Genomic DNA, 1,047,500 nt, shown 5'->3' on the forward strand with positions numbered 1-1,047,500 from the left:
AATTACTCTCTGAATGTTGTTTTATCGTACTGTGATTTGCCAGGGTACTAAAATAAATTTTAAAATCTTAACAAAGGAGAAATCACAAACTACCAACATTTACATTATTTATATCATATAAGAATTTTTTTGCTCTCAACAGAACTGCTTCGGAATATTTCCGGCATCAGATTCGACCTTAAGGGAGGTAAGAGATCTATTTATTTTTAAATCAAGCTTGATTTCACACTTCTTCGGGTCTTTCTCATTAATATTTTGAAAAAGAAATTTTAGGCTTGTTAGGGAAACAAAATTTAATTACATAAATGTTTCAAATCATTTATAATGTTTCTGTGTTTCTTTAAGGCTGCTGCAAACATCGGAACCTCCTTCGACCAAAGACTTCACCTCTGCAAAGTGCTGAAGGGCTTCCAGGTCCGTGCCATCACAATAAACCGAGTGATTGCGTACATGACCTCTGATGAATACACTAAATGAATCGTCACTGAGCTCCAGAACAATACTCAAGAGGCTCCAGAAAGAAATTACAGAAACTACGGTGACAGTCAGTTAATGTTGCTGTGACAGAAAACACTTCAATATACTTTAAAGTTTCATAAATTACTTAACTCATATCTTAAAATTGACGACTTATATTTAACTGTGTTTACTGACTTGAAAATGATATTTATTTATTTATTTTATTCTGGACTATTTATTTTCAAATGTTGAACATGTTGTTATTTATTTGATTCTAAGAATCATTGAATAAATATTTTTTCCTGCATACTACCTGCTGGTTTACACTTTTTTTGTTCACTGATTAATTTATTTATTTTTTTCACTTTAAATATGTTACAACAAGATAACTGCTTTAACTCTTTATAAGAATCTAAAGACATGGTTAGTTTACGGTCAAGCTTGAAAACAATAAAAAGCATTTGTGGACTATAAGAAAAAAATATTCCTTAATACATTTTAAACAACAAAAAAATGTAGATTGCACATTGATGGATTTTGTTTTGTTTCTTTGTTTTTGCCACAGAGCAATCACAATGCTCTATGTTTCCTATAAACATGTAGCAAACTAAACCCACCATGAAGAACATTTACAAAGAGACCACAGTATAGTGTTTGTTCATGCTTCATTTGGAAATCCCCAAGTTAAGATAATGACAGTCAGGTGACTATTATTGTCATGATAAAATAGTGATAATAAAATGCCAATAAAACGTGGTCTGATATCAAGAAGGAAAGTCAATCAGTATCTGTCCAAGGGGTTAAATTAAACTTAAAAACTGGATTATGACACTTCATTATGGTGCCATTACAGTCAATGTAATAAGAAATGCATCAAATAGTTAATCTGTTAAGACCAAGATTTACAGAAAGAATCATTATTGTAATTGTTATTTAGTATTATTGAATAACCATGAACTAAAACATGTTCTGATTTTAACACTATATCCACAAGCAGGTAATTAAATAATAATAAATAAATCCAATCTTCCATATCTGTGAGACGCACATGTGTGTGAACTTCAGTGATTAGCCATTAATTTAAAGGTGAAATTAGAGTCAGGTGCTTTCAGTCAGCAGGGTGCGAGTCAGCTATGAGTCAGCAGCCTGTGTTTACTAAAAAAACATTCAGAAAAAAAGTCTAATCTTCCCAACATGTGTTTGTGGAAGTGTTTTACGATAAAAACAAACAAGATTTCAGAGTTGTTGATAAGTATGGACACAACCAATCCACAATCGGACAGATTTCCTACTGCAAATGGAGGAAAGCACCTATTCCGGGGTTGGGAGGTCACAGTGGGTAACCTTTAAGCAGCTAAAACCCCCTCACACATTCATCTTCATGAACACAGTGTTACCTGTGGAGAAAGAAGAACACTGCATTTCAGAAGAGGAAACGTCACTCATCTGTGAAGCTATATAGTAGTGACATCATGCTTTGGGCTCGTTTTTGTAGCTGTACTTTGATGAATAAATTTTAAATTATAGCAATAAAAAAGAAGGTGCGGGTCATGCAGCAAGACTGCAACCAAGTCTTCAGCTTGATCCAACTGAAATGTGGAATGAGCTGAAGTCAGCAGTTAACATGAAGAAATCAACAAGTGTCCTGAAAATGCATTGTATGGATTGAAATTGGTTAGAAGTACTCCAAGACAGTGTGCAGGACTGATCAAGAGCTGACTGACCAGGAAGTGTAAGGCTGCACTTACTGCTACACAAGGCTGTACACCAGACACTTCACATGTTGCCACTTAAATATATGTAATGTTCAATCTGTTTTTGTCTCTTTTATTTAATTTTGTTCCCTTTTTTTACTTTTAGGACTTTATTTTTGATGTTTTGTGTCATATTTATACAGAAAAGTCCACACAAAATTATTAACAATGAAATACCGAGATAAGCTTGTTTTATTTCTCATTATAATTGCAGGTTTTAGTCATATCCAGGCTGTGACGACATTCAGGATACAGCACTTCCATGTAACACGATATATACTGGGTGTTTCCTAAATGATGTCATAGATTATGCAGGGTTCTGGGTGTGTGCAGTAGCGCATTGATTTCTCACAATATCAACTACTGTATTCGTTATTTACAAAGGAAAAAAAATCCGAACATGCCACACTTTCAGTTTCGATATTGAATTTAGTGTAGGTTGCTTAGACATGCTTGTGCAACAGACAAACAGGATACTCTAAAAAACCATCGTCATCGTACTTGTGAGCGTGTAAAACGCTGTTGATGTTTTCTTGACTCGAACACAAACTTAATTGATTTAATCAGGTCAATGCCCTAAAGTGCCACCTGAAAGTTACACAGGTTAATTGTGGGAACGATGGTTTGAAAGCAGAGGTAAGGCGAACTGTTTATTCATAAAACCGAACTGAAAATGAAATATAACTTTGTTTCCGTCCGCATCCCTTCCCTGTTCGTTTGAATTGTCACAGCTGACATTTGTGGCTTATGAGGCTGAGAAAAGAGGTGCGACATTTTTGCCACAGAAACATGTGAGGTAGACAAAAAAAAACATTTAAAAAGGGGAAAAAAGGATCACAATCAGGCACAGAAGATAGAATGAGATGGAGGTCCAAATACATGTGATAACATGATAGGAAAGAAAGCACCACACAAGCAGAAAATACCTTGTTAATTCATTTAATACTATGTAAATGTATGTAGTTTCATCAGTATAGACTTAAAAGTGTTTATGATGGGGCAACCTGAATGTAGACTAAGGGGGAAAACCCAGGTTAAAGAAGCCCCACCTGCTTCCCCTTCTAGTTTATAAATGTAATTTTTTTTTTTTTAGTTGGCAGGTTCAGTTGGAATTAAATCAGACTATTTTTTATTTACTTTAGGTAGTTATTAAGTAATGTCATTTCACGAACATCCCAGTAGAGCTGACGTAATAAATTGGTACTAAAATCGTGAGGCTCAAGACAAACTTCAGTGCAAAAACAGTCACTTCTAAACAGAGGAATGAAGTCATCATTACATCATCCAATCCCTGTCGACAAACTGACTTTAAGCTGTTTTAGTGCCACCTGGTGGAAAATATATAGCTACAATAGCATTTATATTTTCTAAACGACCACACAATCGAAATGAATAAAATTATGCCGAAAACAAGGTTTTCACTTGTTGCACTTTAGTTAAACTTGTTGTTTAGCAAAAAATCACTTTTGTGTCGTCACGTTTCAAGTAACGGGCACGCATGCTCAGTGAAACGGTTATAATCAGTCAAACCAGGTGTGTTGGAGAGCAATCACTTACAGCGGTGGTGCTTTTTCTTTCAGAGGCTGTGTTGTCGGGGGACTTATCACTCCTTCCAAAAATCTGACTAAAGCATGGACTGTTACCTGCACGGCCTCGTTTCTTGGTGCTTTATCATTTTGTATTCCGTTTGCGCATTGGCACAAAGCAGCCGGTTAGTTCACAGCAGCGAGTCAAGCGTGGCAAACTCCTTGAGCCAGGGTGGGACATATGGCCGCATCCAGCCTCAGTTTGGTGCGGTAAAACAGAAACCGAGCACGGAGCACCGGGAGCGCCCTCGTCCGGTCACGGTAAATTGCCAACCGGATGCCATGGAGGTCGTGGTGCAGGCTGACATGTTTGACACAGGCCTACAGGTGGACGGCGGACATCTGAGACTCGGCTCAGTTTCCGCGGGTGAGGAGAGAGTATGCGGAGCAGTCCCATCGGGAGAGGCGGAGTTCACCATCCGGGCCCAGCTGGTGGATTGTGGAACAAAGCTCTCAGTAAGCACTGCTAGTTCTCTGGAGCGTGGCTCAGTCACTGCTGTGTTCTGGTCAAAAGTTTCTCCTTTTACAAAACAAAATGAAGTGTGAGTTGCAGACTAAAATGTTAACATTTTCTTTCAGTCCACAAAAGAGAAGCTTATCTATGCCAATGTGCTCGTCTACTCACCTGAGCCCTCATCTGATGGTTTGCTTAGGCTGGGTGGAGCTGCTATTCCAGTTGAATGTCATTACAAAAAGTATGCCTATGCACATGAACAGAAGTTTGCAGTGTGCTGTGGCAATCTGTGTGTCTGTGTGAAATCTGTCTGTTTCCAGGAAGTATTCTGTAGGTGGCATTTCCCTGCATCCCACCTGGGTTCCACTTGTTGCAACAGCTTCAGCAGAAGACCAGATAGACTTTCATCTGCTTCTCATGACCGGTATTACAAGGATGACAGCCATGAAACATTGTTCTGCTGTTGCTAAGAGTCATACTTAACGTCATCACACAAAGATTCATCTTTAAAATGCCATCACAGGTTTTAGGAATATTCATTAGAGGCTTACAAGTACTTTTATTTTTTTAATTGTTGCCATCTTGCAGATGATTGGACGTTTCAGAGGGGGTCTTATACATATTTCCTTGGTGACTCGGTTCATTTTGAAGTCTCTGCTGTTATTGGTAACCACATGCCCCTGCGAGTGTACATTGACCATTGTGTTGGCACAGCAACTCCTGATGCAGACGTAGCATTAAGATATGATTTTGTTGAGCATGGGTGAGTTCTACTACTAAATCTTTAATTCTCAATAAAGAGGCCTATATTTCCATATAGTAAAACTCATATCATGTCATAGGCTTTCATTTTTAAATTGTCTTTATTTTTTTTACATAACAGATGTCTTACTGATGCTTACCTGACAAACTCCAGCTCGCGTTTTCTGCCAAGAACTGAGGAACACAAGCTCAGATTCCAGCTAGAAGCCTTCATTTTTTACCAATCACCCAGCAACCAGGTTGACAGTAAATAATGGCTTTCCACAGTACATATGTTCAATATGAGACCTGTGTTTTACTGTAATATACAGTTGGACCCATAATTTGTCAAATCAAACATGCTATTTTTGTAGTTTTGCTTCTTTACAACACCACAGTGGATTTTTAAATCAATGTGCCATTGAAAGCTTTCGACTCTAATTCAAGGGTTTCACCCAAATTTTTGCATTGTTGTTTAAGAATAACAATAATTTTATATGTAGTTGCACACTTGGCCAACAGGCAGTGCTCTCTCTTTGTTTTTATGAAAAATGGAGACATCATATCTGAAGCTGATTTAAATTGTTGAGTTTGTATTTGATCTTTTCACTAGACGTTTAAATATAAGGGCCAAAGAAATGTCTGTGCATATGAAGGTAGCCATCATTGGGCCATGTCTTTGGACAGATGAAACAAAGAAACTATTCTTATCTTGTGCATATATGGGAGAAGGACAAAAATGGGTTCAGTCAAATGCTGCAAAACCGATCAGTGCTTCACAGTGGAAATGGGATAATGACCTAAAGCATACTGTAGAAGCTACTCAAGAGTTTCTCAGAGCAAAGAAGTGGGATGGCTGTTCTGCAGTGGTGTCCTTAGTGACTTAATCTCAACTGTCTTTGGCCAAATTATGTCCCTAACTCTTGTCTCATTCACAGGTTTATATAACCTGCCATGTGAAGGCTGTTCCAGCCACAATGACTGCCACCTCACAAAACCGGGCCTGCTCTTTAACTGAGAACAGGTACCAAAATCATGTCATTTTTATGTGCAGCAATGGTCAGTTGCCCATTTGTGCTACCATGTTATCAGAAAATAAGTCATGATGGACAAAATCAAAACGATGTCTCTAAAATCACTAAAATCTAAAAGTACAATATATTTAGTTTGTTATATCAGATTTCACAGATGGGTAATTTTATTTTACACATGTAAAATTTCACATTATCCAGGTGGCGTTCAGTCGACGGGAATGATGAGGCATGTAGGAGCTGTAATATTGCCCACCAGGTTGAAACTCAGTCCACCCAACCTCCTAAAACTACTATGAATGCCAAAGCAGGGCCCACCTTGTCTTCACTGGAAGGTTTAGTCCAGAACAGTCCCAAACATCATCCAGCAACTTATGTCCGTTTCCGTCCAAGATTACACCAGCGCAGGCACACAAAACATGAGCAATCCTCTGCTAAATTAATGAAGGGAGGAACAGACTATGTAGCACGTGAGTACAATCTTAAATCAGTGGGTTTCTGCTATTAAACACCTTTTCATTAAAATTGGATTGCTGTTGAACTTGTATTTCAGAGATTTAATAATTAAACCTTGAGTGGAGCTCAAAGAAACCTGAGTGAGACACTGTGATCTGTAATTTATTTTTATTTTTTCCCTGTTTTTACAGGGAGCCTCCAGCTGGGACCCTTAACTGTGCTGCCATTCAGTCACCTCATCACAAGTTTAGCAGACCCAAAAACAGTAGTTTCAAACAAGACCACCTGAGACTCGGGAGGCTTTACTGGAGAGTGAGGGTTAAAATAAAGATTTCTCTGCTGACTTTACAAACATGTTGTGGATGCTGTACACAAACCCCATGAATGTAGCTCATCCTGTGCACTAGAACACAATCAGGCCCGTTACATTTTTCAAATAAAGTTTTGTCTCAACTTCTCCAGCCATTTAAGTGTGCTGCTTGCCGTCAGTTTCTTTAAATTATGTATTTTGTACCTCAAATAACTCTTTGCTATAGACAACAAACATGAACAAATCCACAACATCCTGTAATTTTCAGTCTGAACTTGATATGGAGCTAGCAAATAATTTAATTAGCATCGGGTTTTTAAGCACTCAAGCTCATTAGCCCCGAGCAACAGAAGTGGATGTCAAAATGATGCATTACTTGTGTACTTGAACGCAAACAATGCATCCTTTTGCCAGCTGTAAAGATTCATCTAACATGCCAACCATTATCAATTAAGAAGATATGCAGACATGCTATTAGAGAGCGCTTCCTTCCATTACTACCCTCAGCCTACTCATGTAACCACATTATTGTCACAATGAGGGGTATTTGATGCAATATAAAATCCTGGCTTTTCAGATATATCCAGTAACGCATTAGTCACAGCTCCCTGGAGAGATGGATTACTGAAACTGTTGCATCTTTGTCTTCTAACTTTTTATTCATAAAAGAGCAGCTTTACACTTTATCAGTAAATATGTTTAATAAACATTAGAAAGTGTCACTTCTGTGCTTTTGTGTAGCAGCCTTTTAGGGTTTTAGCAAACACCTTCCAAGAGCAGCACTTCCCTAGTAGCACTTATTTCATCATGTACGGATCATCTTAAATGGACGTCCGCTGAACATTGCGGCCTTTTAAGGGGGTGGCCTGGCTTGACCCCTTGATGTACGCGAAGTGGTATTAATATTGCAAATGGAATTTTTTTTTGCGCTCGTGCCAAGTGGAGCATTTATGCTCTTTGGATTTTGTGGTGTCAGCATCTCGGACAGCGCCCCTTGTTGTTGTCCTCGGTGGGCGTGATGAGCGCTGTCCGCGGTGCTGAAACAGTCTGCACGGGCCACTTTGTTTTCAGCGTCCCCTCCCATCTCCGTGATTAATTGCCATTCTTCAGCCTTTCTGACACGACTTGTCGATTTCCCGGGCGCCTGTTTACTTGCATATCAGATGAACAAGCCACTATATGTATGCTGTTTACGAGTTGCTGTACCAATAAACCTGCTAAGTGCATAACAAATCAGGAGCGCACTGAAGTAGCACTTAGGAGTTCAGTGCCACTGCTTTATTAGCATATTCATGCGTTGCAGGGGTTACAGATGCAGTCCAGATCTCTGCCTGATCGTTTTCAGTCGGGGAATGCTTACAGTTTATCGTCTGCCGATTGGTACTGTTAATACGTAGACTTAAGATTGTTGATTACCCACCCTGGTCCGTCGTTTTATCCATGCTCTGGGGATGCGGTGAGTGGATAATGCTCTGCGTCAGTGTTTCAGTCCGGGCATTTGCGTCGTCTCGCCTGCATCCTGTTTCAGGGCTTTAGCTGTTGTCTCTCACTGGGTTGTTTTATCCCGTTGAACACATCGGCGATGTTTTCCCTCAGAAACCAACTGCTGGCGTTGTTCACTACTTGCCTTTTTGTTCACACGGTTGTTGATTGCAGCCGGAGATGCGGAGACGTCCTTTGCAGAAATGATCAGATATGCTGCACGCAGGGAAACAACACCTCTGTTGTCACCTGTTGCCCGGAGTTGGTGAACTATACGTACTACAGCATCGCCATGGTCACCCGAAAACTTTCTGGAATACTTATTCTGCTGCTTCTCTTCGCGTTGGGATACTTTGTCCAGAGGGTGCTGTGTTCAAGATCAAGGCAGGACATCCCACCTCAAAATGGACAGCCAGCGGCCACCACATCGCAAGAAATGCTTATGGAGAGCTGTACACCGGACAGCTCGGCGGATCCAGCTGCCGCTGCGCATTTGCCAACATACGATGAATGCAAACATCTGCCGACATATGAGGAGACGGTTCGGGACGGAAAGAGATCGACGACCGGAATCCTGTGACGGACAAGCTACAAGGCGCGAACACGTAGCACTATAGATTCAAGTATTCGATATTCGAGATATTTGTCACTATAGTGCGCATTTTTGGAGAAGAACGCACAAAATATCGCCAGGTGAATTTCCATACAACATGAACTGTATGCCTCTGGAAAATGTTTTCATCCAATTCCTCCATTTCTTCCAAAAAAAGTGTGTCCAAGTGAGTGTTCAGGTTTAGCTTAATTTTCTGCTAAATACTCTCAGCACTGAGGCTCGATTTATTATCATATCGCATCTAATGCTTCATAGATTCGATGTGATATGATATAACAAAGATAAAGAAAACAAAAAACAAGTATCTGCTCTTTAATCAGCCAGACTCTAATACAGTCTATGAATACAGTCAGCATTTACCACATTTAGATTGTTTTTGCAGACTAGCCATTTAGAAAGCGAAAAGCTAATCAGTGGATTATCAGCATCTATCATTTCTTACATAAGTGAAGTGAAACACTAGCCAAAGGAGACTGTTTACAGCCGAGAGTCAGCGCAACGCAACTAAATCATCCAAACCTATTTGCACTTGTCTTTGTTGCGCTTTTCCCCTGGGTTGACGATGCTGTCAGTGAGATACACGACTGTGAGATAACAGAATTGCGTTTAATAATTAAAAGGAGATACGGATATGCAGTTTCTAAACGCACACCTAATAAACAGCTTACCTGTTTATATGATTAGTGCATGTCTCCGTGGGCGTAAGAATCATAGAAATGTAACCAAAACATGGCATTTCTTTAAATACGATTTATTGTTGATATAAAGGAATTAAAGCAGAAGGTAGTGTCAGAGCTCATTCGTCATATTGTCAAATAACACATTGCTTATAAATAAATGTTAATGTTTGGTGTTTGTTCTGAGGTAGTGCACTGTATCCTTGATATTGTCTTTCACTGCACCGGGCTCTGACGGAAGTTTGACCACTTGGACCACTCGTTTAAAGGCCTCCTCAACTCCAAATCCCGTCGACGCAGAGCATGGCTGAACGAAACAATCCCGCTCCTGGCAGATCTTTCTCATATTGAATCTGTCCTTCATTTCAGTGACATTCAGCGCGCCGTCGACGTCCTGTTTGTTGGCGAGAAGAATCAGCGGACGGCCCCGGAGCTCATCATTTCTCAGAGTTCTTTCCAGCTCCCTTTGCGCCTCGTTCAGGCGCTCCTGGTCGGCACTGTCCACAACGAACACGATAGCTCCAGCGTTCTGGTAGAAATTCGGCCAGTGGTCGCGCATGTTCCCTTGACCGCCGACATCCCAGATGGTTATAGCTATTTTTCTCCTGTTCTTTCTGGCCTCGAGCATTTCCACGTTGAAGCCGATGGTAGGGACGGTGCTGACACTAGTGTTGTGCTTCAGTTTGTAGAGGAGAGTCGATTTTCCAGCGTTGTCCAGACCCAGAAGAAGAACTTGCACTTGAGGTTTGGAAACCCATAATCCCATGGTGAAGTGCAGATACAAAGGCTGTTAACTGACGCGGGACAGTCACATCCTCCGCACTGTGCCCGTCTGACGCGGTGTTTGCTTAGTGCGTTTACCGAGGTTTAATGGATAAGCCATTAGTTCCCTGCTAAGGCACTGTGTTCCGATAAGGCGTCACACCAGAGGGCAAAGTTTCCCGTTCCCCAGTTACACTTTTATTGGTCATGTATTCCATCACTTTATGTTTGTTATCCGAAGATATCAGGCTGACTAATGTGCATTCGTAAAAGTGTCAAAAGCGCACTGAGAACAAAACCGGGTACTCAAACACTTAAATATTAAAAACTAAATAATAGCCAATTGCACCAAACCAGTTAAAGTTAAAAAGGACCGTAGTGGAAGGTGCCTTAGTGACTGGGATGCCTCAAACTGTTACAACATTTCGAAATTTGAATGACATGTCCAATCACGGAATTAAATAAGTGATACGTAAATTAATAAATAAATAAATAAAACGTCGAAGCTCTTCCTGTTTGCATACACACAGTTATTGTATTCGAACAAATTTCTACACGGGCTTGTCAGCCATGTTAAATATGAGATGGATGTTTCAACGCTGACATGCACATTAAAAAAATCAACTCAGATTCCAGTGCTTCTAGAAAACCAGAAGCAGCCAAACATCATAAACTTGAGGTCACGTCACGCACAACTTGCTTTTACCCCTTGTGGACATTCCGTCCTAAATCAAGGTCACTCCATCACATCCAAAATGCCATCGTTATTTTAAAATATTGTATTTTAATACTCGTGTATGTTGTATAGCACATACACGCGTAATTATAAACAGAAATAAAAGTCAAATAATTTTTAAAAAAGGAAAGTGGACAAAATCAATAATGGTTGGTCAGCCATTGGTAGGGTGCAGGTTTCACCATGACACCATCGACCAAAGCATTACAGCCAGGCCCCTTCCCTTTGTTTACTCTGCTTCACATCATTCAGAATAATAGAGCACCCAAAGACATAGACTCGGTGGCTAATCACCTCCCCTCACCATCCCCCTCTCAGTCTAACACTGAACATGTAAACAGAATAAAGAAACATCCGTTCATCTCAATGATCCGTCCAGCCAAATCCTCGGTAAGGAGAAGGTCGATTGAATCCACCTCACTGCATTGCGGGCGGGCACAGTGGAGGCTCACCTCACAGCAGGAAGATAAATCAACAACATCTGCTACTCTGTAAGATGCTCAACTGATTCCACTGATTAAATCATTTGTATTTCAGTTTTTTGTATCAAGATCTGGACCATTTCTCCTCCGGCTTCACCCACACCCCGCCGGTTGGGTTATCCATCACGTACACCAGTCCTCCGGTGTCACGGCTACGCAGGGGCCAAGAGTCGAGTTCTGATTTCTGCCTTGTCCGGGGGGAAGAGTGAAGACAGGCCGACTGATTGGTCACCCTCTTCTGAAAGCGGACAACTGAGCCTGGGGTAGAGCATGTGTCCGCTTTCTGGCACATGTCCGCTGCGCCATCGCTCTGAAAAATCGCACGGGCTTCAATGGAAGATTTGGAGCCATGCTGTCCCATGTTGTTTGGAACTTCGAGAAGATTCCTAAAAACGATCTAAGGGGTTTTTTTTAAGCCAGAAGTGGTGTATTTCTGCTTGTTAGTGAATCTCACGTGTCTTCCACGCGCACTGATCTCTCGTATAGCATGCCAAATTTAAATAAACAGCGGCAAAGCGTTCCCGTAAAGCCGATGAGTGACGCTGTTGATTTTTATAGTTATTAGACCACACTGGTCTTAGGAATTTGGATGAAGTCGTGTGGAGGCTATTCTGAGTTTGGCCACCTGGTGCAGAGTGTCACTGAACTTGACATCGCTGAGCTTCAAGGCTGAAGACTGCGGTGTTGAGTTACCTTGCAGACGGCAGCTCTGAGAGTGAGAGAGCTATTTGTGGTCTGGGAGAAGCATCCCAGAAACGCTCGGGTCACGTGTTTTCCCTCAATCTTAGTGTGACCTCACCCTCCTAGCCTTTGTGACTGTTGTTAGCTAGATTCTTTAAAAGAAATGTCTTGAGGTAAACATATGAGAAGCTGTTTGCATCTCCCCAAAATCTATATTTGCAACGGAAGGCACTTAAGACTGGAGTGCTCCAGTGGAGCTCTCCAACAGACCTGGCAGCAGGTGATGTGCATTGCATTTAATATATGATAAAATGTGGAAAGAATAAACACATCCAAATTGATCATACCTGTCATGAGATGATGGAGATGAAAACGGTTGATATATTTCAGAGGAAAGAGTTTAATGCTTACAACTTTCTCACGTTAAAATCACGGGTATTTGTTTTATTGTAAACTTCTGCTCATGTACAGAAGGACAAAACTGAAAATACATCATACTGGTTTGGCAATCTGCCTGAGACATCCAAAAAACATAACAATAAATAAGGCATTGGGTAAACTGTTAAAATAAAAGAAAGAAAACAAAAGGAACAAAACTCCCCTCTCTCGACTGATGAAGTCATGATACACAGTGGTAAAAGGTGAATTTAAAACAGCAGTAAATCAAGCACGGTTTACGGTAACTTTCCTTGACAGACTGCGTCATTGACACCAGTTGTATTGCTTCGGGAGCATATCGTATTTCTAATCACAAGCATTCTGGCTGCAGCTGTACAGTTCGTGATGCGACATCGTTTAGTCTTTCAGTCTTTCGTGGTCGAGGTGTGTCCGTTGCACCTCATCGCTTCGTGTGCTTCGCAGGTCGAAGACAGCCACCAGTGTCCGTTGCTGCACGCCGTTAGGTCATTCGTTCGTGAACATGGTTAAGCTGAAGCACATGCCCTGATACAGACAGTGTAAGTCCACTTGAATGGAACAGTTTGCGTTTCCTCCGTAGCCTCGCAAACAGGTGAGTGTCGGGCTCGACGTAGAGTGAAACCCGCTTGCGTTGCTGAGGGTAAACAGTGTTTACGTTTGCTGATATGTAAGAATTTACCATTCCAAAAAATAAACATCTGAAAAGTGCATTTTTTTTAGAACCATATGTATTTCTGTGGAAGTTACATGTATAAGCCACAACATTTAAACCACTGACAAGTGGAGCAAGTAACCTTGATGACATCTCACCCACTTAAACACTGCTGCAGACCAAGAATGGCCTCTCCCAGCAAGGCAACGCACTTTCAACCACTATATAAAACTGCCTACAAATAACTCCAGGGACCCCAAAATCGAGAGCCAACTGGGCATCAGATTAGAGCCACCACCGTGAAACCCACATGAGCCAAAGCATCCAGTGCCAACATCCCTGTCCCACACACCAACCTCTCAGAATTCCAGTGAATACACTCTGATGGATCAGAGGTGTTTGGCAAGGAGGATCCACACAATATTCGATAGGTGGTTATAAGATTGTGGCTCATGTGGTGTATGTGTGTGTTGTAGTTAAAGTCACATTCCACACACAAATTTCACTTTTGAGTATCACACACCTTCTACAGACTTGATAAATTTCTTTCAAAATGTTACGTTTCAGCCTTTATAGTCACTCGGTTAGGGTAATGTTGATTAAGGATTCTTCAGAGGTGAAGAAAATAACACCAGGTTTCCCAGGTGTGGATTGAAACAAGCCCCAGACTAAAAGCAAAATTAAATAAAGATCAACAGTGATTAAAGTTTATGGTTTAGGATCAGGCTTAATCCATGTCTGGGAACGAGATGTAAATGTTCAAATAGCTGAAGAAACATCTGAGTCCACTCTATTGGAGATCTTGAAGGATAAGAACCAGAACGGATTTTTTGTTGTTGTCAATTTTAATGCAATGAAACAACTGACCCTCAACATTAAAACACATTTTGAAAAAAATATGGACATTCAGATCATCTTTATGCCTATTCTAAGTTGATTAAATTGATGTGCAATATTAAAAAAAGGCTTATTTAGCATTTATTTGGTCAATGAATTATCAGATACTCCAAAATTGACTTCAGGCATCACTTTAAAAAAAGATATTTCATTTAAAGATGTTTAAAATGTGTGTCACCTAAAACGAAAATTTTCAGCTCAATAAGCCACGAGCCCTTGTCACTGCTTACCTTCTACCCCCTTCTCTTTATGTGACTGCTTAGTTTTAAAATCTGCTGTACTGAGCATGAATTTTAAATAAATGCAAAAACAATAAATCTCCCAAAGCTTTTACCGTCACTCCTCAAGCCACAAAATAGGTGCTTAATACTCAAAAGTCATATGTGTGTATTGTCATCAGAAATTAAGTAGAGGTATGGATCCACTGGAGTCTTCTTACATTTGAGAAATTATTATTCCTGTTGGAAAGTCTAACAAATGCATACAATCAGAGAATCATCAAAATGCAGCAAGCCGGGTGGTGTTTTTGCAGATGGACAGTAATTGTTGTGCAGGCACTGGTTGAAGCCTTCTCTGAAGAAGCCTCCAGTGGACCTGTACCATTCGTGTGCGTGTGCATGTACAGTAAACAGCAGTGATGTCATCACAGTCTAATGTGTGCTGGTTAAAAGACCCCACCCCCCTCCCCTGTGTCTGGTAGTCTTGGTACTGTACTTCAATATTTTAATCAATTCCTCATCCGTTTAGCAGATGGCTGTGAACTGTATTGAATTTAAATGCCCCTTTTCTCCATCAGGTCAAATTAAATTGAGCTTCATTTTCTCATATCATTGCATGTGTGTGTGTACATTTCTCTGTATGTGTGTGCATTAGTTAAAAGCCCAGTCGAAATCTATACTTCTCCCAGTCCTTCCGTGATGATGTACTTACTGATACATCCAGAAGATGGGAGGAAAAATATACTGATCATGACGCAAGCTTTAAACTCGACCCTCACCTACTCTCCTGCCTTGCTGTTCCCCCCTGCTCCACTTTTAAACTTCACTACCATGACGGTGATGTTATCAGGGCAGCCACGATAGAAAGACTGTAGGACGATGCTCTTGGCACCAAAGTGAGGCTCGTCCAGGCGCTCGCGGACAAAGCGCACTGCCTCCTCGTTACTGAAGGCATCCCACAGGCCATCAGAGGCCAGGATCATGAACTCTGGCTGCAGTTTGTCCAGGTCAAAGGTCATTATGTCGGGGTCGGGAATGACTACGTTAAGGTTCTTTAGTGGGTAATCCCCGAGGGAGCGGGACATAGCGAGGATTCCCTGGACTCTCCACGATCCATTAAAACTGATGAAGCCTCCTAAAAGTAAAAAGAGTAAAAATTCTAATTTAAAGTTTAAGAAATAAGTTTAATCACAACCTATTTCTAACACTGCATTAAATTTAACTCAGTGATTTCCCAGAACAGACCAACAGATGGCGACAAAGGACCCCATAGCAACAGCAGGTACACAATGCCTAAGCTTTACATTACACTCTTATACTCATTATTTACCTGCCCTCTTGATTCTCTTGCGCTCTTTAAGCTGATACGGCTTGTGGTCATGTGATAGGGCGACAGCATTCCCATCTTTGTCACACAACACACCACGCGAGTCTCCAACGTTGGCCACTGTGAGCTCTCTATCTGACAGCAGCGCCATCAGACATGTCGTTCCTGTGTGGGAAATTCAAAGAGAAGACAAAAACAAAAATCCAAACACTAATCATTAGTGATTTTTGTACTGTAACCAGCTACAAGTTAAAAAAAAAACATCTTTGTGATCTTATATTATCCTTTAACTTTTTTATTTTAATCACACCACAAAATATAACAAATCATTTTTATGCCAGATTAACAGTAATACTTAAAACTAGATTTTGTTTTGTTTATGCTGGCTTTTGAGAACGTAACTCATGACTTCAGATAGCTCCAAATATTTGATTAGGCAAATTTTTTTATTCCAGCTGCCCCTACTGATGCAAAACTCAAGGGATTTGTTTTGCTGCTTCACAAACCTGTGCACCACTACACTACAGCAATGCACACAGTCGATATGTTTCAAGTATGGGTGTTTTTTGTTGTTGTTGTTTTTAAGATTTATTTTTTGTATTTTCCCTATATTGTACAATGTAGAGGGGTGGACAGAAAAGCAGGAAGAGGATGGGGGGATGACTTGCAGCAAACGCCACTCATCCCAGTGAGCTATAGCAGCACCTTTCCTGTAATGAATTTATTTTCACACTACCACAGAGGGCTTTCAGAGGATAAAACTTAAATTACACCTTAAAGAATATGCTCGATGACATGTATGAATGTGAGCTTTAAAATAAATAAATAAAACATAAATAAAACAGAGTTTTCCATAATAAAGTTGCTAACCTGTGAGTCAATACTAGATCAAGCTCAATTATTAAAATTAATTTTATAGAGACACCATTGTGCCAGTGGCCAGTCATTAACTGTATCTTCACTATCCTGAGGAGATGATGTGGCAGACTGTCACCAAAAAAAAAAAAAACATCAATGATGAAAAATAATAGTAGGTCAAAAATATGAGGAAACTGTTTCAAATGCCACCAACCGATCAATCTGAACTGTTTCTCTGAAACATCAGCGTAAATCTGGATCAGCATAGTGTTACACAACCATCTCACTCTTCTAATTCAGCCAGCGTTTCGAGTGGGCTGTAGAAGGACTCGGTCAGAGACGTAAATGTCAGGTGGGAGTACGGAGATGAGAGGGTATAAGACAGGAAATTGTGAGGATTTTCTTTCATAGGTGAGGTTCTGCAATGCAACCGAGTCCCTTAAGAGGAGAGAGCGTGAAAATGAGAGTACTCGAAAGCATCGTTCTTAACATGCCAACTTTCACGCAAACAGCCAGCTTTATTTTAAAGTGCACTAAAGGAATACTCTTGACACTTCTTGGCAAAAGTGCTTGCACAGTGTGTTTACAAGACATGTGAGACGTGCTTCCTCTATTTGTCTCATGTGGCAATTTTAGTTTCAAAGTTTCCCCCACACACACACTGACCACATATCTTTTTTTTCCCCATTTCCTTCCACCCTCCTCCTCCTCCTCCTCCTCCTCCTTCTGACCTGCTTCATCGTGGTTTGCAGAGAGCTTGTCCAGCATGTCACGATCCACAGCCAGGATGCGCTGCTCGAGAATGCTGGCGTACGAGAGAGCGCTCTCTCTTTTCTCTCTCTCAAAGGCCTGCAGCTGCTGCTTCAGGGACTCGGGCAGGTGGGCCTTCACATAGTCAGCTGCAGCCTAAGACGTCAGAAGGGGAAGAAGGGAGGCACAGAGAGGATTAGACACAGGACAGTGCCTGTGATCATAACAAATAAGTAGAAAGAAATAGCAAACAGATGTTTCCTTAAACTGGTGCTGCCCAAAACAGAGCCAAAAATAAACAAATACTGAAAAGTGGTCAGCAGTCAAACTCTTTTTATTTAATGCCTGCTAGATTTGTATATTGGATATACTGTTTATAAATGTAATGTTGATTTCTGGTGACTTTTCATATAACTTTTGGTGCCGTAATATATGGATAGATTTCATCGTGTTGAATAAATACAATGTTCCCCAGCTTTGAAAGACAGAATAAATAAGGTTATGATTCAGATTATTTTTTATGTCTCGCCAGGCAACACAACTTTAATTTAGAGGAGTGCTTTAACACCAGGTGTTCAGAGCTGAATTATTGAGCAACCTCCTCCTCTTCCAGCCCACTCCTCCACCTCCTCCCTTCACATATCTGCTTCCACCCTCGTTTTCTCCGCCAAGATTTCCATTATGCTAATGCTGTCAAATCAAATCTAAAAACGGGAGCATTTTACACCATCTTGATGTCCCTGCATTCATATTTCAGATTCACAGCTCCTACGAAACGAGGACACTTTGTGCCCTTCAGTCCACGCGCTTTCATTTTGCTCCCTTCTGACGTGATGCAGTAATAAAAAATAATACTCGGGTTTATCAGGTTTATCCATGAGCGCAGTTGACATTTGAACCGTGATATTGCTCAAAATATTTACCATGAAGTATATGGAATGTCTAATTATGTCTAATTATCAGGAGGGACAAATCAAGTCCCTGTCTGCTTCCTGTGCTCAATGATCTATTTAATGGAGGAGAAGCACTGAGGGAGGCTGGATCAGGGAAAGAGCTTCAAGTGTAAATTTCCATTTGCAGTAAATAGCAGGAAATGCCAGACTGAGTGCAGTTACAAACCTCACGAAGGGCTCCAATATTTTACAGCCTTTACATTTAATCAGCTAATGTAAAATATCATCTAAGCCCCATTTAAAGTGAAAATACAGATTATGGATCTTGATTTCTTATTAACTGTGCTGTTTTATTAAATTCTACTTCTTCCCAGAGCCAGCATGCAGGATTGAATTTTAGTTTGTACAGCAAAGTAACGTGAAAGCCCGTTTAAGGTGTAAACTAGTCAAAGCAAATAGTCTCTTCCCCTGTAAGGCAAGTTAAAAATGAAGCAGCAGCTTGTGCTGACTTTTATATTTCAAGGCCACAATTTGTGCCTTGATAGAAAATAAAAACTGCAGAGAAAAAACACAGAATGTTTGAGGAATGTTGCGCATATTTTCAGAGCCAGGACACCCTGCACTCAGAGACGGCCTGTTCTATCTGCCCATATTTGGCTTGGCAGTATGGCTTCTTTCAATATTGGTGATGTGTGAGGGTTTGTGTGTGCTTCCAAATGCACGAAAGTGCAAAAAAAAAGAAAGATCAGCAGCAAACAAATGTCACTTCCTACAGTTTGTGCCTGCATATCATTAGCATTGAGGGTCCCACGTAGTTTGTTTTTACCAGAGCCTAGTTTTTATACTGGGAATTGTGGTTACTGTGTTTGCATGTTACAGCATGTGTTCTGTGCACTGATGCTAATGACCCTAAAGCAGCTGAGGTCGATGTCAAAGCAACCCAATACAAGTCCAAAGCCTTTGTGACTACTGATAAAAAGAAGGGGGGCAAACCTGAGTAAAACACATATAAACAAACCAGACAGAGCAACACAAATCTGACTTGTGAACTACAGAAAATAAAGGGAGCAAAGAAAAACAGTAGACACTGAGTGTGAAAAGGAGAAAGAGGGTGCAAGATCGGGAATTAGAGGAAAGAAAAATATTTGTTTACACAGTGGAAAGAGACAGAAAGGCTAAACACAGTCTGTTTGTTTACCTCCCTGTGACTGAACACATCCGGACGCCAACAGTTACAGCATTTCTGGGAGCTAACAAACTAATGCCTGTTTCCTTAAGACAGAAAATTAATTGCCTGTGTCTAATGAATCCCTTAAGATGTGCTTAAAAGAGAGGATAGACTGGATGTAATCACTAACTCTTCTGATTTACTGTTTCAGACAGTTTTAAGCAAAAATCCCAGTTTCACTGTTTCAAGTCAAATGTGAACTACGGTTTGTTTTCTTGGCCTGTTAATGATACTAAACTGGATATTTAAAAGCTCTGAAGCGAAATAAGTTAGATTAAGAAATGAAAAAACATTTTCACAACTCCTTAATTTTCAAAATAAAAATAAAAACTGATATATTTATTAAGAAAACAGTAACACTTTATAATACGTCTTAGCCCATATTTCCTCAGATTTAATGTGGAATTTGAATGAAATTTGTTCTGAAATTAGGGTGCAATTTTATTAGGTACACCAGAATAAAGGGCTAAAACTCAAGTTTTGCTTTATACGTATGCAATTTAAACTTTTTGATATGTTTTATGGTGACCCCAATGAAAGCAAGAAGCTGAAACATGAACATTAAAGCTGTTCTTAACACTACAAGTGCTGCTCGAGCTTATTTCTCATAGGGCAAGGTTAAATACTCCATAATAGGACCCAAGACCATAAAAAAGGTGCAGTTACAACATTAGACAGGAGGTTAAACCACTCTTTAACACAGCCCACACACCTTAAAGTAGAATCTATTTATTATTATTCAAGATGGGGAGTTTAAGGTACTCCACAATACAACTGCCACCTCTAAAAGTAAATTATACTTATGATGTCAGAAAGGGGTTTAGGCCACTCTACAATACAGCCCATGGCCCTAAAGGTGGGGCATATTTACATTGTAAAACTGTAAGATTAAGCTACTTCATAAAATGGCCCACAAGTACATGTAAAGTACTTCAACTTACTCACTAACCTAAAAGTACTTACAGTAGAATTGCTACCCTTTTAATCACATGTAGGTTTCTTATAAGTATTTGCAGGTAAATAAAAATTCACCCAAATTTCATCCAGTTTCAAAAATAAATGTAAAGTTTCAAGTTAAATCTGGAGGAATTACAAGCCAAGTCATGGACTGTATCATAAAGTGCAACAGATAATACATGTGGAAAATATTCCAAATTAGAAATAAGATTTATGACTCAGGCTCGTTCCTATTTGCTCTACGGGAACAGCAGACCATTTTTATTGAGCATATACTGCATTTAGGGACAAAACTTCCTTTTTTCCATACTTTTATAGCTGCATGGCACTCTTATTCTTAGACGTTATCACTGAGTGAAATATGCAACAATATGTCCTGTACTGGGAGCTCTGACAGTGGTGATGGTGTGACAGATGGCGCAGGACATTTGCTCTTCAGGCAATCCTGAGAAACAACTGACCCTTGATAACACGGGGACTGGAGCACACACACACGCACATACACACACATACTACAAACCATTGTTCTTACACACACACACACACACACACACACACACACACAAAGCCCTTTGTGATGAAATCCAAGTCACCTTCCTGATTGGCAGTGGTGGAGGTGTTCAAACAAGGGAATACAATGCCGGAGTGGGGAGGGGGAGCTCTCTACCACCCTTGTGGAAAGTTTGTAACCTTAACTTTTGTTATTTCAAACCCTGATTGGTAGCAAATTAACCCACTCAACAAGGCTAAATTAAGAATTTATTTTAATATATATAAATGTAGCAGCATTAAATAAAACTGCACTCTAAGATACATCACGTTCTCTTTACCTGCCAAATTCACTGTGCTGCTAAAAAATAAAATAAAATAAAAGGGGCCCTCGTAACCTCTTGCTTCCAGCTTACCTCGCCACCATGACCATCAAATATCCCGAATATGGACGGGTGGCTCTTGTTGGTGATGTCGGTGAGCACCTCGAAGCGATCCTCCATGTGGTCTCTCCTCCCTTGTATGGAGTACACGGCTACGTTGTTATTCTTGAACTCCCAGGTTTTGGAGAACTCTGCATCCAGGACACTGAGGCCTCCCAGCCGGTCATTCTGCATCATCTCCGCCACTTTCCCCTTCACCATCTTCACCGCATCCCGGCTGGACTTGACGATGGTTTTGACTTCGTCCGTGTGGAAGAAATAACTCCACAGCGCCAGGCTTATGCATAACAGAAACAATGTCTCCGGCCTGAGGAGAAAATAACGCATGATCCGACCCAAAAGAGACAAGAGCGTCATTGTGTCTCCTATCATCACACGCAACCAAACTGCGGTCTGTCTCTCCCCCCGTCTGCACAATTCACTCCATCCGCTCAGCGGAACTATGAAGAAATCGATTAACTACCACTGTGTCAGAAAAAGACAAGATTTAAGCATTTGTTCGGAGCTCGGTCTGCCTGCTCCGAGCGCATTTACGCACTGTGCACAGCTTGGCTGCCAGACACCCGGCCGAAAACGGAGGACAAAAGAGAGGAGGCCACCCTCATTGGTTCAACACAACGTCTTGGTCCTATCCCCGGCTCTCTAAACAGCTGCAAGAGGATTCTCCGAGTTCAGCCGATCTCCCACAACCCATTGTAAAACGACGGATTTTCTGGGTTAGACCCACCACGCTGACAGACATAGGAGTCACCAGGGGGACGAAGTGACTGCAATATGTCCTTCTTTTTCACCGCTGACCCCGTTCCTACTGTCAGATATGTGCCGATTCAGTCTCCGCATCAACAACACATTTCACATACACACACACACATACACCTTCCTACTTAAGAACTGTCAAACCACCAACAGGGAGCGCGAACAATATCGGAAATCCGAATGTGTGTTTAACGAAGCAAAATAGTAGAAGAGGCAGGAGCTGCGAGCAATGCGGCCAAATCAGGTGCTTTATGTTGAAAGACCAGCGGAAACGGTTTATTCACAGCGAGAAACTTCACGTCCACTCGTTCCTCAAATGCAGTCGGCACTGACGAGACTGCGCAGCCGCAAACTCAGGCCATGCGCAAGCAGAACGCTGGACAAATGGTGGTGACTGCGGAATCGGATGATGAGGTCATCTAGTGTAACACATCACAGTCATAATCTAGATAGCGGCATTTTCACTTCGTATGACTTAAAATACTGTGTGATGATGTGATGTTTTATGGGGCTGCTGACTGTTATGGAGAACATTTAACGAGGCCCAAAATAAAAATGCAGCAGAATAGAAAACAGACATAAATTAGTCCCAATACTCACGCAACAGTATTTAAAAGTAGATAAAATTATGTGGTCGTTTCAAAACAGGCAGCTTTTGGCCCTAAACTAATGGGAGGCGATGTCTTTATGTTTTACAGCAGTGGTTGAAAAATGCCACCTCCTGGTGGCAGTTTAAGGTATAACATTCACTGCTAATTCTATAATTTACATTCTTGGAGTCAAATGATGGAGGGGGGGGGGGGGGCCCTAAAAGTTGTAAAGGGACAATTCCAGGCAGAGAAATCATACCAATTAAAAGCTTTAAATTTGGATTAATCACTCAATTAGACCTATTGGCACCGAATGTCAGTCCAGATCTTGTGTTATTTGCATACCTAATCCTTTCCCCCCTATTTCCTCTCCTTAAGAATGCCTTCTTGACAACTACCACTGAGACTATTTCTGATCAGGCTTTGATGAACAGTAGATGGATCAATTGCAGGGCCCGATGCATGTCTCAGATCAGCATTTTAACAGACTCTTGTTTAAAGTTTTTATCCCTCAAGGTTGTACAGAACGTATAGATAATAAAGCAGGATATGCTCAGTGGCGGCGGGAGCTCAGGAAGACCTCCGCTCAGTCTGACACCATCAAGTGCCTTTATTCTTTATCTTGGTTATATTTCTTCAGCAAACGGGCCTTCATCTGGGTGAAAACACGGTCCATGAACACACTGAATCTCTGCTCCTTAAGGGGTCTTCGACATGTGGTGTTCCAGAAGTAGAAAACTTCCACTCAGGGTGAGAGTGGAAAATTCCACCAGTAAATCTTCAACAATAGGAGGAGTCCTCAGTAACCTGGCAGATGCAAGAGCTCAAATTCAATCCAAGTCAGACAAAAGAAAAGACAACAGTGAAATCAACTAATGATAACATATATGCATCTTCAAAGGGACAATTTTTAGTGGCCTGTATTTTACAAATCCAAAAAGGTTCATTTTGGTTAAGACTTCTTTGTCTAGTACCTCTCCGTACTGAAAGAATAATGTGGTTAATTCAAGCCCCTTATAGTGTAGAAGGATTATTGTTATGAAAGTCCAGGTAGTGCTTAGCCATGGGGTAAATAATGTTACCTGTGCGTATGGCATATTCGTGTTCTGCTAACAATTAAGGAGTTGTGAAAATGTTTTTTCATTTCTTAATCTAACTTATTTCGCTTCAGAGCTTTTAAATATCAACAAATGTCACACTTTGTACTACATTTAAGCAACGATTGCAATGAGCTTTAGGTTAAATACAACAATTCTTTGAGAATAAACTTATATAATTTCCATATGAAAGTGCCTTGAAGTTTTTGGATATCTTAGTGTACATGTATTCCTTCCAAAGACCATCTAAAATGGGAGTGTTCTGAGTTCAGGAAGCCTTCCTTCTTAAAACAATTTGAAATATGTTAGGCCTTCAAACTGTGTTGTCTTTGGCATTTTGTGTAGATTCAACTAAATAAATGGGAACACATTATGTGTTTTTGTGACAGGCTGCTGGTAACAAACTTTTATTATATAGACACACAACACCGGCTCATCCCTTAAGTTAAGTGCCTTTCTTATGCTTGAGCGATTCAAAGGTCAGTGTAAGGTGGCTAAAATAGTAGAGTTCAAGGACTCCACTGTAAATTAGTGTAAAAGCAGCCAATGCCAAAAGAAAAAGTTTGAAAAACCTTCAGAAAGCTGAGAGAATTATTGCTCAAGATCATTTTAAAACATTACGAGAAAGTCTGGCTGCTTGGAAGCAATTTTTTTTCTTTTCAGATTAAGGAGCATGCTTAATCAGACCTAACCCCCGAGTTGTGCTTTTGTTTCAATCTTACAGCAAATTATTTCATATAAAATATATTTCAGTCATAAAATTTGCCAGGATGTCTACTAATGACCTCCTCCTTTTTATTTATTCATTTAATTTATTATTTTACTTTACTGGGAAAGTCCTCACTGATCAACTATTTCTAAATATCCAAATCTCTCATGAGTTCATTTCAGAAACTGAAATGACATCCAGCACAACTTTCGAGAGATGTGAAGCTCGGTTCACTGGTGCCAGGTTTCTGTGAGGTGTACTTGATTTACTGGGTTTACTTTTAGATCAAGGAGATGACTAGTTAGATTACTGGTGCCTGTTTTAGGACACTGATCCTTGTCCCACTGTATCTGGTGATCTGTTTGCTTTGAGGTGCTGCCAAATGGTGTAGTGAGTTGACAACTCTCACTTGGTACTGCACTTGGTAACTCTCATATGAAACGGTATTCATTACCAACAACGTGTATGTTTTTGTGTATAAACAGTCAGTGTATGCAGGCATGTTCTTTGACTGTGTATCTGTCTTTGTAACTTTATATTGTCTCCTGTTTCTGTACAAAGCAAGCATGTGTGTGAGCAACACCTAGGCAGGTTGCACACTCCTGGGCCCTGGATTCATATCCAATATCACAAAGACATAAACTCTTGCCTTGTACAACAATCTGCTTTAGTTCGCATCCCTCAGGAGTCATGTAATCTGTTGCTGCCAGCCCACCTGCCACCCAATAACCCCAGAGTTTTCTGTCCCTTGTTCTGTCATTGGCTTAGAGGCACATAAGCTGGAGAACCAGGGCAATAAAAGGAAGGAAGAAAAACTGCACCGACCACTTGTTCTGAGGGACGGAGTGAAGAATCAAGTGTCATCAACAGGTAAGATGCCCTCTGTGCTATTTGTCTGTGATGCAAGATAAATGATCAGCGCTTCACCCGTTTTGCCTGAATTCTTCCATTAGATTATTGTGCCCAGCCGTCAATATGCCACCCCTTCGGGCTGTTGTGCTGACCACTCTCTGCATGGCCCTCATGGCCATGCTGGCAGCTGGTGCCAGAACCACACGCTGGCCCAAACCCCAGAGCACCAAGAAGCCACCTCGAGCTGGCGCCAGCGGTGATGGAGGTGGACGATTTGGACGAACCACGACAACGACCCCATCCCCTACAAGCAGCCTGAACACTGAAGAAACAACTGACATTATGATGGATGCATATTCCCTGCCCTCTACAGATAGCACGACATACTCCATTGACACATACCCCACTGAATTTCACACTGATGCTATAGTGCCCCCTGGGAACATCCTTTCAAACTTTACCCTTGACTACAACGAATGCTTCTTCAACTTCTGTGAGTGCTGTCCACCAGAAAAAGGTCCCGTAGGGCCTATGGGAGAAAGAGGGCCAACGGGGCCACCAGGTGAGAAGGGCATTCCAGGTGAGACGGATTTTAACTTTTTTTATTGTAAGGGAAATTACAGTTTAAGTCAAAGATTTTATTCTTTTTACTCGCGTGTGTTGTCAGGGTTGCCAGGAGAGAAGGGAGAAACAGGGCCCAGAGGACCTCCCGGACCAGCAGGATTACCTGGAGCCAATGGACTAAATGGCGACATAGGTACAACGAGGCTTGACAGCAGGAGAGTTCTTGAATGTCTAAGGGTTTCTCTCTCTGTGTCTCTCTCTCCTTTTGTGCGAAACGCTGTTTTGTATAAGTACTTTTTGGATGTCATTTTCTACGCTTTATTTATCAAAACTGCTGCAGGTGAAAAAGGTGATCCAGGACCTGCAGGTCTACCTGGTACCCCTGGTATGCCAGGAAAACCTGGAGAAAAGGGTGTGTAGTTTCCTGTAAGAACCTGGCTACACATGTGCAAAAGTCATGATTTATAGTTATTGTTTCTCAAAGTGCATTGAGGTACATAATAACATATTTTCATTCAAACCTTTCTTCCTAAATAAACATAAACCCTCCACACACAGGTGATCCAGGCCCCAAAGGAGAGAAAGGTGAACGTGGCTTCCCTGGTCTAAAAGGGGACCCAGGAGAAAGAGGAGAGCCTGGCCTGAATGGGACTAAAGGCATCCCTGGCCCAGAGGGGCTGATGGGGCCCCCAGGGATTCCTGGGTCAAAGGGTCAGAAAGGTGAACAAGGGCAGCCGAGTGAGTGTTTGCCAGGTGAGAAAGGAGAGAAAGGTGATCATGGACCCCCAGGTCTAAGAGGTGAGATGGGCCCCCCAGGACTGAATGGAGCTGACGGTGCACAGGGAGAACGGGGGGAGCCAGGGCCTCCAGGAGGGAAGGGTGATACTGGACCCAGAGGCCTCCCAGGTGGGAGGGGACTGGCAGGGTTGAGGGGAGAGAAGGGGCCTAAAGGTCCTCGTGGGCCTCGGGGTCCCAAAGGACCTCCGGGTCAGAGTGCCGTTCAGGTTCGATCTGCCTTCAGTGTAGGTTTGTTCCCCAGCCGCTCCTTCCCTCCGCCGGGCCTGCCTGTGAAGTTTGATAAGGTGTTTTACAATGGGGAAGGACACTGGGACCCGGCACTCAATAAGTTCAACGTCACATACCCCGGGGTCTACCTATTCAGCTATCACATCACTGTGCGCAACCGGCCTGTGCGTGCAGCCCTGGTGGTTAATGGAATGCGGAAGCTACGGACAAGAGACTCTCTGTATGGCCAAGACATCGATCAGGCATCTAATCTCGCGCTGTTGCAGTTGAACGAAGGTGACCAGGTGTGGCTGGAGACACTGAGAGACTGGAATGGAGTTTACTCCAGCAGTGAAGATGACAGCACGTTCTCTGGCTTCTTACTTTACCCAGACATAAAGACCAAACCTACTGAGCTGACAAACCTCTGAATGCATCCTTGACTGAGCTCTGATTTGAGCCTCTCGCAGACTCTGCAACTTTCAGCCTTTTGCACTGCTCTGTCATTTTAATGTGATTCAGCTAAGCACTGCTGCTCAGTATCTGCTAGCTCCCATGCTAATCAAACCAAATGCTTTACTTGCCTTGCTGTACCTGGAGACGGGTGAGGCCCAATTAATCTTCTGTATGCAACATTTCAGCTCTTTGTAACACTGCATTAAAATTGACTCTGCTTGAAACTGATGACCCTTGGGTTGTATTTACACAGAAACAGCTTATACACTCATTTAAAAGCTATTTGCCATTGCAAAGAGAAGGGAAAAGCTCAACGCCAGTGAACCATTTGTATTACTTGGACATAATTTAAATAAATGACGTATTGCATTTGTTTCCCACTAGAGGGCGCAAGGTGTTCAATTTTTGGACAGAAGTTCTGGAGATTAATACACAAAGACAGTAGGCTAGAAAAACATAATGGTCCCACAAATATTTCAGGTAAAGATTGAAAGTGATACCTCTGTCGTGATGTTATTGAAAAAACTGCACACTACGGCAACGATATACGACAAGGAGAAAAAGGCAAGTCCGGATGATTCACTGGAACGCAGAAAGTAATATGATTTAAAAACCACATTATATATACATGTATGTACACATATATAATTGATATTACACCCCCATAACGTCATACACCTTAGTCCTGAGCAGAGATGATAACCCTCTGCAGTAGATCAAGCTGCACCATAAATTATACTCTAATGCTCCCACACTGCACAATGAAAAATAGAATAGAATAGACTTTTACAAATACTATATCTCATTAGACGTTAAAGAGTCAGGACCTCTCACCAGATTATAGCCGATAATAACTCACTTACTTTTATACAGCAGCAATTCATTCTGAAGATAAATTACATTCAGTACATTCGGTATACACTCAGCCACACCGAGATGCTCTGAGACTTTTTATGTTGTGACGTGTTCGTTAAATGTAGGAGGCAGGGGAGCTGCATTAGCTGGTTTTAAAGCTTTTCTTTATGCAAGGTTGTAATTAGGCACAGTCACATATTTTCTAAGCACATATGATACACTTACACATACAACAAAATGTATAAGCAAGATGAAGTTTTAGATACTAATAATGTAACTTGTGCAACAATTTTTACAGAAATGTATCCTCAGATTAGTGATCAGTGTATCTAAGTATCAACATTTCATTGGGAGTGAAACAAATAAATGAGATTTAAATCATTTTAATTTATAAAAACTATTAAATAAATATATTCTTCAGGGCTTTCTCCCACTTGGAGTCTTAAATAACAACAAAGCTTTAAAATTGGACATATACCTGAGAAGTGTATTTTCACTCTTCAGTGCAATTTAATAAAAAAAGTACTTCGTGTGTGTATTCATTTACAAATCTGCATAACACTTTGATTTACTCTGGAGAACATGCGTTGCCTGAGGGGGATTTATATTTCAGGTTGTACACTCAACCAAGACTGCTGCCTGTAGGAAGATAAACAGTTACTATAATCAAAAACACTGTATCATAGCAGACACAGAGGATTTCTATTTACACTGATGTCCGAATTTTAAGGCAGCATTTTTTTTGCTCTGGTGTCTTTCATGAAAAGATTTAGGAGGCAGGTAATGTTTTTCTTTTTCAGGTCTATCATCCACACTGCAATTTAAATACAACTGTAAATACAATTGTGAAAACTTTGAAAAGAATTATGTAGTATTTATGTAGCTGATCACCAGTGATTATTCAAATAACATTTAAATACAAAAAACATTTAAATTGTTCAGACAAAGTTAGAATTTTCAACACCAAAACTTTCCCCGCTCTTTTTTTTTTAAATTTTCTTTTAATTTCATCCTGATCAAACACCACCAGACTTGGTTAGCAATCAAGAAACATTAATGTTTGGTCAAAATGAAGAACCTTAGAATTACTAAGAACTTTAGACCTAGTTTGGAAATCTCCTTATCCTTACCAGAGTGACATTTGAAGAACTCGAGTTAAACTGACATGTTTTTTTCTTTCTACCTAATTATAACGGTGAATTAAAGAGTAAATGACAGCTTTATAATAAGGAGTCACTGATGCTGATGCTATCAAACTTGATAAAAATAGTCTCCAGTGCAACTCCATCAAATTGGATGTGACAGAAATGAAGTACAAACAATAGCTGCTTTCGTTTAAGTAGTATTAGGCGTGCTCAGCAACAGCCTGTTCCCTGTATAGGAACCTTCAGATAGGAAGTGGTGAAGGTAGAAATATCTCTCAACTGGAAAAGTTTTATTGATTGGAAGATTGACTGGAATATTATGAATTAATTTACTTTTATGAGGAATATTGAAGGGAAACCTGTTAAAGAGGAAAGCCCAGAATAACATCTCCATCTACTGGTGAAGGATGTATATTTCTGTCAAAGTTCCACCTTATTCATGCTGCTGTTCATGTTGATGGTGGTGTGTGTGCGTTTGTTAAATGTTATTTTGCTTGTTTGTTTATAGGCCTATCTGCGGATATGTGTGCATAAGTGTGCGTGTGTGTGTGTGTGTGTTTGCATTTATGTATTTTCCTACTACTCTGTGTGAAAATATAAATAACTACCTTGGCGGTGTGTGCAGTGTAATCTGCTCCCAACAGGCTGGATTCCCACTGTGAGAAAGACAGTATATTGTTCCTGCAGCACTACAGATAACAACTCATTAGCATACTGAATCATTTGGCAGCAAGAGCCACTCTGCCACCCATCTGCACTGAGCTGATAAACACACACACACACACCAGCTCTCTCTCTCACACACACACACACACACACAGATCCATGCAGTGGGCATACGCATACACACAACGCTGCTCTCACAAACACACACACACCCGCAACAATCTTCCTCTCATTCGCTCTCTTTCAATCCCTGTACACTCCCTGTATCCCTCTCATTTGTGAGTCTGTGTCTTTTTGGAGAGTTAGGAACACTGGAGCAGGTAAATGTTTGGCAGGCACTAACCCAGAGAACCCCTCCGCAGAGTCCCAGCACAGCCAGAGCACAGCACGGGAGAGGTCTCCAAACACCTGGATGTCTCTGATGCTCTCTGGAAGCAATTATAGCTTTCAGAAATGTCTAAGTGCTGATTCTGTTGTAGCAGTGGTGGCACAGTCCTCTGTGAAAACTTATGGGATATAGGGAAGAATCCTTGAAAAAAAAGTGCTTAACCTACACCTACAAAGCTAATTTTTTTTATTAATGAACACAGGCTGGGGAGCATAACTTCAATAAGTAAAGAATTTATGGGCGGTGGAGTCTTGATCAGTGTGGCTGTTTCACAGTGTGTACAGACACAGCAGCAGACAAACGAATGCAGTGGAGGTTGTCAAAACCACTTTCACAATGGCAGGATATCCTGAAGGTCACCGAGCCATGTTAACCTCCACAGGAAGTTGTCACTTGGTGGGAGGAAGAGAGGATTCCAGCATTCATTGGAGGAGTTTCTCTGAGGAGGGCTGGCTTTAGCTATAAACCAAGCAGATATGGTGGGAAACAGCTGCGAGGAATGTCATTATAGGAATTAATCACTGAGATTATGCAACTCTTAAATATGGTGTAAAATTTGGAAAATATTTCACATAGTATGAGAAGGGCCACAAGACTACCGTATGAACTCAGCTGACTTGAAATGCACTGCAGTCGACCCACAGCGTGTTTGAGTGAGATCAAATATACAAGACTTTCCCTCTGTTTGTTTTATTCATTTTTTTAATATAAAATTCATCAATTTAACATTGGATATATTTATAGATACAGCTATAATACAACAAATATGTCATTACCAAACGTACAATGTCCCTTTACTGCAATTCATAAAATACCATAGTTACCAAAGGTACCAATATAGGCTACTAGGTCCTGCTGAAAAAGCAACAACAGTGAGCAATACATAAGTGTCTTTGTCAGAAAACTGCTGGTGTTCTTATGATATTAACACTGTGTGGTGATGGTGTGCATGTGTCTGTTTGCACGTGTGTGCGATCCAGATATTAGTCACGTTGCGGGGCCCTAAATCTGTTTATACACTCAGATTATTGGCATTTCCTTTCCTTAAGAGAACAAAAGGCACATCTCCATTAAGTGCATCATTAACTTCTAAAATGAAGACAAGTTTCAAAGGAGAGTCAGGGTTAAGGTTGGAGAAGCTGGAACTGCTGTTAAGGTTAGAATCGGCTTCCCGGATGGCTGTCACGATCTGAGACCGCTTCAGTATACGACTGCTGTGCTTAGAAGAATTTGCAATATCATTAGTTTTGCAAGATGTTTAAATTTGACATGACAATAATAGTAATGTCATATTAATTCATCTTTAATTCTGATTATTGTGTTTTTGTTTCCTTTTTCTTCAATGAATTGCACTCAAAATACTAGCGGAGAGAATCTGAAACCACATCTGTACAAAAGTGTACAAAATAAGAACAATTACATAAAGCAGTATCGTATGCGTATCAACAGTAAGCTATCAGTGGTCAACACCAAGATGTGGTGACACAGCCCGTCTCCGGGAAATCAGTGTAAGTCATTTTCATATACTCTTAAGTCATGGATGTGCAACTTTGTGCGTGTGTGTGTGTGCGCGTGTGTTTTAATGTGTCGTCTGTACATGTAAGTGTAGAATATGGCAATGAAGGGATTTATTTGTGTACCTTACTAAACTACAACTGATTTACAGTTAAAAAAAAAAAACCCCAAACAAACAAAACAAAACACTGCAACATTCATATAAAAAAGGACTGCATGAGTCATGTCGTGATTTCATTTGACCCACACTTTGTACACTGCATGTCTTGTACCTCCACAGCAATTTCAAATAGATATATTCATTCCAGGCAGTGTGATTGTTTTCTGCTGTCTGCTGACACATTTGGTGACATTTTCTCATCACCAAAGTGTAACAGAAGTCAATTGTACCACAATTGATGTACTTATATGTTCAGTCGCTTGCTTTACTTCTTTTTTCTTTCCTTTTTTTTTTTTAGTTCATCTAATTTCTCCTCCTTCTTGTCATCCTGTCTCCTAAAAGACAATTTTGCTAGTAAACCCACTGACAAACACACTATGGTACATCTTAATCCACATGACTTGAATTTGAGTCACTATTATTACATTGTGCAGTGGAAATATATATGCTATTTACAATGCATACGAATCGCATGGGTACAATTAGGGTCCACTCAGTGTTTTTATGGCCTCAGAGTGAGGCAAATTTTCCTTTGTGTCTTTAAATTAAAACACCGAACTTGTCGAGGATAAATCTCCTGGTGTGCTTGTTACTTTCGGCGCCGTGCAAGCAAGGTGGATCAATTCCAGTGGCATCATATTGTAATTAATAGTGTCATCAGTGAAACATTGATCCTCTGAATAAAACGCTTGTCGTTTGAGTGACGATTGCCTGATTATTATTAGTTTTTGTTTCTTTGCTCTTTCTTTCATATATTGGGGTGTTTTCTATTGTGTAAGGATATCCAGTCTTTGGCGCTTTCAAAGCACTGAAATCCGCAGGTCTATCAAAGACATGAGACATGCAGAATTTACAAGTCTTAAATTCATCAAACTGTTCAGCGTGGAGACGAGAACACGCTCGTCGTCCATTTTGGACAGCACTATCTCAATATGCGGAGCTTAATTCTCCTTTCTACACTGATGACTCAAAAATTACAGGGTCTGAGTGTGTCCGCCTCGTTTTTCTTTTTTTAGTTCCTCCATTTCACTCTCAGGTGCTGTGTTGTTGTTTGTTGGCGTCAGCATCATCGGCGACTGGAGTTATCTAACGGGCGTCCATTGCGCCTCAGATCCCTAGTAGCTAGATGAAGTGGGGGTCCGCGAGATGTTGCTAGAGTCCTTGGAGCTGGAGGCGAGTCCTGGTCCTCCATGAAGCTTTCAGGACTGCCTTCAGCATCGCCATCAGGTAGGCTTCCGCAGCTGGAGCCTGGCGACATTGTCTCCAAAAGATCATCCCTGGCTAAGCCCACTACTGTGTCCTGGTGCGGTTCACCCTGAGGGCCCCCCTCGTGGGCGGCAACCCCAACCAACAGCCCTGTGTCCCCATCAGTTGTGCTGCCAACATTCCTCCCACCATCCTGATCCTCGAGGAGGTTGGAGAGGAAACTGATGTACTTCATAGCGAGCCGCAGTATCTCGTTTTTACTCAGCTTCTTGTCGGGAGGGTGGGTGGGAATGAGTTTACGAAGCTCTGCAAATGCCCCATTTACATTCTGCTGCCGCCAACGTTCACGACTGTTTGTGAAGATGCGACGTACAATCTTTGGCTGGCCAGCTAGCAGAATGGAAAGAAGGAGAAAAAGACAAGAAAAGGGGAGAGTAATGAGACAAGGCACCAACACATTTGCAAAAAAACCAATGAAATGCAGAGCTGAAGCAGAAAATATGGTTTGTAAAACAATAAATCAACAGAAGCGCAAAAGTAAGAGTGGGAGAAGAAGCAGCAGGAGATGCACAACATTTATTTGCAAGAAAGTACAGGATGAAAATAACAAACTTCAACAAATTCTAAAGCAGTAACTTTTAAAATTGTCCTCCGTATATGGCCACAGATTTTTTTTAGCTGATGGATCAGATGTGTGCCATATGTGATACAAGTGAAATGGTTGGTGTGGCATGCCAATCTCCTTAAAGGTTGTCAGGGAGCATGTGTGCTCCCTATTTGACATTCTAAATATTTTTTATTTAGTTAGTCATAGTAAAATGCTTCACTGCAGGTAGTCACATCCTCTCACCCTTCAACAATGGTGTCTTCTAAGCTATTGTTGCCCTTGGAACACACCCAGTCTATCTTAATCCTTCAGCCCACTCTGCAGTAAAACCTTGGCATGGAGGCAGGAGCACCCCCATCCTCCACCCCTGTACATGGCAGTGAGTGGGCAGCAGTGGAAAGGATGTTTCAAATGAAATAAACCCCAAATCCGCCTGAAAAGGGTTTACTTTAATGGCATGCAGGTACATGTATTTGACATTCAGATTAGCATTTATTTAGCCCCGTGAATTATGATGCATTTATTCTTCATGGGTGAAGCCCTTTCTGAATTTTCCTTTGGCAAGGCATCTTCTGCGAGACTCAGATTAGGGACGGTATAGCTCCATGTCAGTGAATGAATGACAATGGTGATGGAGAAGGGACGTTTGGGGGGGGGACTAAACTGGCAGAAGGAGGACACGGCAGAAGTGCATCTTACCATACTTATAAAGATCTAAAATGCGCCTACCCTCGTCGAGTTCAACCTCATAAGGCGCCGGGCGGCGCTTTACCCTGTTGCTGGGGTACATGCTGTACTGCTCCGACTCTCCTCCGAGACTATGTCAACAGAAAGGAGACAAAAGGTGCACAGGTACATTAGGTCACATGAATTCCACTGTACACAGTTTCCTTCATTGCTTCTAAAAGATCTTAATGCTCTCCACTCATTGCAGCAGGACACACACACACACAAACACACACACATCTGTCACATATGCACATGCTCAATAATGTAAACATAACGTAACCTCAGTAATACAAAAAGCATCTTGTCCCCTATCCTTTTACAGAAAGGCATAATTGTGTCTAATAACCATCAAACTTTCTATGTGCATTCATGAAACTGTATGTTTTTTGTTTTGATTCCCCCCCCCCTTCCTTCAGCCTTTACCTGTTGATGGCGGCGAGAGGCTGTGCCAGGTTGTAGAGCATCGCCCGCGCTGGGACAGGGAACGCGTTTGGGCTCAGTTGGACCATTCGAGCGTCGTCTCGTTGCGGCGGCGGCAGCGGCAGCGGTGGAGGTCTGCGAAGTTCCGTGATCGGCACCAAATGGCTCTCAGTCCTCTGTTGCACCGCTTTTATAGCGTCCCTCCTGGAGAGCTCGATCACCGGCACTTCCCTTTTCAGGTCAAGGGCGTTGTGAGAGGCAGTTTCCTTGGCAACGCCGTTGATGATGATGCTGATGCTGGTCCCGTTGTTCGAGTTCTGCAGAGGAACGTCATCCGTCTCCTCAACCCCCTTGAAGCTCCCTCCCCTCTCCTCCTCCTCCTCATCCTCCTCTTCTTCCTCCTCCCCCTCCTCTCTCCTCGGCTCCCCGTCCTCCTTGCATCCGTTCTGTCTGGAGATGATGGCGGAGTCCTCCTGTTTATTAGGACCGGACCCTGCATCGGGACTTTCGGGACAAAGCTCCTGTTGCCGCTTTTCCATCATTTTTATGCCGTCACCACTCGCTAGAGTCCACTACGTCCTAAATGAGATTTCCCTCGATTAATCCATAGTTCAGTGCATCGTTTGTGGCAAAATGTCAGATATAACCACGCATTTGCTGTCCACGCAAGCCTAAAGAAAATTAACAATAAAACATCATCACCGAGCTATTATCCTGGCTCGTATCCTTATTCAAAGTACTGTTCTTAAACTGTAAATGATATGAATACTGTAAAGCTTAAATTAGCAAATTGAATGAGCAATTAGATGACCCCCCCCCCCCCCCCCCCCCTCAGGTGACACATTTTATTCGACATTTTTCAAACTGAATAAGAAAAGGCCAAAGATTTTCCTGCGATATTGTTCCATGACAAAGAAATAACTCGGCACTCTATGACCATCACATTCAAACATCTCGCAGTTTTCCAGGATCAAACCATTATTTCTCAAACTATCCAAGGTGAGAGTGTTTTCAAGCTAAATAGAAACACGATGAATTCTTTTCAGGGCTCACTGGATTTTATTTTGTTTGAAATTTCCACGGTTGATTATTTTGTCACCATTTAATTTACAGCTGCAGGTGTAACCCGTTATTGTATTTATTTTATTAGGAGTCTTGTCTGCTCCTGTTTGTTTTATTGCTATTATGAAGCTCTTATCAAACGCTTGCATGGCCTTCACTGCTACAGTTAAGGCGTTACGCCTATATCTTACAGGGACGTTAGATGTCCGCGTTAATTATAAGATCGGAAATTAGAAGCATCATTTTCGCTACTGTTAAATGTAAAACTATCGTGGAGGAAAGCTGTGGATGCGAGGACTAAAAGGAAGGTTGATAATGACCACTATTCGTCGAAGTTAAAAAAATAAGAAAAATAAAAATCCACCTTTCTGCTTTTCCTTCCTCCCCTTGCAAATGAAAAATAATAGTCCAAAAAATGCTCGAACGTGATCGTTTTCACGCGCAAAGAATTAATAGCAGGTTGTCTAATTTTTTTTTTGTTTTATCGAGGGTAAGGCCATATTAGTGCTGGTGTTAACACCGAAAATCAGGAGTTCCCCACAATGACCAGTTTCAGGTGTTTCAGACGTAACTCATTTGATAAATTTCCTGGAAATGTTTTTCCTTTTAAACGAACGGCAGACGGAGAATTAAAAAAGAAAACGCACCATAATTTCTGGGAATTCTCCAGCAGGCCTCGCATCCGTTATTTCATGCCGTAGACTCCAACCATCCGATCGGACAATAGCAGAAAATATAGGCTAAAAATGTCGCTCATTACAGCAATAAAACCAAGACGAACGCGCTCAAATTACCGCGTACAGAGCGAAAAATGCGCTGGTTTAAATGAAGAGATGTGTTTTGGGGGGGACTTACCGTTCCAGCCGTGTTGTTGATGTTACTGTGTAAGTGGAGCCATTTTGTGAGTGGGTCATCCATGTCTGAGGTTTTTCTTTTTTTTTTCTCTCTCTACCAGTTGTGGAGTAGTGTGTGTATGTGTGTGCGTGTGCATATGTGTGTATGCGTATGTGTGTAGCTGAGTTATTCCTCGCCGCATCCAGTGCGCTCCCTCAGTATGGGGAGCGGAACACAGGCCGCAATGTGGCCGAGTGAGATAAGCGCACGGCAGCGGCCTCTTCATTCCCGATAAGCCCCTAAACCCATTATTTATGAAATGATTCATTATTATTTGGCTGTCGTGGGCTATATAGTCTTGTGGAGGGCAAAGCATTTAAAAAAAAAAAAAGCAAACAGGCACATCGCAACGGCCTGTATCAACGTGAGGTGGTGTAGTGTAGCCTGAGCTACAGTTGAGGTGTTTTAATTTTAATTTTTTAATTTTTTACGCAATAAACAAAAGCTCAGGTTAAGCTTTTGACCTATTTATATTTTCAACAAAGGTTTTTTTTTCCCGCTAAGCTCATTTATCCTGCAATAAGATAACTGATAATAACAGAGGGCCCTCTACCTTTTTTCTTTTTGTATTATTTATATTATTTTATTTTTTTGTTCAGTTTATTCTGCCCATTAATCCATATCCATTTCTGCGCCCCGAGGATGAATGCGCCACTGATACAATGGGCTGGTAAAAATGAGGTGGTCTAATCATTTTGACACTATTAATTGATATTTCTTTATCGATAAACACGTTCATAATAAAATGTGCTTTGTGTGTGTGTGTGTGTGTGTGTGTGTGTGTGTGTGTGTGTGTGTGTGTGTGTGTGTGTGTGTGTGTGTCATTGGAAATGTTGGGGATGGGGCCGGCGGTTCCCCCGGGTCCGTGGGGAGTCGTGGCTCGGGGAGATAAAAGCGGATCGGCTTCTGGTCACATCAGATAAACGAGCAGAGCATCAACGGTGACATGCTATCAGAGTACATTCAGTAGAGCATAAATGGTGGCAGGTACATCCTAATAACGGATTTTTAACACATTTCAAAACACTTTGCGAAAGTAGAAAATAAGCGCATTTAACCAAATGAGCAGGATGATTGAAGCTATAGATAGATAGATAGATAGATAGATAGATAGATAGATAGATAGATAGATAGATAGATAGATAGATAGATAGATAGATAGATAGATAGATAGATAGATAGATAGATAGATAGATAGATAGCGTTTCCATGGTGAATTAATGATTTAAAGATCGAACTCCACACTGAGTCACGACCCTATAGCAGGTCTGTTGAAGCAGAAGTCACGACCGTGATCCTACATCCTGTTCTGTGCCTGAAACAATTCCCTTTCATGTGCTTATTTTCATAATCTTCCGCTGAAACGTCACTCTTCTGCGTAAAAATGCGACAAACAGTCATTAATCGAGAAACTAAATTAATGCACGTGACTGGAAACTTTAAATAAAACATATAATACGCCATAACAGAGTAAGCATTTCTAAGTGTGCGATTTAGTTGTGGAATGAATGTGAATGATTAATTAATTTGTTAAATTAAAGGATAAACATTTCGACAAAATAAATCTCTATATTATTTTATTTAGAAGCAAAACGGCACCCGGTTCATAAAAGAGTACTTGATACAACACAAGCAAAATGAAGAGACCATACAGAGCCCCAGGGAAATATGATGCCCTGAAGAAAAAAACAAACAAACCCAAAATGAGATAATTTTTTTTTCTTTCTTTACACACCAGCTCAAGGGTCTATTGATCAAGCATGTGCCACACCCCTACAGATAATCAATTATTTGACCAATAAATAAATAAATAAATAAATAAGCAACAGTACTTAAAAATATATATCTGTATACAATTTCAAATAAGTGACAAAATACAAATCCAATCACTAACCATTTGAGATCTCGTGCTCTGTGTGACATAAAGAGCAAAATGAATCACAAGAAAAATTCACGACAACTAAAAAAGAAGAAGAAAATAAATCATTTTACAAATTGAAATTGCATTAGGTTTGAATTTTTCTTAACTTTCAAATACATTAAACTTTTCTAACTTGCCTACTCTGTGTACGGTTGGATTTGTATGTAATGTGCTTTAGTTTCTATTGCAATCCTTTGTGATGTCACATAATTAAACGTTGATTTGCACTATGAGAAAAGAAGCCCTCACCCTGTTTTTCCATCTACGCATTTGCAAGTGTGCTGCACTGACTACAGCACGTCTACCATTTGTTGCAGTCAGTCCGCAGTGTTTGTAGCAGTCAGTTACTCTGCGTGTCTCCAGGAGAAGTGGCTGTGTGCCATGCCTGTCCTGTCAATCAGCGCTGATTGCGTCGGGCGGGCATGATTCGAAGGGAAGCAGTGCTTTCCCTGGTCATGAGGCGCGTCACCTGGTCTAAAGTGAGTCCGGCCACTGCTTCTCCATTCACCTGCAGAATTTCGTCACCGATGCCAAGGAGGCCTACGTACGGGCCTTCTCCGCTGCCATCACCCACTTTTTCAACATATACACCTGCACAAAGGAGAAAAAAGAGAAGAGAAGAAAGATGAATAGAAAGAAATGAGTTAGAAGTAAATGTGTCTTTGGGTTCATAGAATTTCTACTCTTTTTATTATTACAAAAAATGAAATTGAAAATGTAAAAACATACCTGTGTCTGGTCGACCTTTGCCCCTTGAAATAACAAAACCATAAGGACCGTTTGGGGGTTTGATGAGCTCCAGGAGGATACTCCCATCAGGGAAAGCCTGAGTGGCCCGGCCCACCGGACGTGCGATTCTAGAGGGAAGTACATCTTCAACGCTCAAGGCCCTGTGAAGCTCAAGCTGAGGGCTGTCAGGGCTGAGGAAGCAGAAATTCATTATTTCAATAAGAGTGTGAGAATTTATATAAGTCATCTTCATCACTCAGTTCTTCTGCTTGGTTTTGTTTGCCACAGTCACCTACCTGAGTGCCAGGCCGTATGGTATTTGCACCTCCCCAAGTATGGTTGAACGCTCTGTTCTTCTCTCTAAACTCTGCACAGAGGAGGCTTTACGCAGCTGGGCCAGTGGCAGCACCTAGTGGCAAATGAATGGCACTGTAATAAACTGATTTTATTTCTTTTCACCAAACCAGCTTCCAGAACCATAATATTTTGCCTTTATTACACCTATAAAAATATGGTCTGCTTGGCAGCACACACACACATACAAAAAAAGGATTAATTCCACTAGTGTATTCCTGAAACTGCAGAGAAGGCAGCAGACCTGTACAAAGTAGAAACTTTGGCTGGTCCACTGTTGAAATGAACTTTGTACAGGTATGTGAGGAAAATGACATTACTTTTTACCTTCTGCCTGTATGAGGTTAAATTTGTATACATTTATTGTGGCCAATCATGATGTTAAAAACATGAGATATAGGAGCGCAGCAGTCAACAACACAACAAAACATTTAGACCTCTTGCTCACCGTATTCAGCGTCTGCAGGGAGGGTGTCCTCTGTATGCGGATAGTGGGCTGCGGTCTCCGTGTTGGGCTTGGTGATGCTGAGCTCGCCCGGGGGGCAGTGGGTATACTGAGCTGTTCCATACTACTGGAGCGACCTCCTTTCACAAGCCTACCGACACTGTTCAGGCCAATGGAGGAAAAGAAGCGACGTAGGAAGAGCTTTGGACGCCCATCCAGCTTTCTGTAAAAAGAAAATTGTGATTTTTCTTTTAAATTAGACCTTAGCACAGACTTTAAATATATTGATCTAGACACTGTTGCATCACAGTGTGAACTACACACACACTGAGAATTGTTATTATGGACTGAGATTATTTTTAAGAGCTGTGAAAACAATTTTATAAGTGTCTTCCTTCTGTAAAGGATCGTAATGACTACAGCTATATACTGTATTACCAAAAGAGGGCAGGATTGCTCTGGTATTGAAAGAAGCTTTCTAACAACAAGAACAACAGCCTGTCTGCTGAATAGGGTTTTAATCTACTAACTGCTGCACAACAGTGTTGGTGGGGGCAAGGGATTTATTGTCTAAGCTATGGCAAGAACATTGTTATCTTGGCTTACCTAGACCCATCACAGTTTTCCTCCCACAGGGCCTCAGCTTTCAGATGTTCAGCCCTCAATAGCTCTGCTCTGAGGTCCTCAGCCCGAGACATACCCAGGCCACGTATTGCACGGCACTCTGAACCAGAACCAGAATCCCCACTTAAGCCTACAAAAGGAAAAGAGTACATAATTAAATGTCAGTATTATCCTGATCTTTGCTGAAAGTAAACTTCTAACTGCTCTTTTCCACACTACAACATTTATCTATTAGTGCACACAAGTAAAGTTTATAGGTAGCTACAGTTCACTTCAGAAACACAACCAAAAAGGCTTCTTTATACTTCCACTTGTCTGCAGTTCAGACAGACATATTGTACTTTTTCATCAACATTTATTAGGTAGTCAGAGTAACATTTACTTTGTAGCTCATGCCTTTTTCATTTCCTTCTCATTACTTTATTAAGGCTTCATTATAAAGTTAAATATCCCTAAGAATAGAAATTACTCAGAGTTAGTTTCTTGCTTAGTTGCAACATAGGACCATGACTACATTTAAAACATTAATGATAAACGAATAGTATGTGTAATCGTATAATGCTGCTTTATGTACATTACTGTTGCCACTCACCTGCACCATCTGGAGTGGCATCCCAGAGTTCAGAGGCTGGCAGGTCTGTGGCTAGTCTGGCTGGGGAGTACCTCAGAGTAGAGGGTCTGATGCAGGACACTGGGCTGCTACTAGCAGGCACCCCTGGGGTTAAAGATGCTGGAGACTCCCTCCTTGTGTCTGGAGAATCCAGCAGAGATTGAGCTCCACCCTCTCCTCCCTGATTTGAGGTCATCTGGAACTGAACCGTGGACTGACCAGCAGCAGAGCGATTTCTTGAGCTTGACTTGAGAGCTGACTTGATAGGCAATGCAGGGGTTGGTGACTCCCTTAGTCCACCAGATGCTTCAAGCAAAGGTGGCTCCAGAGAAATGGGGCTATCAGGTGCAAATGAAACAGCTCTGCTCAGGTTGACTCTGTTACGTGGATTTGAGTTACGCCGCTGAGCCCACGACGGGCCATAAGGGCCATGACCAGACTCTAACCGACTTTCTCCTTTCCTGCTCCTTCTCCTAAGTTTCCCAAACCCTGATGACTTCCATCCTGTACTAATTTCTCTATTTTCGCCCAAAACATAAGCGCCGGCGAAGGTGACAGTAAGAGGAGCTTTAGGACGAGTGCTTGCCTCCGCTTTGTTTGGTGACACCCAGCGAGGAGCCACTTTTCCTCTTGGGTCCTCAGGGTTACCAGGCTGCTGAGGCTCAGCGTGCTTTGGATCTGGTGGCGATGAAACTGGCTGAGGTTCTCTCACCACAGAACCACATGATTCACATTTCTTCACCAGCACTATTATCTCTTTAACCACTGTTGTAGTTTCACCAACAGCAGGCTCATCCTCTTGCTTCTGTGTAGGAGGCATAGAAACACTTCTGTGGTTTCTGTTCCTCTCTGAACCGCTGCTGCTGGAATCTATATTGCTGTCTTTACTCTTGAACCTGGGTGTCCCGGGCCTGCCACGCTGTCTCACTCTGTCCAAGTAGCGAGACTCTGCTTCTTTTTCTGATTCATCCTCAAAGCGTACACGGGTGGGTGAGCAACCGTACCTTCTGCTTCGACCTACTTGGTCGCTGGGTGAAGTGTCTCTCTGACTGGGGACAAGGAGGGGACCAGATGAGACTTGAGCTGGGAGCTCTTCTTTGGTTTGAACAGCTTTTTGTGCTGTTGTTGGACTGGGAGATTCAACTTGCTGTTTCCTCCTGTAAAAAATGACAGAGGTGTGGGTATTGGAGACAAGTTTAAAGCTCCAGATACTTTGTCGACTTCTCCATTTTTATGTTATTAGTTTATCAAAGTCAAATGTGAAAAATGTAGGAAAGCTGAATCCATCATCTCGGTATCAGATGGTAGCAAACATACGACTCAATAACATGTGCACCACTGGGCACATAATATCAAAATATAAGGTGCTAAAATGACATTTACATAAACTGTAATAAGACATACTGTATGTGTTACAACTTTGTCTGTCTCAGGCACCAATGACCAGGTTAGTGAAGCAGTCAGGAATGTAGGGTATATTGCAAATTCTCCTAATCCTAATTTAAGTGAAAACTTCCTGCTGATTTAAAGGGATTTCTGAAACAAAACTACACAAAGTACACACTATTACATAAAAAGAATAAAAGCAAACATTTTCAAAACATTGTCAGCTTTGCTTATGTAATTACAAAGCAAAAGTCAAGTTCTAAAGCTTTAACTTGTTTTCGGTTATGCAACATTAGCTTTGCAGGAAAGGGGCAAGTGCAAAAGAAGGATAGACAAAGCACAGAAGAAGTGTTGGGAGGGAGACGTAAGGATGGGAGCAAAGTGATAAACAAACATAAGAAGTGCATAAACAGGGAAAAAAGAAGAAGCAGACACGCTCAAAGTGGGACTTTCACAGTCTCTAACCTCAATCCCACAAGCTCACACAGGCCTTTTAAGTTAACTTACACGGTGGATCTTTGATCAGAATGGGAGCGTCTGCTGGGGCGATCGGCTTTGATGTGATTGGAGCGAGCCTTGAGTCTTGCTCGCTCCAGAAGAAGCTTGGCCTGCTCGTGTCTTGGGCTTAGAGGTAGTTCATCGCTGATTACAAGAAGTGACCTGAGGAGCAATGGGAAGAGAGACAGAGAGTGGAAATTAGTACCGAACAGCAGGGAAATGGATAGAGTTTAACTCGCTAATGAGACAATCTGCCAGCATCTGTCTGAGAATGCTGGATTTTTGATAAAGTGTTCAAATTTTCAAAGCTTATTCTGTGCTGACACATATCCAGAGACATCATATTTCCCCAAAGATTGACTTAACATGGAGCCCAGCAAGCTGCGTCTTCCTAAGCTGTCTTATGTAATATCAGATAAAAAGACTGGGGCGTGGCTCTAGTGGTCAGCAGCAAAGGGGAATGTCATCCATCCATTTATCCATTCATCCATCCATCTTTATGCCCAGCAGCTAAGCTGCTCTGCATTGTGCTTCATCGTCTGTACTTCTCTTTATCCCCTGGCCCAGTGATAAAGATAGCATGATACACCAGCCACGTGGATTATCTTTGTAATCTTTGTAAGTGTGATTCATTCTCTCCTGTGTGACAAGATGAGAACATATTGTCTTTCACCAGATTACAGTTTGTTGTGTCACCACAGTATTCAAACACCAGAAAAAAGAAATCAACAAAGTTGGATCCTGTCTTTAAATATCATATGTAACTCTTTATTCTACAGTTTATAACCATGTTCAAAATAACAACCTTTACTAAAAGGATGGCTTCCAAAATTGTGCAACTGGTGAAAAAAGATAACAGTGTGCCAGGTCGACAAGTGTCGAGCGAGTATCAAACATTACACATATTTGATACTCGCTCAGTATCGCCAGTGCACTGCTTTTGACAATACTCGACATCATCTCTTCCCTGTGATTAAACCTGATTATCAAAGTGTTTGTTTGGATTGTGCACCACGCATAGTTGCCTCATTGGGTAGATTTTCTCAAGTGCAGCTGTAAAAGTGAAATTTATGAGGAGAGGATATAAATAGTCCAAAGAGATTATCTGTCACTACCCTTGCCAGGAACTACATTGCTCACCTTAAATAGGGTTCAAGTTCCTGGGCCAGAATGGCTGAGTCTGAGGCGTCCAAAACAGGATGGGCACCTGCAACTGGTATAAAAAAGGAAAAAGATATGAGCATATATAAAAGTGCAGTCAAAATTTCTTCCAGATGAAAGAAGGATTTCTTGTCTTTGTCTCTTCCTTCACCCAGACATAATGTGCTACAGCGCATTAAATTATTGTTTAATGTTCCATTTTTTTAGGACTTGCCTTGCGGCAAACACAACTGCAGAGAGAGCAGTCAGCCATGACGTGACCAACAAGGACATTTGGGTATCAAAGAAATTGGGACTTGCTATGATCAAAAGGATTTTCATAAACCTTATAACATTAGGTTCAGATTACACTCAGTGGCAGTCTCGGAGGTCATCCCTAACTCATCTTTAATCTCGGACAAAAAACCCCCCAAAACAAAACAAAACACACACACGCACACATACACACACACACATACACAGATTATGTAACTGCTGAAGGATAAAAGCAGATTTCCCAGAGACAAGAGGGCAAAATCATCTCATCATCACGAACTTGCACCTGCATCTCCCGTACTGGGCATTGAAACTGAGATCTGTGCAATACCACATGATCATTGCATGGGAAAAAATATCATCTGTCATCCTACAGACATACAAAGACATCCATTAGCGCGCCGGCAGAGATAAAAAAGACAGGGACACTTCCCCCACTGCTCTATTAATAGTAACACCCGTATGCACATCTGCACATCTGACATCTGTTCAGCACTGGGAACCAGCCAGGTTACATTCTGCGTTTCAATACAACATTGTAGGTAGGCAGACTACAGCTGAATGGGGCACTTTAAATGGCTGCAACAGATGGAAATCATTCTAAGCAGACAATGTGCATAAATTATTGACAATTTTCCAGCTTTAGAAGGTTGTTAGGGGGAAAAAATCAAATGCAAAATTTAACCTTTTCTGTCCTCATCCAAAATGCTAACACGCCACAGGAGCTGATCCAGCTCATAACATTTGACTACACTTCATGAGGAAGCTAAAGTAATAGAGAAAAAAATATGACTAAGTCACAGCCTTTTATTGAAACTATATCAAGTATTGTTGTCATAAATATAGCAGCATGTGTTTTGTTGTCTTTTTTTAAATAAAGGCACGCTACTAAAAATGCTATTATTGTATAGCATAATAATACTGCAAAAGTAAAGTTATGTATTTCATGCCATGGCCAGGAGTTTCAAAACACTCTACAGCTTATTTATCAGTAAAGCATTACTAAACCCCTTCTCAGATGGCTCCATGCATTACTTTTTCGCTTTCTCTATTATTTTCCTTAATAGACCTACCGTTATAATCCACTCTGTACGTCGTTTCTTCATAATAGCCAGTGATTTCTCCTTCTTGCAGTTCTCTCACTTCCCTGTAGTGTTGTTGTCTTTCCCTTAACTTTGCATAGGCCCTCTCCTTCACCCTCAGTTTATCATCAGCGCAAAGGATTCCACTTTGTGAAGACATGCTCTCCGAGCTGTCTGAACTGCACAGTCCTTTATTGGGATCAGTCACATCTGTCTCCCTCTGCTCATACTTGTCCAGGTACCACTCCACACTACCAGAGTTTTGGATTTCAGAAGACACATCATAGTCATTCTCCAGACCTCCCACATCATTCTTGTTGCCTGCTTCAGCCAGTTTAGGCTTTCTCTGAGGCTCTGCTACTGCCTCTGTCCGAGTGTAGTCCTTTAGTGGTAATGTGGGGGGTGTATTGTGAGGGTCAACCCCATTGAGAAGCAACGTTTCTGGGCGTGCTACTCTCCAGAAGCCCTTTGGAGGGGCCCAGTGTCTTGCTGAAGGAGAAGAAGTGGAGGAAGTAAAGGACGATGCTGTAGAAGCAGAGATGTTGGAGGAGAGCACAGGTGGTGGTGGAAGAGGAGGAGGGGAAGCGGATGGGCCATCCTTGCTAGTGCTTGGGTTGTCAGACGGAAGACTCTCCAGACTGGTGCCCTCTCCAAGCCCACAAGGCTGACCCGTTGGATGACTGACCTGTCCATCATTCTTTTCTGACTGCTCCTCTTCCACTTCCTCCCCCTGCTGTACAATTTGTGCTTCAGCGGGAGGACTGTGGATCTCCAGCCTGACTTGTACCTCTACCTCCTCCTCTTCATCACTGCTGCTTAAGTCCTTTGCACCACCTGATCGCCAGGAGGGAGCAGGCAGAAACAGCTGGCCTTTCACTTTGGGTCTCTGTCTAAGGAGGACTTCAGATGAAATGTGCCCCGCTGGGTTGCTCACCAACACCTCCGTGTCAAATCTTCCTCTGTCTTTCTCCCTGTCTCTTCCCCTTGTTCTTCTCTGCGTGATCGACTTCACCTTGGTCTGCAGGGCGTGGACAGCTGAACTTTGAGCAGGGGGAGGAAGAGAAGCATTCAAAGTGGTGGTGGGTGCTGGGAAAACAGGCTCAGGAACAGGACCTGTAATGAGTCCCCAGTTTATGGGAAGCCCAGTGGGCAAAGGGGAACCGGATTTTGATTGGATATTATCAGCAGCTTTCTCTTCCTCCATTGGCTAGTCATGTACAAGAAATTCCAAAGAGATTCTGAAAATAAAGAACAAGAAAGATAAAAACCTTTCCTATTCAGGGTATTCTACATCTCTGTTACCAGATACTTTTTTCCTGTGTGCCGGGTAAGGAGATATGTAATGTGGACTCTGTCACGTTGCCTTATCCAGTGATTACTTTGCAGGGCACAGGATAATCCTTTGGAATCAGAATAAGCAACTGCTGCCTGCAACTGAGACCCTACAGGGAATAAGCAGTATTATATGTTTATGTTTGGTTGTATATATCAGAAATAATCAACCATGTTTTTCCCTGTTTGCCATTCATTAATAGAAAAACTGGAGGAAAAATCAGCTAAAGTATTTAAAATTCATTATTTACCCATAAGAAATACGCACAACAGCAGTTTTCTACAGGCTACTGTTGGTAATTATGTAAACCGCCTCCATAAAAGCAATTTTAACTCATTATTATCATTAACAAAGTAGCTTCTCATCACATTAAGAGACAGGCTGGTTTCGCTATTAGAAGGCTAACAAACATTTTTTAATGTACCTGCACTTTTGCTGAACACGGCGTACTTTGACATGCAATCCCAGCGTCGATGGTCACGAGAAAGTTGCCATAAATTCTTGGGCAACCGCACAAATTAAAGTTGCCCTCCATAATAAAAAGCTGCGCCAAGCGTGCAGTTATTGCAGCGCGCATCCTCGCTTCACCAACAGGCGAGACGAGCGACGTCCCCGTGGATGAAATAACAATGATAATAACAAGATTTCCAAACGTTTCTCCAGATTTTGAGGTTATGTTTTCACTCTCCCTCTTTCTCTGTCGCTCTACGTAGCTCCGAGCGGTGTCAGGCGCGTCAGCGGTCTCTCAATCGTGCCTGGTCTGATAATCCCCTCAGAAATCAGTGGGATTAAACAAAAATGGAATAAAAAAAATGCCTGCTTTAATTTCGCTCTTGCCTCATGAGTGGAGCTCGAGTAGAGCTCTGTGTTGCGCAAGTGCACACACACCGATTCCCTCCCCGCTGTAAAAAAAAAAAAAAAAAAGAAAAAAGAAAAAAGAAAAAAAAAGAATAAACCAATGAAAAAGAGAAAACATTTCTAGTAAAATGGCTTGGTGACCTCTCGCCCAAATGAGATATCCCAGACACTTTTCACTCTTTATTTCGGTGGCTCTGGTTGCAAGGAAGTGGGGTAGGCTCTGCTGCGTTTTAGGGAGCACGGGTCTAATTTTGTCTCGAAAAACAAAAGTCAGCTGATTCTTATTTGTCAATACAGCTCCCTCCCTCCATCTTAATCTGTCCGAGCTCCCCCCTTCTCTTCGTTTGTCTAATACAGATACACAAAAATTTTAACATATATGCACCCGTGCAAACTGAACAGTTTAACTGTGAAAATGTTCCCAGATGTGATCTTCTCAGCACCTGCCCAGTTTTGGTATTTTGTGTGTGCGGCTCAATTTCAACAGAGGGCGCCATTTGCCCACAATCCAAACGCGCACACGCAAAAAAGAAAAAAAACGCGCGTGCACGCACACATCTTTTCCAGCTAGCTGTAACCGGCTAGCCAGTCTGTTGTCGAGTTGACACCCTCTCCCTTACCTTGGCAGCAGTTAAGCTGCACAGTCGACATGGCAAGAAAATATCGCAGCAATTTCCTTAAAAAAGATGAAAAACTTCCAAGTCTTTTGGAATAAGTGAGTAGCATCGACAATAACAATTTATCTGCTCGGTGAAAAACCCAAAGTAGTAGTTGCATGTTTAGTTTTAGGCACATTAGTGACGCATAGAGATTGTTAGCGAGCTAGCTAAGGAGCTAAGCGCTAAGAGAGTGGAGAGAGTAACATTTGTTCATTAGCATGTTAGCCCTCTGTGCTCATTCCGACGACAAGAGCCGTTGAGTTATGTGCCCCTCAAAACAAGAGTAAAGCACAAACCTGGTCAGTTCTTAAGAACTTTATGGTATTGAGTTGTTGTCACTGTGTCTGGTGAATATAAAGACATTTTGGGACAGTTTTGTTGCTTTGAAGTTATGGGCGCTAGCGTTACATAATCTGACTTGTTGTCTCTTAGATCTCGTTTCCTTGAACAGCGCCTCCTCGAAGGATAATTAATATCATTAAAACTGTAACGTATGAACAACTGTGACTATATTCAGAGCAATAACTGTGTGACAGTCGGTTAGCGATAGGTTTCAGGTCGTTAAGTAACTGTTTGCTGATCAAACGACGTTTACCCATAGCTAAGCTAGGAAACTAGCCACCCATAGCTTCCGATGCTAAAACTAAGCTAACGTTACCTAGAGTTAGCTAGCTATAAAAGCGTCTCGTATCACTCGTAAGATTAGTGGGTGCATAACGAAACATCGAGATGGTCACAGCAAGGATAACAAACTGTGCAACAGCGCAATTGTTGGTACAATATTATCGAGCGCTATCCCCAGACTCTAGCTTTATATCAAGTTAGAGGGACTTGTGTGGTTAGCCTATCCTATACCCTTTGTCCATAGTCATAGCGATAACCAGCTCTTTTTTTTTTTTTTTTTTTTTTTTAACTAGGCCACGCCGCAGTTGTTTTGGTCCATCTCAACCATTTGTTTCATTCGGACTTTACAAATATGTGTTGTGTCACCTCTGATTTGCCGTTACATTGTTTTGTTGGGCTTGAACAACGTAATTGACAGGAAGAGGCATATTTTCAGTGCGGTTAGTTGTTCCACGGGAAACCTGCTTTATAACCACACTGCCTAGAATGCATTTCTCAGCTGCAAATGCACTCATGCACAGTGTAGCCATGTTTTATAGTGTACTTCTACAATGTTTTGATGAAAAACTAATAACATTATGACACGTTTTATAAAAAAAAAAAAAAAACAACAACAACGAGAGTTTATGAATGCGGGAACAACTATAATTCCGTTTCTCTTTCTGCTTTACAGTATTCATCACGAGATGTGATCCACAATCCACAATGTGTGAGGACATTTAAGAACGATTGAGTTCGGAAGAAAAAAAAATTGATTCCAGTGGAATCTTTCATTATATATATATAAAATTATTATATATTTTCCACTGTGTTTAAGCTCACATACATTTATACACACCCATCCCATCAACATATAACCATGCCAGTGCAAGCACCACAATGGACAGAGTTCCTGCTGTGCCCGATCTGCACACAGACATTTGAGGAAACTGTTCGCAGGCCCATCAGCTTAGGCTGTGGACATACAGTCTGCAAGATGTGCCTGAACAAGTTGCACCGAAAGGCCTGTCCCTTTGACCAGACAGCCATCAGCACAGACATCGAGCAGTTACCTGTCAACACAGCTTTGTTGCAGCTGGTGGGAGGCCAGGTAAGAAGTTTGTTTTTGCGTGTTTGTCATAAATTGCTAAACAAATATACAGAGATCTGACTTTATACCGTCTGTGCTGAGATTTTGTTGACGCTATCTTGTGGTTAAGAATACTAGCTCATGGGTATGTTTTTGTTTTTTTTGTTTGTTTGTTTTTTCAGTAGTGAAACATTTTTAGACACCAATCCTGGTTTTAAAGGATGACGTTTTCTGTAATTACTTTGGATTGTATTCGTGTCACACATGGGTTACTACATGGTGTACATACTTTTGGGATTTCTTTCTGAGTCACCCTGCAGTCATTGAGCAATGACTTGAATTATGCTGCTTTACTGAGTGCTAGCGCATTCACTAAAGCCGTATTTCTCAGAGGGAGTGTTATACCAACAGGGTGAGGCACAGCTAATGGTGTCTGGCTTTGTTGGCCAGGTTTCTAAGTTAAGACTGCAATAATGGATAACGTCACTGCATCACTTGTAATGCTGAGATGTGTCTTCTCTAGTCATCATGACTGGTATAGCGTGTCCCTTAAACACATCTTGGTTGTATTGTGCCAATAGGTAGGGCTTCCTTAAACGTTCCCTATATATATATATATATATATATATATATATATATATTTATTTATTTATTTATATTATGTGTGTGTGTGTGTGTATATGTAATGTAAAATTTGCTTGGTGGAAAAATATAACTAACCCTACCACACGTGGTGTGCCACACACATGTATTTGGGCAGACTGAGTGATAATAATGGTGGCAGACATTATTAAGTAGCACTCAGCTTTGTTATGACCTTTCTCAGAATTGGCCTTAATGTGCTGACGTTAGCCTTTGTGAGCTTTGCTTGTGGAAGATTGCAGCAACAGATTTTGCTAACATTAACGAGAGCATCTCAGCATATTAATATTTCAATACATGCTGTTAGTATATAGTTAAGTGAAACTCTGTGGACAAATGAAAATGCCTGGTCTGGGGGTCTTTGACAATCTTCAGCTGATTACTTAAACATTCTAATACCAGTGATTAGTGAGAATCCACATAATTTGAAATTAAATGTAATATATTTTAAGTAGGGATTATTTTAATTGTTGTACAAAATGAGTTGTAACGCGTTAAATTGGCCCTCAGTCCAAATTGTTTCTTACCGTAAGAATAACCATACACAAAAATGTTGCAAAAAATGACTACCGGTACTTAAGCCACCAACATACACATCAATTTTTTTAATTAATTAATTAATTTTTTAAATATGCTTGACAGCTCACTGTCATTTATTTTTCCAAAGTTATGATTTGTTTCAGTAAGTAATGTTTGCTTTTGATACTTATTAGATGTTGGAAATTCAGGCTAGTTTAATGTATTTCATTATGCAACTTCACATTATCAGTAAGAATACATAGTTCACTTTGTCTTCCAATACACATAAAGAGGCATTTACAATTAATTTGTGCATTCAGCTTTGTTGAGCTTTTTAGCTGCTACATTACACAGTGAAATGAAAGTGATGGTGATGGCGGTTCCACTAACTCTGCTACAGCTTTGTTGGGACAAAATTGTACTGAAACCTATTCATCTGTTGCTACTGATTTTCTAAATTCCTCCCTTGCATTCTGCTTCAGGTTCCCAAGGCTCAGCCAGTTGCTTTGATAACAAGTCCAGAGGACTCACAACATTATGAGGAGGCCAGGCAGTGTGTGGAGGAGCTGGCCCTCTACCTTAAACCCCTCAGCAACACCCGAGGTACTGGACCTTGCTGGAACTATTTAGCTCTGTGGTTTGCTCTTTCTTTTGTTTAAGTGAACAGACCTGGGACCTTTCAAATATGGAGGTTGATTTTCGGTATGAAAGACCACTTAACAATTTTCTTGTTCTCAGAGGGTGGATAGATTGGGAGGTAACTGTTAATGGGTGTAGACTTCCCTTTCAAAAAATAGCATAAGAGTGTTTGCTTTCTTTGTGTTAATCTCATGCTGGATACCAAAAACTGTCTGGCAAACAAAAACTATATAGGCACTGACAGTTTGAACAGCACCAGCATATATCATAGCTCATGAAGCTGGAGGTGTCTTTGAGTGAGAATGCTCTTAATAAGACATAACTAGATTGTCGAAGTCACCCTATATATAAAAACAGCTAAATACAGTCCTACTGTGTATCATAACTGATTTAGTGCAAGTGTCATTTGTATACCTCTTGATTTTTCATTCAAAAGTGTAATACATTTTAATATTGTATAGTATTCTGTAGAGGTGGGAATCACCATACATCCCACGATACGATATTATCACAATACTTAACTCACGATACAATATTATTGCAATTTTTTAAAATATTTTGCGATATTCAGATTCTGTACATAAAGGTTAACTTTATCAATATTCATTTTATCTAATATCTCAGTCTCGCACTCAGTCTTTCTCTCATTTCAGTCAGTTTTATTGTTGACAAAGTGAACGGTTTGTATTACAGTCTAGTCCAACTTAACTGAATGCAACCATCTGGTACAATTATAGCTATTCTGAACTATGCAATTTATGAAAACTATGCAGCCCCTTCAGCAACTGAAGAATTTGAAAGTAAATTAAAACAAAATATAATTTTACATTAAATAAAAAAGTTTTAAACTTAATTAAAATAAAACATGTCTTAAATTAAAATAAGTAAACTGACATGTTTATTGCTGCCAAAAAAGGTTAAACACATTTGGACAGTGAAAGAATGTCAGGATTCTTGCTCAGAAAAAGGAGCTGATCAACATGCTCTGAAGTCAGGGCATGTTCCAGTCCACAAAAACTTTTTTTGTAACAAAATATCGATTTCTGCTGTCCCTGTATCGATACATTATTAGCAAACAAAATATCACGATACTACACAGTATCGATTTTTCCCCCCACCCCTAGTATTCTGTATTTATATGTAATGCAATACATTGCAATTGTAAAGTCACAATGCCAAGAACGAGCAGACAGTATTACCTCAGGACCAAGATTACCTATACTAATGTTTTGTCCCTACTTTTGAAATGCCTTCAAAACCTTACCTGTCTTTTACGGCAGTAATTCTAGTTCTGTTAACATATTGCATTGAGGTTTGTTAACACTTTGGACAATAAGTGTTATCAAGTTTTATGCTTGATAAACAAAAGCAATAATCAAGCAACATTTCTGTACATGTATTTAGTAATGGTTGTATTACTGTAGTTTCTTGAGTACGATATTACTATACTAGATCACTATTTTTTTTAATATATATGTATATGGAAATATCTGAATTGCATTTAAGGTGCAAGGTTTAAGTAGCAAAACAGATTATAAGCTATTAAGTCTGAAAACAAATTACAGTATTTGCACTGCTTATTGAAATATTCAATATCAATATAATGAGTTGTATCTGCAAGTTGTTTCAGTGCAGAATATTGTGCATGATGCTGCCCTCAAGATTGTTGAGTCATAAATGTATTTAAGGAGCCTCAGTGCAACGGTAACAGATGGGACATCCTGATTTCTTGGGATGGAGCAGAAATGTTCATTTAGCGTCTTGTTTGGATGTACATTGGATCAAAATTCTTGAAAAAAGGAAGAAAAAAAATTTCTTCATTCCCACTAACAGTATTTGACTTAAGTTGCATGTAAATGCATCCAGTTTGTCAATGTGTGTCACTCTGATCTTTGCTGCAGAGTGGTGCATGTTTGATGGATGAAACAAGAATGAACTAATTTCTGAGTTTTTAATGTAGTTTTTCTTTATAGTTACATTAATATACTTTGTCCAGACTGTTAGGATAGCCAAACCTTGTTTTCTGGTGACATCAAAGAGCATTGCCTTTTCAACAATGGCTGCTGGCGTCTGATAATTTAAACATTGATACTGGTACTGAACTAAAGTATCTTAGCAGTACATCTTTTATTGCATTCTTTTTTTCCTCTCCTTGCCAGGTGTAGGGCTGAGCAGCACCGCTCAGAGCATGCTGAGTCGACCCATGCAGAGGAAACTGGTTACTCTGGTCCACTGCCAGCTGGTGGAAGAAGAAGGCCGTGTTAGAGCCATGAGAGCGGCTCGCTCTCTGGGCGAGCGAACTGTCACTGAGCTCATCTTGCAGCACCAGAATCCACAGCAGCTCTCGTCCAACTTGTGGGCTGCTGTCCGTGCACGAGGATGCCAGTTTCTCGGCCCAGGTAGATAGTTTTTCTTTACCCACAAAGTGAAATTTCCCTGAAAACAGTCAATTTATTCTCAGTAAAGACTAATTTGGAATGTGATGACTACTGAGTGTTACTCATCGATTCTGTGTTTGTTTTTCCTTTCTCAGCCATGCAGGAAGAAGCCCTAAAGTTGGTCCTCCTTGCTCTTGAGGATGGCTCTGCTTTGTCAAGAAAGGTGCTGGTTCTATTTGTAGTCCAGAGGCTTGAGCCACGGTTCCCTCAGGCTTCCAAAACTAGCATAGGCCACGTTGTGCAGCTTCTCTACAGGGCCTCCTGTTTCAAGGTATTAATCTGGCTGAAAACCAGAAGAAATTTATTTTATTATTTTGATATTTTTTATAAATGTTATTTAATATTTGTTTTGCTAAATATAGGTGCAACCCTTTCTGTGCAGAATTTTCTGTTGTATGTATGTAAGAATTTCTTTCAGAAAATAAAGGTAACTAGCTCATTTTGTGGCTTTCTACTAGGTTACCAAACGTGATGAAGATTCATCCCTAATGCAGCTGAAAGAGGAGTTTCGTACTTACGAGGCTCTGCGACGGGAGCACGACTCTCAAATTGTTCAGATTGCTATGGAGGGTGGATTGCGGATTGCTCCTGACCAGTGGTCTTCTCTTTTGTATGGGGATCAGTCTCACAAGTCACACATGCAGTCTATTATAGATAAGGTGTGTACTGGAAGTAAATCTATTTCAGTTTGTCGTTTTCACATACTGTACACATTTCAAAGAATCATTTAAAAAAAAAAAGTATTAGCTCTGTTGGTCATAACATGTTCTTACATATGAAAGCTGAAGTACCAAAGCATTAACTATTTATTTTTATTTATTTTTTTGTTATGTGTATAGCTGCAGACCCCAGCATCTTTTGCTCAGAGTGTCCAGGAGCTGACAATTGCGCTGCAAAGGACTGGAGACCCAGCCAACCTCAACAGGCTGCGGCCCCATCTGGAACTTTTGGCCAACATTGATCCCAGTCCTGGTGAGAAACACACCCGCTATTGCGAGGACAAGTTGGTACATGCAGTGTCAGATGCAAATCCAAACTATGGCTCTTGTGTTTTCCCAACCCTCTCTCAGAAATCTTTGTTATTGGCCAAGTTTTGTTTTTTTCAGGAATCAAGTTAAAGTTCGGGTTACTTGAGTGATTTATTTATTTATTTATTTATTTATTACACATAAGTAGCTTAATTCTGGAGTCATAAGTCACCCATCCTCACATGCACACTCTCAACAGACAACAAATAAGCATAGTGCAAAATACTGAAAACATGCCACAGTGTGTCTTGGCTGATATGTTTCTACATGGATCAAAGTTATTTGCCCTTCCCTTTACTTATCCATATTTTTTTCTTCCCATAATTCTAGTAGAATTGATTTCATCATTCATGTCTGGGAATCTTGCCACTGAACTGTTCTGTCATTTCTTGAATGTCATTAATTCTTTGCATATTTAGGTAAAACCTGACAGTAAACTTTGACAGTGATATACCTCCTTTTATATTGAGAATGTGCTTTCTGCACCAAGAAGTCAATTGTATATTTTATTCCTTTTTGAACTACTTGGCTTTTGGTATCGCTGAGGTCACCATGCATTCCTTTTTTTGAAGCAAATAACACAATAGTAAAGTTTGTCACTGGTTATGTCTTTCTCATAGGTCTGTATTATCTATTCGGCCAGAAAGTTGCCTCTTTTTGTATATAATAAGACTTTATTCTATTGTGGAAAGCTCCACTGAACAGTTACCAAATGCATATTCAGCCCTTGGAATCAGCTACTGCAGGCTATCGCAAAGCTTGGTCATAAAGCTGGTTATTAAGCAATTGTCCAGTTACTGTTGAGCCTGTAAAAACGGAGCAACCCTGTTAAAAAAAAAATCAAATGTTGTAATAAATTGTCCTGAATTGACCTTGAATTCAAGCTGAAAGTCTACACCTCAGTAACCAAATTCCTAAAACTATGCTAACGACCAAATACTCCCATCAGTATGTTGGATTTGTCCTGTGTAGTGTGACTTCTACTATGTGGCTCAAAGCACACATCTGTCTCAGCTGATAGAGAACAGCCAATTTAAAATGTATTAATCCTTTTTTCCTGTATTATTTATTGTTTGTCTAGATGCTCCTCCTCCTACATGGGAGCAACTTGAGAAGGGGTTGGTAGCAGTGAAAACAGTGGTACATGGCCTGGTGGACTTTATCCAGAACCACAGCAAGAAAGGAGCCGATCCTCAACAGGTTAGTGTTTCTATTAAACTGCAAATAATGCTTGGAAAAAACAAAGCCAGGCTTTTAAACGGTCTAATAATGTTTCAAAGGCTTGTAGGAGATTTAGTCATGGTGGTCCAAGACATTGTTATGACACTTGATTTTTGAATTTTCCGTAATTTGTAGCAAACCCAAATTTTTCAGGATTGTAAATACAGATTTTTTTAATAAATAACTATATGAATAAATAAAAATGATTTTTGTAACGTTTCATCTTGTTGGATATAACATTTGTTTGCATCTGTTATTCGATGCAATTTTCTTAAATGGAGTTTTTACTTTTTGATCATATGCAAAAAAATCTTTTTTTAAGCCTCCTCAGCACAGCAAATACAAGACTTACATGTGCCGTGACATGAAGCAGAAGGGAGGCTGTCCTCGTGGAGCCAGCTGCACCTTTGCACACTCTCAGGAAGAACTAGAGAAGTGAGTCTTAACAACAACTTGTCAACGTAGTGTGTGTGTGTGTGTGTGTGTGTGTGTGTGTGTGTGTGTGTGTGTGTGTGTGTGTGTGTGTGTGTGTGAGAGAGAGTGCGAGAGAGAGAGGGGTTTTTTTTTGTGTGTGTGTGTGTGTGGGGGGGGGGGTAAGCTAGTTTCTGTTCCTCAATTCAGTCACTATTACCACAGTGGTTTTTATACACTCTCAATTTTTCAGAAATATATGTGTATGTTGTTGTTTTTTTTAATATCTAAAAAGAATATGATATCATAATTTTTATTATATTTTATAATACCTACCTATTTACTTATTTATTTACCTATTTTAAGGTATCGTAAGATGAACAAGCGTCTGGCAGCTCGCCTCCCTGGCTCAGGAGGACTCTTGTCAGATGATCCTCTCGATGTAGCAGTGACCCGAAAGCCTTCACCCTTGGCCAATGGGACTGGTGGACCCTCTTTGCCCACGCTTATTGCTCGTGGCACCGACCCAGTCTCATATGAACTGCCGCGTAAATCTGTTAAGATGGACGGAGGGAGTCCCAGTGCCCCAGGATCACCTCCTGATGTGTGAGTATAGTATGCAGAAGCCAGAGAGTTAGCATCTTCATCAAAGCCACGGGTTTTCTTATCCCTAGGTCACAGAATGAGGTTATTCAGTGAAATTATTTGCTCTGTTAAACAGAACAACACAAGATACATCAGATGTTGGAAAAATATTTAACAATGTGGGTTTATTCTTGTAGCCTGGACACTGTGCCCAAACATGGCATGACTCTGCCACCTCATGCCCTAGCCCACCCCAGGATTTCAGCAGATAACCTGTCAGTGGTTCCCAGAGGATCACCAGTGTACCCCCAGCAACAGCTCGCTGAGATGTACGGTGACACTCGTCCACCACCTTCTGCCTCTCAGTATGAGCCCCAACCATATTCTGCAGGTAGGCATAATGTATGCGTATGACTGAAATTGTAGCATTATTTTTATTATTATTATTTTAATTTATACTTAGAAGTAAATTGGAAGATTTTTTTTTTTTTTTTTTAAATACTGTGACATTTTGTTTTCCAGGTTACCCCTACCAGCAGCCACCACAGTATGTTCCAAGAGATTACATCCGTAACCCTCCTCCGCATAGTGAGTCAGGACCCCCTTACCCGGATCCTTACCCTGGTTATGGCCCTCCAGAACGAACCTACCCGGCCCCTCACTCTGGTCAACAATTCTCCTACCCTCATCCTTCACACTATGACAGAGGTCGCCATATGTCCTACAGTGGTCCGCCACCTCCCCCTCAGCCTTACCCATCTCAAAGGGAAGGCTTGGTCAGAATGAGTCCAGCACCTCTAGATGTGCCCCCACCATCAACAGGGCATTCCAACTCTGTTTACCACCCAGAGCCCAGTAGCCGGGATAGATATGCAGCAGATGGCTACTATCCACCAGGTGCTCAACCTATGAATATGAGGCCCTATGTGAGGGTGAGTATGTTTTTAGATATGCTTTGTGCTCATTTCTCTTGGTGTGGATATGGGGGGGAGAGAAAACTGTCAGCAGTTCAGCAGTCATTATTTGTGTGTGCATCTCATAGGGGCCATCATGTGGTGGTCCTCAAGCCAGCCTGGACTATCTGCATCGACGCCGGCAGGAGCTGTTATCCCAGCTGGAGGAAAGGAAGGTCATTTCGCCTCCACCTTTTGCTGCTTCACCCACTCTTACACATCCCTTCCCCAACGACTACCCTCCTGATGTTAGTACCCAGGAGATTTAATATACATCTGCTGTTTATGTCAGCCATTGTAATATTTAGCCTCTTATTTCAGGCTTAAAAGCCTAAAATAATCCTGAATGTAGTTGGTGAAGTAAAGCTTGAGTTAACTGTGAATATGGGTAAGTTTTAATAACTGCATGTGTTGTGTCTGCAGTATGACGAGGATAACTCCAAAGCAATTCCAAAATGCAGACTAGCCAACTATACGGGGCAATACTCTCCCTGGTCTTGTGAAACTATTGGCTCATACATTGGCACAAAAGATCCCAAACCCAAAGATGTTATGGTTCCTCCTCCTGTGGAGATGATGGTAAGCCTCAAGTGACAAACGAACTTTGTGCTGATTTCTTGGGTTTTTCATATAATAATAACCTTTCCTCTCTTTATCCTTTTCTCTCCTTTTATCAGAATGTGGATGCTAAAGGCCTGAGAGAACCGTCGTTGGAGGCCCCTCGGAAGGGCACAGAAGTAAAGGATGATGACCCCATTATTCCATTTGGTACCCTGCCCACTGTGTCGCGCTTTGGGGCCATCTCTCGCACCTCAAAGACAGGCTATCAGACCACTGGACCTGTACAGGCCATGGCCTCCACTCCCCAGAACCCAAATTCTAAACACATGGCCATGCCAGGTAAGAGCCCACATGGACCGCAGTCTTATTGCTTTACTGACACTGGTAATTAAATGCAGCATATTGTTTCTATTGCTTTGTCTAGAGCAATACACACACAAGAAGAAGAAAAAGAACTTAGCTCTTTAATTCAGTGACTCATTGAACCTCCTTGTGCAACAGCTTTTAGCAGCTACAGCATTTCCTGTAGGCCATTCCATAGCGCAAATTATCTTTGTTGAATTACTTGTGTGCTTTTGGTCACCAGGCGCTTAGACAGCAAAGAAACGCCAAACTATCAATACTCCCTAGAGCAGGGCGATTTGACTAAAAATATTTATCATGATATACATTTGAAAATTTGCGATAACGATATAACTGACGATATAATTGACACTAGACAAAATACTTTACAACTCTTCAAATTTATTAGTGCATTTCCAGTGGAAATTGGCTGACAAATCCTCAGCATAACCATGTATAATATCCACAAAACTTAAAAAGAGGTTATACACACACAATACCATATTATGTTGAAGCACCGTACATATCACTCGGCGAGGCTCCAGCCTACGGTAGCCGTAATGCTCCGACAATCCATCAAGCGGTGCGGCTTCGTAGCTTAGCAAAGTCGTACTGAAACATTTGACAGATTTTTGAGCGCTGTGTACCACATAAAATCGTTTCGAGGTCAGTAAACACAACCAGAATTCATACATAAGGCACACGGGATTATAAGGGGCACTGCCGATTTTCAGAAAAATCAAAGGATTGATTTTAAGTGTGCCGTATTTTCCAAAAAACACAGTACCGGTAATAACGACAGCCCGCTAGCATGCTCTACCGAAACTAGTGCTTTGTTGCGTATCTGACAGATGAAAGCCAAACCAGTTCCACACCACTGAAGTTGCAGCATTTTTACAAACCAATTCTGGTTCATCCGTTTCATTTAACGATCCACTTTCGCTCTTCTCATTCTGCGTCGCTGCCATGTCCATATGTAAACAAAGGCACTGCGCATGCGCGTTTTACCCATATTCTATTGCGATATTTCATTTTCCTATCGTTGCCCAACATTACACCGGTATTACCATGAACGGTATGATATAGCCCAGCCCTACTCCCTCCACCATGCATCATATGGAAATACACTAATTTTCGAGGGTGGTGTAGCTTAGTATCTATTCGTAGAACGTTTTACCAGAAGTGGCACATCCTGTTTTTTGGTTTTTTTGCTTTTTTTAAGGCAGTAGGATCTTTCCATTTCTACATTTAATCACTTTTTTCTTTTCTTTTTTCTTTTCTTTTTTTAAATCAAGTTCTAGATATTTCTGCAAGTCATTTTGCTGCATTTTGGGTACTTTTTCACTACTTTCAAGATTGCTCATTGTGCTCTTGGTGTGAGGTTTTTTTGTGTGTGTTTTTTGCAGGACACCCACTCATATGAAGAGTAGAAACAGTCCTGAATTCTTCTTCCGTTTGTAGAAAACATGCCCGTTGCAAACTGAACAGCATTTTATTTAGAAACACTTCTGTAGCCCTTCTGTAGTAATTCTTATAAAGTGCTTTGAAAGCTGTCATGCTCACGTCACAATGCACATCAAGCAATTGTTTTTAAGAAGAGCGGCCTTGTCAGATCAGCTCCGGCTATATTTATAGGAAGCATCACCTGTACAAGCATACTTCTAATCTGATTTTGTCAATTGTGATACACAAAGTAGTTTTTGAAGAAGGTTTATTCATTTATTTTTGTCCCCCCACACACAGGATTATAAGATAAGACAACTTTTATTAGTCCCAGAGATGGGAAATTCACATTGTTGGAGCTGCAAACAAGTGTAGTATTCAACACACGGGAATACTCAGAGCATAGTCATTTCACATAATTGTAGTGTTTCATAATTGCAATTGTTAAGAACATAGTTCTGTTATACAATTTACCATTTTCCCTTCAGCAGAATACACATATGGAAGCCATGGAGGATGGGGTGGAACTTCATACCCCACCCACCAGAATGCCTCCTCCTCTCAGGGACATTTTAGTGAGCGGTAAGTCCTATATTTGTTTAATCTGTTTGTTATTCTTGTGGTTGTGTTTTGTTTTTTTGTTTTTTTATATATAGTCAGTAGATCATCATGTGAATTGTGTATTTGCCAAATATCAGAAATGCCTTTGTTAAAGATTGTGAAGCAGTTATTTTTTTGCTGTTGTAGTCTACCCATGGCAGCCTCAGACAGAGAGCAGTTAAAGATTGAGCTACAGCAGGTGAACCAGCAGATCAGCCAACAGACACAGATGCACAGCATGGAGGTTTGTACAATCTGTTACTAAGGAGTATCTATAAATGTCTAGAAAGACCCATATCGTTTTGATCAATTTTTACACCACAAGAGGTGTGAGGTGCTCAATATTATTGATTTCTTGATTACCTGTTTATGGCTCGACTCTCCTTTTTAGATTAAAAATTGATGTGGCGAGAAATACAAACTGTTTACCTGGTGTCTAGTTACTATCAACATATATTCAACACTGAAATATGTGTAATGAATAAAATGAATGTCCCATTTTAAACCATTGTTTTCCTGACTATTGCTAAAGACTTCCAGATTGCACATTCACCCTCCTACTCCTTACTTCCTGTCTTTCTGCTACAGGCTGCCAGTAATTCTTTACTCCTGCAGAGGGAGGCCAGTGCATTGGCTACTCACCCTGGCCAGGGCCAGGCAGCAGTAGCCTCACAACAGCAACAACCCAAGTGGCCATCAGGGGGAGCAAGTGCAACAGCTGTCTCCAGTGAACAGCTTAGCCTGGAGCTTCACCAGGTTGAGAAAGAGATCGGCAAAAGGACCCGTGAGATGGCTATGGTAGGAGTGGTGGCAAGTTGTTGAACACTAACGAGGGATGTAACAGTTTAACCATGGATTTTGAGAGAATTTGGGATTAGTGTGGATGTGGTTAAAACGTCTTGATGGGTGGGTTTTTGGCAAATTGACATCTAGATCTTTATGAGCTGTGTGTGATGAAATATTTTATTGGGGGTTATATCCATTTCCAAACCAGGAAAACCAGGTGGTCCATGATGTTCAGCAGTACAAGATGAAACCTGCTGAGAATGGACAGCCAGAGCATAAGACTCCACTGGAAGAAATCTCCTTGGCGCTTGCGTGAGTATGAACATGCTTAAATATACTGCGTCCCCCTGAATATGAATATTTTATATTATTTCCATTCATGTCTTGTTCTGCTTTGTCTGTTTTCTCTTTTCTTCATACAGTGAGGTGTCAAATGGCTCCAGCGGTCTGCCGGAAAGTGCAGTGGGCGGGTCCATGCTGTCACTGACGAATAAAGCATCTGCATTGAGCTTATGTTCAGATCCAGGTGTCACTGGTTCAGAGATGCAGAAGAATGGTGTTGTCCATTCCTGCTCTTAGGAAGTACACATTTACACACATTCAAAAGCATGCACAGGCACACATACACCCATTCTATTTAGAAGATGAGCAGTATCTGCCGTGATGAATTTTCTTTCTTTTTGTTCTGTGAATGAGCTTTTTTTTTTTTATGACTTTCCTTGCCTGGAAACCAGGGCATATGATAACATTTCTTGTGTGTGTTGTTTTTTTTTTTGTTTGTTTGTTTTTTTGTACTGGGTTTAGATTAACAAGGCTCACAGTAGATTCAGGAAGAGAAAATGGTGGTGACGTTGACAGTGTCATTACAACTTTATTTAAAAAGTATATGCATATTCAACCTCAACGGTAAAATTATAGCAGAGTATTTGATCCTCCTGAAGAAAGAATGTTGGGTTAGTTGAACGGTTAGGTAAATAGGAGCACCTTGTAACATCGCATACACTCTGAATAAATTCTGTACGATCTGGTTTATGATTGACGATGGCAGAAATGTCACTCTTGGTACTCACCCCCCAAAATCGTAAGAAAAAAACAAAAAAAAGAGGTTGCCCAGATCTGGATGTCTGAGAAGGGAAAAGCACTTCAATATTCCACCTGGATTCAGCTGAAATGGGCATGCAGGGTGTTTTTAAAAATGCAGTGTTACACCACATGCACTTCCGCACCTGCCATGAGAAGTATGACTTTTATTTTTGCATTTTATGAACACGTGTCTGTTTCATATTTGAAAGCAGTTTATAATATATTTAATTGGAGCATTCTGTTTTAAAGATTGCATTAAGTCTTTGATAATGAGCTTTCCGTGTTTTCTATAAGGGAACCTACTAAGTGCTTCTCTTGATTAATTTTTATTTTTTGTTTTTTATGTGACCCTGATGTGATTTGGTTGCCTTTCACCAATGCTCCTGACTGTCTGCTGCATTCAGTTCAGTCAAAATTGTTGTGAGCTTGTGCATGCAGGTTACCAGACGGAGATGGTGCACTTTTTTGTATCAGGAGTCACTTGAATGACTGTGAAGTTGACCTTAAAACATCAAGGCAAATAAGGGATTTCCCTCCTCAGAGATTCTCATCTGGCCACACAAAAGGCCTCCCCATTGGGATATCTTGTCATTTGTTCTCCTAACTTCTATGAAGTTGCCTTCCCTTGTGTATGTTTTGTTAAAATTTGTCTTACTTTTTTCTTGCTTTACATTGTTACGATTTTGGGCGATGATGCTTACCCTGTGAAGGTTTTTATCCAGCTTAGTTGAAGACACACTCTCCTCTCCGTCATGAAATGGCTATAATTGGCAGTGAGTCCAGAAAGGTTGCTGTTGTAGCGTTCTTGGCTGCATTAGTACATTTGAAATCATGTTTACAGCTGAAGAAAGCAGTGTTATTTACTGAGGAGTGGCTGGAAACCTTCAGGAACGGCTGTGCTTCGATCAGATTAATAAATTCATTCACCTCGCATTGAGTGTATTTGAGTGTCTTTGCTGACTGGTGCAATATACAGCTCACTTCGTCACATTTTTTTTTTTTTTTTTTGTTCACAACCTGCTGTCATCATCACCATCATTAGAACCATTATTGCTCTTTCTCCATCATATAAATTGTTTACTGCTGATGCTCAATAGAGAGCTCGTTGCCTTTTTGTAAACAGTTAGCATGATTGGCAAAAGTTTTACTGCTCTGCTGACAACGGGTGAGTTCTTGTTCTTGAACGGTTAAAGCATGGAGGAGACTCCGTGGGTCGAGTTGTTTTAGTTTAACATAAAACCTTTTCTTTCACATGAGGAATGCTGAGAAACTGGCACATTGTTGACACCGGATGAGTCAACTATTTTAAGGCACAAATGTTTTTGTGCTGTGCAACATCCTCATCTTGGCTGTTCAATGGGTATCTTTTCCAGTTTGTCAGCACCACGACAGCAAAAGTTGTGGATTTTCTTTCTTTCTTTTTTTTTTTTTAAAAAGTTTTCCAACCACACTTAAAGCCTCTGGCTGCTCCTTGCTACATTTATTGTTTAGGTACACAGCTCACTTATACATATGAGTATGTATCCATACATTAATATACTAAAGCACTATTAACGTGCCACCTCTTATCCTACTCGCTCAGCATTTATATTAAATGATCTCTACTTAGAATCAGCAAAATGTTTTTGTTTTTTGTTTTTTTAAAATTTGTTTTCGGTCCACTGGTTGCCAACACAGACTTTATCCTTTCCCAGACGAAGGACTTCTGTGTGAATTGATGTGTGTTCACTTAAATCTTTTGTGTTCAAACAAAGATTAGACTATGCTTCCGAAGAAGACAAAATTCATAACTTTTGGAAAATTTATGGAAATGTTTTGTGTGTGTGCTAGATTGTATTGTAGATGTATCCTGGATAAGTTGTTTATTGTTGTTCTCCCCCTTCATTGTGCTGTACCGAGTGATAGAGTTGAGGTGTTAGGAAAGTTTTGGGGTTTAGCCCACCATTGCCCCCAAGAGAATTAGCAAGAAGTCTTTGATGAAAGGTTAGCCTCAAGTCTTCATCTAGCGCGCTCTTTTTTTCTTTTTTTTAGGAGTTAATTAACACTGAATTGGCATGATGGACTCAGACCTTGGTCCCACCACCCAAAAAATGCAATGATACAATAATCTAAATCTGTCAAGATTTGATTAGCTTTTTTGTTTGTTTGTTTTTAAAGAATGTTGACTTGGCTTTTTGTAGATTTTCTTTTTTTTCTTGGCATTAGTTGAGTGAATTTATTGACATGCAAGTCTTAGTCAACACCTGACCTGATGTGTGCAGCTTTATGAGCACTTGGTGACATTCACATTTTGTTTTTGTGTCTGTCTGTGCGTGTGTGTGTGTGTGTGTGTGTTTTCTAATTTTTATTTGGGGGTTTTTTGGCGGGGGGGGGGGGGGGAGTTTTTTGTTTTTGTTTGTTTGTTTGTTTTTTACAACTATTCGCAAGAAATAGGGCCATCAGCTTAATTTAAAAAAAAAAACAACAACAACAGGGAACTGAGTTAATCGGTAATTGGCTAAAGATTTAATGGTGTTAATTCAGTATTTTGTTTCTAACAGAAGTTGATGAAATTTCCCACAGTGCTGATCCTGCCAAACGGGTCACTGCAGGTCTGAATGAGCCGAAATGACTTTAGCTTTGCAAAAACTGGCATACCGTGATATATGGGGTGTTTTATACAGCGAATAGCAAAGACGTTAATTTCAATATTCGGTGTGTTTTTTGTTTCTGAGTGGAACCGCTGCCTATACCCCATATTTGCATAACCAGTTAAACCCCTCCTCTACCACCCTTGACCACTGAACTCTGTTACTGCTGTTTGAGGCTCACATTTTATTCCCGGACTTTCTGGGGAAATTCGCAAATGGCTTTTTTATATAATTACTCCCGTGTAAAATATCTCTTAAATTAAGGTACAGGTTTGATTTCAGCAAGAAAAATTTTTTTTATATGTATATTATACTCCATTAAGGAATGTCTAGAATTATCTTCCTCCAATGTGGATGTAGCCATTATTACGCCATTTTATGACTTTGTAAGAGAATTCACTGTGTGAAAATTGGTTTGCATTTTTGTATAATACAATCTGCTTTTTTTTTTTCTTTTCTTTTTTTGATATGAGAGGGAGGTCAAACTGGAAGTTTGAAGAGGAAAACAAGAACCTGTGAAATTGAGAAAACAAAATGTAACTTATGTACAACAGTGATTCTAAGCTGAGGGAGAAAGAATAAATGATATTGCTAACTCAATGATTTTGTCATTGTTTTATTTTGTGAAATGGTTCAGTATTTTTCAAGATGTGAATGCTGGGAGTGGACTCATAGGTGTGGTCTTCAGCACAGATTCCTCGTGGTAGCCATGTCTGTTCAACCTGTATACTGTGGTCTTGAGCAGTGTTTTCTGAAGATCTTTGAGATTTGTTCTTTGGAAGTTGTCTGCTTCTTTTTTCCCCATATCATTTTCAGTCCAGTCCTTGTATGTGATCTTTGTACCTGAAAGGAATTGTTTTGTTTTTGGGGGGGGTTGAGCCACACTGAGGCCACATCATCATTCAAGCATTGAAAACGTGCCTGCTTCAAGAGATGAAACTGTGTTGTGACTACATGTAAGCCAACCTGGCAGAGAACCAATTTTAAACATTTAGGCTCTTTGTTGCCAGCCGCCTGGTAGAAAAACACATTTTGTTTTCTTTCCTTTGGCATTTTTTTGTAGATTAAACTAAAGGTAACAGTATGACAAACATAAAATAGTATTTTTGGATTAGCAACATGACTCCCAAAGAACTGTTAGTTGAAAGCTTGGGTTCTTTTTGCATGGTGTGCAGTGTGTCCTTAAGAAATTTGAGGATACTGGACATGTGAAGCACAAAAGAAGATCATTAACATCATGTCTTTTAAAAAGACAGACCTGAGAGATATCTGGCCTTAATGTTAATTAAAGCTTCATCAAAAATGGTCTCAGTAGGAAGGGACACGGGGAGAAAAGACTGAGGTATGCCAAATTACACAAGAACTAGACTGAAAATCAGTGGTGACAGGTCTTGAGTCATTAATCCAAATTTGAAATATTTGGTTTAAATACTCATGTACAGATGATGTCAGAAGAGAGGTGCAACACTGTATGTGTATACCCATCTGTAAAACACAGTGGAGGCTCTGTGATGCCTGGGTCTTCATTTCAGCCATGTCAAAATTGATGGAATTATGAGTACAGATAAATGCTGTCAGATTTTGATCCACAGTGCAACACCATTTGGAAAGCATCTGATTGGCAGCAGCTTCGGTTTTTTTTTTTTTTTAAATATCACAATGATACCAAACACACTTATCAATCATGGGTTGGACTGAACTTCAACATTAGTGATGTAGTGTGAGATCACTTTGACAGAAAATGGACAAAAAGTAGCCAACATCCAAAGAAGAGCTTTGAATGTCCTGAATTTAATTTAATTCTGTTCAGTTTATTTATATAGCACCAACAGACTGGGATAGCTCAGTGGGTAGAGTGGTCGGGGGTTCAAATTCACTGAACGACAACCCTGAGGTACCCCTGAGCAAGGTACCGTCCCTATATCCTTCCTGGGCGCTAGATTGGTGGCTGCCCACTGCTTCACTGAGTAAATGGGTTAAATGTAGAGAGGAATTTCCCCACAGAAATCAATAAAGCATACATTATTATTATTATAAACACAGCAACAGTTGCTTCATTGTGTTTTGTATGGTATATAAGACTACACAGAAAACAGGAGAACAAAAAAAAACAAAAAACAGATGACCTATGAGCAGGGACCTTGGTGACAGTGGGATGGAAAAACTCCATTTTAACAGGAAGAAACCTCTTGCCGAACCAAGCTCAGGGGGAACAGCGACTAGTTTGGGATGAGGTGATGAAGATAGGACAAAAATGCGCTGTGAAAGATCCACAGATTAACAATAATAAAGAGTGTTCAGGCTGTGCTGAGGAATAAAGGTGGACATGAGAATCCACCTCATACTAAATTATGTAAAATATCAAAATTGAATTTAACGTGATAACATGATAAGGTTTAGTGAAGTTGAACGTTACCAGAGCCAGTGTAGCCAGCAAATTATTTGCTAAACCCTGATAGCTTGTGTTATATAAAGTTACAGTTACAGCTGACTTTCATGCCTCCCAAACCTGGTTAAGCTTTGGGGCCGTTTTGTTTTTCTTTTGTCTCATGACTTACTTGTAAATGATACATGTTGCTTAAGGTATTTTGATAATCACGTACAGATTTTACAGGTGAAGTAAACTAAAGATTTCATTTGCGGAATAAGAGAAGAGGACTAATAAAAGGTCACAGCCTTGAGTTTACATAGTTGTTTTATATACTGCAACCATGGATACGATACCAAGGTCCTCTCGTCTTAGAAACCACTTGATCCCTCCCCTTAATTTGAATGTGAAAAAAAATAATTTGTAGATTTTATTCAAGATCAAGTCAAGCTCACAATCACAACCACATTTCTGGAAAGGCAAAGATACCATTATCTGCGTTTACAACACCTTTCTTACCACACACACACACACACACACATATATATATATATAAAACACCCAGCACGCCCCTGCGGGCGGTTTATCCTTCAAGCTCGGGTCCTCTACCAGAGGCCTGGGAGCTTGAGGGTCCTGCGCAGTATCTTAGCTGTTCCCAGGACTGCGCTCTTCTGGACAGAGATCTCCGATGTTATTCCTGGGATCTGCTGGAGCCACTCGCCTAGCTTGGGAGTCACCGCACCTAGTGCTCCGATTACCACGGGGACCACCGTTACCTTCACCCTCCACATCCTCTCGAGCTCTTCTCTGAGTCCTTGGTATTTCTCCAGCTTCTCGTGTTCCATATATATATATATATATATATATATAACAAAAAAAATCAACATTTCTATAAAGTAAGGCACTTGGAATGGTTTTGTCCTTCGTGTGTGTTTGTCTACACATTATCTGAAGATGTAGCTCAATAAACTTTGACATTACAGTCAAGTCTATTTCCAGGAAAACTGCCAGAAAGAAAAATAATTAACCAAGAACATATTCAAATCAATTCCTCACTCAGCCATCACCAGTTCATGGACAAACATACCCTCCATCTTCCCACTTATTCCACATTTGTTGGATCCCAAGTAACATGTCTTCCATCATGCAAGCTTCCTAAAGCAGCCATGTCCTCGTCCTCCAGCTGGAATCCAAACACCTGTTTGTGTGTGTGAGAGAGAGGACGATAAGATACGGTGGCCCCTAGAGACAAAGCATGTACAAACTCCAAAACACGTACAAATTCCAAATAGCACGCACAAACTGCAAAACACGTACAAAATCCAAAACACATGCAAACTCCTAAACACGTACAAACTCCAAAACACGTACAAACTGCAAAACATGTACAAAATCCAAAACACTTAGAAAACACGTGCAAACTCCAAAACACACGCAAACTCCAAATCACAACGGAAGTGCTCCAGGACGCTAGGGGCAGTGTTGAGCTCGATTTGCAAAATAAACGGCAAGTTTGTTGCAAACACATGGGCTGTATGGGACGGTCTAGTCTCGGTCGTGCTTCCCAGGTTGCCTAGCAACCATGATACTAACCGCTGGAAACGTGTCATACAACTTTGTTTGACAGAAATGAAGGAGAACATATTTTGTTCATTTGTTTGTTTGTTTGTTTCTACAAGAGCTTTGTGTGATTTGATAAGTATCTGAGGCTGAGACCACAGGACTGTAAAACATGATTTTTGGGCTTCATTTCTGTACTGAACAGTCATTTAAGATTCGTTAGTAAATAACAATTAGCTAATGTTGTTCATGAGACTAAAGTCATATCACTTTAGTAGTGTAAATATAATATGGCCAATATTATAGTTATTATATTAATCATTATTAGCTATTACAGCAGTGAACACGAACTCTGTGTCAAATACTGAGCTTCAGTACAGTTTCAAGTTGCAGTTATTTATATGTCTTATCACCTTAAATCTTCACTCAAGACAAGTATCTTTGACAGTGCACATATAGGTGTATCATATATAAGAGACAAATGTTGTTCCTTCCCAGTCCCAGTGCACTTGTTAGCATGTTTTTGTTCGTGCAACTGGTCCGTTGGGTTATTGTCTCCCCAGAAACATTTCTGTTGTGTCTTGTGTGCTTTTGCAGCGTTTTTCTTTTTGCAGCGTTTTTCTTTTTGCAGCATTTTTCTTTTTGCAAGTGGTTTTCTTTTTGCAAGTGTTTTTCTTTTTGCAGCATTTTTCTTTTTGCAGCGCTTTTCTTTTTGCAGGTGTTTTTCTTTTTGCAGCATTTTTCTTTTTGCAAGTGTTTTCTGAAGTTGCAGTCCGTTTGGCCTCTCAGGGCCACCGTAATAAGAAGAGGAAAAGGATCATATGAAAAACGAAAATGCCTGTGGCATTAAAAGTGAGATTGGCTTCTCTCAGTTGTGATGATAAACTGCAGAAGTTATCTGTCTTCTGACTGGAAAGATGGACACATTATGCCATTATTTAAACTATTTAACTTGTCAAGATCTCTTTACATTTACTAAACCTCAGTTAAGCCAGATGCATAAGTTTATTATGATGACCTCTAGTGGAAGCTACCAAACAAGGCACATCATTGTGTAGAAGTCTTGAGCCACCTCCTTTTTAAAAAAATCTGTATATTTTCTTAGAAAAATGTTAATAATTCCATACATTTTCAATTTGTAATTCATCACTAAATCCATCAGTTTTAACAAGATGAAGAAGAAGAACACAACTGACTGAAATGCAGGTGCAAACAATGACAGAGCCTCCACCGTGTTTTTAAGATGGCTGTACACAATCAGTGTCATACCTCTCTCCTGACCTTTGCATAAACTGACAATTATTTGAACCAAAACTTTCAGATTTGGATTCATCACTCCATTCATTGCTACTGATTTTAAGTCCAGTTCTTGTGTAATGTGGCATACCACTTGTTTTCCTCCCTTAAGAATGACTTCTTAACAGCCAGCCTTCCACTGAGACCATTTCTGACGAAGCTTTAGTGAACAGTAGATGAACCAGATGCATCTCTCAGGTTCTGTCAGGTCTTTGCTTTTTTCCTGTTTCTTAAGATACTTTTCTTCTGCTGCAGAAGAACTTCTTTTGTCCTCCATTTGTCGTGTTTCCTTAAAATTTTTAGGACACAGTGCGGCAAGTTTTCCACTAATAGCTCTTTCTGAATCACCCTGTTGTAGTACAATTTTTACATCTGTCAACTGTGTTTGGTGTTTTCCATAGATTAGACTAAAGAAATTGGAACAGACAGGCTGCTAGTAACAAAGTGTGTAAAGATATAATTTAAAATTGGTTCTTCACCAAGTTTTCTCTGTATTTCAATGTGTAGAGACAGCACTGATTCACCCCTCGAGTTTGCTGCCTTTTTTGTGCTTGAATGATTTATTCCTCTGAAAATGGTCAGGTACAAGGACTGGACTAAAAATGGGTGTAAAAAGAGCCAGTGCCCAAAAGAAAACTCTGATACCAACTTTAGAAAGCTGGCTCCTTAAAGGCAAAATATAAAGAAATTAAGGGTGGTTCAAGACCTTTGCACGGTGTAACTGGGTTTAGATGAAGACATGATTTTGACTGTCTTGTCAAACTTAGGCTACAGCTAAGCTTTATTTGAAAAAATGTTCGATCACAACATGAACTTTTATTTTGGTTTTTCATTTTGTAGACTTTTTTAAAGGGTTCAAGAAAGTATGGAATGATCTTTAAACTCACTTCACAGTTTTCTTGTATCCTCTTCTTTTTGGTCGATTTTGGTATTGTCACAACTCCGTTCTTAGAAACACAAAATTGAAAATATTCAAGAATATTTAGAATTTCAGTAGACACAATATTTTCACACCAGGGATGGAAATCATGTGATGAGCGTGACAACCTGAATACTCCAGCGGATGCAGATCTGAGCTGGCGTGCGTCTGTGCTTTTCCGCTATCTGGAGAACAGTGGGATTGTTGAAGACTTGACCCTTGGCCAGAGGACTATACCCTTCAAACACAATTCCCTCCTGACGACAGTACTGAATCAGGTGATTTGGCTGCTGGAAAGGATGGTACTCAACCTGATCAGTTAAAACAGCATATAAAACAATAAAGTCAATGAGCTGAAGGAAGTTTTATGGCATAAAGAAAGTCAACCTGAGTATCTTTGCACAGATTCTAGCTTAAATAAATGCTAAATGGATAAAACTACCTGGTTAACATGTGGTATCACAGTACAGTCTTCTTTCAGCTGTTCCAGGTGGTGGACCAGAAAATTGCTGACCCCAATAGCACGGCACACACCTATATTAGCAAACAGAGATATGTATGCTTTGTGAAATAAACTCTTTTACTACTATTAAGTGATATGTATTATCATCACTACTTCAGTGATTATCCAGCTGTAAAACTGAAGCTAGTCTTTTAATTAAATTATGAACATAATTCCCAAGGATAAAATTAATATAGTATAAATAAATAATTGCATTGTATGGTAATTCTGATAATCTCTCTAAGTTAATACCATGCATTTAGCATTTATAAATATAAATATAAATGCAAATATAAATACAGGCCATTTACCTTCCTTATAAAGTTCTTCCAAAGCTCTCCAGGTCTCAGCTCTCATCTCCCTGTTGGAACCACCAGGTGTCTTTGACTCTGGCCAGTGCATCAGGTACAGATCTTTAAAAACAACAGGGGTTAGAGGTCATGATGTAACAAAAGACAGCAAACTGCATTCGGTGTGGTGAACATGGATTAATTCAACTACATCACGAGCCATCACAGGTTTATTCAAGACGTTTGTCCTGCAGTGACATCCCAGAAAACTGTTTAGCTGTTAACTGTTTTTAACTTTATCAATCAGACGGCATACCAAAATACTCGACCCCCATTTCCAAGCAGGAGTCCAGACAGGCCTTTTTTGCAGCTGTATATCCGTAGTCGCCGGGCCACAGTTTATTCGTGAGCCACAGATCACTTCGTGGAAGCCCACTTTCTCTGACAGCTTTGCCCAATTCGGCCTCGCAGCCATAACGCTTTGCTGTGTCAATGTGGCAGATGCCACATTCAGTGAGGGCATACATAACTGCATCGTGGGAGTAACCACCATTATGTGATGTGCCTGGCAAAGAGAAAAACACACAACATTTATACATTAAAAAAAACCCCAATGGTAATTATTATAATATAGACTTTATATTTCCCACAGTGGGGAAATTCACGTGTTACAGCAGCACTAGAAGACATTTTAATGATAGTGTTATGTAGTTTAATTCAAACTTGACGGCGTATTAGCGCTGACATAAATATACAGTGTATTCATAAAAGGTATAAATACATACAAAATATTCACATATCCTGGATTAAAGGATACTGAAAAACCCGTTTGTGTACGCAACTATTTATTAGTAGTATCAACTGTATTGGAGGAATTAGACCAAACGTTTGCCTGTGGATAAACTGACGAACAGTAACACTACATATTTTTTTCTTGAATTAAAACTTGATAGGTGTCAGTTTTACTTGTGGATTTACTTCCCTATTGCATTACTTAAAAGTTTTTAAGCCAACCGATTCAGTTAACAATCACTGTGTCCTAGGATTGCATAATGCTTCATTCAGGTTTGTGCTAGCTGATTTAAAAACAGTGACTGCCAGAGTAAAACACACCCAAACCAAGCACGGGGATCTGCAGACCATTGGAAAGTGGTACTGTAGGACAGTTCAGGACCGACGCCAACGGCATGTTCACTTCACCAGAGCTGAGCAATCTGGAAAAACGTTTTTGTTTTGTTGTTAACTTTTCTTGCTTTAACGAGGAAAGTCATTCCTCGTTAACATATGTTATTCTCCAAAAAAGAATACTATTAATACACTCTTTTTTCATTAACAGTGCATTAGATTAACTTACCTTTGTTGTAACCACTAGGTAGACTGGTTTTGAAAATTTTTCATTTAGTTGATTCTCCCTTTCTCTCTCGACCAACTATTATTAACATATTTGTAGAGGCGAAGATATGCCCCTGAATTAAAAATCAAGCCGCTGAACAAACATGGCGACAGTTCATTAGAAAGTCGGAATACGCGAGTGAAAATATATTTACGAGGTTGTAACGTAGAAAATGTATTTATAATGAGTAAGAACAAAATATTCATTTAACAAGAAATTTTCTCTATAATAAAATAGCTGCGTGGCTGTTGAGTACCATAAATTACGGCGGGTGTTAAATAGGAACCGCTCTTAACTTGTACACTCTTTGGACAAAGTCAGCCAACATGGCGACCGTTTGAAAGAAAGGGGTTGAATGTTTGGTAGTGCCAACAAAAATGAGGTGAGTTCTCCTTTCTAGAAAGAAAAATAGAATATGTTAAAATGTAACAGGCTAGATATGTTACGAGACAGCCGACTAAACCGTTGTGTTCAAAACAAACGCTGGGCTAAAATCACGTTAAAGTTAGCTAAAATCAGTGCAACTACAACTACTTGCACAAGCTAAGTTGTCATTTCGGATACCCAAGATGGCTTAATTGATTTGCATGTTTAGTTATGGATGCCATATAATCCTAACATTTATCACAGGCCATAGATTAACTAATTTCTGCTTAGAATACAACAAATCAGTCATAGAAACTGCATATATTGATTTTTTTCTCTTTTAAACTGGAGCTGAGATGGAAATATTAATAAATACTGCAAATCTGTGTGCAGGCTGCCCCGTTGTTGCTTTGGGCTCCGACGAACCTATTTGTTTTGGGCAATTCTGCTGATCCTCCTGGTTGGTGTAGTCTTGACAGCTCTGCTGCCACCTGCTGAGGACCAAAGAGGTGTTGCTGTCTTGGAGGTGCTACGAAGGGCAACCCCGCAAAAGCAGAATCCCGCACAGGTTCACCACGCTGACAGCTCGGAGGAGAAGAAGTTTACCATCATCATCCAGACTTACAACCGCACAGACGTTTTGCTCAAACTCCTAAACCATTACCAGGGAGTACCTCATCTTCAGAGAATTATCATAGTATGGAACAACATTGGAGAGCAGACACCTGCAAAGCTGTGGAGCTCCTTGGGGCCTCATCCGGTCCAGGTAGTCTTCAAGGAGCAGACCAGCAACCGAATGCGCAACAGGCTACAACCATTCCCTGAAATTGATACTGATGGTCAGTACATCTGTCAGCTTGCACCGTATGTATTATTTGTTATATTTAAATACATTTTAGTCAGTGAACAGTAGTATTTTTGTTCTGCTCCTGTAGCTGTTCTGATGCTGGATGATGACACTCTCATCAGTGTACCTGACATCAGTTTTGCTTTTTCTGTCTGGAAGGTAATGAGTATCATAAACTTGAAAAATTTAACTGCAGATTTTAGCCGGCAAACCCTGAGTTGTTTTACTGTTGGGTTCCACAGCAATTTCCAGACCAGATTGTTGGATTTGTACCGAGGAAACATGTCTCAACGGCAGCAGGAGTGTACAGCTATGGCAGCTTTGAGCTGCAGGATCCAGAAACAGCAGGAGGTGACGTGTAGGTTGTTTGTTTTTGGTTTTTTTGTCCACATACCCTGCATGTTATTTGGGCCTGTACTACGAAGCATGCTCGACATACCCAGAATGTTTGTTGCTTATGTGGCTTCACTTATTTTTACATCAGTGTACATCAGTATACTTCTGTGTTTAATTTTAAACATATCAGTGAGAGAATAACAATCATATCTTAGTATAAAGAATAATGATCATAGCATTTCTATAAGGATTCACAGATGTCAGAAAATTCGTGCAGGGAGATTGCCAAAGCTTTTGGAATGGATGTGAGGTAATGTGCAAAGACGGGACATATGTTTGCCTCTGGAACAAAAACCAGCCACAACAAATAGTGGGGAACCATGTGGGAAAGAAAAGTCCCAGAATTTTATTTGTATTGTTGTTGGCACAGCATATAAAACACTGGGACATGACCACAAGGTAATTAACGAATGATGCGCCAAGGACAAGCATGACTGCTGGCAGTAACGTCAACCACTCATATGGGTTGCATCAAAAATCCACAGCAGAAGTCTAAATCAGCGTTAAGCTGTCACAAGAAAGTGGTTATAAACTTAATAGGTCCACTCTAGGGTTACCAGTCTGTCATGTGTTCATGTGAGCATGAACACATGAAAGAGGCAACTTCTGACCAATCACAGACGTGGGCAGATCTAACAGATCTGAGCGGCCTGATTTTAGAAAGGAAGTTAAAACTGTGTCAGACCAGGCAATGTTAAGCTGTGTACAGTACAGGCTCAGAGCAACACGTGTTGCCAAAACAGTAGCGTGAGATTACAAGTGTACGATTTAAATAGGCTTTATGAATGGAAAAGCACTATTATATTTATAAAGCCTAAGCTGAAGCCAGGAGGAAAATCTGGCAAAAATGCCATCTGTGCGAGTTAACAGACTTCTCAGTATCCTTAAGACTCAGGATAATCTGTTATATCAATGTTTAAATGTGCAGAAAACAATTTTAACTTTATCTTTTCAGCTGAAACTGTGCTGGTGGTGTTTAATGGCTTGAGTGCAAGTTAAGAAAATATATACAAATAGAAATTAAAGACAGGCATAGCATGCTTGCAAATTTGATATCCAGTGTATATCCACATTATAAAGGCGTGGAAGACAATACAATCATTTTAGAAATAGAAATAAAGTTGCTCCTTTAGACGCTAGCTGTCCGTGGACATGTCCGACATGTGTTCCAGGAATGGTGGCACCATTTCCCAGAGAAACGATTGGTCAGTAGATGGTGAGTTTGTACTTGTTGACTTTAAATTGAACATGAGAAAATTCAAGGCTTATTCAGGTAACTTTGGCATAAACCCTGGTTTATGAAGAGGGTTAATTTCTTAGGGGGTAGTTTACCTTGAGAATTTGTGCTGCAGACCTAACCAGTTGTGGAACAGGTTATATTTGAGATCAAGAGATAAAACGTCACTTCCTACTGCCCAATTCACTAGCGGGGACTACATTCTCATTTTAGGTTTGACAGCATTCCTAGTAAATAATGGCAGATGGCTTGAGGATGAATTGAGGCTGCAGTTTGGGGAAGGCCTCAGGGGGGATTGGCGATGGCTCCCAGGCTGGGAAGATCCTCATGTACTAATGAGAAGTGAATGAATTGTAAAAAAAGGGAAGGGAGGGTGGGGCACAAAGATGAGAATGAACAGCTTGTAGTGCTCGGGAGGGTCATATATTGATGGATTACTGGAAGGGATGTGTATGGAGGTGTGGTACCACTCCTGAAATTTAGATAAATTCTCTCCACTTAGCTTTCTGGAAAATGGTGTTAACATTGCTGTAAAATCCCCCGAGCCACTCTGAGCAGATAGTAAGAGGGTCTAATGTTTTTCATGAGTCTCTAAAGTCTTCTTTCCATGATGAGTAATAAATATAGATTCTTAGACACAACTAAACAGCAGCTGTTTTTCTTTCAACCTGCATTATAAATTTCAACAGCAGCGAATCACCATCGTATTGCTGAAAATGCAGAGTTAACCCTGAATTTGCATTGCTGCGCCACTAATCCTGCTTCATAGTACAGGCCTCTGGCTAGGTGTACTTTGTTTTTTAAGCTTCCATCTCCCTGCATTCCCTGCAGATACTCCATGGTGTTAATTGGTGCTGCCTTCTTCCACCGCCGCTATTTGCAGCTCTTTCAGGACCAGCCTCAAGCAGTGCATGCTTTAGTGGATGAAACGCAGAACTGTGACGATATTGCCATGAACTTTGCCGTAGCTCTGTATTTAAGAAAACAATCAAAGTTGGGTAAAATGAACAGAGCCTCTGGGGTCTTTATCAAACCCGTGGACCTCCGCAACCTAGAAAAGGAGGCCAGCAGTGGATACCAGGGGATGTGGCATCGTCCCGAACACCTTCTCCAGAGGTCCTACTGCCTGAACAGGTTGACACAGATCTATGGCTTTATGCCTCTTTCCTTCTCCAACCTGATGGTCTCCCAGTTTGGCTTCCCCAGTTATGCAAACCACAAAAGCAGGGGCTGAGGAAGTGCTGTATTACTGATTGCTCTGGATAAAAAGTAGACGATATAGTGTTCTGGTAAGTCTGTTTGATTAACATCATGTGACAGGGTGGAGGATAAGTTTGAATTATCAGTGAGTGAGTGAGTGAGAGAGAGAGAGAACGAACGAACTGTGCCTGGAAACTAAAAAATGAAAACTTTAATCTCATTGTACCTCTTTGATTTTTAGCCTACTCTTTTGAGTTTTAGGATTCTGAGCAGTTTTCTCATTCACAGCCCGACAGTGATGGACGCCTGATTTTTGGACAGCGAGGATTGTTAGAAGAATTTGCTGCACATGCCCTTGTCTGATGAGACATCCATATTTGATAAGCTAATCTGTATTGTTTACCAGGAACTGCCTTAAAGTTACCTTGAAGCCAAAAAAGTGTCAGTCTTTGATCTATTTTGACAACTTAACCTGCTTTATTAGTAACAGATTTAGACTGTCTTAAGCTGTAGGTATGCTGTAGTTGTATTTAACCAAAAAAACTTTCCACCAACGTATCTGAATAAAAAGGAATTGTGAAAAGCATTTAACAGTGACTCTTTATGTCCAGGACAGGAATGTGATTTGATAAATAAAATGTTTTCTCAGGGCATGAAATCATTATTATAATGGTGAAAATAATTTATTCCCTGTTGAATTTGTAAATTTGCTCACTCACAAAGAAATGAACCGTTTCTAATTTTCTATGGCAGTGGTATTTTAATGGAGAAAGACAGAATATCAACCAGAAAACCAGAAAAAAAAACCCATCAAATTCAGCAGGGGGTGAAATACTTCCCCCACTGTATGAGTCCAGGTAGTAATCTGGAGATGTCGGCATCTGAAGAATTAACTGAGTGTGTTTTGGCACCATGAGTCGTGGTATCTTTGTTCCAAATTCTCATATGTGCCAACTATAGATTAAACGCTTCCAATAAAACTTATATTGTCATGAATAGTTTTGTCACAGCTTTAATTTTAAACATATTGCCCTGCTGTGAGGAAAGTATTTCTAACCAAAATAGTTAAACTGCAGGTTTTTGGGTTTTTTTTAAAAAAGTGCCTTGGCCACTTTTTACTGTAATAGAGGGCACTGATAAAGAGATTTGTTACCAAATGAATTATTTACATTAGTAGGTATACGTGGGAGTGCCCATTTATCTAAAATCATTGGATATGCTTATTTGTTCTATTTTTCTCTCAATGTAAAGCTAGTAGTTTGAATGAGAGTGTTAACAGAGGAAAAGGATCAGACAATAAAATTCTTTGTTTTCTAATGTGGAAATTTTGGTCTGATGGCTAATGCAGTTTTCCAGAACAACATGGACACAAAAACATGGATAAAAAGGTTTTTAGCTTTGGATTACTAACACCTGTTTTCCACCAGTAATGTGCCTAGTCTGGTGCTGGTCGATGGCCATATTTTGGCAAGTGTCAGAACTTAATTTTTGCATACTATATCAGACGTTAGTGTCACACAGGGCCGAATCTGAATGCTACATTTGGAAATTAGTGGTAAATTACTTGCAGTAATATTCCCATTGCTTCTGAAATCACTGAATCCAAGTGTTGGGAGACTCATTTTTGTGGTGCCACCATTCTTTGTTGGTGTAAATGTGTAGAACCAGTTTGAGATTTGGCAAAGCATTGGTGGAAAATGGCTAAATGAGGTAGCAGAGTTACAGATTACCGGTAGCATAACAAGTGCTTAAAGTCTACAAAGTAAACATCTCGACTGCAACGCTAGACATGAAGTTTCACCTGCTTTTAAATTTCAAGTTTGCAAGGCATTAAATCAGCAAATGCTCTTTACTAACTTTGGATGTGAAAACTAGATTTATTTATTAATAACAGTCCACTCCATGTCATTGGATAAAAGTGTCCTTGCATATTCGTTTGGATGGGTTCCAGTTCTTTCACAAAGAATTTCAGGGACTTATGATGTTGGTCCACCACCACCACCCCCGGGTCCACGTCCAGGCCTGGAACCTCGGCTGCCTGGTGAACGAATGTCATGCCACAACTTCACAAGGGGCTCCCTCTTCCTCCAGATGAGTTTATGACCATATGCCACATACCACCTGTATGAAGAGATGCATGGCACGGTAAAATGTGGAGAAAGCAGAACAAGATGCTCCCATTAGGCCACATTAAGACATTAAAGGATTTAGACTGATCAAAGCAGTGCAGAATCATTGGATTCTTTTTTCATGACTGAGTTCAAAAGCACAAAGCCTTCAAAACAACATTTTAATAATATTAGATATGTTCCACAGGCTTTAAGCCGTATTTGTGACTACACCTGCAACTGTCACATAACCACAATTTTCACACTTGGGCCATGTTATGAGAGCAGGATATTAAAACTGGGAAAAAAATCTGTCTGCTTATGTAAGTCTAAGAAAACAGTTAAACCCTCCAGAAAAAGTAAGTAATCAGATTTGGGATTAAGACAGTTTCATATGCCTTGAAACTGTATTTCATATTGTTAACATGGACAGACTTTGAGGAAAGGGTAAAAATAAGACCTGACTCACACTCCAAAGAGGGCTCCGCCAAGGTGAGCTGCATGGTCAAACAGCCGCCATCCCAACAGAAGTCCTGCTGTGTCAATGGCAACTAGCGCTTTCAGAGCCTAAATATAAACAAAGGCAAAGCTGCATTCAGTGCGCTGGCATGCATACTTCCACAGTCACTCATACATGTACCTTTTTATTTGGTCCATGCACACTCACATCTCTTCCTGCAGCAAAAGCGGGAAGGAAGACAAAAAGCAACTCAAGCAACCACTCGTTATATCCGAGGTAGACAGAAGAACATCTCTGAATGCACATGTCCAACCTTAAAGAAGATGGGCCACAGCAACAGAACCCCACAGTGGGTGCCACTCCTGTCAACTAAGAACTGAGGCTACAATTCCCATGGGACAACCAAAGATTGGAAAAACAACATCATTTAGACACAACAGCCTGCCTGTGTATTGCTGCTGATCATGTTCATATGTTTATGACTACAGTGTGCAGGTCTTCTGATGGCTGCTTCCAGCGGGATAACACACCATGTCACAAAGGTCAGATCATCTCGAACTAGTTTCTTGAACATGACAATGAGCTGACTGTAGTCACCGTGTTGAATCAGTGCCATGAAAAACTGGGGCATTTCTGAAGGCAATATGGATTCCAATCGAGCACTTGTAAGGTGTACTTCATAAAGTGTATGTAGGAAATATGAAGTGTGCAGCACTTACTGTTCCTGCTGTGAAAGTGACCATGGGAAGGAAGATTATGCCAAGCTTGGCCTCTGGCATCTTAGAGCAGATAGCAGCGAGCACTGCCATGACGGCGCCGGACTGTAGATCAAAACAGTTACTATCACAGCTGTCCATCATTTGAGTTGAGCTTTAAAATGGATTTTAGCAAATATCTTACCGCCCCTAATGATGGATAGAGACGCCCGGTGGCTGCCTTACATGTGTAACTGACCATAGTGGAAACCACACCTGAAAATCAAACATTTGGTAGCCTTTCTTACTTCCTGTTACCTATATTCTCAATAATCAGCCATGCATAGTACTGAAAGGCCCTAAACGTTTGAGTGTCCCAAAACTAAAATAAGGTTTTTGTGCTGTAGTAAATGATGGATGGAATAACAGCGAGTTCCCTTTCAGTCGATTCACTCGGTACAACACATAAGTATGGGATATCACGCCCTCGCGTGTCCTGGCTGAAGAAACCTTTATTCACGCCTTTACGGCAGATGACGTGTGATGACACGCGCAAGGCCCCGCCCGCACATATAGCCGCTGCCATCACCGTCATCCCTCAGTTCTTACGCTCTTCACCTCGCTGAGAACACCTCTGCTGAGTTGGGCTAGCTAGCTACTGCTAGTTAGCTCCGTTGTCTGCCAACTTGAACCTAGCTTAACTGCCCCTGTTGGTGTTAGCCTCCACCGCCCAGCTGGTGCGTAGGCTGCCCGCGGAGCGCTATTTTCAAGTTTTTCTTGTGCAGCGTTTCGCTTTGCGTTTTGGGAATGGACTCCAAACCGAAGCGAGCAAAGCAGAAATCTTCTGTTCGCCCCTGTCCTCAGGGATGTGGTTTCTCTTTGCACGACAGCGACCAGCACGATGCCTGCCCTGTCTGCCTGGGGATCGTCCACGCTAGGAGAGCGTTGACGGAGCCCGAAGCTTGTGCGTTTTGTCGCCAGCTCCGACGCTCGACCCTGGAAAGACGGGTGACGTTTGTGGAAAGAGTGCTGGGACGCTCGGCTGTCGCACGGCATGACCCTCTTCTTTCCGAGTCTGGAGCCCCGGCTTCGTCCGAGTCCGAAGACGAAAATTTTCAGGTCGATGTCCCCGCGATTAGCTGGGCTGACCACATGGAATACGTTGACGGGTTAGCCGATGACGGACCGGAACCATGCAGGAGCGCTGACGGGCTTCAGCCTGGGTTGAAGCCCGCCAGCGCTCCCCAGGAAGACGATGACGTGCTGGACATCGGCCTGGACATCCATGGTTTGTCGGAGGATGAGCAGGAGAGCTCATTGTCGACCCAATATGCCGCCGCTGCTGCGCCGGTCGGCCACGATGACACCTCTCTTTTCTCCCTGTTTCGCCGTGCCGCTGAGAAGCTGCAGGTGGACTGGCCCTCTCCTCCACCAGCTCGGAAGCCGTCGCGGTTTGCGGGTTTTTTCCTTCCACCGGAGCCCGCAACGGCCAAAAACTGCCTCCCCATGTTCCCAGACTTTCTCTGCGAGCTAACAGCGTCATGGGACAAACCTCTGTCTACCCGCGTCACTGTGCCCGGCTATGGACAGTACATGGAATTGGACGGCGCCGAGGGAGCTGGTTTAGCTAACCCACCCCCTATGGAGCCGTCTCTGGCTGCTTATCTGGCCCCGTCCCATAACCATGGTGTCGGTGGCCCCGCAACTCTGCCGTCCAAGCACTGCAGATTCTCGGCCTCGCAGCTGGAGAAGATTTATCGGGCTCAGGCCGGCACCGCTCGAGCCATGAGCTCCGTCACCATGCTCCAGACGTACCAAGCAATGTGCCTGGCGGAGCTTGGATCGCTGGTTCCGGAGGACAGCCCGCTGTCACCTCTTCTTAACGAGGTTAGAGTCACCACGGATTACATCCTCCGTGCGTCTCGCTGTGCAGCGCTCTCCCTGGGCAGAGGGATGGCTTCGACAGTGGTGGCGCAGAGGCACCTGTGGCTGACCCTCTCCGACGTCCCTGATAGAGACAGAGCTGTGTATCTGGACGCACCAGTGTCTGCGGCTGGGTTATTCGGACATTCACTTGAAGCCATTCAGGCTAGATTCGATCTGAGGAAGAAGCAGACGGAAGCTCTGCGCGACATCATCCCCAGACGCCAGCCCAAGCCCACTGCTAGCTCTCACAGGCCCGCCGCTCCTCTGACAGCTGGCAAGAGACCGGCGCCCACTGCTGGAGTGGGAGGGCCGCCGGCGAGAGCACGTACTCCGGCCCGAGCTCCACGCCAGTCGGCCTGGGGCAAAAGCCCTCCCCCGGGCCCCCGACGGGACCTGACGCCCAGGAGGAAGAAGCCTCAGCCCTCCTAGCTGTGATTGCGAGTGGGGAAGGGATCCGGCAGCAGGGAGACGCTGCTCTTACCCCTCTGTTGCCGCACAAGAGGTGCCGCTTAAGTTCTGTTCAGGTTGTCAGCCCCAGAAGGCGCTGCACTTCCCTATCGCGGTCTCCCAAGCACATAACCCCTGCACACGGTTCAGATGTGTTGAATGTTCAAGCGACCACATCGAGTGTTCCCGCTGTTTTTCATTGTTATGCCCCGGAAAAGGTGCACCCAACAAAATGTACAAATGTACATGTTCCCATGTTGCAATCAATAAAGAGTGTGGTTTACTCTCAAACAATCTCAAATGCTCAACCTGCAGGCGAAATGAGCCAGGTCAGGCAGGGGATGCAGTCCCCTGCAGACACACTGGGGGGCGACGGCGCCCCGCCGTCAGTGCTGCAGGCCAGCCGGCTGGCTGCTCACTTCCCTCAGTGGCGCGCTTGCGCCCCCTCTCCGTGGGTGCTGCAAACCGTTGCCATGGGTTACCGGTTGCAGTTCCGGGTCAAGCCGCCTCGTTTCCAAAGAGTCGTGAACACGATTGTCAACCCCGAGGCAGCCTTGGTACTCAGAGAGGAAATACAGGCGCTATTACAGAAGAGAGCAATACGGGTGGTCCCCGCTTCGGAGACGGACAAAGGTTGGTACAGCCGTTATTTTGTCATTCCGAAGAAAGGGGGAGGGCTTCGTCCCATCCTCGACCTGCGAGTCTTGAACACGTACCTGCGAACGTACAGGTTCAAGATGCTAACACTCAGACAGCTCCTGAGTGCAGTCGGCCCGGGAGATTGGTTTGCGACAATCGATCTAACAGATGCTTATTTTCATGTCGCTATACACCCGAAACACAGGCAGTTTCTGAGGTTTGCATTCGAGGGCGTAGCCTACGAATACCTAGTGCTGCCGTTCGGGCTGTCGCTCGCTCCCCGCACCTTTACGAAATGTGCCGAGGCAGCGCTAGCGCCCCTCAGGAAGAGGGGCATCCGCATCTTGGCCTACCTGGACGACTGGGCTCTCGTGGCTTGCTCCAGAGAACAGGCGGAGACGCAGCTGTCGCGGGTTCTGTCACACATTCAGACACTGGGGTTCTCTGTGAACTTTCAGAAGAGCTCGCTAATCCCAGGTCAACAGATCGCTTTTCTCGGTCTGGAAATATGCTCTCTTTCCAGCCGCGCACGGTTGTCAGAGCACAGAGTGGCCGCGTTTCATCGCTGCCTCGCTCAATTTCAGCTGGGACGCAGACTGCGTTTCCAGACGATATTGCGCTTGTTGGGCATGATGGCATCTATGATCGCCGTAGTGCCGCTTGGGCTGTTGAAAATGAGAGCGTTTCAACGCTGGACTCTCTCTCACCGTTTGTGTGCTTCGCGTCACCTCCGGAGGAGGCTGCCGGTAACTGCGTCTTGCATGCTAGCTCTCCGTCCTTGGAGGGAGCCCGGGCTACTGCACCAGGGCTCTCGGATTGGGAGGGTGTTGTTTCGCAAGGTGGTGTCCACAGATGCTTCCCTAAGTGGGTGGGGAGCGCTGTGCGAGGGTGCGTCAGTGAGAGGGATCTGGTCCGCGGCTCAGCGCCAGCTGCACATCAACCACTTAGAGCTGTTAGCAGTGTTCTTAGCTCTAAAGCGTTTCCGTCCAGTCCTGCAGGGCCAGCATGTCTTAGTCAGGACGGACAATTCAACAGTGGTGTCTTATATAAACAGGCAGGGAGGAACACGCTCTCTTCCCCTGTTGCAGCTGTCTCGCTCTCTGCTGTTATGGTGCAGTGTTCATTTTCTGACTCTAAGAGCCACCCATGTCCCGGGCCACCTGAACCTGGGGCCGGACCTTCTCTCCAGGGGGGGTCCTCTGGTGAGAGAATGGAGGTTACACCCTTCAATAGTGGCTCAGATTTGGGATCTATTTGGCGAGGCGCAAATAGATCTTTTTGCTTCCAGGGTGAATGCTCACTGCCCCCTGTACTTCTCCATAATCGACCACGATGCACCCTTGGGCTTGGACGCGCTAGCGCACCAATGGCCAGACGTGCTCCTGTATGCATTTCCCCCAGTGGAAATGATATCTCCAATTCTGGAGAGGGTGCGTCGGCATTCCCTCTCTCTGATCCTGGTGGCCCCTTGGTGGCCCGCGAAGTCGTGGTATGCAGAAATAATCAGCCTGCTTGCAGCAAGTCCTTGGCAGCTTCCTCTCCGCAGGGATCTCCTCTCTCAGGCGGGGGGGGGGAAGTGTTTCATCCGCGCCCGGATCTGTGGCACCTTCATGCTTACCTGCTGAGAGGTTAAACTTGGTTGCTAAGGGTCTGCCACCTAGTGTGGTAGCGACGATTCAGAGCGCCAGGGCCTCGTCTACTAGAGGCTTGTACGCTTACAAATGGCGAGCCTTCGAGCGATGGTGCCAGGACCGCCACACTCTCCCATTTCAGTGCTCTATTGTGGATGTTTTGACATTCCTGCAGGAGCTGTTGGATAAAGGCCTTTCGTTTTCGACGATCAAGGTTTATTTAGCGGCTATATCTGCTTGTCATATCGGTTTTGACGGGGTGACACCAGGTGCGCATCCCCTCGCCGTCCGTTTTCTGAAAGGGGTTCGCCGGCTGAGGCCCGTGCTTAAGTCCAGTGTCCCTGCTTGGGACTTGTCTTTGGTGCTGGAGGCCCTTTGTGGCCCTCCGTTTGAACCCGTTGAGTCGGTAGATATGAAACTTCTTTCGTATAAGACCGCATTACTTCTCGCTTTGGCCTCGGCGAAGCGAGTGGGGGACCTTCATGCGCTGTCTGTGCATCCTGCCTGCACACAGTTTTCTCCTGATGGCCGCAAGGTCGTATTGCGTCCGAATGCCGCCTATCTTCCCAAGGTCATGCCTGCATCTTATAGTTCAATGGAGTTTGAGTTGTTGAGCTTTTGCTCCCCTCCTTTTGAATCTGAGGAGCAGAGGAGGGTGCATTCTCTTTGTCCGGTGCGTGCGCTACGCACCTACATTGAGCACACTCGGGATGTGCGTTTGTGTGACCAGTTGTTTGTCTGCTTCGCTAATCCGAATAGAGGTAGAGCTCTGTCCAGACAGAGGCTGTCCCACTGGATTGTAGAAGCTATCTCGCTGGCATACAGCACCGGAGGTTTTGCGTTGCCCCACGGGGTGGGAGCTCATTCCACCAGGGGGATGGCGACCTCATGGGCTCTTTTTAGAGGGGTGCCTGTGGCTGATATTTGTGCAGCGGCTAATTGGGCGTCGCCGCACACTTTTGTGCGGTTTTATCGGTTGGACGTTACAGCCCCTTCGGTGGCTCATGCTGTCCTTTCTGCTGGGTCTACCACTCACTGAGGATGTGGTGGTCCCGTTCCGGTTCGGTGGCTGCTCTGCGGTGCGTGTATATAGGTCCCATACTTATGTGTTGTACCGAGTGAATCGACTGAAAGGGAACGGTTAGTTATGTCTATAACTTCTGTTCCCTGAAGGAGAGGAACGAGGTACAACACAGGGTGGCCCCACTGAGCAGTTGGCTCGGTGAAGAGCGGCTATCGAACTGAGGGATGACGGTGATGGCAGCGGCTATATGTGCGGGCGGGGCCTTGCGCGTGTCATCACACGTCATCTGCCGTAAAGGCGTGAATAAAGGTTTCTTCAGCCAGGACACGCGAGGGCGTGATATCCCATACTTATGTGTTGTACCTCGTTCCTCTCCTTCAGGGAACAGAAGTTATAGACATAACTAACCGTTTCAGTCAAACATGAAGCAAAGAGATCATTAAACTATCCACCCTGGATTAAACACTAATGTTAAAAATATTCAAGTATTGTGTTTAGATTTAATAAATGTTATCAGACTCCAGTTGTGTGCTTTATTTGACTCACCAGCAGACAGGTAAACTGCAAGAAATTGCTCTTTCCCCAAAAGAGAGACGATCCCTGAGGAGAATATCCATAGGACATACATGTTGGCCACCATGTGGATGATGGAGTAGTGACTGAAGGAGGACAGAGCCATGGGAAGGCAGCGTGTTTCTGGAAGAGGAAGAGGAGAGGGGAAAAAAAATGCACACACTGCAAACACAAAAGAGGACATGACCGTGTAGCACAGGTGAACTCACTGGAAGCTGGGTTGGACGTGAAGTACTTAAGCATACTTCTTTGCATTGAAGGGATTCGCCAACAGCAGAGGACGGCGGCATTTAGTGCGATAATACCTAGAAAAAAATTAATAAATAAAGGTGCCAACTATGAAGAAATGCAAAGAGATAAATAAAAAAACAAAAAAAACCCCAGACACATAGGGTTGGGTATCGTCACTGATTTCTAGAATCAATTCGATTCCCATTCACAAGCGCAAGGTCCCGAATCGATTCGATCCATGATTCGATTCCATTTGATTCGGGGAAATTTTGCCTCAGACAGTCAGAAATATTATAATTCTGATCACTAATCAGTACATATCCATATTTTATATCTGTAAAAAGAAACCTTACACTTGTGAGACTTTATCAAAGGTGTGAGCATCACAGCAGATGCCTTTGTGTCAAAGTAACAGAGGATAAAACACAGACAAACATGAAGGCGATTTTCCTGGCCTGACTTTTTATAGCAGATAACCTTAAAAATATTCTGCGGTAGAACAAAAACTGAAGAAAACTATGAATCAACATGAACATTACCTGATGCTGCTGAAGTGAAGCAGAGCAAAGTTACAGAGGTTTCTATTAGAGATACAGTTAAGCATTTTGCAATTTTGCATAATTTAAAAAGTTTAAATTTCTTCAGTATTGAACAGCAAAAATGCGGCTTTCTTGTCGGAAGTCATTTAAGTAGAAAAGAAAAAAACAACACAGCGGCTGACAGCACTGTTTACAATGGTAGACTGGTAGGTAATAAGCAAGTGAATGGGAAACTGTTCTTGAAGTACACGGAGAGAGAGAGCTGTGCAAGTGTGATTTTATTGTGGTGGAGGCAAAACAGCAAATAAGGGGGACTTCATGATGATGTTTATGTGAAGCGTAGTTTGGATCTTCTTTTCGCGACTGGTTCAATCAACTTTGGTTGGAGAGACACAAAACCTGCAGCTTCAGAATCTAGCGCAATAAAAGATTTAAACACAGAGCGCGGACCAGACACATCAAAATGAGTGAGCTGTCGGCTCTCAGCCCCGACAGCATGTCCGTGTACGTCCCGTTGGGCGAGAAAGCGTCGGGTCCGCGCTCTGTTTACGTCTTTGTGCAGAATCCGTGTGCCTGCTCTCATTTACTGTTTTAGCTGTTTGGTGGTTATCAAAATTTTGTGAGATTTATCCTGAGATTCTGGCATTTTGGGCAAAATGCATTTATATTTAAAAATCGATTCAGGATTTTAATGAATCGATATCACGCTATTCAAGCTAGAATCGATTTTAAAATCGGAAAATCGATAATCAAAACCGCACACACACTGCAAAGATGTTGACTGTGTAAAATAATACCTGTCACAGTCTTCTGTCCCTCTGTGAGGCTGTTCCAGAAGTCATCCACCATGGACACCAGGAGAATGAGCTGTCGCTGGAAGCTGGACAGCTGGTTCCACCAGTTGTGCCAGTATGCCATGTCCTGGGTGCCCTGGGAACATGTGAAAGGTTCACAGAGTCTCTGTGAGCAGCTTGTAAATCAAACCAGTAATGCGATCTGCAAGCAAAGGAGATGTGCAATAATGTGGATCATCAAAGTGCTCACCTGCATGCCTTTTTCTGAATTCTCTTCATCTTTTGCAGTCTGAAGTCTTGACTTTAGACTCTCATATTGGAGAATGGCCGCCGCACCAAAGGAGCAGCCTGTAAACTGAAATGGAGTCAGAAAACAGCCAGAAGCACTTTACTGTCCACAAACAACAGTGTACCATGCATCCATTTCATCACTACACAGCAGTAGAAAACTGGGGGGACCTACCCCTACTGTGAACATCAGCGGTGTGAAAAGTGTAGGCCTGGGGACTCTAGGAGGAGGCTGGGGCACCGGGGTGCCAGCCTCAGTGGCTGAGGTGTTTGTTTCCTGCGTGGCATTCTTTTTCTTTATGTCTGGCCTTTTGGCCTCCCGACGAAATCCACACCTCTGCTGGTTGTAGGGGTTAAGACTGCCAGGAGAAAGAGGCAGCTTTTAAAGCAGGCAGTTGTTGAAATATACACAAAAAAGTATAAAATCAATGTTCATTTAGGGGAAGAACATAAAAGTCCTGCTTTGAAAACTAATTTTACTTTTTTGTTGTTGTTGTAAAATTACAGCTACTGCTGGTTGTAGAGTTACAAAAAAATGAATGCATCCGTAATAAAAGCTAATAATACTGAGAACAATTCAAGCACCCACAATGTATGAATCTACACGGGTAGCATGCCTCACAGTGGCTCCATAACTACTTCTTGTTAGTATCAGTATCAATAATAAAAGCACGACATGCTGTTTAAGGCACTCAATTCATTTACTGAAAAACAGAAAGACTACAGTAACTCGTTTACGCTTCGATATCGCAGGTTACGGATGAAACATGAAGCTGTCTTCAGCTTTGTGGATCTCCCTGCAATGACAGTCGGAACAGTTAGGTAAGCACGGGCTGCGGCTGGTGGAGAAGTAAACACACACATCCTGTCAGTGTTACGCCTGTGCAGACAGACGCTGCGACCACAGCGACCTTGTGTTTGCTCACCTGGAGCTTCGTGGAGTGGTGTTCTGGGATCTCACGAACTCTGTTTTGGCCCATTTTATCGCGTATCCTCTCCACGCCATGATTGTGTTGACCTTCCGCTTCAAGCCCGTCCCACCACCACACTGTAGCTGATGCTGCGTTCACGGACTCATGTAAAAGCCAGCATTTGTAACTTGGTTGTATAATTCTGCATCTACAGGCAGCTCTTGCGCTGTGTCTGACTATATACATTCGGTTCACAGTATCTATTTAACTTAAATTGGTTATCTTATATTTAGTTGTGGCGTTAGTATTGTCAGTTTGATTTTTATTGGGTGGACACAGAGTTGCACAACACCAAAGGGTCAAAATCCTTGCATGCTTATAAATACAATAGAAGGTTATTTTTGCCATAATCGTTCAGCTGTGCAACAGTAAATACTCCACAGGCCTCTGTTAGCGTCTCTTTTGTTTGGTATAATCAGCTCCCTCTAGTGGCGCATTGACGAACAGATTTGTCAGAACAAAAGCGCTTTCAACAGTGGTTAAATTGTTACACGTGTAGCAACTATTCAGTTTTTGTTTGTTTGTTTGTGATGGGATGTGCTACAATATCCGCAAATTTAAAAATTTAACAGTAAAACATTTTTTTTTTACTCCAGTGTGAGTATCTTAGACTTCTGGATGCCTATCCACAGCGCTGATTTTTTACCAGTAAAATATAGTGCTTCATCAAAATATAATTTATAGTTTGTGGTAGTTGTACTTTCCGTCTTTTGTGTTTATTTAACTACATTTCAGGGCAATAATATTCACTGTACTATCTTTACAGCTGACTCCAGTGTCTGACAAATACAGCAAGGATCTGTAGGTGACATGAAAATGTCACGACCTGCGGGGTCGGCAATCTCTCTCCCCCTCCCCTGTTTTGCCGGGGCGGAACTCATGGCGGGTTCACGCCCTCGGCCCACGCCCTCCCAGATCATGCACACCTGGGCCTCATCAGACCAGCTGGTATATCAGAAGGAGGAGATCAGCTGTTCAACGCTGGATTGTTGTGAAGACTCCTGTCAGTACACGTCGAGCCCTAGTTTCCCCACACTTCCGCCTCAGAAAGTAACATTTGTCTCTCTGTTCTAGATTCCCCGGACTCGTCCCCGTGTTTCCCCGTGTGGAGCGTGTAAGAGGTGGCTGGTCACTAGCGGAGAGAGGTTGGCGTGAGCGTGTGTGTGATCCCCTTGTTTTCCCTGGAGCCCTGGAACCCGTCCTCGCACATCTTGTATATAGCACTGTCCTCGCACTGCCTGTAAATACACTTGGTGAAGATTTTTGTGAATAAACTGTCTCTGTTACAACACACTCCGGAGTCCTGCGAGTGGATCCTCAGAGCAACCCGTGACAGAAAATGAGGGAACTGCAGAAAAGCCACTAATTTCCAGGGGGGTTATGACCCCCCCAATAATCAGACCCAACCAATATAACCCCCCCGATAAAATTAGGAATTATCTTGCATAAATAGGCTGTTGATTTTCTTTATTCATTTCAGTTATTACCAGCAAAATAGTTGCATGTTTAATCATCTGGGAATTTACCCAGATTTATTTATTTATTTAGACAGAGATCTTGACTCCCTCAATGTTCAGCACAAAGTTACACCGATGTATGCACTCACTCAGCAGTATTGAATTCGATTTTATTTATAAAGTATCAAATCACAACAACCGTTACCTCAAGGCACTTTATATTGTGAGGTAAAAACCCTACAATAATACAGGGAAACACTAACAATCAGACAACGCCCTGTGAGCAAACGCTTTGGCAAAGGTGGGAAGGAAAAACTCTCTTTTAACAGGAAGAAACCTCTGGCAGAACCAGGCTCAGGAAGGGGCAGCCTCGTGATGCAACCGCTTGGGGGTGAAGAGAGGAAGACACGCTGTGGAAGACAGCCAGAGATTAATAATAACTCATAATTAAATGTGGAGAGGTGTATAAACACATGGAGAGTGAAAAGAGTTGAGCGCGAGGGGCCTGGAAGCTGAAGGTTCTGCCTCCCATTCTACTGTTAATACTCTAGGAACCACAAGTAAGTGCTCTGCTGTGGTGATACAGCACTATAAGGTCATTAAAATAAGATGGGGCCTGATTATACGAAGCCTTTTATGTGATGGGAAGGGTTTTAATTTAGATTATGGATTTAACAGGGAGCCAATGAAGAGAAGCCGGTATAGGAGAAATATGCTCTCTCTTTCTTCTCCCTGTCAGTACTCTCGTGGCAGCATTTTGGATCAACTAAATGCTTTCAACAGTATTGATGAACAAGATGAAGAGAACTGTATTGGAGCAGTTACTACACATTGACCTCACAACTTTAGGTTGCCACCAATGACATGCTGAAGAGCCATTGTGCATTTCATCTTCAACAAAAGAAGCCAAGATGAAGTTGGATCAGAATTAATGGGAAGAGAAAAGTATAGCGAAGGAGAGAGACATTATTTCTCAAACGCCGTGGAGGCAATGTACGGTAATTGCTGCTGGTGTTCAGTGTTCGTGTGACTGCTGATAGAAGCAGGAGGATGAATTCTGTGGATGTGTACAGGTTTCTGCTCAGATTCAGACAAATGTTGCATTGGATGATGCTTCACATTGCAAATAGATAATGACCCAAAGCATACTGCAAAAGCAACCTAAGAGTTTCTCGAGGCAAAGATATGGGATGGATATTGTTCAATGGCCAAGTTAGTGCCCAACAGAGTGTGCTTTTGAGTTACTGCAGACAAAACTAATGTTGTAAAGGCTCACCTTTCAGCACATTCACTTCACCAGATGCACCTTGTTTCTTTTCCTCACCTTTGATTGGGTGTGGTGCTTGGCCTTAATTGCACTCACCTGTCACTCGTTATATAAGGACTGCACTCACCTATCCCTCACTCTTTCTTCACTCCCACATGGGGCGGCAGCTGAGAGATAGCAGTCCATGTGTGTCTTTCTTTCCTTTACCTGTTATTCAATAAAATGACAAAACCTGCAAATGATTGATGACTGCTTATTCTCATTCTAATCGGATGAGCCCATGATGATGACTACGTAAACCCTGAACCTTCCTTCCTCCAAAACATGGTCCTCCGAGCCGGAGTAGCGTTAGCGTCATGGATACACAGCAGCCATTGACTGAAGATTTGAGACGTTCCGGTCGTGAAAGGCGACCTACTGCCCACCTGCAGCAGTATGACGTTCAGTATCCTGGAAGTAGAAGTCCTAGATGTGATACAGAGAGTCAAACAGAATACCAGCACAGTGACAAAGACACACATGGGCTGCAAGATCCTGTCAGAGAGTCAGAAAGACAACCAGAGACATCACCCTGCTCCTTTACCCACCAATCAAGATGAGGTGATGAGGGAACTCCTGATGACAATGAGGGAGATTAGGCAATTCATGATTCAGTTATCTCCTCCCCATTCTCGCAGTTCCTCCAGATCTTCAATTCACACTGTCTCATCTGATGAAAGCAAATCCTCTGTTTGCGGTTTGCAAGCCATTCCCCAAACACATCAGCAACATGAGCAGTTCCCAGTGATTGATCTAGCAACATGTCAATCACCCTCTCAGCCCCCCCAGGTTAGCTGTCACTCTGGTGCAGTTCTGGCTGCTAGCCCTCCTTTCCCTAATTCAACAATATTAGATGCTGCAGTTCCTTCAAGTGGTTTGCCTAGACCACTAAATTGTGGCTCCCATGTCGATCGCCTACTTGAAAAGTTGCCCGCAGAGCATTCCAGTCGCTTCAAACGGCACATTTACAGGGAACAAGGAGATATGATGTATGACTTACCTTTGTTCTCATCCTGGTTGCAAATGGAATGCAAGTGTCAACCAAGAAAGGACAGTCCTGTTTCATCCTTTAACCAGCCACGACCTGCCCATAAGTACACCTCTCCACTCAAAACAATATTACATGGGACAAATGCATTCGATCCTGTACAGGCAGCACAACCCATCATAATGACTAAGGCAAGATTTGCATATTGCTGCTCACCTGAACACCACATTAGCAAGTGCCCTGAGTTCATTAACAAGACAAAGGATGAGAAAATAAACTGGATAAAGAGAAACAAACGGTGTTGGCATTGTGCTAGAACTCATCAGGCTGCGAAGTGTGATCTGAGGAAAGCATGTGCCACCTGCATGAAAAGACATCTACAGATCCTATGTGAGGTGAATCAGAGACCTAGAACTGGAACTAATCCTGTAGTGAGGACACTGTACTTTGATAGACCTAGCAATTGTCCTAGTGTACTATTAAAGGTTGTAAAAGTGCTCTTGCGTAATGGCAAAAGAACCCTAGAAACATATGCAATACTTGATGATGGTTCCCAACGTACCATGCTTCTGACATCTGCAGCTAAGCATCTCCACCTAACTGGGGAAGCTGAAAAATTATCACTCAGAACTGTCCATCAAGAAGTTGAAACTATTCAAGGTTCTTGTGTAAGTTTCCAGATTTCTCCCATCGCACATCCAGCGAAAACTTACACAATTAATAATGCCTTCGCTACAAGTCACTTAGCACTTTCAGACCACACCTACCCCGTATCCTCTCTTCAACGGAGATACAAGCATCTTCAAGGTATCCCATTAACCTTTATTAACAAAGCAGCTCCACTACTGCTCATAGGCTCTGATCATACCCACCTTATTACGCCTATTGCACCAGTTAGACATGGACCATTTGGATCTCCTGCAGCAGTCAAAACCCGCTTAGGATGGACACTCCAAGGTCCAATCACAGACTTCCAACCCCAGAGCAGTTCCACGCATGCCCAATGTTTGTTCACATCTTCCAGTTCAGGTTCAGGAGAACCGCTCCAGCACATCCTTGTGTCCGCTGATGGCTCTGAATTCATTCAGCCACCTCATACTCTACCATCAGCAGTACCCATGTCGTCACCGGCAGTGCCACTATCACCAGTTCCACCGCCTGTGGCTGCCATTCCGCCAGTGGTCAGGGCGCTGCCTGCTCCTGCATCACCTGGTCCTGCCTCTGCCAAGCCCCGTACATTGCCCCCAGCACCTGCAAAACTGCCCAACGGTCTACAGGTCTGGGCCTGCCGCTGCATCCCACGCGGTTGGCATTTGGACCTGCTTTGCCGCCACCGCTGGCTACATGGTCGGCCCCCTGAACTGTCTAGCCTGCATTGTCGACCTCTAGGTCGACCCCCTGAACCTATATTAGACCTGTAGCATGTCTGATTCCTCTGCCCCCGCTTTATGAAAAAGAGCATCTCTAATCCTTTGAACATATTTCTCAGTAGAAATATGGGGGCAGCTGTTGTAAAGGCTCACCTTTCAGCACATTCACTTCACCAGATGCACCTTGTTTCTTTTCCTCACCTTTGATTGGGTGTGGCTTGGCCTTAATTGCACTCACCTGTCACTCGTTATATAAGGACTGCACTCACCTATCCCTCACTCTTTCTTCACTCCCACATGGGGCGGCAGCTGAGAGATAGCAGTCCATGTGTGTCTTTCTTTCCTTTACCCGTTATTCAATAAAACGACAAAACCTGCAAATGATTGATGACTGCTTATTCTCATTCTAATCGGATGAGCTCATGATGATGACTACTTAAACCCTGAACCTTCCTTCCTCCAAAACAACTAAAGACAAAAAGACTCACAAACAAGCAGCAACTGAACATCTCGAGGGAGGAAGCAGTCTTTGCTGATGTCCATGGGTTCTAGACTTCAGGCAGTCACTGACAGCAAAGGATTTTTATCCAAGTACTAAAATGTATCCTTATATTTAAAATGACCTTACTTTATCCAGTTGCTTTTGAGCCCCTGAAAACACTGGACTGTGTATAAAAGTGGATGTATTTTCCCAATAATTAATACATTACTTCTGTTAAACCCCTTAAATTAAAGCTGAAAGTCTGCACCTTAACCACAACTTGATTGTCTGAATTAAAATGCACTGTGGTGACAGGTAAAATTAAAAAAGCTGTGTCACTGTCCAAAACATTATGGACCTAACAGTCTTTCAAAATCCTATCGTGTATTGAACTAATTAAGAGAATGGGGGACAATGACTCTATGAATTTGTCTTTTTATTTAACATTTTCAGAGCCTGCTTAAAGAATTTCCCTAATGATTGCTACAGCTATTAACATGTTAGGCTTTCACATGAGCAAAACATTGAATGAAAGACTTCCTTACCGCTTCCTTTCCAAAAAAATCCAATTTCTTCCAATTAAATTATAAATACACAAAAGTTTGCCTTCATGAAAACAAGAAACACTGTAAAACGTGGACAGTAACTGAGCAATATTGATGACATTAGGTAATGCTATTGGCATCTGGACAAGTTCCACAAACTTCTCCCAGGCCAGCCACTGACTCCAGAAATAGGTGAAGAAGGGAGAATTTTGCAGCGGGAAGGCTGCACTGCAGTGTCTGCAGAGGAGAGCTCTCCTCCGATGCAATATCTGCACTTGCTGGGCTGTTATAGCTCTACACAATACTGCACAGAGAAAGCCAGAGAAAGAGTTAAAAGGTAGGACTGATGGGGCACACAAGCGATTCATCTTAAGTGAAGCAGACAATGCATCTCCTGGGTACATTATAATACAATCTGACTTCTGCGAGAAAATTATATAGTCATACAGAGGGAACAGGGTGTGTAGGTGTTTCAGGACAAAGATATTGTGTACAAAGGCAGGGACAGCAGCATGCCTTTGCCACTGTATGGGGCAAGGACACACTGCCAAGTTAGATGATATCCTATGGGTGCAGGTCTGGGGCAGGGGAGGACACAGAGATACACAAGAGAGGAGTTAGGGGAGGAGAGATGAAGAAAGGAGAGGAAGGAAGGGATAGGAGACAGGCAGAGAGACCGGATGGGAGAGGTAAGAGAGTAGACAAAAAAGGAGGGTGAAAAGCATGAATATTTCAGGCGTCAAAGAGTAAACTTAAAGCTGTTGCTCATTTGGTTTTTCATTAAAGAGATGAACACACATACAAAGCTCTCTCTGAATCTGTAGAAGACTTTAGGTGTCTTTCTGATCAATGCAGTCCATTTCCCCCCCAGCAGAGGTGTTCTCTTTCAGGTCCTCTCATTGATTTGCTGTGAACTGACGCCCGCCAGGATTCACCTGTGTCGGCAGCAGGGCAGCCAGTCCCCGGCACATGTGACAGGAAGCATAACGTCTGAAATCAGAGCAACTTTTCATTCACGTATGACGGCCTCTCGTGCCACTGTAACTGTGACCACATGGAGAAAATATTAAAGCCAATCTGACATTCAACCTCCCGGCTTTGCACTGTGATTTGGAGCTACAGGCGGAGGCATGACGCGGAACGTCATTTGGCCTTCAGGTTTCTATTACAGCTCAAAGGCTAGAAACATCTTATACCAGCAGCTCATTCTTTTTATACCATCATAGGAAACTCTAGCTGTTGTCATAGCGTCCCATCAGAGTGCTGACAGGGCCCTTTCCAAGACACTGATCAATGGACCAGTTAGATGATACCACACTAGTTGTTTTCTGTTTTTTTTCACTGCATACATTTTGAGACTCAGTGCAGGATTGTGGTATTCTTCTCGTTCGGTTGATAGACAGAATCATGCTGTGTGAATTGAAGACTTGGGATTTCAGTGCTAATGTTGGTTTTGCACAAAATAACAGAGGACAGCAACAAAACACAACAACATCAACCTTCCAGTACTCCTACTGATTAATAGGAATACAACAAATCTGTTTGTGTGTGTGTTTCCTTTTTATTTCACAAGGGATAGAAAAAAACACTCATCACAGAACAAGAGCGGCACTTGAATAAAGGTGAAAGCAGCGTACTCTTACTCACAGACTGTGCCTTTGTGCACATATCTGTCCTGGCAGTTCATGATGACGTGATTTCATTACACAACACTAGTTTACACTGAAACAGCTCACTCTGAATGCACAGCCTTTGTGTTCACTGTTCTGTGTATCTATCATAATTCTGCTGCAGTATAATCAAATAACAGGCACAATAAAGCGTCAAATGCTCAGGACACAGTTATTGATCTGATTCATTCATTAAATATTAATGTCTCTCAGCAAAAATATCATATACCTTTGCAACAAGTAATACAACATGTACATTACGTGGTCAGCAACTGTGGGAGGGAGGGGCTCTTAATTTTGCAGAGATCCGTTCAAAATATGAAAGAGAATTGAATTTATGGGGTACATTTGCCCTCAAATGGTCCCAATAAATAAATATATAAAAACCGAAACAAAACCCTGAAATATTCAGCTGCAGTGAAAATATTCCTGCATAATTTCCATTTTTCTTTTGCAGAAAGGTATAAAAAATTGATATGTATATAAAACAATCTCCCTAAAAACAGTAAAAAACAGAAAGAAAAAAGGGGGGAAGCCTGGTTGCTATGTCGATTGCTTTGGAGTTGAGGACAGATGAACAGACGAGAAGGCAGAACTCATCCTCTCGCAATGAAACAGTTCATTCATTATAACCATTTCTCTGCTGCATGCCAAATCATTTCTGCATCAAGGCACAATGCACACTCTGCATCTCCTCCTGAAAAGTCCCGCCCCCTCCCTCACTCACTCTTTACCTGAGCCACCAGTCCACCTTACTCAGAAACTCTCAGAAGCACCAATGTGTGAGCTCACTCGAGAGCTCTGCACTCGGTGTGTCTCCGGCCAAGTAGGGGTCCTAGAAGGATCTCATTTGGGGGGGAAAAGAAAAAAAAATACAGTTGAAAATAATATTAGGCTTACTTGAAACAACCAACTTGCCTCCCTCTTCTCAGCTGTCCTGACGGAAGAAGAGAGCGCGCACGCGGCGAACGCATAGTCCGCATCGGCAGTATCCAACTTCGGCACCACAAGAGGACATGGGTGACAAAAACGCCGGTAAGAAACTTCCACGTGCTTCTTTATGAATAATTTACTAGCACATTTTGCTTGGGTAGTTGTTCAGACGCAGTGTTTAATGGATTTGACTATTTAAGCACGGACTGCGCAACGTCAGAAAAAGCCAAACAAAAACTCTAAAAAAAAGGAAAAAAAATACACTTTTTGAATATGGGCACGAATTTGACCCAGTGGATGCGCAAGATATCCTGCACACGCCATAACCAACCACACATCCTCACCACATGGTTCAGTGCTGCAGGGCGATGCTGCTACTGCTGCTGTATCCAGACTCTCTCGCTCAGTCTACTGCCTCTTATAGTTTTGTCACCCCAAGCATACACTCTGCAACCCCAGTGTGCACCCTAAACTCCCCAGCACTGGTCATAATTTAACATTATAAGGACTGCAAATCACATATGCAGTGCACATATACATTTATAGAACCAGTGTAAATATTACATTAGGCTTTGGTTGTTTTCAAGCAGGCTGCTGCGCATGGTAAAAGGTTTGGTCTCCCTTCTCCTATAGCGTCTTTACTCTGTCAGTGCTGTCAGCTGATTTAGACAAAAACTGCTGCCTCTCCACTTTTTTTTTTGCGGTGAAACGACTGCTCTGCTGTTCTCCGTGCAGCGGCGGCAGTGTTCCCTGAACGATTAGCATGCGTGTTGTTGACAAAGCTTTTCAACTTTACCAGTAATGGGTAGAGAGGCTGCAGTTTACACCTGCTGGATGCTGAGTCTGCTCCCTGAAAAGCTAGATGTCCTTAAAGGCGTTTCACTCTAAACAGTGATGTGCTTCATTGTCTTTATGTTGTGGAGGTTTTTTTTTTTTTTAGTTTTTTTTAAGACACATGGGGGTTAAAGCACAAAGGGGGGTGTTCCCTGTGTAAAATATATTTGGATTAGGGACAGAGTGCCCTTGTTTAAGTAGGGTAACCTTCAGGCAGGGTCACATTGGCCTGTTTCGCTCAGAGTTGTTCCAAAGCAAAGTGTGGTAACATAGCAAAAAAGCCTATAAAAGTAGTGGGGAAAAGCAGGTTTCATGCCAAGTGCACAGTTTAGATTCCACTTACATCATTTGGAGCACGGATATTAAACTAATCTTACATCGTGGGCCACAAACAGCCTACTTTGTTTTTAAGTTGGCCAAAACGGTAAAAATCAATATAAGAAAACGAAGTGTGAGGTTCTTTTACTTGGCAAAGATATGCTGCTGTAATTATTGAAAGAAATCTGTCAGCACAAGTCTTTGGGCTTACATTTTTAAAATAAATGAAAGATAGTGAAAGTTATTTGTTAACTTGCAGAAAATGTCCTATTTTATTTCTTTATTTTACTGGTGACACACCGTAAAAAATATTTATTTTTTGTAGTAGATACAGGAAATACAGGCTTGTTTCTCTCATGTAATGGTTTATCTAGCACTTGATTACACTGGTGTATTATGAATGTCTGTAAAATCTATTATATTTAATGTTTAAAGACAAAAATTTATATTCTCCCTCATATTTTCCAAAGCTGTCCAGTGGGTCGAACTAGAGTCTTTGCTAGACCGATTCTGGTATAAACCTTTTTCAACCCACTCTGGGATCTCTAGTGTTTATCACCTAACGAAGCAGTTACAACCACCACCAACCTCTCAATTGAAGTTTTTCCTGTGCATATGTACTAAATCTGTGGAAGTGTAGTTTGAACTGTCACTGTTTTCAGATGCATCACCTCTCATCACTGGTTTATTACTAAATTAAGTGATTGCATTGTTTGGTTGTAGTTTTTTATGCTGACATGTGTTGGATGCTATTGTCGTTTCTCTCTGTGCATGGCATGGGTTGATTCCCTGAAGTGTGATCTCATATAAAGTAGAACATCAGCTCACGGTTCCTCAACTTAAGTATGGTGCTTGTATAAAAATGTTGTTTTATGCTGATGATTGCGTTTACATGGATGCTTTGGTGGGTGTTAATTTGCTGTAGATGTGACCAAAACAATCAACGCAAAGCTGAAAACAATAGGCGGCTTTGAGTGATTGCCACCCACATGCCTGTAATTAAATAAAGAAATAATAATGAATAAATACAAAAATCTCAGTTATCTCTGTGCAATCTGCCACAAGTGTGTTGTTGTTGTCCTACGGTCAAATTGAGCCGCTAACCTCAAGTTTGCACACTTGTCATTCAGCAGAAAGGTGTTTGGCAGCATTACTTGTTGCAACCATAAACAGTTTTGAAACAGTGTTGATTTAAAAAGCACTGTTTCTTTAAGCTTTGCAGAATACTAGAATTTCAGCAAACAGTAATAACCATCAGCAGTGACTCTGGGGTTTTGTGCATTTAAATATCTTCTCAAATCTGTGACTGTTTATCTTTGTATAGGTTATTTTAACTGCCCATTAATAAATATTGTTGTAATATTTAACTATAGAGATGGCAATAGATTTCCACACAGAAATGATTTATTGGCATCTGTAGTTTCTGCAAAAGTTTTGTCTGGTAGAATAAAGTTATTGTGTTGCTGTCAAAGCAGCTTACAAAAACAACATATATGCTATTATTATTTACCCTCAGCCAAAGATGTACGATATTACACTATATTATGCATCACTGCTGACTATTTATATGATATTTTAAAAGCAAGTAAAAGCCTTAATTTCTACTTCAAAATGAAAATTAAATACAGATAGACCGAGTTTGATTTGAAGCGTCCATTACATTTCCAAATAACTAAAGCACATATGATGCACTGGAAGTAAAATTTGAATTTCAGTTAATACAGAACTGGCAACATTAGCTTTATTTATGGCATATGAATTTTAAGGAAAGTCAAGAACTTCACTATTTGTGATGGAAGGTTTTTGATTGTTCTCTTCGTTTAGATGAGTGTTAGCACTGCTAATAAGGCTAGCCTTCTAGTAGTAGTACTAGTTGTAACTGTGCTTTTGTACCAAGCAGACTTGCAAACTACTTTATCAGTTTATATAGGCCTATAAAATGATACATGCAATAAGCTCAAGGTGGTGTGTCCTGTGTCATAGTGCCACACCACAGTTTTCTGTTTCTGAGGATGCTTAGTGGCCTAATTGTGCATGGCTGACATATCTACTCACAGTTGATGGCATATTTTGTATTGCACTAAAGTAAAAACTAGATTGTTGGAATGCTAGTGAAAATGTTGAATGTGTACAAAAGAGAATGTGATTTTTACTAAACAGGCTAAAATATTTAATATCACTGGTCACAACTTAATTCTGATAAGACAACCATTTAAAATTGTCAAATGAAGACCCAGGTGTTTGATGCCTTAACATGACCTTTGTGGACCAAGTATTAAATAACTAAGTGGATTTTTCATATGTTTTGAAATGTTTTTCTCATCCATCATCCATCATGCCCCGCTGTGGGCAGCTTTGCTGCAAACACTTATAAACAACTGAGTCATCCTTGCAGTAATTTTAAACAGGGATTTATTTGTTGCACTAAACTCTGTACTTAAATGTAATATAGACACCTCTTGCTCATATTCAGATGTAAAGGGGTTTAAGCCTTTGGTTAATGTATTTACTAATTTATTTTTTAATGTCTTTGTTCTGTTATAATCAATGGTCATTCAATGCTAGGCCCTGTCTTTATTAAAGGATTCATATTTTTTAATAGAAATAAAGATGATCTAAAGCTGTAAAGCCCATGTGATTTGGTTATTACTAAGCTAAACCCAACTAAGATGCTAAATATCTCAAAAACTTATGAAGTAACACACACAGATGCATTCTTGTGCTCATTTTCACCACTGCAGTGATATCTGCAGAAATTTGTTAAGTGGTTCGGTGGAAGACTTCATCCAGTGGTTTCAGGGAAGGAGTGTTATGGCCACAGCTAGACATGCTGTGATGTCTGCCTCCATGGGTGTGTCCTACCACCTGTCCTGCCATAGGTACTGCCCTTCTGCACAGCTGTACTTAAGGCCAGAGTGAGGAGCGCTGCAGTGTCAGAGATCCTCTTTGGTTTGCCACGTGTGAGCTGTGTGTTCTGGATATTTACTCCTATGTTGTGGAGAGGAGCATGTTTTTGGTAGTTTACACTTTTTAACTTATGCTTTTGTTTAGTGACCAGTGTCTGTGCTGTGCTGTTTGTTTCTTTCCTTGCCATCAGCTTGCCATCTCTTTCAGTTTGATTATTTAACTTTTTTTTGCCTCCATGTCTTCTTCAACCAGGACACTTTTTTTGCACATCTCCTGGGCTTTTTAGGGGAGAAACGAGGAGAAACAAGCTCTGTTGTTTTATAAGAATCCTACTAAAGCAAACACTTCAACATGTGTTGTAGGACAATCCAGTTTATGTGGATTTTTTAAGTTTGTAAGGCTCGACTCTATCTTTGAGCTCTCCAGTCAGTGCCTGGGTTGGATTGGGAACAAGTGAAATGTAAACAATGTACACATTTTCTCTTTTTGAAGCTTTAAAATTAAACTGAAAGGTCTGTAAACAACAGGTCTTATGATAATGACAGTTTTACTGCTGTCAGATTGATGATCAGGTGATTTAAACAAGTAAAGCAAACATCAAAACTGACAGCAAATTTCAGGGTGTGAAGTATCAAAAACTTTGAACATATTTACATTAATGCCAATAAATGAATGGAATGATAACCAACTAAGCATAGCCGTAGCAGGGAACTGACTGTAAATAAACATATCAGAATTCCATAAAACCATAGCATTTATGAGATATTTATTAGAGCTTATCATACAAATCTCATGCCGTGTCAGAAGCATGGTGCTATAACTCTTGTGTCATATTAACGAAATGGAATAGATCAGTGCTTATTTACTTTGTGAGTAATAATCAGGCACACTAAGTCCTCCCATCATTAAGTGACTGTCATTGTGATTGTTTTGTCCATTTTTAAATAAAATTGATGCTAATAAATGAAAATGTTCCACAATTTTGTCCCTGGGACAAACACATTAAAACTAAAACTACATTTTTAATTAGCATAATTAATAATAGATTTTGTTTGGATGCTAAAGTGTTGCCTCAACTACAGTGCGTTTTTGTCACTTCACGTTCCCTCTGCGCTATAGCCCCCGTTTCATCTCTATTCCTCCCCTCATACCTTCTTTGGCTCTTTAGCAACTAGCGATTGACTCTGCAGTGGTACAGTATAGTGAAAGCTGAGTGTACAGTACAGCACCATCACCAAGTCTGTAACTCTGGGTCTGATGCCAGCTCCCTGCACCCTCTACCCATTCTCTCTTTATTCCTCTCTGACCTTTCCTTATTTGCATGTGGATGCTGTTGTTGAGGCATTTTGCTGACCTATAACGTCCTGTTATGTTCATTGTGTAGATCTTACATAGCGAGGGAATGTTCCCATGGTAGCTGTAATCATATATCTCATTGTCCTTGTGGTGCAATGTCACATGAGCACAAGAATTAGGTTTTGAAATATAGTAAAATGTTGCAGTATATACTGTAAAGTACTTTTTAGCAGTGTGCTGAATGAGACGGCAGAGATTGGCATAGTGTTTGTTTGGCTGACTGGTGACTTGGAAAAATAAAATAAAACCCAGCATCCTCTTTAATTTGTTTTGTCTTGTGCAAATCTAGTGTTAATGTTTTAGCAATTTGAGTATCTATAGGCAACTCTCTTCTACTTGGATATGCTCGCTTTAATTTTAATGGTTTATGCTATGGCACCACCTGGTGTTGAAAATGGCACATAGCGCTCTAGTCATCATGGGTCAAAATGCGTAATGAGATCGTGAACCTTCTCGTTTGGATAGTGAGTCATAACTGAAAACACATTTTAAGGTCATTAGAGCTTGAAGTGCACACGGTGAGTGTCATCTGGAGATATAGTGTGATATAAAATATATGCAAAGGCTTTTTATAGAGTCACAACTCCACTGTCCAGTATTGCAAGTACCTAATTCAGTTCGGGACCGCATTTACGCCACACTGTGATGTTCCAACAAATCCTCATCCTGGAATTGACTTTCCCTGATTTAGCAGCTGACTTTTCACTTTCACGCATTAACAAAAGACGCAGTGGGACTCCGAGATCTTCCACGCAAAGTGCTGTAGCGAAACCAAACTGGTTACTTCTATTGTTCTTGCTCTCGTTGTTTCTGCACACTGTTCCTGTTGCATTCAGGAGAAAGATTTACACTTTTCACAAAGTCATGATCAGCTTAAAGCGTATATGCTGATCTATATCAAATCCATATATGGAATTTAGCGAAATAACAAACGCACTGCTGCCGCACTTGGAAGGACACTTCGGTGGCCATTGTTGGGGTGGCTGTAGCTCAGGCAGGTCATCTACTGATCGCAAGGTTGGTGGTTTGATTCCCGGCTTCCCCTAGTCCCTAGCAAGATACTAACCCCAAATTGCTCTACGGTGTATAAATGTGTGTGAATGTTAGCTAGAAAGCACTTAGAAAAATGTGCTTGTGCTAATGGGTGTGAATGCGCTTTGAGTGCTCAGAAGAGTAGAAAGGCGCTATATACGAACCAGTCATTTACCGTTACTCACTCTTTCATAAGCAGTGACTGAGCCATAAACTTTCTGCTACTCTCACGCATCGCAAAACATCATTGACTTCAAAGCGATGGCCTGCAGCTGACGTTGTCCGCTTCTTCCCGGTGATTTGTGAAAACGTAGAAGGGGGTAAAAAAAAGAAAGAGGAAAACTACTGGCTCTCGGAGTCCAACATCTGTGCGGCCAAAGCTTCGGATCGTGCAGCCTTTGTCGCTTTTTAGCTGTCAGCTCCGCATTACCTCACTCGTGGCCTGCCACTTACCCCTGCAGTTTAACTTTGGCGTGCGCTCTCTCTCTCTTTCTCTCTTTCAATCTTCACTCTCTCTCTCCCCCTTCCCATCTCCTTTTCTGCTATTACGTCCGCTGCTGGTAAAGACGCGGAGGCAGGAGGAGGAGGGGGGTGTACAATTAAGAGCACATTGTAACGTCCTTGCGTTGCCTGCTGTGGCGGAAGAGGAGTGTGCCGTGAACGCGAATGACCGTCGGTGGACAAGAAGAGGAAAGACAGAGAGAGTTAGAGGGTTAGAGAGAGCGAGAGAGGGGGGAATCACTCAAGATGCCTCGTTTTAGCGTAATTTGTCCTGCAGACTGTGCCCTTCCGGCGTTTTGAGGGGCTGCTGTGAGAGCCAGTAGAGAAAGGCTGGCTGGCTGGCTACGCTATGCTGCCTGACCCTGCTGTGTTGTGATAGCGTTGTCCGATTGTTTGGATTGAGGAAGGCTCCCATCAACCCAAATCAATGAGGATTCTGAGGCCATTCCTTCAGAAAGGAGCGCATATGCTGCAGTGTTTCTGTGGACAACGATCGAAGTCGACCACAATCACCAACGGTGAGAGACATAGCATTATAGCTGTCTTTGCTTTGCATGCTTTCTCTCTTGAGTGATAAAAGAAAAGGGGAAAGGGAAAGGAAAGGGGGGATTTATAGAGAAGGGGAGGAGGGGATGAGTGGTTTTATTAAACACCAGAGTGTGTGTGAGTAACATCTTCCGAGTCTGCAGTGGAGGGAGGCTCTCCTTGTGCTCCTCGCGTCTGTCCTGAGTTTTCTGTGCAGTCTTCGGCCGTCGCGGATAGCTGCTGGCAGTCAGCTGTAAGTCGCACTACTCTGGAGAGGAGAGGGGTCCTGATACTGTACAAGCCCGTGCTATATTTGTTTCTAGTGGTGCAACTGAAGCGGGCCAAAAATGGATAATGCAGGGATCAAGTCATTAAAGTTCAGGGGCCTGGAGAAGCAGCGCTCCTTCAGGGCCCCAAACGACCAGCACCACGGATAGCGCCACAACAGAAAGGCTCCTGTTCCAGTCAGAGTTTTTTTTCTTTCTTTTTTTTGTATATGCCAAGCCACATTGATTGATTGGTTGGTTGGTTGATTGCATTTTGTACAATTAGATACAGTACAAACTCAGTTTAAAACTACTCAACTCCCTCTGCGCTTCACTGGTACATGTTTTTTGGTATGAGGTTAGGCCTAATTAAATTAAATTCGAAGACCCCTCTGAAAGTCCCCAAAAGTACCACTGTAGCTTTAACTACTTTAATAGATATGTATACAGCTTTTTTTTTTTTTAACGAAACCTATGCAGCTTAGAATTTGTATATATAAAAAAGACCACTTGAGGATACAAAACTGCAATGACATGCATAAGCACACACACAAGCCCACACACAGCCACCACTTATCAGTCTTTGGCAACAAGCCTAAGATCCCTGCCATGTCCTCTAGTCATGTCTCAGGCAATTCACTGCAATGCTGCTGTTGTTCATTCATAACACAGATCTACTGTCTCCATAGGCGTGGAGAATTCCCCAGTATTGCCAGTGAAAACCAGAAGTTTTTTTTTGTTACTGGGAAACAAATGCAACACCTCCTCTTGTCACTTGCAGTACGTAGGCTCTCAGCTGGAGCAGTTTGGAAATTCAGGGCAGACAATTAGAAACTCCATTAAGCACAGTTGATTCCTCTGAGGTAGTTGGACCAAAAGCAGCATGCACCCTGGGATCTGTAGGACTCGGATATGAAGCACTATCAGTCCTTATTCTGCATCTGTGCTCACTGTTAGATGAACCCTTTGACCTCAATCAAAACTTTATGAGTCAGCACATGGGTGTTGAAATGACACCCATGTGCTGCGAAGCATGACTGTGTGGATTGAGTTAAGGATCGTTATAAGATCAAATTGCTTCAGATAAATAGTTTGTTTAAACCTTGGACTTTTTCAATCATTTTGAAGGTTAATGTTTGATTTTCTGTATTTATATTATTATGGTGGTATGGCTCAGACAGTTTCATTTCCAATTACAGCTAAAATATAAGGGAAGTATGAGTTTTGAGTGATGCTGCCATGCTGGCAGCATTTTTTCCCCATTTTTCTCTCTGATAACTTCAGAATAACTCAAAAACATTGTCCATAGAAAGTGAAACAAAGCCATTTAATTGATTTAACTTTCTATACAAAGTTGCCAAAGTCTGCATTTTGCATGGCAATCTCATTGCATCATTCTCTCCTACAGTCTGAACAGTATAAGATCATGGAAGCAACAAGGAGCAGGAAGTGAAGTATTAAACACTTCATTTTTTAGGCGCAAAATTCACCCCGTAGGGACTTCTGGTGAACTATGTGTGTGTGAGCAGGCTTAAATGTTTGCACCTGCTTTCCTTTGTAGTATCAGATTTGCACCTGGCTTTTGTGGTGTTAAAGTTTTCCCTCTTTGTCTCCAGTCTTGGAAGTGTGCTGCTTAGGGCTATGGTGTGAACAAAACAAACACACTCGGGTGTTGTAAACTACTGCAAACTACTGCATTAAATATGAACGGTTTATAATGTCCCATAATAATGTCGCAGCAGCCGATATATTGAAATAGGAGCAGTGGGTAAAATATATCAGTAAGGGTTCCACGGCACAGTAGAAGGACGCCAGATGTCAGGAGCACCTAGAGCCCCAGTATTGTGGTTAATGTGTGGCAGGTACAGGATACTGTGTGGTGGGTGTCATACTAGCAACGCTAACAGACCCAGCAGCACTTTATATTTGCCACTTGGTCAGTTTTCAGTAACTGATGAATATAACATCAGGTTTAGGTTAAAGTTCTTTTTCTAATGTCAGTATATAATGTTTTGTAACATTAGGTTTAACACTCATAGCAAATGCCGATGTATATATATAATTTGAACTTGAACTGCTAAGGTCACAGAGGATTGTGACCTCCTGAATGCAGCAGTAATGGTAGAGGACGTACAAGAACACGATTGGCTAAAGAGCTGACACACACACACATACAGAGATTCCTTCGTGTATTAGTTTCCAAGGCAGACGTCACGGTCAGTGGAAAGTTTATTAAAAGATTCAAGATGAATTTTAATCTTCGGCACAGTGTTGCACAACAAAATTGCAAATCAATCAAAAACACTAAATAAATACAATGAAAAACATTCTAGGTTTGAATCCACTGCTTTGTTTTTTTGTGTTGACTTTGCATGGTTGCCCATGTGCCTTTATGGATTCTCTCTCGCCTCCTAAACAGTCCAAATACATGCTTGTTGATGAACTGGAGGTTCTAAATTGGACATATGCGTGAATGTGAGTGGTTGCCTGACTCTGTGTGTTAGCTTAACACCATCATCTTACTGTAATGTCTAGCTCCATGTGCAACAGGCTCTGCTGACCAACAGCTTAGAAACAGGAAACCCTCTTAAACTTAGTGCTGCATTTCCTTTCCTCCCCAGCAATATACACACCATGTTTGCAGTCAACTGGATGATGATTTGACTAGAAATGTGAACACACACACACGCGGACAAACGCACATCACACATACAGACATGACTCGATTTATCGGAGCGAGATGCAGGAATCTAGACTTTGTCTCATATTTTGCTGCACTAGATGTGATTAAAATTAGAATCTGATTGTTTTGTTCAGCCGTACGACTCGGGCTTTTATCTCCTTTTCATGTTGATTCATGTTGTTTATGTAGTAGAAGTTTTTAAGCAGCATTTTGAGTCACAGAATGTCTCATATTCTCTCACGTTTCTACTCTGCGCTTCTCGAGGAGCTGGCATGACATTACGCTATGACAACCAGTTCTAGCTATTGTGAGTCAACAGATCTGTGAGGTATCTCAAGGACACAGAGAAGTGACAAACTTCAGAGATAGGAAACAGTGAAAGTAGTTTCTCTCCAAAGTGGTTGTGGTTCATTTATTCTCCACAAGGGGGCAGCAGATATACAAAAAATGTTTCTCTGAACAAGCTGCACCTCTGGCAAGGCCAGAGACTCTGGCTGTGGTTTATTTCTGTTCACTGAATTGATTCATCACAGTTAAATTTGTACATTTAATGAGAAAGTCTCACATAAAACATCTTTTTAAAAGATAAATGCTCCAAATGCATCCTCAGCATACTTGCTTCCATTTTTGCCCTTAATGTTCATATTATTTAACCAAGAAAAAAAAAGAAGAACATTTGACAATAATAACAAACTCACACAGTCTCTGTAACCATGACAGCCAATCTTCAGAGTCAAAATCACTTGAAATGTCAATTTAAATTATTACTCTGTACTATCTGCAGTGTGTTTCATAACAGCAGTGTTTCACTGATTTTGGATGTATCGTTTCTGGAGTGAAGGGAACATTAATTGTCTCTGGTAGACGGAGGAAGCCAAACAGATCCTCATTAGGGAATACTTTATCTTTCCCCGACAAAGACGTATGTCCATGTCTGTGGTGCGCACGAGCTCCCTCCCATTTCTGAGAAAACTCACTTTGTACTCGGAACCACAAGCTCTGTTTTTTCTTTCTTAGAAGCGCGCAGTATATCACATCCAAAGTGATGAATGTTGTATTGAGACTATTATTATTATTTTTTTATACTGCAGTGTCAAATTAATATCTATCACTCACTGGCAACTCAATAGGAATACAAAAGGTTTTTGATTTAGAATCTGATTGAATCCAAGCCTCGGTTCCTAACTTTCTTTCCTTGCCTATCTTAGTATGTAAGATTTTATCTGCCCTCCATCTCCCTTTCTCTCTCTATCAGTCTTTTCTCTCTCTCTCTCTCTCGCAGATACTTTAGAAAAATGCAAATGACTGACGCGGGTATCAGCACTTCACATTCACATTCCTTCATCCATTTTATCCAAATCTTACATAAAAGGGACAGACAATAGCCAGCAAAAGAAAATCTACTCCGTCTTTCGCTCGGTCTCTCCTCTTTCCTCGTCTTGCTGTCTCTACAGATTCAGTTTGGTGAGAGAATGTCAAACCAAGTCCTAGAAAAAGCCTCTAAATGTTTCATGCCCTTTCATCACGGGGATGCTGCTAAAGACACGTGTGTTTTTCCTAACACAGAATGCATCTGTGCTGTGCTGTGTTGTGTTCTCCTTAGCCATGCAACAAAAGGAATGAAACCAGAGGCACATAAACATGATGTCCATCATGCCTGCAGGTTATTCTGGCTGGTGCGTTTTACATTGATTTACCTTTACTGCTACAGTGATCCTCGTCCTCTTAATTGTGCTGAAGACAGCCGCAGAGAAGCAATCAATTGGTTTGCAATTGTTCCTAGTCAGATGGAAACACAGAATAGGCCTACAGGGTGCTCTCACGATGCTTTCACACGAACTGAGGGGCCAAGATGTGTTTGAAGGCAGTTCAAAGCTTTAGTGTCACAGTGTTATTTGTTGATTGTTGTCATTTGTGTTCATTGGGGCTGTACTTTCACTTCCATCACATGAATCCATCTGTTGTGTCACTGTGTGGATCTTGAGTTTTGCCTGAATGTGTGTGTTTCCCGCTCATACTCTGCGTGTTGGACCCTGTTGCGGTTGATCCTTTAAGCCAGACTTAACATGCTCTTTGCGTGGCCACTGTTTTCTTTACAAAATAAAATGTGTGCTCCTATCTCTTTGATAGGCCTATAAGCTGTGAGGGCAAGAATGCCGTGTAGTATAAGCCAAAGCTGATTAAGAATCAACTTTGCATGCAGTTTGCAGTTTCATGCAGCCTTCTCGCATTTTCAAACTGCTTTGCAACTTCGGATTTGAAGTGTAATTAAAAGAGACAGTTGTGAGATGAGTCGCCCCAGTTTGAACGCGCACATAATCCAAAAGGACGCACGTGCACGCGCATCCATTTCTCAAAGGGAAGAAGAAGAAAAAACACCCAGCCCCTCCCCCCTTTTAAGTTTACATTTTGCAATACAAATTCCAATATTCGCAAATTTTCGAGATTGGGATCATTCATTTGTCCCGTGCAACTCCTGGGAATTACTAATACTAACCTCAATCACGTATGATTGCGTTAAAAGAGTTGGAGAGGGAGACAAGGGGTGAGAGAAACAGAGAGGGAGATCGAGAGAGAGGGAGGGAGAGAGGGAGGCAGGGAGAGAGAGAGAGAAGCTGTGGACCGCCACCATTCACTCGCACATACACACACAGTATTCATTCGGGACTCGCTGGAAATAATGCTTAGGTCACTTTATTATTTGTGCGCTACAATGAAAAGCACTCCGGCGTGTGTTCGCCTCAACTAATTGTTGCTTTTCAGACGGGAATCACTGCCTGCAGGCTTAAATTACATCTCTGCAGCATCCTTGCAGAGTAGCCTCTGCTCGCCGATTCCATTTTTTCCCCGACTGCATTTAAGCGGTGCCATCGACGGAACCGGAGACTGGTTCACATACACGGGCTCCTACACCGCATCCTGGACCGGCAGCGGACTTCTCTTTGAGCATGGAGTAAAAAGATCATTACGGAAAGAAAAAGTTAGTAGTCTTCTCCACGCACGAGCAGTGCCCCTGGGTTTGGGTTTAATGCTTATCGAAAGGCGTCAGGAACCCAGAGGGTAGGCTGGTGTGCGGATGAGGAAAACGATGTCGTGCTCGTCAGCCGCGGCGCTGTTCACCTGGAATACCTGAAGCGCTCTCGTCTATGGCACGCAGCAGCATCAACTTAGAAACACTGTTGCATGTTTTCATGTCTGATATCTGGGTCCTTGTGGCCTAACCCTTAGATATTTTATATAAGATCGGTTGCTGTTGATTGAAAAGCCCGAGTGTCGAAGCAAAACGCGCAGCAGCTGATCATATTTATAGATATATATCTAAATATACTCTACTGTCCCCACAAGAGGATGCTGCCCGAAGCGCAATGATACCCTGGACTCGAAGGATTTTCGTGATCAGTATGACATTTAGTTAAAAAAAAAAAAACAACCCAACAAACTCGTGGACCTAAGGACAGAATCAACGTTCTTATTTTTATTTCCGCCACACGCCAATTACCTACAGTGAGATCCGACATCTGCCGAAGTAGACTTTCCGTTTTCAGACTCGGTTCGGGGAGATGGCCGCGATCGCCAGCTCCCTGATCCGGCAGAAACGCCAGGCGAGGGAATCCAACAGCGACCGGGTCTCGACTTCGAAACGTCGCCCCAGTCCCAGCAAAGACCCCCGCTCTCTCTGCGAGAGGCATTTCTTGGGGGTCTTCAGCAAAGTCCGTTTCTGCAGCGGCAAGAAAAGACCCGTTCGGCGGCGACCAGGTCAGTGCCGTAGATTTTTTTTTGTTCTTGTTGCTTTTTTCTTTAAACTGATGTGTGTTACGTCTGTGTATGGAAGCGGTTTCCCCCAACCTCCCCCCACCACCACCACCACGCGCCACCCCGCCCCTCTTTGAAGCAGCAGAGGCATTATACTGCAGTCAAGGGCTTCAATCTGAACCGGAGGAGAAGGTAGATTTTCTCCGCGGTGCGAAAAAGAAAGAAAAAAGAATCCACCTGTTCCATGAGGTCTTCTTGTTGTCTGTCTATCCCACCGCAACCCTCCCCCACATACCGAGCGGTACCGGCCAGAATGCACGGTGGATGATCTACATGCCGTGACGTTACCGGTTTATGCATCCTGATAGTGCTCTGATCAGAATAATAAATTAACCCCTGAGCAAAAAATTCTTCCCCAGCCAAAGCTCGAGCGGGATTTGACTCAAAAGCATTACAATAAATCTAAGCCTCTGATTTTTTTATTTCCCCCCACACATAATAATCCCCAGCCCGACCCCCCAATTACACAATTACACAATTGCAACTTGAATAGCTATATGGAAGAAAAAGAAGAAACCTGCTTTAAAATGGCCCAAATTCAATATTAATGCAGGTTGGGGGTAAGGAGCGGAGATAAGTTGCACTGCAGTGCACCAAGGCTCTTTTCAGATTAAATGTTTTAATGGTAAATGTTTATTGCTTATTGCAGAGAGGGAGCTTTACTGCAGTGAAGGGAGGTATAGCTTTAGTGATTAAGAGCTGCCCTGGCTGTATTGATATACAAAGACTCAGGTACTACTACAATTCACGTAAATTCACGTAACCTTCTCTCTATCTCTCTCTTTTTTTTAAACAATTCGAAATGTTTCTGTCCTGGTGCACAGATAACAAGCCAAGAGTGCAAGTCACCTCCCCCTCCTCACTATCCAGATAGTTCTGGTTTGTGATGAGCGACAGTAAGATCCATTCAGTGTCCCAACAGACAGATGAGGAGTGAGACAGACGGGCAGTCAGGCATCAATATTTAAGGCAGAAAGGGAGAAAAATGGAGACAGTCACCCAGCCAGCCAGACAGCCAGCTTTAAAACCCTGTAGTCTTGCAGCTTCCACAGACAATCCAACCTCAGTGTCAAAACTGCAGCAAATTACTTGATTAAAAACATAACCATTCAGCCAAAGCAGTCAGTCCTCCAAACACTAACGGGCAGGTAGGTAACTCCTTCCACATGGCCAGTCACAAAGCAGACAGACAGACAGGGAGGCAGACGGATGCTGTATGTCCTCTAATTGATTATCCATATATTTCCACTGATGTGTTGCCATATATTTGCTTATAAACAACCGATACACTGGAGAATTTATGAATTCTGCCTGTTTAAAAGCCTGTTGTTTTTCCTTCTATTCCCCCACCCCCACCCCCCCACCTCGTAAGATGCACCCTCGAAACCTCCACAGGTGTCCCATAAGGGCTGCAGGCTAGGTCAGTAGCTCAGCCTCCATCCGTGTGTGCTGTGTTTCTTTTCGTCTCCACCCCATCTCGCGCCCATGTCGACTTCCCCCTCGGCCAGGGAGGGGTGGGGAGGGACAGAGAGGGAGGGAGGGTGGGAGGGACCTGGGGCTTCAACACCTGTCTGACAGCCGGCGACCCTCTCCCTTGCTGACTTTCTTCTTCTCCCCCCCTTCATCTCTCCTTCCTGTGTGGCTTTCTTGGACTTTTAAAGCTTCATTTCTGACCTGTTTCTAGCTAAAACTCTCCTATAGCCAGCCGTCTGTTGCTCCTCTGTCTCCTCTCCCTGCCTCTTCTCATTTCGTTTCTGCCCCATTCTCTTTGTCAGTCAGTGTCGGATCAGTCTCTATCCTCGCTCCCCGTCTTGTGTCTGTACTACTGTGTAAATGTTCTAGAGGGTTTTTTTTCTTTTAATTGTAGTGTATATTGGTGTATATGGATATGATGTGTTCCTCCCTGTGAAGCGTTATAGAGCAGGTGATCATTCACCATTTCATGGTCATGACGCCATTTGTCAACGTACCTAAATGTTTTTGTCCTTCTGTATTGGTATGAAGTAAATCTGTTGATGTTCTAGTGGCCCGTGCACTCACAGGGTGGCCTTAAGCTTGTTGCAGCTGAAAGACGCACAAACACACGTTGGAAACACTGGAGTTTATCTGGAAGTCTGTTCATGCCTACACACACACACACACACACACACACACACACACACACACACACACACACACACACACACACACACACACACACACACACACATGCTGATTCTGTAAATGATTGATGATTGAAGCGATGAGGCGTTGGCAGTTGCTCAGGCCTGTGCTGAGGCCTTAATTCATGGAAGTGTCTTTATCACATGTGATTTACTGATGTGGCCACTCCCAAGTGCTTACACACACACAAGCATATGCTACATTCTCTACATTACCCTCCCATGATGGATGATGAAGGGCCTGTCCCAGGAATTGATGCCGCTAACCCACAGGTAGGTGAGATGGGGAAGTGACAGTTAGGATGATGTACAGAGGAACTCACACTCGCTGGGGAGTCCTTCTTCGAGCCCTCTCCTCTACATTTTGTCTTCTGAAAAATAAACATAACTAGAGTTTATGCAACAGTAATTATTGCAGTGATCAGCTTTCAAGTAAGTACCTTAACATCTGTCAGTGCTTTTTGAAGTCTGATCAAAAACCATCCTTCTGTCCTGATAGCAAGCTTGAAAAAACGTTTCTTCTGCCAATTCATTTGGGACTTTTTGGGCCTGGTTGGACTAAAATGAATTGCACGTCCTCCAAGAATTTGTATGACCTTGGTGAACAGTCAAGCTTCTTTATTCCAGTCACATACACTATTTATCAGAATGTTTGTGCCTGCAAAGCAAGGATTTCATTAAATGAATGTTTATTTAGGTGCACAAAGAGAAACTAAGTGCCAATTCAATTGTGACAAAACGCATAATTTGTTCCTTTTGTGAGACAGACTGAACTGAGGATTAGTCATCTTTAGTATCTATTTGTTTTTCCCAGACTTTACACAAAACAGCGCATTACTGTGCCGCTGTAGAGTAGTATTACTCACGATGAGCCTCAAGAAAACCATGAATGTATATATACTCATTGCATGATCATATCTTTTATTTTACCTGCTTTAAAAATAGTTTTATTTTATTCTTAATCATCAGGATATAATGATGTCATCTGACTTGGACTTCCTGCTTTTGCACAAAATCAAACAAGAGAAGCATGTTTTTTTTCTCAGATAAAAACTGCTTTCCACACATCAGCTTTTACTCAGCATTGCCTGAAGCTGAGAGGCTTTTTTTTGCCCTCAGCTAATCCTCGCTTCCACCTGCTCCACCTGAAGAGAGGAGCATTTTGAGCAGCACTTTGGCCACGCGCCAGAAGTCATACCCTCCAAAGTTGGAGGTCGAAACAGGGTTATCTTACTGGGAAACAAAAAAAATTAAATAAAATGAAACCTCCTCCAGAACTTCCTTTCTGTTTCCTTTCAGGAAATAAATAATAAGGAAATCATTTGGAGCGCAGCATAGAAACATGCCTGTTCAAAAGATTGATTTCATAAAAAATGTCAGTCATATTATTTCTAAAATGCATGGTTGCTTCATACCAAAGAAAGTACTGGCATGTCAGTGTGCATTAAATGTGATTTTAAAAGGCTGTTGAAAGGTAAACCACTGTGGTTTACTTATTATTGGTTTTCTGTTAACGTGTTGTCCTTGTAAAGGTTTTCCTGTCAAACAGCTACTTAACCTTTTATGGGCTCATGTGCTGCATCAGGTGATTCACAGCAAATTGACCTTTATAGTGTTATTGATATTAGTGATGCAATATATATATTATTGAAATTGTTAAATGTGTAGTGCTTTTTGTGGGCAATTGTGGAAGCTGGATTGTGCCACAGGAATAATAAGAGTTCCTTTAAAATGGCTTATCACAATTGAATAGATACACAAGTCATAAAGTGAACAGTGAACCATCGTTAACCTTTTAGAGACTTTAAATACGACAAAAGAAATGAACTGTAAATGTTTTTAAGTAGAGTAAGTCTATAATTGTTCTGCTGATACGCTCCATCCTCCACAGCCAGCTTTTAATTAATCATGCACTACATTTTATGATCGTGAAACACTTCTTTTGGATGATTTTTTTTCTGAGTGTTAGCTGAAAGCGGAGGTATCAGCTAAATTGTGCTTTTTTCTCACCATTATGAGACTGTTGTTCTGACATATTCTTGGTGGGGACGGGGCTGGGGCCGACGGGTGTGTGTGTGTGTGTGTGTGTGCGTGCGTGTTACGTGTGTGTGCACGTTCCAGAGCCACAGCTGAAAGGCATCGTGACACGACTGTTCAGCCAGCAGGGCTTCTACCTGCAGATGCAGCCGGATGGAACCATCGACGGCAGCAAGGACGAGAACAGCGACAACAGTGAGTGGAGCATTTTGGAAGCCACAGCTTCCAGCGTAAAACATTTAATGGCCACGAGTCGGTTATATAATAGATTGCTGCCTTTATACGCTTTAGCATTTTTAATTCTTATATAACTCGTGCTATTTGGGTGACCTAAAGCACTCTAAAATTAATTTATGACACCCTCGCTAAATTGGATTATCTTGATTGAAAAACAGATTTTAAAGGCAAGAAATACCCCAGAGCCAAATGCTCTCTTTTCTGCATATGATTATGTAATAATATGCACATAAATGTGCCAAAATCTGCTCAAATGTTTTATGTACTCCAAGCCTGTTTTCTCAAAAATGATGTAGTCTCTAAATATCATATTTATCTGGTAACTATAATTAATTTGCTATAGTAAAAACAATTCTGGTATCCCCACCAGGTCCCTACTAGGTAAACCATTTCTACTGTGTACACTTCATGATTGAAAGTGTCACATTGTTTTGATTGATACGGCTCCAAAGCACGTGTGACCATCACATCAAAATTTCCTTCCTGGAAAAAGCCATTGCTAGAAGTGGTTGTAGGCCCATAGCTTCACTCCATGCCACAAGAACCTCCCCTGCAATATTTCACTGCAATCGACTTTCCATAGTGAACTACCAGTGAATAAATAGTCTCTGGGGTATACCCCATCCACCTCCACAAGAACAGAAAGGAGTGCAAAATCAGCCGTGTCTGTAGAGAGTCTCTTATATTAAAACTTGCAGCTTTTTGTTAAGAGTTTCCTATAAAGGATCAAGGAATAGACAGCACATATGTCAGGGGGGAACAACTGTCAAAGCTATAATGATGACACTCCCAGTCTGGAGTGAGGCCAATACAGGAAACCAACCGTGACTTTTCTTCTTCTTCTCCTGCCTTACTTACAGAAAACCGCAGCCACAGCTGCTGGACCAGGGCAGTTATGTGCTGAAATGAATGCTTCACTCCTCCATTGTTGTTGCTGTATATTTTAAGAGGAGATAGATCTTTAATGAGAACCACTTAGGGCATAAAGTGAGGGTCTTCAGGACAAAACGGATTACTGCATAAGGGGGATGGGAAGGAAAGTGAGAAACATTCACATATAATGCATTTCATGTGTTTAGCTTGAGCAAACAGCTGGTTTTTTTTGTTGTTTCTTTTGAAGGTTTCCATTGTGTCTAAAGGTTTTAGCTGGTTGAGGGTTTAGCTGCATGTGAGGATTTCCCCACCTTTAGGTAATCCTCTAGTTAAGCAGTCCCCCTGGCCCAGGGATGGAAGAATGCAGTGAATAATTCAGCCACAGCAAACTAAAAATACCACCTTCTCCGTTTGTACCCAATGAATAATTCTCTATATTAGATGCCTCAAGCATACAGACTGTCTAAAGTAAGACACACAGAGGGAAGAGGCGAGCAGGAGGTGCCACTAGAGGAATTCAAAGTGTAGAATAGAGGAGAAGATGGAGACAGTAAGAGGAAGAGAAAGGGGAAGAATAATCGCTGTCAGAAAAAGAGAAAGGAGATTTTGTATTCAGGTCTTGCACTGAGCCATTGATCTCTTAGCTGGATTATTAGAATAATAGATTATCCTCCACCCTTCAACTACGACATCCTCTGACCCGCCTCATCCACAGCTTTAGCTGATAGAATACAGCAATTTATTTTCAGGGGGTGCTTCAGTGGAACCGATGGTAGTGAGGAGCATGATGGCGCCTGAATAATAGTAGTGACCTGTACCCAGAGTGCACTTGGTTTCCATTTTCATTTTTATCAATTGCTTCATTTCAGTGCGGAACGGGAAGCGGTGAAACAAGGACACCGCTGAACAGGAAACAGTTTTAGTGACAAAAAGGAGGAAAATGATGATGAAAAATGAGAAAATAATGGAATTTCTTCTTTAATCATGCCTCTCTCATTTTTAAATAGCTCGATTTTATTATGGGTTTGGCAAATTGTGCAAAGTGCTCGACTGAGTCACAAAGTTGCTGCCTTCAGGCTCAATATACAGTTACAAGTATGGAAAATTGCTTTAGTGGTAAGCATGACTGGCTGGAAGATGTACGCTTAACTAACAGCGAGGGCTTAGGAACACCGTTCCATTAATTACCATCCATGTTCAAATTTGAACAGTTATTAATTTGATTGTCATCAGTTGATCGCCTGCAGTAATTATCTGCACACTCTGAAGCCCTAGAAAGATACTGCTGGTTATGAGACACCTGCGGTTTCAGGCACTCACGCTTCATCTATCTCTGATGCTCCGGGTTTGATGGATGGAATAAGGATAGACTTCCTTATTACCTGAAGACCCATACGCTAATTTCAAGTGCTTTCAGTTTCCAGCTGGAGTGTGGAAAAAAAAATAAGCTCTATATAATTGCAAATGTGACAGTGTATACCTGGATTTCTCTCTGGATTTGGAGATATGCCCTTGGCATTTGAAATTTGGCTAAGTTTCTTTCTGAAACTTTTCCTGCAGGGTTTATTTCCTGCTGTGCTAGTATTCCTCACATGAAATTCACTTGCCTGAGTCTAGCCGCTGCAGGATTTTTTGTAGTCGATTACTGCTCTTCTGGAAGACTTGGCATTTTGAGGATTTTCCTTTATTGAGTTGTTTGAACCTATTTTGTCTGGCCCTTTGACGATAACAGATCCCTGGAGAATCGCTTAACTCTTCCAGCGCCAGCCCGGCCTCTCTTTTTTCAGTGAGAGATAGGATTGAGGTGATTAAGGAGGAAGAATCAGTGTGAGAATAGTCATCAGGTAGTTATGGAATCAATCAAATGCTGGTGCTGGCATTTAGATGATAACTGAATGACAGCTTCTGTCAGCTCTCAAATTTTTTGGCAGGCAAATGAGAGCAGGGATTGTGGATCGTAATTATAACATAATAGTGTAGTAGTGGGCCATATTTTATGTCTCTTTTCCTCCCACTATTCAAGCAAGGCCGAACTGTTGATGGTGCCTCTGACAGACACTGCCAGACATCGACGAGACAAACGCAGCAGCGGCTAATGGAAAGAGGAGTGAGGGAGCATACAGAGGAGGTAAAGAAATGACGGAATAAGAAGCAGGGAACAGATGGAAAAATAGCTGAGAAGTCTTAGAAAATCAAACTGAAGGGGCTGAAGTACCCATTCTGTCTGGCCTCAAGGGTATATGTCCCTGCATAGCGGCCGGCAGGTATCACGCGCACCACTGGCCCCGAGGTCAGGTTTAAACCATTGGCAGCACGTCGATATTTATTGAGTGAAATAGAATCTGTTCAGAGGACAGACCTGTGTTGGCCCGATGCCTTTTTTTCCCCCTGCCAGCCTTTTCTGGTAGTCCCCATTGACACTTGCAGAACAATCACTCCAACATCACGGGGAGTTCACAGTACGCAAAGCACGCCCTCACCAAACCAACGCCCTTGATGGTTCAGTCCGCTCAGGAGATTCAGTAGCATTTGCCTGCAGCAGTTTAGTGATTGATGGGGTCTTAAATCAAAACACAATTTCGGTTGTTTGCTATCACAGATCTATGTCTACGCTGTTTTATTGACGCTCGTCTCACTGCTTTAAAGATTATGCTGCATACTTTCAGGTATGGATCAGCGTTCAGTAATCACTGAGTCAGAAGCAGGTTTTCAGATTGCAGTGGAATATGATCAAAATGAACGCTGATGACTTAAAACCTGAACATTTGTGCCTGGACATACTAGCTGCACTCATAGTAAGCCTCATTTCTACCGGTATGGCAGCTTATCAATTCCTTTCTGACTGGCAGTGCCAGTTACAATTTCTCATATTGGAGCTGCTGCAAACAGAGTCACATATGTGTGTATAAATAGTACATAGTTGCTTTCATTTTGCAAAATCTAAGCCATCCAGGAGACTTGAATTCAACTAGATGTACAAAGAATCACAGGATGCTTTGTGATTCTTTGTGCAGTTACCTCAGCTAGATGTCATTAAAAAAGTTTTGGATTCCTGCTGTTATGCGTCACTGTGCATCAGAGTTCCCTTTGTCTATGTCCTGCACTGTTCACTTTACCGCTGACAGACAGCCAAAGAACAGAGATCAGAGGGTGTTGTGTCTACAAGAGTTAAGTGAAAACTCAATTGTCCTATTCTGTCCTTTGTGTCTGATGTCTCTCTTTCGTCTCTGCCTCTTTGTAACTGTTTCTCCTCCACTCTGTCTGCTCTGCAGCCCTGTTTAATCTTATTCCCGTGGGTCTGAGAGTGGTGGCCATCCAGGGGGTGAAGAGTGGCTTTTACATTGCCATGAATGGCGAGGGCATGCTCTACAGCTCGGTAAGACGCGACTCCTCGCTCCAGTCACGCCGCCATGTCGCGCATGTTTGAGCGGTGCCAGCATGCGTATTTCTTCATTAACACGTGTTGTGTTTTGTTCTGTTTGTTGTCTGTTTTAATATCCCATTGCTGCAAAGGCTCAGCCCTGCCAATCCCTTTCATCTCTGCTAAATTTAAGAGCTCTTCAGATGTGCCTTTGTGTTGCTGTGCAGCACTTATCTCTCTCAACCCCTCCCCATCCTTTGTTGCACCTCACATGCTTTGCATTTAATTTGATATTAAGTTCAGTGCTCAGTGAAGTGCTCTCAGTTTGTTTTGTATGAGAAAAAAAGTGTAGCGTAATCTTAACATATTAACAGAAAGACTCTGGGGTAAACGTTACAAACGTAAATGTGTAGAATATATGCACCGGGAGTTGGGGGGTCTCCAGCCAAAAGATGTGGCTGCTGCATTGAAGATCAAGACATGCATGTCTTAGGAAAATGAGCTGCAGAGGGAGCGTGTTTGTAAGACAGCGAGAAAGAACTGCAATACATATCCCAGTTGGGATGGTTATATAACCTCTAGTCTTAGCAGAGGATAGTGCTACTGAAGAAAGAAGCTGATGGGAGGGCTGCATCACTCCCAAACCTCTGCTGAGGGACTTGGTGATTGCTGTGTGATTGCCAGACAGCCATGATAAATGACTGGCGAGAGCTGGAATTCACAGACTGCCCATCAAACTTTTTCTCTCTTAAAATACTCATAAAATACTTGAAGGACACAGTGAAGCCTGTGTCTGCTAACTTGCAGCTTACATTTATTGATAAGGGCGCCGCTTTACTGTTAGGGTGACAAGGGGAAAAGTTTGAGTTGAGAAGATGAATGGTGGACGCGATGTCTTTTTTTTGGTTGTTTGTTTTTTTTAAATGTGCTCTTGAATAACTGAAAAATTAGCTCAATTTACCATCGTTATTTCAGAATGACAAGCAGTTTTTACTCAGTACAACTTGAACACAACTCAGTGCCTAGACAGATGTATGAGGCACTCACAAGTTCAGAGAAGGACATACAGTAAATGCGCATGGTTTTATGACTCACCCAGTAGACAGATTCATTCATAACCAAAGGCTCATAAACAAGTGCACATCTCTCAGTCCTACTGTGAAGCTTATAATAATTCTCCTCCCACCTATCTATGTCTAATTAAAGTTTAATCCTGCCCAGACAGCAATCTTTTAATTTATCAAATTGACTCAAGTTGGGGATGCTGAATGACCCCCACACAAACCCGCTCTTTATAAAATCATCATTTGTGTCAGAGTACTTTATTATTATTAATTACAAACCATTTAGTACTTCAGTGTCAAGAGGCAGCTTTTGGTGTAACAAACATTTGTCTTTACTTATCATCATTTTATCCACATTTTTTTCAGATGCAGAATCAACTCTTTGAGCCTTCTAAAACAGCTAGAGTAATTTTTAATTAGAGGTTAGGATGTTTCTGCTGTAGCAGTCGAAGGACCGTTTTAATCAAAGCCACAAACTAAATGAATTTTCTAGCCATGTGGAAGGGGTCCGGTTCCTCAGATGTGAAGCATGGACGATTAGCATTGGTTATTTCCTTACCAATGCCTATAAGCCTATAAGCCTTGGAGGGGCTCATAAAAAGATTAAATTAACATGCAAACTACGTAAAAGCAAATATAGCCTCTGTTGTTTACCAGTACAGGTTATGTATGCGGATAAATAATAAAGCGTTGCAGGAATGGCATTATGGGGAGCATTTCTGTTCTTTATTCATGCATTTATGAGAGCTTTCTTGGTGCAACCACGGCCATAAAGTAAGTCCTTCATTCATTCCTCATTCTTAGTCACATTTACTTTTATTATTATTTGTCTGGGTCTTCATTGTTTTTCCGAGCCATCCTCGCTTATTCACTCTTGCTCCCGTCCTCCTGTCCTCTCTAAGATGAGCCTTCCATTTTACTATTTTGACTCCACCAACTATAAAGTTTGTCACTGCTTGTTTTGTCGTCTTGTTTTGCCTTCCTTACATCTGAGAGCAGAGATACATAGCTCTCTCCCGTGCCCCCCCCCCCCTTGGGAGATAATTACTGAGGGATATCCTCCTACTTCTCTAACACTGCCTCCCTTTTACTTTTTTCCTTCCTGCTTCTTTGTGCTGTCTTGTTAGTGAGAGAACGCGACAACCCTTTCTTCTGTTGTTGTTTGAGATGCTTCTGAGAAATTGCACTGCACCCTTGAGGACCTTTTCTGTCAGTCTTTTATCTGGGTGTCAGGTATCATTTTTTTTAGTACTATCACTGCTGATCAGTTAAGTCGTTACATATATGCTGCCTGGTTTTTCTTGCTTGCAGAGCTTGCTGATGAGGATTGGAAGCTGATGTAGCTGAGGGTGAGCTGGGTGATGGTGCTTATGTGGAGTGTTTAGTGATAAAGTGCGTGGGGGCTGAACATCTACAATGAAGAGTTCCCTTCCATTATTTATAACACTCAATATGACCTACTTTGCTGCACAACAGTAACCACTGCTACCGTCTACAGTATCTATCTATCTAAATATGTTAATTTATGTTGCAAAAAAATTGTAAATCGCACACTGTTTTGTTTTTAGATAAATGGCTCAATAGAAAATTGACGAAGGTTTGGTAGTTTGTCATTCTACTTGATTACTTTATGAGCTAAACTGGTGCTTCTGTGTGTGCAAACAATGTAGCTGCTCATGGTGTTGAATCTATGCTAATGCCATGTACAGCCACCTCCCCCCCCCCCTTCCCCCCAAAGGTAAAAAAAAGTAGGTGCGATTTAATTGCAGACAATCAAACACATCATCTGTGGAGAAAATTGAGAAAAGACAAAAAATAACACCTTGCTTCAAAGTGACTGACTCCAGAGTCAGACAGAGGGAAAAAAGATAAGCATGGAGGGAGGGAAAATGAGAAAAAAGTGAGAAAGAGAGTTTTCAGTTTAAGTAACGTCTAGACGATCCCAGACCTAAATCTCTCCAAGAATAATAATAAGCTCCCCGGGAGTTCCATGGCAGCGCTGGGATTGTCACAGGGCCCAGATCTCTCAGATACACCAGTGTCTCAAGCCCATGTTTAAATTGAGGTCCTCGCCGTATCCTCCACATCTTTATCCAAATTCAAAAGATGTCTGTCGGCAGCTGCTCCTCAAAGCAGAGCCAGAGAGTTGCCTCCCTCCTGTGATGGAGCCAGCAGCTGATTTAGATTCAGGATGCATTCAGCTCAGTTCTTTTGGCAACCCAGTTTGGCAATCCATTACATCTTGTTCTCATTCTTCGAGTTTCATTTTACATTCCATACATTGGCACTCACACCTTTCATAAGCCCCAAACACACACGTTACCTCACACTTATCTGGACAGAGGTGCAGAACCACCAGAGGTGGTGATGGGTATGAGGTTGTTTTGCTGGTTTTGCAGCTGGTATTAAAGTTAAGATAACCCGAAATCTAGATAAACATGATGTGAGTAACACTATCATGTCCAAAAAATCAAGGATGATGTGAAAATAGCAGCATTGGTCTTTAAAGTTCTCTGTGGAGTTTTTGAAGACTTCAGCGATAGAGGGGTTTTTATTTCTTTATTTTTCTATGATTTTCTATAAGAAGGTCACAATTTAGTTATTTTGAGGTAACACACAAGCGCACATTTAAAAACTTTTCAAAGGTTGTTGGCTGTCTTTTGCTCAATTCTCTGTCAAGGTGATCCCACATTGCTTCAGGAATGTTGAAGTCCAGCTTCCGGGCCTCCTTCTATTCATTTTTACTGTATTGGCAGTGTGTTTGGAATCATTGTTTAAAACTAAAGCAGTTTCCAATCAGATTCTTTTCAGATGGTGTTGCATTGTCGGTCAAAATTTGACAGTTCTTTTCTGTGTTTATAATTCCACCAATTTTAACAAGCACCACCCAAAACCACAGATCACAGATTGGCTGTAGACAATCACTGGTGTTTTGACCTTCTCCATGCATATTGATGCCGATTTGGTATACCTTAGCCTTTTGTTACTGTTTTTTGTGAGAAGCTTCTTGACAGCCACCTTTCCATCGAGACCACCTCTGATGAGACTTTGACAAACAGTAGATGGATCAACTGACAGGCCAGATGCATCTCAATTCCTGTGTCAGGTCTTTCATGGATTTCCCCCCAATTTTTTAAGGACATGACATTCATTGTTCAAGACTGCTTTAAAAAAGTTGCTAGGAAGTCTGGCTCCTTGGAAGCAAAATATAGCGAAATGAGTGGTAATTCAATGCTGTAGTGCTACATTTATACCTTGTGCAAAGCAGGAATTGCAAACTCAAAAGGGTATTGGTGCGTTATTGTCCTTTCAAAAATCAGTTTGATGTTTGTTTCTGTCAAAACAGATGATAAGCTTTTATATTAAAAAAAGAAAAAAAATGTTGTGAAAAAATGCAGAAACAGCCAAAATATTTGCATTCAGTTAGCAGTTTTGCTGTGTTTATTCACAGCGTCTCAGGTGAAGCTTTTTTTTTTTTATCAATCCGTAGGTCCAAACTGAGGTCCAACTAAAGGTGCAATGTAAGCACATGTCCAGTTTTGCTAACAAGTCTTCTGGTTTTGTCCATGAGATTGCTATGGAATATAAATAAGCATCCTTTCAATTACTTTAATATCAGCTTGCAGAGCCTGTTAGCTCTTTTTAAAAAACTTGTTTCAGTGCAGTAACAACTTCAATTAATTATGAGCTCCTGGCAGAGGAAGTGACAGGGCAAACTTGTTGTCCATATATTTGGGGCATTGAGAATGTGTGTTGATGTGTATTTTTGTGCTTTTTCTTTGTCCCTGCGGTTCTGTGGTTTATGTCCATTAATAAAATCTCATTAATCACAATAGAGTCTGACCCCATCTCTTCACCTCGCATTTCTACTCAGTCATCCGTGAACAAGGTTCTCTGTTAGAGACTTCAAAGTCACTTACATTTCACCCCAGTCATTCCCAAACTGCATCCAGGGTGCTTTCTAAACCGCTCCAGCTTTTCATGGACAGCACAGGGCATTGTTGCCGTGGAGAATGTGGAGGGAATTTTATAATGTGTCAGCAAAGCAAGTGGCTAATGGTGAATGGTAGGTTAGTACTTGGGTGCGTATGTATGTGGGTGTGTGTGTGTGCTCTTGGCCTAATTTGAGCACCAAACAGATGAAGTAGCGATGAAGCCTTCTGCTGTGTAATGTATCACTGTCTGCCCCCCACCCACTCAAACACATACATTCACACATAAACACACACAGAGCCAGACAGGCACAACGTGACCCCAGTGCCCTGACAGCGAGCCAGATCTTTGCCGTTTGACAGCGTTTCAGCAGGCATTCAGATACACTCTGCCGCCAGAGCTTGTCCTCTCTCCTGCTGACCAGTGAGACGTTTCCACACTGTCGACCATGTGACCTCCACTTTCCCTCAGTCCCTTACTCAGCCTGCAATGCACTGAGGTCATACACACTGGGACTCATTACTCTCAACTGCGGCGTGCCATCCAAAAAGAGACCACACACACACACACTCTTTAAACTGTACTGAATATGACATAAACTAATTTAAAGCTACAGATTTTATTTATTTATTTATTTATTTTTTGCATGAAGAATCAGCCAAATGACTGTGTGTAATATACAGGTGCTGCTTAAAATGACTAACCAACAAAGCTCTACACAGATTTTTAGCACTCTTTAAATCCATACCACCTGCTGAAAAGATACCCAGATGACGTTAACAACTAGCTGATAAACACAGTTTGGACTGCACAGTAAAGATGCCAGATGCTTTCCTCGGGAGCTGGTAAAGCAAAACAGAACTAAAAAGTAAAGCAGCTATAAAACTTACATTAAACATGTGGTCAGAAACAGCTTTAAATTATTCCTGATTTGTATCAATTACTTCATAAAGGACATTTACACATGCATTAATCTCCCGAAGACGTAGAGTATAAGTATAACTGCTGTTTGTCAAAGCCTTACCCTTATCCTAACCTTAAAGCATGTCACTAACCATAAAATGCATTGATTTATGTTATGGGGACTTTCTTTTTGTCCCCACAAGGAAGACACGTCCCTATAACGTGATGGTATAAACAGATTTAGGTCCCCTCTACATGAGTAATACCTGGACTACACACACACTGTCACCTCCAGCAGGGAGCAGAATTGGGCTGTCACTCAAACAGACAACCTTAAAAGGGCACAGAACCTTGCAGGAGACATTAATAAATGAAATATAGCAGTGACACAAAAACACACCCATAGTACAAAGTCTGGCTTAGCTGAGATCTGAGATGGCCCAACATCTACCAAACCAGCTGTTCTGCCTGCATTTTTTTTTTTTTGGCACACACACGACTTCCCTGCCCTTCAAATTGACTGGCATTAGATTTTAATTTAGTCTCGAAGAGGACATTGTTGTGAACAGGGACAAGGACTGAGGGGTTGGCAGCCTCCTTGTCAGCACACATTAATCAGCACATGTGTGGTGATAAGTAAAGATTTTGTGCAGAAAAAGCAAATTTGTGCATTTTCCAGCCTTTCTAACACGATTGCCAAAGGTGACAAATGACTGTGCATCTTTACTGTACATCTGGAATGGGTTACAGAGTCAAGAGCATTGTTTCCTGTCTTGCACTGTCATGGCAATAATCTGGCATCGCACGCAGGCATGGCAGTGTATCCAGTATCTGGTTCTTTCCAGTTTTCCAGTCATTACTGTGAGTCCCCTTGCCTCTCTCCTTGACTTACTTTGATAATGAAACCAAGAGATAGAAATCTTCCATTGTCACATTATTCTAATAAGACTATCGTTCTCATTAGTCTCCTGTGTGTGTGTGTGTGTGTGTGTGTGTTACTGGATGTTTACCGACCTTGGCAACTTTCACATACTGGTCATGAGTTCTTTTTTTATTTTGCTGCTTTCAGCTTTCATGTGGGTGAAAATGTATTTTCTGTTTGCATTGACAAATATCTATAACATTTTTACCTTCCTGCACTCAATCTTTTTGCAGGAGGTGTTCACCCCAGAGTGTAAGTTCAAGGAGTCAGTTTTTGAGAACTACTATGTGATCTACTCGTCCACTGTGTACCGACAGCAGGAGTCAGGTCGGGCCTGGTTCCTTGGTCTCACCAAGGAGGGACAAGTAATGAAGGGCAACCGGGTCAAGAAGACTAAGCCCTCATCGCACTTTGTTCCCAGGCCAATTGAAGGTATCATAAAACTTGTAGAAGCACATTTTTGGTACAGCTTTAATGTTATTTCTTTTTGATTTCATTTTTTTTTGTAATGCATGCACTTCCCATCACGTACACTAGTATTATCGTGCAACACTGGTGGTTAAAGCAGCGATCCACCAGCTCTAATTAGCCTTTGAAACCAGATAATGTCTTATCTGGCTTTGGAGGACCTTCATTACCAGCTGGAACTGTTCGGTTTGTTAATACGTTGGCATTAAGGAGGAGGGAGAAACTGATGAAACATAGTATAGGTGCATCATGGGAAATGAAAAAATCAATGTTCTTTTTTTAAACTTAGCAAATCCTTTTGACACACCTAAAGGTAAAATATATTGACATCCGCTGTTTTAGCTCAAACAATCCTTGGTATTCTTCAAGCTTTATGAGGGAGCAAAATGAAATCATTTGCATTGCATTCCCATTCTCCAAACCTGGCTTCTAAAGGGATTTATCATTTTGAGCATTTATTTTGCTCTTGCTTTGTTATTTGTCAGCAAGATTAACTATCTCATTTTCGATGAAGCTTAGTAGAGCAGTGTACGGGCAAAGGGGGAATCCTTAAAATTTTGTTGCACATTCAGGCACAGTTTCTCACAAGTGTGAAGCAGGACTTTGGACTTGGCAAGTGATTCACTTTCAGTGCCCCAGTAGTTTACATATCTTTTGTGGGAGCTTTGTTAAAATATCACATAGATATTGTTGTAATAACTTGTCAAGCAATGTGATAAAAAAGTGCAGACATGGCCTAATTCCCCTGTCTTCTCCCTCTCAGCCTGGTATAATTGTCCCAGCCTCACACCTGACCTTGTCTCTGTCTGCACATCCATCTCTTCAATCTACTCTCTACTGTCCCCATTCTCCTCTCCTCTCCGCTCCTCTCCGCTCCTCTTGTTTCCATCCCTTTCCTTGGCTTTCCATCTTTTCCACAGTTTGTATGTACAGGGAGCCATCACTGCATGAGATAGAGGACAAGCACCGCTCCAGGAAGAGCTCAGGGACTCCCACCATGAATGGAGGGAAAGCTGTCAATCAGGACTCCACATAGCATCTGAGGGAGGGGCTTCCAGCAGGGGGGAGAGGCCTCATCCTGAATGAAGGGAAGGGGCCAAAGGAAACTTCACCCGTCCCTCCCAATGTATGCACCACCATGGCCCGTGACAAACAGAGGGGTTTATGATGACAACGAGGAGCTATTACTGTACACCCAAGACAACGAAAACAAAAACTGATGTCTTGCCTGTGAAAACCTTTTAGATGAATTAATATGAAAAAGACTATATATTTAAATATATATATATATATATATATATGGAGAAGTCATTTTCAATCAGGACTTGACCAACCATTTTATGCAAAAAAGTATAAAAAAGCTGTGATAAACAAAGAAATGGTGGTCTCCCTTCACATAAATACAAGTATCTGTCATTTTCGATTTATGCTGTGAAAAACAAGCTTTAATACATGTTCACTTTTCATACATTGATTTTTTTTCTACATGCTATTGCATTCTCATATGCTTTATTGTGTTGTTGTCAATAATAACTATACCATCTTCATTATAATCGTCATTACTAATCTGTTGCTCGATCATCTTATTTACTAGCTTTTTGTTTTTGAGACAAAATACTTTTTTTAATTACCCTTATGTGTTTTTTTTCTCTCACAGTTTGATCTTGAATGCACTGTCACACCACTTGCACTGGTGTGAGGGTAAGACTAAATATATTGATAGTTCTCTTTGCTGGACTTCAATGGAAACAGAGTGCTTAGGGTGGGATGTAATTTACTCAGGTGTGTATTGTAAGTTAGACTAATGTGACTATAGGACACAAACTTCCATATGTTGCCCTGCTGTGGCAGGACGGGACCGATACAAGCAATATAACAGAGTGCAGTCTAGTATGTCTCTAAATAAAAAAACAAAAACAATAAAACACTGACAACACATCTCCACGGTTGGTGTATTTGTCAGTAGAAAAGACAAAGAAAGTTGTATGAGGCATTAAAAGTTGGAAATGAGTGAAAACCTGTTTTGATACAGTTTCTGTATTATCTCATCACTTAAAAATGAGCATTAGGTTATAAACAAAGAGATGTCCAAACTTGTCAAAAATGACAAAGAATAATATTCTCTCCAAAAGCTGAGAGGATGGCAATGACCAACATCAGCACTACGAGCCATGGCCAAAAACGGTCACTTCGCATTTGCACCTCGAGAACCACAGACCCCTTTTTCTGCTGTTAGCTATAACAACAACTCAAAATATAACTATGTAACAGTAGTCGTGCTTTTGAACTATATGGACTAAACATGAAATAACCTTTGATTAAAGACTTCTGCAGTTTTTCTACGCAGAAAGAAAAGAAGTGGCAATTTTTTTGGCAAGCCCGGCCGTGAAGGGTTGTGTTGACTAATTTCCAGAAAGTTCTACTATTTCTATTATTCTCTTGTGAAATGACCAGAGACTTTTTCAACACTGGTGGACAGGGTGCCTGACTGTTTAATAAATCACTGACCTAACATGTTGAAAATTTGTTCAAAAATTGTAAGGTCACAATCATTCAAACTTTGCCATCACAATGGAAGCTAAATGTTTCATTGAGGAACCAGTACATATGGATTTGGCCAGATTCGAGGAGGATGTCTTACTGTCTCAGTGGGATTTTCTGAAATGGTAACGCACGCCATCTCTATTCCCACTGGTTTTGTGACCAATGAAATGAGCCACTTGCTGCATTGTGGAGGAAAGTCTCTCTCTTTCATAAATCAACAGATTGACAGGGCTGTATAAACGAGTTGAGTTGACTGGGACACCACATACGCTGTGTACGCTGCTGAGCTTATTTCTAAACCCCAATTAGTTTGTCTAACTCAGGAAGTCCTACAGTTGTGCAGTGAATGGGCCAGACGTAGAGGCTGGATGTCCACTGTCCAGCACTAGTTGCACAAAGACTGGCACCAATGTGGTGTTTGGATTGGGGTTAATAGTGTTATTTCTTTTTTACTATTATTAAAGATGACGTACAGCTAAGCCTAGCCAAGTTAGGAAAGCTGAAAAGGGGAAACGGTTAAGATCAAGCATGACCATCGCATGACTGTAGAAGTTGATGTAAGTTTGGTTTAAGTTTGAGGCGGGATCCAAGAGGAATGTCTTTAGATTTTTGGGAGCATATGTCCAAAATGTTTTATGCAATAGTTTGATCAGTATTTTAGCGAGAGCTCATACATCTCTCCTACATCTGGTTAGAAACCGGTTGCTAATTTGGTGATATGTACAGTAAATAGCACACATTCAGCTGCACGCAGCAAACTACAGTGGCATAGGCATCATTATGGATCTAGGAAAGTCTTCCATCTTGGACCCGGGTCCGCAGCTGATGCAAGTTACCTGTAAGAGCTAACAGTAGATTAGTTCAACTTCCACAGTACCTACTGAATAACAGTGATACATACAGTATATTAGACATGACACTGAAAGTCAGCAGGCAAGACCAGCATACAAGTATCTTTATACAGAGGTTTATACTGGTGCATATGACACATGTGTGGACTTAAAGCAATGCATGAAGTTAAGTGTACTGAAGGTCAACTCTTGACAGATGAATGAAAGGATCTGAGACAGGAATGAATACATGGAGTCAAAAAAAGCTAATGTGAGAAAGCAGTAAAGCAAAGCACTTTTTTGTGGGTTTCTTGATGTGTGAAAGGGGTTAATAAAGGCTTTGATTGTATGAGATAATAACTATTATTTTAATATTTTTATGTTTGCAGATGATTCACTGCATTGGAACATGCTCATATATGCATTATGAATTCTGAGATGACAAAAAATATGCATTGATTATATAAAAAACAGAATGAAGTTAGTGATTGTTTAAGAATAAAGACTACGTTATCAAAAACTCTCAGCTATACAGTGACTGATTCATTGAATGTGTTGTTGATCATGACTGAATTATCTTTTTTTTAAACTTATGTCACTCTTTGTAACAGGAACATAATTAGGATAATAAGCAGACAAAACTGAATCGATCAATGTGTCATTTTTTATTTAATGGGATTCACATTCAATTCAAATCAGTTTCCTCTATCGTTCACAGAAGTGATTTATGCTCTACCTAGCCTCTAAATCCGATATGTCATTTTGGGATGGCGCTCTTTCGCCCTTAATTCTCACGTTGTCATGGAAACAGACCTTCCATGTCTGCAAGGAGAATGAGGAGGAGGAGGATGAAGGCTCCCCTGACTTTCAGGACGTGGCTTGTATTCTCTCCTGCATGATGGCTGCAGCACAAGACTACAGGGTATGGGGGGGTATTTTGTTCTCTTCTATTTTGGTTTTTCCTTCACTTACAGTACACAGCTGAGAAGAGTGCAGGCATGCAACCTCAGGGACAATATGTACCAAAAATGACATGGAAAAAGATGAGAAGCAACAAAAAGAGAGAAGGAAGTTGAGGGAAAGACATGCTGCATTATTCTGTTTTTTGCATTTAAGAAATCCACTTTTGCAAATATGAAATCTCATAGACTTCTAGTTGTAATTTTTTAATGCACCACTGTTGCAGCTTTACTTCAGAGTTTTCTTAATTTCAAAGAAAGCCAATGCAGTAATTTAAAAAGTCTCTGTGAGGCTGTGCTTAGGTACAGTAGTACATAAAGTTAATGCTGATGCAAATATTAGGTTCCTAATGGCAACGTACTGATGCTTAGGGCTTTTTCCTGCTATCCATCCATTTGCTTCCGCTTATCCTTTTCAGGATCGCAGCTATCCCAGCTGTCATAGGGCAAGAGGCGGGGCACACCCTGGACAGGTCACCAGTCTAACACACAGGGACAGACAACCATTCGCACTCACATTCACATATGGGCAATTTCGATTTTAAATGTTTTCAATTAACCTATCCCCACAAAGTGCATGTCTTTGGACTGTGGGAGGAAGCCGGAGTACCTGGGGAGAACCCACGCAAACACAGGGAGAACATGCAAATTCCACACAGAAAGACACTGCTGGTGGAATCAAACTCAGGTCCAGTGCTAACCACTGTGCCACCGTGCTGCCTTTTTCCTGCTAGTATGTGTTAAATAGTACCAACCAATTAATGTACCAAAAATGCAACTTTAAAGTTATAATTTTGACTAAATGGGGAGTAGATCTCTAAACAGAATTACATGTTAAGACCATACCTCATGGGGGCACTAGAGAAAAAGTCTGGGGATCTTCAAAGTTTGAAGTTTGACAACAAAAACAACAGAAAAAGCCAGCTGGTGGAGGGCGTAGTCAGAATAAATGGCTGACATTCTCACAATCATATAGTGTGAGAAACAAATTTGTTGTCAAAAGTGTTTTGGAACAAAATATAATTTTATTGCTAATGACCTGGCTATCCCCTCCCCCAAAAATAAGCTTTATATTGTAACGTAAAGACCCTACAATAATAGAGAGAAACGTCAATAGTCACACATTTCATGGCAAGAGATACGACATCCTCATAGCAGTACATACTGTACCTTTGTAATCAATGTTCACAAAGAGTAGAAACAAGTCAAGGTCAGCTACTTAGACATCTGTGGGTGTTAGCAGTCTAAACAGAGTCATCTGTTTGGATACACATAGGACAGCCAAGAGCTGTAAACAGCTCGAAGGCCATTCTACCCATCTCTGTTAAAACTGACCTCTGCCATGTGTTCTCCCACCCTATCTCCTTTCTTGTGTGGGCGAGGCCACCTTCACACATATCCTACAGAACAGACTAGGAACTTTGCAGCTTCAAAACAAAAATTACAAGTGACTCAGTATTGTATTAATATCAGTTTTGACCCTTTTTTAAAATAAATCTAGCGACCCCCAAATATTATTTTGGAGGTTAAGCCTCACATTGTGATTTTCTCACATGAAATATGCCTAAATCAATATAACCTTGCTTTCAAAGGCACATTACATAGCCATGGAGCATTTTAGCCACAATATTTTAGTGTCTGCCCAAAGGGGTAAAAGAAAACTGTGAGGTTAAGTTTCACTTGGGAGCTTTTCTTACTAGATTCATTGAGGTGGAAAGTTTTTTTTTCTTTGTTTTTTATTTTTTGTTTGTTTGTTTGTTTGGTTTTTGCTTTGTTTTATTATTTTCTTCAAGCCCTGTGTACAGGAGCTGCATACAAAAAGATATTTTGTGAAAAGGGTTGGCGTAATAAGCAAATGCTTAAGCCAATACCTTTTGATTAGCCTTGTCTCATGCTTTCTTTCTTTATGGTAGATTTTTGTTCTGTTTTCACTGTTTTTTTTTTGTTGTTTTTTTTTCACTGTTTTCACTGAGATTTGAATTTGAATGCTAATCAATAAAATCAAATAAAAAAAAAAAAGAATGTGTTAGTAAATACTGGCATAATAGCAGGAGTAATACCTCTAAAAGTAATACCACAGCAGACAAGTGAGGAACAACAAGAAAGGAGAACCGTGGAAGAAAAGCACAGACATTACCTGCAGTGGAGAGCCAACACTCTCATTCCACAGTGAAATAAATGATATAAAAAAAGATCATAAAATTGTCTAAAGCTCTGTGAAACACCAGTGCAGGGCAATGTTGAAACTTTTATACACAGCTGTGAAAAAGCGCTTGATGTTAGCATGCTAACATTTGCGCAGTAACAATGCTAATATGCTAGTTAGCTGATATATTGTGTTTGTCAGATTAGCACGCTCATGTTTGCTAGAACTAAAGCCAAAGGACAACCAAGCAGGCTGGAGTTTTGTGAAATGGTGACAGCTGATAAGACGTTATTAGAACTGGGCTACCGATTCATGCTAAAAATCTATTTTTACTTGGGTAGCAATAAGGGATGACATTAGCAGGACTCACTCTTTCTTCTGGAAAGCATCCAAGATGGTTGCTTCGGGGCAGGATAAAACAGCACTCCGGCTTGTTTTGGCTATTTATCTAGATTGGATGGCTGCTACACACTAAAAGGATAAATGAATAACAAAAGCAAACTCAAAACAAGAAAAAAAAACCCCCAAAACTAAACAAAAGCACGAACACACGATACTGGATACTGGATAATGTATGAGGACTAGGGTGTGCCTAAAGGTATCTATAGATTATGAACACATTTCAATAACAAAATAAAAACTCAAAGAAAACTAAAAAAACTCAAAGTCTTGCATATATCTGGATTTTTAAAAAAAAGGACAAATAAGATGCCTAGAATGTTTTTTAGAAAATTAACAAAGATTTGAGAATAAACAAACAAACAAAAAATCATACACATGGCGCTGTCAAGAGCTGATGACAAGAGCTGGTTCTCTAGTTTGTAAAAATATACTCTATTTGGTCAAATGCAGCAGAAGCTTGGTCATTATGTTTTTTGACATTCGTGTGGTCGTGAATCATAAATTTGTACACTATGGTCTAACTGTCAGTGCATTACAAAGTGTTACAGGCATTAAAGCCTTACAAAGTAAGGCATTACCCTGCGGAACAGTGATACTGCTTTTTTGATAAGTGGCAAACTTGACATTACTTTTTTTTTATTTCACAGAAGGACAAGAGTGAGATGATAAAGTAGAAACTGCATCCAGGACAGAAGCAACAGCTTTATACTGCTAAGATAACTAAGACTCTTTGCAAGCATCTGCACAGAGAGCATGCTAACACAAAACTAGCCAAAACCCAGAGTGAGGTTAAAGCTGAGTGCATGCTGACCCCACCCCAGCAGCCAGACTCAATAAGCAACAAAAGTGTCTTTTCTTTTTTATTTTACCTTCGCTTTTGTGTTCATAAGTAAAAAGTAAAAGAAAGATTGTATAAGTATTTCATAGAGTAAGGTGAAAATAATGTAGCAAGTAGTGTATCAAGTAGTGTAACAAATTAATTAATGCACTACTTAAAAAAAAAAAAAGTAATAAGTAATGTGTAATACATACATTTTCTTGAAAAATGACCCCAACACTGGTGAGGACCTCTACTGTAATGCGATCTGAAGTAGAAGACTTACCCTCACACTTACCCTAACTCTTAACCATTTTCCACTCACTTTAAAGCCTTACTTGACAGATTTTTAACATAGGTTGCACTGTCATCATGGCGATGAGAAAACGGAGATCCACCGTGTAGACATACATGTAATGACAACCAGTTACAGCGAGATGATCTTCAGCATCATAGCAGACAAATCGTTTTATTGGTGGAGCTTCAGACGTTTTCACAACATTTCAAACTATTCAAAATTCCACAATTTACATTTGATGTGTAATTAGGTTCTGCTCACAACTGTTGTTTGGACTTTGTACATTGCCGTAAAACTAAGCATCAAATAAGGAACTCGGCTAGTTTTGCACTGTTTTTCTTTTGCAAACTGAAAGCATTGCTGTTTCATCTGTGTGTACCTGCTTTTGTCCTGTTGTTTTGATATGTGCCTATGCCTCTGGGACAGGAAACTCCTAGTCAGAAGTGGGATGTTCAGCTCTGCTCATTAAAAATAATTACTCTGTGTTCAATTAAAGCTCAGTGATGCTCCTTTGATCCAGCCAGCTCAGTATGTTTTATCCAATTGTCTGATATGAACATTTGAATGAAAGGAGCCCTGATGGTTAAAAAGACTGAATTCAACTCTTCAGGTCTCTACTTCTGCACCTTGTTAGGCAGTCCACTTTAACAAGATGATTAAAAAGAGATTTAAAGTCACTTTAACTTTACTTTTCCACGTCTCACTGTTTCTGGGATGCTCTGCTTTTGGCTTCTCAGTATGCTGGATGAAGACCAGAGGGATTACCACAGGCAGGCATGCTCATAAAAGGCAGAATACACATAAAAGTTCATGCACATTGTACACATACTCCTACACGCATTATAAATTCACTCACCCAGCTGCCCACCCACAGCTGCCCACGTATCTTTTTTTTTTTTTTGCTCTCTCGCATACTCTTACTTGACTACTTTAAAAAAAAACTTTACTGAAGGAGCTCTGCCGCATGAGCATGTTAATGTGCTGACAGTGGATCCTGTTACAGAGGAGAGCTGTTCTGCTGAATCCCAATTGCCCGGGGACAGAAAGGATACCAAGCCAAGCTTTGACTGCAGTTATGCTTCAACGCTGTTATTTTAATAATTTTCTCTCTCATCCCTATGCTCATCCACTTTGCACTCTAGCTTCCTCTTTTCCTCTGCTTTCTCACTTTCTTAAGCTCTATTCCCTGTCTACCCCTCTATCCTGTTTGATAAGTTTCCTCAATCAGGCCTTCCTTCTCAGAACGCTGCATCGATTCTCTTTATCTCTTTTCTCTTTGTGTTCCCTATGCAGTATTTACCTGTTTGTGATTTATGAGTTCAGGTAATTCTCATCAAGTAGGCTCCACTTTACAACCCTAATTCTATAAAAGCGTAAAACCGTAAATAAGAACTGAATCCCTCACTAATCTTCATTTTTATTGACAGTAGAAGATCAAAAAACATGAAAAAATGTACCATTTCATGCAAATATACTAGGTGATTTTGAATTTTGGTAAAATTTTGCTAACAAGTGGGGACATGGTCATGTTTGCCCTGCTGTATAGCTGCATAACAGTCACATACTTTGTCACACATTTCATTTCACCATGTGCCAAATGTTTTCAGTTAGTGAAATGTCTGGACTGTAGGAAGGACAATGCGCATCTCGAATCTTCTATTATGAAGCCATGCTGTTGTAATGGATGCAGTATGCGGTTTCAACTTGTCTTGGTGAAACATGCAAAGCATTCCCTAAAAAACAACCTTATCTGGGTGGGAGCATATGTTCCTATAAACCTGTATATAGCTTTCAGCACTGATGGTGCCATTCCAGATGTGCAAGCTGCCAATTTCTTAGTCACTGGTGCACCTCTGTCCCATCACAGATGCAGGCTTTTAAACTGAGAGCTGAAAACAAGCTGGATGAACCCTCTCCTCTTTAGTCAGGGGGACACGGTGTTCATATTTTCAGAAAATAATTTGAAATGTAAATTTTTTTGACCACAGAACAGTTTTTCATTGAGCCTCAGTCCATTTTAAATGAGTTTTGTTCACAGAGAGCTTTAACCAGCATTTGTGGATAACACAGTAAACTGTTTTCACTCTAGTCCCTTATGCACAGTGATTTATCCAAATTCTCTGAAGATTTTGATGGTATTATGCACTGTAAATGATGAGATATTCAAAGTCGTTGCAATTTCACATTCAAATTATGCACTACTTAAGAGAAAAGTACTGGTATACGTCAATGGTGACAATGGTGTTAAAGTGGTAGGAAATAGAAGATGAATGGGTGTCTGGTTTATTGCTTTGCTGGACTACCATGAATATCACTGGGAAACATCAAATGTGGTGCTGACCTTTATTACATTCTGAATTTTAATGACTCTAACAATGAGAAGAACAGCCTCTTCTGCTTGAGTGGAAACAATGTTGCAGAAAAGAGGACATATAGCACATGCATAATCAATCAAAACACTACAAGTCTACAGGTCGGTGGTGCAGCATCATTGAGGAAGCTTGCCCAGTTTTCCAGTTGTCTTCAGAGCTCATTTAGATGCCTCTTTCCACAGTCAGAACAAACAGGGCTTTGGAGCAGCACTCACACCTCGACTGCTCATTTACTGATCATTAAATATTCAGTGCCAGACTGTCTGTGGTACATTAAACAGTACAGGTATAAAGGATCAAGGTCAATCATTTCTAAAGCACGAATGAGAGGCTGAAGTGTCCACATCTCAAAAATAGCCGAGGCATTTACTGCATTACAGTGTGCACAGGTTACCTCGAATAATGAAATTAATTCTACCACAAGGAAGACTGTGTAACTCTCGTACACCAGCCACTGTGGCCACAGTTGAAATTTATGTGATAAGTATAACTTCAGCTTGAAGGAGAAGAGTCAAAATGTCAGCAATGTGACTCAGTAATGCTTGTCACAGCAATACCATTTCAAAGGGTTTATTTAGCTGTTTGACAAAATGACTTAAGTAAAACTGTTGCATGAAATGCCTGAAGTAATAAACGTAGCCACCCATATAGTCTCACTTAAAAGTCACTGATGTTTGCAGGGTACTAACAAGCCAGTGCTAGATTCATTCAGCTGTATATAGACTGCAAATATATAATGAAATACCACAGTAGTGTTACACAATATTACAACTGATCTTAGCCTCATTAAGCATGCCCTGATTCATCTGTTTTAATATGTCTTGCACTTGACTGAGATGGTAATTAGCAGGACACCCAGGATTTCCAGAAGAAAACTCACAAATCAAGCCTGTTATAGCCTGTTTCTTACTTGATTTCTGTGGAACGAAACATTTTGAAATGGTCCAAACTATTGTTGATCACCTAGGTTAAGGGAGAGAAAATATTAAATCTAAATTTAAACAAAAGTATGATCTTTAATCCAATCTAATTTCATGGAGGTAAAAACTAGCACTTTTAACATACCAGAAGAAAACAACTGTTGGACACTTATAAGCTCAAGCTGTCTTTAATGAGATTTCTGCTCTATTTAACTGTATTGCATCTGAAGATGTGTTTGTCATGGGTTATAATGATTTTGCACTGGCACATGATTCAAATTTACAGCTGTATTGTGTGGATAGAAAATGTAAGGATGTCTTCTAAGTAAAGTCATCACTCACAGGATTATCCCATCTATCTTCTTTGCAAGTATACAGTCCAAACTGGAATACTCTTTGCAACCTAAATCTGTTATACGTTTGCGTAACTATTCTCCCATCAAGATCTAACCTTTTAAAATATGGGCAGATGTCTTTTTAGCCTATGTGAGTTGCGCAGAGAAAAGTGCAAGGATGTGTCCTTCTAAAATGGGCGATAACCTTGAAGTGCATCAACCTTTCAACAAGTCGCAATCCTAACCCAATTATAGAGGTGTAAAAGCTTGATATAGCTGGCTAAACAATTAGAAAGTGCACTGTCAGAAGCAGAATAATCCTGTTAAGAAGGCTACAGAGCAGCACAAGCGTTTCTATCCTCACTGACAACTGTCTGTACCAGAAGATTTGTATAATTCAAGGTGGCATTCAAGGAGTTCTGCATAATATATTAGGAGTTTCAGATGTTTTGAAACCTTTAAGCTCAGATTTGGTTCCAAAATATCCACAAATATGTAACATATTTGTTTTGTTTTGTTTTAATCAAATATTTGCTTTACATAAAAGGTCACAGCTCTTCTTTGTCTCTTACTTGTGCTGGCTGGGTTTCTTATGCAACCACCATATTTATTTATGACTCTCAGCAATCAATATCTTGGAATATATGTGTGCCAGAAAAACCACAGGATTTTGAATACAGTAGCATTTAGGGGAATCGCTGATCTGTTTCGTATCCAGATTTTGGAACTTTTAATTATGGTGATAGATATGCGTGAGTGAGCTTGAATGACTGCTCCTTTGGGGACATCGCTGTAGTGATAATTTTCAGTGAATAGCTCAGAGAAGAAAGATGTTATTAACACATTTAGTACGATTTTGCACGAGGCCTCTCTTATAACTGTCAACTACTTCTTATTTCATTTGTATTTTATCCTAATATTAGCTCATTCAAGTTGCAATTTTAAATATTGAGAATAGCAAAAAATATTTGACAATACTTCGATACTTCAGTTCAAGATCTAAATGTCTGATTTCACTTATATCTTTTTCTGAAGACACCAGTTTGATTTCTCTTCTGCCTCCCAACAGTATATTTATAAATGGATGTGAGTCATAATGCTTAATCTCTCCATGCACCATTCAACGTGTTGGTATTCAAAGAATTGCTTTGAGGAGTTACTGTTCAAATAACTCCATATTTGTGTGTATGAATAAACAAATTGAAAACTCCAGATTTACAGCATACATACTACAGCTGGTTATTGTGACTTTGTTTGTTTGCAGTTATTTATTTACTGACAGGATCTTCAGAAATGATCTGAAATATTTCACACACACACACGCACACAAGAAAGTGATATAGAGATATAACATTTGTATATCTCTATGGGAAAAAAATATCTGTTGTCATTAAAAATACTGCATATTCAAATGACTTGAGCAGGTTTTACTATGTTTTTACAACTGTAAGTAATACCACATTTTCAACAAGCCACAACATCCTGAACATATTGTTTTTTCCTTGTCCCGCCGGCTAAGTTTTGGTTTGGGCACTTTGTCACGTGTTTTTTTTAAATCAGGAGATTACAGCCAATCAGAGTCAATTTTTCAAACAGCTCAACAAATAGCAGGAAAACAAACAAACCGTTTCTTTGCAGTGTAAATCTGAATCTGTTTGCTAGCTGAATGTAAAGTTGGTGTATTTTCCAGGACAAAAAAAGCCTTAACGTAATAACTTCACACAGAAATGGACGTAGCAAAAACCAATTTAATTTAAACATGTCATGTACTCTTTTACATGTGTGTGTTCTATGACAGTCCTAGGCAGTTTATTGTAGTGTACTGCAGACTAGGGCTGGGCGATATATCGAGTTTTTTAAAAATATCGATATATTTTCATACGAGATATAAGATGTGACAATATCGTTTATATCGATATAGTCTATGTTACGTTATAATTATACTTGTGGAGCCGCAGGTTTGCCTCTCTTTCGTCCACTTTTGTCTCTACGCAACGTTACTCGGCCTCGCCTCTCCTGCACTGAACACAACTCCCCCTCCCCCATAGCTTCACCTGCAGGCAATGACAAGATGAAAGCGGAAAATCTCCGTTAGCGAGTTACCGTGCGTGGGGCTGGATGGCGTCAACGTGTTAGCGAGCTAACCGCGCTAACGAGCTAACCACGCTAACGACATGCAGCCCAGAGGGGCTGCACGGCCTAAAATCCTTTCCTTTTCTCAAAAATCGACAGTGCACCTTATGTATGAATTCTGGTTGTGCTTACTGACCGCGAACCGATTTTATGTGGTACACAGCGCTCAGCAATCTGTCAAAAAATGTTTTAATATGACTTTGCTAAGCTACGGAGCTGCACCGCTTGATGGATTGTCGGAGAATTACGGCTACAGAGGAGGAGCCTCGCGGAGTGATACGTACAGTGTGTGTATAAGGACCACAAATGGCACCCGTTCAGAGACGTGGAGCAGCTGTGAAATCTGTCTCTTTGTTATTATGCTCAGCGTCTTTTAGTTTACATTTTGACTGCACAATTGTGAGCTTTTTGTTATGCACAAAAACAACATTGTTTTCTTTTATTTATGGACCATGATTATTTAATATATGCTGATAATTTATTTTTGAGTAATATCTACGCTGTATGTAAATAAAAGTGCCCGTGTGACATCTGGGACACAGTGTGACTAAGAACTCTCTTTTTGTTCTTAACTTATGGCTTTAAAAAGAAAAATCGAGATATATATCTTATATCGCCATCCAGCTAAAAAATATCGAGATATGAATTTTGGGTCATATCGCCCAGCCCTACTGCAGACTAAACTGGTTAATCTGCAGTACCGTGGTACGGTTGACATTAAAGGACTATGTTAGGCTGGTGCACAGCAGGCTGTGGTGTCCAGGGTCACTTATAAGTTATATCAAGGGTATATTTAATTGAAGCTGAGGATGCTTCACCTATTATACCAGATTTATATTATCTACAGGTTGGGAAACAACAATGACAGCTCAGTAAACCTCAGATTTCAGGCTTGGGTGATCACAGACTATGAGCATTAAAAATACAAATGATTATACAACTTACTGCAAAGTAATTCTTTGACAAATCATAGGGCCCTCCACCAGACAAATCTTAGTTTAGCCTCTGCTTATAAGCCCAATATGAACATAATGAAGTGAGAAACAGACTATTTATCTCTTCACCTTGACCCTTCACCTTGATGCCCTGGTTTTCTGCAGACTCGGCAGCGGCTGATGATGCTTTCTAGGAAAGGTCCCTTCACTGTCTGAGGTATGGGTTTACTGTAGGAGAACAACATACAGAGACAATAATAATTACAGATAACTTAACAAATTAAATTTGATACAAGTTGCCAAATCACAAGACAGCACTGTTCTGAGTTGGGAAGCCTCTAAACAGCATTGGACAAAAGAGTAATGAAAGATGAACGATTCCTTGAATATTTAACTGAAAACTACAGAACTATGTCTCCTTAAACAGAGAAGTGAACAGTTCACCCGAACATGTTGTTGGGGTCGAGGGAGGCCAGCCAGTAGCTATAGGAATCAGGATAGTAGTTACACGTCCCCCTGCCATGACACTCTATAAAGGGCACTTGGCGGAAATTTTCCAGACATGAGCCAGGAGAAATCAGGGGCTGCGAGGATCCCTCTGCTCCAGCACCTGTTTGCTGTAACAGACAGTAAGAACAGAATCACTTAGAGAAACAAGATCTCTGAATTCAAATTTTAAAAATAGTAAAAATGAACAAAACACTGATTTCTTTACCATGATGAAAGAGTACCCAGTCCACAGTGATTCCCAACCTCTAGGACATTCTGGTATGAGAGTCCTCTGACTGTGGATGGCTATGACATTGGAGGTGGTTTCACACACTGAGCACCTAAACAGGTATCCATATTATTTTATTCCACACAAGGTTAGAGGGTAGATATAGGTGGCAATTTTAGTTAATGGTAATCACACTAAATACACAATCTTATCCCACCTGCTAATGTAGGATTTCAGCATTTCTCCTGATATGGAAACCATGTTCATAGGCATGGGAGTTTCAGTGGACAACCAGTATGAATAGTCATTACGAGAAGCATAGCGGCAGGCATTTTCAGTGTCACAGAACAGAAAAGGCATTGTAGAGAAACGAGGCAGACAGCTCCCCGTGGTGCCTGAGAGACAGTTTAAAACACTGGTAAATATGCAGATTTTATTTATTTTTTAATGATGCAAAGATGCATCTTATATATGCACATACAACTTCTGGGTGTGGTGTTTTCCATGCTCTTACCAAGGTCCTGCCCATGAGCTCTTTTATATCCATTGATAAAGAGGAAAGAGTAACCACTGTAGATGAAGCTAGTGCCATGAGGACATTCAGGGGGGTGGATGCTCTGACTGTGCCTGACTATCAGGAAACTGTCAGCATAACTTGGACCGGTTCTGCCGGGCAAACCTGCAGGACCCTTATGACCTGGAGTTCCAGGTCTGCCATTGGGACCTGCAGATTGAAGAACATAATATGCAATGAAATAATATCACGTGGGCAGTTTTGTTCAAGGATATTTTTGGAAACTGTTGGGGGATGTTCTATAGTCACTACTACCTGCCACTAATGCACTGAGGACCTGTTTTAATGTGCACTGGCAGATAACTTCATTCAGAGGGCATTATTATTTTTTCCTTATTTTTTCTTTTTTCTTATTCACACAATGTAATGCACAACTGTGAAGCAGGAGCGCTGCCAATACCTGAACTTTTATTGTTTTTCAGGTGTGATGTGTCCAGCTATTTGAAAGGCAATTCCAATCATTTGAACACATTTAACACTTCACATTCTACTGAAATACTTGGAAAATGACGTTTTCAAGTGTTTTTTATATTCTAATGTGTAATTGGAATATACACAAAAACACATTTTAACCCAAACATTTTGCCACATGTACACACGTATTTTTGTAAATGGAGATTTTCCATTTTTGTTTAAAAAAAAAATCCTATCCATATGTAAACGCAAAAAACAAAGTCAAATGCTGTCAAGCACGTGCCAGAGCAACAGGTGGCAATATAATCCTAACTGCATAGAAGTCTTGGCCAATCAGAAGTCTAGAAGCCTGGGAGGAAAAGAGTAAATAAAGATGAATGGCGCATAAAAGCAGTCTTTCTAAATGGTCGGATAATAACTGCAGATAGTAAGATTAACAGCAACAGTATTTTGTCTATATCTGCCATTGTAGAGATTCATCTCATGTAAACAATAACATGGCGCACAGCGTGGCGTCAAAAAAGGCGCACACCTTTGATGTTGCACGACTAAATCTCAATTTTCCTTGTCCACATGTATACGCAAAAACTGGAGTTTTCAAAAATCTCCACCATAGTGATCCAAAACACTGTTTATGTGTGGATGAAAGGTCAAAACGCATAGAAAAAGCTGTGTTTTCAGAAATACCCGTATACGTGTGGACGTAGTCTTAAACACACCTGGCAGCCCTGCTCTTCCTTTATCTCCTTTGTAGCCTGTAAATCCAGGCAGACCAGGTGGGCTGAAACCCTGCATTCCTTTGATACCATGCTGGCCTGGAAAAGAAGTGTTCAATAGCAAAATTTATAATTCGAATATCACATATTACACAGGGAAAGGTAATACATGCAACAAGGATTAACTCTAAAAGTATTAACCTGGTGGGCCTGGAGGTCCTGGTGGACCAGTTCTTCCTGGAGGTCCGCATGTGCCACGGGCACCAGGAGAGCCTTGAGCTCCTGGTTCATGTATTACTTTTCTAAATGTTGCCTCACCTTTACGCCCTTTAGGTACACAGAAGGAGCAATTAGAAAGCTATTCCCCAGATATATGTAATGCTTAGCTTATCAAGTATTGACTCACCTGGTGGTCCAGGAATACCTTGGACCCCTGGCTGACCAGGAGGGCCAGGGATGTACCCAGGCTCTCCAATTTTACCTAAAGAAAAAAAAATTAATGGGATTATCTCTTTGTATTGCTGCATGGATTCCAGCATGATGATGATGTGCATTTCAAATGTATTGTGAGAAACTTGCTGAAGACTTTGTTACTCTTCAACATAGATTACCAGCAGGTCCTGGGAATCCTGGAAGACCTGGGTCACCTCTTACCCCTGGGCCTCCAGGTCTGCCTATTGCACCCTGAGGGGGCAAATGGAAATAGAAAGATCAGACTCTAATTATTGCAGTTAAAGTTTGAAGACCTGCCATTCTATACAAAACATTAGTTTTAGTACGGTGTGAAGAATGCTACAGAAAGGCTTGATGAAAGATTACCTCAACTGTAAAATACATCTTTTGCTATGAACTCTCCATTTTAATCAAAAACTCATGTCTACTTTCTCTAGGCATTTGTCAGAGGTAAATTACTGTAAAAACGTACAGGTGGTCCTTGTGGGCCTGGATCTCCTGGTTCCCCTAGATTACCCTGGCTTCCTGGAAGACCTGGGTCCCCTCTGTCTCCTTTTAACCCAGGCACTGCTGTACCTGGAGGACCAGGTGGGCCAGGGTAGCCTACATTGAGATTAGAAAGGCACTGATTATGGAGATAAAAGTAATTGAGGATGAGTGGCCTAGTGAAATAGGCATGCAAGAACTTCCATACAGTGACCAAATTACACAAACTGAAATCATCATCTGGACCTACAACTTATCGAGTAGATTCTAACCTTTCCTCCCAGGATATCCAGGTTCGCCAGGGTCTCCTCTATACCCAGGAAGACATGCGCCTTCTCTTCCAGGTGACCCTCTTGGGCCAAGGATGCCTTGTGGACCTGGAATTCCTTTGTCTCCTGTTAGTCCATGAATCCCTGTAACAGACAACCCAGGGAGGCCAGGATTTCCAGGAGGACCTACAGAGTGGAAAGAACAATTAGTCTAAATCAGTAAGGAATTATTTTAGTAGTGATGCATAATTTAATGTAATGGAACAGGCCTTTAGTATATTTTATTGTTTGATATTACATATAAATACATCAACTGATGAGTGCTTTGTTTGTTGCTATATGTATCGCTCATTATTTAACTTCCAGCATGCGGATTATACTGTAAGTACATCAGGTCTCTGGGTGTGGTTGAATGTATTCAGTGTTTTTCCAAGATTATCTAAAATAAGAAAGAAAAGAAAAGAAAAAAACCAAACAAATCCCAAAACGAAACACTGGACCCTCGCCCTCCTGCATAACCCCCACTCCCCAGCTCCTTTAGAGGGTAATGTGACTGGTATGTGACTCACCTGGCTGACCAGGGTCACCACGCTTCCCAGGACTCCCTTCTATCAAGACTGCAGAAGAGCGATATAAGAACAGATGAATTTGCCTGCGCCATTCAGGGGTACCATTAGCTATGAAAGAGATAGCTATTCTACAGGCCTTTTTAATTTTAGACAAAAGAAAAAAACATACATAAATACATAATTACATAGGATTATACATGACCTCAAAGAACCATACAAACATTTTTTATGCAGTATTTGGCTTACTAGTCTCTCCTTTCTGCCCGGGTGGGCCAGGAATCCCATCCAAGCCCTGGCTGCCTTTCGGACCTGGAAGTCCTCTATTTCCTGTTGGACCCACATTACCTGAGGCAAACACGTTTTAAAAAGTACACTCGATTAAACTTAAAGTATAAATAAAAAGCGAAAGTACTATTTGATCATTTCGAATTGATCCTGGAATGAGACAATGGGTTGCACTTCAAAAATATGTGGTGAAAAAAGTTTCTTCATATAGTTGCAATTAAAAGGACTTTGCCTTGTGGTCCATTAGGTCCGCGTTGCCCTTTGCTACCTGGAGGGCCATCTGACCCTTCTGGCCCTTGAGACCCTGAGGGACCTGAGACAGAAGGAGTGAACAGAGAGAGTTGGGTAGAGAGGTAGAGTGTTAAAGCTGTCTAATATTTTTATCAGTTGTACAAACCATTTAGTCCAGTAGGTCCTGGGTCTCCCTTGAGTCCAAAAATTCCTGGTAAACCCTCTGTTCCTGCAATTCCAGGTTGTCCTTTTTGACCCTTCATCAAATTAGTATTAGTCAATCCCGGTTCACCCTGAGGACACGAAGGAAATAATGAAAGAGGGATAAAGAACCTATTGATGAACACATTTGTTTCAAATAATATACACATTTGTATTTATTTACTGGAATCTTCTCTACTGCATCAGTGACATTTAAATTCTACCTTTTGGCCTGCTGGTCCAGGTGGCCCATATCCATTGTACTTTGGTTCCCCAGTAGCTCCTTTGAAACCAGTTTTACCCTGATCACCATCTCGCCCTGGTTTTCCCAGTATTCCTCGATCTCCTTTTATTCCCTTTGGCCCTGGCAGAATTAAATCACTAGTAACACTTTCTAATAACTATACTACCATCATATTTATAATAATGACGTTAACAAATAATTCAAATCAAATGTTATACTATTATTGAGATGTCTCTTAGAGCTCAAGGTTCTAATTCACAATAGTTTAAGGTGCATGCAGTAATATTCTAAAGCACAATGATTCACTTCTTATTGTTAGTGTCAACATTCGATTCACAATCTGAAGGGGGCCCTAAACTGTAAAAAAAAAAAAAAAATCAGTAAAAATACAATGCATTGTTCTGTATAGATGTGAACGGATTTTCTGTATTCATTATCCGCAGATGTGTTTCCGTACTTCTTAATTACTATTAATTACTATTACTATTAATGTACTATTAGTACATATTAAAGCTTATACATTTTTTGTTTTGTTTTTTTATTAAAATATGTTAAAACATTTTTAATTTGTTAAAATATTAAAAAAGTTTTTTTTTTTAAGCTTACATGTTTTTATTGAGAAATAATTGTTAATTTATTTGCTAAGTGATGTCTGCTGTGACCAGATGCTAACAGTTGCCTGTCTCAATACGAGTACTTGTGCATACCCGGGTTCTTGTGGACTCGTGATAAGTCATCAGTCAGAGAACAAGTACCAATTCAAAAGCTGTATCTCAAAACCTAGGCTGCATTTTTCGGAGGACCTGGCCTTTGCGATCTACGTGGGCCGGGTCCTTCGAAAACTGAGAAGGCTGGAAGTGAGCAGCTGTGAAATGGGACGGTCTAGCCTTCAGATTTGCGTCACCGCTGTCTCGGTGGAGTTTGATAAACTCAGCCGTCTGCTCCTTGCTATCTAAAATATAACAGTACACTGGAGTAAATTCTCGACCATCTCACACTTGTGTTTAATCAGTTTTCTGTTTGACGTTTATTCAGCTGGGTGAAAACCCCAGAGGAAAAGTTTTATCTAATCTAATCTAATCTAATGTCTTTAATCTCAGCCAAACCGATTTACTCAGGAACAAATAAAACACTGAAACAGCCAAACAATACAATTTTTTAAGTTACCTAAGTGACTTATATATCATGTTTAACCTGAGTAGCGGGGGGTTTAAAAAACAATGTGCCGGGAGTCCGCTGTTCTCGCCGGAAATTATGTGGGTTACAGCTGCTCCAAGACAGTAACAGTAACAGACTAATTAAACAATAAAATATGTTACAGATTTTACAAATTTAAGAAATAGCACTAGTATATACAAATCACTCAATTATAAATATCAAGAGTTAAAAGAGGTGATTATAAATAAATATCAAGAACATTGACAAGGATATTACAGAGTAGAAAAGAGTGTGTGCAAAAAAGATGTAACAATATTATTATCATTATTATTATTATTGTAACGGGCATGCAACTTGGAAGATGCTTGTAGTTTTCTCACTACATAAAAACTGCACACTGAAAAGGTCATTTATTAATCTTTTTTTATTAAAAGGATTTTAAAACATGAAGTTTTGTACATGTTAAATTTTTAAGTTTAAGGTTTTATTTTTTTCAGTAGTAGAAATCGTACAATAACAATACAATGGAGTTCTGAAAACACAATACAATAAATTATTCTGCACAGTGATCACTGAGCATTCATGAGCATGATAACCAAAATATTCTTAATTTTTCTTTATTTAACTTCAGCTTGAAGTAAAATGCAGTACTTACCTGGAGGCCCCCTCAGCCCTGCATCTCCTGGAGCTCCGGGATGTCCTTTAAACCCTGGTGATGTTAATAATCCATCCAACCCTGGATCACCTGGTGAGCCTGGGGACATACAGGCACACAGCATAAATACAGTTTGGCAGATTTACAAACGGAAATAATAACTAGTCACTGTGAATGTTTAGCTTATTTCAGACCTCTTGGTCCAGGATCCCCTGGTGCTCCCACTTTTCCTCTCCACCCTTTTGATCCATTCCTGCCAGGATCTCCACTTGGACCAGCCAGACCAGGGTTACCTTGTGCAATACAGTTAGTGTTAAAATATTATTACCATGTCCTACTCAATGCCCTGTCCTAATATAATGTGGATCATTTGTAAAAATAAATAAATAAAAAATAAATAAATTAATAAATAAAAAATCTCAGAAACATTAAAGACTGTAAAAGGACATTTTTTGAACAAGACTTTACTGGAAAGTGTACCTGGTGGACCAGGGTCCCCTGAGTTCGCAGTATAATTTTGTGGTGATGGAGCTCCTGGGGCACCTTTGGGACCTTGGTCTCCATTCATACCTGGGGGGCCTGGAGGACCTCTAGGCCCATCTGGGCCAGAGTCACCTGCAAATAGCCAAGGTAGCTCTAACTTCATCAGTTTTATATAAATCAGTTTTTCATAAATTACTGTCACAGAGGCAAAAACTATTATACTGTTTCAGATCTGACATGTTTGTGTATATTATATGCATTGTGTTTGTGTGCACGCGCACGTGTGTTTGTGTTGCATTTGTGTTTACCTCTTTGACCAGGTGGACCTACAATTCCAGGCAACCCATCTGGTCCATATCCTGATGGCAATCCATCTGGTCCAGGGTCTCCTCTGGGTCCTAACAAAAGTGAAGTTGAATATTTTGATAAAAATCAATACATTGTAAAAACTCATAAAGTAATTTTGGTATTTTCAACATCACATTAAGTACTCACATACATGAAAAACCCAGATTTTTTAACTATTCCATATTGATGAATTTAAATATGAATGGTCTATCAGATAAGGAATACTGTACCTGGTTGACCAGGTAGGCCATTTTGTCCTTTGATTCCTTTTTGTCCATGATGTCCTTGTGAACCTGGTCTTGATGGCCCAGGGAACCCAGGTTCACCAGCAGGGCCAGGAAGACCAAACCCAGGCAAACCTTGATTTCCCTTCTCACCAGGAAAGCCATTAAGTCCTAAAAAGAAAAAAGAAAAAAAAAAAAAAAAAAAAAAAAATATATATATATATATATATATATATATATATACACACACATACAGCTAAGATACTGCGCAGGACCCTCAAGCTCCCAGGCCTCTGGTAGAGGACCCGAGCTTGAAGGATAAACCGCCCGCAGGGCGTGCTGGGTGTTTTTTTTTTTTGTTTTATATATGTGTGTGTGTGTGCGTGTGTGTGTGTGTGTGTGTGTGTGTGTATAAAGGTGAGGAGCAAAGGAAATTTAATATATAAAAATATTAGTGCTGTCAGCGTTAATCTCGTTAAAATGACGTTAACGCCATAACTGCACTAATTTTATATCCAGATTGGTATTACTAAGCTTTTACCTGTTTTTTTATCTGTCTGTAATGTTCTTTCAGGGCTAACACCAAATACACCACACAAGTCTAGCATAGACTAACCTTGAGGTCCTTCAGAACCACTTGGTCCTGGTTCTCCACTTGGCCCAGGCAAGCCTTTACATGATTCTTTGCTACCAGGTAGCCCTGGAAGCCCTTCAGAACCCTTTACTCCTGCACAAATCAATAACACAATCAATGTAGCAAACAGATCAATATTGTTGCAAGTTTGTGCTTTATTATGTGCTTATGAAGAGTACAGTTTTGATTTTAGTCAATAGTCAGTTTAGTCATCAGTACCCTTTTCTCCTGGAAAACCAGGACTGCCAGTTAGCCCTGGATATCCAGGTAAGCCAGGATTCCCAGGATCACCTGCAGGCCCGGGATCTCCATCTTCACCTGGAAGCCCTGGGAAGCCTGGAGGCCCAGAGTGTCCAAGGTTGCTATCACCCTGTTATTAGAAAAATAGAGGACATAATGTATATGTTAGCATTCACTACTTAATCTGCTTCCAGAATTATATTGCAAGGTATAATGTTTGGTAGTGTTTGGTAATGTTCCAAGCCTTTGATTATGAAAAAAAGAATGCTGCATTTTCTCATTTCTTTGTCATTCCCTGATCTCCCTTCACAAAGAACTGACATAACATGAAGGAAGCAATCATTTGATTGGCCAGTTTTTAAAATCAAATACCTAGACAATAATGTAAAAAATAATTTTTATTTATTTATTTTTTGCTTTTATGCCTTCCTGTAAAGACCAGTAAAGTGCAATAGAGTGTTTGCTATATGAAGATGTATGTTGTATCAACTTTGTTTCTAACCTTTGGTCCTGGAGGACCAGGAGGGCCTTCTTGGCCTGGCTGACCTGGGGAACCTCTACCTGGAGGGCCTGGGACACCTGGTTGGCCCTTGTCACCTGAAAAATACATACTTATCAGTAAACACATAAATCATCTATGTGACTAGTCCTCATTTCCTTTTGAGACAATCAAAGTAATCTCATATCTAGGAAATATTTTATGTGTTTGCAAATATGCAAATGTTTTCTGCATAAATTCACAGAACCTACCTTTCTGTCCTTGTTTCCCTGGCATTCCAAGAAATGACAACGGGCCACGTTCTCCTTTCTGGCCTGGTATACCTGGTGGTCCTAGATGACCTGGAGCCCCTGGATGACCTGACATTTGTTTTGGTGATATAAAATATGTTTCTCTTCTGCCATTGTTTTCCATCCATCCAATTATTCATCCACCTATTGAGTTATGCATCCATACAGCATATCCACATGCAGTACTTACCTGGGCTTCCAGGTGAACCTGGCCAACCCTTCAATCCAGGTGGGCCAGGAAGTCCTTTACTGTATATGACTCCAGGTTCCCCCTTTTCTCCTGCAATAAAGGAGAGATGTATGTTAGTATTTTACTATATTTAAGTTTTTATTAAATTTTACATTAATCAGTATATAATATAACCTGGAATTCCTGGCTGCCCTGGAAAGCCAGATACCCCATTATCTCCTTTCATTCCTGGAGGCCCAGCAGGTCCATAACCCACTGGCCCAGAGTAGCCGTCTGGTCCTGGTCTGCCTAAAGGGCCTGGTGGGCCTTGGACTCCACGGTCTCCCGTTTCACCAGAGAAGAAATACTATAGAGTGGCAGAATACTTGTTCTAGCTATGACTAAAAAAAAAATTTGTTTTGCTCCTGTACATGTTAAAACCTCTGAAGCATCAAATGTGACACCTGAGATGTGGAATTGCAGAAGGCAAAAAATGTCATGTAAAACTCAGATTTGTCAGCAATTTCTCACCGGATCCCCTGGAAGCCCTGGATTGCCTTTGCGACCTGGCAATCCTGGAAGTCCAGGTAAACCCGGATCCCCAGGCCTCCCAAGCTGTCCCTGGTCCCCTTTTTCTCCCTTTGGCCCAGGAGCACCAAAGGAATACGACTCTCCCTTCTCTCCTTTTCGACCTGGAAAACCTGCTTCACCAATTGGACCCTTTGGAAAAGAATTAATATTAAGTGTTTACATAGGTAAAGAAAAACAAACTTACAACAAAGCAAAAATTTCAAGACATGTTTTCTTACAGGTCTTCCTGGTAAGCCTTTAGGTCCTGGGAAACCAGGATCACCTTTATCACCTCGAGGCTGATTGAAGCCTGAGCGGCAGAAATAGTGCACATTCTAGTTTTAAATCTTATTTGCTTTCCATCACTACCAGTAAAAGTGCATTTGAATGCACCAACTCAGATAGAATAAAATTCATCTGTTATGCAGTGCTTGTTACCAGGCGGGCCAGTTTCACCCTGGGGACCTGGAGGTCCTGGGAATCCTGATCCAGTACACTCATAACAGGGATCCCCCTTTTGTCCTGTACAAAGAAACAAACATTTTTTAAAATCTCAATTATTGCACAATATTATTTTATATATGAGATTCAAAGGCCTTGATGACAACTGCACACAACACAGTAGTCTGCTAGTAAAAATAAGTCATAACAAGTTTGAAATAAATAATAAATACTAACTACAATGGTTTAAAAAATTAAAAAAGAAGGCTTTAAAAACAATCCAACCTTTCATTCCAAACACCCCATCGTATCCCATGAGTCCAGGCAATCCATTCACTCCTTTAATTCCTGGCAGACCCTTGGTAACTCTGTTAGCTACAAACGACAACAAACTTAGTGTCCTAATTACACTTTCAAAACATTTCCTCTAAATATCTGTATAATTATTGCAGTAGTATGTCATTAATATCCTTCACTATAGTCATTTAGCCTATATCTAAGAGTTTAAAAATCCATATCCACTCTGTTCAATGACTATCAGTGGTCCACAACATACATGCTACAATTCTATAAATAAAAAGCTAAACTTTCAAAGTTATTTGTTTATTTATTTGTTTTGTTAAGCATGATAGATATTGAACATTTAATTAGTTGTTGTTTTGTCTCTTCCACAGCATGTCTTTGTCCTGTCTTCATCCACTCACCCCCAACCGATTGTGACATGACATCTTGCAGTAGGTTTATTGTTAGCATTTGAAGTTATAGTATTTGGAGGATTTAGGGGAGAACATTTTTGCATACTTCTGTCTTCAGGGATTCCAGGTGGGCCCTGATCTCCAGGAGGTCCTTGGTCACCAGGCTCTCCATCTGGACCCGGAGGTCCGATATAATCAGCCCCAGGCTCCCCAGAATCACCTTTTAGGCCTGGAAGGCCATTGGGACCACGTAGGCCAGGCACATCAATACCTAATCCTGTGCAGGGTAAAGTGAGAGGCCATGAGCAAGCTTTACAAAATAAGCTTAACATGTGGATGAAGGTACAAAGGATGTTATTCTCTTTCAAATTCTTTCTTCACACCTGGAGGTCCTCGTGGTCCAGGAAAGCCCACAATACCTGAGAAAAGAATAGCCACATGTGTTATTATTGTATGGGCAAGTCAGCTACAATAAAGCAAGGTTTTTTTTCATCGGCTCATGACTGGTGCAGGCTTTGACTTTAGGATTTGCTATTCTGTTGTATATCTTCTTCATTAGTTTGTATACTATAGAGTATTATGCACCCCGAGGCCCAGGAAGTCCAGGTGGGCCCTGATGACCAGGATCTCCCTTGTATCCTTTGATTGGCTCAGTCACATATGTCTGTAAACAAAATTGTATTGGACGTTTTAGAACAACAGGAAGTGATGGATTCAAATAAAATCCACAGAAATTCATTCTGTATCCATAACAAAGACTAATGTAGCATTTTTCTGACCATATAAGGACTGTAAAGTAGAAAACTGTCATAAACTCACATCTCCACTTGGGCCAGGCAGACCCCTATTTCCCTTTTCACCCTATTTAGAGGATACAAACAAAGTGTCATGCAAAATATTATTAGCCCTTCAAGAGATTTTTCTTTGGTACTATACCACCTTTACTGATTTGATTTAGTACTTTAATGTATAAATGCACATTTTAAAGAATTTAAAGAATCTGAATAATTAGTAAGAAGAAAGGACAACTGACCGGCACTCCTGGCACTCCTGGATATCCTGGATCCCCTCTGGGGCCAGGTCTTCCCTAAACAGAAATATGTTGTATTCAACAGTTGTATTGTTGTATTCAATATATATATTCAATATCTATCTATCTATCTATCTATCTATCTATCTATCTATCTATCTATCTATCTATCTATCTATCTATCTATCTATCTATCTATCTATCTATCTATCTATCTATCTATCTATCTATCTATCTATCTATCTATCTATCTATCGATCGTACTGTTTTTAAGCATAACAAAACAGTACCACAAATCCATGTGGTCCAGGATCACCATCCTTGCCTGGCTTACCCTGTAAGGACAAATAAGGATAAGCATGAAGATTCATATAAGGTTGAGTTTTTCAGGATGAAGTACATGTTTTTATTTATCTTCTCATAGATTTTTTACTTAGGTCTCAAAAATACAGTTTTTAGACTGTAAAATGCCAAATGTTTGTGATCTTCATGTAAATCTTCATGTTCCTCAAAAAATCGTTTGCCCTCTGCCACCTCTGGAGGGCGACCCCTTGCACCCCGCCCACAACTTGTTTGACCTGCTGACCTGTGATTGGCGCCTCAGGTTAATCAGGTCCCACACCTCCAGACTCACTAACAGCTTCTTTCTGTAGGGCTTTCAGACTTTTAACAAACACTATCCCCCCACACCCCATCCCTTCCTACCCACCTCACCAATCATGGCCTGAGTAACCCGCATCACTCAGGCCACTCACATATGGACTCTATACTCAGAACAAATCCTTTTGCACTGCTTCCAAGCACTTTGCCCTCCAATGTGTGCCTTTCTCTTGTTTTGTATATATTCCTCTCGACTGTCTTTTGTTTGCTATTTATTCCTGAAGTCTTTACTATTTATATATTTTTCACCCTGCACAGTTGCCGTGGAGCACCCATAATTTCATTGTACAATGATAATAAAGAGCTAGTCTATTCTAAAATAAAAATAGGTAAAATAGGCCTTCAAATAAATATATAAAAATAAAAAAATTTCAAACAGAAATTGAATTCAAATTAAAAATTCTTATTCAAAGACACATATGTGGTCTTTGAAGCAGTGACTTCTAATATATATGAAATGAGAATGTGACCATATCAGGGTTGGAGCTTTTTGAGGACCCTTTTAAGCAATGCTGTGCCCCCCTCAGTCTGAAGACACACTAAAAATATGTAGAATGATCAGTTTCTTTGATTTAGAGACGCTGCTGTTGTCCCTGAACTGGGATGGCCTAAACAGAGAGCTTCAATGGGCTAATAATAAAACTATGCAACATAATTATGTTTGTTGTTGGTTGCTGCTGTCTTAGCAAAAATAATTTTGATGAAGTGATTACTATAATGTAGATAACCAATGACAGTCTTTTCTCTCGTCTTAAATGGCAAATCGCATTGAGTTTGATGTTGCATCACTGCCCTCTGCTGCTCATCCTCTTTTTCGTGCTATTCATACTGGTGCGGGTAACCCTTTGGTGCAAAGGGAAGGAATGAAAAAATAGGGGGATGTGTGAGAATTGTGGAATATCAGGCACAATAAATTGATTAACCAAATGCCATATGTTTGTACACAGTCAAATGGAAAAACTGAGTGGTAATGGGATGCTGTGTCTTACCTCTGGACCTGGTAATCCTCTGCCTCCTTTTGCGCCTTTACTATATTGTCCATAACCAGGTTCTCCCTGGAAACAGATTAAAATAAGGACAAGAATCAGAAAGTTTCTTTAAAATTAGTGAATGTATTCAGTCGTCTTGAATTTTAATTCTGTACTTACCGTTGAACCTTTGCAGCCCTTTTCTCCTATATCTCCCTTGTTTCCTTTTAACCCCTAAATAAGAATGAAAAAATAAAAACAACTGAAGTTATGTTCTGATAATTTCAATGACAATATTTCTGTATTAGAGTGGCAGGATGTGGAAAGAGCAGTTCAGGGACCAAATGTTTAGAATTGTATTTTTAAATTGTATTTATAAATATTATATCTGTATTTACTATGCTTCATTTGCTTTTAATTTTGCCTCATCCTTTTTGTAAGTTTGCTAGTTAATCATTTTAGAAAGGAATTGGAAATCTCATCTCTTTGGTCCCAAACACGGCAGCATGTTTTGACTACTTACCCAGTTGCTTTGAAATGCTTTGGGCAAAACAGTTCTGGTAATGCGCCTGTGATTTTTTCTCATAGTGTCACTATTCACACATTGGAAACATATGCCCTTCAAGATTATTTTTAAGTAATTTTTTTTCTTTGCCTTCTTTCATCTCTTCCCATTAGTAAACAAATGTTGTTTTTTTTGTTCTGTCGATTGAAATTAGCAGGTTAGTGCAGGTTACTGTTCAATCAGCCACTGCAAAAGTAGGAAAATATGCAGCCCAGTCACCGAAGAGTGAACAGTGTGACGTGAGAAATCCTTGGGTCATGTTCCAAAACTAGAAAGGCAATGATGATTTTGTCGAAGAGTATTACATGAAATTGTTCCTGTACCTCTAACACGAGACCCCCTGAGACAAGCTCCGTGATCCGACCTTTTGGTCCAGGTGGACCTGGTGGGCCTTGTCTCCCCTACAACATAAAAATTAAAATTACCCTCACTGAAAAAAACAAGACATAATATACACAACTGTCGGCATGAATTATGATACAATGCTGCCACAATAATAGTGAAAAAGAAACTACCTTAGGTCCTTGAGGTCCTGGGGCACCACTAATACCTTCCTGACCCTAAAATAAAAGTTTTGTTTTTCATAAACCAGAAAATTTTATTCATATTTGCTTTTATCAGGCAGTTCACGTGAATAGTTTTAGGGTGTGAATAACTCAAGACTCACAGCAGCTGTGGTTTTACTTTTTTGACAGACTCATTATCACAATACAAGCTTTCAAACCTGTACACACATACGCAAATTTAATTCTAACAGCATTACCTTTGGTCCTGGAGGCCCTCGACGTCCAGGAAAGCCCTGTTCATAAAGAACTTACACACTTAAGGTTAAACATCACACAAAAACATGTCATCCACAAAAATCTCAGAAAAAGCTTTGCTTACAACAGAGCCCCTTGGTCCAGGTTCACCAGGTTGTCCTTTGTATCCAGGTAAACCTGGATCTCCCTAAAATTCAAGGAAACTTTGCTTTCAATATAAAATAAACATAACTGTTCAAAAATAAATATATGTGTGTCTGACTGACAGGATTTATTTATTAAGAGAGCAGTCTAAAATGTTACCGGCTGTCCATCCCTCCCAGGTGGTCCACGGGGCCCTGGTTGTGAACTGCCTTGTATCCAAGATTCACCCTATGAAAATGACGCTTCAAAAATGTAATAATACTTTATAGTTGCAGTTAATAAATCTTGTTAGTAACTGGCATCTGTAGACTTTGACTGTCACTTTTAAAAGGTTTTTATCAACCTTGGTAATGTGTTGTGTACCCTAACCCAGACATAACCGCACATATTTCGAACTGGTTAAAAGTCAGTGCTTCCTCTGAAATCCCTCAACTCAGAATTTGTGTCAGAGCTTTGAGAATCCCCCTTTTTCCCCTGATGGCATGGATGCATGCTTTTTGCTCAGCCACCATCAAAGGAAATGTGATTTGAAGACTGGTAAATGTTGAATATCACAACACAGGAACACATATAGGGGTACACATATACATACATTGTATTTTCTGAAGCTTTTAGAGGGTCAGTTCTTTTAAACACTAGAATCACATTTTCTAGCATTCTTGTGCATTCAAATAAACATGAACAGTTCCCAGTAGTTCTTGCCCAAACAATTAGCTTTCTAATTGTAATATTTACATTGGTAAGGATAACTTTAACTAGCTAAGCTTCTTGAATGACAGCCATTGCTGAGCAATTCTGCAGACACATCTTTCACTGGTACAAAAAGAATTTAGCACAAGGCCATGAAGCAGCTTATCATTACCTTAGGTCCAGGCTGACCCGGTGGACCCTGTGGATGAAAAACAAATATTCAAACATTTATTTATCAATTGTTCATTTGGGTAATTTTAAATGATGATGCAATGAAATATGATACCAGAGTCACTGAGAAGTGTAGCAACACAGAATAAAAAAAATGTTTTGTTTTGTTCTTACTGGCAGTCCATCAAGACCAGAGGTCCCATGTATACTGGGAGGTCCGTCTTCCCCCTTTTGGAAAGTAATGCGTTGAGAACATGCAGTGAAATTACAAACTCTTTAACCTATAATACATTTAAAAATGTGCTCTTTCAAATTAGAAGCCCCAATCCTAACCCTGAAAAAAGTTCAAAGCATTATAGGTCCACAGCTAATATGCAATATTTTCATACATCTGTTCCATTGCAGCCTGGGGCTCCCGGTGGGCCCGGAGGCCCCTGTAAGCCTGGGACACCCTATATAAAACACAACAGCCATGTATGAGGATCTGCAGGAATATGCATGTCTGTGATTCATACATTAGACTTGTATACACAACAAGACAACTCACTGGTAAGCCATGACTCCCAGCAAACCCCTCTTTGCCTTCGAGTCCCTGTAATGACAGAAGCAAAAATAGCTTTCATTTTTAACATACATGTAGGTGTTACTGACTGAAAGACAAACAGACATTTTTTTTTTTTACCGGATCGCCTTTTGGTCCTGCTGGTCCATCATGCCCAGTGTTTCCCTGTCATAGTAGGCAAACTTTTAATTAATCCCTATGGCATGGTATAGCAACACATACAGTCATGTAAAAAAAGAAAAGTTTCATTCGACTATGAAGTACAAGCACACCCTTACTGACTCCATAGTATTTATCAGGGTAAGTACACAAGTGCTGCTAAATCAAATTAACTTAAATTAAAACTTAAAAATTAAATTAACAAAAAGCACCTCTAAAAAGCAGCGATTCTGCAGTTTGCTGGTCTGGAGCATTTAAGTGCATATTAACACAGTGCTCCAACTGAATTTACCCCCGAATCCCACTGCACAGTGCTCAGAGAACATTTCTATGTGCAAACCTCAGTGAGCTAAAGCAACATGTTAGTTGGTGAGTAGGCCAAAATTCCTTCAAAGCAATGTGAGCAACTGATGAAGTCACACTGAAAATGATTTCTTCTTTCTTCAGGCTGTTAAATCATGTGGTGTCCTTGGTTACTTCGTTATTTATTTACTGAATTTCCCGGAGGAACCTACCCGAGGTTATACTACACCATTTCATGTTGATTTTTCCTTTCATTTAACAAGTTCAATTAAAAATGTGTAGGCATATAAGAAATTTTGAATTATATATCACATATAATAATATAAGATCTAATTTAGATTGACACTACAAACTGTGTTAATATGAGAAAACTTAATGAGAGTTTAAGTTTTACCTTTAGTCCCATCAGGCCAGTGGGACCATCTGGTCCAGGACGTCCTGGTGGCCCAGGGGAACCTGGATTTGCTGGAAATCCTTTGTCTCCCTGTGTGTGTAAATGTATGAATGAAAAGTAATAGGACACAGAAAGAAAGGACATAAGGTGGCAACCAGTAAACAAACAGCAGCTTCATTGGTATTGTCACTTTATAAGTAAATACATAGATGCTGTTTTGTGAATGCTTATGAAAATATTGCCAACTATAACTGGTATTGGTACATTTATCAGCTGTATGTGGTTAAAATGAGAGAAATTGCTATATTTATAACTGCAACAAACCTAGTGTGTAAACACACTGAAATATTTATCCATATCCTTCGTAAAGGATATATTTAGCCATACATCCATTTTCTTTTGTTTATTGATAAAACTGTACAGTCTACATAACAGTAAAAATGAAAACAATTTACTTTATCATTACATTTAGGGGGTAATGAATGACTAGAGAATTTTATATTTCTATGACGAATGTGTCTATTTGCATATATTCTAAGATGTGTTTCATAATTAAATTATTTGTTACTTTGAAAAATTATTTAATTAGTGGGGTGTACACCGTAGTCACGGGAAGTACAAATCTTGCTTTGAGAAAAAAAAAAGAATGAAAGTTTTGTGAAAAGAAGAAATAAGTAGCTGTAAACTGCAGGAGGATGAACTGAGTCTTTGACACAGACAGTGAATTAGACACTTACCCTGCTGCCTTTCACTCCATCACAGCGGCACCTTGATCTTCCGTTGCACACACACTAGAAGAAAGTTTACATTTTTTAATTTCTAATGCACAAAATAAAAAAAGCAAAATAGAATAAAAACAATTGTGTTTTTGACAAATTGTCAAATATTTGTAATGTAATGCTGCTTCCTCAAAGTCAGTTGTCCTACTGACTGTAAAGTATTTTCATTTTGCATATACTGCATTTAAAAAAAAAAAAAGCATAAATAGGTGATTTCTCAATTTTTTCACCGTAGCTTTGGTGTAAAATCTTTTTCCTTTTTTGTTGATTTTTGTTTTGATTTTGCAGGCTACAGGTCCTCAAGGCAGTTTTTAATCATACTTTTTTTTTGCTAGTATAGTGAGGGATATTCCTTGTACTTGGGGCAAATTTGTGGAGGATTACCACTTTTAAAGCAATTTGCCTTAATAACATCTCTGTGATGGGTTTGTAGCTTAAACCTATTCGCTGGAACGTTCAAGACAATTTAACTACACAGCAAAGCAAGACACGAGTAGGCAAAGTTCTTGATGTTTCTCGCAGGGGAGAGAAGTGGACAAACGCCGTTCCTTCGCTTGACCCCAGTTGCTCTTGTCCGCTCCCCCGTAACACTGCTCTTTTATTGAGGTTACATAGGTTCATTAACATATGACGTCTACATACACACAAAGAGTACCTTGCCTGTGCGTTGTGTAAGTATGTGTGTGTGTGCGTGACTTCCCTAAACCTGCTGGTCTGGAAGTCCAGCAGTTCATCTAAACAAAAGGCACGTAGACTAAAACAGACATAGATACGTTTATCCTACCACAAAACAATAAGAGAAGGTACGACCGTGTGAATGCCAGAACACTCTGGGAGGCACACAGAGTCTCCACAGACTACTAAAGATCAAACCTCTACCAACATGACATTGATTATAAAACTCTAAGCAGATATGAGTAGATATTTCTAAGCATAAATGACAATCCACTATATAAACTTGACACTCTGCTGTGTTAATACCCTCCTGAGTCTCTATTGAACACGGTGGCCTTTAATTAGAAAGCTGCACACATATTTGCTTGTCAGCAGTGAAAAAGGTTTAGTGAAGCTAACAGACTTTAAAAAGTGGGGTAATAAAGTATAGAAAAAGAGTAATCTGCACAGTGTTGTTTGTAGTCTAAATATTAGGACACCCTTGAGACAAAAGCAGCTTAGCAAGAACAGCTACAATGATAAAACCGTTATACCTAATTACTGGAAATTTATTACATTGGTCATTAAGCTATAATTAATTCAGTTTTTCAGCTTTTTTTTTCTTTTGCACATGAAACAACATCAAACTTTTCCATGACCTACCATAAAAAGGCCCACCAACATAGCACACTGAAGAGTGCTGTACACATTACCTAATGGAGTGCATCAGCAAACAGGCTGAAAAAAAAGCATCACATTTCTTTGGAAGATGTTTAAAAAATGGTTTCAGGATGCTTTTTTCCAGTAAACAGTCATTAAGGTCCTCACAGAGTTACCAAAAAGAGAAAAAGAGAGTCCTATACGGCATTACTATTTAAGAAGTTACTGATCTACAGCTTTGAGAAAAATATTCAATGTCATTCTTGAACCTATATTTTTTTAGAGGAAAAGAAAAACACTGTATTTAGATACAGAATTGAGTTGTTATGTGGTTTTCTCTCGAGCAATGTCGATTAATAAGTCAGTACAGCTCAACAACAAGCCCAGTCCATGCAGGGTGACATGAAGGAAAGCAACACAATTTTTTTTAATCCAGAGTCAGCCACAAAAGAGACCATGTCCCATGTGTTTATATTTTAAAAAAGACAGTCAGTGCAGTGATGGATTATCAGTGCGTGCAAAGCTTAATTTAAAACAGTCAATAAAACTAATAAGGAGAAATAAGAAGGATCTTACCTTTTTTCCATCAGTCATCACCAGCATTGCAGCCAACAAGATTATTGGAGTTATGAATATTGGAGTTCCCATGGCTTTTCTTTCTGCATTTACATCAGTAGTTTGGGAATAACCACAGGCACTCCAGGGGGGATAGGTGTCTCCTTGAGTGCTCTCCTCTGTAACCAGCTTTCAAATTTCACTCATCTACCGCAGTGCTTTGGGTGATGTTACGTGACGGCAGTCCTCAATCAAGGTTTCCCCATCTGACTTTATGACTTTAGACAGTACAGCCCGGAGAAGTTGTTTAACTTGACCTTGAATAGAGAGGCGGTCTGAATTTTCTGTTGTGTTTATTCCCAGTCAAAACGCTTCTTCTCATCTCACTCTCGCTGGTCCCTGCAGCGGATGTTTCTCACTTTGGTTTTTTACTGGCATGAGGACAGGAGATAAGATGGAATCTCAAGTTAGGGATTAAGCTACTTGGCTAGAGCTAAATGAACTTCATGAAAATCATTTTGGGCTCTGAATTTGGGTGAGTAGCAAATACTTGTTGTGCATAGTGGAACTAGTCTTTTAAAAATCCTTAATCAGTTGCATGCTCCCACTTTTTAAATGTCATAACTGCATGTTCTGTATCTTCTACCTTATCTCTCACTTTCATACAAAGTGCCCTTTGCCTAACAGGTGTTTTTGCTGTTTCATTCTTTTGTTTTAATCCACAGGTGGCAGCACTGAGGCCAGCAAGCAGCTGTGAAGTGGACTTGAGAGATGAAATCCTCGGTTACTCCTGCGACTTTGTTTGCTCTTTGGTACGTCTCACTCCAATATTTTTAATAACTACAATATTTTTGCAGAACTCAATATGAGGCACATGTTAGCTTTTTGGTAAGAGTATTCAGATAATAATGCAAATTTTTATGACTGAATCAAAAAAATAGTCCTTAACCCTTGCTATCTTTAGATTCCACTCAGACCTCTTTGACTGAACGTAAGCTATGACACTCACATTAATAACTCTGTAAGTGTGTTTACCTGAAGACAGGCATTCTTCTGGCCTGTTTATTCAAATATGCAAACATCTGTATGCTTGTATACTAGAAGTAAAAAGAAGATCTGCTCTGAGGCAGGCACAGAGGCACATACTTTCACTTTCAAATACTAAGTGGACACCAAGGTGATAACAGTGAGTGGGAAAGATTTGCTCAGAACATATCAGACTAATAGATCAAACTCCATACAAGGGTCTCTCTCTTGGTCATTTACAGTTGTGTAATAGCATCCAGTAGGTGCTCAAAAAGAAAAGCGCTAACCTTTTAACACTCTTGTTTTCACAGGTGGATGCTTTCCCTCATCTTCTTTGTGCAGCAGCTCAAGGCAGTAAGAATTATTTTATAGACATTTATATTCATACTTAACATAACTATTATACATAGCATATCTACTCCGAGTTCTAGTACTATATTGCGAATAAATTATACATTGAGTAATGAATAGTAATGAATTTTAATTTAAGAAAATCACATTTCATTAATTTTTGTTGCCACATTTTTAAACATGTTAATTTTACTTTAAATATATTAGCATTAGCTTTAGATAGCTATCCCCATCCATTGCAGAGCTTAGTCCAACTACAGTGGCTCAGGTTTGAATGAATTCTTTCATGTAATTTGCTAAACACACTTGAATTACATTTTCCTTAATGCAGCCGGTGCTACTGCTACTGTTAGAGCAGCCAGGACTGTAGTTTTATGTTCCGTTTATCAGTGTAACATAAGCATAGCCCCGACTCTGCTGTTCAGTGAACTCAACATGTTATTGCTTATCACAATCTGTATGTCGCTATGCAAACAAACATACCAAACAGATAGACTCTTAAGTTAGGATTTGCTAAGTATTTCCCAGGGGAATCTCACTGCACCTGGAAGACTGTTCAGCTCCTTATCTGTTGATGTTGTTTATCCCTGGTACTTTATGTTAAGCCGCATACTATGGGCTTTTGCACACAAATACTTCAAAATGCTAAACTGGACGTGACAAATGTATTGGTTGAGTTCCTGTTTTGCCTATTTTTTGTCTATACACAGTATGTTTATAGTAGCTACTTAGAGAATACATCATAATAAAATAGAGAAAATGCAAATGATAAATATATATATATATATATATATATATATATATATATATATATATATATATATATATATATATAAACAAATTTAAAATAAACAAATAAACTGATCAACTTCCAAGTATCACAATATTTTTCTGAACCAGGCAGCCAAGCTGAGCATTGGGCTTTCCTATACTTTTAACTCACTGACCAAAGTCAAAGCCTTTTATTTTAATTAATAATCATGGCTCAACTATTGTAGCAAGCAGAACAGGGCAGGTGGTTTTGTTGCCAAAAAAGTGTGCGAGTGGTAAAAAGACCATGTTGTTATCCAATAGTTTGTGTTTAATACTAAAAAATTACTAATAATAACTTTCACATTTGATATTCTCAAATGTCTCACTTTGTGTTTTCTTGCACAAAGAATTTAACTTTAATATTCACAGAGTTTTAATACTTAGCATTATTCACATATGACACCATTGGCAAGCAAACAGTTATAGCTGTGGTCAGAAGTTTACATATACTCATCATGGACATACATGGATGTCATTTTAATGATTTCTTTCACATTGCGCAAAGTGGATGGAACAATGAAACAAGAGGACTACTACTTGAAATGAATTTGAACACAAATAGGTCGTCCAACAAGAAAATGATCCTAGACATATCGAAAGGCTAACAAAAAGCTTCTAGAACCAGCTCTTTATCCTCTTGATGATATTCGAGTGTGCGTAGGTGTTTGCCAAACCACTCTACACATGTCTACATGTGTTTTGAAGACTTGGAGAAGGTATTCGACAATGCTCCTTGAGTAGCGCCCACTGTGGGGGGTGCTGCGGGAGTATTAGCTGTCTGGCTTGTTGCTATAGACCGTTCAATCCCTGTACAACTGCAACAGGAGCATGGTTCAGATTGCTGACAATGTTAGACTTATTTCTGGTGGGTGTTGGACTCTGCCAAAGCTGCCCTTTGTCACCGATTCTGTTCATAATTTTACTGGACAGAAATTCTAAGAGTAGACAGGTGATGGAAAACTTTAACTTTGGTGGTGTTTGTTGGCTAGAGGTGGCAGGGGCAGGGATAGCTCAGTAGGTAGCATGGTTGCCCCATGATTAGAAGGTCGGGGGTTCGAATCCACTCAACGGGAACCTGAGGGTCCCTTTTGCACTAGAGCAGTTTACACCTAAGTGTAACGTGGTGAGAATGACAGTTACCACCTCCACTTCAGAGGCTGGATGGAGCCTTAATGCTCAGTCTGTGCCAGGAAACCAGCCATTTTAAATGGACTCCACCAATTCTTCCATGAAGCGTGGTGAAATATTTGGACAGAATTATGGTAGAAACTTGTTGATGGCTATGAAAAGTGTCATGTCAAGGTATAACTCACCAAAGGACATTTATACCAAATATTAAATGGGGTATGTGTATATACAGGGAGTGCAGAATTATTAGGCAAGTTGTATTTTTGAGGAATAATTTTATTATTGAACAACAACCATGTTCTCAATGAACCCAAAAAAGTCATTAATATCAAAGCTGAATGTTTTTGGAAGTAGTTTTTAGTTTGTTTTTAGTTTTAGCTATTTTAGGGGGATATCTGTGTGTGCAGGTGACTATTACTGTGCATAATTATTAGGCAACTTAACAAAAAACAAATATATACCCATTTCAATTATTTATTTTTACCAGTGAAACCAATATAACATCTTCACATTCACAAATATACATTTCTGACATTCAAAAACAAAACAAAAACAAATCAGCGACCAATATAGCCACCTTTCTTTGCAAGGACACTCAAAAGCCTGCCATCCATGGATTCTGTCAGTGTTTTGATCTGTTCACCATCAACACTGCGTGCAGCAGCAACCACAGCCTCCCAGACACTGTTCAGAGAGGTGTACTGTTTTCCCTCCTTGTAAATCTCACATTTGATGATGGACCACAGGTTCTCAATGGGGTTCAGATCAGGTGAACAAGGTGGCCATGTCATTAGTTTTTCTTCTTTTATACCCTTTCTTGCCAGCCACGCTGTGGAGTACTTGGACGCGTGTGATGGAGCATTGTCCTGCATGAAAATCATGTTTTTCTTGAAGGATGCAGATTTCTTCCTGTACCACTGCTTGAAGAAGGTGTCTTCCAGAAACTGGCAGTAGGACTGGGAGTTGAGCTTGACTCCATCCTCAACCCGAAAAGGCCCCACAAGCTCATCTTTGATGATACCAGCCCAAACCAGTACTCCACCTCCACCTTGCTGGCGTCTGAGTCGGAGTGGAGCTCTCTGCCCATTACCAATCCAGCCACGGGCCCATCCATCTGGCCCATCAAGACTCACTCTCATTTCATCAGTCCATAAAACCTTAGAAAAACCAGTCTTGAGATATTTCTTGGCCCAGTCTTGACGTTTCAGCTTGTGTGTCTTGTTCAGTGGTGGTCGTCTTTCAGCCTTTCTTACCTTGGCCATGTCTCTGAGTATTGCACCCCTTGTGCTTTTGGGCACTCCAGTGATGTTGCAGCTCTGAAATATGGCCAAACTGGTGGCAAGTGGCATCTTGGCAGCTGCACGCTTGACTTTTCTCAGTTCATGGGCAGTTATTTTGCGCCTTGGTTTTTCCACACGCTTCTTGCGACTCTGTTGACTATTTTGAACGAAACGCTTGATTGTTCGATGATCACGCTTCAGAAGCTTTGCAATTTTGAGACTGCTGCATCCCTCTGCAAGATATCTCACTATTTTTGACTTTTCTGAGCCTGTCAAGTCCTTCTTTTGACCCATTTTGCCAAAGGAAAGAAAGTTGCCTAATAATTATGCACACCTGATATAGGGTGTTGATGTCATTAGACCACACCCCTTCTCATTACAGAGATGCACATCACCTAATATGCTTAATTGGTAGTAGGCTTTCGAGCCTATACAGCTTGGAGTAAGACAACATGCATGAAGAGGATGATGTGGACAAAATACTCATTTGCCTAATAATTCTGCACTCCCTGTAATTGACTCTCTCTATATAATTCTGACCCTGTGTTAGTTAGACAAAATCCAAAATACATTAAATATTATGCATGTAATATTTATTTAAGACACAGCTCAAAACACATCTGTTTAAACTGGCTTATTCGCTTTAATGCTGATTTTATCTGTTGTCACGCTCTGTTTTGTAATTTTGACTTATTTTATGTATTTTATGACTATTGTTCCTTTTATTAATTGTGTTTTTTGTAAGGTGACCTTGGGTTTCTGAAAGGCGCCCTCAAATAAAATGTATTATTATTATTATTATTATTATTATTATTATTATTATTATTATACTACTTGTTTAAATATTTTCTGTAGCAATAGAAAAATTCCAGCGTTTTCTATTCCCACAAAGTGCATTTGGTTATTACACTGAACCCCACTGTCCTATTAAAAGTATAACTGACCGTTGCACTTCATTTTCTGAAAGTTGGGGCGCATCCCATGAAGTTTAGATCTAAAGCAGACAGGTTAATCAACAGATGTGCAGAAGGGTCTCACTAATTTTCACCAGTGTAAATATTTAGTGGCCTTAGAGAAAACATTACTAATGTTTTCAACACAGATATTTCTGCGGTGCAACACTCCCAGAAGACACACACACACTGATGTTTGAACTCAGTACAGGTTTTCAGTAGAATGTCAAGACAAAATAATTCTTATCAAGGTCATGTCTATTTAGCCATCAGTGTGAGAACACTGATATGTGCAAAGCTTTCTAATCTGCACTGTTCAGTCTCTATAGGAAACTATATTTTTTCTCAAGACTGAGAATCAGCAAATATAATCAGCCTGCTGTTCTCTTCTAATGCTTACGAGCACCTGTGTTTTGTTTGTTTTACTTTTCTTTTTTCAGGGAAACACTGAAGGCCCGTGTCAAGGTAGAGACTGCTCTGTATGTCGGTGTCTTCCTGCCAAAGGTGCACGGGTATGGACTGTTTCTCTTCACAACGTTATGAAATGGAACAGAAACTTAACTTGGTTTTTAAACTGAAAGGGTTTTTGTCTTCATTAGTCTGTCAGGACTGTTATGCAGGATGCTTTACTGTTGGGGTGGATTTAGCAAATCATTAGTTTCTCTAATAATAATAATAATAATAATAATAATGATGATGATGATGATGATGATGATGATGATGATGATTATATCTCTAGAACAGGCAAAAAAGAAAACAGTTGAGTGAAACTTAATTAAGTCACACAGAGATCTGCATTGTTGTTATTCTAAATACAAGCCATGAATATCTTCACTGGAAAAAGTGTTATTTTAACAGTGTTTTTGCTTTGTAGGGCGCTCCTGGTAGACTAGGCCAGGAAGGTCCACGGGGACTAATGGGACTGCAGGGACGTGAAGGGCTTCCTGGAGAGAAAGGCAGGAAGGGAGCAGCTGGATCACATGGCCCAGAGGGGCCTAAAGGAAGTCAAGTTAGTGTTCATTTCCATGTTGGTGTGAATATATATATATATATATATATATACATATATATATATATATATGGGTTCAAAATAATGCCAAAAATGTTAAATGATGAATTTCCTCTTTATTTTTTGAGACTAAGGATGAATGAATAGCTATTGCAATAAATGTCTTTATATTACAGGGAAAGACTGGTGCTCCTGGTTTTCCTGGTAGAAGTGGTTTACCAGTAAGTAAACTACTGTTTTTTATAGATTTAATTCCAAATGTCAAAAAATAAACATCTCATACTGACAGCAATAACTAATTTCATGTGAGTAGGCAAGTGTCTTTTTACCCTCAGGGTACCCTGGCTTCCTCTTTTGGTACAGAAGAAATGCTTGTTAGGTTAACTTGTGATTCTAAATTGGCTGTAAGGGTGAATGTGAGCTATACAGAGGACACACTCTGGACCTGGTCATCACCCATGGGCTGTCCACCAGCGTGTCCTCTGTTGTTGACTTGGCTGTCTCTGACCACTACTGTGTGTTTTTTAACATCACCGGTTTTATTCAGCGGAAGACCTCAGTGCGAACTGTGAGGAGGCGCTATCTAACCTCTGAAGTGGCTGCAAATTTTACCAGGGTTTTAGTCAAATGCCCCCCTGTGATTTTACCTGCACCCTGCGATTTGATTTTTAGTTATTTTAACAGCAAACTGAAGAAAAGCCTTGACTCCGTTGCTCCACTCACCACCAAAAAGATTAACGTAAAACATGCATCACCCTGGAGAAACGAAGAAGTCAAAAAACTCAAAAGAAATTGCAGGGCAGCAGAAAGGAGATGGAGGAAAAATAAAAATAATATCAACCATCAAATATTTTCCGAACAACTTAAAATGTACAATAATACATTAAGGAAGTCAAGAAATTCATACTTCGCCAAAATAATCAGTATTAACAAAAATAATCCCAAGGTCCTCTTTTCCACCATAGATCATTTATTTAACCCTGATTTTAAAAGCTCCAAAAGAACCCCCACAGACTCGCTCTGTGAGCAGTTTGCAGACCACTTCAGGGGAAAGATCAGCGCCATCAGATCTGATATTTTATCTAATCGCGATATGATTGTGAACACATCTGAGGGCTCGATTGTACCTGAGGAGACACTGGACAGCTTTGTCCTGGTTAATGCTGAGAACTTTCAGAAGGTTTTCTCCACAGTGAGACCCACCACATGTCTTTTAGATCCAATTCCTTCTTCACTCTTTAAAACACTTTATGGATTTTTTGAGGCTGAGCTTTTATACATGATGAATTGCTCTCTTCAGTTGGGTGTCTTCCCTGCTGCCTTTAAAACGGCGGTGGTGAGGCCCCTTCTGAAGAAGAGCAATTTGAATTGTAATGATTTTAATAACTACAGACCTGTATCCAACTTACCATTTTTAAGTAAAGTCTTAGAAAAACTTGTTTTTACTCAGATTACTGATTTTCTCAATGATAGACAGATCCTGGAGATATTCCAGTCTGGATTTAGGGTGAACCACAGCACAGAGACGGCTCTCCTAAAGGTTTTAAATGATCTTAGATGTAACTGGGACGCCCAAAAGCTCTCAGTCCTGGTGCTACTGGATCTAAGCGCAGCCTTTGATACAGTAGACCACGCTATTCTTTTAAACAGACTAAAACACATGGTGGGCCTCTCTGGTGCTGTACACAACTGGTTCACTTCCTATCTCTCTGACAGATCTTTTATGGTGAGTATGGATACATGCTCCTCTAAGATCCATAAAATGACATGTGGTGTGCCTCAAGGGTCGGTTCTAGGCCCTGTACTTTTTAATTTGTATATGTTGCCTCTCGGCAGTGTCATCAGGAGGCATGGAGTGAACTTCCACAGTTACGCTGATGACACGCAGCTGTACATCTCCGTGTCTCCTGATGACACCAGACCAATGGATGCCCTTTTTAACTGTATCTTGGATATAAGATCTTGGATGGCAGAAAACTTTTTACAGCTTAACCAGGACAAGACTGAAGTTTTAATTGTCGGTCCTGAGGCTCAGAGAGAGAAACTCTTGTCTAAATTAGAGGCATTTTCACTATGTCCTTCGCTACAAGTGAAAAACCTGGGTGTTATTTTTGACTCTGAGCTTGGTTTTATCCCACATGTTAAACATGTAACCAAAATTGGATTTTATCATCTAAAAAATATAGCCAGAGTCCGCCCTATTCTCTCTCGGGCCAACACGGAGATGCTGATGCATGCTTTTATTACCAGTCGCATTGATTACTGTAATGCCCTGCTCTCTGGTCTTCCTAAGAAGAATATTTCAACTTTACAACTCTTGCAAAACTCGGCAGCTCGTGTGCTGACGAAGACCAGAGGGCGGGCCCACATTACACCGGTTTTAGAATCGCTGCACTGGCTCCCCGTGTGTTTCAGGATCGATTTTAAAGTTCTTTTATTGGTTTTTAAATGTCTTAATGGTCTTGGGCCTTCTTATCTCTCAGATCTGCTTTTACCATATGAACCCTCGTGGACCCTGAGGTCCTCTGGTACTGGCCTTTTAATTGTCCCTAAAGTCAGGACACATACTCACGGAGAGGCAGCTTTTCAGTGGTATGGTCCTCGTCTGTGGAACAGCCTGCCGGAGGAGCTCAGTGCTGCAGAGAACGTACATGTTTTTAAGAACAGGCTCAAGACCCACCTTTTTAATTTAGCTTTTACTTAGCGTTTATTTATTTTTTATGCTTATTTATTCTATCCTGTTACTCTATTATTAATTTAGGATTTACCGAATATTTTTTGATTTTATTCTTATTCATTTTTTAATCTTCTTACTCTATTTATATTTATATTGTATCCTGTTCTTATTTATTTTATCATTTTACCCTGTATATATCGTATTGCGTCATATCTCCAGTGTTTCCTCGGAGGGCGCTCTCTGCACCGGGGCTGTTATTGACCGTGGCTGCTGGGTCTCTGGGGTCCTCTCAGCCTGGTTGGGGGGCTCCTTGGCCTCCCTCCTGCTGTGTGCCCAGCCCGGAGGCTGCGGTCTGTGACCGGCTCCCGGTGCAGACGGCTCTCTGTTATAATGTTTCCTCACTTGGCTCATGCGAGCCCAGCCCAATTTTTACTCTTTAAGTGTGCACGTGTGTGTATGTGTGTGTGGGTGGGGGTGGGGGGATATATGTGTATTGAGAGTGTGGGGAGTGAGTTGGAGGGTGGGGTGGGCTGCTTTTAACTATGTAAAGCACTTTGTGCTACATTTTTTCTGTATGAAAAGTGCTTTATAAATAAAGATTGATTGATTGATTGATGTAGCTGGCCTCTCTCCCGATAACAGCTGGAATAGGCTCCAGCTCTCCTCGACACTGAATTGAATTGGCAGCTGACAAAATGGATAGATGGACTTCTCTTATGTGCTGATCATTTATTTTTCTACAGTGTCAAAGAAGTAATCAATATCAGGCAGTCTGTCAGTGAAAATATGGTGTCCGCAGTTGTGTAACTGCCCAATTCTTGCAGTTAAAATATTGGAGGCTCATGTGTTATGCCCTCTAGTGGACAAATATAATACACACTGCTGGTGCCAGTGTGGTTCTCTTCACTACAACTTGAAGCTGTATCTTCAGTATGCTGGTTTACTTAGTCATCCACCACTATATAATTATAGTTATAGTGGCCTTTAGATATCACTGCTGTAAAGGATATGTACATATCATTTTAAATTAACAAGGAAGACAACAACTGTCATTTCCAACACTCTGTGTTTGTACGTGACCACAACTGTGCTATTTTTCTCAGGGTCACCCCGGAGCAGGTGGTGAGCCTGGGTTGCCAGGATTAGATGGTTGTAACGGGACACAAGGTAGGCCGGGAATCCCCGGTTTGCCTGGTTTGGATGGCCTCCATGGCTCACCGGTAAGTAGAGATGGACCGATCCGATATTACGTATCGGTATCGGTCCGATACTGACCTAAATTACTGGATCGGATATCGGAGAAAAATAAAAAATGTAATCCGATCCATTAAATATCACGAAAGCACCTCACAAAACTTGCAACACGCCGTAACTCGCCTCAGAACGTTAGCAGTCGGAGCAGTATGCATCACGTGATAGAGCGGCTGTGGCATGCGGGACCTGTCGGTGGTCTGGATAGCATTTGGAGCTTCGCTAGCAACCTGGCATTTCATCTCCGACAAAGTTATCCCCGAGAGAAGTAAAGCAAGTGTGTAAGTCCATCTCTGAATGTTTGTAAAGCATTCCCACGTTAAGCTTAACAAGCGACTGCCTCTCGCTCTCCGGCTGCTACTTCAATCGTGAAACTGCTTAAATGATCAGCTGATCGGCTTTTCTGTCGCGAGTCCGTGTCTCTTGTTTGTTTTTGGCCCACTTTGCACCAGAAAGAGGAAACCAGCGGCTGAACAACAGCAGCACATTTAAGCTTGATCAGCTGTTGTTAGAATTTATTTATTATTACTTTCTACACCAGGATCTTTTTCTACAGCTGACGTAACTGTGCAGGGGCGGATCTAGCAAAGTTTAGCCAGGGGGGCCGATAGGGCATGAACAGGGAAAAGGGGGCACAAAGACATACTTTTCTTTCTTATTCTCATTTAAAATGTCGAGCTTTTAATAAATAATTATCTGACACCCAAAGTTTTAATTTGATGTAAAATGAATAGAAGTCAATTACTGTATATAGTGACTATTAAGTCTAATATATACCCTAGTAAGCTATAGTACTTTTTACTTTGGGAAGGTACCATCTGTGCAGTCTGCAATTTTGTTGAAGAAAGATGTTGAATCTATTTAATATTTCTTGAAAAATAATTGATTTCTGTGCATTTTTTTTCACACTGCATCAAATTAAGGTTGATTACGTCGATTAAGCATCATGAGGTGGAGCGTGAGGGGTGGTTCCCTATTTTTTATTTATTTCTTTTTGTTGTTGCTGGGAGTTGGAACCCTATTAGTTAGGTTGCTTAATATTTACGCTAAGTACTCTTTAAAATACCAGAATAGGGAGGATGGTGTAGGTCTAAGTTTATTAGATTGATCAGTATTGCTGAACTATGAAATATTTTTTTTGTATACAGGTATAACAGAATAGCTTTAGTGTAGTTGTTGTTTTAAACTTGAGTATGAACTTGCAGACTTGCAAAATGCAGCAAGATATTTTAAAAAACAGTTTTGTTGATTAAAAAACACTATATCGGATTCATATCGGTATCGGCAGATATCCAAATTTATGATATCGGTATCGGTATCGGACTTAAAAAAGTGGTATCGTGCCATCTCTACCGGTAAGTAGAATACTCATGTTTTAAATTATTCATTCAATGGCGAGACCTTCAGATGTTCCACCATCCTCTTTGAAGACATTTCATTAGTGGTTTAAAAAAAGAGTTACATTACTCATAGTGGACATGTTTTAGGTATCTCTACACTCAACTACCTTTCAGTACAATACAAGTGGTAGGATGATACTTAAACAGAACAATATCTATCAATGACACATATGCAGAATCTTGTTGCTGCTTCTTCTTCTTTTCTTCTTGCTTCTTTTTAAACTGCCTAAAAGACCCTTTGTGGCAGTTTCCTTTGTAAAAATGGTGACCATTGTAACAATATTAAATATATCATGAGCTTTAACTGTGTTTTTGTCAGGGATTACCTGGGCCTAAAGGAGATAAAGGAGAAGCTTCATATTTAGATGCACTTCCGGGAGTTCCTGTAAGTTCTCCTACAGTTAACACCCCTCTTTGTGTGCATTCCAGAATCATTTGTAATATATATGTACCCTGTCTGTAAAAATGCTATCCTCTTTTTCTGTCTTTTCTATTTTAATTTGCAGGGTGAGCGTGGGCGAGATGGACAGCCTGGCCCTCCTGTATGTTTTTTTAAATTTGAACAATTGAACAATTCTCTGCGAAACACTTTCAAAAATTAAAGCAGGCAATAAATATCTTAAAACTTTCTCTCCGTATTGTGCTCTTCATACCAACTGCTACCCGAACACTGCATTTTTAACATGACTGCATGGTTTCCTAAAACAGGGAAGACACGGATTTATTGGTCCTAAAGGTTACAGTGGTCCCCCTGGCCCTCCTGGCCCTCAGGTAATAAATGCATAAAAATAGATAAATATTTATGCATCTTTTATTTCAGTATCATATATCACTGAGTGTCACTTGTGCATCTGTGTGCATTTAGGGTTTAGAGGGAGCTGCAGGCGTGAGAGGACAAACAGTGAGTCATAAGCTTCACAGTATTTGACAGTGCTTGTTGAAAACTATTATACGGAGATACACATATGCAAAGCCAACACTTACTACACTTTTGGTTATTGGGCAGGGTGATGCTGGAAGATCACTGACAGGTGACGCAGGTGATGAGGTAAGAAACCTTTTTGGTAATCATGAATTATCTATCATTAGCCACGTTTTTTGGAATGTGAATTTGGTTTCACTAGCCACCAGTGTTGGTCAAGTTACTTGGAAAAAGTAATCGGTAACTAATTACTGATTATTTCCCGAAAAATGTAATCCCATTACTTTACTGATTATCCATCCATTCGCTTCCGCTTATCCTTTCCAGGGTCACGGGGGGCGCTGGAGCCTATCCCAGCTGTCACAGGGCGAGAGGCGGGGTACACCCTGGGCAGGTCGCCAGTCTGTCGCAGGGCTAACACATAGAGACACAGACAACCATTCGCACTCACATTCACTCACAGATTCACACCTATGGGCAATTTAGATTGACCAATTAACCTATCCCCCCTAACTGCATATTTTTGGACTGTGAGAGGAAGCCGGAGTACCCGGGGAGAACCCACGCAAACATGGGAGAACATGCAAACTCCACATAGAAAGACCCTGGCCTGCTGGTGGAATTGAACTCAGGACCTTCTTGCTGTGTGGCAACAGTGCTAACCACCTTTACTGATTACTTATTTTGAAAAGTAATTAGTAACTTAGTTACTTTTAAAAACATGATTTATCTCCTAAATAGGTAATAAAGCAATAGCTCTTTCAGCCCAATTCTACTTTTTCTGCATAATCCATCATATAAAATGTAATCAAATGAAAAAGTCTCTTTTTAAAACTTGTTTTATTAGTTTTAATCTTTTAACTTTATGCATCAAGCAAACATTAAATTATATGCCACATTCTCTGACTGGAAGAAATTTGTTTAACATTTAAACCTATTTTCTGCATATTCCAGCATATAAAATAAAACAGTTTTCTGTGTTTACGCTCACTCTTTCATGTAAAACACAGCAGAAAATAAATAAAATCAAAGACTCAGCGGTCCGGTTGCTCTATTTTCACCTGTATAGCAGGAGTGGGGCAGGCGGAGGTTTGCCCTGGTGCAGGTGTGCCGCAGCGGTCAGTGGAAGGATACGGCAGTTTCTCTGTGAATTTCACATTCCAGCGGCAGCATATTTGGTGCTTGCTCAGATGTTTAGGGTTTTTTTTCGATGTAAAAAGAAGTTTTCTTCCCATGCAGTGAACAGCGAATGCTAATGTTTTTGTCACTTTTTACGGAATCAAACTCAAAGTAAGGTCAGTACTTCCAGGCTTTAAACGCTGCACTCGTTACATTATCCATTGTTGATCTGCACACAGCTGTTGCCAGAATGTCTCACTCGCTTACGTCATTGTCATGAGACACTCCCCCCCAAAAAATCAAGGTTTTAGTAATGCAGTGTGCTTATGGGAAAGTAACAGTAATCTAATTGCCTTTTTTGCAATAGCAATCCCTTACTTTACTCGAAAAAAGTAATCGGATTAACGGGTTACTGCCCATCTCTGCTAGCCACACCCAGACACGATTGCTGCCAGACCTGCTGAATAAAGAAATTACTTAAACCTGCCTGATGAAGTGAAGTAGGCTAAAAGGTCTAAAAAAAAAAACCCCAAGAAATTCAAGAACAACTAAGAAACAAAGTCAAACCCAGCAATCATATGACCCTCTATGAGCAAGCACTTTGGCGACAGTGGGAAGTACAAACTCCCTTTTAACGGGAAGAAACCTCCGGCAAAACCAGGCTCAGGGAGGGGCGACCATCTGCTGCAACCCGTTGGGGTGAGAGAAGGAAGGCAGGATAAAAGACATGCTGTGGAAGAGAGCCAGAGATTAACCTGTACAGTGGTGAACCTTCCCAGGAGTGGACAGGGTACCACAATTACTCCATGAGTGAATCAATGACTCATCCAGGAGATCACAAACAACTGCAGAACAGCATCTAAAGACCTGCAGGCTTCACTTGCTGAGACATGGCCAAAAATGGTGGTGATGGTGTGATGGTGTGGGTCTTCTTTGCTGCTTATGAACCTTTGTTTACTTCCCGTAACTGATGTAACCACGAATTCTACCAGATAATCCTGAAGGAGAATGTCCAGCCATAGTTTGTGCCCTAAAGGTCAAGCATGGTCAGGTTATGCAACAGGACAATTAAATACAGCAAAACACCACTATGAATGGTTCAATAAAAAAACACAACATGTAGGGCTTTTGGTATGACTTTGAACAATCCATTCATGCTCAAAAACCCTCCAATGTTGCTGAATCAAATCAATTTGGCAAATGAGAATGGGCCAAAATTTCTCCACATTGATGTGAAAGACTCATTACCAGTTATTGTGAACACTTGGTTGTATTTCTTCCTGCCAAGGCTGGCACGGTCAAGTATTTGGCAATATATATTCTCCTTTTATAAATGATGCGAAAAACTAAGAAATCAGGAAAAGGGAAAATGCTTTTTCATGATGCTGTATATTTTGATGTATATGGACAGTCAAATGCCTCAAAAATGTCATGTTACAGGGCGAACAGGGCCCGCCTGGCCCACCAGGACCAGAAGAAGTTGTAGAATATCCTCCACAATTTCTTTCACCAAAAGGAGGCAAGGTGAAGCCTTTTTTTTTTCTTAAAGCATTTGATTTTTAACTTCTTCATATTTTTTATGCAGATGCAACAATATTAATCCATGTTTTTGATCATTTCGTGTCTACCCATCCATATAGCTTTTTATTTTAATTTACAAGTTGCAGTTCAAACTCTACTCTTCCATCTGGATTTTTGTTTTATAATTTCATCTTTTTTTTTGGTCTTTCTCCCAGGGTGACAAAGGTTTTCCTGGCCCATGTGGACTAAAGGGCTTAAAGGTGGGTTTTGATATGCCTGTGTACCTAGAAGTCATGTGTCAGAGGAAAAACAAATAACTCAATTATTGTTTTTTCCTATCCAGGGTGGTAGTGGTGACTACTACCCTCATGAATTGAAGGGAGAGCAAGGAGTCCTCGGATTTGTCGGATTTCGGGTAAATGATTTAAATGACACTGGACAATACACTTAGACAAAGACAAGTGAATATACATAAAAACGTTTTCAGCTCCTTCTTTCCATCTGTAGGGTCCTCCAGGATTACCTGGCAGGGAGGGACTAGCAGGACCTGAGGTGCAGCTTACATATGATGTTATTATGTCTTACTATACTTTGGCATTCTTTCATATTAAATACATTAATACATTTTCAGGGTTCTCGAGGACAGAGGGGACTTCCAGGCATCAGTGGAAGAACTGGACTAAAGGTGACTTTTGTTTATACATCAGTGAAATCAGTATTACAATTTTAAGAAAAACAGAATGCCACTGGGAGAAAAAGTTAAAAGGCTTGGTTTGATATAGATATAGACACTGTTGTTGGTTCTTCAGGAGACACGTGGTTAGCATATTTGCTATACATTTAGAGAAGGACTGTAAATGAATTACTGACATCTGGTGGTTACTTAGTGGAAAGGGTTGCTAACTGTAAAACTCCAATGAAATTCCTTGGTCCGTCTTCTCACCTGTAGAAAAAATGCGCATCGGTGCCATTTCTTTTCCTAACCATTCTTTCCATCTTACACAGGGTTACCCAGGAGATCCAGGTCTCCCTGGTGATACAGTCCTTCTTAATGGAAGTCATGTGAGAGGTGAGACCACAGCTCCATCTGTACTCTTATTACTACATTTTTCCCCGTTTTTGTTTACATGTAAAATGTAACAATATATTAGTTTCATAAATAAAAAAAATTCTGTCACTCTGCTGGGTGGAGCACTCAAGTTTTGCGAATGTGATAACTCAACAACAAAGTGATGTAGGAATTTTTTAGTTGATAGCATAGGTGCATCTGCTAGGAGGGTGAGGGGTAGCACAGGCAGCTACCAATATTTTGATAGTTTGCAACAGCTGCTATTCTGCTATTCTTTTATTTATCACTGTCAAAATACAGATTTAAATAAAGTGGTTCACTGGAGCTGTACAGTGTGATATTTACACTTACACACTGGGGGAATACTGGTGGTTGTGAAAGGGCTTCTTTCAGCTTGTTTTCAGCTTGAATTATGTCAGTCACAACTACACTACACTGTGACTATATATTTACTAAAATAATAAAATAACACAGCAATATATGTAGAGTATCACTTTAAATAAACACCTTTAAGTCACTGTTTTGCTTGTAGATTTATGGTTCAAATACAAATAGGTCCATAAATCCAACACCGGAGGCACTGACTTTAAAACAGATGGTTAAGATGGAATTAAAGTTCGTACTTTTATTCAAGGGATTTGACAAATAAATTAGCATTAACCATTTTCATATATATAGTTCTCCATCTTCAGATGCTCAAAGGTAATTGGACAAGTTAATGATATTTTAAATACTTGAGCCTTTCTGAAAAGGAAATGACTTGGAATGAACTCAAAGTCTGTTTTCTGCGTCCTTGATCACAAAGTAATCAGTAAACAGGCCTCACCTGGCCATGAAACTGCATGTCTCCAATTACTTCTGAGCCCATGAACATGTCTAAATGCAAATCTGCATTTTCCTCACATCTGGACTTAAAATCCAACATGGTGATGTACAAAATTGCAACTTAGTTTGTAGTCCGATTCACCTTAATGTATAGTAAAACAATAATTACTTTATGACTTTATGTTTCAGGTGCTAAAGGTGACCGTGGATTTCCAGGACAACCTGGACTCCAGGGGGACACTGGGTCCATGGGCATTCCTGGGCCCTCTGGCCCACCAGGGTTATCAGGTCAGACTTCAGACTTTGCTTCCTTTCTTTGATGGCGAAGCCTTGTGTATTTTGATTTAGTACTTGTGCCGTATATATCACTCGTAATAATTATGATAATTCTTGCAACCTGACAGTTGTTAAAATACTCTGTTGCTGTGGAAATTACTATGTCAGTAATCAAAGATTCTCTCTGCTACTGATGGTCTGTGTTTTCACAGTTAGAAAACTGATCCTACATCATTTTAAATTTTACATTTTCATCTCACACCCTTATAGAGGGCCAGGGTTTGCCTGGTCCACGAGGGCCCCCTGGTCCTAAAGGCTACAAAGGAGAGCCGGGAAAGTATGATTACTATTCCATTGCCGTACCCAAGGGAGCTAAAGGACTCCCGGGACCTAAAGGGGCCACAGGCCCTCCAGGCCCCCCAGGTATGCTCTCTCTGCTCTTCGTATATAATACACAGGACAAGACTTTCATATGTGCAGAAGTTAATCTCACTGATGTATTTATTTTATTACTTGGATTGTCATCACTTTTTATATGTGATCACTTTAATGATGACTTAACTTCTGGTTTGTATGTCTCTGTACGTGCCTTATTGGATTGGATTAGGCTGTGGAGGTAATTTTTTTTAAATTATATTTTATCTAAAATATTAAAACATTTTTTAAATTTAATATAATTTTTAATTTATGAATAACTTATTTTCAACTAATCTCAAAGACTACTACTGTGAGCGCGGTGACCCTGGGGACCCTGGTGATCCTGGACCCAGTGGATCTACTGGAAACAAAGGGCTCAAGGGAATTAAAGGTGAACTGTGGCTGTTTGTTTGCATTAATCATATAAGCCAAGACTCTGTTCTTCTTTGTGAATACTGATGTTGAATTCACAAGCAACATGTAGTGGAAGACGAGCGTCAGTGATTCATTTCTCAATATAAACATCTGTGTGAGTCTGTATAAGCAGGTCTGGGGACTAAATTTAAATTCAACCAAATGTTGTTATTTTTGTCTTCTATAGGTTGTCCAGGGATTTGTGAATGTATCTCTGGCAGGGGGAGCCCAGGGTCTCATGGTCCACCTGGTTATCCAGGCCCGCCAGGATTACCTGGACATCAAGGACCAAGAGGGGACCCAGGTCTGAAAGGAAATGAGGGTTCTCAAGGACCACAAGTAAGAACAGTGGGACTAAAACTGCATGTGCAAATAAATGTCTTTTGTGTTATTTTTGTTATTCCCACAATTATGTGTGCTTGCAGGGCTTTCAAGGATTTTCTGGTTTAAAGGGACAAAAAGGAGAAAAGGGTGATGCTTTTGCAGTAGGCGTAAAAGGTGAGCGCCTCTCAAAAATTTAAATTGGTTCAGTTACGATGGCAACCACTGCACATTGGATTAGGTAAAGACTGTTTAATAGTACTATACCTTTAAATTAGATACAGACTGTATTTGTTTTTCTGGAGTGTTTAAAGCCAAATCTCTATTGGTTGCTTTTGTTACTTGAAGGTGCCAAGGGTGACATAGGTGACCCAGGATATGGTGGTCCTCATGGAGGAACAGGTGGGCCAGGACAGGATGGACGAGATGGCATTGTGGGAGAACCCGGGCCACCAGTGAGTCTATATATTAAAGTCCAGTATTGTGCATCATGTGACAAATCTTTTAAAGGTCTCTGCTCAAAGACACTGCATATGTAAAAATGATCCACTTTGATACTCTTTTCTACACTTTTGATCATGTTGTGTTTTTTCAGGGCGATGGTTATACAGGATTACCTGGTCCTAAAGGTTACCCAGGTCTTCCTGGACCTAAAGGATTTCCTGGACAAGCAGGTCCCCCGGGTGATGGTTTACAAGGCCCCAAGGGAGAACAAGGACCTAACGGAAATCAGGGACTTACTGGCATACCAGGAATTCCTGGACGACCAGGACCTCCAGGTCAGGTTTCTCACGATTTGTCATTAAGAAAAGTGTCATGGGATTTAAAAACAAACAAACAAACAAACCACAAAAAGCTGTATTTGAATACAGGAGAAACACAGAGATGCTGTCCTGAAGGTGAGATTGGTCCCCCTGGTCCAAAGGGTGAGCCAGGTTCACCAGGTAAGTCTTGCAGGTGCTAATTATTTATTTAAAAATGTTCACATGTTTCATCTGGAACACTAAATTTAATCAGAAATCTAGATTTAAAAAAATGTCATTAATAAATTGTTTAGTGCTTTCTATTTATAAAGCTTGTTACTTCATTATTTTCAAAGTTACACAGAATGGACCCTACAGTTACTACTACAAGTGATTTGTTTTGTTTTATTTTTTTTGGCCTCTTATAGGGATTCCAGGTCAGCCAGGGAGCAATGGTCCTCTCGGAGAGCCAGGATACCCAGGCACTAAGGGCATGAAGGGAGATGATGGTGGAGTTCAGGGGACTGGACCACCAGGTAATGGCTGTAAAAACAGAGCATTTGTTGAAGCTTGTGGACCATCAGTTATTCATATAGTAGGGACTATTCCTTAAATCTATTAATTCTAAAAAAATAAATAAAAAAAAATAGTTTTTTTTTATGCTTATAAATCTTTCTTAATTATAAAAGGACCTCCAGGTTTAATTGGTGAACCAGGTGAACCAGGTTCCAGGGGAATTAGTCTAGAAGGCCTTCCTGGCCTTCCCGGTTTTCCTGGACCACCAGGTAGGAAAGGGCCTCCAGGAGATGTCCTCCCAACCAGGCCAGGTGCAACTGGCATACCTGGCCCTCCTGGGAGTATAGGCTATAAAGGACTCCGTGGAATTCCTGGAAACCCAGGAATACCAGGTAAGATTAACTTAATCTGAACTCAAACAAATCTCTAACAAATGGGATTCATGGCCTGTATTACAATAATATTCAAAAGAACAGAACAAAAACAATGTGCTTTGCATTAGTTCTGTACATTTAGATTAGTTGACTGTTGGTCTTTTGCAATTACAGGCCCACAAGGCCAACCTGGACAACCAGGCTATAAAGGAGAGCCAGGGGTCGATGGTGACCCCGGAGTCCCTGGACCAATAGGCCCACCGTGCTCACAGTGCGAACTCATCGGCCTACCCGGACCCTCAGGACCTCCAGGAAATCCTGGAGTGAGGGGAATACCAGGTGAGCAAACTGCAGCTATACCCCAAATCATGGATAGTCACGTCTTTTTATTCATATCTACCTTATCTTCCACAGCTTTACAAATACAAGTACAATTTAAAACTTTACATTTGTTTACACTGAGTACTTCAATTTTCATATCAACATGAATATCCCACACTATTGTCACGATAAATAGTATATTTGTTTTGTTTTTAGCATATAAACAGTTTGCAAAAACTTATTTAGTAAAAGTAGAAACGTAAAGCAAAATACAGGACAATGCAAAATTGCTTTGCATCTGTTTAGTTTCACCAGAAAAGAAGTTGGATGAAGTACAAATCCCATTTCTGCTCCATATGTTAATAATGATTATTTATCTAGTTTCCTTATTGATATAAATTTCAATAACAACAAAAAATATAAATACAAAATATATTCTCTGTGTGATATAAAACTGATCATATATTTTATATCGACACGTCAAAGACAAATAGCTGCAGTTTGTGGACTGTAATATATAAAGAAACATGGAGTAACACTAATTTTAATACTTGTTTCATCTTTTAATTTTCAGATGTTCATAAGTTGCTAATCTAACAACACTGACCTCTGGTGGCCAGTATGTCCATACATAAGGAGGAACAGTCAATCAACTTCTGTGTCAATATATGAGTATATTCATGCTCATTTATCCATGTCATCTAACCATATATTTTGTCACTGAATTTTATGACGTTGAATAGGAAACACTGGGCAGATAGGTCTGAGAGGCGATATTGGTCCACCTGGACATGGATGGAAAGGATCAAAAGGTGTTCAGGGTCCTCCTGGTTTACCAGGACCAGCTGGACCAACAGGCTCCACTGGCCTCCCAGGAGATCCTGGAACCGATGGGTGGCCAGGACAGAAAGGTCAGCCGATGGTATCTTATTGGATAATTATTTAAAACCTTATAAGCATTTTATAAAATTCAACAAGTAATTCCATTCAGTTTCCAAAATCCAGTTTGTTTAACTTAATAGCCCATCACTTATACATTCAACAGCTAGCTGGTAAGCAGCATGCTTAATTAAATCTGTGAACCTCAGTGTGCTGATTAAAGCAAGGTTTTCTGTTCAATTTCTACAGGTGAAAGGGGGTATCCTGGCAGGGCTGGAGCCAGAGTTTTTCCAGGTCGCCCTGGACCTCCTGGACCGAGAGGTAAACAGGGTGAAAGGGGCCTTAATGGCCGCCCAGGTTCCCCAGGGTATCCAGGACCAGATGGTAATAAAGGTAAGTCTGTAAATGTGTCGTGTCTCTCTTATTTTCCTAACCTAAACTTGTGGGTATCTTAGCCTTTTGTTCTTTATTTATAATAATATTTATTATTATTATTATTATTATTATTATTATTAAATATTTGATCAAAAAGCTGAATATTATTATTATTATTATTATTAGTTGAAACAATCAAATATATTGAACTATGTACCTGTACTATTCAAACTCTAGACAAGTCTACGACAAGCAAAACACACGTATTCTTACGAGTGAAGATCCTCTAAAGGAATTTGGTTTGCAGGAAATTTTTCTGTTTAGTAAATTTAAAAATGCAGCCATTAGAAATAAATATTAAATATAGCACAGTTTCCTGTTGGAGCCTTGACCAGGTTGTATTGTACCATTTCTGACAAATGGTGGAAATATCTGACTGTATGTAAAGGAAAACACAGAAATCAGGCACTAGGCAAACTTTTAAGATGGAGTGGAGTGTAATAATGGGAAGCTGTCTTCTCTGTTGGGTTCAAATAATTATGCTCAACTTTTTTTACTTACTATTATTGTTGTTTTATTAGTCTGGAGAAGCTTGATTTCTCTTCTGTTTTTTTGTTTTCTGAGATTCAAATGTGATGGTCAGAGGTTTGTGAGTTGAGAGTTATGGCTAATATCAAAATACCTATTATTGTATGTTTAATCTACTCTGATGTGCTTGTGGCTCCTGTTCACAACAATGATCAAATAATTTAATTCACTTTTATCTATATAGTGCCAAATCACAACAGTAGTTGCCTCAAGGTCCTTTTTATTGTAAGGTAAAGACACTTGGAAGTACCAAATGTAGTCTTTTTCTTTAAGTTATTTTCTCTCACTTCTTGTGTACTTTATGGAAGAAAATGGCAAGCATTTCATTTCTGTTGTCTATTCAGGTTTACGGGGAGACCCTGGAGATCCAGGAGTGACAAGTCCAGTGAATATAAGGAAAGGTCCACTGGGTCATCCAGGAAGGATGGGGCTACCTGGCGCGCCTGGACTTCAAGGTAATGGAGTTTTAATTTAACCTGCATAAGTCTTTAGAAAACAGCTTTATTCTTCTTTGGTAGAAAGACTGTATAGATGGACAGTGATAGACGGTGCAAAACTAAACAATTAGCAATTTGTGATGTAATTTATAGGTCCAAAGGGCACATGGGGAATGCCAGGTGACTCTGGACCTGATGGATGGCCTGGTCCACCAGGAATTAAGGGTATCCCTGGAGTTCCAGGCAGGTCAGGAAGAGCAGGACCTCATGGAGACCCTGGGAATAAAGGTTTCATTGGTCCCAGAGGATATCCTGGGAATGATGGAGATCGGGTACTCAAGTCAATTCAATTTAATTTATGTAGCGTCAAATCATAGCAGTGACCTCTAGGCATTTTGTACAGTAAGGTAGAGACCCTGCACCAATACTGTGAAGTTATTGTCTGCATATTTTGATCACAGCAGTGTAAATATATATATGTATGTATTAGTGCTGCCAATAGATTCAAAAAATTAACTCAATCTCACAATTTTCTGTAATTAATTGCGATTAATTGCAATTACTTGATCAATAGCCTGGTTGCAATTACAAGTTTGTAACAGACATTTATGCAATATAATGAATATAATGAAGTAAATGCAGAATAAACACAAAGAATGTATGCTTAAATTTAAAGAGAATTTGAATAGTTTTCTTCAATCTTTTAACACAGGCTCTCTCCTGTGAAATACAACTTTAAAAAATTACTAATAGGTAAGTATACGCTAATATATAATATATTAGTGTATACTTACACTAATGTATATTATTATAATATAATACTATATTCTAGTATTATAGCACTGATGTATAGCGAGAGAGAGAGAGCCTTCATCAGGAACTCGATGGGGATGTGGCGGACAACACTAGAGGCCAAAGCCAATAGCAGAAGTCACCGTCAAGTGCGGGATCTACCAAGGAGATGCTCTGTCCCCACTGCTGTTCTGCATAGGCCTGGACCCCCTCAGTGAGATGACTGGCTACGCATACTGACTACGGAATGGAGCAGCTGTCAGCCACCTCCTGTACCATTGGCTGGACAAAGCTGGACTGAAAGACAGCATAGAGGCACTAATCATGGCAGCACAGGAACAAGCTCTGAGCACAAGATCCAAAGAGGCTGGGGTCTATCACACCAGGCAAGACCCCAGTTGCAGTCTTTGTAAAGATGCCCCTGAGACAATCCAGCACATAACAGCAAGGTGCGAGATGCTAGCTGGCAGGGCATACATGGAACGCCATTATCAAGTGGCCGGCATAGTGTACAGAAACATCTGTGCTTAGTATGGCGAGTGGCTCCAGCAGATCTCAGGAACAACATCGGAGATCTCTGTCCAGAAGAGCGCAGTCCTAGGAACGGCTAAGATACTGCGAAGGACCCTCAAGCTCCCAGGCCTCTGGTAGAGGACCCGAGCTTGAAGGATTTAAATATTGTGCGTTTTTAAGTGGAATTATTCAGACTTACAAATGCTGGTGTTAAATTATTGGATTGTATTGATGTATGTTATAGGGAGATCCAGGGCTTGTGGGATATTCAGGTATTCCAGGGAGACAAGGCTTTCCTGGTGCCAAGGGTAATTATGCATTTTTTATTAAAACATACTAAATAGCTGATTTAATTTAGCTACAAACAGTGGGAATTTTATGTAGAAACCTCGGTAAAAAACGCAGAATCAGTGCAATAAAATAAAAAAAAAAGATTTAAGTACATTGTCACTGCAAATATGGTCAAGAATGTAGCCCAGTCTCTCAGTACAGTCTCATTTTGTTATGTATTTATTCAGTTATCCAAATCTCTTCCAGGTGATCCAGGACCATCTTATGGACAACCAGGTCCACCTGGACCCAGAGGCATCCCAGGAGAGAATGGCTTCAGTGGTAAATTAAAGTTATTTTTCAAGCCCCCCCGCCAAAAAAACAATTTATACCAAATCTTAAAAAAACAAAACAAAAAACTTATCCTACAAGATATATGGTAGTTTCATTGGCTAAATAAAGTTTGCATACAAAACCAGAAAAAGCTGATAATTTCTTTAGCACCTCGAGGGATACCAGGAGACCCAGGTGATCTGGGACCCAGAGGAAACCCAGGACGACCAGGACCATCAGGCATTCCAGGAGAACGAGGAATACAAGGAAGACCAGGTGATCCCTATAGGTTTGATTTTAGAACTTTCTGGATGTACTTCAGCAGCACAATTAATAAACTGATGTTTCCAATGTTTACCTTATTCATAGTTTGATTCAGGAGAAAAATAAATTTCCCCTTGTCGTTAGCTTTTTTTTCTCCATCATTAAAGGGAAGAAATAATTCTGTGCAAGTAACCATTTCAATTTTGTTCTCACATAAAATATTGTAAATATGTAATGTGTCAGCCAGAAACTGGATTCAGTTGTATAAAATCTTTGAGTGTATTTAATTTAAAATAATTTAATCTGGATTTAAATTTAGCTCCTTTAACATTAATTTAATCTACAATAATAATCAGTTTCTGCAATTTAACACTTGATTTTATTCCCTCAATTAACATTGATTTGTTTCCTATATATGAATGCTTGTTTGAGCTCTTTTGTGTATACCTATGTATACGTACAGGTTCCCCTGGACCCCGTGGTCCACAAGGCCATCCAGGTCTTCCAGGTTTTCCCGGTGATGAAGGAAGTGTGGAACTACCAGGCCCCCCTGGCCGATATGGGCCCCCAGGTACAAACATAATTGTCTCAATCCAAGAGTTTAGATGTGTTCATATTGTTTAATAATGAAGTAAAACATTAAAAGGGTTATGAACATTATGAACAGATTTGCTTTCTTCATTTATTTGTTTGATCATATAGCATAATATATCATATAATAATTAATTATATGTAATAATAGAATACAAGATGGAAAAAAAACTGAAACAAGAAGCATGATTTTGCAATCATAGGACCAAACAAGACAGTTTACACATCATCACACTGTGCTTGTTATGTTAGGGCCCCCTGGACCACCAGGTCTAGATGGACTGTATGGGCTTACAGGTCCAAAAGGGATGAAGGGGGCAAGTGGTAAGAGAGCATTATATAATATTATTTCTTTTCTATGTCTTTTAGGACTGTAGGAATTTTGTCGCCGTTGGGTGCCAGTCGTATAGCACATTATTTATTGTTACAATTAGTAATAATATGTGTAGTTGCTAATTTTTAAATTGTTTTTCTTGATACACAATCAAATGTGAGCACATTACAATGTGATGCTATGTTTTATATGTACTCACTTATAATACAGGCATAGATATCCCTGGCCCTCGAGGACCAGATGGTTTTCCAGGAGTCAAAGGGGCCAGGGGCTACCAAGGACCTCCAGGAACTACTATTCCTGGGACTAAAGGCCAAAGGGGCCCACCAGGGAATCCAGGTATCATGACTTTTATTTGTAACAGTTCTGTCTGCACTAGATACAATTTTGTGTCAGGTTGTGCCAGGAAGAGCATCTGGCACAAAAACTGTCAAATCAAACATGCAGAGCGACTATGCTACTATGGTGACCCCTATTGAATAAGGGAGCAACTGAAAGTAACTTTTTATGTTGCTAAGGGTAGATTGTTTTTTCTTTTAGGCCTCCCAGGACTCCCAGGTGAACCTGGTTACCCTGGTATAATCTGCCAAACACCTTTGCAGGGACCTGCTGGAGGTCAAGGATTTGAAGGACCTACAGGACCCCCAGGTATGTGTATGCTGGGTCATATTTAATTTACTTTTCTCTACTTTATTTCATTCTTATTAAACCCCCTCCTGGGGTAAAAGGGAAAATATACAATGAACAAACAAAGCAGAGGGTTATTCAATACACATCATCACTATCACAAAAGGAGAAATAAGTAAATGCAACTGTCAACAAATGACCCTTTTGAATTGGATGGTGCTTTGTGCCTATGTAACTGTGTGTATGTTTGCCACTAAATATATTTATACATATTTCAAATTTTTAATTTTTTTAGGTCCTCCTGGAGAACCTGGGATACCAGGCTCCAGCCTTTTGTTCAAAGGAGACCCAGGACCAACTGGCCCCCACGGCTTACCAGGTGTTCGAGGAAGAAGGGGCCTACCAGGACCACCTGGACTTTCTATCCACCAAGGCCCTAGAGGACCTAAAGGTACAAACAAAACAATGGTCAATAGACATCATCAGTAACTTACAGTGCAGCTATCCAACTGATTATACTCCAAATGTTACCACACTTTGACAGGTGAGCAAGGTCCTGTTGGTCTAATGGGCCTACCTGGACCCAAAGGTCAGCTAGGTGCCCCTGGGCCCCAGGGCCCCAGCGGAGAAATTGGCCACCCTGGAAATAAGGGTAAGTTGTACTGTAGACAAGAAACTAAAATATAGAAGACTTCACAGTTCAAAGCAAAATAAATTGATTTTTTTTAAAAGTTGTAATTGTTCCTATAGTAGATGTACTAATCAATTTTTTTTTCTAGGTGTCAAAGGTGCTCTTGGTGACTCTGTCAGTATATTAACAGCTACTGCTCCCCCTGGACCTCCAGGTCCTCCTGGTAGCCCGGGATGTGTAGGATTCCAAGGTGTCATGGGTTCCCCTGGTATTCCAGGTCGTAAAGGTAAACCTAATGTAGTCTTTGGACAGTTATAAGTGTATATTTCGTTTCTGTCTGTCCAACTTGAGTATTGTACATGTCTTCATCCACTCTTTATTTCTTTATATTTTACAAGGAAATATGAAATAGGTGTGAAAGTACAGTCCAAGAGGAAAAACCATAGTTTGATTTGTCTTAGGTAAACTTCTTATTTCTTCAAATTAGATTTCTAATTTCTAATTCCTTGAAATCTTCAGGAATAGTTTTCCAGGCTTCTTAAAGGACAGTCAAAGGTCTTATTTTGTTCTTTTTTTTTGTTCTCTGTCAAGATTATATTGAGGTCCAGGCTCTGAGGAGTCCAGTCCATGACTGATAGTGTTCAATTATGTGTTTTTATAAGCAGGTATGCCTATACAACAGATGCTTTTCAGAGGGTATTGTAAAACTCTGATGGTGCTTCTCTGTGTTCATAGTTCCGTTTATGCAGCCCCAAACCACGAGAGAGCCTGTTTCAGGGCCTCTGTCAGGTCTTTACTGTATTTTTTTAATTTCTTAAGGATATGAGTTGTATAAAGCGCTTTGAGTGCTCGGATAGATTAGAAAAGCGCTGTATAAGAACCAGTCCATTTACCATTACTTTCAAATACTCTTCATCTGATGTAGTGTTTTTAGCCCTGCCAGTTCCTCCTTTGTCCTCTACTTTTCTACTTACCTCAAATTTTTTTAAGGCATACTGCACATCATGTTGAGATATGACAGTTTTTGGCTACAAGTTCGTTGGGATTCACCTTGTTGGTGTTAAAATATATCCCCAGTTAAATTGTGTTATCTTTGGCATTTCTCATAGATTCAGATAATGAAATTGTAACAAATAGCATGATTTTGTAACAGGTTGCTAGTAACATAGTGTTTTAAAATTACAATTGAAATTTGGGTCTTTGGTTCTAAGTTGTCTGCTATGTGTTGACAAGTCTGCTATGTGTTTGAAGCATTTTTATGCTTTAATGTTTTATAGGTCAGTGTAAAGCGGCTTAACAGCCAAACAAAAAAATCCATACTCCTGTATACATGGCTGTATTTACTCATTTGCTTTTATCTGCATGTTTCAGGGGAGAAGGGTCCGGTGGGGTCTGTGGGCCTTCCTGGTATAACAGGTCCTCCTGGTCGTAATGGTCCAGCTGGAGATCCAGGAGATGTTGGTTTGCCTGGATTTCCTGGACCTCAAGGTAAATATTCATATTTTCTAGATAGCTCACTAAATTAGTGTGGAAATTTCCTGATAAAATTTGGAAATTCACTCTGGTGTACTAATATGAATAATATAGCTCTGATATGCTTTTTTTTGATCCTCACTTTGATGCTTTCTTCACCTAATACACACGCTCTTTGTTCAACCACAACAACTTCAAGGTATCCCAGGTCCTCCTGGTGACCAGGGTCAGCCAAGCTACAGGAGGATATTGAATGCTGGATTTCTGTTAGTTATACATAGTCAATCAGTTGAGGTCCCACAGTGCCCAGCAGATACCACTCAGCTTTGGGTGGGACACAGTCTCATTTACCTGGAGGCACAAGAAAAGGCTCAAACACAAGATCTGGGTAAGCATCCGCATAAAATGGTCATTTTGCTGATTTCTTGAAATGTATTCATCCCTGGTATATAGAAATTTGAAGAAAAATTTAAAAACCCTTCCTTGTCTATATTTTATAACATCTATTTTTGTTTTTTTCAATCTGTTTTCCTTGCAGGCCAGCCTGGCTCCTGCCTCCCTGTTTTCTCCACCATGCCGTTCTCCTATTGTAACCAAGCTGCCTGTTCTTATTCTAGTCGCAATGACAAATCCTATTGGCTCTCCACAACTGCTCCCATACCCATGATGCCGCTATTTGGCCAGGATATTGTGTCCCATATCAGCCGTTGTGTGGTGTGTGAGACCATTTCACCTGTGGTGACTTTTCACAGCCAGAATCATACATTCCCTTCATGCCCACCTGGATGGAGGAGTTTGTGGGTGGGATACTCTTTCCTCTTGGTAAGTACATTAAAAAAATGTTAAAGTGTTTCAAAGGAAAACTTCTGTTAACTCCCCTCACTGTGTACCTGCTGGCTTGCTGTCTTTAGCACACAGGATCAGGAAATAATGGTGGTGGCCAGTCACTGGCTTCTACTGGTAGCTGCCTTAAGGATTTCCGAACTCATCCCTTCATTGAGTGCCAAGGGGCACGGGGTTCCTGTCACTACTTTGCCAATCTCTATAGTTATTGGCTGACTACTGTAAGCCCAGCAGAGCAGTTCATAACCGCAAGTCCTGGCACCATCAAAGCAAGCGACCAACAGCGACACAGGACCAGCCAGTGTAATGTCTGCCACAGAGAAGGATAAGCATTGTGGCATTTTACCTAAGATTATGATTTTTTTTTTTTACCCAATTACCCAAACCTTACTCATACCACTCAGGGTTAAAGATGAATTTGATTATGTTCGTTGATAATAAAAATGTATTAAAATAAATGTTTTGCACACCTCAACATTTAACATTATTTTCACTTAGGTACCATTTATAGTTCTAAAAAAGCTCCTTATGTTCTATAATTGTGCTATAATCTGTCAGACTAGCACTGTAATCCTCTCTGAAATGACCTTTTCTTGTGTTTATTATTATTTTATTGTGTTTAAGTTGTTTTTCATTTTGTCATTTTAAAATAAGACTTTAATTTGACACGTCATGTAAAAAACTAAATAAATAAATACAATTTTAAGAAAAAGAAGCATTTTGACAGGATGCACATTTTCCATAGCAGGTTTCAAGTCCATATTTATTTATTTCTCTCAACAGAACCCAAGTGACAATCAGAATACAGTACTTTATTCCTCAAACATGTTTATTCCTTTTTTTTTTTTTTATTTATTACGCAAAACAAGAGAACACTCAGTGCAATAAGACAGAGGACTGACGGTGCGGTGCTCTCTCTACCTTTTCACAGTGCACGTTTATACACACAAAAAGATTGTACATCATCATCATTGTTACATTTCCAACCTTCACCCACCAACATCATGAGGGCAAAGTGAATGTCTTAAGACAATCATTTTTTTAAACTAGCAACTTGCATACAGTGTAGCCAGGTACACACACTCATAAACACACACACACACGCACACACACGCGCACAGCTCTCTCCCTCACACGCATACTGGTACCAACAAAGGTTTCTGATTCGTTGATTCTCATAGAGAGGGGCTACTGCACTTGCACTTTAGGGGCTGTTGTTAAACCCATACTATTTTGGCAATGTTGACATTGCCTTTTAATGTGCAAAAGAGAACCAACTGAATTCATGCAAATAAAAGGTTGAGGTAGAGGGAGAGAGCAGGGGGAGATGAATGTGTATGCAACCAGCCTGATTTAATGTGACGGAAGATGAGAGTTAGTGCAGTTCACTTATTTTTTTGTAGCCTGACAGAATTGCAGGCCCTTGTGCAACCCCTCCCCGTCATTTTTGACAGCTTAAAGCTGTTGTCATGTGATAGGTCCTTCAATAATTTGATCTCTAAAATGGTTGCCAGCCATTGAATTGGATTGGAAACATTGTCAGAGACACCCAAATATAGATGAGTGTATGTCACACACCCAGCCATTCTCCTGAGGCTTTACCTTTCAGCCAATAAATGAAAACTTACATGGCACAACTCACTATTCCTTACAATTTCAAAAAATATATATAAGCATAAACTTGAAAGTTACTTCTTAAGCAAGTGCATATGGCTATTATAATCTGCAGTGAAATTAAGAAATCTAAAAGCTCAGGTGTTGATTGTACGGGCTGGTCGTTGGCGTCAAGTATTTACACTGTCACGGTGCTTTGCAGTGTGCATGGCAATGTAAAGATGCTGGTACTCGCCAGCTATTGCCACTAATCCCATTTTAAATAACCAAGCATCCAAAGTGCAACCACACCCATATCTCGCTTTTACAGGCTTTGGCTGGTCTTGGAAAATGATCCTGTTTATAATGTATGTTCTAATTTGCTACCTCCCCACCCCGCCCTCATAGTGTATTTTAGAATACAGCAAAAAACATTACACACTATCTCTGTCCTCTACAAATGCCAACAGGCTTTCCTGCGAAACAGCTTTAAAAGGCTTTGACGTAGTGACCACACAGTTTCTCACTGTTAAATACAAACTGAAGCACAAGTAGTATCCTGTTTCTGTTCTAGGACCAGCTGTTGTACATTCTAGAACATCCTGGACCAGGCATGGACAGACCTGGAATCTAAAGCACGGCGACGTAAACTCCTCAACTTACAATACAACAGTGAAAATGTAAAGTATATATAGACAGAATTAAATAGTCCATTCATTTTAGTGCTTTTAAGCACAAACAAAAAAAAGCGCTTGGCATAAGAAAATTATGCAACTACAGTACAAGTATCGATAGATTATGTTTTGAAATGTAAAATAACCTGAACAAAAATAACATAAAAACAAATATTAGATTGCATCTACATCTACTATACATAATTTAAGTTTCCTTTTGATCCCCATCATCTCATTTAGAAAATATCTATTCATCATCAAATATCTACTCTACTAATACAGGAGTCCAGTCACAGGAAATAGAAAAATATCAAATATCACCAGTGATGATAAGAAACATGACAACCTGAACAAGCAGAAATATTGCTGTGGTAACCACCATTGTCCTTTGACATCAGTGAGCATCATCCCTCTTGTCCTCTCAGCGGCCGCCCTGAAGCCTATGATGTTTTAGGGAGGAGAGGGAGTGGTTAACTGTGGGTTATGTGTTCGAAATGCCTTGTAAATGTCAGATGGCGGTATCCCAGAATACCGTTGTCTGGGTGGGGTATGGAGGAGGACGGATCTTCTTGGTCCCGCCGTTTTTTCCCCAGCTTGGAAGGACAGATGTATTTTCCTGCTTGCACTGACTTCGTTCCTGGTGCCTGTCCTCATTCCTGTCTGGCAGAGGAGGAGGAGGCCTCTCCAGAGATCTCTGCAAGTGCGGATGCTGTCTGGAACGGATTTCCATGCATAGGGTGCGTTTCCTCTCGATTTGCTCTAGCATAGTGGTGTCTCCACATATCCATGGCATCTGGGGCATCTGAGCAACACATTTAACATACCACGTGAAATAAATACAAATTAACTCTTTCTAGAATTTCTTTTTGATGTCATTCACAATTGACTAAGTGATCATATAACACAAAAAATGAATTCAGGGGCGGATGGGTGTGGTTTTTGATTTGATTTGGTGTAACCCAGCATCTCACCAGTACTGATCATTTTTAATGGAGAGAATGGTAAACCCATTTATGTGTTCCCGGCTTTAGGTAATAAAAGAAAAAAAATAGAAAAATGATTTTGACAAAAATCATGTTCACCAAATTGCTGTGCTAGGAGCACCCTTACTCATGAACTTCACCCTACACTATGACTTAATAAATCAGTTTTAAAAAAATACAATTGATATATCTGGCAGAAGATGAAGAGTTAAACACAATGTAGATCTCTCTGAAAGTTCTGAAACCTGCTGTGGATTTCTCTTCACTGTCTTTGCAAACAATTTACTTTTTTTTTTTTTAAATAAATCTTCAGTTGTAACCACTATGTTTTAATAAACTGAAGATTTTTCACATTACTAATGAAAAATGCCTAATTAATCAGTGTTATTAATTAGTGTTTTGTTAAATAGTTAACTAGTCAATCAATTGAATAGTCAGTTAATTTAAATTGTTGAGATAAAAGAGTTAGATTTCGAATCCCCACACCAGTTTGACCAACTAGAACAAAATATCTTTAAACAGTCCAAACTGTTCCATACCAGACTAAGAAATAAGTTTTCAGGACCTATAAGAAACTGACACTTCAGGTAAAGAGACAGACAAGACAAAACAAAACAAAAGAAAGAATAAACCAGATATGCATACCTGACTTTGATGTGTCTCTGTTGCCCTCCTTTGTGGAGTTCCCACTGGGGAAGGATTAGCAGGTTTAGACGGTGAGCGGGCATACTTAGATGCTGCTTTCAGATCTACAAAGGAATAAAAAATCACATTTAGTAGTATGCCATTTGAATAGTTATATGCATTGTCTAATGCCGCCTTAAAATTTAGGTCCTAACACTCACCATTTCCTGTTCCCATAGTCATCGGAGGGCTACCTGATGACCTTCCGTGATGAGTGGGTGTTGTTGTTGATGAATGCTGTCCTGATATTGTGCTGCCATTCCTCTCTTGTGCTTTTGACTGGTCTGTGTTGTAATTTGCTCTGTTATCTCGTCGGGGGGTGCCATCTGATCTGTATCCTCGCTCCTTATTATCACACCTGTATTCCATTGATGAAGGGCTCTTGGTGCTCTTGATGTCAAAATGATGATGCTCTGAGCCATTCAAACTTCTGTCTTTGCTGTCCCGCCTCACTTCAAGGCCAGTTCTGCTCAGATCTTTGCTGTCCTGCCTGGATAAAGGAGGAGGAGGAAGATCTCCACTATTGTGGCAGCTTCGATCTCTCCCCTCATACCTGGATTCGGAGTTGGAACCAACTCTGTCCCTGCTGTTGCTGCTTCTGGATGCTTCTTGTCGGGGAAGGATCTCTGGTGGCTGATCTATTCTACCTTCATATTTGTGCTCCGTGTCATTCCTTTCTCTCTCTTTGCTCTCCTGTTGGGGTAACAAATCGGGACGATGGTCTTTGCTATCATGCCTGTATTCTGGTCCGGTTCTAACCCTGTCTTTGCTCTCTTGTCGGGAAAGAAGCTCAGGGGGCCTATCTCTGCTTTCGTGCTTTGAGTCCACACCATTTCTGGCTCGCTCTTTGCTATCCTGTCGGGGTAAGAGTTCAGGTGGCTGATCCAGTCTCTCTCTGCTTTCATGTCTGTAGTCTACAGGATGTCTTGCCCTTTCCTTGCTGTCTTGCCTTGGCAACAGCTCAGGTGGCTGATCAAGCAGTCTGTCTCTGTCTTTGCTCTCCTGTCTCAGCAAAGACTCCATTCCATGTCCCCCACTTCGATCTTTACTGTCTCTCCTTGGTAATAGGTCACCATTGCTAATCCCTCTGTCCTTGGAGTCTTTTCTTATCAAAGGGATTGTTTCTATGGAGCTGCTGCCCCTATCTTTGGAGTCCCGCCTCACAGGGATGGGCTCTGCATTGCTGCAGGCCTGGTCCCTGCTATCCCTGCGAACCAGCTGTGCATCTACATTGCTACAAGTACGGTCTTTACTATTTCGTCTGTGGGGCAGAGGCTCTGCATTGCTGCTTCCTCTCTCTTTGTCTTTTTCTCTGTCTTTGTCTCTGTCTTTTCTATGTGAAGACTCTTTACTGTGACGCTCCTTGGATTCACGCTTGGACTCCTTGCTGTGACTGTGACGTTCCTTGCCTTCTCGCTTTGACTCACTGTGAGACTTACTTTTGGACTCAGCTGCCAAAGAAAGGGGGGGTAAAAATAAAAAACACATAATTAGGCAAATCAATAGACATTCAGTTTTTGATGTACCTATCAAAATAAACTGGATAAAAAAAACACACAAAATAAATAAATAAATAATTAAACAGTGGGACAAACTGTGATTATCATCAGAATCTGACTTGTTACTGCAATGCAAACAATTATCCACTAGGTGTCCCTTACTACCCATTTAAGAAGCTGTGGTAGGAGTTGTAAACCTCTGGAGTTGAAACAAAATGATTGAATGCCATATATATATACAGTGGTGTGAAAATTGTTTGCCACCTTCCTGATTTCCTATTATTTTAACATTTGTCACACTTAAACGTTTCAGATCACCAAACAAATTTAAATATTAGACAAAGATAACACAAGCAAAGTTTTTAAATGAAGATGTTTATTATTTAGGGGAGAAAAATCCAAACCTACATGCCCCTGCTTGATAAAAAAAAGATTGCCCCTCCCTGTTATAAGATAAATTAACTGTTGTGTATCACATCTTTGGAAAGATGAGCTCAATTTCTCTAGCCAGTTTCTCTAGGCCTGATTACTACTGTGCCTGTTCTCAATCAAGAAATCGCTTGCATAAAACCTGCCTGACAAAGTGGAGTAGACCAAAACATCCTCAAAAGTCAGACATCATGCTGCGGTCCAAGGAAATTCAGGAACAAATAAAAGACAATGTAACTGACTTAGGGTCAGTGTTCATGAATCCACCATAAGAAAGAGACTGGGTAAAAATGCCCTGCATGGCAGAGTTCTATGACAAAAGCAACTGCTGAGCAAAAGGAACATAAAGGCTGCTCTCAGTTTTGCCAGAAAACATCTTAATGAACCCCAAGTCTTTTGGGAAAATACTCTGTGGATCCACAAAACAAAAGTTGAACTTTTTGCAAGGTGTATATCTTATTACATCTGGCAGATAGCCTGTCCACTTATGAATGGCTTAAGAAAAACAAAATGAAAACTTTGGAGTGGCCTAGTCAAAGTCCTGAAACCTGAATCCAATTGAGATGCTATGGCATGACCCTAAAAAGGTGGTTCATGCTCCCAAACCCTCCAGTGTGGCTGAATTATAACAATTCTGGAAAAATGAGTGGGCTAAAATTCCTCTGCAGCGCTTTAAAAGACTCATTGCCAGCTATCACAAATACTTGATTGTAGGTTTAGGGGAAAATCACTTTTTCAAGCAGGGCCATGTAGGTTTTTGACCTCTTAAAAATAAATAACTTCATTTAGAAACTTCATTTTATCATTTTTTTTTTGATGATCTTAAACATTTAAAAAACTTTATCCCACCACTGTATGGAGATATCTATCTATCTATCTATCTATCTATCTATCTATCTATCTATCTATCTATCTATCTATCTATCTATCTATAGATAGATAGATAGATAGATAGATAGATAGATAGATAGATATACATATGCATCACTGGCCTGAGCCTGTCTCTGGATGGTTTCCGTACAAGCTGTAACCTACAATACATTGTGGAAGCATCCCCTGTCATGCCTGCATGCGTCATATGTGTAGTTTTATGCTGATGTGTGTATTGGGGGGGGGGGGGAGTAAAAGAGAGCAAGTGTGGTGATTAACCAGTTGGTAAGTGGGTCAGGGTAGCTGTTGCTGCCCCTGTTGCCTTAGAAAGGGAAAGAACAAAATGATCCTCCATTCCTTCATAACCTTCATGTTCACAACACACAACATATGTGACATTTGCACCAACTAAACCAAAAATCTCACTGATGAGAAATCAAAGGGTAATCCTCGCACCTAAATGCAGTCTCTAACTAAAAGCAGCAGCTAATAATAATAATAATAATGACAATCTCTGGAAAAAGCAAAAAATGTATACCAGTTTGGTACATGCATGAACATGTATATCTCATTACAGTCAAAATGGCAAGAAATCATAAATTCTCTCAGCGTCCACCGTCCCCATCTGCACAGCTGCTCCTGCTGCCCGATTGGCTTACATATGTGTGTGATGATTGGACAGAAAAGGGAATCTGAAATCCTGTGATCAGGTGTAGAATAGAGTTCAGAGGCATAACATCTCTATCAGGAGCATGCATTGTAGTCTGACGTGCCCTGAGCTGTGATTGGCTGCATTACCCACGGGGAGGGAATCTGCAAATAAGAAACAGGGATTTCTCCTCCTTCCACTGTTGCTATGTTGTAGTTGCTAAGAGCACTGAGTAAGGATGGATGTGTGGATTCTTTGTAGTTTTTTGTTTTTTTTCATGATTTATGATGTACGCATAAATGCTGTGTTTAGTGGTATTTACATTAAAGAAAACTGTTAAGCTGTTAAATTGTTGTTAAATTCTTTCAGATTGTGAAACTCAGGTATGAGGAGAGTTATGTGAAGTTGAGGGTTAAACAGCATGTCATCTTCACTGTATATGATTACATACTCCATCTGACTTTGTTACTGACTCCAGTAAAGTATGACACGCCTCTACAAAATGAATCTAAGCAGAAAAATAAAGGTTGCAATATGCTTGAGAATGAGAAGGCCAATTTGTGACTGACTGATAATGCTGCTGGCACCAGACTCAGAAATAGATCCTGCTTTTATATCTTTCTTCTTTCGTAAATCAATTTGTGCAGCAAGGGGTTTGTTTTCCTACCCGACCGCACATATTTTGGCACCGTCTTCCTGAGTGTGCCATAATATCTGTATTTAAATGTTGATGTTTACATATTTAAAAGTAATGCTGCCTGATGGCCTAATGCCATGGGTTGGTTTGAGAGACCTACGGCCCGCTTTAGTCTTTAATCCTCTCAGATTAAATCATACGATCTGTATCAGACTTGGCTTGGCAGGTCTAGATTAAACAAACGCAAACTGCAAAGTGCCCTGCAAACATCATGCTGTGAAAGCGATGCATTAAATGCACAAACTCGTGATTTTGCAGGATCAAACTTGTTAACCCTAAATGTGGACTGATTAAGGAATTAAAAAGTGTTTATTTATGTTTGCTGCCAGGTTTACTGTCGCTAAATCTCTTTACACTAACACAGTGCACACTGCCCAGTGACACACTTCTGTGTTACCTCTGCTCTTCAGTTTGTTATCCTACTTTCTAGTGCTGCTTTCTAACTAAATCTGTCATTCTCATGAAACAAATGTGTGTACAGTAGACAGGGCGGAAAAGCTGTTTAATGGGCATGTGTTTGCAACAAGGATGTAGATTTGGCATGGACGGAAGGGACGTGTCCCCACCAATATCCAGCGATTATTGAATTGTCCCCACCAATAATTTGATCTCTTTGAGTAAAGAAAAACAAACCCGATAGTAAGAAAAAAAAACGATCTGTCAACGTCTCATTCACCCAGCGGTGCAGAAAGAGTTAAATTACGTTCTCTACTGGAGTCCTACCTCATGTGACAAATATGGCCAATGTGATTGGCTGTGCTTTTCAGGGAGTTTTCAAAACTAACTACACAACAGGCAGCACATTCTCTCAGTCTCAGAGCAGCATTTCTAATTTTGATTGAAACTGTCAGAGAAAACGGCAGCCTCGAGCAAGCCAGGATATTAGTTTACAGAGGCTGTTAAAATTATATGTCTAACGTTAAAATGTTGGTGACACAATAATTTCATCCTAATGGCACTGACATATTCATAGGGTTAATTTTTGAGACAAAATATCATGAATAGTCATGATTTTGCAAATATTCCACCTTGTAGTGCAGTTTGCACAAATTGTTTTAAAAATGCACTCACCCTACAACCATCACTGATGAGTCAAGATCTGCACAAATTGACAGAAGCACTGAAGCAGCTGCACATTTTATTCTTATTGTCATGTATGTCCTATTTGTCAGGTGACAGAAGAACCAACACAAAGCTCACAGAGCAATGGTGATACAAGATCAAAGGTGAAATTGGATCATGACTTGATGGTTCATTACTGTATTTGAAGCACATGTGTGACTGCATGTATTTGGAATGTCTCACTTTTATTTATCAGGTGACAGAGGCAGCTCTGCCATGTTGTCGCTCGGACAGAGGTGAAGAGGCGAGGTCACAGGTGACTGACTGATGATTTGGTGCTATAGATTAACGAGAGAAGAAGGCATGTGTTTGGCTGCTTCACATAGTGGACATTGAGTTATTGTGTGGGGCACCAGTAGTGCATGTGTGTTGCTGTAACAGTAGTTCATGTTTAGAATAAAACATCCCAGCTCACTGATTTGATCGGGGCAATAGTGCCTAAAATGTTGCATCATTTTGCTGAGAGATCTTTTACTTTGTGGTAATCTGAAATGAGTAGTTTTATGGACAAAACCCACCAGGTCATTCAGTGTTCCCTTAGTGCTAATGTATAAGAGATGTTGGTGTACTATAACTGAAGTAATGTTGTTAAGTCCTTAAAGTCATATTCTTTTATTGTCATGACTGTATTTGAAGCTATTTTTATTTTTGTATGATACCTGATTTATATGGAATATGGCTGAAGTAAACTAAAGCCTAAAATACTTTAGTCATTTGCTTAATAGTAATTTAACATTATACAATTCACATATAAAACTATGAATTGTAATTTTAAATGGTTTAAAAGCATGTAGAATAACATATGTAGGCAAGTATATTTCTCCTTTTTTTTAATCAAGAAGCAAAGACGAAAAGGAAAAAAAAGAAACAGGGCAGAGTTCGGTGGTTGAATCATCCGTCCCCACCAATGCCAAATCCAAATCTACGCCCTTGGTTTGCAAACTATCTACACTCATATGGAAACCAGAAAGTTTGCAATACTTTGAATTAGTATCTTTTTGTAACTACATTTCATAATCACAAGACTTACTTTCTCCTGGCTCCTTGGATTTTCTTCCACTGGAATTTTTCTTTAGCATATTCCTGCCTGTCGTAAACAGGTTGGTTAGTTCATCCAGAGGGCTGGTGGGTGTCCTTGAGCGGCCTGTTGATACATTTTGCATAGACCCATGAAGTCGTCCGACACCATCTTGAGGTGGCGAGCCTTTTCCATGCGGTGTAGCAGAAGCACTTCGGGGCAGACCCCCAGGGAATGGCATCGGAGCATCAAAGGGAGGTGTACGCATGAGGCTGAGAGGGGTGAGACAGCGACCCATGCTGACTGGCGACGGACAAGCAGAGTGGCTACGCTGATAGGAAGATGATGATGAGGATTTATAAAGGGTACAGGGCAGAGGAGGCGCAGAGGAGCGTCCAGAGACAGTGAGAGTTGGGGTGGCTGTGAGCTCCCTACGGATGTGTGCGGAGGAGGGTGGCTCGGTGGAAGAGGTGGGAGATTTGCTGTATGACTGGTTCTCCAGCATGGGCAATTTGGCTACATCTAAAGGGGTGAGGGGAGACTCATCTGAGTTAGGCGAGCACTGGGCAGGCGCTGGTGGGAACACCAACAGTGGAGGTCGATGAGTGAGTAAATTGGGGAAGGGTGCAGGAATGTCACACAGTGGAATGTTTCGAGGTGTGGAGCAGCGGCTGAGAGGCTCAGGTTCATAGGGTGCCGGGGTAGGGCACGCAGAACGACATCCTACAGGGTCGGTGCGGTACTCCATGTCATCCAGAGCTGGGTACTTCATCTCCTCGTACACAGACTCATCTGGCTCCTCATCCTCACTCTTCAAGGGTTCTCGCATTCCAACATCAATCCCACCCATCTCTATATAGACAGGTTCGTCTTCACAGTCATCAGTAGGGCTGTCATCACTTTGAGGAGGTGATGGGTTGCATTCGTTAGGGGAAGTGACATGGTGGAGGGGTTTGGAGGGGCAAACCCCACTGCCTCCATGGCTCTTAATGTAGGACTCATCAAAGGAAACACTCAGTTGTGTGTTGGGGTTCCTCTTGGGTTTGGGTGGTGGCACCCTCCTGCAGTCCTCACTGCATCCCTGAACTGCTCAAAAGGAGAGAGAAAAAAAGTCTAAGATCTAATTTGTTGAGGTATGAGTCAAATAATTATTGAGTCATATATAATAGATTACTGAATTGGGTGAAATTCAAGTTTTTATAATCTATTTGTCATTAACTATTAATGTGGGTCAGTTGTAGGTCTATATGTGCTACTCAGCGCAATATCTTGAGTCAGATATGTGGGAATAGTTGAGGCATATACATGTTTCTAGGTCACATATATGGCAGCATGCGAGTATACTATCTGGGTCACACACACTGTTGAGCTTCTTTCTGATAGTGGTGACGTAGCTTTGCAATGCGAATCTCTTTAGATGTGGTGCGGAGAGGCATTTATACAGCTAGTACTGTAAAATACACTGCGGTACCACTACAGTAGCTTACAGAGAGTAGCCATAGCTCTATGCTCCCAACTTGCTCTGAGTCTATTTCTAGGTCAAATACTGAGATGTTTGGATAGATGTGTCCCTCACACTGGCAGGTAGTGGGAGATGAATGTGGTTAAGAGCTGGAGTATGTCTAAAATTTTTAAAACTGCAAATTTTATACCTTAAATAATTCATGTGGCAGATGGCCGAGACACACTCCTAGTTCCAGTAACTGTATGACTCACCACCCTTACTCCATGCATACAGGCGCACAAACACACACTAAAGATGCCGACACCTTAAGAGAGAGGAATTAGGACTGATATGTACAGTTCATAGTTTAGGTTGTTTTTGTTTTGTTTTTCTATTTTTTTTTTTACCTTTTTTTTTTGCAAAAAATTGGATACAGTGTATTGCACGTTTATAAAAATGTCTCTTGTTTATAATATTATTTGAGAAAAAAATGAATTCAATGTTAGGTTTATTATCCAGTGCGAGAACCAAAAGTAAAGACTACAAATTAAAACAAAACATCCAATTTTGTTCTGCTTTTTGCATGCTATACATTTAGTCACGATCATATATATAAACTAATTTGAACAGAGGATGCTTGGGTCTTTTGGGCTGGTGTTCTCTCCTAATTAACACTTGCTAATAATGTGCTAATACAAGATTTGGTTAAGCCCAAATGTGTTTTGGCATGTGCTTCTTTGGACTATGATACTGAGATTCCTGCATATGCTCCTCTCCTGTCTTTGTGTGGGCATGCATGTGTATATATGTGCGGGCAGTAATGGGCACATAATGGTGCTCCTCTTCCTCGTTTCCACAGCAGCAAATTACATTACTACACTAGCAGGTTTCCATGGTTAATGCTGAGATCTGTTTCAGCATGGATGATGAATCCACCCCTTCAAAACATCGCTCTCCTTTCTCTTCTCCTCTCTCCACTGCTCCCTCTACCCCACCTCCCCCTTGCAGCGGATGTGTTTACCCGCAGCACCCTCCCCCCTCCCGCTCCTCCTGGGGAAAACGAATCTAGGTCAATCGCTCCTCCTGAATGAATTCTACTCTGACAAGCTCCTCCCCTTACCACTAAAGCGCCAGCTACAGAGCACGCAACCCTCCCCTCAGCCAGGGACACCCCCACACTCTCAATTTGATTGGCTCAGAAGCCTTAGTTTTCAGCATCTCTGGAACCTCATTGGCCCAAGCTGCTCAGTAATGCTGGGATTGGCTGGGCTGCAGGGGGTCTTGTTTCTGTGAGATGGTTGCCGTGGTGCCCAGGAAGATCTGTGCGCACATAGTGATCCCCACCAATCTGAGCCAGGCAGGGTGACTCCCTAAACATCACGTTGGCAGCAAAGCTTCCAAACTGGAATGGAGTCAATGCTCCCTGCAAACTCTAAATCTTTTTGTTATTAATGCAACCTGAAAACTCTATCAGTTTAACTTTGCAAAATGCATGTATTGTGATTTTTTCCCCCCCCTGAGACAGTACTGTGCAGCTTGCATTTGTTGCAAGAAAAATTGTCTTGGGATAATAATGTTCAGTTAAATTACTCTAAACTGGTCTTACATTGACACAAGGCATATTTGAAGAGGAGTTTTAAGCAAGGTTAGAACTGTCAAAGCAGTTGATGCACGGAAACAGCTTAAATTACTAACAATGTGGCAATAACCTTCTATAAGCAGCACTATTATTACTCTGCTGAGCTGAAACCTACTATGCTGAGCAAGAGATGGAGTTTGTATATAGAGCAACACCTGATGATTACATGCACAAGGATAAATAATCTCAACGTGCTCCAAAGATCTTATCATACACACACACAATCACATGCATTATAAGTGACTACTTCCATCTCTGTCTCTACATGGTAGTAACCACATGCAACCTGATTTATCTGTTGGGAAGCAGAAATATGCAAACTACCATTTGCTAATTTGATAACAAGAGAAAAAAAGGACTGTGAGAATGAAAACTCAAACAAAGCTACAACCTATCCCAAACTTCTTAATTTTTCTTTGGTATTATAATGGTATTCTCAGTTTATATGGCCTGTTCATTTTGCGGTATGTTATTAAATGCATGCTAGAGTAGGTCAGCCCTCACGAAATGGAAAACCATGACCATCAGAACATATTGCAGCACAGATGTCTTTAAATATTCATTTATTATTATACATGTGCTTCAGGCTGTCATGTTTGCAATGTTGTTTAGCATAGCCAAAATATGGATATATATGATATATAATACTTTAATCACAGTTCAATCCCATATTGTATTTACACCCTTCATCTTATATCAGTTTACACCTATGGTAGGTCAGTGAAAAGCATACACTGAATAGTTAAATTTCATGTCATTGTGAGAGAAGCAATGTTGAAGAGGTCCCTGCAGTTCAGCTATATATAGTGCATCAGTCTTGTGTGAAGTGCCACCACCACTCACCGTCACATCGCTCCCCGCGGCAGGTGGACATGGGACTATGGTCCACTGCCTCAGACGACATGCTCAGCTTGGTGGCTGGGTCTCTCCTGGGCTTAGGCGGGGGCTGCTTCCTAGAAGTTGGACTTCCCACTTCCTCCTCTCCTCCACCCCCAGTGTTCCCACCACCGACCGAGTGAAGGGACTGGGAGCGTACTGAGAAGCCCTGCCCACAGGCGATAGGGTGCAGGTGGGGCACGGGCATGCGTTCCTGGGGGTCTGGCATGGTATTTAAGCCCATACGCAAGTGCTTGCCCTCAGTTGCTATCTCCTCACCTGATCTGAAACAGCGAAAGAGGAAGGACAAAGAGAAGGGTTAAGAGATCAGAATGAATAAATGTGGAATGCAAAGAATAAAAAAGATAAAGACACAGAAATACAGACATTCCACAATCCAACACATTACAATAAAACGTCTTTCATTTGATCGTATGCGCACGTAGGTATGTGCATTTCATTGTGTGCAGGTGGTCAAAATGACAAGAGCACTAAGTTAACAATAACAGATGTGTTAGTGCCATTGACAGGATGGCTTCTTTCAGGGCAAAGCATTGATTTGAGTTTAACCCTGGATATGACTGATAACCCTCACACAAGCACACACAATCAATCCCTTTAAACGGATGATTGGGCTGAATGGAGTGTTAATGATGTCTGAGTGTTGTGCAATAATGGCGTGAAGGGAAGTGTGTGCTTGAGTGTAAATGGGTGAGTAAATGAGTTCAAGCTCTGACTGTGTTTTAGCATCATATTAAAGAGACAGCAGAACTAAACTTCATTTCAGAGATTCATCTATTTGAAAAATCTCACATTTGCATCTGTGACATTGTCAACCATGCATGTTGGTATGGATGTATGTGGGGGTGACCTCTCAGCCTGTTACTTTACTGACTATGACTCCCTCTCTGGCCAGCTGCTGAACAGAAGGTGCTCAGTGGGTTGGGTTCATTGGTCAGGGGCTTAACTTTGCCTAGCAACAGGGTACCCATAGAAACCAGACACAAAACCAGCTGCCACTGCACAACAATAATAAAGCACACGTGCACACCATAAGCACATGATAACCGCAGCAGGGTTTGTTTTAATAGTATACTGCTGATATAAGTTTAAAAAAGGGACCTGCAGAAACATGTAGAGGCACAGAATGAACAAACCCAGAAGTTAAAAATCACAAGTTTATGTAAATAACTATAATATATATATATATATGGAAAAAAAAACATCAGTGAAGAAATTATAAATTCTTTATCAACAAGATTCAGCCACAGGTGTTTTGGGCATGCATCTGCTGTGACGTGCACTTTTATATACATTGGTTGGTAGTGTGGGGGTGGCTGGGTGTGACTGGAGTACTGGTGCCTGGGTTATTTATAGGATATTTGCCCAGTGATTGGCTAGAGGACAGACCACAGGTGCAGCAGGCGCAGTTGGGGTTGATTTGTTTTTGAGCAGCTCTGGTTGTCTCACTGTGACACCATGGGATGGCAAAACAAGGCACCCCCCCAAACAAACAAACAAACAAACAAACAACCCCCCCCCCCCAAAAAAACAAACAAAAACAAAAACAAAAAAACAAACACTTACTAAATGACATACTGAGAAATAAGGAAGGAAAAACTTCTGTTTGTGTCTGCATGCACGTGTGCACAAAGGGCAGGGCAGTCATTGGGAATTTGCATGCATATGCAAACATAAGTAAATGCGTGTGCATCTGTGTGTGTGTGCGTGTGTGTGCATGAACGTTGGATAAGGGTCGTTTTGAAGACTCTTAGAGATTTAAATGGATTTGTATGTCTGTGACTGTGTGGATAACTTTTTTCCCTCTGATGAAATACAATAAAAGAAAACCAGAGTGAGAGTGTGCTAGGCAGGAAGGCCCGCCTCACTCAAACCAAACGTGCTGATTTGATTGGCCTATGGCTGCTCCAGCTGTTACCAGGCAGAACCCAACTCCTGCAACTGAGCTCACACTTAATCTCTCTTTAACATTTTTCCCCCCATTTTCCCCCCAACTCTAAAACACACTTGTTCTAACAAGCTCTTTTTTCCTTTACACGATCACACTGTCAGTTTGCTCTTTCCAACCCTTTCTCGTAAATAATAATAATATAAATAATAATATATTCCCTTTTCCAGTTGTTCATGCCCATGCACGCATAGTACGCAGGATGCACACACAAATTCTTACACTCTCATAGTCTTTCACTTACTGTAAAAAAATGGGTCGTCTCATTGACCTACTTATAGGTCTCATAAAAAATCCAACTATTTTTTGTCTCTTTCTCCAGTGACTGTGAATTAATGTTTTAGGTTTGGCAACACCTAAAAGAAAGTGAACAGCAGATGACACTTTCCTCAGGTGTCACCCTGTCCCATTCACCAAAGTTACAGTACAGGACTGCATAACAATGAGGACATTGAGATCTTGCTGGTAAGTTAAAAATAGAGGCAAAGAAAGATTTCTGAATTTTCTCTAAAAATGCCACTTTGTTTTTCTAATGCCAGCAGTGTAAAGTTGAGCTTTGATCATGCAAGTGACGTGCCATTTGCATATCCAGTCATACTGGGAGCCAAAAAAAGAGACAGAGCTCTTTGGAGATGCATGGACCATTGAGAGAAGCATGACAGGGATCAAAGTGTTCCTGGATAAATAGGTTAAAAAGCCACATCTGGTCAGATATAAATGCTCAACTCCCCAAAAGCACCTTAATTATTTGATGAGCTGCTAAAATTGCCATCAGCTGCTAAAATACTTTGAGCCAGAAAGACTTAAAGCAAGTAAAATTATTTTTAGAATGTTTGAGAACACTGGAAAGCATAAATTACAAGTACCCAGTGTACACTCATGCTTCTTTCCGTCCTATATTACGACAAACTTTAGATTAAATTAATAGATTAGACATCATTCTAAGACCTAATAAAAAATCATATTACTCAGTATGATGCCTGATGGATATAGTTTCTTTTTATGCCATGATTGTAAAGATCTGCTCTCTGTTTTTGTGGATTGCAAATGTCCATGTTGTCACCAACAACTTTCAAAATCCCTCCAAATACCCTGGTATCATCTCCTGATAATCTAACACCCAGTGGTTCTCTAACACCCAGCAAGCAGGATTTTTCCACGCGCTAGGCACATGTTTACAGCGTGTGCCTTTTATTTAGTGAAGTTACAGTTTCACCATGCTCAGTGGCACTGCTCTAAAAAACAGTGCAGTCAGACATGCGAGTGTTCATAAAGCTGGTTAGAACCCTCCTCTCACACACACCCAGACACACACATTTCCATGTTTCCAGATGGTTTTTAAATAAAGGTGTTTCGAAACACTTACATCATCAGCCTAATTCCCACCCTCACTTCCTAACTTCCTGGGTGTTTTACTGTCCTGGCCCACCTCATTCCTTCTTAATTGTAAAAGCTTGCCATCTCAAAAATAGAGCAGTGATGACCTCCATACAAGGACAAGTCCCAAATAAGTCTAAAAGTGAAAAATTAATTATCCTCCATAGATCACAGAGTGCACTGATCCACACTTGTAAACTCCATAACATAGCAAATTAACAAACCCTCTGGCTACTTGTCCCAATTTCCTCATCCTTAAGCACGGGATACCCAAAGGCAAAGTGGTTTGGGCTCATACCACACGGGTCCAAATGCCCTTGAGCATCAAGTCCCCTGTTTCAATATCCAGCTGGCTGGACCATTTGTTGCATGTCACCCCCCCCCCCCCCCCCTCTCTTTTCCCATATTCCCTGCTTTAAATGTATTCAAAACATACTATTGAGGTTTTCATATTTGCAAGCACTTTTTTTCATCCTACCTCCTTATGGCTTCCTCCTGTTTTCTCTTCTTCTCGTTTTTTTCCTTCAGGAATATCTTGTTTCTCTCATTCCTGGCGTGGTCCAAGTTCTGAGCTACCAGGCCGTTGTAGGCTCTCAGGCCATTCTCTTCAACATATTGGAAAAAGCTGAGAGTTTCCTCCTCTTTGGAGCTCATCATTCTTCAAGTATTTCCACTGCATTCTGGGGGGCATATAAGACATATCAGTCATAATTATTCTTCGAGAAGGGTCACAAAATACAAGAGTGGGCCAGTCATGAGAAAAGCTGGATTTCACAGGCCACACGTTAGTGCCACATGTTGAGTATATGTGACATTGCTGTTGATTTTGAATATGTCTGAATGTTGCTGTAGAGTAGGTGGTGGGCCTTGCATCATGTCTGGATCCAGAAGAGTATTTTCCCTGGAGGTTTGCAACATCCTTTTCTACCGTTCACTCTGCACACAGATGCACACACGCACACACAAAAAAACACACGCACATGCAAACATATACAAAAGCTCATGTGCACATGGAAAGAGCTAAGACTCACTATTTAGCAACAATTACTCATAACCTTCTGCTTCAGTGTGGAACAGTAGCGGCTGCTAATTTTCTCAGTTGTGTTTGCACATTTTCTGGCTGAAATTACTGGCTTTAACCAAGCGAGTGTGTGAATGAGACTGAAAAAGGGCTTTCATCTTCTGCAGTCATAATATAGCCTGGACTCGGAAAGCATAAAACTCCTGGAAGCAATCAGATCAGCACAAATGAAACAAAACTATGAAGCATGCTGTTACATTTATAAATATCATCAATCTTGTCTCTTAAATCCTCAAATACTCTCTTCTCGAGTCCTGCCTCTTGAGTCGGTGATAACATTAATGTTCTTAATGAAAAAAGTGAGAAGAAGCCTTCTCTGTGAAATGTCGACACTTGTGCAGTTACTCAGTGATTCACTCCTAGACGGTAATTAGTTTATAAAAGCAATCGTTTGCAGCCACTTAAAGTCGAGGCACAGAACGAAGCAGATAATGATGCGATTCAGTCTGCATGTATGTTCACTTGGCTGAAAACAAGTGCAACCGCATGTAACGCAGTACATACAATGTGCAACGGCCAAATGTGAATTTCGAGAGGGCAGTGGTGGAAGAGGAGAAGACAGAGCATGCTTTTATGTAGGTCAGTGTTTTCAGATCAACCTAAGACTCATGCTTGTTTACGTGTGAGACAAGCACTGAGTGTGAGCTCGCGTGGGGAGGGGGAGGGAGCTTGTGATATCTTGATATATGTTTGCATGTGCATGTGTGTGTGTGTAGAGAGGCAAGGGGAGCAAGGGGGGTCTTGGAGGGCAGCCAAATGGAGATTGCATGGCCAACTCAGAGGCTAGCCATTGTCTGGCCATCCCTCAGCATCCATGATGCATCTCAAAACTGTTTTGCATAGGCTTTTACAGGCAAGATGAGAGGACTGATAAGAGCCAAAACACAGGATCTCAAGAGCAAAGTTCAAACTAGGGCAAGGATGCCTGGTGTCAAGTGGTGCAGAGATGTTTTCTCCTGATAATCAGGTTTTATCACTAATGCACAGGCACAGTGTAACACCTACAGCTGCACAAATACCAATTTTTTTTCAAATCACAGTTTCTGAGGGAAAACGAAGCACACCAGTTAGAGGTACGGCAATGGGAAGGCACAGTTCAAACAGTGTTTGAGCTGAATTAAGCCTGCCTGCCTAATCCCTGTAAGCCTGCAGCAGCACTCTGCACTGGAATCAACTTGTTTATCACAGTGTTTTTACCAACCAAACCTTTCTCACTGGATTGTCCTCCCTCAACTCAATGATACAAAAAGCTATTATTAATTTTTCATCTCCATAAAACCTGTCAGTTCAGTGAACATTTTCATTCTCTTTTTTTTAAGCAAAGCTTGTTTTGCTCAGTGCCTTGCTCAGTGACATGATGCATTCTCTCTCTTTTCTGTCTTGCCCCTTATACCTCCATTTGCCCTAGTTGACATTGGGTGCAACAGTTGGAACACAGAGGTGCACTTTGCTTTAAATGATAGTGGCACACCATTTCTGTTTCTAAGCAACCATGTCACAGGAGAAGGCCAGCATGGATATTCTAGAGACACACTGTCAAGAAAGATTGCAAGGGCAAGAATCTGGTGACAACATGCATGGGTACTTGCGTATGCATATACACACACGCACACACACAGACACACACAATCATTCTAGGACCAAGTTAAAGCTAATGTTTACTTGATGCAACACTTGGCATGTCTTTACACTTGATTTATTTTTATAGGCACTTGAGAAGGGTGCACAGTAGCATTAGACAAGCAGGCATTTTTTGTCAGTGCTTTGTGGGTTTGTAGGTCAGTGCTGTGAATAAAAAAAAAGTTCTGATGCATACTTACAATAGGGTTGTGTCCTTACTGGTTTGTGGACCAATGTGAGGTCTGTCTTCCCCTGACAAGTCCACTGTACACTAATGAACTCTGAGCTATGCTGCAGCACCAGTGCACTATTCCACTTAAAGCCACATAGACTTCCATCCATTGTATGGTCCAACTGACTGGCCAGCTAGAAAGACTGCCTGTGACCCAGGATAAGGCTGGTGCCAGAAGGGAGCCGGGCCATTGGGTACCCGGCCCAGTGCTCCCTTCCCTGGGCAAAAAAGGGAGACGCGTCCGCTCCAATCCAGATATTTCCACAGTTCAAGCCAGATGTCAGCTTCACTTCTTCAAACATCTGCACATGCTAAAGATGGAAGGAAGATGCAGCATAGCAGCTGACCGCACCCGCATACATCTCGCAAATGCACACTAACACACTCACACGCTCTGACATGAAGCTCCCACTTGCAGTTACAGACCAGGCACTCAAAGTCTTTCTAATTTCCAGAATGTCTTTCCTTCTGCTTTAACATGTCAAAGTGCTGCCCGGGTAAAAGGAATCCTTATCCACAGTGCCCTCAAGGTTCAGACCGAGGTAGAGCAAAGTGATGTGCATTTCCAGGTAAGGCATTCCCTGCCAGCTCCCTCCGTCCCGCTTAGACAGATAGGTCTGCACGCTCACACTGTGCTTAAGCAGATGACACTGGGCTTCCCAACTATAGATCACAACAAGAAGAACACGCCCACTGCCTACTGTAGCCACCTTCCACTAGAGCGTCATCCTCTGTCCCTCTTCTTTTTTTTCTCTTGTGTGCTTTTCAACTCATCTTCAAAAGCACTCATACCCCAGCCTCTTTTTGCAGTTAGTCATTTTTATGCTCTCGTCCTGTGTGCCTCGCCTGCCTTCCCTTAGCAACTGGGCTGTAACTGAATCGTGTTTTTCTGCTTTCAGCACCACGGAGAGCTCTCTCTGTCAGGGGGCGAAGGCGGGGGGTGGAGGGTTGAGTGGGTGGGCACATTCAAAGGGGGCCAAGTGGAAAGAAGGGAGGAGGGATGGAGGGGGGGCCTGAGTGGGAGGAGTCACCAGGTTGCCAGGGTGTGACCTCATTAGACACAACCTCCTCTCCCCCTGGCAACCGATGCGATTCCCCTCCCTGCTACCCCCTTCCTCCCTCCCTCTCTCTCTCACAGCTCGTAAACAACACCAGGACATACACACACACATATAAAAAAAAAACCACTTGCGGTGTTGCTGTGTTGCTTTCAAGTTCATTCATTACATGTACAGTAGTCAAAACAAAGAGTAATAAATGCACGCAGGCAAGAAACAAAAAAAAAGAGAGAAAACAACAATACTTTTCCCTTTCTAATGCGCACACACATTGACCTGCTGATGCAAATTTAAAATATGTTTTGCATAGAAGAACAAAACAAGCAATGCAGTGCAGAGACTTGTTCCCAGTGGCCACAAAAGATGAACGGGATGAAAACAAGGACAGAGTTGAGCCCGAGTTGCATGTTTGTTGGTGGGTGGAGGTGGGGGGTGCTGCTACTGTGACTGTTGTGCACCCCCGCTTGACTGTCTGGGGGATAAGTATTGGTTTCAGTAGCGCTGTCAGTTGTTTCAGTGGTGAGAAAGCCTGGTCTATGGTGCATGAATCAGGGGTTAAGGGAGGGTGAGCTGTTCGAGTTGGTGGGTAGGTTTATGGTGGGGGGGGGGGGGGGGCTGGGTTTGCTTGGATGGATTAACACCATCGACACAAAAGGATTAGCGAGCAGAGATCTGTTGTTTTCGTCAAACCTTCCCTCCATTTCTCTTAACCCCACCACCACCACAAGCTTGGCCAGGTTGTGTTTTATATTTTGTTGGGGGTATAAAAAAAGGGGGGTTGGAGGCAACAAAATGATTTTTTCACAAACATGTGATGGTCAGGTTAGGGAGGAAGGGAAGGCTTAAAAAAAGGCCAGCAATGGAACTAGTGAGTCCACCACGCTGTGCTGTGCTGACCTGCATTTGATTATCAAATTAGGCATTTGTTTTTAAGTTAATACAGGAAAAGAAAATCAGGGCAAAAAGCACTCACTTAAAACACACTTTTAGATAAATCATGCTGCATGTCCCAAATAGACAACTGCTATGCCCTCGCTTAGATAAAAATCAGCTGTCGAAAGGTAGACACCCCTTTTTCCTGACTATTGAGAGGGATGTGGTCGACTGATCATGCACAAAGCAAGTCGCTCTATCCAGCATACGCACACATAAACATGCACATATACAAAAAGGTCACTCTGACCTTAGTGCATGGTTTTTGTGTACTTCTCAAAAGAAGTATTTAGATCCTATCGGAGCTCAATGAACACAGACTGTATGGAAATCTCAGGGGTGAATGGGTTAAACTAATTTTTCCACCACGTGCGCAGGAGTACTTTGTTTTGTGAACAGTGGAGGACACTCCCTCTGGGACAGAATGGAGGGTGAAATAGGATACAATTCCTCTAACTTTTCAGTACACGCACGCTTACAGACACACAATGACTTGCATAAAAATGCATTAAGAATGCCTAAATAGATGCTTAAAAGCAAGTTTTACTGAATTGAAATGAAGTAAGGTGGTTAGATTGTGATAATGAATATATCATTTTTGCACTGTGGAAATAAAGAACACAATTTAAAGCTTTTGGTGTGGTTATGCTGATGTCTAGATTCCATAATCATTTCTCTTAATTTAATTTAATCGTCTCTTAACACCTTATTTTTTTCAATCATTGCAAGACTAAATATAAGGTTACATTTGCATGAGCTTAAAGTTGCTTAGGTTCAGTGGCAGTTGTTGTATGCTAAATTTTGAGGGGGAAAAAAGCTAATTAAACGAAAACAGAATTTTAAATGTGACAATAACAAAGTCAATAAATATTTCCAGTGGACACGATGCATTTTTACCCCTATTTAGTGAACAATAGATGTCCTTTGTTTGTTGTTGTTGTCAATTTAGCGCTTAGACTACATCCTCCTCATTTAGTATCAAGCCAATAAAATGCACTCAGTCATTCAGATTCAAGTCACTTGTAAAGTATATAACCTTGCCAGTTCATGTGTGTAGTGAGACATTAATGACTGTACAAACAGAGACCAATGTGCCCTGCAGCAGATGCCTGGTACTCAGTTCAATCATGCTTGTAATGATGTTGCATTGATTCAGTGCTGTAACAGGCTAATGAAGAGTCTATAAAAACCATTATGCCAATCAATTAAATGTCACTGAGGAGACAGAATCATTTCAATTCTTTCCCGTGATTTATTAGGTGCTGTTTCTTGCTATCTAAAACTAGAAAATGATTTCTACTTCTCAACAGTGCGTGAGGCGGTATTCATATGCCTAAAAGGGCCTGTGATGCTTTGTGGCATTCTCTGTATTCTGTCCGCTCTGGAAGTGCCATGAAGGTGATGCTGAAGAAGGCACTGGCAAGACAGATAGTGAGACAGCGGCACTAAAGATGTCAGACTCCCATTAAAGATGCAGCATGGCTTACTTCCATTCCTCACATCTCTAAGAGAGAAATAGAGCATAAGCTTCATGCTCTGACCAGCAATCTGCAGACATCTGACCACTCCCAAATGGAGGAGAAGCAGAAAATAACAGAGTAAATGTCAGTGTTTCATATAGTCTTAAAGACTTGCATGTCTTATACTATGATTTAATAGTGTGAACTTGATTCTTACTTAATTATTATAATAAACTTGCATTTGAGGAAAAAGGAAAAGAGGCGACTTCCATAAGTAAAAGTGTTTTTTTATATACAGTGGGGCAAAAAAGTATTTAGTCAGCCACCGATTGTGCAAGTTCCCCCACCTAAAATGATGACAGAGGTCAGTAATTTGCACCAGAGGTACACTTCAACTGTGAGAGACAGAATGTGAAAAAAAAACCCATGAATCCACATGGTAGGATTTGTAAAGAATTTATTCGTAAATCAGGGTGGAAAATAAGTATTTGGTCAATAACAAAAATACAACTCAATACTTTGCAACATAACCTTTGTTGGCAATAACAGAGGTCAAACGTTTACTATAGGTCTTTACCAGGTTTGCACACACAGTAGCTGGTATTTTGGCCCATTTCTCCATGCAGATCTTCTCGAGAGCAGTGATGTTTTGGGGCTGTCGCCAAGCAACACGGACTTTCAACTCCCGCCACAGATTTTCTATGGGGTTGAGGTCTGGAGACTGGCTAGGCCACTCCAGGACTTTCAAATGCTTCTTACGGAGCCACTCCTTTGTTGCCCGGGCGGTGTGTTTTGGATCATTGTCATGTTGGAAGACCCAGCCTCGTTTCATCTTCAAAGTTCCCACTGATGGAAGGAGGTTTTGACTCAAAATCTCACGATACATGGCCCCATTCATTCTGTCCTTAACACGGATCAGTCGTCCTGTCCCCTTGGCAGAAAAACAGCCCCATAGCATGATGTTTCCACCCCCATGCTTCACAGTAGGTATGGTGTTCTTGGGATGCAACTCAGTATTCTTCTTCCTCCAAACACGACGAGTTGAGTTTATACCAAAAAGTTCTACTTTGGTTTCATCTGACCACATGACATTCTCCCAATCCTCTGCTGTATCATCCATGTGCTCTCTGGCAAACTTCAGACGGGCCTGGACATGCACTGGCTTCAGCAGCGGAACACGTCTGGCACTGCGGGATTTGATTACCTGCCGTTGTAGTGTGTTACTGATGGTGACCTTTGTTACTTTGGTCCCAGCTCTCTGCAGGTCATTCACCAGGTCCCCCCGTGTGGTTCTGGGATCTTTGCTCACCGTTCTCATGATCATTTTGACCCCACGGGATGAGATCTTGCGTGGAGCCCCAGATCGAGGGAGATTATCAGTGGTCTTGTATGTCTTCCATTTTCTGATGATTGCTCCCACAGTTGATTTTTTCACACCAAGCTGCTTGCCTATTGTAGATTCACTCTTCCCAGTCTGGTGCAGGTCTACAATACTTTTCCTGGTGTCCTTCGAAAGCTCTTTGGTCTTGGCCATGGCGGAGTTTGGAGTCTGACTGTTTGAGGCTGTGGACAGGTGTCTTTTATACAGATGATGAGTTCAAACAGGTGCCATTCATACAGGTAACGAGTGGGGGACAGAAAAGCTTCTTACAGAAGACGTTACAGGTCTGTGAGAGCCAGAGATCTTCCTTGTTTGAGGTGACCAAATACTTATTTTCCACCCTGATTTACGAATAAATTCTTTACAAATCCTACCATGTGAATTCATGGATTTTTTTTTCACATTCGGTCTCTCACAGTTGAAGTGTACCTCTGGTGCAAATTACTGACCTCTGTCATCATTTTAAGTGGGGGAACTTGCACAATCGGTGGCTGACTAAATACTTTTTTGCCCCACTGTAAATGTTTTAACCTAATTGTTTATTATAGGAGTAGAAATTATATATATATATTTTTTTACATACGGCCTTGATCCATATGTGCATACAATAATATACACCTCTTCCCATCTCCAAACTCAATATAGTTAGAAATGTTAAAAAGCTTTTTAGTTTGAAAGTTGTTGTTTTTTTTTGTTTTGTTTTTAAAAGTCTTCATCAACCTTCTTAACACTAACACAACAATTATCTGCACTTCCTCTCTCTGGAGATGTCAAGCTGAGGCATGTCTCTAACGACCACCCTCCGCACTTCCCGCTGTTCCACCAAGACAGAGAGGTGAAAATAAGAGACTGAAGACTGTAATCTCTCAAACAGGCGGTTGAGGGCTCCAATCTTGGGGGTTTAGCCCCCTGTAAGCCCCTTAAATCCCCAGTTTAGAGGGCCAGGACTGATGGGCTAAAGCCCCCACAGACGGTGTACTAGCTGCTGGTCTCAGACACAGCATGAGGACAAATGACAAACATAATTGCTGCAGCTTCCTGGTCGTTTCACATAAGTCATAAGACAGAACTGAGTTCAACGGGATCAGATACATCAGTTTTTAACACGACATGATTTGGTTGAGGTTTGGTTTCTAGTTACGGTGCACTGTACATACTAGAACATATTGTTCTTCTGTAATCACCAGCTGATGTTATTTATCATGTCTGTCTCATCCTAAAATGACTGTGAGAATACCAGAGGTGACAGATGACTCACTGCTCACAGCTGTGTTAGAATACAGGAGATTATTTCAGTTCAGATGTTTGTTTGTTTTTTGAAAACACACGATCGAAAATTAAAAAAAAAAAAGAACAAAACATGGTATTCTCGTGCCTCCAGTTGAGCTTTTTGTTATACTGTGATACATGTTTGTAGAGAAAACCTGCGGGTAAATGGGGACTGAATGTCATCTGAAAGAGGACAAGTTAGGTGACTGGCGCCATCTGCTGTAAAAATAGCAGAAACTCATTATTTCTTACCTTTTCCCAACAACCTTTGCACTCTGCATATCTTTGTCTATCTGTGTGTAAACATCAGTGGCCAAATGTGTGTGCGTGCGTGTGTGAGTGCATAGGTGGGGAAATATTCATCTCTCACCTTTCTTGTTGTTCAGCGTTCATTACGCTAGCTTAGCAACACCTGTGTAGAGTAGTGTATGGTCCAAGCCCTAGTTTGCTTATAATCATAGCAGTCATAGCTGTCAATTTTTGTAAATAATGGCAGATTTTCAAGCCCCCCAAATCTTCTACCTCGCTTGTTTTATTGTAAGACTGCGCTACCTGCTAGCATCCTTGCAAAAACACAGCTAGTCGTGTTTATTAGCTAGCTTGAACAGGTGTTTGAGCAGTTTAGTAGCATTAATTCTGAGACTCAGCTGATTTTTGGGGGTATTTTTTTTTTGTCTGTGTTAAACTTTCACAAGCTTTATACATAAGGGGCGCAGGAGTATATAACTACCTGGTGAGAAACTTCATAATTCATCTTCTTGTGAACATACTTTTGCACAATTAAGAAAATATGCCATTACCTCCACCAAAGAATTTCAGAATGCAGAATTTTAATGTTATCTCCAGTAGTTGTCTCAAATTACCCCAGGTTACTTTGAGCAATACTCATACATCTGAGAACAAAGACAGACCCAAAACTGCTAAACTTGTTTATAAAATGTAATGTTTTTCATACCAGCAACTGCCTTTCACTTCAAGCAATTTCTTAGTGACAGATTATTTTCTTGTAGACATGGATCTGATTTTAATATTATTACTGCTATTATTACTTGTAGTAGTATTGTTAGTATGTTTATTGACCATGTACATAATCCATATTGAGACCTGAAGCAAATACCTTTGAGCTGGAGAGTATGGCCAAGACATACAGCTACAGCTTCCAGTTAAAAAATGTATTTATGTAGGAAGGTAGGGCATTCTAGTAATGTGTATTTGTGTTACTAGACTCTACAACGCTACTGGGGGCAGAACATGACCTCTGAATCAATAATTCTCCAGTATTTCCCTAACAGTATACCTAATTGCCAAGCAGTCTTTTGCTCTACTTTACATAGCAATGAGCCAGTGCTGTTAGTATCTATAAACTAGACAGGAAGGGTATGGTACCAGGACCATATGCTATATAGTCTGAATCTTCTCATTACTAGGGTTCATATAACTCCCCTACACAGTTGTTTAGTTCAGAACAAGTGAACTGGACTGAAGTGCAATCTTATTGTGGAACTCAGAATCGTACCTTTATTCAGGCCAACATTCAGATAACAATAAAATGATAAATAAATACAATTACTGATCAGTCTATTAGGTACCCCTTGCTGGAACCAGGTTGGACCCCTTTTTGCTTTTAGAGCTGGCTTAATTATTCATGGCGTAGATTCATCAAGGTGCTGGAAATGAAAAAGTGTAACTAATAAAGCGGCAGGGGTAAAAAAAAAAGAAAAGAAAAAAAAAGCCCCAAAACATCAATAAACTGAGGGAAAAAACAAGGGAATTCTCTGTTTATATACAACATTATCTATGCTGACATGGTGTGGTCAGATCTTACAAAAAAAGTAAAGTATAAAGTCACAAATATAATTTTAGGTATTGACCTAAAACATACCATCATTTAAAGAGCTGACATTCTGTTGATGTGCACTTGTTAAAACATTTTTTAATATACTATTGGGAATTTTTTTTGTGAGTGAGCTGTTATTGATGCTCAGAAACCATAGTGACCAAATTCTTTACAGGTGCTCCCATTGAACTGTTTCTGAGGTGTCATAGTCATCACCCCCTGCGCTGCACGCCATTTGCTTTTCTTACATCAAGCTTTGAAGATGGTTTCATTGGGTGACATTTACACTGTGACTATATGCAGTCATCGGAAAAAGTAAGTACATCCCCTCTTTGGTCAAGAAAACAATGGATTCAACTCCCTAAGAAGATTTTCTTTTCAATCATTTGTGCCACAAAAATATTAGCAGATGTAATTATTACAGAAAAGTTTTCAGATTAAAATGAACTCCTTGCAGCTTTACCCTTCTTCATAATTGCTCACTACAGCAGTTGTATGATTTTTTGCACATTTTTACACAACCCTAATCCAATGTGTCTCCTGCCAGGTTTAAATCAGGGAGCTTTTGTCTTTTAGGCCGATGTGTAAACCAATACATGTCCCCACACAGTCGCATGTTAAAATATATGCAATAAAAAAGTAGCTCTAACAAGCACTTCATATTGCATTGTTTTCATTCCATCTAATTTTAATTTGCTATTTATTAATAATCGACATCTTTTGTAACAGTTTTTTTTGGAACACTTGATGCCACCACCACATCTACTAAACATTTCGCCAGAAGATGGCGCCAATGTAAATTAAACAAGTAAAGCTCTATCCCAGCGCTCCTTAATGCAGGTAGAATCTACTGGGAGCCAGTTGTGATACTTTCAAATTGAACAGAATGTCTGGTCATCTTTAACCCCACATTCATTTAATTTTCTGTGTGTCTTAAAGATATTATGCTGGTGAGAGGTCCATTTAGCCTAAATATTACCCTAAGTCTAGTGTGCTAGAGCACTGATAGCAAGTGGCATCTTAAATATTTTACTATTAAGGATTTAGAATGTCATAAGGGATAGAGACGCTTCGATCTGCTGTAGCAGTGTTGAAGTGAGTTTAAGTAAGGGCACTTAGCTGAAGTAAAATGCAAGGGAGGGGAAAGTGCGCAAGGCTTTGGAAATAGGCATGCAGGCAGTAGACCAATGCAAAGTGTTAAGCGCGGGACAGAGAGGGTTTAGCCCACACCACTCTTCCTCTGTCCAGGAGAAGACCCCGAATCTCTGCTGTGAGGCGGTCACACTCACCAATAATGTGAAAACCAGACGGAGAAGTTTGTCAGATGTTTAAACTAATCGTCGCTTCATTAGACACACGTACCGTCTTTTTTTCTTCTTCTTCCCAACCTTGTCACACAGTTTACAGTCAGGTTACAGTACGCTATCCACGAGGATACCTGGTGTGAGATGCGGCAATGTCGCGAGGAATATGCCCACGCGTAAACTCTGTCGGATGCTTTTGGATTTTCTCGCTGCTCACGTTTGCGGTGAAAGTGATCGACGTGGACACGTACAGCTGTTATGAAGTGAGGACCGCTTTCCAGCAGGTCGGGCCGCTGAACCGGGTACCGGAGACACCTGTCACAGGTGAGCGAGTGGGTTTGGCACCCATGGCGTGGAGCACTTTGGCTAAAGCGCACTATGTGCGTCTGATAGCTTTCCAGAAGCATTTTAGTCTTAAAACGAGTGAAGTCATAACACTAAAGCAAACGCCATACTTAAAAGGTGTAGATGATGTCATGTTAAATCAGCCCAGGATTTGACTTTAATTTAAAAAATAAATAAATAAAAGTCCTTTAATGAATGGGCTCCTGATATCGATTACATTGCTCTTGCGAATGTGGATCACTGTGAATGGCCTTATAAGAGTTAAAAGTTCACTGAGGTGAAAGAAGATATTGCATCTATCTTGTTTTTACCATATTGGTCATATTAGATGGAGAATTTTGAAATAGTTTCGACCAGAGCATGTGTATATAATAATACGATGGATTGCGTGTCCACTTTCCTAGGATGATTTCTGTTCTAAACAGTGTAACATACCGACAAATCTGACATGATCTTAAAGTGAGTGAAGTCTGTCTGAACATGTTTGTCTGTTCTTTCAAGTCAAATATGTCTGTCATCTTGCATTCTTGCGTTTGTGTTTTCTTTATAAATCATATCTCTCAGCTATTATGTACACATTTAAGCTATTCATATATGTGTGAGTCTTGTCTGATATTAATTGGTCTAATATTATAAAATTTGCAGGTTCACGTGCCATCCAGCTGAGACAGGGTTTGTGAGCTACAACAGATCGAGTGTGACGCAAATAGTATCATATGATGAGGACAGTGAAAATAGTGATTGATTTGAAATCTCCTGGTTTCTTTGCAATTATTAAAGATTGACTCACACAAACTTAGAGCGTTTTATATGAATAATTTCTCTACATAGCTACAGCAGTGCTTGGAAACTGTTTTAAAAGCCTTAAAGGTTTTGGGGTCTGTGCTTTCCTCCTGCACACCGAAAAAGAATAATAGAAAAACAAAAAGAGTTAATTTATGAGGATAAACATCAGTTCAATCTTTTCTTGGAGACGTTTATAAACCAGTTTAGACATTAGTCCTGCTGTGGTAATTTTGCTTTTTTGGTAGTAATACTGTGATATGTTGTCACTATTAAATAAGGATGGTGTCAGTTTTAAGATGGAGCAAATTAGTGGCCAGTGACTATATGCAGTCACTGGCCACTATATTAGTTACACTTTGCCTTCACAATGCCTTAATTATGCATAACACAGATTCAGCAAGTTGCTGAAACGTTCCTCAGGGATTTTTAAAATTGGTTTAATGCTGATATGATAGCATCACACAGTTGCGACCCATCCATGATGAGAATTTCCTGTTGTGCCACAGCTCAAAGGTGCTCTAAGGGCTGAGATCTGGTAACTGTGGAGGCCATTTGAGTGCAGTGAACTCACTGGCATGCTCCAGAAACCAGGTTGAGGTGATCTCAGCTTTGTGACATGTTGCATTTTACTATTAGACCCACATCATTACACCAACACCAGCCTAATATAAGGCAGATTTGATTTGACCAATTCTGACAGACTTCTATTTTTTAATTTTGGTGGGCGTGGGTGAATTATAGGCTCAGTTTTCTTTACTTAGCTGGCAGGAGTGGCACCTGGTGTGATCTTCTGCTTCTGTGCTATGCTTTCAGATATGCTCTTCTCTTTATCTTGGTTGTAAACAGTGGTTATTTGAGTTGCCATTGCCTTCCTATCATTTTGAAGAAGTAGGGCCATTCTAATCCAGATAGCTGCCACACACTGGATCCTTTCTCCTTTTCAGACCTTTCTCTGTAAACCCCAGAGATGGTTGTGTGGGAAAATCCCAGTAGATCAGCAATTTCTGAAATACTCACTCCAACCCATCTGGCACCAACAGCCATGCCACGTTCAAGTCACTTAAATCACCTTTCTTTCTCCTTTCTGATGCTCAGTTTGTCTTGACCATGCTTAAATACACAGAGTTGCAGAAGAATGTGGCTGCTAAATGCATATATTTTAATTCAACAAAGCAATCTCCTATGTTTAACAGTCATCAGTATGTCCTTTTCACCCTATTCTACTCTTTTTGTGTGTGTGTGTGTTATGTTATTGGTACTGTTATTATTACTAAAACATTTGATGTATGTCTGCTGCATGAGGCATTTTTATCTTGTCACTGCAAAAATCAGTTACCGGTATGTTATTTGACCAGAGGTGATCATTATTTGGCATTCAATGTCTGTATATTGCTGCAGGCCAGAATGCTCAGTGCAGTAGTCACATGCAGGTTGGTGGCAGCTTAAGTATCAACCAGTTAGAGTCTGCATGCTGTAACTGGGAGAAGTGCAACTGATAGCTGAGTGGTAAACATACCAAGAGGTGCATCCAAACCACTCGATATGTTTGTTTAGTAGGGTGTCACTATTAGCAACAGAGAATATTCCTTTGCAAGCAGTAGTTAGCGCTTAATGACAACGAAAGGACCTTCCAAGCACGTCAGCAGTCTGAGACAAGACTTCTGTCACAAACTTTTGCACGCTCAGCTTCTCAAAGAAGCTACATAAATATCTCATTCTGCCACCTGAGAATAAAAGATGTTACACAGAGCGATGCGATGGTATGAAATGGTCTTTCTTCTTAACTGTAACAGTTTTAATTTTGCAGAATGAGGCAGTTGTAACTCCTTAGTCTGGACCATAAGTTAATAAAACATTGCTTTAGTTTCACTGTTGCATTTTGGGCTTACAGCTTGTTTTTCTTTTCTTTTTTTCTTTGAGTGGGTGTTTTGGGTTAGATGCAGTCTTGTCTTCAAAGTGCTCACCAATGGATGGGGTTGTCAGAGTGTAAGATCTGGTGTATATGTGTGTATGTGTACACAATTATGCTACTCTGCTTCAGTTCTCAGATGAAACGCCAACAAAAGCAACGCTTGAAATTTGAAGTGGCAAGACTTCAGTGCTTTTCACAGTCTGATATTTGCTTTAGGATACAGTGCTGCATTTCATGTGTGGTGAACTGATTTCTCACAAAGTGGCAGGAGTGTGGCAGCCAGAGGTCCGTCCAATTGAATGATCCCGTTTCAGATAGATGTACTTTACAGTAGAGATGTTTTCTGCAGATTTGTTTAGTCTGTATTTCTTGTTTTCAAGGACAGCACAAGTGAATTAAGTTGTGGCGTAAGAAGGACTCATATTCTTTAATTATGAAATTAAAACTGCATTGATGAAGCAATAATTCTGTGTAAAACCCAAGTGAGTAATATAAGATGTAAGGACTGGCTGAATTAATTGAGGAGACTTTAAAAGAACTTTGATGTTTTCAAATTTATATTAACACCAATATGATGTTTCATTACCAAACAATTTGCTTTTTAGACAATATTTATTCCCCTGGCTACAATTTATAGTGTAAGGAGAGACTGTCTCAATGCTGGATTCATCATCAAAGGAACTTTGATAATCAGTGACATGAAGTTGCTTATCCTCTGATTTATGGCCTCTTAGGTGCAGTGGTGGAGAGCCAAACACTCCATACTGTGATTACTACGGCATGCTGATATAACCCTTTTGGAGATAGATCATTTGGAAAGTAGACAGCAAGAAGTGCTGCTCGCAGACACATAACTTGATGAATTGGGTTCCTGGATAAATTCTTTAGATATGATCAAAGTATTTTACAGCTCAGTTAAAACCTTTTAAGCAAGCTATTTGATCAGGATTGTATGCGCACCACACTCACGTTTCCCTCCCATTTTCGTATCGCCACGCTAATTCACTGAGTCATTAACAACTGTTTTAGAGAGAAAGAGAAAGTGTCTTGTGTGTTTAATGCAAAAGGGGTGAGGCCGTGTTAATAGAAAGGCGAACGGGAACTCAGTGTGTTATCACATGTCGCCACATCCTTAACCGTTTACAGTGTTAAAGGCTTTGGCAAGCTCTCAAAGTGCACCACAGTCTTTGATTGGCTCTGGCTATGTTGATTACTTTTTTAACTTGGCTTCTCTTACTGAAGCTGTGCACACATGGAGCACACCTACTCCATACAGACTTTATTGAGCACTAGTCCATTTTCTGTCTGGCAGTTTCTCAACCATTTTTTCCCCCAAGTTGGAATGAAAATCAAACAAATAACAACATAAAAAACCCAAAATCTCCAGTTTCTTAAAACTGAGGATGTAAAATCGTAAAAATAAAATAAAAATCTTGCATGGTCTTTGATCTCTTTACTTAGATACTCCAGCCAGTGCTGTCCAGACTGAAGGTGAGATTACCCTGTCTGAGTAGGTTTTCCCATCTTATTGGATTTCAGTCTGACCCAGTCTTGTGTTTCAGATGATTGTGGTCTACGTTACCCTCCTGGCTCACTTATGTGGTGGGAGAAAATGTGATTTTATGATGTCATTTTATCTACCTCTCAAATATAACCATGTACAGTACTGTGCAAAGTCTCAAGCCACCTCACATTTCTTTATATTTTCCTAGGAAAATGGAAAATAAGTAGAGTGATTTATTAAAACATGTTAGGACATGCATGGAAATATAGTATATAAGGCAACAAGAAAGTTTTTGCAATTGCAACAAGCTTGAATATCAGTATTTAGTATGTATCAACTACTTGATTATGATCAACAGAAAAATAAACAAGCATGCCCATCTGATATTATGCTGCTTCATCAGGTTGCATCTGTTTGCCTGCCAGCCTAACATCTCTCTTTCTGCTCTGTCTGTGCCCTTTAGTGTGGTTTTAGACTCTTTAGACTCTCACTGTAGGCTGTTCCAGATTGGGGTATGGGAAAGTTAAACATTTCATTTGAGTTTCAAAGTAGTCCAAAAATGCAGGTATGTGGCAGAGACCCTTTTGAAATGTGTTTGGGTTCAACATGGCCTATCCAAAGCATCACAAATCTGTATAGAGCAAATATCCTGAAAGTTCAGTGGATCTTTGGATTTCAAAGGGAACTAACTTCCTGAGGCAGGAGAAGGGTAACTGCATTAATTACTCACTTTCTCACTTTCTAACAAAGTTATTCTTGTTCTCAGAAAAATATTAGAAAAAAAAACAGCAGTATCAGGAAACCACAAACCACCTGCTCATTAGTGCATACCAAATCCAAACAACATTTCCATACCATACTGAGGCGATGTGAGCTACCTATGAATAAATTAGTACCAGAGTTGGTGCAACATATCTTCTTCTTCTAAGCATTATACTGTAGAAAACTCAAATGTGATACTTTAGTACTACATAGGCGTGGCATGTGAACAGTGGTAAACAGCAGTAGAGTTTCTTCACTCAGATGTTTTGGCTTGTTCAATGAAGGGTGCTGAGATGTTGCTGAAGGGATCATGGCTAACAAATCAAGACCCCTGAGCCATGTCATTAATGGTAAATTACCCCAGAGGTATTTGTCATCTGAGGACAATTAAGGGGATTAGAAATCAAAGTTGACGTCTAGAGGGGTGTGTTAAAGTTCAGCCAGGCAGAATGAGCAGTATGTAGATTAGGCACTAATTACAGAGCTCAGTATAATGGCCAATTGGATTGCGTGTAGAATCACATAAAAAATACATACCTTCAACTTGTAGACCGTGTACAAAGAAAATCTTGCTGTATTTCTGCACCGCAGTATTCTCTGCATGTTTCTTATATAACATTCTGATTGCCTGGAAAGGCTGGTATGAGAGTTTATCAGTTCTTGTAGATTTTCAAGATATACTAAATATGCAGTTAATCAATGAATTAATTCATTTTTGGGTGGAGTGGAGGTAGTAGAGTGGTGTATAGTTTGGAGAGGCTGGCACTAATAAAAAGACAGGAAGCTAAGCTGGAATGGGCAGAGTGCTTTATTGAAACATGTGCAAACATATGTGGAAATACAGTATATAAGGCAAAAAAAAAAAACCCAGAGTCGCCAGGTAGGAGGTTCATGGAAGTCAAACATGCAGAGGTTGACAGAGGAAGATGATAGGGATAGGGTGAGGTGGAGGCAGATGCGCTGTGAAAGAAGTTTTTCCAGCACCCTTGCAATGTGTTTTTGATGGTACAAAGAAAATCATCAGTACATAAGTATTCATTATTCATTCATTCATTAATAAAAAATGTATTTGTACTTACAAGGGCATAGCAGTTGAAAAGGGATCACTGGTAAGTAATCAAGAATTGGAGTCACTGATTTGCAAAAGTTTGTGTAAGGAATTTAAAAAAGTAGCACTTAATTAGACAGAAACAGCATCATGAAGATGAACAAAGATTGCAAACTCATAACAAGGTTACAAAAAATTAACAATTACATAATGAAGGGTCAGTACTGAGTGACCACCACGATACTTGTGTAAAGCTGCGAGCCGTGGCTGAGATTGCAGAGACAATTGCTGTTTTATATCATAGAGGAAAAGAGAAACAAAATCTGGACACTTACTTATTTCCCAGCAATAAAATAAATAATAAAATAAAACGGCTGTAAATCCTACAAAGTTTTTGCTTGAGTTTGTTAAGCTCAAATTTGGGTTATCTGATTCAAAATGCACTGTGACGACGTAGAGCCAAATGACAAAAAAATTATATATAGATGTGATTTTATGCAGGAATGCCTTAAAGGCAACAGCGTTGACACTGTGCAACATATGAATCCTTCCACCTGAAGGTTTGAGGCATGATTGGGAAACTGCTGTTAAGTCAACATCCTCAAGCACTTTGACAGAGCTGGGTAGTTTGCCAAGTATAATGGGGGAAATTTGCTATTGTTGCTATCAACTGTTGCTTTTTCCGAATGTGTCCTTTTGTTTTTTGACTTTGCAGAAGTTTTCATTCATGTTGTAACTGAGCAGCCTTTTAAGACCCATGCTACATTCAAGTGACTTAATGTTAACCAGTCACGCAGCAATGAAAGACAGAAATAGGATGGGTTTTAAAGATTTGTATGTTGGCTATACTGCAATTACAAAGGCATTATGGTTAAAACATTTTCACAAAGATGAAAATTGATACATACAGTACAATATGTCCTGTATTGTAGACTTCAGTGAGTCGTGGGCCTGCGTTCACAGGTTCCATACTTCTCCTTCATGTAGAAAGCACCAAATAAATATTCAAAAAGATAAAAAAGAACAAATTCAGGAGTTGTTTGCTACGACAGGGGGGGAAAGCAGTGGCATGGGCTGATTGCAGGAAATGGCTCAGTATATTTGGTACACAGTCAGCCTGTCCTGTCTGCTGCGGTGGCTTTAAGAGTCAAAGTTTTCCTGAGTATCACTTACTCCACACAGTTACGCTCAGTGGACGAAGAAGCCAGGCTGAATTCCACTATGAGTCCCTGGATATTACTTTCATATCACAGATAACACGCAAACACAAAAGAGAGAAGGAGCCAGCCAGTGAATTGAGCAGGGTCAGGGACAGAAGCGGAGAGAGGACATGCACCACATATAGGGAAATCTTAGCCTAAAAATGGAGCAAAAACAATACTTTGTCCTTTCAGAAATCTTTAAAGAAAAACTTGATGTATTTTTAATGTCAAATAAGCATAAATTAAGCTTAATTCAAGTATTTCCCAGAGTAATAAATGACACTAAAATTGTTATTGGATGTTTTATTACAGGATCAAACGCTACAAATGTTTGTGAAGCACTTCTAAAACTAACAGTTTGAGCTTTTTTTTGCATGTCATTTGTTCTATAACTCAACTGTTTGTCCACGCTAAAGAGGTCCGAACTGGGTGGAGATTTTAAAATCTATACAGTGACTGACCTATTTAATCCAAAGTGTATGAAATGAACAAACGAGTTAACTCTAAGCACATGCTTGCTCTGCTTCTTAAAGGTTGTTTACTGTAGTAGTTGCTGGATGGTTCTTAACTTTTTCATTCTCAGAAAGTTCATGACTTTTGTGCAGTGGAGGATGTCAGCTTTAAGTCAATCATTGTTGGAAGATGGGATGTGTATGTTTAAATTACCCCTCTGCAAACAAATAAATGTTAGATCAATTTGGGTCTGTTTACCCAATTTGAGCTTTATATGAGCGTTTTGATTTGATTTGGGCTTTTAAAGTGATTAGAATCTCAATATTAGGCTCCATGTAATAATAGCCAGGGCCAATACAGAAGGGCTGGACTGCTACAGAGATAGAGATAATGAGCTGTAAGGGGCAGGACAGCCAGTTATGACTTCACTCATCTGGCTCTGAGATGGGAACAAATGGAGCCTCACTGGGTAATTAAGAGACACCCAGGCCTCACAAGGATATGCCAGGCAAATGGGGATGAGGGAGGGAGGGAGGAGAAGGGAAAGAGGGATTCAGAATGAAACCCTATTGTGTTTCATGGTGGGATTTGGACAGTGAGGCACTGGTCTTGTGGTCTGCCCTTAGGCCATGCTTTAGGCTCTGGTTACAACACCTGCCTCCAGCCACTCCTGTTCAGCCCTTCCCCCAGTAAAATGAGTTATCATACCAGACTTATACATTATGAAAATGGAAAATGAGCATGTGCATTTGTGCAAATAAATGTGGGAAAGGGCCGTTTCAGTGACATTGTAATTGTATTTATAAAGTATTAAAAGCACTGGTGAGAAGTAGGTAACACTGGTAGAGTACTACTGTACAAATTTCTAGTTGAACTAAACTATGTGCTTGTAATTAAATTGTAATTAAACTGTTCTTTTTTTATTGTATTAGCTGATGAACTGGAGTATTGTGATTAACAGGAGGTTTTTTTATAGATGTGATTCCCCACCGTTGTTGCTTGTATTTGTGTTTGTGCTTGTGTGTAAACCTTTGTGTGTTTGCATTGCACCAGTGTACATCCTGATATGACCGATGTGCTCAGTCACATCAAATTGAGACAACAATATATTTACCAGGAAAATATTATGGCTGGAAACATGGATGATGACTTTCACTTCCTGTCCTCTGGCTCTTCTGTCTGTTAACGTTATAGCTTGTCTAAATTTGGATTGACCAAAAAAAGAGAACAGCAAATAAACTAAACCTGCTTTTTTACTTTCTTAGATGCAGATCTGTTGTTTTGTAAGCACCAAGGCCCATCCTGCTGCACCCGGAAGATGGAGGAGAGCTACCAGTTTGCTGTAAAACGGGAAACTCTCCATAACATTCAGGCCTACACCCATGAGATTAAGCATGTGATCGCTTTCCATGTCGATGCCTTCCAGGGTAAGTTCATATACAATGGGGGTCAAGCTAGGGCTGAATTGACCTGAAACTGTTTTTTATGTATAGTATAATTATTCAGCGTGTTGGTAAGTTGTTATGCTTCACCTACGTATGACATACCTGCAGCACACTGTACCTGCCACTGCATGGGACTGATAGCCCAGAGAGGCTGGCTTCTGCAAAGAATCAAGCTAGAAAACCCAGCGTTTGTTGACCTGTAACTGAACTTTATTTCCTCTACTAGAATCCAGATTAAACAATAAAATAAGCAAATATCTAAGTTTATTTGCTTGTTTCCAGGCAAGAATATTTATTTGTAAGTTTTCACTCAGATTCCCAGGACCTTGGTAACTGGCGTGCAGGCAAGTGTAACTGAGGAAATGGGCATGGTCCCACTTCTTCTCTGGGTTTGGCAGCAACAGAAATATGAAGCAGGATCACTGAGGGTAGACGGGAAAAGAGAGTATGGAGGTCTTTTTCTTAGCCTCTAGTGTTTTGTGGAAGATGGTCTGCTTCAGAACGGTCCAGTCCTGCTCCTGGGACAGTAAAACAATGACTGCAGTCCTTGGAAAAATAAATTATAGTAGTTTTGAAGTAGGGTGTAACAATCCTTGAAAGTAATAGTTCTTTTTGCTTTTGTTCTTTATTTATTTATATAATTTTTGTTTGTGATGCCTCTTTGATATAAAAAATCTTTGCTGTAGATAAAAGCCTATCTTGGAAGTTAAAGGTCTTTGTGCTACACACAACTAAATCAAGCAGTGCACCAGCTTCCCAAGTTTGCCCTCCCTCCTCCACTAATTGCAGTGTCATTTAAATAAAAAAAACAAATCTAAAACAGACCAGGTTTTTCCTCCAGTACAATGCCACTCGGTAGGAAACATGCCTCGGATGTTTTAGTGCTACAGGAATTTTAGTACCATGCAATTAGTTTTATATGGCCACAAACTGCTTTGATGCAGCATTGGCCAGATTTTTGATACAAAGGAAGCAAGAAACACTGCTGGTCTTGGTGTCTAATATGAAATAATGGAGTAATAACAGGTAAGGGAATGGTCCTGTACATCGATGCCATGGAAATTACTGCTCACGTTTAACTCATGTATGTCATCTGGAAAGTGTATACTCATCCCCATAATGTTTCTTGAACTAAAATGAAAGCTATGTGAAATTCCACTGCTTGAACACAAAGCATTTTTATAAGTGTTTAAACGTTTCTAGAGATAAGCTCCTCTTACAGCATGCTCATAAACCAATTAAGTGAAATAGCTGTGTTTGTCCTTTTCAGGGTTATTATTATTCCTCCCTCCTTACCTCATGTCTGAGCCTTCCTCGTGAATGAAGATCAGGTGTTCAACATATCCTGAAAAGGCCAAGATGGAAAATAACAATGGAATAACAATAGAAACTGGATGGTGCCGAAAATGATGATGTCACTAGGCTTTAATTTTCAAGGCCTTCTAAGGACAGTCTCTGAGCTGTCTGAGAGCCTGTAGTGGAATGTGAAGTAGCCGGTGCCTCATATACTGAAGTAACAAGAATATGAATTTGTCTGATAACATTGGTGCTGTTATTTAAACTCTAAATGATAGGAAATTGTCTGTGGATCACCTTTTCCTCCTATTTCTTTTTGTTTGCTCTCAGCTTATATTCAGGTGTGTGCAGCAAATCTCACGACGGGTGCAGTGTCTGAGTGTTTTTTTACACTGTTGTTCATATTATTTGAACTCAAAGCTCTCATGCTGATTGGTAAGGTTAGCCAAAAGGATATGCACACTGGAAGTTACATGGGGGTGTGTGAGGAGTGTGTCTGCATGTATATGTGCTTTCGTTGGACATCGTTTGTTTTGACAGCCTTAAATTTCCTACTGTGCTTTGTCTTATGTGGGAGTTGCCATGTCATGAGTATGACCCCCTAAATGCAGACCACATGTGCGCTTGTGTTCCTGTAATAATGTGAATAAACAGGTTTGCCTGCTAGCTTCAAAATCTTGAAAATATACAATTAACCTTAGCTATAGTCCTTCCACCTCATCATACCAGTAAAACCCACAGCCCTAAAACCCACAGCCAGGTTATTAATTTTCAGGCATCAGCCCCTCTCTTCCTTATCATTCATTCTTCCTAACATTAAACCTCCCACAGGATCCTCACAGATACACCTAGGTCAGCTCACTACTCTCCCTCTCTCAACCATAGCACAAACAGTCATAGTCTAATCCATGTCATAGCTGATAAGGAATGGTCATTGGGCACTGATGGTTGGTAGGTGTGAACCACAGAGCCCGCTCTAAGCTCGGTCAGCTTAAAATTGCCATCAAGGGCTTTCGGCTGTCACCCTGCCATAGCCAATCAGATCTGGCGTGATCTCGCTTGGAAACTTTTCTGTGGCCTAATGTTTTCTTGCTTGTTGTAAAAGGATTCTTACTAGGATTTTAGTAGATTCTTGTTCAGGGAACTCTTGTTTGCAAGCTGTTGAAAAGGAAAATGAATTTCATGTGTTTGTTTGTCTGTGTGTGTGGTGTCTGCGTGTGTGTGAGAGTGTGAACGACAGGTGGGAATGATGAGCAAGAGAGTAGGTATCTGGGTATATAGTCACGAGGCTGGGATGGCAGATGTCAGGAAAATGCTGACACTTTTGATCACTAGTGACACCGATATGAGAGGGGGGGGGGCCTGACTCACAGCTAAAGGCCATTAATGTTTGTGTAATATAGAAATTTTGAACATGTGTATATTACATGTGCAGGATATTGTGTGTCTGTGTGTGAGCATATACATATGCACCAAAGACATGTAAGCATGTACAATATTTACCACCTTCACTAGACACTGTGGCCACCTTGAGGCTCAAGTTGTCCTCACAAGACTTGACAAATACTTTTTCAGAGAAATGTACTCTCTTGGCTTAAATATCATACAAAGTGAGTGCACTACATTTGAAACTTTGCAGTACGTGCCCTTTGAGGACAAGGAGTTAATTTGAGAAAGAGTGACAGGGACTGAAAACCACGCCATATAAAGAACGATTACTTTTCTCACTGAGGTGGCATAATTAGCTGATCCTTGTTTCATCATCCAGGAACTCTCCAGACGCCTGGCAGGCTATGCGTGTGCTTCTGTGTGCATGTGTGTGCGCGTGTATTTCAGCACATGAATTTCAGACCCAATGTGATCGAAAACCACAATCGAAGACTTGAAGATACTTGAAGGCCTCGGCTTTTAAAGGCATAATGCAGAATAAGAAGACGAACTAATGGGGGGAATAGATAATGGGAATGCACAATAATAAGTGAGTCACTGTGAGATTGTTTGTCTTCCCAGGTGGCTTAGTTCTGCCTACAGTAATTGTCCCCCTGCCTTTTGGGAATTTACAGCTCTTCTAATTGCCTTTTTAGACAGTAGTTTCCATGTTAGTTGCTCTTTGCACTCACAACCCCATGCCTCTCATTTCCTCTCTCTCAGCACTGACAGGCAAACAAGAATACCTAGCCTGAAGCGTTTTAGTTTAATTAAAAAGTTTGCTTAATGCTTTCTTTATTTTAACTGTCAGAATCATCCTGGGTGGCCCACACAACGCAGCCTTTGTTGAGCCAACAGGTTCATTTATTGCATGTATTTGATTTGATTTATTGCTTTTGCATATGATTGGAAGAGTGAGTCACTTGACTGCTACATCCTGTTTTCAAGCATCGTTTATCCATCAGATTCAGGTCCCTCTATCTTTATTGCAATCTCTGGATTTGTCTGCAATGTCTTTCACTAATTTTATCCCGTCCTCTCTCACATCATCATTTTTGTTCTCTCACTTCACGTCTGCGTGTATATTTCTCTGCAGATGTTTTAAACGACAGGGTTATTGCTCTAGAGGCTGACGTTTGGACACAGAATGACATTGCTCGGCGCTATGAGCTCATGCTCAAATTAGGGAGGATATCCGGAATCGGTCCCTACATGTCTCATTTAGTCTACAGGGTGGAGGGAGACTGTGTTTATAGACTTAACATTGGAGCAAATGCACTGTGTCTTTCGAAGTGCGTGTGTACTAAGCGTGTTTCTATTGCAATGCCTTTCTAGTCTCCTGAGTAAACATGACACATGAGGACAGGATGCAAGAAGGATGCTTTCAGAGTTTGGAGAACTCGGCCTCACTGGGGAAAAGTGGGAAATAACAAAAGGAAAAGAGGGAGGAGCAAGGGCGAAGCTCAACGTGCCATAAAGTCTTGAAGTTGGGCTCAAATCTGTCCTAATTACCTCTGCTTTTCATTTGCCCTTCTCACCTCATGAATGTGTGAGAACCCAGAGAGCAGGGACTGGGGCCTTGAAAGTGAGCAGAGAGAAATAAGATGAAGGGAGGGCTTGTTGCTAAAGGAAGGAGCACAGTGAAGTGTGCACAGGTGTGTTTGAATGTGCTTCTGTCAGGTGTCTACCTGTGGGAGAATGCATGCTTTTAATGCATATGTATACCTTTAAAACCACTGAGTGAACAGGCTTTTTCTCTGTAGAGTCACTACGTGCTGCTACCCTCTTGACAACTTTCCTTTTTTATCGTCCCGGGTGTCTCTCTCTCCTTCTCTCTCGCTTTCTGTGAACCGTGCTTTGTCAGCATTGGTTGCTTAACAAGAGCATGCTGGGCCCAAGTGGGCAGCGTGCCAGTATCTTGAACTTGCTGGCTGGCATGTGTGCTGCAGAGCGCTCTCATGTCTTAAAGATAACATGGCTGCCAACAGTGCACTCTGCAAAATAGAACCATAACCATAAACACATCTCTGTTCTCCGCTGTCATATTTAATCCAAAAGTCTTCTTTTGTTTTTCTTCATTAGCCACCATCTTCCTCAGCAAGCACGCATGCATCACAATATTAGATTGAATGCCTAAGCAAATACCATAGCGGTCTAGATATCTGTCCAGCCTTGTGCCAAGTTCTATTGCAATGATTAGAAGGAACCTTGGATAAATATCCAATTTTTTCCCCTTCTCACAAATTATTTTCTGAGGCTGCTTAATAAATACTGTTTCCTACATTCCTGTTAGAAATAGTTGTGAGGCTATTGGTAAGACTAAGAGCACAATACGCATCACACTCAGGAAATTACTTGATAATAAGACAAAGTCATATTTCCCAGTGCTTGTTACCAGTCCAAGACAGTTTGGCTTTTCTGGAACAGATTCTGTCTGGCTGATAGGATTCATACTCTGCTGCTGATAGGTTCAGCCTGGCTTTTTCTTATGTTATTTTCTTATGTCTCACTCAGCTGCACTCATGCTTCACTGGCTGATGTGTGTGTGTGTGTGTGTGTGTGTGTGTGTGTGTGTGTGTGTGTGTGTGTGTGTGTGAGAGAGAGAGAGAGAGAGATGTAGTTTTTTTCAGACATGGGATAACTCACATTGCTGAGGCATAGGTCACTTCTATGTTACGTTTCACATGACTTCATTCAGACATAATCAAAGTGACAGAGTGGACCGTACTGTGGCATCTGATGCTGTGAGGGTCAAGGTTGTCAAGAAAAGAAGAGACATCCTGCTTAGGATTTTCTGAAGACCTTAGTCTGAGACGTCAAGATTCATGCTCAGAGTCTGAGACCCACGAGTTACCTTCCACATTGCCATCTGTGTAGCCTGCTTGCTTTTTCATAAATGCTGTCTTCATAAACTCTCTTCACATTAATGCATACCCCCTCTCTTTTCAAGTCACTGTCCGTCTCAGCCAAAAGCCTCCAGAGTTCCTAAGAAACTGTTGAGCTATTGAGGAATTTTGGGTGTGGGGTCATAATCTTGCACGACCCCACATGTCTACACTAAAAACAATATTTATGCCCAAAATGTGTACTTTAAGTAATTTGATTGTAAATTTTCCATGTAATTTTGCAACATTAATACAGTACAATATGTTAAATTTAATGGGATAGGTTAAATGAAATGTGCGGGATTAGTATATATTCAGTGTATACTCAGCATATTTCACTCAATGATTAATTATTTGAATAAATAGACCTTTGATTTTATATATTTCAGCTACATTTTATCGAGAATTATTGCTTCATGTTTATAACGGCCAAGAATCATTTTTTGAATGCATCTGTTAATCCAACTGCTTGTACAGTGATTGCTAAATGTTTCTAGATCTGACCTAGTAAGGTTGCTTACACAAAGCTTAGATGTAGATGTGAGTACATGTGTCCTTACACAGCAGCTGTCAGTCAAAATGTTTTTGAGAAAATGCCTAATAACCAGAACCCTTACCACAGCGGTTTAATATCTCTGAGGACGAGGAGATATTTTTGAGGGAGATTAATAATGTGGATTCGACCATAATAAGGTCATGCTGAGGCACATAAGGGGATATTGGTGAGCTTGGGGGAATGGCGTGTTGTACTTTGCAAATTGGCCAGACTTCCTGTGAAGGAGAGCTGTTTTCAGCCAGTACCTGTGGGAGAATGTATGCTTTTAATGCATAAGTGGATCAACATTGTGATCAGCATATGCCTCTGTAGTATGACTCACATGTTTGCTTCAGCCAAAATTTGGTTGGACTTAGCTGTCTTTCTCTTGTGCCTCTTTTCCAGCTGGGTGTGGGAATGATTTAGCAGATCACTTCCACATTCAAGTCAAGTCATTTTGCTCATTACACCCTGTCATAGACACTCTGCTTCTTCTGTTTCCTTTTTGCCTCTGTGGCTTCTTTGTACCATTAACAAGTCCCCACAGTGGGATTTAGTCACAAATTCCCAGGTCATTCATCCATTGTATTAGGGGAGGAGTTGCAGTAAATGATGAAAATGGTCTTCTGACTCTCTCCAGCTGTGTCCTCTTTATATGATCAGTGATAGATTGTATCTGCTGCATTGTAAGCCAAGATGAACACAGGTTTAAGCCTTTAAGTCAAGCACAGTGCAGTCTATCATTGGTAAACTGTCACCACTTTGGGTTTTGGGATTGTGATGGGAATTTGCCCTTTAACATGAAATTTCCCACTCGTGGGACTAATAAAGGTATCTTATCTTATCTTAAGAAATATTGTTTTGCGTAGGTCTTGATTATTTAGTATCATCCTTTTGTTTATTGTAGTCAGAAAATACAAGCATTTTATTTTGTTTTCATAGCGTACTGGACTTAGACATTTATACAGACCAGTTTTGGCCCCTAATTTAAACAATACGCTTGCACCTTCCTGTATGCCTGATTTATGATAAAGCTGATAAATGAAAACAGAGGCCACACCTGCTTAGAAAAGTGGAAAATTCTTTATTAGAGTCCCTTTCATCTTGGATTTGTTTAACACCTCAGTCCGTTTAAGGGTCTGTTTCATGTTAATCATATGTTAGCCTAAATGTTTCCTTTCATTTTTTTATGAATATCTGGAGTCCAGTCTCTTTCCCTGGCTGTCTCTAGTTTAGTCTTCATCAGTTTCCACTTAAGTAATGGTTTATTACCTGGACATATTTAAAATTTGTCGCAAACTACAGAGAGTCATGCATTTAGTTAGGTTTAGCTAGGCACTTTTGTTCAATTTACCTGTGTATGTAAAAAGGCATCGCCGGCTAATTTGAGGTTGCACCGGACCTATATTCTTTTGCAAATGGAATCATTTCACTACTTAATTTTTGGCAATAAAACATTAAGTTCCATAATATTGTAAGTGCAATACGGTTATGCAAATTTTTGATTGTCAATGCAAACTGTTTCTGTGTATTGTGATTGCTCAAGGCATACTGCCAAGTAGGGCAGGGCAATATGGCCAAAAATACTCATCATGATATATATTTGAAAATTTGCGATAACGATATAACTGACAATATATTTGACGCAGGACAAATTACTTTACAACTCCACAACTTTATTAGTGCAAAAAAAAAAACCCATCAATGTATTTTCACTTAAACAAGCAGCTGTTTTTTTTATGTGCATTAAAGTTATATAAAAATGTAACAGTGCGAATGCAAATTCCTTGCTGACAGTTTAATCAAAAGGCATTTCCAGTGGAAATTGGCCAACATATCCTCAGCATAACCATGTATAATATCCACAAAACTTAAAAAGACCTTATACACAAACAATACGGTAATATTATGTTGAAGCACCGTAGGTATTACGAGGCTCCTGACTACGGTAGCTGCAATGCTCTGACAATCCATCAAGCGGTGCGGGTTCATAGCTTAGCAAAGTCGTACTAAAACAATTTTTGACAGATTTTTAAGCGCCGTGTGCGACATAAAATCGGTTCGGTAATAACGGTAATAACGGTAATAACGGTAATAACGGTAATAACGACAGCCCACTTGCATGCTCTACCAAAAAATGTGCTTTGGTGTGTATCTGCCAAACCAGTTCCACACCACTGAAGTTGCAGCATTTTTACAAACTTGAACCAAAATTAGCATATGTCAGAGGTTCCCAAAGTGTGGGGCCTGCCCCCTGGGTGCGGCCATTGTGGTGGGGGGGGGGGGGGGGGGTGAAAAGAAAAAACAAAGTGACACTTGGACACTGCTAACACAATGGACATGTTTTTAACACAACCTGACACAAACGCAAAGCAGGAGATAAAGCATGGCCAAATATGTTTCCAAACCAACTTTCTTCCAAGCCAAAGACTAGAAAATATGGTGAAGCATATCTTCCCTTTGGCTTCACCTGCACAAGTGCCAAGGTAGGTCTCCCCTGCAGAACTGGTTTTCCCTGTGTCAGGAGCACGCGCTGGGCTCTCCAAATCACAGACAAACAGTATCAAACATTCTTGATTTTTAGTTCACAAACACTTCTTGTAATGACTAACTACTCCTGACAGTTTGGAGATGTTAGCTCTTTATACAGTAAAGTTACTGTACTGTTTTTGAACCCATTTTGTACAGAGAGGCATTTTTTTGAAAAATGTATTGATAGCAATGTTGAATATTATTACACAGGAAAAAAACAACTACACATAAAATAATTACACCTTTCTAAATGGAGGGACAGTAACTGCGTGTGTATATGTAAGCGTGTAAAACCTGAAGATAGTCAGATTAACAGTAACAGTATTTTGTCTCTATCTGCCATTCTGTAATTCATCTCTTGTACCTTTGACGTTGCATGACAAACTCTGTATTCCTCGTCCACAAGTAAACGCAAAAAAAAAAAGATTTTTCTTGTAAAATAAGGGGGGGGGGGCGCCTAGCAAAAAAAGTTTGGGAACCACTGGCATACGCCATGGAATTTTGTTTGAGTCACCACTAAATACAAAGTGAAGACTTTGAAAAAGCACCGGAGGTTTGGCAAAAACTGCACATAGAGCAGGTTTTTGCTAGTGAACTACAATAAACAGAGAATTTTAATCTTTTAGAGTTAAAGGCAATAATTTGGTGGCATGAATCCTGGGAAAGAAAAATCAGTCTTTCTATTGAATATTTGCGTATATGACCATCCCTACACCTTCTGCACTCATGCAGCCCCCTATCAGCATCCCAACCACTGTGTTCCCTAGCCTTTTCATTTCCTTTCACATCTTTAGAAAGTTTCACAATCTGAAACTTTTGTATGAACTAATGTTCTTACTGCATGGAGCAATGCTACATTTTTCACAATCTAAGCCAGAGTTAGAAAAAGTATGTCACTCGCTGGTCCTTCTCTTTTCTTTCGTCATACAGTTACTCAGAATGGATGCTGTCTAATCACTTTTCCCATGGTGTTGACTGGGTAAAATATATTTTGTTGCTATGGTCACACTTCTAGTAACACTTGCTGCATTTAGATGCGCATACTTGTAATCTATATACCAATAAACTAAAGAGAAAATGGGACATGACTAAACTCCTATGGCCCTCTTAATGATAAGTACCAGAGGTTCTGTCCATCAATCTGTCAACAGTGTCTACCAGTGCTGACTGTCTACATTTCCCCTTTATGGTATTAGCCACTTTAGCAACCACCCCACCACTCTCCCCTCACCCCCTTCACCCACAGCTCCTGAGCTCTGTCTCCTCTGTCCCTGTCGTTCTCTCATCTGCTCATCTGCTCATTTCCCTGCAGTCGATCATGTTTCCCCTCTTTTGCCAAAGCAGAAAGCATTGCCCCCCCTCCGCCACCATTCAGTCTCCATGTTCAGTCTGCCTCCCTGCCACATTATAGGGCAGTGCACTGTGGACACTGCAGGATATGAATTTTTCATTTTTTAAATTTTTCTTTCCTTACCTATTGACACAGCAGGGTTGCCATTTAGATTCCCGGAATGCTTACAGTGAAATATAAAGCCCCCACACCCCTCCCTCATTATTCCAAACGTTCACCTCCTGATAGGACAAGACAGGCAAATTGGGACTTGGAGCCAAAGGTCAGCTACATTATGTGCACATACATTTTGATTGTATATGGGCTTTCAAAGAGGTTTTTCAACTCAAAGTGTTCTTGGCAAGGGGCAGTTTTCCGATTCTTTTAGGTCAAACTTATGTGAGCAGCATGTTTGCGCCTGGTGTCTGACAGATGAGTCATGCTACCACTTTAGATTTTAGATGTATGATTTCGCTGCACAAGTATGATGAATCAACAGATTAATTCAAAGACTTATTAATAGTTTATTACCATTAAACGGGGAGATTGTGTGACACTGCAGCTCTTCCATGTAACCTAAGATGACCAGCAGTGCGTGGGCGATGATGGACCTATATACAGTATTTCTGCTAATTAAAACAAGAATATGTAATCTACACATATGTCACTATGTCACATAACTGTGTGGTGACCTGTCTGAAACCCAAGCGTGTAGGATTAAAATGCTTTGCCTGAGAACATGGTTGGTCAGGTTCAGTCAGGACTGATTGCCAAGATAGGAATGACCCACAACTCCATGGTATGAGAACAGTGTCTCCGGTCTCATTATCACGGTATTACCACATCTCCAAGCACACGGAAGCACACACACATCTACAGGGTCACATATAGATGCTTGAAAATAGACATACATAGAAGCAAATATGTAGATTCTCTCTGCTTGTGCTCGCGCAAAAATTGAAATCAGTGTCATCTGTGATACCCTGTATCTCAGGTTTTCATAATGGGATTTGGATGTAAAGTCCAATAATGGTTGTAGGGTTACAAAGTTTTTTATGCACACACACACGCAAGAACTTGAGCCCTCAAGTGCATCATGCAACACTTGTTTTTATTACTGTTTATCCACCAGCTATCCCACAGTAATTAATTTGAATTGAATTATAATTATATAGCGCCACATCACAACAGCACTCACCTCAAGTCGCTTTATATAAGGTACAGACACTATAATAATACAAAGCAAACCCAACAATCAAAGCACTTGGTGACAATGGAAAAACTCCATTTTAGGAGGAAGAAACCTCTGGCAGAAACTCAATTTGCCAGGATAACAGAACAAAGTTAGATTGCAATGCAACACCTCTACAAGCATGCCACTTCCATTATTAGATATACCCTCAGGGGACAAAATACATTTTTTGGAGTATTTTTACCTAATGCAAACATATATAATTCCATCCAGCCATTGTTTTGTCCACTTGCCCAATTTAGGCACACCCGGGGGCTGGAATCTATCCCAGCTTTTAGGTTGGGAGTTGGGTTAAACCTTGAACTTAATATGTTTCCTTTTATTCTGTTTCTCTCCTGTTTATAACTGAACTGGACGTAGTATTTGTGTAGCAGATTTGGTGGAATTTTGCCTGTTATTTTACGAATTCATAATTTTCAAGAGGATACTATCAGCGGTGCAGCAACCTGAGTTTCAGTGATGTGAAGTGAACAGGCAAAAGAACTGTTAGTGAAGTGAGCACTTATGAATTAAACTATTTCAAACAGAAGGCAAACATTTGAAATGCTACCTTAACGAGCAACAGATAGTTGCTCGAACAGTTATTTATTAGAGAGTCACCCAAGGTATTCAGATGTATCCTGGAATGTCCACCAGCAACCCATTGTCTATAATCTATAAACCAATGGATGAAAGAAAGTCTGGAATTTTCAAAGACTGCTCACAGAGTCTTTAAATAATTAACAATAGCCTCTATAATGCAACAGCAGTCAATCTACTGGTCAGACAGAATAATTAACCTTTAATAATTAACATATGCACATCTTGTGCATGCGTGCATTGTGATTTAGACTGAGGAATCCATCCATACAGTAACAACTGTGTAGCAAAAGCAAGTTGTGACAAAACCATAGTGCTGTGCTTATTTTTGACTTGGTGATTGTGGCAGTTTCATGGTGACACTTTAGCTTTAATTGAGACAGTTAAACAAAGGGTTGGCGTGCAGAATGTAAAGTGGAAATAACCTCCTATGACTTAAATCCAGTATTTTAGAGAATGACCTTGGCATAGCATTTGGATGTGGTGCAATACCTTATTATAGAGTCATAAATACATTCTCAGTTTAAGCCACTGTAGGGCAAAGGCGTCTTCCTCATTGCCGCTGGCTGCTATTTTACACATTTAATACATTGTTTATTCCAAACGGAGAAGATGTCAGATTGCACCACACGGCCACAGACAAACAAGGTCTGTTCATTTGTTTCCATAGAGTTAGCGTGACAATTATGTGTTTTGAATTTCAGTGTTTTAGGACTTCCTAGCAAATTAAAGATAATTGCCTCGTAAAAAAATATCCTCCAAAATAATCCAGTAAGGCTTCATTTCCCAACAGGATCACAGATGGGAGGCTGTGACATAGTAATGATAGCCACCCACGAGTGTGTGTCTGAACTGAGTGTGGTCAAATCCAGAATTAGGTACAGTGGTTAGACAGAACAATCAAACCCCACTGAGTTCCACGCAATGCTAGTTGTGGCTTAAAAAGTGGCCTGTTTTTTGTTCTTAGTATATTTCCCAGAACTGGAAAATGCAGAGAAGCCCACAACAGTCATGCTTGACTTATCACAGAATGAGAATCTAGATCTGTCTAACCATAGGAGACAACTTTTTCGAAAATCACAGATGAATAAAAATTTAAAAATGAGTCATGGGATCCAGTTCACACTGTATATGAAAAATCAAATGCTTGTGGAGTATGGTATAAGGCAGCTTATGCCTAAACCAGACTGTGCCTGGTCATCACTGTACCTTTCTATGGAGGCAGGTTCCTTCATGGTTCTTGCTGTTAGTGCATTAGGTCTTTTGTGGCTTCTGTTATATAAACTTCCTTTATACAAGTCTGCAGCCCTTCTCTTATCTGGTATATGCTGAGTGACAAGATGGAAGATTTGCATCTTAGTAATGAGTAGGTGAACAGTAACGTTTGAAGGTTAAATTACAGCTTATACTGAAGTTGCATTCTAGGTATAACTTATAAATTGTACCTTCAATTATGTATTGTGAATCTACAATACTCCCTGGGAGCTTATGTTTATATGACTCGCCTCCAGATTTTTGTGGCTGCATGAATATATGTGTGGGTTGTTCTACCAAGTTAATCGAGCAAAAGGCAATGATAGGTTATAACTATAACCTCTGCCCCCAGAAGGATAAGAATGAGGTAAAACACTGTGTTCCCTGCCTCGTAGCTTTGCTTAAAATCTGAACTGCTGGAATGTTTGAATAATTTAAACCGCACCTCACTGCAAGCTGTCACCCAGAGAGGTTTGAGTAGAATCATAACATAACATAGCAGTCATAACTTATCACTTATTGTTTGTCACGGGGAGTGTGGAAAGGAAGAAAGGTGGGTTTTTGTTCCAATTCTATATATTCGGACATGGACACGTTTGAAGTAAGAGCCGCAGAGAGACAGGGAAGTCCAATGAGCCCAGGGGCCAAATGAATCCAGATGTCAGAGCATGTTCATAAGGTGGAGTCGGGTTGTACGGTAGTTGTTTTTCCTTGTTTAAAAGTTCAGTCGTTTCTTTATTCCATTTTTCCTGGCAGTTTCCCACTCTCTTCCCTTTTTCTTCTTTCGTGTTCTTTCTCCGTGTCACTCTCTTGGCAAATATGAAAAGCTCTTTTAACAAGTATGGAATGCCTTAAGGATTCAGTGATCCTGTCATAAACCCACTGAATGATTTGCATCCACTTATGGGGCTGCTGAGAGCTAGAAGACATTTTTTGTTCACCTCTTGTCTTGAGAAAACTTCTGTTTTCTTATGTAGAAAAGACGCTCTGTCTCACAGAGAGAAAGATTAAACCACGGTATTTCGGAGCATGATAATGTTATAATAACACTATGTAATGCCGTGTAATCTAAACCCGTGGTTGCATCTTGTGGTATAAATGTCCTGCGGCCATTAAGCATTGCGGCCTTGACTGGCAGGCAAGCAGGCAGACCTCACATTGATAACAACTTTGTAGACCAGGACCGGAGGCTTAGAAGACAGTGAAATGGCACTAAAACGCTGTCTTTACAACTTCTTTGGCAGTCTTGCGATTTTTTTCTTTGCCCACTCCCTCTCTTGGCTTCCTATTTTTCTTCTCTTCTACATCTCTTTTTAGCAGGACCTCTTTGAAGGCTTTTCTGACAGCTTTCAGCAAGCAATCCGGCTATAACTTGTCACCCTTTAGCTTTCCAGTCATATTACCTAACAGAGGATTTTTTTCCCCATGTCTCTCGCCCTTAGTTCAATCACACATTCTTTTGTTTTCTAGGCCAATTTTATAGGCAGCAACGTTAAATGTTAGCGGGAGCAGCCCCGATCACAGTGATGTTGTTATCGGGTGTGTTACAAATGAGTTGTGCTTTTTACTGGCTTGTGGGGAGTCCCAGTGTGTCACAGACGGCGGTCATATTAGTGCAGCTGTTGAGGAGGACATGGCTGTTGTTATCCTTCTGTCTGTGAGATGGGAGGGGCTGGACACACACCCACACATACACACACGCACACACACACACACACACACACACACACATAGATTTGCTTTGGTGAATGAAGTCTGATGAATCAACATCCTTGTTAAGTTTATTCCAGTTTATTAACATTATTCCGGATGTTTATCAATAAATAAATAAATAAAATTAAAAGTCCAAAATGCCTCATTAATTCTTCATCTGTTATTCGTCTGTTTTCGGTCCCACATACAGTACTGAACAGGTACTGGAGACTAATGTTCTTTTCAGTGACTACTGTACATGTATATGTGTTTGTACCTACATACACGTGTGTGCATGGTTGTTGGAGTGAGAATATGTGCGTCGGCCCCCTCTTTCTCTTTTCTCAGTGTCTGTACAGTTGCTACTGTGCCTTCATGTTTGGTCATGCTTTCAAGGTGACATCACACACCAAGAGAGGAGGGTTGAGTCCGCGACATACAGACAGAAACCCACAGGAACCCACACACTTAAATGGAAAAAAAAATATATGGAAAGATGGTGGAAGTAAGATCATGGGCGCAGTGTAGAGTTTTGAGTCATGTAGGTGAAATAGGTTGAATAACCTTCAGATTTCAGATTGCAATATGAAATAATTAATGTTAACATTTTTTAAAGTTGCATTCAATGGGAAATCATATCAATTAGCAGAGAAAAAGTTCAACATTTTAGTAAAATGAAAAGAAAGAAAATTAATTTGGTTGCAGCTCAGCCGTAGACCTGCTAATTTGTATTACAGTTTTTTACAGACGCTAGGACACATTTCTCAATACTTAGGTCACTTTTGCAAAACTCTTCACACAATCCTCCTAACTGACCGTCAGCTTGGCAAAGCAGTTCATTTCACATTCAAAATGCACTACAACTACCAAAACACTTCATTCAGGTCTCAAATAAACTCATTCTTCCAGAACACTAGCAAAGGTTGACAGCCGACAAACACACTTTGTCACCCACAAAACAATGACCTAAAAAACACTAACAACATGTAGCATTACACAGTGTTTCCTTGTGTAAAACAAGGACCCATCTCTGTTTATAATTTCAATATATGTTACTGGAATGAATCAGACATCATGCAGAATTCGTTAATATTTGTTTATGTATTTTTATTTTTTTGCACTAAGTAATCCCAAAATACAAGAATTTGTATACACACCATCCACTGATACACATACAATAGTAATGCTAATCTACTCGGTCTTCCCTATTTGGCCACAGGTTCTCATCCACATCACATCTTATGTCATCTAGAGCAATACACCTAGGAAAGAATCTTCTGGCTGCCAGAATTGAAGGAGTTGAAAAATTGAAGCAGTAACACCTGTGTAGATGTTCATCTACAATGAGGATCAGCTGTGGCTGGTTAAACTGCATTTTTAGATTTAAAATATGTTTCAATAAAATATTGCTGTTGGATTTTGCTGTCTTTTTAAGTTTTGCATTATGTTATTGTTTTGGCCATAAGTTTAACAGTTTTGAAAACAGTATGTAAGCACATGCAAAATGTCCTGTACGTACAAAGATTTTTGGCAGTTGTTGTGTCTGAGTGAGGAGATAATTCATGAAATTTGAGAGATGTAGTCATTGAATGCATTTTGTGCCAAAACAATGATAACTGGTCCTCAGTTTAGCCCACATAGACTTCTGTTGTGCTCACTGTGTGAGGAGTTTTGCAAACGTGACCTAAGTATTGAGAAATGTGTCCTAGCGTCTGTAAAAAACTGTAAGTATGTACTTAATAACGTAGCAGATTACAATGGTCAGCATATTATTAAATCTTTATTTCTCTCTCTGTAGAAAAGCAGAGGCATCTTTTCTAAGACATGCATACTTTGCGAATATTTTCCATAACTTTATCCAACTGCAATTCTCACCTCAACTTGATAAACATAAACCAAGCCTAACTGTTTAGTTTCCAGGGTTTTGATATGTGTTTGCAGTTGAAATGCCTTATGCAATTCCTGGTGAGCTTGTAGATCATGTAATTTAAGATTTATTGATGATAGTAATGAAATGTTATTTACTTTCCCTCTGTCTTATTTCTGTGTCTCTCTTCTTTCAGACATGTTCCAGTCCCTATTATCCTTCTCTCAAGGCCACCTGAGTTCGCTGTTGGAGGGAAGCTTCCCATCTCTGTCCCAGCAAGCACTACCCCATGTAAATCAGCTTTTTTCCTCCCTCTCCCTCTACCTCCGTGGAGGTAATGTCTCTGTGGAGGGAGAAGTCCACCATTTTTTTAACAACCTCTTCCCACTTGCATACACGCGCCTTATAAATCCAGGCGTTGAAGGCAGCATAATGGTGGGCAGTAAAATGGGTGACTGTCTCCGTATGATCCGGCCAGATATCAACCCGTTTGGTAATCACGCTGTCGTCATGGCCCAGAAGCTGGCTGGGGCTTTGGGGGTTGGGCGGCAACTCGGTCTGGCCCTGGAAGAAGGTCTGGAGGTCATGAACGCAACCGAATATGCCAGACTGAGCAAGGAGTGCGTAAAGTCCCTGGTGAAGATGATGTACTGCTCCCACTGCAGAGGTCTGACGTTGATCAAGCCCTGTGGGGGCTACTGTCTGAATGTAATGCGAGGCTGCTTGGCTTGCGTGTCAGAATTGGATCAGCCTTGGAGGAGATACACTAGGTTGGTGGAGAAACTTACCCATGCCATGGCCGAGCAGCACAGTTTGGAACTGGCCATGCTGGGCGTCAGAGGGCACGTTAATGACGCCTTGCTTTATACAGAGCTTCATGGTCCACTCATTACTGCCACGGTGAGTACACACTGGTGAAACATCGATCATAGGTTTTAATGCACAAGAAAAGGCCTCCAAAACTTTTCTTCTTTTTGTTTGTTTGTTTAATATCTTTGTTTTATACATGTACCTTGGCAAAGTTTAATATATTGATTGGAAAGCTTTTGCAGCTTGCTTGTCAGTTATGACTTATTTTTTTCCAGCAGTGCAACAAAGAACCCTACACACTACATTAATGTTTCTGCTACGTTGAAACTTTTCAGAGAAAAATAATGTTTATACTGAAAAGAACTTTAGCCCCCACCAAGTTAACTGAGGCTAGAGGAATAATTTTTCAAAATGGTAAGGCAGCTAAAAATCTCCATTGTTTACATTCTGACTGTGGAAATATTGCTCATTGACTATGGTGAACCTGAGACAAAAAGTGGATAAAGCGTATGCAAGTGAGTGCACTTGCATGCTATAAATGCTACCATATGGTTTAAGCAATATGTGTGCACAAGTTAATATTGTCAACAGCATATACAGAGTTTTATAAACTGCTGCCAGAGAAACCTGAAGCTAAACCTGTTCTTTTATGACAGCAAGCATTACAGTTAAGCTGTACCTAGTTAGGCAACTTAGCAAGTAGTACAGAGGTTATAATACATATTGAGTAGTCTTCTTTGATTATTGGTTTCAGACAAAATAGCTTTTGAATCAGGCCATTATTATCACAAGTTCAAAGCACCAGATTGTAATTGCCTAGCAACATCTGTGTAAATAATTTTTCTTTGCCTAAACTTCAAATAATATTTATCTAGAAGGTAAGAAAAACATATTTCATACTTGTAGCAATTCTGGTGACAAATGGCCAGCAGCATATTAAGTAAGTAACTTATGTGCTTCAACATGTGAAACCAGCAGTGTGGCTCTTTAGTTGTGGAGGAATACTACAAAACATAAATGGATCCATATTAATGCATAGACAGTTATAACCTGCACAGATGCTTATAACTTTCTCTGTTTGTGTGTAACAGAGGAGAGTTAGGTGCCAGGCTTAAAGACTGACCTAATAAAAATATGCGGGGAGAGAGACCAAGCTTGTATTTCATGTGCGCGTACGTGTGCCTGCTTGGTATTCATAGGGTGGCAGGCAAGCCCAGAGCAGGGGACTCAGCAGCATGAGGACAAGTGGTACAGAATTGAAAGAGTTCCAGCTAGGCCATACAATCTACACCTAGTAAGCTGACAAAAAAAGGATCTGGATACTAGTGGCTTTCATATGTTTGAGTAAACACTCACCAAGGTTGGAGCATAAACATGAGCACCCATGTGTAAAAAATCATCACACACGCACCCGCACACTAAAAGGCCTACGAGTTCTACGAAATACCCATCGAACCCACTAAAAAATGTTAAACTGTGGTACAAGTGCAAAAATGTGCTTAACTAAAGTCGAGTTGAAAAAAACGAACTCTGCTTCTTTTTTGCCCAGTCAGAGTATTATATGGAGTTGTTATTAAAGGAATTATTCTGACTGTGCGGTTTAATTCTGGGATGCTGTCCCAAGCCATTTGTGGTTGCGCTTTCATTTACTCTGTTAGCTGCAGACTACATGGTCTCCAATATACGTTGCCATACAACACATTGTACATACAAACTCACACAAACGCATACACAGAGGATTGCCCAAGGATGACATTTTTAGCCCAACCTAGCAACCTAGGTCTAACACATTCCTGCTTTTATTGATATAGAGCCTAACTGTGGGTGGGTTGAAGGGAAGTGATTATAGATTTTGGTAGATCCTAGAGTTGGATTATGAGAAGTAGACACCATTAGGGAAAATATGAACAAATATGCAGTAAAACAGTTACTCTTATTGATGCAAAGAGCAGCACCAATGTTCAGTGAGGCTTTCTCAGAATACAGCTGTGTTTAATTCATCTTAAAGTTTCTCCAGATTCAGCTGTGCTTCTGAGGCCATTTGTTGAGATCATTACAAAAATGATATGGCTCATTTGACCTACAGGGAAACCTTATATCTTCATGTGTGGTTATGATGGCCAGACTAGGATAACTCTTAACACATAAAAGCATGTTTTTTTTCTCACACATTCATTCAGTGACTCAGTTGCTTACTAAGCTCTTTATGGTATGTATATGAGAAAATAGCAACAGTGGTCCATATTAGAACAGTTTATATGCAGGTCTACCTTATCCGCTTGTTGGTTTTACCACACCTTCTCATTACGGTCTTACGGAGGAATGATAATAGCAGACTGGGCCTTTAGATAATGGAAACAAGGGCTCGTGGGTTGATTGGAAGCTTTCCATTTACCATCGCGGCACCTCAGTAGACTGCAGAAGTTTACATAGCAAGCACTTTTTCTTTTACACTTGGCAACAATAAAATTAAGGATTATCATTGGTTTGAAAATACAACCTCACTTTCAAAAGTTGGGATAGTAGGCAGAATATAAATAAAACTGAATTTATCGAGTTGCAAATGATTTGAAGCCTATATTTCATTGTAAATAGAACAAAGACTAAGAACTGAATGCTGCAACTGAGAAATTGGACTGTTTTCTAAATTAAAAAGTATGCTAATTACAAATTTGATTGCAACTAAAACACACATGGATCCATCCTACAACTACTTAGGTTAATTGTCAACAAGTAGTAACACAAATGATCAAACCAAAGAGGCTGAGTGTTTTAGAAGTAAAGATGAAGAGGGATTCACCCAGCTGTAAAAGGTTGTCTCATCAAATAGTTAAGCTATTTAAAAATAATCTTTATGTCTTTTTAGTTAGCTTTAAAAATGTTTTATATGATAGTTTTATTATAGTATTGTTAAAATAGAGAATCGAGATAAATCTTCAGGCAGTGCTGCATTAAAAATAGACACAGTTCTGGGGTGGATGTGGCTTCACTGGTTTAGGAATACATGTGAAAAAGGTCAGTAAATTTATTGTGTTGCTGCATCCACAAATGCAATTTAAAACTATTATGCAAAGATAAAGTCAGATATAAAGAAGATCCACAAAATCCACCATCTTATCTGGGTTTGTGCTCATTTAATTTGGAGTTAGGCAAAGTGGAGAACTGTTGTTCTTAAAAGTTAAATGGAATATCTGGTCTAAAGACATTGTTCTGTATCAGTGTGTGGTTCAAAAGACAGCGTCTTAGGTACTTTATAGTGCACGTGGCATGGGTAACCCACACATCTGTGAAAGTTCCACTTGCTGAAAAAATGTAAACAGGTTTAGGAGCACCATGTGCTGTCGTTCAGATGTCTTACTTATTTTAGCAGGACAGTAGCAAACTACATTCTGCACATGTTGCAACAGCACATGGTTCTGTGACCAAGAGAGTACAAAGATCAAACCCTTTTTAATAGTAATACACGAAGGAACTGAAATCTTTAGTTCCCAAACAATTAGAAAGGTGATTAAAAAGGAGGTGATGCCAAAAAATATGTTTACTTTATATGTAAAATATGTACTTTCAGACCATTTTCATCATTTGTTTCAGATATGCTGATGAAAACAGTTCAGAAGGTCTTTTTTTTAATCATCTTATATGACACACATGCTCAGGCTTTTATATATACTTTCTGTATCTGATATTTCAGACTGTTAGCTTAATGTTTGCTGCCAAATAATGCAGATGGCAAATCTATATGCTTAAACCATCTTTCTAAATTGCGTGTGCCTTTGGCACGCCTCTAAACATCAGGCGGAGTGACTGACTTAGTCAGCAGTCCATTAGCTAATGATGGTTGATGCAGCCCATCTTATCCTCAGTCGCCCTCACACATTTCTGCCACTCTCAACTTCTCTCACTGTAATACTGTATGCTGATCATGTGCAGCCACACCACAACAAATATACAAACAAACAAGAAATATAAAAACAAACAAATGAATAAATAAATGTTGTTATAACAGCCATAAATGTGATTGAGAGTGGAATGCCTTTGCCTCTGAACACAAAGCAGTTGCACTCAGTTTAATATCTTTCTCTAGTAATCTTTACTTTGGAGTGATGGATTGACAGAATCATATTGTTTCAGAAGGCACACCATCTTGGATCAATCTAGTGGAATCTAGTGTGTGGTTTTTCTTCAGAGCTCGTGGTCGGCTACTGGATGGATTGTTTGTACAGACAGAAAACAGGCAACAAAAAGAAACTTTATCAGTATAATAAATGAAAGAATGTTTCCAGCACTTTGGTATATTGATCATAGTCTGTAAGCTTCTCCAATCAAAGTCCAGATTTGTGTAATAAACTTCAATAGTGCCATCCAATGTAATAAAATCATGTTTGTTTATTTATTTATTTTTTTTGTCTATTACATAGTAAATCAGAATACCTCATCAAGTCATATTACCTCTCATATTGATCCAAAAAAAGTCGGATTCCTGATGAGACTTTTTGTTCTTTACAACACACAAATTCCTGATACCTTCTCATGGCTTAAGCCAAAAGTTAGACGTCTCTCCTAATTAAATAAACATAAACACATTTTCTGACGCTGAATGCACAAAAATCACACTTCAGTGATTCTTATTTATAGTGCTTCCTGAATCCTGTATTTTGAACTAGCTACCATAATAATATCAGGCAGCAGCTGCTGCAATGTTAACACAAGTGCCTGCTGCATCTGTGTTATGATTTTCATGGTAAACGCTGGCCCATTAGAAGCCTTCATGAACACATGGGCTCCCAGTTTCTCTTTAGATGCTTATTTTCTCTCCCTGTGGCCGTATGTTCCACAATATATTGTAGAGACAGACAAGATGAACTCACTTGACTTTCCCAGTCTCTTTCTCTTGCTTTCTTTTCTTTTTCTCTATATATAACACTACTTGAATCCACTGAGACGTCTTGGCACATTCGGTATCTGTAATTCTCAGAAATGTATTTACAGTTTTGCATAAACGTTGTCAACAAACTCCACAGTAACACCCATATTCACAAGAAAAAAAAAAAAAAAAAAAAACAAGAGGCTCTCATTTTTAGATCATCTGCGAGTGATTTAATCAGGGTAAACAAGCCTCAGTGTGGAGAGAGGAACTCAGTGTGCTCCTTACAGACTGCAATCTGAAGGACTTTTTCCTGTGATATACGAGTGACTGCAACTCTCTTTAATTAGCACTGACATCGTTTGGACAACGGAAAAAGGAGAGAGGGGAGGACAGCTCAACAGAGACTGAGAAAGAATAGACAAAATGATTTAGACAAAATGAATGGAGCCCCACAAAGACTGCAATGAAGAACTGTTAGAGAGGCAAAGGGCACACAGGGGAGACGTGTAACAGTGTAAATTGTCTACACTCTTTTAGTCAGGGTTGTCGGAGATCTTCCTGTATGAGTGGGAGGATTGCTATAGAAAGAAAAGTAGGTTGTTCAACATTTTGTTTTTAGCTACTACACATAATCATACTCACTTCAGTTAAATTCAGTTTTATTTGTATACTGAAAAAAAAACATCACAAACTGCTAAAGATGCCAGAAAAGTCAACCAAACAGAGCATTCACTATGAGCAGCACTTGGCAATGGTGGAAAAGAAGATCTCCTTTTAACAGGAAGAGACCGCTGACAAACCCAGACTCAGGGAGGTGTGGCTATCTGCGGCGAATGGTCGGTTAAAAAGTTAATGACGTGCCATATAAAGATGTGGGGATTGAAAAGAGGTGAGCGGAGGACAAATACTCAGTGCATCATGGGAAGTCCTCCAGCAGCCTACACCTATAGCGGCATAAAGCCAGTTACACACTGGAAACAATTTGCTGTGAGAGACCACAGAAAGATATGCGGGAGTGGAAAAAACTCTCTTTAACTTCAAGGTTAGAAACTGAAGGTACTGCCAATGAAAGTGCAGAACACCGTTTATTGATATATGACCAGGTAATAAATATATTATAAGGTCACAACAGTAACCAGAGCCTGGGATGTCTGCAAGCAAGCTTCAAATCACTTCCTGTGTATACGTGGCTTAATGTTTCATGGTCAGCTTTTACACAATGTTTTTACATAGAGGTGCTTTATTAAGCTCACACAATTAATATGGAAAAGAAAACCCACTAAAATTAAAACCAATTTAAAAATAAAAGAAATGGTGCTAATAAATAATATTTAAACTTAAATTCAGCTTAAATATGTTGTAAACAAACTATAAATGCTGCTTTCTGTTTATCATTCAAAACTTGGTAGCTTACCATCATAAGCAGATCTAATCACAATATTTAACCCTGACCAGCAAAGAGCTCATCTTGAGGTATGCAGATGTATATAATTTGTACATTCCAGTTTATGGAAACAACACATTATTTACAAAGCAATCTCCTTCATCCACAAAAGAAACCATAGATAATCATTGTGGATAATCAGCTTTTGACATACATGCCTTGACCCAGCTATGCTGCTGTTATTATTAACAACAACAAGAATAGAAAGCTTTTATTAACAAGGGGTCACAACAGGGGTAGGGGGTAGCTCCACACAACCCAAAAGGGAATTGTATCTCTTTCCTGGACTGAACCTGGGCTCTTGTAATAATAATAATAACAATAATAATAATAATAATGCAATATTTATCAATCTGTATAGACTGTCTGATGTCACAGTAACACCTTATAGCCTAGATCTGTGTCAGTGTGTGGTTAACCATATAACACAGCCTGGCAGTGCTGCTGAGGGAAGAGAGAGGCTTTCTTATTCCCCTAACCCACCCACATGTTCCCAGAGGGGTCAGGGTTTGAACTGGCAAGTATCCAGTTGCAACCCTGCTTCATTAACCACGAGGCCTCTGCCACAGTACCGCTAGTCTGGCAAAATAAAGACAAAGTCCGTATTATACATACATGTTTATGTGTTATTTTTGGATAATGTTATATTGTTATTACAGACTTTCACACATTGTGCCCAGTGTTGTTCCTCACCAAGTCATTTCGGGGGAGAACAAAAGATACCTTAGAGTCTATGTATTTCTTCTGTTTTTACATTAACGTTTAATCAGCAAAAAAAGAAATGTAAACACTTGTGCGCACATAATGAGCCTTCCTTTTCTGTTTTCATGTGTGTAGCAATTAGCGGTGCAGTTTTTTTTTTCTTCTACATAGTTACCATGCTGCTCAACGGCACAAATTCTTTGCGGTCTCTTTGGGGAAAACATAATAAATATAATATACAGCCATGTTACCAATATTTTAACCAGTGGCTGGTTGCTTTCCCACTGTTATGATAGGACTGTACTACTGTGAGTATTTTCTTTTTTGTTTTCCTTTAGTCTGAAACCACAGTGAATCAAGTCAATTAATTTAACAACTTCTTTACTTTTGATCTTGCAAGTGCTTTTTCCAGCCTGGTAGCTTGTTACATAATGCTCATTGAAACATTCATATGAAATTAAATTAAATTCTTGTTCCAAAGGCAATGTCTCTTCTCCTACTACACGTTGGTGTGCCATTTCTAAACTTCAATGAAAGGATTGGATGATGGTTTGATCCTATGAGCAGTTTTTAATGATATCACCAAAAACGAAAGAAATTTGAAGTTTAAGTTCCTTGCTATAATCACTGAAGTGGAAGTTTCCTTATTTGTTTTCATATATATTCTGTTACAATGTTGGATAAACACGTCAAAGGTAGCTAATATTTCAGTATTGAAAACTTCTATACCTCAAAAAGTCAGGCTTCAGGCTGCACTAAATGCTTAGGATCAGGCAGTTCATTACTTTTATATAAGTATTATAAAACAGAGGGAATATTCTTGATCTCACACAGGATGCTTTGATTACGAATACAAACTTCCAAATTCCCAATCAAAAGACAGGCACTCACAAGAAATTTGGCTTTCAGGGAGAATTGCTGAAATAGCTTAGTTTCGGATAGTTGATGAACAAAAGGCTGCACTAAGGCCCAGTGTAAGATAAACAAGGATTAATCAGAACTGTGATGTCAAAGTATTCCAGTAGAGGCCAAGAGTGTGCATAATGGAGATTAGTGTACATGATAGTTTATAATTCTGTCAGATGGTTCAAAAGTGGACATTGTTTGATCTTAGGTCAGGAACTGATGATATAATCCAATCTTGGCTCCTTTTTTAAAATTTCTTTATTTTTATTTTTTTCAATTCTCTCATCTACCATCAGAGCCATGAAAAGGAAATATTTTATATGAAGTTCTGAGCTCACCTAGAAAGGGCATTTAACTGACGATGACTTTGGCGCCGCTTACAAATATGGTATGATTCCTAGAGAAACAGTTGGTAGCATTAGGCAATGACATGTGATTGTTTATATGCACATTTAGCACATACCCCATCGGAAGAAGAGGGTCTTCACTGAACAGACAAGCTAATGCTCATCTCACAATGTGTTGTGCTTGGGGTCAGGGGGGCTGAGAAAGTTCTCCAGGCTTTACTGGATAATCCCTTGATAAATAAACTGGGAGGAAAGACCACCACTGCTATCTGTAAGCTAATACTCCCCTAGAGAAGTGATGGCAATGGGCTTGGCTAGCTTGGAAGCGATTATCTTGCTGTTCTCTGTTTTTCACTCTCTTACTTTAGGAAGATATTTAAGTAATGCACAGTTCTTCATAAAGTTGGAACAACATAGAAAACATGAAAATAGATCATATCTTAGACCTTTGTGAGATTTAAAAAAAAATAAAATAAATTTATCCACTTTGGAAAGGGGTTATGTGCAACTGTGTTGATATGCAAAACTGTAAATCCACACCTGTAAAACATACTGTACACATGCAGTGTAGTTGTAAAAACACTAATCCACCCTCCCTGCAGCAGTAGAAATCAAATTTCACTGGGTAGCTCAAATGCACATAGAATACATGCCTTGTATTTCCCTAAAGTCTTCCACGTGGAGAAGATCCATCCCATCAATCTGCCCCCTCCATCAGTCTCTGTCCTCAGGCAATCATATAAGGAATGCTCTGTAAAATAGCTGAAATTGTGAAGGTATAACAAGGGCAAGCAGGTGGTCACACACACATACACACTCAAAACCAAAAACTCACGCTGGGCCCAAATGGGATTTCCATTCTCACGCCATCATCAGGTCATGAGATAATTGATTTATGGCCGTGTTTTAGCTCATGTCATTATTCAGCCTGTCATCTGATTGGCTTTCAGGATTATGTGGTTATCAGAGCCAATCTATAAGAGCATGTCTGTATTTCTCAAGAGTATCCTTAAGAGGATCCTGTTTATTTTTCCTGACAGTCACTTTGTGTTCAGTTTACACTGTATGTTTAGTTAGGCATAAAAATGATTTGTGTTAGTGTTATTGTTTTGAAATGTAGGTCTTTCTTTTGGACCTCTTCAAAAAGTATAACATTTGAACCTCTTCTCTGTGGTTTGGTAATGCAAAAAAAATGGGGTAATGCAAACAAAACTGAGAGTGACCCCCTCTTGATGTTCATATTTTACTCAGATGTTTACATTTTTGTCTGAAAGAATAGCGCAATGTTGAGAAACGCAGATGAGAAATGGCACTTTGAAAAGTTCACAATGACAGGATTACACCCTATCTTAATTTCTCACCACTGCAGAGTTGTGATAACCTGTAGCACTGCCCTCATTTGTCACACACTGAACTTTATTTAGCACATTTGGTCTCATGCGATTAAAGAAAAAAACTTTTGAGAGAGTTTCCTAATAGAAGTATTAATAAAAAAATGTCCTGTTAATAAGTTTCAGCTCATTTATATATATATGTATATATATATATATATATATATATATATATATATATATATATATATATATATATATATATATATATATGCAGTGTATTTTCTGAGGTCCTGAGCAGTCAGAAAGGCCCCTTTTGTCTCTTTTTTATCACTCACTTTGTGCTTATTATTTCTGTTATGGCGACTCCTTCATGGTATGTAGTGGTTTTTTCCCCTGTATTATTATTATTTTTACCCAGAATAGTTTTCTTCCTAGCCAGTCATAACAAGGTTACATTAACCTAACAAAAAATTCAAATAATAAAAATGAGCATTAAACATCCAACTAATGCATCATAACTACATTATTTTCTTAAGCAAAACCTGTAACTTTTTTACAGACTATTCTGCTCCACCATTTGCTTACATGGCTGTTGCAAAGGCTTGCCAGCTTCCCCAGTTTCGCACACAGACACACACACACTTCCATATGCACAGTGCAGTAGACCTCCCAAACTCTACAGTCTGGACATGATGTCATAAGATTTTATGTTGTAATGAATCTCTGGAATTGGATTTATAGATTATTATTCCTTTATTCATTTCTGTATTTATTTTGCTAAATGAGAAAGAGGCACATTGTTTAATTCAGCAGGAGCTGTTGCATTGGCCAAGTAACTGTCGTGACATTTATAACAGTAGTAATTCCTAGAATTAACTGTGTTTTTGGTCAGAGCAATCAAATAATCTCATTTGTCAGGCTTTATTTTGAAATGTTCAAATCTGTGTTCTAATACATTTCTAAACACACTGTGAGCGTGTGCACACGAGATGAACAATGACTGTCCACAGAAGCATTGCTGCGCATGCAAACAGCATTTAGCTCAGAGTGCTGACAGGCTACATGGTCAAAACAGTTGCTATGGTCTATCTTTTCTCACCGCCGCAATGTAGTGCATGTGTGTGTCGTGTTTGCATGCATATGTGCGGCCATTCTCTTGTGTGGTTGAGGCCGTCCACATGTGAGCGTGTTTTATGGGTCCAAAGGGAGTTAAGGTTAATGCAGTAAAACCACCTTCCGCGTGCCCAGCGTATGCCTTAAAAGAGGATTTGACACGAGAATGCAGTAAAGAAATAAACTATGGATAAAGTAGAAGGTTTTTAGTGAAAAAGAAAAAAAAAATCAGATACTTATTGGGATGTCATTGTTGAGTCCTCTGCTACTGATGGGCCTATTGCATGGTTGGTATGTGAAAGCTTTCATTTAAACAGCACATGAGCTGACACATCTGCCTCACTGTGGAGGGAAAAGAATATTTTTAGTGCAACTGCGAGACACATTTTGTTACTGTTAACATATTTCAGCTGCTTCAAAACTAATCCAAACTCTTCCCAGCATGTGGACACACCCCTCCAAGCAAAAATTTAAACACACATGTCGCCAGGATGGATTTGCTTCTCTAAGATTCTAAAGTCTAAATCTTCTTTACTGTAAATTCAAATTACCTTGTTTACCAAGAATGAGGTGGTCACTGACTCTCTTCCGCTGTTTCTTACTGTAAGGCTAAATATTACGTAGTCCTTTTTGGATGTCCTTACACGGTAGAGTGACTCATCTTTCTAGTCAAAGCAATATACGCACTGATCACTGTAAGGAATTGTTTAGTTCAGCTTGCACCAACCATTACAGTCGGTCTCTCTGGCTAATTGAGGCTCACTTAATAACGCTGCCTAGAGGCTTTTAAGCCAATGAGATGTCATTGATTTTATCTATCGTTTTTGCGGCACACGCCCCTTTATTCATGACCCTGCTGTCTCCTCCTCTCTGCCGCTGGCTTTAATAGCCCGCTGGGAATACTTGCCAATGTTTCCAAGTCTGCACACATGCATTCACCTCCATGAAGTAGTGGAATAGTCGGCATTTACTGTCAGACCTCCTGGCAGTAACTCACTCATCAAACTGTTTCTTTCATCGCATCCCTCACTTCATGGCCACTCCTTTCCCATGCTCTCCATTACTCTGAACTTGGCTGTTCCATAGTTCTTTTCACCTTTCTTCCCTCTGTTATCATTCACTTTAATATAGCTGTCCTTCATTTAAAGCGGTGATTGTATGAGTGCGATGAAAGGTATTACCTTAATTGCAAGTAAGTTCTCAGAGTTGTATAGGTGTCAGTGGGTGGTTTCGAAGCCTCACTGCTGTTCCTCCCATAGTTTTATAAGATTTCTTTCTTAACAGGTGTTTGTTATCTGTCCTCCCCACAGGTGGACAAGGTGTGTGACCTGTCTACAGGGGAAGCCACACACATGCATCCTACTAGACCTGAGGTCAAAGCCTCGACACTGACCTTATCTTCTCCTTTTCCATCTTCCCCTTCCTCCCATCCTTCATTAGAGGAGTTGCAGGGGCAGTTAGGTCACTTAAAAAGGTAAGGCAAAGCTACAAACATTCAATCCTTTAGTTAGATTCCAAACTTTACTACTGGCTCTTCATTTTTTACAGTCAATGTTTTTTCTTGTTACTTAGCTACACTACTAGATGGAATGTAAACTCCACTTAAATAAAAATTGACTAGGCCTATATGACACGACCTAAGGGGTTGGCCAGTGTCTATTCACAGCTGTCACTTTTTGCTTTCTTCAAATGGCTAGTTGGATACAATTCACAACCACACACTGTAAATGTAGTGCCTGGTCCAGCTTTTTTGAAAGGGGTTTGCACAGTCCATGCCCTCCACCTGGCCCAGTCTGAGGCAACCATCCTGTGCCCACAGCAGCTGGTAGTGAGGTGAAGTGTGGGTAAGATTAATGTTGACGGACCAACAATTTCCTGTTTACCCAGACAGCCATACCACCAACTCTGCACACTAGCCGGCCTCGATTACATAGCAGCACTCACAAAAACACACACACAGACACCCTCTTGCAGTGTTGTCTACCATGAATCACTGCAGTGATGCCAGCCTAGCTGACAGGTCTGGCCTGGCACTAGCACCACCATTCATGGCAACACAATCCAGCTCACTGCTTGCTGCCAACACTGACCAGCGCACATGTGAGTGCTGACCACATCAGAGGCACGGCAGCACCAAGTGCAGTAAAGGGAGACTCGTGTACAGCTGAAAAATATGAAACATGATAGAGTAAAACAACATTTATATTTATTATATATTTAAATCTTTGCACATGTGCATATGTTTGCATGCATTTGTTTACTGACTTGACAAATTCATTCCATTTACTGTCTCAATTTTGATGTGGTGTGGGGAAAAATAGGTTTCGATTTATATGTGGTATACTCAGTGTCTGCATGTGCATGATTAATCACTCTCTTCCAGGGTCAAATGACTGTCTTTTCTCCCTCTTCCCCGTGTTTCCTGTCATGTCACCCTTTTTTTCCCTTTTTTTCTTTCCCTCAATCCCCATTTCACCTCCCTGCATCCTCCTTGCTTGCAACAATCTCACCGGGACTCCAACTCCCATCATTCCCAGTTCATTCCCTCCGAAACATTTCAAGAAAAATAAACAAAATCTGGAAATCCTCTCTAGGTAAGCATGAACCCAAGAGACACACTTTTTTCTTTTAGAAATGGAAGGTGGTACAGTATTGTGCTAGTATAGATTGTTCAGATACTGCTAACAGGTGATTAACTTTGTGTTTTGGGAGATGGGTGCATATTGCATGTCTTACAAACAGCGGTTTTATCAATGGACTCAACACATTACCCTATATGACCCCATGTGTTTTTAAGCCTCTTTCTCACGGGTGGCGGCAATGTGTGTCCGATCAAAATATCATGCCATTGTTTTGTTCATGATGACAGTGTCTTTATTGATAGCATCTGTTAGCATTTCTGGGAAGCTAAGAAATTACCACACAGCATCATTGAGAAAAATGTGCTGATGCAGTGAAGTGGTCACATTCAAAGCCATTCATTTCCTGCCACCATCAGTATCATCACATGGGTGCAGGTCATGCTTTCATGCTTGTTATTAGCAGTGTTGGGAAGGTTACTTTTAAAATGTATTCCACTACAGATTACAGAATACATGACCCAAAATGTATTTTGTAACATATTCCGTTACGTTACTCAATGAGAGTAACGTATTCTGAATACTTTGGATTACTTAATATATTATCATGCTTTTTTACAACTACATGAATGTACTATTGCTGTGTGATTTATTACTATTACTGAAGGTTACTCGCCATAATACCAACTAGATTTTTAAATCTTAATATAAAATGAGTAACAGTAGGTGGACATTAGGTAAGGCTGCACTTTTTGCAGTCATCTCGTATAGAAGATTATTCGGCGCGTATATAAAACAGGTCCACGGCTCCGAACCGTAGTAAAGTGACCTCTGGCTAATGCGTCGGTTCTGTGTCGGGCTCGTAGCCGAAAACTAGCTTTACTTTGTTGTCTGGGTCAACTTTGCTAGTGAGAGACAGAGAGAGGCGTTGAAAGGCTGCTCCAGCGAAACTTATTGTTTCGGGGGAAAACACGAACACAGCGTACAGTCGAGTCTTAATAGGTTACTTAAAACTGGGCTCGTCAGGCACTCTTCTTGGCTGCAGTGGTTATTATTATATTTACATGCTTCCAGCTCCCGTTTCTGCTCGTTGACAGCTCGTACTTTTCCACTTTTTCTCCCTCCCTCGCGCTCACAGACACATAACGGTTATGGCAGTCCATTCTCCCTACAGCACGGACTACACTGCCCATGAGGCTACATTCTTTAGGGCTATGCCTGTAACACTCTGCCTATAGCCTTCATATTAAATAATTTTTAAAAATATTTCTTTACGTCATTATGAGAGGCGAGATTGAGACACAGGCATTTGAGCCTCTTAATGCGTGTTTTGTTTGGGTTTCCACCGGCGTGGAATTACCAAAAATAGAGATGGCATAGCCTAACATATGAAACAGGAGAAGACCGCCGTGTAATCCCTTTACTTCAGCAAAGTAACTGTATTCTGAATGCCACCTTTTTAAACGGTAACTGTAACGGAATACAGTTACTCATATTTTGTATTTTAAGTACGTAACGGCGGTACATGTGTTCCGTTACTACCCAACACTGGTTATTAGTGTCATTGTACGGAAACACAGTGCCTCACCACCAGCTGCCCCAAAAATGTGACCACTAATGGTACAATTGCACGGTGCAATTCTCAATTTTAAACTTTCAATTTTAAGTGTACTGATTGTGAAGAGGAAGATATACGTCTGTATAAAAATTATACTTGTGGTTTTTTCCCCAGGTATTTTTTGAATACCCTAGATCGCTATAAGTCCTTCTTTGGCATGTTACCAGAGCTTCTATGCGAAGTGGCGAATGATGAGTCCACTTGCTGGAGCAGAGATGGAGTGGTGAAAAGGTAAGAGAAATGTGTTGCGTTAGAGATAAGAGCTTTCTTTTTTGCAAAACGACATTGCAGTATTGCATGGATGCAGGCTTGTTGGTGTTATTTCAAACAGAGATGTAATACCTTGCCTGAGATTTGACAGAAAGTGACCTCTGTGTTTAAGTTTGTGCGCTTGTGTGGAATAATGTTATGAGTCAGCGTGGCTGGCTCTCGCTAATCACTGTGGAAATAAGTAAGTCATTAAATCAGTCTCTGCACTGAATAAATGCAGGCAGCACAAATGGTTGGAAGGCGCTCCTTTCCTTTGTGCTGGAGTCATTTTATGAGTTGTTAACTATGCCTTTCTCTCTTTCCAATAGTTTAAGAGATATTTATTTTTTGCTGATTTATAGGTGTGGCCCTAAAACCCCTTTCCTGTTCATGGTTAAGTACTGTGTGTGGTTATGCATTACTCCATCAGCATAAGAAGAACAGACAAATGATACAGATAACTGAGCCAATGCGAGTCTGTAAATGATTCCCCCTGCTGGATCTGATTCTTAAAAGCTGTGAAAGCTTGGTCCACAATTATGACAAGATTATGTGCTGCTTCTACTGTGGTGGCCTTAAACTGGCCCCCCTTGGCATTTCAACTTAGTGCTCTGTTATGGGAGTATTAGCTTTGACAGTGAAAAACAGAGGACCAAATGATGGCTTCCCCCATGAGTGCTTATCAGATCTTTTGGCCCAGATTGAGGTATGCATTATTTTCTAGTACATGGAACATGGACACGAGTACATGGAATAACATCTTGTGCAGGAATAGATGACTCACATTCTAAGAAGAACCTTTTTATTATCCTCGTTGGATAGCAGTATTTTGATAAAACTCTTCATTGAAGTTAGCTGTACTTTCAAATCTTATTTGTTTTTATTTGGATCTCTTCTTCTCTTCTCTTCTCTTCTCTTCTCTTCTCTTCTCTTCTCTTCTCTTCTCTTCTCTTCTCTTCTCTTCTCTTCTCTTCTCTTCTCTTCTCTTCTCTTCTCTAAGAAGCCAAAGTGTGTGCCACATGCTTGTGATCAGATATACACGAGAAAGCAAAAACTGTGCACGCCATCCATAATTCAACTCCTATACAGGGAGTGCAGAATTATTAGGCAAATGAGCATTTTGTCCACATCTTCCTCTTCATGCATGTTGTCTTACTCCAAGCTGTAGGCTCGAAAGCCTACTACCAATTAAGCATATTAGGTGATGTGCATCTCTGTAATGAGAAGGGGTGTGGTCTAATGAAATCAACACCCTATATCAGGTGTGCATAATTATAAGGCAACTTCCTTTCCTTTGGCAAAATGGGTCAAAAGAAGGACTTGACAGGCTCAGAAAAGTCAAAAATAGTGAGATATCTTGCAGAGGGATGCAGCAGTCTCAAAATTGCAAAGCTTCTGAAGCGTGATCATCAACCAATCAAGTGTTTCATTCAAAATAGTCAACAGAGTCGCTAGAAGCGTGTGGAAAAACCAAGGTGCAAAATAACTGCCCATGAACTGAGAAAAGTCAAGCGTGCAGCTGCCAAGATGCCACTTGCCACCAGTTTGGCCATATTTCAGAGCTGCAACATCACTGGAGTGCCCAAAAGCACAAGGTGTGCAATACTCAGAGACATGGCCAAGGTAAGAAAGGCTGAAAGACGACCACCACTGAACAAGACACACAAGCTGAAACGTCAAGACTGGGCCAAGAAATATCTCAAGACTGGTTTTTCTAAGGTTTTATGGACTGATGAAATGAGAGTGAGTCTTGATGGGCCAGATGGATGGGCCCGTGGCTGGATTGGTAATGGGCAGAGAGCTCCAGTCCGACTCAGACGCCAGCAAGGTGGAGGTGGAGTACTGGTTTGGGCTGGTATCATCAAAGATGAGCTTGTGGGGCCTTTTCGGGTTGAGGATGGAGTCAAGCTCAACTCCCAGTCCTACTGCCAGTTTCTGGAAGACACCTTCTTCAAGCAGTGGTACAGGAAGAAGTCTGCATCCTTCAAGAAAAACATGATTTTCATGCAGGACAATGCTCCATCACATGCGTCCAAGTACTCCACAGCGTGGCTGGCAAGAAAGGGTTTAAAAGAAGAAAAACTAATGACATGGCCACCTTGTTCACCTGATCTGAACCCCATTGAGAACCTGTGGTCCATCATCAAATGTGAGATTTACAAGGAGGGAAAACAGTACACCTCTCTGAACAGTGTCTGGGAGGCTGTGGTTGCTGCTGCACGCAATGTTGATGGTGAACAGATCAAAACACTGACAGAATCCATGGATGGCAGGCTTTAGAGTGTCCTTGCAAAGAAAGGTGGCTATATTGGTCGCTGATTTGTTTTTGTTTTGTTTTTGAATGTCAGAAATGTATATTTGTGGATGTGGAGGTGTTATATTGGTTTCACTGGTAAAAATAAATAATTGAAATGGGTATATATTTGTTTTTTGTTAAGTTGCCTAATAATTATGCACAGTAATAGTCACCTGCACACACAGATATCCCCCTAAAATAGCTAAAACTAAAAACAAACTAAAAACTAGAGATGGACCGATCCGATATTACGTATCGGTATCGGTCCGATACTGACCTAAATTACTGGATCGGATATCGGAGAAAAATAAAAAATGTAATCCGATCCATTAAATATCACAAAAGCAGCTCACAAAACTTGCGACACGCCGTAACTCGCCTCAGAACGTTAGCACGTCGGAGCAGTATGCATCACGTGATAGAGCGGCTGTGGCATGCGGGACCTGTGGTGGTCTGGATAGCATGTGGAGCTTCGCTAGCAACCCGGCATTTCATCTCCGACAAAGTTATCCCCGAGAGAAGTAAAGCAAGTGTGTAAGTCCACCTCTGAATGTTTGTAAAGCATTCCTGCATTAAGCTTAACAAGCGACTGCCTCTTCTTGCTGCTACTTCAATCATGAAACTGCTTAACGATCAGCTGATTGGCTTTTCTGTCGCGAGTCCGTGTCTCTAGTTTGCTTTTGGCCCACTTTGCACCAGAAAGAGGAAACCAGCGGATAAACAACAGCAGCACGTTTAAGCTTGATCAGCTGTTGTTAGAATTTATTTAATATTACTTTCTACTCGAGGATCTTTTTCTACGTAGCTGACGCTGGTAACTGTGCTGGGGCGGATCTAGCAAAGTTTAGCCAGGGGGGCCGATAGGGCATTAACAGGGAAAAGGGGGCACAAAGACATACTTTTCTTTCTTATTCTCATTTAAAATGTCTAGCTTTTAATAAATAATTATCTGACACCCAAAGTTTTAATTTGATGCAAAATGAATAGAAGTCCATTACTGTATATAGTGACTATTAAGTCTAATATATATATACTGTATATACCCTAGTAAGCTATAGTACTTTTTCCTTTGGGAAGGTACTATCTGTGCAGTCTGCAATTTTGTTGAAGAAAGATGTTGAATCTATTTAATATTTCTTGAAAAATAATTGATTTCTGTGCATTTTTTTTCACACTGCATCAAATTAAGGTTGATTACGTCGATTAAGCATCATGAGGTGGAGCGTGAGGGGTGGTTCCCTATTTTTTATTTATTTATTTTTGTTGTTGCTGGGAGTTGGAACCCTATTAGTTAGGTTGCTTAATATTTACGCTAAGTACTCTTTAAAATACCAGAATAGGGAGGATGGTGTAGGTTTAAGTTTATTAGATTGATCAGTATTGCTGAACTATGAAATATTTTTTTTTGCATACAGGTATAACAGAATAGCTTTAGTGTAGTTGTTGTTTTAAACTTGAGTATGAACTTATACAAAATGCAGCAAGATATTTAAAAAACAGCTTTGTTGATTAAAAAACACTATATCGGATTCATATCGGTATCGGCAGATATCCAAATTTATGATATCGGTATCGGTATCGGACATAAAAAAGTGGTATCGTGCCATCTCTACTAAAAACTACTTCCAAAAACATTCAGCTTTGATATTAATGAGTTTTTTGGGTTCATTGAGAACATGGTTGTTGTTCAATAATAAAATTATTCCTCAAAAATACAACTTGCCTAATAATTCTGCACTCCCTGTACAAGAGAGTCTAACTAATGTGGTTGTGATCCTTGTTTGTATTTACTGACAGTGTGTGCGTGTCATTTTACTACTACTACTATGAAGACTATAGATTTTTCAGCAACGGTAATGGGTTATAATAGTTTGTTGTCACACACTCCCTGGTGGGTGCCAGGTCTTTCCTTATGGTGTCAAGTGTTCTTGGTTTGAATAAGAAAACAGTACCCTACTGAGACATTTGGCACAACTCATAAACTGTTCAGCTTGGCCAGTGGCTATTCAGCTAGCCTCTTTCACTGTATCTGACGCAGTTGGCATGTATTACAGTGAAAGGAGGGCAGGACAGGGCATGAAAAGGGTTGCCATTTTGGTGCCGTGGTGCCCCCTGTGCCTTGGAGTGCCCCTGATGAGGGAAGCATGGTGTAGTGATCATGGCGAGGGAAGCCTTGGCAGCATAAAGATCCATTGTGAAGTCAGTGGAGAGGGGCACAGCCCTGCTGTGGGGACCCCCAAAGCCCGGAGGGTGAACAAAGACCCTCCTATGAAGCTGCATGGGAAAGGCTTGGACATCACTGCCATTACTTACTGCCACTACTGACCATGCCTGGGAAAGTTGTATGAAAATGGCAATGAAGTAGAGAGAAATGAAGACAGTGAGAAACAAAGAAGAGAAACGATTTGTTTTAAAAATACAAGAAGATGAAAAAAAAGTATTATCCTTTATGGACATGTGCTGTTGTGTTTGTCCACATGATAGTCTTCTTTCCTGTATGGTGGACACAAAGCCACTCGGGGCTCAGCGGGTTTTCCCAGTGGACAGGACACAGATGCAGACACTCTCACATATCAGTCCACATGGGATCCATATGCTAGTCAACTGCAGGGGAGTCATTCATTCAGACACAATCATAATGTGCTCAGGCAACGAGACACACATCTAAATGTGGAAACTCACACACACATACAGACACACTTCCAAGCTATAATACTTCAAAGTACATCAAAGGCATTTGGGATTGAAATTCCCTTCCTCTCTTTATTCAGCAACTGATAACAGAGTGGCAAGCGGGGGGCAAGCAGTTGTACTTAACAACTAAAAATGTGTTTTGGCAAATGTTCAAAATCTCAGAATATTTACACCGACACAGGTGCGAATACTTTGCTTCAACTTTTCCGGAAAAATAAGCTCAATCAAAATGATCACAGTTTTCTTTTTTTATTTACTATTTTTTTAGGTTAGCCACTCACTCGATAGCTATGGTGGTGTTATTACAAAGTGAAATAACTCACTTTAATTACATAATTACAGGTATGCTTAGAGATACTGTGTGCATGTTTTCACACGATGCTTTATTAATTTTCTTCACTTATCTAATTGTAGTTGGGGGGTTTACTATATTTGACACATAAACTGGATATATTTCAAAACATAAGGGAATCATTTGCTCTGTGAGTATGCTTCTACAAATATTTTAAGAAGTTAACCTGACACAAATCTTAGCCACCTAGTGTTGAACTCTTCCAAGCGATTTTTGGTCTGTCTGTTATTTATTATGGCAACCCCTGCCGAACAGCGTGGCTTCTTTAATCTGAAGGAGGCTGAAAGGCACACATGTCTGAAAAAAACAGCTCCAGCTGGTAATTAGACTGTTTCAGAAAAGAGATGGAGATACTTGCATACAATACTTCTGTGAGAAAAACAAACTGTTTCATACTAGCTGTCCCTTCATGGATCCTAGCGTCCTCATGTTAAGGAGGATGCTACCATGCTACACATGTTACCATGGCATCTAAACATGCTAAACATGTTAGCATGACAGCAATGCTAACATGATCCCTTATCCAACTTAGGGTTGCAGGTGTGCTGAAGCCTATTCCAGTTGTCATACGGTAAGAAGTGGGGTACTTCCTGGAAAGTTCCCAGTCTATCACAAGTCTAACACAGAGAAACAATAATTCAGACTCAGCTGCTCCCTTTAGGGGTCGCTACAGCAAATCATCTGTCTCACAATTCAAGGATAAGAGTTCGCATCTATAGTTAGCTAACCTAACAGGCATGTCTTTGGACTTTAGAGAGAACCCACGGAGGTACAGCAAAAACATACAAATACCACACAGAAAAAACCCCAGTCGCCAGCGGGTACAAACCTTAAACTCTCTTCCTGTGAGGCAACAGTGCTAACCATCACACGACCACGTTCCCTGCAGTCAGAAATCATTGTGTTTATTGCATAGCCCACTCTCTCTGCATTGGCCTTTATGAGGAGCAATAATCATTGCAACAGTAACAGTAAATCCCACAAACCCCCATTGGTTTTTTTTTTAAATGCAATATTCATGTATACCTAACTTATTCATATTTATACTATAAGTGCATCCTCATTGCTATGGAATTCTGCAGAGAGAGGTGTAGGTGCTTTTTAGTGTATTATTCTAATTATTATAAAAGTTTTTTAAGAATAGATAATTCTATCACTTATATTATATGACCCAATACAAACGATTCCACTGTATTGGGAGTAGCTCAAGAGATGGTCCACGTACAATACAGCAGTGTGAGTCTTTCTGAATGCCTTGCATTTTTATAAGGTTATGACAATCCATTTGTTTATCATTTTGACATCTGGAATCCATTCTGTTATTGCAGAGAGTAACAGAGAGAGCGCTGCGCTGGGCAAAACGTTCACCCCTCATGCTCTCACTCGTTTTTCTTCACGCCTTCTGGTCCCATCCAGTTATAGCCTTCTCTGTGTCTGTCTCTCGGGTTAGGAGAGTTCAGTTCCAAAAAATGCGAGCGAATTGGATAATGAAAGAGGGAACTATAAATTAATGACCATATGCAGAGGGAAGACATTCCCCGCTTTGTGTGCAGTCTGTGTGCTTCACATATGTGCCTCAAGACCTGTGTTTTGGTGACAAGCAGGACGATAGAAGTTTGTTGTATTTAAAATGTAAAGTTGCAATAATATGATAAAGCAGACATGGTGGAATTGTGAGAGTCATGATTTGTTTGCAGAGAAAAAGTGGAGCATTTTGGAAATTGCCTACATATGTTTACATTTTCTGCCTCTACACCTACCCTTTAACCCTTTGCCATTGTGTGCAACAGCTTCCCTTTTTACTACCTCAATTCCCCTATTCTACTTCCTAAGCTCTTATTCAGCAGCCCCTTCCTTTCCCATAACCCTGGTCTACTTCCTGGGACCTTAGTATGACCCACGCTGCATTGCTTTGACTCTTTTCTCTTTGGGCCTGCGTCTTTGTGGTGTGGGTGTGTATATGTGTGCACACTCGAGAGAAAGAGAAAACAACAGTGATCATATTTCAGTATTTGTGAGGTATTTATACTCTCTGAAGAAATGCTTGGATTCTGAGTTTGGATTCATGGATTTTCTAAAAATGGGGACAAGTTTAGATGTCAGCAGATGTAATTCTGTTGGCATATACAGCTATTTGCCAATGTGGTTCCTGCATGAAAAGTGTTTATGAGTTTCAGTCTCTTCAAGTTTTGGTTTTATGGTGTGCCTTGAGCACACTGTATATTTATAAAGTTTCTTTCCAACTTCTTTCAGTCTTATTCTGATTGTTTTTATAGAGGAGATGCAACTTCTCCCTTAGAGTCAGTCAGTGCACTCGGTTGAGCTAATATAATTAAATTTCCACAATAGATTGGCATGTTTTACTGGAGCAATTCCTACTGGGCGAGGTAGACACTGTGCACTCACTAACCTCAGTGCTTGCCCACTGGCAAGGCATCAAACTCATAGCAGAAGAGAAAGGATGAGAAGGAGAGGATATGTGTGGTGGGGAGAGGGTTAAGGAAGTATGAAAGAGAAAACAGTGGATGGAATGGCAGATGAACTCATGGATAGTTGAGGGGGGAAAGGAAGATATAGGTCAGTGGCAGCAGGAAGCAGCGGCTTAAGGAGAACCCTCTGTCTTTGTGGCTTAATTCACTCTATGAGCCTGTTTGAAGTTTGCACTGTTTCTCTGGTTGGCAGCCAATAGTGGTCAGTGTGTCACTGTCTTCTGTGTGTGTTTGAGAGTACTGTGCATTCAAGAAATTCGGTTCAGTTTGACATTTAAGTGTAAAGAACTAGTGAAGAAAGGACAAAGAAAGCTTAAATCTCCATGATGTCAACACCGCTGCAATATGCAGTTAAATGGACCAAAAGGGGATGCATTTGAAACAAAGTTTTATTGTACGGTATCGGAGTGCCTTGAACGACTTTACAGTTACTCAGTGAAGCTCTTATTTACATTCACTCACTTAGCATACACTCCATGATTATCATGTTACAGTGTCACAACTCTGTGCATATCTATTGTTAAAGAACTTATAATGAGAATTCACTTACTTTTTGCTTTAATATAATAAAATCCAAGGTCACAGCATGTGTCACAGTTATATTTATAGAGTTTTACCACACCAAACAGTTGTTTTGCCATTCAGTGCTACACATGTGCGACTGCGACATGTTGTTATGAAAGGGACATACTGCAGAGAAAACAAAGACAAAACTTTATCTCAAGTAATACAGTCCACAGTAAGAGACAGTTATATCAGAACTACACACTCATATTCTCATGTTCAATGTAAAGTTTGCACTAATCAGCGTTATAGAAAATCTACTCCAGGCAGACATATCATATCTATGTGGCCACATGATGATGGTGGCTATATGGATTTCACAATTTTTGTTGTCTGCTGACAGCACACATACAGTACTGTAGAAAAGTCTTGAGCCAACTTTCATTCTTTCCTCATATTTTGCTTCCAAGGAGCCAGGCGTTCTTGTAATTTTTTAACGTGATCTTGAGCAATAGTTCTTCGTTCTTTCTGAAGTGTTTTTTCTTTCTTTTCTGTCTTTTTATTTTTTTACCCGTGCATTTTCAGATGAATGCTTTTTTCTTCATTTATTAATCCACTTAACACTGACCTATAAATTATTCAAGCGTAAAAGAGACAAATAACTCAAGGAGTGCAATATTGTTGTGTCTGCACATAACAGGCAACTTAACGAAGAATCAATTTTAAATTCGAAATCATTTATCTGTATTTCAGGTTCGAGACCACACCTCATACAGTCCTCTTCCAGTTCTCTGCCTATATATGCCCCCCCTGCACACATCATTCATATTTCTCTGGTTAAATCAGCAATAAATGCCAAAGACAACGCATTGTGACAGGCATGAAATAGTAATTTTACACCAAGAAGGTGAGGAGCTAGAGTATCTGAAAGTTGTGTCTTTAAGAAATAGGCTAAAAATCCAACAAAGACCTATAGTCATGGGTGCACATAAGTGGTCCGCAGGTGTGCATTCACTGTCAAAATAAAAGACGCGCACCAGATAAGAAGTTGCAACGCGCGTTTGTGTACATATAAAAGGCACTGTTTTTGTCCACTAGAGTGGGATTTTCACGGCATATTCTGCACCACATCTCTGTGCGTTCATCATTTGTTTGAAGCCAGCTCACCTCCCGCAGCCACTTTTCCGAGAATACACTTCTTTTGCGGTTCGGACTCCTTCTGACATTTCTTTGGAGGTGGAGGAACACCAAAGCAATTGCTTAAAGGAGCTTGCTTCTTCGACATCTTTAAGAGTTCTAAACAAATGTCTGTCCTCCTCCAGAAAATCGTATGTACACAAACGCGCATTGCAACTTCTTATCTGTGGCGCGTCTTTTATTTTGACAGCAAATGCGCACCTGCGGACCACTCACTCGTTAGAATTGGTCTCAGTGGAAGGGTAGTTGACAAAATGCCATTCATAAAGCAGGAAAAATAAGGAGAAAAGGATCTGAGCTGAAATTCACTGGCAACAGTGAATTGGAGTGATGAATCAAAGTGACCAGTTTTTGGTTTAAATTGTTGTCAATATGGACAGAAGAGGTCAGAAGAGATGTACAACAATGAGTGTCTACAACTTTATGTAAAACAAGGTGGAGGTTCTGTCATGATTTGGGGATACTTTACACAGAAAAGTACTGTCAGATTTTGATCCACCATCAGTACTATCTGGAAAGCATCAGAGTGGCAGCAACTACATTTTTCACCATACAGATGATCTCAAAGGCACCACTAATGAAGTAAAGGCATGCATGGTTAGAGTGGAACTCTATCAGTCATGGATTAACCTCTCTAGAGCCAGGACCTCAACTTTATTGAAGCAGTGTGATATCTATAAAGATAGAGGTCAGAACAAAAGGCAGCCAACATCCTTCAAGTAGCCTGGAGAACAACTCCTGAAGGCTACTTCAAGAAATATCAAGGAAGCTTACTAAGAAAGTTCTGGCTGCTTTGAGTCTAGCTCTGTTATCGCCTTGTATTGTGTATTTTATTTTATATTTGCACGTTTCAATAAATCACTGCAGCTATTTGAAGACATGAGGGGTAGCTTAAGTACTGTAATACATCCAACACACAACTGCATCACACAGTGTGATCAAATTTGACTTTCAGAGCTAAGCACCTCTGTCATAACTATTTATAGAAACACTTTTATCATTTTTCCCAACAGATTCATCAGACCTTGCACATAAAATCCAGACCTGACCTAGGCAAGACATTGATATATATGTACACATATATCTTCCTACTGTATGAGGTAATGTTTACCTGTAGGCCTAAATTTAGGGCATACAGTGAGTATTGGCAACATTCCCTGTAGAGTTTTTGTGTAAATGTGAGTACAAGTTTCAGTTTCCAGTGAGTGTTTTTTACAATCAAAGTGAGAATGTGAGCAAGATGTCTGCTTTGAGTCTAGTTACAAGTTTAAGAGTTATGCCAAGCTTTTACTGAAACCCACTGCAAAGGTATATGAATTTAAAATGAAAAAGAATGACCGGCACGGGAGGAGAGAAGGAAAGCTAACAAAACCAGCTCTGTACAAACAACAAAAGTACAGTCCACTACTGTGGAGGCTGTTGTGTGTGCCTGTGATCTGTGTTCAGTGTGTGTATGTGGTAACCTGAAACCACAGGGAAAACGTTCCTAGAATTCCTGGTGGGTTTGGTGTCATGGCTCGCTCACTGGAACCCCCTGAGTGGTGCTGGGAATGCGGCCTCTCCACGGAAGAGCAACAGAATAAAGGGAAAGTCCCGCCCTATTTTCATACATTCATATACACTTGCTGCCATGTAAATGCATGCACGCACACACACCAATTAAGGAATATATACATGAAATAAAGGTAAAGGAGAACACTTCTGAAAACAAATTCATGAACTATATATTCAAAATATATTTGACTAGTTTCTATGTCTTGACCTAATCAAACCAAACTAGTTCTTGTCCCAATGAGAGATATGGTGAGAGAAAAAAATATGCAGGGTGCTGAAGAAGCTGAATTGTGCTTAAAAGAGGTGAAGAAACAGAACTGTATGCTAAAAACAGGTGAAAAAGCTGAAATTTTGATGAAAGAACAGAGGAGGCTGAAATTTTTTAGGCTACTCATCTCACTGAGCCAAACTGGATCTCAAGTAACTGAAAAAAGGTGAAAAAGCTGAAAATTCTGTTGAAAAGATGTGTACTTTTTGAATTTTTTTCTGAAAAGAGATGAAGAAACAAAAAAATTGGGCTGAAAAGAGGTGAAGAAAAAGAAATTTGTGCAGAATAGAGTTGAAGAGGCTGAAATTTGTGCTGAAAAGAGGTGAAAATGCTGAATGTTCAGCAAAAAAGAGATAAGGAACCTGAAATTTGTGCTGAAAAGAGCAGAAGAGGCTGAAATTGTGCTGAAAAGAGGTGAATCAGCAGAATGTTTTGCTGAAAAGAGGTTAAGAAGCGGAACTTTGTGCTGAAAACAGGTGAATTAGCAGAATTTCTTCGAAAAAAAGAGGTAAAGAAGCTGAAATTTGTGCTGAAATTAGCTGAAGAATCTGGAATTTGTGCTGAAAAGAGGTGAAAACACTGAAAATTTTGCTGAAAAGTGGTGAAGAAGCTGACATTTGCATTGAAAAGAGTTGAAAAGATTTAACTTTTAACTGAAAAAAATGTTGCCATAAGCGGGACTCGAACCCCGCCCTCCTGCTCTGAGAACGGCTGCTCATCTCACTGAGCTAAAACATGAATCAGCCCAGCAGGCAAAACTGATGATGTGGTCCCATTCAGCAAAATGGGCCAAAAAATGGCATGAAAAGCTTAATATCTCAAAAAGTATAAAAGTTATGAGCACCAAAAGATACAGCAGGAATTAGCAGAAGGAGCAGAACAGTTTAAAGTTTGAATGGTGAAAATCGGCTGAAAACTGAGGGAGTAGTTAACCAGCAAAGGTCTGAGCAACTAGAATAATAAGGTAGAAGAATAAAGAGAAACAGGAACTCACAATTATGATTTTGGATCCAAGTGATAAATGAAAACTGGATCTGGTTCATAATATAACTGCCAGATTTGATCAGTGATATAAGGTGTTGACTTGGCTGCTTCACAAATGGCCCCCTGCTGAGGAGAATCAACAGCACTCAGTTTAACAGAGCTCCAGTTAGCTAATTTCTTTTCTTCTGTTAGCCAGAAACAAAAGATTAACACAATCAACCCTTTGGCCATAACTGTTAAATAATAATAGTAGCTTGTAATTCAGGTACTAGGTCAAACGGCATACAATCATAGACTTACAATGTATTTAAGCAAGCGAACCTCAATACAACACTTAATTGATGGGTGTGCTGTGCCTAGGTGAGCTAACAGAGTGCAGTAGGCATCAGATAAGAGTCCAGTAGCTGACTGTATGTGGGGGAGGGACACACAGAGCTCATTTATTAATCCCAGTAACATGTGAAATTATGTGGTTTGACCAATTTCCCTAATGATATGATAACAAAAATTTAAAAAGATAAAAGATAAAAATTAGCATTTTTAGCTCACAGTTGGCCTGCAGTTGTTGGGACTGTTGCCACGCATCAGGAGTTTTGGGTTAAACCTGCTGGCTGGGGCATTCTGTGTGTCCTCGCTGTGCTTCTATTGGTTCTCTCTAGGTACTCAGGCTTCGTATCACAGTGTGAGAACATGCTTGTTAGGTTAACTGGTGTTTCCAAATCAGCAGTAGGTATGGATGTGAGTGTGATTTGTTGTCTGTCCGTGTTAGCCCTGCGATAGACTGTTGACCTGTCCAGGGTGTGCCCTGCCTCTTGCCCAGTAACAGCTCATATATCCTCCAGCTCCCCGTGGCGTTCAGCTTCATCAGTGGTGATGGTGCAGTCGTGCTTCCCTTTAGGTTTTAAAGTGGGGCTAATTTCAGGTTAGGATCTGGCTCAAGGACATGAGTAAAGGTACTATCACACACTGCAACAAGGAGAGAGACAGCACAAGTTTGTAAGAGTAGAAAAAGTAGCTTACTTCACCAAAGACACAAATAACTTAGCATAGAGAGAGCGGAACAAAACAGAACACATGCAGACAAGCCTGGTTGAGAGGAATCTCCCCTGAGAGTGCCAGAGTCAGACTGCAGAAGGATTGAGGTTTCAAAGGCCAATGCAGTGCAGTGCCTCTAGTCACTTCCTGTAAGCTGGAGCACAGCACATAGAACCTTAAAGCCTGAGTGCCTTAGGATTTTCACAGTGCTACTTACTTACTTCATGAAGATTAGAAATGTGCTTTGGCCCAGATAATTAAGTGATTTGCAACACATGCAGCAGTGCTTTTAAAATATCTCCTGTAATGAACTATAAGTCAGAATACAATAACATCTATTTGCATATCTGTGTAAAATCAAGATTTTGACATTACTAAAGTCCCAAAAGACCACCAGCTTGACGAATGATAATGAAATCACAGACACCTAAGAAGATTAATTCCTTATTAAAGCTATTCACATATGCCTGCTCATGACAAACATGATAGCTATGGCTGGGAATTCTGCCAAGAAAGCCATTTTGTCAATGTGTTTGTCAGTGCTACCATCTGCGTGACTTCATTTGGATAACACCTCCCTGAACTTTGCCCTTCTTCTTTTTGCCTGCAGTACAGTCACTCTGTTTTACTTCTTGACTTTTACAAGAGTTTGCACAACATTGTGATATATATATGTTATTCTGGTGTCAGTAAGCTGCACTTAGAGCTGACTCCTTCTATTGGTCAATCGCTATTGATATATGAGTGCTTGTGGGTTATCTATCTGTATATTGATTGCATATAGACACAGTGAATGTACTTTGTGGCCGTCTGTGCATGCTCTGAGTGGGTGTGCATAGGTTCATGACAGACGATGGGTTTGACTCCCATGTGCCCTTTGCGGCAGCAGAGAATCTGAACCACGACCTCCTCCGTCAGCACTCCCACAAATCCCCTCTACTCTGTACGTGGGTATGTCTGCATATGAAGATGTGTTTTTTTTTAATGCCTTGAACATTACCACTTAATGCCCTTTACATATACAGGGAATATGGAGGCCTACAGTACAGTATGTGACATTATCCCTTCCTCTTTTTTTTGTCCTTGTGTCTTATATATTTTGGTCACTGAACCTTTATGTGAACACAAAGCCAGCTTTTACATACATATGAAAAATATAAAATGTGGATTGTGCAGATTCAGCTTACGAGTGGTGGACCCCATGACTGGGTTTTAGTTTACCCTGGAGCTGTCAACCTTAAGCATTAGATCACACCATTCTGACCCGGATTAGACAGACAGACAGACAAACAGGTGGTCGAACCACCCCAGAGGATCATGGTCCACTCCACCCGTCTGTCCTCTGTGGCATAGTTTACCCTCCTGGCTCTGCTCCTGCCTGCCCTTGTCTGCCTTCCAAACACCAACTGCCCCACTAGCTTCCCCCCAGACCTCTGGCCTCAGTTATCCATGCTCTCCTCGGCATGTAGGCATGTGACTGGAAGGAGGGGTTACATTCATCAAATTAGGTCTGGCAACAGTTTCTTTTTTCACACATTCACTCTTCTTTCTTTCTTTCTTTCTTTCTTTCTTTCTTTCTTTCTTTCTTTCTTTCTTTCTTTCTTTCTTTCTTTCTTTCTTTCTTTCTGTATTATATTATGTGCATTTACGCCTGAGTTGGATCCCACTCATGTTTTCAGCTCTCTGTCACTTCCTCTTTTGTTCATCCTTCATCCCATTGTTGCTAATGCACATACATGATATTCTTGAACTGTGACTAGTGACTTATCTACGCGACCATGTGAAATGTGTATTGGGCAATGCTACCACCTACTGGTAGAATAGAATAGAATAGAATAGCTCTTTATTGTCATTGTTACAAAAACAATGGCAGTTTGGCGTGGGGGGGGGGGGGGGGTGCTGTTGCAACTATAATAAATAGTGTTATAATAACTACAGTTTAAAGAGGTAGGAATGTTGGTTGCATTAAAGTATACATAGAAATATGGATTATAAATAAGGTGTAATGGCCATGAGTGTTGGCAGTGCAGTTATCCTCCAATCAGGGTGTCTGCCAATGTCTGCCAGCCTGTGGGTAAAGACTTCTGTTGAGTCTGTTTGTCTTCGTCCTGATGGACCTGTACCATTTACCAGAGGGAAGTGGGGAAAAAAGTGAGTGTCCAGGGTGCGAGGGGTCTTTGATGATGATGTTGGCTTTCTGCTGAAGTCTGCCTTTATAAATGTCTCTGAGGGGGCTTAGTGAGGTGCCAATTGCCCACTCTGCTGCCCTCACCACCCGCTGCAATTTCCTCTTGTCCTCCGCGGTGCAGCAGTTGAACCAGAGTGTGCAGCAGTAAGTCAGAAGACTCTCGATGGTGGAGCGGTAGAAGTTTACTACAGTCTCTGGGGTAACTGGGCCTGATGTAGTTTCCTGAGAAAGTACAGCATTAGTTGTGCTTTCCCTACCTGGTGGAAAATGTTTGTATTAGGCATTTGTACTATAAGTCACTTGGCTTATACTTCTTGTAATAGGTTCTATTGATTCAGAACTTCTATATCCTTCATTAAACTTTAGGATCTTAGTGATTACGGTACTGTGAAAAAGTCTTGAACCACCTTCTTAATATTTTGTTTCCAAGGAGCCAGACTTTCCTGTAATTTCTTTAAAATGGTCTTGGGCAGAGGTTCTCTAGTCTCTAGTCTCTAGATTTGTCAGCATTGGCTCCTTTTTTACTAATTTTTTGTCCAGTCCTGACCAATTGTTTGTTTTGTTCGATAAACCACTTAACAGTGACATGTGAGTCATTCAAACACACACACAAAAAACTAAACTGATGAACCAGTGTTATGTCAACACATAACAGGCAACTTAGCCAAGAAACATTTTAGGCTGCATCATTGTTACAAGCAACCTGTCACAAAAACACATAAATTATGTCCATAAAAAAACAAAATAGGGAAACTCGAGGACAAAAGAATAAGTGACAAGCCTAAAAAATCTGCATTAGATGACCAGTATCTGAAGGTTATGTCTTTATGAGATGGGGAAGAAAAGACCTGGGAGATGCATCCTGCCCATCAGTTGATTGACCTACTGTCTGCCAAACCTTCATTAGTGGTGTCAGTGCCAAGAAACCATTTGTAAAGAAGGAAAACAGGGAGAAAAGGCATGAATATGCCAAATCACACAAGAAATCGACTACAAATCTGTGACAACAGGTCTGATGGAGTGATGAATCCAAATGTGAAACCTAAATCATCATCAGTCTGTACAGAGGAGGTTAGGAGAGAGGTATGACCGTTAGTGTCTATAGCTGGCTGTAAAACACAGCACTGCCACGATTTGGGGCTGTGGTCTTGGGGATCTTAATTTTAATTGTGAAAATGTGCTAAAATTTTGATACACCATGGAATACATCCTGGAAAACATCTGATTGGCAACAGGTTCATTTTTAAGCATGAAAATGATGCCGAGCACACTGCAGTGAAAACATGCCTGGATAGACAAACACACAATGGAGCATCAGTCATGGATTGGCCTCCCCAGAGCCACGACCTCAACGCTACTGAAGCATCTTGACATAGAACAGAACAAACGGCAGTCAAAAACCAACGAAGAGCTTTGGGTGTTCTTCATGAAGCCTGGAGAACTATTCCTTAAGGCTACTTAAAGAAGTGACAAGAAAGCTAGCCCAAGAAAGTTCAAACTGTGTTGAAGAATAAAGGTCATACCAAATATTGACTTTCAATACTCTGTTTTTGTCTTATAAACCACTGCACCTGTTTCCTATCTTCCTAACAAAATTCAAAGCAATGATTGTGATTCAGGACTTTTACACAGTATTGTAATTCTATTGCTTTGAAAACAGTTTGTATTTGTAGTTTGTAAGAAATACAAAGAAAAGTGTATGTGACTTTTCAAATGTGCAAAAAATAGTTTTCTCTGTCAGGAAGTGATGCTTGCCTGCTTGTGATTTTCGTGTGTGGGCATCCTGGACATGACATTCGTGTTCCTCCAATCTAATGGGGCTGCATTATGTTTTCCCAGAAGTCTGTGTGGTCTATTGAGTCAGCCTACAGTATGTCTGTTGGTACATCGAGGCAGGCGACACACTGAGGTGGAGAACAGTTACACCCAGTGACAGACACACTCAGGCCTGGGAATGTCCTCAAAGCAAACCACGGGCCAATTATAGCTGTAATCTATATAATTGCCACCAGAGGCTATTAAAGCTTTAAACTCCATAGCTGTACTGTATGTTTCCATTTGTCTGTCTCTAAAACTAGAGACAGACTTTGACAAATGGCCACCATTTATTTTGTAATTTGTTTAACTTTCATGTAACCAAGAAATGACATAAATTTGTAGTTGTTGAATGAGAACATAGTGGCCCTTCCACTTAGAGGAAAATAAAAACGTCAATTTAAATTTCGTTGCTTTAATGTTAATTATTTGGTTTAGTACAAGTGGAAAATAAATAATAACAAAATCGCATTTTGCAGGTTTCTTTTCTTTTTTGTCATAGAAATTGTATTTTTTTTTTAAAACAATTGAACTTAATGAGAATTTATTGTATGATTTCTTAAAAAGGAGCTTTTGCATATTTTCCTGGAAACATGGTCTCTATAAACAGCTTTAAAAATTATGAATCATAAACTGTTCTGCAAACACAGGCTGTAATAAGCTTATTTGACTTGTGAATTGCATTTAAAAGATTAAATATCGTTTGTTTAAAATTTGTTTGACAGAGACCTGAAAGTCTCTGCTCCACAGCTGGTTCCAGTTATACAAGCACAGAGAAAGAAGTTAGATTTTTTTTATTATTATTATTAAGACTGTAAGACTCATGAATGACAGACTGGAATATAAGCTTCAAAGGAAATTATGCTGATATACGTCAATGGAATAACAGTATCAGTTCTGTCATACCCTCAGCTTATTCTTAAAGCTCAGAATATTGATGCTTCATTGGATGCTGGATGCTTTCAGTACATAATAGTGGCCACATGGGTGCAGTGTGAAAGCATATTCTACCAGACAATCTGCTAAGTCTGAAGATATTACACATGCAGTCCAGCTTCACAAATATACACCATGTATTTCCCCCCCAAATGACAAAGTAGATTAATCACTCATGGGTATATCAGGGTTTGGAGGAGGAAACAAGTTTACAGAGTACATGTTAGATCTGTTTCCTTCACTTATTGAGCAAGAGTGCTTATATTACACTGTGCTACAAGCTGTGATTTGCTAATGTCAGGAATTGCTTACACAGCCATCGGGATGACAGAGATAGAGCGTATGTGGGGGAATATGAGAAAGAAACCAAGACCAAGAGCAGTCAGTTGCTTGGAGTAGGTCAATTACACCAAATTAATTCAGCTCTTTGCAGTTACTGCGATTGTTAGATAAATCGATACATGTTCATTAGCCTGGAGTAGCACTGAAATGAAATATGCTTGGCTGGTTGGAGGATAGTAATGGGCCGATGATGAGCCAAACGAGATAGTGTCTCACCTAGCCCGAAGTAGGAAATAGAAATAAATGGGTAGAATAACCCTAATGACATCAAACACCTCCAAGCTACAAGATAATCACAGTATGTGATTACCAGTACGTATATGCACATTCTAAGTGATTCACAATAGCTTGCCATATCTCATTTCCCCATCTTTCTTTCTACCCTAAAACTGAATTCTATTCCTCTTAGTGTCTTCAGCTCCTTGACTATCCTCGGGATTAGCCTAAAGCTAGATGTTATAGAGGAGTGGTTTCAAACTTTCTGGACCCAAAGTTCAATTTTTGGCTTCCTTCATCTAGACAGTGGAGCAAAGGGAGCTGCCTTTTCAGATGCAGCACTCATTTGAAGTATCTCTTCTTTCTGAAAATATATTTTGGTTATCAAGTATCTCTTTAGCTTGTTTGACAACATATTAGCATTAGCCAACTTGATCCCAAACTGCAATTCCTACCAGTAATCTCAATGTTGGATTAGTTGGGATTTCTTCCATTTAAAAAAATGTTTTTTAGTTTTTTTTAAATAAAAAGAAAAAATCCATCTTGGACCATCTCGGCTATCTCAATGCTAAGAAGCATCCCAGCCTGCCTATATCATAAGATCATGGTCTGCTGTGAGTAGGGTCGACTTTTATCTTTATCCACCCAACAGTCTTGGGTGGATAAAGTCCATATTGACTACAGAAAATATGGAGACAAGACCTGGTGTTCTGGTCACCACAAAAAGCGAGAAAGCAAATCTGACCCAAGTGATTGGGTGTGAAAGCTTCTAACAGAAATATTCAGAGAGTGTTGGCAGCAATTAAGCAAACTGAAAATAGGATTCAGAATAAATACTGATGGGATGCTTAATGTGAGTCAAGAAAGGCCATTTACAGGTGTTCAATAGCATTAAAAAAAGATACAAAAAAAAAACAGTACGAAGAGGAGCATTCGCATGTGCAGTAACACCTTTCATTGCACAGCAGAGGACAGGCTTTTAGTGCACGATTGCCACGAGTAATTTGAGCCATAGGACCTCCAGCCATGTAGCTGTGACAGTGCAGCCACTCAATAAGCTAACTCGGTCTTGGTAAAATCACCCTGGGACCTCTTAAGAAGTGGTAAAGCAGTTGAGCCCTACGTAGTGGTGTGTAATTCCAACCTAACCCACAGCCCTAAACAGCCATAATTCATTGGCTTAAAGTGCCACAAAGCCATGCCACCAGTTCAGCACAGGTGATGTGCCTCCGGTAAACTCCGAAACTTTAAAGAAGGAGAAGGAGAAGGAGAAAAATCTTTCATCTTGGCTGGAATGACCGTGAATGTGTAATGATACCTTCCTTTATTTGACCACTGCTGTGTATTTGGTATAGGTCTGCATATTTGGAAACATGTTGGCCCATGTTACTTTGGATTGATCACTTACAAAGCACAGTTGGTGCAATTTTCAATGGAATCACCCTCTTCTTAAGAAATAGGAACTTTTTATAAATACAAAGAGCATATGACACTGACATTCTGGGACAAGGGATATTCGGTAAAAGCATGTACCCCTTAACAAACCTTTTAACCCTTCTCAGCTGTAGAGTCTTTCACATTACTGGTGCATTCTGTGATCCAGACATGGTCCAGACAAGTCCATGAAAGTGACAAAGGAGGCTACAGTACAACAATAGTTGGCATACATACACACTGTGTGATATAAAATGCATAATGCTAGAGGTTTCTTACTATAGCATAACAGATAAACACAAGTGTGGTCTAGGATGTTATTGCTGTTCAGGCCATATTTTTAGTGAGATGAGCAATTCAGATGTAGTGGGCAACATGTGATGAATAGATGTAAATACCTTGTTAGACTGCCACCCCCAGTTTTACAAAAACAGTCAACAGGATGCTGACTTGAAGCCAATCTGTTCAGATGTCGTCAGATTAATGGAAGATAGCACATGTTCGAAAGAGGCATTAGTAAAAGAACGTCTTCTGACAGAAAACAGCCAAATAGGTTTGCTTCGGGTATAATGGTTAATGGCAGAAGGTGATGTGGCTGTTCGATCATATGCAGATGATTCATCTTAACCAGTACCTTTCTCCACACTTGATCAGCTTCAGCTTCAGAAGAACAACTGCCTTGACTCATGTGACCGAATGAATCAAAGGCTTGAATTAGACTAGGGTGGTTAAACTGGAATCCTCTAACCTTTTGTCTTTCCTGAGGCATACTTGTTGAATCAAGATTGTGATGAAGACTATTTTCACAGTAGTCCAACAAACAAAAAACGGTCAATTTAAGGTGTCGAATATGCAACAAAGCAGCACAAGTATGGGTAGCTGTTTTTTCTGAACTCAATGCTTTTGTCCCACTGAGCTCAACTCACTTTGTTTTCTGCAGCATCATTTATAACAGAATAGAGTGGTATAAGTGTGCTGTATTATTACCCAGCTCTGTGCAAAAAGAGCTGGATTTAAAAATATTTAAATAAATCTTATAAGTATGATAAGCTAAAGTTAGAGAGCCAAGGCTGAGATGGTTTGGACATGTGCGGTGGAGAGGCAGTGGATATATTTGACAAAAGATGTTGAAAATGGAGCTGCCAGGCAGGAGGAAAAAGAGAAAAACCTCAGAGAAGATTCGCGGATGTAGTGAAGGAGAACTTACAGAGGGCTGGTGTAAAAGAAGAGGATGATAGGTATAGGGTGAGATGGAGACAGATGATCTGCTGTGGTGACCCCTCGAAGGAAGCAGTCGAATATCGCGCAGGAGGCATTGGAATATATTCATATGAGTAACAGAGTAGAACTTAACTGAGCTCAGGTTCACATAGCATGTCTGAGGGAGGAGGAGAATCCCAGTACAAGACCCATCCTATTGTCTGTCTTTATTGGGTATTACAGGCAACTAAGGTACAATTGTCATGTTTCCGGATTTTAGTCATATTTCTAATCGAACTGGGGATAACTTTTTCACAGGTTTGTGTATCATTAGGGAAAACTGGAATTTTTTTGTTTTTAAATACCCAACTGATAGTTGGAACAAGGAGGAGGTTGGAGGAGACTGATAAAAAGTAACAGAAGCAAAACAAAAACATCCAAGGCCGCTTGCCCAGGTGTTTCTGAGAACTCCAAGTGACTGGAGCTGCTGATGACATGTTCATGTTGTCACCAGCTGGCTTACAAATGACAGCGACAAGAAAAAGCAAGATTCTGCAGTGTCTGTATTTGCCGGGAGGGAAATGAACAGAAAGAAAAAAAAAAAGATGACTTCAACAAAAGTCTTGTTGTAGACTTGGAGAGATCATTTAAAAACAAAGAATAATAGGTGGGGGTGCATGGTGGATAAGAGTAATCAAGCATTGAATAGAAACCACACTGTTTAAGCTTGTCTGCCCTGCAAACGACCTCTCCTGATTTGCGTGCTGTTTCCCCTTGTGCATTTTCTGATGTCTAGTGCAGTTGTCCTTAGAGTACAGCTGACTACACTAACTACTATGAAGAGATTGGACAAGATATCAACCAAAGAATTTATCAGTGCTTAGTTTTTTAAATGCTTGACGTTTAAAGCATTTATTTTTAGCGTGCGGTTATCTTTGGGAATAACTGTTGGGTTTCAGGGACTGTGGCAAGCCCGAGACTGCCATTTGTATAGGCTCAAATTGCCTTACACGCCATAGATTTTTAGAGCATTTGTATGTGTTTGCTCATGTCTATGTTTATTGCCTATGGATGACCTTATGTGGGTTGGCGAGTAAATGTTTGTCAAGTGGCTCCTGACAAGTTGCCTGTTCATGGGCTTGAGGCTGTTTGCCATACAGTAAATGGCTACTAAGTTCACAGCATGTGAGAACAGTCTGGCCTTTCAGAACAAAACCTCCTGTTCAGAGTATTTCAATATGCCCAAGCCTTGCATGTAAAGTTCACTGGCTACAAGCATCTGCTCAGCGCCCCCTCCCCACACACACACTTGTTTGAAAGGGCATAAGAGAAAGGTCTAGATTTCTTTTTCAGCGGTATGGGTCTAATGTTATGTGAACAGCATATACTGTGCAGACTGATTAAAAACATGTAAAATAAATTAACAACATTTTTACTAATGTCATGGATTTCCAAATTAATAGTGGTCTGCTTGTCTGTGATATAACTGACCACTTACCAGTTTTTACTTTGTGTGACTGTGATTTAAAAAAAATAGATACCAAGATCATGATAGCAAAGCGAACAATAAATGAAGAAGCAATTCATGCCTTCAATTTCGATTTAGCACAACAAGATTGGAGTTCGGTGTATGAAGAGTCAGATGTGGACAAGGCTTATGATAATTTTCTAGATATTTTTACTATGTGGTACAATAAACATTGTCCTGTAAACGAACACATGACAAAGAAAAAAAAGATAAAAAGTCCTTGGCTCACAAAAGGAATTATTAATGCTTGCAAAAAGAAAAACAATCTGTATAAACAGTTTATCAAAGTAAAAACAAAAGAAGTGGAACAAAGATATAAAGCATATAGAAATAAATTGACTGATATTATAAGAACGAGCAAACAACTTTATTATAGAAGAAGATTATATGAAAATAAAAACAATATAAAAGGAACTTGGGATGTGTTAAACAACTTAATTAAACAAGGATCTTCTGGAACATCATATCCTGAATATTTTACTGATGCAAATGGTGAAAATCACAACATGAGTAATATTGTCGATGGGTTCAATAAATTCTTCATAAATGTTGGCCCAGAACTAGCAGCAGACATCCCGTGTCATAAAAATGAAAATATCAGTAATATAAAATCAAATCCCTTTTCACTGTTCCTCTCAGCTACAAATGAGCAAGAAGTAATAAATATCACATTAAAATGTAAAAGTAAGTCTTCAATGGATTATCATGACATAAATATGTCTGTAGTTAAACAGGTTATTCTGAATATTGCTAGTCCCTTAACATATATCTGTAATTTATCATTTCAGTCCGGTTGTTTTCCAAAAAAAATGAAAATTGTGAAAGTAATACCACTATATAAAAGTAATGACAAACACAGTTTTACCAATTATAGGCCTATTTCTCTACTGCCTCAATTCTCAAAAATTCTAGAAAAACTTTTTAATTCAAGATTAGAAAAATTCCTTGAAAAACATCAAATAATAAATGTTGGTCAGTATGGTTTCAGAACGCAAAGAACCACTTCAATGGCGATAATTGAGGCAGTAGAAGAAATTACTGATACACTGGATAAAAATAAATATGCAGTTGGTATTTTTGTTGACCTCAAAAAGGCCTTCGACACAATCAATCACTCAATTTTACTGGATAAATTGGAAAGATATGGTATTCGAGGGAAAGCTGGTAACTGGTTAAAAAGTTACCTAACAGGTCGGGAACAATATGTTAGCATAGGGCATTACCATTCAGAGAAACTTGGTATTACATGTGGTGTTCCCCAAGGGTCAGTGTTGGGACCAAAACTTTTCAATGTATACATAAATGATATTTTTGATGTTTCTCAAGTACTTAAACTCATACTGTTCGCAGATGACACCAACATATTTTTCAGTAGCGATGATTATACTGATCTTGTAATGACTGTAAACAGGGAGCTAAAATTAATAAAAAAATGGATGGACATAAATAAATTATCATTAAATATAAATAAAACTAAAGCAATGTTTTTTGGTAATTTAAAATATAATATAGAATTACCAATTATCATTGAAGGTGTACCAATTGATAATGTGAGTGAAAACAAATTTTTGGGAGTTATAATTGATAACAAAATTTCATGGAAACCCCACGTCAGACACATAAAAACCAAAATTTCTAGAAGCCTCGCAGTTTTGAACAAAGTGAAACAATTCCTTGATAAAGATGCACTTCGTACTCTGTACTGTACCCTGGTTCTTCCATATCTTACATATTGTGTGGAAGTGTGGGGAAATACATATAAAAATACAACTAATCCATTAGTCACAGAAACGAGCACTGCGTATTATTCACAAGGCTGGTTATCTAGATCATACTCACAAATTCTTTCTTCAGGCAAAGTTACTTAAATTCCAGGATCTGGTTAATTACAATACATCCATAATTTTGTATAAAGCTTTTACTAAACTTTTACCGGCAAATTTACAAACTAGATTTGAAATTCGAGAAAAGGTTTATAATGTGAGAGGCTTTGGAGAATTCAAATTACCCAGAACTCGAACAACCCGTAAAGGCTTTTGTGTGTCTGTATGTGGTGTGAAAATCTGGAACAGTCTGAGTTTACAATTGAAACAATGCAAAAATATTCATAGATTTAAATTTCTCTACAAACAGTTGGTCTGGTCACAGTATACTCAATGATGGGTTTTAGTGTGCTCTGTAATGTCTGTCCTCTTACCATTGCTGGTATGGATTCCAAAATAAAAAAATAAAAATAAAGTGTGCGTATGTATGTACATATATGTACTTGTGTGTGTAGATATATATGTATGTATATGTATGTGTGTCTGTTACTTGTAGTTATTACTGCCTGTTACCTGTGGTAATGCAATTTATAATTTATATATTCTGTATTCAGTTATGAAGGCTCTAATTGTTGGTTGCGAGCTGCCGCTTAGATGCTTGTATCTGCCCGGGGCTGTTGATGGGTCTGTATGCAATGATGGGCGTAGCTGCGGGAAGTTTATTGTTTTTTTTTGTTGATGAGTGAGTATAGGGGTGGGATTTAATAAGTTTTCTTCGTCCCACTCCTTTTTCAGGCAAGTTTTGTTTTTTGTTTTGTGTATTTTATGTTCAATATAGGTATTTGTTGTGCCTGAAAATGAATAAATAAATGAAATGAATGAAATGAATTTTGAGAAGATTGTTTGCCACTTATTTCAGTCCAGTTCTTGTGTAATTTGGCATACCTCAGCTTTTCTTCCTGTTTCCCTTCCTTAAAAATGACAGGCTTCTAGACAGCCACCCTTCCCTTGAGACCATTGCAGCTGAAGGACCAGGTGTATCTCTCAGATCCTGTGTCAGATCTTTGTGAAAGTAAGTATCTGAAAGTGCCTTGACTTTCAGATACTCTTCAGCTGCTGTACATGGGTTTTTAAGACATTTTTCCTCCATTTGTCCAGTTTCCTCAGATTTTTCACTGCACCCCATGCTCAGATATCCAAATTTCTGCCTAATGTATTTGAGAATCACCTTCTTTGACATTTTTCATAGATTAATATGTTATTGTTAAGTGACTCGTTTGGTCAGGTACCAGGATTGAACTAAACATGAGGGGGAAAAGAAGCGAGTCTCCAAAGAAAAACTTTTAAATACCTTGGACATTAACTATTTTTTCAATCTGTGATTTAGGAAATTTAAATATATATGGCAATAGTTTTATTTAAACAAAAAAATTATTAAGATTGGATTGTTGACATTTTTTGAATGTTAAGTAGCAAAAATTGCATGATTGTCTTAAAAAAATAACAAACATAAATCATCAAACAGGAGAACTTTAAAAAAAGCAGCTGATATAACCCACTGTGTACTAATCACAGGACTTCCCCATGAGTAACTCAACACATGTTCAATTCCCACAACAGCTGGGGGGTGGGGAAAAGCTTTATTAATCATGCAGAACCGACAATTTGCTGGTTATCTTGATAGCAGTGCCATCATCCCAAGTGCAGTACCCTCTTCAGCTGAAATGGTGCCACCCACAGCCACAAAAATACACACTCTCAGTCATAGTAAACAGCCTCCTCTCCTCTCAGTTATTAATCACTGACATTATTCCCCTCCTCGCCTTGCTCTAATTCAGTCTGATGTTTGTTTCACAGAAATGATTATAGCTAGGGAAATTAACATGCACTAATGTGAGCACTAAAGGGCTTAGTTATATGTCCAGTCTATTTAGTATAGACCAATTAATGAAATAATCACAAACTAGTCACTAATGCTCTGTATTTTTTTAACATTATGTTTTGTAGAAGTAAGTTCACGGTGGATTGTTCTGGAAGGAATTCAGCGTGAAAGCATGGAAATAGAACATTAATAATGCACACAAACAGTATTATTAAGCAGCCCTTTATTTTTTTAATGCAGTCCATGTATGCTAAAATGTTTCTATCATATTTTTTACCTTAAATGTTTGTTTTTGTAATTTTATCAGTGTGTCTTCTTACTACATGAAGCAATATCAAGCTAAAGTGTGCAACAGACCCACTAATGCTTTGGTGTGATAGCAGATTCTGCACTCTTAGTCTATCATGAATTCTGCACCCCAAACAGAGCCTCAGTAGCAGATTCTGCTCCACTGATGCATTGAGAGGAGAGATAGCCAAGTATCACAAATTCACATTTTATCAAAGAAATGCTCCATTTGCCTTACAAAAATAAAGCTTTGCAGCAGTAATTTTGGTATTTAAGTAGCTAAGCATGAGAATATTTATAGCATTTTTCCACATTACAAAAAAGAACAAAGATAGGACTGAGAAAAGAGACTGCTGCAGTTTGTATTGCACTGTATTGATTGTCTACATAGATATTAGTCAAGCCCATTTACCTATAGAAATTCTGGTTTAAATCACTCAAGTACTTACTGGAGTTAAATATTGACATTATCAAAGAGAAGACGTGTGTCTGTTACCTATAGACTTAATTTTGTGTGCATAAAGCCATTTACTTTTTTTTCTTGTCTCCAAAAAACACTTCATTCTAGGTGATCTAAGTGATTGTGTACTGGGTTCCACATTGTTGCTAAATCTGCAATAATGCTTACTGTCACTTTATGTCACTAAAACAGGTCAGAATGCTAAGCACTGAATTTGTTGAGATTTCTACACCAGTTTAAACATACAATCTGTTAATCAGTGCACTGTGCTGCACACTGTTATAATTAGTGAGACATATTGTAGTGAAACTTTACTTCAAAGTAAGCCATGAACTGTGAGAGTCTCTTTTCAGTTTGAAGATTTGTTTCAGTTACAGATTACTAGACCAGACAGATTACTTTGATAATTCTTGAGTGACTGTCTACTCCAGTAAAAACTAATGTTGATTTCAGTACCAGTAATGTGTGCTAAGATTTTTCTCCAGTAGGAGACATATTGTTTAGTCTTTACATCCACACTGAGACTGTTTTAGCTTGCACAGTGTTTGTCTTTTCACAATTGAATAATAGGATCCTGCTGATACAAGGCATGCATCTAATAAACTTCAGGAGAATGTCACAAAGCGTCCTGCTGATGAACATGTACATAAATTAAATAAGATGATTCTAATGAATCAAGAAAAGATCTAGATTATCCATTCATTTGAATGTCTTCATTCCTAATGTCAATCCCAGAGGAGTCCTTGGCAAAAGAAGTAATAAAGCTCCCATCGTTTAAGAAATGATCTACAATCATTTATTTGCCTGGCAAATACAGATGTGTAATCTCTTTTACCAGTGATGCTTTATGTTTATACAGTAGTCTTTTGGGGTCATAAATCATTGAAAACTCTGAAAGATAGAATCTGTAGTTTTTAGTTGTTTTATGTTTCTTTTCATGTGACGAGCAAGAGCAGCCACAAGTGCTCTCAAAAATAAATTAATTAAAACAAAAAGAAGAGTAATTAAGCCCTTTGTGAATGTGTGAATGTTACAAGCTTAGGCAGTTGGGTTTAACAGATAAAATAGAATCAGATTCACCATGGGTCACTTTGCTATCAATCCCTCGCAGTAGCAAAAGGCAATTCAAATTCCAGATCAAATACGCATCCTTGTAATTCAATTAATGCAATATACATGAAAATATCCTTTACCTTGGGTATTCTCAAGATGACCCCCCCCCCCCCCCCATACACCTTAAAAATGAATAATGATTTTTCATGCTTCGCCCCAAAGCCCACGAGCATTCCTTCAGGCTTTGAAAAGAGCAAAACATTTCATTTTGGGGTCAGCATCAGGGAGTACAGGTCACTGCTAGTCTGTGCTTCAGGCAGAGGGAAAGGACGCGAACAGACAAAGCTGCCTTCAAGAGTGCGCATCAATTGTGCATTCACGGGGGAGTGAGTCACTTCCATAGAAAAAGGGCTCTGAGTCAGAAGCCATAAATGTGTAGAAAGAGTTTTCAAATGCTTGGTGAGGTTCTGCATTTGAGGCCACCAGAAGGGCAGAAGAGCTAATTCTAAAAAAGAAGGAGTCATCATTTGGGTGCTGTAGCATTTGTGCTGTACTGTGTGCTCAGTGTTTAATCCCCTGAGTTATAGCGCTCGAGTGAAATTTATTCCAAAACAGTTCACTGTTGCCATTCAGAGCAAACTTATAACATCTGAATTCTGCCTTGAAATTTGCTGCATTAATTGTATGTCTATCGCGTAATCAGTTCTGGGATATCCTGCTGTGTCAGTGGTTACATCCCCTATGTAGTATCAAACAAGCCCTGCAATGAAATGTTCCAGGCCAAATGCACTGCCAGACTCACCATGACACTTCCCTTTTATTAGCATCCAATTTGATGAGCTCATTTCCGCACCAACACTCTTATCACAAGCCAAGCCTGGAGACAGTCAGACCCCTAAGACACAGCCCCCCACTTTAAACCACTGCTTAGAGGGCTGTTTGATTCTTCAATTAATCTCTTGTGTCAGAGGGGAGAAGCTGTAAGTCCAAAAGCTATTGATAGCGTCCATGTTCGGAAGACTGAGAGTTGGCAGCAAATAAGAATTTTCAGTTGTTGTCCAAGCAGTTTGTTTGTGTGTGTGTGTGTGTGTGTGTGTGTGTGTGTGTGTGTGTGTGTGTGTGTGTGTGTGTGTGTGTGTGTGTGTGTGTGTGTGTGTGTGTGTGTGTGTGGCACACAGAAAATCTGGTTGGTAAATATCCTAAAGTAAAATAAGCACTTGAAGGAAGAAAATGAAGCATAAAATCAAATACACAAACAACGAGATGTAAAGTTAATCTGCAATGTCAGAGGATTACACAGGATTTTTTTTTTTTTTTGCATCATTTTGCTGTTTCAGCAAGATGAAGGAGCACCGACCTTATCAAGACACTGCTTATATCACAGGCCAGAGATTTTTTAAGGGTCAGCACTTTTATGATTGCCTCGACTCATATTCACAAGTACAAGTATATGTAAGCACGATGACAAAAGCACTCACATACCCATAAAGACATCCTTACAAACACGCTCGCTTAAACCATCCATAATCACTTTATCAGCCTCGCGCTGCCTGCTGAAGCATCAATTGATTTGTTGCCAGTACATGTCACTCCTCTCCAGTGCCGTTAAATCTCCCAAGTATGGAAGATTAGCATCAATATATAATTCTAAAATTAATTTGGAGGAAAATGAGGGATAAGTGCATCGCATCATTGAAAGTCAATTTGTATATCTCACCCTCACCCGTGAGGTCAACTGCTTACGGTATTGGCCACAATAATACTAGACTAAAATAAGATTAATGACACAAAGAGCGAGCCAGTGCTGGTGGAGGTTACAGGAAATGGGCACACACTGATGTTGTTTTTTGTTGTTTTTGAACGCCTGTGCGAGACACTGCAGTGCTCAGTATCAGCTCCAAATGTTCAGCATTCAAACCATCAAAACTGTAAAACGTTAAATCACCGATTCTTTACGGACAAATTTCCAATCTATTATTAGACATCAAAAACGCTTCCTATTTAATTCAGGTTGGCCGCTAGAAAAGTTTAGCCTCTCTGACATCAGCTCAACAACAGCTCTGAAGAAATTAACAGCTATAGTTCCTGCCAGGCTTCAGGGCCACAGAGCATGCCAGAGTTTAAAAGGCCCAGCATGCATTTGTCTCAATCACAATTTTTACAAGGCAGAGCTCAGCTATCATTAAAATATTTCCTCACACAAGACCATGAAAAGCATCATTAAATGATCTGGATTAGATTTCAGTGTTGATGCAGGAGAGGATGCATAATGGAGCTTTTTAACAATATGTTGTTGACAAATGAGGCAAATTATAAAGACGCTGGAGTCTAACCAGGAGCCTGGCATAGTGTGTGTTTCTGATTGGTTGTAGCGTCCGAGGTATATTTCCATAGTGATAAATCACAGAGTCATATTAAATTGTGCAACTCACAGCAATAACACATTAGCAATATTCTGATATTAACAAATACATTCAGCATTGCATGTTAACAGCATAAAGATGATGTTGGCGACTAAATTGATTCCGGCTTTCTTTTTTGTCACAGTTATACAGGCAGAGTTGTAGGAAATGGTCTGTATGCCCAGAGGAATAACCCAGAGGTCAAAGTTCGCAATGTGGAGTGCACAGTCGCTGAAGCTAAGGAGAGGCTGGAGAACTTCAACACGGTAGGATGGATTTTTCAGTTATCATATGCATAGCTTAATTCTTTTATTAGACCAGCTATCATAAAAACAAGAAAATATTAATAGAAATCTGTCAAAAATGTGTTTACAACTATAAAATGTGTGCTTATTCATTAGTAGAATAACAAACTGAATTCATGTTTTAACACTAAAATGTGAGCCAGCACACTGGACATATTAATAACATTCAACCACTAAACCCATTTTGGTCTGTTCAGTAATGCAAGTAAATAGCTGTAATTCAGAATCTAATAATTTTTTTCTCTTCTTTTTGTCAATTTTTCAGCTTTCTTGTCAAATAGTTGTTTGACAATTTATGAATAACAACAATATTTATATTTTAGCATTAAAACTCAGATTTTGAGTAAAGAGCTTAACTGTGATGGATGCACATGGTCTAATTGTTGTGTTTTGTAATTAATAACAAGAGGAATTAAGAAGATAATAATAATGCTAATAATACAGACTTGATGATTGTTGGTTGTGGACAAATGCAACTCAAAGTCTTATAAGGACTCAAATGCTATGACACATTGTCAAAAGAACTACTGAAATGTCCTTGCCATTTTCTTTTGATCCAAAGACTTGTTTTGAGCTCAGAGGCAGATATCAAAGATAAATGAAAAGGATAGTGTGTGAAAGGGAGACAGTGACAAAAAAGGGAATTACTGTGGAAAGAAAAAAAAAAGAAAGATGAGAGGCAGGAGCAAAAGGTCATGAATGAGTGACAGATAGCATAGATGACACAGGCAGCTTCAAAGTGACACTGTTTGTCATGTAGATGGGGTTTAGGGCTGAAAAGAACCAAGAAGAAAAGGGCCATTTCAGACAGTCCCTAGAGGCCATTTGAGGAGACAAACGGGCCAGGATTTGGTTCCCCTCTGCCCGCCTGCCCTTTTGTTGCCCTGAAAAAATTATGGCCACAGATAGAAAGTGCAGCGATGACTAGAGCTCTATCTCTATATCTCACTTTGCTTTTTCCGTTTGACCACTTTTATACCTGTGTGGTTTCCCATGCTTCCATCTTATGGATTTCCCTTTTTCTCTGTATTAACTGTATTTTTGTTTTAGTCTTATTTGAGTCGATAGTGTCACTCGTTACTCTTTCATCTGTACAGCAGCCACACTATATATCACTCAACCTGTTAACTGGCAGTTCAAGATCATTCCTGTTAGACCACAACATCCCATTGTGCTGGTGGCTGTCAAGTGCCTCGTTGTCATGGAAACTATGCAGAGTTGAGCGGGTGTCCTGTTGACATTTACAGACTTGAAAAGCCTACCTTGCATCTACACTAGGTGCCAGAGCTTGACTGAGCTTTATGTTTGTGCCAGATAAGAGAGAGTATCACAGAGTGTTAGCCTGCATGAAGTGACAGTCAACCAAAGAAAGTCTTGGTCGACTGGAATCGTTACTACTCTCAAACCAATCGATTGGCGGCACTGGGTGGGGGGTGATAAGAGAAGAAACGTTCAGCTTGGTCTCGGTGTAGGTGTGTGCTCCTGCGAGACCGAGGAGCTAGTGAATCTGTGGTTTGGTGTGAATGCTGTTATAAATGAATTATTAGGGCAAACACGGAAATCGACGAGTTCTGATGTATTTGCACTCAAAGCCTTGAGCCTAAACGGGGAAGTTGTTTGAACATAATAACACCGACAAAATGTAAATGTTAATTGAACAGGATACATTCATTTGGGAAAATTAAAAGCTACTAAAACACGCAGGAGGTGACAAGATTGGCTGATCAGTGAGAATTTGGCTGAATAAACAAATATCAACCAAGCTATCAACCAGTCGAACTAGAGATTACAGCACAAGTCATCACATGTGCTCATACCTGTGTGAACAGATTGCTTGCTAAGATGCAGATTTGCAGACATAGGAACACTAAAAAAGAGAAAATAAAACTGTATGTTTTCTGAAATACTGCATATTAACTTTTAAAGTTCATCTATGCCTGACAGCAAAGATGGTCACTATTTAGACAAATACTGTAGGCCAGATAAAAGTGGTTTTGTTCTGAATGTTCTGAACATTTTTGGAACCAGAAGCTTCAATTCATCAATAACCTTTGAGCATACTTTTGCTGGATGCTGGCAAACAGTTGATAAGTAAAGGCACAAAACATGCAACATGCAATTTACCTGAAATACCTGAAAATTAATTTGCTTTTTAAAATCTATCTGCATTCATAAACAAGGACTGGAAAAGGAAGTTTTTCATTGCTCTGAGATTCAGGTGTGCTATTGGAAAGACGCACACTGCTTTGTATACAGTGGGCTGCTGAGGGGGCCTGGGAGCATGGAGCAAACCTATAAATAACCAAAAACCAGCCAGGCATGTGATTGTCATTGTTCTTGGAAGAGCTGCAAGCACATAAAAGTAAAGGTTATCTTACTAAAAGTGCAGGCAAACTATCAATTTTTATCTTTGAATAAATAAATAATGAGTTTGATTGATTTTATGTTAAATCTGATTTCATATTAAACAACAAAAAAATAGTTTGATAGTATAATGTGTGACTGTGACAGTAACAAAAGGTTAAAAAAAAGTCTGCCTGGTTTACTCTCATGGACTAGATGATTCAAAGCATAGCCTGCACAGTGTTGGTCCTCCGTGCATGCTTGTACCCCCACTTTCATCTTTTCAAAAACTCCTTTGAGTTTCAGATGCTCGCAACACTTTTAAGTCCTCACTTCTTCAAACGACTGTTTAGGGTTAAGATTTCGATTGTGTGTCGATGTTAGGAGGATAATTAGGCCGTGCGTTTGTCTTCTTTCATCCTTTGAACTACTGTGGATATTTATTTCATTTTAAATGGAAATTAGATGCTGACAAATAACAAATGCACACCGACTGCTTTTAAATCATATCCATATTTTCTTTTTTTTTTAGCTTAAAAGATATTGCAGGTTTTTCAGAGAAGGTCTAATCTCAGCTTTTTCCAGATTTGAATAACTTCAATTTCCGGGATTAGTGGGCTTAAAGACGTGTATATTTTTACCTACTGAAGAGCAGTTACACTCTGAGCACTGTGGCACTAAGAGGATTGGAAAACTACTCTTGATATATCGCAGACTATGACCCATCATCTAACTATGGCACCCTTCTGTTTAAGCACTCAGATCCCTTTACAAAATGAGTATGTGTGTGAGTTTCACCCACACAACCCTACACATACAGTACACACGGGGATAGAGCTAGAGGACATGCACACAACATTTCCACGTTAAATCAAGGACATAACATCTAGAAATAAAACTAAAATACACACACACACACGGGACAAGGCTAAATCTTGACCTTCTATAAAATAGTCCATTAAATGAGTAGGCCAACTCCCCTGTCCTCCCCTGTGTACCTCCTCTAACTCTCCTCTTTCTCCTTTTCTTTCTTTTTGCCTGTAAAGGTTGCTAATCCGGACAATAAATGCTTCAAAGTAGATTTCTGATTCTTAGCCATCAGTCCAGCTGTTTTTGGGTGGGGATCATTTCACAACGGTCTATCTGTTTCCATGTGATTATTAAGTCCAGATCATTTGTCAGTTTGTCACTTTGCACTTTTGTAAATGAAAAGTCAGCGGCAACATTCAGGGTAGGAAAAAAACCCCAAAACACTCAGACGCTGATTCTCATGCTTTATTTCTATCTTTATTTCACTCAGACTCACGCCTATAAAGGGGCAATAGCATTAACAATTTTGAAAGCGGTTGCAGGATAGAGAGTTGGAAAGCATAAAGATGCAATATAGTGAGGCTGACATGTGATTGATGGGACTGACTGCAGCTTTGCTGTCTTGTTTGGCCAGTGGCCCAGATAGGTTCCACATCAGAGAAGCCACGCTTGTTTTAGACCCACACTGTGCATATCCTCTTTGTGGGTCCAGTCAGTCCATGGCCCTATCAGCTGCTGCACAGACTCAGAGACTCAGAGTTCTATGTGCCTTTGTTAGATAGACTTAATTGTGCTTGCTTTTTAGAAACGGTTAAAATAAACAGATAAACAGCTGATTCTTTAAAGTATATCGGTTTTATAGATATACAGCTCTCAGCGGACTTTCTGACTTCAGTATACATCTCTTTTATGATTTAGCAATGCCTGCAGCAGTGTGAAAGGGTTTGAGCTCTCAAGAGTTAGTGGAGTCCAGGGATGAAGAAAGAGCTCGGGCTGAGCTGGCAGCCTGTCACAGGGAGGGGACAAATTCTTTCCACTTGAAGAAGATGATGGAGTTGGTCTTCACAGGAGCTCTGCTGCTCTTTACTGCTGCTGTGGCAACGATACAGCAACAAGTCTCACTGCCCAGAGCTCTCCGTTCACTTGGCAACCAGACTTCATGAACCCAGACTGTAATTTAAATATAACTTTTTTTTAAATGCCATAATTAGATGCAAAGCTCATAAAAATTCAGTGAACTGTGGATGTTTTTCTTCACTGGGTAATACTGTATTTGCTTGCCTTTTGGGTTATAATTTTAATACAGTGATTCTTGTCCTGTTAAGAAAATATGTGGCTGGTTGTGTTTTTGGGACACGGTTTCAAAAATCCCTTTTCCAAATCCCCCTTTTTAATCTTTTTCAATCTGCTATGGTATGCATTTGTAAAACCATATTAAAGACTGTTTTCTTAAGGTTATCACCAAGATGGATTACAGACTCATGTGGCTTCTCCTTTTTAGTAAATGTTATTGAATCAAGGAGATGCTGGGTTTTTATGTGAAATTATTCACTTTTCCATTTGGGATGATGGGGCATAAAAGTGAAATTGATCATATCGCTGCAAATTGGCACTAAATTCCTGATCTGTTTCAGTTGGGATTCTGAATATCTCATTTCGAGACACACTGATTTAATTTACTTTACATTAGATAAATAAACATATTTTCAAAGGCTTCAGGTAAGAAGAGAAATCTTGAAATAGAAAAAGAAGAGAAATGGATATCTCAGAGAAAAAGTAAGCCACAATCTAATTTAATTTTCCCAGCATATTGGCCTTAGTAAAAGCACAAGTAGTGTAGAAGCTACACTGATTTGACCCAGTAAGTGGGTTGATTATCCTGATAATGTTTGGTATTCATGGTGTGTAAACTGGATTGGTGCCTTGAAGTCAGCTCTTCAAACCTTTTGCTCCTTTATAAGGACATCTGAAGCTGATTTTCATGTCTAAAAAATCTGCTTCCCAGCAGCAAATGAGCACCATTTGCTGTCTTTCGACCCGCACACCTCTCGCAGGAAGCTGTCGGAACATGCACTCAGAAAAATGCTGATGTCACCGAAACTGCCACGCATTTTTCAATAACATCTCCATCACTTAGCTGTTAGAAGTCAAAGTTTGTTCCCGTGCGCATATATTCCACACACGAGCTGTTTCAATCAGTACCTTACAGGAGCAGGGTGTGACAATCCAATGCAGCGATTAGGTAATGGGGGTTACATGAGGGCATGTCCAACAGAGTGTCACTAACAGCGACAAACTCAATCAGCTTGTGCTAGCTTGTAGTGGAGGTGTGGCTCGGCAGTTGTTGAAAAATGTTGAAAACATTGCTCAGAGTTCTAAGAAACTTAGGTGGACTTTTTTTTCCACAAACAGCATCTGTTTTCAGATTTCATACTGATTTAATAAAATGTCATGCAAAATTAGTCCATGTGAACACCTCTGGCTCATTATATTCAAGATTTGGTTCACCAAGACAGATCCTTCTATAGCTTTTCTCTGTGTTTCCCCTATAAATTTGCCCAAATTGTATTTTGCAATTGCATCCAAACATGGTTTTTTCTCTCTTAACATGTGGGGAATATGAAGGCTGCTGTAGACAGACGGAGTAATTTAAATTATAAAAACGAAGCTATGATAAACTATATTATAATGAAACCACTGCTGCCATCAGAAAATAACAATTGCTCTACATACACATGGATAAGGCTCTTTTATAGTTATGAACAGTCTTGTTGACCATAACAGGTATAATTAATATACACAAGCAGCACAGTACAGCTACTGCAGGTATGGATGGCAGAGCACTGCGGCTGTCCAGAGTTTGTTTTGAACCTGTCACTCTTCTTAGGATGCACCGTTTTCATCTTTTCATTCCTATACTTTTAGAAGAAGCTTCTCCCTCGCTCCGTCTCTCTCCCAGCCGCCTTTTCTTTGTCAGGCAGTGTGAGAAATAGAGATAATTGCATCCAGTTCCTCTTTAATTGGGGACATCCACAGACACACAGACATAACGGATATTTAAACACTCATATTTTGTCTCCCAGCTGATGTTTGTTTTTACTTAAAAGCATTGTTGGCCGTAACAGTATGTGAGAAAATGTAGCCAATTTCATTCAACAAGTTGAGAGTACTTATGTTATGCAGACATTCACCGCTGTCAGTTTTTCCTTCAGTATCCTCCAGAATTTCCTTTGCTTTCCTTTTTTTTCTGCCCGCATATGCAGTTTTATCACCACTGCCCTCGATGAGGTGATACTGTTTCAGACAGGGCTGAAAAAGAGCAGATGTGGGCACATGGAGGATAGGACTTGTGATCCTTGTCTGCAAGGTTGCCAATCATACCCTAAATGTATGCATAGCCATATGAAAATGCTTACTGTAACTGTTGCAGTAGGTTTCATCATATGCCAAGTGGTCACATTTCACATTTTTACATTTCATGATTAGATGTCCCATTTATGTCTACATTACAGCAGAATCTATACAGCTCAGTCTTTCTTCTAGACTCCAAGGTGATTGGTTACTCCTGGCAGTACAGATTTTAGCGTGACTAGGAAGCATTAAAAAATGCAGGAATTCAGCCCTTGATTCTCTCAAACCTGCCGCATCATCCTCTAACTAAAGAATGCTTTTGAAAAGAAAGAGAGAGGTGCATTAGTTGGCACTGTGAGAGGGGAACTAGAAAATATTTCATGATTTGGGATTTTATTCAAAGCCTTTTTGGAATACCTGATTTGCCCTTGGATGCCAGGGTAATTTCAAGGTAAGCCTTAAAGGAAAAGGTTTGTATCTTGTATCTGTGCCCTCGCCGTACCCATCAGCTTACACAACTGCAAGTTGTTCAAGCGCCTGTCTGTGCTCCTTTTTAAAAAGAAAAACAACAAAATGTTTCAGTTTTCTTTCCCAGACTTGAAAATCTTTCATTTGTCTTTGTTGTTTCTCGGAAACTGTTGGCATTCAGTATATATAGATGATGGCATTAACGATAATAACTTCTGATTATCATAAAACATTGTAAAGTTAATTGCGCTCGCAAATTATAGCTTGTCAGTCTTCATTTCAGTGAAACTATTGAAAGTTTAAATTGAAATGAAATGTAAATACATATACATGTTCTCAATTCTAATAGGTCGTTCTAACCCAACGGTACACAGACATGTCAGAGAGAGCGACGAGTCATGTTAGAACAAAACCATCTGTCTGCATCTCAAAGGCACAGTAAATCTCTGACTTATCCATAATGTAAAGTCTGCTGCTATTGAGATATTGTTCCCACTTGTCTACTCATTGTACCTCATTGGAGACAGATCAGGAGGATGACCCTTTGAGTCGTTGTTGTTATTTCTCATAAACAGATCAACCTTTGTGTTGTTGAACATATTGTTACGGTTTTCTTTGTTGTTTTCTTTTTGTAGCATATTTTATATTTGAAAAAAACTGACACAGCTTAGCAGGCTGCCTGTGAACAAACGCTCCCTTGATGTGTTGATGGCTTCTGCTCTAAAGCGAGAAGGAAAATTAAATAAATACAAACCATTTTAAGAAAGTGCTTAAGATGCTCATTGAAATCCAGAGCAGAAGCAGTCTTTTTCTATCACATTATACATTCATGTTATTCATATCTGTCTCTAGCTCCACAGACAAATTATAAATTTGCTTCCTCGCTATGTTACAATTGTAAAGGAAGGACTTTAGTTTGACCATTTAGCAATCATGACTTAACAAAAATAACCCAACACCCTGCACTCAGTAGACAGCAACAAACCAACAATTATACTAACCGTGGTTTCCACAGCAACAACACCTTAATTGATTCACTCCCTAATTAACATGCTTTAAGGACAGCTGGGCCAAGCAACACTGTGTCAAACATCCACTCAGTGCCATAGTTATAAGCTTAATATCACGCTGGCATCAAGTGATGGCGAACATTATGCTGCTTAGCAGAGCATTTGGGTGTGAACTGCTGTAATGCACACTGAATTTATTTAGTTGCTTTACATGATAGAAAAATCATAATGGGTTTATCTTATTCAAGAACATTGCTTTCTCTTTTTTCCCAGATTGTCTCAGTTATCAGTCATTAGTCTGTCAGCAAACTGTAATATGAATTAACTCATACTATAAAATATGACAACTGTCAAATATTGTTCACCCTGTTCCCCTCCTATTGTAATTTATTCACACTTGTGAAAATTAAGACATCCAGTTTTACCAATGACTTTCACTTTTACCTGAAATGTACAAGATCTGGTTTATCAGCCTGTACTTAAGTGGTTATAGCTGTATCATCTCATTTTACTCTCTCAGGCCACAGTGAGAAGATGTACTTTCACATTGGTTGAATGTGGTTGAATGTGAAACATGATGGAAGTAATGAGTATACCGATTATCATGTAAAAGTACCAGCTTGAGTCAAAACCATTCTAAATGTCTTTCTCTAGCATCTGCAATCACTAATGTGATAGAAGAAGAAAAAGGAAAAAAGAATACTAATATGTCTGTTTGAATAACTCTGGTACCCAAACAAGCATTTATTTATTATCTTAAGTTAAATTCAGTTCCGTGTAGCTTCCTTGGTTTGTGCTTCAGTTTCTCTGTTTGTCAGTTTGGGGCTTTGACTATCTTGACATCTAGTTTTTGTTTTAAGTAAACCTCTTATGAAACATCTTATTAATTGAAAATTAAACCTTTCTTTGCCATTAGCAAATAAATTAGTTGCCATGAGCGCGATTAATCTGTTTCCTTGCTTTTTTTTCCTGCTAGTTGAGGTTATTAGATTATCCTTATGCATCTTTTTTGGGACCATGAGACTTTTCTTATTGTGCTATCATCAAGTCAAAATATACATTTTAAGACACATACCTTTAACAGTTGAGATTCCTTTATGTTAGTCTGTAAGGGTCTGTGGGAATTTGCAGAATGTAAATTCCATGATAGTCTGTGCAGACACTTTTTTGGACCTACATGGTGAGCCCACTTAACATTGGTTTTTCTTTGTGTTACTTATATGAACAACAAGCTTTTCAGGAAACTTTTTTTTTCCTGAATCCACACACTTGGAACATGTTGCAGACTGACAGCCACCCTTTGTAGAAGCACATTAAGCTTGTTGAAGATAGCATGTTAACGTTTACTGTAGTTTGAAACATCACGTGGGATGAGTGTGTTATCACTGGACCACTAGCATGTCTGATTCTCTGTCTTGTTTCTCTTAAGCTTTGCACTCTAATTCTTATAAATAAACTTGTCTGGTTTTGTGAAATGTTTCTTTTGGGGCACTGAAGGCTTAGGAGAGAACTTGTTCTTCTGTTGTCAGGTGTATGAGTGAGTCACTGGGGTGGTGTCAATAGCAAAGACATCTGTAATCCCACAACACCTGAAGACATGTCGAGAGGTGAATGAGAGGAATGGGGCCAACTCCATGCCTCTCATTCACCTCTCAACATGTCTTCGCTGGTTGTGCCTTCCCTTTAAGGTCAGTTAGTCCCAGGAATGATCTTGTAAACTTTGTAAAGCAGGTTTAACAGTGTATTCACACATGTGTGCAAATGCATCCATCTATAATTTCACATATTCCAAAGTTCTGATATCTATGCCCTTATTTTGAACTTAATGTGCAAAGTACAGTTTTCTTATTGTGTCATGAGAGTTTGTCAGACATGGTGTTATGGAGCAGAGACCACCCTGATGATGATGGACAGCATGAAGGGCCAACAAAGCCAATTAGGTGGCCACACAGCAGGAGGGAAGGATATGGTCCTGATGGGCCAGGCTGATAAAGTCTTATTTCAGCTGTATATAGACTAATACCTAATATAAATTAGAATAATTCACCAAAAGAATTAACAACTGCCACTGTATAATTGGTTTGTTTTCTGCCAAACCTTTCTACATTTCAGAACCTTTCTGCTCTCAGAAAGTGTCCTGAGATTTATACAGGAGTAATGGGATCTTCCACTATGATCCAACAGTCCAACAGATGACAGATTTTTGAAGGATCTGCAGCTTGCAGTATCAAAAAGAAACTTATGTTAAAGTATATCATATGTTATCTATATTAAAAGTTGCTCACAGTGTTTCACATGCAGGATATTGGAATCTTATGCATTAACCATATTTCTGTGCATATGCAGGACACAGAGGAAATGTTTCCAGAATTGGCAGAAATGGAAGACTGGGAAGAGCTGGGCAGTGGGAAAAGGGAGGAGGGCAGCACCACAGAGTGTGATGATGAAGATGGTTGTCAAGCCTCAGGAGACGGTCAAGACAAACACTGTAAGTCACACCTTTCCATGCAAAAACACTCACTATACAAGCACAATTCCACACGAAGTCTGCGTGTTTATTTAGAATATCAATTGCGTTATATAACTAAGGAAGTGCCTGCCTCTGGAGAGACAGTGTGCTTTCTTTTTTTCAGCTAAGTGACCCTGTTATTGTTTTCTAAGAACTGTCACAAACTCTCTCTTTTATTCATCTCCTACCTGGCAAAGGATATTCACCTCAAATCACATTTTCACACTCTGCTGAGGCTCCAGCAAAGGTGGTGGCATATAAGTACCTTATATACCAGACGCCAAATCAAAAAGATGGCTTGCTTACTTACAGACACACTCTATTGGACCTCGTGTTCATTTTAATGAATATTTTATCTCCTGCAGAGATTTTACATTTTTAACACCATATTACCATGGTGTTTTGTTTTTCCCAAGCAATGTAGTGAAAAAAGAGACAACTGCAACCAGTGTTAGTGTCAGCCTTGTTGTACTTTAAAACTGATTTTTTTTTTTTTCAATGCACCTGGTAAATAGACCATTTGGAGATACCATACAGTGAGAGCTAGAAGGAAGTGGACGGGCAATACAAAGAGGGAAAGTAATAAAATCCCAGCTGAGTAAGCTGAGCCTCTTCGGCTCAGACTGCCAGCGTTTCAGCTGCTGATTCAGCAGTCTCTCAATATGTAGCATGTACCATGTTTACTCTGTCCACCACAAACCCAGACAAGCACATGTCGTACATTTGGATGACTGCATGCACATTAAAATATATATTTTAATGACGAGCAATTAAGTACAACACAGACTGAAGTGTATTTACGATTGTGACTATAATTGCAAATTTACATACTGCTTGTCAGTCTTTCTCCGTTTCCTTTCATTACATTTTCACTTACCCCTTAACACTATCACAACATGGCCACACTTTTTTTTAGACACCCAGCAGTTTTTTTGCATGGCCTTTTTCTTCTAGATTGCAGCAGTCAAAGCTTTGTCATTTTAACAGGTTGTTTAAATGACATTTAACTGCTGTTTATTGAAACAAACACAACCCATATTGTTCAGTTCAGCCCTGTAACCTCAAGGTCGACACTGCTAGCAATTTCTTCTCTACCTGTTTTTAAGACAAGACAAAGTAATTCTATTTAACTGAGGTCCTGAAGATTGCACTGAAGGCACAATCCCAAAGTAAGGGAATATTTAATCAGAACAGCGTAATACTGTTTGTACTTAGAAGAAAAGAGGAAAATAAAACAATACGGTACAGTTAAATATCACTGAAAAAGTCCAGTTACACGCAGTTCTGGAAAGATCCTCTCAGCCCAGCTCCTTGTTACAGTGCGGATGAAAAAATCCAGTGTTGGTCAGAGTTCTACCACCAGTATTCCAGATAATCAATGCAAAATGCTGTCTGGGATTTCCTAAACTACCTCCAGTAATTTTTCAAAAAATGACCCATTGTTTACTGTCTTTTAGCTTTATAAGTGTGTTTTCCATCAAATCACACCTTTTGGCAAGGTAATGGGCTATAAAGTAATATTACACATTTGGCCCTTGTATTAGACAAATACAAGAAGACAGAATTAATTAATTAATTGATTGTAAGACAGAATTTTTTGCTTCTCTGAAGTCTAATGCCAAGAGATAGCAAACATTATTAGAGACGCACATCACACCACACAAGGCTGAACTCATTTGTGAGTCTGCTCAACTACTTGGCTGAAGCTGTCTGGTGTATATCAACTATGCTAACGGGCATTCTTTCACATTCTTCGCTTTCAAATTCTCCTAAGAGTTCAGTTTTCTTTAACTGTTACGAAGTTACTTCTTCTTCTTCACTTCTTACTGTGATCTTTGTGAATTAACAAAGTGGGACTGGTAGATACTGCCTTTATGGCGTTTCATATATTGACTAAACATTCATCCGAACATCAACTTTGGCAACCATTAAAGTAATTTCCCAGCTGGGTCAAGATAAAGGACACTGTAGGCATAGATTATTTTATTTCCATCTGTTTTTGCAGTTGTTTGCCACTGTATAACAGTGCCAGAGCTCCCAAGGTCCATGTTAAAAGGGGGCATGACCGCCTACTGTTCTGCTAAGAGAGACTTCATTACGAAGCAAATGAACAGCGCTAATCTGTGGAGAACAGATTCTCAGTCTGTGCCATCGCACAGATGGCACGAAACTGCTGCAAGTCTTACTGAGACGATACAATTCCTGCATATTGAAAATGCAGTTTGTTTAAGATTGCTAATACAGATGTTTCTATGATTTATGACTGTAAAAAAACTAAAGGACTGTACTAGGCAGCTTTTTAAAAAACTGAGCTATAAACTGGTAGTACAATGTTTCTACTTTACACTGTCTGGCTAAAAAGAAAGCATTACAAATAGTCAAGGCAAGATTTGGTAAAGAAAATTTCTTATCAGACATACCATTGTGCAGTGTGATTGCATGATGTAATGCCTGGTTTGATCTTGGCTCAGATCCTGCTCCTCTCGCCTGGAGATTTTCACACAAGTGTACTTTGTGCGCCAGATAAGGAAGGCCTGGTCATGTTCGGACTGCCATAGCCACAGCCATGAACAGGGGAATAAATCTGTGATTCTTTAATGAACCATATTATCCATCGCCCCTGCAGCTATGAGAGCCCCTTGTGTGGTACATTTTGTGGCGTGACTGTGGCTTATTAACTGTATTACCCGAAACACTTGCACTGCTTCTTCCAAAGGAGCTATTCATTTGTAGATAGCTCATTAACGTATTAATCTCTAAAATGCCCACAATTGCACATTAAACCACTATCTCTCCATTAGGAAAATAGACGAGACACCAAATTTCTGTACATCAGAAGCTGGAACAGTGCTTTATTTGTCTGTCCACTAGCATAGTCTGAGTCTGGCAGATTAGGCAGTCGTCTCTTGCTTTCTGTGAAGATCCACACAGAAACAGAGAAAAAGAGAGAAAAGATAGAGTAGAGAAATGTCAAGTTTAAAAGAATGGGATTTTAGTTTATAATGAAGTCTTAAGTTTAAGATTGAACTTGGGGAAGAAAAAAAAACGGGGAAAAAACCCTCCATCCCACTGGTAAATCTGTTGTATTTGACTTCAAATAGAAAAGTTATTATAGCGTTAAAGCTGTTGTTGAGGCAGTCTACCAGGTATTGTGTGAAAAGTCACGAAAACAAAAAGGAGATGAAGGCAGGTTATCCATCTCAGAGGAGTACGAGTAATCGCATGGATAAACATTTCCTGTGATTGAGCCGGAGGGATGTGCAGTGACAAAGTGTGAATCGTACAGCCATGAAAGTAAAATTCTCTTTTGGTAACAAACACCATCTGTCAGGAATGCTGGTGAGCTCATCAGGAAAACAAAAACACCCCCTGGCATTTTTTTCACAAACTTTACAGTTCAGTGGGTAAACGTGTCTAACATGAAGCCATAGGCAGTGATTGTTTCTCTTTGGCGTCCTGTCAAAGAATGTAATTATCAAAATCTGACTAGATTGAAAGTTATAGGAGTCGATTATTGTGCATCTGGTCTATCCTTGCATACCCTTATTTGAGATGTGAGTGTGTCCACAAGTGTGTGCATGAGTGTAAATATGACCCTTAGGTTGTAAATTCTGATAATTAACTTAAATTAGCAGCAGCTAGTTTGGTGGCTTTTTTACTTAAGAAAATAGAGTGCTGCATAGTTAAAAAGGTGTGGCTGTATGGTACAAGAAGGCCTCCATCAACAGGTTTTGAATTTACCTCTAGGGGCAAAATCTGCACTCACGTCTATCAATGCTGGATATTTCACTTTCTCACTTTGCTCACATACTCAAACTCACAGGCAAACACACACTGAATCTGACCTTGGTGAAAGTGTTCAACTTAGCCACATAGTATCAGCACACTAAGGTAATGGGTTTGTTGTTGGTGGTGTATTTTTACCTGAATGTCAAAGGCATAGAAAGAACTTTCCTCCAAAGCCTATAAGGCCAAAAAGGTGTGTAGCAGCTGTTCATTCTGGCAAGGGAGCTACATTTCTGAAATGAATAGCTGGGCAGGATACAGCCAACCTGCACTAGTGTTAGTAAGATTACACTGGATCGACCACAGTCCCGCTACAGCCTGCTGTTGTCCAGGACCCAGCACGCACTTTGCCTTTCTTGTTCAAAAATACAACGAAAGAAGGCGAAAAGGCTAAGGATTAAGGGTGGATTGTTGCAAGTTGGATGATTCAGGGTAATAGCCAAATGTGAAGGAGAGCGGAAAGAAGAAAAGCCTGAAACTAAACGCACTTGAGTGTAAAAGGCGTAAGGCTGTCCGTTTTTACGTTGTAGCGCAGGTAACGGAGAAATAAAAAGATTCAAAGGTGCTTTCAAGTCGAAATCAACATAGAGACCTATGATTCAATCTACCGTGAGAGTAAAGGGTTAGAAGGGTGGACTGGGGATTTGGTGGTTGTATGCACTGGCAAGCTAGATAGAGCCAATCCAACCCTAGATCTTCTCTTTCTAGGTCCTGGGCTGAATGAGGTCCCTTAGGACTGCCGTGCATAGAGAGCTGGCTGGCCTGCAGATGTAGTGGCTGTGTCCCGGTGCGGATATTACCAGTATGACTGCCATTTCCCTCAGCCTTTCATCTGGAGCTCAAGGGGCTGAGAGAGAATTCCGCAGGGCAGAGTAGGGTTGTTGAAGAAGGAACGAGAGGATTAGCAGAATGGTCTGGTTTGCGGATAGATGTAGGAGGAGTGAGTCAAATGTTTTTGGTCAGATATGCAGGGCCATCCATTTGTTGTGTGCGAGACTGCGGATAATGTTGCAAAGTTGTCTAAATACTTCTTTTGCCAATAATTTAGAGAAATGTCAACATAGTTTCTGTTTAGTTAATGACATATGAAATACATCCTTCCTGATCACTTAAACTACAAAGCAAAGTTTTTGTCCTTAAGTTTTATTACAATCGTCACAACTGTCTTCTATTTCCTGCTGTCTCTATTCATCCCTTTTATACCATATTTCACCTTGCCTTTAAGTGGGCTCCTTTTTCTCACTTGCATGACATATTCTACCCTGTGGTTTTATAGCACTTTGAAAGCATATTAGCTTGAAAGGCTCCCTAGGCGCACGGTCATCAGAGGAGAATGGTTCTCATTAGCCAGCATCATCATTTCCTTTCTTAGCAGTATCTGTAAGGCCTTTATGATTGAGCTTTTGCAGCACACCTTTGGGAGCCTGGTCGGGAAACACCAAGAATCTCTGGTGTGGCAACAGGTAATAAACCAAAGGAAATGGTGGGAGTGAGTATGTACAGAAATTAGTGAAAATTAAACCTAGAATTCAGATCATCAGAGGAACACAGGGTGTGCTAGTGATCTAGTGCTTTGATACCACAGCCACATAAAAGCTTTAACAGAACCACAGAAGGAACTCTTATTCTTACAAGACATTCTTACATGCACATGTTTCCAAGCAGTACATGGACTTTAAAAGATGGCTCAGACTCATAAAGTGTTCTTTATTGAAAGCGGTGCAGTGGCTAGAACTTCATGTTTAATGTGTGAAAAAAAACCTGGTACACCACCCTTCCCCCCGAGCCCCAATCTGCTTTAGATTATACTTTTAGGTTGCTGTTGAGACAATATTTGGTAAACCTTAATGAACTTATGGAAATGGGTTGTCAGTGGCCAGCGTTGCTGGTGTGAGTGACCCTCTTGACTGTCTTTCCTTGACCAGAGCTTATTGTTGGCTACTAACACAGAAAATGACATTCCTGCTGTAACACAGCACTGAGCAAACAAAGTCAGACATTCCACTGATATTGAAAAATGCAGTTGAAGGATAAGCAGGGATGAGTGTGATCCTCCTCTGTCTCATCTCAGCCTAGTATACAGGGGGAAATACAACGTAGGTAAGGGGAGAAAGACGGAAAAACATCGGCTGGGATTTTCCCACTGATGACGTGGGAAGGTAATCCTTTGTAATACGTATAAAATGCAAAGTTTTGTTTTAAATGACAATCACAGTATGTTGTTTTGTTTGTTTGTTTTTAGATGGCAAAAAGCATGTTAGCATGGCATGAGTGGTAATGAATTCTGGTAGCAAACAGTCTATTTACTACCTGGAGTGCAAAGTCTGTGTGCAGGCTTTACAGGTAAGCATCAGAGAGACACACGTTGGAAGACAAGTCACTTCATTAGAGCCCAATCCCATTGATCTGTGGTGAGAGCAACAAAGTCCTTCTCCCTTATCCATAAGTAATGTGGCAATAAGAAGTGAACCTGGTGCAGATTGTCAGCCCAGAGGGCCGAGAGAGGGCTGACCTCTGACTGATTGAACTGATTGCAGATTAAAAGGACCAGTGTACTCAGTGCACAGTTCTAAGTGATTTAATTCTAAAACTGCAGTCAGTTACGCAACCAAGAGTTTACATCAAAGTATTTGATTCGCCCACACAAAATCAAACATTTATAACATCACAGCGCAATGTGTTTTTTTCCCCTCTTACCCGCTCAGATATGTGAAAACACTTTGAAGTTGAGAAGGCAAGTATCACTTAAATCACTTTAATTCAGAGGGGGCCCGTCACATGGAGCAACACAAGGCTGCATTCCATTCTGTGCACTTAACTTTTATGTGTGCACCGCTACTTGGTGTCACTAAGCAGATAGTGTCAGTGACAGTTTACACACACTGAAGCAGGCACTGAAGTGCTGAATAAATTAGTCTGGATAATTTCAGAAAGATTGTGGATTACAGCAAATACAATATGAAACATATTTGACAGCCAATATTTTTGATATTGACTAAATAATATAAATAATGATTTCAGTCTATTTATTTGGTTATGGAGAGATTGTTATGTGTAATGCATTCTGTCTAGGCAGCAAGGCAAAGCAGAACGCTTAAATGAAACAAAGTCCTGTTTAATTGCAATAGTAACATCACAAATGTGAAAGCATTAATCTTAAAGGTTTGGTTTATAGTGTTATGAGACTTTTATAAAGAAAATAAAAGACCCATCTCCTTGGCAACAAGACCATCTCCCAGCTTTAAAAGCCAATAAGAATTTTCCCTTGTTGCATCTGTCTTCCTGTGTCAGCGCTAAGGGGAGAATTACAGCATGCTGCTAACACTGATGCTAACTGATCCAAAATGCTAACTTAAAAATCATTTTCTGTTCAAATGTATCCAATATTAAATATGTTTTCTGGGCTTGGTCTGCTATCGGACAGCTATTTTTGACAAGGAACCGAGGCTTTGTAACTAACTTTATTAGTTACATGACGGAAAAACAAGCAACAAAATAATGGAATTTGACCTTTCAGAGCACATACCTGCTACTTTACCACTGCATCGATTAGTTAGTTTGTTTGTGAGTATAACCATAAACAAAAAACCTGCTAAAAACTAGAGCGCACAGCAACACTGTGTTCTTTTAGATTAAGCTAGTGTTTTTCCTGTCCAGTTATTGTCCAGTTATTGTGTACTATGCAAGACAAATAATGGCTCCAGTAAAATATTAAAAAGTACTGTGTGATAGCAAGTGAAGTGATAAAAAAACAACTAAATACAGTCTATAAATAACCAAATAACTCTCCCATGTTTTCCCATCACCTAAACAACAAAAACAAAGCAAAAAAGTGAGACTCTTCAGATCAAAATGTCCCCTCCAGAATAGGAAAGTCTGGTTGTAGCCTAGTGCGGCTAATGTGGCCAAAGTAAGTGTTAGCAGGGGGACAACTATGACTTGTGGAAACTTTAAAACAGCCCATAATGGGTCTTAAAACCTAGGGCATTCCGGGTGGTGTGGTATTTTGGGCTGAAACTTGAAATATACATTGTTGGGGACATGTAAGACTTGTTAATATCACTCAAAAAGTTTTGGATAATTCAACCTTTAAGGCTTCTGTACCAGTAAGTTAAGTCCATGGGGAGAAGTGTGAGGTTAGTAGGTACATGTGAGGGCATTGTTTCCCTGAGTTGTGCCTCATGTTCATTTCATTTTGATGGTTTAAAAAACTAACTAACTAACTAAAAAGAACCCCAAAAACTATCAACATGTGTTGTTTGTCTGTGCGTGTGTGTGTGGCCGTACGTGCGTGTGCATATGCAATTGAAAAAGAGAGAGCAAAAGGATATAAATGGCAGTTTATTTCTGCATCCTTCATGCTTGTCTCTCTACAAGGACAACGTGACACCTGGCAATGTGATGAGGCAGCTGGTGTTTGAGTGCACACAGGTGTGGTGTGTGTTCTGAGTACCCTGGTGTGTGTAGCGATGGGTGTGTGTATTTGTTTGTGAGATTGAGGAGTTGTCTTGGGCATTAAACTTCCCTCATCTTCCACTCCATCTTGAGAATCTGTCACATTGACTGCTGGAGGTCACTGTCCTCCCAGGGCCCCATTTGCCAATTTGTTTCTGTGTATATGTGTTTGTGTGTGTATGTAAAGGGTGTAAATTTTAATCTTGCCAAGGAGCTTAATAGTCTAGTACAGCCAAGAATCACACTGGACAGATTCCACTCCACTGATCCCTGTGCTAGTTGCCAGGCTGCTGTGCCTGTTGCTAGGTTAGCTTTAGGCTAAGACACGTACCCCACTGGTGCCCCAGTATTTTGGCCCTTTTAGCCCCCTGAGTGGCCTGCCAGAGACCTTGTACCAGTCCTGTTGTACAGGTTGCCTGTGAACCAGGGAGGCAGTTCTCAGAGATGTGCATGAATTCACTGTGTTTCTCAGAAAACAGAATAGGGAGATTAGTTTGAATGAGTGAGGAGCCCCTGCCTGACATGCCAGCACATAAAGAGTGATTTGCGGACAACAACAGCACAGAGATGGATGGCCAGTAATGAACTGTGTGAATTCATCCTCCCCTCCTTTTTACTCTCTACCCTTACCTTTCATTGTAAGACAATGTGTGTGTGAAAAGAGATAAGAAAGACTTGTTTAAATTCTTGGAATGGTAAATGTGAGACAAGGAAAATGAGGCCTTAAGAAATTTAACATTTCCCTGTTCTAACAAACAGCGTCGGGATATCCAGGATTTGTAGCTGGTAACAGCAGCATGGCTGGGTTTTTTTTGTGTGTAAAGTTGTGATTGGAAGACAGTGATATGGCTAGTTAATAATGTTGTTTTTCCCCAACCATGAAAACAACAACAACTTTGACTGCAAGTGTAACAGCCATGGAATACATTCAGTGAAGCTGCATCTACAACAATGTAGCGTGCAACCTTAAGAGGTCACTTAAATGGTGTGTGGTCTGGATTTTGTATATTTGAACAAGAAAACGTTTGATCTTCTTAAAGTTAGTGCTTCAAGATTAAGGTGGTATAATTAAACAATACCACAATGGAAATTAGCTGTGACTTTTTTTCTGAACATTTTGAGTGTGGTTATATGCTACATTCCTTCAGTTGCCAGATGTTTAAGTGCAGTCCTGTGTGTATCCATCTTTTTTTAAAGGGGTAAAATGGGATTCAACTAGGTCATTCCCTCCATTTCTTATTTTTTAAGCTATACCTACAGTTGCAGTCAGAAATTTACTTACGCTCATCTTGGGCATGAATGTTATGGTAATTTTAGGCCTTTAATGATTTCTTTGAACTTTTCTTCTTCAAGGGTGGAATAATTGTTTAGCATAAATCTTTAATGACTTTCAAAAACAAGAACTGGGTGCACAAGTTTGTATGCTTTTTAGCTTTTTTTCCTAATCCACACAGGTTCAAAATTATATATACGGGCACAAATATATACAAACATTTACTTAAATCTTTTTATAAGTGGTACTGAAGGTTCTGCAATGTCTTAACATGACAAGGCCAGAGCCTGTTAACTGATCGTGATTGACCACAACTGGTAGTTTCTCTTTGCTAGCATAAAAATGAAACACTCATTGGACTGACCAATATGCAGACCAATGAGGAAGTGCAAGGAACTCAGTGAAGATCTAAGAAGGAGATTTGCATATTTACACAAATTGGGACAGTTCCAGAGTCATAAAGTATTTCTAAGAAAAAAAATGCAGATTCCAAAATCATTAGTTCTGTCAGTTTGTGTGTAAGTACAACTTATTGAGAAGAAGAAGATGAGGGGAAATTTGTAAGAATTTGGTCCGAAACAATCCAGGAACCAAACTAATGCTCAAGCCTTCCACGAACTAGAAACTGCTGGAACTGCTGCTAGTGTCACTTTCCACAGTGAAGCAACTTTTACATTGGCTTGAGAGGGTGCTGACCAAGAAATGCCAAATGCCCTCTGAAGAAAAGTTGTATGGTCAGATGAGACAGAGATTTAGTTGTTAGGCCGCAATAACAAGAGGCATATTTGGTGTAAAGGTGAGGCTTTTAAACCCAGAAGTAGCATCACGCTCTAGACCTGTTTTGCTGTCATTGGTACTGGTACATTGGTACAAAGTGGATGGAACAGTTGTCTTGGAACCTAAAGATCCCACAGTAACAGGGTCTCACAAATAAGTTTGTGTTCCAGTGACGGTGAGAAAAACAACTGTAGTATTTAATTCATCTAGTAATTAGCACTAATTACCAGATACCTCTGTGTCCTTCCCCTTATTTGTTTACGGATGAAGCTTGCTAACCAAACTTGCTAGCCATGACTAATGAGTTAGCACTTCATGGTGTAATTGCAGAGTCCAGAACCAGTTGATGTCACAGTGTCCATCTTTCACACTGTTTATCTGCAACAGAACTTACTTGAAATTAGTGCTATATGAAAAGCATATATAAAAAAATGAACAAAGCAGAACGCAAGTAAGGAAACACTGCACGTAGCAAATATCTGACAACGTTACAAATCCGGCTGGATCTAGTGTGAGTTTTTCCTTCCTATTTATGACAGACTAATGGTAAAAATCATTTTTACTTACAGTAGTTCAGTGTATTATTGAAACAGACAGCTGGCACCCATGCACTAATGCATATTTGGCAACTGCATAAAGATCTTGTCTTACGGTAAATAAGGATTGATCTAGAAAATCGACAGTGTCATTATGTAGAAATACAGGAGCAGCCGAATAAACTGCGCCTCTGTTAGTTTTGATGCATGCTCACAAGTGTTGTATTTAAGCTGGAGTCAAAAACTGATAAAGACAAGGAGTCACCTATGTTAGGGAAACATGAATACAAGGCAGATCCAGAGGCCTTGCCAAACCTAGGCCCATGAGCTTCTTTACAACCTTCACCCCCAACATCCACCTCCAATTAACTGCTATGCAGTTGCCAAAGAGCTGCAAGGTCAAGAAAATGGTTAGCAAGATACTGACCTCAATTCTCCTTCACCACACCCCATCAATGCACTGTAAGTCATAAGTTCACCTTATAAATGTCTTTAGAAATCTACACAGCGGGCAGAGGTGTGAACTGACACCAGGTGTTTTAAAGTTCATGACAAACAGGTCAAAGTCTTCTCATTACTCATGTAAGTTCAGTGTGGGATCAAGTTGCAACGTACAACAGTAGGTTACACTGTAAATAGATTTGCTGTAACGTCATTCTAGGTGGATATTTAGTATGGTGAAATAATAAAATGAACTTTAGCGAGATCTATCAATGTTTGTCGTAGCTATAAAGTCTGTACTCAGTCTAGAAAAGCTGTCTTGTCATCTTGATATCAAGTAGTGTGACAACTTTCTAAGCCCCAATAAACAGTAGCACCATTCCTCGCTGGATTACAGCTCTGCAGCTAGGGTTGAGCCAAGAGTTTTATGCAGACATGCACGCCTCATGATACACACATACAGAGGCAGGCAAAACACAAATGTAGACATAATTTTTCAGGGTTAACTTATTTAATGTGTGTGTGTGTGTTTCTGCAACCCTATATGCTGTCGGTGTGAGTATTCTAGCCAACTGTAGTTTATACATGACACAAAGGAGGAAAAAAGAGAGAGACTAAATCTTATCAGCTGAAGACAGAAAGAGAACTGTTTGACAACAGTCTGGTTCTTCCTTTTGCATACCTATGTTTAAGGATTTAATCTGTGAGACAGCAGCCACTGTGTGCTGGCAAACCAAAAGGAACCAAGAGGAGGCAGGGGAAAGAAGAAAACTAACACGGTTGCCCGGAGAATTATCATGCAATTTTCGGTCGTTCAGAATTTTGATGGCCGAGACATTTGTTATTCTTATTATTCACCTTCCTGCCTTTATTCCTCTATTTCTTTCTTGCTACCCTCCCATCCCTCCTCCCTCTTGGCTAGAGCCTGAGGTCCACCTCTTCTTCGGAGCTTTGGCCTGGGTTGTTAGAAGCAGCTGTTGTTCCTCTTTGGCCAGTGGGAAATAAAGGCTCCTCCAAACACACAAGCTACCCATCTGGAGAGGCATTAGTGGCAGAGGACACTGTGAACTGTTTCTCACACACATAGCCAACACAGAGGTCAATGAGGTTGTTAAACTGTATGTGTAGTTAGGTAACACAGTAACTGCAGTACATATCAGAGTGAAAGTTGGGTGGTCAGTTGTATAAAATGGCACAAACCATTTTCTCTTCATCTCAATGACACAGTTTACCGCATCCCTAAACAGCAAGTTTGAAAGTTACAGCACATTATTTATAGTATTATGGAAGTGTTTACAGGCCCCACAGACCCATGCATCGATATCCAGAAACTGCCCAGACACGAAGGTCTTAGGTTCTGTTTTTTTTTATTTGATTTGATTTTCTCTGTCCCTGTTTGTTGACTATTACAAAAACATCTATAAAATCAAATCCCATTTGTCATATACTGATGAAGAACATATGTCACTGACTGCTGTTGTGATGGGAGAAGTATGTTGATGTGCCATTGCATCGCCTTGAAGTCGCCTGAGGTGATTGATTCCATCTGTCTTGATACAAGTGGCGATGGATATTCATCCTCATACTGAAAAGCTGAACTAAATGTTTTCCTCTTCTAACCCTCTATGTCATCCTTCACTCCCTCCCACTCTGTGTTTTTTTTTTCTATCTTGCTTGTTCTCCCTTCTTTTTCCCCACTGTTCGGGGATTTACACATGACTCAGCTTATGAAGCATGGCTTATCTGTTAACATTGTCTCATTATGACAACAACAACATAACATTCCATTAGTCTTCTGCCCCCCAGTTTTCTGTTTCTTTGTGCCTCAAGTTGTTGAAGGCTTTAAGGAACAAGTACTCTTCTCTTTTTTCTCCCTTTAAATTTCTGCTTATTTTTCTCTCCCATTGTAATTACATTTTTTTTCTCCTGTTGCTATGTAACTTAGGCACTCGTATATTATCATATCGTATTATTGCATAACATTTCCACTCAATGTGATGCCCGTTTTTACTGTATAGTGCTTCTTTTGTTTTATCTAAACTTCTAAAAATGCCATGCGTTATTAATTATATCCATTGTCCGTATTTATTTTGTTTGTTTGTTTTTTTCAGTTTGAAAAATTTTCGGTGCTTCCTCGACATGTTGAGGGGATTTCATAGTTTTTTCTTCGTCTTCTTTCACGTGGGATTGCCTACTTCACCCTATCTCTAGCATCCTGTTCTGTCACACCAATCCTCCCTACTACATCCATGATTCTTTTCTGTGGTGGTCTTCCTCTTTTTCCTCCTGCTTTGCAGCTCCATATTCAATATCTATCCATCTTCTTCCTCTTGTCCAATTCAGGGTTACAGTGGAGCAGGAGCCTATCCCAGCTGTCATATAGTGAGAGACAATGTATACCCTAGACAGGTCACAGATCTATTGCAGACAGATAGCCATTCATACTCACATTGAACTTGCCAATTTAGAATGACCAAATAGCCTAAGCCTGTGAATGTCTTTGGTCTGCCGGAGTCTTGCATGACACTGGCAGAACGTGCAAACTCCACACAGAAAAGCACCATCCTAGTTTCAAAATGTATCAGACAACATCCTGAACACCTCAGCTTCTACTGCAAAACCCCCTCCTCACTATAAAAGGTAATGGAATATGCTCAGGTTGAGTTGCTGTCAAATAAGCTCAGAGCACCACTTAAATACTTTGACAAAAATAGGCCTGGTTACATTATTAGTTTACTGAGTATTGACTCTCCTTTTAAAACTGATTGCATCTAATTTTCTTTGATTTAAATGATCACAGGAGACATTAACTGGTTGGCAGTACTGCAGAATGTGTCATAATTGGTTGTCCTGGCGAGGACTTTCTCCATTAATTAGCCAGTTGGTTAGCCAACAGCAGAGCAGTATTAGTGTTGTGTTGGCTTATTCAAATGCTGTTTTTTTACACCCCCCTGATGAGATGCAGCCCATTTCCACTGAAACAATAACAGCAATCTGATTTGGGATAAATGATGTCTTTGTCTATTGTCTACTGGAACAACAAAAACCATTGGCACACAAAACACTTTTGTCTCAAGAGCCCCGCCTAGCCCTATTTACACAGATACAGTTTAAAGAAACCACTTGGCATTAGGCTTTGCCTCAGTGTGGGGACTCTGATATTGAGCATAATCCCCATCACAACCAGTGCTAGGGCCTCGCCTAAATCAGTTCCAGAAGTAATTGTTAACTTGTTAACTTATATAAAGGGGTTGCTACAAAAATTATTCTATTCACTCTGTTTATTTGTACCATTTTGCTATCCAGCGACACCTTTTTTGGCACATCTCAGTCAAAAGGGGTCAGCTAAACTTCTGGGGTAATCTTGAGTGCAACACCTTCAGGCTTTGGATTGTTTCCAACTTACCAGCTGTGTTATTTGGCAGTATTCTCTCAGGTTCTGTTTTATCTTATGATCTTGTCATCACATGTTATCTTGTCATCTCTTGTTTGCTCGCTAAATGTATGGAGATTTTTGTACGCAGTCTGAGTCTGGCATGACCAAATAACAATCGCTTTCAGTGAAAATGGTGTAAACATATAAATATCTGATTAAACCCAAAGAAATCACTACAGTCTATCCAACACTCTTCTGCTTTATTGCCTCTTACCTGTTTCCAATAGCGGTTTTTGATACGGGCGACACGGGCGGTTGCCCGGGGCGGCACTGTGGTGGGGGGCGGCATCACGGGCATGGGAAAAAAATAAAAATAAAAAATTACTCGTACTCGTGCCGCTCCGACATTATGCCAGCGCATATTGGGAATGGCATAGGCACCGATCGGTTTTCTATCGCCCATTTGCTGGGAGTAAGAGCGCCCTCCGTTTGCGAGATGCGCCTGCTGCTTGCGGCCGTGGCGGCGGGGGATTCTCTGGCTGGCTGGAGCAGCATCTAATAACCAACTTCCAAAATAAAACAAAATTAAAAAAACCAACAAACACAAAAACACCAGACATTATGATACAGACTTATATATGCACCGATGTTTTTTCGAAATTCTATAAAGTGAGCGCGAGAGCCCTCGGTGCGCCTGCTCGCTGCTGAAGCCTGGTTCTGCCGGAGGTTTCTTCCTGTTAAAAGGGAGTTTTTCCCTCCCACTGTCGCCAAAGTGCTTGCTCATAGGGAGTCATATGATTGTTGGGTTTTTCTCTGTATCTATGTAAATATCTAAATAAAATTGAATTGAATTGAAGATTTTTATATCAATGTACAATCCTTAATATTTTTTGTGTGTGTGTGGGGGGGGGGGGGGGGGCAGAGGGAGTGTTCGCCCAGGGAGCCAAACAGGCTAGGACCGCCACTGCCTGTTTCTCTATAAAAATAAACTGATGCCAATGCCAAAGTCAATCCCCCTTAACCTCTGTGCCTGTTTGCTTCTGTTTATGTCGATGGGATGCTGTTGTATTCCTCCCTTAGCGCCCACAGAAGCCTTTCTGGATCACTAAGTGCTGCTAGCAGATAGGGCTGCTCAATTAATCGAATTTTAATCACGATTACGATCTGGGCTTTCAACGATCATTAAAAATGACTGAGCCGATTATTAGCCCCTCCCTCATTTATCCGCGACACCTTAAAGGCCGGTCCGTGAAAATATTGTCGGGCATAAACCGGTCCGTGGCGCAAAAAAGGGTGGAGACCGCTGATTAAGAGGACCCGAGGGAAGCTCAGAAAGCTAAGCAGAAGTTATTTGGAGAGGAGAGTGACTGCCGTTGGTTGAAAAGAGTTTAAAAAAAAAAAACTTCAGTGGTGTTGCACACTACTTTATATTATTTTTTTAAAGTCATTGTTAACCCTTTAAAGCCGGTCAGAGCAGCACGCTCCGTTTTGCGTAACTATTTTTAAATCCCTGTAGAACCTGAACCTTGTAAGCTAGCGCAATAATTTGTTTTGCATATGAAACCGGAGGAGTTGTACTTACATCTGATGCCATCAGCTTGTCCTCGGTCACGGTTTCGTTCCACATATAGCTTTGCAAAAATTGCATAAAAAGCGCTTGCAGGAACAAAAACATAATATTCCAGAAACACGCTTTGCCGTTCCTATCAGCTGTTCGTAACACTTCCCACAGTGAAATGATGCACCTGCTGTTTTCTTTGCAAATTTGCATCATAGGATTGTTTTTTGTTTTTCCTGCAGTATATAAAAATTGCTGTATCTCCAAAATAAAACTATGAAGACACTCAAAATAAATTTCCTGTGGTGGGAAACTATTTTTTGCAACTTTATTGTATTTAAAGTTTTGAGGGATAAACCTCTTAAACTTCTCCAAGTAGAAATATATGTAAACAAAACAAAAGCGATTTTCAATTTTTTTTGTAGTTTATTGCACTTTTTTGCAATTTATGTAATTACTATGCACTTAATGCATACATATTATTAAAATATGGGCTATAACAGTTGTATTGATGTATAGCAACTTGAAATGCTCCCACAAATGGCACTACAGCATGTAAAAAAAATAAATAAAAATAATATAAGCTCTGGTGGACTTGGTTCTATAGTAGGTCTTAAAGGGTTAAATAAATATCGTCAAATAATCGTGATCTCAATTTCAGTGAAAATAATCGTGATTATCATTTTTGCCATAATCGAGCAGCCCTACTAGCAGATAAATCTAGACATCTAATACTTGTAATGACGGTTAATTGGAATGTAACTGAGACTGGGTGTGCACTTGTTGCACTGAGGCTGTTAAGCTCCCAGTAATTCACTGATGTGCTTATTGGGTTGGGTCAGTCAGGGAGGGTGGGTAATTTGGATTTCTCACACACCAACATTTTGTCACCACCCAGAGAGAAGGAGATATGATGGCAGAAGCAGTGCGATGACACTGATAAATTAAAGACAACTGAGATTTCAGTCAGTTTTCATGTCAGCTGGGAATTTTTTGTCTAAATAGATGTAAATTATGTGGGGTGTCTGTTACAAAAAGTGCAATTACTTTCTTATGACTTACTGTCATTATTAGTGTTTCTTATACAGCAAAAACAAATAATGTTGTTGTCAACCTTGTCAAATCAAAATTATCAAATCTTTCAGTTAATTTTCAACTCCTCACAGGCATGTCATGTGCCTGCCTGCTTCAAGTCCTCTACCATAATCCCTGTCCCCAAGAAACCTAGGATCACTGGACTAAATGACTACAGACCCGTGGCTCTGACATCTGTGGTCATGAAGTCTTTTGAGCGCCTGGTTCTCTCCTACCTCAAGACCCTCACGGCCCCCCTCCTGGACCCCCTGCAGTTTGCATACAGAGCCAACAGGTCTGTAGATGACTCCATCAACATGGCCCTACACTTCATCCTGCAGCATCTGGACTCCCCAGGAACCTATGCCAGGATCCTGTTTGTGGACTTCAGCTCTGCCTTCAATACCATCCTTCCAGACCATCTCCGAGGCAAGCTTTCCCAGATGAATGTGCCTGATCCCATCTGCCGGTGGATCACTGACTTCCTGACGGACAGGAAGCAGCACGTGAGGCTGGGAAAGAATGTCTCGGACTCCCGGACCATCAGCACCGGCTCCCCTCAGGGCTGTGTTCTTTCTCCTCTGCTCTTCTCCCTGTACACCAACTGCTGCACCTCCACCCACCAGTCTGTCAAGCTAATCAAGTTTGCAGATGACACCACCGTTATTGGACTCATCTCGGACGGGGATGAGTCTGCCTACAGGAGGGGGGTTGAACGTTTGGTGTCCTGGTGCAGCCACAACAACCTGGTGCTGAATGCCCAGAAGACAGTGGAGATTATTGTGGACTTCAGGAAGCACACAGCTCCACTCCCCCCATCATCCTGACTGACACCCCCATCACCTCTGTGGACTCATTCCGCTTCCTGGGTACCACCATCACCCAGGACCTGAAGTGGGAGCCCACCATCACCTCCGTCATTAAGAAAGCCCAGCAGAGGATGTACTTCCTGAGGCAGCTGAAGAAATTCAACCTGCCAACACGGACGATGATGCAATTCTACACTGCAATCATCGAGTCCATCCTCACCTCCTCCATCACCGTGTGGTACGCTGGAGCCACTATCAGGGACAAACAGAGACTGCAGCGTGTTGTGCGCTCTGCTGAGAAGGTGATTGGCTGCAGACTCCCATCTCTGCAGGACCTGTACACCTCCAGGACACTGGGGCGTGCAGCTCGGATCTCAGCTGACCCTTCTCACCCTGGACACAGTCTGTTTGACCTGCTCCCCTCAGGCAGGAGGCTCCGGTCCATCCGCACCAGAACCTCTCGCCATAAGAACAGTTTCTTCCCCTCTGCTGTTGGACACATGAACAATAACCGTATGACTGTTCCCACCACTAACACATGACCCTAAGCTGTGTTCACTGCATCATTCTATGTTTGGCACTGATCACCACCTGCACTCATGTATATATCATGTATATATCTATCTATCTACTTAGCACTTTTAATTCTTATTCTCATTTTTATTTTCATGTCTATTTAAGCTTAATTTATAACAGTATTTATAACAGTATGTTTGCACTGAAGCACCGCAGCAATTTCCTAATGTTGTAAACCCGCTCAACATTTGGCAATAAAACCCTTTCTGATTCTGATTCTGATTAATAATTAAAATAATTAACTTTCATAGAAAAGGGTTTTTATATTAAATACTTTGGCACATCTCAGTCAAAACGGGTCAGCTAAACTTCTGAGGTAATCTTGAGTGCAAGGTTGAAGGATTGGTAAGTTCTGAATAGCGTAGGTTGGAAGTATTAACCCTTGTACGGTATTAATTACACCAGTATACTGTATGTATTTAAGAGAAGTTATTTTAAACAACATTAAAAAGTGCACTGTAGGTTTCTGGTTAATAGCTTGTATCTTGAGCAGGATTTCCTTGTAGTCCAGCTGTCCTTTTTGAGGTCAACATCCAAAGAAAAACATGACTCCTCTTTGCTCTCTTTGGAGATTTGACATTCTGCACTAACCTGCTGTTGTGCTGCTTGTAAAGTCAGCTGCCTTCTCTAACGAAACCTTTGAATCTTCAGCAGGCCTTTGCATTACCACAGTTGGAAGTTCTGTGGGTAAATCATTAAGATGAGCGCTACAAGCAGGCCTCCGCCTCTGGAAAGAGCACCTCTCTCACAAGTCAAGGATTAAAATGTTCAGTTTTTATTTTATGTGTGTAATTAAAAAAAATACTTTTAGCTATTAAGCAACTTAGCAGCATTATAAATGCACTGGCAAAAAAAAAACTAAATGAAACTAAATAAATAAAAAAGAAAGCATTTTTGAAAGCAAATTATGGGCACTTTGAACTGAAACAGCCACTGCCACTAGTCTTTGAAAGGTATTAGAGTTGAAGTAATGGGAATCTTGACTAAGTGATTATTGAATATAATATACAAACCCAAAGAACATTTAAGCACATATGCCTGAATTCAATGGAGGCTAAACTTGTTATTTCCTGTTTCTCTTTCCCGTTGTCTCTCTCTGTTTTCGTCTCCCACAGTACCCGAACCATCCAGTGCTGGTAAACCATTAGGGAAACATCCTGAAGGTGACAGCCCACAAGAAAACCCCTCTAAGCCCCCCTTAGTGAAGATGATAGGGGGTTCTTCATCTGCCAGCTGGACACAGTGCTGCAGCCTTGCACTGCTTTTTGCTGGACTTTGCCTGCAGTGGATCCTGTTCTGATGCCAGCACAGGCTGCGGATCAACCTTCACCTCTGTCCCTTTAGGAACCTACATGCACAGAAAAACTCATATACATATCACAGATATAATCCTTACTGCTATCCTCAACCTACATAGATACAAAGGAGAACAGGGCAGATGCAGACTGGTGTCCTGCAGCATCACAATTGTGGGTGTTTGGACAAGCTGATATTATGCACGCTTATCTACAAGGCTACGAGGCTGGACGTGTGTATGCAAACATGCACGTCCTTGTTTCACTTAAACAAACACACCTTTGTGATCCAAAATGAAAGGCCATCATTCTGATTTTACTTACAAACACCTGCCAAAAACGCTTTGTTCTTTTTCTGCTGCTGGTGTTTACTTACCCTTTGATGCTAAAAACCTCGTCACAGCACTGCGTCTCATTTGAAAACTCAACTCATTCATATTTGGGGATTAAGGAATGCATTGACTGCTAGATCAATCCCAGGTATGTGGCCTCATACAGCAGATTTGATATTCTCTAATGACTGCGTGCCTTGGCAGTGATAAGAATGTAACAAGTACACAGGTACAGCACAGGCACACATGCATGGCTGAATTGTGCAGATAAACTAGGTGTGTATAGTATGTAAGTGTACATAGGTGGACAGATTTGGTAGAGTTTATGAGGTTCTGATTGGGGAAAAAAAAAAGCTCTTAACTGACTGAGCTGAATAGAGTTTTCGTATTTTTTCTTTTCTTTTTTTTTGTTCTTTTGAGTTAGCTGTGAATGGGCTGTGCTTGTCGCTCAGTACAAAATAAGAAAGGGTGCAAAAAATTTTTAAAAATGCATTATCAAGAATGATGCAGAAATATGCATAATTTTCCTCCTTAAACCTATGACATAAATGGACGGTTTTGGACATTTGAACAAAGTCTGTACATTGTTGATTTTGATCATGTCTATTGTGCATCCATGTTTGTGTATCTACTCATTGAATTACACTTTAATACATGTATAACCTACAGAGCTATCAAAGTCTTTCCCACCATTTCTCATTGGTGACATGACATCAAGGTTTGCCTTTCTATAACCCTAATTTCAGAAATTTGGGACAATTTGTAAACTATAACTGAAAACAGAATGATTTGCTAATCTCATAAACCCTTATTCGATTCACCATAGAACCCAGTAAAATGGTATATATACTTTTCTTTGATGGCAGGAAGATCTCTCAAAAAAGTTGGGACAGGGTCCTGTTTACCACTGTGTAGCAATCACCAATCTGTAAATGTCTAGGAACTGAGGAGGCTGGTTGCAGGACACCAAATGTACAAGCCACCAGTTCCATGCTATCAAAAATGCAGACCTTTGAACTCAGTGCTGATAACAAACCAACACTTTTCCTCTTGAGTCCAGAGGACGTGGCATCCATATTTCCTGAAAAGAATTTTCAATTTTAATTTGTCTGACCAGAACAGTTTTCCATTTCTCCCATTTTAAGTCAAATTAGGCCCAGAAAAAGAAGTGATGTTCCTGGATCACTTCTTTTTGGCTTGATGGAGCTTTAACCTGTATTTGTGTCCACAGACAGTGATTCGTGGAAGTTTTAGTGAGCCCATGCTGTTATTTTTATGTCAGAATCATGTCCGTTATTAATGCAGTGCTGCCTGATGACCTGAAGAGCACAGGAATCCAGCAGTGATTTTTTTTGGCATTTCTCCCTTGCGCACAGAGATTTCTCCAGATTCTCTTTTCCTGATATTACACACTGCGGATGGTATGATATCCAAAGTCTTTACAATTTTATGGTGAAATAGTGAAACTCTGCCACACTGTGATGGTCTTTGTACACTCAATTATGTTACTGACCTCATGCCAATTAACCTACTTAGCTGTGACATTTTCCTTCAGCTATTTTTTAGTAGCAATTACTTATCTAGCCTTTTGTGTCCCAAGATTTTTGACAAATGTTGCTTGCCATCAACTTGAACTTGACCTAATGTTTTTCTGTGTTCTACTGTAAGAAAAATATATCTTTATGAGATATGTTGATTTACAAAAATCCATTAATTTTCATAAATCATAGGATGCTGTTTTTATTTACATTCGACACAGTGTCACAACTTTTTTTTGGAATTGGGGTGGTAAATAATAGGAATTTGAAAACAGGAGCAAACATGACTGCTTTAATTCTAATTTAACAAAATCATTTTTTTTACGGGCAACTTGTGCTTGATTCATTACAGCAGTAGCCTGTGAGCCCATCTTCTTTTGCTTTTGTCATTTTTTTCTTAAAATATACATACAAAAGCAAAAACAAACCGAGAGTCTCAAACTATTGATGAAGTTGAAGTATTGATGTTTCCAAAGGTCATGCATGACAAGAGAGCAAAAGAAAAATGTGTCAAAAAACTCCCAAAACTAAGTAACGTGGCTTGCTCTTTATACATCTTTTCCTTCTTGTGTAGATTGGTTGTATCCACTGGTACTAGCACTGCAGATTACCAGTAAATGAGGATGATGAATGGTCCCTGTTAAGAAGATGCAGTATAAATGCTGACTACGCCATATGTAAAAGCTACACAGACACAGTGTCTAAACTCAATAGGTCTATATTGTGCTGGCATGCCATACATACAATAAAAGTATTGTAGTTAATGGACAGTAAAGATGACCACACCTATGTGGGTTACAACAGTTCAAACGTTTCACATTTTGGGTCAGGTAATCTTATTTGGTTGTTTTCCTACTTGTATGTTCTGTTCCAGGCCAATGTTCTTTGCACTCACTGGTTCCTTACAGTCATATACCCTCGCATGTGTATAAATGTACATATTTTGCATCACGTGTCATTTGTTTTTTGTCTCATTTCGTCTCTTTTGTATGGGAATGATATAGTGTTGTTGAGCTCTATTAAAAGTGCTCTGCTCTTTCGTTTGCTTCTCTAGCCTGTCCTTAAAGAATACCAGTCACGAACAAAGCAGATCTTCCTACTAGAGACTAACACACATTACACATCGACACAGGTGTTTTTATTTAATACTCTTGGGTCATTTCCCCGACTTTCCTGTTGTTGGTCCTATGCACTTTTCAGCATACCTACATCCATCTTCAACCCAATTTGCATTATAAATACAAAGGCCAGTGTGTATGATCAGGAGCTTTATTTTTTTGTATTGCCTCAACTTCTGTTGCCCTGGTTCCTTAAAAACAAATTTTAAACTTGGGGGGTGGTTACAATACTTTAGATACTTTCTGAACCTGTAAAAGGTTGATGTAATTTGTTTTCCAATGGTTTGACCCATATCATCTAGCTATCATCTCGGTGCACCAGCTAGAGCCAGGAGGGCTTAGCTTTTAGGATAAAGTGTGTGTTCATGCTTGCAGCTGGTCAGCAGTGACAAGGATTGAATTATGAGGGCATGGGCAGGGCAAGCTGTCTCAGTCTGACCTTCTCTATTTGCATCTAGGAAGCCTTTTGCTAAACATATCAGTCTGTGTTTGTGCCAGGAATAGAGGCAAAGGCGGTGTGCAGAAGACATGAATAAGTTTGGCACCGTCAGTCATGATGACAGGGAGGACGTCAGCTCACTGCACTCATGTGAGACTGACCTGTTGACCACTCCTGAGGGGGAACTTTGCCTACTCGTCGAGTTTAATTACCCTTAATTTGTCCCTGAAGTCTTGATATCGTTTTTAGTCAAACACAAAGCACGCACAAGGAGTGCAGAAGCCCATGTTTCTTTTGTGCTATGACGCTGAGAGTACGGTAATCGCCAACGAGATAGCGTGAGGCTATGGTTTAAATCAACTGTATGTCAGGCTGAGGCTGTTTTGGGAGTTATTTTAGCATCACTGCATGTAGCCAGAATAATTACATAGTGTCAGAAGGATTTAGAATTGATGGTATAACTGGTCTCCAGTGTAACAATGATCTTTAGTTATTTTAAAAAAATGCAAAATGGCAATGCATCAGGTGACAGCAGCGCTTCAAGCCTTACCGCACCTCCCACTGTTTTAGCCATCAGCCCAGGAACATATAACTAATAGCACTTTCCTTACTAAAGCACACAACGTGCACAAAAATCATCTGTCACGCACACACGCACACACACACCAATGATCTCATTCACACACCCTGTCTCGCAAATGCACACTTCCAACTGCACGCACGCTGTATTTGATCCTTGGAGTCTATTTCATGCTTGTTGCTATAAAACTGAGTGTCTGCTTGGCTGCAGAGGAGAGAGAGGAGGGTGCCCAGTCTGTCTGTGCATAGCGTGCCTTCTCTTTGCCCAAGCTGTAATTGGGATGGATTGTTCCTGCCTGACAAAACCAAAGCCTGCCATTGGATGAACAAAGCCATGAAAGACTCTAAAATATGAGTCTGAAACTAAAATAGAGTTAGTCTGATAATTGCTTGGAACTTTTATTTCACTCCTTTTATTCATTAAGCAGTTTTGATAAAGACTATAGATGATTCATTGCGTATTTACGCACGTTGAAAGAAACAGTGTGGTCACTGAGTGCAACTGAAAGTTCAGGGCAGGGGACCTGAGGTCACAGCTGCTCAGCTGTCTGTCTGGCGGGGCTATTTTAAACTATGGCACACATCAGCGCTTCTGTCTGACTGGCTTTGCCAGAACACACTTAAACATCCTTGCACACACACACTGCACACATGCATGCAGAAATCTTTACTGCATAGTAAAGAGTAGATCTAACACTAATTCACACAATCAGAGACGAAGAACAGTCACGTCACAGACTGCAAACTGAGCTTTAAGATTCGTACCTGCCTTTTCTCCTCAGATGTTCTCTGAATTCAAGCTGATTGTGCAATACTAGGGTGGCAGTGACAGTACCCCCAACCACCACCCCCAGATTGTCTTACCTTTTCAGCAAGGGGATTACAGTGATGAGCAAAGGAAGAAGGAAAGCGCTGGAAATAGCTTTTCAAAAATGGGCAGTTGGGTGAGGCAGAGGAGAAACGAAGGAGGACCTGCGGCTGCCATTAACCACAGCTCTCCTTCTTGACTTTCACTCGTCAATGTATCAATCTCGCTCTCTTCAGAGGTTTGTCAGTGCTTACAACAAAGTAACACATGCCATCGTTGCAGGATGCTGATCTTTCACCCTGCTCCGCAGGCCAATTAGCATTATGATCAGTGAGTTTTTGAGCTGACTAATTGAGTCCAATTAAATCATTTTCAACACAACATTGCATCAAGAAGAGCCTCGGACATGCTGACAGGGATCAAATCTGCAATAGGATATAATGGATTTTTTTTGTTTTGTTTTTGTCTCCAAACCACTGATTGGCCTCACTTGTCAGTTGTGTTTCACATCATGTACAGTTCTGCTGGCAGTGGGCAAGAAGACAGCATTAAATTGTGTATTTTTCTTGACACTGAGCATGACGATGTTGTCATTTTGTGTCCAATAGTGGGAAAATGCTATTGTGAAGTGATAGACAATTTATTTCTGAAACATAAAACAGAATAAAAGCCAGCACGCATTGACAAAGCTTTTGTGCATGTCAAGAGCTGTAAAAGTTTTCAACATTGTACTTATCAGATCACTCCCTCTGCTCAGCCATTCTGTGTATGAAGAGCATCAAATATGAACAGGCATTTAGCTTTGCAATATTTTCCTATCCCATAAGAATCCCAAATTATTCTCTCCGTTATGAAAGAAAAATAGAGACAGACTTGAATCACCACACTTGCAGTGGACAGCTCGCTCTTTTTAAACACTCACTAATAAGACAGTCTGGCGGCCACAGTAGCTTTTGCTACTGTGGCCGCCAGACTGTGGAATTCTCTTCCTCAGAACTTAAGATCTGCAGACTCAGTGATTACTTTTAAAAAACAGCTTAAAACACATCTTTTTAAAATTGCATTTTGTCAACTTTTGACTGTTTTTGTTTTATACCTTGTGAAGCACTTTGTGATCTTTTATCTAGAAATGTGCTATATAAATAAAATTTTACTTACTTACTTACTTACTTAAGACCCACAGGGGAAGAGATTTTTCAGACCTTGCTCCCTGTCACACTTTTTCAGTATCATACAAGGAAAGATGGGAAGAGGCAAAAGAAAGAACTGTGACTAGAGCAAGAGCTGTTGAATCTCATTGCAGCTGGTGTTACAACATTAAGAAAGGCAACAAACAAAAGCAACAAACTGAGCATGCTCTGAAAGCGTCGTGCATTATCATTTGCTGACTTTTTATGCGAATTACAATGCAAATTCTGGGCTTGAGTAAACAAGATGCTGTAACTGCCATGGCATCTTTGTTTAAACCAGTCTTAAAATGCTTTGCTATCTGTAAATGTTTCAACTTTGTGGTTGCATTTTATAGGTTTTGATTTGAAATAAACTCCTTAAAAAACAAATCCTTAATTTTGTTTCTTAACTAAGCATAATGCAAAATGTTTAATTTAATGGAATCTGGTCAAATGAAAGGCAATTGATTGATCTACAGCTAGTTTACACCTAGCCCATTTTCCTTAATGATTCATTATTTGAATAAATAAACATTTTATTTTATATATTTCAGTTGGATTTTACTTAATGATGGTGAATTTATAAATGAAATAAATAATATTAAAATAAAAGCATGGCGGTTTTAAGTTTTTTGTTAATTTTACTCACAATTTAGAGCAGTGGTGCTAGATATAATAGTGCCATTTTAGCAAGCTAACAAAACAAAAGCTGTAGCCTAATTTTAAGGTTGCTTATTGTCTAATCTAGGTTTCAAATCAGTGTTTTTAAGCTGATGTGTAAGGTGAGGGCATGATTAGAATGTAGTGTGCCTTAGTAAGGCGGTGAAGAGAAGCTTGAACATTTGTCAACAGGAAAGTCTGGCCGTTACCAAAACAGTGTAACTTTGTCTTCATGTGACAATGGCCAGCTAGAGAAATGTGGCTCCACCAGCATCAGACCCATTCCAGTTAGATCGCTGGGGTCACCATTGGTGTGCAATGTAAGATCGAGGAGTTTAAGAAGCAGCTGTGTGTGTTAGTATGTGTGTACAAAAGGACGTCTGCCACACATATACGAGGCTGGCCTACAGCTCATGTTGAATTCTCTATAAGGCGTCCTCTGTTTGGCATGCTACAGGCAGCCAGCTTGCTCATGTCCTGGAGATGGATGAGCACCAGTGTGAATGTTCCATTGCTCCCTTGGGTGCCATTCCACCTTTCCAATTCACTATCCCCATCTTTCTGTCCCTGTCAGGGTGGAGGTGAAAATTGTAGCTGACTATTGTATCAGTTTGTTTGGACTTTCCTCATTCATTTGTCTTCTGTATATCTAACGTCAGCGTGTCGTATTATGGTAGAATAGATGTTATGCTTTGTGTGTGCAGGTTAATTTACTTATATGGTGGTTCACATGTGTGTGGCCCAGGACAGGAGCACCATTGATTGGATCTGATTACAGATTCAGAGGTCTCTGTTGCTATGTGACTCTTCAGGAGATGTGAGACAGAAAATCAATGTTGTAGAGCCACTAGGGTTTCACCTTCATACTTATAACATATCCTCTCTTCGCTTCTTCATACCAGATGGAGTTTGGCTTGCATAAGTTTCAGGTTGACTTAACATCCCATGGAACAAAAGAGAGAGACAGCAATTATTGTGCAATTTCAAGTATTTTGTTGGACTGATCGTGAGCAATACTTTCTGTTACTCTGGACTTTCTGAAGATTTTCTTCTTTTTTTCAGCCACTCAACATTGATCTATGAATCATTCAAGCATAAAAACCACGATGAACCAGTGTTTTGTCTACACAAAGCAAAAAGCTTAAAACACATAAATTTATCATGTTAGTGTCGTGGTCTGGGTGGTTTTCCACAGCATCAGCTCCTCCCCACTGGGTGGAGTCTTTGTTGTTCCTCACCTGATGGCAATCGGACCAGCAGTATTTATGACCGGCGCACTCAACTGGTCTTCGCCAGATTATCTGCCAACTTTAGTCAGTTCTCGGCCTCACGTCCATTCCTTGGTGACTCATCAGATGTATTAACCGTATCTCTGTTTTTCTCGTCAGCCGCGAAAACCCACCTACCAAGCTCTCCTGGAAACCAGTTTGCTGCCGCCGGTAATCCCTCTCCGTGTCGGAGCTGCCATTCTTTCCTGCCTGCCTCCCTGCATTGCATGCAGTACCCACCTGGACCTCTCCTGCCTCCCCCCTCCACGCAACCCTCACCTGCAAGTTTGTAAGACAGCTCAGTGTACTATCCTTAGATTCACTCGCAGCTCTCTGTGGAATTCCCCTGACTGCTCTCTCCTCTGTTTCAGTGCCCTGGCCCGCCACAGTTTCCCCTGCCCAGTACCTGCACTCAGTTATCCCTGCCGTCTAGTTATCATCACAGTATCTTCTCTCGCCTCAGACATCTAGTTTATGTTCATTGATTCTAGTCTGCACTTTCTGTTAGCCTTTGAGCATTGTAAAATAAATATCTCTTTTCGTTACACCTCACCCCTGGCCTCCGGTTTTGAATCTGCACTTGAGTCCCTTCCATTTCCACGGGCCACTGCGCCTGACAGTTTCTTTAGTTGAAATTAAAACAATGACAACAATAACACAACACACAAGCATGAAATGATATGTTGACACCATCAAGGTGATTCCTAAAGAGGTGATTCCTCGTCAGAAATGGAAAGGTGGCTGTCAATCGACAAATAAGGAAGAAAAACAGGTAGCTTTTAATCCACTAAACTGGCTTCATTTTTCAGCATGACAATGACCCTCAAACACACTGCCAGTGCAATGTAACACACTATCAGTCATGGATTGGTCTCCCCAGAGCACAGACCTAAACATTATTCAAGTAGTGAGGGATCATCTTGACAGAGAAACAAAAGGCAGTCAACATCCAACAGAGAACTTTGAATGTCCTTCAGAGAAGCTTGGAGAACTATTCCTGAAGAGTACTTAAGGAAATGACAAGGAAGCTTGCCTAAGAGAGTTCAGGATACACTGAAGAACAAAGGTGGTCACATTGAATATTTATTTGTCATTTGTGACCTGAAAATGTAAACTAAACATGTAACAACATTTTTCTCTAAAATATAAAAGTAGCTAAAGAAAAACTGTGCTATAGCTGATTTCTTCACTGATTACCTGTTGAAAAAGTGTTAACTTGAACTGTATGTTTTTACTTAGTTGAGTTTTGATGTCCCAATTGGAGAAAACAGCACTGGGTACATACCAGCTCTGGTCTATACATAACCGCTAAGATGGAAGAAGTTTGCCAAAACCTCCTATTAATCAAACTATTGGAGAGTTTACTTGACGTGTTACTCTCCTTGTCAAACTGTACTTATAGATAGTCTTGCAGTTAGAAGTGACATACATAAAAAGTGCCTCTTTTCCATCAGATGGCCCCAAAGAAATACCGCCCCACTATGGGCACACATGCATCACTGATGGTGACAACATTACATGCTGTGTAGCCATATGTTAGTCACATTTGCTGCTGTAAATGATGAAAAACTCATCAGTGGTGACGCACCCAGCATTTTTCCACTTCTGGAGTGTATACACACATCAATACAGCTTCATTTAAAATCCAACAAAAGAAAGACTGTGTCTCACTTGACAGATTTACAGACTAGATTTGTTTTAGAGTCCAGTTTACATAGCCATAAGGGGGGAACGCTAAGTGAACAATCCATCTAAATGGCAATTCCCCATTAGCAGCTTCACTCTGATCAGTGTGGGCGAGAGAAAAGGCTTAAGACAAACCACGACCAAAGCTCGGGCGCTCTCAAAAGCGTTTTGTTTTAAACAGAGAGAATACTGACAATTTATATTTGTGGTAAGAAAAAGCACTTAATGTCTATTAGTGTACATGTGTCTGTTCATCAAACCCAGGCAACGCTTTATGCATCCCACTTTTCATGCAATCTATCTTTTTATAAACAAATTGGAGAAATGAAGGCAAAGCCATGTGATAAAATGCTTTCATTACAGGGGAGGCCTGAGGAATGTTGAAGGAATGTCAGGATAGAAGTTGTTCTAGTGGGAAATTAATGTAGGACTTCTCATAGGGGGGCTGAGAACCACAGAGATGTGGCCTCCCACAGTTTCCGAGGCCACAGAGGGAGATGCTGCCAATCTGAACAAAGATCTGAAGCAGACTAAAAGATATGCGTGCTTAGCTGACTCTGAGCCTTTTGCATGTATCAAAATTGAAGTTTTGCAGCCAGAATCACTGTTTCAACTTCTGTTATGATATCAAGGTCACTGTAAAAAAAAAAATATTCCCAGGAAAATATTAACCACCAAACTTGCTATTTTGTTTCCTAATACTGCATTTGGTTGAAATCAACACACAAAGAAAAATGTTACTATGTTAGCCACTATGTTAGTTTAGGACAGAAGCAACATAAGATTGGAAAATCTGCGTCATGCTTTTTAGCTTTACACAACATAGAATAGCCTAAATTAGATACATGAAAGGGATCGGAACCAAAAAGGACCAGATGGACTTTTACCAACACACTGGTTAAAAGTATATATCATTACTTGTGTGAGAGTTATTCATAAGAGGTTATCATAAATTTTAGATTTTGTCATCTCTTCACATAAGCTTATGAGTTTTCACAGCAAGAGACAGATGAGAGGAGCAGTTCATTCATTCGAAAAGACATATGAGAAATAGAAAAGGAGAACTGATCGTCTAAAAATAGTGTGCAGGTAATTGAATGAAGTTGGAAGAATGAGGTTACACCACTGCCACATTCGTAGAGTCTGTCATTGTGTATGCATTAGAGATTTTTTTGCCTTTTTTGAATAAAGTCACATATCACTGCAAAATATACTGTCAACAAAAAACAAAATCAAAACTGTGTTCAGTGATCATTATTGAAAGGTATTGAAAGTGGTGTTTCAATTAGACTTCATGGACACCGCTCTGTCCGGTGGTAATTTCTGGGAAAGCATTTTGTGGGTGTACCTAAGATTTTCTCCATGCATGGAAAAGACTGGAATGTGCTCAGATTACTGAGCAGCAACAGTGCCAGGATGCCCACAGAGACATACAAAAGCACAACGCAACACACCACAGGGGACATTTCTCATCCACGACAGTGCCTGTTTGCGAGATTAACCCAAAGAATCAAAGGACCATTTGCCATTTTCACTTAATTCCAATTATTTTTTCCCCGCTCCTGTTCACTGAAAGTTCTCTATTTCTTCTATTTCCTGCACTTTATCCTCACCATTCTGAATGCAAATCCCTCCCTGCCGCTTTCTCCCCTCAGCTCACTTCTCTGTCATTTTCCCTAAGTCATCCATCATCATATTCTCTCCCCTCCTTATCTTGCCTCATAAGCTCACCCACCCCCCTCCACAGTTTCCTTCGCTATTTCTCATTTTTCTCTACAATATAATCTGTCTACCCTTTGCACTAACCATCAACATTTCTCCTTTTTCTGTCATCATCTGTCTTTGGCAACTGTGGAGGGTTCCGTGTTTGGAGATGGGCAAATCTAGGTTTTTCTGGAAGCTGCGTGTGCACAGACAGATGCTGGGTAAATGTGATCAAGGGGACAATAAAGTAGATCAAAAATGGCAATGCAAAATGGCTAGCAAGAAGAAAAAAACAAGCTTTAAAACAACTCAAACTTTTGTTTTTTAAAGTGTTTAAACGTGTAAGGATGTAGGTATGATCGTTTGGACTCGCCACGCTCATACAAGGAAGGAAAAAAATGGCAAAACAGAGAGAAAATGTAAATGAAACTGACTGATGCAAAGAGGCATTGACTGAGAAACAAGAAAGGAGGGAGACAGATCAAGTGAGTGATGCATACACACTTGAGCACTCCAGTGAATGTGCTGAACTCTGGCTAATGGTTGACATAAAAACCCAGAGAGGATGCAGAATCGATGCTATCTGCAAGAGCCCAGGATGAGACTGGTTTTAGGGAGAGGACACAATGATCTCGCTCTAAAGGCCGATTACATCTGTTGAAACAGCACACTTATATTTACATAAAAACCATGCTGAGGCCTTGCCGGGAGCCCTGTACACTGGCCACTGCTGCAGTTCCTTCACTACATCACATTTTGTCAGGGGTGTGTGTTTGTGTGTGTCTGTGTGTGCCTTTTATCAGATCTGGCTTTAAACTGCTCTTTCTGTCTTTAATGTCTTCATAAAACTCTATTAGAGGGTGCAATGAGAGCGCCAGTAACATATGTAAGCTGACTTTCAGCAGAAGGACGATATTGCCTATTTGTGTACATACTTGAAAATATATGGAAATTGCATGCTGTATAAGCGCAATATAACTATGGACACAGTCAGTAATACAATGATGCCATAAGAAATGAATAGGCAATACATAATAAGAGATTTTGCCACTGTTTGCCTCTTGCATCAGCGCCTGCTTTTTCTGTCTCTCAAGCAATGTTTTAACCCCTTTGAGACCCGAGTACACTCACACTGTTGAAATCTAGATGTGGTTTCAAGAACAACTTTCCACTCCTTTAGTTTTCATTTTCAGAAGGTGCCACGCAATGGAGGCATTTCAGTCAATGGGGAATTTCCCAGAAAAGCTGACATTAACATGTGCAGGTTTCACAATTACTTTTCTTATACAAACAATGAAACTAAATTGGAAAACACAGAGGTCTTGCATTTGACAGCAATGAATTCTAGCACGCGCATTTCAGTCCAGTTATTAAGAGGCAGAAAGTAGAACCTTGTACAGTAATCTAAAGGCTGCTGTGGGGAAATAAAATTACAATTTAAGTTTATTCCAAACCATTTTATATAAAATTCCTTTCCTAAATATGAATATTTATACAAGGCAAAGCCATTTTCTTTAATTACTATAAATGAGTCAGTTTCAAAGTGATTTATTACCCAGTGTTTCCCTTCAAATTACAGTTCTGTTTATTGATCTTTTATTAGGCAATGCAGTGGGAGAATGACTTGTTAAAGCCCCAGAGGTGAGCCTAATAATGCTTAGTATCACATTTCAACATGGCTATCCCTAACGAAAAACAAAATGGTCCAACTGTAAATCTGTTGCAATGACAAAGGAGGAGAGGAAGTACTGACAACAGACAGCAACAGCTCTGATAAGATAACCCTTGAGTTGTGGTTCAGGGTTACTGTTGCTGCAACTGGGTGGACAAAAAATGGAATAGTGGGGTCCCAATGAACTCTGTTATGGATCAACTGTCTTAAAAATACAAACTACTGTGATTTCTTCATACTCTTGTAACCTGCAGTAACCTTTTAAATGGGCAATTTACTGATAACTATTAACAGTTTATTACACAGTATATGAACAAAAGTACTACAGGAGCTGCTTGCTGTGGAAATCCACACCATGCAGCTCCTGGTACTCAGTGTTCATGCTGATGTTAAAGTGAAATGAGGCTTGGAACTATGCAGTTACTGAACCAGAAGAGCATTGGCAACGTTTATGCACTACGCGTTTCAGCAGCTGGCAACCCCCCCTTTGTAACTTTATGTGGTCTAAAGTTTTGTGGCTGTGGTTCCTAAATCCTTCCCGTTGCACTTACAGCTGATGGTGGAATGTCTAGAAAGGAAGAAACTTCCCAAACTGTCTTGTTGCCACAATGGATGCCACAATCCTATTAACACACCGTGCTTGAATTCGGTAAGCTTTCTTAGGGTGACTCATTCTTGCACATGTGCTTGCAAAGACAGACTGCACGGCTAGGTGCTTGACTTTATAATCATGTGACAACAAGACCAAAAACACCTGAATTCAAAGATTAAGATATTTGGCCCAATACTTTTCTCTTCATAGTTTATTTATACTATGCTGTGTCTTTTACACGAAAAGACGTTTAATTTGCTGCAATTTTTTTCTGAAGGAAAGCGTAAGAATTTCCCTTTACAACTATCCAGTTTCGAACCAAGCGCGAGGGTTTTTTTCTAGGAAGATTTAGTCTAACATCTATAGTATTTCTGTAGAGATGCTCACCACATAATTACTGCACAAGTAGGCTAAAATGAGTGGCCTCTCACCCCATGCTCTCTTCTTTCTTTGCTACCATTCTGCCTCCCCTCATCTGCTCTCCCCTGTCTCCTCAACTTCCCCCAGCATCCTGCCCTTCATTAGGGGGCCTTTCATGGTCAGAGCCAATAAAACTTCAATGAGAGGCAGCCTGAAGAAAACATGGCTGTTCTGTGGCTTTACTGAGCATTAATTACATAATCTTGATGCCAGACAGTAGAGGGCCAATCAGTTCTCCGACAGCTCTGCCGACCTATGGCCACATGTGGGTCCCAGTCAGACACATAAACTCACATTACACACACCAACCGCCTTTGACACAGACACATATACACATAAAGGTCAGGCATACACAAACCCATATATAATACTGGCTGACATATTATTGCTGACACACTTTGAGCCCACCAGACTTAACCTCTGGCCACATGTGCTTAGCGCTGCCTGCTTTTCCCCTTGGCGCAACAAGAAAAGTGAAGCAACATTATTACACATAATTAGCGAGTGGGTTCGGTCTGCTGTGTGGCACAGAGCTGCACATTCCTGAACTTCTAGCAGACTAACTGCAATGGTGATTTTCCAAAAAAAAAAAAAAAACTCCACACATGAGCAAATATGAGGAAGACACTTGACATTGCAGAGCGAAGGTGTAATTCATGCCCACTCACTTTAGAGCTGCAATAATGGGCAGCGAGCGCAGCCATTTGTCATTTGGTGATATCCGAGATTCTGTCCTTTTTGTTTGGACTCATCCAGTGATGAGGAACAGACTAATTATAGAGTCACATTTCCTAATGGATTCATAAACATAGTCAGTCTACATAAATAGAATGATTTAGAGGCAGGAAATGACTGTGCATGCCATGTGGATCTCTCCCATTCTCTCTCTCTCTCTGCCTTTCAGTTCGGTTTTTCTATCTGTCAGACGATGCCCACTTACTGCACGGACTGCACGGGAGTTTTTTTTTCCATGTGTCGGTGAGATGATTTGCAGAGGCATCTTCTTGTGCAAACAAGCCTTTAAAAAGCATCTCCCACGGGAGTGACACCATTAAATACTGTCTGATTCAGTTTCACGCACTGAAATGACTAATGGGATATTATTTTAAGTAAAGTAACTGCATATGTCTCTTAATTTATGTGACACAATGTAAATCCAGACATCCATATCCTTGACTCAGTTGAAGGCTTTTTGAAAAAGTTGTCTATTGCATTAAAACAACCCCATAATCTTTTTTTTTTAAATTTTTTTAATCTTATGCCCACGTGCGTGGTTATGTGGTAGGTGTGGTATGAGGCTTGCACTCTTCTAACAGCCCTTTCTATTCCTGGCTATCCGAAGGAAGGAAGGAAGGAAGGAAGGAAGGAAGGAAGGAAGGAAGGAAGGAAGGAAGGAAGGAAGGAAGGAAGGAAGGAAGGAAGGAAGGAAGGAAGGAAGGAAAAAAGAAACACTGCCTGCAGTGTTTGAAGTCACTGATCCTATTAAATCTAATGAATAAACTAAAAATGTAGATTATCTTTTCAACTTTTTGTTATTTTGACATCTATGCTACAATAAACCAATAGGACGTGAAGGGTCATTACTTGACATATAATAAAAGCGTGTTTGATGCCCAAAAGGTCACATGAGGCCTAAAAGCAATTTAAAAACATTCTCGGGCTTGTTCATTCTCGGGCTTGATATTAACACGTACAGAAAATGAAGTTAACGAAGGCATTCAGCGGGTGACAGGTAAGCCGGGAACGGCATCAAGGCAGGTAATGACTTGCTGGCGGAGTAATTGCACCTTGAGGAGTGATGTACACAAATGCTCTGCAGACTGGAGGAGACGCTTCTCAGGGCTGACCTGTATTGTGGGTGGGCACCTGGGCGCAGGGGCGGGCCCACAATTCATCTGTGACACCCGGTCGGTGGCTAACAAGCTGTCAGAGGCGTAGAGGACGTTCTTTAACTCAGATCCAGACCACCTTATCGTGCACAGACTACCAGGATGCCTCGGAGGCTTCACAAAGCTAAACAAACCTGTTAAACTGTAAGTTTACTCTGAAACGTGTCCAAAAATAACTAATAGATACAACAGAATGAAACAAAAATTGGAAGAGTATCAAGAAACCTATGCGCTCCCCCTTCTCTCTCTCTCTCTCTCTCTCTCGCTCTCTCTCTCTCGCTCTCTCCCTCGCTCTCCCCTTTCTCCCTCTCTCTCCGCCTCCTTCTCACTCCACAGAGTGGTAGCGCTGGCACAGCATCGTCCAGAAACCCCTGAGCTGCGGTACTTGCCTCTGTACATCTCTTTACACAGCTCGTCACCGGTAGGTATGAATCAACACAACATAGCTGCGTGGTTTTTAACCAGCACGTTGCAATTTTGACTATTTTTTTGTTTCTTTGTTTTTAAAAGCGGCTAACGGGTAACCTGTTTTTTTTTTTTATCTTCCGCCTCTCTCCGAGCAGGTAAGCCAAAAAAGAAAAAAAAAAGAAAAAGAAAAGACAAGAAAATCATTGGATATACGAGAGAAGAGACCCGTTCATTTTGGCAATCTGCGTGAGAAGATTAATTGAGGGGGGGAAAGAAAGCTCCTGCCCTCTTCACAGCGGCCAGCTTTAGAAGTGAGAAGAGACGGGACCTCTGCGCTTGGAGGAATCGCTCCTGTGCCGGCAGCAGTGTGCGGATTGCAGACACAGACTTAGCAGACGCACTGAAGGGGCAGAGGGAAGACAGGAAGGTGGAGGATATTTTACGCACAACAGGGCCAAGCAACCCCAATTTAAAGAAGCCGGGAGTCTGCTACTCCGAGTAGAACTCGGTGTTCGGTCGGATTTGCACTTGACTGAGTCCATAGACACAATTAGACTCTATGTGGTCGGCCGGCATGGATTCCTTCATTATAGCGGCGCTGGCAGTGTGCTCTCTAACGGCACCAGCTTATGGGGAAAAAGGGACGAGCAAAGCCCGGAGTTGTTCTGATATCAAGGTGTTTTACAAAGGAAAGGGGTTCCTTGTGGAAGATGTCCCTCAGTTTGAAATATCAGGTAAGCTTTTGTTCGTGTTGTGCGCACTACACCTCATCTTTACCCCTAAAACTGTAAATGACACGCAAAAACACGTTAATTATACCCGTAAGAGCCACACAGCTGCTTTAAACAGTATCATAATCTCTTTGCAAAATCCCGCTAAGAATGGTAGACTGATTGGGACAAAGTCACCACTAGGCTGTGTATATCCAAGTTGTGTATAAATGACATTGGTTCACAAACTCTTAATTTTGTGCACACAGAGGATCTACAGGAAATTGTAACTCAACGGTGCCTTCATCAAAAAGTTTTTCGGTTTTTTTTCTGGTGTAACTGAAAGCAGAGAAGATATCCATCTTTCATGTCACATGGTAAAGCACAAGAGCTCTGTATGTCTTAAGATGAAACACCGCTTTGAAAAGATAGTATGACAGCCCAGGCAATCTGTCTATTTGATTCCTGATCAAAACTATGAGAAATCATCCCACACTCAGCATTTTGGAAACACAGATATATGATATGTGCTTCACTTTCAGTTTTCCTTCATTAGAGAAACAAAAAAAAGCTGCTAACTCCTAAAGACACTCCCTAATTCTGCCTCTTCTTTAAACTGTGTCATCCTCTTGTGGGGAATTGCCAGCCTATAAATTGCCAGTCACTTGACCATGTGCTGTAACCATGCAAATATGATGCTGCTCACTGTGTCATTCAGGGGCTGATGTAAGGCAGTCACAAGCCCCTTTGCAGTTTAGATGATTGCATGTTTGCCTCCCCTGGAATTCAGTGCAATGCTTTCAAGCATATAACACACACACACACACACACACACACACACACACACACACACACACACACACACACACACACACACACACACACACACACACACACACACACACTTTTCTGCTCTATAGTTACAGTATCACACATGCAAGGACAGGACATCTATGCTCATGGTCCCGTTTTTTATGTAGATTCAAATGGAACATCACTCACTTTTAAACTCTTTTTGAACTTTTTCCATTTCCGCAGACTCTGAATGCAGCAAGTGCCTTTCAAAGAAAAGTAAAAAAAAAAAAAAAAAGTAGATGGCAACACATACAAAGCAATCTACTCAATTTACATTTGGATTTTGCAAAAAGACACCTTTTCCTATCCCAGATTGACATACACTTTTTTCCTCCACTGTCCAATTCCCCGTCCCGAGAGCCAGCAGCAGCAGATAAACTCGCCTCCCCTGTGAAGATTGAGAGGTTGGTCAGCACAGACTGAACAGTTCCGAGACAAGAGTGTCACGCATCTCACACCCTTGACCCTTGCACAAAACTGTGATCTGTTAAGTTCTAACACAACACAGTGTGGATGCAGGAAAAAAAAAAGGGGGGGGGATGTGGTTTAGAAAAGTCAGATATTCTTTTTAAACTCTCTTAGTTTTCTGCTTTATGTTGAGCTCTCTCTGAGAGGCAACAGGATGAGTGTGAATGGGGAGCACGATAACGCAAAGTAGACCCTTTCAAGTGATTACACTCTTAGGTAGGGTAGTTGAAAAGATCAAATTTGACAGTGCTATAGAAAGCAGATGAAACTGTAAAAAAAAAAAATCACTCCATTTATCTTTAGTTAGCAGTAAAGGGCCAAGTGGTAAGTGGACATTTCTCATTTACTTGACAGACACATTGAATAAATCAATTGACGGAATTAACACCAGCCCTGGTTCCTTAGAGATACCCCCTTCTTCTAAATGACTGTAATCCATAATGCTTTAAAGAGGGAATCTGTCTTGTCACGACATTAACTGTATCACTTGTTTCAATCAATGACGTGGAGCTTACTTAAGTTTGGGGTCAATGCCTCCTCAGTGAGAGAGGAGAGGGAGACACAGGAACTGAGGATGAGAAAAAAGACAGATGAGACAATGGGTAGGCTTTGCACATCAGCAATACTTTCCTTGTGTCTCTATATTTTTGTTCTCTAGCATAAAATACACTTCAGGTGCTCAATTGAGGCATTTTAAAAATCGTGTAAAAAAAAAAACCCAAAAAAGAAGGATTTAATTTATTCCTCCAAAATATGAGCCGCCCGAATGCTGCAGTTGATCTCTGACATTTGCAGAGTTTGTTTCCTGCTGTGACACGGGGGTTCGATCAGCGTAAAGTATTGGCTGGGCCTGACTCAAGGTCACATGCTGAGTGACTCAGTTTTGGGAGGAAGAGTTGCATTCCAACTGTGAAAATGATGTCGACTTTCAGTACTTTGAAATCCTTTTTTCATGGCCACTGCACAGTTTATGAAATAATTATTACTCAGGCATGGAAAGCAGTTCGTGCAGTTATGAGCCAAACACTAAATTTCTTTTTTAAGATGTATAAATCTTGAGCATGGAGTGCGGACATCTAAGTAAATCAAATTTGAACAAGATAGACAAGTTCTGAACTAAGTTCATTTCTGTTAATTTGACTTTTTTAAGGCATTAAGTATACATGTGCAGTAAATCTGACCCCATATCACAGGCTCCATCTGATTATCCTCAGTCAGCAGTGAATAAAGGTTCCTAGATGCACATGGATGTGCCTCCTTTAGCATCTTGGATAGTCCCCTACTCTTAAGTAATTTGCCCTGCAGAAAAAGCCACGAGGAGGAGAGCTATTGAGTTAAGGGTGAGCTGTTTGTTATCACTGTGTTGACGTAATGCTTACCGGACCATGGGGGAACTATAATTTGAGCTCCTTAAACAAGTTCACAGGGGCTAAAGTGAGCTGATTGATGCTTTTAAATGAGCATGATGATGCTATTTCGGCTCTGTAGAGTGTAATCAGTTTTGGAAACAGCTTTTTTTTTCATCCATGTTTACCAAAAATGGATGATTGATTTTTATGTCTCCTCGCTGCGCTGCCCCCTCCCTGTCCCACCCCATCATGACAGTCTTGATGACTTATCCTGTTGTCTTTCAGGGGATGACATTCTTCATCTCTCTGTGTTTCTCTCTCATCGGCTCTTAAAGAGAGAGGCGCCAGACACTCTTTGAAAGCAGTTGGCAGCCACCGAGCGTTAGATCCTCAATGTCACATAAGCCTATACAAAGAGACAAGCTGTATGAGACATCTGCAGGAAGGCTGGTAACATTTTGGTATGCCATTGATTTTCCCATGCTGTATTTGTGTTGTTGGTTGCTGGTTGCTACACACTGACTGTGAGTTGCACAGTGCTCTGGAGTGTCATTATAACCAGTGTTTGGCTAATGATACAGTAGGACTGCTATTTACCAAGGCTGCTAGGAACTCTTCTTGACTAAAGACTGGCTTGTGGCTGGAAATATGGACTGGTCTGTATGGCAGCCCACCATGAGAAGTATGAGAATGTTTTGAACTCGACAGCTTCACTTAGAATTTAGGGGGGGAAAGTAGCACTGAAGTTAAAAGCTGGTTACTCCTCTCATCTCTTTGACTAAGGCTAATAATATTAAATTAATAATATTAAAATACTGGCTGCTAAGAGTGTTTGCTTCCCCTTACTCCTCTTTTCAGCCAGAGGTTAAATGTAGAAGAAGTCCATTGCCAGTAAAAAAAAAAAAAAAGCTGGCAAGCCACAGAAAGGCTGCAAAATCAACTCCACAACAGCAAACAAATAGTAAATGGTGAAATTATGGGTGCTAGTATTGCTTACTATCTTGAGCAGCACTATTTTTGTATGGCTATTGCAGAGGCCCATGTTCAAATCTGCTCTGGGGTTTTTATGATAGGACTTTCAATTGTCCTATCATAATAAAGGCTAAAAAGCCTCCCAAAGTAAATGGGTATTTTATTAAAATATAGATTATATTTGGAAAGTTGCAGTAAGACGCTTGTGGTGTCGTATCATTTATGCACCCTCAGCAATGTACTCTCATGCCAGTAAGGATAATAAAAAAAATTATTCCACAGTCTTACAGATTATTTGGACATCATTGTCCCACTGTGTTCTTATTAGCTTACTCTCAAGTGGATGCATTATGTTATTGTAACAGCAAAGAGCTATACTATAATGAAAGTGCGTTTGCAGGAAATGAAGACAAGCTTGGTTAAGCACTTTGCACTATTAAAATATTAGTTTTACATTTTACATTTACTTTTTTTCCCCTTTGTTAGTTTCCTTTGCTGTGAAGTATATAATGAAAGCACACTCGGTAAAAGCAGTCCTAGGGACTCTGTTCTCAGTCTCTATACATATAGCCATCAAAATAATTGCACTGTGATTAGATGTATGGTTAATATTTGTGGAAATAATGCTTTAAATGCAACATCTCAGCTTAAATACACGTGTTGCATAAATGTGACTGCAGGTGGACGTATTCTTGTCACGTCCATGTCCAAGCAGGATTGTCAAAACAAATAAAAAAATCGGTACTCAGACACTGATGGATTCTAAAAAAAAAAAGGCAATCAGATTACATTAGTCATTTGCAAAAGTGCCAATACCAGCAGTGCAGTCTTTAGCATTTCCAGTTTGCACACTTCACAAATGCACATAGGCAGGCCTGTCTCTTCGCTACCAGCTGAAGTAGTTGATGTTCACAACACTGAACAACACTTTATGTGGGAATTCTAGATTAAAGTCAGTAAAGCTCCAGTTTTAACAACACTGAAGTATTGAATAGTTCCCATAAATGTTAACTGAGCTGGTACACGGCTTTAACTGTTAGCTCTTTAACTGTTAGCAGTTACCCCATAGCCACATTAGCCATCTGTTATCATTAAGGTAGTGGCTAGCAGCTAGGGCTAATAATAAAATGGCAATGTTAATGTCGGTGCTAGGCACCAAATGTCTGTTCTGTCTGTCTGTTGATGGCAATTTAACGCTATCACACTGGTCATTTTTTTTCCCTTGGTTCTGACAGTGGTATTAAATAGCTTGTATTGTTCTGGGTATCTGTATTGAGTTTGAAATTCTACTAATATAACAACCTAATGTCTTAAGTTACATGTTTTTTAGGTGTATTTGGCTCATTTTTGCCTTAAGTATCCTTACGTAGTAGAAAAAGAAAAAGAAAAAAAATATAGTTTTTTTCTTAAATTATCTCACTAGGTTGAATTTCGTTACACTTTAACACTAACACATCCAACAGTGCAAGTCTGCAGTGCACAAGTTATGCAAGCATGTAAGCCGGATGGATAAATGATCACACGTGTAGTCCCTTTTCTATAAAGGACTCTTTGTAGATAAAGGGACTCAGCAAACTTAAACATAAATAGAAAATACTGTGTGTGTTGAGATAAGTGTTAGCCCTATCTCTATCCCTTATCCCCACTGATGTGGTGTTCTTATTCTCCTTATGCTGGATAACTAATTGATCACACAGAATTACATATGAATGGAACTCATTAACTGACTCGAAGATAAGAGAGCTGAAGCTTATTTGAAGGTTGATGTCAGCATAAAGCCCCATGCTTCTGTTGGTCTTCCTCTTCAAACAGATTAAAGCAAAAGCAACAGTTGTTTCAGTATCACAGCGTGCAGGCTCATAACTCTGCTGCAGTTTAAAGTCTGTCAATTCCTGCATCTGGGCTCCTGTCTGTGCTTGTTTGTGTGTAGCACAAGAGTGTTTGTGAGCGTGCATTTCTGTGTGTGTGTGTGTGTGTGTGTGTGTGTGTGTGTGCTAGTGTACCAACTGAAAACACCAAAGTTGTTAAATGCTGAAGTCAGTAAGAAGCCTCTTGAAGCATTAAGCCATAATGGGCTGCAGGGAGCATGAAACAGACCACAGCATGTTTGAAGTTAACACACACAGAGAGAGAGAGAGAGATGGACTGCTGACTGACTTGGCCTGCCCTGGTTGGTCTGCTTGGTTTTTCTTGTCCTGCCCCGCCCTCTTAACCAACTGTAAGAAAACGAAATAAATAAATATAACACACAAAAAAATGATAAATTATGACAAGGAAAACGGTTAAAGGAAAACAACCTCTTTTTAAAAAGTCCTTGTGTAATCACTGTTTATTCTCGAAAAGCCTGTTAGAAACATGCAAATGTGCCGGAGGAAAGCATCAACTACTTAATTTGACTCATTTTTTTTGGCAGACTGACCAACCTGCTGTTATTTTTGTTTTCACTTCCTATGACTAATGTCAGAAAATTACAACTATTTCCCACACCTTGTAAAAGGTAAGAAATTGAGGTGGTCTGAGAGACTGGCGGCTGGCTTTTAGAATGTGATGTACTATCTTGACAAGCATCATCTGCTTCCTCTCTGATCTACGTGAGTTTCACTGACAGCCACCACTTCCTCTTCTCTCATCTTGGGCTCCCATTGTCTTATGTTCACTGTCACTTATCAAATCCAAGAGAAGGACTTCACATGTAGAGCCCTCTATGTGAACGCACACACAGAAACAGCAGACACACAGATGACAGCACAGATAACAGGGGGTCTTTGCATCAGGCATGTGTGTGTCTGTGTGTGTGTGTGTGTGTGTGTGGAATCAGGGGCTTGTGTGTTGCTTCCCTCAGAGGGCTGCAGTGTGTCAGTGTATGATTCCTCTTTTGTCTTCAGAGGAATTGGTTGTGTCAAAAGGAGAATTATTCCCTCATCACAGCAAGCTCCTTCAGTGTCTCTAGTTGTGTGTATGTTTCTATGTGTGTGGAAGCGAGTGGGGGATAGTGGAGCAGGGAAAGGGGAAGGTTGGGTGCAGATGTGTGTGCACATGTGTACCCGGTGTCTCCACGAGCCTAGAAGTGAATCTTCGTGGGTGTGCCGTGAATGTGTGCACCGTGCACGGCTCCTAGAGTTTAAAAACTGCTTTCTTTTCATTTTCTGTCCTCATGTGCAAAACTGTGTTTGTGCATGACTGCAGACGTTTGTATTTAGCTTTTTCTTCAGTTACATTAATGTGCATGTGTACCATTGCCATGCTGCTGCGACTCATGTCCCCTCCAGCTGTGCTTTCTTTAGTTTAGGCGAGAATTTGAAGTGTCAAGGATCTTGCTACGGCTGTATGAGAGCGTTCTTTCTGTTACTCCAGCTGCTTCAAAGACAAACCAATGGCTACTGCCGTTTCAATTGAGGTCATGCAGTATGATTTTCTTTCTTGTTTTTGCAATGTGACACACCCTAGAAAACACACATATATTCCGTCTGCAGGTGTGAACCACAGGATATGCTGGGAGATCTTTGTACTTCAGCTAAGACGCTCCTCAGAGGGGAAATCCTATGCCTATACAGCATTACAGCAACAAATTTAGTAGATGCAAATGCATGTATGAAGTTGGAGTATTCATTTGACTGTTTGATTGTGATTACCAATTTATTTGTCTTGATGATACATGTATCTGTTTATTGGGTATTTGGAGCAGATTTCTTCAAAAATAGTGATTTCTAAAGAAAGAAAAATCTTCAGCTTGTATTTTATTTTATATTTTATTGATTGATTTGTTTTCCTGTTGCCTGAGTTTATAAATCTCACAGGCTGTGCATGAATCCCTGAAATAAATAATCAATGAAACCTATGAAAAAATGCCGATTAGAGATTACAACAGCCCAAGATGATGATCAAATTATTGTTTTTTCCTACAGACCATCCCACTCCCCAAGATGTTAGTTTTAAAGCAGAGAAAGAATGCACTTGTGACTATCAGCTAAGTGTTGAGCCATATGACTAGGAAATGCTTTGTATTCCACTGTTTGAAATGATTTGTGTGTGGCAGCTACATTTTCTCACTAATGCTTCTTGTGAAGCTTCGGCACACTCCTAAGCGCTTCCTTCACTTCAGATCCAGTTCTGTATACGCAGTATAATTAAAAGAATCCATGGAAACAGCTGTCAGACTTATATCTACAAACATATAAAAAAAAAGCTGAAATGGGCGTTTAAGAGAGATTGTGCCGGTGAATAAAAAGAGAAAATAAAAAGTTGTTAAAAAAAAAGAAAGAAAGAAAGAAAGAAGTGAATACCTAAAATTTGTCCAATGACATCTGGCATGCACAGTAGAAACTGAATTAATATTGCACACACAGGTATAGCAGCATATCCCACAACTGCACACCCCCTTTTTATTAGCGCACTGAGGAAAACATAGGCGACATCTTTGTGGAATGAAAATGGGCAGAAACATGACTGCAAGTTATTAAACCTTCAGCAAGTACACATGTTTCTGAATCACTGTGTGAGAGACGCAGGCTTCCCAGGTGGTTCTCGAGTCGTGAATATCCTCTTTGTCTTCGTTTTCTCATCCTCTCCCCCGAGGTGTAAACATCACTCTCTGTAATCCCTTCCACGGAGCGTGTTTCCGTACTTTGGATGCAGACACGTTGCCGCATTCTCTTCTGCTCTATCAAATCTCCAGCTCTGACCTTTTAAAAAAAAATTTAATTGGTCATTTGGAGGATTTTTTAGCTGCTATAGGCAAGTGCCTGCACACAATAGCTATTACTGCTTTTTTTGGGTGGGGAATTCATAATTTCCTGAAGATTTTCTCTCAGCGAGATAAACTGTTTCACACTATTTTCTATTACTCTAATTATTTCCTCCCGCTGCATACTTCCTCTTTCCCAAAGTCTTTTCTGGCTTTGAGCTTTTATCGCTCTCATTCTTTCCATATCTGCTCCTGCAGAGGAAGTTGTGAATTCATTTAATTTTCATTGCAAATTTACTGCATGTTTGCAGATGGGCTGCAAAAACATAGCTGGTTTGCTTCTGTTGCTCTTTTGTGATTTTCATGGCTCCATATGGCTCTATGGTTGGCTCTATAGAAAGTCAAGAGCTGCGTTTGAGTTGTCTGTCCTCCAAGCTTTAGTAGAGAGATACATAAACAATATGAGAAGAAGTACAACATGTATTTTCTTAAACATTTCATTTGAATCTTTTACAATATTTTAGAGAGAAACCCAACAATTAAACCAGTTGTGAAAAAAAATAACTTTTTAACATCTCAAAGAGAACCTGGCCTGTGCTTCGACTGGTTGATGAGAGGCGAGTGGAGAGAGAAGAGACGTGTATTTAGAAGCAACAAACAGTAAAAGGTGGACAGTGGGTTGGCCCAGTAATAACAGATTATTAACATGCAGCTTAGCTGGCAAAGGCAGATGGACACATAAGAAAAAATGACTAGAAAGGAGTTATGAAACTATGAGGGAGAGACAATAAGACATATCACATGCAATCCGGTCGTTAAGTGATGACGTGACGAATCCTACTTCCGGGTCTAAAGTAGTCTGCGTTTAATATGGCTTTTGTGTTGTTAACGTGTTTAATGTTTTGTATTTTCTTCTATTTAATCTCAAAAAGCTCCTAAAACAGTCAGTGATCACTTTTGACCTCCCTCGGCTTTTATTACCGCTAATCATTTATTTAAGCTCAGTTTTTAAATCCTTAGGATGTAACTACAGCCCAGCCCATGCAGCAGTATATGAATGACTAACCTGGTATTGTGGATGGATTATCTCAGTTGTTCTCCTGGCTGAAGTTTGGTCCTTTTACAGCATCCTGCCATGCGATTACATTTGTTCCTGACCACCGAGAACACTCACGTTAACTTTTATCGAGTGGAAAGAAAGTTAGCTTGTTTATATTATGCTAATATAGCTGTGTCGCTAGCGGTCACGTAGCACATCATTATATACCAGCTAGCCCAACTTCAGTAACCCTACAAACGTCACTGCTGTTTAGCTTTCTGTCTTCATTTATGTTGGAAGTGATAACAGAGCTGTACGTTTTAATTTGTTTCCAAAACCCCGCAGTCAGGACATGCTATATTGTATTTAGATAGAAGCTAGCAAGCTAACTTCCTGCTAATTTCTAACTCCGTTAAATGTCATAAATTCCATTTTTATGGATGCCTGGATGTTAAACTCAATTGTTACACCTGGTAGAGCAGAACGCTGATCATTTTATTAAAGATGAAAGACTTTAGACAGTTTTTCAACTCTCAGTAATGCCATAGTGATCGTTTGATATATGGACCTGCAGCGGAGTTTAGGCCCAGACACGGCTAGTGACGTCCTTAACGACCGGATAATGGCATATAAATACATAAAGAGCAGAAAAGTAGAGTGTCTCATTTTGAGGTCCTGGTAGTCAAATATATAGAAGTGTAGCATTTATCAAAAGGTCAGTGATATAGGAACTGTCACACATAAGAGGCATGCTGGGAAGATTTCAGCTTGGAAGGATGTATAGATTTTTTACGAGTTATTTCAAATTTTTGTCAATAATGTTGTAGGAGGGACTGCCACTACCATGGGTTCTGCGACACAGATAAAGGTTATTTTCACCACTGTGCAGACACACACACACACAAATGTAAAAAAAAAAAAAGCAAAAAGAAACTGTGTGCTTGCCCTGCATACTGAACTTTAAAAAACTCAAGGAAATTTGTCTTCTTAGCTCAGTGCACAGCACAGCGTCAGCCGTGAAGTCTCACTGTGTGTGCCATCCGGCCCCAGCACGCGACTGCATAAAAGGGAGAAGCTGATTAGCAAAGTCGCAGAGGAGTGCCAATCACACCATAAGGTGCTGCTCCCCACACTACTGTGGCCCAGTGCTCTTCCTGCACCTTAACTAAAAGGCACACCTGCAGTGTAAAATACAGTCAGGTGGTTTTACTTGCACATAAGCAGATATTTTTTTTAAAGCGTGTGTAATTTTTTATTTATTTCCTTTTATTTCTTAAGCAATAGATAAATATATGGTACAATATAGGTTCCTCCTTTTTTTAAAGTAAAAGTGGAAAGTGCCGAGGGTGTCTGTCTGCCCGGCAGAGACTGGGAGCTGGTACTACAGAAGGGGAGAGCCTGATAACTAAAAGGCTCTGCTTCACATTCTACTTTTGGAAACTCGAACAACCACAAGTAAGCCTGAATTCAGAGAGCAAAGTGCTCTGTTGGGATAATATGGTACTAAGAGGTCTTTTTATATGATGGAGCTTGGCCATTAAGGGCTTTGTATGTAAGGAGGAGAATTTTAAAACCTTTTCAGACTGTTACTGGGAGCCACTGAGCAGAACTTAATATGGGAGAAAAATGATCTCTTTTTCTAATTTCTGTCAGTACTCCTGCAGTTGTGTTTTAGATCAGATGGAGGGCTTTTATAGGACTATTGGAACATCCTGATAATAAGGAACCACAGTAGGCTAGTTCAACTTGGAAGTAACAAATGCATAGGCTAGATTTTCAGCATGGCTCTGACAAAGTGTGCTCCTAATGAATAAAGGTCATGCGATGATTTTTTAAAATGAATTAAAGATCTGGCTATGGCTGATTAATGACTTCTTTATAAAAAAAAAGTATTAATGCCATTTCGATTCTTCCTGTAAATCTATTTTCCTACATGCACCATCTTCCTTTGCTCTTAGTTTGAACGTGTTTACAGTGGAAACTTTCAGTTTAGCAGTTTTAACAGACTTTCAAAAACTCCATGATCCCACAGCATGTTTGCTTCTCCATCTGGTACATTTTTGGGACCTCAACTTTCTAATTGCAATAAACTGTAAAGATCACTGGCCTTTCATGGCATTAGTTCTTGCAGCAAACAGGATACTCAAATACGTTCTTCTAAATGTGCACTTCAGTCTTTTGAAGATCTCTGTCATCCAGTTTCTGGTAAAGCAGTTTCTTCCATTTAGAAAAAAAAAAAAAATCCGAGTCCACTCCAACTCTCATCTTCTGTCAGATTTAGTGCTTTCTAAGCACATTCTTCTCTATTTAAATAGTGAGATCTGATTTCATGTGACATCATTTGTCAAGCATTATTTGTGACCAAGAAAGGCCTGAGTAGTTCATGGTGGTTTGCTTATTTGGCTTGACCAGCCCTTGCGATTTAATTTTGGAGGTAGAGTGACTGTCTGAGGATGGAGGAGCAGGAAATGACCGGAGGATTACTAAAACCTTGTGAGAAGAGGGTCGCATAAAAAAAGCTCATAATTACAGGGGGAAAATATGCAATTACTGTCAGTTGTCATCCTGGTTGCTAGTATAAGATTAGTTTTTATTACCCAAAGCTTTACCTCTATGGCTCCCCCTCCCCCCCACACACACACATATCACCACCGCCACCACTTTTCTGACTCACTATTCACTTCTTCCTTAACATGCTCTTTTTTCCCCTTCCCGTCTGTCCACTCCCTTTACCAGCCAATTTTACTAACTCTCGTCAGTTTCTCAGTGTGTCTCCCTTTTCTTTGCCTGTTTATGAGCATCGTAACCTCCAAATAGACATGCCATATGAACCACCTAATTGCTAGTAGTGCTCCTGTATATCTGTCTGCCTAAAAATAAAAGAGTAGGGGAAAGCCAGTTTGGAACACGTGTAAGGAAATACTGATATGTTTTCATGCTATGTTATAGCTGCTTGGCTCTATACAACTTGGCAGCACATGACTGAACAAAATGCTGAAAAAGGGCTTCCTCTACGGTACCCTGTCAACACCCCCTTTTTACTCTTCTCTGCTTGTTTATTGAGGAGGGCAAACAGTGAACAAATGAACTTGCCAATGCCAATGACTTATTTAGCTTTCCCCAGCTTCTCTTCAGCTGTAACACCAAACATTATAGTTGGAATCACTCATTAGTGTTTCATTTGTCTTATTTCCTGTCCTTTGCAGTCTTCATCTCTTCTTCCCACCCTGCAGAGTATTCCTGCATAAATATTTTAAATCTTCCCAGTGAACTCTGTCAACCCTTAGTGCATGCCTGAATCACTGATTATAACATATAAAATGTAAATCCGAGTGTATTTCAATTTGTCCTATCAAAAACTACTCGTCTTGCATTACTTTGTTCTTTTTTTTTAATAAGCACTCATATTAGACAACACATTTTTCTAATTTGTGGCAATAGAAAGTTTTAAAATAGCTTTATTGACATGGCAGAAAGAAAATGCTTTACATATAAAATAACTGTACCATCAGTATAATTCAAGCTAAATCGGACATATTTCTAAATGATGGATGATGGAGCATGAGTACAAAGATAAAAAGTCAACAAAGTAAAGTAAAAAACATGTTAAAGAATGTATTAAAGACAGTTGTTTATGGTGTGTTGTCTTACCTTACGGCAGCATTCTGGACCACCTGAAGTTTGGAAAGGTTGTGTTGAAAGAAACAGGAACACAGCCAGTTTTTAAGCTGACTGGAATGTAATAAAGGCATGGCAGTAGGAGGCAAGGATAGACACAGTCTTTCATCTTACGCTGTTCTCCTCTGCAGCCTGTCTGAAACTCTCAGCTGACTGAAAATATGCAGAACGTGATACAGTGAGTTCGGTATCTTGCAGCAGTGTATTTCAGCTGAAATCCCTGACTCATCAGTGTCGTATTTGACACCTTAAGGGAAGCTCAACTGTCTTGCACCGTTTGTATCCAGTGACATTATTGGTGATTGTAACAGAAAGCTTTGTCAGAGATAGTCTAGCATCTCTGCTCTTCATTTTGTGCCTGAGTGTGCGTATTTAGTCCAGGATCTGGTTTAAACTAAAAGCCTTCTCTTTAAATCTTTCATGCTCCTGCTACCATCCTACTGAGATAAAAAGAGAAGCTGAGAGATGATTCAAAGGGTTTATAAATCATTACTTTTTCACACACGTTCAGTTTCATTATGTCATTCTTTATGTGTGCCTTTTTTGAATTTTAAGTAAGAATCACGTCTTTTATAGCCACTTGATCTTATTATCTGTCTTGTTACAAAGAAAAGTTGCATGCTGTATCATTTTTTCATCTTATAAATGTGTGTTTGTCTTTGTATTTGTCAGCTTTGTGTGTCCTCTAAAAACAATGTTATGAACAGCAACACCATGTAGCTGTGATGCAGCGGTAGTGGCAGCGCTCTGTCATACAGTCTGTCCTTTGCGTGTCCCTATACCATGCACCCTACTTCCCCAGCAAACCCTAGCAGACTCAGTCCCAGCCCTGAGGCCCAGGGCATCACTCAGTCAAATTGAATCACAAATCCTTTTGGGCAGAAGAGGCTGTGGCTCAGGATGAATGGTTTTGGTTTGTCATGTGATGTCTGCTGATGAATGGCCAGGGCCTAGAGGACTGAAAGGGCTGAACCGAGGTAAGTGGGACTTGTGTAGGTCATTTCCCAGGCAGATTTTGGTCATCATATATTCTCCTTCTACATACTGAATTCTTTTGTTCTTCAAAACGAACTTCTATATATCTATAATTACTAGTTATTATAGTAATATATATTTAATAACGCAATTTTAGATTACTTTCCCGTTTAAAACGTAACAAAAGAAAAAGCAATGTTCCTGTTTTTTTACTTTTCTTTGCAATAAAAGAAATACAAAGATAAGTTCTGGTGTTCCATATTGGGATGCTTTCTCAAGAGAGTTGTGCTTTTACTGGAATCAACTCTATTACTGTAAGAAGCCACTTTCTTCTTAAAGCTTCCATTCATTTTTAGGCTCCTAGTGTTTTCCGATATGACTTTAGAAATTAAATTTACCTTTTTTTCACCCCTCAGGCTCTCACTTCCTCTTGTCAGCTTTCCTCGCCTTCTTTTACTCTTTGCTCTCTTCACATCTCTCTTGGTTAGCTTGCCATGATTAAGCACAGCTGTCACACTTATCCAGAAGTCACTCTTTTTTGAATTTTTTACAAATGTGGTCTGCTATCTTTCTCATTCCCTGGCCCTGCTCACTTTGAATGATGTCTAAATGAATGAAAAATGAAAAAAAAAAAGAATTAGTAAATGAATAAATTAAAAAACAGAAACAGAAAAATCAAAGGATACAAAATAACTAAATAACTGTGGGTGGAGCACTGCCTAACTCCTCTGCATTACTCTCTGAGGTAGTGATGTGTAGCCTCGGGTTACTGAGGCGGCTCAGACTATGGGAAACTGGAGTGTGACACTGAGCTGATAGAAACTTAAATTATTTGCCAATGTCTGTGTTTCACCTCAGCTAGCTGGGCAGGCAGTAAACTCACACACACTACCTTGATGCATACAATGTGCCCTTTGCCTTCAGTTTTCCTTTCTGTAAATTCAGGAACCACACTGTATAATTTAATCACTCCATGGCTGATGAATAATAATACAAAACACTCTGCTGACATTAAATGAGTGGTTATCATACTGCTAATTAGCAGCTTTAGACTATAGCAGTATAAATGAGGGATACTTCAGGGTCACCTGATCCAACCTTAACTATAATCTTTATCAAAAAATGGCAGTTTTAACTCTGATCTTAAAAGCAGAGAGGGTTTCTGTCTCCTGAATCCAAACTGGGAGCTGGTTCCAAAGGACAGGAGACTGAGAGCTGAAGGCTCTGCCTCCAATTCTACTTTAAGACACTCTAGGAGCCAAATTTAAGCCTGGAGTCTGAGAGCAACATGCTCTTTTAGATTAATATGCTACTGGGAGGTCTTTAAGATATGACAGAGTATGATTATAAAGACTATATGTGAAGAGAAGGAATTCTGGATTTACAGTAATAGGAAGCCAATTAAGACAAGCTAATATTGGAGACAAGGAGAAATATGATCTCTCGTTAAAGTCCCTGTCAGTACTGGCTGCACTGTTTTTTGATTAACTAAAGGCTTTTTAGAAAACAGTCTGATAAAAATGAATTACAGTAGTCTGTCCTAGAAGCAGGGAATGCATGAACTAATTTTTCACCATCACTCTGAGACAAAATGCTATTCAGTCCTACTTATTTGTGTAAAATTCATGTTGAAGGAAATATCCTGATCAATGATGACTCCAAAAGTCCTCAAAGTGCTACTGTAGGCCAAGGTAATCTGGTTAGACACCATGTTTTTTAACATTTTCAGGGCCAAATGCAGTAACCTTGCCTTTGTCTGAATTTAGAAGTAAGAAATTACAGGTCATCCAGGTTTTTCAGACATGCCTGTAGTTTAATGAATTTGTTATCTGGCTTCATAGATAAATGTAACTGGGTATCATTTATATAGAAATAAAAATGTATGCAGTGTTTTATAATAATATTACTTCAGGGAAATGCACATAATGTAAAAAGTATAGGTCCCAGCACAGAACTCTGTGGAACTCCGTTTCATGTGTGATGATAATTTCCCATTTACATGCACAAAGTCTCTCATTGCATCTGCTCTTTGACAGTGTGACAGTTAAAAGAGCACATAATATGTGCTCTTACATAAAACACAACAGGGTATTATCTGGAAAACAACTAAGATGAAGAACAAAAATGTGTGTATATTACAAAATAATACCCACAATAACTTTTTAGAAAGTAAAATCATCAGCCTTTTTCTCTTAAAGTTTGCATCTCTTCAATTCATGTAATTTGGAATTAGTTATTACTAATTTTTAAAACACCACAGAATGACAAATGGGGCCAAAATCTGTGTTTGTATAGATTATTAATCTACATTCAAACTAAACTGATTGTGTTTAAAAATGCTATATTTCATATTAACCTAAATGACTAAATGATATTTTTGTGCATACTCTGTTGAAAGTTGTCCTTCAGTGATGATAAACCTGCTGCTGCTTCTCTATGTTCATCAAATCAATATTTTAATCAGTCTAAGCTGTGGCACCTGTAATTCTTAATAGCCTTTCCTATCATGCCACAACAGGAAAAACATTTGGATAATTATAACACCATTCAGTCATCACCAATCACAAGTCATTCCAGTATTAGGTTTTATAACTTGGTGTCTAAATTTGGGAGGTTTTTAGTGAGAACGGATCCTTGTCAAGATTTCCTGTTCAAATTTGCTGATGTAGCAAATGATGGATGGAAGAAAGCTTCTGCTCTTCTCTGACTGTTTACTCACAGATTAGATTCCAATCTCTTTCAATTAAGCTCCTTGGGAAACACACTCCTGGTCTCTCAGCATCCCCGTGAATTCTTGCCATCTGAACCCATCTGCCACCCAGTGAAACACATTCACAGCAGCAGGCTCAGATGGCTAACTGCCCCCTTAACTGCTGCAAAGTCTGTCCAAAGAGAAATTATCATTTCACTCTGCAGCACAGTTAATGAAACGCTTGAGGTCGGGAAAGAGGAAGTGGATGGAAGCGATTTGAGCTTGTGCACGTGTCTCTGTTTGTCCTTGTAGAGATCCGTTCAAGGTGTGGCTGTCTTTTTTTGTCTGCAAGATAGCGCTTCATGCTTGTTTAGCAAACAGAGCCTTTTGTTATTTTGGATTTCCAGTGAACCTCTATGCATTTCTGTGGTGTGTTTGTACTCTTGAACTGCATGTGTCTGTGTGGAACATTGTGGAGCAGATATGTGCTTTTATGAGCAGGTCTGTCCTTGTAGTTAAAGCCTTGTGTAGCCCTTGTAAAGGCATTTGTTGAGCAGTCCAGCAGTATTAGGCGATATAGACATCTGCCCTGGCAGTCAAGTGGTGACTACCCCTGTAGACAGCCACCTTAATAACGTTCTGTCAAGTTCGTGTTCCTTTTTCTGAAGTAAAAAGACCTTCTCTTTGGCTTTGACTTTCTCTTTTCTTTCCATCTTTTTCAACCAGTCCATGTCCTTTTTTTTCTTCCTTACCCAAGATTCTCAGTAGGGACCGCTGTCTGTGAGTTCTAACTTCCCTCCTCTTCTGTCTTCCCTCTTTCTAGCCCAGGGCCAGCTTTGATGTTCACTGTCTTTACTCTCTGAAGCGATGCTGCTTTGCTGCAATGGAAACACCCGCTCTCTCTCCCCTCTCTTCTGCTTTTCCTTTTTTGCACTATAGGTGAAAAGAAACCAGCCTTCCATTGTGACAACACTCTCCAGCCAGCTGTTAGATAACTGCTAACTAGGAATCAAGCTGCTGTTCCCCTATTGCCACCAGTTACTTCGCCCTCCTAGTAGAAGATTTTGTATAACTGCTAATTAAACGTTAGCGACACACAGATTCAGGACTTTTCTAACAACTATTGCAGTGTTTTTTTTATTTCTGGGTAATGAGCTCTTACAATTGCACTGTACAAATGATATATTGTTATGAAAATCAGGACATCTACATCAAAGGCTTACACGGACGCACATAACACCTGCTGTATAAATGCACAAAAGTGCACATGCATCAGATCAAAGTGGAGTCCTATGTTTTATGTATGGCTGCGAATTTCTGTAAGGATTTTTTTTCAGTTGCTGGATTATATGTGTACCTTTCTCTCTTCTAATTTAAGGGGGAAAAAATCCCCATAAAGATCAAATGGGGCATGAACTTACATGCCTACTTTGGCGTAGCTCAGCGGTAGCTGACAGATCTGAAGTTAATTAAAGCAGTTTTTGTCCATTGACTGATGCCAGTTCAGTGGGACCTGGGTTGTTAGATGGGCGTGGGCGGAGGGCACAAGCTGGGCCACACAACGACGGGCTTTGTTAGAAGTTGTGATGCAGGAAAAGGCTACAGATGTCAGGCAAGATCTGACTTCACTCAACACATTTATGTCCTGTGGACTTAAGAGCATTCACCTTCTCACAGCTGGATGGGAGGGACAGGTGGTGGCACTCTAATCCGAAAGAGGAATTACATTCCCCGTTAATAATATGGTGGGCGATAATTTGGAGTAAAGTATAGCTTATTATATTACCTCCTTAAACAGTCCTTCTTTCTCAGCCTACTCTGAAATGTTAATCAGTTTATCAATATAAAATGAATTACATTTTCCAACAGCAGCATTTAAGGTTTTAGTCTTGCTTGATGTGTATAAAGCATTTTTGTGCATTTAATACGTTTTTTTCCATGTGTGTGCGTGATTTCATGAAGTTGCAATAAGCTGCAGGGCCATCCTGATAAGAAAGTCAATATATGCGGTTCATAATGTTGAACAATTCCATTAGATTAAAAAATGAAAGTAAAATGTAGTTTTAGTCACAGTCTTCTTATTATTTAACAAAACTGTATATAATATTTTGCCGATAGAAACCAATTATTATGCTTATAGAACAATATTGAAAGAGAAAATGGGTCCCAGAGTATTAATAGCTATGCGCACAGAACTTTAACAGTAATGTTGCCAAATACATGCTAACCCATGTCTGCTTTTCACTGGTGTCAAGACCTCTGATGCATCATGGCAGAAAATCATGAGCTATATAACAGAGAAGGATTTTAATTTCTTTTCTTTCCTCATTCTCTCCTTTCTTCCTGCCAGCATTTCCCTTTCTGTAATTTTTTTTTCTATCTCAGCCTTTTCTCCTCCTCCCTCTCTGGTTGGATGGCTAAACCACCCACCCTTTCAGCAAAAGCCTGTGGCCTGTCTGTCTCCCTGTGGCCTTCTTCCCAAATCTCTCTGCCGCCCTCCTCCTCTGCCTTCATCTCACTCCGGGAGGATAACCATCTACCCTTTCAGCACAATCCAGCTCCTTTTTAATGACTGTTTCCAGTGAAGGAGGACAGTGGACAAGCTTTGTCCCACTCACTGCGATGCATTGGAGCAGCTGAAGGAAAATGAAAATTCTATGACATTTTGAAAGAAAGCAACAATTTGATCTGTTGGTAAAATGTAATAAGATTCCTCTCTGTTTCTCCCTTAAAACATATATGTTAGCTAATATGTGTGCTACTTGCAATTTTCCCATGAAGACTTACAGTACTACAAGTGTTTTGGACAGCACAGACTTCAACCTCTTCTTCTTACATTTCTTCTGCTATATTGGGTTTTTTTTTCCAGGAGTTTATTTCCTAGTTTCTGCTAAAACTATACATGCCCATGTATTACAAGGCACCAACTGATTATTTGAATTGCTTACCCAACATAAGGTTGTTTGAAGGCAGAAGCCTCTCCCACCCTGGATGGGTCATCAGTCTATCACACAGCTAATGCTAAGAAACAAGAAACAAGCATCTGTGTAATGATAGTAGTAAAATCGTCACTTAACCGAGTAGTAAAATTTTTAAGAAAGACCAAAAAAAATGTAAAAATAAAATCCCACATTTTAAAAGCAATCTTTGGGGAAATCTGATGTCTTTAAAACTGATAAAGGAGCAACTTTACCATACCCTAAAGCACAAGCAAGACAGACCTTTAGGTATAGTTGGAAAGAAAACCAAGAAATCAAGGTAAACAACAGAAGCACATCTGAAAATATGACATCAACAGGCACAGAGGCTCATGGAGGAACACAATGAAAGAGTGTATGACAGAGCAAGGGAGTCAAAAAAGAACCGAATGACAGGGGCAGGCAGTCAGAGGAATGCAACAAGCACAGAACTGCTGCACTCCCAAGTTCACGAGTGCAGCTTTGACAAGCATTTAGGTTTTCTTGTTTCATAGATGAAACCATGAAAAGCTCTCTTTCAGGCCTGGACTGAAACGGGGATTAGACAGGGGAGTGACAGATAGAAACATTCCTTTACACATCTTCTACATTTACCTGTCAGAGCAGTACAATGAAGCTGCTCCCATATGGGCGATATGCCAGAATTTTGAATTCTAGAGGCCTAATAGGCAGCATGTGGAAATCTTAACACCATACATGCTCTGTGGCTTTGTTAAGGTGCCTTAAATTCTTCTTTCAACACACTTCTGTGATGTTCATATATCTCCGGTTCTACGTTCTCATGCGCATATGTTTCCCATTTAAAAAATATATACATGTATATTCCAGACTTAGTTTTTAACATCAGAGTTGCAGATTAGTTTTAAATTCTCATGGATGTAATTTCCATTACAGCTATAGGTAGCAGTAATTTTCTGCAGTTCTTACTCATCACGAATGCTTGGATTTTTTTTTTTTTTTAGCAGAACATAAATTCTCTAACTACACATAATCTGCCCACTGCCCCAGTAAGCAGTTAGGGAGCTAATGATTTTTTCACATCATTAAGCTTGTGCCAACACTTAGAGGGTCATTGTGTTACCAGTCAGCCTTGCCCTGTCTTGCTAACAAGTGCTACCCCCATGACAAAGTCAATAGTATTTGCAGATTTTGGCCATTAGCAGAAGAATGTTGCTCCTTTATTTCTTAGTTTGGCAGAGATCAAGTGTCCAAGCCTGAATCAGTTCTTAAGATTTAATTTATTATCAAGGTCTGGACACTGGTAAAACCTCGTCTTTATGTGCAAACGCTGCAGCTAGTGGTCAACATTCAACTTATTTTTATTGAATTTACTGAAATCGCTTAGAGCAATGTTTAATTTAAAGCTATAGAACAAAATCCATTGCGTTGTACTTGGTTACCTCATTTCAAGTACCTTGCTAAAATCTAAATGTAGTATTTGACTCACTGCTGACCACTCTTTCACAGGAAGGTTTAAATCTTAATCTAATTGAGTCTATGTTTGGGTTCTATAAAACAGGCTACTAGTAAACTAGACGGATCTTCAACATCTTTGTGTGCCACTAACATCCTGTAGATCCGATGAGTCAGTTTCCTAAAATCCCCTGTTTTTCCCAACAGGCACAAGCACAGCTGGAATGATTCTTCAGTCATTATGTGTAAATTATCAAGGCCCACGCTGCTTTGCAAAATGCAGGAGATGTGTGACATCACTGATGGTGGCCTACATAGAACAATGACTTGGTGGCCTGGTTCCTGATTGTGGAAAATGGAGTGACATGGTGGTTTGACAGATCGGCTTGTTTGGAGGCGAGGAGGAAAGTAGAAACCACAGGCTTAATAGCCTTGACATTCCCTAAACATCTTCATCTTTGCCTTGGCATTTGGTTGCTTTCCAGTGGTTTGTGTGCTGAATGTGAATCTTTCCCATCAGGCTTTGTTTGTGGTCTGCTTCCTGGCTCCTTTATTTGAAATTCTCTTATCGCTTCTTTCCTGCCATGTGACTTACATGTTTCTGTTTGTTTTCTTTTCAGTCGCTCTGTCTGGTCGTCAGTTAGCCGTGTCTATCCGTCTGTTGTCAAGACAATTTACTGACTCACAGTGACTGAGAGAGGCCTGAAGTGCTAGCCTGTCCTGACCTGACTTCAAAATAGACAGCTTGGCACGCACACCATGCACAGACAACATCGCCAAAACAGGGCTTTCCTTGTACAGCTTTGGTTCACATGTCAAACCCTCTTTCAGATCAGGCTTTTAATATGACTCACTGGTTAATAGATGTATGGGAACTTTATTGAAGCCCAGAGCCATCTTTATACTGTTTCTGAGTGTCAGTTAACAGGAGCACATCAGAATTTAAATCTCTTCTATGAAAATGTCCACATGCTGTGAGTGTATGTGGAAGCGGCTTCACCACACAACCAATACCTGGCGCTCTTTAAACTAGTTAACGTGACATTTTTACCAAACGACAGATGATGATACCCTGATATCTTGATTTATATTGAATGTAGACAAATAACGCAAAAAGATATAGACAGAGATACAACTCCAAGCTAACGACTCTTAGACAATACATGAAACAAGCCAGTGTTTGAGTATCCAGGCAAGTATGGATCTGCTCTTTGGAAGCCCAGATTTGTTGGCCAGATTCCCAGCCAAAGGCAAAGGAAGGAAAGGGAAGAGTGTGTGAGGGAGTCATGGGGCAAGGAGAGAGGGAGAGAGAGATATGTGAGAACCAAAGGGAGGAACTGAGAGGCTTGTTTGTGCTTTGATCTGATGACTGAGGCAGAGAGTGTCAGTCATATTCTTTCCAAGCAGAGATCTATAATAAGATCACGGAATATTTAATGTCTCATTGATGAGTCATTACTGGGGATTAAAGAAGACCTGATTGAGGCTTTGACAACATTTTTTTATTAGGATTTAGAAAATGGTTCGGTGGGAGTCTCAGGGGTGTGTGCTTATAGGGATTAAGCTAATGACTGATGGTTTTTGTAGAGGTCTTTGTATCATAGTAGCGTAAAGAAATGAACTGCATTAAATAAAAAAATAACAATTTAAGAGTTTCATCATATGTTACATTCAGCAATCTGTGTTAGCTTTTCTTCTAGTGTCATTGCTGCAGTATTTCACAGGATCGAAAGGTAGAGTTGATGATTATGCATGGATGGATAAGGAAGGTAAACTTTATTGAGCCCAAAGGGAAAATTGTTCTCTTGCTTTAATCCATCCTAAGCATGTTCAGTATAAGCTGTAGAGGAGGAGACTGTACAAAGTTTGTACATTAGCTGACGGCGATGTCACTGCAATCTACTAATTGTAGGGTTGGTAGTTTGATGCCTGGCTGCTCCTTGGGCAAGATGCTGACTATTGATGTGTTCGCCACAGTGTGAGCCTTAGACAACACTTAGCTGTTGAAAAAAGTGCTTGTGTGAATGTGATTGGAGTGCACAACTAGAGTCATTCTTCTGACAAAGATTTTGATGTGTAAATAGACTCAAAACAAAGGTTATATCAGGGTTTTTGGTTTTCTGTTTGTTTCCCAAACCTTTTGCTGGGGGGGATTTTTTCATTGTTATTATTAAAATCACTAATCACTATTAAAACTTCATAATAAATGATAAAAAAAAAATAATAAAAACATTTTAACATTTTTAAACTTTTCTAGCTCTCACTTTCACACTCCGAAACTTTGTGTCTGACAAATACACATTGTTTCACCTTTCAACAATGACTAGCCGAATAGTACTATATTGTAAGAATGAAAGCTTGTGAATACTAAAGCTGCTTTTCGGGGTTTACCAGATGTCTGTAAAATTTCTAGCCTTTCAAAACAAAAGTTCCAATTAAAATGAACAATACACACCTGTTTCTCTCTCTTTATCTAGTAGTTGTATTGTGGACAACTTGTGCTTTGCTCCAAATACCGCCTCCAAAAAGCTATTTGTAGCTTCTAATGCCTCTTCATATGCTTCATGTGACATTTCAACCAGCAGCAGGTGCACTGGCTCATTTAAAATTTACTTCTAAGCTTAAAGTCAATATCTAACCATCAGCTCTTTTTTCTATTTTCAAGCACTCTTATTGTTTTCAGTGACTCTCTGTTTCCTAATAATCCCTGCTTTCTGTTTTACTTTTGTGCGCTCACCTTTCTTTATTTGCATACAAAATCTTAGCCGCATCATTTACCACCATTCATGTATCTGACTCAGTTCTGGCTGGATATGTTCTAGCTCGTGTTGCTTTGACAGGGCCCAACAACAAAAAGTCAGCCTCTATCTGTCAGCTTCTCTGCCTCTAAGCAGCAAAGGCCAGAGGGGAACTGGCTGCTTTGTTTGTTCTTTCACCATCAAGAGACAGTCCTGCCACAAACAGAAGGCTGCAAGTGTATAGTAGTTAAGCCATGAGCACTCTCTGGCACACATGCACAAATACCTGTGCTCAAGTATGTTCGTGCTCCCCTCTTTTTTGCCCATTTGTTTTGAAGGTCTTTGGAACTTCAAAACAAATGGGCCTCCTTTTCCCTGTTTTTCAGTTATTTTACCTGAAAAAACAGCATATTTACACATTCAAAGGTAATAGCTCTAAAAAATGTAGGTAAAGGAAAAAGGAAAAAACTTTTGTTCACAAAAGCGTACAAATGAAAATAGCTAATTAAAAGAAATATATACTTGGCATAAGTGTTATTTTGCATATGCAATAGTGCAATAATGCAGTGCAGTAGATAAAAAATTTTGATGCTTGAGTGGTGATTTGTGTTTTATGTTTGTGTAAAAGCTGGAAGAGAAAAACAAGTCTAGAAAACAGCACAAACTTTAGTTCTTGTAAAAATCTGTTTCTGTCTGTTTGTCCTGGATCTTATCACATGATCCTTCTTTCCAGACAAACAGATCATAGACTGGGTGTGTTAAGTCTCTGATGACGCTACTAGATTCAGATTTAAGTTCGGGAAGTATGTCCTGGTGATATGATGGGCAAGCTTTACTACGTGGTGCACGTCCTTGCATTCCATGCAGTCTTGGCTCTAGGTGACAACAGTGTTTATGGCACTTCAGTAGAAGTTGATAAAAACCCACTGAGGTAGATTGATCAAGCTCAACTTCCTGAGAAAGTTTGTTGATTTTATTGGATGTTTCAGTGCTTTGTCATCAAGCCTCCCAGAAACCTAATGTTCACATATTTAGCATCCTAATCCAACTGCAGTCATAATAGCTTTTATTTATATAAACAAATGAAATATTGCAGCTGTAAAGATCCAAAGATACTCACCCAAGTAAACCCTGAAATATGTGTGTCTGATTGTTGAACTGCTTGCTCCTTTCTGCCCAGAGGATCAAAGTAGGTGGATAATTGATTGAGAAGCTGTTTCATGGCCAGGGGAGAGATGCTCCCTTCTTTTGTCATGACAAATAAATTGAATGAAAGATCTGGAGTTGATACAAACCTATCGAACCCACATTTAGTAGCTGTTCACTGGAACTCTAAATATAACTAAGTGACCAAGACAGTCCGGTATGCTTTTAAAATGAAGGAATGCGCTGGCCAGCTCAGCAGCATCAAAAAGCATGGAAAACTGTGGAGAGGATAGCTTACGTGCATGATGGCAAAATTCTACTCTCAAGAACGGGAAGGCTTGATTAGAATCTGCTAGAAAGCATCAAAAAGAAATTCTTTGGACAGATGAAATCAACATGAACTTTTACCAGAATGGAAAGAGAACAACATGTACAAGGAAAGAATCAGCCCATGGTCCAAAACATACTGCGCTGTCTGTCAAACGTGGTGAAGGCAATATCATGGGTATGTATGGCTGCCAGCTGAACCAGGTCACTTGTGTTTATTGATGATGTGAATGCTGATAGAAGTAGCAGGATGAATTATCTGTGCAGAGGATAATGACTCGGGCATACTGCAAAACAAACCCAATGTCAGGGTCCTGGGTCTCCTGACCCAGCGTTTCAGTTCTTTGTAATTTTTGTATTATTGTACTTGTGTGAGTTTCTATGGTTTCTAGTTTCGATCCCTTGCCCTTCATGTTTCTCTATGTCCCCTCTGTTCTGTGTAAGTCTGTGTCTGCATGTTTGAGTTCCCCTCTGTGTCTCTCGGTTCTTAGAGTCCTCTGCCTTATGGTTTATGTCTGTGTTTCTTAGTTGCAGTCTCCACTGTGTCAAGTTCGCGTTTCTGTGTGATCCTTCCTGTTTTACTTTGAAGGTCCGTGACTTATGTGAATGTGTCCTGCTTTGCTTGTCTCGTCAGTTCTAATTTCCCCCAGCTGTGCTCTCCTTCTGTGTCTCATTCTCCTCGTTACTTCCCAGTGTATTTAGACCCTGTGTTTCTCTGTGTCAGTGTTGCGTCGTACCCTCAACAAGCTGTGTGTGTGTTTTGCCTCAGTGTTACCAGTGTTTTGTTTCCAGCTCTAGCTCTAGTTCCAGTTCAGTATTCTGCTTCAGTGTTTTAGTCCACCAGCGTTTTTGTTTCTTTGGGTGAGTTTAGTTAGTAAGAGGTTTTCCAGCAATAAAGCTGCGCTTTAAGTTGAACTTCTGTGTCTGAGTCCTGCATTTTGGATCCACCACTCCTGCTTGCCCGCCTGCCACACAGCCAACCATGACACCCAAGAGTTTATCAAGGCAAGGAAACAGGATGTTCTTCAATGGCCAAGTTAGTCACCTGATCTCCACAGAGTGGAGCATGATTATCAGTTACTGAACACAAAGCTTAAGGCAGACACACCTACAAAGAAGCAGCAGTTGAAAGTGACTTCAGGCAGTCAATACAGTATCTATATTTATGATTATTCTAGTTTGGCTGCTTTCTTTTGAGCATCAAGTGCAGCACATTTTTAAACCCACTGTAGATTTGCACTTCAATCACATCTTAACTATTTGACTTAAAATTCACAGTGGTGGTGTATAGAGGTAAATGAAAAAATAAAAAAGGATCATTATCGAAGAACTTATGGACCCAACTGTTGCTTTATTCATCCCAGAAAAAAAATAAAAATAAAGGTAAATCAGAAAAACATAATAAATAGGTAAAAAAGACAGAATGGTATAAAAAAACAAATATCTGAAGAATTTAGAAGCTAATCTGAAATATAAATAAATGCGATAAAGTAAAATAATTGTACATTTAAATAAAAAAAGTTTATAATTACATATTATTTGATTAGTACAATATTTCAAAATGAAAAAAGCCAATGCAGAATTTAAAACTGTTAAGTGTGTGGATACCTGTGTTTAAAAACCCACATAGTCAAACATTTAGAACATTTCAGTCCAGCTCTGCAGTGCTGTGCGCATTTAAACACAGACACAGAAGCATCACTCCCGTTTTATCATCCGCATCATGTGACAAGATGTTCTGCGTGATTTGCGTCAACTGCAGACACTTGCTGTCAAAGACCTATGTTAGATCATCCCCCACACATACACACCCCAAAACAACACACAGTCCTTTATAGACGGAAATGAGGTCAGCTCCCTGTAGTGTAACTGCTGTTTTTTTTACTTTGGGATGGTCTGTGATATATTGTCTCTAAGATATCATGAGCACATTGAAATGATCCAGATAAAATTCCTGAGAATTACATCTTCATTTGATTTCTTCTACTTCTTGTCTCCCTTATTTTTTGTGCAAACACATTTAGTAACTAAGGAAACACACAGATGAGGTCAAGTTATGGCATGTCTGTAACAAGCAGTACTTGGACATTGTGTGTAGGCCGTCTCAGTGTAAGTTCAGTGTGTAAGTTTTTCTTCTTAACTTGAGTAAATTAGGTTGAAAAAATTGAGGGAATGGATGAAGAATGGAGATGATCTTGAGGAAGGCTGCTGAACAGCTAAAGCACCAATTATTGATAGCACATTGCCTGTACGTGCTAAGTGAATGTGACTGGTTGCTCCCCATCATTTAATGCTGCTGGCATTTACACGCTTAGGTTATTCACTGGCTCTGGGATTTGTGTTTTTCACTGTGAATGTGAGAGAGCAACAGAGAGAAAGACAGTGAAAGAAGGACCAGGACAAAGGGACTGCCATCAAGAGTGTTTCTCAGGGCTACATCAACTTAATTGCAAAACCTGTTATAATCCATCATGTTCCTTATAAATCACAGCTAAGAAAACTGAAGCAGGATGTGAATCTTGTAAAGTCTGTCCAAAACAGTGCAGATAAAGAAGGCATGCACTGTAGGGCTTAAAATTCATGTAATGCATTGGTGTTTGGAAAAAACAGAGGTTTGCTTAGTTTATCTCTCATTTTCACCCACTTTCATTTTCTACCACTGTACAACATTGTGCTGCTAGATTGCCAGAGAAGCAGTAATGTCCACACTAAACAGTATCTAGTTTGCTACCATTATACAATTAGCACTTTTTTGACAATAGGACATTATTATCTTTGTCATATTTTTGTCTTGTCCTCTTCTGTATCATTGCACTTCCTGTTCCTTTACCCCGCGTCCTTAGTTCACTTCATTTCTTTTCCACCCTTTGTTAGCACAGCTTAGCCAGAGCAATTTAACTTTAACCCCCACACTCCACGTGATTATAATGTTACGTTATCCATTGAGTCTTTTCTGTCGTCCGTAGCTATGATCAGAGGGTTAAACTTTTCACAGTCAGTTAAAATGACTCTCACTCAAGTCAAGTGAATCCAGGCCTGGGTTGACGGGAGAGAGCAGTAGGAAAAAACAGCATGGAACTTCCATAACCCTAACCTTAGTAGTAATGCTTTCTGTGTGTGGCTGCCACCTTGTCTGGCTCGAGGAAGCTATTTATATAGCTGCTGGTCTCACATTACCAGACTGGTGAATCTAGGGTCTAGGTGAAAGCCTGGGTCGTACTCTATGTGTTAAGTATAGGAGTATGGACAAAGATGGACAAGCAGACTTATTTGACTCACAACAAGTAGGCATGCAGAATGGTACCACCCTGTAATGACCATTTGTCAGGTTGGTATGTGAAATTTCATTGTGTACAGTTGGTGGGTCAGACATTATGTCAACCTCTAGTGCCAAATAGTCCTCTTGTACTTTATCTGTTTAACCTTAATCCACTGTTCAAGCGTGTTTGAGGGGGTGTGCACGCGCCCGTGTGATTCCTGGTGTTCCATGGATGTTTTTCCTCGGCACCGGCGACTTGTTGTCGACACACACACACACACTCGCACTACCGTCGGGATTATGCTGCTAATCTCTCCGATCCCACAGCAAGCGTGCACACCCATGCGCGCGTGCAGATGCGCTGACATTCTGCATTGTGGTCTGAAACGGTATCAGTTATGCAATGTCGGTCATTACTTGGAGCCGTCAGTTATGTCAGTGTGTCGCAGTCATGCTAGTTTGTCAAATGTGCTTTGGCAGAAAAGTAGGGAGATTTAACAACTGCTGCATGTAATGCATCCTGAATTCCGATGATGCATGCATACTTCTCCAAAGTATCAGTGCAGACAGTTTAAGCCTGAAAGAAATAAAGCCAACACTTTTAGGTTCACTGTAAATTCTGCTTTTAGCTCCAGAGCTTTAATCTTTGGATTGTTTAGTTTCGATACATTCACTGATCTGACTTCTCAACATGAATACATATTATGCTCAGACGCTGACTTTACTGCATTTTTGCAAAGTAAGAGCAGAAATGCAGCATTAGGGATTCTATGTCATTCCAGGTATTTTCTTCATCCATCCATCCCTACATCCATCCATTCTCTGCATCTTAGTCTTCCCTTTTTTGGGGGGAAACTGTCTATGCAGAGAAGCCTGAACTACCTCAACTATGTTATTTTCTATGAAAAAAAGATGGGCCTTTTTTAGTACCAGGTGACATTATTTGAAATGGCTTATTCACAGTACAAATAAAATGTTCAAAAACAGGCTCAGCAGGCATCAATGAAAAAAAACTACCTTACATGATTATTTTTTCTACCAGTGTAAAGGACAAAGGAACCAAAGTTTGCATCTGGGGGCATGGCCTAAATCTTCCATGAACATCATGAATTGCCTGAATGTACCATCTGAAAACTGCATACAGTGTCTCAGTCAGCATAACAGCTGCAGCGGTTAGCACATTTTCAACTGGTGGGACAAATATAGCATCAAAACTTGTTGTGTCTGTTTATGTGAAATACACTGCCACAAATGGCTGTGGTGGTGTTTATTTGTATTTGTATTTTTTTTCTCATTAAGATGTTTTTAGTGGCTACGTGCATAAGGAAACAAAGCATCACTGAAAACTGCCTCAGTTATGGTGACCTATCTGAACAAGAACAAAAAATTTGACCTCTGCTCCCCGACTCCCAAACTAGTGGTGTTTTGAATTATTCTTAATTTCCTGTTGGCCTCTCTCTGTGTGTCTCATCATCTCTACAAGCCTTTGACCGTCAGTCTCTCACATGCTTTATCTCAGTGTGCACAACCTTATTCTGCCTTCCAAGACTAGTGTTTAATAGGACCCTTCCCCCCTGGTGAACAATGATAAGCTAATGGGCAGGGAATTGCTCACTATTTAACGGACGTGTCTGTCAAAAGAAAAGGGATTGCTGTGGAGTGAACACCTAGTTTATTTTTAAACAGATAAATTTGGTGGGTGGTGTATGCATGTGAGCCATTTTAAGCAGTGCCAGATTATTGGCTTGCTATGTTTGTACTGATTGGCCTTGCAGAAGGTGGTCAATTATTGCAGAGCACCTACTTTGTAAACTCGCATATGTTTGAAAATACCATTTGAGGGTTTTTTGTTGTTGTTGTTGTTGTTGTTTCTGTTTTTAAGATCTTATAGATGTTTGGTTTAATTTTATCTCAATGCAATAAACAAAGAGTGGTTTTGTGGTAGTAAAACATGTTCTAAATCTAACAATAGGAAACAATCCATTCCAAGGATCGGGTTCCCGAGCACAAACAGAGCAATATGGTGTATGCGGTTAAGTGCCAAGAGGATTGCTGGAAATTAGACACTGGGGAAATCAAACAACCACTGGCTAAGTGGATAGCACCACACTGAACACTCTGCAGTCTATTTACACCTACCGTTCAGTGGCCAATCATTCAGTGATGAGGGTATGCACATCCTCAGCAAGAGGAACACAGAGCAGCATTGTTTTTATTTTGTTGGTTTTATTAAAGAGTTAATAAAATATGGCCCCGTCATTTTCCCTGTTCAGTATAAGTCTTACTTACTGTGTGAACACATGTATTTACTACCTAAATGCATTAATAAATGCAGCATCAGTGAGTGCGTAACAGAAAGTGGATGCTATGATTTCTTTTTTTTAAATAGCCATTTTAAGCATTAGCATTATTTCACCCTTTAGATGTTTTTCCCTCTACATGAGTGGGGCTTCCCACTTGAAAATGGCCCATCCTCCTCTGCTGATTACCTAGTATCCTCTAGCTGTGGGAGTGTGTGTGCATATGTGTGTAGCCTACATGTGAGTGTGTGTATGCGTATGTGTGTGAGTGCTTAAGCGACTTTAAAACGAGAAGAGCCACAACTTCCTGTCAAGTATATATTTCCTTTTGTACTTGGAGAGTGGCTTAGCGTTGCTGGCACCCAAACAAACACACACACTCACACACTCCAGTTTACTGAGTCAAATGGAAGAGAGTGCTTTGTTTGTATTATTAGCTGACTATTAGGTTAGTCAACTGGAAACATAATGCTCTGTTACAGGTGACCTTTCTCGCTGTACAGTAGATGTGTCTCCAGGGCTGTGAGACTTTGACTCGGTGGGTTCCCACTGCGAGTGTTGTGGTTGTTACAGTGAAAATCCTCACAATGTTGTTTACACCACAGCTGGTATCAAAAACAATACTCAAACCATTTGCTGTGATTAATCACGATTAACACTGAAGCTTTAAGCAAGTGAATATTTAAGTGTGAAAACTCAAAATTAATGTCTATATATGTCAATATCTATAAGCGTCTATCTATACAGCTAGATCAAAAGATGCACTTCCAACATAGCTCAGTGAGACCGACTAGAGAGAGATGCACTGCAAGTTAGAACTGAGTGTTATGTGCTGACATTAAACTTCCTGCAGTTCCTCCTCAAGTCTACTTTTTTGTCTGTTTTTCATAACTAGAAGGACATGGGTTCATAGCGCATAAACAACTTTATGCTTTGTCATAATGAAATGCCTGACTCGCAGAGCCCTATAAAGCGCGCCTCCCACTTCTAGACAGCTTTCAAAGTAATTAAACAAATTTAGCTGTGTCACTTGTATTTAAAAAAGTACAATAAATATTTGAAATGAATTCCAAAATGACGTGTTAATTTAGACAGCACTAATTTATACATAAAAAATTGACCCTCTGAAGTGGCTTTAGCTGGAAGCTTCACACCTCCTGCTATATGTGTGTATGTGAGTGTTTTGTGCGTCAGCATCTATTTGTCCACTCTTTTTTTAGTGATGCAGTGGAAGAAAAGTCTGCAGTCTCTTAATACACATGTGCAATAAAGCTGTCCATTAGAAGGTGCTGGTAGATTGCATTCAATTTGACGCACAAAAGAACAGCATACCTTTCCTGTCTGCTGTCTGCCCTTCGGTTTTCTCCTTTCTCTTTGTTAAATTTCATTTCCTATTTCTCGCACAAATCGCGAAGACTTTATCCAGGTCCTCCTATCCTATGGTCCGTGGGTGTGAGTCACATCATTATCAGTGAGAGGGTGCTGAGAGACGGTCAATGTCACCTTCTCTGGTCTGCAGAGCTTGTTCTCCACTTTGGCGTTTGAGGGGGACAATTGCCTTTAATTGCTTCACTTCAGCGCTGGCCTGCATAAGGCACTTAAAAGACAGAGAACTTGGTTGCCACTTAATCAGTGAAATGCAAGGATTCTTGTTATACACACAAACCCACTCCACTGGCTGGAATACACAACTGAGGCTGTGGACAGGCTGGGGGTCCTCAGTGGGCGACTGAAAATACAGCTACAGTAAATGAAGGTGAATCACTTGCTTGTAACTGTTGAGGCAGTGTGCACAGAAATCACTGGCTCTGATGTTGAAATAGATGGCAGAGTCCATCTCATTGATTTCCACGTTCTGCTTATAGAGTTGCCCTGAGCTCAGAGTCTTCTAGATGCATGCTAATGTCAGCTCGAGGGACATTAATCATTAATACAACACCAGTATGTGTTTATTGAATTTGCCTTTGTGCACACCATGTGAAGCTCAGCCATGTGAGCTGACATAATATGCATTTCAAGACGTGTCAGAACCAGCAAAGCTTTGTTTGTCAGACTAAAGCTTAGACAACATATTTAATTCATGTTAATACGAAATACTAAGACGTAGTTATTCATCGGCTTATATTAGACTTGTTATTGGATTCTAGTCTTTCACCGATGGATAGAGCGGATAAAAGATTTTAAAAAAGTGCACATAGTGTCATGCGCATATTATTTTCGTGAAATATATTGTTCTTGTGTTTTGTGTTAGACCTCAGTAGCACAGGCTTAGAAATCACTTAACCTCTGGTTGCTGCTAGTTGCAAAGAGGTTGCTGCACCACACAAACCTACTTGTGATTGCTTTGGTTGCTTGCAGATTGCAGTGGTCACACATAGTTTGCATGAACTAGCGAGTGTTTACTTTTCTGCAAACACTCGCTGTTTACCCTCTGAGCTGTAGTGAAATTTGAAAAATTTAGTAAACCAGGAACAGAGGATGTTCACCTTGAGATTAAATGCTGTGTGTTATAGATGCAACCAACTTATTTCAAATTGCACAACTTTAACGTTGAAGGCAGACCGTTTCAGTTTTCTGGTTTTCACAATTTCACTACCAGTTGGCGAGCAGTTAGCAAGCGATTGCAGACAAGTCCCGCTTCCATGCAAACTGCTGTCGACCATGGCAACCAAAGCAATCACAAGGAGCTTTTCCATACAGCACCTTGTCTTTATCACCAATGAAAAAAATAGCTTTATAACTATTTCACAAATTGTTTTAAGTTGTGTCTCAGTTTGGGTTGATTTTCAGGACTTGTTATTGGTTTTACACATTTTAAGGTTAAGACAAGTTATTAGCTTAGGCTGGTTTAGGTTTGGGTTAAGGTTATCTTTAGGCCAGTAGATATATTTAGTTCTAGTTCTGCACACTGAATGACTGTATGGGATCATGGATCATTATGGGGTCAGTTTAACCAAGCAAGCATTTCCTGATGCAGTGTTGCTATTATTGTGCTGTTTCACTAAAATTTCTTTTGTAAAACACTGATTAAAAGAAATGTAAAAATGTACGTGGACGTGGACGTGGATGTGTGGGGGTGTCAGATGGTTTGTTTTTTTTCAGCAAACACTAAATAGTTTATCCTATTTTCATCAAACGTCACAAAAATTTCATTCGCCTTATGTCTGGATTGAAGGAATTTCCATCTTACATCATTTGTCCTGATTACAGCTGCAGCTTGACTGCAGCTTTAATTGCACTGACAGCCTCCTTGTTTACAGTAAATTCTCGTATATGGCATTTGACTGTGTGTGTGTATGAACGTCACAATGTCTGAAATAGTTTCCACCTACTTCCCTTTTTTTTTCAGAGTTGTGCATTTGTGTGTGCATGCACTTGTCTCCAAATGTAGGCACAGGAATGCGTGTCAGGAGTGCTCATTAAAACTCAATGCCGATTGCCGCTGTACGACTGCCACACAGTTCACCACGTCTTGCCAGGAAATCAAGGGGGCGAATACACGCAGCTCTACCTCCTTGACTGCCAGCAGACCATAAAAAAGGCCATAAAAACAGCCACTGTAGTTAATTTAGTCCTGTCATGTTCATAGCGACTGTAGAGTATTTTAAACAGCGGAAACACAAAAGCTTTTAATCTCAGTTTTGTCATTCAGTGCTGACTCATGGAATCTGCTAATGACATCTTTCTTTTTTTTCTTGACTGTTCTTTGTCACCCCCTTTTATCCCCTTTTGTTCTTTCCTCCACCACCTTCACTTTCTTCTTTTCTGCCTCCACCTGTCCTTTGATAGGCGAGCACCTGCGCATCTGTCCTCAGGGTTACACCTGCTGTACCAGTAACGTGGAGGACAAACTGGCCTCGCAGAGCCGCACCGAAGTGGAGAACGTAATCAAAGATGCCGGGCGCTCCTTACAGATCTCGCTTACCGGACAGTACAAAATCTTCGATGGTGAGCTTTTTGTATTTATGATGCAGAGTATATGTCTGTGTATTTTGTTTTTTTCATTTTAAACATTCACTGACGCAACAGACAAACTGACAAAAAGCGAAGGAGATCAATGATAGTTTATCTCAAAGTCTACAAAGTTTACAAAGATCTGCTGTCATGCTTCAAAAGGAGCAATTTGCAGTTAACTTTAATTAAAACTTTGTTTCCCTTTTGCTTTGATATCAGTAAAACAAAGCACGATTTAATGCAAAGAGTCAGAACCACAAAAAATGAACAAAGTCATTTAAACCTTTGGTGGCTCAGTGGTTTAAAATGCTTCATAGAAACTGACTGAGCCCAAACAAAGGATAAAGACAAACACATTTCACAGTGAGTTGATAGCGTTCTACACTATTTAATGTGTGAAAAATGTTACTTTTTGTACAGCATGCAAATGGTTCAATCAGTTGGAAATCATTAAGTAAAGTGTCATATCATGTTAACTGTTGAACACTCTTGTATACCCCATCAACAGACTAAAATTAAGATACACTACAGTGTAAAACAGCTGCGCCATCCTTCATTTCTTTATATTTTCTTTTCAAGGAGCCATACTTTCTTTTCGTTTTTTGAATAGCAGTTCTCCAGACTGTCTGAAGGCTTTTCAATGTTTTTCTTTTGGCATTCACTCATTTTCAGTCTAGCCTTTGTACATGATAATCATTATCGAAGTAATGGCTTTTTTGTTTGTTTCTTAAGCCACTTAACACTGACCTGTGAATCATTCAGGCATTCAAGGACTTTACTTGCACCCTGTCATAAAAACACATAATTTATTGCCATTTCTTTTGTATGTAATGTTTTTGCACCAACAGGGTGAATCCTAGAGCGCTGAAAAATGTATCTCAGCATTGTCCTTAAAAAAAAAATTGGGAAAAAATTAAAGACCTGACCTGAGAGATACCTGGTCCTTCAGTTGATCCAGTCCAGCCCAGACTTCAACATTATTGAGGCATTGTGGGATCATTTTCAGAGAGAAAAGAGTAAAAGCTGCCAATATACAAAGAAAAGATTTGAATGTCCTTCAAAAAGTCTGGAGAACTAGTCCTGAAGACTACTTAAAGACATTATAAGAACTTGTGCCCAAGAGAGTTCAAACCGAGTTGGAGAACAAAGGTGATTAACCCATAATATTGACTTTCAAATGCATTAAATTCATACAGTCTCTGTATTTCCATTTATATTTGCACATTTCGATAACTCACTGCACCTAGAGGTTTGGAAAGTACTATATAAGATTATTATTATAGTCTCAATCACTAAATCTGCTCTACACCTTGAAAAATGATACAATAAGATCATAATAATATAAAATGTATGAGATTTTAAGTACAATGTTATAAGTCTGAGGGATGGGAAGAGAGAGAGATTAAATGAGTGCATTGGTACACCAAGGCAATTATTTGTGTGTAATGACTTGCTCCAGTTAATAGAAGGGTGTCTCTGTGCTCCACTTCTTCCCCTTGGCCAGACTGTGACAATGGATCTGTCAGCCGAGGCTCTGAGCTTGGCTAGTTAGCCTGACCTTTTCAGATCACAGTGATTAGTGGCTGAGAGACTTTTGTTTACTCTTTTTCTATTGCTCTGTGTCCTTCGTTCTCATGGACCCTCCTTTTCGCTCACGGCGCCGTTGCTGTGAGCCACCCCGCTCCGAAGCAAAAGTACACAAGCACACAGAAAGCAATCCAAGACCTACAAAATTCTCTCCATTTTAGCTCGTCATCCTACAGTTCTTGAACTTTCCCATTCTTCGGGGAGACACTTCATTTAGCACAGCAGAGCCAGTAAACAACACAGTCCACAGACGCACACATTTAAGCAGCACTCAGCTACAGTCTCTAAACATTGTAATGATTTGCATCCAAAAAATTCTAAGATAAACACACACAGACGCACACATCCCGAACATGGTTGGTTGTGTTCTGTCACAATGAGGTCATTTTTGGAGCTTGTTTTGTGTTTGTGTATGCTTGCCAGACATGCTGTTATAAATGTTTGATAGCTGCTGTTGCTTGAGACAGTAAATTAATTAGACTGCTCTGTTTTGTTGATCACAAATGTAAAAACATTTGTACAGCCTCTGTTCCCCACCCACCGGACTCCTTTCAGTTTTGTTTTTCTCTGCCTGTTTTTCGTGTTCCCTTATCTTACCCCAGTGAGCATCATATGGCGATGCAGAGCTGACAGAGGGAGAAGTATATGTGTGTTGGGACCTCGAGGCCTGAAAACCATCTGCTAAAGGCCGTCTTCTCAAAGAGAGCTGAACGATAGACTGGGGTTAATTGGACCATAATGTGTCACACTTGCAACCACATGACCAGCAGTTTGGCAGGATAAAACAATTTTTTCCTAAAGACATCCTGTTGTTAGCCTTTGCTGTTGTGAAGTGGAAAATAAGACACGTTACTTCTATGTCAGACTACAGTTAAACCGCTACTGTTACATTTTCTTTCGCATTGGAGTGTTTTAAAAGTGGGGTGTCTGGATCAAGAGTCCTAAACATGAAGTATTTTTGCAAAGTTAAGGGAGATATGGTCAAACAGATGAGGAGAAGTAGATTTTAGCCATATTTGTTCAGTGACTTGACACGGTACCATGCTTCCAGTCTCTCCACATCTGGCTCTGTTTAGCAGGGTGTGGGCTAGCTTGCACCATGTGGCTAAATGTAGGGTGTTACTCTTCCAGCCCAGAGAAGTTAGGCCTTTTTAGATTCAGGAACTCTGGAAGAAGCACCAACCAAGCCGCAGATTAGAGGACTGCCATATTCACATCAGCTGACTCTGGGTTTGAGAGACTGTACACTGCATATATGCAACTATATGCTTAGATGTGTATGTTTGCAGGTTTGTGATTTATTCTGTGTCACTATGATTGGCTGTAAGGGATTTTTTTATGTAGCATTAAATGAGTAACCAGTGTTGGGAGAAATAAAAAATTAAAGTCAAACAAATACTTGTCAGTGAGAATAGAAATGAGGGCAGAAATGAAGCAACTTGAGGGATAAAAGAGAGAGAAGGAATGCAAAGGCAGAGTGTGTGTGTTGGGGGGGGGGACCAGAAAGAGACAGCAAGATGGGATTACACATGAAAGTGAGAGGGAGAAGGTCAAGAAGAACAAAGAGAGTGATGGCACCAAAGGGAGCTGTGTGTTAGATGGCAGCCAGGTGTGTTTAACAGATGGAAACCTTAAACCTGGCAGGCACTGTTTGGCCTAATAGTGTCATCAGTGACATCTGGATAATTGTGTGCACACACTGTGCATGTGTGTGTGTGTTGTGTTATTGGCTGTATATCTCAAACATACAGCTTAATGCAGGAGTGTACTTTTACTGTATACGAAACTTGTTGGTACAATGTGAGACACACCCTGCCCCTACAACATTCTCTATACAATTACAAAACCCCTGTCATGATCCTGCTGCTTTGCAGACTAGAGCTACTCTAAGACTTGGCTTGTCTGGACCGTGACCTAAGGAGTGTTTCTTTTTTCTTTCTTGCCAAAACTAATAGAACTCCCATAGATCCTTCTATTTAATTTTCACGGTCATCTGATGAATTGTTATCTTATACCACTGTCATATGAGTTGATAGCTTAAGCATGTCTTTAAAGTAGTAAAGGGTGTATTTTCAAACCCATGAATGTGGATAAACTGGCCACGTGTATGAGGTATATAAAAGGTGTAGAATAAAGCAGAATAAAGAATGTCGGGTTAAATGTGGTTTATAATCTCAAACACTTTGAGTGGTCAGTATGACTAAGAAAGTTCTATATAAACCCAAGTATGTGACAAACTAGGGTGCTTTTGGACCACAACCTCATTTACTTTCTTTTACTAGCTCAGGAGGTAGCAGGTCATTTACAAATCAGAAGGCTGGTGGTTTGATTCTTAGCTATTCCAGTCTGCATGCCAAATATTCCTGGGCAAGATAGATAAATGCAAGATGCTAACCTCAAGTTGCTCTCTGATGCATCCATTGGAATATGAATGTGTGTGAATGTTAGATAGAAAGGTTCAGCATAGAAAAAAGTGCTTGTGTGAATGAGTAGTAAAAAAAGGCAAGGTCTATGCAGTGCTTTGAGTGCTCAGGTAGAGTAGAAAGGTCAGACAGGCCTAGAGACCTGCTGGTGATCCCCTGGCAACGTAGGAAAAAATGTGCGTTCCACATCCAGTTGGAGAATATAAGATACAAACATGTCTGCAAAAACTCGTCATTTATTCTCTGAGCTGTGGGGAAACTTGAAAAAGTGCGACACAAAATCAAAATTGAGAACATTTGCCTTCCCATGCAAACTAGTAACAACCGGGGTAACCTGTTAGCAATGTCAAGGGGATTTTCGATGCAGCACCACATACCTCTTTGAGATCAGTTTCACATTAGCTACTACCAGCAACCTCCAGGAACCACTCACAACCTGTCAGGGACCAGTGGTTCTCCAAAGCATGTTCATTCATCTGATCACAAAATCCCTGAATTGTACACTTAAGTTGCAATGTTTTTTTATTTAGTCAGTTCACTTCCACCTTGTACTAAACCACAAAACCTTCTAATTTCCTGCTTTTAGGGTCACCTCTGATGATGTCATGAGAGACAAGGACATCTACTCCCATTGTGGTCCATAATCGGTTCATTTTATCTGCATGCAAATCATGTCAGTGGAGACCTGGAGTAGGCTGGCCTAATTATGCCAAACACATTACTCACCAGGAGCGATGACGCCTAGGAATGATAAAATTTAAAAAAAGGGACAAAAGTGAGAAAGGGAGAGAGGAATGTGCGAGGAAGGATGGTCTTGAGGAATGCAGTGGAAAGTAAATTAAGGGAATAAAAGAGAACAAAATGATAATGAGGATAAGCAATGGTATGGACTTTTGGTGGAAACAACCAAGGGAGAGAGAGAAAAAAAAAAGTCTGAAAAAGAGAACCAGCTGGATAAGGAAGAAACAGCTTTGGGTAAATGGTGCATAATGCCAGCCAGGGAAAATAGGAGGGGAGACAGAGAGAAAGTGGAGTAAAGGCTTTTGCAGAGGGCCTGCTGATAAACGACGTGCATTATGTGATGTGTCGGCTTGTTTAATATAAGAGGCTTTTTAACGGCATCTAAATTCTGACTAAGGGGCTCGCAGTGTTCCTGGAGCACAATGTGTGTGATAAGTGTTGTTATTGATGGAGAGCCAGTCTGATTCATAAACAGTCTAATGGCTCCCAGACTATCATTTGTGCATTCACTGCGCCCAAGACAGCAGTTGTTTGTTTATGCATGTTTTATTTATTTATTTATTTATTATTATTGGTAGTAGTATACATAGGAGAAGGGAAGTAAAAGCACCAGAGTGCATCACTCAGGTGTGTCTTGCTGGTTATTTGGATATTTTTTAGCTAGCAGTCTATCACAGAGCCATATATCTGTTTTTCATTTAGATTCATTTAGTGGAAATTAGGCTATCGGCCAAGGGAAACACATTTTTAGTCTTTTTTCCTCTATAATTTGAAAATAATGTTATCATTTAGAAACACTGTCAGTTGGAGGTCAGGATAGAAGAAAAACCTGGAGCAACTGTATCATTGCACCAGTGTTTAATACCCCAGGAAACTATCTGAATGCTCAGCCATCAACCAACAAAAATTAAAAGCATGACCAATCAATTTATATTTTAATGTAGAGGGCATCAGCAGTAGAAACAGACACAAATATTCCAGTATTAAAATATGTGTTCAGCGATAGCAGATGTACTGAATGTCCTCTGCTTTCTCATTTTATTTTTTTTATTCTATCTCTGCCACCTGATTTCCTCCCTCCTTCTCTCTTGGCATATGCTTCATGGTTTGCTCCCCGTCTCTCTCTTCTCTGCCAAAGAACCATCAGCTAATGTGATTTTTCAGCACTTGTCAAACGGACAAACAGAATCAAGGCTGTCAAATAAGAGCGAAATATACAATTGCTGCCTTGGCAGCACCGTTTTCTTCTTTTATTACCTTTTCATTCCTTCACTGATCTGTCCGATCGGCCCCTGTCAGTACGTGGTGCTCTGCCAAAACACAGCTCATCCTTCACATCCTTGTGTTTGCTATTTACGACCATACACTAGCTATATGGGGGTGAGTGGATGAGCTGCTGTAAGTACAGTATGCACAAATTAAAGTAGATGAGAATTGGAATTCACTTCTACTTTAATTATTTTGCCATTTTGTTTCGATTATAATGTTATTCTGTTGTAAACAATTCTGGGATTGGAAGTATTTGCAGTGTTCAAGCGTGGTCACAAGGGCTTTGAAACATTTTCTGCACATGCCAGGAACTGTTACCTTCCAATTAGAGGAAACAAACGCTTAAGTTTTACTGGAGACTAGAGAGAGAGGAGGTGATAATAGGCACACTGCAAAAGAATTTGCACTTTTAAAATGAGCCTAATCATGAACCTATTTGTAATTTTGTTTTTGTTTGTTTTTATTTTGCTTTTTTCATTCAGTGATATGGTTTCCATGAGATCCAATTTTATTAGACTGTGGTAAATGTTCCCAGGCCCATTAAGCCCATCGTATGAGTGACATAATACTCAGTCAGTTAATACCCTGATGTGAGAAAACCATTTGAGATCAGTCCAAGCTCTAAGAAAGAGTGATTGGCAGCTGGGGTAACATCACTGGTACCTTTCTCTGAATCTTCTGTCAGTGACACAACTTGAGTAGTAGGGAGAGGATTAAAGCCAGACAGACGGTCACGTGAAGAGGGCACATGGAAGGTGAGGCTGTTTGTCTGGTTTAAAGGACTGTATTAAAGCATGAAAGAATACAGGGGGCTGTAGAATAACTGAGCGCAGACATACAAGGTGTTAAAGCGCGTGTGTGTGCGTGCGTGTATGTAATTTAAGGAGGTTACAAAGCATCCAAATAAGAGAAAGTAGGAATAGACTTAAAATAAGCTTCTGACATGTCAAGGTGGCCTAGATGTGAAGCTCAGAGTGATTACAAATGAAATCATTAACTTCCCACTCAGCGCAGGAAGAAAGTCATTAAGACACACATGCTTCGCTTAGCTCACGCGTGCGTGTTAGACAGTTAGAGAGATGAAAGAATGAAAGCAAGAATGTGACGGGTGTAGAGTGTCGCTTTGGTGATGTTAGCGATTTTCTTGATCTGCTGTCACATTAAAGAAAGTTATAGCTGTTAATTATGAAGAAATGCATTAAGTGTGCTTGGTGTTTGCAGCAGACACAATATTATCATGACATCAAATCGCGAAACGCCACAATCAGTAGTAAGTGTGAGCTTCATATTTGAGGTTTTTGAGCTGTAATATGGTTGTTGTTAAACTTGATGTGCACCACATGGTGTATTTGTGGCTAGACCCACTCTGTTGGCCATGAAGTGTTATGTATTGCTCATAGTTATGTACACAGACGGTTTCCTGAGGCTGAGAAACTCCTTTTCGTGTATGTATTGACCTGTCAATCAAATTAGAGTTTGAGTTTATATACCAGGTTGGCTTTTTAGGTTCCCAGCAGATAAATGTTTATTTCTTGCCCGATAAATGTGTAAGTCTTGACAGCAACAGTTATTTTTTAAATAGATTAGGATATTTCTTCTGACTGGCTGCCTCTTGCAAATAGGGCTGCTGTGTTCTCACAGACAGAGCCGTGTGCCTGAGAAGACTGCATTAACGATATCATACACATCGTACGCCAAACACTGTCAGAAACTTGGTGTTTAAAGCGGTCTGAAGGCTGAGCTTCTGGCTTATAGGGATTACTTGTAAATTTGCTGACCTCATTATTTGAATCTTTCTCCATTTTTAACATGAGCATTCGCCATATATGTATAGCTTTACTGTAAACACATGTAATAGCGTGCAGCTGTTTCTGCTGTTATTCGTCCCGTCTGTCCCCTCCACACCCGGTGTGCTGGGATATAGGCAATTAAGCATCCTTTCCCATCAATCTTTCCCCCAGAGAGCAGACACCGGGGGAGAAAGTGTAGAGGTTAAGCTTTGAGGGATGGCGGAGGATTGTGGGTGAGCGTAAAAGAAAGGGCGTATATAGAGAGGGAAGTCATATGACTCCCTATGTCATGGAGATGCAAACCGATGAAGAATGAGAATGAGAAAGGTCATTTTCACACACAATAGCCCAAGCGAGCGAGCGTGCACACACACATGCACAGAGGGTTTGTGTCATACTAATGATGGCTATTACTCACTTGAGTTAAAGGGCAGAGGAGAACTGTACAACACTGTACCATTTACCGAGATCTGCCCTCCACATGTGAGCACTTAAAACATGCCCCAAGCAAAAAACTGTAAACAGAAATGCAGATTGTGCATTGAATGGCGAAAACAACTTCTCCTCAGCAGCTGAACAACATCCTTTGCTATTCTGCTGAAAGCCATTTCATTTAGCCAGACTTATTTACAGTGTGGCTGACAGTACACAGCAGGAATAATTTCTAATAGAGATTAAAAGTAAATCTGCACCTGTCAGAGCAGCTTCCCTTCTGTCTGTCTGACTGCTGCTGTGTACTCTGGATTGTGTGTGTGTGTGTGTGTGTGTGTGTGTGTGTGTGTGTGTGTGTGTGTGTGTGTGTGTGTGTGTGTGTGTGTGTGTGTTCGTGCGGGGGCTGTGATCCTTCACTGTGTACATATGAATGCGCTGTCACTTGGAAGTTGCTTTCTCTGTGTGCTGATTCGATTTATATATATATAAGAATGTGAGTTCTCCTATCATGCATGTAGCTCTGCTGGTATGTGGAGTCTGGTCCAGTGCTGTGTTTGCAGATAGTTTGAGTGACAGGAGGATGGGGAACTGGGGAGCGATGTGTCATGCAGCTGCTGTGTAATAAATACTGGATATACAGCTGCTACATTTCAGAAGCATTTATCTCGCCAAGCATTACAATATAAGAAGTGATTTGCATCACAAAGATGGCATTCGATGTGTTGACATTTTCTCTGTGCTATGAAGTCTGTAGTTATAATTAGAAGCTCGCTAGCAATGTCTTCTGTAACTTGCTGAAGCAGTTTGCACCAACCTTTTCAGCCTTTAATCATCACAGTGTTTTACTCAACCCCCCATTTATCTAAAGTATTATATATTACAAAGTTTAACCTGGCCTACCATTGTTGTCATCAGGGAGTAAGCCCTCAAATTAGATAATTACTTGACTTGCTTGCTTTCTGCCAGTTTTAAGAAATCATCATCAGGGTTTGAGCATGAAGCATACTATAAATAATCTGACCTGCCATTATTCTGGGTTTGAAGCAAGGGGCAACTTCTGGAGCTTAAAAAAGAGGCCAAGGCAGATGTGGCGAAAACTGTAGTGCCTCTGGGACTAGCTGATGAGTTAGCATTAGATCCTTACATCCACGTAAGGTAATTTCTGGCTTGGAAAAAAAATGGCAGAGACTAAAAACACTAATGTTGAAGCTTCAAAACGTGCAGTCCAAAACCACATTTTACACTGTCTTTCATTTCCAGCAGGCAATTAAATGTGGCAGAGAACAAGAATGTGATAATGGTCTCTATTGCGTCAGGGAATGGCGTTTTAGAAACCAAAACAAAGTAGAAAATCAGCTTGATTTAAACAGAAAAATATCCCGGCACGTTCCCAAGATTAAACCACCACCCAAAATAGGAAAATCAAAACTGGAAAAGTATAAGCCTCAGAGTGTTTGCGAGAAGAATGAAAGACAAAAAAAGGGTTTAAAAATGAGCAAATCTCTCACACTTTTATTTCTTTTACCAGAAAGCAGCAAAGACCAGCAGCTATGGAGCAAAGTCAGCTAGGGTTTATTAATGACTGGGAAGGCAGAACAGAGATACAGTATCCAACAAGGCCAGAGCTTGGATAATGCTACACAGATGGGTCAGGATGGACTTAGCATATTAACATGTTATGTAACACCAAGTGCTGTGATTGTCTTACTGTGCCCCGATTGGCTCTGCTCATGTGGGTGTTATAGCTTTGCTACCGTATCACTCGGAACGGTTTTTCCTACAAGGCAGGGTGTGTTTGTATTTTCTTTAAATATGCAAGACAGTGTGGGAGATGGATGTTTGTGAGTGCTGTGATGTTGCTTTTTTTGTTTTGTTTTTTAAATAACTGCATCAGGGGACTAAGCTAACCCCAGGAAAGGGGTCCCATGTGGGGGCTGCAGCATCCCCCTTTTTTGCAGTGCCTCTCGACTGTGGGTGGTTGTTGCCAAAGATAAGACACCTATAATGCAAAATAAATACTGCTGCAGACTACAGTCTCCATCTCCCTAGCACACAGACACTTACCATATCCACAAGGATGTACACACACTCAAATTCACTAAGGTGCCAACCCTATTTGTAACTAAAGTCAACAAAGAAATGCAAATGTTGGCTGGAATGGATGGATGGTTAAGGCACACTGTTGTCGTGTTGAACTTTCTGTTGTCATAATCTTGCAGAAACAGGGCTGAATTTCTGAGTTCATACATAAAATGGATGTAAACTTGTTTATGCCACTGGCCACAGAAAATGTGGGATTTGTGAAAGCAAACTGAAAATGTGCACACCTCTCAACACAAGCCCAAGGATAGCAATGAGCTACCCGTTACACCTGTCTCATCTGATACTCTTGTTTACTCCTGTATATTGCTATCTAAAAGCTTTACGTTAAATCAATCTTAAGCTTAACATTATGTACGTCTATACTACTACGAGTTTTTGCAATGTTTTAGTCTGTAATTATTGGTGAAGCTGTATTAGATTGTATTGTGAAACAATACAACATTAGTGTTGGATATGAATTTGTATGATTTTCTCCAAGTGTGACATCCTGCCTAGTTGACTCTTTCTGTTTATCTGCTTGTGCGCTTGAATGTGTGCATGTGCCCATTAACCATATCTGTAAATCCTCACTTGGAGCAGTATATAACCAAACCCCCAAGCACTGTCAGTTCCCTGACATGCCCTAGAGAGGCATTCTCGCATACTTTAACTTAAGGTTCATTGACAGTGTGAGGCTGTTGGCATGCAGCACAAAGCATTTAAAAAATAAGTGGAATTTTGTGTTGGAATAAGTGACTTTTTTTGCAAAAGAGTACTGTATTGACGCATCTTGTATTGATGGCTCTGACTTATTTTGAAACGGTAACATTAAGGTCTACATGGAGCAGCACATTGCAAAGTAATAAAACACGAGAATACAAATATTTCACATTATAACAGCTGTTTAAATTTTTGTTGTTTTCAGGTCACTTTCTAGATTTGCTGAACCGCTCTGAATTGAACCTACAAGAGACTTTCACTTCAACTTGGGGCTCTCTATACAACAAGAATTCGGATGTTTTCTCCGAGTTATACACAGAATTGAAGAAGTACTACCGAGGAGCCAACATCAACCTGGAAGAAACACTTAATGACTTCTGGATCAGGCTCCTGGAGAAGCTCTTTTTCCAGGCAAACGGGCAATATGTCATAGGTACATTTAGTTCACTTGTTGGACGCACATAACAGCTAAAAGCTTTTCGCTGGCTCTCTGCTACAGTAAAAAAACAAAAAAAATAACTTATTTTATTTGGCTTGGGATTATTTCATGTTCTGTTAACCATATTGGAAACTGGTTTATTACAGTAATACCATGAACCTGGCACACTGCAGCAGCTAGCAGCTCTAGTTTCTTGAGAATTTGCTTTCAACTGTGATTACCCACATCTTTTGTTCACCTGATGACCTGCTTGCTGTCAGAGCTGTTGAATCAAGAAATCGCTTAAGTACAACGTGTCTAACAAAGTGAAGCAGGCTAAAATATATCAAAAGCAACACATGTAACACATCAGGTCTAAAGAAACTGCTAAAAGGTCCGATGCACGTGTAAGATTTTTTTTGAGTAAAAAATAAAATAAATGATTTATTATTTACTTTTAAATCATTTTAGCTTCAGCCTTCAGGGGTTAACCCAAAACCTTGAGAAGTGGTGAGATTTTCTACTTGAAGATTTCGTTTGATGTGTTTGCTGATTACAGGTGAGGACTACCTGGAGTGTGTGTCTAAGCAGATAGACACACTGCGGCCTTTTGGAGACACACCCCGTCAAATGAAGATGAAAGTCACGCGCACGCTTGTGGCTGCACGTTCGTTTGTTCAGGGCCTGGTGACTGCGGGCGAAGCCGTACGCAGAGTATCCCAGGTAAAACTATTTCTTCTCATCTTGCATGATCCTTTAGACTGAGCAGCAGCTCTGTTTTCCTGCCCTCACCTCTGCAGTTCCAGGCCCAATGCATAATTTAAACAGCGAAATCTAGTTTTGTACATAATAACGGGCATCTTAATAAAAATGTACCGACAGCTCTGGTGGAGCTCAGGATTCATCCAGAGAAGCTGAGCTGTCAGCTGTGTGGAAGAACTCGGGGCATCTTCTTTGTCAGAGGCCTGGCTGATATAATGTTAATGAAGTTAAAACCGCTGCCCCTTGTGTGGAAACATGAACATCACGACAGATTTTCAGAAGCATTTATTATTTCTGTGCGGTACAGCGCTGTAGGTATTGATGTAAGGCAAAAAAATGCTGCTGGCAACAAACAAACATCAGCAGCTCTACTAATGTTTCTGCAAAATAACGAGTAGCATTCAGTGACACCCGAACAACATTACTGCGAGATCCAGAAATTAATCGAGCATATTTCAGATCTGCCTGAGTCACATTCACTGTATAATGACAGAGTTATGTAATTGGAGAAAAAAAAAGGGGGGGGGGGGGGGGGGAGTGTGTGTGTGAGTAAATAAACAGAAGAAAAATTAAAAATACTTTTCCACAGGGTTCAGTTTTGATTCTTTTCCCCTCAGATCAGCGTTAGCAGAAGCAAGACACTCTGCGAAGCATGGCCTCGGGCTCAGCTTGCCCCTGCAACTACAGTTAATTCCCTCTCCACGCTGAAAAATGTCTCCCTAGGCTGTGAGGCAGGTTAATTTCCCCCAAGAGAAATGATCCCCTCTTTGTAAAAGGCAAGAGTAAGGTTAAGATGAGAGCGAGACTGAGAAATAATTTCAGGGAGGTGGCCGGTATTGATGCCCCTGTGAAAAATATCTGCTGTCAGACAGTGGGCAAGCAGAGTGGAGAGAGATGAGGTTCAGTGAAAAATGCTTTGAGGAAACAGATCCTGTAAAAAAGTATGAATATTACAGGTATTTCTTTGATAACTTTGTGCTGTGAATGACCACGAAAGGGTAAAGGGCGAGAACTACTGTGCGACACATCTGGATGCAAAGGAAACAAATATATGTGATGCTCTTTCCTGTCACTTTAATGTATGTGATTAGTTTGTGGGCGTTGTCAGACGTACAAAGACCCGGGGTTCTTGAACTAACGTACCACATGCAGAAAAACAATTTGACCTTTTTGCAAGTAGGTGGAGGAGTAAACAACAGAATACATGTGGGGAATGTTGCAATTCCTATTCATGATCCATCAATGCTATTTTAATGAGCATCTTTTTTAGACAAACATATTCATATACAGACTGAACCCCAGCGTTGAAAGGTACTAAAAATGTGCACACACATTTCTCCCGGAGTTACTACGCCTTTTTTAAGGCATGATCCTCGACCACTTTGCCAGTGCTGAAGAGTAGTGAGTGATGAGTTCACTGAACAAGGGTGGCTCGGGGAAAACGAGTAAATAATTAGCGCAGCTTTTAACAAAATTACAGAATGTCATTTCAGCGCTAATGCCAGGGTATTGGAGCTGCTGCGTTCTGAATGAGGTCATGGAGTGCCTTCTGTCCTATTTAGAGTAGAGCACTCTGTAGTGCAAGAATAGTCACGATGGGCACACTTGGTCAGTCTGGTTTTAAAAGAGAATTTTTGGCGTGTTTCAAAAAACACGCAAGGCCAAGTTTCTTCCGAGTCAAGGCCTCTCTGATAGGATTTGACTGGACGAGGTGCAGACATCAGCCAACTGTTCAACTTCACATGTATAATTTGTGCGTTTGTCTGTGTCGCTGTCCTCCCAGCACACAGTCACAGTTGTGCTGTACTTATGCAGATTGGTACAGCACTGCGCTTGATAGGAATAAATTAAAACAGTGAGAAAAATGTGTGTGTGTGTGTGTGTGTGGGGGGGGGGGGCAGATATAGGAAAGCTTTGACAAAATCCAGCTTCCTCTCGTATCCTTATCTTCCTACTCTCTCATTTTTTTGTGTGTGTGTGTGTGTTGTCTTTAAATTCTGCAGCTCTTCTCCTTGTAAATTGTGAATAGTAGTTTCTGTTTGTTTCCCACAACCACACCCTGCTGTGTTCTCTGTCTGTGGCTGTATCTTGTATATAAATTAATTTCAGCTTTCCCCTCCATTCCAATGAAATTCTATTAGCAGTAGATTAATGCATGTGCATTAATGAGGCAGCCTCTCTTTTTAGAAAAAAAAAATGTGCACTGAAACTTGCAAAGAGGTCAGTAACTGAAGGTGTTTACTGTAGGCTGCTGGAGGAGGTATTAAGGCAGGATAAGACAAAATTCCCTCTGTGTATGTGTGTGCCTCCAATCCTTGTAGTCCTCCACAGAAGTTTGTTTTCATAAGAAAGATGAAATGAATTCCCGATAAGCCTTAGCTGTGGTGGCAGGTGATGAAAGAGTATCCTTAAAGGATGCTGTGAATAGAGTAAAGCAGAGAGAGAGAGAGAGAGTGATAATTTTAGAGATGTTTTTATAAGACAGAAAAAAAGGTGTCAGCAGGAAGGTCTGTCTGGCTTTCTGGTTGAGTATTAATTCCTCCCTTGCTTCGCTTTGGGCTGCACCAGTTGTTACGTGTGTCCTTAACTTTTTTTTGCAGACTGTTTTATTCCCTCGGGTAAGGGGAGAGTAGGAAGTAGGCCACGCGAATTGCTCACTCTGGAGGCAAGGAGTCGGGATCAGCTTGTTCTGTAACACAAGGGAGGAGAGGCTGTCCATATATCCTTACTAATTACAGAGGAGAGACAAACAGAAAGAAAGACGGTGTGTCTTCATGGACATTTGCTGTGGGCAATGTACAAACAGGTATGGGAAGCATGCAGTGAGGGTGAAGCGAGGACGACTTAGAGTATGAAAGAGACATTGAGGATCCGCATGTGCGAAAAATATCAAGGAATATATGTCGAACTTTATCAAACCGAGATGGGTTTCTGCACTCCAGTAGGAATAAGATATGGGTTGTATTACTACTTATAATTTGAAAGCTTTTACTTTCCTAAAGCCAGGTGTGCCACAGTTTCCAGGCTGCCAGCCTTGGGAAGTTGTCAACATTAACCTCTAACAAGCAACACAGCAGAACTGCACATTTCACGTCTCTTGTGCAGTGCCAGTGATTCCCAGTATTGACACTGCATGGATGATGTAGGAAACACTCGATTAATCTCTTTTCAGGAGGATTTCATTAACATCTCCCAGTTTTTGTTTTTTTGTTGTTGTTTTTTAAATTCCCCTCAGTTAATCTAATAGCGTTTTAACATCTGTATCTCTCATTTTCAGTTATTCTCCCCAGTCCTCGCTGCACACTCCATTCTTCTCTTTCACCAAAAAAAGCAATTTTCTGACTCATCCCTGGTTAACAAGAACTAGAGTACGGATGGGAGGAAGGGAATAAAGGAGGGCAGGGACGAGGATCTGACTCATGTCTCAAATGACTTGAGATCAGGCCTGGGAACACGGTTATTCTTTTTCTGTGTCACTTCTTTGCTGTCCGTGTGTAACTGAGACCAATTACCAAATTCTATCGATCCCTTTTTACACACAAGTGTTAACTAATTTACAGTGCTTGTTTTATTTTTAATGTGGTTTAAGATTTTATGTAGAGTTGATAAAGTGTCAAAATAAAGTTTTGCAAGTCAAATCTTTGATTAAATTTCAATGATCTTTCTTGATATTATCATTAAAGTAGCTACTGACTACTTATAGTACTAAAATACACACCCATAAATGTTGCTCGGAAGCTGTTTTTAGGAAACAGTGCTATGGACTTCAGAAATCAGTGCTAGCATGAATAAGAACAGTTTCGTTTCCCCTAATATCAACAAGCATCTGTAGAAAAATATCTGAATTATTTTCACACATGAACCCTATTGTTGTCCTATTTTCACTGTATATTTGTTAAAAGCTGGTTTTAACTATGACTTTGCTGTTGGAACTGCAGTTTCCCGGAAAAGCATTAGGCTGGCCCAGATGTCGGCTTAGAGAAGCTTTGTATGCGTAGCTGGACTCGTTCTGTTGCTCTCTCTCTCTCTCTCTCTTTCTCACACACAGACACACACCCAACACTTCCTTAGGTTTTGTATGCATAGCTGTACTCTCTTGTGAACAGAGCTTACTGGTATTAACCCAGTTTCACTTTTCACGCACGAAGGCCTTTTCCTGGGGGAACAGCCTTGTGGGATAGAGGGAAGAGTGCAAGAGACAGGAAGGATAGAGTGAGAGACTGAAAATACTTGTATGAATGTCAGGACCTTTTCATCACATTTGAAACAAAAAGCTAATTCTTGCTAACTAGTTTCCAAGGAAACTGTGATGAAAGAGATCCTGGTGCAAACTAAAAAAAAAGGTCATCATGGGAGGTGACCTCCTACTGCTGCCACTGTCATTGTGTAGCTAAAACAAAATGTACATTTTCACATCTTATTAAAACAGATCATTTTCCATATTCATGTCTTCTGTACAAAAGCAGTTTAACAGTTTAAATAGTCAAACGTGCAAAGTTTTGTCTCTCATGTAAGCTTAACCAAACAGTATTTGACTTGATTTTTTTCTTTTATCAAAGTGGTGCATGTTTATTTATATCTCTGTCTTACCCAGGTGCCAATGAGCCAGGAGTGCATGCGAGCCATAATGAAGATGACTTACTGTCCCCACTGCCGTGGGATGCCGTCTGCTAGACCTTGTCTGAACTACTGCACCAACGTCATGAAGGGCTGTCTGGCCAACCAGGCTGACCTCGACACAGAGTGGAGGCACCTAGCAGGTGGGGCGCACATACACTCCCTCATATGAATCCAGTTTAACCATATGCCCAGCTCAAACGTTCAACCCACACCTGATTCTAATAAAGGGGAGTCACGCTATCAACACACTGAGGCCCTACATATGAAACACTTCGCACTTTCTTCACACTAACTGTGCCTCATGGCTCTTTAGATACAATGATCCAGGTGGCTGACCGTTTAGATGACCCTGCTGGTGTGGAAAGTGTGATCCTCTCCCTTCCCAGTTACATATCAGAAGCTATGAATACCATGATGGAGAATATAGCCAGCATCAACAGCAAGGTCAGAACACACACTGGTACACGCATACAGGTCGAAACGATGTGATCAGCATTTACTGTGCACCTCAAAAAAGACATCAAACGATACTGTGAGCTGAGCCACAGTCTTAAAACCATCATCGACAACTGAAATGAACACTTAAGCTAACTTTCAGGTGGTCCTACTTGTTTCTAGTTTCTGCTAACAATGTAATTACTAATTTGGAAAACTTTTGGAAACATAGATGTGAATTGAAGCATTGTTTGCTTTTTTTATATGGGTGAAAGTCAGTGAAGAAACACTGGTAGCTGACGTTTGGCTTTTTAAAGATCCTTAGCACTTGGTAATGCCGTAAAAATAGTAGTTAGCAATCAAAAGAATCTGAAATCTCTTAAAAAAACACAAACTAATAGAAATTGGTTCCCTCCAAAAGAACATTTGGACTTGAGTTCACATGCTGGGTCACTATGTGACTTCATTGCCCTGCTTTGTATATGCAGTTAACACATTTCCTCCCACTACATTAATGCTGTTATCATGCTCCAGATATTTGATTTCAAATGAAGGCATGTGAGTCATGACAGAGCCTTCAGGCCAAGCAATTACTTAACTTTTTAATGGTGCTTGGGTAACAGTTTTATATGAGCCTTAAAAACAACTGGCAGCACTGAAAAACTGACTGATTAGTTTGGTAAAGGTGGGAAACGGCGTGGACGTTGAGAGGAAAGACAAAGCTTCCTCTGTGCTGGTTAGCTGTTTAAGAGGCTGGCTCCCTTGAGGTTAGCAGTGGAGTGGCGGTCTGCCGCTGACCTGGTCCTGTATGTAATCACACACAGCTTCAGCCTCTGATCTTCATGTAATATGGCGCGCAGAGTTATAGTGTTGGATAGATTATTTCCTATCATACATAATCGACTGATGTCAAAAGCCATATGTTGTGTTACAAGCTTTCCTGACGAATTATGCCAAATGCAGATATTACACTGCGTAGCCTATATGGAAATATATGCCACTGCTCTGTAACTGAGTCAAAGCCAAACTGTTAAGCTGCTTACTCAAACCCTGAAACAAGGAGTTTATCAATTAATTTTTGATGTTGTGTGAGTCATAATAAAATTAATAGCAGCTCAAGATGGGATTTTCTTTTTAATAGTTACAGTGTGTGTGAAGGTTCAAAGTCTTGAGGCTCCTCTAAGCAGGCCAGACTGGATGACAGATTGACTGCAGTTTTTACTGTATTCCCTGAGTAGCATTTATAAAATCCAAAGCCCCTAGGGACGAGTAATACTTTCCGAGTTGTGAATCATTCTGCTAAAGTGATGCTGTCATTGAGTCACGAGGTTATGCACATAAACAAAACAAATTATTATTCTTGGTTTATTTTTACTATTTTTATTTTTTTTAATATTAGATATAGTAAATACATCCCCCCCCCCACACACACACACACACACACAAAAGAATAGAAACCCTCTTTTTGTTAGGACTGTTTCAGCTGTTTATTAACGGCTATGCCATTTATCTTCTCATTCAACATTTCGATTTGCCTTTTCCTCCCCAGCTTTTCCAGACATGTGGCAAACCCAAGGAAGCAGGAACCACCAGCACAGATGATGAAATCATGAAGCGAGGGACGTTTACAGTGGAGGACAGGTTGGAAGCCAGCTCTGACAAAATCGAAAAATTGGTTAGTATGTACCCAACTGAATTGGCACCTTGTTATTGCTCTCTGATGGCCTAATCTGTCCCATTCATAGTGATGTTTTTTAAAGGAAGAGTCATTGGTCATCAAGGCCAATTGAACCACTTTTGCTGTTCAATTTCACCTACGCACAGATAACTATGAAGTGATTAGACGGGAATGAATGCTTGGAAGGATAAATGTGTCAGATGACTGAACACTGCAGTTGGTTATTGAGGGACCCAGAGTGTTTCTTATTGTTGGTGTGTGACAGCATACTGTGACTTTGGGGGGGGGGAAGTATAAATGCTCATGAATGTGCTCTCAACAACTTTGCCTCAGGTGTCTGATGTAAGAATAATACTGGGGGACAATAGGCCATACTGGACTTCTCTCCCAAATCTCATCTGCAGTGACAGAGTGGCCACTGGATTAGGGTCCGAAGACAAGTGTTGGAATGGCAACAACCGTGCCAGGTAGGGAATATGAACCCATGAAGAAATTATTACTTCAACACAGAATTCCAATGTTGTGAAAAAGTTTTCCTTATTCTTTCCTGATTTCTTGTTCTTGTTTTTTTTTTGCATATTTTTACACTTACATGTTTCAGATGATCAAACAAATTTTAATACTGAATAAAATTAAAAATGCTATCCAAAACTACCATTACCACATTCCCTGGAAAACTGAGTTCAATTTCACTAACCACTGTCAGACCTGCTGAATCAAGAAATTACTTATACAGAATCTGTCTGACAAAGTGAAGCAGGCTTAAAGGTCTAAACAATGATTCATCCAGGAGGTCACAGGAGAACAGCATCTAAAGACCTGCAGACCTCACTTGCCTCAGTTAAGGTCAGAGTTCATGATTCAGCAATAAAAAAAGAGCCTGGGCGGAAATGGCAGCCATGGGAGATTCCTAAGGAGAAAACCACTGTTTACCAAAAAGAACAGAAATTCTTGTCTCACATTTACCAAAAAAGATCTTGATTTGCTGCTTCAGGACCTGGATGACGTGCCATAACTGATGGAACCATGAATTCTGCTCTCTACCAGAAAGTCCTGATGGAGAATGTTTGGCCATCAGTTCATACCCTGAAGCTCAAAGAGAATCTGATTATGATGCTTTGGCATGACCTTAAACAGGCCATTCATTCTCAAAAACCCTCCAATGTGGCTCAATTGAGATCATTTTGCAAAGGAGAGGGGGCCAAAATTTCCCCAAAGCTTCTTTCCCTTTTTTGAACAAAATCATCAGTTAAAAACTGCATTTTTATTTTCTTGGGTTATCTCTGTCTAATATTGAAAATTCTTTGATAATCTGAAACATGTAAGTGTGACAAAGATCCAAAAACACTAAGAAATCAGGGAGGGGGGTGAATACTTTCCATGGTGCTATATGCACAGTGTTGTTGTATGCCAGTCGCTCTGTGGTCCTGTTGCATTAGCTTAAAGTATGGCTTTCTTCTTGTTTTGAAACATTTTGTCACAAGAGCTAATTGCGTTACACTCATCTTGAGTCTGCTAAGCTAATGACGACATCTTTAAGGAAAGCGACTCTCCAGAATCCTGGAAAATCCAGAAAACGAATTGCTTGATTGTGCACACTTCCACCTGGTGCTGAGCACGCTGGCTGTTAACTGTTCACAGGTACCTTCCTGAGTTAATGAATGACGGCTTAGCCAGTCAGATCAACAACCCTGAAGTGGAAATTGACATCACCAAACCAGACATGACAATACGCCAACAAATAATGCAGCTGAAGATTATGACTCACCGCCTGAAGAATGCTCTAAATGGCCAGGATGTGGAATTTCAGGACACCAGTGAGTAATCTTTATCATCTCAGCCCACAAGAAACCTCAAATCAGATGACCTACTGATGATTACATTATTGTAACTTCTCTCAAATTAAAGAATAAAAAATAAAGAAACAGACACACCTCACCTGCAACTCACCCTGTCTGTTCTGCCTTCTACTCCTACTATGCTTCCTGTGTAGATTTTTTAACTCTTTTATGCTACTCACTTGGTTTAGACTGAAAATACCCATGATTGCATAAAATATCCTGTTACAACTTACATTTCCTGTACATGAGCTGCAGGTGTCTTGTGTCTTGTTTTCCCTACAACAACTACACTATGCTGAAAGCTTTTTTAGGGCATCTTTGTCCATTGACGATTAATCAAAAACATGTTTTCCAACTAAACCTGTGAAAATCAGGAATGCCTTTTTTGATTATCTGATTTCATTTTTCATACCACGTAATTTAAGTAACTCATGACAATGTTGACTCATAGCCGTATTCTCTTTGCCCCTGAACAGTCAATGCCAATTTTTTACTGGCAGTTAAACTAACACTTTATGTGCACTGTATGGTTAATAGGGTTAGTGACAGCTTTATTCCTGTTGGAAGAGTGAGCTCATGTCCGTACCCTGTGTCTATAGGTGATGACGCCAGCGGCTCAGGAAGCGGGTGCGCGGATGACATGTGTTCCCGGGATACACGCCTTGTTCTCCCCATCACTGACCGACCTGTGGCCATTCCCTACCCTCCAGAAAACGAGAGGGTGAAAGGCTCAGCCATGCAGAACCTTCCCTCCATCAGCATTTACCTGCTTACACTGCTCATTTTGCTGCTCCGGCGATAATTGACGAGGTGGAATCTGCCAACTGGGACTGAGACTGGGGCACCGGGGGTTGGGGAGAGTTGAAAAGGAGAGGGAGGAGAAGTTGGGGGTTAGTTAGCTTGCCAAAACTAAAGAAATCTAAAGAAACAACAACAATAAATCACATGGATGGACTTCCTTTTGGTGTTGGATTGGAGCAAAATGGAAATATGAGTACTCATAAACGTTTTTGGTTTTTTTGTTCTGCTCTCATCTTTTATTCTTCCTATACTATGACACCTTTAGAGCTGGTCTTTTTTTTTTTTTTTTTTTTTTGCATCTTCTAATGTTTTGTTTTTGGTGTTTGGTTTTCTCTGAGGTTATATCTGCTCCTAAAGCGTGTGCGAGACTGTATTGCTAACAGTATGTTGGTGTTGACACCATAGGGAGAGGGAGAGTCGAGCTTTTTGCAGTGGCACCCAGATACTACGTGTCGGTATTCCACTTGTGACCGTGGGAATTGTTTATTTATGATTATATTTGTCCCAAAATGATTTAATCACATTTAGATATTTATAGGAAAAAGAAAAAAAATATCTGCTGACTTTAAAAGGAGAATTATCTGGACAGCATGACCCATCAAACCTCTTAATGCATTAAGCCTCACAGTATCATTACTTGTATGCACTCGCTCACACAGTGAGGTTGAGAGCACTTAGCGTCAGCACTTTTGCCATTTCATCATGTAATCTGTAATAATAGCCGTGATCACAGTCACACTGGCACGATCGCCCGGTGTAGGAGTAACACGGTCTGTCCTCTACTCCATCCATCCACTTATTCCTACACTCCCCATCCCACCCTCCTCCCCCGGCCCCACCGAGATTGTCTCCCTCCCTCCCTCTCTCCAGAACCTGCTGGCAGTGTAGCATCAACTCAACATTCTGGTTTAAGCAAAGCACGTGCTCGGCTGGGACAGGTCTCAGATGGAAGCAGCTTTTCGCTATAGAGTGTGCTACGTGGAAAGGAGGTGTCGCGTTAAGATGACCCCTGTGACAAAGGATTGAATGAAATGATCTTGGAGTCTTGTAGCACAGCAGAAATGCACACAAAAGCAGAGGCTCCGCTGTCCTGCTGCACTTCTTTTAGTATTCCTTTTACATTCACAGGAGAGCAAAAATATAATATGCATAAAATTTTGTGGGTTCCCCGCAATGGCCCAGTGTTCCTGTGATTAGCATCATAATTTCAGTATCATCGATTTTTTTTTTTTCATGACTGATTGCCGCAGTGATCCATATAACAGTAAAAGCCACACCGTGCACGTCTATATTTTTGATTGCTTCTTTGCCATTTTGTAGAAGGGGGAAATAAAAAATTAAAAAAACATGCTTTTAGTTCCCAAAATTTGACAAAAGCAAGATCGTTACCGCTTATTTTTTCATCATCTGTCAGTATCCATGTCCGCCTTTCATTATCTGAAACATTTCTATATCGGTGCCTATTTTTTGCCAACCTCCTCTGCCCTTTTCCCCACTCATCAGTTATAATGACCTTTAAAGCGTTCCTCGTGCTTCTGCGTTGTAGCAAGGCAATATGACAATGACACAGTGCTTCATTATGTGTCAACCTTACTGGGAATGTTATGGGAACACAGTTTAAGGCTTTCTCCCCCCGCCCGATTTGATGCTTGCTAGGGAGAAAACATGTACCACAATTTAGTTCAAAGCAATGCCAGCGTTCTCATTCAGGAGTGCTGCGTGCAGGATGATGGGACGATGCCCGCGTATGTGTTTCGTTTGCGTGTGAATGCGTGTACTTGTCTTTGATTGAAAGCGCAGAAGAGGGATTGACGATAGCGCCTCTTTGAATCGACAGTAGTTCGGATGACACAGAAATGAGATGAACTAAAATGTACTGCACTAACACGGTGTGACAGAGTGCTATTAAACTGACAGTAACAGGAGCTTAATACAACTCGTTTTTCAGAAATTGCATTTTCAAAACTTTCACTGTAATAAATGATCATATGTATTGATGGAATCTTATTTCATGGAACAGCGAGACAGGATGCAGAGGAGTCAAGTGGACATGATTTTTAAAGTACGTCATTACTTCACCTGTGCATTGGGACAATCCTCTATATAATTCATGTTGTGAAAAATCATTTACAGTACATGCACTCCCTGCTGATAATACTCCGAATGCTTTAGGATAGCGTGGGGTGCTGTCAGAGTTTTAGAAGTACATCTGATATATACTTGGTTAGTTTCTGCTCTGAAAAGGGGTTGTTGTTGTTGTTGCCCTATGTGTGACATGACAGGTTATTTTAATGGTAACTTCTTTTTTGATATGCTCTATTAATGAACGATTTGTTGCTGTGTCAATATGTGTGTGCGTGTGTGTCTGTCTGTCTTTCTGTTAGTCCCTGGTTAAGAAATCTGCCTGTGACTGCCTTTGATACTTTGAGATCAGTTTTAAGATTTAAACAGAGAGATGCTATGATGCAAGATGTTGGTGGTGAGGAGAAAAACAACAACTTCAAAAGTACCGTTTAGCAAGCACGCCACATAGGTCCTCTTTTTAAGACTCTCTAGAAAAGATCTGAATATGAATGTGAAGGTGCGCATGCAGCCCTGTAATAATAAAAGGAAGTACTTCAACTGTGATGGTGACATTCCAGTTCAAAGATGATTTACAACTTTAGGCTCACATCTCCAGTTTCAATGACAGCCTCACAATGTCATTAGCTGAAATTTGCACAACCCCTCCCCATGCCCACTCCTTCTTGACCTTTTGATCTCATTAATTTGTTGTTCAAAGCCCCACGCTCCCCTCCCCTTTTATAAAAACCTGCACTTTTATGAGGCCAATAAATGGCATTGTCTGCACAAAGACATCACAAGATGGTTGATCAATATGTGAGTCGACACCTTCCAGAAACAACTATCGATTGGGGGGGTGTGTGTACGTAGATATGGCCCGGCAAGATGTCTCCTGTCTGAGTATGGTGAAACAGTGTAAACATTAAGCCCCCGAGTGTGAGAGGAAGGAGAACAGATTGTCAAGGGCACTGATCTCAAATCAGTGTGTATGCCTCAATCCTGCCTTCGTTCATCACTGTAGGTGGCAATAATGCAAAGCTGATTATCCAGCCGTTAAAAAAAAAAGAGAAGAAAAACGAAACAGATTTACTCCACACTGAGCTGAGACTTGGAGGCACATCTGAAGGGTGCCAGTTTATGAGGACAAAAATACTTTTATTTTTCCTGTTTTACTTTCGTTTCATTGTTATCGACAGAGAGTTTGTTCTTGTGGTGAACACGGAAGCCAGAAAGAGGTTGAAAAATATCTAAAATGTCTCATTTGCTGTTGTACCTGAAATCTTGTGTCAATTATATACATTGTAAGATTTTCAACAGTCTTGTGTCCTGTTTTTCTTTAATGGTTGGTGTGTTCCATCACAGTCATCGCTCAGCTTGAGCTAGGAAAAAAAGTGCTGGGTCTCCCAGTTGATCGAACCATCTACCTAAGTTGTCTTGTCAGAGTGCAGCGGGGCACACTGACACCTGAAAAGAGCCAATGGGCTCTGGTGATGATGTCAGAGGTGACAGCTGCTGTCTAGTGTTGCCACACAGGAAGAACTGTTCAGAGCACACTGAGTGCTTTGTCCTGTTTCTGTGTGTAGACGATAAACAACCAGCTCCCTCAGGATGATTTTAACACATACTTGAGGGTTATCCTATGAGAGTCTGTAAAGCTACCCTTTTTACATACACCAAAGTGCTTATAATAATATACGTACAGAAGGTAACAGCTTAGTGCAGTTGTGCGGTGTCTCCATGTCTTAAGCTCATTAAGTTACAAATTATATATGTGTGAAACTGGAGAAACAGAAGAACTTGCCATCGGGTAGGAGCTGCAATATTTAAGTATTTCTAAAGCACTATCCAGTGTACACTCCCAAGTATGTTGGGAATCATTTCACAAAATTATTAGTACCCTTTGCAGTTTCTTTTCAGTAGACAGAAACATTTATATTGTGATTCAAACACAATCAGTATCTGTCAATCATTCACTCTACTTACAGCGCACAAAAATGCCCAACTATACTTGCACTGTTCTCACTCTTCTGGCTTTCCGTTTGCCCTTCCCTGTACTTTTATGATTGTTAAATATCAGCTTAATGGGACAAGTCTACTCAACTCAATACACGTACCTTTGCCTTCATGAAGCCACAGATGTATGGGCTCGTGTGAGAAAAGCTCAAGTGTTTATATTGTCCTCAAAAACCAAGTACACCCTAACTGCTAAGTGCACTAACAGAATAAGTATCAGCCAGATGCTGCTAAACAAATGCTCTTGTTTTATTGATCATCGGCGAGTGTGAGCACCTCTATAAAAGCTGAAGTCTTGGCAGTTTGCTGGTCTGGAGCATTCAGATGTGTGTTAACACAATTTCAAGCAGGAAAGAAGTAATTGTTGCTGCCCATCGATCTGGGAAGGCTTATAAGGTCATTTCCAAACAATTTAAAATCCATCATTCAACAGTGGGAACGATTGTTTACAAGGGGAAAACATTCAAGACAGTTGCCAGTCTTCCCAGGAGTGGACGTCAGCAAATTCACCCAAAGGTCAGTCCGTGTAATGCTCAGAGAAACTGCAAAAAAACCAGAGAACTACATCTAAGGGTCTACAGGCATCAGTGTGCATGTTAAATGTTAAAGTTCATGACAGTACAATTAGAAAAAGACTAAATAAGTACAGCTTGTTTGGAAGGGTTCCAAGGAGAAAGCCTCTACTATTTAAAAAAAACAGCATGGCATTGCCCAGCGACAAGTTTGGAGAAAGCCAAACACAGCACAAACTATCAGCACAAACACCTCATACCAGCTGTCAAGAACAGTGGTGGAGGGGTGATGATTTGGGCTTGTTTTGCAGCCACAAGACCTGGGCCACCTTGCAGGCGTTGAGTCGACAATGAATTCTTCTGTATGCCAAAGTGTTCTGCAGTCAAATGTGAAGCCAACTAAATTCCTGCACAATAATGTGATAGATAGAAGTCATTAAATAATTACTAAAATGAAATTAAATACTTCAAGTTATTGTTGCTAAATGTGTTTCTACAAGCTACAAGCTACTGAATCATGGGATGAACTTAGTTTTCCACAGGAATCTCTGCAGTCCTGTGGAAAACTCTTTCCCTATGACTGTACTGGTATGTAAAAAAACAAAAAAAAAATGCATGTAACTCACCGAGGAGCCGTGAAAGAAATGCATCTCATGTAGAAGTTACAGCAAATTGGATCTCTATATTATTTTCCCAGCAGCAAGTGCAGTGGGAACAATGCCAAACACATCAAATATGTTCATGTCACGATCTAAAACACGAATGTTTAAAATAACACCATTTGGGAGTCGTTATGTCATTTTCTTAAGTGATTAATCACAATTATTTGAGCTTTAAAAAAACCAAACAAACAAACAAACACATATTTATATGTATGTTTTCATGCCAACAAGTCATAAAATCATTGGAGAGAAACTTTTGTAACTTATAAACCTCGTTATCCAGTCTGGAAGTTTATCCAAAAACACAGGCAGTTTTCTATTTGTTTTTTGGGTTTGTTTTTCCTACATGACCTAAAATGCAATGTCTGGCGAATGTTTTATGGCTTGTTAGTCAGATTTACTCATCTTTTTTCTCGGTTTGATCTCTTTTATGATTTAACTAAAGACGTCCGCTGTCCTACTTTTCCAGTGGGCCTCATACTTGGCTCTCTGAGTTATGTTATTTTTAAATCAGTACTTGTATTTAAGATCAAGGGCTTCCCCTCATCGCCTCTGTCAGACGACTTTATATGAGCTGAGCGAAACTAAATAAAGCTCACAAACACATCAGGCTCAGATTTTACAGTACAGCAGTATATGCTGCCACCAAGTGGAAGAAAGTGTTTATTACTTTTTTTTTTTTTTATTCTTTAAACGGGGTGGAGAGATCCACCGTTCAACAGTGGGAACACTGTTGCACTGTTACACTTTAAATTGTAAGTTATCACCAGAATAAGCGGAACTCTTTAAAACTCTTCCTCTGCAGTTTTATAGTATGAGGAATGAGCTGTAGAGATGAAAAAAGCCATTTCAGCTTTAAGTGAATGACAACCACGTTAGGTCACACTGTATACTCCTTATAGTATGACTCAGTATGAGTCATCCAGCTGAATTTGAGAGCAGCTTCTCCTCAGTTTCAAAATCTGTTCCATCATCCTACCTATTGCCAGCCTGATATCTTTATTTTTCATAACTCAAAATAATGTATCCCCATTTTTAATATCCATCAACTGTTATTCCCCCAAAGACTCTTGTGATATGTTATTGTTTGTAACATTTATGAGTCATTTTTGGACTATCATTGTCATCCATCCATCCAGACATAATGTGTTTGGATAAAACCGATTTGTTTAAAAAAAAAAAAAAAAGTAAACAGTGTTTTATTTCATTGTATCTCAAGCATGAGATATACAGTGGGGCAAAAAAGTATTTAGTCAGCCACCGATTGTGCAAGTTCCCCCACCTAAAATGATGACAGAGGTCAGTAATTTGCACCAGAGGTACACTTCAACTGTGAGAGACAGAATGTGAAAAAAAAATCCATGAATCCACATGGTAGGATTTGTAAAGAATTTATTCGTAAATTAGGGTGGAAAATAAGTATTTGGTCACCTCAAACAAGGAAAATCTCTGGCTCTCACAGACCTGTAACGTCTTCTGTAAGAAGCTTTTCTGTCCCCCACTCGTTACCTGTATGAATGGCACCTGTTTGAACTCATCATCTGTATAAAAGACACCTGTCCACAGCCTCAAACAGTCAGACTCCAAACTCCGCCATGGCCAAGACCAAAGAGCTTTCGAAGGACACCAGGAAAAGTATTGTAGACCTGCACCAGACTGGGAAGAGTGAATCTACAATAGGCAAGCAGCTTGGTGTGAAAAAATCAACTGTGGGAGCAATCATCAGAAAATGGAAGACGTACAAGACCACTGATAATCTCCCTCGATCTGGGGCTCCACGCAAGATCTCATCCCGTGGGGTCAAAATGATCATGAGAACGGTGAGCAAAGATCCCAGAACCACACGGGGGGACCTGGTGAATGACCTGCAGAGAGCTGGGACCAAAGTAACAAAGGTCACCATCAGTAACACACTACAACGGCAGGGAATCAAATCCCGCAGTGCCAGACGTGTTCCGCTGCTGAAGCCAGTGCATGTCCAGGCTCGTCTGAAGTTTGCCAGAGAGCACATGGATGATACAGCAGAGGATTGGGAGAATGTCATGTGGTCAGATGAAACCAAAGTAGAACTTTTTGGTATAAACTCAACTCGTCGTGTTTGGAGGAAGAAGAATACTGAGTTGCATCCCAAGAACACCATACCTACTGTGAAGCATGGGGGTGGAAACATCATGCTATGGGGCTGTTTTTCTGCCAAGGGGACAGGACGACTGATCCGTGTTAATTAAGGACAGAATGAATGGAGCCATGTATCGTGAGATTTTGAGCCAAAACCTCCTTCCAGAACTTTGAAGATGAAACGAGGCTGGGTCTTCCAACATGACAATGATCCAAAACACACCGCCCGGGCAACAAAGGAGTGGCTCCGTAAGAAGCATTTGAAAGTCCTGGAGTGGTCTAGCCAGTCTCCAGACCTCAACCCCATAGAAAATCTGTGGCGGGAGTTGAAAGTCTGTGTTGCTCGGCGACAGCCCCAAAACATCACTGCTCTCGAGAAGATCTGCATGGAGGAATGGGCCAAAATACCAGCTACTGTGTGTGCAAACCTGGTAAAGACCTATAGTAAACGTTTGACCTCTGTTATTGCCAACAAAGGTTATGTTACAAAGTATTGAGTTGTATTTTTGTTATTGACCAAATACTTATTTTCCACCCTGATTTACCAATAAATTCTTTACAAATCCTACCATGTGGATTCATGGATTTTTTTTTACACATTCTGTCTCTCACAGTTGAAGTGTACCTCTGGTGCAAATTACTGACCTCTGTCATCATTTTAGGTGGGGGAACTTGCACAATCGGTGGCTGACTAAATACTTTTTTGCCCCACTGTATCCGCATTTTGTCATCTGCTTGAATGGCCTATGTGACTGATCCTGAAATAAATAGCTGGTTATGTGGAACATCTGTGGCACAATCAGAACTGAGCAATTCAGCTAATATATTAGCTGAATTGCTCAGTTAGAAACAGGATTCCACACATAAAAATTTAGCATCTATACATGTTGTTGTTGTTTCTCTGTTTGCTTTTTGAGATCATGTAATAGCAGAAGGTGAAAGTCCCATTCAATAGTTTTCAAGGCTTTCTGAAGGTCTTTCAGAAAGTTCACTCTTTAGACGTTCTCTTGCTTTTTTTTGAGTCATTTTCAGTTCACTCTTTGTACCTGACCATTTTCAGAACAATAGTCTTTTGTTTGTTAATCCTAATCCCAATCCAAAGAACATACTTTAAAGCCTTATGTAAAAATTTAAAAACAAAATAAATTTCCATGTCTTCATTTAAATCTATGACCCAGTGTTTTGGGGAATCTTGTCCAAATTGTTGAAATTAAGAATACAGAAAAACACCATCAGATTTTAATAGACCATGTAAAACCATCTAGTAAGCATATGACTGGCAACAGCTTTATTTTTTCAGAATGACAGTTATGTTAAGCACACTTCCAGTTGAGCAAAACCATACCTAGGTAGAAAAACACTCAACAGAACATTAGAGCCCAATGTTCAACATTATTGAAGCAGTGTGGGATCACTGAGAGAATGGGGGGGAAAGGCATCCAGAGCTTTGAATGTCCTTCAGTAACCTGGAGAACTATTCCTGAAGACTACTGAAAGCAATGACAAGAAAGCTTGCCTAAAAGAGTCAGACTGTTTTGAGGGATAGAACCTTCAAGATTTTCAAGATCATTAGAATTGTTGAACCCTTTTACTTTACATACTGTATTTCCATCCGTTTCAATAACACTCTACACCCAATTCCCATTTTCCGTGCAAAATATACAGAAATGAGGGGTGACTTGACTTTTGCGCAGTATAGTACTCTTTCAGAATGGATTGTGTTAATGTTTCTCACCAGTAAGGGGCAGTGTTGCCTTATCACATTCAAGTGTTAGCCTGGTTTATTGGTTACTTTTCACAAGGCTTCTGTTCTTAATGACACTCCTCTGAAAGCATTTACAGGAAATCCAAGGCTAGAGCTGTTTCAACAAATCTTGACAGTGCAGCATTGCATGCACACGCGCGCGCGCACACACACACACACACACAAACATGTTTTCTAGAAAGGCATGAAAAATGAAATGATACATTTTCATAACAAATACTCATATTCAAAAACAAACCCACATGCAGAGATCAGTAATACTGGTTTTAATTACGATAAAAATCAAGGGATGTAATGAAATGTAACTGATACTATCAAAATAGCTAAGGGTACTCCAGTGCCGCTCAAGGGGTAAAAGTAAGATACAATACATCAATGGTCTGTATACAGCCAAATGAATACATGCCTAATCTTTAATGTGCATTCCTTCTCTTTCTCTCTCTCCCCTTCACTCACACACACACACACACACACACACACACACACACAGAGGAGTGCACTGAAGTGTCTCAGTAAACAAGCTGTCACACTGATTCTGCTGCTGAGGAAGAAAAATGGAGGAAAGATTGTTAGCAGCACATTAGATTCAGTGCAGATCTTTAGGTCTAAAACAAAAAGCAAAAAAACCAACACGTTTTATGGTAAAATGTGATAGCTGCGTTGCTGTTACAGAACAAAATAGACAAAATACAACACTATTGGTTGTTTTGTTGGGCTAAAGATAAAATACAGATAATTTGCAAAGGACAAAAAATATATATATATATACATAAAAATGTCTTTTTTGGGTCTGTTTTCTATTTTTAAATAACTGATGGGTTGTGTTCTTTCATACTGGACATTGCTGTTGGCTACAGTATTTTGGATTGAATGGATGGAAGTTTATTAAGGTTGTTATTTGTCTGAGGCAAGGGTGGAGTGTATTGCTGTTATCTAACCATAATGAACTGAATCCATGAAGCTGTCTACTGTTTCTTGGCTCTTTCCTGATAAAAAAAAGAAAATAAAATACATTTCATAACCTGGGGGATAAAAACAAGATTGGAACAGAGATCAAGGAAAGGTGCACGTAAAACTGTCTCAGCCATATCCAAAGCACAACAAGGAAAGCCAAACTTTCCATACCACCAGAAGATTGATAGATCAAATGTTATTCAGGGTGAGTTTTAAATCCAACTTCTTTAGTGATATAGAACTTGCTTTATAAAAAATACAAGACTCCAGTATGCAAAAGTTCTGTCCGGAGAGTAAGAGCCTCAGAGAAATCAGAGGAGGAGTGCAGAGGGAAAAAACCCTTCTATTTATTGATGAATTTAAGCTTTACACTTCTGTCAGGTATCAATGTGAGGAGACAGGACAGCAAGTGGTAAAAGGCATTGTGTCAAAGTGGCAAACTTTGTGGTGGAGGTAATATTTAAATTTCAGGCTTTGTCTACTCTAGAACTGCACCAAGCCAACTACAGCCTGACCAATGACAAGTAACCACACATTCTGGTTTTCATCTTCATGGAAAACACTTCATGTGCTACTATAGCAGGATAACAAGCCCAAACAGACCTCAAAGCTTTACAAAAAGATAAGGAACAATAGGAAGGCTGATTAAATCTACAACAATAAACCAAGAAACAGAAGGAAACAGAGACCTAAACCAAAAGAAACATAAAACACCCAGAATAACTTGGGCAGTCACACAGGAACCACATCAGGAAAACAGAGCCAATAGATAGGACCACACAACAAAGAAGTAAAACAAAGTGTGGTCTTAAATACTCACCTCAGGTAACCAAGGGAAGTGGATGCAGAAGGCTAGAGACACAGCTGAAACGAATTAAATGAGACAAGAAAGTAAAAGTGAATACAAGGCACAGGAGACAAATGACTATCAAAGTAAAACAGGAAGTGAGTAACTGAAAGACTACAGAGAACTTGATTCAATCTGTTGAAACAAGAGCTCATAGAAAACAAACTGTAACCAGGAACCAAGAGCATAGCAAACGAGAAAAAATTAAAGAGAGAAAAATATGAAACTAAAGAGAAAATACTAAAAGATCAACACCTGGATCTAAGAAATCATAAAGACTAATTAATATAAGGAAATCAAACCCTGAAACCCTGAACACTAGAGATAAATGTTAAGGAAAAATACAAAGATAATTATAAACATGCTGCACTTTAAAAAAAAAAAAAAAAAAAGGAAAATCTCTGGACCTCCAAAATAAATTTCCTAGTCTTGTATTTTTTTTAATCTTCAGATTTTCCTATTTATTTTACAAGAATGGCTGAGGAATGCTGACTGTATTAAATCTGCTGCATAGCCATCTACCCCAGTAAACATTTATGATCTTTATGCATCTCTGAACATCATAGGATATGTTTGATATTAAATTGAATTAAAGCCAAACCCATATCAATGAGGTCACTATGCAACAAACAGAAATGTTTCTTGGATCTTCAGTCCTGAGCAAACAAAAGCAGAAAGAGTCCGACCTTAAAGTCAGCCATTTGTCTATGTCACTTGCTCACCACATAGAGTAGACACTATTATTAGACTTCCATCTCATTTTGTCAAGAAACCTGTTACTGTTTCAAATACTTCTTACCTCACTGACAGAGAGTTTGTTGAATGTTAAAGATCAGCATGTGCAGCCATCACTAACTGCAGTGCCATATCTTGGTAACTAGGTTGTGCTGTGGCCTCACCATATGGCTCAGCACTGCAGTATATTGTGTTGTGCAGCACCACAGGATGTGTTCTCGGTGCTGCGATATGGCAGTGCTCTACCAACAGGCATGCTGTGTACACAGTGAACAAAGAAAAAAAAAACACACAAATATATAATTAACACGAATGATACAGTGTCTACTCGGTTTTCCAGCAGCTTGAAGCAGTTCCCAGTGACACTTAATGAATCCAGTTGACATTTGACAACCAGTAAGATTTAGCCATAGTCTGTGACCTGAAACAATCCATAATAACTGAGTTGTCATGTTTTTTTTTTTTTTCATGTGGCAGAAATGCCAGCTAAAACTGAATAGGGCAAAACTGGAGTAAAAGATCTGCAAAATGCTAAGGAGTAATGGTGAGAGAGATGGAAATTGAACTCTTAATTGCTTTTCTCACCTGTGCTCAGTGCTTATAACTATATTATACACAACGCTGATTAACAATTAGTTATAGTCAAGAAGTCAATGCTGAGCAGTGCTGTGTGTTCCGAACGTGGGTACAATAATGGTTACAATAGTAATTACTGCTATCGCACACATTTCATATGCAGCACAAGCTTTTGACATTTAGGAATTGTGTGTCTGTGTGCGTGTGTGTGTGTGTGTGTGTGTGTGTGTGTGTGTGTGTGTGTGTGTGTGTGTGTGTGTGTGTGTGAGAGAGAGAGAGAGCGAGAGGGAGAGAGAGCATGCAACAGGTCAATATAACCCTGAACATGACCTAACAGCAATGATTATTGATCTGATGATCCATGCTGGGATGAAAATATTGCTTTCAAAAGGTCAGTGTTAATTTCAGGAGGTCATTGTGTTAATTCTATTGTTTATTTGCATGTGTACTTGATTACATATCTGCTGTGTAGTGTGCATGTCTTAAATAAGGTCATTATCTAAATAATAAATGTGCAACGAATCTGTTGGCAGCTACCGATTTACACTTTCTCTAAGCAAAAACAGCTACAAGGACTGCTGCCATGATATTCTTTCATGGCTTGTGTACCTTCTTGTGAATTGTTTTATTTGTCACTCGTGTCAAAGAGATCACACACAGAGCCGCTGAGACTATGTGTGAACCTGCTTGTGTGAATACAGCCCATGCATACTAAGAAAGCATTTAACATGTGAATGTAGGTGCATCTGTTTTAATTAGAGTTTTGACCTCGTAGTGTGGCACAAACTCTCAAAGTAGCTCTAAAGGAAATGCAAAATCACAACAACAAATCCAAACGGTAAAATTCAATCACAAAATGCAACCCTTGGCTGGCAGAGCAATTAATAAGAAAAGACAATGCAAAATCTCGAAGCAAAACAATTGCACCTTTAATTAAATTGAATCAGTTTCAGATAATGACATTTGTTAGACTTATAGTGATAGAACACTGAGGTTTCTAGTAAAAGGCAAAAATGCCTAAAAGCTCGTCTGTTTTGAATTTTTGGATCCAATTTCCATTTATAGCAGCTATTGGGTATTTAGTATTCTGTAACCAGATTATAATATGAACACGTAAATAGAGTTCAGCTCTAAAAAGCAGTTTTAAAAGTGTTTGGTTGGTAGACAAGAAACTTTTTTCACATGACCAGTTTGTGTTTTACATCTCGCAAGGCTGTTCATTTTTCATTATCATTCATTTTTCATTATATTGTCTTCAATCTGAGCTTGACAAGGACAACCATCCATTTTCCACTGCTAATTCAGGTCATTGGGGCAGTCTAAGCAGATTTACTCAGACTTTTCCTCTCCGGTCACCTTGTCTAACTCTCTTGGTAGGACAGTACGGTATTCCCAAGCCAGCCAAGAAACATGCCATGTTGTTTCCTTTTCAGAGGACATGTCTGAAACATCTCGCACCTCAACTGCTCCATTAGATGTGTAGGAATAGTGGCTCTAGCCCGACCCACTCTAAGCCAGAGGAAGCTCATTTCCAACTTTTGTATCCACAAACTTATTCTTTTGGTCACCACCCACAGCCTGTGGTCACAGATAAGAGCTGGAACGTTCATGCTCAGCTCTCGTATCATCTACAACAGGGTGTCCAACTCCAGTCCTCGAGAGCTACTGTCCTGCAGCTTTTAGAGGCATCCTTAATCCGACACACCTAAATCAAATGAGTGGCTTGTTACCAGGCCTTTGCCAAACTTGGCATGCTGAAGAGAATCCAACCATTTGATTCAGCTGTGTTGGATTAGGGATGCATCAAAAAGCTGCAGGACAGTAGCTCTTGAGGACTGGAGTTGGACACCCCTAATCTACAAGATACAATGCAGCTGCATCAAGTTTTCACTCCACTCCTAGTAATTCCCAGTTTTTGAATAAAATTCCAAAATACTTGAATTCCCCAACCCAAAGGAGGATTCCATTTTTTTCCAGCCAATAACCTTGTTGAAGCTGACTGCCTGATTCAGGTTAATTCAGTTCAATTTTATTTATGCAATAGTGCCAATTTACAGCAACAGTCACCTCAAGGTGTTTAAGATTGTAAAGCAAAGACCCCACAGCATTAGACAGAAAACCCCAACAATCAGATGACCCCCTGGTGGGAAAGAAGAACCCCAGACTATATTCTAGTGCAGTGGTTCTTAACCTTTTTCGGAGGTACCAGTTTCATATATGCATTCACTGAACCCCTCTTTAGTGAAAAATAAAATAAGATTTTATTTTTAATTCAAGCCATACATATGTTTCTTAATGGTGCACAAAATGAGCCGTGCATGTCGCAGCGGAGGCTCTGCCGAACCCCTGAGACCGGCTCACCGAACCCCTAGGGTTCGATCGAACCCAGGTTAACAACCACTGTTCTAGTGTGATCACAACAGCCATGACACCTTTGATTTCTTGGACCAGAACTACCATCCAACTTGTCCTTTGCTTTACCCTTTGTTTTTATGTCAACTAGAACTTCTGCGGTATTGATCCATTTGTTTGTGCATAAGATCATAAAATGGACTGAAGCAATCTTGTCAACACTTTCCTGAGTTTTCAGGCCCTTCTCTCCATGACAACTAGGATAGGCTAGCCCCGACTCGACCCTGAGCTGGATAAGTGGTTAAGAAAACAATGGACTCGTAGGAAGGCAGGAAAGCTAAATCAAAACTAAAATATCTGATGTTTTTTTTAGGACTTACTTCTGAAAGATTGCACTGTAAAGTGCATGAAACAGGAGGTCCATTAACAGCTTATAACACTAGAACCACTGAAAAGATTTCCCATTGGCTGTAAAACCTTATGTGTCATGTTGTTAATAAATGAGGTTTAGGCATCCAAAATACAAGAAAAAAAAATCGTAGCTTGGGGCAAAATTGACTCTTTCACAATATTTCCCCATGTTATGGTGACAAATCCCTCCCCATACGATTTCATGCTGGGAATGGAGAGGTGGTATGAAAGCCAGAACATACAGGAAGAGATACGTTGAATACTAATTTGGGTAACATTGTACTCAAACATAATTTTTTTTATCTTCTTTTTTTTCACACCCTTTGCTCAGTAATTATGGCTCGCACTCCACCCATCTCAATTCCAGCATTTATTTTCCTCTCATCCACACATCTGTTTTGTGACTATAGTGTGTACTGCTGTTCTACTGACGAACTCTTTCAAGAGACAGAGATCAAAACAGGCAACTAAAGTACTGCTGCCGGAGTAGTTCTCCTCACCGCTCCTATTTGTAGCACAAGAGGACAACACATTCAGTCTTTAGGGCCGAGACGAACAAAAGAAAGTGAGAAAATGTCAAAAAATGCTGTTATCTGAGTATAAACCACGTATTTAAAGTAAATTCTCTTTTTTTGTCGTTGAAGTTGTTGTTGTTGGTTTTACAATAATAAGGAAGTTTATTATATAATGAGCTTTTTGTATCAAAGTGTTTGTTGTTTTAATGGAGCATATAATTATTAAACTGAATAATAACCCGTGTCATATTACCTGTTCCAGCATACTGAGGGGGCAACACTTAAGAAGCAGTAAATGATCATCTGACTAAACAAGACCCACCAGCAATGAGTTCATTCACTCCCATCGTCTGTGTTAAAGCCAGACTGAAGTGCTGCTGTCTTGGTATTCAAATGCATCACTGGAGTTTCATTTGTTGGAGAGGTCAGCCTATGACAGGGATCAGTGTATGGCAGACGGAGGGCAGATTGATTTGACCTCTCTTTTTCTGTCTCTCTCCAACACTGGATGTTTATCCCATTTAGTGTGACAGACTCAGGAATGTGTATATATGTGTGTGTGTGTGTGTGTGTGTGTGTGTGTGGTGTGTGTATGTCTGTTCTTTATGCCTAGCCTTACAAAGCACTGGCCCTGACCAAGGCAGACTGAGGTTGATAGATTGTACTCAACTATCTGTCACAGGCCAGGGAAGGGAGAAAAGGACAGGTCAGAGGAGACAGAGGGCTGCATTTTGATAGTGTCCTATTGAGAGAAACGGTTCGACAAAAACAAGTGGGATAGCCTGTCACTGGGAGCTGACATGAAGCGATGAGCTGTCAGTCTAGTTTTGTTTTTCCTCATTAAGAAGTCCTTTTCCTAAATGCGGCATTTGTAGCCAGAAAACTACTTTATGATCCTCTCTGGCTGAGTGCCCCATGATAACATGTTCAGCGATACAAAACACAATCTACCATGTGTCAAATGTTGTTGTTGTCAAGGCGCCTCTTTTGACGGCAGTGGGAAAGGTTGGTGCATAAATTGAAAGGTGTATTACAACAGAAGGGGGCTGAGGCCATACGGTTAATAGGAAAGCTTCTTAAATGCTCCAAGAGAAACAAAGTAGGGGAGTGAATGAAGAACCCCATTAACCTTATCTGTGATTAGAGACCCCTAATCACAAGCAAATGAATGCATCCTAATCACCAAGGCCATCAAGAAAAAAACAATTAATCAGCGAATCATTATCAAGCACGTACATGATTTTGGATGGTACTGGATTTCACATGGGGTTTTTTTTTTGTGTGCTTCTGTGCTTACATGTGTGTGTGTGTGCACACGCGCTTGCATGTGTGTGTGGTTTGGTGTGTTGCAATCAGCCACTCCACATGTGCAGATTTAAGTGTGCATACATATGGAGTTTCTTTTGTCTGTTTTATGCAGCAATTTTTAAAAAAATAGAATTAAGGGCAAAACTATTGACACCGCACTCCAAAAAAAATGAAATTTTCAACCCCAAAATTTGGTTTGCTAATCTGTGGCTTGCACATGTCTCTTGGACTTCCACCAAAAGTGAAAGAGCAGGTGAAACTTGTAATCTAATCACTACTTGTAAAAAGATGAATCTCGGTTTTAATTTATGAATTTATGAATTTATTTATTTCTATGCTTTAATTTTAAAAATCTGTTCTCTCTGAATGTATAAAGCATAACAGGTAAAACTCTCATTAACACATCCTCTTTAACATTGACTCACTGAATCTTGTATAAACACACACACACACACACTTGAAAAATGTGATGATGCTCTTACTCATTTAATGCTGAGTACAATCTCCTCATTGTGTTATTTGGATTAATGGTAACAACGTGCTTGAATCTTGAATAGAACTGATGTGAGCTAATGACTTATGAGTCAATCTACAGCAACACCGTCTTTGCAGCCTCTCCAAGGAGGAGAAACAGATCTCTTGTATCTCTTTCACATTCTCACACGATAGCCTAAATATTTATTATGTCTATCTTGCATGTGCACACTGGTATTGTCGTGTCCATTTGCATTGGTTTGTTTGGTTGTTTCCACTTCTGCAGCCTGTCTGTGTGTCTGTGCTCTTCGTCAGCAAAGTGTAATGAATATCTCTGAAGAGACTGTGTGCTGATAGCAGGGGACAGGTACCATCAGATTTGGCATCATGGGCAGATTAATGAGAGTGCTGTATTTAGATACAGTCCCGTGTCCTTGTCTGACCTACTGCCAGAGAGTCGTTCTACTCAGGAAAAAATAGAAGAATTTATTTATTTATTTAACTTATAAATATATTATATTTTTTACAGTTCTATCTGCAATTACCTCAGGGAAAAACTGTTTGTTTGTATTTTTCAGTACATTTCCAAAGAGACTGAAGTTTGGCAGGGCAGCCTTTAAAAAAATACATCTTTAGGCAAAACTAGCCGCCATCATATATCCCCTACAATGAGCTGATTTTCCATCTCCTCTCTTGAGCTGTGACCCAGAAAGTACAACTGTGCCTGGGACTCGCAGTGGGTCCTGACCCTGTATTTGGAGAACACTGGTCCAAAGCACATCTGTATTCAGCACCAGCGCTGTACTCATATTGTCAATGGCCAGCACACAGTCCCCTGAAGATGGATGAAGCTAAAGTCTGGCCTAATAACCAGTCTATACCCTCAGGGTGGGTGTAGCACTGCACTCCTCTGTCACCTGAGTCCCTGCGCTGTCTCTATATTGACTTAGGCATTTCATTTTCAGGCATTCATATTCATCACCGGACAAACCTTCCCAGCTTCTATTGTGTCTGGGAAACATCTCTCTTTCCTGCCTTTCTTGTTCTGGACCATTATCTTTTCTGTCTGCTTGTCACCTGCTATACCTGCTACTACAAATCTAAATAATGAGTAAGTTTGAGCAAACACTGCTGTCCCCACTTATTTATTTTTTCATCCTAAAAAGTCTTTCTTGTGTATTCCTGGTTCCTTTTGTTCTTTTTAATGTCGTTGTCACTGTACAGAACTAACTAAACACCACTTTTGTTGTTGGTGTTGTTGTTTTTTTCTTTCTGGGAACCGAATGGGAATAAACACATTGGGCTTAGAGTGGAAGACGCTGGCTGAATGTTGACAGATCAAAAACTCAATAAATTTAGGGTCAACTCGCAGAGTGTAGTGCACAAAAAAGATTTAATCGCAGACAACTCCGAGAATACCCCTGTTGGTGCAGGTACCTTTTGATTTGATATGATTCTGGTGTTGGAACAGAGAAATGAAAATAGAACAGGGATGGTGCAATTGTAGGCTTAACCATGCTGAAAAAAATCAGGCCACCGAGAGAATGAGAGGCTCTCTACAATGCGTTTGGGCTCACTATTGGTATTGGGCCGGGGCTCTCAAGCTGAAGTAGGCAAGTACTTGTTCGGCTTTGCGTGGATCATTATCAGAGTGCTGTGTGGGAGAGCGGGTGCACGCGCATCCGTGTTATTCTATGTGCTTGTTTGGCCGTGAGTGTAATGTAAGGGAGGATGTGCTACAGCAGCCGCTCTATTGTTCCTCCCTCCCCTACTCTTCCTTCCTTCCTCATCCCCAGGGTGTGCACGGCAAACAGGGACAGATTTCTCCTGTACTTGGAGATGACCTGTGGAGTCATAGGTGATGATGACTGGCCGGGTGAAAAATAAGGCCAGGTGGCTACGAAAGACTGAAAAACCAGCCAGTACCAGAGCCCGTGCTGCGCTGTGCCATGCCACATCGTAGTGCCACTCCTCACCACACCATTAAAAATGACAAATGCCCTCATCAGCTGCTTCCCCAGGTTAGCAACCGCTGCCTGATGCTCCTGAAGCCTTGCGTCTGCCCCAGTTCATCAGCTGGAGTTTGCCACAATTGGGACAACCATTTATTAAATGTGAGTCACCTTTCATTTTTGTCATTGCAAAGGTTGGGAGCAGAATAAAAAAAGAGATAGAAAGCAGTCAAAACAGCTCAAGTGTTGTTGGATAAATGCCGCACATATTTAAGTGTATTCCGTTATGCTATAACCTTAAGACATATACAGTAATTTTAGAAGCTGTGGACAATAATAAAACCCCCAAGATAAAAGTCATCCTTTATGTCCAGTAAAACGAAAGCAGGTGAAAAGTATCTGGGACAGTGTACTGTGAAGGGACAGCACTGAAGTATTAGGCCAGCCAGTGGCCTGGGGTAAATTCAGACCTATTCAGGCTGCAGATTAACAACTCCATCCCAATTCTTCAGCTCCAGGGACACGGGTAGGGGGACACATCTATCCCAAGACAGGTGTATGGTTCTGGGCTACAGGGCAGCAACTGTCCCTCCCTCCGCTGAAGCGGACCCTGGCCCTCTGTGTCCCTGCAGGGAAAAGCCCATTGTGTGCACCATCTGTTGCCTCACAGACGCACACAAAAGGGGTGACGGGGACAACGGGAGGGAGCTGATGTGCAACGCCTGTTTTATATCATTAGGAGGTACAGCTGAATTTGTCAAAGCTATTAAAGAGCATTTTCAGTGCAAATAGGGCTTGAACCTGTGGGCACAAGTGAAGCTGCCAAGCTATAAAATCAGCTTTATTATTCATTCGCGTATCTGGGAAGTCCACTCAAAGTGATTCAAAATGAAATCAGCTGTGATTTTTAAGAGACTGATGAAATGATACTTTGAACCAAAGGTGGATGGGCTGCAGAGCAAGTGGTTCTCACAGTCAGAGTCAAGCTTTACGGGGTAAGCTCGACTCTAGGTTTGCTTGACTTGTAGGTGCAGCTCTGAGCCGACTGGTGGCGTTATTTCCCTTCACTGTAGCGGATACCGCTTCAAATAGGTCAAGGAAAAGTTTTGTGTTTTGACAATGTGCGGTGGGAGGAGCGCCGGGTTACCGATTGGTTAGTGAGTTTCAGCTACCAGTCGGTGATTGGCCCCGGCCCTCTAATGGGGCTGTGAGCAGGCAATGTCGGGTCTCCCCCACCTACTCCACCTACACCCCCTCCCTGCCTCGCACCCCCTTGCTCGCTACACTTCGCTCCTTCCTCGCACTGATTGTCACACATTGTTTACTACGGCTTGAAATGTGACACACAACAGAGGCTATCTGCTGGAGTACCGCTCTGACAACTGGGATTCTTTTTGACGCGCCCCGTGCGTCTTGGTTATTTGGGGGACAGGCTGTGGAGACTACCCTTCTGCCATGACAGTGGATTTGTTTGCGCTCTTATGCGTGCTGGTCATCACATCCTCTGCGATGGAAGGTAAATAAGAAATTGGGACTAATACTTGCCGTATATGTGGACATGACTCTCTCCGAGGGGCGCTTTGTAATGTGGGGGATGCATGCAAGGTTCTGTGTGAGGCAGCGCTGCGTCCGTGGCATGCAGAGCGATGCCATGCACGTGGGTCGCTGTGGGCATCCAGTTATTTCAGAGCAGCATCCTCCGGCTCCGCTCGTGTAACTCGTACTTGTGAAGAACGAGACGTTGCATGATTAAAATGCGTTCACAGCAGCGTGTGATAGTTTATCAGTGACTGTTTATCTTTATTCTATACATAAGTGCAAGCCAGCAGAAGCCTCCGTTATTATTTATGTTATTTTCTTATATTTCCTTTTCCCCCCTAAGTAGTGTTTTCTCAGGGGGATGCAAGCGCTCGCATTTATTTTCCTTTTTTTTTTTTAAATTAAACTAAATTACTACAACGAAAATCCACCGTGCATTGTTCTGTGGCACTTTGAATTGGCGAGGCAAACTCTATTAGACTGTGTTGATGGGAAGTTTCCCAAGATGCACTTTATGCTGGATTGCATTACGTCTTTTTACAACTGGAAAGCAACTACAAAAAATAGCCTCTCCCTTTCTGTCGACTATGCCCTGATTTTTTTCTTCTCTTCGTGCATCTCCTTTCCTCCTTCTCTATCTGTGTCCGCATCTGCTCCTGTTTCCTTTCTGTACCCTCTCACAGTCATCTGGACAAGCGTTGGTGTCAGTAGAGTGGTAGCCAATATCACCTCAGTTAAACATGTTTTTCATTTCCGCTGTGGGACCCCAGGGACCGGACACTAGGCTGCTGCCTGCGACATTATCTGCTGCACGGATAGCCCAGAGGCATGGTGGATATATAGTGTCTTCTCTCGTGTTATTGTACAGTAGCAGCCTCTTTCTAATATAACATACACTAAAGCACACCGGCTTCCCCTTGGCTGTCTGTATCCACTCCCACAAACAAGTAAATTAAAAGCACAGTTAAAATGTGTTTTCTCACACACAGGTTTTCTCTTTAATCGTTTACAACTCTCCTCCTGGGCTGTCCCCAGCTCTGGCGGTACTCTATAATTTGGCGGTGGCTTTCTTGTTTGTGCTCATCAGATTTCGACACTGATATGGATACCAAGCCCAGGCCCAAATTGCTACCTCTGCAAGAATGGATATTCTGAGGTTCAAATGTTTACCCTGTGTGAAATGACAGCAAGAAATGTAATTTTGGAGAGATGAGTGGAGGATGAGAGGGAGGAAAAAAATTTCCCTGCTTGGAAAGAGGTGTGGGATTTCTGCTTTGAAAAAAAAAAACGGGATGGGACTGAAGCAGATGGGCAGGGAGATGGCCCCTGGGTTACCTCAGTAACAAGGATGAAAGCGATTTCCTTGTTTTTTGATGCTAATTGAAAGGAGGTTGCCCCATGGGAAGGTTAAAATCTTTGCTGATCTGAACTCCAATCTGTTGCTCTTTCATTTTTTTTGTCTGTGTGTGCGAGAGAGAGAAAGCGAGAGGGATTGAGCGGGGGCCATTGATCACATTATCCCTGCCTATCCTGTCACCCTTAATCTGATTAGTCCAAATCTGCTGATAATCACAAAGTGTCAGGGATCTGTTTGTATGCGGCGGGTGTCGGGGTATCCGTGTAACTTTAGAGCCACGACCATATAGAAGGCTGATTGTGATGAATTGAATGGTTTATTTGACCTTACGCATATGGTCGTAGTAAACAACAATTACATCATCGATTCAGACCCTCAAGACCACGTACTGATGAACTGTGGGATGAAAATTATAAGGAAGAAGTACTCCAAGTGTGATTGCATGGGCGGTAGGCTGTGGCTCAGGAGGACGAGTGGCTTGCGTCATCATATCAGGTGGTTGACGGACGGTGGTTCAATTCCTGTAGTGTACCCGATGAATCTGCCGCAGTGTGAATGTGTGAGCGTTAGTTTAAAGCGGGTGAATGAGGGTTGTTGTAAAAAAAGTGCTTTGAGTATTCAAATTGAATACAAAAGTACTATATAAGTACCAGTCTATTTGTCTCGAAGGTGGATTTAAACTCCAGCTGCAGCATAAATACTACACCACACATCAAGGCAAAATATCAACTTACAGAAACACATTCACTGGCGAGCTATTGAAAAGGTGCAGAGAGGCGGTCAGAACCAGAGCAGAAGGTTATAACAGTTAAGTGTGAAGACAGGGCTCTGTATGGTAGCAGTGAAAAAAAGACTTCTCCTTATTATCTTCACTTTTCTTCACAGCTCTCCTCTTTTCCTCATTTGTCTACCCTACTCTGTTGTTCCTAGTTTTCTTCCCTCATCTCCCGGTTCCGCTCTCATCTCTCTCATCGCTTCTTCAGCTCACTGTCTCTCTGGTATGCATGCACTACTTGCCAACAGCAGCAGTAATACTGCTTTGCTTAGAAAGCCACTGCTTATTTATGTTTGCCCTTAAACCAATTAGGCCCAGATAAGCCCGCTCATTTACCGGCCCAGAATGTGGTGGTGGAGAAAGCTGGAGTGGAGCGAAGGGAGGATGAAACAGCAGCGGAAGATAGACAGAGACCGAATGAGATAAAACGATGAGCGAGACAGAAAGAGAGAGGTCAGCGAGTTTCAGAAAAGATACGGTATGCATGTTTTACAAATGAGATGACTGTAAACGAACCGGGCTAAGAAAGTAAACGAGCACCCTGCTATATCAGGGATCTGACATACAGTAGATGTCTGAGCCATGGCGCAGCATTGTAAAACAGCAGTTTTATTCAGTATGAGTATGATAAGAGAATGTTAGTAATGTGCTGTAACCAGTCCCCCAGGATGCTGTGCTAAGTAGCTGCGCTGCACTATGGTGATGCATCATCCTCAAACGATGGAAGAGAATGTATTGTAGACTCCTGAATAAATAGCAATTATGATCGCTTAATCGATAGTTGTAGGTTATGCAGGTCAGCTAAGTTAAGCAGTGGTGGTGTGGTTGATTAGAGGTCAGAGGAGAGAGTATAGAAGCTTACGTTCGTACGCTTGTCTCAGTGTAAGTAACCGCTCTGTTGAAGTGTCCTTGAGCAACACACTGACTCACCTCCAGGGGTACTACACTGTGGATGACCTGTTGCTTCTCCCCATGTTGTGCAGATAATTCAGCAAGCTTTCCTCTGTCGTCTCCCACCCTTTAAACCTTGCATTGAAAACCGAGCTCATACTTTGTGACAGCAGAGTTAAAAATGTAAGTTGTGCGCGCTCACCAGCTGTGCAGAGGAGCCAGCCTGCAAAAAGAATCCTGTTGAGTCTCTAATGGATTTTAATGCAAGATTGCTCTTTTCCTCTGCTCTCTCATTTCATATTATTAGACAAAAATAACAAAGGAATTAAAGCTGAACCGAGGCTCGTGGGTTGATGTGGTAAGTGTAAAAAGACATAAAGCATTATTTGTGTGAGGGGCTGACGTGTGTATTTTAGCCGCAGGCGCTACTGCTGACCTGGGACCACCTGAAGTAGAATTCAATTTCTCCCTTGTTTTTTACAGCCATGTGTGTATTGTGCGTTTGGGTCCCCATGTTGTGAGTATAGCTCTAAAACACATTATAGCTGGCAGGGGCAGCAGACATGGCCTCATCCCATAATAGAGGCTTTATTTTGCCCACAGTGAAAAGACGACTTGTTGTTAAGGTTCGCTTACATAGCTTACTCAGCTTACTGAGCTATGACGACCCCCAGTGCAAACCCCCTACGTGCAGCTTGTGTACCTGCAGTCCTGCAAAAGTGCTTCTTTTCCTGTGAAACTATAACACTTCCAGCGCACGCAGTGCGAGGAACATTCTGTGAAGGGTTTCCCACATTTTCAAAATGTGTTTCACTTCCTCCTCCTCATTCTCTGCGTCTCTGCTTCCTTTCTCACTGTCTTCCCTCAAAGCCCACGTACACGTGACATCCACAGAGAGCACCCCTCAGAGTTCACCTTACCCCAGAGACATCTGAGCCATGGGATGGCCAGATGGTGGATGCAGGTTGGGAGCTTATGCATGTGCACATTTTTTGTGCACAGCCCCCCTCCCCAGTGTGAGAATGAGTTCTGTCAAGGTAGAGCATAGAAAGAGAGAAATAAAGCACTATGCGCTGTATTGCAAGCGTCTCCTCTGCATCCCGGTCCATTTTAATTACTGAAATGGGACTTGCATCGTGGATATCTCATGTTCTTTACGACGCTGTTTTCCAGTGTCGTCCACGCATTTCCGAGCCCAGAGATTTACCGCGGCGATGCTATCAGCAGTGTTAGGTTCCTACCCGTCTTGCTTCGTGCTTGGCCCTTATCTGAGCAGGTGGCCGACTGTGGGACGAGAGCTACGGCCTTATCTGTGCGATCTCGGGGATAAGCAGACCCACTGCATCAGCAACATACGAAACGCATTAGAGCACAGGAGTGAAAGCGGTGACGCTCGTGACACAGTTCAACCTCAAACTGTGTGAGTCATCTGTTTGCTGGTGAAGCCAGATCGCTCAAATGGTGAGCACACAACAGGGAGAGAAGCACGCAGCGCGCTCAGTGATTAGACTTGATGTGCACAAGAGCACAAACTTTGAGAGAACCCTCCAAGCCACACCTAGTATAGGAAAATGGCAATGCAGGTTATTGATTGGCTGCAGTGACCCAGCTTCTCCACCACTCATGGATGGTAGTGTGAAAAATGTGCTTTTTCTAATTCTTTTTTTCAGTCTCAGAGGCTTTTTTTCCTCTCCATTATCACCTGTCCTACAGATTGGGTGACAGTTGTTCAGTCAGCAGGAAAGGGGAGCCTCTTCAATATCTGTTGAGCTGAGAGGTGAGAAGAAAAAGCATTGATCACCGAGTCTTATTTCCCAGTGTTCACGCAGCCTTGCTCCTGAGGCTGTTATACTTAAAGCACCATTTCAACCACCTCTCCTCCATCCCATGGTCCCTTAAGCTTGTCCATTTCAGCTTCTCCTCACCAACTCAGAGTCAACCCAGGACCAAAATGCTTGTTACTGACTTTTTCAGAAGTTCTTCTTGCCTGTTAGATTGTTCTTATGAATTTAATATGAGGGTGCAACCTTTAAGAGCCTGTTAATAGTGCAAAAAAAAAAAAAAAAGACATATGGCACCATGTTTTTATTGCTGATCAAATAAAGTTGTTAAGATAGACCCCTTTCTTTCTATTTCCCAGTAGACTTTAGGAAATATACTTTTTTAGACATAAATAACTGTGTAGTTATATTAAACCTCTGTCTACAGACGAGCACGACGGATACCATTTATCACCTAGCTTCACCTTTCATGTCACCATTTTAGCATTAGCCATAGCAACGCGCCGCTACTTTCACAGTAACACATGGCTAATGTGGCTGTCAGGTAAATGCTAATAGTTAAACAGGTAACGTTGACGTGTGCATCGGCCAGGTTAACATTTCTGATCTCTTTAATCTCACTCTTTGATAATTCGGTATTGTTGAAGTGAGAGCTTCACTGACCTTTTCAAAAAGGGTGAAGTGTGCATCACTGTTGATATTGATCCTGTTAAAAAAAGAATTTTAATATTGATTATGATCAGAGTATTGTTTTTTTATTTTTTTTATTGGCAGCCAAAGTGCAAAGTACAAAAGGCACCATCTCTGGCTGTGGGAGTATTAATTCGGATGGCGTGGGTATTTTAAGTAGAAATATATATTCCAGCATGTTTTGCAATGAAGTGTGCTACTTCCACCTGAATAATTTGCCAGTTATTTCACTCTGTTTTTATTTTACACAGCATTTTAGCCTTCTTAGTTGCATTTTGGCTGTAGATTTGTTTTTTGTGGTTGTAAGCGCAGGGTACACTCCCGTCTGTAAACTCTTATTTCCCAAACCTAACAGCCTTTGAAAAACTGGCTATTTCTCCCTTCTTCTCCCCAGTTTTTTCCCCCCATCTTTCCCCCTTCCCCCCGCAGACGTTTTTGGTTAAAAACAGATGCATTTATAAAGCATTATAGGGAAAGTGAAACATGAGCCTGTCGTCCTGAAGATGTAACAGGCACAGCATTGGCAGAAAGAGAGGAGCGAGACTGTTGGGGTTGTAGGCGTGCAGGCAGAAAGAGCTTCATTTATGATTGTTATAATGAGATCTATTTTTAAGTCTGGCCCAGAATGAATTAATATGACTTTTAAGCCCAAAATCTAAGGCTTAAGGGCGACAAGTAGGAAGGGAGTGGTGCAAGAACACGTAGTGAATCAGTGTTTTTGTGACTTCCAATGCGTGGGAAACTTGAAACGTCTCTTTTAAAGTCTACAATCAAACTGATAAGAATATCAGCTAAGAGTACATGCTTGATAACTACACACTGTGTTTATTCAGCAAATCCCTTGCTGCAGAAGTTTAGATGTGCAATATATGAAGCTGCCACCATGCAGGAATTTTATAAAACTGTGGGACTTTTGCATTTAAAGTGAATTAGCAGCCCAGCGGATGCTGTGTCTCCAGCGCTCAGAGGAATTAAAGGCAGAACGTTAATAGGGCTGAAATTACGGTTGGTGGTGGAAGCTGCTCCACTTCTGATTAAATAAAAGCCGGCTCCTCTACAGGCTGTTTCTCATAGGGACTGACAAGCTCTCACACACACACAAGTACAGTTGTAAATGTGCGAGAGCCTCGCAGCGCACACATACACAACGACATGCATAGCTTTGATGTGTGGAAAGGAAACGAGCAGAGACTGAGAGCTAAGGGCCTGGGCCTGAGGCCTGTCCCATTATTAATGAGTAAGTGCCAGAGCTTCTCCCAGGTTCAGGACATGTGGACATATTTCACTATTCGCCTGCCCTTCTCCTCACCATAAATGTAATCTCTTATTAAACATTGGCTTCGTGGCAAGAGAGTGTCAGAGAAATTGTGCACGAATATTTGTGTGTCTGCATTTGTGTCCCATTAGCAAGAGAAATGAAAGTAGTGGTGGAGAAAAATGAAGTGCCTGCGCAGTGCAAAATGGAATGCCAGCTTCCAAGGGGGACACTGATGGGCCAATAAGTAGCAGTGGTGGGAGGACAGTTTTCACCCTGCATAACACTGAATCTCTCTGCCAGGCAAATTTCAGCCTGCCCTGTGCTGTCCACTTTTCTAGCTGGAGAAGAAAAGAGCATTTCTGGAGGTAATTAACTATTGATTTGAAGCATAGAGGGTAATGGGGAAATGAGCGGACAGTATCTCGATCTACCGGCAGCGGGCTGGCTGGCTAGAGTACAACTAAGGAAACTGACAGGGTGTGAGGAGCATTTCCTAAGTGAAACAAAGCCAAAGGTGGTTTGTTTGGGTGTGGAGTTCTGTTTTCATTTTGGCAGAGAGAAGAAGGAATCAGAAGCCTGTGAATGTCTGTTGATTGCTGCCTTACTTTCTGCGTCACATGCAGCTGTTAAACTGTGGGGTCTTTGATCAGGACGGCATCCTTGACACTTATCTTCATTTGACATCATTTCTGAGAAAAAAACACAGTGACATCATCTGTGGGGTCACAAATCCCTTGACATCACACCTCATCCAGCTAACTTCAAACTTAGGATCACACCTACTTGGATCCAAACCACTGCGGCCAAAAGACTGAAGAGAAACACACACACTGGGATTTCTTCATTTATTAGTGAGATTTTTCTTTCCTTAGCTTGCCATGTTTATGTTTGGTTTGATAGCCAAGTTAATTCGAGTCTATATTGCTGACCTTCCAGGACCAAAGGGACTAATTTAAATGAGACGCATCCCGAGTTCAATTCAAAACCAAACGTCCTCAACTTACACTTTTAACCCTGCAGGAGATGATATATATTTCACAGAGAGTGTTGCTGTGTTCCTTCCTCTGCGCTCTCCTTTGACAGCTCTGTGTGGTATTGTTTTTGTTAGCGGCGAGCTAGAGGACAAGGATTAGGACTCATTTGTGCAAGAGAACAGAGGCGACGAGGGACGAAGAGACAGAGAGGGAGCAAATGATAAGCCTGTATCTGCCTACAATCTTATTTGTGCTAATGAGGAGGCTGGTGGTTCTGGCTGCTAACCCTTAAGCACATCCAGCCTTTAGAGTGCGTATGGCTACATGTCATTTTTATGAGAGTACGTCTCCTTAGCTCTCTATGGGGATTGTGATTTAAAAAAAAATGGAAAAAAAACAACAACTCTGATGTAGAGAGGTTTTATTGTTGCTGTTAGCCAGAGTAGTTTGTGTATTTGCTGTTAGTGCAAGCTTAGTTGTTACAATTGCAGTTGAAATTTCTGAAGAATGTCTTGATTCAGCTAGTTAGCAGACTCAGTAAATCACTCTTTTCCCAAACCTCTATTGGGGCTCAGTGAACGGTATAAATTCATGCCCCTCTTCAATTGTTCTCTTCCTCCTCATTCCCTATTCTTAAGAAGTCTGTCCCTTCCCTGCTTTCTGCATTTAAAGCGGCATGCCTTTGATGTGAGCTTTACACACTGTTAGACACCCACTCAGCAGATTGACACTGATGTCTGGGCGGAGTCGGTCCATTTCTGAGAGCTGGGGAGATGAACTGCCTGAATATACTGTACACATATGGTACACAGTCAGGTAGTTTTAAATAACGTAAAGTGGGATGTGGACGTGAATGAACAGATGTGCTCATTTTTCCACTCCGGCCGTGCTGCACTCAGCTGATGACGTGTCAAGATGATAAATGTTCCTACTAAGCCAAGCTGAATGTAATTGTAGAGCGGTTTTCCTGGTGTTTTACAACTATGTCACACCGATTTTAGAGGAAGCTCAGTTAAAACCAAAAGATACATTCTTGACATTTAAGATGTCGATTGGATATTATTTAAAAAAATAAAAAATTCCACCAAATTCCCTAAACACCCCTCCAGCACAGTGTTAGAGCTTTGCTACAGAACAAGTTCAGTAATGCTGAATGATTTGTAAAGGCCTAATTAGGGAGGATGTGCATGATGTGCATGTGTGTGTTTGTGCTGTACAAATTGTCAGATGTAGTTTGTGTGTCTGTTCTAGGGATCACTTAGTTAAGATCGTGTAATTAAAAAAAGAAAACATACACATACAAACACACCAAAAAACTGTTTTATTCATCAAAACATCCACAAAACAAAAACAACATACTTTTTAAGGCAGATGCAATCATTGACCAAACCCAAGACAGACACACAGTTAGAAAAAACTGAGACTTAACAGTGAAAATTGATGAAGACTGATTAAGGTTATAACATAGTTATGATATAGTCAGTAGGCGTATAAAAGTATTTTCAAGATTTTTCTTTATTATTTTTCTTTTCTTTTTTTTACCTAAGCCAATGTCATTACTATGAAAATGACTTGCGTCACACCTCATTTCTTTAACTTTTGCAAGCAAAATAAGAACTAGGTGGAGTAATTTATTGAAATGTGTGCAAACATCATCATGATTTACATTTCTTAAATACATGACTTTCAGATGTTGTCCATCTGCTGTAGATTGTCTTTGAGGTCTGACAGTCCCTCTTTTGTCCACCACTTGTCCAGTTTAATCTGTTTTTTTAAGGACGCTGCACATATCTCTGCGCGCCATGCAGAGACGTGCCAAGATTTCGACTAATAGCTCTTTGGGAATTGCCTTGTTGTTGCACAAATACTATTTTATGCTTGTCAAACTGTGTTATCGTTGGCATTTTCTATTGATTGAACTAAAGAAATGGGAAGAAATTATGTGTTTTTGTGGCAGGCTGCTGGTAATAAAATGCCTAAAAATACAAGTTAAAATTGGCCTGCCGTGTTTAGACACCATACTTGTTCATCTATTGAGACTGGTGTATTTATTTATTCTTGAATAATTTATAGGTCAGCGTTAAGAGGCTTAACAAACAAAACGTTCCTCTCAAAATGGTCAAGTGCAAGGACTGGACAGAGAAATGAGTGAAAAGGCAGCCAGTTTCCAAAGATAAACCTTGAAAGAGCTTCAGAAAGCTTGCAGAACTATTGCTCAAGGCTGCTTTACAAGTTACAAGAATGCCCCAATCCTTGGAAGCAAACTATAAAGAAATGAGTGGTGGCCCAAGACTTTCCCATACTGGTCCTGTGAATGGTTTAACAAATAGAAAAACAACTTGGAAGACCTGAAAAAGAAAAAAAGAACCTATAAAATGTTATTAATTTATATAGTTCAGCTGTTATCTGACCACTTGTGTTTACTAATCAATAGGTTAAATCCATTTGTGTTATTGTATATACGCTTTTTAAGTCGTGCTTATAACAGCAATTGAAATTATAAATCTAGATCTGTGTCATGACTATATTTTCAGGGTTGGAATAGCAAAAATCTGCAGGTTGGGGAATTGCATAGAGCATGCATACTTCTGTTTTATGTGCGGTGCCTATTCTAACGCCAGCATCATCTCCAATATGATCCATCACACAACTTCATGGTGGAATGGTCAGTTTAAGAAAGTGTGTTAAAAAAACAAAAAAAAACAAATCTAGTTTCATTTTTATGTGTTTGTTGGTGTGTTTGTCAGTACTTGTTAAACAGAAGGAGATTTCGCTTTGTGTGAGAAGAATTTTACCTGCAACTGGTATCGTTTCTTCATTAGAGTACTTGAGTTTGAATGAATCACGTTGCTGAGTTTGTCCCAACTATATATTTCAAGTGGGTATATCATGTTCCAACGTGTCTTAATGACAATATTGACTAAGTAATACTGATTATAAAGCGGATGTCTAGACAAAAAGCAGTTAGCTTAGTAGAGTCATGCAGGGGTGTGTTACAGTGTTACAGTCTCCCAGGCTTTTGTTCTCCTCACGAAAGCTTTAGTCCTTCTTTCCTCAGACAACACTAAACAGGTTAGGGAAAATAGGGAAAGTACTTCCTTTTTTTAAAAAGCAGTGCGTGAGTATCTTAGGCTGTTACGATTTGCAGACTCATGTTCATAGTTCTTCTTTCCACCTGATCAAATCATAGCAAATTTTTTTTGTCTGTGTGTTTGTTGGTGAATATGTGACCGTTGATGACTCATCTCTTTGTAAAGAAAGCCAGGTTTAGTTTGAAAGTTTGAAAAGAAAATGCCTGACCCAAGAAAATGCTTTCATGTCTCAAATAATCCAGCAGCCCACCATTCATTTGGCACTTAAGGAAGCCACTTGATATGTGAACTTGCTTTACCCGAGGTGCAACAGAGAGGCACAGATGTGTATTGCTCTCTTCGCGTGATGGTTATAACTCCTGACAAGGTCACTGTGTGAGTCTTTGAGTGTGTCTTGTGTGCGTATTTGTGCGAGGAAATTCAAGCTTGTGTAAAATGTTTTTCAGACACCTGCCAATGATTGGCCCGAAGTGGACACCTTTTTTCTGTTATTACTGATGGCTGAAAATTTAAAAGGAGCCTGGAGAGTGACTTACATTTCTGCACTTTCTGGTTTTTTGTAATCAATTTGTGGTTCATGCAATGCTCTGTGAATCTCTTTGAACTCTTTGATAAACATCCTTTAGCAGCTTCTAAAAGGAAGAGCATGATGGATGGTCTGACGGACAGATAATGCATCTAAAAAAAAGAAAGAGAGAAAGAAAAAGGGGGGAAAAAAGAAGCAGAAAAGATGACGCGCAAGCAAGAAGCGTCCTTTCTCTTTCTGTTGTCTTGGCTGTACAGATTGATTGTGAATCGTCCAGGATGTATGGCATTGCGATCATATCATGGATCAAAGCATGGGGAGGGAATGACAGATGTCGTAAGCGTCCTTTGTTTATTTGAGAGCTGAGTGGCTGTGTGATGGATTGGCTGTGTTTTTTGGATACTAGGATGATTTGTCATCTCCTGTGTGTCCCTTTGTGTTTGTTTTAAACATTTAAAGGGGCAAACAAAAGGTTTGTCCCCTGCTGAAAAACGTCCTAAAGTTGGACATTTTGCCACCACGCGGGCATTTATAGGTTAAATAGTACAAGCCATTAAAATTATAAGCCCACGGCCGCTTTTAGGGAGTATTTTTTTATTTAATATTACCTTCAATGGGACATTTGTCAAAATTCTAGAACATTATGTGAGTATTCCTGTTAGACTAAATGTGCCTCAAAGAAATGGGGCACCAGTGGTGGTAATTGGGCCATAATTGGGCTGTTGAGGAAGGGGTTAAGTGGGTTTCAGTCAAGGTCATTTCGAGTGGTAGGCTATATGTACCCTAGAATGTCCCCCAAACTCCTGAGCATTGTAGATATGAAATTGTACTGGCAAGCTGAAATCATGCTGTAATTGCTACAGCTACACTGGAGATTTGTAACACACATGGACGTGCGGTTGTACGGTGTGCTCCCATCTCAGGTGGAGAGTAGATCGGGTCATTGATATGGAGGACCATTTCTATGCTAACAGCTCCTGATTGCGCTGCCTTTCACATCGCAGTGACATCAGCACATTGCTAATTGACAGATAATTGCCAATAATCACGACATGGATCTGTGTGAGTTCAATTAGCAGAGCCTGCTGCAGCGTGCCAGCTCTTTTAAGAAAAAAAAAAGAACTGATCATTTGGCTCTTGTTTAGTAGCCTGGAGTAATCAAATTTTTCAAGAACAATTTTGGAAATGGTTGTGCATTGTGGATATGTTTGGGATTTTCACGTTGCAATGTGTACAACAGTGTTTGCTGCTGCCTTCGAGTGAGATAAAAGCCAGGGACTTGTAATGGGATCCTGTCTGTTGGGAAAAGATGGAGGAAATCGCTGGGAGCAGGAATGTGCTTGACTTGTTCGTTTGGGTCAGCGAAGGAAGTACTGGTGTCTGTTTGTGTGTGTGTGCGTTAGAGGGAGTTGTTATTGTCCAAAACTGTATTTGCTCAGCAATAGAAAAACTGAAATGTGATATGAATATCCGCTCCATTCTTCCATGAAAGTACCTGAAAATACCCCTGAAAAGGTCCCATTTAGGCTCGCTCGCAGACAATACAGTACAATGCTCCTGATGACAGGCTAACTGGGGGAGGAAATAGCCCTGCTAGGGCCAACATAATAGCGGAATATTCTGGAAGCCACAGGAGGGATTTATGGAGGCAAATAGTCTTTTCTCTAACATTCAGTGGAACAGTGTGTATGGGTTATGTGTGTGTGTGTGTGTGTGTGTGTGTGTGTGTGTGTGTGACATGCTGACCTTCTTTGCTGTGTGTCCACCACGTTCTGTGATGAAGTGAGATGTGTGAATTGGAGTCTTGCCTAACCTGTCAATCAGATGAAGAGATCATTAGAGGTGTCACACTCAAATCTCTCGTCTCTCTAATCAGCTGTCATACTAACAACCCCAACTTCTCCATGTGCCCGTGGCCGGCTGCCAAATGCAAGTTCATGAGTTGAAGCTGAATACACGGTGGAATTAAAGCCTTGGTTATTTTGCTCATGAATTTTGTTCAAATGGCTCATATATCAAGGTGAACACCCCTTGGTTGTTCTCTCTTCCCACATTGCCAAGGAGATGACTCTATCTTGGGGTCCGCATGTAGCTCATGTTGGATCCCTGTTGCTCTCTAACAGTGAGGGAGTGCAATTAGCGCTGAATTTGCTGAGGGTGGCATGGAACCAGAGACCTGTCACCTCTGCTTCACAGCTCAGTCTTTGAAGACACGTATGCACATGCACACGCATGTGCCTGCATGTGTGCTGCCATGCGTGGGGAAAGGGAGCATAAAATCACGGCACCTGCTTCACAGCAGGTGGTGAGACTGCCTCACCAAGACAATGTGTGTGTGGGAGGAAGGGCAAGATGCAGTGAAAGGCATATTGCATGTGATCAGAGACAGAACAGCATCTAAATGCAGGCAGTTATTTGTAATCAATGTTACCGCAGGTCCCTTTGGGTATGCTAATGTATTCTAAAATGTTAATATATTTCAGTGCCAAACCCCTAAGTTGTATCATCGGAGTGAATGAGCGATGGTGCACACCATGACAATGAGATGGAAATCTGTTTTTGGAATGTCATACAGTATCTTGGGGGAAATGAATTCCTGCATACAGTTATTGAGAAATTGCATTGCACTGTTTCTGACTGGACTCTTCAGGTAGCAACCATTGCAACTTGTTTATTAGAATTATTTGATCCAAGTTTGAAAGTCCCTTTGATGTTTCTGGTGAAGGGCTGATGTGGCACAAAATGGTCAGAAGCTCATTGACGTGGACAGGGAATTTGATAGGGTGGGCTGTAACTGACCCAAGAGACTGGCAATTGGATGTTGTAGCTGTGAAATCTCTCTTGATCATGGAACAGCTGGATATTATGAACATTTGAGAAATAAACCAGAGGAAAAAGAAATCATGTCTATTCCTTTGTCTGTTTCTCTCTCTCGTGATACCTGGTGATTTGTTTGTGTTTTTGCATAATGATCAAAGCTACCAGATGACTTGTTTTCTTTTGACTGACATTAGACTCTTTCGTAGCTAAGATTTACATGTAGTCAATGTCCCAAATCAAAGGTCAATGGCGAAACAAGTGAGAAATGTGGTGAAATCTCTGGTCCAAAGTGGGTGATCCTAACTGAGTGAACAAGAAAAAAACTCAAATGATCTCAAAAATGTACAAATTTTTCACATGTTGACCACTTAAAAGCTTTATAAAAAAATAATCAAACATATATAACCAATTAGTTTTGCACACTGCCTATATTTTTATTATTACTATTATTATAGGGTCCACTTTAAGTAGACATTGTCATTGTTTGTTTTTCGTCTTTCATATTGTTGCTAGTCAGCCAATCAATTCCTCTTGTGCTTCGTCTGCCTGCGTTTCTTTCTCCCATCATCCACACAGTAGACTGCCAGGTTGTGTAACATGTTGGTTGGCTTTGTACTCACAGATGATGACTTTTGACAGTTGCCTACATTTATGTAATTAGCTTTGTGTTGAGTCAAGTGCATGTGTGCACTATGAGTTTTATTTATTTATTTGTTTTTTGCATAAATGTGCCTACATGCGGGTTTGTGTGTGACAATGAGCGCGGATGCTAGTGACAGCTGACTGGGCCCACGCTTCTTAAATTAGCCTTGCTGTCTGGCCCCAAGGGAAGGCATGGATGTTCAGATATGGAGAACGCTTTAAAGCTTCAATTCCTGCTTTCCTTCTCTGTAGAGGATACAGCCATCCGAGTCCCACTTCTGCACCTCAGGATCTGAGTGAACTTATCCCACAAGCAGTAATGACAAAAGGGAATCCGGGCCTGGGCCTAGTGCCAGGATTAATGTTTATCGTGGAAAAGCTCGTGCCGAAGATGCTTGCTGCAAGGAAGAGCAAGAAAAAAATATTTTATTCTTCTCCTTGCAGCTATCGAGTCTCTTGAAGAGTTTGTGCTGTTATTTAAAATATTTGCTTTCTTTATAGTATAGTTATATTGAGCATGAATGTTTACAGCAGAGTCTTGATCTTGGAGTAAAGTATTGGAGAGGTTATTGTCAGAGCTACACGATTTGCAGTAACACAGGTCGGGGACATGCCATCATTAATGAAGTTCTTTTGGGTTAGTGATTTTTAATGGAGCTGAGGTTATAATCACCACCTGAGTAGTAATCTGGAGGTGATCAATGTGGCAGTATAGTTTATTGTTTGGCTCGTGTGTGTGTGTGAGTGACTGGATAGATAAAGGAATAAAAGGGTCCCCGTGTGACTCGGGCTTTATTAAAGAGAAGTTAATGAGTTCCCATGTCTCATTTTTTCCTCCCCTCCCAATTTATTCTCGCCTCCATCTCGTCTTCATCCTATCTTTTTAATATCCCCGTTGTTCATACTGTTGCTCAAAGTGTGTTCATGCTTTTTAGGCACGCTGCCTTGTCCTGGTAAGTAAATTACAAAACTGAGCCACAGCAGCACTGGGAATACAAATATCAACATATCTGGTTACATCCCAATCTGCTGCCCTTTTCTCTTTCTCTTGTGGGCTGCCACGCTCATCTTTTTCTCGTGCACAGAGGAATCTCGCCTCTATCGCTGTCTGCTAGTTGGATTTTCATGCTAATTCAAGTAGATCTAATCTGACTGAGGCTGATCTCAGATGTTGTGCGACGTCCCTGATGTTGACGTGTGTGAGCATGTTTGTTCATTTGCGTTTCTCGTATTATAGCGTTTTATTCTTTTCATGCGCGCATCCTTTGTTCCTTGAAATCGCGTAGCTCTTGCGGCGCTGGTATCAATGATGCTAATAGACTTCTACAGTGCTTTTGTCTCCACTGTTTACCTTGTGGCTTGATACAAAGCGCCCTTGCTGTCTGTCCTAGTCTGTGTTATGTTCGGAGAGGTTAGTCACAGGAGAAAACTCACCGAGTCTGCAGGCAGTAAAAAGTTAGTGATAACAGGTGGCACTTTGTAAAACTCAACTTGGGGGAGGAAGACGAGCCAGCAGAGAAAAGAGGTGAAAGTGAACGAGGTAGACGAGGGCGTAGAAAAACAGAAAGCCGTGTTTGTGCGCTCTCTCCCGAGGCACAGAGTGCAACCAGTGACCTGACATGCCGGCGGAATAGTGTTCTGCTGCCGTAGCATCAATCTGCTTGTCCCTGCTGCAGAGGCAGGAAGGGAACAGCAGCATGAGCACACAATGCTTTGTCGCTGAACACTTTGTACAGTTTCTCCTCTGTCATGGTTGCTGGAGAAATTACACACAGCGAGCAGACATGGCAACAAGCGTGCACAGGCACACAATCACAGAGAAATTGCACCAGCATGATGCTTCCTTATGGAAAAAAAACAACTGTAACATGAGGATAGCAGGTATGGTTTGAAGGAAAACATGCTCTTAATTGCTCTGTTCTTTATGTGTTTTCTCACAATCTCCAGCTTTATCAGTTTGACAGAACAAATGTAGATCTGTGTCTGTGTTTTTGCAGCACAGTGAGATTTTAAACCCGGTATATTTCATGTCATCTGATTCCATTCCAGTTTTATTCTGGAGGCTTCCCCTCTCTCTGTCTCTCTCTCTCCTGCTGACTGTAGCCATCTGGGCTTTTGATCCAGTGGAAATACTCTGACAGGCCTATTTGAGGGGAAGAGAGATGACATTGTGTTGCCGCAAATCCATAGTAGGGACATGCAGGGGGCACTAGCGAAAAGTCTGTCTCGTGGAGTCTGTCTTCAAAAGGCAGAGGGGGATACTATATCCTTTTGGAAGATCTATGCCGTGTGATGTCACTGACATTCTCTCCTATTCGCTGGAACCCTGTTGGACACTGAGAGCTGACACATCTGTGGCACCAAGCCAAATCAACTCTGATTTACACCACACCACCATCTAGAGGGAGGGCCGGCCCAGTCACCCTGTCTTTCCGAAGATGTATGGCGAGGCGTTAGCGCAGCATCAAAAAACAATCACTCACAGAGACACACACATGCATGCGCGGACTCATAATAAAACATGATGAGCGCTTGGAAGTATCTCCACACAAGTTATGGCTGCTAATGTTTCACGTACATAAATTTCCCTTGCGCGCTGACAGAGACATCAGCAGCCGCTGCTGACAGATATTTTGTTAAGACAGAGCCATAATTGCAAATAAAACAAACGTGTTGGCCCGGTGCCCATCTGGAGTCATTGTGATTACATGTTAAAACATTTTGTGAGTGAGCAACATGTTCCCATCCTGTTACCCATCACTCTGCTGTGAGGCCCATAGAATGTGGAAGAGATTAAAATAGTGACGTGTTATGGGGAGGGGAAAGGAAGAGCTAAAGCTGGTTGGCAGGATTTAAGACTGATACGACAAAAGAACTGGGGGCAGTGATTTTGCAAAGAGGATGTGAGGCATTGTTATTGTCAATTGCTGTTATAATGGCAGTATGGGCAGCAGACTAGTTGAGTATATGAGCCACTTGATCATCACATCTTGATAAACCTCCACTTTCCGGGTATTAAAAATAAAGGTGTCTTTGAGTTTGCATTAGAGATGGCACGATACCACTTTTTTATGTCCGATACCGATATCATAAATTTGGATATGTGCCGATACCGATATGAATCCCATATAGTGTTTTTTAATCAATAAAACTGTTTTTTTAATATCTTGCTGCATTTTGTATAAGTTCATACTCAAGTTTAAATAAACAACAACACTAAAGCTATTCTGTTATACCTGTATGTAAAAAAATACACTGCACCCAAAATATTTCATAGTTCAGCAATACTGATCAATCTAATAAACTTAAACCTGCACCATCCTTCCTATTCTGGTATTTTAAAGAGTACTTAGCAGAAATATTAAGCAACCTAACTAATAGGGTTGCAAACTCCCAAAAAAAAAAAAAGGGAACCACCCACACCCTCCACCTCATGATGCTTAATCGACATAATAAACTTTAATTTGATGCAGTGTGGGGAAAAAAATGCACAGAAATAAATTATTTTTCAAGAATAATTAAATAGATTCAACATCTTTCTTCAACAGAATTGCAGACTGCACAGATGGTATCTTCCCAAAGGAAAAAGTACTATAGCTTACTAGGGTATATTAGACTTAACAGTTACTATATACAGTAATGGACTTCTATGCATTTTACATCAGATTAAAACTTTGGGTGTAAGATTCAGATAATTATTTATTAAAAGCTCGACATTTTAAATGAGAATAAGAAAGAAAAGTATGTCTTTTTGCCCCCTTTTCCCTGTTCATGCCCTATTGGTCCCTCCGGCTAAACTTTGCTAGATCCGCCCCTGCACAGTTACCAGCCATCAGCTACGTAGAAAAAGATCCTGGTGTAGAAAGTAATATTAAATAAATTCTAACAACAGATTATCAAGCTTAAATGTGCTGCTGTTGTTCAGCCGCTGGTTTCCTCTTTCTGGTGCAAAGTGGGCCAAAAACAAAGAAGAGACACGGACTCACGACAGAAAAGCTGATCATTGATCAGTTTCAGGATTGAAGTAGCAGCAGGAGAGGGAGGGAGAGAGAAGAGGCAGTCGCTCCATATATCGCTTGTTAAGCTTAACGCGGGAATGCTTTACAAACATTCAGAGATGAACTTACACACTTGCTTTACTTCTCTCTGGGATAACTTCCTTGGAGATGAAATGCTGGTTTGGTAGCGAGGCTACAAATACACACAGCCGCTCTATCACGTGAGCACACTGCTCCAACGTGCTACAGTTATGAGCTGAGTTACGGCGTGTCGCAAGTTTTGTGAGGTGCTTTTTTGATATTTAATGGATCGGATCCTTTTTTTTAAATTTCTCTCCGATATCCGATCCAGTAATTTACGTCAGTATTGGACCGATACCGATACTTAATATTGGATCGGTCCATCTCTAGTTTGCATACTTTCTAAAACTCTGTTCATGATGTTTACGGAGAGAAGTAAATGTGAATCATAGTGCTAAAATAGAATTGATAGTCACTCTAACCCTTGCTAGGAAGAACTAAGACTGTAGCTCAGCATCCCTGTTAGGAAAAGGATGCCGTCATAGGCCTAAAACATGCAAATTGAGTCCCATTATGGTAATTGCAAAGGTTCGGCAAAAGCAGGACCACTTCACTTATTCAAACTTTTTTTCTGCTCCTTTAGGAATCCTTTAAACTTGCACACAGACATATGTGGCCCCATGTAAACATTCTAATTAGTGGTGAAGTTGACAGAGAGGAGGCCTATTTGGCCTAGGCCCTCTGGCTGGGCTTGGCTGTCTGATCTATAAGTTTAAGAGCGTTTCAAAACGAAGGGCGCACGAGGCATTTTGAAACCTGTTGCTTTCACTGTAACAAATCCCTACCTGTGTGGCCGTGTTTGGAAAAACACATAATTTTGTTTGCATATATTTGCGCTTAATTCCATTTTTTTCTTTCCTTTTTTCCATTCTCAGCCTCGCTCTCCTTCTTTCCCGCTCTCTCACACGCAGAGGAAAATTAATTAGGGTTGGCACAGCAGCAGCGGCAGCCTCGTTCTAATAAATCTCTCCATTATCTAAAGTGATTGGTGGACGCTGCAGCTCATTTCCTCTCAGAGTTGAGACCTAAGACCTGATGTTTCCCATTTTTTCCAAGTGCCTCAGCCACCTCGGTGCATGTGTAGCGAGAGAGGTCATCGCGAGAAAAGGAATTAAGGTGCTAATCACAAATTCTTTTGCATAAAAAACACTATGGAGATAATGATATTGCACGGGAGTCTTTAATTATTTTGTTAATGAATAGCCTGCTTAATCTACTCAAATTATTTAGCAGACATTGATTTAAGGCTTGTCCTCCTCCTGACCACCCACTGATATTTAGTGGCCCTTTTGTGCACATCACTTGGTGCCATCACCAACAGCCTCTTGTGTTGTCAGCACTGTATTTGCTTTTGTGAGTGCACCTGCCTGGCAAAAAACATTGTGTGTCTGTGTATATATATATATATATATAAAAAAAAAACACCCAGCACGCCCCTGCGGGCGGTTTATCCTTCAAGCTCGGGTCCTCTACCAGAGGCCTGGGAGCTTGAGGGTCCTGCGCAGTATCTTAGCTGTTCCCAGGACTGCGCTCTTCTGGACAGAGATCTCCGATGTTGTTCCCGGGATCTGCTGGAGCCACTCGCCTAGCTTGGGAGTCACCGCACCTAGTGCTCCGATTACCACGGGGACCACCATTACCTTCACCCTCCACATCCTCTCGAGCTCTTCTCTGAGCCCTTGGTATTTCTCCAGCTTCTCGTGTTCCTTCTTCCTGATATTGCTGTCATTCGGAACCGCTACATCGATCACTACGGCCGTCTTCTTCTGTTTGTCTACCACCACTATGTCCGGTTGGTTAGCCACCACCATTTTGTCCGTCTGTATCTGGAAGTCCCACAGGATCTTAGCTCGGTCATTCTCCACCACCCTTGGGGGCATCTCCCATTTTGACCTCGGGACTTCCAGGTTATACTCGGCACAGATGTTCCTGTACACTATGCCGGCCACTTGGTTATGGCGTTCCATGTATGCCTTGCCTGCTAGCATCTTGCACCCTGCTGTTATGTGCTGGATTGTCTCTGGGGCATCTTTACATAGCCTGCACCTGGGGTCTTGCCTGGTGTGATAGACCCCAGCCTCTATGGATCTTGTACTCAGAGCTTGTTCTTGTGCTGCCATGATTAGTGTCTCTGTGCTGTCTTTCAGTCCAGCTTTGTCCAGCCACTGGTAGGATTTCTGGATATCAGCCACCTCCTCTATCTGCCGGTGGTACATACCGTGCAGGGGCCTGTCCTTCCATGATGGTTCCTCGTCTCCCTCCTCTTTCTTGGGTTTCTGCTGCCTGAGGTATTCACTGAGCACTCGGTCAGTTGGGGCCATCTTCCCAATGTATTCTTGGATGGATATATATATATATGACCCCCTATGCTAAGCAAGCCTACCGCAGACATGAGCGAGACAGATAAATATGAAGGCATGCCGGCTCGGACGTCGCCCGGATCAACAAGGTCCGCGTCAGGTGTTGAGGAACCAGGGCACCCTGACGAAAAGTGGGCTACTGGAACAAGAAGGAGGTGGGCAAGGGACGAAAACAGGGCGTTGTTGGAATGCTACTACGCAAGTAACCCCGGCGGAAGGGGCTACATGAATATCGGAGCACTAGGTGCGGTGACTCCCAAGCTAGGCGAGTGGCTCCAGCAGATCCCGGGAAAAACATCGGAGATCTCTGTCCAGAAGAGCGCAGTCCTGGGAACAGCTAAGATACTGCGCAGGACCCTCAAGCTCCCAGGCCTCTGGTAGAGGACCCGAGCTTGAAGGATAAACCGCCCGCAGGGGCGTGCTGGGTGTTTTTTTTTATATATATATATATATATATATATATATATATATATATATATATATATATATATATATATATATATATATATATATATATATATATTTATTTATTCAGTAACAGCTACCCTAGATTGGTCAGTCAGTGAACTTTTGTGAAACAAACTCAGTGCCATGCCACAGATTGGTGACCCAGATCCTCGTTGGCCTAAACTTGTAAGCCGTTGTGGCAAAGATTAAGAAACCTGCATACGAGAGGAATTTTAAGCGGAAACCATTTCTTCTTCCTGTTCCATGATGACATCACAGGTGTCTGGGGAGCCACTGAAACACCTGTGTCCCATCTCCATGGCAACTGGCTCAAGGCCTTTGGGTGATGGAAGACATAGATGAGGCAGACTTGCACATCCAGGCGTACACATGCACATACTTGCACACAGCTAAATTTTTTTTCTTAAAGAAGGACTTTAAGGCCAAATAAATCACACAACATGAAGTCTAGGGTGAGAGCCTCTGATGAGATATAGAGCCTACAGAAATAGGCCATTGCAGACCCCATTCCTTCTAGCCACGACCAGAGTTAATGGCTTTCAGGTCTCTGGGTGACTCTCTGATTCTTTATGTGATTGCAGGTTTGTCTTTGCTCTACCAGTTCCATTTCTCAACTGCATGGCCACTGTAAAAAGCTGCTTGGTGCTCTGTCCTAATGAACGCTTTCCTGCGTTGTAGACTATTTGAAATGCGACCCCGATTGTACAGTTCAGTTATTTCATTCGTGCGGTTTTTTGAAGAAGAACTCAAACTGAAGAACTGAGAAAAAGATGGAACAAGGAAGGAAAAGGCAGGACAGCATAGTAGACAGAAATAAGGAAAGGAGGGCAGTGACTTTTACAGTAATACTGGCAGAAAGTCAAGTGTGGTTGGTGAAGCAGAACAGCATTGCTTGAGTGGGGTGGGTTGAAATGTGCCTTTCCAAGTGTGCATTTTGACTGGTTCTCAACCCCCGATTCTCTGTTTGAAAGGCTGTAGCTCAGTTTGCTCCAAATGAGAGGCTCAACAACTTTGTGGTATCTCTGTCTGTGGTATCTTTGTGCTATCTATCTAACAGAGCAGCAGAGTAACACACAAAGTCACTAACTAGCCTGTGACTTGCAGTATGACTCAGTGTGCCATGGCAGTCTGGTGGAGGTTGTGATTTTAAATATAGCACAATTCCAAAGTACTTACTGACACCAAACTGGAGCTGAAGTTGTGCACAGCAACTCTAAAGGTGAATCATTGTCATAATGGAAAGATGTAAGTAGGCTGCACTAAATAGGTCACGTGGCTCTGTCAGGAGAACGTTATACCAAGATGTCCAAGTACACACATGGGCATTTGCAACTTAGGTCCGCTAATCACTGGGTTGGCGAGTGAGTACATGACCCCACAGAATGTGCTAGACACTAAACCCCAGGTTATTCCCAATGGCAGGAAGGCAAGTGCTTTCCCATCCATTGGTATGTGTGTGTGTGTGTGCGTGGCTGAGTGTGAACGAGAAACATGGTGTAAAACCTTTTGCAGAATGTAGCTAAAAGAACTATGCAAGATCATTTACCATTTACACGTTCATACAGACCCTACTCATTCACATGCGAATACGGGGTTACCAGTAGCAACGCAGGCCCTGCGGCATCCTCGTGTTTACTGTTTGCCAAGCAGCCAAATATCCAGCACCATTAACCTCATCATTGCGACATAATCAGCTGCGGATGAAGCTGCCACTAAATCGAGGCAGCCTTCAAGGCACAATTATAAATGTTAATTAAATGTTGCTCTGTCTTGCATTGGCTTGACACATGATGCAAAAAACAAAACAAAAAACACAGACAGAAAACTACCATTCGGTCTTAGTCGTCTGAGTAAGTCATTCATCGAGGATTGTAGAACACACACATGCTATAGATCATGAGTAGGCAACCATCTAAGACAGCACCAGATGATTTCACTGAGCTGTGTAATTAGCAACAGTAACTAAGCGTTGTGTTGTAAATCAAACCAGACTTCCTGGCATTATAGTCTATTTGTGTTGTATTTCTAGTTGTAGTTCACTCTTACTTTGGACATGTGGGTCATCTTCATACCCAAATATAGATTTTTTTATTTTGTGTGTGTGTGTGTGTGGGGGGGGACGGGGACATTTTTAGTGGATGTTTTTATGACCTTTGTTCCTTGTGTTGCTCTGTGGCCACACACACTGAAGACTGAAAACATGTGCACCTTTCCTGTTTTGTCATGGTGTGTGTGTCTGCAGATTTAAATGACAGGGTATACCTGTTATTCACAAGCCCCGTGAAAGCACTGAGGTAATCTTAGAAAGAAAAAGGCAGGAGTTGTACTGTGTCAGGCTGGCCGTCCTGTTCTTCTTGTTGAGGGATGGAGCTGTATTATTATTAGCAGATCTTCTAATCCTCTGGCCAGAGCTAGCCTTCGTTGGTATTGTCAGCTTTTATTTCACTTACAGTCACGTAAGGAGCTGTTGTCAACCTGAGTAACACTATCTTTGCTTCACCTGTCTGCTGAGTGCAAAAACACTAATGGTTGGTGAAAATAGCACCAGCACCACTCGAGGGAAAAAAAGAAATGTCTGCACAAACTTGTGGACATCTGTAGCTGAACAAACATGTGAAAGTGACCAGAGAGAGAGAGAGAGTGGTCCACTGTCTTCTTGTGCAGTCCATATCTCAAGCCATCTGCAATGACAACGAATGCAGAGGGATCGGTCCTAAAATAATTGGACAGATTGGACAGTCTAATACCATTTTATTAGATGCTGCCAGTCTTTGCCCATCATCTGTGAAAGACTGCTTGCTTTGCAGTAGAAGTCCCATAAAGGCTCAGCAAGAGTAAAACTGCAGCTTGAGTGTGCGCGTGTGCAATTTTGTAGGTGGTCGGGTTTAGCTGTGCCCACAGATGAAGTAAGCACGATAATGACAGGGGAGAGTGAAAGGAATTAAAAGCTAACTCCATTAAGACTGTGTCAAAGACAAACAGGTCTGTTCTTAACAGGTGTCGCATATCCTTTTTGCAAACTCACAGAAAAAAGAAAAAACAGAGGCAAAGCTGTGGTGGCGTATGTGTGTGTGTGAGGGAGAGAGAGATAAAACAGCGAGAAGGAGGGAGACGGAGAAGACAGAAGATTGTATGTATACAATAAGTGTGTTTGATGGTGTGTGTACTGTTGATGCAGTTACACTATCGAGATTAGCTTCCGTTGTCAAAGGAACAAAAGCCCCCCATAAATCTATAAATTACAGTTTATGATGTAGTTTAAGATTTTGTAAAATGATGGAAATACAAAGGTGCACGTGTGTGCGTGTGTGTGTGTGTGTGCGTGTGTGTGTGTGTGTGTGTGTGTGTGTGGGTGTTGAGCATTGAGTTTAACAGGATCACAGGAAGTATTGAAGGATCATTCACTGTATACTTTTCTATGTTGCAAAGCACTGCATCACCCACACACGTCGGGCACCTACGTGGAATCCCATAGCAGCTCGCGTACATTGCACACATCCTCACAGACGTTTTCTGAGTGTAGGTTAGAGAGGGGGATAAATAGCAAGGGTGCAAAGGGTTTGCGTGCCGTGTGAATACTTTTCCAGCCTTAATCTGCCCATTCCTGTTGGCATGAAAGACAGGGATTAATAGACGAAAGGTGAACATGAAGAAAAGGCAGGACTGAAAAAGAACACAAGCAGAGAGAGAGATACTATTCCCGAACCTCGGCTGGATTCCGAGGCTCCTGCGGTGAATCCAGATGAGCAGTCTTTTGTGTGAAGTTAAATCCGCTTATTGATCAGCAGCAAAACTTCGGAAAGACAGCGTCTCACAGCAGTATCTGCGTGATTAGAATAACTGTAGTGATTGCTGAAATAATTATAAAATTGGTCATGAAAATTTGATTGAAGTGATTTAACATTAAAGGATAAACACTTACTACACAATAAACAGCTACGGTGTAAATATCATGTTGTAAATCAGTTGTCTGACAGTTGGAAAATGAGTCAAAAAACTCAGACATCTCTCATTAAATGTGAGTCTGGAGCTAGCAGCTGTGTAGATTTGTTTAGCATGTAACACCCTGTTGTATGTAGTTATAAGTTAGCTGTATAACACTGTAATTCCTACCCAATACAAATTGGTGCAAATTTTCCATCGGACACACACACACACCGGGACTTATAAGTGAAATTGCCTACTTGTCTCTAATGTAGCATTACGCAATCTGCTCAAATCTAGGAATGTATCTTAAAACGTGAAGCTCTGCTGTACGCCCACAGGAGGGGATCTCCCTCATTGTGAGATCAAAAAAATGTTTTGCATCATGAGAAGACTGTCAAGATAATTATATCCATAGCCATGGTGTTGCTGTTAGCTTATAGTTAGTCTTTTTTTTTAAAATTTTGTAGTAAAAGTAGATCTCCAATTTTGCTCTTAAAAAAGATAATAAAACATATCATAAGCTTCCAAACAAACCTAACTAAAAATAGGGCAATAGACCAGTAAGGTTTACAAACATTTTAATTCTATATGATTGCAATAAAAACTAAAGATATTTATAGTATATTGTGCCTTGTACAGTCTTTTTTGTGCTCTTCACTTTTCAAAATACAACATGAAAACACCACCACGGGTGTCATCAGTGTTGGCTGATTTTGGAGTTGGCTCCTCCAGGATATGCATAACTCGAAGCTTTTAAAGAACAGCGTCTTGCATCAGATGTCACTCAAGATGCCTGTTTAGTTTTTACTTTCTTTTTTAAAATGAGGAAAAAAATATAACCCCTTTCCAGGGGAAAATGGCATCAAATTAGCACTTAGAAATACAAACAGTGACTATGCCGTATTACCCACACATATAGCCATGTATCAACTTTGGCATAGGCGTACGAAAAACTAGAAAGCTGGCATTACTATGACCTTAATGCTGTTTATTGAACTGTTGTTCTGTCAAACCTTACAGATGTTGACATGATATAGGGTCACAGTTAAATACTACTAATCCATCCATCCTTCGTCTGTGCCTCCATGCCTCTATGCATTTTCTGCCTCTTATCTGGATTTAGGTTGTGGGGGCAGCAGTCACCTCCTCCAGCTCTTCCGGTGGGGGTTAAGATGCCCGAATCACCTTAACTGGGTCATTTCGATGACCCAGAGCCATAGCAAGCTCCTCCCGAAAGGCCAAACTCCTTTCCCGTCTCTGAGGCTGACCCCAGCCTTTCTTTGGAGGAAGCTGATTTCCACTGCTTGTATCTATAATCTCATTCTTTTAGTCACTACCCAAAACTCGTGACCATGGGTGAAACATAAATGAGCTTGGCTTTCATGCTCATCTCTCTTTGTCCAGAGTCCAGTTGCTGAAGCAGCTTTGGGTTCATTTTAACACTATAATGCTTAATTATTAAACTAAAAGAGCTTTAAAATACAGGCCAAATATCTAATGGTTAAACCTTTAAATGTGAAGTCCATCAGAGGGGTTAAAATGTTCCATATTGTACTGAAAGTGTAAAATAAATGCTAAAGGTTCTAACTTACACATTACTGAATGCTGTTTTAGCTTGGACATAAAAATGTTAATGTGCATTGACCTGTGGTTCCAACTACAGTCCTAAATGTTAAGAGTTGGTTTCCTCAGGACAAGAGACTAAATAGAAGCTACCGTAAGCAGCCAGTCTCCAGATACCAGCGCATGGGACTATCCTTTGTTAGCTATGTAGCTTTGGCTGACCTTCCACAATGAAATGCTGCAATATAGCATCGTTTTCATGATCTGTGGAATTTATCTAATTAAAGATTGTCCAGGATATAAGCTGATCAGCTTAAATGATTCAAATAACAATGTAAATTTCCTGTAATTTCACACCACATGATTAGCCACTTCACCAGTCTAGTTTGAAACACCCAAAATGTTCTAAAAGTATAACTTTTCTCTTGCTAAGTGAATAATTGGACTGCACTCGATCCACTTGCTCCATTGCCCACGCAGCTATTCCCATCTCAGCAGGCGTACTGAAAAATTCACCCTGAATACTGGGCAGTCATTTGTATTACTACATGAAAGACTGCAAGCTAGTTATCTGAGCGGCCATTGTTAAAAAAAACAAAGCAAAAAAACGAGGGGCGGATGCTTTTAGCTTGCTTTGTGCCCAAGACCTCATCTTTCTATTGGTACAGCGAGGTAGACACAAAAATAACACAAAAGAAAATGTGTTAACAAAGGAGTGAGAGGACCACCATCTGGTACGTTGTGGAAATGAGAGAGACAACACTGATTTTTTGGAATGCCTTTTAACAGTTTGTTAAATATTAATATGAATAGAAAGTCTGTTCTTGTCAGTTACTATACGTGCTGATTTTAGCATCTCAGCATTATATTTAGAAAAGTCTTCGAAGTATAAATAAAGGACCAACTGTGAGCTGTAGCTGCGCCATCATCGAACACTTTAATGAGAGCACGCTTGTATCGGTGTGTGTGCGTGCTTTTGTATGTGAGTGAGAGATGCCGTGCGTGTTTTGTGTTAGCGACTGGAAAGTGAGGGAGTATGTTTGTGCGTTCTTGCACGCGTGAGTGTCTAAACGGTTTCCTTTCCACAACAAAACAAAGTTAATTGCTTCAATTACTGATATTAATTGCAAATTATCCAGCACCGGTTGTCTGTGACTCTCAATTTGGATTCCTATAAATTCATACCTTAACACCGCATTGTGTTTTGTTGTGGTTGTTGTAACTGTTTAATAATGTTTATGCGAAATGCCCATAACTCTCTGTTGAGCGCACGCACAGGGACGCATTCAGTCTCTGGCTTCTGTTGTTAAATTAACACTGAGAGCATTTGCTTTTGTCTCCTCAGTCCACATTTTGCCTTGAATGTATTTAATTTCACTTAATCCACGGTTGAAATGTTGGATATTTGGATGCTTTGTCTTGCCGTCCCTGTCACTTAACCAAACAGCCTAAAAAGATGGATGCTTTGCAGGTCCACCTTGTGTCTGTGCTGACATTCATACAGAGAAAGAAAAGGGAAAAAAAAAAGAAGAAGCAGGAAACACAAGGATTTAAAATGTCAGGTTTTGGAGATTAACACAATTTGACATTGCTGCTGAAACTAGGAATTAATTTCCGCTGCTGTCTTTTGCTGGTATGTGGGCTGATTATTGAGTCAGTCTTGCATGTGTTTGTTTGCCTGTTGGGTCATCTTTGCTGTGAAGTAGGTGTCATGTCTGACAGGTTATTCTTAAGCATGCAGAAGAGTTAGGATTGCGAGGCCAGGCACACCGAAGAAACAACAAGATATATTTGCTTTTTTATTGTGCTAAACAAGCCTAACGGGCCAGATGGGGAACATGAATTTTGCACTTATTTTGGCTTTAGAACACCACTTATTTCTAAGTAGTGTGTTTTGGGTAAGTGGTGTTTATAATCTAGGGAGACACCAGGTAGTGTTACTGCAGGGTAGCACTTAGAAAATGTATGAATACACAGTATCATCTAGCTAATCACCTGAAATGAGCAGATGCAAGGCAGATGTGCATTGCTGCTGGCACAGGTGCTGCATAGTAAAGGCGTCCAAGGTTTATCTTGGAATACCTGATAGCCTTGGTGCAATCTAGCATCCGTCTGTTTTCCAGTCTGCTCTTTCCTTTAGACGGAGAAAGGAATGTGTGTGTCTGTGAGACTGCGAAGGGCAAAAAGAAAAGCGAAACAGTAGGAAGAAAAAAAAAAGAGCATAGTGCAGCCAGAAGAGTTTAATTACTAAGGCATAAGTATTCATGAGCTTGTCTTTTGGGCTTTTTTTCTTCTTTTTCCCACTGGCTCTTTTGTGAACTGAGTATGACTCTCAGCATTGGCTTTGGGCCACTGTGAAACCAAGTGGAGAAGTTTCAGCACAACACCCGAGCTGCATTGCTGGATTTAGACCCATCGCAGGTGGACTCCCCAAAAGCTGTGCTGCCTGGCTCAGAGCGACACCACAGGGGATCTATAAAGGAGACATATGGTAGCTTATGATTAAAAGTGGAAAGTTCCATGCCAGCGAATGAGGGTGTGCTTGTGTGCGTATGTGTGCGCGATTCCCTTTGTACCGTTAGGATCACTAGAACTTTTCCAGCCGTGAAAAAGCCAAAATTTGTGCAAAAACATGGTATCATCTGTTAATCATAGCAAAGTGTGTTAGTTCACCTTATTGCTCTTGTTTTGGCTTAAATCGCAGCTCAGTGGTTATAGTTGAGATTATAGTTGCACATTTTTATCCAAGTGAAGACATGAATATCTTCAGTTGCCTGCTACAGTTTCAAGCAAACAAATAAAGAAGTAGCTTCCCACTTTTTCATTTCACGTTAAATAACAAAATAAAAATATTCAATTGATTCATTTTATTACTTTTACGTTGACCTTCCGGTTCTACTTCTTTGTTTTTCAAGCTGTTCGCTTAAAACTTGTTTTTTTCCCTCTTCCTTATACTAGAGGATCTTTGAGCCTTGAGAGCTACAGTGAGCTTTTTGAGCCAGTAGCTATTGAGATCACTTTGTGACACTTATTTCTAGAGGGCTCCCTTGATGCCTATATTGTGTACAATGTACCACTGACTGGTTAAACTGCATGTAACAAAGCTAACTCCAAGGGGATATTGAGGCATATGAGCATAATTATGCCTCGCGAGTGGCACTACTGTGATTGTGAAAGTCCAAAGGCCAACGGACAATATTTAAAAAAAAGCTGGGTGACAGAGTTGTATTATATTAGGTGCCGAGTGATTCAAACATAAATGCGTGCATTCCCTGCTCTTAAAAGATATTTTGCAAAAAAAAGTTTTGCTGATGCGGTTAGAGTTTTTTAAAGGACACATTTGATGGAATGCACTGGACAAGGCCACCACCCAGAGATTCATTTAATCCTGTTATCCATATCATGGTATTCAAATCTGCCACAACTCTGCATGCCCTTTCTTTGGAAGTGCAGCAACAAAATGTGACATCTTCCAATGTCAGAATCTCTGCAGTTGCTCACGATGTACTGCTGCTCATAAATGGAAAATACATCATCTGTGGCTATATATGACTAAGAGCAATATTGTGGTGATTTTATTGAATAGACTATAAAAGATACCATAACTCAAGAAGCCTGATAAATATAATGTGCTTTGATTTTTCTATATTCTCTGTAATGGGGAGGAGTTATTGGGCACTAGTTTCGTCATAATAAGCAGAACTTTTAATATGCTTTTTGGCTGCATGGCTGCATTTTACATGAATATACAATAAACGCCTACATATATCTGCCTATACCCACAGAGTAGTAGTGTGTGTATATATAAAGATATATTAATGTATTAAAATATAGGCTAGGAAATCAAACGAAACCACGTTTGTTCCTATATGAATAACATGTTAAACAATGTATGTCATGTTTATCTAGTCCGACTAAGGAGTGTAAGGATTACGTGGCCCTGCCGTGAACCAGCAGCGCGCAGCTCTTATCCCTGCCAGGCGTGTGTCTCCGCCTGGGCCTTGAGTTATTGCTGCCGGAGTCTGAGACCCATTCATCAGCGCTTCATTAAAACCCAAATCACTTTTTCACTCCCAGCCTTCCAACTGCCAGGCCGACAAGTCCCACATCCTGCCTGCTCAATTTCTAGGCTGAGCCTGCTGTTACAAGCAGTTCAGCCCCAAACTGCTCTTAGTTGAGAATAAGGTGCTCTAAAGAGTACATTAGCCACTTGGGAACCTCACCGGCTAGAATGTCTTTTCACTGGTTAAGCAGCAGAGCAAAAAGCCTCACCTGTGTGACATGGTAGCGAGTAGAGGGTTGGGGCGGAACGAAAGAGACAAGGGTTGAAAGGAACTCTCAGTGGTCTTTTCCTGTTCTGCTTTTGTTTGGTACTGTCTTGCCATTCTGTGTTATTCAAACCACACAATGAGGTACAAAGCTGCTGGCAGCTGCCCCCTGCTCCATCCCTCTGTTCCCTCAGCTGTATTATAAATCATTTTAACAAGGTTTTGGCAAATTGGAATCAACGCAGGTGAAACTGGAATGTTCACAGACACCTGACCATCCTTCGTTTTCAGGAAATTAGCTGTCCATTGTGCTGTTATTGCTTAGCTAAAGACTGTGCCAGGAAAGGCCAACATTTCCATCAAAACTGTGGCGCAGCACTTCAGGAAGTCTATCATGTTGTTTCTTTGTCGCACGCTTTCTCATTCTTATTGTGTATCACTGCATCTTGCAATCATCTAACTGCTTTGTGAAGTCTCCTTTAGTCTATTAAGTTAAAAGATGTATTTGAAAGTCTAAACCATTCATTTAGTCATCGTTGCAGCACAACAGGTAATCATCTCGCCCTAAGTGAGTGCTGTAAGAGAGAATGTAGACCATCGGAGAGCGTTGTAAGTGTATGCCATTGATTATGGTGAAGGCATTTTGCATTGATTTTTACAGCAAACCAAGAACATCACATCCATTTGATTTTTTAGTTTCATCCACTACTTATTGCTGCTGCTCTACATGAGGGTCACTCTATTAGTTGATCCACAGATCTTAACTAAACTCTTTTACTGCACTTCTGTCCATGCCCAGACCTACAAATATGGGCAGAGAAGAAAACAATTAAAACTGGCTCAGTCACACTAGAGTCAAAATAGGATGGCAACCTCCTCGTGACTAGGAAAAATCAGTGGTTGACTGGTGATTGTATTTATTTATTTTTTTTTTTATATATTTACCAAATGGTTAAAAGTAGTTGTAGTGATCAGCTGTTTGCCCAGAAGTTGAGCATACAACATCTTTAACCTGTGGACAATCAGTTTTGATTGCGTGGTGAGTTTTCCTGGTGGCATGCAACCTGTCTCCAATTAATTCAAAAAGTCCAGCACGTAGTGACTCCAACCACTCTCAGACAAAATTCCAAAGGTTTCCCATATGGAAAAGAAATAGTAAAAACTTATAAAAGACTTGCATAAGATGTGGCCTACTTCATATAGTGAATCATATAGGGCTTATATGATTTACTCATGAAAGTGGCCACTTTCTCATTACTTTCATATATTGTTTTAATAAGGATCCAAAACATACCAGTTTCATTTATATGATTTTTCAAGGGATCTTATATCTGTTTTTACTCTTGTATGCTTTTCATACAAGTTTCACACAAGACAGATACAAACTTTATACGATTTTTATATATATTTTCCATATGGGTTACAAGTATTTGGCGTCTAATTTATAAATGCAAACAGATTGCCAACCTGTTCTTAGTGATTTTGACTCAGTCCGCACCGATGAGTTCAACTTGTCTGCAATCTCTCTATATAATAAGTAGCTTGTGTGAATTTCTGTTTAATTTGAACTTTTGTGTTTGTAGCATGCAACAGATTTGCAGCTTGTGCACCAGTCTTCTGTGACTGCGCATCATATAGCTAACCAACTAGCTAAGAGCTAGACAAGCTCTTTGTTTTAAAAAGCTCCTAAGCAGTTGTTTCTGTTTAAGCTGTGCAGCTCGAGCCCCAGTGGCTGTATTTCTCCTGAACAGGCCCATTACATTCACTGTGACGTGACCTTTTCCTTTAAATAAATGCAACACAGACTACAGGGACACATAAGGAAAAATGTTTAGATATTATGCACTATATGCACTCTGTAAGCTCAAATGCAGTAGTGTAGTAGAAAAAATATAGAAATATGCTAAAATATATACATTAAGTACCTACAACTTAAAATACTTAATTTTATATACCATCTGTGGAAACGACACAGCTAAAATTAGCTTTGCTTTTTTTTTTATAAAGCCGTTTGAAACATTTAATGAAACATTTTCAAAATAACGTATGACTTAAAAATGTTAACTTAATGAATATTATAATTGTCCATTGGGGCATTTAAAAAAAAAATCTGTACCAGTACAAGCCTTAGAACAGAGTTACCAGAATGTTGTTTAGCTTTCTAATTTACTTTCTCAAACAAGCAACACATAAACCATTATTGAGGTAATTTCCTGTCTTGCTATCATGTCTGCCATTGTTTGCCTTTGGAGTCTGAAAGGGCAAGAGTCAAGACTCAGGAAAGCTCACAGGACGCCTGCCATAAGGTGGCCCTGCATTCACTGTATCAAAGTAAGTATTCAATTTTTTTAAGCCATTTCAGGAAGATGTCAGCAAAGCAGTTTTGATTCTAACGTTGCTGTTAGCTACAAGGTTCACAAAGCTAACAGGTTAACAAGCTAACAGCCTAACAAAGCCCTGACACAGGCTTACATTATTAAACTTAAGGAAATGTTTTATTTGAATATGTTTGAATGATTAGTATTATTATTTTTACACAAGGAGAGAGATTATATTGAAATACAATCTTTCAAATTTAGAGTTAGTGAAGAAGTGAGAGCTGATGAAAACCCCAGGAGAAAGTGGCATGAAACGGTTAAAGCAAAGAGAAGCTAGTCTGTATATATATATATACATACATATATATCTGATATATATCTGATATATACATACATATATACGTACATATGAGGTAACAACTACTGTCATAAGACTTTCTGCAGTATTTAATTAAACTGGAGAGATGGTTTGTTAAAAAAAATCATTTTGTGGATTAGTGGATTAGTTTGTGATCACTATCTCTCTTATTCATTTAGGATAGAACTGATGAACCAGATCTGAGATGTTGCGGTGGTCCCCGTTATAATAATCCATGACTGTGACCCAGTTCATTACCAGCCTGTGAAAGTCTGTCATCACTGAAAGTGACATTGTGGACGGTCTCCCAAGAATTACTGATTAACTTCCTGGGAATGGTTTCACTGATTTATGCACTACACTTGCATTATCCCAAGTGACTGATCAACACTGCATTTTTTCAGAAGACTTAACTTGGTTGGGGAGATGGTAAACTGTTGCCAAACTGACAAACTCAAGAGTCTGGATCGCAATGTCAGAGCATAGTATCGTGTGTTTTTACAGCAATTACTGGAAACAAATTTCATATAATTACTGTTTTTAGTGTTAATGTTATAATAAACAATAAATTGTGATCTTTTTTTGCTAACCTGAAAAAGTGACTTGTACTTATTCCTTTTAAGTTATGTCAACTACTTATTTTACTTTTATTGTAGCCAAACGGTAAATGAAGAATGTAGTTAAATCAGTGATGTTCCGATAATCTTTTACTTTTAAATTCATCACCTTAAAAAAACTAAACTGACTCATTGCTCATTATTTTTTATTTTCCTTCCTCTTGCCATGCATTTTATCACCAGCCAAAATACACTCTTGCTGAATCATAGAGAAGACATTTTCAGTGTGTGAGCTGTTCACGGGACAGCTCGCACGCTCGCACTCCTCCACCCTTTCCCACATCCTGAGTGGGGAGGTCAGGTTAAGAGCTGTGTGGGGCAGTAGGTCTGTTTTTCCTCATGGCTGGCATCCTGCCCATGTCAACGGTCCCTTTCTTCAAAAGCTGCTAATGCAGGGCCCAGTGCTGACAGTGTTCTGACAATGAGTTAGTATCTGCCAGCCGTGGCCCCTGTCCGACTGCCGGTCCCTCTGAAAAACAGATCTGTGGCAAGAGCAAAGGTTAATCTAGCAGTGAGGCTCGGCTGGTGGCTGCCTCTACAGCCATGTGTGACTGAGAATAGGCTGAGAGGAATTAACACTGCTGCCTCGGGGAGTGTTGACAGAGGTGTGTGTGTCTCTGTTGCCGCGTGTATGTTTGTGTCTGTTGATGATGGCAAGTAAAGAAAGGCGAGATGACGAGGTTTGAGGAGGAGGGTTTGTGTTCACAATCCATTATCTTCAGGGACGATAAAGGTTGCTTCGTGCCATTTCAAAGATGTAAGACAAATACCAGCAGACCGTATAAATATTGCGGTTAGACTATGCATGCATGCTGTCTCCCTTTTATCTACCTTATCAAACGTTCTGTCAGCTTGCCTGAGATTTTTTTTTTTTTAACACACCTGCATTGTTTTTTCTTACATCCTACTTGTCTGCCGTTGTGTCACAGTTAATAGGCATGGTGAAACCAAAGGGCTCCTGCAGCCTGCTGCTCATTAACAACTCCCATGTTAGTATGTGTATCTGTCTACGCTGTCATTTTATATTGAAATGAAATAGAATTCTAGGGTATCATACTTACATCTGGTCTGCGTTTTTAAAAAAAAAATGGAGAAAAGTTGTAATTATCAACATTTGACTAAGTCTGTAGGGGTCAGCTCAGTTCATGGTGCCTCAAGAGGAGGCCATTTAACAGGACTCCCTGCTATGGTGTCAGCTGACTGTTTGTCATCCAAACAGCTCTGTTATCTAAGTCCTTGTTGCCACATCACCGCTCTGTGATGCCTTTTGGTATGATGCTGATTGTTAGGAGCTTACCACGGTTTAGAACTCATCCTTAGAGAATTAGTTGTACCTCAGATTTGAGCCTTTTTTTTTTTTTCAATTTCACAGTTTCAGATGGAATATATTATTTTAGCGTGACAGTTATATACAAAGAGACTGTAAATAAAATTCCCCACCTTCCAGATTAGCATATTCGTGGAAGCAATAAGTCTCACTTTTGCAGCAGGGGAGATATTGAAGGATTTGTGGCTTAAGAAAACACATGAAAAAATGCCCAGTTATGTGGAATTTTTCTTATTGTGTTTGAGTAAATAAAGTGTAAATTATGAGATAAATAAGGATGCAAAAGATCAAAGTGTGCTAGCGCTGGTTCATCACAGACAATTAGCTGTGTGAAGCACTTCTCTTCTGGAGAGTTTCACTTTGAGTAATGTCTCTTCTGTCATCAACCTGTGTGCGTTTGTTGAAATGTGTTTCTGCATGCCATTTCTTTCTGTGTGGGTATGAATGGATGTGGGTATGTGAATGCGGGATGCCTGAGCACACATCTGTCAAAATACTTTCATATAGCCCTCCTTGTGAGATGGAGCAGACTGGATTGCGTGTTTTCCCACTCACAGTGGGTGTGCATTTCTTTATCTCCTTTGCCTGTCGTGTTGACTGATGGGTAATATGCTAAATGGGGCCTGTGTTTACCTCACCTGTGCCACCGGCAGGCCTCTGTGTGAGCTGGGCTGTGACAGGGAGCACTAATAATGCTTTAAGTCCTCTGTCAAACTTCAATCACATTGACACAAGCTCTTGGTGTGGCACACTGTCCTACAGAGGTGCTGTCACTGGACAGATGTAAGTGAATTTTGTCTCAGTAGTTACATGGCAAATGGTGACTGCGCACTGGGGGTCAGGTAAATGGAGTGTGCAGTCACGGCACGAGTGCAAGTGCACACTTGCGCGAGTGTGTTAATTTGTATTCTCGTGTCTATGTATGCAAATACGCAATATGTGTTTGCATATGTGCATGGGTGTGTGTTTGAGTAGATTTTCAGTTTATATTTGTGTATCTGTTGCGGGGTTAGTGGAGCAGTGAGGCCTTGCAGTGAGTCTCTCTACAGGAGTCTACGTGATTTACGAGCCTGGTGTGAGTGCTTCTCCCATCCTCCTGCATAATGTCCCTATTAGAGACAGCAGACACTGTGGTTCTGTTCATCATTTAGCTCCAGCGACCAGCACACCTGGGGAGAGAGAGAGAAAGAGGGACAGAGAACCAAAAGATAAAGAGAAGAAAAGAAGGAATAAAGGGGAGAAAAAAGGAGATGCACTTTCTTTCAATCAGTTATCACCCTATGCCTTTATAGAACTGCGTCTGAGTACAGCAGAGCATAAACAGGCAAAAAAGGAAATAAAGAATATGATAGGAAAACAGACGGGAAACAAAGAAGTGTTATGACTCATGCTCTATCACATTAAGCCACAGACACTACAGCAGTAGCCGTACATCTTGCCAGACATAGCAGGTTGCTCACCTCACCTCATTCGTCCATCTCCAATGACTGTACTTGATATTTTTTTCTCTGCCCCTGTTCTCCACCTGAGTTTGTTTAGGTCTGTCAGCCTCATTATGTCAAGTGAGCTGCCAGGGGACACGCGGGCTAACAACACTCCTGGGGAGGAGAAAAGAGGAGTACTAGTGTATGGAAACTCTCTGGGAGTCATTCCAGCACCCATCTACATTAATAGCTCCACGACTGCAGATAACAAACACTTTGTGAGATGGTAGTCATATTTGCTCAGCATACACTTAAGCCTTAGCAAAAGCAATGTATGAAATGTGTACTGGCAAACATTTGGAAAATTGCCTTTTAAAGCGGTGTGGTACTGACACCATCACGCAAAGTGTCTTTATCTTATCTTATTCATCCGACTGCTGTATGTGCTGCTGCTTATCACTAAAGGCACGTTGTTCTTTTGTTTTCCGTTATTCATAAGTTGCAGGACACATATACGTGTTGCAGACTTGCTACTACATGATCAGGAGTTAAGCCAGTGCAGTCAAAACCAGGTACATCTGTGTCAGGTATTTTGTTGTCATCATGTTCCTACCAGCCACCAGGACCCATTTAGAATTTGTTGTGTGCCTGTAACACCTTATAAAAGCATCATATCGGTGTAATTTCACAAGAATCTGATCTAATTTATATCCACAAAACTTTCATTATGGGTGATATATTATGCCGTCATCACGTTGCCTAGCAACCACTGTAGTGTCAGAGTGAAATCACAGACCAAACAATACTGTAGGTCGGGAATGTACTAGCTCTAGAAAATTTCAACAATACATTTCAGGCACTAAATGAAGAGAAGCTTTTTTTTTCTGTTATTACACAAATCCAGTGTTGATTATATATCACAACAAACTGCACTGATAATTACTGGGAAAGCATTTAAAAGTAAAATGTTTTAGAGTCAGCTTCACTGCTCTAACCAGTTACTGCTTTCTTTTAGACTTTCTAAAAATGTAGCAGAACTATGATATCATTTATTAATTTAGCAGTAAAATAACTTCATTTTTGAGATAGTAATGTTTGCTGTTGAATAAGAAGCTTAAGTCATCTTGCCTGGAAGAATTTATGATCCACTCATTTGTATGGATGTCAGTGGAAGGTTTTAGTGTTTATTGCTTGAAATGCTTTTCCACCCTATTCAAGATCCACAGGGGAAATAAGTGAATCATCATTATTGTTGGCATAACAGTGGTTGACTTTATATAAAGTGTGTGTGTGTGTGTGTGTGTGTGTGTGTGTGTGTGTGTGTGTCTGAAAGAGAGGGAGAGAGTGAGCGAAAGAGAGCAAAAATATTGAAATACAACCTTAAAAAATCTGTTTCCTTTGGGCCGTGCATTCATTTCTTCAGGGTGACAAGCAACATTTTTGCTTAACGTAATGAAAACATGGGGGGATAGGTTAATTGGATAATCCAAATTACCACTAGGTGTGAATGTGCGAGTGAATGTGAGTGTGAAGGGTTGTCTGTCCCTGTGTGTTAGCCCTGCGACAGACTGGCGACCTGTCCAGGGTGTACCCCGCCTCTCGCCCTATGACAGCTGGGATAGGCTCCAGCGCCCCCCGCGACCCTGAAAAGGATAAGCGGAAGCGAATGGATGGATGGATGGTAATGAAAACATACTCTTTCTACTTCCTCTGAACCAAAGCTTAAAGCTTAAAATCATCAATATATTGCCACTTATGATTAGGGCATTTATTTCCATCTGCCAGGGCCCGATAATTTTAAATGAGTATTCAAAGTAAAATGACACAAGATGGATGGAGTTTATCGCATTTTCTTGACATTTTTGTTTGTACACAAATCAAATAAAATTCCAAATTCTACTTGTATAGACTTTCTCCTCTACACGCAGCATACCCAAAATGTGTAGAATTTCTATGAATTTATCTAAAATACAGTAGGTCTTCAGTAAGTCCTCTTCACTCCAAACACCTGGAAACCACTTTGTGAATTTCCACTACAAGCTGATAACCACATCTGTGCCCTGGACAGACACCTGCATATATTCTGACCCGGTGGCACTGAAGTGGTGAAACAATTTAAAAGCTCGGATCAACATTTACAGCTGTGCAAGCTGTGTGTGCCGCCTGTATTTACATTTGCATGTGGCCATTAGTAAATCTGTGTTTTCGAGTGCGCAAAGTGCACAGTTAGCAAGTTTCTGCTGCTGCCGCCTCTTACGTGTGAAGTAAAGGGAAGTGCTTAAAATGTGTCTGTGGCGAATACATATTTAACGAAGCATCTCGGCTCTTTAGCTGTGCGGTTGCAGCGCAGCGAGCAGAGTGTTGCACTTTGACTCCTGGAGCACAGCAGTAAACGGCCTCATCTGGTGGGAATGCCAAGTAAAGCTCAGCCTGGAAGCTCTTTTTTTTTTTCCCTCTGGCAGGAAGATTTTTAGCTGCGATGGTAACCACAGTCTGTCATGCTACATTCTGAAGATCATCCAATGATCCACCCAATGTTGTCTCTGTTATATTAGCAATCAACAGAAGGCTTGGAAGATCCAAAATGGCGAGATTAAAATATAAAAAAAAAAGAAAATGTTACATTCAGCTAGTGCTGGCATTGCTACTATTGGGACTGCCAGAGGGATGGCTGATGTTTGCACTCCCCACTAGTGTCACTGGACAGCTGTGACATTTGAGGTTGCATTGTGGGCCAAAGCTCAAGCGTCCTGGATTCCAAGTGAGATGAGGTCAGATTCAGCGTGTGCATGTATCTGTGTGTGTTTGTAGTACAAGATCAAAATTACCCACACTCTCCCCGTGGCATAACAGACTGAATGTAATGTGTATGAAATGACATTTTCTCTCCCAGAAGAGCTCAGTGTTTTACTGAGCTGTGGCTTAGCATTCAGAGTGACTCTGCGAAGGAAGAGCGAGATACAAAAAAAATAAATACTTACTTACAACTGATTAAAAAAAAACGAAAACAAAAGAAAAGAATGGGCACATTGATGGTGGACATAAAAACGGCACCATCAAATGGAAGAACATCAAACACATATTTCTCCTGGGAGCTAAGAGAATAACCCTTTTCCTCTTTTTTTTACGTTCTTCCCCACCTCTGGAGGAAAGCAAAGAGGGCACACGCCATTTTCCTCTGCAGTATGAGAGATCTTCAGACAAATATAGGCCTACTCAAAAAAAGGTCTCTCTCACTTTCACTCCCCAAAGGTAAAAATGATCTCTTTTCCTCCCTCTCCCCATCCTTCTCTCTTGTTATAGATTGGAGAATCTCAACCCACCTATGTCAGACTCACGCTGTAAGGTCAAGATCCTCTGCTGAAAGTTTTTCTTTTGTCCTTAGGACTATTTTCTTTCATACACGCCGGCACTGCTGAATCCAAACTCCAGCAAAGCCCTGGAGGAAAAACAAAGCCCATCTCCAAAAATATATAGACGTCCTCAGGCATGCGAGCATATGCTGCAAGAAGGTGGATTTAGTGTTCGCTTTTAATGGAAAGGATTGTGTTTGCTCGGAGGCATTGGATAGGCCACTGGCGTTTTTATGGGGATAAGCAGCAAGGGGGAGAACGAGAGGTGAACTCCACCTGCGGATGTCCACGGTCACCATCGCTAGTGGTTTAGCTCACTCCTGGGATGTATTCACTGCTTATGTATGTGTGTTGTTGGTGTTGAGACTGTGTGTGTATGTGTAGTAGAGCTGCACTAACGAGATCCCCAAAGAACACCTCACTCGCAGTTAAGGGAGTGAGATCACACCACACGATTTCTCTCATTCACACCGTCTTAGCCAGCAACGTCCCCGTGGTGGAGAGCACATGGCTAGGGAATACCAAACTGAGGCATCAATTACCTGCATCTCACTACATCGGTCAAGGGAGAACACAGATAAATTGAATAACCCTTTCCCGGTCGCATGTTGGCATATGTGCTTTCAGGTGATCTAACCCCCCCCCATACACACACTTAGTCACATGGAAAACAATCAGTGATCCATCCCAGTGGCATCCTCTCCCGGCAGGGTACAGTAACCACCGCTTACCGATGAGACTCCTCAGTGTGAAAAAGAAGTGTGTCATATGATTGACTCACTCACACCTCCATATGACTGTTAAATCGTCTTATACGTGCAGTCAGTTCGAGCTTAGTGCTTTTCCCAAGCCCCATGGGCACGGGTGATAATTTGAGTTTTATTGAAATTCAGCTCCAGTGGGTTCAAGGTGGTTGAAGGTCGTTCTTTTACTGCCACAGATGAGATGGAGTGAGAGCACGACATCAAACCCTCAAGGTCCCTTCTCTGTCTGACTCCACGATTTTCTGACTCTTTTCCTCTCTACCCATAGGGGAATTATCGAAGAGTCACAGGTCAATTTTGTGGCACATCCAAACACGGTTAACAACAGGATTTAATAAGATATTGCTAGCTGGTATTTGGCTCCCCCCATTAAACACAGGCTGACAGAGGTGCATGGCCTCATTCGTAAAATTGGGGAGAAACTACCAGTAGCATAAGTGAATATGTACTAACCTAATCTTTAGGAAATAAAGGACTTTCTGTATTGTCTTAATTTGTGCTTCCTTTTAGAAAGCCCTGATATTGTCCCTTTGCTCAGACAGATGGCACCCACAGTTTTAGTTATACAATGGAGGTTTAGCAGTGTCCTGACGGGAGGAGCAGCAGAGCTGTGCTGTTTTGGGTGTTGGGAGAACATTTTAGTGCGTGCATACTTTTTTCAATAGGTTATGCACGAACTTTTTTCAGCTGTTAGCGGGATGCTTGTGCCCACGTTTGGATGAGACGGTCTTGACTGTGTGTGTTTTATTGAATATGAATACTACAAGAACCACAAAGAGACAGAGCGTCTTTGTTTATGCTGGTTGCAAGACACAAACAGTGTGGTTTCCAAGAAATGATCCAACTCCACTGTTCAGCTAAGGTTAGATCAATTTCTAGATAAGATAACACACAGCACTGCCTTATGACATGCTCTCCGTCACAGTGTCTCTCCGAGTATCTCTCTTTTTATGAATAGCGAACGCCTTCCTCCTTCCTCTTGCTCCTTCTCACTCTTGTCTTACTATCCACTTTATTTTTTCCTTCATCTCTGTATCTCACAGTTTCTCTCTGTCCTTCATATTGGTTCTGCATATTACAGGATGGTTATCTCAGTTCAAGTGTATTACAGTGTGGCAGACGAGGACATTCATTTCTATCTCCTGCGTTGCCCTACTAGCCTCTGTGTTGTTATAAAAGGCAACTAGGGGACTCACATTGTATTATCATTCAACCTTTGTAAACAATTGAAGTTTATTAATTCATGCATTTATCTCAGTTTAACAGTTTTACACGTTGTGATTCCTCTATCACAATCCAGATAAATGTATATACATTCATGTGAAAAAGAAACTTTTCACAGGGATCTGTAAAACACCAAGTACAACCTGTGATTGGGTATCTTATAGAAAGATTTTTAGCAGCAATAACATGGAGTAATCCTTTTCATTATGACTTTTTCATTTTTGGAGGAATTTTGTCCCACTCATATTTACTGCATTGCTTCTGTTCCTTTAGGTTTGTGGACATTTTTGTCATTTAAGGTCCCAACACAGCATTTCAATTTAATTGAGGTCTGCACTTTCGTTGCCCATTCCAACGATTTGATTCTTTTCTTTTTCAACTATTCGCTGGTCTGCTTGGGTTCATTGCCCCGTTACATGACCCTATTTGGGACAAACTTTACCTGTTGGACAGATAACCTCACATTTAACTCAACAATACTTTGGCTTTGGAGTTTGTGGTCAACTCAATGCAAGGAGCACAGGTCCTCTGGCTGCAACACGAGCTCAAATAACCCCCGCCTTTATCACCCCACCACTGGTGTAAAGTGTTTGGACTGGTGTATTTGGTTTTCTCCAAATGTGGTGCAGTGCATTATGGCCAGACATCTATACTTTGGTGTCATCTGTCTAAAGGACATTGTTCCAGAAGTACTGTGGTTTGTTCAGGTGTGACGTTGCAAACCTTATCTGTGCTGCCATGTTCAGTTTGGAGAGAAGACACTGTTCTTCAAGCCTTGTGTAAAAAAAAAAAAAAAAAGAGAGAGAGAGAGAGAGAAAGAAAAAAGGCCATACTTGTCAGTCTTTGTACCGTCTAACATGCTTACTGAGGTCTGCAGAGGTCACTAGGTTACTTAGGTCTTGGGTTCTTTGTAAATTTTCCAAGTATTACACTGTGTTGCCTTCAGGTTAATTTGTTAGGATGTCCTGGGAAGGCATTATGTTCACACACCTCAATGTCCATGTTGCTTTTGTAGAAGTTAACCTGGTGAATTCGATTGCTAGAATAGCTTAGATTAGCTGGCAGCTACTTGCCCTGTTAATTGCCATATAAACAGTAAGAGTCTACTTATTTTTTTCTTTCATTTTCACATGACTGTATTCCAGCACATGCAGGACCTCACTAATTGGTAATTCTTACTGTCCTAATTAGAGTGAGGGGGACTGCACTGGGAGTTTCAGTGAATGACATAATTCTGTTCACTCAGCACTTCCTGGTCGACTTGAAAAACACAGATGATTTTACTCACTCTGAATAGCCCATTAGCTATAACTTATAGTGGTAAATGTCAGCCTCACGCAATCCCAGTGTGACCCGGGCATGGTACTTCTCTGTGGCTCATTGTGTCTCTAGGCAGGAGAAGTGATGACAGTAAGCTAGAGCTAACTTCTGACTTTCATGTGAAGGTTAGAAATGTCAAAACTATAGAGTAGACTCATTCTCCTTATGGGAAACTATTAAATTGCAATTTTCTCTGTGCTAGCCCTCCAACATAGAGTTTTGCAGAATTTAATTTTTCCTATTTTCCATTTTGGTACTAGGAAGGAATCTCCTTGTGCAGTTCTTGTGCTGGAAAGTCATTTTCTTTGTGTCCTTGTGACTCACGTAAGCCTTATCAAACTTTTAGTCTAGTGGGACTGACGGAGTAAATTTTATCCAGCTGTGTCAATAAAGTGATCAAATTTCCACTGAAATGCTTTTATTGGAAGCAACGGAGAGTGGGTAGGAGCAGGAGTTGCAAATAGAATAAATGACAGTGAGTGGGTGTGGCTGAGTGATTGGGAAGCCAGCCAAAGCCTTGTTCCACAGCCAGTGAACCATCGGAGAGTAGTCTCCCTCTCTCTAAATGCTGTTTTGTGAGGTGAGGAGCTTGATAAGAGTTGTAATTACCTCATTTTACTGCAGCAAATTGCCAGGTTTCTTAAAAGCAGACAGGCTGGCTGAGGCAATATCAGCAGTAATGAGTATTGTGATGATTGTGGGAGGGCAGTGCTGCTTCCATCTGGATTATTGCTTGGTCACTGCTGCTGGTCTGCTGCTATAGGAAATCTGATCCTGGGCAGTTTTGTGAGGACAAAATGATTTAGGTTTAATCTTGTTATCAGTTATTAGTATTTAAGATTTTTTTCCCTTAATTATTACTTTTAGGCATTAGATAATGCTGTGGATTTCATGTGCTTTTCATTTTTATGAGCTAGAACCCATAATCATGACAAGTAAAATAAAAATAGTTTGACATAATTCATTTTACATGTGAAAAATATAGAATATGTAAAAGTGTAACTAATGTAAAATCATATTATTGAAATTTTTAAGATGCACTTGTACAGATACAAATACAAGCAGAGCTTGTTAGGAAGCTATTTTTTATTTTTAGAATAAGCTCGGGTCATAAGGTTATGCCAGAGAACCCTGAATAAAGCCTAGAGATCATCAGCTCAGTCTTGTCTCCCAGACTGATGCTTATGATGTGTATATTGGTCTTTTTTGGGCGCGTCTCTTCTCCTTCCTATATTGAAAAGGCTTACGCAGGGGCAGGGTTCGAACCCCTCCCCGGTAGCCTGTCATTAACAGGAGGCAGAGCAAAATACAGACAGCTCTGTGGCAGTGTAAAGGTAAACAGAGATGGCTAAAGTGAAGGAGATGAAAGACGGTGTTAAATGGAGAGTGAAGAAAGTTGCAGGTATGAGGGGGATAAATGATGCACTGAGATTAAGGGACGAGAGGAACGAGGGAGAGATGGGTGGATGAAAAGGGAAGAAAAGAGAGAAGAAGGTGGAGGTAAAGAGAAAGCGGAAGGGTGGGTGGGTAGGTGGTGGGGTTATGATGAATTAAAGATGACACTCTCCGGCAGCCTGGTTTCTAAAGATCACTCTGTCTGCTAATGTAATGTTAATGAATGCAAATGATGTGCCTAACCTCTCTCCCCTGACCAAGCGAGGGAAGAGAAAAGAGTGAAAGAAAGGAAAAGAGGGAGAAGAATAGATGAAAAGGTGCAACGTGGGGGCTTGTGTATAAATGTGCTGTTCCTACATTATGCAGGTAGCTGAGTGACAGACTGACCACTAAGATATGATCAGATGCATGAGACTTTGGTGTTGGTATAGCCTTTGTTTGACCATGTACCTGTCTGTATTTGCCAAGCCTGCCTCAGGGGGGGCTGTTGTGTTTTCCTGCTTCAATACCATAACAACTCTATTACAAACCGGTAACAGCGGGGAAAGAATGTGGCTGCTCACCAAGTGCCGCAAGGTTGAATCTTAAATTGAATGCGACACAGCAGCCCAGATGTGCGAGGCCAAGGTAATGTCACCTTCCTGTGATGATAGGATAATTTCATCAGGTTCTTCAGATGCTGTGTGTTTATTAAATTTCTGCTCTTACAAGACATTCTTCTCAACAGCTGCTGCTGAGCACACTTTGCCTTGTGCTGCCCTGTTCATCTTTATCTTCTAGACTCTCTCTCTTTTGTCTTTCATACGTGTCTGCTCTTCTTCCACGGAGCGAAAATTATATTTTCACACAGCCGTCGTGAGTGACTGTTAGCCAGGCGCGCTATTACTAAATCTGTGTGTATGAGTGTGGGCAATCTGTAATTTGTGAGCCTGTTCGTTTAATGGAGTCTGTGGCTCAGAAGATGCAGGACTTGTGTATCCCATCACTCCGCGCTAATGTCTCGGAGGAGGCTGGCAGATTTTTTCTTTTTTTTTCCTTCAGTTTTCAAATTTAGTCACATTGTCATTTCTGTCTTCAGGGGGACATGGAAGTAACACATTTCTTTTGATGCATTTCAGTTGCCTGTTCTGTATCTTCTATTTAAAGTAAAAATCCTTCAGTATGAGTGACAGAGCTTTAGTGTGGCACGGAGTAGAGAAGTCTCACATCTGTGTTTGTATGGATTGTCTTCTTTGTTGAACATGGTGACTCAATCAGATATTGCCTTTTTATATTCTTCTTCCCCCTGAAGCAGTACTGTGCCATAACTGCAGTTTCCAAATCTGCTAAATGGCCTTAACCATGCTGGACGTGAAGCGGTCTTTTCTTTCGAAATCAGGGATGCAGCGGGTAAGTGGTGTCTGTCTGCGTGAGACACTTCCACATGATTTGTTCGGAAAATACTTCACTCTGTCAAAACGTTCTTTTTATATTCATAAGTCCCCTGAGTGGACGGCTGATTAGTTTGGGAGATGCAGCATCTTTCGTTCGTGTTTGTTTGTCACTTTGTTTTCAGCTCTGTATTAAGATGCCAGGCTCAGCAGGCTACCATGGGGTTTCATCATTGTTAAGTGCTCATTCCAATCCCGCTGATTTCTCCACTTGGTTTTTCATCTCCGTCTTTCTGTCTATTTGTCTTCTTTTTTTCTCCCTCTTTTTCATTCTTTATCCGACCATCTTGATTCCATCCCCCCAAGAAAAGATAAACCCCACTTACATAATGTCATCCAAGGGCCTCAGATCTTCTTTCGCTTTGCTGCTACAGTCACAAAGAGAAGACCCTTAAAGCTTTGCATCCTGCATCTGGACGTGATTGTGTCATTGAATTACAAAGTATACCAGCATCCTTGAACAGGAGGACATTGGGGAGTGGGGGGAGGCTAAAGAATAGATGAATGTAAAAGATGGAAAGAGAATGGAAATCCGTGGAGAATGGCCTGCTGTATTGATTGAGGAGCCAGGAAGCTTCAGAGAGGCACTTCGGCACATGTTGTATCGACTAGTGGCCATACAGTCTCAGATTGGCTGCAAAGGAGGGAATTACACAGACATGTTGGCATTCTGACTTTTAAAGCGTAGAATTAAAGTCATGCATGAGAGCTAAAAGAGGGCAGAGAGATTGGCCAATTCATTTTTGCTGTTGTTCCTTCACTGAACTCCCGTTCTATTGATGTTCTTTAGTGTGTACAACTTCCACGTAATCATGCGTGTCTATGCGATGTGTCATGCGACTGCTTGCTGACGTGTAATTGTGCGAAGAGAGCTGCCTTATCGATCTATAATGCAGAGCCCCATCAATGTTTAATGTAGTCTCTCTCACTCTTTCATTTCTCTCCCTCCCTTTCTCTAGCCCCAAATGGTAGGCTGCTTCCAGAACCTACCATTTGGTATTGATCTATCACTTGCTGCTAATAAGAAGGAGCTGTGCTCTCGGGGATTGGGAGCTGCAAGGCCTCATCTGAGTCTTGGCTTTGGCTTGCGACTTTTGGGTTTTGACTGGTACTCTTGCAGTGTTATCCAACCTACATCCATTGTATGATAAAGGGTAACTAATATTCTGTGATGCAGTTGCAATACAGCCTCGAGCCTTACGGATCCTTGAATGTATTTAAGGCTGGTGACGCCGACACCTACAAGCCATTGTTTTCCAATAGATTTATGAGCCGTGGCTGCTTAGTTAACATTAATCTCTCCATGTTAACAATTTTCACAAAGACTCAACTACTGGTGAAACTGCCTGGTCTTAATTTAGTGGAGCTTGCAGGTGGAGCTGACATAGCAGAATATGAATACAGAAGAAAACACACTGGGCTACCTTCCAAACACTAGGGACATGGCAAGGTCCTTTCCTTGCCTTGCAAATGACTTGCTATAAACTTGGAGTGCGTGGACGACTAATTGCTTTTACAATGCTAAGGAGTAACCCAACATTAAGCTTCTAGACAGACAATAAACATCCCGGGTCCTTGAAATGCAATTTTCAGTAATGTATTGTTTTTAACTGCACTCCATACTGTATTGTGTTTGTGTTGGGGGTGGGGTGGGGGGGCAGAGTACACCCTGGACAGATCGCCACTCCATTACAGGGGCAACAGAGAAACAGGCAATCAACTGAAACTAAAACTCATTATAATAACCAATTAAACTAACAGATTAATTGTTTATTATTTACCCAATATTACCCAATATTAAATAAATTTAAAAAATACCTATACCAAAATTTAATTAGTGTGTAACCTTAGGCTATTTAGATAACTTGTAATTTCAGCAATAAAAAACAATGTTTCCTCTTTTTCGAAGAGATGTTTCGTGTAATTAAGTTGATTTTATAATGAAACTATTCAAATCCACTTATCATTTAATGGATGAACGGTTCACAGAAGTGCTCATTTAAAAGCCCCACACATACACATACACAAGGGACATTTTCAAAATCTCCAGTGCCAGTGGACAGGTGTGCGAGCAATGCCATGATGGCTGTTCGAGCCCCTCCCCGTTGCTAATCACCACTTAGCATACTCCATTTACTCATCCGCTACTTTGATATTCTGCTAATGGTAGGCATTAGACCACATGACTCTGCTCATCCACCCCTCCCTTGGGCCTTTGACCTTTTTTTATTTTTCTTTTCGTTTCTGCATCCTATCTTAGACCGAATCCCCTCCAACCCCAACCCTCCCCCTTCCATTTTAAAAGGAAATAGAAAAAAAAAATGGTCGACCAAGAGCCTGTGTGATTTGACTAAAGCTTCTGTGATTTCCCCAGAGAAAGGTTTGGCAGTCCCCACAATGCTGGCTGGCGCTGAGGGCTGTTTCATGCTCCTATCTCCCCAGCTGACAGCAAGTCGTACAAGTAGGCAGGCAGGCAGGCTGGAGCTGGCTGGCTGTGGAAACTAGACAAGGCAAGGCTGATCTTAGGGAAATTGAAATACTCTGATGGAAGCCGGGTGTGAACAAGGCTGTCACTGTAGGTGTACACAGAAAATTGCTCTCTAAGTTGGCTGGTGCATGAGCAGAACGGGTGTCCATCTGCGTGTGTCCTAACATGCATTGTGAGTGCTTGTGTGTGCAGGGGCTAATTGGTTTCATGTCTGAGGACAGTTTCTCCCAGTAAGTAGAGATTGAGAATGAAAAGGCTCTTTTCTTCTTACAGGTGGCTTGTCACTCATCCTTACCACAATGTACTTGTTTTTAAAAAAATTTTAACCAACGCTCTTGAACCACGGATGACGGGCTTTGAGTGTTCCGTCATTTGGAATGATTTCAAAATGCACAGCGACTTCAGTGAGACTCCAAATTAGCAGCAGCTGCGAGTGCGTGCTTGTTCTGGGGGAGTAGGTAAAGGGAGGGTGATGAGGGCTGGAACCTCTCCTGGAAATCTTGAAAGAGGGCATCGTTGTGTCTATGCATTTAATCAGAGTGAGATTTCTCCCTTATCAACAACACATGTGGGTTGTGCTAGCCAACCATTTGCTGTGAAAGTGGAAGAGCTCCAAGCCAAACACACAACGACCACAGTTCCTATGAAAATTGCACACACACACACACTTTCTGCTTGTCTACTACAGAATGCAGATCATCACACAAGCATACCATTCACCCTTCTGTCTCGCAGTTTTTAATCTGTCTGGACACAACACAAAACAACAAACACAATGGAGTGTATGTCGTGGCAGGGGACATCGGAAAATGTGAAATATCCTTTGGTTCACTCTCTGTAATATTAATGTTTTAGGACCGAGGATAAACTGTCTGTTACAGGGGAAATTATCAATCTATCATTACTCTGCTAAGGCCAGCATGTCAGTTAGTCCATCGCTCTATAAATCTGTATTGCAGGGAGAGGGGCAGGTGAGCGCTTTGTGAAAACTGCCATATTTCTCTCTTCTTTCCTTGAGCAACATATCATGTACCAGCAAGGCAGATATTAATCAAAAAAAGAGCTGATAAACTTCTGGTGTGAGCTGCCAGACTTATTTGTCTAAGCTATGTCCCTGAGGATTAGGAAGGGGGCAATCTGTGTTCTCATATTGCACTGATATGTGGCCAGATATGACATGTTGTATAATAAAAGTCCAAACAAAGATAAATCCAATCCTTGAACATTTCTCTGTACTTTTTTCTTCCTTTTTCAGGCTGTATTGTGTTACTCTTTCATTTTGTGTAGCCTAAAGTTATCCAACATAGGTCATCATGTTTTTTGGCAGGCGTTTAGAAAATTAGCTAATTAATCTGAAATTAAAAAACATTTTATGGCTTGCAGATATATGCGTTTTCATAACTTTAGGTTAAGGAAAGCTGACGCAAATACATCAGAGCCTAACCTTGGAGGGCTCCTTCTTCATATGTGAAGCCAACTCTTTTTGCCAGGCCATCTGCAAACCTCATACAGTGTATCGACATACCCACTTATCTTTCATAATACTTGCACACATATAAGCAGGACAAAGGCAGGATGTAGTCTAGTACTGTATATAGCGAGATAACACAATGCAAAGAGTTTTTTTTAGTCTCTCAGAGGTTCCTTCCAGCAAAGTGCCAAGGATTTGTTTCTAGTCTTAACAGAAGAGTAACAGAGACGGATGAAACACTGTAGGGATTCTTGCTTTCTGTTCATCAATGAGTGTCAAGCGATCACTGGGGCTTGAATATAATTTAGCTGTGTGGGATGGTACTCAAAATAGCTTCTGTGTGGCTAACCGCTGGTTCTCTCTGTCTTTTTCTTTCTTTGCTGCAGAGACCTTGATGGACACTCGGGTGGCCACAGCTGAGCTGGGGTGGACAGCATATCCTAATTCTGGGGTGAGCCCGTTGTTGCCAACACATGTTTACATAATTAAATAAATCAGAAGTTTCACTTCACACTATTTTTCTGTTTTTCTGGTAAATAGCTTTGTTGGGTATGTGTAACATGACACAGAGCACGTACAGGTTTACAGGCAGACAGACAAATAGGCAGGAAAGCAGGGAGGATGGGAGTTATAGTTATAGACTTAAGCAGTGCCCAATGTAGCTCCCATTATGGGTATTATTTTCTCTGTGTCCCGGTTCATAATGACTTAATAACATAATGGGTCCACCTAAGTCCCAGAACACAGTACCTAAGTCCCTGTAAATGGAGGCTGGGGGGGATACCATAGACATAATGATACTGTAATGATACATTTATACAGGGAAGTGGAGGTATTAGGATGAAAGAGGGAGGAGGAGCTAAGAGGACAAAAAAAATGCTCAGGGCTTTTCAGATTTAAAGGGAACTATCTGCAGCTTTTAGGTATTCTCACAGAAATGGAATGAGGCTAACTGGAACAAAGTGGAACAATATTCCTCTTTTCTCTTTTTTGATTGAAACTCAGTATTATTGCCCTGTTATGCTAATGGAGCGTTTTAAGACCTTGTTTTCTGTATTGTAATTCGATAATTCAATGAAAGGCTCCATAGCACAACAGTGATATGAATCTTACAGGAGCTATCCAGGATAGAAAAGGACTGTTTCCCGCATTTTCTGGGTCTTTAGGTCTTTATGAGGCATTTTACACACGTGTAAAAGGAGCTTTTATTGCTACCGAGCAGAGCTTTGACTCTGTTTAAGCATTAGAGTGTGGCAGGGGTTTTTTGTATTCCTCAAGGAATACAAGCTAAAATAACCTGTAATAACCTCGTGTGTGTGAGTTTGCATGTATGGCTGTGATATTGTCATCTGCACAATATCTGGAGTGAGCCCTTCTCATTGTGGTCTCCACAGTTTGTTTTTCTCTTATGGTATGAGCCATGTCGCAAATTCCTTCATGATTAATCAAGAAAACCCCAGCGGCAGATGGAGCAAGTGGACTTGTACATTTTCTTGCATAACAGCCATTGTTAACTGTCATTATCCCCTTCTATGTTTCTGTCTCTCTTTTTGATTTATTCATTTATTTTTTATTTTGTTTACTTTTTACTTTTAATTTTGCCTCGCTGTTGATATTCTCTTCACAAACGGCTAAAACACAAATGTTGGTTAGATACCTTTTTTCTTCAAAAATGTTTAGCTGATATCTCAAATTAGCTGATTGCAGATGTTAGCATGACCAGGATTTCCTCTAGCTTAACCGACTGACTTCCTATTTACTACCTACACATATTATGGGCTTAAATAAATGCAACTCTAGTCGTTCCAAGACTTTATAGACCAACTTGATCAAATGGTGAACAGCAGTGTTCACCATTAGCAACATTTGCACGATGTGCAAACTGTAGTAATGCCATCAAAATGATCACGAAGCCAAGTGTTTTTCTTGTAATACGAGCATGCCCTACCAAAAACTGATAGCTTTCGCCACAGCACATAGAGCTGTGTCTCATGTGCAGCCTCAAATCAGCTGCCCACAGATACTGAGAGACTTACATACATATGGCTGGTGACCATCGCAAAGACACAACACATTTTCCACACATAAAACAGATATATGTTTAAAAGCTGTTCTTAATAAGATCTGACATGCATACCAAAGGTGCAGCACAACAACACTAACAGTTCAAAAATAATAATTGTTTTGACAGATTCATGTTAAATGTTACATGTGTATTTGAATTGTATTTCTGCCTTTCTTAATGTTCCCTTCTACTGAACAGGCAGGCAGTGACCCAGCAACCAACACTTACCAGCTGTGAACAAAAAGTATTTATGGCTTTAAAGGATAATTAGTCCGGTTGTTTTGGACCAAAACTACAGAAAACAATGCATTCGATTTGAGATTCACTGATGCACCAAAACAATAATCAGCCAAACAGCCATAAAATGCTTCATTTTATTTTCCAAATAAGATAAATTATTAAGCTTTAACATTTTCTCTAAATAAAAATAGTGGGGTGCAAATAATAAAGTTGCTATACACCCACCTTTACCTGACAAATTTTACCTTCCCAAACAAAGCAAGAGCATTTGTACAACAAAACAAGTGTCAGGTCCTTATATATCATTTTCCTTTAAATTATAAAATTACCAGATAACAGGACATCAACCTTTTTCTCTTTTTCACTCATCTCCATAATTTTCCTTTTAACTGCTTTGATTCCTTTACTGCTCATACCGAGGCTCACGCTGCCTCAGGTTGTGGTTGCTGACATCTGGCTAGCTCTGAGCTCTGGTTAGCTTTAGCTTTAGCCACTTTGCCCTTCTTCAAGTTGGGCATGTTCAGCTGGGTGAAAGTGATTTAAGTGCCTCATTAGGTTTATTTCAAACATTTTTGTGGTGGTTCCCCTGCGGTTTACCATGATGAATGATCACAGCCACATGCTAACATGTCATTAACATGTAGATGTGGGTGTGAAAGTGACTACTTGATTGCGCCGCTGTGTGCTTTTTGAGCATGCACGAAATTGAGTATCTTGTACACATGTCACATGTGAGACTCATCCGCTGCTTTATGCCTGAGATTTGGAATTACACACTTTGTCAAAAGAAAGCAAACAAACAAACAAAAAGTATTTCTAACTGTTTTGAGACAGGAGCTATTGGTCTCATACTAAACTTTTAACTCTGAATGTGCTAATGTGCAATAAAATATTTCTTTTTCAGCTTGACATTGTCACATCTTTATATATGAAAAGAGAAAGAAAATCCAGTGAGACTTGTTGCGTTTAGACTTCTACAGTGCTGTTACTATCGAAGCAGATTCAGTTTAGCAAGCCCCCAGGCACACAGAGACATATCTGACTTGTCTGAGTTGAGCGTAGTTCAATCCTGCTGCTATTGTAAAGGTTCAGGGAGGGAAAGGCCTGCTGTAGGACGGATACACAAACTGTTTACTGGTAGAACTTATTACACTATGCAGCTACCGTGACCTTGAGCGTGAGAGATGCAGCATGACTGTGAGAAAATATTCATTATCACGCACACTCACACAATTAATGTAAATCCAGTTTTTAATAGATTTCTGTGCGAGCTGAGATGTAATAACTTAGTCAATATCAGATAAATTCCCACGTGTACAACCCTCACCTCTGAGAGCTGCAGGCGAACCTCTTTATGTGTCATGCAGTTAATTTATCAACAGCCTGAACCTTCAAAAACAATGTTTTATTGCAGCTTTTCATAGCTGAATCAATCATAGCTACAGCTATAGATAAAGATTGCAAATGCCAATCTTAAAACCAAGACTGTAGCCTGAGGGGTGTGAAAAGTATTGTCATGTAGATACAGTATACTAAGTTTAGCTCTGTGTGTGCAGCCAGTAACTGGGCACTCAATTTGCTACTCTTTATAACCTTAACAACTGCTTCTCTGACACCACACAACAAGAGTTAAAGTGCACACACTGCATGGTTCCTGAGCTATTTGATACAACTCATTAATTTTCTTTAGTAACTTTCCCCTCAGGAGTTTTTAAGCAGTGTATTTGTGTGTCTGTGTGCATTTGTGTGCTTGGCTGACTCAAAGGGTTAATTCGGAAGGACTCCAGAAGCAGTGCCATTAGTTCCAGTTGTGTAAATGCAAGAACATCAGAGTTAGGCATGCAGACATATAATGGAATAGCAGCAGTGTGGTATGGTAGCAGTTTTCTGGATAAAGAAAGTTAGTTTGGAAGGTATAAAAATGTGGAGAGTAAACAATATAATATTCTTTCATCATGTGCCTTTCCGCTACAGTATTTTTTTTTTATTGTTTCAAATGTCTATTCTAAAGTTTTTTTTGCTCATTCTGTCTCACCTTCATCCTTATGCGTCAATCTCATGCTTTTCTCCTCTCCCTTTTCCTTCTGCTCTCTGCCTTGCTCTTATGCACACTCCCTACAATAAATAAAATATGGAGTCCCTGAAAGGCAAGTATCCCCCAACCTTGTGGCCATGCGACAAAGAGCAGACATGAACAGCAATGACACACACACATATACACACAGTGACTTAACCAAAGCACAGTTTCTGTTCCAGTTTTCAACAGTCTCTCGGTTTTACTGGGGCAGCTGTGGCTTGAGTGGTAGAGTGGGATGTACTACTAATTGGAAGGTTTGTGGTTTGATTACCCCTGCTCCTCCAGTACACAGTTTTTTGGTGTCCTTGGGCAATAATCTGTGACACAAATTGCCGGCCCAATAGATACTTTAGGTTGTGAGGGGTGAAGATAGTAAATAGAATAAGAGTGCTGTGAATGGGTGAATATAGCTTGTAATAAAAAGTAGAATAGAAAATAAGTTTTAGGTAAATTAAAAAAAAATGTGTTAAGCCAATTAAATTTAAGATACGATAAGATAAGATAAGATAACCTTTATTAGTCCCACACTTGGGAAATTTGTTTTGTCACAGCAGGAAGTGGACAGTGCAAAAGTTATGAGGCAAAAATTAGAATACAATAAGAATAAATACAGTACACAACTGTACAGAATAGAATAAAATAAAATACTATATACAGTAGAACAAAATAAAATAAATATACAATAAGATAAAAATAGAATACAAATACAAATACTATATACAACTGAGTAAAAATACAACGATGACAGAAAGGATTATTGCACTTAGTATTATTGCATATGTATGGATGTGTGTGCTTGATCAGTTAAAGTCTTTATTATGGAGTCTGACAGCAGTGGGGAGGAAAGACCTGCGAAATCTCTCCGTCCCACACCGTGGGTGCCGCAGTCTCCCACTGAAGGAGCTGCTCAGTGCTGTCACAGTCTGCTGCATGGTGAAGAGTGTAATCGCATGAAAAAAGGTTGGGAACATTTAGACTTTGGTGAATGCAAAAAGGCAACCATGCAGTAAAAGTATATTAAAATGTGAGTATTTCTTCAACTCTGATTGCATTACTACTTTTTCTCCCTTAAACTAAATAAACTTAAATTAATTAAATTAAGGAAAAAAAGTTCCCTCTTGTAAAGTCTCAGAATGTCACTTAATCATTAAGCCGTAAATGACAAACTAAGAATGCTAAGTCAAGTACTGTTATTATGTATTTTCAACTGATTACAGCTTTAGAAGTTAAATTCTTTGGCTCAGACCTTGAGTTTGAAGAGCCATGGGCTCCTCTAAGTAGATGGCTGACAATCTGAAAATGGAGCTAAGTGATGTTTACAAAGTAGGTAAAAGCTATGAAAAGCATTCTGCGCCTCCAAATTCTGATGTCTAAAATGTCAAGACAGGGTCATAAAAAATGTCGTGGAGTGGTCCAAGGCACACTTGAAGTTCTGCCGAGATGTACTTCAAGGAACACAAGCTTTTTTTATTTTTTATTTTGGCCTGTCCCGTTTGGCTCTTTTGCCCTCAGAATTGTTGTCTAAAGGCAAAGAAAGATGCCCAACGGATTTACTTTACCAAACTGACCATCCCAGCCTTGCCGTAATGGTCCATTTGATTCACCTTTTATTGTTTATTTTATTTTCACTTACTGAATACGGGACAGACTTGACTGGGGGAAAGAAGGGGAGAAAGAAAGAGGGAAAGAGAAACAGCTGAGAAGAGGGACGGGGGAGAAGGGCAAAAAACAAAAACCAACAGAATGAGCAGAGAAAAAAAATGCATATATCAATCACCTGGGTCACCTGCTGAGAAAGAAAAAAGAAAGCAAGCAGAAGAGAACAAGAGTAATAGAATAAACAACATCACAATGATATATGGGAATATGACAGTAAATACTAATTGTTAAACATTATTGTGCAGCACATAAGATCAACAGAACACAGTGTGCTTTGAGGTAGGAGCCAAAAAGGGTGTAGTTTGTGGGTGTGATCACCCGTGTGTACACCTGTGAGCATGGACGCGCTTGTTTTTTGTTTTTTAAAAGGTTCCTTCATGTAATAATCTGCTAGAGGGTGTGGGGGGGCCACAGCCCCGTCCTCCAGGGCATGAAGCGGGTGTGGAGGAGATCAAAACTCCAGACATCCAGAGGCCCCCAGAACACAAGAGACCAAGGAAGACCAACAGAGGGGCAGCTGCGCCACTGTCCCGGAAAGAGCTGAGTCCCAGATGAGGGCTCACTCCCAGATGAGGGCTCACTCAGCAGCCGCGGAGCAGAAGCCAGGGGGAGTTGCAGTGACGCGCCCGTGAGCTCCGCCGGCAGCCAGCTGCGCCTGAGTGACCGAGCCCCAGGCCGAGAGGCCGGGGGCACCCCACCTCCGAAGTGGCCCGAGCGAGCCCCAGGCTCCAGGCCCCGATAAGCGGCCGCCAAGGAGTGAGCTGGTGTGTACCTGGACGCCCATCCCCGGACACAAAGAACCACCAACGCACCGATGTCTGAGGGAGTCTGCCACTGGCAGGGGAAGTGGTGGTAGGGGGAGATAGGCCTCCAAACCTTGGAGGGCCTGAGATGTCCCCAGAGAGGTGGCGCCTGACACCCAACCTGACATATAGACACAGACATACAGGCACACACAGATACAAACATCCATTCCCACCCTCATGCTCTCATATGCACTTACTCCACACTCAACCAACATGGAGACAGACATAAAGAGACGTTGTACACACGATCACACTCCCCAAGCGTACTCTACAAACCGGGTCTAGGTGCCCCCGCCCCTGGAGGGGGGAACTGCACCCAGACCCAGGTGGTGTTTCCCTTTTCCCTGCGGTTGGGGGAGGCAGACCGCCCCGACTCCGCAGCAGCAGGAAGGCTCCACACTCCAGACCGCAGTCGTACGGCCAACTCCTCCTCCTAGCCCCCCTGCTCCAGCAGGTCGCAGAGAATGGGGGTGAGAGAAGACTCCAAACCTCCCTCCACCCGCTCATTGTAGTGTTGATGCATGTGTGTTTTAAGGTGCATTTAAAACCCAGGAGGGCTTGGAGCTACCTGCCAGAGAGCAGCAGGTAAGCGCATGGTCCCTCCTGCTAGCCCTCAATGTCTATGTGTATTTAAAATTGAGAGGTGGGCAACGATGCCAGGGGTGGGGTGTACACCCTGATGGTACTTTGGACTCCGTGTATCGTGCCCACCCCCAAGATCCTATATGTATGTGTAATGAGAGTGTGAGTAATGTGAATGTCTAAGTTGTGGGATAAAATTGAGGCAGAGGCAGCCAGAAGGGGACAGAGGGGGGGGGGTAGCCTCCTCTGCACCCTGGTGACATACCCCTACTCCAAGGCCCTGCATGTGTGGGTGGTTGTGGTGGAGCGGGAAGAGGGAGGCAGCTGGAGATGGGGAGGGAAGGAAGGGAGGGGCAGGTGACCCCTCCCTGGGGCCAGCTCCCCCGCTGACCCCAGTAGGCACCCCCACACTCCGCGACCCGCCAGGGAAAGGGGGCCCAGGCCCATCCAGACCGGGGCCCAGTGCAGCAGCGCCGCCCGGCCCCACAGAGCCCGGGACAGTCCACCCAACCCCACCACAGAGAAAACTGCACCCACCCCACCATCCACTCATCTTCCAGACTACATAAGACAATAAACACCCAGGCTGAGATCTTCCTCCACCTCTCCTGTATCTCCCCCTCCTGCAGAGGGAGCTCCTGAGGAGAGGAAAGCTCCTGCAAGATGTGACAATCTCCCCCACCAGTTGAAGAGCCCCCCAGGTGGCTCGATGCACCGGCGGCACCCTGCTCCAGGGCTGGGCCCCCATGCACCCACCCGCCCACAACCCCGGCAACACACCAACCAGGACCCAAGCCCCCCGAGGCCCGGTCCGGGTCCCAGCCCAGAGATGGAGCGCCCCCAGAACCTCACGCCCATCCCGGACCCACCCAGGGGCAGCCAGGCTACCAGGTCAGTAACCCACGTCCGTCAGCACAGACCCTCCCCTAGCCCCGCTGCACGCAGCCGCGAGGAAACAGTCACCTGAGAGCCAACAGAGCCCCTAACCGGACATGACCGCTACCCCGGGTTGAGCCCCCCAAGGAAGATGCCTCCGGGGAACCCCCCGACGCCCTAAGCCTGTCCCTACCCCCACACCAATCACAACAGTGAAGGCGGGACCAAACTATGACCCCCCACCCCCACTAGGTGATGGAGCTGATCAAAGGAGCCCAGAGCAATTGATCTGATGTGGTGGCAGAGGCTGTATCAAGACTAATGTAATCTAATAGATAATTTCTATATTGGTTAGAATTAAGATTGTTTTTATTTTTCCAGTTCATGAGGACTGTTTTCTTGGCTATGCATAGGGCAGTGAAAACCATATGGGCGATATTCTTTTCTGAAGTGACATTATCTAAGCTGCCCAACAAACACACTAAGGGGGAAGTTGGAATGTTACATTTCAGACACTTCGATAAGTCTTCACATATCTCGCGCCAAAACTTCTGAACTGGTGGACAGAACCAAAGAGCGTGGATATAATTGTCCGGTGAATTGGTTTGGCAGTGTGAGCAGTTGTTGGTAGACGTAAAGCCCATCTTGAACATCCGATGACCTGTATAGTGCACTCTATGTAATATTTTGTATTGAATTAATTGAAGACTGGGATTTCTAATTAGATGAAAGGTTTTTAAGCAAATCTGAGACCAGAAGTTTAGGTCTAAGTTAACTGATAAATCCGCTTCCCATTTTGCAATAGGAAGTGATATTGATTCATCTGTTTTAGAAAGCATTCTGTATATTTTGGATAGTAATTTGGGGGGTTTAAGAGTAAGAAATTGAACCACACTTGGTGGTGTTTGTAGTTCAACTTGACCCGGTTTAAATTTCTTTTTTACTATGGATTTAATTTGTTGATATTCTAAAAATCTTTTCTTGTTGATCCCATATTGTGTAACTAGTCCGTCAAATTAAATAAATTCTGTTCCTTCTAGTATATGTTCTAAATATTTGATTCCTTTATCACTCCAATCTGAAAAGTTTATCATATTATTGTTTTGTAATATGTCAGGGTTGTTCCAGATAGGTGTACGTTTGCATGGGATTAATGAAGACGCCGTCAATTTTAGAAACTCCCACCATGCTGTCAGAGAAGAGCTGATGTTGATGCTTTTAAAGCATTCATGTCGTTGGATGTTTGAGCTGATAAATGGTAGGTCTGAGATCTCTAGATTATTGCAGAGTGCTTGTTCTACATCTAGCCAAGGTTCATCTAAGAGGGTGTGTTTTAGCCATCCTGAGATAAACTGAAGCCTGTTGGCTAAGAAGTAGTGCTGAAAGTTAGGCAGTTCTAGTCCTCCTTTATCCTTGGTCTTTTGTAGTGTTTTTAAGCTTATACGTGGGGGTTTATTTTTCCAAAGGAATTTGGACATACATGAATCTAGAGATCTGAACCAATCTTGTGGCGGTTTAGTTGGGATCATTGAGAATAAATAATTTATTTTTGGTAAGACCATCATTTTTATAGCGGCAACCCTTCCCATGAGTGATAGACATTTCCATCTAGCCAGATCATCTTCTACCTTCTTTAAAAGTGGGATATGGTTTAATTTAGTTAGATCTGCAAGCTTGGGAGAAACATTAATACCTAAATATTTTATATTTCCCGATTGCAGTGGTGTAGAAGAGGAATTATGGAAGGAGCAATTAATCGGTAGGACTGTAGATTTTGACCAGTTAATTGAGTAATCTGATATTCTTGCAAAAGAGTTTATCAATTCAATCACCCCAGAGATATTGGTTTGTGAATTTTGGAGAAAGAGTAACACATCATCCGCATAAAGGCTGATTTTATGTTCCACGTTCTTGCATTTTATGCCCTTAATTACTGAATTCTGTCTAATTGCTGCTGCTAGTGGTTCAATAAAAATTGCAAATAGGAACACAAGCTTAATGTGAACTACTGACTCAGTAACTGTTGCATTTGCAGCTGTTAGAAAGTCAATGACTTATGATTTAACTTAAAATAAATGTAAAACTGTACTGACATTTCAGCAAAGGCCGGTCTGCCAGTATTGTTTATAATACTCTGGCTGCACTGAAGTGCAGTAGGAGGCCAAAAATATGAACTTGTATTAAAAATGGTCAATCCACAGCTCAGATAAAGCTGATGAAAAATGACCAAAACACCCCAATGGATTATCTGGTTCATTCAGAAGAAAAGCTGAAATAGTGCTACTTGCTAATTCTAATATTTGTCCCTACTAATTTTGGAAATTTTGGAAAAGTAGCAGCAGGGAAACTGTGTTGTTGGTTAAAAAAACATATTGTAAGCAAGTAAAAAATGAATGATGTTAAAAGAAAATGTTTTAGTCTGGTAACTTAAAAAAGTGAGGTGAATGAAGGAGAATTCAAAGTCATGTGATACTAAACTTCATGCCATTTATTTTTTATTTTTTTAAAATAATTTTGGTAAAACGGGAACCAGAGATGCACGACTGCTTTCATTTTGGATCGGGTGGATGAAACTAGAGGAGAGTGTATGGAGGCAGCGAGAGGGTAAAAGTAGAGAGACGGCTAAAAAAGAAATGTGATAGTGATGTTCGAGGGGCTCCGGGATCAGGAAGGGGTTTGGGGGAGGATTAGAAGAAGCTGGAGTGAGAGAGGGTGAGGGATCAACTGTGTGAATGGGGCAAAAAAGCCAAACCTTTGGCCCCTCAACATTCAGCTGTGTGTTTGTGTGTGTCTGTGTTCAAGAATGCTTGGGTTAACTCGTGTGAGTCAGGAAGGTCACAGTTTGACTCCAAGCTTTAAGAGGAAGATCCTAGGAAGGGTGGGTGGGTGTTGGGAGGGTCGGACCCGCGATCAGCGGGTGGCAGTGGCTGTACGGATGAAGGCTGTGGGTACTGTAAACTGTCGTGAGGCAGGCCAGGTTGGTTGGATTGTCAGGGGCTTAGGAAAGAGAGGGCTATGTGTGTCTGTGTGATTGCGTGGGTGGGTGGAGGTGGGGTTGGTGTGCAAGGGGACATGATAGACTGGAAAGCTGCAGCCAAAAACAGACAAACTGAAGTAAATGCTCTGAATGAAATGAATCATTACTGACATGAATCAGTAATAGCATGGTTAATATTGTTGCAAATATATGCCATTTATTAATTAATTAGTTAGTGTTCTGCTTATTATTAGCCCATAATTTGAAATAGAAAGAGGGTTGATTCATTTACCTTTAAATATCTGCATCTGTGGAACAAACTCAGATAACGGTAAATATTCAAGTTTGTTTACTAGTTAGTCTTTAACCCAGATAATCTTACATATAATATGTATAAAATCCTCGGTGGGATACTTCAACTACTTGCTGTCGAGAACTTTGACTAGCTGGTAATCATTTGCTGTGTGGATTTAACACGGTACATTTATTTGCTGTTATGCCAACAGAAAATGTACTCTTTTTTTTATTTTTCACCTTCAGTGACTTAAAGAATCACTGAAGGTAACAATGTCCCAGTTGTGTCCACCCGTTTTTATAGTTCCCCCGTGTTTCCGTGTTATGAAATTGTGGAAAATGTAGTGAAAAACATTTAAATGTCTTTTCTCAAGCTGTAGTGCATTGAGGATTCGGGACCACCAAGGCAGCGTAAAATGGGGCGTGAGACAGACGGCGTGAGATAACGAGGAGAGTTTGGAAGCGCCCCTCTCTATTGTTGTGGCAGGTGCATAAGATGGTTTGGAGAAGCAGTGGAACTCATCATAATATGTTTGTTTGGATTTACTCTCTCTTGTTCTTCCACATGTGAGATTGTGTGTGCTCAGGCATAAATTTGAGTGGCTGAGAGTGTTGTATATCTGCACCTGCATATGTGAGCATGCACAGGTGCTGGAAGAGGAGTACCATTTTTGGGCGTGCCATATATGCTCCCCCCTGTTGTGTTCGGTGCTTCGGCAACGCTCCTGCGGACCTTAACTGCACAGGTGTCAGCATACACTCAGCATTTCCTAAAGAGCACAGATAGATCCATAATGGCCATTTCACCATCTGCTGACCAGACTCAATATACCTCAATTATTCATACCCTGAAAGACAGACAAACACTGGGTCAATGGAGATAAGGGAACACAGGAGGGAAAAGTAAAGTGAGGGAAATGAAAAAGAGAAAAGGGCAGAGAGAACAGAAAAGGGGGATGATTGAATATAGATGGTCAAAGAAATGGGGAGAATTCATGGAACGTAACACCAAAGCAGCACTGAAGGAGAAAGGATACCTATACTGAAAGTACTTACACTTGTATCCAGGGTCAGCCTTTAAGCAGAATTTAAATGATTTATAATGCTAAGTCATTGGCTAATTTAGTTGTTTTAAGGTTTCATAAAGGATAAAAACAGAAAAAAGGGGTCACATGTAGTTTAAGGTCTGGTGCTAATTCAGTGTGTGACATGTTAACTCAAAAAAAATTAAATACCTTGGTGGTTGACGGGAAGGACGATTTGGAGATATTTTCCGATACTGCTTCTATTATTGATTTATTCATACCTTAAAAATCGGGTTCAAAGGTCAAAGGGAAAAGTTAAATAAGGAAAGTGGGGGGAAAATGGCAGAGAGGAATGGACAAAGGGGCTGCTTGAATGTAGATAATATGTGTCAGAAATGATGAAGGGAAAGGAGATCAAGGACGCGTGTGCAGGAATGAGAGAAAGAGGGATGGAGGTGAACTCTGAACTTAGTGGGCTCGAGCTGAACTGGAATGAGAAGAAGGGAAAAAATGACTGTGAGTCATGCTGGCTTCACTTCAGAGGCCAGGTGAGAAGAGTGCCTTCATTACATACACGGAGACCCACATACCTGTGCGTGCACACACACACACATGCTGGATGTCAATTTAACCGGACATAAGCACATGCTCATCATTACACATTCACCCACATAACTCTTTATAAACTCTTTGGGAATATGGTTGGAAAAAAATTGGATGCACGTGCACATTTGTGCAAATGCGCACACATACATATAGTAGACATTGCCATACCAGTGGGAGACCTGTTTCATTTTACCTCCAAGATTACGGAGTGTGATTTAGTTGTGAAGCCAGACATCTGAATTTGCTCTGAGCTCAGACGCGGGCATATCTGCCCAGCGTGAAGACTGGAATGGTAATACAACGAATCACTCGGATCACAGTGCATTCATGGCTCTCTGTCGGAGGGTTTTGCGTGGATGTAAGTCTTTGCTTGGGCATTTGTGCGTTTGTGTTTTCTTAAAAGTCTTATCCAGCGTTACCTCTCAATATTTTCTGTACGCAAATGAGACTTGGTCAAGACAACAGCGTCTACGTTTGGTCACAGAAAGATAAAAACGATACACTGTTTGGGAACTGTATGCCATAATTCCATAATATTTCTCCCTCCCATTATTATTTTTTCACCTTTCCACCATTTTTAAATATTCCCTTTTGGAATGAAATAACATGTGGCTGCCTCAATTATTGATTTCCATCCTTTGGATTCCCTCTGCATAAATGTAGGAAGTGACTTGGATGTTTTTTGGAAACCAAGGACATTTTTTTCCTTTTGTCTAAGAATAAATAAAAGAACAAAGGAATAGAAGTGGGACAGAAAAGAAAGGAGAAATGACTCTTAAATCTTAAATTTGGTATGAATTTGGAGGAGTATGCAGGAGCGCCTTGAGTTTGGCTTGTATGTGTGGGAGTGATTATGTGTTTGCTCCAGTACCTGCAGCACCTGCTATTTCAGCCGTCCTACAGTTGGCAGAAATAGCAGTAAACCCTTCCATTCTTCTATTCCATCTTCTCACCCTGACTGCTTCTGACTTTTTTTTCCCGCTGCCTTTCTTCACTTCAGCTTGTCTGTCTCAAAGCGTCGATTCCGTCTTTTCACGATCTGCATCTAACCACGAACCGCACAACGCAACTACCCCACCCTACCCTGCCCCACCCCCTCCCTATCTTTTTGTATCTTTCTGTATGGATGATAAGGCTGGTAGGTGTCGTGCTATGTAGGATTTATATACACACAAACACACATGCACAATGTACATCTCAAATCATTAGCAGCCCTTAATTCATCATCAGTCTGTTTAAGAGACAATATTCTCTCATTTCATTCAAGGAATATTATGTTATGTGAGAGATTTGGCGGCCTTCAAGTGAAATATAATCTCAGTTTTCTTAACCTGAACATTTTGATATTTGCTATGATAGTTAGGAATGTCACATCCTATGGAAAGGCATTCATACATACTTCAGTGAACAAAAGAAAATTTAAAAGGGACAGCTCACCTGCCAGAAGTGAAATACATTTTCTGTTAAATCGTGGTTGATCCTGTCTATAGATGCTAATTTTTTATAAGTACGTAACACACATACATGCTATATTTTATGCTTAAAGACATGAAACTGCCTCACTTTGCAAAAAGCTCGTGGTGCTGTGTGATGCTGCAGGTGTGCGATAAAATTCAGGAGAAAAACTCAGAATAACACATTTATGAACACTTTATTCTTTAATAGCTGTAAAATTGAAGATCAAAGTGAAAACTTAACATACATGAAAGGCGCTTGGTGATTTTTGGAGAGGATGGCGTGCTCCTCAGGCGAGTAAAGGAATGCAAATGTATGTTTTGCACTTGCTGTGATATTTATGGAGCAGTTCCGCTGCTGAAATGTTGAAAAAGCCCAATGTTCAGACTTTGTCCTGTGTGCTGTAAAGGAGGGGCTTTGAGGCTTCCATGAGTTACGATCGTGAGACATACTGAAAGCAGTGATTTAGGCCACAAAAAGGATGTTTTTGTCCTTCTTTTCCTGTCATATTTTTGCTCTTCACATTCTGTTGCAAATGTATTTTTCTGTCACCCCAGTTCCATTACTTTTCAACTTTTCGTTTCTTTCCCTATGCATGCAAATATACATAGTAATAATTCATTATTTAGTGGTTTTATGATTCTCCAGAATAAATTCATAAGATTGCAGAGGTTGTCAGATTTCAGCTAAACACTGCTTGAACCTTTTACACAGGGTGACTCAAGGTAATGTTGCTACTGGTAACCTAAAGTCGTGCTGAGGCAGTGTCAGCTTCATGGTTTGTCTCAAGGCACCTGAGTGGGTGTTACCAGGTGCATTGTGCTAGAAAAGTATTCAAAAAACAGTTTTATGCTTCAGCACAATAACCTTAACCTTCTTTTTGTGCTTTTACACGTCTAGTTGAATTAATGAAGGTTTCCAGACCACTTGCTGATTTATCTCTGGGCTTATTAAATCTTTCCTATGTGAATAATTGCGTGAATATCTTAATCAAACAAATGTTTTGAGATTAAGCAATTTAATATTTACTACACACAAAGCTGCACTAATTACTGTTTTGGGGGTTTTGTTGTTTTTATCCATCAGTCAAAGTTGGAGCATTTAAAATTAAAAATATATAAAAAAAAATGTTGATTCCAAAATATAAAAATTTCCAGTGCAATACATATTATTAAAAGCATAAGGACAACAGAGTAAAAATAATTAACTTTTTTAATGGGACAAATAAAAATCTGTCATTACACATCCTAATTTATTTATTTATTTATCTAAAACATTTAATTGATGTCTGTTTTTCCACATCAAGCAGCTTGTTCTGCCTACCAGTCTTTAGGAATTATACTTATTTTAATGATTAAATATTTAAAAACAAAAAAGAGGCTTCTATATGAAGGGTGGTTGTTGCCAAGTAAATGCAGAAAGTTAGTTAATTGCAGGCTTGGCCATTGGATCCCAGACCATTTTAAGGACCAAAGTGCCCTTGAGAAAGACACTTGAACCCCAATTTGCATCCCTGAAAACAATGCAACCCTGTCTGGGAGAGTTCAGTTTACTGTTATAGCTAAAAACATCTGTATCCAAGCAGACAGACTGCTTAAAGCAACTGGCTCATAATTGAAAATGCAAGCGTTAATAATTCCATTTTAAAAGTTGGATGGAGAAATATGAGAGCGAACAGTCTGTGTGAGTTGTTCACTGAATGGTCCAGAGTGCAGTCACGTTCTGTGCCTCTCTATAAGAAAATGAGACAAAAGACATACTAAAAGCATTTGGAGCAGAGAATGAAACCGAATGGTAACTAATATGTCAACAGAGCACAAATATCACACAGTCCAATTCACTAGCACGGACCCAACCTCCAAATATGAATAAAAAATATTTGTTGATAATGTAGCAAGAGACCTCGTTGAGGTCTGGCGGTGGTTCGTCGTCCTGACAGATCCCATTGATACCTTTAGAGGAAGCTAATAAAACAGGGGAATGAATGGTGGCTCAAAGAAGAATTTACAGACTTACGACCGAAAAGGAGTGTTTGAGGCGCGGTCTCACTATCTCCAGTTGTTGAATTGTTTGGTTTACACTCAGCAACTGCAACATGAACTTACTTGCTTCAAACCTCAAGTCCAGTAAATGTATTGATCAGGGTATGGGCGTGGCAAGGGAGCAGATTTTCAACGAGACTCATTTTGCTTTAGCCAGCCAGACAGACCAAGTTCTGCTTGGGCTCAGTCAAACTGTGTGACTGTAATTATAGAGTGGCTGAGATCTGGCAGGACTGGGAGTGTTTCAGACATCACCATTTCCTCCCCATCCATCACATTCAGCCAAGCGGAACTAGGCCTCAGATGCCCCGCAAAATAATCATTCCTATGCAACTGCCCTGACAGCAGCATCCATTCAATAACACAGCTGATCAGAAATGATAATAGCAATCATGCCACTGCATATTTTAGGGGCTGCAGCCTGGCCGTGTGTGTGTGTGAGGTGGCGGATGAGGTAAAGCGTTCGAAATAAGTGATTTTGCAGGAGATTATGAGCATGTGTCTCAAAGTTTGTGTAGGAAGGAGTGAATAAAGGTGCCAAGACAGACCACTGTTAGTTTACATGAAATGTCCATTCTATTGACTTCAAGGAAAAGACCCAAAGGTTGATATGCAAATATCCTCATTAACGCAGAGGGATTTGAAACCACCTTTGGGAAGAAAAAAATACTATCTGGATTGTGATTACTGTCGGCAGTGAGCTTTGCAAAATGAGAAGAGTGTCTTTCAGAAGGGGCATAAAGAGTTCAATCCCTATCTCAGCTTCTCATGTCCACCTATAATCCACTGTCCTTCTGAGACCTTCGCCTTTACAGACCTGTCAATGTGAATTTCACCCGCACGCATACCATTTCTTTTTTCTTTCCCTCTCTTTTTATCAACAGCCAGGATGTATTCAGGGGTAATTATTAAAGAAAAATCTTTATAGGTACACTTTCCCTCCTTTAGTTCAATGTTGTGTTGTCATGAATAACAAATAGGCTCATTACTGAAATGCCCATCCCGAGCTTGTAGTAATAAAATCAGTCTCATGCTTGCCTCCACCCACACGTTTCAGATGATAGATGAACGGACAACTCGTTGTTAGAAAGTGCTCAAAAACATTTCAGCCTATAGGCGCTTGAGGGTGTAGACTTCAACAAAGCATCCAAGCATAATTTAGTCCTAGGATTATTTGGGTAACACTTAAAAAAAAAAAGAACCTCATCAACTAAATTACTTCAAATGCTAACTTCAACACCAAAGGCATTAACTGAAAAGGGCTAAAACAAACAAACAAAAAAAACTGTTGTAAACTGCATCAACAAGTGGAGTCGGGTTAAAAGTTTAGGGGAACACAGTGGTGTTGAAGTGGCTCCATTTGATTGTAGCTTTCTACATCTCTTGCCTTGGGTCCTGCTGTAAAAGCCCATCGGCAGACTGAGTAATGGCTGTTTTGATGGACATTCAAGAAATAGTTGCCAGACACTCATCTACTATTTGCAGTGGCATTTTGTAGACCTTTCAAGGCTGTGGAGATATAAATGTGGAAATGCTCTGAGCTGCTCATCACCCATCTGTGTGCAGTATGTCTGAGCATGGAGCTGTATTAACTCGTGCTGATAGATTTGAAAAGCAGTTTGTGAGTGTGACTCCACTGAGAATCAGACAGCAGGCTGGAGGTTAAAGATCAGCTGAATATGTGCTTCTCTGCTCACATCTTCTGCTCGTGTGAATTGACTGATGCTGAATGATGATCTAAAAGTAGTCAAGTTCTCCCTTTGTGCGTGTGTGTCAGAGTCGCAACCCGACCTACTCATACCAAATGTCCAATTTTAAAACTGAAGGTAGAGGTACGGTGGAGTCATGATAAAACCTCTGTGGGTTGTACGTATGCAGCAAAGCTCCTGAAGCAAATAGGGGAATGATGCTCAGTAAATCCTAAATCCACACATGAATTATAGACAGTGTCGGGAAAATTAAGGTGGGGTAGAACACAACTGGAAATGTCCCTTTTTTTGTTTAGGGCAAGAGTGCTGTCTGGGCAGAGTGTGCAGGAGACATAACACAGGATGGCCAGTCATTACGAATGGGTGCAATTGGACATCGTACACAGAATTTCTATTACAAACCTGACGATCCCCCTGTCTGTGTTCTTACAACCACCTCTGTTGGTTTACATAGACTCACAGAGATTGAGGGAGAGAAGGTGAATACTGCAGAGGGGCTAAACACATGGCTCTCAATTAGAGATCAGATATTCGAATCTAGCTGGTCAATGTGTTTTCTCCGATATTTGCAACATTGGAATGATTACAAAATGAAGTTTACACCTGTTTTAATGCGTCACCCAATCGCAGTTTGCTCACTGTCTGTCACATAAAAAATGTATTTCAATAACTGCTAATTATTTTTCAATATTGGCAGCATCACAAATGCTGAATTGTGCGGAAATAAAGTTCTGAGACTTCTGAGACTCTATTCAACATTACAAAATTCCTGTCATGACCGGTGGTCTAGGAACTACATTAAGATTTAGTTTCCATTCTATAAAAAAATAAGTTTATCATTTCCTTAAGGTATCTTCTTATACTGCCCCAACCATGCCTCCTCCAAATGACTCATTACTCCAGCCCATTTGGCCCATTATTTTCCACAGATGTTACATCCTTGTTCTGATTGGTTATTCCTCCCATCTCTGCTTGTCCCCAGCCCAATATTGGATGCTGTAGTCCTCCAGAGCAAGACTGTGGCCATCTGAGCTGCTCTGTGTTATTTTAGTCTTTGAGGATAATGGCAAGAGATCAATGTGATGGATGGTTTTTATGAGGGCAGAGTATTGATGGCTTGATGGCAGTGAGCTGAGGCTGTGGGAAGGGGAACATCAGTCTGAATACATTACCCCCACCCTCTCAACCCTCCCCCTTTTTCCTGATTCCTCCCCATTCCTGTTTTTTTCTTTTATTTATCACTCTGTATTTTTTTCCCCCCTTTTCTCAACCCTCTCTTCTCCAGCTCAGCCAGCTGTAACTGGTCATTAACACAAACATTAAGAGCTCTATGAATCCATAGCTCCTCCATCTCCTTGCTACTGCCCATAAAACAGAGCAGCAATAATGACACGCACAATAGCCACACTTGACAATCAGGGGCAGGGGACAAGTGTCTCCTATATTAATGGTAAAAGCAAAGCTATTAGAGGGGTGCCGGTGGTTACTTTAATTGGCTTACAAATAAGTGTTGAGTTAAAAGGCTCTCGGTATTTGACAGTTTTTCATCAGCAAAAAAAGTTTAAGTTCAGTTAGGTTGGTAATGATAAAATATGAATTAGGTGATGCAAAACTGTGTAAAATAAAACTAACTGGGAGTGAGCTCATTTTATAGAGGCACATAAACACGCTAGTAAGTGAAAATTGGCATGTGCATGCAAATACTCCGGATATAAAAACATCAGTGGACATTAACAGAATTAAACTCCATAAACGACTGCATGCGATGCCATCGCATGCAGAGCTTTTGGTCCATATTGACATTATAGCATCACACAGTTGCTGCAGATTTGTCAGCTGGACACCCATGATGCGACTTTCCTGTTGCACTACATCGCAAAGTTGTTCCATTCGATTGAGATCTGGTGACTCAAAGGCCATTTGAGTACAGCAAACTCATAGTCATGTTGAAAAAAACAAAAACGGACAGAGATGATTTGATGATTTTTTGCGACGTGATGCCTTTTCTCCCCAGAAGCAGGCACCAACATGGGTACACTGTGGTCATAAAGGCATGGGCAGGGCGAGCAAGTGAACTCACTTTGCTGCCAACACCAACACCAGCATGAACTATTGATACAGGGCAAAATGAATCAATGCTTTTATGTTGTTTACACCAAATTCTCAACCTACCGACGCAATGTTGCAGCACAAATCAAGACTCATCAGGCCAGGCAACATTTTTCCACTGACCAGTGTGAACTGGACAAAGGTAACTTCTGTTCTTAGGTGACAGGAGTGGCGCCTAGTGTGGTCTTCTTCTGCTCTCGATGTTCATTTGATTTATTTGTTTTTATGTGCACGCTTAATTCTGATATGCATTTCTGTGACTAGAACAGGTGTTTAGATGTATGGCTCGATTCTATTCGAAAAAGTAAAATTTGTATTTATTGGTGGTCTGAGAAAGAGCCTCTGGCAAGAATACACAGATGCCACGAGGCAGATACATTTGGCTTAAATTATTTAAAAAGCACAGAAAGCATAGAAATACTGTAACAGTGGGGGCCGAGACACCATATTAACATGACTTTGTTCCTGAGTGTATGCGTCACATCTCTGAAAATAGTGGGAAAATTATCCTCCTAAGACCAGAACTCTTCCATGACATGCATTTTTAATTTCTCTTTGATATTTGGGCATATTGGGGCCCGATGAATGTAAGAACAAATAATTACCAGTTGTTGTTTGTTTTTTTACCTTATTTTTGTTTTTAAGAAAAATGAGAGCCACATATGAGGATATTCGTTTAAAATTTTGATAGAACAGTAGCAGTATAATGTTCTCCTAAGTGGATATCAGGCCCATGTAGAGCAAAATTGATATAACCCAAAATGTGGTGTGATGTGGACGTCAGGTCCTAGGATAAGGTTAAAGAGATGCCAAATATTAGTTATATACCAGTTTTAATGCTCAAAATAATCAAATGTTTTGCCTCAAGCTTTGTGCAGCAAAACAACAGCTAGCAAATCAATATGTGGTTGCTAAACCATCAAATTATCAGCAGCACCTTTTCCAAGCACACATAAACACACAGGTATAACAAAGCACTGAAAAGAGCAAAGAGGGAACTGGGTCACAAAGTTTGATTTCGACTAACTAATGCACCTATTATTAGTTTTGGTTGTCTTTAAACAGCCGTGACACCTCATATCTACTGAGGAGGAGAAAGATATAGTTCATTATTATATGAGCCAATGAATTTCTGGACAGACTCTAGATGGGCATTATCGGAGACGCCTCAGGCTCCTCTCTGGCGTGAAAGATGGTGGTCATTTGGCTAGACAAGAGGCGGTGAGGACCCCCTCCTAGACTGGAGCAGACGGGTGCAGAGGAGCCTAGGGCTGGCTGTATTAATGAACAGGCAGCGCTGAAAGGGACAGGTTTCTGTAATGCTGATGAATGGTCATTACAGAGCAGAGACGAGAGAAGAGAGCACAAGGGGAAGAGAGGAGAGGGGGAGAAGAGTAGAGTGAAGTGGGCACACAGGGAGCAGCAGTGAAAAAAGGCTTTAATTTGCACCTCAGATTTCTGTAAACTCGTTTATCATGTCAGCAGTGCCACTGTTCCTCACGTGCCTTCCCACTCCATCCTCTACATGCCCTTACTAGACCCAACCATTTTTTTGTTTGTTGCCAGATGTTTCCACATATTCTTTGTGCCAAATGGTTTTATTACCTGCGCTGGTTTTCAAACAGCAAAATTCGACGGCTCACATTTATCAGCTCTATCTCGCCTTGCATCATTTTATGGACTTTTTTCCATCATTTGACTGGATGTTGCGGCTGTGTGTGAAGAGCCAATATCTTCTCCTCTCTATTAAGCTTGATTGAGCAGCTGGAGTTTTAAAGGTCATAAGAAGGAGGAAGCACAGGGAGATATATGCACATAAGAAACATGAACTGACTTGAGGCCCACTCAGTCCACTATAGACCTCATTAACTTCTCGCCTTCAGCTGTTTGGATCATTGGTGTTGGGAACTTTGGAGAAATAAATCTTTGTGCCAAGCAGTTGCTTTAAATGGAAGCAAAAAGCATTGTATTATTATAAAGATTGAAATTGATCCAAGGAAAATAAAAAAATGAAAAAGTGTTTCAGATCATTTTCTCAAAATATTCCACAAAATATTCATTTGAATTCACTGGTGCTTTTATGTAACTCTTTTTTTTTTTGGTCTGTGAGCTCTGCTGCTGTATGCTAAAGAATAATACATTCCTCTTAAAAATACTGTAACTAATTCAAATATTGCACACTGAATATCAGTGGAATGCCACTAACAATTTTTGCAAGGCCAGCTTTTGCACAGCTGGACGGTTACTCAGATGATTTCAAAGCAAGCTTCTTCTATTTTTTTTTCTGTGATTTCTCTGCCTGATTCTCAGTGAATCCAGCCAAATGTTAATGGCACGTTTTTAGCATGATTTGGTGCACTGAGTTAATTCCCCAAGGGGCTTCTGATGCTCATCCAAGACCCTTTCTGGGTCACACCTGCAAGAAATGGCCTGCAGTGAAATTCAGTTCAGTATGCACTCAAATGGCTTTCCATCCATCCTTGGCTCTCGTGAAGTCCCTGCCTGTCTGTCTAATTGTAATTCAGCAGTGCTTAATCTTGAATTTGTTACACACTATATTTTGTAACGTATCGACTCAATGCCCAGCGAAACTTGGCATCGACAGAAAACGGTATTGCATCCAAAATCATGCCTTGGTTTGCGCTTATGCAGTGGGAGTGCACATCCTACAGCTGTGAGCCTACTTGATAAACAAGACAATAAATTGTTGCTTTGCACTTGAGGAATTAAATTTTTTTTAAAGTAATACATTTGTGTGTCATCAGTGGATTAACAAGCCCCAATAAGCTGATGCATTTTTCTCAGTCCAGGAAGAGGACTCAAGTTAGTGCCTTAGGGAAATTACTGATATGTGTATGAATTCTCCGTGGCTCTGCCAATATTAGCATTCTCTATCAAAAAAGAGTGAGCACTGCAGCCTTATAGCAGATAATTACTTATCAGCCATGTGGACTTCTTTCTCTCTTCTCTGTCTTTCTATAGTGGGAGGAGGTGAGTGGCTATGACGAAAACCTCAACACCATCAGGACGTACCAGGTGTGCAATGTCTTCGAACCAAGTCAAAACAACTGGCTCCTCACAACCTTCATTGATCGCCGCGGAGCACAGCGCATCTATGTGGAGATACGATTCACCGTGCGCGACTGCAGCTCCATCCCAAATGTCCCCGGTTCCTGCAAGGAGACGTTTAATCTCTACTATTATGAAAACGATGCTGTCATTGCCACTAAAGGCACAGTCTTCTGGATGGAGGCCCCCTACCTCAAAGTGGACACCATTGCTGCTGATGAAAGCTTCTCACAGGTGGACTTTGGCGGACGCCTGATGAAAGTTAACACAGAGGTGCGAAGCTTTGGTCCGCTGTCTAAAAATGGCTTCTACCTGGCCTTTCAGGACTATGGGGCCTGTATGTCTCTTCTGTCAGTCAGGGTATTTTATAAGAAGTGTCCAAGTGTGGTTCAGAACTTTGCAGTCTTTCCAGAGACCATGACAGGGGCTGAAAGCACTTCCCTGGTCATTGCTAGAGGGACCTGCATCGCAAACTCAGAGGAAGTAGATGTCCCTATAAAGCTCTACTGTAACGGAGATGGAGAGTGGATGGTTCCTATCGGTAGCTGCACTTGCAAAGCTGGGTTTGAACCTGACAATGGCAATGTCTGCCGAGGTAAGTGGATTGATCTTTTTCTGTAAAAAAACACCATGGTTGCTATGAGAGTGTATTATCAGGACTTACTGGGCCCTACGTACATTTTTCTTTCTTTTTCATTATTCAATCTTTTAAAGAGATGGACTCCCCAGAATAGAACAGATCAATTCACCTTAGTCTGTTGGCATTAATTTATTCTGTTTTGGTATCACATACAACAGGGCATCATGTTACCTTTGGTCACAGGTCTTCCACTCTAGTGTAATGGCTGAATTGATTGTGTTTCATGTTTTGCAGCTTATGATACACCATACTTTTTCCTTAATCACATCTACCTCCAGGGAACTAAAAAGATACATTAGCATTGAGTTGTAATCTGCTGTGAATGTCAGCCTTTTGTCCATCCTACCTTTCAGATGACAAAAGGTTTGATTCTGCCTCTGCGATGTGCTGATGAATACATTCTGAGGAATAGATAATAGCTCATATCTAAAAGGAAGGTTGAATGGGCTTTTAGTTCAAGCTGTCACTTTCTGTTTTTGCGTGCCCTCTAATGCACCTTGTTTTTCTGACACGCACATATACAAACAGAAGATTTGCTCAAGGTGTCTGACGATAATGCGAGTGGCTTGAGGCTCTCGGTGTGGCAAAGTATTGGTTGGCCTGCCTCTCGGGGTTAGTTGGAAAGTGTGTGGAGCTCAGATAAGATTGATTTACCCACATCTGGTCTGATCAATAAACAGATATAAGTGCCACATATCTACAAAGCACACTGTGTGTGACTGTGTCTACTGTATCCTTCTCACATTGCACCATGTCCTGCGCAAAACCCACCTACACACTAACGCACATCATAACAAACACACAAAGTCCTTGCCAAAGATTGGATGACTTTCGAATGAAAATAACAGGGCAGAAGTTAAAAGGCTGTGCTTAGGTTGATGTAAACTCTTAATTTAGTTTCAAATTTTTACACCATTTCTCAATATTATAATTCTCTTTACAAATAAATTGTAATCTGTGTATTCAATGCTTTAAATGCATAAGATAGACTCTCTTGTTTATCTTGTAAATAATTAAAGTGATCGGCTGATCAGTGACTTTGATTTATCCGATATTCGCTTCTCTTAAGTAAGTACAATTATCAATAAATCAGGGGCTCAGTTTGCTAACAGATCATGCAAATTTAGAATAAAATCCAGTTAGGCCGAAAATCATGGTCAACAGTCTAATTAAAAGCTGATTCCTCTGATGTCCATCATGTACTGGACAAAATCACTTAAATCAAATGCTAAGACTGCCCATTGAGATTGGTACACGCAATATATTTAATGTTAAATTATTTCACTGAAAAAAAATGTCCTAAGTATGTTTTTTTGTCTTTCTTTTCTTAAACTTATGTGTTTGTGACACACAATACTTATGTATTGGTCTGCAATATAAAAACAAAAACACAACAAAATAATTATAATAAGCAAAATAAAAACAAACTACACATTGTCATCACCTTGAAGCCACGTGGCCTTGATAGAGTACTCGGTTACAATACTACAGTCAGACCGAGCCATTTGTGCTGAATATTCATAAGTCCACTGAACATGCTCCTGGTTGTACATTGACCTAACAACCCTTCTTTGCTACTGGACTGCGGGCTCCTGAACGTCTTGGTCTCAGAGTCTTATCGATAGGCGAGTAGCTCTCGTCACTGTCATAATTCTTGACATGAAGATTGGATCATTTCAAGCCTGTTAACAGACTTCATCTTGATGCTAGTTTTGCTTCATGTTTACATTAATTATTTGTTTATTCGTGTTAAATCCTGACTCACTAATCATGCTGTGTGTGGCATGTGCATGAGCATGCTATGCACTTGTGTTCCTATGCAGTGCAGGAATTTTAATTCAAATGAACCAAATAACCTTGCCTGTCCTCTAGCGCTGACAGTCTCATAGTCTTTAATGGATGTAAACTTACACTGATCCTTGTCAGTCTTTTCTCCGTGTAGCGTAACTTTGCCTCTTTCCCCATTATTTACCTCAGGCTTCTGCACACTTGGTGCAGAATAACTGGAATGTTAGTATGAGGGTTATTGTGGCTTGTGTTAGTGGAAGTCACCACAAACACGCATGTTCATGTACAGACAATGGTCTCACTGTAGAAATTGCTCTACAAAGACCACTAATTCCTACAATCCTCCAGACTTCCTTCTCTAGTACATTTCCAGCTAAGATAATCATCTCATCTCTCTCTGATGGAAATGCACTACTTAGCAGTGCAGGGACTTCGAAATTCTGGTCAATACTGATGTTTGAAATTTCATCCAGTGTTGAAGCCTGTTTTTGTTCTATTTGTGTTGTTTTTGTTTTCCCGCTTTGTTTCATAGTGCACTGCCTAAGCTCAATGTCTAAATGTATGCCTAGTATTGTTATGGAAGCTAGTGAATTAAGCCTATACTAAGAGGAAATTACTGGGGTCTGTAGCTTAACAAGAGTTGACAGTAGTATGAATCTGTGAGGCCTCGATCCCACAGGTCTCCAGACCAGTAGGTAACCCCTACAAAGAAAACCTCTTTGCCATTTTTTGGACACTCGTAAGTTTGCTGTGCTTGCCCGTATTTTGTGTGGAAGATACAATTTCTCTGTGAACACTCATTGCGGGAGGAGGTTTCATTACCGTTTCATTACCGTGTGGCAAGTGTTTGCAGATATATCAGCATATTCCATACAAAATACAGGCGCATGCAGTAATCTGCTAGTAAAGAGGTTTTAGGTGCAGCAAACTACTCACAAATCTTTGTGTAATATACATTTTTCCGTCTGAACCAGTGGTTACCAGATGATTGCCAATCGATCTCTAGGACTGTGAGACTGTGGCCTAAAATGTTGTGTTGGTTGACCATAGTCGTCAGCACAAACACTGACTTGACCAAAAAAAAAAAAGGCCGGAGTAGAAATAGATGATCTAACCATTTCTAGCTCATATAACTAGCTCACTCTCTGGAGTCTTGTGTGGAGTCAGTTCCCCTCTCATCTCCACTGAGAGTCCCCTCCAATAACAGCAATCTCAACCTTTTTATTTTTTGTGCAGTTTCTTTTCATGGACTTGCAATCCATTATTTAAACAGGGAAATTTAACCTTAAAGTGCTTGTGGAAGCTCAGTTCTATGGGCAACCAATCAATTGTGGGGTTGGTGCAATAACACAGCCTCAGCATTGGGTCAGAAGTAATTGCCCATTAGCGATGAAGGAACAGGAACAGGAACAAAAAGAATATAAGAGCATGTAGTTTCATGCTGGAATAATTCCCCTCATTGATACCAACAAAACAAAAAGGTATTGCTTAGAAAAAGGAACACAGTAGTACTGTGTACAGTCTGGTAAAGTGTGGAAAATTTTCAATTAGTGCCTTTATTATGTAGCTCTTGAGACACAAATTAATGTAATTTGCCTAATTCACCAGAACCTAAGAAGGTAAAAATTAGTTTCTGCTTATAGTGACATGAAAACGAAAGTGCATTTATTCTAGCTATGCATCTGTATATTACATATTATACCCACCATACCAAAACTTCTGTTAGGTGGATCATCGTTTTGAATAGTTGTCCTTTTACATGGAAAGCCAGTTTTTTGAATTGATAAATGATGGTTTTATTTCTAATTTTTTTGGAAGTTCTTTGTCGTGACAGCAGAAATAACGCTTGTTTCTTTTGCAGGTTTAATATGTGCGTTTCAGTGTTGTTTCAGGGCATGTGCGAGCTTCCCAGCACCTGATTGCACTTTCATTAATCTATATGTTTTAATTGTTGTCAGGTAGCGTGTTGTGTATGTGTTCGGTTGAGCAGAGAGACCATGTAGAGTTGTTGTGCTCTGTAACGATGATGCCAGCATGCCATCCTCATTACCAGCTCCCCAGCCACTACGCAAGCCATTTGGGTATCCCCCACTTTTCCTCTCCCTCTTTCTCTGTTCCTCGCTCTCTTCCCCTTAGCTTTGTAAGCAATCCGCTAAATATTTTATCACCTCCCTGTTAAATCGAGCGAGACACTCCAAATAAGACCCCGCTACCTCTACCAATACAAAGCTTGTCTCGGCTGTGTGTCCTGCTTAACTCAAGTATCCTAAACAGGCTTGTAGGATGGTTTCACTTACCCTTCTTAGAACTGGTGTCAAGGCCCACCTGAGGAGTAATTGATGGAATCACCTCGATCGTGCTGGCTTTGCGTCATGTGTTTTGTTTTGAGTCTGTCTAAGCATTGATCATTTTAATGTTCCGTATGTTTTTTTTTATTTGAAGTAATTAAAACACCACAGAAACCTAATTATTCTGTTGTTTAAGCTCTTAAAAGTGGACGATGTGGCATAGTTGCAAATTATCCTCTATGAAAACCAATTCAAAACTTTCGAGTGCTTATTCTTAATTTTGGTGTTAAAACTTTATTTCCTGTGGGGAGCCAAATTTTCGTTGGGCTGACAAATGTCCTCTTCAGGTCTATAAGGCTAGCTATATTTTGTTTAATTTTGTAATTGGTTATTCTCAAAGTTTCGTCTGTTTTTACTCTTTACAGGCCATATGCAACACACATAGCTGTTGAGACTCTCCCCACCTGTGTGGATGTGGAGATTTGTGTGGGCTCAGGGAATCGCAAAAGGTCTGGAATTGAAGCATTGCTATTGCAGCTACTGATTGCTTTCAAATGGATGTGAACGGGCTATGAATGAAATGGGGGAAATGAGAATTTGACTGGTTAATTTCATTATCTGTGGTACTATATGAATTCCCAGAATTTTGCTCCATACTATCCATCCATCCCTCCATCCATCCTATATTCCAGTGCAGTGACCATAAGTATGTATTTATTTACTTTAGTATTTATGTCATTCCTCACCCGAGCAGTCCTATAGGCTGGCACGCCAATATGAGTTCTCTCATATTTTCTCTCACTGTTAGGCTCCAGCAGGCTTTTGACATGCTGCCACATTAATATTACAAATATTCAAATAACTTTATTTAACATTCAGCAGGCTGACAGTGGCAGCAGGAGATTCACAGCCCATTGAGCAAGAGCGCTTCCCTGGGCTAAGTGCCGATTCATCATGGCTGCCTTACTCCTGTCTAATGGCTGCCATCATGGGGCATGAGCACACACACTAAGAAAAACATATTACTTCTACCACGTGTGCATTTTTAAAAATGTTAAATGTAGTGAGGTGGGCACATTTATCACATTATTAACCTTAGCCTAAAAGCTTATAAATCCCCATATATCCCAATAGGGTTCATTGTCACGGACATCAATTAGCAGGCTTATTTCTCTCTAGAGAATAAAGAGCTCTTGCTCAGAGTCTAGCAGTAGAAACACATTCATAAACTGAATCCATCCGACCAGTATTTTAATCTTAAAGTTCGGTTTCGCAGGCTATGCACTAGGTTTTTTACATTTTTCTGCTCTGGTAAGTTTTTTTTATTACTTCTTTGTATGGCTTATCTGAGTGTAAAAGATCTGACAGACAAACCCGCAAAGACCTGGTAACCTATTAGAGCCCATTCCATCCCATTTGGCCGTGTCTGCTCCTGTTCCACAGAGTTTACTTCATTTGCAGAGAACCATCCATGTGTACTGAACAACACACACACACACACACACACACACACACACACACACACACACACACACACACACACACACACACACACACACAGCATTTACTAAGTCACCTTGAAGCCCAATTAAGTAAGCATCTGACTCTTCCTGTTCCTATTAGTCTTATTGCAGAGAGGGCCGGGGTGGTGTGAGGAAAATGGAGTGGGAGGAAGAGACAGAGAAAAGCTTTAAGAAAGAGAAGAGAGTGAAAGACATCTTGTTTCCATGGCTCTCAATAAGCTGAATGGCAAAGAGCACTGGTGAAAGAGCATGACCCAGACAAAGGCCTTTTGAATCTAAGGGCCAAACAGAGTGTTTATAATGACCCGAAGCACAGATGCGCAGCTCTCACTGCAACAACAGACCCGGTCTCTAATGATGCGAGGGGAATCCAAAGATTTTGTTCACACATAATTGAAATAGCCACCACAACCAGAGCTGTTCTTGTGGAGGGACACAAACTCCTCCCCCTCCTCCTTATTATTAGTTTTTGCTCCCCTTTCAGCTGTTTTCCTCTCTGTATCTGTCTCTAGTCTGGCTTTCTAACCTTCAGTCACTTTTGGGTTATGGATTTGGCCACTGGGCTTATACTGGGGTTGCTGCTGCCATCTCTCACTTGGTCGTTCTCCCAGATGTGGAACGGGGAACTTATTAGGCGGGCCTGCCTTTGACCCAGGACCCCTTCTAATCTACTTCGCCAAATTCTCATTCAGTTCTCATCGTCTACTTCACAGTCAGCCCTCATACGTACATGTCTCCTCTCCTGCGCTCCACTCAGTGATTGACACCGGGAGCCGAGGCCAACCAGTGGCACAAGGACACAGGAAGACAAAGAACCCCCAGCATTTATCTGATGGCTGGGGCCCTGCCTAATTTGCCTATGTCACCCCCATGACAAAACACAAAAAGCTTTTGCTTTGAAGGGCTTTACTTCACCCTCTCACCCAAACCATGAACCCCATCAATCAAATCTACCACAATTTCCTTTTTTTAATGAATGCACATTTAGGAATTCAATGAAAAACAAAAATATCGCATTTCTATAAGTTTGTATTTCAGTGTCTGTGTTGTCTTCACAAGATAGCCAAATGTTAAATGCCAAGAGACACTTCAGCTTGCACGGCATGTGGGAAACTGTATTCCCCCTCATTTTTGTTTTCTTCTTCCACGCCTCATCCCTCTGGAATATGCTCCAGCACACAGTAATGAGGCGACACGTTGAGCCTCTTCGCAGAGTACTACCTGCTTTGGAAAGCAGAAACACCAACCCCTCCCCCTTCCATCGTACCTTATTCTCCTTCTAACCTAATCAGTGTCCATCAATATTCACTGTCCTGCTAATAAAACTGTTTGTTTGTCTGTGTGGTGTGATGGCAGAAGGACACATTTCAATTCCAGGAAATTGTCTCATCGCTTGCTGGAGGCTATCAGCTGCTCATTGATAGATGTGGATTAGTCAAATTTATGTTGTGGAACTTGTGGACTGACAATCTAATTAGAATTGAATTGCAATTATGGCGGGGCCGATATAGCTCTGTTCGTCCCACCTTCAATGACAACTCGACCACAAAACAACGAGTAATGTCAGGCTGGAAAACATTTTCCGTTTTTCAAGTATGTGAAGTGTACTTAAAAAATTAGCATGTTCTCTAGGGCTGCACAGGGGTGCAGTAGTTAGCTCTGTCGCCTCACAGCAAGAAGGTCTTGGAGTGAAATCCACTGGCTGGTGCTTGTCTTTGTGGCATTTGCATGTTGTCCCTGTGCCTGGGTGGGTTCTCTCCAGGTGCTCCGGCTTCCTACAGCAGACCAAAGACATGTGTGCTAGGTTAATTACACATGTTCGGTTCTAAATTGGCTGTAGGGGTGAATGGTTGTTTGCCTCCCTGTGTTGGCTGTGGATGGGCTGGCAAGATGTCTGGGATACCCCACGTAGGCAGCTGGGGTAGACTTTGTGTCATGGCTCGCAAACTATTCAGTCTCTTTTGTGTGATGCCTGTACACACATTGAGAACCCACACATGTACACGATTACTAACACTACCACCTCAAGCTGACCTCTGCGTGTCTAATTTCCTAACCTAATCATATTCGCCTTACTTCCTGCACACTTGAAGCAAACAACATTGCATATATACACTGTAAACGCTCCTATGTTTAATCTTTAATTAAACATATGCAAAGAATTATGTCTGTGTAATTTATGTTATGACACCCTGCATTATCCTAAAGTAATTCAGCTCCCCAGGTCGTAACTGAGCAGGCTGTATCAAACACAACCTCACAATGTGCAATTATACATCAATTAGACAACTCCTATAATCTGTATTGCTCTATATCATTGTGTGGATGTAATTACATGTTTTCCTTGACAGTTAAGTCAGCCTGTATTTTACAGGTTTAAGGCTTGTGGTTCTGCTACAAGAAAGGTATATTTTCAGACTGACAAATACAAAGAACACACAAAGCTCAGGCTATTTAATAACTTCTAAGACAGCCTTTTTTTATAACAACAACCAATTACACAACTATTATACTTTAGCTGCGAGTGAGTCTGTGTCAACAGGTCTGGTGCTACATACAAGTGATACAGTATATCAGAATTGATCTCTCCTCATACAGTTAACCTTTGCACATTGTTGTGCAGTTTGTGTAGTTTTAGTGGTGTACCTCTCACTTTTAGTTGTAACTTTTGACTAATATACAGTATCAGGAAATATGTTTTAATAAAGTAGCTGTATTATTAGGAAGATCAATCAATGTACTCAGGGATAGCTTTACCACTTACCCTCTATCCCCATTTTATGATGTCTATGTGCAGTACTTACAAAATAGAAAGAGCCTGAAAGAACTGAGATGTTATCTCAGTGCTGGGCCAGCATTACTATAGTGCTAGTCCGGGCTGCACAGTGGTATTCTCAAAGAGAATGATATCTGATTAGTCCAGCTATAGCTGACAAACAAATGGATTTGCTGTGTCTAGAATGTTCTCTAGGGGTGCTACATGGGCTGAGATACAAAGACACTGCTTTTGTGATGGGGCCAGCGCAAGGCATAATAAGACCCTTTGGGGAATGAACCAAACACGGAGTGAAAGGGACACAAAAGCACACATGCTCGTACACTCAGTCAATTTCACAATGACTCTTCCTCTATCTCTCTTCCCTCTTTTTCCCTCTACACCTCTTTCTCTCTTGCGTTCCTATAAACTGACCTTTATATTATGGGCTACCGTAGTTGGACTGTCATTATGTGTTTTGGCTTTGTAGGCCTGTTGAGTTTCTTAACTCTCACATAAATTATTGTGTTGGCCAGGTTTCGTGTCGGCCTCCCACAAACAGGACACACAACAAGTATTATTTGTGGATGTACATTCATTTATTTGTGCACGCACATACTATATAAGTATGGCTGTGAGGGCTTTACACCCACTGATTCTTATTCACTCCCTTCCTTGTTTTCTCTCTGTATCTCATCTTTTCTGCCTCTTTAATTCCCCATTTACCACTGTCCTGCTTCTCACTGCTAAGAGAGCAGTCATAGAAGGAGGGTGACAATAGAGGTATTAACCAAATGCATTCTGAGCTGGCCTGACTTGTGCAGTCAGTGTGAGGCTTTTACACCCCTAATGCCATGTGAATAGGGCTGCTGCTCCCCAAGAAATTCCTTTATGAGGACTCAGACCGAGGGGCCTTTTTCCTAGCTTTCGTGACCTGGGTCCACAGAGGCTGTGCAGTCCCTTCTTTTTTCTCAACACGCAGTTCTTCATTTTCATAAGCACTTAATCTGGATTGGAAGCCTCTCCATTGTGGAAATGGTTTGAGAAGGGGACATCAGCCAGACAAAAGTACTTGTCTTTGGCGAAGGGTGAAGGCTCTTCTTGGCCCTTTTCCGCCCATTCCATTCTCTCATATAGAAAGTCAAAGCCCCCTGTGGAATATAGATGTGGCAAAGAGGTATGTGAATGCAGACTTCGGGGGGAAAAAGACCTACCCTGCAAAAAGAAAAAGAAAAAAAGATATATCCACTTTTCGCACTATATTTATCATTTGATCCAAGCCAGAAGAGATCCTGTGATGCTGGCTGATAGTAAAGTTTGAGTTTGATTCCTCTAGGTTACAGTGCATAAGACTTTGGAGCTGGAATGTGTAACAAACTCAGACTGAAGCTTTGAAGTGTAATACTGTTGCCCTGGGCTTCTTAGCTCCAGGGTGGAATGAGATTACACCCTTGATCTGTGTTAGCGCCCTCTGATCTGAAGGATTGCAACACAAAGGTGTGTGCATGTGTGTGCGTGTTTAAATTTGCAGACATATGTGCATTTTCTATGTGCTTGACTATGTCTCATTATATGTGTGTTATAGAAAATATATTAATTTGTACGTAAATGAAATTATTTGCCTACGTTTGTGTATATGTACGTGTTTGAAACACCAGTAGATGGTGTGGATACATGGTCAAACCTATCCTCCCCCAACAAATGACTTGTTAACTAATTGCTAATGTTGCTGACCTGATCTTACTGCTTTGTAGGTGAATCTCTCAGGATGCTAAGCCTATTCTTTCTCCCCCCTTTCTCTATGACTCTGTCTCTCTCCCTCTGTTTCTCTCTCCTTGCTCACTGCCCCGGAACACCTTAATCCAGTGTGAAAGCAATTGGCTCTCTCAGATCTAATCAATAGAGGGCCAGGGCAGCGAGCCAGGGGGAACATCTCTGGCCCCTGCTCAGCTACAATCAATTTAGAACCATCGATTCAGTGATTGAAATACAAAGAGGAGACGCGTTGGACCGTACAGGTGCTTTAGTGTTTGGGTGTGCCAACATGTTATATATCTCCTTGGTGAGCATTTCTCTGTATGTGTGTGTGTGTGTGTGTGTGTGTGTGTGTGTGTGTGTGTGTGTGTGTGTGTGTGTGTGTGTGTGTGTGTGTGTGTGTATGTATGTGAATATGTGTGCGTATGGATTGTATGATTTGTTTTTGAGCCATCTGTAGTAAAGTGGGAATGGCATTTAATCTAGCACCTCTGAGACAGGACTCAGGGGGAAAAAAAATCATTCCTAATCCAATATGTCCTGTTCAGGAAAGGTGTGCTTTATGTGTGTCTTTGTGTGCGTTCATGTGCGTGTGTGCATTGCATGCATTTCCTGTTCTTCTATGTTTCATTTTTTTATTGATTGATTTATTTATTTCTATGTGACCTTAACCAAACAAGTGGTACTTTCCAAAAGAAAGAAAAAAGGCAAGAAAAACTATAATACATAAAAATAAACTAGAGAAATATGAGCTCAACTATATTTTTTAAAATACAAACCCATCTTTTGTGTGTACTCAAGGTTTTTTGCCAAGTAACTTGATGGCCCAGTCCCTATTTTTGATGTTCATATCTGAGTATATCCATTCAGTATTTGGATGTTCCTTGGAATATTTGTATGCAACAGGTACTGTATGCATGCTTTGTCTCTGCAACAATGCGTGTCTTAACTGTTATCATGCGATAACATTCCTGAAGTTTTCAGATACGTGTATGACACTCATTGCGTGCGTATGTGTCTACCCATGTGTATATCAGTGCATATTCTATTTATTTGGTCCTGTTTATTCAGCATTGCACTGTCATGCTTGTACCCCTTTGTGTGTCTATGCATTTGTGCAGTTTGTTGTTATTATTTTACAGAGCTGTAGGGCAAATTGTATGTTATGATACTGTATATTGACTTGAGTTTAATGTAAGCTCCAGTTGTTATGAAACTGAGCACGCAAGATCAGTTACAGTTTAGCAATGGTAGCCTTGCATTACTAAATTACGCTTTCAATACTTGCTTTACAATTGCTGATTTTACAGAAATTGTGCCACAATATTATGTCTGCTTGTGTCATTATTTTTTTTAAAGACAGTACTGCTGTGTTTTTTACAGTATGTTAACCTAATTAGGCAGTAGCATGAATACAAGAAGATGTGACTGTGGCAGAACAGAAATTGATAAGCTTTGGAAATGTACCTAATCCAACCTTACCTACTTTAAATGACCAAGTTTAAAATCTCTTTTGTTTAAGCAGGCACAAAAGTGCACTGGATGTTGTTCGACCTTTGCTTCATGTTAACTTTTTTCTGTCATTTATATGGATAATCTAGTTTCCCAATTGGTTATGTTGTGTTACTCCTTGATTTTCACTTGGACAGTGTGTTGGTATGTATCTCACCACAATGTCAAGAAGTCAAATGAAGACTGGCAATTTCCGATTTGAAGTGCACACGGTCTGTGTGTGTGTTTTTTTCCTGACTTAATGATGTCTGTTGCCGATATTGTTCATTACCTCAGAACAGCCCAGCAAATCCCCTTTCTTGATAAAGCTGATAGATTTCTTGAAAGTTAAATTTGCTTTCATCTTGATGTGTTTAGCCCCTAACTACTTTACTGACAAATAAAGGTGGATGAGAGGAGAATGTTAGCCAAGCTAATGTCCATTATGAACAACACCCGACACTGGCCCTGAGCAGCTCGTGCAGTAGTTGACTGTTACAGCAACTGTGCAGGATGGACTGCAATCATCACCCAGTAGCAGTCAGACTCTTATAATCCACACATAGGATAAATACCTGGTAAAAAAAAAAAAAATACACGTGTATATTTTCTAATTTCCACTAAACGTTTATTTCTGCATATTTTTAGCATTTTTTTCTACCTTTTGAAAAAAATGTATTGTTTTCTAATATTTCTATAATTCACATCATCTTTCTGCCCTTATGCTGCTTCAAAAAGTGAAAAAGTGAATATCTTTCTAAAAGACTTAATAATAGAACGTCCCTCCGTCCTCCTCCGCTTATCCATTTCAGAGTTTATGGGGGCTGGAGCTTATCCCAGCTACCATATGGATTAATATACAGAATACGCAGGTTGATATTTAAAACCTCAATACCAAATATTACAGCCAATATTTGATAAAAACACATAAATGAAATGTAAATATAAATGAAAAATGTATTTGTGTTTCAGTATCTGTTCTGAAGGCTATTTGAAGTCCAATATCTTAGCGCTCCATGAGCACCAGCCTATGATGCAATTTTTATTCTTTATCTCCATCAAGCGAACAATGCACAGTTGCATCCGTCCAGGCACCATATGGATGTACTCACTTTAAGCACAAAAGCACATTCTACCCAGCTAACACATGTGTGCCCCGTTTATAGCTCTGGGCTTATTGACCAAGTCTGTCTGATAAAGGTCAGAACTGTCCGCATTTTGACGGGTGGTGTGGGGGTGTCAGTTACCTATAACACCCAACATTTCTGTGTGTTAGTGTGTGTTTGTTTCTGCAGAAGGCGATACTGATAAGGTTGTGAAGAGGTCAGGCAGATGTAAATATGGCATGAATATAGATGAGCTCTGGGTCCGGTTACCTTTTGAGAGTTTCACAGCTGCAGGTGCACTCTGTGCCAGGAAATGGGGTCGGCTTCTTGTCATGCAAAATGATATTTGCTAAACATAACCATTTGTTTTTTTTGTTTTTTTTTTAACATTCTGTGAAAAAAGAAAAATTTTATGCATGTCATTCGTCTGTTGAGTCACAGTCACGCATGGACCTGATTGTTGCTGGACTGTGTTGTGCAGAACATGTAGCTTAGTTAATTTAAAAAGTATTTGTCATGCAACCTTTTTTTTATTATTTCCTGGTGCCTCTTTGTCAGTTTTAGCAGTAATAGCTTAGCTGTCACTTAGCATTCAATGAGAAGTGGCTGCTTCACACAGCGCACATATTGTGGGACTCTGCCGCCACCAGCTTGAGTGACAAGATGTACTCCTGAGTGCTTTCTCACTTTATTTAGCTCACACCTCCCCTTTCCGCTTTCTCTCCCTTTCTCACACCCTTATATGCTGCGCTTGGGTCGGTTTTGCTTACCTACGCTTCACACATAATTTGTGCTTTTTTTCTTATGGTGCAAAACATTTTGTCATTTCTTCCTATTACGCATAAAAGCAGCGAGGGCAGTGCGCAGCGGATGGAGGGATAGCTGGAGGAACATCTTACTAGTGAATGTAGAATTAATATAGCTATTTTTATAATAGTTGATGTCATCACAATCCAAGGCTTCAGAGCTCCTGTGTAGTTCACACCACCTCTCCCTTCTCATTTTCGCCACTCTCACCTGTCCATCTCTTGTCTTGTTAGTTATGTCTGGAGCCTAAGGGCTGGCTCTAAATTTTCTATTAGATTTTAAAAAGCCAGACTCCTTTTCTTTCTCGTTATCCAACTGACTCGTAGCCTGCTACCGTCTGATAGCATATTTGCCGTGTATGAAAATGTCAGCGTCACCATGAGCTGGTGCAGATGCTCGGTGCTGGTCAGACACATGTCACTGCTCTTTTATGTGGCGATGCTGTTGTGAACAGGAGAGCCTCTTCCTGAGATCATCAAAGGGACGAGCATAGCTGTGTTCAGCTGAGTGTGTCTGCCATGGCTGCTTGTCTTTGCCAGAAAATTTTGGTGTAAACATTGTGTTATGTACGCTCAATTAGGAATCAAATTAGAGAATGGTAAACAGTGAAGGGACCTTTGTTTTTCAGTTGTTTTATCACTCTACTCCACTTGTATGTTCATAATTGCTAATCCCTCTTGCCAGGCCTCTACACTCATTAGCGTGCCCCCTCAACCCCACCCTAAGATTACAGGCTGGGTATTTGAGAATAGATGAGTGTTTAAAGCTGACTTTTAGCCTTGCTACAACCGTTTTTTTAACATTTGAACCAATCGGGAGCTAATGTGTGTTTAAGATCAACAGTCTCCACTAGATAGTGACACTAGATAGATAGCAGGACTTTGATAGTGGTAATGTAAGAAAGAATGTTTTCTGCTTGCTTGTATAATTTTAAGGCAAATATAAAAATGTGCAAAATAAATAAAACCCAGTGAAACCCAATACGTGTCTTGCAGTATCAGTGCAACAGTTTTTGGGTGATGCATGGCTTAATCAATAATTATTCACACCTTACAAGATGTGTTTGTACTTTATCCCTAGAAATTTAATTCAACTCTTAATAAACTCTTTATAAACTCTGGTGTCACACTCCATTTTATTTTGGAGTAACAAGCTGAGCCGTGACACTCACCATAGTGACAAATCATACATTTGTCTTTTGCAAATGTGAATCATAAATCCGGAGTGGGTTTTTACTTGTTGTATTTGTTTAACAAAACAAGTCAGTGTTGTTTTGTAAAATTAGTATTTGTTAAAAAAGACAACTTTCTGTCAGCAAGCTATAAACATTTAGCTTTGAGAAACCTATTGAGGTTTCATCCACAATCATCGATTACACACATTTTCTTTCATTGAATAAAGTTAAAGGTTTCCTGTGTTACCAAATGAGGCTAACTGATTAAAAATCCAACTGTTGCTGAACATATGTCACCGTATCTTTCTGGGGGGGGTTTTTTGTACTTGAATTTGTATTTTGGAAATACGTATTTGTTCGTGTAAATGAAATCCAATTTTTAATGATCAGACTGTCTCCGGATCTTATTATTCTACAGCGTTTGTTTGTAGTGTTTAGTCTGTAATATAAGGTTTAAAGGCTGTAAATGGAATATGTCGAGCAAAGAAACAGCAATTTAGGAAAAGGAGCAAGAGTAGGCATCTTTGGCTAACTATTACAGATTAATTGTTCTAGATCTGCTTAAAAGAGACAAGTGCTGAGAGGAAGCTAAAGGTTTCACTACTTTGAGTTTGATACTGTTTTTCTTGGAAACACAAGGTAATTAATCACAAGGTAATCATAACGGCTTCTGATGATTATTCTGATAAACTGACTGATGAGTTAAAGCACTTGATCCACATTTACCCATTCATGCCAGTTTTTTTTTTAAGTATATGTATTTATTTATTTATTTTAAGACACACTGGTATATCTATCATATACACTCAGACCTTGATGATGCATCTGGAGAAGTTTTGGGCATTCAGTATTTTTTTAAATGGATACTAAAATAAAATAACATAAATAAACACCCAGTTTTTGAGTTAATGGCTCCCTTCTCTGATTTCCAGCTACTGAAACAAGTAACATATCAACTAAATCATATTTGAATTTCAATTAAAACTAAACTGAAATGGAAAAAAATCCACTGAGAAAACGAACTAAAGCTGAAAATATGAACCAATATAGGTATAAATAAATCAACAAAGCAAATTAATAAACCAACAATGGGAAAAAAAAACATAATGAAAAAAGTCACTAAATGAAAAATTAGTCACTCACAAACATCACAATAAAATAAATGTAAGTTACTAATGGTGGTGGATTCAGTTTGTTACGCGAGTAATTTTAGATGAATCGTATCCTGCAGCCAGTCAAATGCTGAGCATACAGAATGCCTCTAGCTAATGTGACATCCCTCCGTTTTCACCCGTCATCGAGAAACTCTCGATCCTTGCACCTCCTTGTGTGTTGTCTTTTTGTTTTTGTTCTTTCTCTATTAGTTCACAGCGGGCAATGAGCCTGGCCAGTCCCCTGTTAGGTTCTGATTACAGTGTAGATTGTAGTGCAAGCACATGTTACTGCCTGCTGAGCGGTGATATGAGGGCCGTCTTCTCTACTACCCTGCCAACCAGAAATAGACTGGCACAATGAAGTTTCCTGGAATTCCAGCACCTCTGCGGCTTCTCTGTATCTTTCTTCTGCTCCTCTCTGACCACTTGTCCGCCTGAAATATAAGCCTGGAGCCCTGGCACAGAGTTGCATCTTCCTGGAAATAAAACTGACCTAAGCCAATGTGTCATGACATGATACAGACAAGCCAATTGCCAGCGTGCCACTCGAGTCTATATGGAGCTAAAGCATCGTTTGGCTCCCTCGATCTGTATCGGGCTCGTATTATACACACGCATACGCAAGCACGGATGCACGTGCACATGAGGACACACAATTCATGCATGTGCTTTCAGAAAGCCAGATTTCCCAGTCAGCTGGTCTGTCATTGGCCGGCTGTTCAAAGGAAAAGTGTGGGCCAAAAAAATACTGGCTGTAAGGTTACTATGGTAACAGCCTGCCCAAGGGCGTGGGCTGTCTGCTAAATTGTTTGCTGGTTTGTTAAGACTCGCACATGCACAGATACGTGCACACACAAATTAATTTGGAGCAGAATGTGTTATCCTTTATTCATTGTCTGGGAGACACATGTTCTGTTCATTAGCATTAGCAGTGAAACTGTTGAATTTCATATCTGTATGTGAAGCAAACTGAATATTTTGGAGAAATCACACACAGGCCTATTTCTCTCCCTCCTTTTTTTTTTTTTTTTTAAACTGGACACTGTCTCATCCTTTACTTATTTCACTGCTGCACTGCCATCTATTGAAACCAGTCAGACATGGCTTTTCTTCTCCGGACATGTTCACATTCAGGAGTGTGACAGGACTCAATTACTATAATTTTCTAAATATTAGGACCTCAGTGTCTACAACTAAAGTAGGATGCAAATTTCTTTTACTTTTCATGTTGTTGTTTTTTTTTTTCATTCCTTACAGAGATTTTGCCTCACACAGCAATATACAGCTCAGTGTTGAACCACAGCTCTAATTGGAAGACATCTTGCTTTCTCAAGGGGGTTTAGCTATTGTTCACTGAAGTTTCTGCAACATCAGGCATTGCTGTATTAGCTAGCTGAAAGAATAGGTATGTCCAGATGAGCAGTGGCTGGGACTACGGCAGCAGAAAGTTCAGGATAGCTGTATGTGGGCAACATTCATGGGCGTGTGAGTTTGTGTGTATGTGGGTGGTTGTCGGTTTAGCTGCCTGCTTTACCTTGGATGACAGGCTCTGACAGGGCCAGAATGGACAGATGATTAATGTTCAGAGGGAGTGTTCTTTGGGCGGAACATTTCAGCACCGCTGGTCTTAACAAAAGCAGACGAGGTATGCTTTAAGCACTGCACCCTTTTTTGACCGTCCCTTTTATTCCTGAAAAACCTCTCTTTCCCTCTTATCCCTCCTACATTCTCTCTCTTTCTTTGAGATTAAAAGGCGATGACAGGGCATAGTGGAAACTCATACTGACCAGACTTGCCAAATGATGTCACCACTGTGAACTCCGAATGCCTTTAAAACAAGGGAAGGAATGGGATCACTTGTGAGAAGATGCATAATATCTGGCCAGTGTTGATCTGTGATGAGGAAAAAAAAAAGCTCAATTATTCTTAAATCAGTTTCTATAAATTAATAAATCATAGCCCTGAGAGGACTTTAACCCTGACTTTTAATATCCTGCGGGCATTTTCTGATGATTTTGACAAGGCTTTGTTTCAGCCCATGCGTCGGTCTCAAATAATTGTATTGTGTTTTTCAATGACCTTGTGAAGAAATGGAACACCTGGGTTGGAAAAGCAGCTCATTACGTGGATTGTGGCTGGAAAATGAACAATGACAGAAGAGCAAGGCTGAATACCAATACACTGCACCGCTGATTGCCTTTTTGTTTTAAGGTGTTGGCTGTCCTGACACTTTTTGTGTCCCCTCTGTCAAACGAGCCTGTTCATTTCACCGCTCAATTGATGTATTTTTTTTAGATATCACATAAACATAAATACACAGGCACGCACTTGGCGCAACCACATCCTCTGCTTGTTTTAGTAGGAGAGTGTTGTTTTTCTCAGAGCCTCAGCAATAAAATCATAAAATAGGGGTCAACTGGAGTCTTGACCCAGACATACGTCTGTCTGCATGAGTGTCTGTGAGTGAGTGGGCGTATGCATGAATCCAAAGCCTCTAAAGGCTGATATGTCCCATGTGATGGATGAGGGTTGGGGTTAAGGGTTCACTGGGGGGGTTAAGGGCGGTTCTTCAGGGTCGCTGGCAGGTCACACACCCTCTTTGCATCAAAACCTCACACAGACAGAGTCGGAATTCCTTTTTTTTTTTAAAAAAAGCTATATTGATTACATCAGGCCAAAAGCTATTTGATGAAACCAAACGTCTTTGATGTCGCTTACTTTATATTGGATTGCTGGATTTTCATTACATGAAATGGAAATTCCTTGAGAAATGATCAGACTTATTACATAACCTTCTCCATATCAACTACTCCATGTTTGATTGCTTTTCCCACAATTATCTGTCAAGCAATTTACAGCGGTTTTAAACCTCGTGCGTGCCTGGGAGCCATTCCCATATAAAAGTCAGGGAAAGGATTTAGTACAGTATACTGTAACTTTGATTGGGTTTTTGCATAGGAGACCTGTTTCCAATCTTGTCTTGGTCATAATCCTTTGGCTTTCTTCAATCCCTGACTCGCGCATTTCCATTTTATCTAGCCGACACCTAGTGATGCTTCCCTGACAAGCTAATGTAATATTTATCACTCTACCTCCATTAATCCCACGTCTCCAATTGCCTCCAATTCTTATGGGTTATAGACATTTTGCAACTTCACACCTTAAACACATGCAGCTAATGCGAGACATTCCCAGTGTGCTTCCACGTTTGATGTATTGCCTGCAGTTTGCACTGTATTATGCGCTCACCGAGCATATTGCTTAGCCTAACCCCTGAGCAGCTCTGCACATCAACCATTCTTAAAGCTTGCTCTCAGAGACTTTCTCATATTGCTAATCTTCTCCTGTTTGTCCTGCCTAATCGATACATCAATGTTGTGCGAAACATTTTCTCCAAATTAACAGTTTGGTGTATAAAGGTGGTCTGCATGCTTCTTAACGCCGGAGAGATTTAGGTTGTCGTCATTATCAGTAATCTTGAACCAGGTGGGAAAATGACATTGAGGAGATCGTCATCTCAAGTCTGCTGCTCAGGCTCTGCTATGACATGAAGTCATCCCAGTTAGACTGTCATGAGTAGTGAGCAGCGATCCACAGCTGCCATACCTCCGTCAACTAACTGTAGAGTGAGATAGAGAGAGAGGGAGGGAAAGAAAGACAGCCAGCCTTCGAATAGATTCAGAGCTGTCAATCAAGGCGAGAAAGGAACAACGGGAGGAAAGGTACAAGGTGGGGGGGAAAGCAATTCCAGGGAGAGAGACAAAGAGAAGTCAGGAAAGAGAAGTGAGCAGGAGGATTGAACAATGCAAAGAGAGTCCTGAAGGGACCACTTCAGAGGACTGAATGTTTTGTTTCTGCATACAGCCATTTCAAATGTGGGTTATTCCCCCACTGGGGAGACTAATTGCTTGTTGATATAATATTACAGCCTTCATCTCCCTGAAAACCAACACATCTGATGAGTTATGGCTCTGCGTGCTACATGTTTTCTTTTTCTTCTCGTCCTTCTTCTTCTTCTTCCTCTCCTTCTTCACCTTGTTCCATCCCCCTTCTGCGGCACAGGAACTCCTGACCTCCTGCAATCTAAATATTCACAAATCAGGAAGAAAGATTTTGGGCTCAGTTCCAATATCAATAAAGCATAACGATACATTCTAGGGGCTGCCTGCTCTTCGAATGAGACATTTGCGGTTTTGTGAGTTATTGACATAATAGTTCAAATCACTTTATCATTCTGACTTTCTCTTTTTGCCCATATCTATTCCTCCTTCTGGTTTTGTGAGGCAGACTAGTAGGGCGCTAATTGATGAGTTTAATGGTAACATTCATGCACATACGATTTGTCAATTACAGGGAGAAGACAGAGGAAAAACAGCAAGTACGCCCGAGGCACAGGTTTTCAGGCACCAGAGCAAAAAAAAACAAAAAACCCAAAAAACATTATGGTGCAAAGGAACGAGGCAGTTTACCTGAAGAGATCCTATGGATTGAAATGTTACATTTGCATAATTGTTTTTTTTATGCTTTTGTGTTTTGCTTGTGCTTTCTTTTTTTGTCTGTTTTAAGGATTAAGTCATTGCTGAGAGCAAATAGTGCGCAAACCTTTCCTCAATTAAGGAAGAAAACCAGAGCGGGGGTTCTAATCTAGACAGATATTAATCTTATGTTGTGTCTAAAGTGTTTGCTTGCGTCTTTGCGGGGCTGCTTTGTTTCTGCCAGGTTGTCACTTATCTCACCTCCTGTAACGCTGATTGTAGCGTCTTCGGTTTTCCCAAGGAGAGGTATTAAATTATCTCAGGTTCTGTCAAACATGTTTTAGTCCAGTGGCGGAAAATGCGGGTGCGCCATCTCATTTAATCGGGTCAGCTGTAGTCATAGTACGTGATATCACTGATGCCAGTATGGGAGCGTTTTCGTAGGATTATGGAGTGTGTGCATTTACATGAGTTGTGTACAGGAATCTAAGAGTGTGTGTGTGTGTATTCTTTTGCTCATAGGTTTGCTTAGAGACTCATTTGTAGCACCGCTATCTCAGACTGCTGAATCAGCACGGGCTCTCCTGCTTTTCTCCTCACTTTTTCCCATTTATGAGTGTCTAGCCCAGCTACTGTCTGTCTGTAAACACACAACCCGAGGGCAGAATCCAATGCACATATTCTCCTCACACCCCATTAAACACACGCTGAACAACCTATTGTGATCCCTTTTCAGAAGAGCCGAGCAATGCATTTGAAGCTTTTCGCTTGCTTTTGTGAGACGCCATCTGCATGCGTGCGGTGCTCTGCTCCCCCGATGTTTGAATTTTATGTGGCAAAGATGATGAGACATAAGATCCCTTCCCTTCTCCTGCTAAAAATGAATTTTTGATCTGCGTTTTATCGTCTTGTAATCTCTGATATTGTTGGTGGTTATTGCTTTATAAAATGGGTCTGCAGCTGGTATGTGCTCCCACATATGGCCAGGGAGAGTTTTATAGAGTCTCTATGTTCTTGTATTAGAAGAAGCTTGATCTCATCACACATGGAGTCAGTGTTACAAGTCAAGAGAGTTTGCAAACTATCAGTCCCACACTAAAAAAAGAGCCCCCCTACACACCCGTAGGAACATTATTGCCTATATGCAGTAACATTTTCACAACCCTTGCACATCTGCTGTATCAAGACAGGTCTTAAACATCCACGACATAGCAATAGCAATATGTTCTTCTTCTATTTGGACTTGGTGCAGTTTGATCATGTATGTTTGATAAATATTGGTGCTCTGACTGTGTGTGGAAATTGCTGTGTGACTAGACATAAGGTCAGTCAGTTAGCCCACAGTGTGTCCGTCAGCCCAGCCAAAGGACATGTAAGAACCGCGGCTCGCTGGGAATCGCCTTCACTTGTGTGCGTGTGTGTGTATATAAATCATCTCTCTTTTTAACCTGATTTGCTTCTCATTCTTTCTTTATCGCTAATCCTTCCCGACAGCTTATAAGAGGGGCTGGCCAAATCCTAGTCTATAAATGTCAGAAAATAGGATCTATAAAATGTCCAGCATTTTTAATTTTTTAAGCATAATATTTTTAATTGTGTCTCAGAGACCTGTTTAATTAGCAGTGGAGGTTTCCCTTTCATGCAGTGCTATATTTTCTAGTGTTTGACCTGGCAGTGAGGGAGAATGGGCCCAACACCTTGCCATTGTGGCGATCGTGGCTCAAGAGTTGGGAGTGGCTCAAGGTTGCCGGTTCGAGCCCCAGCTTGGACAGTCTCGGTCGTTGTGTCCTTGGGCAAGACACTTCACCCGTTGTCTACTGGTGGTGGTCAGAGGGCCTGGCGGCACCAGTGTCCAGCAGCCTCGCCTCTGTCAGTGCGCCCCAGTGTGAATGTGTGTGTGTGAATGTGTGTGTGAATGGGTGGATGACTGGTTGTGTAAAGCGCTTTGGGGTCCTTAGGGACTAGTAAAGCGCTATACAAATACAGGCCATTTACCATTGTTAGTTTAAATAGCTCTCCGTTTGGCAACGTGTTCATATTAGAATTGAAGGCTCTTAGTCAGATTAAACTAAACTATTTTGTTGATGGACTGATTTAAGCAGTCTCTATTAATATTTGAAATACTTAGCCAAACCACTGGCCCGTCATTTTGATAAACTCTGTCATTGTTTTTCTTGATAAGCATCTTAGTGCTGGGTAGGTGTTTCACTTTGTGAGCGAAATGAATAAAATGACTGTTTTTATCTGTCTATCGCTCAGGCAAATAGACACAGCCTTGCCCCATTAAATGTATAACTTATTCCCCTTTTGGCATGCAGCAGTGCCAGAGCATCCTCCCTCATCAGTAAGCCTGCTAAGACATAGGACATTGATCATAGTTATTTTACTCAGTAAAATAACCCCTCCACACCACACAGAAACTCTTTGTATTCTTTTGGGATATTGGGGTGAGTGGATTAGGTTATTGCCTGCACTTAAGCACAATGCTATCAGCTACAATAATCTTCATAGTCCACCGTGGCCTTTAGAATTTGGGACTTTAACACGTCACACCAACATCCACAAACTAGTGCTGGCAGGACTGTTTTAGAAATCCTCGTTCTTCTTATCAGTAAGGCCAGTATGACTCTCGCAGCCTGTCTGAGATTGTGGTCATGCTGCAGAATAACTTTTAAATGATCAGAGCCTAATCGCTCTGGTATCAGGCGATGAATAAAACATTTAAAGTGCCCGAAACTTTTGCACACTGCTGTGCACGAGGAAAACGTAAATGAGTAAAAATTCAGTACTGCGCTTAAATATGTCTGCATACAGTGAGGGGTCAAATTTACTAAGCAAAGCAAATGAAAACACAATGCAAAAATGTGCCAGTGGGTGTGGAGGCTTCTGCTAACAATGCCCTAATTTAGAAACAAAGACGCAGCCGGCTCATTTTAATATTGAACAAAAGCGTCTACCAACAGAAGAACAAACCAGCAGGTCAAAAGCAAACAGACCCAAAGAGGGAGCGAGTAATGCACTAACCAAAGTAATATGAGCTAAGCACAGGTTTCAGGCATGGTCCTCTGTCTGGATATAGTATAGTATTTCAGCTCTATAGGTAGCATCGAATGTGGATCCAAATGTTTTTGATGTAAGGGCAAACTCTGTTTCCATTAGATATTCCTGGGGACTTTGTGCTGTCTTGTAGGCTGAGGCGGCCATTCACTGGATAAATCTGACAGCTCAGGTGGAGTGTGGGATTTATCTGGAGGAGGGATTACAAACTGTTCAGCTATACTACCTGAAATCGCTGTGTCACACCTGTAGAATTTGTAGAAGAACACAAATCATTATTTACCGCAAGCTCTTCACCAAGCCTTTGTGTGCCTACAGATCTTAAGATTCAGACGTTAAAACACTTTTGGGCTTTTGTGCACTCTGCTGTTTTTCAGAAACCTGAAACCCATCGGTCACTGTTAAAAGAAAAAAAATTAAATAAATACCTTGGGTGGCTGTAATCCAAGACACATCTGTTTAGGTATTGGGGTTTTCCCTCTCTCTATCACACTGAGTTCAGAGAGTTCGGTTAAGTTAAGTTGTGTTTAATCAATATGCCTGTATTATAGATATGCAGAGCTCGCCGCTAAACATTCAGGGCGAGGACTCAGTGGAGAAGTACAGGATACAGCCAAAGCTGCAGCACCGTGTTCACATCCTTGAGCCATCCATCCATGCCAATTACCTCTATTTCTGATAACATCTTCCACTGCTGTCCCACATAAATTAACCCTCCTAGCACCAGCGATGACAGCCACATTAGGAGCAAAATAAGACATGCGTTAAATATAGCGGAGTTTGGGAGGGGGTAAGAGTAACTTGCAGAAAGGCAATTGACAAAAATCACTTAAAAATAGCTTAACCTTGTGCTTGCCTTAATTGAATTCATGCTTTTTTTGTTGTATTTTACAGTTCTAACAGTGTTTTTTTTCTTGTCACAGCATGTCCACCGGGTACCTTCAAGTCGACCCAAGGTCCAAGTCTTTGTCTACAGTGCCCTCCTAACAGCCGCTCCACATCTGAGGCTGCCACCATCTGCGTGTGCCGCAACGGCTACTACCGTGGGGATGGTGATCAGCCAGATAAACCTTGCACCAGTAAGTATCCAATAAATTAGATTGGCTGCGCACTAAGGCACTAATACATATTAAAAGCCACATATAAACAAAATGTCAGAAATGGCACTTTCTGGCATTTTCTGAGACAAACTGAAAAGGATCCAGTGGTCTATCACGGCTATCACAGGGTGAGACGCGGGGTTATCTATTTTAATTTAAATGCATATGAATGTGCATTTATCCAGCACCCATCTTGTCTTCTTATTGTCTTCTTCTTAGGATTGATGGAGCTCCTTGTGTTTCCTCTCAGCTATCTCTCTCTCTCTCTCCACATCCTTTCTCACTTCTCTCGTTTTTGCTGTTGTTCTTTCTCCGTGTCTAGTATCATCCCCTGAAGTCCTAATTACTCAGGCAAATGCTGTGAAACTTCGACACTGTCCTGCCGTTATCCGCTGGAGATCCAATAAGGCCTCTCACAGCATCGTAGTTATCTTAATATGATGTAAAAGCAATATGCTAAGCCTTCCTGTTATCCCTGCTGACACACAGTTATGCAGAGGGAGAGCATTGTTAGACCCCAAAAAGTTTGTTTACCTCACTTCCTTCACTGTCACTGGGGAGTGTCTTAATGGTTTGTTCTCTTCACAACATCAGGCTGGAAGCATTATTGGTGTGGTTATGTGTTCATTTAGCCCACATTTATTCACATAGACCTGATTAATTGGCCCAAATGGACTCAAAAGCACATAGAACTTTCCTAATCAGGTAGCAGCTGTATAGCTTTTGCTTCTAAACTCTGAGTTCATTGTTCTTATTTAGCCATGTATTCTTTTGTGAAAAAAATAAATGAGTAAACAAATAAATAAATGAATAAAAGGGGCTAAAAGGTGCAGTGAATGCCCAGCGGAGCATGGCTGTCTGTCTCTGAACGATTTGGCTATGTGAAAGGTGTGCACAGCAGCGCTTAATCCACCGAGGAAGACGTTACACGTAGGGAGAGTGCCGTTTGGTGAAAAAGTGGACCTGAACAGGTATGAGGGCAACAGCATTGATCACCACAAAGATGATGGCGTCACTAGGTTTCATTTCAGCTCTTGGTCACAACTTCTATCTTTTCTGCGGCAACAATAGCACAAACAGGACTAGCGCACAGACTGGTTGTACCACATGTTCTTGACGTGAAAGTAGAGCTGGGCGATAGAACGATAACGATATGTATCGCGATATAACTTTTACTCGATAGAGAAATTAAGCTATCGCGATAGACTTCGCCGCTCTTGTCCTCTTAAAATAAAATTTTTTTTTAAAAAAAAGGTCAGCCAATCCAAACTAAGTAGCGCAGAGCCGAACCAATCACAGCCGCAGCGTCACGTCGCGTGACTTGTTACGTACAGCACAAGTGCCAAGCCGCACATGTGTTTGTTTGGGAAGCAGGCAGCGGGTAATGGAGCCAGCGCGTAATGGAGGAAATGAGTGTGCCGACTAGAAAAATCAACCGAGCGTGACCGAAGAGAAAACAGATGATGGTTCCAATGCCGGAGAGATTGTCAAACGGAAGAGCCATAGAAGCTCCGTAGTGTGAAGGTATTTCGGCTATTTCAAGTCTGACAAAAAACAGAGTAGCGTGCACTGTAAATTGTGCCGAAAGCAAGTCTGGAAATACAATAAACTGGTGCATGCGTCACACTGTGCGCCACGTTATTGTTTCGGTGAAATGAATTTCTACAATACTGTTACTGTTAATTCTACTCTGCAGTGTTTAAATGCTTACATATACACACAGTTACTGTCCGTCCACACATACGACTCGGGTCTGCTTCTATGCCCCAGCTTTGTTTACTTTTTCCCACCGAGGCTTCTAGACTTCTGATTGGCCAACATTTCTGCACGGTTAGGAATCTAGCGCCACCTGCTGCTTTGGCATGTTCATAGCAGCGTTTTCCTTCATTTCTGCCTTTATGTGTGGACGGGATTATTTTTTAAAACGAAAACGGAAAATCTCCATTTTCAAAAACACCCGTGTACGTGTGGACGTAGCCTCAGTCTCTGACTGGAAGCGCTAATTCGTCATTCGGCTTTTGTCAGACTAAAGTAACTGTTAAAACTGTTTGAAAAGCTCAGCTATACAACAAGGAGAGATTGAGAATTTCCTTTTAGTTCTCAGTTTATTTGATACTGACAAAAGTTAGTTTTGTCTGTTCTTCTGTAAAACAAACTAAGATTTATTTTTAGAATTAATATTTTGTTTCTAAGTGGAATTGACAATTTAGTCTGTTTCGTTTGTTCTATTTTGAAACTTAAACGCTTTAGCGGCTGCCTTTTGTGTAGTTTGCAATATTTGCCTTTATTTATCTGAAAAAGTCTCATGTTCCTTAAGTACATCTACCCTGTTGAACTTATTATGGGAAATAAATATTTAAATAAAAACAAGCTGCTGATTATTTCACATTTTACTTGTGAGCAACGGCACATTTAAATCTTACAAATATAGTTATTTGGCTTATATCGTGATAGATATCGTTATCGCCTGAAATGAAAAAAACATATCGTGATATGAAAAAATCTCATATCGCCCAGCTCTACGTGAAAGTAAATGGCTACAACATGTAGACATGTAACATGGCTGCAAAGCAGTGCTTAGCTCTGCATAGGACAAACGCAGAGCTGTGCTGGTACCGTTTAGGCTTTAGATGTTCTCAGTTTTCTGTGCTCTCCAATAGTTTACGGCACTGCCTGACGAATTAGCAAGTGTTCCATCAGCTAAAGCCTCAGCCTTTATTTTGTGGCCTTGCATTTTCCCCCAAGCAATCTCAGCTCAACAGCAGCTCCATCTTAGACATCTTAAATAGATCCGTATGCTCTGTGTTCCATTTCAAAATGTAACTGGCTCCTTTTTTCTCTGTTTTCAATCTCGTCTTATCTGCTCTGTCAGTTCTGTTATTTTTTCCTTTGCCCCACTCTTCTCCTTCATTTTGTGCTCGGTCCTCTCTATAACTCTGTAACAGGAGTCCAGTTACATTGCTGTTTGTATTCAGACAAAAAAATGAAACTGCTTACTAATACACTCACACTTAAGTAAAACATACCAAAAGGCTGTATGCTAAATCTGTTGGAAATGGTCCCTTTTAGCAATATTATATTGATAATATTAAGCAAATGTTAGCAGCTTTTCAATTTGTATTAAAATAATTTGTCTGCAAATCTGTCTGCACAAAGCTTTTTCTGAAGGCTGAAGCATACAGTAGCAGCTAGGCGTGATGCTCTAGTTGTCATAGATCTCAGCCAGGGGGGCTAGTGAGATGATCCTAGTAGCAATCTCTTTAATACTACAGGTCTTGATAAGAGCACTGCTAGAGTAGCTTAAATCAGACCAGCCTGTAGCTTGATGCTGTAGCTTAAGCACTTCTTGCCGTCATCAGGCACGTAGGGGCTCTATGCTCCTGATCAGTCTGATTAGCTCGCTGATGGATTGTCTGTTGCATGGCTCTGTGAGCTGAAGGCCGCATGCTAACCACCCCACCCCCCACAACCTTTTTTTTCCCGTTGGGGGTATGAATATGCCAAGGCAGAGATGCACTTTTAAATACCAGCTCCTCGGATTTCCTTTATCTAAGACATTTTTTTCTGACTTCATTCTATGCCTGAGGAGAGGAATCAGCTACATCCCTGTTAATACGTTTTTGTTTGAAGACATGCGAGTTTTACCTTTGTGCCAGTGTCCATTCTGCTCTGGGTGGAACAAGATTTTGGAAACGCTCAACCAGCTTTAGTTTGAAAACCCAGGGATTGCGTTTTAGTCTGGAGAAGGAAATATAGAGACTTTTTTTTTAAACGCACATATCCTTGTTGATTGGGTTTTATCTGCCACAAAAATTAAGCTAGAACATTTAAGCTTACTCTCATTCCTTTTTGATTTCAACCTTTTTGTCTCGGTAGTCATTCCATTGGTGATGCTTTGGTACCTCTCTGTGTATTTTCAAGTATTGGTTCCATCTCAGCCTAAGCAAAGAAATCTCTGCTCATATGTTTTCTTTATCATCTTTCTCCTTAACATTTTTGTGACCAACCCTCTGTTTCCTGTTGCTCCTCAGTGTATACACTGCCAGAGTCTGCGTTTGGTCGATGCGATGTGCATTTATAGGTTTGTTAATGAAAATGTTCCTTCCTATCTGAATTTTCATTTTAAAGCAGTTTTAACAGTTTTTAAAATGAAAACATATTCAAATATTTTGAAGAGAAATGTTGATAAAGCTTCAAAGATTGTGTGTGAAACCTTTTCATTCTGATTTGGACTTTTTTAGTGAGTGTTTTATGTTCACTCTGATCCCCAAGCTCAAGGCCCCAGTTTGACATTCCCCAACTACCCCACAGATGTGCGTGTGTTTAAAAAAATAAATAATGAAAATAAATAAATAATGTTTTCATGTGTTAGTATGGTTCAGTGGAGAGAGGTCGGTGTGACCCAGCATGCTGGGACAATGGGTGTCTCAGTATGTGGAGTCAAAAGAATGACAAGCTGAGTGGTAACTGACGGGAGTCGAGCAGTGAAACCAGTTCTAATTGGTCTGGGGGGGGGGGGGGGGGGGGGAAGAGGTGATGGTGCATGAGGTCCGGGTGGACTTGTGTCAAAGAAAGAAAAAACAAATCCCATCAACACACCAGGAGGTACTCCGTGTGACAAAGCAAGATTTGAATATGCATTTTTTAATGTATAGTCTATGCTGAAAAATAAAAGCAACCCTGCCAAATTCTAAATATGTTATTATGTTTATACATTAAAAAAAAAAAAGCTGTATATGCAGCTGCTAACTGGTTCATGGGGAACATCTTTGGATGGTAATTGAATCAGCATAGATATGGGAACTGACAAGGAAAGCAGTATGGTTCTGATGAATTTCAGTATGCGTAATCTGTACCATATTGGTTCTGAGTGTTATGGCTCTCACTCAATACTCATATCTGTGGCCTGTCCCCTGAAAACTTCCTGGAGTCCTATCGAATGTCGTCTGTGCTTTTGTAATCCAAACAAAACCCATAAAAATTTCTAACTGAAATGGTTTATCTGTTTTTTTTTCTTCATTTTCCTCATCATCCCATTTAGCTGTTTTCCTCTGATTTTATAATTCAAAGGGAAAAGAGAGGAAGCTGTCAAAGTGAATAAATCTCTGCTCTTTTCTCACAAGCCTTTTTTTTCTTAATCCACTTCTGGAGTCAGTTAAGGGTGCTTCCCACAGCTCAGCCATCAGCTGGCCAGTTTCCTCTCTCAGTGACTGGTAATAAATGGAGCTAAGTCAAGGTAATTGTCTAGCCTGCTCTAATTCCTGTACTGACTTTGAAGACATAATGCTCTAGACTATCAGGCACAAGCATCCACTTATATTCAAAACTTTCCTAAGTCTCGTTGACACATCTAAAGTATCGCTCACACAGAGTCAAGAAAGGTTCAAAGCTACTGTCGAGTGTTATGGATGTGTATGGATGTGTATGGATGTGAAACTTTTATCAGTTTCATATTCCAGTTCTTCCTCACTCATCACTGTGAATACACCCAAATCTCACAAGCAGCACTGCTAACACGAACACACTCCGACTCTGACTGCTTTAGTCTCTTACAGAGTCACTATTAATCCTTATAACATGTTGTTTTTTTCATCTCTCACCAGCCCACACAGCCCCTCTTTCTTTCTCCCGGCTCCTCTGGCTGTGATCACTATCTCCACACAGGGACCTTCTGTTGGCCCCCCAAGGCCTTTTTCACATCATAAAAACAAACAGTTTGAAAGAAGAGAAGCACTAGCCTCAGACCATTCAAAAGGTGGATGAGTACACAATATCTGGACGTTTTTATTTTGGGCACTGGGGCTCTCTTTATATCAGTAGCCAAGGAAGGAAACTGGGCCGTAGTGTTTTACAGTTCAGGTGGTATTTTAAAGCCCCCTTAGTAACAGGGCGCTATGCATATCAGCCTGTGAGTGTGAGGAACACATGAGAGGAGTAACACAGTAGGACTTTTGACATAATACTCATAACAATATTGATCAGACTTTCATTTTGTCTACTAACTCAGGGGTGTTTTTTTGCTGCCGTGCATTTCTGCCTCGCCGCGTCTCTTCTTTCTAGGAAGCCATGTTCACCTTGCGTGACCCTGTCGATTTATTTAGCCGTATCATAAAGTGTCATTTTGATTTCCACATCTGCTTAAAGGGTATGACATAAATACTGTGGATGGCTGCACCAGTCTTATTCGCACAGACACTTTTGCGCATATTGCACTTGCCCATATTATAGAAAAGCACATGTGTAATGATGTATCATTACTGTTCCTATGCTAATGGCCTGCTTTTTGTGTTGCTGTGTGCGAGTCGAGTAATTCCTCAAAAGGTTTTCTAGAATTGAGTTGATTTTCGGTTCACTGTAGTCATGGGTCTAGAAATAGGTCAGTTTAATTTCTCTTATAATGATAAAGGTCAGGCTTTATGCAAGATAAATTGCTACCAGATCAGCTCTGCAGGGCTGCCTCACTTAACCTAAGGAGCTAGGGTAAGGGTTTTGGAAAGCTTTGTCTGGTATCTGGGAGGGCTGCTTCTGAGCAGTCGAAGGGTCTCTCAGCTAAGAGTAATTCTCCACTGGCATTTAAACAGATTTTAACTCTTTAAGAATTGTGCTGCAATTGCAGAAGGCCAAACAAGGCACTTTTCTGCACCCTGATATTAAGCCACCACTCAAGCAAAACAATAGTTTCATTATTTCTTGATTTCTTTCTGAATATCGTTTTTGAAGTTCCGCTCCAGCTGCGGGCTATGAGGGAGTGAATGGGAGCGTGAATCTCCAGAGCCACTTGGATAAGAATACTCCATGCAACACTGCATTTTGCTAAATAACCAATGTTTGATAGACACAAACGTTTCGCTGTATGATCTCTCTGGGTGTGAATGGAATAAATTAGCATTCCAAATTGTGCTCGAGATGAAGAAAAATAAGAAAAAGACAAGTTGCTCTCAAAACCAGCATTTGTATTTATTAGACTGTTGTAAATTGACAAAAGTAAAAGGAGAGAAATGTATGAAACTATTTTGTTTTCCTCTTTATAAGCAATGTGTTAATTTTCTTTCAGCCTGATGACATCTTTTACACAGATACCCTCAAGTTTATCTTTCATAATTTTTATATCTACAGGCGTGCCATCCAGCCCGAGAAATGTGATCTCCATTGTCAATGAAACCTCGGTGATCCTGGAGTGGCATGCCCCCAGGGAGACGGGTGGTCGTGATGATGTCGTCTACAACATAGTGTGCAAGAAGTGCCAGGCCAACCGGCGTTCCTGTTCCCACTGTGATGACAACGTCGAGTTTGTTCCAAGACAGCTGGGCCTGACCGAGACCAGGGTGTTCATCAGCAACTTATTGGCTCATACTGTCTACAGCTTCGAGATACAGGCCGTCAATGGTGTCAGCAATAAGAGTCCATACCCTGCGCAGCATGTTTCCATAGATATCACCACCAACCAGGCTGGTAAGTACCTTTACTTCCATGACCATTCAAAAAGCTGTCCATATCAATGTTGTTTTTCATTTTAGCTGTTTACTTTTGGTAAGTGTTCTGTTACAGTACAGTCCAGAAAGAGCTTTAGTGAAGGTTACAAATGACGTGCTTGTCCTGATCTCAGTGCAGCGTTCGATACTGTTGACTATAATATTTTATTACAGCGATTAGAGCATGTTGTTGGTATTAAAGGTACTGCGTGCAGTGGTTTGAATCATATCTATCTAGTATAAACTCCAATTTGTTCATGTAAATGGTGAGTGGAGAGTCTTCACACACTAAGGTTAATTAGGGAGTTCCACAGGGTTCCGTGCTAAGACCAATTCTGTTTACATCATTCATGCTTCCTTTAGGCAGCTACAGTACTGACAGAGGACTAGAAAGAGAGAGCATGTTTCTCTGGCTTACTTGTGCTTCAAGATTAGGCCTAAAACTTTCCTTTTTTCTAAAGCATATAGTTAAGGCTGGATCAGGTGACACTGAATCCTCCCTTAATTACACTGCAATAGGTCTAGGCTGCTGGGGTATTCCCATGATGCATTGAGTATTTCATCTTTTGTCAGCTTTTTCACCCACTATGTGTTTATACACTTCTCTTCATTTGAGAATAGCTGTTATTAATCTCTAGCTCTCTTCCACAGCATGTTTTTTTCCTGTATTGCTCCTCTTACCTCAACCAATCGCGGCAGACGGCCGCCCCTCCATGAACCTGGTTCTGCTGGAGGTTTCTTCCTGTTAAAAGGGAGTTTTTCCTTCCCACTGTCGCCAAAGTGCTTGCTCATAGGGGTAACATAATTGTTCTGGTTTTCTCTGTTTTCTTTGTATTATTGTAGGGTCTACCTTACAATATAAAGCACCTTGATGCAACTGTTGTTGTGATTTGGCGCTGTGTAACTTAAATGAAATTGAAAAATTGAATTGAACATTCTGGTTACTCTGCATTTTGTTTCAGTTTAATTTGTGAAATGGCAAATACCCTATTATTGTAAATACTGTGAATCATTTCATCCTAATAGAGTATTCATCATGTGCATTATGAAGCCACACTTCATGGCTTAGGAATCTTCAGGGCTACTATGATTTCATATTTCTCCACTGTGAATAATCAGGCCTTGAAGAGAGAGGAAAATTGTTCAGGTGAGGTATGCATACATGCTCTTTCTAGCCCTTCCTTTCCTTAACTGAGGAAATTGCCTGTTAAATGTTATATTGTGGGGCAAAAAGAGCACAGCTTGCTTTATAGGTATGTAGCAGCTAATTGAGATTCAAATCTCGTCCCTGTTCAACACTAAAGTGTCAGATTGGAGGACACTTTTTTAAGCTTGTGTTTCTATACATCCATGTGTATTCACATGGATGCACATGTGTCCATGCTATGGTTAGCTTCAGGGTGGTATTATTTCCTCTTATTCTCCCTGTCTGTGTCTCTGTACTTGCTTGTGTGATTTGTGTGGTGGGAGCCAAGCCCATCCAATGGAAATGACAGGTTGAGGATATTGACTTTGATGGTCCTTTTTGCTACAAGCGATTTTTTTCATGCTTTTGTAGAGCTTTGACTTGTACACAAAAAAACACCTATCAAGGGACAAATACTGACCATGTGAAACATTTAAATGAGGCTTTCTTCCTTTTTTCTGTTTGTGGATGGGTCGAACTGTAAAAAGCAAAGCTTGGGGGAATTAAACAAACATAAAGTGGAGTTGCTTAGTGGAAAAAAAAGATTGTTGAGTCTCGAAAGGAAGAAAGTGACAAGTTTTTAGTAGCCTGGGTCCACGGATCCTTTCGTCAGTCGTGCACTTTGATAGCTCATGTCATGTTTCCTATCCTCTAAAGATGTGCAAATACATACTCTCATCCGCTGATAAAATATATAATATCGAACGAAGTCTAGTTGAGCCCTGTTTTACTTTAATTGTAGAATGAACTTTACATTTATATCAAAGACCAGTGACATAGTAATTGCTTCATCCAGATCTCCTTTGTGTGGGACTACATTTTGAAATTAAATTTGGCCCGCTTGGTTGAGGGCATACCACATTTGATTACAACGACTCTCTGAGGAACATAATGACCAACTGAACTTGTCTTTGTCTGAGAAAGAATCAGGAGATGAGTGGGAGGGAAGGCAAGGCAGGATGGAGAAATGGAGTGCTTTTTTTCCCCCTACCAGACTGAAAGACTGACAGTGAAGAAGAGGAAAATGAGGGAGTAAATAGGTCTGATTATCAAGGTGGCCTAATGGTGCTGACTGTCCCCATTTGACAGACTAATAGTACACTTGACAGATAGATGTAGAAGAAGCAATGCCCAGGCCTATTGTTGAAGTCTGCTGCAGTAATGAGGTGTCTGCTAGTAATCTGCCAAGCCTATGTCCAGCTCTATATGGCCCCTTTGTAGACAGGTAATTGCACTGTTCCTGACTTCAATGGGGGTTTTCGAGGTCAATAACGATGTAGAAGTATCCAGAAGGGATAAATGTTAATGCGCTCAAAAAAAGAAGAAAAAACACCCAACAACAACAACAAAGACATCCTTAAGATATAAGGTTCTAGATTCCCAAAGACTCTTCAGTGCAGCAGTGAAGCACATTTATACTTTCAGAAACATTGAATACTTACATCATCTTATACATTCACTGAACAAATTCAGTGTAAAGTAAAGCACGATGGTCTGCGCCATTTAAATGTTGCCATCAAAGTGTGTCCACAAGTCCCCTGCAGACTTTCATGCATCCATGAAAAACTGTTGTTTCCAGCATCTCTACAATCAATTTAAAATATATGAAGTATAAAGTCAATCAAATGTGCAACAGTTTCTGTTGGCAAATTTCCCAGCTTATGCGAAGGGAAAAGTAACTCCATCTCTAAATGAAATAGAAAATAACACCTAAACCTTATTTGTGTGCACAGCTGTTTATTTGTGGAGGGAGTGTGACTGAGTAATGTAACAAGCATTTGTATCCTGTACATCTTAGCCTCAAGGAACATATAAAATCAGTTGTTGACCAGTTTATTTCAAGTTGGTATTTTTCTGTTTTATTGTGGTTGTTGTGTGACTGCGCAAACTATGCGTTGACTTTCTGGAAACTACGCAGCTAAATCTTCTATGAGTTAGGTAGCGAGTCACTTTGGCTTGAAGGTTGGCCATATTTATTTGAACCAGAGTGCACAGATGAGGATGTGGAAATTTGCCTCAGCAGATTCTAGAGTCTTGATCGATGAGAGTATTCCCAGTTGTATGAATTTGTGGCTTTGCTAAACATTATCCATAAAGTAAAAGCTATTAGAACAAATAAAAAGGAAGATGTTTATACTGATCAATGGACAAATCACCCTGCACTGGGTATGCCAGAAGAGATCTGGCATAGAGATCCATAATGCAGTTAGCAGTTTTCATCAATAAGGTATTTTTGACTGATCTCTTATTTTCCAAAGGGGTCACCACAACAGATTTTACACCAGAAGCCCAGCGTGATGCAACCCTTCCAGTTATTTGGGACTGGGACCTGATAGGGACTAGACTAGGAGTGGACTAGATGTCACAAGTTCCCAGAATATAACCAGTGATCTTTCACATGTAAGGCTTGCATTTTTTGCTACAGGTGGCTAATTTCCATGTTTGCCATGGAAATGTACATATTGCTTACTTATTTATACAATCCATAGTTGTCGGGAGGTCTTGCGGATTGAATTTAAGACTAAAGGATCAACTTTTTGAAGACTATCTTAAACTATAGCCTTTATATCCATATACAGCATTGCACCTTAACATGACTCCAAAGCGTACGGCCAGTGATATAGTTTCAGGTCACGGAAAAGCAATAAAAAGACAGTTTTATCAGTTTCACACTCAATTTCAGTTCAGGCATTGATAGCAAAAATTTACATTTCCCTGATTCTAAACTACAAATAACACCATAAAATATATAATTTAGAAGATAAGTAGAGCCTACCTGTGAAATATAGGCTGTTTGTCAAGGGCAGTGTTACATTATTGCCTTTCTGGTCTGATAACAACCTGTGAGGGGATATGTGTTCAAGTGATCATGATAAAAAGTTTGCACTTGTGTTGGTGAAGTCTTTGCATTTTCATTTTGACTTGGGTTTACCATAAATAGTCGTGTGATTACGGTAAACCAAGGGTATCCAGAAAACAGTATGCAGCAGTATTTAGATGGCTGTAGCATGAACTGGCTATGAAAAGACAAGGTTGAGGGGAGCAAGGGGAGACTGTGGAGGAGTAGAAGAAAAGGAGAGGATAGTGGGGGAGGAGGGTAAGGGGATTTAGTGTGAATCACCAAAGAGGCCATTTAACTGCCCTCGATCCCAGCGTGTGTCTGGGAGGAAGGGCTGATCAATAGTGTGATTTAGGAGTTCATTCACAGCCTTTGCTCTCCAGGAAACAAACACGCACACACACACACATATAATGATAAAGACACACAGGTTATATACTGCCCCCGTTAAGACCATCATTCAAGCCTGGCCTGAATTTAGTCATATTTATCTATCTTGGCCACTGGATAATAGCTTTTACTGTATGTTGTTTAATTTAAAGATTAAGAAACTCTATTTTGGATTTAGTTAAATACAATATGGCCACAGAGTTAAATATATATGGTCACACCATTGGCAGTAAAACCATAAACGTGTGGTGAATACTACACTGTGCTAGCCGTGTTCCCTCATTTATTCCATCCTGGGCAGTTAACTTGTACAAAGTGCTGCTAGCAAAGTGTTTTTGTTGGGGTTTTTTTTATCCCAACCTTTTCAAATGTGGTAACTCTGTTCACTGAATTGTTATGTGGGGTTTTAGTGAACACTTCATGAAATAAATATCCAAAAGCCTCTTGACTGGTGCTGTTTTATGGAGCTAATACCCAACATTTCTCTGATCTTACTAGCACAGCCTTCTTGACCTAGATTATGTGCCAACAATCCCTCAGACCACAGAACGCCAAGTGTATCTACAAACAATCCTCCTCCACTTAGTTGCTGTTTGGAGAGCCATTCCCACAGAAATGCAAACACTACTATCCTAAGCCTTCTATGGGCAAGTCTGCCTGGGCGAGTTGCATTTAAGATACTAAGATGTAGTGCAGTAGACTGAAATCCAAACAACCAGATGAATTAAAGAGAGCTGCCATCTGTGGGGTTCTAAAACCCAATGAGATGTTAGGCAAACATGTCCATGGAGACACTGCTCATTATGTCTTTTCAGTTTACAGCCTTTCCATTTGTTTTGGGGTGTTGCCTTGTTTCTTGTTGCTTTACACTCACTGTATAAGATTTAGGGTGTCTGAGAGCTTCATCATCTTAAACGGGTCTTGAGGCTCTCTCCAGTGTGCCATTTTTATTTCACTTAATGTCTGTTCCCATAACTGTTGGATCCTGTCCCTGGATCCAGAAAATGAGGTATTAGCTGCAGGCGGGAAAAAAATAAAAGTGTCGGTTCTGATGCCACTGAGCCACCTTGTCAGTTCTGATGTCTCTATGTGATGTTTTAAGTAAGCATACGTTTGTGTTTCTGTGTGCGCTTGTTCCTGTGTGAAAGTATCTGGTATTTTCTTCTTTTTTTTTTCTTGTGTGTGTGCTTCCTTTTTTTTCTGTGTTTGGAATCGTCCACGTATAATGTGATTTTAAAAATAATTCAAACCATGGTTCCTTGACAGAAATCCTTGGCGCTGAACTGATCCCTCTTTAAGATGTTCAAGAGAGGCCCATTACCATGTAGTCATGGCTGGCTTGGCCCTCTGAGCCCCTGATAATAAGGTGGAAGGCAGTCGAACCTATGCCTTTGACAGAGGCACGGCAACATAGGCTGCTTCCCTCATCTGAGACACTGAGTTGCTATTAAGAGGCTTCACAGTTCAGTAGCGTGGCAGCATCTTGAAAAACAAAACACGAGTGCACAAAGAACAACTTGTACATGTGGCAACGAATATGTTTATATATATTTGTTTGCTTCCCCCCCCCCTTTGCACAGAAGTGAATATGGCTGTGGCACAAGATCTGCTGACGAATTCTAGTATAACTTTCTGTTCTGTCATATACTAACTGAGGCAGAGCAGGAATTTCTAGCCGGGAATTCAAATGTGAATACGAGGAACTTGTATAGCCATCTCAGTCTGTTTCTAATGAGAAAAAGGCCACAGAGAAAGAAAGGAGACTGGAAACTTTTATTCTCATTTTGAGTTTGACCTTATAAAACAATTTGACTGCCTTGTACAAGATACAGAAAATAGCCTTTAACTAATAATTCAAAGGGAGCTTCACACTTTTTACACATTAACTTTACTTTGTTAGTCTGAGGCAGCACTTCTGACCTTGTGGAAACAGTTATGTAATCTCTACTATAGCTTTTGAGGGACTTTCCAAAGATGGATGATATACACCTTTTTTGTTCAGATCTTTTTCCAAGAAGACTAAAAGTTGCGGTATCTCTGCAGTAGTTTTGACCATTCCTGTTTAACATTAGTTATACCAACTTCATGCTGGAGGAATCACTGCGAAACCACAGCCTCAGCTTTGTGGCACACATGCAAAGTGGTGCTTCACCTCATCTATATTCTACAGTTGATTAATTGCAGAAAAAAAATAAGCTTTTCATTCTTTCATCACTTTGTCTCGTGCTTCTGTCCCGGCCCATCTCTGTCCCTCCTTCTTTTCTCTCTCTCTTTCTGTCTAAGTCAGAAGCTTGGAGGCTTTGACTTTGATTAATGGTGAGCCGAGCTCTGCATTAAAAGCCAGGGGCTGTGAGTGAGGCCAGATAAAAGTGGAGCACAGGAGCAAGGGATGGGAAGGATGGAGGGGGGAGGGAGGAGTGCAGGACACAGTCACCAATCACTGTCACCATCATCGTCCCATGGTGACAGCGGGGGACGCAGTTGGTGGGGACAGCGGTGCTTCATTGGGCTGAACCTCACCCTCATATAGGCACGACACATTGTCTGTGACAGGCTCTTCACACGTAGCCTGGTAGGACCCACATACATGTGCACATGATTTTTTTTTTTTCCTGTTCTGCTTTTCTTCTCCGAGCACAGTCAGTATGTCCAGTGGGACACGGCTGTTTTAAAAAAAAAAAATCCCTCTCCTCTTCAGAGAGGGTAGTGGAAATGTATATTATAAGGGTACATGTTAATATCACATTATTCCAGTTGAGCTGATGTTTGAGTTCACTGAGAGTCTGTGTTGTGCTTTTGGGAAACAACAACTGCATTAGTTATGCCAAACTTAAATTGGTTAAAGGAGTAATAACAAGAACATCTCAGCTCTTGTATTGTATGAGATCCTCTAGCACTAGTTAATGAACATAAAAGGCTCTGATTGGATGTTGTTCCTCCAAATTGGCCATCAGTGACGCACAACACCTGAATCGCTGGGAAAAAAAGAAAAAACAATTTCATTGTTTTTCTGTATGAATTTGGTTGGGACAAGGACTCAGGGCTCCCCTCTTCTTCTTTTTTTTCTTCTCTTTTTTTGCTGCAGTAATTTCTGCGTGGAGTGCCCCTCCCTGGGGTCTGTCAGGAACAGTGTGTGCCTGTGGCCGGTAATTGATAATGCGGCCCAGGCAGCCCTAGCCCTGGTCAGTGGAGCGTGAACTAGCCTGAGAAGCAAAGAGGCTGAAGTGCACTGAGGTGAAGCTTAGCCCTTACACTCTCTGTCTAGGGTATAGGAGCAGGAAAGGTGGGGGCAGGAGGTGAGAGCCAAGAAAGGCAGACGGAACAAAATCCATTCACACTGACAGGATAAACAGAGCCTATTCATTTGTTCAACATTTACATTTTACAAAATTATCTGACATTCACATCAAGAAATACTAACCCCAGTCGAAGCTGTCGAAGCTGTCGAATAACCTTGGTTTTCTTAGAAAACAGGATTTACGTGCAAACACATGTAAAAAGGTCAGAGGGTTTTTTCCCTACTATAACTTGAATGCTTATGCAAGAGTGAAGTACACAGAGAAGCAAAAGAAATGGAATAATCACCAAGGACTGTGATAAAAAGATGACTTAGTTGAGAGAGGGTGCCATTTGAACAGAGGAGTTATTCAGCAAGATGTGAGTGGAGACCAGGTGGAGTGATGACTAGGCCTCAGCGAGCAGGCCAAGAGCCAAGTGGCTGATAGGTGCACAATGTAGAGCATGGGCTTGTGTGGGGCTGTATTTATGCCTGCAAACATGGGGGTGAGGATTTCTTTCCAGGACTATATGAAACACCAAGGCTTTGAACTTACATGAGCAGTAGGCAGAATATATTTTATAATCAAAGTCACTTGTGTCTTCACAAATTGGTTTGATGAGTAACTCTGGTTTAATTCATCCTTTAACTTTTAATTAGAGTCCATTATAGCAGCTTGAATTACTTTATGATGATGGAGTTAAATCTGGGGCATATTTATGTATGTCATTCCAGAAACTGATTTGTGCATTAAAGCTAAGCAGTCTAATTTTTTATTGAATAATTTGTGCTGCTTTTGTTTAAAAAGAAAAGTTTCCTCCTGGATCACAGATTGATGCATTTTACAGAAATAAGAAAACACATCCTGGTGCATCATTTATTAAGAGTCTGACGCTCAGCAGCTCCAAAGTTGTGAAAGAGCAACTACATGTTTGGTCAAAATAAAGTTTTAAGTTGTGTCTTAACTTTCTGATCTTTTGTGTTATTTCTGTGCAAATGAATGCAACTTTACAGCTTAAACAGATTTACAGTATCTACAATGGGATATATGGATGTGCAAAGTAAAATGCAGCATATGCTCACTGTTTCACTTTGCAGCACAGGCTTCAGTTACTGCAGCCTTGTGATTTGTGCCGTAGTCCTTGCTGCACTCTCTGCAGCACAAAGACAGCTAAATAAAGAGGGCTTGGCTTCTTATTGCTGCTTTGATGCCAAATCCAGCTGAAACAAAATGTGATTATTACATATGTTATTATATTATAATTCTCCGCATGTTACAAATTGAAATATTAAACTTTGTGGCCTCAGTGTCCAAGCACAGCTCTGATTGATCGTGTCACAGGTAATAGCCTATCAGGAGCTCCATTGCCACATGACTGATCTGTCCCATTACAGCACAAGTAATCAAATCTTTACCGTTTTCTTTTAATCCTCCCCTAATTTCTGATTCAGACTTCTGTGTGGAGCCTTTATAGAGCCTATAACTTAACTTACATTATGGCAGACATGGTTGGCTACATTTATGCGTGTGTATGGTTACACATTAATCACCGTGCTGGAAGCGTATAGAAAAAACACGAAATGTTGGGACATTTTTTCCCCCTCTGGGTATCCGGTCTTAATAGGAGGATTCAATGGCGCTACACTGGCCAATTACAATAGTTACAGGTCACATCGACCTGACGTGTAGTTACATTTCTCGAGAGGTGCGTGTCAGGTTATGTGGAAGGTTAGTGTTAAAAAGGGTTTCTGCTTACGACGTAGGTTTCCCGCAGAAGTCTAAATCAGACATATCTGGCATGAAAAGACATTGTGGTAGCCTTTGGCTTGATTCTTTGAGCTATTCTTTCCATCTGTTACCAGACAGAAGCACAATGAGACTCTTCTGTCCTGTCTTTCTTGAAACCTGAAGTAGTATTTCATTTTGCTCTGGGCTCGTTTGTTTTTTCCCCCACACAGAATTCCAGACCTTTGGAAAGTAAGCTCCAGCCAGAGGAAGGCAAAATGGGTCCCATGTGGACCAAAAGAAAGAAAACCCCCAAAGCTTACAGTCAATGTGACACTGTTTGTGATATTTAAAGTCTTAATGGGATTACATAAATTAATACTACAAGCGGGAGTAAGAAAAATCATTGTCAAAGTAGCTTAGATACTGCATTCAGCAACAACACGACACAGATTCGCTAAATAACAGCAGTGACAAAAATAGTAAAAGAAGTAATACTAAGCAGTAAGACAACCTGAGGGACACCGCATCAGCATGCAACACCTTTTTTATTTTAAACGGTAAAAATAGGATTTAATTTAATTTCAGTTCAATTCATTTTACTTCACACTTGTAGTCCATATAGATTAAAAACATGCTTGCAGCTGATCAGATCCCGCTCTGGTTCACACAGAGGTCTTATCTTGAATTTAAAAAAATGTCTTCTTAGACTTTCATCTAACTTAAATTCAAAGATATAACACAGCACGCAAACATAAGCGCGGGCACATCGGCATGCACACACAGCGCAAGTTTTATCAAGTTTTATTTATAATACAATCTCCGAGCAACATGTGAAGCATGAAGAGGAGCACAGATGATAGCGGTATGACAGTTGCAGAGGGCAAAAAAATATGAGATGAGCAGGAAATTGCTTACTGTCGGGGTTAATTGACAGCCCGTGTGTGTGCGTTCAGGTGTACTTGGGCTGAAGGATGGAATATACGGTGGAGCTGGGTCAAAACAATCACGGTACTATAGTGATTTGATTTTAAAGGGTTTCATTACATGAAAAAGATGCAGTTCATATGCAAACAGGGGCATTGTTTGTATTGACTCCGTCTTGAATATACTGGCTGGGTGCAAAGCTTGCTTTTTTTCCCTTTCTGCTCTATAATTTGGTTCACTAGGACATCACTGATACTGATATCGCTAATAATAGAGTATACTGTTGCAAGTGAAAAAAACAACAAACAAAAAAACCCAAATCTTTTGGAATTACCAAGATGTCTGCATTGATTAATCATAATATGAAATGCACGAGTTTCGTATTTATTTACACAGTTGAGCAGAAGATACAAATACTGTTATGCATGATAGGAAAGAAGCCAGTAAGGGTTTTACAGGACTCACCTTTTCAAATGCAACAAGCAAGTGTACAAGAAATCAAACAAACACAATCTATTTGTATATAATTCAACTAAATGAAAAAGAGAAAACTCATAAATGGTCCCAAGACTTTTTCCTTAATAACACAAAAACTGATTAAATGAATAATATAAAATGCAAAGTGATTTCTACTGGGTCTATTTTCAGTATGTATTATGTTGGACGTAACAGCTGCTTATGCAGAAAATGCACAATTTCCCTCGAAGCTGATGGTTTTGTAATGACCAGATTTTCATCAGTCAATGTTTTTTACTCAAACCTGACTGAATGAAAACATCTGACTTTAAATTCACTGCTGTGGGGTCACATACTGACTCACTCATTTATAATAATGGTTCAATTTCCTGTATGAATAAGTGGCCAAGTATGATAATTTTGTCTCATCAGTTTAATGATTTTAAGCCTTAAGTGCTTTTTTCTTTAAAGGCAAAAGTAATAACGTGTATTTACAGTGTTATCGCTGTAATATGCCTCGGCAGTCCTCACAATAACTTGTGATGCAAATTGTGAATTAATATAAAAATATTTTTACAGAACATAAGATTGATCAGTATAAAAATGTGCAATATTTTCATTTTTTTATAACCCAAAGGTAGCAAAGACACTCAGTGTCTGTTTTATTTAGTTTTACTACCTATACTCTCACTGAATTTTCAGGAAAAAAAATGTTTATGAAATTTAATAATGACAGAAATGAAAACAAGTTGATATTTAAGTTTTTAAGTCTAAGTTAACACAACTGTGTGAATGAGTAGTCGTGAAAGAAAAGGGAGAACTGATCCAGTGCATCCTGTAGAGGCTACACTCATGCTCCTGAATTCTCTGCCCATCAGCGGACAAAATCTAACACAATGGTAGCGGGACACTTGCCAGGCTCGTGGTGATGGACCATTCTGGTAGCCAGAGTCCTGCTCGCTCGGCCCAAGTCCACGCCCACAAATCTTGGCCAAAATTGGCAGATCTGTTTTGGCTAAAGCCAGTTTATATTTGGTCCTGCGGTGCCAGAATATGGCAGAGAGCAGGCCTAATCGCTCTAACTCAGCTGCTTACCTGCTTACTAATGAGAGAGGCAGTTGCACTGTTTAAGCCGCTCGGACTCTGAGAAGCATACTGATGGTGAAATAGTTCAGTTTGTATTTGTGCAGCAGCGTGATGTTTTATTTGCACATGTACAGAATTCAAAAGTGCACTATTTTTTAAAACATAGACCATCATGTTTGAAAGTATTTGGATTGAATTATTGAACTAAATGCACTAAAGCAAATCCCCTAACTTTAGAGAAAGCGCTCTGCATTTTCTAACTTCACCTCCAGGTTTCATGAAATTGAGCCTTGAGGACAGACAAACATGCACAGAACTGAGCAATTCAGCTGTTTAGTCAGGCTACCCTTGCTCACCAATCTGTTTAATTATCTTGAATTTGAGTATTTTTGAATAACCACCTACAACCAACAAACACTTGTGGGCGAGAAACATGTGTAATTAAAGCCGGTTATTATAGAAATGCACTAATTTTGTCTTACTTGTTCTGTCTCCTCCAGCTCCTTCAATAGTTCCCATCATGCACCAAATCAGCTCCACCATGAATAGCTTCACACTCTCATGGCCTCAACCAGAACAGCCAAATGGCATCATCCTCGACTACGAGCTACGCTACTATGAAAAGGTAAGTGTGTGTGTGTGTGTGTGTGTGTGTGTGTTTCTGTAATGGCTGAAGTTCTTTTACTCGTGTCGTCTACTCTGCATATTCAACTGCATATAAATCCGCCCAAAAACCAAAGCTCTCCTTGATATCTCTGAGCTGAGTCCCCCTGGGTTGATAATATGTTCTTTCGCTGTGTTCACTCTGCCTCTCCCACTGTTCTTTGGTTTCGGCTGCTGATGAAGCGAATAGTTTGACCTCTGCTCCAGGCCCACTCTGCGTAGTGCAGCAACCTGTCCCACTGTGAAAATGCATTGCATCTGGAGGGAGTCACATCGACCCGTCTGCTCACACACAATACGTCTGCTTTATTAAGTCGCCAGTCCTACCCCACGGAGCCTCTGCTGCACAAGTATTGACCTGTAGGCTTTTCCCAAGGCCTTGAACATAATGATACTGAGAGATTGGAGACTTTAGCTTTTTTGTTTGGGTCCTTGTTTGTCCTCCTCAAGCTGATCGATAGGTATAGCAAAGTTGGTTGTGCAGTTTGTTTTTTTTTCTCTCCAGTCCTTGTCATCCTAAGCTAAGATTTGGTGCACCTTCACTCATGTTCTGCTTTTCAAATAAAAGATAAAAAATCAATATAGTTTTATCAATGTTTTTTTTTTATTCTTTTTGTGTTGAGTTATTTACTTCACACAAACTCATTTTGGCTAAGGCTTTGCGATCAATATTCACAATCCCACCTTAGAATAGTTTTGTCACATTTAGCATTTTCTATCAGAGAGAACAACAATCATGTTTTTAAATAGTGTTTGCAGTTGGACACTCAGTTATCCAATATTAGCTGCAGCGCTTGCTGTTTTCCCCTCTGGCATTGCACAGGTCATGAAATTGAATCTGATTGCGATGGCCCTGAGAAACCTTATCTGCCAGACAGCTTAGTGTCGTGTAAATAACACTTATACAGCCCCCCCCCCCCCCATTAGCTCATGAATATCAATGAAACCTAATCCTATTGATGTTTATGCAGTGCATCCTCACACAAATAGATGAGCACTGCGTAATCACAAATTAGTGAATTAACAAGGACAAGGTTGCTAATTGTACTGGGATAGCTCAGGTGACAGAGAGGTTGTACTCGACCCTGTCTGGCTCAGTCTTAATGCACCTACATATACCCCTATGTTTTTGTGTCTATCTGGAAAAATACTTCCCCGTGTGACTCTGAGTAAGACACAGAGGGAGAGTCAGAGTGATTGCTTTGTGACACACTGGGCTGTGAAGATGAGATTTCCACTACGGTGGTCCTCTTCTGACAAGCTGTATTTTGGATCTGACGCAGCTTTTTATAGGTTCTGAACAGACACTTCTTCAGCCAGCCCTGGCTGTCCAAAGTGTCAGTGTAGATGTGTTTTTATGCCTGATTAAGCACCAACCAACCAAAAGTGCAGGTGGTTGAAGTTTTTGGCCAAAAGAATCAAATGAAGCTAAATGGATTGAAGTGTAATTTCCCAGCCTGCTAAATTTCCCTATGCACATAAGTGCGTAATGCCATGTAGATTCTCTCTGTCACACACCTTGGCATGGCTTTCTCGTGAGTTTATCTTCCTTGCTTTCTTGCCCATTCTGCTGTAAAGTGATGATGTGGCCTTTTGAATATGAGAGTAGTAACACTGTTATGGTTATGGAGTTGATTTTCTCAGTGTGCCTGCCACAGTCAGCTAGTCCTTAGCACAGCAAAGCATGAGCTGTCTTTCTGCAAACTCCATCTCCCCGGGAGCCACATATAGTCACTGACAATGGCAACTTCTCTAACAGCATGGCATTGTCACATTTTGTGTTGAGTAATACTTCAGGTTGTTCATAAAGGAATGATCTACTTCTCTCACAACCTCGTCATAGTACTTGTTCGATACAAGTTTAGTTCTTGTACGCAGGTTTGATTGTTTGCTGTTTTGTTTTTTCTGTGACAGTGCAATACAGAATGTCATATGCAACAGTGATTGGACTGGTTCTTGATCATTTTTAAAGGGAGATATACATGCAAGGAAAAGTACATGCTCTGTGATGTTGTCTGCTGAGCCACCAGGACACCCTCTGGGGCTACAGGACTCAGGCTTAAAGCATGTCTGCTTTAAGTCACTCGCTGGAAAAGCTAAAAAAAAAATGTAGTCATGCTGTCAGTGAAGCAGAATGTTTGCACAGATCTTTAGGTATTTCCTTCTTTATTTTTATTTTAAAATAACTGCTTTTGGGAAAGAAATGTCTCAATTGCACCGATGTCCCATATACAATACTGTGGAAAAAGTTTCGAGCCACATTATTCTAAATTTAAAACGTTTTTGAGCTTTAGAAATAAGTGGCAGCTTTTTCACTCATTTCCAGTACCGGTACTTGTACCTGACAATTTTCTGAGGAATGTTTTTGTTTGTTTGTTTAAGCTACTCGACACTGACCTGTGAATCATTCAAGCATAAAAAAGGCAACTAACTCAAGGGATGAACCCGTGTTGTGTTTACACATAACAGACAACTTAGCAAAGAACCAATTTTTAAATTACTAGCAGCGCTTCGCCAAAAACGTATAATTTGTTCCCATTTCTTTAGTTGAATCTGTAAAAAGTGACAGTTTGACAGTGATTAAATATTTTTCGCATCAACGGAGTGATTCCCAGAGGTATTATCTGAAAAGTTGGCATATCTTGGCATGGTGCGCAGTTTATCTTTAAATATGCTGAGGAAAATGAACAAGTGCAGGACAAAAGAAGACGTAGCAGGCCTAAAAACAAGCTGCAGCAGCTGAACAGTATCTGAAAATCACATTCTTAAAAAGTAGGAGGAAAAATTCAGGTGAAAGATGCATCTGGTCCTTCAGTTTATCCTTCTACTGATTGCCGAGGTCTCATTAGTGAAACGGGGAAACAAGGCTGAGTTGTGCCAGATTACAAAAGAACTGGACTAAAAAACAGTGGTAACAGGTTTCATGGAGTGATGAATCCAAAGAAACTGAGTGGAAAGCTAAGAGAGTTCAGGCTGTGTTGAAGCAGAAAGGTGCTCAAAAACTCTTCTTTATGCCTTATGAACTGTTTTTCCGTGTATGTTTGCACATTTCATTTAATGATAAGCAACATCACTAAACGAACAACTTAATATTTATCATTTCTGAAAATGTACTGCTATATAAAATGTTAACAGTAATGATAATCGTAAAGCTGCAGAATAAGTCCAAATTTTCCATATATAGTAGAACTGCAGTTTAAGCTGTAGCTGCATATATAAAGCTGTTGGAAATGACTGCATTTTGACAATTTCACTTGAAACCTCAAGAAAATGCTGGAGGCTGTTCTCTCAACAGGCTTCGCTCACTTCTTCAACCTACCTTCTCATTCCAGAGTAAGCGGTCTCAGGACTCTGTAAATTGGGAAGCAAGATTAAATGAGTCGAAGATTTGTTGAGAAAAAGTAGAATCGCATGCTCTCGTTCTCTCCATTTTTCTCAGACCCCTTTTCCTCTGGTTGCCTGAAAATTTGGGGAGGGTGGAAATAACGCAGCGTAGCGGAGGTCAGGCCCTCCATTAAGGCTGGAGCGGAGCAGCCACCGGCTCTGGTTACTGATTGCTCTGCTGGTGTCAGAGAGAGGATGTGTGTGTGTGTGCCGGGATCTGTGTGTGAGCGAGTGTCAGTGTTTGCGTGTCGGCAGCAGTCCAGGTGTATCCATTCTGGATGACAGCAGTACTGTCATGCTACGGTGTAACAAATTCGAGAGCAAATGCAAGTTTTATGGCATGTCACTATGATCTGCAACATACTGACCATTAACACTTACAACTTTTTGGGGGGCAGTCTTACTGCAAATCTCACCTTACATATAATTAAAAGGTCCTCAGAAGAAGTAATTGGGAATGCATGTTATTCCTTTGTCTCAACTACAACACTTTTATGGACACACACACTAAAAAAAGTTTTCTTTTTCTTTTTTTCTTCTTTTTTTTCTCTCATTGGAACTTATGCAGCACTCCCTCAGTCCCTCAGCAAGAGCGCACTCTCTTCTTTTCTCCCTCTTTGTTTGTCTCCCTACTCACTTACCGAAGCCTTCTTGTAGGTCTCCAGGTGAATGGAATGGATACAAAGAGAAAAAGAAAAGGTGCCTACCTACAAAGAACAAGAAAAACTCAAAGAGCAAAAACAAATAGGTTTCCCTTGAAACTTACATTAGATAAATTGAATTTTCTTGCTTGTCTTTTACCATCCTCATTAGTGTTAAACATACAGCTTTGCAGAATCGCAATGAAAAACAAATGCGAGACCCTTTTTGTGTGGGGATAAAATTTGCTCTTACACTGGTTTAACTTCTTTACTTCACAAAATCATTAAGAGACATTGGGGGTCTTTAATGTCGTATTTTTATCACGACTATTTTACAATTTAAAAATAATTACCATTTTCCTTTTAGATTAGAATTCATGAGGCAGTGGTAATTATTTGCATTTGGAAATAAAAACTATCTACTCTCTGAGATTTAAATTGTTGCCCCCTACTAAAGTGGTTTTTTCCCAACCTTAGGCAATACATTTTAATTGGGAACATTAATAGAAGAGTTTTTTTTTTCTTCAAATATCAAAATTTTGTCTTATATACTCCCCATCTTTCTCTTTATGTGCGCGTGTGAGTGCACCCATGTGTGTGAGCTTTTCAATAAGACACATGGTACTACCAAGTTTGTCTCTGTGCCAAGGAGCCATGCTGTCCATTTTTGGTGGGGGTTTTTTTGTTTTTGTTTTTTAAAAACAAACAAACTATGTGTACTTTGAGAGGTGTCTGTGTACACATAGTTTGTTTGTTTTTGCAGACCAAGTGAAGTGAAGTCAAATCAGGCTTTTTTAAATAGTCTTATATGACTACCACCTATAACAGACCCACAAGAGGAATCGTTTCGATTCAGAAAGTCACACAAAAATACAAAGTTCCAGAAGTGAAAGGATGACAAGTGGCCAAGGAAAACTGGCACTAGAAGAGCAACTGGGTGTGTATTGGAATTTGAAAAAAAAGAAAGAAGTGACAGTCTGTTAATACCAATACAATTATAATTGCTCTGGTAGTAATACAATAATTCTAATAAATATAATAGATTCTCCATAAGAACTTCAATTAAAATATCCAAATATATGCAGTGTCACTACTTTATGTTAGTCATGTAGGTGGTAGGTTATAATTAATAGACATGTGCTCGTGTATTAACAACAGTCCGGACAAGACACATCAATAAAAATGAATCGATTAAATCTGTGAACAATATTCATGAGAGAGTTGCCTCGCTAAGTGTGTTTCGGTGATTTTATTACATGTCATAGAGCCCAAACTCCCCATATTGCTTACTCTCTGTCACCCCTGGCAACGCTTTTGATTGGCTGCTCCGCCATCTGCCTTCCCACCTGCAACTTTGTCTTTATTTAGCAAGTATGGGTGTGGTCCTCCTAATCCTCATTTGACTGGCAGCAGGGGAGGACCTCTCATACCTGGAAGTCCCTCCTGGCATGGGCTTTCATTGGTTATCTCCTAACCTGCTGGAGTGCCAAATGCCAGCTCATTTTAAGTAGCAGATGTGTGTGTGTGTGTGTGTGTGTGTGTGTCACATAATCCCCATTTGACAGGCAGCATGAAAGGGCCATTGCTAGCTGGGGCTCCCCCAAGGGATGCTTGCCCATTGGCGATTTGCCATCTGTCTGCTCACCTGTCCCCCATTCAAGCTCAGCAGATGGGGGTGTGATTCAGGGAAATTCACGATGACTGATAAGCAGGAATAGGCAAATCTTGACCCCAAGTGGTCCGCGTGCACTGAACCATATCTTGGACCAGATGAATAGGTGACAAGGGTTTCAGTCTCTCGTGGGGCTTCTTGTGTTTCGCACCTCTTTCAAATGCACAAGCTGCTCCTCTGAAGTCAAGTTCCACAAGTATTTGTATGCAGCACACTGGTGAAATGACAGTTTGTGTGATCTCATGTACAAAAGGTCTGTGAAATGATTAAACTCTCTAAACCAGTTACATCCAGCATTGCGTTTATAAATATCTCTTTTCTCTCAGAGATAGAGCGAAAGCCTGTTGGTGTGATGCTCTCCCATCCCTGGCCCAAACATTTGTCTTCATCAAGCTCAGAGTGTCCAATAAGAGTTAATGTGATTGCTCACGTTATTATGTGGGGGGCAGATTTCATAGCTGTGTTTACCTCGTCTGCTCAATGACAGAGCAACTGGAATGATTCAATTACACCAATAAGATTGGATAATGATTTTGATGTGGGTTCCTTCTGCCTCGAGTTTCTTATCGCTTCCTACCATCTCCCCCCTCCCTCTCTACCTTTATTTTTTTTTCTACTCCATAGTGTTGTCATTTTTTTTTCTCAAGTTTTCTCTGCATACTCATACATGTTTTGGAAGTTTTTATTTAGCATTAAGCATGAGTTTACTCATTACACTTAAGAAAAAGTTGCCTATATTTACACTGCACTACTAATTCAAGGGAAATTGGCCCCTTTGCATTGAGCTGCCCTTTTCCTTCTCTACTTCTGTCAGCATCTAGCTATCAGCAGCTTGCAGTGGTGGGGGTTGTGTAGGTGCAGTCTTATTTTCTGGCTGTCATATTCACTCTGGGTTATGGGAAGGTGACAGGCCATAGTCATTACTGATCCACAATAGCAGATACCTAAAGCAAGTCCCAGACTACACTGCAGCAGACTGCAGACTGCCTCTGTAAGAGTGAAAATATAGTAATGTGCAAAAATCTTCAGCCACCCCTCATTTCTATATATTTTGCTCCCACTGACCAAAGTGCTACAAAATAAAAGTACGCAGAATAAATAAATAGATAAACATAAAATAAACAGAATTGATACTAAAACGCAAAATAAAAGCATCAGTAGAATACAAGATAGGATTAAACATGAGTGAAACAAAAGGATAAAAAAAAGAATAATATACAAACTGCGTTAAACGCCAAGCCGAAGACGTGGATCTTAAGAACGAATTTTGAAGATTAGCAGTGAAGAGGCCCGTCTAATAAGAAGCAGCAATGAATTCCACAATTTGGGAGCTGCTATGGCGAAAGCCCTGTCCCCTCTGAGCCTCTGCTCCTCGGCACATCCATGAGCAGCTGGTCAGCTGAGCGACGGGGAAGGGCAGTGCAAGTGCAGCAGCTCAGAGAGGTAGGGCGGGGCAAGGCCATTTAATCACCTAAAAAACAAATAAAAGAATTTTAAAATGAACTCCGAAATGGACAGGCAGGGAGGATAAAACAGGGGTAATATGCTCTCTTTTCTGTGGTCCAGTTAAAAGTCAGGCTGCAGCATTTTGCACCAGCTGAAGACGACACCAACATATAAAGAATTACACTAATCCAACCGAGTTGTGATGAAAGCATGGATTCATGTTTCAAAGCGACTTTTCTGCAGAATGTTTTTTTATTTTTGCCAGTTGTCTCAGCTGACAAAAGCTGGATTTCACCACTGGATTTCTATCCTAAATAGATATTCCAATTCAAAAATCAATACAAAAAATAGAGGGGAAACACCTTAAATTGAATGTTGCATGGGACGTGCAAGAATTTTTAAGCTATTCCTTTTCATAAACAAGTAAAATACTTACTGCCAGAGGAATTGGATTGAAAAAATAAATAAATAAAAATAAATCAACAAAAGCAAACCCACTTCAAAGAACAAAACTGAGGATCAAATGTTCAAACTTCTTGCAGTAATTAAATTACCTCATGAAGCACATCACAAGCGACAAACCACGCAGTGGCGTTTTTAATGTTCTGACGTAGCGATTTCTCTTTGTAAACCGCAAGAAACGATTGCCTTTAATTACAATATTGTGCATGCGTGTAACTGTATAAATGCTTTTATATTTTACACAGTGTGTTTTAGACCGCGTACGTGCTCTGTCGTGGTTTGAAATTTTATTTGAAGTTCAAACTGGTTGAAGCCTTTTTAAAAACTTGTGTACAGACATATTACCACTGTCTGTTTAATAAAGCATTCACACCGAAGCCTTAAGGAGAGCTTTTGCCTCGTCGCTCCTGTCTGTTGTTTATCTACTCTTCTCTATATCGACTTCTATTCTTTCTCTGTCACTGATGTTTTTCAGAAGCACAGTGCATTTCCTGTAACATGCGACTTAAAATTTCTTTTAAATTCGGGACCATTTCTCCTTACTATTACCAGAATACGTGATTCCATCATAAACTTGGTTGTTGTATCTCAAACTTGCCAACACTGGACTTTTCTGAATTCTGCATGGTGTGATTTAATCCTTTCATCTTCTGACATCTTCTCATGAAGTTATCTCTAACTTGCTGCCTGTGATCGTTGCTCTTTTCAGGACCATGCAGAGATTAACTCCACTATCCTGCGGAGCCAAACTAACACAGCGCGTGTGGAGGCCCTCAGGCCGGGTACAGTCTATGTGGTACAGGTGCGCGCACGGACTGTGGCTGGCTTTGGCAAATACAGCAGCAAGATGTGCTTCCAAACCCTCACAGATGGTAAGGATTGCAGAGCCAGGAGAAACAGCTCTCCTTCCCTCTCGCTCTATCCTTCTCTGTCTCGTTTGTTTCGTTTCATGCACAATAGCTCTCTTTTTTTCCTTTTTCAGACGTTCTTGTCTTTGTATTTGTTGTTGCATTATTATTAGTAAGTGAGATAGAGGAGAGGCATAATGTTTGATTGCGCTTCCTATTTCTACAGCTAAATTAATTTCCCTCACAGTCAGGTTTGAGTGTGTGTGGGTGCTTCGGATACGTTGAACACCGAGTGTCTTTTGTTTGTGCAACTAACTGTGCTTGATCCAAAATGCTTAGCTAATTGGTTTTTCACCCAGCCCTTCTGTTGCTGGAGAGTTGTCCCAGAATGCGTAGCTGTGATTAGTAGTTGATGAGAGAAATTTTCTGCCATGCATGGCGGGGGGTTGTTGGAGAGAGAAAGGGCTGAAGATGGGCGATAACACCTGGTGAACTGGCAAGGCTGGGGTTCATTTGTGTATGTGCAGGAAGGCGTGCTTGCAAAGAGTTGATAGCTCTGCCAGGCAGTTAAATTGTTGGAAAATCACATGGCTCAGTCAAGATGTATTCTGCTGGGTTTTCATAAGCGCAAGGCAACAAAAATAGCAACAAAAAGAAAGATATGAACTTATAATTGCCTTTCCTACGTTTTTATGTTCTGCATAAGATTTCCACTCTTTGTACCGTACTTGATGGCTAGCCTACAATGCTTATTTGGCCATAATTCAAAATACATTAAAGACAGGAGTGACATTTCCAGACTCGCTGTTAAACAGCAAAGATTACAATGAATGAGATGGTGATGATCTTGAGGGAGGGGAAGATGGGAAGCATGATGATGGTAATTAAGCCAATCATTGTGGCTATTTACCTGTGTGCAGAGCAGATGTGGCACAGTCACTGCCCCATTTACTCTCCCCAATAGTTCCGCATCAGCTTTCCTTGCGTATGAAACCATACTAGTGAATGTGAGCACATACATGCGCATACTTGATGCTCGCCCACACCAGCACAGCTTAGGGTTCATCTGCTGGCTGGCTGCCACAGCACGGCATTCGTCGAAGCAAGCAGCAACACGCCAGAGGACTGCCGGCAACAACACCCACATCTCTGCCGCCTCCGCCTCTACCAGCCCCCCCACCCCCCCATCAAACCTGCTTCATTGCCCCATGAAGACAATAGAGGCACTCCACGTCATTTTTCGCAAAACATATAATCTCCTGTCTCTTCCCGTCAGCACGTTTTCATTCACCTCCACGAGGTGTCATTTTTCCACCAGTGGATGCGCAAACACACAATCAAACAAATCAAAAGCGACGGCGCAAAGTAAGGTGTGACGGAAAACAAGTGATTGGAGTATTGGTTATGTGATTGATGCCACAATTCTCTAATTGGCTGAGGCCTCGAGAGTTAACTGATTGTAATGGGAGCGTATTTGCTGTTAGAAGAGGTGTCTCTGTGATTTTTGGCTGTCAAGAAAAGTCAACATTCTCGTATGGGCGCGTGGTGGGCAGGTGGGGGGACCTCGCACATCTAATATACACTGAAAGAGAACAAGAAGACTACCCTAAAAGTTTGAGTAGCTGGAACAGCATTCTTACTCTTTCCTTGATTCCTTCCTTTGATAAATGTGTGAGTTGAAAGAGTGAGCAATTCCTGTCACATCCAGTTTCCACATATACTGCAGCTTTCACACTGCTTCGAAGATGCATTAGTTCTCACTTTATCACTTTAATCCAATGGGCCCATTCTACACGGGGGATTGGATTTAGAAGCTGCTGATTTGCCTGCAGCATGCTAAATCGTGCATTGCTTTAACTACAGTGTCTGCTGATGCCAAAGTCACAGAAAGACATGCTCGCAAATAGATAACCAAAAGATTCTGCTGTGTGGTATTTTTAAGCAGGCATTTATTCTGTCCCCTGAACTACCACAGTCAAAAACATGTTTGGGCTATATGTGCGTGATTGGCAGTGGATGACTTCCTTTCAACACCATAGAAACAACATTCCTAGGTGCATTTTCTTGTCCGCGCCTTTCAGACAGCTATAGCAACAGAGAAGGCGAGCTGCCCTCCTCGCTCTTTCTCACAACCAGCTTTATGATTTTTCTCTCACTCTCTGTCTCTCTTCTGATTTATCAAACACCACCTGTCTGTCAGTCTTTCAAATGCTCACAGGATTCCAGTCAGCACATCTCAGCAGAGAGATCTCTGTGTTTCCTTTATCCACCAGTAAACTCAGTCTAACCATTCTGCTCTGCCTTTTCTTCTCCTGCCAAAACACATGCATAAGTACACAGCACCACATAAACACAGACATGCTTCTCATGCCTTACCTAAGCCTTTCTCACTGCTTGTCTGTCGTGTCTTTGTGCAACCCAGATGACTTCAAGTCTGAGCTGAGGGAACAGCTTCCTCTGATTGCGGGGTCAGCAGCAGCAGGAGTGGTCTTCATTGTTTCCCTTATTGCTATCTCCATTGTTTGCAGCAGGTAACCAGATTTTCCTTTATCTTGTCTTTTGTAATACACTAAGAAGATGTTGAAAAATGTGTCACATCGTTCAAACTGTAGATTCTTTTCAAGCTCCCAGTTTGTTTTGAAGGAAGTTGGAACTGCAAAAAATATACACATAGGGCATAAACCATTCGGTATGCCACGTTGGTTCTCATTGTCGCTAATAATACGTACTAAAAAATCCAATAGGTGGCAACATTGCAGGTAAAATTCCACCAGACTCTCAGCATATACGGTTTGTGTCATTTGCTGTATTAATTATGTAAAAATAAAATTCAGTGGTGCGTAAGATTCCTAAAATTCCTGACATTTATTGTAATCTTCTGTAAAAACATTTATGAAACATAACTGGTGCTGATTATGCTTTGGAACTTATCGTGTAACGTGCCCTACATGTAGTCACATATCATTTATTAGTGCAGCAAGACTATCACTTGATTCAATGACAGGCATACTGAATAGTAAAGGCACGCACGAATTTGATGGAACGGGAAAGCAAAATTGTCATTTGAAATGGAATACTCAATTCCTTAGAGAACTTAACATCTCCTACTTTGCCCCGTTAAGCCAATTTCATTTTGCAGCGGTTTGTCACATTGTCACATTCACATCTTGCTCCACTTTAGATATATGAAAGTCAAATTTTCTGCAGGGCTGTGTGCAAGTTTGAGCAAGTAAAGTGTTCATCAAATGGGCCAGGCTCTTTTGATGCTGAGGCAGAGGAGACAGATGAAAAGGAGTGAGATCCTATCAAGGTCTAATTAAAAATCAGCTCATTTTCATAAACTTCATTTGCCATTTCTAACCCTTTGCAGCTGATTCAATTTCAGCCACGTCATTTTCAGCCGGTACACAAAAACACCAAAAGTAATAAGATCATGTTTACCTCTTTCATCTTGGCACCCCTCCCCCTCGCTCTCTGTCTTTCCTTTCCCAACACTCATTGCATCGTTATAGGAAAAGAGCATATTCCAAGGAGGCGGTGTACAGTGACAAGCTGCAACATTACACAACAGGAAGAGGTGAGTCTGTGTAACACTGATGTAGCGCTAATGAGTTAATACAGGCTAGGGATGGAGTGTGATTTTGTGGTTATTATTAATCAGAAGATTTAGGAATGCTACCGGAGCTGATGGGCAGTAATTAAATACACACAACACAAAAATGCTTTTGCAGGTACCATGTATTTAACCGAAAGCAAAGAAAATTAAGAAAAGAAAATGAAAGCTTAAATAATCATTCCTGCTGTAGCTATTTAATTAATAGAAAAACCCAGTGGGGGTGCACAAAAACAACTAAGCAAATTCTTCCGGCTTATACCAAGCAATAAAGATTCTCAAAAAAAAGTTCCCCATAAATAACACATGTTAACATCGAAAACACTGATCCACACTGAAGTCCATGAGTTTTATCTGAATATCCATGAGCAATGTCCAAGCGCTATTGTCCATAAACGGGGGAACTGGTGTGTATGATTGTGGAAATCAGTGTATTCGGAAATTACGGGACAGAGCGTCGCCTTTGATAGCTTCCTACCAGTCCAGTGGAAGCTTCAATGCAGAATGAGTCCTGCTCCTAGCCGTTCATTGGCTCGCCATCCTTTTCCATACCCAAAAAAGGTTCACCTGGCCTGCATTAAATAAACAAGGCCAATAAGAAATCACAAGAATAACATACAAAAATGTCAGCCAATTAAGCTAAATACATTAAGTTATTCTTGTTCCTGTGTACACAAATTATAAAAATAAACAAACAATATATTGGTTAAATATAATATTTCTAACCAATAAGGATTTAACTGAAAACATTTCAACTGCTACATACATACATACTATGTAGCTCCACAACATTTGTTATTCAACAACTATCAGTCAAATCGAAATCAAATTGTTTGGACCGGCAGCAGCCGATTAGGGTCAGCTGGTAGCAATACAAACAGTCAATTAAAAGTTCAAACTCACCAATTCCGTTCTGTTCAGTGCACAACAACATTATGGCTCTGGCTCACAGTAATCAGCATCTAAGTTGCATAAGTTAGTTGGTGTTAAAAAAATGCATTAAAACGTGAAAAGCAAATGTTTGCCAATACACACCTGCAACAGCTCTGTCACCTGGCTTGCCTCCACGCATCTGACGGGAGGAAGCCGGGACAGGCTTACTATGACCTACATGCCATTCGATTGGCTGAGCAAAGTCATGTGGTTGGAGTCATGCATTTGTGATGCGTTCAATGGCAGGAAATAAGTGCAGGAAATTACTCTGGGTTACACCCTCCCCCCTTGAATACATGCACGTCCCGTTGCATGACAACACTACACAATATGTACGACTGAAGGGTTAGAATTGGTGGTTGCGGTGGTCAAAGCATCTGACAGACTATGTAACAGAGACTGAACAACTGATATCAATGGATTGCCTAAGCGGGCATACTGAAGTCGCCTAGGCGGTGATCTGTGACGCGTTGACCGCCTCAGAGGGGGGTCAATAACCGAATCTGAGCAATTAAGAGTTGGTAATGTCACAGGACTAGGCTCGGCCGCTAAGTTGTCAGAGACTCCAGGATCGGACAAGTCTGTAGACATGGTTTCAAGAATGGGTTCGGGTAAGATTTCAAGCAAATCTTCCCCTGATGTTTCATCAGCATCAAACTCCAATGGGTCTTCCCTCTGGGATCCTGACAGAGCTTCTCCAGCTGATTCCATTTCAGGTGTAGATGTTGGAGGAAGTCTTTCCTCCTCACCACTGGGAAAAGACTGTAGGGGGTTGAGAGACTTCTCCACTCTAAACTCCATTGGGAGCGGGGCAAGGTGGACAAAGGTCGGTTCAAATACATTCTCTTCAACAAAGTACTCAGGAGATTCCTGTTGTTTCTTGGCCTGTTGACGAGTTAAAGAGGGTGTGATTGGAATAGTCTCATCTGATGGTCCTGACTCTGTTGCAGGAAGAAACCCACACGGAAGAAGGAGATCTCTGTGCAATGTGCGAATTGGGCCGTCTTTGCATTCTGGTTTTACAGTGTAGACGGGGAGATCTTTGGCACATTTCAGCACTACAAAGACATCTGGTTCCCATTTGTCAGCAAGTTTATGTTTGCCCCTCAGCCTCATGTTCCGTACCAAAACTCTGCTTCCAACTTCTAGCTTGGACGGTATAATACGTTGGTCAAATCGAGTCTTGTTCCTCTCAGCGTTCTTTGCAGCATTCTTTGAAGATAGCAGATAACTTTCTTTCAACCTAGCTTTTAAGTCTTGTACATACTGTGAATGTGTCTGTTGTTCTTTCTCACGTACAGGAAGATTAAAAGCGAGGTCAATGGGGAGACGAGGACAACGTCCAAACATTAGTTCGTATGGGGTGTAGCCAGTGACTTCATTTTTAGTACAGTTGTAGGCATGGACAAGTGGTTTCACAAACTGTTTCCATTTGGATTTCTGTTTGAATTCAAGAGTTCCCAACATGGCCAGTAGAGTGCAATTAAACCTCTCTACTGGGTTTCCTCTTGGATGGTACGGTGTTGTGTGACACTTTTGGACTCCCAACAGGGCGCATAACTCCTTTATCAATTTCGACTCAAAGTCTGGCCCTTGATCTGTATGGAGTCTTTCTGGAATTCCATAATAAACAATGAAGTTTTCCCAAAGACAGTTAGCCACAGTTTTTGCCTTTTGGTTTGGTGTTGGAATGGCAAGGGCATATTTGGTAAAATGATCTGTCAGTACCAGGATGTCTTTGGTGTTGCTAGTATCGGGCTCGAGACTGAGGAAATCCATACAAATGAGTTCAAGTGGACGTGATGTCCGAATGTTAACCAGAGGAGCAGCTCTCTCCGGCAAGCTTTTCCGGCGAATACACCGGCCACAGGTTTTTATTTTATTTTCCACATCCACTGCCATTCTTGGCCAATAGAACCGAGTCCTGGCAAGGTCAAGGGTCCGTTCCACTCCCAGGTGGCCCATATCATTGTGGAGGCTGTGGAGAACAGTTTGCCGCAGTTCTGTCGGAAGGACCAGTTGGTATGATGGTTGTTCATTTTCATATCTTATCCTATAGAGGACACCATCAATCAGCTCCAATTTGTTCAGTTCGCGAAGGAGAAGAGGAATTTCAGGAAGCTCTTTCCTGGCTGTCAGAGGAACTTTTTCTCCTGACTCCAACTGGTGAATAACCTCCTGAAGAGTTGGATCAGTTCTCTGTTTTTCATAAAGCTCAGAATGGGATATGGTGGAAATAACAGGAAGTCCATGTGAATCTTCTGAGTAATTCTCAGGAAGCACTGCTGTGTTGATGGACAGGGATTCAACCAAACTATTCTCAGCTTGGGTCCTGACAACACCACTTTGGCAAATCGCATCGACAACTTCAGCTGATATTTCACCATCACTGCTGCTTGAGAGATGTTGTTGAGTAAACTGATTAATTAGCTCCTCATCTTTTTGAGCAGGTTCCCCAGAGGAAGTACCATCATGGGGCAGACGGGAAAGTGCATCTGCATCCAGGTTTTGCTTGCCTGCTCGATACTGTATCTTGAACGAGAATGTAGAAAGAGCAGCCAGCCAACGATGGCCGGTAGCATCCAACTTTGCTGATGTCAAGATATAGGTAAGTGGGTTGTTATCCGTGACTACTGTAAAGCTTGCTCCGTACAAGTAATCATGAAATTTTTCTGTCACGCTCCACTTCAGTGCCAAGAATTCAAGCTTGTGAGCTGGGTAACGACTTTCACTGGATGACAACCCCCTACTAGCATAGGCTATCACCCTAAGTCTCCCCTCTTGCTCTTGGTAAAGGGCAGCGCCCAATCCGTTGGTGCTGGCATCTGGGTGGAGAATGTAAGGCAGTGCCGGATCAGCAAAACCTAGAACTGGTGCAGTGGTAAGTTTGTCAATGAGGGTATCAAAAGCCAACTGACAATCAGGACTCCACCTGGAACCAAAGGAGTGCTTGGGATCAAACTGTGAGCTCTTAGAAGTCTCATTTTTAGAGCTTTTGTGTGTGGATGGATATCCACGTGTGAGGTTGTTGAGTGGCTTGGCAATCATGGCATATCCCTTAATAAAACGCCTATAGTAGCCAGCGAATCCCAGAAAAGATTTCAAGGTCTTCAGGTTGGTTGGAATTGGCCAGGATTTCAAGGTGGCAACCTTTTCTGGGTCTGTCTCAACACCATTTTCTGAAACAATGTGGCCCAAGTATCGGACGGATGTCTGAAAGAATTTGCATTTTTCTGGAGAAAGTTTTAACCCAAATTCTCTCAGGCGATTCAACACCCTCAGCAAACGGTCTTCGTGCTCCTCAAGAGTGTTGGAGAATATGATCAAATCATCCAAAAACACGAGGACCTCTTTCAAGTGCAAGTCTCCCATGCACTTCTCCATGAGTCTTTGGAACGTTGAAGGTGCATTAGTAACTCCTTGAGGCATTCGGTTGAACTCCCAAAACCCAATTGGCGTCACAAAAGCGGTTTTGGCTTTATCAGCTTCATCCATCTCTATCTGATAATAACCAGATTTGAGATCAAGCACAGAGAACCATTTCGATCCAGTGAGTGCTGTAAACGATTCCTCCAAGTTGGGCAATGCGTACACATCCTTGATCGTTTGCAGGTTGAGTTTGCGGTAGTCAATACATAGTCGAATGTCTCCATTTTTCTTCTTGACAACCACTATTGGTGATGAAAATGATGACTCCGACTCCCTGATAACACCAGCATCTAGAAGCTCTCGAAGATGTTTACGAACAGCTTCTATGTCCTGGGGATGAATAGGTCTTGCTTTGTGTTTAAAAGGGGTATTGTCATGGAGCTTGATGTGATGCTTCACTTCCTTAGTGCAACCAAAATCCAAGTCATGATGTGAAAAAACTTCAGACATGGCATTTAGTTTTGTTGTGATCCGTTCTCTCCATTCTGCTGGTATTGGTGACTCGCCAAATTTGAAAGTGAGTGGTGTTGACACCATCTCCCGATCTGGGGGGTTGGTCACACTGTGCTCAGAGACTATGCAGTCATAGGCTCCCAGCTCTGCAATGACACTCAAAGCTGGTATATAGATGTCTTGCTCTGTTCTGTTTGACACAACAACTGGAACCTGAGTATGTGTACCACCTTTAAGAGCGACTAGACAATTACTGACACACAAACCACCCGGCAGGCCTGAACCCGGGTGCTGAATGACAACACATTGACTAGCTGGGCTGAGAAGCTTGGCAGAACCCTCGACCACAACTGTGCAGCCAGCTGGAATTAGCACAGGAGATTTACTAAGGGTCGTCACAACACCAAGATGATCATTCCAATTCTGTTGGTATGTCACTTGGAGAGTTTGCAGAACTGCTCTGTACCCGTAAGAGGTAGGCTGGAATGATGAACAGTTACTAGAAGAGAATTGTTCATAAAGAATTTCAAGTGTATTCATGCCAACAAGTACTGAGGTTGGATAATCAGGTCTCACATCAGGAACAACAAGTGCAAGCGTTTGAACTGGGAAGTCACTCCCAAGAAAGTCTTTTGGAAATGTCATGGCAACCTCAACATACCCAAGGTATGGAACACATTGACCAGCAGCCCCCTCCACATGAAGAAGCTCATTCAATGGGTGGACTGGCTGATCGGAGAGATGCTCATTATAGAATGAAACTGGAATTGTGGTAACCTGGGAACCAGTATCCAGTAGACACGGGCAGTTGCAACCTGCAATGTTGACTTCTGCTGTACATCTGGATCCAACTAATCCTGGTGGTAATCTAGTGTGGATCTTTGTCTGCGACTTTGCACACTTGGCATGCTTTTTGTTCTCAGCGGGACAAGGTTGGTCCAGCTCAGCTCCTGTTTGCCCCTCAACAGGAACTGGAACTAGTTTAAATCCTCAGAAGCAGAGGACTTTTGCTTCTGCCACTTTTGTTTGCTGTCAAATTGCTTCCGCTTGGCACTTACCAATGCTGAATTGGGTGCATTTTCACATTGTGGCTTAATGTGACCATCTTCTCCACAGCGGAAGCAAAACCCTGGTTTAGGGCTGGAGACGCTAGGTTTTGGATTCTTACCAACCTTCTTAGGCCCATAGAGCTTTGGAGCTGGGCAGGCAGCAACCGGTGGTTTGACATTACACTGCTGTGCTGTCAAAGCTGAAAGCTGCTGTTGTATAGCTGCCATCTGTTGTGAGAGCCGTTTAGTCAGAGTGGTTAGCGCAGCACAGAGGTTAGTTTCTTCTCCAGTATTGGCAAACTGGGCATTAGTGGTGGCTTTCTGTTTTGTCGGTCCCAAATGCTGTTTCATCCTTAATGTCTTTGCTGCCTCTCTGTCCTCTTCAGTTCGAAGGAGTAATAGAAGCTCAGTAAATTTGGGGGGGTTGTGCTTCTTTTGCTTAAGTTGGAGTTCCGATATTAAATTGTTATCCCAACATCCCCTGCAGAATTGATTCAACAGTCGGTTGTCTATGTCTTTCTCTAAAACACCCCCTCTTTTTGCTGCATGCTGTAATACCACCTGCAGACGTTGCAAATAGGCCGAAGGCTTTTCTCCGCTGTCCTGGAAGGTGTCCATGAACTTGGCGTATAACTCATCTCCATCTTGCACAGTGCCATAGGCTGAGTCAAGTTGTTTCATATAGACCTCTGGTGGTGTGTCAAGGCTGAGATGTTTTACCATATTACAGGCAGGAGGCAGTAGACTGTCACGAATCAGTCTGGTGCGCTGCAGATCAGATATAGATGGATCTTTCAGGGCTAATTCGACCCCTGACCGCCATATATCATAATCTGTCTCTTGAATTGGCCTGGGCACTTTACCAGAAAACGCTCTCAGTCGATGGAATGCATGCAGCGAGCTGTCCCCACTCCGAACAACGTGTTCCACAACATAGCGTTGTACTTCAGGAGGGTTGAGATCAGCCGCTGGAATGGAGGCAGAATGCCTCTCTCCGCCGTGCGCTTCAGCACTACTGGCAACAGAAGGGGACTTAGATGGAAGAGGGGCTGGTAGTGAAGAAGGAAAGACTGAATCGGGAGGGTTTGAATCTTCTAGTTCTGGTTTTGCAACCACTGGAGTCTCTGGGTTGAGCTCTGCAAGGGACCGGCGTATCTGGGTCATCCCCTCACTGAGGACTTCTGCATAATCCCTCCCAGATAATTTGGCTATTCTTTTTAAGTCTGCCAAGTAAGTATTTGTCTTGGAACCACTAACTTTTGATGCATAAACTTCAGATAGACTTTCAATATGGAGTTTGTCACCTGAATCTGACATAGATGTGTGCGGTAGCAACTGAGACAACCGCGTTAAAGATAAACCCGAAGCGTACTCAGCGACAAGCATGTCATTAAATTCAGATTCTGGTGAATCTATAGTAACCTTGCGAGCTATGTCACCATACTGTTCAAGGAAATGTACAACTTCATTAACTGAGTGCTCAGTTACTCCGTCAACTAAAACCGCATTTGGGATCTTAATGGCAAGTGTCTCGAAAACTTCCATTATGGGGAAAAATGAATTGGTGAGTTTGAATATATATTAATTACTAACCAAATCAGCTCCTGGCTGGCTCGCCAAGTAATGTAACACTGATGTAGCGCTAATGAGTTAATACAGGCTAGGGATGGAGTGTGATTTTGTGGTTATTATTAATCAGAAGATTTAGGAATGCTACCGGAGCTGATGGGCAGTAATTAAATACACACAACACAAAAATGCTTTTGCAGGTACCATGTATTTAACCGAAAGCAAAGAAAATTAAGAAAAGAAAATGAAAGCTTAAATAATCATTCCTGCTGTAGCTATTTAATTAATAGAAAAACCCAGTGGGGGTGCACAAAAACAACTAAGCAAATTCTTCCGGCTTATACCAAGCAATAAAGATTCTCAAAAAAAAGTTCCCCATAAATAACACATGTTAACATCGAAAACACTGATCCACACTGAAGTCCATGAGTTTTATCTGAATATCCATGAGCAATGTCCAAGCGCTATTGTCCATAAACGGGGGAACTGGTGTGTATGATTGTGGAAATCAGTGTATTCGGAAATTACGGGACAGAGCGTCGCCTTTGATAGCTTCCTACCAGTCCAGTGGAAGCTTCAATGCAGAATGAGTCCTGCTCCTAGCCGTTCATTGGCTCGCCATCCTTTTCCATACCCAAAAAAGGTTCACCTGGCCTGCATTAAATAAACAAGGCCAATAAGAAATCACAAGAATAACATACAAAAATGTCAGCCAATTAAGCTAAATACATTAAGTTATTCTTGTTCCTGTGTACACAAATTATAAAAATAAACAAACAATATATTGGTTAAATATAATATTTCTAACCAATAAGGATTTAACTGAAAACATTTCAACTGCTACATACATACATACTATGTAGCTCCACAACATTTGTTATTCAACAACTATCAGTCAAATCAAAATCAAATTGTTTGGACCGGCAGCAGCCGATTAGGGTCAGCTGGTAGCAATACAAACAGTCAATTAAAAGTTCAAACTCACCAATTCCGTTCTGTTCAGTGCACAACAACATTATGGCTCTGGCTCACAGTAATCAGCATCTAAGTTGCATAAGTTAGTTGGTGTTAAAAAAATGCATTAAAACGTGAAAAGCAAATGTTTGCCAATACACACCTGCAACAGCTCTGTCACCTGGCTTGCCTCCACGCATCTGACGGGAGGAAGCCGGGACAGGCTTACTATGACCTACATGCCATTCGATTGGCTGAGCAAAGTCATGTGGTTGGAGTCATGCATTTGTGATGCGTTCAATGGCAGGAAATAAGTGCAGGAAATTACTCTGGGTTACATCTGCTCTATTACTTACAGCTGCTCTAAGTTACTGGTTAGTTACTATCTATCTATCTATCTATCTATCTATCTATCTATCTATCTATCTATCTATCTATCTATCTATCTATCTATCTATCTATCTATCTATCTATCTATCATTTCCTTTTCCTCTACTGTTGGACTATAATTAATAATGTAAGGCATTTAAAATGAATAATAATGCATTAAAGATATGGAAAATTTATGTAGCAAGTGTCTGTGGTTCTACTTTTCACCGTGACATTGACTGACATCTCTTAGGGCTGCACGATAGCCATGACTGAGTTGTGTTTTAAGCACTCCCTGGGCATTGACTGATCAGGGGAAGTAGCCTGCAGGGACACACATATAACCTCTGACAAACACTCAGTCACACATGCACAAAAGAAATGTGTGTAAATTGGTGCGTCAAAGAAAGCCTTATGTACTGCCAACCTAGCAGTCTGAGAAAGGGTTTACTCAAGGGGATTGAATTTTGTTGAGCCTGACACAGCAAATGGCTTCAACACAGTTACTTTGTGTCAAAGCTACGAGAATGGTAGCTTGGGGCTTATTAAAACTGCTCTGGACAGAGGAGTCAGTTTTGCCACAGTCAGGGATGCACTGTAATTAACATAAGTCATGAAAATAAAAGATAACAGTTGTTTGCGGCCTTAATTATCAAATGAAGGATCTAAGGTGGATACAAAATCAAATGCTAATAAGGAAACCTTCACAATGCCAACGCACACGAGGTTTTTCCCCACCCTGTGATGCATTGTTGTTTTTTGCTTTTCTGTCAAGGTTTGACTGGCAGTTTTGTAATTGCAGTATTCAGTGCAGCAATAAAATAGACCAACTCAAACAATTGCTTTGGGTGATCCTCCAAAAAAATGTGCCTGCCAGCTTTCACCCAGCTGTCAGCTCCTCCAGATGTTGCCTCATAATATCGCCTCATTTGCAGCCCACCTCAAGACAGACGTTGCTAATACTGTAAATTCAGTGGTGCAGCCTGATGGTCATGCTTATGCAAGAAATCAGACCTTTAACATTACACCAACTCCTGCTTGTGATGCTCATGTGAACACAAGTCAAATGCTGCTGCTGTGGCTTAAAGCGATCACCCCATCAGATTCAGTGGTTGTTGTCATGTACAGTATCATCACTGTGTACACTGTTTAAGTTAATTAAGTGGATTTATTCAATGGTTAAAACTATTTTGCAGTTTTCTCTTTCAAAACAATCAAAAGATCATTCCTGATTAAGTTGCTAAAATATTTATTAACCTGTGTTTTTGGGCAGTTTGAAAGGTTGGATTGCATCTGTGAACTGCCATCATCAGGCCTCTCCACAAAGTTCTATTTTGTCTAAGTATGACCTTTGGCTGGGCTACTCATGGTTTGCATTTTTTATTCTAATTTGACTCATACTTATTCTTCCTTTCTTCCATTCAGACCAGCGTTCCTATAACAGTTCCCAAGAAGCCACCACACAGCACTGTGTTGTTATCTCCATAGCCATAGACATGTTATTAGACAGGAAATCATGCCATAGTGCTTGGAGTTCTACCCACTGAGTTCAATTTCTGTCTCATCAGATGAGATAAACTTATTCCTGATGCTGCTGGATGCATTTAACTGATGTTCAATAATCTCAAAGCAGCTGTCATATGGCTTAGACTCAGACTGGCTTCTTTTCAGCCCCCAAGACCTAAAGACATGATCTCAGTGCTTCTACTGAGATGATGATCCTACAGCAGGTTTCCCAGGTTTCTTATCTGCAGCAGACCTCCAAGCCTCTGCTTGATTGATCAGTGGGTTCTTTCTGAATAAGGCCCTTCTCCCTCTGTCTCAGTTTGGTCAGACATTTCTAAGAATAATCTTGCTGGTTCCAAAATTATTCAATTTCATGATTATTAAGGCCACTGTGTTCCTTGGAGCACTCAGATTTAAAAATGGGTTGATATTTGCCTCCACATATGTCTAGCCACAGTTTTGTCACAGGGGCCTGCTGTGTTCCTGTGACTCCTTGGTTCAGCTTCTGTCCTGACATTAAGTGTGCTACTAGGACTTCATGTACTCCTTTTGCACATATTCCTAAAAACATGTCTTCACAGCATTATTGGGAGTTACCAAGCGTAGAATAAACATTAGAATTCTATACTTTTATCTCCTAATTAAATCTATAACAGTATATAAAAAGTGAAGGAATCATAGAAGTTCATTACTGCACTGCCATGCACTCAGGTCCATGCACTAAGTATTTGCAGATTCTCTCAGGGAAACATTTCCTTTTAGCCTTTAACTCACACCGACAACCCATCTAAACAAATTAACAGACATTTCTAAGTACTAAATGTCTGTGTTGTGCCCTCATGTTTCCACATGACTACCAACAAATTTTAAATTACAAATGTTCAGACCGTACTTGTTGCCCCGTAGCTGCAGATGTTATTTGCGCTTCAACATCTGGTGCTCACACCCGATGACAATGGAAACTCACTGAAAAGAACTAGTTAATTATGGGTGGATATAAAATATGCTTATACTCCTTTTTTTTCTTGCATATTTCCTTTATATGTGCAAGTTCACTCTTCATCCTAAATATGTTAAAATATTATAATTAACAGGGTGAACCTTTCATCACTTTTCAAACTTTTCAAGGAAAACCAAAAGAGTTGCAAAAGGCCTGAAAAAAATCCCCACAAACATTTCACTTTCTTTTTTTAGTGACTCCATACAAAATGTAGATCTCTTATGTGCATACTAATAAGCCCCAATAAATAATAAGTGTGTGTTTGACAAATACGTTTCTGACATCAAACAATGGATAATTAGTTAATATTCAGGACGGAAATGCAGCTCATTATATTTAGAGCCACGGAGTAGATTAGTGTGCATCTTAGACCTACATAAAACACTCTAGGGATATATTGCTCTGCACATAAATCACATAAAGTATTTAAATGCTATATAGTGAAATCACAAATATTGTCAGGCAAAGGGAATTAGAAGAAATTATGTTTCCTTGGTGACAGGCTAATGTATGAAACATTCCCTTTTAACTTAAAAAGATGAGCATTTATGGAGCTACTATTTCATTCGCAGACATTTTTGTTTGTCTTTGGGCAATATATAAAGTGTTTGTAGTAAAACCAGTAATCTGATTGTAGCCATTGCCAGTAATAGATTAATGTAAGCATTACGGCTCTGCAGTTGATTTGTGGATACATTAGGACCATTACGTAAACGACCGGGACAGACTAATAGCAGGCTAAATTTTGGACATTGGTGAAAATAACATGGTTAAGTGCATTGCAGTACACTGTAACTTATTACGCCTGCCAGCTAATAGAAATGAATAGAATCAACTTTATTGTCCACCAGAGTGGAAATTTGTCTGAGTACACTTAACCGTTTGGACAATTATGTCATAAACTTTGTTCTAATTTATTATATTAATCTAAGCTTTATATCTGTTGTGGTACGCACGTGTCCGTGAGCCACTGTGGCAGCCTTGGATTCTTTCCTGACAGAGTTGTTGTTTTATATGTTGGTCCAAAATAGAAATGACTTCTGGATACATTTGCTTCGTACTCTCAGATGGAGAGCCTATGAAATATTAAAGTAGGAATCTATTTTTTATCCAGTGGCCATAAAAAGACGAGTCCAGTTAACCAGGGCTGTGCCACAGGGAGGACGATAAACTGTTTGCATTTTAAATTATACATAAAAATGGGCTATGGACTGTGAATTAGAAAGTAATGGCTGTACATTTATTTTGGAGGTATGTGCACACAAGAGCTTGAGATTTTGAGTGTGAGCGTGCTGCCATAAGCTTGCTGTTGCGTGCTCCCCACTGAGATTTTGAGTCCTACCCAGTGGTGCCGCTAAGTGAGCAGCTTGGCGACATTTGTAAATCGAATGACTTTATGGAATGCAAAGCTGTAAACCCTCTGATGGATTAACTTGAATCCAGTCTGTATGGAATCTCTAATGAGCAATTACACTCACACAGACAGGGTTCAAAGCAATTAGTGTGGTAACTAGAATCAGCTTCTAGTCAAGAGCAAGGTGAGGCACCTTGATCCCAGGACTAGACCCTATTCTCTTTTTGTCTCCTGAGACTCCTCCCTCCTTCTCTGTGGCTTATGCAAAGGGCTAGGCACAAATTGACTTGATGGAGATGGGTTTATTCCAATCATGGCTGCAAAGATTTTGCCTAAACAGCTCTGAGAAAGAAGGCTGCCCTTGGGTGTAGCTGCAAAAATGATGATTTGAAGTCTACTTGCTCGCTGTCCATCTTGTGGCAGCATATTGAATTTGTTTACAAGTGTTTTACTTAGCCTGTCGGCACAGAAAAGCTGTACTTCTTTTTTTGCAAACATCGCCAGTCTGTGAACTGGTCTCACCTACTGTAGAGTGGCATAAAAAGCTAGTTGATAGCGTAGCGGCTTTATCTCTTTATGAGCTCCTATAGGGAAAGATTGCAGGAAAATTGGTTCTACCACTATCAAAGAGCAGATACTGCTAGGGTAAGGGATAAAGGGGTGAAAAAAAAGTCTACATTTACTCTTTCTATATTCCCTCATCTGTTCCTTTATCCCTTAATCTCCCTCCCTCTCTTTGTCTCTCTGTCTCGTTCTCTCTCTCTCTAGCTCTTTTCCTCTCGTAAGCACTGAATCACCACCATTTTGTTGTCTGCCTCTACATGTTTTGGAGCCAGTTCCTTTAATTCTCCACCTACACTCTTTGATGTGTTCAGTACACGTTCATTTTAATTTACACATTGCCGTGCTTTGGCCCGTCTCTAAGCATGGATAATAGAGCAAATGAAGGTATCATCATTTGCAGCGATCAAAAGTTTATAGTGATTATAAGTAATGCTGTGACTCTGTGATTTAAGCTAACACTTGGGGGTTATTTGAATTCACCAACCTTTAGCTCAAGACCCCAAAAGACTAGTTTCATCTTCTGGAAAGCTCACTGAGCACTTTGGTTGTTCTAGAACTCTCATTGCGAGCCGACATGTCTAACTGCCCCTCCCCACTGGGCTGCCCGACCCACTTCTCAGGCTCTCCGGGGATGAAGATCTACATTGACCCCTTCACCTACGAGGACCCAAACGAAGCTGTACGAGAATTTGCCAAGGAGATAGATGTTTCTACTGTCAAAATAGAGGAGGTCATTGGTGCAGGTATGGCAAATCTTCGTGCATGCATGCTTTTGTATTCTGTGTCTGTGTGTCAGATAAATGTGGATTGTTGAGTTGTTGTATGTCATATAAAAACCTGAATCTGTTCAAGGTCATGAAGAACAACCTTTCTGGCAGCCACTTCAGATGGGAACATGTCAAGGGCCTATGTCAAGTGTACTAGCAGTATATAGGCCACCTACCCAGGGACACAATGTCATTAGAAATAACTCAACCCTCTCTGCCTTTTCTTTGTGCTTCTGTGTTTTTGGATCTTGTTGATTTTGGCTTTGATGATGTTCAGCCCTTGCATCATTTCTTCCCCATTTACTTTACATGTAAAAGTGCAGACATTTTGTTTCCTGTCCTTGTTTTGTTTTGTTTTTCTTAACTTGAGAATGACCTCTTATGTATTATTAAACTGTATATTAAAATTACAACTACATAATTAGGTCCTGATTGCTTTCAAGTGAATTCTGATTAAACTTAAGTTCAGTATGTGCATGTGTTTTTGGTACATGTCCCTTTCTTTGGGATCGAACACATCTTTTCTACAGCCGAGAGGACACTGACATCATACATGCTGGTTCATATGGAGGCTAAAATACCCCTGGTAATGTTGCTGGGCCTGGAGTAGCTTTGGAGCACAGGCGGCCTCAGCAAGCTAGGTGTGAGGAAGTGACAGAGATACAATAGGGATAAGGATGCAGTGGGATCAGCTAATTAAAGGTTTTTGTTTTTGTTGATTTCACTATGTGTTGTCTCTCCAGGACACCAAGGTGGTGATAATTAATCACATGGGTTCCAGAAATTTGCCAGACAGTGCTTGCCTGGTATTGTTTGATAGGGGGAATATAAAGGCACTTCCCAGCCTATGCTGTGTGTCAGAAGAGCCATACTGTATTATATGATAGCAAGACATAACAGGCTCTATAAAAGCACTTTAGGTAACTTTAAAAACAGACGTGAAATTTATGATCTGATTAACTCTGCTTTTGTGTAAAGGCTTTTTCTGCTAACAGAAGGAAATGAGGAAACTCTTCTTTCTCTTTCAAACTAGGGGAATTTGGGGAAGTCTACAAGGGCCGTTTGAAGCTACCTGGCAAGAGGGAAATCTATGTAGCCATTAAGACCTTAAAGGCGGGCTATGTGGAGAAGCAGAGGCGGGACTTCCTGTCTGAAGCATCAATCATGGGCCAGTTTGACCACCCGAACATTATCCGTCTTGAGGGTGTAGTCACAAAGAGCCGTCCAGTTATGATCGTTACTGAGTTTATGGAGAATGGCGCCCTTGACTCATTCCTCAGGGTGAGTGATTTTTCTTTTTTTAATGCTTGTACTGTGTCACACAAAGTTGCAAACAGCTATATGACGAGATCTGAAGCCATGTGTGAGTTAAATGGAAGCTTGAAAATCTGAGACTGAGAAGCTAATTGGAAGTAAATTGTAAAGCAATCCCACTAAAGGAGTTCATGCTAAGAATCCCTCCTAATACAAATTGGAATGAGCCTTCTTAATCTGTCCAGTGCCAACGGAGAATATGTTTCATGACAATGAACTTGATTTCAGTCATTCTTAATTTGAAAATTTCCACACTGGCTAGCTTTATCAGCCTTTAATTTAATGCCTGGAGCTATTAATGGACTCTTCACTCTTTCTTTTATAGTCAGGATTGAGCGGACATACAGCTTAATCAATATTCAGCTCTCTTTTTTCCTGCTTCAGTCTCATGGATTGGTGTTCTATTCCACTTTGATCTAGGGTGGGTTTAAATGGGTTCTTTGAAGTTGGCTTTGCTAACCGCCACATCCGACTTGTGTTTCCATCGATCTCTCTTACCCTCTTATTTGTTACTGGGTTTCTGGGGTTCAAAGCTTGCTCTTCAGAGCATTCACACAGGGGTAGGGGCACCATTCTTGGAGTTTAAAGAGATGGATGCCTGTATGCTTGAATGGAACAATGCTCTAACACCTACACTGAGTAAGATTGGCTGCAGGAATCTGATTTGCTTATTTAATACAAATATACTCTTCCTCTGGACATTAAAAGGATTTGAAAGGCAAGACAGGGACTCAGTGTGTTGATTTTGTAATTGCAAAGTGTAACCAACAAACAAGAAAAAAAAGGACGCACAAGAAAAACTAAAATCAAAGATAACTCAAAATAAGGGTCTTGTATGTAGCTATAACAACATGACTCCTCTTGTTATCTGCCATGAGCATGTACCCCATGGCTGTGATAATAATGATCTGCTGCAAGGCTTACCTCATGCTACAGAAGAAGATGAGAATCCAACTGAGCAGCCTTGACTCAAACCGAATTTGATTACGGTACACGTTGAATGAGGAAGTGGAGTGATGAATTTAAGTCAACATGTGTTAATGATTCAGTAAGAAGAAACAGCGTAATTATTTTTTTGCCTATTAAAAATGGTTATATTAGCCTTTGCTGCAATCTGCGACCTCCAGCTTTGCTCATTTACAGCATGGCAACGGCATGACATAAGCTCTGCATTTTCATTTGTTTTGCTCTCTGTCCTTTAGCAAAATGATGGTCAGTTCACAGTGATCCAGTTGGTGGGAATGATGCGTGGGATTTCTGCAGGAATGAAATATCTCTCAGAAATGAACTACGTCCATCGTGACCTGGCCGCACGGAACATTCTCGTCAACAGCAACTTGGTGTGTAAAGTGTCCGACTTTGGTCTGTCACGCTACCTGCAGGATGACACGTCTGATCCCAGCTACACCAGCTCTCTGGTGGGTAATAATTGTGTTTTACTTTGTCTGAGTGTCATGGGGAAACTGTTATTCGCGTAGCGCTTATCTAAATATAATTTCAAGTTTCCCAATGTCTTTTGCTGACATATAAACCAATTGAAAAACACCACCTATCAGTCTAATAAGTTTTGCTACTGACAATGTCTCACTCTTTTTGAAGGTCTTGCAAACCTTTCACCTTTTCAGCGCCTTTCATTTTATATGAGCTGTCACTCTTTGCTTCCTCATCCTCCTTCCACTCTTCCCTATACCCTGCAAGTCACGGACCGGAGGTCTGTCACATCTTCATTAGTGTGGAGACAAGTCTCCTCTGGGAAGGCTCTCTCGTTGGCATGCCCAGAGTGCAGAGAAACCAAAGGGCATTGCAGCCTCTCAAACTGACATCTCCCACCCTTCTCTCTCTCTCTCCCTCTTTCCACTCTCTCACTCCTCATTCATTATTACTGGAGCATCATGGGAGGCTTTGGCTCCTCATTAACTCCTCCACGCTACAGATCTGTAATTATTAGCAGCCATCGTTAGTTCATCTTCTGCCTCTCCTCTTTCTAATTCATAACACACTTTTACACCCTTGCAAACACACGGCGTAGGTCATTAGGACTCCTGACATGCCTTAGGTTGTGTGCTGGGATTTAGTTGAGTGTGTGTGTGTGTAGGAGCATATAAGGCACCGTGTGGACATCCACAAGCATGCACGTGTGTATCTCTGTTTGCTACAGCTGATGTGCGTGTTTCAAGGATCAATCAGTTATTAACACTCACACACACACACATATATATATATATATATATATATATATATATATATATATATATATATATATATATATATATATATATATATATATATATATATATATATAAAACACCCAGCACGCCCCTGCGGGCGGTTTATCCTTCAAGCTCGGGTCCTCTACCAGAGGCCTGGGAGCTTGAGGGTCCTGCGCAGTATCTTAGCTGTTCCCAGGACTGCGCTCTTCTGGACAGAGATCTCCGATGTTATTCCCGGGATCTGCTGGAGCCACTCGCCTAGCTTGGGAGTCACCGCACCTAGTGCTCCGATTACCACGGGGACCACCATTACCTTCACCCTCCACATCCTCTCGAGCTCTTCTCTGAGCCCTTGGTATTTCTCCAGCTTCTCGTGTTCCTTCTTCCTGATATTGCTGTCATTCGGAACCGCTACATCGATCACTACGGCCGTCTTCTTCTGTTTGTCTACCACCACTATGTCCGGTTGGTTAGCCACCACCATTTTGTCCGTCTGTATCTGGAAGTCCCACAGGATCTTAGCTCGGTCATTCTCCACCACCCTTGGGGGCATCTCCCATTTTGACCTCGGGACTTCCAGGTTATACTCAGCACAGATGTTCCTGTACACTATGCCGGCCACTTGGTTATGGCGTTCCATGTATGCCTTGCCTGCTAGCATCTTGCACCCTGCTGTTATGTGCTGGATTGTCTCTGGGGCATCTTTACACAGCCTGCACCTGGGGTCTTGCCTGGTGTGATAGACCCCAGCCTCTATGGATCTTGTACTCAGAGCTTGTTCTTGTGCTGCCATGATTAGTGCCTCTGTGCTGTCTTTCAGTCCAGCTTTGTCCAGCCACTGGTAGGATTTCTGGATATCAGCCACCTCCTCTATCTGCCGGTGGTACATACCGTGCAGGGGCCTGTCCTTCCATGATGGTTCCTCGTTTCCCTCCTCTTTCTTGGGTTTCTGCTGCCTGAGGTATTCACTGAGCACTCGGTCAGTTGGGGCCATCTTCCCAATGTATTCTTGGATGTTCGTTGTCTCATCCTGGACTGTGGTGCTGACACTCACCAGTCCCCGGCCCCCTTCCTTCCGCTTAGCGTACAGCCTCAGGGTGCTGGACTTGGGGTGAAACCCTCCATGCATGGTAAGGAGCTTTCTTGTCTTTATGTCAGTGGCTTCTATCTCCTCCTTTGGCCAGCCTATTACCCCAGCAGGGTACCTGATCACGGGCAGGGCGTAGGTGTTGATGGCCCGAATCTTGTTCTTACCATTCAGCTGACTCCTCAGGACTTGCCTGACCCTCTGCAGGTACTTGGTGGTTGCAGCTTTTCTAGCGGCCTCTTCATGGTTCCCATTCGCCTGCGGGATCCCCAGGTACTTGTAACTGTCCTCTATGTCTGCAATGTTGCCTTCTGGTAGTTCAATCCCCTCAGTTCTGACTACCTTCCCTCTCTTTGTTACCATCCGACTACACTTCTCCAGTCCGAACGACATTCCAATGTCATTGCTGTATAGCCTGGTAGTGTGGATCAGTGAATCGATGTCTCGTTCACTCTTGGCATACAGCTTGATGTCATCCATGTACAGGAGGTGGCTGACAACTGCTCCGTTCCGTAGTCGGTATCCGTAGCCAGTCTTGTTAATGATCTCACTGAGGGGGTTCAGGCCTATGCAGAACAGCAGTGGGGACAGAGCATCTCCTTGGTAGATCCCGCACTTGATGGTGACTTGTGCTATGGGCTTGGAGTTGGCCTCTAGTGTTGTACGCCACATCCCCATTGAGTTCCTGATGAAGGCTCTTAGGGTCCCATTGATCTTGTACAATTCTAGGCATTCCAGTATCCAGCTGTGGGGCATTGAGTCATAGGCCTTCTTGTAATCAATCCAGGCAGTGCACAGGTTGGTCAGTCTGGTCTTGCAGTCTCGGCTGACTGTTCTGTCTACCAGTAGCTGGTGTTTTGTGCCTCTGGTATTCTTGCCAATTCCTTTCTGTGTCCCGCTCATGTATTGACCCATGTGCCTGTTCGTCTTAGCCGATATGATGCCTGACAGGAGCTTCCATGTAGTACTGAGGCAGGTTATTGGTCGGTAGTTGGAGGGGACCGGTCCCTTCTTGGGGTCCTTGGGGATCAGGACCGTCCGACCTTCGGTTAGCCATTCTGGGTGTCTCTCATTAACTAGCAGCTGGTTCATTTGTGCTGCCAGACGTGTCGGTAATTGTGGTTGTAGGTATTGCCCGTAGTGCTGCATTAACATCATCTAGCAGACCTTCTGAGGGTACTTCACGTAATCTATACAGTACACACACACACATATATATATATATATATACATATATATATATATATATATATATATATATATATATATATTTATATATATATATATATATATATATATATTTATATATATATATATATATATATATATATATATATATATATATATTTATATATATATATTTATATATATATATATCTTAGCCGATATGATGCCTGACAGGAGCTTCCATGTAGTACTGAGGCAGGTTATTGGTCGGTAGTTGGAGGGGACCGGTCCCTTCTTGGGGTCCTTGGGGATCAGGACCGTCCGGCCTTCAGTTAGCCATTCCGGGTGTCTTTCGTTAACTAGCAGCTGGTTCATTTGTGCTGCCAGACGCTCGTGGAGTGCAGTCAGCTTCTTCAGCCAGTAGGCGTGAACCATGTCGGGCCCTGGTGCTGTCCAACTCTTCATACTGGAGACCCTTTCTTGGATATCTGCCACTGTGATGGTTACTGGACCCTGTTCAGGGAGGTCGCTGTGGTCTGCCCTCAGATCCTCTAGCCACTGAGCATTGCCGTTATGGGTTGCATCCTTCTCCCATATGCTCTTCCTGTGCACTGCCTGGATTGATTACAAGAAGGCCTATGACTCAATGCCCCACAGCTGGATACTGGAATGCCTAGAATTGTACAAGATCAATGGGACCCTAAGAGCCTTCATCAGGAACTCAATGGGGATGTGGCGTACAACACTAGAGGCCAACTCCAAGCCCATAGCACAAGTTACCATCAAGTGCGGGATCTACCAAGGAGATGCTCTGTCCCCACTGCTGTTCTGCATAGGCCTGAACCCCCTCAGTGAGATCATTAACAAGACTGGCTACGGATACCGACTACGGAACGGAGCAGTTGTCAGCCACCTCCTGTACATGGATGACATCAAGCTGTATGCCAAGAGTGAACGAGACATCGATTCACTGATCCACACTACCAGGCTATACAGCAATGACATTGGAATGTCGTTCGGACTGGAGAAGTGTAGTCGGATGGTAACAAAGAGAGGGAAGGTAGTCAGAACTGAGGGGATTGAACTACCAGAAGGCAACATTGCAGACATAGAGGACAGTTACAAGTACCTGGGGATCCCGCAGGCAAATGGGAACCATGAAGAGGCCGCTAGAAAGGCTGCAACCACCAAGTACCTGCAGAGGGTCAGGCAAGTCCTGAGGAGTCAGCTGAATGGTAAGAACAAGATCCGGGCCATTAACACATACGCCCTGCCCGTGATCAGGTACCCTGCTGGGGTAATAGGCTGGCCAAAGGAGGAGATAGAAGCCACTGACATAAAGACAAGAAAGCTCCTGACCATGCATGGAGGGTTTCACCCCAAGTCCAGCACCCTGAGGCTGTACGCTAAGCGGAAGGAAGGGGGCCGGGGACTGGTGAGTGTCAGCACCACAGTCCAGGATGAGACAAGGAACATCCAAGAATACATTGGGAAGATGGCCCCAACTGACCGAGTGCTCAGTGAATACCTCAGGCAGCAGAAACCCAAGAAAGAGGAGGGAGACGAGGAACCATCATGGAAGGACAGGCCCCTGCACGGTATGTACCACCGGCAGATAGAGGAGGTGGCTGATATCCAGAAATCCTACCAGTGGCTGGACAAAGCTGGACTGAAAGACAGCACAGAGGCACTAATCATGGCAGCACAAGAACAAGCTCTGAGTACAAGATCCATAGAGGCTGGGGTCTATCACACCAGGCGAGACCCCAGGTGCAGGCTGTGTAAAGATGCCCCAGAGACTATCCAGCACATAACAGCAGGGTGCAAGATGCTAGCAGGCAAGGCATACATGGAACGCCATAACCAAGTGGCCGGCATAGTGTACAGGAACATCTGTGCCGAGTATAACCTAGAAGTCCCGAGGTCAAAATGGGAGATGCCCCCAAGGGTGGTGGAGAATGACCGAGCTAAGATCCTGTGGGACTTCCAGATACAGACGGACAAAATGGTGGTGGCTAACCAACCGGACATAGTGGTGGTAGACAAACAGAAGAAGACGGCCGTAGTGATCGATGTAGCAGTTCCGAATGACAGCAATATCAGGAAGAAGGAACACGAGAAGCTGGAGAAATACCAAGGGCTCAGAGAAGAGCTCGAGAGGATGTGGAGGGTGAAGGTAACGGTGGTCCCCGTGGTAATCGGAGCACTAGGTGCGGTGACTCCCAAGCTAGGCGAGTGGCTCCAGCAGATCCCGGGAAAAACATCGGAGATCTCTGTCCAGAAGAGCGCAGTCCTGGGAACAGCTAAGATACTGCGCAGGACCCTCAAGCTCCCAGGCCTCTGGTAGAGGACCCGAGCTTGAAGGATAAACCGCCCGCAGGGGCGTGCTGGGTGTTTTTATATATATATATATATATATATATATATATATATATATATATATATTAGGGGTGCAACGATACACAAAATTCACGGTTCGGTTCGGTTCGATACTTTGGTGTCACGGTTCGATATTTTTTCGATACAAAAAAAATGTTCATGCCTTTTTAATTTGTCATTTATTAAAATTATAAATATATATTTTAACTCAAAAGTACAGTTTTTAAATTTAACCCTAACCCTTGTGCGTGTTTTTTATTTTGACAGCGAATGCGCACCTGCGGACCACATATGTGCAGCCCTGGTTATTTAGCTCGTCATATTGCAGCCACAGAAATTCTTTTGTCCATGAAACCATAAAGCTGCACTTTCTTTTTGCCTTATAGTCTGATTTGTCATAACTTCTCCGTTTTGTGGTAAGCTTTTCTTTGGCTGTCACTTCTTCACCCTGACCTGTCTTATTTTGCTTTTACACACGCACTCACATAAGCTCAGCGATTCTCTGCGCGATCAACCTCTCACATGTTTAAGCTGCAGGAGATTTCACTTGTCATGTTTGCATAGTAAGCTAACGATTAATAAGACGATGTCAGAGGAATTGGTGCACAAATTATCATCACTCACAGATCAGTGCTGTCGCTCTCTATACACAGTTCGCACGATTGCAAAGTGAAAGCAAAAAAACAAGCGCAAATTCAAACGCGACTTCAATATGTCACATATTGACAGTGGCTCACCGATGCCAATGACATAATTACCCAGCTACATTTCTGAAAGAATGCAAAAGCATTGACATATATTTTTCCTACAATAGCCCGACGGGCAGGGAAGAGATAGATTTTGGTAGCCCGACTGAAAAAATCGCTAGCTCCGGGACGTCGGGCTAGCGATATTGCAAGCCCTGTATCTGATTGAGGAATCACTCATCTTTGGAAAAGAGAGTTTATTACAGAGAAATGGCTCTTTCCAAAATAAAAGCTATACTATCCGCTTCTTCTGGGCTATATTCTCAGCAGCATAAGGAGAATCATGTGCTAACAGCTGTCTAAATGACTCGGCTAAAGTTAGTAGCATGCTTGCTTTTTTTTGTCTGCTTCCACTTGTCTTTGCACTAGGATGATGTCGGCGTAAATGTGCAGTCATATTCGTTGTGTTCCCACTAGTGCTTTCAGGTTAATCTCGTTGAAATGACCTTAACGCCACAACACGGCAAATCTCCGTTAACGAGCTACCGCCGATCGCTCCGTGCATGGGGCTAGACGGCCAACACGTTAACGAGCTAACTGCGCTAACACACTAGTTCACATCAATGTAATTGAGCATTGCATGGCACATCCAACATACTGTTTTACTTTAGTCCATGACTCGCTTACCTTCAGGGTCATACGTCACATGAAAACCAAAATAATTCCAAACGCCAGATCTGAATGAGGTTCAATTTGCCTGTTGCAAGGAGAGCTTAACTTCTGTCTCGCTAGCTTGCCCTGCGCTCTTCCTTCTGACTATGCTGTCTGTGTTGAGCGCTCAGTGGATCTGCGCTGGACAGTGCAGCCTAGGCGGAGTAGTCGAACACAGATTCACTGAGCGCTCAACACAGACAGCATCGTCAGAAGGAAAGTTGATAAAATAAATTACAAATTTTGTATTGTTCGATACATATGCGTACCGAACCGAAAGCACTGTATCGAACGGTTCAATATCGATACGAATATCGTTGCACCCCTAATATATATATATATATATATATATATATAGATATATATAGATATATATATATATATATAGAGAGAGAGAGAGAGAGAGAGATGTGTATCTGCACTATCCATACCTTTTTTTGCTGTACTTTTTATTTTACTTTGGATTTCAGTGAGCCGTGTCCTGTGTTTTACCTGTCTGCTTCTTATTTTGAGTTGACGGCCTCAAGTGGCTCTGCACAGCCCATTTTAACTGCGTTACCTGTGAACAGGGATTTTAACTTGCTTCATAACACCGCCTTGGGGTTTCTTGCTGAAAGTGATTCATTGTATACAATTTGAATATAGAGCTTTGTGATACTGTGGGGGGTATATATTATGAATAAATATGAATGCAATCTGAATATATTACACTATCAAAAGGGGCATATTTTTAGGTTCAGGTTCATAGGTATTTCAACACATGCAGAACTTGAGATCTAAAGCAACCAGTCAAATAGCCTGTGAGTCGGTGTAGGTATGAAAAGGAGAGTTCTCAAAATAATCTGCATTCATCTAAATATAGGTGAAGAAACAAAACAGTACTAGACAACACACAGTCCCCTGTTCATTTTCCTGTCTTCCTTAGTGCCTGCATTATGCCGAAGCTGCTTTTCTCCTGAATTATTATTTATAAACAGGAAAAGCATAAAAAGCAAGCCCAAGGTAAGCCATTGATTGGTTGGAGCATGGTTGCTGATTTGTGAGAGTGGCAATAAGAGTGATGTGGCAGATATAAGTCAGAGGAGATATGACCACACATTGGTGTGACTGAGAGCTAATTGCTCCCCAGGAGTAACCTGCTTTGTATGCTTGACCCTATAGCTAAACCTTGCTGAATGGGTATTATTTAGCAACAAAGAGGAGCAGCACTTCTGTTGTCTGCACTGCTGAGCTTTACTAATAAACCAGTGTGTAAAAGATAGGGAATGGATTATAGATTGCGGTCCGTATTTTGAAGTTGTTTATTGCAAACTCTCCTTGAGGGCATTATCTGGAAAGTACATAGAGCAAGGTGAGTTTTGAAGTCTGAACCTGGGGAGATGTTGTGATGTTAACACACTCTGGTTTTTTTGATGGTGTGTTTTTAACTGATAGAGAGTTTGAAACAAGCATATCGAAGCTTTGGCTGTGCTTCACTTTTATACTGAGTCCTCATTTATTATCATAGGGATTCAGATGAAATCTTGGGTTTTAGCTGATTTTTGTTTTTAAATCAAGAGTCAAGAGAGCAGTTTTATCCACATGTCTGGGAGGCGTATTCTGTTAATGTGCCAGTTAAACGATTAAATAAAAGCGAAAGTGCTTTCCCATCAGATTGCAGGCACTTCATAAGCCTAGCTGATGTTGCCACACTTTCATGTCCTCCTGGTTCAGTTTAACCTGTGATTTAGGGGGCATCTATGCATACATGCTACAAGAAGGGGGGTGTTCTATGTTGTAATTAAGGAAAGCATGGCTCATGCCCTTCACTCCATGACCTCTTTAGTTATGACCTGATGCTAAACAATCAGCGAGCAAGGCTGGCATCGCAGACAAGGCTGAAGGAAATTCGTAAATTAAATTGCACTGACAGGCAGTGATTTACATCGGCACCAACCTCCTCCTCTAGCAAATTAATCACCTCTTTCCCTCTGCTGCTTTTCTAATTTTTGCCTGCAATTCTAAGCACACCAATTACAGTGCCTGTGGTGTGATGTTGGATGTATGGTTGGGAGGACATGCTGGTAATTGTGTTAACCCTGGACGTGGGTTCAGTCTGGAGCAGTGTTGTGGAGTTTCAGACAGAAGGAGGCTGTCCTTCCTCTCTGTTGGCTGCTCACCAAAGTCATAATTAATTAGGCTCACAGGACAATACCTGAGCCACTCTGGTCTTACTAAGGTGATGCAGGCTAACTGATTTAAGGACTCTAAAAGATTGTGTGCTTCATTGCAGCTATGACTTTACTGTGTTTGTTTCAGTGCAGATTTTATATACTCGACTGCACGAGTTTAAAAAAAATAACCAACTGGCTCATCTCAAGTCGTGATGCAATATGAGTAACCCTGCTAACCTAGCAAACAAGCAAGGCATTTAGTCACTATTCCAATCCATAAAAAAAAGTTTATCATTCCATGCATCACTTGTGTATTTACAATTTTTCATCTGTGTGCAGCTTGTGCACAAGGATATATTTTCTTAATTGGGTCTGCAAGTGCAGCATGTGACGCCTAACAGCTTAGGCAAGTGGTGTTCTCTTTCATAGCATTCGTTTTGTGTCTCACTATGGGAACGCCTCCTGCGTGACCTCATCATTAGCTCAAATACCATTACGCCAGCCCTTACAGGCTGGCTAGGTGCCTCCCTATATAATAGGCTGACATAGCGTCAGATGTCATTCAAAAACCTCTTCTCGCTTCTCACAGAAGCTTGTAGACAACTGTGCTATTGGGTGCTAAAGCTAAACTGTCCACAGATTCGAGTGAACAACTCGGTCACGGGCGCTTTGTTCCCAGCTTTTCAGTTGTCCACTAGCATACAAGCAGTAGCAATAATGTTCCGTAGCTAGTGCTTTCCCACGCAAACTACTCCGCCGCAGGCTAGATCGCCAGGCTAACTTGTCGGGTGGTGACCCTTTGCTGTGTGAGGCTGCTGCGGGGCAAGGAGAAACTGAGGTGCCCGATGATTTGGCTGCAACGCCACGGCCAAGCTGTCGCCACGCGACCGCTTTCCCGTCGCTGGAGGCACACGGAGATCGTGAGTTTTTCCCCAATGCTGGAGTCACCTGGGGAGTAGATGCCAACGAGGACAGAGATGATTTGGCTGACTCGGAGCTCCTGCTCTCTGACGACAGCAAGGAGGAAGATTCCACCTCCTTGGCTAGCATCAGCTGGGCTGCAAAGCCCTCGGCTACCGGCGAGGCTGAAAAACCGACACCGCCGTCTCCCCTGGATCGCGACATGCAGGACATGTGAAAGCGCGCAGTAGCTAGACTCAACATCCTGTGGCCCGCCATACAAACAGAGGTTGTAAAATCTCGTTTTGACGGAAAGAAATTGCAGAAGGCGGAAAAGACGGTGAAAGCATGTGTTGCCTGTTTTCCCGGAGCTACTCGATGAGATAGCGGTGACGTGGAAAGCAAAACCTTACAGCGAGAAACACCCCATCGTGGGGAGCTCCCTGCTGGATTGTGAGGGGATGGAGTCTATCGGCCTCCGCCAGATGCCACAAGTGGAGCCGTTGGTAGCGAGCCATCTTCACCCGAAGACGTCTCTGTCCTCATCGACCCCATCTCTCCCCTCCAAAGCAGACCGCTTCCAGTCTAGCCTTACAGATAAGTGCTACAAGGCAGCGGCTCTGTCAGTAAGAGCCCACAACGCCTCCTCTATGCTAATGGCTTACCAAGCTGAGCTAGAAGAGGAAATGACAACTAAACCAGATACCACAGTGTGGGAGGAAATCTGCGTTATAACTGACCACGTCCTCCGCCTCCACAAGGTAGCCATACAGGCTACTGGGAGAGCCATGGGCCTCATGGTTCTTCAGGAGCGAGCACGCAGGCTCGGGCTCACCAACCTGACGACCAAAGAGAAAGAGGAACTCCTCGACACCCCTGTCATCCCTCAAGGTCTCTTCGGTGCGGCTGTTACATCCATGCAGGAAGAGATGTGAGGAGAAAAGAGAGATGATGAGACTCTTAAAGTCTGCCTGCCAAGGAGGGCCCAGCACGCCACCCCAGCAGCACCGCGCCAGTCATTCGCGCAGGCAGCGTCTCGCCCGGTCCCCGCTTTCAGGATTCCCAAAGTGCCTAAGACGTAGGTAGCCCCCCAGGCTGCAGGGGCCCCTAAGAATCCATGGACTCGGAAACAGTCTCCCCAGGCCAGACCTCAAGCCCCCCGCTGCCGCGATCGTGAGGAGGAAGAAGCGGCCGGCCTGACAGCCTCTCCTCTAGGCAGGAGCGAACCCAGTTTCCCCCCTTCATGGGCCGCCCTGCCGCCTCCCAGCTCTGTTCCAGAGCAAGTTCAACGGGACATGTTCCACACAGAGTGCTTAACTCGGGCCGGCGTTCTTGTCACCGCACCCGCCAAAGGGAAAGAGAGCCAAAGTTCGCAGTGTTGTTTTACAAGCACTTCTTTCGTGCATTCTGTATTAAAAAAGCCCCGACACGCGCATCCAGGCAGTTTGCCGAGGGCGCTGTTGAGTGTTGCAAAACACATGAAAAAATCAAACATGCTGAAAAACAGAGCAACGTCTGCCATAACGCAGCCCGTGGAGACTCGCGTTTCCACGGCTGTGATGATGCAGATGAGCCCGTCACCTAACTCGCCTGTGACAGCGGTGACGGGACACCGAAATGGCGTATGTTTTGCGCTGCGACCACAAGGGGGCGCCAAAAAGCCTGTCTTCTCCACATGAAGAGCTGGGCCACCTGCACTCTGTCAGCATGGGTGCTGAGGACATTGGAAAAGGGCTACAGGCTGCAATTCAATGGCGCTCCACCACATTTCACAGAAATCGTTTACTCTCGTGCTCTGGGCGAGTGTGCCAGTTTTCTCCTGGAGGAAATTTCCATCTTGAGAGACAAAGGAGCTATAAGAGTTGTCCCTCCCGAGGAAATGCACAGCGGATTTTATTCAAGGTATTTCCTTGTGCCAAAGAAAGGGGGGAGGGGGATGAGAGCCATTCTGGATCTCCGTGCCCTGAACCGGCATTTAAGGACATACAAGTTCAGGATCTTGACGCACGCCTCGCTGCTACGGTTTGTACAAGCGGGCGACTGGTTCACATTAATCAACCTGAGGGATGCTTATTTCCACATCCCCATATATCCCCCACACCAAAAGTATCTGAGATTTGCTTTCCAGGGGATAGCATACGAGTTTGTAGTCCTGCCTTTTGGTCTCTCACTGAGCCCAAGGGTGTTTGTGAAATGCACTGAGGCAGCAGGAAAAAGGGCATTCGGATGGCCACATATATCGGCGACTGGCTGGTGGCAGCCCCAACCCGCCAGGGAGCGACTTGTCATACAAATGCTCTCATACACCATCTGGAGAGTTTGGGTTTCCAGATAAACGTGGAAAAGAGCACATTGACACCAACTCAATGCATTACTTTCATAGAGCTCAGCCTAGACTCCCTCCGGGTGAGGGCTTTTCTGTCCCCGGAGAGAACAGCGGCCATACGGTCATCCCTAGCACTGGTTCACAGAGGCAACACAGTGACCCTCAAACAGTGCCAGAGGTTGCTCGGTCTGATGGCCTCTTCTCTAGTGGCGATAACACTGGGACGCCTGCACATGAGAGGCTTTTAGCGATGGGTGGGCTCGCGGGGACTGGACCCTCACCGAGACGGCCACCGTCACGTGAGAGACTCTGCAGACTGTTCACTCGCTCTCTCCGTGAGTGGAAGAGGCCAGGTTTCTTGTCTCAGGGCATTGCCATGGGGGCAGTTTCAGCCAGGAAGGTGATTTCCACAGATGCCTCTCTTTCGGGCTGGGGGGTCACCCACGAGGGCAGAACAGTGAATGGGGAATGGGGCCCTCACATGCGCTCCACCCACATAAACTGTCTGGAACTGCTGGTGGTTCACCTGTCGCTAAAACACTTTCTCCCTTGGTTGAGAGGTCATCATGTTTTAGTGAGTCCGGACAATTCCACCGTTGTGGCCTACATCAACAGACAGGTCGGTCTGGGGTCCCCCAAGTTACACACACTGGCACACAGACTGATAGTCTGGAGCAGTGTCCACCTGCTGTCACTGTGTCAGGCACGGGGGGAAATATTCCACCCCCACCCAGAGAGGCTAGCTCTATGGGCTTCGCCCGTGAGTGGTTTAACCTGAACACAGTGGGGCTCCCTCATAGTGTTATCGACCCTATTCAGTGTTCTAGAGCAGCGGTCCCCAACCCCCGGGCCTCGGTCTGTGAGTCGTCTGGTACCGGGCCGCGCGAGTTGAGGCTCAGGTGTGAAATGTATGGTTTTCAGGGTATTTATCGGTTTTCAGCGTTATTTTGTTATCGTTTTGATCGTTAACTCGGTTTTCCTGGGTCTTTTCACGTGTGCTAGTTTTATTTTGTTGTATTTATCCGCGACACATTAAAGGCCGGTCCTTGAAAATATTGTCGGGCATAAACCGGTCTGTGGCGCAAAAAAGGTTGGGGACCGCTGTTCTAGAGCATCATCTACTATGACGCTATATGAGCACAAGTGGTGTGTGTGTTTGAAAGCTGGTGCATAGAATCACAGGCCATCCCTGTGGCTGTGATTCTGTCATTTCTTCAGGCCCTGATTGATAAGGGTAAAGCCTTCTCCACCATCAAGGTGTATTTGGCAGCAATTTCGGCCTGCCATATTGGTTTTGAGGAGAAGACTGTTGGCCAGCATCCCTTAATATGCCGTTTCATGAAGGGTGCACGGCGTAAATTGCCTACATCTAGGCCGTTGGCTCCATCGTGGGACCTTCCCATAGTATTGGCTGCGCTCTCCTGTTGCCCATTTGAACCCCTGGAACAGGTTGAGTTAAAATTTTGTCCTTGAAGACGGCTCTATTAATTGCTTTAGCTTCTGCTAAACGTGTAGGAGAGATCCACGCTCTCTCAGTGCATCAGTCATGCATTCAGTTCTCCTCGGATAATACGAGGGTCAGTATGCGGCTCAACCCTGCCTTTGTCCCGAAGGTTGTCGGCACATGTTCCCCTATAGAACTGCCGGCCTCTTGCCCACCGCCTTTCTCCTCAGAGGAGCAACAGCGGCTGCATACCTTGTGTCCAGTCCGTGCTCTGCGCATTTACATGGACCGAACCCAGAGTGTCAGACAAAGTGACCAGCTGTTCGTGTCCTGGGCTAAATCACATATGGGAAAGCCTGTGTCTAAACAGCGCCTCTCCCATTGGATAGTAGGAGCAATTGCCCTGGCCTATACTAGCAGGGGCCTTCAGCCCCCTGCTGGCTTGCGTGCGCATTCCACTAGAGGTCTGGCAACCTCAAAGTCTCTCTTTAGGGGAGTTTCTATTCAGGAGGTGTGTGCAGCTGCATGCTGGACCTCACCTCATACATTTGCTAGGTTTTACAGGTTAGATGTGACAGCACCTAACCTAGCACATTCAGTCCTCAGTGCAGGTTCTTCCCAGGTGGGGGCTTCTCCCCTGTCAAGTGCTGTTGAGGACAGTTGTCTTCTTAACAGGCATGTCTGGCAATCCGGAAGTCAGTATTTCTCCCATAGTGAGACACGAAACGAATGCTATGAAAGAGAACTTAAGGTTATGTATATAACCCCGGTTCTCTGAGTAGCACGAGTGAGTGTCTCACCAGACCGCCCTCCTTGCTATGGAAGCGAGGAAGAGGTGGGCTTGTTTTGAATGACATCTGACGCTATGTCAGCCTATTATATAGGGAGGCACTGGCCCCTCCTGACATGGGCGTCACCTAGCCAGCCTGTAAGGGCTGGCGTAATGGCATTTGAGCTTCTGATGAGGTCACGCAGGAGGCGTTCCCATAGTGAGACACTCACTCATGCTACTCAGAGAACCGGGGTTATATACATAACCTTAAGTTACCCTTTCTATTTAAAGTTCATGCCTGTAGGGTAGCAGTGAGGGTAGGTATGGGTCAGGAATTCTTTTGCTTGTGCCTCAGCTGACAATGTGGGAAGACTGTCATTGGCTTGCATGTCACACGATGCGCACTGTATGTTGTGCCTAAGCTGGCAAGTGTGTGTTTAGAGGTGTGTGTTTGTGCCATGTTCTTAGATATACATGTGTTCATAAGGGTCTCTCTCTCTCTCTCTCTCTCTCTCTCTCTCTCTCTCTCTCTCTCTCTCTCTCTCTCTCTCTCTCTGTGCATGTGTGTGCACATGGGTGCGTTTTCTTGTGTCATTGAAGCTGAGAGAGGTTGAAAGGCGAGGTCACACAGAGCCAGTAACAAAGCTCATCCGTCAAATCCCTGTGACCTGAGTGACATTCTCTCAGCTCCACTCGAGCGCTCACACTATGTGGACAGCGCTGTTGTTTCTGTCATTTGTCTGTATTCTATTTGCATCCTTTACCACTCTTGCTGGCCTCGGGCCCATGCACTCTTTTTTTTTTCTTTTGGCTTGTCTATTCCACTTCTAGTGAAATATTTATGTGCTAGGAGTGAGGGGACAGGGTAAACAAACAGTAAAATGGGAACATATCCATATTGGCCAGGCCAAAAGTAAACAAATGCTCTTTCGTTTAGATTTTTGTGTCATGCATCAAATGCTAAGCACCATTTTCCACCTTTCTTTCTGGTTTATTTTTTGTACTTTGTCAAGTTCATTTCTATCCTTTAAGCACATACTGTACAGGTCTGTGAAAAAGTTTTGATTATTCCCTCATTTTTGTGTATTTTGTTAGGAAATTGGGAAGTAGATGCAGCAATTTATTGAAACGTGCAAATATACATGGAAATACAATAATACGTAATTGGCATACCCGAGCCTTTTCTTCCTTAAAAATAGCTTTTTAACAGCCACCCTTCCACTGAGACCATTTCTGATGGGGCTGCATCAAACAGTAGATGGATCACTTGAAGGTCCAGGTACATCTCTCAGGTCCTGTGTCAGTTTGAGTTTGCTACTATTATTATTTTAACATTTTTCATGGATCCATCAAAAGAGATGGGGAGAAATTGTGGTTTAGTGGCAGGCTGCTGCTTTAAAAAAGTGTCTAAAGATACAATTTAAAGTTAGTAAGTTGTCTGTTATGTGTAGACGCAACACTGGTTTATTCCTCAAGTGACTTTTTTAATGCTTGACTGACTTGAATGAAGTCTGGCTCCTTGGAAAAAAAAATCAACAAATGAGACGTGACTCAAGACTTTTGCACAGTCCTGTACTTTGAGACGCCAGTTTCACTCATTGATTCCCTACCTCTACATTACCAGTGCAGTGACCAAGCAGATCCCCGACTCACTTCCCATTTAAGTCACCTATCAAGCTGGAGACACTGCTAACAGGAACTGAGCCAATGATGTGTCACAGAATCCTAAACATCCCACTTAATTCTGCTGGTTTGTTCATGTCTTTTTTTGTATTTCATTAATTAAGCTATTTCATGGCTACTTTTATTCAGATGATAGAGCTGCATTCGCTCAGTCTTGGGACTAATTTAGCAGCAAAAGTATGTTAATGTTGAACAGACCCTTTTTTTTTTGTAATTAGAAACATGATCCATACCAGGTCTCCACATCAAAGAGTGAGTGTGCATACAAAACACTCTGCTGTGATTTAGATCTTCTGTCATGTTTTCCAGAGTTAGTAAAAGATGGACACCATCTGACATTTGCCATCTGTGGCTGTTTGACTGTGTTTGCATCTGAGTAAAAATTTCTATTTTGAATCCTTTCAAATCAGTGAAAGCAACGCCATCTCTGCTGGTGTGCTATAAAAGTAGTGATGTTGACTATAATTATTTGATATTGTCTCATTAAATGCACTTTATTTTACAAAATACCAGTAGCATTAAAATATGCTGTCATGCTCAGGATTTGGTACAATTTGATAAAACTGCAAGTGCATCTGAGGGTATAATTGTCTATTTTTTGCATCCTGCAAAAAGATTTCTGGGACAAAGGTTAATTTCTAATATGAGCATAGAGTAGTACAGGCAAAATGAGATACTTGCTTGGGTTAATTTGATCGTGTCAGTAGATGCTAGATATGCCGAGGCCTGTAAGTTAAGCGTAATGCAAAATGCTACTGATGCAGGGTGAACATTACCAATTAAAGGAGTAAAAAGTCAAAAGGACATACAGTAGAAAATAAAACTACAGAAAGTACAGTTATTAATTATTTTTCTCTGAAATGAAATGATTTCCTCTATATTCTATTACAGTGGTTTGAGTTGATCCCTTTCTGAATTTTTGAGCTTGCTCATTTATAAAGAAATGAACAGTTTCTCATTTTTATGGTAGTTTAATTTTAATGAAATGAGCCAGAATGCTCAAAAAAAAAACCCCACAAAAAAAGTGTTGTGTTGAAGTGATAAATTGACTTGCATGTCATTGAATGAAATGACAAGCAGTGAAGTGGAATTCTGTCCCCCATAACCCACCCAGAATCCCAGAACGTCGATCCCTGAGCCAGAACATTGAATAGGGTCATGAATAGGTATTCCCACATGACAGTGACTCACAACATACCGCCAAGACAACAAAGGAGTGGCACAGAAGAAGTACGTTGAGGTCATAAACTAGTATAGCCAGCTTGCAGACCTCAGTCCTATAGAAAACCTGTGGAGGGAGGTTAAGCTTTGAGTTGCCAAATAATTTAGTGAGTGTCTGTAAAGGGGAGTGGGCCAAAATCCCTCCTGAGATGTGTGCAAACCTGGTGACCAAGTACAAGAAACGCCACAAGGGTTTCACCACCGAGTCATGTCTTGCTTGGGGATGAAATATTTATTTCGCTCAATGACATACAATCAAGTTAAAACTTCTATGTAATTTGTTTGTTTTTTTCTGGATTTTTGGTTGATGTTCTGTCTCTCTCCATTAAAATGAAACTCCTATAAAAATTAGATAGTGTTCATTTCATTATAAGTGAGCAAACTAACAAACTCAGCGGGGGAATTATTTCCTCTGCTATACATGCAGATGCAGTAAAGAAAGACAACTTGAATGCATTACACAGAAACAGATCCTATGGTTGTGTTACTAAGGCGCACACAAAGTTGTATAGCACTGTGGGCGTATAGCTGGGAAAAACAAAAACTTGCATCCTTTGGTAGTGAAGCTTTGACAGCCTAAACAGCTGTTTTAGGTCCATTCTAGAAAAGCCAAAGAATTGAGCAGCAAAGCACAGCAAAGCGTGCTAAGTTTATATTTAAAGGTGTTTATATCCACCTTCAGGATAATTGAAGCATAAACACTCTTGATTACAAATGTTTTCCAACTGTTATGAGTAGTTATAAAATTAACTGTGTTTGTTTTACATAAATGTATTTGATAGCTTAAAACAATAAATAGGATACCTGAAGTTATAAATTCACTGGCTTAGAGTTTGGATAGATGTTATATTGGTTTATTTAGAGTTATACATTATTAAAATAGTACACTATCTGTTCTTTATTGCTTTACTGGACACATTTTAAAATGTATTTACTAAATTAAATCTGACAGCAGAAGGAGATTGTTGTTGAATGCCAGCCTATTTGGGATCTTTAGAGAGTGCATTCTGAAATATGCTTCCCTCAAGATTTGCATTACCTCATTGTACATAAAGACCTATGTCCTTCCCTCCATCAGACATCCCCATGGGGATCTGAGAAACCAACATCTGAGTCACCAACCCACTTTCCTTTCTTTCTTTTTTTTAATTTCTTGTTCTATTTTCTCTCCGTCTCTTTGTGTCACTCTTTCTTTCTGCCCCTTTCCTCTCCATTCCTTCGCTCTTCTTTCTTCATCTGTTTGGGCAGACATCCAGGGCAGATCGTTGCTCTCAGGATTTCATTAAAACGATGTTGATGGAGCACTCTCTCCAGCCTAAGTAAATGTGCTCAAGTCCATTTCAGTGTGCATTGTTTGGAAATGGATTAGCGAAGTTGGAGGAGTAAAGGCAAGGAAAAGAGGGAATGGGGGAGAAATGAAAACACGGAGAGGGAGCTCTACATATTTGTCTTCCACACGAAGGAGAACGTTTATTTAGAATCTCTAAATAGCTTCTGTGAAGTGAAATAAGATGAGTGAAAAAGGCAAAACACTGGGCTTTTTTTTTTTTCTTTTCTAAATTCCGGTAAGCTTATCTGTGATTTTGCTGCATATTAGTGGTGACTGTTGATTGTGCTGTGACAGGTATATGTGTTCTAGATTTTACTCCATTCTGCATCACCATGTCAGTGACAGTCTACATGAAGCTATCTGGCATGTTGGTGGTTCGTATCCTGAGCTGCTGCAAAGACATGACAGGTGTTTCATATCCTACTATCTACACACACACCCACACACTGATATTGCTGAGCCAGGGGACCATAACAGACACCAATAAGTACACACATTACCTGACCACCAAATGTTTATCCTTTATCTTTAAGACCTAGCTGTCATGAGAACATGCTTGTCTCGCTATGACAGCCACGGCGCATCTCCTTTACAGATGCACTTCAAACACATCACTAGCTTGTCAAAGCTGGTCACAACCTGTCACAGGCAGCCACAACCAGGTGGAAACCAGTCACATTACTTTAATCTTACTCTGGTGACATACTGTATGGCAAAGTCTGTTCGAGGTATGCTGAAGGGAATCATGTGTGCAAAAATGGCTTGCTGCGTGAGCTACAATCGTTAAAATAGCCAAAAGGAGGGGAGGAAAAAAAACAAGAAAGGAAGCAAAAATTCTGATGTGATCAAATTTAGTAAACAGAAGAAAAAAACAATACGAGGGCGGGTGTGAAAATCAAAACAACAACAAAAACCAAAAGCAGCTTACTTATTTATTACAAGCTAGACTCAAACCTCCCAGGAATTCAGGCACTGAATGTCACCCAGTTTGTTTGTTTTTTTTATTGTTGTTGTTGCGTTTTTTTATTATTACCGAGGGAGCATCACTTGGTATCGTCAAGGCCTAGACATTGTGCAGGTGCAAATCTTGCTGTGCATTTTGGCTCATCTACACATAGATTCTCAGTTAACTGTCCAAGATAATTGGAGTGTGTGAATTCTGCTTAAGGGGCAATATTTCACTTCAAGGCAAACAGAAAACAGCTTGTTCCTTTTTCAGTAGCCCACACAGTATTACAAACACCCAACCCCCCACGCACCCCAATGCTTCAAGGCTACGCAAAAGCATTTGTACTTTTGTGTTGACATTAGGTCTATTTTAATTCCCAACATCACTTCTGCTACCCCTCTAACTCGTCTCCCTCGGTATTAATGCTTTTTCTACTGAAAAAAACAAATAAAAAAATAAATACACCAGTGCTTTTTATTATGTTTTTGCCTTCCTCCCTGTATGCATGGACTCCACAGCAATTCATGTTATTAAAGCTGGATTTTGGCAGTTATCATTGGCCCACAGCAGTAATTACTAAGGGTTTGCATAGCTGCCTCTGACTCACCCGCCTTGGAAATGTTATTACTAATGTCTGTCTCATTGGAGGCGCACAGGAAGCTTCTTGTGAAGCCTGTGTCTTTGCTCAGGCCATTCCAACGACACTGAGCTCATATCCCAACAGGGTCCTGGGGCATGAGACCAGATGTACAAAGCGAGGAAGGGAGTAAGCAAGTAATGACAAAGCGAGGACGTAATAGAAAGCTTTTTTTTTTTTGTGCTTGGAGCAGCTGTTTTATTTTTGTGTTATTCTGCATTTATTGCTCATCTCATATATGTTCGTCCAGACAAAATAATTGATGTGAAGCACTGGCCCCGACAGTGTGACAGATGAAAAAGGAGAAAATGAGTCATTTTATATTTTTGCAGGGGGCAATGCTTTGCCTGTATCAGTGTAGTTCGATTGCCCTAAGAGAAAAGAAAGAGCAAGAGAAAGTGCCCTTGGGTCTCAGTTTAGATGAAACGATTCAGATATGAACTAGTCTTGAGATATGAGAAAAGCACTGAAGTCAGTGGGGTTATATAGCTGTTATTCATCTATTGATCTCTTCCTCTCTTCCTTTCTTGCTTGTTCTCTCATTTTGTGCGTGTCACACACTCCCGCAACCACACACTGCAGCATTGTCTACTTTCTTCAGTGCTTTTTCTTCACCGGCTGATGCTCTCAGTCAGAGCGTTGTCTCTGCATCTAGCACCACTCAAGGTCAGATATTAAACCTCTTTTCGGGGTCAGCAACGTCTCCAAGGTCAAAGAGGTGCTCGCTAATGAGGTCAGCCTCTCCACCTCTTGCAGCGCCATGTGACAGTGTTCTGTAATCCAAAATTAAACACAGACATTTATGCATGAATAAGCCTGTTTAGCATTAGTATTGTTCAACATTTCATGTGAGCCAGCATTATGAAAACACCCCAAATCACCATTTTTTTCGGTGTCTTATTCATTTCCCTTTTTTTTTTTCTGCCTCCACCCGCCTCTCCCTGTGGTTCTTCTCTTCTCCTGTCGTTCCTAGAAAGTCAGCAGGGAACAGGGTGGTCTGTGTAGGTTTCTCCTGGGTTTGTTTCCAACAGCAGCTTATCTGCAAATGCTCAGGTTCAGCTAATTGGCATTATTAAACTGGTGGCAAGCTCAACTCAGCTATAAGGGAAGGTCCAGTGGGAGGTGTGTGTGTGTGTGTGTGTGTGTGTGTGTGTGTGTGTGTGTGTGTGTGTGTGTGTGTGTGTGTGTGTGTGTGTGTGTGTGTGTGTGTGTGTGTGTGTGTGTGGCACAATCCTCTCTGTGCCTGTGCATATGTTATCCCACTGCGCCTGTATGTGTGAATGTGTGCACGTGTGTGTGATGGGAAACAAGCAGCTGTCAATTTCAATCAACAGGATGCATGGTTTGCCTGGGGGCTCACGTAGCCCAATTACAGGCAGAGGTGTTCGGTGTATGCACAGAAAACCGGTCCTATCTTCTTTTATTAAAACTGGAGTATGAGAAAGGATATACTAAATGCAAAGTTGGTTGATGAGTGTTGGATGCTGCTAATACTGAGGCAGAATCCTCCCTGGTTTTTTTGGCTGCACTTGCTGGATGAGAGAATAAAGAGTTAAAGCGATGGACTAGAACAGCTGAGAGTACTGATGTGGGTTTCAGGAAAGGGGCTGACTTCAACATACTAAAGCTGAAAAGAATATTGTTTTGTAAGAGAGCAATCTCAGCCATAGACAGTATACAGGATGGATGTAGCTACTGTGACATCACTGTTTTTATGCCTCAAGATGAGCACTTTTTGCGTCACTGTCTTGACATGTTTAAACTGGATCTGATGGCGAGTGGCAGATCAGATTGTGAAACCACACGTTCGCTGGCTACTGACCTGTCAATCACAAGTCTGTAGCCAATGAGCATTTACTGGATAATCCTCTTTTCTCAGCTTCGAATTGACCAAAATTTACTAAATAGACTTAATGTTTTATATAGTATGACCTGAAATATGCCTACATAGTGCTTTTCTACTCTGACTGAGCGCTCAAAATGCTTTTCATTGTAAGCCTCATTCATCCAAGAGCTTTTTTTCTATATCCAAGCACCTTATCTAATATTTGCGCACACACATGGTTGCATCCATCAGGGGATACTCAGGGTTCAGAATCAAAGGAACCTTTGATGTGCAGACTGCCGGGGATCGAACCACTGATCTTCTGATTCAGACAACTTCCTGAACCACACCCACCACAGACAAGTCAAATCACATCAGAAAGCCATTTTCTCATAGACTTTTAGAGGAACAGAAGTCTATTTGCAACAACGCGTATTACCCCTGTTGGCCTTTTAAAAGAATGGAGGTTTAAAGCTACGCCCATTTTTTTGTAATATGTGTAATCTAAACTTAGAAATTCAACTCTTTTTTTTATTATTCTTTTAGGGTGGGAAGATCCCAGTGAGGTGGACAGCACCAGAGGCCATCGCTTACCGAAAATTTACCTCGGCCAGTGACGTGTGGAGTTACGGCATCGTCATGTGGGAGGTGATGTCATTTGGAGAGAGGCCTTACTGGGACATGTCCAACCAGGATGTAAGTGGTTAAAACTACACAAATACTTTCTTAAATATTATGATTGCATTTTGAAAAAGCATGTCTGGGCAGGATATTACACTGTAAATGGAGTTCAAGTCAGTTGGGACGAGCAGGTGTAGTACAACACAAAGTCAGTTAAGTACTAATTAAACATAAAATCAGCACTAAAGATTTTAAGTGCTCATTTCATGAGATGTTCCCAAAAACTCAACATCTAAGTTAAGTTTTATCATGTCTCCGAGTTCCGATAGAACAAAGAATAAACCTGAATCTGAATAAACAGCCTCATTAAATTGAACAGCCATTTCCGTACAGATGCAGTTATAGATACACAATCAAGGGTAACTCATAAGGGAGGAAGCTGTAATAAATCACACATTTTTATCAGCCTGCATCACAAAGCATCATTACTGAAGATGCCCTTGACTCTGACTTTGAAAGCAGACTTATTATGGGCACAGCCTCACACTATCCCCTTTCCTTCCTGGCCAGCTTTTGAGAGCAATGAATGATTGCTGAGAGCTCTGCTTTGTTCCCCATGTCCGCTTGGATAACGTCCACGCTCACAGGCACCAACACAAACACACGCAACCATTGGATATAGTCCCATACTATGAGGTCTCTCTCCCTTAGCTCCCTTAGTGCGACAACTAGCCAACCATCAGGCCTCTATGGACCTCGCTCCACAAGGACCGTCCAAACCAGCAGATGTTGCCTCAGTGGGCCAGCAGCAAACACTGCCTGGTGGGACTAGCACCACTCAGCATGTCCGGCTGCTCAGTCCACACTCTCTTACACACTTAAAACACACTCTCACAAAAATTTTCGCACGCACGCACACACTTTCTTTCTCTATCCTGCATCCTCTCACTTATCCACACAAACACCATAACCTCTGTTTCTCCTCTTCTCTTGAAATCCCTTTTGCTTAATATTGCATCAAAGCCCCTCTCTATACCCCCTCCTAACTCATATCCCCTCACTTGTGCGTTCTCTTCTCTAATGCACCATTTGTCAAGAATCTGCTGAGGTGCACTCAACTCCAGGGTGGAGCTGGCGATATACAGAGCAGCACCTAACTTTTAATGACTATCTTTTACACACGATCTTTCATCAGACTTTCATCTTGCAAGTAAGCAAAAAAAAAAGAAAAAAAGATTAAATCTACAGACAGTGTGGATAATGTGGATATTTGTGAGCACCGGTTCCATCAATTTGCAGCAATCTTGGTAATCATTAGTCTTTGCAGCGTCTGCTTTTGTAGCTACTGAATCAACATTGCATATTTCCTTTAAATATATCTAAAGTGATCTCATTGTCTATATGTTATTTAACATAAAACCTTTTATAACTAACAAAGAAAACAAAACAAGGTGAAGATACTCCACTTCTGTCAAGTTCTGATCAAACTTATATAATAGAAGTCTTTTACTCTAACTGCCCTTAAATTCTTTGTCATAACGTCTTTTTAATGAGTCCTGATAGCTTGTGAAGCTTTTAAAAGTCATGTGTCAAGTGGCTATACTTCACAGTGTTAATTATATGCAATCTGCCCATCCCCTCCAGGGGCTCCTTTCTAGTGACACTGCCCCTGCTCTCTGTCCTCTCTCTTTCCTCAATCTGTCCTATAGGAGTGATATGTGATTGGATAGAGTCAAGAGGAAGGGCACATCATCCTGAATGCAAACTGTCACTTTATTGACCAGAGGGAGTGTCCATATGGGGAGGGTTGCAGTTGTGTTCTTGTTGCATTGTGATGAGGCAGGATTGAGTTTCAGCCATAAAATAAGTCAAATTATTAAAAAAATGTAACCAGCTTGTAGAAAACACTCTTACTGACAGTAAGTGTTTGAGAGACATACTGCAAGTGCGGTATATGGTGTGGAATTAGCAGCTATCTTCATTTGTAAGAGACAACATCTTGCTTTCTCTCTCATAGGTAATTAATGCTATTGAGCAGGACTACCGTTTGCCACCACCCATGGACTGCCCCAGCGCCTTGCACCAGCTGATGCTGGACTGTTGGCAAAAAGACCGCAACGTGCGACCCCGCTTCACAGACATCGTCAGTACTCTGGATAAGATGATCCGTAACCCCGCCAGCCTCAAAGCTGTAGCCAATATTCCTGCAGTGTGAGTAAAAAAAAATCTGTACACGTAAGAAACAAATTGATCCAAAAACTGACATTAAGTACACACTGACGCTTCTCCTTATGCATGTAGTCTTTAACACACTGTTTGTTTCGAATGAGCCCAGCATGCATATGTGCACCGTTTTATCTTCTCATGAATTAAGCATGAATTTATTGCTATTGATTGCGTCAAACTGCACTTTTCCTCCTTCTTATCCAACCTAAACACTGGTTTCAGGAACTCTCACTTTTTTACCCCGTGAAGATGGAGCAAAACACGTTTTCAAAAAGATAAAAAATGGAATGAAACACCTCATTTACATATATTTTCAGAACACATTCAGAGCACGTATTTTTTTTTCCTTACTTTTTTGTGAAATACTGGACTTGTTTTGTACAATCTCTGGCACCCGTCCTCACAGTTTCTCTCAGCGTCAGCCAGATTGGATGTGGTCTGTCTGTCCGTGAACTGTGAGTTTCAGGTTCCTGCACTACTTTTTTTCCAGGCTTCCACATATTTTAAAGCCAAGCAATTGCGACCAGTTACCGATTACCTGCAGAAAATCTTTCTTGTGTGGCATTCAAAGAAGGAGTGGCAGATGTGCCTCATGATACTGAATCCCTTTACACTTTATATTTGAGATACATTCCAATATTCACTAATAAATTCTCTCTCCCTAGTTTCCTTGCACCCTATGGCACACACCCATGAAAACACCAGTATCAGCTTTACTCTCCTTCTCTTTAAGTCTGTGCTTAATATTGCATCAAAGCCCAACTATATCTCATCTTCCTCCCCGCCTTGCTCTTGGTGTTCTCCTCTGCACCAGGCCCTCTCAGCCACTGCTGGACAGATCCATACCCGACGTCAACACCTTCAGCTCAGTCGAGGACTGGCTCGCTGCCATCAAGATGAGCCAGTACAGAGACAACTTCCTCAACTCAGGCTTTACCTCCCTGCAGCTGGTGGTACAAATGACCTCAGAGTGAGTTCAACTGCTTGTGTGCAAATGACGGGTTTTCAGACCCATATAGCTTTTGATGGGCACACTTTTATAAAATGACTCAGTGTCAAGTGCATGTATTTTTAGCATAAATGCACCCAGTGACTCAAGTGATTGCATCAAAGTTAAAGCCTCGGTGGGAATTAAAAATACAACACATTGTAAGACGAAATAACGCACTCACCGTGGTAAGAAAATGTACATCTTTGCAAGCTATGTATTACAACTCTTATCTGTACTAATAATTAAACATTTTGTGTTGACAGTGTTCTAAAAAAAAAAGACATGAATGTGTATCCTCTATATACACATTTTAAAGATGCATATTTTCACTTCTGCTGCCGCTGCTGTGTCTGTGAAGTGCTTCAAAGCGCTGGTCATGACAGCATTTCTCAAAGCACTTGTGGTACCAACAGACACAAATATTGCACTTCATCCATTTTAATTAACAATGCTGCTTGGCCTACAAAATTATGTTGAAAATGTAAATTCATTCCAACATTTTTTATTAAAAATATATGCTCGGGGCCTGGTAGCATTTCTGCAATGTCTTTGCAATTCAAAGCAACACGCACTACTGCGTCTTCTCACAGAGATGGAATTAATTTAGTAAATTTGTGGGTTTTGTTCATTGCTACTAGCTTTCCATTCTGAAATTGTGCGTTCATTTGTAGCGACGTTAAGTCCGTGTGAGCTCGTTGAGTTGTGATGGGGGATTTCTTGCAGGTGTTTGCACTTCATATTCAGATCATCTATTCTAACTCCAAATTATTGGAGATCCTGTGTTTTTCTACAAAAAAAAGGGAAAGAAACAAAAATACCCTGCTTTTCACTTTCTGTCTCCATGTTTCTTTCTCTGTAGAGACTTGCTGAGAATAGGAGTGACCCTGGCAGGCCACCAGAAGAAAATCCTTACTAATATCCAGTCCATGAGGGTGCAGATGAGCCAGTCATCTACGCCGATGGCATGACTACCGGAGGCGCTGTGCCATGGAACAGGCAGCATTCGAAGGACCAACAAAAATAGCAGCCCTCGAATGACCCCCGATCCATCGGAACGCGCCAGAGTCGAAACTATTGTCTTAATCTAATCCACTATCATGACAACAGGAGACCAGGGTCTACACTACCACATGGTTAACAGCTGTCACACTTCATGCAATCCACGACAGGAGTTCAGGGTCCAGACTTGATACTGTTTATCCATTCATCACAAAAGGGAAATCAATGTCCGTTGTTGTGGTTATGAACTACCATTCATGCCATTTTGAACCAAAATAACCAACAATCAGACATCAACACAAAGAACTTCTCAGAGTTTCAAACTGTGGTAAAGTGAGTGATACTGTACTTCTGCTTCATGTGGACTAGAAGGTGTTAAAACTTTAAACTGAAACGTGAGGCATTTAGAAACATGTGACGTGTGATTTTACCCATCCTGTCTTCAGTCTGTGCAATGAAGATGCCTTGACCTGGCGGGAAATAAGTTCCAGAAGAAGAAGAAAAAAAGAAGAAAAACAAAACAAAACACCTACCAGTGGAAATAATTAGAGGGAGAAGCATACAGGGATGTACAGCAGAGCACCATTTTCAACTTTCACATCATGTTGTACTTGTTTAAAAAATGTTTTAAAAAGTGTATTGTAAATGGACAGGTAACAAAAAAACAAAAACAAAAAAAGATCAGAGCTTAGTTATATTTTTATCCTTTACCATGTGTTTGTTTGTCTGTTTTATCATTATAGCAAGATGCAGTCCACTTGTATTTTATCTTTAACACTACCTGTGGAGTCTTGGGTGGAGGGCCTTGCTAAAGGACTTCTTAACCCAAGCCACCCACTTTCAGAGAATATAAATATGTTTATCTCTTGCTAAATATGATTATATCTTTCATAATAAACCTTCATATTGAAGGTGATATAAATGCATATGTATGTACAGAACTCTATGCTTGCATTTTGGCAAAGACATGTTGACTGAATTCTGACTGAGACACATGCAATGTTTAGATTCCAGTTTCCTTTGGATAACTGAACAATGGGCACTGGATTGTATGTCTCGTTGCTCCAGGGATTTAAGGACAATTTGGGCTGACTGGAGAAAATGTAAAAAGAATGGCTGAAGAATTGGTATTGTAGAATTGTATGAAAATTGCTGTAGGAGTTAAAATAACTGACAAACTATCCATTAACTGGGGGTAATGTTAAATGTGGGTGTACACATGCTGTCTCTTGCTGGTGAGCACTTAGTTGTACAGATATGTTTTATGTTTCATCTTCTTTCTTGACCTGTTGTTTGTCTCGGGAGCGGTCAGCACCATCCACAGGGGGAATGATCCTCCGTTTCCTGCCCCGGAACTGGCCCAAATTCACGGTGAGTGCCAGCTGATCGCGCAGGAAGAACACAACTTGGAGTCGAGTTGCTCTATATGTGGCACATTTTATTTCGGGAAAATCTAGTTAATGTTTCTCGTGGGCGCTGCAAATGTCTAGGCCGTGGTGAGATTTTCTGCGAGTTTGAAACGCATAGGAGAGCGGGCACTGGAAATCACTGCGAATCAGCATCATTTCTCTACACGGTGAAAAATGAACATCTGGGCTGAAGTTTGCCAACAGACACCCGATGCCATTTCGAGGAACGCACAGACTTAAACAGCCCACATGGGCACACTGCTCACAGCGTAGCACAGCCTCCAATCGACTGCTGTAGCTAAGCTGCTGAGTTCATCTGTGCACTCATGCTATATGCAGTTGCCAAATGGCTAGGCAAGTTAAAGGAAATTGCCACGGTACTTGTGGGAATATTTCTCTAACTCTTGGCTGCATGAATTGTCACTTAGAAATGTACTAATCTTGTAAGGTCTCTACATTATTCCCAAAAGTCATTATTTTGGGATATATTTAAGGGATTGTTCCGAGTTGTGCACAAGGATGATTCTCTTTCTTAGCATGGCAATGATGATGCTTGTGATTTTGCTGTTAGTCTTATTTTTCCTTTTGCTGGTCATTTGCTTCAGGGCTAGGCTTTTGGAAACGAATTGCAATATTGTTGTTCAAATAAAACCTTTAAAAATGGTGATCATTAAAAATGAGAGTCAACAATCTTTCAGTACAGGCTTGGTAGAACAGCCCTGTAGCTCGCAATTATGGACTATTTTGGTATCAATTCTTTGCAGTAGCTGTGACCCTGCTGAAATCCCTTTTGGCTCTATTTGAACAGACATGAGTGACGACGGTCCTAACCACCTTGCATCCAAAATTAGAAATTGATGGCAGGCCCATTAGCAGATTATTAAGTGTACTTAGCCCTCTCAAGTCATCCTCCTCCTCCTCCTCTGTCTGTCCTGCCCTCTCTCCCCGACTACTCCCGCTGGCTGGCAGATCTCCAGCTCGTTTATCCTGGGTGTAACCAAGCTGTCCTGGGCTGTGTCTGGAGCTGAGTTGGGCCAGAGCTGGCCTGAGAAATGGTTGGCTCCATGCTCTAGTGGGCCCAGGCAGGGGTGAAAACACCTGCTAAGGCCCCCTGTCTGACGGGCATCTGATCAGCCACGGGGAGGGAGATTGATGGGAGCATAAAAAACAAATACACTCACAAACACATGCACGCACACACACAAACACTGAGGAACCCTCAGCTAGTTTATTCTCACGTCTGGTTTCCAGGCTGATGCTTAATGAGAAGAAAGTGGGCTGAAACCCGACAGAGTGTGTGCATATGCGATAGAAAGAGGAGGATGATTCAGTTAATAGGAGGGCGGGGTTGCATGGCAGACATGGCATGAACAAAGGATGGTTTTGATGAAAGTAAGAAAGTTAGTTCATTGAAGTGAATCAAACTCTTTTATCTCACAGTGTGGTTTATGTGGCAACATCTCTTTCATTATATAAATGTTAATTTGCTTTAGTTTGGTAATGGAAAATACTGTAATCAAGCAATTGGTTTGGCTCACGGGCAAAATCAATTGCTTTTTCTATTCAATTCTCCGAGTCATTGATTTACCAAGTATTCCTAAATATAATCACAAGCTCCTCAAGATTGGCATAAATCCCTTTCACTGAAGCCAGTGAATCAATTTGAATGCATTAGTCCTCTATTCAGCTCAGTCTCATGTATTTGCTTTTCAACCCAAGAGCCTGTGAATGAGATGATAGAACGTATTCATTATACAAAAGTGTAATTCTTTTTTTTTTTTTCTCCATTTGCTCTGTTTGTCTTTCTAAATATCTGACTGTAATGACACTCCAGTGTGATGAATGGAGAGGCGGTTCGCCATCTTCCTCTGAAAGCTGTTTCATATGGGAGCCATTCATCACACACTGATAGAAAACACAAGAACTTGCTTGTTAAACGTTCCATGTGCTGCAACTGTCTGAAAAGTGACCAACGATGCTTTTAGCAGCAAAAATCATGCCTGTCATTTATGGATCAGAACGGCGTGAGGCCGAAAATGATTTGGCGTGACTCCTTGCAAAACGAAACTCGTTAAACTTCTCCGTTCTCCTTTTTCTCCTCTGTTTCAGACTGGGAACTCAAAGATTTACACACTTATAAAAACGGCATACACCCGGCACTTCACAATTATATTCTCATGGATGCGCACAGTGAACACCAAGAAGAATCGCAGCGGGCCAGTGAGAACAGGTGAAGCCAAAAGCTTTGAGTATGCCAGTCACAACCTCTCTCTGTGTGATGAGCAGTGGATGGGGGGAGCTGACTGTGAGTGTGCACATGTCACAGTTTATTTGTTTGTGTGTTCAAGAGAGAATGGATGTATGCATATCAGGCACATTTGTGTGTACAGACATTGTGTGCACAGGTACATTGGTTTCCTTTTTCTTTCTTTTTTTTAGTTTGTGTATAGCAGCCACTTGTAAATTGTGACAAGTATGTGTCAAGAGTTTGTAAGCTGTAACTTTCTGAGAACTATTGTACTAAAATGCACTCAATAAACGCCTTGGAAAACAAGTCAATCACATCAGAGTCTGTGACTCACTGGACGATAATTCTGCTTTCATTAATAGTGAGTCAAGAAAGGAGAGAGGAAGGTTATTATCCAGTATCCCTATCCTTGTCAGCACTGTGCTTGAGTGTGGTGTGACGTCTAATGCTTGGCTTCATAATGGCTAAGGAAATAAACAGCTTTTGTCACCACAGTCTGGCTGGCAGCACATGTTAAAAGCCATCAGCCACTAATAAACGAGCAGTCACTCGCATTACATGCAAACACAAAAAATGTCTCTCCAAAAAAAATAAAAATAAAAAAGTGACATTATTATGACAAACTAGTGGAAATTATCCTCCCATCTGAAATCTTATATAGTATTTGTTTCTCAGCCACATGAATAAAAACCCCACCAGCAGTTTCACTACTCTCATAATTCCTAGTTGCCACAGAGACACTTCTAGGGCACTTCACACGCCGGAAAGCATGCTACACAGTAATGATATGGTTAATGAGGTGAGTCAAAAGATATAGGGATGTATCCAACTCACAGCATTGCTCCATAACTGTTTATTGACTCTAATTGATTGATAACATCCAGATTCATATTAGCAGAGAGACTGCTGTGCAGGGGCTGTGCCAAAAAAAAGAGAGGAAGCCAACAAGATGAAACAGTCAGTTTTCTCACTTCTCAAATTTGTTATATTAAATAAAGTGTTTCAGTCGTCACTTTTTATTTATTTTTATTGAAGTGTATGAAAGGATGAAACAGAATAGGTGGTTGAAGTTGTTTTGTAAGGAATTGGATAATTAAAAATGTGGACGTATTTACAAACCTAAGTCCAAAAAAAGTTGGAAAAAAGCCGTGTAAAACTTGAAAAAATGTATTAAATGTTTAAACAGAGAAAATGTACCATTTCAACAAAAGGCTGGAAAAGTAAGTGGTGGTAAAAAAAAAAAAAAAAAAAGCTAGAGGGAAGTTTTGCTTAGCTAGTAGCAAGTCAGTAACATGAGTGGGGATAAAAAGAGCATCTTGGAGAGGCAGTTTCTCAGAAGCAAAGATGAGCAGTTCATCAGTCTGCATGTTCTTCAATGTAAAATTGTGAATACACAGTGCATAATATCATCAAATGTTTCTGGGAATCTCGAGTAATCACTGTGCACAAGCGACAAATGAAAAAGTCTGTATCGGGTGCCCATGATCTTCAGGCCCTCAGGCCGATAAACAGGCCTGATTCCGGGATAGAAATCACTGCACTTTTCCCAGGAACACTACCAGAAATCACAGTCTGTAAACACACTTCACAGTGCCATCCAAAAATGCAGGTTAACGCTATATCCAGAAACACTGCCGCCTTATCTGAGCCAAAGCTCATTTAAACTGAGCTAAAAGGAAGAAAGAGGAGAGGGACTTAGAATTATCAGTGCTCAGTTCAAAAGCCCACATCTCTGATAGCATGAGGATGCTAAACTGCAGTCCAGACCTTTCACCAACTAAAAACATTTGATGGACCATAAAATGAAAAGATGTAATAAAGTAGAGCCAGGACTGTTGAGCTGCTAAGATTCCTAGAACAGGAAAGAATGGGAAAACATTCCACTCCCAGCTGGTCTCCTCTGTCCCCAGACATTTAATGCCTGTAGTTAAAAGAATAGGATATTACACAGTGGTAAAGATGGTCTTGTACATTTTCTTACTCGGTTTAAACATTTGATGTTGGGGCGCCAGTTTAGCTCAGTGGGTGTGTGGGCCATACGCCACATGGCCAGAAAGCAGCAGCCTTGGATGTTCCTTTGCTGCAGGTCTTCCTCTGTCTCTCTATGCACTTTCCTGTCTGTTTCCACCTTTACTATCTGCAAAAAGCAAAATGCCAAAAAAAAAAATTTCTTTAAATTGATGTTTCTATGTTTGTGAATAAAGTATGGGTTTGTGAGATTTTCAAATGATTGCATTCTGGATTTTCTATTTTTTTAAATTGGATTTATCAAATATTACTTGATGCTGACAGTGAATGACATATACAACATCTAATGAGCCGTAAAAGAAAATAAATATGTCAGTGTAATAATTCTCTCTGTCATAACTTCTGTCTTCAAGAAATTATGCATGAATTTTCAGTCTCTGAAACTCCAGCGTGTGAAAGAAATGCAGTACTTTCAGAAAATACGCTCTCTTTTGGTATTTTGTGATTGTAGGAGATTAAAAGAAAATGCCCTCGCATATTGGTTGATGTTTGCTTGGAGATGTGTGTATAGAACAAACAATGATAATAGTAGTAAGAGTATGGAAAAGCTATGATTAAAATGAGGTAAATAAACTTTCATGAGCTTCAAAATCAAGTTTCTGAGCCACACAAGAGTCTCTCTACTACAAACACCTAGAAAATATAGACTTCATGTAGATATAAGAGGCAAAACTTGAGGAGGCTATTCATGCAAAGAAGAGATAAGGCATGAGCCTTAGTCTCCTGGGAAAATGAAGATCAGAATCCATGATGCCTTTAATGCACTGACACATTTATGCAAATTTCAGGCAGCGTCATTGCTGATGTGTTTATTTGCAATTTTTTTTCTTCTCCAGGGAATCAGGTATAAAGAAATAAACTGAAAATGGATCAAAAACCTCACTTTGTCTTCATTTCATTTGGATGTCAAATGGCCTTTAAATAATCCAAAAATTACAATTTTGTGTAATGATAAAAATGAAAAAGAAAAACCTCCTTCAATATGTATCAGGACATTAAAAATCATCCGGTCTTTAGCAGATGTTAAGATTATTTCTGTCCAACAACACGTGATACACTAGCATCTAATTATTTATTTGCTAAAAACAGTTCCATAATGCAGAAAAACAAAGTATACCCTTACTGCTTCCAATTATGAAGCTAAAGAGCAGCCAGATGCTGCTAATAAAGAGCACTTGATTAACTGAGCATCATTAAGTGGGAGGACCTCTATAGAATCAGAAGTCTTGGCAGTTTCCAGGTCTGGAGGATTTAAGTGTGTTTTAATGCACTGGCAATGAGGAAAACATCAGCAGTGATTGTAAATAAGGAACTTTTGCTGTCCATCAATTTGGGAAGGATTATAAGACCATTTCCAAAGATTATTCACAAATGGGAAACATTCAAGACAGTTGCCAGTCTTCCCAAGAGTGGAGCCAAGTCAGCAAATGCACCCCAAAGTCGGTGCAAAGCTCAAAGGAAGTGCAAAAACTCAGAGAGCTACATCTCAAACTCCACAGGGCTAAGGCAGCAGGTTACATGACAAAGTCCATAATAGTATAATTAGACAACAACTGAAGTATGTCTTGTTTAGAAGGGTCACCACGAGAAAACATCTTCTCTCTAAAAAAAGAACATGTCAGCACAACTTAGGTTTGCAAAATTGCATCTTACCAACCCACAAAACCTCAGAAATAATGCTTTCTCCAAATTGGACATGGTTGGCCATAATGCACAGCACCACATTTGGTGAAAACCAAACACAGCATAGTAGCACAATGACCTCATACCAACTGTCAAGCACAGTAGTGGAGGGGTGATGATTTGCAGCCACAGGACCTGGGCACTTACAGTCATTAAGTCAGACATAAACTCTGTTTGCGTATAACCTATATAGAGTATACACAGCTCGGCTGAAACTGGGTAACACAGCAGTACAATGATCGCAAGCACAGCAACAAATCTACAACAAAATGATGAAAAGAAGAGTCAAAGGGCTGCAATGATCCAGTTCAGACCTCAATCTGATTGAAATGCTGTGGCAGGACCTTAAGAAACCTGTGCATAAACAAAAACCCACAAACCTTAATGAACTGAAAGAAGGTTTTGAAGAAGAGTGGGTTAAAGTTCCTCCTCAATTCATCAACAAAAAAGTTATTGCTGTTGAAGGTGGTTTCTACAAGCTACTGAATTTAGGAGCGTACTGTGTTTTATCCAATATAGCATTAATTGTATTATTAAGCTAAGCCATGTCCATAATTTGTTTCAATGAATGTCATTATGATGTGCATTGCCTTAAAATCCATTCTTTTCTTTTCCTAAGTCTTTTTGAACTGCCCAAAAACGACTGACTTTTTTTTTTTTTTGCACATTCATATTTCTGCCAATGTTTTACCATAAAACTCTGTTAGGAAATGAAATGCTTTTGGCTTTAAATGTGAAATTGATGAGCAGTGAATGTGTAGCATCCCAAAGAGGGTGTGAAGTTTCTCATGTGTAGCACAGTTTGGGAATGAGTTATTCTATGTTTGTCATTTTGCTACATGCACAGTTTGTGTTGCGTTTTATGTAACTTCACATTAGATTAGCATAGTGTTGACACAGGTGGAGAGAGACCTGGTTTGATAACTATACCTATGTTTGTGTACATGAGTATATAAAGAGTGCTGTGAGTGAAAGGAAGACAACCAGCCTAATTTGTTTTTTGTTTTTTTTTTTGAGACATTTATCTGTCTGTTTAGTGATTTACTATTATGTTAAATAGTCAAAGCCTCAATACAAACAAACGGAAGCATATCAGACAGAAGCTTTGTCACACTGGTGTTATCACTTAATCCAAAATCAAAACCTAAAACAAAAAGCTGCCTCTAATGGAAGCCTGCTTCCAATATAGGTCAGATTCTTCCTGCAGTTAAACTAAACGAAGGCGCCAGTTACTATATCAGACAATACAGACCTTTAGCTTGTTTTTCATTCTTCAGAATAGAATGAGATTTTAGCATTGCAAGGAGAAATCCAAACCCATTTTTAGCTGGCAACACTTTTTAATTTAGATAAATCTGTCTAGTATAGTGTAGTTACCACATTAGAATTACAGAAAAACAAAACAAAAACAAAACAGACATACACTCACAAACACAAACCTGACTTTAAAATTGATGCTCAAGCACCAGCAGGTGAAACAGCAGCATGTCCGAGCTGGCTGGAAGTCTGAAGTTGTTTTTTTACATCTTATCACACCAACCATCACTATGTAGCGCAGATGGACTTGCTCCATGCAGTGTGAAGTAAGAAAAAACATAACAATTTTCTAGGATTGCTAAGTCGCTCTTTGTGTTTACCTATCAACTGCTCCCCTAAAGGAAAAGTCAATTTTCTTTTTGAGTATAGTATGTCTTTTCTCTCTCTCTCTCTGTCTTCCAGTTTGGATGACCAAAACCAGACCAGATATCACAGTCTGGCTAAGAACTGCATCCCTGGCTTCAACTATGTTGTTCCACTCTTTATGTGCAGGAAAGGATTATCATTAACACAAAACAGGCATTCACTTTCGTTTTTCACCTAAGAATTAGACGTTTAATCAAAATGAACATATTGTCTTGTTAACAACTTGCCAAAATCCCGTTTCCTCTGACCATATTGCAGTGAAGTTAGCATGCTTCCCAGCTCAGTGAGCAGTATGTTTTCATATCTTTTGGAGAAGACGGCTTTGACTAACCGAGGTTTGTTGAAACTGAAATTTGGTTGCTGTCTGTTGAATAAAATGTACAACAAATACAACCACTCAGGAGATATAATTACAGCAGTTCATAAGAGTTCAAGGTCATGTAAATGGTTTAATTGCCTGTTATTGTTCCCCTAATAGTTAAACAGATGTAATGACCACTGATATGGTGACATTCTTAATAGTATCCTTCCCTATATGCCTTTAGCTAAAATGAGCCTGTTTGTCACTTTAATCAGAGCAATTAGAAAGACAGAGGAAGATATTGCTGTCCTGACAAGAAGCTCTACGTTATATTAGGTGTGAAAGCTGCCTTGTGAGTGTATGTGTGTAAGACAAATGGGATGAGATAGACATACTGAGGCTGACAAAAAGCCAAATAGATGAAGACAGAGATTCGTACAGACAGTCTTCTCTTTAAAGTACACTTCATCCATAACAGGGTGTTTATCACTGATGAGGGAGTCACATCACTTTTTTTCACATTAAAGTCACAGGAAGTTTGAAAAGTGGCTTCTTAGCAGCAAATCTTTGCCTTAATCAATATTCCTTGAGCAATCACCTGCAAGAAAGGATGGTGCGCAGCAGGGAACTCCTGCAGATAGAAAGGGAGAGAGTTGGAGAAAAAGCAATCCATCCAGCGGTGCAGATCCAAGTGTGAAGAGTAGAATCTCGATGTGAATACTGAGTGAAGGACGATGCAGGAACATAGTGAACTGTGGGACAAAGACTTGCAGTGGGGGAATGCTAGAACTGAAAGTAAGCATTTCACAAATCCTTCAAGTCGTATTTTTATTTACAGATACTTACCTGCGTGTGTCTATGCATTTTTAAAATAACATTTATTTAGGAAAACCCAACAAAAGTAACATGACTTGAGTTAAAACATTTTTTTTAATCTCAAGTGACTGCTTGCTCGCCTAGTGGGATTGTTCATAGCCTAAACTCTAATCTCAGCACATGCTGCCTGCAGGACCTCAGTAAGCTCTTTCCATATTTGCAGTAATCTTAGTGGCCTCGGAAAAGTCCAGAGCACAAAATGCTTTGTGGAGGCTCGTGTTGTTTTCTGATGCGTATTGGTTTACCAAAAACATACAAATTATGGATGGCTGAGAAGTAACAAAAAAAAAACAAAGATCCACAAGAGGACTCTTTTATTTAATAGTTCCTCCTTTGGTGTAAAAAAATAAACATATTATTTTAATTATTTTCTTACTATGAAATCCCTCAGTAAACACGTTTATCGATGTATGTGCAGAGTAGGCAGAAATGATTGATAAACAAGAAGCACTTTGAGAATACAAATCTCCACCAAGGCAGCTCATTCTGGGCAGTGATCGTATTGAATTTTGAATATGTTAATTTCATTATCTTTTTTCTTTTTAAACACACTCTAAGACGTTTGTAATGAAGTAAAACAAGTGCAAGATGTTTCCCTTAAGAAAGGAAGTACCCCTAAGAAATCCCCCAAAACCTGTGTATTTTAAAATAGTATAACCCGTTAGGGTAATGTACAAAACAATTATAAAATAATGTGATATATAGAATCCCCATGTATCATTCCCTTTATGCCCTTAAGTTACCAATACAAACAATGGCAGTAAAAAACATAGTTAGCATCATCATATTTTTGACCTTCAGATCAATCTATTAACCTTAGAGAAGAGGTCAGAGGTGAAGCGCGATATGATATATGAAATTTAAATGAAATGAATCTTGTAAATAAGCACCAAACCTATAGTAATCATAGTTTTTAAGTTATGAGGCTTTTTGTCATTTTTTGTTCAATAAATCATTAAGTTGGCCTTGAAGACCTTGGTGGATGTAAGCCAAATTTTATTGAATGACCCCCACACAACACCCCTACAAAGCTTTATCAGAATTCATTTCAAACTTTTCGAGCTGTCATGTTTATATGCAGAATGATGGTAATTACCTGAATCACAATAAAATTAGAAAGAAAGGCTGCAGCTACATGTCAAAAGCATGGATAACACTGACAATGAAAGTCTCCGGATATCTGGTGAAGGGATCCGAACAATAGTGTTTTGGTGTCAGTTAAGCCAAGCTCACTTACAGTATGGATCAGCAGTTCAGTTTTCATTGATTTGTTCTTCATCTGTATTTAAAAACAAGAGGAAAAAAAAAGAAAAAAGGGTAAGAAAAAGAGCATAAATCCTGGAAGATGTTAAAAAGCACTGCTAAAAGTAGTAGAGTCTGATCCACACATCTCTACAACAAAAAGCTATTCCTAAAAGAACGACATGCATTTAAAGGAACGACAGACAAGAGGTGAGGCAGAGTCTCCTGGGGCATGAAGAGCAGAAGTCGAGAGGCTCTCAAATCATTTATAGCACTTCCTCTTCATGTGAATTTCATAGCCAATGTGTCTACCACCCAGTTTCTCAGGGGGAAAAAAGCAGGCGATTCATAGGTATGAAAAAACTGTAAATGAGTAGAATGCTCTGCCTGCCTGCGAAGAGTGGCAAAGCACATCAAGGCCTCTGATGCAGGCAGCCATTTGTGGCTGAATGGGTATTGACTTTCAGCTTCTTTTTCTTCCTTCAAAAGAAAAGAGTTTGGCCATTACACAACAACATAGTTAATCCTTCTCAATTCATTCCATTGTAACAAAGGGCAATTTGCATTTCTCTTGTTCAGTAATTAAGTTATTGACGGAACCTAGCGAATTTGGTAAATGTGAAAATACCCCTTTGCTTAATCAAGATGTCAGATGCAAGACTCCGAGTATATCTCTCTTAATAGTAGAAGACATTTCTCCTTTTGTGTATAGGCAGAGAAATGCAGCACCTGGGTCAAATGAGATTTTATGTCTCAGAGGAGTTCATCAAATTTAATTATGATACATATAATTACCAAAAGCAATCTTCTGTGTGGTAGAAATAATCATTTCAGAGAGACGTTGGCACCTGCAGGGGTAAGGCATAATTTAGAGACAAGTTAGACTGACAGGAGGAAGTGAGTGAGGGGAAAAAAGAGACAGAAACAGGTGATTGCTGTATACTCCGCCGAGAGCAGCAGGCTTGCAATGGTTTCTTTCTACTGTAAAGGTTTGGGAAAATGAATGAATAATTAAACCCCACATACACAGGTTTAGTGTCACTCCGCTGCTTTGTATCTTACAGTACTGAACACCTACTTGATTTTGTTTGATTATAAAAATGTGGACATCTTTCATCAGACTTTTACTTGCGGAAACATAAACAAAAGCCTGGCAGAATCCAGATGCTTGCAAATGAGCTGGATTTATCATAATAATAGACAGAAAGATAATCAGAAATTGTACAGCAGGTATAGATTGAGCATCAGGAGCTGAAGGAAGAAGGATGCTACGATGGGATCACAGCGGTAAAGTGTTTTTTCAGCGGGCGGGGAGGGGTAACGGTTATGAGGTGGGACAGAGCACCTCTCCCACACGTACACATATGCAGAGCCTCGCCAGCTCCACACCCATCACAGAAGACCCCCGCGGAGTCTAATCCCACACAGAGCCCTTCTTGGCTCCTCCCGCCTTCGACTGCTGCAAAAAAAAGAAAAGAAAAAAAAATCAATGAAATATTTTCCCACCAAAATGAGGAGGAACAATGGATGAGATCCGCAAGTCAAGGTCTTCCTAATTAGAGAGTTAACACAAAGGGTTTCCTTTGCTGCATGGCTTGCAGAAGAAAGGCATTGATGATGGGAGAAACAAATTGATGAAGGTCATACTATTCCCACTTAATGCTCCCCATCTCTCTAATATCAACTTCATAACTCATAACCTTGGCTGCACGTCTGATCCTCTGACATCCCTCCATGTTTCCAGCGATAGCTGTGCACACAGCATGCCATGGCAAAAGCTACAAGGTTTTCCTCTCTTTGTCTCTTTGATGTGTAAAGAGACATGTCACTGTGATTTTATCACATCTAACCCTCAAAATGGAAGTGGAAACGCTACTATATTGTTTCATTATTAAAAGACCTTCTGATGTCATTCCTCTGGGTAAGTACAGCAGGTAAACTTTGTTGTTCTTGTGTAGAAATGTTTAAATGGCCTTAGCTAGACTGATGCAAGACAACAGATCTAGGCAGATAGTGGTCAGCTCTCTCTAATAAGCATATAGTTAATTTCCTTGAATATAGATAATTAATACAAATATTTTATATTAGTTTACAATAAAAAAATATATAGTTCTTTTCTGTTGGTCAACAGGTCCAGTAATTGCTCAGCACAGTAGTAATGCATGTGCAGAAGTATGTAGATCAGTGAAACATTGGATAATACCTGTGATTACTGCTCTTAAACAGCACCTGCCATCTTAACAGATGCTCATAGCGCTGAGAGCTACGTTTCATAGATCCACTTCAGCTGGTATAATAGTATTCATGTTTAGTGAAGAGGGCTACATTGCACAGTCGTACTTTGAGATACATTCAATTTTGTGATTCACACGTGCTGAGTGAAACATATATTTTAGTTCTTTCATTTTGTTTAAAAAAAACATAAAGTTATAAAAGATTTGTTAGTTAAAAAAAACACAAAGGTGCTTCAATCAAGTAGCAGGTGTGGCTACAATATAATAATATTAATACAGTTTGAATTTAACAGCAGCTTAGTTATGGCTATGCCATCATCTACCATTTAGGGATGTCACCAAATAGATACTTGTAATTCCAAAATTCCAAAAATGCAGCCGTAGTGTCATGAAGTGGAAGTAGAGGACTGAAATACAGATTTTGAGAGAGCCTGAAAAACAAAGGGTGAGCCTTTATTTTTGGTTGATTTTAAAGTCCAACAAAAGCAAAGCTACAACAAGACTCCGCAACAATCAGGAAATACCCCGTTGAGATAAACAGAGACTGAACCATGGACTGAAAGGAAAACAGCACTATTTATACACACCAGGGCAATTAGGGTAATTGGACACAGGAGGGAGGAGAGGCAGGTGAAACCAATAATAACTCAAGGAAAGTCAAAACAAATTGCAAAACACAGGAGACAAATGAAATGACTACCAAAATAAAACAGGAAGTACTTAACAAACACACACATACAGACAGCATCGTTACACTAGGGCAAAAACACTGTGGAAGCATACAAGGAACTCTAACAGCATGAAAATAACTAACAGAAAAATACTGGTACTTTTTTTTGTCTTTAGGACTGTAGGTATAGTAGGTGGACGCTACGGTTCTTCAGGAGTTGACGGGGTCGGCATACGCCTACAAGTGTTCTCATCTATCTTTACATGATGAAGAAAAGGAAGGACGCTCACAAGCACAGGAAAAAGTGCATTGGGAAAACAGCAACCAAAGACAGTGTGAAGGATGCATATTGCTTCCAGGTCAGGAAAAAAAAAAGCCAGTGTCCTAAACTTGCCTCCTCTTTGAAGGCCACCAGATGCTGATACCTGTGGCTGCTAAGACTTCTGGTCAACATTTTTCTGTCTTGACCTCTTTGGACATTTTCCTGATGAATTTATGGGCTCGGTTGCTTATTTTGGGTCACACTGAATAAAACATTAAGCCTATTTTGTAAATCTTGAGTTGGCAGCATCAGAAAGGCTCATCTCAAGTCTTCAAAACAGGACCTCAGAAATCAGTGGTTAATGTAATTCTAGCTACATCTATCTTTTATTCTGTCTATACTGATTATTAGGTGGCATTGCTAATGTGAAATCTACAACGCTCCTTACCAAAAAATGCTGTCTTGCATTGGTATATGCAGTATACCAATGCATTGGATATGCACTGGATTGTTACCAAGTATAAAATGTTTTGTATCACCATTATTATACCTTAAACGATGATTACTATCATACCTTATTACCATTTCCCACCAACATTTTAAACTATGAAATGAAAAACACATTCTGTATAAAGAAAGCTGGTAACACTGAAACACCTCAAAATAGCAACCTGTGTTCCCAGAACAAAGCGCATAACTGATACAAAAGCAATGATTATGTTATCAGGGAAAAGTCACTAAAGGTCTGAACATCCCAGTCACGTTGTATTTAGCAAATGCCACTTGACTCTGGCTATTCTTTAATTAGTACATAGAGTTGGCATGGAAGATGCCGGTGCTGCAAAGTGCAATGTTGATGCATGAACATATAAAAGTGTCCATTTTTTAGTGTTTCCTTGTGTCTCTGTTAGTGCTCATCTTTGTGTATGTACGCGTGCCCAGATGGCAGCTCCTCTGATGGGAGCATGTGTGTGGGTGAGCTGTAACTCAAGAGGCTAGATGGAGGACAGACTAAGTGGCTCTCAGGGGAGAGTCGATCGATTATTAAAGACAGTGGAGAGGGACACAACAGCCTAAGCTTACGGTAACAGCCAAAACAGACACACAGTCTTGGTTGGCGTAATTGCTATGGACAGGCATTGGTCTGAATGTCCTCGTCTCACTTCGTATCTCTGACATTTCTCAGAGGAGTTTCGTCTTCCTCTAGTCACATATACTGAAGAAAGTGGATAGATTCCAGTGACTGAAAAGTATGTATTAATTCTAAAAGAAGTCTACTCTGTTTCGTACCAGTTATGAGAATGAAAAAAATCAGGTGGTGGAACTGTTTCTGTTTTGACCTGATAGTATAATAAATGCATATTAACAATTAACCAGATGTATTTTTATTTATTTATTTATTTTAATGTATTCTCTGCTTTTTGACTTCTTGCAGTTGAGCGCTATAAATCAGTTTTTGGTATAGCTAAAAAATCCTGACAGTACAAGGGTACAGAGTAAGTAAGAGAAATGGGTGCCCTCAAAACTTCAATGCAATTCAGAAACCACACCTACCAAGTGTAACATCCCTGACAACCACGCCATCCTCTTGATACACGAGTATTCCCACTTTCCTCACATGTGAAGCTTTTTCTAAAGTGATGAAAGCAGAAGAGGAATTCCAAATGATAACAAAGTCCCTCTGGACATCTTCATCCCATTCCCAATCCTGACTGGCTCTCTACTGTCCTCTCCATTTACCGTCTCCAACACCACCACCACCACCACCATTCTCACAAGTATGGGAAATACAGCTGCTGTCAGCTGCTGAGGCCCTCCAGGCTGATCTCTCACTTTCTGGAATGTGCAGTGCCATAATGAGCTCTGCCCCCCTTCCCCATCTACCATGTTCTTGTTTCTGAGTGTTCTGCACTCTTCCTTTTTTGAAGCACAGTGAGAAAACGACTAAAGAAAGTATTTTTTTTCTAATTAGTGAAGTACACTGAATTGATTATATCTGTTAAATTAAGTTTTGATATTTATACCACAGGAGTCTAGCGCATTTTGCACTCATCAAAAGAATCGATGAAATGACGCCAGATAAAATCATGTCGGCAGCTTTTTAGGTGGTTTCCATGCACGGCATGTGGCTTCTCCAAATGAAGGTAACTCTCACTAAATGCTGGAATCCTCAGGGAGCTCTGCGTATCAAAAGTTGCATGCAGCTGTGCTTGGCCTCTGTGCTTATGTTGACTCGTAACCTCTGAACCTGAATCATTACTTACACCTGTCAGTCAGTGGAGGGCTTGGCCTCTGGTGACAGCTGAAGGGTGACTGAGACATGCCTGGCACCTTAAATCTAACACACTATACTCCCCTGTGGTTGCAATAATCATAATTCAAGAGCTGCCCTCTGACATGTTACTTTTTACACCAGGGAGATGTGTGCCTATAAAAAAACCCATACAATGTAGGATATTATATCCAACGAGAAACACTGCTGACATGTTTTAATAACGTCTATTGTGATGTATTTTCTGGTCTGTGCGTGGACACTGCACAGTGCAGCATATCCATTCTCAAAGTGAAGGCTTCTTAGTTCGGATTAGGTTAGATCGGTGTAACCTACAGGCGAGGAACACAACAGATCTAATATCATATGAAACAGGAACTGAAAGCCATGCGGCCCGAGTGTGGTCCCACACTCATAAATTATAACAGGCTCTGTTGTTCAGCAGAATAGAGCCTTCTCTAATATACAGTCAAAAATGGGAAATTTGAATCTCAGTCATTGGTTAAGCTTCATTGATAACTTGCCAAATATGACGCAACGGGTCACTGGAAGCCACCGGCAATGTTTATTTTTTCTTTCTGTTTGTTTATCTCTGTATGGAACTGTATGTATTTTCTGTGCATTACATTCTGTCATCCTATTAGCATATTTGTTCATTCCACTCGCAACCCATCGCTTGGTCCAATCTGTTGTCTATGGAAAATGATATTTGCTAAAATGAGCCCCTGAAGCGGCCACATAATGTTGATAATAATGATAGAAATCTAGTTTTCCCTTTGATGCATGAACGCCTTTTAGATTTAATAGCCATATGCTGGAGCTGTTGTTGTGGCTGCTGTTATTGTTGTTGATTGTTTCTACTCTTGCCGAGTGTTGGACATATCATATGGACTACCCAAGACTACCATGATTGGATGATGTAGAGGGTAAGAGCACCCATACGGCACTGCATGTGTGCATGCACGTCAAAGAGTGCTGCTATTGTGGCTTTATTTTGAACATGTTAAAATAATACAAGAACAACAAAAAAAGAAACCCCCCCCCCACAATAATCAAAATTAAACATAGGGAAAACAAAATAATCATTAAAAAATATGTTAGGAAGAAGCACATGGTTGTTTAATTCCTTATTTAACCTCACCCTCTTTACATCTAGTAACTAATAATCAATCCTGAGAAATGTAAGTATAATTTTTGGTTATAACTTTTTAAAAAATTATAATATACCAATCCTCTGGATAAAGTCTATTTGTGTGTGTTGCAGAAACCTCTATCAGGTGACTGGCAATCTGTAGCCTTGGTGGGTTAGGTCCTTTGAGAAATCTTCCACCAAAGACCACAGCTTAGATAGGAGATTTCCCTCCGAGTCTCACCAGTTACAGTCATAAGGTTGGGAAAAGGTGTGCATACATACGGTGATGTGTGTGACTGTTTTATAGGTGTGTGCGTGTGACTTGTAGAAGCAAAGAAATATATAAAAAATCACCAGGGGTCCAAAAGTGGACACATTGCAAAAATCTTCTGATGTTGTCCAGTATGCTTGTAAGCTGAGCATCCTGGTTTTGCCTGAGGCATCTTCAAAACTGTGTTGTTATAGACAGCAGAGACTGTATTCAGTCTCTGCTGTGCTCAGATTGGCCTGCCTGTTTCTGAATGCTCTTCCTTCTAAAAGCCAGTACCTTGAAGCTGTGCACTGTTGTGCTGAACCTTAGCATTCATCAGTTTCCACTTGTGATAACAGACCTGATAAAACATAGGACAGCTAGAGTGGATGCTTTATCCTGTCTTTTATAAGCGTTTCCAGGTTTGTTTGTATTTAGAAGGGACTCATAGCCCTTGTTTTGCTGCACACGTTCTACTTATTTCATTTATCAGATTTTTTTCTTTTCTTTTTTATGCTTTCAGTATGGTTAGGAGTGGTTTTGTTAGAGTCTCACAGTTACAGCGGGGTTATCTCTTCTTTTTCCATACATGCAAGCTAACAGCATTGCATCAGGGTATTTAATAATTTAAGAGCGTTCTCCCACTAATGTATTTTTGAGCTGCTAACACAAGATAAAAAGACATGAGATGACTGAGAAAATGTGGAAGTCAACACATTTTCTCCCACTTATACTAACTCAAGTGACAAAGTGTTAGACTGTGATGTGTACGGTTAACTATCCTTTAACATTTCTAATCAAATTGTTTCACTTACCACCTTTACCAGGGTGTAGCACTTCTGTGAGCTAAAGGAATAGTGTAATAAATGACTGGCTCGTTATAAATAAAGAAATACTTTGAATTGAATAACATTTAATTAAATTAAAAAGCCATTACAGACATCAGCAATTCCTCATTCAGCTTTAGGAAGCTGTGTTAATGGTTTCTGTGCCAAAGTATGGTAAAATAATACAGGTGTCGGAGAAACAGAAACTAGTTAATGAAACTGTCAGATGCAGATGCATCAAATTACCTGAGACTCTTTTTAATTTAATGAGCAATTTGATCTGTGTAGCAGCAGGACTTAAAAACAAAAAGGATAGCATTGTCAATTATTGTAATCTGTAATGTGGGAAAAATATTAATCTAATCACTTGAGTGTATGATCTGACTTGAAATGAGTGCATATAAAGTATAAAAGCAACTTTGAATTTGGACAGGAAGTATGAGCTATTTTGTTACTCTGAGCTATTTCAATCCAGGACAACATGTTCCACTGGAAAGATTTCCCTGGAACCAATCAGCGGGGCTGTGCATAATCATGCAGATGGTCCTGGTTGACTAGATTTTCTAGAACAAAATAAGACTTGATAGAAAAGGAGAATAGGTCAGTAGACTAGAGAAGAGAGGCGAGTACAGAGTAAGAAAAGAAGTGAAAACAGGACTAAATTGAGTGGAGGAAAACAAAGCACGCAACCAAATGGAATGTGGCAGAAAATACAGAGAGATTACGGGGGTCGAGGCAAGGGGAAAGGGTAAGACTGAGGACTCAGCAGGCCAAGATTAAGTGCAATGAAGTTTTAGGAGGGGAAAGAAGAGGTGAGGAGAGTTAATGTTATGACCCATCGAGAAAAGAATAGAGATAATAAAGGAGTAAGGATGACAAAATAATAGGGCTGTCGAAGTTAACTTGAAAACACATCAACACAATGCAACACAATGCAGTTTTTAAAAAATGGCTCCATTAACAGAGTCTGTATTCTTTCTAAATCATAAATTCAACATGACCAATAGTGAATATATAGTTGTATTCCAATAATGCACTAAACCCTTTGGATTACAAACTGCTATAAAAAAAAATTAAGAAAAAGAAGAAAAGCTACCATAGGACGTTATAGTTCAAGCTACAAATGAAATGCACGCCACTGTAGACTTCTAGTAAATTTGATTATATTAGAAGTCTCTCTATACTCTTTCAGTTGGCGATAACAGAGGAACTTTTCTTGAACAGGAAGTTATTTCAAGTTTCAAAGCTTGACAGATGGCTCACTTGACAAAACTATGTCTGTGTGCCGTTTCTGTAAGGCTTCGTTTTTGCCTCAGTACATCCAGCCTATAATACCACATGCAAGTTTTTGCAAGATTTTTCATTTGCCTTGATCATACACAACTGATCATGTTTTATAGAGGCCAGTGGCAACCAACTGCTATATGAAACTCAACCCAAACCAGAAAGTAGACATTTCTCATGATGTAATACGTTTGTGGTTAATAACAAGCAGCTACACATAGTCTTGTGGTAAATACCAATTTTCAATAAAATGGGAACGCTATATAATCAACTATTAAACTAAAGGAATTGAAAAAAGCACTAAAACAAAGCAAAGAAACTCAGTGTTAGGGAATAGGGAATGAGCATGTGATAATAGCAGAGCAGAGCTAAACAGAGGTACGTGTGTCTGTACACTCCTGTCAGATATACAGGACGACACAAGATAAATGAGGTGGGTAAATATGCTGCTATCATCAGATGCTGATAGCATGAACATACTGAACTTTGACATCATTGAGTTTAAACTGGCTTAGCATGAGTGTCTTGGATTTGGCAATAAACAAAATTTGAGTCATCATGTCATCTGCAAAAACTGCTCTGGTCTGGCTTTTTTCACATTTGTTCTAACTCTTTCAATCAAACTTTCTCAACACACTTCCTCAGGGTTCTTTTTTAAAATTCTTTAGTTTTATATTTTGCTTATATATGTGTGTTTGTTATACTTGGAAACCCCCCCCCCCCCCCCCCCCCGCTTCATCAAAGTTAGCCTTTGCCGTTTGTCTCACTTCTATGTATAGATCACAGGCAGCTTCTGACACTGTTTGTAGCCTACATCTGAGCCACCCAGGTACACAGTGGGGAGCAGGTATTCACGCCTATGTTTGTCTACAGAGGTGTGACTCTGAATAAGAATGTGTTGTTTACGTCTATATCAGTCACTCCCAAGTAAACGAGTGTACACGAAACCTTTGAATAAGGAAGTTTTATTTCATATTTTAACTGTCAGAAGTTCTGATTTCCTGAAGAGCTGTGAAAAGTTACAAACACAAAAACATGGCACTCTTATCATGCACGCACTCAACTTGCAATCACATGGCCATTAAATAGGGGTGGCAGCATGGACATAGTGTGTCTGAATGTTCATGAGCAGAAGAATTTTTATCATTCTTCCTTCAGTATATTTCATGAAGTTCTGTAAATAGAGATTTAAAAAAAAAAAATCCCATCGATCTCTTGAAGAATGTAGCCTCGGGTGACTTAAAAGAAAGTGCCTTCAAAAGCGGAACGACTCAGCCTGCAGTTTGGTACACTGAGCCGACCAACCAGAGGTGATCTCCTTGAATCATTTCAATCTAACACATCTACTATCGGCACACATCCATCCCTTTGATGTTTAGGTTAGCGGGTGCAAGAGGAAAAAAAAGACACTAGTTTATTGTAGCTCAACTCTTTGTATGCAGAAAATATGTGAAAGTCAACAAATGGTCTTTTGTTCCTTTTGTGGGCTGCAGATGTCTATCATGAAACGTTTGGATATAGGTATGGAATTTAAATGTTTCTTTTTCTTGTGCATGGAAATCTATGAAATACTGGATGGATGGATGGATGGATGGATGGATGGATGGATGGATGGATGGATAGATGGATGGATGGAGGGATGGATGGAGGGATGGATAGATGGATGGATGGATGGATGGATGGATAGATGGATAGATGGATGGATGGATGGATAGATAGATGGATGGATGGACCTGTGAAGGCTAAAGTACAGATGCTCAATAGAGAGAGATTATGTGAAAGAATTGAACATGATGTAAGTTTTGAGTAACAAACTATTTGGTAATTGGATTCCAACGATGGTTTGATTAAGTCCAACAGTGGATAGAAATAGGACGGGACCCCCACGGAGTCAGAGATGAAGGGATCTCTAAATGGCCAACATGAGCTGGAGATGGGGAGGAGGTGGGTCGCATGAGTGAGAGTGTGATAGGCAGAATGACAGAAGAGCACTGAGATTTAAAGCACATGGCTGATTGGCTCACAGAAGGTGGGCATGAAAATGACTGGGCCAGAGTGATGACGACAGAATTAAATTTGACACTGTGGGAAAGTGGAAGTGATGTAAAGAATAGACTATCAGCCCGAACACCCAGGAATGCAGGCAGATAAGCGAATACAGATCTCCCTTATTGACCTTGTACATAAGGTTTCTATATTGCTCCCCCCCCCCAAAAAAAAAAAAAAAATTGGCCACATAGTGTTGGTAATTTATTCATTCAATTTAGCGTTTGAGAATGTGTTTGGCTGATTCTAATGTCATAACCAAATCTGGGAAAGGATTTAAACTTAGATTAAAATAAAGATGCGATAAGACATTTGGCATTAATTGTAACTACCCACAGGAGCAGAGCAGGATTCTGCTGAGATATGCAAAGGCAGAGAAAATGAGTGTGTGTGTGTGTGTGTGTGCGTGTGTGTGCGTGTGTGTGTGTGTGCTGACTTACTCAGTTTCGGCCTCACCTATTCCACATTGTCCAACACATAAAATTCATGATAGGAGCTACTGTTTGTAAACAAGCGTGCAAGGAGAGAGTGAATAAAAATCTAACTGTCGCACTCCGAATGAGCAGAAAGAAAAAAAAAAACGACAGAAAAAGCTAAGAGAACAAAGCAGTGATGGATGTTTTTAAGAAAACCTCTTCAGACTCCTAACTTAAATTGGATTTTAACTCCACTGAGTGCAGGTAGATTTTTATTTTCATTCAGTTGTCAACCACTACTGATGACAAGTTAACAGCTTTGGCACAGAATGCAAATCATGTTGGTTTTCTCATTTTGCTGCCAGGTGGAGTTCTAAATATGTCGTTCAAGCAAAGGCTGCTTCCACCACAAAGATTAAATAAAGTGTAATTGAAAAGTCTGAAACTGTTCAGTTTTTATGCATTGTTGTAAGGTCCCGGCTTCAACGTCCATCATCTTGACAACTTACCAAATACCTAGGTTTGATAGCCCTGACGCTTTCATGAAACATGGCATTGTGTTTCTAAGCGTCTGAGATTAAAAGCCTTTTTTTGCTACTGTAAACTGCACACTATTACAGATCACTTGTTTAAAATTTTTTATCAAAAAATACAACATACACCAACTTTAATATCATGACATGCATTTATAGAATGTTGCAGCAGTTTTAATCGACACGATCATGCTAATTTTAATGTAAATGAACAAAAAGACAGCTTTGACTAGATTTGCACTATAGGAGCTTCTATAGTAACTGTAGTATAGTAAGAAATCCTGCATCTTGCATGTAGCCATAGCTGTAAATGACAGCTTGTGTACATTATAATCCTGTTTACTGTCATGCAAATCCTGCCTTACAAGAGAAGATATATTCAGCAGGGCAAGCTGAAGACTAGCTGTAATTGTCTCTTGTAAGAGAGAAGAGAATGCCTTGACAGATCCGAGTGTTCTCTTAACATACACACTTTGACCACCTGCTACATCCTCCTTTCACCGTGTAGAGTGACGAGTGATAAATGTGTCACTGTTGTATAAATGTTCAAAGAAGCAGTCTCACTGAAGGAGAAACTTAGGTTATATGGATATGTGTGCCACACTAGCCATATCTATATGGTAAAACAAACAGATCTGCACACAACAACATTGCTGATCATTTGTTTTCTTTTTTTTTGTTGTCATCTTAAAATGAAATTTAAATGAAACACAGCCAAGTTGTTTGATGCCACAGTGAGCAGTTCTTCAGAATATGTAATCACATTCGCATGAGTCTGAAAACAGAGTCTATAGAAGCCTGATATAATGATGACTCACTGTCCTTTGTTGTAGTTCAGCATCAGATTTTTCTATTTAGTTACATTGTATGTGCTAAAAGCCTCTATCATTCCTTACTAACCCAGACCACACCAGAGGACTGCAAGGCAGATCATATTTACACATATATGTGCAGTCGGTCCAAAGCCAGCAAAGAAGATTATGAATGAAAACGTACCAAAAATTCACTGTGAATGCTTTAACACCGTGGAGGATTTGGTCTGACAGAGGTTAAGGAAAGAAAAAGGTTCAAATGATTTCTGGGAGATACGGTCAGCCAATAATACACACTCCATGGGATGATGCTGTGATACTGCAGGCAGTATTTGTTGATGTAGAATTCTCACAGGCAAAAGCCCTCAGTTTGTAACATAGGAGGAAAGAGACTAAAAGTCTTGTTTGAATAAAAGAAAAGAAAAAATCATTTTATCCTTTAAGCTGACAGAACAAGAGTTAGAAAGGGACTAGTCATATCGAAAATAACATTAGCAACAATGAAGAAGCTGATAAAAACTGGATTTTTTTTGCCACAAGGCAACATGATGTCCCCATCTCTCCAAGGAAGCCACACAGTTGAGATCTCACATTGTGACACATGCAGCTCCCTATATGGAGCCTCAGCATGTGAAGTAACCCTCATCCCCAGGCCTTGATGAAACAGCTAGACTTGCCATAGACAAGTATGCTGATAGCAGCTTTTGTAAGAACTATAATTTCCAGGTGTCCTGGCAACGTAACAGCTTCCCGTTGGTGGTGATTTTAGAAGCTGAAGTTACCTGTCCATGTGAATTGCTCAATCACCATTTTCCCTTTGAGTTCACATTCACAAGCAATGGCATGTCCATCAAATGCACACATACGAGTACAGCATGTGTCTGTTTCTGTCTGTTCCTTTGTTATTCTATTTGTGTCGCGCCTCTGGGAGGAACATCAGTGTCTATTTCATGGTGGGAGAGTGGGCTCAGTCATTATAGCACCATGTGGCCTTGTCTAATTGTCTCAGAGCATTTTTCCTACCATTCATCTCTCCTAGATAAAAGCAAGTGGAAAAGGAGTCACAAAGGAGTTATACAATACTATGCAAAACTCTTGAGCCACCAATTGTTTCTTTGTAGTTTGCTTCAAACAAGCCAAAATTTACTATCATTTTTAAAGTGGTGTTCTGCAGGCTTTCAGAAGGTTTTTCAAAGTTTTTGTTTTACACATTGGCTGCATTTTCACTCATGTTACTTGCACCTTGCCATTGTTCGAAGAAAGGTTTTTGTTTTTTAAGCCACTTAACACTGATCTGTGAATCATTCAAGCTTTAAGAAAGGCCTCTAAACGAAACAGTGGTACTTTTTTAACTGAAACACATTAATTGTTCCTATTTTGTAGTTGAATCTTTAAAAATACCAAAGACAATACTGTCAACACAGACAAATAACTATTAGATAAAAATAACATATCTTGGCATGGTGTGCAGTGCGTCCTTAAAAAAATTTGAGGAAAAGTAGATGACAAGAAAAGGTGGTTTTAAAAAAACCTCTTCAGCAAATAAACAGTATCTGAAAGTCATGTCCTTCACCTTGAGAACGATCCCAAACATCCTGTCGATGCAGTAAAAGCATACCTGGACAGAAAAAACACACGCAATGGAACACTGTCAGTCACTGATTGGCCTCCCCAAAGCCCGGACCTCAACCTTCTTGAAGCAGTGTGCCATCACTTTGAAAGAGAGCGAAACAAGAAACAGAAAACATCTGAAGGAGAGCTTTGAATGTCCTTCAAGAGGCCTGGAGAACTTTTCTTGAAGACTACTTTAAAAAATGAGAAGATATGCTATGCTAAAGAACAAAGCTGGTCATTTGAGCTGGAGACACAAATTTGAGGTTCCATCAGGAACTAAATCTCAACTCATCAAACCTGCTGTGGGGAACCCGTGTGGCAAAGGAGCAGCCGAAACAAAGCTTCATACCAAATACTGACTTTCAAGCTTGATAGAATTGTACAAACTCAGCTTTGCCTTATTTCAATGTATATTTGCTGATGCTTCAATAAATCACTGCATCTATTTCCCCTTTTTCCTGGCATATCATACATAAATGATTGGTGGGTTCAGACTTTTGCTTTGTATTTTCATGTGAAATTCAGAATTCAAAAAAGAACTAAAACCACCTCAAATATGATGAAGTGTGCTAAAACTGAAAGAGAATGAAAAAAAAGCAGATAGTAAGATTCTCTCTGAACAAACATGGTTATGCGTGTAAAGTTCAGTGTGATAATATTCATACGTGAGATTTTCATGACAGAAAGATGTGAAAAACTGTCACAGTCTTCACTGTGATCACAGATGTTCACTCTGATATCTCTTAAAACACAGAAGAAGAAAACGAGCTGTTTCCCTTTTGCTTGCAGAAAGACACAAGTTAAAGGCAACGAACCACGAGAGAACTCTCTGACTTAATCACTTTGCTCTCTTCTCTAATTTCCCCCTTTTCATTTTCCTCTTGTTTGAGCTCATTTCCAGCATTTCTTTTTCTTCTTGTGGTGTCCTGTCAACACCTGCCACATTCCTGTGACAAGTCATCATTAAGTGCCGAGAGAAATTTACTTTAAATTGACTACTGAGAGCTCTCCGCGAGTGTTTGTGCAATACTGACAAGTTTTTTTTTAATTAAAGTGGCTAAACAAACATGTTTTCCTGCAGAACAAAACAATACCGTTCCTTTGAGAGTGTCTAACTGTGAACCGTTGATAATGGCTGTACTAAATTGCAAACAATTCACATTGGACAGCCATGACATGAATGGCAGACATCAAAGAAAAACAGGCATAATATAACACATTCCTGTAGGCTTTGTAATGCACACATAAGTTTGTAAATGTGCACATAATGGAGACAGGACCTGAACATAACAATATCACCGCTAGTGTGCTCTACTGAATTTAAAACTCTGACTATAGTTACAGAGCTATCATAGCCTCTGGTTTTGGTCTTTCAGTTCTGAGTTGCCTGTTTATTCTCTCTGTTGTTTAGTGCTGCTGTCACTGTTGCTTTTGATTATTGTTGAATAGATTCCAGTTTAGATGTCATTATCATCCTATCTTGAGTATTCTTGTGGTATTTAAGTTCTAGTAGTAATTTATTTATTTATTTACAGTTTAGACTCCTGCTCTGATTTCTTTATTACACTTAGAATGTTTCAGTCTCTTCTTGCTTGAGTTAGAGTTGTAGTTTATTTCCTGTTTTATTTGGCTAGTTAGTTTCTTCTTTTGTGTTAATTCCTCTTTTTTTTCCATGTGTCTCATTTCCCCAGATGTGCTTTATTGATAATCAGCCCTGCGTGTGTATAAATAGTCCGGTCTTCCCCCTGCCCCGTTGCACTTGCTAATTGTTCTCTGTATCTGTACTATTTGTGTATGTTGGACTTTGTTTTTGTATTTGTTTCTTGTTAATCTCGGAAATCCTGCATCAGCCTCAATAAATTAGCTTTTTCTATGTCAATAAGACTGCTTCCAGGATCCTTCCTTTGGGTCCTACAATCTACTCTCCACAAAAACCCAACAAGAGCACAAAAGTATTGGTATTAGGATCTTAATTACTTACTTCTACAGAAAAGTACAAGTATACTAAAGTATAAACCCTCTGTGTAAGAGCATCATTTTAACCATCTTAAATTTGTTTTTTTTTAATTAAATGATTTCCAACTCACAAGCATAATGAGAGTGACTGCAAAGAGATTTGTTGCAAGTTGTGTTAACGTACAACAGCTTTTCATCAACACATTAATAAGCAAATAAATGAATTCTCCATTGTATAACTGCATCAGGCTTGACTATTGTTTATTCCTCTGATATGATTCTGCTTACAATTAACTAATGTTACAGTTAACGGAAGTTAACACATTTTTCAGGTACAAAGATAATTTGATATTGTTTTGTAAAACAAGGCTCTGCTTTCTGTCTGTGCTACCGACAGAAAGCAGTTAGTCTACACAGTAGCTCTAATTTACCCGCTGAGTAGAAAGAGGAATGAATGAATAAACATTTCTAACCATCAGCAACCACCCACAGTACATATATCTTATAGGGCCATGTCTTTCAGTTTATCTGGTGCTGGAGAGTTTACACAATAGATTTTTACATTTACGACTGTCACTGATGAAAATAGAAGTTTTCATATAATTTTCATATACTTTTTTTCATGAAACTCTGATAACAGTCAAATAATATAGAGTTGACAGTGCTGACTCTATTGGCTCTCATTTACCACTAAGCTCCTTTCTACAACCTTAAACACCATAAATATCAAGCTTAACTGCCATGACTCTAAAAAGCAGATTGACCATGCTCATCTCATCTTAGGTAGTACAGTTATGGGATTTTAAGTAATTAACATTTTCACAATAACTAAGTCCTACAGGATGTTAGTTACTGACTCAGTTCCTACATCAAGGGAAAACCCCCACCTTCATAAGGTTTAAATGAAATCAACCAAGAAACGACAACAAAAAAAAGTTGGCTCAGTTATCCAGTCATTTGTATAATAGTTTGAACATTTCACTTTGAGAGACAACAGTCTTGAACAGTCACACTTAATACTTTAGCCTCTAGTGGGAGTAGATGACATGCAAATAGATGATGCACATATTAAATCATCCTTATTACAGTTTTTCATTAGCATTCAGTGCACTCTGCGAGCTTTCATGAATTCTTCATTCAGTAGGAGATGTAATGAAGTCTTTCTTGCAATTTGGCCCATCAATAATTAGGAAACCTCACTCAATGGTCTCTGGAAATAGTGGCTGTGAGAAATCCTATACCATTAATATTGCATTGAACTCTTTCTGGCTTATTAGCAAGGCTAGGTCCTTAATGAGCCAATAGTCCTTAGTATTGTCAATATTTTATCCTTATGTACTTTTGCTGATTGAAAAGGGACTTCAAGTATTAAGGTTAATGACCCTGTACGTGAGGGTCAAGAAAGCAGTGGAAAGTTTTTGATCTTTTCTTCTTCTTCTCTTTTTTTAATGAAGCTACAAGAATCACTTAAAGAATACTTAAAGAATACTCAAAAGAAACGGAAGAAAAGAGAAGAAACATACCTTTCAAAGTTTCATGTAATTTTTGCTACAGTATGAAATCATTTGTTTTTTGGTCAACGTGATGCAGCAGCAGAAATTGCACCCCATGCAGTTTTGGAAAGTGAAAACTGTTTTAAATGCATGGCTGCTTAATTTCCCCTCACCATTATCTGAAAACGGCTGAGATCCATATGGGTACCTGTGTTCTGTGACACACAAAAGAAGTCTTTCATTTCCCTGTAGAAGTCTAATCAAAACTCTCCCAGTAATTACTGAGTGGAAAAGTCCAGGTACTGGCAAGAGAGTCGGGGGCATTCATACGCTCTTTAAAGGCACCACTTGTTTATAATCCCGAGTCCACCTACACATTATTAATGGGCTGCACATAGTCCAGTCATGAATATGTATTCTCACCTTGGCTGATGGTTTCAAAAACTAGACCACGGAGTGAAAAGGAACAACAAATAGTGTCTCTCTCTGTAATTGGCTGTCAGCAAAGGTAATATGCAAATATAGAGCCTTTCTAGCCACAGCATTGTACTGGATGTAGAGCTGCTTTTTGATATGTGTGAAAAGGCCTTGATCAGACAGCAGTCACTTGAATTAATCTGCTGGACGGATAAAACTGTTTTAAATTTTTCGTTCTTCAAAAAATAAAAAAAAATAAAAAAGTTTTATTTCTGTACCATTAGACTGAATATTAATGTATTTTTTTTGCTACTAAACAAATAGAAAATTAACAGCTGCTAAAATCAAAGAAAGCACACTCAATATGTGTGGTATCAAAAAAGATTAAGGTGCCGGGCAACACAAAAAGCAACCTCAAATTTGAACAACCATGACCATTAATCATACATCAAACACACCCAATAAAGAAACTTTTCTCATTGTATGTCAAGGCTCTGTCAGCATACAATGATGGAAAACAATAAAGATGTTATCCGCGACACAGTACTCTGACAGCTACTGAGCTGTCATTATACGATCATGAAGTCATTTCCATGCCTAAGTTGAAAGCATATTATTATGATTAAATACAACAGTGAAATGTCAATCAAAGCCATGCCATTATTGCCTCATATTCTATTGCCAAAGATACCCGCACACTGTCGTTTAATATTTCTGTCCATTTTTGATCATGATCTTATAACCACCGCTATGGGGGGCCTTTCATCACATGGATAAAAACCTGGGCAAAGTGTTTCCATACATTTGGAAGTCCTGAATCTGTAATGATACATTTAAATAATGTTCTAATCTAAAAAAATCATATGATAAAGCGAGGAGTATGACAATGGGAAAGAGACATAATGTGAAACGTCCATTAAATGTATTCTTGCTTAAACTGATTGCTATGCTGCATGTTTTTCTATCCACCCATTTTCTTCTGAATATGCAGTTTAGGGTTGCCATGGGGCTGGAGCCTATCCCAGCTACTGTAGGATAAAAGATGGGGCAGGTCATCAGCCTGTCTCAGGACTAACACAGGGAGACAGAGAATTATTCACTATTCATACCTATAGGAAATTTAGAATCACTGATTAAGCTAACCTTGACAGGCCATGTCTCTGGACTGTGGGAGGAAGCCGGAGTACCCACAGAGAGCCCATGCAGGTGCAGAACATGCTGCCTCATGATTTTCTTCATGCAAAATATTTCTAGGTATTCTAATATTTTAGGTTTGTGATCCTTACTTTTTAATAAGACCATCACTAACAACATATTTAAAAACTCCTCAGAGCTATGAGCGACAACAGGAAATGTGACCTCATGGCTAGGTTATACAGTAGGATATGGGGACACTGGGATAACTGACTGGCTACCACTCACTATACTAAATCACTACTGACTGACTCGTTGTGTGTGCACTTGTTCTGTAGTACACACCAGTTTGAATACAAGAGCTTTTTTCACTGTGTTTGGAAAGAGATAGACCATACTGAAATTAATTGCTTCCCAGCACTTGATTCAGATGAGCAGTTATTCATGGGACTATGTGTTGTGTTCACTGCCATTAAAGACAAACACACAAATATATGATCTACCCACTGTCATTCATGTGAATTTATACCAGCTGTATGGCAGCTGCTACAACAGGTGAGAGGACAAGTGTAAGAAATATGGCACAGAGTCCAGGCTAAAATTGTTAAATAGTCAAGCAGGGTACTAATTTTAAAATTCCAAACAGATGTATATAAGTTAACAATGAGTAAAGAAAATAATTCTTAAAATAAAAGCAGAATATAATTTAAAATGCATCAAAAATAGTCCAACGCTTAGCTAATCTGCTTAATAAGGACATGACTTAATGAGATTTGATGTATATTAACTAAGTTGTGATACAAATCAGATATAGAGAGATATAGAGATAACAATTAAAGTTAAAAAAGTCAATAATTATAATATTGAAGTCACATACATGACAATAATAAAACTGAAAGTTAACACTTTCTCTCATGCAAAGCGATTGAACCTTGTTCTCAGTTTATGAAAGCACTGTATTTATGCAGAATGCTCAGTTTTACTAAAGCAGAATTAAAAATAGCAACGCATGCTTTTAGAGCTTTGAAGCACAGATGCTTGCAGTCTCAGTGGGTTTAACCATGAAGAGGAGTTTAAACACTAAACATGTTTTTCTAAACTAATAATTTAATTTCCCCTAATAAAAAATTCAAGACACACTGTGTGCGATGAAAAATTGCTGACTGCATGGGCTCTACTGTGTGACTGCGCAAAAGACCTTGACTTGGACTCCAGAGCTGTTAAAGCTGCCCAGGGTGCATTCCTTATCTGCATATTTGTGGCTAGGCATTTCTCCTGCTTTCTACATGAAAGTATAAAGCTGGCTAATTAGACTTTCCAGGTCATAGGTTACAGAGCTGGAGGAGAGAAGAATCCTCTTGGGAAGGGCACGTCCAGATGTGGCTTTCTATTCCTTCACTCATTCCCTCTCTTTTTTCTAGCGTACCTGCAAGTCCTGCAGAACAGCATGTGGACAGCTGCATAATAAGCTTGTGAGAATGCTTAGTGAGCCTGATCAGGGTGCATGAATTCCACAGTATATTTGAGAGTTGGCATAATTGTGGGCTGTACTTTGCATTAACACTCCAACACTTCAACAACTGCGTCTGACAGGGTTGCTATTATTTGTTGTTGTTAAAAGTATTGTCAGGCATAAGAAAGATTTAGAGCTGATGTTAAGGCTGGAAGATTCAATAGCTCAGTTTGCACAGAAGTAAATAGGGAGTCCCTGTTTAAAGATAGCTGTTTTCCACAAAACAGCTCATCAATCACTAAATTCTGATACTTTGGCCCAAGAGCAAAATCCTTGCACTTGTGGAGCCCCTTTGTCACCTTTAATTACTGAAAGAGAACATCTGAAAACACATTCACTAGAGCCTGTAGCAGCAAAACGAAGAGTACTTGGGTTAAATGCAAAAAAAAGATATAGGGTTTCAAGACATACCACTGCTAAAACCCAGAAAGTGACAGAAATCATGATTTGATTCTGTCTGATTGTAGAAGCATCACAGGCACAGGGTGAGCACTGAAAAAAGGCTTAGAGCCAATCACTTAACATACCGCTCAGAATGAAATATATTCCCAGCCCCGGCTAACTGCATTATCCAATTCCCGTCTTTCGCTCTGAAAGATAATAAAGCAAGCAAATGTGAATGTAAATGCTCCTGTAATTACCCCATTAATTGCTTGTTTGCTGCTGCAGTGTTGCTGGGCCTTTGGAACAATAGCTCAAAAGCTTGTCAGAGCTTGTCCTGATGTGCTGATGCTCCTCTGCTCTCAAGCCTTCCTCTTCTTCTGTCCTTTAACTTCCTTCCTCTCACTTGTGTTTATGCGCTGAGGCAGAGGGGCCCCCGTGTCTCATCGCCATCATTTGGATGAGAGATGGAGTCATCATCGGCCTCGTCCCATCACTGCAGCCCCGCCACAAGTGGAAGGGGGTGGTAGGGTGTTACCATGACGACCACATCAGATTGGTCAAAATGAGACCAGCCACCCAAAAACATTGACATTTTTTTTTCTTTATAGCTATTCCGATATGCTAATCTATCAGCAGCAGCACTGGCGGTGGTGGAAAGGGGGTGGTGGGTGAAGAGGGGGAATAAAATTGTAATAAGGCAGCTGTGAGGGATACCAATCTGCAGGGAAAGCTACTTTATGCAGAAATCCAATTTAAGAGATTGGCTTAGTGACTGAGTCATTGAAGGTAAATCCAATGGTAATTATAGGTAAATCAAAGGTGAAAGCATGCAAAACACTCCCATACACAACTCTCTCTCACTCTCGTTTGCTCTTGCTCCGTCCTCCTGCTACTCCCATTACCATCACTATGCTGCTTACCAACGAGAGGCAGGGGCAGGGTGCGTAGCATGGAACATAAGCATAACCACGGATTCTAGCCTTCACGGCTTAAAGAAATTCGACACTCATGAACACCCTTAATTTTGCATCATGCTAAAGATAGCTGACATTTCCAATTCCACAAGACAATTTAAATAATGTTAATACCTTTGCCCATGCCAATCAAGGTAATCCAACTGCTATGAAGGAGAGGATAGCGACATTGACATTTTTGTCTTTTGATTGTATTGGCATCTGACCTGTGAAAACAGCTCAGGCTTTTCTAATCACACCCATGCTAAATTATTAACTACAGCTAAAGCAGAAATGATAATGGAAAGAGTGTGCCAACTCTCACACCTCCTGTTGGATAAGTACCAACATCCCACAGGGAGAGGATAATTATGAGTGGGAAGCAACAAAAACAGTCAAATCTTCATAGCCAAAGAAACCAATTTATCAGACAATAGCAAACCAATATTATAAAAACAAGGTATTTTTGAGACTTTGACATATAATCCATGATTTGACATTATAGTATGACATTTCAAGAGTAGCTTCCCCCAGCTCTCCTATTTGTTCTGCCCCCTGAGACGCAAAGGAGCAGTAATTTGTTAGATTGTAGATAGAGGGCTAATAAATAGTTGCGCTACAGGCTCACAAGTCATTTATCCTGACCTTTTTATTTCAGGCAAAATCAATTTTCTCTTAATATGCCACTATTAAGGAGACACTTTTGATTTGTTTGGCTCTCAAACTGCACTGATGCTTTTAAGTAGGTCTGTGGCCAGATGGTCCCTCTTTGCATTTTGATGTTTTGACTGAAATCAGCCACTTTGAAACTGTGTAAACTGCTTACGGGCCTCCAAACAATGAGGAAACAGCACAGAAACACACAACCAGAATTCAGTCTGTTTGCTCAGTGGAACTATCTTAGTATCTATGGTCCTGGTGAGGCCAGATAATTGTTATATCTAACCGATACACTGCTATATTGTGCAGCTAAAAATGTACCTGATTACACTTCTAATGTTTCCTGTTTGAACTGTTTGAGACTAAATGTTGCCCACAAAACAAGGAAATTTAAAAAAAAAAATGGCAAGAACGTGTTACACCACTGCACCGTGCTTGCTACTTGCAATAGTAACTAGGACTAATAATGTGGATTAGACCTTGTTTTTCACCCTCACTCTACTTTGTCAAAAGGAAGAAAAACAAAAAACAAACTAGTGGCACTGAGGGCTTGTGGTGCTGTTGTTTTGTGCCACCAGTACAGTTTTGGGTTTGTTAGAAATGAATCCAAAAGTCACTTCAGTGCCTTCATATCTGTTTAATATACATTATCCTGTCATACTGAAATGATGTCTCTCTTTATGATCTCATTCCTCGGCTGAAAGCTAAGGGATGCTGCATACATACGCTTCCTAAAAAGCAGAGTCAACAGTTTGACAGAATAATTTATTTATGTTGACAACATGACATTCATCCTCATTTCACCTTATTTCTAAACCTTCAAATGTGTGAACACGGTAGAGTCGCATTACAGAGTCAGTCTGATAGCAAATCAGATCACACCTTTAAGTCTGGCGTGTCTACGGGGCTAGAAGAATACTGGTAAAGATGGCTGGGAGAAAATAAAGCAATGCTGAGAGCAACAGCTTTGGTGAATACAGCCTGAAACAGGGAGGTTGGAGAATACCTTTGACTGACAAAACGATTAGAAAAACCCATAATGCACAATTTGCAGGTTATACATATGTGGCTCACAGGATGATTGATAGCCCCAACGTTTGGTTTCAAAACAGCCTGCTTAATCTCTAAGGGTTTGGGTTAAAGACATATCAGGAAACCTGTTGGTAACCATTGTCTTCATGAGTTCATTCTTTTCCTTTCCCTGGAGAAACATGAAGAAACCTTGCGAGCAATCCAGGAAGCCCAGCAGCTGCATTATGGATTATTTGAACCGCCAAAACATTTCTGCAAACATGCGCCGAGATCACAAATGCCAGCTTCACTCACCGCACAACAACCTTGTATTTCCATAGCCTCCCTCCTTGTCTGTGTTTTTCCCCTTCTCACTTACCTCAACTTCCCAATTTATATGTAAATTCCCTCTCCCTTAAACAATGCACAAACTATATGCACATCTATCCTTCAGTGGCAGAGACCCAACCCACAATAAATAGCTTGGTCTCTTGCATGAAAAAGAGCTGCATGACTCATTGCAATTCAGTACTTTAACTGTGGTGTTGTGAAAACACCTAATAACACCTAAGAGTTTACGTTTTCTACCCTCTGTGACTAGAAATATTTTATTGTGCATTTTGTAACAACCAAAGCATGGAATAAAAAGAAAGAAATGGGAATAACCTCTCTTTATACAAGAGTTTGTGTGCTATAGTAAACACCTTTCCCATCTACCAGCAGTAATTTTCCCTTGGCAGTACAGGGAAGAGTGCTGAAAATCAGGTGGCTGTAACAACCAAGGATGATGTCTCATCTGCTACTGCACAAACTTTACCACGACAGAAAAAAGGACAATTATTTAATCATCTGTTTTAGCTCGCAATGTTGGAAATGTATTCTTTGCTATTTCTGTAAGAAGTACAGTAACACCCCCCCCCCCCACACACACACACACCAAGTAATATTAAACTCTAATTATCTTTTATTGATATGTCCATTAAACATTTATCAACATTAACTAATTGCCATTTGTTAGCCTTTAATAACTTATGACATTAAATTACACAGAATTCTTTAGCTGATCGCAAACTTTGCAACTTAGCGTAACGGCAAATTTATAATCAGCAACAAACATGCTTCTTAACTCATTTGTTTAGAAATAAGGTCTTTTTTATGTTTTCAAGATTACACAAGCTGAGCTTAAGGGGTTTGAGATAATCATTTGCTTGCAAGCTCTATTTGATGTCTTACTGCTTTGAGGTGAATGGCCAGGCCATTTGACAGATATTTAAAATATTCACTTTGGGTAAAATCTCCTCAAAGCCTCCCCTCCTCCGCCATCATCAGATAGTGGTTAAAAAGCATTGGCTTCATCAAACATTCACATTTCAACACTGATAGAGAATGAGCTAATTTTTTTTTTTTTTTTTAAAGAGTGCTCTTAGTTAGATTTCACTTCAGACTAAAACGAATGGCTGTGACAGCATTCTTACAGTAGTTACATCACCTTGACCACAAAAATCCATCTCCAATATATATTCCAGTGATGTAGCACAATTTAAGACCTCATTTACACTTGTACAATGTTTGAGTAATTGGCTGAAGAGCAGGGACTGCTGTGGTCTGGATGCTCCACAGAGCGTTAAACGATGCTGAGAGGGTCTGCTGTGGTGTTGAGCTAATACAATTTGTTTCCTGTGCCTCTGCTGCTTTGCTGGATTAGTTTTCTGCTTTTACTGCTCTGCCTCTATCCATCTGAAAGAGGGCAAGCCACCAACCACCAACAGAGACGTGTCAAGCAAAGCTCAGCACTCTCTCCTCTTATGATGTACATTGGAATACAAGGTCACAAACATTCGCACACAGACATTACTGCTGTTTGTACGGTGGCCAGTTTGCCAAATGCTCCATTGCTCAGGCACAGAGAGGAATTAGTTGGCAGCTGGCCCTCTAGATTGCACTTCATGACGCCCACCTCCTATTCCCTTATTTACTAAGAAAACATATCCTTGGCATCATCTCATCTACATTTGCCTTTTTGTTAGCATTCATTCTTAAAGGTAGAAAATGAATTGTGAAGCTCCAATGAAAAGAGGAGCAAATATAGAATAAAGGCTTAGACGTCACATACAGAATTGAGAGTGGCAGGGCAGAGAGGGATTTGATAAGAGAGAAATTCATGAGTGTGTGAAAAGGAGAGAAAGTAGCGATGCAGCAAGGACTAAAGGGGCAAAAAATAAGATGAGGAATGAGAAGCAGGGGAGATGAATTTAGAGGAAGAGCACAGAGATAAGGTGGGCGTCTGAGAAGCCAGGCTATAGGAACGAGGCAGGAGTGTAGGACGGAACCATGGGGAGCAGGTCAAACCTATTTACCTCTTCGTGTCATCAAAAAAAGCTGTTGTGGCATAAATGGCAGGGGGCAGGTTTCCAATTCCAAATTGTACACTTACTTTCGAAATCAACAACTTAGACAACAACCCCATGAACAACTATTTGAGTGTCTGGTTGTAAAGCGGAAATGTTATTGACAACACTAACAATGCTTTCGCACAAAGAACTGATAATATGTCAGAGGGGATCAGGACTTGCTCCTACTCCACTGAATACGCATAAGATGATGTATCACCATCTATTTACCATCACATTCATACGCTAGCCATTGTTTTTTTTGTTTTTTTTCCCCGCCTGTCCCTTTTGGTTCTTTTGCCATCAGAATTATTGTCTAAAGGCAAAGAAAGATGCCCAACGGATTAACTTCAACAAATGGACCATCCCGGCCTTGCCGTATTGGTCTATTTGATTCACCTTTGCTTTTATTGTTTATTTTATTTTATTTTCACCTGCTACACACGGGACAGACATGACTGGGGGAAAGAAAAGGGAGAAAGAAAGAGGGAAAGAAAAACAGCGGGGACGAGGAACGGTGATAAAGGGCAAAAACCTAAAACCAACAAAACAAACAGACCAAAAATACATATATCAATCACCTGGATCACCTGTTGAGAAAGAAAAAAGAGAAAACAAGCAAAAAAAAAGACAGCAATATAATAAACAATATCATGATGATCTATGGGAATATAACAGTAAATACTAAATATTGAATATTATTGTGCAGCACGTAGGATCGACAGCGCACAGTGTGCTTTGAGGTAGGAGCCAAAAAGGGTGTAGTTTGTGTGTGTGAGCACCCGTGTGTACACCTGTGAGGATGGACGCGCTCGTATTTAAAAGGTTCCTTCATGTAATGATCTGCTAGCCATTGTTTAAGAATTGCACAAGCAGAGACCAGACACATTTTGTAATGCAAATTTGAATCCTAAACTCATCCATCATTTAGGAGTCTGCACATGTATGAGATTTGTGATCTCTGCTATCTCGTAGTTGAACATCTTGAAATGGTCACTTTGTTTGAGTTCCATGTCCGGCGACGTGTGAGCTCCTCACTGAGGGTGGATAACGAGTCAGTGAAGTTGGGCTTAAGTAGCTTTCTAGAAAATTCGAGGCACAGTTGAGTGCATTTTTCCGCTAGAGTACACAATCCAAGGGTGTAGAGAGATTCCAGCTTTCCCAAGTACCTCTGGCCAAGAATGATTGTACAAGCCTGTGTCTGTGCACTTTCCAGCCTTTTAGCCTAGTCTGCAATCAAGGAACTGTGTTCACAGTGACTGCATGCGCCAGCAGTAGACACTCGAATCTTGTTTAGATTGAAATCAGTTCTATGTTTTGTACACCAAATTTCTTCAATTAACTCAGAATGAAAAGCCTTATGTTGACCAACTGTTTAAGGTTATGAAGTTTTGTTTCTATCCTTGTGGTTTGTACATTGCAAAGGCCGGTCAGGCAACTGTGCACCCTTGGTAACACTACATAAATCTTGAAAAAAAAAATCACATTTTCATATACATGGAAAGTACCTATGGTGTTACTCATTCATATACCTGGAAATGGTTTTGCATTTGTATAACAGTTTCTAGTCTCACTGACGACTCATCTAACATCTGCATGGCAGCTTAGAATCATCATTTAATCTAAAACACAGATCTTTGTACTGTCACAGGAAACTGAAACATGCACACACACACGCACGCACGCACGCACGCACGCACGCACGCACGCACACACACACACACACACACACACACACACACACACACACACAAAGGTATAGGGAAAACAAAGATCAGGTTTGAACCCAAACTGTTGTAGAATGAATATTTTACCAAATTTCTTTTTCTACTTGGATAGCATAAGCCGTATCCTGATCCTGCTCCTTAAAATATAGAAAAAAATTGTGTAAATGTATAACTTTAACTGCTTGAGAACATACATCATCTACATCCAAGCCTTACATCACCAAGCGCAATGTGCTGGGTCAAATTCAGTTATGTAAAGCATGCCGCCACTGGACTCTAGACTCAGTTATTTAGACTTAAGAGTAGTGGAGATGTGTTCTCTGGAGTGACGTTTCACGCTTCTACTTTTGGACAAATCTGGGTTGCCAGGGGAACAGGAGGGGGAGGGGGCCCAGGGCTCTAGAGTGCGACCAATTTGGTCGCAAATGCGACCAAATTTTTCAGTGGTAATATTTGGTGGCACCTGTGTGACCAACTGTTCGGGTAACAAAAAAAAATAATCTCTGCAACTCTCCATGTGGTCAACAACAGACACACATTATCAGGGGCAGGACCTCTCTGATTGGCTGTGGTCCAGTTGAAAGTGCAGGTGGAAGAGAGAGGTGAGTAGTTTGAATAAGGCGATATCAATTCATTAACGGATTCCACACAAAGACGTAAACACAGAGCAGACCCGACGCATCAGAATCAGCTTTGTCTTTCTCGGCTTTCTCACCGGACGGCCCGTACACGGACACACTGTCGGAGCTTAGCGATTCTGATGCGTCGGGTCCGCTCTGTGTTTACGTCTTTTTTGCGCTGATTCTGAGCTGCAGGTTTTGTCTCTCTCCAACCAAAATTCGCAGAGCCAGCAGCAATAGAAGCAGCAATCTGCGCTTCACATTTGATCAATGTCGTCATGAATTCCCTCTGCCTTTTGCGGTTTTGCTTCCACCACGATAAAAATTACACTTCATACACAAGAACAGTGTCCCGTCTCAAATCTGTTTTCTGCATTATTCATTTGCTTATTATCCACCAGTCTATTGTTGTTTACAGCGCTGTCTTTTTCTTTTTTTTCTTTTCTTTTTTGTGTCCCGTTTGGATCTTTAGCCATCAGAATTGTTGTCTTAAGGCCAAGAAAGATGCCAAGCGGATTTATTTTACCAAGTGGATCATCATGGCCTTGCCATATTGGTCCATTTGATTGACCTTTATTATAATTATGAATTTATTTTATTTTCAGTTGCTACAAACGGGAGAGACATGACTGGGGGATAGGACAGGGAGAAAGAATGAAAGAAAGAGAGGGAGAGAAAGAAAACCAAAGGGGTGAAGAGACGGTGAGAAGGGGGGGAAGAAAGAAAAAACAAAACAAACAAAACACCTGGGTCACCTGTATGGAGAAAAAAAAAAACAGAAGAGAAAGCAAACAACAAAGAGCAACATAATAAAAAAAACGGCACCATCACAATAAACTAGCTAGCAGTAGATATCAGTAGATACTAAATAATAAACGATATTGTGCAGCACGCAAGATAGACAGCGCAAAATGTGCTTGGAGGCAGCAGCCAAGAAAGTTGCAGTGACGCGCCCGTGAGCTCCGCCGGCAGCCAGCTGTGCCTGAGTGACCGAGCCCCAGGCCGAGAGGCCGGGGGCACCCCACCTCCGAAGTGGCCCGAGCGAGCCCCAGGCTCCAGGCCCCGATAAGCGGCCGCCAAGGAGTGAGCCGGTGTGTACCCGGACGCCCATCCCCAGACACAAAGAACCACCAACGCACCGATACCTGAGGGAGTCCGCCACTGGCAGGGGGAGTGGTGGTGGGTGGAGATAGGCCTCCAAACCTTGGAGGGCCTGAGATGTCCCCAGAGAGGTGGCGTCTGATACCCAACCTGACATATAGACACAGACATACAGGCACACACATATACAAACATCCATTCCCACCCTCATGCTCTCATATGCACTTACTCCACACTCAACCAACGTGGAGACAGACATAAAGAGACGCTGTACACACGATCACACTCCCCAAGCGTACTCTACGAACCGGGTCTAGGTACCCCCGCCCCTGGAGGGGGGAACTGCACCCAGACCCAGGTGGTGTTACCCTTTTCCCTGCGGTGGGGAGAGGCAGACCGCCCCAACTCCGTAGCAGCAGGGAGGCCCCACACTCCAGACCGCAGTTGTACGGCCAACTCCTCCTAGCCCCCCCGCTCCAGCCGGCCGCAGAGAATGGGGTGAGAGAAGACTCCAAACCTCCCTCCACCCGCTCATTGTAGTGTTGATGCATGTGTGTTCTAAGGTGCATTTAAAACCCAGGAGGGCATGGAGCTACCTGCCAGACAGCAGCAGGTAAGCGCATAGTCCCTCCTGCTAGCCCTCAATGTCTACGTGTATTTAAAATTGAGAGGTGGGCAACGACGCCAGGGGTGAGGTGTACACCCTGATGGTAATTTGGACTCGGTGTATCGTGCCAACCCCCAAGATCCTATATGTATGTGTAATGAGAGTGTGAGTAAGTTGTGGGATAAAATTGAGGCAGAGGCAGCCAGAAGGGGACGGGGGTAGCCTCCTCTGCACCCTGGTGACATACCCCTACTCAGCCCTAGGCCCTGCATGTGTGGGTGGTTGTGGTGGAGCGGGAAGAGGGAGGCAGCTGGAGATGGGGAGGGAAGGAAGGGAGGGGCAGGTGACCCCTCCCTGGGGCCAGCTCCCCCGCTGACCCCAGTAGGCACTCCTATAGTCCGCGACCCGCCAGGGAAAGGGGGCCCAGGCCCATCCAGACCGGGGCCCAGTGCAGCAGCGTCTCCCGGCCCCACAGAGCCCGGGACAGTCCACCCAACCCCACCACAGAGAAAACTGCACCCACCCCACCATCCACTCATCTTCCAGACTACATGAGACAATAGACGCCCAGGCTGAGATCTTCCTCCACCTCTCCTGTATCTCCCCCTCCTGCAGAGAGTTCCTGAGGAGAGGAAAGCTCCTGCAAGGTGTGAAAATCTCCCCCACCAGTTGAAGAGCCCCCCCAGGTGGCTTGACGCACCGGCGGCACCCTGTGCCAGGGATGGGCCCCCATGCACCCACCCGCCCACAACCCCGGCAACACACCAACCAGGACCCAAGGCCCCAAGGCCCGGCCAGGGCCCCAGCCCAGAGACAGAGCGCCCCCAGAACCTCACGCCCATCCCGGACCCACCCAGGGGCATCCAGGCTACCAGGTCAGTAACCCATGTCCGTCAGCACAGACCCTCCCCTAGCCCCGCTGCACGCAGCCACGAGGAAACAGTCATCCGAGAGCCAAAAGAGCCCCCAACCAGACATGACCGCTACCCCGGGTTGAGCCCCCCAAGGAAGATGCCTCCGGGGAACCCCCCGACGCCCTAAGCCTATCCCTACCTTTTCTTTTTTCACTTAAATGACCTCGGACAAGAAAGCCTAATTTTTGCTGTTCAATACTGAAGAAATTTAAACTTCTTAAAATTATGCAAAATTGCAGAATATTGCAGAATATTTTTAAGGTTATCTGCTATAAAAAGCCAGACCAGGAATATCTCCTTCATGTTTTTCTGTGTTTTATTCTCAGTTACTTTCACACAAAGGCATCTGCTGTGATGTTCACAATTCTGATGAAGTCTCATGTGTATCAGTACTGATAAATGATCAGAATTATAATATTTCTGACTGTCTGAGGCTAAATTGAATCGAATCAGGAATTTGAGAACCGGAATCGAATGGATTATAGAAATCAGTGATGATACTCAGCCCTAGTGAGCAGCCTACGCCCTACAGAAGTGGATGTAGCTGTGGGTAATGAGAAAAGATGAAAAGAACGATTGATAACTTTTTGTTAAGTTAATAATAATGAATTGGATTTATATAGCGCTTTTCAAGGCACCCAAAGCGCTTTACAATGCCACTATTCATTCACTCTCACATTCACACACTGGTGAAGGCAGCTACGGTTGTAGCCACAGCTACCCTGGGGCAGACTGACAGAAGCAAGGCTGCCATATCGCGCCATCGGCCCTTCTGGCCAACACCAGTAGGCGGTAGGGTAAAGTGTCTTGCCCAAGGACACAACGACCAGGACAGAGAGCCCGGGGATCGAACCGGCGACCTTCCGGTTACAGATACGCTTCCCAACCCCCTGAGCCGCCCCAATAGCTGCGGTTGCCCCGCGGTTAAGGCCTGAACCGTCTGAAATTCATAGCCAGTGCTCTGACACAGTGCCATCAATCTTTGAATGCTGAAAAAGCACAGTGCATCCAGAAAACATATTATATGCTGCAATAAATGCACTGCCAAGTGTCCCCTCTCCCCAATGCCTTTCAGCAACAGACAGCAGCAAACAGGTCGTCAGAGGAACCGAGATGGCGATCGTGGCTCAAGAGTTGGGAGTTCGCCTTGTAATCGGAAGGTTGCCGGTTCGAGCCCCGGCTTGGACAGTCTCGGTCGTTGTGTCCTTGGGCAAGACACTTCACCCGTTGCCTACTGGTGGTGGTCAGAGGGCCCGGTGGTGCCAGTGTCCGGCAGCCTCGCCTCTGTCAGTGCGCCCCAGGGTGGCTGTGGCTACAATGTAGCTTGCCATCAGCAGTGTGTGAATGTGTGCGTGAATGGGTGGATGACTGGATATGTAAAGCGCTTTGGGGTCCTTAGGGACTAGTAAAGCGCTATATAAATACAGGCCATTTACCATGATTAAGTTTAACATTTTCTACAATATTGACAAAGCACTTTAAGCACAAGTTTGTTAGTTAATAATTTAGAAATGAATATTGTCTGTATGGACTTCCCCCCCCAAAGAAAGTGCACATGTAAAACTGCAGTGATAAGCGATGCGCCTAAATTTTTAAAGGTAGGCGTAGCAGTGCGCCCATGTCAAAAAGTTAGTCTAGAGCCCTGGGGAGGGGGGAGGGGGGGGGGGGATTATGGTATGGGGGTATATGGTTGTTTTTCAAGGGGGTTAAACTCAGCCACTTAGTCCCAGTGAAAATAAGTCTTAATGCTTCAGCATATCAGGACATTGCCAACAATTTCATCATCCCAACAGTCTAGGGATGGTCCCCTCCTGTTCCAACATAACTGCAGACCAGTGCACAACTCAATGTCCACACAAACATGGATCAGGGTGTGTGGGGAGAGAGAACTTGACTGGCCTGCACCCGAACTCAACCCATTACAACACCTTTGGGATGAAGTGGAACTAAGACTGCAAGTCAGGCTTTCTTATCAGAGTTTCTGACCTCACAAATGTTCATCTGGTCAAAAATTCCCATAAACATACTCCTCAACCTTGTTGTTTAGTAGTTCAAGCTGTTATAGCTGAAAAGGTTATATGTGTGTGGAGGCGAACAAGGCAAACCTGTGAAGGCAGATGAGAAAATACTTTTGACAATATAGTATTGTAAAAAATTAGATAAATCTTGGACCACTCCTCCTCAAAGCCATGAAGCTGTCGGTGTACAGTGCTGATGTCAGTGCCAGGGGAGGTTTGGAACTTTGCAATTATTGAGTCAGCAGAGCATCAGTGACTTTTACCCACCATGCACCTCAGCTCACAGCAACCCCACTCAGTAGTGTTACGTAGTTCGCCACATTGGGACTGAGTTGCTGTGGTTCCTAATTTGTTTTTTGCATTGCAGTGTCCCTTACCGCTGACCGTGGAATATCTAGCAGTGAAGAAGTTTCATAAACTGACTTGCTGCAGCAGTGGGATCTTATTACAGTACCACATTCAAATTAACTAAGCTCTTTAGAATGACCCTTTCATGCATGAAACATCCACATAACTTTATACAGCTGTGACAATAACACTTATATCAAAGATTAAGAGGTGTGACAATACTTTTGTCCATATAGTGTACATATATATGGCTTTTTGGCTCTCTAGCTCTCTATGATGTAGCTATCTGTAATGTGATTGGGCCTAATTACTGGTGTCCAAGGCTTGATGAAAGTAAATGGTAAATTGACTCGTTCTTATTTAGCACATTTCTGTTCTGCTTTAGTATTTTTACCACATGGCTCTTTCAGCCCTGCATACAGCCACTTTTTTCTAAATAAAGGAAGAATAAAGGAAGGAAGAATAAATAAATGATTTACATTACCAAAAATAAATATAGACATAAATATGTTTGGACCCTTCAAATAGTATTTCTGTAGCAAAATTCCAGGGCTTCCAGTCTTTATGTCTCTTTGTCTCTTTACCACTGGGTTTACATGTAAAATTATCCAGTGGCACCCCTTGTGGTTATAAGAGCTCATACAGCTGGATTGCCATGTATGGGCACAAATGCCACATAAAATCGTAAGCTGCTGCTCAAAACAATATAATTCCAAATTTTCAGACTGACATGTCATTATTGTTCTTATAAATGCCTTAAATTGCACTGTCATTTGTGTTATGTAGGTGTATAATGCTTATTTTTGCCCTTACTCTTAACTGAACAAAACACAAGTATCTTTCCCTGATTGCTACTGATTATCATACACTTAAAGGCTGAATGAAGAATGGAGAGACATTAAAAAAAAAGAATGATTTGATGCTGGACGAGACCTCTACCTTTGAAAGGCTGCTTATGTAAAATCCCACTTTTGGAGTGTTTTGGTATGTCATTCAAGTGGTTGAGTCTTTTTCTTCCTGTCTCTGTTATACTCTCTAAAATACATTTTCATATTGTTACCCCACACTGTGCAGCTGACTAAACAGGATCTCAACACAGATGGACCCAAACATGCACAAAAAGTATCATTCAGTAGTGCTGTGAGTGATTTTATCGCTGTAAATTACACTAAAATCAGTCCTCTCTCGCTACAAGGCTTAGCTTTGAAATTCAGTTAAAGGGCACCAAGGTTTTTAGATAACAGCAATTTGCATGAACTACAAAGGCCTTCATTAGCACTTCAGTTGTCCCATTTTGTGATACTAATAAAATCACAAATAGCACATAACTACACATCTAACCACTTTTGTATGTATCAATATACTTCAACTCAGTGTTTTACTTTTCTGTGTTACTTTGAACTGATCATTGAATATCATACATAGTCACAACATACTTACAGAAAAAATCTATAGCACTTATTTTATAGATTTGTAGAGCATATGGCGAAAATGTGTATACAACTCCAGCTGTACCCCACAAAAGATGGGAAGATGTACAAAATACAAATTAAAACCGATCACAGTGATTTGCAAATCCCATAAACTAATATTTTACCCACAACAGAATTTATAAAACATATCAAATGTTTAGCACTTTAGCTGTCCAACAGTCCTGAGTCTTCTTTGTCATATTTTTTGCATCAAATGTTTTCAGTTGGTTAAAGGTCTGGCCATGCTGTTGTAATAGCTGCAGTATGCTGGTTAACATTGTCTTGGTGAAATGTGAAAAGATATTGACAACAAGCCAGACTGTCTGCTTTATAGTTTGGAGGACTGACCACAAATGGACTACTGGATCATGCTGACACATGCCTTCGTTTTGCTATGACAGAGTTTTAACCTGACAGCAACAGCGATTTCTAGAAATGTACCTTGCAGTGATTTCCATCCCAGAATCAGATTTTAATCTGCCTCAGGGTCCAACAATCATGGGCATCCAGAATTGATTTTTGTCTCTGGTGCACAGAGATTTCTCCAGATTCCTGGACTCATCTGATAGTAGCTGTAGCTAGAGCATGTCATCTGCTAATTAAAAGGTGGTTCGATGCCAGACTACTTCAGTCTCCAGTCTGCTGAAGTGAGCTGAAGTTGTATCAGCAGTATAATGCAGTTGTTTCTGTCCTGGATGCAGTTTTCACTTTATCATCACACCTTTGTCCTTTTGTGCAATAAAATATAAATAAATTATGCATATCAAAAATATTGACTGTAGTCTGGCCTACTATTTTTCTCCTCCGGCACACAAACTGAAATCATCTGATTGTAGCACAAGTGCAAGCTAGCTAGTTCTTGATTCCCATGACTTCCGCTGCCCATCTTCTGAGAAAATTGGCCCCTCTATGATACTCTTTTTATACCCAATCATGTTACTGACTTGTTGCCAGTTAAACTAATTAGTTGCAAAATGCTCATCCAGCTTTGTTTTTAGCACCATTTAAACATCTTGCCTGTTGAGACGTGTTGCTGGAAACTAATTTTATAAAGGACTAATATTATAATGTTTTTAATGAGATATTAAAATTTCTTAGTTTAAACATTTGATACATTTTCTATGTTTAGTTGTGTATAAAATATGGGTTTATGAGATTTCCCATACAGAAAAGAAATAGTAAAAACTTATATGTGATTACTCATGAAAGTGGCCACTTTCATGAGTAAATCATATAAGGCTTACATGATTTACTCATGAAAGTGGCCACTTTCGCATTACTTTCATACATTGTTTTAGTAAGTATCCAAAACATACAAGTTTCATTATATAATTTTTCAAGGGATCTTATATCTGTTTTCACACTTATATGCTTTTCATACAAGTTTCACACAAGACAGATACAAACTTTGTAAGATTTATATATATCTTTTCCATATGGGTTGGTAATAAATCCACTGGTTTTAGTTATATTTGGTTTTAGTTATATTTTAGCCAACCTTTCCAACATTTTTTAATACTGGGGTTGTGTATATGTGACACTTAATATGTCTTTTCACACATTTATCCATCAAACAAGATTGAAATGGAACTTTATACTTGTAAATGTTTTTTCACAAATTTTGCTCTTTATTCTTAAACGTCATAGTCAGTCAACCTTCTTGTTCGGATCCACGCATTTGAGCATTGGTGTGCTCAACTAGTCTCCTCTCTCTCGTTTACACACACACGTACACACATACACGCCGCCCCCCCCCCCCCCCCCCCCCCCACACACACACACACAAATACAATAATTTTGTGTTGAGGGTATTTTATAAAGCGGTGCATTATTGTTATTAGTGCATGGGCAGTATGCCCAGTTCCTAGTGCTGGGTTGAGCGGAAGCAGTCATTAACTTCAAATTGAGCAACATTTTCCTTGATGCTCTGGAAGCTCATGTAGCATGGCTTCACGCTAGGTTGGCACCACTGGTTTGTTTGTTCCATAAACAACTTTATTTTTTTTTTTCAAAAAAAAAAAAAGAATCATTCAAATATGTACTTTTATCAGTAAGATACCTAAAAAGACACACTAATAAGCCTAATGCAGATGCTAAACAATTTTTTACAAGCATCCTATTGTTAGTTGAGTTCATTAGTTGAATGTAATTTCTAATCTAAGAGGGTCATACAACAGTGCAGCTGTATTATTCAAGCCAGCTATGGTTGGAGGAAATTCAAGTCAGTTCAAAAATTAAAAATGGCACTGCTCATCTGAAAATACAAATTACAGGTATGCAGGGACATAAATACAGGGACCTGATAGCTCGTTAAAGGTGTCCTGAAACAGCTGCATGTTCTATATTCAAACAGCTCGTACAATATGCAACAACTCAATATAAGGCTGCAGTGTCTATTATTAGTCCTGCTCTCCTCCTCCTCCTCGAGTTCACCCTCCAACACCTGCCACTCATCCTACTGTTCAATAATCTCCAAGCCTGAACTGGGGCATCTACAGTTACCACAGGACCTGGCAAAGCAAATGAAATACTACCACTAAAATACAAACATACATGCATATGTAAAAATAGCAAAATATCAATGCTCAACATGTTTCAGAGGCTTCAACATAATCTGACATCTGCCTGATTAGAAGTTTCATGGTCAGTTGAGGCCTGTTCCTTTGTTATTTCATGACCAAGAAATGAGATAAAAGATCCCGAGTTGATTCCAAGTGTTGAATTTAGCTGCTCACTGGAACTCTTCATATGAACTCCAAAAAGATTTCAATAAATGTGTGTGTAACCTATTAGAGAAACAGCAAAAACTTCAGGAATGCCTAAATCTGGTTCTGATGTCTTAGAAAAAAAGGAACGCACTGAGCAGCTCTGCAACACTAAAAGGCTTACTAGCTCCTTTAAGGCAAAGTTCAATAACTGCAGAAGTGTTTGCTTGGCTAAGAAAAAACCCTTCATAAAATCTATCCATGTCAAGAACACTCTTGAGGAGGTAGGTACACCATCATCATCATCAGAGTCAACAATCAGAACAAGACATTTACATCATGATTGTAAATACAAAAGGTTTATAACAAAGTGCAAATCACTGGTTATGTTCAAGAACAGGAAGGTGAGATTGAAAACCATCTAAAAGAGCCTGCACAGCTCTGAAAAAAAATTATTTAGATTGTTCAAACCAAGATTAACTTAACTGTGAATAATGGTGCAACATATGAGGCGTGTAAAAGAACAATTATGCCTAAAGGATAACGCATCACCTGCCAAACATATTATACTATAGCTATACTCTGCTTAGATTCAACCAAATGCTGCAAAACTGATTGGACAGCAGTTCACAGAGCAAACGGATAATGACTCCTACAAGAGAAACCCAAGAGTTTCTCTGTCATGGTGCCCCCATCCTCCAGCACCGACCTGCCCAATGTATTTTTCTTTCCCTCTCAATTCTTCTTCTCTTACTCTCGCTCTCTCTTTATCTTCCTGTGTGTTCTTCTGCATTTATGTATTTCCAGAGGTGAGGCTGTCTCCTGGTTCCTCTTACTCATTGCCAGATCGTTTCACCATTTGTGGTAGAGTTCCTCAGGCAACTCTTCTCGATAAGATCTGTTAGTTTTATGTCCTTTGTGCTTATCTCTGGACTTACCTTTTGCTCTCCTCAGCCCAGATCCCCAGTTGTGTGCCAGCGTTCCAAGGAAACGCTGGAAAATTAAGACTTACCTCTTGCCCTCTTATTCAGTATATGTGGCCCTCTGGACCCCCCTTACCACCACATTGCACATTCTGAAATGGCTCCATAAATAAACTGTTGAACTTTTATTTAGGAATTGTTCTAGAATTGTAAAATTTTCAAGACAAAGGAATCAGATATTCTTTCACGACATGTCACCCACCTAATCTCAAACCAACAGGACATGATTTTAATTTACCGAAGAAAAATCTGAATGCAGACAGACCCACACACAACTCAAGGCGTTTGCAGTAAAGGCCTAACTGAGCATCTCGAGGGAAGAAACACAGCATTTGAAGATATCTATGGGTTCTAGACAAGGGCTGCAACGATTCATCAAGTAATTTCTTTGCTTCTTTGCATGGCTCTGTAGCTCGTCGACGTGTTAAATAATGTAAACGAGTGTTTCACCCATATTTGTGACTAAAAACAGACCTGATATATCTTATTTTATTTACTTATTGACTATTTTGTGTGTTTTAGAAAATTAAATTTCAATATGGCATGTACATACAGTCAAAGGGTTGGGTTTTTTTGAGAGATATTTTATGCAGTTAAACTTTAAAACATTGCAGTTTCTATAATGAAAAACAATGAGCAGTTCATTCCGAAAAATCAGTGTTTTTTCTCTTTTGAATATTTACTATTGCTCATTAATGAGACAAATAGACTTTGTCATGATTTATCAGTGGAATAATAGATAGATTACTCGATTACTGAAATAATCGATAGCTAGATTAGAAATTAGATGAAACTTTATTAATCCCTCGGGTGGGTTCCTCCAGGAAATTCAGTTTCCAGTAGCACAGCACTGACAGAAGTTGGATGTTACAGATACAATAAGGGGAATGAGAGTAAGGATATAAGCATAAAATACCATATATACACATATATAAATACAGAATATAGAATATGGATAAATAGGATTGCACATTTGAGTGAGTATGTGCAATACTGTAGCTGCAGCCCTGTTCTAGAATTCAGACATTGTTTGACTGCAAATACTTAAATCCAAGTATTTAAAAAAAAAACCTTAGATTTAAAATGTTAGTTTGTCTTTTACTTTTGAGCCCCTGAAAATGGCAGAGAGAATGAGATAGCACTTCTAAGTTATCTATTCAGTCAAAAACTGGCAAAGCAGTTAACTGCATAGCTTCAGTGGCCCTCATGCTTTGATCTTCTTTAATCTTTAATAATCTTGTATAGAAAAGGGCTACAATGCATCTCTGAAAAATGCCTATAACCACCCTGTTCCGTGTCAAGGAGAAGCAATCCTGGCAAACAAAAGCAATGCAAAGATTTAAATGAAATATCCGATATTTATGCAAAATACTAAGTTACATAAGGAACAAAAAAAAGTACAATGAAGAGAGAAAGGACATGTTGGAGTTTTTTCCCCACTCTTCTTAATTTGTTTTAATTCATTTTTTATAATAAAAACAAAAATCAGTACATTCTCAGTATTTTGGTGAAAGGCAGCATTTTCAGTTTTACATTTCATCTCACCTTATTTGCCGTCTAATTTTAAATTAAACATAGCAAATTTACAGTTTGTTGTTGATGTCTTTAAACCACAGAATATATTTCTGAATGTAACCCTGAAGAATGAGATTACTGTGACTACTGCAGTCAGTAGCCATTCATGGTCTACTACTTTTTTGTAACTATCCTGGTCAATCTAAGGTTTCTCTGAAACTTTCATGAGAATTTCACTTCATCCTATTTTATGTTTAAGAGGAAATCTTGAATTTCCATTTAACATTTTCATTATACATTTTGTGAATGTGTTCCCTGCCCCCCCCACCCCTCCCCCCACACACACACATGCACGCACGCACGCGCGCACACACACACACACACACACACACACACACACACACACACACACACACACACAGACAGAGACACAGACAGTCTGTCCAATCTGACCTTTGGGCCACTGACTAAAAACAGATCCAGCAGTAAGGTACCACTGGGTTTGAAATAAGCTTTTCTGTTGCTCCATGAGAGTGTGAGATGTATTCTCTTTGAAGTAAAGCTGGAAAACAGCTGAGGTGCCCCCATAAACTGGTCCCAAAGGACTTTCTTAGTCTCTTGCTCTGGTTCCACCTCTACCTTTTTTCTTCTGCTTTCCAACTTCCTTCCTTTTCCTGTTAAAGCAATAGGGCACATATTGATTACCTTCAAATGTGTGCTATAGCTAGGAGTCATATGCATCTCACCAGCCTCTATCCACGCTAACACACATCCCTGTTTTATCATTGCTATCCCTCAAGGCAATATGTCTCATTCAGATATTTTCGTCTACATAAAGGGAGTTCTTGTAGAGTTCACCACACTTTCACTGCCAATCTATGCTGAGTAAAATGTACCATTATTTCAGTGAAGAGGCACAGCGATTTATTAGTTTTTTTTCTCTAGTCTCATATTTAGTAGATTACTTTAAATTCTGATGAAATGTGCAAATTGAAGAAACATGGAAATGCAATTATTTGGGGAGTCTGCCTGATTAAACTACTATCATAATCCGATCAAACCCCTTTCAGTTGTAAGGTAAAGGCAACAACTTGTTTGAATTATAGTTCAGCATAAAATGATGTGTTACATCAAAATCCTGCTATGGATTTTAAATCTTTCAACCAGCTGAGGCATTTCTGCGAGACAGACATGAAGACTGACAGAAAAGTCTAAATAAGTCAAAGATTTTTTTTCTCTCATTGGCTTACAGAATAGTTTTTTGTAAGAAAGGCTCCATACAAAGCACCCTACTCAGATGAGTGGTACAGAAAATAGCACACTCCAAAAATGTAGCATATAAGAAATTAGTGTGATTATTTTTGGCATCCTTTCATACAGTTTTAAGCTCCTGTTTTCAAACACCTAATTCGTGTCTTTAAGGGGATCTTACAAAGATGCACGAACCAGTAATACCTGCTTGTCCTCCTTAAAATGCAATAAACTGAGAAAATCACTAAAGATTTTCTTTCTCGTTTACTCACTTGGACCAAAGAGACATGGCTGGTTCATCCTAGGTGTTGATGAGCCATGTCATCCCAATTAGTCTAGCACCAAAAAGCAATCTGTTTTCAATTGTTATCTGAAGAAAATAAGCCTGGAAAGGCGACACAAAGCACAGAAGGAGGTGTTGATAAGCAGTGGACTACTGAACAGAAAATCATTCCTCTTACATGTGCTACCACACAGTGCAATCATGTTGATTGGAGAGGAGAGATTATCTTGCCTGTCTATAGCTAAGTGTGGCTGTTAGTATTTTGAATATGGCCAAATAAATTTGACATTTCTGATCTTTTAGGAGAACAATCAGCTGGCTCTAAATATGTCTAAAATAGTCTCATACTTTCACTTACAGAACCTGATTTTTGCCATCTTAATGAACCACCTTCTCTATGGGAAACAAAAATGAACTTCAAACAAGCAACCTACAAGAAGTAGGAAGTGAAGTGGTTTTGGACTGTGCAAGAGGGCAGTTGCACTTAGCTCTATTGGATTAAAAAAACTGTTTTTATAAGAGAACTCATTTTGCCTCAATTGCAAATCTAATATTACAATTAGTCCCTACTGTGATGCACTATAGCTCTATCCTGAGCCGACCCACAACAAAGGTGACTGGTTAAAGAGACATAAAACAAGGAAGCAGCCCCCCATCAATTAAATCTATTTTGACTTTGTGGTTACTTGTTCTCTAGAATTATTACTATTATTAAGATATTATAGTGTACTATATACTATAGTTCTATACTATGTTCGGTAAAACACTTGGTTCTACTCTGAGTTTTTTTCTTTCCCTTTCCCTACAGTCCCCGAGTGAGACTCAACAGACCCTATAAAATAAATTGAAATTTGCCAGCCATAACTTACAATCTCTTTTTATTTCTTTTAGCTATTTTCGAGTGCTGTCAGCGTTAATCTCATTAAAATGACGTTAATGCCATAACTGCATTAATGCGGCAAATCTCCGTTAGCAAGTTAGCGCGAATCGCTAGTCTTTTGCAGTCCAACTCTGTTGACTAAACAGCTATTAGACCTGAGGGTGTGTGATGATAATAATGAGTAACAAATCATTAATTAATACAGATAGTACTGTATATATATATATATATATATTAGGGGTGCAACGATACACAAAATTCACGGTTCGGTTCGATACTTTGGTGTCACGGTTCGATATTTTTTCGATACAAAAAAAATGTTCATGCCTTTTTAATTTGTCATTTATTAAAATTATAAATATATATTTTAACTCAAAAGTACAGTTTTTAAATTTAACCCTAACCCTTGTGCGTGTTTTTTATTTTGACAGCGAATGCGCACCTGCGGACCACTTATGTGCAGCCCTGGTTATTTAGCTCGTCATATTGCAGCCACAGAAATTCTTTTGTCCATGAAACCATAAAGCTGCACTTTCTTTTTGCCTTATAGTCTGATTTGTCCTAACTTCTCCGTTTTGTGGTAAGCTTTTCTTTGGCTGTCACTTCTTCACCCTGACCTGTCTTATTTGGTAGTGATGGGATTTCCGGCTCTTTTTAGAGATCCGGCTCTTTCGGTTCGGCTCACTAAAAAGAGCCGGCTCTTTCGGCTCCGAACCGGCTCTTCAGGTTGTTTTGTTGCTTTAATTAATTTATTATTAACAATAATATAAAATTATGCACAAAAGGAATTACTAACGTAAAAACAAGTGGTTTTATTTATATATGTTTATATATAAATATATGCGGTGGCCCCTAGAGACAAAACACGTACAAACTCCAAAACACATTTCTAGCATGAACTGAACTTCCAAAGCAGAGCTACTAGATCACTTAAATTACACAATTGAAAGCATGTGTGTATTGTTTGTGTATTTATACACAGGCACTCATATATATATTCAAATAATTTAAAAAAAAAGTTCATTTACCTGTCGTTGGTACTTGCTGGCTTGTGTAGCCACAAGATAACAAAGGCTCAACACTGCGCCCAGCATCCTGGAGCACTTCTGTTGTCTTTTGTACGTGTTTTGAGTTTTTATGTGCTTCTGAGTTTTTATATGCTTCTGAGTTTGTACGTGTTTTTACGTGTTTTGGAGTTTGTACATGCTTCAGAGTTCGTGCTTTGTCTCTAGGGGCCACCGTAAATATACTTTTATTTATTCACTCCACATAAAATGTAATAAATAAATCATATAATACAAAAATCAACTATTCACATTTCAAGTTTTAACTATTTAAATTTTCAGCTTTTTCCTTTCACAAATTTAAAGTGAAAAGAACACAAAACACTGCAAACCACAACACAATTAAATATAAATTATAATATGAAAACTAAAAGAACATGCATATTCTCTGTCATATGGACCTGCATGAATAAACTTTCTCAATCCTTTATCATCTGCAACCGAAAATAGTTGTGGATGATTACTATACCTTTCTAATGTTGTTGTCCCTGCCTCTCTTTCTCTCTCTCTGGCTCTGTTCCTGTGCTACTGAGTGTAACTACCGCCCCTCCCCCCTCTGCCCAGCGTAAAGCACAAGGCCCGCGTGCAGAGTGAAGCGGGAAAAAAGTGCGAGAGAGAGGCTGAGAGAAAGAAAAAAAAAAAACCCACGTGACGGCTCGCGATAAGGAGCCGGCTCGCGTCGTTCATGTCAAAGAGCCGGCTCTAAGAGCCATTTCGTTCGCGAACGACCCATCACTATTATTTGGCTCAGCAGAGCTAAAATATATATCTGTCTGTGAAGGTTCTCAGTCATCCAGGTCATCGTAGTCAAATATATATCCTGCTGCTTTTACACACGCACTCACAAGCTCAGCGATTCTCTGCGCGATCAACCTCTCACATGTTTAAGCTTGCTGCGGGAGATTTCACTTGTCATGTTTGTATAGTAAGCTAACGATTAATAAGACGATGTCAGAGGAATTGGTGCACAAATTATCATCACTCACAGATCAGTGCTGTCGCTCTCTATACACAGTTCGCACGATTGCAAAGTGAAAGCAAAAAAACAAGCGCAAATTCAAACGCGATTTCAATATGTCACATATTGACAGTGGCTCACCGATGCCAACGACATAATTACCCAGCTACATTTCTGAAAGAATGCAAAAGCATTGACATATATTTTTCCTTCCTACAATAGCCCGACGGGCAGGGCAGAGATAGATTTTGGTAGCCCGACTGAAAAAATCGCTAGCCCCGGGTCGTCGGGCTAGCGATATTGCGAGCCCTGTATCTGATTGAAGAATCACTCATCTTTGGAAAAGAGAGTTTATTACAGAGAAATGTCTCTTTCCAAAATAAAAGCTATACTATACGCTTCTTCTGGGCTATATTCTCAGCAGCATATTAAACATTAAGCACTAAGATCATCGGGCCAACTGCTCTTGGTGCAACCTAGGTCTCGGCTGAAGACCAGAGGAGACCGTGCCTTTGCCGTTGCTGCACCCAGGCTATGGAATACTCTCCCTCTTCATATTCGCGCGTCAGATTCCATTCAGTCTTTTAAATCACGTTTAAAAACGTATTTGTTTGATCTAGCATTTAAGGCAAATTAGGGTAATTTACATCTGGCTCTGTATTTAGATTATGTAATTATCTTATATTTTATATATTTGTAATTTATATTTTATTGTGATTTTATTTGTACTGCGATTTTAATGGAAAGCACTTTGGTGTACTTCGGTCTTAAAAATGTGCTATATAAATAAATTTTGATTTGATTTGATATAAGGAGAATCATGTGCTAACAGCTGTCTAAATGACTCGGCTAAAGTTAGTAGCATGCTTGCTTGTTTTTTTTCTGCTTCCACTTGTCTTTGCACTAGGATGATGTCGGCGTAAATGTGCAGTCATATTCGTCGTGTTCCCACTAGTGCTTTCAGGTTAATCTCGTTGAAATGACCTTAACTCCACAACACGGCAACGAGCTACCGCCGATCGCTCCGTGCATGGGGCTAGACGGCCAACACGTTAACGAGCTAACTGCGCTAACACACTAGTTCCCACCCATGTAATTGAGCATTGCATGGCACATCCAACATACTGTTTTACTTTAGTCCATGACTCGCTTACCTTCAGGGTCATACGTCACATGAAAACCAAAATAATTCCAAACGCCAGATCTGAATGAGGGTGGGGGAGGTCCATGTTGCAAGGAGAGCTTAACTTCTGTCTTGCTAGCTTGCCCTGCGCTCTTCCTTCTGACGATGCTGTCTGTGTTGAGCGCTCAGTGAATCTGCATTCGACTACTCCGTCTAGGCTGCACTGTCGAGCCTAGGCGGAGTAGTCGAACGCAGATTCACTGAGCGCTCAACACAGACAGCATCGTCAGAAGGAAAGTTGATAAAATAAATTACAAATTTTGTATTGTTCGATACATATGCGTACCAAACCGAAAGCACTGTATCGAACGGTTCAATATCGATACGAATATCGTTGCACCCCTAATATATATATATATATATATATATATATATATATATATATATATATATATATATATGTATGTATATATATATATATATAACTTTGTGTTTACTTTAAGACAACAATGTGTGCTAAAATATAATATAATTCTTTTAATCCAATATCATTCTAACTTTGCTTTAGGCTGATTTGAAGTTTGTTTTGCACCAAAGGCAAAACAAATTGCTTTCCATATTTTCCATCTTTCTGAAGTAGGCTATGTACTGTATTCGGCTGTGTATCCTGCTTCATATATTTAATCGTTCAAGAATGACCTTGTATTTTATTTTCAACCTTGGTCTCAGTGGCAAACACAGAAGCAGGCAAGATGGGAACTGCCAAGACTGGATTTCATTTATGTATGTGAGTAAAATGAGCCATTTCCACGTTGGCCTTGAATAAGGTCTCCAAAGATTATAAGTCTTTAGAAGCAGACCAATTAGATACTTACTCTGGACGGTTTCAACTGCACTTCTGTGCGTGTGTTTTAAATTTTATTTGACCTCCCAGCAGAGTGGAATAACAAATAGATCATTGCGCATTCACATCCTTGCATCCTGTCATACTGTAGCCACACACACACACACACACACACACACACATATATATCTATATATGTGTGTGTGTGTGTGTGTGAAGAATGCACGTGCTGATGATGGTGAAGATGAAGAGGGAGCTAACCTGTTCAGACATACAGTAATGCAGTGTGTACTTTATATATTCAGACACTAGGTGATACTTGCTCTATGCATGCTTTGTGTGTTTCCTGCATACAGTTTTTGAACCTGTCATTACCTTTAAAACCAGGGGTGGGCAATCTCAGTCCACGAGGGCCGGTGTCCCTGCAGGTTTTGGATGTGTCCTCGAACCAACACAGCTGATTTAAATGGCTAAATTAGCTCCTCGACATGTCCTGAAGTTCTCCAGAGGCCTGGTAACGAACTAATCATGTGATTCAGGTGTGTTGACCCAAGGTGAGATCTAAAACCTGCAGGGACACCGGCCCTCGTGGACTGAGATTGCCCACCCCTGGTTTTAAAGGTAATGACAGGTTCAAAAACTGTATGCAGGAAACACACAAAGCATGCATAGAGCAAGTATCACCTAGTGTCTGAATATATAAAGTACACACTGCATTACTGTATGTCTGAACAGGTTAGCTGCCTCTTTGTTTGTGGTTTTTGTGCTAATCTAAGATAGATTCATTTTTAACATACGGACATGATGATGAAAGCACAGTTTTGAATTTAAGCTGAAAGCAGACTTTCAGCTTAAATTCAAGAGGTTAAACAAAAGCACTGGATAAACAGTTTTGGATTTGCCACAATTTTTATGCTTAGGCCCCTATTTTAACAAGTTTGTTGATCATTTATTTTATGTCAAGCTAAGCAGATAAAATATCTGGAGTGGATTCAAGGCACTGAACATGTATTTTGTAGCTGTTCTTGGAACTCTCAGTATTAGGTACAAACACTTTTCACTGCAAGTGAAGGAGGCCATCATTAGGCTCGAAAACCAAAGTACACCTAATACCTATGCTTATGCACAAATTCGATAAGAAAGTCTGTAATCACTCATCTACCTCTATTTTTGGGTGTTTCAGCTGCTCCGCCCCATCTCAGCGTTACCCTGGTCACTCCAAACCTCCCTCTTCATCTTCACCATCATCAGCACGTGCATTCTTGGGGTTTCTGTCCTTATTCCTGTCACTACTGAGATTCTGATGATGGGTCGTCATTAGAGGCTAATCACCAAATAGCTTAACTGTCTCAATAAATCATCTTAAGTCATCCAAATGATCTCTCCTTATTAAACTGTAGTTTGGAGTCGGAAAAGTAAAACTGTATTAAAGGCAGCGCATCTCTGCAGCCATATTGAGCATCAAACTGTTGTTCCAGTTAACACTTTGCCTGAGGTGCACTTAGTGGGATCTCAGACAGTCATAACCTTGAATATGCATTTCAAGTGTAAACATAGTGACACTTTGTGCATCCAATGAAGCCTAAACAACACTTTTCACCTTCTATTCAGAGTGAGCTATCAGTCTGTTCTTGAATGATACAACAGCCTTTAGAAAACGCCTCAGGTGTCAGCTCTTTTTTTTCTGGATGATTTTAGCTTATATTTTGGGTCTGGCATGAATAAATAATGCAAGGCTTTTATGACAGTGACAGCGAGGAGTCGAGCTATGGTTGAGGGGAGAATGGAAAGTGTGCATGTATGTGTGCTTAAGAGAGATACAGAGCATGCATGTTGTGTATCAGATTTGTGTGTGAAGTGTTTAGTGGATGCAGCTGGACTGGATGTATTATTGATGTGCTGTTAGCACACCCAGGGAGTTGCAGTCTCATCAGAGTTCGCCCGGGGATTAACAGACTCAGAAAAGCAAACCAGGGAAACAGAGAAAAGGCACGGACCATGTCCTTTATCCGAGTCCCACCATCCCACTCCTCTGCTTTTCAGTCTAGAGTAATCATGTCAAGGCTAAAGCCGCTATCTTCATATGAGACATCTGTCTGACTCTATCACAGCAGAATTATTGATTAGTTTTGATTATGTTTAACTGTCTACAGTTTTCAAATGAAGCCATATTCCTAATGACTTTCCACAAGATTACACGGTTGGCACCGCCGCTAACTATCTAATTGTACTATTGTATACTAAATTTATTGTTATTCCCTACACTGTATATGCCCCCCACACGCAGATGTCTAAACAGTGGGTTCCATAAGTCCAGGCAGTGAATCTGTGAAGGATGTGTTCCCAACCTAATAGGAATTACAGGATTAACAGATGTTTGTATGGCAGCTTAAAATATATTTAGATTTGGTAAATCTTGGGACTAATAAAATTTAATATACAATTTTAAACAGCGTTGTTTTGGTCTAATTGCTTTTCAGACACAACGCTCACCGTGGTTATAATCTTATATAAGAATCCACCTCACAGTTTAATATATGAAATATATCTGGATCAGAGTGCCCAATTGACTAATCAACAGCACCATGCCATAAAAAAACGAAATTTGTCAGTTTCTGTAATACGTGAGGCAGCTGATCTGAGCGATTGCACTGCCGATGACCTTGAAACAGAATGCTGCATTTATTGTGTGATGATCAGTGTTTGAAATAGGTTCATATTTTCTTCCTTAACGGGCAGTAAGCATTACCGTTTGCATTTTTAATAACCCATTTGAAATATGTGTGTATGTGAGAGTGTGTATGTAAAAAGGCAAATAAAACCCGAGTTTCTGTAGGTGTGTTTGCAAAGCTTTGAGGTGTCTCAGCACAGCAGGAGAAGCACGTTCGATGTGGGGGCACCTTCAGAGGGTTTATGTGAAAAGTAGATCTCAGCCTCCTGCCAGGCCCAACCTGAGCAAACTAAGAAGATGGAACGACTTTAGAGGGTAGAATTCAGTCCCAGGAATCCACCCTGAACCCATATTAAAGACTGATGATGCCAGACTGCACTGGCCTTGAAGATCAAATAGAGCAAAGATGCAAGCTGTGAACCAAGAAGGTTTTGCCATGCCAGTGTTTAATTATTGACATTTCCAGCGCTGCAAAGCGGTTTTGTCAACTCAGCAAGAGAAAACAAACTTATATTTTGCTTTAACCTAATTAGTTTCATCACACTGTGCTGCAGTAATGATGACCTAGCGGTAAATAAAGTACAACTTCTTCTACTGAGAGAACGATGCCAAGGCTGGATTTACATATACAGACAAAACTATAAATAAACAAAATAGAGAAATACACTTATACCAAAGACATGCAAAGGTAGATTTTTTACCTTTTATTTTACAAAACGGCTGGGACAGGCTGATATTTATGCATGCCATTCTTAAGCGCAGAATTATCAATGACTACATTTAAATCTGCAAGATTTGCAATCCTTTTATTCATCTTTATAACTCAAAACTGCATTCAAGCAGCTGAAGCTGAGAAAACTGCAGTTTTTGTGAAAAAATTCCCTAAAATAATTAAACAGCAGTATCAGGCGCTTCAGCAGTGTAGATATAACATTTTGCCTCGCTCTTTTTTTTTCATGACTGACAGCTGGCAAGGATTTCTGGGTCTAAGAAGAGCAAATCCCTGGGCACCATAATTCTTATATAATGCTCTGTGTGCTGTAAATGCCTGTTGCTCTCTAAAGGAAATCACATTAAGATGATAGAGGTTTTAGACATGTGCCTTTATCCCACCAAGCAGACACAGTATGTGGCCAGCTCATGTGTCATTTCCTATAGACCAATCTCTGACTGACATGCAGGGAGACAGCAGTTCCTTAACACTACTGCTTGCCCAGCAGTGAGTGATGGGAGATAGAGCTCCCATCTACCAAGAAGAGCAGTGTAGCCGGTTTTAATTCCCTTCAGCTGCTACATGAAGGCTGGTTTTAGAAATAAAAGAAAAGACATAAAAAAAAGCTCATTGAATCGTTTGTATTTTTTAAAATTGGGATGTAGATCTCTTATGTGTTTAGATAGTTTGAATGAAGAATGATTTCCACATATGTTAAACTTACATTTGAATCTTTACTAATGTGCATTTGTCAATAGAAACCAATGAGATTTTCCTTTCTAATTACCCTTGAAATGCATTTGATTCTTATGAACTGTGTCTGCGTGTGTGTAGGCCAGCAAGCCGAAAGGATCACATAAGTTTGCAGAATGAGTTCTGAACACCTTGGTAGCTGATCAACTACTGAACTGACTTTGCAGTTCACCTATAAAGCATACAGCGAGCAGTGTCTTTCTCACTATGGTCAATATATTTGTCAAACAACTAAAACAAACTCTATGCACAGATTTATTTTATTGATTTTACACCACCCTCTCCAGAAACCTCAATGGACCCTAAATGTAAAGCCACACTTTATTGTTAATGCTGGAAAGAGGCCACTAATTATCCACAAATATCACTTTCATTATTATTTTTTTGCCAATGTAATGACATTTACACAAAGATCTCCATATGAAGTATGGTGATATTTACCATAGACCCATCTCCAGAACGTAAATAGGCGGGCTTAAGCCATTTGTCCTTTTTTCTTTCATTCCTTCACTGCACATTTGGACATTTTGTTATTGTCGTAAAAAAAGAAAAAGCATTCAAGAACCTTTCAAACTGTTAGACCTCACTGACCTTTTTCCATGCCCAACTGTTTATTCTGAATCTGCATCCTCTTAACCTTGTCAATCTCCAGCCCATTTCCTCCTTTGCTTATTCCATACATTACTAGTGCATGCAGATGGAGAATGTTCGGCAAACTCACTCAGGCATAACTAATCACTCTTGCAGATTGGTTCCTGATTTTGACAGGTTGCTATGGTGGCCTAAGCGTATGATTATGTGCATAAATATCAGGGTGGGCACAGGTTGCCGCTGTCCTCAGTGGGTCTCTAAAAACATACTCCGAGGCAAGGTCACGACATTAACCCCGGACATGTGTTTTAAGTTTCTGAAAAACAATGAGAGAAGTATTTGAAACCACACTTTTCAGCCCAAGGGAAAAGTGTTGTTTCAAAATATTTCCACAACTTTTTTTGTAGGGACTTTCAAAGAGTTCCACCATTTCATTTAAGCAATATAGTAATTTAATATTATTTAGTGGACAAACATCCAGCACTGAGACATAATTCTGTTATCCTGAGCAGAGTAGTTGAATAATTCAAACTAAAAGCATTTATGAATTTTTCTTTGGAGAATTGCGCTCATTGGCCCTAGACTGATTGTTGGGGGAGTTTTCCCCTAAACTATTTCTCTAGAGATTTGTGTCAAACATTCAAACCCAAATTCAGATAAAGTGGATTTGTTGTCATCGATGCCTTTAGATAAAAGACACAGACTGGCTGTCTCATCCCAGACAGAGAGCTATTCCAAGGGGAGACATTAGTCTGCAACTCCATTTTTCACTGCACAGTGGCTCCTCTTAGTATGGCTACAGCCTGACAATTCAATCCAGTGTTCGTTTTCATGCGCTGAGTTTGGCAGCAAAACCACATCTGAATGCATGTAGTGGTCTGAGCAGCCCTGACTGTAAATGAGGCCCAGACACAGTTGTACATCACATGAAGACCAATGGGAGAAAACTCACAGTTTTCAATTATTAAAATGCATGGGGAAATTCCAAGGTTTTATACAGTTTCTTGCGTGTGGCTATGCTTGGAAGGAATCTTGGTCTGCTAACATTTTGCAAAAGAGGCCTGGTGTGTTTATGTTGCAAGTTAAATTGACCGGTTCCAATTTCCTATGCTGAAAAGATATTGCTTTCAGCGTAGCACCTTCTTTTCTTCTCTCAGTGTAATGAACTTTTGAAAAATGAATAAATCTTTTCTTGCGCAAAGGCAAGTCCCCCCAGTGTCTTCATATCACTGAGATAATGTTTAGGTCAATTTGACCCAGCTGTGGGTCTTTCTAGTGGAAAACATTTTTGTGCAAAAATAACAAGACCTTTTTATTTCCTGATTTATATTCCTCTCCTCTTCTCTCTTTTACCAAACTTTAATATATTATGAAGCAACAGAGAAACTTCACCCTCCCTTGGCAGGTTTTTCTAGAAAACAGATACATGAGTTGATGCGGGGGCCTCAGAGTGCCTTAACGGCAATCCAAAAATGGAAGATATTGTTGTTCGACTGATAATAAAAAAGCTTTCTCCAAGCTTAAGTTATTCACATGGAACTGTCAGTACGCAGTGATTTTCTTCATGTTATCCCCCCATGATTACAACTGAGCAAGCTAACTGATTATTTTCTACAGTTTGAAGCTTGGCTGCCTTTCATAATTATTATCAAGCTGTAAATTATTCATCCATGGCATATTAACATCAGAGTTAAAAAAAAAAAAAGCATGTCGGCATCCCAGCACTTCCATGACATCTACTCAAATACCCACTTTTCTCGCTAACTGAAGTTACTGTATACAGTGAGGCATCAAGTGTCATGACACATCAAGCTGACTTGAAGGCGCTACTTAACAGATACCCGACAAGCATGCATTCTTTGTCTCGTATTAGAGGAAGTAAAAGTAAAACAATACCTACCAGCATAGTACAAATAAAACAACACTAAATATCCAACCATGACACTGTCATACAGTTAATCTGAGTCATATAATACAAATACAAAAGGCCTCACTTGTGTATTAAATTTTACATGTGATAAAAATGAACAAATGATGACATAATAAATAAAGAACAACGTGATGCAATATGCAAATATTGGATATGCACTAATTTATGAAATGCCTGTTTCACTAGATAGAAGTGTCAGAGAGCTCTTTCTCACCAGCTGTCTGTGACAACTATGCTAAACCCGCTACACAGCCTTTAAAAGGCCAAGTGAATTTTGCTGCACACACGAGATTTTTGCATTTTTAGGACCCAAAGTGCCATGCGTGTCCTTTCACAACTAAAGTGAGAGGATGCATGTTTAGAAATTTCTTCTGCTGTTGTGTGTTTGGTCATAAATAAATTACAGATATGGCTCCAAGTCTTTTCAAAATGTATTCGACCGAGTGGATCATGTCCCGATTACACAACAAGTCAGTCTGGTGTGTTTGCGCAGTCTTTCCTTTTGCGATGATTGTGTGTGTGAAAAAGTTTTGTCAGGCCAAGTGTGTCTCATTATACAACAATACTGTGTGTGGCCACTATGCCAAAATCCTGTCACAGGAGAGACTCCTGGGGCTTTGTCGGTGCATGCTGTGAAGAGGGTTAGGATTAAAGTTAGGGCTATATCTTGGGAAAACAGAATAGTCAATGGAGGTCCTCGCAAGGCTCGTGCTACGAGTCTGTGTGTGCTTATGCAAGTGTGTGCGTATCATCTGTGTATATTTTATGGGAAATCTATAAAAGCAAAAGCGTGGCACTCTGGAGAAACCTGATTAGGCCTGAGTTGAGTTCTCAAATCATAATTAATTTGGGAGATGCTCTGACTCTCTACCACTACCTGAGGCAAAGTCATTAAGTTAGGGAATAGCTGCTCACCCCCCACAACACTCACGGTTAATCTAAACTAGGCTGATGCAGGCTTTCTATTGGTCACTAGTGCCTCACTGATGTTAGGTTTTGGCATGTGAAGTAATTAAAAGCCATTGCTGTGTCACATGAAACATTCCTCATTGCCATGGTCTCTGAATGCAGGTTACATGCTTTATTGCTATGTGGAACACTACACCGGCTTTTTGGTCCAAACAAGATCATTCATTCTGTAGATGCTTTCTCTATTGAGCAATTGATAAATTTCTTAATTGTTGTCTGAGGGCACACATCCTAAGACAGATAGGGACCAGTGTCTGTAACATTTTTACATTATCCCATTTGCCCACGGGAGATGGGTTTTGGAGGAATGCTCCTTTGTATTTGAATGCAGGCTCCACTGGGAAGTATCTGTTATTAGTGATTCTCTCTGGTCTTTTACCCTTTGTGATGGTATGTAAGGTGACGTTTCTATTTCTTACGCTTACCGTAGTATCGCAAGAGTCCAGCTGAAGAATAACCATTAAAAAGGGCTTGTGATAACAATAAAAAAGGCGACACTCTATTATCATCACATTATATGTGCAAGTCCATTTAAAGATACGACTCGGTCGTAGTTCATTAATGGAGAGCTAAAACTCTCTCGACAACCAAAGGCTTTTGATTAGCCAAGGACAACGTGTCTTTGGAGAGGACTGTCTTTAAAGAAAAGAAAAGAAAAGAAAAGAAAAGAAAAGAAAAAAACAGCAGTGTTTGTTGATGCTGAAGTGGAATAAAAAATATCTAAAAAAAACCCTCCTTCCACTGAAGTTTACACATCATTTGATTACGGGCTTTCTAGCACCGTAGTTTGTAGCATGTCAGTGCCTTAAAATGAAGCTCAGTTACCTAATCTTTACTCTAAAGATTTTTTTCAAAATCAATCAAAAGTGTCAGCTCTCAGTCTTATTGTGGACACATTATAAATAGCCATATTTGTGATACATGGATATTCTGCCAATACCAGTACTGCTTTTTCATTCATTTTTTTCCAACATGACATCACCAAACCCAAACTTAATGTTACATCCTGAAGCCCACCTCTTTCAATACCACAAGGTAGCATAGGGGTTTACATCCGTTTAAACAGAATATATTACCCTGTCCGAGGCAATAATTTATCAAGCAGTCAGTATTTCGACTCAGAAGTGCAATCTATAAACACACAGTGTTTATAGATAAGCGAAATACTATTTAAAAAATTACAATAAAAAAGAGAAATAAACAGCCATCCAATGAAATCACAGCATTAGAGTATCTGTTCATTAAGCTTTCGCATGATTTTAAACCATCAAGATCCTTTAAACTGAAATTAGTGACCCTGTTAATGTTTCAAGAAAACCAAACTTTTCCACCTATTGTGCTGTTTATTCACTATCTTATAAAGTATATAACTGTTGTGACTTCTTCATAAAGTGCACATCTGGAAAAGGAAAATAACACATCTGTGTTCTGGCTGTTCATTGCAAACGTCACACATGAATGCGCCTGGATGTGATTGCAGTCACTTTCATGCTAGAAATGATAACAAGATGTCTTATTTTCTACTGGATGTTTTTTTTACTAAGTTCAGAATACTTCAAAAGAACTGCACAAAGACTCTTTATCATCCTCATTACGTTGATCTCTCCTGGCAGAGGGAAAGACAGAACGTGTCAGAATAAACTTGAATAAAGACAATGTGTGTGTGTGTGTGTCTGCTGTGTGTGCACGGGTGCACGGAGTGAGAGCTGAGTAAGATGGAGTGAGATGGTGATAGCATGAAAAGTTGTGGAACAGTGAATTTGCAGTCAGCTAATGAGCATACCAAGGGGCACATTAGTTATTTATTTCCTGAGCTTGTTTCGTTAAGAGAAGGGCACAGCAATTAGCTTTGAGGAGATGACATCCCAAAGTGCCCGTGTGCTTGGCTGCAAGGCAACACCGGAGCCCTGTCTGAAATGCTAAGCAACCTGTAGGGCTTGGTGAAAAGAGGAGGGGGTAGGAAATAGCTTCATGCCTATGACCCGGCATGACATCTCTAATGCAGTATGACCAGCTGGAACTACATTATGTAGAGAGAGAAAGTGGTGGCAACAGGCTTGAAATCCACTGTACCTTTAAAAAGATAAGGTTATGGAGACGGATGGCTCAGGGATACAGCCAGGATCCATTTTTTTCTTCTTTGTCAGCAATGTTTTGGGGTTTTTTGCCTCCCCTGACTGAATATTTAAGTAGAGAAGAAAACATCTCATGCTTTCTATTAGCCTGTGTCAACTGTTTGAAATGCTATTTTATTACCAATTAAGAAACACATTAGAGCTGCCTTTTGCAATGTATTTACTGTCTCGGGGGGAAAAAAACAAAAATTAGATCAATAGTACGAACGATTAAGTTTTAAGGACTTAGAGTAATGGTATAGTGAAGCCTATTTTCTGACACACTCAGGCTAAATCTTACACAATTATCCTCATTTTAAGTCGATCCTGTGAATCTCGCTAATTATGATTAAATGTGATTTTCTGTGCAAAAATCGCATCTTTAAAAATACCAGGTGAACAAATTTTCTAAAAAAACACATTAAGTGCACCGGCTGATTTATAAAGCATATGCCAACATAAAAAAAGAAAAAGAAAGATCAAAGCAAAACGCCTTTAGTCTAGCATTCCAGAAATGTCTATTTGTGCACCTTCATTAAATGAGGCAATGTGCTCCAAACAACAGAGGATCCAGCCTTGTTTGAAATGTCAGCCTTCTAAGATATTAACTGGAGCTGAGGGCCTCCAATCAAGGGAACAAAATGGTGTGTCCACAGAGGTGAGTGGTAATGAGCTGACTCGTATGTGGGGGGAGGTTTGGCTGATTGAAATTCCACAGAAGTGACAGACCAGACTGTAAACTTATCCTTTAGTTGGTTTAAGTGCAGCATCTTCCTAATTTCCCCACTGCGTGATTTCAAGAAGTGCAACTTTTTTTAACCTCTATCTTAATATTTGTTCACCCCTCATGGTGGAGTAATGTGGACCGATCAATGCATTTGTATAACTCATTCTCATAGCAGGTACACCAACAAAGTTCTGTTACCATAACAAAAATATTCAGCGCCAGTGACCAGTTTTGGAGAATATCTTAGAAAATAATTGCAGTGTCAGTCCTCTTAGGCATTGTGCTAATATTAATTCATAAAGCATTTTAACATTCAAGCCACTCTGCAAATGGTGAAAGGGTTCAGAGCAGTCAAGAGGTCTAAAAATCACTATAAATCCATAAGTGGTCACTGCCGGCAAACATCTGTAAATGGAAGAGCGTTTAGTCAGTGATGCCCATCTTTTAAAAAAGCAACACTTAAGAGTATTATAATGGGAATAAAGTACCTTTGTCATCTATTAAAAACAAGTCAAATATTATGATATATAGACACAGGCACACACACACAAGTCTTCTGACCTTAAAATTACCTATAAATGAAATAATATTCAATGTGAATGTCTGTGCTTTGATTTGTTTTTATTTTTCGTAACTTTGATATATTGAACAGAGCACTGCTGCTTTATAGATGAATCATTCAGTCTAAACTAAGCATAACAATATTATCTCGCTACCAAGAGCAGAGCATGCCATGCCTAGAGGCGGTAATTTATAAGAACGCTAAAATTAAAGAGCAAACAAAAAACTAATAATTTCACAGACACATACATAAATTTCTCTTTGAATGTACAGGCTTTTGGTAATTACATATGGATGCTTATTTTTAATTCCTGAAGTCTGCTGGTTGCAGAGTTGGTTACAAGAAAAATAAGACATGATAACTGGTGTTGAAGATGCTCCTCCTAGATTTCAGCCAGAGGACACAGGAAATTGATGGAAGCAAAGTAAAGGACGCTGTAGCATGTCTCAATAAAGAACGGTGACGCAATGCTTTTGCAGAAAAGAAAAAGAAAAAAGTCATTTATCTTTCTGTTCGCTGTGATCCACACAAAAAAAGAAAAAAAATACTAACAATTTCCTTGAAAACACAGCAGCTATGCATTAAAGCGGACACGTGCAGCCACCCACTCAAGCAACTGACTTCACAACAGAGGGGAAAAGAATCAGACACAAGACAAAGTCAGCAGCATCCTCACAGCTATTTGATAATTACTGAGCCACAGAAATTTCTGTACAGAGATTTTTACAAAAGGACAAAAAGTGGAAAGGCAATTGTTTCTCCCTGCTGTCCACGCATATATGAATGTTAATGAACACAGCTCTTTCTTCATTAGACAAATATGTTTATACGGCGTCATTTATTTTAAACTTTTGAGTTGCTTCTAAGAAGAAAAGCAGCTATTCGATATTACTCTGTATATATTTGTACCATCAGCTCTCAGTCATTAGTACACTGTCTCCATAGTGTGTGCTGTCTCGTATAACCACGCAGGTATTAGCTTCGTTTTTTCTCTGGGGCTTAAGACCAGTGCAAACATGTCACCACCATCTGTTGCTGCCTGCGACAAGTGTCACAGTCAGCCAGCTCAGTGCACACATGGCCTAAAAGTCTAGTGCTGAAGCAAAGCAACAGCATTTTATCTGATGCTTCTCTCCTTCTATTGGTCATATTAGCATAAGACCAACTTTGCCAAAGTCACTGCCTTGTCCTTACTTTTTCCTTTGTTATTTTCTCCTGATTATCTATCTTCTTCCCTCACCTCTTCCTTTTGTCTCATGCATCCTCCCTGTTTGTGTTCCTCTTTGCTGGCTTTATTCCTGTGTGCCAATTTTGGTAATATTTTGATGAAGATCAGAGTTGATTTACAGGCGCTAATCTCACTTGCTATTAATCCTAATGTACAGAAATTGGCTGCAATACAGTAGAGGTCACTTGTGAAATAGATGAAAGCAATTCCTGATACCTATAGACAACAACAACAACGACAACAACGACAAGAAAAACAATCCACATATTTAATTTTATTTTAACAGGAACTTTTATGTGTTTATATGAAACAGCTGGTTTGTGTTGGTCAAAGGTGGCTGCTGTTAGAAATTCTCTCCTCCTCCTCGGTTAACACCTGAAACCAAAATAGCACACAATACTAAGTCGCTCATGGTCCTGTAATCTGTCAAATACTTAGAGGAATGAATTTTATTCTTATTACTGAAAGAAACAATCTTTTAATAAGCACATCTATTCTTGCTTTTGTTAAAATAAAATAAAAAATTGCCAGTTTCACCCAATAAAATCTAAGTTTTGTGGAGCTCTCAGTCATTCAGAAAGATTGTTAGAAGAAACCAGGAGTCAAGAGAATGGGAGTCGTTTTATTTATGTATATTTGGCTCCTTTGTTTCCTTCATTTTCACCACTGGATCTCTGTGCCCCACCCTTAATATTTCATCCTGTGGTGTTCCAGATTTATCCTGTTTAACATCTTGTTTTCCCTCTTTCATCACGGAATTGGGTCCTGTTTTCAAAATATATCATATATGAATTACATTCACTTACTAACCAAACCATTCAAGGTCTCTGTGGCATTTGGTGCCATCTGGAACTTGTATATGGCACCAAATGCAAACATAGTGCATTCTTACAGTTAAAGTGTTGGTCTATATACTGGCACTTAGTTGCTTCATAATTTTGCAATTTTAGAGGCACAGAGGGTGATTTTCAGAGCAATGCACACACCAAAAGCTACTTAATCTTTATAATTACAGCAGCAGCCCTCTGCCCCTGGTTAGAGATGAAGGAAAGAAGAAAATATTTTCTTGAAGGAAAGGAAAAATTCCATATGTGGGTTGATTTGTTTGCACATTGTACATATGTGCTTGTGTACATAGGAGTGCACATTAGAGAACATACCAGACCAAAATTAAAGATGATCTTATAATGTATTTTTTGTTAGCCTTAATTTCAACCTGGCATTGTTTTTGTCTCTCTAATTGTTATAAAGCTTATTATAATCTCCTGAAGTCAGTGATGAGTCAGAGCGATTTTTCTCCTGCTGTCAGGGTGGAGTGAGATGAGGAGCACTCAATCTTAGAACTATAACTATAAGTAAGGAAAATCATATCTCAGTCTGATGAGTCTTGAAATCTCCTGTAACATTATGATTGTGGAGTCAAAAGTCGACATGAAACAACATGAAAGGATGGTTCCATCTTGTATCAGTGACTTCAGCTGGTGGTGCAATGCGTGAGGCATATTTTCTTGGCCCGTTAGCATTAACTGGGCATTTTTTTAAATCTCACAGCCTACCTGAGCACTGATGCTGACCATGTCTACCTGTTTCTGACAACAACGTAGCCAATGGCTGCTTCCAACAGGATAACACGCCATGCCAAAAAGCTCAAATCACTTAAAACTGGTTTCTTGGACATAAATAACCTCCACGGTCACCAACTCTCAATCCCATAGAGCATCTTCGGTAAAACAGAAGAGTCAGAACATGGATGTGCAGCCGAAAAATTGGTGATGTAATCCTATCATGTCAAAATGGATCAAAATCTCTGAGGAATATTCCCAGCACCTTGTTGAATGTGTGCCATGAACAATTAAAGCAGTTCTGAAGGAAAAAGAGTTCAACCTTGTGCTAGCAAACAGTAACTAATAGAGTGTCCGAAGCTGAAAGAAGGAATCAAGTGAAATGGCAGTGAAGGAATTCTTTTTCAAAATACTGTAAAAACTAGAATCTGAATGCTGTTCCTTATTGCACCAGGAATTGCATTATATGGCTGAAGGGTTGATTAAAAGAGCTCTTAGTCAACAAGTATACAGTACACACAGAACTCTTCATGCCATTAACCTCTAGATGTTAGAAGCACAGCTAATTTATATTCTGAAGGGATTTCAGATGCACTTTATTACTGTGCTGAGGGAAAATGAATAGAATAATTGGATTCAGCATTACAGGCTAAAATTATGTCTGATTATTTTGATGTTCAACTCACTCTTTGTGATAAGTCATTTACTTTTGTCCTTTCCATGAAATACTTGGATTGGAATTCCAATTTTTCCTCAAAAAAAATTGCCCTCAAACCATCCTCTTATCACCAAACACAGCTTATCATCCTCTATGCGAATCAATTACGCACAAAGACTTTGGCAAATTTACACAGCAGGGCATTAGCTTTGATGAGGGAGCTACATATCCAAATGTTTACCCTTTCTCCTTATCCTCCAAACTACAATACCATCAACGTTGCCCACCCCCTTAAGTCTTCATTACCAGAGCATTACAAAGACATTGGCCAGAGTGTATATGTTTTCATTAAAATATTCCTTGCCTTTTCAAAATGCATGAATGTCTTTAATTTAAGTGAAGAGGCAGTGAACCGCTGCAAAGCTTTAATTTCTGCCTCTCATGACCCCCCACTCCACCCCCTCCCTCATCTTTCTTCACTTACTTCTTATTCCCAAGGGGCAAGGAGGAAAAAAGACAGAGAGATTTGAGGGAGGACCTCACCCATCTAGAAAAGGCAAACCAGCTCTAGCTATAGAGCATAAAGTGTGAAGAAATGCTTACATTTGTATAAATTAGCATACAACATAAAAGGCAAGGTCAACAAATGTTGACATTGACATTGGATGATTCAAATTTCAAGATGGGGAAATGATCCTGGTATATGTGAATTTAAATGAGAGCTCTTTCCTTCTCTGTGTCTCACTGAGGACATTATACAGGAACTGTCTCTTCACTTTCAAAACGTGTCTCATCCCCTGCCTTATCCCCTGCTCCTGTCCTTTAAAAATGCCCACATGCCCAAATACTTGTCAAATTATTTCTACTGTTACTTCTCCGATGTTATGAATAGACACTAAAACTCAGAGACTGGAAGTGGAGATGCATGTTTGCAGGTGTATTAAAGTTTATTCAGAGCGTCTGCTGGCTTACATTAGACTATAGCAATAGCAAACCATTAATCATCAGGTCTGATGTTCTTATCTCCCTTTCTCTGATCAACAAAGCCCAGATGAACTAAGACTATCTCCACGAACCCTTCAATCATTCACTCTCAGATGGCTCTTTGAGTTAAATCTCCAAGTAAATTCATGCCCATAATTTCAGGGCCAAGTCTGACCATCCCATTTCAAAAATACAATAAACAACAGAGCTGCCTTTAATATTAAAATGCCTTAAGGTGGTAGGCAATGACATAGTAATTCTCCATGTTATTTCCTTGTTATTTCCATATCTCCATGCACTCCATGTTATTTAGCAATAATTAATTGTCAGAAGAGCATCCAGCACAGCAGAAAAATGAAACATGCCAATAAAAATGGCCCGTGGATTAGTTTGGTATCCAACTGAAGACTATATATAGTGCTGCATTGTCAAAGGGGCCCGGAGCACAGTACGTGGGAGTGGACCCAAATGCATGCACCAAACGGAACAGCGATGAGATTTTAACAAGCTTTATTGTGAACACAGATTAGTAATGACAAGACGAGGGTGCATAGCGGGAAGTCTCTGACGAGGAGGACTGAAACAGAGGGAGGATAAGTTTAGGTTCTGAAAGTGAAAAGCTAACACAGGGAGGGAAGAGGGAATCTGATTCTGAGCGCTTACTTGCAGGCAGCGATCGTGAGGCTCTAGGAAAGGCAACCCAGTGAATGTCCGAGGGGAAAGTAAGTGAAAGAGGTTTCCAACCTTGTTTTCCTGGTAATCCAGAGTTGATGAAGGGCAGGAGGACAGACAGGTGGAAGCGGCGACTAGTTTTGATTCCAGGGAGTGGGCTGCAGAGAGGTGCGGAGAATCTTGCCAAACGTCCTGGTATTTGAGCTGCAGGTGCTTAAATTGTGGACCTGGAAACTGGAGGCACAAGGATATCGGGGTAAGTACAGAGCATGAACACAAGGCGCAATGAGGCCTGGTTACCACCATGAGGTAGCTGATGAACTGGCGGAGAATACATGACCGCGCTGGTCTTAAATACAAAGTTGCTGATTGATCAATGGATGACAGGTGAGTGGCTACTAGACAGAGGTAAATACAGGAAGGCAGTGGAACAACCTCTGTGTTAGCAGAATGTATTAATGGCAGCTGGAACCAAACACCACTGCCTGCCGGGTTTTTGGATGACACTTACTTTTTGTTTGGCACAATAAATAGTAAGAAAAATACATAAATGTTTTTGTAAGCAATAGTTTTCTAGAATATTATGCATTGAACAAAGAAAGCAATCTGAAGTCTATCCCAGCAGTCTTAGGGCGACTCTGGACAGGTCGCCAGTCTGTCACTAGGCTAACACATAGACACAGACAACCATTCGCACTCACATTCACTCCTGCATTCATACCTAACTGCATGTCTTTGGACTGTGGTAGGAAGCTGGAGTACCCGGAGAGAATCCACGCAAACACGGGAGGACATGCAAACTTAAATTTGATCTCTAAATTTGTTATTAATAATAAGTCTCCATATTTTCTCAATTTAGTTGGTTCGGGTTTTTATGCCACTTGATAATGAAGACTAACCTAAATATTTCTTCCTGCTTGCTAGTTAGCTGGCTAATAAGCCAAGTTACATATTAGGAGCAAGGCACCATATGTGCAGGTGATGTGCACAATCATGTCAGACTTTCTACTGGCCCAGGACTAACAGACAAATGTTGTTTTATTGGCGTAAAAGGTCCCGGTGTACATATACACTGAAAGAGCATAAATTTATTATTTATAGCAAATTTTATTGCCGACCATTAGCTATGGGCCACAGACTCCTGGGGGTCCTGGGACAACACTTTAAGAACCACTGTTGTGAGAAAAGCACATAAATGTAATAGCTTTCTTCCTCAAGTCAACTGATCTCTGGGAAAACTGCCTAACACAGTTAACATCAAATCACGTTTGAATTCTGTCAGCATCTGTAACCACAACTCTGACATTGCACTCCCATTGGCACAACAACTAACTGCGTCCCTCACTTGACCTGTAACACTGTTTGGGAATGTGCAGTCATAACATGTTATGTCCCAATCATATCATCTGTAGACAGAAGCATATGGGAAAGCTCTTATTATGAACACTAATGACAACTAAATCCCTGAACTGGAGAGGACGAGAGCCTCAGAAGAGCAATAAAATGCTCAATGTGATTTTTATTTCTCTTCACCGCTCAGGTCAGCTGTTGGTTTTTAGAGGTTTGATTTGGCCCACATAAATCTGTCGCCCCAGTGGGCAGCTGTTCAGCGTGGCCACTTTTGTGTCTTTGCAAGGTCGTGTGGGAACTAAATGGCAGGGTTGGGAGCCCAAATTCTCACTTTAACGCTAACTTGGCTCTAAAGAGCTGCCGTGGTGACACACAAAAGACATGGGAGGAGATATCCTCCTCACAGAGTCAATGAATGGAGACGCTTTCATAGCCACCATTCAGCAGCTTTCATTTTCAACACTACGCAGGGATTATAAAGATAACATTTACCTAACTTCAGTGTTAACTCTAAATCCTGTGCATCTTTACAGCTATTTTTCAAGTTTTGCAGGGCTCGTGTTTATTCTGTAGATAATGACTTACATCTGGTAGGAGTATTAATATAGCAAGTGTCTCATTTGCTCCTTTTGGTAGTGTTTAATATAATCAACATGTTTTTTTCTGTTGGACGGCCACGGTCCACTAAAAATGGGCAGGGTCTAACTGTCTGGAGATGGTAATGTTACATTTAAATACAGATTAATCATAAGAGCCTAATTCATCACCATGACAGCTGTGAAAACATCCTGCCAAGCCCACATCCACTCCTTCCTCCTCTTCGTCCCCTCCGGTCTTTTCAGATTCCTTCTTAAAAAAAAAGGACCACTTTTTGAAATCCCTATGCATGTCTGTGGAATATGTATGGCCAGGAGTATATTCATATGCTAATAGCGGCGGAGCTGAGAGTGCAAAATTAGCCAAGCTTGACAGAGGCCCATGTGACCCCCAAAGACGTTGGAAGGCCAGGGAAAACATCGATCATGTGATACTGGCAAAGTTGAGGCCGGCCAGGGCTCAGTCAAGATGGATGCTCTTTCAGGCAGCACATATAAATCTCTGGGAAGGTTTGAAAATATTGAAATTAGAGCAGAATTATAACAAATAACTTTGGCTGCCTCTCCTCAGGAAATGTGTCATCTATCCTCTTCCCTCTCACTATCTTGTTCTGTCAGAAATGTGCGTGTGTGTGTGTGCGTGTGTGTGTGTGTGTGTGTGTGTGTGTGTGTGTGTGTGTGTGTGTGTGTGTGTGTGTGTGTGTGAGAGAGAAAGAGCGCACACAAGAGAGAGAATGGGGGAAAGTGGGTTGTGAGACACAAAGAGAGAAATAAATAAGCTGGTGCATGTGTGTGTGTTTTCTGTCGGTGTTGAGTAATGTGACTCTAAAAGGGGTCAGCGTTGTCAGGTTCTCAGTGTAAGATGGGACGAGTGCTGTAATGGCCAAAACATGATAGAGGACCCTGCAATCAGGAAGATACTGTGAAATGCATGTCGGGGAGCAAGACAGAGTACAGTGAGAGCGGGGGCCTCTGGTTGTGTGACCTCTCTGAAGTCAGGTAGCATACAACCTCATTTCCCTCTCTAAATGCTTTCAGGTAATGGCATCTGTGTGGCACGAGAGGTACAACTAGGCTCTACAGTTCCTGAATCATGCTCCGACAAGTGCTGTACAGGAGCCCCTGGCCTCAACCAGGAGTAAAACACTTCATTCCTATAAGCGCTACATTCACGCGCCGTAAATTGATTCATGAATCATTCAAATCTTTCAGCACCTACCTTAGAGTGAGGTCTGGAAATGGCCTTCTTTAAGCTCAACTCTGCTCTTAAAGCACTGCGGCATTTTTGATGTTGAATGAAATGTATTTCTTCATCACACTAAAGCTGAAAATAATACAGCACGCTCACTCAATCCCTTTGCTTTCATACCAAAAGGCAACTATTTAAAAAAATATAAAGACAGTTCAGAGGACTGTTATTAAAGTGTTAAGGGGTTGCTCACACATGCAGCCAGGCAGGAAACCTTCTTTTTATTTATTCCATTGTTCACCCTCTTAACAATATAAATTGTACCTCTAGTGAGCAATAGGCTTCACATTAAGAATGGGACATCCCCAGATTTTTGTTTGTGTCCCGTGCTGTGGTATGCATCTGTTTGTGAATAGGAGAAAGAGAGAATGAGAGAGAGAGATAGGGAGAAATCCATGCATCCCTGGGTGTGCGCAACATCAGCAGAATATAGATCCCTCGGCTTCCCTGTAAAAGCAGGTTTATCAGTGACCAGATTCATGAGCTGCATTCTTTACTATCTCACCCCACATACTCTGCACCATAGCGTTTTGTAGGTAAACGAGAGCAGGTGTGTCTAACTGCAAAAAAAAACAACAGGATTTCATGTGTGCAGGTTCACATGCAACTGCTGCAACTGAGAGGCAGGAATGTGATGTTTTATCATTTAGAATTAAATGTATCTAATGAATGTATTTAAAATAAAATTCCACTCTATTTTATTTATAACACACCACATCACAACAACAATTCCCTCAAGGTAAAGATTGTAAGGTAAAAACCCTACAATAATACAGAGAAAGCAAAGGAAACCCTAACAATTAGATGATCCCCGATATGCAAGCGCTTTGGCAACAGTGGGAAGGAAAAACTCCCCTTTAAACAGGAAGAAACCTTTAGAACTGCTTGGTGGTTATTTCACTTGAAGCATTTGGAAACAATGCAGATCCAAACTTCCTCATTCTTCATTATGGACAGCAGGAAGTAGGGGGCACACCTAAACACCTGCCATTTCACCTCAGGAGTGGAAACGGAATATGAAAATTTAATTTTTATATAGTTGAATTTTCAATTCAATTCAATTTTATTTATACAGCAGGAAATCACAAGATGCTTTATATTGTAAGGTAGACCCTACAATAACACATACAGCGAAAAACCCAACAATCATATATCCACCTCCATGAGCAAACACTTTGGCGACAGTGGGAAGGAAAAACTCTCTTTTAACAGGACGAAACCTCCAACAGAACCAGGCTCAGAGAGGGGCGGGGCCATCTGCTGCGACCAGTTGAGGAGAGAGAAGAAAGATATGCAGTGGAAGAGAGCCAGAGATGAATAACGAGTATGATTCAGTGCAGAGAGGTCTATTAACACATACTGAGTGAAAAAGGTGACTGAAGAAGAAACACTCAATGCATCATGGGAATCCCCCAGCAGCCTACACATTACAGCATAACTAAGAGGGGATTCAGGGTCACCTGATCCAGCCCTAACTATAAGCTTTAGCAAAAAGTTTTAAGCCTAAACTTAAAAGTAGACACAGTGTCTGTTTCCTGAATCCAAACTGGAAACTGGTTATAAAACATCACTATACTTATTGTTATAATAATAACAATAAAACAATAAAAACAAATAAATGAAAATGAAAAAGTTAAAAACAATAATATACAGTCAGTCTGAACTCTTGTTTACTACTTGACATTTTTGGGATCTCTTTCTTCTTCAGCCCCAGGTGTGTCTGCAGCCACCTTGCTTAAATTAGTCACAACTTTATCAGCTGTCTACATATGACTCTTCAATGAACTGGGTGTATAAATTGATCCCTAGTGTGTGTGGGTGTGTGCATACAGGTTGACTGAGAGTTAACATACAAGTTGTGAGTGTCAGAGATGGGGAGGATGCAGTTTCTGGATTTCAGCATGCTTCGAGAAACCACTAGATGCCGTCTAAAATCAATACCTTTATCGTTTCATCTTCAGGCTTTATTTTTTTCTCCTTTTTAAAGGACTAACCTTTTGTCTGTGGTTATAGCTGTTAAAGACTGTTTGCATTCACTTCAGGTAAGCCCTCGTACAAGGTTTTACATTAGAAAGCAGTGATACTATGATTATGACACCTAACATGTCATTTACATAGCAAATGTGTTAGCCCTGTAAATGTGACTGCTTATTCTAAACTGAGGAAACAACAGGTTAAAGTGACATCGTTTCTAAAATGTGGCCTTCTCAGTTTGCTTTTCGAGCCTCTGTCTGCATGGGAGCCTTGTTACATCAGTCTGTGTGAAAGAGCTTCCTAGAAAGGCAAAACCTTTTTCATAAACTTAACGAATGTCTAGAAAAACATCATCAGTGCAGTCAGAAAGAATTAAGGCAGTGAATATGTCTGCTGTTCTGGCTCGATGCTCAAGAACAGCATGCTCCGAACAAAACTTCCACTCTGATGTTAAAGTACTGACCTTTAGCTGTAATGTGAGGGTGTTTACATTGACATTTGATTAACTGTGTAGGAATGGTAGACTGTTTTAGTCACACTTTTCCCCCACTGCAAAGATAGGTGTGAATACCCTCAAGAAGAAGCTTCCTCTTGAAATTTAATGTTCCAGAAACAAAAAATTAAACAAGAGGAAAGAATCTCTTTGAACATTTTGGCTTCCCTGTAAATTAATTTGAACGTGTAAAACCTCTGCATACAATTTTGTGTTGTAGACCACACAAGACCAAGTTTCCAAAGACCAGTGATGAACGGAGGTCATGGGCTGTCGCCAGCAGCACCCAGTAATAACTGATTTAAAAAGGGGCATTAAGCCCTGTCTTCAAGCAAACCCCTTACTGGCTTTCTATTGCACTGTCTACCATGCAGCCTGCTCAGTATTTATTGAGACACCTCCAAAGCAATCTGGGCTGGCAGGCACAGATGGCTCCTCTAATCCAGGTAAATTATCTTTGAACCTTTCAGAGTAAACAGACGTGCCATTCTCCAGAAGTCTGGACTCTCGTAGGCATGAAAAGAGTGGTGAATGAGGGTGTGTATGGGTGAACGCTTGTGAGCATGTGCATCACATAAGATACTGTGGAGATACAAACATTGGCTCTGTCAGAATACCATTGTGTATGTGGCACGATTATTGATGTAAAATTGTTGGTACTTTCTGTTTCTTCCTGGAGAATGTTCAATACTTCAAAATGATAAGACTGAAATTGTAAAAGGTGTGCTTGAAGATAACAGCTAAAGCTCAATCAGGTTTACATGGATAATAAAAACAAATCTACTGTCTGTATCTGTTCACTGACATGCTGAATAAATTGCACTTATGTTAGCCGGTTGGCATCTGCAACTTCATCGCAATGTGGTCATGATCTCCACTGCTCTGCTGATTCTACCTCCATCACTTGGCCTTTCATCGTTTGCATAACTCAAAAATGTCTTCTAAAAGTTTCTGACTCAGACAGGAAAAAAACAAAACACAACCACACAGCACTGAAATCGAGTTGACTTTTTTCTGACTAGCGTTATATAATTTAGTATTTTTCATTTTCATACTTATCTTTTGTTTTTATCATGTTTTTTGCATTGTGTTTTAGCTATAATGTACTTTTTCCATCTTTTAACACTATTCTTGTTCTAAATAAATACATATTTACATTACATATTATTTTTCAATATTTAATCATTTTAATTAGCAAGTTTTTATTGTTGTCTTGTCTCCAGTTGCATTTTTGGTGTGCATTAGTCTTTTTTTTTTTTTAACATCCCTCGATAGCTGGGAGTTAAAAAAAAACAACACTTCCAGCTATTGTTTAATTGCTATGCAGTAAATAGCAGAGAGCATTGTGTAGAACTACTGTGAGAGGATTTTAACACCTGCCCCATTCAGTCCTTTTGAATCAAACTTGTTTGACTTGGTTCGTTTCACCCTTGGTGCAGTTTATTTGTGCAGATGTGAACACAGTAAGGACACCTTGGTACAGAGAAGAGGTGCGTGATTTAACCTCAAGCTGAACCAACTCTCTGGTGTACAAGTCTGAGCTACCACCAGCTTGACTGAATGTTCTCACCTGGTGTGTCGTGACACATTTTGCTTCAGCGGGCATTTCCTCCAAGTTTTCTCTATTTGACAAAACGCCAAAACACAGGAAAATACTGCAAGTTCACAAACAACTGATTAGAGCCAGAGTAAACTAGTGTGTGAAAACACTTTTGCACCTTTACAGAAACTAGATCACTTGTATCCAAAGTATGATCATGCAGACCAAAAGGGATTAAACTATCGGAAACATCGAGAAACATCTAGTTTTTTCATGGATAATGCAGATATAAAAGCAACTCGATTATAGAAACAGAATTTAGACTCAGCTGCACATACATCCAGACTGCAAAGAAATGAAAGGGTGAGCCACAAATACAAGACGATGTGGGAAAATTATTGTGATACTTTAGTTACAAGAATGCACTTAAATATGGGCAGAGACATGACTGCGTTTAATGAATTCTGCAGATTAAGTTGAGAGCAGGACATGGAGGTGACTTAAGACATTGCAGTACACTTTCTGCTTGTGGACTCAGACAAGCTCAGTTTGAGCAGGAAGATGTTAGCTACCACAAGAAGAAAAAAAGCTGTGTGTGATGCACCTTATAGGGAGTACACACAATACTCTGTAGCTGTGTCAGTGTATGATCGAAGAGATAGGATGAGATGGGTTGTCTAAGATGGAGTTCAGTTTAGTTCTCGTCTCCTGTGCTAAGGCCTCTAGGGTGTTCAGACTCACCCCGGCAACAAAGGCAGCCTTTATCACCAGTTTGTTTGTCCTGTCTGCTCCCCAACATTGCTGTTTTCTACCCAGCACACCACTGCACACAACAGTGTGCCTGCAACCACACATTAGCAATCTCAAAAACCCTCCCAGAGCTTTGAAAAGGCACATAGGGTGCACATTGCAGTGTCTCCACTTTATCTACCAAACTCAGAAATGTACTAGAATAGACTCAAAAGGGATTCAAGAAATCCTTTTTTTTTTTTTTGGTTGCGTAGGGTACGAACTACTAAATCAGGCTATTGTAGAAATTAAAAATTAGAGCTAATAAATTATCTACTAAGGTCAAGTTTGACCAGTAGAAAGGACAAAAATAATAATTAAGAAGCAGGTTCCTAATACATTGCATTAGCGCTTATATGAAACTGCCAAAACCTCATCTTTGGATTAGTCCATATAAATGTAGCACGTTAGTTTAACAGTAGGCTGTCACAATTAATGCAGTAGATACAATACAGTTTTAATGCTAGAAAATAGTTGCCTTTTTATTAGGTTAACTTTAGAATATTTAATTACAGTTGCCATGCTCCAGTATTTGATTTCATTTTATGTTTATTAAAATGTGTACTGCTATGCCTACAATCCTTGGCAATAACAGAATTGTACATTCATTTATTGAATTTATATTTTTATAACTGAGAGACACACTTAGCAGCTGGTATAGCTAATAAAACACGTAGGACGCAGACAAAAAGCACCAGGAACAGACAAGCGCAAACTAATCCAGGAAACAGGAAGAAAGGACCAAATCAAACCAGAAGTTACAAAGATGGTATTTAAAAAAAAACAACAACAGAGAAATGACCAATCAAAGCAAAGCCCCCACAATAGGGCTCTCAATTGGTTATTGACATTTTTTTTAATTGGTGTAATTTCTACATAACAAACTAAGTCACTCTTCCTGAAAAATTAATTCACAAATTATGGGTAAGTTGTTACAATTGTATTAACAAGTGTTCAAATGACACCTGATAATATTTCTAATTTCAGTGCTCTTTATTGATGCCATTTTAGTACTGTTTTGATGTGTTGTCTCACTTGTGTGTTATTCTGTTCTCTGCAAATGGGTCTGTAATTGTTATAAGTGGCTACATTCAACTGGGATGGATGATCGCTTCATGAATTATTCCCTTTATATTGCTTGTACCGCGCATATTACATGCCATATTTTTGGACATTTTCTATTCTTACCTCTATCACCGTGGTGCACATGGGCTTATTATGTATATTTTTTCTTAACCGAAAAAGTAGCAAAGTCATTCATCTTATAATATATGGAAGATCTAGTCCATTTACAATGTGTAAAAGATGAGGGGCAGAGTTCATGGTAAAAGATGGCTGTCCTGGTGTGTGTTGTGTAACTAACGGCTGTAGAGATGAGTGGTCCTGTGATGAATGGTGCCGTCATGCGCAGCTATAATCACGCCTACGCATGGCTTCCTGCATAATTGATTTTTAATCCCCTAATAGAAAGTAAATCACACGAGCAAAGCCTGCTTTAGAGCTGCCCTGGAAAGAAAAACGAATAATAGCAAAGAGCGAGATAGGGAGGACAAGACGGAGAGGAGAAAGATTTGGGGTGCAGGATGAGATGAAAATGAATGGTAAATGTATAAGTGTGTGAGATAGAATTAAATATCTAAGTTGTTGCATTACAGGCAAAATAACTAAAAAAAAAGGCTCTATATTGCGCGGCTGCATTACTAAACTAGCTTTACATGATTTCATTGCAGCTGAATTTATTATTCCCTGTGATTCTCAGCCAAGATGATATTGTTTGGAAAGAGTAATGAGATATAGATTGACCTGTCAGCTGATACACGGGCAGATTGCATCTGTCATCTAAAATAAACATGGCTGACATAGGCTGGACAGTACACTGCCAAGAAACTGTCATTTGCACAGTGAAAACAAGAACAGAAATAAACTTTGTTCTGTACACAAGGTGATGGCCGAAGGGGATTCTCCTAGAGCTGCGGTTTAGCTAAATATTTGCAAATTGTTCGCGCCACACGAGCATTTTAACAAACACGTTCTACTTTATACTTCTCTGGTATTTACAGCTCCTGTTGAGATGTTTCGTCATTCATTTCACTGGAGAATAGAGCAAATGTTTTACTGCAGAGCTTCAGATATGGAGATGAGCTGGAATTGATTTTATGGACTGACCCCTTGGAATGCAGATTTACATCTAACTCGCTTATTTACGGCTGCTCCTCAGGCAGTCAAAAAGCTGATGAGTTAAATTGACCAGTTGCGACTGTGTAAGCATAGAGTTTAGGGTAGAGGGCACAATGAAGGGCAGACGAATGTAAAAACAGGAAGTCTGTCTGGACACAGCTCTGATAATTGTCAGCATGCACTCTGACTCCTGAAAGAAAAAGCGAGTGGGAAGTGGAGCCAAGGACTTGCTGTCACCAAATGTGCCAGCCACCAAGACTGAAGAAGATGGAGGAGAAGGGAGGAGAGAAAGACAGGGAGGAAAAGGGAGCGAGCAGAGGAGATAAGAATTCACTACAACAGGTGTCTCTCTGTCTCTCTGACTGATGAGATTAGGGCAGCCATATAATTGCCTCCAAAAAGGTGAGGAATTATATATTTAATTTTGTGTGCAATATACATGTACATGTTTTATTTGCTTAACATATGTTCTTCATATATACATATATATATATTATACTCTTGCAGAAATGTTTATTATTATTGAACGCATACAAAAACTGTAAAATCACCCAACAGGCTAAATGTTATATATTTATATTACATTTATGTTATAGATATGTTATTGATGTTTTGTAGTCTCTAAACACCACTGACACGGTCATGTTACACAGTCACTCAACACTTTCACTCCCTATGTGTTTATACACCACTCTGTATTTACTCATTAGTTATTATTAATCTCTGGCTCTCTTCCGTGGTGCGTCTTTGTCCTGTCGTGCTCTCCTCACTCCCAACAGCGGATGGCCGCCCTGAGATGGTTCTGCTGGAGGTTTCTTCCTGTTAAACTGGAGTTTTTCCTTCCCACTGTGCCCAAAGTGCTTGCTCTTAGGGGGTCAACTTATTGTTAAGGTTTCCTCTGCTTTCTCTGTATTATTGCCAGGTCTTTGCCTTATAATGTAAAGCATATCAAGGCAACTGTTGTGAATTGGTCCTATATGAATGAAACTGAGCTGAACTGAATATTAGCGTGGTTATTTGTTGTTATTGTTGTTTTTTGTTTGTTTTTGTTTTTCTTTAAACTGAACTTTGGCTTCCTCCCACAATCCAAAAACATGCGTGGGTTAGGTTAATTGGTGTTTTTAAATTGGATCTAGGTGTCAGTGTAACACTTGCTGGTTGTTTGTCTCTCTCTGTTAGCACTCTCTCTCTCTCTTTGTTAGCGCTTGCCCCCTGACAACAACCCTGAAATGGATAAGCTGAAGAAGATGGATGGATGGAATTCACTCACCTAAACTGGAGCACAGACTTATTGAATAGATGTTTGTGCAGCTAAGTGCACAATAGATAATCAAAATCCTCTTAAAGGTCACCAAGAAAGTCAAGAAGTCCAGATCAGTGGACAACTTGGATTTCTTGGAATTAGCAGGGATGAGGAAACAGTTATATCTAAGAGCATGGACAGCTGTCATTCAAAGTGACCATACCCCTGATAAGGCATTTAACAATATACCTGCACCATCCAGTTGTTGTGAATGTGAAAACTGGAAATTCAGTGGGTTTTTTTACAAAGCTGTAAACATTTTTGTTTGTTTGTTGGTCGTTTTCAGTTATTCAGTGGAGCAAGACCGCAAGTGGCCATTCAAGAATTTGCAGTTTTTGGTACCCACATATTGGCTTCAGTTTTTAGTTCCAAATAAAGAGGTTTTTAGAAAAAGAGAAACCTGTTGCTGGGAACTATAAAATTCAAGCCAAACAACCTCTATGAAATATATAGCTCATCAAAATCACAGGTGCGAGTCCCAGGAAATTGTCCAGGCTCATTGCAACACCTCCTCCATCCAAGAAGTAAAAGAAGTTTGAAGTGATCAACAATTCTTCATGGAACTTTGTAAACTACTTTAAATGGCTTTAAATTACAGACTATAGGGGGCTTTATAATAGATGTACATGCTGTGCAATCTTACGCACAGAGTTTTGACGATTTGTTTTTATTATGTTCACTTTCCCCTCCACCACACAACTACTTTAAAGAGCTTCACTCTCTTTTTTTAAACATTTATTAAAGTTAATGAATACCTCATCATATTTACCAATCTGCCCTATGTCCTTCATGTTACTCTGTTTCCGTGGGAACAGCTGCTTCCAATTCATTTTTTCAGTAAAATCTGTATATCAGTCACATATGAATTTACAGATGAAAAGTATAATTTATGATCTGACAAATGTTTACAAGGAAACTGTGATGCTGATAAGCTCTGAAAGCTGCTGTAGGAGTAGTTCAAAATTAACAGAAATTCCACAGGCTGCATCAAACAAAAATGTAAATGCCATTAAGAGGCAGAGCTTACTTTATGTTTGGGAAAGCTAAGGAGATTTCCATCTCTCTAATGTGGGTTTAACACTGAAGACGACGCTATGTATTTAACTGTTCATATCTGAATAAACAGTCCTCCAAACCAAACCGCTTTTGAAACAGCAGTGATGGACTCAGTCGGTGAATCAATTTTAACTACATGTGTATAATTGCCCCCTGTACAGTGTTTTCTTCAAGTATAACAACTGAAGATGAAGTCTGAGCCCAAAGAGACTGAAAAACACTTTGATTTTAAACCATTAAGCATTCAAAGGAGGTTTACAAACAATACTTGTATTTTCTTTGTTAGGAACAATAAGTCACACTTATGAGCTGTTCAAAACAAATACATAAAGAGTTCAAATAGACAGACTATTAACCAACATAGAGCCTTATTTTAACCTAGTTTCTGTTACATCTGAACCCAAAGTATACCAGGGAACACTGATGTTAGTATAGTGCATTTCTAAAACTACGGCATGCATTGACATTCTCCTGGTCCATAGAATTTCATGTCTGATGATCTGCTGCTACCACTTACAATGCAGTTAGATGGAAAATTTTCCCCAGGACTAACACATTTCACATCCCCACATCTTCCTCTACCACTGCTCTCTACATTTGGTTTGGTTGAGTTGAATGTCTGATTAAGCACTTTTTAAAGCCTTTTCCACATATAAAGCAATTTGCTTTTTTGGCATGGCCTTATAGCTCATGATTGGTTGCTACTTACATCATAAGCCACCTAACAGTATCCTTAGTCCGACACTGCCAGTCGTTTCAAATTGTCTCACATCTGAGATCAGATTAAACTGGGACCCACCCACTTTGACTGATTAAAGCTTATTTCTTTTTATCAAGTCATCAAATCTTAAAAGCTTGTTCTTGTTAATTTTGCAGTGCTTACATACCAACTAACACAGATAAGAGTCTGGTCAGATATCCATATGCTGTCAGCATCAAAAACATTCAAATTTAACTGGTGAACTGAAATGACAAGACAATTTTCAACCATATTTAATTTTTATTAGGATACATTTTTACCCTCAGATCTTTACAAATGATCATTTAATCAGAAGTAATAAAACATAAATAAGCCATATAGTTAGTTCAGACTTTTTTAAACAATAAATTAACAAAACAAAGTAGTCATAAATGTGTGTTTAGGTTTTCCTGAGTTCTTGAATCATACCCAGAAGAAACCCTCTGGGGTTCCAGACTTCCTTTCAGAAAGCCAGACAACCCTGTTTCTTTGCCGGAGAGACAGATGCATCACAGAAGTTCACATAAGGTGTCCCTTACTGTTTGTGCTATGACCCATTTGATAATTAGCATGCAAGGTTCCCTTTAAAAGTTTGCCCCTTGAAACACCATTGAAACTCCTATGTTGACCAGAAACACAGCCCCTTTCTGCCCACATGCTGTTATGACCCAGTCCAACAGGCCTTTGTAACCTTGAATGAATCCTTTTACTGTCAGACCCAACACTGCAACCTTTAGTATGTCTCGAGGTCTATTTTTGCACACTCTCGTCTTGATGATTGGATTATTACCCAAATTTTAAGTATATCACCTGAATTGGCAGCTACTTTTAGGTCACATGCATTTTAACATTAGCATAATGTTTTGCATGATCTCTTTTTGTGTCTTTAGATTAGATTCGATTAGATAAAAACTTTATTAATCCCTCAGGTGGGTTCCTCCTGGAAATTCTGTTTGTTGTTGTTCTGTTTTAACTTTCCATCATTTCAATCGTCCTGCCATTGCTGTTAGTGTTTATGTTTGGTTGTGTTTATTTGTCTGTCTCATAGCTAGACGTTAAATCATGATGAACTAGTAACAGCAAAAAATATCCAAATATCTGTTTCATCTATGTATTTGTGTAGTCTAAAACTTTAATTATGTGTTTGCTTATGAGTCCCAAATCCACACTATTAAAGGGTTAGCAACTTTTACTGTAGTTTGGGGGACATTTAATTGAAAATTAGTACAGTATATGTAGGCATTCTGTAAACACATGATCATATCATAATGTGACTTTTGGTGAATTTAGCCTAAAATTGTATACGTATATACATATTTTTACCATTTTCCAATATCCCAGTATGTTTGTGAAACTTACTGCTGCATAAATCTTGATAGATCAGGTTCACTGTGCAGGAAGAACAGGAGCCTCAGATGTCTTAAGACTTAAGACAGCAACTTTAATAGTAAGAAAAACAAAGATGACCTCAAAAGCTCGAATAGTGTCACCCCTTTAAAAATGAAATGCAAGAAGATCCAGACTGCAGAAACAGGCTTGAAGCAAATAAAAAGCAGATATTTTTCTAAATCAGAAAATAAGGAAACAATGTTCACAAACACAAAAGTCAATACCAGGGAACACACTAGGAACTAACTGGGCTGGAACACAACATGGCTCATGCAGACAGAGACAATAAAAACAGAAAAAGGAATGAGAGAAGTGAAACACCTGGGAAGCAACAGACAGCTGAAACTAATCAGGATGACAAGACAAACTAAAAGTGAGACACAAACACAAAATAAACCCTGACACACTAAATCTTAAAACATGAATGATACAAAGTTGAGGCTACAAAAATAACAAGAGACTAAACGATATACACAACATAAACATACATATATAAACACATAAGATTAACATAAAAACAAAATAACCCTTAAGTAGAATACTAATGGAAATAAACAGGAACTGAAACAAAGAAATAAAGACTCAAGATACTAAAAAACATAATTATTAAATAAACAGCAGACAAACTAAGAACCAAATAGAACATAAAATTACAAACACGAATTCAAAGTCAAAGAAAACTCAAATTTTTGGATCCATGACCTACGACCATGACAGTTTACAGTTTGTTTTAATGAGAGCAGGTTCTGAAGGTTTGTGATCTAACACGGTGCATTTGTAGTTATATGGATATTATGTACAATTTGACCCTCTATACAGATCCATCCAAGTAAGGCTATCAACTGGTGTTGGCCAGAGGGGCCGATGGCGCGATATGGCAGCCTCGCTTCTGTCAGTCTGCCCCAGGGCAACTGTGGCTACAACCGTAGCTGCCTCCACCAGTGTATGAATGTGAGAGTGAATGAATAGTGGTATTGTAAAGCGCTTTGGGTGCCTTGAAAAGCGCTATATAAATCCAATCCATTATTATTATTATTATTATTATCACACCTCCTGTAGCCAGATTCATTCATTATAGTGAAAGTTTATTGTTGTTAACTATTGATTACTGTGTAAATTAGTATCAAAACCTAGCAGGAGTATGAAATGTTGCTGTTTAAGAAGAAGCAATAAATAAAGTAAGATAGATATTTTTAAGTGTTCTTTGAACATATAATCTATTCTTTGCTAACAGCAATTAGCTTCTATAATTAAATAAGATTGTTAAATATTTATTTTCTTACATAATAACTGCAATTGTATAATGCCTGATTATCACAGCAAGTGCCCGTTCTCACTTAGTCATACATATACACATATACTCATTATATATATGTGTGTGTGTGTGTGTGTGTGTGTGTGTGTGTGTGTGTGTGTGTGTGTGTGTGTGTGTGTGTGTGTGTGTGTGTGGAGAGAGCGAGAGAGAGAGAGAGATTAGCTTTTGGAAATAAAATAACCCCCTTTGAATCTCAGAATTAGCTAAACTTTGGGGGTCTTTTTTGGTTTGTTTGTTTTTCTTTCTTACAAAATAACTTGTATTTAAGTTTATTTAAAATGTCATCCAAAATTTTACTTTAATGCCTTGAAGTTTATACATTCATACCTTCTTTTTGTTTAAAACTTTTCAGAACTTTTATTCAAAACAATTTTTTTATGTGACTAACTTTGAGAATCAATATCAGAACTCTACCAGTTTAATGTCTGATGGAGAGTAACTGAAATAAACATTGGGTGCTTGGATATTTAGCCTGTTTTTTTTAGATAATTCGCTGGAGGCAACTTTAAAAAGTGCATTTTGGGGAAACTTTCAGGGTTCATATCAGAATGTAGGATAGATGCCCTTTTTTACGCCTTCTATCACGTACATATTGATACCATGCTCTCGTTGATACCAGGCTCATCTTCTTCATATGTTAAAATGTTCATATATGAAGGCAAAAGTCTGCATGCTTAATTGTCTCAGATTTGTCTGATTTTATAGGGATTACCCTTTTGGGTCTTCTATGTCTGTTTGCATAATGCCTTAGATTGTGTGCAGTGTATTTAGGAACGGTGAAGCTCCAAACTATGGACTGATTTGATACCTATGAAAAACAGAAATTTCTTTCAGCTGCACACTTCCTCTGAGTAAGGTTAGGGTTAGTTGGTTGAAAAGGCTGCCTAATGCCAACTTTAAATGTTTTAAATCAAGCATCATAAAAACCAAACTGTCACCATCTTACATGGTCATTATATTTTCACCTGCAGATAGCCATATAAGATGGTGTTGTTATTTTACTACATTGAAAATAGATGGAGATAGAAATAAAATGTACAATTTCTGTAGAAGCCTGTGAGACACTTCATTGCTGTGTTTCTTCACTACAAAGTCTGTTCTTTCACGGTGAAAGGGACACCTTCTGTGCATCAATAAGCTACACTGAGATAGGGCAGCCTGAGAATTGTGAAGGGAAATCTGATTACTGGCCACCTGCCGTTTTCCACATAATCTGGTTCTTTTCTGTGGATAAAGGAGTGAATACCTTTGTTAACAATTTCAGTTCACAGGGCACCAGTGAAAGGTAGAGCCATCCTTACATGAAAGCTTTGTATTAAAACTGACATAAACCCAATGGTACGAAGCTCAAGTGGGTCCCTCCCACTGACTGCTGAGGCTGGTTAGTCATGCATGCTAGGGGAATGGAACAGAATGCAATCACCTTCTTTTTTTATGAAGCTGTCAAGCCAATCACAAGCCTATGCTGGCCACAGCAGCTGAGGCTGTATGGAGAGGCACTAAGGCAGCTCTTGAGCCCTGAAGGTCTGATCACTTTGCCTATAAATTTAGCATGCATGATATTATGCATATGGGAAGAACCTGCTCTGGGAGATGTGTGTGTATATGCATAATGTACTCTGTTGTAAAAAAGCATGCCTACGTAGTTTGAGTGAACCAAATTGTAAAGACTGTCTTTGTGGTTTAAACACAAATGTGATGCCAGAGTACTACATAAAAAAATCACTATAGAAAATGCACGGTATTATCAAAGGTATCATCAGTCTAGTTACTGAAAATGACCTAGGGATTGGCTCTCACAGGAAAACACAGAAATTGTACATTTTACTGAAATCATTGCACAAAGACTGGAGGAGGGTTATGTTAGACTGGAAACATGAGAGGGAGGGCATGATAACGTATATGAGCGGGCATTACTAACCTGCATGCAGAAGCACAGCCATCAGTAATAAAGACCTCATGGCTCAACGTACCAGAGATCAGATAATGAAGCTATAATGAGATATTACGAGAAAAGTACTGAACTGAATTCAATTCAATTCTTTATTTATTTGTCACATGTAGTTATAACTAGTACAACACACAGTGAAATGTTTTTTCCGGCTAAAAAGTACTCCCCCCCCGACTGTGCATCTTACTAAACTTATAATAAAAAAATATCTATATAAAAGTATAAAAATGTATAATATCGTGCAAAATATTACGCTGTAATAGTTAAGAGCTATAGTGTACGTATTTACGTAAATACAGATGTAAATGATAAAATACAAATAAAAATAAGGATAAAACTCAAAAGAAAATTATATACTGTGTATGGAATTGTCCATCATGTTGTCCGATTTGTGTTTTGATTGAGGAGTCTCACTGTTTGTGGGTAAAAACTCCTCCTGAACCTTTCAGTTCTTGTTTTCAGGCTACAGAGGCGTTTCCCTGACCTCAGTGGCCTGAACAGTTTGTAAGCGGGATGGCTGGAGTCGTTAGTGATCCTGATGGCCCGGGATCTGCACCTTTCAGCGTAGATGTCCTGCAGTGTTGGTAAAGATGTTCCCATAGTGCGTTCAGCTGTGCGCACGACCCTCTGCAGGGCTTTCTGTTGCTGTACTGTGCAGTTCCCGTACCACACCGTGATGTTATTACACAGGATGCTCTCAATGACCCCGGTGTAGAATCTCCTCTGGATGTTCTTGGAGATCTTAAACCTCTTTAAACGCCTCAGATGATAGAGGCGCTGTCTGCCTTTGCTGAACATACATTACGATTAGATTCAGTGTTGTTAATATGCCTGGGGATCCTCTGGGTTTAACCTGTTATAGAAAAACAATGAGGAGGGCTGCATGTAATAATACACAGTAGATATTCAAAAGACATTTTAGTGACGTGTGCATGAAAGTGCAGTTTTTCAGGGAAAAAGTCCAAAGCTAGTTTCTAACATCCATTATTAGCCCTGAGAAAATTGTTCTGGTGTTTTCTGTCATCTTGATGTTTTGAAGCTGTTGGTGATGAGAAGGTGCAGGTCGGTGAAATTAACACAACAACTTTTCAATTGCAAGTCATTAGCCACTTAGCATGCAGTGGATAGTCCTCATTTCTGAAGCAAAGTATGACCGCGATTTAAAAAAAAATAAAACATTTATTCAATATGACACCAAATGACTGACTGAGACCATAGGGTCTGCAGGAAAGTGTTAACAGAGGTCAAATCAGAGAGCTGTTTTCCCATAGACTTCTATGTGACTGCAAACCCACAGGTATCGCCTCCTGGTGGCCCTCAGATATACTGCAAGTCTGAAGCCCTTCCACATTAACTGCACTTTTCACATCCAGAAGTTATACCCATCTTTCATACTGTCCATGACTTTGAGGAAACTAACTAAACTAACTTCTAAACTATAAGTCTTGATTCTTTTATCGAGACTTTTCTAACAAATTCGTATGTACGGTTGTTTAAATGCATGAACCACAATTGATGTCAAAAACATGAGAGACACCTGTTCATTATTTCATTTATCCTAGTAATGTCAAAAAAGATGCTTGGCTGGTTTCGAATGTGGAGATTGTAACAAATTGACTATTTTATTTTGAAGACAAAAAATAAATGCATTCATGTGCTTTATTGGAATGGATACAGCTGTAGTTAGTCTTTAAGAAAGACTGGAGCTGTTGTTATATGACATGCCTTTATGCTTTTAGTCAGTGCAAAAAGTCAGTGTGTGTTTCTATAGATGCATGCGGATGACAATACCAAGGCTCTTTCAAACAGAGCACTGGCTGATCTGAATATCAAAGCATGGTGCTTTTCAAATGTATGCAGCGCGTGTTTTTTCCCAGTGTAGCTCTGACCCTGCAGTAGAAGCCTTCTGTTAGGATTCACAACCTCATCGCAGAATTCAAGCTGATGCTGCCCATGGGGACCGATATCAAAGACTTTAGTTTCTATTACCAGATTTTATGTTTGTGCCGTCTTTCTTACCCTCTGAGCTCAGGATTAGCATTTGACTGAAGAAAATAGCCCGACAGTCTGTCACAACTTGCTCTGAAACAACAAATATTTTCCAAATTCAAAGGTTATAATTGTGTAATTACTAGTCTTTTACATGCTGTTTGATGTCAGCATATTCCCTTGATGGGAGCTGAGCAACCAGCTGAGGATTGGACACAATCTACAAAAGAGATCTAGCTGTAACTTCTTGCAACAAAAAAAAAAAAGTTTCACAATAATGAGCAGTCACGTATATACTTTGATCCTGTGCACTCAAAGTATATACACTTAAAAATGGTGTATAAATACTGGACATGGCATAAGATAAGATAAGATAAGATAAGATAAGATAAGATAAGATAAGATAAGATAAGATAAGATAAGATAAGATAAGATAAGATAAGATAGAACTTTATTAATCCCTCGGGTGGGTTCCTCTGGGAAATTCGATTTCCAAAAAAAGCATGTAGTTCATAAAAGTATCAGATACTTTTATGAACTACATGCCATGTCCACCATTTTTAATATATATATATTAGTATATTGATCTAATTTTCCATGTGATGTTCAGTATACTGTAATAGTACTTACCCTGTAGAATATCATTCATATTTAGCATGAAGGTTAACCACTTTAACAGGAAGTTAAAGAATAAAGTACACAAATAATCTGTATTCTGTAGCTGTATATATATATATATATATATAGTATGCATGTTTTACCTGTATCCACAGAATGTATATATATTATTCCATAGAACCTGGCGCAATACCGGAGATATATTTTCTAGATATTGCCATCAGAAGCTGCATTTCCAGGAGTTTTATATACAAGTAGTCATCAAAATATCTTATCTTAAATATTTTATCAGTGTCATGTAGAAGTTAGGTCCCTTTCAGTGAAAGGCATTGCTTATATTTTGAATTTAAATGCACAGCACACTTCAGATGGCGACTAAAATTTGAAGGAATGATTAGTCTCTGTCCCCACAGAGTTGCACAACATTACGATGCAAGTCTGTTCGTCTCTTACTCATCCAAAAGTATTTGGCCTTAGTCAGCATGTGACTACCTTCCCTCTGTGGCTCTCCCTGTTATTCTCCTGATAACAGTTTGCAAAACTCTTCACTTGGAGCTCTGCTGGCACACATCTACAGCTAAGCTATTTTTTAACATCCAGGACTTCATTTTCATTGGAATTTTTCTTGTTTTGTTGTTTTGTTTATTCCTCAAATATCGCAATATTATTATTTTCTTTTTTGATTACATAAAAAATAGTTACATATGTTCACTTGCACAGTAAATTTTGACTGTAATTAGTTAAGTGTACTTTGCTAGGAAGAACATGTGTTTTTTAGTAGTTTTTGTTAAATTATTGCTAATTGAACAGTGAAAAATAACAGTTTACTTCACTAGGACGACAAAGTAATGGACTAAACTCTACCTACAGTAGTCTTCTAATAGGAAGGTGAGCATGGCAGAAGCCCACTTCAAGTCTTATGTTTGTTTTATGATGCCGTGGTGGTGTCCATTTGCACGGGTATTCATAGCCTATAGAGACTGGTTTTCCAACTATGCAACAGTACCTAGGTCAAATGCTGACTGGGTGACAAGTTGCTCTCTATAGTCTCCCACTGGACTGCTAACAGAAAACCATGTTGAGGCCATAAACTATTCCATGCATTCTCATGGAAGAACATTGGCCCACTTTCTGTGTTGGATCCTGATTAAAGACGAAGTTATGGTTCGGCGGTGCTGGGGAGTTGGCTGTCTGTTGAGAGTCAGAGTATTTGACCTTAATATTTGAATCTTGAATATCATAGAATATCTGAAGTTGTCTCTTCATTATGATACACAGCTTGTAAACCTGGACAAAGTTGTAGTCTTGTAAAATTTGGAAAGGATAAGTTGTAGTCATTATGTTCTTTGTTTGACCACAGTACAACAAGCTATAAGAATCTAAAACTCCTAAGTCCTGTGAAATCGAAGTTGCTAAGTCACTAAGTCACTAAGTCAAGAGTGCATCTGGCTTAAAGGACAAAGTACGCATATATGCTTTATATTTTGTTACTTAAACTTGAGTAAATTACACAAAAAAATCCATTGCTAGTGAATCATATATTTCTTATTCCAGTTTACTTATTTTTTTCATGCATTGCATTTACAAATGATAGTTTACAGTGTGCAGTCCTGCCCAAAACTTGTCCCAGTGGCACATTTCGTGACTTCAGTGTTTATTTAGTTCAGATTTTTTTTACATATTTGTATGATCTAAGCATTTCACAAGTTTCAAATAATTTCATTGCCAAATAAATCCAAGTGTATTTATACATTCTGGGCATGACTGTAAATGTTATGATACAACAGATCATCGGCTATTACAGAAAAGGCAGGTATATGTGGAGATTTTCATGTTTTTTTTTCTTAATGTATTTTTAATTAACTTTTTTTTTTTTTTTTTTTAAAGGCTTAATTTTCTCTGACTGACACCACCTGTTTTTCATCTTGAGCCCCACTGTTTTCTCATTATATTTACATTTATAATATCTGATGATTTAGCAGCTTATCTTCATCATCTACCTCTGGAGCCCTTCCACTTTGACACTGGTACACAGATGCATTTGGTGCATTATTTGATCGTCACAAACCAGTGAATCCCTCTTTTTTATTGTAGTGTGTGTGTATGAAATTTGATTCACCCTGGGAGAGGCAGTAGAACACATGCTATCCATCATCTTAGCGGATCTCAATGAAACACAAAGTTGTCACAATCGTTTTACTACATTATGCGTTATCTGTTTGACTTTATATATTCATATTAATGTTTTTGCTTCTACAGAGATTCACTGAACACTCATGCATGGATATGAGCTGTACTTAAAGGTTATTTTAGAAAGCAGAAAAGCTAACAGGGTCATTTTAAACTTGCATTTATATCTCGCATGTAAGGAGGTTTCCTGTACTTGTCACTGAAAAATGACAAGAATAGCCTTGCTGATCAAATACAGTTCCATTAAAAGCCATAAGTACCTTTAAATGTCTGCAGCATTCACAGGTCTGACCATTAAAATTGTTTAGCATCTGTGTAAGTGATAAGGTAGAACCCCTTTCACTGGCATTATTAGCTCACTGATTTTGACATTTTTACTGTATCTTCCAGTGAGCTGCAAAACTGAACTTTCGAATTTTGACAGTGTCTCATTAACTACTCTGCAAGCTGGGTTGGACATGTCAGCACTTTGATTACCAGGCTTCTCACGCACATCATTTACCCCTCATATTTTAGTCTGAATTACCTGGCTGATGGGACTAATGAAATGTGGCTTATGGAAGAGGTAGGAGAAAAAAAATTCCATGGTTGGAATAACAACTGACGTCTTTTCATTTCTAGATTCCATTAACAACGACCTCCACCCAGTTTGAGGTTAGTGGGAGAAGGAAGTGTGGGGCAAGAAGAGAGAACACTGTTTCACTTCTCACTGTCCATTAAATGAATCTTTACATATTGCCAACACATTTGCTGAGTTTCTAGCTAAAGGTGAACGTCTCATGTTCATAACTGCCCCTCTGGCCATTACACAGAAAAAACCACCCAATGAAAGAACTTTAACAAAAACAAACCAGCGCGAACATTTCAATCTGTCTGGATTGTTACAATTTAAAGAAATGGATTATCTGGATTTTTTTTTTTTTAATAATCAGTAATAAAGTAAAATTCACACTCTTCAGACACTTCATTAGATACACCTTGCAGCTTAATTCATCATGTATTAGATTCAAAAAGAGCTGAAAACATCCTCTGAGATTTTGGTACATAGTGATGTGACAGCACCAAGATTTTTCAGCTGCACATCCATGATGTGAATCTCCTGTTCTACCACACCCCAAAGGTGCTCTATTGCATTGAGATTTGGTGACTGTGGAGGGGATTTGAGTACAGTGAACTCACTGACATGTTCAAATGAGTTTGAGTTTATTTAGGCTTTTTGGCAAGGTGTGTTTTCTTGTCATGAGCAGTCAGAAGAAGAATGATGGGTACACTGTGTTCATAAAAGGATCGACATGGTCAGTGACAGTGCTCAGCTAGGCCGTTACATTTAACGTGGCACAGCTGATATACCAAGGGGCAAAAAGTGTGGCAAGAAAATGTCACCTTTAGACCTCTACACCTTTATACCACCAGCACCAGCCTGAATAGTTGGTACAAGGCAAGACAGATTCATCTTACATGTTGTTTTCTCTAGATTTTCGCCCTAACCACTGTAGCTCAGCAGGGTGATCCATATGCTAAGAGCGAGTATAGGAGCCTCATGTTGAGTCTACCCCAGACCATTTCCTGCATGTCACTCCCCTCTCTTTCTCCCTGCATTCCTGTCTTCTCTCTGTACCATCCTATTAAATGAAATGAAGAGTGATCAGTGAAAGGAACGTTTTTCCAATCTTCTAATTGTCCAATTATAGTGAACCTGTGCAAATGATAGTCTCAGTTTCTTGTTGTTCACCTACAAGTGTGGCACCTGTGGTCTTCTGCTGCTGGAGCCCATCTTCTTCAAGGTTCAATGTGTTGCACACTGAGGTATGCTTTTCTGCATGCCTTGGTTGTAACAAATTATTATTTGAGTTACTGTTAAACTCATATCAGCTCACAGCAGTCTAGCTATTCACCTCTGACCTCTGACATCGTCAAAGCATTTGCATTCAGGGAACTGCTGCTCACAGGATATTTTTTCCTTTTTGAACCACTCTCTGTAAACCCTAGAGATGGTTGTGTGGGAAAATCCCAGTAGATGTGGAACACTTGTATCAGCCCATGTGGCACCAACAACCATGTCACATTCAAAACCTTTCAGTTCGCCTTTCTTCCATTCTGATGCCCAGTTTGAACTCCGTCAGGTCATCTTGACCACGTGTAGACCATGCTGTCAGTAAAGAGCAGTTGTACAGATGTAACTAACAAAGTGGCAACCGAGTACGTTTTCTTTCTTTCTTTCTTTCTTTCTTTCTTTCTTTCTTTCTTTCTTTCTTTCTTTCTTTCTTTCTTTCTTTCTTTCTTTCTTTCTTTCTTTCTTTCTTTCTTTCTTTCTTTCTTTCTTTCTCTCTTTCTTTCTTTCTTTGCTCCACTGTGTTGGAACCTTTTCCTTTTTCTGTGCTCCCATCTCTTTTAATCATCTCACTGAACTTCCTAACAGTTTTGCTGTTTTTGTTTTTCTCTACTTTCCCCCTCATACACAAACATAAATAAATATTTCCAATATATCTACAGCTCACTGTTCTTTAATTTCATTTAAAACAATCCATCCACCCGTCTCAAATCTAAGCCGAGCTGCACTTCACTTTCTTGACAGCTGTGAGCTTGATTCGTACCGGGAGCCATGTCATTGATTCCTTGGCAGAGGCACAGCTATGGCATCAATCTAGCCTGCAATATCATCACCTGAAACAAGACACCTCAGCTTTTATGATTTTCATATCCACCTCCATAAGTCTGCATTTTCACACTTTGACACACACACACACACAGACTTCCGTTTGCATGTCATTCAAAGAAGTCTGAATTGAAAGGCATGTGACGAAGATGGGTGCTTTCACACGTGAATTATTGATAAGATGTTCAGTTGAACATTTTAGCTCTGGGTTATATTATCCCATGGATGACAGTTCCAAGGGTAAATTTAGAGTAGGAGCTGTACCAGGAATATATTTCACTTCTTTATCTACATTACTTTAGAACTTTGGCAGTGGTCCTGTAGGTTTAAGGTGCATGAGTAATGAGTGTTAAAAGGAAAACTGTATTCTATGTGAACTGTGAAGTTGTGAAAACAGTTATGGCATAAACCTTTGTCAAGCCATTCTCACATTTTCTCCATCAAGGTGATCCAATTTCCTCCCACATTCTCATACTCATTCCTTTTTCTCCCCCTTTTTTAGTACTGTGGACTACATGGTAGATTGGTACCTCCCCAAGGTGTTTCTAGTCTCTTACTCATTGAAAGGACAGATTGATGTACACTATCATCTTGTATAGTCAGTTTGAAGTGATTCTTCTTGCAGGTTAAGCAATCTATAGCAGTGCATAGTGTGTGTGCGTGTAACAAAGTGGAAATAACAAGAAGCGTACTGGTTCTGATCCTAAGAATGAGGGTGATGCAGAGCTATAGTATATAAGAGGGATAAAGCTTTCAGCCATACCATGATTATATGGGAAAGAGATGAAGTTGGGTTAAGGAGACATGAGACATCAGCAAGCAGCAGTTTGGCTTCATGCTGAGAAAGTGCACTACAGATGCAACATTTGCTTTGAGAATGTTGATGGAGAAGTTTAAAGAAGCTCAGAATTAGATTCACTGTCTCTTTGTCAAGAAAGGAACTTTGGTAGCGCATAAGTCAGGAGTGGTGGAAAAGTAAATGGTAAATGGCCTGTATTTGTATAGCGCTTTACTTAGTCCCTAAGGACCCCAAAGCGCTTTACACTACATTCAGTCATCCACCCATTCACACACACATTCACACACACATTCATACACTGGTGATGGCAAGCTACATTGTAGCCACAGCTGCCCTGGGGCGCACTGACAGAGACGAGGCTGCCGGACACTGGCGCCACCGGTAGGCAACGGGTGAAGTGTCTTTCCCAAGGACACAACGACCGAGACTGTCGGAGCCGGGGCTCGAACCAGCAACCTTCCGATTAGAAGACGAACTGCCAACTCTTGAGCCACAATCGCCCCCCAGTATGCGAAAATGGTGCAGTATGTGTTCGAAGACAGGGAGACAGTGATGGTTTGTGCAGTTTTAGTGACTAATGGGTCTAAGGTAGAGGTAAGATTAAGTCATGGATTAACTCTGAGCTCCTTCTTCTTTGCTATAGTGATTTACAGGTTGGCAGATATTAGCTGTGTCCAAATTCAGAGCCTGCATCCTCCTGAGACCGCATTTGTAGGCCGATTACGTCACAGCGACGCGACGGACGCTGTCCAAATTCGTTGACTGCTCCAAATGCGGCCTCTTTTTCCCCACATTTGAAAGATGGGTTGGTGTATCCTTCATGGCCCAGCATATCCCAGAATTCATGGTGTTGCCCAGCCAATTTCACTTTCCAACAATGGCGGCAGCTACTTAGTTTTAATATCACTCTTATTACTCTTTCTGGGTCACATCCATAAACTTTTAAGATATTTTGAGGCTAGAGCGTAGCTGTGTAAACTTTATCTGCTCAGTTTATCAAGATGTCACATATTTCCAAAAGTGCTCAGATGCTTTCAGAGATGTCTGTTACCCCCGAACACCGAACTTTGGGCACATCGTTTTCAAACCCCCCGCAGTCCTTCGCTACTCACGTTAAACATGATATATAAGTCACTTAGATAAGTTAAAAATGTTGTTGTTTGTTTGTTTGTCAGTAAATCAGTTTGGCTGAGATTACAGCTGAATAAACGTCAAACGGAAAACTGATTAAACAGAAGTGTGAGATGGTCGAGAATTTATGCCAGTGTCCTGGCGTAAATTCAAGGATACCTGTTCTATTTTAGATAGCAATGAGAAGATGACTGAGTTTATTAAACTCCAATGAGACAGCTGATGACGCAAATCTGAAGGCTAGCCCATCTAATTTCACTGACGCTCACTTCCGGCCTAACCGGCCTTTAGAGGACCTGGCCTTAGCGGGCTACGTGGGTCCTCCGAAGTCCGGTCAGAAGGATGCAGCCTCTGAATTTTAACACAGCTAAGGTCAGGTAGCAGGTAGAAGTGAACCTTTAAAGGTGGAGGTATGGACTGGAAAGAAGAAGAATGACAATGAGTAGAAGCAAGACAGAAGACTTTGAAGCTCTAGAGCAGGGAAAGAGTTACTTTTATTCCCTGGTTGGAAAACAAGCCCTGACCAATGCAACAGATACAAAAAATGAGCGAAGGGACTGCTTGAACTTGAAAAATACAGCCTTTAAAATTGATATTTTTCACCGAGGCAAATCTACAATCTCATAAAATCGTTCCGTCCTTGAATATATGCACTAACTCATCTATGTCCAAATATTCATCCTTCGATCAACAAAGTGGCAGTGGTCCTACACCTCAAATGACTTTACTGCACAACAGATTGAATAGAGATACATATTGGCTCTTAATGTTTCTCGACACGTGGAAAGTATTTTGATTCTCAGAGACCTTACTTTAAGGTCACTAAGTGTAATAATTGGTGAAAACAGATACAGCAAGAACACTACGTGTGGAATTAAATGTCATCTCCAGCACGAGAAAATTGTGTGGATTTGTCCAAGTGGTGCTCGTTCTTTGTAACATGCTAATGCTGGTAAGAAGAGACGCCTGTGTCCATGGAAATGGAAGCGATCAAGTGTTTTTCGAGCAGTTTTGAAAGGGAACCAACACTGAACTAGAGGGAGGGACACAAGATGAAATGAAGGGCTGAATTGTGTGTTCACACCATTTCCCTCTAAAATGATACATTATCGTTTTCTTAATTAGCAGATACACTTGTAAAATGACCTCTGAATCCTGCTCCTGTCAGTACCTCCCACTGCCTAGTGACACGGATCTATATGCAGAGAAGAGACGAGAACAACAAAGAGAAGGAGAGGATTAAATGTGTTAAGGGCAATGAGAGAGGACAGGGTATATTGGTTTAAAAGGAGAGGAGGTGAGAACAAGTGATAAAGCGCGGGAGACGGGGAACGAAAGAACACAGTAAACCCAATAAGATCAGCATAGGTGGTGAATCTAACAGTCCAATTATGTGTAGCACTTGGTGACAGGATGCATGAGTGTACTGTTGCTTTGTTCAACAGAGATAAGGTCAAGAGACAAGCAGATGATGCAGAACAATGAGACTTTTGAGGAAAGACAATGAGGAAGGATGCTTATTCTGTGTGTGTGTGTGATTCTAACATATGTGTGGTTGATAAAAATCCATAGCACTGATATTGTATACAGAGAGAGACAGGTTTTTGGAAATGAAGGTAAATAATGAGTCTAACAAAGAACATGAGGATCTGTGATGAATTTTCACCACAGCAGTAGTTTAGCATGCTGTCCCATAAATTTACCGAATGACACAGTGGAGATCAGTGAGTGATAAATGGAGATTTGGTAGCATAGATCCAGAAGCAGATTATTTATTGATTAAATATCAGAGGGCAAGGGCGACGCAGTAGGTGTCTTTAAACTCACCCCAAACACAACAATGGCAGAACTGCTCCCACAGCCAGTTAATTAGATGTCTGCCTCCTTTCCATGAGATCGGTGCTTCTGCAACACCTACAATAAACTATTTGTGTATCGCTCATCCCTTATTTAATTTCAAGCCACTCAATCAATTGTTCTACATTTTCAACAATTAATTCCATAGATCTGAGCAAGGGTTTTCTTTTTCAACTGAATTATTTTCAGTTAGATGCATTCCCATTATTGAATATATCAATCACAGTCGAGTCAGCTGTAACATAATAAAATATCTGGATGAAGCAATGCCTTGCAATCCATTAGTGGAGTCACATAAAGCTTCAATCGAGTTTGTCTGTGTGGTGTCGCAGTCTGACCAGATATTCAACAACTGACACCTGGGTGTTAAAATCATTTCTGGACTTGCTGCATGACTAACTATAGAGCGACTTTAAAAAATTACCACGTGGATCTGCTGAAGCCTCATCAATTACTCCCCCTAATAAATTGATTTTGTTGAGCTTGCAGCCCATCCTTTCATGTCTTCAAAGCAGATAATAACCTTTCTGGCTAGGAGGGCTTCCATCACTGCATCCATAATGACTGAACCCTTTCAGTCTTAATATACACATATCTGTCTATTGTGTAGTTTGCATTATACCCTATGATGAAGGATGTATGTGAAACACACTCCGCCATCAAATTACTGTCCACAGCATTAATGAAGGATGACGATTTGCAACACCCCCTGTTGTGAACATGGAGTTTCAACACCATCTGCTATTTGTTCTATTCCCTGTTACCATGCCTGTGCTCCTTTGAAGGGGTCCTTTTAAAGGCATTCAAATATAATGCTAAATAGCTGTCGCTGCTGGCATTCTGATGCAACTAGAATATAAATGTTGCAGTGCGGAGGAAAAAAGGAAATCACAAAGGATAGGTTGCAGCAAGGCCAGGTCTTTACAAGGTGCATAGTTTGGGCTCAGAGAACTTTTTTTTCGAAAGAAGAACCCAACAACATGTGGTTCCAATATGCAATACAAAACTCAGATCTTACAGTGATGTGCTGCATAGAATATAAACTTTACAGTTAGTCAATGAAATCAAAGGGGTACAACTTCTTTCAAGTCTTTAAGTTTAAAGGCTTTACATGTCATGACATAATAAATCAAATAATCTTACAACCAGGTTGTAAAATTTGGAAAGATGAGCAAAGAAAAATTCAAAAGCAGTGTCTGAAAAATTAAGTACACCCCATGATTGAGTAGTTTGTAGAACCACCTTCAGCAGAAATAAGTTGGAGTAATTGTTTTCTGAATGAATGAATGAATGAATGTGCCACTCACTGAAAGTGCTGCCACAGCATTTCAACTGGGTTGAGTTGTGAGCTTTAGATTGGTCATTATAACACTTTGATGCGTTTTTTTTAGCCATTTACTGCTGAATTTGGGATAATTTTCTGTTGTATATTCCAACTTTGTCTAAGCTTTAGCTGTCAGACAGATGGCCTCAAATTATAATAATTTGGTATACAGAGTGGTTCATGGTTGACTTAATGACTGACTTAATGAGGTATTCGTGTTGATATGCTGTGGTTGGTTTTCACCAAATGTGATGCTGTTTATTATGGCCGAACGTCTCCATTTGGGTCTCGTCTGTGCAGAGGACACTGTTCCAGAAGTCTTGTAGTTTGTTCAGATGCAACTTTTGCAAACCTAGTTTAAATTTATTGTGATGTCCACTCCTGGGAAGACTGGCAACTATCTTCAGTATTTTTCCCTTTCGAATAATCTTGTTCACTGTAGAAGGATGGTCTTCATATTGTTTAGAAATTGTTTTTGCGCTGTTATTACTATTGGAAAGGTGTGGAAGGATGATCATGAGCTCATGTTCTGAAGTCACGCTGACATTGATCTTTGACCTATAGTGACAAAAGACTAACCAGTTCATCTTAAAGGCCAAGACACTTGGAGAAATTTCCTCAATGTATTAAAGTTATGAATAGAAAAAAAAACATGAATGTTATACCGTAACAGGAAAGGGTTAAGATTACTGAAACCATGGAACTTTTATTTTAGCTTTTGATTTTAGCTTTTTAGTAAGTATAATATATTTGTTAAATACATCTACCATTTCATCAGCTCGTCAAAAGATGCACTATTATGCATTCTTAAATGACCTATGACTATGGCATTAAATTAACATTGTGATTCATGCACAATATGGTGTATAAGGAAAACAAAGCTTGATAGAGGACTAGGCCAACCGTGATATTTGTAATTGGGACTAGCTGTCATTGTCACAATGATTTATGGCATTATTAGCGAACAATTAGGTGACATATTAGGGTGGTCTTCTTTGTGTACATTGGGTTTTGTTTGAAAGTTGTTTTCGTTTATTTTTTGCTTCTTGGGAAAGACATGGAGAATTAGAGTTAAAGACAGTGTAGACATAGGCAGGCCACAAACGAAAGAAAAGAAACACTTTTTAAAATTTCTTATTTTCTTGTTATTTTTACCTAACAGTCTATAATGTTTCAGTCACACTAGAGTAAAAATAGGAAAAAACAGTAGTTGCCCAATGTTTGCACTGAATTTGTCAAAGACTGATTGCTGAAAGTAGCTGTGGTAAACATTTACAATTGCAAGGCGATTGGACAGGTCGCCTGGTGGAAGGAAACCTGTCTGCAAATATCTCAATGGTCAGTGGTGGTCAGTGGTAACTTTATTGTCCCCAGTGGGAAATTGATTTGCAGTCTGTCCATACAGAGACACAAAAACAACCAAACACAATATACACACAAAAACAAAAAACAATAAAACTAAAAAAAACACAAAAACAATAAAACTAAAAAAATACAAAAACACTAAAAGTTTGCAAATAATAGCAGTCAATTTTCTAAACGCAGACAGACTGCCAAAAATCAACCTTCGTCAGTCTGCACTAATGACTGCAACTTATCTATTATGCATCTCTTTGCAATAGGGGACTCAACTCAGCTGGTGTCCAGCTGGCTGTGTTCTGGTTCAATTCCTATACAATAAAGTTGCCGAGCATCTGTGTTGACACCGTGTTCATACTCTGCAGTTCAAGCAGGATCGTGCAGCAAATATATCGGTATTTTTGGACTTTGCTGGCCGGCGTGGCTGGACTTTAAATTTAAGCGTTTAATGTGAATTTCTGTGTATGTAGACTGTATGTATTTGCCATTGATAGCAGTCTGATTCCATCTTATTGCTGATTTATCACCATTTTAAAGCTTTGAAGACAGCAGCTGACTGCCAGTGCCTCGTTCCCATCTTTGAAGCAACCATTTCCAAGGCACACAGTTAAAATAATTTTGGTCATGCTGTGGCTTATAACCACTGTTTTTCCTAGTGTGACTGCAGCATAATGTTAATGAAAGTTTAAATTTTTGTTTAAATGTTGTGCTATTACCTCTGCCCATTGTATATCCCTATAATGAGCATAGAATTGGGAAGCTTTCATGTAATCTCTTTGCTGTGGATGATTGCAATACTTGTTTAGCTTCCTTTTTAACAACTAGTACTTACTTTAAAACAACGAGGGTTTAATCTCTAATTCTAATTTCTATTAACCATACTAAACTTAATATAATATTTTTTTTTAATTTTTTTCTGTCAGTAAGTTTGGGTGAGACAATGTGCACGTTGAAGTTAAATAGAAAAAGAAAAAACTATATGCCATCGGAATTTATTTGTCGCTCCTTTGAGACAACATAAAACGCTTCACTTCTTTGAACCTTAATAAGGTAGGCTGGAGCTGGATACTTCCTTGATGGGGCTTTCTTAGACTTGAGAGAAACAGCAGGAGATAATCAATAAGCTCTCCCACCAGCTCCACAAAGATGAAGGTGAAGTATACCACAGACCCAGCAGACTTAATTTTTCTCATGAGGTTCAGCAAGGGGACTCATTAGGCTAATGCACCTTTGTTAATTACTCCTGCTAGATGGAGTACATATCACCAATAGTAATAAAAATGAATGAATGAATAAATAAATAAATAAACGTTGTACTCCTTACTAATAGCCAGGTCAGCTCAGGTTTATAAACCGATCTATTCCAAAGGAACAAAATCAAATTGAGTCCCCGCAGCCACACGCATGCCTGGGGTTTCAGGGCAAATCAGTTTTCACACAGCGTTTTACTTTTAGTCGGGCTTTGTCTAATACTGTGTTGTTTCCAATTTTGGATGGAGGAAACTAATTAGTTCTAATTAGCACCCAACCCACAACTGATAACATTTTCTGTAAAGACAAAATGTGGATAAGATATAATTGGAAGATTAGCTGTTCTTCTGTAAAACAGGCCTTTTTGTTAATCCTTGTTTGTTTCTAGCCAGGATAATGAGTAAGGTTTCCGTCTGAACAATGACAATCCTGCAGTTATGAACAGAGCTGAGCAACACTGAACATATGCAGCATATCACTAATGCAAAAAAAAAAAAGAGAGAAAAGATTTTCCTTTTGCATATGGCATGGTATCACTTTACTTGTAGTGCTGAACCCTGGGCAGAAACAATATTAGCATTCACTGGCTTTCTCTTCACTAATTCTCACTCTTCGATACCCATCTGAAGAGTCCTTTTGCCAGACTGCTGGTTGAATGTCAGTTTGGTGGAGAGATTAATCGGTGGTCACCCGCTGCGGGTTGTCAATTGAGTGCCTCGGGAAGAGTCATATCAACATAACAGGAACCTATTTTCAGACATACAGTATGTCATATTCTATCAAGACAACCTGCCCTTGTCTTTTGAAAAGGGATCTCTGCAGCTTTGCTTGCGGCGTCTAAAGATTAGAGTTAGTGTCAAGCAAACTATGAAGCACAGTGGAAACCTAGCACTGCAGGCCACAGGGGGTGGATGAGGTGTGTTTGAAAGGGAAACTATCAATACAGAATAAGACACAGCAGGAGACAACAGCTACCCACTAGCTATCGGCTCATTACAGGAGAAATAAAAGAACTCTTCAGAATGCATTTGAGTTCCTCTCATCTCGAGGGACCACAGAGATAGACACACCTGCAAAAAAAGAAAAAAAGCAGATTACAGCCACATTCGTTCCCTTTGTTTCAACAGTCTGGCAAAAAGTACCCTTGAAAATGTTTAAGATAAGATGCTCTTTTGAACGACTTTATGATGAATGCAGCAACATCTAAATGGCAATGAGGTAGACACTGTTTTTCTAAGAATCATTAAGAGCTCCAAAATATATTTCACTGAGCTTGCATTTGCTTCAGGAAATGCCCAAGGATGTGCCAGTGGCATATCATGTCTATTATATACAGAAAAACCTAGGTTAGCAGATTTCCCACTGAGCTCTATGTGTATGCCATCCTTTTACATAGTATATTTGCTCACCATTATTATGATGTCCTATTGTCAAATCTAACGCTGTGTAGGACTCATGCATGTGGTAAATGTTTCATATATAACATAGTCACACGTGAGTTAATGTAAAGCTTTTAGGTTCTATTTAATAAACTTTTACTGTTAAATTATCAAAGGATTGCCTGCATGGTGTTAATAACCTTTCGTCATATCCACAGTCGCTTGAAGACATCTATATTTATATGGACTTTATGTGGACCTTCTATGTAATGCCTATGATTTAATTGTGTTAATTGTATGTTAATTAATTCAGAGGTCATGTTGAAATGAGTTAATTCACTGTTCACATGATGAAAATTTGCTTTAATAATGCAAGTGGTGTGCTTTGTCTCAGCCCATGCTTTTTGATGTGAAGATAAGGAAAGAAGTGTTGCTTCATTACATGTTATTGTTCTTTTATCCTCACACTGTATGTGCTCAATAACAGCTTGATGGGTTTTATCTCACAATGAAAGTGGTCTTGCTGATGCGATGCAATGTTTAATTCCTACCTTGCTATTCAAAGACAACCTTGACATACATATTTTTTGCCATATTTTCCTCTATTTTTTGTTGAAAGAATGCAGAATAAAAAACACTTGAAAGCCACAAAGCTCACACGTCAGGCCTTGGACACATCAAACTGTGTTTATAACTTCCATGTATCCAGATTTGTAAGCTACGGCTGAGTGTTGCGTTTTTAGGAATGAGTCTTGTGAAGTCAGCACGTATCCCACACATCTAAAAAGAGACATGTGGCCAGACATGAAAGACAAAAAATTGACGACGTGCTTTGAAAGCACGCTATATGAAAACATGCAACTTCATGAACACAGTTATTCTAATTTGCAATATACCAAGCATGGTTCAAATATGGCCAACAGCAAGTGGAGCCAATGAGTAAGCGAGCAGTCTGCTATCAAAAAACAAAAAATAGTGCCATGCCTCGTCTCTTGAAAGAAAGAAATAGACACGCATGCTGAGGTTGCATTACCAGCAGGCGGAGATAATAGATTTAAAGCTAAGAAGTCGGGAGGAACCAAGGAAGTACCTTCTGGGCTCATTTAAAGTAAGATATTTATTTACATGTAAATGTGTCAGTAATGTCCTTTAAAGTATTTTCTCATGATTATTTTTAAGTTGGCTTCAAACAAAATATCTCTGTCTGCTGGTACCTCAGCTTACTACAACTTACTGCAACTGCACGCGTGTCCGTTTCACGCTTGTGAAAGGCACTCCTTGAAACTGACACAGTGGACTATTAAACAGTTGTACTTAAATAGCTTTATTGTTTAAAACTGCGTAAAGACACAACGAGCCTTTAGTGGTGTTGGCCTTTTTTATTATCAACCAATATCTGTGAACAAATGCAAGCTTTTTTTCTCACTGGACAAATCTTTCTGTCCATAAAACCAAATACAAAACCTATCCTTCAACTAAGTTTAGATCACTGTTTTCTTTTTAAATCCTGACCATGATTGCTGAAAAAAATCACAGTTGACATACAAATCTACAGTGCCCTGCATAATGTTTGGGACAAAGACACACTTTTTGTAGTTTTTCCTCTGTACACCGTCATAGTGGACAGTAAATCAAACAATCAATATGTGAGTGACGTGCAGACTTTCATCTTTAATTCAAGGAGCTTTTACAAAAATTTAGCATGGCATTTACAGCATTTTTCTTTTATAAACACTCCCTCGTTTTCAGAGGTTTAACATTAATGGGACAGTAATTTCATGACAAATGAAGGACACATAATATCTGAGTTTAATTAAAAGTGTTGAATTTGAATTTAATAGCTTTACAGTGTAATGTAAAAAGACATATTGGTGCAAGTGAGGGAAAACCCCAAATAAACCCATCAGATAGAGACAGACACTGTTAAAAAGAAGGAATGCACTTTCAACACCAAAGGCCTGAAAGACCAGAGAAGACAAGGAAAGTGCATGATGACAGAATTATTTCCATGGTTAACCTCCAAGGTTCTTTAAAATTTTATTTGATTAACTTATAGCACCGTGGAATGGGCTCATAGTGGAACCTGGTCATTAATGTTTATTGATTGTGAAATTGTTGATAGAAGCAGCAGGATGCTATTCATCTAAAGTAAATGTGACTTTCTACAAGAAATAAATGATATCAGCAACAAAATCAAATAAAGAACATAAATAACGTGGGTACTTGTGTGTATTAAAAATGTAATATTTCTGTCAGACAGCATGTTTGAAATTATTTATCACATAAGCGTTAGAGAGGTGTTTTCATGATGGGTATTTATGTTGGGCAGCTAAAATGATCAATCTGAGCTAGCTTTCAAAATTTGCTCCATTTCAATTAAACGCCCCTCTGTGTTAATTCTGGAATTTAATGACACTATCATAGTGCATCAAGTATTATTTTTACTTTAAAAAAAAATTCTGTGGAAGCTTTTCAGTTCAACTTTCAGGATTCCTTACCCCATAATATTCTTATATATAAATTATCTTAGAAATTTAGTATAACTGGTCTAAAATTACAAATTTTATTAAATTCTACATTGTATCAAACCCACATTGGTTTAACAACAAGAAAATTATTTTAGAGAAATTTCACAGTTCTCTTTCACTTGCTCACAAACTATTAAAATGGTCAGCAGAATAATAACTTCTCCACTGTGTCCCACAGACTGTAGATTACACATATGTGACACATTCAGTGATTTTGCAGCAGAAACCAGTGAAAAATAAAAATGAGATCTAAAATCATGGCAATGCATATTTAATTGAAAGAAACAAAATGTTATTAGTCTTCTGATGGGTTATTTTCCTTTAGCTCAGACTACAAAGAAGAGTCTACAGTTACCTCATGGATTTATATCTGGAAATGCTGATAAGATGTATTTTTTATAAGAGTTTGTCTGAGGAGTCCCACACTGCTACCATTTCATCTCATTTCATTTCAGGATTTTTTTTTTCAGTTGTGAAAAATTACATAGAAGCTGCATATTACATTCCATTTCTGTAGCCATGTTGAGCTGTTCCTGGATGATGTGATGAATGCCGACATTTGGTTGAATGGAGAGCTGGTGGAGAGAGTCCTTATGGCATGATGGGGAGTAAGATAAAGAGAAAAAAAAGGGAAAGGCTCTAAACAGGGAGGGGGGAAGACAGTGACAAAAGCAGCAAGAATAGAAGATCCAGTAAGAGGGATATAGCACCAAATGAATAAAATGATGGTTGAAAAACAAAGATGAAAGATTTGAAAAGGGGAGAAAGCATTATGGTGATATGGCTTAAGGGTATAAGGATAAAGAGTGCCCTCTAATGGGTAATCTAACTGAAATGAAATGAAACCCCAATGCACAATCAGAAAAGACAGCCAAAAAATATTAATACTCATTATTCGCAACTAAGAGTTGGAAATCGGCTGAAGTGAAAAGAATCACATCTGAACAACAGCTGAATAAACAGTGAAATGGCCATGCTTTGCTGCAACCTTGGCGACTTGGGAGAAGAAAATGATTTAACCCAGACTGAACCTACAAAGAAGACTGAAGTTTTTCTATGATTGAACTGAGTGTGTACATGAGTGCAGCACAACGAAAGATAGCAACAAATCGAAAACCCAGAAATGGCTTTATAATTTTACAAATACATCTTGCTTTTTCACTGTCTTAAAGGAACATCGTCATACACAAACCTTTTTGCTGTCTGGCATTTCCTTTTCTTTCTTTTCCCTCTTTCCTGAAACTCAGACCAAAGGCTATATCTGTATTTGTCCTTTCTTTGTACGACATTGCTATTCTGAACACCGCATTTGATCAGTGTCTCCACAGGAGACTCTTTTGCCCTCTCCCACAGCTCCATCTCTGGCCCTGCTGGCTCAGCACAGAGGCCACATCAAGAAGACCTCATCATAACTGTCATTGTTTTCATTCAGTCACTCCAGCTCTGACTTCCAAGGACTTGCCCCCACCTCAATCACTACCTTTCCCCCACATACAATAAGCTCTAACTGCCATAATCAGAGGGTGTCTCTCTGCTTCAGCCTTGACTCCTTTCCAGTTTTTCCTTTTTTCCACTTTTTTTTTCCTTTTTTTGTTGTTTTCACATAAAGAAGTAATAAGCAAGACTGGTGCCTCCATGCAGAGCTCATGACAAGGACATACTGTTCTGATAGTCTTTGTACTCACGAAGAACAACTGTCCAAGGAACAGGAGGTAACAGGGTCTAATCAGCAGAAAATGGAAGAGTGGCAAAGTTATTTCACACTCCAAAGAAGATCCTACAACCCAGAGTCCCACGTGATTCTATTGAAGACACGCTTCAAACATCAGGCCTTTGTCTCACCTAAGTGATGACTACATTTAGAGACAAAAAACAATGTACCTGACACCTGTGGCAAAATGTGTTAGATTTCCTTACTACATAAATGCATGCACTGTATATGTTTTGACTATAGTATTTTGTTTTACTCTGTGATTTTAGTTTGTTGTTAGTTGGTTGCTAGGTAACATAATAAGATCATTCATAGTTAAGGTTTTGTGGCTAGAAATGAGATGTTACTGGTGTGAAATAAAACTGAAACAATGTTTCTTTTGTTTTTTTAAAGGTGTTAAAGCTGCGTAAATGCTAAAAATGGGTCATTATAGCCTGTTGGTATCTGGTTGCCAGGCAACATGATAACACCATAGCATCTATTATAGAACCCTGAGCCCTTGAGTAAGTCAGAGTCGCGTCAGCGGGGGTTCAGAATTTTGTGTCATCACATGGGTCATGTAGCCCTCAAATAGCTAGCTTGCTTAGCGGGCAGATGAAATGTGTGCTGATAACATACAGAGGTGTTTTAATTAACCTGCTACCTTTTAAAAATGCATCTCAAACTTCTGTGCTGCTATATCTCTGTTGTGTAGCTACTCTATGTTGCTAAGTTTCTCAACTATTGCAAGGCTCCATGATCAGCCATTGCTGTAAAAAATTATCCATTGGAGTCAGCCGTGATGACACAACTCCTCCGTTCAATGGCTCTGCAGGGACCTAAAATGTACCTTTGTGCCAATTTTAGTTGCTCAAATATAGATTGTGTAGGAGTTCATAAACAAACAAACAGACAGAGGTTTTATATATATCATATTAAGAGATGCCACAGTACTCGTAGACTAGTTATGTTTAGATTGTGAAGCGGTAGATAGCTAGAGGGAGTGACACGAGGCGCACTCAGCAGTGGAAATCCATATGGATTTACAAACCCCGGAAAGGCAATAGAGAGTCAAACTGCATTTTCAAACTGCTGGAAATTGAATGTTGATTCTTACTCAGTGTAATTTAGTTTAAGGGCTTCCAATCAGAAAATCTAAATTCATACAAATATCTGACACACTTGATTTTTCACAGCTAAATGGCCACAGGGCCTAAAGACTAGATAAAAGAAACAAGTCAAAACATCCATTACAAAAAACATCATCAGTTAAAATAAGCACTTTCTTAAAGTGGTAAAGATACTGTGGTTTGGCATCCAAGACTGTTTGATCAACCTCTCCAGTCACAGTGCTGGGTAAATCTCCAATATGTATTATATTGTCAAGGAATCAATTAAAATATGATCTGTGTCTCATGCTGTGGTTTTCCAATCGGATCTTTGTATCACAGTCATTAAACCCACTAGACAGTGAATCTGTGTGCCTTTGCCCCTTTCAGTACTGTGCTGACACTAAACGTTTTATAGTGCACAGTGTATCCGCTATATGTCAAAGCTTTGCTAGTCTTTTAAGAAAAGAAAAAACAGCGAAGACACAAATCCTCTGTACTTACTTTGAGTGAGTATATGTGCTCTCATCACATCCATGTATACAAACAAACACAGTGCTTTTTAGCTTCTGCCTCTGAATCCCCCTGGCTAGGTTATAATGTATTAAAAACAGCATGAGGTTGGTTGGGGATCTCAGTCTGGAATCCTTCTCCAGTGCCTGTGTCATGTCTGGTACAGCCTGGGTCCACAATCCAATCAGACAGATGGAGGGCTGTTTGAGAAGCGCAGAGAGGCTGCCCCCCTTGCCAGTAAATACTGGCAGCTCTTGGATTTAATTACATTCACAGTATGGTAAACGGAACAGTGCCATGGGCCCCTGAATACACCTCTGGTCTTCACAGCAAAAGCCAAAACATCTATTAAGTGACTTCTCTGTAGAGTGGACAAGACTAATTAAGTGTTATACATGACAGGAAAATAATCTCACTCTCCAAAACTATACAGCTATAAAAATGTGAATTTTAGGGACGAAAAAGTGTGTTTGAGAGAGAAAAAAATTCAATAATCTGCAGCTATGTTTGAACTGTCTTTTGTGGACCTACACTGACACCTGCGATGCTTTTAAGTAAAGGTCAAGAAGTGACTCAGAAAGGGAAAAAAGCAAGCTGAGAGTTTCTGTGTTCCTTCTAAATAAGCCAAAATTGGAGTTCAGCATTGGTTATTTTCACCGTGCACTGTGACTTTACGCTCCAGTAGCAGCACACGCTCATCATGTGCTGTTAGTATACACTCTGGCCTTACCCCTGTGCGACCCTGACTCTGCTCACCAGCCTCACAAGCAGACAAATTACTGTGTCTCCAAGCTGCTCTCTCCCGTGTGCCAAACATTTTCTCTTATATCTGCCCCATTCCCTGAAGAGGCGTCTGTCTACTAACACCAGTGCAGCCTCAGCTTTCCACCTGCGGGGTCACTGGACAGGTTCCTATGAAGGTCACAACTGTCAGATCATTACATGAGAGGATTGGCCAGAGGTTTACATTGCTGTCAAAACAGCCATTTCATCACCGCTGGGGAAGATGTGACAGTAGGCTTGAGCATTTCCAACATCAAATCTTCCTGTTCAGTATTTGAGAAGTGGAAATGTTGGAGAAGAAACTAGTACTGGCTCTCGCTGTCTCCTCAGTGGGCTGACATGGCTGTACCCCGCTCTTCATTAGGGTGGCCTCCTTATGTGTTTTTGGCAGAGGAGAATTATGGTTGTATCTGATTAGGATGTAGAAAGCAAAGCAAAGCCCTAGAAAGCCTAATTGATTAGACTGTCTTTTGTTATCCCTCTGCTCCCTGCTACACACATATCCTCTTAAATAAAGTGAGAAGAATACAAATACAGGCAATGCAGGACCACACACCTGTCACCTCTGAGCTGCCAATTTAAACCCCATGCACTGCTGCTAACAAGCTTGATTGTTGGAAGAGCTTTAACTCTGGATTTCTAAACTTTTGCCTTTTTGTCTGAAAGTTAAAGCCACGGGAAGCACTTACGGAGGGAAGACTTTGCTGATATAACTTGGTGAAGGACAATTGACAGGAAGGGAAAGAACGTGAAATGTTTTGGCATTAAAATTCAAAATTAAGTTGTTTTTTGGGAGGGGGGGTTACTTCATTTTTTTCCATTGCAACAGTCATAAAGTAGGAAAATAAAAGTTGTAATTTTCATGGAAAAGAACATCGACTATGGAACGTTAAAAGCACTCTCTACAGCGCAGCTAGCTATGCTCACATGACGACACAAAAAACGAATGAGTCTGCAGCTTATCAGGACAAACAGACAACACATTTTTAATGAATAATTAAAGCTAGTGAAAACATTGGCATGCGTTTTCAGCAATTCTGCACTCTTGGTGAAACTTGACACTTACACAAAAAGGCCACTGATTGTACGTTTATTTAACAATGACTGCTGCTGGCAGGGTTACAGTACTATGACAACCTGAGAGATGAAGAGTATTTGCAGTGGCTAAAATGTTACACTCACGTCAGTCTCCCATGCCATTTAGGCTAACGTTCTAAAACAAAACCAAAAAAATAAATAAATAAATGAACCTGATCTAGCTATGGAAGTAAAAACTCTACTATTCCCAAGTCAAGACTAAATAAACTCACAACTAACCTAGGGTGACCATATTTTGATTTCCAAAAAAGAGGACACTTGGCCCAGTCATGAGGAACTCTAATCATACTGTTTGCTTAAATAAACATATTTAAGATAAGATAACTCTTTATTGTCATTGCACAGTCATACATAGTACAGTAGTACAATGAAATTGGAAAACTGTCCTACGTCGGCACTACATATAACACAGCACGATATGACACATAACATAACATATTTAAACGATTCCTTCTCTGTGTGGTTAATGAATTGTGAATTGTAAAAAATGTCATATAGGCTTTTAAAAGTCAACAATTGCAAAAGGAAAAAGCAATAACCAACCTCAATATAGACTGTTGGGAAGTCTATAAATTAGCAAAAGCTACAGATTATAAAGGAAACACCATGAAACTAATATTTAACTAAACATAAAAAGTTAAAAACAAACAAAAAACAGGGCACATCACCAATATGACATGGAACATTATCAAAGAACTCGACAAGGACAAAGAGCGAGACAGGCTATTTATACACGTGATTGCTTTTGCAGTTTGGCATCAAAATGTTCCAGTGAATTGCAATGAAAGTTATGAACCAGTTGCTACCAGCCAGCTTTGCTAATGCTACCTGCTAACTAAAGCTCAGCTCTTTTGACTTGTTGGGATTTATTATTCCTGTGGCAAAGCTAATGCCTCATCAGGTGTTCAAGCAATGTGCTCGAGTCCTGCCTGATACAAGACAGAAAAAAGACCTTCAAAGTGAAACAGGAAATAACTATAGAAGACTAATAGAGACTACAGCTAGTACTAATAAACGAGGTGTAAAACACAAGATATCACAAACGTTATCTGTTACTACAAACCCAAAAGTTAAAATAGTAAGATACTATAGTGACATAAAGAGTAAAAACAATTCAGTCCAATTATTTTTTTTAAAATAGCACCACAGCAACACTTGTCTTGAAGCACTTTATTTTGTAAAGAAAAGACCAGACAATATTACAGAGAAAGCCCCAACAATCAGATCCACTATGAGCAAGCACTTGGCGACAGTGGAGAGGAAAAACTGGCAGAGCCAGCCTCAAGGAGGGGCAACTATTTTCTGTGACCAGTAAGGCGAGAAAGACAGAACACTGTGGAAAAGAGAGAGATAAACACATAGTGAGTGAAAAAGGTGACTGAAGAAGACACGTTCACCACATAATGGGAATCACTTAGCAGCCTAGGCCTATTACTAAGGCAGGATTTAGGGTCACCTGATCCAACTAAGACAGAAAAAGAAACTAAAACTAGTTGCAGCAAAATGTGTCAATTTAACCAACATGTTAGCTGTCTGGGCTGCTGCAGCTACTGCACCGTCAACAGTAGTACCAGCAGCAACTAGTAACCAGGCCTCACAGTCTGCTATCACCCGTCATGGAGAAGTGCAGTCTCAATGAGGAGACAGAGAGAGGTAAAATTAATGCGATAGGAAAGGACTTGCTAAGTTGCAAATTTATCTGTAAATTTATATCATGTGGCCTATAGGTATTTTTATTCTTTTAGATTTTCATTCTTTTTGCGATATAAGAAGCCTAGTAAAAATGTTCAGATAGTCTTTAAAAGAGATGTGTAAAGTGAGTATTTGTGCCACTGAATATGAACGTGCATTATCAGATACGATATGTGCCGTTATATGTGCATCATATGTATTGATTTCTTTGGTTGCATTAATATCTTTATGCAATAATTGTGGGAATTCTCCTTTGCTCTCAAATGGATGACCATGAAAGCAAAAACATTTCATCAATTATTCACACTTACATTTTTTTTTTACCCCTGCTGTCTGTACTCCAAGAAATCATTTCATTTCTATCTCTCTGGTTAGGTGCCCTCTCCCTGGCCTTTGGCTTCTTTCTGCTCTCTGAATGCCAATATTTCAGCATTGTTTTCTCAGGTGCAGAAAGCATCCCACTGAGCAGGAAGGTGACCATCCCTTGTGTCTTTGAATGGTGTGAATTGTATGCCTGTGTGTTTTTATGTGTGTGTGTGTGTATGTGAGAGAGGAGGAGAGAGAGACAGAGAACACCAATGCATGAAGAATCGAAAGAACTGTGTGGTTTGAGATGTGTTTACAAATCAGTTTGTGCAATGACTGTAGACACAGTAAACTGATAAAGAAAAAAATGCATTGCACTATATGTAGACTTTTGGCAGATTAACACAAAAAAAAAAAATTGCTTGTCGTAGTATTTTGGAGGTTATCTTCTCCCCCGGCCTACTTATTTGATACTGCAAATGAACCCATAAATGTGATATAGTGTGGCAGTGTGTAGCGTGTACATCTGAGGATTCCTCCTTTAACTTCAAAGAGAGGTTTAACTTTCCCATTCAGTAGAAGGCAGCAGTTATGAAAGACTTAACTGCTGAATTATAAAAACTGTGATATTTAATTTTTGTGTTTTATTCCTTCTTGTTGTTCTCCGTAGTCCTGTGACAAGACTATTGTCAAACTGTGGTGAAGAATAATCACGACTAACCAACGGAGGGTAAGGACATATTCACCTAAATGTGCATGTCTTGAATTTGAATGAACATTTTCATGCAGTACTGACAAAAACTAAAAAGTCATCATGTAATCATCGTTTTTTCTAATATTCCTTAACAGTTATAAGCGACTGCGACTTGCTTTATCATTCAGATGTTTACAACTCTTTATGCAAATCTCTAAGTTTGCAGCTTATTATAGACCCCGACTTTGTATTTACTCTTAATAACATTTCCACAAAATTCATCTCATTGCATTACTCCTTAAACCCATGACACTCATAGCAAAATATTGAATATAATGTGATCATAATCCACTGAAAGGTCAACTTCATGCATTTGCTCCCTTTAATTTGTAATATATATACAAAGCTACCTACAGCACATTTATCTTTGCAACTACAGCTGATAGTGGGATTCTTCCATTACTCTTTCCAGATGCTACCCTTCCTTCTCTTTAGCCAGTCAGCAAACACAGGGCTACAGCTAATCTTATCATCATTACACTATTTATTTTTGCTGCTGAGATTACCAGCACATTACCTATAGCTCCTAGAGGATATCTCTGCCTGAAGTAAACACTTGTTAAACACATAAACACTGCATCAGAACGGCACGAAAACACCCATTCATGTAGTGGAGCTCATGCGCTCTCCCAGGCACACAACACAATGGCAACTAAAGTAGTTTAATGCAATATTCAGCAAATAATAGGGCTATTACCCAGCAAGAGAATTTCATATTGTGTCAGGGAATGTGGATTTCAAACAAATAGGGAGATCACTCTTGTACTCTGATCATCAGCGTGGAGGGGCAAACATTGTACATGTATGAAAGACATGGGGTATTGTGGCTCTATAACAATGTCTCCATTGCCTCCACTTTAGTTTTTCCCCAGAAACAGTCATATTTTCGATGGAGCCTAGAGGATCATGATCAGGTACATGTCGGAACAAGCACAAAGTGCAGCTATTGGTAATAGTCTCCAAAAAGTATTTTAAAATAAAATGTAGTGTTGACAGCCTCATCTCAATCAGTGGTTCATTGCAATATTAAGATTGTATGTATCAGGTTCTATCAGAAAGATATATACGATCTCTCCCTTAAAATGTTATATGTGTTTTAAATTTGGCAGCTCTCCCCTTCAAGGTCATCTCCTTGTGCAGCTCTACACAAGGAGGAAGACTCACTCCCAGGAGGAAGACTCACTCACATCACAATTTGTTCTCTTCGACAAATTTTTTTTCTTTTCCTTTTTTGCCTGTCCCATTTGGTTCTTTAGCCGTCAGAATTGTTGTCTGAAGACCAACAAGGATACCCAATGGATTTTGCCAAATGGATCATCATGGCATTGCCGTATTGGTCCATTTGATCGACCTTTTTATTTTATTTTATTTTCAGTTGTTACAGATGGAACAGGCATGAGTGAGGGATAGGAAAGGGAGAAAGAAAGAGGAAGGAAAAGAAAAACAGAAGGGGAGAGGGACAGTGAGAAAGGGAAAAAAATCTCCTGGATCACCTGTTGAGAGAGAAAGAATAGAAAACAAGCAAAAAAAACCCCAAAGCAACATACTAAACACAACACCATCGCATTAATCTAGCTAAGTGTAAACAGCAGTAAATACTAAATATTCAATGTTGTTGTGCAGCACGCAGGACAGACAGCGCACAATGTGCTTTGAAGTAGCAGCCAAGAAAAGTGTAATTTAAGTCTACGAACAGTGAACACCCGTGTGCATACCTGTGTGGATCAGCGTGCTTGTATTCAAATGGTTTCCACATGTAATGGTCTGCAAGAGGATGTAGAAAGCCATAGCCCTGTCCCCCAGGGCATGAAGCAGGCATGGAGGAGATCCAGGCCCCAGACATCCAGAGGCCCCAGAGTACGAGAGCCCAAGGAGGACCACCGAATTTGTTTCTCTTCGACAAATTGAAATTTAAGTTGCATAGTCAGGTCGATGAAGAGAGAGGAGAGGTAGTCAGGGGTCCTGTGCAAATGCTCAAGTACAAGATGTCGGAAGAAAACTACTGGGAGACCAAATTCTAAATAGATATGTCTTTTTGGTTTTAACAGGTGAAATTCTACTACTTTGCTACTAATCCTTTATGGTCATGGCTTTTTTTGAAAAACTATATTAATGCATAACTATGTTATAACTATGTTATTAAAACAAGCTTTCTATGAACAAAAAGGCAGCAATTTGCTTTGTCCTATCAAGTATGTATTAGAACAATGTAATAGCAAAAATAACTCATTTTTAATAAAGCCACTTTTTCGTGGCTTCAGGTAATGCCTGAAAGTCTGTCAGCCATTCCCCTTGCACTCCGTTTTACACCAAAGGACTCCTCTTGCTTCACCATAACATTTTAAGAGCAAATTGAAGCCCCTCTGCTTCTATGCAATAATTTTATCCACCCAGACTAGTTTCCAGTCACTGGTTATAGCAGGTACATTCAATTGATCCAAATGAACAGCACAGAGAACACAGTGTAGTGCAGCCTGTGTAGCACCGATTATGCTCAGTTGATGTCTCTTCTTTATTCAAAGTATGGATGAAATTTGAGGGGAAAGCAGACATAAGCAGCAAACAATGCCTGAGAAATTCAAGCAAAGTTAAGAAGCATTTTAATCTTGTTGGTGTGAATCAACAGCCAAAATAAAACTAAAAATGTAAACTGGAGAAGAGCAAACGTGATGCCACACAAAAACAATGATGTTTATGAAAGTGAACGTCACCTTCTACTCATACGAAAACTCTTTTTATGAGCTAAAATTATTCTCTGACAGCTTAAAAACATCCTTGGAGATAATTTAAACATCATACAACAGACCAATCATATACAGGTTTTCACTCTGTCACTGCTAAAAGCTGATGATTGGCTTTGATTGCCTTTTTAATTTGCATCTTCAAAGACACAGCTTTCAGCTATATTTAGCCAAGGTATTTACAGTCAGTGTGAACAGGAGCATATAAAAACCAAAATAAACAGTCAAAGTCGATTACAGGTGTTTTTGTGGTTTTTAAAGTAGTCATAGCTGATTTGAAATGAGGTTACAAGTAAAGGTACTCTAGATAAGAACTCGATAACAATAGATAACAGTAGATTGTAGAAGAGTACAACTAGACTAGCACTCTAGATAAGACTTGTGGAAGATTTAGATACGGAGGGGGGTAGTGCTCTTTAGTAAGGCTATAATTAGTAGCCTATATAAACTGATGCTGTTTATGTTTTTTCTTTTGGTTTTGGGTTTTGTTTTAAATGTCATTCTTGTGTTTATATCTAAATTAGGGTTTGGCAGTTGCACACTAAGAACTTACTTCTACCATTGGATTGCAGTTCATTTAGATGCACGATTATCTGAGCCTGCTAATAAATGATAAGTAAATAACGCTGGTTATAAAACACTTTTCCGAAGCTACATTTAGTGCCTTTGCTGGCTCAGCGGCCTGTCAAATGTCACCCAGTCCACTCAGTGGCTTGTAGGTGACAGGGGATTTTTCACTAATCAGAAAATAGAAATAATAAAACCTGAAATGTCTTCAGTGATATTCTGGACGCCAAGAAGGGTGACATTTTTGTAAGCTGGTTATGATTTTAGTATAGTAGATAAATTCTGGTGAGCTACCCCACTACAAATTTTAAGTGGTGCTTTGCCTTGCTGTAATTTTTCTGATTTATGTAGGAGGTCCCATGTGCATAGCAAAATTTTGTAGTCTGTAAATAAAACATCACAATGGATCTCTCCAACAGTGACTCCTCGCCATGTGTCATGAAACTTATCTGCATCTACACGTGTAGCTGCGTTGTAGATTAACCACCTCTTGCTCCGTCATTCACCTGGGGCTCCATTTCATTGTGCCGCTGCAATAAAAACTTCTCCCTTGACTTTCTGAAAGTGACTTTCAGTGCCTAACCATGTAGGCCATGATAATGTTTGCCATTTTCATAGGAGGGGCGTGAGGGGTACTTGGCTTTTTCAATAAACCTCTGGTGATGTGTTTTGTAATGCATTGGTTATACTTCACAGTAAAAACCCATTCTGTTCCTTTGCCAGCCAGTGCACTTCTCCCCAAATTGCCTTTTCTCCAACTGCCATTCGTTATGCTTTCCACTCTGCTGCGCAGATATCATTTATTTATTTTATGAAACAACAACCCCGTCAAAACAAAACAACCTTACCCCCTACGCACCTATCGACTGACAGTCGGATGAATGGCAGGACAAACCGATGGACAGACAGACAGGCAGACAGACAACTGTATGAATGGATGTGTGGACGATTAGATTAAAAAAAAGAAATGCTATTGTTGTTGAGGAATGGATAGACTAGTGGCAAGATGTAAGAAATTAACATGCAATCAGTTTGTGTATTAGCCAAATACTTCACAGAAAGACATGGAAAAGGGAAAAATGGAGCGAGAAAAGAAGTAGTCCCGAGTTACTGATTCCCCATTATGTGAAACTCAATTTTCCCTCCTGCTTCTCTTTTATCTGGTGCCATTATGGAGACTGTGTTTGTCTGGTGGCAGGGAAATAGGCCTGCTTTGTTTAGACTAGTGTCAGCTATAATGAAAAAGCACCATCAACTCAGAATGGGGGCTCTGTGCAGTGCTATTGCGACACTCAGCAGATAATAACTATTGATTGCTATCCAGAGACAAGAGGAAAAAAATGTGGAAGACAGAGAAAAGGAAGATAGACAGGGAGAGTAAGGATGGGGATTAGACATCTATTTTTCCCCTCTTGCACCAATTATATCTACGCAGTTAAATGAAATAGCTATTACGAAGCCACCATACAGCAAAATAACGTGGATTTCGTAGGAAGCATCATTCATACCCCTCGAACAGATAATAAACACATGATCGCGCTGCATTTTTATACAATATTAAAGCAAAATCTTCAGCGGGGAGCTGACTTCAATTTCTCCAGACAAAAATGCACCCCCTCAGCTTTAATTCTGTATATTTCTCTAGCCCTCCATTTCTCTGTGTTCCAACCCCTGCCCTGTATTTTAAGAGCTGTCAGATTCCTGCTGAGGTGCACACAGCTATCGTTAAAACTCCATTTAATATTTCATACCTGGGAGTAAAAAAGATCTGTAGTGTTTGCATCTCCTACTGCCTTTAACTTGGCTCCTTTCAGCAATGCTGAAGCCCACATAAAAAAAAAGGCCTATTGAAGAAGATAAAAGTGGCGCACCGATAAGTCATTCTTGTGCGTCAGAGGTGAACTCTTTGACACTGCAACACACTGACCTGACCCTAGGCGGTAAAAGCACAAACTGTCTGTGCCGATTTTTCCAGTAATGAATGTTTGTGGCCATTGATTTTCCATTCCAACAACCCTCTGCGTCTCCATATTGATCCCAGCTGCTTTTTATATGTAGATACAAGGGGAATGTCTGTGAGTGTTAAATGCGTGTGACAGTCGGATCTCTTTTGGTCACGAATTTTGCAAACAGTTCACGTCAGTGTAACAACTCACAACTCTTTATATCAACAGCAACTGTAATCAAGTCATTTTGTGCAATGCTTCAGGTAACTGCATCCTTTCGGCTCTCTGTGATTGATTAACTGGCTTTATAGAACTGACTTTCTCATCAGGATTTTCATTTCTCATTACAGTTTCTTCTATTACAAATAGTGTAGGTGCTTAACAATGCGTTTCAGGAAAAAAAAATGTTTAAGCTTGTTTTTGTATTCATAGGTATTTGAGTTCAGCCTCACCAACGCTTTAGGTGTTTTTGAGCATGCATCTGCATATGCTTAATGCTGTTTTGCAGGACCTTAAATCCAGACACCAAATCCTGGAGATTACATTTAAGCAGTATATGTGTTTGGACATGTCCACTATGAAACGTATAGTATTGCTGCTCTCTCTTTTTGAATTAGAAAAAACATAAGCCAAACAACTGAGAGAGCGAATGGCAGGAAAAACAATTTACATAATTACTCTTTCATTACATAAAGGACACAAAAACATCTGCAGTGCATATCGTAAATGCAGCTGTCCTTCAATGTGAATGTCATTTTTTTTTTTATCTCTCACTGGTGTATAGTAACTGTGCTTTAACTGAGAGGATTATATACTAACTTTATTGTCTGCGTGCATTTTGTCCACCGTATACTATACCACATAAATTTATTAAAAATGATCTTTTCCATGCACTGGATTGAAATGATAGTTGGCTTTGCTCTGTAATAGTCTGGGCCAGTTTCTCCAATCACCCCTAGAAATGAGCATACTTAAACATGGCCTTTAGTGATTCAACAATTAAAACTGGCCCAGAAGCCTTGGGTAAGATCTCTCTCTGCAGAAGAAATCTTATATGCAGGGTCAGCTAAAATTTCTGATGGTATGCACCACCATTGCCACAGGCCATGTTTAAGCAGTCATCACCATGTGCAACAGGCTACATTTTCCCAGACTTGAGAAGAAGGATGCGAACTCAACGTTAATACACATTCCTCTATTGATTATATCTGTGGCCTGCTCTTTGGAGTCAAATGATATTCAGAATAACTTGCAAAGGCCACAGACACACATGTTTAACCTTTGTCATTAAGTCAATAAGCATGACAGTTAAGGATTTCTTCAGTGTCTTCAGTTTAGCTAATGCCATCGCAGCTTCTGAATGATGGCAAAAATATTTCCTACGAGGAAAGAATGGTGTATGTTACCTGGTGAGGTAATATTCACTAATATACCACTAGCTATAGATACTTGCTTATTTTTACCAAATCTATTCTAAAAAGGTGGAAGATTGAGACATTGTCCATGCTCACCTTTGAACGAATGATTCAACTCTTTGAATTTTGAACCAAACAATCACTTTTGCCGTTACGAGCCTGTACTTTTAAAATGACTCATTATTATTAGTACATGCTGATGCTCCTATTTAAAAAAAACAACTTCCATTAAGTAAAAAGACCAACTCTTCATCACCTACTTACAGACACTTACCCTACAGTAGTGTCACTGGCTGCAACAGATTGTCCCAGTGGCTTCTTCCCCAAGCTAAGTGCACATCACCAGGATACCTTCTCTTCTCCTGCACTACGACAACCTGTCATAGGGTTCAACGGGGACAGCACACTTCTGAAAGAGCCTTGTGTCAGCGCCTGAAACCTTGGAAGCAGAAAATACGGCCTGCCAAAATTGCTGTAGCACAAAGCCGCAGGTTAGTGCAGAAAACCTACTCTGCTCGTCATTTGTGACCATATCCATGAAATGCTTTTTTTTTGTTGAGACTGTCCATTCAGGTTATAGAAGCACATCCTGGTTCAAAGACCAGCAGTGCTTTCAAGTTAGCCTCGAGAACACAGCATATATTTATTCAGACTTGGGATTCGGACCCAGCAGGGGTAGAGATACTTGGCAAGAAGAAAAAGCGAGAGTAGAGAAGGTGTCACAGGATCATAGCTTCCTGCAGCTCCCATGTTGCTCTGTGTACTGTATGTACTCCTCTGTAAAGAATGCATCAGAGACTCCCCGTTTATGGAACTTCAAATTAATTGAATACAGTGGAAAGCTCAGTCTGTAGCAGTGCGGGCACACGGGACATGTCAAGTGAATTTGTTAATCTTGCTGCCAGAGGCTTGTTGTACAATTATGGTACAATCACAAATGAGGGGTGATTATGTGCAATACATTATTATTAGGTGTGGTGGGGACTGGAAGCAATCAGTACAAATCAAATCACCTACTAGAGTTTAAAAGCAGCATAAGTAGAACCCTTGTGTTTGCCAACGCTTGTCTCTCTGCGACTACGGCAGAAAATCGCACTCCCGTTCCTTGTATCGGCTTAGTAAGAGGTAAAAACCTTCACTCATTTGGTTTTTTGCATTGAGATTTTGTGTAATAGAAAAAAGATTCAGCGATATTAAGCAAAGAGCCTGCGGCAGTCCACCGAGACAGGAGGGCATCCGCGAGATGAGGCCGCCTTCACAATTCACACTCTGCATGTCTTGGTGCACACTGACAGCTCTATGTTGGATGACAGCACACCACATGTTTTCACCAAATCTGATATCATGCTGATTCAATCAGAGATGCTTGAAGATTTCTCTAAATATGGAGGCGCACACATGCACACACACAGACACACACATCCTCGAGAACTGTGTCTAGACACTAATGAATTTCTTTTTTTCTCCTCTCTTTCATTTTTCGTCTTTTTCTACATTTTTCTTCCTGATACTGCTTTACCCTAATACCCTGTCAGACGTCATAATAATAAATGCATCCAAAAATTAAGGAGAAAATACTTGAGAAAAATGGCAAATTTTTTAGACCTGCTCGCTTGCTTTTATGTACTTATCCATCAAATGTTTTTCTCAGCTGCTTTAATACATTACTCAAAACAGCTCACACATGCAAAAACACGAAAAGGCGGTAACTCCCCCACAAAAACGTATTTGCAGTCTTGTTCTACATATGCACACTCGACTTGGTTTTCATCCGTACTCTGTTACAGGAAAGAGAACTTGCATTTCAATGTAATGCCAGTAAAGCCATCCAGTAATGGCCACACAGCAAGGTAACCATGTTTGCTGAGACCATCATCTGCATTTCTTTTATTCTGTTGTCTTCTCCTTTCCACTCCCACGCCTTGGCCAGACTGCAGCTCCTGTTAGGTGTTTATCTGGGCAGACCCCACAGTGTTCATATTGTTCTAACTCTTTTGCACTCAAGCACTATAAATATGTTTTACAGTGCTCATATTAGTGACTTATGCCTGCGAGCTTGGTCACTTTTAACAATTAAGTGTATTATTCTTACACAGGGAAACAATTGTGTAGGAATAGCGTTAAACTATTGAGCTATTCAAGTGATAGAAACACTGCTCAGTAGTCTAAACCCTTTTTTTATTCAGTTATCTTAAGAAGGCGATCCAAGCTGTTATCACATGCATCACATCCATCACATCCTTCACCGCTGCAGCTCTGAAACTCAGAGCAGCCTCCCCTCGAGGTTGTCAGCCTCACTAACTAACAGTTTTCAAATCTCAATTAAAAACTCACCTTTTCTCAGCCTTTTCAGTTTATTTTTAATTGTCCCCCATGTCTTTCTGTGAACAGTGTAAGTTATTTTTGATTCGTTAATGATTATTTTTTAATTATACTTTTAAACGTTTTCTCTTACTGTTTTTTTAATTTCATCCTAATTGTTTTATTGAATGTTGTGCAGCACTTTGGTCTGTTGTGCTTAAATGTGCCATATAAATAAACATGCACTGACCTGACTTGTTGACTGTTGCACGTAACAAACCATTTTTGAAGGCTTTAACATACTGTTTTGTAAATTTCAAGTGTCGTTCAAGCATTGACACAAATCAACAGAGAAAAAGTGGAAATTCTGATCAGGTTAATAGTCTTCCAGATGTTTTTTGGCCTGCATTTGTGGATCGAACAACTTTGCAGATTGCTCAGTGGGAGAAATAATTACTTGATCCCCTGCTGCATTTGTAAGTTTGCTCACTTACAAAGGAATGAACAGTCTCTCATTTTTATGGCAGCTCTATTTTAATGGAAAAAGGGAGATCATCAACCAAAAATCCAGAAAAAATTACATTGCATGAAAGTTTTAACTATTAAAAAAATGTTTTTTCTGGATTTTTGGTTGTTATTCTATCTAGCTAATGTACAAATTCAGCAGGTGTTCAAATAATTATTTTCTAAACTATGAGCTATATTGATTCAGCCATTCAAGAAAACTGGCAGACAGACACACGGAAAGCTATCAGGGGCTGATGCTCACCCCACACTGACTTATTTTTCTCTGCTTACAGGAATTTAGATTTGGCGATGCTCGCCATTTTGATGAAAATCAGTGGGGTGCTGGCAACAGTGTTTAGCTGTCACACACCATACCAGCAGGAGTGTGAGGAGAAAATATAGAAGATATATGGAGAGAGAAACATAATGTTCTATTAAAACAGCATGTAAGCGAAGGGGGATCGAGACAGCAGTAAAAACTCATTTTTAAAGCCCATAAATATAGTGTATACTTTTAACATTAGGCACTAATATTGAAGGGTAATTGTCACTTAAAATAAAACTGTTATTAAGGATAACAACAACTGATTAATTTTAATGAGATGTAAAGACTTCAAACAAACATCTGAACCGCTCTTTAATCTTATCTAACACGAAATTCCTTTCTTGGAAAAAACAGACAAACAAAACACACACACACACACACACACACACACACACACACACACACACACACACACACACACACACACACACACACACACACACACACACACAGTCAAGTGAGCAGATTGTGCCATGATGTATAAGAAGGATCTCAGTCCTGTCTCAAACCAACACAACAACTACCATCTAATCACTATTCCCACATCATTCCACTATTTAACACACGAATGAGACAAATTTGGCCTAATTAAAATCTGCTGTTTCATGATTTTGTTCTGAGTGCTGACAGTCTCGTGAACTTTTCCCCACTGCACTCTCTCTGGACATCTTCACCACGGGTTAAATTGGAATTTGGCAAGTGGGAGAACCCGATGTTCCAGTGTAGCGTGCCAGCGAGAGGAAATTACTTACTTAGAAATAAGTCACATAAAACTTTCCGTTGTGATATCCAGTAGATTTTTACAGGCTGTGATCAGCTGGCCTTTGTTGCTGCTGGTTCTGAGGATTTTTTTGGCTTTAGTTAACTGTACTATACAATATATAGAACCACATTACATGAGGCATGCCTGCTTCCCAACTCCTAGCCAATATCAAACTAGGATAATGATGGAATTTGAAATCGATGTCTCCTTATAGAAGCAAATTACTCGTCAGCCATATTGGAACTCATCTACGGATGAAGATTTGTAATTTTTTACATAAAAAATTAAATTTATCATCTTTTTAATGAGGCACGGTGGTTAGCACTGTTGCCGCACAGCAAGAAGGTCCTGAGTTCAATTCCACCATCAGGCCGGGGTCTTTCTGTGTGGAGTTTGCATGTTCTCCCCGTGTTTGCGTGGGTTCTCTCCGGGTACTCCGGCTTCCTCCCACCGTCCAAAGACATGCAGCTTGTGGGGATAGGTTAATTGATTAATCCAAATTGTCACTAGGTGTGAATGTGAATGGTTGTCTGTCCCTGTGTGTTGGCCCTGCGACAGACTGGCGACCTGTCCAGGGTGTACCCCGCCTTTCGCCCTATGACAGCTGGGATAGGCTCCAGCGCCCCCCGCGACCCTGAAAAGGATAAGCGGAAGCGAATGGATGGGATGGATCTTTTTAATGAATTTCTTTTAGAATTTTGTGAAAGTAACAAAGCCACACTGAACACAGTGTAATTTGGTCATTTACGTGATGCTGCTACCTCTAGTTATCTAGTTATATCTGCACATGTGTACAATAATGTGCAGATTGTACTTGATGTCAGAGCAATCAAAGCAGAGCCAAGGGCAGTTTGTCTTACCTGCTGGTCTCCCATCAGTCACCCATCGAAGAGCACAGGTTTATGCACAATGTGCATTCACAAACAACACAAAAAAACTGTCTCTCCTCTCAGCTTGCCAAGCTTCTGCCTTTGTTAATGCCACCCAGACACGCTCACAAAGGTGACAGAAATTAGAGTGAATGGTTCATCGAGAAGCTAGCGTACAGAAGCAATAGCAGGGTGCAAACAAGTGATGCGAGCTAGCATAGGCATGTCACAGGCTACCACAACAATGCCTATAATGCTGGACACTCGTTTAAAGAATTCCTCATTCATCAATCAGACAACCAATGAACCAGCTTCTAGATATATCACAGCGACATACTACTACATGAGTGTGTGTTTTCAAAATATAAGTGGCAACAGAAACATTAACTACTCGCCGATCAGAACTTCATCTTTCAGTCCTTGCACTCAGCAAAGTCCTGACATGATACACATCCTGCTCTCTTCTCTCCTTTCTTTTTTAAGCACCACTTTCTTGCTTTGGCTCCCTGAGCATAATTCAAAATGCAGTTGCAACGAGAACTACTCCATAAGACAATTGCTGAAAAACAAATTATTTCATGCTTGATGTCAACAAGTTCATGAGCATTTTGCACAAGTGAAGAGAGCAAGGTCAGGAAGTACAACTAATAAGTTTCCCAGAGTGGCCCTCAACTATCAAAACTTTTCAGGAAAACCTGCCCATTTTCAATGGAATACAAAATGATCGAGCTTTTGCAGCTAATTCAGTCAATGAGGTAAATATATCCATACCACAGCAGCATCATTAGGACATGGGATAATCTGATGGATTATAATTAAATATTTTATTAAATTAATGCTTCAGTCTTTTTTCTTATAGCAGTGCTTCTGTGGTATTTAATGGTGAAAAAACCTCAGCACACTATGCCCCTCAGCATTTCCTGACCCTGCTCTGTAATTTTATGTGGCCTCCCACTTTATGGCTGTGCTGCTGTTGTTCACATTCATTTCCAGTGTGTTATAATACCACTAACAATTGAAAGTGGAATATTTGCATAAGATGACATGAAATAATACATACATCCAGGAGGAAGGGGGTGGGGGGTGTTCTTGCATGAGAGCTGTGTTTAAACAAATGTGTCTAGTTTTGTTTAACAGGAGCCCTGTACTGAACTTAGAGGACGGAAACACACTAAAGCATCAATCCTATGACTCTGACACCAGTACCACGGTGGTATCGACACTGTTTGGATGAATCCACTCACCCCTACTGTTCCTTGGGTTGCCCTGACAGAATGACCGTGTTAGATGATGATTTAGAAGAAAAATTCCTATTCCTGAAATGTAAAATCTATCCTGAAGCGCTGCTGCATTAATGTCACCAATTGGCCGCATGTCACGGTCCTGGGTCGGTGACCCAATGTTTTGAGTTTCTTGTGTCTGAGTTTTTGTATTATGATCTTAGTTCTCTTTGTTGCCCCAGTTTATTCTTTAGTCTAGTGTCTTAGTTTGGCTTTCTTGTATTCTCTTTAGTTTTCTGAGTATTTAGTAGCTGCCCTCTGTCTCCCTGTTATTGTTCTGTGTTTCTTAGTTGCTCTGTCTCCCCTAGTCAAGTCCGCGTCTAAGTTACATTTCCTGTTTTACTTTGAAGGTCCGTGTCCTACGTGAATGTATTGTGTTTCGCTTCCCTTGGGTCTCGTTATGTCCGATTTCTCCCAGCTGTGCTCCCCTTCTGTGTCTCATTCCCCTCGTTATTTCCCAGTGTATTTAAGCCCTGTGTTGCTCTGTGTCAGTGTGGTGAGCTCCTGCATAGCTGTGTGAGGGGCTATGTGTTTGCACATATGAGTTATTTGCACATATGAGTTATTTGTAGTTTTCCCAGTTTAGTTTTGTTCTTTGTTTCCTTTCCAAGCCTGCAATAAAAAAGTGTTTTGAGTTCACTTTTGTCTCGGTGAGTGTTCCATTTGGGTCCTTCTCTTGCCTGCACACAGCCGAGACATGACACCGCACATTTTGCACAATAGCTTAAATGGGACTGGTTTTAGCTCAAGGCCAACACTGAAATAACTGGCCTTTCTTTTGCCTGTTTTATGTTGAATGTTTTCATAATTATTTATTTATTTCCCATATTTTCCCTCTGATGTAGTTCTTTCATTAGACTCAAGGGCTTTAAAGATTACGGACCCAGAGTCTGCACCCTACAGAACTGTGAAGGCCAACACAGTTTGTTGTTGACTCATTTCCAAGCCTCACACCTGTGACTGTCAGGCTTTCATTTTTGATGTTTTAAAGACCAAGGACAGGTAGTAAAAGAAATCCAAACTACATTTATCCATCAACCAGTTTTCATGAGACATTATTAAGGTGCATAAATCTCTTCAAAGGGTAAAAATCTGAGCCAAAAGCCAAGTCTAAAGCAGTCTTATCTAAAACAAACAGCAAAAAGGCATTTTGACACATACAAACTTTAAGATAATAATGGATAGGGATATGCATGGATAAATGGCGCTTCTTGAATCTGACTGAATCCAGTGAGCGACGCTTAAGCGAGGTCAGTGTATGTAAAACCAGTGAAATGAAAATCTGCAGAAAAATAAAAAAAATAAATAAAATGTGAGTAAACATAAGCCTGTGACAGCCTGTGCCACAGCCTAAGACAAATTTGTGGTAGACTTGCTGGACCTATGCACCACTTGATCACCCCAGTGGATTCTGAGTGTCTTCAGCACACTCTTATCACACAATGCCCTGCCACAGTGTGACAGGTTAGAGACCCGTGTTGCTGCTCTCTGACAGAGCACATCAGTGGCTGTGGTGTGAAGTAGCATTGAAGCAGATGGAGCATAAAGTCATGCACACATGGAGCAAACACACACAGACAGACATGTTGTATGTACGGAATGCAAAGATATGTGAACTGTGTAGAGTGACTGTATGATTTAACACAGAGTTTCTTTTGTCGAGCAGCGTTACACAACCTCACACATTAAATGTTTGAGACACCAAGAGCAACACAGAGAAAAGCATTTTGAATTCACCTTTAGTTTAATCGGTCAGACATTTTTTATTTTCATGAAGAATTAATATATGTTTAAGCCTTTCAATACAAAGATAAAGGCTCTAAAACTTTTTTAATTTTCAGATTTTTAACCAACATTGGTTGATATTACCTGGGACAAAAGATGCTAATTCATTGTCATTCACTTTATACAAGAGTGTTAGCAACTAGCTAATTAAACACTGAAGTGCTACAGAATAAGATCAAGCATCTAATCAACCATCACAGCTAACAATAACAACAGTAATGCGTTCTTCATTTTTGTTGCACTTATAATTTCCTGGTCATAAATACTGAGCTGTCCATCACCATAAAATTACATATAATTGTATCGCCACGGTGAGAGATCAGTGATTCTTTCTTCTTTTTTATCGCATTTGATATTTTTTCCCCTTTTCCTTGTACATGTAGTTTATGCACCTCTGCAAACACTTCCTTAATTATCTGATTCTTTGTACCTTGTGCAGAAGGGAAGCTGCAGGGGAGACTTTCATTGCTTTAATTCAATATTAGCGGATGCAGTTTAGAGGACTTTACTTGATGTTATGATGGAGATACAGGGAGAAGACTGAGTCAGATATGGACATTGAAAGGTTTTATTATTAGTTCTTTCAGGTAACAAAAACACTAGAGGCTTTTACTCTAAATAAAGCATGACCTTAGTGTTAGGCCTTTATTATTTTATCGATGGTATTGCACAGTGTCAGCATGCATTTGGCTTTTCCATTTCCTCTCCCTTTCTCATCATCTCAATTTCATCCTCAGGAGAGTTATTCTGAGAAACAGCTAAGCAAAGAACAAATTCCCTCTCGTTGTTAGTGTTGACTTATTCAGTTATTCAACCAGGTAGCAAATGGACACAATCTCCACAAATAGAACCCTCAGCTCTGAATGATTAATCGTGGAAAGCCTGGTGGAGAAGGCCACCTGCGAGGGCTCTTGGCTGTTCCTGTATCACCCGCAGGAACTGCACGGTTGCTGTTAAGATAAATCAGCAGATCTGATTACATTCACATATGCATAGTGCATGTCGAATGTCACTAGCACAGATAATGTGTGTTAATAAGTATAGTTAGTGTATTTGAAATAGCTAGGTTTCACCTATATCACTGCACTACACATACGGATTCCAGTAATCCATATTCATACCAAGCAGTAATCTCCAGGGCTGGAAAATGAAGCCACGGCTGAAGGGCCAAAACTGCAGTTGCCAATTAAGGCCAACTGTAAAATGCATCAGTCCCCATAGAGTTGGCTTTACTTTGCTTCACAGCTGAAAAAAACAGCTGAGTAAATGTTTATTTACTCAAATGCAGGGCTTGCAGGCAAACCAGGACCTTTTTATTAAGGTAGGAAGCCAAAGTCCACAAATGAGTCGAGAGGTAGGTTAAACAAGACCCCAAACTGGCAGGTAACATGCATTAAAACAGAAATAACATGAAAATCAAATATAAGAGTAAACAACCTAAGAAGTAAACAGAAGACCTACTTCAAAGCAAGAATTCAAATTTGCAAAAACATCCAAATTCAGAGTCAAAGACCCAGGACCATGACATTTAGATAGCTATTTCCCCTCCTCATTAGCATTAGCTGTTAACTTGATATTGCGTGTTCTAAGACAAGCCAGTGTTGGCGTCGTAAAACAAACACAGCTGTAGCTAAAATGTGTATGCTTAGGCTGTAAAATGGAACTTCACAAACCTTCTTTGACTGACTGTATATTCATATAAGCCCATAAATTAATTCACAATTTGCACAGCTCTCATATTCATAGCTCCATTGCCTTGTGGGTTTGAAAATGCCAGCCAGCTAGGCCCTCTGTGTGGAATTTACATGTTCTCCCTCCACTTACGTGAGTTGTCTCACAGTCCAAACAGAATTATAGTGGATGCTGGATATCCAGTATATATATATATATATATATATATATATATATATATATATATATATATATATATATATATATATATATATATATATATATTCTATATCAATAACTGCCATTAAAGAAGTGAAAGATGCTGAATATGAATAAGAAAATATAATAAATATTATAAAATCATGGCTGAAGTTTAAAAAAAAGCTACATGATTAAACTAAAAAAAGGATCAAAAGCAAAAACACTGAAAAACAGCAATATGGATAACCAAAACACGTAAAAAGATAAGATGTGCTGCACATAAAATTATTCTTATTAGTAGTAGTAATACTAGACTGCAAAATATTCATTCACTCAGTGAAAATAACTAGCCGCCTACAAGGACTTCATTGCATATTAGATTTAGTTTTTCCCATTACTTTTTCATTTCTCCCTCAGAAATGCAGTCTCCTAACTCTCGTGTTCACGGTCTGAAGTATGCATGAGATGCACACATTCTTAATGTGCATTCTTCCTCTCTAAATGCATTAAATACATGTTTCTGTGTGTGGGTTACCAGCATATGCATGGATTTGTGTGGGCGCATGTTTTTATGCATTTGTCCCCTGGTGATGAGTTTGCACACACTGGTGTTCAAATTCACTTCCAAACATAAACCTACCCAAATGTGTGAGTGTTCTTTTTTTATATGCTGTGACAAATTCTCTGCGTTATTGCTCTGAGGTTGTGTGCTGAAAACTGGCTCTGGCACACGGGTTGATGCTGGGGTATCAACCTGCTCCACTGCCACCTACAGTGCAGGGTTGCAGTATTCCAATGAGTCAGCCAGAGCAGTGAGTGGAACCAGTGGCAGTGTGATTAGTCTGGCTGGGGGGTAAATGAAAACCATTATCAAGGTTTTTCTCTCTGCCCAATCCTAATGCAAAGCACAGGAGAGAGGTGATTTGAATTGCTAAAGCTGCACTGGCAATGCTCATTTGGCAGTGGACAGTCTCGATCAGAGGCTGGGCTTTTTTGCGTGCTGATTTTGTTTTGTTTTGTCATGTGTCTTGAAATGAGCGTCATTATTAACTGTGACACTCTCAGTGGGCTAATGTACTGCTGCTTGGGTCCTGCAGCGCAGCCATCTTGTAATTTTGGTATAAAATGTGATGAAGATAAACCGTTTTAATTTGCAACAGCGATGAATAAGAAGTAAACAGATGCTGTATGTTCTTCTCAATACCCAAGAATCCCCATTTAGTATTGTACTTTATTTTTGCAGAATTCACTTTAATAAATTCTAAAGCATTATACTGAGAAGGCTATGTCCATACTGCATGTCCCTTAAATAAGATGTTTAATAACATATTAAATGAAGCACAACTATATTTGACATCGTGTTCTCTCTGAAGACGTAATAATGCCAGAAGTAGTGCTGTAAAATACTGCAAATACTGTGAAATACGTGCTGTCATCGATCAAATACCAATACCAGCATTGGTATAGGTATAGGTTACCCACGTTTGGATCGATCAGCCCATCTCTAGCCAGACATTTTGTTAGCAACATTTACCGACCCACACATCTGAATATGTGCTTTAATCCCTTAATGTTATAATCTCATGTGGGTCAGCTTAGTGGGAGTTGGGGGCTTTGCTTGGTTTGAGTCTTTGGTTCATGACAAGACACATGCAAGTCAGTGAGGACAAATCTACAAAATCATGCTTCTAGTATAGAAACTTTGTATTTAAAATGTAATCACTGAGGCCAACACATGCTTATATCATTGAATCACGTAAGTGAAAAGGTTCATACTGTACTTTGTAAACACTGATCTGATGTGAATGTGCCAATAATAAATGCTTTCACCATGTTCTCAAGAGGCTCTTGGTTTCAGTATGGTAAGAAATATTTGCAAAGGAAATGATCCCTAGATGTTTTACTTGTGGGGTTTAATGGGTAATTTCTCAAAGCTTTCATTCATTATTTGAAATATGCAAAGCCAAAGACACTAGCCTTTTTTTAAACAATGATACAATAAACAGCCATGGTATAAAAAAAAATCCCCACCAGGAATATTTAGCAGAGAATCATTCATTTATTCTATTGCTGCGCTGTGCATATTCACTAAGGTCTAGTTTACAGCCAAAATCTGTTTTGGAATATCCAGATTGGATTCAGATTAAATTTATAACATCTGAAGAACAAAAATGACACATACATATACATAAAATGTGTTTTTGCAAATCAGATCCAGACCACCTTTGGGAGTGTTTTGAAATTCAACTCCAAATGGGTTTCGAATGAAGACTCTCAGACTGGATGCTCAGCTCCTGGAATCAGATTTCAGAGTCTCTTTTTGCTTCAACAAAACACACTGACGGCATCAAATACAAAGTATTGGACATGCTGAACAGAATCCATGCTGCTACCAGCAGCATGTTAGTGAAGCCAACATGAAGAGCAGCAGTCCATCTACAGAAGCTGAACAGGTTGGCTGCTGCACCCCAGCTTGACAGCGCGACTGCTTTGTTTTGTGCCTCTGCCTTATGAAACTGCATCACCAGCATGTAGTTACCAACACCTACAGGGTTACAGCAGCAACACGTGCAGATAGGCTGCTAACATCTGCACACACAAGTTCAATCTGATTGCATATCACAGTAGAGAGGAAGTCTTGTAGATGTGTTTGTGAGGGGGAAAAAAGATCTGATTTACCTCAGTTGTGAGCAAACCCTAAGGTGCCTGCCACACTGCTTAACTCACCTATGTGTGACAGATAGCATGGTAAACTGCTGTGGCTCCCATGCCTGTGCAGGTCCACGCCACTGGGTTTACTGCTAAAGCACGGTCAGCTCAGTGCTTTAGCAGTGAACTAGAAAACACAGCACTTGACCTAATGTTCCGTTTTAATTACTATCATTATAGCCGACATTACTTTCCTTCTGTAGTGTCCATTCAGTAATGTGCAATCATTGTGAGCCTGTGACGTATTTATACATGTCATCCGTGCTGAAGCCAAGTGAAAAGTGTCAGTCATGCAATGTTTCTGGCAATATGACCATCAATAGACTGTTTCCTGCCTATTTTTGCTGACAGCTGTTAAAAATGAAAAAAACTCTGAATGGCGCACTACAGCAGAGTGTAGCTCGAGCTGTTCATGTCACGCAGGCTTTGTAGCTGCTCTAACCTGTTAACACTGCTCCCAAAATGAAAAAGAAAGATGTTCTGCAATTGTCACGCACAGCTAAGGTAGGCAGAGTCGCCTATGGCATAACTCTTCTGTTATTATCAGCCCCCTTTTTCTACCTGCCCTGCTGCCTCACTCAGTTGCTCGCACTCACCTCATTAGCTCTCCTGTGCTTGTATTTTTCCACAGTCACTCTTTGCTTGATTGTCTTTGTGTGTCAGCCATTGCAGCATTCCAACAATAGTTAGGTAGCCTGCCAGTATTTTGCTTCTGGCCATTTTTGCATTTTTTTTGGTCAGCAATCTCAGCCTTTTGCTTAGTTTCCCCGGTTGGCATGTAGCAATTTTGTACTTACTTTTATGTTTTGTTTTGTTGCTTTTTTGTATTTTTTATATGCCTCCCTATGTTTCATGCTTTAGCGTCAGTCATTATTATGCTATCAGCAAACAAGTCTGATATTAGGAAAATCAATTTTCACGCATAGTATACGCGCGTGAAATGTATTTGTACAAAACTGCTCTGTAAAAGTTTTAGCCTATGTGCCAAATAATAATCTGGCTTATGTATAGACAACTGTGTAATTCTCATTTAATGAACAGTGAAGCATAGTGTTTTGTGGAAAGCTTAATTGTCCAAAAGGGACTATTTAAAATGATGAAAGGGACTAATCCTAAAGATGACACACTTGCAAGGGAGAACAAAAGCTTGCACGAGAAAACCTTTCTTTGGCAAAAACGATAAGGAATAATTTAGGCGCTACGCAAGAAAGCTCATTGTTAGCAAGAGGGTTAGTACACAAAACAGTGACAGTGTGTTGTGAACAATACAAAATGGGAGAAACACTGGGGCTCACTGCTTTCAGCAAATTCCTGCTGGCTTGCTGGTGAATGACTACATCTGTTTACTGTTTAATTGTCAGGAAGTAAGGTCCCGCTCTGTGCTTCTTTCAGCTTTTCCCTTATTTTCACCTGCTCATATTCCCTTGTTTTCTCTAGTCTCCCAATTTCATGGCTGGGCATTCTCCCATGTATAATTCATGAGTGACATACTTGTTTTACACACCACGTACCAACAGCCATGTTGTGCCGCCCTGAGGGGGTCTCAGCTATGCCAGCCTGTAATCTGCTTACGCACAGAGCAACTAGCTCGCAGCTCTCCTCGCCAATTACACTCAATTCATGGAATGGCCCTTTCCCTGACACAAGGTTGGTTGTGATCATCGTGTCCTTCAAAGAGGCATACACAGAGAGTAGCAACATGGCATACATGTTTATGTCTGACAGGGAGGTAATTGGTTGAGTGCTCAGTGTTGGGGCACAAACCGATAAAAGCACCTCTCTAAATTTGACAGTTGCTCTACTCAGTACAAGGTCAGAAGGCCTAGGTAACATCAACACGCAATGACAATAGAGCTCATTCACCGAGTTAACGACTGAAATCTATGCAGCTAGCAGCAATTCGCTGAGAGTGCTCACAATTCATTTTGCACAAACAAAATGATCCTAAGCTGTGCGCGCCAAGCCTGCACAGACACAAGCACACACCCTAGACAGTGCAGGTAAATGGGGTAGAATGTAGTGCTACGTGTTGGGTAATGAGTGCTGATTGTTTGTGACGGGGCTGTAGTAAGGCTGATTTCCCAGTTGAGGAATGGGGGATTTGTACACATCACAGGGCTGTCAGGAAAAGACAGAAAATGGGCCCATAGCTTCACTGCTCTTCAGAAATAGACAGCCAGAACCACTTCACTATTTAACTTCTGAGCGCAGACACAGGCAAAGTGATGGTGCGAGCATTTTTAAATATCTTTTTCTAATTCGAATCTATCTGCATGGAAATGTGCACTTGTTATTACATATTTGAGATGTAGCTGTTTGGTTTTTTTTGAAAGCACAGAAAATTACTGCTTCACAAGCTGTATTTATTCTGAATATTGTATGACACTTACATAGACATGGAGTGGAAAGACATATTCAGACCAATAAACCCATCTTCTACTTAAAGTCTAAAATTGTGCCTTTATATGTTTGCAACGATTAGTTCACTGCAAAGATGATTTCTTTGTTTTTACATCCATTGTGCCACAGTAGCATTAACATTGTGTCAGGATAATAATTCTTCTGATTACTGACCACATAAAGTTAATGGATTTTGTCTGCATACATTGCACCACGGCGTCGATTTTTATGAGTTTTTCAATGGAGATATCCTTACTTGATGACACATAGTCAATAATTTATTGATCTTGGTGTGTTTTATTCATAAGTCCTACTGTGTAGTGAGCATAACTAAGGAGACTTTTGGCAATCTTTGACTACCACTCAATGGATGACCCATTCTGAATGTGTGATGAGAGCAGCAGCTTGTTGTGGTCAAGCTATCCACATCTATACCAATAACCTGCAAGAAGTCATGAGTAAAAGGGTTACGCCGGTCTCTTCATTAGGTATATCAGTTGTTTGTCAATGCAAATATCTAATCAGCCAATGATGTGGTATAAACTCAGTTAGGCATATAAAACATGGTCAACATGACCTAATGAAGATCAAACTGAGCATCAGAATGGAGAAGAAAAGTGATTTAAGGGGTTTGAACGTGGCATGGTTGTTGGTGCCAGACAGGCTGGTCTGAGCATTTCAGAAACTGCTGATCTACTGGGATTTTCCCACACATCCCTCTATAGGGTATGCAGTGAATGGCAGTTCTCAGAGTAAAAATGCCTTGTTGATGTCAAAAGTCAGAGGATAGAAATGCAACCCAATTGCAAATAACCACTTGCTACAGCAAAGGAATGCAGAAGAGTATGTCTGATTGCACAACACATCAAACCTGAAAATACTTGGGCTACAGCAGCAGAAGACCATATGAGGTGCCACTCCTGTCATCTAAGAACAGAAAACTAGCACTACAGTTTGCACGGGCTCACCGGCATTTGTCAGTAGAAGATTGGAAAATGTTCCCTAGTCTGACGAGTCTCAATTTCTGCTGCATTCAGGTGACAGGATCAGAATTTGGAGTAAACGAGATGAAAGTATGGATCCATCCTGCCTTGTATCAACAGTTCAGGCGGCTCGTGGAGATGTAATGTTGTGGGGGATATTTTCTCACTACGCTTTGGACTCTTAGTACCAACTAAGCATCATTTATACACCACAGCCTACCTGAGTGTTGTTGCTGAACATCTCCATCCCTTTGTGGCCACAGTGTTAATCTTCTAATCGCTGCTTCCAGCGGGATAAAACATCATCTCAAACTGCTTTCTTGAACAGAACAAAGAGTTCACTGTACTCACATGGCCTCCACAGTTATCAGATCTCAGTCCAATAGAGCACATTTAGGATGTGGTGGAATTCGAGTCTCATATTATAGAAAAATTATCAATTGAGTGTATCTAATATATTCTCTATATTTTTTATAGCATGTCTTCCAAAATACTTTCAAGGCCATGCATATTATGATTGCAGACTGTAAATTAAGGTAACGAAGAGCATCACTCATGATCCAAAGGTATTTCAACTGCAAAACTCAAACCTTTTGTCAGCAGACTTTGGCTGGGACCTGAAGTGTTAATTCATTATTATCCTTCTTAAATTGGATTGTCAGCATCTTGCTAATTATAGAGGAAATGTTTAATGAGTTCATCCACCTAATCAACCATTACGGCAAACAATGAGAAAATCTGTCTTTGCATCATTGTTGTAATTAAAATTTCCTGTTTGTAAATCCTGAGTAGTACATCCATAATCCGAAAATCACAGATAATTGAGTCACATCTGAAAAAAGAAAACCCCCACATCAGTGTAGGGAAATGAGCATGCCCTGGTAATTTAAGCATTTCTTCGAACATTTCCTCCTCTTTTCCTGGTTGTTTTATGCACCACAACACTTTGATAAAGACTGTCTGCGTTGTACCTTTTGAAGAAGTAGAGCTCCATAGTTTCATTCAATAAGCAAAATTATAGCCTTATCCACTCGACAACAGTAAAGCAATATGTATGTTGTTTTTCAAATGATCTAATCAGCTGGAGAAACATGTAAATAGCATGTCTGATTGTATATGTATGTGAGCTATGACACAAGGACAGAACCACGTTCATGGGAATCAGGGGAAGGATGTGCCGCTTGAGTTAAGTTGCAAAGCAAATCTTTGATTGCAGAAAGTCATCCTACTTGTTGCACCAGAGGTTTCATCTTGGTGAAACATCACACAACAGTTATAAGCGTTTCTAAATGGAAAAAAATCTTTTTTTATTCTGAAAAACTATACTTAACGGCCATGAGCTTCTGGTCCCAAATGTCCACCAGTGGAAATCACTGGAACACTTGTGATTGGCAGTAAACACAGGTTAATCCTACAAACATAAAACATAAGAGAAAAAGCAAAAATGCTAAGATGTCTTCAAATGAAGTAGAAAACTGTCTTCTGGTCTGACACATTAATATCTGGACATCTTTGGATCCCGTGTGCTAAAGGGGAAAGATTGTATTCTGTACACAGTTAAAGAGACAGCATGCTTGACGGTTTGAGCTTGCATTATACTGCAAAGCATGGGTAACTCTATGAAGGTCAAGGCCAAGTGCTATATCACTAAGACAAGTTCAGTCCAAATTTGCTTGTTGCATCTAAATAGTTTCATCAATTTCACACACTTTCTCATATGAATTTTATACCATGTCAGACAACAAACATGTATTTATCAAAGCATGATTTAGTTTCAGCAAACCAAATGAGAAAATCCACCTTTAAGAAATGCTGCTGTGTGAACATAAAAGTATATTTCTGTAATATTTTAATGTGCTATGATAAAGTCACAATATTTAAGCATAGTATTAAAGTGCTTTAAAACTCCTTTTTTTAATAGGGTGGCATCTGTCTCATGCTGATACATTAGAATGAGAAGCGCTATCCCATGCACTGTTTGTGCCTGCTGTGAAGAGACTCGCATGTGCCCCGCGACATGAAACGGTTTGTGTTTGCGTGTGTTTGTGTGAGATGGTGATGTGGTGGTCATGGGGAAAGGACTACATGTGTGCACGTGGGGCTTTGAAAAGCAGGGGGAGGAAAAAAGAGCATACCAATATCAACAACCTATTAAAAAATCATGCTGGGACATCAAAAAGTTTGGTACAACATTACCATTGGCAATTTTAAATTTCACAGTATTTCACTGAATGAATATTTAAATAGATTTTCCAAAGCGTGTCCCAAACCAAATAAATTAAAATTACAGTTCTCCAGGGGATTTTGGACACCGAGCATCCACAGATCATATTCCATGTGTAATATCCAATGCAAAATGTTTAGCATCTGTTAGTATCTCAGAGACTTTAAGAATTCACCTGCTGGTATTTACTTTTCTCAATAAGAGAAACACGTTTGCATTCCGCCATTCTTTTTTTCATTGCTGCTACCAAAATGTAGCCAGAGAAAGGCAAAAGCTCCTTAGTTTTGTTATGTACAACATTGCCAGCTTATCTGTATGGGCTGCTGTTATTAATGACGTAGACATCATTAACTTTGATTATGACACAGCTTTTCAACCTGCCCTTCCTTCTAGCCTACCACCCAAAGTGCCAGTAATTTTTATTTATTGCAATATCCGACCACAGCCGCTTGTTCTCTATACTGTCCTCCACGGAGCCTCGCTGGTGTCAGCATGGATTCTGCTCGGCACATCCATTACTCTGGATTTAAGTCGTAATTATATTGTTGCTCTGCAAGTGACGTAAAAGACAGTTTCACATTAGCGGCCAGAGTCTCTGATCAATGTTACTGCTTTTATTTTTTTCAAAAACGCCAGTCTGCCTTCTGTACAAACAAAGACTTCTTTCCCACCTTCCCATAAGCTGTTTTTACTTCAGTTCATGAATGAAAGTTGGCATAGTAAAATTAGTATGCCTGTAGTTCTTTCTAGTTAGACAGGCCTTTATTTCTGCAGCCTTACAAGCATTGCTTTTGCTTGACATATGCTCAGAATCAAGAAAAACAGAATTTAATTTTAGTCAGTCACACTGTGATCTCTGTCCTTTGTAAAGTTTATGCCATGAGTCAAACTGCCTTCTGGGATATGACTAGACAAGACAAGATTGGCCCTGACCTTTGTCTTCATGTGTCTCTCAAAAATATCAGTGATCTGCATTCATTAAGAATAATTTTCCGTATGGCATCAACAGCAAGCTCACAGACTGTTGCAGGCCCCTGACTACTGGGCCACCTTTTACATTTATTTTGATCCCTGGCTTAGTACCTTCCTCTGACCTAGAATTGGCTGGCTGGTCTCTGACCTTGGCTCTGTGCCTGTCCACAGTGTCTAATCATCCTTTGCTATGGATTGGCTTCCCTCTCTCTCCACCTCCCTTTCTCCCCATTGATTTTGGTCATTTTATACCTGAACATAGTCATTAATCTGATTATGACTGTGTCTGGGTCCAGTTCATTAGTCTGGCCCAGCTGTAATACAGGCAGATGCCTGCTGGGCCATAAGGATTCATCACGAAACCATTGAGCCCTGAAGAACACACCACATAGGACAGCATGATGCATACATACGTAGACAAACACAGGTGTAGAATTGGAGCATTCTCCTGCATTTATGCAAAGAGGAAAAACTGACTTTAGGAATGAAGAAAAATATATAAAGGCTAGAATATGTTTACCCCTCGAGGTTTCACAGTAGCTGTATTAAATCTCCTCACAACAGCAGGCACTTCGACTATAGTAAGTCAACACCTGTCTTCAGTTTTGTTTTGATTTCTTTTCATATGACCACATTTACCTTCAACGCTTCATCATTTGGAGATAGTTCAGCTCTTTTGATTCTGATTTGGATATTTTGTTTGTCATTTTTATAAAAGGAGCTATGTTATTACAGAAAATTATTCCGCTGCCAAGCAAAAACACAACTTTTACTTTTGTGTGTGCAGAGATCACATAGAGTGCAGTAGCAGCAGCATTAGTACACCTGCCCCTCAAAACCCCTGGGTGCAAAAACGTCAATGAAGCTACACATAGACAGGATTACACAACTCTCTTGATTCACTGATTATCTCTAAAGGGTTGTAATTTACTCTGCAACAAATTATAAGATACCCACAAGGTAAGTGTCGCTGCAAAAGCTGATGTGATATACATTCTCATAATTATAGACTTCAGTTTAACTAACTTTTTTGCCTTCCAGCACCTTAGAACGCATGTTAAAATCTGAATATTGTGAAACCTGGCTGCTGAAATAGCTCCACTATTCCATGTCCCAAGCTACAGATATATGGATGATAAATAAAGTGACCTTTAGCCCTACCAAGGAAATGAACCCACTGCTAGAATGTTTCACTGCCTCCTTATCGAAAAGCATATGATTTGAGGTTAAGTATGTCTCCGAATCTTCTTTCCATCCTCCATCATCGTCTTTAAATGGGATTAGTATTGCAGGACAATGCTGCTAATGTCATTCATTACATTTTCACATCAGTAATTTTACTGAAAGACCTGGACAGCATGTGCAGTATATAGTGCTTTGCTACTCCAATAAATTACTGGGAGGTTAAATCACTTCTGAGAGATTTTATGTCCACAGTACAAGGTATTTCATTTTAACACTGATCTGGATGGCACAGCTGTGAAATTTAAGCCCATCAAGAATGAAAAAGGCAGAACTCAACTGCAAGGGCACTGTAGTGCCTATATGCGACTGCATGTATGTGTTTTCATTTAGTTTTAGCTTTACAAGACAAAGGTGGCTTATTTTGGCACTTTATACACCATCACTGACAGGCTAACATAAGCATTGCAGAGTACTGAAACTCCAGTATTAGCAAACAAGAGCAGCTGTCTATACAGTCTGTTTCATTACAAAAGGCCAACTCCCACACAGCATCTTGGATAACAATGGTTTTCTGCACTACTAGAGTACTAGAATAAGTCTTCACTGCTGGAGATATACTTACAAAGCAATGCACTCCAGTGCTTATCCCAAAGTACAATGCAGTAGCTTACTCAGATAAACTACTTACCACCTTGTGGTCTCTTTCAGTTGACATCAGTGCCTGTCTAGATTTATATGTACTATGTAGTGAAGACTTTAAAAGGTCACAGATATAGATAAGTGTCCCCAAATATAGCTAATATCTCTTCTTCTGTTCCTGAGTCAGGAATTATGCCATTGAACAATGTCTAAAAACAACGTCTCTTTGCTGAATATTTCGACATCATAGTAAAAGTAAGCTTCAACCGTTTGGAAACACAGTGTAGCAATTTCATCATTTTATCTAGAAGACATTTATTTGGACTTAACTCAATAATGAGGGTGGAAAATGGAACAAAGGAGGGAAGTAAAAACACTGAAAACCATAAGCCTTATACAAACAAGACAGAAAGTAAAAGAGAATGTGAATAAACTCACAGAGATAGCAGTGAGACACAAACAGATGAGCACAGGAAGCACCAAAATCAAAAAGTTGGACACAGGAACACAAAGATCATGAAAATACAAGAACGTATTGCTTAGATTTTCTTTTAGATTTCATTGCTTTAGATTCTTACAGTGATAATAAGACATATTCTTTCAACTGCAGCTATGCCAGTGTTAAATGACTTTGGGAGGAAGTAAAGATGTATTTCAAACTAATAAGCAGGTTTTGCACATTCAGTGTAAGGTCAGCAAGTATAAGCCTTTAGTAATCTCTGTTTTAGTAATACGTCTCCATAAAAACAAGTTGGTTGCAGGCACTAAGGAGAAAAATGAAGCTCTGTTCTGAGAGTCTGTATCTTTCATTGATGCTCAGTAGCATATTCACACCAAGCTCTGTAGGACTTTTTTCATATGTTTTGAAATTCATATTCCATCCATTCGCTTCCGCTTATCCTTTTCAGGGTCGCGGGGGGCGCTGGAGCCTATCCCAGCTGTCATAGGGCAAAAGGCGGGGTACACCCCGGACAGGTCGCCAGTCTGTCGCAGGGCTAACACATAGAGACAGACAACCATTCACACCTAGTGGCAATTTGGATTATCCAATTAACCTATCCCCACAAGCTGCATGTCTTGGGACGGTAGGAGGAAGCCGGAGTACCCGGAGAGAACCCACGCAAACACGGGGAGAACATGCAAACTCCACACAGAAAGACCCCGGCCTGATGGTGGAATTGAACTCAGGACCTTCTTGCTGTGAGGCAACAGTGCTAACCACCGTGCCACCGTGTATTAACTTATGCTTTGTCTGTATCAAAGATCATGAACATTTTCCTCGTTATTATAGCAGAACATGACTGTGGTGTTGATGACAGTGCATAGGTCTGAAACACAGATTTACTTGCCTGAGGGGAAGAAAAGATAGCTGGTGATAGCTAGAAGAAGGAAGAAGAAATTGATGGGGAGGTGCCAGTAGTTGAACAGACCACATGGCAACGAGAAGACCAGTGGTGGCACTCCTAACTAGGGTAAATACATGGTTTGGTCAAACACAGATACTTCTCTGGGCTCCTGAGAGTGATATTAAACTGTGAACTATTACAGTTTTTAAAGGAGGTCAGTGTTTAACAGATTTAAAACATGAAACAACACGGTTGGCCTTTGCTTTTTTTATGTTAAAATATTTTAAAAAGAGTCACAGCGATGTATCAAGTGGACATTTTTAAAAAAAAAAAATCATATGACGAGTTCTAGCCATGACAGGCAAAAACCCCTCTAGTAACTCAAAGCGGGCAGATCCTGAAACTTTTTTTCAAATTCTGGGTGAAAGATTGAAGCAACTGGGGTAAATAGATTAGAGGGTTACCTAGGCAACCAGAGTCTGCAATGCCTACTAGCAATCAACTGTTAGCGACTTGCAAAGAGCAAATCCCTTCCTATGTGGTTACCCCTTTATGGGACCTATTTCTTTTTTCCAAACTTTTTCTGAATCACTGTTTTTTACATTGTAATTTCTTTGTTGATTGTTGTTAGAAAATATTCCTGCGATTGGTGTTTTTTTAGGTGCCCACTATTGCTCTTTAAATATTTTTCCAGGCATGATAAATCTAAGTTTTAGTTTATTTATTTTCTGCTTTTAATAGAATTCAAGGTACTCACAGATTTTATGTATTTTTTCTGTTATTTCCTAAATAACCACTGGCCTTACACTTGTCTTGGTCTTACACTTTGTATTTGAAATGAAGATAGTCCATAAATTGGTCATTGTGGTCAAATGATGGGACCATTTTCAATCAATAGAACACTGCACCCTTGCAACAGCGTTTTCATTTGACATTTTGAAAGGACGTGTTTGCTGGGTGGGCAATAGCATGGTAGCTATTGTTTCTTTTGTGGTCCTCAGATTGTTTATCGACTAGGTGAGCATGCACCCCCAGCCTTTTGTCAGTGTTTGAGTCCTCCAGAGACAACTGGAAACAGCAGTTCATCTGCTCATCAATACATAAGTTGCATCAAAAAAGTAATGGCCAGACAATTTTTGACCGGTAAACACACATAGACCAGGACCACACGTGTATACCTCAAGCAAAAAAAGGAAAAAGAAAAGAAAACATAGTTGGACCTCCGAGGAAGCAACATATTATCTCAGTCAACCTGATGCAAGCTCAGGGCAAACCACTGTAAGAACCTTGAATCCCATATCTGACAGACCACAAAAGACGAGAGCAGTTCTATTCACACATTGCGTATTCATGGACTTTACCCACTATTTTCTGCAAGATGTAACCAAGCCTGAAAATAATGTACTGTAGGCTTCCCTAAATATGTGAAATACTATACATTATCTCACACTCAGGTCCCATACTCTCTATTTTGCTTGTTCCCCTCACCAATATAATGTAGGTGCTGCTATGATTTTAAAAAGAGGTTCCCGAACATGCACCCACTCAGATAATTACAAATTAGTCAGTATTTGCATAAATAAAGAACTGCGTCGATTATAAAAACATACCTCCTACTATGACTATTCTTTATGCATCTCTCATGAATTGTTTTCATTTTGCATTCAGTGCAGCATTAGGCAACTTAAAATTAATGCCATTCAGTTCACAAGTCTAATCCCTGATATCATGATTAAAATTCCCACGGCTTTTATTCACCTTATCAGAGTTGCTCCATGTTGAGATAATGTGCGTCTGTACGACTCTGACGTCGCCGCGCCATTTGTAGCTTTTCTTCTGATATTTGACAGTTGACATTCAAATGCGATGCTTTCTACCTGGTTGAGGCTGCTCACTGTTATCTGTTTCAGCTAGGATGAGCAAAAAGGTGCATAGGTTGGGCGCTGCAGGCGAAGACAGATCTTCAAAACATAATGAGAGTTTGCCAGGTTGCCTCTGTGCCTGGCCCCTTTACAGAAAAGAAGAAATATACTTTTATTCTCCATGTCAGGGTACGGAGGGCACCTTGGGCTATGCTGTTGTTTGAATATATGCAGATCGCTCAGTAATTAAAATACGAAAGGTTTCACCGTTCTTCTTATACCTTAATTGAAATGAAGGTCCTCTCCTCTTATGTCACATTGGCTGACCATTATAGACCAGAGCTACACGATTTATGGAGAAAAAAACAAAGGCGCAGGAAGGAGCTAAGATACAAATAAGAACATGCACAAAGATGGTGTGTGTGTGTGTGTGTGTGTTTTTGAAAGCTTTGATTGTTCTTATATGCTCTACTGCACAGGATTTTGGGCAGGCAACCTTTCTTCTTAAAGCTCCAAGACTTCACTCCTTATCTTTTTCTCTCTCTCAGCCTGTTTAGCATTTTTTTTTCCTATTCGTCTTTCTCTCCGTGTAGAGGCTGTATGCGTCAGCTAAGGTGAAACAGTGTGGATGTGATTTCTACAGCTCTGTTGGAGACCAGCACCTCATCACAAACTGGTCTCGGCTGGTTGGGCGAGCGAATCAAATCCTCGATATCACGACCGAAACGATTTCAGTTTGAGACTGAAGACCTTGCCTCACATCTCACTCATTGGGGCACATTCAATTGGATGCATTCAATTCAGTTCAGATATGGGAAGGAACAGGGAGAGCAGACAGTGGTCAAGGACGGCTAAGGCTTTGAAACAATAGTGTGAAAGACGCACGAAAATGTGTGAAATTTAACATAGGGTAACCTTTCTTATCTGCAGCCAACAAACCAGTAATTCCAACCCACAGACAGACTGAATCAAAATTACAACAAATTTCACATTTCACACATACTACACTAAACACATGCACCATTGTACTCTTTTACATTTTCGGCTAATTCTTACCTTTAAAAACATTTTAACTGTAATTTAAGGTTGTTCCAAGGAGAATGAGTCATTGTGCTAGTCTTACTGATGCAGGGAGACCATTGCGTGTGACATTACATGTACTCATATGTGCCATTTAATGCATTATTAATTAGGAAGCTTCTTTTGTCTGAGTAGTAAAATGGCAGTTAAAACCTCCTGCTTCTTGGCCTCCAGGTTTTCTCTCTCAGCTCACAAATGTCTGGCACTCCAGCATTTTCCCAGCCTGGTGAGAGGAAGCAAATGTTTAATTCAATACAACTACAGCGCTTAAAATTGTATAATCAGTGTGTTTATGGATCAAATGAAAGTGTGTGTGTGTGTGTGTGTGTGTGTGTGTGTGTGTGTGTGTGTGTGTGTGTGTGTGTGTGTGTGTGTGTGTGTGTGTGAAAGAGAGAGAGAGAGGTGCTCCTTACCCCTCAAACCCTCAGGTAATCACAACTTCTATTGGTTTTATTGGAATTTAAGCTCATTGTGTTGGTTTTAAGCACCCTCAGCTTAAATGTTTGGGTTCACTGTCACTGGCACAAATTCTAGCTGTGGCAACTGGCTGGCTTGTGCAAATAAACAAACCTTAAGCCCAACATGGCCTCTACCTGCATAGCACCAACCAACAAAGTTAGCAACAGGAGCAGTTTGACACTGCGGATCTCTGCCGGGGTTGAAAATTCCCTCCACCCCACACATGAATTGAGTCTCTAGGCTGGTTTGTGATATTTTATTGATATTTGTGAAGAAAGGGTAAAAAAAAATCACCTGATCTGTATCTACATTATCTTATAGTGGACATGAAATTTTCACCCCAACCCATCCATAATTTTTTTAGTAACAAAAACAGACTGAACTGTTTGTTTGTGTTGAAAAGTTTGTCTTGTCCATTTTGGTCATACATTTCAAAGAATAAATCTCCTTGCAAAATTGCTCATTGGCTAATAACTTGTGATTGACAAGTTGTTAGCCAATGAGCAAGCAATTCCACAGTCTGACCTCAGCCTCTTTGTCACATTCATTTTTGTTGTTGTTTTTAAACCAAGATTGCATCTGTGAAAATGCTAATCATGGAGCACGGCACTTCAGAAACCAATCACGGTAGCTATATCCTCTTTTACTTTCTGTGTATGTAAGTAGCTAGCAAAGACGGCGTAGCATTTAGCAAGAACCAGACTATTTTTGTCCAAAGACAAATATAAGTAAACAAAAGTGTCCAAATAAGTGTTTCTCAGAGTATATGTATTTGTAAGTTGCAACTGTACATGTTAAAATATGGCTTCCTCTTTTTGTAGCACAGTACCTGTATTAGCTTGGGTTGTTCAATCACAGTTTTAACAGGTAATTTATAAGTATAATAAGTTCAATTTAATTCATTTAACTTTGTAATGGCAGAAAAAAATATAAAGTGAAAAAGTAGCTTCCTCAAAACCAGGTTTGTCCTTGAGAATTTCTGCAGAAGTAAAATAACTTCTTCCACAGGACGAGAGAGAATGCTAATGAGCTTGTGCAGAGTAAGTGTAATCTCCAGCTTGTTTATGCTCCGCTACAATTGCCCAATTTTGCCAAATGCTCCTCGTGCTCTACTGCTGGTATTTAAGGTTGTGCTACTGGCCAGTAACAATACCATAGACATGTTTATAATCTTTATTGATAAGAAGATAAATGAAAAGGGATGAGATAGACCAGGGGCTGCAGTTTTTTTGGAAGGTCTAACTGAGCATCTGCAGTGGCTCCTAGGCATGGCTTATTTCCTTTGGTACCTAAGAGAGATGATGACACAGAGAGAGAGGGGAAAGGGATAAAGGTTATGGAAACGAGGGCAAACAGATGCATAGGTAGGCACTGGTCCTGTTTCTGAACTTCAGACTTTTTCACTAGTCTTCTATCTCTTTTTCTTCTTTCATCAGCTCTTTTTTACAGCCACCTCTGTCACACGACCCTCTGCTTGTCTTTCATTACACCTATAAACCTTTTCTGTGGTCTTCCACTTTTCCTCCTGCTTGGCAGCTCCAAATTTAACATCCTTTGTCCAGTACAGCCACTGCCCAAACCATTTCAACCTCGCCTACCTAACTTTCCAAACAGCTCAACCTGAGCTTTCACTCTGATATTCTTATTTGTAATCCTGTCCCTAAAATCTGGACAGGAAAATCTCAGCATCTTCAATCTGTCACTTGCAGCTCCAACTCATGTCTTTTTATCAGCACAACTGATCTCCAAACCGGATATTAAAGCAGTTCTCACTAATTCTCATTCTTTTCAGTCCAAAATATGTTAAGTGTATATACAATCTTTTGATCTTCATGAGATTTGTAGCCTCTACATAACAAACTATACTATTTTTTCTCTCTTTAGACTGTCAAGGCTGCTTTATTGGTTTTGTTTTTTTTTTGTTTTTTGTTTTAAATGCTGTTTATGTTTATTTTTTCACTGCAGTGTTGTGTGGAGTGCAGTAAAAGTAGGCTATCCCATATGGAAAAGATATATATAAATCTTATAAAGTTTGTATCTGTCTTGTGTGAAACTTGTATGAAAAGCATATAAGTGTGAAAACAGATATAAGATTCCTTGAAAAATTATATAATGAAACTTGTATGTTTTGGATACTTACTAAAACAATGTATGAAAGTAATGCGAAAGTGGCCACTTTCATGAGTAATCACATATAAGTTTTTACTATTTCTTTTCGGTTTGGGATCTTTAGATTCTGCCAAGACACAGCTGATGGGTTGTTGTTTTTAAAGCATAGAAAGCCTCACAGACATCGGTAAGTTAGTTCACAGATGCATCCGGCTCCTGTCTGTACGTGTCTGTCTGTGTTGACCTTTTGCTGATCACGAATTAAGTATCTGTGAGTGTTTCAGGTTCCTGGCCTTTGGAGGTTATATGGACTAAGTCCCTGGGTCTGCTCTCCACTGAACCAATAAAAGGCAAGTACACCAGACAACCGTTTCATGCTCTTTTCCCTTTCCCCTGACCTCCTGTATATTCCTATCTTTCTGAACATGGCATATCTTCACACCCACTCCCTGGGAGATGGAGGGATGCTGAAAATGAAAAGAAAAACAATTAGTAGCTCTGATGAGCCCGTGTGAGGTAATGAAATTGCGTGTCTCATTGTAGCGTGTAATGGAGAGCAGTTTGAAGTTAATTGAGGGGAGATAGGACACTGGGCCACTGTCTGCCAGAGTATTGTAGTAGGGAACAGGATTTATCGGGGAGGGAATCACTGAACCCAGAAAAAAAAACAAAAAAACAATTCCTTATCAGACATCACAAATGAGAATTACTTGGCTTTATCAGACTAGATAGCAAGATAAATTGTTATCATAATTAAATTCATATTCTTTTCATCTGTTTCTAGGTCAGGTTCATGGTCACAAAGGGCCTGGCAGAACCACACTGGAGCCAAACATTTAAGCCAATCCATGTTGAAATTTAGTGCCAAAACCGCTTATTATCTTTTTAAATTTTTATATTTTATCCCTTTTCCTTAAATCAATAATAACTATTAAATATATTTGCACACGTCTATCAGTAATAGAGAACCTGAGGAGTTGTTTTCATAGCATGACCTGACTGGTAAATCTTCAGAAACAGTGTTGCAGTCTTGGGACCGATACTCATTGTGGTTTTTAGAAGGAGATAAAGTGCCACCTTCTGGTGAAAGGACTGAAGGATGGCAATGTTCTGCTTTGTTAACTTGTGTTACCATTAATGTGTCTTAAAAGAATGAGTGTAGGGGTAGAAAACTGCCTTCGCAGAGTTCAAATAGAGAAAACAAAGCCGTGAATCCCTGGGAGAGCCATAACAACACCTCGGTGCATAGCATAGATCTTATTTCAACAGGCTTTGATGCACGTGCATAATAGAATCCTGTCAATATGAGTCTGTTTCAGAATTTTCCTGGATGTGTAATTATACAAATGTTTTGTTCAACTCACAGATGAATAACGACTGACTTGGCTCTTAAACTCTAATGTTTCTTTGCATGATAGGTTATTTTTTTTCTCATTTTTTTGCATGATGGCCACATTACACATGCTTAGCAGAGAGTCGAGGGTTTAAACAAGATGTATAAATCCCACAATGCATAAATAAAAGCTACGAAGCCCTGAGTCGGTTGCATGTGATGGGCGGGGAGTGTTTCTCGTCTCTCAGGCAGCGCTGACAATTAAACGCAGCTTGCCTACAGTATTGATCATGTCTTCCTGATAGGCAGAGCAGAACCACAGCACCTGTATTCATTAAACAACCTGTTTAGCAACCATGCAGCGGAAGGAGAAGTCCGAGTCTGTTTGCAAAAAGAAAAAAAAGTGCCACAGGTCACAAAACACCTGGAAGATTGCACGGAAACTTTTCAACAGAGCGTCACGGAAGGAAGGAACCGACAGAAAGGGGGGAACACTTCATGACCTTCACTTAAGAAAAAGGAAAAGAAAAAAAACAGAGCAGTGCTGCAAAGAGTTTTAAAGGGAAAACAGCACCAAAACAAATAGTCATGTTAAATTGGATGTGTTTATTGGAATAATTATTGGAATGAGACAGTTATTTGTTGCCTTATTGCTTTAAAAACACTCGTTCGCTTTTGAGTTTTGGGAATGAAATGTTGACAATTCTGACTCGCCCCTGTGAAATTAAGAAATGCTTTTGCAACCTATTCAATGAATACTAAAAAGAAGATGCATATTGGAGCCTAATTGGTTTGGATGATTTTTTATAATTTTGGGAAAATGAAGAGATTTTTTCAACTTAAACACTACCTACTTCACATTCTGCAGGAGGCCCTTCCGCTGCTTTCGTTCACCCTTCAGTGGTAACTCTCGATTCTAAAAACATCGATGAAAATAGGTCATTTTCGAGCCGACTATAAATGGCAGCTCTTGTAAAAATGTGCCCATAAAGAGTCAGGGGATTTAAAATGCAATGTTATAGACCCACTTATGCTGTTACCTATGTCCTCAACATTCATGGCTGTAATTTAGTACTATAATTATCAGCAAGGTTCACAGATTCAAATCTCTGCACTTTTCTAAAGGACATTCTCTAGATTATTATTCTCTATAAATGTAAAGGAAGCATGTGCAGATTTTAGAACAGGAAAAATTTCTAAGTACATTTTAAACCTGAATGCAAAATTGTTAATCGGGTTACTTAACAGCCCAGCAGTGGAAATGCTTCTGGTTAAAAGCTAAGACATTAGTAAGAGTCCTTTGTCAGGCCTGGTTTTAAACTACTCTTTATCTCCGATGGCCCTGACCCAGCAGTGAATCACTGAACATTTTATCAGATAGCAAAAATAAGCCATGACATGATCCCAGATGCCCTTTTTTAAAGTTTCCACATCTATGGAGTGACTGGCCAAATAAAGGAACAAGTACTAAAGCTCTAAAAAGACAGAAGAATTCAGTGCCTGAGCTGACGTTGACCTGCAGCCACACCTGACGTCATCTCCAAGGACTCCAGACTTACTTTGTGTTTCTTTTCTTTTTTTTTTAGCAGAGCTGACCTTCGGGGCACTTCCTCGATAAACGTAACTCAAAAGGGTCAGAGGTTCTGGAAGTAGTACGTGCAGAGTGCTCAAAGATTTCCATGATTGAGGGACAAAAGTTTTCCAGGCGAAATATGACATTACTTAGGGCAAGGGGTACGTTTATGCTTATGGCCTGTGTCATACAAAGGCCAGTCTATGGTGGAAAATAACTAGCATGCTAATTTTTCTCTTTATTTTGCTCAGACAATTCACAATGCATATAAGTTTTTATCTGTAGTGCGTAGTCAGTGTTCCAGACATGTAAGCAGCTGCTCTCATCTGCAGATTAAAAGTGACAGAAATAGTTTAGAGAGTTTCAGAGAGCTTATTTCTTCATACCGCCATACGTAAGCATGATCGCTACGTGGAGTTAAGGTGGAATTTTTTTAATGAAATATTAGGGAATGCTTCCTTGATGGACGGGATGGAAATGCATAAAAGACTTAATGTCTAAGGACTTACATAAACTGGATTTCCTTGCTGTCACATTTCCTTTGTCACTTCACAAAATGTCAACATTACTCTCATTCAATGATTTCCATCCTTTTCCCAAGCCAGTTTCTCAGAAAGTTCCTAAGTAAAAGTAATCTCTCACTCGTATTATAGTCCCCCTCATCCAATTGCGTACCCTGCTCCACCACCACCACCAATGTCTAGCCTCCTGAGTATCCAGTCACCACCTCTCACCTTCACCTGAGAATGTGGTCTGTAACATCTGTGCTTATACCTTATCTCCGCGAAAGGGAAATGGAAAACATTCAAGTATGAATAACCTTTGTTTACAGGTTGTCCATGCAACTTTATTGCTCAACGCACACACACATGCAAAGTCAGTTCCTTAAACGGGCTTTGTTTAATAGAACACTTTAATAGGACACTCTGACTCAGATCACGCTGACTCTTTGAAACGTACAAATTTGACATGTGGTTTTTAGTTCATGTAACTTTTGCTTACTCGGGTGTTCTATTTTTACATGCAACATAGTGACACAAGCAAAGAGGAGATATAAATAGAAAACAAAGGTTTATTAACTGTTAGTCATGGATCAGAGACTTTGGACAGGACAGCATACCATGGAAAAGCTCACAGCATGTCACTCCAGCTGCCTTGCTGGTCTTTTCCCTGCGTTCTGTCCTTCCTAGCCTGGGTTTATTATTAACAGCCATTTTATTTGTTGACTGGAGACAGTTTGGATTTATGGATTTACAGGTATGTGCCAGAGCAGCGCATTCATGTCACATTTAAATGTTTAAGATAAAAAGATGCATTGATGTGGACTAACAAGGGTGCCAATTTTGTTTTTCTGATGGTGCCAAAGGTTTGCCAAGACTGGATAAACAGTAAATGAATGAACCAATGAGCAGAGAGTGACAAAAAAATCAGCTTTTTTGAATAAAGTTAACCACGTTTTTCAGCACAATTATGCATCCTACAGGTATACGCATAGATTTCTGACAATACACTGCAAATACAAACACGTTATATCATTTGAAAGACAATTAAAAGCCAATACAACTCTACACATAGTGACGCTGTTGGTCAGTATGCATTCCTCACACACCTTTGATATCTGAGACACTGATATAAAGCCTTGAGTATTTGTTAAGAAATCAGGCCGCTGTCTTTCAGATAACTCTAGATTATCTGCCTAGTTAGGTTGTTTCCTCGCCTTTGCCAGTAAGCACAAAGAAATGTTAAGGCTTTTTATTCCTTTAACATGTAAGAGTACTTTGTAATTTACAAATTGCTAACAATGGCACTTTTATTGACTTGGGTAGTTTAAAAAAAAAAGCTCTAATGTTTGTTTTGGCCTGCCCATTTTTATAGACACATCCCAGCAGGGTTCCAGGATGTCACAAAATGAGGGTCAGACCAAACCCCCACACAATATATCTTTCTTATCACTTCTTTCCTCATCAGTATTTACACTGTGTAGTGCTATCTGCTTCACCTCACACTAAATATACTCAAGCAGACATGTCTTTTTTTTTACAACAACATTATTGGGTCACAATGTACTCATGCCCTGTGCGGGAATATGAATTGCATAAGGTGTCGATCATGGGCCATATTTTTTGGCCTATCTTCAGTATGGAGCTAAGGACTTAGTGCCAGCTGGAGAATAAAGTTATCCCGTCATCTTTCCCCAGCAAATAAATTCATGAGGATCATTAGTCATTGTAATGCCTTAGTACTTTGAGGTATTTCAAGAATATAGTACCGTAATTACTACTTCTACTTGAGTAATTTTAAAAAAGAATAAAGGTCTGTACACTGTTTGGCTCCAATTTAAGGAATGAACATTAAAAAATTTTTTTGCAGAAGCAATGGTTTAAAAGGTAGGATCTCTAACAGTGTGTTCACACCAAACGGGATACAAAAACGCGCCAGAAGCCCCTAATTTGACACGTGCACATTGGCACCTTGAGGTGTGTCCAATGCGAATCAATCGCTCGTCAAAATATGCAATTTTGACGCGAAATGTGAGAGGAATGTGGGAGGAAGTTGTGCCAGACGGTATGTTTGCAAGATGGCAGCTGTCGAGCTAGCATTTGAAGAGAGAGTCTCCCTTCTCTATTTACTGTGGAGAGCAGAGCAGCGGCGTTAAGGACGTCCTCGCCGTACCTGGGTCCATCAGGTCCTCCAGAGGCGTGAGCAGTTTGGTGAGTTTCACCATTTGCTCCAGGAGCTGCGCCTGGATGACCGCAGCTTTCAGCGGTACCACCGTCTTTCCCTCGCCCAGTTTGAGGAGCTGCTGTCCCCGTTGGTCCCAGCATCGCCCGCCTGGACACCAACTACAGGCGCTCAATCCCACCTGCAGAGCGCCTGTCCATCTGCATGCAGTTAGTAAAAGTGTTTAATACGGTAGTCGTTTATTGATACCTGTGCTAATATATGCTAAACTATCATTTATACACTGCTAACATGGATGTGGTATGCTATCAGTGAATGCCGTTGTTGTTTACTGATAGCAAACTGTGGTACGGAGACGACTGTTTATAATATTTCTAGTGATACTCAGAAGCTCTCATCAAGTCCCGATTTAATTCGATTTATGCTGTTATCAGTGTTTGCAATGATAGCATGGCTGTGGTGTCATATTAGTGTATGCTCTTGGTGTTTGCTGATATCAAACTGTGGTATGTAGTGATACTCACTCCTTTTTTTTTTTTTTAGACCTTTTTTAATTCTTGTATAGTTGAATATTTGTATATAATCCCAGCAGCTGTCAGACTCTATAACAGGGGTCACCAGCCTTTCTTAAAACTGAGAGTTAGATAAAATTGTGAACAGTTTGGTTCATCTTTAGTTACATGGTTCTATCTGAACAATTTTGTCCAGGTTCCTTGCCACCGGGGACTCCTTCAGGACCATCGCGTTCAGTTTCAGAGTTGGTGTGTCCACGACGGCCATCTGGGACTGTCTAGTGGACAACTTTATGGCTGTGCCTTCACCTGGAGACTGGCGGTCCATCACAGAGGGATTCCAGGAGTGCTGGAACTTCCCTCTCTGCTGTGGAGCTCTGGATGGGAAGCACGTCCAGACAAAGGCACCCCATATATCATATAGGAGACACACACATTGATATACACTAAATATTTATTTCATTTCCTTTTTTGTGGTGCCCAAATTTATGCACCTGCTTGATTTTGTTTAAACAATTATTGCACACTTTTTGTAAATCCAGTAAACTTCTTTTCACTTCTCAAATATCACTGTGTGTCTCTCCTGTATGATATATTTAACTGACATTTTTTATAGTAACAACCAACGAATTATACAGGAAAATAATGGCTATTAACAAGGTTGCCCAAACTTTTGCATCCCACTATATTAGTATATTATGTCATTAGTATAATATGAAATAAATTTTACATGTGTCAAGTCGTGTGCCAACATTTAAAAATTTATTTGAAATAATATTAACATTCTCAAACAGAAAAACATTAAACATAAATATATAAAATATAAATATTTACAGAGAGACAGGAATAAAAAGGACCCAGCTGCTCTCCAGAGCAGGAACAAGGCTGAGGAGGAAATGTTCCATTGGAGACTGGCGTGTGTATCAGTTATCAATATCAGATGCTGTACAGCTGATGCTACAATTACATACATGTGGGTGCAGCAGCAGGAGCTGAGGGACCAGGGACTGGGGAGCCAGGAGAAGCAACAGGGGATGCTCTGCTGCAGAATCGGTTGGTTCTATCAAGACAATATTAAATGTTAACAGGTAGGGCTGTTCGATATAACGATATATATTGGATGACGATATAAAAACGTCTATCGTTTCCTATTATGCTATTGTTTGTTTCGTGGAGTCGTAAAATAAACTGTTTACGGCAATATTTTTTCATCGTTTTGATGGTCACTGTAGCGGCTATATTAATTTCTTAAAGTTCTCTCTTTCTCTAATATTTAATATAACCACACTACAGATAGACAAGCGCCTATTTTTACGTGTTGTCGTTTGCAACAATGATGGTAACACCATCGCGTGGCTCCCCTATCCAATTGTTTGTTTTCCCACGTAAACCTTTCACAATAAAGCTCAAGATCCTGTTGACTTTTCAAAATAAAGAATCACGTGAAAGAGTATGCAGAGAGTTTACGGATGAGAAGCAAAAAAGAGCCGTCAGGTGCTAAAAATAAACCTTAGACTCAAAACGAAAGGAAACGAAACGAAGCAAAATTTGCGACGATATAATTGACACTAGACAAAATACTTTACAACTCCTCAACTTTATTAGTGCATTTCCAGTGGAAATTGGCCGACATATCCTCAGCATAACCATGTATAATATCCACAAAACTTAAAAATAGGTTATACATACACAATACCGTAATATTATGTTGAAGCACCGTACATATCACTCCGCGAGGCTCCAGCCTACAGTAGCCGTAATGCTCCGGCTTCGTAGCTTAGCAAAGTTGTACTGAAACATTTGACAGATTTTCGAGCGCCATGTACCACATAAAATCGTTTCGAGGTCAGTAAACACAACCAGAATTCATACATAAGGCACACGGGATTATAAGGGGCACTGTTGATTTTCAGAAAAATCAAAGGATTGATTTTAAGTGTGCCGTATTTTCCAAAAAACACGGTAATAACGACGGCCCGCTAGCATGCTGTATCAAAAATAGTGCTTTGTTGTGCATCTGACGGACCAAAGCCAAACCAGTTCCACACCACTGAAGTTGCAGCATTTTTACAAACCAATTCTGGTTCATCCGTTTCATTTAACGATCCACTTTCACTCTTCTCATTCTGCGTAGCTGCCATGTGCGTTTTACCCATATTCTATCGCGATATTTCATTTTCTTATCGTTGCCCAACATTACACCGGTATTACCATGTACGGTATGATATAGCCCAGCACTAGTGCACACCTTTTCTGTTTTTTTCTATTGCTGAATAAGGTAATCATCTTTCAATAATGCAAGCTTGCCTTTAAGTGTTTAATTTGGCCGACATATAACTGCATGCAGAGATTACCAATACAAAAGGCTCAGCAACAGGGATCAGTTACAATGATCCTGCTGCTTTTTGATCAAAAACGATTCCATCCATATACAGACATGTTGCCTGGAATGATAATTACCAACAGAAAGCAACGCTATGCTCGACTCTGATTTTTATTTCCAATCCTATATAGCCTGACTAAGTAATTTAAGACTTATTACTGGAGTTTTCGCTTAGAATATCAATTGTTACCCACAATCCAATGGGATGTTAAAACTTTTTGAGTGAACTCAACATTTTTCATTTTACAGCCTTGAAACCCATTAAACTTTTACATAAGCACTCTAGATCTTTCCACATCAATTTCAAATTAGTTTGTTTGGTTTGTGGTTCACACGTGAGGACAGCAGTGACTCATTACTGTAGCCCTAGCTGGCTGGGGACTTTTCTGGGGAGTTTGGATGCTGTCCCTGTCGGTGTCTTCCAGGTGATTCTAAATTTACATTTATGGAAACCCCAACAATCAGATCCACCTGTGAGCAAGTATCTGGTGAAAGTGGGAAGGAAAAGCTGCTTTTTAACAGGAAGAAATTTGATTCCAGATTTAAAAGCAAGCCACTGAGGGGAAGCTAAGTTGGGAGAAATATGCTTTCTCTTTCTAGTCCCTTTTAGTACTCTCGCTTCAGCATTCTGGATCACCTGTGATCTTTTATCTGATCTCTTATCTCTGCAGCAACCAAGTATGCAAAACACACCTGGCCATAGGAGGGCATTCAGTTCAAACATGCAATGTACACCAAGTAGTCATCAGATCAAATTCTAGCCATAAACAAGGCACTCTATAGTAGAGATGGCACGATACCACTTTTTTAATGTCTGATGTCAATATCATAAATTTGGATATGTGCCGATACCGATATGAATCCCATATAGTGTTTTTTAATCAATAAAATTGTTTTTTTTAATATCTTGCTGCATTTTGTATAAGTTCATACTCAAGTTTAAATAAACAACAACACTAAAGCTATTCTGTTACACTTGTATGTAAAAAATACACTGCACCCAAAATATTTCATAGTTCAGCAACACTGATCAATCTAATAAACTTAAACCTACTCAATCCTTCCTATTCTGGTATTTTAAAGAGTACTTAGCAGAAATATTAAGCAACCTAACTAATAGGGTTGCAAACTCCCAGCAAAAAAAAAAATAGGGAACCACCCCCCACCCTCCACCTCATGATGATTAATCGACGTAATCAACTTTAATTTGATGCAGTGTGGAAAAAAAATGCACAGAAATAAATTATTTTTCAAGAATAATTAACTCATTCACTGCCATTGACGTCTATAGCCGACAATTGCAGTGAATGAGTCAATGGGTTTAACTCATTCACTGCCAATGGCTGGCAGTGAATGAGTTAAATAGATTCAACATCTTTCTTCTACAGAGTTGCAGACTGCACAGATGGTATCTTCCCAAAGGAAAAGGTATTAGAGCTTACTAGGGTATATTAGACTTAACAGTTACTATATACAGTAATGGACTTCTATATATTTTACTAGAGATGTGCCACTTTTTTATGTCCGATACGGATATCATAAATTTGGATATCTGCCGATACCGATATGAATCAGGTATAGTATATTTTTTAATCAATAACACGTTTTTTTAATATCTTGCTGGATTTTGTATACGTTTATACTCAAGTTTAAATAAATAACAACACTAAAGCTATTCTGTTATACCTGTATGTAAAAAATACACTGCGCCCAAAATATTTCATAGTTCAGCAACACTGATCAATCTAATAAACTTAAACCTGCTCCATCCTTCCTATTCTGGTATTTTAAAGAGTACTTAGCAGAAATATTAAGCAACCTAACTAATAGGGTTGCAAACTCCCAGCAAAAAAGAATAGGGAGCCACCCTCCACCTCATGATGCTTAATCGATGTAATCAAATTAAATTTGATGCAGGGGGGAAATGCACAGAAATAAATTATTTTTCAAGAATAATTAAAAAGATTCAGCATCTTTCTTCAACAGAATTGCAGACTGCACAGATGGTGTCTTCCCAAAGGAAAAAGTAGTATAGCTTACTAGGGTATATTAGACTTAACAGTTACTATATACAGTAATGGACTTCTATACATTTTACATCAGATTAAAAGTTTGGGTGTAAGATTCAGATAATTATTTATTAAAAGCTCGACATTTTAAATGAGAATAAGAAAGAAAAGTATGTCTTTGTGCCCCCTTTTCCCTGTTCATGCCCTATCGGGCCCCCTGGCTAAACTTTGCTAGATCCGCCCCTGCACAGTTACCAGCCGTCAGCTATGTAGAAAAGGATCCTGGTCTACAAAGTAATAAATAAATTCTAACAACAGCTTATCAAGCTTAAACGTGCTGCTGTTGTTCAGCTGCTGGTTTCCTCTTTCTGGCGGGAAGTGGGCCAAAAACAAACAAGAGAGACGACTCGCGACAGAAAAGCAGATCAGCTGATCATTGATCAGTTTCACGATTGAAGTAGCAGCAAGAAGAGGCAGTCGCTCCATATATCGGTTGTTAAGCTTAACGTGGGAATGCTTTACAAACATTCAGAGATAAACTTACACACTTGCTTTACTTCTCTGGGGAAAACTTTCTCAGAGATGTAGCCTTGCAACAAAACCAGCATTACAACTACACACAGCCGCTCTATCACGTGAGCACACTGCTCCAAGGTGCTACGGTTATGAGCCGAGTTACACCATGTTGCAAGTTTTGTGAGGTGCTTTTTTTATCTTTAATGGATCAGATTACATTTTTTATTTCTCTCCGATATCCAATCCAGTAATTTACGTCAGTATCGGACCGATCCGGTCCATCTCTACTCTAGAGTTCCTTTTAAATCTGAAGAGGTGAGTAGATCTCTTCCAGTGCGTCTCAGTGCAGTTGTTTTGTTTTGTACCTGTGTGTGATTACCGTTCAGATCTGGGGAGGGAATGAACGTATAAAGTTCTATAGTTCTATTTAAACAGACAAAACAGTGGAGGTGTGACAACACAAATCTAGATTTTAGATGTGGATGTGGCAGAGTGTAGCTAATTGTCTCTCTGTGTTAGCTCTGTAATGGACTGGCCACAGTTCCAGGGTGAATCCAGGCCTGTGACAGCTGAGAAAGGCTCAAGTCACTCAATTCAAACTTCTCTCAATCACGCTGATCCAATAATTTTCTTGTGTGCCTTCTGAGAGCGAATCTGACTCTTTTCCCTGTGTTTTAAATCTCAGTGCTATTCTGTTATTCCACTTTTCAGACTCTCATTTGTGTGACCCACCTTCTCCCCATCTCCACCTAATCCCTCAGAGAACCTCATCAGTGTCTCCAGCTGTATCTCCAACTTAACCAGCATCTAGACTCGGGGTTCCTGTCCTACTTGGTTGCATTTTTGAAACTTTGTTCTGCTATGTTGCTTATCTGGGTCCAATTACATAATAGCTTATTATACAAGCTGTGCTTTATTAAATTTATTGTATTCTTCCACATCACCTCAATGTTTTCTAATACACTTATAAACTATACTATGTATCAGCACTATCTAAAGAGTTATTTCTAAAACTAATTGTTTCTTTTTTAAGTTTATGGGCTCATTTATGTTTTTGTAAGTGTGTGTCTATGTGCACTTACCTTGCTCTAGAACCTTTTATGGCATAGCAACACTAAACCTTGACCTCACTTAGCACTGTTTACCAAAATAGCGGTAGGGTTGTCGTCACCTTTACAACATTTTTATGCTAGTCCAACCCCTTTCATGCCTTAATGCCCTGCTGTCCTCTTTTTCCTCCCACGGCTGAGGTTACCTGGTCAGGTGGTCAAATAAAAGGGATAAATACCTAAACCCAAAGCTCTATTCTGAGAACAAGACATAAAGTACAGGCTTGCGCTCGCATTCAAACAGTCGCTTAAGCTTTGCTTCCACCAAAAGGCTTAACAGCAGTTACTGCTCATCATTCATTCTTCAACTCATCAAAGAGAAAAAGAGTTTTAGCAACAGGAGAGCAGCCGAGAGGTTGCTATTAAAGGATCAGCTATGCTTGGAGGCATACGTACAGATTTGGTGGTCACAGTGGCTGTTCTCTTTCTAACTCAGACAGGGACTCAATGCAGGTAGGTTTCAAGATCATTTAAATTTTTTTAGTTTATCTGTGATTAATAATATTTTAGTTTAGTTTATTTAAATTAAAACAAAGGAAGTTTTTAGTCAAGTTTTTAACTCAGTCCTTTATTTTGTTACATTGGTTATTGGTCATTGATTTCCTATTTCAGAGCTGAAAATGACTTCCTATCAGTTACTTTACCGGAGTGGAGGGCACATTCAGGTACGATGTAGCACAGTTATTAAGACCTTTAAGAATTTCATAATTACCTGACCTGCTTTAGATAAGAACTCAAATCAAACATGTTGTACATAATGACGTATTTCATTTTTTGTTTCCTTTAGAATACGTTATACAGTGTTTTGATGACAGACATGCCAATCTGAACTGTGAGTGGCTGGCGAGTGAAAAAGGAGCAGGTGAAGACAATTATATTTAATAGAAAACAGTAGCCTGAACTGCTTTTTGAAGTCATCAAGCCAATTTACAGTTCTGGGTTCACTCTGGCTCTGAGAGATAAGTTGAATGAATTAATTAACCTTTAATTTTGTCCCAACCTTTGGCGAAATATCGGGAACATCCATCCACAGTTCTGTTTTAATCTACACACAGGCTGCGATTGTATTCGTGTCTCACCACATTATCACAAATTGATCTGAAATAGGCTATATTCTTTTACAACCTGGTGTTTTCCTGGGAGCACTCAAACAGAGAGCCTACACATGAGATTCAAATTTAGTAGCTACAGCAACACAAACAGACAGCTTCTACAGCTACAGCTATTTCACAGCAGATGTTCAGTACAAGGCAGTACTTGTTTAATTACAAGAACAAAGATGAAGAGCTGTTTCTGTTAAATATATATTATCAGCACATATCAGCATTTAAAATATGTAGCGTATTAAGTTTTCTTTTTTGTCTTTTTCTCCTCCAGGGGATTTTGCAGTGAATGTTTCAGAGAGTGGTCCACTAGGGATTGAGGGCCAGGCTTGTCTAGAGTTCTGGTACCTTGTCCCAGTTGCAGCTAATGGGTCTGAACTTCGTGTCTTGCTAAAAAACAGCGTTGGTTCAGTAGAAATCTGGACCTCTCCTGCTCTCCCTCAGAATGCATGGAGGCAAGCGTTTGTGCCCCTGAACATCACTGAGTCCAGGACTCGGGTAAAATAAAACATAGCAGCACACATTAGAACTGTACTGTCATAATATAAATATTCTATAGCATGTCCTTAAATAAATTACCTTTTTTATATATTAGGTTGTGTTTGAAGTGGTTCAAGGATTGTCCATGGAGAAAGAGATCACATTTAAACAGATAGGTGTAAGAAAAGGCTCCTGTGGTAAGTATTTACCAAATTAAACTTCTCAACAACAGCTCTAGTGCCACAAATCAATTAAAAGATTGAACTGTATTCATAATAACCTTTGTGCGGTACATAAAAACAGAAGACGTGTCATAAGAATTGTCACAAAGACATTTTTTGATGAGGATGTTTTAGAAAATATTCTGAACTACAATATTAAAACTGAATACAGTTTTTTAATGTTATTAATCCTACATAGGTGTCGATAAGCTGTTAATATGGTCACCCCAACAGGACTACAGTGTGAATCGAATGCAGAGATATGGACAGATGAGACCACCCGCTGCCTCTGTTCTGCTGGCCAGCTCTCCTGCTTTCCCTCTCACTGCCCTGAAGGCCAACTCTGTGGTCCTCAAAGAAGAGGCCCCAATGGGACTTCTACCTTTGGGATGTGCACTATACACAGTCCCGCAGACGGCAGCACTTTTGATGGAGTATTGTTCCGCTTTACGACCGCCTGCACTTATGTTCTGGCTAAGACCTGCTCACCCACTGAAACCCTGCCCATGTTCGCTGTGGAAGTGGTCAATGAGCAGCATGATAACACATCTCTGCCAGAGGTCCAGAAGATCAATATTAACATGAGGATTTACAGGGTGTCTCTGCTGAAAAGCCAAACAGACCGGGTTGTGGTGAGTTACTTATATGTATGGAAGACATTTAGGGCACAGTTAATTACTAATTATACCAGCCTTTAACATTTACAAACACTGAAGAGTACATTTCTGACACATACATATGAAGACAATTTGAGTATTTTACATTACTAAGGAAGTCAATATTTTGTAAACAAAGCCACTGTCAACTACTGAACGAATATCTGTTTGGTAACAGCTATTTTCCTAATAAAAATATAGTATTATGTATTCACATTTTCTGTTTTATACTGCTCTGTAAACTTCATAATCCATAACTACTGTTCATACAACTGCACTTCCTTTTGCCTCGCCATTATGAAGTAATGACCACTGAGCCAAGTAAAGCACCAAATCCAGCGATTCCCATAATTGCATAAAGGGCAGATTTTATTGCCACTGGCAAAGGACTAATGGGTCATATTGGCCTTTATGAGCACAGCTATCTTCTAAGTGCCTTCTTTTATATAAACTTTCAAATGCAATAAGTCCATATTGTGTATGGCAACTGGTAAAAAAGGCTAAACTAACACTGTTTTTCAGATTAATGGGATCTGGAGAAAGCTTCCACTAAGCCTTAACAGCGACACTGTCAACATCAGGAGCACCCCTACCACTATTGTGCTGGCAACCACTTTTGGTCTTACAGTCTCATTTGACAGCACTGGTGTGGTCCACGTCACCCTCCCATCAACCTATTCTGATAAAGTCTGTGGCATGTGTGGCAACTTTAACCACCTCAAAGAAGATGACTTTAGGAACCTCGATTCACAAAACGCAACAGCTTTGGCTGAAAGCTGGCAGACTGGGAAAACTGCCTCTTCCTGTGAAACCATTCTATTCCCTCAGTGTGACCCACTGGAGGAGACACAGTATGCCAGCGAGCTGTACTGTGGAGGCTTATTCTCTACTACTGGTCCCTTTGCTGACTGCTTATCAGTTGTAGGGGCAGACAGCTATATCAGAGGCTGCGTGTTTGCCATGTGTTCTACTCATGGTGACCAAGCCGTGCTATGTGAGACGCTACGGGTCTATATTGATATCTGCAATAAAGCTGGCATTGCAGTACCCATGTTGAGGAACTCCACAATCTGCCGTATGTTGCGTTATTAAATCCTGCTTTTGTTTTCTTCCTCCTTTTCAAAATAGAGCGCACAGTGGCAAATAATAACTGATAACAGTAAAGGTCATGCACTTTTTCCTGTCTTTTTCTCGGATCCCCTCAGCCATTCAGTGCGGTGAGAACAGCCACTATAACTCGTGTGCTGATGGCTGTCCCGAGGTGTGCTCCAGTCTGGATATAGCTGGCTCCTGTGGAAGCTGTGAGGCAAGATGTGAGTGTGATTCTGGCTTCAAACTCAGTGGGGAAAAGTGTGTCCCAGCAGAAGACTGCGGGTGCTGGTATAATGGAAAACACTATGAGGTAAGTGAGGTAAATGAACACAACACAATTTCTTATTCACATATTCAATTTCACAGTAATTTATTCACATAACTCTGTTCTGCCTGCAGAAAGGAGAAATACTGGTGGAAGGAGATTGTGTGCAACAGTGTCAGTGTATGGGTAATAACAATATGCAGTGCACTCAAATGCAATGTGCAGACAATGAAGTTTGTAAGGTTAAAGATGGGGTCAAAGGCTGCTTCCTTTTCAAACCCACCACCTGCAGTGTGTACGGTGATCCACACTACATCACCTTTGACGGTCTGGCATATGACTTTCAAGGGGGATGCAGTTACATATTGACCACCACATGTGGTGGAGGAAGCTCAGTCCAGTTCACAGTATCTGGACACAACACCCACCCCCCCCTTCAGAACTTCACCAGATCCAAGCTTCAAGCCGTGGCTCTCCAAGTCGAGGATCTGTATCTCATCTTGAATCAAAGCGGAGAGGTCTATGTAAGAAAGCAATTCTCTCTTTAACACCATTGAAAACATTTCTTCACCTTTAAATTCAACAGGGCTGTTTTCAAGAACAGTGATCTGGGATTAGTTACAGCTTACATTTTACTGCACAAGGACTTCTTTTGTTCTGCATTATCTCCTGTAATTCATTAATGACAGTGGCAGATGACTTTCACACGTTTTTAGAGGTCAGTTACTGTTGTGTCAGATCGTTAGAGGAAGTCAGCTGTTTACAACCTGGAACTTAAGCAAGCTAAAGGGCTATACTTTAGTTAGTTAGTAGGTCACTGGTAGCACTAACCTAACTAACTATTTCAAGAAAATATTATCTCTACTTTATGTAAAACAACATGCAAAATAAGTTCAATTATTAAAAGACTGTCCTTTCTTTAGGTCAGTTATAAGCAAGTCCAACTGCCATATTCCACCAGCGGGACATATGGCTCAGTATGGGTGTATGTGAAGAATAATCATATCATCTTGGAGACAACTTTTGGCCTCAAAATGCACATAGATGGAGAGAACAGACTGTTTCTGCAGGTGGATGAGCACTACAAATATGAACTGTGTGGTCTGTGTGGCACTTATTCTGGATACCAGGACGATGACTTTGTAACTCCAGGAGGCCAAAACGTGTCAGAAACGTTTGAGTTTGGTGACAGCTGGAGGGTGCCAAACAACTCTGAGTGAGTTATTTTAATACTGTACACAGTAACAGCAAACATTTGGGTACCAGTATGGCACTTCTGTACCTAAATATACCAGCATAGTATTGAAAAAAACAAAAGCTAGTAAAATGACTGCATTTTTTAGCGCCAGCAGAGTGGCAGTGTTTACTCTCCAATGAGCCTGAATTGTGCTTTTTCTTTCATACTATTAAGCAACATAGCATGTTTAGTAAAATCAGTGAACATCACCTGCTGAGCCTGAGCATGCCAGCATTGTTGTTGTATGTTAGTAATCTAAGCAGGTTCTGAGTGTCTTTGTGGCGGGGTGGGGGTTATTACATTACATTCACAACGTAATAACCCAACCTGCTATCACGGCAAATCATGAAATAGACATACATGCAGGATTTGCAGTTCAGGCACAACAGAGGGAGGTATTTTATTTCAAGCCAACATCTAAAAATCTGCTCAGCTTGTCAGACAACTGCAGGGAGCACATATTTCTTCAAAAACTGCTGACTTTAATTAAATTATGTATTATGTAAGTGTTCCATGTAAAATGTTGAAATGAATCTGGTCAAATTAAATTTACTTGATTTGTATATATTCAGTTTATACAAAGCACGTTTTCCTTGAAGATTGAGTATTTGAATAAATAAACCTTTGATTTTATATCTTTCAGCTTCTTTTTACTCAGAATGGTCGCATCATGCATATTAAGGGTGAAAAGTTGTCTTTTTGAGTGAATACAACCTGGCGCCTTGGCTAGCCAATGTACTAAACTCACACACTAGCATATATTTTTCTTTATGCATCGTAATTTATTTAAAATTACATCAACATGTTTTATACAGTATCAGGGGCGTAATTTCTAGGGGGGTTATGACCCCCCTCCCAATAATCAGACCCAGCTAATATTACACCCCCCCCCCCCCCCCCCCCAATAAAATTATGAATTATCTTGCATAGATAGGCTGTTGATTTTCTTTATCCATTTCGGTTATTACCAGCAAGATAGTTGCATGTTTAATCATCTGGGAGTTTACCCAGATTTATTTATTTATTTAGATAGAGGTCTTGACCCCCTCAATGTTCAGCACAAAGTTACGTCCATGTACAGTATAATCTAGAAGTAACTAATCTCTGTTTGTCTAAATTTTCTCAGATGTTTAGCTCGTCCAAACAATCCAAGACTCTGTGACAAGGATGAGAGGGATACAGCCTACAATGAGTGTTCAGTGCTGTTTGGCAGTGTTTTCATGCCCTGTCATGAACACATTCACCCAAGCATTTACCTCAATAGTTGTGTGTATGACTACTGTGCTACGAGCGGCGACCAACACACACTCTGTGAATCTCTGAAGTCCTATGCAACAGCATGCCAGGTTTCAGGAGTTGAACTTCCAAATTGGCAGACTGGCACAGCCTGTGGTGGGTATTTGCATCAAATATGAGGATGACACTGTTATTATCATACAAGTAAATATACAGTAGGATGTCTAGATAGGTTGTGTTAACTGTGTGTGTTTTCATCCAATTTCAGAAGGCCTTTCTACCTCAACAGCTCCTCCAACAACTGCTTCTCCAACACCAGATCAAACTTGTAAGAGCATTCACAGTTTAGAAAGTTTATCGAGGACTAGTTTAAATAAGTGACGTGATACAGTTTACAAATAATCATTTCAAAACAAATATTAGCTTAGCTAATAACCTTGCTTGCTTTATATGTGCCAATATTTAATAGAAGTGTAAATATATTTTAGTTCTTTTGCTGACCTGAGGTATAACCTTCGACACATTAGATGGGATATTAAAGTTTTTTCAAAGTTTAAAAGCACTGTATCTCAGAAATTATTATTAACTCATAAATCAGCATTTCCATTGTTTGTTTCTTTCATCCATTATTTACATTTTGCTTTCTATAGTTTGTCCCTTGAACTGCAATTTTGAAAAAGATCTGTGTGGGTGGGAGCAGCTTTTGCAGGACACTTTTGATTGGACAAAACACTCTGGACCCACACCAACAAATTTAACAGGTCCAAACCAAGACCACACCACTGGAGGTAAAACCAGTCTGTTACTTCTGTTGTTTTTCCTTTTTAGAGGTTGGGGTCTATTTTGGTTGGTTTCATAACATTGTTTATACTTAATGTGTACTATTCAACTTTTCCATAGCTGGTTTCTACATGTACCTTGAGGGAGACAGTGTAACTCATGGAGACTCTGCCCGTTTGATGAGCTCGGCGTGTAATTTTAACGGACCACTCTGCCTGTATTTCTGGTACCATATGTATGGTTCAGCCACAGCCATGGCTCTTAATATCTACCTGCTGAAAGACAGTAAAACAACAAAGCTCTGGTCCATGATGGACAACCAGGGACCTGAATGGCATCTGGGAAGAGCTGATGTCAAAGTGTCTGGTCCATTCCAAGTGAGTTTGACAATACATGAACATAAGAAATGTATGAAGGGCTTGCTGGAAATCAAGACTTGATATCCTAATTTAGAATTCTATTTTCTTCTTATGCCTTTCAGATTATAATAGAAGGAATTCGAGGCTCTAATTATCAGTCAGATGTGGCCATAGATGACATATCTGTCCATTTTGGCTCATGTTCAGGTAACAAAGGCAAAGCAAACTGTAGGTGCTTAATAAATATGGAACTATGCAATACTGTTGTAAACAGTTTGGAAAGTAAATCATTTAAGATATAAACTTCTTTAGCATAACTGATGTGACAGAGTTTACCAAAAGTCAGTGTTGTTTTTATTTAGGTAGCTTTCCAGCCCTGGGAAGTGGAACTAAGCCTTCTACAACTACAGAAATGCTCCCCTTACACCAAAGTAAATACACAGGAAGTTATATTTTACAAGTCATGTGTTTCTGCATCATAAAACCTTATGTTAAGTTAAAAATTAACATTTACATCTTGTTCATGTACTGAGTGTGCAGATTCTAATGGTAACTAGGGTTCACTTTTAGGAAGTTTAGCAAGTATCTCATGACTCATGCTATTTTTTTTCTCCAAATGTTTCCCTTTAGTCTGCAATCTTGACTGTAACTTTGATAGCAACCTTTGTAGCTGGGACCAGACGATTACGGATGCTTTTGACTGGACCTGGCAAAGAGGTTCTACCCCCACTTTAATGACGGGCCCCTCTGCTGACCACACTGGTGGTAAGATTTGATGTAAAATTTACACTGACAGTTAATAAAACCATAATACATCTAAAGGTGGACTTATTCCTTATATTATTATATCTTTAATGTTTTCAATCACCTTTTCTAGATGGCCACTATCTTTACATTGAAGCCAACAGTGCATCGTATGGAGACACAGCTCGTCTCATCAGCTCTGAGTGCTCTGACTCTGGACCTCAGTGTCTGCAGTTCTGGTACCATATGTATGGCTCAGCAGATACAATGGGCCTCCATGTTTACCTGCTCCAAAACAGAATAGCCAATCAGGTTTGGAGGAAGCAGAATGACCAAGGAAATATGTGGCACCTGGCTCAAGTGGACATTGAACCAACCACACCTTTTCAGGTGACCTATTTCAAACCATGGAGTGTGGCCTGCTTTCTGGTTATAAAAAATTATCCTGCAAACATATCATTCAATTTAATTTTATCATTTAGATCATTATTGAGGGGCGCAGAGGATCCAATGATGAGTCAGATGTGGCCATAGATGATTTGAAGCTTTATCACGGCCGCTGCTTAGGTAAAAGGTTTATATATCATAACATACCATTATTGGTTTGGAAAGGTGTTTCTCACTTTCTATGCAGACACTTAATAACACCGTTAAACTGTTGCAGATCTGGTAGGTGGAATTACAACACAATCAGCAAGACCTGATCTTAATACCACAGCGCCCCCAAGAGTCCCTGTCCAAACCACTGCAGCTCCACAGCCTCCTATGCTCACTGCTACCTTCCAACCAGCGATAATAAATATCACTGCCCCTCCCGTAGTGGAGGAAACAACCAACTTAATTAATAAGAACAATGTTACTGAAGCTCCAGATAGCCGGCCACCTCTGCAGCCAGGTATAGTAATAATTTCACAGTAACACTTCAATGTCCCATTTATACTCTAACAGATAATAGTTTACACCAGAGGTGTGGACTCGAGTCACATGACTTGGACTCCAGTCAGACTTGAGTCATTAATTTTATGACTTTAGACTTGACTTGAAAAAATGTTCTAAGACTTGTGACTTGACTTGGACTTTTACACCAGTGACCTGGGACTTGAATTGGACTTGAACCGGTTTACTTGAAAAGACTTGATATTTCACCCCAAATCTAAAATTTAACACACATATTATATAGAAAGTGTGCACCTTTAATTCAATTAATTCATTCATTTATTCCAACCACACTCCGTACGTATGTGTGCGTGAGCTGTAGCACAGTCAATCAAATTAACCAGAGTTTTTTAAGAAGAAAAAAAAAACGCTCAAAAATGCTGCAAGGAGTTATTTTTTTCAGGTACATAAACTATGAAGTAGTCAACAAAAAAAACGAAATGTAATATGCAAAATATGCAAGAAGAGAATCACGGACAGAGATGGAACAACTTCCAACTTTGTCCGACAGTTGAAGTTGCATAAAGAACGGTAGGTGGTGCTTCTCTTTTGCTGCGATGAGATAGCTGACTTCATCTAACTTTGTGATGTCAACTAGCTTTAATGTGTATGATATTTTTGTCATGCTATTTTAAAGCCGGTCCTACAAGCGCATCCAAGAATAACATGCAGCTTATCTCAGAACAGTCTGTGAAAATTATTCTTGGAGCTAAGTTTAATTGAGCTGCATTTTATAGAGGTGCAATTTCACAATTTGTGTATATTTTCTAAGTTCACTATTTTGTCATGTGTTGAGAAAAACAGAGATTTAAAAATCACATGGTCTAATATTTACATTTAGCATATAACTGCAACATGCTTTTATTTATTTATTTTTTTGAAAGACTCGAAAGGACTTGAAATTCAAAGTTTCAGACTTGTGACATTACTCTGACTTTTAAACCAGTGACTTGAGACTTGACTCTGACTTGCCTGACATTACTTGAGACTTGACTTGTGACTTGAGGATAAAGACTTGAGACTTACTTGAGACTTGCAAAACAATGACTTGGTCCCACCTCTGGTTTACACATCCATTATTTGTGCAGCAGTGTGGGGTGGTGGTTAGCACCGTTGACTCACTACATAAAAGTCATGAGTTTTACTCCAACACGCCTTTCTGTGTGCAGTTTGCATGTTCTCCCCATGTTTGTGTGGGTTCTCTCGGGGTACTGTGGCTTCTTTCTACAGCCCAAAGACATGCAGTTAGTGGGGTTAGGTTAATTGTTGATTGTAAATTTCCTATAGGTGTGAATGTGAGTGCAAATGGTTGTCTGTCTGTATTAGCCCTGCAATATAATGGTGACCTGTCCAGTGTGTACCCTGCTTCTCACCCAATGGAAGCTCAGTTAGGCTCCAGTTCCCCACCCCTGATAAGGATAAGAGGAAGAGAATGGATGGATGGATATTTTATGTCTAGAATTATTCTATGCCTTATATAATCATATTTTTCTTTTTTGAACAGTGTGCCAATTCCACTGTAATTTTGAGCAAGATTTATGTCAGTGGAATCAGTTGATCACAGATGCTTTTGATTGGACAAGAAACAGTGGCTCCACTCCTACTATCAATACAGGACCTTCTACAGATCACACCACAGGAGGTAATTAGCTTTCTGACATAGGGAAAATAAAGTTAATATACTGAGGTTATATAGTGTTAAACTTCCCAAATAAAACAGTAACACCATTAAAGCCAGTTTGGTGATTTGTCTTTTTTGGTTTTTGTTTTTTCCATTCAGTATGAAAAACTTTATGAGGCAGTTTTAGCAACAAGTGCAAATGGCTTGTAAATTAACTTCTATACTTATTTATTCTCAGTGTTATTGCCTAAAAGCATATCTTTAACTTACTGATTGTATGTCCCCATTCAGGTGGCCACTATCTTTACATTGAAGCCAACAGTGCATCGTATGGAGACACAGCTCGTCTCATCAGCTCTGAGTGCTCTGACTCTGGACCTCAGTGTCTGCAGTTCTGGTACCATATGTATGGCTCAGCAGATACAATGGGCCTCCATGTTTACCTGCTCCAAAACAGAATAGCCAATCAGGTTTGGAGGAAGCAGAATGACCAAGGAAATATGTGGCACCTGGCTCAAGTGGACATTGAACCAACCACACCTTTTCAGGTGACCTATTTCAAACCATGGAGTGTGGCCTGCTTTCTGGTTATAAAAAATTATCCTGCAAATGTATCATTCAATTTAATTTTATCATTTAGATCATTATTGAGGGGCGCAGAGGATCCAATGATGAGTCAGATGTGGCCATAGATGATTTGAAGCTTTATCACGGCCGCTGCTTAGGTAAAAGGTTTATATATCATAACATACCATTATTGGTTTGGAAAGGTGTTTCTCACTTTCTATGCAGACACTTAATAACACCGTTAAACTGTTGCAGATCTGGTAGGTGGAATTACAACACAATCAGCAAGACCTGATCTTAATACCACAGCGCCCCCAAGAGTCCCTGTCCAAACCACTGCAGCTCCACAGCCTCCTATGCTCACTGCTACCTTCCAACCAGCGATAATAAATATCACTGCCCCTCCCGTAGTGGAGGAAACAACCAACTTAATTAATAAGAACAATGTTACTGAAGCTCCAGATAGCCGGCCACCTCTGCAGCCAGGTATAGTAATAATTTCACAGTAACACTTCAATGTCCCATTTATACTCTAACAGATAATAGTTTACACCAGAGGTGTGGACTCGAGTCACATGACTTGGACTCCAGTCAGACTTGAGTCATTAATTTTATGACTTTAGACTTGACTTGAAAAAATGTTCTAAGACTTGTGACTTGACTTGGACTTTTACACCAGTGACCTGGGACTTGAATTGGACTTGAACCGGTTTACTTGAAAAGACTTGATATTTCACCCCAAATCTAAAATTTAACACACATATTATATAGAAAGTGTGCACCTTTAATTCAATTAATTCATTCATTTATTCCAACCACACTCCGTACGTATGTGTGCGTGAGCTGTAGCACAGTCAATCAAATTAACCAGAGTTTTTTAAGAAGAAAAAAAAAACGCTCAAAAATGCTGCAAGGAGTTATTTTTTTCAGGTACATAAACTATGAAGTAGTCAACAAAAAAAAATGAAATGTAATATGCAAAATATGCAAGAAGAGAATCACGGACAGAGATGGAACAACTTCCAACTTTGTCCGACAGTTGAAGTTGCATAAAGAACGGTAGGTGGTGCTTCTCTTTTGCTGCGATGAGATAGCTGACTTCATCTAACTTTGTGATGTCAACTAGCTTTAATGTGTATGATATTTTTGTCATGCTATTTTAAAGCCGGTCCTACAAGCGCATCCAAGAATAACATGCAGCTTATCTCAGAACAGTCTGTGAAAATTATTCTTGGAGCTAGGTTTAATTGAGCTGCATTTTATAGAGGTGCAATTTCACAATTTGTGTATATTTTCTAAGTTCACTATTTTGTCATGTGTTGAGAAAAACAGAGATTTAAAAATCACATGGTCTAATATTTACATTTAGCATATAACTGCAACATTCTTTTATTTTATTTTTTTGAAAGACTCGAAAGGACTTGAAATTCAAAGTTTCAGACTTGTGACTTTACTCTGACTTTTAAACCAGTGACTTGAGACTTGACTCTGACTTGCCTGACATTACTTGAGACTTGACTTGTGACTTGAGGATAAAGACTTGAGACTTACTTGAGACTTGCAAAACAATGACTTGGTCCCACCTCTGGTTTAAACATCCATTATTTGTGCAGCAGTGTGGGGTGGTGGTTAGCACCGTTGACTCACTACATAAAAGTCATGAGTTTTACTCCAACACGCCTTTCTGTGTGCAGTTTGCATGTTCTCCCCATGTTTGTGTGGGTTCTCTCGGGGTACTGTGGCTTCTTTCTACAGCCCAAAGACATGCAGTTAGTGGGGTTAGGTTAATTGTTGATTGTAAATTTCCTATAGGTGTGAATGTGAGTGCAAATGGTTGTCTGTCTGTATTAGCCCTGCAATATAATGGTGACCTGTCCAGTGTGTACCCTGCGTCTCACCCAATGGAAGCTCAGTTAGGCTCCAGTTCCCCACCCCTGATAAGGATAAGAGGAAGAGAATGGATGGATGGATATTTTATGTCTAGAATTATTCTATGCCTTATATAATCATATTTTTCTTTTTTGAACAGTGTGCCAATTCCACTGTAATTTTGAGCAAGATTTATGTCAGTGGAATCAGTTGATCACAGATGCTTTTGATTGGACAAGAAACAGTGGCTCCACTCCTACTATCAATACAGGACCTTCTACAGATCACACCACAGGAGGTAATTAGCTTTCTGACATAGGGAAAATAAAGTTAATATACTGAGGTTATATAGTGTTAAACTTCCCGAATAAAACAGTAACACCATTAAAGCCAGTTTGGTGATTTGTTTTTTTTTGTTTTTTGTTTTTTCCATTCAGTATGAAAAACTTTATGAGGCAGTTTTAGCAACAAGTGCAAATGGCTTGTAAATTAACTTCTGTACTTATTTATTCTCAGTGTTATTGCCTAAAAGCATATCTTTAACTTACTGATTGTATGTCCCCGTTCAGGTGGCCACTATCTTTACATTGAAGCCAACAGTGCATCGTATGGAGACACAGCTCGTCTCATCAGCTCTGAGTGCTCTGACTCTGGACCTCAGTGTCTGCAGTTCTGGTACCATATGTATGGCTCAGCAGATACAATGGGCCTCCATGTTTACCTGCTCCAAAACAGAATAGCCAATCAGGTTTGGAGGAAGCAGAATGACCAAGGAAATATGTGGCACCTGGCTCAAGTGGACATTGAACCAACCACACCTTTTCAGGTGACCTATTTCAAACCATGGAGTGTGGCCTGCTTTCTGGTTATAAAAAATTATCCTGCAAATGTATCATTCAATTTAATTTTATCATTTAGATCATTATTGAGGGGCGCAGAGGATCCAATGATGAGTCAGATGTGGCCATAGATGATTTGAAGCTTTATCACGGCCGCTGCTTAGGTAAAAGGTTTATATATCATAACATACCATTATTGGTTTGGAAAGGTGTTTCTCACTTTCTATGCAGACACTTAATAACACCGTTAAACTGTTGCAGATCTGGTAGGTGGAATTACAACACAATCAGCAAGACCTGATCTTAATACCACAGCGCCCCCAAGAGTCCCTGTCCAAACCACTGCAGCTCCACAGCCTCCTATGCTCACTGCTACCTTCCAACCAGCGATAATAAATATCACTGCCCCTCCCGTAGTGGAGGAAACAACCAACTTAATTAATAAGAACAATGTTACTGAAGCTCCAGATAGCCGGCCACCTCTGCAGCCAGGTATAGTAATAATTTCACAGTAACACTTCAATGTCCCATTTATACTCTAACAGATAATAGTTTACACCAGAGGTGTGGACTCGAGTCACATGACTTGGACTCCAGTCAGACTTGAGTCATTAATTTTATGACTTTAGACTTGACTTGAAAAAATGTTCTAAGACTTGTGACTTGACTTGGACTTTTACACCAGTGACCTGGGACTTGAATTGGACTTGAACCGGTTTACTTGAAAAGACTTGATATTTCACCCCAAATCTAAAATTTAACACACATATTATATAGAAAGTGTGCACCTTTAATTCAATTAATTCATTCATTTATTCCAACCACACTCCGTACGTATGTGTGCGTGAGCTGTAGCACAGTCAATCAAATTAACCAGAGTTTTTTAAGAAGAAAAAAAAAACGCTCAAAAATGCTGCAAGGAGTTATTTTTTTCAGGTACATAAACTATGAAGTAGTCAACAAAAAAAACGAAATGTAATATGCAAAATATGCAAGAAGAGAATCACGGACAGAGATGGAACAACTTCCAACTTTGTCCGACAGTTGAAGTTGCATAAAGAACGGTAGGTGGTGCTTCTCTTTTGCTGCGATGAGATAGCTGACTTCATCTAACTTTGTGATGTCAACTAGCTTTAATGTGTATGATATTTTTGTCATGCTATTTTAAAGCCGGTCCTACAAGCGCATCCAAGAATAACATGCAGCTTATCTCAGAACAGTCTGTGAAAATTATTCTTGGAGCTAGGTTTAATTGAGCTGCATTTTATAGAGGTGCAATTTCACAATTTGTGTATATTTTCTAAGTTCACTATTTTGTCATGTGTTGAGAAAAACAGAGATTTAAAAATCACATGGTCTAATATTTACATTTAGCATATAACTGCAACATTCTTTTATTTATTTATTTTTTTTGAAAGACTCGAAAGGACTTGAAATTCAAAGTTTCAGACTTGTGACTTTACTCTGACTTTTAAACCAGTGACTTGAGACTTGACTCTGACTTGCCTGACATTACTTGAGACTTGACTTGTGACTTGAGGATAAAGACTTGAGACTTACTTGAGACTTGCAAAACAATGACTTGGTCCCACCTCTGGTTTACACATCCATTATTTGTGCAGCAGTGTGGGGTGGTGGTTAGCACCGTTGACTCACTACATAAAAGTCATGAGTTTTACTCCAACACGCCTTTCTGTGTGCAGTTTGCATGTTCTCCCCATGTTTGTGTGGGTTCTCTCGGGGTACTGTGGCTTCTTTCTACAGCCCAAAGACATGCAGTTAGTGGGGTTAGGTTAATTGTTGATTGTAAATTTCCTATAGGTGTGAATGTGAGTGCAAATGGTTGTCTGTCTGTATTAGCCCTGCAATATAATGGTGACCTGTCCAGTGTGTACCCTGCGTCTCACCCAATGGAAGCTCAGTTAGGCTCCAGTTCCCCACCCCTGATAAGGATAAGAGGAAGAGAATGGATGGATGGATATTTTATGTCTAGAATTATTCTATGCCTTATATAATCATATTTTTCTTTTTTGAACAGTGTGCCAATTCCACTGTAATTTTGAGCAAGATTTATGTCAGTGGAATCAGTTGATCACAGATGCTTTTGATTGGACAAGAAACAGTGGCTCCACTCCTACTATCAATACAGGACCTTCTACAGATCACACCACAGGAGGTAATTAGCTTTCTGACATAGGGAAAATAAAGTTAATATACTGAGGTTATATAGTGTTAAACTTCCCGAATAAAACAGTAACACCATTAAAGCCAGTTTGGTGATTTGTTTTTTTTTGTTTTTTGTTTTTTCCATTCAGTATGAAAAACTTTATGAGGCAGTTTTAGCAACAAGTGCAAATGGCTTGTAAATTAACTTCTGTACTTATTTATTCTCAGTGTTATTGCCTAAAAGCATATCTTTAACTTACTGATTGTATGTCCCCGTTCAGGTGGCCACTATCTTTACATTGAAGCCAACAGTGCATCGTATGGAGACACAGCTCGTCTCATCAGCTCTGAGTGCTCTGACTCTGGACCTCAGTGTCTGCAGTTCTGGTACCATATGTATGGCTCAGCAGATACAATGGGCCTCCATGTTTACCTGCTCCAAAACAGAATAGCCAATCAGGTTTGGAGGAAGCAGAATGACCAAGGAAATATGTGGCACCTGGCTCAAGTGGACATTGAACCAACCACACCTTTTCAGGTGACCTATTTCAAACCATGGAGTGTGGCCTGCTTTCTAGTTATAAAAATTATCCTGCAAATGTATCATTCAATTTAATTTTATCATTTAGATCATTATTGAGGGGCGCAGAGGATCCAATGATGAGTCAGATGTGGCCATAGATGATTTGAAGCTTTATCACGGCCGCTGCTCAGGTAAGAAGCATATAAAAAACAAAATATACTTTACCAGGTTTGAAAAGCTGTTTCCAACTTTCTATGCAGACACTTAATAACATTTTTATACTGTTGCAGATCTGGTAGGTGGAATTACAACACAATCAGCTAGACCTGATCTTAATACCACAGCGCCCCCAAGAGTCCCTGTCCAAACCACTGCAGCTCCACAGCCTCCTATGCTCACTGCTACCTTCCAACCACCGATAATAAATATCACTGTCCCTCCCGTAGTGGAGGAAACAACCAACCTAATTAATAAGAACAATGTTACTGAAGCTCCAGATAGCCGGCCACCTCTGCAGCCAGGTATAGTAATAATTTTACAGCAGCTCTTTTTTCCCATTCTAGTTTATTCTGGTTTACAAATCCATTACGTAATATCTAAAATTACTGTATCAATGATGTAATCATATTTCTTTCTCTTTTTTAACAGCATGCCAGATGCACTGTGATTTTGAGCAAGATTTATGTCAGTGGAATCAGATGATAACTGATGCTTTTGATTGGACAAGACAGAGTGGCTCCACTCCTACGATCAATACTGGACCATCTTCAGATCACACCACAGGAGGTAATTAGCTTTCACAAGCCAGAAACAGTTATTTTTCCAGGAAAAAAAATAAGTAAACCACACACAAATTTTCTGTTTAATATTAACCATAGTTGCATTGTTAAAACCATTTGATCGTTAGTTATTTCTTTATTTTTGTTTTATTATAGTTTTCTTTTTTCCCTTTTTTTCAGTTTAATGTTAAAAATGTCGATGCAAAGAAATTTAACAAGCAGTTTTAACCATGTAAATGACTTGAACATGTGTAATTTACTGAATCATTCTCAATATTATTGTCTAAAAATGTATGTCCCTATTCAGGTGGCCACTATCTTTACATTGACGCCAACAGTGCATCATATGGAGACACAGCGCGTTTCATCAGCTCTGAGTGCTCTGACTCTGGACCTCAGTGTCTGCAGTTCTGGTACCATATGTACGGCTCAGCAGATACAATGGGCCTCCATGTTTACCTGCTCCAAAACAGAATAGCCAATCAGGTTTGGAGGAAGCAGAATGACCAAGGAAATATGTGGCACCTGGCTCAGGTGGACATTACAGCAACAGACACTTTCCAGGTGTGTTACCTATCAGAGACATTTCTTTATTAGACCTATCTGATGTTGGAAAACTGCACTGCAAATAAATAACAGTCCAATACTTTTAATTTAAGTGTAACCTAATCACTCTGTATACCATCACAAGTATAGTGCCATGTAACAGTAACCGCTTTACTTTTAGATTATATTTGAAGGACGAAGAGGTTCGAATACTCAGTCTGATGTGGCAGTAGATGATGTGTCACTTTATCATGGGCGCTGTGCAGGTAATCCTAATGTCCTAACTATATTTTGTGCAGTCCAAACACTATCTGACAATCTAAATGACAGACCGGACTGTGAAATATTGTTACAGAACTGGTCAATCCAACAACAACTACAACTCAGTCAAAGCCGGAAACAACAGCTGGGCCACAACCATCAACCACAACTCAACTAAAGCCGGAAACAACAGCTGGGCCACAACCATCAACCACAACTCAACTAAAGCCGGAAACAACAGCTGGGCCACAACCATCAACCACAACTCAACTAAAGCCGGAAACAACAGCTGGGCCACAACCATCAACCACAACTCAACTAAAGCCGGAAACAACAGCTGGGCCACAACCATCAACCACAACTCAACTAAAGCCGGAAACAACAGCTGGGCCACAACCATCAACCACAACTCAACTAAAGCCGGAAACAACAACTGGGCCACAACCATCAACCACAACTCAACTAAAGCCGGAAACAACAGCTGGGCCACAACCATCAACCACAACTCAACTAAAGCCGGAAACAACAGCTGGGCCACAACCATCAACCACAACCCAACGAAAGCCGGAAACAACAGCTGGGCCACAACCATCAACCACAGTTGGACCCCAGCCCACAACAAATAAACCGCAATCTACAACAACAGCAAGACCGCAACAAACAACCCTGACGGTACCAAGTAAGTTCTTTTTGCGTGTCTATAGTTATAAAAACAAATTGAAACATTGAATTGGGTTTCCTAAAATGTATACAGTAGCTGTCATGTTATGTTTGTGCATGTATGTCAGTTCTAAGCTTAAGACAATAACAAGCACATGTCTTGATGCATGCTCAATCATCCAGTGTTGCTCCCAATGAAAATTATACATCCAGATGAACAGAATCAACTTTTTGGGATTAACAAATACATTTTCAATATATAACAAAAACTTTTTTTTATTTTGTTTTTCTGTCATTTGAAGTTTATAACTGAGGATATATCTGTTCTCCAACTCTATACATCTTTCCTTCCCCAGCACCAATTTGCCCACGGTATAGTCACTATACCACTTGTGTCCCTGCATGTAGTCCAACCTGTTTTTTCTTGAATGGCCCACCACATTGTAGTGACAATGAGGTTTGTGTTCCTGGATGTGTGTGCGATGATGGCTTTGTCATGAAAATGAAGATTTGTGTGCCTCTGGAACAATGTGGCTGTGTGGACAAGAATGGCACCAAACACCAAGTAAGACAAATTGACAATATGGACAATTTTGAAAATGAGCTTGTGGTCATGTGGTATGTTGACTGTCTGTGTCTTTTCAGTTCAATGAACAGTGGTACACAGATCACTGCAGTCAGAAATGTGAATGTGAGAAGGATGACGGAATAGGAAAGATTGACTGTGATGATGAAGATGAATGTGATGGAAATGCTGTCTGCCTTCAAAATGAAAAGGGCAATTATTACTGCCAGTCTACAGGTAGTCTACATGCCTGCAATGTACCTAAACTATGCTTTTGTTCCTATTTATTTAACTGCTCTTCTTGTTCCCGACAGACTTCGATGAGTGTACGATCAAGAAGGACCCTGAATATAAAACATTTGATAAAATGAAGCATGACTTTGAGGGTGAACACTCTTACGTGCTGGTGAGGACCAGCAACTTGCCAAACAACCTTCCAGACATCTACATTGAAAGCATCAACACGCCCGTCTTAGATCAGGGCGGTGATAGTCAGCATGAAAATGACAGCAGCAGTGAAGAAGAGCAGAAGAGCAGGGAAGGTGATGATGATGACGATGACAGCAAAGAACATGACGAGCACCACAGATTACAAGAGCTTAAGATCAGAGTGTACAATCACACTGTGGAGTTCAAGAAGAATCGGAAACTGATCGTATGTATTAACACATTAACTTCTTAGCATTTTACTGTGGCACAGTGTGATGCTACCTACACACAGACATTTGTAAAATCAGTCTGGGAAATAACTAGCTCCTCTTCCCATTTCTCTTCAAGGTGTTACAACTGTAGCGAGGGAGAGGATGTTATATGTGCTAAATTATGCTGTGTGATAGCGCATTTCTTTTCACTTTAACATTTGTAGGTATAAGACAGAGGAAGAGAGACAATGTGTAAAAAACAGTAATGGCAATATTCCATGTTTATCCGGTGCCTAGATGTTATTGTGTCTGTGTGCGAGTAATATAATCCTATGAATCTCAATTTGCAAGGGTACGGAACTAAAACTAAGCAAGTATAAGACTGTAAGCGTTATAATGTACTTTGCTTGTGATTGTATCACACTAGCATGCTAACATTAGCTATTACGCACTGAAAGCTAATAGAATCTCAATAACTTGTACATATTTGATAATATAGGAAAGACTTCAGCTAATACTCAAGCTTTCCACAACAAAAATGTATGTTTCTCTTCATACAACAAACATAATCATACAGGAATGAACAGCAGAATTGACATCTACATATACTTCAGTTATCTTAAATTGCACTGAGAGATTTTTTTTCCTCTTCAGGTGGATGGAAAACCTACGGAAATGCCCGTCTCAGTGACTGGTGGTCTAAAGATCTGGAAGCGTTCCTCTCATATCTACCTACAAACTGATTTTGGCTTGTCAGTGGCATTTAATGGACACCATTCAGCAGGTAGCCAGTGTACAATATCAAAAGCAGATGATGTAATTTATTTAATGTGTCATTCCACTTTAAGCTAATAAATAATTTATCGTTTCCCATATTCATACAATGTATTAAACGCTCATATTTATTCTGCAGAGATTACTCTACCACACATTTATAAAAGGAAGGTGGGAGGCCTGTGTGGAAACTTTGATGCTCAGAGAAAAAATGACAGGATGAAGCCAGATGGTACCATAGCCAGAAGCACTAAAGAGTTTGGAGAGAGCTGGAGAGTGTGAATGCCAGATGAAACACTGTCTTTGAATGTGGATGAGTTTAATCTCTATCAGTTACATAAAACTCCATATGGATAAAAAAGAACAGATGAGTGTAATGATTTTGGCTTTTCTTCGTTAGCCAGCAAGTGTTGTCTTTACCTAGCTTTTTAGGGCTATGTTTTCTGAATATCAGCATATCTATTTTTTCATGAATGTTTAGATACCTATCTTTTTCTTATTATTTCTACATATATTTGATATAATCATTGTACTCTACATGTAAATTGAGCTATTATTCTCATTGGATAATATAAAAAATTTAAAAAGTATGTGGTGAATGATCACATTTCATAAGGTGTTTTTGGCTTCCTGCATTGTTGAAGGTTTCTGATGAACTTACTACTCTAATAAAAGTGGACTGTAAGGACATTTGTGTTTCTTTGTGTGCAGCCATTTGGTCCCAAGTTTACGTGTACATTTTTAAGGTACAACCCATTAACCACCTGCAGTACAGCAGGAACACCAACCCAAACAAAGGAAAAACAAATAACACAAAACCTGTAACATGATACGGATAAGGAAGGTAATTGTTTTTTTTCTAGCAAACAATAGGATTGCTCTTGCTTGAAAAGCTCGTCTGTATCTGTATGAGGGCATGTTTATGTGGAATCCTTACTCTCAAGTGTTACAACACCACATAGAGCCATGGATGTATTTGTTCTGTGCATTTTTCTTTTCTTAAGGTTTCTCTGTGATGGTAAGTGAAGCTATGCCTATTGGCTACTATTTAACAGTTTCAAAAAGTTATGGCACAATTATTTCATACTACAAAAATGTATTTGAGACATTATATATACTTTCAAACTGCTGTTTTAACAAGAGTAGAACCTACTTTTAGATCCTTTAGATTTTTTTAATTAGTTGATGTGTTTTCAGGTGGATCCTCTTTAATATCATTACTATGTATTTAAGTCCTCGTACTTTTGGTACCTGTTGGGCAAGAAAAATTAAGTCATAACTGTATGTTAAGAATATGTATTTAAAATTTAACATGTTTCTTTAATATAAATATGTTTTTATATTGTTGTCATTGTCTTTCCATTTTTCTAGCCCAAATACCAGCTCCAACTACTAAACCAACAGGTAATACCAACAACAATCTTTGTACAATTAGCCATTGTGTTCAGTGCGACAGACGCTGCCTATATCTAAACCCCACAATAATGAATTTGATTTTTGTCACCTACTCAAGCTACAAGTACACTCACAAGCCACTTTGTTAGGCATACCAGGTAGACATGGCGAAAGCTCAAAGAAAGCAAGAAGACATGGAGACATGGTGACAATGCTCAAACCAAGTATCAGAATAGGGAAGAAAGGAGATTTAAGTGACTTAAGTGACTTTGAATGTGACATTGTTGTTGGTGCAGACAGACTGTCTGAGTATTTTAAGAATCTGCTGATCTATTGGAATTTTCCTATACAAACATCTCTACATTTACAGGGAATATTCCAGGATAAAAGAAAATACCCAATGAAAATATCCAGTGAAACTGTTGAAGGGATTTTTGCTCAGTTCTCTGGGTGAAAATACCGTGTTGATGCCCAAGGTGAAATGAGAATGGCCAGACTGCATTGAGCTGATGCTAAGGCAACAGCAACTCAAATAAAACATTCATTAGAGCCAAGGTGTGAAGAACATCATCTCTGAATGCACAAAAATATGTTGGTTACAGAAGTGGAAGACCCCACCAAGTGCTGTTCCTCTCAACTAAAAACAGAAAACTGGCTCTATGATTCAGAGGCTCACCAAAATTAGACAAAAGAAGATTAGATGTCTGGTCCCATTTCTACTGTGACATTTAGACATAGGCAAAATGAAAGCATGATTCCATCTGGCCTTGTATGAACTGATCAGGCTGCTGCACAGGCTACCTGAGTACTGTCCATGTCTTTATGACCATATCTTGGTGGCTGCTTCCAGCAGGATAACATTCCATGTCCCAAAGCTCACATCAACTGGTTTCTTGAACGTGACAATCAGTTTATTATACTCAAATAGCCTCCACAGTCACCACCTGTCAATCTAATGTGGAACTAATGAAGTGTTTTCACCGCTCTCATTCCATTTAGTGATCCTTGCTCACTCCTGAACCCTAACCACCTTGTTGCCTGTCCACAAAGCATTTCAGAAATTCCTCAATCTGACAACACACAAACAACCAAATTTATTACAGTTGCATTTATTCTGTATTTAATATTATTCATCTTTTTGATGACTGTTTGTGAGATCATTACTTTATATTTTTACACATTACTAGTATATTTCAAAATAGCATGTTGCAAAATTACAAATATGTGCCATGCTGATCATGCAGTTTTATGCCAGAAGCTGTGGTGTGTGTGCTGTTTCCAGACTGTGCAGGTCCACCAGTGCTATGCTGCCCTGGACAAAACTCCAGTTGTTTCAGGGGGTGTTACTGTGATCAGATATGTCTGACATTTGGTGACTGCTGCCGTGACTACAGGTCAACCTGTACAGAATGTAAGTGCGAGTGAACATGCAAAATAGCAAGGTCTGCATTCACAAGTAAGAATTTGTGGATTCAGGGTTGAATATTTATAATGCAACTCTTTCTTCTCTGCTACAGTTCTGACCCAAGTACCAACAAGAAAACAAGCCACTGGAAACAACAATATAATATATACAGATACAAACATCACCACACCAGTGCTCAATGCAGCATCCACACTTAATGTCAGCACAGCCTCAGCATCCACAGTGCCAATATCTACAGCAACCAACCAGACAAGCAGTGATACATCTACACTAGCAATTAAGAAACCATCTTCAGTCATCTCCACTGCAACAGCGGGCACCACCACTACGCTAGCAGATATCGAAACAACCTCAGTCTTTGATTCTACACCAACCAGCCAAAAAAGCAGCACTACTGCATCTATTCCTTTAGATGACCTCATAACATCAGTCTCCACTGTTGCAGGTTGGTCATTGTTTGAATGACCCTACAGTATATCATGACAGAAGTTTTCATAACCATTGGTAGGACAAGCATGGGTGGAATTATTAACAGCAGTATATCAGTATATCAAGAAACATACTTTCCTACTATAGAATCCCAAATTGTCTCCAATTAAAGATATTTTAAAAGTTGGGTAGTTGTGGTAGCATTTCTTTTTTCTTTCTATTTTTTGTTGCTGTGGATCCATTAAAAAGAAAAAAACTGCCTATACTAGAAATTTCTAGTATAAGTAGTGGAAAAAACATTTAATTTAACATTTAATTCTTTATCTTTTACATAATTACTTTGATTTAATGTGAAAAGCCATCAAGGAAGTATTTATGACAATTCCACAATTTTGTTGTACATGTACAATGACAATAAAGAACTATTCGATTCTATCAGTAGGAAATGTTGTAAAACATGAAAATACAGGTAAAAGTCCACAATTTAAGTCCTCCCTCACATTTTCCAAGGGCATCCAGTGGGTTGGATTGGAATCCTTGCCAGGCCAATTCTGGCAGGTTTGACACACCTGCTTTAAATCATTAGATAGAGTCTTTTAAGAATACAGACTGTTAGACAGCTGTGCAAATCTGGATAACAGGGGTGTTGTATCTTTCCCAGGAAGTGGAAACACTGCTGGCATTTCCAACAAAAACACGGATTCCACAACTGACACAAGCTCAGACAAAGGTACAGTCAATGAAATGTCCATATATCTATTTTAACATTTATATACATCAAATATCTGCAGTACTTAAATAAGTGTATTTTTATTTGTATCTTGCTTTAAGATTTCCAAACAGTGACTTTTCATCTAAAAGCTTCACTTTCCTCCTCTGATCGGGATAACAAAGATGTGATCTTAGAGGCTTTATCCAGTGTAAGGAAAAACAATTTCTGAATACAAATCATACAGCCTCAGATGCGGCGTGCCTTTATAATCACTGATAATCTCCTCTCTCACAGTTCCTGTCCAACATCCTTCTCCAGTTGAACTGTGAGCGCTGTGTCCTCAAGGTTCAACACGTCAAACCCACCTGAGAAATGGGATTTGCAGCAGTCACTGCAGGCAGGATACAGCACCAGCTATACTCTGACAATAAACTGCAAAATTCTCAACAACAAATTAATTTTTTGAAATTACATAAGATTCAAGATATCAGAGGCTTGAAAGTCGATGCTTCAAGGTTAATAGCATGGGCTTTTCAGTTTTATAATACTAACAGTCACATTTAACACCAGGTAGTTGAAACGTGTGAGATAGTGCATATCTCACTGCACATGCCATAACTTACAAATACAGTACCATACTATTAAATGTGAATCCCATTAGCTTGTGTGTTGTGTTTGAGATAATAAAAAGCCCCGATCCTGGCAACAGTAAAGATACTGTTTTTGTTACAGGAGGATGCCAAAGATAAACGTTAGCTGCTGTTTAAAAAAAAGATCCAAAGAGCTGGACAGCCTGACTGTATGCTAAAATTAATAGTTATCTAATAAATTAATCATGATCGTCAGAGAGGATTTGAATTACTATTTTTATTTTAATTCTTATCAATTTTGAAATGACTTTGTGGATATGGGATATGCCAAAAAAACCAAAAACAAACGTCTACTCAGAAAACAACCTGGCTGTGCTACAGACAGTCTTTCTGCTAAATGATTAAATCTGTGTCACCGTGTTGTCATTCATTTGTAGCTGTAATAGCATTCCCTACATGTGTACAGTCTGCAATCAGTCATGTATCTGTGCAATGTCCTCAGGTTTACAGCATGTCAAGGTAACTATACTTTGGCATTGCGCCAGAGTCTGTGTGTGTTAACCAGACTTATCAGTCAGGAATTGGTTTGCATCTGATCCTGATCCTTTGCAGACTCTCTTGGCAAGTAAAATATCTTTGAATTTAATATTTAAAAGCAGCATGACTCAGTACTGGTACTGCCAAGTTTTGGTATTTTTCATAAATCTAAATGGCAAAGGAGCGCCATTAACCTGAAGACGTGGATAATGTGTATAGACTACAAGAAGTCAAATTAATAAATTATTTACTCACAGATGCCAACAGGCTCAATAAATTGATCCTCAAGGCACATTATGGGGAGCTGGACTCTCTTAAAGTGGTGTTGGAGAGGCAGGTTGGACAGTACAATGCTGGATATCTCCATGATGAGCTAAACAGTCACAGGAGCAATACTGAACTGCACAGGAAATCCTTTCTCCCTCGCCTACAATTCCTCCATCTAAAGCACAAGTACACAGTGCAATAGTAGCTCACCCTCTACAGAGAAAATAGCAAGTGAAATTTGGTGAGAGGGGCACCTTGTTGTGGAAAAAGGATTTTTTGAGATTTAGAGATAGAAAGTTAAAACCTGTGCAAAGTGGTCAATTACCATCAGACGAAATAATAACAGCTCCTTTAAAACCATCCTGTGGATACAATCTTTATGTGTTCAGTGGTAGGAAGCTCATTCCCCACAGTCATGTAGGCACCGGCCTGATAATGAAGACACATAGAGTAGGCCATGACCTTGAACACAGTTTATAACTAGTTTGTTTCTAAATCTTCACACTCTTGCTTGGTTCAGGAAAGTTACAGCTAGATATCAGTACGGTTAAATAAGGTGAAACACAAATATTCATTCACACACCTCAATGTCAACCATATTTAATTTTTTGCAATATAGTGGGATAGTTATAATTAGAGCTATTTTTTTAACTCCATAATTTGTTGTATTACTTACTGTCTAGGAGCAACTGTGACAATTTGATTACTTCTGGGATTAATGAAGTGCTCGGATTCTGATAGGTTAATCTAGCATTACTTCACTTCATGTTTTGTATGTATTCCAATTGCTGTGCATTATTATCAATCTTCTGTTTGCCTAATAGACTTGATTTGTTATGCTTGTGTAGTTTTCAATTATTAGATCAGTCTAAATATGCAGAAGTACAAAACTGTTGATATGAAAGTTGATATAACAGGAAACTGAGCTGTGAGGCTGCACACAGTTGCACATAGTCAATGTGATGAAAACACATTTACTATTTTTAAATGCAAGTGATGAAAAGTTTAGAAGCCAATTCTGTATTGATATCCAAGTTGCAGAAACAATTTAACTTTAATAATATAATAAAGCATGACCTGATGTTAATCTGGTAAAATGACATAAAGTATTTCTAAATTTTTAGGGCGTTATTCTTTTGTTAGGTTTTTAACCTTTTTCTATTAAAAAAAAACTGAATATACTGTTTGAAAATAGTTACTTTTTTTGTTTGGTGTGCTATTATTTTTTTTATTACTTTCATTGAAAGTATACACAACACACTCCTTTAACAGAGAAATGACAGAAGGTGATGTGTATTATTTTACTGTTCTAGGAAGTCCACTATGGTAGCCATCAGATGCCACATACTCTTACCATAAGTAATGGTTTTGTTATGTTCCCATCTTCACCATTCTTTCCATCAGCAGCCATCAGCAACATTTCAGAATCCAGAGGTCCCCCTACTGATTGGCAACACAACCTCAGACTACCACTGTCCTATTCAATATCCATTGTGTATTTTGACATATATGATAAACAAATACAACCTTTCTAACCAAAAACAACCTTCCTAACTTCCATAGAAGTCAACACAAGAAGCAGTAATACTGAAACTACAACAACAAATGCCACAGCATCTTCAGCATATATTTACATATTAATGATCATGTCTGTCCTGTAACTTGATTCGTTATTAACTTACAAGATTTGTCTTTACTGTCACTGTTGCCAGTCTTGTGTCTGAGACTATAAACTGGCTGGTATCCTAGAGAAACATTGAGACAAGAAAGGCTTACAGAAGAGGAAGTGTGTGTGCTTTGGGGATATTCCATCCATGCCGGTTGAGTTGTCAAGAAAGATGGGTTTGAAGATAACACATCAGGGGACTCCTACCTCCTGATTGACCCTTTAAGTTTGACCTTACCACTTAGGGCTTCACAAAAGGCCCTCCAAACCTGGGAGATGAATTGTGGGCCTTTTGTTGGATGGAATGCTGTAGAGCCTGAACACATGATTAGCTGGGATCTTAGCAGTGTCAGAAGAAGTGGGGAGTTGAAGATAATCTGTTCGTTTTTAGTGGGAGACCTGCTACAAAATCCAATGCTTAACCTGAGTAATATGATTTGAAATTGATAATGTTTATAAATGTCCTGTAGGAAGCTTGGGGCCACTTCTTGCATAGATTGAGCATGCTGAAACATGTTCTTGTTTTGTGTTCTTATCCAGATGTGGGCACCAAAAAAACTCTTTAGTAGAAAAATTGTTTGATGTACCCCAGGTTGAGGCGGTTGCACTGGTGGCAGTGTGGACCAGTACCAGGATGCTCAGTTGTTGTTGTTTTGTTTTGTTTTTTTCATTTTTCGAGCTGGTGGTCAACTTCTCATGAGAATGACAGAGGTTGACGGGAGGAAGGCAGGATGGCTTCAGGTTCAACTGGGTAAGTATCTCTGAAAAACTGATAAGAGAAAGCACCAGGCTATGGTGAGATTAAAGTGACCAAAATTTAACTGCTAGAGTTAGACACTAAGCATTCAGCAGAAAGGACTTAGATTGCAAATCAAAACATTACATTTGGAGCTGATGAGTAGATTGTCGGAATATCATGTATATAAACTAAAGAAACCAACAAGGAAATCTCTACTGTAATGTCACAAAACTACAAAATTTCACAACTAAAAATCAAACATTAAATAACAAAAATGAAAGTTCAAAACACTGGTAAAAGTGTACAAAATGTATCATTTAGGGAACTGTCTTTCTTGTGGAATTCCAACACTACCTGTGACAACTAAACAATTTTCTAACCTGTCCTGTCTGGCAACTTTTGCAATCAGAATTATGATCTGAATGCAATTTTGTGCCAAACACATTTTGCCTTTCCAAGATCAGAACTCTAAGTTCTCTATAGTCTCCTTTTGTTCATTTGTTTGGTTTTTTGTTTATTTATTAATTTCTATTAGTGTTATTTCAGTTATTACAGTATATGTGTATTATCAAAATGTCTAAGCTGACAGACAGGGGAAAAAATGTATATGATGAGTATGACTGTGTGAAAACTAGAGTGTTATTTAAAAAGGGGTGGACAGATGTGACATAAGCACCCAACAGCTGGACAGCAGTACTGATTTTGTTTCTGAGGAAATTCATGAAGTGATTACTGGTTACGATTAAAGGAACACTTGGCAAACAGAGATCTGGCTGTTTGTCAGCCTGGTACAGGGCTGAAGAGAAACCTCGGGTTGTTCTTATTTTCTCCAATCAGTAATGAAGAGTTGGATGTTCTAAGAGAGCTTTTTTATGCAGCAAAAAACTATTTTATTCTTTTTTTCCAGGCTAAAGAAAGGCTAAATTAGTGAGGCCCCATTTCCTCTCCAGGTTATGGGTTACCTGTTATAGCATGTGCTTTTGAGAGTTATATCAGGGATTCAAGTACTTTTGATTTAAGGCTCTTTTTATCAGAGGAGCCACAGTATCCCGAGCCTTACCCAGTAAGGATGTACACTTAACAAGATAATTATCCTCTGTGGGAGTAGCATTTAGAATTTACCAAAAAACTGATTTATAATTTGTGTAAAATATAAATCCTAACTCTGATTTTACTTGGCCTTTAAAAACACAATTTGAAAACTGGTGAATAGTTTAAAGTCAACACTTTCCACCCGTGTCTGTCGTCTCTTGAGTCAACAAGGAAGTAAAAATGCCTCCTCTCTTGCGTAACGCAGTTTGCTCTAATTTGACACTGTGCCACTCTTGGCTACAGTCAACTCAACAGTCAGAGTCATGGACTGGTTTGCAATGTACTTCTCACTTCTGACAGCTTTGCTGCCTCTTCACAGCGGTGAGTAACATATTTAGTTTTTCATTTTAAATGAGCCATCATCCATGTTTTAATATCAACAAACCCAATACACATGGTGAATACAGGGAAAATCCACTTAATAATAATTAACTGAGGCACAAAACTGCATCACTTATTTACTTTTTTATTTACATAATGGGACAAAATTATACTTACAAAAAGCTATATAAATGCTTATGTTATATAAATGTATTATTGTATCTGTTATGCATTCAGTTTAATGTGTATCACTGAATGCTGAAACTTTACCCATCAGTCAGTTCCTGAAAGTCTTAAAATATATTGTTATTAAGATTACTGAGGTTTTTATTCAATTTAATCAAAATACAACAATAAATATCAGGTTGTGACTACTAATGATTAGCATACAAAACATTTTAACCACAGAAGCCTGCTGACTGTGGTAATGTAAGCTTAAAATGTGTCAAAAAGGCTTGTTAGGACTTGCTAGTCATGCTAATACTCAGTTTCGCTGTGTTAGGGAAGCTATTGTAGCTCGGTGCATTTATTGACTACTAATTATTGAAAAAATTGTTCTGCACATTAAAAATATACTCGAAGCACTTCTGAAAGCTATCCAAAGTTTATATGAACTATGTATTATGAACCCCAACTTAATGTTTAACATTTCTTGTTAAAAAAAAACAAAAAACCTTCTGGTAATAGATCAGAATGGAATGTATGGAAATCTGAAGACTTCTTAATCATACATCTGAAAGGCTTAAACTTAATTTATAATTGAGATTACTTAAAGTATTAGTTATCTTGGGATTACTGAAAATCCAATGAAAAAACTATTTACTTTGAAACATTTATTCTATTCATGAAAATATAACAGTAATAAAGAAGTTGTGACCCCAATCGGTAAGCTTAAAATGTTAAAGAAAAAGCTGTAGCATGCAAAAGGGAAGTTTTCCAAGAATACAGGTAAGGCTTGGTGTTTATACTAAACCATGAATATGTAACTTATGAACACAAATACAAAGATTTGACAGCATGCACTTAATTCTGGTTTTAAAACTATTTTCAGTTACTAATTACTGGAAAAAGAGTTCTGTCTCCCCACATTCACATGTTCGAACTAAGCACTTCCAGGAACTATCTGAAGTCTGCATGAACCATGTGATGATCACGCGTTCTGAACCCCTGCTGATGTGACTCTTACACCTCCAGGGCCCTGGGGGAACTCCTAAGAAGTTTCTCCAATGGGTTTAAATCTGTTTTAGCTTACTGACAGTGCTCACCACCTACAACAGTCATAGACAGTCTGCATAATATAAAGTGTTCTGGTTATATTGGCTATGATGATGACGAATTATTATGACAAAATAAATTGTGTGTTGAAAATATTAATTTCCCAGTTGGCCTCTGTAAACATACCACAGCAGACTCGTCCAGCACTTTTTATTACTACACACACGGCTGCAGCTGAACACTCCAACAACAACAATAACCCAGGACCCATTGCAGATTTTTAAGCCGGCGAGACGTGATCGTGGATGCCGCTCAGGTGAGTCCGACTTCCCTGCAGCAGCATCGAAGAGAGTGGTACTGCTGAGCATGAGCCAGAGGTTTGGTTTGTTTGGCTTGGCAGCAGGCGCTCGGACAACTTTATGCTTGCGAGTTTACCATTGTTACTTGTGTTGTTTCCTTTTTTTTTACTTGGTCAATCACCATTTCATGCTCTGAGAAATGAATTTGCTTTTAACAAAAGAGTTTACAATCTGTTTCTTGGTCAAAAAAGTTTATTCCAATTATTAAGTAATTGTTTTTATAGTGTGTCAGGGCAACAGAAAAAGCAGACAACCAATAATTTTCAAGAATGCCCCACATTACTGGCTGCTCCACATTTTGAAAATGCCTCCAGCTGCAGTAATAGTACACCTATGTCTACATTCCAGAACATCCACACAGTAAAGTACAGCCTCATCGTAGTACTTATGAAATTCTGGTTGATAAAACTGAAACCCTATAACCTCTAGCTTCAAATTTGATCGCTGAGGTCCAGTCAAGAAGTTGTTTTTGTTTTTCAGGATTAGGCTAGTGCGAGAAATAAGTTTGAATATTATTAGAAAATTATGGAATTACTGTTTGTGTTCATTATTTTAATCACTGGTAATTTTCCTTTGACGCTAGCAAAATCCTCTGTTAAAATATTTTCCTCTGCATGATAAATCACACCCAATTTACAAATAGGAGCAAGAAGAAGAAACAGTTTTCTAACATGCCTATAGTCTTAACTGTGTTACACAACAGGCAGTTAATCAACAAGGAAGTCAAATGTGTTATATAACTCAATGTGATTCACTTAGAAATGACATTACCCTCCAATTGACCAAACAGTAAGAGTCATGGATTGGTTTGCATTAGTTTGGTGTTTCACACTCCTGACAGGTTTTCTGCCTCCTTACAGGGGTGAGTAACATGTGATTGTTTTGTTTTTGTTTTGTTTTTGTTTTTCATTTTAAAAGCACTTTCTTTCTTTTTTATTGCGACAGCCCGGTTTCAAAAGCCAAAAAACATATACCCATAAATATAAATGCACATAAGTAGCTGAGTCACATCTTATTCTTTACAGAAAAGCATAAATCAGACTAAGTTATGTACCAAAAAAGTGAACACTGTTTATAAATGTATTATGTTTTTCTTATGTATTTAGTTCGATGTTTATCTGTATTTAAATGAAATCTATAAATTTATTGTAGACAAAGAAGAGGGTGCCGGTCGTTAAACAAGCAATCGGTCTTCCTGTTGTGAAGCTTCTGTCAGTCGAATGATTGACTTTGTCCCAGGATTTAAAGTCTTATTTATTTTTGCCTTCATTTTTACAGGTTGTATTTTTTAGCATTTATCTCTTTCTCGGGTGAATAAGCAGAGGCACAAGAGCTGAGATGACATATTACTTTCAAAGTGGTCTGTTAAGGAGCTTACATGAAACAACAAAGCAAATTTAGCAGGAAACTGAGCTGTGATTTTAAACATGGTTGCTCAGAAAGAATAAGTTGCCCTTATCTTAATTAAGTTTCACTTTTAATCATTTCTTTTTACATTCTGGGAACTAATTTGATATTACAGTGTACTTTATCTCTATCATAGTATTCACTTTTTTGAGTGAAAAAAAATGATTTTGTGTTTGTTTGTTTTGATTTGTCTTTTGCTTTGGTTTGTCTTGGATGGAAATGTTTGCAAACCGGATTTTGAAACAATGTTATAGCAAGCAAGTGTAACAGATGAAATATAACCTGACATTAATCTGGATTAATCTGGAGAATTTTTTTTATTATACTGTTTGAAATAGGAGTCTGCCACAGTGCAGCAACACGATTATTTGAGAGAGTAAAACACTTTCAAAGGTTGTGCTGAACAGTTCCTTCAGTAAATGGTATATTTCTTAGAATGAGAGGTAGAAGATCCACTGCCATTTTTTGATGACTGTAAAAGCATTGTATTGGGTCTTATCATTAACATACACTATCAAACCAGTCTGGCAGGTTCATATGCATATGAACACACCGATCACATGTATTGAAATCATTTACCTGTGATATCAACACAGTTATTGGAGTGTCCTACAGTGTTTTGTATGGTACTGGTAATGCTCATACTTGAATGCAGTGCCATGTATTAATGTGCCAGCTGAGACTGATTAAAGATCCTTTCTGCTGACCAGATCAATATCCAGAAGTTTAATTAACTTGATGCTACACTCAAATATATCATTTTTTGAGTTGTACATAACAATAAACATTAAGTTGTGACTGCAGCTGTAACTGGTATAATTTTAAAATGACACCATTACAGGGCTCTGGGGGGACTCCTTAGTATTTTCTCCAGTGTGTCATGTACGTTTTCTTGCAGGGGGAAGCCACTGCTATCACATATAGAGCTGGCAATAAGGGTTTTATGTGCTCTGCATTGGTGTTTGGGTGTGTGGTACATCAGGCCTGAATATAAATGCCAGAAATTATTCTTGTCACCTGTCAGTGGTTTTAATGTTGTGTCTTATTTGCATTATTACCACAGCAACATTTCCTAAATGAGCCATTTTTTCCACAACATGTATAATCACTTAAGAAAAAATGTGTATTTTCAGTGTTCTGTAAAGTATGCTGTTGTAGCCATGTCAAAAGACAGTTAATGTTTCATAATATTTTTGCTGTTTCCCTATCTTCACTTACCAGTCTTCACGAGAGCAGACAACAGCACAATTTTAGTCACTGCAGTCAACACAACGAGCGACAATACAACATCTAGCCCGCCGGACAGAAACTCTACTACTATAACTCCATTCACTTCAACTGCTTCCCTCACAATCACAAACGGCACTGCTGCAACTACATCAACAAGTCTAAACACTTCAGCACCTACAGGTACAGATTGTTTCTTGTTGTTGTGCCAAACCTTCTTCTTCATATACATTTGCTTTTTAAATTGTGTTCCTGTCACCCCCGTATTACTACATTTCCAGTCATAGTCCAAATATAAATCATTAAATTAATATTGTTGTAAATTGGACCCAGGGAGCAGAACGCACGGAGGCAGAGTTGCGGTGAAGACAGTTTATTTACAGTGATGGGGAGGTTTTACAAGGACAAAGTATGTATAATAGCGTATGAATGGGGACGCGGAGCCAGGACGTGCAGGTGACGGAAACACAACAGGTAGTGCACTCGATCTAAAAAAGGAGAGGGACGTGAGAATTAGGAGGGTCTTGCCTAATAACCGACAAAAGCTTAAAGTAGACTTTACAGAGAGTTGAAGAGCCTACTTGGTACTGTTTATTGCCAAAACCACCAGATGGAAACAAACCAGACGAGGGAAAACCCTGGGGAGGAAACAAAACTCCTTACAGTCACCAGAAATAATCCAACGGCTCCAGCAGGCAGGGGTAGAATTACAGACTCTCCCAAAACGTCAATACTCCGACACTAGTCTTCTGTCAGGTATACGTATATGTGTTTGTTACTTGTAGTTATTACTGCCTGTTACCTGTGGTAATGCAATTTATAATTTATATATTCTGTATTCAGTTATGAAGGCTCTAATTGTTGTTTGCGAGCTGCTGTTTAGATGCTTGTATGTGCCCGGGGCTGTTGATGGGTCTGTATGCAATGATGGGCGTAGCTGCGGGAAGTTTGGTTTTTTTTGTTGATGAGTGAGTATAGGGGTGGGATTTAATAAGTTTTCTTCGTCCCACTCCTTTTTCAGGCAATTTTTGTTTTTTGTTTTGTGCATTTTATGTTCAATATAGGTATTTGTTGTGCCTGAAAATGAACAAATAAATGAAATGAAATGAATGAATGAGGTAGCTCCTAAAGAACACTTCTGAAGAATGCAGCTGATGAGTAACAGGTGTGCCAGGTTCAGTGACTCACTGCCCCGCCTACCTATACAAAAAGGGAGGCACCAAAAACACATACAGACAAAAACACCACATAACCAGAACCCAACTCCTAACATCTTCTACTGTTTTCCTGAAAAAGTCATATTTATTCAAGTTAGCTGCCCCTCATATGTTTTCCCTGCTTGTCCACATGTCTCCTGTTCTGGCTCTTCTCTCCACCAATTTGGCCCTCCCCACTGGATTACTATCTTTGAAAATCTTTAAAAGCTTCACATTTTCTGTCATAATGAGCCAAAGCTTGTTTGTTGTCAGTTTTTAAAGTAATCTGGAGCAAAGGTTCCCAATCTTTAGAAATGTTTCATTAGACAGTGGCTTTCACTCATTTTCCTGAGGGATCCTTAAAGAAATTAAAAGAAAGCTTGCCTTCAACACTTCATGCTGTACCAAAGAATAAAGGTGAAAGAATGAATATTAACTTACAAAGCTCATACAAACTTCTTTTGCCTCATAGATCTGATTGTTAAAAATATGTTAACAGTAACATTTTCTAGCTAGTTAGAAATGCTTTCTAAATAATACCGTGCATGAGCTCACATGAGTCCACCTCGCGCATACTGCCAGACAGTGCATATTTTATATCGGTCTTTATGTGTTGCAGTTGCTACAGGTTGTTCGGGTCCACCAGCTCTATGTTGCCCAGGGCGCAACGACGCCTGCGGAAGAGGGTGTTACTGTGACGAGTACTGTGTGACAGCGGGTGACTGCTGTCCTGACTATAATCCAACCTGTAAACAATGTAAGTGAAGAAAAACACAGAGACTAGAAATATATACACAGTTTTAAACATTTACATTTTGATTGCAGATGTTTCCACTGCACTACCAAAAAGCTACAGCTTCAATAAATATCATAACAGCTTCTTTGTCTATGATTTCTTTCACAACAGCAAACAGTACAACACTTGCACCACTTAATGTGACCACAACCTCAGGATCCAGTCTTTCTTCAACATTTTCTCCCACCTCTAGTAATTCAGCTATAGGTTTGTCACCATTTGAGAGCTATATCAAAAATTCACATTTAGACAAAGATTCCTTCATTGTATGTGTCACTTCTGAAAAAAGTGGCAAAACACCAAATGTTTCAACTACTTTAGTTTGCAGGTTTAATTACATTCTAAATGTGTATTTCTTTCTTTCTGCCCAAATAGCGATTGCTCACCTAAAAGTGTCCTTACTATCTAATTTTGAAACCAAAGAACGAGCGATATCAGAAATTTCATCACTTGTAAGTACAAACATTCTTAAAATGTACACTAAATGTTACAGTGAAAAAAAAGCACAACATGCATTATTCATACTTTTGTCAGTAATCAGTGTCATCTCTCTCATAGCTTCAGAGACTCGTGCAGCAGAGATGTACTGGCTGTGCCGTGACGGTAAAGCCCGTGTGAGGCTTTGGACAATGAAAGCATGAATTAGAATGAAGCAACACGGTGATGACAGACTCCAACACTCACAATAAAATCTAATTAAACCAGTAAAGTTAACTGACTGTTTCAGAATGAATAAAGTGACAGACACTTTTTCTCAACTAGTAGTATATGCATGTTTCTAAGTTCTTATAATCTTAATTTAAGGATGTATTACACAGTTATGAATCTTTACCATATATAGAGATAAAAAGTTTTTTTAGGTGGAGGTACAAGATTTTTTTTTTAAATAAAGTTTAATAATGGAATAATTTTATTTTTTTTAAAAAGAAAAAAATTCTGACAATCATTTGACAGAAGAATAACTCACCATACAAATCCAGTCTGCTCTGGTCAAGGAAGGAGACACACTGCCAAACATGTTTGCATTAGCCTACTGTATTTTTTTCTGTGTTATATTAAGTTGTGGAAGTTGAGCGGCTGCAATAAAATTATAACGCATAATTTAAAATGTAATATTAGCAGTGCAGTTAGAATTTTCCAGATGATATGTGCTGTAATTACATTAAAGTAACTAACATGTTATAGATCTGGTGTAATTTCTTCATTTTTTAATTCCTCGCCTCAACACGTTCTCACTCCCAAAGCGTAACATTTTATGCTAGGTGACAAATCGTCAACATATTACGTTTTCAGCTACCCAACACGTTCCTAAATGACGACCTCAGAAAAATGAGGAAATATGAGAACCGCCTGGACTCAATCGACACATGTTCGCTCTTTTTCTTCAAATCGCTTGGAAACACGCTATTTAACATCATTAAAGTCCTGGTTAAGGTCAGGAATAAGGTTATGGTTAGGGCTGGAATACAGGGCTGGAACGTCTATTACTCCGGGAGCGTCATTCCACTGGATTTCCGCCATAACCCGGCGCGTACCGCGAAAGGAAACCTTCCGCGTTCCTCAGGAACGCCGCGGGACGTGACAAAACGTCGGCATGTTACGCCTCGGGAGTGAGGCCTCACCTGCTAATAAGGGCAACCAAGGAAAACAACATTCATGACTTAATCTCTTCTACGTCTGTCATGATTAATGTAATCTTTTTTTAAACAGCACGTTGATTATAAAAAAAAAGTCTTTATTTGTTCATCCATCCATTCGCTTCCGCTTATCCTTTTCAGGGTCGCGGGGGGCGCTGGAGCCTATCCCAGCTGTCATAGGGCGAAAGGCGGGGTACACCCTGGACAGGTCGCCAGTCTGTCGCAGGGCTGTCAAATTGTTATTTCTCTTCTTCCTTCTTCTGTTTAGTTTTCTACCGTTTCTACAGTAAGATAGGAGATAGGAGAGAGGAGAGCCGGAAGGGGGCGCCCGATCTGGCTTCCCACACCCCCCCGCCGGATCGGGCTGTACGCTCTACCTCCCCACTGCCTCCCAGAAAAGGGAAGAAGAGCAGAGGGGAGAAGAGCGGAATATTTTCTTTTCTCTCACAGTTAGCTGACTGCCTTAGCTGTCCAAGTGATGTCAGCCCTTTTTAGCCATAGCTAGTGACTGGTCCTCTCAGCAGTGTTAGCTAATTCTCTTATAGCCTGCTGTTGCACCTGTCCTCTGATCCCAATCTCTCTAAGCAGTTTTGCTGTTGTACTGGCAACAATGCCCCTGCATCCCACCTCCACCGAGCGCACCTTGATCTTCCAGCCTCTGTCCTCTGCCTCAGCTCCGAAGTTGGCATACCGCAGCTTTTTATGCTTAAACGCTTCCTCAATTGCTTCCTCCCATGGTACCGTCAGCTCAATGACGTATGCAAGTTTTTGGGAGTTAGACCAAAATATTCACTGGCATGTCTGTGGCATGTTTTGCTTTTGTCATATTGATACAGGAGGGATGTAGGACCAATCAGATCCATTCTTGGCATTGCATTTATGAATGCAATTGTAAAAATCCACATCCATTGCTTTTCATATTATTAATGCCACCCTTCTGCACAATCTGGGCACTGGGTTATGCTTATAGCAGGAGAAAATATTGCCAGTAACTAATCTTTGCCAGCAGATGGAAGCATGTTCCCAGGTCTATGAAGTTAGCGGCACAGATGTTAGCGCAATACTCTATTGTAGTTATACTTTTGTGTGGTTTTTGTATTGGCACATTTCTTTCTTCAGAGTATATTTTCTTAAACTCTCTTTTAAAGAGTTAAGTGAGCCAAATACATCCAGTGTTGTTTATCCAATTTTCAAAGCTACAATAGAAGTGACTTTATAGTTTTTCTCAGTCGACTTGTCTCAATTCTCATAGCATAAAAGTCATCTTTACCACTCTTAATGCATTTTTGAAAAACAGTAAGGACATTTTTCATTACACAAAGTAACCTATGCAGAATACACTACATAAATCAAAACTTTTTTTCTCGTTTTTCAGACCATGAATCGTCAGTCAGTCACTTTAACTCTGTGATGAATAAATTAAAAAACCTTTAACCGCCCATGTTTAGTGTTGTTTTCTTTTTTTCTAAAAACCTTAATGACTTCGGAAAAAGGTTTTTACAGGTCTAATGTAGAGTTGAAAAATTGATGAAAAAATAATAGCGGTGTCAGGGTTGGTTGAAGAAGGAGCCAAATGCAGGTCTTTCTGAATGAAATGTGTTTATTTACAATGAAAAGAAACTATGAAACATTGCGTGGGTTCCCAATCCCCGTGCTGTGATTTTACTCCTTGATGTGTGGTGAAGTTTTGTCCTCCTCGGTGCCTATGTACAACAGTGCGCTGCTCCCTCCACACGTTTCCGCAATCCACCTGGAAACAAGAGATGCCACGGTGAGTACAGTCACATCCACCAGCCGACAAAAACACTTTAACTATTCCAACAGCTCAGCAAGAGGTGAGTGATTATCCTCAGGTGTGTCTGGCTCAAAGGCGGGAGACTCTACAGGCCTCGTGTGGCAGCAAAACTCAAATGCGTACACAAATTATCAGTCCTGTGAAACCTCAATGCATGGAAGTGTATTTTAAAATAACTATATAGAATTCTGCCACTGTCATTGTGATTTGAATTGTCAGCTTAACTATTATGTTATGGATCTTCAAATAGGGAGCCCCAAAACAGGAACTGGAACTGGTTTTCTATTTAAAAAATCATAGTCTCTGTGAGTGTTACCCAGTGGGCAACGCAAAGCTTGGCTGGAGCAAGAAAGGAGACTCACCCAGCTCTAATTGTTTCTCAGCCCTCCAGATGTCGATCCTGCTGCCTCTGAAGGTGTGCTTGCCAAACTGTCCCTCTGCACTTGGTAACTTATATGGTACCTGTTAAGTCTTTAGGTTGTGCTGTAATAACAATGAAAAGTTTATATCTTTTCTGATTCATAAGGGGGTTAAAAAGGAAAAGTTCTCAATTTACACTTTTTGATCATTCAGCATATTTTATTATGTTTAGCAGGAGCAAAGCAAATTAAAATCAAATTATAAAAATCACATAATCAAATCACTTGAATTATACTCATATGATTAACAGCTAATGCTATTTTGAGACAATAGATGGTAAAGAGAGAACGGACATATCAAAGCTAGTCTTCTGTTCTGCTTGCCTGGCAGGAGATGAAAAGAAGAACAAGTCATTTCTTCTGCACAAAACTTTTATACCTGGTCCTAATGTCCCACCTCTTTCACAGCATTACATCTTCTGAGATAACATCTGGCTTTACCCGCAGTGACATCGAATCACGAGAGGCCCAGCCACATATCATCGCTCTGCATGTGACCTTACTTCAACATGATTTAAAACAAAATTCAAAATCACTGCATTTTCTTCTTTTCTATATCGTACTTTAACATGATTTATCAATAACTTTATCACATATGAATATTCTGTCAGGTGTGCAAAGGCTGTACCCAAATGCAGGACTTTCTACGTAGAACACAGTGCGTTTTTTTACTGTGAAGCAAAAACAATATGCAGATAAATCCCCATGCATGCTCCTGGTGACTGTGCTTTCCCTATTCCGGTGCAGTGTGTTCTCCCAGTGTCCATGGTCTGTGTTTCTGCTCCCTTGGTGTCTATATACAACCTGCTCACTTCGTCCATTTGTTTCCGCAACTCTCCTGGAAATCCTAGTAATATCCACCCTGCCTCAAGTGCAGTTAGGACACCAAGATACTGATGTGCACACACACACACACAATGTGGGGAAAAAGGGAAACGAGGGACATCAACACAATACATAAACATGGCATTTTACCCACCGAGCACTGCGGACTATGACATATTCAGTCAAACACTGATTTTCATCAGCTCAGTTATATAGGAATACTGTTTCTCACATTTTCTCTACATAACCCAGTAAATCACAAAAAACTCATTATATCCTCTTTTATTAAATCATACATATCAAAGTCAAAGTTTGCTTAGTCATTCTGACCAAACTCTAAATGCCCCCGACAATTGTTCGGGCTGCGCCATGTTTGCATTTCCCGTTGATGCAAATAATCCCAGCAGAGAGAAGTACACACACACACACACAAACACACACACACACACGTGTACGCACACCAAATCAAAGTAAAAGGTCAAGATTCAGGTATTAATTCTTGATTAAATCTATTTTTGATTATATTCTGATTTTATATATTTTTAATAATACAATTGAGCAAGATTAACTAATAGTAAAATCACATGTATAAACTCTGGTTTAACACTCTGTATCACTTTAACATAAAAAGGGTGGATGCTAAGTCGTTTTACCCTCTCTCAGGTAAATGAGAGGTAAACCAGGGGGGCTGCAATCCTTTTCAATCCACCTCTCTTGACAAACTACATCTAAAAATTTACTGGTACTTTTTTTTAGTCTATTATCCATTTAATAGGCAGGTGACATTTTAACATGTATCTGTTTACGTACTTAGGTTTAGATGTTATATTTGTATTCATTCACTTCATATTGAACAATTATTAGAGACTGGTTCATGACCATCTGGTATCAATCGTGATGGGAAAAATTTATATTCCCCGGCCAGTGGTTCCTGGAGGTTGATGACATTCACATGGGAAGAATATTTGTGAAGTCACACAGCCCTACAGACTGTTGAGTGACCCCATGGCAACCACCTGTCACTAGGGAAACTTTTTTAAGATTAGGCTTAAAATTTTCCTTTTTGACAAAGCTTTTAACTTAATCTAATGTGCTGATTTTATTGTTTTAAAATTAATTCTAATTAATCTAATTTTTTTAATTGTTATTCAATGTATCATTTTTGGCATGTCACGTGTACAGCACTTTGTTTTCAGCTGGGAGTTGTCTGAAAGTGTCTGAAAGCTATATAAAGTGCTTGTTTGCTTGCCTATAGTTAGGGCTGAACCAGATGACCCTGAACCATCCCTAATTTATCCTGCAAGAGGTTTAGGCTGCTGGGAGGCTTCCAATGATGCTCTGTGTTTAATCCATCGTTTTACTCCATGTGTGTTTATTCATCACTATTATATTAATCCTTAGCAATTATTAAACAATGGCTCTTTTTCTTATAGTCTTTTCTCTTGTCTTCCCCTTTCAAACCCATTCAGTCACAGTAGGTGGCTGTCCATCCCTGATCCTGCTCTGATTCTTCCAGTGACTTTTTCCTTCCCACTATGACCAAGTACTTGTTAATACAGAGTGGTGTAATTGTTGAGATTTTGAATTGACAAACAATGATGGGGCCTTCAGTTGATGAGTGGTTTATTACAGTTGACAGATTGATAATTTAGCTGTTTATTAGTTTGCCAATCAAAAATATCTTCCTGTGGATAAGATCAAAATATCTTCAGTGGAAGTGCATGTCAGTACAACAGGAAAGCATAAGGGAGGTGGTTAAATCCTATTTTATAATCAAATTGTTTATTTCCATAGATAGGGTCTATTGGTAATTCAAATATCAGAGTTCCCTCAGAGACTGACTTTCAAAAAGACAAGGACAAAAAGAAATAGCATGTGCGACAAACATAGACAACACTTGAATTGGGTAAACGGTTTGTATAGTACGCACCTATTCTGTGGCCTTAACACTGTTAAGCCCAGCCACCTGTGATTAGTATGAACTTCTGGTTGATAAAACTAGAATCCCACTAGCTCTAGCTTCAAATTTGATCATTGAGGTCCAGCCAAGAAATACATCTAAGTCATTCACAGCAAAATCTCCAGTGTTAAATTAACACTACAGAGTGTCTATATGGGTCCACACCTCTGAGTGTTAAATACAACACTGTTGACAGTGTTATATGTTTAAAAGTAACCTAGTCAGTTTTGAAGATTAACAATGGCTAACACTGAGCAGTGCTGATTTTCTAACACTGGAATATTTCTAACATTTTGAGTTATTTTCCAGTGTTAGAAAATCAGCACTGCTCAGTGTTAGTCTTTGTTAATCTTCAAAACTGACTAGGTTACTTTTAAACATACAACACTGTCAAAAGTGTTAATTTAACACTCAACAGTGTTGTATTTAACACTCAGAGGTGTGGACCCATATAGACACTCTGTAGTGTTAATTTAACACTGGAGATTTCTTTTTCAGGATTAGACTGTGAAATAAGTGTGATTATTCTGAGAATACTATGATATTACTGTGTTTATTCATTATTTCAATCACTGGTTATTTTCTATTGACACTAACTAAATCCTCCGCAAGATAAATCAAAGCCAGTTTACAAAAAGGCTTCATAATTAAATTGGTTGTCACAAATTATAATTAGACAGGAAAAGGAAATAGTTTTCTACATGCCTACAACCTGAACATGCAACACAGTAGGCATCGGTGAATCAACAAGGAAGTCAACTGTTTTACATAAGTCAATGTGATTCACTTGGAAATGTCATTACCTTCATCTCCAGTTAACCAAACAGTCAGAGTCATGGATTGGTTTTGGTCATTAGTTTGGTGTTTCTTACTCCTGACAGGTTTTCTGCGTCCTTACAGCAGTGAGTAACACATAATTCTTTATATAGAATATATAGAAGCACTATCTGTACAAAAAAGGGGGGAACGATGGTTATAAATGCAGGATTGCATTTATTATGCTTTCGATTTTGATGTTTATCTGTGAGTCTCTATACTGAAATGAACTTCATAAATTTAATGTAGAAAAAGAAGAAGGTGGCGTTCGCTCAACAAGAGCTTAGTGTTCATGATTTATGTTGCGAAGCTTCTTTTAGTCTGAGTTTTTCACAGGACTTAAGCACTTAGTTTTGCCTCTGTCTGTACAGGTTGTACTTACAAGCATTTATGTGTTTTTTCAGGTAAATATGCGGAGGTCCAAATGTTTAGATGACATATTAATTTTGAAGTGGGGTGTTAAGGGGCTTATATCAGAATCAGAATCAAAATACTTTATTAATCCCGAAGGAAATTAGGGTTACAGCAGGCAGCGCGCTGATGGTGCAGCAAAGAAAATTTAGCAGGAAACTTCACATATGTTCACATTATTTGAATTAGCAGTAATGGTGTTGTTAATGTTTGCAAATGTATCAAATGTTGCTATGTTATTCTAATCTTCTGCTATCTCTCTTTTTTAAACTGCTGGCATTATAGTTACTAGAAAAATCAATAAATCAATCAAATTAATTTCACTTTGCTCTGCAGACAAACTGAAGCGATTTCCACATCTCCTTTTTCAGGCTGCGGGACATTAAGCTTTCATGTTTACAAATTGTACAGCTGTCACCTTAAAAATAAACAGCAGCACTCAGAGTGTGCTCAGTGACAAAATAATGAGCTTTTCTTTTTTTTAATGAGATTTTTTTCCTTTTTTTGTTGTTGTTGTTTTATAGATTTTTAATCATTATTTTTTATTTATTTTATTTTATTTCAAGTAGTTCAGAACAATAGTTCCCCAGGCTTTCTAAAGGTCTTCTCATTGGACAGCGGTTCCTTTTATACTCATTTTCCTGAGAATACTTAAAGTGCCTATAACATTTCATGCTGTGCTAAAGAATAAAGGTGGTCATACCAAATATTAACTTTCAAGCTCATTCAAATCAAAATACAAAATAAATGTTTTTACCTTGTAGAAGTATTAATGGTAACCTTTTCCAGGTAGTTAGAAATACTCTCTAAATAATAATGTGCATGTGCTCACATGAGTCCACCAGTACATCTTTTACATATCTGTCTCTGTGTGTTCAAGGTGCTACTGGTTGTGCGGGCCCACCAGTTCTATGTTGCGCTGGTCGGAACAGCTCCTGTAACAGAGAGTGTTTCTGTGACGAGGATTGTGTGGAATCGGGTGACTGCTGTCCTGACTATAGTTCAACCTGTGGACAATGTAAGTGAAGACAAACACAGAGACTAGAAATACACACATTTACATTTGACTACAAATGTTCCCGCTGCAAGCAGAGACTGCTCAAAAAGCTACAGCATTACATCTGCAATAAATATCATAACGGCTTCTTTGTCTCAGCATCCACCGTTTCACCAACACTTTCTTCCGTCTCTACTAAGCCAACTACAGGTTTGTCACCATTTAAGAGCTATTTCAAAAATTCACATTTACACATTCACATTGTTTGTGTTACTCCTGAAAAAAGTGTCTAATCACCAAATGTTTAAACTACTCTAGTTTGCACGTTAAATTATATTCTAAACATGCAATTCTTTCTTTCTTTCTGCCCAAATAGCGATTGTTCGCCTAAAGGTTAATTTTCAATGTCGTTCTGAAGTCCAAGAACAAGCAATTTTAGAAATTTCATCTTTTGTAAGTACAAACAGCATTAAAATGTACAGTAAACGTTACAGTGAAAAGAAAAACAACAACATGCATCAATGATACTTTTGTCAGTAATCAGTCTCATCTCTCTCATAGCTTCAGGGACGTTTCCAGGAGAGCTGTAAGGGCTGCGCAGTGAAGGTCAAACCCGTGTGAGGATTTGGGCAATGAAAGCGTGATTTTTGGATAAAACGACACCGTGATGACAGACTCCAACACTCATCTGCTAAATATAAATAAGCTATTAAAAGCTAATAAAGTTAACTGACTATTTCAGAATTAATAAAGCACTCTATGTTTGCATTCATGTAGCAGCATCTACATCCTTCTGAGCTCTTATTTAGTTTTTATTTTAAACTCAATCAAAGAAAACATTTATAGCACATGTGCTTTGTTTGATTCACTCTTTTCTGTTTTTTTCATAATAAAAGTCACAGGGTTTACTCTTTACTAACTATTGTCAAGATCCAACGCTGAGTTGACAGGTTCTTTTTCACATTAAAAACATAGAGGAATGTTTTACACAGATGTGAATGTTGACCATATATTTAGATTATAAGGGTTTTTAACAGATTTCACTTCACTTCCAATTTTATGGGAAAAATCTAGAAAAAATGAAGAAATTCTCACAATTATCTGGCAGAAAAATAATTCACCGTACAAATCCAGTCTGCTGTGGTCAAGGAAATAGCCACACTTACTAAGATATGATACTCTGAAACATGCCTGTGCTGCTGAGGCTTGGCTTTAGTGCTGTTAGAATATAATTACATTAAACCCACATGTAATATATCATTCATTTGAACTTCATTTGAAAATCAATGACATTAATGACTTAGCCTCTATTTCTGCCATGATTAATGTAATCTTGCATAATTATAAACACATTCATTGTAGCAAATAAACAAATAGAAATCATTTTTTTTGTTCATATGTTTTCATATTTCATAATGTATATTCCACTGTGTTAAATAGATTGGTTTAATTGATTTGTGCTAGTTTTCTTTTTCTGTGTGTGTTGTGCTAAATAACTAAGAATTTATTGTTTCCTTTTGTAGATGATATTAGCTCACATTTAATTATCCTGATTTCTTGCAGATTCTTCATGTGTGTTCAATAAAAGAAAATAAATCATTACTTTTTTATGCATACAAAGCAGTGTTTCCCAAATGGTGATGGGAAGGCACACCATGGTGTGCCTTCCCATCACTTTTAAGAAACTTTTAAGAAACTTTTAAGAAACTTTTAAGAAACTTTTAAGAAACTTTGCTATTTTGTATGGAAGTAACCAGTGTAAATGATTTATTTGTAATTGTATTGAATAGAAATTACTTAACAATTTTATATAATTCAAAAGCAACAAATTTATGTAGCAGCTACATAGCAGTTTTACAAAGATACTACCTAACCAGGTTATGTCCTTCTAAAGCAGAAAAGTTATGTACCAGCTAAGTAACAGTATTACAAAGATATTGCCTAAACAAGTTATGTAGGCTTAAAGCAACAAAGATAAGTATCAGCTAAGCATTGCAATTAAGTTACATTTAGCCAATACACTTACGTAAATCTAACTTAACAGTATTGAGTTCAAACTAAGTAACAACATTTCTTAAAAGTTACTTAAAGCAGTTGTGTGGAACCACTTGACATAACTTTTTTAAGTAAATCTAATGTTATATTTTTTTGAGTGCAGTGTGTCTGAAGACAAATTCAGACATGATTTGAGATTTTGTCAATCAAACCCTATTATTATAATCCCTGGAAAACAAGTCATATTAATACAAATATATAGCTCTAATTGGCAGGGATGAGAATGATATTTATGATGTGGTAAAAATTTATCACTGTCAAAAATAAACATTAATGCTAGAGCAGGCAACACTGGGGATCTTAATGGCCCGTCTTCAAGCATCTTTATCTAACAATGCGTCACAGCACCAGCTTTGATTTCAAGGTTCCCATGAGAAAACACCCTGGTGTATTTTGCTGTAGCTCCTATGGAGCTAATCTAAAAGGGGATCATCATTTAGAATCAATGTAAAAGATTTTGTTAGGCACCTAAATATTTTAGCATATGAGTGAGAGCCCTTCATGCTATTTGTTCAGAGGTAATGCTCTTATATCTGAGCAGTCATGAGTGTTTGGAACAACGGGCCACTCAAATCAAGACAAAGACGTTTGTCAAACTGGACAAAACTGAAGAAAAACGGACAAAAGTTCACAAATATGAAGTGAACAGCAGAAGCAAAAGCACGGCTTCATTTGTTGGAGCTTCTGTTCCCTAAGTATCACCTTTATTCCAACCTGTCCTAGCTTCATGTAATCCCAAAGGAATTTACATTTTTTAAGATAAGGGGTTTTTTTTTTAGGAATCTTTCTATTGCCCCCCTTTTGTTTAGAAAAGAAAAACAGATCAAAATCATCCATTATTCCTCCAGTCATCAAATTTCTCAACATGAGCATGGGTGACAATCAACCCCGAGATGCAAGGAGAGAGAAATTTTCTGTATATTGTTTTGGTTTTTGCTTATTTTTGTTGTTTTGTGTTTGTGGTGTGTGGTGTGTACGAATGTCAGGTGGAAGCCAATTTCCCCTTCGGCATATTTGTCATCTTTTGCCATTTTGATACTCAAGCAATGTGAACCAGTCAGCCTAATTAATTGTATGGCCCTGATTAATGCACACGTGAACATCTACAAACTTTTTTTCAGCTCGTTTTATTAGTGCCGGCCCTCAATCACAATTACTTGGCCGTGGGTGACGCTTGTAGCAGGAGAAAATATTGCCAGTAAACGGTTTAGTGGCGAATAATCTTTGCCAGCAGGTGGCAGCATATTCCCAGGTCTTTGACGTTAGTGGCACAGATGTTAGTGCAATCCAGCACTGTAGTTAAAAGTTTGTGTGGATTTTATTGGCACGTTTCTTCAGATGACATAACAGGTAATATTTTCTTAAAGTCTATTTTAAAGACCTCGGTTGAGTCGTTTATCCAATTTACAAAGATACAAAAGAAGTGACATTATCAGTAAAAAAAAACAAAAACAACAACAACAACAACAACAACAAACAAAATATATATGTTTTGCATGCATGTTTTTCCACATCTCCAGTGAAACAGAGAAAGCTCTGCACCAAGAACATCTGATATATTAATCAACTGAGACAATAAAAGTCATATCATATCTATTTCTGATTGTTTGCAGGTAAAACAGCTAAAGTCACGGGGTAATAAAATGACGTAAACCCACGCAGAAAATATTCGCAGTCATGCTCCAAACGTGAAGTCGGTGCTGTACACTAGTACAGGTGGTGACCCCAAACTCTTCATGCCAGGAGGATGAGACAAAAATGTAATTATGAGTGAAAAAGAGGAAACAGCTCCACATGGCCTCGGGGATTGGCATAACCTTTTGTGGCGGATAGTTCAAATTAGACCGGTGTCGCTCCAGACCCACCTTTGACCCCGGAAACTTAACTTCTGCAGGATCCAGAAGAAGGCTTTTGCATTTTTAGTTTATTATTATGTATCTTTACTTTTACTCCGTGTCTGCGCGATGACCCGAGATGCATATCACACTGTAGCTGCCAAAAAGTGACTGTCTGCCAAAAGGTGATTTCCGGTATTTACCAAAAAAGGGACTTTCCGTATTTAAACTGCTGTAGAGGACTTGTTGGCCTATATGCGAAATATATGTCAAATGTGTCACTCATGAATGATTGCAAGTCACTTGAGCCACAAACACCATTATTGTCACAAGGTAGAAGCACTTTTTGGTGAAGAGGATTTTATATATCTTATATATATATATATATATATATATATATATATATATATATATATATATATATATATATATATATATATATATATATATATATATTAGTTAAAATTACATAAAAACACGTTGTTGTTTTTTTAAGCGTGATCTGGCCAAGAAGGTACCTGAAATTGCAACAAATATAAGAATAGTTCTGGAAACATATTTTAAGTTGACAAAAAAGACCAGATTGGTTATAATGCGGGTATAACTAAGATTCATAAAGATACATTAAAAAAAAACAAGTAACTTTTAAATTTGTATTTAGATCCTTTGTAAATCCTGTTCACTAAAGTCTATTTACCAATATACGTGAAGACATTACACATACACAACACGTGGAAACATTGGAAATCAGTTATTGGCAGGCGATCACTTTTTGGCACACACCGGTCTGCTAATTTGAAGCGTCCTCCTGTTCTCCGCGAAGGTAACGTTTGCGCTGCGTTGCGCAAATGAGAAGCGTGTGTTCTCTTTGCACAATCCTCTGCACAATCCCTGAAGTTAATTCTGTAGAGTGAGTCGTGGGTTCACGTTTCGCCACAGCTTTGTAAACTTAGATCATGTGGGGTCACGCAGAGGTTGGGGCGGCCCTGTAGCCGTGCGTCAAGTCTCCACAGATCAGTTACAATGTAATGGCAAAGGAATGTCGCTCGGTCCTGGATATTCCACGGAGCTTTGGGTCTAATTAGAACCAATTTGAGAATTGGATGTCATTTCATCCTTTTAGAAAAATACTGTCTTTTCACAAGCATATGGCTACTGTTGAACTTGTTTGTCTAAAAACATATAATATACAGTTATATATATTTTTAAATAACGCTTATCTGTTTGCTCTCACAGGATTCAAAGTTTTTGTTGTGTTTTTATTTGACAAATAAAAATAATGCTGTAAAAAGTTCAAGCGGAATTTACAGATAATTAAATGGCTGGTTAACACACACATTTTTATCACACACACGCACTCACTGAGTCTCTGCCCTGCACCACCCTCAGTCTGCTGCGAATCCCAAGTTCCCTGTGGTGTACCCATGTTGAAGGCCCTGCTGTTAGGGATCCTGATTGGGCCTCACAGGAGGAGATTCCGGCCTGCCATTGACCCACACTTCTCTATGTTTCCACCCATCTCTCAGATCATCAGAGGCAGCCGTCTCCTCCTGCCTGTCGAACAGCCTGCTTGCATAAGGCTCCTGATTGTCAGATGGAAGGGGGGGGAATGAATCTACTACAGGTTTTTCAAAATCACTAGCAGGTCTTGCCTGAGTAGTCTGCCCTGATGTTTTTCTGGCTTGGTGACTGTCAAAACATCCCCCGTATGCATTCATACCCCTCCTTCTCCTTCTCCTTAGAAAGCCCGTGGCTCACAGGCTGTTCTCCTCTTCAAAGTAAAACTTCTCTGCCATGTGGTCTGCGTTGAATGCCTGTGTTGACGGCCGCCCGGTTTTTATGAACTCCTCATAGGGATCCTTTTTTTCTTCGTCGCTGTCTATAAAGCATTTAAAAAGTGTCATGGCAAGGAAAGAGTAGAAGAACATTACAAACAGGATATAGAAGTGAGCGTTGTCATAGGTCTCTCTAGAACTGGTGGTGGAGACGGTGGTAGCTGGACCGATGTTGGAGAGAGAGCTCACTGTGGTGTTGGAAACGGTCCCACTGAACTGGCGCTCGCTGATGTTTGTCCCAGTGTCATCGAGAATCTGCTTGCATCTGCTTAAAAGAGAAAGCAGGAGGGTCCGGTTCATGGTCTTCATTTTCAAATCAGCAGCAGGAAAGAGGCTCAGCAAGAATCACAATAAAGCAAAAGACACAGGGAGGAAAGAGAACTAAAGGGGATAGTGAATGGCAAGTGTTAGAGGCAGTCACTCGCCGCTTTAGGAAAGGCATGCCGTGAGCCTCCCACCCATTCTTGTGGAGACCTGATAAGGTGGTGTTTCAGATATTAAGAAGCCCACTTCTTTCCTTTTGCAGCCATAATGTGCACAACTGCACTCTTTTTTTTTTAATGATTTCTGTAAAGATGTCATTTTGACCAGAAATTCATCAGAGTCCTTATAAGAATCCCCCCCTTATTTTTTTTCCAGAAATAACCTCTTTTTCTTTTCTCTTTTTGTAGCTCATCCTCTTTGTACTCTTTCCTTCACTTTCAATTTGGGGGTTGGATGCTGCAGAGACACTTGGATTGTTGTCAGCTCCGGTCAAGTAGTCTACTCATTTCAAAGAGTGTTGGGGTCAGAGGTTAAGTTGTCTCCAGTGTGTTGCAGCTTGACTGACACGGAGCTCCAAAGCAAACCCTTTGGCTTTTTCACTGGCTGTGTCTTACAAGTTGAACGCTTGCACACAAAAAAAAAAGTTTGGAGAGAGCAAAGAAAACAGTGAAATTAAATCTTTCCTTGATTTTATCACGTTTGACACAAATACTCAGCATAAACAAATTTAAACACACATCTCAAGACACAAAGTACTGAAAACACATGAAAGCACTAAACAAACGTCCGTGTTTTTCATTGATGCTCGCGTCCTCATTTTAGATATGTACCATGAATGGCGTGGACAGCTGCACAGCTGAGCTCAGAGAAACAAAAAAGGCAGGTAAAGTTGTAGCCTTTTAAAGAATGTACCAACTGGCTTGTTTTGGTGTGTGTGTGTGTGTGTGTGTGTGTGTGTGTGTGTGTGTGTGTGTGTGTGTGTGTGTGTGTGTTTCTGTTTAGTGGTGATAGCCAAAAGTCTTCCAAACCATCTATAGCCATGTGACTGACTAATGCCCCACTCTGTGCTTTTATAATTTACTGCAGCTCTGCTTTAGTCATTAAAGGGTGTGAAGGAGTGTTTATGAAAGGAGATATATTTATGATTTAGTGATCCAGAAATGCACCCCATCTTTAAAAAGCAGGTAGGAAACAACAAAGAAGGAAACTATGAAACACTATGAAAGAACTTTTAGTCGCTCCAAGGTGCTTTACGCCATCAGATTCTTTTTAACCTTCTTCTTACCATTTTTAGAGGTCCCCCCCCCCCCCCCCCCCAAATGTATTCTCTGTAAAGGTAGTAAGATTCTGGGGGCTGATTTATTCATATATTATTCTGTTGTAGATAGGTGCAGATAAACAGTTTATCCATGCCTATGTTTTTAAATGCATTCCACAAATTACACAATTCAGTGTTACAACTGTCCACTTTTATGCGTTTATTATAAATAGTAAATAGTGCTATATTTTACACAAAATGTTTTTACCAACAAAACAGTTTTACGCCATTGTAAATGAAGAGTGTAAAAAAAGAAAAAAAACATAACGAATGAGCATTATGTAAGACTTACTGAAGCACTTACATGTGCTTGTACAGGAGGACGTGTAGAAAAGACACATGAAGACTAAATAAATAGGAAGTGGAAGTAATATTTGCAAGTTCCTTATAAAAAGAAAAAAAAACTAGTTAAACACATGCAAAAGCAAAAATTAACTGTCAAACTGAATAATGTATTCACTGGCAGAGAATTTTTTTTTCTTTTTTTTTTGGCTTAATGACATCACAACTATATGTTCTATCATTCATCGCTTGATGACTTCCCCTGATTGCTCAGTGCGTACAACCCAAAATGAATGACATTACGAAGACAGAGTGTGTTTTTGAGGTTATAACTGGGGAACATTTGATGCACGTTCATTTACATTACATGAGGTATGACTGTATTGCACTTTCTTTGGGTTGCAGCGGATTCACAATGACTCCACGTGGCTTCAGTTCATGTGTTCTTGCTGGTTTTCCCGGTGTAGTCACACGTTGATCGCCAAAGAGTTACTTAATTTACAGTTAATATCATTTTCCATGACACGGTTTTGATGAAGACATTCTTAGAAGAGCAGAAGTTCTTATGAAGTCTACCTTAGCTTGCATCTCTGCTACATGTTTAAAAAATAAAAATACTAAAAGGTCTTGAGTGGAATTACTTCTCATATCCCCGCCCTCCTACTTTTCCTCTTGAAGTATGGTGAATGATCAGCGCTTGGTTCTTGGAGCATGACATGACACACAAGCAAAGCAAGTGTCGGGTAACAAGAGCAACCGTGCCTTTGGTTCTGATTATCCCAGACAACTACCTTCATCACTTCACCTTCATCTCAGAACGTTCACTTCTTGCCAAAGGAGAATGTCTGAATCGCTTTAGCCCCCACACTATGTCTTGCTGTCCTGGGGAAGTTGTCAGAGGCAGCGGCTGGTGGTGTTTTCCAGTGACAAATGTCAGCGAGGCCTGGCAAACCTCTTCTTCACACCACCTTGGGAGCTTCAAATAATAAAAGGCACCTAAGGGGAACATAAAAAGTTTATTTTATTTGTTTATTTTATTTACATACAACAGAAAATCTCATGGAGGTTTAAGTGTGAAATGGACAGTTAAATGTGAGACGTGATGTTGGTAGGGAGGGATGGTGAGAGCAGGTGGGAAAGAAATCTGGGACCCTTTGGTAAACTTCGGAATGAGAAGCTTTGAGAAAGCTCTGAGAATAAGTCTGGACATAGTTTGTACTTGGTGAGGTTGGTTACACTGCGCCGAGACAGAGCCTTAGCCTGGATCTCTGGCACTGCTTCACTGATCAATAACAACTCTAAATCTGACCTCCAGTGGGACACATGGTTCTAATCCGGACCTGCCAAGGGCCATAATCACCCCCTGTTAAAAAGCCTCTTACCCTGCTTTTATGCAGATACACGTACACGCCTGCGCACACATAGACACACATCCATTTGCCCCCCCCACCCCCCAGCTACATATGAGTCCCTCCCAGGACTGACTAAATTAATGACATCAAGATGTTGCCACTGATGGGCCAGTCAACATTTTGGTAGTGTACTTCAGATCAGGCCTAACAGCAGACCGCACACTCCCCTCTGGCCTGTCAAACGCACTTCGAGACACGAGTCCTTTCATTTTGGCGGCGATCTTTGTTACACAGGGGTCATTACATGGCTAGGTGAGCTAGACTGAGGATTTGATGGGCAAGCTCATCATACGCAGGGGTCACGAAAGGACAGTGAGTGAAAACGTGTGTGCTGGGATAAGCTTCGGGCCACGTGGATAGCCCGATGATGGTAATGTAAACTGAGGTAACCGCGCTGCAAGCATTCCCTAAAGTTTACTGTAATTTCAGCGCAGTGCTGGGCGATTTGAGAAGCTCACTCATCAGAAGGATCTGCGCAATTAAAGCAGAGGTTATGGTTTAGGCCTTTAAACAAACCTAAATCAGGTTGGAAGTCGGTATGAATTAGTGTTTTTGTTACAATATTATAACAAAAATTTAAAAAATTACATTGTACCTTGCTCTGACTGTACTGTCCATACTGGTAGGAAGGGTGGTGGTCCACATAGGCTGAGGAGGAGTAGGAGGGCGGGCAGTAAGACTGAGTGCTAGGCAGGGCGGGCATGCTGGTCAGGCCTGGTAGAGCCTCCAGGCGCTGGGAACCATGACAGCTAGCAGCCATACCACCATTGGGCTCCAGGCTCCCAGTCAATGGGGAAAGGGCAAAGTCACTCTGGGACTGATGTGGTACTCCACCTGGATTCAATAGGCCCATCACCTGAAGGCAGACAGAGGAAGTCTTGATTGTTTAGAACAGGAACTGGATTTAATTGAAGAGATTTTCTACTTACAGCGTGACCTTCAAAATAAAATATATTGCAAAGTAAATTTTGAAAAATCCCAAGGCAGTATCATACACTCATTTTATCCACTCCACACAGGTGGGCTGAAGTGTAAGCGCTCCTTCTCTCCCCCCGTTCACTGTCATAAATACATTATTACTAGCTTCCGTCACACATATGGTTCTCTTTATTTGGAATAGGAAGCTAACAGTGGCCAAAGCTTTAGCCCACTAGTGGAATCTGCTATAGTTCTTATGTCGTATTTGCAGAAGCAGGTTAATAAAAATATTGGAGTATTTTTCTCTCATTGTTTACACTAGCCAACTCGTAGCATTTCCTTGAAATTAAACCAACAAAAAAAGAAAGTGTCTAAATTTGCTCAGTGTTGATTTTAAAAACAAAAACGCTGAGAACGTGATGTTTATTTTTGCTTAAATTCTGCCTAAAAAAAAAAAAGCAAATTTCACTTTCACGCTTTCACTTTCCCTTAATCATCTCACTTTCTCTTGAGACAAAAACCACAGTGTCCTTGTGAGGGCGAAGAGGTCAAAGGTTAGGTGGGATTGAGGGGTGGGGTGTGTTTGCATATGTGTCTGAGCGCTACATCTCCTACAAGCATGCAGCAGTAGGTGTTTGCATGCGTACGTGTATGTGTATTAGCAGTTTTTTGCTCCGATGTCAGGGATGTAGGGGTATCAATGATCCACCGGGAACAGCTGCACAAAGGTTTGCGTGAGAGGCAAAGTGAAGTCATTAAAATGTCTAAAAATGGACAAAAAGGGAGAACAAGAATTACAGTCCGTGTAGGAGGACGCAGAGCCGAAGCCAAGAGCAAAACCAGGAACTGTCTAACTGAAAAGAAAAAGATAAAGAATGAGTAGCGCCAAGTGGTTTAAAAAACAAAGGCTTTCACAGCGGACAGTCAGTTGGCGCACACACGCACATGTATGCTACAGAGGCAGCTTCGAGGGTGGCCGTGGCTCAGGTGATAAAAAGTGCAGTCTTCTAGTGGCATGGTTGCCAGTTTGATCCCCAGCTTATCAACATACTGGACAAGACACTGAACTCCATTTAATTCAAATGGCAGGCCAGCACCTTGTTTTCCACCCTTGTTGTATGAGTCGTTTGTCAATCAGAAATGCACTGCGATGCATTTAATTGAACTTAGTTAAGATTAAAAGCTGCTATATTAGTTCAAACTATTTAATTTCTTCAGTTATTTTTACATATTTTTTCTTTTTTCCCCTTTAGTATTTAGTTTCCATTTGTGCAGTCTAAATATTTTTGAACACGCAAGGCTGATATCTCAACTTCTATTTACGTAGATTTCAAACAATACAATTCAGTCATGTTTTAGTAATTAAGACGTTTTATTTTTTAGTTAATATTTGATTAATAATGAATGAAACTAGGCCTTGCATGTCGCAGTACCTTCAGCCTTAAAGCTATTGTGTCTTTGGCCATGTGAGATCATTTGTATTGTAATGTAGCCCAGAAAAAAGAAAAAAAATGAGATGACAAATTTCACACCCATCGTTCTTCGCTGTATGAAAAGTTTGTATGGATTTCTCACTGTTGGTATTCATTTACACTCTCACATCCCTCTCCCCCGTTCCTACCAAATTGCAGCTCAATATCCAATGAATACTTAATCTTAGATATTCCCCGTGCATGTTTTTGCTATGAATCTACGAATTGTATTTAAGGATTCCTTGATTGTGTCTTCATCCAGTTTTCTTCTTGTGAGTCTTTCATGTTCTCTGGTCTGTTATTGTAAAATAGATTTTGTTCTCAGACTGCCTGATTAAATTAAGATATTTTTTTTTTAACATTTTTCCCCACGTGGTGTTTCTTTACAAAATAAAACATATAGTACACATGATTGTGTTGAAATGCATGCACCATGTGTGTGCAAAGGTTAGTTTGCGTTGTATTTGCATGGCTTTCTGTCTGATCTAGGTACTCATGCCCTCTCTGTCTCCAACTGAAACAGCATCAGGTCCTGGTAGTATGTGTCTGTTTTGAGGTTGTTCCGGAGATTAGGACTCGGGGGGGGTGCAAATCCTGGCCGCTTGCTTCCTTGGTGAGAAAGGATTGCTTTGGTATGCACCAGATCAGCAGCGAGACACAGGAGAAAGGGAAACCACTGGCGTGAACGCTACTCCCAAAGCAGAGCTAACTGTTCAGACAAGAATATCATCTATCTAAAGTAAACCTTATCCATATCAAAACTCCACGGTCCTCTCCATATCTGGAGTTGAATGAAACCCCGAAACGTCTGAAGGATCCAGTAGAGTAGATCAGATATTATAGACAAATTTGGAGGTCAGATAAACGGATAAATCCAGCAAGGATTTGATACAAATTTGACCAAGCTACGTAGCTATATGACGAAACTGAAGAAGTAAAGTTTTCTGAGTGCAGAGAGGTCTTGAGGTATTAACTATCAATGTCATAGAATTTAATAAATTCTCATTTTCTCTGCCTTATTAAGTTAAAATCGGGAAATTAATTCTATCCTCATCTGAAATCGAGAAAAACGCATTGTAATGTACATTCAAACAGCTGCAATGGATACATAAATTAAAACAAATTAGCCAACAAAGTGAGTCATTTACATAAATTACACACCTTGTTACGAAGGGCTAGATTACTTCATTCCAATCAATTAAGACACTGGAACATTCAGTGATTGCAATTCCAGACTGAGAAAACATTCGAGGCATGCCGTCCGATTTGCAAGATGAGATGTCCGTTTAAATGCAGAGCGGCCCACTAAGGTTAATGTTGAAACCATCCATGAGGCCACAGCACCTTTGGCCTCTTTATTGGAGTTAAAGTCCATTGGTGACCCTGTGGGTGCAGGAAACTCAGCCCACAAGCATGAGCTCAGTTACAGGAAGGCTGCTACCAGCAAGCTTGCGTACCATTTACAAATTATGAGTTAGCAGACATGACTAACTTTGAATGCATTTAAAACCAGATGTTTCAGATGTTTGCCAAAGTGGTCAGTTATAGCTTCAGCCACAATGGTGCCACCTACTGCTTTCTAACTGTGCACCTCAGTGGCCACAACAAAGCTCTTCTTCTTCTTTTTTCTCGGTATATACATCCTCAGGCATTCACAAAGTAAGAAACCTGCCCGGAGCTGTTTTTTTATCTGAGCCTGACAGGAGTCTGAGATTCTCTCTCATGGGAATTAAGACTCAGCATGCATTGCATGTGAGCCCGCCACCCTTTGTGGCGGTTAAAAGCTCGTTTTACGCCTGTTAGTCTATCTTCTGAGCTGGTAGGGAGCCACTGATGGACACTGATGACTGTGTAATCGACCATAATTGTCTTTTCAGTTTTGATTTGTGTCATCATCCGACATCCGTACATCCTTCCTCACGTCTGGTCCTTTCTGCCCCTCCAAAGACTGACGTTTGCCACATTTTAAATTCATCAAGCTACCCGTCGGAATAAACAAAAATGAAAAGCTACCGAGTTCTTTAGCCTAACAAGGTGTCATCTGTGTCGCTGCAAAGCTGTCTATGAGGCCACACACAGAAGTGCGAGTGCCCGTGTGTCATTATTCCAACATATGGTGGACTTCTCGAACCGCAGCGAAGGACTGCTTCTTTTTTTGTTATGTGTGGATAGGTGTGTGCTTGTATTTCAGTCTAATTAATGTTTGTTTATGCAGAAGTACAATAACTTGGCGATAAATGTATTGCTGTGTATTTTAACAACAGATTGGCAGACTGACCTGCGGTGAGAGGCTGTTGCTGATGGTCGGGTTGACGGCGTTGGTGTGTCCTGCTGGGGCCACAAAGTTTTCTGAATATCCTGAGAAGCCGTGTCGACCAGAAGACAGGCAGTACGCAGAGCTCCCATCCTGGGAACTGGCTGAGGAGCTGAGCCCACTCTGGTGCACAGAGGTGGGTGGTAGAGGCTGCGGTCGGTGGACTGTGCTGGGCTGCTCAGAAGCTGCTGGATAAAATTAGATGAAACATTTTATTTAAAATCCGATTATTCTTATAAAAACACAAACATGTGCGATAAGAAGAAATCTGCAAAATCATTACTCAGGTATGCTCAGATTCATTCAGCTATGCTCACCTTGAGCTATAGAAGTCTGAGGGTAGGGGCTGTCTGACAGTTGATAGGGTTGCAAACCGGGCATAGCTGATGGGGGGAAACCACCAGGGATGAGGTGGTTGAACGCCATCAGTTGATTAGCCCCTGCTTGCTTCCTCCACCGGGCTCTTCGGTTACTGAACCACACCTGAGAGAGTAACATAGGCAAGTGTTTATTTTTCTCCTAACCCAATAGGGTTTGCCATCAGGCCAGTGAAGGTATATGTGCACATGCCAGGCCAGTCGGTGTGATTACAAGGAGCTGAACTGACAGAGATCTTAACATTTGTAAAGTGAAGTGAAATGACACACATTACTGCTTTGTGTGCCATGGCTGGTCGCTGGGTTCAGATAAGGCTGGAGGGTTGTTACGGTTGTTAAACCCTATAATTAGGAAACCGTCTTAAACAAGAGTCTATTTTGTGATATTTGATGATCTTAACATAGCGCTTTTTGAGGAGTTTGCCAAAAATAGGACACTGTTTTCACACACGGTGGCTGTAGTGAATCTGCATTTTGTCTGTCTGCATGTGCAGGGGCAAAGGGTCAAGGGTTTTTAGAGGAACACATGTCTAATAGCTGTGAGGAATGCGTGGCAACATCTCAAGGCTATTTAATGCCCATGTGACACAAAGTCATGACGGACTGACACACTGCTATACTGTCAAGATTCAGGTCTCCAAAACTTTTGCGTGCGTGGGTCTAACCTGAACTCGAGCCTCGGTGAGTTTGGCCCGCTGAGCCAGCTCCTCTCGCGTATAGATGTCAGGGTAGTGCGTGCGTTCGAAAGCCCTCTCCAGCTCCTCCAGCTGTTCTGCCGTGAAGGTAGTCCGACTCCGACGCTGCTTCCTCTTCAAAGGCAGACCCGGCTCGGAGTCCACATCGGAGCCCTCGTCTGAGTGACTGGCTGGGATCAGGAAACAAACTCTGTGTTAATTCGATATTCAGAGGAGTCAGGCTGACACAGAATGAAACACTGTAGTAAATACTAAGCTGGGGTACAATAGCAGGATCTGATACAATAGATTGTGCTGAGTGCAACACATGGTGCAGAGCCACTTTAGATTGTATCCTCCTGCTCCCTTAAACTCCTCAGTGGTTCCTGAGGGGATCAAAAGCCAGAGGCTGCTTGAACATGGATTAAAGAGGACTACATCTCTCTGGGGTATCCATTCCCTGGGACACTGTGTCTCTTCCAGTCTTAGCCATGCTGTGTCCTATGCCGATAGGGTCCCATAGTGAAAGGCAGTCAGCCTTTTGCAGGTGCTTCTTAATCTGTTTGTTCAGTTGAGGGCAGGAGAGAGCAACTGGGTAACTGGGAGACAGCCATTGGGACCTAATTCAGCAGAAGAAGGGAATCATTGAATGCTTGAGACCATAGACAACCATTTCTGAATTTTGAGGGGGAGGTTGCCCATCTATTAAATAATGATTAAGCTCCACAAACTAGCGTGACAGTCTTCCATTGTCCACCATTACGTGTGTGCAATCCCCCCCCCCCCCCATCATTCTCACTCATATGCACACTCACAAACATGCATCTGCTGCGCCTGAGCTACGGGTTTTCACTCGGTGAATGTAGACTGTGACAATGTGTCAAAAACAGATGGAAATAAGACAGAGTTGGAATCCACTTCCAAATCCACCCCAGAGGGACCCCTTAAAGCTCATGAGGAGGGTTCACTGCACCTTTTCGACACTCAAACTATGCAGCAAACACCTCTACGCCGAGGGAGACGAAATAAGTGGCTCAAAACCAGACGGACAGGTGTAAGCAGCAGAAAGGCTTCAGCAGAAGACCGAAGCTTGGCTATTCCCCCCCAAACAGACAGACATTCTCCCTCTGCCCTTCAGATTTAAAGCTTTAATTAAAAAGTGCCAAGTCAGACAACAAGGAGGGGGTGGGGGCTAGAGGCAGAGATCTCCCCTCGCCTCTGGAGTCTCTGGAGCCAAGCAGGAAATGTTTGTGCTGGTTGCCAGTGTGTGTCTGACCAGGCATTACACACGGATTTGGCCTGAGGGAATGCTGCTGTGATAAGGACCGCCAGCACACAAGATTCTGATGCTGAGAAGAGCTCTTTATTACATTTGGACTGAGGGTGCCACGTAGGTGTATAGGCGATCAGTGATTGGTTGGATGCTTCAATAGGTTTGGAAAGTGCAACTCTGAGCATGGGCTGTTTTTTGTGTTGTTTTTTTCCAGGTAAAGTTTGGCCTGAGACGCACTGAAGCACATTTTATATGTAAAATACATGTCCGACACAAAGAGAGACTTTGGATTAAAGTAAAACTTTGCTTATAAAAGGAAACTTATTTTGTATTTCTCTGTGCATTTTCTATAAATCAGCAACTTGAGGAGAGTACATCTCAAGATGAGGAAGCGAGCACAGCTATATCCAGTGCCATTACCATTTTAATAATGGGCGAACAGAGAAGGAAAGAAAAAAAAAGACAATGAATGACGGCAAAGAAACGCAAAAAATTCTTGAGGGAGGGAAGGCGAACTCATAAAACTCCTCAGAGGAGAAAGCTCCCCATTGGCATTGTATATCATGTTAACTACAAGGTTGGGGGTGGATCTCCTCGCCTGCACCCTTTTACCTTTTATTTCTGTCTTTCCTTCTCCTTTCCCTCCCTGTTTTTATTATTAGTAACTACTAAGAAAACAGTCCGTCACAGAGTGTCCTTAATGGTAAATGACAGTGTTGCTTTTGTCATCCTCTAGCATGCTCTCTCTCTTTTTCTCTCTTCCTCTCTCACTGTCTTTCTTTTTTTTTTTGTGGGGGGGGGGGGGGGGTGTTGTTATGTGGCCAGGCCTTTGTATCTTTGCAGGGAAAAGCCTGTGGCAGGGCTCTATTGGACCGATTACCACGCTCCATCTGTAGGAGCCATCAGGGACGCCCGGGCCCGCATTCAGGGGCCTGTCACCTGCCCAGCAGGGGAGTGGAGGGGGCTGAAGGGTGAGATGGGGGCTGTAGAGCCAGGGGCTGAGTGGGGGAATGAAGAGTGGGAGGGAGAAAGGGGGGGGGGGCACAAAGGAGTCTGGAGAAGGGCTACTGAGGGCTGTGGAGGGGCACAGCAGGGGAGCACCCCTTCATCCCCTCCCTCCATGGCCTGAGGGGCACAAAGTTGGGGGATGGGGAGTTGAAGGGTTGACATGGTGAGGAGATGGGAGGCTGAAGGCACCTGAAGAAGATGATGGGGAAGGCGTGCTGGGTGCCAAGCTAAGGCAAATTGGGGTGCTGGTTATTCTTTAGGACCTGTCCCTTAAATCTCATCAATTTACTTCACTGCTCTTGTCTTCTGCTCTCCCATCATTGCATCTGCATCTTTGACTTTTTTTTTTAAAACACTTTCCTGCACTGACATCAGTTTTTAAGGCATGCTGATGCAGAAGCAGGCTTGTTCCCACACATTCCCTGCAACAAAACGACAGAAGAAGATACTAACCGCACAAAGGAAGGCCTCGACCTCCTTACTTAAACACCCAAATCAAATTTTACGCTGGAGCTAAAGCACCGGGGAGCTGAAAATACTCCATCGCTCCTCACAGTTTGGCTCTGGCTCTGACGGGCGTCCTAACAGAAAGATAGATTATTATCCCACAAGCGGAAATTGAGGTTGCTGAAGAATAATCCATGAAACAGTTGTTTCAAAAGAGAGCAAGATGTAGTATAATAAACTAATAAGAAGCTAGTTCAGATAGCAGAACAGATATGACTGTGTTTATCGCAGTTTAAGGAGCTCAACAAGTGAATTCAACAGGTTCCTTTCCCTGATCAGAAATTCAAGACAAAAAAAAACAAAAAAAAAAAAAACAAGTGTATTCACAGACGAGCGTGCAGGCAGATAAAATGCAGAGGGCAAGGACAGTGCTGCAGACCCACCATGCAAGATAAACCCAACCACATATTGATCGAGAGAGGAGACTGACAGGCAGGGAAGATAAACTCCAGAGGGTCACAGATGTGAACTTGGGGAATGTCCAGTTCCATTAGCTTCACCTGCAGCAGGAGTGCCTCAAACAAGCCAAAAAAACCCAAGAGAGGGTTTCGACTGTTAGGAATAAAGGCTGCTCTTGTGTATTGCAGAAACTACCTCGGCCAGGGCTTGCCTTGCCAAGCATTCACCCCCCCCCCCCCTCCACTTACCCTTTCAAGAGATGTTAATATGAAGAGACACTGCGCTCATACATGCATATAAATTTACACACATGCACTTTGAAACGAGAAACAAACCAAAGAGGTGGAGAGAGAAGTGTGAGAGAGACTCAAAGTACATACTGAAGGAAGGAATAAAGTAAGAAATCAAAAAAGACGAGAAAGTCTCAAATGAAGAGGGAAACGAGGGGATGAGGAAACACAGAGGAAAGAGAAAGCGAAGCAGAGCATATGTGGCAGTTTATAGTCTCATCTTGATAGGGGCTGGCTTAGCCCGTCCTCCAGGGGCTGTTAATAGAGAAGGTAATTGAGCTGGTGACATGTGTTCGCAACACAAAACAAAGGGCAGAAGAGACAAATGAACTAGCTATTTGCCCAAGGAAGTAGATGTGGCCCTTTCAGGCCACAGAGCACAGTGCGAGTGGGCCACTGAATAAAATAGTGGCATGCCACATAGAGCCAGAGCGAGCAGATGCACTGAGGGAAAGAATGGTTAACTGACAGCTTATGGGCTCAGCTGGGGTTAACAGTTAAGGGGGAATTGGGAGTGAGTGGGCTGCTCACTTGACTTGCTAAAGAGCCCCCAGGAACCCGCAGCTGCCTGGGACAAAAAAAAAAAAAAAAAAGGGGGGGGGGGGGAGAAAAAGTGAGAGATGATGATGTGATGGACATAGAAAAAAAAATGGAGCGAATAAGCGGAGGAGGTTAGCACTTAACGGACAAAGAAATAGCCGGCAATATGAAGTTGAAAGATGTATCTCTGTCTAATATCGGTGAGGGTGACAAAAAAAGCACAAATGGCCCTGCGTGGCTATTATGTGTGCCCAGTGTGCGGTGGTTATTATTTAGTTCCACCGCAGTGCAGTTAGGTGACAGTTTCACGGTGGCATTTCCACCCTCGGGGCACGGACAAAGCAACTGCAAAGAACCCACGCAGGGCTGCAGCAACAGGCCAGTCTGCCGCACGTTCCAGTCACACAGAGACCAACCAGCAGAGCTCCCCATCAGCTCTGCCCTGTTAGGCAAAACAGACACCCGAACCAATTACCTGACGCAGGACAGCCGGAATATGGTTCTCGGATGCAGGAAAGATGTACGTGTTACAAAAAGAAGGTTATTTGTGCGTCATGGATCCTTCGGTGTAACATCCTGACACTGGTTTGTCCGTTGACAGCTTTTCCCAAACATTATCATAACCTCATTTCCTGGGGCCTGATAGTTTTAACAGTGAAGTGACCCCAGGTTAGCCCCTGACCTTTTCACACACACAGCACCGCAGCGGAGTCAGCCTCGCCACTGACCCTGCAACAAAACTGCACAGATACTCAGAGAGAAAAACCATCAACACATTCCACACTTTAATTTTTCAGACCCTACAAATGTCTATGATTTATTTATTTATTTTTACTTAAATGGTAGGAAATAAGCTGGAAATTAGAACACACATTTCTTTACTTAAAAAAAATGTTGTCTTCCTTGTTCAGAGTGAGAAAAAGAAATAAATCAAAACAGCAGCAGAGTTGCGTTGGCACGTCCGTAATGTGCAATGTGCTGGATGAAACTGCTTCACAAAACCTGAGGCTAAACAAAGTTAAGTGATTGACAACGCTGTCTGGCTTTACTCAATTAACTATCCCATTGTGGCTCTTCTTTGGAGAGTCCCCTCGCTCCCGACCCTTTTCTCTCCTCGCTCCTTTATCCTCCCCATCACAGACTTTTGCTTGGCTAATACTTCCAAGAAAATAGAGAGCTCTTTTTCTACTGGGGCTCCTCTCCTTGACCTTCTATTGCTCGATGCTTCTTTTTCAGTAACTTCACAGTGTCTTTGGGGTTAGTGGGGAGAATGCAGAGAGTACATCAGCGCCGAGGGGCCGGCTCAGGGCAGGACCCCAGCCCATTACTTCAAAGTTGGCCCGCATTCATTAATTGTCCTTTGAATTAATATTGGAGGATCACAATGTGGGTGCCAACAGAGAAAGAGGCTTTAATGAAGCATAGAGTCTGCATTCAGTTGCAGATCAGCCAGTGTGGATTTTTTCCATTCTTTTTTGGAGCAGGAGAGAGCGTTGAGAGTGGTGCCGACTAGCAAAATGTGAAAGTGCTGAGTATTTTAAGTAGAGTAGAAGGGCAAAGAAGTATCTATCCACCCATCCATCTATGAATTTGGGCTGTTTTCCCAGCAGTCTAACAGGATAAATAAGCATCATAAGCACTCTCAACACAGGAAAACACAGAGTGAGCCCCACATATAAATTTTTCCATTATCCAGCCCTGAGAGGAAAATGGAAATGTGGCTATAGCAGACATTCCTCTGGTTGCACTGAGGCCTTCTGTCTCCTGTCTCCTCCAAAACTCCAGTCGCATGTTCTACAAAATCTCTCTCTCTGTTTACAGTTAAGGGTTATTGCTATGTTGCCTGGATGCCTCTGTTCCCTGTGTGTGCCCGAAATGTTATCTGTTTATATACTTAGATGCCTCATGAGAGCCTAAGTTATGAAACTTGAAAATTGGATTAAAGAGCCTGTATGTAGCCGGCTACGTGCGGAAGTTTGTTATTGCAATAGCTTCTCCTTTGTTGGCGGTTCAGATCAACCTATATTACATACGCATTTCTGACCGCTTTAAAATACGGCACAGGCCTGAACGCAGTTGCAGACTTTCTGCTCTCCTCGCTCTCCAAATTTCCCCCTCATTCAAAAGCCATGCCAAAATCACAGGGAGCCAGTAACCCAGTTTATTTACACAAACAAAGTCCTACTCAGCTCCTTTGACAAAAGCAGCTAAATCTTTCATGTTTTGTCAGCACTTGATTCCTCCTGTCCCTCTGGCTATTTGCCTGCCTCTGGACAATAGAGGCAGGAGAATGGCAGCAGATTGTTGGAATGCACCTCAATGAAACCAATTATTACATGTTGACTGCGTTCACCATGGCAGATTTGAAAGAACTGAGCTCATTCATTTTGGCACCACGGGACTCCCTTTTTAAAGAAAAGTTATCCCTTTGACTGTTTGTATTTCTGAGCTTTCTTCCCCCCCGCCTCCTCCTTCTTCTTCTTCTTTTTGCCTTTCACCCCACTGCCATAAATGGATCCTGCAAGACTTGCTGCTCTAGCTTCGATGACTTTGGTTACTTTAATTAATTGTATGACGCTAAAGGCTAAAGTGCTAAGAGTATGGAGGAAAGGATGCTATCAATTAACACATCCCAAGAACAAGAACAGCGTTGCACAATTCAGTGTTCCTGTAAATATCACACACCCAAGATACAATGAGTTGCTTGACTGCTTTATTAACAAATATATATACACACATATATATAAATTGTAAACCAACTTGCTCAACCGTACGCGCTGTTTAAACTTTGTCAAGTCTACTTTCACTTATGCAGGAAATGGAACAATCAAACCCTTTCCCACAATGTTCCAGCCACTCACCAATGCCATTGGCCTTCCTGATATATACTTTAACCCACAAACCTTAGCAGTCCTTTTTTTCCCAGACAAATAAATCTAAATGAGTCAGCTTTGATCTTAGCACTTAAGGAAAGCCAACAATAGTGGTAGAAGAGAAAGGGGCAGAGAGCAACAGGCTTCTCTCTACCACAACAATAGCCTCTACAAACACCTACTTAATCAATATTTGGCCAGAAGACACTCTCTCAGTCCCCAAACCACCCTTTTCACATTCTAATGAAGTCTCATAAAAGAGGGGGGAAAGAAGAAAAACTCAACTACTTCCACAAAGAGACAAGAATGAAATTGTACTTTTCTCAATAGAGAAATGTGCTTTAAAGATGATTGCGTGTAGGATGTCACCTATTTGGTGGAGAGAGAGAGAAAGGAGAAACTTCTATTTATTTGTTTATTTTGTTCTGACAATTAAAACAATTCCTAAAAATCATTCAAATTACATTTTAAACATATTTAAACAACTAGGTCTTCGGCTTGGGGCGATGAAGCAAATCAGGGTCAAGAAGAAATTATGCGTATGAAATCATAATTTGCTGGTGTATCCATCTACGATCAGAATCTAATCGGATTTTTATTTTGTATCCCCCCCCCCCCCCCCCCCCTTCCCTTACAAATGAGTTGAAGAAGTTTAACAAGCAAGCTGGCCTGATCAATACTGTGGATGTTCCTCGTCTGGTGGAGGGAAGTGCCCACAGTCACTCCATTAAATGTATGCGCCCTAGGCGGAAAGGAAAGGGGCGGACTTTTTCTGGGATGAAAGTGGAGAGAAATAAAAGGGTTCGGGTTTAATCTAGTGAAGAGTGAAGAGTTTCCCTGCGCTCGCTCGCTGAAGGCGTCATGCTCGCTGCGCAAAGACAAAAAGCGGCGATAAAAGCTCCGTGCGCAACAGTAACGGAACCGTTCGATTTGACTGGCGTGAATTTAACACATCTCCACATTTCACAAAACTGCGAGCCTTTTGTGAGCTGCGGAATGCGTTAACTCAATGTTAATTTTATTTTCTCCTCTTAGAAGAATTCCCGTCTGGTAAAATAGAACAAGAGTTCGCATTTCAACAGAAATATATTAGGAAACTCTGCATTATTTAGGCTAAAACAGCAGCATAATTACTCCTCGTGTAGCAACTATAAATTCAATCACGTCTCCAATAGCAACAGTTTCATTTCAGTCCTCAACAGGTCGAAAATCAACAGGTGATTGTCTGATTCTGGTTTCTTCCCTTTTTTCCCCTTTGATGTGATTTGTTCTGTAAACACTGACGAAATCCTCCAAACTGGCACTTTTTTGGAGGAGTCTATAAACCAGGTCGCACTGGGCCTGTTGGTGTCCCTGAATAATTCATCGCTCATTGCGGGTTCATAATGTCTTCTCCCGGCCTTTTGTCAGCGCAGCTTTTTTTTCTCCTCCTCCCTTTCTTTCCCTATTTTGAAAGAGCCTGGCATTTTATTGTACACCACTGAGCCGCTCACTGGAGTTTGGCTTTTTTGTGCGTCATACCGAGGTGTGACTCTAAATGGACTCGCGATGCTTTGTGCTCAGAAGTTCATTCGCAGTGTCCGATTAAGTGTTTAAAAAAAAGAAATAAATTCTCAGGCCTGGGAGTTACACAAATGTTTGATTTTGAAAAAACTATTTGTTTAACTCTCACAAGTGTATGCGCATGCGTGAGCATCTGAGATTTTAAAAATTCAAACATTTCCAGAAAGTAATATCGAAATTATTATTATTATTATTCATTTTCTTTCTGATACAAACAAACGGCAAAGCACAAGCGGATTTCACCAGCCTGAAAAGCCTTGCTCATAAGCTACAGACAACAAAACCGACCACACACAATTAAACATTTAAAAGCCATAAACAACCAGATCTTACTTTTCTACTCAAATTCGTTTCTTAATTTTTTTTTCTTTATCAACATTCTCCTGGACAGTAACATGAGCACACAGCGCATTGAAATCATAAATGAAGAACTTACATCGATCTCCCAGAATGCCATCGATGCTGTGTTTCGTCCGTGGCTCGTTTTCCTCCATCGCCCTCTTCACGACTTCTTCATCCTCCTCCTCATCCTCACCAGCTCCGCCGAATTTGGAGCGCATGACGCGGCTGATGGCGCTCACTGAGTCAGACGGAAAAGTTCGGATAAGTTACAGAAAGAAAGAAAAAAGTAAAATCATTCTTTAAAAAAATACTTCATTATCAAATAATTAACAAAAAATGTTCAGAATCCCTTACACCAACAAATTTTGCGCTCGTTTTTGTTGATTAAAATGATCCCATCACTTTTAAGCGGGGAAGATGAAATGATTTTTCCACATCGTTCCTTCCGGTTATAGTTACAATATTTTATAATTGTCTGTACCTGAGGGGACGTTGTTTCTGTCGCAGATTCCGTCTTTCAGTAGTTTGTCCCTAATTTCCCAGCTGAACATTCCCGGGTTTTCTCTCTTATACTCTTCGATTTTCTTGTCAATCTCTGGAGAAGCGGTTTGCTTCGGTGGGAAAAGGGAGAAATCATATTTTAAATAAGGGTTATATATATATATATATATATATATATATATATATATATATATATATATATATATATATATATATATTTATATATATATATATATATATATATATATATATATATATATATATATATATATATATATATATATATATATATATACATATATATATATATATATATACATATTTCTAGACACACGTTTTATTTTGGCTGAATGTCTAAAAAAGAAAAGGTTGGGGGGGTTTAATATCAGCTGTTGAATTTTTTAATAACGATTGCAAATTTCCAGATTATTAAATCTGTGAGTTTAACAACAGTGAAGATTTTTATTTTGACGGGAATGTGTTGTCTGAGCGTGTTCTGAAAAGCTTTGCTGAAATAACCTGTGGACACTGGCTCTTGAATAATAATCAGACACAACATTAGCCGTCCCGTCTCTCACCTTCGGCTTGCTGCCTCCGATGGCCCCCGGTCTGATAGAACCCGTCTCCTGGTACCGGCAGAGAATTTTGGAGACGCAGCCGTGGGACACCCGCAGCTGACGGGAGATGACGCACGGCCGGATACCGTGATGGGCCATCTCCACTATTTTATGTCGAATGTGGTTGGGAAGAGGTCTGCCGTTTATGAAGACACCACCGAGCTGGTTGACCCGACCCTGTCCTAACGGAGTCGAGACTATAGACAACAAGAGGTTTAGTTTGTGAAACACCTGAAAACTAGACAACTTGCCTCTTATCTTTTCAGCAAAACACTTTGGAAACTGTATATGTATAAAATAAATAAACAAACAACAACTCCTCACAACTCTCATGTGACAGGCTATGTTGGAATAAGAGCAGTGAAATATGTAAAAGCATTTATAAAATATATATTGGCCAGCTGGACAACTGTGTTATTAAACACATCGTTTTTTAAAGGTTACATTTAGACACAAAAACTACACTTATGCTTAAATAGTAGGCATAAAATAGACATGAAATATTACAAATTCAAAACCAATCACCATATAGCGCAGTCAGACTTTCTCTCCAGTAACAGACATTTAAAGTCAAGTTTTTGTTTTTCGTTTTGTTTTGTTTATTTTTGGTTTTGGTTTTTTACAGTTTTAAAGATGTTCCGCAGTCACTTTTTCCACCTTTGCTCAAGTTTTTTTGCTTTAAGTTGAACTTTAGTTTTAGATGTGCGAGCAGTAGCAGCTGGATGAGGTTTCTTACCTTCTAGCGAGTATCCTCCTCGCGGGTAATTCTGATGGGGAGTCGGCCTCATCATCCTCGGTAAACCTCCTGCAAGTGCTGTCATGTTTCCTGACTTTCTGTCAGGTCGCTTCACACGTTTAACGTAGCTACCTTGGTAGATTTTAATCCAACAAGACGCTCCTTCTTTTGTTAGTTTAGACGCCCTCTTTGCATTCGTTGAGTAACAGGTTGCCTCGACCGCAGCGCACCGAATTCCTCATAAGAGTTACTGGTTGCTTTCCGGTGATCGATGTGGGCTGAGGGGTGAGTTTAAATCAAAGTGCTGGTTGCCCTGGCAGTCCTGCGGGGACTATGAAGATGCTGTGCGAGGATGGATTGAAGTTAAACATTTTATCTGTGCTCGCTGTCCCCTCTGACTCTACCGCGCGCATGCTGATTGGTCAAAGATCCGGACGTTCAGGGCCAGGGGGAGCTGTGTGATTGGACGTCGGGCCCTCTCTTGTCTTTGGACTGACCTCACGAGGTCAGCTTGTCACGTCACAGGCTTCTGTGCGTGAAACTTCTCACAGCGAGAGCAACTCTTAACAAAACAAATTCACCAGATCTGTTCGATTAATAGTTCTTGCCTGGCTCTGCTGAGATGATGATGCCACTGCTGGGCCTCAAATGAACAGCGCGAGACGATTAGCCTACAGAAGCAGCTCGACTGGGGTTAGATTTTACAAATCTGACGATTCTTTTTGAAGTCATCTAAGTTTTCTGCTACCTTGAGAGTTCGCAATGAGTACTTTAAAATCAAATCAGTTAACACAGTCAATCATAACCTTATTTCAACAAAAAACACATTTTTTTATACATATAGATATTTTTATGGACATTTTCTTGGTGTTGTTGTTATTATAGAAGGGGGAGTCTAGTTGGGTTTTTTTTTTTTTATCTTTTTCTAGGAGTTTCTTCACATACACCGTAATAAGCTCTAATAAGTTATAAGTTGTCATGTAATCGTTGCAGTAATTTAACAATGAATGCAGCGCGGAGCAGTGTAACACATCCGTGCAAATGCTGCATTAGGGACACCCTGAGCCACATGTTGGATCACTTGATTTTTCTAAAGCTTGAGTTGTTGTTGTTGTTTTTAAAATAATTACAAGAAATGGCGGTTTTATTATATTTTATTTTATTTTTTATTATTCTGTTCCCCCCAGGAATACGTTATACATTGGGTGACTGAGCTTATGGGACACCTTAGTCTGCTGAATTGAATGACTGATTGGTCAAAACAATATTAGGCAACATCATAACTTACATTTTCTGTGCAATGCAGTGATCACCGTTATATTTGTGAATATTTACCTAAACATGATGATGATCCTGAGGAGCACTGTGAAAATCTCAACTAAATGAAACTAATTTCATTTAATAATAAACGTATTTATTTATTTATTGACTGTTAAATGGAGAAACAATGGATGGGGGCACAGAGATTGTTGTATCGTTATTTCACTTACATCCCAACTTGGTGCAATCTTTCTGGTCCTTTCACTCCCACAGCATGTGGCTCAACATATCTTTAGTCACTCTATAAGACCCTCTGTTTAAAAAAAATCCAATGGACACAGAACATGTGGAAACATTATACGTCCATAAAAGCAGAATGGGGGAGATAGAAAGTTATTATACTAAAGTTCGACTATCATGAAAAGGATATTGGATCTACCATGTCAAATCAATTAGAGGGGTAAGCTGAGTCAGAAATGCGCTGTGGTGGTGGCAGCAGCGGTGAACCTAATGCATCAAAAATATAGAACAAAATGAACCCAAAACTAAATAACATGTAGCATTTACTTGGCAGATACACAGCCAGAGTCTTTTGAGGCTATATTTTGGAATCATACATATTAATGAAACTCAATAACCTTCTATGTCTCCACTAAAGATAAAGTTAGTATAGCTGCCTAATAACCTATAGGCAGTTTTGTTCTTGGCCGATAAGGCCCTCTGCTGAACCACAGCACTGGAAAAATCTCCTTTCTTTGCAAAGCCACTTAGAGCATAATAGTCGAGATTAACACAATATCAGTTCAAATATAGGAGGACATCTGGAGGAAATTAAATCATAACTGATAATCTGTCCATGAGCTATAGGGACTCAACTGCTGAGCTAACAAGGTTAAATCATTTTTAAAAAAATTACGTTCCTTAGTTTAAAAAAAATATATTGTAAATGTAACTGCTTACCCTGACAAGCAGAGTGATTGATAACCTTGATTACCCAAATTTGGATTATCCATTGACTTTCTATCATAATTTCAGTGTGTTAAAACAACAGCCAGCTGTAAAACAGCATGTGTTTAACCTTTATTAGGCCTCAGAGAATCATGCCTCTGCTGTGAGTGGGAATTTTTTAAATTAAGTGTAATAATACATGTCTGTAAAGCAGACGCCCGCAAGGGTTTATCATTATTTTAACTCTTTTGGGGTGTTTTTGGTTTCCTACTATTTTAAACACAGAATTGTAGTTTACTTACTCACTTGTTATGACGACCACAACTCTAAATTAAGCTGAGATTGTGTGTGTGTGTGTGTGTGTGTGTGTGTGTGTGTGTGTGTGTGTGTGTGTGTGTGTGTGTGTGTGTGTGTGTGTGTGTGTGTGTGTGTGTGTGTGTGTGTGTGTGTGATTTCCGTTAAGGACAATATCAATCGTAACTGATTTATTTATTTATCCTGTCTTTTTTTAAGCTCCAAGCATTCAATGGTGATAATTTAATAGAGCTTTACATGAGCGGACATAGTCTGAAAGGTGAGAAACAGAGAATACCCAATTTATCTATTAGATAAACATCTAAGCAGCGTTAGAATGAGGAAATCCATTCTCTGATTAACAGCCTTTGGGATGTTACTGTTACAAGGCACAACCAAAAGACTGCACTGTTTTTCTAGTGTGTTTGATCTTATCAAATATGTGTGGCTCTCCAGACTTCAGTGGGAACTCACGCTGAGTGCAGTTATCATAACAAAGACCTATAAGGTGAGCTTAGGTGAGGGAGCACAAACAAAAAGAGAAGCAAAGCATTTGTTAACCATACAACCTCGGGGCATGCGGGGTTGCTTTAATAGCTGAGTAACTACAGACCCAAACACTGAGATGATGAACCATCATTTGCCACCTTCAGTAAGATTATTATTTAACCTGCAATACACTGTGCTCTTACTTCAATGTGTGTGTGTGTGTGTGTGTGTGTGTGTGTGTGTGTGTGTGTGTGTGTGTGTGTGTGTGTGTGTGTGTGTGTGTGTGTGTGTTTTACATCCAAAGCAAATTCAGTGCAATATAGATTCTTTTAATGATTAGCAATGACTAGTTTTACCCGTGTGATGTGGAAATTCATCATTCAATAGGCTTTTGTTTTAAAATCACAAAATATATAACACAAGCGAATCCTATCCATAATCTGCTCATTTTTGCACATCTTCAAGGATTACATATTCTGAGTTCAGTTTTATTTTCTAATGTACAGGGGGGAAAAGAATAAATATGTCAAACATATTCTGAAGCAGTAACCCAAGACACCATCAAGCCCTAGGGCTTTTTCTTAATTTCCCTGAAAATACATGCAGGATGAATTCAGTCGACTAGAAGGCCAAACAACCTTGTCTCTCTGGATAAGAAACACTCGGGTGACTTTTGCCATAATTAATATGATTTGCAAGAAGTATTTTGGTATGTCATTTTCTCTATCGCAGGGCCAGATTGAGCTTTAAAAAAACAGCAACTGATGTTTCTGCTTAAGACCAATAACAACCATAAGCCAGAGAACCGGAGTGTGATAACAGCCTTAAATGAATGAGTCTGTGATGAGTTACAGTGTTACGTTCTTAGGTGTAACTGTGTGATGGAAGAGAAAAAGAGAACAATGCTAAATCAATTTTAGTCCTAGTATTTCACATCCCCTTTACTGATTTATTAAAAGCAGATACAGAGCAGTCCCAGTACAGGGGGCTACAGAGCTTGAAAGAGTTCAATTATATGCATTTTCCATGTTTTTGTTTAAAAATCTTGGCGCTGACAACATTTCTATTGTCAGAAATTCATCTCATTATGTGTTGACACATTTCTTCTTCATTTATATATTTTACTGATGAATCACTTTACTTCTGAATCATACAGGAACTAAAGCGAAACACCAATCGTCATTAAATCCATGATTAGAATGAAGTTTATAATAGTTTTTATAAAGGAGCACTGATATGCTAGCAATTTAAAGTGTATTCTAACCATTAATGGCTGGAATTACCGCGCTGTTAAAACGTTTTAACTACATGTAAAGTTGTTCATTTATATAGATTAACACTGCTTTCACTAAACATGCAAGCATAAATTCCGCCACAAGAGGGCCCATTGTACGTCGGCACATCCTGCAGGCCAGTGTGTGTGTGCTATCATGTGTAAAGATACAGCCTGAAGACAGAAGCTTGTCCTAACATGTAACACATAGTTTCTGTGTGGAAAGGTCATGAAATCTTCTTCATCTATGTTGGCAGGGAATTCCTTTAAGATGACTCTACTGACTCTGAAACGTTTCAAGTATACTTTAACTCCATATTCAGAGATCCATACTATGGATGGGGATGCAAAACTTTTAAGGACAGACATAACACATTTGTGCATTATACCAGTGGTCTGACTTTATTTAAATTAAATAATTTCATAATTTCTCATTAAATAAAATAATGATGATAATATTTCTCCACACAAACCAAATAGGGTGTAAATGTATGTAAGTTGAGCAGATACTCCTTGTATTACTAGGGCGGACAAAAGTTTAAAACTGGAATATGAGTCATTATGCTTGCAATAAAAAGAACCATTTCCATGAGAGTCTCCTGGAAATGGTTATTAATATCAAACATGATAATGAAAAAGAACATTCACGAATCTCTAAACCGGCTGCTGGTATGTAACCCATGTGGTGCTCTCTGAGCTAAAACTTGCACAACAGCGGATCAGCGCCGGGCTGAAGGTGTCACCGCTGATCATCCTGCTTGGCGCTGTCCACTGCCTGTGGTGCTGAAGTGTAGAGGAATCAACACATGGTGCCCTTTACTGACACCGCGGGCACTAAATTCTAATTATACGGTTAAATAGGCCTGTTAGATCCAACTTATACACGTGATTCACGCTTGAGACAAATCTGCCAGGTGACAGAGACCAATGGAGAAATCAATTTGACAATGTCTATCGATTTATTAGTATTAGTATTATTATTAGATATATATTTTCGCTTAACAGTTAGTTCCGGTGTTGAGATCACGGCGATGCTCAGAAAGGAACGCGATTTCAACACAACCAGAAATATTATTTATTCCACTTCACACTGCCTTCCTGCAGTCCTCCACTTCAGGAGGTCCTCTTATGTGTGATGGCGAAATGTGAGACTCGGTGTACTGACAGTGTTGTCAATTAAAGCAGTTAATGCGGTCCAATAATGGAGAACATGGCGGAGGCGCTCAGTGCAGGAGGCATCCATGGGGAGGAAAGCGAGTGCAAAATATGCTACAACTACTTCGATTTGGAGCGCCACAGTCCCAAACTGCTGAGCTGCTCCCACACCTTCTGCCTGGAATGCCTCGAAACGTTGCACTTCCGGGAGGGTCGGGGCTGGAGAATCGTTTGTCCCGTGTGTCGCCACCGAACTCCTTTACCGGAACGTCGGGTTCGCAACCTCCCCGACAACACAGCTCTCACCGAGGAGCTCTCGCACAAAAAGCGGGAGCCCGAGGACTCATTAAACGCGGAAAGGCTGCCGGGTCTGCCCGCTTCTCTTGCGACCTCCACGGAGACCGGCCACAGGGGATGGGAGGCGTGCAAACACGTTGCATTCAAGACCAGTTGCGTGTGCGCCATCTTCTCCTTCCTCTCCACGCTGCTGCTCCTGTTTCTGGGCCTCGTCTTTGTGCATAACCTCAGCCACATCAGGTCGCTCGTCCCTGTCTGCTTGTCTGTTGCCAGCATTCTTGCCCTGTTCTCGCTCATCCTGACTTGGTTAGCCTGCATGCTTTATCAGCCTGAAACCGAGGCAAGCGACTCAGTTTATCTCAATATCACGTGATCACCCGGATACACCAACGAAACCCAGCCTGTTGAGAACTATTCAAAGGGAAATGGTTATCATTTTATTTTTTCAGAGTGATTATAAATCCCGTATGGCACTTTAGTAAAAGGTATGTTTGTGGATAATTGTAATAACATCAGTAAACGGTGCACAAACTATGTTTGAACTTGTGCAGACTCTTTGCCACACTGTCATGCTTTACTGGGACACTTTACCTAAACAGAGCCATTAATAATAACTTAAAATTTAAAGCAGGCTTTAGCTTAGCGTCCCAAGGTGCATTGAAACAGCTGTATGAGTAAAGCTAATGGGACATGACAGAATTATTCCTATCTTCTGTGCCCGTTTACCTTAAAACTACCTCTGTGTGATTACACTGACTCCCCATGGTGGGCCGGGGCAGCAGCAGCAGGGGATCCCAGGTCAGTCACCCTGAGGGGACATGGGCCTTAACAAGATGAGAAAAATAACTTTGGGGTTGGGGGCCTAAATAAGTAGTTTTTTGAAGTGATGACATAATGGAAGTGCAGGCTGTCTTAAATAACCTGATGGGGGTTCAGTTATCTTTATCAAATCATTAAAATCATGCTTAGATGGCTTTTAGAGCAAGTGTTTTATTGGATTTTTGTGGATTTGTTGCATGTATTTGCTGTGTCTCATCATCATAAGAACAGCAGCACTTTCAGTGCACTGGGTTTGGGTTATTAAATCCATCCTGATCAAGGAGATGACTCCATTTGGTTTGTGGTATTTGCTGAATCCCAGTAACACAGTAGGCATTTATATCCACTTAGTGTTGTTTTAAGAGGCGACACTGGTCTCTGGAGTTAAAATCCATCTCTTTCAGGTCTCTCAAAGGAACTCCTTCATTTGGTCATCCGGTCAGTGAGTAATGCCACTTAAGTGCCACCATGACAAAAGCCTGAGGAGGAAAAAAAAAAGAGGGATAGCAGGCTTCCACTGGGAGCCATAGGCAACAGTGTGTCTGGGGCAGAGGGCTTCATTTCATGGGGACTGTGGGGCTTAAAGTTAAAGATTACTTTGAAATCTGCATCCCCTGCCATCAAACTCTCCCACCATCTCCCACCCTCCCTCCAGCCATCACTCCCACTCCCGAAAAATAAAAAGCTGTCGCTACAGAGCAGGGGATGAGTCGAGAGCAGATCCTCTTTGATGACAGAGAAGGATCCTTTTGTTCTCTAATCCCTACACAGCACACACACACACACACACACACACACACACTCCCACCCTCCTCTTCCTTATACGTCCAACTAGATATCAGAGATTTTCATAATCAGATGGGGGGGGTCAAACATTATTAGTTTACCAGTTTTACCTTTAATTGACATTGACATTGACAGTGGAACATCTCTAACAAAAAGGAACAGGTTTTGAGGTCATCACTCTCTCCACAATTTTGCTCAGTGGGTTTTGGTGTATTTCTCCAAACGTTTTAAATTTTGCAGCCTTGAAGCTCTCCCAAATCTCCCCAGAAATACATGCAGCACAACACTACAGTTAACCTGCAAAAGGTTGTAACTCACTCACAAATGCTCAGGTGTCAAAAAAGAGAATACGTACACAATGCTGCATAGGATTCAGCAGATTTTGACATGGATCATACAGCATGTGACCTTGCAACTGAGAAATCAAACACATGTATAGCCAATAAGTGTTCAAATTGTAAGCAGTTGTGCTTTTTCTTTTAACTTAACCCTTTGTTGACTATGATCTATACATGCTAAAGACCTAATTTGTAATTTTGGCTGTAAAATGAAAAGGGAAATAATTGAGATTTTTCAGAAACCATTTGAATTTTGTCTCTAACTCAAACGTTAACTGAGTTATGGTCATGGTCAAGAATGCCTGTAAAATAGGCCCACTGGCAGGCCTGTGGTAAATAAAGGGTTAACATTCTGAAACCTTTGTAAATGAGAAGTGCTCTTTCTGATGTGCACAAGTAACAGAAAGTTGAGAAGAATTTAAAATACTTCGATTTGAAGTTGAGCAACTCAGAATAACTAAAGTAGCAGGTAATCACGTTGTAATCACACTGGCGGGAAAGAATCACATTTTAAATAACACAGTAGGTGAATCTCCGGGGAACAGTGATTAGACGCCGTGGACACTCAAAAGAGACAGACAGTTGCATGATACATTTTCTCTCTTCCTGTATCGTTTTAAGTGTGTGCAGAGTGTGTCTCTGTGTCATTATCACATTGGACACACATATTTCACAGAGCAGATGAAAGTGATGTGTGTACTTGCAGCATCTGCACCCTGACGGTCCGTGTCCCGCCGTGACCTCAAAGACACAGCCCGAGGAGTGAGATTATCACCCTTCTGTGTGCAGTTTGCCTCATCATGTGACCACAAGCTTGTGTGAGTCCAAGTCTGTGTGTAAGTGGTGGAGAAAGTGTGGCTTTGTGTGCACATGTGTCAGAAAATGGCAGTAAAAACATATGGCCCAACAAGCATGCAAAAACTCTAAAGAACAGTGAGAAGAAATCGATGTCCAGGGTCAAAGTGTCGCACGCAGCTCATCTAACCATTTCACTTTCATCGTGTTCCTTTTTAGCAGTCACAGGAGATGTTTCTCTCCTATCTGTCCTCTGCCTCTGTCTCACATGCAGCATTTTGGGATAACGTTTAAGTCAAGTTGAAACAGGAGAGCAATGTGTGGGCCTCACGTAAGAGATGCAACTCCCTCTGGTGTGTAAACATGAGATTGCAGACAAGTTTCTTTTTATAAAATTACATAAAAATATTTAAATATATATGAATTGATTTTTTTTAAAGACACTTAAAAGTCAACCAATGTTGGTGATTATTGTATTTACATGTCTGCCTGTTAGAATAAACCCAACACACACATATTTATGTTTATTATGTGTGTGAAACACAGGAATGAACCACATTATCAAGTCATGTGATCTTTTTAGCAGCAGCTGTTTTTTATTATTCTGATAAGTGAATTCGCAAACTATCCATTAACTGTTTCCCCCAAAAACAGATTTTACATGAATATCAGTGACCACCACAGGCCAGGCTGAACTGATTGCAACAGTAGCACCATTAATTATCAATACATTATTGTAGAAAGCTCTATTAAGAGTGCTGGCTGTCTCTCACATGATACAGGTACATGGAAATAAACCTTTTATAAAGATGAATTTAGTTTGGAGAGGCTGATATGGAACAAGCTTTATCCTAACTTTAATCACTCACTGCAGCTTCATCATCTTCCTCATATTTCTACTCTCTCATTTCTATCCTGTCACACACACTATTGAGAGGAAATAGACCAGAAAAGAACCACGAGTACAACGTTAGCCAGATAGTTTGGAGGAATAGAAACTCCAAAAAAACAATTATGGAGAAGTATGAAACAACAGTTCAGACGCTTCTTTCGTCTTCTTAATTCAGGAAATATATTGTGGCAAAAGTGTGCTATTTTCAAGGATTCAGAACTCTTAAATAAAACTGTGCAACAATCACATGCAGTTAGATATTTGAATTAAATACTTGGGGGGAAACTGACATATCTGGTAGGGTACTGAAATTTTAATAGACTGTGATGTGAGTTAGATTACTCACTAAGTGCTCCTTAGTCTGGTGCTTGAACGCACAGCATCGTGGTTTTAATTCATATACGTTTCAGTGTATCATTTTGATGGTCTGGGATATGTATTAGAATGAAATACAGTCAATCAAAGCTGATAAGGAGGTAGTCAATCTTTACATTCCTAGGTTTTAATAAGCTGTCGACAAAAAGAGGAAGGTAAGGAGTTTCGGTGGTTTTGGTAACCGTTCTTGCTCAAGACAACCTAGCGTCTTACACTTATTGCGGTATGTATAGCTTGTTTTCCCTTCGTCTCGTTTCCCTTCGCCCATTTGACAGCTGTCTGTCTCTTCTTTGGCAGATCGCCGACTTGCTTATCAAACACAATAATATGTGACTTGCGGTCACTTAACAGCCCACTAAACCTGTCGCCTCACGGGCGGCCACACTCTGTGTCTACTGCTGTAGGACCGCGTAGACGGCTGTGACCGATAATAACCTCTCTGACGTCTCTGTTGGCCCAAGCACGCGCCACCTCCAGTCTTCCAATCGCAGGCGGAGAAGCGTCGTGACGTCACTTTATATCTTCCGGGCTGGCAGCAGTGGCCCGGTGATGCTCTGATTTACAATTTGACTTAATTTTATATTGGTTTTTAAGCGGACCAACGGTTGTAATTTAGGGACAAGCACGCTGAGTTAGCAGACGATGTCTTCATCCTTCTCAGAGCTGTGGTTGCAGAGGCTAATCTAGCTGATCCGGTGCTTCAGAGACTGAAAGCGCAGCTGCAGAGGAAAGAGGTGAGAATGTGTTGCGGCGTGAGCGCTCTGCAGATGTTGAGGAGAGATGGTCTTATTTTCAGCGACCGGTTTGCTAATCAACGTGGCACGTACCCTTTAATTCTCCTTAGACGTCCATACCGGGCCACGCTTATATGCTGCTTTTTAAATTAATTTCGGTGAATGTCCACCGGGAAAACCGGCTTCACTAAAGGCACCAGTAGTAGTAGCGGCGGTGGAGGCTAGCTATAGCTAAATGCTAGCGCGTCTTTGAGCCGCTAATCTGGATGCTACTTCGCTAGCATCGCAGCATGTGACCTTCTGTGTGTCATCCAGCGGTAGTGTTGCTCAAAAATTATTTTATGTGTGCCGGTTTTATTCAACGATGTTGATACAGAATACTGTTAAGGATCCAAACCAACGCACCGACACCGCACTGTATGTCATGCTTCTCATCTGACTGCTTCAGTCTGAATTACATGATAATTACTAGGTTAAACGCTACACTCGTCACCAGATTAAATCCAGAGTGGGAGTTGCTGAGTTTATACTACTGTCCCGATGCTGATTAACATACTGCCACTATTGCTATCATATTTAGTGTTAAAACAAACAATACTTTAAAATTAAAGTGGCAGCAAGTTGCTGTGTTTGTTAAATTGCGTTACTAAAACAAGCACGAGGTTTTGTGTAGTCTCTGTTGGCTGGCATTAACAAATAAGGTCTAATTTCTGATCAAAAAGTTATTCATTGCAGCTGTGTGTTAAGGGATTGCAGGTTTTTCCCACTGAGACATATTTTTTTCATGCATTATATTGTTGAACTAGTGAGCAGGAGAGGGTGTGTCTCTGTCATTCAAATCCAACAATGGCTGGACCTGTAATACGTGTTGGAGCTGGAAGGACTTCTCAGTGTACTTTGCCCAGATAATGGATGACTTTTATCGGTTGGTTGTGGTATCTGGGTTGCTGTACAACAGGTGAGACATGTTTGTAGCAGGAGCGATTTGAGTTTGGACCTGATTGAAGTAACAGTTAGGATTGTCTTTTCCCCCCAGTAAATATACAGGTACAAAGTGGGGCTGATGCACACACTTGCAGAATGCTTGTCATTTATTTCTTTAGCTTTAACTGTTTATATTTCCCTTTATTTATTTTGTATGTGTTATTTATATCCAGTTTCATTGTACTTGTACAATGAAAATAAAGAGATTCAGATTCTTAAAACCTATGCAGTTATCTAACCTACAGCTACCTGGGATTGTAACTACATGTCGCTTCATCACAGCCTCACAGTTGCAGACTCTGGCTATGGCTCGGGCCACTTGCGCAGTCTGCATAGTAGGCTCTACTCAGATTCAGCACAGAAGTCTTCCAATTCAGCTTCAGGGTGCAACTGTGGAGAGGCTTTCTGAGGACCTTTTCCTCTTGTCTTGTAGCTTCTGTTTGCACATGGTCAGCCCACCTCTTAAATAAATGCTGAAGCGAAAAGATTCTTCTTAGTCATTTTAGAGTTATGTGAGGGTCTGCAAACATCTCTGCATTAAGCTGCAGAATGAGTCACTGCCTGTCACCAACTCTCATGTGGTCTGGCTGTGTGGCAGCAGGGCTACTCTGCAAATTACCCTTTGGCTTTAAGTATATGCTACAAATAGCCAAGCTCTCGTTCTGCAGTTGGTTTTTGTTGTACAGCCAAACGACTTGGAGAAGTACAAAAGTACAGTGCATGTTATGATCCAGTTGGAAACAAGTGGATGCAGTCAGAAATAAAGAAAATTAGAGAGGCATTGTTCTCTGGCTTAAATGCAGCCACTGCTTGATTTTGCCCTCAGCGATTGTGAGGTTAACTGTTGTCATTTCCAGCAATACCAAAGCTTGTTTGGCCTGGTTTATCTATATCTTTATGTAAGACTTCAGCTGTAGCTATCATCTCTATAAGTGTATCTAACGGTGTTCTACAAAATATTGAAAAATGACAAGATGAAAGGAAAGAAATGAGGGCTGTTTCTGTATTGTTTCCAGATCACAAAGTGTTGCCCTCACAATACTAATTTAGCAATTAATGAAATGGGGAAATTAAGCAGTTTCACACATGAGGCAGTCAGTTGTCTTTAAGCTAAGGAGTTAATTACAAGTCCATATCAGCTCTGTTAATAAATCTTTAATTAATAGCTATCTTATAACTGAGCACCATGTTTCCTCTCTAAACAGACCTGCTGGTGAGGTGAATAGTGCTGACTGAAAGTGATACTAAGAATAGGAAGAGATAACCTTCATGCAAGCAAAGATTATTTTACCAGGAAGCAGTTCCTTGCTATCAAAATGTGCTGATACGTCTTTATTCCAGACTATGTTCCTAAAGTTACATGTGGTGTGTGTGTGTGTGTGTGTGTGTGTGTGTGTGTCTGTCTCGCATGTCTAGGTGATTTCCTGTGCAGAAAGAAAAAGCACAAAAGAACTCACAGCCTCCAGCCTTCAGCCTCAGCAGCAAGTTGAGGTACTTTCAGGGCAGGTCCAAGTTTTATACATTTCCAGCGCTTACTTCATCTTCAGAGATGAAGTTGAAGGAGGATATGAACCCCCTGCTGCTGCAGGTTTTCCGTTCAGTGGTCTGGGTCTATTCTGTCATCACCTTCATACCCTGGTACTTCTTCTCTGGAGCTGGCAACAACTTGGAACGAGCCCGCAGGATCAAGGCACGCTCGGTTAGCGGGCACCCAGCAGGGCCTTACAGAGCAGTCTACAGCCAAAAGGAGCTAGTTGCGTGGCTCCACCCTGGCGTGGACACCCTGGACAAAATGTTTGAATACGCTGCCAAAAGGTTTCCTAAGAGAGACTGTCTGGGAACCAGGGAGGTGCTCAGTGAGGAGGATGAGCGCCAACCAAACGGCAAGATCTTTAAAAAGGTGAGACATGCTACCCTTATAATTTGTTTAATTAGTTTTATTTAGTTCATGTGAAAATTGAGGTTTGAGTCATGTCAAGATGAAGATCCCCTCATTTCATTTAACTTTAGAAATGTAACACCAGGCGACTCGGTCAGATAACGGGAAGTTTGTTTATAAGAGTGCAGTCAGCTGCTGTGCACAGTGTGATGAATGTGGGTGGAAGTGCAGTAAATTTTCTGCTCCTATGTCTCTGGGCCCAATTAACACCTGCAAAGCAACAGACCCGTAGATGGCACTAGCGGACTGTAAATAATGTGTTATGCTGCCATCAGGAGACACTATCATGTTCGGCTTTTTCAGTATTGCATATAAGAGCAATATCTACAGCCTCTCATGTGGGTTCAGTGATACCATTTCGTTATTCCTTCTAATAAAAAGCAGCGCCGATCCTACAAATGTGGATATTATGGTTCCGTTTATTCATTTCATATTCTTCCAATTGAATGAAACCGTTCCCGGCCCTGTAGAAAATATGCACCACCATCATTTTTCTTTTAATGTTTGGTGTAGTATGAGGACAAAAATGCTGAAGACTGCATGGTTTCTGCGTGTTCGTTGCAGGTAATTCTCGGGAACTATGACTGGCTGTCGTATGAGGAAGCCTACCAGGCAGCAAAGTGTTTTGGCAGTGGTTTGGCAGCTCTCAATCAGAAGCCTCACTGTAACATCGCCATCTTCTGTGAGACCAGAGCGGAGTGGATTGTCACAGCACAAGCCTGCTTCATGTACAATTTCCCACGTGAGTGGCAGAAGGACAAATGTGTATTATTATTATTAATAATAATAATAATAATAATAATAATAATAATAATAATAATAATAATAATAATAATAAATATCAAAGACATCCAAGGCACTTTTCAATAAAATATACATTCTCTTTATTTTGCTCTTTTTTGTTTATATTGTCTTAATGTAAAGCTCAGAGGATTCTTACTTTTAGGGACTAATTTCAATACAAATATTTAATGAGTAAAAAATATTTGATATAATTGTTGATAAGAGTTATGAAAAAAGGGGTAGTCATTGTGCCATTGTTTAGAAACTTTCCAGCAATATTTTTCAGACTAGTGAGCATCTTACTATGAAGGTACCATTTGACTGTATCGTAGTCAGCTGTGACGCTACTTCCCACAGACAGTGCTGCGGGTATTGTAGGCAGTAGAGTCAGAGCCTATTTGTTCAATAAAAGGATTTGTATCATTTCAAAATTATCCCAAGCCTATTTTAATGGCACTGTGTTACAGTGGTTAGCAATGTCTCCTCACAACATGAGGGTTCCTGGTTTGAACCTGCCACACAGCTGGGGCCTTTCTGGGAGTTTCCATGTTCTCCCAGTAACTGCACAGGTTCTCTCCAGGTACTTCCCACAGTCCAAAGGTGTCTTTGTTGGTTAATGTTGTGATTCTAAATTGCCCGCCTCTTACATAATGAGAGCTAGGATAGGCTTCAGCCCCGCAATGACCCTGAACTGGAGAAAAGGTTATGAAAATGGACGTATAGAAAAGTTTCTCCTATCAGGCAGCATATAAGCTGATACCATTATATCTTGTTTTGACTGTGTAACTAAAACGGATGTAATTGAATTTGACAGTTGTGACCTTGTACGCCACTCTCGGACCCGTGGCCATTGCACATGGGCTGAATGAGACCGAAGTCACGCACATCATCACAAGCAAAGACCTGCTGCAGAGCCGTCTCAAGGTAACTGCTTACCTTCTTACACTTATCACATGTACGCTGTTTAACAAAGTCAACCAGCAGCTGCTGGTTTGTTGTGTGCAACATTAGAGTGTGATAACAAGTGTAGCTTAATGACGGTTTCCTCCTCCCTCCCACCTGCATCTATCTCTGTGCCATAGGCCATTCTGTGTGACGTGCCGAGGCTGCAGTATATCATCGTAGTGGACAGTAAACCCACAAGCTGGCCAGACATTCCTAAAGGCATCATGGTCTACAACATGGACACAGTGAAGGAGATGGGATCCAGGCCTGACAATAGTGAGTGTTTGAGCAGGGTGATTGAAAAGTTTTCTAATTTGGTCTGGAAAGTGGAAGTGCTCTGATGGAGGCTTAACACAAAGCCAGCACCCTAATGTGTAATTGGAGTGATGTGCTCTGCGTGACGGAAGGAGGTCAAATCACCACTTACAAAACACACAATGCCATCACAAAGCCTCTTCTCTCTGTCCACCATAGTTGCAGTAGACCGCAGAAAGCCAGAGACCTCAGACATCGCAGTTATCATGTACACCAGCGGCTCCACAGGCATCCCCAAGGGTGTCATGATCTCCCATGGCAACCTCATTGCTGGCATCACAGGCATGGCGGAGCGAATCCCTAACCTCAAGTATGTCAATATCTGATTTCTCGCTGTTCTCTGACATTTTCTCGCTGAGTTTTGCCACGTTCTGGTGCACAGAGTTTCCACTGTCACTTCGTTCTCTGCCAACGTGTGTGGTGATTGTCACTCACACAGAGACAGTTTTGTTGTTTATATCTCAATTTTATGTCAGTATCTAGAGGTAATTAATGAGATCACCTGTGTGCTCGCAGTGAGACGGACACCTATATCGGCTACCTGCCGTTAGCCCACGTTTTGGAGCTCAGCGCGGAACTGGTGTCCATCTCTCACGGGTGTCGCATCGGCTACTCCTCTCCTCAGACTCTAGCAGACCAGGTCAGTGGGGAAACGGGCAGCAGCATCTTTTGGTCAGCGTTTCTTGTCTCTCTAACTGTACACTGCAAATTCACAATCCATTAAAGATTTAAAGAGGTTGCCTTTTGTTTTATTTCACAGTCCACCAAGATCAAGAAGGGCAGTAAAGGTGATACCAGTGTGCTTAAACCCACTCTTATGGCTGCTGTACCAGTAAGTCTGCATTTATCGCAGTACACCTAACACAGTCACACCAGATAAAAGTACTGGGGGCTTTTAAAATGCCAGAAATGTCTACTGAGAGTTCATCTGCTTGGTGTGCAGGAGATCATGGATCGGATTTACAAAAATGTAATGACCAAAGTGGAGGAGATGAGCAAATTCCAGAGGACGCTGTTTGTGCTGGCTTACAACTACAAGATGGAGCAGATCTCCAAGGGCTACAGCACACCTCTCTGTGACCGGTAATACCCATGCACATGACGTAACCCTGAAACAGGACCTTTTATGCTTTTCTGTTTGAATCTGTACGATGAGAGGGTACGTGCAGTGGTGCTGATATCAGGCACACAGTTTAGGTTGTGAGCGACGAAGCCCCGCCCACCTGCTGTTCAGACATTCTGTATTAATGACAGTTGACGCTTGCTTTCTGAGTTATACACAAGCAAACATTTATGTCTGCTCCTTCTTGGCTAATCATAACTAAAGAGCTATTTCTCTGGATCCTGTGTGAGTATTTGGGTAGTATTGACTCTCGTATTGTGCGTGCACACAACATTTTTTAGTACGAATCAATATCTGTTTGCTATGGGGCTTTATGGCTAACTTTTCAAAGCTCTTTTAGTTTCTGGAGTTGCTGTCTGAGTCTCCTCCACTTGCAGTCGTCATCATCACCCTGCTCTGTTTTCTTGTCTTTTTCCTCAGTCTGGTGTTCAAACGTGTGCGTGCGCTCTTGGGAGGGAAAACACGGGTGCTGCTGTCTGGCGGAGCTCCCCTCTCGGCTGCTACACAGAGATTCATGAACATCTGTATGTGCTGCCCTGTGGGGCAAGGCTATGGTCTGACGGAGACTTGTGGAGCTGGCACCATCAGTGAATGTAAGCAAATGTGAAAGAGTAGATGTGTTTTTGCTGTTAGGAGAAACGATTATAAAAAGAACTTAGAAATGACAAGCAAAGTTAATATAAGTCCTTATTTGTATTTTCAGTTTGGGACTACAGCACAGGGCGGGTTGGTGCTCCACTGGTTTGTTCAGAGATCACGCTGAAGGACTGGGAAGAGGGTGAGTACAGAGCTAGAAAATCCGTCCTTAGTTCATTAAAAAAAAAAAAAAAAAACTTTAAGTTGCTTAATAATCAAAAAATCCGGATCTTTTTTAGGTGGTTACTACAGCACAGACAAGCCCAACCCAAGAGGGGAAATTCTGATTGGTGGGCCCAATGTCACAATGGGTTACTACAAAAGCAAAGGCAAGATCCAAGACGACTTCTTTGTGGACAAGAACGGCCAGAGATGGTTCTGCACTGGAGACATTGGAGAATTCCACCCCGACGGATGCCTCAAGATCATCGGTAAGAAATGCAAAAATGAGTTAGACTGCATGTGATACAAGAGGTAACATCAGTCGGGATTCTAATAATTCTTCTTTTCTCACAGACCGTAAGAAAGATCTGGTGAAACTACAGGCAGGCGAATATGTCTCTCTAGGAAAAGTGGAGGCTGTTCTGAAGAACTGCCCACTCATAGACAATATTTGTGCCTATGCCAACAGGTAAAGCCCCGCAGACTTTCTGGATCTGTTTATTTCATTGTTGCTGCCTAATCTGTAATCGAATCTTTTTTGTTGTTGTTTAGTGACCAGTCATATGTGATCAGCTTTGTGGTGCCTAACCACAAGCAGCTAATGGCCCTGGCTGAGCAGATGCAAATAAAGGACTCGTGGGAAGAACTCTGCAACAACTCCCAGATGGAGGAGGTGGTCCTCCGCATCATCACTGAGGCTGCTATCACAGGTAGAGGGAAAAAGTCTTATCTCCCAAGTACAGTATCATTAACAAAACTCAAGTGAGACATCTGAATAGTTTGTTCAGATTTGGTGAGATAGCATCCCGTCCCCTGTGTCAGACTTTGCACTAAGATGACACTTTATCTGTCAGGCTGACTTGTGATTGTGCTCTCTCACATCCAGCAAAATTGGAGCGATTTGAGATTCCCAAGAAGATCCGGCTGAGCGCTGAGCCCTGGACCCCAGAGACGGGCTTGGTCACTGACGCATTCAAACTAAAACGTAAGGAGCTAAAGACACACTACCAGGAAGATATCGAGAGGATGTACGGAGGAAAATAACACGAGACGCACTCCCAGCAACCAGTAAACACATCCACATATATACCTGAAAACACTCACACAGTTCTCAATACTACTTCCAAGACTACTTTCTGAGGAGTTACATTTAAGTTACCAGTAACACATAAATACACACACACACACCCACAGGGACCCATGCACCTCCTTCCCGGCTTCCCTGCAACCAGCTTCGATCAAAGCAGGATGGAGGCGGGGGGGGCGACTCTCGAATCCAGCTTAATGGTTTTTGTCAAAACCTAAGAGGCTGAACAGACAGCTGAGCCAGCCAGACGTGTGCAATGCACCAACCACTCCCTTTCAAGGAATTCAGGTCTTTAAGTTGCTGTGACGACCAAGACAGCGAATGAAGTCAGACCTTTGCATGACTCAAAGTGAAACAAATGTCAAGCTTGATGCAGCTGAACCCATGTCAGCGACCACACTCTGTTTGCTTCTCCTCCCGCTGCCCTGCTTGCTGGAGTGTGCCGCGTGGGGGCCATGAAGTGCGCACCCCTGGCAGAGACATGGTGGGGAGGTAGCATGAGCCCAACAGAGGGGACACCTCCTGGGCTCAAAGTAACATTCAGGTCTGCGGGGATCTCTGTGGTCTTTATTTTATTTTATTTTTAAATCCGCATTTCAACATTTCCTTCATGTTTGGTTTGTTAGCTTTTAAACCCATCTGATCAGTTTTCTGTGTAAGGAATGGGTGTTCCAAAGCCATGAGAGATTTGAGCATTAGGATGTCTTCAAATACATTTTCATACTTTTACTTTATGGTGGTATTATTTGGTAGGGGGTGGGGGTTCTTTTCCTTTTTTATTATTTGTTTTGTTCATGCTACCTGTACTTTAATGGTCTTTGTTTACAAGCTTTTTCATTTCTTCTTTTGTATCTTTTTTCCTTTATTAGCCCGCGTCATAAGGTCTGTACATTTAAATTCTGACTTACTGACCTGACCTAGTTATAAATGATGGAGTCGTATCCCTTCTGCTGTTCCCTGCCTACACAAGATTGTCAAACATTAGGACCAATTGGGAGTGTTTTTGTTTTTCCTTTCAGTTTTTTTTCTGTGGTTTATTGACATACAGTAGCCATGCCACATGTTCCTCCAGTCACGACCAATGCACCAAACGGATGGTTTCAAGGGAACTTAGTTGCTTACCACAGGAAGAATAGTTACACTAGTTAGCCTTTCATAGACTGCTGTCCCAGTTACTTTGTGGTGCAACTGTACATGTTTTTACCATAGGTCTGTTTACTGTTACTTTAACCTTTTTACCGTACGTATAAAAATGAAATGCAAAGTGAATGTGCAATATTTATACTCAAATATTAAAAGTATCTAAGAAGGAAGACAGAAAAAAAAAGCGCACAGGCAGCGGCCCTTTCGCGGCATGTTAACATTTAGGCCTCAACTTCAGTGCATAATGGAAGGCCTGTAGGACTGTAGAAATGTGGGCGATGGTAGAGAGACACTGATAGAGAAGTGTAGATGTAGCTCCTTTTGAACGTACTGTGCTGCAAATGTAATGTTTTTAATAAGACTGTAAAGTTAAAAAAAAAAGTTATATCTGGCGTTGTAGAAAATTGCATGATGTAAAGTGCACATGTACCAAAGCACATCAGTATGAGAGAATCACACTCCATTCAAACAACTGAAGAAATAATTTATTGACCCACTCCTTTTTAAAAAAAAAAAGTTGGGAGTGTATGCATAGCTGAAGCTCAATTCACATTTCTGTATCTTGAAATTGGTTTATCTGTATAATATTTGTGCAGTGTATATAAAAGGGTCTCCAGTGCTACAGACACCTGACATTTATTTGAAATGTTGTAAAAAAAACATGCATTAATTAATGTAGGTTTATGGATTTGGTGCTGGTGGTTGATATACTCTGAATGGCAATAGTGTAAAGTGACTTTTACAAGCTTTGTTATTTCCTTCTTCCCTGTTCTTCGATTTCTTTTATTTTGTTGTAAGGTTTACATCTTTCTTGCAGCCGCCTTTTTCTGAATGCAAACCCTGCTTTGCTTGTAACAAAGATGACATTAATAAAGGGTACAGTAGGGTCCTCCTAATGGCAATGTCATCAGATTTCATACATAAGGATCGTATTTAGCTTTGACCAAACTATCGCGATAAAGTTGGGGGGGGGGACCCGTGCCTCCCTTTGTGTGTGCTGTTTGCTGCTTTTTCTCTGCCTGGCTCGAGGCGGCTGGTTGCCTTCTGACACACACGAGCTATCTTCAGGGGTCTTTAGAATGTGAAGCACTCCACACATTGTTGGGTTTTTTTGGGGGTTTTTTTCTTGATGACGCACGTCTTCTCATACCAACAAGCATTATCTGAACTAACAAGGCAAAGACTGAGGGGTGGTGCAGAGATCAATTTCACCATTCCTGTTATTTTCTCTTTCTTTGTAAATATCAGGGAGGTGGGGGTGGGTGGGGCAGGTCTCACAGATCAAAGTTCATTAAAAGTACCAATAACTGTACATGTGTAAAGCTTCCTGTTAATATGTTTAGTAATCTTTGTAACTGAACTTTTTTTTTCGGGGTGGGCCTGAAAGCTGAGCTACTGCAAGTGTCTTCTTCCTTTTATTTATTTGTGATTTGGCCTTGGAAATTATGTCATGAAATAAACAAGTTTGTGTTGTAAATACTGCTGGTGTTTGTGTGCTTTGGAGTTCTGTGTGTGTGTCTGTCAGACACCTGAACGTAGTCTGTGAGGTTTAACGTGTGACTAATAATCAGCAGCTTGATTGGAATCATCCTCAAAGCAGAGTTTCTATGGCAACGAAGGCCAGTGTGCGTGTGCGGATGTGGTTTGTGAAAGACTGTGTGCCGCTTCGACGCAAGCGGAACATCCAGTCCTGGAAGTCGACCTTCATTTAAAGCTAGTAAACAAAGGAAGGTGTTGTTTGTTTTTTCTTCACCCTTTCTTGAGAAATTGAATCAGAGAAAAAGAAAAAAAGAACTTTTATTGAATTCCTTCTGAACGCACCTGCTGATTAACATAGATGATGTAGTCAGGATCCATTATTCAACACCAGGGGCCCGTTCTTCGTACGTCGCTTACTACATCCAAGATCAAATGACACATCCAAGATCAAATCATCGCGCTAACCGTGAGCTCGCTAATCCGGTTCCCCGAACACACCTGCTGTTGACGATTAGTATAGCTGGATGAAGGAATGTGACATCACTGGGTGTCGTAAAAGGGTCTACGCATCGATAGTAGAAACATTGATCGGCAACCCGCTGATTGGTCGGCGAAAATGTCGAAGGAGCGCGCTCGGTATTTTTCGGCAGCAGAGCAAGAACTCTTGAGTGAGGGATTTCAGGAGTTTCAGAGTTTAATTAAAACGCAAGGGAACACTGCAAAGGCTGCAAAAGCAAGGAGAGAGGGCTGGCAGAAAGTTGCTGACAAATCAAACTCGTAAGTAATTTAATAATAACAATAATAATGGAGTGGATTTATATAGCGCTTTTCAAGGCACCCAAAGCGCTTTACAATGCCACTATTCATTCACTCTCACATTCACACACTGGTGGAGGCAGCTACGGTTGTAGCCACAGCTGCCCTGGGGCAGACTGACAGAAGCCAGGCTGCCATATTGCGCCATCGGCCCCTCTGGCCAACACCAGTAGGCGGTAGGGTAGATTTATCATATCACACCATATTATCCAATATTATATTACATTATATTATATTATAATATGTTATATTATATCCCCTTTCACATTAGAGCCACAACAGGACCCACTAGAACATGGGAACAAGTAAAAGTGAAATATAAGAATATTCTACAGAATGGTAATATTTATCACTTATATTGCTTGTCGTCTCTTGGAAAGAGACCCTGGAATACTCTGTTTGTTTGTTCATAACAGCAACCAAGAAAAGGGCAGAGCAAAAAAAAAGACAGGTGGTGGTCCTGCACCCCCTCGTCAACAAGTTGGTTAAGTGAATAATACCCTCACGGGAAAATCGATATCTCTCTATGAGCACACTGTCGCGCTGAGCTAAAGGATCCTGTCTGTCCCGCAATATACGCTGAATTCTGAAAACTCTCCTTATCAATCTTGCACCTTCCGCAATGGGTTGCTCGCGTAAACGGACAGGATATGACTGCGACAGACTTCCCAAATCCACCTTCGCTTTTATAGCCGTGGTCTCTCATCTTGATTACACGAAGTAATTTACAATTACTACTCTGAAATATGAATTACATCTGTAATAATCACATACATGTAATAGAATGTTAATAGTTCATTTCCCTTTTTTAGGGAATGACCTGTATGTATCTGTGTGAAATCAATAAAAGGATCAAGTGCTGCATTATCTTTAGTTACATTGATGTTATTTATTTATGGTGAAACAGTGGTGGAATATCGCTGTTGCTTTCGTATGAATGACGCGGACATACCTGCGTGGCCGCGATCTAATCCTGTTTACATAAAGTAAACCTGCTCCCGAGCAGGTTTACGCTTACGGCTCTGTTGCTATGACAGCAAGTCCCGGATGAGCTTCGGGGAACCGACTGATCCAGGATCACGCGAAATCGTCAACAATCTAATCCGGCTAACCTACTTAGCGAGGTACGAAGAACGGGCCCCAGGGCTGCAGATAATCCTTTACTTTTTTGAACTGCTGTTGAGCCTTAGTCTAAAGCAAAAAAACATGACATTGGCAAGTTGTCCCATTCAGTTTCTCTGAGCCTCAGCTGACGTATTTGGATTCTCCAGAATCACAGACTGCACGTATAAAACAACAAGTCACACATGAGTTTATACATGCTGTTATTAAAGCCTGCAGCTGAGCTTTATGGCTGTCACCCTATTGGGTTTTTTTAAATTTATTTTTTTATGTTTATTATTTAAGTTTTGTTTTTGAAGCCAGAAGTGTTAAGCAATACCTCTGTGGGCTTTCTGGAGTTTTTTTCAATTATTATATTTAATAGACCAGGAGTGTCAAACATAAGGCCCAGGGGCCAGAATCAGCCCCCCAGAGACTTATTTTCAAATCAGCCTGTTAGCCAGCTTTGAAAATAAGAAGGAGGGCATACATTGTTGGGGGCCTTTTGTTTTTTTTCCTCCACAGCCATTCATACTACACCAAAGTAGTTAAATAACAGATACACAATTAAATGACAGAAAATCCTGTTTTTCACTATCTGTTATGGATATTTTGGTTAGAAGCCAAACACTTTTTTAAATCAATCTCTAAAAGGTTAACGTTTTATAAATATGGGACAGCCTCGCAATGAGCTACCAGAAATTCTTCTTTTATTAAGTAGAAAAACTGAGATGAGTTTCACTCAACTGGTGATTTCCAAAGAGCTATTAGCCAAAAATCTGGCAATCTGGCATACTTCTGCATGGTTTACAGTGTATCCTTTAAAGAATCTGAAGAAACTGGAGCACAAAAGAAGACGTGGCAGACCTTAAAAAAAATATTTACAGCTGATGAACAGTATCTGTAAGTGACATCCTTAAGAAATGGGAAAAAATCCAGCAAAGACCTGATCCACCATGTAATACCATCTGGAAATCGTCTAATTGGCAACAGTTTCAATTTTAAGTTTGACAATGATTGCAAACACACTGCTAGTGCAGTGAAACCATACCAAGATAGAAAAACACACATTAGAATTCCATTAGCCATGGATTGGCCTCCCTAGAACCTGAACCCAATAGCAGTGTTGGGTCATATGACAGAGAAAAGTACAAAAGAAGAAGCCCAGAGAACTACTCCTGAACTCTACTTCAGACTGTGTTGAAGAATAAAGGTGCTCAAACCTTTTTTTGCCATATATACCGCATTCCTATACATTTATTTTGCTTGCACATTCCAATATATTACCTCAACTATTTACAATTTTCCTAGGAAAATATGAGAAGTGGCTTGAAACTTTCGCACAGTACTGTACCATCTATCAAGGAAGTGCAGTAAAAAAAATACCCCAAACATCGTTGAGAGGTCCAGAGACTAAAAACAGCTGAATTGAAGCCTCATTCAAAGAACGGCTATTTTGTTCCAGGCTCTAAGTGGGCGTGTACCGCTGTAAACATGGGGATTTTCGTTTGAAAGTATATAGGGACTGATGTGACTGTGGAGACAGCCTCAAGTGGCAATTTCAGAAACAGAATAGAATAGGCTTTTATTGTCGTTGTACATGTACAACAAAATTGTAGAGAAATATAAAAAAAAATATATAAAATATAAATATAAAAACAAAAGTGAAAAGCACAACTGCACCCAATTATTCTATACACTAGTTCAGTGTTACCGTCTGGAGTGCTCACTCTGTAAAAGGCCTGATTAGCTAAGCACAAGTTAATAATGGGTGCAAGTAAACTTTACAGTACCAGAGTCTGCATTACAATTCACATCACAGTTCATATCAATTCACACCAAGAGATGAAAACAGATGAAGCGCATGCCAGTCTTTAATGTCAGGGAGAACACTTTTCATTCTGCCGGTACCATGTCTGCTGCTCCTTTATTTAAAATGAATCTACGAGACCACAGAGAGTCAAGCAATTCTTCCAACCCCTCCTCTTCCTCCTCTTTATTCGCTCCATCCAACCCTATGGGACGAGTGAGTGAGTCAGAAGCATAATGCTCCCTTATTAGCCCACTGATTCTGACGCACGCACGCACGCACGCACGCACGCACACACACACACGCACGCACGCACGCACGCACGCACGCACGCACACACACACACACACACACAGAAGAGTGGCTCTACCACAAAGACAACAACAGCAAGGAAACAGTGAAGGACATCTTTCACATTATATATGTGGTTAGTTTGTGAGCGTGCGTGTGCGTGTGTGTATATGTGCGTGTTCCCGTGCTTGTCCTCGGTTTGCTCTCTGACACTTTATTCCTACTTCTTTTTTTTTTTGCTCCTTTCTTTCTCCCTCTCCTTGCTTTGCTCGTCTCTCTCTCTCACTCTCTCGCTCTCTCCCTGCCTACTTATGACTCAGAGGTGCGCAAAAAACTTTCTGTGTTCTATGCGCACACACTACTGCAAGCCAATAAGCCATACTGAAGTTTACACAAGGAGCCGAAGCCGAACGTTAGCTGCCTTTATAACTCTGGAGAAGTGGGTGGTGTCTGGAAAAAAAAAAGATTACATCTGAGGCTGAGGACTGGGATTAAGGTATCCCTGCCCACTACTGGCACACAAAGATATACAATGAACTGTGGATTAGAGGCAGCCGAGGAAAAGGTGAAAGAAAAAGTTTGTTTTTTAAATGTAAGCATTTGACGATGCATTTACATCACTTGAACTCCCAGTGTATGGGTTTAAATAAATAAATAAATAATTTCAATTACATTTAAGAGCCAAGGTTTTACAAGAAAAAAGAAGCAAAAATATCTCATGTTGAAATTCAGTGAAATGTAACACTAATACTAGATATTAGTAGGCCATACCACTTCATTATTAGTGTGGTATAATTGCATTTAAGTCCTGAAACAAACAGATTAGTTGATACTGTTAAATATGAACATGTTTCTTTGGTAAATGGTGACATTTTCCATTGACTAATTGGGAAGTCGATGAATGTGATGCAGTAAAGTTTTGGTTGATCGTGTTAATCCTCTGTTTCATGCTGGTTTTGTTTTTGGGTTTTTTGGCTGGTAATGTGTTAGGTTGACCTCTGGCTTCACACTCTCTGACGGCAGGCTGCTCCGTGCCGGGCATGGGCACCGCGACCTCGGCTTAGCTCAGCTGGGTCATTGTGGAGCTGGGGCCAAAGTGGAGGTGGGAAAATGTGTGAGGTCTGTTAATGAGCTTGAGCAAAGCAATAGCGGGTGGTGGGGGGGTGAGGATGGTGAAGCAGAAAGAAGAGAGAGAGGCAACTGATACGTCTGGGCGATGACTCACCGATGCTGGGTATTTATAGCATCGGGAGGGAGGTGTGGCGGTGGAGGAGCGAAGTTTGTGGGGGTTTGGGAGGCAGCCAGGACAGCATCATCGCACCAACGGGGAGTGGTGAAGGAAGAGACAGAGACTGCAGAGATGAGGAAGCATCGGTGAAGGAAAAGGGCAGGAGAGGAAAGGAAGAGATGGAGGAGAGGTGGAAGAGTGGCAGAAGGGAGTGGTGGCAGGGTCCAAGAATGAGATGGAACTAGGCTAACTAACGGAAAGATCAGAGGACGAACTGTGGGGAGAAGTAGAGGAGGCAGAAATAGCATGCGCATTTAAAATTCTCAGAACAAAGACGGCTTGTCTTGTTGATAGTGCCACGCTGCAGGGACACTGTTAAACATCCAGTGAGCTCCATGTGGTGCGCAAGAAACACAGGCGCTGGCTTTCTAATAGAACAACAAAGCTACAGTAGGCTATTTCTGTGCTGGAGCTGGTATTAGAGCAACACCCAAAACATATTTAATGACTCACATTTGCAACAAAAAAAACACTTTTCCCAGCAGCTTTGCATTAAAAAAAAAACTGTGTTTGCAGAGGAAGACTGGAAAAGGTGTCACGCTTTAATGAACATGACAATCATCTCTGTTACCAAGACAGTGTGGGTTACAGTTAAGCAAATTAGGAACATATTAGACTGTTAAGAACAACTAATTAGGGAGGCAAAAAGAGCAGCTGGAAAGGCAAAAATGTTGATGGATCATTCCTTTTCTTTTTTCTGTGAATATGTGCATTATTAATTCCAAACAGCTTCTCATATGGCCACAATAAATCTGATTAAATTGAATGTTTTCTGATTCATATTCTACAGTTTTAAAAAACAGGTTACTGTGGCGTGTGCTCGCTCTTATTCTTCTCTCTTCATTGACAGGATTTCTTCATCAATAAACACATCCTCACTGGGCCTCTGGTGACGTCAGCCAGTGCGTCATGCTGAATCCCTCACCATAGACACGAATCTGAGCACGTGTGCTCATATACGCATGCATGCGCAGCCACACACACATACACACATCCTCTCAGTATGATTCAGAACAACATGGCGAGTGCTCGCATTCATTAATATGTACAGTGTAAAGAAGCATGGGGTATGAAAGGTAACAACAAGGAGTGAAAAGAGTGATGCTGAGGTTGAGAGGCTAGTTGGGGGCACTGCTGAAAAGGGCTGAAGAGAAGTTAAAAGGAGAAGGGAAAAAATGTGATTGCTAAAGAATCAGGCTGTGACGGTGGAGACAGCCAGGTAGGCATGACTAAAATAGCACCTTTGTCAGACGGTAAGAAAAAAAACATGAGATGAGGAGAGGAAAAGAATGGCACAAAGCCTGGTGTTCACTGGTGTTCACTATGCTTAAGTGAGCTAAAAAAAAAGAGGCACAAAATCATCAGAAATATATGTTTTAAATAGAAGTATGCACTTAAATAAGAGTGAAGGGAATCGTTTTTGTTAAACGCGTAGCTGGAAATTGGCAACGTCATGCTTAAACGTAAGTGCATGTTGTTTATCAGTTGGGAGCAAGTTCCCATGAACCCGGCCAAGACTCCAGGGTATTCCTGACACTTAGCCAAGAAACAGTGTTGGCGCACAAAACCTGTGAAATCGCCCCAAACATTCTGGTTTTGTACTGATTAAAGGAACAAGGTATATAATTGATTAGTGGAAGAACGATTTGTTTTGGCAAGACCCCTCATATTTCCAGTCCTTTTCATGAGCTAACTGGAAAAATTAGAGTGGCAACAACACTCTCATATAGCCTAACTCGAGAAAATTAATAAGCACATTTCCAAACATGTCGAACTATTTATTTTTGTTTTTTAATGGAAGGAATCCAAAGATGATCATTAGCAGAGGAGGAATGGAGGCTTGGCTGTTGAAGCCAGTCTCATTAAAGCAGAGATATTTGATCCAATCCCACAGGTCCTCTCCTGCATTCCTGTAGCATTACGTGGGCATTTGCCCTTTTAGAAAGGCTACGCTTGTATTGAATCTCCACCTTGTTTCATTCATTTCTCCTCTGCCCTCCCTATGCTGCTCAGCTAGCATGCTTCCTCTCCTTGTTTCTGTCCTTCCATCCTAATGGCTCAGACAACATATTGTGGCTCTAATCACCATCATCTCTGTTCCTGAAACAACCTGCCTCCTGAAGACAAGGACCATGCTTTACTTGCAGTAATTGGCTCAAGGAGAAGGATGAGCCAGATGGGTACAGCAGAAGGAGAAAATGTAATGAATGCACGTCACTGAGAAAACGGCCAGCTAAACTGGAGAGTCTAATGAAGGAGACAAGGATACCAACCTGTGGGAAGAGATGAAGGTGGAGGCAAATGAAAGGCAAGTGAGACAGCGTCACCATGGAGACGTTGGTTAAAAGGAAGGTGAGCCATGACAACGGGCGCGCCATTGCGCGTGCCCTCCCGCCTCATGATGTGGTGACTGGGGGTGGGTGGGTGAAGAGGTGAGGAGGAGTTAAACAAAACAAAGGAGGAGGAGGGGCTGACTACATGCAGCTCTATCTATATCTTCTTCTTTTTTTCTTTTTTTTTCGCACACAACATTATTTAAGCGCACACACTGAATGCTTAGACCATTCCAGGAAATCGGTGTTGATTGCTGAAGATCTCAGCTGAGTCACAGGTCCTTGAGCTGACTGATGCAAGAATCTGAACTCAGAGCATAAAGTAAAGTAAAACCAAACAAACAAAAAGACCATTTGTCACACAGTGTATGTGTTTGAGTTTGTATATGGGTGTGTACTCCTTTATTATAATGACGGAAGCAAGCCATTGTTGAGCTAGTCTAATTTTCTCCCCCCACATCTCTGGTTTATGTGCAAGGAAACAGCAGCGGTATCACCCAGAACAGCAGGGCTGCTGGGTTTAAACAGGAGTGAAAGAAATATATCATTTCATGATTATAGAGAACTTGCATGGTTTTACAGGTTGAAGAAGAAAGGAAGCAAAATGAAGTCACTTGCTGAAAGAATAATATTTTTAACATACAACCAAGACTGTCCATTAAGCAAATCATTTCCTCCTAGAAAAAGAGGCTCATTCTCAGTATTCTCTGACTACAGGTCAGAACATTGTGACTCTACATCTGTTTGCCTTGAAACCTGTAAATGTGTGGTTTTCATGCGTTTCTCTCTCAGGCCTAAAGGACCCCCACCCTGAAAAATACCAGCTCAGTTAATAAAGTCTGCACTGCACATCTGTGATTCTGAGTCTCTGCTTTGTTAGAAAAATGGCACGAGTCCAGAATCTGAAAAATCCACGAGTCATAAAAGAAATTCATGTCATGTTTTCTCTTCTCCCTGAAAAGCACCTTGAGTAAGAGCCGAATACAAAAAAGGTTCACGATCAAAACAGAGACGAAAAACTTTTCCTGCAAAAGTATGTAATTACGGGTCTTTTAAAGGAGGCTCTTTAAGCTCTTTAATTTTTTTACGAGGCTTATTTTTAATGGGGGGTGGGGTTGGGGGAGCTGAAGATGATAACTCTACTTGGTGAGATCTCCAGATCACAATCTGAGGAGCTGTGAAAGAGCTGGGTTGGAACACAGTGCCCTGACCTCAGCTCTTCTGATTTACCAGGACACCCTGACTGCCATGCTGTTGTTGTTTTTAAAATTATTTAGATAGTGCAGAACATCTTTGAGTTATTTTATCTGAAGGCAGAGCAGATGTAGAAGGAGGCTCAGAGAAATATTTCAGTGGAAAGATAAACTTCAGAACTGAATTAATGGAAGGGCGCCTCCAAAGCATACTTCTGTGTAACTTAGCAACCAAAGGAGGGAATGGTATCATCAACACTTTGCCAAAATGATTTCTGTTTTGTCTAATAATGGGCTTTGCTATCGATAGACTTATAGAGTTCAATGGAGAGAAAGAAGAAGAAGGGCACTGAAGAAGCAGGAAACAAAACCCATGAGAGGATGAGAGTGGCACTAAAGACTCGTAATCTAATTACTATCATTTTCTCCGTGCCCTGATGTTACTCTCATTGATAAAGAGAGAAAAAGACAGAGAGAATGCAATAGTGCCGTTCACTGGGAATGTTTATTTTCTTTTTAGCATCTGAAGTAATTAATCAGTACAGAATGATGCACAGAGACAGCACATCACAAGCCCCGGAGACGAATAACAGATTCAGTCAGTGAATCTTTTACCAGCAGCGGCCTGCTGGGATATGAGTTTAGAAACCTCTGATCCATCACTCAGAATCATCACAGTGCCCAGGGGGGTTGGTATAACTTCCACAACAAGAGATAAACACGCAAATAGAAGCGCACACATCCTTTAAACTCTACCAGATATTTAACAGCTCACGTCACAACATCCAGACCACCAGGCTGTTTTTCTTACTGACCCACAGCTCAGACACTGGCAGAGAAATATCTACTAAAATGTTGCTTGTTGCTTAAACATGCATTGCAGAAGTTATATTTAGAAGTTGAATAGCATTTGAGCATTTCTGACACATCGGCGTGCTTGTTTTTACACTGTAAAAGGACAAAAGGCAAAAATTTAAAAGGAGATTGAGCAGGGGACCATTTCCTTCAAACATGATGTGAGACAGCTCTCATTCACCCTGTCACTTTCACTCACGCACACAAGACATCGGCCAGCATCACGGCCAACAAATGAGCCAAAAATTGATCTTCAAGTAGTTCTGTGTGCTTGTTCACTTTCAGCAAAACAGATAGGCGACAGTAAGCATGTTCCATCATCAGTTTCTTAATATGCATGCAGGAAAATGTGCCCTTTTGAAGAGAGACACAGTTCAACTCAATTTATACAGCAGCGATGCGACTGCTGTGACCTCTGACACCGCTGCCGTCCCCCATGGCGATGGCTGTTTCTAAATGGAGAGTCACCACGTCCAGTGTGTGATGCTGAGAGCTAACACATTCTCCAAACACCACCACACCTCTCCTCCTTTCCCTTTAACTGTGTTTTGATCTGTGATTCAGTTTTTTTCCATTTGCTCCCCCCTCTCACACCCACACCCACACCGAGATGGACTTAAACAAGGCAGCAGGCACAGCAGCACAGTGGGTCTTTCAACGTCACGAGGGTCTCTGCAGCTCTTCAGCCGTACGTGACAGGCAGCTGACGGCACAGTCGAGTTTCAAAAGCACCTTCCTCCCTCCCCCATCCCTCTGTGACTTTTGGTACTGAGGATAAAGTAAAAGCAGTTTTTCTTTCTTTAAGAGATGTGAAAGGATGGAAAATATGAAACGATAGAGCAGGACAGCGGATGCAATTAGATGTGAGATGGAAATAGGGCAGGAAAGGCAGAGCTGGGCTGAAATGAAAGAGTACTTGTATGTGTGGGATGTCAGAGGACGCTGACCTGAAGCTCTTTAGAGACTTGAGATGTTGTTGGAGCATCAGAGGAGGGTTGTAAGGAGACACTTGAAACGAAAACATGAAACGGGAATACTACAGGAATGTTACTGTTCACATCAACTTAAATATATTAAGGTATTCAAACATGTGGATAAAGTATAACAAGTCTGTGTGGCATCTGTTCATGTACTGTAGAACCTTGGACACCTCGTGTAGTGCTCTTGATTGGTTTAGCATGAAGGCGTCACTGTGCGATAACAGTGATAGCCCAAGTGTTTAATAAGGCTTTTGATCTCACCATAAACTTCACCTGTCGCCACCTTTTATCTCGTCTGCTGTAGACCTTTACACCTTGTGGTCCTGCGGAATGCCGGAGCTTCTGGCCCCCAACAGAGGCCCAGTGTTTATCACATCTCTGTCATCGAAGGGAGAGAGAAAGAGAGAGCAGGAGGAGGAGGAGGGGTTTGGTGGGGGCTGCTCAACTGCGACAGCAACTCCGCGGTGGTTTTAGCCTGTGAGTCATCGCTAGAGGGTTTAACTCTTCCGATGCCAAGTTGAGAACGTGCAGCGATGTTGTTTTTCATGACCAAAAGTGTATTTTTAAGAACCTCTCGTTACAAAGAGGGATTTGGCGTTGGCACATTTAGTTCTACATCTCATAAAACTGGCGCCTAAGAGTTGGTTTCACTTCAATCAAATCAGCTCTCCTGTACATGCAAAGTTAACATTTTCATTGTTTCCACAGCTGAATCTAACAAACGGCTTTATTTCTTTTTGTTTTTCCCAAGCAGCAGCTCCAAACATCCTTCCTGTCAGCATCTTCTACACAGCGCTGCTGTGCAACAGACAGCGTCCAAGGCTATTTTTAAACGCAGCTATTAGTATGCCATATCATAAACCTGAATCATTTATATGGATTTTTAGGGCCGGTTATTGCGTGTGCTGTGTGATGACGCGGTGGTCAGGTGTTGCCTCATATAACCAGGGGAGCTGTCCGAGTGCTGAAAACAGAAGAGAACAGCACCGCTACTGAGGAGATGTCATACACCCTTACTGCTGTCTGAGCTTTACTGCCAAAGGTAAACCACGATTTCTTTTTTATTTATTTGATTCCGTTTTTTTTATTCTGATTCACATCTAGACGGGTAAAATTGAAAGACAGTCTTTTTTCTATTTTTTAAATCACAGCTTCTCGCAGATTTCGACACGTTCCGTTAGAACGAATGAAATAGAAAGAAAACTATATCCTTCTACAGTCGGGGATTACAGTGAGTTGTAATAACGGAGGATTGTTTTTAGTTAATGTGGATGCTGACGGGAGGAAATCTGATTTTTTTAAGACGTCAATAACCAGACGGGGAGTGACTCATCCAGCGATGTGAATGTTTCTCCACGCGCACACCGACACATCGTTCAGTTTGCGAAGCGTAACTCCCCGACAGGCGCACAAACCCCAGATCAAAACAGAATTGTTTACGATCGTGCTCGTTGCTTCCTGATAAGCTTTTAGTTAAGATAACCGAAGAGAGGGAAATAATCTATGATCTTTTCCCCCTCCCAGCTGCTTCACCATCATTGTCCTCTCTCTTGTTTTCCAGGTAATAATTTGCCTATAATGCTGCATTTTCACCACAAGTTGCCCGCGGGGGGAGCCGTGGTCCTGCTCGCCTTCCTCCTTCATGGATGCGCCGTGCAGGCTGCGTCTCTCCCCCGTCACTACAGGCTCCGAGGAGGGGAGAGTGAGGGGCAGCCGGCTGCGTATCAACCCAGCGCCGACATGATGAAAGCCCTGGAGTACATTGAAAACCTGAAGCAGCAACGAAACGGGGGCCAGCCTGAACCCGTGGATTACGACGAAGTGGAGAAGTTCAGGGTCCTGCTTCAGCTCGCCTCGCAGCAGGACGAAGGTCCCGGGGATCACCAGCCTTCCCAGGGCATGCAGAGGCAGGACATTACCGCTGAGCAGCTGATGAAAGCTCTGCTCAGGTCCCTCCAGGATCAGACCGGGAAAGACGCAAAGCTTAGCCCCCCAACGCCGCCGAGAAATGACCGCCGAGCTCACAGGCACCGCACCAAAGATACTGAAATGCCTGAGGGCGCACCAGTAGATTACGGTAACTTCCCCAGACCCCACAAGAAGTACCCACTGATGTTTGAGGACGAGGAAAATACTGACGCTTCCAAGCGGGCCACCGAGGACCTGGATGAGCAGTACACACCCCAGAGCCTCGCCAATTTGCGGTCCATCTTTGATGAGCTCGGGAGGATGCCCACAATCGGTGGGCAGAAGAGAGACGGGGACGACGGGGAGGAAGAAGAGGACCGACTCAGCCTGAGAAACCAGGCCTATGAGGATGTGGCCGGAGGCGAGGAGTGGGTCCCCATGGAGGAGAGGGAAGAGGCGGAGGAGATGGTCAACGGGAGCCATGAAGAAATGGACAGGGCGCTCAGTGACCAGGAGGAATCAGAGAGGGAGGAGATGCAACGCCGGGCCAGCCAGAACCAAGAGGAGGCTGATGATGACACTAAGCTCGTAGATTACTACCTGCTGAAAGTCCTGGAGATGAGTGACCAGACGCAGAAGAGGGATAGGACCGGTGAGCAGAAAAAGAGACTGATCCGTCCCTCTATCGTGGATCCTCGGACCGTGAAGGAGTTGCTGGAGCTTTCCCTGAAGCTGCACGTCCCTCCACAAGACCTTATCGATATGCTGCTCACCGAGGAGCTCCGAAAGCTCCACCGCGATCCACAAGCCGCGGCTCGTTACACGAATGCTGGCCAAACCCCCAAGATAAGGTACTTCAGCCGCAGACTGCCGCTGAAAAGCAAGACTATCCCTGATGATATGGACAGAGAGGACTTTTTAGACATCATCGGGGTAGAGACAATCAGTAACGAGTACCCCGTGGTGCAGAGACCCATGAAGACCTCTCAGCCCTCAGACAGAATGCCTGCTGCGTCCAACCCTGCTGCAAATTCAGGTCCAGTTAAAATCCCCCCTCCCTCCGGACGTAGGGAGAACCTGTTTCTCTCCGAGCTCAACAAAATGCCCCTGAAGCGTGAGGCTGACAGTGACGACGACGACGGCGGTGACGTGGAAGACGAGGTGACAACATACCTGGCGGCAAAAATTCTCACAGAGTACCCCAACACCATCACCAAGCGGGACACCCAGGCGCAGCTGAAGGCGCAGTTCCCGTACGAGCTGTACGAGCGCGCAATGGACTACTTGGGGCAAGTGGACAATGAGAAAAGGCCACTGGTCAAGAGGGAAACCGAGGAGGCCACAGAGGAGAACGTAAAGCCCACAGAAATGCAGGGGAAAGAAAAGATAACGGCTAAAACCTCGGCCCCTCAAACCGTAAACGAAGAGGAGGAGCACCGTGAAAAAACAGTGGCCGGGATGTAGCCAGATGTCCTGCCAGACGCACGAAATTATGAATTTAGTATATATACTGTCTGAAAAATAAAGTTTGGTGGACGTGATCTAGTTTACAAATTTCTATTATATGAACTATAGCCGGTATGACTAATATCTCCCTAACGAAAATGAACTACAGCACTCTTACAAATCAAATAATAAAAAAATAGTCCCTACTTGCTGCAAGAACCTTATATTATTATTAATATATAGTTATACAAGAGATTTTAGGTTCCTCCCTTAGGTTGCGAACCTCTTGCGAATCTCAAATTGCCAGTTAATAAAGAAAAAGAAAAAAAAGAATTAACAACCAAACCCAAGTTATTAAAGATTTGTGATGTTGTTGAAGGTTTGTTTACATTAAATGTGTTTGTAAACAGCACTATATTTTCAACTGTAATCAAATGAGTAACGGTAAAGATGCTTATTTTTCATCCATGTCAAAACTATTCAATTACATATGTGAATATTCATGTAAATTATTCAGTATGATGCTGACCGGGAATTTAAAAACACAAGTACACGGCGTATTTGGAGTACTATTGGAATATTATAGGAATTTTTCATTAGGGCAGTGTGCTGGCCTCAGAGCGAGTGTTGTTGTGACTCGTGATATATTCAGGGTTAGTGGATTTAATGTTGTTATTACAGATAATTATTTCCAAGTCTCAATATCAGAACGTCGCCTGCCTTCCAGCCCCTTTCATACTGCGAAGCTCTGTATTGTTGGCCTAACAGTGATTGTGCTATGTATGCTCATTTTTAAACCATTTTTGTACATGTTCAACAATGTGTGATCAATCACAGATGAATAAAGCATCAGCGGTATTATTTTTCTTCTTTCTGAGTTGTGTTGCCTTATTAAACAAATATAAATGTTGCATATAAAAGGAAGCCAAAGCAGCATGTGCATTATTTTGGGGGGGCGGGGATGGCGGGATACAGCGACATATATATGAGTATTCATTCAAATTAAACATTCAGCACCAAGATAACAAGTCACTACTCAAAGCAAATTGCTTATCAAAAAACATTTTATTTGTAACATCAGAAAATGTACATCAAATGTATACATTTAAAAAAAAGAAAAAGCAATCACACCCACACTAGCATAGCAAGTGCCCTTTCTAAAAGACTAACAGTCAAACACACGTTGTATGTCTTGCACATTAAAAACAGCAGGTAATCATTGGTATCAGTGTTATATCAAAACGAGTTCTGTGCTGTAAGTAACTCCGTAAGTTGCTGAGTGATTGGCACACACACAAAAAATATATATATCAGAGACTTCTCAGACAGACTCCAAACATTAATTTCTGACATATTAATACATGATAAATACAGGAAATTTGGAAATTGGAACATCACTTCCTGATCATGATTTTTTTTCCTTTAAATACCCACCATCTTGTTATTACTTCAAATTTAATAACTGCAATTGACATCGAAAAACCCCTCCCAACCCCAACCCATATCCTCCACACAGAAACGCACCCATACAAACTCTCCTTTCACTTGAATGCATTACTGTTAATGTATATTAGAGTCGCCACAAAAGACATGATGCACAAAGCTATGATTTAGGCAGACATTCAAGTAAAGCCAGATTTTTCTCTTCTGAAAATGTTCAGTAGAATCGAAGTTCGCTCGATTTTCAGGTTCAGAAAAGTATGTGACTGCTATATAGCACATCTTGCTCCCGTCTTCTTCTTTGCTGTTAGTTCATGTCCTTTTGTCCCCCACCCCCACAAGCTAAAATGCAGGTTTGCTCATGTACTCCTCCAATGTCTAAGGGAAAAAAAATAGAAAAGAAAGCACAAGGGATGAAAAAAAAAAACAATCAGGTTCCCAGACTCCAAAAAGTGCAGTGTAATACAAAATCATATCCACAGTCACACATCTACACATCACCTGTTACAAAGTGCTGAGCACAGCAATGCACTAACATAAGCGGAACATCTAACCTTTCTGTCCATATTCAAGGTCATCCAAACAGCTCCACCTCATACCACTCACTGATGTCATCCTGAAGCGATAATGGTCAAAATGAATGGGAGACTAAACTGCATCACTCTAGATAAAAAGTGTTAATCACCCTGACTCAGGAGCACCGAACAACACACCCAGCTACGCAGAGAGCCACGAGCCTACAGGGAGAGCAGGAAGCATCAGCGCTAACATTTAAAGAAAATCTGTCTCACGCTAACACCCAGACAGAGAGAGAGAGACATAAGGGGTAAGAAAAACAGCAAAACACAGACCTCTAAAACAAAGAGGGAGCAGCCACTACTATCCACATGCCTTTTAGTTATGAGGAAGACAAAGGCACAACAGGGATCACCACATTTGATTGGATTCTACAATGCACCGACTACTTCGCACGCACACACACATCACGTTCCCATGTCAGAGCCTCACACAATACTCGTGTTGCTTAAAGTAAACAGTAAGCACTAATTTCAGGTATCTGGGCCTTTCAAAATACCCCACAACCATGATTTAAATAAATAAACAAACTTTGTAATACATTTGAAAACATGGCAACATTGCTTTAAAAGGAGACACTACAAGTGAAGTCTGTTAAATACAATGTATCACCATTAACCTTCTCCTGTTGAGCACTTACATTAAGTATAGTTTTTTGGTATTGCAACTTTTTAACTGAACACTGAAGAGAGCTGATACAGATTTATTCCAGCCTGTCATTCTGTAAGGTTTGCTGTATGTAAGTGCTACTGGAATGGGGATTTCTGAGGAAAACAGCATTTCAGTGTCTGTTTTACTAATAAGAATTAACCAACAGATAAACCGTGAAACTTCCTAAGAGCTGCAAGTAAATTTAAAAAAAAAAAAAAAAAGGCACTGCCTCCTTAAACATGCACTAATTTGCACAGTGGATAAAAAGCATATTTAAGACATTTTATTTACATTAGTCTGAACAAAATAATAATAATAATAATAATAATAATAAAAATCCAAATAGGCCAGAATTTCAAAAATCAACCAGTGCATGAAGAAAACACGCCTATGCCTGCAGTGTCTCGCTTTATACACTGAGCCATGCAACAGATGTTACGTGCTCACACCACAGGTGCAAGTCACAGTGTTTTACTAAGTGCATTTGTGCGTGCATATCAGTGAATCTCACCTCCTGTAACATGTCTGAGGCTTCAATGGAGCGATTCACAATCTGTTTAGAGGTTTCCTGGATCTCGCCTCCCATTAGAAACTCATCCAGGATAAAATAGGCCTTCTCAAAGTTAAAGATAATGTCCAGCTCACACACCTGAGAGGATGACGCAGTTATTAAATTAGAGAAACTACAGAGCAGAACATATTCTTAGATCCAATCTTTGCAGCCTAGTTGAGCAGCAATGTTATTGATTTTTAGCAACACTTTACTTCAGACTACAGCTGCATAACAAATATGAGAAGGTGAAATACATTGCCAAAGTATTTGTCTAGCAGCTCCACGTAGCGATGAATGATCTCCAGGGCTAGCAGCTCATTTTCCTGGCTCTCTACTCCCAAACAGAAATACAGGCTTGCATACCTGAGGAGAATCAGACACAGATGATTAACAGTGGCATTGTGGGGACCAACACCTATTGGAGAAGTGTCAATAAACACGTGAAGCAATCTTACCGCTTATAAACAATCTTTAGGTCTTTCCACTGCATGAAGTTGCAGGAGCGGGGTTGCCGTGCCAGCACCATGGTGGTCATGTCCCTGATGATCTTCTTCTTCTCACGTTCCGACATTGACGTGAACCACTTCTGCAGACGCAGCTTCCCCTGGCGACTGAAGAGCAGCATGAAGCGCATCTAACGACACAAGAGGGCATTGTCAGAGGGGAAATCCTGGCCCGTGTCGAGGCAGCAATGATGACTCACACAAACAAACAGAAATCCACATCAAGTTAATCCCGAGAAACTTTATTAAGCAGCCGGCGCTGCGCCCACACCAACACACACAGTCACAATCAGGACTGCACAAGTGGCTGTGCTGCTGGCACGGTTCATTAGCGAGTAACTTGACTGACCAAACACGAGGGGAAATAAAGGGCTTGACAGGGAGTAATAGTGAAGGTCACTGACAACTGAGGAAGTGGCAGTTTTCAAGTGAGCCAGCGAGTCCAGCTTTTGGATGTTTGGATAACGTGTTTCCGAGCACCGGTCAGGTTTGAGTACATATCCAAACAGACATTAGTCTCCTTCATCCCCACCCCTGCTCTGTCGGGACCACACTGCCGTGCCGTTTCCTCTCATTGTTAAAGTTAGGCTTCAAGAATAAATATTACTTTGTCTTCAGGCTTTATGGAGCATTTTTCTCCCAATCAGAAGCGAGAACTTGCAAGGCTCTCTGAAATATCATCCTGATTTTAGGTTTCATTTAAAGAAAAAACAAAAACAAAAATCAGACTCGACTTTAAGAGTACCAGGTTTTTGCTTGCAAGAAAACAAAAGAGGAAAAACAGGGGGTTGTCTCAGTAGTGAGGTCTGTCAATTATTTTCTACCATTCAGGTCACCAGTGAGGCTGTAATGCCTAAACCCTGATGTGCAACAAAGAGCACACTTAAAAGCCAGTGGACACCACTGCAGTCATAAAGAAGTATGTGTAGTATGACACAATTGGCGTGTCCTGCACAACATTTATGATTCAGCCTGCTTATGTGTCATTCAAATGAGCAGCTGAGTTCAAGTATCTGAGAAACCCATTAACTAAAGACAGAAAAAAAAAAAACAATACACGGTTATACAATGTATAAAGAAGAAACATATTCTTCTATTATAGCCATTCAGGCCAACAAAATGAAGACATACCAGTTCTTCCACTACTAGAAATGAACAATACAGAAGGAGATAACATTATTAGACTGAGTGATAGTCAAGCATTAATCACCAGAGATACAGGAAGACTTGATTGTTTAAGTCTACACACCTGTAGGTCATTTACAGGTGTGTACACCCCTTAAGAACTCACAGGCAAATTAATATGTAAAGCATTAAACAGCCAGCAGGGCAACGCTCGACGAGAAGTCACAAAACCTGTTTTCTTACAGAATAGACCTACTGGTAGAGCACACACCTTACTTCCGAGTTTTATTAAAAGTAGGATACAGACAATATAAGTGGAAACCAAGTAGACTCTCATCAGGCCTGAATCGGAAAACAAACCTGCCCCAGTGTAGCAGGAAGTGCTGTTAGAGGCGCAGTTTCTAGCTTTAGCTACCTGTCAGCGACAGCAGGTGCAACAGGTGAACAGTCGGGGTATTTTTCGCCTACAGTCAAGCGCACAAAACAAACACATTCGCCAGAAACTTACCATTTTCAACACCAGACCGAGGAGCTACAAAACACCGTGAAAATATTTAAAAACGAAGTACTTTAACCCTCACAAAGGGTCAAACTGCCCGGATGGACACATATCTATCCTCCGTGAAGTGAGTACAGGGTGAAACTTGGCTAACTCCGCCCACAATGCCGCTGGGCAGTGACGCGTCATCCGTACTCACAACCATCGTGGATTGGTTATCCTGGGCTTGTATTTCCAGGGATCCGCCCAACCAGGAGCGCCCTTTAAAAAAAACAAAAAAATCTGCCACGTGACTGTGGGACCCACGTTAATGAATGAACTGATAACTGGCGTCGCTTGACTGCTGTCAGGGTGTGTGTTTAAATGTTATTCCCGGTCAGAGTCGGCAGAGAGCAGCAAGCGCATCCCTCTCCTCCCGCCTCATGTGATTATGATCTATCACACAGCTGCTTGAACAAGGACTGGAAAACTTGATGCACTTTGTTTGGGATTGTTCCTCATTTGAAATCATGTCTCTGTACCGAAATGCCATCTGGTTTTTGAATGGAATCCAGCAATATACAAGGTCAGTAGGATATCATTTTGGTGTTGATCTGCTGTGTGTAGGGATGTTGTCCAAAGATGCCTGGTAAATATCAATCTTTTTACTTGGTATTGTTTTGTTCTGTCTCTCTTTTTTTAAAACTAAAATTAAGATTTCTGCCCTGTGACATGCATTTCATGTTGTTTATTCAACCCTAAAAGCTGCTCCGCAGAGCCATATCAAAGGTCTGATCACTGTGTGGCACAATCATCACACAAACTGCCCTTTATGTACAGTTACAATAGTTCTATTGACAGCTCGTGTGTCTTGAGGATGACAGTCTCATCGTCTCATCATCTCAACAACAATGCAGGCTGTCAATCACAAGCTGCCTTTTGAGAAATGATCAGTCCTCGCCTTGAAGCATTACCTTTATTACATGTTTTCTGCACGCCCGTAGGAAGGGATACGAGGTGGCATCTAAAGAGTTTGATCCCCGGGACCTGGATGTGTCGGTGGTGGGGAGGTCATTTATGATTACTGGAGCCAACAGTGGAATTGGAAAAGCAACAGCCGTGGCTATAGCCAAGAAAGGTACACGCCGGAGGGTTGTGTTATCTGTCAAACATCACCACATAATGATAGCAAATAAAACCTGATGCTTTGTCTCCAGGTGGCACGGTCCACATGGTTTGTAGGAACAAAGATAAAGCAGAAGAAGCCAAAGAAGACATTGTTACTAAATCTGGGAACACGGTGAGAATATTGACTTTGAATACAGAAAGTAAAAAGCAAATAAAAAATCCCCTGATTTATGAGAAACAAAGTGATGCCTAATCTTCATATTCTAGGAAGTATACATCCATACTGTGGACATGTCCCAGTCACGCAAAGTCTGGGAGTTTGCAGAGGCCTTCAAGAAGCAGTATCCATCACTGAATGGTTTGGCATGTATCACCTTTATTCTTTATTACAATAAATAGATTTCATATCCTCTTTCCTAAGCTAACTGTGTTAATGGTTTAGACTAAGTTGTGTGATTGGACTTTTCTCTGCTTTGGCAGATAAACAATGCAGGGTGTATGGTGCACAAGAGAGAGCTGAACACTGAAGGGCTGGAGAAGAACTTTGCCACCAACACTATGGGTGAGATTTTCTTCTGATGGTCAGACTGTTGTCTTGCATAACAATTTTTCAATTTTTTAATTTCCTTTTTCAGGGGTGTATATTCTCACACAGACTCTTATACCACTTTTACAGAAGAGCCGGGATCCAAGAGTGGTATGATTACACGCATAAGTGCACACAAACAAAGTGTTCATCTGTATAGTGCAGACAGCATAATGCCACTCTTGTCCACGTTGTAGTGGGTCATGGTGTTGTAAGCACACTGATGTATTTATTCCCCCTCCTGCCTATTAGATCACTGTGTCCTCAGGAGGCATGCTGGTACAGAAACTCGAGGTCGATGACTTGCAGTCGGCAAAGGGCTACTTTGATGCCGTTATGGTCTACGCACAGAACAAGGTAAGACAGGAAGGTGTGGTCCAGAGTTTTTAAAAATTAAGTTTGAATCTGCTTTACATTGCACAATACCATGTCTGACTGGTTATATACAGTGGGGCAAAAAAGTATTTAGTCAGCAACTGATTGTGCAAGTTCCCCCACCTAAAATGATGACAGAGGTCAGTAATTTGCACCAGAGGTACACTTCCACTGTGAGAGACAGAATGTGAAAAAAAAAGAATCCACATGGTAGGATTTGTAAAGAATTTATTCGTAAATTAGGGTGGAAAATAAGTATTTGGTCACCTCAAACAAGGAAAATCTCTGGCTCTCACAGACCTGTAACGTCTTCTGTAAGAAGCTTTTCTGTCCCCCACTCGTTACCTGTATGAATGGCACCTGTTTGAACTCATCATCTGTATAAAAGACACCTGTCCACAGCCTCAAACAGTCAGACTCCAAACGCCGCCATGGCCAAGACCAAAGAGCTTTCGAAGGACACCAGGAAAAGTATTGTAGACCTGCACCAGACTGGGAAGAGTGAATCTACAATAGGCAAGCAGCTTGGTGTGGAAAAAATCAACTGTGGGAGCAATCATCAGAAAATGGAAGACATACAAGACCACTGATAATCTCCCTCGATCTGGGGCTCCACGCAAGATCTCATCCCGTGGGGTCAAAATGATCATGAGAACGGTGAGCAAAGATCCCAGAACCACACGGGGGGACCTGGTGAATGACCTGCAGAGAGCTGGGACCAAAGTAACAAAGCTCACCATCAGTAACACACTACAACGGCAGGGAATCAAATCCCGCAGTGCCAGACGTGTTCCGCTGCTGAAGCCAGTGCATGTCCAGGCTCGTCTGAAGTTTGCCAGAGAGCACATGGATGATACAGCAGAGGATTGGGAGAATGTCATGTGGTCAGATGAAACCAAAGTAGAACTTTTTGGTATAAACTCAACTCGTCGTGTTTGGAGGAAGAAGAATACTGAGTTGCATCCCAAGAACACCATACCTACTGTGAAGCATGGGGGTGGAAACATCATGCTATGGGGCTGTTTTTCTGCCAAGGGGACAGGACGACTGATCCGTGTTAAGGACAGAATGAATGGGGCCATGTATCGTGAGATTTTGAGCCAAAACCTCCTTCCATCAGTGAGAACTTTGAAGATGAAACGAGGCTGGGTCTTCCAACATGACAATGATCCAAAACACACCGCCCGGGCAACAAAGGAGTGGCTCCGTAAGAAGCATTTGAAAGTCCTGGAGTGGCCTAGCCAGTCTCCAGACCTCAACCCCATAGAAAATCTGTGGCGGGAGTTGAAAGTCCGTGTTGCTCGGCGACAGCCCCAAAACATCGCTGCTCTCGAGAAGATCTGCATGGAGGAATGGGCCAAAATACCAGCTACTGTGTGTGCAAACCTGGTAAAGACCTATAGTAAACGTTTGACCTCTGTTATTGCCAACAAAGGTTATGTTACAAAGTATTGAGTTGTATTTTTGTTATTGACCAAATACTTATTTTCCACCCTGATTTACGAATAAATTCTTTACAAATCCTACCATGTGGATTCATGGATTTTTTTTTTCACATTCTGTCTCTCACAGTTGAAGTGTACCTCTGGTGCAAATTACTGACCTCTGTCATCATTTTAGGTGGGGGAACTTGCACAATCGGTGGCTGACTAAGTACTTTTTTGCCCCACTGTAGGTCATTTAAAGTAATGGAGAAGACTGACGTAAGATGTAAAGAGGCCACATTGTGTTGTTCCTTTTCAGAGACAGCAGGTGGTGCTGACAGAACAGTGGGCCAAAGCCAATCCTGTCATTCACTTTTCTGTCATGCATCCAGGCTGGGTAGATACACCAGGTACACTCATTTGAGCAACAGTTGCAGTTTTTCTTGAACTGTATCTTAATTAGTCTTCCTCCTTTCTCAAAAACCACAAATACAATTAACAGCTAGATCTATTTTCTCCTTGTTTCCAGCCGTTTCTACATCAATGCCTCAGTTCCACCGGATGATGGAGGACAGGCTGCGTACTGTAGAACAAGGAGCCGACACAGTCGTGTGGTTGGCTTTGTCCAGGGTGGCTTCCAGAACACGCAGCGGTCAGTTCTTTCAAGGTAAACAACACAAAATGTGACGGGCTCCACCATATTTTCTGTTAACCTTCTCAGGTCAACTCAAGCATCGTCATCGTCTGGCGCCACCAGTTCTGACAGCTTACATGTGTTGCAGATCGGAAGCCTGTTCCCACCCACCTCCCTCTGGCTTGGACTCACAGTTCGGCTGAGGAGATTCAGAGTTTCATGACTCAATTGGAGAATCTATCCAAAGATTTTCAGTTGCAAGCTGACGCAGATCCCGCTGGACCTTGTAGACCACAGTTTGTCTAGTTTGTCTGCTACGTCATAACCATATGACCAGCTACTGGAAAAGGTGTCGTCGATTCTTAACAAGCCTGTCTACAGCAACAGTTGCATGTTTATGAAACTGCGTTCTGTAGTGTCACAAAATATTGATTAAAGACGAAATAACTGACTTGATTGCATGTGCACTCATGTCTTGTATATTTACATTACAAAAACAGATTTCTGACTCGTGCTTTATATTTGGAAATTTGCACAAATGTCAACAGTGCTTAAATCTCAGATGTGCAGTTGATGTTTGATAAAATAGGAAAAAAATGGCTTTTCTGCACCTGATTGCTCAGTCTCCTTTATGGCGCCACATTGTTACATATTTGCACAATATTACGGCAGTATAAACCCAACCTAACAGATGGAATGTGGGGGGGGGGGGGAATACCTATTATTATCTCAAATTCAGATAACTGAACCATGACCAAGCGTGCTGGGAAGGAAACACTTTCTTCTATATAAACACCAGATGACAGCGTTGTGTCCATTGGGAGAAAAGACTGTACTTGTGTTCTTGCAGAGCAGCGGGATAAACTAGATGTTTTCATCCTCAACTGTCTGGGTGTGGATTTAAATGCTATTTCCACAAAGGGTCAGCAGAGAGCAGTAAACGCTCCCTCTCAGCCCGCTTCCTTTCATACTGATCCGTCACAGCTGGTTGACAAACACCAGTAAATTAGTGGACTTTTTGCAATTGCTTGCTTGAAAAACTCCAGCATTTCATAATCGTTATTTTGTAAGAATCCACATTTTCCTTTTTTTTTTCCTTTTTTTTTTTTTTTAAATAATTTTATTTTTATACAGTATTGAGCCAAAAAAATAAGTGGTGCATTCACATTTTTCCCAAGGGATTCTTTTCAAGTTTGAGCTCTACAAGGGTAAAACAGTGAAAAGCTTGAAGCTGGATCCATCCATGTTAAAACTCTCAGGGAACAGGAAGTTTGGTCAGATTTAAAAATCATCTAGAAGATTTCGATGGATTCTTTTTTTCCTGTAGTAAGATTTTTATTCCCCATTTATGTTTTTACTGTATTTTTTTGGAAGGGGCGATGAGTCGGGTTCCCAGTGTCTGTCTCTAAAAGAAACTTCCAGTCCATGCGTAACAACAGTCCAAAGAAAAACAACTACCCCTCCCCCTCCCTCCAGTCCAGTCTCTTCCTCGTCTCCTTCACAGTTCATCTTCTACGCAACGTAGGTGTACACTTTACGGTCCTCTGGTGTCCTCGCCAAGTATTCTCTTTCTATAAGTCCCTCTATCCGCTTTTTGATTACCACAGGGCTCGGAAGAAAACGTGCCCGGAGCTGCTGAGTGACCTGAACAAACACACACAAAAAAAAAGAAGAACAGAAAGTAACAGCATTAAAATTGTTGTTCATTATTTGAAAAATGAAAATGGATTCTGTAAAATGGACGAGTTCCTTACCTCTGCAACCAGGACATTGTGTTGCATCTTCTTCCTCGACTTCATGATTCGGACAATGGCTGCCTCAATCTCGTGCTTCCTGTCGTCATCCACTTTCTGCCGAGTCTCTTTCCTTTCAGGGTCTGATTCACCTTGTTTAGCAGCAACTGGAAAAATTGGATACAGGAACTGTATTACAGAAAGGAAGTGTCCTAACTCCACTTCAAAGAATGCTATGGTTACACAGCCACCATGTAACAGTAAGTATTTCAGAACAGAAGCCTTTACTTATGCATAGCCCTAAATAAAAAATTTTTTTTTTTTAAATTAAAAATAAAAATTAAAGTAAATTATTGTGTTTTTATTTTGAGTTAAAAAGCTGTATGATATTCTACTTGTGGTACTGAATCAGTCAGTATTAGATAATATAAGTACTAATATGAAATACTATTATATTTTTAAAAAGCACAGCGGTGATGACCCATATATCCTGGAGTGTCAGCCGAGACGGACAGAAAGGGTCCCGGAAAAGACACAAGACATCAGCGAGCTCTGGTGCATTACACACAGCCTTTGCTCACCTGTCTGAATTTTGACTCTGTGCAGTCTCGAGGTAAACTGATCGTTGACTGTAAACACGTGTCCATTTTCTATCTCCTTGGACTTGGGCTCCTTAGTGAGAATTCGCTGTGTGGGTTTCCCACATGCTAAAGACTGTAATGCTCGCACCAACTCTCGCTCTGGAATATCTGTCTCCTGCTGAATCTCCTGTAGAAAAAAAAAGAAAATTGGCTTTAAGTCAAAAACTGTGACACCAATATGTACAAAAACACACATATATAAAGACATTAAGTCATATAATGGTAGAGTGCAGCCATATAAAAAGTGTGTTCCCACCTCAAAAGTGCACTTTTCTCTGTTGTTGAAGAGCATGAGGATGGTCATCTGGAAGGTGGAGACCTGTAGAATGTGCTTGCGGGTGTTAGACCCTGTCACCTGGGCACCTCCCATACCCAACTCTGAACCATCCTCCTGCACATGGAGAAGGTTTAAAAAACATGTTTTGCTGCTTAACAGAAAGATTATGAAAATCCTCAATGATACTGATTTTAATTTCAATACTAAAGCAGTTTTGAAATGCAGAATCTACCTTTTTAACAGCTCCATAGAAAGTTGCGTTTAGGTCAGCTCCTCCCATGTGATGTTGTAATGTGAGCTGTCTACCACTGTGCTTAGCTAGGTAAAATCTGGTAAATAAAAACAAAGGCGGTGAAAACCAATAAATTAAAAGTACACTGAGATCTTCTTTGTATTGCAAAACATATGAAGAAAGAGGATTACCGTCTGAAGACTTCAAAGGCGTGTCTGGGAGCAGGGGGGATGGTGCATTTAGGTGTTGCAGACTGTGTGGGCCAGTAGCCAGTAGTTAGGACTCTTACTGTGAGGTCCACACCACTTAAAGATGCCTGGAACACGTACATGAAAAGCAGATAACATGACTACACACCCATTACAGCTTCAATGCAGAATATCTGGTATCAGACAGAGTAAGAGAGCGAGACAGAGAGAGATGGTACTCAACAAATCCTGAATAAAGAAAAAAAAAAAAATCAATGGGAGAATTTGGCCCCAAAAGAGACAATCAACAGCTAAATTAATGACCCTATGAGCCAATCATGTTGTTTGACTAACGCATATACACAGTAAAGCCTCCACTGTGTAGTTTAAGGCATGTCTACTATTGTATACCAAGTAAAGATGTGGGTCAGTGTACTTATCTTTCTGAGATTACTGTATTCATGAAGTAAATTAGCATTTGATATGTTCAAATGTTCCTTTGGGGTGAGGCAGAGACGATCACATCAGCACTCTGGACTCGAGAAGAACTTTGACTTCTAATCTAAATGTGCTTTGTGACCACGAGTTAATGCTCTCTAGTCATGCTTTAAAACAGGACTTCTAAATAATAACCTAAACAATGACTTCTTCTTTTTAATTTTATTGTGAGACATGACCCCAAACATCACAAAGTGTGGAGATAAGGCACTGACAGAACATATTTCAAAATAAAGTGTGTGCCTAAGTTGAACATGCAAGGATGTGCTGTGTAGCTGTATGAATGTGCAATGCGTGGGTGTATGAGGCTCTATATCTGAAATCCTGCTGTGCTATCATAGAGTTCGTCAGCTGTGCTGGGTTTTTCTGTGTGCCTTGTTTTTCTGACTGACTTACTGATGTAGTTTGTATGTGTTGCCTGAACTCATCCATGGTAGTGTTGGAGATGCTCATGTCTCTGAACATCCCTTCCAGTTTTGAGGTGAACTGACAGCCGCACTCTGTCTGTAACAGAAAGAGATGAAGAAAATGACGTGAACCCTCTGACAAAGATTTAGACAGGTGAAGAGAGGAAGCACGAGATAAATGATATGAGAATGTACAAGTCCCGTGCATAAATTTATATACAAAACTACTACTTTTTGAATGGTTTTTACCTTGAGCTTAGAGATCATGTTCTTTTCTGAGTCGTCTGAGACACTCTTGTTACTGAGCAGCCGACGACCCAAATGCTGCTTGTAGTACCTTTCAAAAACATCCTTCTCCTGCATAAACCGGAACAACACCATGGCCTTGTCAAGAATCGACTCCACTTCCTGTTCCGTCAACTATTCAAACAAGAAAAGGGCAGAAACAAGATAAAAAGTAGAAGTCAACTGCTAACAGAAAACTCTAAATGACTTCCAGATCTACTCAAGGTTTCTGAAGAAGCCACTCACCCCTTTGACTCCCTTCTTGAGCTTGTCATCAATAAAGAGTGAAAGGTACTCTGGAGAGCGGGAGTTGAGGTTCAGGAAATACTCAAAGTCTCCAGCTATAGTTTGTTTGAAGAGTCTGTCGTTGTTGAAGGCCTCGAGGAGGAACCGATCAAATCGTGTTTTCAGGTCTAGCAAACCCTGTTCAAACGGTGGTAACAAAGAAGTTATGTAATCCAGCACGATACAAGTCTCTCTTGGTACTTTAAGCATGATTAACCTGATATTTAAATCTTCTAATGCTACACTTTTTTCAGATACCAGAGGCATACCTGAATGTAGTCAACGGGGTTCTTGCCCTCTCCCTCTTCTGACACCAGAGCTTTGCCTTGCTCTCTCAAGTAAGAGCTCATACACTCGCACATTGTTTTCAGGCCATTTGGCACACGACTAAACAGCTTGTACATGCATGCCAGGTCTGAGAGTGAGACGTGAAGTAAAAAACAATGAGAAAGGAAATTCTTTGCTGTTTTTTAAATTTTTTTTTATTTCTGAATTACGTGCACAGAAAAGTCATGAATGATTTAATGCTTTTACCTTCCGTCTTGCCATTCTTAAGCATATGGACCAAGCCAGAGTTCTCCATCTCCACAATGGTCTTCATGTGTTTTGAAATTAGCTCCCTTTCCACTACTTTGACAATGGGTTCCTCTGTGGACTTGTCCAGGCAATGCATAACTCGCTCAATCTCTTCATTGATTCTGGCCTCTACCTTCTTTATGTAGACACTGGCACAGTTTTCTGCTAAGAACTTTTGGCTTTCCATCTGAAACAAGCACATATTATGTGTTGTTATAGAAATTATTTAGAATAGCAACAAAAAGATGGAGTAAAAAGTGCATAGCACAGACTCACCTGGAAGAATTCTGCTGACATATCTAAGAAAGGACCCTCAAAGTCCTCCTCGTATACAGACCTGCCATCCAGGCCTAGAATCATCAGCATCTGGCAGGCATTTCTGATAGCTCCCCTGCAATGAATTGTAGAGCATTCGAAATAAGGCCAGGAAACTAGCCCATCACTCAATTTTGTACTTGAACAAATTTTCAGTTCTGCAGTAAAAGTGTTCTAAAGACCAAGAAGTGAAGCACTATTCTTTCACACCTGTCTACAACCTCTCCCTTTCTTTCCCGTGCAATCATGTCCAGTAAGGTCTGTCGGAGGTGATCCCGAATGCAGCCGTAGCGCACCACCTGGTCTCTGAATATGATGAGGCCAAGGTTGTAGACATTTTCCACATTGTTTTGCTGAACATAGACCCTGTCCTAGAAGACATGAGAACAGAAGATGCAGTTTTCTATGAAAATATGTACTATGATAAACTATGGTATGAAAAAAGGGATGGATTTGCTGTACTGCGATTATACAAATACATAGTAGCATATGTAAATTTACAAAGTAAGAAGTGGCTTCCAATAAGGTAGGTTATCAGCCTTCAGTAGATTAAAACAAACAAAAAAAACCCACTGTCTGGGCTAAAGAAAGAGGACAGTACAGAACTAAAGAACTCCAGGACAGCTGTGTAGTCTCTGTACTGACGGTGCCATTGTTTACCCTACTGTTTTCTAAGGAGCTTGGAAAGAAAAGCGTCTGGACTTCTTTGAGTTGCTTGAAGACGTTTCACCTCTCATACGAGAAGCTTCTTCAGTTCTAAGGTCAAATGGTGGAGAGTCCCAGATTTAAACCCAGTGGGAGTTTCCCCCCAAAGAGGGACAACGGACCCCCTGATGATCCTCTACCTAATCACATGAGCCAAGGTGTGAAAGCGGGTGTGAGTCACAATCAGCCAGGGTTTCGGGTGAGCTCATTGTGAAACCTGGCCCCACCCTATCATGTGATTTCCTGAGGTCAGATGACCCAGGATGTGAGTAGGCGTTAAGGCGTCTGGGAAGGGATCGCAAAACTGGATTATAGATGGCAGACAGTTGGTGTCGTAAACCACCGCCTCTGTTTAAAGATAGTCGCTCACAGTGGACGTAAATGACTTCTTTCACTCCTCTTTCAAACCATCTGAGGAGTGAAAGAAGCCGTTTACGTCTACTGTTAACACAAATGACCATCCCTTAAATATCACAAAATTATTTCCATGTGCAAAAACACCAAACAAAAGTTACAAATGCTCTATGAAATCTTAAAGATCTTTTACAATTACTGATGTCCAGCTTCAGAACTTTTTACATGAGGAGTATGACTAAAACACAAAAGCATACCTACCATGTACATGAGGATGTCTCTGATCATGACCATGGCAGTCTGGTGGTCATTCCAGGCCTGATTCAGTGTTTGCAGAAAATTATTATTTAAGGAGTTTAGGACATCTTCCCGTACCTGAAGATATAAATAGTCAAATAAAGTCATCTCAACATCTGGTGTGGTATTATGAATAATTGTCTTCTTTTCAGATCGATTCTCATCATTGTCTAAAATACTTTGAAACTGATGAAAGTTTCTTTACCTTGTTGATGAGGTGCTCAGTGACCACCTCCCTCAGGCCTGTGTACAGCTTCTCCCCATGTTTGTGGAGCACCATTGTGTAGGCGTTCCTGTACAGCTCCTCAAAGCTCAGTCCACTGTTGTTTTTCCTCTGAATCTCCTGGATAGCATTCTTTAGAAGGTCCCAGATGTTGTTCACATATTTCTCATCCATTGTCATCTGTGAGAGACAAATATTAAATTCAGATACTTTGATTAATGCCTTTTCTGTTTACAATGAAAAAGGATTAGTCTTTCCAAAGCAGGTCTATCTGATGTATCTCATGTCTTTTGTATACTCTTGCATATGGTCAGTAACTGTTTTGTAAAAATATAAAGACATAAGTTTTTTTCTCCCTTCTGTTGGAAATTAGTGTAGGAATGTTGAAAGCCACATCTCTGAACCTGAATATTATGCCAAAAACAAGCAATCAATCAATCAATCAATTTTTATTTATAAAGCACTTTTCATACAGAGAAAATGTAGCACAAAGTGCTTTACATAGTTAAAAGCAGCCCACCCCACACTCTCAATACACATATATCCTCCCACCCACACACACATACACACGCGCGCACACACACACACACACACACACACACACACACGCGCACACTTAAAGAGTAAAAATTGGGCTGGGCTCGCATGAGCCAAGTGAGGAAACACTATAACAGGGAGCCGTCTGCACCGGGAGCCGGTCACAGACCGCAGCCTCCAGGCTGGGCACACAGCAGGAGGGAGGCAAAGGAGCCCCCCAGCCAGGCTGAGAGGACCCCAGAGACCCAGCAGCCACGGTCAATAACAGCCCCGGTGCAGAGAGCGCCCTCCGAGGAAACACTGGAGATATGACGCAATACAATATATATAGGGTAAAATGATAAAATAAATAAGAACAGGATACAATATAAATATAAATAGAATAAGAAGATTAAAAAATGAATAAGAATAAAATCAAACAAATATTAGGTAAATCCTAAATTAATAATAGAATAACAGGATAGAATAAATAAGCATAAAATAAATAAACGCTAAGTAAAAGCTAAATTAAAAAGGTGGGTCTTGAGCCTGTTCTTAAAAACATGTACGTTCTCTGCGGCCCTGAGCTCCTCCGGCAGGCTGTTCCACAGACGAGGACCATACCACTGAAACGCTGCCTCTCCGTGAGTATGTGTCCTGACTTTAGGGACAATCAAAAGGCCAGTACCAGAGGACCTCAGGGTCCGCGGGGGTTCGTATGGTGGCTTGTTTAACAGGTTACCAAACGCCCTGCTTTCTGCTTCATAAAAATAATAATAACTTTTTTTCTTAATTTATGACAAACAATTAAACTCTCTAAATCAAGAAATAAGGCCACTGAGTCATACCATTTGAAAACAACTGTACCTATAAAAGAGGTAGGTAAGTAGGAAGTAGATGTGAATTCTCTCAGCAGAAATCTTAACCTGATTTCAGTGGAGAACAAGAGCCAAGCTGTTCAATCTGCTAGAAATGTTTTCTCAATTTTTTTTTTCCTTCTATAAATACCGTTTTTTCTGACAGTTGCATATTACTGGGACTGTAAATGGCGTGGTAAAGCTTTTATCTCTTAAGGGAGTCTATTATGCATTTTGAAAAGGTGTTTAGGATCATCATCCATATCTTGATTGTGTGTTCATTAAACAATGGACCATTTCATTTTTTTCTCTTTTTTGGCCAAATATACCTCGCTAGCTACTGACAAAATCATTCTTATTTTTGCTTCATCATCTGTTTTGGGTTTTTCTTTTTCTAAACTGTCCTAAATGTATCAGGCTTGATCAGATGCTTATATGCAAACGTCTAAGTGTGAATTTGTGGTAGGGGTGGCTGTGATGGGTTGGCCAACATCAACACCATAACCTGTTCAAGTTATTTTGACCATGTTTACTTTAGCACCTTGTTGGGATGAAGTTGCGCTAGCTCTCCAGCTAACTCTGCATGACAATGTGTGTTGATATCCTCCGCGGGCGGAAGCAAAAGCATAGCGTGAATAAATAGCAACAAACAACCCTGCTTATCGTTACCATAGCGCACTGATACCTGCAGACTGACTTAGCAAATGTCAAGACAGCTAACACGGCCAGGCCCGCTACTTAGCTAGCAATCTTCTCACTGAAGTTTCAATTAATGCTAACATAAGCTCATGACAAATGACGGTGACATTTACAAACCAATAAGCCAGCTAGCATTAATTAAACTGCACGATAATACGCCCAAGGTAACTGCTGAGATTGAAGCAGTTTTCGCTTGAGTGACATTTTTTTCTTCGATTGAGCAACTAGTTAGCAGGCAATTACTAGCATAAAGACCTGTCATCCCCTGACTCGTCTCATAGTTTCGGCTCATTTTACAAAGCTCATACAGTTTTCAGTACTCACAGGAAAGGCTCGTATCCTCATCTTGGTGTCCTTCTTGGGGCCGCTTTTTAGGTTGGACATGATTAGTTGCAACGACTATCCTTTCTAAGTTGACTTAAAGACTACATGAAAGGCAGCTGCTAATTTGCTTTCAGCGCCCGGAAAGCGACAGAGAAACTCGGTGACCTCCCCTGTGGGAATTAGGTCGCCCTGTGTGTCTGTTGTGTTGTTGTCAGTCGTTCTCCTCAGTGGTTTTGGCTAGTGTTAGCTTGTATGCAGTGATGGCGGACGGCTGTTCTCCACTGCGCAATCCGAAATCTCGCGAGAGGAGAAAAGTCACTAACAGGTGCATTCCACAGGTTGGAAGTTAGCGGTTCTTTTTTTTTTGAATAAGCTTTATTGACAAAGCACAAAATATAGATCCAAATTACAAAAACACAGTGTCCGGGGGTTTGGTAAAAACCAAAACAGAGCAGTCTAGTAAAGAATCACATAACATTGAACAGGGAACATAGGTTTATGGTTTTGACAGCGTTTACATTTTGGGAATGTTGTATGGTTCTAACATATTGTTTGGTTTCATTTAAAAAGCACTGAAAGGATGGTTTTGCGTTAGAAAATTTCAATTTATGTATATGAAATTTAGCCAGTAATATCAGTAAATTAATAAATTAAAATTTGTTTGCCCTGTCCGTGGGGTACTTAAAGAAACCAAACAGTATTTTCTCATAACAAAGAGAGAACTCAGAAAAGATAAAAGAAACAACAAAAACACAAGCATAAGTTAGACGAGATAATCCCTACGCTTTCATGAGTAAAACTCTCCCTTTACTGGATAAATCCCACTGCAGCTAAGCATTTAGCTTATGTTTTATTCAAAATTGGAGTGAAATTATGGGAGAACCTGGTGGATTGATTTTTATTAATGATGATACCAAGGTAAGTGACAGACTCTTTCACTGGGATGCCAGCAACAGATAGACTGGTACAATTTCTAAGGGCAAGCAGTTCACATTTGCCAATGTTTAAGTGGAGTCCTGAAGCTAAAGTAAAGGCATTAATTGTGTTAATAGCTATCTGCACCTGTGAAGCATGTTTTAAAAAGAGAGTTTGTTTTGCTGCAGATGAGCCATACTCTCTTAAATATGAGGCGGCTTCAAATTCGAAGAGTTCCAAATTTTGACAGAGATGACTGATTAGGGCTTTATCCCAGAAACGTTTCATTAATGACAAAATATTTTCAATCACTTTTTCATGTGTTAGAAGGGAATTATTAAGTTTCTAGTAGCAGCTCCTACAAGTTTGGGCAGCATTAGGATTGAGAAAGACTTGAAGTGATACTGCTTTGTGGTCCGTGAGTGGAGTTGGCATTATATTGACTATAACATTATTTCTAAGTAATCAGAGACTAACCAGAAGTCAATACGGGATTTAGAAGAGTTGGATTTGTTACTCCATGTAAATAGTCTGGCTTTAGGGTTTTTAAATTCTCCAAATGTCTATTAAATGAAATTTTTTGCATAAATGTATTTAAACAACAGGACAGAGTTATTTGAGCTAGGTGGCCATCTGTCTAGTGAAGGATCTGGAGGAATGTTAACATCGCCGAGTTAGATGTCGAGTACTTTTCTGGAGATGTCTTCTTGCTTTTGCTCAGGGACACCTGAGAGCCTGAGGTTCCATCTCCGATGGTATCTTTCAACTTCGTTGACTTTCAGTTCTACTTGAGACAATCTGCTGCTGTTTTTCTTACAAGTAGCTTTAACTGTTTTGGTGACATTCTTCAAAGATTCTACTTCCAAGAACATGAAGCCAATAGACTTCTTCATGACCATAGCCTCCAGATTATCCAGAGCGCTCATTAATTAAAGTAGCAATGTTGTTTTGCACATCAGCAAGAGTTATATCACCTTTGTGTTTTTTACCATCGGAGAACAGCGTCTACCTCGGTCGCCATCTTGGCTCCGTTAGCGATTCATGTCTTACATACCTTGATGGTTACATCGGCAATAATAATTAGACAATAAATAAGTGAAGTATTAAGTAAAGTATTTTATCAACCGTTTCATCTTAAAGTAAAACACAAGAAAGAACAATGTATAGAAAAAATATTCAATTACCTTTTGAATCCTTTATAGTACCCTCAACTTTATCACTTTATTCATCTCTCACTGCCATTTGTAAACGAGGACATAGGTTGCTAGGAGATAGATATTGGAATTTTGTGAAATATATTGTAGTTTGACTCATGGGGGGGCGGCTTACTGGGGGGGGGGCTTACAGTAACCCCCCCCCCCGGTGTCGGAGGGGGGGTTACTGGGCTTAAGCCCGGGTCAGACTGTAATTTGTTTCATAGTTAGATGCCTGGCTGACAACTGTATAAAACAAAAACTGCACACACTATTCGAAGCACATAGCGCACAGTCGTAAATTCCCCCTAATTTTGGTATGATCCGAGCTCGGACACTAGCCGACTGAGCACAGCATTTAGGCAGGTGAGGGGAAGAAGCTGCTGCGTGCGAATTTGCTATAGGAGAAGTGCAGACAGAGGAGAGCTTAAGTTTGACCAGGTACCAAAGCAAATCATTCGTACTGTACAAATAATGTAAATATGACGGTGTATCACAAAATATTGATATCAAACTGATCACTTGACCCATATTACGTTACTTGCTCTTTGAGTGAATCAACAAATGGCGAAATGAAAAGCTGAACAACAATGCTGTTTTTTTTTTTTTTTTTTTAGAGAGTCTTTACTTGTGTTTATTTCATATTTTCAGTTGTTACCCTCCACGGCTAAATAAAGCACTCTAAATCGGTTTCAGTAAATGAAGGAAACGGTTTCCAAGGCCTAATCCGTGGATCGACTTCCTTCGAGGCGTGGACGTCTATCAGCAGAGAATGTCCCTTAGTCTGTAACACAGTCAAATATATTCTCAAGTAATATTCAAGCATGCCATTCAGCGTGTTAGTACGAGCTCGGGAGCAGCTTGGGAGAACAAGAAAACAGAGACTGCTTTAGATTGTCTTCCCAAAGTGACTCAACTTTATTCACAAGTACAACAGTTTATATAGAGGGTAAAATTCATGAGACAGCAGATTTATCAGTTTAAACCAGTACAGACCAAGATAAGGCAGCGTCTTCCTGCCCATGGGTGAAGAAGCATCCTTTGTGTAGTTTATCAGTTCAGCTACAATTGTGATTATCTCAGCGACATATTTTCAAGGCACAAAACGAAGAGTTCTTTCATTAGTGAAATCTGAAACAAACCATTTGGCCTTCAACAGGCGTCTAAAAGATTAAGAAACTAATGTAGCTGAGGGAGTGATCTCTGTGGTATTTCAACCTTGTACCAGCTTGTGATTCTCACACATCAATTCTTGGGTCAAAGAGAAAAATAACTAAAACAAAGGGGCCTTATTGAATGACTTATGAGTTTTCCTGTATAATGTCACTATAAAACAATATCCAGTAAATGCTACCATGGTACTAAAATACCTAACAGTAAATGTACTGATTTACACAACAATGGGCATAAGGGGCTTCTTTCAAAGTAAAATCTCAGGTAAATGTCATTTTATATATTATGCTTTGTATGTTGTTTAATATATTTCTTTGCAAACAAGAGGAATTTCAATAGACTTCAGTATATTTACAGTTGAAACCAGACATTTACATACACCTTTGGGGAAATAAACATAAAGCATTTTTTTTTACTGTTGAACATCAAGTAAACTTTTTTGTTTTAGATAAATAAATATTGAAATATCTTTTAAATTAATTAAACGTCAGAATAAAGAGAGAGAGAGCTGTCTATTTTTTTTTTACCACTTTCATCAAATTTAGGAGTATATATACACTAAGTTTATTGTGTCTTTAAAAAATAAGAAAACTCCAGATGATTCCATTCTGAGCTTAAGAAGCTTCTGATAGGTTAGCAGAGTCCATGAAAAATAAACATTTAGTCTGATTTGATGTTTTACAATTTAAAAAGTGATTGTGTTTATATCTGAAGAGTTTGTAAATATCTGGTTTCAACTGTGTATTTGATGATGGTGGTGTTTGTCTTGATTGTCAGCACAGAGAGGGAGATGGAGAGGAGAATGAGGACAGAAGAGAAATGGAACAAGAGCCAGGTGAGACAGACATGTTAGTCAAATGGTTGTTTGCCAAAATTCATTAGAACATGTATCTAGTACCTAGTGTATCTTTTTGGAATACTTGAATAATATTGACCCTGAAAGTGTCATTGATAGGTTCGTTCAGTGCTACTATATTTTGATTCTGGTTCTGTCTTGGTTAAGTCCTGAAGTAGTCCTGATTTTGAACTGTTGTAGTCCTGTTTTAATTCCAGGTCAGTTCTGGATCTTGAATTGGGGTTTAGCAACTCCACAGCAACTCCACCCCCCAGCCTCCCACCCCCCTTCCAATCCCACATGCATACCACCCTTTAGGGCTAAACTCTGGGTGTATAAAATGTCTGGCTCCGCCTCTGGTTTGACTATGCTCAGTCTCAGCGTTGCTTCTTTCCGGTCCCTCCCTCACTCTTTGAGATGCCCATGGTCAAATATCGATGATTGACCCGCAGCTGGAAGACTGAATATCGCCTCACTGTCATGACGACACTTTCTGAAAGAGAAAATGAAATTCAACAACACAGAGATAAGAGCACTACGGAAGAGGATTAGGGCCACTGGGGAAAAAGGCGGTAACATCTTTTTTTCTTCCAGAATTCTGAGGAAAAAAAGTCAGAATTCTTACTTTTTCCCCAGAATTCTGGAAAAGAAAAGAAAGACATTACTGCTCTTTTCCCCAGTGGCCCTAATCCTCTTCCGTAGAGCACTGTTTCAATGTCTGAGGAAATAAATAAATAAACCTATTCACCTCTATAGTGCTGTGAAGAAGTATTATTCCCCTTTCTAATTTTCTGTCATCAAATAAAGTTAGACAAAGGTAACCCGTGTAATTTTCAAAGAATGCAAATTTTCAATTTTCATGATTTTATTTATTAAGAATAAAGCATTATCCAAAACTACCTGGAGTGAAGTAGGCTAAAAGATTTCAAAAAGCAACACAACCGCCACAATCTAAAGAAATTTAAGAACAACTGAGAAACCAAGTCACTGACATCTGTCAGTTTGGAAATGGTTAAAAAGCCATTTCTAAGGCCTGGGGACTCACAGTGAGAGCCATAATCCACCAATGGAGAAAAACTTGGTACACAGGGGATCCTTCCCAGGAGTGTCCATCCTACCAAAATTACTACAAGAGCGCATCAACGACTCCTCCAGGAGTTCACAAACAATCCCAACAGCATCTAAAGGACCTGCAGGCCTTGCTTGCAAAAAATGGCAGCCGTGGGAGTTCCAAGGAAAAAAACACTGCTGAGTGAGGAGCACAAACACTCGTCTCACATTTGCCAAAAAAACATCTTCATGATCCCCAAAATTTGTCTGTGGACTGATGATACAAAAGTTGAACTTTTGGAAGGTTTGAGTTTGATTACATCTGGTGTAAAACTAACACAGCATTTCATAAAAAGAACATCATAACAACAGTCCAATTGATGGTGGTAGTGTGATGGTCTTGGGCTGCCTTGCTTCCTCGGGACTTGGACGAATTGATGAATTCTGCTCTCTACCAGAAAATCCAGAAAGAGAACGTCCGACCATCAGTTTATGCCCTGAAGTTCAAAAACACTTTGGTTATGCAGAAGGGCAATGATCTGAAACACAGCAGCAAGTCCACCTCTGAATGGCTCAAACAAACAATATGAAGGTTTTGGAGTGGCTTAGACTTTAATCAGGCTGAAATGCTTTGACTTGACCTCAAATAGGCCATCCATGCTTGAAAACCCTTCAGTGTGGCTCTATTAAATTCTGCAAAGAAGAATGGTCAAAACTCTTCCATGGCCACAGTTACCTCAAACAGTTACCTCAAACTCTTGATTCCAGTTCCTGCTGCCAAGGGTGGCACAACCAGTTATTAGTCTTGGGAGTCATTTTTTTCTCATAGGGCCCTTAATTAATAAAATCATCATCAAAAAATGCATTTTGTATTTGCTTGGGTTTACTTGGGTTACCTTTGTCTAATATTAAAATTGCTTTGGTTTGAAACATTTAATCATGACAACGATGCAATAAACTGAGAAATCAGGAAGGGGCCACATGTTTTTACACAGCACTGAAAGTCCAAATCAAGTCTGTAGTGAAAACTACATCTATTATCCCCTAAAATGATACTATGAGCTTATCTTAGAGAGCCGTAAAGAGACAAAAACATCTCACGAGCACACATTTTATAGTAAAATCACTCTATTTTTGGACTACCTAATATCACAAAGTAATAATGATATGAGTGTACCTCTGCATTCTGCTGCCATGATGGGAACTGATGCATTCTTTCTGAGATTACTTCCAGCTTTCCTCTTCAGGCCCATGTTTTCCAGCTCCAGCTTTCTGATATCTGCTTGCATGGCGCTGATCACCTGGATAATTCTCCTTTTGCTGTCCATGGTGCTGACCGCAGTCTTTTCCACCCTGTCTGCTTCTCTCTTGAAGGTACTCAGCCCACCTATAGACACACGTTCTATTCCCACAAATATGCTTTCATTTAAGGCTCATTACACAGCTCTCCTTTGGGTCAACAAAGATATAAGCAGCCAATCAGCAGCAGCAATCTAGTCTGTCATCAGACTGTTGGTGGTGGGGTCACCTGGGGTGAGTGCTATTTTCTTCTTAGTGACCTGATGCCTACCACTTTCCCTCCTCCTGTTAAATATTCATCTGCTCTGTCAATGTAAAGGAACAATTGGTGCTTGGGAGAGGCTTGCCTGTGGTCTAACTGTCTGTCAAGAAGATACAGTGAACCTGTTCCCCATGAACTTAGTCTACCTCTCAACATGGTGCAAATTCATATAGACTGAGGAATAAATTATTAAACTTATGGTTTACACTTTTTTTGTGTCTTAACTTTAATAATTATTTTCTGCCCCAAAAGCCTGGACTGGATTATGTGGCAATAGTAGTAATAATTTATTATAACATCAAAATGGCCATCTATGCCCCTTTGCTGATGCTTTCTAAATCATTATGGCTTGCAGAGGTAGTGCAAGTGAAATCACAGAGCTCTGAAAATTGCCTTCATTCATAAAAGAGTGAAAATATATGAAGTGCATTCGCAGATGACTTCTGCTTGTATCCATGAGCTTACAAATGTAAAGATTGATACAATATTTATTGTACAAATGCACCAAATGTGCAAAATTAAAAGGAAAAAATATGTTTAAGAGGGCTAGCCTGGGTTTTATGCTGCTTTGCTGCTCTCTAGTGTCCAGTAGTCCAATAGCATCATGCTTACAAAATAACCTGCATAACACTGACCTCTTTGGTAGAAACTAGTATCTCATATATCTGACCACAGCAAATAATGCTGCTTTAGATTTTCTCATAAGTCTTTTGTAAGCTGAACCCAGCACACTTCAAGTGTAAGCAGGTGCTGCGAAACATGCCAGCTGCTGTGCATCTAACTGAAAATTACACATCATGAGGATGTTACTTCATGATGTCCTCGTGATGTGTGATATTGGAGGTAAGACTCAACAACAATGGCAGATATGAAACTGCACACAGACCTCTGCCTCAATATTAAGCTGTCTGTTTGTTTGTTTTCACACCGCACTACATAATCTAAGTTCCTCCCAGTGTGGTGTGTGAGCTGTTTGTGTGCTGATAACAACCCAACAGATAAGCCCTATGTGCTGCTGACACACTGATACCCTTCAGGTGATTGTGTAAGTGAAGACTGAGTGCAAGACAGCTGTGTCACAACATGGGTTGTGTTTTAACTCTTGGTTGTATACAGAAGAAGGAAAAATCATTTAAAAAAAGAATATTTACTATACATTCCCAAATGTCCAGCAGGTGGCGTGCACTCTAATTTTTGTGACACAAAACTGGGGCTAATGTTGTGAAGCTTCATGTGCAAGCACATGATATCCTCCATCAGCAGCAGGGTAAGCCCAGAGCCCTCTAATAGTAAGAGTCGCAGAGGCAGAGAGGGTTCAGAATGCAGCAAATGCATTGATCTGCAGTAGTTTTTATACCACAGTAAAGTGCATGTGGTTAAGTCTTTGTGTACTCCTCTACCTTTCTGACAATTTTTGAGCTTGTTAATGTGTTTTTAACATTATATGCTAACCAACAGCAGCCACAGTTTAACATTTATTGTTAGGTTTTAGTGAACTTGGGTAAACATTTCAAAATCAGTTGTTTTCTACCTGTCAGGGTTTCTTCATTGTGGCTTCAGTAATGCCACAATAAATTCATACTGCAAATAATCTTAATGGCAGAATGAGACTGACGGGTGACTTTCAATGATAGCATGAGAATAACTGTGTTTGCTTTGGAAATATTTTGGTCTCCAGAGCTTAAAATATTCAAATTCAAAACAAACATCTAGTCCAACTTTCTGTGTGACAGAGACAGGAATTTATATATCTTGCATGTGGACAACAATGCTACTCAACACTTCACATCTACACAGGGCAGATTGCATTAAAACACTCATTATTGTGTATCATGTCTCATAGAGCATGTTTTTTTTCACAGGCATTATAAGACTTTTGCTATTATAAGACACTTTAGTGGGATTAATACATATTCATATTTTTAAAACATGTTTTATCTGCTGTTGTGTGCTGTGCTGCATGGGGACGCTGCACTCACTCAGAAATAAAAGCATACGTGTACATTCATCCCACTGACACCAAGAGGAGAAAAATAGTTGGCTCACTTTAAAAGAACAATGACAATGACTGTAACTATGGATTAAAACATCAACATATACACAAATGCAATCATATTCAAGAACACATTTGCACATTTTTTTATCTTACAAAGTCCAGACCACTGTAAAGGGTAATGTTTAGGTCATTAAAAATTAATAAGTGTAAATCTTGGAAAAACTCAGGGAGATGAATCTCCAGGTTAGGGTGCTGTTTCACTGCAGGGAGTCTTCAGACCTGTGGTTCGTGTGCTGAGAGAGTGTTAACAGAGAGAAAAAAGCAGAAAATGTACATACTTTTTAGACGAGTCAATGCATGATGGCATGCGATGTAGTTGTTATAAATAAAATTTTAGAAATGAATTAGCTGTTGATGTTAAACAAAGTGTGACTAGTGTCGTTAGTTATGAATTCATGGATTTGTATTGACAGTTTACACTAATACTAAAATACAGGATCGGTATGACAACACACACAGAATTCAGTTCTATAAAAATGCATATATTTATTAGATTCTCTATTTAGCCTTATTTGATTATTTTTTTCAGAGCTGGTTTCCATATTTTAAATTTACCTTGTTTTTTTTTCGGTCTGATTTGTTTCCTTTTCCTTCCCTCTGATTTTACCATCTGCTGAGATGCAACATTATACACAGTGTGACAGTCAACAGAACCATAAGCCTAAAAACAGTATTTATGAGACTGCTACAATATGCAAATATACTCTTTATTTTTAGCCATGTTTCAGAAAATAGCTAGCTGTTTCCCTGATTATTGTACAATTATTATTTTATTACTCTGAATCTATACATTCGTTAAAACAGACCAGACAACAATAAGCAATAATGTTATTTTCGCACTGACATTCACACCTATCGGTAATTTAAAATTACCAATTGACCTAACCCCATTATCTGCATGTCTTTGGACTGTGGGAGGAAGCTGGAGTGCCGGAGAGAACCCACGCAAACTCCACACAGAAAAACCCTGGCCAGGCAGTGGAATCAAACCCACCAACTTCTTGCTGAGTTTGAGTCCAGGCCTTACCTAGCGTGCTAATCGTCACGCGCCACATTATGTTATATCACAATATAGTAATATTAATTAATATTTAATATAATATTTAGTTATTTAGTTGTGTGTGTGGGGGGGTATAATATATAAAACATAATTTTGAATTCATTAGGCTACTTGTTCTTGGTTGATATTGTGTGTTTGCTAGCTTAAGCTGGCATATCTACAAATTTATTGGTGGATAATCAATTAACATGTTTCAATGCACACGTTAATTGATTACCCAACAACTTCACAAACTTCTGTGCAGCTAAAAACCTAGTTCCAGGAACTATTTCTGCAAAATAAAATAAAATAAAATAAAATGGTCCATTGGAGTGAACGGAGATGATGCGACTTTTACTAACCGAGGGCTCTGGGTAAGCCCAAAGGGCGACGGTATAAAGTAGAGGTAATTGATTTTTTTTTCTTTGCAAGTGATTACAGAAGCAGAATTTAATACGTGGCTTTTGCAGCCCTTTCATCACTGCTCGTTGCTTTGCAAATTTGACACCAGAGGGTCGGGACAAATGCAGCTCCCTTCAGAATACCGCACTCATCATTTTAGCCAAGTTGCTGTTGACCTGGTGCCAGCACTACAAAACAGGACAAGTAATTTAATTTGTCACCACCGCTGACCTTGAAGCAGGGAATGTAGGCTACCAGAATCCCAATAGGGAGGCTTCAAGAAAATGTCCTGGGAGCTCGGAGAGAGAGAGAGAGTGGGTCGGACTGTTCTGCTTGAAGCATCACACTCGTTCCCTCATGTCTAAAGGAATACATTTGTCCTTCAGGTATGCATGCACAGATTAATGAAGGTCTAATTCTGTTTTAAAGGTACTGGGGCGCTGTCTCTAAGGGCAGAGGTGATCAAATTACCCATGATTTAATTTGAGGTTTAACATCAGATCTTTAAGAGTATAGCAACACAACACTTCAGTCTTTGAACTGAAGTATTCTGTGCTCTGTGTCTAGCTATTTTTGTGGCATAAAATCTGAAAAATGACAAGTATGCAGTGCTTGTCCTTCGTCAAAAATGTTCCTCCTTAAAGTGAAAAAAAAAAATACTGTAGCCAGGGAGTAAACACCATCATAGCAACAGATAACACGACTGCCAGAAAGCATACCGTCAGCAGGCAGTACCACCGTAATCCAAGTCAAGATGTCCACCTGCATGAACTTAATAGCGTCATTACTCGGGAGATACATTACACTGAAGTGTCATTTCCCTGTGCAAGAGGCTCTAAATCAAGGAGGGCATGAGAAATGTAGGGTGCATCGGCTTTTATTATGTGATGCATGCCAAGTTCTCTGATGCCTCTGTCTTTCATGTTTACATACCTCACAAAGTGTTGAGGCAGTATTTCATTTGATTGGCTTAAACACATTTAAAGGGTTGTTTCAGAAGGCCTCGCAGTAAATTAAAAAAAAAAAGAGGCAGAGAAACTGCTCGGTCATTGTGTTTCTGTGCAGCTGTTTTGTCTCTTTGAGCTGTCGCCACAGTTACCACGATGATATGACACTGATAGGTTAGATAAATTCTCAGATCCCCAAGTGTTCTGTTACTTTATTACACATTAGTAAGGTCCCGAGGGAGAGCGCATTCCCAATCCTATCTCTCATCACCCAGAAGCAACAAATGTACTAATGACCTCTTGCAGCCGTGTGATGTGACGTGATGCGATCTGATGGTAACTGCAGCCCTATCGAGCTGACATCTTATATCACCCTGGTCAGAATTTAATATTGGTCGTAAAGTCTAAATATAAGGCTTCAGCGACTAAGTTGTTTAACATAGAGCTGCTCTAACTGTCTGGCAAAAACACACACGCAGGGGTAAGAAGGCTTGAAGGTGGCGTGTTTACTGCTTGCCGAGATGTTCTGCTTTTGAGATTATTATGATGCGTGTGAAATGTTGCAGCAACTTCGACCAAGCTGTTTAAAAGAAGCTTTTAAGCAGCGTCCTCCTTTTCCAGCATGCCAGTGTTTCAAATAGAGACCTGTAGGTTTTCCAGCCATTTGGCACGGTCTTTAATGACATAGCTCATAGCCACAGTCCCATTTAGCAGCCTTCATTATGACTCACTAATCATAGGCTACATTTGTTTTTCTTTTTCTCTCTTCTCTTTCTCTCTACCTCTTTCTTTCTGAAAACTTTTAGGCCTCTGCCTTCCTTTTACCATTCTGTTTATCTTCATCTTAGCGAGATGAATCCAGTAAGGACGCCAGAGCTGCTACTGGAGAAAGTGTTTGTTGACTTTTCGGCACAGACTGGTGCTCTGTAGGGGAGCAGTCTGTTATTTATGGCTCAGGGCCTCATGTGATTGGCTGAAGAGAGATGTAATTATGTCTGGCGCTTTTTAGAATTGCAATAGGTGCCGTGTTGAGTTCACTGGTTGCTAGGTTACTAAGTGAAAGGATTTGTACTGTATAGAAAAATTTCTTTTTCATATAGCCTTTGCTTGCTGGTCAGTGACTGTTCTTACCCTCGGCCCATTGATGCAATTCTTACTGAGTAACTCATTGTGGCTAATTGTAGATGTGCCCAGATAGTGTGTGGATGTTATCTATGTCCTGTTAGGGATTAATTCAGAATTTTGTACAAAACAAGGTGAGCAAATGTTATTCCTTCATCAGTTACCTTTGAACTATTTTGAACAAGAGGAATGGAAACAGCAGCCAAAGCCAGTTTCAGTTCTAAAGATGCCTGACTGGTATTTTAAGACAGGCTTGAAATGAAGAGAAAATATTTGGTGTGCAGTCGTTGTCAGGGTGAAAGTACTTTTGAGCTGATAGGAAGTAACACAAATATTCAGCAATGAAGGTATGCAGAAGACCATCTCTGAATGCACAAAATGGACTACAGCAGCAGAAGACCACATCGATTACTGCTTCTGTCAGCTAAGAACAGGAAACTGAGGCTATAACTTGCTCACCAAAACTGAACAAAAAAAGATTGGAGAAATGTTGGTGTGTGAGAGCTTATATGAGGGGTTTTTTCTGTTATCAGAATTTGGTTTGGTCTGTTAGTGACATTTCATCCTTCACATAGATAGTGTTAGTAGGAAAGGAAGTTTTAAATAGCTGCAATGATGTCCAGTGAATTGCTTACATGCAGAGGAGAAATATGAGATAAACAAGTCTCAACGACTGCTTTAATAGCCGGTGAGGAGACCGACTCAGAGTCAGACACAAGCAGAAATGATTGGATATTACTTTCAAAATTATAGTATTCAACTCCAGTGAGGGAAGATTAATTCAATTAACAGTTGTCCATAACACAAGAGACGTGCATAATTATCTTCATAAAAACAGTCAGTGATGGGGCCTTTATCTCCTCATTATGTAGGGGTGGTCAGACGGGAACCTTGAATAGGCTGATGGGATTATGTCAGCTTGAATTGGTCTCTGTTGAGGTTATTACACATGCATGCAGTGAAACGGAAGCCAAGTGTTTGTCTGCTCACTATAGGTGGTGGGAACTGAAGACGATACTTGAGCACACCACCATACATAATCCTATTGTGTGCTCCATACCATGGCTTATGTGATCACTGTCTTCAAGAATACATGTGTAGTTATATAAACACAGAGATGCGAAAGCAGTTGGGGCTCAGTGAGTAATCCTCGTCTAATCCATTTATTTTAAATACATGGGCTGTCATGGTTATTAAGTAGTGATGTGTCTATCATTTTCGTGTGTGCACATAGTTGCAACACTGCCTTCGACGTATCTCACACCCCGGTTCCAAAGCAAAAGCTTTGAATGCCAGTGCAAATTTGCATTTCTTTCAGTCATGGGTTTATTTAGTCCACACAAATTGGAAAATACTTATGAACTGAAAAAGAAAATGTTTTCCTGGGTCTCACCAGAGTTGAAGCCAAGTATCTTCCCCTTTTCTCTCTGTCACATGAATATCAGCCAGATCACGATGGGGGGAAAAACAACACTTCCAGGCCTGCAGCATCTAGTTATCTACTTTCTGTGTAGGCTGGAGTTATTAAAGATTGCATGACACAGTGTCTGGACCCGGCTGAGTGGATAGTGTAAGTATAGACGCTGATTAGTTCTCTCTTCTCACCTAATTACTGGTGTGATCCTATTGCAAGCTGTTGTGATCATCGTGTCAAAGTCAGTTACAAAGTCAAGTTGTCCGTGTATCTAATGAAAGCAGTGTAAAGATAAGATGGTTGTAAAAGTGTCTAAACTGGCTTGTTAAATAAACTTTGAGTTGGAGTAATTCAAGTAGGTGGTTTGTTAAAATATTTACGCAGTTCTGTCTGTGATGCTTTATGATGTTCAGATCTAGACAGCCATTTAAATGGCACATCTGTATAACAAATTTTGACTGTCACCCCTTCGCTTCTTTCTCTCTCTCTCTCTCCCTCTCTCACTCTTTCCAGCTCCTTAGTTTAGTTAGGTATGCAGTAGTGCCACTTGCAGACGGCAGTGTCCTGGTAGCCCTAAAAAGGGAAGGAGTCTCACTCTTACTCCTGGCAGCTCGTGGAGGAGCGAAGGCTAAATTAGGCCTGGTTTCATTGACTTCCAGTCCACCGACTCACAGCAGCCCTTCAGCCCAGCCCAGTGGTGATCAGTGCTTCTGATCCTTCCTCAGAGCTTTCCCTGACACTGTCTGGGTAACTGAAGTCAGATAGAGAAGTGAGAAATCTGAATACAACAGAAACATTCACAGTTTGTGAGGCTTTTTATTTTAACATCTCTATATCATCATAGTCATGCTGCTTACCAACCATGTAGTAACAGCCTAAAATGACCCTTTTTGATTTTATAAACCTTTATGCCTTATAAAAGCATCTTATCCTCTTAATTTCACAATATTAAGGTTTTGTTTAGAGCCATAAAAGTTGAAGTTCAATATATTATGACTAAATCATGTTGCAAAGCAACCACCTAGCAATGGATTTTAAGGACCTATTTTTAGCGTATAAACAACATCAACAGCCCATGTTTTGTTTTTTTCTCTCTGTGCCATTAAGTGTTACTGGGACATGGGCACGTACCAGTTATTACTGTGTACGTTCTTCTGATTATTTTTGTAAGAATTACTTTGAGAGTCATAGGATGTATTTCAAATTTTGTCATAAGTATGATGATTGTGAACCTGAGGGTGGATAGACACACTTGTTTAATACTAGCAGGTTATCCTAAAGTCTACTAGCTGTTAGCTGGCTGTACAATTACATGTTTCAGTATGCTACAGCTGAATAATTCAGGCCTGGAAGTCTCTTCATGTGAGCCATATTCAAATTGAAATTAGATTGTGAACTTTATCGAGATTGAGATTTAAAAAGTTGAACATATGAAGGTGTTTTCATTTATGGCACACAAAGCCATAAAGGATCTTTGAAATTCTTGCTAAAGAACACCATATATCACTTTTAAATGCTTTGCGGCTCTTTTTACTGTATTGAAAGAGTAGCTTCAAGCAGAGCACAAGCAACGGTAGCACTTTAACAGTGAAGCTAGAACTGCAAATTTTGAAAAGTACTGAAATGAGACAAAGAATGGAAACTGCACTGACCTTATTTTATAGGACTAAATCCTATTTATAATATATATAATTCATGTAATATTGCTAAGTTACATGCAGTCACACTCTGCTGTGAAAGATAAAGCTGTAGCTACTCAGTTGTGTATTTTTGCTGATAAAATGCTTGTTGTTTGTCTCCTACCCTCCTCTGCTCTTTCTCCTGCACTGAGCTGTCCTGTGTGATTGACCGCGTCTCTTTCTCTGTGCTGGCAGTCGGAAACAGGTGCTGAGTGCTGCTGAGTGTTGCTGCGTGTGTGGGCCCCAGGGGCCTGGTTCAACATTCCACTGATAGTTTGATAGACATGGGCTTTCGGGTGGAAGAGGAAGGGCCTGCAACAACCTCGCAGAAGAGGAATCAATGGTGCTCTGTTATGATATACGTGTTTTTAAGGGGATGAGGTCATATTGTCGAGCTGAAACCCCCGTTTCCTTTTGAAGTCAGTCTCACGAACAGCCTCTTCAACACTCCACTTCCTGATTTGTAAAGTCATCTAACTTATCTCTTAGTCTGCAAACTATAATGTCTCAATCAGTTCCTTTTTTCGCACCTTTTCAAGCATTTGTACATGTCATTGCGGATATATACTGTACAATATATGTTGCACAGTGTGTTGACACGTAGTTTTGCAAATGGGCGAAAAGAGGAAGTTACAGAAAGGGGATACAGAGAGAGGCGGGGAGAATAACAAAGCGACCATATTTGGCAAAAGTAGATAATGCAAGCAGAAGATGCAAATGAGATAAAGAGTGGTTGTCATGGAGACTTGATGTTGCGCAGTGATGGTTCGCTGTAAACCTGACCACATTTGTGGTATAGCCGTTGCCAAGCAGAAGGTGCTATTATGAGAGTGAGAGAGAGATCAGAGTTAGAGAAGTAGAGGAAGAGAGAACTGAAGATGTTAGTAAATCCCACAATGCATTGCAGCAGCATGACCTATGCTGAAGTGGCTTTGTCGGTCCCAGAGGCACATCAGCGTTAGACAAACACGCAGGTAAGCTCTCTGTCTGTAAGTTTTCCCTGCAGAATTGATATGATTAGGTTATTTTAACCGGTTCTAAGTGAAATTTGTTTGTAATTTCTATTTAATACTTCCAATTGGTTTGGTTGGTATTTTTAAAAAAATATTTAAACAGCAAGCTGATTGACTTACTTTCTTTTCTGCTTCACAAAGAAGGAAATGTCAGTCTCCGTTTGATGTTAACATGCAATATTTTGTTCTTTGTTCATTTGTCAAATTTGTCTCTTCAGTGGGGTGCGTGTTGAGGGTTTTAAATGGAAGGAGACTTTATATGATAAACACAGCAATACATACCCATAGGCTACATTTAGAAAATTAGATAAAAGCTAAAATGAAAAGGGCCTCTTTGCAGAGGGTGTTTCCATTCGTTTGCTCCAAGATAAGCTTAAAGCCTGAGCTCTGCACACACATACATGTGCACTGTGGTGTCAGATAGGGACAAGACAGCGTGCTATTTCCTCTCTGTGTATTTCAAAACTGACAGCTTGAATTGCACCTGCTTCCCCCACCATGTCAAAATGGAAAGAAGTTAAGAGAAAACCACAAAGTATGCAGTAGGGAAATATGACTGCAAATTTTCACAAGAGGAGGACTCTTTGTTTTGCTTTTTCTCTGTTAAGTTGTTTAAAGTGTAGAAGTTACCTCAAGGGGGTATTTTTGCTTTGTCATTCTGCAGCCTCCAATATATACTCTTGTGAAATCGCTAATGTTAAATGCGATTTCCTGGGGTTTTTTTTGTCTTTCTTAAAGACTTTATACGATTGAGTGTAATTGTTTTTTTCTGCAGTTCTTTTTCAAGGGGGGGAGGACTAAGGAATAAATGAGCTATTTGAGTTTGGCATATAGAAGCTCTGGAACATTTCCACAGAGGAGTGAGAGTTCACATCAGCCAGATACTGTCATTTACAGACAGCTGAGAAATAGCAGAGTGCTGAGATGATAGGGATGCTTAAGGTGGAAAGCTGAGTTCATCAGGGAGGAAGGAAAGGAAATAAAATGTTAGCCATTATGTTTTTTTATGTGACAGAGACAGAAGGGCCATCAAGAAAAGACTGTGTTAGCGTTGAATTGAACTGAATTTTGAAATATTAGGAATATTTTATTATCTTCTTTTCTACTTCAGTAAATGAGGAAGATATGCAAAAGACCGATTTCTTTTCATATATTTATAAATACAAATACACATAAACTGATGTGGCAAAGGGAATTCCCAGGCATTACTTAGGCTACTTTAGAGACTTCCCTAACCGTACAGAACCACAGAAGAAACTATACAAGTGTTTTTACAGGCTGAGTATACTCCCCATGAGTAACTTGATGAACTTAGAGTGTAAAAGTGGTGGAATTCCCCTTCAAGCACATTGAATACACTCTCTCAAGCGTGTGCGCACACACACACACACACACACACACACACACACACACACACACACACACACACACACACACACACACACACACACACACACCTCTTCCTGTTTTCGGTTTGTACCATAAGTATGTGTGTTAACAGTTTGCTCGACCTCAGTGTGTTTATTCCTGTTGCTTTTTGCGCATCCTTTCGCAGCTCTACAGCTTCACTGATCTAGAGAGCACAACATCTCTGTGAGATACGAGGCATGTGCAGAAAGAAGGCAAATCATTTGGCCGGTGTGACACGAAAAGAAATATGAACTATAAAAGTAGAAGTAAGCTCCTGTTGTGCACTCGATCAGAATGAAACTTGTCAGAAGCAATGAGCGAACATTTGGTAACCGCACAATTTGGCTCTGCACTCGTACTTGAAGTTGGTGAGAGGAGTATGATCGAGGGGATTATTACGAATTGACAAGCACTTATAAAGCCTTTAAGGCAAGTTTAGGGGAATTAAGATGCATTCATAAGTGAGATAAAGCTATGAAAAGACAGATTTAGCGATATCATAAAGAAGAGAAATATGAAAAGGATGCACACAGTGTACACTGAACTGCAGTAGAAGAGGGGAAATTCCACATTAGTGTCTGAGTTTCGCAGAGAGCCCAGATCTTTGGAGGCGTTGCTAATATGTCTCCTATTGAGCCAGATCATCAATCACTGTGTTTCTTTATTATGGGTCAACGAAAGCTCAGTGCCGTCAAACAGATTGGCCTTCTAATCTAAAAGACAACAAGTCTAGCAGGGTTGTTTCCATGCTTGGAAATAGATCCTTCCTTCACTAATGAATGACTGCTGGAAATAGATCAAGGCATGCACGTTACTGTTGTAGTTAATAACGCCACTGTCGATCAGAACTTGCATTAATGCTTTCAGTTCTTTTGTCTGCGGTGCGCACTGTGTTTTTGCTCTCTCTGAGTTTACCAACACATTGCAGAAGTGTTTATATGGCTATAGGTAAAGGGTTAGCCGTGCTGCAGGGGCTCAGCCACAGATTGTCACCCTGGGTTTACAGTGCTGCTGTGTAAATTGGAGATGACTTATCACCAGCTTTGTATTAAACAGAGCTGTGCAGCCATTGAAACAAGTCCAGCAAGATAGCAAGGCTAGGAACAGAGAGACAGTGGAGGTGTGACAGTTTTACATAGGAGAGGCAATGGTTTAAGCAGTCTTTCATGTACGTATAGGCAAATACGCCAAAGAAAGAATGGACCCTTACATCTCCAAGTGAATATGTGTGAGCTCAGTTAATTTACGTTCAGCGCTATGCAGCATTAACATGCTTTGTATATGAAAACACATTGCAAAGATATTTTGGATATAGGGATGCATTTTCCCGGTGATGGCAATCAAATGAAAGTGAGTCACAGACAATATGCACGAACTGGTCGCAAAACTTGGCGTCAGCACACGCTCGAACTTTGCAAGGATTCCTGCAGACGCCAGGGCCACTATCTCCATAGCTACCGGATATTGCAGAATCGGGTCCAAATCAAATTCTTGGAGGCTTCTATTGGATGCATGGGTTGCAGCAGCAGAAGCCTGGTGTCAACAACAATACAGGCGAGTTGGCAGGAACAGCCGCCTCTGTGTTTTCTGAGTTAGCCTTTTTCTTAATATGTTGCTGACCTGCAACCAAACTGCCCTGGTCTGCATCTTTTTTTTAAAGAAGTAATTTTAAAACTATAACCACTTATTGCAGTTTCACTTTGTAGTGCTTTTATAATGTGGGCAGGAGCTAGTGTGAGCTAAGGGTTGCATGCCAAGGACGGAAAGCAGTATGAAAGTGAGAGAGAGGATCTGGACAGAAGCCAGGCCAAATCTGATGCAAAAACCCATCATAACTGTTGGGTCTTTCCATAACTGTTTCCTCCACACCCCATATTCTATTCATTCTTTCCAATTGCCATTTATTCCTTTTCTTCCTGACCTCATTAAGACCCTTCCTTCACCCATTCTTTTCCTTTCTGGTTGTATTTAACATCACTCTCATGACTTTTACTTCTAAAGTCCTCGCTGTGCATGACCTTTCCTCACTGGTATGTTTATCCTGTTACTAATGTTCATCTTTTCTTGTTGCTGGGTTTTCCCAATCTTTCCTACCTGCCTCTTCCCTCTCTCCTACCTCAGCCTCACTGAATAGGCAAGGACAGTGCTGCTGTAACTGAGCCAGCACTTCCTGGTGTTTTTGGAGGGGGGGCGTGGCCAGCTTCAGTGGGAAAGAAAAGGAGGGAGAGGGAACTGCAGGATCTGTATGCCCAGTGCAGTCCGGTCTCCCTCCCTCCTCCTCTTCGTCGTCATCCTCCTCCTCCTCCACAGCTGTTGCCACTGCCGCCCAGTGAGCACTACTTTCCTGCAGCAGACAGATGATCCAGAGGCAGGGGAGTCAGTAAAGACACAGCCCAGCCCCGTCTCAGCACAGCTCTGCACAACCCAGCTTAGCCACTTGGAGAGGCAGGGGAGGGGAGACACTAGCGCACACAGCCAACGCTGCAACGCATACACACACAACCGCACAGACAAACACTCCTCCTCTCTCTCTCTTGCTTTCTCCCTATCCGCTCTCCCTCACTCTGGGTGCTCGGCTCCGCGCACAGCTCCTTTACTCATTCGCTGCTGATTCACTCGCTCACTCGCTTGCCTCCTCTTCTGCCAGTCGCTCTGCCTTGCTGTGTTCTGCCTGCCTGCCTGAGAATGGTCCAGCCGGTGCCTGGGGGTCTGCTGTCGCGGCCTGTCTGAATACACGCATAAACATACAGAGCCAGTCGACACGCGGAAGCACGCACACACAAACTGGAGGGCAATGTGAGAGGTAAGAGCTTGGTTCATAACCCTCCTCCCTGCCTCACTGGTTTATCTAGATCTTTCCTCCTGTGTGTGTGTGTGTGTGTGTGTGTGTGTGTGTGTGTGTGTGTGTGTGTGTGTGTGTGTGTGTGTGTGTGTGTGTGTGTGTGTGTGTGTGTGTGTGTGCTGCCTTTACTTTCCAAAGTAGGCACTTGTGCAATGGAGAATAGGTAGAGATGTGGAGATTGCTTGCCTTGGTGTCTGCTCTCTCTGTGTGTGTGTGTAGGTGTGTGTGTACCACATGGCTAACTTCCATTTGTTATGGCTTGTTGTGTGTGTGTGTGTGTGTGTGTGTGTGTGTGTGTGTGTGTGTATCTGTGTGTGTATTTATATATGTGTGTGTGTGTGTGTATATATATATATATATATATATATATATATATATATATATATATATATATATATATATATAGAGAGAGAGAGAGAGAGAGAGAGAGAGAGAGAGAGAGAGAGAGGCACGCACACATTTAGACACATTCTTGGCTCACACCAGACAGTCACACAATAGCTCGTTCCTGAGGGTAGCGCTAGTTAGCAAGAAAATTTGCTTGTGTGTGTGTTTAGAGGGCCGTGGTTGTTCCAGGAAGCAGTGGAGAGGATCAATAGATCGCCCACTCAGCTTTCATTCCCTCTGCCTGACTCAACATAGGACATGTTTGGAGTTATCCTTCAGGGCTTGGTTAACAGGGAGAATGGTATCATTTGACTCTCCTATACGTCTTCCCTCTTTCTTGCTGTGTCAGCCCAAAGCGAAAGCATGGATCTACCACATGTGTGTTTCCTTAACATGAGTGACCTGTGTAAGGCAAACTCCCGCCCCGCCGTATGTAAATTATGTGTGACATGTGAAGCTGGTGCTACCTTATATGGCAAGCAGTATTTCAGTACGTTAGAATGTTTGCCAAGCATTTCGGGTCGCGGGAGGAGAGAGTGTGTGAGGGGGTGACTCTGTCTGTGGGAGTGTGTGTGTGTGTCTCTAAGTAAGTGTTTGCATGCGTCTGACAGAGGGGGGAGTAACCGAGAGAGAGAGAGAGGAAGAAAGTTGCAAAGAGAAGGGAAGAGGGGAAAGAAGGACAGAGAAACATGGGAGAAGGAGACCGCGTAAATGGAGAAGGTTTTACTTGTTGATCTTTAAACGGGAGTGAAAGTAAGTCGACTTAAGAGTTTACTTTGTTTGGGTGACTTGCAGTGTACTGTAATACCTTTTTTCCAAGCGATTACAGACCAGGCTGGTTTGTCCGTGTAGATCAGACTGGTTTATAAGGAACGAAAAGCATTTTAATTCATACAATAATATCTTTTAGCACCAATTATATTAATTTCGCTGTTTGTTTGTTGCTTTAAAACAATTTGTGAACAGCAGCTGGTCACGATTTTATTTCTAAAAGTATCTGACGCCTTCATTCCTTCTCCTCCCGTCTTTGTCCTTCTCCTCATGATCTCTGAGTATACCCTCGGTGGCTTGTTGGTGGTTGGTGCAATGATGAGGAATGTTGTTGTTGTGACTTAGAGGGATTCATGGTGGCTCAGACAGTAGCACACACACCCAAGTATGTGCACACATGTGAGCAGTCGCAGCAAAGACAGATGTGTGGCAGATTACTTAGTAGAGACTTTGGAAAAATCTCCACAATAGGTGCACTGCAGGTAGACTGTTAATTTCTGTCTGGCTAAAGAACGTGTCACTGTGATTATGGCAGATAAGGAAGTCGTAAGATCATGTTGCTCTCTCGGCGTCGAGTCGCATACGTGCATACATTCAGGTGCAAATTACTCTGCATTTATATGTGCTTCCTATCATTTAGAATCTGCCCTACAGAAAGGATTATGTGCCTGGCTGATTGTGCGCTGACAGGTTAAGCCTTTATTACACGAGGGCTTCTCTGTATGCTTCTGGTGATACAACCACATTTCATCCTCTCTGAGGAAGTTTGACACAGTTTTGCCCGAGCATGACACACTTTAAGCTAAGCTAAAAATAAGAAATGCCCTTAGCAAAGTAATACACCAGTAATAAATGAGGTTTTAACCTGACTTGATACATGTTTCTTCCTGTTCTTATTTTCAGGCTTCTGTTTTAGACATCACACGATAGCAGCAGTGCCCATTTTATCAGAGCTACACAGCAGCGCTAATATGTGGGGTGACTGATGTGTCAAAGCTGCTGTTTGTGCTGCCAGTAATAAGGGTCTAGATATTTCATTATTGTTCTGTCCGGAGGTACACATGTCAACACAAGCTTCTACTTGTTTCTCTTGACAGCCATGACTTCTTAGGCCTCTTCATCTCCGACAGCGTGTCAGATGGCTGTAACATTTATAACGCTGCCGTCCCACTAGTCTGATTCTGTCGCTCGGGCTTTTTCTAGCAACCTTTGCCTCAGTCTAGCAGAGAAGGGGCCCCAATAATATTCGGTCAATGCAAGCATGAGACATTGCATGACGTGGTCACTGGTGATTAGGGCAGAAGATAAAATTGGTGACTGGTAATGTGTCTTTGCATAAAATACACAGATAACGCAGCCAAATATAGGTGCTTAGCGTGGGATTAGTAGTGGAACACATGATTAGATGCCTTAGTGTTTGTCCAGGAATGAAAATTTTGTTCTGCAAATATTTAAATGAAAAATATAGCAGACAGTTGCAGAGTTGTGACCTTAAAAGGAAATAATGAGGAGAGAAATTTCAGACTGACAGTTTGTGCTACTTTGCAGGGGGAAAAAAGATTTAGCAATATTGCTGTGGTCTTATTGGGCAAAATCACACAGTCACGGCAACGCTTCCTGATCATCGGCTGAAACAAATTAAAGTATGCATTTTTTTGTTGTAGGTGTAATGCACCTAGGTTAAGCAGTGCTTTTGTATAATTTGGGGATTCAGTAACTTCTTAAATAGGGTCTTATTAAGTAGTGAGTAAGGGTATAAGTTCAAAATATCCTGGATTTTACACTTTCTGAACACCTAGAGGAATCAACACTGCAGTTCTAAAGGATATTTTTCCATATACCCACCCAGAATCTTCCACGATTGCTCAGTCAGATTGAGATCCGGTGACTGCAAAGGTCAGAGCATATGATTCTCTTGTTTTGAAACTTGTGAATTGTTCACTTGTTATCTTACTTTACTTTTGGCTATTTGCAATCGTCTTAGTGCGTTTCAGTAGAAATTAGCCCCTGTCTCTCTGTGTACTGATACAGACGACATAAACGCGAGCCAGCGAGCCACTCTATAAACCATAAGGCCCGCCATTATCCTCACTGTCTGTTGATTTCACAACATCCTTACACACACATGTGCACACAAAGATGCAGTGTTGCCCACAATCAGATATTCACCACAGTTTAAGAATGCCCAGTGTCGAGTCGGATAGAGGTTTGTGTGTTTACACAGGTTCTCGCTTATGTATGTTGTCAGCGTGTGTGTGTGTTTAGCGCTGTCCATGTGTGCCACACAAGAGCTCTCATTGTCTCCAGAGGTTTGCTCCTCTAGAGAATCAATAGGCATTGTTAGTTTTGCGTTTCTAGCCAAAGAGTTACTTTCAGGAAACCTTAATCAAATACATAACTTGATGCGACTAATAAATAAGACAAGTTAATGACTTTATGATGAGGACGAGCATGCCAATGAAGTTGATAAGAGTAACAGATGTGGCACAGCTCAGAACAGCAATGTTATATTTGCACAGCTCTCTGTCCATGTGATCTGTACTCACATTAAACCAAACTAATAAATGAAGTGTAAGTAAATAGTGTGTCCTGTATACACTTGCACGAATTTTTTTGGATACCTTACTGAATGCAGTCTCTCAACCAACTGAGATCTGAGCAGCATCATTTAGCCTCTACATTTGTGCATCAATGCAGAAAAGATAAAGAAAGTATCAATATGTGTCCAGATATGCACCGGTGTGTAAGTGTGTGTAAAGGTCAACGAGGGCAGTATTGGAATGCTAGCTTCTGAGCAGCAAGTCCAGAGGTGTTGTGTTTCGTACAGCGTGATGACCTGTATCAGCACACTGTCACCCTGACACCACCTCTGGCAAAATGCTGAAACCACTCCCTGCGCTGAACAGCAGCGAACCAAAAGGGATGACTGCGTCTTTCTCCGCTGTCACAGTCGAAAATAGAAGCTCCGCCTCGAAGCTGTGGTTTGCTAATTAGGTAGCCATACCAGATGGTGCAATATAACCAGTAGCATACGTGCATTTTCTTGAGATTAATCTCTGTTAATACTGCGCTAGTTATTCCATTTTATGCGTCTATGCAATAAAGAGCCTTAAGTATTTCGTGGCCATGAAGTCAAGCCACGTTTATCTAAACTAATAATGTGTCGCTCATTTTTTCAGGAAGTCTTATCATAACTGTGAGCCACACCTTATTTCTTGTTTTCTCGGCCCTGCTGAGTTTTCCAGTTGCAATAAGGACTCCAAAATCCCAAAACCAGCTGCCAGATTAGCATGTGTCTTTGGTAGATTCCACTTTTCAGTCAGCTGAGGCATGTTTTCATGCACGACTGCCATTCAGCACCATTCACCATGCACATCAGTGTCAGGTTTTATGATTTGTAGGGGCTTTCGGCGTAGGGTGAATATTGACAGTTTGTTCTGTTTTTTCATAGCGAGAACAGATTTGTTTCATGGCTCAAAAGGAAGAGAAAGTAAAAGATGTGGAGGCTTGATTTTCAAAACTGTTTATGCCATAAAAGTGTATGCTGTTGTCACAGGACCGATTCTTCTTCCGCTTCCTCTTCTTGTCGGCCCATAGTCTTACTACCACGTGTCCTAAAAGAGCGATAGGAAGAATGTCTTGCTTGCGCTCTCTCGCTGTCTCCCCTTCCACCACTCTGATCGACCTTGCACCAGCTTACAAGACCTTGGAGTCTAAGGGGCGGCTGCCGAGGATGCTGAACGAGAACATAGGCCAGATAATCACACCGAGGGCACGAAGGCAGAGACGTGGGTGGAGTTGAGGTGGCTGAAACAATAGGAAGGAAATCACAGATCCACCTGTTCAAATTATATTACTGTTAGAAATTTTGTGGAAAGAGCAGAGAAGAAGATAATGTTAAACACTCGCTGATTTGAAATGGATACTCGAAGAGCACTGACAGTTAAAGTGGAATTAGATAGAGGGAGTGGCACACCAACAGAAAAAAACTGTAGAGATGAGGAAATCAATAAGGGAAGGAGGCCCTTGTCCAGACATGATGGATCATAATGAGGATTCATTATTACTCTGGCTCGTCTTACACCATATTACATTGTTTCTCCCTCATAGCTGTGTTCTCATCTGACCAAAACCACAGAAACTGATTAGGCAAGCCGACAGACTCAGGGGGCTGTCAGCTTTTAATGCATCAAGTCGTCACACCCTCGCATTTGATTGAAGACAGTTCCAGGTGCCTTTAGTTAAAAAAAAAAAAAGAATTAGATGTCTCTGTTCCACCTCATTAGTGTCCAGACAACATGGTTCAGCTGAACCCCACAAAGTGTACTTGGTAGTAAAAGTGTGTCACTAAATGCCTCATCAGACTCAATTGTAATAGGTACATGTAAGGTCAACATTTAGTGATAATAACAGACCATTCATGAACACACATAAAGATTACTCTCGACTGACTTGACATTTATGTAGCAGTGTGCGCAAGTTGATGAATGACTTCACGTGAATAGAGTTCATGGGAACAGAAATGTGGCCCGAGTCACACAAACAAAAGTATGACATGCAGCATGCTGGAAGAGTTGCACTCTGACGAAGATATTCAATCTAAGTTCTGTTACTCAAAAATGTTTTTTGGCATAAAAGAGTTTTTAAACCGGCAGGAAAACTATTGCTTCTTGCGCAACATTTGCTAAGATAAGAGAGGTGTGCAGATCGATCCAAATATCGTTAGTATTCATACCAACGCTGGTGTTGGTATCAGAGTGATACTTTGTTTCTAACCTCTCAATATGTAGCCCACTGAATTGTGTCACATCACATTTAAACAACAGAAGTTGATCCAAAGTGCTTCAGATACAGGCACATTTACATTCCAGGTCTAAAGAAAAATAGTTTTAAAATAGATGAAAAAGCTGAAAAGTGTGCTTTGTTGTATCAACTAATTACTGTGGAAAGTAAAAAATCATAACGATTTAGGGGTCATTAAAATATGCTGAAATTATTAAAATATGAATAGATGATGATTCAGCTCATAAATCACAACACACTGCTTTCCACTACATAAACTCCCGCTATAGGTTATCGTTACTGGTATCGGCAATACTGGCCATGTATATGTATTCCTTTGGTATCGGAATCGATCCAAAAACTGACACAGCACTAGTTATAGTGAAGAGACAGATGTTTTATGTTTGTGTTTCATTGGAAAGTTAATTTATTTTGATCTCCATATAACGCGTGATATGAAAGATAATTGTCTGGGTATGTGTGTAGTCGTCGAGTATGGTCGTTGCAGGATTTGCGTTCCGAATACACGCCAAAGGTCATTTCTAATGCTACATTGCTACATTTGCTATCATAAGGGTCATCCAAGGTGAAACTGAAATGTTTTGTCATTCTCTCTCTCTCTCTTTCTCTAAATACACTGTTTATCTATGTTGCTGGCTCATCATGGGCTGCGCTGCGCTGCTGTGCTGCAGGGCTCTGATATAGTGCGTTGCAGTGTTGTAAAGTTAGCAGTGGTTGGTTGGTGGCATTGCTGAGGGTGCACATGCTTTTCTGGGGAAAGCGATTTCACTACACAGGGTGTGGTGACTTACTCTGGCTTAGCGATAAGGGCAGGATGGGCCCCTGGGATCCCAATCATGCAGATTCCCCCAACAGACCCCATACAATGGATTCACCAAAAATAGAAACCACTGGCAGCAATGCAAAATTTAAACAAACAATCAAAACAAACGCAAAGCAAAAAACGACTCATTTAAATGTATAAACTCATTTAAAAGTGATAAATGGGAAAATTCTGACAGTGAAATAATAACCAGGCTGTTTCATTCAATCGTGTTCTGCACAATTACTGCGTGCGAGCTTGCATTTGTGCGAGACCTTTGCAATATGCATTGCCTTACTGCAACGGTGGTATTTCCTATTTAAAAATAAAACGACATTATCTCTGGAGTCCATGAATTTTATTGTTTTGATAAGGAAACAGGTTATCTTGTGAGGCAGAAACAGTTCAGCCTGTGTGTCTTTCAACAGCAAGCGGGCAGGTCAGCCTCCTGTTCGCTCCTCCCCCTTGCTCTCACCTGGCGCTCGGCCCAGAATGTTGCTGCAACTCCGCAAGCTCTCATTGGCCACCGCTCTCACAAGGCTTCGCAAGAAAGGAAATGACTAAACTCTTCTCCCTCATGCCCAGCCTCAACTTCCCCCTTGCTTTCACTCTCTTCCTTTCTTTCACCTCTAAACACATTTGCAATGGCCGGCTTTGCTGTACTGGACTGTAAGTGATACGGGATTTGATGTGCTTTTCTCTGCGTTGTCCAGATGATGTGGAAAGTTGTGAATGGCTGCTTTGTGCATTTCTCTCTCTATGTGTGTGTGTCTGTTTGTGCGTAGCATGGCCTGATGAAGGTGTGCTTGCACTATGTGTGTTTAGAGCGCAGAGCGGGTGAAAGTTTTATTTGTTTTCGCTGACACCCCTGCATTTCTGAGATTTTTACATATTCTTCACTCCCACAGCTGCATAGCTCAGCAGTGTCACGACTTTAAAAATCCTGCAGGTCAGAATCTTCTCTGAAAGACACACGAGCGGGAAAACAAACATGATAGTTGTTATCTTCTTTTTGTTAACGTGTTGTATATAGACTAATCTTTCGTTCCTTTTTTCCCCTTTCTTCTATCTCTCTCTTTATCTCCCCAGAGGAAGTGCCTTCCCTGATGTCTGCTGCAGCTTTGACCTGCTTCTACAGCTGAAGCTCCACCCTCCCCCCTGCCTCGCTCGCTTGCTGCCACAGCAACACGAGTACAAGGACAGCAGCCACACCCTCCTCGCAGCCTTCGCTCCGACCCCATCCACTGTACCATCATCATCCACTCCACGCAGCCTGACTCCAAACTCCGCTCTCCTCACTGTAAGACGGCCCTGCTGCCAGCAACTATCCACCAGCTGACCAGCCTTACCACAGCAGCCCAACACACCACCAGGCCCACACAGCATCACCTTGCCTTTCACCTTCGCCTTCAACGCTCTAAAGCCTCCACTTAGTCCTCAGTGTCCTTAACCTTCTTGTAGCAGGCTACACCTAGACTGTCACCTTTGTTGCCTGCTTCACTGCACCTAACCAGAGGGCTCTCAGTTCAGCTGTCACCTTCGCCTGGGAATGTTATAGATGACGCAGTTCAGTAAGCAATAACAAGTGAGAGAGAGAAGTCTAACCAAGAGAGGCAGCTTGACTGTTAAGCTAAGTAGTCTCCCCTGGATATAATAACTCTATCAGCCGCTGTCTGATCAAGAATAGGACCTGCTTACATCCACAGCCATCCTGCAACATTTTACTTTGGAGAAGGAGCCCAGTCAATCAGTAGGAACTTTTCTTTTTGAGTGTTTCATTTCATCTTCACAGACAAGTATCCCAGACAGTGACAACACTGATAAGTAAACAGAAAAAGAAAAAGATTGTGGATAACAACACTATAGGTACTTAATTTGAACAGATTTCGAAGAGTTTTCGAACAGATCTCCGCTCGGAATACTTTTTTCTGCCGGCGTCTTGAGATGGCAATGAACATAACACACATCCGTGACACAAAGTGGCTGACACTGGAAGTATGTCGGGAGTTCCAGAGGGGCACCTGCTCACGCTCCGACCAGGAGTGCAAGTTCGCTCACCCAGCCAAGAGCTGCCAGGTGGACAACGGACGGGTCATCGCTTGCTTCGACTCGCTCAAGGTAAGAAAGGAGAAGTGGCGAGCAGGAAATCTGGAGTCGATAAAGAGATACAGATAAGAGACTGAGCACATTCGGTCTGACAGGCAGTTTGAGGGAATTTATGGTGTTGCAAACTGGAAATAACAAACTGGAGTGCACCATCTGGCCACAGCATGTGCTCTCCTTGGTCCGACCTATTTCTGGTCAGGTGACTGGAACATGTGATGAAGGGTGCAGAATGGAGGGGGGTGGGTGTTTTGGCGGTGGGGTTAGGTGAGGCAGTTCGGCATATTTAACACAGAGCTGTGGAATTTTCTGGCGCAGTCCGAAATGTTTTGAGTAGTGTTTACTTCCAAATGGAATTCATTCAAGAATCGGCTGCTTTTCCGACTGATTACACTGCACATAAACACAGTTGCATGAATTTACTACAATAGCGCAGTTATTCTGGAAGTGATCATGTTTGCTGTGGGGCAGTGTTTGAATAGAAAAGCAGACAAACAGTCTGATGAATAGCCAGATGTACAAACTCATACGGATGCCCTAAGCAAAGCTCAGCTGCTAGAAACGAACAAGGCGATAGCGTCATCATGTAGCTCTCATTCGCTGAAACCACTTCCTGTTCAGAGGCCTAAGGGCAGTTATAAGGGGTTTGTGTGTGTTTCTATATGTGTATCTGCTTTAGAGCAGAGTTGGGGAACTGTATGCAGTAATTTTCCATTTTTAGGCAGCAGCAGGAAAGCAAACACCTCTTTTTTTCTCTCTCTCACTCTCGTCGATTCTCTCGCTCTTTCACAATGACTCTTTTTATCGGAGCACAAGATCTCTGGAGATGGGTGGACCTCAACCCAAAGTTTCCAGCATTGACTTGGCACTGTATGTTTTTCGTGTTTGTATTGTCCAGCAGATACTGGTGACTCGTGGTCATTGACTGCATGTGAGCAGGGTTAGGATGAGGACAGCGTGTGCGCAGTGCAACTCAGGGGAAGAGTTCTTACAGCCAGATGTGGACAAAAGAACATTGTCAGGCCCAAGCTGACTGTTCAGCAGCTTCTTCACCTGTGCACATGAAAATTACAAGAAAAGTTTAATATATTTTCACAGCTTAATCTCCTGAAATCTTCTCAAAACACTGCAACTTTGCAAAAGTGGGACATAAGGCACTCATAATACTCATAAGCAGTTTAGTTTACTCAGCCTCACATAGTTAAAATATTGTGTTGCCAGATGTCAGAAAATAATTTGGATTAACATTTTAAAATAGCCAAAACAAAAAAAGGTGGCATCCAGTTATATTCAAGTTTTAGCAAACTGAAGACCTGCTGCAGCAGCATAACTGCTACAGACATAACACAACGTTACCTACATGTCACAGACTCCTGAGTTCAGTGTTACCCACTGCGAGAGGATATTGACTGAGAGAGCAGTGGTGCTTTTATCTGCAGGCGGATGTTTAAATTGTCACACTGAGGTAGAGGTTGCCATTAAAAAGGAGTGACTGGCAAGTATACGGTGGCTTTTTGAAGGACTCTGAAGTCCTTTTTTAGTAGTTTAGACTCATTTTCCACTAGGATATGTGTATTAATGGAGATGGGTAATACTTTTTTTTTTTTAAACCACTCGCCCCATTTTTTCCACTGGTAATGAAAAACAGAGCAGGTCTCCGAAACCCACAATGGAAAGAGAAGCAGAAAGTAAAAAGACAGAGAAAGAGCAAAAGAGGATAGAGGAAATATCAGAAAGAAAACCTGTGGATTTGTCAGATAATTGTTCACACTATATGATAAGGCATAAACCTCTAGTTCTGCACACGCACACACACACACACACTCTCTCTGCATTAGTCTTTCTAAACAGACCCGCAGCAGCACTGAGTGAAAAATCAGCTGCCCTAATTCTCTTTAACACAGATTGAGAGGTTGAAATAGGACTAACTCTCGAATGAGTTGTGTTACATGAAGCCACATTGCCCACTCCCAACACGCAGACACTAATGCAGCCTCCTGGACACATGTGCACATGTTTTCTGCCCATGAGAGAGGATCGACCTTCTTCTTGAGAAGTGTATAATTAGCACAGGTCTCACATGATCACTAGTGCATAGCTGAGCAGGTCACACCCAAAGCCAGTCATTTCCCCAACAGCCACTCTCGCTCTCTTTTCGGCCTTTTTCTTTTTTTTTTTATGTCACGGTCACGGCCTCACAAACATCTGTCCGGCACTAAATGACATTGTACATAATATATTGATACCAGAAATAGTAAAAAGGAGTTAAATCATGATTTCTCATGGCAGTAATCATATGTGCACCACATTCCCTCAAGCTAGAAAATCAATTACAACCACGTATCCATCTAGGCCACAGACCCGTAACAGAGTGGAGGTGCTTTTGAATCTGCCCGTGCTTGAACAAGATGCTTGTGGGTGTTTGCTGGCCTTACACTTGGCCTTAACCTCAGAGTGCAGCCGTTTCTGTTGCCTGTCTATCTGGTTGGTGCAGCACAGACAGCTCAGCTATGTCGAAGCAGGGTAAATATTTAGAGAGGGATAATGGTAGCCTGGACTCCCTGATTTAAAGTCAGCTTTGTAACTTTGCCCGTCAATGATTAACTGCAGAGCAGATAGGTGAGGTGTAATAAATTGGAATCTTAATAAACAACGGGCCTCATAGCTAAAACTAATCTAAGCAACAGATTAACTGATGAGGCAGATGTTTAAAATATACCCGATACTTCGAGGAGGTACAGCGTAGTAACTTACTTTTAACTCACTCTAGTTGATACCACTTGTTCTCTCTGCTTGTACACTAAAGCTGATAGGAGTGTAACAGGGGCTTAATGTTGCAGAAACAAGCGCGCAACTTGCCTCATTAGTATATGAGGCAAGTTGTTCTCTGCTGTAAATGAACTTGTTGTTGCTTGTTTTTAATGCTCATTAAAAGCGCCTTCTGTGCTGTTCCACTCGGTCTGTCTGTTGCATCAGGACACACCCATTCCTGGGCAAGATGGGTCACATTACACCTGGATAACTACCCTACTAGCACAGCTATTACCACACACGTATCGTACAACACAAACCCGTGTGGAATTAGGTCAGGAGCAGGTCCTTGTTTAACCCCGGATGGCATCCCAAATGTTTAAAAATGCAAGCAGTTGATCGTCTACCACAGAGAACCATTTGAAGATACACACACACACATGCTTTCACACAGCATAGACTTTGTGCTTTGTCTACCTGCCAGCCTGACACACCCACTGTCATCACGTTTCTGAGCACATGCACGTGCATTACATCGGGATTTGTGGTGCTGTTGCGGCCGCTTCGTTTGTGTTGCTGCACTGTTTGAGGCGAGCTGGATGTTAAATGAGAAATATTTGCTTGTTTACCATCTGCACACCAATTATTTATTCAGGGACCGTTTTTTCTCGCTTTGGCACATTAAATTCGACATAAAGCAGGTGCTACTGTAAAAGGCTAAGTCTCAAGTATGCTTTACATCCGTGTAAAAAGAACTGTGTGACTGAGGTTGGCAATTAGACTCAATATGGGTTAAGAGTTCACTTTAACTTGAAGAAAACAATAATAGGGGTTAACAAAAGAAAAAAATCTATCAGAGGTACACAAAAGGTAATCGGTTTGCCAAAGTCAGCTGCTAGAAATGTTGAAAAAAAAAAAAGCAGAAGTACTCATGTAAATGCCTAACAAGCTGCTAGACAGAGGATGTAGGCATACATGTTTCCCCGTTGTTCATGATACCTCCCACGTGAGCCGAAAATCCAGAAAAAACAGATTGCAGTTCAAAAATATACAAAAAAGTAACAAGTGAACTACAGGAATGAGGAAAGAAAAAAGTTGCTGAAAGAAAAAAGCAATTACCTATAAGTCACAGCACGAGCATCACCTGATATCAGTCTGATTGCAGATGGTTTCCCCCTGCTGAGACTAATCACGGAAAGATGCCACAACAAGCAGCGGTAAAAGGCTGAGGGAGCGTCCCCAGTGAAGATATATCGTGTGTTAATATCTATGGACTGAATATTTAAATTAGTCATTTTCCCCACAGGATTTTCCACAATGTGTTAAATATGCTGGTTTATTTGACTTTATGCATTGCTGTCCAGCTACTTTTCAACGCCTCACGCTGGTGGTAATTCTTTTTATTAGGCCGCTTACATTTCCCCACATGGCTCTGTCTACGTCAATGTAAACACGCATAAAAGCTGCGACCTGACACTTTGTTTTAGCCATTATTTTACACCTGATTTACAACTTCTGGTCTGGACTGCATCTGTCTGGCTTTTTCTCCCGTTCATTCTCTTTCCTCTATCTGCCTTTCCTCTCGTTTCGCTGGTCATATTTTGACAGCACGTTTAGATCCAGTACAGTGAGGTTAAATACACACAGACACACCAGACAGACTTTTCTGGTAAATATTAACCATGTTGCTAGCTGACGGCATTTTTGTGATTTCAAACAAATTTTTCTGCCAGTCTCCGCATTGACTGACTGTATATGGCCACGTGCATTCAATACCTGTCACTTTTTTTGGCCAGCGATAACCTGAGGAACACTCTGCCACGTTAAATCAACTGCAAGGGTTAACGTAAGCACACCACACACGCTAAAGACAGACAGATGTGCCATTTTCCAACACAGCAGCCACAGATGAGCACGTGGAATCCAAAGTCGGTCATAGGTCAGCCGTACTCACTTTGCTTTTGATACACTGACTTTCAAAAAGTGCAAGCCATAGTCATCAAGGTTTGTTTTCAGTGGCATGGTGCAGATTTTCAGTCGGATTCTGGCAGGAATGATGTAACTCCTCTTGCAGACTTTTCATCTTAATTGCATTCCTAATGGGATTTCTATGACTGCATACAGAAAAGCTCTTTCTCCTCTTTAAATATATTTAAGGGGTAGATTTATTCATCTGTACGATACAGCTTCTGCTAAACGGATGCTGTGCGTGGCTATGCTCAGTCTTTCCTCTAGCTTATTAAAATAAACTGAGACCCATAACTGGGATTTTATTTCAGTAAGTAGGCGTTTTTAGTTTTCTTTCTCCTGGCATCAATGGGCCTATTCTTAAGTCTTTGTCACATTCATGCTTGGACCACGCTAATCCTGGTTGATGCACACACTAAACCACATAGAGCCTTTTCCTTGGCCTGCTTGTTTTAGGTTGTGTGTGCATCCTTGTCACATCAGCGCATCTATGCATCTTGTCTGTGAGCTTATGTGACAGAAGATCAGCAACAACAGTCTTTTCTTCTCGGTGTCAGCCGTCCCTGTCCCGGCATCACACTGGGCCCATTTATAACACCAGTGATACAATGATTACTTCTCTAGCTGCCCTTTCTGAATCTGTCTTTAACGTACAGACTTAACAGAAAGCTACAAATAGCCCGAGGGTTTGTTTGCTCCACCCAGTAGCAAATATTGACAGATCAAAGTCAGGATTCAAGCGTTAAATTATCCGAAACTCGTAAAACATAATCTGTACTGAGTCCACCCCTCATTTCTTTATATTTTGTTGGGAAAATGGGAAGTAGGTGCAGCGATTTACTGAAATGTGTGAATATATGGAAACACAGTATATAAGGCAAAAAAGTGGTTTTTACAATTCTAACAAGCTCAAAAGTCAATATTTGGTGTGACCACCTTTATTCTTCGACACAGCCTGAACTCTGGCTGGCAAACCTTTTTGTAATTTCTTTAAGTAGTCTTTAGGAATAGTTCTCCAGGCTTCTCGAAGGACATTCAAGGCTATTCTTTGGATCTTAGCTGCGTTTTGTTCTGTTATCTGTCAAGATGATCCCGAGCTGCTTCAGTCATATGAGATCTGGGCTCTGGGGAGGCCAGGTATGCTTTTACTGTATTAACAGTATGTTTGGGATTATTGTCATGCTAAAGCGTGAAGCTGTTGACAATCAGATGCTTTCCAGATGGTATCAGAATCTGATGGTACTTTTCTGTGTTCATAATTCCATCAAATTGGCAAGATCTCCAACCCCACTGGCGGAAATGATAAAGCCTCCACCATGTTTTACAGATGACCGTAGACACTCACCTCCCAACTTCCTCTGTTCTTAGGGACAATATTTGAACCAGGAATTTCACATTTGGATTCATAGTAACTTCGTGAGCAGTCCACTTGTTGTTTAAATTGGCATACCTCGCCCTTTTCTTCCTGTTTGATTTCATTAAGAATGGCTTCTTGACACCCAGTCTTCCACTAAGACTGTTATAGACAGTTTTGTTGTTAATGTATGTTTGGGGGCGTTGCATCCCGGAACCTTCAGAGGTTTTTCAGGGTTCTCCCTGCCGGAATGTTATGCGTGGGACAGTTTCCTGTATGTGTGCGACTAGCTGTGGTTGTTTCTAAAAGTGGTCAGTAAACGTCCTAAAACTGGCACTTGAGTTTCCGAGCATTTTTATCCTGAGGTTATAACAAAGACCATTTCTGTTTAAGGCTTCAGTGAACAGTAGATGGATCAACTGAAAGATCTGTGTCTCAGGTTCTGTGTTGGGTCTGGTGGATTTTTATTTTGCCTTGTTGATGCAAAATTACTATTTTATCTCATTAAAGCTGCTGTTATCTTTGGTATTTTTCAATTCATATCAGTCAAATTCAACTCAACTATGTGTTTTTGTGCAGTAACAAAGTTAGTATTGAAGTGTTTTTTGCAAAATTGTCCTTTGCATGTAGACACAACGCTGGTTCATCCCTTGAATTAGGTGGCCTTATAATTTTTGAATGACTTATAGGTCAGTCTAAAGTGGCTTAATTCCTCTGAAAATGGTCAGGCACAAGGACTGGACTGAAAACAAGCCAAAGTCTAAGTAAAAAAACTTGGAAAGAGCTTCAGAAACCCTGGAGAAGTATTGATCTAGCCCACCTTTAAAAAGTTACAAAAATTCGGGCTCCTTGGAAGCAAAATATTTTTAAAAAATGGAGAGGTGGGTCAAGACTTTGGCACAATACATTATAATTAGTGTTGGTAATGCCACTGGTCCGTGATTCAAATCAATAGAAAACACAATGAACTGCAAGGTGTGCCCATTCGGTTACATTTTTCACGCTATATAGTTTATAACAAAGAAACAAAATTATATCAACTTTATTAATAGTTACTGATAACAGTACTAGCAGATGCTACAGTTAGCTAGGCTATCATCAATCCCACAAGACAGGTGAGCGCGTAGCTTGAGGGCACAGCCGCTCACTTAGATTCAATTCTCTTAACACCTTTTCACTCTTCCACTCCCTCTCCTCGGTCCAGCTGTCACGTTTACCCTGCCTCTTTTCTCTCCGTCGATGCCAAAACATTAAGGAGGCTATGTCAGGCGCTGCACACTCACATGCTTTTTAGAAGTGACTGTGAGGCAAAAAGTGGAAAAAAATAGTTGATAGCTGTCCATGTGTTTTTCTCTTTCTCAATTGCTCTCTGTGTGCCTGTCTTGTTTTTCTTTAAGTGCATTCCTTCTCAGAATCGCAGTGTCTGGGCCTGTCAGACTCATGGCAACAGTCTTAATCACTTTCTGCTTGTCTTCAATTCAGTTTTCATTGTCATCGCAAGGAAAACCTTCTTTTACCTTATTTGGCGAATCTGAAACTTAAAATATTCTCCATTATGCATTCGTTTATTTCATTATATGTTATTGAGCAATGAGTCACAGTCAACACCCTCAAATGTAGGCTTAATTTAGGCAGGATAATTCATGTGTTGTTGTTTTCTTGACCTGGAACAGTGACACAATCTGAACACCAATTATTAGCCCTAATTACTTTATATGATGGTCACAGACAGCAGAATATAGCGTATGACTTGCATTTGTGGCTGTAGCCTTGCTTGCAAAATCTTTTAGGCTGGATTTAATTCTGAAATTGCAAGTTAGCTGTTGCTAGTTCCAGCTGTTGTTTTTGCAAACTTTATGAATATCAGAATATAATCTTCCATAATAGAAAGAGTATGAGGCTAAACCACTTGATAAAATGCTGTAGGAGAGGAAGAGGGTGAAATCGTCCTCGTGCTGGTGCCAAGCCCGAAAGGCATAATCACACACAGAAACAGGATTAGGCCAGTTGACAGTGGGATTAGAGCCGTGGATAGGATTACAGACTGTGAGATCAGATTAGCATAATACATACCAGATTAAATCTGTTAGTGCTGCAAACTAAACTAATCATTATTACTTGGCTACTGATAGAAGAGGCTTTTTTCCCCCTGTTGTCTGAGACTTGTGCAGATGGTGGCGGGAGTGACAAGGGTTAAAAAAGGGAGAGCAGAAAGCTGGGACTAAAGGAAGGTATATTAAAGGACCCCTTTAAACTTTTTTTCCTTCTTTTATAGGTCTTGCTTAGGGTTGAAATGCATCACAACGCTGCCACTCTGAAGTGATAGAGATAATGATGGAGTCTTGGTTGAAAGACAAAAAAATGTGGAAGGAGATTGGTACACGTAACTCATCCCAGGCTAAGGGGCTTTATTTGTAGGTGACTTTGTTTTCTCTGTATTAAGATCACTTCCCCATTTTCTTTGTCTGTCTCCAGATTGCTTTTGTAATCTAAGCTCATTATACACCACGACTGTATTATATATTTTATAACAAATAAATAAATATGTATATATATATACAGGGCATTGTAAGTCTACTTGTCATTCTTTAGTGAGAATATATTGCATCCCACTGCATTACTCATGCTTTAAGTTTTGAAATCTCTCATTTAGATAAAAGAAAGTCTTTATTTCTCAACCCAGAAGGCCCAATATTAGAAAAAGAGCCCACCTCAGTCATTTCAGAAACAGTGTTGCTATTGATGCGTCATTGCTGCCTCAGACTTGCGATTTCTGCTCAGCGACTCTTCTTTCTCACTCTGAGGCAGAGCTCGGAGATGATTAAATGAATGTTACCGGGCTACGTCGCGAGCACTGGATGGCTTTCATAAAGTGCTGCGGCTCAAATCAATACTCGTGTGATTGCTCTGTTATCACGGATAATGAAAAGCAAGAAACTGACCTCGCAGGAGGAGAAGCATCGCTAAACTGAGAAAGGGGGACATTAATGTAAACAAAGTCACATGAAAGTTGGTTTGTGTATCAAGAGATAGCAAGAGAGAGAGAGGCAGACAGGGAGAGGAGGGGGGCATGTGAGAAAAAAACAAAAAAACAGAGGGAGGTCTAAGTTTGGATCCAGAGCTCCTGTGTACGTGACATCTGACCTGAGGGATTTCTGAGAACCAACACCCTCTCGAGTGTGAATAACTCATTGCTCAGCCTGCATTTTGTGTGTCTGTCTGTGTCTATATGAATAGTTTTATGTGGATGCTACTGTGTCACATGCATGTGGGTGTTTACATTTGAACCACAGCTGCAATTTGCGAAATATTTTTCTCCTAAAACCCAGAAAATCCGCTGATGCATTCTGCTCACATTTTTCCCACAGCCACACGACGTACCTTATCGCACTCTGTGTGGTCCGTGTTGTAACTCTATTCTAGCCTGTAATCCTCATTCTCTCTGCCGTTGTTGGGTGAGGGCGGGGATGCGTCACCGTAACCAGTATGGCTATTATCATAGATTGACACTCCCTCTTTTCTTCATATCTCCACAAGGCCCGCTGGTCACATCAACTCTCTGACCACTAATCTTCACTTCACAGATTACTGGGTGCATTGAGCCCCAATAAGGAGATGTGGGCATGAGTACGAGTGCGTGTTTATGGTCTGATATAGACATGCAGGCCTCAGCAAAGAAACGGCACTACATCACTAAGACTCCAAAGACCTCTGCCGTCTTCTTCGCTGTCTTCAAAATCTGCTGTTAATTTGATGCTAAATTAAGTGACTGAAAAGAAAAGAAAATCAATTTTTCTCTTCTCTAAATGGGTGTTATTGATTGTGAATTGCTAATTACTTAATGCTTGCAAATTTAGCAGGGATAAGATGAGACTATCACATCGGAATATTTCTGGCTCGCTCTTTTTTCCAGTAATTTGGGTGCTTGCTGTTTTACCAGGAAATTCCAGTCAACGTGCACATTAGTATATTGACTGAATTAGCTGTATTTTATGTTTTATGCCATATTTGGGTGCATGGTAGACAAAGAGACCAACTGCTGGGTCCGGTCCTTTGAGTCTGTGCTATTCCCCAGCAGAACAAAGCTTCATTCAGAGTGTGTGTGAAGAGAAAGGGCTTTCATCTCTGTGTATGTTTAGACAGAAGTCAGTGGAACGCAGTACAGAGAACAGAGTAGCTTCACAGCACAACTCAACACAACTGAATCTTACACCATAACATCACACCACAACGCTGGAGCATCAAAGATAAGAGGGGAAGTGAAGTTGGATCAACTGTAACTGTCTCTGTAGTGTGTTTAAAAGGATGTAGGTTAACGGTATGCAGGATATAAATACATCCACGGTCACGCTTCAAATGGGTTAGGCTGCAGTAACTAGAATATTGTGTGTTTGTTTTTAGGTATTTATTTTTTTAGTAAAAGGTTTGGACAGATTGATGTCCTCAGGAAATTATGCTGCAGAGTTTCCAGTTATTTTTTTGAGGGGGCCAAAGTACAGTGGCCCTGAGAGGACAAATACAACAGAAGTGTTGATCGACCAGCTGCGCAAATGACAAGCTAACAGTAAACGGATAATAGCAAACATGTGTCTACAGTATCATCTGAGTCATGTGATTAAAACACACATCTCAGATGAGTCCTCTGCTTCTTTTAAACGTGTCTCAGTGCAGTCTTTCACGTGCTTTGGTTTCTGTCACTTCTGTAGCTCATCAGTCACGTAATTGTCTCCCCAAAACCACGTCCATTGTGCTTTGTGTTCTTTAGTGGCATTTTACCTCTCAGGGCCACCATACCAAAAGATCACAAAATGAATTCAAGTGATTGTGATGTATTTAAATTACAAAATTTGAACTATAAAAAATATAGACCAGCTCCTATTTCACTAGCATCTGGCAAACATATAGTTAGTCTGGGTTAAATATAGTCCAAACAGAATCACTGTTTCAGTTGATTAAATTTTAACCTTTAGGGGAATCTTTGAAAAAGTTTAATAAACTGGAGACTGAGTGGTTCCGCTGATGTTTGCATCTTGACATATACGAAATGTAAACCTACCAAGTAGGGCTGTCACTAAATCAGAACGTTGATACCAGAAATAAGACAGTAAAAACTGAAACAATCAAGTGACCATGTTGAATATGTTAGAAAAATAAAATAAAACCAAAAACAATAAAGCTAGGAATCTCCTTAGCCTCACTTTAAAAGACCTTGAAGTTACAGTTTACCTGTTTTCTGCAGGCGTTTTCCTGAAAAGAGCAGAATTATAACTGAATGCTGCATATCGCTGTTTAGCTGTGCCACATGCAAGAATAGCTGGCTCGTCTAAGACATGTGTGGACAGTTCATAATGTAGCAGCAGTTCAGAGATGATCTGGTTTTTCGGCCTTAATCCATTCAGACTTTTATAACAAACTATATTTAAAGGTTGCAAGTCAAATGGATACAAAAGCCCCCATTTTACTGAATACTTTTAACTATAGTCTTCACGGGAGAGACGTTTTTCTTCACCTGTCTCGTGTTTCCCTCCTTCTTGCTGGCTCGCGCACATGCACAGTGCAACATCTTGCTGCATGCTTCACGTGTGCTCCTTAAAAGGATGGGATACAGCCCCACCCAGCATTCTTTACTCATTGGTTCATTGTTTGTTTAAATCCCACACAATCACCAAAGCTGGGTGTGTGTCTACGAGTGTGAGACAGAGAGCTAGAAGAGAGTGCGCTCAGGGTGGGACATGTTATTGCAACTTATCATCAAACAGCCTGCCCAGTAGCCAGTGGGATTATTGTTCCCAGTTTGGCCTGGATTTTGGCAAGTCTGAGCTCACCGGGGGAAGTGCAGACTCTCACTATTAAAATAAAACATGGCCTGGATTGAACTTAAAGAAGGCAGGGAAAGTTCAGTAGTGCAGCGGCTGCTTGGTGAAAAAGCCCCGCTGTATTAACGTCGTATTATTCTACTAAATCATGACCTATAATATGTAGTTTAACCCCCCTCATAGTTCTTATCACCTGAACTTGGAAGCACTTTCCTGAAACACACTTTGAACAATGAAGACAAATATGCCCTCTGCTCATCAGCCTACACTGATTCTAGGGAAAGAGAATGAGGGAAACAGCTAATGATGTGGATGAATCATTTTTGATTGTTTTTACATGTCTTGCATGAAGCAGTGACAAACTCATCTATTCACTCATTATCAGGTATTATGAAAAATCCCTAAAAAGAAGAATTTGAAGCTTCCATAGCCCAGCCCACGTTTGATTTGCATAATTATCCTTAAATCCCGTCATTATCATGAGACAGTGCAATGTCCTGCTCAGACTGAGATCCCATGGTGGAGTCGAAAGAGCTGGTCAGTGATAAGAATTATCGGAGGTGATGTATCTATCTTTCGTCGACATAGTTTGAATTTTTTCGCGATGGAAACGCAGACAAGCAGTGAAAGATGCTCCTTAACTAGTCGTGGCTGCAGGGCAAGCTCTATCTGTAGCGTTTCCTTTGGCGAGCTTCTCTCTCTGGCAGCGATCGGGCGGATTTCAGGAGTCACTGTGTATTAGAGGAGAAGTGTCTGACTGCTCTGTTGCCGTGGACACCATCTGTAGCTGCTCCTCGAGGCTGGTGATGTCACAGTAACAGACAAAAACACGACGCGAGGGGCTACGTTTTCCTCTCATCCCTGTCTGCATCTCTTTTCTTTTTTTCTTCCCACCCTGCTTGCGACAGCTCGCAATGGTCTAAACTGATCACTTCTGCAACTTCTAAAATTTCACTGTTACAGCCGTTGAGTCACCATGACTTTCATTTTACGCTCTCCGTCTCTCTCTCCATGCGATCAGAGTGCTTTCTCTTATGTGACCTGCTTTTTTTAAATTCAAAATGGCTGCTAGTGATGGTTGATGACATTTTCTTTTCTCAAAATGATTGAACTAAAAATCAAAGCAGCATTTTATTTTCTGCCCGCCTTAACACAAAAACACGTCCATATACAAAACTGCAATAACAAATCCAGCAGTTGACGGTTGAGGTCATATGAGGTGAGCGCAACATGATCTTTTATGCCTTTATAACCACCCCGCTTCACCTACCCCTCACCCTCACCCACACACACACACACACACACACTCTCCCTCCCCTCTCTGGATGTTGTTGTCACTCTCTGGATGAGTGCTATTAGAACCTGCTTTCAGCTCCTCTTTTTTTGAACACACACCTTAGTGCCAAATTTAAAATCCTTCTCCTCACATTTAAGGTCTTGAATATTCAGACCTTATCTTAAAGATCTCATAGTACCATATCACCCCAATAGAGCGTTTCACTTTCAGACTGCTGGTTAATTTGTGGTGCCTGGGGCATTTAAAAGTAGAATGGGAGGCTTTCAGGCCTATCCCAGTTTAGATTTCTGGAGACACTACTTTTAAGAACTTAAAACTTTCCTTTTTGATAGTATATATTTAGGGCTGGATCATGTGACCTGAATCCTCCATAGTTATGCTGCAATAGTCCTTGGCTGCTGGTGCACTGAGTGTTTCTTCTTCATTCACCTTTTTCCACTGACTTTGTGTTTATACAGCACTCTGCATTTAATCCTAACAGGTCACAGCAGATGGCCACTCCTCCCTTGGGCTGATTATATGGAGGTTTCTGCCTATTAAAAGGGAGTTTTTCCTTCCCACTGTTACCAAGTGCTTGCTCATGAGGGGTTGTTTAGTCTTTGTCTTACAATATAAAACAGCTTGAGGTGACTGTTGTTGTGATTTGGCACTATATAAATAAAACTGAATGCGAATTCAAAATGAATGAATTGAATGTGTCAGAATTGTCGAGGCCAGCTCAGCTAACATATAGCCTGGCCTGTCCTAGATGTTTGAGCACATGGGCTAACAGTTGCTCAAAGACACATCTATATAAAAGATGAAAGTGTCACGGTCTGGCTGGGGCAGACCGTATGTGTTGCAGAGGAGGACTCAAACGCAGACCAAAACGTAGTGTGGATAAACAAAACAAGCCGTTTATTGAGGCTAGCAATGAGGGTAAAAATAATCGGGCATCGGTGAAAACTAAACAATAACCTAAACTGGGTGAACTAATAACAAAACATGAAAAAGCTTAACCATAGTGAACTGACATGGGTACCTGGGGATGAGACATGGATGAGCAGACGACCTGACAACAAATGACTGAAAGCACACGGACTAAATACACACAGGATGATGAGGGAAGTGGGAACACATGGGGAAACAGCTGGCACACATGAACATAATGACGTCACCGTGGGAGAGTAAAACTGAACACGATGAACACAGAAACACCAGACCTCTTCACAATAAAACAGGAAACATAAAGAGACATAGACATGACAACCCGAACTTGACAACGTAAGACACAGACATGAAACGCATGAAGAGCAGGGGAGATTTAACATAGTTGGAAACACGAGGGGGAAATAATAAGAACTAGAAACACCTAGGCATGATAACAAATGAACTTAGGAAACCTGATGGGCTTACATAAACTAAAACTCAAAACGCTGGGTCAACAGACCCAGGATCATGACAGAAAGGAATAAAAACAAAAAAAGAAAAAGAGTATAATGTGTTTTAGATCAGTATGAAACTTTTAAGTTGATTCAAACATCTATTTTGCCCTGCGCATTAGGAAATAGCCACACATTTTTTGACTCATTGACACTGTGTGACATAAAATGTGAATAGCTAATCTGCATAAGCCATTTTTATGGCTCTGTCTTTGTGTCTGTTTGTCTTCTCACTAAATAAATGAGTCCTATGTTCATTTTTATTCAACTTTAGCAAATCTTTACTCTCTGCTATCACTGCTAGAATTTCATAGCAAGTTTAACACATTTTCTGAATGACACAGTGCTGTCTCATAGCTGTTCATCAGATTTTTGATATAAAAAGAGAAATAATGAAAATATCAGGCCCCTTATCTGTGCGCTCCATTTTGTTATCTAAGCAGAAGAGAAGATAGCAGGCACAGAGCATAAGGGAGACGTGTAGGTAGTCATAGTCCATGCATCTGTCTTAATTGCTCTTAACCAGCTATCTGCAACACAATCTGCTGTCATTTTAAAAGGAGCTCCAAGTAGAACTTGAGATCACAATTTCAGACAAGTGGATACAACAAAATACCTTCAAAAGGACCCCCTGCCATTAAATTTCCCCTCAGTGCTCCTTCCTGTTTCCTTTGCACCTGTCCGGTGCTCCAGTGTCAGTGAAAGCAAAGGAGATGGAAAAGTGAGATGAAGTCATGACAGAGTATAGAAATGAATCCCAGTGGGGTCAGCTCTGTCAGCGAGGGAGAGCACAGTCAGATCAGCTGTACCGCAGAGCTGAAAGGAAATACGCGCCTTTCCTAAACTGCGGACGTGTTTTGTGTGTGCGCGCTCTCATGTTTGCGTGACATACATCTGCCACCTGTTAGAGGAACCTGACCCCAATGTGCATGCATTAATGCATATGCATTCTTGCCTGCACAAGAATGCGCTTGAGTGTGTCAGACCTTTTCCTAGACTACTCCTCTCCAGACTGAATATATAATTGGATACTCGCAACAGGCAGCAGAAAGGGATCCCTGTCTTAGATTATTATTCAGAGGCTTTGAAGCGTGACCTCCGGATGACTGCTGATATAATATAGACAGATCATATGAGTGGACGGTATTTTTAGCACCATTTAGACATGTAGCCAAGCTGGATGTCTGGAGAAAAGCAGCGCAGCATCAGTTGACCTCCTGGGGCTAGTGTACACATACACACATGTCCCAGCTGGGACTGGCAGAAATAGCAAGCTGTTAACAATTAGTGATAGACTCAGGCCAGACCCAATGTGAAACTGAGTGTCTGACGTTGAAGTAGCTATAAACAAGGATGCAGGATTTCACTAGTATTAGTATTTAGTATTTATTTATTTATTGTCATTGTCAAGAACAATGAAATTGCGTTTGGGGCTTCCATACAACCCAAAAAAAAGAAGAAAATAATAAATACCCCTTAAAACCCAAGTGTACATATTTAACCCAGTGTGACTCCAATGCAATAAGACAATCCTTAGCAATAATGTTCGTAGAAATTCAGACAAAGACCTGAGAAACATGACAAAATACAACAATGCAACCCATTCAATATTATTGTACTGTGAGATATGATATCAGATATGATAGTTATCTATTTAAGAAAGAGGGGGGGGGGGGGCAGGAGGGGGAAGAGAATAAAGATATGATGCACCAATGCAGACCAGTTCATTGCTATTAAGAAGTTGGATATGGTTATTGTCCGTGAGAGGGGGGCAGAGAGTTCAGGAGCCTCACAGCCTGTGGATACAGGCTGTTGGCCAGTCTGGATGTTCTGGCCTGTATAGACCTGTACCTTCTCCCTGAGGGCAGCAGATGGAAAAGGTGGCGCGCAGGGTGATGTTGGTCCCACAGGATACTGTGCACCCTCCTCAGACAGCGAGTGGGGAAGATATTACTGATCTCTGGCAGACTTGTTCCAATAATTCTGCCAGCTTCTTTCACCACCCGCTGGAGTGCTTGCTGATCGGCCTTGGTGCAGCTGGGGAACCACACTAGAAATCCATACGTCAGAACGCTGCTGATGGCACAGTTGTAGAAGTTCAACATCAGAGATCTGGGAATGTGTGCGCTCTGCAGTCTCCTCAGGTAGTAGAGGCGCTGTTGGGCCTTCCGTGCAACTGAGGTGATATGGTTGCCCCAGGACAGGTCCTCGGTCACAGTTACCCCCAAGAATTTAAAACTGCTCACCCTCTCCACCGCCTCACTGCCAATGAAGAGAGGCAGATGGTTGTTATGACCCCTCTTCCGGAAATCTACAATGATCTCCTTGGTCTTTTTGGTGTTTAAGACCAAGTTATTGTCGTGGCACCATGACTCTAGTTGTTGCACCTCTGTCCTATAGTTTGTCTCATCATTGTTGGATATAAGTCCGAGCACTGTGGTGTCATCTGCAAACTTAACAATGAGATTGGACGCGCAGGAGGAAATACAGTCATGGGTGAAGAGAGTGTATAGCAGAGGGCTCAGAACACACCCCTGAGGGGCACCGGTGTTGACCACAAGGGTGGAAGAAGTGTTCTTACCCACTCTGACACTCTGTCTACGGTTAGTGAGGAAGTCCACAATCCAGTTGCACAGAGAGGAGTTAAGTCCCAGTTGGTGGAGTTTGGGACGGAGTTTGTATGGCCGGATGGTATTAAAAGCCGAGCTGTAGTCTACAAAGAGGAGCCGTGCATAGGTGTTCCTGTGTTCCAAGTGCTTCAGTAATGTGTGCAGCACTGTGGCGATCGCATCCTCGGTTGACCGGTTCTCCCTGTATGCAAACTGGTGCGAGTCCAGGGATGGTGGAAAAGCAGCTCTGATGTGTTTAATGACCAGTCTCTCCAGGCATTTGGCGAGAATGGGGGTGAGTGCCACAGGTCTGAAATTGTTCAGACATGTGACATTTGACTGTTTTGGGATGGGAATGATGGTTGCTGCTTTGAAACAGGATGGTACCAGTGAACAGGACAGCGAGGTGTTATATATAGAGGTGAAGACGTCCGCCAGGTCCGCAGCGCAGTCTTTTAGCACCCGGCCCAGCACTCCATCCGGCCCGGCCGCCTTCCTGGTGTTAGTGCTCCGGAACACACGCCTCAGCTCATGAGTGCTCAGGACTGGAGCAGGATCGGTTGAGGGGAGAGGGGACAGGACAGGGTCGGTGTTCTCCCTATCAAAACGGGCATAAAAGAGATTTAGATCCTCAGCCAGAGTAGAACTGTCGGCTGAGGGTGATGGTGTTCTTCTTTTGTAGTCCGTGATAGCCCTGATGCCCTCCCAGACCTGCCTTGGGTTTGTGTTGTTCTCAAACCTGGCCTCGATACGCCTCCTGTGCTGCTGCTTGGCAGTCTTGATGCCTCTTCTCAGGTTGGCCCTGGCAGCACTGTATGCCTCCTGGTCCCCGACAAAAGTGTAGGAGCTCCGGGCCGCTGCGTCTGTGCGCGCCGCCATCTGGTCATGGTGTAACTAGATTGAACATGCACCATGTGTTCATTTTTCATATTTTATTGTTACATGCAAAAGGTGGTGCGCAGTGTAGTGGTTTACAAGGTTTACAAGTGAAAGCTTGTTTAGATCTACGAGGAGACACAAATCCCTTTAGGGTGTCTGGATTGAAAAATTCTGCCAAATCAAACACACCATGCTGCTGTGGTGACCCCTTGTGAATAATGAGAGGTTTTTTGGTTTTTTTAGTCTGCCAAGCCTTGAAGTAATGCTGATATAATGTTTAGCACCCTCACCAAGCCGAGAGTGTTAGGAATGACATTAGTTTAGCAGGTATTTGGTTGTTAGGCCAATTACCTGGGTAAACCTTGGCATCGTGACAATCGTACAGGAGCTGGCGATCCTCACAGTTGTTACTCAAGACTATGGATGTCTATACAAATTTTATAACGGCCAGTTTGGTAGCTGCCAAGACATTAGGCACCAATAACTGTTGATGTAAATCAGCGTCAATTCCAATAAAAGAATGTTGCCATAAACCTTAAAACGCTGAAATCTGCGAATTTTTGGCACAGGCAAACTACTCCAGCTGATCAATTTAAAGTCAATATAAAGTCAATAATGTTTGTCTGTACCCTGTTGCCATATAAGCATCTTTCTGAATCTGGCGTTAAATGCTGTCACTTCTCTCCACTCCTCTCAGGGCCGTTGTTCCAGGGAGAATTGCAAGTACCTGCACCCTCCTCCCCATCTAAAGACCCAACTGGAGATCAATGGCAGGAACAATCTGATCCAGCAGAAGAATATGGCCATGCTCGCCCAACAGATGCAGCTCGCCAATGCCATGATGCCTGGCACGCAGCTACCACCTATGGTGAGAGGACACACACGTATGAACATACCACAGCTACTGCCCACGGTGAGATTACGTACATGTAAAAGCTCACACATATATGGCTCCTTCTTGTCTGCGTGGCTCTTTCCCGTCTTTTGAGTCCCCTTCATGTCAGTGCGTGTCTTTACGGAAAGATCGCAGTTTGCGCTCCCCGCTGTCCTTTAATTCCTCTGCCTTTATTTTGTTTTGCTCCAGCCGATGTTCTCGGTGACACCAGGCCTGGCCACCAATGCAAGCGCAGCAGCAGCTGCAGCTGCAGCCTTTAATCCCTACTTAAGCCCTGTGTCACCAAGCCTGATGCCTCCAGAGATCCTGCCCAGCACCCCTGTCCTCATGGCCTCCAGCCCTGCAGTCAGCCAAGTCCCCAACGCTGCCGCTGCAGCCCAGAAACTGCTGAGAACAGACAGACTTGAGGTAAAACACAAACTGACTGAGTGTGATCTCATCTCTTCTATGAAAAACTTTCCATTACAAACTCTTCCTCGTGGTGTATCTCTTTGTTAGTCAGAGTAGAGTTAACCTCAATGATAATGAGCCTGTAAACAAGACATATATTGATGGCAAGCAGCTTAACAAGCATAAGAATAATGGTGCCCTTACTTGATTTGCATAAACAGTTTCTGAAACGGAATTGAATTATAATAGCTGGTGCAATTATGCAAAGTAGAAACCAAACTGAAAGAAAATAAAAAACAGGTTGATAAACTGTGATGAAATGTCATCGGTTTATCACTCGTATAATCCTGATGAACTGCATCTCAATTAAGTTCCCGTGGAGATGGTGCTTTCGCTCATTGCGTTTCACACAATGGCACAAGACGAGCATAACAACAGAGGCGTGTTATTTAGAAGAGAGTGCTGAAGCTATAATCAGCGCTCAACGTATACAAACCGCACTAAAATTACACTTTTGTCACGTTGTCGTTAAATAGCACCTTTTATGTGTCAATATCACACAGCCACCATTTAAAATAGCAGTTTTGTGTGTTTAATAGCATCATGTCACAAAAGTAGCATAGCGCGGTATAAAGCATGTTCAGTCACACACTGCTGAAACGCTCACAGGAGTAAGGCAGAGTTGATGTCAGGAAAGCAACAGCCGTTATGTGTGCCTAATTTAAAAGAAAGTGCTGCCCTCTGGTGTCTCTCGTACTTACAAATGTCTGAGATGCAACACATAGCTGTGTATAGGGGATAAAATGTATTATGAGATTATACGTATTTGTGTTAATGTAGAAATGGTTCAACATAGTGTGGACCTTTCTGAATGCATTACAGGATCTCACTAATAGTTGAACAGGAAGTATCCAGATATATCTTGTGATGATGGATAGAGGAAGGCTCAGCACAGGCTGAAATAATTTCACGGGTTAACTGGTTTAGATCAAATTACTTCAATTTGTATTATAATATTAATATTTGAGATTTTAGTGCATAAAACAGGATTTTTTTTCTGTGTTCTGTGCAAATCTGAATTTAAGGCAATTTTAAGTGAACTGGACATAGACTATTACTTTTACTAAGGTCATCATTTTTATTGACAGTGAACTTTATAGATTTTGGTTGTTTTTGTGTTTTAGTTTTATTTTTTGCCTGGGTGGATTTGGCAGATGTGTGTGTGTGTGTTAGTTTTTTATGCGACTTATTGTTGGACTGAGCCTTTTCTTAGCTGGGACACTCTTGTAAAATAGATTTTTTTTATCTCAAAGGTCTTATTTTTCCTGGTTAAATAAGGTTTGAATTAAAAATAAATAAAGAAATCTCATATAAATATTCTGTACAACGTTTTCTCCCGCGGTGGTGAATTTGGACATGGAGCCTGCACGTTATCATTCGCCTCATCCCATTTGTCTGTAGGTCTGTCGGGAGTATCAAAGGGGCAACTGCTCTCGGGGGGAGAACGACTGTCGCTTCGCTCACCCCGCAGACAGCACTATGATCGACACCAACGACAACACCGTCACTGTATGCATGGACTACATCAAGGGTCGGTGCTCCCGAGAAAAGTGCAAGTACTTTCACCCGCCGGCTCACCTGCAGGCCAAAATAAAGGCTGCCCAGCACCAGGTGAACCAGGCCACAGCCGCCGCAGCCATGGTGAGCAGTCTGCAGAAGCACACTCATTTACCACCCACACAACTGGCTTTATATTTACGTTAGGGTTAGCGACTGTAGAGCAGATGTGTTCTGTGTTTCGTACTCAACTTGCGTAACCTTCCTGGTTGGTATAATGTAGCGTTCTCAGTTCTGCTTTTGCCAGGCCAACCTTAAAGGTCTGCATGTTCATGTAGGTGAAACCTGCTCATATCTGGATGATAAGAAGAAGGATCGGACAATAGTGCATTAGTAGCTTCGTTATTCCCATGCTAAGCCTTTTTTTGATTGTTGTTCCTTTTTCTATCATCGCAGAACACGAGTAGAGAGTCCAGTTCCTCTCTGTCTCTGTCTCTGATGGCCTGGCCTTAATTGTGACTCCATTGTTTCTGTGCTTCCTTACCTATAACTTCTCTTCCTCTTGACATTATTATAAAGGATTCATTGTGCTTTCAGTCCTGTCTTACAGTAACAGCACGGGTGAATAATAGTGCTGATCAAAGTGTTTTCTACATGCTTTTATTGACGTAGCGAAACAGAAAGCTCGGGGTGAAGCGTTGCAATGTGAACCTGACTGATGTGCACAGTGAAATGGAAACCTGTGAATATGTGCTTCCATATGATTTCCTGTTCAGTCACTGAGAATCGCTTACAGTAATGGTTGAATAATTTTTCTCCTCGCTATATTCATCCATCTCTGTGTGACAATGACTAATGTAGATGAGTAGCTGTCATCGATTCCTGATGATCATTTAACTGTCGAGCAGTAGAGCTAGTGTCCACACTGTGCATGCCTTAGTCCTGTTATCCCCTTGTATATTTGCATTCCAATGATTTGTTTTTTTATTTGTTTTTGTTTTTCTCACCTATACCCAAACTGCACTGCTGCCCCCATGATGCACCTCTGCTTGCTGGTTTATGTTAATGCGCTTGAACCCCATTGGCCCATTGCCATCATGTGCTCGCTGCCTGCTAATTAAGACTCAGTCGGCTGTCAAATCACTGAAGCGACCCCTCGACGCAACCTTTGACCTGGTACTATGACCTTTCACCTTTTAGCTTGGCATGTGGCTTTGTTGTAGCGCAGTGTTTTAACCAATGATACCTAGCTATTTCTGTTGTTGTTGTCTCAGTGCAATGTCTGTCTTTTCCTCTTGTTGATCTGTCATGATTGGCTGTGATAAAGTGATTGTGGCTTTCCGGGGTTACAAAAAAAACCCAACGGTCGCATCCAAAACAGCTTTTCTTCTTGTACAGATCACCTCAAGCACCAAGTCTAAATGCGTCATTTTTCTCGGAGCCACAATCAGTTCATCACCCGTAGCTTTTCTAACAACAGTCAGTGAGGGCTAAGGAAGTAGAATTTCTATAAACGGTGGCATGGCTTCAGTGTAACGTCTTAAGTCAGTGTTCAGTGTTGTGGAGCAGCTCAATCAAATGTGTGCATGTCTGTGTCGCTAGTGCATGTCAGATGGATAAGGGTGGGGGTGGTGATGGTGGTGGTGGTGAGCGGGCTAAGAGGGAAAGCCTTTAAAACCATACAGGAGTGATCCCACCGTAACAGATTATTACAGTTCAAATGATAGTTCACTCCATCACCAAATGTTGTCACGGATATTCAGACCTCAAGAATGGCCTCAAGCCAAGATGAAGCCCGCACGCGAGAGCACTCATGGTTTTTAAACAGCAGGGATCCGCTTTCTGAGTTACGTCCCTTGGCCTAAGACCATTTTTGACGTTTTTGTCTGCGAGTGAACCATCACTTAAACATGCTTACACAGTTTATCATGGAGCTAGCAGTGCAGCCTCCCTTTTCTCTGTGCTTCTTACCTGTTACACCACTTGTTAGCAGCCTTATTGTTTTAATAGTTAATGCTTGCTTATGTTGCACTTAGTCAGCCTTAAGACTGCAGAGTTAACAATCCAATGTAATGAACATATGAATGCTTGTTAGCTAGTAGCTCCAGTAGGCACCATGCTCCTGCTTGTGTAGTACTTGTGTCAGACTGCTGCTTGCTTGCTACTGATGATATAATGATATTGTTATTGTTGTACACACAAGGATGTTGTGACAGTGCTCCTCGGATGTCCTCTAACGTATGTACCTTCTTTTGTTTTCTTTCCTGTTTTTGCCTCTTTCAACACACCCTCTCTCTCTCTTTCTCTCTCTCTGTCTTACTTTTTCCTCTTTTTTTTTTTTTTTTAACCTCTGTCTCTCTCTGGCTTTTTTATTTTCCTTTTCACTGACCTCCCTCCTTCTGGATGGGCAGGGCATCGCCCCTAGTGTCATGGCTCCCCTGCCAAAGCGGGCAGCCCTGGAGAAGGCCAACGGGGCCTCTGCCGTGTTTAACACCGGCATGCTCCAGTACCAACAGGCCCTGGCCAGCATGCAGTTTCAGCAGCAGGCTGCTTTCCTCCCATCAGGTATGGCTCCCAAAGCGACCACAACGAGTGCTCTTACCAACTGAGTGGATGCCTGGATCAGTCTAACCTGGCTCCTGCTTGGCTGGGGTCGGACAGAGTGGTAGATTGCAGTACAGAGCAGATTTTGTTTTTCTTTTATAAAGAGGGATTTAAAAAAAAAAAAAATAGGCAAGTGATAACTCTAGATTTTAATCTAGGCTTGCAGGGATTGCATGTGTGTATTTCAGTGTTAAAAGAGAGCTTTGAAAAAATGTGCTTTATGCTTTGTCCGGCTTTGCATGGCCAGTAGGTATTAAAATGGGTTACTATTTCAATCTGTCAACTAATTGCCTTAATATAATTCTTTATAGCTACCTTCACCCCATATTAAATGCAGGCCCAGGATGATAGGTATGAATACTAGTAATCCAAATAATTTGTATTAGTTTAGTTGTTTTTTTTAGTAGGTTGTTAGACTTTTCACGGTGTGATCACTCATATTTCGAAGAGGGGCTTCGGCTTGGGCTGGGATGAATGGGGCTGGGTAATGGTATCTGGTAACAAACACCAGTTTGAAGAGTCTGGCTTCTGCACACATCTGCTGTTCCTCTCACTTCTTTTTAGAGTATGTACGTAATGTTTAATGCTCTGTAGTTACACTCATAGCCCTGCTCTCACTCTGTCATTCGCACCAAAGATGAAACTGTAGATTCACTTAATTAACTGGTTTTCTGATGATGAGTTTACCTCTTCGCCTTTTCCAATCACTGATGTCTGTGTCCAAGAGATATTAACCTTTTTTTCCCCCACGTTATCTCTCCCTTCGCTCTAATGAACCTTGTGATGGGCTGTTTTGATTTCTCTTCCCTATCCAATCCACTTCCTGTTGCACTGCATGATGGACAGGCTCAATATTGTGCATGACACCTGCAGCCAGCGTTGGTAGGTCCCGGCTTTCCTTCTTTAGTTGTTGTTTGTTTGAGTCGCAGTTTTAGTGAAATGTACTTTGTTGTGTTCATAGACAATTTGTAAGCATTTTTGTTTGGTGACCTGAGAGTCAGTCCTTTGGTTCCGTGATTTGAGGCAAAAGCAAATAATGTTTTATATAAATGTTGTTTATTTCATGTATAAAAACATCCTCATGGTTTAACTGAGCTTCGTTATTTTGACCTCTCTGCCGTATATATTGCTCGACCACACTTGTCCTCATGCTCGTTCTAAACTTGGCTTTTGGCTAGTTTAACCTGACACCTGTAGAAACCCTTTGAAAACATTAAACAAAACTGAGGGGGGTTTGTTAGAGTGGTGACCTTTGTCTCCCTCTGCCACATTCTAGTTTTTGTTTTTCTTTACTGGAAGAGTACAGCAGCAGTTTACTATTATTACATGCAAATATGGAAGTAAGTTGCTGCTGCCAGACTGCGATCTCAGACTGTTTGATCCTTATCAGTGCTGGCAGAGGGAAGAAAGGGAACCAGTTAAATCGAGCCCTTCTCTGACCTCCTCTCTCTCTCCTTCTCCTTCCCTCATTTGCCTGGTGTGTATGTGGCTACACTGCTCCTCCTGTATATTTTTTGCTTACATGATTTTCCCTCCAAAAAAGTTCCCATGATGCACGGTGGTACTCCAGCCACTGTGTCTGCAGCCACCACATCTGCCACAAGCGTTCCCTTCGCAACTGCCTCCACCAATCAGGTTTGCACCTCTACCTCCTCAGTCTCTCCCTCTCTCTCTCTCTATCTATCTATCTATCTATCTATCTATCTATCTATCTATCTATCTATCTATCTATCTATCTATCTATCTATCTATCTATCTATCTATCTATCTATCTATCTATCTATCTATCTATCTATCTATCTATCTATCTATCTCAGTGCACATGGATAATCTGGGAATGCTTGTGTGTTAATGCAAGGGGTAAACAGCAGGACTCCCTCTTGTTGGCCTACACTACAGTCCAACATAAAGTTTTGTGAACACAAGCAGTGCTATAAACTAGTAGTACTTGTCCATTTTAACTATAACTCTTTTTCTTAGATTATATACCTGTGTTTAAAAAGAGCAAACAACAACAACAACAACAAAAACATGCTGTATTGTATTTTAATGTGTGTCCTCATTGTAACCTCGATTTTTGTCCTTTCCCATTTTGAGGACTCTTCCTTATCAAAGTTGACTTCCAACGAATACATGCAATTGGTATGTATGAGGCAGTGTTTTTTCCCCACATTTTTAGAGCCATTTGCACAGCTTGTGCAATAGTTGCTATCTGTGCCCTTTGGTGCTTTGCTTTTTTTTTTCCTCTCTTTTTTTTCTGCTGCTTCTTCCAGCACCTAAAGCAAAGCTTTACCATATTCTTTGTGTTAAAAAGCTGGACATACTCATTATTAATGTCAGGAAAAAAAGTTATAAAATCAGTCTGTAAGATGACTTGCTGCGTGTTTAAGTTCAGTTCTGTTGGAGGCGTTTTTTTGTAAGCAGCAAGCTGCATTGCATAATCATAGGTTTCCATTAAACAAGATTGATGAACAGTCGAGATGAACCATTATGCAGCTGTTCTTCATCCTGGACTAGTTTTATGCATTTTACCGAGGCGTGCAGGTCAACAACATGGAGGACTTAGATTTGCATGGGGGAAGCCACCTTACTGACAGTTTCCCATCCACCTCCCCCGCCCCAAACTCCCACCTCGTGTCTCCCTTCCTTTTACTCCTCCTCTCTCCCTGCTATCCAGAAGTGTCTGCATCAGTTGTGCCACAACTGTAGCCAAATTGCTTTTTTTTCCCCAGCTTGTCATATTTGTCTTTGTTTTTTCCAGCAATAACTTCATCTTAATGCGAGGAGATGATGTTAAAATATGTTGATCTGTACTTATTTGCGCCGGCCAGCCTCAGCTTTGTCCGTTTTCGCGTCAGCATCCTTCATTTGATCTCTTGTCTGTTGTTCTATCCCCAGATTCCAATAATATCTGCAGATCATCTGAGTAGTCACAAGTACTTGACTCAGATGTAGTTCCTCTCAAGAACAGTGAGTTCCTATTTCAACCCTCACATTTTCTCTATTCATCACAAGTTGTTTGGTTTTTTTTCTCCATTTGTGTGACTCATCTTATCTGCTTCAAGTTTCCCTTGAATTTGTATGCACACAGAGCTTCTAACCACACTTTACCATCAGTTTGATTTAAGCTAAATCCACCGTCTCTTGCAGATCAAATGAATGTGTGCTGGCACCGTCCAAGCCAAAAAAAAAGAGTTCAGCCTTTATGTACATAACCTTCAGAATGTCAAGCAGTGGGACAAGGAGGGTCTGCCACGTCTCATCACACGTGAAAACATCAAGGGTACAACACATGATCTGTGCCATCTTCCCACATATCAATGTCAAGAAGAATTTGCTGTCAAATTCAACATCCAGCTGAGAGAAGAGCATATCTTGTTGCCAGGGTCGGCGTGTCTCTCTCCCCCCCTCGGCGGGGGAAACGTTCACATGATACCTCTGTGTCGGATTGAATCATAGCACTCAGTTTCTTCTAGTTATTATTATTATTACCGCATGCACAGAAGGTCAAGAGCGTTGTTACATGAGACGACATCAAGTGCTGGTACAATAGTAGACCAAGATTTCCTTTCCTTTTTTATTTGTTCTGCTTTATTATTATTATTATTTTTCATTTTTTTTAATTGATAGCCATATTTCAGCGTTTACAAGAGTAATGCAAACATGCACCTTGAATTTGAATTGAAATCTGAAAGGCACAATGATTTTAACAGGATTTTATTCGCCAAATGAATTAGGCATGTACAGTATTGTGTTTTTACAGCTACTAGTGAAACTAGATGTTGACATGAGGGTCTTGGACATATGAATGTTCTGGGTAAACCAACATACCTGTGTACCTTGAAAGCACAGCCAGGCTAGCTTTTCTCACCTCGTTATGTGCTATAAAGGCCATACAGCTAAAACCAGAGTGTTATCTCAGCAGTGTTATTTGTTTACCGAAGGTAAAAGTTTTGTATGGCTCTTTTTTTTTCCTTTTTTTGTATTGTTTTGTTTTTAAAAATCTCCATTGTGAGTGTTTTTTAACTTTTTCTTTTCTCAAATTAATCAGTTTTAGAAGTGGGTTTCTTGCCAAATCAATTTGTTTGGTATTTGATGTTTTTTTTTGTTCCTTTTTGTTTGTTTAGAATCAGTAATGGAGGGTTTTTCTAAAGTTTGTCATAACTCTTTTTCATAGACTAGTGTTGTTTTTCCTTCTTGGAATTAAGTCGCTGGACAAGTCCATTGACTCTAAAGCCTGGCAAAGTAGAGGGTGTAGCTTCAATTGACATTGCGTTACCATGTTTCCCCCTCTTGTAAAGAGGAGCAGCTCTTAAACTGTGTCTCCCAAGAAGCACTGTTGAGCCATGTGTGGATGCGAACTTTAAACAACAAGCCCAAAGGTCTAGTAGGTCACATGTGCACTTGAACGATTATTTGTCCAGTCGCCATATTTTAATTTCACATCCCATCCCAAGTGAACTTTCATTTTTGATTTTCTGAGGAAGTACAACACGTTCAAACGTTTGCCTTGTATCTCATGCAAAAACACAAAGGTTTTCATCCACGCATAGATCTGACTATGGAAACCAAAGCACAGTTTGTTTTTTTTCTCTCAAACTTATCCACTGTGGGTGAATACAGAGACATCTCTGCAGAGGCTGAAACAATTAAGGAAAAAGGTTTATCATCTTTCATTCATGTGTCTTGATTTATGTTTTTCACAGCAGCGTGTCTTTACCGATTGTAATGTACCTAACAAAGCCTTAGATTACAGTTAATGGGTCCTCGCCCAATCAAATGTACTCTCAATCACCGTGCAGGTAAAGAACACCAATGATGTTTTATAGTTCTCTCACATGCCGCTTAATGATCTTTTTTTTCTCTCTCTCGCTCTGTAACAATAACAATTACTCTCTTAAATTTCATTGAACTTATGTGTTATGTACTACTTAAGAATTTGAATCTATTTGATGTATGTAGTTTTAGATTATTTTTCTTTTTTTTTTGTTTTGTTTTTGCCTTACTATATATTACTTGACAACATTGATATAGCCGTTGTAGATGTTGAGGTAGAATGACATTCATAACTTTTTTTCAAACCATATAAATGATAATGTGTTAGTTTTAAATATTCACTTCATTCATATAGCTGGATGTCTTTTTCAGTTGTGTTACATTGTCAGTTAATTTTTTGTTGTTGTTGTTGATGAGAAGACTTTTTGATACGAGGAACGAGATCAATTGATTTGCTGCACGGCAGCGGTCTCTGAGTTTAACAAGAAAAAAACAACAAAAAAATCAAACACAAACACACACACAAAAACTATTTTAACCAACTTAAATTTTTCCTTGTAACATGTCGAGATCATGTTTGAAAATACTATATTGTACTGAAATTCAGACTGTCCATGTTTTAGAGTAAAAATTATTTTCTACTGTATCCATTTCAAAGAGATATGTAATTTTGTTTTTGTTTGAATATTTCTTAAGTTTGCCCTGAATGTCAGGCCAAAACGAGCATTGAGATTTGACGGGTGTTCGGATGTTCGATAGATAGCGAGATTAGGAGCGAGGAAGCAGAGGCGTCTGTTTTCCCGAGGAATCAGAAATGCTGCAGATTATGAGTTCGAACCTAAGGGACGAAGGTTGTCTTTTTGCACTTCTGTATATAGTCAAATGAACAGAGAAAAAAATGTGTATCATATTGAGATATTATTTTGAATAAAAAAAGATCTATAATTATAAGGAATTTTGTTAGATTAATTTAAATTCTTAAATTAGAAGACCAGCTAAAAGAAAAAAAAATGCTTGCAAAGAAGGGCACTAGTTTCTTGGCCAATGCATTCAGAGAAAGCTATGCGCTTTTTGTCTTATTTTATAAGTGGCTAGTATTGCCAGGGAATGTTGTAGGGGAGTAGATATCCCCATATCATGCTAACTCCACCCCTCTTGTAGGATGACATATCCAGTAACATTCATATACCATGTGTTGGACTTGGTCACGCAGTATTGCTGCTCCCATGGTACAGCTGATACATGAACCTGTCAAAAATGTGTATTCTATTATAGTTTGATTTGACTGCATGTAAAAGTACAAACACGTAAACAAAAGATAGATATGTAAGGTAATAAGATAACACCTTCAGACTACAGAATACACAACATTTGTTCTTTGTTTTTCAAATTATCCATGCAGTAGATAACATCCACAGTGGGAAGAAGTGATACTTTAGAACAAGTCATCTTACTCTTGTGTGATTAAAATAAAATATTGTCCAAGCAAACTTGTTATTTAAAGAATGAGAAAACATTAGCACTCATCCACCCCCCGGATACATTCTCATAGCCGTATAATTACAGTCCACGCTGACTCACGGGGCAGTTGTTCCTGCTCTTATAGCTGTGCACTCAGCAGGTGAAGGCTCATCACACCAAATGCTTATTTGGAAAATTTAGTCTTTAAAAAAATGAATGTAACAGTCGCCAGACAACATCAGATGTGTTTCTGACTCGAGGCTGCTTTGTATAGTTGCTACAGAACCAAAGCACCATTTTCTCCAAACCACACGTTCAGTCTTCAGGCTGCAACCGAGGTCTCGCTTCCCTGCTGGGCGCACATGTACGCTTTGACTGCTTTTTACTTGTAAGTGCACCCACCCAGTTATGTATTTGCTAACAGTTGCCACACAATAATGTACTATTCTGTCTTCATATTTGTTTATGCACATTTTATTGTTAATTGACTCTTGCTGTATGGATGAAAAAAAAAATCTGAATAAAACAATATTTGATTTGCTCACGCAACCCTCTGTGTGGTTCTCTGCATCGATGTGAGCGAATGCCACAAAGGTGGAAATTTCAAGTGATGCAAAATCAAATCAACTCATCATCTGATTTCACTTTTAGCAGGGATTTCTTAGGTGAAGAGGACAGCTTATAGTCATTACAGCTGTCTTCTTCTCAAGGGTTCAGGCAATCAAGATAACAATTCTGGAGCAGCTCCGTGGAGAGCAATATATGACATGTTGAAGGTTGCATTAATTATGCTCAAGGCGATTTTCATGAGATCGCGTGTATTATCTGGGTCAGAAATGATAGTGGTGCTTTTGAATGACACCTATATAATCTCACATAAAGACCTGTGCTTCCTAGTGCATGTAGTTCCCGAGCACCTAACAGGAAGATGTTTGCACACTTTATAATTTAAATCTCACCATAGTTAGCCCTGCTGTGTTCCACATGTCAGATACCTTGCAGCTAACACAGAGCTGGTGCACAGCTTTCCTGCTTCCTCTTGACTTTCAAGAAGTAGCCTGTATTTGGACAGGTTTAAAAGCAAATGGGGGAAGTTGGATGTGGATAGGTTCCATGAGCTCCATCTATCTATCAATGGTGGACTTGTAGTAGCCCCTCAGCCACTGATGCGGTCAGAGGTTCCAACTCTGGGCTCACAGACACCTTATTGGTGCATAAGAGTTATCAGTTTTTTGGTTTCTGTGCAAATTATCCAGGAAACCCCACTAAGACCTGCACTACTGTAGCCAGCATGTAAGTCAGTATTCCCTGAATTTGTCCAAGGGTCTAACTTGTGGTCATTGTTTACTCAGAAGCAGACAGCAGGAGGAATTGGTATCAACAGGAGCCCAAAACAGTTTCACATTACATAAGTTACCCAACAGAGAGCGAGATGGGTGTTTTATGTAACTGTGGACAGTCTAAGGGTTTCTATCTGAACATATGTGTCTTATTTATGTTGATTTAGGCTTTAAAAACAGTGTTGTGTGATTTGTACTTCCTATGACCCAGGGGCGATTCTAGGATCAGAGCTTTGGGGGTGCTGAGCACTGCCCAGCCAGGCAAGATAAACTTTACTCGTCACGATGAGACTTCTTCCCTGTCTCTGTCAGTCCCTGCATCCTTAAATGTCTCCAGTTGTCCTGAGTTCTCTCTGACTGTCTCCTTGGTGCATTTAAACCCCTGTTCCTCCCTGTCCTCATCCTCCGTTGTCTTCGTTTCCGTTATCAGTCATCATAATTTTACCATCTCTGTGCAAGTCTGCAAATTTCTTTATTAAATCATAAGATTCTTAAATTCATCAAGTCTCTCTGTGCCTGGGTCCTCGTCACAAAACATGACATCACTGTTTTGTACATTTTAACACAATTGAATCCCCACATTTGTAAAAGAAAAGCAAAACACTTTTTAAAAGTCTGTAACAAAACCATCAAATCTGATCAAGGTTATTTAAATGCTGCAAATGAAGAATGGATTGCAATTTAAAAAAAAATACATATCCTAACCTTAATTACTGGGGGAAAATTATGCTCATAGTAAATGAGAAGTAAACTGAGTGGATTTTTTTGGACAGAGGTTCACTTTTAATGTGTATGTATAATACAATACAGATATATAAAAATACACTCCAAAAATAGAGTCCTTGAAATGTACAAATGTACAAAATATTGATAAAAAAAATTATAATAATGGAGGCAACTTTTCCTATGGTACAATGTATACAATGTATGAAAAGATCTTTACTGCAGATACTACTATGGTTCTGCAGATTTATTTTTCTTTTATTTTAACCTATGTGGCCTCACCTTGAGGTTGGCAAATCTGTCTATCACTTTTGGTGGTCAAGTCTCTCAAGCAGTTTAACAGTTTCTGTTGTGCCTGTCACTGTTCCCTCTCTGTTTCCTTACCTGGTTCTTCCTGACCTTGTACTTTCTCCTCATGTTCCCCTCTTTCCTCTCTCCCTCTTTGGACTCACAATCATACACAAATAGATTATATTCAATTAGATAAAAAAAATTACATTAATATGAAAAAAAATATTATTAAGATCACTAATAAAAAAGTCCTATCTCCGTGTACTTTCAACCAAAAGGCAAATAACCAAACCACATGAACATCTAATAAAATATCTAAATATTGAAACACTGATCCAACATTATTCTTGATTGACGGATCATTTGTTCTTACACGTTTACCTGAATGTGGCTCCTGGGTTTAATATAGGCACATATGACAAAATAAGCAGCTTCTCTCATTCTAACAGGACAGTGGCAACAACAGTAGGCTAAAACAATTTTAAGTTTTAGATTTTAAATAGGCTGTATAAATTTCAATGGGAGCAACAGGGCGGTCAGAGCAGGACGGATTGTAGGGTAGCAAATATCATGGGGAAAACACATGGGGTGGCTGTAGCTCAGGTGGCAGAGCAGGTCAGCCACTAATCAGAAGGTGGTTCGATCCCAGGCTGCCTCCTGGCTGCATGCCAAATATCCTTGGGCAAGATACTAACTCCATGTCTGCCTACTGGTGGTGGTCAGAGGGCCCGGTGGCGCCAGTGTCCGGCAGCCTCGCCTCTGTCAGTGCGCCCCAGGGCAGCTGTGGCTACAATGTAGCTTGCCATTGCCAGTGTGTGAATGTGTGGGTGAATGACTGAATGTAGTGTAAAGCGCTTTGGGGTCCTTAGGGACTAGTAAAGCGCTATACAAATGCAGGCCATTTTTTTTTTACCATGTTTAGGTTACCTGGGTGTAATGTTTTTCAGCTAAAAAGAAACATGGTGTGACTCCTACCTAACTATATAAAGAGTAACTGAAGGTTAAATGCAGCTAATATGTCCTGTTTTAAGCCAGGCACTTAAACCTCCGCTCTGCTATGTCTCAGCCAACATCCTCTGGCAGCGCTAGAGCCAGAGCAGGGGAGAGCCGAGCTGGAACAAACCATTTTGGGAGAGGGGGGGGGGATATCTATACTTTTGTTGTTAAAATGTTACGTCTCAACCAAGTACTGTCTGCTTTTTATATTTTTAGTAGTGTGTCACACAAACAGCAAATATTGTCAGAAAGGTAAGAAATCTTTGGGGGTGCTTTGATTCATTTTGGGGGTGCTGAAACACCCCCCCAAAATGGGCTAAAATCGCCCCTGCTATGACCGTACATCCTCATGATGGTTTGATCTTTTCAGGTTATAGCAGCTGATGAGGAACAACAAATGACATAATTCACCTGCATTTGCATTTATTTAAACAGAACTGGAAGAAAATGTGGGAATTTTGAAGTGCACAGAAGAGCCACACAGCTCTGCAGTGTATCACAGAATGGGCGGGGACACAGAAACACTGACTTTTTAGCGTAACTGTGATTAGCAGCACATTAGCAGCCCCATGCATATGCACATTGACATTTTATTTTAGTCGTTTTTATTTTATTTTGTGTGATTACGGTGCCAGCGTTCCCTATAAACTATGCAAAGTGGTTACAACTCTTGCATTGTGCATACTGCTTGTTGGTGTATAATTACACCCTTTGCAATACCTACACTTAACACACAAAGCATACAATGCAAACACCCTGGGCCAGCACTGAGTGATGTGACTCCGTCACTTCCCTGCTGCCCTGTTATGTTTCAGGTTTTGTGCTTTGCAAGCTACTGGATTTCCTTTGTGATCAGTTAACTATGTATCTATGCCCATGTGGCGCACATGGTGCACACTGACATATGCGCACCGATTACCGACTAACTGGATAATCCCATTACCAGACACATAATTACAGAGTCTACAGCTGCGAGCAGTGACCGTGAATATGAATATGAGGGCAGAGGTCACGCCGATCGGGCCACAGACGTGCATACGACTGCAGTATCGTTCTGTCTGGTCATCTGATTGCTGTGACTGAAGGGTGTCGGCTCCTTTAAGAAAACGGAACTGAAGCCTCGGCTTTTGACGCTGCTCAGGATGTGGGCAGGAAACGCCATGCAAGAGCAGTGAAGCGATCACGCTTCACGGCCGCCGTTGCACAATACAGCGCTATCAAAAATGTGTCTTAATTGAGCCCGCTGATGCCCAGGAGCGGCCATTCTCCCCGGATCCGTGCTCCGCGGCCCTTACAGCGCACGAGAGGGCGATTTGCCGGCGTGGGATTTGAATCCTATCCAAGCCAGAGGGCACTCTTCTCAGCCTGCTCGGCTTGAAAACATCGGGGCTGGCCAGCGGGTGGCAGAGAGAGGAGGCTTCGTCGCGGAAAAGGAGGTGTCTGCCTTTTCTTTTTTAAGAATATATATACATATACCTCTCCGCGGCCATGAGGGAGTACAAAGTGGTTGTTTTGGGGTCGGGCGGAGTCGGCAAATCCGCGCTCACGGTCCAGTTCGTGACGGGCTCCTTCATCGAAAAGTACGACCCCACCATAGAGGATTTCTACAGGAAGGAGATCGAGGTGGACTCGTCCCCGTCTGTGCTGGAGATCCTGGACACGGCGGGGACCGAGCAGTTCGCCTCCATGCGAGACCTGTACATCAAGAACGGCCAGGGCTTTATTCTGGTCTACAGCCTGGTGAACCAGCAGAGCTTTCAGGACATCAAGCCCATGAGAGACCAGATCATCCGAGTAAAGAGGTACGAGAGGGTACCCATGATCCTGGTGGGAAACAAGGTGGACCTGGAGGGGGAGAGAGAGGTGTCTTCCGGGGAGGGCAAGGCTCTGGCCCAAGAGTGGAACTGCCCGTTTATGGAAACTTCAGCCAAAAATAAAGGATCAGTCGACGAACTGTTTGCAGAGATAGTCAGACAGATGAACTATACAAATGTCCCCAGCGGTGGAGGCAAGTGCTGTTCATGTGTCGTGCTCTAAAAGACAAACAAACAAACAAACAAACAGAAACTGTGCATCCGGGCTGTTTGAGCTTTCAAAGTTGTCCTGCAGGCTTTCTTTTTTGTTTTGTTTTTGCAAAAGTATTCTCTCTCCTCACACTGTTGTCTTATTGTTGCACACAAACACACACAGACACACACACAAAATCCACGACAACAATCAAATATGTATCATATTCTGGAAAAGTGTTTACATGAAAAAGTACTTGAATGTTTGGGGATTTTTTTATAGCTTTGTATATGACACTTCTCTGGAAATGTGCCTCAGTGGGGATGTCTTATTGTGAAACCTAAGAGACACGTGATTTCTGGTTATTTTTGTGTTTTTTCTTCTTTTCAGTTGTACTGTTTATATCTTCTGGGCTAGGGTCTTCTGTCTTGGAGACTGGTTCTTCTTGTGTTTTGGGGCTACTACACCAAATCCCTAGGCTTAAATGGGATTGTTTACCTTTAGGGTCTTTTGGTCTTTTGGAGGTCCTGAAAGTGTAAAAAAAAAAAAAAAAAATACAAATCTGATTAAATTATCAGTCACCGCTCAAGCCTTGGACAGGTTGCTCGAATCAATGTCCCGTTATCTCTCCAGACAGTAAAGCGTGATCCCAGAGGCACAGACCCACCCGCTAATACTGAAGCCGTGGACTGTGGTGGAGTTCTTTTGCCAGCAATTTTTTATTTGTTTTCTCCCCGCCCCCCCTTGTCTCTGGTTTGGTGAAAATGGATTTATCGTGGAACTTGCACTTAGCTGACGGTGTCCCTCCCCAGTGTGCACAAACAAGGACCTTAGTGCATTGCTGTCGCTGCATGGGGGACGCCGTGACCCCGTGTCAAGTGCCTTCCTAAGAAATCTGTGACTGTGCCAACTCATGAGCCCTACTTCCTCTGCAGTGAGTCATGATGGCAATCAGAACTTTTCTAGCAGTTTTCAATTTACAGTCTAGTTTCACTTGTGCTGAGAATGGGAGGCGCTTCTTCCTACTTGACTGTAAGGAAGCTTCGCTTGTCCTCGACCTGCTGTCCAAAGGGTCAGATTCAGGCCGTTTCTTGAGGTACTACTCCAAGAAGAACAACAGAATAACTTTACCTACTGCAATTCTGGTTCAGTGAATGGAAGCCATGTCTGTATGTATTATCTAGCTGTTTTGTTTAGTTTTTTTCCCTTTCTAAAATGTGACATTCTTTGACTTACCATAATTGTATTTCTCTCTTTGGACAAATCTGCCAATCCAGCTGTCAGTTTGGAAGACTTGTAATACAAAACAGATTTTACGTAACGCTGTGTGCTGTGCCCGTCTGTGCTGAGGATATGTATATGCGTTATACTTTCGGGGTGTTTTCAATTTGACTCTCACTGTAAACAACTTTAGGGCTGAAACAGGTAGTTGATTAATCCATAAGCAACCGACTGATAATCACAAATCACTGATAACATATGAACTGTGTAGTGGTGCACGGAAATGGGTATAGGATGAGCTGTAAAATAAATAAGAACATGATGCTATGATTTGCTAATCATTTAAAAAAAAAAGTAAATTAAAAGTAAAGCAAAGACAAGTGAAACAGAATTTGAATTTTATGTGGATAAAGCAATAATTTTCCACTTGGAATTTGATGCCAGCTGGTTACAAAAAAGTTGTGACTGTGTTGCATCACCTCTTTCTTTTCTTTTTCTTTTTTAACACTTTTAAGTGTTTGGCAACCAGAGAAGACAAAATGTTTCATCGTGCTTGCTTGATATGAGAATTAAGCAGTTAAGTGCCAATTTTGTCATATATTATTTTATATGCTGCCAGATGTTTTGTCTGGACTAAAGGAAGGCCAGGTTTGGCATCCATACTCCTACCACAATCACTGGTGATGGATTTCAGAACATGTTTCTGAGCTCACGCGGTCGCTTCTGCTGCAGAATGTTCTGTATTAAAATGCAGTGCCTCCTGCGGGCCTGAAAATAACAGCCATTCAATAATTGTTTCCAACACTGACGCACGTGCAGACGTTTCTTTTTTTTCCAGATTCTCAGAGTCTTTTAGCAACGCACAGCTTTTCCAGTTTTTTGTTGTTTCTATCACTTAACTAACACACACACAAACAAACATACATACATATATATACGTATAATTACGTGCAACATTTTAGAACTTGTCTTTGTACTATTTGCACATATAACAGTGTTTAAATGATTTGCAAATGAGTGCATTGTGCTTTTATTTACATTTTACAGCAATTTAAAAAGGAACTCGCAGTGACCGTGGGATTCAGTGGGATGTGCAAAGGGGATATCTTTCAGTTTTGTTGCTTTGTGTTGGTCACACAAAGCAAGTGATTTAAGGATGTCAGTGAATCTGTCAAGCATATTTTTCAGTGCTTTTGGATTTTTATACATATCAATAAAATATTGATTTACAGTATAAACAATCATTAGCTGCACCTCTTAAGCTTTTCTACTATTATTTTCCATGTTAAACAACTGTAACCTTTCTTTGTATTTATACAATGTGTGATTATGTATTTTATTAGGTACACTTTACAAGGATTAGGATGGGCCCTCTTTTACTTTCAGAACAGCTTTAATTCTCCATGGCAAAAAACTTCTCGAACCATTGCTCAGAGATGGTCCATGTTGACATGAGAGCATCACACAGTTGCTGCAGATTTGTCGGCTGCACATCAATATTGTGGATCTCTTGTTCTGGAAGACAGTGAGCACTTTTTGTGTCAGTATCCAACCTAAATCAACCATACATGCTCAAGACTGACATTTGGTAAGTCTTTCTCAGTCTGCCCAATGAGCTGTTGTAATAAGTGTCCAGAAACCACAAAGCTTCATGGTCTAATTAGGAAAACAAATTTGAGAATGTGACTGCAGTATTCAGGTTCTATTGAAAGAAAATGTTCCCTTTTGTAAAAATACTTACTGTTCGCTGTTGCTGCCTCTGTCATCAGAATCTGGGCCACTAAAGCATTTACTTATAATTCACAAAATGCAGTCCTGTAGTTCTTCTGAAGTTTACGAACAGTTCATGTTCATGTCAGTGATTATTTATAAATAAGTGGTTCATGTTTTTTTTTTAATAATGACTGTAAAAATGTTGCTTTAAAATGAGTTATGACTCAATTCAGCCAATCAGAACAGGAACACAAAATAATGTGAACTTACTGTAAAAATGGCAACTAAGATCAATCTGATAATAATTTCATCAGGTTTTTCTATATTCACTTTTTTATATTAAAAGAACAACACAAAAATCAGTCCAAGGTGAGGAGTCAGACTGATTTAGTGTAATACCTTGCATCACTACTAAGTGATTTTCTTACACATATTTAACTCTCTTATTTCTTTCATATGTGTAAAATACTCCAGCTAAAGCCCCTCACGGCCTGTTAGAGGGACTTCATTAGTATATATTATATAAGTAAAAGCTTCATACTTCTATACATCTAATGGAAGCAGACATTTTACTCGCTTTTATTTATGTAAAAGCTGGAGTTTAACTCTTCAGCTGGAAATCACTGTATAAAATAAGTACTCAATGTTAAGTGAATCCAAGGGGTCACAGTCATCTTGGTTTGTAAGCACTTATAAAACAAGCAGCGTATGTACAGCTGTTGAAGAGTTTTCCTCAGAACAACTCCAATATTTTAAAGGCCCAACATGGTCATATTGTTCCACATGTTATGTAAATGTGCAAAATTAAAGACCAGTGTGTATGGATGGCAGATGGCTGCCCCTCCCTGAGCCTGGTTCTGCTGGAGGCTTCTTCCTGTTAAAAGGTAGTGTTTCCTTCCCAGCTTGCTCATAGGGGGTCATATTATTGTTGGGGTTTTCTTGTATTATTGCAGGGTCTTTAAGCTACAGTATAAAGAACCTTACAACTAAGTGCACCAATCCCAGTTATAACAATATTTATGGTTATGGTAAAACCTCAGATGATGAAGTAACGAGTTAACACGGGGCAGATTTTAGTGGCGTTACAATGGGAGAATCAGTCTGAGGTGTTTTCCCATCTTGCCATAATTCTCAGATTAGTTACACACCTGCAGGGATTTAGTCACATGACCTGGCAGGTTTATCAGTCTGGTGGACTATACAATCCACTATGCATAAATGCCTGAAACAGAAACTTGACAATGCTGCAAATACAGGTTGCCACAGTCAAATCACATTTGTTTTTGCTTATCTGACTGTGTATAAATTATATAAAGCTAAAATAACAAATACACTGTTCCAGCTGTTGAAGTACAACCCAGAGCTGGAGGTTTGCCTAAACCCTGACACCATTTCTTACTGCTGTTGCACAAGCACACTCTTCATCCTCAATTTCACAAGCTGCCTGGCAAAGTAAAATAAATGTAGTACATGCAAGCTCACTTTATCTCCTGCAAGTTCTACAGCTGAAGGTTATGAGCTGACACATATGTTGGGCTTTTTTTGGCATGTAGAATGACAGGAAGGGTGGATGAACTGTTGCTTCCTGTGCAGATTCACCTCAGATCTATGAAATGCTGAAAAAGGCAATCAGTTCCTTTTTGTTATTTAGAAATAGTAGCTTATTGTCACACTCTGTTCCCCCCTAGGTGCACACAAAGCACACACAGGGCATGACCTCAGTTTTGTAATGTTCCAAGAAATATGTTTTACATCATTATCAAACCAAACCAAAATAGAGAAGTAAGCAGAGTAAAGGGCTGGGGCATGGGTGGAAACATTGCACTTGTGTGACTGGGGTGTCTGAATTGTGCAGTGCTTTCTGTGATTTGATATGAGAAGAAGTTGGTACGATCATATGACACCAATTTGCTGTTATCGTGGTTGGTTATCGGTAAGCTGTTTGGAAACACTCAGCTGGATCAATTAAACCACCTTCCAGCCACTGCAAACACTCCTTCCTGGAAACACTGCAAATACCTCACAGTATCTGAATGAAGGGCTATAATGTCTGTATTATTGTTAAACCACTGAATCACATAAACTTGAATCACTGTGACAAATGAGACACAGACACACACTTTCAGAGTGAGCCCAGTTAGTTTGCTTTCATGTCTTCTCCTGTTTTTCAATGGTATTCTGTTTAGTGTTTTTATGGATAGCTTACAGTGACAACAGTTCTCACATTTCAGCATAAAGATTAAAGAAAATACAATTTTATATCTTTATGTCCTGAACTTTAATTTAGATAATTTTTTTGCATGTTAGGATTGATTGTGAAGTATTCACAGCTCTTCACTTGTTCTACATTTTGTCATTTTACAGACTTATTCCAAAACTGATTAAATTCATTTTTCACATCAAAACTCTACACATAAACCCCCCAAAACAGGTTTGCTTTCATTTCTTGCAAGTTTATTAAAAGTATACATGTACATAACTATTCACACTCAAAATTGAGCTGAGGTGCATCCTGTTTCCAATGATCACTTGTGAGATGTGTCTACAACTTGACTGGAGTCTATCTGTGGCAAATTCAGTTGATTGGACATGATTTGGAAAGGCACACACCTGTTTATATAGGGGCCCGCAGTTCACAGTGCATGTCAGATCACAAACTACTCCAAGGAATTGTCTGTAGACCTCCGAGGCAGGATTTTATTGATGCACAGATCTGGGGAAGAGTACAGAAAACATTCTACAGCATGACCATGAGAAACAAAATTCTCTGGTCTGATGAAACAAAGACTGAGCTATTTAGCCTGAATGCCAGAAAGCAGCTAGAGTCAAAAGTCATATCTAGAAGAAGCCATGCACTACTCATCTCGTGGCCAATACCATAACTGCAGCGATGCATGGTGCTGGCAGCATCACGATGTGCTGTTTGGTTTTCAGGAGCAGGAACTGAGAGACTAGTCAAGGTAGAGCAAAAGATTAGTGGAGCAATGTACAGAGACATCTTTGATGACAACCTGCTCCAGAGTTCTCTGGATCTCGAAGGTTCATCTTCCAACAGGAGAACAACAACAAAACAAAAGAATAGCTGTAGGAGCACTCTATGTATGTGCTTGTGCGGACCAATTAGATCCCAGACTTAAACGCTATTGAACATCTCTGGAGAGCTCTAAAAATCGTCCATCCAACCTGATGGAGCTTGAATAGTTCTGCAAAGAAGGAGAAGCTGCCCAATAATAGGTGTGCCCAGCTTGCAGCATCATACTCAGAAAGACTTGAGGCAGTATAATTGCTGCCAAAAGTGCTTAAACAAATTATTGAGCAAAGGCTGTAAATACTTATGAAAATGTTCTTTTTTGTTTTTATATTTTTAATAAATTTGCAAGAATTCAAGAAAACATTTCTCATGTTGTCGTTTTGGGGTATTTTGTGTAGAATTTTGAGGTGAAAAATGAATTGAGCCCATTTTGAAATAAGGCTTTAAAAAATGTGGAACAAGTGATGCACTGTGAGTACTTTCTGGATGCACTGTACCAATCTCACATCCGCCTGTAAGATTGAGCTGGTTAGATAAGCGGAGCATCATAACTTCACACAAGAAGAAACTAAACAAAAAGTCCACTAAATCCCATTTTCTTTGTTTAATTGGAAAATGGAAATATAAAAACTTTTGTACAAAGGGATTTTTGAGCAAGTTAATCATTTTGGGCTCAAGGGCTTAACTCTAAGGCTAATATGTAAACAGCTGATCGCACTCACTCATTTATTGTATTAATGTTATGGAAGTTCAGAAATGCGTGACAAAAAAAAATCATGCTCATATATCAGACATCTTTAATTTATTTTCTTTATTTTCACACTTTTAGATTGTCCATCCATCCATCCATCCATCCATCCATTTTCATCCGCTTTGTCCGGGGCCGGGTCGCGGGGGCAGCAGCCTAAGCAAAGAGGCCCAGACCTCCCTCTCCCCAGCCACCTCCTCCAGCTTATCCGGGGGAATACCAAGGCGTTCCCAGGCCAGCCGAGAGATATAATCTCTCCAGCGTGTCCTGGGTCTGCCCCGGGGCCTCCTCCTGGTGGGACATGCCTGGAACACCTCGCCCAGGAGGCGCCCAGGGGGCATCCTTGTCAGATGCCCGAACCACCTCAGCTGGCTCCTTTCGATGTGGAGCAGCAGCTGCTCTACTCTGAGCCCCTCCCGGATGGCCGAACTTCTCACCCTATCTCTAAGGGAGAGGCCAGCCACCCTTCGGAGGAAGCTCATTTCTGCCGCTTGTATCCGCGATCTCGTTCTTTCGGTCACTACCCACAGCTCGTGGCCATAGGTGAGGGTAGGGACGTAGATCGACCAGTAAATTGAGAGCTTCGCTTTTACACTCAGCTCCCTCTTCACCACGACGGACCGGTGCAGCGTCCGCATTACTGCAGCTGCAGCCCCAATCCGTCTGTCGATCTCCGGCTCCCTTCTCCCATCACTCGCGAACAAGACCCCGAGATACTTGAACTCCTCCACTTGGGGCAGGAACTCATCCCCGACCTGGAGTGGGCACTCCACCCTTTTCCGGCTGAGAACCATGGCCTCAGATTTGGAGGTGCTGATCCTCATTCCCGCTGCTTCACACTCGGCTGCGAACCGCTCCAGTGCGAGCTGGAGGCCCTCACCCGATGAAGCCAACAGAACCACATCATCTGCAAAAATCAGAGATGAGATTCTGAGGCCACCGAAGTGAAAGCCCTCCGCCACTTGGCTGCGCCTAGAAATCCTGTCCATAAAAATTATGAACAGAACCGGAGACAAAGGGCAGCCCTGGCGGAGCCCATCACCCACCGGGAACGAGTCCGACTTATTGCCGGCAATGCGAACCAAGCTCTTGCAACGGTTGTATAGGGATCGAATGGCCCGTAGCAATGGGCCAGACACCCCATATTCCCGCAACACCTCCCACAGGACACCCCGAGGGACACGGTCGAATGCCTTCTCCAAGTCCACAAAACACATGTAGACTGGTTGGGCAAACTCCCATGCACCCTCAAGTATCCTGGAGAGGATAAAGAGCTGGTCCAGTGTTCCGCGACCAGGACGAAAACCGCATTGTTCCTCCTGTATCCGAGGTTCGACTAACGGACGAACTCTCCTTTCCAGCACCCTGGCATAGACTTTCCCAGGGAGGCTGAGGAGTGTGATCCCCCTGTAGTTGGAACACACCCTCCGGTCCCCTTTCTTGAAGATGGGGACCACCACCCCGGTCTGCCAGTCCACAGGTACTGCCCCTGATCTCCACGCAACATTGCAGAGGCGTGTCAACCAGGACAGCCCTACAACGTCCAGAGCCTTCAGGAACTCGGGGCGGACCTCATCAACACCAGGAGCTCTGCCACCAAGGAGTTGTTTAACTGCCTCAGTGACCTCGCCCCCGGAAATTGGCGGGTCATTTCCCTCATCCCCAGACTCTGCTTCCTCCTCGGAAGACGTGTCAGTGGGATTAAGGAGGTCCTCGAAGTATTCCTTCCACCGCCTGACAATTTTCTCAGTCGACGTCAGCAGCGCTCCGCCAGCACTACACACAGTGCAGGTAGAGCACCGCTTTCCCCTCCTGAGACGTCTGACGGTTTGCCAGAATCTCTTTGAGGCAGCCCAAAAGTCTTTTTCCATGGCCTCTCCGAACTCCTCCCACACCCGAGTTTTTGCTTCAGCCACTGCCCGAGCCGCATTCCGCTTGGCCTGTCGATATCTGTCGGCTGCCTCCGGAGTCGCACAGGCTAACCAAGCCCGATAGGACTCCTTCAGCCTGGTGGCTCCCTTCACCTCTGGTGTCCACCATTTGGTTCGGGGATTACCACCACGACAGGCACCAACCACCTTGCGGCCGCAGCTCAATGCAGCAGCTTCGGCAATGGAGACGCTGAACATGGTCCATTCGGACTCAATGTCCCCAGTCTCCCTCGGAATGCTGTTGAAGCTCTGCCGGAGGTGTGCGTTGAAGATCTCGCGGACTGGGGCCTCTGCTAGACGTTCCCAGCACACCCTCACTACGCGTTTAGGTGCACCAGGTCTGTCCAGCGTCTTCCCCCGCCACCTGATCCAACTCACCACCAGGTGGTGATCAGTTGGCAGCTCAGCCCCTCTCTTTACCCGAGTGTCCAGAACATATGGTCGCAGGTCTGCTGATACGATTACAAAATCGATCATCGACCTACGGCCTAGAGCGTCCTGGTGCCACGTGCACTTATGGACACTCTTATGTTCGAACAGGGTGTTCGTTATGGCCAAACTGTGATTAGCACAGAAGTCCAATAACAGAGCACCGCTCGGGTTCAGATCAGGGAGGCCGTTCCTCCCAATCACGCCCCTCCAGGTCTCGCTGTCGTTACCCACGTGAGCATTGAAGTCTCCCAGCAGGACAACAGAGTCTCCAGGTGGAGCACCCTCCAGCACCCCCCCCAGGGACTCTAAGAAGGCTGGGTACTCTGAACTGCCACTCGGCGCATAAGCGCAGATGACAGTCAGGACCCGTTCCCCGACCCTAAGGCGCAGGGAACAAACCCTCTCGTCCACCGGGAAAAACCCCAACGTACCGGCAGCAAGCCGAGGGGATATTAGGATACCCACCCCAGCCCGCCGCCTCTCACCAGGGGCAACTCCAGACTGAGACAGAGTCCAGCCCCTCTCCAGGAGACTGGTTCCAGAGCCCAAGCCATGTGTAGAGGTGAGCCCGACTATATCTAGCCGGTACCTCTCAACCTCACGCACTAACTCAGGCTCCTTCCCCACCAGAGAGGTGACATTCCATGTCCCTATTGCCAGTCTTGGCAGCCGGGGGTCAGTCCGCCAGGGCCTCCGCTCCTGGCCGCCACCCGGCACACAATGCACCCGACCCCTATGGCGCCTCCTGCGGGTGGTGGGCCTGCGGGAGGATGGGCCCATGTCTCCTCTTCGGGCTGTGCCCGGCCGGGCCCCATGGACTAAGGCCCGGCCACCAGACGCTCGCCCTCGGGCACCCTCCCCGGGCCTGGCTCCAGGGCGGGGCCCCGGTAACCCTATCCCGGGCAAGGTAAACTGTTCCCTCGATGTCCTTTTCATAAGGGTCTTATGAATCGCTCTTTTAGATTGTTTTTTACCTAAATGTAAAGATGTAAATGTAGCTGTGAGCGGAGATCTTCAAATATCCTCTGAACTGTGTTTCAATATCTTACAGTTTGATTACATTTGCATTTTCATTAGAATTTCTCTATGTGGCTAGACTGTCACGACATGTGCTGCACTAATTTACACCCCTCCTCAGCACAGTCATCCCCTGGCTTCGTCTAGTGCCGTCATCAGATCAAAGATCTCAGTATTTCAACATCAATGTGTTTATGATGCATGCTTATATCCTGAACTACAACATGTACATGCCTAACATTAAATAGACATGGACGAACATGCAACAAGCAGGAGGCAGCAGGTTCAGGCAAAAGCAAATTAACCGCATTTGTACTTTCAAAGGAGACGATGCACAAAGAGTCTGAAACAGCTGGCAGACAATCAAAGTAAAAAAAACCAAAAAATCAAACAAAAACAGGTAATACAGCAGGTGAGAGTAATTTCAAATACTCACAGCAGCAAAGAGCAGGTAAAACCCCTAAGGGTGAAACAGACAATCACAAAGGAAAAACAACTGTCAGACATGCATAAAGACCGTGATTAACAAAATAAAACAGGTTACTCATTCAGAAACACAAACAGCACACATCGGCACATAAAGAAAAGGTTAAGCACATGATTAAATAAGACCCAAAAACTCACCATGGTGAGTGTCCAACTAGAGTTATTATGTTTTGATAAAGCTAATAGTATTCAGATAATATTAACAGCCTGTAAATGAGCCCACGGTGATGGATCATAAAACAACCTGTGTCTGTGTCTGTAGCTCGACTGAGCATTCAAGCAGCTCTGAACTGGTTTTATTAGTAATTTATTAATTTAACAAGTTCCTGTTTCCGACATTTATTTTTGGTTACAAAATTGCTGTAAAATGGAAAAAGTCAAAAATGCAACATCAACCTTCATGGTTTCTTAGTTTGTTGCATATTTGTCATACTTACCTGTTTAAAATGATTATGTTTCATATTTAATATTAGACGAAGATAACTCTACTAAATACAAAATGCAGTTTTTAAATGATAAAATGTGGCAAATATTCAAAAAACTAAGAAATCGGGGAGGTCCAAATACTTTTTGTATTTTTGTGTGATCTCTCAATTAAGGTGAGCAGTTGATTTAATGGTGCCTCACATGGTGCAGCAGTCTTTAGCCTTCCTCTCTTTTCTTTAGCAAGACCAGTGATAACTTACAGTAAAATGTTTAGCAAATACAATGTTTGAAAAGACAGAACTGACATCGGCTCAGTAAATGTATCTGAAAAATAGAGTAACAAACATCAGACAACATAAAGGTGGCTCAGTATTACTGTGTGATGTGTTGGAAGAGTGCATTGTTGAAATGATCTGTTCAACATCCTGTCCCAGCATAGGCACAGGTCATGTGACCATGTTCTCCATTCTGAAGTTGATCACCATCTCTCTGGTTAAAGAAAAACATCCTCTACTGTAGCTCCGAAACATCCAACCACAACCGAAACCTCTGTGGGATTTAAAAAATAAATGTTTTTATGTTGTTTTATTGTTTTACAACATTGTATTACAACACGTTTTCTGGGAAGTATTTTTTAATTAGTTAGTTAGACTTGAATAACAAGTACATTTAAGTAAGTTAAGTAAGTAAAAGGCTGTTTCACATTCATGATTCACTTGGGATTTATTTTATTTTAGCTACGCAGTTTTCCTCTGCTTAGAGTCGTTTTCCCCAGCAACATTTTCCAGTTTCCTCTGGAGGATCCTGAGTTATTCCCAGACTAGCTCTGCTTAAGCCTCATCTTTAGATAGAGTCTGTTATGCTGTGTAGTTATTTTGAGAAATTAAATAAATAAAGCCCACATTCTTCTTTACTTCTTCTAAAAACTAATATTTATAACTCTAATTTGTTTCAGTCTAAGTGAAACAAATTAGAGTTAGGAAACACTTAGCTATACAATGAACAGCAGGCACTGATGGAATCAACATCTGCACAAACGGGGGCGCTACAGTCCTTCTAAGGAAGATTTGAGCAGTCAATACTTAATCTTCTGCATTCTGGTGAATTTTTAGCACCAATCTGGGTGAGATAGTTTTGTAAAGTAAAACCCAAAAATCAGGCTCAAAAGCTGAAATCGCATGCAGTGATGCTTTCGGGTTTTCTGTATTGCTACTAAAGAGGTATTTTTAAAAAAAAATTCTTATTTAATCTTATCCCTACAGAGATGTCATTTCTTCTTCTGTTCTTGTTTCTGTTTGCATTTAAAACAGCCCACATTTGAATTGAATACAATTTGTAAATTCGAGACATCAGTGGATGGATTTGCACTTTTTTTTTTTTCATGTCATCCCAGCGAGGATTTACTCCTCTGTCATATTTTGTATTTGTCTGGTACCAAACTAGAAGTCAGAGTGCAATGTGTTGACTTTCCAGTCTGACATCAGCTCATTTCAGCAGAAAATGAATTAACTGTAATTTATCAGCCCCTGTTTCTGCAGTATTTCTGTTCTGTTCATGTTCAAAGGTTTCTGCACTTTTATGTCACATGTCACACAGATCTGTGTTTTAGGATCCTCTTTAGGTCTCATGCACTTCTCAGCTTGTTATTGGGTCTGAAAAAAGAAGTGAGAAAACATTAAGTTATTATTTAGTTAGAAAGCTAGTAAGTACACCAATTACACATCCTAACATCAGACCTCTGCCTCCCTTTCCTTCTCGCTTCCTGATGAATCACAGTGGAGATCTGTGTGTGCCTGGCAGTGACAACTGCTTTCAGCACAAAATATACAGTGTGCTTGTGATGACTAATGATTCATATCCAAGTTTTGCAACACAACCATTCCTGATGATAAAAGGAAAAAAAATCACCGCTGTTTGATTAATAGTAGCATGTTTTTAGTCCTCTCCTTTCATTCTAAGACAGGGGTGTCAAACATAAGGCCTAGGGGCCAGAATTGGCCTGGCAAATACTTTAATCCAATCCACTGGTCCACATGATGGCTTTGGGAAATGTGAAGGAGGACAGAAATTTTATACTTTTAATTGCATTTTCATGCAATTAAAAATAAGACCCATGGCCATTTATGCTAAACCAAAGAAATAAAGTTATAGATGTTATAGATTTCTGTTAACAAAACAGAACAAAAAGTATAAAACCCAAAGAAATTAGGGGTTTCCACAATGAGGAGCCTGAAGCCACACTGAAAAAACACAGGAACTCAAACAAGAGATTTGAGGAGCGTTGCAGACACTTTGACAAAGCAAAAGGGGAAGACAGGATTACATATAGCCAAGGGAAAGACACAAATACAATGCAAGTCATTAAAAACAGCTGAGCAGGATTAGGAGAACAGGAGGGAAGGCAGGAAGTCAAAATAGAATGAGATATAAGAGAAAACCGACCTTCAAATAAGAAAAATAAAATGAAAAAGGCAAAAAGAAATGACTTACAAATATATGGCTACGTTCTACAGTTAAAGTGTGCATACATGTGTCTGAACTTTTTTGTCTTGTGTTTGAGTTATGGTGTCATTATAGTTCCAGTAATGTTCAGCTTTTGTTCTTGTGGAAGTATTTGACTTCTTGTTCCTGTTTGTTTATTCACTGTTCTAGTATTTATGCTTTCAAATGTGTCACTTCCTATTTTGAGTTTAGTATTTTTTCTCATTTTTCTAGTTACGTGATTGTTTTCCTGTCTATGGTCCATCCACTCTGTTATCATGCTCTCTCGTTTCCCAGGTTCTACGTCCTCAGGCGAACTTCTGCTTGGTCCCTCCCATCAACGATGCAAGCTGACTAAGCGAAGAAGAGACAGATGTTCCTCCAAAGACATTTATTGTGTTATGAAAAGTTAATGCAGGAACTTTTAGTTATCTTTTAGATTGAGATGTTATCTTTATGCGGTGCTGTCAACATAAGGTTTGCACTTATCATAAAATAACTACTGATCTATGTGAGCCCCTTTCTGTTGGTGTGAAGGATGGATGACTAACAATCTAACAAAAAAAGCAGATACACAGGAGAGCAACTAAAACATAAAACCTGAAACCCTGGCATCCCAAAGGAAGGGGGTGAGAAGAGAGTGGGCTATTTTAGGAGGAGAGAGGTGATGAGGGGTGCCTCTATTTGGAAACGGAGGTGGATGTTGGAGGTGGAAAATGAAAGAGGAAGGCCCGATGGGACATGGAGGTTTTTGTTGGTTGAATCATACGTCACAGCTTTAGTCAGAACACCTGATGCTGACGTGCAAACAGTGGCACACACACACACACACACTGAACTGCTGACAAACAGAATATGGAGGGACAAAACTTAGAGGAACCTTTTGCATAACACCACAGAAAAAAGGAAAGACTGTGAAAGAGTAACCAAAGTAAAGGAGGAGGACCAGGAGTAAAGCCAGAGAAAATACATTTCATTTCAGGGGCATTACAGTTTGTTGAGTATAGGCACTTCTGAATCTTACAATCCATTTTTTGAGGGATTTTCTTTTAACTGAAATGAAGACACCACATGTGAAATGATCACATGACATCATCATAACAACTAGAGTTTATCAACTAGGATTTTTACTAATTTTTCTGTTTAACTGTAACGTGTAGAAGCTGCTGGGACATTACAGAACTGCAGGGGGTGTTAGAGCTTTAAAACACGCACACACACACACACACACAACCACACCCATATACACAAGGAAAAAACACATAGCATCCTCAGCTGCACCAAAGAATAAAACTCTCTCTCTTCTAAGTCCCTTTTAGTAAAGGATATAATAATTCATATAAATATTAATAAAAATATTTTATTAATATTTTATTCAGGTTAAGCTACTGAAACAGTCTTCTTGGATCTCTAATTCACCGCACATGAGAGATGCTTGAAGAAGAACCCAATTGGTAAATTTGCCTAATTATTTTCTTAGAAAAAATATTATTAATATTAATTTACTCTGACTTACAGAAACCTGGTTAGAGCAGAATGATTATGTTAGTTTAAATAGATCACTATGAGTTATACTAATAGTCCGAATCCACAAAACACAGGCCGGGGAGGGGGTGTGGCAGCAATCCTTCACTCCAGCTTGTTAATCAACCACAGGCCCTCTTATTTCCTGCTTCTAAATTCACATAAACCTAAGGGTTGTCATACTCAGCCCTTAATAATTTGGAAACATGGTGTCTAACCAGATGTTTACTCTGGATGGCATTACCTTGGCCTCCAGTAACACTGTGAGGAGTCTTGGGGTTGTTTATGACCAGGTCCTTCAATGTACATATTAAATAAATATGTAGGACTGCTTTCTCTAAAAATAGAAAAATCCTGTCTCAGAGTGACACTAAAGAAATACATCTGCATTTATTACTTCTAGGCTGGACTACTGTAATTCTTCATTATCAGGATGCCTTAAAAACTCCCTGAAAAGCTTTCAGATCATCCAAAATGCTGCAGCAAGAGTACTGACAAGGACTTGGCTTCTCTTCATTGGATCCCTGTTAAATCTAGAATCAAATTTTAAATCCTTCTCCTACAATGTCTTGAATAATTAAGCCCCATCTTATCTTAAAGACCTCATAGTACAGTATCACCCCAATAGAGTACTCCTCTCAGGCTGCAGGGTTACTTGTGGTCATTTATTTAAAGGTAGAATTGGAGGTGGGGTCTTCAGCTTTCAGGCCCCTCTTCTGTGGAACCAGCTCCCAGTTTAGATTTTAAGATTTTAAGACTTTTAAGATTAGGCTTAAAACTTTCCTTTTCAATAAAGGTTATAGTTAGGGCTGGATCAGGTGACCCTGAATCCTCCCTTAGTTATGCTGCAATACGTGTAGGCTGCTGGGGGCTTCCCATGATGCACTGTGTTTCTTCTTCACTCACCTTTGGATGGATGGATGTTTGCCACTGTTACCAAAGCACTTGCTCACAGGAGGTCATCTGATAGTTGGAGGTCTTAAACTTAGGTCTTAAACTTACAAAATAAAGCTCCTTGAGGCAACTGTTGTGATTAACAGTATATATAAAAGTACAGTATATATACATATAAAAGTACCATTGAATTGAATTGAATTGAAATTTCTCCTTTTCATTAGAGGTCATTAAAAATCTGAACCTGTTCTCTCCACAGCACTTTATATTTCCTTGCTTTTCTGCTGTTCTGTTATAACTGAAAGCGTGAACTGCATGTCTTAACATGAATGATGATCGAAGGATTGAAAAACCTGATTTTTCAAACCTATGAACACTTGCTGTTAACCTCTGTGTAAGTAAGAGCTCATTTTAGCACAATGTCACTCAGTAGCTTTTAAAACAACAAATAAAATTGCAAAACTTTTAAATGTGGCATCCTTCTCATTTGGCATCAGTTGCGCAAGTAGCTGTAAGTACATTTCACCTATACCCTACCTCCCTACAGCAGCATTGAACAGAGTCTGTGAGTCTGCCTTGTAAGGTGAGCTTAGTCTTTGAAATCAACATGTAAGTTGATCAGAGAACTAAAAATTTACTTTCACACTTGAGATTATATTTTTCATTTTTGCAGAGCACCTATAATTTGACTCAGCGCTGTGAAGAAAGTATAACATACTGGTACTATGTTAACCTCTGTTCACTTAAGCTTCATTTGTTTTAGTTACATTTCTGTATCATTAAGCAACAATGTAAACCTTGTGTAAAATACAATAAAGTAGGTTTATTTAAGAGGTCACAACAACTACTATGGGTTTAAAGCCAAAACTAGCTGTTTATTAAGACCTTTGATGAAACTTTAAAGGTCAATAAACATAATTTATAGATTTATTTCTTTGCATTGGATTGGTTGTTACTGACATCTGCTGAGAATTTCATGTCAAAAGCACCTTTAGAAATACTTTTGGTGATGTGTTCAATACTTATTTTATTCACTGTCCATTAAGAGCTGAATGGTATTTTATTTAACAAATAGAAATTTTAAACACTCCACTGTTTTCCATCCTTCAATCTGGGTACAAAATGCTTAAGGATGGCGTATTTCCTTAAATGCATGTTGAGAGCAGAGGATCTATAATGCGGGATGAATCGCTACCTTCAGCATATAAGAGGCGGCACGCATACGAACCATTAAACAACTAATTTTATGTCTTTAAGGTTTTGTCAAGGGTGGGCAGGTAGGACACAGATGCAGGTCTCTCAAACAAGAATGAACCTTGTATTTTCTCTAGTTCTTTTCACAGGTTTCCATTTGTTGCTGTGTGCTGTTTGTGTCTCTCTTTCATTCATTTCCTGTTATTTACACAATAACTTGTTGGTTTGTGCTTTCTCTCTTTGATGTTTGCTCCCTGTAAACCACTACCACAATGTCAGAAGAAAATAAAGCATGGATGGCATTAAATCTTTTAAATGCCAATGAAAGTAAGGTCATTGTGTTCAGACCTTTAGTGTCTGTGCTGCTCCTCTTTTGGTCCTTGGCCTGCTGCATCATAATGTTCAACCCACAGTGACTATCCTTGGTGTCAAACCGTACTGTGATTTTTTATTTTTTTTTTGTGTCCTGTTTGGATCTTTAGCCATCAGAATTGTTGTCTTAAGGCCAAGAAAGATGCCAAGCGGATTTATTTTACCCAGTGGATCATCATGGCCTTGCCATATTGACTGGGGGATAGGACAGGGAGAAAGAATGAAAGAAAGAGAGGGAGAGAAAGAAAACCAAAGGGGAGAAAAGACGGTGAGAAAGGGTGGAAGAAAGAAAGAAAAACAAACAAAACACCTGGATCACCTGTATGGAGAAAAAAAAAACAGAAGAGAAAACAAATAAGAAAGAGCAACACTGTGATTTTTTAATACTAGATAAACAGATAAATTCTGTAATTAAAGCTAGTTTTTGTAATTTGATGCTTTCATCCAGGATCAAGTCTTAACTTTAAATTTTTTGAACGTCTGTTTCATGCTTTTATCACAACATGTGAGGACTACTGTAACACTCTCTATTTTGGCCTTACCAAAGCTTTCCTTGCTTGCCTGCACTTAGACCAAAAAGCTAAGGCTCGTCTTTTACATGATACTCGCAAACGCCAGCACAGTTCCTCCATCCTGGCCTTCCTCCTCTGGTCCCCATGCTTGTTTCAGGATCCATTTCAAGATTTTACTGTGTGTTTCTAAAACAGTTAATAAATCAGCTCCACCATAAATATCTGAGCTGCTGACTCCATATGTTCCTTTAAGGTTGCTGAGGTCCATAGACCAGCTGAAAACCAGGGGCGATCGATTTTCAGTTATTGCCCCCAAACTGTGAAATGACCGTGTTACGATGCCCTAATCATTTCCTGGTTTTAATACATTTCTTAAAACTAATTTTTATTCCTTGGGTTTTAACTCAGAATGAAAGTGGTGCGTTCTTAACTTCTATTATATTTGTCATTGTTGTTGTTTTTTTATTGTTTCGCTGAATTGTTGTGTAGTGTTTTGGTGCTTTGTAAAGCACTTTGGCAAAGTTGTGTACAATACGCTGTGTACGGTTGTACAATATTACATAATAAGCTCAACTTTTTCATATTGTTCCAATCCAGTACCATTGATATATCCATTACCTACTCCTTCATAATGTTTGTGGGTAACACTTCATAATATGGCCATGATTAAGTAGTCTAACTATAATCATAATAATTATACAGTCAGTAAATTTACGTAATGTGAACCTTTTTTTTTTTTTTACATCTTTATTTAATATTCATTATTTTGATGTGTCACAAAACAGCTGGAGGCCGAGTACCAAAAATCAAAACCACATGCAGAAAATCCAAAGCGGATGCTGATGAAAGGGTTTAACAAAGGTTTATTAACTAGCACAAGAATGATGGTTACGATGGCACTTGACTTAAGGCTTGACACATGGGGCTTAAAGGTCTTGGCCAGGGGAGAGGGATAAAGCAAGGGGACAGGTCCAAGAAAGCAACGGCAGCTGGCTGGTGATTAGGTACGTACTGGAAGAGAGGAGAGCAGTGTTAAAGCGGTAGCCAATGTGGAGTTCTGGAGAGGGTGGAAGCTATGAAAATCTTCGTCTTGGTGGGAGATGGAAGCGTTAAAGGAGAGGTGGTGCGGTCCAGTTGGGTTTGGTGATGATTCTGAAAGCAGGCAGGTTAACCAGATTTCCAAGATGAGTTGTTCAGTGTGATGGGATTTCCAGGAGTAACTAGAACACAAGATTGCAAGGTTAGTAAAGCACTTGAAAATCATAGACATGAAGAGTGAGGCCTGGTTACCAACATAGGGTAGTTGACAAACTGGCAAGGAAGCAGTGTCAGCAAGCAGTTTAAATCTCCAACCTAATTGCCTCAATCAGCTTCAGGTGAAGGAGGCTGTAGGCCCTGCCCATGAGTGGATATCAGGGAGGTCCAGACCTTCAGTGGACTTCTACAGCCACACACCCAGACCATGACATGATGTGTATGATGAATGGTCTATTATTTAAATGTAAAACTGTAACATTTATTAATAATATAAATAAGACTAATATAAATCTGATTAAAAAAAAACTTCTCCCTTTCTAGCTCAAAAAGAAAAATAAATACCATCCTGGTATGGCGGTGCTGTGGTTTGTTTGTTTTAAACTTAAAGTTTGATTGCTTTTAATTTAAATGTTATTCTAATGTTTGATAATTTTTTTTATTATTATTGTGTGGGTGTGGTAGCTGATGTGTTTTTGGCTCATGAAGTGGGTCCTGCCCGATTGTCAGCTAGGACTGGCTGCAGTCCCACTGAACTCCTGGCTGGATAAACAGTTTAAAAACAAACTATTATTTCAGACATTCATTTCTCACATATGGTCAATTCTGCTCATTTTGGTTATCCAAACACTTGACACTTCTGGCTTTGTCAATTCGTAATGAGAAAGTGAAACGATTTCTGTAAACAAAAAATAAAATCATCTAAGTAAAAGTGATCAGTACAATAGCACCAGCAAACTCTTGTTTAATGTTTTTTTTCACCTAAAATATACCATATTTGTTAAATTATAATTTTATGCGTGAACAATTTTTCTTCAAACTTCAGAGCATTTATACTGATAACCTAAGAATGAACTGTATGAGGATCTTTTATTTTTTATGTTTTTTTGTTCATGAGTAAATTTGAATATGCAAACGTGCAAAACCACATTGTAAATTTTACAGTTATTTAATATTTGCAATTAAATTTAAATGTATTTTATTTCATGGGGGGTATTTTATGTTTTTTTATTACAATATTTGTTTTGTATTTTGTTTTATTCAGTTATATATCATTCTACTTGATATATTTAATGTGGATAAATAGTATACATTACTTACCTTTGGATAATTAGTTGTTATGATTTAATTATTTACAGGGAGTGCAGAATTATTAGGCAAATGAGTATTTTGTCCACATCATCCTCTTCATGCATGTTGTCTTACTCCAAGCTGTATAGGCTCGAAAGCCTACTACACTGTAAAAAGAATAACCCTATTCAAATAAAAAAAAAATGATGTCCAATTGTCACATCCAAAATATTTGACTTCATAGAATCCAAATTGAGTCACTTGATATGACCTGATACTTTTATGTTGATATAAACAATATTACTAGACTTGACTGAAACTTTAAATTTTGCATTGATCCAAATTGATTTTTTTACATAGAACCATATTTTAATTATTGAACCAAGCTAATGTATTCGCATCGAACCAAATTAACATGAACTAATATGTTTGTGTAGAAGCCAGGTAATTGATTTACATATATTCAAACTATATTTTTTACATTTTATTTCAGTTCGAAAAATGCTCTGCATTTCCTATAAAAAACAAGACAGTTGGCCAACCAATTATTTCAAAATTATTTATTGTTCCAAACCATTTTAACTATAATCAATAGAGAGGATTAGTAATATACAGATTTAGTGCTACGACAGAAATGATTAGAGAAATGTTTGTTTTATAAAACCTGCAACCTTTTGAAAACCAGTATAAAACCTGCAATCTTTTTAGAACTGGTATAAAACCTGCAACCTGTCTAAAACTGGCATAAAACCATTATAAAAACTCTTTTTAAACCAATTTGCAAGTACTCAAAAATGTTTATATGTGCACTGTGCCTGTACAATGTAAAAAAAAATCTAAACATGTATCAATGAAATCAACTTAAATCTCCCTTTCAAATGGGTGTTCTTATAATTTTTGAATGTAGAATACCACTGCAGGCCAACCAAGCAAAATAACCAAGCACACATGCACATGCATGTGCACATACACATTCACACATGCATGCAAACACACTACTGTGCAGTGTTAAGTTCACAATTAAGTTTGCGAATCTTAGAGGTCATCTTGTTAAAGTCAAGCTCCATCAGAATCTTTTGAAGAGCCTCAAAGGTGAACCTGAATCCTCGTGGATATTCCATATTAAGAGCATAACAGAGTCCAAAGACCATTGCCACTCCAGCTGCCACAGAAGGCAACTCATTCAGGACTTCCACACCATCAATGATTATCCTGATGTCTCGAGGCTGATGTAGGAGGCTTGAGTTGTCCCTGAAGACGAAGAGTGCCATGGTGGTACTCTGCAGCTCTTCCTCAGCTTCATCTTTCTGGGATATCTTGAGGTAAAATATGGAACAAAATGTACAAGTGAAGAACTGAAGTCTGGCACACCTGATAAATCTTTGACCATAATAAACTACTATTTTGATAGTTGTTTGGTCACAGACTATTAGAACAATTATTTGACTAATCAGATTGTGAATTGCATAATCAATGGTGGAACATTTTCATAAATGTTCCACAAAGCCCAAGAAAAAAAAGAAAACAATACAGAACCCTAAGATATTAACTTGATGAGTTGATTAATCGTTGCTGTCCTACATTAATCACTGCATTTAATAGCAGAGTTGTCAAATTTACATCAAGAGACTGCGTCTCATGTAGAGACAGAACAGATATGGACATACCATGTATTCTTTTATCAAGTCCTCACCACATTCTCCAAGGTAGATAATGAGAGATTTAAGTATACACTCCCTCCTAATGTCAGCATCAGCATCCTGCAGGAACAGTTAAAATTGTTACTATGCAATATGGAGAGTATGCTGCGTGAGAGGAATTTTTTTTCACCTCTCTATCCTCATAAGGTGACTAATGCACCTTTTCCACCGACAAATCGACACGGTGCGCTTGAGAGCAGTTCAGTTTAGCGTGGATGAACTCGCTTGTTGCGGTGGAAACATAAAGCGGACGTAACTGGGAACAGGGGCGAACCCATCTGGCTATGAAAAGTCACGCGCAAAAGTCTTTGTCCGCAACGTCACAGCCCGAAGAACAACAACAATCGCGATATATGTGTGTTTTTGTACTTTGCTCTGTCTGTGGTTTATTTTGATTGGTTTGATTTTTGGTTCTTGTGGAGGAAGTCGCCATGGTCCAAAGTCAATGGAGTATGGTTGCTGGGAGTTTTTTTTAAAGCCTTTTGTGGGAGCGCTTCTATATCACATCACGTGGGCACCACACACACCCGGGCCAATCAGGTGTAAAGGTGGTGGAAAAGCGTCCGCAGGGGGCTAAAGTGAACTGAGCCACACCGTGTTCTGTCGGTGGAAAAGCGGCATATGCTTTCTTGTCCCTAAATAAAAGTTTATACGTATATATACGTATATATACGTATGTGTATCTGGCGAGTGAGAGTGAAAATGTGTCTCCAAAATAAATTTTGTTGTAGTTGTGCTCTGTACTTGCATAATGACAATAAATCTCTTCATTCATTCAAGGACAAAGCCCACACTTCCTTTCAACATTTTTAAAGGTCACAGACATAATCACTGACGTTACCAAAATAAAACTGTAACAGGATACAAATTCTCATTAGATACAGGGGTTAAAATGCTAATTGTCATGTTAATAGTTAATTATATACACCCTACCTGATCAAGAAACTCTAGGATCATGGCAGTTTTTGCTTTGGTTGTCCCTCCTTTCTTTCTGATTATTTTAAGTAGCTGTGGGGAGTGCTTGTCCAGCTGGGCCATGAATCTGGTTAGCAGGGGAACTGCAGTAACCCGCAGAAACTCTGCATTAATCTGTACATGAGTAGACAGTGTACAATACATTTTTTTAAAGACCAACTTCCAACAAGAAAAAGTCAAAACATATATTTCCCATTTCCAAACTATGATAAAAGGCATTAGTACAAAAAAGTTAAAATTATACCTCTTCCATCTGAAATAGACCTGGCCATCTTTCCAAGAGGTTCTTGATGTCAGGCTTCTTATCCACAACCTCTTTCCTCCTGAATTTGAAGGTCCTGGCCATCAAACGTGCGCGCACAAACACAAGCTTGTGTCTAGAAACTGCGAGCTCACCAGAAAAATTCAAACGAAGCGGAGCACGGAGTTATACTATGAATGTTATGAACTATGAACTTATGCTAGCTAGCTGTATCCACCACCGATGCATCGTGGTAACGCTAGCTAGTTAGTATACTGGTAAAAAACGGCTTTTTGCCTAACTTGCATTCCCGACTGTGATAGTCGGTTGCTGGTAACCAGTTCTAACGTCGCGCCGGATAACTAGCTAGCTTGTAGCTAGCAGCTACAATCATGCAAAAATTGGGGGTGGCTGTCGACCAGTGTTGATCAAGTTGCTTGAAAAAAGTAATCAGTAACTAATTACTGATTACTTCCCCCAAAAAGTAATCCAGTTACTTTACTGATTACTTATTTTCAAAAGTAATTAATTACTTAGTTACTTAGTTACTTTTTAAAAACACGATTTACAACCTGAATAGGTAATAAAGCGATAGATCTTTCAGCCCAATTCTACTTTTTCTGCATAATCCATCATACAAAATGTAATGGAAAAGTCCCTTTTTAAAACTTGTTTTATTAGTTTTAATCTTTTAACTTTATGCATCAAGCAAAAATTTAATTATATGCAACATTCTCTGACTGGAAGAAATTAATTTAATATTTAAACCTATTTTCTGCACATTCCAGCACATTAAATAATTTTTTGTGTGTGTTTACACTCACTCTTTCAAATAGATGCAAGTAAAACACAGCAGAAAATAAATGAAGTCAAAGACTAGCGTTCATTTTGTATGGAGTGCCAGGACTGCCATAATGAATTAATTAAATACACCATTAAATAATTAATTAAATGTGGCAATAATTAATTAAAATTGGATATAATTAATTAAATAAATAGTTATGACACATGTAATTAATTAATTATTGACACGTTTAATTAATTAATTATTGACACATTTAATTAATTAGTTATGTATTTCACATTTTAATTAATTATTGACACGTTTAATTAATTAATTATTTACACATTTAATTAATTAGTTATGTATTTCACATTTTAATTAATTATTGACACATTTAATTAATTATTTAATGATATATTTATTTATTTCATTTTGGCAGTCCTGGCGCCTGGCTCTCATCATGAAATAATTTTATGTGTCAGCCTCACCCATCAAACTCAGGGGGCGGGGTTAACGCTGCCCATGCAGCTTCTCTAACATTTGATTGGTTGCCGTGCAAAGTAAGTCAAAACAGGTCGATCCTAGATAATCGATTGCTTGTGTAGACTTGGGGCAGCCAGGTATCCCAGAATGCAGATCAAATCACAGGCAGCAATGGTGGTGGTGTAGTTTTAAAATACCTCGTTTTTCTGTCACCAGCTACACTTTTAACAGTGTTTTAGCCGCGAATGTCGCGACGTATGTCTGGTCAGGTTGTCAACATAGAACATGTTTGCAAAAGTGCTCAGATGTTTTCCGAGATTTCACTAGCTCTGCTAACAATTAGCATGCAGAGCGCACCGAGGGGGTTACGTTAACCGGTTTGTTTAGATATTCCACTCTCCGTGTTCCACATGTTGCATTCGCGATTCTCATTTTCACCGAACGATCGTCTCTTTCCGCCTGGTCTTGTGTCTCTGTGCTTCTGTAACATAAAGAACGAGCTGACATTTTTCTCACGAAACCAGCGATCAGCTCAACAGACCCTCAGTTTACCTGCATGCATCCTCCTCCTCATCTGTCAGCTGTTTAACACCTGCTGCTAATTCAAGAAACGCGCCTAGTTACCTGGTGATAGTCACAGTTTAACTGGGCAGCCGGTACTCGATATAACGCAATGTCAGCGCATTTTTCTGCACAAGATAAGTAAATATAGTGTTTTCCCCGAGCGCAGAGCTGCTGGAGCTTGTTTCCTTACAGAGCACTTTATAGGCGAACCAGCTTCATCAGCGGCTGATGTCCAATCACCGGCACACAGCTTTGAAACCTCAGCTGAGTTTTAGCTCTCAGTGGTTAAACGCTGGACTTCATTCACTCAGGTTCTGTCTGTCGGGTCACGTTTATGTCGCTGTTTTATTTACAACTGAGCAAATCGGTTTGGCTGAGGTTAAAGTTACGTTTCATAACTGCATAGTTTCACAGACGTTTAATGGTTCACTGGCACATGTGTTAGACTGAACTATCATCTAAATATCATCTGTTTTTTAATAGTTATTCAACTGTATTCTAAGCACCAGCTGTCTGTTAGAATGTGATTTTTTTCTCTCTCTGTTGGCAGAGGTATAAAAATGCGCAGGAAAATCTGACGTGCATGGCAAACTTCACCGACGATATTTAGGGAGGAATAAACACACATCAAACATAAATGAACCATTTGCCTGTCTCCATAATTGAGAGAATTTTCTCTTCTTATGTCAACACTCTCGCTCTCTTTTTTTTTTTTTTTTTTTTTGCTTTTTCGGTCATGTTATGTTTACCTGTCAAAGGCTTGTTACAAACTATGAAACACATCGTGCAGACTTCTGGATGTTAGAAGAAAACTAATACTGCTCATGAAGGAGACTAAAGGCAGGAAGGTGTCCTTTAAAACTAAATATGTTAATAGGACCTCCCTATTTATATCATAGTTTATGATATAGCATGTGTATTTCTGATTTCAGTGTAGTGGTGAACAGTCGCACAGCTCACATAAGCGTTATCTGTGATACTCCTTAACTATAATTTATCCAAGTTAACTTCAGTTAACCATTCAGACAGTTCTTTTGCAATGAAAAACATAAACACCCATGCTGCCGGTAAGCTTCCTCAGTGCCAGCTGTTAACATTATAGCTGCTTATGCAGTAACCATGGTAACCACGGACTCTGAGCGGCTGGATCGACGGAGGTCAGACAACAATTTTACATGTATGATCTTAAAACAGGACACAGCCACTATACGTGCTGGCCTCATCAAATGTGAAGGCAGACTGAGTCTATGTTTGACGTTTGTTTATATCTAATCTTCCTTTTCAAACATTTAAACAGCAGCGAGTCTGCAGCTGAGGGAACACAAACTCAAATTGTCGGAACAGGTTTGCTCGTTTCTTGGATTCATTTGGTGATTTATTAAATGTATAACTGTTATTCTAATCTGCTGCTGAGTCTCTTACACTTTTCTTTATGCTGTATATTTTCACGTCTCTGGAATAGTTGGCAGTTAGATAGTCAGCTGGGAAACTTTGTGTTAACTCATGGAGCTGAGGATATCGTGGATATGCTGACCTCGCTGCGTGGTGTACAGAGCGAGGTCAGCATGATTAATATTCACAATAAAAATATTAGCCGAACATCATGAAGTCTGTATGTGTTTCATAGTGTCGAACAACCTTTGTACAGTTAAAGCCAGCAGTTACTACATGACAGAAACACCAACGTTATCTCTTTTATGCGTTTTATACACAGGTCACGCTGATTACTGAACAAAAACCCAAAGATCAGATGTTAAACAGATTTATTTGCTCTCTCGCCTCCTTAAACATGTTTTTAATGTTAGTTATAATTCAGAATTGGCGACTGAAACACGTAGGACACATAAGAACATCAGGAAATAAAACACCGATAAATATAACCTCAGTAAAAGAAGTCAGCGGGGGTTACTACAGCTGTGTACCGGGGCCTGCGCTTTGTTGGTGGGATTGCTTGCGAGGCGAGCGGGTCTATCCCACGCTTTGCCGTGAGACTGGGCAGACATCTCCGAAATCATCGAAGCACTTTTGCAAAGAGGCTGTATCTTGACAAACCGACCAGACACATGAAGATTAAACCACTACATTCTCGGCTAAAAAAATATTAAAACGGTATTTGGTGACACACAAACAGGGTTTTTCAAAGCTCAGTTCTGTTAGCTTCCACATGCAGGTTGTTGTGTGCTAGAAACAATGGCCACCAGGCCAAAGCAATGGTTTTGACTCGATCAGCGTTAACCCCGCCCCCTGAGTTTGATGGGTGAGGCTGACAGATAAAATTATTTCATGATGAGAGCCAGGCGCCAGGACTGCCAAAATGAAATAAATAAATATATCATTAAATAATTAATTAAATGTGTCAATAATTAATTACCGTATTTCCCGGACTACAAAGCGCACCTGAATATTAGCCGCACAAGCTAAAATCAGGGGAAAATCCTGTTTTGTACATACATTAGCCGCACCTGACTAAAAGCCGCAGGTGTTTCAATGTTGACTTATCATATGTAAGAGAATATGCACAAAGGGAATTGTCAGGAAAGAGATGGCTGTTTGGAGACACACCCCTTTTATTAATATTTTGAAAAACAAGTTATGGGTACATATTTGCACATGTAGTACATAACAGTAACCTACAGCACACCAGAAAAATAGATTCGGCCTACCTTTTAGGCTCAGGTGCAGTGACACGGCTTTAACAAGAAGAAAAGTCAGTCATTCACCACCATCTTTCTCTTCTTCCTGCGCACTAAAACCACCAAAGTCCTCTCCTCCAGTGTCGGAAACGAACAGGCTCAGGATGGCTTCGTCATCCACTCTCCGCTTCTCTCCTTCGTTGTCACTTTCAAAACCAAAGAAATCCTCGTTGTCAGTGTCAGAGTCGAACACCCTCAGAAGAGCTGTGGCGGTGTCCTCCTCTCCATCATGCAGCAGTCCAGCCCTTCAAAATCCATTGGTGATCGTGGATGTTTTCGCACTTTTCCACGCTGTCAGAATCCACCGGTGGAGTTGGGCATAACTTGGTTTTCGCAAGTTTATCGCCGCTCGTCATCCACGCCTCCCGCTGAACGCGTAGCGCTACTTTGAAGTTTGTTTTTCGCGCTACTTCGTACGGCACTACGTTGCCTGGCGGACGGACATGTGACTAACATACCACTCTTGAACCCCGATCCTTCCGCCAGGCAACGTAGTGCCGTACAACAGCGGAACAAACAAAACAAATCGTCTTACGATATGACAAAAATCATGGACAATCCATAGAAAAGCCGCACCTGACTAAAAGCCGCAGGGTTCAAAGCTTGTGCAAAAAGTAGCGGCTTATAGCCCGACAATTACGGTAAATGTGTCAATAATTAATTAAAATGTGAAATACATAAATAATTAATTAAATGTGTCAATAATTAATTAATTAAATGTGTCAATAATTAATAAAAATGTGAAATACATAAATAATTAATTAAATGTGTCAATAATTAATTAATTAAATGTGTCAATAATTAATAAAAATGTGAAATACATAAATAATTAATTAAATGTGTCGATAATTAATTAATCACATGTGTCATAACTATTTATTTAATTAATTAATTCCAATTTTAATTAATTATTGCCACATTTAATTAATTATTTAATGGTGTATTTAATTAATTCATTATGGCAGTCCTGGCACTCCATACCTTTTGCTCTATTTTCACCTGTAAAGCAGGAGCGGGGTAGGCGGAGGTTTATCCTGGTGCAGGTGTGCCGCAGCAGTCAGTTGAAGAATCCGCGAGTTTCTCTGAGTTTCCCATTACGTGGTAGCGCACTCGGTGCTTGCTTGGAAGTTTAGGGGGGGGCTTTTCGCAGTAAAAATAAGTTTTCTTCCCATGCACAATGCTAATGGACGCTAATGTTTTTGCCACTTTTTATGGAATCAAACTCAAAGTAAGGTCAGTACTTCCACACTTTAAACGCTGCACGCTCATACTCTCTCCCGCACTCGATATATGATCCATTGTTGCTCTGCACACAGCTGTTGTCACCAACGTTGCACTTGCTTACGTCACTGTCATGAGACATTCTTGCAAAAAAAATCACTGTTTTAGTAACGCAGTAACGCAGCGTTCCTACGGCAAAGTAACGGTAATCTAATTACCGTTTTTGCAATAGTAATCCCTTACTTTACTCGTTACTTGAAAAAAGTAATCGGATTACAGTAAAGCGTTACAAGTAACACGTTACTGCCCATCTCTGCTGTCGACCCAGCTTAAATGGGGTTATTTTCTGCAATTTTGGCAATACAAATTATAAAAGCTTTTGTAACACACTTGGCTTTACTTACGTTTATTTTCAGATGAAATTAATCAAAGATGTGACACGATGTTTCCAGCAGCCATGCAGAATAAAAATGGGTCCCGGTCTATTTCTGGTGGGCGTGTTCAAGTGCAAATCACTTTGACTCAAATTAAAGATATTATCTGTTCAACATGAAAAGAATTATATGTTTTGAGAGAAATCAAAAACTTTGCGTTGTGTCCTTTGTACAGATATTTAGCTTCATCCAAATCAAAAGTGGTATTTTAAAATGCAAAAAGAAAGGGTTTCACAATCAAATCAATGATTTTATTCTGTTTTGAATGGCACTTATTAGATTGAATGAATGACTGCATGTTAGACTTTTTTCCGTGTACCAATTAAGCATATTAGGTGATGTGCATCTTTGTAATGAGAAGGGGTGTGGTCTAATGACATCAACACCCTATATCAGGTGTGCATAATTATTAGGCAACTTCCTTTCCTTTGGCAAAATGGGTCAAAAGAAGGACTTGACAGGCTCAGAAAAGTCAAAAATAGTGAGATATCTTGCAGAGGGATGCAGCAGTCTCAAAATTGCAAAGCTTCTGAAGCGTGATCATCGAACAATCAAGCGTTTCATTCAAAATAGTCAACAGGGTCGCAAGAAGCGTGTGGAAAAACCAAGGCGCAAAATAACTGCCCATGAACTGAGAAAAGTCAAGCGTGCAGCTGCCAAGATGCCACTTGCCACCTGTTTGGCCATATTTCAGAGCTGCAACATCACTGGAGTGCCCAAAAGCACAAGGTGTGCAATACTCAGAGACATGGCCAAGGTAAGAAAGGCTGAAAGACGACCACCACTGAACAAGACACACAAGCTGAAACGTCAAGACTGGGCCAAGAAATATCTCAAGACTGGTTTTTCTAAGGTTTTATGGACTGATGAAATGAGAGTGAGTCTTGATGGGCCAGATGGATGGGCCCGTGGCTGGATTGGTAAAGGGCAGAGAGCTCCAGTCCGACTCAGACGCCAGCAAGGTGGAGGCGGAGTACTGGTTTGGGCTGGTATCATCAAAGATGAGCTTGTGGGGCCTTTTCGGGTTGAGGATGGAGTCAAGCTCAACTCCCAGTCCTACTGCCAGTTTCTGGAAGACACCTTCTTCAAGCAGTGGTACAGGAAGAAGTCTGCATCCTTCAAGAAAAACATGATTTTCATGCAGGACAATGCTCCATCACACGCGTCCAAGTACTCCACAGCGTGGCTGGCAAGAAAGGGTATAAAAGAAGAAAAACTAATGACATGGCCACCTTGTTCACCTGATCTGAACCCCATTGAGAACCTGTGGTCCATCATCAAATGTAAGATTTACAAGGAGGGAAAACAGTACACCTCTCTGAACAGTGTCTGGGAGGCTGTGGTTGCTGCTGCAGCAATGTTGATGGTGAACAGATCAAAACACCGACAGAATCCTTGGATGGCAGGCTTTTGAGTGTCCTTGCAAAGACAGGTGGCTATATTGGTCGCTGATTTGTTTTGGTTTTGTTTTTGAATGTCAGAAATGTATATTTGTGGATGTGGAGATGTTATATTGGTTTCACTGGTAAAAATAAATAATTGAAATGGGTATGTATTTGTTTTTTGTTAAGTTGCCTAATAATTATGCACAGTAATAGTCACCTGCGCACACACAGATATCCCCCTAAAATAGCTAAAACTAAAAACAAACTAAAAACTACTTCCAAAAGCATTCAGCTTTGATATTAATGAGTTTTTTGGGTTCATTAAAACATTGTTCAATAATAAAATTATTCCTCAAAAATACAACTTGCCTAATAATTCTGCACTCCCTATAATAACAAATAATAATTGTTGTGGCGTTTTATGTGTTTTTTCTTTGCTGTTATAACAGAATCATTTGAACAAACGTGTCCAGATGTAGCTTGAACTTTAGTGACCTTAACTCAAGTCTGGATGGATTTGCACATAATTTAAAAAAAGAAATACACACTTAAATCAGAATACTTCTATTATTGATTTTGACCAAGAAATCACCTCAAAACAGCACACACAAATGTATATTTATGTTAACCTTAAAATGAGTCAGAGGAGCCTACCTGACTAAAAAAGAAGAGAAGTGAAATTGCTGCACGTATTCAGACTTTATTGTTCATTTGAGACACAAACTCCTATAAAATATTGGTTTTAATTCTGACACCGCCACCATGTTCTAAAGCTGCAGATTGTTACTGTAACCCATGAGGGTCTTGGCCAGGGGAGAGGGCCAAGACCCTCTTTCGGTGGGAAAGTCACCACCGAAAGTAATCAACCAAACTCTACATGTCAATATTGTTCTGTTTACTCATTTGCTATTCAAACTATGCTTGTCTGAGCTTACAGAGGGAATAACAAATGGCCAATGAAGGTGCTGTGGTTGTTGGCATTATCAAAAATCCAGGTGTCCGGACGGAGCCTCATGTACACCTGGTCTCCTGCAGCCAGCTGCAGAGTCATGCCATTGGTGGCTGTCTCATAGCGATTTCCAGCAGCATGGTTGTACACTGTCACCATCTGCTCTCCATTCTTCATCAGACGCAGCCCCATCGGTCTAGTTGATATATTATGACCAGAGAAGCTGAAGTAATAAACTCCTCTGACCGGAGCAGTGAAAATACCTGGAGATGATGGACACAGTTACAGCTTATATGGCTTAGTGGTAGTGAAAGCACTTATCTAACAAATAAACTCATAAATGTAAGAATACATATAATTATTGTAAGTTTACCTGTTGCAGGGTTGTAAGAACCTGAGTTAAAGTAGACATTTTTGTAAGTCAGTGTGATCTCTGCACTCATTGGTCCAGTATTTCCAACATTGCCAATTGATGCTCCAAATGCCACACGGCTGCCTGGAGATGCATGGAAATATGGGATTATTTGTTTGGTTTGACAACAACAAAACCTGAACCTGTATCAGTACACTGATAAAGATCTATACATGTCAGAATAAAACCTCCAGCTGTGTTATGTTCTTACCTTGGATTGATGATTTCAGATCTGCCAGCTGTTTCTCAGCATTATTCAGCTTGGTTTCTAGTTGTCGTAATATTAGGAAAAGTTGTTCATTTGTCCCAGCACAGAGTTGAGGTGTCTCACTTTCAGATGCTTGGCCATCCACCTGAGGGAAGGCAGCTGGACACAGAAAGAAGAGGCATAAGGTTAAGACTGCAGTCTTCATCTTTTCAGAATTTCTCTTCATCTGTGTTAGTTCCCCCCACAAGGCTCTAGATATATACTGTATCACAAAGACGGAAGTGTCCCTATTTTTTTCCTTTCCGATAAACAAGCACAAAGAAAACTGGGAGACAATAATTATGTGATTGAGACAAGATAACACTTCACGAAAAACCTGTTTTAAGCCCCATGAATGATCCTTCTCTTTATAAGCGGTGTAACATGAGTGGTTCATTGAAATAACAGCAGAAAAAGCAACTGTCTGTCAGTACGCAGTGAGTAATGTTGGACTTCTCGCTGGAAATCAGCAGCAGTAGTAGTCAACATTATAAATAGCAATTTCAGCTACATTCTAAGGTGAACTTGAACGCAACATTTAAACTGAGAATTTTTATACTGGAGAATACAAAGTAAAAGTTGTGAAAGCATGCAAATGCAATACAATAGTCTAACAAGCAAACCTACTGTTAGAATTAAGGCATCCAGCTGTCCTGCTCTTCTTTATCACTCATGCTCCTTCTTGTTTGAGGTTATTTCTCTGCATGCTTATAGAAGGCAGTGTGAAACAATACATGTATTAAGGCTAATTTACACCACGGAGCACTGCTCCAAGGAGTCTGGCGTAGCTTTAACAGTGTCTGTGAAGCTGGATTCAAGAAAAAAAACACAAGTTTTTTTTAGGGCATGTGTAGGACCATCTTGTGCCAGTACAGAATGTGATGTCACTAGCTTGGTTGGTTGTTTACTACTAATAAACCCAATTAATTAATTTAAGTTAACTAGTGACAGAACTGGGTGTTTAACAAGGAAGCTAAAAAATAGGAGTTTACATTTACGCTGCCCCTGGTTGCAGCAATGAGTTTTATGTTAAAAACCAACTACATACTTTCACTCAGTTTGTTAAGTAGAAAGTGGTCGTTTTTTCTTGCTGGTATGCTGATGGATACTGGGAGTCCCTTTTGTGCTTTGGTGACAAGTAATGTTTGTGGTGTGATGCATGTGTAGAAACATGTTAACTGTTTGGATGTGCTTGGGAAAAAAGACCATTTTAATGCATAAAACTGTGCTGAGCGGATTTTGTGAATACCTGCTCTGACAGCTGATTGTACCATTTGGTCTCTACATACAACCCGATGAGTTCATAGTGAATAGTGTGCTTATATGGTGCTAAGAAGTTTAGTGGTAGTGAAATGCAGCACTTATCTAACAAATAAACTCATAAATGTAAGAATACGTATAATTATGTTAAGTTTACCTGTTGCAGGGCTGTAAGAACCTGAGTTAAAGTAGACATTCCTGTAGAGCAGTGTGATCTCTGCACTTATTGGTCCAGTATTTCCAACATTGCCGATAGATGCTCCAAATGCCACACGGCTGCCTGGAGTTGCATGAAAATATGGGATTATTTCTTTGGTTTGACAACAACAAAACATGAACCTGTATCAGTACACTGATAAAGATCTATACATGTAAGAATAAAAACCTCCGGCTGTGTTATGTTCTTACCTTGGATTGATGATTTCAGATCTGCCAGCTGCCAGCTAGAGTAAAAATGAACACAGGGAGGCTCTCAAGCAACACACACACACACACACACACGCTGCCCAAACCACTGTCACTCACAGCTGTGGCAAAATGGGGAAGTGGAAGGGGCGTGGCTGTTTGGGATGGCAGATTGTGGTCGTGTCCAAATTCATGGGCTGCATCCTCCTGAGGACCCGGCCTTCACGGTCTACGTGGGCCGGGTCCTCAGAAGGTCGGGTAGGCCGGAAGTAAACGGCCTAGCCTTCAGATTAGCGTCACAGCTGTCTCGGTGGAGTTTAATAAACTCAGCCGTCTGCTCCTTGCTATCTAAAATATAATAGGACATTGGCTTAAATTCTCGACTGTCTCATACTTATGTTTAATCAGTTTTCTGTTTGACGTTTAGTCAGCTGTGTAAAAACCAAGGAGGAACCCACCCGGGGGATTAATAAAGTTTTATTTTATCTAATCTAATAACTAATCTCAGCCAAACCGATTTACTCACGAACAAACAAAACACTGAAAAAAGCCCAACAATAACATTTTTAGGTTGTCTAAGTGAATTAAATATTACGTTTAACCCGAGTAGCGAAACTCCGCGGTGATCTGAAAATGATGTGCCGGGAGTTGTGCCGTTCTCGGCCGCATCAGTAACCCTCGAGCTCCCGGCTTGCTATCGAGCTGGTGGGTAGCAGACGCCTCCGAAAACGTCGAAGCACTTTGGCAAATATGCGATATCTTGATGAAACGAGCAGATATTTGATGTTTACACAGCTAATTTCTCGCCTGAAAATATGTTAAAAGTTTATTTTGTGACCCAGAAAGATTAGTATGAGTAATTTTAAAACTTAGTAGCGGCCGCCATTGTTGGAAACTGGAGTTTGGCTGGGGCACGCTATGAATTCTGGGATATGGTGGGCCATGAAGGACACACCCGACCCATCCTTCAAATTCGGGGAAAAGGAGGACGCATCTGTCGGCCGCATTCGGAGGAGTCTATGAATTTGGACAGCCTTCGGCGCGTTGCTGTGACGTAATTGGTCTACAAATGCGGCCTCAGGAGGATGTAGCCCATGAATTTGGACACGACATATATGCCGTGGCTGACGAGCTGCAACACACCTCAGCTGTGGCTCATGAGGCAGACCTGGAACACAGGAAGGGGAGAAAAAAAAGAGGGAGAGGCACTAGAGGTCAGCGACCGTAACACGGTATTCCTATTTTTTTCAGTTCTAATAATCAAGACAAAGACAACTCAGAGACAATGTTTATCTTGAATTACACTTCATGAAAATGCAGTTTCAAGCCCTATTGTTGTAATTGTGAAAGCATACAATACAATAGTCTAATTAACCTGTTGTTATCAAAGAAAAGTGTTCTCAAGTTCATCTCCCTGTTGGAGCTCAGTCTGGGTGGAGTTCTTTTTTCTCCTCGTCTTTCTTCATGTTGTGCATTTTCTATGGTTTCGGTTCGTATCTTAAATGCCCCATGGGGATAGAAAAAAGTCTTTTTGACTTTGAAAATAGGGAAACCAACATGAGGAAATGAGACCTAGTTTAATTTTCCCAGTGAGATAATATCAAACAAATCACAAACTTTGTAATCAGTACAATCGGAGTCGAGCATTTCTGATTTGTTGCTTTTTTGTGAAAGGAGCCCCAGTATAAAGTGTTGTGGAGGAAGAGTTTAGGTAGGACGTCTACATTGTGTTTATCGTTGAAGAAGATAACATCACAGGAATTACTTATCATGAACCTAAGGATAGGATGCACAAAACTAAGAGTCAGGATTTTGAATGAATTAAAACTCTCTGAGTCTTTGGTAAATTAAGAAACCAGAGTGGAAGCTGTTGCCTCTCCTCCTCCTCGCCCTGTAGTTTGAGGCTTCTGAGACTTAGGCTACATCCACACGTACAGTGGGGCAAAAAAGTATTTAGTCAGCCACCGATTGTGCAAGTTCCCCCACCTAAAATGATGACAGAGGTCAGTAATTTGCACCAGAGGTACACTTCAACTGTGAGAGACAGAATGTGAAAAAAAAATCCATGAATCCACATGGTAGGATTTGTAAAGAATTTATTCGTAAATCAGGGTGGAAAATAAGTATTTGGTCACCTCAAACAAGGAAAATCTCTGGCTCTCACAGACCTGTAACGTCTTCTGTAAGAAGCTTTTCTGTCCCCCACTCGTTACCTGTATGAATGGCACCTGTTTGAACTCATCATCTGTATAAAAGACACCTGTCCACAGCCTCAAACAATCAGACTCCAAACGCCGCCATGGCCAAGACCAAAGAGCTTTCGAAGGACACCAGGAAAAGTATTGTAGACCTGCACCAGACTGGGAAGAGTGAATCTACAATAGGCAAGCAGCTTGGTGTGAAAAAAATCAACTGTGGGAGCAATCATCAGAAAATGGAAGACATACAAGACCACTGATAATCTCCCTCGATCTGGGGCTCCACGCAAGATCTCATCCCGTGGGGTCAAAATGATCATGAGAACGGTGAGCAAAGATCCCAGAACCACACGGGGGGACCTGGTGAATGACCTGCAGAGAGCTGGGACCAAAGTAACAAAGGTCACCATCAGTAACACACTACAACGGCAGGGAATCAAATCCCGCAGTGCCAGACGTGTTCTGCTGCTGAAGCCAGTGCATGTCCAGGCCCGTCTGAAGTTTGCCAGAGAGCACATGGATGATACAGCAGAGGATTGGGAGAATGTCATGTGGTCAGATGAAACCAAAGTAGAACTTTTTGGTATAAACTCAACTCGTCGTGTTTGGAGGAAGAAGAATACTGAGTTGCATCCCAAGAACACCATACCTACTGTGAAGCATGGGGGTGGAAACATCATGCTATGGGGCTGTTTTTCTGCCAAGGGGACAGGACGACTGATCCGTGTTAAGGACAGAATGAATGGGGCCATGTATCGTGAGATTTTGAGCCAAAACCTCCTTCCATCAGTGAGAACTTTGAAGATGACACGAGGCTGGGTCTTCCAACATGACAATGATCCAAAACACACCGCCCGGGCAACAAAGGAGTGGCTCCGTAAGAAGCATTTGAAAGTCCTGGAGTGGCCTAGCCAGTCTCCAGACCTCAACCCCATAGAAAATCTGTGGCGGGAGTTGAAAGTCCGTGTTGCTCGGCGACAGCCCCAAAACATCGCTGCTCTCGAGAAGATCTGCATGGAGGAATGGGCCAAAATACCAGCTACTGTGTGTGCAAACCTGGTAAAGACCTATAGTAAACGTTTGACCTCTGTTATTGCCAACAAAGGTTATGTTACAAAGTATTGAGTTGTATTTTTGTTATTGACCAAATACTTATTTTCCACCCTGATTTACGAATAAATTCTTTACAAATCCTACCATGTGGATTCATGGATTTTTTTTTCACATTCTGTCTCTCACAGTTGAAGTGTACCTCTGGTGCAAATTACTGACCTCTGTCATCATTTTAGGTGGGGGAACTTGCACAATCGGTGGCTGACTAAATACTTTTTTGCCCCACTGTACGTGTGGATGTAGCCTAAGTCTCAGAAGCCTCAAACTACAGGGCGAGGAGGAGGAGAGGCAACAGCTTCCACTCTGGTTTCTTAATTTACCAAAGACTCAGAGAGTTTTAATTCATTCAAAATCCTGACTCTTAGTTTTGTGCATCCTATCCTTAGGTTCATGATAAGTAATTCCTGTGATGTTATCTTCTTCAACGATAAACACAATGTAGACGTCCTACCTAAACTCTTCCTCCACAACACTATACTGGGGCTCCTTTCACAAAAAAGCAACAAATCAGAAATGCTCGACTCCGATTGTACTGATTACAAAGTTTGTGATTTGTTTGATATTATCTCACTGGGAAAATTAAACTAGGTCTCATTTCCTCATGTTGGTTTCCCTATTTTCAAAGTCAAAAAGACTTTTTTCTATCCCCATGGGGCATTTAAGATACGAACCGAAACCATAGAAAATGCACAACATGAAGAAAGACGAGGAGAAAAAAAGAACTCCACCCAGACTGAGCTCCAACAGGGAGATGAACTTGAGAACACTTTTCTTTGATAACAACAGGTTAATTAGACTATTGTATTGTATGCTTTCACAATTACAACAATAGGGCTTGAAACTGCATTTTCATGAAGTGTAATTCAAGATAAACATTGTCTCTGAGTTGTCTTTGTCTTGATTATTAGAACTGAAAAAAATAGGAATACCGTGTTACGGTCGCTGACCTCTAGTGCCTCTCCCTCTTTTTTTTCTCCAGACCTCAACCCCATAGAAAATCTGTGGCGGGAGTTGAAAGTCCGTGTTGCTCGGCGACAGCCCCAAAACATCACTGCTCTCGAGAAGATCTGCATGGAGGAATGGGCCAAAATACCAGCTACTGTGTGTGCAAACCTGGTAAAGACCTATAGTAAACGTTTGACCTCTGTTATTGCCAACAAAGGTTATGTTACAAAGTATTGAGTTGTATTTTTGTTATTGACCAAATACTTATTTTCCACCCTGATTTACGAATAAATTCTTTACAAATCCTACCATGTGGATTCATGGATTTTTTTTTCACATTTTGTCTCTCACAGTTGAAGTGTACCTCTGGTGCAAATTACTGACCTCTGTCATCATTTTAGGTGGGGGAACTTGCACAATCGGTGGCTGACTAAATACTTTTTTGCCCCACTATACACGGGTATTTTTGATAACGGAGACTTTCCGTTTTCGTTTTAAAAAATAATCCCGTCCACACGTAAACGCAGAAATGAAGGAAAATGCTGCTAGGAACATGCCAAAGCAACAGGTGGCAATATATTCCTAACCGTGTTGGCCAATTAGAAGTCTAGAAGCCTCGTGGGAAATGGTAAACAAGGATGGGGCATAGAAGCAGAACTGAGTCGTATGTGTGGAGGGACAGTAACTGTGTGTGTATATATGTAAGCATTTAAACACTGCAGAGAGTACAATTAACAGTAATAGTATTGTAGAAATTCATTTCACCAAAACAATAACGTGGCGCACAGTGTGACGTCAAAAAAGGCGCACACCTTTGACGCTGCGTTTTCTCAGTTTTCTCAGTTTTTCTCGTCCACACGTAAATGCAAAAACGGAGTTTTCAAAAATATCCACCCTGGCCAGAGTTTTTAAAAATCTCAGTTTTCAGTGACCGAAAACAGCGTTTACGTGTGGGCGAAAGGTGCAAACGCATAGAAAAATCTGCGTTTTCAAAAATACCCGGGTACGTGTGGACGTAGCCTTAGTAGGACTCCTGTGTGCTGATTGATTTTAACTAAAGTATAAACCTAGATAATGTGTAACCAGGTTTCCGTAAGGCAACATAAATCAGTATGTTGATCAGTTATTAAATCATATGATATCAGGAACTTAGAAGAAAGTGACCTAATGTTTAATAATCTATATTTAACTGATCTACTGTTTGGTGTATTTCAGGATGATATTTGTAACTCTTCCCTTTAATTATTATTATCATTTTCTTTTTACAATTTCATTACTATACTGTAGCGGGTCAGGGCTGTTCGGGGTTCTGTTTGTACAGTTATATTTTGTTTATGTTGCCAAAGTGACAGGTGACGCCCTCTCGCTGCGACGGTGTGTCCTTCCGGGGTCAGAGGGCGCCCTGTGTGTTGTTGTTGTTGTTGTTGTTTTTCGCTGTGTGTGGCCGCGCTGAGCATTAGCTAGCGGCAGTGTTTTTCTAGAATTGTTAATAAACGGCTGTGCTCCCTGGCTAGCTCACGGAAGCAAGACCAAACGACTCCTTTTCTGAGCTCGCCACAATACTTTGTTTTTTGTCAGTCTTTTGGGTTTTAGGGAGATGACAGGAGGAGGGAAGCTGCAGAGAGGCACGTGAGACTGCACCTCTGCTTCCTGGTCCCAACTTTGAATAGTCACATTGTGGGAGGTTAATAATTTCTCAAATGAATGCTGCACCATTCAATGTATAGCATAGGTGTTATCTTTCCTAACAAGACCAGGACTTCCCTGTCTGTCAGTTATCTTAAAAGACCTCATTGGGTCGTTTTTTTGTTTTCTCTTGGAAATAGTCTACATAGCTAGAATGATGAGGATGTACACATCCGGGACAGGGAGGAACGCTGGTTTGAACACGGAGTCAAGGAAGCCATTTACGTGAAAGGGGAAAGTCCATCTCTGAATCGAGGAGTGGACCTAAGGGTACATCTTTCGCCATCTTACAATGCTGTGATTGCAGCCATTCCCCAACTCTCTGTGAATGGTACTCATGGCCATTGATCAGTGGTCTTTGATCAGTGGTTGTTGATCAATGTTCATGAGAATTTGCACAAATATTTTGAAGGAACTGACCTCCCAGCCCATTGTTCCTTCACTGGGCTGGTTTCAGTCATTATGCAAATGTACTGTTTATAAGATTGGGGAAACCTGCAGTCAGCTGAGACTGAAGAAGTCACTTGGATGAATGATGAAACGTTTCTCCCACTGAAAACGTTACATCCAGATGAACAGAATCAACTTTTGGAGATTTGAAAAAACATGTTGTTGTAAGGTTTTGAGCTAAATGTGGAAAAATGTTGCTGTTAATTTCAACATGTTTCACTTTACAAAAGGCACCCCATACACAATCCTTCAAAAAATATTAGACTCCACGATATTATTTATTAATAATCTTGCTTTTATAAGGCTTTTCAAATGATCCAGTTGTGCAGCAGTGTTTTTAAAATATCTTCAGGGTAATTTGGGAAAAAAATTAATAAATAACAAATAACAGGTGTAAATAACATTATTTTTCTTATGAAAAATAAAACACTCCATGAATACAGATACATTTTCAGCAGATTATTTTAAATGAGTGGGGGCTATGTTTTGTTTGATTGGGTTGACTCTCTCCTGTTGTGTCTGGCGAGCAACTCAGAGCACCATCATACCAGTATAAATATTTCAAAAGGATGCCAGTCACGGTGGATAATAAAACAGGCCTTGGGACCCTGGTGGTGGTCTTGTTGTCTTGTTTGCTTTAGTGTGGGCCAGAGACTGATAAGAGGCAAGCTCCCTCGGAGTACCATTGATCATTTAATTTAAAAAAAAAACACACTTTAGTCAAAATGATTTTATTGAGAAAAAATGTTAATTTCACCAGTGAAATACAATATTTTACACCTACTATACACTAATTCATATTTATACCTCAGTTGTTGTTGGGGGGGGGGGTTGTCTCACAATAGCTAGTAATACATTTTAAAGCTGAAGATACAAAACTATTCATTTTTAAAAATGTGTTATTTTTAGCTGTATTGAAATAGACTTCTCTCCACACATTCACTAATAAAAAACAAAATGTTTTAAGGTTTTTCTCCTCACTCATATATGACTTTTCAACTATGCTTGTCTGAACTTCATCTTAGTCACAGAGGGAATAACAAGTGGCCAATGAAGGTGCTGTGGTTGTTGTTATTATCATAAATCCAGGTGTTTGCACGGAGCCTCATGTACACCTGGTCTCCTGCAGCCAGCTGCAGAGTCATGCCATTGGTGGCTGTCTCATGGCGATTTCCAGCAGCATGGTTGTACACTGTCACCATCTGCTCTCCATTCTTCATCAGACGCAGCCCCATCGGTCTAGATGATATATTATGACCAGAGAAGCTGAAGTAATAAACTCCTCTGACCGGAGCAGTGAAAATACCTGGAGATGATGGACACAGTTACAGCTTATAAGGCATTAAGAAGAGCAGTGGTAGTGAAATGCAGTACAAATACTGCAAAACTAACAAATAAACCCATGTGTACAAATACATATAATTATGGTAAGTTTACCCGTTGCAGGGTTGAAAGAGCCTGAGTTAAAGTAGACATTCCTGTAGAGCAGTGTGATCTCTGTATTGAATGGTCCAATATTTCCAACATTACTGATGGATGCACCAAATGCCACTCGACTGCCTTGTGGTGTAGCGTGAAAATAAGACATTATTAAAATGGAAAACATGGAATTAATGAAATAGCTGTGCAGTATGATCTTACCTTGGATCTCTGACCTCAGATTCGCCAACTTTTTCTCAAACTGCTTCTCAGTGTCCTTCAGCTTGGCCTCCAGTTCTTTTAACATTAAAGCAAGTTGGATGTAGTTTTTCTCATTCCCTGCTGAACAAGCTGCATTGATGACAGGACTCTCAGTTGGATTGGCTTCTCCTGCTTGGCCGTCCAGCTAACTTACCTCAGCCACACACAGGTAGAACAGGGAGACGGTTAACACAGTCAGTAAGGTCTTCATCATTTCACTCGTTCTGTTTCTCGGGATATGCTGTCAGTGCCTCTCCCTACAAGGCATTATATAGCATACACTAAAAGGAAGTAACCTTGTTTATTTTCTGAAAACAAAAAAACACATCATCATCTTTGTCATATCTTTTATTGTGTTGTATCAAAGGTTATTTTTTATTAGGCTTTTACAAGTAAACAACAGGATTTCCTTACACAAGTTCGCAATCAGGATGTGCATATCAGCAAATCACTAAGCTTACTGACAAGCTAGACAACATTTAATTGTTTTTCTTAAATCATTATAACAGATGTTGGTGTCACTTACATTTACAGCCATAGAGACACCACCACATAGTATTAACACATTGTAATGTTTGGAAACTGGCCTTTTATGTACAGTGTTAAAACTTTATGCCACAGCTGCTCTATTAACAGTTTTGGTTATTACAGAAATTGTTTTTATGTTTCTGTAAAGATTAATCCACCAGTGTGCACAAGCTCTTTAATCAAAATGACTTTTTTTAGTATTAAAATATATTCTTGTTTGCCATGCATGAATTTCCAATTTTACAAAAAAAAGCAGCAAATTCAGCATCCTAATGAAAAATAATAATTTTCTTCACTGTTTTCAGTGAAGAAAATTATTATTTTTGCTTTTTGCTTGATTGAATTCTGACTCTGAGACGTCCAGTGGGCTTAAATATGGGTAGAAAAACATGCATTCAATCATTTTTAGGTTTGTATGGGAGTTATAAAATAGTTGCTTTCTTATTGTAATGACAGGTGGTCTATATCTGTTAATACTGTATGTATTACTGTTTATTTACAGTATCACACACATTAATGAGTGCATCTGAGGCGAACAGGGGCTCAGCTCCTTTTTAAAGACATTGGAAATCTTATTACATGAAATGGATGAACTTCTCTCCCTACTGAACCACAGCCAACCTGTGCTGTGTTTTGTGTCATGACTAATAAGGACGTACTTCAGAATATGAACAGCAGGCAAACGTGAACAAGTCATGAGTAATGTTGAAGAATATAATACACTGAGGGTCTTTTTCGTAAAGTATCAAACAGTTTCCACGTGATTGGTCTGCCAAATGAAAGATGTGAAAGGACAGCGAGATAAAACAGTGATACCGAAATGTTTTCATGACGGCATCAACAAATAGTAAAACATGACCTGTGCAGATCAGATTATTGATTAACTGCCTCATGTCCCACTGAGTAGTTAATTTTTATTTTCCTTTTTGCCTGACTGCTTGCAGAAGTCTGATTGTGTACAAGTGTGGATGAGTCACTCTGGTCTTGGAGGGAACAGTGAAGAAAAGGCCTCACATTTCCAGGGACTGAAATAGACTAAATGCTCTGTGTCTCTCACACTGAGTACTGAGTGGGAGGACATAGCAGACACAGAGGTGCTCTCAGCTCCCCCACATTCATCCAGCACGTCTTATCTCCATTTTCGGTCCATTTCATATTGCCAGTGATGCATGAATGTTTCAGCTAATCACGGTGACTTCAGTGCTGAATATTTATTTCTTTTAAATCTATATCAATAAATATTTACAGATGCGTCAAATGAGGCTTTAGACTCTTACAGTTTGAAACGAGGATGTGAAGGTGAATACTGAAGCTGTGTCCAGTATGTCCACAAGAGGGCAGCCCTGTATAGCCGAGAAAGAGCTGAGAAACCCTAGAAAAGTCCGTTCAAATAAAACGTTTCATGTAGGTATTCTTATGCTTAACACTGCAGAAGTTACAAAGGAGTGATTACAGCTCAGCAAGGGATGAAAGTAAGATGGAGACTTCAGTTTATCACAGAATCATTTGAAAAGGTTTGAAAGTTAAATGGCGTGCACTGACAAATCTGTTGTTCAAAAGTGTCTGTTGTTGGGGCTCATTTCTGCGGGAAAACAAAACGAGACGGCAAAGAGAGCTGAGGTTCAGAGGCTGTCGGATCGGTGCGCAGACAACAACCTGGACCTTAATATCACCAAGACAAAAGAGCTGGTAGTCGACTTCAAAAGGAGGAAGTCTGAGCTGCAGCCTGCCAGAATCAACGGGGAGTGTGTGGAAAGGGTGTCCAGCTTCAAGTTCCTGGATGTGCACATAGACACAGACCTCCAATGGAGCACCTCGGCGGTTTTCAAGAAGGCCCAACAGTGTCTCCATTTTCTGAGACTCCTCAGAAAAATGGACCTGAAGAAGGAGCTGCTGATTGTCTTCTACCTTTACTCCATTGAAAGTGTGCTGACATACTGCATCTGTGCGTGGTTCTCCAGCTGCACCACGGCACACATAAAGAGACTTCAGAGGGTTATCAATATAGCCCAGAAGGTCACTGGACATCCTCTTCCCTCCCTGAAGGACCTGTACAGCAGTTGCTGTCTCAAGAGGGCACACAGCATCCTACAGGACTGTACACACACAGGACACCGGGCGTTTAAGCTGCTGCCATCTGGCAGGAGATTCAGGCTGCTCAGGTCGCGGACAAACAGACTCAAGGACAGCTTTTACAACAGGACAATAGACCTAATCAATGCTGACCCGATTGGCTACCTCCCTGGACTTTTTAATAACAATTACAACAACAACAATAATAATAACAATGTGCAATAAAAACATGCACTCATTCTTTTTATTTTTTTATTAAGTTAAGTAACTGTGTTGTGTTGTGTTGTGTTGTGTTGTGTTGTGTTGTGTTGTGTTGTGCATAGTGCAGACACAGGACAGTTTCCAATTTCGTTGTACTATTGTACTTGGTATGACTGTAATGACAATAAAGAGTTATTGCTTATCTCTTAAGGACTCCATGTTATTTTTCAAAAGAAAAAAAAGACTTCCTCAGTTTAATGTCTTGTATTGAGAGAAACAGACTCTGTACTTAAGCTGAGATCCCACCATGAGTACACTTTGCATGGCATCCTGTGGGACATCTCCTTCTCTAGCATCTATTGAGATATCGTGATCACCACTCTATGAGTAATGGCGATCCTCCTTTGAGCAGAATTTAAAACAAAAACAAAGCCAGAAGTTAATTTTAGTTTTTTAGTACTGAAATACCTCAAAATGATATATTTGACTATTTTTTGTCATTGCTGTGATTCAGAAGTAATATTTAACTCTAAATTTTAAATCTATGATGTTCAGTGCCTATTTTAAACAAGGCTAAAGTCAATTAATGAGGTCTGTGAGTGCAGACATTACACCAACCTGTTATTCAAAGTTTCTGTTTGCAAGAGGCAGCCAATGAGAGGACAGCTGGCCTAATGGGGATGTTTTGAATCCAGAGAAGCTCAAAAAGCTATTCTGCATTTCAGTCTATAAATTCAATATGCTTTGTTTATTAGTTTTGACAGATTGTTATACTGAATAAAAATATTAATAATAATGTAATAGCATTATTCTACAGGGGTCCTTCAGGGCTCTTTACTTGGTCCACTACTATTTACATTAGTAACTTTAGATCTGTGACATCTTGTCTGATAAGTTTACAGCAAAGCTATCTCATTATTGCTGGAAACTTGCCACAGGCAAACAGTCAAAGCAAAAGCCATTCTCTGTGCATTTTTTTACTTTGATAACTTCATACACACTTATCTTGGCTCAGGATCCTTCAAAAAATATTATATTAGAGGATATTATTTGAATTTATAAGCCTTTTCAAACTATCCAGATATACAGCGATGCTTTATGAATAAATAACATAACGTAGTAAATCAAATTAGGGACTGCATAAAAAATGAAACACTCCATGAATACAGATACATCTTAAGCAGATCCTTTCAAATAGGGCAGTTTATTCTCTTCTGTTGTGTCTAGCGGGTGACTCAGAGCAGCATTATACCAGTCTAAATATTTTAAAAGGACAGCAGTCATGGCAGCTAATAAAGCAAGCCTCTGGACCCTGATTGTATTCTTACAGACCTGTTTTGCTTTAGCGTGTGCAACGGCATGTGCAGAAGCAAGTTTCCTTACCTGTTTCTTCCTTTTAATTCATTCTCCCCCAGAAGGGAGGAACAATTTAGTCAGTTCTGTTAGTTTGTCTGTCCTGCAGTCTAACGTCCACAGTTTTCAGCATATCATGTTCAAATTTTGTGTGATGGTAGACACCAATAACAGCCTGACCTCATTTACTTTTAGTGAAATGTGGGTCCAGGTCACACCAAATGTACCCACAGTTTTTTATGGATCATCTTCAAACTTCACCAAAATATACTAGACCTTGGGGGGGGGCATGAGTACCTAGGTTGGCTAAGCATTTGACATTGATCTTCATTGTTAGCCCCCAAAAGTCAAAGTTAATCTTGAAAAACAACAAACCATATCAAATATAATATCTCAAATGAAAGGACATAAAGAGAGCTGTAAAACACACTTTATTTTTTCAATATGACGCAGTATGACGTCACAATGATGCCATAAAGTTTAGCAAAATCACAAACTCCATGAAAACATCGTAAAATTTCAGGTTTTTCCAGATTATAGAAGCCAAGGATTATAGCCAATCATAGGGGTAAAGATAAAGCATTACATACTAAAACTGTGTATTTTTTAAGGTCATAGGTCAAAGGTCAGGTGTTGTTATGAAAATAGGCTGATATCAGCATGTTGTAATAAAACATTAAAAGTTATATCACCCTTGCCCTGTGGGAGGAGTTGTGCTCTCTGAGTGCTGTTGTTGCTGATGCTTTTGTGTGTTTTATGTTTCCCTTTGCACATACACTATATTGCTCTCTGTAAATAAAGTATGTGTAAAGTTAAAACAAAGCACCTTTGCATTCTTTGACAGCAGGTTAAGTCATTTGCATGTGACTGATAATCGTAATCCATTTAGTGGGTCTGCTTGCTCTGGAATCGTTGCCTCGCCGCCTGCGGAAGTCTGATTGTGTACAAGCGTGGATGAGTCACTCTGGTCTTGGAGGGAACAGTGAAGAAAAGGCCTCACATTTCTGGGGACTGAAATAGACTAAATGCTCTGTGTCTGCCTCTTGCACTGCACACTGAGTGGGAGGACATAGCAGACGCAGAGGTGCTCTCAGCTCCCCCACATTCATCCAGCACACCTTATCTCCATTTTCAGCCCCTGAAGGCATCCTCATATGTGGCAGCTTCCGGATGACTGATGCACGTGTCTATTGGTTAGTGTGTGTGTGTGTGTGTGTGTGTGTGTGTGTGTGTGTGTGTGTGTGTGTGTGTGATATGTTTTATGTTGTTTTTCTTGTTTTCTTGATGAGAGTATGATGATGAGTATTTTTCATTACTTCAACCTCTTCAGCTTTGATAAGCAGACATTAACGGGATTTTTGTTTTGTTTTTTGTCAGTGTTTGTCGGTGTTTTTTTTTTTTTTTTTACATGGACCTTGCAGTTCCACAAGAGGGCAGTCACATACAGTTAACTGCAAAAGAGAAGGCAGTGATAGAGAAGCCTCGCATATATTGTATTGCAGTGTAGATACTTGTTCTTGTGACTGTTACGACTATAAAACACATCTAGCAGCACTCTAAACACTCTGTCTACCGTTTGGGATCCATAAATTCCATCCTTCCTTATACTTAGGACACCATGGCTATGAGACCCAAATGCTGTGGAATATGACTGGTCAAAATGTTTTAACCTGAAGCCAAAAATGTCAACCTCGTGGTGGCCCTGAAACAAAAATCAGAGTAAAGTTAGTCATTCTCCAAAGTCAGTAGGATTCATGACCTTAAACAGTCTCAGTCCAACAAATAGATGTTGATGTTTTTCAGAAATTTCCCAGATACAGGACAAAAATAGCACATGTTGTATGTTATACAGCTCAGAAGAAGAATGACCCTCCTTTATGGCTTGCCTACAAGCAGAAGCAGCTTTGAACGCCCAGTCTTTTTGCAGCACTGTAATGTGTGAGACCCCCTATTTAATCTGACAAGCCAATCACAACTTCTGAACTGCATGAGACCAGAATTATCATTGTACATAAATTTAGCACATTTCACTGTCCCTAGCCACATTTTAAAGCTATGATGAGAGGGCAGGGAGGTCTGCATAGTGTCAGGCTGAATATGGTAATTAGGATGTGTGGGTGCCTGGCTGTGACTGATGTGGCTCAGGTACAGCTCAGAATATGGTTCCTTACATGGTGAAGTCTTGGCTCAAGTCCTCACCATGTAAGAAAACAAGACGACTATCACCTAAACTGAAGATTGTCTGCTTCTCCATCCTCTATAAGCCAGACCCGTGTTTATTTGTAGCATCTCCTGCAGGCTTTGTGTTTAAATGAGTGAGCTGCCATTTCTTTTGAATAGTTTTCTCTTGTTTATCCTGACTAAAGAGGCAAGTTGTTGTATTTTGGTCTGTTTATTTTGATTAAGTAATCTCGGTTTGGATTTCTGGAGAAGTATAAAGAAAGTCATAAAAAGTTGCACTGTGGATCTAAGTAAAACACCTGATAGTGATAAAGGAGGAAATGGGGTACTGCATGAGGAAGTCAGGACTGGCACAGAAGTGCCTGCGGGGGGAGCAGGGCATCAAGAGAGTGGTGAGGTGTGCAGTAGGAAAGACAGGTGGGTTCAAGTTGGAGTAAGTTGAGGAATCAGCTCTGATCCCTTTCTTGTTTGGAGTGGTGATGGACTGTTTAACAGTTTAACAGAGGAGGTCAGGCAGGAGTCTCTTTAGACGTCATTTGCAGATGACATTGTGATGTGAAGAGAGCCTGGAGAGGTGGAGGTATGCTCTGGAGAGAAGAGGAATGAAAGTCAATAGAAGCGAGAGAGAATACTTGTGAGTGAATGAGGGAGAGCCTCTACTTCTCTCATTCTAACAATAGCAATGCAAAGAGTAGAGGGTCAACCATCAAAAGCAGCGAAGGGAGTGCAGGCAGGGTGGAGACGAAGTGTCGGGTTAACATAAGATAGCAGCAAGAGTGAAAGAGAAGGTTTAAAAATGGTAGCGAGACTCGCTGCGATGCATGGTTTGGAGACGATGGCCCTGACAAAACACAAGAGCTGGAGAGAGATGGCGCTGGAGAGAGCAGAGTGGAAGATGTTAAGGTTTTTGTTTTTCGAGCAGGATGGTCAGAATTAGAAATAAATGTGTCAGAAGGACACTTCAGGCTGAGCCATTTAGACAGGAAGTTAGAGCAGCTTGGACATGTGCAGAGGCGGGACATAAGATGCAGAATATGGAGCTGCCAGGCAGGAGGAAAAGAGGAAGACCACTGAAGGAGGACATGTCGAGGGTTGGTATGACAGAAGAGGATGCTCGAGCGCTACGGAGGCAAATGATCTGCTGTGGCAAACCCTAATGAGAACAACCAAAAAAAAAAAGACAGATTTTTTCCGGCCTTGGCTCTCCACCACATTAATTTATACTCCTGTATTTGTGAAACTGATGAATAATAAATACAAGACCTATTCACTTTATCAATTTGCTCTTTTGGCTGCTTGGGGATTTGGGGAAGATGGATGTGTTTCATGTTGTTCCTCAGCCCTCCTACAGGGGCCTAACGAGGTTTATTAAATGAGGGGTGTCTAATCTAAAAAAAGAGTTTTCAGGAGAAAAAAAAGTGAATTTTAAAAACAAAAAATCAGGTTACATGAAAACATCTCTAATAATAATAAAATACATGAATTCAAGGTTTTTCAAGTCATATAAAAAAAGAGAGAAGTCTAGCAAGTAATCTAATGATAGAGTCCTGAATAATAAATACGGTTTTGTATGGTTTTGCTTAACAGATATCCAGTGTTGGGAGTGACGGAATACATGTACCGCCGTTACGTGATTAAAATACAAAATATGAGTAACTGTATTCCGTTAAAAGGTGGTATTCAGAATACAGTTACTTTGCTGAAGTAAAGGGATTACATGGCGGTCTTCTCCTGTTTCATATGTTAGGCTATGCCATCTCTATTTTTGGTAATTCCACGCTGGTGGAAACCCAAACAAAACACGCATTAAGAGGCTCAAATGCCTGTGTCTCAATCTCGCCTCTCATAATGACGTGAAGAATTTATTTTTTAAAAATGATTTAATATGAAGGCTATAGGCAGAGTGTTACAGGCATAGCCCTAAAGAATGTAGCCTCATGGGCAGTGTAGTCCATGCTGCAGAGAGAATGGACTGCCATAACCGTTATGTGTCTGTGAGCGAGGGAGGGAGAAAAAGTGGAAAAGTACGAGCTGTCAACGAGCAGAAACGGGAGCTGGAAGCATGTAAATATAATAATAACCACTGCAGCCAAGAAGAGTGCCTGACGAGCCCAGTTGTAAGTAACCTATTAAGACTCGACTGTACACTGTGTTCGTGTTTTCCCCCGAAACAATAAGTTTCGCTGGAGCAGCCTTTCAACGCCTCTCTCTGTCTCTCACTAGCAAACTTGACCCAGACAACAAAGTAAAGCTAGTTTTCGGCTACGAGCCCGACACAGAACCGACGCATTAGCCAGAGGTCACTTTACTACGGTTCGGAGCTGCGGACCTGTTTTATATACGCGCTGAATACTTTTCTATACGAGATGACTGCAAAAAGTGCAGCCTTACCTAATGTCCACCTACTGTTACTCATTTTATATTAAGATTTAAAAATCTAGTTGGTATTATGGCGAGTAACCTTCAGTAATAGTAATAAATCACACAGCAATAGTACATTCATGTAGTTGTAAAAAAGCATGATAATATATTAAGTAATCCAAAGTATTCAGAATACATTACTCTCATTGAGTAACGTGACGGAATATGTTACAAAATACATTTTGGGGCATGTATTCTGTAATCTGTAGTGGAATACATTTTAAAAGTAACCTTCCCAACACTGCAGATATCTCTGTGGCCACAACTGGGAAATTACATTTTATTGGCCTCGTGTGCTTCCTTCCTATGTTACTCTATTATATTAGAAAATCATGGCGTGTTCAAATGCAGTGCGGCACAAATAATGGCAGTAAGCTTGGTGTCTTTCCAAGCTTCAATAATTCTTGAATATTAGCTGATATCATTAGAAACCATAAGCGTGGGTCATAAAAAACATTACATTTGTATCTGTAAAAAATACTGAGTGCCTTTAGTGGTGCAGATAGTTCTCGAAACATGATAGCCATGCTTTTTTGGGTTTGGCATCCCCTGAATGTACCTTTGGACACTTCTAGAGCTAACTCATTATCACCTTACCAACATTGCACTAGTAACAATAGCAGGGTCCATTACTCTTACCTTCATGTGAAGTTGCCTCTTGATAAGACAGTGTAATATGTGTGTTCACCATGATCAAACTCATACCTGTCTGTCATCCTTTGCTTTGAAGGACTTTAAGTACCGGAGTAGACTAGGTGGGCCAGGTCTTGTTCGCGGCTGCAGCTTGAATTGGCTGTACATGTAATAGATGTATCAGGAAGATATTTCTGACGGGCAGACAGAAATATCCCCGTGGCTTTGTTCGGCTCGCCTCACAGACTAGCGGGTTTCTCTCACCGCGGCCAAGAGCTCAAACAAAAGCTGTCTTTGTCCTTTAATTTGTCGGTCAGTCTAAGAATAAAGTTGACATCACAGGCATGGCTCAGAGTTATGTTTCTGACCCCCTCTCCCCTCTTGTCTCCTCTTGATACTGTTTGTGTGCTTGTCTGATCTTCCAAGCACACATGTTCTTGTTTGATAGGCAACATCTATGGAAATTGTGTCAGGGTATTAGTCTCTATCGCAACGTTAGCCTTTGGCATGCCAAAAACTCTTCAGCAAACAAATACGGATATCTTCTGTTGTCCCGCATGAGCGCCATTGCAATGTACTTACATGGAGATGTAAGTACACCATACGCCTAAATATATTGAAAGAGATTTGCGAGCAAAAGAAAGCATCCAATCGGCCTGTGTGACACAAGTCTGATCTAAACATGTATCTGAAGGCAGCCTGCAGTGAGATCCCTGTGCCCAGGCAAAGAGGGGGGCCGAGGCTGGATCGCTGCTCCAGTTCCATCCAGCAGAGGCAGGGGGCAGGAACCCGGGTGCACTTCTCGAGCCTCAACAGCTGTCCTGCAGGAGCTCTTGAAGACCACAGACCTCAAGAGCAGCGCACCTTAGAGGATCTTCTTCATGTACAAAATCATTTGTTCCAGGCATCTCCCCAACCTTGTGCCAGCATGGTCTACAGGTAGGATTCTGTTCTTTAGAAGGTGCATGAAAAAAAATCCCCCTCTGTACTGTTCGTGCTGCATGTGAGAAATTTTAAGCAAGTTTCATGCATCAAATTTGGATTATGTTCATTCTGCATTAAGGTGCAGCTTAAGTAAGCGTGACTTGACTGTCACCAACCAGCGGCCTGTTTTTCGCTTCACTTCAATGTGTATGATCGCTAAAACACTGGAAGTGAGGATTAAAGTTTAATTCTTCTCAGCGGGGTCTCTGCCTGCTAAATACTTCTCATCACTTTGTGGTAATAAGACTCTCACATAGCCCAGCGACTTTTAGCTCCTTAAGTAGACCTAATATTTTAGTTACATGAGGCTACAATCAGAAAAACCGCTGTGCCCTCAGTGAATCCGCAAGTTGCAGTAGCATGAAAAGATTGAAAAATAATGCGAATAAGAAATGAAGAAAGCCTGACATTTGAGCTGATTGTTTTTAATAATCAGTTATATCATTAAATGGAGCAACATTTTTTTAGAATGTATGTCTTGTTTCTGAAATGTTTTGGGGGGTTTTTAATGGTTTTTTGTAAGCTCGCCAAATACAAAGCCAAAATACAAATTTGATTAGTATAAAAAGGAAGAGGCTGTGAGAGGGAGCAGATCTTTTTGTGCACAGAGAGGACATTACTCTGTGAGATTTAGATTTAAAAGTGTATTCATGTACCACGGTAACAGGAAAATATTTGCCTCCTCTGGAAAGATTTAGGTGAATGAACGCATGAGACTCTGGAAATCTGTAAAATTAAAAATAAATTCTGTACATTTTATTTATGCAGAAACGTGGTGGCCTCTTCCCTCTTCTCTTCTGCTGGTTGTAGCTTGTATTTTCAGATTAGAGACTCTAGAGCGGGGGTGTCAAACTCAATTGCACAGGGGGCCAAAACTCAAGGCACACTTTAGGTCGTGGGCCAAACAAGATAAACATTTATTGAACACACTAAAACAATGTTTTTTAAACATAAATATGAATAAAAATAGACAGGAATATTATTCCAGATTAAATAAACTTAAAAATAATCAACTTTAACTTTAACCACGGATGAAGATGGCCAGCTGTGCAATGTCCATCATATCTACACTTTCATCCACAGCAAGAGAGTGTGCAATAAAGTTCTTGCTTCTTTCACACAACTGTGTTCTTAAATCAGTGGCCATCTCACAAACCCGATCAGCAATCGTATTTCTCCTCAGGCTCATATTTGCCAAACTCTGCATTTTGTCTGGACACAAGACGTCGCACACCTTCATCATGCAGCTCTTCAGAGTGGTAACGGGCTGATTTGGCTATCTCCTCTGCTACAATAAAACTTGCTTTCACACCAGCTTCACTTTGTGATTTTGCTCTGGTGAAAAACATCTGCTGAAATGTCAGATTCTTCTTTAGCTCTTCTACTTTCTGTAGTTTCTGCTCTGCGTTTAGGTTTTTCAGCTTATCCTGATGTTTTGTCTGTAGTGCCGTCTTAAATTAAATTCCTTAATTACAGCCGCATTAGCTCCACTAATAAGACACCCCGTGTGTCTTATTTACCAATATCTGTAAACATATATTCAGTCACCCACTGGCGCTGAAAGGCTCTGCTTTCAGAATCAACTTTTCTCTCCACCATTGTGAGCGGCTAGCTTCGCCATAACAGAAGTTTGACTTGATTGACACGGGAATGTTCCCAGTTAGCCTAGCGTTCAGCAAGGAGGCTGCAGCGCTGCATTATGGGATCTGTTGTTTGTATATTATTAGCACCTCATATCGCCGGGCCATGCATAACAATAATAATAAATCTATATAAAATGATCTCGCGGCCCGGATATAAATGTACGCCGAGCCGGATGTGGCCCGCGGGCCTTGACTTTGACACATGTGCTCTAGAGGTTTTTTATTTTCTCAGCCAAAGCAAAGAAATTCGATATGTAGCTGTCAAACTGTGCAGTGTTGAGCATTTGATTAGGTATACCTTGCTAGTACTGGGTTGGACCCTTTTTTGCCTTCAGAGCTGCCTTAATTCTTCGAACTATTGATTCAGCAAAGTGTTAGAAATATTCTTCAGAGATGTCGAGCTATATTGATATGATAGCAAAACACAGTTGGTGCAGATTTGTCAGCTGCACATCCATGATGTAAATCTCCTGTTGTACCACATCCCAAAGGTCCATCCATCCGTCTTCTTCTGCTTATCTGGGGCTGGATCGTCGGGGCAGCAGGCTAAGCAGAAAAGCCCAGACCTCCCTCTCCCCAGCCACCTCCTCCAGCTTGTCCGGGGGAACACCAAGGCTTTCCCAGTGCACCCAAGAGATATAATCTCTCCAGCATGTGTCGTGTAATCTCTCTCCGGGGCCTCCTCCCGGTGGAACATGCCAGGTACACCTCACCCAGGAGGCATCCATATCAGATGCCTGAACCACCTCAGCTGGCTCCTTTCAATGTGGAGGAGCAGCAGCTCTACTCTGAGTCCCTCCCGGATGGCCAAAATTCTCACCCTTAAGAGGAAGCTAATTTCCGCCGCTTGTATACGCGATCTCATTCTTTTGGTCACTACCCACAGCTTGTGACCATGGGTGAGGGTAAGGACGTAGATCGACCAGTAAATCGAGAGCTTCGCTTTTACTCTCAGCTCTCTCTTCACCACAATGGACCCCGTACATCGTTCTCGTCACTGCAGCCGTAGCACCAATCCGATCTCACACTCCCTTTTCCCATCACTCGTGAACAAGAGCCCGAGATCCCAAAGGTGCTCTAATTAATTGAGATCTGGTGACTGTGATGGCCACTTGACTGCAGTGAATTCAATGAGATTTTCAGGAAACCTCACCATTGCATTACCAGTAGCCTAAATAACAAAGCAGCTTTTAATGCTGTTTATGCCAAATTCTAACCCTACCATCTGAATGTTTCGGCAGAGATCGAATCTCATCGGACCAGGCGATGATTTACCAGTATACATACTATTGTCCAATTTCGGTGAGTCTGTGTGATTTGTAGCCTGAGTTTCCTGTTATTAGTCACCTGGTGTGATCTTCTACTGCTGTAGCCCATCTGCTTTAAGTTTGGATTGGTTGTGCTTTCAGAGATTTTGCAGACCTTGGTTGTAATGAGTGGTTGTTTGAATTATTACTGGCTTTCTATCAGCTCAAAGCAGTCTGGTCTTTGCCTCTTACTTCTGGCATCAACAGGGCATTTTTCCCTCACTGAATGTTTTCTTTTTTCAGACCATTCTCTGTAAACCCTAGAGACAAATCCCAGTAAATCACCAGTTTGTGAGACCATCAGCAACCACGCTACATTCATAGTCTCTTAAATCACCTTTCTCCCCCATTCTGATGCTCAGTTTGAACTCCATCGTTTCATCTTGACCATGTCTACAGGCTTAAATGCACTGAGTTGCTGCCCCATGATTGTCTGCTTAGATATTCTCTCTAAAGAGCAGTCGAACAAGGGTACCTAATGAAGTGGCCAGTGAAGGTAGATCCTTCTGCTTGTGGGCAAATACCACGCTAATTAGTAAGCTTTTGAGGTTTTAGTAGGTGGACTTTTTTCACAGACAGACCCAAGCTAGGTGTTTCCTTTATTTCCGCTCTGGTCTCAGGCTCTAACTCCAGCATCAATGTGCATACTTGAGCTTGGTCTTCTAATCTAAAACTTGCCACGAAACTCTTCATTTAGCTCCAAACCTTTCTTGTCCTGACCTCATTTCTAATAACACACAGGCAAATGAAAGTTGGTTCTACATTGCACAAAAGTCCATAACTCAATTAAAATGGTGTATTTTTAATATTTTACTGCAAACAAACAATTTAAATCTGTTAATATCCTTAGTGGGGTTTTAGCATTTCCTTTGCAGTGCCTCAAATACTGGCAGAGCTAAGCACAAATCCACTAAACAGTGTATGAGGGTGAATAGCCTACAGGTAGCTTCCTCTTTTTTAGTCATTAGTCACTGAGGTTGCACATGGTGTTTTTCATAAAACCACTGTTCCTATGAGGCCATCCATATTCAAAAGGTAAAGAATTCATCACAGGAGAACTATTTTCCAGAACATTTTTAATGTGAAACAAGAGAAACCTATAGGGGTTGATGGGTATGGCTGTCTGATAAACTAATGACCTCCATCTCTCAAACACCAACACACATGCACACAAATGGTGACACTATAGCCCAAAGCCAGATCCTTGTTTACAAAAGCCTTTGGTCTTTGAAATGCAGGTGCAGGCTTGGATTTTGGCAGGCACCAGAGCAAGACATGCTACATGTGAGAAATGGCAAATTCTCAGAAAAGATCAACTGTTCAGCAGGTCACTGAATTTTTAACTTCAGAGAGCCTTGAGAAGCCACTTAAAGTTATTCTTCGGCGCGCGAAGCCATTCATGCATTTATGAAATTCCAGTGTTTCAAGGACAATATCAGTTCTGCTTAGCGTTTATTAAAGGGTTAGAGTCAGGGTCAGGGTCCGTTGATTGGCGGACAGAGGCGGTTTCTCGCAGCTTAAATACAGTTTTGTGTTTTTCCCGAAGTCGCAAAAGTATGACGTCAAAACATTCTGATTGGTCACTTGCAATGTTGATCCTGGAACAACATGTACTACTTACTATTACTTACTATTTCTAATGTGAGAAATAAGAAGAAAGAAAGGACACTAGAAGCCTATTTCTAGATTTATGGATCTTCCAGTAAAGCAAATGTTGTTGTACCAATTTTAAGATAACAACCGACATTTTGACTTGTGGATTGCAAAAAATCCTGCTTTTTCAGTGGCTAAAACAAGCTTGCATTCATTTTTAACATCAGAATTAAAAAATGCTGATTGTCAGGAAATGTCATGAAAGTTTCCAGAGCCACTCTTATGTTTTCACTTCCAGCAGATCCCTTTATTTTCTCCCAGGGCTTTTCCAGACTAAAAATAGTCATTAGTCATCCACTTGCCAGCTCATTTAGGATAAGCTGTTACCCTGGAAAAATGTTGTTTCATAAAAACTCCCGTGTCTGCTTACATTCTGCAGGTACGCAAACCTTTCATCTATATTGAATCTACTATGAACCCTTGAGTGCTCCAGCATTAAAACAAATGCACCTGCATTTCCTCCCTGTTATTATTCAGTATTCGACAATGCGGACGTATGCTCGCTTGGTATGCAAATAAGGTCATGAGGCATCTGTGGGGGCTGACATAATAAAGTTGTCAGCATTCATCCACGTCACCATATAAAGAGTGGATCCAAATGGAGATGAAGCTGTGGCAGAAGCTGGCCAACCAGTGGTAATGACGATATTAATTAAAGATGTCACAATGCTAAGAGTTAAATAATGCTGATTGTATAGCAATGACTGTAATGGCAGTAATGACGATGAGGCGATCATATGAGCGACGGGGGTTTGATTCTGCAGGCGACGGATGGTTGTAGTCATAAGCATGACCTTGCCTTTTGCAGCCACTCGTGTCCGATTCAGACTGAAGCTTCCTCATCAGTATTTCATGCATGCTTGCTGGCCTGCAGTGGAATTTATGGGGCTTAATAGCTGTGACCATTATCTCTACACAGAGTAGTACCACCCTATTAGGGCAGATTAAACAACCAATGCTCCCTCTGAGGTGTTGTGCGCACAATGCATCATAATGACTTGCACTCTGTAGCCTGCAGCACAGGGAAAGGGACTCTGGACTTGGACTGAGGAAGAGCACTGTTTAAAGGGGCTATTTGGAGGGAAGAGATGAGGGGAGAGGAGGAGAAAAAGAGAGGGAAAATATGTAAGCAAAAAGAGGAATGAGCGAAAAAATACTACCTAGGGAAAGATGTAATTGAGCAGAGAGAGGTGGTACTGCTGCAGCGATGACATCACTGACTCCTTGGAAAGGTTTTCCCCTCGTTCTGCCTCATTTCCTCAACAGGAGGTTACGGCTGATAAGGACGGTTATCAGACACTTAGTAGCCTTTTGAACTGGAGAATAAAATGCCAGACACAAAAATCTATCAATCAGAGTGTTTACAGGGCTATAATTAATAATGAGAATCTAATGCGCTCGAGGATTTTTCTCTGTATGGCAGCTATAGCAAGGGAGAAAATGACTTTTAAATGCACGACGTTGCAGAGAGACGGGCGGACAGATGTTCCACGCTGCTGGAAATCCAGGGTTATGTTACTGTAAAGGGATTCAGCCTCCTCAGTGCAGCGTTACGGTTGCTCGCCTCAACACGAGAACTCATTTTATAGGGGTTTGCATCTTAGCAACAACGTTTTAGAGCTCTTATTATAGGTTCTTACCAGAGCAATTAGAGACGAGCAGTTTGCCTCAGGGTAACGGCGTTATCGACCGCTGGGGATTCCAGCCGAGACTGTAACAGTTCTAGTTGACGCTTTTGACTGACACACTTTTTAAATGGGCTCAACGGGGAGGAAACTGGAGCCCGGAGGTGCCGGTGACATTAGAGGGATGCTTGTGACTTAGTAACCTCTCCAGAGCACCGAGGAAAAACACGATCAAGCCAACGCCAAGTTCGCTGGCAGGCAAAGAGGCCGTGGAAGATGCAGAAGTAGCAGCACACCAGAGCTGATGCCGCCGTTTCTCAAGGGTTGCCTGGTTTAAAGGCGCTCTCTGTCAGTTTAACACTTCATTATCAGTTCACTTGTCATAGGGAAGCAAGATTTGTGTAATGCTTTCTGAGGCTCCACAGCCTGTAAGAAATAGACTCGATGATGTCTTTAGAGTTATCCCCTTGGACTCTGAGAATAACTCGAGGCAGGAATTTGAGAAATGCATGTCAGAGTTGCACCTATAATAATAACTTTTCTATACATTAAAGAAGTGTACGTATCCATATGATTCAGTATTACATTCATCTATGCATACATAATTCTTTGCACACATTTGGTAGGAACTACAGTAAAAATATATACAGTAATTAAAGCGATTAAGGAAAAGATTGCCCATAGAAAGTTTTCAGCAACTGCGTGAAATAAACTACTGATTCAACCCACATGATGGGCTTAGGAAGGTTCCACAGTTTAGGAGTTACAGCCTCAGAAGTGTGGTCACCGCGTGAAAAGAGTTCAAAGACCCTGATTAGATGATCAGAGAGGCTGAGCTAGAATACTGTCTCAGCAGGTCCTGTGTGTAAGCAGGGAGACTGGCCATTGCAGAAATTCCAAGTCCTACATTTTTGTTTTAATTCTTAACCCACATCAGTGTATTGCTCGTGTTTTGGTGTAGAGGCTTTTTAACATTGTAGGAGTTTGAAACTCCGGCCCTGCTGGTATTTGTTTTCTTATAATTCTATTAACTTAAAAAGACAGAGTAAAAATCTTACAACTGCAGTCTTCAGCGTTCCCGTGAACCGCACATCAAACACATTTCTGCACACTGAATAATACAGAACAAAATATACTTTTCTCAGATTGCATAAAAATCTCACATCCCACACTCAGAAAATCCACCTCCCAAATGCTCCCACTGACCCATTAACTGCTCTGGACAATAAACACGAGATCCCACAGATTTTTACACGTGTCTGTTCTTAACAACTCTAATCACAAAGAACTAAATAAGGCAGTTCTGGCCTCAGGGTTTAGGGATGTTCAATGAACCGTGAAGTCCTGCATTGTTACATTAGTGCTCAGCGAGGGAAGAAAGTAAGATGCTGCACCGCTTGAACACATGGTGTATGCTTCATTTGACTCTTACAAGACTCTCAAGCATAGCTCGAAATTTGTGATATGCTTGTAGATCGTAGAGTGGAAGTGAGTGCGTATGTATGCAAGCGGGGCAATCACTGCAACGGCAAACATAAGACAGCGAGGGAAGCAAGTGAAATGTTTTACTAGACATGCACAGTTAAGCAAAGCATGCCTGTTGTATCTATCATTCACCCTAAAGTGGATTTTCTTCAACTAATTAAAGTCGCAGCAACTCAGTCTTCTTGATTCCCATTCAGAATCTACCTCTCTCTCTCTCTCCCTCTCTCTCTCCGATTGTGTGGCGCCATAGTGAAAAACACTGCAGTTCTGAGCCAGTCAGTGAGAGCCAGGAGCCTATACACACAGTCTCTCTTCCTCATTCAGTTACTGGCTCACTCTCTCTACTCTAATCACGCGCTGCTCCTCGCCTCCTCACTGCATCTGTCCTCTTCTCCCTGAAGTGAGAAACCATGCATCCTCCTTTCTCCTCCTCCTCCTCCTCCTCTCTGCTCGTCCATTGCTGTTCCAGGGTCCCTTTATCACACAGAGTCCACTTGCTGCAAAGCCGGGGACCATAAAAGCTCTGCTACTTGCTCGAGGACTTTGGAGACGGGACAAGGCTGTTTGCCAGGTCTGAGGACATCTGTGGGAAATGCCGCTTCAGCTGGGATGCAGATCTTTCTGGGACCCCCGCTCAGCACGTAACAGCGCTTGATCGCTCTCAAAGTTCCAGGAGAAGGAGCATCAATCAAGACTCTCATCCAGCTCCGTCCTTGTTTCTCACAGAGCGCCGGCAACTCGCTGCGTGTAAGAGCACTTGTGTAAATGAAGATTTGGTTCACGTGTGGAAGCAAATGCCAGAAATGCTTGTGCATGTGCAGCATTTATTCGCGAGCATTTGCGTTTCTGTGAAAGCATGACCTTATTTTTAAGATGTGTGACAGGAGTGAGACACTGTCTGTGAGCGTGTGTGTGTGTGTGTGTGCGTGCGGGTGAGCATGCGTGTGTGTGTGTGTGTTGCTGAGCACCCGATGTGGTGGTGCAGTGTTACTCTCCTCACACCAGGTGTTTGACTAGAAGGCTTAGCTGTGATTGGAGAGCAAGGTGGACTCCAGAGACACCCACAAGTCCTGGTCGCCTGACAAAACCTTGAGCACACTAACAAAAACATAAATTAAAGAATTAAAAAAATGAAGGGTTAAAGGCTGAGTAACCAGAAAAGAAGAGCCAAAAGTTGAGGTGGAATGGAAGATATAGACAGAGAGATGAGGGAACAGCGCAGAGAGAAAGAGATAAATGTGACAGAAATGTAAGAAAAAAACTTGTGCTCATTCTTTGCCTCGCCATGACAAAGCAGCTCAGACATGTGAGGAGGAGGCGTTACTGAAGAACTGAAACTGAAGAAAGCAGCACAAGGAGAAATTACAAAGAGGTCTCACAGGTTTTTTTGTCAGATCAGTCTTTTTTCTGGTTTTAGCAGTATATTTTTTTTCTCCTTTAGTCAAGTGCTCATCTTAAACAGACAGCTCTACAAGCAACTCATTCATGTCCTTCTCCCTCCATCTCCATCCTCTCCCATCTTTTCAGGTGGAGCCAGACCAGCTCAGGATCTCAGCGCCTCACACACACACACACACACTGACCAGGACCGCCGCTGATATGCCTGAGCTTCACGTAGCATAACTTTGAGAAAATTCTCTGAAAAGAGATGGAATAAAGCCGTGCATCACTTCCTACTGCCATCTCCATATGAGAATCAGCGGCCGGAATTGGCACGGACCTTTGATTTTCAACTTCACATAAGCTTAGTTCTGCAGACTAGAAATAAAAAAGACTCTTAAGCACTTTAAGGACTAAAACAGAGCAGCTCTAGCGGCCTTTGCCTCGAGCCATGCAGGTGTCCTTTGCATGTACAGATCACGGGCTCAAGGCCCCTCGAAATGGCGAGCACAGCAAGCAGAACGCAACGAGCCCCAACACAGCCAGCCAGGCACGTGCCCGGTTCCGCACAGTGGCCCTAATAGCTCGCAGCCTGGGGTCCTTCACCCACCGCTACCACCACAACCTCAAGGAGTCGACGGCAAAGCTCACCGGCATGAAGTACCGGTACGTAAACTTGAGGAGATGAAGGCTGTGTGGAGAGAAGAGAGTGAGGAAGAAAGAGGAGCTCTGCTTATAGTTAGTTTACTCCTCTCCCCTCTTTTCCCAGTTTCCCAGTGTGTGGTGTGAAAAGCTCTCATAATTTTCACTGTGAGGAAAAAGAAACGAATTTGAAAGAAAACACAAGATAATAAGGTGGAAAAAAGAGAAGAAGGGAAAAAATGAAGATATGTGAGCGGTGACAGGTGATGAGTGGGATGTTGTGTGTGTGTGTCAAGAAAGAAAGACAGAAAAGTACAGACATGGTTTTTTTTTCCAAGTATGCAAATTTATTGGCATCCTTAATTCCACAGTTATTAGCGCAGCAATCTACGATCTAGGACAGTTTATGCTGTTGGCTTTGCTTTGAGCTCCAGACGTGAACATGTGAATTTAAGTGGCTGCAAGTGTAATTTGAAAAGAGTGAGAGAGGAAGAGAGAAGACGGTTTAATGTAGCAGTCACTGATAAAAACGCTTTAAGATTAGGACCTTTAGTCAGACTTGAACGTTATATTAAAAGCATATTTATAACGTTGATTTTAAACGCTGACCAGATTTGACCTCTTTCTGGCACAGTTCAAATGCTGACGTTCATTACTGGTGCCCATATAGGGGACACATTCTGAAGAATTATTACTTATCATATATGATACGACCAAAAACTATGCACAGAAAACCCTGCTGACACAAAGACATCACCATACTAATATAATGAAAATTAGATGATTTGTAAAAACATAATCAGCATGCAAATCATCACACCGGTGATCTCGGCGCAGAGAAATCCTAATAGTAGAACTGTTATGAAGTTGCAGGCACTTGTGCACAAGAATTTATGCTGAAAAAAAAGAAACACAACAGGATACGTCACGATAAATTGGAGTATGAGGCCTCTAGTATAAAAAGAAGACAAAGAAGCAGTATTGATAGTGGTGGGAGAAGCAAAAGCCAAACTAATGTGCATGAAAATATTCTAAAATAGGTGTCTGGCATTATGGTAAAGTGCACTCAGTATAGTCAGATAAACAGACTATTCAGTGCATCTAAATCACATCCAGTTTTTGTAATTAAAGTCTGGCTTTAATACTTTGTCAATGCCACGCGGAGCTCTCAATAAGTGGCCGCAACCTTACAGTACATTCTGGAAAGTGTGACAGTAGCTGAGCAGTGACGGGCGGTAGAGCTCTCCATGTGCGTCTGTGTGGGAGTTGTAACAAGGCTGGGCCAAGTAAACAATGCGCTCTTATCTCAGCGAGTGGGCTCTTAACCCAGACCACGGGAGCAAAATCGTAGCTTTCACCTCACACCGTTAACTCGCTGGAGAGGGTGACATCACCGTTCGCAGTGTCGAGATCAAGAGAGACGGAGAGGATGGTGAAAGACAAGAAAGAATGGAAAAACAAAAAGACGCAGAATGAAGAAGAATTAGGAGGCTGAATGAAAAAGCAAATTAGGGCACGCAGGTCAGTTCAGACAAAAAGAGGGAATTAGCAGATTCTGGGCAGATTGGCTGCTGAGCAGCTAACTGTGATAAGTGTCTGCTTGTCATACAATCTCATCTCGTTTCCATAACAACATCGTAATGGCCATTTTCAATCTGCTCTCGGTGCTAAACAAGTCTTCATTGTGAGAACTGGGTTCCCCGTTTACATCATTTTTATTTATTTATTTAATCCCCCCCTATTATGCGGGTAAATTGATTTTGAAATTGTGCCGCACTTTTCAAAGTTCTCAAAATCTGATTATCACTGTAGCTTTTTGTGAAAACAGCTGGAGTGCTTTCATAGTGAAGCTTGCTCCAAGCCCTCAGCAAATCCCCTGTTTTCACCACAGAGAAACAAATATTGGATGAAAACTCTTATCAGTCACGTCCCCTCTTTGCTCCCTGTTTGTCTGATATTTTCTGCTCCTCCATCTTTCAGGCTGCCTTTCTCCTTCCAAACATTCGACCCAAAGCTGTTCAGTTAGAAACTCGTATTGCTTCGGACGCCATCTGACAGGGAATCTCTTTCTCTTGAAGTGAAGCCAAGTCCAAGTACTAAATCTGTGTACAACAAATTCTTTGAAGTTTTTCTCTGTGTGATAACAAATCACACTGAGACTTTGTGCGATTGTGGGTGTATGCGTTCACGCATTGCATTATATATCCTTGAGTGTATGGGCATTTGATGCCATTGAGGCTCCACACTGGGAACATCTGAAGGCGTATAGCAAGTGAAAGCAGGAGAAGTAGTGCACAGAGCAAGCAGGCATAAACTAATAATACCACCACCCCCAGCATTTTAGTTGTTATGGTAATCCAAATATAGTGGAGTTCTAATTGTAGGGTCCCTGGTTGCAACCTTTCAGTGCTGCCTAATCTCTTCCTCCTCTTAAAATAATACGCAAAGCCACAAAAAGCGTATAAAACTGGCCCAAAATTTGGGGATGTAACAAAATGTGACGTCAGCTTCACAGGTTGTGCACATTATATCTGGTCGCTGGTAGGGAGCCCCTGATTGCTGGGATTGTAGTACATAACGGTCATTAGGCAGCGAGGCCTTTTGACAGTTCAGGAGGTTTGGGGAAGGTTCCGCTTGGTTGGTTCGGAGCTGCGCTGCAGATGGGCATGCAAAAAAAAAAAACCCTTCTGTTGGTTTCTTTGGATGCAAGCTTATCAGCGGGCAGCAGAGAGAGAGGCCTCCTGTGCTGTGCATACATCTGCGTGTTGACGGCGTGAGTAATGCACGAGGCAGCCGTACAAAAGAAGGTTTTTTTGTTGTTTTTTTCTTGTGCACACAGAATAGCCAGAAAATGTGGTTCATACTGGTCATTTTAAGGTACTCTCGCTTTGTTTTGTTGCACTCTCACATGAGGGGATGAAAAATTTGGAAGAAAACTGTAAGAGAGTTTCCTCCCATTTGTCCAAGTGCAGCAAACTGAGTGATTCTGATTCTTTCCGTCTAGTGTGCCTCGAGCCTTTTGAGGCCCTCAATTCAATAAGCCGACAGGCGATCAGACCTTACAGAAAAAACAAATAGGGTTAAATTAGGTTTGTTAAAAAGGACCATTTCTCCAGGGGCACCTTAATCATTAACATCTAAGGAGTATGGACGTCGTTTGTTCAGGTCGTATCAGGGTGAAGCTTAAAAATCTGTGATGGCTCATATTTTATTTTGTAGTCACAGAGCCAGCAGGGGCTGTCTTGTTGCCATATTTCAATCTGCTCAGTCAAGGACTATGGACTATGGACTCCCACAGTCCATAGACATGCAGGTTAGGTTAACTGGCAGTTCTCAACTGGCCACAGATAATAGGTAAATTGAGTGTTTTAAGTTTATAGAATAAAGTGCTGTGAATGCACTGTTAATATGTAATTTGTAGTAAAGAGGTTTGAATGGTCGGTAAAACTAGAAAAGCAGTATATTAATGTGAGTACAAGATCTCGAGTGCTTGGAAGGAGGGAACTGGACTCATCCAAGAGGCTTCTTCAGTTCTCAAACAACTGAAGTAGAGCGCAAGGTTTCTGCCCCTAGTAGAACCATCCCTTTGGAGGTGGTCCTCCTATTAATCACGTGAGTCATCACGTGACCCAAAGTGTGAAAAAAGGCGTTTCTCATTAACAGCATGGGGGCCGATACATAGCCTCACCCCACTATCATGAGAGCTATTGAGGTCACGTGTGTGAATCTGGGGCTGACTGCATGTATGCCTGATTTAGACTTCTGTGTGACGCTCCGTAGAGTCTACGTAATCGACATAAGTGCCTGACGTTGTCGCCGGCATTTGTGCAGGTATATGGGATATAGCAAATATCAAAAATTAAAACTCATATTGGCATATCAATACTTAATTTCTTTCTTTTTTAATTTGTCAGAAGGTTCAACAAACATTCGTTTAAAAAAACAAAACAGACTTTTTTCACAATTTAATTCACAGTTCAGGCTTTAAAGGTTAATTACCCTGTGGTCGTGCCCTGATGTGTTGCATGCTGTGCTAGCCAACAGAGCCCAATAAACTTTTTTCCCTCCTGCTCTTTGTTATGATCAGTTTTTGTCAAAGACAAATATATTTTTCCCTCAAATTTTTCCACTTCTTTGTACGTTCCTTCACATCCATCTAGAAATTTGCTAACATTTCTGAGCCCTTATAGTGATGCTATGATTGTTATTTCCTATACAGAGATAATGATCGTTATTTTCTGATTGATATATTCGAAAACTACAGTGGAAAAAGTAGCCAGATATGCACAGGATTCTTTCTTTCTCGAGTTTTGACACTCACTGCTGGAGCCCATTGCGAACTAAATCTTTACCTTGTTCCTAACCACATCAACACTTGAAAGAAAACACATATCCACAACAAAATGACTGAAATTTTTACAAAACTTAACAACAACAATGTATTCACAAATAATATCTCTATGCAACATTTCCTGCATTTTTACCACAAGTTGTTGGAGCATAAAGTGCAGTTTTCTGTCATTACGGATCCACAAAATACCCTTGCTTGCTTTGTTACCTCCTCCTGTGTGCATACGACCGTGAACCTTGATGATCTGTGTGTGATGTGCGCAGGTGCATTTGCGCCTTGCATGCCTTCACACACGTCTGCACTCACGCAGCCGATCGTGCTGCTTTTGCACTTGGCAGTTTGTTTTCACTCTCCGACTTGTTCTTTTTCGCTACAAATCAAAAGTCTTCATCGACCTTCAGCGATGAACAACAAGAGCCCTGTAGCATGGAGCTCCACTCTGCCCAAAGACCAAACAAGCCCCCGAGGATAAGTACCACACAATCTCTCAGTTAAAAAAGCTAGGGAGTTTGCAGGGACTCGCTGCATTTTAATTAAAGGTCACAGCCGAGATGGCTTTCTGTAAGCACAGTGATTTTATTAAAGTGTTGCCTTGCAATGAAAACAATATTATCCTTTTCTCCTTAATAGCCTCTGTAATCACAAAGGGGAAGCAAAAACAGAAAGAAAGCACTGCTGCATGTGTCTAAATGCAGCACGTGCACACTGCAGCAATGCTCGCTGGCAGAGCCGAGCACATCTTCACTCTCGCCCAAAAAAACCCACCTATTAATCTCACAAAATGCTTTGAGATCAAAATATTTACACGTCTACGTTCAAATTTAAGCAAAGAAAAGAAAGCTTGCATGCAGCATGTGCTGTATTGAAACCACAGCCAGCCAGGTTTTTCCAGTTATCATGCTAGTTATCATATAATTCCCATGTTGCCTAACTCTCTAAAATCCACACCATACTGAATCAACCACTTCAGATCTGCCCACATGTTTTTCAATACAGGGTCAACAGCTTCAGTCATGTGCCCCTTCCTAAAATAGCTACTTTGTGTGAGATCCTCTACCCATCAGTCACTTGAGAGGCGTTTAAATTAACGAATAACAATCAAATGTAACAATGCAGGCTTCTAAAATCCCGTTTGTGTGAGTCTGATTGCAAGGCACGGAAAACGGAAAGAACCAACGCAATGTCGGCACTGTCGGCCCTGTGGAAAAAACGAAGCAGGAAGTCGTGTCCAGACTCTGGCCTCTTTATTACGCACACAATCGCAAACTCACACACGAGCACACACACCACACAAGCCCCTGTAGGGAGCTGGCTGTCATTTCCCATTTCCCATTCTGTGTCATATAGAATGCGTTATCTGTAGAGGGCGTTTGATCTGCTTAGACTCGGGGCTTGGACTTGCAACTGCAAGCTCGAGTCTGTTGCTCGTGTCTCTTTTTGTCTCCTCGTAGCTCCCCGTCTCCTTATCTTCATTCATCACCTTCATCAGCGTTTTTTTTTCTTCCATGCAACTCTGCTGCATTTTTTTCCCTCCACACTTAATCTATTCACTTTTCGCCCCAAGCAAAAAGTGCATGATTTTATTTCCCTTGTTGTCCCGTTCACACAGAGTGTGGTTTTGATATATCCAGCATATGACCCGACTTTCTCCCCTGTGCAGAATTTTACAGATGGCACAGAAAGCAGTGGAAGCCGTGGAAATGGGTGTTGTCTAATCCCCATCAAGGTTGGCTCGCGTGGGCTTGCTTATTCTGCATTAATCCCCTGCCAGTGAGGAAGTTTATCCATTTACCCAAAACCTTGACAGTGTTTGTTGACAGTTATTGATTTGAACAATCCAATGTTGTTAAGAAAAAATGTATGTGACTTGAGAACCAAATGAGTGTTTCACTCTTCTACAGTAGGAGGCCATTCCTCAAAATGCTTCAGCTCAATAAAAAGCATAATATATCACACATTTGTTGATATATTTTTTCTTTGGCTAGAGATCTACTAAGAATAGAAAGGGCTACATACAGTAGGAGCTCACCGGATGCTCATAAGTGGTGACAGGTTTGTGTTGAGGGGGCGTCATCATATGACTCATTTGTCATTTTACTTCAAGGCTTCTTTTGGGGACCAATCAAGCATGAGGGGCCACTCTCGCTGCCTCGCAAATTTGTTTATGTGCAACTTGTGTTCAGACAAGCTGCTCTCTCTTTTACATGTTTATGTTACCATCTACTAGATTATATGTAAAATACAAAGCTGTATATTGTCTATTTTTAGTTTGCAAAGGCCATGCTGTAAATCTCCTGAGTCATTAGGCTCTTTGGAAGGTGCTGGCATCTACATCTGAGGCATGGACAGTTCTATTTCTGCTCTGTAGCAGGTTGTGTGGTTAATAAACCGTGTTTTCCAGCGCGCTGCTGCTGCTGCTGCTGCTTCCTGACGTCTTGACCACAACACTGCTAACTAGAAAGCAGTAGCAAGGCAGCTTCTCCAGCTGCTGAACATCAGTTTTTATTTTCTTTTGTTTGTTTGTTTGTGGGGTTTTTTTACCTTCTGATTAAGGCGGACTGTGTGAATTCGAAGTAGCACGCAAATGTTTCACATTGAGCTGCTGGAGGAACTCCAGATATGAAGTTAGCGTTTTGTTCAAGGACAGCCAGCTTTATTTGGGAATGGAATGTGCCTGCCAGCTTGTTTATAGTGGGGAGAGTATGCACGAATGATTCACTGCAAACATGAAAACATCATAAACGAAGATCCAAGGCAGATGCAGCCACAATTTGAAGCAGGTCCAAGCATTAGGTTGACACTTTAGCCAGAATTAATGGCAATAAACGCACCAATGCACATTCCTTAACATCAAGTGAGGTTTGTCCTCGATTGCCCCCCCCCCCCCCCCCTTCCCCAGGCCGACCAAACACACACAGAGTGAGTTAGTAACACACTTCTAAGCCACAGTCCAGCCCTTCCCCCACACTTTCGTGGATCATAGATCCCACTCCATAATACATCAGAGAGATGGAGGATCCAATATGCAAACTCCTCCACCATGTGAGAAATAAGAATGCATCCCACGATTTGTGACAGCAGTGAGATCTGTCTCCTGTCAAGCAGTTATGGCACATAAATTACTCAATACATCACTGAATTCACATATCGTCTTGTATACATGTAAACACTTTCATTTATATGTTTTACCCTTTGATCTTGGCAGCCGGGTCGAACTACTGACTCGATGACTGATGCTTCGCCATGCTGGACACCTAATTGAATTGGCTAAGGGCGCAGTTAGACAGCGCAGGCTCGAATTAGCCCGCCTTCATCTAGACAGGCACAGGCCATTAGTTGTCAGGCACAAGAAAACGACTGCTGGCATTTTTTACAGCCTCATTTGTTGTAATGAGTAAATGCCTGCAAAACAAGAACAGAAGGCACAATCCCCAGACCATAATTGGAGGTACTTTCTGTTCCTATTTTCACTTTTTCCCCCATCTCAGAATAAAGTGGTTTTGTGTATGTGCCCTTGATAATTCTGTCAAAAGACAATGACTCAATTTCACGACCTTCATGTAATTTCCCTTTGCAGGGTTTTCAATCCCCTTGTCACAGTTTTCTTTCACCAGCAGTGTACATCCATCAGTGTGCAGAGACACCTGTGGCGTCTGGGGCGGAGAACATTCTGCTCTTGCAGTCGTCGTCTGCGTTAAGCAATTAAATGCTCGCACCACATGAGTTCCCCTCACAGTTGGACTTGAAATGGTGCAGATTATAAAACTAAATGTGAAGTGCTGAGTTGAGACTCTGAGTGAAGTGTGGTAAGAAGCCTGATGTCTTAGTTTATCTTCCATGCTGATAATGAGAGTTGAAAGTGCCTTATTACAGTGCTAGAAATCAGCTGGATGTAATAGAACTGTTATCGAGGAGAAACTTTATTAGATACACCTTGGTAGTTTTGTGTTGAACCGGCTTTTGCCTTCAGAATTGTCTTAATTCTTTGTGGTATACTGTAGATGGAACAAGGTGCTGGAAACAATCCTCGGACATTTTGGTCCATGTTGACATGATAGCGTCACACAGTTTCTGCAGATTTGTCAGCTGGACATCCATGACGTGAATCCCCAGTTCTACTAAAACTTAAAGGTGCCTTTTTGGATTAAGGCCATCTGAGCACAGTAAACTCCTTGTCAAGTTTTTAAAAAGCAGTCTGAGATAATGTGGTGTCTGAGATAATGAACCAACCATCAAAAGATGGGTACACTGTGGTCATAAAGAGATGGATATGGTTAGCAACAATGCTCAGGGAGGCTGTTTATACTAAGGGGTCCAAAGTGTGCCAAGAAAATGTCCCCAACACACCAGGTGGTACACACCAGCAGCCTGAACAGCTGATAGAAAGCAGGATGGATCCATGCTTTCATGTTGTTTACAGCAAATACCATCTGAATGACACATCGGAAATTGAGACTCATCAGACCGGGCACTGTTTTTCTAATCTTCTGTTGTCTAGTTTTGATGAGCCCATGAAAACTCTCACCTCCGTTTCCTGTTCAGAGCTGACAGAAGTGAGTCAGCTAAGAACCTCTGCTGCTGTAGCTCATCTGTTCAATGTGTCATGCATTCAGAGGTACCTACCCTTGCATACATATCAGTTCAAATGCGTTTGGCCATTGTCCTAAGACCTGATCATTGATGCATTTTCAGCTGGAGAACTTCTGCTTATTGGGTATTTTCTCTCTTTCAGACCATTCTCTGTAAACTCTAGAGATGGTTGTGTGCGAAAATCTCAACAGATCAGAACTAAGTCACGAACAAGTGCCTTAAATCAGATTTCTGCTCAGTTTGAACTTCAGCAGGTTGTATTGACTATGCCTAAATGCGCCGCCATGACTGGCTGATAAGATAATATCAATAATTATCAGATGAGAAGGTGAACTTAAGGAAGTGGCTGGTGAGCGTATTACTGGGTCACATACAACTGTACAAGGTTCATAGGTGCTAGATTACTTAAGACAAAAGAAGGGTCACATTAGGCCGCTTTAGGGAATGCAGATATGTCAGCCTCACTGTTTTAAAGCGAACAAAGACGCCTCCACTTCTAGAAAATAAAAGAAAAGTAAAAGGCCGGAGGTCTTAGAGGACTAAGGTGCCCCCTGAAATCTTGCAAAAGAAGACACTGTGTTTCAAATTAGAGGGGAGATGCAAAGGGCAACACTTGTCAAAAAGTGTCACAGTGAAAACAATATTTTTTTTATTTATCAGTGAAATACATTTCACGGTCCTTGAGGGCCTCCCTGTTCCTTCAGAGAACTGAAGCTCTGTATTGAGTAAATAAATCAACTGTCCTCCGACTGTAATCTCTCAATTATGATTCATGATCACCTGAGATAAAGGTGATTATCAGTTTAGGCGAATCTCCTCTTGATCCAGCATAACACACCACACCCTGCATTCTCAAATTCCTGCTCTATACTCTAAGTGCCCTAATTGCTGCATGTTATTTCATTTCAGCCTCTCGCCATGATTTGGAAGCCACACTGATTCTGTCCTTGTTTATGCAGAAATTTTTGGTTCATGAACTTAAGGGGCACAGTCGACTGATGACATTTTAAGTCTAAATAAATAGTTTTCTTAATCGTGTTATTTCTTCATAGGAACCTGGGGAAATCTGGGCTGCGTGTCTCCTGTCTGGGGCTCGGTGAGTACAACTAATTAGCATTAGTAAATAATAAAAATCATACGAATCAAAGTGTCAAGTCGCCGCCTCCGTGTGCCTCGGCGTGTAGAGAGAGAACATAAGAGCTAAGCTGAAGGGGACAGGTATTTTTTCTTTCTTTTTATTTAATTCATTCATATAGTTTCACCCGTTTCTAAACCTCATGCATCTTTTATATGTACGGAAAGTCACGAGAGACAACAGAAAGCTGTTTGCAGAGCATTTTTCCTGTTAATATTTAATCAATAGCACTGGTTTCAGCAAACAAGTTGCTCAATTATCACATATATCCAACACACACCACAGGGTAAATACTCTCATTATGACTCATCTTGATAGGACTGTGTTCGTGCGTTAATGCCTATTGTGTGTGGGACAAGTTCCTTGAAAGGGGGACAAAGCGAAGGAGCGGTGCTGCCCAGGCCCAGCAGACAAACTGTAAATGATTATGTTAATCATAGTGATTTTTTACTTGTAGATTAAGCCACACCACAGCGAGCAGGAGGGAGGAGTAGTGAAGAGAATGAACATTCATCAGCTAAAGGGAATTCGTTTCCCTTCTTTATATCGGAAAGCCTGAGCTACACAGCAGTGCCCTTGAGCAAAACATTGATTCCTCCCTGCACCAGTTTTCTGCAGAGGAAAGGAACCAAAATAATATAATTTCACTGTGAGGATGAAAACACGTCATTTTAGCTTTTTTATTAGGATCAGTGGAAGTTTTGGAAATATAGTTATTCACTCTCTGGAGGGTTAGACGCTGAATCTAAGGGGCCTGTTATCTTAGTTTAGCACAACCACTGGCTTCATATAAGAGCTGAGCTTAGCCAGCTTGTGTTGTATTCAAAGACATACAACTGAGATGTTTTGGGGTTTTTTGCTTATTTGTTTGTTTTAAACTCGCTAGGAAAGTTATGGCTGATGTCATAGATCAGTTGGGAGGTAATGCCATTTTCTCATAGACTTCTATACAATTGGACACACTTTTTCAGCAACTAGGGGTTTTGGCTGCTGTTTGGCTGTTAGATTAACTGTAGGTCTAAGTATTGACGTCGCTGTCCTGTACCAGAGTACATCCATCTTTTATATAGGCTCTGTGAGTACAACAGGAAACAAGGAGAATATTTAAAGTATACAGAGCATTTCAGGTCTGGGCACAGTCCCCTTTTAGATGTTCTTTCCAGTGTTTGTGCAAAGCTACATTGACCAATAGCTGGTGACACCTTCACTATACTGTAAAGACACGGGTGATAATAACCCTCTCCTCAAACTCTTGGCAACAAAATGTTTTTCCTTAATGTGTTGGATACAGGCGGTCAGACTGGGCTAATCACATTTTTATGCAGCAATGTAATGCATTACCGTGCTAAATATAGTAGTCACACTGCAGTTATAATTATGTTGTTAGTTTACAATGGCTCTTCAATTATCTGCACAAATGGTGAATAGAAAGAAAAATAATTTTTCTTCCAGCACTACAATCAGCTGACTTTTTTCGTGTACAGGGAGGAGGACAAAGGGGAACTTCTGAGAAGTGATGATATGAACATTATTATTTTTTATTTCAGAAAAGGACAAGAGGATGATGCAAACTGCATTCAGGATAGAAACAACTCCATTATTATTGCTAATGCTTAATGAAGTCAGCTAATGCTAATGGTACTGCGGTTGTGTCTTTTTGCAGAGGTATTTGCCTACAAAGAGGGATGAATGGTTAACAACTGGGGTGGAATAGGGAAGGGAATGATAGCAGAGCTCACCAGGAATCGAAGAACTGCAAAAAAAAACCCATTAAAGATTAAAAAAAATCACTTCACTTCACCTCTTTCAATGTTAGAACTTCACTCCTCTCTGTGGCTAGCTGACAGAGCAACGCGCTAATCTACACAGACAGCATGCTAATGCAAAGCTAGCGAAGAACCATGCGTAGTATAAAAGATAGACGTAGCTACCGTGATGTCACTGCTGAGTCCAAAAACTGTACGGAAAATGTTTACAAAGGTCAAGACAGAAAGCTGTTTCGCATCAGCGTCTGAAGGACCAGAAGTCATTTTGCAACAAGATCTATTGCCATCTGGTGGCCTTCAGATAGAATGCAGGTTTAAGGTATTTCTAAACCGGCCTTAATTCAACCAGAAGCTATGTCTATGTTTTATATTTTATATTTTGTGTTAAATACTACAAGAAAGATATATAAATAAAATAAAAAAGTTTGTCGGATTCTAGTCCAAAGTTAACACTGTTACCTGGTAAGGCTACATGAAGTACGAAATACTGTAATAAATTACTTTTTCTGGTAGTAATTAAGTATGTAATGCGTTAAAAAAGGAAAAAGAAACAACAAATCATGCGTAATACATTACTTTCTTGAGTAAAGACCACTGGTTACAGATTCAGCTGCATTATTTCTTACATTACATTCATTTATTTTATCACCTTTCCTCTATAGAAAGGAGCACTGGTAATTTATTATTTGTCTCAATACAGAGTGTCTGAATAACTTAGTTTTGCAGCTGTGTTTTTAAAACTAACCTGCACGTAACAATTTAATTGATTTTTTTCTTCTTTTTGGTCAGTGCCAGTTTTAAAAAAATCAGGCTGAGCCAACACCAGCCTGGTGTTATACTTCTGACGCATTTGGCTACAGATTTTACACCAGCTTTTCAATTATTTCTTATTAGTGGGCGATAGTGACAAGCTTTATGTGACAGGAGCAGGCAAGAGAAAACTGAGACAACAGATAAATTCTAACAATAGCTGTCTTCATCCTATACTAAAGAAGGACAGAGACTCTAAGGGTGTCTGTCTACAGTATAGACAAGATTACTGCACATCAGTGCAGTCCACAGATGTTTAATAGATTGCATACTGGATTTCACAAGCAGGGTGTGGATTATTCAGTTTTCATTGGTATAAAAGAAGCCTTTGTTCCCACTTCAGGAATCTGCTTCAGGTCAGCAAAACCAAGAATTTTATGCTTAAATAAAGTTTGGGGAATTGTTCTCAGTTCATCAGCCTTAATACAACATCTGCTATATATTAATAAATGTTTATGTTAAATGCTGTAAAAAAAAGTATTTGCCCCCATTTTGATTTGTCACACTTAAATGTTTCAGATAATCAAAATCATCATTTATTCCAAAGATTGATGGTTTCATTTATTAAGGGAAAAATAGCTATCCAAATCCACCTGGCCCAGTGGGAAAAACTGATTACCACCCAAACCTAATAACTGGTTGTGTCACTCTTGGCAGCAAGAACTGCAGTCAAGCATTTGTGATTACTGACAATGAGTCTTTCTCATTTCTGTGGAGGAACTGTGAAAGACTGTGGAGCAGAATTGTTTTAATTCAGCCTCACTGGAGGGTTTTCAAGCATGAACAGATTGTTCAAGGTCATGCCAAAGCATCTCACTCCGTCCTCTGACGTCCTCTGTCTGGAAATGGGACACTTCAAAACCTTCATAATCTTATTTCTTAGACATTCAGAGGTGGACTTGCGTGTGTGATTACTGCTCAACCCAAGCAAGCTTGAGCTTCCAGACACAAAGTGATGGCCGGACATTCTCCTTCAGGATTTTCTGGTAGAGGAGGACAGAATTTATTCTGTTTCTGTTTCCATCATTTAATGCAAGTTGTCCAGCTCCTGAAGAAGCAAAGAAGCCCCAGACTGTCAAACTATGACCAACATATTTGACTGTTGGCAGGATTTGTTTTGTATGAAATGATGTATAAATTTTATGCATATGTAATGGGGATTTAACCTTTCAAAAATGTTCAGTTTTTATCTCATCAGTCCACAGATTATTTTCCTAAAAGTCTTAGGTGTCATCAAGTTGTTTTCACAAATGTGAGATGAGCCTTTGTGTCTTTTTTGATTAGCAGCAGTTTTCTCTTACTGCTGATCAAAAAAGGAGGACATTTCTGCACAGTCCCTCTCTTGTTTGAGACAAGTGAGGCCTGCAGTTCTTTTTGTTCTTTTTTGACCTCCTGGATGAGTCGGTCTGGCCTCTGCTGGGAAGGTTCACCACTGTTCCAGATTTTCTACATTTGAGGATAATGGCTCTCGCTGTGGTTCACTGAGTCCCAAAGCCTTGGAAATGTCATAGTAACCCTTTCCAGACCAATAGATGTCAGTGAAGTGTTTATCGACTGTTTTTTGACGTGTTGTTTTTTGAGACTTTTTGCTGACTTCACTTTGTCAGTCAGGTTCTATTTAAGTGATTTCTTGATCCAACAGGTGCCACAGTAATCAGCTCTGTGATACGGCAAGTGAAAATGAACTCAGCTTTTGAAAAACATGTGGTTAATCAAAGTTATTTCATGCTTTAACAAAGGTGGGGACATTTATTTTTTACACTTTGCCCTTAAATAAATGAAATCATAACTTAATAGCTCAGTAGGTAGAGTGGTGGCCCCATGATCGGAAGGTCGGGGGTTCAACTCCACTGAACGGCTACCCTGAGGTACCCCTGAGCAAGGTACCGTCCCTACACACTGCTCCCCGGGCGTTGCATTGGTGGCTGCCCACTGCTTCACTGGGTGAATGGGTTAAATGCAGAGGAACTATTTCCCTATGGGGACTAACACATACACATTACATTACATTAATTGCATTTTGTATTTATCATTATATTTGTTTAATGATCTGAAACATTTCAGTGTGAAAATTACAGTGTGAAAACAAGAAACGTGCAAATACTTTTTCATGGCACTGTAAGACAGAAAGGGCAGGCTTTGGTCAATCTAAAGATACAAATACTTGAATACGTGGCTTCTACTTATTAACTTGTTGCATTACATCGGTTACCTTGCTTATGTTAAGTGGAAAAAATCATGCTTAGATCAGGCTGTGGTATGACTCATTTCATTTACAAGTTTGAAAGCAACTATGTGCGCGCAATATCATAATGAGCACACAGGTAGTTCAGTACAAAATACTTTTGTTTTTTTACAGTGTAAATCATCTATTAAAGTGTGCGTGTTTTTGTGTGCTTGCGTGGTGTGCTTTTAACATGTGCACCAACCTTTTGCAGAAACTAATCAGAAAAAGAAATATCCAGACAAATAATCACACATGAGTCCAAGTTGACTTTTCCTGTGAAAGTTTTTACTCTATGCTTCAGGAGATATGCAGGTTTGCAGTGGATGGATGGATAGATAGGTCTGCCGTTTAATGCAAACACACACAGGAACTCCCCCCAAACCCTACAACACCTCAAGGATCCCACCTAAAAACACAGTGCATTACACGACAATGCTTGTCGCTCTCCTTTAAACTGTTTTTAAACTGCAAATCTGTACACATGGCATAATGGAGTCATTTCTCTTTTAATCTGTAGTGACATTTGTCTGTGACGGCCTTAGGGCAGAAAGCATTTTGTCATGTCTCCATGCCAAAAATGTCAAATTATTAATTAGAAGACACTATGAGTGACTTTTACATGCAAAAGGTCGTCTATGTTGTTGTTTGTTACAAATATTTTACGATGACTTTCCCCCCACAGGAACATGGGTAACATTTGGAGGTCAGATCTCTGACGAGGTAAGACTTCATGTCAGATCCATCAATCAGCTGACACACTTCCTTTTCTCAGATTAGACATATAACTTGATCATTTTTCTATTAAACATTATATCCGTTCCCAATCTGCAGCATTTTCCTTTTTAAAGAATACAGAAAAAGATATTTGGGGTATTTAGAGTAGTTAAATCAGTAGCATCAGAGTAGCTTCGGCTACATTGTTTATTTACTCCTTAAATATGCAGTATTATTCATGCTCTATTTTAGACTCAGCTAGACCCAAATACAACAAGTAAGACCAAAAAACAATTTGTGGCCCCAATGGGAGTAATTTAGTGTAACTGGATATAAAATGGTGTGGGTGTGAGACCACAGTTATCATTCTGGTATCAATTTCCCAATATCACGGCAAGCTGCTACAGTAAGTCCCTCGTGGCTCTACCAAAGCCAAGTAATCAGATCCTATTTCTCTCACAGGATAAGCAAAAGACCTCTCCCAGTGTCCTGCTCTGGCCTTAGATGGGAGAAAATACTGAAGTGGGGACATCTTATCATTGCTTATAAAACACAAGGGCTAAGAGAGGCACAAACAAAACAAAATAAGAGCTTGGTACAGGCAGAGGAGGTCCTCACGACTAAACTGGCCTTTCAAACATCATCCTCTGAATAAAGAGCAAGAAGTAGGTCAAAAAGTGTGGGAAATACACTGCGCAGTAAACAGCTTTAATCAACAAGCAGACTGTACAGTTTCCTGGAGGATGTGCATTTCAACAGTAAACAGACGTACACTCCTTTCTTCAGGGAATTTCCCGCCTTTTTAAAGTGTAATTTGGTTATTATTTATAGAAGTGCCTTATGCCACACTGAGCTTCATGAGGAAACTTTTCTTGCCTGTGTCAGGTGGCAGAGCAGCTGATGACTATCGCCTACGAGAGCGGGGTCAACCTCTTCGACACAGCCGAGGTCTACTCTGGGGGGAAGTGAGTGATGTCTCCCATTTGTAATCACACTACTACTTTTGGTCCTGTTAGCTTTTTTCTTCCACAGGACAAAAGATGTTAACAAGGTTTAGGCCCTGACCAGGAATAATGCACCTGAGGAAGCCAAAAATGAAAGGTAGCTGTGACTCTAAAGTGATTTACATAATCTTATTCAACACTGGAGGCTCCGCATTATGTTCACAGCTCAATTTACCTCGCCTGGGCATCGTCTGTGTGAATAATGCGGAGCACAGTGGAGTTTTACGGGGATGAATATTCATTTTAAAGGTTGCTGGTGAAATTCAGGCGCACAGTACAGGAGGCATTTACCCATTATCTTGGGCTCCTTCTGATTTTTAATCAGGCATTCATGGTGCAGATTTGTGGCAGATAACACACTTACAATGCTGCAAGAGAACTGGAAGTCTGGGATCTAATCATATTATCTCTTGTGTTTTTCTTTACAGAGCAGAGATAATCCTGGGAAACATCATCAAGAAAAAGTGCTGGAGGTAAAGTGTTGTGTCTCAACAAAGCGAAAAGAATCCAAGAATGTGTTTTTGATTACATATGCACTGTATCGCTGAACATACAGCATGCCAAAACGCAAACATCTCACAAACAGGTGTGTGTATATTAAGCACATGCCATTTAAAATTCACAGGCTTTAAATTGCTGCTATATGAGCATTCGCTCTTGTGAAAGGGTTTTCCACAAGATTTCGGAGCTTCGTTCCAGGGATTTTCAACCATTCAAGAGCATCAGAGTTAACAGGCACTGACATGGGTGATAACACCTGATTCACAGCTGGCACTTCAGTTTATCACAAAGGTCCCTCCACGTGGGAAACTGTCCTTGCATATGGAGCACTTACTTTTTGAAATATAAAAGAATTAAACAAAACTGTTGGCACCTAAAGCAGTCCCCATGCATCCTCATGGACTATAGCTTCAAGATGAGTCATTTCACCATCACTTGTCATTTTGAATCCAGATTTTACTGCGAAATTCCACGCTCATCGGCTACCGATTTGTCAGTCACAAGCTGGTAGCTAATGAGTGCCAAAATTTAGAGAATAAACTTGATGCAACCGAGACCATAAAGTCAGCGGCAGCGTTACAGAGGTCCTGGCAGAGCTCCGTTTTCCCGTAGACTTTCTACTGAGGTTTTGCAGACACAGCTTGTTGGCCATTTTGGACTTTTATGCTGAGAGTGCAGGATTAAATGACTAAGGCCCCAGTCACATAGGCCTAGAAGCCTTGAGACTGGTGAGTAACCATCTGGCAACCACCTGTCATGTGGGAAAAATTTGAATTCCCCAATTGGTTGCAAAAGGAAGCTGATGGCAGCTGGTGGGAAAATGACTGCTAAAGCCCCAGTCACACAGGTCTAGGGACCAGTCAATGGCCCCAATTTTTCCCTTGTGTCCCACCTCCCTGTAATTGCCTTGGTCACTAACAGCTGCAGTCATCTACAGTTTGGATGGAAGTGACGGCCAAATACTGTCTAGCTAGTCTCTCAGCATAAAAGAGTGACACAAAGAGGAAAAGTTTCATCTTTTGACACATGTTGGCTGCAGCTCTGGGCAACAATTTTTACTAAGAAGGCAAACCTTCTCCATTTCTGGAGGATTTGTTCTACCACTTGGCTAGTAATTAGCGAGATGTTTTCATAGATAAACATGAAAACATAAGCATCCTTACTGCTACTGTAAATGTCCTGATATTATCCCAGTATAAGCATGTTTTGAGGTTTAGCATTTAATACCTAAATCTGCTAAAATATACCGATGAGCAAGTGTTGTTAACTTTGTAGGAACCTATAGTTGCAAACCAAAATAGTGCAAAAAGATTAGGTAGAAAGTAATTGTTATTATTTTCTTCCTTATTCCTTCAGTTGAATTGCAGCCCCTCAGTTCTAGCCTGGGACCCTTGTTGTAAATGATTTCAAACATGCTTTTAGTGGAGGTAGGCATGGTTAGCGAACCACATGAAGCAGCCTAATAATTCTGGTGTACAAAATGCACAAAATGTTTGTGTTTATCTGTTTTCAAGCTTTGTGTATTGGTGACATTAGTTAGTTCAATGTTGAGAACATGCATCCATGCCGCCCACGTTAAGTGGAAAATTTTCAAGCAACATTAATTCACTTGATATATTATATAAATCAATTCATTAAATGAAAGTGTAAACTTGACAAATTTGCTCATGTCAAATCAAAACAGATGCTGGTGAGCGTGAACTGTAGCTCCACCACAGAAAACATATATTCCGCTCTGCTGCATGCACTGCCGAGAGAAAACCCAGTTATGCGCGTCACCCCTTTTAACTGCTCACGCCAGCTCTCTGCCCGACCTCACCTCAGCTGTGGACCTGTTTAAATTATTGATCATTCAAGCATGGCGGGTGGGTTATAGTGAGGGAGCTGTCTTGCTAGAATTCAAAGAAAAAAAGAGTCACCCTGTGGTCATTATACTCTATGACTTACTCGATGTTTGAAGTGCAGTGTAGGATGGAAGGCAGCTGACATAAATATAGTTGATTGCACTGATTTGTACACATAGGCAGATTTCATCATGCTCACATGCAGGTATGGTCATATACATATCATCTTTTTGAGAACACCTTTTTTTAATGGTCTTTTGATGCGTCTGACGGTCTTCCTGCAGGAGATCCAGTCTGGTGATCACCACAAAGCTGTACTGGGGAGGAAAGTAAGTATGTGTTCATACATATTTATCCATGTGTCCAGCAGGTGGGTTTTCTTTCTCAGACAGTCAGGCCATCTCACATACACGAGCCTATTCTTTAAAACGTTGCCTCCAGCTGCAGCGAGCGTGACACAGATGACACAGAGCGCAAGGACACAGATGTGGAGGACAAAATGACAGCATGTCTCAACCCCTTTTCCTTACTCTTCTAGCCACCCTCAGCTTTCTTGCCAAACTGCCCAAAGTCATAGCTGCTTCTGCTGTCACGCTAAAATATTCTCAGTCTGCATTAGTAGCCATCTGTATCTAAAAGTCTTCTGGCCATGGGTACATCCACGTACTGTTTGACTATTCTTACACGGCTAAGAACACTAGAGCCAAGCCTCAATTGTGTAAATTTAATTAAAACTCATCCTCTCTGAATTCTGTCAAGGTATTTCAAATCTCTCCAACACAGATGGATTTAAAGAACAACTGCTTAACCCCCAGCTGAGTGAGCTACGAGACTGTCTCACAGCTCGCTTGTCAAACATCAGTTCACCCCAGGATGCCTGGATATTTGCAAGATTCATATTTCCTCTCTATGGCGTTTCTTCAGTCTTTTGCACAAAAAGTAACAATAACATGGAGGAAGGATGGCATGCATTGTGTTTGAAGTGCGTTTATATCCCATAAGCACTCTGGAAAAACCATAGGAAACAGGGAGGAAGAAAACGAAAGTGTGAAATGAAGCAAGGCGAGAAGTAAGGCAAGTCGCGGGCATCTGAACAAAAACAAACACGCTGGAGCAGAAACAGACGAGAGGAACAAAGTGGAAAAGGAAAATGCAGGGGTGGGGAAAATCTTTAAGTGCCTGAGTAAACACAAGTGAGCCTACAGACAAGTCATTGGAAAGCAGTTAGCGCCACTGTTACCAGTGTCATTTCCAAATGAACCAGCAGCTGTTTTTAGCAAAACAACTCCCAGAAATGATGTGTGGGCTACACTACACACTTAGCAATGCATGTCTGACAATTTATCAACCAGCTGAACATAGTGACCCATTTAATATCTATATTCCTAAACTGGGGCAGCACGGTGGTGTGGTAGTTAGTGCCACTGCACTCACAGCAAGACGGTCTTCTGTGTATAGTGTGTGCATCTTCTCTCCATGTGTGCGTGGGATCTCTCCAGGCACTCTGGCTTCCTCTCACAGTCCAAAGACAAGCATGTTAGCTTCATTGGTGACTCTAAACTGGCAGTCTCTATGGGTTAGCCCTGCAATAGCTTAGCGACCTGTCCAAGGAGTAATTCGCCAACCAAACTATGACAGCTGGGATAGGCAAAAGCCCAACGGCTACTCTGAATAAGATATGTGGAGGAAGATGGATGGATCCTTAAAAATTCCAAACAATAAGTAAAAATACACAGTAAGAATATAAAGTTGAGTTTAAGCAAATGTAAAAATGCTACAGTTGTCTTAAGGGAACATGTACATATGCATCAAAAGTGAGATTGTCTCCTTTCAGAATTGTACTAATTCTAAAATACTGATACATCCACGTGAAAGGAGCTTTATGTTATCCCGACTCACTGCAAAACTTGCAGAGCAATAGGTGGCTGCAGTGTCATAACACTGTATCACACAGTGTTATGATGCAGTCTAAAGTTGAAAATGGAATAAGTGTTGCATAAACTACAAGTACTGCTATATAAATATAATACTGAGTAGTGCTGCAGTCAAAGAAAATCATAGACTGAAATCAGACAAACGAGGGAAAAACTCTGCATGCTATCTCTAAATTACTTTGTGCGCTGATTGCAATTTACCTGCTGGCCTTATTGGTCTAAACAAGTCCTAAATAGGCACAGAAAAATCAGGCATTTGCTTCTGTGCTCAGTGAGAAGCCATGAGAAAAATCAGAGGTGATCAGGACAGACACTGCAAACAAACTGCAAAGTTTGTTCTGGAGCTGCTTCAATTCGCGAGAGCTGTGAAGTAATGAAGAGTATGCGCTGACACCCCTGACATGTACTTCTTTCCCTCCTGTTGCAGAGCGGAGACAGAGAGAGGCCTCAACAGAAAACACATCATTGAAGGTAACAAGTCAATTTCCTTCCCTCTGCTTTGTCCTTCACATCACCCCACCAGTCGGAGCCCCGCTGCACTCCTCTAATCTCCCTCTTTTATCTCTTTTCTTCATCCCTCTTTGTTCCAGCCTCCGTCGCTTCTCGCCTTTTTGATATGAACACAGCTGAATTTGAAAGCCGTACTAACCAGTGGTGCATTAGGCACTCGCAGATGTATCGTCTTCTTGTAATACCTCCACAGGTGTCTGTCTAGGAAACTGTTGCATCATTTAATAGTGCTGTCCAGACTGTCTCCCCTGTCAGCCCCTTTAAAAAGAGCTAGGGCCTTGATGAGACTCATAACAATAAACTTTAGCTCTCATACTCTTGGCTCGATCCACCCCGCTTCCCAAACAATTTGCCATCCGATTCACAGCGCAATGCACCTCCTGCAGTGACTCAGCTCTCTGCCACATTATTAACATTCACTGCAGCTGCAGAAACTCTCCCCCAAACGAGAAACGGGGAATGCGCTAAGAAAGGGTTGGAAGAGAAGGACAGAGAGTACAAAAGAGAAAATGGGGTGAAAGCCAACATCAGAGAGGGGAAGCATAAGCGGTATTAGCAAAGATGAATCCATTTGGCTGTCCATGTAATTGTAAGAGAAAGGTGCAGCATCCCTGCCATAAGTGGAGAGGAACATTTCATCAAAGTCTAATAAACTGACTGAGCGAAACATCTGCTGCCATCATCTTCCTCACTACAGGCTGCCACAGCAGGCCTGCCATTTGACTGGACTGAAGTGATGTTCAGGGGTGTATATGATAGGGTGTAAAAACCTAATGATCAGCGAAAGAGAGAGCCGCAGAACATTTTCTTGCATCAATGTGACGATGCAAGAAAAATCAAGGTCTCTTTAGAGTCATCCTCACAGGAAAAAGACAGCTTCAGCATTTTATAAGGCTCTTTCACAGAAAACACAATTGAAGGCATTCTTCTATCCCAGATGCCAATACAGTAGCTTTGTTGTTCCACATCTTTTTTCCCGATCCAAAAATAGACTCCTTTCACAGCCAGTGAACTCCTGCTAATCCACGAGACAGCAGAAACCTCTCGTGATGACGGTGCAGGCTCAGATTAGGATCCGTGTAATGGGTGTTTCTGGGATTGTGGGAGTGCAAACGACAGAAGAAGGAATAAGTGACTGTGATGGTAGGAGGGAGAGTATAACTCTCAGCTGGGATTAGTGGGTGATGATGAAGCCTGTGGTACTAATCTGCCACGCACACACGCGCTTACTCAAAAGCGCGAGAGTGTCTTTTGCCTCGACTCCCTGTTACTCTCCTGTCGTCTTGTGCGACAGTCTCTTGTGTGCGCTTTTCTTCTTTCATCTGGTCTTCTGTGTGTGCGCGTGAGTGGAGGCCGATCTGCTCGCAATACTTTGTTGCCGTCACTTATCCTCTCCTCAGCATACAGTGTTACTCCTCTAACAAATACTGAGTGCGACCTTTCCTCTGATCCCTCGTCTTTCTGATCAGGCTCTAGGCTTTGAATTGTTTGGTTCCTCCACCAGCTGCCAGCAGCATTTATTTATGTAACAATAAGAAAGGATTGCACAGGTGTTTTTTTTTTTTATCTAAGAGAAGGTGCCTGCGAGCTTGGTTTGACAGTGATTAACTCTGAAAATAGTTCTGAACCTTATAAATTACAATTTTGAATCAAAACTGATTCCTGTTTGTGCAGTGAAAATGGTGGCAGGTGCATAAAACTTACAGCTGAGTAGTTGTGACAGTAATTAAATTAGAAAATATGTATTGATTACAGCTATTCCTGTGAAGTGAGCAATGTGTTCTATACATCTTTTATATGCATGTTTGATTTTTAGAAATCAGAGTAAAGTGCTAAGTAAAGCTATCAAACTTTGTGAGTGAACAGCATTGGCATCTTCATTCACTGTCACGCTGAAAATATAGCCACTGCCAATCAGATGCCAGATGATATTGCACTGTGGATAAAAATCACAGTGCTGTCAGTTTTGGTAAGTTTTACAAAATGAAGTGAAATGAATTCCCAAACCATGACTGAGCTTCCAGCGTGTTTTACAGATGCCTGTAAACACTCACTGTTACACCTCTATCCTGATGTCCTCCGTACAAAGTGATGATGGTTTGAACAGAAAGTTTGGATACACTCTGGATTTACTCCATAAGACCTGTTGCTACTGATTTTCAGATATATCATAGCCTTTTCTCCCCATTTCCCATCTTGGCAGCCACTCTTCCACTGAGTCTATTTCTGACCGGACATGACTTTCAGATACTGTTCATCTGCTGTACAGTTTAATACATAATACAGTTTTATGTCTGTGAAACTGTTATCTTTGGCATTTTTTTCTAGATTAAACTAAAGGAATTGGAATGTGTATTCATAATATGTATTTTTGCAGTAGGCTGCTAGAACCAAAGTGCCAGAAGATATAGTTTAAAATAATTCATGTGTTACATGTAGACACCATACTAATTCATCTTTTGAGTTAGGTCCCCCTTTTAATGCCTGTCAGCTAGTCTGCGTTAGTTCCATGTTTGTGTGTTCATGTCTTTTGTTTGGATCTTTAATCTTTTCTTGTTTTGGGTTCTGGTTGGACTTTGTCATTCTTTGGGTTCTGGATTCTGCTTAGACTTATTTCTGACTACCTGTGTCCTGCATTTGGACCCACATCTCTTAATTACCAGCCTGTTAAGCCCTGAAGTATAACGAATCAGCATTTTCATTTATAAAAATTTTCTTTCAAACATCATCTTTTCTTATTTTATTAAAACAAAAGGGCAACAAAAACATCCAAAGGTTTAACTATGTGAATCTTGTCACTACAATGTGCCACTAAGATTATTGATATAAATTATGGCTTATTCCAATCATCTGTTTAGCACTCATGCTCACACTGTCAATATTTACTGGAACATACAGAGTACTACCATAGCTAATTATTATATTACTGCAACTGGAGCTGACTTCTGCTGCAGCAAGTCAGGATGACGGCCATGACGAAAGCAAATTAACAAAACTAAAAACAAAAACTGAGCCGTGTCCTTTGTCTTTAAATGGCCACAAAGCCTCCTCGAGCTGGATCAAAGCTGCAGCAGGCCAGATGCAGCTGGAAGGCTCTGAGTCACATGTGGCCAACTGTCACTTTGTCATGTTTACGAACATGTTGAGCTCAAACCCCCCAGGAGCCACTTCACTTTATTATTATTGTTTTTGTCTTTTACCTGACATAACTGTGACTTTTGAATGCATTTGAATATCCCTTGTTCTTTTGAAGCTGGCACCCCTACCAGCTAAGCATGTCGCTGTCGCGGTGTTGGCTAAAAAGTGAAACTAAAAAATGATCTCTCTTTTCTGCAGATGTAGGTCACACTCTATGTATCCTTGCACATGCCCATTTATTTCACCATTATAAGAAGGACACCCAGGACTCATGGTTCCTATTAACTGTCTTCTTTTATTAGAACCCAAACCTCTCTCTCTAAACCTGGCTTATGTCTTCTCACTCTAGGTTTAAAGGGCTCCCTCCAGAGGATGCAACTCGAGTATGTGGATGTGGTCTTTGCCAACCGGACAGACACCAATACCCCCATGGAGGGTAAGTGATTGCCAACCCAGACTTCATGGGGCTGTTGGGGGGAAGTTGAGCCAGCGACAATACATGTTGTTCTGTAACATGAGAGGGTGAGAAATTCTGATGAAGCCGCTGCCCGTACTGGACCGGCGGCCTTTGGCTTTGACCAAAAGGGGGGTTTGTTTTTGCGGTCAGGTTTATGTGTTTTTCCTCTGACATATCCCCGAACATATTACAAGTAATATGACAATCTTTCCTCGTCTCTCTTCCCTCTATTTTAGTCCACCAGTCTCCCTCTATTTCTCTTCTGTCTCAGCGGGATCGCTAGCTTCCACATGGTCTCCAAACTGCACCCGCTCCCAGCCCTCCCTGCTCTTCAGAAGCAGGATTATCCGGCCCCTATGGGGGAAGCTGGTGTATTTTTGGGTTGGTCTCACTAGATACAAGCCCTACTGAGTGCTATTTTTCTTTAACGCTCTTGCGCTTCCTTTCCCACACATCTACCTTATGTTACCACCATTTATTTCTTTTAGACACTTCCAGTTTCTTACTCTATTATCTCTCCCTTGCCATGTGGGCATCACAGATACTTGAGCCCCTTTTCTGTCTTTCCACACAAACTCTCAAACCACAGGTAGTATTTGAGTGAAAGGATGGAGGCGCACTGATCTCACTGAAATATTTTCCATTCTTTCCTCTTTACCCCCCTCCTCCTTCCCCCTTCGCTTCCACCCGTGGGAGCCAACAGACTGTGGGAGGCCTGTCTGTCATAGCGATCGTTCCAGGGTCCTTGCTGTCACTGGTACCAGTGGCTGGTGACTAGCAGGCAGACCCCGCAGCCTTCTCTATCAAACCTTTTAGTCTTTTGCCCCCTGCAGATGAAGTCTCTTCAGCTCATGTCAAGAACTGTGATCTGATTGAGAGTCTGACAAGATGATAGGAAGTGAACAGAGAGAGAGACGTCAGCTGAAAAATATATCCTGACAAATGTAAAGCAGGCAGGCTTTTATCACCTCTGCAGCACATTTGGCCCATTAGTCAGCGTGAGAAATTGGTCTTGTTTGCTTCATAATTTAATACAAAGGAGCATGGCTACCCTTCTAAATCATTGTTAGGGTATCAGTCATCCTTAAAAACTTGAGAGTGAGGGAGCGAGGAGGAACCTCGTGCATGAAGGGACTGTTTAGCAGATCTCTCCGTGACTGACACTCCAACATCATGCTGCTAAAGCCTTAACTGCGTTAACAGCAAAAACACCAAACAGCAAAACAGCACTGTAGTTTAAAATATGCCACTGAACAGGTGAATCTGCATCCATCTGCGTTTGCATTTGTTTTTGTGTCTTTAACTGCTTCCGACTTTGTGTGAAACAGCTTGCGTCCCCGTGGGGACCAAAAAAGTGATGTCATGGCTGCAGAGTCTGCCTTTGTTATAATCATTGCTTTTCTTCTTCCATCGAGTCATGCTTTTCTGCACCCGTGTCATCTCCCTGCTTGTTCTTTTGTCTTTTTCTTTCTTTCTTTTTGGCTCGTATCCAGTCCAACAGCAGGGACAGACCAAGTGCGTGCTGCAAATATACAACTTCTTCCTTCACGGAAGACTCTGTCTCCCCTTTCTCTGACTGCTCTTTACTAGAGCAGCTGTCAAAGTGATGAGACGCTATGTGAGTTTTTCTCCAGCTGAATATGACAAGAAGGTTCTCGAAGGAGGGGCGTGTGTGCCACAGTCAATTCATTGAATGAATAGGTACAAGGGTAGCTCGCAGAATAACTCGCCCAAATCCAGCCGCAACATTGGTACCCAGTCACTCAGAATCACATTTGATTTGAGAGAGGAGTGAAGCCATTCAATAAGCTGAATATGAAAATACCCCAGACCAATTGAATAAAGAACAGAATGCAGAGGCAGACAGACAGAGGAGCGAAGAAGACATGGCATCAGTAAAATGATTTTATATCAGTCCTTCCAGCCGAGTGTTATTCTCTAGCAAATGAAATGAAACCGCCACAGCACACTGAACATGAACCCCTTAGCTAGCAATGCAAAGTGCCAGGACATCACCTCTCTCTCCTCACCTGTTCATTACAGAAGAAGAGCATGGAAAATGATCTCACCTACTCAGCATTACTAAACGTATCTTTATTATTTCTTTCCCCACGCTTTTTTTCCACAGTCGTATAACTTAGAACGGGTCTCATCTGTCACTGACAATCTCCTGTGATGTGACATATTTCCATAAATGAGCAATATTTTTAGTTGTATTCTACGTCCCCGCTGTTAGACGCCTCACTATAAAGAAACTCTCTGAAATGACATCCTCAGAGATACCTGCCCAGACAAATATGGATATCAGTGGGAGTTGGAGGCTTTCTTACACCCTCTGTGCTGCACTGTGATACCTGCCGGCTGAAGCTGGCCAATGTTCCAGACCTTGGGGTGTGTTGCTGACTAACTCTGGCTAGCAGCCAAGCAGTTTTTAAGTTTGATATGTTTCTGTACTAATGAGAGTGCTTTGAGATGCGTTACTTGGATTTTGTTATCTTTGCGCAGAGCCTGTTTCTATATCCCTTTTCCTCTGTTCTTTGCGTGCTAGGCTCATTGGCTTCTGCATATTTGTGCAAATGCAATCTCGGCATCTAAATTGTACACTGATGTCATACATTCATTTTTTCACGTGTGCGCTCTTCATTGCGTGTTTTTGCCCACAGCTTGACCCACATCACCCTCCGGGAAAACACTGCGGTGTGGTTTTTTTTTTTTTTTTGTGAGTGGGGTGTCAATGGTGTTTGCAGCACATCTCACCTGAGCACAGGATCAGTGTGGCATCTGCTGTTGGAGCTGATGACTCATCGAGCCCTTGTGGCAAGAAACTTTATGTTAAGACTTGAACGTTTCAATGAATCAAGGTGTCATCTTTTTTTTCCCCTCCCGGCATTGAGATGGATTATACGTGTATTTGCAAACTGTTATTAACTGTGTGTGCCTCTGAGGTTGCTACATGGTTCGCAGCATTTTTTTTTCCTTCTATCTTTACATCCCTCCAAATCCCTCCCTCCCTTCCTCCCTCCATCCCCTTTGGAGCAGATGTACTGTTATTCCTCTACCCTCCCACCTGCTTCACCCACATGCACACTTGCTCTCTGTCTCTCACAAAGCTACATTTCGGTCTAGAGAGAGAAAACTACTGATGAAAAGGAATCGCTCTTTTTTTAATCACACTCTGCGCTCTCATCTCCTCACCCTCATATCCAGCCTTTCTGCTTCACATTTTGCATGCAGCATTGTACTAAGGTGGCAGATGGTTTATTAATTCCTTTACAGACTGAAAATAATCTCATGAATTACTTGATCACACTGCCTTTGGTTTCTTTAGTAATTAGAAAGTTTGCGTGTAGCATTTAACGCACACACATTCAGAATAATAGCTGTTTCTCTTCATGCGTTAGATATCCTTTGAGAAAGTACTTCGCAGGGGTTTTTATTAAAAACTATTTAACTCTTCCACTTTTTCAAAAAACGCTACTTTCCTGCCACATCCTGAGGCACAAATACACAAACCACTGAAGGCCGCTGCTGCTGACTTCAGCCCCTTCAGTATTTTTGCTGTGGTTTCCTCCACGGCACAGGCAGCTGAGTCTTTTAACCCTGCAGCCTTTGGCCTCATTAAGTAGTGTGACCCCAGCAAAAAATATCTGCTCACACATGGGTTTAAAAGAAGAGGCTGGACACTTCAAGGATCCACTTATCTTTTTCATTGTCCTGCAGTTTTACCAAAGTTTTAAAGCTCTTGGAATCTTCTTTGAACCTGCAAGTCTTCTCATAATTGTGTTATTACCTGATGAGAGAAAAAAACTGAATTTAGTATTGCTGTAATATAATTTCTATGTTATAATGTGAAAATAATGCAAGTTAAGCTGTTGAGACAACCTCTCAAATTTCTAGCATGACTCCATTCACTGTTCAGTTATTGATGATGCACATATCTGCTCTTTAATGTTTGCAGAGATAGTCAGAGCAATGACACATGTGATCAACCAGGGGATGGCCATGTACTGGGGGACATCACGGTGGTCTGCCATGGAGATCATGGTGAGTGACAGGAAAAGGTATTTACCTTTCCAGGACAGAGTATTTATTTTAAAAATGAATAGGCGTAATAGGTTGATATGCACTCACTGGTCACTTCGATAGTTACACCTTGCTGGGTTAAAACCCCTTTTGTCTTCAAACCTGCCTTCATGGGTGGAATCCAGTGGTTATTTGAGTTACTGTTGACTTCTTTGAAGTAGTCTGACCAGTCCTCTGAGCTCTGGCATCAATAAGGCATTTTTCACACAGAGATCTGCTGCTCACTGGATGCTTTCTCTTTTTGACCTACTCTGTAAAACGTACAGATGGCTGTGTGGGAAAAATCCCAGTAGATTAGAAGTTTCTGAAAAACTCCACCATGCCATGCTCAAAGAAAGTTAAATCACCTCTCTTCCTTATTGTGATGCTCAGTTTGAACTTCAGCTGGTAAGTTTAACAGATCTACATGCTTAATATATTACATTGCTGCCATGTGATTTGGCCGATCAGATATTTGGAGTTAAACAGGTGTATCTAATGAATTGGCCAGTGAGAGTACATCAGGTTCTTTTTAATCCTTGTTATGATTTTTTACCATGAATACAATGAAAAAATCAGACAGAGACATGCAGTGCTCTCTATAAACTTTACTTGCATCACTTTTATGTTTTATATATTTTAGAATAATTTTTTTATTTAAATTTGATTTCATTAATTAATTTATTTACTTGTTTCAATTTCAATGTCCAGTTTAGTTTTGTTTCAGTTCATTTCCAGAGTGGTTTGATTTGTATTGCGTTAAAAATCCGTAGTGTTATCTTGTGGTAACCTCAGTTTTCTTAATCATTAAAAAATGTAAAGAGTGTTTTATCAGGGGCAAAAATTTCCCATTCAAAATAGATATTACAATTTAAATGAATCACTCATTGAAGGTAGTTTTTAAATTAGCTGAAGTCTAAATAAAGAGATGTACCATTTACAATGACTAAAACTATGAAAATATCCTTTATATTTAAAAAAAGAAAATCTTTTAGATAGTTTTGTGAGTACATAACATTGTTTCAGCTATTATCGTTTATAATTTATTTCTGCTAACTTCACACTTTAGTTGTAGCTTTTTGTTTAGTTTTACTGCAGTAACCCTGGTTAGGATGTGCTTGGCTAAAAAGAAAAAATATATAGTGTTGAAACTGACTGACCACTGACTCTGATGATCAGCCTCACATGTGATGTTTTGCATTGTATAAACAAATGTGAACAGAGTTCAGTGACTAAAGTGTCTAAATTTTGTTGTTGTTGCTGAAGCTGTCAGCGCTGTGAAAGATGTGCAGTTTCCTTGTGCTATACAAAGAACAGCGGAGCGATAAAAGTCATTAAATACAAAGAGTCAGTCTTACACATTACCTTATCACTTTCTGCCATCCTCATCATTCTGTCCGCTCCACATTTAGGAAGCGTATTCTGTGGCCAGGCAGTTCAATCTCATCCCACCAGTGTGTGAACAGGCAGAGTATCATTTCTTCCAGAGGGAAAAAGTGGAAACTCATCTTCCAGAGCTCTACCATAAGATAGGTAGGTCTTAAGGAAAATTTTCTGAATATCAAATTTGCCTAATTTGCTTGTTGCTTAATTGTGACTGTGATCTTGCAGGTGTGGGTGTGGTCTCTTGGTCACCTTTGGCCTGCGGGATCATCACAGGAAAGTACGAGAATGGTATCCCAGAATCCTCCAGGGCCTCGATGAAGGTACAGGTTAAATTTGACCTCTGTGGTGCTACATATTTGAACTGATATTGGGGACAATGTCAGTTCAAACTAAACAAACTAAAAGTAGATATGATCATTTCCATTTCACAGTGAGACAGTGTATTTGAGACAGGCCATGTTTAGCTTATCAAAACTAAATAACAGCCAGAATTCTCACAGATGGGAGAATTAAAGATGAAATGAGCCCAAGATTCTCAATTACTCTGAGAACAAAGTTGTCAGGTGGCATCGATGAGAAGTGAAATTCACTTTGTCTATTTAAAGTGGATTATTTAATGGATGCAAACTGCATTTCGTTGCCCTGTACCTGTGCATGTGCAATGACAATAAAGTTGAATTATATTATTCTATTCTAATTCTAGTCTAAAGATAGATCATTTGCTGCCATCCAGTTCTTTATAGCATTAATGCGGTCCTTAAGGATAATAATTTGGTTACACTCTGGTGTTTAAATGGCATGTACAGGTAGCTATCATCTGCATAACAGACTTCAGAATCACTCAGGATGTTTCCAAGTGGAAGTATATACAAGGCAAAAAAGATAGGCCCCAGGAGTGAACCTTGGGTAGACCGCAAGATAAAGTAGCAAAAGACTGCACAGCACTCAAAGGAGGATACCAGAGGGGAGGTGGGAAGGGGTGCACGTTAGGTTGAGAAAAGAAAAGTGCAGAAGCACCTTATGGTCTCCATAGCAATCAGGATGTTTTTAATTTTTTAATGTTATTTTTTAATTATTATTAATTAATATATTTTGTATTTATGATTAATGAACTTTTTTTAATAGAGTGAATGTTTTATTTGTTTAATGTTTATTTGTGTGTGGGAGCAGTCAACCACATAATGTACGAAATTCCTGCAGGATTAATAAAGTTTCGTTAATTGAGGACACAAAATTAGCGGAAGCAACTGAGAGAGACAGAAAGGGAACAAATCCAGACCTGATCTAGAGATGTTAAGTGAAGTTATACATCAGGATACTATGATCAGCTGTGTCAAAGGCAACAGAAAAATCCAGCAATACAAGAACTGAATAATCATCTGCCTATCTTTGCATGTAAATCTAACACATCTGCTTTCACTGCTCCTGTAGCCATACCAGTGGTTGAGAGAGAAAATCGTGAGTGAGGAAGGGAGAAAACAGCAAGCCAAACTAAAAGAGCTGGCTCATATTGCGGAGAAGCTTGGATGCACTTTGCCACAGCTAGCCATAGGTAACAGATAGCGTCTATTTGTCAAAGCAAATATATGTCTTTGGAAGTTCTTTCTCCTTTGATACCTCATTGCAAGTCTGAGATTTCTCCTTTCTCTGATCTTCAGCCTGGTGCCTGAGGAACGAGGGAGTGAGCTCAGTGCTTCTGGGGTCCTCCAGTCCAAGCCAGCTCACAGAGAACCTGGGAGCCATTCAGGTACAACATCATGTCAGTGTAATCTCTTCATTAGCTGGTCTTGAGGCACTGCGTTATCATGAAGTACTTTTCCTATGTCATGTTCATTTTAGGTGATTCCAAAGATGACAGCAGGCATCGCCTCAGAGTT

General features: G+C 40.6%; 30 protein-coding genes, 6 long non-coding RNA genes and 2 pseudogenes across 89 annotated transcripts in view; 21 read left to right on the forward strand and 17 right to left on the reverse strand.

The window, feature by feature from the left end:
* LOC113010121 (interleukin-12 subunit alpha) overlaps positions 1 to 771 on the forward strand; it is a 2,173-nt gene extending 1,402 nt beyond the window's left edge. The window contains exons 5-6 of the mRNA XM_026148997.2: positions 143 to 187; positions 346 to 771. Coding sequence (XP_026004782.1) covers positions 143 to 187; positions 346 to 477 — 177 coding nt within the window. The 3' untranslated portion in view covers positions 478 to 771. The remainder of the gene's footprint in view (positions 1 to 142; positions 188 to 345) is intronic.
* Positions 772 to 3,743: 2,972 nt separating this feature from the next.
* LOC113010119 (zona pellucida sperm-binding protein 3-like) lies at positions 3,744 to 6,938 on the forward strand. The gene is made up of 8 exons (XM_026148995.2): positions 3,744 to 4,255; positions 4,379 to 4,494; positions 4,574 to 4,677; positions 4,842 to 5,016; positions 5,137 to 5,254; positions 5,933 to 6,018; positions 6,227 to 6,495; positions 6,673 to 6,938. Exons 1-8 carry the CDS (start codon positions 3,845 to 3,847, stop codon positions 6,768 to 6,770), a joined length of 1,377 nt encoding a protein of 458 aa, XP_026004780.1. The 5' UTR covers positions 3,744 to 3,844; the 3' UTR covers positions 6,771 to 6,938.
* Positions 6,939 to 9,621: 2,683 nt separating this feature from the next.
* Positions 9,622 to 12,101, reverse strand: arl14 (ADP-ribosylation factor-like 14). The gene has a single exon (XM_026148999.2). It carries the CDS (start codon positions 10,327 to 10,329, stop codon positions 9,727 to 9,729), a length of 603 nt encoding a protein of 200 aa, XP_026004784.1. The 5' UTR covers positions 10,330 to 12,101; the 3' UTR covers positions 9,622 to 9,726.
* Positions 12,102 to 12,638: 537 nt separating this feature from the next.
* ppm1la (protein phosphatase, Mg2+/Mn2+ dependent, 1La) lies at positions 12,639 to 22,285 on the reverse strand. Its single transcript, XM_026148996.2, has 4 exons — positions 21,327 to 22,285; positions 17,325 to 17,499; positions 15,739 to 15,900; positions 12,639 to 15,543 (listed from the first exon to the last, which is right to left on the reverse strand). Exons 1-4 carry the CDS (start codon positions 21,723 to 21,725, stop codon positions 15,188 to 15,190), a joined length of 1,092 nt encoding a protein of 363 aa, XP_026004781.1. The 5' UTR covers positions 21,726 to 22,285; the 3' UTR covers positions 12,639 to 15,187.
* A 1,903-nt stretch (positions 22,286 to 24,188) lies between these two features.
* Positions 24,189 to 27,606, forward strand: otol1a (otolin 1a). The gene is made up of 5 exons (XM_026148765.2): positions 24,189 to 25,375; positions 25,459 to 25,937; positions 26,025 to 26,114; positions 26,262 to 26,333; positions 26,480 to 27,606. The coding sequence occupies exons 2-5, from the start codon at positions 25,481 to 25,483 to the stop codon at positions 27,355 to 27,357; spliced, it is 1,497 nt and encodes a 498-aa protein (XP_026004550.1). The 5' UTR covers positions 24,189 to 25,375; positions 25,459 to 25,480; the 3' UTR covers positions 27,358 to 27,606.
* Positions 27,607 to 31,120: 3,514 nt separating this feature from the next.
* tal1 (T-cell acute lymphocytic leukemia 1) lies at positions 31,121 to 38,439 on the reverse strand. Of its 4 annotated transcripts, none has more exons than XM_026148766.2 (4): positions 36,991 to 38,439; positions 35,077 to 35,652; positions 34,624 to 34,742; positions 31,121 to 33,707 (listed from the first exon to the last, which is right to left on the reverse strand). In XM_026148766.2, the coding sequence occupies exons 2-4, from the start codon at positions 35,613 to 35,615 to the stop codon at positions 33,178 to 33,180; spliced, it is 1,188 nt and encodes a 395-aa protein (XP_026004551.1). In that variant the 5' UTR covers positions 35,616 to 35,652; positions 36,991 to 38,439; the 3' UTR covers positions 31,121 to 33,177. The 4 variants fall into 4 exon arrangements, with proteins under 4 accessions (XP_026004551.1, XP_080148728.1, XP_080148727.1 ...); XM_080292602.1 differs by having other exon boundaries at positions 34,654 to 34,742; positions 35,077 to 35,744; XM_080292601.1 differs by having other exon boundaries at positions 35,077 to 35,744.
* A 150-nt stretch (positions 38,440 to 38,589) lies between these two features.
* LOC113010006 (uncharacterized) lies at positions 38,590 to 48,813 on the reverse strand. Its single transcript, XM_026148761.2, has 10 exons — positions 47,852 to 48,813; positions 46,086 to 47,332; positions 44,737 to 44,809; positions 43,606 to 43,758; positions 41,695 to 42,869; positions 41,085 to 41,232; positions 40,482 to 40,701; positions 39,976 to 40,088; positions 39,680 to 39,870; positions 38,590 to 39,541 (listed from the first exon to the last, which is right to left on the reverse strand). Exons 2-10 carry the CDS (start codon positions 47,296 to 47,298, stop codon positions 39,348 to 39,350), a joined length of 3,480 nt encoding a protein of 1,159 aa, XP_026004546.1. The 5' UTR covers positions 47,299 to 47,332; positions 47,852 to 48,813; the 3' UTR covers positions 38,590 to 39,347.
* Positions 48,814 to 48,840: 27 nt separating this feature from the next.
* On the forward strand, positions 48,841 to 67,118 carry rc3h1b (ring finger and CCCH-type domains 1b). 5 transcript variants are annotated; one of them, XM_026148762.2, is made up of 20 exons: positions 48,841 to 49,000; positions 50,242 to 50,658; positions 52,281 to 52,401; positions 54,597 to 54,836; positions 54,971 to 55,146; positions 55,334 to 55,534; positions 55,715 to 55,847; positions 56,985 to 57,103; positions 57,447 to 57,559; positions 57,902 to 58,141; positions 58,318 to 58,511; positions 58,643 to 59,052; positions 59,163 to 59,321; positions 59,497 to 59,652; positions 59,751 to 59,973; positions 61,908 to 62,001; positions 62,167 to 62,263; positions 62,608 to 62,817; positions 63,014 to 63,117; positions 63,228 to 67,118. In XM_026148762.2, the coding sequence occupies exons 2-20, from the start codon at positions 50,428 to 50,430 to the stop codon at positions 63,382 to 63,384; spliced, it is 3,378 nt and encodes a 1,125-aa protein (XP_026004547.1). In that variant the 5' UTR covers positions 48,841 to 49,000; positions 50,242 to 50,427; the 3' UTR covers positions 63,385 to 67,118. The 5 variants fall into 5 exon arrangements, 4 of the variants coding, with proteins under 4 accessions (XP_026004547.1, XP_026004549.1, XP_080148725.1 ...); XM_026148764.2 differs by having other exon boundaries at positions 61,911 to 62,001; XM_080292599.1 differs by having other exon boundaries at positions 59,163 to 59,249.
* On the reverse strand, positions 66,893 to 74,949 carry LOC113010012 (putative oxidoreductase ZK1290.5). Of its 2 annotated transcripts, XM_026148773.2 has the most exons (9): positions 74,808 to 74,949; positions 74,567 to 74,667; positions 73,770 to 74,018; positions 73,475 to 73,576; positions 73,104 to 73,195; positions 72,790 to 72,972; positions 72,630 to 72,689; positions 69,974 to 70,084; positions 66,893 to 69,890 (listed from the first exon to the last, which is right to left on the reverse strand). In XM_026148773.2, the coding sequence occupies exons 2-8, from the start codon at positions 74,640 to 74,642 to the stop codon at positions 69,989 to 69,991; spliced, it is 858 nt and encodes a 285-aa protein (XP_026004558.1). In that variant the 5' UTR covers positions 74,643 to 74,667; positions 74,808 to 74,949; the 3' UTR covers positions 66,893 to 69,890; positions 69,974 to 69,988. The 2 variants fall into 2 exon arrangements, with proteins under 2 accessions (XP_026004558.1, XP_026004557.1); XM_026148772.2 differs by having other exon boundaries at positions 66,893 to 70,084; positions 74,808 to 74,947.
* A 128-nt stretch (positions 74,950 to 75,077) lies between these two features.
* Positions 75,078 to 79,478, forward strand: extl2 (exostosin-like glycosyltransferase 2). 4 transcript variants are annotated; one of them, XR_013903167.1, is made up of 6 exons: positions 75,081 to 75,228; positions 75,606 to 76,051; positions 76,148 to 76,218; positions 76,302 to 76,417; positions 78,524 to 78,981; positions 79,181 to 79,478. XR_013903167.1 is itself a non-coding variant. In XM_080292603.1 (5 exons), exons 1-5 carry the CDS (start codon positions 75,224 to 75,226, stop codon positions 78,924 to 78,926), a joined length of 1,041 nt encoding a protein of 346 aa, XP_080148729.1. In that variant the 5' UTR covers positions 75,092 to 75,223; the 3' UTR covers positions 78,927 to 79,478. The 4 variants fall into 4 exon arrangements, 2 of the variants coding, with proteins under 2 accessions (XP_080148730.1, XP_080148729.1); XR_013903168.1 differs by lacking the exon at positions 76,148 to 76,218 and having other exon boundaries at positions 75,079 to 75,228; positions 75,606 to 76,076; positions 76,302 to 76,421; XM_080292603.1 differs by having other exon boundaries at positions 75,092 to 75,228; positions 78,524 to 79,478.
* A 1,271-nt stretch (positions 79,479 to 80,749) lies between these two features.
* parla (presenilin associated, rhomboid-like a) lies at positions 80,750 to 91,332 on the reverse strand. The gene is made up of 10 exons (XM_026148769.2): positions 91,174 to 91,332; positions 90,423 to 90,606; positions 90,210 to 90,314; positions 89,963 to 90,095; positions 88,605 to 88,700; positions 88,369 to 88,518; positions 82,361 to 82,431; positions 82,180 to 82,281; positions 81,470 to 81,567; positions 80,750 to 81,013 (listed from the first exon to the last, which is right to left on the reverse strand). Exons 1-10 carry the CDS (start codon positions 91,251 to 91,253, stop codon positions 80,869 to 80,871), a joined length of 1,164 nt encoding a protein of 387 aa, XP_026004554.1. The 5' UTR covers positions 91,254 to 91,332; the 3' UTR covers positions 80,750 to 80,868.
* A 15,671-nt stretch (positions 91,333 to 107,003) lies between these two features.
* Positions 107,004 to 134,057, forward strand: fgf12a (fibroblast growth factor 12a). Of its 3 annotated transcripts, XM_026148774.2 has the most exons (6): positions 112,985 to 114,146; positions 115,576 to 115,623; positions 118,487 to 118,597; positions 122,785 to 122,888; positions 129,929 to 130,127; positions 131,084 to 134,057. In XM_026148774.2, the coding sequence occupies exons 1-6, from the start codon at positions 113,951 to 113,953 to the stop codon at positions 131,197 to 131,199; spliced, it is 774 nt and encodes a 257-aa protein (XP_026004559.1). In that variant the 5' UTR covers positions 112,985 to 113,950; the 3' UTR covers positions 131,200 to 134,057. The 3 variants fall into 3 exon arrangements, with proteins under 3 accessions (XP_026004562.1, XP_026004559.1, XP_026004560.1); XM_026148777.2 differs by lacking the exons at positions 112,985 to 114,146; positions 115,576 to 115,623 and adding an exon at positions 107,004 to 107,434; XM_026148775.2 differs by lacking the exon at positions 115,576 to 115,623 and having other exon boundaries at positions 112,987 to 114,146.
* Positions 134,058 to 143,520: 9,463 nt separating this feature from the next.
* Positions 143,521 to 165,747, reverse strand: LOC113010005 (uncharacterized; annotated as a pseudogene). Its single transcript, XR_013903433.1, has 51 exons — positions 165,497 to 165,747; positions 163,565 to 163,618; positions 162,828 to 162,917; positions 162,092 to 162,136; positions 161,957 to 162,001; positions 161,799 to 161,861; positions 161,584 to 161,637; positions 161,411 to 161,437; positions 160,708 to 160,776; positions 160,529 to 160,591; positions 160,407 to 160,442; positions 160,159 to 160,203; positions 159,967 to 160,044; positions 159,259 to 159,312; positions 159,100 to 159,165; positions 157,741 to 157,785; positions 157,454 to 157,507; positions 157,240 to 157,281; positions 157,006 to 157,084; positions 156,804 to 156,839; positions 156,527 to 156,697; positions 156,011 to 156,100; positions 155,723 to 155,806; positions 155,524 to 155,594; positions 155,246 to 155,434; positions 154,910 to 155,081; positions 154,736 to 154,825; positions 154,507 to 154,614; positions 154,259 to 154,353; positions 153,736 to 153,886; positions 153,499 to 153,609; positions 152,889 to 153,053; positions 152,619 to 152,708; positions 152,022 to 152,442; positions 151,828 to 151,926; positions 149,995 to 150,134; positions 149,736 to 149,862; positions 149,571 to 149,651; positions 149,300 to 149,410; positions 149,054 to 149,101; positions 148,488 to 148,670; positions 148,202 to 148,332; positions 147,888 to 147,960; positions 147,683 to 147,757; positions 147,478 to 147,603; positions 147,280 to 147,375; positions 146,087 to 146,296; positions 145,790 to 145,967; positions 145,570 to 145,684; positions 145,299 to 145,471; positions 143,521 to 145,082 (listed from the first exon to the last, which is right to left on the reverse strand). The product of XR_013903433.1 is annotated as an uncharacterized LOC113010005 (transcript).
* Positions 165,748 to 165,854: 107 nt separating this feature from the next.
* LOC113010977 (ephrin type-B receptor 1-B) lies at positions 165,855 to 602,070 on the forward strand. 2 transcript variants are annotated; one of them, XM_080292596.1, is made up of 37 exons: positions 165,855 to 166,010; positions 166,201 to 166,287; positions 166,813 to 166,855; positions 171,467 to 171,538; positions 171,901 to 172,035; positions 172,212 to 172,256; positions 175,816 to 175,932; positions 177,683 to 177,748; positions 177,870 to 177,905; positions 178,072 to 178,134; positions 178,229 to 178,264; positions 178,370 to 178,411; positions 180,845 to 180,928; positions 181,141 to 181,185; positions 181,269 to 181,340; positions 181,433 to 181,477; positions 181,557 to 181,610; positions 181,931 to 181,994; positions 183,009 to 183,107; positions 183,366 to 183,518; positions 422,666 to 422,749; positions 474,119 to 474,183; positions 497,237 to 497,918; positions 522,260 to 522,415; positions 529,553 to 529,888; positions 542,296 to 542,420; positions 550,773 to 550,935; positions 553,334 to 553,442; positions 554,424 to 554,488; positions 568,259 to 568,447; positions 569,505 to 569,752; positions 570,988 to 571,203; positions 593,812 to 593,961; positions 595,904 to 596,097; positions 596,927 to 597,082; positions 597,963 to 599,473; positions 601,621 to 602,070. In XM_080292596.1, the coding sequence occupies exons 2-36, from the start codon at positions 166,247 to 166,249 to the stop codon at positions 598,069 to 598,071; spliced, it is 4,359 nt and encodes a 1,452-aa protein (XP_080148722.1). In that variant the 5' UTR covers positions 165,855 to 166,010; positions 166,201 to 166,246; the 3' UTR covers positions 598,072 to 599,473; positions 601,621 to 602,070. The 2 variants fall into 2 exon arrangements, with proteins under 2 accessions (XP_080148722.1, XP_080148723.1); XM_080292597.1 differs by having other exon boundaries at positions 568,325 to 568,447.
* LOC113010003 (uncharacterized) lies at positions 183,669 to 195,863 on the forward strand. Its single transcript, XM_026148758.2, has 28 exons — positions 183,669 to 183,711; positions 183,814 to 183,903; positions 184,114 to 184,265; positions 184,352 to 184,424; positions 184,596 to 184,702; positions 184,843 to 185,026; positions 185,120 to 185,191; positions 185,419 to 185,526; positions 185,680 to 185,898; positions 186,055 to 186,219; positions 186,945 to 187,112; positions 187,330 to 187,473; positions 188,388 to 188,498; positions 188,634 to 188,812; positions 190,030 to 190,093; positions 190,323 to 190,397; positions 190,557 to 190,664; positions 191,116 to 191,223; positions 191,496 to 191,567; positions 191,788 to 191,916; positions 192,118 to 192,225; positions 192,500 to 192,655; positions 192,749 to 192,856; positions 192,984 to 193,121; positions 194,207 to 194,323; positions 194,508 to 194,696; positions 194,847 to 195,130; positions 195,220 to 195,863. The coding sequence occupies exons 1-28, from the start codon at positions 183,669 to 183,671 to the stop codon at positions 195,478 to 195,480; spliced, it is 3,732 nt and encodes a 1,243-aa protein (XP_026004543.2). The 3' UTR covers positions 195,481 to 195,863.
* nyap2b (neuronal tyrosine-phosphorylated phosphoinositide-3-kinase adaptor 2b) lies at positions 195,887 to 217,027 on the reverse strand. 2 transcript variants are annotated; one of them, XM_026150238.2, is made up of 8 exons: positions 215,576 to 217,027; positions 213,153 to 213,354; positions 209,296 to 209,612; positions 205,382 to 206,455; positions 199,247 to 200,536; positions 199,047 to 199,150; positions 197,951 to 198,220; positions 195,887 to 197,858 (listed from the first exon to the last, which is right to left on the reverse strand). In XM_026150238.2, the coding sequence occupies exons 2-8, from the start codon at positions 213,329 to 213,331 to the stop codon at positions 197,823 to 197,825; spliced, it is 3,270 nt and encodes a 1,089-aa protein (XP_026006023.1). In that variant the 5' UTR covers positions 213,332 to 213,354; positions 215,576 to 217,027; the 3' UTR covers positions 195,887 to 197,822. The 2 variants fall into 2 exon arrangements, with proteins under 2 accessions (XP_026006023.1, XP_080148726.1); XM_080292600.1 differs by having other exon boundaries at positions 195,887 to 198,220; positions 215,576 to 217,026.
* On the forward strand, positions 224,701 to 331,466 carry gpc5c (glypican 5c). 2 transcript variants are annotated; one of them, XM_026148956.2, is made up of 9 exons: positions 224,706 to 225,173; positions 234,127 to 234,288; positions 251,153 to 251,856; positions 263,790 to 263,953; positions 265,017 to 265,073; positions 266,791 to 266,907; positions 297,951 to 298,071; positions 308,439 to 308,580; positions 328,378 to 331,466. In XM_026148956.2, exons 1-9 carry the CDS (start codon positions 225,002 to 225,004, stop codon positions 328,560 to 328,562), a joined length of 1,824 nt encoding a protein of 607 aa, XP_026004741.2. In that variant the 5' UTR covers positions 224,706 to 225,001; the 3' UTR covers positions 328,563 to 331,466. The 2 variants fall into 2 exon arrangements, with proteins under 2 accessions (XP_026004742.2, XP_026004741.2); XM_026148957.2 differs by lacking the exon at positions 265,017 to 265,073 and having other exon boundaries at positions 224,701 to 225,173.
* LOC145421668 (uncharacterized) lies at positions 336,617 to 337,020 on the forward strand. Its single transcript, XR_013903022.1, has 2 exons — positions 336,617 to 336,757; positions 336,840 to 337,020. It is a non-coding gene; the product is annotated as an uncharacterized LOC145421668 (long non-coding RNA).
* gpc1b (glypican 1b) lies at positions 344,367 to 405,355 on the forward strand. Of its 2 annotated transcripts, none has more exons than XM_026148683.2 (12): positions 344,367 to 344,575; positions 344,768 to 344,856; positions 344,995 to 345,573; positions 380,212 to 380,370; positions 391,626 to 391,853; positions 392,398 to 392,561; positions 397,195 to 397,360; positions 397,534 to 397,664; positions 399,205 to 399,330; positions 399,667 to 399,800; positions 400,975 to 401,150; positions 401,774 to 405,355. In XM_026148683.2, the coding sequence occupies exons 3-12, from the start codon at positions 345,399 to 345,401 to the stop codon at positions 401,974 to 401,976; spliced, it is 1,662 nt and encodes a 553-aa protein (XP_026004468.1). In that variant the 5' UTR covers positions 344,367 to 344,575; positions 344,768 to 344,856; positions 344,995 to 345,398; the 3' UTR covers positions 401,977 to 405,355. The 2 variants fall into 2 exon arrangements, with proteins under 2 accessions (XP_026004468.1, XP_026004467.1); XM_026148682.2 differs by having other exon boundaries at positions 344,768 to 344,852.
* On the reverse strand, positions 399,118 to 414,017 carry LOC145421796 (uncharacterized). Its single transcript, XR_013903169.1, has 3 exons — positions 412,884 to 414,017; positions 401,761 to 402,010; positions 399,118 to 399,310 (listed from the first exon to the last, which is right to left on the reverse strand). It is a non-coding gene; the product is annotated as an uncharacterized LOC145421796 (long non-coding RNA).
* On the reverse strand, positions 562,147 to 563,244 carry LOC145421797 (uncharacterized). The gene is made up of 3 exons (XR_013903170.1): positions 563,075 to 563,244; positions 562,943 to 563,001; positions 562,147 to 562,611 (listed from the first exon to the last, which is right to left on the reverse strand). It is a non-coding gene; the product is annotated as an uncharacterized LOC145421797 (long non-coding RNA).
* Positions 602,071 to 764,011: 161,941 nt separating the features above from the next.
* On the forward strand, positions 764,012 to 785,395 carry LOC113011128 (uncharacterized). Of its 2 annotated transcripts, XM_026150523.2 has the most exons (41): positions 764,013 to 764,238; positions 764,398 to 764,450; positions 764,573 to 764,647; positions 765,163 to 765,386; positions 765,484 to 765,565; positions 765,824 to 766,221; positions 766,768 to 767,320; positions 767,451 to 767,647; positions 767,737 to 768,126; positions 768,526 to 768,818; positions 769,966 to 770,231; positions 770,344 to 770,403; positions 770,726 to 770,863; positions 770,976 to 771,232; positions 771,337 to 771,421; positions 771,577 to 771,645; positions 771,845 to 771,979; positions 772,092 to 772,348; positions 772,441 to 772,525; positions 772,623 to 772,853; positions 774,399 to 774,536; positions 774,807 to 775,063; positions 775,156 to 775,240; positions 775,338 to 775,568; positions 777,112 to 777,249; positions 777,521 to 777,777; positions 777,870 to 777,954; positions 778,052 to 778,282; positions 779,829 to 779,966; positions 780,238 to 780,494; positions 780,586 to 780,670; positions 780,770 to 781,000; positions 781,128 to 781,265; positions 781,566 to 781,822; positions 781,986 to 782,070; positions 782,160 to 782,744; positions 783,082 to 783,290; positions 783,371 to 783,527; positions 783,605 to 783,945; positions 784,586 to 784,715; positions 784,845 to 785,395. In XM_026150523.2, exons 1-41 carry the CDS (start codon positions 764,162 to 764,164, stop codon positions 784,985 to 784,987), a joined length of 8,103 nt encoding a protein of 2,700 aa, XP_026006308.2. In that variant the 5' UTR covers positions 764,013 to 764,161; the 3' UTR covers positions 784,988 to 785,395. The 2 variants fall into 2 exon arrangements, with proteins under 2 accessions (XP_080149440.1, XP_026006308.2); XM_080293314.1 differs by lacking the exons at positions 779,829 to 779,966; positions 780,238 to 780,494; positions 780,586 to 780,670; positions 780,770 to 781,000 and having other exon boundaries at positions 764,012 to 764,238.
* Positions 785,396 to 793,754: 8,359 nt separating this feature from the next.
* On the forward strand, positions 793,755 to 801,263 carry LOC113011426 (uncharacterized). Of its 2 annotated transcripts, none has more exons than XM_026151002.2 (6): positions 793,755 to 793,879; positions 798,082 to 798,270; positions 799,903 to 800,040; positions 800,191 to 800,286; positions 800,455 to 800,531; positions 800,638 to 801,263. In XM_026151002.2, exons 1-6 carry the CDS (start codon positions 793,822 to 793,824, stop codon positions 800,695 to 800,697), a joined length of 618 nt encoding a protein of 205 aa, XP_026006787.2. In that variant the 5' UTR covers positions 793,755 to 793,821; the 3' UTR covers positions 800,698 to 801,263. The 2 variants fall into 2 exon arrangements, with proteins under 2 accessions (XP_026006787.2, XP_026006786.2); XM_026151001.2 differs by lacking the exon at positions 793,755 to 793,879 and adding an exon at positions 796,222 to 796,315.
* A 6,247-nt stretch (positions 801,264 to 807,510) lies between these two features.
* Positions 807,511 to 810,535, forward strand: LOC145422045 (uncharacterized). The gene is made up of 5 exons (XR_013903428.1): positions 807,511 to 807,617; positions 808,823 to 808,960; positions 809,099 to 809,149; positions 809,316 to 809,392; positions 809,501 to 810,535. It is a non-coding gene; the product is annotated as an uncharacterized LOC145422045 (long non-coding RNA).
* A 5,856-nt stretch (positions 810,536 to 816,391) lies between these two features.
* Positions 816,392 to 834,692, reverse strand: pax3a (paired box 3a). Of its 2 annotated transcripts, none has more exons than XM_026150519.2 (9): positions 834,345 to 834,692; positions 833,570 to 833,805; positions 832,972 to 833,101; positions 832,585 to 832,728; positions 823,687 to 823,886; positions 822,962 to 823,127; positions 822,609 to 822,829; positions 818,536 to 818,796; positions 816,392 to 817,524 (listed from the first exon to the last, which is right to left on the reverse strand). In XM_026150519.2, exons 1-9 carry the CDS (start codon positions 834,427 to 834,429, stop codon positions 817,507 to 817,509), a joined length of 1,461 nt encoding a protein of 486 aa, XP_026006304.1. In that variant the 5' UTR covers positions 834,430 to 834,692; the 3' UTR covers positions 816,392 to 817,506. The 2 variants fall into 2 exon arrangements, with proteins under 2 accessions (XP_026006304.1, XP_026006303.1); XM_026150518.2 differs by having other exon boundaries at positions 822,609 to 822,832.
* A 4,296-nt stretch (positions 834,693 to 838,988) lies between these two features.
* LOC113010857 (RING finger protein 228 pseudogene) lies at positions 838,989 to 841,162 on the forward strand (annotated as a pseudogene). Its single transcript, XR_013903298.1, has one exon. The product of XR_013903298.1 is annotated as an RING finger protein 228 pseudogene (transcript).
* A 3,412-nt stretch (positions 841,163 to 844,574) lies between these two features.
* acsl3b (acyl-CoA synthetase long chain family member 3b) lies at positions 844,575 to 852,873 on the forward strand. Its single transcript, XM_026150186.2, has 15 exons — positions 844,575 to 844,799; positions 847,200 to 847,683; positions 848,287 to 848,464; positions 849,320 to 849,429; positions 849,588 to 849,726; positions 849,925 to 850,075; positions 850,282 to 850,405; positions 850,526 to 850,597; positions 850,709 to 850,848; positions 851,309 to 851,481; positions 851,592 to 851,666; positions 851,764 to 851,955; positions 852,041 to 852,155; positions 852,239 to 852,396; positions 852,573 to 852,873. Exons 2-15 carry the CDS (start codon positions 847,333 to 847,335, stop codon positions 852,728 to 852,730), a joined length of 2,136 nt encoding a protein of 711 aa, XP_026005971.1. The 5' UTR covers positions 844,575 to 844,799; positions 847,200 to 847,332; the 3' UTR covers positions 852,731 to 852,873.
* A 14,095-nt stretch (positions 852,874 to 866,968) lies between these two features.
* On the forward strand, positions 866,969 to 870,286 carry scg2b (secretogranin II b). The gene is made up of 2 exons (XM_026150974.2): positions 866,969 to 867,104; positions 867,624 to 870,286. The coding sequence occupies exon 2, from the start codon at positions 867,641 to 867,643 to the stop codon at positions 869,432 to 869,434; it is 1,794 nt and encodes a 597-aa protein (XP_026006759.1). The 5' UTR covers positions 866,969 to 867,104; positions 867,624 to 867,640; the 3' UTR covers positions 869,435 to 870,286.
* A 176-nt stretch (positions 870,287 to 870,462) lies between these two features.
* Positions 870,463 to 874,969, reverse strand: ap1s3b (adaptor related protein complex 1 subunit sigma 3b). Of its 2 annotated transcripts, XM_080293089.1 has the most exons (6): positions 874,773 to 874,926; positions 873,092 to 873,270; positions 872,891 to 872,999; positions 872,595 to 872,732; positions 871,411 to 871,472; positions 870,463 to 871,234 (listed from the first exon to the last, which is right to left on the reverse strand). In XM_080293089.1, the coding sequence occupies exons 1-5, from the start codon at positions 874,773 to 874,775 to the stop codon at positions 871,431 to 871,433; spliced, it is 471 nt and encodes a 156-aa protein (XP_080149215.1). In that variant the 5' UTR covers positions 874,776 to 874,926; the 3' UTR covers positions 870,463 to 871,234; positions 871,411 to 871,430. The 2 variants fall into 2 exon arrangements, with proteins under 2 accessions (XP_080149215.1, XP_026005372.1); XM_026149587.2 differs by lacking the exon at positions 871,411 to 871,472 and having other exon boundaries at positions 874,773 to 874,969.
* A 123-nt stretch (positions 874,970 to 875,092) lies between these two features.
* On the forward strand, positions 875,093 to 879,340 carry dhrs12lb (dehydrogenase/reductase (SDR family) member 12-like b). Its single transcript, XM_026149585.2, has 10 exons — positions 875,093 to 875,328; positions 875,747 to 875,880; positions 875,960 to 876,042; positions 876,138 to 876,233; positions 876,351 to 876,432; positions 876,506 to 876,567; positions 876,709 to 876,813; positions 878,575 to 878,665; positions 878,785 to 878,922; positions 879,038 to 879,340. The coding sequence occupies exons 1-10, from the start codon at positions 875,237 to 875,239 to the stop codon at positions 879,193 to 879,195; spliced, it is 1,041 nt and encodes a 346-aa protein (XP_026005370.2). The 5' UTR covers positions 875,093 to 875,236; the 3' UTR covers positions 879,196 to 879,340.
* Positions 879,341 to 879,345: 5 nt separating this feature from the next.
* Positions 879,346 to 890,509, reverse strand: LOC113010500 (cullin-3-like). 2 transcript variants are annotated; one of them, XM_026149584.2, is made up of 16 exons: positions 890,401 to 890,509; positions 885,888 to 886,085; positions 885,647 to 885,760; positions 884,537 to 884,697; positions 884,288 to 884,402; positions 883,970 to 884,198; positions 883,705 to 883,850; positions 883,397 to 883,573; positions 883,115 to 883,285; positions 882,855 to 882,962; positions 881,964 to 882,088; positions 881,773 to 881,869; positions 881,520 to 881,654; positions 881,204 to 881,390; positions 880,644 to 880,789; positions 879,346 to 880,533 (listed from the first exon to the last, which is right to left on the reverse strand). In XM_026149584.2, the coding sequence occupies exons 2-16, from the start codon at positions 886,083 to 886,085 to the stop codon at positions 880,402 to 880,404; spliced, it is 2,241 nt and encodes a 746-aa protein (XP_026005369.1). In that variant the 5' UTR covers positions 890,401 to 890,509; the 3' UTR covers positions 879,346 to 880,401. The 2 variants fall into 2 exon arrangements, with proteins under 2 accessions (XP_026005369.1, XP_026005368.1); XM_026149583.2 differs by lacking the exon at positions 890,401 to 890,509 and adding an exon at positions 888,302 to 888,601.
* Positions 890,510 to 896,755: 6,246 nt separating this feature from the next.
* LOC145422006 (uncharacterized) lies at positions 896,756 to 904,949 on the reverse strand. Its single transcript, XR_013903372.1, has 3 exons — positions 904,821 to 904,949; positions 897,640 to 897,697; positions 896,756 to 897,317 (listed from the first exon to the last, which is right to left on the reverse strand). It is a non-coding gene; the product is annotated as an uncharacterized LOC145422006 (long non-coding RNA).
* Positions 904,444 to 945,822, forward strand: mbnl1 (muscleblind-like splicing regulator 1). Of its 27 annotated transcripts, none has more exons than XM_026150847.2 (12): positions 904,444 to 904,661; positions 916,805 to 917,833; positions 936,611 to 936,826; positions 936,998 to 937,216; positions 938,660 to 938,899; positions 939,878 to 939,931; positions 941,167 to 941,320; positions 942,206 to 942,241; positions 942,903 to 942,994; positions 943,457 to 943,501; positions 944,258 to 944,329; positions 944,510 to 945,822. In XM_026150847.2, the coding sequence occupies exons 2-11, from the start codon at positions 917,660 to 917,662 to the stop codon at positions 944,312 to 944,314; spliced, it is 1,287 nt and encodes a 428-aa protein (XP_026006632.1). In that variant the 5' UTR covers positions 904,444 to 904,661; positions 916,805 to 917,659; the 3' UTR covers positions 944,315 to 944,329; positions 944,510 to 945,822. The 27 variants fall into 27 exon arrangements, with proteins under 27 accessions (XP_026006632.1, XP_080149230.1, XP_026006630.1 ...); XM_026150845.2 differs by lacking the exon at positions 904,444 to 904,661 and adding an exon at positions 908,493 to 908,913; XM_026150846.2 differs by lacking the exon at positions 904,444 to 904,661 and adding an exon at positions 909,853 to 910,092.
* Positions 945,823 to 951,358: 5,536 nt separating this feature from the next.
* On the forward strand, positions 951,359 to 954,274 carry LOC113011113 (ras-related protein Rap-2b-like). Its single transcript, XM_026150496.2, has one exon. It carries the CDS (start codon positions 952,435 to 952,437, stop codon positions 952,981 to 952,983), a length of 549 nt encoding a protein of 182 aa, XP_026006281.2. The 5' UTR covers positions 951,359 to 952,434; the 3' UTR covers positions 952,984 to 954,274.
* A 19,531-nt stretch (positions 954,275 to 973,805) lies between these two features.
* Positions 973,806 to 976,363, reverse strand: LOC145422007 (uncharacterized). 2 transcript variants are annotated; one of them, XR_013903374.1, is made up of 3 exons: positions 975,894 to 976,334; positions 973,983 to 975,020; positions 973,806 to 973,924 (listed from the first exon to the last, which is right to left on the reverse strand). It is a non-coding gene; the product is annotated as an uncharacterized LOC145422007 (long non-coding RNA). The 2 variants fall into 2 exon arrangements; XR_013903373.1 differs by having other exon boundaries at positions 973,806 to 975,020; positions 975,894 to 976,363.
* Positions 976,364 to 984,288: 7,925 nt separating this feature from the next.
* On the reverse strand, positions 984,289 to 987,043 carry LOC113010797 (complement C1q-like protein 2). Its single transcript, XM_080293013.1, has 6 exons — positions 987,017 to 987,043; positions 986,766 to 986,888; positions 985,429 to 985,468; positions 985,313 to 985,398; positions 985,063 to 985,185; positions 984,289 to 984,952 (listed from the first exon to the last, which is right to left on the reverse strand). The coding sequence occupies exons 5-6, from the start codon at positions 985,130 to 985,132 to the stop codon at positions 984,672 to 984,674; spliced, it is 351 nt and encodes a 116-aa protein (XP_080149139.1). The 5' UTR covers positions 985,133 to 985,185; positions 985,313 to 985,398; positions 985,429 to 985,468; positions 986,766 to 986,888; positions 987,017 to 987,043; the 3' UTR covers positions 984,289 to 984,671.
* A 7,370-nt stretch (positions 987,044 to 994,413) lies between these two features.
* On the reverse strand, positions 994,414 to 995,307 carry LOC145421774 (complement C1q-like protein 2). Its single transcript, XM_080292523.1, has 3 exons — positions 995,047 to 995,307; positions 994,843 to 994,965; positions 994,414 to 994,711 (listed from the first exon to the last, which is right to left on the reverse strand). Exons 1-3 carry the CDS (start codon positions 995,129 to 995,131, stop codon positions 994,431 to 994,433), a joined length of 489 nt encoding a protein of 162 aa, XP_080148649.1. The 5' UTR covers positions 995,132 to 995,307; the 3' UTR covers positions 994,414 to 994,430.
* Positions 995,308 to 1,004,880: 9,573 nt separating this feature from the next.
* kcnab1b (potassium voltage-gated channel subfamily A regulatory beta subunit 1b) overlaps positions 1,004,881 to 1,047,500 on the forward strand; it is a 43,888-nt gene continuing 1,268 nt past the window's right edge. The window contains exons 1-15 of one of the 3 annotated variants that reach the window (XM_026149089.2): positions 1,004,881 to 1,005,065; positions 1,005,170 to 1,005,414; positions 1,025,188 to 1,025,231; positions 1,030,756 to 1,030,793; positions 1,031,673 to 1,031,752; positions 1,032,220 to 1,032,264; positions 1,034,421 to 1,034,465; positions 1,036,498 to 1,036,541; positions 1,040,068 to 1,040,154; positions 1,044,134 to 1,044,219; positions 1,045,650 to 1,045,770; positions 1,045,849 to 1,045,943; positions 1,047,055 to 1,047,175; positions 1,047,282 to 1,047,370; positions 1,047,463 to 1,047,500. The exon at positions 1,047,463 to 1,047,500 is cut by the window's right edge and continues 1,268 nt beyond it. In XM_026149089.2, coding sequence (XP_026004874.1) covers positions 1,004,907 to 1,005,065; positions 1,005,170 to 1,005,414; positions 1,025,188 to 1,025,231; positions 1,030,756 to 1,030,793; positions 1,031,673 to 1,031,752; positions 1,032,220 to 1,032,264; positions 1,034,421 to 1,034,465; positions 1,036,498 to 1,036,541; positions 1,040,068 to 1,040,154; positions 1,044,134 to 1,044,219; positions 1,045,650 to 1,045,770; positions 1,045,849 to 1,045,943; positions 1,047,055 to 1,047,175; positions 1,047,282 to 1,047,370; positions 1,047,463 to 1,047,500 — 1,337 coding nt within the window. In that variant the 5' untranslated portion in view covers positions 1,004,881 to 1,004,906. Of the gene's footprint in view, positions 1,005,066 to 1,005,128; positions 1,005,415 to 1,014,851; positions 1,015,219 to 1,025,187; positions 1,025,232 to 1,030,755; positions 1,030,794 to 1,031,672; positions 1,031,753 to 1,032,219; positions 1,032,265 to 1,034,420; positions 1,034,466 to 1,036,497; positions 1,036,542 to 1,040,067; positions 1,040,155 to 1,044,133; positions 1,044,220 to 1,045,649; positions 1,045,771 to 1,045,848; positions 1,045,944 to 1,047,054; positions 1,047,176 to 1,047,281; positions 1,047,371 to 1,047,462 lie in introns of those variants that run through there. The other 2 variants (XM_026149090.2, XM_026149091.2) reach the window with 2 other exon arrangements.

The sequence above is a fragment of the Astatotilapia calliptera genome, chromosome 18 (genome assembly GCF_964374335.1).
Source record: "Astatotilapia calliptera chromosome 18, fAstCal68.1, whole genome shotgun sequence".
In the NCBI taxonomy this organism is placed as follows: Eukaryota; Metazoa; Chordata; class Actinopteri; order Cichliformes; family Cichlidae; genus Astatotilapia; species Astatotilapia calliptera.

Bases quoted from the DNA above. Each gene is read 5' to 3' on its own strand.
- nyap2b (XM_026150238.2), bottom strand. From the start codon at position 213,331: ATGATGAGCTCCAAAGAGGAGGAAACTCTCAGCTTTTTCCAATATGTT. The intron at 209,613-213,152 runs GTAGGATGAAAA...TCGCTGTTTCAG, and splicing joins CAGGAGGAAGCCATAAGGAG to ATCAGGTGAGGAGATAGCAA. The intron at 197,859-197,950 runs GTATTCTGGGAT...AAAACATCATAG, and splicing joins CATACCCCACCCAGACAACG to GCTTCAGGGCGGCCGCTGAG.
- LOC113010500 (XM_026149583.2), bottom strand. From the start codon at position 888,361: ATGTCCAACCTAAAAAGCGGCCCCAAGAAGGACACCAAGATGAGGATA. The intron at 883,286-883,396 runs GTGAGTGGCTTC...TTGTTTGAATAG, and splicing joins TCAAGAAGGGAGTCAAAGGG to TTGACGGAACAGGAAGTGGA. The intron at 881,391-881,519 runs GTGGGAACACAC...TTTTTTCTACAG, and splicing joins GAGAAAAGTGCACTTTTGAG to GAGATTCAGCAGGAGACAGA.
- gpc5c (XM_026148956.2), top strand. From the start codon at position 225,002: ATGTCGCGAGGAATATGCCCACGCGTAAACTCTGTCGGATGCTTTTGG. The intron at 298,072-308,438 runs GTAGGATGGATT...GTGCATATGCAG, and splicing joins GGCTGGAGAACTTCAACACG to GACACAGAGGAAATGTTTCC. The intron at 308,581-328,377 runs GTAAGTCACACC...CGTCTCCCACAG, and splicing joins AGACGGTCAAGACAAACACT to TACCCGAACCATCCAGTGCT.
- dhrs12lb (XM_026149585.2), top strand. From the start codon at position 875,237: ATGCACTTTGTTTGGGATTGTTCCTCATTTGAAATCATGTCTCTGTAC. The intron at 875,329-875,746 runs GTCAGTAGGATA...GCACGCCCGTAG, and splicing joins GGAATCCAGCAATATACAAG to GAAGGGATACGAGGTGGCAT. The intron at 876,234-876,350 runs GCATGTATCACC...CTGCTTTGGCAG, and splicing joins ATCCATCACTGAATGGTTTG to ATAAACAATGCAGGGTGTAT.
- LOC113010119 (XM_026148995.2), top strand. From the start codon at position 3,845: ATGGACTGTTACCTGCACGGCCTCGTTTCTTGGTGCTTTATCATTTTG. The intron at 4,256-4,378 runs GTAAGCACTGCT...ATTTTCTTTCAG, and splicing joins ATTGTGGAACAAAGCTCTCA to TCCACAAAAGAGAAGCTTAT. The intron at 4,678-4,841 runs GTATTACAAGGA...GCCATCTTGCAG, and splicing joins TCATCTGCTTCTCATGACCG to ATGATTGGACGTTTCAGAGG.
- extl2 (XM_080292603.1), top strand. The intron at 76,052-76,147 runs GTCAGTACATCT...CTGCTCCTGTAG, and splicing joins CCCTGAAATTGATACTGATG to CTGTTCTGATGCTGGATGAT. The intron at 76,418-78,523 runs GTAGGTTGTTTG...CATTCCCTGCAG, and splicing joins GAAACAGCAGGAGGTGACGT to ATACTCCATGGTGTTAATTG.
- LOC113010797 (XM_080293013.1), bottom strand. From the start codon at position 985,132: ATGAGTGCAGAGATCACACTGACTTACAAAAATGTCTACTTTAACTCA. The intron at 984,953-985,062 runs GTAAACTTACAA...CATCATCTCCAG, and splicing joins TTCTTACAACCCTGCAACAG to GTATTTTCACTGCTCCGGTC.
- ppm1la (XM_026148996.2), bottom strand. From the start codon at position 21,725: ATGATAGGAGACACAATGACGCTCTTGTCTCTTTTGGGTCGGATCATG. The intron at 17,500-21,326 runs GTAAGCTGGAAG...CTGACGTCTTAG, and splicing joins TTGATGGTCATGGTGGCGAG to GCTGCAGCTGACTATGTGAA. The intron at 15,901-17,324 runs GTCAGAAGGAGG...TTTCCCACACAG, and splicing joins TGCAAACCACGATGAAGCAG to GAACGACATGTCTGATGGCG.
- scg2b (XM_026150974.2), top strand. From the start codon at position 867,641: ATGCTGCATTTTCACCACAAGTTGCCCGCGGGGGGAGCCGTGGTCCTG.
- arl14 (XM_026148999.2), bottom strand. From the start codon at position 10,329: ATGGGATTATGGGTTTCCAAACCTCAAGTGCAAGTTCTTCTTCTGGGT.
- fgf12a (XM_026148774.2), top strand. From the start codon at position 113,951: ATGGCCGCGATCGCCAGCTCCCTGATCCGGCAGAAACGCCAGGCGAGG. The intron at 115,624-118,486 runs GTCAGTAGCTCA...TGCACGTTCCAG, and splicing joins CCATAAGGGCTGCAGGCTAG to AGCCACAGCTGAAAGGCATC. The intron at 130,128-131,083 runs GTATCATAAAAC...TCTTTTCCACAG, and splicing joins TGTTCCCAGGCCAATTGAAG to TTTGTATGTACAGGGAGCCA.
- LOC113011426 (XM_026151001.2), top strand. From the start codon at position 796,252: ATGGATTGGTTTGCATTAGTTTGGTGTTTCACACTCCTGACAGGTTTT. The intron at 798,271-799,902 runs GTACAGATTGTT...TATGTGTTGCAG, and splicing joins AAACACTTCAGCACCTACAG to TTGCTACAGGTTGTTCGGGT. The intron at 800,532-800,637 runs GTAAGTACAAAC...TCTCTCTCATAG, and splicing joins TATCAGAAATTTCATCACTT to CTTCAGAGACTCGTGCAGCA.
- pax3a (XM_026150518.2), bottom strand. From the start codon at position 834,429: ATGACAGCACTTGCAGGAGGTTTACCGAGGATGATGAGGCCGACTCCC. The intron at 833,102-833,569 runs GTGAGAGACGGG...TTCCCACCGAAG, and splicing joins TCGGAGGCAGCAAGCCGAAG to CAAACCGCTTCTCCAGAGAT. The intron at 823,128-823,686 runs GTTAGACCCACG...TTACTCTCTCAG, and splicing joins TCACCGAGGCTCGAGTTCAG to GTGTGGTTCAGTAACCGAAG.
- tal1 (XM_026148766.2), bottom strand. From the start codon at position 35,615: ATGATGGAAAAGCGGCAACAGGAGCTTTGTCCCGAAAGTCCCGATGCA. The intron at 34,743-35,076 runs GTAAAGGCTGAA...CTGTTGACATAG, and splicing joins CCTCTCGCCGCCATCAACAG to TCTCGGAGGAGAGTCGGAGC. The intron at 33,708-34,623 runs GTAAGATGCACT...CCATTCTGCTAG, and splicing joins TTTAGATCTTTATAAGTATG to CTGGCCAGCCAAAGATTGTA.
- otol1a (XM_026148765.2), top strand. From the start codon at position 25,481: ATGCCACCCCTTCGGGCTGTTGTGCTGACCACTCTCTGCATGGCCCTC. The intron at 25,938-26,024 runs GTGAGACGGATT...GTGTGTTGTCAG, and splicing joins AGGTGAGAAGGGCATTCCAG to GGTTGCCAGGAGAGAAGGGA. The intron at 26,115-26,261 runs GTACAACGAGGC...AAACTGCTGCAG, and splicing joins TGGACTAAATGGCGACATAG to GTGAAAAAGGTGATCCAGGA.
- parla (XM_026148769.2), bottom strand. From the start codon at position 91,253: ATGGCGTGGAGAGGATACGCGATAAAATGGGCCAAAACAGAGTTCGTG. The intron at 90,607-91,173 runs GTGAGCAAACAC...TTCTCCTGGCAG, and splicing joins ACCACTCCACGAAGCTCCAG to TCTTAACCCCTACAACCAGC. The intron at 90,096-90,209 runs GTGAGCACTTTG...ACATGTTCCCAG, and splicing joins ATTCAGAAAAAGGCATGCAG to GGCACCCAGGACATGGCATA.
- LOC113010977 (XM_080292596.1), top strand. From the start codon at position 166,247: ATGAAATCCTCGGTTACTCCTGCGACTTTGTTTGCTCTTTG. The intron at 183,108-183,365 runs GTCAGACTTCAG...ACACCCTTATAG, and splicing joins TGGCCCACCAGGGTTATCAG to AGGGCCAGGGTTTGCCTGGT. The intron at 568,448-569,504 runs GTATGGCAAATC...CTTTCAAACTAG, and splicing joins AGAGGAGGTCATTGGTGCAG to GGGAATTTGGGGAAGTCTAC.
- LOC113011113 (XM_026150496.2), top strand. From the start codon at position 952,435: ATGAGGGAGTACAAAGTGGTTGTTTTGGGGTCGGGCGGAGTCGGCAAA.
- LOC113011128 (XM_026150523.2), top strand. From the start codon at position 764,162: ATGCTTGGAGGCATACGTACAGATTTGGTGGTCACAGTGGCTGTTCTC. The intron at 764,451-764,572 runs GTACGATGTAGC...TGTTTCCTTTAG, and splicing joins GGAGTGGAGGGCACATTCAG to AATACGTTATACAGTGTTTT. The intron at 768,819-769,965 runs GTGAGTTATTTT...AAATTTTCTCAG, and splicing joins AGGGTGCCAAACAACTCTGA to ATGTTTAGCTCGTCCAAACA.
- LOC113010006 (XM_026148761.2), bottom strand. From the start codon at position 47,298: ATGGAGGAAGAGAAAGCTGCTGATAATATCCAATCAAAATCCGGTTCC. The intron at 43,759-44,736 runs GTGAGCAATGTA...ATTGCTCCTCAG, and splicing joins GAACTTGAACCCTATTTAAG to GTCACTTCTTGTAATCAGCG. The intron at 40,089-40,481 runs GTGAGCAAGAGG...ATTTGCCACTAG, and splicing joins CCCTGCAGACGCTGAATACG to GTGCTGCCACTGGCCCAGCT.
- LOC145421774 (XM_080292523.1), bottom strand. From the start codon at position 995,131: ATGTTAAAAGAACTGGAGGCCAAGCTGAAGGACACTGAGAAGCAGTTT. The intron at 994,966-995,046 runs GTAAGATCATAC...CTACACCACAAG, and splicing joins TCTGAGGTCAGAGATCCAAG to GCAGTCGAGTGGCATTTGGT. The intron at 994,712-994,842 runs GTAAACTTACCA...CATCATCTCCAG, and splicing joins CTCTTTCAACCCTGCAACGG to GTATTTTCACTGCTCCGGTC.
- mbnl1 (XM_026150847.2), top strand. From the start codon at position 917,660: ATGGCAATGAACATAACACACATCCGTGACACAAAGTGGCTGACACTG. The intron at 936,827-936,997 runs GTGAGATTACGT...GTTTTGCTCCAG, and splicing joins TACCACAGCTACTGCCCACG to CCGATGTTCTCGGTGACACC. The intron at 939,932-941,166 runs GTACTATGACCT...CTGGATGGGCAG, and splicing joins TCGACGCAACCTTTGACCTG to GGCATCGCCCCTAGTGTCAT.
- acsl3b (XM_026150186.2), top strand. From the start codon at position 847,333: ATGAAGTTGAAGGAGGATATGAACCCCCTGCTGCTGCAGGTTTTCCGT. The intron at 850,598-850,708 runs GTAAGTCTGCAT...CTTGGTGTGCAG, and splicing joins CTCTTATGGCTGCTGTACCA to GAGATCATGGATCGGATTTA. The intron at 852,156-852,238 runs GTAAAGCCCCGC...GTTGTTGTTTAG, and splicing joins ATTTGTGCCTATGCCAACAG to TGACCAGTCATATGTGATCA.
- LOC113010003 (XM_026148758.2), top strand. From the start codon at position 183,669: ATGTCTCTGTACGTGCCTTATTGGATTGGATTAGGCTGTGGAG. The intron at 185,027-185,119 runs GTCAGGTTTCTC...ATTTGAATACAG, and splicing joins TGGACGACCAGGACCTCCAG to GAGAAACACAGAGATGCTGT. The intron at 191,568-191,787 runs GTAAGAGAGCAT...CTTATAATACAG, and splicing joins AGGGATGAAGGGGGCAAGTG to GCATAGATATCCCTGGCCCT.
- ap1s3b (XM_080293089.1), bottom strand. The intron at 872,733-872,890 runs GTATTTCACCTT...TCATCCTCTCAG, and splicing joins TAGACAAATACTTTGGCAAT to GTGTGTGAGCTGGACATTAT. The intron at 871,473-872,594 runs GTGAGATTCACT...TTATCGCTTCAG, and splicing joins CCTCAGACATGTTACAGGAG to GATGACATCAGTGAGTGGTA.
- LOC113010012 (XM_026148773.2), bottom strand. From the start codon at position 74,642: ATGCCGTTGGCGTCGGTCCTGAACTGTCCTACAGTACCACTTTCCAAT. The intron at 72,973-73,103 runs GTAGTTTTATCC...TTAACTGATCAG, and splicing joins TGATACCACATGTTAACCAG to GTTGAGTACCATCCTTTCCA. The intron at 70,085-72,629 runs GTGAGTTTAAAG...ACACACAAACAG, and splicing joins GGATACAAGAAAACTGTGAA to GTGTTTGGATTCCAGCTGGA.
- gpc1b (XM_026148683.2), top strand. From the start codon at position 345,399: ATGTGGTCGGCCGGCATGGATTCCTTCATTATAGCGGCGCTGGCAGTG. The intron at 392,562-397,194 runs GTAAAACTATTT...TGTCTTACCCAG, and splicing joins CCGTACGCAGAGTATCCCAG to GTGCCAATGAGCCAGGAGTG. The intron at 397,665-399,204 runs GTCAGAACACAC...TTTCCTCCCCAG, and splicing joins TAGCCAGCATCAACAGCAAG to CTTTTCCAGACATGTGGCAA.
- rc3h1b (XM_026148762.2), top strand. From the start codon at position 50,428: ATGCCAGTGCAAGCACCACAATGGACAGAGTTCCTGCTGTGCCCGATC. The intron at 50,659-52,280 runs GTAAGAAGTTTG...ATTCTGCTTCAG, and splicing joins TGCAGCTGGTGGGAGGCCAG to GTTCCCAAGGCTCAGCCAGT. The intron at 55,848-56,984 runs GTGAGAAACACA...TTGTTTGTCTAG, and splicing joins CAACATTGATCCCAGTCCTG to ATGCTCCTCCTCCTACATGG.